Below are 1,153,433 nucleotides of genomic sequence, written 5' to 3'. Positions count from 1 at the left end.
GGTGGGGATTTTAGACTTTGTGTAACAGCTCAAGTATATGTATCAGGGTATTATCTGCAGTCCTTAAGGAGGAACTAAAGGTCCTTGACTTTGTTTTATGGCTAAACTATGGTTGTATTGTCTTGCTTGGTTTGTTTGTTTGTTTTTTAAACTTCCTTGATTAAATTTTTCTTTTTGGAACTCAGGGAAGGTCTAGGAGGCTAAAGCTTTTCTACAACCAAGAGGTGGGGACAGAGAGGGGAGTAAGGTCTGTCTCCAGGAAGTCACCGCAGAGTCCTGCTCATTTCACTACCTCACACTCTGTAGTAAAAGAGCCAACTAAATCAGCAGGCATTTTCAGCCTTCCATGCCTTTGCACGTGCTGTTCCCTGCATCTGGTCCCTCTATTGGTCTGCTGGCTGGAGCTGGTTCTTACTAGCTCATGGGCATCTAGTTCCAACTCTGTTCAGTGACATCACATTGGTACCTTGAAATCTGCCACAGCAGGAGAATTTACACCAAGGAAATAGCAAATGCTACACATCAGGGCTTTTTTTCCCTTCCTAGAGTGCCAGTTATTATACATTCACCCACACATATTGTCATCTTCTACTCTTTGCCTAAAAGATTCCTATTTATCCTTCAAGACAGAGTACTTCTCTGTGGAGTGTTCTTTGACTCCCACAGGAGAACAGGGAGAAGAAAGCAACTGCTCTGTGCTAAGCATCTGGGCTGGATGTTTTACATGCATAACTCTCATGCCTCCGTTAAAGCAGTCATGTCATAATTATTTGTGACTGTCTTCCCGATTAGTACCGAGGGCAAAGACTGCAATGTATATTCATCTTTCAAACACCTGGGAGGGAGTTCCCGTCAGGCGCAGTGGAAACAAATCCGACTAGGAACCATGAAGTTGCACGTTTGATCCCTGGCCTTGCTCAGTGGGTTAAGGATCTGGCGTTGCGGCTGTGGCGTAGGCTGGCAGCTACAGCTCTGATTAGACCCCTAGCCTGGGAACCTTCGTATGCCATGGGTACGGCCCTAAAAAGACAAAAATAAAATAAAACACTAAAGACCTTAAAACTATCTTTTATAAGTAGTGGGTTCTTAGTGAATGTCAAGTATTTAAGTTAAAACTAGCAGGAAAAACTGCATTGCTTTGTTTCATTTGTCTCTGTTCTCCTAGAAAGCCCCCCCCGCCCCGCCCCCTTACACCAAAAGCAAAGTGGAGTATTTTACCAAGATCTTCTGTTGGGTGATTTTTTTTTTAAATCTACATAAACAAATTTATACAAAGATATCACCAGTGTCATACCTGTGGCATGTTTGCAGATGCAGAAGAGGCCGTAGGAACTGGTATGTAGAGATGGAAATTTTAGGAGTTCCGTTGTGGTGCAGCGGAAACGAATCTGACCAGGAACCATGAAATTGCAGGTTTGATCCCTGGCCTCGCTCAGTGGGTTAAGGATCCAGCATTGCCATGAGCTGTAGCATAGGTTGCAGACGTGGCTCAGATTTGGTATTGCTGTGGCTGTGGCGTAGGCCAGCAGCTACAGCTCCAATTAGACCCCTAGCCTGGGAACCTCCATGTGCCGCCAGTGTGACCCTGAAAAAAAAAGCAAAGCATTTTGAAGAAAGCTTTTTCTATGATTGTTGGGATGAGGGGTAGATGATAAAGATTAACGTGATTCGAACAGATGCTGTGAAATGATTTCCTGAAAGGAGCTTCCATGTAATGTATTCAAGTCACTTAACCAAATGCTAGGATGTAGATAAAAAATTATGTCATAACCATCCTTAAGAAAGCAGTCTATGCAGAAGCGACGGGAAAGTATGCTGGTGAATTCTGATCTTACTGCTGCAGGCATATGAATTTTGTAGCAATAATAAAGTGTTCTAATCTTATTGCTTATTGGCCTTTGTCCAAAGACCAGAGAGTTGGCAGTGGTAAAATTAGAATAGAGATTATTGTGGGTTGCAGATGGAGCTTCAAGGAAGAGATGAGACCTGGAGCACAGGTAGGGATGGATTATGAAGGATGTCCTGAGGGAAGAAAGTAACTGGAGTAAGTGTTCAGAGCAGCATTTCCTGCTCTATGTTTTGCAAAGTGGCATTTGGCAAAGAACATTCCAAAACCAAAGATGTTTGGGAAATGCTGCATATACCATCTTGCATTGGACTCTTATATGCTCTGAGAACACTTGAAGTGAAGAGACCTGATTAGCTTCTTTTAACCTACGTTTCCCAAATGTGCTTGATTGTAGAATCTGCTTTGGGGAAATACCTATTAGCATCTTTCAGAATGTTTAAGTCTAGGGAATCTTGTTGGAAAGCGCTAATTTACAAGATAATACTTCTGAAACTGGTATTCATTTGTGCCTCTTTTGAGGTCTCAGAAGAATTCACCTTACTTCGTGCTACCTCATAACCTCACATTTTCAGCAGAGCGTCTCTTGTTTTATTTTTCCTCTTCATTCCCACCCCATACTCCCTACTTTCATGCTTCATATATTTCCTTAAATATGCCTTTATCTTATGTAATATAAATGGGTTGTGTTTTTTTGTTTTTGTTTTTTGTATTTTTGTTTTGTTTTGTTTTGTTTTTAATCACACTCTTGGTGTGTGGAAGTTCCTGGGCCAAGGATCAAATATTTGCCATAGCAGTGACCTAAGTCACTGAAGTTGACAATGCCAGATCCTTAACCCACTGTGCCATAGGAGAACTCCCCTAAAGTATAGTTTCGTGTGTATGTGCTATAAAGTTGATTTTTCTTGATAATTTTTTCTCTCACTCGATGCTGGTTTAAAGAGCTAAGCTTGTTTTTGTCCATCATGTTTGTTGTTTTTATCTGCTGCACAAGATTCCACAGTGTACAGTCCACCCGCTTTCCTCATCCATTCCTCCACTAATGGACACCAGGTTTGGTGGCATCGGTGATCTGAAGACTGGGGCACCAGAACAGAGAAGAATGGTGTCTACTGGGTAAATGGTTTGAATAGTTTTCTTCTTTGAATGAATAACCTGGCAGTTTTGGCAAGCAGACCCCATCATGTCCTAGTAATGACGACGACTGAATTTCAGAAGCAGCAGCCTTCAGATAATTTACTAGAGCAGAGACTGCAAATCACTTGGGTCAGATTGTCCAAATCTGCTATCCAAAACTGTTAACTCCATGCAGTTTTCAAGATTATGCCCTTGGCTTTAATGTGACTTTTTGAAAACAAAACATTTTCTTTAAGATGTGGAAAGGAAGGGAGTTCCTATTGTGGGTTGGCAGGTTACAAACCTGACTAGTATCCATGAGGATGCAGGCTCATTCCCTGGCCTCACTCAGTGGGTTAAGGATCCAGCAGTGCCCTGAGATGTGGTATAGGTCGCAGACGCAGCTGGGATCTGGTGTTGCTGTGGCTGTGGCTGTGGCCTGGGAATCCCCATATGCCTCGGGTGTGGCCATAAAAAAGAGAAAAAAAAAGTGGAAAGGAAAAGAAAAGGTAGCTTATAGCCTATGGCGAGTGGGCTTGGGCTGAGTGTGAGCAGTTTGCCCAGATGAACAGGTTAGGGGAGCAAGAGGATCAGCGAAAGGTCCTGAAGAGCCTCACGGGAAGCTCACACAGAGACACATTGGCCTCCTCCTGAGTACCCACCCCTAGGGCCACCTGCCTCCTGTTTATTGCACTCAGCAAAGTATTAAATATGAGCAGCTACTTCAGGTGGTTGCATTGGAAGAGGATCGTGGCAGTTTGGGGCTGGTGTAGGGTGTCAAGAGGAATGCCAACTTCACAGGAAGCTGGGGTTGAGCAGGAAGTATCGAAGAGTTCAAGAACTTCTGAGCAAGAGAAGAAATTCTTCCAGGGAATTAAAGTACCTGGAATTTGATCTCAGCTTGGAAGCCTTTCACTTCCTTCACAGAGTGAGTGATTGCAAAACCCCTGTCAACATTCTATCGAAGTTCTGATGGACAATGAGAGCTGCATTTCCAGGCAGAGGGAGTGGCAGGACACACGATTTCAGCCTAAACTGGAAAAAATGTATATATTGAAAATGTAGACATTTCTTAAATTCCAACATTGTGTGGATTCCGGCCATAGCCAAGATTCATAACTATTATTGACAAAGAGATGGCTGAACTTAGAGAATGAACTTTGTATATACAAATGAAGAGATAGAATTTTCTTTTTTCTTTCTTGCTTGCCTGTTTTTTTTTTTTTTTTTTTTTTTGCTTTATACAGCCTCACCCATGGCATATGGAAGTTCCCAGGCTAGGAGTCTAATCAGAGCTGCAGCCGCCAACCTACACCACAGCCACAGCAACACCAGATCCTTTAACTCACTGAGTGAGGCCAGGGATCAGACTTGGGTCCTCGTGGATACTATTTGGGTTCATTATCACTGAGCCACCATGGGAACTCCCTTTCTTTTCTTCTTTTTTTCTTTTTTTGATTTACCCTTTTAATTTGGAATAATCTTAGACTTAGAGAAACTTTGCAAAATTAGTATGGGGAATTCCTGTATACACTTCATCCTAGAATTTTCTATAGATGGGATTAACAGCTACCGACAGTGCAAACTCTTGAATGAAGCAGAACAGGTTTACTGGACAACAGAAGAAAAGGAGCTGAAAACCATACAGGGAGCCTTCTGGATGAGCATGTCTGAGGATCCTTACCAGTGCCCTACAGAGGAAGGATGGTTTGATATTAAAAAAACTGTATGGGAAGAGCTCCCATCGTGGCTCAGCAGAAATGAATCTGATTAGCATCCATGAGGATGCAGGTTCCATCCCTGGGCTTGCTCAGTGGGATAAGGATCTGGCGTTGCCTTGAGTTGTGGTGTAGGTTGCAGACGAGTCTCGGATCTGGTGTTGCTGTGGCTGTGGTATAGGCCAGCAGCTACAGCTCTGATTCGACCCCTAGCCTGGGAACCTCCACATGCCATGGATTCAGCCCTTAAAGACAAAAAAAAAAAAAAAATTGTATGGAGTTTTTGTTGTGGCTCAGTGGGTTAAGAACTCGACTAATATCCATGAGGATTCGGGTTCCATCCCTGGCCTCTCTCAGTGGGTTAAGGATCCAGTGTTGTCACAAGCTGTGTGGCATAGGTCACAGATGCAGCTCAGATCTGGTATTGCTGTGGATGTGGCTGTGGCTGTGGCCTGCAGCTCCTTCAACCCCTACCCTGGGAACTTCCATGTGCCACAGGTGTGGCCCTAAAAAGACACAAAAAATATATATATTATTTGTAGTGTTGCCTACTGCCCTTAACTCATTAGTTTAGTGCCTAGAATCTAGGAGGCACTCAGAAAATATTTTTAGAATGAATGAATAAGTATAATTAGCTTAAATTAACTGGCAGCTAATACATAGAGCTAATTTTGTATTTATATTTTTAAGACTGTTTTTTTTGTTTTGTTTTGTTTTGTTTGTCTTTTTTGCTATTTCTTGGGCCGCTCCGGTGGCATATGGAGGTTCCCAGGCTAGGGGTCGAATCAGAGCTGTAGCCACTGGTCCACGCCAGAGCCACAGCAACGCGGGATCCAAGCTGCATCTGCAACCTACACCACAGCTCACGGCAACGCCGGATCCTTAACCCACTGAGCAAGGGCAGGGACCGAACCCGCAACCTCATGGTTCCTAGTTGGATTCGTTAACCACTGCGCCACAACGGGAACTCCTAAGACTTTTTTTTAGAGCAAGTTTAGGTTCACAGAAAAATGGAGAGGAAGGTACAGAGATTTCCCATATATCTCCTATCCCCACACATGCATAACTTTCTACACTATCTACATCCCCCACTACTGGTGCATCTGTTGCAACTGATGAACCTATGTGGACACATCATGATCACCCAAAGTCCATAGTGCAAACTTAGGGTTTACTCTTAGGGGTTCTCTAATGTATAATGTTGTGTGTGCATCGTTGTGTCATGCAGAATGTTTTCACCACTCTGAAAATCCTCTGTGCACCACCCAGTCATCCCTTTGCCAGTGTCCCACCAAACCCCTGGCAACCATGATCTTTTTACTGTTTCCATGATTTTGCCTTCTTCATAACATCATACAGTTGGTCATACAATTAATTAATACAGATAATTTTCCTTTTCATATTGGCGGCTTTCACTTAGTAACATGCATTTAAGATTCCTTCATAACTTTTCATGGCTTAATAGCCCATTTCTTTTTCTTTTTTCTTTTTCTTTTTTTTTTAAGGGCCGCATCCGTGGTATATGGAGGTTCTCAGGCTAGGGGTCCAATCGGAGCTGTAGCCCCCGGCCTATACCACAGCCACAGCAACTGCCGGACCTGAGCAGTGTCTGCAACCTACACCACAGCTCATGCCAACACCGGATCCTCAACCCCCTGAGTGAGGTCAGGGATCGAACCTGCAACCTCATGGTTACTAGTTGGATTCAGTTCTGCTGCGTCACGATGGGAACTCCCCTAGCCCATTTTTTTTAGTGCTAAATAATGTTCCGTTGTCTGGATGTACCACAGTTTATTTATCTGGTCCCGTTCTGAAAGGCATCTTGATTGCTTCCAAGTTTTAGCAGTTATGAATAAAGGCACTGTAAACATCCGTGTGCAGGTTTTGTGTGGACATAACTGTGATAAATACCAAGAAGTGCATTGCTGGATCTTGTGGTAAGAATATGTTTGGTTTGTTAGAAGCTGTCAAACCGCCTTCCCAAGTAGCCATACCAAAGAACCCTTTTAAATACCTATCGTGTGAACTACCCCTAAAAACTGTAGTTGAGAGTAGAGACCACAATAAGCAGCCAACTTATAGAAGGGGGTCTTAACTAGGCTTAGGGTGTCCTGGGGGAAAAAAAACCATACATTGGGCCTGGTACCAATGTTTGGTTGTTGGATTAGATTCATTTGAAGTCTCCTAAATCACAGGAACAAACACCCCTCTGTCTCAAGTGTGAGATTTCCATGTTCCTGGCCTTGGTGCGGGGATGTTTGCTCTCCCCAGACTACACAGTCAAGTGCTAAGATTAGCCTTGGGTGTAATTCAGCACCCAGCCACGGGTGTGACCCTGTAGCCAAACACAGCCACGCTTGCCAGATGTTCCAGCAGAGCGCACAACCCTTCTGCTCATTTGGCACTTTACTGATGCGTGTGGGAAGGGGGACAGATGTGAGGGCCTGGCTTCCAGCCCCAGCAACAATAGTAATGATTTAAGAGGAATATTTATTTAGAATATTTACTCAGATGTTTAGAAAAATCAATAAAGATAACATAAACTGTGCGGGAATGCTGAGACAATCGATTCCTTCTGCCTGGTGTTGAACAATAATTATTTTGAAACTCTACACATTTTCAAGGAAAAGTACAAAAGCTCTTTTAAAGTGTTTCTAGTCAGGCATGAGTCTAAAATGCGATCAATCTCTCTCTCTTACTACACACACACACACACACATTTACATGCACACACACATACGCATATAAATTACACATACATCTATGTCTATATGCAATATACACACATACAATCTATACGTATATATTTCAGCATCTTATTGGGTATATGGGGAAGTAGAGAAAACCTAAGTTATGATTTGTCTATTTCTGAGAAATATTTTCTACTAAACCGCTAGGATTATTTAGTGGGGCAGTCTGCATAGGGGTCAGAAAACCTGGACTTTCCCCCTGCCCAGTGCTACAAGGTCGTTGTAACCTTGTGGGAATCATTCATTTCTCTGGATTCAGTTTCTTTACTTGCATGATGAAGGGGTTGGGCTAGAGGCTCCCAGAAAACGAAGCTACTACTTACAACCTGCAACTCTGACTCTCTTCTTGACCAGGCTACCCCCTTGGGAGCATCTGTGGGAAAAGCCTGTGGACCTTGTTGGTATCCTCGCCACCTGGCATCCTAGTGTAGGATATAGAGGTATAGAGGCCATGCAGCATCCGTGCCCCCTTGTCGGTATCAGCACTATCCTTCCTTTAGGGGGCCACACCTGCCCTCATTCTGTCTATGCACTCTGGATGGGGTTCTGACCCAGACTCTAGGATAGGCCTGGACATCAGGGCCCAGATCCCCCAGGACCCATCACCAGTCCAACCAGAATGGGTCCCCGGGCTTCTGCTGTCTCAGGGAGAGAACTCACCTTTCTACCTGAACCCAAAAGGACATGAGGCCAGAAGTGCCACAGCATCTTATTACTGCAGGGGGAGCACCTGTCTCAGGGAAGAGCCAGCACAGAAGCAGAGGGGCCGTGAGTGGGAGAAGCACACAGATCCTGATGATGTCGTTTGAGGGCCTGAAGCCTTGGACTTTTCAGTTCCTTGAACCAATTGGCTTTCTCCTTGACTTAATTTACAATGGGTTTTGTCATATGCAGAAAGAGCCCAAACTTTTCCAAATCTTGTTTCACTAATACCCCTTTTTATTGAAACAGACTCAATAGCTTCAAATGTTAACATGAGTGGAGTTCCTGTCGTAGCTCGGTGGTTGTCAAATCCAACTAGGAACCATGAGGTTGTGGGTTTGATCCCTGGCCTTGCTCAGTGGGTTAAGGATCCAGTGTTGCCTTGAGCTGTGGTGTAGACCGGCAGCTTAGCTCCAATTCGATCCCTAGCCTGGGAACCCCCCTATGCCGCAGGTACAGCCCTAAAAATCAATAAAGAAAAAAGAAAAAGAAAAAAATTAGGGAGATGGTAAAATACGGCACAGTCACATTATATGTAATGCAGCTTTTAGCATCTACATTATCCACCGCTTGAGAAAACCAGGCTGAGAAAATAAAAGAATAAAAACTGGGTTGAGAGTTTCTTCTGTGGCGGCCACAGCTCCGATTAGACCCCTAGCCTGGGAACATATGCCACAGAAGCGTCCCTAGAAATGGCAAAAAAGACAAAAAACAAAACAAAACAAAATATTAACGTGAGTTATCATATCCTGACTCAAGGTGGTTTCCCTTCATTCACTGACTGTCTACCTGAGTTTCTTGGAGTATTTTGAATTTTTTACATAGAGTACATGTAAGATCATGGTCAAAAAGATACAAAAAAGGTAACTCAAAAATCTTTCAGGAGTTCCCATCATGGCTCAGCGGAAATGAATCCGACTAGGAACCACGAGGTTTCGGGTTCGATCCCTGGCCTTGCTCAGTGGGTTAAGGATCTGGCGTTGCTGTGAGCTGTGGTGTTGGTGGCAGATGCAGCTCGTATCGTGCTTTGGTGAGGCTATGATGTGGACCAGCAGCTGTAGCTCCGATTGGACCCCTAGCCTGGGAACCTCCATTTGCCGCAGGCTCGGCCCTAAAAAAAAAAAAAAGAAAAAAATCTTTCAAACAGCACAATGAAAACCTTTAAAAAATGAACTAAATCAATGTCAGTGTTGCTGTACAGAACTACTGTAAGAAACCAGCCAGCCAGGAGCGCAGTGAAAAGAGAACTTACAGTAACTAAGGAACTATTGAAAGGCAAGAGGAAGGAACATGACTTCTGTATTGTGACACTCAACTGCTTGAGAAGTGTTCAGAATATTCTTCATTAAGCAGCATCTCATTTCCATCTTATTTCCCAGGCATTAACAAGACACAAAGGTTAGATCAGGAGAAGAACCTGGGAAAGGAACTCAATGCTCCTCAGTTCTTCCATTCCTGCTTTCTTTTCTGTTTAACTGATTTTTTTTTTTTTTTGCCTTTTCTAGGGCCGCTCCCACAGCATATGGAGATTCCCAGACTAGGGGTCTAATCAGAACCGTAGCCACCAGCCTACACCAAAGCCACAGCAGCGCTGGATCCGAGCCACGTCTGAAACCTATGCTACAGCTCACAGCGACACCGGATCCTTAACCCACTGAGCAAGGCCAGGGATCGAACCCGCAACCTCATGGTTCCTAGTCGGATTTGTTAACCACTGCGCCACGACGGGAACTCCTGATTTGTGTGTGTGTGTGTGTAGTAGTAGTGTTTTGTTTTTTGTTTTTTTAATTTAATTTTTTTTTTTTTGGTCTTTTTAGAGCCACACATGCAGCATATGGAGGTTCCCAGGCTAGGGGTCAAATCAGAGCTACAGCTGCCGGCCTACACCACAGCCACAGCAACATCAGATCTGAGTTGCATCTGTGACCTACACCACAGCTCATGGCAACATCGGATCCTTAACCCACTGAGTAAGGCCAGGGATTGAACCCAAATCCTCATGGATACTAGTCAGATTCATTTCCGATGCGCCACAATAGGAAATCCCAGTAATGTATTGTTTTGATTATTTCCTTTTCCTCTTTCTTCCTCCCTTCCTTCCTCCCTTCCTTTCTTCTTTCTTTCTCGTTTGCTCTTTTCTTTCTTCTTTCTTTCTTACGTTCGTGTGCTTCGTCTTTCTTTTCTTTCTTTCTTTCTTTCTTTCGTTCTTTCTTTCTCTTTCTTTCTCTTTCTTTCCTTATTCCTTTCTTCCTTTCTTCCTTTCTTTCTAATCTTAGTGGTTACTCTGAAGATTACAATACAAGGCAACCTACATAATGGGAAAAAATAGTTACGAACAATGCAACCAGCAAGGGCTTAATCTCCAAAATATACAAACAACACATACAACTCAACAGCAAAACAAACAAACAAACCAATTGAAAAATGGGCAGAAGACCTAAATAGACATTTTCCCCAAAGATGACATGCAGATGGCCAACTGGCACATGAAAAGATGCTCTAATTATTTTATTAGAGAAATGCATATCAAAACTATAGTCAGATACCACCTCACATCAGTCAGAATGGCTATCATTAATAACCCTACAAATAACAAATGCTGAAGAGGGTGTGGAGAAAAAGGAACCCTCCTACACTGTTGGTAGGAATGTAAATTGGTACAACCACTATGGAAAACAGTATGGAGGTTCCTCAGAAAACTAAATATAGAACTACCATATGATCCAGCAATCCCACTCCTGAGCATATGTCCAGACAAAACTACCATTCAAAAACATGCATGCACTGCTATGTTCATTGCAGCACTATTCACAATAGTCAAGACGGAAACAACCTAAACATTTATCAACAGATGATTAGATTAGGAAGATATGGTACATATACACAATGGAATACTACTCAGCCATGAAAACGAACAAAATAATACCATTTGCAGCAACATCAACATGGGTAGAACTAGAGATTCTTTTTTTTTTTTTTGTCTTTTTGCAATTTCTAGGGCTGCTCCCACAGCATATGGAGGTTCCCAGGCTAGGGGTCTAATTGGAGCTGTAGCTGCCGGCCTACACCAGAGCCTACACCAGAACGTGGGATCTGAGCTGCATCTATAACCTACACCACAGCTCATGGAAACCTCATGGTTCCTAGTCAGATTCATTAACCACTGAGCCACGACAGAAACTCCCTAGAGATTCTTATACTAAGTGAAGTAAGTCTGAAAGAGAAAGACAAATACCATAAGATATAACATATGCGGAATCTAAAATATGGCACAGATGAACCTATCTATAGAAACAGATTCGAGACATGGAGAGTAGACCTGTGGTTGACAAGGGGGAGGAGAAGGGAGTGGGATGGAACGGGAGTTTGGGGTTAGTAGAAGCAAAGTATTACATTTATTTATTTATTCATTCATTCATTCTTAGGGCTGCACCTGCAGCATATGGGAGTTCCTGGACTAGAGTTCAAATCAGAGTTGCAGCTGCCGGCCTGTACCACAGCCATAGCAATGCGGGATCTGAGCCACGTCTTTGACCCCCACCATAACTCACAGCAGTGCCAGCTCCTTAACCTACTGAGCACAACAAGGGATTGAACCCGACTCCTCATGGATACTAGTCAGGTTCTTAACCCTTTGAGTCATGACAGGAACTCCAGATCATTACATTTAGAATGGATAAGCAATGAGGTCCTGCTGTATAACACAGCGAACTATATCCAATCACTTGTGATAGAACATGATATAAGATAATATGAGAAAAAGAATGTATACATATATATATAACTTGATCACTTTGTTGTAAGCAGAAATTGACAGAACATTGTAAATCAAATATAATAAAAAATTTTTTTAAAAGATTACAATTCAACTCAAACATATAACAATGTATTTTGAATGAATACCACTTAGGCTTCAATAGTATACGAAAACTGCTCTGTACAACTGTCTCCCCATTTTATGTTGTTACTGTCATCTCAAATTACATCTGTACACATTACATGCCCATTGACATAGATCTATGCTTTCTGTTTTTGCATTTGTATCTTAAATCATATGGGGGGGAAAATTAGTTACAAATTAAAAATGTAATGATATTAGCTTTGTATTTAGCTATGTTGTTATATTTACCAGTGCCCTTTCTTTCTTCCTATGATTAAAGTTACTGTCTAGTATCCTTTCCTTTCTATCTGAAGAACTCCTGGCAGCATTGCTCTCTGTAGGGCAGGTCTGCCAGTTGCATGTGTGAGGACATGGAGGCATGAACCAGTCTGGGAGTGTCTGGGGGAGGCACTTGGCAGCTTTCTCCCTAGAAGCCTAGATCAGAGCCAAACTCCACCAAAGCACCTCATTTTGAGCTGGATTCAGACATCTGTCATTTTTCTCTACTTCGTTCAGGCTTTGAACTAGGGGTCAAGGCATTTACATTTTAGTCATGGTTCTGTCTCTAACCATGTGACTGTGGACAAAATCACAAAATCTTACTTGGGTCTTTTTTTTTTTTAAGGGCTGCACCAACGGCATATGGAAGTTCCCAGGCTAGGGGCCAAATCGGAGCTGTAGCTACCAGTCTACACCACAGCTCACGGCAACACCAGATCCTTAACCCACTGACCAAGACCACCAGTCGAACCCGTGTCTTCATGAATTCATTGGGTTCATTACTGCTGAGCCACAATAGGAACTCCATGGCTCTTTTTTCTTTTCTGTAAAATGAGATGTTCTAGATCAGGGTTGTTGAACTTTTTCTGTAAAAGGTCAGAAAGTAAGTACTTTAAATTCTGCAGGTCACAAAGTCTCTGTCCCTACACTCAACTCTGCCATTGTGGTGCAACAGCAGCCATGAACAACAAGATGAATGGGTGTGGCCATATGCCAGTAAAATGCTATTTATGAAAATAGGAAGCGGGCTATTTTGGCCTGTGGGTCATAGTTTGTTACCCCCTATTCTCGATGGTCTTGGAGAGTCCTTCTGGCTTTAAAATATAAAAGGTTTGATGATCTGCACTGCTGTTCCCAGTGTCCTTTTGCACTTTCACACATTCCTAGAGTATTATCTCTATCAACATAACGGTAAGAATCACTACTACTATCGTATATCTAGGGGCCAAGCTTTTTTTTTTTTTTGTACTTTATTCATTCCTCTCAACACGACTTTTAGATAGGAAGTATTATAATCACCATTTCATGTAAGAAGAAACTAAGGTAAGGGAGGCTTCCTAACAAGTCTAAGGTCAAATGTTGGCAATAGTAGAAAATAGACCCATAGGACTCCCAAAATTTTGCTGTGTTTTCTTCCTCTCCTAGCGCCTAGATTAAAGGTTTTCAGTACAGTAGAGAATATCATTTTTTTGGATAAAGAAAAAAAAATCCTTTTTTTTTAGATCCACACCCGCCATATATGGAGGTTCCCAGGCTACGGGTGGAATTGGAGCTACAGCTGCCAGCTCATGCCACAGTCGCAGCAAAGCGGAATCCGAGCCTCATCTGTGACTTAGACACCACAGCTCAGGGCAATGTCAGATCCTTTAACCCACTGAACACGCCCAGGAATCAAGCCTGCATCCTCATGGATACTAGTCAGATTCGTTACTGCTGAGCCACAATGGGAACTCCAAGGGAAAAAATCTTAATTATACTAATCTGGATATTAAGGCACAAAAACGCCATACAATTTTAAAATTATAAATGACTAAAGGGCTTAGTTGCTGACTTAAAATGCTATCTCACAGATGCAAAGCCAGCAAAAGGACATGTTGATGCCTTCCAAAAACTCACCAGCTGTCTGGCAAGACATTTGAAAGATTTAGTGAACAAAATGCAATTCTGAGTTAATTACAGTAGAAGTGCTTTCGCTTTCCTTGGCTTACTAACACACATCCTCTGAGTACTGCTTTGCCCTAGCACTCGGGATGACAGAAGTCCAAAATCAATCTCACTGAGCTAAGGTCAAGGTGCTGGCCAGGGTGGTTCCTTCTGGAGGCTCTGAGGGGAGATTCTGTTCTCTTGCCTTTTTCAGCTTCTAGAAGCTGTTTGTCTTCCTTGGTTCATGGCCCCTTCTTCACACCACGCTGACCTGTTTCTTCTATAGTCACATGTACTTCTGACCCTGACTCTCCTGCCTCTCTTATGAGGATCCTTCTGATTATGTTGGGCCCATTCAGATCTCCCCATTTAAAAGTCCTTAATTTGGAGTTCCCGTCATGGCGCAGTGGTTAACGAATCCGACTAGGAACCATGAGGTTGCAGGTTCGATCCCTGGCCTTGCTCAGAGGGTTAAGGATCCAGCGTCACCATGAGCTGTGGTGTAGGTCGCAGACATGGCTCAGATCCCGAGTTGCTGTGGCTGTAGTCTAGGCCGGTGGCTACAGCTCTGATTAGACCCCTAGCCTGGGAACCTCCATATGCCGCAGGAAGCAGCCCTAGAAAAGGCAAAAAGACCAAAAAATAAAGTAAAATAAAAGTCCTTAATTTAATCACACAGGCAAAAACCCTTTTGCCGTATAAGGTAACATTCACAGGTTCCTGGGTTAGGGCATGAACACCTCTGGGGAGCCGTTATTCTGTCCCCACAGGTCCCATTCCCCCAGCTTATCCCACAGGTGAATTGTACACTTACCAACAGTTGGTTGTGCTTCTTTCCAGACCTATTTCTGTGCTTGCTCTAACTACCTAATTTAATTTAAAACTTGTGAAACCAATGAAGTCTGAGGTCCAAAAGAAAGAGTTGCAGTGTCTTTGGAAAGCACATTAAGTGTTTTTTGTTTTTTGTTTTTTGCTTTTTAGGGCCGCACCCATGGCATATGGAGATTCCCAGGCTAGGGGTCGAATCAGAGCTGTAGCCACTGGCCTACGCCACAGCCACAGCAACACCAGATCCGAGCCACATCTGTAACCTATGCCACATCTCACAGTAACACTGGATCCTTAACCCACTGAGCCAGGCTAGGGATTGAATCCGTGTCCTTATAGATCCTAGTCGGGTTCGTTAACTGCTGAGCCATGAAGGGAACTCCACACATTAAGTGTATTAAGTCATTTTAAGAATGAAGTCAACTTAGGTGTGGCCAGGAAATCTGCGAAGTTTGAGGGAAAAAAAAAATGTTAGGCTCCAGAAGAATTAAACAATATGAATGGGGATGATTTATGTAGGAAACAAGAACTCAAATAAAAGAATTAGGCTTCATATCAAGAAAAATTGGTTGACAAAAGTACATTTAAATGTTTTTATTAAAAATTTAAGGTAGATATGTTTAAATTTTTATATTCCTACTTTAACCACCTTTTTAGGTTAACTAACCAATCTCTCATCAGTGTTAGTAAAAGGATTCAATTAAATTTGATTCAGGAGTTCCCGTCGTGGCGCAGTGGTTAACGAATCCGACTAGGAACCATGAGGTTGCAGGTTCGGTCCCTGCCCTTGCTCAGTGGGTTAAGGATCCGGCGTTGCCGTGAGCTGTGGTGTAGGTTGCAGACGCGGCTCGGATCCCGAGTTGCTGTGGCTCTGGCGTAGGCCGGTGGCTACAGCTCCGATTCAACCCCTAGCCTGGGAACCTCCATATGCCTCGGGAGCGGCCCAAAAAATAGCAGCAACAACAACAATAACAACAACAACAACAAGACAAAAAAAAAATTTGATTCAGGGTATCAGGGATGATACTAATCATTTAGAGCTGCAAAAATTGGGGAAGATGGTTTAATTTTAAAAGGGGGGACTTGGGAGTTCCCATTGTGGCTCAGCAGGTTAAGAACCCAACTAGTATCCATGAGGATGTGGGTTCCATCCCTGGTCTCGCTTAGTGGCATAATGATCCAGCATTGCCTCAGGTCACAGATGCAGCTTGGATCAGATGTTGCTGTGGCTGTGGTGTAGGCCATCAGCTGCAGATCCCATTCGACCTCTAGTCTGGGAACTTCCATATGCTCCAGGTGTGGCCCTAAAAAGAGAAAAAAAAAAAAGAAAAAGAAAAATGGGTGCTTAGGAGTTCCCACTGTGGCTCGGTGTGTTAGGAACATGACATGGTGTCCATGAGGTTGCTGGTTCTATCCCTGTCCTTGCTTGGTGGGTTAAGGATCCAGCATTGCCACGAGTTGCAGCCTAAGTCGCAGATGTGGCTCAGATCCAGTGTTGCTGTGGCTGTGGTATAGGCTGCCAGCTGCAGCTCCAATTTGACCCCTAGCCCAGGAACTTCTGTGTACCATAGGTGCGGCAGTAAAAAGAAAAATTAAAAATAATAAAAAATAAAAAGAGGGGCTTGGAGTTCCCATCGTGGCTCAGTGGTTATCGAATCCGACTAAGAACCATGAGGTTGTGGGTTCAATCCCTGGCCTTGCTCAGTGGGTTAAGGATCTGGCGTTGCCGTGAGCTGTGGTGTAGGTTGCAGACGTGGCTCGGATCCCGCGTTGCTGTGGCTCTGGTGTAGGCCGGTGGCTACAGCTCCGATTCAACCCATTAGCCTGGGAACCTTCATATGCCGTGGGAGCAGCCCTAGAAATGGCAAAAAGACAGAAATAAATAAATAAATAAGAATAAAAAATAAAAAGAGAGGCTTAAACTAGACTTTGGAAGTTATGCAGGATCTAAATAGGTGATTAGAGGTGAACAGGTGAAGGCTCATAGAATAAAGCAACATAATCACAACTGTAAGGGTAGAAATGAGCAGGAATGATTATTTCAATCTAGAAGGTAGAACCTTGACACCCCAAGCGTGCATCTCATTCCAGTGGTGTCAGCAATACCTGGGAGCTGGTTAGAGAGATGAACTATCAGGCCTCTCTCCAGACACACTGAGTCAGAAATCTGCAATTTAACAAAATCCCTGTAAGAAAGACTGTTTTAGAAAGAGCAGGAATCTTCCTGAACTGTACTGAAGAGTTAATATGGCCCACACAAAACAGAATGGCAACTGAGTTTATTAAGCACCTGCTGTGAGCCAGGTCTTCCACCAAGTGCTTTGCAAACCCTGTCTCCCTTAATTCTCAAATGTCCCAGTCTTGTGAAATAGAGTTGATCTCTATTCTCAATAGTGAAACAGTCTTCTCAGCTCTCTCGGACGCCTTTGGTTGAAGTTGGTGTAAAGAATACATTAGTGTCTCAAAAACTTCAAGTAATCACTTCAAAAAATTTTAACATGTAAAATATTTTGACATAAATTTTCTTTGTGCTCTTTGTTCCCTGGGCTGCCAAGTCTTAACAGCTGAAATGATCTCAGATGCCTTGATCACTTCAACCTAGGAGAAAAGAGAGGCAACTCAAAAGCTCTCCGGATAGGACAGGGTGAAAAAATAAAATTAGCAAGAAATACATACTGTTGAGTGGAATTGGGGAATGATAAATCAGATTGAGACAGATCTCGGAGAGTTTAGAATGGATTCTGGGTACTCCTCCAGTGCTACGTGCCTCCGCAGTTTATTCCCAAGGAGGCATTGAGACCGACTGGAAAAGATGAGGTTCTCATACCTTCTTGCTTCTCCTCTGAGCCCAGTGCTCTGCCCACACTGAACAGGGCAGAAGATCAACAGTAACCCAGGTGCTGGGCATTGGGGAAAGCCACGAAAGTGCATGGGCCTTGCTCAGCAGGTTGGTTTTCAGCGGACCTCACTTTCTGACTAAACTCCTTTCAATAAGAAATATTCAGGAGTTCCCATCATGGCTCAGTGGTTAACAAATCCGACTAGGAACCACGAGGTTGCAGGTTCGGTCCCTGGCCTTGCTCAGTGGGTTAAGGATCTGGCGTTGCCTTAAGCTGTGGTGTAGGTCACAGACGCAGCTCGGATCTGGCATTGCTGTGGCTCTGGCATAGGCCGGTGGCTACAGCTCCAATTCGATCCCTAGCCTGGGAACCTCCATATGCCGTGGGAGCGGCCCAAGAAATGGCAAAAAAGACAAAAAAAAAAAGAAAGAAAAAAAAGAAATATGCAGCGGGTCTCCACCAGGCTGTTCTCTTCTTACAGTCTGGGAGGTGGCAGACAGAGGGTCCCTAAAATTGTCCTAGGTGTCACGAGGCCGGCTAAGTCCTAGTGTACCTGCACTGGGTTTCACCCCAGAACCAAACCTCATTGTAATGAGGCTGGGGAGGTGCAGAGGGGCTAGGAGGGGGGCCCTGTGCGGGGCACTCCTTTACCTCCAACTTTCTCAGAGCACGTGTTGTATTCCAGAATCAGAAATCTGAGTGTGGGAAGAAGTGGGTTACCCCTGGAGAAAGAGAAACAAGGATCATGGGTCTCTGCAAAGAGCTGGAAGCCAAGAAATGAGGCTGTGTGTACTTACCAACCATGATTCAATAGGATCTTTCTTTGCCAGCTCCCAATACAGCCTTAAAATATCCTTAATCCAAGAAAAATTTCTGCAAACAAGGGATCTTCCCTGCCTTTACTCTCTATCACCTGAATCCCTCCAGGGAGTGTAGGATGGATCTGATCATTCTATTTAAAAATACTTAAAAAGTTCTATATAAGTATTAATAATTTAGTGTTGTTTTGACATTATTTTAGAACTTATAGGATATAAAATTACTATAAAGAAAGCTGTTACATTTCTAGTCACTAAAAACAAACTATCAGAAAGCAAAATTAAGAAAATAATCCCGTTTATGATGCATCAAAAAGAATAAAATACCTAAGAATAAATCTAACCAAAGAGGCAAATGACTTGTACAGAAAACTATAAGACATTGATAAAAGAAACTGAACACAAACAAATGGAAAGATATATATGCTCGTGAATTGAGAGAATTAATATTGTTAAAACAACTGTACTATCCAAGGCAATCTACAGATTGAATGCAATCCCTACCAAAATACCAATGGCAATTTCTGCAGAACTAGAACAAATAATTGTAAAATTTGTGTGGGAATGTGAAAGACCCCAAAGAGCCAAAACAATCTTGAGAAAGAAGAACAAAGCTGGAGGTATCATGTTCCCTGGTTTCAAACTATATTACAAAGCTGCAGCCATCAAAACAGTATGGTACTGGTACAAAAATAGACGCATAGATCCATGGAACAGAATAGAACCCAGACATAAACCTATACTTGTATGGTCAATTAATCTATGACAAGGGAGACAAGAATATACAATGGGGGAAAGACAGCCTTTTCAATAAATGGTGTTGGGAAAACTGGACAGCTACATGCAAGAGTCAGACTGGACTACTTTCTGACACCATATACAAAAATAAACTCAAAATGGATTAAAGACTTAAATGTAAGACTTGAAAGCATAAAACTCCTAAAAGTAAACATAGGCTCTTTGGCATTTGTCAAGATATGCATGTGTGTGTGTGTATATAATTTATCTCCTCAGACAAGGAAAAGAAAAGCAAAACTAAATAAATGGGACTATGTTAAACTAAAAAGCTTTTCACAGCAAAGGAAACTGTCAACAAAATGAAAGGCAGCCTACTGAATGGGAGGAATATATTTGCAAATGATATATCTGATAAAGGGTTAATATCCAAAATACACAAAGAACTCATACAAATCAACATCAGAAAAAAAAAAAAAAGCTCAGTTAAAAAATAAGCAGAGGGAGTTCCCACTGTGGCTCAGCAGAAATGGATCTGACTAGCATCCATGAGGACGCAGGTTCAAGCCCTGGCCTCACTCAGTGGGTTAAGGATCTGGCATTGCTGTGAGCTGTGGTGAAGGTTGCAGACTCAGCTCAGATCCTGAGTTGCTGTGGCTGTGGTGTAGGCCAGTGGCTATAGCTCCGATTTGACCCCTACCCTGGGAACCTCCATATGCCACAGGAGCGGCCCTAAAAAAAAAAAGAAAAAAAAGACCAAAAAAAATGAGCAGAGGACCCAAATAGACATTTTTCCAATGAAGACATTTAGATGGCCATAGATACATGAAAAAATGCTCAATTTCACTCATCATCAGGGAAATTCAAATCAAAAACCACAATGAGATATTACCTCACACCTGTCTGAATGGCTATTATCAAAAAAGATGACAAAGGCATCCCCATGGTGGCTCAGTGTGTTAAGAACCTGACATAGCATCCATGAGGATGTGTAATCCCTGGCCTCACTCAGCTGGTTAAGAACTCAGTATTGCCTGAAGAAAAACAACACACTAATTCAAAAAGATATATGCAGGGAGTTCCCTCGTGGCTCATTGGGTTAAGAATCTGACCCTTTTTTGTTTAAATAAATAAATTTTTTAAAAATAAGAAAGAAAGAATCTGACATTGTCACTGCAGTGGCTCTGGTTACAGCTGTGGTGTATGTCGGATCCCTGGCCTAGGAACTTCTGTGGGCGTGGCCAAAAAAATACATTCCAATGTTCATTGCAGCGCTATTTATGACAGCCAAGATACAGAAGCAGCATAAGTGTCTTTAGATATATGAATGGGTAAAGAAGATGTGATGCATATATTGAACATTACTCAGCCATAAAAATTGAAATCTTGCTATTCGTGACAACATAGATGGATCTAGAGAGTATAGTGCTTAGTGAAATAAGTCAGCTAGAGAAAGATAAATACTGCATGATCTCACTTATATGTGGAATCTAAAAAACAAAACAAAAAAACTCAAAACTAAAGCAGACTCACAGATACGAGAACAAATGAGTGGTTGCCAGAAGAGAGGGAAATCAGGGAGTGGGCAAAATTGGTGAAAGAGAGTAAGAGGTTTCAGTTATATAATAAGTAAGTCATAGAGATGTAACATACAGCATAAGGAATATGGTCAATAAAATTGTAGTAACTTCGTGCTGGCAGATGGTTACTAGACTTATCCTGGGGATCGATTCATAACGTATGCCAATGCCCAATCACTATGTAGTAATCTGAAACCAACATAATACTTTAATTTTTTAAATTTACATAAGTGATATATAGTATAAATATTCTGAAACTTTCTATTCAGTGCCTCAATATTGTGTTGCATCTTTATAGTTAGAGTTGATATATGTATAAATTATATATATTTCATCTGTTTTAACTAACTGTGTGGTATTATAATCTGTTAATATACTATGTTTTATTTAGCCATTCCCCTACTGAGAGGGATTTAGGCTATCCCAGTTTTTCACTATTAGAAGTCCGATATTCATGGAGTTCCTGTCATGGCGCAGTGGAAATGAATCCAACTAGGAACCATGAGGTTGCAGATCCTTAACTTGCTGTGCCACCAGGGAACTCCTGAATATCAAACTTCTTCTTCTTTTTTTTTTTTCTTTTTAGGGCCACAATCTCAGGTTATGGAGGTTCCCAGGCTAGGGGGTCTAATCAGAGCTACCACTGCTAGTCTACACCACAGCCACAGCAACACCAGGTTTGAGCATGCATCTGCAACCTACACCACAGCTCATGGCAACACCAGATCCTTAACCCACTGAGCAAGTCCAGGGACTGAACCTGAGTCCTCATGGTTATTAGTCAGGTTCGTTACCACTGAGACATAAGGGGAACTCCTTACAAGGTCTTCATTTAAAAATTCCTCCTTGGAATTTTTAACCGGCATGGCTGAGCAAACCCAACTAGCATCCATGAGGATGCAGGTTCCTTCCCTGGCCTTGTTCAGTGGGTTAAGGATCCAGCGTTGCCATGAGCTGTGGGGTAGGTGGCAGACACGGCTCTTATCTGGCGTTGCTGTGGCTGAGGCATAGGCCAGCAGCTATAGCTCTGATTAGACCCCCTAGCCTGGGAACCTCCATATGCCACAGGTGCAGCCCTATAAAGCAAAAAAAAAAAAAAAAAGAGTCTGATATTCAGGAGTTCCCTGGTGGCTCGGCAGGTTAAGGATCCAGCATTATGACTCTGGGGCTCAGGTCACTGCTTTGGTGCAGGTTCAATCCCTGGCCCAGGAACTTCTGCATGCTGTGATGCAGGGCCCCCCCCAAGTCTTATATATTCGAATATAATAAGTTGTAGAAAAAGCAGCTGACTGTGGGAACCTGGACACAGCCATCCTCTGGGAGATTCCAGATGGGCAGCAGAATTCATGAAGGCAAACTTAGCAACATAACTAAGAAAGGGGTTGTAATGAAAAGATAATGATGTTCTAGGAGAGGTGGGCCTGGCAAAAACCTTGAAGGAACTCTTGGAAATTTTTCATGACATTGAAATCACAAAGGATAAAAATGTTGGAAGCTGATCCAGACTTAGTAAGGTATACAGTTTTCCATAGAGCAATAGAAAAGATGCTTTCTTCATGTGTTTACTTACATAGAAATAACCACTTTAATTTTCAGTGTTTCTAATATTTTAAGTTACAGTGTACTATATGAATATTAATTGCACTATTGTATTTCATTTCCCTATATGTTTGTATCTGGCAGTAAAACCATTTTCATTATTTTGACTAAACTTTTTTAAAGTCGCTGGACAATTATAACTTTCTTTACTGATCGTTAAGATTGCTTTACCTGGTCCTAGGTTTCGGGGTCATGTTTATCACCCTGCACTACTGTGCAATGTGAGAACTGCCTTTATGTGCCGTCGGAAGTATCTGCAGCCTCCATCTCTGTCACCATGGCTACTCCATTCATGTGCTCAGCATCCCAGTCCAAGGGTGGGTGATGACTTAGGAAGTTCAGAATCTGCCAGGTGGAACACCCTGGGGATGTCCACCGAGATGACTTCATTCCATCTGTGAAGATTAAAGGTTTTTCTGATCTAGGCCCTGACCTTAACACACACCTGCCTTGATTTCAGTCTCTTGGCTGAGCAAATCCAAAATTTTTTCTGTCCTGCCATTGCAGGGCCAAAGGAGCATCTTTGTAGATCCTGTGAGCCTCATGCTTCTACACCTGGACTTCATACTTGATTTTCACCCCCAACTGCTCCTTACCTTTCTATAGCTCATCTACGGCTCTTAGCAATAGTTACTCCGTCTTACCATCCTTACATCTACCTTTTCCTTCAAAGTTGCAGATACATGATACAATTCACCTGCTGGCGCATTTGCTCTTACTGGTACACATGCCCAAGTCACTCTCCATAGAAGATTTAACAGTTCAGCGGCCACGGTGTTAGCAGCGTCTGGATTCTACTTGCAACCAGTGATAGGGTCCTCACAGCCAACTCGACAGTGTGTGATCCACTTCCAAAGTCTCACTTTATTGCCTGCTTTCTGGGACTAGTACTGCAACCAGTGTTGCAGGTTCGAGTCTAGTCTCTGGAAGTTTGGAGTGCAACAAGTTACTAGAGATCCACACCTGTAAAAGGATGTGAGAGGAAGCAGGATTGTGCTGAGGAAGAAGTTAACTATGACGCCGGCACAGCAAAGCCTTTGGCAACCCAACGGGAAGCAGTAGTGCTTGTCAAGCTTTCCTTGCTTTAGTCAAAATGGTTATGCCTTTCTTTCTTTTTCTTTTCTTTGTGTGTTTTTGCCTTTTCTGGGGCCGCTCCTGCGGCATATGGGCATTCCCAGGCTAGGGGTTGAATCGGAGCTGTAGCCACCAGCCTACATCACAGCCACAGCAACTTGGGATCCAAGCCGCGTCTGTGACCTACACCACAGCTCACGGCAACGCCAGATCCTGAACCCACTAGTGAGGCCAGGGATCGAACCCGCAACCTCATGGTTCCTAGTCGAATTCATTAACCGCTGCGCCACAACGGGAACTCCTGGTTATGCCTTTCTATCCCCACTCTCCTCAGCCATTGGATGTAGGCTGTCCTGGGACGGGCATGACCTTGGATGAAGCAGCTGAGGCCCACCTTGAAGGAGCTGACGGCTGGAGGCTGTTTGCTGGACCACACTCCCACAGCTGGGCAGCACATCCCTCACCGAAGGGGGATCGAGGCAGCACAGCTCCGTGTCAGCCATGTCATCAGGGTCATGTTCTCCACACCCAGCTCTGCCTCACTAACAAGTTCAGGAGTTCCATCCGGCATAGTGGGTTAAGACTCCATCTGTCTCGGCTATGGTCACAAGTGCAGCTAGGATTCAGTCCTTAGCCAGGAACTTCCATATGCTGTGGTTGCCTCCTTAAAAAGGAAACAAACAAACAAAAAGTTTGGAGAATACCATAAAACTAGAGTACAAGTCTAACGGCAGCTATGTCATCTGAGCATGGGAAAAAAAGAGTCACTTATTAGTACATTTGTGGGGGGGGGGAAAGCACCCTTTGCTATTGCTTTATTATAACATGGATGCTTACGAAGAGAATAGTCATTTATGTTGCCTTTTAAAATCTCCTAGAAAAAAAAATCTCGGATGATTTTTCCTTTCCAATTTTGTTGGAAAAGCAGAGTCATCTAGTAAACTCTTGTTACTAATAGACAATTAAATACGTCTCATATGACTGTCATGGGTTCCCTCCGAAGAGCTGAATCATATACACAAAAGCAACCCCTCCAGAAGAATAACGGAAACATGGAAAATGAGAAGAAGTCTTGCTGTTAGAGACCCAGCAGGAAGGGAGCTTGGAGGCTCGCCATGACCTAAATTCCTACGGTGCTGAAATAATAAAATGGTTTCAATCAACCAACAAGTATCTACTTAGCATCTTCAGTGTTGCCTCTAAGGTCCCGCATGGTTCTGAAGGGGAGCCGAGGGTACGCTGGGTGTCCACATGGGTATAAAATATAGCAAAATCAGAGCTGTATGTTGTTCCCTTTTACAAGGCTGCTCCATTTTCGAGCTCACCCTAGCAGATGCAGTCAGTGTGGTTCCTGGGATGCTTTCCACCACTAACCACACCTTCTCTGCTCTAGCTCACTTTACCTGTGCTCCCAAGAGAGAGATCACTGGTGATTTTCCCCAGAGCATCCCTTAATCAATGGCTGGCAGATAAGGGAATGTAAATGTTCCCACCCTTTCCTCGGATGGGACAACTATGAAATGTGGCCTATCCCCTGCCCAGATCACCTCTGCTTCATGTCACACCCTTGACTTGGTCCTCTTGTCTTTCCTGCCCCACTTCCTAATTTTTCTAACGATTTTTCCTGGGAACACTCCCTAATGCATCATTTTCTTATGGGTTTTCCTTGTCTCAGAATCTGCTTACAGGGAATACAAATGGAAAACCACTAACTCTGTAATAATTATTCGGCCATCATTTTTGGACCATGTACTGTGTAGAGATGGGCATCAGAGAATTGCAGTTAAAACCCTGGATCCACTACTGCCTCATTGTTTGATTTTAGACATGTCGTGAGCCTCTCGTATGTAAGTTTCCTCCTGTGGAAAACATGGAAAGTAACTTCTCTCTTTCAAGGATATGAAGTGCCTGTTTTTATACAGCCATGGGTTGGGGGCTTGGAACTCAATTAGAGAAGCAGGCCGGGTCAGCACTCTGGTATCCAGTGAGGCTACAGCCAAATAACTTGCCAAAATGTCTCTCAATGATGCCTGCAACCACAGAGTGAAAAAATTAGTCCCAAACCTGACAAATCAGTGGGGCAAGAGAAATATTTGACTGTATCCCTGATGGCAACTAGAGCCCTGGTGACAGACTGGGGAACTCAGCCCAGATCAGCTCCCAGAGGGGATGGGAGATGTGTAGGGGACACAGTGAAAAGCAGAAGAAGCTGGATGGGAAGGCATGGAATAGGCACCAGTTGGAGCATCAAGCCTGATAGGGAGGAAGAAAGGGGGCTTGGTCCAGCAAGGTCCTGAGGAGCAGCTAAAGATTCTGAAGGAGGATGGGATGGGAGCAGGCAGGCCTGGGAGCATAATTAGAATACGTGGAACTGGATGCAGACACAGCACAGATAAACACCCAAGGTAGAGGAGCTTCCATAAAATTTCTAATCACTAACTACCAGGTGATGTGGTCAGAGACTTACAGCTAAAATCCCACTACACACCCAGTTTGTGTGGGAATAGCCTGCACCGGCCAGCTGCAATGACTAGAATTGCTATGATTAATCAAGCCATTTGATTAAGGCAAGAATTCTTAACCTGGGTCCACAGTCCAAGAACCTTGAATTCAAGAAGTCCATGAATTTGGATGAGAAAAAATTATTTTTTGGCTGTGCCTATGACATGCAAAACTTCCCAGGCCAGGGATTGAACCTGCACCACAGCAGCATCACTGTAGCAACCTGAGCCACAGCAGTGATGATGTCAGATCTTTAACCCACTGTGCCACTAGGGAATTCCAAATTTTTATTTTGACTCTCATCTAGTTGAAATTTTAATTATGGATGCAGTCAACAAATCTTAGCACTACCGAAGACTTTGTCAGCAATAAAAATCATAGAGATTTTCATATAATATCACAGTTATTACACCTGAAACTAACACAACATTGTAAATCAACTATAATTACTTTTGTGTGTGTGTCTTTTTAGGGCCAAACCAGAGGCATATGGAGGTTCCCAGGCTAGGCTAGGTCTAATCAGAGCTGTAGCTGCTGGCCTATGCCACAGCCACAACAATGCCAGATCTGAGCCGCATCTGCGGCCTACACCACAGCTCACGGCAACACTGGATCCTTAACCCACTGAGCGAGGCCAGGGATCGAACCCACATTCTCATGGTTCCTAGTCGAATTGGTTTCCGCTGCACCACAACGGGAACTCCTCAACTATAATTCAATTAAAAAATTGAATTCAGGAGTTCCCCTGAATGTACATGAAAGTACCTCAGGGGCGAAGCACGGAGCAATGCCAGAAGGTTGTGAGAGGAGGCCTGGCATCACTTTAAAGACCAGCAAAGAGAGAGGAAAGTGGACAGGTAAACAGGAGCCAGGCCAATGGGGAACCACTGGATTTTACAAAGGAAGAAACTGGAGTTCCTGTCATGGCGCAGCGGAAATGAATCTGACTAGGAACCATGAGATTGTGGGTTTGATTCCTGGCCTCGATCAGTGGGTTAAGGATCACGCCATTACCATGAGCTGTGGGGTAGGGTGCGGACGAGGCTTGGACCTGGCGTTGCTATGGCTGTGGTGTAGGCCGGCAGCTACAGCTCTGATTCAACCCCTAGCCTGGGAACCTCCATATGCCTCGGGTGCAGCCCTAAAAAAAAAAAAATTTGAATTCAAACAAAAACCAACTAACCCCAGAAAGAATGTAAACTGTCTCTTTAATAATTTTTTTGTAGTGACTGCATATTGATGTGATGATTTTCTACTAGACTGTTAAATAAAACACATTACCACAATTTAAAAAATTAGTTGCTATTTCAAAATACTGTTTATACTCATTGTATCTTGAAATTAAGAAAACTAGGAGTTCTGTTGTGGCACAGCAGGTTAAGGATCCGGCATTGTCACTGCAGCGGCTCAGGTCACTGCTCTGACCTGGGACCTTCCACATGCGAGGGCATGGCCAAAAAATAAAAATAAATGAAAATTTTAAAGTTTTTTTAAAGCAGATTTAGTTATTTAAGAAAAAGAAATTAAGAAATCTATTAGACCTGCCTCTAGGTCTTGTTTTATAACATATTAATAAAGAAGAATATGTAAATGTTACTATTTTACTTTTTTTTGCCGGGGTGGGGGTGGGGCACACCCCGGGCATGTGGAAGTTCCTGGGCCAGGGAATCAAACCTGAACAGAACAGACCTGAGCCACAGCAGTGAAAATGATGGATCCTTAATGGATAGGCTACCAAAGAACTCCTGTTTCACCTTTTGAAATCTTTTGAGAACAGTATCTAAGTATGATTGGCTTCCTTTTTATTTTATGCTTTTAAAACCATTATTCTGAAAAGGGGTCCATAGAAGAAGAAGAAAAAAAGAAGACATCGTAAGGGAGTGAAGGTTACTGTTTTTTTCCTTTAACCCTCCTCAGATGAGCCTCATCCCCCAGTGAGGAAATGGTACAACAGAACTGGTGAATATTGATGAGGGAAAGAGAACAGGAGCTGGGTGTTGGCCCCACATCCAGGCAGGCTCAGCAGCCTGGAAGGACAGGCTTCAGAGAGAAGGCCAAAGGATCTGTTACCACAACAAACAAATGATAAACATCTTTCTTTCTGTAAAATGGTTTTGGATCGAGGGATGAGTCAGCCAAAATGTGGGTGTTGGTTAAAAATACAGATTCCCAGACCTTGTGTTGAGCTTGGGAATCTATACTTTCAACAAGCATTCCAGGTGATTTGGGGATAAAATGTAAATAAGTAGGGTCTGGCCTATATAAAAATGTTGGGATAGAAGAGTTCTGCTTGTGGTACAGCGGAAGCAAATCCAACTAGGAACCATGAGGTTGAGGGTTCGATCCCTGGCCTTGCTTGGCGGGTTAAGGATCCAGCCTTGCCGTGAGCTGTGGTGTAGTTCACAGACAAAGCTTGGACCTGGCGTTGCTGTGGCTATGGTGTAGGCCGGCAGCTACAGCTCCGATTCGACCCCTCGCCTGGGAATCTCCATAGGCCACTAGTGCGGCCCTGAAAAACAATTAAAAAAAAAAAAAAGTTGGGATAGAAGAAAATGTGTGACTTTCCAGGAACAACTTGGCTGTCTTCTCCATGCTAATTTGTACTGGAATTCCTTGAGAAATGGAGATGGCATCCCTATGCCCCCCACTGGGGCAGGTGGCAAGGGTGGGGAGGGGAGCCTCCATCTCCAGGAATTTTCTTTTTTTTTTTGGCTACACCAGAAGCTTGTGGGGCCAGGGATTAAACCTGTACCAAAGCATGGACCTAAGCCACTGCAGTGATAACCTATGATTCCTTCTTTTTTTTTTTTTTTTTGTCTTTCTGCCATTTTATTGGGCTGCTCCCGAGGCATATGGAGGTTGTCTGTGAGTCTGTTTCTGTTCTGTAGATAGGTTCATTTGTGCCATATTTTACATTCCACGCATTAGTGATATCATCTGTATTCGTCTTTCTCTTTCGGACTTAGTATGAGGATCTCTAGTTGCATCCATGTTTCTGCAAATGGCAATATTTTGTTCTTTTTTTGGCTGAGTTCTATTCCATTGTGTATATGTACCACATCTTCTTAATCCAATCATCTGTCAGTGGACATTTAGGTTGTTTCCATGTCTTGGCAATTGTGAATAGTGCTGCTATAAACATACAGGTGCGTGTATCTTTTTGAATTGTAGTTTTGTCCAGATATATGCCTAGGAGTAGGATTGCTGGATCATATGGTAGCTCTATATTTAGTTTTCTGAGGAACCTCCAATCTATTTTCCATAGTGGTTGTACCAATTTGCATTCCCACCACAGTGTGGAGGGTAGCCTTTTCTCCACACTCTCTCCAGCATCCATTAAAAAAAGAAAAAGAAAAGACAGGAGTTCCCATTGTGGCTCAGTGGGTTGAGAACCCCACATAGTGTCCCTGAAGATTCAGGCTTGATCCCTGGCTTTGCTCAGTGGGGTAAAGATCCGGTGTTGTCGTGAGCTGCAGTATAGGTCACAGATGCGGCTCAGATCTGGCATTGCTGTGGCTGTGGTGTAGGCTGGCAGCTGCAGATCCTATTCGACCCCTAGGCTGGGAACTTCTATATGCTGCAGTTACAGCCGTAAAAAGAAAAAAGAAAAAAAAGAAAAGAAAAGACAACCTATTGAATGTGAGGAAACAGATAGTTGCAAATGATGCAAATGATAATGATGTAATTTCCAAACAACTTATACAGCTCAACAACAACAAAAATCTCCTACAAACAATCCAATCAAAAAGTGGGCAGAAGACCTAAATCCGAAGAAGAATACAACCTAAATAGACATTTATCCAAAGACATATAGATGGCCAGCAACGCATTAAAAAATGCTCAACATCACTAATTATTTAATGCAAGTTGAGATTACTATTAGGTACCACCTTATACCAGTCAGAATGGCCATCATTAACAAGTCAAGAAATAGATGACCATTTTAAGTGAGTCTGAGTTCTAACTTCAATTCCCATTGCAGTGAAATATTTACTTATTAACAGGTATTTATGTAAATCATACTTATAACTTAATGTTAGTGTAACTGAATGCAGCTTTGGGTTTTTGTTGTTGCTGTTGTTGTTGTTGTTGTTGTTGTTGTTTTGGTGGGGGGGGGAGTGCTGAGGAGTAAATCCACAGTGGGTTTCAAAGAGAGATTTAAATTGCTAATTCCCCAGCATTAGAATGTCAGCATTGTCACATATTTAGTCTGAAGTCACATGTTTAGCATTCCTCTGTAGTAACCGTTCTTAAATTGCATTGTGGTTTGCATTTTAGTTTGAGAAGTAGTAAGAACAAATTCAGCACGAGGGGGGTATTTTTTTTTAATTTTTTATTTATGTATTTATTTATTTTGTCTTTTTAGGGCCATACCCTTAGCATATGGAAGTTCCCAGGCTAGGGATGGAATCAGAGCTGCAGCTGGCAGCCTACACCACAGCCACAGCAATTCGGGATCCAGGCTGTGTCTGTGACCTACACTACAGCTCACTGCAATGCCAAATCCTTTAACCCGTTGAGCGAGGCCAGGGATTGAACCTGAGTCCTCCTGGATACTAGTTGGGTTCGTTACCACTGAGCCACAATAGGAACTCCCTGTTTTTTCCTTTTCAGGGCCACACCTGTGGCATGTGGAAGTTCCCAGCTAAGGGTTGAATCGTGGCTGCAGCTGCCAGCCTGTAGCACAGCCACAGCAATGCTAGATCCTTAACCCACTAAGCAAGGCCAGGGATCGATGAACCTGCATCCTCATAGATATTAGTCGGGTTCTAACCCATTGAGCCACAACAGGAACTCCTGTTGTCTATTTTATTTTAAAGGGGATGAAAATTGATGAAGAAATCCCGCCCGCCAGAAAAGAGCTTTCTCTCTCTTTAGTCTCCCACATGATTTTGTACCTCTGGTCACGTCGGAAATTTCTTTTTTTCCTAATGCCGTCTGAGTTCTGCATTTTGGTGCTCAGAACAAGGAAGTGAAGGGATTTGCAAGACACACACATAATAGAAATGAAAAGGAGTATATCACCCGACAAAACATGCAGTTTGGAAGAGACATTTTTATTTGCCTGAGGCTCAGAAAGCCATGCCAGGGATGCTGGGGGGAACCAGAGCTGGGTCTCTCCTTCCCCAGACCCAATGTTGCATCTTACATTTTTGAGTGACCAAAACATGGTATTTTGACTGGGAGTGGGACCCCAGTGTGGCATTTCAATGGCATAATTTGTAACAGTTCAGCCAGTTCTTATTGGTCATCTACCTATCTCAGGTCTGGGCTCAGACTTGTATGTACCTTGGCTCACTGACTCCTTGACTCCTTGGCCACCTCCATCAGGTAGTTTTTTATCATCCACATTTTACAAGATTGGGATTTTACAATCTTACTTGGACTGGCACAGAGTAAGCACTCATTGAATGGGAGCTATTGTTTCAAATCATTGGTACTCCTTTATGAATAACTTCCGTATGCGATGATCAGAACGCTTTTTTATTTGTTGGCCACACCCGAGGGCAGGTGGAAATTCCCAGGCCAGGGATCCAACCATGTCACAGCAGTGTCCCGAGCCACAGCAGTGACAACCTGGATCCTTAACCCACTGAGCCATCAGGGAACTCTCATCAGCACACTTTTAGACTCTGACTTGGACCTTGAAAAAAAGGCTCAGTTTTGGTAGACGGAGAGGGAGAGGAGGGAAAGAGCCCTCTAACATAAATGCTAGGCTTAAGGAAGGAAACCCTAGGGAATATGTGGTAATGAGGAGTAAATGAGCTTGTTGGAACTGAAGAGAGGCATATTGGAAGCCATGACTAAAGGATAACCCTGGGTCTAATTTTGGAGGCTGGCTACATCAGGGAGTTTAGACACAAATTTAAATGCAGTGGGAATTCACCGAAGGTTTCGGCCTGGGGAGCTATTCTGGGGTGCGTGGAAGGGTTAAAGGCAGGGCAGGAGAGAGCATGGAGAGAAGTGAATTCTAGAGAATTTGAGAGAGATCGTGGTATTCCAGGTTTTAAGTGATAAAGTCTGAGGCTGAACCAGGAGAGTGGCTGAAAGAAAGGAAGGGTTGTGTGTGAGAGAAATTATGCAGGAGGACTTGTTAGGACTTGGAACCAGATGAAATTATGAGGAAGATGGAGAAAAGATCTCAAGGTCGTCATCTTGATACAATTGTGTATCATTTCCAGAAAAAGAAGATGATTTTTAGACGTAAATTGGTAGGTCTGACTTTGAACACATTGCTTTTGAGTAGAGTGAAGCATCCAGGTGAAACTGTCCACTAAGCAGTTGCCAGTGTGGGCTGAGGAGATGGCTTAAACTCTAGCCAAATAGAAGAAACAGAATGGAGGGTTTGTCCTTTAGAGACTCATCCTCTGTGAGTGAAGGAGGAAGGGAGCCACTGAAGGAGAGAGGAGGCAGGTTAGATTTGCAGGAAGAAAAGTGATAAAGTAAGCAAGTGTCAAGTAAAGAAAGAGAGGAGCCAGACTGAAGCCAAGGAATGGGGGACGGTCAAATAGGGAGAGGATAGTAGTGGCCACCAAACATTTGCAGGGGCCACTCACCTTCTCCTGACCTTCTAGCTTCTGAGGAGCACAGGAGGAGGTAATAGGGGCTTTGGAGAAAGAGGGTAGCTCTGTGGAGTAAAGATGGCAGGTCTTAGAGTTCCCTTGTGGCACAGCAGGTTAAGGATCCAGCATTGTCCCTGCAGTGGCTCAGGTTGCTGCTGTGGCGAGGGTTCAATCCCTGACCCAGGACCTTCACATGCCGAGGGCATGGCCAAAAAAATAAAAAATAAAAAAATAAGAAATTGTAGGTTTTGCACTGATATTTTTATTCATAAATAAATCTTGATTATGGCCGGTAGCACCATCTCGGAATACCCGCAAGTCTACCGTGTTGTTTTTTCACACTACTGTCAACATCATCAGGAACTGACATTTACTGAGAACAGTAAGGATGCCTTGGCTGCAAGTACAGAAACACGGGCTCAAGTCTGGAGACAGAGTGATCATTGCTTGGGTGATTAGTGGCTCAACAAAATAATTAAGGACCCAGGTTTTTTCCATTTCTTTTCTCTGCTATCCCCAGTGGAAGCTTGGTCACCAGGGAAGTAACAAGGTGGCTATAACGGTTCTAGGTACCACGACAGAAGTGTGTGTAACTATTTGGAGGAAAAGAGAGACCACCTTTTCCTGTGGCTTTCTCCCAAGTGTGAGGAAATCTCACAGAAGCCTCCCAGTCGAATTCCCCTCATGCCTCGCTGCCCAGAATTAGGTCACAATGCAAATATGTGATGCAATTATTGGCGAGGGGAATGGCATTGCCTTCAGAGGAATCAAATCCATGTCTCACAATTTCCTCATATAGGTCCTTAAACAAAATTGAATTCTGTTAAAAGGAGGGAGGAGGAAATTGAGCTTTGGTGGGCAACTCTTTTTTTTTTTTTTTTAAACTCTATTTTTGTGATTTTTTTTTTTTTTTTTTTTTTTTTTTTTGGCCAGTGGAAGTTCCTACCCCAGGATCAAACCCGTGCCACAGCAGTGACAATGCTGAATCCTCAACCGCTAGGGCACCAGGGAACTCCAGGCAACTCGTGCATGGAGGGTACATTGTTATCAGCCTGTAGGATTACAAGGAAATGCTTACTTGGTACAGTGTTGGACACACAGTAGGCACCTACAAATATTTGTAGGATAAATGAATACATTCTAGTACACCCTAAATGCTAAATGAATAATATAGCTATGCCATAGAGATTCAGAAGAAAGACCGCTAACAGGTTCTAGAGCAATGATTGATTGAATTTAGCAAGGTTCTATTAAAATGCAAATACCCAGGCCACAACTCCCAGAATTCAGATTCAGAGTTATTTCGTGGGCCCCAGTTATACACCCAAGAATTCTATGGGGTCCCAGGACAAGTGTCGCTGGTGTTGGGGAGGATAGCTCTACAAGTGTGGTTGAGATAGGTAAAATTTTTTAAAAAATCATTTAACGAATCGTCAAATTAAAGAACTTAGCAGTTTACCTTCTGATATTTGTAAAGTGGTTGCTAGGATCTATAGTTCTTATCAAAGAACCATATGTAGGAACTTATTGTGTAACATTTCCCTTCTGGGCCTAAACTTGTTGACTGATGAGGAAAAGGTGAATTCTGTGTTAACAATTAGTGTTTCCAAGTTTGAAGATATTTGTTTCTCTTTTTTTTTTTTCAGAGCTGCACCTTCAGCATACGGAGATTCCCAGGCTAGGAACCGAATCACCAGCCTACACCACAGCCACAGCAATGCCAGATCCAAACCACATCTGCAACCTACACTGCAGCTTGTGGCAACACTGGATTCACTGAGCAAGGCCAAGGATCAAACCCACATCCTCATGGATAATTGGGTTCTTAACTCACTGAGCCACAACAGAAACTCCTCAATCCAGCTTTAGATGACACAGTGGGAAAGATTTTGAACAACTACTGTTCTGTATTATAGGAGTTCCCATTGTGGCGCAGTGGTTAACGAATCCGACTAGGAACCATGAGGTTGCGGGTTCGATCCCTGCCCTTGTTCTGTATTACAAAGTGGTTGCCTATGGACTAAATCTATTTAATTTTATCTTATTTATAAGTAATAGCACAGGAAGTTATTATTTTATAGTTATAATGAACCAATCAGTTCATGCCCCCCCAAACTGATGTATTTAATAATTATAAACATTTTCTCATTAGTCTCCTATTTATTGTTATACCTAATTCCTATTTGTTTCTTTTAGGATACAATCACATAAAATTATCAAGTTGCTTTTTAATAATGAATGGAAAACAGTCGCTCCTGTTTATCCTTCCACAATGCCAATTTTCCATCGTCTATATCTTTATAATTTATGTTGTACCCAGCAAGCTTATAGGTATAGGGAGAGATTATTATTTCCTCCTTGATTGCCAAATTTATATTTATTAAAACAAAAATTTATGTTTACTGAAACTCTTAGGAGTTCCCATTGTGGTACAGCGGAAACGAATCCAACTAGGAACCATGAGGTTGCAGGTTCAATCCTTGGCCTTACTCAGCGGGTTAAGGCTCTTGCATTGCTGTGAGATGTGGTGTAGGTTGCAGACATGGCTCAGATCCTGTGTTGCTGTGGCTGTGGTGTAGGCCGGCAGCTGTAGCTCCGATTAGACCCCCTAGCCTGGGAACCTCCATATGTTGTGGGTACAGCCCTAAAAAGACAAAAGACAAAAAAAGAAAAAGAAAATCTTAGTTTGCTACAGCTCTTATTTAACTGCCTACAGTGAGGAAATAGAGCCCCAATTCCAATTAGCATGTTCACTCATGCCTGCTTTCATGTTGGCAATGTCATTTTCATTTATATCACATTAGTATTTATCTTCTTTCTTTCTTTTTTCTTTTTCTTTTTTTGTCTTTTTGTCTTTTCTGAGGCCGCACCACACCCGCGGCATATGAAGGTTCCTGGGCTAGGGGTCTAATTGGAGCTATAGCCCCTGGCCTACACCACAGCCATAGCAACGCAGGATCTGAGCCATGTCTGCAACCTACACCACAGCTCACGGCAACGCCAGATCCTTAACCCACTGAGCAAGGCCAGGGATCGAACCCACAACCTCATGGTTTCTAGTTGGATTCGTTAACCACTGCGCCATGACAGAAACTCCTGTTTATCCCCTTTCTTAATTCACCTTCTTACTTCTGGGTTGTACTCACTCCCTTTGCTTGAGGTGTATATGTGTATGTGTATGTACACATTTTATTTTCTCAATGAATGTACGAGTATTGATACACCATTTTGGATTGGATATTTGTCAAGCCTAGTTAGAGAATGTATCATAATCATAACAAAAATTATATAGCAAGTCTGATTTCAAAGCACTCTCACTTCCATTATCACAAACTTCAAAATTTAAGGGGTGTTAAAATTAATCTCATTTAATACGTTAGGAACTTGATATTTTTGCAGGATCATACAGCTAGTGGAGCCACAAAAAAAAAAGTTTTTTTTGGTTATTACATGGTGGATTTGGTAATATCATATAAACTGGATTTAATTTAAAGGATTTTTTTTAACCTGAAAAATCACCTCATTTTTTACAAATTAGCTCTGTAAGTAAATTGATGCTTTGGGAATATTAATGTCAAGGATCGTTTTAGTATAATTTGGTGTTTAGTGATACTGCAACTTTTAAAAATCAAAGTTTTAAGTATATGTATGTGAATAGAAAATGGGTTATGACTGTTCACTTGGTTCACCTGCTTCTTTAGACACCGCTTGTGTTCAGCATCTGCAGCAGTGTTTTTCTGGAATCTCATGGCTCTGTTCTTATCTATGAGACCAACCTGCAGGGAGCAGAGATATGAGGCTGTCTAGCTACCCAAGCTGGGATTCATGACCACCAGCTGTGCCTCACTGGTTACTGTTCTAGCAACTCGGCTACAGGCTTTTTGAGACTCAATCCCTTCCTAACATCCCAATTCTATTTCATAAATGATAATGATCCTTATAGTTAGCATTTTAGGGGGAGTCACTAGGTGCCAGGTGTTTGCTTAGATGCATTATCTCTCCTAATCCTCTTAATAAGCCCACTGGAAGGTTTACAGATGAGAACATTGAGCATTATGCATGGTAGCAAGTGACAGAGCCAGTTCCTACCTAATACATTGAGTCCCTGGCTTATTAGAGTCCCTAGTTATCCAGTCTCTCTAAGATCATGTTTTACAATGTCTTCCCTTTATCCAGCCCACGATCACTCCTGATAATCACAAAATTTTTCATGGCCCCCAAAGGATCAGTTATGCCAAGAATATTTTGTCAGATGTTAATTCATATTAAAAGCATTGTGTCAGAGTTCTCTGGTGCCTCAGCAGGTTAAGGATCCAGCATCATCATGCCATGGCAGAGGTTTGATCCCTGGCCCGAGGACTTTTCCATGCCTTGGGTCCAGCCGGGGGGAAAAAAAAAAAAAAAGCATTGTGCCTCTACACCCCAATAAAGTGATATTAATTGTGCTTTTCAAAGCCCATCCCGCCCTGTTTGAGGATCCCTACTTTGGAATCCAGGTGCCGCATCATGCATACCTTGCGGGGCTGAACAGTTCAGAACTGAAGTCCCACTGCTGAACTTCAGGCCAGAAGCCTTCCTTCCAAAGGCTCGTGGGTCTCACTGGATGTCTGCCAAGACTGCCTGTCACTGTGCTCTCCTGAGGTGGCTTATTGTGCATCACAGCCCTCCTCATGTGCCCTAGTGACCACATGACAGCAATACCTGAGGTCTGTTCCCGCCTCCTCCAGACACCAGGTTTCATCGATCAGCCCACACTTCTCTCACACCTCAGCTCTTACCTGCCCAACTCTCCCAACAATCCGCTCCTTCCCTTTCACCCCCAGGATTGCTTTACCGCTGTGGGTCTATGCAGTGTGTCCAGGCCCCTTCAACTAGTAGGCAAAGACTGACTGATATGGAGTTCCCATTGTGGCACAGTGGAAACAAATCCCACTAATATCCATGAGGATGCAGTTTCAATCCCTGGTCTCGCTCAGTGGGGCGGTAATCCAGGATTGCCATCAACTGTAGTATAGGTCACAGACACGGCTCGGATCCCGAGTTGCCTTGGCCATAGGTAGGCCGGCAGCTGTTGCTCCGAATCAACCAAACCCTAGCCTGGGAACTTCCATGTGCTGTGGGTGAAGCCCTAAAAAGAAAAAAAAAAAAAAAAAGACTGACTGATGTGACCCAAGTTCTCTGCAGATACCAGCCTGACCTCTGACCTCAATTTTATCCTACACAACTGTTAAAATAAATCATTAGCCCATTTTAATTTAGTTTAATATATATTTATCAAACATGAACTTGTTCCATGTGTTTGATTAGCTGAATTGGTAGAAGGAGAGGAGGACTTTCAAAAATGTGAGGAGTTGAGGATTTTACCCCAGCTTGCAAGCTAGCAAGGTAGCCTGCCATGTTTCAATGGGTGTTGATATGACACAAATCTCTTGGGTCAGTGCAAAAGGACTATATTATTTCCTACATAGTAAGCAGCGTGAGCATGATCGTATTTACGTCAGCTCCCCTTGCCTCTGAGTCCTACAGGGTTGATGTAGACAGACAGAGCTCAATGCCCGAACACAGTGGGTTGCATCACAGGAGAGGATCCTGAGCTTAGGGAACCCGCATCTTTCAGACTATACAGCATAAAACTTACCTAGACAAATGTAGCATACTAATGTAAGATGGTGACAAGAGTGAAAACTGAGTGTAGGGCTTATGGGAATTCTCTGTTATCCTCACAACCTTTCTATAAATCTAAACCTATTCTAAAATGAATGTTGAGGAGTTCCCATCATGGCTCAGTGGTTAACAAATGCGACTAGGAACCATGAGGTTGCGGGTTCGATCCCTGGTCTCGCTCAGTGGGTTAAGGATCCGGCGTTGCTGTGAGCTGTGGTGTAGTTTGCAGACACAGCTCAGATCTGGCATTGCTGTGGCTGTGGTATAGGCCAGCGGCTACAGCTCCGATTAGACCCCTAGCCTGAGAACTTCCATGTGACGTGGTCGCAGCCCTAAAAATACAAAAATAATAATGATAATGATAAAAAATAAATAAAATAAACGTTTAAAAAAATGCTTACTTGACCTTTGCTCTGGAGTGAAGGTCTACCTTGCATCACTGTTTGTTATACAAACATCCTTGGAAAGAGAATCCAGAAGGACAGCAGAAGTAGAAGAAACCTACGAGGCCTCGTCTCCCAGCAGTGCCTACCCCTTGTTTCTACACCGTCTTGGCTTCTAGGGAATTTTCCCATAAATATGTCACTCCACTGGCTACTCTGATTAGTCTAACTGACAGAGGTTGGGACCAAATCCATTCAGTTTGTCTCATACGGCATCTTATTAAGGCTACTGTGGTCAGGAGTCTAGCAGCTATCCTGCAAGCAATGAATTCAACTAAATCCATTGAACAGATCCCATAAATTACCAGGATCTACCTTAAGAAAAGTCACCAGGCTCTCTTCTTAGGTTTCTCTATTGATCTTTCCCCTGGGCGCAAGGCATTCATGTAGGCACGCAGGATTTATCAGCAACCATGTAGAGTCTGCCTTGGCTTATCAGGGAGAATTTTGTTTGGTTTTGTTTTGTTTTTTTAGGTCCAAGCCCATGGCATTTGGAAGTTTGGAGGCTAGTGGTTGAATCAGAGTTGCAGCTGCTGGCCTATGCCACAGCTGCAACAACATGGGATCAGAGCTGAATCTACAACCTACACCACAGCTCATGGCACCGCTGGATCCTTAACCCACTGAACAAGGCCAGGAATCGAAGCTGTGTCCTCACGGATTCATTTCCACTGTGCCACAGCGGGAACTCCTAAGATAGAATAGAAGTTTAAAGCAGTTCTACCATCTATAATATCCCTGGCCAGTAATTTGAGGCTGACCTGAATGCCTTCAGGGCCAAGGTAGTGTCATTGATCACTTTAGCTAAAGTCGGGGACAAATTTTTTTTACTGTTTTTTCTTTTGGCCTTTGTGTGTGTGTGTGTGCGTGTGCTTTTTAGGGCCACATTCACAGTATATGGAGGTTCCCAGGGTAGGGGTTGAATCAGAGCTGTAGCTGCTAGCCTGCACCACAGCCACAGCAACATGGGATCCAAGCTACATCTGCGACCTACACCACAGCTCACAGCAACGCCAGATCCTTAACCCACTGAGCGACGCCAGGAATCGAACCTGCGTTCTCATGGATGCTAGTCAGATTCGTTAACCGCTGAGCCACGATGGGAACTCCTTACTGTTTTTTCTAATTGGATGGCTTCCATTGGAGCAATAACTGACTGCAGCTTGTGGTAAATAATGTGTCAATTATCCCTTTGGGGAGCTCTTTTGGGTACTCAAAGGAAGCTTCATTTTGGGCTCACAGTTATTTGAGGGGTATGTGATCTACTAGTGGCATTTCCTTAAATACTGAAAGGTCTCTTATGATCACCTGTAAGGTACAAGTCGCCATGTTTTGGGGAGTAAGTCAAGGTACTGCTTGGCTTCCATGCAAGCAATGCACTACTGGGAGTGCACATGGTAGCTCTGGGAAGACAGTGTTGCTTACAAATTGTTGGCACCCATCAAATCAGACCTACACCGTTCAGTGGGCACAGGTCAGCAGTATCACCCACATGGCCTCTCCACCAGCTGTTAAACTTTAGGGTTCTCAGCTTACTTTGAACAATCAGGTCTAGTCCTGGTTTATGGAGGAGCTGCCTGGGGGCAGTCAGATTTACTCTCCTGTTTGTCTGTGTTGCCAAGCGGATGGCATTTATCCATCCCAAGGAGTTACTGGGCAATGGCTATGGGAATGGGGGTGGGGAAGACATCAAGAGGCGTGGATAGAGGTTTTGCTCGGGAGGTGCAGGAGCTGGGGACCTCCTTTGCTACTTCAGATAGACACCTTGGTTAGGTTAAGTGGGATGGGGATCAAACCTCAAACCGTGCTCCGAGCCATCTGGCAGGGGACGGAAGACCCATCTGTGAATTAAACAAGGGGCTTGCAACAGATCAGAGAATGGCACTGAGATGTCTTCCTTCCTGAGGAAGTTTCCGGGAATCATTCCGAAGAGCAGAGATCCTTAAGGTCCTTGCTCCCCCAACCCTGGCTGACCTGCTGAGGTTTAAGGTGTTCCTTGCTCAGGTGCTGGGTGGTTGTCCTCCTTCCATCATCACAGATTTGGGGTGCCCCATTCCATGAGCTATACCTTCCCTTGTCCCCCATCATTCCCTACTCTCAGCCAGACCTTTCATGTGTAAGAGTCATGCACAAGTGACAAGGCATTTTATAAAGTCACAGTGACTTGTTATGTCCCCACTTTGGCTCATAGGCCACTATAGGGAGACTTGGTGATCAGTAAACTCAACTGGGTGGTCAGTATCCTTATGATCTCTGTAAAGGTTGTTTGACATTTTGTGAGATCTTCTGCCCACGGGGACAAATATTAGTACCAGTCATTATAAGGGGCGGACCTGAGGCTGATTGTCAGAATGTGGAGGAGAGTTAGCAGCGTAGCAACCGTGGCCCCACTTGGCATCTTTGAGGCTACATGGCCGGCAACCACCTCTCCTAACTGGCAACGAAGCAGAAGACCCTTTATTGCTTAGCAGACCATGCAATCTCACTTACAACTAATTCCCAGAGCCTATACAGTTTGTCTTACTATCAGTTTCTCTGGCCTTCTTGCAGATTCCATTAATTGACCTGTGAGATGCTCATCCTTTCTCTTCCAGAAAACTCTGTCTCTGATATATCCCATCCCTGTCACCAACAACTACCAAGAACTAGAAGGGTTTGAGATTTTACCTGACAAGTTGGCCTGGCCTTAAAATGTGTTCATTCTTTCTTTCTTTTTTCTTTTCTTTTTTTTTTTGTCTTTTTGCCTTTTCTAGGGCCACTCCTGCAGCATATGGAGGTTCCCAGGCTAGGGGTTGAATTGGAGCTGTAGCCGTCAAGCCTACGCCAGAGCCACAGCAACGCGTGATCCGAGCCTTGTCTGCAACCTACACCACAGCTGATGGCAACGCTGGATCCTTAACCCACGGAGCAAGGCCAGGGATTGAACCCGCAACCTCATGGTTCCTAGTTGGATTCGTTAACCACTGAGCCACGATGGGAACTCCTGTTCATTATTTCTGTTGATAATTTTGTAAACATACTCTCCCCCAGTAAATCATGCGTGGTGGTAGTGGACACAAGACCCCTGAGTCAGAGACAGAGGACTTTTAGTCACAGCACTGCAAGCAGCATGAGCAGCAGCATCTCTACATCAGTTCCCCCTGGGTCTGTTCCGAGTTCAGGGACTTGGTTGGGCCCAGATGGGTGTGAGGACACGAAGTCCATTCCATTACAGGAGATAAACTCTGGGCTTAGGGAACCTGCATCTCTTATACTGCATGGTAACATGGCTGTCCAGTACTTCAGATAGAGACATTAATTGTCTTTCAACGCAATTTGTCATCTTTGGAAATATATAGTCTGGGGCAAAGACAGTCAGTGCCTCTACTCCTAAGACATGCAGAAATGTGAGACATCCATGAAGAATTGTTTCCCTAGAGGAGTCACATAAATAAATATACTCAAAAAATTAGGAAGAGCTGAGATAGACAGGTTCAAAGGATACTTAAAATGTGTTCAACATTTCTGTTGATAATTTTTAAAACATATGCTCTCCTCAGTAAATCAGTTGCCCTGTGCATTATTGACTGTTTTGGAAGGTGTATATTTATAAATTGAGGAATTAGGTGTAGTAATAAATAGGAGACTAATGAGAAAATGTTTGTAATTATTAATTATATCAGTTTGTTGGGGCATGTATTTTGCTTTTTTTCACTTTTAACTGATTGGTTCATTATAACTAATAAATAATAACTTCCTGTGCTATTATACTTATAAATAAGATAAAATTAAATAGATTTAGTCCATAGGCAACCACTTCTTAGTACAGAACAGTAGTTGTTCAAAATCTTTTCCACTATGTCATTTAAAGCTGGACTGAGGAGTTCCCGTTGTGTCTCATCGGTAACAAATCTGACTAGTATCTGGATGCAGGTTTGATCCTTGGCTTCGCTCAGTGAGTTAAGGATCTGGCGTTGCCACAAGCTTTGGTGTAGGTCACAGGTGTGGCTTGGATTTGGTGTTGGTGTGGGTGTGGCATAGGCTGGCAGCTGCAGGTCCAATTTTACCCCTAGCCTGGGAACTTCCACATGCTGCATGTGCAGCTCCAAAAGAAAAAAAAAAAAAGGAAAAAAAAATGCTGGATTGAGAAACTTAAAAAGTAGTAGTAAAGGGAACAAAATCTTGAAATGAAGGCCAGAGGGCAGAACCTCTTTAAAAAATATTTTATCTTCCTACTTCTGTAACCATTTGCTGCTCCCAAGAAGGTTTCATAACATTTCTAAAGAGATAATGACAAAGATAATAACTTCTAATTCATGGACCAAGACTATGAGGCACAGAAGAACGGAACTGATAAGTTTACTTAGATAACCTCTTCCCTTCTCTGTCATAAAACATTTGAAAAATCTCACCTTTCCTTTAGTGGTGAAATCTGTTTTGTTATCCCCTATTGAATGCTTACTATGTACAATGCACACTCAAGACTCTCTGAGTAAAAGGTAGTTCTACCAGGACTACCAAGTTGATAAAATGTGAGTGAGTTCCCACTGCGGTGCAGCAGAAACGAATTAGACTAGTATCACTGAGAGATGAGGGTTCGATCCCTGGTCTCACTCAGTGGGTCTGGGATCCGACATTGGTGTGAGCTGTGGTGTAGGTGGCAGGCATGGTTTGGATCCTGCATAGCTGTGGCTGTGGCTGTGGCTGGCAGCTGTAAGCTCCAATTTGACCCCTAGCCTGGGAACTTCCATACGCCATGGGTGAGGCCCTACAAAAAAAAAAAAAAAAAGAAGCAATAAAATGTAAGTGAAATTAACTAAATGCCATAAGAGGGCCATGAGAATTCAGAGTATAAAAGGAATGTGGGAGTTCCTGTTGTGGCTCAGTGGTTAACGAATCTGACTAGGAACCATGAGGTTGTGGCTTCGATCCCTGGCCTTGCTCAGTGGGTTAAGGATCCGGCATTGCCATGAGCTGTGGTGTAGGCCGCATACCCAGTTCAGATCCCACATTGCTGTGGCTGTGGTGTAGGCTGGCGGCTACAGCTCCGATTCGACCCCTAGTCTGGGAACCTCCATGTGCCGTGGGTGCGGCCCTAGAAAAGGCAAAAAGACAAAAAAAAAAAGAGGAATATGCCTAAGAGACAGTGCAAAGAGGAGATTTATGCTACAGAAGTTAGAACATGGACCCAGGAACCAGACAGATCTGCCCCTTACTAACTGGTGAAAGTATAATCATCCTGTGCCCCAGTCTCCTGATATGTAAACTGGGGATAATAATAATATATGTCTCAAAGAGCTGTTGTGAGGATTAAATACACAAAGCTCACAGAACCATGTGGGCACAAACCCAAGTTCTTTTGAAATCCAGCAGTTGATATTGTCGTCATATATGACTTTGGGGGTTGGAAAGGCTTCATGGGTGGGGGGGCATTAGTGGTGACCCTGGCCACCAGCAGAGAATGGAGTGGAGACAATGGAGACACCCCACAGCTGACAGCACAACTCGGGCACCGAGAGGATGGATGTCCTTGACGCCTGCTTTAAGGAAGGTTAGACATAGACCCTTTCCTCCTGCTGCCCTAAGCCTGTGGCATAGGTTGCATCTGTGCATGCATCTGAATAGAAATAGCCTCGAAGGATGTACTTAAGTGATCTTCCCTGAGCTGTAGAATGATAAATGTTATTTTTATTTTTGCTCTCCTCTGCTTTCTAGTTATTAAAAAGTTAGTGTGTATTGGAGTTCCTGTTGTGGCGCAGCAGAAACGAATCTGACTAGGAACCATGAGGTTTCGGGTTTGATCCCTGGCCTCGCTCAGTGGGTTAAGGATGTGGCATTGCCGTGAGCTGTGGTGTAGGGCACAGACAAGGCTTGGATCCCACATTGCTGTGGCTATGGTGTAGGCTGGCAGCTGTAGCTCCAATTGGACCCCTAGCCTGGAAACCTCCATATGCCACTGGTGCGGCCCTAAAAAAGACAAAAAAATTAAAAAAGTTAGTATGTATTAACGGTTTTAACAGGAATATATAAGAACATGTTTTAAAAAGCTGTGATTCATTAAATACTTGTTATTTATTTATTAAAAAATTCCCATTTCCCTTCTTCCCAAGCAAAGAGCATGATATGTACAAATCTGTGACTGCAATAAGTTAGGAATTTGCTGTGAGACTGGCAAACAGGAGCCAATCTAGGTAGTGAGTGAGCCTAGCTGACATCTCAAAGTGGCAGTGTGACCCTAATTATTACATGATTCCATTTAATTTTTACAACGATAAAGGTAGATAGTGTCTCAATTTCACACATAAAAAACCTGAGAATATTGTGTACTAGGTTGTTCATCAGGAATTGGGACTAGGAGAGTATTCACCTCAGCACTGTTGACCTTTCAGATCAGATGACTGTTTGTTGTGGGGCTGTCCTGTGCATTGTAGGATGTTTAGCAGCATCCCTGATTTTCACCCTGATTTCACTAGCCAGTAGCATCTCTCTCCCAGCAGGTTGTGATACGTAATTCTATCTCCAGACATTGCCATTTGTCCTCTGGTGGAGAACCACGCACCTAGTGTATCCTATTCATTAACCCTGAACATTGAACTCTAAAAATTCCAGATATAACACTCAAACTGTTTTCAACATTTCATCTTTAAAAAAATTTTTAGGAGTTCCCTTGTGGCTCCATGGGTTAAGGATCTGATGTTGGCTCCATGAGGATGCAGGTCCTATCCCTGGCCTTGCTCAGTGGGTTAAGGATCCAGCATTGCCGTAATCTGTGACATAGGCAGCAGATATGGCTTGGATCTGGTGTTGTAGTGGCTGTGGCGTAGGCTGGAAGCTGCAGCTCCGACCCCTGGCCCAGGAACTTCCATATGCTGCAGGTGCAGCCATAAAAACAAAGAAAATATATTTCCTTGATCTCAAAAATAAGTTTTTTTGGCTGCACCTGTGGCATGCATAAATTCCAACAACATAGCAGTGACAATGCTGAGTCCTTAACTGCTAGGCCAACAGAGAATGCCAACACTTCACTTTTATAGGGGGCTTAGTTCTTCAACTAAATCTTTAATGTTTTTGATGATGGAAACAGGCATTATGATGCAACGAACATATTTTGCATAAATATTTTCCTGTCTTTTCCATTATTTCCTCTCTAATATGGATCAAATTGGAATAAGCCTTTTTTTCCCTTTTTTGGCCAGTCTTCACTTTTTTGGAGTTCCCAGGCCACGGTGTAGATCCAAACTGCAGTCGTAATGTATACCGGCTGCAGCCATGGCAATGCCAGATCCTTAGCCCCCGGTGCTGGGCCAGGGATTAAACCTATGTCCCAGTGCTCCAGAGACTCTGATGATCCCATTGCATCACAGCAGGAACTCCAAATGAGCAATTTTAAGTCTTCTCATCCATATTGTCAAATTGTGGACTGTAAAAGTTGTAGGAGTTTACATTTCCACAAGCAGCTTAAGAGACTCTTATTTTATCACACCCGCACCAGCATCGGCTATTATGTATATATTTATGTCTTTGCTAATGTTATGTTCTTATTTATACTTATTTTTATATATTATTTATTTTGATAAATATTTATATTTATGTTCTCTTATATTTTTGAGCACTAGTAAGAGTGTGCATTCCCCATATGTTTTAGCCAGTAGTATTGCTTTTTTGTCTCAGTTGTTTGTGCTTTTTGCTCATTTGTGTATTGGGGGGGTCTTAGCATTGTTCTTATTGTCTGAACTCTTTATATGACATAACCTGAATAGCATAAATTTCTACCCCCAAAATAGCTCATATAAAGCATTTGAGTTCATTTAAGGTTTGCGCAGACAGTAAGGGATTTATTTATACTGTAGCAATTGAATTGATCTCAAACTGGATTCTAAACAGGATCCTATTTTTATAAGTTCTTTCTCATGTTTTCCCATTGCTTTCTGATTCTTTCTTTCTTCCTTCCTTCCTTTCTTTCCACTGCACACAGCAGCTTGGTGTGGGAGCTCAGTTCCCAGGCCAGGGATTGAACCTGGACTGCAGTGGTGAAAGCACCCAGTCCTAACCACTAACCCAGCAGCTCTCATGTTGCTTTCTTCTTTCTCTACACTCCCCATGCCTTATGCCTTCCTCGAATGGCTTCGCCCTCCCCCGTTCTCCTCCCCTCAGTTTCTGTTCCTTTGTGATCTCCATTGGAAATTAGGTTAGTTATGTCTTTGGTTTCTTTGTCTTCATTTACTCAAGCTCTCAGTTTATCTTCCACTCTGCTTGTTCATCAAAATATTTTCCTAAACAAAGACATTACCTTTTCTAAGGGGAATACCAGTACCAACTTTCAAGATATTTTTAATATTGTTGGGGGATGAAAAATGATTTTGATCCCTATTGTGCTGTTAGTTTCAAATACTTTCACCAGTGTGTTTAAGCAAAACATTTATCTTTTTCTCTTGAGAAAATTGTAAGAAGAAAAGATAAATTTCTATGCATTTTTTCAGTGCTTTAAGCTTAGAAAGTGCTTCCAGATGGGGAGTATTTAGATATTTGGAAAAGGAGGAAAAGGTGTGGCATTCCTGTTACACATAACTTAGATACCTAGGATGCTCCTTTACTTAGTATAGAAAAGCGAGCTTCAGGAGTTCCCGTCCTGGCGCAGTGGTTAACAAATCCGACTAGGAACCATGAGGTTGCAGGTTCGATCCCTGGCCTTGCTCAGTGGGTTAAGTATCTAACGTTGCTGTGATCTGTGGTGTAGGTTGCAGACGAAGCTTGGATCTGGCGTTGCTGTGGCTGTGGTGTAGGCCGGCAGCTACAGCTCCAATTAGACCCCTAGCCTGGGAACCTCCATATGCCGCAGGTGCAGCTCAAGAAAAGGCAAAAAGACAAACAAAACAAAACAAAGAACAAAGAAAAGCGAGCTTCCCCTCTCTTTGGAAAATACATTCCCTTACTACTGGAAGCCATTAGAAAGCAATCATGCCCTTTTTATTTTAAACATGTTTGCTAGATTTTTAAATACAATGTGCTAGGTCTAATAATAATTACAGTTAACCTTTACTGAGAACTACATCGTACTGCCTCTCAAATATGATGTTCAAAACATGGGAAAGTGTCAGGAGGTCAGAAGTAGATGCACTTGAGCTAAAAATTAAGAAACTGATGAAGTTCCCACCATGGCACAGTGGGTTAAGAAGCAGCACAGGTTGCTGCACAGATATGGGTTCAATTCTCCACCCGGTCCAGTGGGTTGAAGGCTCCAGTATTGCCACACTGCTTGGGTTGCAGCTGCAGCTCAGATTCAATCCCTGGCCCAGAAACTTCCATATGCCTCAGATGCAACCTTAAAAAAAAAAAAAAATTAAGTAACTGAGGAGTTCTTTTGGGCGCAGTAAGTTAAGGACTTGGCATTGTCAGGTGGGGTTGCTGCTGTGGTGTGGGTTCTATCCCTGGCCCGGGAACTTCCACATGCCACAGGCAAGGTCAAAAAAAATTTTAAGAAACTGAGATAAGAATTTGGTTTTAGGACCACATGTAAGCATAAAGTAACCAAAAAGTTTCAAATGCAGATCCTGACATTGCACTGCCCAAAGCAGTTGTCATCAGTCCCCTGTTGGTATTTAAATTTTAATGAATTAAAGTGAAATAAATTTTAAAATTCAGTTATTCAGTCACACTGGCCACATTTTTTTTTTCTTTACAGCCATACCTGAGGCATAAGGAGGTTCCCAGGCTAGGGGTCTAATCAGACCTACAGCTGCCGGCCTACACCACAGCCACAGCAACGTGCGATCCAAGCCATGTCTGCAACTTACACCACAGCTCACAGCAACGCCAGAACCTTAACCCACTGAGCGAGGCCAGGGATTGAACCTGCAACCTCGTGGTTCCTAGTCAGATTCCTTTTCTCTGTGCCACAACGGGAACTCCCTGGCCACATTTCAAGTGCTTCAATAGCCACATAAATCTAGTGTATACAATATGGACAGCATAGCCTAACACCAAAGAAAGTTTTATTGGACAGTACAGATCTTACAAATCATTGCCTTTAGGCCTATCTTGTGATGCCAGGTTAAAGCCTTTGGAATCAGAACTGTTATAGAATTGGTTGTTGGAATTGCCTGAACATCATCCCAAGTTGGTGAAAGGCATCAGATTGAGAGTAGTTTGGTTGGTTGCTACTTTCTGCCCAGTGTGTTACTAAGGCTCTGAGAAATTCTGTGATGAATTTCTACAGGGACACAAGAGCAGAAAAGGTATAAGATAGGTCAGAAAACCCGGGTCCTCTAACATAGAGTAATAATGGCAACCATTACTGGGTGTTTCCTATGTGCCAGGCACTGTGCCAAGTGTATACTTCATCTAATTCTCACAATACTCCTATAAGATATGTATTTAATGATTTTAATTTTTTTCCATTATACATTATTACCACCATTTTACAGGTGAAGCAGTTTAGAGGCCTGAGGTCATATAGCTAGTCAGCAGTGGAGGCAGGATTTAAAACGAGATATGTCTATTTTATTGTGCTAAACAGCTCTGTGACCTCTGGCTCTTCATCCTCATCCATAAATCTAAAAGGATTGAATTAGAAAATTACAAAGGTCTCTACCATTTCTAAAACTGTGTTCTAAGTTACAATAAGGTACCACCTACCTTCCCAAGCCAATGAAATATGCAGGGCTCAAAAGCACAGCTTGCTACCTTTTTTTTCTCCCCAAAGGACATGCTTTCGCCTGTCCGTGCCTTTGCCCTGAAACCTTCCTTGATTTCCCATTATCTAATGTGGTTTCAACTATTTATGATGTTTATCACACACCTCACATACCCCCGAACTAGATAACAACCTCTCTTCTGACAAGGAGTGATTCACGCTGGTAGATAATTCTTAAAAAATTAGCACAATGACTAGCGCACATTAAATGCTCCATGAACATTTATGGAATTAACCTGAAGTAAACTGGAAGGAAAATATGAATCAGCGGCTGAAGCGATGTATTAAGGATATTACTCAGAAAACGGGGCTGTCCGAAGAAAACGGCGAGTGGAGATGCTTGTATAGGGGCTGGAGACAAATTCCGACCTGCAGAAAGCTGAAGAAGTGGGATAACCTTAGGGGTCGTATCAGAGAACTTCACATGTGGTGGACACGACTAGGGAGAGACACACATGGACAGAAGGAACCTACACCCACCCAGGACCGCCGGCCCGGAGTCCCGGGTCCCCTTGGCTCTCCCAGGAGCCTCTCAGCCCCGCCCCGCGTCCGCAGGCTCGACAGCCGCGGCTGCGCAGTGCGCGCGTGTAGGCGGGGCGGTGCTCCGCGGTCAGCTGACTGCTCCGGCTGGCACGTGACTTGCTCCGTGGGCGCTGGGGTAGAGGAAGCCGTGAAGCCGGAGCTTAGGTCGGGGAGGGATGGCGCGCTGAGCCGTTAACGTCTGTCTGCCAGGCTGTCCGCCTCTGTACCTGTTACTGCTGCCACTTCCTCGTTTGACACTTCCCTGGGTCAGTGCGCAATGGCTACCCCGGGTAGGGTGTCCCGGCCAGGCCGAAGCTTGTCCTGCGGTCACCGCCTGGGAGGGATGGGGCGGGCGCGGGGGCCGAGGTTGTGGCGTTGGAGCCGGCTGGGCGGCTGTGTCTGGTTTCTTGGCGCCGCTTCGTCGCTGCCTTGGGCCTAGGTTCTTTCTCTAAGGAAAAGGAAGGAGGGAAAAAGAGAAAGGGCCCTAGGGGGGACTCAGTGGCAGAAGCAGAAACACTGTTGGTCTGGGACCTTTCTCCTTGGATTGGGGTGAGGGTCACAGCGAATCCCCGTTCTCTTGATTGAGGGGGATGAAAGGTGATACAGTGACCCAGATGAGGATCTGGGGTGGTGTGTGTGAGGTCACAGCTAGCACGAGAGCGTCCACTAGGTGTACGCGCTTACAAGTAGGGGGATGGCAGTTTCAAGGGTCTGGGAGCTTCTCACGGAGGACGAAAGCTCCTGTGGGCAGGGGAAAGAACTCAAACCAGTTTTTATTAGAATGAATCCAGAGAACTCAAACCAGTTTTGATTAGAATGGGGGAAGGGTAAGCAAAATGCCCCTGAGAAGGAACTTGAGGGGAGAGTCACACGGGCAAATTGAATCACCCGAGAAACAGAGGAGTAAGGGGACGCCAGTATTCTTTTCGGAGGAAAAATCTGATGTATTAGGAAAAAAATAAAATATTTCAGTGAGAGCTCAGTACTAAGCACTATTTTGGGAGTGGAGAAGTCAAGGTATAAACAGTAGAGTCTCAGGAGTTCAAACAAATGTTGAGATAAGTCACCCACACGTGACACATTGAAGTACTGTAAGGTTAGGTGTAATAATTATCAAAAAGAGAATGCTAAGTGCTTTAGAATTGTGGAGCAGGGATAGCTCTGTGAACTGGTACTATGGGGAAATATCTTGGAGGAAAGATAACTGGAGTTTGGTCTTGGCAAGCCAGGGGGATATGAATACATGGAGAGAGATGAGAAGTTTTTAGGCCGGGGAAGCCACAGGATTTGAAGGCATGAAAGTGAGGAAGAGTGCTTCTAGGGGAGTCAGAAGTGCAGGTTTGTGGTGGATTTGAGCTGCAGAGAAGTGGGGAAAAAAGTTGGAGTCAGGTAATGACGACTTTTGAATGGTATTCATTTACTTACTCATTCAAGCTAACATATTGAGCTATATAATACTATGTATGAAGTGCTAAGGTCTCTCTCAGAACTTAGAGTCAAAAGGTAGATGGATTTTAGTAATCATGCAAGTGTGAAAATGTGCTTTGGAGGAAGAACAATGGTGGAGTTCATAACAGATGAACTTTATTGAAGGTTCAAAGAAGGCTTTTCAGGAGTTCCCATTGTGGCTCAGTGAGTTAAAGAACCTGGCATAGTGTCCATGAGGATGCAAGTTCAATTCCTGCATTCCTGTTCAATTCCAATTCCTCAGTGGGTTAAGGATCTGGCGTTGCTGTGAGCTGTGGTGTAGGTCGCAGCTCACATGCAGAGTGGCTGTGGCTGTGCTGCACACCGGCAGCTACAGTTCCGTGTGGTTCTACCCCTAGCCTGGGAACTTCCACAAGCCTCAGGTGTGGCCTGAAAAAGAAAAAAGAAAGAAAAAAAAGGCTTTTCAGAGGGTATGCCTTTCCGATTGACATCTGAAAAAGAGGCTGAAAAAGATGTGAAGGTGTAAGTGAAAACGCTTGAGGCTGAGGGGGCAGCGTGTATTGAGGCCCTGAGATGTCAAGAGGACTGAAGCTTTTGGGAAGGTGGCGAAGGAGTGCATGGCTGAATTGGAAGAGAAGAACGGAGGGAGGTGCCTCAGGTGCGGCAAGGCTGGGGTCAGGCCCTGCCCAGCTTTTGTCCTGGGAAGCCCGTGAAGATGACAGACAGAGTGTCACACATGGTTTTTGAAAAGAAACTTCTGTTGAGAATGTACAGGATGCAGAAGCGAATGAGGGGAGACCACCTCAGGAGGACGTTGTTGTTAATCCCACCAAGAGACGGCAAAGCAGTGTAATCTGTTTCCTGTAAGAAAGGGGAAGCGCCACGGAAGGATTTGAAGGCAGGTACCTTCTCTCTCCACCAAGGAATTAAAGAGAACATAAACTGTACTCACCGTTAGAGGGGCTGAAGAGCTGAGGAAGGAGAGATTGATTAGATCCTGTTTGCAGTCTTCACTGGTGGTAGCTCACTCCCCACTAAGTGCTCTTGAAGTACACAGGGGAGGCTGGATCATTTGGGGGTGGATGGAAGACTCCTTTGCAAAAATCTGTTTTGACCTTCCAGATTTATCCTTTGGTAATATCACCTACTTTGGATTACCTGTATTGAGCAGTCATCTCAGGGATTCCCTTTCATGTTTATGTTGTTCCGACAGGTCTTTGTGAGAAAGTAGATGAAAATGCCATTCACGGAGTTCCCATCATGGCTCTGTGGTTAACAAATCCGACTAGCAATCATGAGGTTTCGGGTTCGATCCCTGGCCTTGCTCAGTGGGTTAAGGATCTGGCGTTGCTGTGGCTGTGGTGTAGGCCGGCGGCTACAGCTCCGATTTGACCCCTAGCCTTCAGACCTCCATAAGGCACGGGTGCGGCCCTAGAAAAGGCAAAAAGACAAAGAAAGAAAGAAAATGCCATTCATGTATAGGTAGACACCTACCTAGACTCTCGGACCTAGAAACAGAGATAAAGTGCTCGGTCTAAGTCTGGCATAACTTCCACTGTTTTCTGACTGCTGATTATCCGAATCGTGCTTACGCACAGTCACATCTAGGGTGAAGGCTGAGTTTCTTGTAGTGCACTGTGATCTTTGATCCACAGCACTTCTGGTGAACTTTTTTTGAGTAGGAAAATGTCAAAAGAATTTGGCAGTGGTGATCAGGGCTTTAAAAACTGCTTTTCTGTTAGCTTGGTGAAGCTGTTCCGTTTCCAGTTCAGCTGGAGGAGATACGGAGCAGCAAGGTGGGCCAGCGAGAGCACTCAGCTTGTCAATCACTGTTCTTTGGCAATAAGCAAGTCTCAAGTTGTGCAGAAGCTGGAGCCTCGGGTTTGTGTCTCACCACTCCCGGATCCTTTTCTCTTTTGGTGTATCTTGCAGGGACTAGATAAAATCTAAAGAAACAGTACTCAGGATCTGACTAGGTGGTTAGTGTAACTCTGCTTTTAAAACTGAGCAGGACCTGGGAACCTCCGTGTGCTGTGAGTGTGGCTTTAAAAGACCAAAAAAAAAACCAAAACCCAAAAATTGGGGAGGAAACCATTTTTATTTTTTTTGCCATATTAGCCTTGAAGCCTTATTTACATTATTTTTTTCTATCTGGAAAAAAATGTGTGGACTTCAAAAATCTGATTCTGTGATTATTTTCCACAACTTTTGAAATAATCTCATCAGCCAAAGAGCAAAACTGGAATGACAAAATAAACCTTTGGTAGAGGAGCTCCTTGTGGTTCACCAGTCTCTCAGCGATCAGTCTTCCTTTTGAACTTGAGTTTGCTTAGGAGTAGCTACAGTTTGGTGGGGTTTTTTTGGTTTGTTTTTTTTTTTGCTTTTTAGGGCCATACCTGTGTCATATGGAGGGTCCCAGGCTAGGGGTCAAATCAGAGCTGTAGCTGCCAGCCTGTACCACACCCAAGCCACATCTGCGACCTTCACCACAGCTCACGGCAATGCCAGATCCTTAACCCACTGAGCAAGGCCAGGGATCGAACCTGAATCCTCATGGATCCTAGCCGGCTTTGTTAACTGCTGAGCCATAAAGGGAATTCCTGGTAGCTACAGTTTTGACCAAGTACCTCCTAGTTAAAATTTGTTCTTGCGTGTGTTCTGATCTGTCTGGCAGAATAAACCTTTTCCGCCCTTTGGATGTGGAACTTTATGCTATTTTAGTTATAAACTAATTCAGGTTTGGTTCTCATTTCATCAGTGTTTTTAAGACATAGTAGAAACCATTAGTATAGTGCCCTTGGAAAGACAGCTGAGGCAGTTGAGCAGGGCAGTCTGAAATTTCCTCGTGACATGAGTGACCCTAACCTTTAGTTTGAAACTAAAAATTTCATTTTTTTTTTTTTTTTTTTTTTAGGGCCGCACCCGTGGCACATGGAGATTCCCAGGCTTGGGGTCCAATCGGAGCTGTAGCCCCCAGCCTACACCACAGCGACTCGGGATCTGAGCCACATCTGCAACCTACACCACAGCTTATGGCAGCGCCAGATCCTTAACCCACTGAACGAGGCCAGGGATTGAACCCACGTCCTCATGGATACTAGTCGGGTTCGTTTCTGCTGCCCCACGACAGGAACTCCTCAAACTTTATTCTTGATAATGAAGCAAAAATCTTTTCCAAGTGTGTAGCAAATCTGCTGTACTTATTGAGTTCAAAGAGGAGCCAGGTGGGCAGTGGAGGAGAGGTGCTGTGGTTACAGTGGATAGAAGATGGGGCTCTGTATCTAAAATGAGGCTTGTGTATGTTTGAAAATAAAATGCCAGGTAAGTGCAGAAATGGTGTTTTATAGAAAGAGATTGATGTGTCTTTTAAGGTATTTTAAGCAAACTGTCAGTAAATAAGAAGTTATTTGTAAATTAAGCTGTAAATTAACAGGTGGATTGACTGTACCATGAAAGGTTTTCTTTGTGAACCAGCTTATAGCTTCGTGTTTGAGCGTAGTGTTTCTCTGGGTGTGCTGTTGACCTGATGGACAGGACTTTCCCTGCCTGGCCCCCATCCACTAAATGCCAGTAGTGGCTCCCACGTTGGGACAACCTAAAATTCTCCCAGACATGTCGAAACTCCTCCTGGAGGAGAGACATCCCATGTGGTGCCATCTTTTATTTGCTGGACACCTGTCCGAGTGCTTCTTAGCGACAGGCTCTCTACCACATGTTGGTGATGGAGAGGTTAGGAGCAGTGTTTTAATAAAGTAGAGTGTTAAATGTGTGCAGTCACTAGCTCTGTGACCTTGGGCAAGAAATTTCATTAACTCTTCTCTCACCTGCAGGTGAGGGTGGTGATAGCATCTTCTTTGAAGGGATCAAGGACGAATCGCTCAGCATATTGAAATGCAAAGATTCAATGAGTGGTTGTCTTTACCAGGAAACAGGATCTCAAGCTTGAGTGATGAATTGGAGAGAACAGGCTTGTTTTAAGTCTTTGGCTTGTTGAATTTCAGGTTAGAATACATTGCCCTAGAGATGTCAGCGCCTTCTAGTGGAAACCATGGTGTGGCCCTGTCAGGATTATAAATACCTGCGCGAAAGAAAAGGGATGTCATGTCTTGGGAGCCGTGAGTGTAGATTCAGGGCGTTCCCTGGCCTGGAAGGAATTGTTTGCTCTGTGGGTCAGCGTTGAGTTGCCTGTGGCAGAGAGGAAGTCTGTGTGAGCCCAGGAGGTTCTGATGATTCCTTTCAGTACTGGGGCTCCAGTGCCCTCCTTACTGTGGGCAACAATTCAGCCAGCTTTACCAGAAGTTGTAAGAGAGTTTTAGCCTTGTGTTATGTGTTGTTACCTCCCTAACGTGTTTCAGTTTTTATGATCAGCATCTGTGTGACAGTAAGGCTCGACTTTTATGAGTTTCTTTTTAACCAACTGTAAAATTAAAAAAAAAATGCCAATTTATGAAGATTAAATTGTCTTTCATATTTCAGTGTATTTATGGCATGAAATTTAGGTAACCTGTAATAGGATTATGAAGCATTTATAAATACTGTTTAAGTTGAAAACAAAACAACCTGAAAGTTAGGATTTATTTTAAGACGGTATGTGTCTGGAAAATTTTACAATTTCATTCTGTGTGAATCGGAGAAGTGTTCCTTGGAAGGCGAAATCCCCCATTGTTGTTGGAAACTTTAAACAAGTTTTATTATGAGCAAGCCTCTCCCACAATCCCAGTTAATATGCTTCTGTTTCAAAGGATAGAATTTTAACGTTCAGAGAGGAAACAGTTACTCTTAGCTTTTATTTGTATGATATTAAAAATTTCCAGGGGGAGTTCCCATTGTGGCTCAGCGGTTAACGAACCTGAGTAATATCCATGAGGATGTGGGTTTGATCCCTGGCCTCACTCAGTGGGTTAAGGATCCGGCGTTGCGGTGAGCTGTGGTATAGGTGGCAGACAGGGCTTGGATCTTGCGTTGCTGTGACTGTTGGCATAAGCCAGCAGCTGTAGCTCCAGTTCAACCCCTAGCCTGGGAACTTCCATATGCCACGGGTATGGCCGTAAAAAGCAAAAAAAAAAAAAAAAAAAAAAATTCTGGGGGAGGATATAGCAGATTTTTAAGATAAATGGTTTATGGTAAATGTTTTGCACTGATTGGTTGTGTTAAAAGTTGATGTGTCACAATTGGAAGGCTGTGTGATATTTCGCTGATATCTGAGGTATGCCCTCTTGTGCTTGTTGAAATAAGCCACCTATAAACAACTTGATATTTTCGAGGACTGAAAAGGAAGCTGTTTTGTATGTGACCACCTTCAATCTTTGTTGTGATATTTAATTTACTGTAAAAGGTGGTTGCATTTCAGAGACTAACGTACTGGTTTCTCAAAACCGTTAAGAGCAGTTAAGTATTGGAGCACTTATTGGGGTGCTGTGCTCTTTTCTGTGGTTGCCCCTATCTTGGGTCAGGCCCATAGTTTCATTCACAAAAGAAACGCAGCTGTCTGGGTCTGTTATCTGCACCTTTCGCGTTGTTGTGATAGTTACTGCTTTACTCTTTTTATTTTACATTCAAATTACTTCTGGTAGGAAAATAATCAACAGCCTTCAAATTCCTAGAACTGGGTGATAACAATAAAGAAGAGAAACAGCCTCAGAGCTTTGGACCTAGGATTGATTTCCTGTCTTCTCTCCTTTCCATCCTTCTATTTTGAAAAAGAGTTGTTAGTGCCTACAAAATAAAAGCGTATTTATTGCACTCAGATAAGACAGAGTCATTTAAAAATCTGAGTAGTGTTTCTCTCATGCCTCCAGTGTCTTCTGCCTTGATTTTTTTTTATCTTGCCGTCTGCATTAAGTTTTCCTCCCCCCCCCACTCACAGACCCACCTCCCACCTGTCATAGAGGCCTACACACACACACACACACACACACACACTCCCCTTCAAGACAGGGAGGAGATTTTATTTGTTTTGCTTCTCAGAGTTTCCAGAGTTCTGGGAATTTAGGCACCAAAAACACTGGGTGAGGTGAATGACATGACTCTAAATTGAAAGTAGTTACAGTCAAACAAGAGACATATAGGGAAAAGAAATGAAAAATAGATGTCTGCTTTAATGCAGTCAGTTACACGGGTTTTTCTGGACACATGGGTTGAGGGAGAAGTAGTTTGGGATTATATTAATGGATTTGGGGCATGGTTGGACGTAGTTGGCGAAAACTTTAAGGAAAGTTTGCATTGGTTTAAATAGGAAGAGAGCGGTTGTTTCGGGCAAAATGGACTGTTGGAGCAGAGGCAAATAGGAAAGAGAACTAAAGGAAGGCCTGAAGTAAAGATGGGTAAAGAGAGGTCAGGAACATTGTGAAGATAAGGCAGAAAAACTCAGATAAATGATAATGAAAAATGGGAGATTTGAATTTCATTCCCAAGAAAGAAGCAGACCAGGCATTGACATTTTTGTGATTACTCAGCCCACCCTCACCTGAAGCAGTTTTTTTAGAGCTGGAAAAAATTTTCAGCAAGTTTTGGGAATGAATCAGGATTCTACACCGTGGTCACAAAACTACCTGTTTGTATGTAGGGCATTTAAGAGCCTTTATATTCTGTCCTTCATAAATGAAATAAAATTGTGCATTTCTTAAGCAAAGCAATAATTTATCCAGATTTTGGGTTGTTCTTTACTTGATTTTATGTATTATATTGCCTTTCACTTTCTAAGTTTGTAAGGTGCCAGATTTTGTTTTGTTCTCTACTTGATATATTTAAGGTTTCTGAACTCCATGGGACAAAAATCATTTCTGTATTATAAAACTAACAATATTGGGTGATTCTTGAAAATGATGATATGACGTTTAGCCATCCTGTTAAGGAATATTTATCATTTCTCGTGACATTTACTGTATAGCTCACTGTATAGTTATGGAAATGTGTTTTACTGCAGTGGTTCTGAAACCTGACTAATCATCTGACTTACTTGAGGGACTTAACAAGAAAATAGGAAAAATGAGTCCTGTGTCTTATCCAGGATAGATTCCTGGAATATAGGAGCAAAAAAGGATCCTGGATACAGTAATCCAGTCCTTTCATTTTACAAATGAAGAAACTTATGCAGACAGTGATATGAAGAACTGGCATTAGAATTCAAATCTTCATATTCTCAGTGTAGTGCTCTGGCTGTTCCACTGCCTTTCTGGAGTTGGCATTCAGGTTCTCTCTGGCTATAATTCTCAGTGAGATAAAAAAGGCTGTTTATCAACCTTGATCCCATGCTTCAGACATAGCTACTACTAACGGGCTTTGCTTTTATCTTTTGAAATTATATCCAGGGTTTTTTGTTACCATGCCATGTAAAGGTCTCTAAACTTTTTGGTGTTTCAAGTGTGAGGATACTGCTTCACTTTTTTTTTTTTTTTAAATATATATAAAGTGTGTGGATTTTTTTTTTGGCATTTACATATAGTAATTCATTATTAAAAATTTAGGAAATGGAAATTTACAGAAAGAATGAAAACAAACATAATCCACTCCCAAGAGGTAATCTTTAGTAGTTTTTAAAATAATTTAATGTTTATGCCTATACCTATTCTTCTTTTTGCCATTTTCTTGGACTGCACCCACGGCATATGGAGGCTCCCAGGCTAGGGGTCTAATTGGAGCTGTAGCCTCCGACCTACACCAGGGCCACAACAATTCGGGGTCCAAGCCGCGTCTGCAACCTACACCACAGCTCATGGCAACACCGGATCCTTAACCCACTGAGCGAGGCCAGGGATCGAACCTGCAACCTCGTGGTTCCTAGTCGGGTTCGTTAACCACTGAGCCAGAACAGGAACTCTTACATATTCTCCTTTCTTAAAGCTGGAAGAGCTAGGTCAAAGGGTATACACATTTTTATGGCTTTGATAAATATCGACATACTGCCTTTTAGAAATTGTCCCTTTTTATTTGTTTTTTTCTTTTCTTTTTTTTTAAGGGCCAAATCCATGGCATACGGAGGTTCCTAGGCTAGGGGAATAATCAGAGCTACAGCTGCCGGCCTATGCCACAGCCACAGCCCCTGGGGATCCAAGCCACGTCTGTGACCTACGCCACAGCTCACAGCACTGCTAGATCCTTAACCCATTGAGTGAGGCCAAGAATGGAACCCATATCCTCATGGATATTAGTCGGATTCACCTCCGCTGTGCCACAATGGGAACTCCAAAATTGCCCCTTTTTAAAAAAGTTAACAAGTTTTTTGTTTTCTCATATGATATGTAATTATTTTAGATTGAGGAAATACTAATGATGGCAAGTTATATCTTTATTAATGCTTTTAAATTAACTTATATTTTATCAATCATGATAGCATGCTATCATGCTAATGATGCTTAAATGAATGTGTAGGACATTCAAGCTACATCTGTCCTTTTTTTAAAAAATGAAAATGAACATTTCCCCCAATTGCTAGAGCAATTCTACACACTTAACACACATAGTATTACTGTAGTCTTTCCACCTAGACTCATATTTCTCCTGTTCATTGTTGTTCCTTGTTTTCTATTAAATGTTAAAATACAGGCCTAAGAGGCTGGGAGGTTATGGCTGAAACCCTACATAGAAAGAAACAGTGGGAGTTGCTGTTGTGGCTTAGCAGGTTACGAACCTGACTGGTATCCATGAGGATGTAGGTTCAATCCCTGGCCCTGCTCAGTAGGTTAAAGAGCCAGCATTGATATGAGCTGTGGTGTGGGTGGCAGACACGGCTCGGATGTGGCGTTGCTGTGGCTGTGGTGTAGGCCAGCAGCTTCAGGTCCAGTTTGACTTTGAGCCTGGGAACTTCCATATGCTGCAGGAATAAAGGAATGAAGGAAGGGAGGGAAGGAAGAAAGAAAGCAATTAGATAGTAAAGTCAAAAACTCAGGAATGATACATACAACAAAACTAGAGGAGACTTCAGTGGAATAACTTGCTTTCTCATAGTAAACGACTGGAAAATTGGATAAATTATGTGAAAAAAACTGCTTCCAGTTATTGGACAACAGAGGTAGTACAGGAACTGAGAGACAGGAAACAAATGAAGTGAGCTCTCTAATCCCTCTGGCTTTCTGTCTGGAGTCATGGGTCATGGTTTAGGAAGAAAGCAGAGCATGTTGATCTTGCCGAGTTGGGGAGACTGGAGTTGGGGAAGGCTTATCTGGCTAGGATTTGCAGGAAGACTGAATACCTTATTGAACCCCTGGGGCATTCTGAGGCATCTCCAGAAGGCTAGATTTCAGTAGTAGGGCTAAATTAAATTGCCCTAGGGTAAAACTTAAGACCTAGCCTAACAAAGTATAAAAACAAACATGTTAAAGCTCAAGGAACTTAACTGTTAGAACAAAGCACAACTTTCTTAAAAGGATGACAATAAAATCCAGTGATCAGGGGTTTAATATTGTGAACTATGTATATGTGTGTGTGTGTGTGTGTATATATGTATATGTACATAAGAGGAAAGAGAACTTTTCAAAATGGAACTTAAAAAGCTTAAAAATATGTCTAAAGTGAAAACTTCATGAGACAAATATCAGATTAAAGAAAAGGTGAGCCAATTAGAAATGTAGCAAGGAAATATCCAAAATGAAGCACGTGGACAAAAACATTTGAAACAAATGGAAGCTCAGTGACCTGTGGGACAGTGTTAGTTGGTTTAACATATATGCCATTTTTGTCCTGAAAAAAGGGAAAGAGAAGCGGGAAATAAATTCTAAGAAAATAATGGATGACTTTTTTCCAAATTTGTTGAAAACTATAAACACAGATTCAAGAATCTCTCTGAATTCCAAGCAGGGTAAATCCTTGTGACCCTGGGGAGGCAAATTTTTCTTAAGTCTCAGAAGTCATGTATTAGAAACGAAAAAATTGGTATATTAGATATTAGAATTAAAAACCTCTCAATTGCATCATTAAGAAAAGGCAAGACAGGTAGTTCCTCTCGTGGCTCATCGGTAAAGAACCGACTAGGATCCTGAGGACAGGGGTTCGATCCCAGGCTTCTCTCAGTGGGTAAAGTATTCGGCGTTGCCAAGAGCTGTGGGTTGATCCTGAGTTGCTGTGACTGTGGTGTAGGCCGGCAGCTGTAGCTCGGATTTGACCCCTAGCCTGGGAACTTCTGTATGCCTCCGGTACAGCCATAAAAAGACAAGAAAAAGAAAGAAAAAGAAGAGGCAAGACAGAAAAGATGTAAAAAAATTCACACATCTCAAAGAAATTGTATTAAGATAATTCATAAAGTTCCTACAACTTAGTAATGTCGGTGCAGTTTTTTTTAATTGAGCACAAAATTTGAATAGAAATTTCACGAAAGATTTGAATAGAAACTTCACAAAAGAAGATATACAAATGGCTGATGAAAACCTGAAAGGATTCTGAACTTTGCAGTTATCATGGAAATGTGAGCTACCCCACTAGAATGCCTAGAATAAAAGGGCTAAGAACACTAAGTGGTGGGCATGTGAAACAACCAGAACTTGTCTGTCTTGCTAATGAGAATATGAAATGTTATATCTACTCTGGAAAATAGTTCAGCAGCGTCTTATAAAGTTAAATACGTGCTAATCATTTGACTCAGCAATTCCACTCTTAGGTGCTTATCCAAGAGAAATGAATATTGTCAAAACAGTCTTGTAGGGGAATGTTCATAGTACCTTTGTTGTTAATGGCCTCAAATTGGTAACAGTTCAGATAGCTGTAAACAGGCGAATGGATGAGCAAACCATAGTCCATCTGTGTCCTGGAACATTAAGCAATAAAACAGAGTGAGCTGTTGCTGATACGCACAACATGGACAAATATCAAAGACATGCTGAGAAAAAGAAGCCAGATACAAAAGAGTATGCAGTGCACACTTGCATTTACAATGAAATTCTAGGTCAGGCCAAATGAATCTATCGTGTGACTGAAAGCAGATCACCATTTGCCGGGGCCTGGCAGTGCGCGGGCCTGGGTATGAGGGAAGCCTTTGGAAAGACTTAATCTTGGTTTTGGTGGTAGTCCCACAGGTGTATATGTTTGATGAGCTTCCAAAACTCATCAAACTGTACTGCTGTAATAGGTGCATTTTATTATATATGAATTATATTTCAATAAAAGTGATTTTTTAAAAAAATTTAGAGGAAGTACGGAGTTCCCATTCTGGCACAGAGGAAATGAATCTGACTAGGAACCATGAGGTTGTGGGTTTGATACCTGGCCTTGCTCTGTGGGTTAAAGATCCAGGGTTGTGAGCTGTGGTGTAGGTCGCAGATGCGGCTTGGATCTGGCATTGCTGCAGCTGTGGTGTAGGCCGGCAACTGTAGCTCCAATTCAGCCCCTAGCCTGGGAACCTCCAGATGCCGCAGGTGCAGCCCTAAAAAGCAAAAAAAAAAATTAGAGAAAGTGAAGGAAGCCAGGAACTTTATTATCTTATTTAATCTTCACAGTTATTTAGTTATTTATTCATTGAAGAATATTAAATGCTTTCTGAGGTTCTACATATCAGCCTCTCTGCCAGAGTACAACTGTGAGCAAAAGCTGTCATGGTTTCCACTTACCCTGATGTGCAGTTTATTTGGTAGAAAGATATCAATAAAAAGTGTCCCCCAGTGAAATACGGAAAAGAAGGTGCTATGAGAGTATATAATACATTCACCCTTGGTGTATAATACATGCTTGTATTCATGTGATAAATGACATGGTACATACACATATAATATATGAAGCATTTTCTGTGCTTTGGTTTCTTCATTTGTAAGTTCTATCCATCCGATAGGGTTATTTTAAAGTACTGAGTGAGTTAATCCATGTAAAGTGGATCCTAAAATTAGGATTTGTTTTCTGAAAGACTCTAAATTAAAAAAAAAAAAACTTAAAAAATGTGATTTAAGGATTTTTTTTGGCCCTTTTTTTTTCTCTAATCAGACTTTTTGATTGGTTCAGAGTCATTGTTATATTTCATTTATTCATAAAATAAACTTATCAGTCCCAGCTATTGGCAGGAGTTGTATATGCTAGGTTTTTACAGTGTCAGAAGAGAAGATATGATTCTGGCCCTTCAGGATTTCCCAGTCAGGTGGAGAGGAGAAGAAGATGTTATGAAAAAATAAGGCAGAATAGAGTGGTAAGTGCATAATAGTGGTATTTATAAGGTGTTAGGTAAACAAGCTATTTCCCACCTGGGACACTGGGAACAGCCTTTGGAGGCAGGATGGGTTGGGGCAGCAGTTAATGCTCGAAGGGAGGCCAAATGTGAAGGGAAGATCTAGTACATCATTTTATTAATTGCTTCCCACAGCTCTGTGAGAGGTGTAGTATTCCATTTTACAGATGAGGAAATGAGTGAGGAGGTAGAGTCAGGCTTTTAACTCTTCTGAGACTCCAGAGTTTGCAATCTCTGTTACCGCTAATGAATGTCTACTTAAAAGAATTTTTGCTTTTTTATTTGGAGGAATCATTGTTCCTTCTAGGAGGTAGGATAGGTTCAGATGCTGGGTAGTGCTGTTTTAGAAATTGTGATGATCCTAGATGACAAAAAAAAAGGGGGAAAGGAAGCTTAAGTCTCTTATCCAGCAGAATTTGCAGTGTTCTGAGCCTGGAATGAAACATAAGATAAAAGGGTTTATGGTTATGCGTGGATCTCTCTCTCCAAATAGGAGAGCTCAGCTGGGCTTGGGTACAGAACAGTTTCTTCTCCTAGTGTGACACAGTAGAAAGAATATGGCCTTACAGTCAGATGACAAGATTTGAATTCCATCTGCCAGTGGGGTCACTTGGTACACCTCTTGAGTGTTACTACCTAGCCATAGGAATGTTGTGAGAATTAAGTAAGACAGCCTATGAGAAATGTGTAACGCAGTACCAAGTGTAGAAGATACCTCAACTTCCCCATCTGCAAACAGCTGGGCTCCTGAGAGGGCTCTAAGACAAAAGATGAAACTAGACAACTTGCTCTAATTTTCCTGGACATTTCTGACTCTATTAGAATTATGATGACATTATTTCATTTGATCCTGATAAAAAGCTCAGTAGAGTAGAGTAGGGCAGGTATTTATAAATGAGAAAATGTAGTCCTCTTGCTTATTTCTTGAAATTCTTTGGAAACCTGTTGCTTGAAAAAGATTTTCTAGAACATTAAGTGGTATGATAGTGACATCTACTGTAATAGCTCATATTATTACAATCTTTGAAGAAGCTGAAGTTTAGATAATCGAACAGTATTATAAGGAAGATCTTGACAGTTGATTTGATCACCTGCCATTTTGGGGGAGAGGATGTGTAAAACTATCATCAAATATACTTTAACAGAACCCCTCGTATAATTACAATAAAACCTCAATTTTCCAAAAACCATCATCACTTAAAAGATCTGGATTATTGGAAGAGGTGTAAAGATGTTGAATTCTCTAATCAGTTATAACTGAAACTTTTAAAATTCAAGGTAGTCCTGGGATTGGTGTGTAGGCTAAAAAAAGCTAGATTTGGTAAGTGGGAAGAATATTGGGTGGAAGGGATCAGAGATAGACAAAGGCAGAGAGGAGGAATATAGGATGACAGGAAAGCAGGAGATAGACCCATAACATTTCTTCAGGAATTTATTTATTTTTTGTTTTGTTTTATTATAGTTGATTTATGGAGTTGTGTCAGTTTCTGCTGTGCAGCAAAGTGACACAGTTCCACACTCATATACACTCTTTTTCTTATATTATCTTCCATCGTGTTCCATCACAAGTTATTAGATATAGTTGCCTGGGCTATACAGCAGGACCTCATTGCTTATTCACTCCAGATGCAATAGTTTGCATCTACTTACCCCAAACTCCCAGTCCATTCCACTCCCTCTCCCTTGGCAACCACAAAGTCTGTTCTTCATGTCGATGAGTTTGTTTCTTTCTGTAGATAGGTTCATTTGTGCTGTATTTTAGATTCCACATATAAGTGAAATCATGTGGTGTTTGTCTTTCTCCTTCTGACTTAATTCACTTAGAGTATGAGAATCTCTAGTTCCATCCATGTTGTTGCAAATGGCATTATTTCGTTCATTTTTATGGCTGAATAGTATTCCATTGTGTATATGTACTACATCTTCTTAATCTGTTCATCTGTTGATGGACATTTAGGTGGTTTCCATGTTCTGGATGTTGTAAATAGTGCTGCAATGAATGTAGCAGTGCCAGTATCTTTTTGAATTATAGTTTTATCTGGATATATGCCCAGGAGTGGGATTGATGGATCATAGAAATTTAATTTAAGAAGGAAGTTACTGAGATAGATTGTGGAGTTAGTACAGGTATAGTCCAAGCTCTTCACTTTGCAATGTAATACAATTAGAATTGTTGGATGTGCTGATCTTAAAATGCTTCTTAAAAAAAGCAAACAAACCTCAAAACGATTTGTATTCAATATGAGAATATAGATTTTTGGGGGTAACCCATAAAAGTTGTCCTTGGAGGATTAACTGGTAACTAGACTCCTCTAATTCTCTGGATATTCCATTTGAAAGTTCATTAAAGTTGTGTTTTTGGTAAATTTGCTAATGAATTGTCCTATTTTAATTTATCATAAATCGGTTACATTCTTTTAACAATTTTAAAATATTTAATTTTGAAGTATTTGAAGTGTACAGAAAACGTTCAAATATTTTAGATTAGCAGACATCCATGTACCCACTACCCAGATATAACATATATTAACATTTTGCCATATTTGTCTGGGTAATTTTTTAAAGAAATAGAATCTCATATACATAGCTCAAGCTCCTATCTACTATGTATTTCTTTTTCTGTTACTGTAGATGTAATTGTAAATGCTGTATAGTATTTACGTGGGAACTTAAGTTGAAAGCTGCTTTGGGGAAAGTTTGGCCATACCCAGTAGAGTTGACAGTGGTCTTTGTCATTTATCTCATGTAATAAGCCACTCCAAAATTTAGTGGCTTAGAACAGTGATTTCTTTTTTTTTTTTTTTGTCTTTTTGCTATTTCTTTGGGCCGCTCCCGTGGCATATGGAGGTTCCCAGGCTAGGGGTCTAATCAGAGCTGCAGCCACCGGCCTCTGCCAGAGCCACAGCAACGCGGGATCCGAGCCATGTCTGCAGCCTACACCACAGCTCACGGCAACACCGGATTGTTAACCCACTGAGCAAGGGCAGGGACCGAACCCGCAACCTCATGGTTCCTAGTCGGATTCGTTAACCACTGCGCCACAATGGGAACTCCTTTTTTTTTTTTTTTTTTTTAGAACAGTGATTTCTTATTTCTCCTCATTCTGTGGGTTGTCTCGATGGTTCTTCTGCTTGTTTCACTTGGGCTTCTTGATGGGTCTACCTTCCGCTGGGACATTGGCTGGCCTGGAAGTTTCAAGGTGGCCTCACTCACATGTTTGGCAGTTTGTGCTGGTTGTCAGCTGCAAGTACTCTTGTTTCCCTGCCGTGTGACCACGTATCTTCCAGTAGGCTAGACTAGCTTCCTTCCATGGTGGCTTGAAGGCAGCTATCTGAGAAATAGAAGTGAAAGTTGCAAGGTTTTTGAGGCCTGGGCCCTGATCTCAGATGGTATGGCTTGAACACATTTTGGTGGTCAAAGCCATTCACAAGGCCAGCCTAGATTCAAGATGAGGGGAGGTAGATTTAGGAGTCACATTGCATAAGCACATGAAAGACTCACTGGCCTCCACCTTTAAAGACAGTCTGCCACATTATCTTACTTTTCATTTCATTATTTTATTCGTATCTGTCTTGGAGAAAACTTTCGCAAAAACAAAGCCATCTACAAAATTCTTCACTGTTGAATTGTTTAAAATAGCAAAAAAAAGTAAAACAATGTAACTATCCTTCCATAGGAAAATGGCTAATTTTAGTTTATTCATAATACCATGTAACAACTAAAATGGATGAACTGCATCTGTATGGATCACCATGAGTGATTCTAAAAATAAGGTGAGTGAAAATATCTGGTTGGAAAAGAATATGGGGAGAATGATATTTATATAATAGCTTTTTAAATCAAAACCGTCTTTGGTGCTCTGAATGACTTCCATCCTTAGATGACCAGTTAAGCCGCAGTGTTTTCTGGCCAGGCTGCGTGCTTGGTCTGGGCTCGCCATCACTAACAAGCCTGTATTTAGTTTGTTGGCCATTTGAGAGAGTGTGGCTCTTAGTGCAACTTCATCAGTAATGTGGGAAAAATCATCTTAGAGTACAGTTCTTGAGATAGTCCCTTAGTAATGCTGTCATATTTAAAATATAACCAGTTTAACCTCCCTGAGTATGTTTTTAAATCTGGAAATGAGAAGGGTGATATGTATCTCATAGAGGTGTTGGGAACATTAATTGAAATAATAATATGTAAAATATGTGAGCAGTACCTAATATATGGTAGATGCTCTCAAAACAGAAGTTGACAAAAAATTATAAAAGTATATAGAATGTCACATATGTTCAGTTTGCTTTCAAATTGTGTAATGACTAGGTAGGATTACTTTAATTACAATAGGCTTCTGGAGTTCCTGTGGTGGCTCAGCAGTATTGAACCCAGCTAGTATTCATGGGGACACTGGTTCGATCCCTAGCCTTGCTCAGTGGGTTACGGATCTGGCATTGTCATGAGCTGTGGTATAGGTTGAAGAGGAGGCTCAGATCTGGTGTGGCTGTGGCATAGTCACTACAGCTACAATTCGACCTCTAATCTGGGGACTTCCGTATGCCTCGGGTACAGCCTTAAAAAGAAAAACAGTAGGCTTCTGAAATTATGCAAATCCTTGTGATTAGCTATAATGCTTTACAGTTGAAAGGAAGTTTAAATTTACAAAGTTCTTTCACATTCATTACCTGATTTTATTATCAAGATAACTTTGTAAGATGATTTCTTCTATCAAAATAAGACTCCGAGTTTCAGGAAAAGTTAATAAACAAGCAGTGGTAGTAGAAAGTTAATGATGGTTTTAGTGAAAGCATATTAAAGTAGAAATTATGATATTATGAGTTATTTTGTGTTTGTGTGCTTTACCTCCTTAAATTCTGAATAGGTTTGGCTTTGGACTTTTCTCTGTGTGTGTGAGAGAGAGAGGGAGAGGGAAGGAGGGAGGGAAAAGGGGAGAGGAAGAAAGGTTGTAGAAAAGGGTTGGGTGTGTCTTGATGAAACCCTGGAAAGGGAGATCCACAGACTCTTAACTCAAATATGATAGTGTGTTATGCACCCCCCCCAGTCACATTTTTAATAAAGGCTGGTTTACAAAGCTGATTGCCAAGATTTTTGTGTGTGTGCAAATATGTAAGCATTTCAAAAAAAAAGACATATAAGCCTCTGATGGCCACTAAGTATAATAGGGATTGAGGAGATTCCCTTAGATTGGATATGGATTAAAATTAACCACCAATTTGGCTGACCTTGTAGGATTTTCAAAGCCAGATGTGGCAAATTTATTTGGTGGGTACTGGTCAAATGCATAGATTCAATTCCTGTTCAAAGTTAAGAGTTATGCATTTTTTTTAACCCCTTGTTTTGGTTTTATGTTTTAAAAATTTAAGATAAACCTAGAAGTTTGTGACTCTCCAGCGTCTTTTGTGAAATGAAACTGGTGGTGGCTGGTATTTTAGGTAGTCTCACTTCTTGACAAATTTCCCATTTTAGGATGTTTTGTAATTTTTTTTTTTTTGTCTTTTGTTGTTGTTGTTGTTGTTGCTATTTCTTGGGCCGCTCCCGCGGCATATGGAGGTTCCCAGGCTAGGGGTTGAATCGGAGCTGTAGCCACCGGCCTACGCCAGAGCCACAGCAACGCGGGATCCGAGCCTCGTCTGCAACCTACACCACAGCTCACGGCAACGCCGGATCGTTAACCCACTGAGCAAGGGCAGGGACCGAACCCGCAACCTCATGGTTCCTAGTCGGATTCGTTAACCACTGCGCCACGATGGGAACTCCTGTTTTGTAATTAAAAAAAAATTATGTACTTCATGTATTAGGTTTTATCATCTCTTTTTCCTTGTATCGTAAGTAAATCACCATTTATGTGGATTTACTTCCACATAAGTAAATTTGACTTTGCTTGGGATTATTTGGCAGTGTTGGATTAATTTTAAAACAGGGTTATACCTATCACTCTGAAATAATTTAGAAACAAATGATAATGTATTTTTTGTTTGTTTTGTTTTATATTTCAGAGACTCTTGATTTTGGAAGAAATACCTGGTAACCAACATGACTGAGTTCTGGCTTATATCAGCTCCTGGGGAGAAAACCTGTCAGCAAACATGGGAGAAATTGCATGCGGCAACTACAAAGAACAATAATCTTGCTCTCACTTCAAAGTTCAACATTCCTGACTTAAAGGTAAAACTGCTGTGCTAAATAGGTCATCATGAAGGGAGGACAATTGTCTCTCTCTCTGCTTACCTTTTGGTAGAAATGAGATATCCAGGTTTCTTCAAAGAACATTCTTTGGTCCCTAGGGATTGGCATAATTTAAACCTTGCCTTGTTCTTCCCAATCTTCAGGTTTTAGATAATGAGGAAATCGAGATTTTTTTTTTTTTTTGAAGTAGTTTTTCCTAAACTTCTGTGCTTTTCTAAATTGTAATTTAAATTTTAATGAGATATCTTACAAAAATACTTGATATGTTACTTCCCCAAATACGATTTTTAGAATTGAAAAATCTTGGGGATGTATATTCTTAAATATCATAATGGGAAGTTCCTGTTGTGGCCTGGCAGTTTACAAACCCGAGTAGTATCCATAAGGATGTGGGTTTGATCGCTGGCCTTGCTCAGTGGATTAAGAATCTGGCGCTGCTATGAGCTGTGGTGGATTAGTTTTGCAGATTAAGTTGGATTAGGTTGCAGCTTCAGCTCAGATCTTGCGTTGCTGTGGCTGTGGCATAGGCTGGCAGCTGCATCTCTGATTCAACCCCTAGCCTGGGAACTTCCATATGCTGCAGGTTCAGACTTACAAAGAAAAAGAAAAAACAAAAAACAAAAAAACAAAAACATAATTCATTTTTCTGTTGTTAAATTCATTTAATACTCACTGATGATGTAAATGTTTTACTATTGTACCTCTTTAATTATACTTGGCAAATCTGACCTAGTTATGTAACCTAGTTTATCTACTTAACATTTATTAAACATTAGTAACCTAGTAGCCTTTAAGTGAAGCAGGCTGCCAGTAATTGGGTGACTGAACTTTTTTGTTGTTGTTTTGTTTTTTTTTGTTTTTTGTCTTTTTGCCATTTCTTGGGCTGCTCCCTCGGCATATGGAGGTTCCCAAGCTAGGGATCTAATTGGAGCTGTAGCTGCCAGTCTATGCCAGAGCCACAGCAGCGCGGGATCCGAGCTGCGTCTGCGACCTACATCACAGCTTATGGCAACGCTGAATCGGATGCTTAACCCACTGAGCAAGGGCAGGGATCGAACCCGCAACCTCATGGTTCCTAGTTGGATTCGTTAACCACTGCGCCACGGTGGGAACTCCCGTGACTGAACTTTTATAAAGAATGGAAAAGATCATGATGTTTCTCTTTTGCTGGTTAACCAAATGAGACAGACGAAGCACTCATGTAGGAAATACTTAAAATTACTGGTTCTTAGTATTTTGGGAGGTGTGGATTCCTTCGATACGCTGATGTAGACTGGACATTTCTTCCAAACCACACTTGCTTTCCCATACACAATTTTGCATACACGTTCAATTGCACACTCTCTGATGCACATCCGGGGACCCCTTAGGAGCTGCTGTTGTAAACCGTGACTTCAGATGATCCACCACCACTGGGCATTATAAGCAGAGGCACAGGTCTGCCAGTGTGGAATCTTCACGTCTAAATGGTGGTTGTACCCATGAATTAGAGGATTATCTTGTACATATAAATAGCTTTGAATATCTAGCAAACATTTTTAACCACACTTGCATAATACAAAATAAAATATGGAAAATTTAAGATTTGTGAGCCCTTCAAATCAAGATGTGTTATCTTGTTTTTTGGTTTTTTTTTTTTTTTTAAAATGAGGGCATTCCTGTTATGGCTCAGCAGATTAAGAATCTGACTAGTATCCATGATGATACAGGTTTGTTCCCTGGCCTTACTTAGTGGGTTAAGGATCCACCGTTGCTGGAACCTTCGGTGTAGGTCACAGATGTAGCTTGGATCTGGCATGGCTGTGGTGCGGACACGCAGCAGCAGCTCCGATTTAACCCCTAGCCTGGGAACTTCCCTAAGCCACAGGTACAGCCCTAGGAAAAAAAAAAGGATGAAACTTAAATAATAAAAGTGATATATTTCCCTTCTAGGTTGGCACATTGGATGTCTTGGTTGGTTTGTCGGATGAACTGGCTAAACTGGATGCATTTGTAGAAGGGTAATGTATTTATATGCATAAACTTGAGAAAATGAGAGTCGCTATTATCAGGTGACCTGGACATGTGGTTTATTGTCACATGTATACTCTGCTTATTGGAATTGTTTTAGAAAACAATGAAGAGTACCTGTTGTGGCTCTGCAGGGTAAGAACCTGACTGGTATGCATGAGGATGCAGGTTTGATTCCTGGCCTCATTTGTTGGGTTAAGGATCCAGTGTTGCCGAGGCTGTGGTGTAGGCCAGCAGCTACAGCTCAGATTTGACCTCTGGGCTGGGAACTTCCACATGCCATGGATGTGGCCCTAAGAAAACAAAACAAAAAAGAAAACAGTGACTTTTTTCTCTGTAAATGAACTTTATGAAGATAAAATTTATATACAATAAAATAAACCTATTTGAAGTGTGAAAATGGTGACTTTTTAATTTATATATATGTATATATATTATTTGTTTATTTGTTTATTTATTTATTTATTTATTTATTCTTTGCTTTTTAGGGCCACACTTATGTCATATGGAAGTTCCCCCAGGCTAGGGGTCTAATCGGAGCTGCAGCTGCTGGTCTACGCCACAACCACAGCAATGCCAGATCTGAGCCTCATCTGTGACCTACCCCACAGCTCATGGCGACGCCAGATCTTTAACCCACTGAGCGAGGCCAGGGATCGAACTCGCAACCTCATGGTTCCTAGTCGGATTCATTTCTGCTGCACCATGATGGGAACTCCTAATATGTGTATATTTTAAATTTTGTTGGGATATAGTTGACTTGCAATGTTGTATTTGTCTCAGGTGTACAGCAAAGTGAATCAGTTATATGTATACATAGATCTATTTTTTTTTCCCATATAGGTTATTACAGACCATTAAGTTGATTTCCCGGTGCTATACAATGGGTACTTGTTAATTATCTATTTAATATACAGTAGTGTTTTTAATATTTTTGAGATATAATGTATGTACCATGCAGTTCTCCTAAAGTGTACAGTTCAGAGATTTGTAGTATATTCACAGTTATGCAGCCATCACCTCAGTTAGTTTCAGTACATTTTCATCTCCCAGCTGCTACCGTGAACATCCTGTGTCCATTAGCACTTACTCCTTACCCTCCCACTGCCCAGTAATCTGCTTTCTGACACTAAAGATTGATTTTTCCGGACATTTCATATAAATGGAATCATACAATATGTGGTATCTTGTGTCTGGCTTCTTTTCCTTGGTGTAATGTTTTCAAGGTTCATCCATGTTATAGCGTGTGTCAACATTTAATTTCTTCTTATTACCAAATGTGGATATACTCCATTTTATTAATCCATTCATCAGTTGATGGACATTAAGGTTCTTTGAACTTTTTGGCTGATGTGAATAACGCTGCTATGAATATTTCTGTGGAAGTTTTTGTGTGCTCATATGTTTTCATTGCTCTTGGGGTAGAATTGCTGGGTCATATGGTAACTTTTTTTTTTGCTTTTTAGGGCTGCACCCACTTGCATATAGAGGGTCCCAGACTAGGGGAATAATTGGAGCTACAGCTGCTGGTCTGTGCAAGGCAGGATCCAAGCCTAGTCCATGACCTACAGCTCACGGCAATGCCAGATCTTTAACGCACTGAGAGGGGCCAGGGATTGAACCCGAATCCTCATGGATACTAGTCAGATTCGTTTCCGCTGAGCCACAGGGGGAACTCCATATGGTAACAAAAATGTTAACATTTTTGAGGAACTGCCAGACGACTTTCCAGATCGACTGACACCATTTTACAGTCTAACGGTATGCTGTTTCTAACTTCTCCATGTTCTTGACAGCATCGTTACTATCCGTCTTTTTTATTATAGCCATCTTAGTGGATGTTAAGGAATATTTTATTGTTTTGTTTGTCCTTTTGCCTTTTCTAGGGCCACTCCTGTGGCACATGGAGGTTTCCAGGCTAGGGGGTCTAGTCGGAACTGTAGCCACTGGCCTACACCAGAGCCACAGCAACGCCGGATCCTTAACTTACTGAGCGAGGCCACGGATCAAACCTGAAACCTCATGGTTCCTAGTCGGATTCGTTAATCACTGAGCCACAACGGGAACTCCCTTTCATTGGTTTTTTGATTTGCATCTTCCTGATGGCTAATAATGTGTTAAGCATCTTTTCATGTTGGCCATTCATGTTTCCTCTTTGGAGAAATACCTATTTGGATCCTTTGCCCATTTTTTAATTGGCTTACTTTTTTCGATCATTGACTTATAAGAGTTCTTTATATATTCTATTTTTTGTTTGTTTGCTTGTTTTTTCAGGGCCGCACCCATAGCTTATGGAGGTTCCTAGGCTAAGGGTCTAATTGGAGTTGTAGCTACTGGCCTACACCACAGCCACAGCAACATGGAATCTAAGATGTGTCTGCAACCTACACTGTAGCTCACAGCAGCACTGGATCCTTAACCCACTGAGCAAAGCCAGGGATTGAACCCACAACCTCATGGTTCCTAGTCGGATTCGTTTCCCACTGTGCCACGATGGAAACTCCCTTTATGTATTCCAGATATAACTCCCTTGCCATATATGACTTGCAAATATTTTCTCCCATTCTGTGGGTTGTCTTTACTTTCTATATAGTGTCCTTTGAAGCACAAAATCCTTAATATTTTTTTTTCTTTTTTGCCACTCTGCGGCATGTGGAATCCCTGGGCCCCAGATCAGATCCAAGCTACAGTTGCAACCCATGCCACAGCTGTAGCAATGCTGGATCCTTTAACCCATGATGCCAGGCTGGGGAGAAGACCTGCATCTTGGCGCTGCACAGATGCCACCGATCCCATTGCGCCGCATAGGGACTTCACAAAATATATAATTTTGATGTCCAGTTTATTCATTTTTTTTGTTACTTGTGTTTTTGATGTTATATCTGATTAGCCATTGCCTAATCCAAGGACACACGGTTCTATGTCTAAATTTTCTCCTAAGAGTTTTATAGTATTAGCTTTTACATTTAGGCCTTTGATCCATTTTGAGTTAATTTTTGTACATGGTATGGGTTAGTAGATGTACATGTGGATATCCAGTTGTCCTAATACCATTTATTCTCTCTCCATTGAATTGTCCTGATACCCTTGCAAAAATCAATTGCACATAAATGTAAGGGTTTACTTCTGGACCCTCAGTTGTACTCCATGTTCCCATCCTTATGCCAGCACCACATTGCCTTGATTACTGTAGCTTTGAAGTAAGTTTTGAAATCAGGAAGTGTGAGTTCTCCAACTTATTTTGTCTTCTTCAGGATTGTTTTGGCTAATCTGTTTCTTTTATTTCCATATGAATTTTAGGAACACTGTGTCAACTTTCTACAAAAAATCAGCTGGAATTTCTGTTCGGATTGTGCTGAATCTGTAGATAATTTAGGGAGTATTAACATCCTAACACATTAAAGTCTTTGGTCCATGAACATGGGATATTATGCCATTTATTTGAAGGTTATTTTGTGATGCTTTGATTTTCAAAATTCATTTCTTTTAGAAGACTTTCCTAGAGTATAGCTTTAGTCACTAGAAATTCAGTTACTGTGTATTTTAGCTGAAGATGGGTATGGAACCCTTAATAACTGTCTTTTAATTAACTGACAGAATCAGTCTATAATCCATTTGACTCTTGACATGCAGAGCATTTTAAATACTGAGGGCCTAGGTGAATAGGTATAATTTGTTTAAAAAAAACAATACCCCAGACTTTGGAATCTTAGAAATGTACATCTGATTGAAGATTTAAGGAGACGGGCTTGAATAGAGGGAACCTTACTCTTGAAATCTGTACAGAAGGGTTTTCCTGTTCATGCTGTTTTACTTTGCTGAACTGATCGAACCACCGTAATGCAGTGGCTCTGTTCATAGAGCCTGAGATGTGGCAGAGAGTCCCTTTAACACCACATCATGTGGTAAGAAAATAAATAGACCTAAAGATATACCCATGAGGCAGAAAGGCCAGTTGGGAGCCAGTTTTACAGTAGATTAGGCCAGAGATACCAAAAATCTCAACTAAGGCCAGGCACTAGACAATAAAAATAGAAAAGAGAGGATGAAAGGAAAAGTAACAAAATTGTTTTGTTTTTTGTTGTTTTTTTTTTTGGGGGGGGGGTCTTTTTGCCATTTCTTGGGCCGCTCCCACGGCATATGGAGGTTCCCAGGCTAGGGGTCGAATAGGAGCTGTAGTCACCGGCCTACGCCAGAGCCACAGCAACACGGGATCCGAGCCGCGTCTGCAACCTACACCACAGCTCAGGGCAACGCCGATCGTTAACCCACTGAGCAAGGGCAGGGACCGAACCCGCAAGCTCATGGTTCCTAGTGGGATTCGTTAACCACTGCGCCACGACGGGAACTCCACAAAATTGTTTTTAGGGTTAATAATTCCACCATTCATATGGAGCAAATGTGAAAATAATTATTGATGGTGTTCTTGAAAAACTGACTGATGGTAAGAATTATAGGTTTTTAGTTAAGAGTTGGAGGAAACTTGGTAGTTGCCGCTCCTGAGGTGATTGCCACCCCTACCTCATTACAGTGTTAGGTCATGACAAGGAAAGAGACATTGGGAAAGGAGGTTCCTGAGGATATAATTATTAACATTCACTTGGATGCCTTATTCATCACCTCGATAGCTTTCTAGAACTTTCTTTATATTGTCAGTGGGATATCTTGAGTATAGTTTAAAGGTTGCTCACATTTTTTTAGGGAAGTAGTGTGAAAAGTATTTAAGACAAATGTACTTCATTTGGTCAGAAGAACTGTAAGTTACCTATGTGGTTTGTTAGCCATTCTTTTCTACGCTGTTATGCAGTCTTTACCAAGATATGTGAAATTTAAAAACCATGTGGTTGTTCGACCTTTGTAGAATTTACAGAGGCTAGCTAAATGGCATAAATGCTCTAGTTTTTTTGTTTGTTTGTTTGTTTGACTTTTATGGCTGCACCTGAGGCATATGGAGGTTCCCAGGCTAAGGGTCGAATCAGAGCTGTAGCTGCTGGCCTACACCACAGCCACAGCAACGCGGATCTGAGCCGCGTTGGCGACTTACACCGCAGCTCATGGCAGCGCTGGATCCTTAACCCACCGAGCAAGGCCGGAGATCAAACCTGTGTCCTCATGGATACTAGTCAGATTCCAGATTGGTCTCCACTGAGCCATGACAGAAGCTCCCAAATGCTAGTTCGTAAAGTCTGAACGTTGTGGTATGTGGAATAAATTAGTTTATACTTTGTCAGTAATCTAATCAGTAGAGAAGATTTTTTTTTGTTTTCTTGCGCCAGTGGCATATGGAAGTTCCCAGGCCAGGAATAGAACTCACACTACATCTGTAACCAGAGCCACAGCAGTGACAATGCTGGATCCTTAACCTGCTAAGCCACGAGGGAAATGCCCGATATATATATATGTATTTTTTAAAGGTGACCATGTGTCATAGATGCTCTTGTAAAAATGCATAGGGAGATTGTCAGGTTCTGAGTTATGGGATCTTAAGTTAATAAATTTGATACCAAAGAATTCTATACTAAACTATTTCTGTGATAAACATGCACATTTATTTACAACGTTGTGGACATGCACATTTTTTGAACGTTCATAGCAAATGGTTCTGTTTACAAAATGCTAGTGTAGTTATATGGGAATAATGGTTTGTTTTTGAAGGAATGGGTGTATTTTGGAGACACAGCCAAGTGTATAAATCCCAATAAATCCCAAGTTAAACATGTTGAAGACTTATAGCTTGCATCATTTTTTTTTCTGAATTTATTCCACTTTCTTAGAATTGAGGTCATTCAGCATAGACTGTCATTCGCATTTTGCCCCCATGTCACTTTTTTTCCTGGCCCTTATTGGTTTATGCTGCAGGAGTATTGACCTCCCTTTCTCTTCAGCACGACACTCCAGGCAGTCTGGACCCCCTCATCATTCCTTATTTTTCTGCTTCTCCGGATCTTGACTCATATGATGCCTTGAGGCAGCAAGAATATGCTTTCTTCCTATCTAGTCAGCCCTTCAGGACCATTCTTGTCCTTCATTGCCCTGCTCCTATCTGTTTACCGCAGCTGAAAGTAATCCTTTTTTCCATGCTTCTCTGTTTGTAATCTGGTCATCTCAGCTGGCATTTACCACAGATTGCTTTGTATTTAGTTGTCTTTTTTTTGGTATCTCTCCATTTCAGTTTTAAGCAGTGGGAACTAAAGATTTTCGTCCTGTATACTTTTGTATCCCACCCACAGCCTAGAGGCAGACAAGGAATTGAGGGAAAGAACACCAGACTCCAAAGTCCGGATACCACGTTCTGATCACAGCTCTGCCACGAACTGGTTTTGGGATTTCTGGGACTAAGTCACTTTTTCTATTCCTGGGTGTCTTTATTTATAAAGTGAAAGGATTGGTGATATCCAAGTGCCTCAGTATTTTGGCACTGTAGTCTCCTCTTTAGCATCGTTCCTCTCAGATAATAGATACTCAGTAAATAGTTAATGAACAAATAATGTAGGACCGCGTTCTTCATCATTACTTGCTTGTATTCTGTTGCCTGTTGGATGCCTCTTGTCCTAAGGGGAAGCACATAACTGGTGAGTGCAGCTCCTGCTTCCTTTTTTGTTCTGGTCCTTGCAGTGGGATCTGTTGCCCAATTTTTCAGCTTATTCTCACTAGCTTTCCACTCCTTTCTTTCCAGACTTAATAAACATATTGGATGTGGTCTCCTTAAAACTACAGTTATTCAGTTGAGTTTTACGTGTAATAGAATCTTGGTCCATTTTGTCCTTCAAACATGATTTTAGAAGTTAGGATCCATTTGTTCCATATCATATAGATAGTGTAATGGAACAAATAGAATCCAGTTCATGTCTCCATGTAATGGGTTCGTTGCATAGTGTGGAGTTGAGGTTGTTTCCCTGAAAATGATTGTTGATTTTATTTTTCTCCCAAGGGTCGTTAAAAAAGTGGCTCAATACATGGCTGACGTATTGGAGGATAGTAGGGATAAAGTTCAGGAGAATCTGTTGGCCAATGGAGGTAAGCTCATGGTTCCTGATTTGATGTTGACTTCCATAAAGTGAACACCTTAAAAAAGACCTATAGATAAGGATATTAAATACAATGGAAAGCCATTAGAATAGATTTATTATTACTGAATTTGGTGATACCTCCAGTTACATATTGTCCCCTGAAATACAACCTCTCACAAGACAATCCTACATAATATATAATGTAGTTTGTGATGTGGGTCCTTCCAAAAAGCAATATTATAGAGTCGTACCTAAGTTCTTTCTAGGATCTGTTTGTCAACTCCCATTTACAAGTGTGTTTCCAAGTTGCATGTCTCCGCGTTGTTCTAGCTGAATACTTGCTGTCCTCTCTAGCTTTTTGTATTTAATAGCGTCTAATTACTAAAGCCTTAGAATAGAAATTATAAATTTTATTGCAGAGTAATGAGTCCTCCCCTCAACTTCGAATGTAGTATTTCTTTAGTACCTATAGAATAGTCTACTAGTGACCTCTCTGTAGCTAGAAACTAATACTTACATAGAGTTTGCTCTGTGTAATACTAGGTTTATAAAGATGATTTTGACCACATTGTTGTTGTTTGTACTTGAATAATCTGTTTTCTTATGAAATATCACTTGAGCATTTGCTTCATTTTAAATTAGGCTGATTATGGAGTTCCCATTGTGGCTCAGCAGGTTGAGAACTCAACATAGTGTCTGTGAGGATGCAGGTTTGATCTCTGGCCTCTCTCACTGGGTTAAGGATCTGGCACTGTCCCAAGCTGCGTCATAGGTTGCCGATGAGGCTCAATTCAAAGTTGCTGCAGCTGTGATTTAGGCCAGCAGCCGCAGCTCTGATTCAACTCCTAGCCCAGGAACTTCCATATGCCATAGGTGTGGCCCTAAAAAGAAAAAAAGTTAGGCTGATCTTTAGTCATATGTAATTCTAATAAGAAACAACCCTTTCCTTCCTTTCTTTTTTTCTTTCTTTTTTTTGTCTTTTTTGCTATTTCTTTGAGCCGCTCCTGTGGCATATGGAGGTTCCCAGGCTAGGGGTCGAGTCGGAGCTGTAGCCGCTGGCCTACGCCAGAGCCACAGCAACGTGGGATCTGATCTGCGTCTGCAACCTACACCACAGCTCACGGCAACGCTGGATCCTTAACCCACTGAGCACGGCCAGGGACCAAACCCACAGCCTCATGGTTCCTAGTTGGATTCGTTAACCACTGTGCCACGACAGGAACTCCCCTTTCCTTCCTTTCTATCCTCTGTTGCCTACTCTAATAAAGGTCACTCTGTGACTTAATTAACATTTGTCTTGGTGTGATGAGCCAGGGTCCAACAGAAGACCACAAGGAAAAGTGAAATAGAGATGTTTATTACTCCCAGGTGCTGGAGGAGGTGGCAGCACAGGGAGGTCAAGGCAGGGTACAGGCACAGGAGAATGGCAGGAGGGGGACACATGCCTTTATTAGGTGCTTCGGTGTTCCCAAGACAGTGCAGATTGGTTGATTCAAACCAAAAAGCCGGGTTTGGGTAAACTTTGAGGGGCTCTTATCTGAAGGGCACACTAGGGGGAGACCCTGGGCCGCAGGGAAGAGTGCTCATCACCGGGTCATGTCAGGGAGATCATATCAGGAACTTACATTTACTGATGACTGGAGGCTTCATCAAGGAAGGGCTGTTATCTACTGTAATTTCTAGGTTTCTGCAGGCCACTTGGCCACACAAAATGAATGCTGAGGCAGCAGCATGGAGGTTTGGCTAACCTCTCAACAGTCACTGTATTTTAAATCCAGTGTTTCTCTAATTTCATTTCTTCTTGCAAATAATAGATACTTACTCAGAAAAAAAAAGTAATTTATTTTTTTCTTCATTATCATAGTGATCCTAGCTTCTTTACTGTTTCTGTTAATATTTGGTTGGGGTAGAATTTAAATGTGTTAATTTAGGGTGCCTTTACTGGTCTCTAGGTACTTGATGAATTAGGGCAATCAGTCTGCCAGGTAGAATGGGAGTTGATAATCTAGCAGGCATTGTATCCAAAACTGCTTTTGTAAATACCATCTATGTTGTTGACTTGTTCATATGATGTAGGCAGAAGTTAGAGAAGATATTTTGATATGACTTACAGTTAGCCATAATTGTCATTTGATTTCTCTGACCTTGATCCCATCAGACTTGAGGGGTAAAGTCACCTTGACTACCAGACTTCCAGGGAATTAGTTATTGAGTGTCTCTTTGGCTCTGCATTTTTTATTCTTTTCATTTGAAAGTAAAAGGTCCGTGTTTTGAAAATTACTGAAATGCAGATTCCTAGAAATAGTCATCACATGGTTCTAACAGACAGGTTCATTTTCAGTTTGTTTGGGTAAGCTGCAAAGAAAGAACATATTTGTGTCAAATTCTACTTATTGAAGAGATAGTCTGAAGTAGCTTCTTATCTTTGTGTCTCATTCTCCCACATATGAGGCATGTCATGTCATGGTTATGTATGTATTCCATTTATTAAGTGATCAAATTAGAAGGAGAATTTTAATATAAACTTTTGAGTAAGGAGAAGAGATCCAGTCAGATTGCAAGGTAAAATTTTTGATTGAGCTATGTTATTTAGTGTATTACATTTAATATATCACACATTTATTTAACCAGGACTCTTTAGAAATGATACCTTAACTCATTGTCTCAATGCCAGATTTGACATGTAGCAAACTATAAAAAGTACTATTACTTCTTTGCAGTAATTAATTTATTCCCTTATTTCAGTTGACTTGGTTACTTATATAACAAGGTTTCAGTGGGATATGGCTAAATATCCAATCAAGCAGTCTCTGAAAAATATTTCTGAAATAATTGCCAAGGTAAGATAAAAAATGGCACAGGTAGGACACATTTATAGTGGCTTTATTTGTTTTGTAGGTATTTAGGTATGAAATACTCCAGTTTAGGATTTGACAAGGCATCTTAATTATATGTGACTAATACAAATAGGGCATACCGTTTAACTATAGCTTTACTGAAAAATTGAAAGCTGTCAAAAAAGATAACACTTCCATGTGTACATTATCCAAGTTGTGTAGTTTTACTTTTCTTAAGTGGTTAAGTTAATGTTGCATCAACAATGTTTAAATAAGGAAAGTAACTTTAAAATTTCATAGTTATTTAATTTTTAAGTGTTAGATTTATGAGTTGTTCAGATATGTAATAATGGTCACTTAAGAATGTTTATGTACATTCTACTGATTCAGATTAAACTTTATGGGTTCTCTGACACCTTCTCACATTCAGTATTGATCCTGTATTGAGAGAAAAATGCCCATATTCATGTGATTTTATGTAGTTTCAGAGAGTCCACAGGTGTTAAAGTCCATCCATGAACTCACTGAATTAAAAGTTCCTTTGATGTTGCAAAGTCCTTGAGCTTGAGAGAAAAATGTAGAAGTCTTATCTGAAACTATAATGAAGCAACATTTTTATGATCTGGTTAGGATGAAAAGTATGGTTTAAATTGCTTGGATAGACTCCTTGGCTTTTGTTGACTTTATTTGTATATTGTGCTCTGTGGTTAAATGTAAATGAATAAATAGACTATCAAGGACTTTAACTCAAGTCATCATATAATTTAATAAAAATGAGTAGCCAGGTAATATAAAGTAGTATTCTTCCTGTGACTGAGCCTTACTTTCTTTTGATCTCTATCAAGTATTAGTCATCTTCTTCCTGATACTGTTATAGATGAGGCAGCAGGCTCAGAGAGGTGAAGTGACTTACCCTAGTGCCACACAGCTAGTAATGGTAGAGCTGAGATGAAATTAGTTCTTCAAATACTAAATCTACTGCTTTGTGTTTTCTCCCTAAGTTATTAGTAGTTTTAACCATCTTTTTTGAAAAATCAGCTTTTATAACATTTATAAAAAACTTCAAATACAATTTTAACTTCATTGCAGAAATATTCTGTGTGTGAATGGTAGTGTTGTGAACTGCAAAACTTGTATGTGATTTAGTTTCTTTTGGAAATTAACCCTTCAGACTTCGGTGTGAGAGCCTTTTCGTAATCTCTATACCCAGCAGCCTAGATTCTAGTTACGTGGTTTAAGTAGTAATATAGTAACAACAATTAAAGACTACAACATTATCTCTAGCAGAAGAGATTTTATGAAAGTTACCATAGTTATTAAAAATGAAGTAGGTTTTTTTTAATGACCTTTAAAGCCATGCTTTTTAAATAATAGAAAATTCTTCTATCAGTAACTAGTGGTGTTTTGGTTTTTGAAGTTTAAACACAGTTACTTGAACTGTATTAATAAAGGCAGGTGTAGAAAAAAAATTCCCTGTTTTTCTTGCTTTCTTCTTAGGGAGTGACTCAGATTGACAATGACCTGAAATCTCGAGCATCCGCATATAACAACCTGAAAGGGAATCTACAGAATTTGGAACGAAAGAATGCGTAAGCTTGTTAAGTATATATAAATATTTAGAATTGGGGGTGCAATCTAGCGTACACTGAATGAACGATTGTTAGGGGTCAGTTAAGGTCTGGTTTGTACTGTTTCTGTAATTAAAATGGTGTTTTTTTCACTTCATGGAGAAAAGCTTCTTAATTGAGGCTAGTCCAAACAGAAGTGAGGCTGATTTTTTGCACTGATTTCATGCGTAATACTTGTGAGTTGGGTCCTGGTTTATCCCTTTATCCATCTGATTTTTACTGCTAAATTATCTAAAGTTAACTTTTAAATCAAATCATAGTTTAATTACATTACAATTGTCTGCTGCTTTAAAAGAATTTTATAGAAGAATCCTTTTATAATGTAATACTCATTCTTTAATTTATCTGTTTTCCAAGTTTAGATTTTTTTACATGTTAGGTTTTCTTAAAATAGAACACTCTTATTTTGGTTGATCTCAGGACAGTATGACCACTGCAGGTGTAGTAGCATTAAGCACTTAACTCTTCAAGTTATGAATTCATGTCCCAGAGGGAAGGTTGGAAGCTATCAGTGGTGCAAACAGAGCAAGTTATTTTCGTTACGAAATGTGCAAGGAGACCAAATGAAGACTGCTTTGAAAGAGCTGACTCTTGGGTTAACTCTAACCAAAATTGATACCCAGGGAGAGGGAGGAAAATCAAAGGTTGTGCCTCGATGATATGATTTCATAATTACGGTGAAGTCGACTTTAATTGATAGCTAATGAATAACACTTTCCCAGTCAAGATGTTATATATGTAATTAAGAGGAGCTAAGTTATGATAATTAAAGGGAGACACTAGGGGCAAATTCTGATAAAATGTTGACTTTTTTGGGCCTGGGAGATGGGAAATATTCAGCTAAATTTTGGCTTCTTATGTAAAATAAAAACATTAATTCAGACTAATCCCTCTCTTGAGATGTGTATGTATATATATGTAGTATGAGTGACCATGAGCCTGCCATTTCTTTATTTGTGTTACAGAAGCATGTGATTATCAGCCTAATGATTTTTTTTCTTATTCCTCAGAGGAAGTTTGCTAACTAGAAGTCTAGCAGAAATTGTGAAGAAGGATGACTTTGTTCTTGATTCAGAGTATCTCGTCACATTACTGGTCGTAGTTCCCAAGTATGTTTTTTTAATTACAAAAGGTTTTTTTACTTGTTAAACTATAGGAAAGATATTAGTGCCTGATATTTTAATTTGAAGTTTTCCATAAAACCCAGATGTAAAGGGAATATCACTTTGTCATTCATTCTGTCAACCAACCTGTAGTCATGTGGCACATACAGTACAATTTAGTTCATAACCTAGTATTAGAGATGTCAATTAAGGATTGAGTTTCCTTGGAGTTCCCATTGTGGCACAGCAGAAACGAATCTGACTAGGAACCATGAGGTTGTGGGTTTGTTCCATGGCCTTGCTCAGTGGGTTAAGAATCTGGCATTGCCATGAGCTGTGGTGTAGGTCACAGACGTAGCTCGGATCTGATGTTGCTGTGGCTGTGGTTTAGGCCTAAAAAATGCAAAAAAAAAAGAAAAAAAAAAGAGTTTCCAAATCAAATTTAGCAGCTTAGTAGAGATGGACCATTAAAAAATTAAATAATGCCAAATTATTGAGCTTTTAAATATTTATTTTATTTTATTTTATTTTTGTCTTTTTGCCTTTTTCTAGGGCCGCTCCCACAGCACATGGAGGTTCCCAGGCTAGGGGTCTAATTGGAGCTGTAGCTGCCGGCCTACACCACAGCCACAGCAACGCGGGATCCAAGCTGCATCTGCAACCTACACCACAGCTCACGGCAACACCGGATCCTTAACCCACTGAGCAAGGCCAGGGATCAAACTCGCAACCTCATGGTTCCTAGTCGGATTCGTTAACCATTTCGCCACGACGGGAACTCCTTAAATATTATTTTTAGATTTTTCAAAATAGGAAGCTCTGTGTGTTTCTGAAAAAATCTTTTTGATTGGTTAGAATGAATTAAGCCTCAAAGGAGCAAAAGATGGATTAGTTCAAAAGTTAGCTTATTTTTCCTGTGAAGGGCCAGATATTAAGTATTTTACCATTTGCAAGCCACATGACCTCTGTTACAACTACTCAGCTCTGCCACGTCAACTTTGTGGTTTAACTGAAAGCAGCCATACACAGTGTGTCTGTGAATGGATGTGGCTGTTTCAGTAAAACTTTATTTACAAAGACAGGTGCAGGTTATAGGTATAGTTTGCTGGATTAGATAATCTTTTGAAATCTCCTTAGATTAGGCCTTCTCTATTATTTAACATATAAATCTGGTCACAGTCAATCTTAGTAAAATGAAACCGTGTGTGTGTGTGTGTGTGTGTGTGTATGAGAGAGAGAGAGAGAGAGGGAGAGAGAGAGAAAGAGAAACAGTTATTATTGGTTTCACTTCTGACTTACACTAAAATCTCACTGTCAGGGAATCTTTGGGGGAATCCAAACTGAGGTGGGAAATTTGGTGACTCCTCCCCAGATCTTGAGCATTATTTCCAAGTCTTTCCTTGCTGTGCTAGGGATCTGGGTGATACTGGAAAGCGATGCCTCCCGGCAAGGGGTGGGAAAGCACTCCATTGAATTTACAGTGGTTACAGTATTATTTGACTTCTGCTTTTTCCCCCTTACTGCAAAATGCTAAAATATTGATTATTTCCAATAAATTTGTGTATCTATGCTTTTATATTATGCAACAAATTAGCCTTTGCCCAGATGAAAGTTTGTCTCATTCAACCTTTATTTAAAATTTGTGTTTGGGAGTTCCTGTCATGGCTCAGCAGAAATGAACCTGACTAGCATCCATGAGGTCACAGGTTCTATCCCTGGCCTCAGTCAGTGGGTTAAGGATCCGGTGTTGCCATGAGCTGTGGTGTAAGTCGCAGATTCGGCTCGGATCCCAAGTTGCTGTGGCTGTGGTGTAGGTTGGCAGCTACAGCTCCGGTTCAACCCTTAGCCTGGGAACCTCCATATGCTGTGGGTGCAGCCCTAAAACGACAAAAAATAAAAATAAAATTTCTGTTTGGAGTTCCCATTGTGGCTCAGCGGTAATGAACCCGACTAAATATTCATGAGGGCATAGGTTCAATCCCTGGCCTCATTTAGTGGGTTAAGGATCCAGCATTGCCATAAACTGTGGTGTAGGTCACAGACTCGGCTCAGATCTGGCATTGTTTTGGCTGTGATGTAGGCTGGCAGCTACAGCTCCAGTTGCACCCCTAGCCTGGGAACTTCCATATGCAGTGGGTGTGGCCATAAAAAGAAAATAAATAAATAAATAAAATTTGTGTTTGACTAGAATTTTTTATAATTCTCGGTACACTGTATTTGAAACATAGGAGCTAGAATACCTTGTATAATGAATTATTCATCATCCTAGCTACAAATACTACAATTCTTTATTTTGTATTGCAAAAGTTACCATCTCTCACCACATCCGTAAAAGTCAGTGGTCTCTAGAGAAGCCTGTTGCATAATGTTCTGGGCAGCCTGGCTTACCGTCACTTTGTTGGCTCAGTACTTCCTGGTTCTGTGCCTTCGGGAACTGTGGTTTTATTCAGTCCTTTGTAATGGCCACTGAATAGAAATGTTAGTGATTTCAGCATGGCTTCTCCCTCCCTCTCTCTCTTTTTCTTCCTTTGTTCTTTCCTTCCTTTCTTCCATTCTTCTTTTCTTTCTTTCTTTTTTTTTTAGTGAGGTATATCAACTCAAAAGTTTGAAAGTAATTTAGAAACTATACTTCACTTCCTTTCCAAACTTAGTTCTAGGATGTCCCTCTTTTGCAATAGTTACTGGATGTATGGGGTGGTGAACTGTATTTTCTTTTTTTTAATTCTTTTTTTTTTGTCTTTTTTAGGGCTGCACCCAAGGCATATGCAGGTTCCCAGGCTAGGGGTCCAATCGGAGCTGTAGCTCCGCAGGTGCAGTCCTCAAAAGACAAAAGAAAAAAAAAGAAATTCATTCTCAGTAGGAAACCTGAATTTTTTTGTTAAATAGATTTGAGGTGTACTTACTATAGATGAATTTCCTATATTGGCAGGATTTCCTAAATTTCCTGGATTTGGAGGAAGTAGGACTTTCTTTTCTGTTAACTTAATTATGCCTTTTCTGCAGGTTAAACCACAACGACTGGATTAAGCAGTATGAAACACTAGCTGAAATGGTAGTTCCGAGGTCTAGCAAGTAAGTAGTAGTCTTTGTAAAGCCCATTTTTTCCCGAGAATTCCTTTGATAGCGTGCTTGTTGGATTAGGAAATATCTTTCTCTTTCCTTTGTGGTAAATTGTACAGTTTTGGAACCATCTTTTTCACCTTATAGATGAGTTATATTAATTCTAATTATAATTTTAGACCTGGAATGGCCTTTGCACAATCTCATCAACCCACTCATGTTTATAGATATGGAAGGTTTTTTTTGGGGGGGGGGTTTATAATTTTTTTTATTTTCCTACTGTACAGCAAGGGGGTCAGGTTATCCTTACATGTATACATTACAATTACATTTTTCCCCCAGCCTTTCTTCTGTTGCAACATGAGTATCTAGACAAAGTTCTCAATGCTATTCAGCAGGATCTCCTTGTAAATCTATTCTAAGTTGTGTCTGATAAGCCCAAGCTCCCGATCCCTCCCACTCCCTCCCCCTCCCATCAGGCAGCCACAAGTCTCTTCTCCAAGTCCATGATTTTCTTTTCTGAGGAGATGTTCATTTGTGCTGGATATTAGATTCCAGTTATAAGTGATATCCTATGGTATTTGTCTTTGTCTTTCTGGCTCATTTCACTCAGTATGCGATTCTCTAGTTCCATCCATGTTGCTGCAAATGGCATTATGTCATTCTTTTTTATGGCTGAGTAGTATTCCATTGTGTATATATACCACCTCTTCCGAATCCAATCATCTGTCGATGGACATTTGGGTTGTTTCCATGTCCTGGCTATTGTGAATAGTGCTGCAATGAACATGCGGGTGCACGATATGGAAATTTGAGGCCACACAGGTGAAGTGGTTTGCCCAGAGTCACATATCTCATTAATGGCAGAGCTGTAATTAGAACCCAGGTCTCTGGTATGGTACTTTTTCTCCTGTGCTACCTTCTAAAAGACTTATCGTATACCTACTGCATGTCTCTAAGTCCTCATTTACCTTGCAGAGGAATTTACCAAAACAGCTACCCAGGTGCTGTGTTGATCGGTTGATCATCAAATATTCACCATCACTTTCCAATGAACATAGATTCTACCTAGTCTGTACTTTCCTTTAAAAAAAAAAACAAAAAAAAGGCAAAAGCATTTTTGCAACTTATGGATTAATATTCATTGTCTCATTTTATATTTACAACAGTTCTGTAGGGTAGTTTGGACAGTTGTTGTACTCTCCCTCATAGATGAAGAGGTAAAAATGCATGAGTTTGGAGTTCCCATCGTGGCGCAGTGGTTAACGAATCCGATTAGGAACCATGAGGTTGCGGGTTCGGTCCCTGCCTTTGCTCAGTGGGTTGACGATCCGGCGTTGCCGTGAGCTGTGGTGTAGGTTGCAGACGCAGCTCGGATCCCGAGTTGCTGTGGCTCTGGCGTAGGCCGGTGGCTACAGCTCCGATTCAACCCCTAACCTGGGAACCTCCATATGCCGCGGGAGCGGCCCAAGAAATAGCAACAACAACAACAATAACAACAACAACAACAACAAAAAAAGACAAAAAAAGACCAAAAAAAAAATGCATGAGTTAGGTTGTTGCCTAAAGCCTGTGGCTGTGTAAGTGTTCAACGGTAAAGTTAGGGGTAAAACTCAGGTCCTTTAACTCCAAGTCCTGCACTCTTGACACCATCTAGCATGTCATTTTCTCCTCTATTCTGCCGTTCCACACGAGATGTTCTTTGAGTAGCTGTGAAGTACAGTGTGTATGCACCCCCAAAGAGTTCTTTTGTATGTCTGTCCCTCCCGCAAGAGGTGGTAGCCTGGTGATGGAAAGGTCTGGGGTAGTAAAGAAGTGGTGTCAGTAAGGCCAGGCCCATGAAATACTTTCTTTTCCAGTTTTATTGTGTCATATGGGAGGTAGCCTAGTATAATGCAGAGTCCTGGATGCAGGGATTTGAGTTCTATTGCTGGTTTTGCTACTTCCAACTTGCTTATGTGAGCTGGGGTAAGTCTTTTAACTTCCTTATTTTCTTCATCTGTAAAATGAGCACCATGCCCCTCTCTGTACATATTATGAGGTTCTTTTAAGGCTTGATAAGATAAAGTGTAGCTTCACAGATGTTGATTTTTGAGAATGAAGCCACAAACCTGTGCACGTTGTGAATTTTTTTCCCTCTTGGGGGGAGTACCTTCCATTCACACCAGCCTTCCACATGGTAAACTGAAGACTGAGGTTGTATCTTTGAAAAATTATTTAAACGTAGTCATTGAAAACCATGCCATAGCTCAACTAGCACCGATGAGGATGTTTAGTTCACGTGTGGCAGACGGCTTCTCGTAGCTTAGCCTGGAATTTTGTATACTCTTTAGGAAAGATCTCTGTGTCTTAATGCTGGATTTTTTTGCTTGTCATAAATAACTTTTTTTTTTTAGGGCACACCTGCAGCATATGGAAGTTCCCAGGCTAGGGCTCGAATCAGAGCTGTAGCCACTGGCCTACACCACAGCCAAAGCAATGCCAGATCCAAGTTGTGTCTGCGACCTACACCAGAGCTTATGGCAACGCCGGATCCTTAACCCACTGAGCGAGGTCAGGTATCCAGGCTGCATCCTCATGGTTCCTAGTTGGATTTGTTTCTGCTGTGCCACAATTGGAACTCCAATACCTAACATCTTTTTGAGGAATTACTCTGCGCTAGTCATTGTTCTAAGGGCTCTATTTTAAAGTCAGTTATAAGTAATACTGTTACTTGTTTCTCTCTGGCACAATACTTGAGAAGTTACTCTTGGAAATAGTGAATGAAAGTGCAGTTTTGAGGTAGAGAAATAGATTGAAAGAGACCACCTTCAAACATGGAAGAAATCATTTCACTTAAAAAAATTGAATAAAATAAAATCTAGCTATTTGCAGGATTGGACAGTGAAGTCCTGCCGTCATTGGGAGCTTGAGTGCAGGGATGTGTATAAATGCCAGGTCTGAGTTAAGGGCCAAGAAGCAGAGACTGCATTACTGACCTGCTTCTTTTTGTTGGAAAAACTGTTCAGAAAGAGGTGCTTTTTTCACTTACACTTTCAGAATTACGATTGAGCTTTTCATCTGACTACTTTTGCTTGTGAAGATAACCTGAGATAACCGAGGGTCAATTCATGGGTTGACTTTGGCCTCTTCTGTGTTGTTGGAAACAGCACCAGAGATTCATTGGTGCTTTCTGGAAGTTTTTGTTCAGAGAGCTAGAGCTCCAAAGGAGGCAGAGGATCCTGGCGAGGAAGACCTAGAAAAAAACGACACTAGCCATTGTGCAGAGAAGGGTTACTTTTTTTGTGTTTGGGGGCAGGGATTGCAAAGGTTCCTTTTATGAAGAAAAGCAGGAAAGATACCTTGGCAGTGAGACAGGTAGGGTGACTGGGGAGCAGAGCAGGTGGCAAGACGGAGTCTTAGGAGAGAGCTAAGAAGTCAGAAGCAGCAGGAAGAGCTAGAAAGCTCTAGAAGCACTGCCACTCACATGGGTGTCACAAAGTGTCATGAGGCAGCTGAAAAACACTGCCTTTTAGTTTCTTCTCTACCTGGTTGCAAGTGTGAGAAGATAGTGTTACTGCTTCTACACAACTGTGGGACTAAATGAAGAGAGTGAGTTTAGAGACTCAAACTTGCCACTCACACGCTGTCACCTCCACTGGATTTCTGCAGGCTCTTCCCTTGGCCTCACCTTCAACCTCCTCAAAGGCTTTAGCTCTTAAACTGTAACCCAACTCTTTTTCTTCCTTTCTTTGTTCTTTCTTTCTTTTTTTTTAAAGGCCGCACCTGTGGCATATGGAAGTTCCTGGGCTCGGGGTTGAATTAGAGCTGTAGCTGCCAGCCTGTGCCACAGCCACGCGGGATCCAAGCCACAGCTGTGACCTATGCCTTAATCCACCGAGAGAGGCAAGGGGTCACACCCACATCCTCGCAGGCACTATGTTGAGTTCTTAACCCACTGAGCCACAATGGGAACTCCTGTAACCGAATTTTTTTTTTTTAGTCTTTTTTTCTTGCCATTTCTTGGGCCACGCCCACAGCTTATGGAGGTTCCCAGGCTAGGGGTCCAATCGGAGCTGTAGCTGCTGGCCTATGCCAGAGCCACAGCAGCGCGGGATCCAAGCCATGTCTGCAACCTACACCACATGTCACAGCAACGCCAGATCCTTAACCCACTGAACAAGGCCAGGGATCGAACCCTCAGCCTCATGGTTCCTAGTCGGATTTGTTAACCACTGAGCCACGATGGGAGCTCCATGTAACCCAATTTTTGAACCAGAGCCTTCTTTCCATCTTTTTCAGTGTTATGGAAGCTGCTCTTTGAACTTGTCCTCATCTCCAGGCCCTGCCCCTTTTTGCATGGACATTGTTGATTTCTTCCAGTCGTGCCTTGTCTCTTGCTGAGTGTGGATCTAGTCATCACATCAGCCATTCTCTTAACCAGCACCATCGTCTCTGGCCTCCGAGACCTTCCTCAAACTCCCACCTCAAATTAATCTTTAATGTGTTCTGGCTTCTACACCTGAATTGCCCGAGTGCTGCAGAGAACCTGGTAGCCCTGAACACTGGCCAGTCTAGGTATAGGCTGTTCTGTCTCAGTGGGACTGTCCCTTCTTCAGGCAACACTGTTTAGCCGCACCCGTGGCTCTAACCTCTGCTTGGAGCTTTAGGACCTCCAAGTCTCCAGAGCTTCAGACCCACATACCTAGGTTCTTCCTGGACCACTCCATGTGTCTGTGCCCTAGGGGACTACCAGTACAGCATGGTCACCCCAACCTCAGTCTCGGATTGCCTGTCACCCTTGTGGTTTGTGGCACTTCGTGATCCCAGCCAGAAGCGTGGCAGTCATTTTGGATTCTTATCTCTCTCTCATCCCTCCACCTAATTTGTTGTGTCATCTCTACTTTCCATATATTTGGTTGAACTGTATGAAATTGCTATTTTGTAGGACAAAAATGATTGGATAGTAATTTCATATGGTTCAGTCCCCCCGCCCCATACCTACTGCTCAGTTTAGAATCCTGCCTCTTGCCTGGATCATTGTAATCAGTCTCGTCTCCAGTATCCTCTTTCATCAGTCTTCTGCATTGCTGCTGTCTTCATCTTTGTGGTATACAAAGTTTGTTACTGGCACACACACACCTTGTACCCTGTGTTCCACCTCTGTGTCTTCCTGGCAGTTCCCCAGATGCGCCATGCTATTCCACACCTGTGTGCATTTGCATATGGGGTTCTGCTTGGCATCCTCTTCTTTCCTTTGCCTGCCTTTCAGAGCTCCACTTGGCATCACAGCTTTTGTGAAACTCTGATATCCCCTCAAATGCAGTTTTTTACTTCCTTTTTTGCCCCAATATATCACATATGTATATCTTCTGTTACAGCACTTAACATCGTCTGTATTGCAGTTACCTGTTTATAGCGTTTCCTTTATTAGGTCCATGCCTTGAGGTCAGGAAACCATGTCTTACTAGTTTTATTCCTAATATCTAACATGAGCTGGGCACATTTATAAGAGTCTTTGTTAAATGATTGGAAGTCTCTAAGGATTCACGGTTTATTTTTTATATGGTTAAGCAAATAGCTTCTATTTTTCTTAATAAGGCAGCACAGTAGGACTTAATCATAAAACAAGACTGAATCTTTTTCTTGGCTCATTTCATCATAAGAATTTTGTGCTGTGATGCAAGTCTCTGCATGGTAGGTAGAAGAAGCCAGTGTAACAGACTCCCTGCTCATCCACATGGAGCCATGTGAGGTATCAGGTGCTTTAGAAGTGGCTTTCAAAACAGCAAAGTACCAAAGTTAAAAAAATTAATTAAGATTAAAATAAGTTTAAAAGATGACTATGATGACGGTGGAATATCTTTCAGGTCTGAGACAGCCTATCAAATTGGATTTACTTTGTTTTGATCTCAGTCAGTCTGCACATTACCCAGTCAACTCTGGCAAACCTGAAGATCATTAAAGGTTCTTTCTCAAGTTCTGTCTGCTTGGTAGCTGCCTTGCTTTGGATCTGCTGGGCACTGGGAATAAGAATTAAGGGTAATAGTTTTGAGAGGGCGCAAGCTGAAAGGAGGTTGAAACATTCTAAATCCAGAATAGCTGAGTTTCTTCTGCTTCAGTGACTGCGTGCTTGCTGCTCCCAGAGGCCTCTGTTGCTCATACTCCTGGGGAGGTGGCCCCTGCCCGCTGGCCGGCCAAGAGCCAGGTGGCTTCCGTTCTTAAAGCTGTTTTGCCACCAAGCCTTGTAGATGCCTCCTGAATTTACTTGGTTAACCAGGCAGTTCTTAGGCTGCCTGGAAAAACTAAGCTTCCTCCCTCCCCCCAACCCCATGTTTAGCGAGGCATCATTGAATTTCACGAGCACTCCCTCGGTTTTGTAAAACTTACTTTTTTTCAGATTTCAGAAGCACCACATTGTAAATAAAAACTAAGCATTAAAAGTAAAACCCAAGGAGTTGCTGTTGTGGCTCAGCGGTAATGAACCTGACTAGTGTCCATGAGGATGTGGGTTCAATCCCCGGCCTCTCTCAGTGGGTTAGGTATCTGGCATTGCCGTGAGCTTTGGTGTAAGTTTCAGACATGGCTTGGATCTGACGTTGCTGTGGCTGTGGTGTAGGCTGGCAGCTGTAGCTCTGATTCATCCCCTAGCCTGGGAGCTTCCATATGCCATACAGGCAGGCCCCCCTCCCAAAAAAGTAAAAGCCAACACGTGAAAGATAGTGAGGAGGAGAGACCCCACCCTTAAGTGATGCCCTCCCTGCCCAAGAGCATCCGTGCTAAACACTTCAGTGTGTAGCTTCAGAGACCTTGCACGTGGGACTCTGCATAAATAGGCAAATTAGGATCAGCCTGTATGTGGACTGGACGATTTGCCTTTCCAAACAGTGGGCTTTTCCCCAGGGCATTGCCAGTTTATGTGACAATTAAAATTTCCTGACAGTGCTATGTGGAAAGATCTTGGCAGTGATATCCACAAGGGCCGTGACTGGGTAGGAGTTCTGACCTCCCTCGGATGGTCTGAAGCCCAAAAGGAAGCCCGGAGGTGTTTTGTCAAAGGTTAGACAGTGGGTTTCTCAGTTTTGACTTCAGGTGTGAGAGGAGAAAAGGAGAGCTCTGCGGAGGAAGGTGCTGGCAGTGCGGAGAGGCTGGGCCAGGCCTCGCGGGGCCGGCCTGGAGACGGGAAGAGAGTTCGGTTCCGAGAAGAGAAGAAGAGGGTGTTGAGCAAGAAGCAAGGAGATTCTGGAAACCAGCCAGCTCCTGGATAGTTTTTCCTCCACCGGCCTGGTGCTAATACAGATTGAAAAGCAGGATTCTTAGAGCGTGGATACTTTACTCGAGTTAATGTTTACTTTTGTTGCTTGGAAGAAAACATGATAGAGGGCTGTTATGGCCCTGTAAATAAAAACACCAGAAACACTGAGTGTCTGCCCTGTTGGAGTCCAAGCACAGAGCACTGCGGTGGTTTGGGAAGGGCTGCCACACCTTACTTATTGCCCCCCCCCCCCCATTTCTGAATTCTGCCCTCAGTATGAAAGTGAGCACTAAGTTTTCAGCGGACTTTGCCTTTTTTTCTATAGTGTTCTCTCAGAGGACCAAGACAGTTACCTATGTAATGTCACCCTGTTTAGGAAGGCAGTCGATGACTTCAGACACAAAGCCAGGGAAAACAAGTAAGATGATTGTTTTGTTGTTTTTTTAATTTGTTAGATCACCTGTACATGGTGTGGACAATTTCATTGTTTTTCTTCCTTTCTTTACTTCAGATTCATTGTTCGTGACTTCCAGTATAATGAAGAGGAGATGAAGGCAGATAAAGAAGAAATGAACAGGCTTTCTACCGACAAGAAAAAACAATTTGTATGGGTTTTTAATATTGAGTAGTATCAGTGTTAAGCATAAGAAAATGTGGTATTGCTTTTCTTTGATTTAAAGGGAAACAAAACTGAGATTTTGCTCTGAAGACATTTGGTGTTAGTTATTTTTTCTATTAAATGATCAAAATGAATTTTATCTCAACAAGCTGAGATCTGTGAATAGTTACCTTAAAATATATACCTTAAAATGAATCCCTCTCAATCTATATCATAAATTAATTTTACATGCAGCATTTTGGCTAATGCCGCAGCTGTGAGGGGTCATTTTAATTAGGTAGTAGTTCTCTCTTTTCAGTAAGAATTTTCAGTTTCTTACTGGAAATTGTCTTTAATGCTGCAGTCTTTTACCGAAGGAATTTGGGTTTTTTTTGTTTTGTTTTTTGTCTTTTTGCCTTTTTTAGGGCCGCTCCCATGGCATATGGAGGTTCCCAGGCTAGGGGTCTAATTGGAGCTGTAGCCGCCCTCCTACACCACAGCTCACGCAACACCAGATCCTTAACCCACTGAGCGAGGCCAGGGATTGAACCCGCAACCTCATGGTTCCTAGTCAGATTCGTTAACCACTGAGCCCTGACGGGAACTCCAGGAACTTGTATTTAACCCATTAAAGCATTAGTGTGCTCTAGGCAAAATGGAGAGTAGGGATGGAATTGTGAGTGAGTGATGGTTTTCACCGTCTTGCCATCTTCAAGTGCAGGACTCTGGTGAAGACTGAGGGCTTGTATGGAGGGGAAACCTGATGAGTGAAAATGTGTTTCTCTTTAATGCAAAAGGAAATAAAGGCACATTCCATTTAAAATGATCTCCAAGTACTTTATAAACCATATCATTTCAATTGGGAGAAAACTAATAGCCTTAACCACATAATGTCCAATAAAGTCGACTTATGGGGAAAGTCCAGAAACCCTTATAAAGGACAGATATTTTAACCAAAGGCTTTCACTTTGTTTTGTTACCCTTTTTAAGTAAATTGTGTATCCAAATGAGCCTAATAATGTTATCCCAATAACTCAGCTGAACTGATCATGGTATGTCTTTTAAACATGGAGAGATGCTAATATATCATTTGAAATTTATTTCTTTAAAGAAATATTTTTATTTAGTACTAGAAGTCATACTGAATAGTTTTAGAAAGAATTTATACTATGTAATAGAATCATTAAAAATTTAGAACATGACGAAGAGGCTTCAGGGAACTAGATCAACCTCTGACTTTACAGATGAGAAAACTAAGACCTAGAGATGTTAAATGACTTACTGCATAGCTATTTATCTTTGTTTTTGAGAAGTTGTTTGTAAGTGGATTCTATTTTAGAGATAAGAAATGTTGCACAGTATTGGATAGTAAATTTAGATTTTTGTATTTTGATTTTTCAGACGTATAGAAGGACACTTCTACATCAGTTTAAATAACTTCCATTAAAATATACGCCTTTTTCTGGGTAGTGAATAGGGTTCAATGGATTTTTGTGTCTACTGAGGTTACAGAGTTAGTGTCTAACCTTTTAATCTAATTTAAGGTAAAATATTCAAGGTAATGAGAATAATGAAACCTTTTATTATTATTATTTTTTTTTTGTCTTTTTGCCTTTTCTTGGGCTGCTTCTGTGGCATATGGAGGTTCTCAGGCTAGGGGTCTAATCAGAGCTGTAGCCGCCAGCCTACGCCAGAGCCACAGCAACACCAGATCTGAGCTGTGTCTGTGACCTACACCACAGGCTCACAGCAACGCCAGATCCTTAACCCACTGAGCAAGGCCAGGGATTGAACCCACAACCTCATGGTTCCTAGTCAGATTCCTTAACCACTGTACCACTACAGGAACTCCTAGAATCATGAAATCTTTTTAAAGCGAATTATAATGTGATTTGATTCTCCTATAGATTCTTACTGGATAGTCATTCCTTTAAAAATACTTGATTTATCTAGTTTCTAACTGCCATTTTCAAAACCAAATTTATGGTGATTTTTTTTTTTTTTCTTTCTTTCTATAGGGACCACTTGTACGGTGGCTGAAAGTGAATTTCAGTGAGGCGTTTATTGCCTGGATTCATGTGAAAGCATTGAGGGTTTTTGTTGAGTCTGTTTTGAGGTAAAGGAAGTTACTTGAGAAACTGGGAACTGAAGAATTCACAGTTCCCTTGACCTTGGACTTCTCTCTTATAACACACAGTCTAGTAATATGACATTGATTTGCAGAAACCAAAGGGCCAATCATGAGGGAGAGATTGTCAGTGTCATACCGCTTGTTACGTGAATGTTAGTTATGTCTTGTCCCTTAATACCAGGTTTGGAAAAAGATCATGCTGCTGTTCTCTCTGATTCTTTCCTTATTACGAACTTAAACGTAGACTGTAAAATATCAGCCAGTGTTTGTTCAGAAGACCATCTTAGAAGCACCCAAGGAAGATTTTAAATTGCTTCCTGGTATTCGAAGCACTGAAAAACAAGACCTTAAATTCCCACTTTCATTTCCATTCTAGCAAAAAATATGGGCTTTAGGTTTTTATTTTTGCCAACTCCCTGTTCAAGCCTTTCATTCATAAGCAGCATGGTCTCAGTTTTGCCCATCCGTATGGCAGCATGTCTCATAGTTCTTGTTCAGGGTATCACGTGTTGTGCCTTTTGATGCCAGGTTCAAAGTCAAGTGCTGATCTATGAACCAGTGTCCAAATAAAATAAAGTAAAATAAAATCCAGGTGTTTTGAAGGAAAGACTCTGCCTTGTGAATAACAAGCTCGCACAACTCGTAAGCCCTATGAAGAGACCTGGCCGTCCAGTGCCTTGTTTAAATTGTAGTCATTCCTTGAGGGCAAGTCCTTCCTTTATCACTCACTGTGATAAAGGTTAGTCAGGGCTTAGGAAGGGGCAGGAATATTGGAGAGTTAAAAAAAAAAATCTGCTCATTCCTCAGTGCTACCCATTTCTGTGCTGTGTGGGCTGCCTCGCTGGACAGCAGGAGAGTAAAGTAGTACACTTAGAACCATAATGAAAACACAACAAAGGGTCTTTGAAGTATTTCACATACAGTTCCGCACACAGTATACTGATGCCTTATTTGAAGTTCTTGTTTCATATTAACCTGAAATGTTTTATTATTCTGAAACATTTAACATCTCAGTCATCTTGTGGTCCTCTATGCATGTTGCTCATATTAGGAATAGTTCAGGATACTTATCTGCAGCCATGCCCACTATTTGTAAATTTCTTTCCTGTGAGTAATCTCATGTTGTTGGTTACATGAAAATATCTTTAGTCAGCCTTCCATATTCTTAAGTTTTGAATCCAGGGATTCAACCAATTACAGATTGAAAATAATCAAAGAAGAAATTCCAGAAGGTTCCAAAAAGCAAAATTGGATTTTCTTGCACTGATTTACATAGCATTTGTATTGTATGTACAACTAATTACGTAGCATTTACATTGTATTAGGTATTATAAATAATCTGGAGGAGATGTGGAATACTACACCATTTTATGTAAGGGACTTGAGAATCCGTGGATTTTGGTATCCAGAAGGGTCCTGGAGCCAATTCTTTGCAGATGACCTAGAGACACTGTAGTAAGTGTGTATATTATCACTATTTGCTGAAGGTATTCATAGTACCTTAAAAATTGAAGAGTAAAAGTAATTCCTAGTAGACAGTTGACTCTCATCTTAAAGATTTCTGATGAACAGTGAGGATCAGAGAAAGTTTGAGTTTCTCAGTATATTAGTTGAACCTGTAAAGGTGATCATGAAAATGAGGTACCCTCTCCCTATTAACAGTGATGAATATTATGAGAATATTTGCTTTCAAAAGAAAAATCTGTTTATGCTTGCTTGTGTGACACACTGAATTTCTGCTTCCTTGCAAGGTATGGCTTACCAGTGAACTTCCAAGCAATGCTCCTTCAACCCAATAAGAAAACAATGAAGAAACTAAGAGAAGTATTATATGAATTGTATAAACATCTAGACAGCAGTGCAGCAGCTATTATTGATGTAAGTATTTATTAGCCTGGCTGAATAGGAACTGGATGAATTTCAGAAAAAATTATTGGAAGAAGATGTAAAAATGGATAGTAAATGTTACATTACTTAATCTTTGGAAAGTTACTTGAAGAGTCTCAGTTTGTTAGTAATTAGTTTACCTGATAGCATAGCAAAGAATTTCCTTTGTTTATCCCATTTTACGCTAGTTGCTTCTTGGTGTTTCTAAAAGCCAGTAGTTTTCTTGCTGTAGATTGATGTTTATAGCTGCAGAAATCCACACAAAATGAGGGATACTAGTCGTTTACAAAGTAAAAGGTGCAGAGAGAAAGAAAAGTAGTTATTTTAACTTTATTTGGTAGAAGTAGTGGCATCAAAAAAAAAAAAAAACAGCAGCATCAATAAGTGAGCATTTTAAAAGAGAACTGTCATGTCTCTAAAATGGTATGTGCTTATATCTTCTTTTTAAACAGAAAGATAAACAGAGTATATATTTTTTGTCATTGCTATTATTTAAGTTTGTAGCAGGCTTTTATATTTTCAATTTCAAATACATTGCTGATTTTTTTCCTCTTTAGTTTATGATGGCAGTTCACACGTGCAGTAGTTAGAACCCATTAAAAAAAAAATCAAGGATTTTTTGAGAGAAGAAAAAAGCAGGAAATGACCCTACATTTTTATGGTATTGCCAATAATATGTGAAGTCTAAATACTTGATACATAATTTCCTACCAATAAATGCTTATAACATGCCTTTTGTTAAAGTCACACTTGGTTTATTTTTAGCCAGCATTTTATAAGCCATGTGTCTCATAAATGTAATACTCCAAGCCTGAGATTTTAACAAGTAATTTTATACAGTGTATACTTAAAAAAAAAAAAAAAAAGATGGCAGGGTCATGGTTAAACACATAGAGGCTTTGAAGTCAGAGAGTGCTTGAATGTGGCTTTACTAACTCAGACGCTGTGTTCCCTAGGGCACGTCAGCCTGACTGAGATTGCTCCCTCATTTGCAAAATGGAAATAACAATGCCAAGTCCAATTAAATTAGCATAAATGTATTAACTTAGTCCAGAGTATATGTTCATTAAGAAGGTACAAGCGCACCTCATTTTATTGTGCTTTGCTTTATTGCACTTTGCAGGTGCTGCACTTTTTACAAATTGAAGGTTTGTGGCAACCCTGCAATGTCAGATGATGGTTCACATTTTTTAGTAATGAAGTCTTTTTTTTGTTAAGGTATGATGCACATTGTTTTTAAGATAAGAATGCCATCTCGCACTCAGTAGACTATAGTGTAGTGGAAACATGATTTTTATGTGCACTGGGAAGCCAGAAGCCTCATGTGACTTGCCTTCTGGCAATACTCACTTTATTTTGGTGATCTGGAATAGATCCCGAGACATCTCCAAGGTATGCCTGCAAATGGTAATACATTTTTTCTTTTCCTTTTTAAATGTCTTTAAGTACTTAGTGAGCCATCCTCTGATTTTTTTCCATAGGCTCCTGTGGATATTCCAGGCTTAAACCTGAGTCAGCAGGAATACTACCCCTATGTGTACTACAAGATCGATTGCAACTTGCTGGAATTCAAGTAAAACGAGCCCCCCAGACAGCCCTGCCCTCGTGTCGGTGTCAGTGTTTGCTAACAGAATAGGTTGCCCTATGGCCGCGCCCTTAACTCTCTCTCCCCCTTGCTTGCTCTCACCCCCTTTTCTCAGCGCAGTCTCCCGTAGTGGTCCGTTTCTCAACATTTTCAAAAGGAAGCTGTATGTCTTATTTCTTCTTATTGATCAGGTCTGTAAATGTGTACTAAAAAAAAAAAAAATCAGAGTTTATTTATAAACAGAATAGCTTATTTAAAGAGAAGGTCTTTCCTCATCAATATAAAATTGTGGTATGCATTAATTCCATTTGTTACTGTTGTGGCAAAAGCCTTGTTTACAGGGGAATGGTGTAAACAGTTATACCATTTTGTTCACTGTGTTTAGTAGACATGACTGTTGAATAGTTATTGAATCGTGGTATAAAGAAATGTGACAATATTCAGGTTATGTGCTTTCTTTCAAACTACAGTCTGTGAGCACTATTGACACCCACAGGAGAGAATAAAATTACCTGTGCAAAGGTGGATTGTGGTGTGTGTAACTTCGAAGGTGACCGTTCAGTTTGGGAACTTAATAAATGGCATCACGGCTAACCTGCTGTGCTGCTTTCAGGGTTGTGTGATATATACCGAGGGATGCCCGCTGTGGCCGACTCGCGTGCTGGTTTAAGTATGGCAGGTTTGGGTCAGAGCACACATGTGAAGATTATTTTTGAATGTGTGGTGGGTTTTTACATTTGGACACTAGACTTTCAGTTCTTACGATTAGGAAGTAGGATCAATTTTGAGTCATGTATAGTAGAACTCTCACGTTTTAATCATTTGTTTTGTTTGTCCTTATTTTACCCTTCCCTAAGATTGTTGATTTTGCCTTCATCTTGACACTTTTGACATAGTCTGAAAAGAGGCATTGCTAGCCTTACAAACCTCTGAAATGAAACTAAGTTGAGAATTCTGAGTGAGCGTTTATTTTGTTATTTTTTATTTTTATCATCACACCTGTGGCATATGGAAGTTCCGGGGCTAGGGGCTGAATCAGAGCTGCTACTGCTGGCCTGTGCCACAGCTACAGCAATACCAGATCCGAACCACATCCGCGACCTACTCTGACCTACACCACCGCTTGCAGCAATGCCCGATGGAGGCCTGGCCAAGAGTGAGGTCAGGGATCGAACCCGCATCCTCATGGATACTAGTCGGGTTCTTAACCTGCTGAGCCACAGCAGGAACTCCCGAGTGAGCTTTTAAAAGAAGGCTTTGTAGCAGTGCTTCACTTCCTACGCCCTCACAGGTTTGTAATTGGGAAAAAGAAGTTTACCTTTTATTTTAAGGGGCATTTCTAAACTATCCTATTTCATCTAGAAAATTAGCCTCCTTAAGTTCTTTTATTTCAAAATTGTATATTGTTATTTCAGAAGAATAGTTAACTTCAAATCCAAATTTCTATCAAGTGAAACATGAGACGACCCCTCCTGCTCCCTAAATTTCTTCACAAGGAAGTTTACATGATTTTTCAGGCCTTTTCCTCTCTCTCTGTAACATATATGTCAAAAACACAGTTTATTTTTAAAGAAAAATAGGCTCATAATCCATCACTTGCTTTTTTGCTCACTAGCAGAGCCAAGGTGTCTTGTCAGTGTATCATGAGCTACCTCATTTAAGTACCTGCTAAGCAGTTTCCCGTCACCTGTTTGTGCCACAGCGTAGCTGACTGGATGGGTATTCAGCTTGTTTTGAAGTTCTGCTCTCACAAGCACTGTTGCAATAAACATCCTTGTACATGTGTCTTGGTTTACTTGTAGTATTTCTGTAAGAGAGACCCTGGAAGTGGAGCTGGTAGGTCATAGGGTATGTACATTTAAAGTTTCAACACAGAACTGCCAAGTTATCATCAGAATTCCAAATTCAAGATATGATTAGAATGCAGATTTTATTTTCAGGTTTTTTTTTTTGGATAAGAGGAAGCTGAAAAGTGTTGATTTCAGAAAATTCTGGCTTTGTCTTCTGCACGTGTTTGTAAAATGGGTATACTCTCATGGGGGGATGTGTTTGGATGATTAAAGTGAAAAATGGGTAGGTCTGTGGGATGATGTTAAGGTTTCTCTTAGACTTTTAGTATTATTCTGAAATGAGTAAGTGTGGACTGCATCAAGGTTAAAATCCCAGTATATTTTTGGAACTATGGGACCTTGACTGAGAGGGGAGCTCTGGAGTCAGACCCCAGCTCTGCTGCCCATCAACCCTGTGACCTCGGCGCCCACGCCCTCCTTCGTGAAATGGGGGTAATAAGAGCGCCCACATCATAGGCGGTCATGCTGAGCAAAGGCGATCCCACAGCTGCATCCACGGCTTGGAGTGGTGCCTGGGAAGAGCTTGGTTCATGGGCAGACAGTCTTAAAGCAGTGCCAGTAACTCCTTTTCCACTTGGGTTTAATCTGGGAATTTCAAGCTGTGAGTCACCAGGCTCTGAAAGTTGGAAAGAAATAATTGGGGGGGGGGGGCATTTGTGTGTGGCAGCATAAGGAATAGAGCTGTGTCTGTATCATGATGTTTAAGCGATTGGCGTGTCTGAGCTGCCATCCCTGGGAGGGGACTGTTCGTGTTGCATGCCTGCCTTTGCTGTGGAGTCTGCTGGTTCTCTAGGACAGAGCTCAAGTAGCTTCGAGATTATTAAACATTGATGAGTGTCTCTTAGGGATTGTTCTGACCCTTCCGTCACACCTTTACCTCCTCCCCTCCTGGTGATGCTGGTGCCGAGAGGACCAGCTGTCCCCATGCCACCTGTAGAGGCTTATTAGGTCAGAGCAGTTAAATGATTCCTTTGTTAAAACTCATAAATTTTGAGTCAGAGTCAGAATTTGAACCTAAGGTTTTTCACCTGCTGGGCTCAGTCCTTCCTGTCGTGCTTCCTACCTCTCCTAGGCACCATATGAGTGAGCCAGACATTCCTTAACCTTAATTAAGATCGACGATAATGTAGAAAAGGCATGACGTATGGGTCATCAGATACTGAATTCTGTCAGTATTTGGCTCAGGACACTGTCTGTGACCAGTGACAAGTGTTTTCCTGCTAATTTTTGTAGCCTCTGTTTATTCAACCTGGAAGGTTTTCCTTCCTGCTGAAGGTTGCTCTTAAGCAGACGCTGTGTTTTCAGGGTGGAGCACACGCTGTACAGCCTTTTGAATGAGCACACATCAAGAAGTTTAGGGAGTTCCCATCGTGGTGCAGTGGTTAACGAATCCAGCTAGGAACCATGAGGTTGTGGGTTCAATCCCTGCCCTTTCTCAGTGGGTTAAGGATCTGGTGTTGCTGTGAGCTGTGGTGCAGGTCGCAGATGCTGCTTGGATCCTGAGTTGCTGTGGCTCTGGTGTAGGCTGGTGGCTCCAGCTCCAATTCGACCCCTAGCCTGGGAATCTCCATATGCTGCATGAGCAGCCCTAGAAAAGGCGAAAAGACAAAAAAAAGAAGAAGTACCTTTAACAACAGCAGATACTCCGAGTTCCTGCGAGGCTCAGCGGGTTAAGGATCGGCATTGCACTGCAGTGGCTCAGGTCACTGCTGTGGCACAGATTTAAGCCCTGGCCCAGGAACCTCCACATGCTGAGGGCATGGCCAAAAAAAAAAAAAAAAAAAAACCCAATCAAAAAATCTCAGCAAATACTCAGCAGATGTGAACTTTTCTTTGCTTTTGCTTCATAATTAAGCAGTTCCAAATGTTGGAAATGAAGTAAAGAAATTGATCCAGATATGAGCTTATTCTCCTTCATTCTTGGCTGCTTTTTTTTTTTTAAGACAAAATTAAGGCAACATGCACAAAGTTAAAAACCATTTACACTAATATTATGGAATAGCTTTAATGGAAACCTTGCTGGCCTTTAGAAAAAATGTGGTTATTGTTTTCTGTTAGCATCGGTACAAGATGGTTTATTCTAGAAAGTCTGTAATAGTATCAAATTCTAGAGAAAATGTGTCAAACACTTGTGTAATTTAGCCCTTGTCTCTAAATCAGAGTTCACCCATTTCAGTAATGTAAACTTATTTATGGTCCTTATTTTTCTAGCTTAGATAGTTTTGATTAATATATGAAAGTAATTCCGGCTTTTTTTTTTTTTAAAGGAATATGACACATCAGAACTATTTTATTTACCAGCGGACTTACCCTTAGGGTATTGTTAGATCCAAGCCCCATGACTTGTGAGAGAAAAAGGAAACAGAATAAAGCCATGGAAGTGATTAGCTAGAGAATACTCCTGGGATGGTTTAGCTAGCAAAGAAAATGAAACTGAGGAGGAGCAGGACAATACCCTTCATATCAAGAATAGTCAGAATAACACAAGGAGGAAACAAGTTCACAGCGAACCAGAAGGCAGTCAGCCATCACAAGCAGGACATTTCCCTACAGTTGCTCAGTATTGAAATTGATTGTATCCACAGTGGTTCTTGCAGAATTTAATAAAAAAGCAAATTCATTGCTGAACTTTGTGGAGCTGTGTTTTACAGCCTGGAGTACGACTGAGGAATAATCTACAAAAACAAACACCCAGGAAGTGTTTTGCAGTGTCAGCCAGCTGCAGTGAGACTGCCCTGGTCAAGATGCCTCTTCTGAACTCCTGTATGGAGTCGTTGACTTAGAATGTGTGAGCATCTTGAGATCTCATTGAAAGAGTAATTCTTCTCTATTTCATATGGACCACACTAATAGGATCATCTTGGGTAAGTCAGCTTTTCCTACCCTCTCACCCAAAGAAGCATGCTACATCATTAATCAGTAGGACCAGAAAGTTCTGCCATGGCTGAAACTGACCAGTGTGGTTGTCCTTTACCCTTGCAAGCCTATCGAGTGTCAAGTTGAAATTTGCAAAAAAACGTCTAGAATGACCGAGGTCACCACTGAAACACAGAGTTTCAAAGAATGGTTTGTATGAGGAAATTAAAAAAAGGATACTAAGATAAATGTGCAAAATAAGTTGGATGCAGCAAAGAAGTATTGTTGATGTTAGACCAAAAAAGGAATAAACTGTATGTACAACACTATTTTCAACTTGAAAGATTTTTTTTTTAAACCAGAGGATGAACAGAAACTCCTGAATATTAAGTCCAAAAAGCAGTTCTCATGTGTTTCACTATTTCCTAGGTATATGGATGACCTCCTTGAATAGTTTTGTAACGAATCATTCTTAATTATTTTTTTCACCAACACAACTATCAAAATACATATTTGGGCTGATCTCAGAGTAGTTACAGGTCAGTACAAGTTTTAAGGTATTACTGGCAACATAATTTGTTTTTAAAATTTTTACCACATTTATTTTATTTTACCACAAGGGGGCACTCTGGTGCCATCGAAAAGCTGTTTCTTTCCCTTACTCCCCCTCCTGGTTGGTTATGAGATAGCCAATTTAGAGAAGCCCACTCTGATTTGTAATATTTTGATAGAAGTGTTTATTAATATAAGGTTATCAAAAAATGTTGGACAACTCATATTCATTTTGTGACTTAATCCATTCTCTTTTGTGTGTGTGGAACCACAACACGTTTCAGGTGACTTGGGGCCAGCCAGTGTCTAAGTTGTCGCCAAAAATAAAAATGAAAAAAGAAAGGATGTCTTTCTGTCTGTGCACATTTAATCACTTATTTAGCAAATAATTATTGAGCACTTACTGTGATCCAGGCATTGTTTCAGTGCTGGGCAGTAAAAGGATGCAATGCCTGCACTGATGGGCCTTACAGCCTGGTAATCTGGTGGCAGCCTTCCTTGACAAAACATAAACATGGCAACCAAATAAATGAGAAAAAGTATTTTTCTAATCTGTGAAATCCAAAGTCTGAAAACATACTGAAGGGTATCTGTCCAGAAAAGTCAACCTGTCATGTCAGTCAGCGTGCACAGATAGACCCATGTTTTTTCAGATCTGACCACATAGTTGGTCTGGTTCAGCTCTGTCTGAGAGATTTTTCTGTGATGATGGGCATTCTGTATCGCTGCCCCCGCAACATGGTAGCCTCTGCCACATGTGGCTGAAGATTACTTGAAATGTGGCTGGCATGGCTAAGGGACTGCCTTTTTAGTCTTATTTAACGTGAGTTAATGTGGACAGCTACCTGTGGCCAGTAGCTGGTGTGCTGGACAGTGTTTGGTCGGTCACATTGGAGTAGTCAGCTCTCTTGCCCTTGAGTTTTCAGTATGCCCCAAATCCTTTTGCTCTTTGTGTTTCTTAACTGGAAGAACCAGCCGAGCCTCTTTTCACTCTTGATTGTCAGATATAATTTCCCAGGAGAGACGAGGATTGCTCTCTGAATCGCTGTTGATGGGCCTCCAGTTGCTGTGCAGACAGCTTTCTCTTTGATCACAAAAGACAACTATGTACTTTGTGCCTTTATGTGCACAAGGGTAAACCACTTGCAATGTTGAAAGACCCAAAGCTGTTCCTGATGGGAAATATTGCATCAGCGGAATTGAAAACACAGCTGCTGCAGTTCTAATGGGCATGTAATTTCTCCTGTCAGTCAGTGCGCATTTAGTGTTCATTGTGTGCAGGGCCGTTGCCCCACCAGGCTGTATAGAGGGACGTCAGAGGGACGCTCAGCACATGTTCTTGAACAACCTTATTTATCTCTATTGACTTTTTTTTAAATCTTACCCTTTAGAGATGTTTATTTGTTTATTTATTTGTCTTTTTAGGGCCGCACCTGCAGCATATGGAGGTTCCCAGGCTAGGGGTCTAATAGGAGCTGTTGCTGCCGGCCTACACCACAGCTCACAGCAACGCCAGATCCTTAACCCACTGAGTGAGGCCAGGGATAGAACCCGCAACCTCATGGTTCCTAGTCAGATTCGTTTCCGCCGCACCACGACAGAAACTCCTATTTTTTAAATTATAGTTAATTTACAATGTTGCGCCAACTTCTGCTGTACAGCATAGAGATCCGGTCATATATGTGTATTTTTTTTTAGTTTTTCTTTTTCTCGTATTATTTTCCCATCATGTTCTGTTCCAAGAGATTGGATATGGTTCCCTATGTTATTCAGTAGGACCTCATTGCTTATGCCTTCTAATGTAATAGTTTGCTTCTACTAAACCCAAACTCCTAGTCCATCCCACTCCCTCCCCTTCTCCCCCTTGGCAACTGCAAGTCCATTCTCTATTTCTGAGTCCATTTCTGTTTTGTAGATAGGTTCATTTGTGCCATGTTTTAGATTCCACGTGTAAGTGGTATCATATGGTATTTGTCTTTCTCTTTTTGACTGACTTCACTTAGTATGAGACTCTCTAGTTGCATCCATGTTGGTGCAAGTGGCATTCTTTCATTCTTCTTTATGGCTGAGTAAATATATTCCATTGTACATATGTACACATCTTCCTAATCTATTCATATGTCAGCAAACATTTAGATTGCTCCCCTGTCCTGGCTACGATGAATATTCTCTGTTGGGTCTTTTAGGAGTTTAAGAGGTTTAAACTAATGAACAGTTCAGGACTCCAGCAAGAAGTCTACCAGTTTACAGGGCAGCCTTGGAAAGAGGTGAGTTATGTGCAAAACGGAAGGCACCCTGTGTGCAGATGGTTTTCATCAGTGATGTGTTGGCATGGATCTTGCCCCTTTCTCAAACCTGGTGGCAGGACAATTGGCCAAGGGAGGAAGGAGCACCATCCAAACCCCAGCTCCTCCCCCAGACTTGACACCCACCTCTGCTCCCTATTCCTCGACTCTCTGGCCCTTTGCACCCAGGCTCCACATTCTGGAGGTGCCTCCATTCCTGGCCCACCCTCTCCCCAGCCTGTTTCAACAGCCTCCTAGTGATCTTGTCCCCAGCCCTGCTCACCTTCAGTCCACCCAAGCACCACTCACAGATCCTAAAGAATGCATTTACCCACAGAATAATGTCCCTCGTGCAAATTGGATTTTTTTCCCTTTTTAAAATTTAGCTTCTCTGCATGTTTTCCAAAGCATAGTATTGTTTAATGTTGGCTTTTTAATTTGACCAGAGTCTCTCTGATGAGGAGTTTAGATCATGGGTGCTGGTAAGGCATGCTCCAGTGGTCTTCTGTCTCTCTTGGTCCCTCCGAGTTGGGCACAGCTGCCATGGTCAGATCTGTGCTCTGTCCTCACATGATCTTGGGCAGCCTGATATACTGGGGTCTGAACCCATTTCTTCAACTGAAGAGGGAAATAATTATGCTAACACTGTAGGGTTATTGTAGCTGTTAAACCTCATGGTATGTACCGATTTCTTAGCAAGATACACAGCACAGAGGAGGAGTTCAACATGTTAAGTACCATTTTTATTGTTACTATTTTCCTTTTTTATACTACTTGATTTTCATTTTTTGTTGTTGTTTTCTATGACTTAAATGAATTGAAGTCAGTTTCTCTTTAGCTCCATCTATTTTGAAGGCAAATTCCCCTGTTAAAAACCCACTGAGATTGTATGAGTGGCCATTCTACTCCAAGGTACAATCCCTAGAGACTTGGAAACCTACTTCTCACAAACCCAAAGGTTCATAGCAGCATTATTTATTATAGCCAAAAAGTGGACACAACCCAAGTGCCCATAAACTTGTGATGAATGAGTGGATAAACAAACCATGGTATGTCCACACAATGGAATATTACTCAGCCATAAAAAGGAATAACATTCCAGCCCATGCCACAGCATGGATGAACTTTGAAAACATTATGCTGAGTGAGAGAGGCCAGACACAAAAGGTCATATATTATATGATTCCATTTATATGAAATGTCAGGAGTAGGCAAAGCCAAAGATACAGAGAGATTGGTGATTGGCAGGGGCCAGGCAGAGGGAGGGGTTTTGGAGTGACTGGTAGCAGATACAGAGTTTCTTTGGGAGGTGATAAAAAATGTTCTGAGATTAGATTGTGGTGATGGTTGATTGCACAACTTTGTGAATATACCAAAACCCACTGAACTGTACATTTATAAAGGGTGAATTTGATTTTATATGTATTAGGAGTTCCCTGATGGCCCAGTGGTTAAGGGATCCAGCGTTGTCACTGCTATGGTATGGATTCAATCCCTGGTCTGGGAACTTCTACATGCCCTGGGCACGGTCAAAAACAAATAAAACAACAAACTGTAACATGTATTATTTCTCCATTTAAAAACCCTGCCAGGAATATATCAGATTTTCTACAAATTCTCTCAATTCTCTGATCTAATGTTTATGTCATTGCAGTTAAATAATCTGAATTCTCTTTTATGGAAGATGGGGAGTTTTGCACTTTAGGGTTTTACTCCATTCAATACTCTTGCTATTTATTCTGAGGTTTTATGGCCTCCTTTTCTGTCAGTGTCTTTTCCTCTCTTGCGTTTTCCTTCATTCCCTCCATCCTGCCGGGTGGACTTCACTGCAGCAGGCATCAGACCCCTCCTCCACTGCCGGGGCTGCCACAGGTCTGGTTCAGGGACCTCCGGTAGCACCAATGGTCCTGACAACCCTCGGCGCTCCTTCCCAGCAGTCTCTGAGGAGGAGATGAACCGCGCCAGACTTGGCCAGTCTGATGAGCTCCCTCTTGCTCTCGAGTGTGTGTCCCTGACCGGTTGTCGAGCTAAGAGGATCCTTCCTTCATTGACTCGACAACCACTCACTGAGGGCACGCATTACAGGCTCCTCGAGGGTGGAGTCATTGTTCCCTCAGCAAGTGTGTATCCGTGGTGAGCTCCTGGCTGCTGGGGCAGAGCAGTCGAATGAGGAGAAGGACCCTGCCCGCCTGGAGCTGACCTGCTAGTGGTGGAGAGGCCACAGACACAGCGGAGACAAGTACCGCCTTTGACCTCTGACCGTGGGATGTGGCAGAGTGACCTGGGCTGGGAAGGGCTGAGGGGAGCTGCTTCAGATGGAGTGGGGAGTTGCCCTAGAAGATGCCAGCCGTGTGAGGAACTAAGGGAAGAATGTCCCTCGCTGAAGAAACAGCAGACGCAGAGGCCCCACGGCGAACTCGCTTAGGGAGTTTGAACAGCGGAAGGCCAGCGTGGCTTCTGACCGAGAGCTTAGCAAGTGAGGGAGTGTCTACAGTGGCAAGTGAGTCGGAGTCTTACAGACCTTGGCAGAGAACTTAGATTTGATTCTAATTACAAAGGGAACCCATTGTGGGTCTAATTGACATTTTTTCAAGAATCTCACAGCTGTGGTCTGAGGCGCTCATAACCTCAATTTCTTACATGTGTTTCGCACATTCACCCTCAGCACTGGGTTCATCCAGTGGATGGATTTATTGAGAACTTTTTTTTCCTTTGGTCTTTTCTAGGGCCGCACCCGTGGCATATGGAGGTTCCCAGGCTAGGGGTCCAATCGGAGCTGTAGCCGCTGGCCTACGCCAGAGCCACAGCAACGCGGGATCCGAGCCGCGTCTGCAACCTACACCACAGCTCATGGCAACGCCAGATCCTTAACCCGCTGAGCAAGGCCAGGGATCGAACTCGCAACCTCATGGTTCCTAGTCGGATCCGTTAACCACTGCGCCACGATGGGAATTCCTATTGAGGACATTCTATGCCAGAAAGTGTGCCGGACGCTGCACCCTGAAGCTGTCCCCATCTTCACTCTGCTCTGCGAACAGACTCCATGCACTCCTGCAAATGCCCACAAGATCCAGGCAGAACTGAGCAATCCGTAAGCTTTACTACTCATTTCTCTTGCAGCTGCTCTGATTTCTTTGAAATTCTAGCCATCATGTATTTGTAAGATCAGTTGGCATTTTAAATCATATTTGACACATAGTCAACTAACGCTGCAGCCCTTTGACAAGAGCCAACCTGTGGCAGGCGGTGGGGGTGGGGGAGTTGCACTCTGATTTCCTTCTCATTCTCCTACATCTGTATGTCTCCCTTCCACATTCCTAAGAGCACAAAGTTGTCTTTTTGCTTCAAGCTCCTGTGGCCCTTTTGCTAGGAGACAGGAGGCTCTGATCACCACTCATTAGTTTAATATAAAAAGCAGAAATCTATCATGATGTACGTTGTGGCTTCTCTATCCTCTCTCTTGCCTCTGCCTTTTTGGCCATTTAAGTCACTTGGCTCAGCTATTATCAAATTCCTAACATTCTCTCGGGGGAAATATTGCAACTTTGGGGAGGTGTGACCACTGGGGTACACGCATTGTTTGCTTGAGAAGTGTTAGTTCTAGAGTGGGGTCTGTTTAATTAGGTACTTGAGTTGAAAGCGAGTGTCAACTTTTCCACAGAGCTTGACAGGTTTGAATTGGCTGCTTGCCCTTGAGTCAGAATTTCTTTTCTAAAAGAAATAATTTGGCAGGCTCTTATCTTTACACGCAGACTCAGAGCTTCAGTTCCTCCTGCCTGGGGAGGTTAATTCTGTTAGGTCTCCCCAAACTCATCAAATCCCACATTGAAATTGGAAGGCCAAAGTAACATTTACGAGACTCCTTTTTTCTTCTTTTCTTTTTCTTCTTTAATCCCTTTAGCTTTCATGCTTTATTTTGTTTGGTCACAATCTTTTAATATTCTGGTTCCCTTTTGATTGTTTATCTTGGTAATTCTTCCGTTTATTCTTTCTTTGTTCTCCCTTTATTTCAGAACCTCTTTTCAATGAACCTGCCTTTTCTCCTGTAAGGATTGCAGTTTGTGAGTTGCAGTTTGCTGCTTGAAAGATGCTAAACAGCCATTTCAAATCCTCTCTGAAGCGGAGGACAATGAATAGTAAAATCAGGAAGTTAGGCTGTGGATTAGTTTGGGCTTCTCCAGAGAAATGGAACCAGTAAGACACATACACACTCACACACTCTGTAAAGAGATTTATTATAATGAATTGCCTCACATAACTACAGTGTCTGGAAAGTCCAGAATTTCTAGAGCAGATGTTCTGGTTTGAGTCTGAAGTCCAGAAGCTGCTGTAGGAAGAGGAAGAACTGGTAGCCCTGTTCAATCTACTCTTACTTGTGTGTGTGTTGGGTTGGTGGGGGTGTCAACCTTTTATTTGATTCAGGCCTTCAACTGATTGGATGAGGCCCACCAGTGTGAGGGGGGGCAGTCTGCTATACTCAGGTCTACCCATTTGACTGTCAATCCCATCCAAATACAGCCTCACAGAAACACTCAGAAGAATGTTGGACCAACTCCTGGGCACCCAGTGCTGCAGTCAGGATGGCACCTAAATTAACCCTTTATAGTCGGCTCTTCCTTTCTCAGTAACCACGCCATCCTGGGCTGGAGCTTATTTGTTGTTTGATATTCACAGAAGTTGAACCAAAATAAGAAGGACTAGAATCTCAGTTCAGAACCAGGACATTATTTGTAAGTTTTACCCAACTCTGGTTTCACCACCTGATTACGTACCCTTTTCCCATGTTCGGCACATGCTCTTTTTACGGGTCTCTGTCTCCCATTCCTCAGAGGAATTGTTCCCCCGTCTTCCTATTTTTCAAGGTCCCTTCCCAACGCCTGCCCCTTTGTTCTCTGGCCTCTGCTTTCACAGATGGGAGAACCTGAGACTCAGGGGTTGGCTGCTTTGCCTACAGCCACACAACCATCGAGTGGGCATCTGGGGTTTAATCTGAAGCCATTGGGTGTGTTAGTCCTAAGAGCCTGCTGGGTGCAAGGCATCATGCCAAGGGCTAAATACCCTCATTTTCCATCACCTCCAGATTCCTTTCCGTGTATCATTCCCACTTCTGGAAAGGTGTGTCCTGTTCTGACCAGTATTTCCCAACCCCTCTGCACTCGACTCCCATCCCTATCCAGTCACAGGTATTGGGCACTTTGTTTCTGTAATTTTCTCTTCTTTCTTGTTTATTTTTCCCCTTTATATTCATATGCCATAAACATAATTCTGTTCTTTCATCCTGAAAGCTCTCCTTGGGCCCTGTGTTCCTCTAGAGATACTATTGATCTTTTTCCTTTTACCACCCCCCCCATTTTTTTTTCTTTTCTTGCTTTCTTTCTTTCTTTCTTTTTTTTTTTTTTTTTTTTTTTTAATTCCAGGTAAAACATCCATCTGCCATCCATGAAAAACTCTTCTGGCACAGTTACGGAGAGCATTCTGTTTCATCAAATGCAGTGGCTGCTCAGCTTGACTCCGTAGCTTTTGTCACCACTGACCACTTCTTCCTCCACAAACTCTGGTTTCTTCTCTTTTCTTGCCCTGCCTTCCTCCATCATCTATCCGCCCCTTCCCCAGTCGTTCTTGCACTTGGTTGTACGTCAGAACTCCCTGCAGGGCGTAGGACCCCACAGGTTTTCGGTCCCACCCCAGAGCTTCTGACTCTGCAGGTCTGGGGCCCAAGGTCTTGCATCTGACGGAGTCCCAGGTGATGCTGACGGATGGGTTCCACGTGCTGCTGCTGCTGCAGAGCCCGCACTTGGACACTGGCATTGCTGGGTTTTCATACTCCTCCTGTGAGCCCTCCTTAAGGTCATTCACTGTGTCTCATGGATTCTGAAATCCTGTCTCTCATTCCCACATCTCTTCAGTCTGGCAGGTAAATGTCCTTTGCACCTGTCTTCATTATTTTTTGGAAGGGGCACTTTTTTTTTTTTTTTTTGCTTTTTCTAGGGCTGCACTTGCGGCACATGGAAGTTCCCAGGCTAGGGGTCCAATCGGAGCTGTAGCTGCTGCTCTACACCACAGCTCACAGCAACGCCGGATCCTTAACCCACTGAGCAAGGCCAGGGATTGAACCCGCCACCTCATGGTTCCTAGTCAGATTCATTAATCACTGTGCCACGACGGGAACTCCTGGAAGGGGCACTTTTAGTATTTGGGATGTGGCAGTTCTCTCTTGAATAGACAGTCCTGTGCCTTGAAGGAAGTTTGGTCCCCCCCCCAGCCATTGGAACAACCAAAACAACACCCCACCAATACCTCCAAATGCTCCCAGGCTGTGATACTGTCCCTGTGAGAAGCCTTAGATTCCGCCCATTCTCTATCCCCTGGATCCTGGCACACACCTGGTCAATCAAGCAGAGTCCTCTCCCCTCTGCCTCAGCCTTCCTCACTTTGAATTGGTCATCAGTTTTCATCCACTTATTTCTAAAATAGCTCTTAATTCTCTTTCCTCCTTTGTATTATACATTGTATTGTTAAAAGCACAGGTTTTGAAGCCTGGCCTCTTGCAAAAGTTCACATTAAAATCTCGGGCCATTTAATAGCTGTGTGACCTTAGGCAAGCTAACAAACCTCTCTGAGTCTCCGTTTCTCTGTAAAGGAAGGTAAGCACTCCTTCGCAGGGTTATTGGGAAGGTTAGCAGTGAGAAATACGGTGCTCTCTTCTCTGACAGATGGCTCACTCCGTACATAATAGCTCTTTCCATGGGCCCGAGAATTTCTACCTCAGATCGCTGAGGCTGCCCCTCCCTGTCTCTAGTTCCAGGGCCTTAACCCCGGCTTGTACTGCTGTGGAGTAGCTGCTCAAAGGCAGGTTTTAAATGCAGAGGTCACTCTGCTTGGGCATCCTCATGCATCTCCATCGCGTACATAGTTGACTTGACCTTCTTAGTGGGAGCTACAGAGCTCTTTGGAAATACGATTCCAACCCAGTGTTCCAGCCTTACTCCCGTCTGTCAGTCGGCTCCCTCTGCTCACCTGCCTCCCCTCAACAGGCAGGTGCGTGCACACAACACACCTCCTGTCTGTTTCTCAGTGAGTCACTGTCCCCACCGCCTCCCCATTTCCCACTTTCCTGGGCCTGAAATCCCCTCCTTCTGGGGCAGCTCATGTCCTTTCCCCCTCCCTGTGGAGTCTCCTCTCTCTCTGCCAAGGAGCACAGGCCCTGGGGTGACACACCCTTGGCTGCATCTCAAATCAGCCACTCCAGGCACCTGCCTCTCTGGTCACTGAGATCCCATCATGAAGGCACCTTAGTCCAACTTCCAGCAGGGGCCAGGCTGGCAGAGAACCCCTGGGGCCTTCCCCCCTCCCTCAGGCCTTTCCCCTTTGAGAGTCACTGGCCAGGGCCATGCCATCTTATGTGTTTTCTGTCACTGCCAGAACCAGTTACCACACACTCAGTGGCTGGGACAGCACAGGCGTATCATCTTAGAGTTCAGTAGGTCAGGATCTCGCCCAGGTCACACCAGCAAAATCCAGGTGTCAGCAGGGCTGCTTTCCTTCCTGGAGGCTTTACGGGATGACCCGCTTCCTTGCTTCCTTGTTTGTGGTGTTGGCAGAAATCCATTCTGTGAGGTTGTGAGACTCAGGTCCCATTTCCTTACTGGCCGTTGGCTGGGGGCCACCCTTGGCAACTCGCGGGCTCTCTCGTCCTTGCACGTGACTCCTTAGAGCACAGAACCAGCAGTGGAGCCTCAAATTCTTCTCACCCTGCAGCTCTGGTCACATTCTTCTCACCCTGCAGCTCTGGTCCACCGTCTGCCTCTGTCTTCCATTCTGCAAGGACCCTGTGACTCCATCAGGCCCACTGGGTAATCCAGAATACTCTTTCCATCTTGAGGTTCCATAACCATTTTTTTTAATGGGTTTTGGTTTTTTCCATTATAGCTGGTTTACAGTGTTCTGTCAATTTTCTACTGCACAGCAAGGTGACCCAGTCACACATACATGTATACATTCCTTTGTCTCACATTATCATGCTCCATCACAAGTGACTAGATATAGTTCCCAGAGCTACACAGCAGGATCTCATTGCTAATCCATTCCAAAAGCCATAGTTTACATCTATTATCCCCAAATTCCCACTCTGTCCCACTCCCTCCTCCTCCCCCTTGGCAACCACAAGTCTGTTCTCCAAGTCTATGATCTTTTCTGTGGAAAGGTTCCTTTGTGCCGCATATTAGATTCCAGATATAAGTGATGCCATATGGTATTTGTCTTTCTCTTTACGACTTCACTTAGTAAGAGAGTCTCTAGTTCCATCCATGTTGCTGCAAATGGCTTTATTTTGGGGTTTTTTTATGGCTGAGTAAGTATTTCATTGTGTATACATACCACATCTTAATCCATTCATCTGTCAATGGACATTCATCTTGGCTGCTGTGAATAGCGCTGTAACAAACATTCAGGTACTTGTGTATTTTTTTAAGGAAAGTTTTGTCTGGACATATGTCAAGAGTGGGATTGCTGGATCTTATGGTAGTTCTAGAGGTTCCATAACTTAATCGTGCCTGTAAAGTCTTGTTTGCCAGGTAAAGTCACATGTTCCAAGGTTCCAGGGACTATGGACATCTTTGAGGGCCCTTAATTATGCCTGCCACACCTGTCATTTCTGTAAGCTTTCTGAACTGTCAGAAATAGACTCACAGACATGGAAAACAAACATACAGTTACCAAAGGGGAAAAGAGGGGAGAGAGGTACCTTAGAAGTTTGGGATTAACATATACATACAACTATATATAAAATAGATAACTGGCAAGGACATGCTCACAGCACAGGGAACTATACCCGATATCATACAATAATCTATAATGAAAAGAATATATATATACATACACACATACATATACATAACTGAATCACTTTGGGACATACCTAAAACTAACACAGCATTGTAAATCAACCGTAGTCCAGTAAATTTTTTAATAGAGTCAATATACATAATGTGCTTAGAACCATGTCGAGCTCAGAGTACTGGGTACATGTCTGCCTGTTGCTGTTATGCTGTTATAATTCCCGGATGATTAACCCGATGGACCTGGACTTTGAGGTTGAGAGTAGCCACGCATCAGCAGTGGGCGTGCTGCTCTGAATTCTGTGCATATCTCAACTCCAACCCTTGCCAACGTCACGTGCCTGGATCCCTCTGCTGCCTATTTTAGAACTTAATTTCTAAGGGGTAGGAGGCTGCTGATCCCTTCCTCAGAGCAGGGCAGAGTAGGGACAGTGAGAGTCTGCCAAGGGTAGTTCTGGTTGGTGTCTATGCAGCGAAGCGTCCCCACGACACCTCAGGCACAGAAGAGCAGCAAGAGGGCTCAGCTCCGTGGGAGGAGATGAGGAAGATGGAGGCTCTTGGCCAGGAGGAGGCTCTAAACACTCAAGAAGAATTCCCGATGTGGCTCAACAGAAACAAATCCGACTGGCAACTGTGAGGATGTGTGTTCGATCCCTGGCCTGGCTCAGTGGGGTTAAGGATCCGGTGTTGCCATGAGCTGTGGTGTAGGTTGCAGATGCAGCTTGGATCCTGTGCTGCTGTGGCTGTGGCATAGGCCACCAGCTGTTGCTCTGATTCAAACCTTAGACTGGGAACTTCCATAAGCCGCACCTGCAACCCTTAAAAAAACAAACTCAAGAAGCATCAAGAAATTGCAGCCTACCTCACTCTTGGAGGGCATGCCCTGTCCCTATGGAGAGGACTGGCTTTCTCATGTTCTTAGCAGTGTGGGACCCTTTCTCATGGGTTCATCAATCCTCCTGGTCCTTTCCAGGACTCCTAAAAGGCTCCTAGGAGTTTGAGAATTGGATGGAAGACAAAACAAAGCCAGGTAGGTAGGGCTCCCCTGACAATAAGGAGCTCCAGATGCCCATATGACAAACATAAAATAAACTTTCATTATAGATTTGTTTTGGTAGCACTATTGAAAGTAGAGTTTAAGATCCATGCTTACGTATCTTTTACCAAGGATATCTTAGAGGACTGTCATTATGGAGGGTGCTTAGAAAAAGTTAACGGAGCCATTACTTGTGGTATTCAGAATCTATCAGATGTGTAGCCTGAGATAATTCTGGAAAATGTATACTGTCATTGTCGTCAATGTTTATAGAGGGTTTAGTAGGTGTCTGTGCTGGGTAGTTTACATCCATTATCTCATTTAACCTTTATAATAGCCCTGTGATAATTATAACCGTAAGTAACTAGAGATAAAGTCACGATCATCTGCCTGCGTTCTTAGAACCACTAGGACTTGCTGCCGGGAAATCATTTTTTTTTTCCCCTTGTAGAATATTCACAAATATTTTGGAAACCAGCCAAGCCTTTATAGGAAGGTTCTTTATCTAGACTTGGAGGGCCAGAGAGAGAATATCATAGTCTGGGATAGAAAGAAAAACAGGAAATGATCTCATTTGTTTTGAAATCAGAAACCAAATGTAGGGTATTTGAATCCTTTCAGCCAAAGTGGATTTTTGTCTCTGTTCATTTGGCCACTGTAGGTGCATTTTGGCCCGGCTGGGGCAGGGGGGGCGGGGGGGTCCATGTTTTCAGACCCCAAGTTTCCTTTTCCTCTCTTGTTGGTTCAGGATTAGACTATGAGGCAGGAAACCCAGATTCCAGCCCAGGCTGCTGTCCGGCTCCTGGAATCTTGCGGGGGAGGGGGGAGCGCCGGTTCCCTCCGAGCTCAGGTTGGCATGTCCAGTGCTGCACAGACATGCAGCATCACTGTCATCAGGGGTGTAGTGAGGGGGAGTCTAGGCACTCAACAGAGAGTAGCTGTGTGTGTGTGTGTATGTGTGTGTGTGCGAGAGAGAGATTGAGAGAGAGAGAGAGAGAGATCCTTTCAAGGGTGCCTGGGTGAGGGATGGGGCACGCTTCTGAGTGTGGAAAGCTCTGCAGAGGTATATTTTTGAAACTGATGCAAAATCCCAGGCAGTGACGTTCCAGTGACTCAGCCCAGTGGGTGGAAGTGACTTTAAATAATGACAGTATCAGCCGCAGTGACTGTCATGCTGTCACCCTTCCCTTCCGCAGTGTCACATGCCACCAAACACAAACTCTCTTCTGGCCCTGCACCCACTGAGTCACCTACCCTCTGCGGGCCTGAAATGCAGGGAACACAGTTCCCAGAGCAGCCCTCTGAGCCCAGTGGGGACAACGATGCATCTGGCCAGCAAGGGCTTTCTTTCTCTTCCCCAGAAACCAAGCCCAGACAAACAAGGGGTGATAGAAGGTCACCTTGCACAGTCCCCTATTCCAAACAGTTATTTCACAGTGAAGGGAGGTGTAATTATAGCCGCCATCAGGGAAGAGGCCACTTGAGTTAATTAGAAAGGGAAGCCACCCAGTTTCACTTAAAACATTTAGAAACTGGGAGTTTCTGTCGTGGTGCAGCGGAAACAAATCCGACTAGGAACCATGAGGTTGCGGGTTCGATCCCTGGTCTCACTCATTGGGTTAAGGATCCGGTGCTGCCGTGAGCTCTGGTGTAGGTCACAGATGTGGCTCGGATCCCGCGTTGCTATGGCTCTGGCGTAGGCCAGCGGCTACAGCTCTGATTCGACCCCTAGCCTGGGAACCTCCATATGCCGCAGGTACGGCCCTGAAAAGACAAAAACAAACAAACAAACAAAAACATTTAGAAACTGGTAACATTTTTACAGAGAAAGAAATTGCCCAAATTGGGTGGGGGCAGCTTGCAGATGTCTCCTTTCAGACAGAACAATAGACGAGTCGGCTCAAGAAAAAGGGTATGGGTCGTGGTCAGGTTTGGAGCTGCTGAGATTCTCCGTGACCAGCACAGATACTAATTCATGGAACCAAAAGAGTGCTTGGCCACATGCCCTGGCGACGCTTGGGTCCTCCTTGACCCAGCGCCTCCGAAGGTGCAGGGCCCATCAGGACTTTGCTAGGGGCTCGGAAGGATTGCAGGGATCAATGCAAAAAATCAAAGCCCTGGCGTTCACCAGAGAAAGAAAGAGGATGGCGGTTTCTTAGGTTTCTTTTATTCATTTCGTGAATCAAAATGCGCTGGAGATGGAAAGGATGGGCGTGGAAGAGAACACTGAGCACAGAGGCCGTCTCGGGAGCCAGGTTGCAGGGGTGGGAGCCTTGGATTCCATCCTTCACCTCGCTCACCCCAAACCCTGAGGCCCCGGATTGGGAGATGGGACCAAAAATGATTGATTTCATGTGCATGATTCTAAGGAACATTCACTGTGTACGATCAGGACAAATGCAAATTAAAAACAAGAGGTTCACAGTCTACAAAACAGACTTCCTTAGAGAACAGACTTGTGGTTTCCAAGGGGGAGAGGAGAGAGAGATGGATGGGGAGTTTGGGGTTGGTAGATGCAAACGGTTACATTCAGGATGGATAAGCAACGCGGTCCTACTGCACAGCAGGGAACTATATCCAGTCTCTTGGGATAGACCTTGATGGAAGATAACATAAGAAAGGGAATGTGTGTGTATATATATATATAGTGTGTGTGTGTGTGTGTGTGTGTGTGTGTGTAACTGGGTCACTTTGCTATACAGCAAAAATTGGCACAACATTGTAAATCAACTATAATACAAATTTTATTTTAATTTCTGGCCACCTCGCAGCATATGAAGTTCCCGGGCCAGGGATCAGATCCAAGCCACAGTCATGACCTAAGCCACAGCTGCAGCAACACTGGATCCTTAACCCTTTGTGCTGGGCTGGGGATCGAACCTGTGTCCCAGCATTCCAAAGAGGTTTCACCACAGCCAAAACACCTAAAAATTTTACATATAAGCAAGAGGTTCTATTCTCCCTCCTGAAAATAAAGGAAGAGCTTGCCCTTCTTTTTCTTTGGGCATTGACTTTAGAAAACTCGTCATTGTAAGTTCCTCCTCCCTTCTCTGAAAGCTAGACTAATCCTTTCAAAGACTAGATTGGCATTTTGTCAGTTTTATGACGCAGGAACGTCTTTCTTGGGGACCTGGGAGCCATCTCTGAAATGCCAACACCAAGAGAGAGAGGCCGCATCTCCCAGCTTAGCTGAGAGGCTAAGAGCCTCCCTCCCTCTGAGTTGCAAAACGACCCCCTGCCATGAAGTATAAGTTTGTGTTTCCTCTGGGTAAAATCAATTAGCTAACACAGGTGGTCACCCCACTTAGCAGGCAAAATTAGGATGAACTATGTGTGACCAGTGGTGCCATCAAGGGCTCTTGCTTGAGGACTGGTGACAGTTTCTCCTGTATATAATGGGCTGTAGCTGCGTGGCTCCATAAAAGAGTGAGATTTTTGTCTGCATTTTTTTTTTTTTGTCTTTTTAGGGCTGCACCCGCAGCATCTGGAAGTTCCCAGGCTAGGGGTTGAATCACAGCTACAGCAGCCAGCCTATGCCACAGCCACAGCAACACCAGATCTGAGTCACGTCTGCAGCCTACACCACAGCTCAGGCAACGCCGGATCCTTAATCCACTGAGCGAGGCCAGGGATCGAACCCACGTTCTCATGGATACTAGGTAGGGTTCATTACTGTTGAGCCACAACGGGAACTCCTATCTCTGTAATTCTTAGTGATTGCCTGTGTGGGCATCACGTTCTGGTTTAATGCTTATTCAGTAACAACACTGATTTTATTCTCCACTACATTTGCGGAGGGAATTTCTGGGTTGGAAGAAGATGTTTTTAGCTGTCGTTCCCCAACAGTACCCACCACACATCTGTTCTGTGCCTGATCTCCTGAACTCGGTCCACGTTTGTAAGCATGGTGTACACCATCGTGGCTTTCTGTAGCTCAAGTTCTCTCAAAGGACCAGCAGGAGGACCCAGGAGATGATCTTAAATCTCGGTGAGGTAAGGCCCAGATGGTCCCACTGTCATTTTGTGGTGGCTCCAGAAGGGAAAGGGTGAATCCAAGCTCCCGCAGACTGAAAAAAACAAGGGGCTGTCAAATCTCTGCATTCCACACCTGCTGCCCTGTCCCCCATCCCACGGCAACACACAGCATTTGGACTTCCGCTGTGTTGCACTGCTGTCATTTCTTTTATAATTAACTGCAGTACTCAGATTTCTCCCAAATTCCTGATCATGGTCTGCTTCATCACATTGGATGAATTCGTTTTTGTTGTTGTTGTTTTTGTCTTTTTGCCATTTCTTGGGCTGCTCCTGCGGCATATGGAGGTTCCCAGGCTGGGGGTCGAATCAGAGCTGTAGCCACTGGCCTACGCCAGAGCCACAGCAACGCGGGATCCGAGTGACATCTGTGACCTACACCACAGCTCATGGCAATGCTGGATCCTTAACCCACTGATCGAGGCCAGGGATCGAACCCGTAACCTCATGGTTCCTAGTCGGATTCGTTACCCATGAGCCACGACAGGAACTCCACATTGGATGAATTCTTTAAAAAGCAGTTTGATCCATTTCTAGCGAGGGATGTGAGAGAAATGAGTGCATACTTCCATGGAATGACTTGTACATTCATGTTCATAGCAGTTTTATTCGTGATAGCCCAAGCCTGGAAACAACCCAAACACCTATTCACAGGTGAGCAGATAAGCTGATTGTGATCTATCCAGACAAAGGAACGCCACGCAGCCATTAGAACAAATAAACTACTGATAGGTGCATTAACCTTAGTGAGTCTCAAAAACATTGCACTGAGCTAGAGAAGCCAGACCTCACGTCACGACATGATTCCACTTGGATGAAATTCTGTCCTAAGCAAAACTAATGTAGAGTGACAAAAAGCAGCTCAGCAGTTGCCTGGGGTGGAAGTGGAGAAATGATGCAGGTTGAGCAGGAGGAAGCTTGGGGGGTGGGGTGGGGGGTTGTTCTGTGTTGAGTGGGATGGAGGTTGCACGGGTATATCCACTTATCAAAACAACCTGTATACATGAAGTGGGTATAGTTGGTTGTATATAGCATACGTCAATAGTTTCTTCAAGAAAGAATCTTTTTTTTTTTTTTCCTTTAGGCACAAATAATAATTAAAAAAAAAAAAAAAAAAAAAAGCAGTTTGCTTTCTCAGCCCAGGCAACCAGCTTCTCAGGATGATGGGAGCGCAGCCCTTCCGCAGAGCCCTCTGCATACATCACAAGCCCAGACCGGTGTCAAGGTGATCCAGGGCCACCCCCAGTCTCTGAGAAGCAGCAAACTGGGGCCTGGCTCGTAATACCATGCAGGGGAGTGGTGCGCCCAGCCTTCTTCTCTAGGGAAAGCCTGCCCTGTCAGAAGAGAAAGTGCGGCCCACAGCTGGCAAGGCTGCTGATGAATCATGATGCTTTTATAGGAACAGAAGGGCTGTGATTCACACATGTCAGAGTTGATGGGAAAATTAAGGGCTCTCTTCCCCAAGGAGGGGGAATAGAAAACTCTTTAAATATTACATTTCTTTACATTTAAAAAAAAAGTCACTTCAGCTCCACCCCATTGATTCACTGGGGAGGCCTACCTGTCAGGCTTTCTATTTGGTAAAGTCAAACCCTTCCTCTGAACCAGACAGCGGTGGGTGTAGGAAGATCACCCAACTCTTGTCAGCATTGACTTCAGGTAGAGAGAAAAGCCGCTTCTCTCTAGGTCACCTGAGCCATCCTCGCTCCTGCGCGGTCAAGGCGAGGAAGGTGCTGCCCTTCTCGGACCAGGTTACCACCTTCAGTTAAGGGTCAGGCAGAGGACGATGGGCCTGAAGTATAATTCAGTGTTTTGATATAGACATCACGAAGCCAGCAGATAATCCGAATGGGATCCTAGAGGGACTTTCAGGGAGGCCTTTGCACAGACATCAGATTTCCACCTGTCCTAAGTGTGGCTTCCACGAAGGCGTGGGGAAAGCAAGAGACAGCGGAGAATTGAGGGGTGCACCTGTAAGCCGAGGAACACCCAGGGTCTCTGGCTGTGACCAGGAACCAGGAGAGAGGCACACCTCAGCTTGAGCCTCAGAACATCAAAACAAACCAGCCCGGCCTGCCGACCCCTGATTTCAGACCCCTAGTCTCCTGAGTGGTAAGAGACTATTTTTCTGTCATTGTAGCGCCTGATTTGAGGTCCTTTGTTCCCGAAGCCCTAGGAAACTGATATGGGAGCCCTGGCGGAGAGAGAGCATGGTGTGTCTGCAGGAAGGTCAGAGGGCCAATGTAGCTGGAGCTGATGAGTGACAAGAGGGTCTCTGTGGTCCCCTTTGGCTGGGCTGTGGGCTGCAGTGACCAGCATGCTGGTGACTGCCCCCAGGTGGCCATGGGGGAATCCTTCCAGCCCCCCAACACTGGCTTGTTGCCCCGGAAAGAGCATTCACACTGAGTCACAGGAGCCGCCCCTCCTTCTGCTTGTAACTCCACTTTCCTCATCTGTAACATGGGTGGACCCTCCGTGCTTGGCGGGTCCAGCTCCAAGCTCTGTTTGAAAGCCTGCTGTGAATCAGCTGGACCAGCATATTCAATGCGAAGAACTGCTCCTGTTGGTTCCGAATCTCAGCAGAGAGCCCCAAAGGGAAAGAAAAATGGGAAGCTGCTTATCTTGGCCTCACTAAGAGATGATGAAATCAGTGTTAAGACCCTTGGCCCATCACCTGCCTGGAGACTGCACAAGACAAGGCTGGGGATCCAGCAAGAGGCAGGTGGAAAGGAGTTCCTTCGAGCAAGAGCAGTGGAGGAGCAGGACAGGTGCTTCTCCCACACACCCGACTGTCCCCACCCTGGTCCCCATGAGGAGCCTCGTGAAACTCTGAGGCTTTGAAACACCCACACAGAGCTGAACAGGTGCCCTCTGGAGCTGGAGGGACAAGGGGACTGATCCTCGAGACACATTTCAAGCCTGGTTGGAGTGGCCTGTGGTGGCAGGATGAGGAGCAGGGTGCATGGCAGTCAGCAGCCCTTGGGGCTCAGGAGAATGTTCCCACGGCTGCGGGAGGACCCACAGAGGAGAGCTGGAGTTGCGTTCCCTTGAAAGGGCCTCTGCCTCGAAGGACCATCTGCAAGGCAAGGTGACCCCCAGCAGGGTAACTGGGGTGGGGTGGACGGCAGAAGCCAGGGCTGCGGGCGCCTTATACGCGGGCAGCTTGAGGAGCGGCACCTGTGCCCAATATTTCCTGACAGAGGGATGTCTCGGTGGGATCTGCAGAAGCTCCCAGAGGGGAGAGGAAGCCCTTGGGCCAGCCACACCTCGGCTGGTTCCAGAAACCTCCTGCCCTGATCAGGTCCTCTGCGGGCTTTTCCTGTCCCCACTCTGCTCCAAGTCTGCAGGGGCCTCTGCAGAAGAGGATTGGAGCAAAGCGAGGAACTGGGGACAGGCCCGCCATGTCCCTCCTCCCTGATTTTGAGTTGCTTAGCCTGAGACAGGCCTGGGTTGTAAATTGGATGTGGGCTTATAGATGTGAGGTAGACTGAACTGGACTTTCCATTACCTGAAAAAGAAGACTATTTGTTAATAAATAGGGTGACTAGAAAAGCTAAGAGACTTCTTGGAATTCAGCCGGGAACAGGGGAAAACAGCCTGATAGCAGCTGCTTAGAGAAGCAGAAGATGGTTTGTTTGTACCACGCTGGATCTTACTCTCTTAACAAAGAGCTTATAGTTAGATAAATGTTAACCTGAGAACCTCCCTTCCTGGGAATAAAAAGATCAACAGAGCCCACTCTATTATAGCTGAACAGACACTCATATGAGATACATGTCTGGGTTTTTTTTGTTTTTGTTTTTGTTTGTCTTTTTGCCATTTCTTGGGCCACTCCTGTGGCATATGGAGATTCCCAGGCTAGGGGTTGAATTGGAGCTGTAGCCGCTAGGCTACACCACAGCCACAGCAATGCAGGATCCAAGCCGCGTCTGCGACCTACACCACAGCTCACAGCAACGCTGGGACCTTAACCCACTGAGCAAGGGATTCAACCCGAAACCTCATGGTTCCTAGTCAAATTTGTTAACCACTGCGCTACGATGGGAACTCCTTTTTTTTTTTTTTTTTTTAATGGAAGAAGAATTTTCTTGTTTTGTTTTGTTTTGTTTTTTGTCTTTTTGCCTTTTCTAGAGTCACTCCTGCGGCATATGGAGGTTCCCAGGCTAGGGGTCTAATCAGAGCTGTAGCTGCCGGCCTACGCCAGAGCCACAGCAACGCAGGATCCAAGCTGCGTCTGCAACCTACACCACAGCTCACAGCAACGCCGGATCATCAACCCACTGAGCAAGGCCGGGGATCAAACCCTCAACCTCAGGGTTCCCAGTCGAATTCGTTAACCACTGAGCCACGATGGGAACTCCGAACATGTTTTAAACAATTGATTATGGGGTGCCAGAAACCATTGTTCTCTTTCCTTAATTTTATTTAGATTGAATCCTGAGTTAGCAATAGGAAAGGCCTAGGGTCTCTGATTTCAAAGCCAAAAAGTTCAAGGATTGAGACTGGAAACCCACATCCTAGGAGTCCCACGAGGGCGAGCCGGCCACCTGGACACAGGCCCCTGCAGGGGTAGCTTGGCTGAGGCTCCTCCTGCGTGAGAGTAGGGCTGTGGCTGTAGGTTTCCTTGGGCCACTTCCTCCCCTTTCTCTGAATTCCTTTGACAATCCCCTAGTCACTCACTTGGCACTTATATCCTGTTGCCTGTATATGGGTTTATTAATTTTTATTGTGTGAACACTAATTTGTGTGTGTGTGTGTGTGTGTCTTTTAGGGCTGCACTTGCAGCATATGGAGGCTCCCAGGCCAAGTGTTGAATCAGAGCTCTAGCCACTGGCCTACACCACAGCCACAGCAATGCCAGATCCAAGCTTCTTCTGTGACCTACACCACAGCTCATGGCAACACCGGATCCTTAACCCACTGATCGAGGCCAGGGATCGAACCTGCAACCTCATTGATCCTAGTCAAATTCGTTTCCACTGCATCACGACTAGAACTCCTGAATCCTAACCCTTGAGGAGACCATAAACTCGAGGAAAATGTTCAAAGGAATCTTGCTTTGAACATTTCATGCCCCCTTTTTATCATGTCTTCCAAATAAGGTAGGCCAGGTCAGGGGTTGGATATGGAGATGAGACCTGGTCCTCCTTCCTGGAGTTCACAGTCGGCCAGGGGAGATGGGTAAATAGAAAATTCTTGTTCTGTTGCTCTGGGCTGTGTATGGATGGGTCGGGACCATCTCATGTTGATCCCTTCCCCCCCTCTTCTCTTGGAAACTGTCTCCTACCGGAGGGGCTGCCTCCTCTCAACTTCAGAGTTGTCACCTGTGGTCCAGGCCACAGTTATTAACAATCTCACATTCATTTCCCCACCCACAGGGAGTGGACATGTGACCAATGAGATGGGTCCCCAGAGGGAGCTTTTTTCTTGCTGAACTTGAACCCGGAGGGCATGAGACAGGAGCTGCTGCTGTGAGCAGGCCTCCAGTGCCAGATCCTATACCTTCTCCTCAGGTTCTAGCTGAGCTGAATTTTCCATCAACCAATAGAAAATACAGGAGTTCCCGTCGTGGCTCAGTGGTTAACAAATCGGACTGGGAACCATGAGGTTGCGGGTTCGATCCCTAGCCTTGCTCAGCGGGTTAAGGATCTGGCATTGCCGTGAGCTGTGGTGTAGGTCACAGATGTGGCTCGGATCCCGCGTTGCTGTGGCTGTGGGGTAGACCGGCAGCTACAGCTCCGATTTGACCCCTAGCCTGGGAACCTCCATATGCTGCAGGAGCGGCCCTAGAAAAGGCAGAAAGACAAAAAAAAAAAAAAAGAAAATACAGAGTTGTTATGACACAAGGGTGTTATGGGACCATATATGATTACATGTCACAAATACGTGTGTGTCTGTGTGTTTGATGGAGTCTAGGAGGGAGTGACATCTGAACCAGATCTTGAAAGAGTGGCATGAGTTACTCAGAGCCGTTCCAGGCACAGGGCAGCAGGTCTGCACTTGGGTCGAACATCCAAGTAGGTGAGATTCCAGAAGCCTTTAGGGCCTTTGCATTCCGTTCCAGTGCTTTCCCCAAACATCTGTGGAGGGAAAGCGCTTTCAGGGGATGTTACCAGATAGATGTGCAGAGAGAAAACCGTGAACAAAATTCCTGAGAACAAAATCGCTCCACTTTCTGCGTTGCTGGGTTCTTCTGAGACTTTAAAATGTGAGTAGTGTGCATCCAGCAGCAGAATGCCTTGCCTGCAGAGCACAAATTATGCTCTCTCTTGAACAGTTTTGGAAAGTTTATGAAGTGTACTCCTCCCTGAGGTGTGGAGAAATAAATCATTCAGCAACACTCACATCTGCCATCCTGGGTCTAATTGGCTACACAGTCATAAAACAAAGTTCCATAGGACCCAAGACAATATAAACACACTCAATTGGGCAAATAATAGCATGATGGATTACTGTAGACTTGTCTGTCGTTCCTGCATATTTCAGGCTTTCTCTGTTTTGCATATGAATGGCTCTCACCCAGCATTATTCCATGGTTCATGGGACCATAGTAGAGACAGCAGGCATCAGTGCAGCGTGCAGTGGGGGTGTATGCGTCGTTTTAGCGGAAATCTTTAAGACGCGAGGCCATTTTTAACAATGTTGCCACGGGTATTTGCAGAGGCCCTGAATGGGCAGGCAGTGGCAGGAAAAGGAAGTTGGGACTTCATCCTCAAGGTAATAGGAAGCCTTTGGAGGCTCTTGACCCAGGGGTAGGATTGGCGGGGGCGGGGGCGGCAAAAAATCAGGTGTATTTAATTTTTTCCTTTTTTCTTTTTAAGGCCACGCCTGTGGCCTCTAGAAGTTCCTGGGTTCGGAGGTCGAATCAGAGCTGCAGCTGCGGTGACAACAGCCACAGCAACACTGGGTCTTTTCTGCATCTGCGACGGTGACGGCGACTTGTGCCGATGCTGGATCCTTAACCCACCGCGCGAGGCCACGGATCACACCCGCATCCTCGCGGCCACCGTGTTGGGTTCATAACCCGCTGAGCCGCAACGGGACCTCCCAGGTATGTTTTAGCAAAAGCCCGTTCTCAGGGAGAGGGGATTTGAAGTGGGGCTTGTTGCTAGAGACAAACTAGTCCGCAGGCCATTTGAGGAATGGGGAAGTCCCTTAAGGGCTGACTTACGGGAGTGGAGTGGTCGGGGAAGTGGAGAGGAGGCCAGAAGACCAGAGCAACACGTAGGAGGTAGAACCGGGGTTGGACGTGGCTCCGGAGCAGCTGTGGGGGTGAGAAGTGGGAGTTCAGGGGGTGGGGTGGGCCGGGAAGATGACCCACGACTTCTGGCTCTTTCAGTAGCACGAACAGCTGTGGCCTTAGAGTTTCCAGACAGCCTCGTCCAGTGGGAGTATTAGCGACTAGGGTTCTTGGCTTTCCTGACTCAGTGGAGGTAAGAGGCCAGACAAGAAATTCTGACAAGGCCTTACTGGGGGCTCCTGCTGCAGCAGGCGGGGAGCTACAACAAGTAATAGGTTCCCTTGCTCACTCCCCTAGGGGGAGGCTCACTCCCATGGAGTGAGGGTAGGCGCGGATCTGGGGGTGGGCTTCCGGGGTCCCCTCTGGTGGTCTTCTGTGCAGGCTGCATGTGCAGTACCCTGCTTTTGCTCTAGGTACCCTGTTTTTGCTCTTCAAAAGTGGCAGTTGGGTTTTTGGACTTTTTGCATCTTATTGTCCATAATTTACCCCCGCTGCCCGTGGATGCAACTATTTTTAGTGCCTTATAGTTATAGTATTTTTTTTGCTGGAGGAGATGTTTGGTCCAGGGCGGGCCTGTCTCAGGAACCATGCAGAATAGAGCTCAGTTTGCATCATGGCTCTGTCCACTCCTTAGCACTGTGGGCTCGTGCAAGTAAGTTCACACCTTTGAACCCTGCTTTCTTTGCCTGTGACAGAGGATGACACTCTCGCCAATATGAAGCGATGGCACATGGCGGGTGCTTAAGAAGTAGAAACTACTGCTCTTTTGATAGGACTCAGGAGGAACCAATGAAGGACAAAGACAGTGAATTTCCTTTTAGAAACATGGCACTGGAGGTGACCTGGGCAGCCACGTGGGGATGTCTGGTAGGACAGCATATATGCAGATTTGGAAATCAGAAGACAGATCTGGGCTGGAGAGAGAAACCTGGGGGGGGGGGAGGCACCAAGCTTTTGTGGGCTCGTGGGAAGGAAGTAAATGAGAATAACCAGAGAGTGGATGGAGAAGGGGAGAAATGGAAGGCCCGGGAGAGAACCTTAGGAGTATCGACATTCAGGAGGTGAGCGGAGAAAGGAAAGCTGGCAAAAAGGCTTGTGATGAGGAATCAGAAGGGGGCAATCTGGAGTCAGAAGACCTGGGTTTGGGTCTCCAGCACCATCATTTACTGGCTGTGTGGCCCTGGCAACCTCTCTAAGCCTCAGTTTTCCTGTCTGTAAAGTGGGAATGCAAAATGGGAATGCTACCGATAATGCCTACTTCAGGAGACTTTGGTGAGTTAAGGTTTGTTTTGAGCCAGAAAGCCTTACAAGTGCTTCCCTGTGATCCGTTTTCCCTGTAGACTGAATCAGGCTGGGCCTAAAACCAAGGTAACTTGAAGAGAGACTCTGTGACTCTGGCCTCACTCACTGGGCAGGAATTGCAGCCCTCTCAGTTCTTCCTGGCAATTCAGGGAGTCCCAGGCAGAAGGCGCCACCAAGGAATCTCTTTTGCTGGGAGCAAGGGCCTCAAGGCCCCTCTGAGGAAACAGGCCCTATGCACCCGCCTCTCACGCTCTTCCACTTGCCGCCATCACCCTGGCTGTACCTGGAGGACTAGAGATGAGCCCTGCTCCCAGGGCAGCTGACGGGCCAGCAGCTCCCCAGGCCTGCCCCAGGGGCCAAGCGCTGCAGACCCCGTGCCCTCCTGTGCAGAGGTGTGGACTCAGGTGCACCAGTGGGAGCCCAGGAATGCCCAGTGGGGGGAGCTTTGCAGAGTGAGGGTCGCTCCTGGAGCACCTCCCAGCCATTGGGGTAGGGGGCTGAGTGGGGCTGTTCTGCCTCTTCTTCAGCTGTTCCCCTTTCATTTCTTTCTTTCTTTCTTTTTTTTTTTTTGTCTTTTGTCTTTTTAGGGCTGCACAGTGGCATAAGGAGGTCCCAGGCTAGGGGTCGAATCGGAGCTGTTGCTGCCAGCCTACACCAGAGCCACAGCAACACCAGATCTGCGCCGTGTCTGCAACTGACACCACAGCTCACGGCAATGCCAGATCCTTAACCCACTGAGCGAGGCCAGGGATTGAACCCACAACCTCATGGTTCCTAGTCGGATTCATTTCCACTGCATCACAATGGGACCTCCCCTCCATTTCATTTCGTGCTTGTGTCTTTACTACAAACCCCCAAGGGTCAAGGCAACCTGAGACTGTCCAGCAGCTTGAAGGAGCCTAATTGTCATGGGAGAGTCTCAAGAGGTGTGTGTGGGTGGAGGGGGAGTGGGGTTCACTCAGAGTTAAAGGGCATCCGCTACTTGGCTACTCAACCAATGGAAACGTGGTCAAGCCTATTGCCAGGGACAGCAGTGAGAGCCTGCAGCTGGGAACAGGGCAAGGAAGGTCCTTATGTTCCGCCACGGAGGGATCCACACATCTGCCCAAGTGGTGAGTGTGAGGTTTGGAACAGTGTGTATAATCTGCCATCCGTTATATAGCAAAATGAAATTCATAAAACATAACACATAATCTAATGACATTGGTTGTCTCAGAGGAGGGGAGCTGGGGGACTGGCAGCATTGGTGAGAGAAGGAATTTTTGCTGAATATCCTGTAATAACATTTCCAAATCCTGAGCCATGAAATCAAATCACCTACTTATAAACAGTCATATCAGAAAAAAAACCTTATTTTTTTAATAATGATTTTTATTTTTTTCCATTATAGCTGGTTTACAGTGTTCTGTTAATTTTCTACTGCACAGCAAAGTGACCCAGTCACACATACACATATACATTCTTTTTTGTTTGTTTGTCTTTTCAGGGCCACATCCAAAGCATATGGAGGTTCCCAGGCTAGGGGTCTAATTGGAGCTGTAGCCACCAGCCTACACCACAGCCACAGCAACTCAGGATCTGAGCCGAGTCTTCGACCTATACCACAGCTCACGGCAGCACCGGATCCTTAACCCACTGAGCGAGGCCAGGGATCGAACCCACAACCTCATGGTTCCTAGTCGGAATCGTTTCCACTGTGCCATGACGGGAATGCCCTCACATATACATTCATTTTCTCACATTATCATACTCCATCACAGGTGACTAGATACAGTTCCCAGTGCCATACAGCAGGATCTCATTCAGGAAAAAAAAAAAAAATCTTAACGTGATCTAAGAAGTCAAGCCATCCTGGGTTAGAGTTTGGCTTCATAATTTATTGCTATGTGATAGTGAACAAATTAGTCAACCTCTCTGATCTCAGTTTTTCTCATCTATAAAATAACAGTACTGTCTGCCAGATAGGATTGCTGTAATACTCCACACTGCCTGGCACATGGTAGCCATTCAACTTTGGTTGGCTATTATTGTCATTGCCGATTTTCCCATGAGGCATTTTCCATTTCCCTCTTAGCGTGTCCCATGCTCCTTAAGCTACAAACAAAGTAGCCCTTTTCTTGGCACTTTAGCTTCCCCCACCCCTCCACCCCCAAAACTCTCTGGGAAAGGGCCCTGGGGATTGGGCCAGGCAAATGAGCATCAGCATCTGCTTACGCCAAATCAGCTCCTCTCTTTGAAATGGGCTCCTTGTCTTTCGACTCACCTTATGCCTGACTCTCTCCCTTAAGGGTTCTTCTCCTGGCCTCTCCTTGGTCCCCCCCTGGAAAGAATCTCCTGGCAGCCCACCCTATGGATTCTCTAATTATGTCTAAATTCCTGGTGAACACAGTGACATTGTGACATTAGTAATTATTAAGGCCCCCACTTGCCATCATCTTCACTCACAGTATTTTGTGCATTGTCGTCACTGAAGTGGGACCAGGATTCGAGCACAGTGTTGGCTCCAGGGCTTAGGGGCTGGACAGACTAGGGCCATACCAGGTGGAAGCCAAGTCAGTCCTTATGTCTTGCTGGCCCTTGGGGGTGCTATCTTGTTCAGTAGTTTTGTTAGTGTTGCTTTTGTCTTTGGACAGGCCTGCTGTATTTGGATCTTGAATGGACCAGAGCAGCTACAGGAACATGATTGTGGAAAAGAAAGCTGCGTCGGAGTTCCTGTCGTGGCTCAGTGGTTAATGAATCCAACTAGGAATCATGAGGTTGCAGGTTCAATCCCTGCCCTTGCTCAGTGGGTTAAGGATCCGGCGTTGCCATGAGCTGCGGTGTAGGTTGCAGACGTGGCTTGGATCCTGTGTTGGTGTGGCTCTGGCGTAGGCCAGTGGCAACAGCTCCGATTAGCCCCCTAGCCTGGGAACCTCCATATGCCGCGGGTGTGGCACTAAAAAGAAAAAAAAAAAGAAAGAAAGCTGCGTCTGTGTGACCAGCTGCCTGGTTTTCCCTCTATGGGGAGTGAGTGGTAATGCAGAGTCCCAGGCTCAACTCTCAGTTCTGGAAGGGAACCAGAACGTGCATTTAGTAAGCACCCGTGTGATAGTGCTGTGTGTGTTCCAGAGGCCAGACGTGAGAAAGCAACAAATAAAGGTTTTAGGTCCTTTTCCTATCTTTTCTTTAAAGTGTGTCTGTGACTCATGGTGACCTTGTCCTCCTGGGCCTGCTGAGTTCAGTGTGTATCCATATTTGTTAGAGCTTCATCTGGGGGACTCCTCCAGGCTTGCCTTGGAGGTGTATTCTTCAGGCAAGAGTTAAATCCGCTTCTGCCAAGGGCCGGGAGATGCTGCCAACAGGGAACCACTTAGACCTCTGCCAGAATTCTAGTGTAATGGAAGATTCTAGTTTCAGGTCCCCCTCCTGGCTGCTGGCCAAGGGTTAGTGTCTGGATCACCACACTGCTACCACCGTTTGCTCTCAGGCAGTTCCTCTTGGCTTGAATTTCCACGTAGAGGTTGCTCTTTTATGTGGGGTGGGGACACCCCCTGCTCCACCCTGGGCAATGCTCCCCATTTCCTACAAGCCAACATTGCATCCCTAAGTATGCTTTAGCGTCAATGGAGCTGTTTTGCAGCAGGGGGCTCATCCAGAGATGTTACCAGTAGAAGTCTTTGTATTTTCAAATGTAGCTGTGCTTATTTCTGTGCGCTAGAAGGGCAATACAGTCATTGTGAGCTTATTCATTGAGCACGGGTGCTTTGGCATCCACGGGAGGAGGGTTGAAGGAACACGCCTGGTTATGGCTTGCGTCACTTCTCAGATAATTGCCAGCACATTGCGTCATGTCCTGCTCTGTGTCTGGCTGAGCAGATCCTACAGTTCTGTTTGCACCTGCACCTATCTTTTTCTCCCCTCTTGTTTCTGAGAAGGAGGTGTTTTTTTTTTTTTTGTCTTTTGTTGTTGTTATTGTTGTTGTTGCTGTTGCTATTTCTTGGGCCGCTCCTGCGGCATATGGAGGTTCCCAGGCTAGGGGTTGAATCGGAGCTGTAGCCACCGGCCTACACCAGAGCCACAGCAACGCGGGATCCGAGCCGCATCTGCAACCTACACCACAGCTCACGGCAACGCCGGATCGTTAACCCACTGAGCAAGGGCAGGGACCGAACCCGCAACCTCATGGTTCCTAGTCGGATTCGTTAACCACTGCGCCACGACGGGAACTCCATGGGAGGTGTTTCTTTTGTGTCAAAGTTCATCCCTGCCCTGTGGGTTTGGGTCCCACGCCTCTAATCTTCTCAGGGACTTTGCTCCCCTCCTCCCAACCCCAGGGAGACCACCCTCATCTCACATGTGCTCAGTTTCTTTAAAAAACCCACCTGTGGCCCAAGCTACCCGACCTCACTTTTCCATTCTCCTTTCAAACCAAATATCTCAGAACATTTTTCTCTACCTGCCACTGTCACCTCTTCACTCGCCATTTACCTGTGTTTTTACTTGATTTCTGTTTTCATCAAGGTGATTCACACATGTTTTAAAGAGTCAAGTAGTTCTAAGACATGTGAAAAACAGCCGTCCCCTGTTCTGCTTCCTTCATCACAACGGCTTATAACTCTTTTAGCTGATGATGATGATTATTATTATTATTTGCATTTAATTCTGTGTTTTTGAAAGAAAAAAAAAAAAAGGTTGGGTTGAAATTTCCTGTTGTGGCTCAACAGTAACAAGCCCGACTAGTATCCATAAGTTTGCAGGTTTAATCCCCGGGCCTGCTCTGGCGTTGCTTTGAGCTGTGGTGTAGGTCGCAGACGCATCTTGGATCTGGTGTTGCTCTGGCTGTGGTGTAGGCCAGTGGCTACAACTCTGGTTGGACTCCTAGCCTGGGAACGTCCATGTGCCGTGGGTGCGGCCCTAAAAAAAAAGAATGCTGGTGTTGTGCTACTTCTTGATTCCTCAGTGTTAAGCAGTATTGACTGACCTTCCCTTAGAGAAGATAAGAACTTAGCTTCACCCTTTCCCCTTCCCACAGCACGCACATGGACCCTGCCTATATGGTTACATCATAATTGTGCTTAGTTCAAGCATCAGTGTTTATTGATTTTACAGTAATGCTGACCACTGAGCCATTTCCTACATCTAGATTACTGAGCTGCATCTGCAGCCTACCCTACAGCTCACTGCAACGCCGGATCCTTAACCCACTGAGCAAGGCCAGGGATCGAACCCACAACCTCATGGTTCCTAGTCAGATTTGTTAACCACTGAGCCACGACGGGAGCTCCTGATTTTATACTCTTGAAGAAATCTCTTCCAGGATTTCTCTTGTGGTGCAGCAGGTTAAGGATCCGGCGTTGTTACTGCAGTGGCTTGGGTTGCCGTTGTGGCTCAGGTTCAATCCCTGGCCCAGGAAATTCCACGTGCCACAGCGTGACCAAAACAATAAATACTTATAATTTAAGGAGTTCCCACTGTGGCTCAGTGGGTTAGGAACATGACTAGTATCCATGAGGATACAGGTTTCAGTCCCTGGCCTCTGCTCAGGGGATTAAGGCTCCAGCATTGCCATCAACTGTGGTGTACATTGCAGACATGGCTCTGATCCCATGTTGCTGTGGACCAGCAGCTGCAGCTCCGATTCGACCCCCAGCCTGGCAACCTCCATATGCTGCAGGTGTGGCCCTAAAAAAACAACAATATATAACAGTGTTAATTATCGTGTTGTACGTGACATCCCTAGTATTTATCTATGGCTGGAAGTTTGTACCTTGGGGCTTTTAGTTGTTGGTTCTCTGAAGGTCCTCTTTTACTTGCATCTTGTTCTTTTGTGGTTGCAATATCTCTGTGATATCTGGAGGGTATTAGTTATAATTGGGGGAGTTTCTTCCTCTTGTAGAGTCTGAATTTTCTCTAAGTAGCTCTTTCATATTACAGGCTTTCTTCAGATATCTTGTAATACTCGCTGTCTGCTTCTCCTTGACAGCGGGGACCAAAGAGCTGATGGAAAGCTTTGTTCACAGGAATGGAGCTTATCAAACGAGAGCTGCACAGGAGAGCAGGCCAGCTTGGCTGTTTCCTTGGGTGCCTCTGATGTAAATGTCTTTCCTCTGGGCTGGTTCATTTCTCCAGGGAGCCCCTCGCCCCCCCACCCCCATCTGTGTTCTGGAAGGGGAGGAGGGGAAGGGCCCTGAGAGGTCTTGGCACCAGTAGGCTCACAGTCTCTCAACCTTCCCGTTGGGTACCCTGGTCTAGGGATTCAGTGTTTTATCTTCCCAGAGAATCAATCCAGTCTTGTGCCAGGATGAGGAAGCGCAGTTCAAAGACTATTGAGTGTACGGTGTTGATCCTGCAGATATGATTACTTTTTAAACTGCTTTCAACCAGTTCTTGGTGGGTTTTTGTTTGTTTGTTTGTTTGTTTGTTTGTTTTTGGTCTTTTTGGGGCTGCACCACAGCATATGGAGTTTCCCAGGCTAGGGGTCTAATTGGAGCTGTAGCCACCAGCCACAGCCACACCAGATCTGACCCGAGGTTGCGACCTACACCATAGTTCATGGCAACGCCAGAACTTAATCCACTGAGGGAGTCCAGGGATTGAACCCGCATCCTTATGGGCACTAGTCGGGTTCTGAACCTGCTGAGCCGCAATGGGAACTCCTCAGTTTTCTTCTCAAGTTCATTTTCCTCTACCCACCTTCTTCAGAGTGGTTTACTCAGGGCTCGAGTAAACTCAGCACCTAGAGGTGCTGAGCACATATCTCTCCTGTTTTTGTATATCTTTCCTCTGGTTGGTAGAGTTGCAAGGGAGTGAACTTTATGCCCCAAGAGCAGACAGCTTTGAATGAAACTATTTTCTAGTCTTTCTATAGGATTTGGACACAAGTTGTTAGGGAAGGAGAGTTTGGGAGCCCCGGGGGCGTGACTAGGGCAGGGGGCGAATCTGAGTAAGAGCACCGGGAGGCGCTAGGAACCATCCCTCTGTCTGATGGCAAAGACCTTGCTCTCAGAGGGAGCTTGCTTTCCCCAGATCTTCTTCCCAAGGGGCTTCCTTGCTTCTCAAGCAAATAAGAGCCCACCTGAGCCTATGTCCAGGTAGGTTTAGAGATATTTGTTTTGTTTTGTTTTGCTTTTTGCTTTTTAGGGCCGCACCCACGGGGCATATGGAGGTTCCCAGACCAGGGGTTGAATCAGAGCTGCAGCTGTCGGCCACAGCCACAGCCACAGCCACAGCCATGTGGGATCTGAGCTGTGTCTGCAACCCACACCACAGCTCACAGCAACACGGGATCCTGAACCCACTGAGCAAGGCCGGGGATTGAACCCACATCGTCATGGGTCCTGCTGAGCCATGAAGGGAACTCTGGTTTAGAGATACTTGAACAATTTAGATGTAACCTGTTCCCCACTACCATCTACTTTTTTTTTTTAAATGAAGTATGATTGACTTACAATGTCATATTAACGTCAGTGTGTAGCATAGTGATTCAGTTATGCACACACACATGTGCGTGTCTGTGTGTGTGTGTATTCTTTTTCAGATTCTTTTCCCTTATAGATTATTACAAAATAGTGGGTTTAGTTCCCTGTGCTATACAGTGGTCTTTGTTGGTTATCTATTTTATGCAGAGTAGTGTGTATATACTAATCCACACCCCCTAATTTATCCCTCCCCCCTTTCTCCTTTGGTAACCATGCATTTGTTTTTTACGTCTGTACGGTCACCTACTTTATAAAAAAATCCTCTAATCACCCCCCCACCCCGCCCACACCTTTTCCCTCTAAAATGTCTGCATACGTTCTCGAGGGATTGAAAGAGATACACTGTTCTTTCTGCATGGTGCTTATTAGTACCTGCACTTTGTTAAAAACAAATCCTAAAGTTCTATTCTAATTTGAGATGCTTTGATAAGCATGAAACCACCTGCCCTCTGCTCTGCCTGCTAGCAGCAATTCTCTGAGTCTTTGTTTGCAGGTAGCTGAGAACCTGAAATTCACATCAGGTCATTCAGCTTTATGAAAGAATCTGTCAGGAGGTAGAATCAATAATGCAGATAATTCAAACGTTCTCCCAGCCCACAGATGATTTTTACTAGCTCATTTCTCCCCAGTGCTGTCGGGATAACACCCTATGCAACATAGGTAATAAACAAAATCAAATCATTGCTCACGTATTCGTGGCTTGTTCCTGAATTTGATCATATGATTGTTGACGAGGGAGTTCTAAACTGTGGAGGGCGTATTTTTTACCCTATTTCCAGTAACTCTTCTATTTTTCTTAATTCTAAATAGGATTACTCACAGCATAGACACTGCCTGGAACTGGGAACTGGAAAATTTCTCCCTAGGCCTTTATGAATCTTCATTTTTCTCCCACGAACAGTAGAAGAGTGCACGTAGCTTTCCCACATGGGGGTTGCCCTTGGAAAGGACCCCTCAGGCTCTCTGCCTGGGGTCGTGACATGTGTGGCTTTGCAAGTTGCCAGCCCCAGGGGAACTCTCTTTTTTTTTTTTTTTTTTGCTTTTTAGGGCTGTACCCGAGGCATATGAAAATTCCCAGGCTAGGAGTCAAATTGGAGCTGCAGCTGCCAGCCTACACCACAGCCGCAGCAACATCAGATCTGAGCCTCGTCTGCAACCTACCCCACAGCTCACAGCAACACTGGATCCTTAGCCCACTGAGTGAGGTCAGGGATCGCACCTGCATCCTCATGGATACTAGTCGGATTTGTTTCTGCTGGGTCACAGCGGGAACTCCCAGGGGAACAGTCTTAAATGGGGGCTTGGCATTGCATTCAGTGACTTTGGTGTCCTACAGACCCAGGTTTAAGTCCTGGCTTTGGTGCAATGCTTGACACTGGCTAAGTCACTTAACCTTCCTAGGTCTCTGTGTTCTCATCATGACAATGGGGCTTTTTAAAAAAATTAACTTATTTTTTTTAATGGTTTTGAAATATAATTGACTTTCAAGGTTGTGTTTATTTCAGGTGTACAGCAAAGTAAATCATTTATACACATACATATAACCATTCCTTTTCAGATTCTTTTCCCATATAGGTTGTTACATGGTATTGAGCAAATTTCCCTGTGCTGTACAGTAGGTCCTTGTTACCCGTCTGTCGTATATACAGTAGTGTGTGTATGTCAGTCCCAACCCCCTCACTTATCCTTTCCCCCTCACATTTTCCCTTCGATAAACATAAATTTGCTTTCAAAATCTTTGAGTCTGTTTTTGTTTTATAAGGTCTATTGTATCATTTCTATCAGATTCCACATGTTAGTGATCTCATGTTATTTGTCTTTGCACTTCATATAGTATGATCATCTCCAGGTCCATCTATGTTGCTGCAAATGGCATTATGTCATGCTTTTTCATGGCTGAGTAATCTTCCATCATATATATGTACCACATCTTCCACTCTCTAACACCATGCACAAAAAGAAATTCAAAATGCATTAAAGACCTAAACATAAGGCCGGATAATAAAAAACTCTTAGAGGAAAACAGGCAGAATACTCTTTGACATAAATTGCAGCATTATCTTTCTTGATCCACCTCCTAGAGTAATGAAAATAAGAACAAAAAACCTAAATGGGACCTAATTAAAAGCTTTTGCATAGCAAAAGAAACCTTAAAGAAAAGAGGAAATGACAGTGGGGCTTTTTTTTTTTTTTGTCTTTTTTAGGGCCGAACCTGCAGCATATGGAGGTTCTTGGCTAGGGGTTGAATCAGAACTGCAGCCTCTGGCCTACACCACAGCTCACGGCAATGCCGGATCCTTAACCCACTGAGCAGGGCCAGAGATTGAACCTGGGGTCCTCATGGATGCTAATCAGATTCATTTCCGCTGAGCCACAATGGGAACTCTGACAATGGGGCTTTTAATGGCATCTTTTAATTAGCATTGCTGTGAGGAGTAAATGAGCTAATCCATGTTCAGAGGGCTTGTTAAACATGTATAACAAGAGACTGGGACATGTAAGTGCCCTGTAAATGTTGGCTGTCATTAGTCACAGGAGCTGGGTGGAGGACTGCTACTCCCCTGAGTGTACCTGGCCCAGCCTGGAAGCTGGCGTGTGACCCCTGCCACCTGACCCACCACCTCTCAGAAAGATGTCCTTGTAAGGGTGGACACCCTCCGCTGGCCTGGTCCATTTCCGTGGTCACCTCTGGAAACCGAGTACTGTCCGTGAGCTCTCTGCCTCTCTGGCCAGAAGTTGAGACACCCAGAAAGGGAGAGGGGCCTCTGTAATCCTGGAGCCTCACTGGAGGTGACCTTAGCTCACCCCCACCCTTTGTTTTGCTTTGAGGAGGCCAGGGCTTTAAGGACATTGCAGGAGAGCAGGTCTGGGCTGCCCAGCAATCTCAAAAGCAGGACGGAAAGAAGACCCACTTGTCTCAGTCCATCAAGGAATAACAATGACAAGAATAGAACATGGTTAACCATTCAAATCAAGCTACCATCTGTTGAAGACTTGCTATGTGTCAGGACTTGCATTGAGAGCTTCCCGAACGTCGTGCCCTCTTCCCAACAGCACTGGGAGGCAGGTACTGTGCTTCTTTCCAAGTCACAGATGAGATGGAGGCACAGACAGGTGCCCGTGGTCTCGCAGTAAGTGTCAGAGCCAGACTCTGAGCACAGGTTTGTTTGGGGGCAGGGAATGCAAGAAACGTTCTAAATCCTTGGTTTAATTACCCCCCAAGTACAGGCAGAGTCAGATGAGCCCCCTTAGCAGGCCGTGTACTTGGAGCTTCCTGCATCTGGACAACTTCCGCCTTCACAGTGCCTGGGGGCTGCCTTGGCTGCTTTTCCATCAGCTCCTGAGCTGCCAGCTCTCTGGGGAGGCAGCGTTTTCACCGGATTATTACAAATGAAAAGACCTGATTGTCTGCCCTGCTCTTTTTTTCCTTCCCCCTATTTACTATAATCAGGAAGTCGTGTTTTTCATTTAGGATAAGGCAATTACTTTTGTGCTGACCGAAGACTAGCAGAAAGCAAACTGAGCCTCATTTCCACATTCCTTTCATGGGGACAGGGATGAGAGATGGCCTGACTTCCCGGGGTCTCGCCCCCTCTCTTCTAAATCTCTACCTTATCTGAGGAAGGCATCAGTCACAACAGCAGCTGCCTGAATGGCAGGAACCCTGTAAATGACTGTGGTCGTCTTCCCCTCACCTGAGAAGTGACTAAAAGTCACCATCTCCTGCCCTAAGCTTTGCTGTAACGTGCTTCAACTTTATATATAAGTCCAGTAAACAGCCTGCCCCACAGGCTAAGGAGCAATGTAGTAAATATGAAAATTCGTATTTTTTCACTTGCCTAGGACTCATTTTTATTTTCTCTGACAGAATAGGCAAGCACCTCTTTGCACAGGGAAATAAGATATTCCATGTTTTTTCGTGATCGGAAGTCCAGGTCAACTGTAATTAAGCAAAGAGCAAACGAGAATGGTCTGAAAGTACCTTTTTTTCTTTCAGAGGAAGAATCTCAATTATCTGGTCTACTTTGTGCTACGTGAGTATTTCTGAGGACTTTAAGAGCCCCAAGAAACAAGTTGCTTCCATGCTCCAGGTCACAGTCAGAGGCGAGGAGAACATTCCGTTTCGCATCTTGAGCTCTGCCGGAGAAACCCAAGCCCCACGCTCTGGGCTCCTGGCACTGTAAACTAGCACCCTTTGGCCAAAAGCATCAGCCACAATTTATTCCTTATGTTTCAGTTCTTCTCTTTTCATCAGATTATGTTCTTACAGGCGTCTGCCGTGTCTCAAGTCACTCTTCAGATTCACATGCTGTCAAAGTCTTCATGGGTTCAAGGTTAAGGCACAGAGAGAGCTGATACATGGAAATGGGACCATTGGTATTTTATTTTATTTTATTTTATTTTATTTTATTTTATTTTATTTTATGCCATGCCATGCCATGCCATGCCATGCCATGCCTGTCACATGTGGAAGTTGTTCCTGGGCCAGGGATCGAACCCGTGTCATAGCAGTGACCTCAGCTGCTGCAGTGACAATGCCAGATTGTTAATCTTCTGCGCCCTAATGAAACTCCTTATTTATTTATAAATGGTATGGTATATTTTATTTTATTTTTTTAATGGTTTTTATTTTTTTCCATTATAGCTGGTTGACAGTGTTCTGTCAATTTTCTGCTGTACAGCAAGGTGACCCAGTCACACATGCATATATACATTCCTTTTTCTCACATTATCATGCTCCACCATTGGTCTTAATAAGCACTAGAGAAGACACTATTCAAACCCATAGAAAACGGTCTTTCTCCGAACTTGGGAAGAAGTTACACTCTGTCCTTCCTTTATTCTAAAGGAGAAGTAAGGAAGTTCCCTTGCAGTGCGGCAGTTTAAGGATCCGGTGTTATCACTGCAGCAGCATAGGTCACTGCTGTGGTGCAGGTTCGATTCCTAGCCCAGGAACTTCCATATGCTGTGGGCATGGCCAAAACAATAAAGAGAAAGAGAAAGAGAAGTAAGGTGTTCCCACTGTGGCACAACGGCATCGGCCGCATCTTTGTAGCACCAGGATGCAAGTTCGATCCCCAGCCCGACACAATGGGATCTGGTGTTGCCACAGGTTGCACCTATGGCTCTCATCTAATCCCTGGCCTGGGGGGAACTCCATATGCCACAGGGCAGCCCAAAATAAATAAATAAAAAGAAGTAAGGCTCCATGTATCTGGACTAAAACATCCAGGCTCTACCCTTTCTCTGTCCTGACATTCAGAGTCACCTTTGGCAGATTATTCAAACTTTGTTCATTCTAGGTGAAGCGGCAGTGCAGAGGGTGATATTACTAATTGAGCCAGTACAACGTTAGAAGACATAGATAATGATAACTCGAAAGGTCCTTAGGAGTATGCAATGCTATGTGGATATTTTATCAAAACCTCTGCATTTGCAGATTTCTCTTTGGAATTCGTTCTGTGTGATAGGCCTTTCTGGGTCTAGTCTCACCTGATACAGTCCCCCTTGCATCTAACTATCACAATCTACAATTTGAAGTTGTTCTGTCAATTAAAAAAAAAAAATCACCCATCCACCCCACCATCACCAGGGTTTCCTCTCTAGGTCATTTCCAGTAAAATGTGGCTCATATTCCTTTGTGAGAGAACAAATTGGTCATTCATTCCGTCGTATCAATGAGCGATATTATGCAGAAAGGAAGTATAATGAAATCAGAAACTTGAAAACAGCTATGACGGCTCTGTCCCAGATTTTTATTCAGGATATGATAAAATGTCACAGGACATTAATCTAGACGCTGAGATAGGCTCTGAAGACACTGAAAGAACTTGCTACCTCTCTTTAGAATTAATTGCAAGAAGACCTCTCTTCTCGAGAGAGTTATTTGGATTAAAGATTAGTAGAGGGAGAATTTGTAGCGTTTTCTTTCACATTTAAATTTCATTTCCTATATAAATGTTTTGTGGTAACATATTCAATTACTTTTTTTTTGGAAAAATTTCCTCTTTCACGTGTTCTAACCTCTTCAACCACATCAAAACCTCGTTTCTCCTTTGCCATTTAACACCTCAGCTTCCTTTCTTGCTTCCCCTCTGGTGTCGTGTTTGCCCATCTGCCTGCATCATCTGGATCCAGGCACCTGGTGCATGGCCCCCCATGGGCATGGAATCATTCTTCAGAGGCGAGAGATGCATGCATGGGCCCATGTCAGATGACACTTGCTGACTTTTTTACCTAGATGTGGGGAATGGAATCGGGTTTTGTGCTTTGATGTGCCATCCTCAAGCTCTCTTCCTTGACGCCAAAATTGCAATTTGTAGAATACTGAGGACGTGTCAGCCGGCCAAGACTGGGGGCTGGGAGAGGTGTTCAGAGGAACTGCTTTAATATCCTCCAGAAGGAGGGGCATGGGGCTACAGTTCTGGTTTGTTGCACTGAACCTGAGCAGCGGGGTACTTGCTGAGGGTTGGATTCAGGACGAAAGAGACTTGCCTGGGGTTTACACCCTGTTGGCCAGAATTAATGCTGTTATTGCTCTTCATTTGTAATTTTTTTTTCCCCTTGGAAAATGGAAATATATAAGGCAGTGACTCTGTCTTTACTCATTTTCAGATGACTGGTCCTGATGGCAGGTTTGGGGTCCTGTGGAGCTTCTGTCCTGTTCTGGACCCTGACTGCCTCACTGAAGGCCTCCTTTCCCCAGCTCACCATAGTTGGGCAGAGCCCTGTGATGCTGGCCCACACAAACAAGGTCTGGAGGTGGAATGGCTTTGGGTCCTCAACCCCAAACTGCTCCAATTGCCATAGAAATCAGCCAGGCGTGGTAGCCACCTCAAGGGGTCTTAAAGCCACAGCTACTTTATATTCAGAATCCCATCATGTAACAAATACACTCAGTAGTAGTTTTGAAAGGCATAATCCTCTCATTGCTCTGGCTAAGGCTTTCCAACTCCCTGTTGCTTCCCTCCCCATATTAAAATAATTCTCTTTTTTTTTTTTTGCTTTTTAGGGCCACATCCACGGCATATGGTGGTTCCCAGGCTAGGGGTCTAAACAGAGCTACAGCCGCCAGCCTGCACCACAGCCATAGCAATGCCAGATCCGAGCTGTGTCTGTGACCTACACCACAGCTCACAGCAACACCAGATCCTTAAGCCACTGAGCAAGGCCAGGGATCAAACCCGAAACTTCATGGTTCCTAGTCAGATTCGTTTCTGCTGCACCATGACGGGAACTCCTAATTCATTTTTTTAAAACACTTGATGGAAAAACATGACCGATTCATGTTGTTCTAGATTCTGAACAGATGGTTTAACAAAATGTATTATATTACATATTTACATTTAAGTTATTACACTTAAAGTTTTGGGAGAAGATTCAGTACTGACATGAAGTCATAATTAAAACTACAGAGGCAAAAAAAAAGGGGGGGGGGAGTTCCCATCGTGGCTCAGTGGTTAACGAATCTGACTAGGAACCATGAGGTTGCGGGTTCGATCCCTGGTCTCGCTCAGTGGGTTAAGGATCTGGCGTTGCTGTGAGCTGTGGTGTAGGTCATAGACGCGGCTCGGATCCCGCGTTGCTGTGGCTCTGGTGTAGGCAAGTGGCTACTGCTCTGATTAGCCCCCTAGCCTGGGAACCTCCTATATGCCGAGGGAGCGGCCCAAGAAATGGCAAAAAGACAAAAAACAAACAAAAAACTACAGAGGCGTTCCTGCTGTGGCACAACGGGATCAGTGTCATCTTGGGAGCGCTGAGACGCAGGTTCCATCCCTGGCCCTGCACAGTGGATTAAGGATCCAGTGTTGCCGAAGCTTCGGCTTGGGTCAGAACTGCGGCTCAGATCTGATCCCTGGCCCAGGAACTCCATATGCTGAGGGGCGGCCAAAAAAGAAGAAAAAAAAAATCCTGGTGCTCAGTGGGTTACCAACCCAACTAGTATCCATGAGGATGCGGGTTTGATCCCTGGCCTTGTTCAGTGGGTTAAGGATCCGGCGTTGCCCTGAGCTGTAGAGTAGGTCCGCAGACACGGCTCAGATCCTGTGTTGCAGAGGCTGTGGTGTAGGCCAGCAGCTGTAGCTTGAAACCGGGGCGGTGGGGGGGGGGCCTAAAAAGCAAAAAAAAAAAAAAAAAAGGAAGGAAAGAAAGAAAAGGAGCAAGATAGGACGGGACAGAAGAGACTGAGTTGCAAAGAGGGGTGAGGGGGAGTGGAGGCAGGAGCTGGGAAGGTTGAACATGAAAAAACATGAATAGGTATTTAGTAAATATATGTTGAATGAGGGAACACACCTCAGCATAATAAAGGCCGTATGTGGGAAATCCACAGCTAATATCATACTCAATGGTGAAAAACTAAAAGCATTTCCTCTAAGATCAAGAACAGGGTAAGGATGCCCATTCTCACCACTGTATTCAACACAGCGGTAGAGGTCTTAGTCATAGCACTCAGACAAGAAAAAGAAATAAAAGGAATCCAAATTGGAAAAAAAGAAGTAAAACTGTCACTGTGTGTAAATGATATCCTACTGGATAGAATCCTAAAGAACTCACCAAAAAAAAACAACAACAAACAACTATTAGAGCCAATAAATGAATTCAGTAAATTTGCAGGATGCAAAATTAATATACAGAAATCTGTTGTATTTCTTTCACTTTAAACAAAATTTCAGGAAGAGAAATTAGGAAAACAATCCCATTTACAATTGTATCAAAAAAGAATAAAATACCTAGGAATGATTCTAACCAAAGAGGTGAAAGACTTATACTCGAAAAACTATAAAACATTGATGAAAGAAATTTAAGATGTCACAGATGGAGAGGTATACCATACTCATGGTTTGGAAGAATTAATACTGTTAAAATGATGGTTCTCCACAAGGCAATCTACAGATTCAATGAAATCCCTGTTAAAATACCAATGGCATTTTTTTCATAGAACTGGAACAAGTAGTTCTAAAATTTATATGGAAACATGAAAGTACCCCAATAGCCAAAACAATCTTGAGAAAGAAAAACAAACCTGGAAGTATCACGTGCCCTGATTTAAAACTATACTACAAAGCTACAGTACAGTATGGTATGGCCACAAAACTGACTCATAGATCAATGGAACAGAATAGAGAGCCCAGAAATAAACCCATGCTAATATGGTCAATTAATCTAAAGAAGCCAGGAATACACCATGGGGAATAAACCATGGGGAATACACCATGGGGAAAAGACAATTTCTTCAATAAATAGTGTTAGGAAAACTAGACTTTGTCCTACCATTTACAAAAATAAACTCAAAATGTTTTAAATACTTAAATGTAAGACCTCAAACCATAAACTCCTAGAAGAAAACATAGGCAGTATGCTCTCTGACACTGGTCTTGGCAATGTTTTTTTTTGGATCTGTCTTCTCAGACAAAGCAAACAAGCAAACATAAATAGGAATACATAGAAGTTAAAAGTTTTTGCTCAGCAAAGGAAACCTCTCAATAAAATGAAAAGGCAGTCTACTGAATGGGAGAAGATATTTTCAAACAATTTATCCAACAAATTTTTGATACCTAAACTATGTAGAGAACTCGTACAACTCAACATTGAAAAGAAACTCAATTAAAAATGGGGCAGAGATTTGCAGCAACATGGATGGAGCTAGAGAACCTCATACTGAGTGAAATAAGCCAGAAAGACAAAGACAAATACCATATGATATCACTTATAACTGGAATCTAATATCCAGCACAAATGAACATCTCCTCAGAAAAGAAAATCATGGACTTGGAGAAGAGACTTGTGGCTGCCTGATGGGAGGGGGAGAGAGTGGGAGGGATCGGGAGCTTGAGGTTATCAGACACAATTTAGAATAGATTTACAAGGAGATCCTGCTGAATAGCATTGAGAACTTTGTCTAGATACTCATGTTGCAACAGAAGAAAGGCTGGGGGAAAAATGTAATTGTAATGTATACATGTAAGGATAACCTGACCCCCTTGCTGTACAGTGGGAAAAATAATAATAATAAATAATTTAAAAAGAAAAAAAAAGAAAAAAAAATGGGGCAGAAGATTGGAACAGACATTTTCCCAAAGACATACAGATGGCCAACAGGAACATGAAAAGATGCTAAATATCACTAATCATCAAGGAAATACAAATCAAAACCACAATGAGATACCTCACACTTGGCAGAATAGCTATCCTCAAAAAGACAAGAAACAAGTGTTGGTGAGAAAAGAGAACCCTCATGAACTCTTGGTGGGAATGTAAATTGGTGCAGCCACTAGTGGAAAACAGTATGTGGCAATCCTCAAAAAATTAAAACTAGAATTATCATATGATCCACCAATTTCATTTCTGGGTATTTACCAGAAGAAAACAAAAACACTAATTCGTAAAGATATAGGCACCCAGGTATTCATTGCAGCATTATTTACAGTAGCCAAGACATGCAAGTGCCCATCAACAGATGAATGAAGTTGCGGTATATAGACAATGGAATATTACTCAACAATTAAAAAGAACTGAAACCTTGCTATTTGCGACAACATAGATGGATCTAGAGAGTACTGCAGTAGGTGAAAGAAGTCAGAGGAAGACAAAAACTACATGATCTTACTAATATGTGGAATCTAAAAACCAAAACCAGCAAAACAAAATGAAAACAGATTCATAGATACAGAGAACAAAAGAATGGTTGCCAGAGGGGAGGAAGGTGGCACGATGGGTAAGGTAGGTAAAGGGAGTTCAGAGGTACAAACCTTCAGTTAAGAAATAAGCCATAGGGATGTAATACACAGCACAGGGTATATGGTCAGTAATATTGTAATAACTTTGAATGGGGACAGATGGTTACTAGACTTATCAGGGTGATCATTTTCATAATGTATGCCAATGTCAAATACTATGTAGTATACCTGAAACTAACATAATATTGTACATCAACTGTGTTTCAATTAAATGTATATATATTATGTTGAGTGAATGAAAACAGTACATATTCAACACTATGACATTCTGGCAGAGCCTAGTCATTGAAGATTTATTTTTTCAATCCTTCTTTCTTAGCTGTCTCTTTAAGGCAGTTTCCTTCTTTTACCACGTGTTCCTGCTCCTTCGGGACAGGTAAATTTCTTGGCTCACCCAAGTCTGAGCTCTGGTGCGCTCCCAGGGAGCGCGCAAGCTGTGTGCGCTAGGGAGTGAAAGGCTGACTGCTGGGAGCCAGCCATGCCTCCCAGCGCCATCCAGAGTGTTCCAGGTGCCCTGCGTTCCGGATTCTCGTTTGCTTTCTTGAGAGCAAAGTTCGAAGTCACAGATCTGGAGAGGATGTTGAAGAGCGAGTCTAGCCCAACTCTCAGAAATTACAGGCCCTACTCCCTGCTCGCCAAACCAACCCGGTCAGTCATAGGCTCTGACTGCTCCTTCAATCTTAGTAGCAATACTTTTTCTCCTGTTTCCTGGGCTGTCACTAGCTCCACTGCTTTTCAAACAAGTGGCCAGAAAGCTTGGGGTCCCTTCCTAAGCCCCAGGATGGATGGAAGGGAGGGAGGGAGGAAGGAAAGAATCAAGGAATAAAGCAGGTGGAGAAGTGGATGGATGCGCGAGAGCCTGGGAGCAGTAACCCTGGGCTGCGGGGCCCCGCCCTGCTCCCATTCCCAGGCCTCCGATTCTGTGCCCCCAGCCAGCTGGGGCGCTCGGAGAGAGGGTGCGGGCGGAGCGTTTACTCGAGGCGCAGTGGGGGAAGCGGCGAGGGCAGGGGGAGGTGGGGGGGGGTGGGGAAGGGGAGGGCTTTGGAGGCGGAGAGGACGGACGCACGCGGAGAGGGCGCGGCGGAGGGGGCGGCAGGCGCCGCGGGAGCTGGGCGCGGGGTTGCTGCGCGGGCGGCTGACGGGCGTGGAGACGGGATGCGGCCGCCGCCGCTACCTTCTTGCCGGCCCGGGTTGCGCCGCCGGGACTGAGCCGTCGCTCGAACCGTGAGCTGAGCGGCCGCCGGGCGCGCCCGCAGCGCCGGAGAATGGGCTGCGGCGGGAGCCGGGCGGATGCCATTGAGCCCCGCTACTACGAGAGCTGGACCAGGGAGACGGAGTCCACCTGGCTCACCTACACCGACTCGGACGCTCCGCCCAGCAACGCCGCCCCGGACAGCGGCCCCGAGGCAGGCGGCCTGCAAACCGGTGAGTGCGCCGGGTTCCTGCAGACCCCGCGCTGGGAAGGGGGTACGGCAGGGGGAAGCCGGAGGGACGCGGAGCGCCCAGTCCCCCAGAGAACTGGGTGCGGAATGATGGGGTGAGGGAAGGTGGGAGACAGATAGGACCTGCCTGCTGACCGACTGACGGACCCGGGCCCAGGGAACCGGGCCAGCCAGCGACCCTTACAGAAGGCTGAGCGAATTCCCCGAGCCTCGGGCAACTTCCGCCCCTCTTGGCCACCGCAGGTGCCTACTCTTTGGCCAAAACGGATGGGGTAGGAGGACGGCATATTCGGCCTGCACACCTATCCAGCCCACCCACCCCTCCTGGCCGCTGGGATTCGCCTCTGCTGGGTTTTGGCCCATTTCCTTCTCTGGCGGCCTGTGTACCAAGCCGGGTCACTTCATCCGCTGGCCACCTGGCCCCTCTCTCCCTTCGTTTATAGACCGACCCAGATGGCCTGGGTGGAGTCTTGCTCGTCGCCTCCCCCTTTTCTACTCCCCACCCCGCCCCGCGGTCTTTGAAAACCAGAATCCCAGTTCGGGTTAAAATAAACGCTGGCCACCCCATCACTAGTCCTGCGCTTAAGCTTACTTTTCAAGCAGTTGTTTCATGGTAAGGACTTCCCTCTTTACCCCACGGTGCCTCAATGCTTTATATGAAGCAGGACATGAGAAAGGATTACAACTAAAATTAAATGCTCTTACCTTTACCCCTCTGGCAGAAATCTTTTAGAGGAGTAGGTACTTACTGGTCCAGTCACAAGTCAGAATTTTTTAAAGCAAATATTAATAATTATAGGGTAGAGATGAAAATAGACTATTGCCACAGACTGATCTTTAATCATAAATGTGTTGGTGCTGTTATAAGGATAAAATACCTCACCACTTATTACATGGATGTTGCCAAAAGCCAGATCAAAATTCGTGTAAGAATGCTGTAACTGTTTCCTGACCAATTTATGTTGTTGACATTTTTGAATATTAAAATTGAACATAGAAAAAGGAGGCTAATTTGAAGGATGACATATAAGGAGGAGAAAAGAAATGTCAACTATACTTAAAAAATCAATAATGCTAAATTCCTGCTTTATAAATAAGAGCTGTCACTTTAATCCTGAGACTACGTATGTCTCCATCTTTTAGGACCACGCTGGCTTCTTTTTAACATGAACTTTGGGATTCCTGTTTTGTTTTGTTTTGTTTCTTTTGGTGAGAGCTGTCAGTGAAAACTATGCAAGGCGTAACACTACATTTGTCTCTAACTTTTCTGACTCACAGTAGCAATCATCATGGTTATTTTGTGTTGCTGATGTTTCCAGAGCATTTCCAAGTGGCCTCTTGGCTGAATTCAGTGTCAGAATGGGGATAAGACATCAGCCTTCAAAATCGACCTGGTAGATGTTAGATGTAACAGCACCTCCCGAGGAGGTATGTTACTTCTCAGGAGAGACTCAAAAGACCAGAGCTGACCTCCAAGGAAATAAGGTTAAAAATATCTAACATGGAAAAGAACAAAGTGCAGCTTCAGGGAAGGTTGCCTTGGTGATTAGAAGTTTACAGTGTACAGTGTGTATGTTATTATGGGATGGCTAAATATGTACATATTTGTTTCCAATGCTTATTCATTTATTACTATGCCATCTCATGTTGTTCCCATCATGCATCATGAGAGCTGGTTCCTGCAACAGGTAGAGTCTGGGCTAAGCATGCTCATTCATGGTACCCTGCCAGTCATGAGACAGCCCTGCCAGGCAGGTGGTCCTGAAGACCCGAGTCATTCACAGGAAAGGTTCAGCTCCAGTCCCAGGACAGCAGCCTGAAATTGGCCAGACTCTTAGATGGGTAGAATCATTTCACTTCCCTAGAAATTTCCATCAGCCTCAGAGGGGAAGAACACTTCTGAAGATCCAGATGGAATCAAGCCTTTCCTGAAAATACGTTGGCGTTCCCTTTTAGAGCCTTTGGAAAAATGGTTTGATGCCTATGGATTTTCTAGACTAGCAGCTGGTCATCTTTAGGCAGAGTGGGCCATATGAGAAAGCAACGATTCTTCTGGGTTTCAGCCACCCTGGGAGATTAGCCAGTGTTCTCTATTTTTTTTTCTTCCTTCCAGCATCCTCGGGCTCACCCACCCCCTGCCAGTACTCCACCTCTAAATTCAGTTCCAGGCTTGAGCACCCACTGACCTGTAGTGTTGGTGTGGGATAAGAAGCCAGAAAGCCACTTTTTCCTTTTCCATCCATCCTTTTCAAATGGAGAGATAAAAGGAAAGCTGGAATTAGAATCCATATTGTAAAGTCGGATTCATGACTAGAATTGTAGAACTGGAGAGGGTCTCCGAAGGTCATCTGTCCAAGGCAGCCAGGATTCAGTTAAGTTGCCCCCTTCTGCACCGCACAATCTCCCAACCCCTTCAGTGCACTTTCCCTGGCTCCCTCACTCCTCAAGAGTCCTTTCTTTTGGGTCCATGGTCACTTTCCTTTAGTGTCAAATTGAAGCCACTTTTTTTTTCTCCTGACCACTGCAGCTTCAGGAGCTCTGAGGGCAGGGAGTGAACTAATTCACCTTTAGCTCCTGTGCTTAGCACCCTGTGGAGCCCTGGTTAGGATGGCGAAGCACTCTCTCTCATCCTACCCTCCCCCTGGCAGTTCTTCCTAGATGCCCCCTCCCACTCCTCTGCCTTGCATCCCTTGCTGCTGACATTTTCTCACTTGAGTAAGTTTGACCTAGATTCTTCCAAGTGCCTTTCTGATCCCCCAACTTTTCTTTAAATAGTGCCCCCAGAAAGTTCCCGTGTGGCGCAGTGGGTTCAGGATCCAGCGTTTCGGCAGCTGTGACGCAGGTTGCAAGTGCAGTGGGTTTGATCCCTGGCCTGGGAACCTCCATGGAAAAAATAAGATAAAATAAAATAAAAAGTGCCCCCAACTTTATCCTACCTCATTGAAATCCCTGACCTGGTTCAAAGATGCCATTTCGGCTGTAGCCACCACTCCCCGCAACCTCAGCTCCATCCACACCCATATCTACCAAAAAGCTCCTTGTTTAAGTATTTCTGCTTGTAAACCTCATCTCCATTTCTCTTAGCCCAATCCAGGTGGAGGTCCTGTCACGTGACAGATGTTCAGTATTTGTTGGATGAATTCTGTATTTCACTGCAGGATGGGGCATGTTTTTCTGCCAGTCCCGCAAAGCAAAGTTTCTTGCTGTCTTCTCCTTACTAAGAACGTGATCCTGAGCCTTTGATTGCTATATTTGGGGAAATCATCCCCACTTGCCAGCAGAAATCAATTAAGTTTTTAGGTTCAGCTCTTGTGTCAGCTGGAATTAAAGACTTAACTGAAGCCACAGTATCTGATATGCATGGCTTTTCTGTGTCATTGAAGCCTGTCTCTCTGTCACAGCAGGAGATTAAATTGGTTTGGTGTGATTTAGTTCTCATAAAATCAGTTTACTGGATTGATTTTTTACCTCTTGGTCTGATGGAGGTCTCCCACGGAGAAAGGGGGTCTCCGAGGTGGCTGTGCCTCAGCCTAGCCCAGCCATTCTGTATGTTAATCACTTCAGAGCTTCACCTCAATTTAATCACAAGTCCCTTAAATTACATCCTTTAAGATCCCCATTTGTACTGTTAGGTTGTTGGGGTTTTTTTTTTTTGTTTTTTTTGTTTGTTTGTTTGTTTTGCTTTTTAGGGCCACACCCGTGGCCTATGGAAGATCCCAGGCTAGGGGTCAAATTGGAGCTGCAGCTGCCAGCCTACAGCAGTGCGGGGATCTGAGTCGTGTCTATGACCTATGCCGCAGCTCACAGCACTGCCAGATCTTTAACCCACTGAACAAGGCCAGGGATCAAACCCTCATCCTCATGAGTACTAGTTGAGTTCTTAACCCACTGAGCCACAATGGGAACTTCCCGTTTTTTTTCTCTAATGTCTCTAGAGAATAAAACATTTCAAATTTCTCTAACATGTTCTACTTCATAGCTTTAAATTGGTGTAATAATTGCTTTTGTGAATGCAAGATGAAAGATTGCAGAATTAGACTCACAACAAAATGATTTATCTAAATCAATTGGAATATGCCAAATAAAATGAGGCATATTTAATATTACCATTAGCTAACATGTACTGGTATCTTACCAAGGACCGCGTGCTGACTCAGTGGCTCTTTATGTACATCATCTTGTTCGATCCTCAGGGGGTCAGGGTTAAAGGGTCGAACTGTTCCCTCATCGTCCTTTTACAAGGGTGGGAATGAGGCCGAGAGCGTGCAGTACCTTTTCCCATTGCAAGCCCGGAATCCAGCTCTTTCTGAATCCAAAGCCCCCACTCCGAAACCCTGCCTTCCTGGTGATCAAGGGATCATCTATAGAATTCAGGTGAATTTATTGATTTGACAGGTGATGGGACTCAAAGTCTAGTCTGATCTCTTGGTCTTCTGATTTGGTCTCAGCCGTTTCTTCCGCAGCATCCCTGAGCATGGGGCTTCTCTTCCCTAGGGAAGGAGGGCTCCCTGTCCCTTTGGAGCAATTTCCCCCTGCAAGCAGCTCTTTTCCTCTGCTGCATAATTTCCACCTGGTCTTGCACAGATAGTTCCTTCAGTATTTGGACATTGCTGTTTCTTTCTTCTCACCATTGGTCCGCCGGGCCAGACACACACCAGTCGCTTCAGCCGTTTCTCAGACTCCTGTGGGCCTCACTGTATTCCTCCAAACACATTCCTCCCTTCCTTAATGCAAGGGACCAATGGTTACCTCCAAGCTGCCGATGGCAGTGAGCAGCATCGGGAAATCCGAGGTCTGTTTGGATGACGCTCTGCAGGCACCCTCTCCTGGGGCGGGTAAAGCCTAAAACCAGGTTAGAATTTGTTCTCCTGCTGCTCTTGTTGCCCTATTACCTTCATGACCCACATGAAGCTTGTGATCAGTTAAAACCCTTAGATCTTTCTAGTCTAGGTTCTATGGGACCTTGTTTGGTTTCCCCTGTATATACTTTGCACCTTGAACAGGGACTAGACTATCGGTGGCACTCAATAAATGTGGAATGAGGGAATTTTTCTGCTCATGAATCCTACATTTGCACTATCGATTTCCGTAACCCGAACTTGGGCTTTTTGTATTCGTTCTTGTGAAAACCAATCTTGGAGTTCCCATTGTGGCCCAGCGGTTATTGAACCCGACTAGCATCCATGAGGATGTGAGTTTGATCCCTGGCCTTGTTCAGTGGGTGAAGGATCTGGTGTTGCCATGAGCTGTGGTGTAAGTCACAGACGTGGCTCAGATCCCGTGTTGCTGTGGCTGTGGCATAGGCTGGCCGCTGTAGCTCTGATTTGACTCCTAGCCTGGAAACTTCCATATGCTGCAGGTGTGGCCCTAAAAAAAAATTTTTTTTTTTGGTTTAGTGTTTAAATTTGCTGACCTTGACCCATTTTGAAGTGCTGTGAAGATAATGGCTCTTCATTGCCTGTGTTGAGAGCCTGAGGGTGAAGTGCATTTGTTTGCTTGTTTGGTCATTCAACCTACAGCGGCACAGAGCTGAGTAAGATGTGTTTCTGGACCTCAAGAAGTTAATAGTATAGGGGAGACTGGCATACAGGTGGACACCCGTCAGGTCAGCACGATCCCACTGGAACAGCATGAGGGGAAGGTGCCGACCGTGGAGGGGGACTGAGTAGTTCATTTTGCTTGGGGCGGGGCCCGTGTGTACAGACCCCAGCAGGGCCTCCCTGCAGGTGGGGGCAGCCCTGTCCCTGCAGGCCCTTTGCTCGGGTTATACTGACTCCCTCCCTGAGTGAGAGCATCTGTGGCGAGCCCACCCAGGGCTTCCTGGTGGGTAAGCCTCTCTGCGCCCCCCAGCTCCCTCCAGATACCTGTTACCACTTGTGGTCGTATTTTTGAACAACTGCTGACTCATGGCTGCCCCCTTTGGGGATGACAAGCTCTGATAACTTGAGGAATGGGTCTTGCCACTTGCCAGTGTATCCCTACCCCTGGGCCTGGCTGCAATAGGATTAGGGGCAGCCTCTCATGAATGCATACATCCCCTAAAACGTCTGTGTGTCCATTTCATTCTTCCTGTAGTCCCCAGAGATGTTGTTTTCCTTCCTGGAAAAGTCCGTCTTTTCTTTCTCTGGGGTTCTTGTCTGCTGGATGGAGTTGCATAGCAGGGAAACATGCCTCCCACCCCTTTTGCCAAATACAAGCCCCTTTGTCGTAAGGGTGGTTTTGCAAAAAACACTACAAAAAACAGGTGGCAACAAACCCAGGCAGTTCGTAAGCATCTAGGATGTCTCCCGTGCTCAAGGCCCTGGTCTCCTGGGCTGTCACCCATCCAGCCTCAGGCTCTCGGGGCACTTCGTCCAGCTGGTAGAGCCTGGCCTGTCTCTCTGGTTAATTAGCTGGATGGGCACTTGCCTGTCTGGCATCTACCACACGTGGGTTGAATGACTGTAAAAACAATGGATGGATGATCCAGTTCTGCAGGTGCAATTTTTTGTTGTTGTTTTTTGTTTTTGTCTTTTTAGGGCCGAACCTGCAGCATATGGAGGTTCCCAGGCTAGGGGTTGCATCGGAGCTACAGCTGCTGGCCTACACCACAGCCACAGCAACGCAGGATCGAAGCCGCATCTGCGACCTACACCGCAGCTCACGGCAACACTGGATCTTTAACCTAGTGAGTGAGGCCAGGGATCAAACCCGAATCCTTATGGATACTAGTCGGGTTTGTTAACCACCGAGCCATGTCGGGAACTCCTCCTGCAAGTGCAGTTTTGTCTGGCTGTCATGCGCCCTCTTTCCTGGGTCCTGTCTTAGATGATTTTATCTTGGACATCTGTCCAGAGAACCGTGTCTCCATTGGACACTAGATAAAGCTCTTCTGACTCTGATCAGAAGTGAATTTAAGGCTTCAAACTTGCTCAGCAGTGGGAGGAGGATAATCCCGTCAAATAGCAAGGCGTCATTTTCTGACTTTTCCTGCACCCAGCAAGCCCCCAACCCCTGCAAGTCCTGCCTTCACCCTGGGATCTGTGCACCTGTGACCCTCCACACCTTCCTGCAGAAATGGCCATTCTGTCCTTTACTGAAGCTGCTGTCTTTCTGTGGCAGGCCCACGGCCTCTAGCTCCTCTCAGAGGACTTTTTGACCCTGGCAGGACTCCTGCAGAGGTTCTCTGGCTGGTCCAAATATCACCCATACCCCTCTCCTTCTGTAGAGGAGACTGGGTGGGTGTACCCTGAGCCATATGGTGACCCAGCCCCTTCCAGCTCAGCTCCCAGCAGCTTCACTTCCTCACAAGCTCCCCCCTCTTACCCCAAGCCCCGCCACCTCCTTCTTTCCGGAGATAAAGCTCTTTTAGAATGTTGGCCTGGGCTAAGCTGCATGCCATCAAATTTATATGTCCAAGTCCTAACCCTCAGTACATCAAAATGTAACCTTTTTGTTTCGTGTGATTAATTTCCAATGTCGTGTTAGTTTCTGGTGTACACATAGCACAGTGATTCACTTACATACATATATATATATATATATATATATATATATATATTATTTTTCATGTTCTTTTCCATTATGGTTTATTACAGGATATTGATTATAGGTCCCTATGCTATACAGGAGAACCTCATTGTTTATTTTATATATGGTAGTTTGTATCTGCTAATCCCAAAGTCCTAATTTATCCTTCCTCCACCCCCTTTCCCCTTGGTAACCATAAGTTCGTTTTCTATTTCTGTGAGTCTGTTTCCCTTTCATAAATAAGTTCATGTGTGTTATATTTTAGATTCCATATACAAATCTTGCCATATGGCATTTGTCTTTCTCTTTCTGACTTTACTTCGTATGGTCATCTCTAGGTCAATTCATGGTGCTGCAATTGGCATTATTTCATTCTTTTTTATGGCTGAGTAGTATTCCATTGTGTATATATATCATGTCTTCTTCATCCATTCATCCACTGATGGACATTTAGGTTGCTTCCATGTCTCGGCTATTGTAAATAGTGCTGCTGTGAACATTGGGGTGCTTTTATCTTTTCAAATTACAGTTTTGTCTGGACATATGCCCAGGAGTGGGATTGCTAGGTCACATGGGAACTCTATTTTTAGTTTTTTAAGGAACCTCCATGCTGTTTTCTATAGTGGTTGTACCAATTTACATTCCTACCAACAGTGTAGGAGGGTTCCCTTTTCTCTACAACCTCTCCAGCATTTATTTGTAGACCTTTTTATTTTTGTGGCTGATATGCAGTGGTACCTCACTGTGGTTTTGATTTGCATTTCTCTAATAATTACTGATGTTGGGCATCTTTTTCCTGTGCCTATTGGCCATCTGTATATTTTCTTTGGAAAAATGTCTATTTAGGTCTCCTGCCCATTTTTAATTTTTTTTTTTTTTGGCTTTGTAGGGCTGCACCTGAAGCATATGGACATTCTCAGGTGAGGAGTCAAATCGGAGCTGCATCACAGCCAGTCTACATCACAGCCATAGCAACGTGGCATCCAAGTCCTGTCTGCGACCTACACCACAGCTCACTGCAACGCTGGATCCTTAACCCACTGATCAGGGCCAGAGATCAAACCTGAATTCTCTTGGATACCAGTCGGATTTGTTTCTGCTGTGCCGCAGTGGGAACTCCTGCTTTTATTTCTATCATCTGGGGAAACTGACCTAAGAAAATGTTGGTACAGTTTATGTCAGAGGTACAGTTTATGCTCTTTTCTAGAATGTGCCCTTTTTTGGAGATGGGGCCCTTATAGAGGTAGTGAAGTTAAAGTGAGGTTCTTACAGTGGGCTCTAATCCAGTATAAGTGGTGTCCTTATAAAAAGGGAAGTGTGAACACATGGACAGACAGACACACAGACAGCCGTGTGAAGACGAAGGAACGCAGAGGTTGGAAAGCCAAGGGTGGCCAGAGATTGCCAGCCAACCTTCAGAAGCCAGGAGGAGGCATGAAACAGATTCTCCCTCACAGCCTCAGAGGGAGCCAGCCCTGCCAATACCTTGATCTCAGACTTCAAGCCTCCTATGTAATGCGAGACAAAACATTTCTGTTAAGCTACCCAGTGTGGGGTACTTTGTTCCAGTAGCCACAGAAAATGAATAAAAATGTGTTTATGAGCACAACACTGAACATCTGAAAATCATCAGAGAGAGGATTTCTGTGGTCACTACCTCACGCTTCCTTCTAAGATTGAATCTGTTTCTTTGTCATTTAAATTCAAATAGCATTTATTAAGCATCTACCACAGGTGAGAATTTTTCTTTGAGGTATTAGTTCACATACCTCTCAGAAATCATTGCTTTCAGGATAAAAAAAAAAAAAAAAAGAGTTCCCATTGTGGCGCAGCAGAAGTGAATCCTACTGGGAACCATGAGGAATCGTGTGCGTTCGATCCCTGGCCTCTCTCAGTGGGTTGGAGATCTGGCGTTGCTGTGGTGTAAATCGCCGACAGGGCTTGGATCTGGTGTTGCTGTGGCTGTGATGTAGGCCGGTGGCTACAGCTTCGATTGGACCCCTAGCCTGGGAACCTCCATAGGCCATGGGTGTGGCCCTAAAAAGACAAAAAGACAAAAAAAAACCCAAAAAAACCACATTGCTTTCACCACCTCCCAGGTGAGAAAGCCGAGGTTCAGTGAGATTAAGAGATTAAGCAGGGTCACCCAGCCAGGAAGTGGAGGCACCCAGGTCAGAACCCAGATCTCTTGTTTCTAAACCCAAGGCAGTGCTAACTGAAGCACGAATTTAGTGCCCTCCTCCATGCCATCTGCTTCTGGCTTTTTTTGCAAATATGAGCCACTTGGAGTGGCAGCCTCCTGCCAGCATTCTCAAGGTTGAGGACAAGAGTCCTTGAGGAGACACCTGCAGGCCTGTGGCACTCATGCCACCTGCTGCCTGCGCTGAGTCCCCAGTGGCAGGGCTACCGGGCTGCTCAGAAAATCACCTGCATCCCACTCACCTGATGGACTCGTTAAAGATGAACAATCTTTGGGCAGAATAATTTTTTTCTTCTGGTGTCAAGTGCCGTGGATGTTCCTTAGGGGAATCTAGAAAGTATGGAGAAGTGCACAGGAGGAAGTAAGCCTCTGGAGCATTTAGGTTTCATCCTGAAGGTCCTGTCTCTGCATGCGGTGCACGTATCATCTTCTGCAGGGGTTATTCAGAGTTTGAGGGGGTGGTGTGGAGAAATCCCTCCAAGTTGTGTGGAAGCTCAAAGGCCAAGGGAAAAAGCCTTTTTTTTGCTTTGCTTTGTGTTTGGAAAACTATTTAGAGGTGGTGGCAGCCAAAGTCTAGTTTGAAAGGAGGAAGAGCAGGGGGCAAAGGCCATGGATAAGTGAAGGGATTTTTCTCCCTTTTTGCCTTCAGTGCTCAGCAGACGTGGTTGACTTCAGGTACATGCACCTGTAATTCAGGTAATTACATGCTAGGCTAATGCGCAGTGTGACTCCATTGTATGTGATCCCTCCATGCCCCCTCCCACCTTCCTTCCAGCCCCCACAATTGGCTCAGGCTGAGGATGCTGTTTTATTTTATTTTTTGTCTTTTCAGGGCCGCACCCTCGGCATATGGAGGTTCCCAGGCTAGGGGTCGAATTGGAGCGACGGCTGCCGGCCTACACCACAGCCACAGCAATGTGGGATCCGAGCCATGTCTGCACCTTACACCACAGCTTGCGGCAACGCGAGATCCTTAACCCACTGAGCGAGGCCAGGGATAGAACCTGCATCCTCAGGGTTACTAGTCAGATTCATTTCAGCTGAGCCACGACAGGAACTCCGAGGATGCTGTTTTATATTCTGCCCAGCTGTTGCTGGGATTTATGGTTGCTTTGTGGATGTAGAAACATGGTGTGTGTATGTTTGTGGACCAGCTCTCCTGAGTCTCCAATGCTCATGAGGTTGTGTGGGTTGGTGCCCAGTGTTGGGGTTGGTGTAGCCCCACACATTCCAGCTCTGGGTCTCCGTGTTGGATGGGTAGGTAAGCAGTGTCTGCCTACATCTTGCTGTGTGGCTTCTGTGCAGTGAAGCAAAGCCAGAAGCCTGAGTAGCTTTTTCTTAATCCCGCTCCATCTGCTTTACGGATAGTGCCAGCTTCTCCCAGGTTCTGGGGTTAGGTTGTCTGTGAGTCTTCATCTTGGGTCATGTTGTGAGTCTTGGTCTTTTTCCGTTTCCGTTTGCATTTTCGTGGGCGGTTGGGCAAGGCTGGGTCAGCGGCCCCTAGTCAGGTGCCCTTCAGCCTGGAAGTCTATCCTGGAGCCTCTTAACTTCCTCCTCCAAGCCACTGCACCAGCCTGCAGTACAGCCACACCTTGGGACCACTCAGCTAGATCTGGTCTCTCTGTTTACAACCTGCTTCTCCTGTGACCATGTCCTCCCGTACCTAGACCTTTCTCTTCCTCATCAATCATCATCTTCCTTGTTATTTTGCTTGGAGATAGCGTAGGTCAGTGTTAAGGAATTAGACTTTAACAACAGACATTTACCAGATGTCTGAGCTTAGGCAAGTTTCTTTGCTTTTCTGGGTTTCCATTTCCATCCCATAGGATGAGAATCACTGCAGAATTAATGTTCTCACAACTATGAAGGGCATACATCCAGCTTCGGACTGCCCATCCCAGCACCCAGGTCCTCCCCCAACCTCGCCCTGGGCTCATCATGCTGGTCTCAAACCCAGGGTTCCCCGTCCGCCCCTGCTCCCAGTTTCTGAGTTGTTTGGCACTGCTGTTGAAAGTCATGAGTTGGTGATTGCACCCAATTCATGCCTAGAACTGCAGAGTTCTTACCTGTTCTCAGCACTTCTATTAATTCCTTAGTAACAGGCTGTGATAGTTATCCCCATGCAGTGCTCCCAGCACTCTCCTGTTCTTGCCCTCTGAGTGCGAAACAAATTGAAGACTTGCTGTGAATTCTCCCATCTTTCTCTCCAGTCACCTGTTGGGCATCCTTCTTGCCACATCAGCATTTAAAAAACATTTTTAGCCATCGTCTCTCCTCAGATCTGTCTGTTTGGATTCTAGGTGCACTGTTGAGGTTGCTTCTTCTAAGAACAGGTAGTTCCATTTATTTTCTGCACTTAACAAAAAGTCTGGAGGTTGCCAGGCATACTACTCAAGGCTGCTATCGAGGATCTGGGCCCTCTGAGTGTATTGCTTTGCCATCCTTGATGTGTGGATTTCATCCTCACAGTTGCAAGGTACCGTGGCATCTTATTGGATAGGGAGAAGGAGGAAAGGTAGAAAGAAGCACTCCACCTGTGTCTGGTTTTTTTTGTTTTTGTTTTTTGTTTTTTTTAATCTGTAAAACAATAGCTTTCCCAGAACCCCGTAAGTTTTTCTTGAGTTTCATTGGCCAGAACCGTGTTACAAGGCTGTCCCAGGCTGCAAGGACCTAGGAAATTGAGACTCATCTGGGCTCATGACACCCTCAAAGCAGTGGGTCCTTTTGCAAAGAAAAAAGGGGAGAACAGATATTGGGGAGGCTGCAAGCAGGTGACTGTACCCTTCATCCTAAGGCTCAGTCAGAGAGGTGAGAAGATCGGCAGGAGCCAGAGGAAAGGAGGAAGGCAAGTAGAGAGGTGAGGAGGGGAAACCAAGACAACACGATTACTAGGATTAAGATTTTGCTCTAATATTACGTAATACTAATATTACTAATATTTTTCGTAATACTAATAATACTAATATTTTTCACGTTCCCATATGTTAAGTGAATTCTTTTTTTTTTTTTTTGGTCTTTTGTCATTTTTTTTAGGGCCGTACCCGAGGCATGTACAGGTTCCCAGACTGGAGTCCAATCGGAGCCACAGCAACGCCAGATTCTTAACCCACTGAGCAAGGCCAGGGATCAAACCTGCAAACCTTATGGTTCCTGATCGGATTTGTTTTCACTGCGCCACCACAGGAACTCCAAGTGAATTCTTAAAGGTGTATTTTTGCTGAAAAAGTTACATGTGCCAGTATTGCACTAATTTTAGAAATAACGCAGCAATAGCCCAAAGTTTAGTCTTTTCAAATGGTGTCTTGACATCAGACTCTGTGCTGTGTGCATGTGATGCATGGTAGGCATTTCTTGGTTTTCTGCTTCATTTTCCTGCAGAGTTAATGCCAGCCAGAAACAGGCACTGATGTGCCAGTTGATCCTCTGTGCCACCACTGTTCAGTTAGTGGGACCATTTGTGGAGGTTCACTGTGCAGGGTCTTGCTGATGCTCAGCCGGGAGAAGCAGCAGCCAGCCAGTTGACTGATTTGAAGAGTTGACAGTATTTCCCATGAAAGTTTAAAAAAAAAAAAAAATCACCCTGCTGTTGTCTCTAGGACTGGTGGACTTTAGAGCGGAGGAAACAGAAAGGATTTGTAGAAAATCTCAGAGCTGTTTGAGAAGCCGGTTGTCATAGCAACAGGGCACAGCCTGCTTACAAGGGAAGTGGCCATGGGAGGAGTCAGGTTTACGCACCTCCATAAACAACAGTTGAGTTTGACAACGAGCCCTCAATAAATGATGACGTCCAAGAATCACTTTTCAAGGACAGTGTTCTTAGCAGCCAGGCCTAGGTTTGCTTGCTGGGGAGATAAGGGATGTGTGTGCAAACACACACACACGAACTAGTATCCTAGCCACTGCCCTGTGAGTGTGGCTTCCGGGCTTCTGCCCAGCACATGCCAGGCCTTGCAAGGCCTGGGTGAGAGTATCTAATTCTCTTATCCCTGTTTCACAGATTAGGGAAGTCAGGGGGGTGAGGTGCCTTGCCCAGGGCTAGCATGCAGATTCTCTTGGGGAACCTAAAATAAAGCTGCAGTCCAACCCAGGGGGTTCAGCTGTGGTAGGGTGGGCGGGGCCAGAACTCCCACGTGTGTAACAGCGTCTTTAGGTCCGGGCTGAGTGGTATTCCCTTTCTGTGATGGAGCCAAGATTCTGCATTTCCAACAAGCTCCCACGTGATACTTGGACTCTCAAAGAGAAGGAAGGTTCTAGACCAGAGGGTGGCAAACCTTTTCTGTAAAGGGCCAGATGGGAGATGTTTCAGGCCATGTGACCACATGGGAAAATCATATAATGAACTCCTGCATACCCATCACCCAGCTTCCGCAGTTATCTACACACAGCAAATTGTATCTCATCTCTACATCCATCCCTCTTCACTCATTGGATTTTGGTCGGGGGCGGGGGCGGGGGGGGGGGGCGTGCACCCTGCAGCATATGGAGTTCCTGGGCCAGGGATTAGATCCGAGCTGCAGCTGCAGCAACACTGAATCCTTAACACACTGTGCTGGGCTAGGGAATTGAACCTGGGTCCCAGTGCTCCCAAGATGCTGAGGATGCCATTGCGCCGCAGCAGGAACTCCCCATTGGATTATTTTGAAGCAGGTCCCAGAAGTCATGTAACTTCATCCATAAATACTTTAGTATGGCTCTCTAAAAGATAAGGACTCTTTTTGAGAAAATATAAGATTGGGAGTTCCCGTTGTGGTGCAGTGGAAAATGAATCTGACTATTATCCTTGAGGATTTGGGTTCGATCCCTGGCCTCACTCAGTGGGTCCGGGATCTGGAGGCTGTGGTGTAGGTTGCAGATGTGGCTCAGATCCCGAGTTGCTGTGGCTGTGACAAAGGCCAGCAGCTGTAGCTCTGGTTTGACCCATAACCTTGGAACTTCCATATGCTGTGAATATGGCCCTAAAAAACAAAAAAAGAGGAAAAAAAGGATATAAGATTGAACCATGTGAAAACTGTCATTTTTGTAGGTTGAAATGAGGTAATATTAGCAAGGTTTAAACCTAACCACAAAACCATTAGCACACCTCAAAATTAATGAAAACTAATATAACCAAAATCCAGTTATTGTTTAGATTTCACCAGTGGCCTCATGATGTTTTCCTGTTGCAACTACTCAACTTTGCTGCTTTTAGCACCAAAGCAACTATAGGAAAAGGTACATAAATGAGTGGGTGTGGCCATATGCCAGTGCTTACACCTGTCAGGTGATACTGGATTCAGCCGAGTTTAAGAGCCTTTGTCTTTAATCCTGAAGGCAGGGTAGAAGGGAGAAAAAAAACAGAGTTTGCAATTAAGTGCTAGTACTAGCCCTCCAGCATACCTCTAACAAGCTCAGCGCATATTGAGACCTCAGAAAATGAATGAATAAGTAAATGGGATCAAGTGCATTTCTCACCTGGAAGGCAGTTTTTTTTTTCCTTTTTTTTTTTCACCTGAAAGGCAGTTTTTAAAGGTTAGTCAGGTGTCTTCGATAACACTAGGTCGTTAAGGTGTTAGATAGCTTATTATTCAGATCATACTGTTGGATTAAGTGGGACTTGGGAAGAAAACCATGTCCTGGCATCACCCAGAATAAGGTTGGGGTTCCTGTTCTCTCAGGAGCTCTTCCTGCCTTGGGTCCCCAGGGATATTGGGTTCCTTCTGTCCCTTTATCACAGATCGCTGTTGATTCAGGGCCATGAAGCAGCTCCTGTGTCCTGAGATGCTTTGCCTAGCTGGCCCCCCGTGCTTCTTCCATGGGTGCGGAGCTGCTGCTGGGAGGTGAGAGGAGTCATCAGCCATCTCCCTGTGGCTCCCTCAGCTCTGCCCACCTTTTCTTAACGCCCAGTTCCTACCATGGGATGTGAGGCTGGAGTCGGAGTGTTTACACAGTCGAAGCACGTCTGGTTGGTTGCTGGTGGGTCTGGACAGCTGACCAATGGGTTGCTGTTAGGATGTTTACTTTTCTGAATCAGGTGTTCCTGTGTAGAGACAGGGGCTTCGAGCTATTGTGCAAGGCTTCAGAAGACATCCAGTGAACTCAGAGACAAGGCATCATTTAAACAGAAGCTGCCAAAAATGCCAACAAAGGGGCCAGGGAGAGTGTGCCCATGCCCCCCTTTTTTTTTCTCTTCTGCATATGAATTCAGCATTCAAACAATGACTATTCTTGGAATCCCCAAATCCCATAGCCATGAGCAACATATTAATCGGAAATGTAATAAAATCTTATATGAGAAGGTGATTTAAACACATGTGCAGACACTCACACACACACCCCAGAGATTATATCTTCAAACGAGCATTGACACTTCCTAGCACATACAGCCTGGTTGCAGTTGCTCAAAACAGTGCTGGAACCCCATCATCATAGCCTCAGGCATTTTTAACATAATATTTTAACTTATATAAACGTTTAAAACTTTAAAACTATAAAAAATGAACACACATATTTCAAACATATACATAAATTGGGAAAGTAATATAATGAACAACTACCATGGTTATCAGCACACAGGAAATTGGATCTCATCTCTGCTGTTATCCCCTGTCACCATTGGATTATTTTGAAGCAAGTTCCAGAAGTCATACAACTTCATTCATAAATACTTTTAGTATGGCTCTCTAAAAGATAAGGACTCTTTTTGAAAAGATACAAGATTGAACCATGAAACTGTCATTTTTGTAGGTTGAAGTGAGGTAATATCAGCAGTTCTGTAGTTTAACCTAATCACAAAACCATTAACACACCTAAAAATTAATGAAATCTCCTTGAATGTGGCGAAAATTCAATTATTGTCCACATTTCACTAGTAGCCTCATGTTTTTTCTACAATTGGTTTAAATTGGGATACAATGTCCACACACTGTATTTAGCTGATATTTATATGGTTATTTCTCAATTTGGTGATGCTAAGATTGGCCAAGACAATCCAACCATCCACCATAAAGTGCCTCTCAGCATTGATAATCATTGCCTGCATCAATTTTTTCATTAGGATTTTTAGCATGTTCGATGAATTTTAATTCATTGCACTTATTGTTTTTGTGTATGTTCTTAAAATGTCCCTTCTTTGCCTAGTGGGAACACCTCAGTTTGATTCCTTTTTATACAACTCCAGCAGTCTGTGATAGACCTTGCTTTCTGGTATGATAATTTTTTCCTAGGCTTATCTTGTATTTTTCCCTGTACTAGACTTGGAATTAGCCAGTTCTCTAAGGAGTTGTGGTTCCCCTAATTGAAATGCGATATTTAGAGACCATGGCCTGAGTACCTGGAGTGCTTATTGCTGTTGGGTTGGTTGTTGTTTGTAGACCTTTTCGGTGGACAGAGCTAGCAGTTTTTTGTTTTCTTTTTTTAAGAAACAATATATTTGTATTGACATGATCAATTCAAATTTTTATTGTAGTGCTTTTCTTTATTTTTTGATTTTATATTCTGTTTTTTATGCTGAAAATCGTGGTTCCTAACAACATTATAATTGCTTACTTGTTTTTTTATATATCTAACAATATGTTACTGAAAATATTTTCAGATTTTTGTGGGGGTTTTTGTCATTAGGGCATATCACAATAGAAATGTACAGTTAGACTGCTATATTTTAAAGTCACTTGAACTAATTTCTTACTCTATGGTTAAGCTGTCAACTTGCTATATAGGTAGGTTCATTTGTGAGGCTTTTTGTTTTTGTTTTTGTTTTGGTTTGCTTTTTAGGGCTGAACCCGAGGCATATGGAAGTTCCCAGGCTAGGGGTCAAATCTGAGCTACAGCTGCTGGCCCACAGCACAGCCACAGCAACACAGGATCTGAGCCAAGTTTGCATTCTACACCACAGCTCATGGCAACACCTGATCCTTAACCCACTGAGTGAGGCCGGGGATGGAACCCACAACCTCATGGTTCCTAGTTGGATTCGTTTCCACTGAGCCACATTGGGAACTCCCCTCATAGTTTATTGAACCAGTTTCCTATTCATGGCCATTTGGGTTGTTTCTAGACTTTTGCTGTACACATAGTCTTGTCCATGTGTTTTGTCACTTTTGCCAGTGTCTCTTTAGATTCTTTTTTGAGGTGGGGGTTGGCGGAGATAGTCTTTAAAGTGGGATGAGTAGGCTGAAGGCTGAGTGCAAACAGGTATTGCCAAATTCCCTTCCATGGGGCTTGTATCATTTTGCATTTCCACCAGCAGTGTTTGAGAGTGCCTGTTGTCCCATAGCCTTGCCAAGAGAGTATATTATCCAACGTAGGGGGGTTTATCACTTTAATGGGTAAGAAATCGTCACCTAGTTGTAATAGGCATCTCTGTGAGTGAGATTGCTATCTTTTCGTAAGATTATGGGCACATTGCCTTTTTCCCAGTGTATGCAGTCTGTGTACGCCTCTAGGCATATTCTTTTGATCATATCCGTTAGTTACAAATCTTCATCTACGAGGATGACTGAGATATTTTGAAGAGCAGAAAGTCCCTAAAAGTTACTTGGTGAATGAAATTGTCGGGTTTTTGCTGTCAAGTGGAGCAGCTGGGGCTGACTGGGCCTCTTTCCCGGAGCACAGTCCCAGGGCTCACCCATATGGTCTTTCTGCATGGGCTCGCTTGGGCTCCCTCACAGCACGGTGGCCTTGGGCGGCCAGACTGTTTACCTGACTACTCAAGCTCCAGCACATGTCCCAGCTAAAAAGGCAGAAGCTCTATTGCCTCTCCTGACCCAGCCTTGGAAGCCATGTGGTGTCTCTTCTTTTGCATTTTATTGCTTACAAGTGAGTCCTAAGCCCACCCAGACTCAAAGGGAGGGAAATAGACCTCACCCCCTCATGAAGGAATGGCAGGGTTCTAGAAGAGCATGGCAGTTTTAAGAACTGCCAAGGGTCTGAGATTTTACCTGCCAAGTTTGCCTGTGACAGTGTCTTGGGAGCTGGTGAGACACAAGACGCCTGGGTCAGAAGCAAAGGACTTGATCCCTGTGGTGCAGCAAGTCTCATGAGAATTAGCATTTGCATCAGTTCTCCTTTTCCCAAGTCTCACAGGGGTGACTCAGACGGGTCCAGATGGATTCCTGCACACCCAGTAGATTGCACTATGGGAGATTTCTGTGCCTACGAATCTACCAAAGCTCTTCTCCCAAAGAGTGATGTTTTATTTTTTGTCTTTTTAGGGCCACATCCGAGGCTTATGGAGGTCCCCAGGCTAGGCATCTAATCAGAGCTATAGCCTCTGGCCTATGCCACAGCCACAGCAATATCAGATCTGAGCCATGTCTGCCACCTACACCACAGCTCATGACAACACCAGATCCTTAACCCACTGAGCGAGGCCAGGGATCAAACCTGCAACCTCATGGTTCCTGGTCGGATTCGTTTCTGCTGCACCACCACGGAAACTCCTAGAGTGATATTTTAAATGCAGACTCAGCGCTCATTGCCCTTGACCTCTCTGCAGCTCTCAGCACCATGTTGATCTGGTTAATCTCTGCGTAGAGCCTCCTCCCTCACTTTCACCGCCCCTACCTCACGTTGTCTCTGCCTCATTCTTCTTTTTCGGCCCCTCTTTCCTGGTCCCCCTCACCCCCATCCACAGGTGTGGGACTCGTCATCCCTTCCCCAGCTCCCCTTCCTCATCCAGTCTGCTCGCCCCTGGGAGAATCATTCACGTTTCCAACCGCTCTCAAGACACCCAAACCGAATTAACCTCTTCGTCCACACACCTGCCAACCCCAATGTGTGTTCCGTCTCGGTTTACTACAGTCATCCTCTGGTTGTCTGGGTGCAAGGCTTCCAAGGTATTTTTGTTTTACTCCCATCTTTCTCTCTCTGTCTTCGTGCACATCAACATGGAAAAAAAAATCCCACAGACTGTTTCTGAAATGTCTCTTCGAATGAATAGTGTTTTTAGGTCTCAAGTCTAGTGCCCTAGCCCAGCCTTCCTTTTTTTTTTTTTTTTTTGGCTTTTTGCCATTTCTTGGGCTGCTCCTGGAGGTTCCCAGGCTAGGGGTCCAGTCAGAGCTGTAGCCACCAGCCTACGCCAGAGCCACAGCAACGCGGCATCCGAGCCGCATCTGTGACCTACACCACAGCTCACGGCAATGCTGGATCCTTACCCTGCTGAGCAAGACCAGGGATGGAACCCGCAACCTCATGGTTCCTAGTTGGATTTGTTAACCACTGCGCCACGACGGGAACTCTGCCCAGCCCTTCTTGGTGCTGACCTCTGAACAGCCTCCAACTGACCTTCCTGCCTGCGGGGCATCCTTGAGGTGAGGCAGGCATCCTGCCCTCTCTCATTGCCCCGTGCTTGTCTGTTCCTAAATCACAAGCTCCATTGATTTTTTTTTTTTATTTCTTATCTAGGAAACAACCTTCTTCTCTCCCTCCCTTTCTTCCTTTCCACCAATATTCTTCAGCACCCACTGTGGGCGGTAGGGGGCACCATTTGAGATATCGTAGCAGCAAGTGGCAGACAAAGCTCTGCTCTTGGAGCCTACATTCAGCTTGGGGGTAATGGTGATGGGCAGAGACGTAAATAACCAAGGTAATTTCGGGTGTTTTAAGCCCTGTGAAAAAACCTAAGGTGATGAAATAGATGGAGATGGGCATGGGGTGAGGGCTAACAGATTGGGTGGTCAGGGAAGCCTTTTTGAGGAAGTGGTATGTGAGGTAATCTGTGAGTGAAAAGCAGGGCTGCCTTTGTGAACACTGGGGACAGAGTGCTCCTGGACAGCCACCAGCAAGTGCAAAGGCCCTGGGGCTGGAATGAGCTTGATGTGATGGAGGCACAGGGTGTGCGAGAGTGTTTGGAGGGAACTGAGAGAGGGTATGTGGTAGGAGAGGGCAGGGGATGGACTATGTAGCACCTTGTGGATGCCAGGCAGGGGTTGGGGCTCTGCTCCAGGGGCAGTGGAAGCAGGGCTGCGGTCGACCCCACGGAGGCTCTAAGGCTCTTGTTTACTTCTGACCTTTCCTCTCTTCAGTCATTCCTCACTCTCCTGCCAGAGTCTTTCTGGAGTATGGATGTGATCCTGTCACTTGGGCCCCAAGATGTTTCATGATCCCTGTTTCTACTGGACAAATGATGAGAATTTCAGCCTGGTCCTCCAGGCCCTTGGCCCTCGGGCTTGAACCTTCTCTCTCTCCCAACTCCACACTCTTGAGTCCTCATGGTTACCTAACCCTGTGACTTCCTTTTTTTCTCTATGTCTTTAGTCTTATTTGCTCAGATGGAACATTTTACCTTCACATTTATTTACTGCACAAATCGAATCCAAGCCCAAAACAAAGGCACAGCCTCTGTCAGACCACCCTAGGTTCTCCCCAGGTGGAACCAATGTCTGTTTCCCCCTTTCCTTATTCTACTTTTTTCTCTTCTAATCATTATTTCCACTGCCATCAGGTCAGCTTTGGGTGCCTGTGTATAGGTCTGCCTCTTTGCAGGAATGAGGGCTTCCTGAGGGTAGAAATTGTGTCCTGCTCCTTGTCTCTTGTAGAGCCTTGCAAGAAATAGGAGCTCCATTAATCTTTTTTGAGACTGACAATGTAGGCACACACCTGCTTTGTTATTCTGTCTTGCATTTGAAGCAGGCGACGGGCTGTTGCTTGGATATAACACAGTGGTTGCACAGTTGCAGAACTACATGTTCCAATGGCCATGTGACTGCTTCGCTGCATGACGGCATAGCTATGTGACCGCATGGTTGTGCAGCTGTTTAGCTGCATGGGTATACGAAAGCATAGCTATCCAGCCATGGTTTGCATGGCTGCATGGCTACTTTACCACGTGGCTGTGTGGCTGCATGGGCATGTGGTCCCATTGCTTTGGCAAAAACACTTCCCCTTGGTTTTCTGTGAGTTACGTCAAGATTTCTGCCAACATTCTTAGGTTGGTTGTATTTCCCTTGGGAGAGCCATTGGCATTTTGAGTGGGGCTGCTGCATGCCTTCACAAATATTAAGCATCCCTTGACCCTGTCCCCAAATTACAGTGTCGCTCATCATTGAGACAACCAAAAATGTCCCTATGCCTTTATATACTCCCCCTCTCCCCACCTGCTAAGATCCCTAGATCATAAGCACAGGACTGTAAGGCAAAGGAAAGTTACAGAGGAGTTGTGCTTATCAGGAATTCCCGTCATGGCTCAGCAGGAAGGAACCTGACTAGTATCCATGAAGATGTGGGTTCTATCCCTGGCCCCACTCAATGGGTTAAGGATCCTGCACTGCCATGAGCTGTGGTGTAGGTCACAGACATGGCTCAGATCTGGCCTTGCTGTGGCTGTGGTGTAGGCCAGCAGCTGTAGCTTGGACTTGACCCCTAGCCTGGGAACTTCTGTTTGCTGCCAGTATGGCCCTAAAAAGCAAAAACAAACAAACAAACAAACAAAAAACAAAAAAGAAGTAAGAAATTGTGCTCTTCAGAAAAAGCTTATGAGGGGGGTCCAAATAATCATCAAATACAAACCCTGAAGTTTTTATGAGAAAATCAAGGCCTCCAAGCTTAAGGGCCTTGCCTGAAGTCCCCAGACCTTGTCAGCCCCAGAACTCAAACTAGGGAAAAAAAATTTGTTAAAAAAAAAAAAATCTGTGATCTGTAAAATAGGGATTTACTTGTTTTAATATAAGAAATACTTGTGCAGTTTTACTGACTTTGGGCCAGACACTGCTCTGTTATCAGCCAGGGTCCTTGGACTCTGTAATCAATAGAAAATGATAAGAGGCCAGACAAGGAATTCCGTCAAGCCTTTACTGGGACCTGTGCCCCAGCAGGAAGGAGGCAAGAAAAGTAACAGGAGCCCTTGCTTACTCCTGGAGGCGAGGGCAAGCTGGTCCCTTAAATGGAACGAGGGCAGAGGCAGGTCCAGGGGTCGGTTAGAGGGGCGGCTTAGGTGGTCTGCCCACTTCCTGGGTAGTGCTGTGTGTAGGAATCATGTACAATTCCCTGCTTTTCCTGCTGACTCCTCACAAGTGGCAATTGGGGGTTCCCCTCATGGCTCAGTGCAAACGAATCTGACTAGGAACCATGAGGTTGCGGGTTTGATCCCTGGCCTCCCTTAGTGGGTTAAGGGTCTGGCATTGCCATGAGTTGTGGTGTAGGTCGCAGATGTGGCTCAGATCCTGTGTTGATGTGGCTGTGGCCTAGATCAGTGGCTACAGCTCCAATTGGACCCCTAACCTGGGAACCTCCTTATGCCCAGGGTGTGGGCCTAAAAAGACACACACACACACACAAAGAAGTGGCAATTGGATTTTTGGTCTTTTTGTATCTTGTTGTTCCTAATTTTCCCCAACAGCAGTTATTTTTAGTCCCTTATACTTTCTTTATATTGTTGCTTGAGGAGGTGTTTATCTGAATGCAAGCATTTTAGCAAAGGGTCCCAGGTCCCAACCGATCTCATATCCATTTAACAAAACTCACTGAATATTGCTCTTAACCCTGTGAGGTCAGATTACACCCACTTTGCAGTCGAGGCCACACAGTACTTACTTTCTTTATGCCACCTTTTTAAAAAATAATACAACCCTCCCCCCCCCACCCCCCACCCCCAGTGTTGTGGAACAGTTGGAGTGGTCTAAAATGGCTAGGACTCAGCTCTCAGTAGTGCTTAGGAAACGCCAGCCATGGTTCATTTTGACTGTGACCGTGCCCCCCTGTGCTCCTCCCAGGGTCCTTCCCTCTTCCAGGTTATACAAGTTCAGCTGTCACTGTCCTCTGAGTAGGGCCTCCATTGTTGGCTTTTCCCTGAAACAACATACCTTGTGGGTATAGGATGCCCATCTGTCTTGGGACAGGGGGTCATCTTTGCACAGGTTCCTTTAGGGACCCCGAATTTAAACCTCTGCCGCTCAGCTTATGCTTGATTCTTAGAATCCACTTGCATCCACTTAGAATCCACTTGTGCTTTAACCACAGAAGCACGTGTTTCTGCCAGTCTCTGTTCCCGAAACACTGCCGGGCTACCCTGTGGTTGTTTTTGTTCCAGAGAGTGGGAGAACAAGCGGGGAAGGAGCAAGATAAAAAAGGAGGCAGAAACTAAATATTCATCATTGACGAGAGAGCCCTGCTTTCCCAGACTGCTTTTTTTTCTGGCCTCAGGAATACGTTCTTTGTTGCCTGGGACCTCCTTGAATCAGGGCTTGAAATAGAGAAGCTGTGTGGGTGGGAGGGGGCCCCCAAAGGCAGGTCCCGTGTTTTGGAGTGGGCAGGGATGCTAGGAAGGCAGCCCTCCCATGGCCAGTGTGTTGGGAGGAGGGAGATAGTGATTGACTGTTTTCCAGAAAGACCCAATTTTATTTTTAAAATCTCTGGAGAGGTTAAATAAATACATCTGAATGTGTCCCTGGGTTGTTGAATCTGTTCAAACCCAGTGAACACATTAACCATTCATGAGGTGCTTGTGCCTCTTTGAAAGCCTAGTCATAATTCTCTTAAAAGAAAAGCACATCTATTTAATCTCTTTCTTTGTGTGTAATGCTGAATACAGCACCTAAACTGGGATTTATACTCCACAATGCCCAGACTGACTTAGCTTGCCACCATCATGGGACACCATAGGGTGGTTTAAATCCACATGACTCTGAAAATACATGTCCTACAGGTTAATTCTAGTGATTGGCTCATAAGACAGATGGAGAATCTAATTCTGGATGAAATGTAACCCTTTTGCCTTTAAGAGTCACTTAACTCCACGGTGATGCCTCAGACGAAGCCAGAAGTCTTTATTTTGTTCCCTAAGTTTTCATTTTCTTTGGGGCACGTTCTACCATGGGGATGACATAGAACATGGATGTTATTGAAGGGCTCGAGACGAAGGCAAACCAAATAGTGACATCCTCCCGGTCAGCAGAGTGTCCTTACGTCTTACCCTAAAGAATGAATGAATTTATGCAGGTCAGTTAGGGAGCCCTGACAAAGTGCAAGACAGCCTTAAGCCCTGGGGTTACCTCTGTGAAGGACCCTTGTGGAGTTGACCATCTAGAGCTGTCGCATGGGACTCACTGTCTGTGAAGATGGAAGGTTCTGTGTGTGCCCTTCTCAGTGTGGTAGTGACAGCTATGGATCCCTTGAAGTGAGGCTAGTGTGGTTAAATAGTTCCTATTCTTTATTGTTAAATTTACATACCTGGGGGACACCTAGCTTTTGAAGGCATTAACCGCTTGTGTCCCCCTTTGCCTGGCAAGGCCATAAAGCTATCCTTTGCGCTTTTACTCCCCCCAATAAATAAATCCATAAAATAAATTTACACAGCTCCGTGTAGCTAGTGGCTATTATATTTGGAAACACAGGTAAAAGAAGAGATAGATCAAGTGATCACCCAAATCATGAGTTGCATTTGTTGTAAGTGCCATAAGAGAAGCCAAGTATGGTGAAAAAATGAAACTGGGAATGTAACCTCATCTAAGGGTCAGTTAAGACTCCTCTGAGCAGCTCCCTCATGGCTCAGCAGTTGACGAACCTGACTAGGATCCATGAGGTTGCAGGTTCCATCCCTGGCCTTGCTCAGTGAGTTAAGGATCCGGCATTGCCATGAGCTGTGGTGTAGGTCACAGACGTGGCTCAGATTCGGAGCTGCTGTGGCTGCAGCCAGCAGCTACAGCTTGGATTCAGCCCCTAGCCTGGGAACTTTCATATGCTGCAAGTGCAGCCTTAAAAAGCAAAAAATAAATAAATAAATAAATAAATAAATAAATAAATAAATAAATAAATAAAAATAAAGGAAAGAAAAAAGGCTCCTCTGAGATACTGATGTTTGTTTTAAAAGCTGAAGAGGGCTAGGGAGTCACTAGATTGGAGTGGGTGTGGGAATATTTTTAGCAAAAGGAACGGCATGTGCAAAGGCCTCGGGGACAGCCTCCAGTCAGTGCCATTGGAGCATCGAGAAAGCAGTGAGTGAGAGGAGGCAGGATGGGGAGGAGGCAGGGCTGGATCACCCAGAGCCCTGTATGCCGTAGGGAGGGTCTGAGTCTAACAGCAGTGACAAGCCTTGGAAGTGTTTGGCTCAGGAGAGTAACTTGATCCAATTACATTAAAAAAAATTTTTTTTTTTTGTCTTTTCTAGGGCTGCACCCACAGCATATGGAGGTTCCCAGGCTTGGGGTCCAGTCAGAGGTACAGTTGCCAGCCTACACTACAGCCACAGCAACACAGGATCTGAGCTGTTTTTTCGACCTATACCAACAGCTCTCGGCAACGCCAGATCCTTAACCCGCTGAGCGAGGCCAGAGATCGAACCTGTAACCTCATGGTTCCTAGTCGGATTCGCTAACCACGGAGCCATGACGGGAACTCCACATTTAAAAAATTTTTAAATATTTTTCTGTTATCCACATGCAGACTGTTGAGTCAAATCGTTTCTATAAGGTTTGTTATGAAAATCAGCAGTCCCTATTATGCCTCCTAGTTTTTCAATTCCCTGGAGGTAACTACTCTCCCATCTTTCAGTTGATTCTCTTGATATTTACTTCTGTGTCTCTAACTAAAGTGCAAATCATAGGTGTCTTGTTTCAGTTTTAAGCCATTTGTTACCCACGTGGAAGATGAGGACTTTTCTCTTTCACCCCACCTCCAGCACTCCCAGTATAGGTGTACACGGTTTGGTTAGATGGGTGTTCATGCTGTACCATACACCCTTGCAGCCTGTCTGATACTCAATAGTTTGTACTTCCCACTCCCCCACCCTGACGTGCCCCCCAATGGTAACCACTAGTTCTCTGTATCGGTAAGTCTGCTTCTTTTCTGTTATATTTACGAGTCTGTTGTAATTTGTAGATTCCACATATAAATGATATCATATGGTATTTGTCTTTCTCTGTCTGATTTCACTTAGCGTAATGCCTTCCAACTCCATCCATGTTGCTGCACATAGGAAAATTTCACTCTTTTTTTATGACTGAGTAGTATTGTGTGTGTGCAGTAGTATACACACACACACACTCACACACACACACACACACTGTAATTTCACGGTGTCTTTATCCATTCATCTGTTGATGAACACTTAGGTTAGTGATCATTTAAATTGTTTCCCCCTACAGTCTTTGTTTCTTCCCATTATTTTCCCTTGTTTATTTTTCTGCTTGTTGATCATTTGGAAGCTTTTCTAAATGTCTGGTGGCCCTTGTCTGTTTGCTCATATATAAGGAGACAAATTTGTACACCTTCTAAGCTTGGGTTTCCCTATAAAATGGGGAAAATAATGCCAGCTTCAGAGGTGTAAAGATTAATCACCCCAGCGATAACTTAAACTGAAAATTAAAATTTACTAAGAATGTACACGTTGGAGTTCCCATAGTGGTGCAGAGGAAGCAAATCTGACTAGTATCCATGAGGACACAGGTTCAATCCCTGGCCTCGCTCAGTGGGTTGAGGATCCAGTGTTGCCCTGAGCTGTGGTGTAGGTCGGTGATGTGGCTCAGATCTGGCGTGCTGTGGCTGTGGTGTAGGCTGGCAGCTGAAGCTCCAATTTGACCCCTTGCCTGGGAACTTCCATGTGCCATGGGGGTGGCCCTAGAAGACAAAAAAAAAAAAAAATAGCTACTTATAAGGCAGAAACCCACAAACAGGAAAACCTAAAAGACTGGCTGAATAATTATTGCTTTTCTTGATAACTAATTAATAATAATTATTAAGTTGCATTCTGAATACTAGCATTAATTTAACAGGTAATTTTGTTTTGTAGAAACTGAACTGCAACTGTTGGTTTTAGTGGTTAAAAAAAATAGGTTTGCTTACTTTCTATTTCACTTTTGTCCACTTGATGCTTTTGCTTTTGGAATGCAGTGGACGGTCATTTGAGTCATCATCATTATCACAGTTTTTTTTTCACTTTAACAATGATGTCAGCTGTCACCCTGCAGTACAGTTACCACTGGTCAGTTCCTCTAAGGATGGGAACTGTGCACCACACCTGCTTACACTGGGATGCCATTGTTTCCAGCTCAGTGCCCTGTGCTCCCTGTGTTGGATAAAGATTCAGGTGTCTTAATTTTTCTCAAATTAAATGACGCTTTTTTTTTTTTTTTGTCTTTTTAGGCCTGCACCCACAGCATATGGAAGTTCCCAGGCTAGGGGTCGAATCAGAGCTGTAGCTGCTGGCCTAAGCCATAGCCACAGCAACTTGGGATCTGAGCCACGACTTTGACCTACACCACAGCTCACGGCAGCGCCGGATCCTTAACCCACTGGGCAAGGCCAGGGATCGAACCCGCAACCTCATGGTTCCTAGTTGGATTCGTTAACCACTGAGCCACGACGGGAACTCCCTTAAAGGTCACACTTTTAAAAAATTGGCCTTAGGGAGTTCCCGTCGTGTCACAGCAGAAATGAATCTGACTACGAACCATGAGGTTGCGGGTTCGATCCCTGGCCTCGCTTAGTGGGATAAGGATCCGGCGTTGCCGTGAGCTGTGGTGTGGGTTGCAGACGTGGCTCGGATCCCAAGTTGCTGTGGCTCTGGTGTAGGCCAGTGGCTACAGATCCGTTTAGACCCCTAGCCTGGGAACCTCCATATGGTGCGGGAACAGCCCTAGAAAAGACAAATATATATATATATATATATATATATATATATAAATTAAAAAATAAAATAAAAAATTGGCCTTGATCCATAAACAATCCTAAGAGTGAAAATTATGTAGCCAGGACACAGCACAGCTTTGGGGGGATTTGAACCTCGGAACCTCCTCCTCTGAAGGGGGACCGGATCCTGAAGCTTCTCCTCCAGCCTCCTGCGTCAAGATGGACTCCTTGCAGAAAAGGACAAATACACAAATTCCAGCTGGGCTGTCAGGGAAACCCTGCTGGCATGTCCCCCCTCCAAAAAGTGCCAGTGTGCTCTGGGAATAAAAGAGAAAGTCATTGGTGCGTTTGATGAGAACAAACTGAAACAAGGCACAGCCAGGGGCCCGTCAGCAAAGCAGACTTTGTGCCAAGACTTGGGCAGGGTTTCCTCCATGGCGCTTGTGGCACTGCCACTGCCCTTCCTCGACCTTGGGCGTCTGCTGTGGGTATATCAGGTAGCTCGTGTTCTGTGCTCACCTTATGAGCCACAAATGTGTGGCAGGGGACCATGGGGAGCCCCACATAAGTGTGGGTGGAAGTGTGTCATGCACAGGGATGGCTCATAGAGCTTTGGACCTGAAAGAGCCCTGGAGGTACAGAAACTCATTTCTTTGCACTCGTGCCAGGAAGGTGCCTGGGTTGGGCCCTGGGGCTGGACAAGCGTGGGAAATGCTTCACGCTGTGAACTGCTCTCAGAGTCACAATGTCCCTGAGCACATGAAATGGTGGCCCCAAAGCTAGATGACCAGTCCTCACCCCCAGGACCTGTGAATATTATGGCAGAAGGGTGACTGTGATCTCATATGAGAAAAGATGTGATTAATTCAGGATCTTGCAAGTAGTAGTTTATCCTGGGTTATGATCAGGGTGGGCTCCAAATGCAATCGCATATAACGCCTCTCATAAGAGAGGCGGAGGGCGTTTCAACACCGCAACACACCCAGAGGAAGAAGGCCCCATGGAGACAGAGGCAGAGGCAGAGGTTGGACTGATGCAGCCACAAGCAAGGGACACCAGGGAATGTCAGCGGCCCCCAGAAGCTAGATGACGCAAGGAAGGCCAGAGAGAGGTGGCCCACCCATGCTGACACCTTGACTTTGTCTTCTGGCATGAGAACCGTGAGAGAATAAGGTTCTCTTGTTTTAGCCTTCACGGTGTGGTAACTCATTACAGTGGCCTCAGGAAACAAATACACCTTTGTTTCATGCAGAGTTGCCCAAATCTAGCATATCTTTTTCCACGGAATACCCGGTTATCATTTCTGGAAACTTAATATTCTGAAGATGCCACTCTGGGAAACAGCCCTTGAGAAGGCATGAGTGACCGACCCACAGTGCTGTCCCTGAGGAAATATACAAGTCTGGGTCCATCCTGAGGCTGCTGGAGTCCACAGATTGGCCACCACTCCTGGCCACACCACATGCTTTTCTTTGGTCCCCCATCAGAAGGACCATCCAGCATTTCCTGTTGCCTCTTACCCATCTAATCTCCTTGCCCTGCTTTACATGTAGGAGGTGTGACCTTTTGAGCCTGTGACATCTCTGCCTATCATGCAGGTCATAAATGTTCTCACAGGTGTGCCTGCCATGGTTAAGTGTTCTGCGGTCTCTCCCAAGGTAGTTTGTAATGTCCTCTTTCTTTTTTTTTTTTTTTTTTTGCCTTTTCTAGGGCCGCTTCCGCGGCACATGGAGGTTCCCAGGCTAGGGGTCAAATCGGAGCCGTAGCCACCAGCCTACACCAGAGCCACAGCAATGCAGGATCCAAGCCGCATCTGCAACCTTCGCCACAGCTCACGGCAACACTGGATCCTTAACCCACTGAGCAAGGCCAGGGTTGAACCCGCAACCTCATGGTTCCCAGTCGGATTCGTTAAGCACTGCACCACAACGGGAACTCCTGTAGGGTCCTCTTTCTAAGGCTGGACTGCACACAGGATGTCAGAATGCCTGGGGACCTGGCAGAGAATTTCTCCTGGTCTTTTATTCCCTGTAAAATTCAGTGCTCTGACTGCTCATAGGCATCACCTGCATTGCTTTCGACTCTGCCTAGAGGTGAGCACTTCAAAGGACTGCATGATCTCACTCTCCAATATGATGTCGCTTTCTTGGGGTGGGAATCTCCACCCACAATGGAACCTTTGCAGAGGATTTCTGGGTCACCTGCTCAGCAGCTTGTCCCTTTAATACCATTCTCCGGGCTACCAGGGCAGAGGTTTTGACTATCTATCTAGCCTTTCTTCATCTCAAACTTCACTTGAGATGAATGTGTGAGTGATTGATCCACAGTGCTGTCACTGAGGAAATATGCAAGTCTGGGTCCATGCAGAGGCTGCTGGATTCCGCACATTGGCCACAACTCCTGGCCACACCACATGCCACACCACCCAGCTCCATGCTAACCCGCAGGGCTTCATGCCATTAGATCTCACCAAAGGCAGTGTCTCAGGGGAGTCCTTAAGGGACAGAAAACAAATAGATTAGAAAGTGTACCCTTAAAAATAGAAACTATCAAGTTTTCTAAGCCATGAGTTTTAAAGGGGAGAGTCTTTTCTCAGTGCCAACATGGAAGCTGTGGGAAAAGGACTCAGTAATCTTTCACAATCCTGGCTTAGGGGGAAAAATGGCCCTAAGAGGAAAAAAATTACTTTTGTTCTAGCATAGTTTTCATCATTCTTAGTACAAGGATTGCTTTATAATGTCAAACATTTCAGTGGTGGAGTTCCTGTTGTGGCTCAGCAGAAACGAATTTGACTGGTATCCATGAGGATACAGGTTTGATCCCTGGCCTCGCTTGGTAGGTTAAGGATCCGGTGTTGCCATGAGCTGTGGCAAAGGTCGCAGACGTGGCTCAGAGCTGGTGTTTTTGTGGCTGTGACACAGGCTGGCAGCTATAGCTCCCACTCGACCCCTAGCCTGGGAACCTCCATATGCTGTGGGGTGTGGCCCTAAAAAGACAAAAAAAAAAATTTCAGGGTTCAGTATAAAATCTGAAATTTTCAGCATTCAGTGATTGAGAAAAATTGTGCCCCTTCTCAACGGACAAAAAGGTATTATGAATTCGATAATGCTTTTAAATGAATTGCCTTTTTTGTGTTCACCTACTTTTGGAAAGCAATGGTAAACATGTGAGACATAGCTTTTCAAGCTATAGGCAATTCTTAATATGTGTTTGAATTTGCAGGCTTTGCCATAATCCCACCTGGGCAGCGGTTCCCAAATACGGCATGTGGACCAGTATCGGCCCTGACCAAGTTGTCATTGGTTTGCGGTATAATGAGAAACAGAGCCAGTTTAGCAAGAGTGTCACAGAGTCACTGCAGTGTTAGCCCTACGGGGGTAGGGGCCCTGTCTTTTTTATACGGTCACTCCTGTATCCCAGCCTCTAGTACCGTGCCTGCCACATAGTAAATGGTCCATGTTTGTTGAGTGAATGAGAAAAAAAATTTAATTAAACAGACAATTCTTTATTCTATTTCTTAGTGTGATGGTATATAGTACTCTGATCTTTTCAATCTCTGTTTGGCAAAATAAAAAGTAAAAATTCTTGTATTGTTTCCCCTATCAATTAGGATTAGATTCCATTGTGAAGAAGAAACCTGAGAAGTAGTGGTTTTTAAAATATGATGAATATCTGTTCCCTCTAGGGCCAGTATGACAGCTCCTAAGTTCTCAGGGACCCAGGCTTCCTCTAGCTCGCTGCTCTGCCATGAGCTTACTGCTCTGCCATGCTTGGGAGGCCTTTGAGCTTATGGTCTAGGCATGACATTCATATTCAAGGTGTTAAGATAGGGGAAGAGAACAGAGAAGGACCTGCCTGCTTCCTTTAAGGAAACTTCCTGGTAGCATCCTGTATCACTTCTATCTCATTGGCCAGTACTTAATCACATGACCATCTCTAGCTGCAAGGGAAGCTGTGTGGCAACGTGTCAAGCTAAAACACCAAGATCCTGTTATTAAAGCAAATGCAAAGGATTAACATTAATCTTAGACTTAACATTAAGCAAAGGGTTAACTTTAACATTAACCATGGCAGTCTGGCCACAGGTTCTCCTAATTTTTTTGGATCATTTTGACAATATGGGAACCATTACTGAAGGAGGCTTCCCCACTCCCATCTCTGTGTGTGGAATCATATAGGACAGCGCCTGTCAGAATGTGGCAGAGCTGTTTTACCCTCTTCATTTGCCCATAATGTCCTCCTCCCCCTAAGCAGTTTAAAGCCCAGAGACTTTCTCTCTCTTGGCTTTGACTCAGCTCTGTCTTTCTCAAGGGGAAACAGCCAGGACACCTCACCTCTGCCCTCACCTTCCCTCTCCTTCCACAACTCCCAGTTTACTTATTTTTCCTGTATTAACATAACTTTCCAATAGTGTGAACTCAAACAAAAGGCAAGGTCGTGCTTGAATGAAAGCCAAACAATTAAAAATGTGTGCAAAGCAAATTGCCATGAAATGATTTCTGTGTCCTCAGTTATTTATGTTCTGATTTCAGGATTGTTTCATCATCATTTCTGAAGGATATCCTTTTGGCAGTGGTTTCTGACCTGATTCCCCTCTTTCCTAATCATGCGGGGGACAGGAATTCATTTATTAATCTCATTATATATTATGATATATATCAAATCGGGGTCAAATCAGAGCTGTAGCCGCCAGCCTATGTCACAGCCACAGCAATGTGGGATCCGAGCCATGTCTGTGACCTACACCAGAGCTCACGGCAACACCAGATCCTTAACCCACTGAGCGAGGTCAGGGATCAAACTCACACCCTCACGGATCCTTGTCAGGTTCATTAACCCTGAGCCACGAAGGGAACTCCAATTAATCTCATAATTTATAAGGGTCTCAGAAGTCACCACTCCTAGGAAAATGGACTCTAGCTGTTTGAAAGCAGTGCCTTCATTTTAATCATATTTATAGCAAGGAAGGTAAATATGGAGTTAAGATTAGCTCCTTTGAATGCCAGGAAATTGCCTTTGGGGGGCCCCTGTCTGGCTTGGCCCCTGCAGTGGAGCTGAGCAAAGAGCAAGTGCTAAGGGGGCTTTTGCACTGAGACCTTGGTGGAGAAGACTTGCCTTGGCCATGGCTGGACCACACTGGTGAACGTCATTTATTCTCTGAACTAAACTTACTCTGAAACCAGGTCCGTGCTTTATACGTATCATCCTCTCAGTGGCTGTTCCCATTTTGTAGTGAAGAAATAAGGCTTAGAGAATAAAGAAACTTGCCTGAGATCACGCGGCTGGTAAAGTCAGATTCAGATCAAGCCTGCCTTACCCCAAACCCTTCCCTAAGGTTACAGAGTCCTAAAAGTTCGGAATTCATGAATCAGTGATTTTTTTAAATTGTGTAAAATGAAAAAGAAAAAAAAATGTGTGCATGTTAACATAGAGTTGCTAGGTTTTAAATGTTGCCATCAGGGCATGAAAAAAGCCTGTCATTTATTACTGCCATTTCATTTACACACACACACACACATACCCTTAATTCAGTATTTACTGAGCAGCTATTTTGTGCTAGTCATTGTTGTAGGCACTGAAGAATATTTATAGTGACAAGATAAATAAAAATCTCCACCCTCATGCTTAAATTCTAAGATTTGATTGATTAAAAAATAAGGGAGGAATTTAGTAGGATAGAAACGGGGGCTGTGGGGAGAAAGTAGGGCAGGGAAGAGGGATGCGAGTGTGTGGGGAGGAAGCCCTCACTGAGCAAGGAGAGCGAACACTCTGGTCTTGCTAAGGAGGGACGTGGACGGTCCTAGCACCCACACACCCACTGCGTGACTGTGTTTTTCTCATCACACAGCTCTGGGAAGCTCATCCCTGTGACGCAGCATTGCTGGAAACCTCTGCCCTGTGCTATTATCCCAGGTCCGGAGATGTTGAGATGGGAGGGGCTGCTCTGATGGTTCCTCTCATCCTTTTTTTTTTCCCTCTCTCTTTTTATTTTTTATTTTTTGTTGCTTTTTTAGGGCCACACCTGGGGCATATGGAAGTTCCCAGGCTAGGGGTCAAATCAGCGCTACAGCTGCTGGCTTACACCAAAGCCACAGCAACATGGGATCTGAGCTGTGACCTACACCACAGCTCACAGCAACACCTGATCCCCAACCCGCTGAGCGAGGCCAGGGATTGGACCCGCATCCTCATGGATACCAATCAGATTCATTTCCACTGCACCACAGTGGGAACTCCCTCTGTGAACTCGTTGAAATAGGAACTATTGTTTTTTCCATTTTACAGAAGAAGAAACCAAATCACAGAGAAGATAGGCCGTTTTCTCAAGGTCATTCTGTGTTCCTGACACATAGAGGGAGGGTTTTCATTAGTATAGTCAATAGTGGATGAATTAGAAACCATCTGGTCTACGCTTGTCATTGGAGCTCAGCCTGGAGCTGCTACTTAATAGAGTTATTTCATAATAGCAAGGGAATATGTCCGAGTATATTCTCAAAATATTAAAAACTTAATTCTCTGCTCACGAGTAGGAACAGGTATCGCTATCTATGCAACACATTAATAAGGGTCACAGTGGAATGATAAAACCAGGTCAGAGAGTTCCCGTCGTGGCTCACTGGAAATGAATCTGACTAGCATCCATGAGGACGCAGGTTCGATCCCTGGACTCGCTCAGTGAGTTAAGGATCCAGGGTTGCCATGAGCTGTGGTGTAGGTCACAGATGCTGCTCAGCTTGGACATTGCTGTGACTGTGGTGTAGGCCAGTGGCTACAGTTCCTATTTGACTTCAAGCCTGGGAACCTCCATGTGCCGTGGGGCAGCCCTAAAAACTGAAAGCAAAAAACAAAAAAAACAGGTCAAAAGAGAATACATGGATGTGGTTATTAAAAGGGCAACTGGATCCTTGTGATGAAACTGTTCTGTGTCTTGCCTGTGGTGATGCTACAGGAATGTATAGGCGTGTGAAACTAGGTAGGACCGGATGCAGATGCACAAATGAATACAAGTCCACTGGGGAAATCTGAATAAGATGGACAGGTTGTACCCATGTCAGCAGCTTGATGTGATCTTGTATGTAGTTCTGGGTGAAACCGGTAAAGGGCACACAAGGCTCTTTGTATTATTTTTTCCAACTATGTGTGAATCTACTACACGCAAAAAAAAAGTTTTATTTAAAACTGAAACAGGAGTTCCCGTTGTGGCGCAGTGGTTAACGAATCCGACTAGGAACCATGAGGTTGCAGGTTCGGTCCCTGCCCTTGCTCAGTGGGTTAACGATCCGGCGTTGCCGTGAGCTGTGGTGTAGGTCGCAGACACGGCTCGGATCCCGCGTTGCTGTGGCTCTGGCGTAGGCCGGTGGCTACAGCTCCAATTCAACCCCAAGCCTGGGAACCTCCATATGCCGCGGGAGCGGCCCAAGAAATAGCAACAACAACAACAACAAAAAAGACAAAAGACAAAAAAAAAAAAAACTGAAACAACTAGAAAATAGCTCAGAAAAAAAATATGACTGTAGAAAATGGACAGAACACTGTAAACCAGTAGAAAAATTTTTTAAAAAAGGGAGTTCTCATCATGACTCAGCAGAAACGAATCTGACGGTATCCATGAAGATGCAGGTTCGATTCCTGGCCTCACTCAGTGGGTTAAGGATCAGGCATTGCCATACTCTGTGGTGTAGGTCGCAGACTTAGCTCGGATCTGGCGTTGCTGTGGCTGTGGTGTAGGCCAGCAGCTGCAGCTCCAATTAGACCCCTAGCCTGGGAACCTCCATATGCTGCAGGTGCACCCCTAAAATTAAAAAAAATTAATCAAGCAAGCAAGAAAGAAAAAATTAAAGAGAAAACATGTGAGAAACAGGTTGTATTTTAAAAATAGGCAGTGGAAAGAAGGAAAATGGATGTAAGGCTACTAAATTAAATACAGCACTTGTTATATCTTATGGGGCAAAAAAAAAAAAAAACGTATATGGTATGTTTTCTAGCAAATGGGAAAGAAACTCATCATATATTATCAGTTCTCAGAGTTGTGGAATATTTGGGTCATAAGCAAATGTGTGAACAGAGTCACATACTCTCCAGGAGCGTTTCCCAAGTTCAGCACTGTTGACATTTGGGGGATTCTTTGTTGTGAGGTCTGTCCCATGCACATGAGAATGTCAACAGCATCCCTGGCCTCTGACCACTAAATGCCAGGAGCTGCCACCCACTTGACAACCAAAATGTCTCCAGATGTCTGTGGCGGGGGGACACTGTCCTGGTTCAGAACCAATGTGCTAGACTCTCAGGGCCCATGGAGCCTGAAGACCTTTAGGTGAGCTTGTCAGGAAGTGCTCCTAGCGTGACATTTATCATCTCTCCCCAACTTTTGGATAATTATTGTCCTTCACAAATAAAACTACCCAGGACAGGGTCCCTGTCCTGGACAGAAGTACAGGGAGCTCTACCAGGGGTCCCAGACTTAGAGAACAGAAACCTCAGACCTTCCCTAGGACCGTTCCTGGTCCAGCCCCCACCCCCCCATTTTCCGGCTGAGGAATGTGAGTAGAGATGGCTTCGCCAAAGGCAGACAGCCCGCTTCCAGCAGAGTGGGTCCAGTTAAGTTCGCTCTTGTTCCAGGATGGGTTTGAGCCAATTATTATAGCATCATTACAACCCTGTGAGCATCCGTTATGGGCCAGGTGCTGTACTAGGCTCCAGGCTTGGATGATGACTAGCACTGAGTTCCCGTCTTCAAGGCACTGATGGTTTTACTGGACAGATGAGGCTCTGGAAATGGCGCTGAGGTGGGTGGAGGTGGCCTGAGGGCCTCAGGGCCAAGGGACATCTAACGAGGATTAGAACTCTCAGCGCCTAGTCAAGGAGGGGTGGTTGTACCCCCTGCAGGAGCCCTAAGTTGCTGCTCCTGATCAGAGGGAACATGAGGCTCAGCAGTGACTGTACCCAGGGCAGGCCGGGCCAGATTCTGGAGTTCCTGGCAGCCCAGGAGAGAATGGTAAGTGGGGGTGGGGGGTGGGGGGGATAGAAGTCAGGAGCCATGAAGAAGAGGGGGAGATTGACAGCTAAGTGTGGGTCAAGGTGGGCCAGCAGGAGAAGGCAGCCCCAAGGATGGAGAACAGAAGGCAGCTGGAGCCCATAGTAGAGGAGGCAACTGTGCCAGACCATACGGCATTCAGAGACCAGTAGTGCCAGGGGCTCGTTCTCACTAGTCATCAGGTGTCCTCGGGCAGCAGAATCTGGGTCTTCCAGGATGGCTGCACCAGGGCGCACGTGTTTGGCCATGGGGAGGAAACGGCCTCTGAAACGGGGGTTTGGATGCTAACCTCCAGCAAAACTTGGCAGAGTCCAGGCCTGGCTGGCACAGGGGCCGCTTCCAAGGTATTTTAGATGCGGAGCATCAACCGCACACACAGTCGCAGTTCAAGGGAGGAGGCTTCCAACCTGAGCATCCTTCAAGCTCTTCCCTCCTTCCTCGTGATTCACTGCAGGGTCCAGGGAGAAGTAAACTATTTCCAGTGGGAAACAGGAGCCAGTGGGAGATCCTTCCTGGCCTGGGTGGCAAGAGGTCCCTGCAGCAGGTGGACCATTTTGGCTTCACTATAGCTGTCAAAGAAACAGAATTGCTAGCAGTGGTCAGTTCTTTTCTAACACAGAGCTGGGGGTAACAACCCAGCCCCATCACCCCTGCTCCATTACTGCCCCTGCTAACCCAGGCAGATCATTGCTCACATTGGTCCCAGGCATAGAAGTTGTGTTGTGTTGTTGGAATACCTAAGTTTGCAGAGCACTGTTAGGTACTAACTAAATTCCTATGTGAGGTCCCTGAAAGCAGGATGGGACAACACCCATGATGCCAAGTATGTTAGTTTTCTGTTATTGTTGTAACAAATAATCTCAAATGTAGCAGCTTAAACAACACAATTTTTAATCTTCCAGTCTGTAGGCTAGAAGCCTGAGCCATCTCACTGGGCTAAGGTGTCAGCAGGACTGGGCTCCTTTCTGGATGCGCCAGGGAAGCATTTCCTTGCCCTGGCCAGCATCTGGAGGAGGCCCATCTTGCTTGCTTCATGGCCTCTTCTTCCTTCTCCAAAGCCATTGAGCAAAATCACACCTTCTTTTGGTAGCCACATCGCCCTGTGATTCTTGCTCTTCTGCCCCCCTCTTCTACTTTTAAGGTCTCTTGTGATTATACTGGTCTCTTGCGATTACAAGGTTACAATCAATAATCCAGGATAATCTATTTTAAAGTCAATTTAAAATAGCAACCTCATTGGAATTAGCAACTTAATTCCATCTGCAGCCTTAATTCTCTCTTACCATGTAACCCAATACATTCACAGGCTCTGGGGATTAAGAGCAGACATTTGTTGGGGCAGGGGTGGCATTACTCTGCCTATCACACCGTGTCCCCAGTCAGAGTGGTAGTCAAAACCTAGCCAGCTGCGGAGGAAGAGATGTGCCATTTATTGAGTGCCTACCCTGTGTTAGACCGTAATGTGGGTGCTTTGTAGATTCTCTCATTTAATCTCCAGCATTGAACGTCCTCATTTACAGGCGAGAAAATGCTGGCTCCCAGAGGTTTAGTCCTGCAGCTGGTGACTGTGGAATTCTGCCTGTGTGTCCTCCAGCCTGAGCTGCCTTCTGCTACCCTTTGCTCCTCCCAGACAGGCCCAGAGCCTTCAAAATGCATCTGTGTACATGTAGGGGTCAGGGACAAAAACACAGTAAGAAGTCACCTCTGAACTTGAAGCCAAGGAGAATCCACTTAAAACAGATGAGCAGTGACTCATCCAAAGAGACGTGATGACTGTTCAGCTGCTGACAACAGAGGCCATCAGGGGGCAGCCTCAGGCGGCCCACTTGGACTGAAGCTGTCATTTACTTGGTTGATTTATAGCTGGCCTAATGTCGGGCTACCTTTGGAGTCTGATCAAAGCAGCATCTGAGTCATAGGCACGTCTCAGGTTTTGATCCAGCCTCTGTAAAGAGAGGACACAAGGGTCATGACAGAGGGGAGAGCAATCGTTCCATCCCAGGCTTTTCCACTCCCAGGCCTGGCTGAAAGAGCTTCAAAAGCCTCTCTTTCTCTGTGCTCTGGTTCTGAATGCACCAAGCAACTTTCTGCCTGATTTGGTCTTTTCTAGCTGGTTGCCTTTTCTGCACAACCATGATTTTAATCCTCAGCCAAGCCCTGATGACTGCAAGTGGATCATTTGATTCCATCGAGACTGGCCTTGTCTCTCAGTCCTTTCATTAACCTCTCCAAAGCCTCCCGAGCCTGCCAGACCCCATTCCCATCACTGCCCCCTTCCCGTCAAGGCAGCACTGCGCCTCCTACTTTTGCTGCTGAGAAATGGGCCAGTGAAATTCTTCACCTTTTCTTCCAACTTTTCCATTTTTCCCCCTCTCCTTTCAGCTTCTGAACTGCTTTTGTCATTGTTGTTTTTCTCATTTCTGGATTTTAACCATTCTCGCTTTGGAATTTTCGCCTTCTCTTTCTATTCTAGTAGTTATCCTAAAATGGTAACATACATACTTAATTTGTCAAAATCAGAAGTTTGTCAGTACCTTTCCTTGTTCCTGTGTTAGCTTAACGCCTTCCTCTAAGAAAGACGCTGGTGCTTGAGGCTAACACTTGGGGCTCTGCCCAGGCCTCAAAACAAAATGATGAAACTGTGACCAGAGACACGTCCAGGAATGATCTGGGGAATTTGCAAACTGAAGTCTCTTGATACCATGCATCTTTCCTCCCCTAAGCAAGGCCACTTGAGAAAGGATTTGGTTACCTGTCACCTCCTCTGACTTGTGCTAGTTCTTTGTCTTTGATGATAAGTGTGTTAGTTTTCTGGGGCTGCTGCAACAAAGTACCACAAGCTGGATGGCTTAAGACAACAAGAGCAGGGAGTTCCCATTGTAGCTCAGCCAGTTAAGAACCCAACTGGTATCCATGAGGATACGGGTTCAATCCCTGTTCAGTGGGTTAAAGATCTGGTCTTGCCATGAGCTGTGATGTAGGTCTCAGAGGCTGCTCGGATCCCATGTTGCTGTGACTGTGGTGTAGGCTGGCAGCTGTAGCTCTGATTCGACCCCTAGCCCAAGAACCTCCATATGCCGTGGCTGTGGCCCTAAAAGCAAAAAATAAAAATAAAATAGACAACAAGAACTTATTCTTTCCCAGTTCTGGAGGCTAGAAGTCCAAGATCCTGGTGTCACCAGGCTTGGTTCCTTCCATGGGCTGTGAAGGAGAATCTGTTCCCTGCCTTTCTTTTAGCTCCAATCTTTAGGGTTTCTTAGTGTGTAGAAGTATCACCTCGACTTCTCCCCATGTGTGTCTGTGTCCAGATTTCTCCTTTTCATAAGGACACCAGTTGTTATGGGTTAGGACAATGACCTAATCTTAATGACCTCATCTTAACTAAGTTAACTAATTACATCTGCAACAACCTCCAAATTAGGTCACATTCTGAGGACCTGGGGATTAGGACTTAATATAAGAATTTTGGTGGGGGAGTTCCCATCATGGCTCAGTGGCTAACGAATCTGACTAGGAACCATGAAGTTGCGGGTTGGATGCCTGGCCTCACTCAGTGGGTTAAGGATCCAGCGTAGCCGTGAGCTGTGGTGTAGGTCGCAGACGCGGCTCGGATCCTGCGTTGCTGTGGCTGTAGTGTAGGCTGGCAGCTACAGCTCCGATTAGACCCCTATCCTGGGAACCTCCATATGCCTCGGGAGTGGCCCAAGAAAAGGCGAAAAGACAAAAAAAAAAAAAGAATTTTGGTGGGACACAATTCAACTCATTGTACTAATATAGTATGTACATGAATAGATGCACTAAATATAATTATAATAAGCATACTAAAACTTTCTATTGCATTTGTGGAAAAAAATCAGTTTATCTGAAGGGTTTTTTTGAACGTAACAGTTTAACCTCAATGATACTAATAAAACATACTTTTTTCCCAGCTTTATTGAGATATAATTGATCTATGACATAAACTTATAACATGTAAGTTTAAGGTGCGCAACATGATGACTTGATATATGTATGTATTGCAAGATGATTATCTCAAATGGTCAGTAAGATCAGTTCACACATCCATCACCTTATATTGTTACCTTTTTTTGTGGTGAGCATGTTTATGATCTGCTCTCTTAGCAACTTTCAAGTATACAATACAGTATTGTTAATTATAGTCATTAAGATGTACATTAAAGCTTCAGGGCTTTTCATCTTATAGTTAGAAGCTTGACCACATTCACCTCCACCCCCACCGATGACAACCACCAATCTACTTTGTTTCTGTGAGTTCAGGTTTTTTAAACATTTTTTATTTATTTTATTTTTGCTTTTTAGGGCTGCACCTGCTGCATATGGAGATTCCCAGGCTAGGGACCGAATCAGAGCTATAGCTGCCGGCTTATGCCCCATCCACAGCAACGCCAGATCATAGCCCAGTCTGCCACCTACACCACCGCTCACAGCAACACCAGATCCTTAATCCACTGAGTGAAGCCGGGGATTGAACCTGTGTCCTCATGGTTCCTAGTCAGATTCATTTCTGCTGAGCCATGACGGGAACTCCCAGGTTTTTTTTTTTTTTTTTTTTAGATTCCACGTGTAGATGAAATGGGTTTCTCTGACTTATTTCCTTCAGCATTAACACCCTCCAGATTCATGCATATTGTCGCAAATGGTAGGATTTCTTTTTATGGCTGAGTGGCATTCCATTGTGCATGCATATGCATACAGATTGTATTTTCTTTATCCATTCATCTACCGGAGGACACTTAGGTTGTTTGCATGCCTTGGCTATTGTGAATAATGCTGCAGCGAACAAGGTGTGCAGATGTCTCTTCAAGGCAGTGATTTCATTTCCCTCAATATAGTGTATCCATAAGTGGAGTTGCTGGATCATATGGTAGTTTTGATTTTAATTCTTTATGGAACCTCAATACTGTTTTCTACAATGGCTGCACAGATTTATATTCCCACCAGCAGTGCACATGTGTTCCCTTTTTCTACATCCTTGCCAACACTTCTTATCTCTTGTTTTTTTAAAATGATAATAGCCATTCTAACAGGTATGGGGTGACAGCTCTTTATGGTTTTGATTTGCATTTCCCTGATAATTAGTGATGTTGACCACCTTTGCATGGACCTGTTGCCCATGTGTATATATTCTTTGGGAAAAACGTCTATTTAGATCTTCTGCCCATCTTTTAATTGAGTCTGTTTTGTTTTAAACTATTGAATTATGTGAGTTCCTGATATATTTTAGATATTAGCCCCTTGTCAGATACAAGATCTGCAAATAATTTCTTCCTTTCTATAGGTTGCTTTTTCATTTTACTGATGGTTTCCTTTGCTGTGCAGAAGAGGTTTTTTGGTGGTGTTTTTTTTTTTTTTTTTGTCTTTTTAGGGCCACACCCACAGCATACGGAGGTTTCCAGGCTGGGGTCGAATTGGAGCTGTTGCCACTGGCCTATGCCAGAGCCACAGCAACACCAGGTCTGAGCCACATCTGCGACCTACACCACAGCTCACAGCAACTCCAATCCTTAACCCACTGAGCGAGGCCAGGGATTGAACCCGAAACCTCATGGTTCCTAGTCGGATTTGTTTCAAGTGCAGAAGAGTTTTAGCTTGATGTAATCTCACTTCTTTATTTTTGCTTCTATTGCTTGTGCTTTTGGTGTCAAATCCAAAAAAATGTTCACTAAGACTCAGGTCAAGGAGCTTTTCTCTTGCATTTTCTCCTAGGAGATTTACAGTTTCAAGTATTAATACTGAAAAAAAGAATTTTGGCTACACCCACAGCATGCTGAAGTTCCTGGGCCAGGGATTGAGCCCGTGCCACAGCAGTAACCCAAGCCACAGCAGCGGTTTAGCTGACTGAGCCACAAGGGAGCTCCAGAAAATTTTAATCCATTTCAAATTAATTTTTGTGAATGGTGTGAGACAGAGGTCCAGTTTCATTCTTTTGCATGTGAGTATCCAGGTTTCCCAACATCATCTACTGACAAGACTATCTTTTTCCCTAATTAAGTATTATACTTAATTTATGCAAGGGCTTCTCCACCCAGCTGGCCTGCATCACTGCCTCACACCTGGTCTAAGAAAACAGACCAGCAGGTCATCCATCAAGAGCCAGGTGTGGGAGTTCCCATCGTGGCGCAATGGTTAACGAATCCGACTAGGAACCACGAGGTTGTGGGTTTGATCCCTGGCCTCACTCAGTGAGTTGGGGATCCAGCGTTGCTGTGAGCTGTGGTGTAGGTCGCAGACTTGGCTTGGATTCTGCGTTGCTATGGCTCTGGCGTAGGCTGGTGGCTATGGCTCCGATTGGACCCCTAGCCTGGGAATCTCCATATGCCACGGGAGCAGCCCAAGAAATGGCAAAAAGACAAAAAGAAAAAAAAAAAAATCCAGGTGTGCATCCTTGCCCTGCTGGGACTCTGTTCTTGAAGGTCACCTGTGTTTCCATGGAGCCCATCTTACCTCCAGGGAATAGCTTGGGGTTACAGTTCCAAAGGTGCCATATGAGCTGTCTATTTAATTAGGTACACATGACTGCAATTTGTGTTTTCTTTCTCCTTCCCAAATACACCCGTGGGAAACAGTATCTTTCTTAGAAATGGCTAAGTGAGGGGGCATCTCAGTCCCTGAATTTTGGGGGCACTCGAACTGAAGTGGAAACCCATCCCTCATCTCTGAAGGGAGGAGAGGGGATTGGAGCAGTTTACTGCTCCCTGCCTGCATCGTGCAGTTAGCTAGAAAACACCTCTCTGTGATTCTAGGAACTCTGCAGGTTGTGCGATCATTTTAATAACAGCTTTTAAGAGGGGAAAACACTAAGCAGATTAAATATGCCATCAATTTTAAAATATGCTCTAATTTCAGAAACAAAAAGTCTGATGTTTGGAATTTAAGATATATACTATTTGTTTTTAATTGAAGTATAGTTAATGTATAATGTTATGTGATAGGTATATACAATAATCATTCACGGTGTTTCCATTTATAGTTATTATAAGATATTGGCTACATTCCTCATATTGTAAAATATATCCTTGTATCTTATTTTGTACATAATAGTTTGTACATCTTAATCCTTACCCCTTTATTTCCTCTCCTCCATTCCCTCTCTCCACTGGTAACTATTAGTTTGTTCTTCATATCTGTGAGTCTGTTTTATTTGTTGTTATTATATTTACTAGTTTGTTGTATTTTTCAGATTTCATATATAAGTGATAATCATACAGTATTTGTCTTTGTCTAACTTATTTTACTTAGCATAATGGCCTCCAAGCCCATCTATGTTGCTGCAAATGGGAACATTTCTTTCTTTTTTATGGCTGAGTAATATTCCGTTATGTATATGTACCACACTTTCTTTCTCCATTCATCTGTTGATGGACATTGAGGTTATTTCCATATCTCAATGATTGTAAAGAATGCTGCTGTGAACACTGGGGTGAATGTATCCTTTAAAATTAGTGATTTTGTGTTTTATATACATATACCCAGGAGTGGAATTGCTGAGGCATATGGTAATTATATTTTTAGTTTCTTGAGAGACCTCTCTGTTGTTTTCCTCAGTGGCTGCATCAATTCAGATTCTCACCAACAGTGCACAAGGTTTTCCTTTTCTCCATTTCCTTCCCAACATTTGCCATTTGTGTTCATTTTGATGATAGCCATGCTGACAGTTGTGAGGAAATAGCTCATCATGGTTTTGATTTGCATTTCCCTGATGATTAGTGATATTGAGCCTCTTTTCATTTGCCTGTTGACCATCTGCATTTCCTCTTTGGAAAAATGGCTATTCAGGTATTCTGCTCATTTTTTAATAGGGTTTTTTGTCTTTTTGATGTTGAGTTGTATGAGCTGTTTTTATATTTTTGATATTACCCCCTAATTGATCATATCATTTGCAAATATTTTCTCCCATTCAGCAGGTTGTCTTTTCACTTTGTTGATGATTTTCTTTGTTGTGCAAAGGCTTTTTTAAAAAAGCTTTTACTTATAGTTGATTTACAATGTTCTGTCAATTTTTGCTGCCCAGCAGTTTTTGCTGTCCAGTTATACATATGTATGCATTCTTTTTCTCATGTTATCTTCATCATGTTCCATCACAAGGGATTGGATATAGTTTGCTTATGTCCCATTTGTTTATTTTTGCTTTCATCTCCTTTGCTTTAGGAAATAGATCCAAAAAAATATTGTTATACTTCATCTCAAGGAGTGTTCTGGAGTTCCCGTCATTGCACAGCAGAAATGAATCTGACTAGGAACCATGAAGTTGTGGATTCGATCCCTGGCCTCGCTCAGTGGGTTAAGGATCCGGTGTTGCTGTGAGCTGTGGTGTAGGCCAGCAGCTGCAGCTCCGATTAGACCCCTAGCCTGGGAACCTCCATATGCTTTGAATGTGGCCCTGAAAAGACAAAAGACAAAAAAAAAAAAAAAAAGGAGTGTTCTATGTTTTCCTCTAGGAGTTTTATGGTTTCTGGTCGTGTATTTAGGTCTTTAATCCATTTGGAGTTGATTATTGTATGTGGTGTTAGAGGATGTTCTGATTTCATTCTTTCACATGTAGTTGTCCAGTTTTCCCATCACCTCTCATTGAAGAGACTATCTTTTCTCATGTGTGTATTCTTACTTCCTTTGTTGTAGATTGATTGACTATAGGTGCTTAGGTTTATTCTGGGCTTTATCCTGTTCCATTGATCTGTATTTCTATTGTTGTGCTTGTACTATACTGTTTTGATGACTGAAGCTTTGTAGTATAGTCTGAAGTCAGGGAGCCTGATTCATCTAACTTTGTTCTTCTTTCTCAAAATTGCTATGGCTGTTCAGGGTCTTTTTTGTTTCTATACAAATTTTGAAGTTTTTTTGTTCCGGTTCTGTGAAAAATGCTATTGGTACATTTTTTTGCCTTTTTTTTTTTTTTTTTTTTTTTTTAGGGCCTCACCCACTGCATATGGAGGTTCCCAGGCTAGGGGTCCAATCAGAGCTGTAGCTGCTGGCCTATACCAGAGCCACAGCAACACAGGATCCGAGCCGAGCTGAGTCTGCAGCCTACACCACAGCTCACAGCAATGCTGGATCCTTAACCCACTGAGCAAGGCCATGGATCAAACCCGCAACCTTCATGGTTCCTAGTTGGATTCCTTAACCACTGAGCCATGGTGGGAACTCCCTGCTATTGGTATTTTGATAGGAATTGTGTTGAATCTGTAGATTGCCTTGAGTAGTATGATTATTTTATCAGTTCTTCTAATCCAAGAATATGGTATATCTTTCCATCTGTTTGTGTTGTCTTAAGTTTTTTTCATCAGTATCCTACAATTTTCCAAATACAGATCTTTTACTGCCTTAGGTCAGTTTATTCCTAGGTATTTTATTCTTCTTCTTTTTTTTTTTTAATGGCCTCACCTGTAGCATATGAACGTTCCTGGGCCAGGGATTGAACCTGAGCCACTGCTGGATCCTTTAACCCATTGTGCCATCTTGGGGATTGAACTCACACTTCCACAGTGACCCAAGCCACTGAAGTCAGATTCTTAATCTACTGCACCACAGCGGGAACTCTTATTCTTTTTTGATGTTATAGCAAATGGGATTATTTCCTTAATTTCTCTTTCTGAGAGTTCATCGTTAGTGTATAGAAATGCAACAGATATTTGTACATTAATTTTGTATCCTGCTACTTTACCAAATTCATTGATGAGCGCTAGTAGTTTTCCAGTGGCGTCTTTAGGGTTTTCTAAACACAGGACCATGTCCAGATGTACACTATTTCTGAGTATCTTCTAAGTGCTGGTGCTGAGAGTATAGTGTAGAGCAAGGCAGGCACAGTCCCTGCCCTCATGGAGCATATCCTCTAACATTGGAGACAAACAGTAACCAAGCCGTTAATGGAATAGTCACAAGTGTGCAGAGGGCTTTGAACTTGAAACACAAGGCACCATGGGATTGGACACTTGTAGGCTTCTTGGGTTCACGACTTTGCTTTGTCTCCTTCCCTACTTACTACATGCCCAGCGAGGGGGCCTGCACTCCGTTTCCCTTCTGTATAAGACCTCTTCTCTTTCCTTGGCTTGCGGCCAGAGTGTGGTATTAGCACTCACTGCAGCCCCAGTGCCCAGGTCTATTCTTGCTCCTGGTTTAAATGCTTGTTCAGAGGGATTGAAGAATGAGATGTCAAGCCCCTTCAGGGCAGGGACCAAAGCTCACTGGTCTGTGATTCCCCCACAGCACCCAGTAATCACTGTCCACTGAAGGAATGTCCAGGAGTCACCTCCTGCTTCCGTTTGTGGAAGGTCCGCCAGCATGTGGTAAGGCATGTACCCTACCTTGTCAGGCCTGCTCTAGCTGCTTTATTAGATGAGGAAATGGACACTTAGAGAAGTAACTTGCTCAAGATCATTTAACAAGTAGCCGATGGTGAAGGGCTTGGATCCTGCCTGTGTCTGACGGCAAAGCCAATTCTCATGACACTACAGCACCTTGGTGTCAGACATGAGAGGCCGAGAAAAATGTGGGGAATCAGTGAATCTAGTTCCTTTTGAAAACTCCAAGGGACCTTGCTTCTTGTCACCAGACTCCTCTTCTGTTGCCCACAGGGATTATTTTCACTCTGTCTCAATGCCTCTGCTTTGCCAAGCTGATTTTCCTGCTGCCCTGGGGACTCTTGATTCAATTTGCCCAGGAAATACCTTCCTGCATTCTGTCCCCCAGTACACATACTGGAGTGTCCAAGCCCCAGAAATAGAGTCCAGCATTTTGTTCCCCTGCAGCTGTAGGTAAATTTACTTGGGACTGAGAGAATAGTAATGGGCAATCTGAACCAAAGCTCTTCAGTGTGGTTCAAAATCATGGGATTTTCCAAATTTAGTCCCAAAGTCCACAGGTCTCTGTGGCATCTGGGTACAGAGGGGCTCAGAGGAAAGACAAAGAGTATATTTCACAGTTTCTCCCCACTGCTTTCTTGTTCTTTTGGTCCCCTAGCCCTTTGCAGTCTCCCAGAGTATTTCAGGGTGGGACTTGCCAGATGCTGTTCTGCTGGCATGGAGTCCTGTTTTTTCCTTTTTTAAAATATATATATACTTTCTGCTTTGGAAGCTGCCCTCCTCACCTGCTGTCCCCACCCAGCAAACCCTCCCCCCCACACACACACACAGTCATCCCTGTCCCCAGCACGGACATATCTTCCAGGCACCTTTATTTTTGCAGCTGTGCATCACTGCCACTTCCAGGGGGCACTGAAGTCCCCTCTTAGTTATTGCCACAACCACTAATAACCAGAAGCAGTGGTGATCAGCTAGGCAGTTTTGTCCCCTAGGGGACATTTGGCGAGATCTGGAGACATTTTGGATTGTCCCAACTCGGGGGCAGGTGCTGTTGGCATCTAGTGGGTAAAGGCCAGGCATGCTACACATGTCCCGCAATGTTCAGGACAGGCCTCACAACAAAGAAGTATCTGTCCCCAAATGTCAGCAGGGCTGAGATGGAGAAACCGTGCTCTAGCCCCGGGATGTCCAGAATGAGAAGTTATGTTCTAAAGTGGGAGAGCTCTCTCCCCTTTTTGTGTTATGCTGTAATTTTAGAGGGACCCCCCACCCCCACCCACAATGGTGTTGCTTATGCCCTAAGACTTAGATAATTTTTTGACAAGCAGCTTTCTGAATTTTTGCTTATGCCCCCTGGGGTCAGGTTGTGGGCAGAAGACAGATCTCAGGGATAAAGGCTGACTCTCTTTATTTTTTTAAATTTTTTTAAATTTTTTGTCTTTTTGCCTTTTCTAGGGCCACTCCCCAAGGCACGTAGAGGGAGATATCCCAGGCTGGGGGTCTAATCAGAGCTGTAGCTGCCGGCCTACACCACAGCCACAGCAATGCGGGATTCAGGCCGCATCTGCGACCTACACCACAGCTCACAGCAATGCCAGATCCTTAACCCACTGAGCGAGGCTGGGGATCGAACCCGCAACCTCACGGTTCCTAGTCGGATTCGTTTACCACTGAGCCACGACGGGAACTCCAAGGCTGACTCTCTTTAAAATTGCCCCTGCCCTCTGTCTTTGAGGCTTGGCTTTTCCCCTTACTGGGCAAGGCCTGCTGGGCCTGGCCTCTCTTCCCTTAGGGCCAGTTATTTTGGGAGGCTCACGCAAATAGGCTGCTAGCTCCCACCAGTTTGTCCTGACATGTCTGAATCCCAGCGCAGTTCCCAGCTTAAGCTCCAACAAGAGAGAATCTTCTGTGAGCTGATGTCTGGGTACTAAAGAACGTGGCTGAGTGCTATTGAAGGTCTACACTGGGAGATAGGACTCTTTTGGTGGCAAGTAATAAATAAACAAATCAACACGCACCAAGATAAAACTCTAGGCAAAAAAGGGGGACTGTATAGGCTCAGGAAACAGAAAGGCCCAGGGTAGGACTGCCTTGGGATGAGTCTGGGTTCAAGGCTTACATAATATCAGGGACCCCTCGTCTCCCTCTCCATGTCTCAAGCTCCTTCTTCTGTGTGGGCTCCATTCTCAGAAAGGTCTCCTCTCACAGGGGCCAGACCAGTGCCACAGCCCCACCTCGCATCTCCCAGATTCAAGTCCAGCGGAAGAGAGCGAGCCTCTTTTCCATTAGCTCCTGCAGAGGTCCTGAGAGTTACTGACTTGGTCACATGATGCCCCTGAGCCAATCACATGGTCCCTGGGTGGTGATTGGCTTTTCCCTTGGTCACATGGTCTAATTCAGATCACATGGTCTGAAAGTAAGGTTATTGGGAAAAAGATATTCCAGTGGTAGGGACAAGCCCACTGCAGTGGTTTAAAATCTTAGCTTCTGTCAGAGGGGCTGTGAGATTGTTAGGTAGATCAGGTAAAGAATCTCTAATGAAGAATATATATATATATATATATATATATATATATATATATATATATATATATTTTGTCTTTTTAGGGCTGCACCCACAGCAAATGGAGGTTCTCAGACTAGGGTCGAATTGGAGCTGTAGCTGCCAGCCTACACCACAGCCACAGCAACATTTGATCCTTCACCCACTGAGTGAGGCCAGGGATCGAACCTGCGTCCTCATGAATGCTAGTCAGATTGGTTTCCGCTGAGCCATGGTGAGAACTCCTGAATGTATCATTTTAAAAGGAGAAAGGATAGGGAGTTCTCTTGTGGCACAGCAGGGTTAAGGATCCAGCCCTGTCACTGCAGTGGTTTGAATCACTTGGATCCATCCCTGGCCAATGAACTTTCACATGCTTCGGAAATGGCCAAAAAAATAAAATAAAATGAGAAAGGATTGATAATTTTATGCTTAAGCAAATTGGGGAGCATGATGTGGGGACATGGGGTCTGGGAAGGTGCAGGGAGTTCTTAAGGAACCTCTGATAGAAAGGAAATACTGCCTGCATGTTCCTCAGTTAGACTTTTTATAGCTCCCCCTGCCGCAATATGACACACCATCCCCTTCCTCAGCCTTTCAGTGCATGATATTTATAAACCCCTTGATATTTGCTTGATAATATGCCAAGATGTATTCAACTGAGATGAACGCTTATATTTTTATATATCTAATTTTATTCATGTTGTAGACTTTTCCCCCTAAAATTGCTTGTGAAATCTCACATCTTTATTTTAATGGGCAATTTTCTAAAACATTTCGTTATTTTATTTGAAAAGTCAAAATGTGGCAATTAAAATGCTTTTAATTTCCATTAGAATTTAAAGTGCATTTCTTCAGCTTCATATCTAAGTGCTATTTTTGTGTGTGTCTTTTTGTCTTTTAGGGCTGCACCTGAGGCATATGCAGGTTCCCAGGCTAGGGGTCGAATCGGAGCTGTAGCCACTGGCCTATGCCACAGCCACAGCAACGTGGGATCCAAGCCGCGTCTGTGACCTACACCACAGCTCACAAAAACGCCAGATCCTTAACCCACTGAGCGAGGTCAGGGATCGAACCCGCAACCTCATGGATGCTAGTCGGGTTCGTTAACTGCTGAGCCATGACGGGAACTCCTAAGTGCTATTTTTAAGCAGCCCTTTTAAATAAGTCAGTTTTTAAGGGAAAAAACATGTCTCTGTACCCATCTCAGTATAGTAGGAAGGCTTAAAAGAAAGCAACTAGTCAGTGCCTGACATGTAACGAGCCCTCTATAAATAGATACTCCCTTCTGCTACTTTTTAGGACCGTTGAAAACTCCGATGAATAAAAGAATAAAATGTCTCTATTAGGGTTTGTAGAGATGGTGATGTTCTTGTTTTCCAAGAGGTTATAAGACTTGAACTTAAGTTACAGTTTCACCCTAAGTAAAATAAATAGTTTCATAGTTAAAAATGAGTTGGAGACCTTCCCGTTGTGGTGCAGCAGAAGCGAATCCGACTAGGAACCATGAGGTTTCGGCTTCAATCCCTGGCCTCACTCAGTGGGTTGGGGATCCAGCGTTGTCGTGAGCTGTGGTGTAGGTCACAGATGCGGCTTGGATCCCGAGTTGCTGTGGCTCTGGCAAAGGCCGGCAGCAACAGCTCCAATTGGACCCCTAGCCTGGGAACCCCCATATGCTGCGGGAGCAGCCCTTAAAAAAAAAAGACAAAAAAAAATAAGAGAACAAATGTGTGATGCTATGTTCCACAATAAGTGCTTTATTTCCCATGCTTTATTTAAGAAAAACACAAGAGCCAAATTAAAATACCAGTGCTCCCTTGAGATCTTTCTTCTTCTTAGGTTAGCAGAGGTAGCTGGGCGCAGTGACAGACTTTGTTCCCCAGGTAGCTGGGGGAGAGAATGGCACTTGAAGTAAATAAGCAAGGTACTGAACTGGGTGATGGTGATGACGGGTGTGGATTTGTGCAAGGACTGCTCATTGTCCCCTCCGCACCAGACTGGAAAGAGGAAGGAGGGAGAAAGAGCACTGCACAGAAGAGATCACCTGAGCAGTGTCGCCGAGGTGGCCTGAGCCAGGCACTTCGGTGAACATAAGGGATGCCACCCTGCCGGAGGGTAGGATGTGACTGGAACCAAGCCGCATGATGACAGTGAGCCCGCACGATGGCGCTCTTTAGAGCCGGCTGAGGTGTTTGGATCTGATGCAATGCGGCAGGATGGTGTGAGGAAGAAAGCCAGGCTTTGGGACGATTCATCTTCTGTCATGATATGGATATTCCAGAAGAGGAGAGAGAGTGGAATCAAAGAGGCCAGTTGTCAGCTATTGCAGTAATCTAGAGGAGAGGGGATCTGGTCCCCTCTGATGGGAGCAGAACAGGAGAGCAAAGAACTATTTTTTTTCTTTTTTTCTTTTCAACAAAGAGCTCTTTGGGAAGACGTATAAAAGGAAGAAATGGAAGTTCCCTTGTGGTGCAGTGGGTTAAGGATCCAGTGATGTCACTGCCATGGCCTGGGTCACTGCTGTAGTGCGAGTTCAATCCCTGGCCTGGGAATTTTTATATGCTGTGGGCACTGCCAAAAATAAATAAATAAATAGGAAGAAATGACAAAGCTTAGTGTCAGACTTGATTATAGGGAAAGAAAGAAATGAGAAAGGAAATAATGCACAAGCTTCTTTTAAGACCAGAGGCTAGAAAATTCTTGGCATTCATGACCAACATACATGAGAGGGTCAGGAAGGGGAATGGTTGAAGGTAATACGATAGGCTCAGTTTGGACAAATTGAACCTAAGCTGACCTGCTAGATTTCCATGTAGGAAAGCTGGACTGCAGCTGGCTCTGCAGGACTATGGGCGTCTCTTCCTGAATTTCTCCCTCTCTTCTCCCCTAACTTGCTCTTAAATCCGTCCTGTTCCCCCCCCCACCACTCCCTGTTTCAGTTGAGGTCCTTATCCCTCCAGCCTCATCTTCTTTAACCCATCATCTCCCATGTCTTTGAACTTTACCTCATACTTCCACTGTGCCCAGAATTTAGTTTTCCAGGTCATGAATTCACTATGGATCTCAGGATATTATCATCCATTGCAGTGGATTCGGAATGGCACTCCCTTTGCTAATCTCTAAGAAAAGCAAGTAAAGGATTTAGCTTACGTTCTAATGGCTTATGAGTGTTGAACGTTGTTACCTTCAGTCTCACGTTATTCGGACCCTGAACCACAAGGATGACGTGATTTATGAGGACGGCACTGATTTCTATTTCTGACTCTCACTAATGTGAGTACCTGTGGGGTGAAGCCCGGAACGGTGTGAGTCAGCAGAGTCTGGTGCAATGTCTGGCGCATGCTGGGTTCAGCAAGTACTGGTTGCGTTGAACTCATAGGAGAAAAGGTGGGTATTAGATGTGAATTAAATGAAGGGAGATGGATGTCATCTCTGAGAGAGGAATACATTAGAACAAAGAGTGGGGAGCAAGATTTTTCGAGTGGCCATCTTCCCAGTGATGCATGAGCTACCTGCCATGTGCTGATTTTTCGGGACAGAAACCACAAAGCCAGGGGTCAGTGGTGTGGGGCCTGGGTACACCAGTCCTCAGGACTGCATCTCAGTCCCTGCGTGACCTTGGGTTCGTGAAGTTTCCCATAGGGCCACCCACCTTCCTCTCTGTCCCTGATTCAGATATTTTGAATGGGAAACTTGAAGAAAAATCACTTTTGCTATTGTTTTACAAGGAACACAATCCCTCGAAGGGATTTTGATTTTTCTCAGGCTTCCCACCCCCTGGTTCTGTTCAACGAAACTCCGCAGAACTTGTTTCAAACTGGGATCTATGCATTTGGGATGCAGTCAGGTCACACAAGCAGGTTATTGACTTTACAGATAATGTCGTCCAAACCCTTCCGTGAGAAAAGCCACCTCCTTCTGTAAACACTAAGAATGATAATATGATTTAAAGCAAAGCCAACTGTATCTAATCCCAGAACCTTGCAGAAACTTGTGGAAGGCAGAGAGCTTGAACATGACGTCTCAGAAGTCAGCATAAACCTGCTTTTAAAACTGTCCAGGGAAAGCTCAGAGAGAGGAAATGGGTTTATAAGAGCCAATTTCTGCAGTTCGGAAACACAAAATCCAGTCAGCCCAAGTAGAGTTCGAATTTCTGCTTCTGATAGAAAACGCGACGGGTCTCTGTCTTAAGTGGCTGCTACAGATGGGATCTCACCAGCTACTTAAACGCTCATCATGAGCTGTGGGGTGAGCGGCTTGGGAGGCTTAATCCTATCCATTCTGACAGTTGTCCTTTTTGAAATTGTTTCTGAAAACCGTTTCATCTAGATCTTGGTTTCAGATGATTGTCGTGATTAACTTATTATTGTTTTCCTGTTCCCCTCTTTCTCTCTAAATACTCAATTGCATTTGTCAGGTGTGTATTTTGGCCAAAGCCGTCTTTCTGAAGAGGTGTAATTACCACTTGCAACCTTCTGAGGATGGTTTCCAGCTTGGTGGGTCCAGCTGGGAAGATAATCATCTCAAAATGCGCTCGGAGGGCTACGGGACCCTCCAGAAGGAGGCAGAGCCCAGGGACAGGACTCTCCTGCTGGACTCCCAGCCTCTGGACTTAAGCCTTTCCAGCCGATCTCTAGATCTCTACACTGTTCTAAGGCTGCCTTGTCCACAGGACACCGTCCAAAATCCTTAACAAAGTACTTAGGGCCACCCACGATTTGGCTCTGCCTCTCTTTGGCCCATTTTGTTCTTTGCCACCCGTAATACCTCTTGGACATCTTTCCTCTCTGCATCCGGAATATCTCCACCGAGGGCAAGGACTGAGTCTCTCCCTCCTTCACTGCATCCCAGTCCTCGAGCAGAGCTTGGCACCTCGGGAAAGTGCGGTAAATATTCATGAACCACTGGCCCAGCTTCTGTCTTTCTCTGGCCCTGTCCATTTCTCTTCACCACAACCAAGGCCCGCAGCTGGCCCAGCTCCAAATGATCTGTCCTCTAAAGAAGGTGAGGCACACTGAGGGCTTGGGAATGCTGTGTTTTCTCTTTGATCCCCGTCCCAGGAGGCACGTATCTGCCCTCTGATAAATGCAGTAAAGAGACCCTCATGGAACAGCCATCTGCTCTGTGATCTGGGGCTCTGGTGTCAGCTCCACCTTCTGACCTCTTGGTGGGCCTCCTGGGGCCCCTTCGTCTCTGGGTCTTACCCCCTTCCAACTGTGGGACGAAGTCGTGGACTTGGCAGTGTTGATCTTTGATGATATGCTCGCATCCCTGTCTCTTTTCTCCATCGTCTTTCACCCACCTAGGAGCCCCTCACCCCTTCACCTGTAAGAAGGAATCTGAAATCAACATCTTCTTGGGCCTGGAGGTAGAAAGTTGGAAAATCAATCCTGTGTGCCAGGCCCAGAGCCAGGCTTGCCTACTCTTTTTCCCTTTGATCACCAGCTTTTGATGCAGATGCCATAAATCTCATTTTTAAAAAATTTTTTTAAATGAAAGTATAGTTGATTGACAATGTTGTGCCAATTTTTGCTGTACAGCAGAGTGACCCAGTCATATGTGTATATACATTCCCTTTCTTATATTATCTTCCATTATTTTCTATCCCAAGAGACTGGATATAGTTCCCTGTGCTGTGCAGTAGCACCTCATGGTTTATCCATTCTAAATGTAATAGTTTGCATCTACTAACCCCAAACTCCCACTCCATCCCACTCCCTCTCCCCTCCCCCTTGGCAACCACAAGTCTGTTCTTTATGTCTGTGATTCTATTTCTGTTTTGTAGATAAATTCATTTGTGTCATATTTTAGATTCCACTTATAACTGATATACTATGGCATTTGTCTTTCTCTTTCTGACTTAACATCACTTAGTATAAGAATCTCTAGTTGGAGCCATGTTGCTGCAAATGGCATCATTTCATTCTTATTTGTGGCTGAGTAGTATTCCATTGTATATATGTACCTCATCTTCTTAATCCATTCATGTGTCAGTGGACAATTAGTCTTGGCTTTTGTGACTGGTGCTGCTATGAACACATGGGTACATGTATCTTTTTGATTATAGTTTTGTCCAGATATATGGCCAGGAGTGGAATTGCTGGCTCATATGGTAGTTCTATATTCAGTTTTCTGAGGAACCTCCATGCTGTTCTTCATGGTGGTTGTACCAATATAATTCTTTTTTTTTTTTTTTGGTCTTTTTTGTCCTTTTAGGGCCACACCCATGGCATACGGAGGTTCCCAGGCTAGGGGTCTAATTGGAGCTGTACCTGCCAGCCTATGCCATAGCCACAGCAATGCAGGATCCGAGCCGCATCTTCAACCTACACCACAGATCACGGCAATGCCGGATCCTTAACCCATTGAGCAAGGCCAGGGATCGAACCCGCAACTTCACGGTTCCTAGTCGAATTTCTTTCCACTGCACCACGACAGGAACTCCAATATAATTCTTTACCCAAGGAAATTGAGGCTTAGTAATGCTAAGTAGTGGGGCAGTGAGACCAAAGATAGGAATAAGATGTCTTTGGAGTCACACAGATCTGAGCTTTGAGTCTTGGTTCCACCATGGGCTGGTAATTTTTCTTGAAGTAAGTTACTTGCTCTCTCTGAGGCAGTGTCCTTTTCTGTAAAATGGGAATAATCATAGCAGAGAGTTTGATACTCGATAAGCCAAAAAAAAACAAAAAAAAGGTAAACGTTATCATTTAGTCACTTAGAGCTTGTAAGGGACACAACTGGATTGGAACCCAGGCCTGTCTGGCTCCAAAGGCAGTGCTGCCCCACAGCACCCATGCCTCTTGAACATATGACCAGCAGGCCGCCAGTGATGCTTGTTGAATGAACATGAATTTAAGTCTTTCAGCTCACAGCCACGTAGGGTCCCAAGAGGTTCAGTCTCAAAATGGACACAGATTCACAGAAATGGAAGGAAGAAAAAAAATTCCAGTCCTGCTCTGTCTCATACAATGGTATCATAAAAGGAGGGTTTTTTTTTTTTTTTTTTTCAGCTTTACTGAAGTATAATTGACAAATAAAATTGTAAGATACTTGGAGTTCCCATCGCAGCTCCGTGGTTAACGAATCTGACTAGGAACCATGAGGTTGCGGGTTTGATCCCTGACCTTGCTCAGTGAGTTAAGGATCTGGCATTGCCATGACCTGTGGTGTAGGTCGCAGATTCGGTTCAGATCCAGCATTGCTGTGGCTGTGGCGTAGGCTGGTGGCTACAGCTCCGATTCGACCCCTAGCCTGGGAACCTCCATATGCCGAGGGAGCGGCCCTAAAAATGGCAAAAAGACAAAAAAAAAAAAAAAATTTGTAGGATACCTAAAGCATACAACATGACTCGATGTACATGTACACTGTGAAGGAATTTCCCCCTGTTGAATTAATTAACACATATTCATCACCTAAGTGCTTAGCAAATTTCAATTATACAATAATATTATCCACTGTAGTCACCGTGCTATGCAGTAGATCCTCAGACCTTATTCATCGTACAGCTGAAAGTTTGCACCCTTTTACCAACTTCTCCGTATTTCCCCCACCCTCAGCCCCTGGCATCCACTTTTCTGCTCTCTTTCCATGAGCGTAACTTGTTAAGGTCCCACATAGAAGTGACACCATGCAGTGTTTGTCTCTGGCCTCTTTCACTGAGCTTAGCGCCCTCCAGGTTCATCCATTTTCACAAATGGCAGGATTTGGGAAGGAGTTTACTTTTGATGCATAACAAAACCTCTTTTTTTTGGTCTTTTCTAGGCTCACACCCGCAGCATATGGAGGTTCCAATCGGAGCTGTAGCCTCTGGCCTACACCACAGCCACAGCAACTCTGGGATCCAAGCCGCATCTGCGACCTACACCACAGCTCATGGCAATGCCAGATCCTTAACCCACTGAGCAAGGCCAGGGATTGAACCCGCAACCTCATGGTTCCTAGTGAGATTCGTTAATCACTGCGCCACGATGTGAACTCCATAACAAAACCTCTTTAAAATTCTCTGTCTCAGACTTTTTTATAAACCAGGCAGTGGCTCCCTCCTCCCTAAATCTCTCTCCTTCCTCTTTCTGTTCCTGACACCACTTTTCTGCTCCCTGCTCCTTCGCCACCTAAAGCCTAACAAATAAGTCAGCCTAATGTCCTTCTGTCCTTTGCTTTCTCTTCCACCAGTTAACTAGCTGGATTCCTCAACTCAGAAGCAAGCCATGAGGTCATTCTAGGTACCAGAATCCTCTCTGCCTTTAAAAGATTGGGCAAGTGGAGAGAGGTGAATTTAAGTGACCATGCTTTTTTCTCCTGGAACTAACTATTGAACCTTAGTGCTAATCATATGTAAAAGACACTGTTCCCCTGGTTAAGGAATTTCAAGCATCAGTGGAAAAGACGGAGCACTTTGGAGGCTGGGACTTCTTTGCACAAAGTTGGCCCTGCAGACCTTCTAGCCTGGAATCAAAGGCCCAGGGTCTGGCCCTTGGCAACTTCCCAAGGCCCTGCTATCAGTGCTCCCCTCCCCAGCAGCGGTGCAGCCATCTGTAGAGAGAGGAAAGGAAAGCCCAGTGTGACTCACCTCTCGCCTGTACGGTCGCCAGCCCCCAGGCAGCATTGCCTGGCCCTGTCACCAGCCCTTCCTGTAGCTGGGTCCAGGGTGACCTTACTGAGCAGAGGTTGTTAGACAACTGCTTTTGCCGGAGGGCTGTGGCCGTCCTGATGAGGGAAAGCCATCCCTCGTTCCTGTAGCATGAGCCCCCAAAGGGCAAATGGGGGACCTACAGTACCGCCTTTGCGTTTGCACTCGGTCCCAAATCTTGGAGAGACATCCACCTTGATGGGGGCGGGGGCTGGGAGTCACAGTAACCCCCTGTGTGCAGCGAGTGGCCAGCAGCATTGACAGGTCTCTCCCGGGAGCTGATCATGCTGTTTGCGTGAGCTCTTTCGTTCATGTCCTGGTGCCTCCACAGGCAAGGGAACAGCTGGCACGCTACATGTTTGCACTTGCTTCTTTGGGAATCTCAGCTGTTACGTCAAGGGAGTGACAATCTACACTGAATGCGCAGAGGTTTGTGTGACAGCTTCTTCCTGAGTGATGATGCTAGTTCTGGCAGCCTGCTCAGTGGTCCCGCACTCTTCCTGCCAACATTTCTTTCTTTCTTTTTTTTTTTTTGGGGTGTGTGTGTGTGTGTGTGTGTGTGTGTGTGTGTGTGTGTGTGTCTTTTTGCCATTTCTTGGGCTGCTCCTGCAGCATATGGAGGTTCCCAGGCTAGGGGTTGAATCAGAGATGCAGCTGCCAGCCTATGCCAGAGCCACACCAACGCGGGATCCGAGCCACGTCTGTAACCTACACCACAGCTCTAGGCAAAGCCACATCCTTAACCCACTGAGCAAGGGCAAGGATCGAACCCGCAACCTCATGGTTCCTAGTCAGATTCGCCAACCACTGAGCCACGATGGGAACTCCTGCCAACATTTCTTGAACGCCTAATACGTGCTAGATCTGGTGATGAACAAGACAGGCTTGGTCCATGGCTCCATGGAGCCACCAGACTCATGGGGCAGACAGGCCTGGAACCAAAACTCCCAACAACCACGAGTGTTCCAGAGAAGTATGAGGTTCTGTGGGAGGGAAACAGGAACCCCACCCAGTGTGAGGAGGGGTCTGGGAAGGACCCCGGAGGGAGGGAGTGACGTTAGGGTGACACAAAGAATCCGCCAGGCCATGGCAAGAGCGTCATGAATAGAAGGGACCGCGTGTCCAGGCAGGGAGGTGCCTCTGACATCCACCAAGGCAGGAGCTTAGAGAACAGCAGGGAGAGGGTGAGCCCATGACCCCTGCTGAGAAGGCACACTCACCAAGAGTTTTACAGATGAGAAGGGATTGGGGACTTTATCCTGAAGGCATGGAGACATCCATGAAGGGCTGGGCTGGGATCAGATTCCTAAGTTCTGGAAGATTGCATCCACAGCCACCATCCCTTCTCTGGGTTGGCAGCCTGTCCGTCCCTTGATGCCAGAAACACCCTGGCTTTGTGAGCTTCCCTGGAAGAATTTTCCATCCCCAAGCAGGTAGTCATGATCCCATCTGGGGTAGAGATTGTCCGAGGCCAACTGGCTGCACCCCAGACATGGGAGATGCTGTGTGTTGAGAACGAGGCTGGCAGTGTTTTCCAAGTGTTAGACTCTTCAGTGGGAAACCCGGGGGCTTGAGCACCTGGCAGGAAGACAATTTCAGGGATCCGATGGGTAGAAAATGCACCGGGGTAGTATAATTGAATCTACATGTCTCCTCAGTGCCTGTGTTTCAATGAGACCTACTTGAGTCTGTTGGCAAGTTGCTTGGATTCTAAAGACCTGCTCCACCCTGGAGGGTAAGACCTCTGAGCTGTGCATTATCTGTAAAACAACAAACAAAAAGCCTTTTCATTATTTTGATGGCACCATACCTCTCCTCATTATTGCCTAGCCCTGAAAAGGAAGAAAATGATTCATTATAGATTTTTTTTTTAACGATGTGAGTAAACACAAATGCACGTAAAAACAAAGGTTTTCAGAGTCTGACTGACGTCAGTGGAAGCCTGGTTCTGGCACAGGATATTGACCTCAGGCAGGTTGCTTAACCTCCTCCAACCTCAGTTTCCTCTTCCGTGGCAGGAAGGAGGGGATCATAACCCCTCCTTAGAAGGTCGGAGTGATAATGAAGTAGAGTTGGGACTCGAATTCCAGCCCCAGGCGCTGAGCCACCTGCCATGGCGGGAACCTTTCTGTCTTTATATCTTTAGGTCTGAGCGTGAAGCTGGGGCTCAGGGGGCGCCCACAGGTGTGATCATGTCATTTCTTCTGTTCACCTTCCTACCAGAAATGCCCCGTCTTTCCTTTTAAACACTGCTCAAGAATCCTCTCCGCTGTGAGGACTAACCGTGTCTGAGCTCAGTCACGTGCGTAATCCCCAGGTTCTTCCTAACACCTGGAATTTGTTCCATCCACATTTACTGTTGGGCCGCCTTGGGGACCTGTCCGACGGCCCCACAGAGCGTCAGCCATCTCATCCCAAGATTCTAAGGTGGCCGAACTGCCTTGGTAGAACAGGTGGATGGTGAGGCAGTAGTTGTTGTGTGTCATTCTTATGCTCGGGTGTTGTTACTTTTGATGACCGTTTTTGATCACATATGTGATGATGAACTGTAGTCTAAGAACTAAACATTAAATAACGAAATATTCTGGGTGTGTCCAGAGCCATTACAGATGAGACAAGGCAGAATATGACATAGCTCTATTTTTGTAAAATCATTTCTATTTCACAATACTTTTATTTAAAAATACTTCTATTTAAAAAGTATTACTTCTAGGAGTTCCCATCGTGGCTCAGTGGTTAATGAATCCGCCTAGGAACCATGAGGTTTCGGGTCCGATCCCTGGCCTTGCTCAGTGGGATCAAGGATCCTACGTTCTCGTGGGCTGTGGTGTAGGTCGCAGATGCGGCTGGGACCCCAAGTTGCTGTGGCTCTGGCGTAGGCCGGCGGCTACAGCTCCGATTAGATCTCTAGCCTGGGAACCTCCATATGCCACGGGCGCATCCCTAGAAAGGGAAAAAGACCAAAAAAATGTGTTACTTCTAGATAAGGCTTCATTGATCACCTTCTGATCTTGGCCCCTGTCTTTTCCCTAAAGACTAACATTGTTATCAGTTTGTTGGGTGTACGTGCACGCATGTGTGCACGCACGCGCGCACACACATACACACACACAGCGGCACATACATACATAGGAGTTCCTGTTGTGATTCAGTGGGTTAAGAAGCTGACGAGTATCCATGAAGCTGTGGGTTCGATCCCTGACCTCGCTCAGTGAGTTAAGGATCTGGCATTGCTGCAAGCTGCTGCAAAGGTTGGTGATGTGGCTGGGATCCCGAGTTGCTGTGGCTGTAGTAGGCTGGTGGCTGTAGCTCCGATTCGACCCCTAGCCTGGGAGCTTCCATATGCTGTGGGTGTGGCTATGTCCTCCCATGGCATATGGGTTCCCAGGCTAGGGGTCGAATCAGAGCTGTAGCCGCCATCCATCACCACAGCTGCAGCAATGCCAGATCTGAGCCACATCTGTGACCTACACCACAGCTCATGGCAATGCTGGATCCTTAACTCACTGAGTGAGGCCAGGGATCGAACCTGTGTCCTTATGGATGCCAGTCAGATTCATCTCTACTGAGCCACAACTAGAACTCTGAAAAAATATTTAAAAATACAAAATACACACACACACGTTATATATAAAACACAATATGTTTATGTATGTATAAACACAATAATTCTATAAGAAACACAATGACATAATATATGACAGTTTTCCCTTTCCTGCATAAAAACTATCATCTTACATATTTATCCTCTACTTGCTTTATTCTGCTCATTATTATATATTGAACTTCTGTCTACGTAAGTCTTTTGTACTTTTAAATTATCATATAAAATTTCATAGTATAGGTGAACATAGTTAATTTAGTAATTATTTCACTGATGAATGGCTCTTTTGCTTCCCTTGTTCACTGTCCAGGGGTGTAAAGAGCATCCTCGACAAGCCTGGGCGTGATGCTGAGTGGCTTTCTGCAGTAGCTGCCCATGACTGAAATTGCTGAGTCATACGTACGTGTGCACATTTCGCACTTGCATAGATCTGCTAATTGTCCCACAGTAGATCATTTTGTCTGCCCTCCCACCAGCAATATAGGAGAGAACCCAGGCACCAACACCTTTTCGATGTTTAATATTATCAGACTTAGTAACTTTTGCCGCTCCGATGGGTAAGGACTGATACCTTCTGGATTTCCCATTGTGGCTCAGTGGGTTAAGAACCCAACAAAGTTAGTGTCCGTGAGGATGCAGGATCTATCCCTGGCCTCTCTCAGTGGGTTAAGGATCCAGCGTTCCTGTGAGCTGTGGCTTAGGTTACAGATGCGGCTGGGATCTGGTGTTGCTGTGGCTGTGGTGTAGGCCAGCGGCTACAGCTCAGATTTGACCCCTAGCCTGGGAACCTCCATGTGCCGCAGGTGTGGCAGAAGGAAGGAGGGAGGTGGGGAGGGAAGGAGGAAGGAAGGATACCTTGTTACTTAAATTTTGTATCGCTCTATTTTCTGGTAATTCTTTAATAAGCTGTTGTCCAGTTAAATTGCAGACACAGAAAGGATTCAGACAAGCAAATGTTTTCTATCCCCTGGTGATAGCCCCGTGCTAATAGGCACAGGGGAGGCAACTCACAGATGCTAAAGGATTTCTTAATTGCTTCAAATGATATTAAATGTTCAAGAATCAAAATTTCAAGAATTGAAACAATTTAATTGACCTTAATCTCCTAATTCTGATTGACCCAAATATACCTCTTCTATCTTTAAAGGCTTTATCACCAAATTCCTTTCTTATTTATTTATGTCTTTATAGGGTCACACCCGCGGCATATGGAGGTTCCCTGGCTAGGGGTCCAGTTGGAGCTGAAGCTGTCAGCCTACACCAGAGCCACAGCAACGCTAGATCTGAGCAGCCTCTGGGACCTACACAACAGCTCACAGCAACGCGGGATCCTTAACCCACTAAGCGAGGCCAGGGATCGAACCTGAAACCTCATGGTTCCTAGTCAGATTCGTTTCTGCTGCGCCACAACGGGAACTCTGATTACCAAATTTCTAATGTGCACTTAAGAGAACAATGTAGTGCCAGCTGTAGCTGGCCTGGAAAGAGCCTGCTGAAGAAGCTGGTTGTACAAAACTCAGAAAATGTCAAGGAGTTAAAACAACAACAACAGGAAACTAGCTACCACTTCCTTAAAGGGCTCACTACCCGAAAGTCGTTGAACCAAAGCAGAAAGAAAACTGCCTTGGAAGACTTTCTCCCTGAGGTTCACTGACTAAGCGAGGGTCTAGTCTAGGCCCTTTGGAGCAGGGTAAGGTGTAACCCTCGGTGTGTTTTAAAAATCCCTGGCTGGGGAGTTCCCGTCGTGGCTCAGCGGTAATGAACCCAACTGGTATCTATGAGGATGCAGGTTCGATCTCTGGCCTCTCAGTGGGTTAAGGATTCAGCATTGCCATGAGCTATGATGTAGGTCACAGATGTGCCTCGGATCCCACATTTCTGTGGCTGCAGCTCTGCTTCAGCTCCTAGCCTGGGAACTTCCAAGTGCCTCGGGGGTGTGGCCCTAAAACATAAAAAAAGACCAAAAAAAAAAAAAGTCCTGGCTGATTCGATCTGCAGACTTTATGGAAAGAAGCCAGGCCACAAGCAGGATACCTTGTCTGGACACATAAATAAGTGGGGTAAGACTAAAAGATCAAAGTATCAAAGTAAGCCTCCCCATTCAAGCTTACCTACCAAGAAATGGGGCCGTGACAGGCAGAGTTGGGCCCAGGAATGCCCAGGCCCAGGAATCCTCCTCCCGCTTGGCTCCTGCGGCTTTCTTCCCAGCCATCGGGGCATCACCCTAAGAGAGTGTTTCACGGTTAGGGGTGCCTGGGGTGCTGGTTGGGGCACCTGGGGCTGCTCAGGTAGGCAATTCCCTGGAGAGGTGGTTTCAGCCTGAGTAAGAAGGTGGGGCCCAGACAGGACCACGTGGATGAGGAAGCAGGGGCGTTAGAAACATGAGGAATATGATTTATGTCTCCTGAATGTCCTTGGCTTTGCCTCCATCTCGCACAGCAAATTGTGACAACACCAGTTCAAATTTTTGTCTTCCTTCCCCCACCACTAGAATTCAGTCTTTGCCTCCCCCCCCCCCCCCACCAGTCTCCTTTCTGGTGTAGAACTGGGGACTTAGAGGAGCCCGGGAGAGGCAGGAGGAAAGGGAGGTGGGGGGTAGGGGGAGGATTTAGCTGAGAGACTGCAGCCCTACTGGACTGTAAGCCTCAGGAGTAACCCTGGCACCCAGCATAGTAGTGCCTGGCACATAGTAGACACTAAATATTTTTCCAAAGACAGATGATATAAAAACAAAAAAGCGATTTATAAAGAGGAAGAAGCAGTTGATGGAGGAATGAAGCTGAATAGAAACGTTGGCAGATAAGGGGGAAAATGGAACAGGATTGTGGTATAGTCTCATTTCTTAAAAGCTATGCTTATATGTCTAGGCATTGACAAAAGTTTGGCACCATGGTGGACAAAATGTAAATAATAGCTATCCTTGGTTGGTAGGATTATGGATAATTTTCATTTTCTTTCTTTCTTACCAGTGTAGTCAAGCTTTCTACATGAAAAACCTTCTTCTTCTTCTCCTCCTCCTCCTCCTCCTCCTCCCTTCCTCCTTCCTCCTTCCTCCTTCTTTCTTTCTTCTTTCTTCTTTCTTCTTTCTTCCTTCTTCTTCCTTCTTCCTTCTTCTTCCTTCTTTCTTCTTCCTTCTTTCTCCTTCTTCCTTCTTCTTCTTCTTCGTTGCTGCTTTTTTGGGCTGCACTTGCAGCATATGGTAGTTTCCAGGCTAGGGGTCAAATTGGAGCTGTAGTTGCTGGCCTACACTACAGCCACAGCAATGCCAGATCTGAGCCGAGTCTTCAACCTACATCACAGCTCCACAGCAACACCGGATTGTTAACCCACTGAACGAGGCCAGGGACCAAAACCCACCTCCTCATGGATGCTAGTCGAGTACATTACCTACTGAACCACTATGGGAACTCCTAAAATTTCTATTGAAATGTAGTTGATTTAGGAGTTCCCATTGTGGCTCAGTGGGTTAAGAACCTTTCTAGTATCCATGAGGATGCAGATTTGATCCCTGGCCTCACTCAGCGGAGGGATCCAGCGCTGTCATAAGCTGTGGTGTAGGTCACAAACATGGCTCGGATCCCACATTGCTGTGGGTGTGGCGTAGGGCAGCAGCTCCAGCTCAGACTTGACCCCTAGCCTGGGAACTTCCATATGCAACAGGTATGGCTGCCAAAAGAAAAAGAAAGAAAGAAAGAAATACAGTTGATTTACAATGTTTTGTTAGTTTCAGCTGTATAGCAAAGTGATTCAGTTACACATTCTCTTCCATTACAGGGCATTGCAAGATATTGAGCATAGTTCCCAGTGTGCACACTGCTGCATATAAAGGAGATGACAGGAACCTACTGAGAGAGCTGAGTTTTCATTACAGAGTTGAGATAGCCTCGCAGTAATTAAAAGAGAGACATGGCCCATACCCGCCCTGGAGGATCTGCTCTGTGATGAGCAGAGGTGGAGGCTTCAAGGAAGGGAGGTGCCGCCGAGGGGATCAAGGCGAGAGAGGCCAGGCTTGGGCTGCCAGACACTAAGAGTATCCGTAGTAGCGAGAAGAAGAGGGAGATTTTGAGTTTTCCTTTTGCCTGCCTCCTCCTTCCTTAGCTTGGTTGTTGTCTCCTGGGTGTCTGTTGGGGGAGAGGAGCGCTTCGACCTGAGGTCACCAAGGACAGATGGGACTTTCTTTCTGCGGTCCTTTCCGTTGCAGCTGTTGCTCTCAGCAGGCATCTTTCTTGCTCACTGCTGGGTATTGTGGGAAAGCCATATCCACCACCGAGCCCCACGGCCAAGGGCAGATGCCAAGGCTGGTGATTCATCTCTGGTGCCCTCTTCGTCGGGACCCATGGCCTTTGGGGCCTGTGAGGCTAGTACTGCAGTTGTCCTTATGACTTGAAGTCCGTGGGTCAGTCTCTCTCCCTGACTATTGCTGTGCAAATCCAAATGGGCTTCCTTTTCTCTAGACAACATAACATTCCAAAATGGGTTGCCCACCGTTTTTTAAATTACAGCTTCATTGCGCTATAATTCACATACCATACAATTGACCTATTTAAAGTGTACAATTAAATGGTTCTTGGTATCGTCTCAGAGCTGTGCTGCCAGGCCCACAATTTTCGAAAATGTTCAGTACCTTAAAGGGACATCCCAAATCTATTAAGTCATTCCTCATCGCCCCCCGCCCCCCGGCCCCCCACTAAACCACCCTGGCTAGGCAACCACTAATCTACTTTTCTGTCTATAGATTTGCCTCTTTCTTTTCTTTTTTTTTTTTGTCTTCTGTCTTTTTTGCTGTTGTTGCTATTTCTTGGGCCGCTCCCGCGGCATATGGAGGTTCCCAGGCTAGGGGTCGAATCGGAGCTGTAGCCACTGGCCTACGCCAGAGCCACAGCAACTCGGGATCCGAGCCACGTCTGCAACCTACACCACAGCTCACAACACCGGATCCTTAACCCACTGAGTGAGGCCAGGGATCGAACCCGCAACCTCATGGTTCCTAGTCGGATTCGTTAACCACTGCGCCACGACAGGAACTCCTGCCTCTTTCTGAATAATTCATTTATATAAATGGCATCATACAAGATATGGCCTTCTATAACTGGCTCTTTTCACTTGGCATAATGTTTTCAAGGTTCACCAGTATCGTAGCATGTATTAGTATTTCATTTTGTTTGCTGCCGAGTAAGAGTCTACTGTATCATATTTTATTTATCCCTTCATCAATTGGTGGATATTTAGAGTAGTTCTACTTTTTGGCTCTTATGAATAATGCTGCTATGAACATTCATGTACAAGTCTTTGTGTGGACGTAGGTTTTCATTTTTCTTGGGTACATACCTAGCAGTGGGATTTCTGGGTCATAGGGTAACTATGTCTAACCTTTGGAGAACCTACCAGACTGATTTCTAAAGTGACTGCACCATTTTGTATTCCCACCAGCAATGTATGAGGTGGGAAATTTCCCACTTCTTTGGCAGTACTTACTATTTGTCTTTTTTGTAGCCATTCCAGTGGGTGTGAGTGATATTTCATTGCGATTTTGATTTGTATCTTTCTTTTTTCTTTTTTAGGGCCACACCCACTGCATATGGACGTTCCCAAGCTAGGGGTCGAATTGGAGCTACAGCTGCCAGCCTGCACTGCAGCTTATGGTCATGCCAGATCCTTAACCCACTGAGTGAGGCCAGAGATGGAATCTGAATCCTCATAGATACTAGTTGGGTTCTTAACCCACTGAGCCACAATGGGAACTCCTTGGTGTGTGTTTTTCTGATAGCTAGTGTTGTTGAACGTCTTTTCTTCTGTTTATTAGCCATTTTCATATCTTTTTTTTTTTTGAGAACTGTCTATTCACTTCCTTTGCCCATGTTTTAATTGTCTTTTTTTAGCCACCGCACAGCACATAGAGTTCTCAGGCCAGGGATCAGATCCCAGTTGCAGTTTCTACCTCCACTGGGGCAATGCCAGGTCCTTGAATTCACTTTGTTGGGACCAGGGATCAAACCTGAGACCTGGGCTACAGAGATGCTGCCAATCCTGCTGTGCCACAGCGGGAACTCCGAGTTGTTTGTCTTAATATTGTTAAGCTGTATGAGTTTTGGGGGATAAGACTCCCTTACCAGATACATGATTTCCAAAATTATTCTCCTGTGGATTTTCTTCTTACTTTATTCATGACGTCCCTTGTAGCACAAAAGTTTAAAAGTCTGATGATCCGCAATTTATCTACTTTTTGTTCTTATTGCTTGTGCTTTTGGAGTCATTTTTAAGAAATCATTGCCTGGTGGTACAGGATCGATCCCAGGAATTTTCCACATGCCACAGGTACAGCCAAAAAAAAAAAAAAAAAAAAACCCCAAACCACAAAAACCCCCATTGCCTAATCCAAGGTCATGAAAATTTATGCCTCTGTTTTCTTTTAAGTGTTTAATAGTGTAAGCAATTACATTTAGATCTTTGATCCACTTGGGGTTTAACTTTTCTATATAGCATGAAAGAGGAGTCTACCTTAATTCTTTTGCATGTAGATACTCAGTTATCTTACTCACTTGAGAAAGCAGTTCTTTCCTCATTGAATTGTCTTGGCACGCTTGCCCAGAGTCAATTGGCAGTAGATGTAAGGAAGGCTTGCTCACCGTTTTAAAGGATTTTCTTATATTAACCATAGAAAAAGTCATATATAAGCTTCTTATGCATCATGTGTATTCCAAAATTACCCGTCAGATTGAAGAAATGACAGACACCTTCCCATTCAAGTTCATTTTGAAAAATAAGGAAACAAAGTCCCAGTAAGTGGCTGGGTAGTTGCAATTTATTTAATTTATAACGCAGTTCAGACAAAATTATCACCAGCCATGTGTTCAGAGCCTAAGCCCAGATAGTGTTTGATGAGCCAGAATTTTATCTGCTGTGATTTTAGGAGATTCTTCCCAGACAGATTGCTAATGACTTACACTTTGGATTTCGATCATTGAGGGAATGACTTGTAGGTGGATTCGGTGACTTTGAAATCTATGATCGCCTTCACCCAGGGAGAAGGAAGAACTATCCCTTGTCCTGCTCTCTACGTGACTTCAGGCTTTCATTTTAACTTCTGTGCTCCGCCCCTCTCCCAGCTCCATTTCCAGAATAGCAAGAAACTGGCAAGAAGTCATTGGTTGCAGTTTATCATCAAGCTTTGGACACAGCTGTTTCCTTCCCATCTTTTGGCAAAGTCAGTGCTTTGGCTTGTCTTCTGGATGGGATGCACATTCTGTGAAGGGTGTCAGAAAAGAACATCCCCTAGGGGCACACAAATGTCCCTCAATTTATTCCTGCAGAATTCACGGTGGAAAGAAATAGAGATGGGCATTTTCCAGGCAACCTTCAAAACTGGTGTGAGTGTCATCTCTATGTCAGGGGCCTAAAAGTATAGTCTTTAGAATTCCCTGCCTCGGAATCACTGAAGGTGGCATAGGCTGGAAAGAACTTGTTAAACTGGGAGTTCCCATTGTGGCTCAGTGGGAATGAACCCAACTAATATCCATGAGGATGCAGGCTTGATTCCTGGCCCCACTCAGTGGGTTAAAGCATCCAGTGTTGCCATGAGCTGTGGTGCAGGTCGCAGACGAGGCTCAGATCCTACATTGCTGTGGCTGTAGCTCCCATTGGACCCCTACCCTGGGAACTTCCATATGCCGTGGGTCCGGCCCTAAAAAGCAAAAAAGAAGAACTTGTTAAACGGTATGTTCCTGGGGGAGTTCCCTTGTGGGGCAGTAGGTTAAGGATCCGGTGTTGTCTTTGCAGCGGCTCTGGTCAATGTTGTGGCATAGGTTCGATCCCTGGCCCAGAGACTTCCATATGCCATTTGCATGGCCAAAAAAAATGTGGATTCCTGAGCCCCTGCTGAATCAGGACTTCTGGGGCTTGGAGGGAAGGATCTGTATTTTACCAGACACTTCAAGTGGATCACATGCACACTATGATTTGAGAACTGCCTACTTGGGAGTTTGTCCTCAAAGGAAATATGAGTACTTTGTTTTCATTTTTTGGGTTTTGTTTTTGTTTTTGTTTTTGTTTTTTTTTTGGTCTTTTTGCCTTTTCTAGGGCCGCTCCCACAGCATATGGAGGTTCCCAGGATAGGGTCTAATTGGAGCTGTAGCCCCCTGCCTACACCAGAGCCACAGCAACGCGGGATCTGAGCCACATCTGCAATCTACACCACAGCTCACGGCAACACCGGATCCTTAACCCACTGAGCAAAGCCAGAGATCGAACCCGCAACCTCATGGTTCCTAGTCAGATTCGTTAACCACTGAGCCACAACAGGAACTCCAGGAAATGTGAGTACTTGTGAGGATGACAAACTCTGGAATTATACAGAACCTGGATTAAACTTCAGTTTCCTCTCCTCTAAAATAAGAGTCACTTCCCCACGCCCCAGGCATGGAGTAGAGATGCAGATGGAGCTCAGGGTCCAATGCAATGCAGTTTTCACGAAAATGCCTCCCCGTCTGGGGCACTTGGCGCCCAGTAGAGTTGCATGATAGAGTTCAGGACACCCAATTCAACTTGAATTTCAGAAAAACAACAATACTTTTTTAGTGTAAGTGTGGCAGCTATGATGAGGTAAGTTTCCAGGGTCCAGGGTTTGGTGAGATAAGCTCCATAGAAGGATGTGGGACATTGTTCCTTGTTTGATAGCCTCTCCTTGTCAACTTCCAACCTCCCCAGATAATCCTGTAAGCTTCTCAGATCATTTAAATGAGTCACCTTTCTACTTGATGTGCTGGCGTTGGTTTTCGTTGCTTGCAGCTACAAACTCTGGCTGATACAGCATCTCTAACTCCCTGCACAACAACTTACCATCTGTTCTCTCTTCCCACCACTCCTCCTTGAAGGCATGAGGAACCTCCTTGCTGCACAAGCTCCCTGCCTTTTCTTGAATCTGCACCCTTTTCCAGTGGCAGGGTGTGTAGAGAACACGGGGCACCCATGAAAACCTTGCTGGGTGGAAGCTAGGAAAATGAAGACCCGACCTCAGTATGCTACTTACTACAGGGCACCCCATCAATAGCTACTGATGCCCGCTGGCCCCCTGCAGTAAGCAGTCGAGGCAGTACTGGCCAGCCTGGGGTCCTGCTCGGCAGTCCCAGGGGCTAGAAGCAGTTCTACCCTCGTCTTTGGTAAGCAGGGTCTCTGCCTTGGTCTTGGGCTCTAGACCCCCCCCCATTTTCTGCCCCACCCCATGGCTCCACCCTTCCCTACAGGGCAGGCTATCTGGGGGCCAAAAGGACGAACCCTCCAAAGCCCCCAGCCCTCCTTCAAGACCAGTCTCCTTTTCCCACAGCCCCTCACAGACAAATATGTGCATAGCGAATCCACCGCTCCCAGCCCTTGAGCTTGATTGCACTGGAAGTGGTCTATACCCGCTTCACTTAGACAAGTTCAGTAAGACAAGTTCACCCTTTGATATTCTAGCAACATCGGATTGTCATAGAAATTTTCAAATGCTTGTGTTTGGTCTTTATACTTATCCCACAGCAGACCAGTGACGACAGTTTGGTCCCTGGACCACAGTGAGAAGTTCTGTTTTAAACTCTTCTGTGGGTGCCAGGAGCCTAGAAGGACCAACCCAAATCACACCCAACCTGCTTCCAGGGTCTTCCTGAGCCTTTTCACCCAATTCAGTCTCCAGGTTTGCACTCTCCTTGCCAGGTGGCAGCTGTTGGCAGGGAGCAGCAGAGACGGAGATTGACCCTGTGTGCTGGGGTGTCTGTACCCCTGCATGAGAGGCACAGCTGGCGCAGTGTGGAGGGACATGGGAAGAGAAGGGAGACCAAGTTGCCAGCTGGTGGAGGAGGTGGGACACAAAGATATGGGGCAAGCCCAGCTGAAGGAACCCATTTTTCTGCATGTCTAGAACTTATCCGCAGCACCTGCCAGTTCTGGAGACTCTGGACCAGGCATCTTATATTGTGACTAATAGCGTTTTACATTCTGAGTTCTATCCCATGGCCTGTTAAGAGCCTCATAGCACTTGGCAGAGCACATGGGTGACACGTGGACACGTGTGTCCTTTGGCTCACTGCCTCATCAGCTCTGCTCCTCCCTCCCATAGAATATGGAATACACTGTGCATCCAGTGCCTGCCTCATGGCAAGGAATTTCTCAACACTCTGGGAAAGGATTTTGTTTGTTTTCCTTAAGATTGACTGAAAACAAACCCAAGCCAACACCCTAAACGTAAGATAGGCACATGACTTGACAATGAAAAAAAACACACCCAGGAGTTCCCCCGTGGCTCAGCAGGTTAAGGATCTGGCATTGTCAGTGCTGTGGGTCTGGTTACAGCTGTGGGGCGGGTTAGATCCTTGGCCAGGGAGCTTCCTGTGGGTATAGGCAACCTGCCACCATACACACAATTAGCCAGGAGGCCCACAAATAATATCTCTAGGAAATCAAGAAAGAAAATCCAAGCAATGAGATACCTTATTTTGCTTCTTAAGTTGGTAAAGATAAGAAACAAAAAAAGTGGAGTGTCCATCTTGGTGTAGTGGTTAACTAATCCAACTAGCATCCACGAGGATGCAGGTTCAATCCCTGGCCTCGCTAAGTGGGTTAAGGATCCCGCCTTGCGGTGAGCTGTGGTGTAGGTCGAAGACGCAGCTTGGATCTGGTGTTGCTGCGGCTCTGGCGTAGGCTGGCAGCTGTAGCTCCAATTAGACCTCTAGCCTAGGAATCTCCATGTGCAAGTATGGCCCTAGAAAAGACCAAAAAAAAAAAAAAGAGGAAACAAAGAAAACATCCAGTTTTTGTGAGGGTTTAGGGAATATTGCCATTTCATATATTATTGGCAGAAGGGCAATAGGGTGCTTGGAAAAAGGTTTTTAGAGGTTAATCTGGTAATAAATTGCAAAAGCCTTTAAATGTGTGCATATCCTTTGGGAGTTCCTGCTGGTGAAACAAATGGTCAGTGTGCAGTGATGGGTTCGATCCCCTGGCCCAATAATGAGGGTTAAGGATCCCATGTTGCTGCAGTTGTTACATAAGTCACAACTCCAGATTCCACCCCTGGCCTGACAACTCTGCATGCTGTGGGGTGGCCGAAAAAGAAAGAAAAAGTGTATATCCTTTGAAATCTTGAAGACATTGTTGTATATAGTTCCTTACATGCATTAGCTGCTGATGAAAAGTCAGATGTCAGTCTCATTCTTGATCTTTTTTTTTCCTCTTCCGAAGCTTTCCTTGTTATCAGTGATATTCTGAAATTACACTAAGATCTGTCTGTGTTGCATTTTCTTTTTATCTGTCCTGCCAGCACATGGTAGACAATTTCAATTTGAGATTTCATGTCTGTCTTCAGTTCTGAGCAATTTTTTTTTTAACTTTTGTGAATACTGGTTCCCTTCAGTTTTCTCTGCTCCTTCATTTTGGAGCTCCTGTTCCATTATGGTTGCAATCTCTGGATTTCTTTTGTGTTTCCTAACATGTTTTTCACATATTCACTTACCTCTTCCAGGTGAATTCCTTGGTTTGCTCTTCCAGATCACTACATTGCTCTTTACTTACCTATTTATTTATTTGTCTTTTTGCCTTTTCTAGGGATGCATATGGAGGTTCCCAGGTTAGAGGTCGAATCAGAGCTGTAGCCACCGGCCTACACCAGAGCCACTGCAACACGGGATCCGAGCCGAGTCTGTGACCTACACCACAGCTCACGGCAACGCCAGATCCTTAACCCACTGAGCGAGGCCAGGGATCGAACCTGCAACCTCATGGTTCCTAGTCGGATTTGTTAACCACTGCGCCACGACGGCAACTCCCACTTAGGGGTTTTTAAGGGAGGTTTCATCACGTAGGCATCATTAATTACCAACTCAATCTCCAGTTCGGCTCCCTGTGGAAGGTAGGGCTGACATTTCCAGCCTCCTACGCAAGGTTAGGTCTTTCTGGCAAGGTGCCCCCATCCTGAAGCTGTCTAGGGGGCTGCCCAGAGCTGCTTTGTTAGAACGAACAGTGCTCCTGTCACTCCCATCACTCAATAAATTCCAGGCTTTAGGAGCTCTGTGTCGTGAAGGGTGAGCAGAGACCAAATGTTTTAACAAAAGATGCTGCCATCACCCCTGTCACTCAGGAAATTACAAGGGTTTTAGGAGCTCCATGTCAGGACCTGGGGACAGAGACATAATATATATTTCTTTTTGTATCACAATATCTCACTCCCAAAGACTGCTCCATCCTTGTTGACTGGCCTCAGCGCGGGGAGTAGAGGGACCAACCTACCTAGCTGCCTGGCCTCCCTGTGGCCGCCATGGAGCCTCTGCCAGCTTCTTGGCCCCGACACAGTCTCCTCTTCAGGCTCTCCAGGTCCCCTTTTATCTTTTCAATCAGATCCGCTTTCCCCATGAGTTCCTCACTGTCGTCCTCCTCTTGCTTTGCAGTGAGGCTGTATTTCAAATTCATTCTGTCAGGTCTTGGCATTTCACGGGAGGAACACATACTCACTCCGACACCTTGAGACGGAGCCATGGAAAAAATGTCTAACCTGCTAACCGGTAATCCCACTTCTAGGAATTCATCCTAAGGAAATAATTAAGAATAAAGCTTGGAATTCCCGTCATGGCTCAGTGGTAACGAACCCAAGTAGTATCCATGAGGATGACGTTTCGATCCCTGGCCTCACTCAGTGGTTAAGAATCTGGCGTTGCCATGAGCCGTGGTATATATAGTCTGCAAACGTGGCTTGGGTCCAGTGTTGTGATGGCTGTGGTGTAGGCTGGCAGCTACAGTTCTGATTCGATCCCTAACCTGGGAATTTCCATATGCCCCAAGTGTGGCCCTAAAAAGACAAAGGAAAGGAAGGAAGGAAGAAAGCTTTAACCCCCAGGGGGGTTCATCACAGTGACCTTTAATATGAAAAAGTAAAAACAAATACCCAATTAAAGGGGATTGATTAAATCAATGGTGACACATCCATACAGCGACAGACTAAGTGTGTAAAAAATAATATAGCAGAATGTATGCGGGCATGGAAAAATGTCAGGGATGTACTATTAAGTACAAATTTCGGGTTACAAAATTATTTTAAAGTCATATTTTGTAATAAAAAATGCATGTGCAATGGTAGCTCTGCATGGTGGGATTTCTGGACGATTTGTATTTCTTCTTTTGTGCCCTCATTTTCCCACATGCTTAGGGATTGTTGGCAGTAACTGCCACGTGCAAGACTAGTACCACCCTCTGCTCCCCTCCCCCAGGTGTGCTGGAAGATGGCGTGTCTGCCAATGGTGTGCCCCGGTCTACAGCCCCAGGTGGAACATCCAACCCAGAGAAGAAGATGAGCTGTGGGACCCAGTGCCCGAATCCCCAGAGCCTCAGCTCAGGCCCCCTGACCCAGAAACAGAATGGCCTCCGGACTACAGAGGTAGGTCACAGAAACAGAACAGACTTGGGACCTGAGACGTGGGAGCAGCTTGCTTCAGGGCAGAGCCAAGCTGCACCCAGGGAAGGGGTGGTGAGGGCTCCCCTTGCAGGGGAATGTCTCCACCCACCCCTGTGCATTTGGTTGCAAAGAAAATGGTCCCCCCACCCCCCGCCTTGAGGGTGGCTGTGTTTTGTTGAATCGGCGGAAATGGTCCTTGATATTTGTGCTTTGAAGGAAGTGTGTGTTTGTTGAAATACGGCTTAGTTCAAGGGTCTCCTTTGCTGTCGCAGCTCTCACCATCTTGATAGTGAGGACTCTTCTGGTGACAGGAACTAGTCTCCGGTCAGGCAGTCTCAGGAGGTGGCTGGGAAGGGGAGAGAAGAAGAGGGTGGTAGGAGACAGGCCTGGCATTCTGCCTCACCCCCTCCAACCAGGCGCCCAGTGGGAGGCTCCCCAAAGGGGAGCTCTCGTTTGCAGAAAGTGGTGGCAGCATCACCCCCACGCTGTTGCTGTCGGGGATGAGGCGGAGCTACGTGGAGTCCTTGGACTTAGCCTGCATCCATTGCAATTCTTTCTTTTCTCTGAGCTGTTTTTGGGACGTGCTCCTTCTGCTGCCTCTGACTCCTCCCGAGGGGACCAGGGTCCTCGGGAGACCAGTGCGGGGATCTGCAGTCTCTTCCTCTCCCCACTCCGCTCCTCCCTCTCGCTTCCTCCTTCTCCCCATGTCCCATCCCCCCTTCAAAGGCCACTGCTTACCCAGCCCTCCCACCCCATTTCCCCCCCTCTCCCTTGTCCGATCCCTCAGGCCAACGCCATCTGTTTTCTGAGGATCCAACGTGGTTAGCTCATGATGGAATTCTTGCCCTGCACCTGTGTGTTAGCTCGCTAAGCTTTGGTTGGGAAACCTGTTGTAAATTCAGCTCTAATGCTCATTAACTCAGTGGCCTTGCAGGAATCATTCCATCTCCCAGAGTCTCAGGTTCCTTATGCACACCATGGAAATAACACCAGGATGAGAGAACAGGTGGGCCTGCTCTTTGTAAACTGAAAAGTGCCGTGAGAAAGACAGTCAGGCTTAACAGGGGCTGGTGAGGCACACAGCACCAAAATCCAATTAAAGTAAACCCTGATGGTGGCCCTTCAGACGCAAAGTCACAGGTGGGTGTAGATCTGAGGGCAGCTGTGGCCTTCCTGGGTCCTATACTGCCTGCTTTGTCCCCGCATAAGCTAGCCTTCTGGAGGCCAAGCATCACTGCCGTCTCCCAAGGCAGTCTGGGCCCCACAGAACTACACTCCAAAGCTCAGTCACTGTTCTAGTGCAGACCCTGACTTGTGTTCCCTGGCCTCCTCCCCACACTTGTGCCCTCACCCTTTAAGCCAAGATGCGCCATGGGTGTGAGGAAGCAGTTTTGCCTGGCATGCACCGCCTCACCTCCATCATCTATCACTTTAAAATTGTGTTCAGCTGGAGTTCCCGTCATGGCACAGCAGAAATGAATCCGAGTAGGAACCACGAGGTTGCGGGTTCGGTCCTTGGCCTTGCTCAGGGGTTAAGCATCCAGCGTTGCTGTGAACTGTGGTGTAGGTTGAAGATGCAGCTTGGATCTGGCATTGCTGTGGCTGTGGTGTAGGCCGGCGGCTACAGCTCCAATTGGACCCCTAGCCTGGGAACCTCCATATGCCATGGGTGTGGCCCTAAAAGGACAAAAAAGACAAAAAAAAAATTGAAATAGGTGACTCTTAGAAAAGTGGAGCACAGAGATCTTAAAGTACTTTTTTGTCAAAGAATGATGTATTAGTCAGCTATTGCCGCAATAATGCTGCATAACAAAGCAAATCAACATTCAGCGGCTTAAAGCAACAATCTTTTTTTCCTCACAATCAGCTGCAACTGGAATGGCTAGACCTGACCTCAGGCTCCAGGCTTCAGGCTCCAGTTCTAGCGCAGTCTGTTCCATGAGTATTATTCTTGGAATCAGACTAAAATAGCCACAGCTCTGGGAGGTATATTCTCATGGGTGTGGCAGAAACCCAAGAGTGCAAAGCCAAACCACTCGAACATATTTCCTGTCTCTGCTCACATCCTACCATCTAACCTCCTCTTAGCCAAATTCACATGGACAAGCCCAGCATCAACAGGACAAGGAAATGCCCTCTGTCCCCAGTGGAGAGACAGCAAAGGATTAGGGACAGCCTACCACATATAACGTACACCTAGAAAAATGTACACATCAGTCATAAGTGCAATGAATTTTAATAAGGTGACACACCCATGTAACATCTTCCACGAGGAGACACAGGACAGTGTCAATACTCCAAAAATCCCCCTTGTGCCCCTCACTGCGGTGAATGGGATGTGCCAGTCACTGTCCACCCCCCACAACATAACCAGTCTTCTGACATCTAGCATTAGCGACCAGTGTATTTATTTTTGACCTTGATAAATGGAATCATGCCGTGTGCACTCTTTCGTGTCTGTGTCTTTTGTTCAACATTATGCTGGTGAGAATCAGCCATGATGTTGTGGGTTGCAAAAATTTTCTCATTCGCATCGTTATGTGTATTCCACTAAATGAATACACCGCAATGCAACCATTCGCCTTGAAGGACATTTGGGTTGTTTCCAGTTCAGGGCTGTTCTGAGCAGCATAGCTGTGGCCATTCTTGTGACTGTCCTTTGGTGGACATTCACTTCTCAGGGGTGTGTACCCAGGAATAGAATTCCTGCCACACAGGGTGGGGATATGTTTGACTTTAATAGTTACTGCCAAAGTGGTTACACGACTTTACACACTAACCAGCAGCAGATGGGTTCCAGTTATGGACCGTAGGAATTTAAGGCCAGTAAATTGTGCTCAGTCCTGTCTTTCTTAGGCCCTTAGGTGTGGTGTAGGCTGCTAAGCACTCGTTGTATTATCTCATCTAATCCTCACAATGACTCTGCGATATTAGGATTGTTGTCTGCAGTTCACGGGTGAGATGGGAGACTCAGAGGTGGCTCAGGAAAGCCCTCCCACAGCACCCATGAACATACCTGGGGGCTTGTGTGGTAGTCTTAAAAGGGAGCCAGAGGAGCTGGCCCCTCTAGAGCTTTAGCCACAATAGAAACCGAGCTGCAGGGGAGTGAGGAGCACACACACCTGACCAACACAGCACGGGGGCCGGGGGGGGGGGGGGCAGATGGCACACACTGATAAGCCAACGTCACAGCTTTTGTTTTCACAATTCAATGAACAATGCTGTGTTGCAAGTATTTCCAAAATAAGATCAGGGAGCAGATAGCTTCAGTTGTACGATTTGAGATCATTGCTGAAATGCATCAGTGGACTTTCTGGGACCTCACCAGCCACTGGACGCCCTGACTTCCTCAAAAGCAAAGGTTTGCTGCCTAAGGGATCCGCTGGTCTACCTCTGGTTATAGTTTCTGTCAGCAGAGCCATCTCGTACCAACTTGGGGCTCGGCTGCCAAGAATCTGCCCCAAGAAAAGAATTTTCTTCCTGTTCTCTCCAGGGCTTTCTATATACTGTCTCTTCCCAGCTTGTCTCATATCCAGGCTAATGCTTCCTGTGTTTTCTGTGTCTGACGCAGGCAGTATCCACTCTTCCTTAGCTCCTCCAAAATGACCTGTTAATACTTCACAGCATTGCCTGGACATCATCAGGCCACTGTTTGACAGTTCCTTGGCACTTTTGTAATTTTTTTTAAGCTTTCCTTCTCTAGAAGAACCTGTTCATGAAGTGTGTATCTTCATGCACTTGTCTACACAGTGTTCCCATTTAGATTGCAAAGCGAATTTGTTGAAGGCCATCCTTTCTGGGCCTGGAAATTTTCCTCATCAGTTCCTGTAAGCACTCTTTGGATTCATTCATCTATGTTTGTCAACTGAGCGCCATCTGGCACTGTTCTAAGGCCAAGGATCCGCGAGTAGGACGGGCACACATGCCCTTTGCTCTGAAGCAGCTGCCAGTTTTAGTGGTGCTGAGTGTGGGGAAGTCAGATACTACAGAATAAATGAACAAAGTCTTATAGATTTGAAGTGGTGCTGTGATGGAAATAAAAGGCCGCTTGTGGGAGTAACAACCAGTGGACTTAACATTGATGTGAAAAAAAATAAAAGGGAGTTCCTGTTGAGGCTCAGGGAGTTGAGAACCTGACTAGCATCCATGAGGATGGGGGTTTGATCCCTGGCCTTGCTTAGTGACTTAAGGATCCGTCGTTGCCGTGAGCTGTGGTGTAGGTTGCAGATGTGGCTCGGGTCCTGCATGGTTGTGGCTGTGGCTGTGGCTGGCAGCTACAACTCCAGTTCAACCCCTAGCCTGGGAACTTCCTTATGCTGCAGGAGCAGCCATTAAAAAAAAATAAAAATAAAAATAAAAATAAAATTAAAAAAGCAACATAGATGTGATCCCACAGATCACTTTCTAAGGGCCAAGAGGGGCAACTGATGTCGCTAATGGCTATGAGCGACAGCAGCTTGTGCTCAGAGCCCTTCCCCACTCCGGGTCCCACCAAACAAACCACATCCTCCCTCTTTCAGTTCCTTCTGGCCTCGGTCTCATGCCTGGTGTTCATAGGTGCTAACCGGCAGAAAAAATGATCTTTCACAAGTTGCAACTGTCTCAGTGGGGCGCGCTCTCCCTTTCTCTGTTAAACATTGATTCGCTCCAGTCACTCAGGACCTTTTTGGCTGCACAGCCTCTGATAAATCACTGACTGTCTCCTCCCCACCCTCTCCTTCCCTGAGCTCAACAAACAGCTCAAGCGGATTCTCTCCTGCTAATTATTTGCTCAGGAATTCTGGGCCACCTCCAGATGTTTACTCTCTGACCTGAATGTGCCACCTCTTCAGAACGTGCCATCTCTTCAGGCTTAGAAGTCTTGTTTTTCTCCTCCAGAGCTGCCTCCTCAAGAACCCAGCTCAGGCACAAAAGTGGATGTGGATGTAGCTCTCGGCTGGCCTCCCACGAGCCTTCACTTCCTCAGAAGCTGCATCTTTTTTTTTTTTTGTCTTTTTCTAGGGCCGCACCCGAGGCACATGGAGGTTCCCAGGCTAGGGGTCTAATTGGAGCTGTAGCCGCCAGCCTACACCAGAGCCACAGCAGCGTGGGGTCCGAGCCACGTCTTTGACCTACACCACAGCTCACGGCAAGGCTGGATCCTTAACCCACTGAGCGAGGCCAGGGATGGAATGGCAACCTCATGGTTCCTAGTCGGATTCCTTAACCACTGAGCCATGACAGGAATTCCCCAGAAGCTGCATCTTTTTTGAGTTGCCTTATTATTCTTGGCAAAGTGGCCAGACTGCGCTAAAGAAATTAGCCAGTGCCTGGACTGATGCTCAGCTCAGGAGCCCCCTCCTCCTGCTGCCCCTCCTCCTGCTGCCCCTCCCCCACCCCAGTGTTTGATTGTTGGCAAGGCTTGGTGCCAACCGGGAGAGGGAGGTGAGGCCTCAGAGATGTGACCAGAGAGGGAGGCCTGATCCAGGAGGGAGGAAGGGACCAGCCTAAATTTCTCCTGGCTGCTGGTGAAATGAGATTCAAGAGGAGAGTTTTCCTAGAAAAAACAAAAACATGATGTGAAAAGGAGAGAGAACAAAGAAATCATTGGGGACAACCAGAGAGGGAGACCTTTTAGAAGGATACTTGGCTGCATATGCTAGTTTGAGCCTGTGAAAAGGAAGCAGTGTAGCAGCATAGGGGTGTGTGGGTGTGGGTGTGGGTGTGTGTATAGTGATTTCCACAGTGCATCTCAGTAGCAGCTGTTACCTTATGTGGATGAAGAATTGCAAGACTCAGAGTGGGTGCCATGGGTTAATGATCTGGCTTGTCTCTGTGGGGGGCACCAGTTTGATCCCCAGCCTGGTACAGTGGGTTAAGGATCCAGTGTTGCTGCAGCTACGGCGAAGGTGGTAGCTCTGGCTCCAATATGATCCCTGGCCTGGGAACTTCCAGATGCTGCATGTTCCGCTGAACAAGAAAAAGTAAACCCAAAACAAACAAACAAAACAATTGCAAGACTCACTAGTCATCTAAGTAAAAAAAAAAAAAAATTCAATTGGAAGGTCTCAGGCAGAGACCTTCTTGTTCTTGCATTCCTCCCTGGCTGCCTGAGCCTGCTTCTGGAGTTTGCACCTAGGATGTACTTGTGTTGATTCTAATCTAATTCAGATTAGAAAGGTTTCCCCCAGCACTGCACCCTCTTCCCCATCCAGTACCCTGTCATATGATTGATGATTGTTTTCCTGGAGCCGAATTGCTTTTCTAAATCAGGTTTTACTGCCTTCCTAGTGTTTGCGCTGTCTGAGGTTTAAGTTGAAAGGCATCCACTCCTTTTGGCATTTGATACCTAATAAATAAAAACCCCTAGCCTGAGTTCGACTGAGCTAGCCCAGGGCACTGTGGTCTGCACAGGATTTGCTTTAGGCTTGGGGAGTTCCTGAGAGTTTTGCCAGAGGCATGATCTGATCCCTGCCTTTGGAGACGAGCATCCTGGCCCTTGTGAAGTTGCTAAGATCAAAGTTTCCTGAATGACCCCAATTCATGCCAGTGAAGCAGCAGCAAATAAGTTCACGGAATTCGGAAGCAGCTAGACGTCTGTTATTGTGTCTCCTTCTCATGGGACTTGGCTGAAGGGAAAAACGTCTTGAGTTGCAGCTGATGAGTCTCAGACTTTAATCTTTTGGGAAGAAGGAGAGGAAGGAACTAACATCATCAGAGTGTCTACTGTGAGCCAGACACACGAAATATATGGCATGGTCCCCACCGCTCACCACTCTAAGTGGTAAGTAGCATCATTCCCCGGCTGGGCAAACTGGCTCGGGAAGGTTAGGTATCTGGCCAGCTTGGCACAAGGAGCAGTGATTGGGCTGTGTTGGCATTCAAACCCAGGTCTCTCTGCCTCCAGACTGCATGATCTTCCTTCCCATGACCCGAAGCAAAATGGTGGAGAATTTAGTGTGAGCGCTGGCACCTGTGGGAGGCTGGAGGTGACACCCGAAGCCCGCATCCAGCCCCCCACCATCTGTAGTTCAACTCACCACCTCTGTTGACATTGGCCTTGGACAGATGGCTTTAGCCTGAGTGACTTCAGCTGCCTCAAGGGGAACAGTGAATGAGCAACATACCCGGGTCTCTCAGGGATGGGGCAAGAAACAGTCAATAACGAGCATGATTGAAACCCTGCAGGAAAGTTTTAGGATGTTTAGGCAGGGCCATGCAAACAGGTTCTGTTCCCGGGGGTCTTTTCCTTTGAGGATGTATCTTCACACATGTGTTCTTTTTTGTCTTTTTGCCTTTTCTAGGGCCGCTTCCTGCGGCATATGGAGGTTCCCAAGCTAGGGGTCAAGTCAGATTTGTAGCCACCGGCCTACCCCACAGTCACAGCAACTCGAGATCCGAGCCTCATCTGCGACCTACACCACTCCTTAGGGCAACGCCAGATCCTTAACCCACTGAGCAAGGCCAGGGATCGAACCCGCAACCTCATGGTTCCTAGTCGGATTCCTTAACCATTGAGCCAGGATGGGAACTCCATGTTCTTTATCAAATTATTTGTCAGACAGCTATGATGTGATAAGCACAAGATGCTGGGGATACTACAACAGACTGGGATCCTACCTCCTCGAAGTTTTAATCTGATGAAGGTATAAAAATAAGCAAACAAACAAGCAATTAAACATAGAATCCAAACTCTGGTTAAAGGCCAAGAAGAAAGTACAGAGGGAATAAGATGGCCCAGGGTGTGTCTGGTTGGAAAATCCCTGCAACGCTCCCTAAGAAATAATGAGATGTGGAGTTCCCGTCATGGCTCAGTGGTTAACGAATCCGAGCAGGAACCATGAGGTTTCGGGTTCGATCCCTGGCCTTGCTCAGTGAGTTAAGGAGCCGGTGTTGCCATGAGCTGTGGTGTAGGTTGCAGGCGTGGCTCGGATCCCGAGTTGCTGTGGTTCTGGCATCGGCTGGCGGCTACAGCTCCAATTGGACCCCTAGCCTGGGAACCTCCATATGCTGCGGGAACAGCCCTAGAAATGGCAAAAAGACAAATAATAATAATAATGAGCTGTGCGTTCCGTTGTGGCTCAGCGGTAATGAACCCAACTAGTATCCATGAGGATGCAGGTTTGACCTCTGACCTCTCTCAGTGGGCCAAGGATCCAGTGTTGCTATGAGCAGTGGTGTAGGTCACAGACATAGCTGGGATCTGGGGTTGCTGTGGCTGTAGCATAGGCCGGCAGCTGCAGCTCTGATGCAGCCCCTAGCCTGGGAACTTCTATATGCCACAGCTGCATCCCTAAAAAGCAAAAAAAAAGAAAGAATGTATTTATATGTATAACTGAGTCACTTTGCTGTACAGCAAAAATTGGCACAACATTGTACGTCAACTATACTTTAATAAAAAGATTTTTTAAATACTAGTCATACAGAAAATTGATGTCTAATAAATCATGATCTTCAGTAAGCCTGATTTTTTTTCATTGTCTGCAAGGAACTTGCGGAAAGGTTGGCACAGCCCCATGTTGGGTATATTTCTGGCATCAAAGTCAAGCAGAGAACATTTCTATTTCCGTTTCGGGGGAACGTGAGAAAAGGCTGAGCTGACTTAGCTGCCCTCTGGAGTCCAGGCCTCCTTCTGGGAATGAGCTGGGTCGTCGACTTTTGAGCCCCAAGAGAAGCAGGTCCATCTGCCAGGAAGTTATCACCGTCAGTCTAGTTACCCTTGAGAAATGGCAGCCAATAAATGACTTAATTAAAGACGCAGTATCAAGAGGACTAAAATCTGTAATTCTGAACTTGCAGAAATTAAAAACGAGGCAAGGGAAGAATAGAAAAGCTGTAAAACTGGGTGAGAAACAAGAATGTGGCCCATTAACAAGAGTCAGTGGTGATAAAACCCACAAAACAAGGATTTTCGAAGTGAAGGAAGGATTGAATTAGCAGACAGCTGCAAAGGAAAAAGGTGCCAATAAGTTCTTCTCATCATTGGGTTGAGAACCATAAGATCTTTTTTTTTTTTTAAAGCCAGTAATTGCACTAAGGACACATTTTCTTCTCCTGTCGTTAAATGAAGAGGGTTGGGTGTTCAATTACAAGGGCTGGCTGGCTGAAAACCGCATCAGAGGGGGAAATATCTGTGTCATACAAAGTGTCACAGTCCCTGAGATACAAATGGTCAAGTGGTACTGTCTTTCCTTTTTTTTTTTTTTTTTTTTTAAGGGCCGCACCCATGGCACATGGAGGTTCCCAGGCTAGGGTTTGAACTGGAGTTGCAGCTGCCATCCTACACCACAGCCACAGCAATGCCAGATCCGAGCCGCATCTGTGACCTACACCACAGCTCATGGCAGCCCCAGACCCTTAACCTAATGAGTGAGGCCAGAGATCAAACCCTCACCCTCATGGATACTAGTCAGGTTCTGAACCCTCTGAGCCACAACAGGAACTTTTCTCATAGGAGGGCAAAACGACTTACTTCTTGGAACTTCTTTCTGGAGAAAAAGGGGGCCATCGTCTTTTTCTCATTTGGGCATCAAATCTCAGACTTCATGTTGAAACTAGATTTCAGCAACTCCCGACCTCCTGGATTGTCGTGCTGCTTTAAAAGGGGTAGGGGGTGTGCCTCTGAGGCCTTAGACTCAGAAGTTTCTCATTTATAGAATGCTTCCAGGAGTTCCTGTCATGGCTCAGTGGTTAACAAATCCAACTAGGAACCATGAGGTTGTGGGTTCAGTCCATGGCCTTGCTCAGTGGGTTAAGGATCTGACGTTGCCATGAGCTGTGGGGTAGGTTGCAGACGTGGCTCGGATCCTGTGTTGCTGTGGCTGTGGTGTAGGCTGGCAGCTACAGCTCTGATTAGATCCCTAGCCTGGGAACTTCTATATGCCGAGGGACTGGCCCTAGAAAAAACGAACTAAATAAATAAATAAAATGCTTCCAAGTCAGTGCGTTGTTGTTCTGATTGTTTAATTAGCCAAATTAAATACAGTTTCATTGTTTGGAAGTGGCTTTGGCGGTGGTGCCCATCATTAGAGTACAGAACTCCAGTTTGTTCTTTATGCAAATGCGGGTCTTGTGGCGTTATTATTATTGTTGGTGTTTAGAAGTAGTCATAGTTTCAGTAGAACAAGGTTTTCGATTTAAATTTGGTATGTTTGACTGACATCATTTTACAAATAGCATTAATGTCCAAAGCTATATAATTGGGCTGACTAACTGCCCTGGTGCTTGCAGGGGCCTGAGGTTGGTTCCCAGAATGTGGGACTTTCTGTTTGAAAATGGGACACTCTTGGGCAAACAAGGAGAAGTTGGATCACCCTCTTAATGCTACGTGACATGGTTCATTCTCTCCAGAAAAACTCCTAAGAAGTAGGCATTTATTTCTCCCCTTTCAGGTAAGGGGACTGAGATTCAGAGGTTAAAGCAATGTCACGAACAGCTCACTAATGGCAGAGCCTTGTGCCAAATCCAGGTCCATCTGGCTCTGTACAGTCAGGCTTTTGATACACAGATTTAAGAAATTGCCACACTGTGCTGGAGATGCAAACTATATATTCTGTGACTCTTCTGGGAATAACTGTTTTGTAGCTTTTGATTCTTAAAGAAGCTGAAAAATCACGAATCATCCAACTATTAAATCTTAGCTCAGATTTTTAAGCTTCAGGAGGAGGGTTCAGACATAGAGCAGAACATTTTCTGCGTGGAATCCTGAATAACTTTTTGTGAAATCTTGCCAGTAATTCTAAAGAAAAGCAGTGATGCAGTTCGGAAAGTTTACATTTCCAGCTGGAAAGCTCTCTTACTGCCCACCGGTTTGAGGGGAAGGCAGCCTTCAACTTGGCACGTTTCAAATGAGTCCTCTGTGTCTCTAGTCCACGGCTCAACGCTTTTATACACCAACACCCGAAATGGAAAGCAGCTGGAGCTAGCCTCAGCATTGCCACACTTTTCTTTAGGATCTCTGCTTTTAGGGAAAAATAAACACATTCAAGTCACTGCTAGGTCCTAGTGCCAGTTCAGGCTTGGAGAAGACTGACTCTGCCTAAACATTAGCTACTGATGGGTGAAGCAAAGGTACATTCACACATGCGGTGTGTTTATTTGCTCCTTCATCCAGTTATTCAACCAAAGCTCAGCTGAGGCCCTACTATGTCTCAGATTGATTATGCTAGGCACTGGGACCCTGAAGGGGAGAACCACCAGTCCTATCTCATGAAATCAATGGTTACGGCTAAAGAGACATAGTATTCAAAGTGCCTCAGATTACCCGTAGAGTATTATCTTAGGTCTGATTCCCTAGCAGTAGAGCCTGGGATGAGGGTTCTTGTGCAAATCAGTGAGTGAAAGAGTAGTCTCAGGGGAAGCCCTTAAGGTCGCGGGTTAGCAGAGTGGGACAGAGGGCCGAGTTCAGCAGGTACGTGAGCTCAGCTGAAAACAGCTGTAGGGTCGACTCAGCCTGATCCCATAGGAGCTGTGGAGTGTGAAAGGCATCATACACTCATAGCCCCTTAAGGCAAAAGGGAAAGCTTTTGTATTCTCAGTAATCAGGCATGGGCTCTGGGCTGTCTCTAGGAATTAGGGTATAACCTCTTGTACTTCTGGGTGAGGTGGCTCCAGTCAGATGAGGGCAATGCTTTTTTTTTCTTTTCTTTTTAGGGCCGCACCTACAGCATATGGAAGTTTCCAGGCTAGGGGCCAAATTGGAATAGCAGCTGCCAGCCACAGCAATGCCAGATTCGAGCCGCATCTTCAACCTACACCACAGCTTGCAGCAACACCGGATCCTTAACCCACTGAGCAAGGCCAGGGATCGAACCCAAAACTGTGTCCTATTCTTAACCCACTAAGCCACAACAGGAAAGATGGAGGCGAGTCCTAAAAGAAGGGCATGGCTGTGGGTGACTAGCAGCCAAAACTTACAGCAGCGGAGGGACAGATGCACCAGCCAAGTAAAAACAGGGGTCCTTCCTGGAGTGGGAATAGGGTGGCACACATCTCTGTCCATCCACGATGGGGAAAGCTCCCGAGGCCCATATTATGCTCCCTCCAGGCACACGATCACTGAGGGAATTGGACACAGAATCGCCCCAACTGGTTAAAATTGTCTTCACTTGAGGGGGACTGGGAGAGCTGTGCACATGTGCTCAAAGAACCTACAGTTTAATCAGTGCTTTAGTATCTAATATGAATGCTGGACTTTTACCATTGGTGTGTCTTCACTTAGAAGTGGATAATCGGAGTTCCTGTTGTGGCTCAGCGAGTTAAGGACCTGATGTTGTCTCTGTGAGGATGTGGGTTCGATCCCTGGCCTCGCTCAGTGGGTTAAGGATCTGGCATTACCACAAGTTGCAGCATAGGTCGAAGATGTGGCTCAGATCCAGTGTTGCCGTGACTGCAATGTAGGCTGCAGCTGCAACTCCAACTTGACCCCTGGCCCAGGAACTTCCATATGCCACAGGTGTGGCCGTAAAAAGAAAAAAAAAAAAAGATAACATTTTTAAAAAGAAGTGGATAATCTACAGATATAGAGAATAAACTAATGATTACCAGCGGGGAGGGGGCAATATACAGTTAAGGGATAAAAGGGTTATTACAGGGTTACAGATAATCGTGCGTGTTAAACTTTAGGAAATTGTACAGCACTGTAGAATTTAAAGACTCTTTTATTCAATAAAAAAAATTGAGGAGTTCTCGTTGTGGTACAATGGAAACAAATGTGACTAGGATCCATGAGGATTCAGGTTCGATCCCTGGCCTTGCTCAGTGGGTTAAGGATCTGGCATTGCCATGAGCTATGGTGTAGGTCCTAGACCTGGCTTGGATCTCATGTTGCTGTGGCTGGGGTGTAGGCCAGCAGCTGTAGCTCGGATTTGACCCCTAGCCTGGGAACTTCCATATGCCACAGGTGTGGCTCTAAAAAGCAAACACTTTTTTTTAATTGCAAAAAGAAGTGAGTTGAAGAACCACTATCTATCTTACTTTTTGCTTATATTTATCAAGTCTTTTTTTTTGTTTTTATTTAGTGACAGGCATTACCTTATTTAATCCTTACAATAACCTTATGAGTTAGGTACTATTATTATCATCCATCTTACAGATGAGGAAACTCATCTAAGGGTTAGAGAGGTTAGAAAAAACTTGCCCACAGTGAAGTCATATAATTAGTATTCAAACCAAAGTCATTCTGAATCCAAAACTCAAACCCTTAGCCACTCTGCCAAAGCCAGCTGTGAAACCTCTCACATTGGCCTTTGATGGACCTTCGCTAATTCATTCATTTATTCATTCAAAAGTGCTTTACTGAGCATTTCTTATATCAAGCTCTACACTAGGTTGGTATGAGACCTTCTACTGAGCGAGCAGTCTATGAAAAGGAGTATATATACCTCTGTCCTTGAGGATCATTCTCCGTGTGTGTGTGTGTGTGTGTGTGCGCGCACGCACGCGCGCACACGTGAACAAAACTCAAGAGGTTAATGCAAATGTTAGGACCTTTGCATATTTCCTAGTAACTCAACTCATCGTGTTAAACTTTTTAACAGGCTAAAAGGGACGCTAAGCGGACATCTGCAAAAGAAGTCACCATTAATGTCACAGAAAGCATCCGACAGGTGGACAGAAATCAAAGAATCACAAAGAAATGCATCAACTAGGAGAGCTGAGGGCCAGATGGACTTCTTTGGTGCCCTTCACATCCTGGATCCTATCGAGGAACTTTGAAGAAGCGGGTGGCCCTTGCTGCGTGGGAACGCTGTGGAATGCCTTGTGAGACCCTGTCTTACCCGGCAGCACCGCTGCCTGAGCATTGGCAGCCTCCTGTTTATCATGTAAACCTATCGGCAGAGCACTCCCATAGGGTATTAAACTGCAAATGTGTGTTCAGTTTGCCTCTTGCCCTCGGGCAGTCTGGTCTGATGGAGACGTGGTGAGCTAAAACCACCTGCCGCCGTGGTGTGTGCTGGGTCGGGCAAGCTTATTCTTTCTTTCTTTTTAAAATACCACCAACACAAAGTGTACTGTGTTCACTTACAAGTTGGCTTCCACCAGTTCTAAACCCTCATGTATGAGAAATCAAGAAAACAGGAAAACGTTGTTATTCTTGTTTCCTTAGCCCAGTATGAGATGGATTCAGGTCCAATTTTATACACACTGACCCCACTGACACCCATGGCGTGTGCTGGGGCCTCTCTGGGATACAGTCACACCCACGTCTCTCTCCTCCACCTTCACCCTCCTGGCCCAGGCCGGGGTCCATGTCAGCCTCTGAATCATAGCATCACAGTCATGGGCAATGCATCCAACCTCGGACGCCCTTTCGGCTCTGCAGACATTGTGTTTCTCCAGCTTTCCACTTCCTTTCCTTGTGCTGAGCGTTTTTTCTCTCCATTCAGGCCATTTGCAATGGTTAATCAAAGACCGGCCACTGCTCACAAGAGGGAGAAAATCTGAAATGTGTCGGCTTTCTTTTAGCCTCTCCTTGCACACCCAGGACTGTGTCATTTGGTGTCTGCAAAGGAATCGATTTAAGAAGCCGGTACCTGGTGGGTGTGTGTTCACGGGAACATCAGATCACCATGCAGTGTGTTAAAAATCAGGTAGCTGAGACGGGAAAAAATAAGTAAATAACCAATTTTGATAGGATTTTCTAGCATTTCTTTAAACATGTAAAGGTAGAAGTATTTTCCTCCAAAGTAATGTAGCATGATTTTTAGAGGACTCTTAACATGCCTGGGATTGGGAGAGGAAGGACTAAAGTTGTACCCAATCATACTAATAAACTCCACGTTTAGCAGAACTAGGCACTCTGATGGTGTGTGTTTATCTAACAGGGTCCAGAGAATTGACACAGGCAGGTTGAAAACTCGAGACATGTGGTGTCCCTATCTGCCAACTCTGTTATTCCTCAAACACAGGCAGGTCGTGTCCGTCCGTCCATCCATCCTTCTTTCCTTCGGTGGATTGCCTGTTTTTTCATTAAACATTAAATGCCAGTCCTGCATCGGGCACTGTGCAGAGGCTGAGAGGTTTGGAGTCTGGCCAGGCACAGCTTTGTATCCTGAATCTGACGGTGAACTTAATAACGAGGAGATTGGCTTAGATGCTGACGAGGTGTGTGGGGTGAATTGCTCTGCAGTGTATTCTCACTTTTATTCTCAGGATGGGTTTCTGTCCTAAACTCCGGATCTGGGTGTTCTCATCACTGTCTAAGACTTTACCATACACAAAAGTATGGTTTTCCCAAACCTTTTCCATTTTGTGATTCTTTGAAAAAGGGCTTTAAGGGAACTTCATGTTCCAGGACTTTTAAAAATAATAAAGCAAAACCTGTGATGCCCATGACCCCTCTGGCATTACTCAGCAGGAGCTACCACCTGCCGAAATTCGGCATTGGTCCTGCGAGTTCAAGGGCTCACTGTCCTGGGGCACGGACACGGTGCACGGTGCTTTTGTGCTGTGTTCCTTCACCAGTCACTGTGCTGCCAGCCGCAGGCTAAGCCGCATTTCTCTTTACAACCTTGTTTTTGCATCATGTAAGTGCTTCGTGCGGTTTGGAATTTATCAGCTTGAGACAGTGTCTCCGTTTGACATAGAAACAATTGCTCACTTTGGAGGAGAAGGAAATGAAGGGCACAGCTGGGTTTCTCCTGTCCAGAATGATCTGGATGTCCCCAGGACCAGAAGGTAAACCTTGTTACTGGAAACACATCGGACAACTTTTTCATGTGTGTATGATACAGGAACTGATTCTTATTGTTCTATTAGCCTAACACTTTCTCTGGCAAAGTGTGTGTCAATAAAGTCATCAATTGCAAACACATGGACAATTACAGAGACTCTTTACTGACACCTTACATTTGTATGTAGAGCTGCTCAGATTTTTTTTTTCTTTTAAACAAAGGGGGCTTTTACATAAGTGATACTTGTGAATCTTCCAAAAAGCCTTGTGAAATAGGTAAGGAGAACACTACTAGCCCCCATTTACAGCTTTAAAAGTATTTATGGTTCACTCAGCCAGTCAGTAGGGACTCAAGTGAGGGTTATTTGCCTGCAAATCCAGTGCTTTTTCTTTTTCTTTCCTTCCTTCCTTCTTTCTTTCTTTCTTTCTTTCTTTCTTTCTTTCTTTCTTTCTTTCTTTCTTTCTTTCTTTCTTTCTTTCTTTTTCTTTCTTTCTTTCTTTCTTTCTTTCTTTCTTTGGCCAAGCCCATGGCATGAAAAAGTTCCCAAGCCAGGGATCAACCCAAGCCACAGTAGCTTCCCAAGCTGCTGCTGTGACAACGTTGGATTCTTAACTCCTCCAGTGCTTTTTCTACCATACAATATGAGGCCTTTCTGGGCAGGAGCATCTAGCACAGGTGGGAGTCTCATTTGCAGGGGAACTGTCACGGAGCTGAGATGCAGCTGAGCGCAAGCCTCAGAGGGTGACTGCAGTGACAAGAGAAGGCTGGTGAGCTCCTGGGGCGTTTGGGTCTAGCCAGGCTCCTTTATCCCTCAGAGAGGGTGACCCCCACCTAGCATGAGAGGGCATCTCCATGAAGGTTGGAGAGAGGAGAGACTTTGGGATTCAGAGGAGAGTGAAAGAGTTCCCCCTCAGAAGAGCTGCTGAGACCTAAAGGTGATAGAGCCAGGGCAGCCACTTCTGCAAGCAGCCGAGTCCTCCTTGGGTGCTCAGCCCAAGGACTGAGCCTCAGCATCCTTTCCCGGCTTTCCCTCCCACGTGTCCCCGCCCGCCCCCACCTCTCAGGCCATCTGAACCCACATCTGCCTACACCCCCTGTCTAGGCCCTGCTAACTCACCAGCCCACTCACTGGCTGCCCCCACATGGCACAGAAATGCATCCCGTCCATATTTGCTCCCCTAAGCAAAACTGTCAGCTTGGCTGAACCAGATGGCAGGTGTGCTGGTTTGGCTGTCACGGTGTTAAAACCTGGGAATTTCCCAGAAAAAGTCAGCTCTGGCAGAGACTCCTAGTTTAGAACGCCACAATCCATGCTCATTGTCTTTCTTAGCTGAGCACATGCCCACCTAGAATAAAGGTTATACTTTTTAGCTTCCTTGAAAGTTAGGATTGGAGTTCCCATTGTGGTGCAGTGGTTAACGAATCCGACTAGGAACCATGAGGTTGCAGGTTCGGTCCCTGGCCTTCCTCAGTGGGTTAACGATCCCGCGTTGCTGTAAGCTGTGCTATAGGTCGCAGACTCGGCTCGGATCCCGTGTTGCTGTGGCTCTGGCGTAGGCCGGCGGCTGCAGCTCTGATTAGACCCCTAGCCTGGGAAACTCCATGTGCCGCAGGAGCGGCCCAAGAAATGGCAAAAAGACAAAAAAAAAAAAAAAGAAAGAAAAGAAAGTTAGGATTAACCGCATGATTAAGTTCTGGCCGACAAAATGAGTGAAGATTGGAAGCTTCCAGGAAATGTCCTTATAAAGTGCCTTCTAACCAGACCCTTTCTTTCTCCTTCCTGCTTCCTGGAATGAGGAGATAATCGCTGGAGCCACAGCAGTCCCAGGGTCACGAGGTGACCTTGGGACTGGAAGACATGTCACACGAGCAACAAGCTAGGAGAAGCCTGGGTCCCTAATTCCCCTGAGCTCCTAATTCCACTGTGAACCTAGGACTGTACACGCTAGACCCTGTTTTTCTTTTTTCTTTCTCTTTAGAGCCTCATCCCCGCATATGGAAGTCCTGACCATGTCAGAATCTTCTTGTTCCATATTCCCAAGAGCATGAAGTATTCATTCCTTCTGACACTGGTCTTCCATGGAGAATGGTTTTAGGGAATGATTTAAAGTGATTTAAGGAGAATTAAATATTGCTGAAGAAGTACAGGAACTCACAGGCAGGGAGACTGGGAAATATAACCCAGGTGAGGGGACCCCTGGCCCTACCAAAAAAAAATTTTTTTTTCCTCACCTTGTCTTACACAATCTTACCAAGAATCCTGTTGATCAAACAAAAAACCCCTCGGGAATCACACTGATTGCTCCCTCCCCTTCATTTCCCACATCGAATCCATGAGCAAATCTTACTGTTTCTGTTTCCAAAATGTACTCAGCATCCATCCACATCTCTCTTTACAACCATTACTCTGTTCCTTCCATCTGTCCCTAGGGCTGCATAGTGGCCTCCTCATTGGTCCCTGCTTCCACTGCTGCCTCCCTCCAATCTATTCTCCTGTTAACTTTCTTTTCAGCATTCATCCCCACTTAAATACTCATGGTCATTGATTTCTTTATATGTTATTGTCTGTGTCTGCCACTGGAACACCAGCTCCAGGAGGGCAGGGACCAAGTCTCTTTTATTCTTTGCCATCTCTCACCTTCTGACACAATGAAGCTTCTGGAGGTACATGGAGGTTCCCAGGCTAGGGGTCGAATTGGAGCTGTAGCCTCTGGTCTATGCCACAGCCACAGCCACGCCAGATGTGAGCCACGTCTGCGACCCACACCACAGCTCACAGCAAGCTTTAAAAACTTGTCAGGCCTTGTCACAAATGGAATTAGTGGATCCTTAACCCACTGAGTGAGGCCAGGGGTCGAACCTGAGTCCTCATGGATCCTCGTCAAATTCGTTTCTGCTGAGCTGCTATGGGAACTCCCACCTTTGCAGTTTTAATTTCTTTGCTAGATCTCCTCCAGGTGGAACTCCATGTTAAAAGGAAAAGGGGTAAATTCTATCACCCTTTCGGATCCAAATAGCCCTTTTTGTAACATTGCCATGTGCCAGGAAGATGGCCAAAAATGTGATCGCCTTTTAAATTTTATTTCATTATCCAGAGAATCTCTCCCTTTGTTCTAATAGCTAAATCAGCTATACGATGGCTGTGAAACGAGGGGCTGCAGCCAGACTGGCAGGAAGGGTGAGGAAGAGAGGCTTCAGTGCACGAGACAAATCCTAACCTGTCATCTAACAGCTTTGCGCTCCGGGGCAAATGGGGGGGGGCCTCTCGGTGGAGGCAACAGCATCTTTTTGAGGGTGTGCTGTGAGGGTTAAGTGAGATAACACATGTAGGTAACATGCTGTGTGCCACAGATAGTAATTATGGCCCTGTGCCAGGTACAGTGCTCAGTGCAACACACACACACACACACACACACACACACACGATTTGTACTCAACAGACCAGCCCTGCCAGGTGAGTCGAGTCAGGCCCACATTACAGATAAGAGGAATGGAGACTCGAAGGTTGAAGGCCACTTATCTACTAAGCAGCAGAGCTGGGATCCAGACCTGTGTTTTCCCATCTGTGAAAACCCTGCTCTGTCCACTGCACAGTAAATGCTCAGTACGTGTTAATTTCCTTCCTGCCATGATGGATGGTAAATGACTTCACAGCCCTTTTTATAGCATCAGTGTCTCAGCACCTCCACGTTGTCTGTGTTAATGCCAGGATCAGTGACAGCGCCCTAGCTACAAATCTGTAGGATTTCAGCTTTGTTTCTTTTAAGCTTTTTTTCTTGGCAGCAGCAAAGGCAGTAGCCATCTTTTTTTTTGTTGTTGTTGTTTTGTCTTTTTTGCCTTTTCTAGGGCCGCCCCCATGGCACACGGAGGTTCCCAGGCTAGGGGTCTAATTGGCGGCTGCCGGCCTATGCCAGAGCCACAGCAACGTGGGATCCGAGCCGAATCTGCGACCTACACCACAGCTCATGGCAACAACGGATGCTTAACCCACTGAGCAAGGCCAGGGATCGAACCTGCAACCTCGTGGTTCCCAGTTGGATTCGTTAACCACTGAGCCATGAGGGGAACTCCCAGTAGCTGTCTTTTGAGTTGTGCCACAATATTAAAATTCCTCTGAAGGTACTACTAGTAAATTTGAGGGTCTTTCTAAAATGTATGGCAAACCTAGGTATTATAGCTATCATAGTAATCCCTCCTTCCTCTTTGTTGTAGACTAGGAAAAGGCCTGGGCTAGCTGGGTCCCCAAAGAGAAAGGACATGCCAGTGCAGAGAGCAGCCTTGTAGAAAGGGGTGAAATGGAATAGAATTATTTTCTAAACACAAATTGAGCAGGTGGAAAGAATTAGGACTGCTTAGCACCACAGTTTGCAATATTGCTGCACATTGGACTCACCTGGGGAGCTTTAAAAACTTGTCAGGCCTGGTCCTGCCTTCAGAGATTCTGATTTAACTGGCCTAGAGGGCAACCTGAATGTTAAGATGTTTCAAAGCTAGAGAGATGGGAGTAAGATGGCAGAACAGAAGGACTGGAGCTCGACTTCTCTCCTAAAAACAACAAAATTCACAACTAAAGGCTGAGAAATCTCCACCCAAATGGACCAGAAACCTTCAAAAAGATATCCTACTCCAGAAGACAAAGAGGCGGCCACATCAACAGGTAGGAGGGGCGACTGCATGATATAAACAACCGCATACCTCTTCAGTCTATGGTGGGAAGCTCCATAGACTGAAAACTAACTGGTTCACAGAGACTCACCTACAGGAGTGAGAGTTCCGAGCCCCACAACAATCTCCCACGTGTGGGGATCTGGCACTGGGAGAAAGAGCCCCAGAGCATCCGGCATTGAAGGCCAGTGGGGCTTGTGCACAGGGTCTGGGGGAAACGGAGACCCCATTCTTAAAAGGTGCACACAGACTTTCACCTGCACTGGGTCCCAGGGCAAAACAACGTCTCCATAGGGGAGTTCCCGTCGTGGCGCGGTGGTTAGTGAATCTGACTAGGAACCATGAGGTTGCGGGTTTGATCCCTGGCCTTGCTCAGTGGGTTAAGGATCTGACATTGCCGTGAGCTGTGGTGTAGGTTGCAGACATGGCTCAGATCCCACGTTGCTGTGGCTCTGGCATTGACTGGTGGCTACGGCTCTGATTAGACCCCTAGCTTGGGAACCTCCACATGCCGTGGGAGCGGCCCAAGAAATGGCAAAAAGACCAAAAAAAAAAGGTTTCCATAGGAATCTGGGTCAAACCTGACTGCAGTTCTAGGAGGCCATCCTGGGAAAACGGGTGAATGTGGCTTGCTGTGAGGGAAGGACATTGGAAGCAAAGCTCCTGGGAATATTCAGTAGCCTGCCTTTCTCTGAACGTGGCTATTTTGGGAGAGTCTGGCCCCACCAGTCAGTGCAGAGAAGCCCCAGGCCAAACAATAATCCGGGTGGGATCACAGCCCCGCCCCTCAGTAAACAGGCTACCTAAAGATCCCTCAGGCACACAGCTGCCTCTAACCCCATCCAGGGACAAAGCCCCACCCACCAGAGGAATTAGAATCAGCTTCACCTACCTGGGGGCAGCCATCAGCCCCTCCCATCAGGAAGCCCAGAGCAAGCCCCCTTACCCGACTTCAGCCACAAGGGGGGCAGACACCAGAAGTAAGAGAGGCTACAACTCTACTATCTGTAAAAAGGTCACCACACCAAAAACCTATAAAAATGAAAAGACAGAGAACTATAACTCAGATGAGGGAGAAAGAAAACCCCCAGAAAATCAGCTAAGTGATGAGGAGATTCTCAGCCTCCAGGAAAAAGACTTTAGACTGTGGATGCTGAAGATGAAGCAAGACATTGGAAATAAACTGGAGGCAAAGATGGAAGACTTACAGGAAACACTGAGCAAAGAGATACAAGATATAAAATGTAAACAAGAAGAGATGCAAAATACAATAACTGAAATAAAAAATTCATTAGAAGCAACCAACAGCAGAACACAGGAGGCAGAAGAATGAATAAGCAAGGTGAAGAACAGACTAGTGGAAATCACTAATGTGGAACAGAAAAGAGAAAAAAGGTTGAAAAGAAATAGAGTCTCAGAGAACTCTGGGAACGTTAAATGCACCAAAATCCATATTATAGGGGTGCCAAAAGGAGAAGAGAAAGAGAAGGGGACAGAAAAAAGATTCCAAAAGATAATAGCCAAAAACTTCCCTAACGTGGGAAAGGAACCACTCACTCAAATCCAGGAAGTGCAACGAGTACCATATTTAAAAAAAAAAAAAAAAAAAAGGATGTTTCAAAGCTCTCAAGAGGGTTCTCATGTACCCCTAGGATTGAGAACCACTGCCTTGGAATATCACACATGGAATTAGTGTCTCTCAAACTCTCTGAGAGGGTCTTAAATCAGACTCCTTGGGTTTGGAGCCTGGTTTCACCCTTACCAGGCTTATGAACTCAGGTAGATCGTTTACCCTGCTCAGGTTCCTGTCTGCCTGTTTATAGAATGGGACTAAGGATACTTCTGGTAGCAGGAGGATGCAGTCAGGCTGTCTATGTAAAGCACTCAGCACAGTGCCCAGCATAGAATAAACACAAGGTTGTTTCTTATTGTTGAACTGTGACCCAGCCTTGAAATTTCCAGGACCTGGGCAAGATCTAGCATATAAAAATCAATGCTTAGAGTTCCCGGATGGCCTAGTGGTTAAGGATTCAGAGTTATCACTGCTGAACAGTGCGGGTTTGATCCCTGGCCAGGGAACTTCTGCATGCTGTGGGCGTTGCCAAAAAAAAAAAAAAAAAAATCAGCCCTTAAGAGTAAACGTACTAGAGAGGTAGCTCCTTACTTAAGCTTTGGTTTCTTCTTATGCACCACAAGTATACCTCCCCCACCCCCAAGATAAGCAGTTTTTCTCTAATACCACATGCACCTTGGGCATCAGGGGGTGAAGTCTGCAACCCTCTTCAAGAAATCTTCCTAAGGAGCCTGTGCTTGGCTCTGGGCCGAAGGACCGATGCAGAATAATACAGAGGACAAAAGTTTGCTTAATAGGGTTTCGGTTCTGGAAACTCTATGCTATCCCTTTCAACTTAAGCAAACTTTCATTGGCAAGCTGTCTGGAGGGTGTTTTCCCCAAATTGCTAACTAGCAGGTGAGATGTGATTTCAGACATCAAGGAGTCCCATGTGTGGAGTGGTGAGCCATGGACCTGGGTTTTCTACAGGTTTCCTTTGCACCAAAATTGTCCAGTAGCTGGTATCAAAGATGTGATGCTCTCCTCTAGGAAGGGAGAAAGCCCACTTTCAGCACATTGAGCAAATCTGGTATTCCCTGAAGACACAAAGCAGACCTGTTTGGTTCTACCTAAGACATCCCAGTTTTCTCCCTGGCTGTGACAACCAGGAGAGACTTAAGTGAATATGCATATTCAGGCACATTGCTTGAATAAGCACAGAAAATTAAATCCTTTTAAAGAAGAGATTCTCCTAAAACAGCTCTATTTGAGAACTTGGAAAGAAAAGGAGCAGATCACCTACTGCTGCTTAAGGAAAGTCAAGGCTAATTTTTAAACACGAGAATGCCTCTGGACCAAGCAGATAGAGTGGATTCAACTCAATTCTGATACCATCTCCTTGGAGGTAAGGTTGGATCTCACAGATAAAGGCTTCCCTGCCTGCCCGCTCCCCCACCGTCTCTACCACTTCAGACACCAACCAAAAGTCAAGGTTGTCACCTGTGCTTCTGACAGATTCACCATAGATCAGAGGTTCCCCACACCCCCTCCTTGGGTTCAGTTAATTTGCTAGAACAGCTCACAGAACTTGGAAACATTTTATTGACTAGATTACTGGCTTATTATAAAAGGATGTAACTCAGGAACAGCCAGACGGAAGAGACACATAAGGAAGGGGAGAGGAAAGGGCTCGGAGATTCCATGCCCTCTCCAAGCAGGCCACCCCCATATCTCCATGTCTTCACCTTCCTGGAAGCTCTCCAAACCCCATTCTTTGGGTTTTTGCAGAAGCTTCATCGCATGGGCCTGACTGATTAAATCATTGGCCGCTGGTGACTGAACTCAGCCTCCAGCCCTCTTCCCCTCTCAGGATATCAAGGGGTGAGACTGAAAATCCTGCTCTCTAATCACGTGATTGATTCCTCTGGCAACAAGCCCTCATCCTTAGGAGTGGTCCAAAAGTCATCTCATTAACATAACCTTCTGTTCTCTCATTACGTGGTAAACTGCAAGGGTTTTAGGAGCTCTGTGCCGGGAACAGGGATGAAGACCAAATATATTTATTACTGTGGATCATAATATCATATTGGTAATACATGGCATTTAAACTGGAGGAGCTCACCTCGGGAGAGAATATTCGAAGATAAGCCCTTTTGCTCATTTTATATATGAGAAAATATATTCAGAAAAGCTGTGTCCCAAATTTTCACAGTTAATCCACAAAAGAATCCATTAGAATCCAAGGCTAATCCCTGGATTGGGTGACACTGAAGGGTTCCAGGATGTGAGACTTTCAATGCTAAAACCATGAAAGTCCCAGGCAGCCCAGGACACTTAGGCTCATCACTTTATTCCTAGACCAATGACCTACACACTCTTCTGGTGATGGCCCCGGAGACGGAACTGATTACAGTTGGTGACTTTGTTCTTGTCTTCAAAGGAAGACTATTCTCATTCTGTTCAATTTTTTTAATGTCAATGAAATGTGTTCATTTTGAAGGAGATCGAGCTTTTCCTCAGAGGAAACTAGGGAGAGGTAATTACTCTCCTTTCCTGCTCCCCCTGGAAGAACCGGAGCAGGAAAGCGCATCTTTCTGATGGTACCGCACGATTAATCCTCCAGACAGCGCTGGAATCTAAGCTGGTGAAAGAGGGCAGGAGAGAATCAAGTTCCCCAAACGGAGCTCAGGCACTCCCCCAACTCAGTTGCTCCTCCTCGCCAGCGACTCCTTTTGACTCTTCAGCTTGTATGGCTGTCACACCTTTTCTCTCCTGTCCTTCTGTCTGTATCTCTCGCTTCTTAATACCATTTCCTAGTTCTATAAATTGGTCCTCATCAGGGTGCCTTGCATCTAACAACCAACAGCGGACTCTTCACCAAACTGCTCAAAACAGAAAACCTGGAGTCATCTTTGACTATTCCCTCTTCCTCTGTTACCAAATTCCGTTTCATAGGCTTCTCAATGTCACCATCCAGGGTTCTTGGCCTCCTTAATCAATAGAAATTGATAAGAGACCAGGCACGAAGTTCAGGCAAGGCTTTATTTGAAGCCCCTCCTGAAGCAGGAAGGAGCAAAAAAACCAGATTCCCTTCCTTTCTTGCTCGCCAAGGTGGTGGTGGTGGGGGAGAAGCTGGTTCCTTATATGGGGTGAGGAAGAGGGTGGCTCCAGGCATCAGGCCAGAGGGGTGTCTTAGGTAGCTTGCCCACTTCGTTGGTGGTGGTGTGCGCAGGGGGCAGGTGTCGTACCCTGCTTTTGCTCTCAGGTCTTCAGAAGTGACAGCTGGTGTTTTAGTTTATATCATCTTGTCCATAATTTGCCCCAACTGCACATGCACTGCAGTTGCAGTGCTTTTTAGTCCCTTAGAGTTTCTTTGTATTCTGTTGCTGGAGGAGATGTTTTCCAGGTGCAAGCACTGCAGCCACTGCAGCAAAGGGTCCCAGGTCCCCGCTTGTCTCACCAGCTCTCTCTCACATCTGTCTTTTCTACTCACAGACTCCTCCTTAGCCCCAGGCCACCAAATCCAGATTTCTGCCCAGGTCTCCTGACCTCTCTGTCTCCCACTTTGCCTCTAATCCCTACTGATGACCAAATTGTCTTTCAAAAATGCAAATCTGATCATAGCACTTGCATCCCTCAGAATGTAGACTCTAATAAATCTAGCTGACTAAATATTTGTTCAAACATCTGGCTCCTTCCATCGTCTTCCATCAGTTTCTACATTCAGATCAGAAAATCTTTTTGCATCTTCCCACTGGAAAGATGGGCGATGACCTAATGGGTGAGATGCTTTATTTGGGAGTGACTCAGTGGATGAACATAGAGGAAACATCCCACGTTTGCTCTCCGCTGCTGTCCTCGGCTTCGCTCCAGTCCCCTTACCTTGCTGCACTGCGAATGTCCTAAGGGTGTGGCCAGGGTCGGGTGGGGGAGTCCTGAGTTGAGGGGCCTTGGTACAGTTCCATGCCTGCCACTTTCAATCCATCCGACTGTCGGCAAGTCATTTAATCTGAGGCTCATTTGTCTAATGGTGGCACTCGATAAACAGTAATTACATCTGAAGCTTCCTTGCTCTAAATTTTCAGTAGCTCTCCTTGCTCGACTTTAAGAACCAATTGCTCAGTCTGGCTGGTTTCAGAGCCCTCCCTGTCTCTGCAGCTCTGACCAACTCACACATATTTTGGGCTCCCAACCAGGCTCCTTGCAGTGCTCCAAATGCCTATCACGCTTCTACTTTTGGCCCAAATCTCCCCTGGAGTCTCCTCTCTCTGCTGCTGTTGGAATCTTATTTTTCTTCTGGGGGTCAGTTCCAGTGCCACCTCATTTCTCAATGAAAATTTCTTAATCCTCTTAAACAAATATAATCTCTCCTTCCCCGAATGCCCCAGCTTCATCTCTACAGTTCTGGAACCAGTCTATGCGTGTTAGAGTTGTTCCGTGCTTGTCTGAAGTGATCCAGATACCTACTTTATTGTTAAGGGCCTTAGCTCCATAGAACACACTATGTGGAGCATTCTATGTGGCGCCATCCTATAGAATCCATATTTTATTTGAGTGTGTTTATTTAGGGCCGTGGCATGCAGCAGCTTGATGTGGGATCGGTTTCTCAGACACAGAAGTTGAACCTAGGCAGTGAAAGCCCCAAAGCCCAACCACTAAACTACCAGGGAACTCCCTAGAATCCTTGTATTATTATTATTATTAATTTTTTGCTTTTTAGTGCCACACTTGTAGCATATGCAAGTTCCCAGGCTAGGGGTTGAATTAGAGCTTTAGCTACTGGCCTGCACCACAGCTCATGGCAATGCTGGATCCTTAATCGACTGAGTGAGGCCAGGGATCGGACGCAAGTCCTCACAGATACGAGTCGGGTTCATTACCACTGAGCCATGACGAGAACACCTAGAATCCATGTTTTAAATTAACTGTCTAACAATGATATTCTGAGGTGTTTTTAGCGATCATAAATTGCTTGGATTTTCTGCTCCATATACTTTTTTATTTGCTAGTTCTCCAATGGTGGCTATCAGTAGGAAGTTTACAACTTTAAGGAAGAAAACAGTATTTGAAAATAGCACATAGAACAAGATAACTTTCATCCTTTCAGTTTAGCAAACGGTAATGTATCCAAGATACTCTATTTTTTATTCCTCTCAACTCCTCTTTTGTCCAGCGATGTGGAAATAGCCTTGAAATTGCTCTCTAAATGTCTTGAAGGGAAAGTTGTGAAGGAAGATACTGCCACCCAGGCCATCAGGAAGCAACCAAAGGCCCGCAGGCGAGAACATGACTCATGCTCCCTGTTACTTATGTCTTCCTCTTCGAGGGCTCAATGTGACCTTTTCTGGCAATGAACTCGAGATGCTGGAAAAACCCTGACCACGTAGAGGGCAGTAGGAACAAGAAATTCCAAGGGCAGAGGAGTGAGAAGATGGGTCTGGAGAGAGGTGGAGAGAAAGAGGACGATCGGATGCTTGAGATAAACCTGGTCCCGTGGAGCATGGCCCAGACAATTGCTTTTGTAAGAGCCCCATAGAAACCTTGTTGGAAATCAGCTGAGCCAAGAGCCAACCATGTCGGTGATTCTGGGTCAGATCTTCCTTTCAGCACCAAAGAATGAGGAGCCAGCCTAGCAGAGGGGATGACATCATCGCATTGCTTTCCCTCCCCTGTGTTAGGATATAGATATTAGGCAGTACAGTGAAAAATCATGTAACTGAAGGGACTGTGGATTATTTAGTCCAGACTTTGTCTCTCAGAAGAGCAGTGTTCAATTCCCAAGAAATAAATCTCCAATCATATATTTTTAAGGAAAAGAGGTTGAAACTGTCTAATAAAAGCTATGTACAAAACAGAAGCAAATCACAGATATGGAGAGCAGACTTGTAATTGCCGGAGGGAGGGGGAGGGAGTGGAATGGGGATTTTGGGGTTAGTAGATGCAAACTGTTACATTTGGAGTGGATAAGCAGCGGGGTCCTACTATACAGCTCAAGGCACTATGTCCAATCTCTATGGTTAGAACATGATGGAAGATAGTATAAAAAAAAAAAGAATGTATGTATATGTATGACTGGGTCACTTTGCCGCACAACAGAAATTGAAGGAACATTGTAAATCAATTATACATTAATAAAATGTTTTAAGCTATGTACATATAAGAGTGTACATATATAAATGTATATATTTATGTATTAAATACACATTTATTTTAATATAAATATATAAGATTATATATATAATTTGGGAGGGGCTGCGCCTCTGGCGTATGGAAGTTTCCAGTCTAGGGATCAAATCTGAGCCACAGCTTCAACCTGTGCCACAACTGCAGCTATGCCAGATCCTTAACCATCACTGCATTGGACCAGGGATTGAAGTCGTTCTGCTGCAGAGTCAATGCCAGATCCTTAATCCACTTAAGGGAACTCCCAAACAATATATATTTGTCATAGAGTTTGGTCTAAGAGCTTGGGCTCAGAAGGAGGGTAGATATCTCTTCAAATCCCAGCTCCCAAGTTACCAGCTCTGTTGCTATCATACTAAACCTATTTCCTCTATCCTCTATACTGTAAATCTACATCATAGATTTGACATAAGGGTGAAATGCTGGTGCTCGATACTCCAAGTGGGCTATTGATGTTAAAAATGTGAGAAAATTTGCATGTCTAGAATTGATGACTCATGGGATACGAAGCACTTAGAACAGTGTCTGGAACATAATAGATGCTAATTAAGGCTCGGCTATTATCAATGGCATCACCCTCCTCACCACAACACTAGCCTGGATTTCCTTACCTACGACAAAGTTTTAGTCCCAAGTTAAGCTATTTTTTTTTTCATTTTTTAAAGTTTTGTTGTAGTTCGTTTTCAAGGTTGTGATACTTTCTGCTGTATAAGAAAGTGATTCAGTTATACATGCACACACGTTCATTCTCTTCCAGGCTCTTTTCCTCCATAGATTATCACAGAATATTGGATAGAGTTCACTGTACTACAGCAGGTCCCTGTTGGCCAATCATTCTGCATACCTCAGTGTGCATATGACAACCCCAAACCCCCAGCGCATCCCTCCCCCACACTTGTCCCCTTAGGTACCATAAGTTTGTTTTCAAAGTCTGTAAGTCTGTTTCTGTTCTACAAACAAGTTCACTTGTATCCTTTTTAAGATTCCACATACAAGTGATATATTATGATGTTTGTCTTTCATTATCTAACTTCACTTAGTATGATAATTTCTAGGTCCATCCACAAAGCTGCAAATGGCATTGTTTCATTCTTTTTTTATGGCCGAGTAATATTACATTATATATATGTACCAGATCTTCTTTATCCAGTCCTCTGTTGATAGAAATTTAGGTTGCTTCCATGTCTTGCTTTATAAATAGTGCTGCAATGAACACTGGGGTGCATGTACCTTTTCAAACTATGGTTTTCTCCAGATAGATACCCAGCAGTGGGATTGCCAAGATAAGCTATTCTTGTGATAATTTTATTTCTTTTCCCTCTAATTGCCAATGAATTTCTCCTAATATGTACTATATTTGTCCCAGTATTTCCCAAAATGCCTCAAAAAAGTGTTAATCAGTTTCACATGACCACGAGACAATATTGGGTTCACAGTAAATACTTGATACATACTTGGTATTTTATTTTATTTTTATTTTATTTATTTTTTTTGTCTTTTTGTCTTTTTGCCATTTCTTGGGCCACTCCCTCGGCATATGGAGGTTCCCAGGCTAGGGGTCCAGTTGGAGCTGTAGCCACCAGCCTACACCAGAGCCACAGCAACGCAGGATTCCAGCCACATCTGCGACCTACACCACAGCTCATGGCAACGCCGGATCCTTAACCCACTGAGCAAGGCCAGGGATCGAACCTGCCACCTCATGGTTCCTAGTCGGATTCGTTAACCACTGAGCCACGACGGGAACTCCCATATTTGGTATTTTAAAATGTGATCTTTATATACAGTTACTGTATTTTGTGGCCCAAAAGTCAGGATACATCCTTATACCCATGGTTTGACAATGGGACAGAATATTTAGAATTGAGACTTTGTTATCCTGACAAAATACTATACTATAGATATTTATTGCACTTGATCCAGCTTTGTCATCAAAATTGCTTCCTAATCAAATTCTAGCTTAGGAACCCCATAGCATGCCTCTGTTTAAAGATGGATTGATCTTCTCTTGGGTAGAGTCCTGATAGTTTCCTTGTTTGTGCAATAGGATGCTAGCTTTCCTCCTAATTCTTTGAGTATCTTAATATCCCCCTATGGTTGACACTGTGGAGTAGCTACTCAAAAGTCATTTTTATCCCTTTCCTCCTCCATGGCTGAAATGCTGATGTGAGGATAAAGGGTCAGCAGCCGTTTTGCAACCCAAGAGGCAACAAGCGTGAAGACAGAGGACTTCATGCTAAGGATCCCAAAGCAGAAAAAGAGAGGGAGCCTAGACACATACAACACTCATTAACAGTTTCCTTGGCTCCCGTATGGCCCAATCCTGGCCTTGTTATATCAGAAAAATAAACCCTCAGTAACTCTGACAATTTTTTTAAATTCCTTCAGCCAAATATATTTCTAATTAAAACACTTCCTTTTATAAATGAGGACACTAGAACTTAATGAGTTTGGGTAACTTTTTCAAAGTCATGCAACCAACTGGTGTCAGAGACAGGATTTATACCCAGATCTGCCTAACACCAAGGCACATGCTCTTAAGCACAAAAGCAGTTCCCCTGCCCTCTCATTATTTATTTCTTTTTTTTTAAGATTTTTATTTTTTCCATTACAGTTGATTGATAGTGTTCTGTCAATTTCTACTGTATAGCAAAGTGACCAGTCATATATTCTTTTTCTCACATTATCCTCCATCGTGTTCGGTCACAAGTGACTAGATATAGTTCCATGTGCTGTACAGCAGGACCTCATTGCTTATCCACTCCAAATGCACAGTTTGCATCTATTAACCCTGAACTCCCAGACCATCCCACTCCCTCACCCAGTCCTCTTGGCAACCACAAGTCTGTTCACCAAGTCCATTAGTTTCTTTTCTGTGGAAAAGTTCATTTGTGCTATATATTAGATTCCAGATATAAGTGATACCATATGGTATTTGTCTTTTTCTGACTTACTTCACTTAGTATGAGAGTCTCTAGTTCCATCCGTGTTGCTGCAAATGGCATTATTTCGTTCTTTTTGTGGCTGAGTAGTATTCCATTGTGTATATATACCACATCTTTGTAATCCATTCATCTGTCAATGGACATTTGGGTTGTTTCCATGTCTTGGCTATTGTGAAGAGTTGTGCAGTGCACATACGGGTGCATGTGTCTCTTTCAAGCGAAGTTTTGTCTGGACATATGCCAAGAGTAGGATCACTAGGTGACCTGGTATTTCTATATTTAGTTTTCTGAGGTATCTCCATTCTGTTTCCCACAGTGGTTGTTTACATCGCCGCCAACAGTGCAGGAGGGTTCCCTTTCCTCCACACCCTCTCCAGCATTTGTTATTTGTTGACTTGTTAGTGATAGCCATTTTGACAGATATAAGGTGGTACCTCATTTGTAGTTTTGATTTACATTTCTCTAATAATTAGTGATGTTGAGCATTTTTTCATGTGCTTGTTGGCCATCTGTATATCTTCTTTGGAGAAATGTCTATTCAGATCTATTGCCCACTTTTCAATTGAGTTATTGGGTTTTTTTGCTGTTGAGTTATATAAGTTGTTCGTATATTTTAGAGATTAAGCCCTTGTCAATTACATTGTTTGAAACTATCTTCTCCCATTCCATAATTTGTCTTTTTTTTTTTTATGGTTTCTTTTGCTGTGCAAAATCTTGTCAGTTTGATTAGGTCCCATTGGTTTATTTTTGCTTTTATTTCTGCTGTGTTGGGAGACCGACCTAAGAAAACTTTTGTATGGTTGATGTCAGAGAATGTTTTGCCTATGTTCTCGTCTAGGAGTTTGATGGTGTCCTGTCTCATATTTAAGTCTTTCAGCCATTTTGAGTTTATTTTTGTGCATGGCTTGAGGGTGTTTTCCAGCTTCATTGATTTACATGCGGCTGTCCAGTTTTCCTAGCATCACTTACTGAAAAGACTTTTTCCCATTTTATATTCTTGCCTCCTTTGTCAAAGATTAATTGACCATAGGTGTCTGGGTTTCATTATTGTATTTCTATCAGTTTACCATGCTCATCCTACCCAAACTACGCGTCATAGAATTTGGTAGATTATTTATAGGTGAACCTCAGAAGAAAACATTCTATGGTAGAATAAAAGCCATGGCATTACTATTTTTTTTTTTTTGAGAACAACAATGCAATTCTGTATATAAAAGCTTGTGAGAAATCCTGCAACAAAGAAATCGGCTTAACTTTAACACAATGTGTCCCAAACTCATTTGAGTTTGGGACACATTTTTTTAAAGTGACACTTCTCTTAACATCCTCAAAACATTGTTCCCTAGAACACAAGTTTGGAAGGTCATTCATGGGATTTTAATTGTTGTTTCCTCAGCTTTGCTTTAAAGTAAAACAAAGTGAGTCACAGACAACTTGCTACTTTGTGAATATTGGTGAAGATTTTGTCCAGTGCAACCCAGGGCCCCTTATAAAGTCCCAAAAGATAAATTTCTCTGAGAATTTGGTTCCAGGACAAAATATGCCCCTCCTGAGGAAGTCGTCTGCTTCCTTTTTTCTAATAATGAGAATTATGTGATTTACAGGGCCTTCTCTTTTGCTTTGGCTTTCCGGAAGCTCAAAGACAAATGGGACAATTGCTGGCTTGGTTTCCTAGGTTTTATGTATTTATGTTTTTTATCTGATTTTGATTCCCTCCCCGCCCCAGCCTTGGTCCTGAATCTGAATTTGAATTTTATTAGTATTATTGTGTATGTTCTTGTGAGTGGTGTCATATTCTCTGTGGAATGGGATGGGGTATAAAATAATTAGTTAAACAAAAATCAAGACTGTCCTGAAAAAATATGTCACATGGCTTCCTTGTCTGTGTGGTTGTGCTGATGGCGCCTGCTCAAAGAATCAAGTTAATTTATGTAAATTGACACTATAAAGCTTGAAGGTAGGTCTAATATCTAATAAAAGAAGGGAGAGTAGATCTTCAAAGGGGAATGTATTCTTGGAGATGAACCATAAATACCTTTACTTCGATTTGATTATGTTCTAATACAAATTGAATGTTATCGTAATTAATTCCGCTTCTCTAGATTGCCGAGCTTAATCAGCGCCCATTTCATCCAACTTAGGTAACCAAATTAACCTTGCAGAGAAGTAAAATTAAGAATGACAGACATGCCCTGTGATACATACCTATTTCAGGAAAATTAATTTAGTTAGCCATGGTTGAATAACCATTACTTCTCTAAGATGGAACAGAATTTCTACAGTTGTCCACACAGAGGAGCAGCAGTTACTGTGAGGTTGGTGACCTGTACTATTCATCAAAGGGGCAACATGACAAGCCCCGGATCTATAAGGAACTGTTAACCAAGGGCTTACTGTGAAAGTCAGCAGAAGATACACAGAAAGATGGTACAAATATTGACCTCATGACTATTGAGGGGCGAATGCTCAGCAGCAGCTGGCAGTGACAGTTCAGACTATGTTATCTGCAGCCACTCTTTTCAAACTCCTGAAGAGCTGCTTTCAGATGTCATCAAATTTACTGATAACTTTTCATTTCTCTCTATGGCTTCTGTAAGATTTGCAAAGCTCTAAATTCTAGGCTTTAATCTGAGGCATGATGAATCTTTGGATATACTTCATGTGTGAAGATAACATTTTGAAATAGTAACATTAGCTTCTTTCTCAGTACTCCAGGCAGCTTGAAAATGTCCTCATGGGTTTCAGAAAAGAGTACAAAGAAACAAAAGGAATCCAATTTTAGCTTTTGAGTTTCAATGTAGGTAAACATGAGACACATGACAGAGGTGATAGCTTGAGAGAAAAGGATTTTCAAAACAAAAGCCAATTCCTTGTTAATTAGTTAAGCTGCAAAAAACAGTAAATGAAAAACTTAAATACTGAAGTATATTTCTTTCTTACAAAAGCAGTTGGGTAGTATAGAGCTGGTGTTGTCATCAGATGCTCATACTTTGTCTATGTTTTAGTTCCCTCCTGGTCCTAGTTCCTTGCACTTGTGAGATTACCTCCTGGAACAAGAGGGTTGCTAGAGCTCCAACCATTATATCCACTATCTGAGGAAATAGGAACTGGGAAAGACAAAGAGCGTCCCTTCACCACTGAATCAGCTCACTTACATAGCCATTGCAGAAGTCCCACATAATACTTATGCTTATGTTTTCTTTGCTGGAATTTAATCACATGGCCATATTTAGCTCCAAGGGAGGCTGGGAAATATAATCTTTGGTAGGGCACAAAGCTGACCTAGATAAAATCAACACTATTACCAAAGTAGAAAGAGAGAATGGATATCAAATTTCAAATAGCAGTCTCGGCCAGTTTCCTGAAGAACTTAAGGTATAAAGTTGAAACCATGGGTATAAATAGAGAATAGTCCTTGATTATGCTAGAGCAAGTTTTATCACCCTAGATGAGATAAATACTCTTTCCAGTGGATAATGAGGGAAGGAACAACTGAGAGAGGCCAACAGGCCTGAGGATGCTTTGAAATTGAGAGAGGAGAGGGATGCAGGGTGACCTTCCTGGGCCAACTACCAGAGATCAGATGGAGAACCCAGATGTCCTAGGAATTCCCTGTGGGAATGAGGAACATCTCTGTAGATGCCTCCCCCTCCTCCACCACTGTGGCTCTGTGAATCCTCCCTGTATTATCATTATTTATTATCATTATTATAATTATGTATAATGATAATCCAGGGAATGGGGAATGGAGGGGAAAAAAAAAAAAGACATGGACTGTAAAAAAGCCAAAACCTGACTTGAATGAAAAAACTCTGATAGGACAGAGTTTTCTCTGGAAAGATGAAGATTATGTTCTTCTACCAGGAAGAATGGAGATGTGAGATGAAAATTAAGCTCAGAGAAAAAAGAATTTACACAACTGAGTATGACTTGTGAAATGTCCTCTGCCACACTCGCTTTCTCAGTTTGTCATGTCTCACTCTCAGAAGTCATTTAGCTCAGAATTTTGGCACTTTCTTCAGTGGTATCTGAAAAGTAGTGACAAATGAGCATTTTGCTGTTTCATCCAGAGTTATTTTGAGAGAGCAGAATTTCACTGTCACATTGCTTCAATAATATTGTGCCTCACCTCTCTGACTCACAAACACTCTCCCCATTCCCCCGCCTACCAACGCCTCCAAAGAGGGCCTGAGATATATTTCCCAAACTTGAGCTGCACCTACGGAGACCAATCTGTCCCAGCTTGCCAGGGCTCTTCAAGTTGTAGCAACAGAAGTCCTGTGTCCCAGGAATCCTTTTCAGTCGTCCCAGGCCACCCAGGACACCTGGCTGCCCTTGCATCCGAATCACCTGGAGGACCCATTAAGCAAGATTCCAGGCAACCCCAGAGCTTCTAATTCAGTAGGGATGAGGCTGGAGGTCCCAGATTTTGCATGTGGAACAAGCTCCTAGGGATCAGATGCTGTAAGTCTGTGGACCTTGTTGTACTACCTAAGAGGTCAGTTTTTTTTTTCAACATTGATGTAATAAAGCAATGATGTTGATATGTATATATATATTTAATCAATGAGAAATTCATAGCAAAAGCTTTGACCAAGACCTTAACTCTTCTCTCCTCTTTTTTACAGCATTTCATGGCCAGGTTAACACTGAAGTAGAGCTCATTCCGGGGGGCTTAGCCTAGAACCATCCCCTCTGGTCCTTCCACAAGTTCTATAAACACCTAATTTTTTATATTAAATCCCTTTCTGCCTAAACCAGTCAAAGAGTGTTCTGCTGGCTATAAGTGAATCCTAGGATACTGGATAAATCTAGGACACTGGATCACAGGGTTTGAGAAATGGTGACCAGGAAAGAAAGAAAAGCAGAGATTTCCCAGGGGTGCAAAGGCCTGTCTAGGCAAAGATGCCCCTGTTTATAAGCTATAGAAAACCATATCAATACGCTCCTGAACAATTACCACAGTGGGCAGAGAAATGACGTCACCCTCCTCTCAATCAGAACAATAAGCCTGGCTCTCACTTTGTATACAAACAACAAAAGCAAAGTCTGATCCTATAGCAGATGGAAATCAACAGGCTTTAGGCTCTCTGTGATCTTTCTGTGGTCTCACAAGCCCATCTTCCCCTGTACAATGGCTCACACTGAAAGATTACAAACTAGACACAGTAAGATCACCTGAGCCTGTAAAGATCCTAGAGCCAGGAGTTCCCGTTGTGGCACAGTGGTTAACGAATCCGACTAGGAACCATGAGGTTGCGGGTTCGATCCCTGGCCTCACTCAGTGGGTTAAGGATCCGGTGTTGTGAGCTGTGGTGTAGGTTGCAGACGCGGCTCAGATCCCGTGTTGCTGTGGCGCTGGCGTTGGCTGGCAGCTGCAGCTCTGATTCAACCCCTAGCCTGAGAACCTCCATGTGCTGTGGGAGTGGCCCAAGAAATGGCAAAAAGACCAAAAAAAAAAAAAAAAAATCCTAGAGCCAGAGCCAGAGACCTAGCTGCTGCTATACTAAAATTTAAGCGTAACCTAGAAGAGTCTCTTTTCTTCTTCAACCAATCAACTTCAAAGCCATTCCTCTTGAATTTTTATTTAAACCTTAGAAAATTAATTCATCATGTAATGTATAAAGGGAAAAGAGATGGCAGATAAACTCTCAACTGTAAGGTCACTAATTTGCTAAATCAAGCATGGAGGGAGGAAAGTAAACCATGAAATCTCAATGTAGGCAGTCCTTGATATTGACTCAGACATGCCAATTAAATTCTCGAAATTGGATTATGCATGTGTAAAGAGCCAGTGTTAAATATTAGAGTTAGTATTTCTTCTGATTCCACTAAGATTCAGCAAGTTGGTCAACAAGCCCCGGTAGCTCTCTCCATCAGCGGATGGCGTTGGCGCACTTGGGGAAGTAACAAACACCTTTTTTTACATTTTATTTATGTTCTTGTATTTATTTTAAAATTTTATTTTCCAGATTTATTGAGATATAGTTGGCTTGTAACATTGTGTAAATTTAAGGTGTACCATGTGATAATCTGATACGTGTAAGTATTGCAACATACTTACCACAATAAGGTTAGTTAACACCTACATCACCACAGTGTGTGTGTGTGTGTGTGTGTGTGTGTGTGTGTGTGTGTGTGTGTGTGTGTGTGTGTGTGTGTGTGTGTGTGTGGTGAGAACATTTAAGATCATTCTCCTGGCAACTTTCAAGCATATAATACAATATTGTTAGCCATAGGGCCCGTGCTGTACCTTAGGTCCTGGAAGTACTGTACATTTCATTAGCCTGATGCTTCTGCCATTGTGAGCACTTTATACCACCAGTGTTGACTCATTCGAAAAAAAATCTTTTCTCATTTGCGAAAGAAGTGCAATTGACCCTCTTTATGGAAACTCGATTACTATTCTGTAAGGTCCTATTCTCATAAGACCAAAGAATTAGCATCATCTTTTTTTTTTTCACCATCTCAAAACTTGACTACTTATTCCAATAGAAACTTTTCACGCAAAAGTGTAAAATTGTCATATGTCACATTTTACTTCTGCTTTTCTCTCCCACTGTACTTGCAATAAACTTCCTATAATAAGTGTGTCCATTCATTTGGAAGGGACTTTATATACAACTTGTCAAGTTATGGGGAACCAGCAAAAAATGGTTGGGTATGTAATGACTTATTTCTCCTCTTGCCCACCTCGGATCCTCCCTCAGCACAGCAGCAGATCATTTGCAAAATTTAAACCTGATTGCATCTCTCCTGCTCAAAAATCTCTCAGTGGTTTCATGCTGTGCTCAGAATAAAAACAAACCCCTTTACGGGGCCTACAATGACAGACCTCTTGTCTACTTATGTACGTTAATGCATGTCAAACGCTTCGAACCATGCTGGCACAATGCAAGTGCCCATAAATCTTAGCTTCCCTTCCCTCCTCATCCTCTTCCTCTTTCAGATATTTGAGCACATTGAACTTTTTCTCATTTCACAACCTTCCCCCAAACTGCTCCTTGCCTTTCTTCCAGGTGGTTCCTAATATTCTTTTAGGCTTCCCTGACTCCTCCTCAGACAAGCTTCTTTTTCTGCGTGTTCTCAGTTGGCCCCGTGTTATTCTCCCAGGGCACTAGGTTCTTTTCTTTCATCATCCTAATCACAATGTGTAATGTTTATTTGTTTTGCTTCTTTAGTGTCTCTCTCTTCCCTTAGCCTTTAACTTCTGTTAGAGAAAGGAAACATCTTTGTTCACCATTTATATGTGGCGTGTAAGGTTTGGTGCATATAGGAAACTCAATATTGAAGGAGAAAAAAAGAAAACCAACTTCAAATATTTATTAAACCTTTGGTATGTGGCTAGGCGTTCTGCTAACCAGCTGGCATGCATTAACACACCTAGTTTTTCAAGTGTCCACAAGGTAGATAATTATCTCTGTTTTACATTTGTGGCAAGTGGGACGCAAAGAATTTATATAAGCCACATAAGGACCGAGCTTCAGAGTTAGGATTTGAACCGAGGTCTGCCCAATTCCAAATTGTTTCCAATAACGAGGAGAGGGTGTGTGAAATCATGCAGTGTGATAAACAGCTGGTTCTTACCGGAAACCGAATCAGCCAGCACCTTGATCTTGGACTTCCCAGCCTCCAGACTGTGAGATATGATCTTGTGTTGTGTAAGCCACCTAGTCTATGGTATTTAGTGATGGCAGCCTGGGCTGACTCATGCCTGTCTCAAGTTATAAGAGTGATTACCCACCGAGTAAAGGCTTTTACCTCCTATTTTATTTCCCAAATTGTGGGATAGCCTTAAAGACTAAATTGAGTTTTAACCTTTCTGAGTATTTCCTTGAAATTCTCTAAGTGAAGCTAATGTTAATTGCACTTCATGCATCAGTGGATTTTTGTTAAGATTTATGACTTTTAAACCTGAGCTCATCAAGATGGGAAGGGCAGCAATGGGATCCCGGAGGAGGCATGAGGAATGGGAAAGAAAGAGAGGAAGCGAACTATTGTCTCTTCACCCACAAAATAATAACTTGTTTGGCCCACATCATGGGGCTGTTGCAATGATCAAAGGATCTATGTCTAAGCAAGTGCTCTGTATTCACAGTACAATATATAAACGAAAGGAATCATTACTGTTTAATGAGCCAGGGAAACAGTTCACTAAATTATTAGTGGTCTGAGTTACTGTTCTCGTGTGTAGGATCATGCCTAAATTTTTCAAAGAAAATTTCAATCTTTGAAAGACTGGTGTGTATCATAAATATAAACTAATAATGCAGCCATTCACTGGCATAAATTACCCTGCTACTGTGACTAAATGACTTGTCAACAAAAATCTAAAGTGCATCATAAAATTTTCTTGATACAGTGACAGAACTTGAGACAAAATTGAGACAAGGATGTAGAAGCTCTTTGTTAACTGGAAAATGCCAAATAGGGCCTAGTTATTATTATTAATGGAGTGTTATCTTGCCTTTTTTTTTTAAAGTTCATGGTGAAAAATATCGACAAATTTCCAATTCGGTCCCCTGACAGTATTTATTGGTGCCATCTGCTGGAAGTTCCTGAAAAATTGATGAGGTTAAGATGAACCAAAAGATAAATGGTGCAGTATGTAGTATTTTAAGTACATGCGTTCCTTATCCATTAAAATTAATGGAGGTAAATTCCTGGCATGCATTTCCTTTATTAAAATGTTACTATGTAAAGCATTTTGATGTTGAATAGATGAACAGATTTCATAAATTTTAGCATTCACTCATTGCTTCATCCGTTCCATTATTACTTTGAGCTCTGGCTGTCTGCCAGGCCCTGTGATAAGAACTGGGGATCCAGGGAGCTGTAAGTAACCATCCCAGCTCACACAGGGTCCAGGCCTCCACTTAGTGGAGCAATGGCAGATCCAGAAGCAACTAAATGTAACCCACTGGGTTAAGCCAACTCTACATGGGGGAAACTGAGGAGGGAACCTCCCCAAGCCAGGAGGTGATGGTCCTGGCTTTCTGCTAAATATGGAAATCTGCTGTCTTTGCACAGGTGAAAGAGAGAAAGAAGAATCACAGAAGAAAAACTGAAGTTGAGAAAGTGAAGCCATCAGGCAAGCAGAGGTAGGAATTAAACAACAACAACAACAAAATACCCCAAACTTCTTCTAATTCTGTCATCACAGGTGTCAGGTGGTCTCCACCAACACTGAGTTCTCTCTAACCTTTTGTCTACTAAATGCTTCATGGATTTCAATAGAGAGTGTACATACTCTGCAGACCAATTTATCATATATAATAATGATGCTCAGCATAATTTACCCAACAATGAGTTTGGACATAGCACAACTCTATAGGCTTTCATTCCCCTCAGGCGTCTCTCCCTAGTCAGTTCATTCATCCCACAGTAATGCAACACTGCATTTTAAATGACTGAAAAATTTGGACCACACTTAGAGAACTTTAGAGGGATTTACGGATATGGGTAATAAAGGTTGTCTTTAGACCAGTGGTAATCAAACTTCACTGTGCATCAGAATCACCATCAAAGTCACCTAGAACATGGATTTGCTGGGCCCCACCCTCAGAGCTTCTCATTCAGAAGGTCCTAGTTAGGTCTGATAATTTGCATTTCTACTAAGTTACCCAGTGATACTGAAACTGCTGGTCCAAGGACTATTCATGGAGAACCACTGCTTTAGATTGTGATGACATAAATTTAACAGAAATGAGAGCATAGTATTCATCAGTTTTTATAAGCATCTAAAAAATAACATATAATGATTTGTCCTAATTAAAAAGCAGCACAGTTGAAAAAAACTGAAAAATTGAAACAATTTTAAAGAAGAAAATATGAATCATCATCTCAAACCTAGAGAAAAACCACTGTAAACATTTAGTATCTTTCCTTCCATATTTCTTTGGATTTTTGTGTATATGCACACACATGTGCGTATAATTGAAATCATTCTGTGTATACAATTTATATCTGATTTTTTTTTTCTTTTGGTATTGTCTTTTGACCATTGTCCATGTTATTTAAAAATTAGCTGGAGTTCTCTTGAGGCACAGAGAGTTAAGGATCCAGCATTGTCACTGCAGTGTCTTGGGTCGCTACTGTGGTGCAGGTTCGATCTCTGGCCCAGGAACTTCCACATGCCATGGGCATGGCCACCCCAAATGAGCTAATACAGGATACATTCATAATCAGGTTATTGCAGGAGTTCCTTTCATGGCGCAGTGGTTAACGAATCCAACCAGGAACCATGAGGTTGCGGGTTCTATCCCTGGCCTTGCTCTGAGGGTTAAGGATCATGCGTTGCCATGAGCTGTGGTGTAGGTCGCAGATGTGGCTTGGATCCAGCATTGCTACAGCTGTGGTGTAAGCCGGCAGCTACAGCTCCAATTAGACCCCTAGCCTGGGAACCTCCATATGCCTCGGGAAGTAGCCCTAGAAAAGGCAAAAAGACAAATAATAATAATAATAATAATAATAATAATCAGATAATTGCAGTGAGCAACTAGGGATCAAACCCTAGTTTCACTGGGGAAAGTGTTCACTGAGCTCCTTACTCTTCTTACTTTGGAAGTCCCAACTTAACACTTTTTATTTTTTCATCCCTGATCAGTGGTTGGTGGCAGGAGCAGTCGATGGTCCTCCCTTTGTGGAAAGGGTCTCTTGAGCAAATACTAGGGAGTTCATACTCTAGGACTTCCCATCCTCTGTACCTCCAATCCATTTAACCACTAATAAACAACATTAACTTTGAATGTATTAAGTATAGTAGGTGTAAGTTGTCATGGCTGTTGAGGCTAAGATCAACTGACAAATCATGGAATTAGCTTAATTCATTGTTTTACCATTCTTAAGAAATCTGGGTTTACACTGTGTAGATGAAAATTTAGCGTGAGGGTAAAGTTCAAGGGCAGATCTCTAACTTACATTTTTTTAAGTGTGTAAGTTGTGTAAGTAACGACATTGAAAAAAAAAGAGCTGTATCTTTCCTTCCCAAACAAATTATTTTCATCGTTTAAGTACTTACTCTAGTTAAGAATTACTCCAGCTTTGGATCTAGATTGTAATCATTCTACGTTTAGTTAAATTCTAACTCTTTTCATTTCCTTTTTACCACAGCCTACTGGCTAAGAACTTAGACTCAAAATCAAAGTCTAGTCAGAAACATTCTAGGTATTTCAAGTAGGGGGTTTAACAGAAGGAATCGTTACAAAGCCTTGGAAGGGCTGAAGGAGCAAAAACGGGGACAGTGAGATAACTGAGAGATTAGGAACGGCAAGTATCTGCTACCACCTCAAGTCTAGAGGAAAAAAAAGGAGAAAAAGAAAAGAAAGTGACGTGACCAGGCCAATCGGGCCTCCCTCACTGTCAGTGCTGAGGCCTCCTATTGTTTTTGTTTTGTTTAATTGAAGTGTATTGATTTACAATATTGTGTTAGTTTCTGACATACAGCCAAGTGCCTCAGTTACGCACACATATATATACTCTTTTTTTGTCTTTCTCTTTTTTCATTTTTATTTTTTTAATGATTTTTTTTTCCTAATATAGCTGGTTTACAGTGTTCTGTCAATTTTCTACTATACAGCATGGTGACCTAGTTACACATATACTCTTTTTCATATTCCTTCTCATTGTAGTTTATTACAGGATAGTGAATATAGTTCCCTGTGCTGTACAGTAGGGCCTTGTTTTTTATTTTATATGTAGTCGTTGGCATCTGCTAATCCCAAACTCCTAATTTATCCCTCCTCCTCCTCCCCCTTTCCCTTTTGGTAACCGTAAGCTTGTTTTCTATGTCTGCGAATCCGTTTCTGTTTCGTAAATAAATTCGTTTGTGTCATAGTTTAGATTCTACGTATAAGTGATATCATATCGTATTTGTCTCTGTCTTTCTAACTTAATTTCATGTAGTGTGATAATCTCTAGGTCCATCCATGTTGCTGCAAATGGCAGTATTTCATTCTTTTTATGGCTGAGTAGTACTCCATTGTGTATATGTACTGCATCTTTACCCATTCATCTATTGATGGGCATTTAGGTTGCCTCCATGCCTTGGCTATTGTAAATAGTGCTGCCGTGAACATTGGGGTGCATGTGTCTTTTCGAATTAGAATTCCGTCTGAATATATGCCCAGGAGTAGAATTGCTAGAGCATATGGCAACTCTATTTTTAGGTTTTTTTTTTTAAGGAATCTCCAAACTGTTCTCCACAGTGGCTGTACCAATTTACTAACACCAACAGTGTAGGAAGTTTCTGTTTTCTCCACATCCTCTCCAGAACATTATTTGTAGGTTGTTTTTTTTTTTTTAACGATGGCCATTCTGACCAGTGCAGTGCTACCATAATTCTGTAAACATTTTCCTAAACATTTCCCTTCTTTTCTCTATTATTCTTTGTCTAGCAGGAGATTTTAGGTTTTGTTTTTGTTTTTTGCTTTTTAGGGCTGCCCCTGCGGCATGTGGAAGTTCCCAGTCTAGGGGTTGAATTGGAGCTGCAGCTGCCGGCCTATGTCACAGCCACAATAATGCAGGATTTGTGCTGCATCTGCAACCTACACCACAGCTCACGGCAACACCGGATCCTTAACCCACTGAATGAGGCCCGGGATGGAACCCGCATCTTCATGGATATGAGTCAGATTTGTTTCCACTGTGCCACAACGGGAACTCCTTTCTATGCTTCTTATATACATAGGCTGATTTTTTTTTTTTACTTGATTATCATAATGTTGAAGCTATATAGTTAGTATGGGAAAATTGACTAAATTATCATACACTATAGAAGTTCACAATTCGGTCAAAATAATGTTTGTGGAGGAGTTCCTGTTGCGGCACAGTGGAAACAAATCTGACTAGTATCCATGAGGATGCAGGTTCGATCCCTGGCCTCACTCGGTGGGTTAAGGATCTGGCATGACCATGAGCTGTGGTGTAGGTCACAGACACGGCACAGATCCTGCATTGCTATGGCTGCGGCATAGGTGGCAGCTGTAGCTCTGATTCATCCTCTAGCCTGAGAACTTCCTAAAAAGTGGGGAGAAAAAAAAAAAAAGAAAGAAAGAAAGAATGTTTGTTGAACTTGACACAGTGATAAAAGTTTTCTTGCTTTTTACTATTTTGTTCCCAGGAGTTATTTCTCTGGCACCACTATGACATGCTATGAGGCTTTAATCTTAGCACATTATTACACTGTATGTATAGGTCTCACTTTTCCTTATAATATTCTTAAAGATAAGAAACATTTGTAAATGTAAAAATAAGAAATATTTATAAAAAGTTCTAACATGATGCTTAATTTGCTACAAAATTTCTTATTTTGTGCCAAAACTAGCTATCTCTCCTGCAATCTCTTCTGCTCTTTTGGTGGTTTGGACAAGCAAACTAGCATCCAGATATGTACTTTTTTTTTACGCAAATGACATTGATGTGGCCTGTATATTGTTGGCTGCTTAGAAAACAATATTCCCATGGAAAAGGACAGGAATTTAAACATTCTTGCAAGGCTGTTGAAGGAGCATCTTATCTTGGTTCAAGTTAGAAACAGTGCTAATGAAACATACCTGGGAGTGAAATAATTCCATCATGAGAGGATGTGTGTATATATATATATATATATATGTATATGCACTACATTGTCAAACATGGTTATATCTTAGATAACTTATAAGGGAGACTTTTAAGGAAAGGGTAAACATAACAGAAATGTTGAGCCTTAAATGGATAATAATAAGATTAGGCTGCATGCAACCAGAGTGGGCTGCTGTTTGCACTACGTGATGGCATGTCCATGGCACTTAAACCAGTCAAAGTCATGCGCTGCTTTGAATTTTCCTGGGGATATGTTATTAACACTAGTGGGAGCTCTTTACATTAAGTTAAAAAAAAAATTCACAGTTCTACCATCTCTTCTTTTCTTATTAGAGCTGGTCCTCAGGTCTAGGAGAGTGATCCAGCAGAACCCTGTTTGCCAAGACTATCAAAAAAACTTTTAAAGCATTCTAGGGCATTGGAACGAAGAAGTCAATAATTTGCTACAATCTTCCTTTCTAATTCCGAACAGTATTTAAGCCAGTGATAGGACATTTGCCCCTGTCATTAGTTAGTGCTGTCTTGCAATTTTCAGTTATTTCTGCACTGGTTATGCAGGCAAGACTGGTGCTTGAAGGAAATCAGAAGAAATCACACGAAAAGATGCAAAGAGGCAAACAGTTGTTTTCCTCCACTTGAGAAGACACAGAAAGGAAAATATAAGAAAGCTTAATAAGCATTTGCTTGTGACCTTTGGCAGTGCTGTGACTGCTTTCCAAACACATCCTATCCACTTGCCTGTCCCTGCAGTTCCAGCTGCTGTGATGCCCTGTATTAGACTTAGCACCATACGACACTCCTCCCATGATGCCTGGACAAAGGAGGGCATTTTCTAACTTTGGTTTTCTAGACCACGATACTTGATTATCAGCGATTTGTATACTTGATGATACGTTCATGGAGAGCCGAGACTCACAGTATGAGATTATTTAATCTTGAAAGGGCTTTGAATTTCCATTTGCTTCCTCTCTATAGTCATCCCAACTTACCTACAAAATTCTATTTTTGATAAAAGGAGAAGAAGAACGAGGAGGAAGGGAACCCCAGGCTTAGTTCTGTAGGCTCTCCTGAGACCGCAGAATCCATCCTCTCCCTCCCAAAGTGAGGTGAAGGCTCCCAGAGCTAGAGTGACCAGACTCACGTTTTCTTCTGAGTCTTTCCATGACACTGTGTTACAGATCATGAAATTGTACCAAATAAAATCCCCAGCTTCCCTTCGGTGGAGAGTGGGCAGTGGAGGGCCTCACCAAGCATCAGGCACCCTGCTAAGGGTTTTATGTACATCCTCTCATACATTCCTCATACCAAATCTGTATATTATTATTATTATCCCCATTCTGCAGACTTAAAAACTGAGGCTTTGAGAATTTAAGGCACAGATTAGCCAAAGTCGGAGCCTGGATTCAAGTCCACATGATGTATCTGACCGGAAAGGCCATTTATTCAAACTGCTACACCATACTTTCTTATCTGTCTAGAATATGACTCATTCTAAAGAAAGAACCATTGCCAGGATGCAGAGAGTAATTTGAGACTCAGGAGACTGTGAGATCCTGGGAAGCATATTCAGGCAGGAGTAATAATAGCGTGAGCTACCATTACCTGAGGGCCTGCTAAAGGCCAGGCACTTTATGTTTGTATTTCATTTAATTCTCACAACCACCTTGTGAGGTAGGGATTATTTATGCAATTTTCAGATGAGGAGACTGAGAATTAGAGACCTTAAATAACCTTTCCAAACCACATAGTTGGCAAGTGGTAAAATGAGACTTTGAGTTAAATATAAGTGACCTGAAACACTGTGCCCTCACTTTCTGAAGATGAGTGCCTGGCCCATGGAGTCTGTTTCATAAATATTAAATGAATGAACAAGTGAGTAAAAAAAAAAAAAATGAATGACTGGGAACTAGAGTGGAGTATGCACCTGTTATGTAATGCCTCACTTAGAATCTCTTGAAAACAAATAAGTAATAAATACATAATGCATTGTTTTGCTCCAAAGGTAAAACTGGGACAACTCAGGGGAAATTGCAGACTTCCTGGGGCTTCCTGTTCAGGAACCTGGCTTTAACAAGTTCATTGCCTGGATGAACTTTAATTCTATGATTCAAAAGTTCTATAAGAATCAGTGTCTTTATAGAGAAATGATAACAAAGAGCATTCCAACAATGAGAGCTGCCTGGTAAAACAGTGACCTGCCCATTTTTGAAGGTGTTCCAGCTACACAGCCACCTGCCAGAAATGCAACAGAAGACATTAAATTGGGAAGTGAAGAAGATTGTTTGCACAAATGACTGCTGTTATTCCCTTTCCTTTTTCCGTTTCCCTTTGCAAGATGACATTGAAGCTCCTCCCACGAGAGATGGCATTTCCCCACTCCTTAAATCTAAGCGGGCCTTGTGGACTGCTTTCCCAAACAGAATGCAACAGAAACAGTGCCAGGCTAGTTCTGAGTCTAGGTCTCAAAAGGCCTTGCATCTTTTCGTTTTCCTTCTGTCTGAGATCCATATAAATAAACCCTTGTCTTCTTCTGGAGACTGTCAGACCACGTGGAGAAGTCCCATGGCCAATAGCCAGCCAACCTCTGGAAGGAGAGCCACCTGGCTGACCTGCGGCTGTACGGCAGATATATGAGAGAGCTTGACTGATAGCAGACGAACTACCCAGTTAACCATGGGTGGTTCCAACAGTTAATTACGGCAGTTAACCAGGAATTCGTGGGCAAGTAAATTGTGTGAGTCTTCTGAGATGAGGGGAGGAGGTAAAGAAGGTCTGATGTCCCAATCAGAGCAGGTCATGGCACCATCAGAAGGCTTCCAGGGACTTTCCTCAGTGGACTTAGTTTTCCACGTTAACTGCGCATCTTATTACTAGCCGGACAATAGTTGTAATGCTTTATATAAATTAATTCTTAAGCCTCAAAGCACCTGGTAAGAAATGTATTATTATTCTTGAACTGATTTGACAGGTACAGAAACCTTGCCAGAGAACTTAGGGCACTTACCTAAAGTACAGAATTAGTAAATGTCCAGCCTAGGTTTTGAACTCAGCAAGTTGAAAACTATACCCCTAGCTGTTAGCCACACTACACTGCCTCTTGCCATGTGACATAAAGGGGAAGATTTTCAGCAGGGACTACCCATATGTCTTCACAAAACCCGGTAGTTGTAAATATTCCCCCAGTGCTAGTCAGCAGGCTCTCACCAAATTCCTCATTCCTTTTCCAGGCTTCTTCCACTTCAAAGTTGTTTTTCTTCTCACTTCTAAGGAATTTCGCCATTATCCTTGAAGTTTCGAACCATGACCAGCAGAAATGTTTAAAAAGACATTACCCAAAGCATGGAGGCAATTAGAAAGAAGAAAAAACAAAACAAAACAAAAAAACCCTCCTTTTCTGAGATAATCAGTTTTCTAGTATGAGAGTTTCCATCCTACCCTGAAATGAAAATGTGCATAAAATAGGTTTAGAAAAATACATGAGATGAGCTTATATCAAAAGGCTTAAGCAGGGAATCAAATGCTAAATAAAATGATAAAAGCAGATTTAATAATCATGTTTAATGTCCAAGACGCATTGGGTTTCTTCCTCCCTGATACACTTTCCCTGCAGCTCATATAGTTACAAAATGTCTCAAATCACTGTTTTTCTTGTTGAATAAAATGGACTGCCCCCACTTCCATCATAGGTAAACCAGTCCAACGGTGGGGGAAAAAGCCAGGGAATGTATCCATTCCAACATCTTCTGCAGTCTAGTGGTGTATAGCTCTCTGGGAGAACTCCAGTTGCCAAGCTAGATAAAACAAGACCAAGACATACACACTCTCCTAGAGATTTCCTCTGCCTTATCTAGCAGGAGGTATCACTTTTCCCTCTGATTTTGTGTGTGTGTGTGTGCTCGTGCGTGCGCACGCCTGCCTGTGTTCAGGGGGCAGGGTGTTCAGGGGTTTGGGTGGTTGTTTTTTCTGTTTGCTTTTATTTTGGCCACATCTGCATCATATGGAAGTTCCTGAGCCAGGGATCGAACCTGTGCCACAGTTGCGGGAATGTGGGATCTTTAACTCCCTGCGCCACATGAGAAATTCCTGTGTGGTTTTTTTTTTTTAAGACCCCCTCTTGAAGGTGAGTGAGCACCCCCATCGCACTCCTAGGGATTTGACCTTTTACGTAGAGCTGTGTGAATGCCTGTGTGTCTGCATGCAGACCTTCCTTTTCCTTTACCTGTTTGTCTAACCATATTATTCTGCAATCTCAACGCCTTGCCTATGGCTTTTTAAAGTCCTGATCAGGACGCCTAACTTCAGCTCCCCCTTTAGGCTAATCATCAGGCTCTCAAAAGCAAGATGCCAGTCTTCTGGGAAGGTTTCATGGAACACTTTCCTTTTCCTTTCCCTTTCTCTTGTCTTCTTTTTCATAGACATTCTACTTCAGAGTGGCTTAGGTTCCCAGCAAAATAGAGGGGGAAATGCAGAGAGTCCCCACGCACCCCAGCCCTCTCAGACACACACAGCCTTCCCCTGTATCATCATCTCCCCCCCTCCCCCCGAGTGGTACAGTCATTGCAGCTGATGGACCCACATTGACATCGTTATCACCCAGAGGCCATACTTTGCCTTAGGATCACTTGGCGTTGTACATTCTATGAGTTTTAACAGATGACTCCACCAGCATAGCATCCCATAGAACAGTTTCACTGCCCTGAAAATCCTCTGTGCTCTGTTTGTCCCTTCCTCCCCACTAAACCCCTGGAAATCATCAAATTTTTTTTTTTTTCCCAAGGCATGCAATAAGACAGGATGCTTGTGAGGGATACAAGTGGGCAGGAGAGGAGGCTCTGCCCTGCCCATCTTTTACTGTCTCCATGGTTTTGTCTTTTCCAAAATGTCATATACTTGGCATCATACTATAGTCTGTAGATTTGGGGGATTGGCTTCTTTCAGTAATAGGTGCTTAAGATTCCTCCATGGCTTCCTCATGGCTTGATAGCTCATTTCTTTTTGGTACTGAATACTATTCTATTGCCTGGATGTACCACGGTTCCTTTATCGATGAACCCACTGCTTTAGTCAGCTTAGGCAGCTATCATACAACACGATAAAGTTGGTGGTTTAAACAACAAACACTTATTTCTCACAGTTTTGGGGGCGGAAAAGTGCAGGATCAGGGTGCCAATGGATTCAGTTCTTCAGGAGGGCCCCCTTCCTGGCTGGCAGAAGGCTGCCTTCTGCCTGTATCTTCACATGGTGGAAAAAGGAAGCTCTGGTGTCTCTTCCTCTTCTCAGACCGTCATGGGGGCACCACCATCATGTCCTCATCTCAATCTAATTACCTCCCAAAGACACCACCTCCTAATAGCATCCCATTAGAGGTTACGGCTTCAACATACGAATTTTGAGGGGGGTGGCGACAGAAACATTCAGTCCATCGCTGAATTCAGCCCAGTATGAAGGATGTCTTGGTTTGTTCCAAGATTTGGGCTATTACAAAGAAAACTGCTGTGAACATCTGAGTGTAGGTTTTTGCACGGGCGTGATTTTTCTACTTGGGTAAATACCAAGTATGATTGCTGGATCTTCTGGTACTATGGTAATGCTACCACCTAGGGTCCCTGGACCCTTTACTCAATAGAAATTGACAAAGAGGTCAGGTGAGAAATTCAGGCAAGGCTTTACTGGGACTCCTGTTGTAGCGCAAGGGAGCGAAAATATGTCACAGGTGCCCTTGCTCACTCCCAGAGGGGGGGTGAACTGGTTCCTTAGATAGAGTGAGGGTGGGGGGAGATTGGTGGGCCAGGGTGGACGGGTGACTGAGGTGGTCTGCCCACCCCCCTTGGTGGTACTGTGTGCGGGGATCATGCACGGTGTGCTGCCTTTGCTTCTGGCATCTTAGAAGTGGCCATTGGATTTCAGCCTTTTTGTATCCTATTGGCCATGATCTGCCCTAGCTGTACGTACATGCAGTTACTTTTAGTCCCTTGTGCTTTCTTTGCTCAAGGAGACCTTTGTCCAGGCACAAGCACTCCATGAAAGGATCCCAGGTCCTGGCTTGTCTCAGTCAGAGATGTGTATAGTTTTGTAAGAAACTGTCGCGCTCATTTCCGAGGTAGTGGTCCTATTTTGCTTTCCCAAGTGAATGAGAGCTCCTGTTGCTCCACATCCTCGCCCGCCTTTGGTGTGGCCAGTGTTCCGGATTCTGACCACTCTAATAGATGTACAGTGGGCATCTCCATGTTGTTTTTAGCATGGTGCTTTTACTTCTTTTTTCTCCTTTTCCCTTGTATATATACTCCACTGTAAGATTTTCCTATTTTCCTTCAACATGTTTTGTAAAAGTCATATATGCTGTGCAGAAGTCCCCTTTGCCTGTCAGCCTCTGCCTTAGACTCTGCTACTGCAACCAGCCACAAGAGACCCAGCATCAACAGTTACCTTTTACCTCCCAGGAAATATGTCCTTTTATCTCTGTCTCTTGCGTTGTATACTGGCCACACCCACTTCAAGCCTAGGCCTGCCAATTGTGTATTTGTTTTTAAGCAATTAAATTTATCTAGGAAAACATTCTGTAACTTTCATATTTGTTTTATAATTACAATAACTTCAGAGAATTCCTTGTATAATCTCTGATGTCTGGTTGTTGAACTGCCTGTGCAATTCTCTTATTGTGCGTTCTTCTATAATGGATTTATTCATCAAGTTAAAATACAACACTTATTTTATGCAGAATTTTTACTAAAATGGAAATATTCTTTTTTTTTTTGTCTTTTGTCTTTTGTTGTTTTAGGGCTGCATCTGTGGCATATGGAGGTTCCCAGGCTAGGGGTCTAATCAGAGCTGTAGCCACCGGACTACACCACAGCCACAGCAACGCCGGATCTTTAACCCACTGAGCGAGGCCAGAGATCGAACCCAAAACCTCATGATTGCTAGTCAGATTTGTTAACCACTGAGCCACAATGGGAACTCCATAAAATGGAAATATTCTTTAAAATTCCTGTTCAAGAGTTCCCGTTGTGGCTCAGGGGAAACGAATTTGACAAGCATCCAAGAGGACGCAGTTTCAACACCTGGTCTTGTTTGGTGGGTTAAAGGATCCAGTATTGCCATGCACCGTGGTATAGGTCACAGACATGGCTCAGATCCCACATTGCTATGGCTGTGGTGTAGCCTGACAATCTCCATATGCCATGGGTGCGGCCCTAAAAATACAAAAAAAAAAAAATCCTGTTTATATCATCTCTCTTTTTAAATAAAATACTATCCTTAAGATTATAATCAATTTAATTTGACAAAAAGCATAAAGTAAAAAGCATGTTTTAAAATTAGAAATGGGAGTTCCTGCTGTGGCACAGTGGGTTAAGGATCTGGCGTTGTCTCTGCAGCGATGTGGGTTTGATCCCTGGCCCGGCACAATGGGTTAAGGATCCTTCATTGCTGCAGCTGTGGTGTAGTTCTTACAGCTTGGGCCTAGGAACTCGCATATGCCACAGGTGTGGCCATAAAATAAAATTAAAAAAGAATTAGGAATGAAAGTGATCATCCAAAGTTATATTTAAAGAGAGACTAAAATTGACCCAAGTTTTTATTGTGGTTCATTAGCAGGTTTATTTGGAGGCTGAATCCAACTTGAGTGTGGATTCTACTTGCAGACAAGGCAGTATGGGGAAAAAGTCCAGCTAGTGGAGAGGATGATAAAGAAACGCCCCTGATAGGAAGAAATTCTTCATCAATTGATGTGGGAGAAGAACTTCCTTTCCCCATGAACTCTCCCCTTGGTGGCAATGGCATCTCGATTAGAGGAAGGATTGGAGGGCCAAAGACTGGCAGGGCTTTCCTTCGTATGAAGATTTCTGCAATAAGAACAGGTATGTACATGTACTGCTCAGCCCTCCATTTCCCCTCAGATAAATAAATCAATTAAAGTTTTAAGTTTTGCCAAAGTTATACAAAGCAAAGTTAACTAGTTCTACAAGGTTTATTATTAATAAGAACGTAGGTCAGTAGCCTTACATCCCCTCATTCACCCTTTTCTGGAGGCGATTAGTTCAACGGTTTTAATTGTTATTAAAATAATTTAAGCAATTTAATGGTAGCCTCAGAGTCCACCTGAGTTACTCCATGTGTCTGGTCTCCACTATACCCTTTTCCTCCTTTTAAGAGGAGCAAACTGGTTTTTTAATTTTTATTTATATTTTTTACTTTTTAGGGCTGCACCCATGCCATGTGGAGGCTCCCTGGCTAGGGGTCAAATCGCAGCTGTAGCCACAGGCTGACATCACAGCCACAGCAATGCCAGATCCAAGTCTCATCTGTGACCTACACCACAGCTCACAGCAACAACCCCAGATCCTTAACCCACTGAGGCCAGGGACGGACCCTGCGTCCTCACAGATACTAGTCAGATTTGTTTCCGTTGAGCCACAATGGCAACTCTGAGGAGCAAATTCTGATAGTAGGTTTCTTGAAGCTTACCCAATTTAAGGGACTCTTTAAGAGAAAGAAGGTCAGATTTCAAATATAAAATTAAATGGAGATCTGGAAAAGTCTTTGAGGCTTAAGCTTCATTAGCTTCATGGTAAATCTGCCTCTCTGCCTTCCAGGGAAAACACATGAGATGTATTAAATTATCCTCTCATGCCAATCTGCATAGCATGTCTGGAACACCAAGTCTCTCAATAATTTTACATTCAAGTTGGTTCCAGAAGCCTACCTCCTCTATAAAATATTTTCGGTTGAACAGCAAATACAATAATATTTCTTTAATTTAAGAAACTTAATCCCATGGTTTCCTTCACTTATCTTGTTATAACATATATTTATCCCATTTGTTTTAAAGGCAGTTTTAGAAAATGACATACAGTCCTTAGCAGCCCATGATGCACAATTAAGTATAAAGTTGGCTTTGTATATCAAAGGACATGAATTATTATCTAAATCACTATATTTGAGGCAGAAGCCCTTTTCTAACTGCAAGAAACTTTAGGGAAAATGCCATTTCTAATATTTGACTTAATATCGCTGCTTTGCCAGAAAAAAAGGGATTAAATATTTAAAGTTAAAGGTGACCAGATGGTAGGTAGAGAAGCCACTAAAACCAAAACCAAGTAGGGCAAAGTCACAGGTGAAACGTGTACCTCAAAGCATTAGTAGAGCTGAAGCTGTTTTTCTTTAGCATTACAACTCTCTTTATTTGCAAATGACAATACCAGAGGTCCACAGAAGCGATCAGAATACATCAAACCGTCATGAAAATATGTGGCTCTTTCCTACAGTATCCTATTACTCCTGAAATTTTTATTTTCCAGCACTACTGGAGGTAGTAATTAGAAGGTGTATTATTTCTGGCCATCATAGGGACAACCACAGCAAAAGGTTAATTGTTATGCTACAAACACTGCCGTAATTAGCTTTTAAAGCAGGGCTGGCCCGGCAGTGTACTTCAAGTGAAAGCTTTTAAATAAAGGTCATCCTCAGTGTTGTGTTCATAGAAGCCCCTAAATTAAGTCAATAAGCCATCAAATTCACACATGTCACTTGGAGGGACTGAAGCCATGGGGAGTGCTTTCAAGGGCAAGGCCAAGAGTCTTGGGAGGGAATTTCTGGAGGAAAGGAGCCCATGTACCCCAAGTTCCTCTCTCTCCCTTGGTTCTCTTCCATGCCTCTGTTCAGCCCAGACTCCTCCAATGGGGGTTCTCTACTGCTGTTTGCTCCCCAGGCCCCTAATGCCTGGGCATTGGGTGAATGGTCATAGGTAAGCCGACCCTCAGGTCTGCAGGCCCCAAGTAGGAGAACAAAGGGGGACACCATACTTATTTATTTATGTATTTATTCATTGTCTTTTTAGGGCCACATCTGTGGCACAGAGAAGTTCTCGGGCAAGGGGTCAAATTGGAGCTGCAGCTGCCAGCCCAGACCACAGCCATAGCAATGCTGGATCCCAGCCGCATCTGCCACCTATACCACAGTTAGCAGCAATGCCAAGTCGTTAACCCACTGAGTGAGGCCAGGGATGGCAACTGCATCCTCATGGATACTAGTTGGGTTCTTAACCCACTGAGCCACAATGGGAACTCATATTTATATTTTATTGAAGTGTCATTGATTTACAATGTTATGCTAGTTTCTGCCATACAGCAAAGTGATTCAGTTATATATATATATATATATATATATATATATTCTGTTTCATTATAGTTTATTACAGGATATTGAATATAGTTCCCTGTGCTATACAGAAGGACCTTGTTTATCTCTTTTATGTAGTTTGTAACTGCTAATCACAAACTCCTAATTTACCCCTCCCTCTCCCCCTTTCCCCTGTGGTAGCCATAAGTTTGTGAGGTCTGTGAGTCTGTTTCTGTTCTATAAATAAGTTCATTTGTGTCATAGTTTAGATTCCGCATATACATGATATCATATGGTATTTGTTTCTGACTTAACCTCACTTAGTATGATAATTTCTAGGTCCATCCGTGTTGCTGCAAATAGCATTATGTCACATTCTATGATAATTTCTAGGTCCATCCGTGTTGCTGCAAATAGCATTATGTCACATTCTTTTTTTTATGGCAAGTGGCATTATTTCATTCTTTTTTTAAGGAGTAGTATTCCATTGCATATATGTACCACAATCTTCTTTATCCAGTCATCTGTTGATGGCACATTTAGGTTGTTTCCATGTCTTGGGTATTGTAAATAGAGTCTCTATAAACAGTGAGGTGTACACACCTTTTTAAATTAGAGTTTTCATCTTTTCTGGATATATGCCCAGGAGTGGGATTGCTGGATCATATGGCAACTCTATTTTTCATTTTCTGGGGAACCTCCATACTGTCTTCCATAGTGACTGCACATCTGTGTTTACATTGTTAAAAGCCATAAATCAGGCTAACAAACTGTTAAATGAAGTATGTTCGGTCTCTTCTTACCTTTATCCTAGGATAATTTTTTTAATGTATAAAGCTATATTTTAATGAGTATGGAGAAACTATCAGTGATGAAAATTTTAATTATTATTGTGTGTGTCTGCATAGTCCAGTGATGGTCTAGAGGTATTTGGATAAGTAATAAGAGAAAAGCTAATACAACTTACTCCATGAAATTTATCTTTTTCCCTTTCTTTTTTGACAAACTCACTTTATGCTGTTATAATCAAGATTTTCATATAATCAGTGTTCTATTAACTAATAATGCCCAATTACATAATTTGAGTTATTGTAGCTCTTGGAAGTTTAAGCTTAATTTCAATTTGGAGAAACTTTGTTCTCTTAAGGCAATAGCAGCCAGAATTGTTAATCTAATCTGCAGAACAATACTTATTTTTGAAAAATGAAAAATTGGGGTTTCTGGTCTGGCACATAAAGAGCATAGAAGCCATCACTCCACCCTAACAAGTAAAAAGCTGAACAAATTGAAAATCAGCAACTTGTCTTAGATCTGTGGGAGAACTGAGGTCTCAAAGCTGCTCCCAAAATTGGAGAAACAAACTAGGCAGATACAGAGCACCACAACTTACTAGAGCAGAAACCCATGAGCAGAAACCTCCAAGGGACCCAGTAAGGGGTATGAAAATCTGAATTTGTAATAGATGAATTGAGAGAGACCCAGTGCAGATTCCTCTGAGAGGTAAAAACTCCACAGGGACCCGTTGTCTGGGGGATCCCCACACTTTTGTGAGTCTTACCTCCTGAAACGCTGCCAGATTCTCTCAGTAAATACTGGAGGAAAAAAAAAATCTCATGTTTCTGACAGGGGAGAAAGAAAAGGAAATTTTTTGAAATATGACAGAAAATTCTGTTTTTAACAGGGACTGCTCTCCAGAGAGATTAATTTACCAGAGCCCTACTGGGATTTTTATCAGAGCCTAACTGACCTAGGGGAAGAGAAATAGCCAATCCCAGCCCAGTCTAGCAATACCATCCCACCTAATGGAGTCATAAACTAAAAGCACTTATAAAATTCATAGCCCAAGGCCACAGACTCACCAAAAGACTGAGGCCTAGTCACAGGTTTATAGAATGCTTCCCACCCCACCCCCACCTTACTACCACAGCACTAAAGCCTTGTTTATCCAAGTTCCTTTTATCCAGTGCATCAACGAAAAGTTACAAGGGGAGTTCCCGTCTTGGCGCAGTGGTTAACGAATCCGACTAGGAACCATGAGGTTGCGGGTTCGGTCCCTGCCCTTGCTCAGTGGGTTAGCGATCCGGCGTTGCTGTGAGCTGTGGTGTAGGTCGCAGACTCGGCTCAGATCCCGTGTTGCTGTGGCTCTGGTGTAGGCCAGTGGCTACAGCTCTGATTCAACCCCTAGCCTGGGAACCTCCATATGCCGCGGGAGCGGCCCAAGAAATAGCAAAAAGACAAAAAAAAAAAAGTTACAAGGGATACTATAAGGCAAAAAACACAATTTGAAGAAACAGAGCAAGCATCAGAACCAGATTCAGATAGGGCAAGAATGTTGGGATAGACCAGAAATTTAAAATAGCTATGATTAGGAGATCCTGTTGTGGCTCAGTGGAAATGAATCTGACTAGTATCCATGAGGACACAGTTTCCATCACTTAGTGGGTTAAGGATCTGGTGTTGCCGTAAGCTGTGGTGTAGGTCACAGATGCAGCTTGGATCTGGCATTACTTTGGCTGTGGCATAGGCCAGAAGCTACAGCTCCAATTCAACCCCTAGCCTGGAAACCTCCATGTGCTGCAGGTGCAGCCCTAGAAAAATGAAGTAAAATAAAATAGTTATGATTAATATAAGGCTCTAAATGAAAAGGTAGACAATATGCAAGTACAGATGAGTAATGTAGGCAGATAAATGGAAATTCTAAGAAAGAACCACAAAGAAATGCTAGAGATCAAAAACAGTGTGACAGAATTGAGGACTGGTTTTGATGAGCTCATTAGTAGGCCAGACATAGTTGAGGAAAGGAAAGAACCACCGAGCATGAGGATATGTCAGTGCAAATATCCAAAACTGAAAAGCAAAGAGAGGCAAAAGATTGAGAAGGAAAATTGGAATAGAATACCCAGGAACTCTGGGACAACTACAAAAGTGTAACATATGTGTAACAGGAATGCCAGAGGAGAAGAAAGACAGAAAGGAACAGAAGAAATATTTGAAGAAATAATAAATGAGAATGTACCCCAAATTAATGTTAGACACCAAACCACAGATTCAGGAAGCTCAGAGAACACCAAGCAGGATAAATGCCAGAAAACAAACCAAACCAAACCAAAACACTACACCTACACATATCAAATGCATATTCAGTAAGTTAAAGAAAAATATTAAAAGAAGCCAAAGTGGAGGAAAAATCTTACTCATGGAGGAGCAAAGATAAGAATTATTGGCGTTCCCACTGTTGCTCAGTGGTTACAACCCAACTTGTATCCATGAGGATGTGGATTTGATCCCTGGCACTGCTGTGAGCTAGAGTGTAAGTCTTTGACATGGCTCAGATCTGGCATGGCTGTGGCTGTGGCTGTGGCACAGGGCAGCAGTTGCAGCTCCAATTTGGCCCCTAGCCTGGGAATTTCCATTTAGGTGAGTGCCCCCCCAAAAGATAAGAATTATCTCCTATTTCTCAGAAATAATGCAAGCAAAGAAAGAAGTGAAATGTTTAAAGTATTAAGAAAAAAACCCCACCAACCTAGAAATCTGTATCCTGCAAAATTAGCCTTTAAAAGCTAAGGAAAAATAAAGACTTACTCAACTGAATATTGAGGGAATTTGTTGCTTTGAAAGAAATGTTAAAATAAGGTCTTCAGAGAAAAGGAAATTTATATAGATCAGAAACGGTATCTAATAAAGAAAAGCAAAGCATTAGAGGAAGAATAAGTAAAGGCAAAACTAAAAGTTTTTCTTTCTCTTACTGTTCTTAATTGACCTAAGAGATAACAGATCAAAATTGTAATATTAACTACATATGCAATAATTATAGCTTTAGGTATAAGTGGAATGAATGACACACTGATACAAAGGATGGGAGGGAGGAATTAAGAATGCTTTGTTATTATAAGGCACTTGCAAAACTCTAAAAGTAGTAAAGTGTTGTTTGAAAGTGGACTTGGATTAGTTGAAAATACGTATCACAAACACTAGGGCAACTACTAAAAAAAAAGTTTAAAAAGTATAATTTATAAGCTAAGGAAGGAGAGAAAATGGAATCATACAAAATACTTAGTTAAAACCCCAAAAGGCAGAAAAAGAGAGGAAGACAAAAATAACAACAAAGACCAAGGACAATGAATAGAAAACAGTCTCAAATATAGTAGATATTAACCCAATTACATCAATACTCACTTTAAATATCGGTGGAAAAATACATTAATTAAAAGGCAGAGACAACAATGTGTTGTTTACAAGAAACCCATTTTACATACAATGACATATATAAATTAAAAGTAAAGGGATGGGGGAGTTTCAGTTGTGGCTCAGCAGAAATGAATCCGACTAGAATCCATGAGGATGTGGGTTCCATCCCTGGCCTTGCTCAGTGGGTTAAGGATCTGGCGTTGCCGTGAGCTATGGTGTAGGTCGTAGAGGCAGCTTGGATCCTGCGCTGCTGTGACTGTGGTATAGGCCAGCAGCTGTAGCTCTGATTTGACCCTTAGCCTAGGAACTTCCATATGCCATGGGTGTGGCCCTAAAAAGCAAAAAAAAAAAAAAAAAGAAAAGAAAAAAAAAGTATAGGGATGGGGAGTTCTTACTATAGCTCAGTGGGTTAAGAACTTGCCACAATGTCTGTGAGGATACGGTTTTGATCCCTCCCCTCACTTGGTGGGTTAAGGATCTGGTGTTGCCAAAAGCTGTGGCTTAGGACTCAGGTTCGGCTCAGATCCACTGTTGTTCTGGCTGCAGCCTAGGCCTCAGCTGCAGCTCTGATTTGCTCCCTAGCCTGGGAACTTCCATGTGCTGCAGGTGTGGGTGTAAAAAGAAGAAAAAAAAAGGGATGGAGGAAGTTCCCTTGTGTGCAAGAGGTTAAGCATCCATCGTTGTCAAAGCAGCAGCTCTAGTTGCTGCTTTGGTGCAGGTTCAACCCCTGGCCTGGGAACTTCCACATGCCTCAGGTGCCACTAGAAAAAGAGAAAAAAGTAAAGGGATGGAGAAAATATGCCATATTAACACTAATCAAAAGAAAGCTGGAGCAACTACATTATTTTCAGTAGAGAAGACTTTAGATTTACTTCAGTTATGCAAGGCTGATTCAACATGTGAAAATTTATACAATCTATTACATCAACAGGCTAAGGAAGAAAAATCATATAATCATAAGGAAATCAAATCATTTCACACTAGATGACATCCAAAACCCATTTGTGATAAAAATTCAGCACTCAAGGAATAGAGGGGAATTTCTTCAATCTGCAAAAGAATATCTACCAACCCCCGCCCCCAGCTAACATCATAGAAGCTTTCCTGCGAAGATCAGAAACAAGGCAATTATGTCCCTTCTCACTATTCCTTTTCAACACTGTACTGCAAGTTCTAGCTAATGCAATAAGATTTTTTTTTTAAAATGTATACAGATTGGGAGGAAAAAAATAAAATTGTTTTTATTTGCAGATAACACGATTGTCTATGTAGAATATCTGGAAAGATCTACTTAAAAACTCCTCTAACTAATAAGTAATTATAGCAAGGCTGCAAGACATAAGGTTAACATAAAGCCAATTGCTTTCCTATACACCAGCAATGAATGAGAGGATTTGAAATTAAAAACAAACAAACCTCAACACCATTTACATTAACACACCAAAAAAATGGAATACTTGGGTATGAATCTAACAAAATATATACAAGAGCTATATGAGGAAAACCATAAAACTGAAAAAAATTAAAGAAGCAATAAATACAGTAGATGCTTAGAGATAGGAAGAGTCAATATTGTCAAGATGTCAGTGCTTCCCAACTTGATCTATAGCTTCCATGCATCCCCAGTCAAAATTCCAGCAAGTTATTTTGTGGATATCAACAAAATGATTCTCAAGTTTTGACAGAGAAGACCCAGAATAGTCAACACAATAGTGAAGGAGAACAAAGTTGGAGACCCACACTACCGACTTCAAGGCTCACTGTAAAGCTACAGTGATCAAGTCAGTGTGGCATTGGTGAAAGAATAAACAGATCAACAGAACAGAATGGAGAGCCCAGAAATAGACCCATATAAATATAGCCAATTCTTTTTGACAAAGTAGCAGAGGTAATACAATGGAGCAAAGATCATCTTTTCAACAAATAGGGCTGGAACAACTGGACACACACATGCAGGGAAAAAAAAGAAATGAATCGGGTCACAAATTGTACACCTTTCACAAAAATTAACTCAAAATGAATCACCGTCCTAAATGTAAACACAAAACTATAACGCTCTTAGAAGATAATATAGCAGAAAAAGCTAGAAGTCCTTAGGTTTGGTGATGACTAAAAAGTCATCAACACCACAGGCATGATCCATGAAAGAAATAATTGATAAGCCAGATGTCATTAAAATTAAAAACTTCTGCCCTCTGCAAGATGAGGTCCAGAGAATTAGATGTGAAGCCACTGACTAGGAGAAAATATTTGCGTTAGATACATCTGGTATTAGCCAAGATATACACAGGACTCTTGAAACACAACCATAAGAAAACAAACCACCCCAATAAAAAACAGCCCAAAGGCCTTAACAGACTCCTTATCAAAGAAGATACAGATGACAAATAAGCACATGAAAAGAGGGGCACATGACATATAGTCAAAACAGTGAGATACCACTACACACCTATTAGAATGGCCAGTGTCCAGAACACTAACAACATCAAACACTGGTGAGGCTGTGGAACAACAAAACTCTCAGACACTGCTGGTGTGAATGCAAAATGGTACAACCACTTTGCAAGATAGTTTGGCACTTTAAAAAAATAAAACTAAATATATTCTTACCGCATGGCCCAGCAATTTGGCTCCTTGGTATTTATCCAAAGGTGTGGAAAACCTACGTCCACACATAAACCTGTACACAGATAGTTATAGCAGCTTTCTTCCTAACAGTCAAAACTTGGAATCAACCAAGACGTCCTTCAACAGGTGAATGGATAAATACACAGTGGCCCATCCAGACAATGCAATCTTAATCACTAAAAAAAAAAAAAAAAAAAAAAAAAAAAAAAGCTATAAAACCATGAGAAGACATGGAGGAATACTACTAAGGGAAAGAAGGCAGTCCGTATGGTTCCGCTGGAAAAGACGAAATACGGTCATAGTAAAAAGATCTGGTGGTGGTTCGATGTTAAGAAGGGAAAAAGAATGAACAGAGAGGCACCTGAGACGATGTGTAGCACAGTTGGTGCTAAAAACTGGGTTGACTTCTAAAGCAGTTTGACTTTCTATTACGGTTCTACATCAATAAAACCGTTGCACCTGCCAGGGCTGGAATCCCGGGTTGCCACCTGTGCCTTCAGTTGGTGACCAGACTCCTTGAATTAACAAAAGGGCTTTTTTGTTTTGTTTTGTTTAAAAAGACAGATGCCCAGGAAGTTACCCACTTTCCAACTAAGGTCACTTGGGCAATTGACTTTTACAGAACTCTTGGCTCCTGAAATTCGAAATGAATTGGGTTCTTTTAAAGGAAGCTTCATTTGGGAATCAGCAAAAAATTGGAAAAAAAAAAAAAAAAAACCCTTCCAGGCTGAACCCACTTGGACAGCACGTAAGAGACCGAAAGGTGGAGGCTCCTCCCGGGCCCAACTGCGGGATCCCAGCACAGTAACACGGTTCACCCAAACCCCGCAGGGCGGCCCAGAGCCTGGCTGGGTCAGCGCAGCGCGGGCGGGGCTCGGGCGGAGAGCCAGGCCCGCCGCCGCCGCCGCCGCGAGCCGGGACCTGCCCGACCGACCTGGCGGCGCAGTCTCGCGGGATTGCTCAGCGCTGGCTCCCCGTGCGGCTCCTGAGGTGGCTGAAATCCCCGGACACTCCCCGGTACCGTCTCTGGTCTCGGGGGTTCGGTGGGCTGCACGGGGACGGAAGAGAAGGCTGCTTTCGACCGCAGCTCGAGGTGAGGTTCCGCGGCCCCGACTGAGCGGTCGGACGTGGCTGGGGGCTCCGGGGGCGAGCGGGGCGGGCCTCGAGGGGTGCAGGGCGCGCCAGGGGCGCGCGCTCCGGGCCGCAGGTGCGGGGAAGGTGTTGGCGGGCCGGTTCTCAGCCGCCAAAGTTTCGGTGGAAGTTGGGAAAAGGCGATGCCGGGTCCCCGCGGGGCCAGAGACGCCTCTGCAGGTCTCAGGGCCTGAGGCAGGTGCCCAGGGGTGGGGCAAGGTTCCCGGCCCGGCGCTGGAAGCCGGGGCACGGCTGGGTGCTGCGGGGACGGGGTGAGGGGGTGCGGTTGTTCGTGGCTCGGGGCCCACAGCCTCCCTCCCACCGAGACTCCGTCGCTCTCTCCGGACAGCTTTGCTCATTTTCCTTTTCCGTGGGATCGTTACTCCCCGCCCCCAGTCCTTGAACACTAGTTTCGCTCCTCTGCAATAGGAAGCCTAGAAGTCGCCCTCTAGTTAGCCTTTTTAAAAACATAATGGTATAACCCTAGAAAAGTGCCACCCAAACTGCCCCTTTAGAGTCTTGAAAGAATTTAAAAAGTCATTAGATCTTAGGGAATATCCCTGGGATTCAGTTTTCCGGTGCGTGTAATAATATATCCAGTTGGGGGGGGGAGAGGAAAAGATACTCAAAAAGGGCTTTTAGATTTTCCAGTTCTATCAACCCTTTAAACTTATTCCCACCCCCACCATTTTCTCCATCTCACTCATCCGGTGCCCGCTTTTACCCTGTGCTCCATACAGCGCAAACCTATCATCCGTTCCCTAGAGTTGAGGCTTCCTCAGCAGGTGATAGATTCTCTGCCAAGGCAGGTGGAAGATTATCTCGATGGGACAAAATTTTCCGTCCTTTTCCCGCTGTTAGTTACCTAAGGGTGATGGTCTCAACTCTGCGCTCTGACGTCCGCATTTGAGTCTATGACAAATGTTGCTGATAAACCCTTTTGGTTGTTTTTACAGTCATTGACCCAGAGCTCATTTTCAGGAAAAAGAGCTTCCTTCAGAATGGTAAAATAATTAAATGAGGAATTTGAACATTTTATCTTTGGATGGAAATCTGAAAATGAAAAGAGCAGTTGATCCAAGCCATGTGGTAAAATTAGGAATTTGAAGAGAATGGAAATGTTTACATTTTTGTGGACATGTATTTTTCTGCCCCTCATAAGAGGGCACAGTCTTTTCACCTGTGAACCAATTACTGTTCCCAGATGTATGAAAATGGCCTACAACATGACATTTTTCCCTAATTTGATGGGTCATTATGACCAGAGTATTGCTGCTGTGGAAATGGAGGTGAGTAGTTCTTCATACCTCTATGGAAAAATAGCTTATGCTTGGTCTGGAATAAACTGTAATGAGCTTTTTCTTTTTTAAAAAAAACACGGTAAGGGATTTCATCAAGCTGTGTACAAGTCCTACTTTGAATAAATCCCTTTGAAAGTTAAGTCTCCTTACTAACATATGTGTTGTGTGCATGCATGGCACTGTTGAGTGGATTTGCTTAAGATCAGGTTCATTTTATATTAAGTATAATTATGAATGATTTTAAATATCTTGCACCTAGCAAATATTTTACTTTCCTGAGTCAGTTATGGTAGTTCCTCTAGAAATGTGAATTTGGAGTTTTTCCTAATTCATTGAACATACAATCTATATAGTTCATGGACTAAAAGTGCTTGGATTGCATATGTTTTCATAAGTAGTCTTTTTGTTCACTTGGCCCTATTTTTCTAAGGTAAATCAAGGACTAGTAGGTTTGGAGGCTGTAAATGGTGTTTTGCTAAAAGATGACCTTTTTTTTTTTTTTTTTTAAGTGTAGTGCTTAGTATGCTTTGTAAGATACGGTTGAAAGAAGCCACACATCAGGGGAGGAATAGGGTGACACTAAAGATTGCCTCAGGTGCCTCAGTTACCTGCTCCTGGTTTAGAGATATGCAGATTGCTAGGGAGGTGTGGGAGGAAAGCGTTACCTGTAGAGGCAGGAACCTGTCTTCTGGAGATCTGTTGGGTTGGTAAGTCTCGTGAAGGAAAGAAGACAAACGTTTTTGTCGTTTTTCTTCAGAATAACTGAGGATGGTAAAGGCTTTTTCTCATCAGATTGTTTCTAAGAGTTGAAACTTTGGTGATTTTAATATAGACCCTGATTTTAAAACCGACCAGACTTGATTGTGCAGCTTCAGAAGTCTTCCATTGCTGTTGAGTTGAATAGTTATCCAGCTACCTCATTATAGACTCATGTCTAAGATAGGAGGGCTTTTGAATACTAAGTTGAAGTACTTTGAAAAGATATTACAAATTATGTTATTGTAATCTTTCAGTGGTTTTTCAAACCAGTTCACATGTCATTTTGAACCCTGAGCAGTTGATGTGAGATTTCCATTGATTAATCAGAACTATTTTGATTGTTTAATCTGATTAAATAAAGTATGTGGTTTAAGTAACTTCAAGGAATAATTATAACATTCATTCACATTTTCTCTGATAATATGTGTTTTATAACTCATAGAGTTCTTAATTTTTTTTTTTTAATTTAGTTTCCTGGAGTTCGCTGATGGCTCAGTGCGTTAGGGATCTGGCGTTGTCACTGCTGTGGCTCAGGTTGTTCTGTGGCACAAGTTTGATTCCTGGCCCAAGAACTGCATGCTGAATGGCCAAAAAAACCAAATTCTGGTTTTCTTTTTGTATAGTAGCTACACACATTTTAAGTTTGAATACGTAATGTCAGTGTTAGTACTTAAACTCAGTGTCAATTGACATTGACCTTGTAAATTCAGATAATTTAGTGTTCCTTATCATAGAGTTCCATTATGAAGACAGGGGGAGATGCAGCTCTGGTAGTAAAATATAAGATAAGAACTAGTTTTTGTTCTACACATGTCTTTTTTTTTTTTTTTTTTGGCTTTTTAGGGCCACACTCATGACATATGGAAGTTCCCAGGTTAGGGATCAAATCAGAGCTGTAGCTGCCAGCCTACATCTACACCACAGCCACACAGGATCTGAACCATATCTTCAAACCATACCACAGCTCACAGCAGCACCGGATCCTTAACCCACTGAGCAAGGCCAGGGATCGAACCTGCAACCTCGTGGTTACTAGTCAGAGTCGTTTCCACTGCACCACATCGGGAACTCCTCTACACATGTCTTTTTAAAACCAGTTGTTTCTGACCCCCCAAAAAAGGTTATTTTTATTTACTTAGCTTCCTTCCCAGGTAGCTGTGTCAGGACATTATCAAGAAGGCATCTTTTTTCTTACTTACTTTATTTGATTGCTGATATTATTAATCTCTTCTCATCCTTCTCTTATACTAGTACACTAACATTTCTCTTAGCCTTTACTATTAAGTTTTATTCCATAAATCGCACTTCATTTGGTTTAAGGATATAGAAGAAAGTCATCAAGCAGTCATTTAATACCAACACTAACCTAAGTCTACAAAAGAAGAAAGGGAAATGGAATAGCAAAATAATATCAACCTAAGTCAGACTTTAAATCCCTATACATTATTTTTTTCTCCATGGTATCATGCTTTTCCTATCACCCTACCCTTATTTGTCCTTTGCCAGTGGCCTTCTCTTTTAGTTCCTGTATTAAATGTCCAATATTCGATAATTTGAGAGTTGTAAGTGAGCTTAAATATCTTGCAGAGCTTCTTAACCTCTGTTGTGCCATTGACGCCTTCTCAGAATAAGAGAATGTTTAAATTTAAATAAAATGAGTAGGATTACAAAGTTAATTATATTGAAAGGTACTTCTATTTATAGCCCAAGTTAAGAACCCTCGAACCTGTCATCATATAGTAAAGAACCTGAAGCCCAGAGAAGTTATGATTTGTCCAAAATCTGAGCTCTGTGATCTGATGAAGTGTTCTCTGCCAACATGGACCATAATATCACCTTTAACTGTTTTTGTAGGTTTTTTTTTTAATCCTTGACCTCATTGGATAAAAATGAAAATATTCCCTTAGATCAGAATGCCATGTGTTCATTTCAGTCTTTGCTGCTTTTTCGTGGACTTCATTTCAATAAGTATTAAACGGGGGGCTTTTTTTTAACTAGTAATCAGCTCTGCCCTTCTCTTTCTCATCCATGCCTTGAATACAAAGTCTCATTAGAATTTTTTCATCAAAAATAAAATCCTTAGGCTTCAGTCTCTCCTCCCTTGATGGTGCCAAAGTGATATTATTAAAATGTAAATCTGTGCAGTCCCCTCTGGGGTGAAAATTCCTCACCATTTCCCTAAAGCTGGAAAAATAAAGACCCAACTAGAATGGCACCCAAGGCTATTTATATGAGAACCTGCCTTCCTGTCCAGCTTCCTATCTCATCCCTTCCCATGACCTCTTTGGAGAACTCAAATGCATGCTCTTCTCTCTCACTCTGCACCTTTGCACATACTGTATCCGCTGCCTCCTGGGCTCCATACCTACCTATGGTTCTTCACTTGCTCAGTTTCTTCAGGTCTCAATTAGAGCGATAACTCTGTGTTTGGTGAACCTTCCAAACCTTGAAAACCTTTCTCCCAGGCATATTTAATCAGCTCACTCTCTGCACTCTGATAGTGTATAATACATATAGCTGTTTGTGTACTTATCATTCTGTGTTGCAGTTATTTACGTGGCTCTCTCACTAGCTTGCAAGCTTGTTGAACATAGGGATGTTTATTCATTTCTATCTTTAATGCCTAGTACAGTGCCTCCGAGCATGGTGGATGTTCAGTAAAACCTGAATAAAGGAAACGGAGATGTTTCCTGTACTAATAAATCAGCAAAGAGAATTTTCCCTCCAAATCTTTACCTTCCTCTTCTGTCTTCTGCGGAGTCTTGAGTGAAAGACACTGATATTTTTACGTGGTTTACATATCATTCATTTTTGATCTGCCTGAGCCTAGTTCTAATAAAATACATCAGTTGATATGCTCTATGTTCTTTTTTGTAATAGCTTGACACGTGTTTTGAATTTATTTTTTTATTTATTTGTTTGTTTATTTATTTATTTAGTCTTTTTTTTTTTTTTTTGCTATTTCTTGGGCTGCTCCAGCGGCATATGGAGGTTCCCAGGCTAGGGGTCTAATCAGAGCTGTAGCCACCGGCCTACGCCAGAGCCACAGCAATGCGGGATCCGAGCCGCATCTGCAACCTACACCACAGCTCACGGCAACGCCGGATCGTTAACCCACTGAGCAAGGCCAGGGATCAAACCCACAACCTCATGGTTCCTAGTCGGATTCGTTAACCGCTGCGCCACGACAGGAACTCCCTATTTATTTATTTTTGATCTTTTCAGGGCCATACCCGAAGCATATAGAAGTTCCCAGGCTAGGGGTGGAATCGGAGCTGCAGCTGTTGGCCTATGCCATAGCCATGCCAGGTTCTGAGCCACGTCTGTGACCTATGCCACAGCTCACGGCAACGCCAGATCCTTAACCCACTGAGCGAGGCCAGGGATTGAGCCTGCATCCTCATAGATGCCAGTTGGATTTGTTTCCATTGAGCCACAATGGGAACTCCTTGAATTTATTTAAAGAATTTGATTTTAACCATTTATATTTATATGGAGTGGAGGATTTAATCTTTCGATTGGACTCTTATAAACTGTATGTGTCAGATTTCTTTTTAAACTTTGTACTTTAGGACTTAATCTATAGGCCAGTCAAGTATTAAGTTATAACTGCATACATCTTGGCTTTTACTAAAACAAATAAATAAATTTGTTTTATAGCTTCTCTAAGGAACTGATTGGATTTTATACCTCCAACCCAGCTGTCTTTGGTTCCTGCTGGTCCCTGTTGAATTTCTAGTGTTCACCATGAACTATTGTTAAGATGAGGGACTGAAGAATTATCTCTGATTATGGTAACTAGTTGTGCGTTCTTAGCTACCAAGAATTCCGCTTAAGTCAAGAGATCCATCTCTCTCTCTTTTATGCCTTCCTTAGTTTTCATTTTGTGTGATGGCTGTCCTGTTTAATAGAATTTATAGCATTTGTGGTCATTGCTGATCTGTGATTATATGCGATGGTTTAGGGCAGTGGTTGTCAAAGGTTAGATCATAGACCACCAGCTTGAGAGCTTGTTAGGAATACAAGTTCAAGTTCCTGTTGTGGCTCAGTGGAAATGAATCTGACCAGTATCCATGCAGATGCAGGTTCCAACTCTGGCCTTGCTCAGTGGGTTAAGGATCTGCCGTTGCCCTGAGCTGTGGTGTAGGTTGCAGATGCAGCTCAGATCTGGCGTTGCTGTGGGTGTGGTATGGGCCAGCGGCTACAGCTCTGATTGGACCCCTTGTCTGGGAACCTCCATATGCCTCGGGTGTGGCTGTAAAAAGACAAAAAAAAAAAAAAGGGAAAAAAGTGCAAGTTCATGGATCCCATCCCAACCTACTGAATCATATCTGTGAAAGTAGAGCTCAGGAAACTTTGATTTAACAAGCTGTCCAGGTGTTTCTTATGTGTGTTAAAGTTTGAGACCCACTGGTTTTGAGTAAGGAATGCAAACTAAGGGCTAAATAATAAATATATTTGGCTTTGCAAACCATACAGTCTCTGTCACAGCTATTCAGCTCTTCAGTTGTAGCAAAAAGGCAGCCATATACAGTACATAAACAAATGAGTGTAGATGTCCTTCATTAAAACTTTATTTACAAAAACTGTGCATCATTTTTGGCCCACAGCCTGTAGTTTGCTGAACCCTGGTTTAAAGTACTTGTAAATGTTCTCAAGGACTACACACACATAGTGTGTAATAAATAGTTGTTATTGTGCATTCTTATTAATATGTTACTTGTGGAACATAATTTTTTATGTGGAAGTCAAATTTATGACAAACCAAAGGATCTGACTGAGGTATCCTAGTCCTTTAGTTTTGTTTCAGAGATTGCTTGAAATAAGGGACTTTGATTTTTTTTCCTTGTTTTATTACCTGATGGAAGTTATTTGCTTTTTTTTAAGTTCTAGATCATTATTATTATTATTATTATTTTAATAGTTATTTCCCCAATACATGTTTTTTCTACTGTACAGCATGATGACCCAGTTACACATACATGTACACATTCTATTTTCACACATTATCATGCTCCATCATAAGTCACTAGACATAGTTCCCAGAGCTACACAGCAGGATCTCATTGCTAATCCATTCCAAAGGCAATGGTATCTATTAACCCCAAGCTCCCCAACCACCCCACTCCCTTCCCCTCCCCCTTGGCAACCACAAGTCTCTTCTCCAAGTCCATGATTTTCTTTTCTGTGGAAAGGTTCATTTGTGCCTTATATTAGATTCCAGATATAAGTGATATCATATGGTATTTGTCTTTCTCTTTCTGACTTATTTCACTCAGTATGAGAGTCTCTAGTTCCATCCAGGTTGCTGCAAATGAAGTCATTTGTATTACAAAGAGTTAATTTACAATTCTGATTAGTAACTTGGCTTTGTAATGAAAAGGATGTTGTACAGTCTGACTCTCCTGAGTGGAAAAACAAATGGCTGCTGGTTTTCCATTGTGTTGCTTTTTGTTTCATATGTAGAGTATTGTTTCTCACATTGTGAGGCTGATGTCCCTTGAGAGACTGATTTCATCCAAAAAAGAACTGAGACTGATCTAGGAAAAATGGAAACCGGAATATTGTATTTTTCTTTTTGAATTGCCTTCATTAAGGTCTAGGCAAAAGCTAAGTCATGTATTGTGTTTGGAACAGCATGTGGTTGTTCTGCTTTTGGACCGAATAAAGGGAAGTTGCCAAAACAACCCTTTCCTTTCCACCTGTTAATACGCACTACTAAAATGTCTCTATTCAATTAAAAATCAAGGGATGGGGGGAAAACTATATAAAGAAACTTAAGAAAAAAATCTGTTTCTATTGGGCAGTGGTTTTAAAGTGTATTCATCTGCTTTTAGATGATTAGTGGACCCCTTCCTTTCCTCCTTATTCTCTGCTCATTTACCCTGTACAAAAGGAAACGTTTAGTGTGACTCATCTCTTTATTTTTTAGGGAAGACTTTCTGAAAATAAGTGTAACTATTCTGAAAGTGAGTCATTAAAAAAAAAATAGACATGAAAAGGTGTTACATATCAGTTGTATGTATAGTGGGCTACTGTTGGGTTTTAGAGTTAGAAACTGTAACTTACCTTCCTTTCTGACATTGTACTGCAGTAATAGGGAAAGTACCTTGACGTCTTCTGAGTCTGTAGAATCAGGGATTAGACCTGTGTGTGAACAGGTATATCTCCAGGGAGTCTCTGCTGATAGGCACAAAGTTCCTAGGGCCATCGCTTGATATTCCATGGTCTTGGGTATTATTAGTTATGCCTTCAGGAGAGCCTGTCCACAAAGAAAGGGACATGGTTCTTTCAGAACGTGGGAAGACTATTGTGTTGTGATTACTTCCTTTCTTCGAGGATGTGGCATGTAGATAATGAAGTTTTATTACTCTATTTTGTATATTTGTCACGTATTCATTCATTAATGTTTGTTGAATGTGCACCTGAATATGAATTATAGTTTTTCAAATTACAAGCGTTCTTCAAATAAATTTTCTGCCACTTTCTCTCTCTCCTCCTTCTGGGACTCTTACAATGTGAATGTTGGTGTACTTAATGTTGTCCCAGAGGTCTCTTAAACTATCTCCTGTTTTTAAAAATTCTTTTTTCTTTTCTCTGTTCAGCTTGGGTGATTTTCACTGCTCTGTATTTCAGTTCACTGATCTGTTCCTCTGTATTATCTAATCTACTATTGATTCCCTTTAGTGTATTTTTTATTTAGCTGTTTGTATTCTTCAGCTGTATGTAATCTTTTTTTTATATTTTTGAACTCTTTATTAAATTTCTCACTCTGTTCATCCATTCTGATCCCAAGTTCACTGAGCACCTTGTAATCATCTTGAACTCTTTATTTGCTTATATGCTTTATATGCTTATTTCCACCTCACTTAGTTCTTCTGAGGTTTTGTCTTGTTCTTTTGTTTGGAACATACTCCTCTGCCTCCTCATTTTTCTAAGTTCTCTGTGTTTATTTCTATGTATTAGGTACGTCAGTCAGGTTTCCTGATCTCGGAGGAGTGGTCTTGTGTAAGAGACATGCAATGGGGCCCACTAGCACACCAGAGCCATATGCTCTAGAGGTACCCACCATATGGGCTGTGTGAACCCTTCTCTTGTGCCTGGGCTGATTACTGTGGGCACCCTGTTAGGCGGGGCTGGTCTCTGGCTCTGTTGGCTGCAATTCCTGCCTTGAGTGGTGGCTGCTAGGCCTCTAGTGGGTGGGTAAGCCCCTGCCACTGAAAGGTTAGGGAGAAGACTCCAGAATGGCACTTGCCAGCACAAGTGGCCTCATGGTAGAATGAGCTCCCCAATGGCTGCCACTAGTGTCTTTCCTCAGGGGGAGTCCCAGTTGCCTTCTGCCTCTCTGGGAGGCTCTCCAAGATCAGCAAGTGGGTCTGACCTAGTCGGATTACTGCCTTTGCACTAGGACTCAGAGTGTGTCAAGTTTTGCATATGCCCTTTTAAGAGCAGAGTGTCTCCTACAGCCCTACAGCTGTCCTATATGTGAGCCCTGTTGGCCTTCAAAGCTAGACATTCTGGGGCCCCTCTTCCCAGTGCAGGACCCCAGGGCTCGGGAGCCTAACATAGGACTCAGATCCTCACTCCTTGGGAAGAATCTCTACAGCTGTGATTATCCTTCCTTTTGGGGGTTGCCTACCCTGGGGACTGTCTGGACTATACGGCATCACTCGCTCTCCCATCGTCTCATTGTGGTTACTTCTTTATTCTTTTAGTTGTAGAAAATCTTTGCTGCTGGTCTTCAGGTCACATTCATCAATAGTTTCTCTGTAAATAGTTGTAATTTTGGTGTGCTCGTGGGAGAAGGTGAGCTCAGGGTCTTCCTACTCCACCATTTTGGCACACTGAGTTACAAGATTTAAATTAAAAAATTGACTCCAGTGGACAGATTCTTTTGCAGTGCCAACCACTTAACTATGTATATTTGTCTAATTTCCAAAGGAAAGCTCTTTTAGGAGAAATGGTTTAAAATTTATAATGCTTGGTACTAAGAACTACTTAAAAAATATCAAGTTTTTCATTGTGAAAATAATGCAAAATCCGGAGTTCCCATCATGGCTCAGCAGTTAATGAACCCGACTAGCATCCATGAGGATGTGGGTTCAATCCCTGGCCTCGCTCAGTGGGTTAAGGATCTGGCGTTGCCATGAGCTGTGGTGTAGGTCGAAGACGTGGCTTGGATCCCAAATTGCTGTGGCTGTGGCTCAGGCTGTCTGCTATAGCTCCTCTTGGACCCCTAGTCTGGGAACCCCTATATGCCTCAGGTGTGGCCCTAAAGAAAGACAAAAAAGACCAAAAACAATAAAAATTAAAAATAATGCAAAATCCTAATCTTATTTATTATTTTTCTCTTGTATTTCAGGCTCTGCTTTGGGTTTGTTTTTTTTAAAAGAAGTTGACTGAGATTGGTCATATTAATAATAATAAGTGGCAAAGTGGCACCACTCGATTATGCAGTAGTCCATTTACATTCCCATGTAACCACCTTGACAGTATTTGCTTTGTGAAGTGTAAACATATAAGGACCCCTTTAGATTTTTAGTGAGTCTGTTGCCTAGGTAAGGCCCATGGCTTTTTTTTTCAATCATTTTTAAAACTTAGTCATCTTCTCTCAATTTTCATTTCTATTACTAGAAGTTGGCTTTATTTTTGGGACCATTTCAAAGTAAGAAATAAAGCTCTTACCAATTCTTGAAAGTTACTGTGTGTGTTACCATTTGTAGAAAGCACAAATCCTGAGCTGAGACTCAGCTGCTTTGTAGTCTCTTGGCTTTGGTCACTAGTAAAGTGGCTTGCTTCTGTGTACCAGGGGGATTCTGATTCATGCCTCAGAAAAGTGACAAATGTTTATATAACCTGCATCTTTAACACTAAGGGAAACAAGACAGAAAAGATACTGCTCAGGCTTAGCTTTATATAGATATATTTTTTGGCCATGGTGTGCATTGATTTGATGCGGGGTCTCGGTTCCCAGACCAAAAATTGAACCAGGGCCACTGTGGTGAAAACACCGAATCCTAAACACTAGGCTCATCAGGGAATGCTCTAGCTTTGTTTATATGTAGTCACATCCAAGGTGTGCACAGATTCCAGGGCCAGGGATTGAATTTGCACCATAGCAGTGACCTGAGCCACGGCAGTGACAACGCTATATCCTTAACCCACTAAGCCACCAGGGAACTCTTGAGTTTCTCTTCAGGATCTTATAGCACCACCAATCCCAGGTTTATACTAGGGTTTCTTCCTTTACCATGTCATCATAACTTGTGTGTTTTGTTGTTGTTGTTGTTTGTTTTTTTGTTTGTTTTTTGTCTTTTTGTCATTTCTTGGGCTGCTCCCGAAGCATATGGAGGTTCCCAGGCTAGGGGTCTAATCGGAGCTGTAGCCGCCAGCCTACATCAGGGCCACAGCAGTGCAGGATCCGAGCCGCGTCTGCGACCTACACCCCAGCCCACGGCAACACCGGATCGTTAACCCACTGAGCAAGGGCAGGGATCGAACCCGCAACCTCATGGTTCCTAGTCAGATTTGTTAACCACTGCGCCACAACGAGAACTCTATAACTTGTGTGTTTTAAGGAAAAGGTGAGTGTAGCAGAAGTAGGCATTCTGAGAATATGAGCAATATGCTCTGAGGCAAGTTGGTGATGTGTAGCTTGCCTTGCTAGGTGAAAGTAAATTCCTTTTGAAGAAAACAGCATTGGCCAGATTAAGTCATTATAAGCATAATACAATTAGTTATTTTTCTACTATATACCGTGGGTTGCCAGAATCTTTAAATACTGACAGAATGTTCACTCACTTTTGGTCCCAGTTAGGCCAGAAAACCAGTTCTAGAATTTCTCCCTGAGAATTCACTGAGGTCACCTACAACCCATTTTTTTTTTTTAATCTAATCACGGTACCAGTTGGTCTTTCTATTGTTTGTAACAATGGAAATCAGCTTTGCCTGACGAAAGCAAAAAATGGATGGTTGTTGGATCACTTATTAGATCACTGGAGAGACTAGAAAACCAGGGAGGAGCAAAGGGAACCAGGACACAGCTAAGATCATACCACAAGATCAGTCTGTCACCAGTGCCCAGGCCACTGGACACTTCCTGAACCATTGTCCCTGGACCCTTATTTGGCACTATAGGCATTATTGATCCCCCTGCAATTCCATCAAATAATCTGACTGTTCCTTTGTATAAGAATCTCAATATCTGGAGCATCCAGCTGTCCAGCCTTAGATTCGTGCCTGTGTTTTTGTTGTCAGGTCGCATGCCTGCATGCATCCTTAAGCTTCTGTAGCATCCCACCTTCTTTGGGATTCCCCACAATGGGACTGCTGGGCAGGTGGAAATGTGTATATTCACTCTAGAGCTCAGTGCAAGACAGAATTACCTAGTTACCTACCAAGGAGAAAAGTTAATTGTAGTACCTAGAGTTGCTTTGAAATTATGTCCAGCTCTGCTACTCAAGTCTTCGCTACCCTCTTCATAAAATTCTAGCCATATTTTGTCCTTAGAGGCCATCTAGTAGTTCATCACATTCATTTTATTGAGGAATGCTCTGAGGCAGAAAATTATCTGCCAAAGATGACACCAGCTCTGGTTAACAGCAGAACCGGAACCAGAATTACAGAGCTACCATTATTTCTAGTAAAGGATTATGTAAAACACTCCACATACTTTGGTTCTCTTTGTCTGTTTATCATAGTTTGGCTCTGGCTCTTTTTCAGAATGAAGGTATGGTTTGCCTTTCTAATTGCTCTCTTCTTCCTCGTTCTTGCCAGGACTAATAGTAACTACCACAGGATTTCTGCCAGGAGCTGGCCATTTGTGCCTGCCTTTTATTTCTCTGAGTGTCAAACGTATAATCAACAGAACTATTTTAGTTATTACTGAATGCTAGAATTTCAAAAGAAGTATTGATGTTTTATGCTATGGCTAGTTATTGAGTGAGTTTCTGAGCTTCTTAGAGTATGAAATTTTAAAAGAATTCATCCGTGAGACCATGAAGGCTCTGGTTACTGAGAGAGTTGAAGAAGGTGTGTCCTTGATGGGAGAGAGAGGGAACTGACTAAAGAGCCTAAAAGTTTGAACCTTTGCTCAGTTCATGGGTTTACATAGCACTTGCCATGCTAAAGACTGGTTTAAGACTATGCTGATATTCTGAATATAAGATTAAGGACACAGAAATGTCACAATGGGTCAAGTCAAGATTTGGTTTCCGAGAATGATATCCAGGTCATTTTGTGGAAGAACATAAAAGATTCCTATCAAGAATCTTACTTAAAAGATTAGGGAAATATGCTCATTCTCTTTTTTTCACCCGTTTGGGATGAGTTCAGTAATAGGCTGACTATCCATTATTTGAAGTGCTATTATTATTTGTTCTAAAATTATTTGTTCTGGGATTATTTGCTTCAGGAGATACATGTATTACCTGGAATATGATAAACATAGTTTGAGGTTTTATTGTCTTTGATTAATGTGTCCTGTGAACATTTGTTGAGTTTTGTTTCATGTATAATATTCTCAGTCCCCTTTTGATATCCTTGTCACCCTCCATCTTGTTGGGGTTTTTGCCTTTTTCATGCTGAGGAAGGGTAATTTTCAGGGAGAATTGGGTGGCAGTTTAGTGACAGACAAGGTCATAGAGGACAGATTTGGAGTCATGTGGCCCCAGGTTCCTCTCCTGGTTGCCATTTACTGCTTATGTGACTCTATAAATGCTGCTTTCAGAGCCTCAGTTTCCTCATCTGTGAGGTGGAGATAAGAACATCTCTCTCACAGGATTTTTGTAAAAAGAACTGGGATATGAAATAGCTAATTAATGGTGCTAACGGTAGATGCTGAATAAATCAAAGCCCTCATGTATTATCAGTAGCATTAGCTCAGGAAGAAGGGCACTTAAATTCTACTCAGACCACATTTTGTGTTTCAATAACAATTTCAGTAAGAAATTAGATTCCACGGCGCTCTCTTGTGATGCAGTGGCTTAAGGATCCGGCATTATTCCCGTCAGGGCTCAGTGGTTAACAAATCTGACTGGCATCCATGAAGAGGCAGGTTTGATCCCTGGCCTTGCTCAGTGGGTTGAGGATGCGGCGTTGCTGTGAGCTGTGGTGTAGGTCACAGACACGGCTCTGATCCTTTGTTGCTGTGGCTATGGTGTAGACCAGCAGCTACAACTCCAATTGGACCCCTAGCCTGGGAACCTCCATATGCCCTGGGTGCAGCCCTAAAAAGCAAAACACACAAGTCTCTGCTGTGTAGCACTGGGAACTTTGTCTGGTCACTTATGACGGAGGATGATAATGTGAGAAAAAAGAATGTATACATGTATGTGTAACTGGGTCACCATGCTGCAGAGTAGAAAAAAAAAAAAGTATTGGGGAAATAACAATTAAAAAGTAAAAAAAGGAGTTCCCGTCGTGGCTCAGCGGTTAACGAATCCAACTAGGAACCATGAAGTTGTGGGTTCGATCCCTGGCCTTGCTCAGTGTAGGTTGCAGACGTGGGTCGGATCCGCGTTGCTGGCGTTGCTGTGGTTGTGGTGCAGGCCAGCAGCTACAGCTCCGATTCGACCCCTAGCCTGGGAACCTCCATATGCCGTGGGAGCGGCCCTAGAAATGGCAAAAAGACAAAAAAATAAAATAAAATAAAATTAATATTAAAATTAAAAAAGAAAAAAAAAAGGATCTGGCATTGTCACTGCAGCAACTCAGATTGCTGCTGTGGTGCGGTTCGATCCCTGGCCTGGGAACTTCACATGCCATGGGTGTGGCCAAAAAACAAGAACAAAACAAAAAAGAGATTAGATTCCATTTTCTCACTTGTAATCTGAGGTGTGGATTAGGTCAGTGGTTTTCAAACTGTAATCTCTGAGGTAAATTTGAGGTCACTGGTGGGGGAAGGGGAACAGGAGAGGTATCTCAGAGGGAGGGCTTCCTGCACAGCCAGAGCAATGTGCTTTTATTTATGTAATAATATAAGGCTTCTTTGTAACCTCTTACTTAAAGAAGCCATTCCTTGGCGGAACACACACACACACACACACACACACAGTTTAAAAACAAAAGACTTGAAAGTCTAGTCAGGTCCTTTCCAAGTTTAAAATTCTTAAGTTTGCTGCAAGCTTGAACATTAGTGGCCCTCACTGAATCTGATCTGAAGACATGTTTTATTTGTCCTGTACATTATTTTGAATGTTCATATTAAAAAATTTTTAATTTGGATATTTCGCATTTACATCCAGATTTGATTTTATTATGACAAAATTGCAATACCTGACAGCTCTGTGCTCTCATTCCCAAATAACTGTCCCCTAAAGTTGAGTAGCAGCTGCTCCCCATCTACTCCTGCTGTCTTATGCCCTTTGGAATTTATCTTCCCAGCCCCTGGAGGTGTTTGAGCTTTCAGCATCTGAATTACCCTGGGCAGATTGCACAAACATCAGCATTATTGAATTAACCAACGTTGGCACTAGAAAAATTAAACAGAGGATGTGCCTTGCTGTGTTTGCCCTATAAGAAAATTGTTTTAACGTAGCAAAATGTTACTTTCACTTTGTCTGCCCTTAAAGTGGGCAATAATAGTTCTTAAGTGCTGACCATCAGTTTATTTATAGCTATTGCAGAATGGCTTCTGAGTTATAAGAGTTAAACATACTGTGTTTTAATTCTCTCCATCGTGGTAGCTGATCAATAGACAGCCAACATTTTTAGGAATTGGGCTTATGTGAGACAGTAAACAAAGAAAGTAAAAAACCAGGTGCCTATGCCTCCCCTTGTTCCACCTCAGTCTCAGAGGAGCGTACTCACATGGGCTGGGTGTTTGCCCCCATGGGACAGAGAAAATTGAGAAAAGTGCTCTAGTGTTTGCTCTCCAACAAGCTTCTGTTAGGTGACAAAGAGGCCTCAGCACCATTCAAATAAGGGAGATTCAGTGTACAACTGTGGCTGTCCTGTCCTGGCTCAGTCACTTGGCCCCAGGGTGAACTGGGGTGAACTCTTCACTGGTCCAAAGATCTCCATAGGCCTTGTCCTCTAGGTTTTGGGTGTGGGATCTGTGTGTGCCCTTTAAAGCAGACTTGTTAATGGTAGTGTTGTAATCACATCTTATACTTATTAAATTTTTTGTTTATTTGGCCTTTCACTTACTAAGAAATAGGCATTGAAATTTCTCCTTGTGATTGTGGGATTGTCCAAGTATTATTACACAAAACAGCATGGATGAATCTCAAAATCATGCTGCATAAAAGAAGCCAGACAATGGAGTTCCCATCGTGGCGCAGTGGTTAAAGAATCCGACTAGGAACCATGAGGTTGCGGGTTCGGTCCCTGCCCTTGCTCAGTGGGTTAACGATCCGGCGTTGCCGTGAGCTGTGGTGTAGGTTGCAGACGCGGCTCAGATCCCACGTTGCTGTGGCTCTGGCGTAGGCCAGTGGCTACAGCTCCGATTGGACCCCTAGCCTGGGAACCTCCATATGCCGAGGGAGCGGCCCAAAGAAATAGCAAAAAGACAAAAAGGCAAAAAAAAAAAGCCAGACAAAAAAGCATATATACTGTATGATTCCCTTTGTGTAAAATTCTAGAAAATACCACTCTGTAGTGGCAGAAAACAGATCAGTGGTTGGCAGGGAAGGTTATGGGTAGGGCTGGAGGTGTTCACGAGGGGGAGATAGGAGAGCTTACCAAGAAGCAAGAGGAATCATCTGGTAGTGATGGATAAATGTGTTACCTTGATTGTAGTAATGGTTTCAAAACCCATCCAAGGGTGCACTTTACTTATGTTCAGTTTATCGTACATCAGCTATACCTGAACAAAGCTGGGGAAAAACCCTCAGTAGTAAAGGCTTTTAACAGAAAAATGATAACCCTGCTCAGCCTTTTCTGTCCTCCCCAAAGGCTGCCGCTTTGAGCTCTTTTAGGTGTCATTCTGCTGCGTAGGCCATATTCAGGTATGCTTAGTCTGTTATTTATTGATTCATCAGTTTAGAACTTCAGTCAGTATCTGTTTAGTCTTTCCCAAGTTGATCATTTATTTCTCTTACTCTATGACTTTTAATTCTCCTCTCAGCCTCCTAATGCAGTTTTTGGTTAAATCAACAGTGCTAGCATTACTAGGAATATTAAATATTTCACACCCCTGAATCAAATAATACTTTGATTGCATTGATTTCCTTAATACCTTCCCCCCGTAGGTAATGCAGCGATTGCATTTTTCCCCATTCGTTTTGTTTTCTGTGCCCCTACAGCTAATTTTCATATGGCATGACAGACTTGTTAGACATCTAGCAGTAGTTATCCCAGATGCTCAGAACATCACCGTCTCTTAGTTCCAGTCTCCCCTGCCATCCCCTTGGAGGTCTTCCTTCTTCAGCTCTCTGTCCTCCTGCCCATATGCTCTGGCTGCTCTCTGGTTTAGATACGTAGCTGTCATGCTGTGGTTTCCTCATTCTTAGTGTCAGCTCAACTAATTCCTGAGTCCCATGTCATTTTCCTTCCTGGTTTATTCATATACTCTGTCAGTTTGTTTTAGGAATACTACCTAGTTGCTTCCTAAAAAGACATATTTGAAAGTTAAAATTTTTACTTCCATACAGGGCCAGAAAGGTATTTTACTGTCACCTAAATGTTCAGTTGGGTATAGAATTCTAGGTTGAAAGTAGTATTCCTTCAGAATATTAGAAGCTATTTCTGCATTGTCTTCTAGCATCTGATGTTATTAAATTTTCAGAATTTAATTCCTTTGCATGTGACCTGTTTTTTTTTCTATCTGGAAATATTTATGATCTTCTCTTTATCTTCATACTCTGAAATTTTTTGACATGACTTGTCATTGTTCATTTATTGCTCTGGATAGTTATTCATTTATTCAGTAAATATTTATAGATAAATCACTCTACACACACACACACACACACACACACACTGGTCTAGGCACTGTGGATATAGCAATAAAATAAAATAGGCAAAATCCCTTCCCCTCATGGAATTTACATTCTAGTAGTGAAGGTAGAAATTAAGAAATAAACTAGTGAATATATAAACTAGAAATCTAATGAAATGTCAGATAGTGATAAGGGCAATAAAGAAATATATGAAATAGTAATGGAACAGAGAATAACTATAATTTTTTATGTAGGATGGGCAGGGAATGCCTCTCTGGGGTGACAGTTGAGCAGAGACACAAGCCATGTGACTATCTGGAGGAAGAGTAGTCTAGATGACGGGAACAACAGATGCAAAATTCTGAGGCAGAAATGTATATGGAATGTTGAGAGGCAAAAGGCCAGTTTAGTGCAGTGGAGTAAGAGAAAATGCAGTAGGAAATGAAATTGCTAGCGGCCAGGAATTGTGTTAGCCTTATAGAACTTAAGGACTTTGAAATTTTTTCTATTGTTGTTTGAATAAGGACAAACATATTTTAAAGAATCACATTGGTGGGAGCATGGGTTAATATGGAGATTGACTGTAAGGTCAGCAAGAGTACTTAACAAGTGAGACCTGTTAGGAGGCTCTTTCCGTAGTCTAGATGCAAGAGATTGTGATCTAGATGTAATAACTCAGTAACGGTGAGAAATGGTCACATTTGAAATATATTTTTAAGGGAGAGCCAATAGGATTTGCTGATGGATTGGCCGCAGGGTGAGAGAAAGAGAGGGGTAGAGGATGAATCTGGCCTGAGTAACCTGGTGAATGGTAAGGCCACCTTACTGAGATGGGGACTAAGGGAGTGTTTGAGTGAGAGCATGCAGTGGGCTTGAGCTGTGTTTTGAACATTGGGTTTGAGATGAATGTTGACAGCCAAGTGGAGTTGTCCAGGAGACAGATGGTCATTCAAGTCTAGGGTTCACAGGAGAGAAGGAGACCAGAAATAAATTTAGGAATCCTTCATGTGTAGTTGTATTTAATACCATGGTTCTGGATGAGTTCCTCCTGAGAAGTGGGTGGACATAGGGTAGAGGTCTGAGGATTGAGCCCTGGAGCTCTTCGGTATTTAGAATTGAGAAGTGGAAGAAATCAGAAAAGAAACAGACTGTGAGATCAGTAGGAATTCAGGAAAATTCGTATTCTAGAATCCAACTGTAAAAAGTGTCTCAGGAGGAGGCCAGGGTCCACTGTGTCAAATGTTGTTAAAAGTTGAACGTTGGATTTGACAGTGTGAAGTTTATTGGTAACCCTGACAAGCAATTTCACTGAAGTGTGGGGACAAAACCTGATTGGAGAGTGGGCTCAAAAGGGAATGGAAGAGCAGAATTGGAGAAACTGTGTAAAGACAACTTTTTAAAGGGATTTTTCTATAAAGGGGAATAGAAAAATGAAATAATACTTGGGTGGGAAGAGGACTGTGAAGTCAGGGAAACATACTGTTCTTTTTTATGTTAAGAGACAATACAGTATGTTTGTATGCTGGGGGGTCATTATAGCATCGAGGGAGGAAATGATTGCAGAAGAGGAGGCAATTGTCAGAACAAAGTCCTTGGCTAGACCAGTGGGAAGGGATCTCGTGTACAAATGGAAGAGCTGGTTGATTGGAATTCAAGCTGTTCAACCACTGAAGTAGGGAAGGGAGAGAATGGATAAGCTGCAGGTAGCTTGGTACATTTCATGAGAGGATCTAGAAATTATCTTCTGATTATTTCTTATTTCTCAGTAAACTAGAAACAAAATCATCAGCTGAGAAGATGGACTGTGAAACTAGAGGTTTGAGAAAAAGAGGAGAATGTGAGAGAGATCTCTGTAAAAGAGACCTAATTGAAGTTTTAGCCCAGAAATGTCTTAGTAGCAGGGTGCTCCCCACCTTTCCAGTTTGGAAACTGGTGTCCTTCCCTTCTAGGAAATGTTAACTTCTTTATTGGATAATCACCCCCAGTCCCAATTCCCCTTTCCTTTCTGGAAGTCCTTTCATCAGGAGCTGGATACTTGGACTGATCCTCTGATTATCCCTCTCTTCTTTCAGCTTTATCTTCTAATCTTTTTTTTTTTTTTTTGGAGTTTTTCATTTCAGCTATCTTACTGTTATTATTTTTTACAGCTGCACCTGCAGCATGTGGAAGTTCCCAGGCCAGGGGTCCAATTGGATCTGCATCTGGGGCCACAGCCACACAACCCTGGATCCGAGCCACATTTGTGACCTGTGCCACAGTTTGCAGCAGCGACAGATGCTTAACCCTCTAAGCAAGGCCAGGGATAAAACCCACATCCTCACAGAGACAACATCAGGGCCGTAACCTGCTGGGCCACAGTGGGAATGCCTCAGCTATCTTATTATTTTTTTAATCTTCCATAGCTTCTTATTCTTTTTAATGGATGCAATAGATTCTCATTTAAGTTATTAAGGTTTTTGTTTGTTTTGTGTTTTGTTCTGTTTCTTCCCTGAATAGTCTGTTTCCTCCAAATATCCTTTTATCTGCTTGCTTGTTTTGCTCTTTGTGTTTTGTGATGCTTTCTTCAAATGCTTGATGATCCTTGGCTGCCCATTTGTATTTGTGTGTGGCTTTGAAAACCTCTGTGTGTGTGAATGGGGCTAGTTACTGGTGGGCTTCAAAGGGAGGTAAGCTTGAGGTCAGCTGGCTTTTTCATTGCCAATGTGTAGAGGTCTTTTCTTCAAGACCATTGATTTTTTTTTTTTCAAAGATTGGGGATGGTGGGTATATGCCTATATATGTCACCCTTTGGGGGCCAGAGCAGGAAAAGAAAGTGAGGGCTTCCTGTTGCCATAGGTAGGCTATTATTCAGTATCTCTTCCCTCACTGTGGGTTGTCCTTCGGCCCTGCTCTGTGCCTACTACCCAAGTGCAGGACATCTCTGCGCCATCTGGCCTGGACACCATCCTGGTGGAATGCGTTGATCATCTGGCTGCATGGGGTCGGGCTTGGGGAGTGACGTAGCGAGGAACTAATTTGTAAACATTCAAGTTTAGCTTCAAAGAACTAAGACTCTCAGGTTCTTTAGGGCAAAGCAGCTCATTCCCATGTGAATCCCTCCATTTCTTCTTGGTCTTCATTAAGTCCTCACCACTCCTCTAATAGCTTTCTGTTCCTCAGAGTTTGGGGTTTTCTTTTTGTTTTGTTTCACTTTTCTTCTTCGGAAAACTCAGATATTCTAATGTAATTCCTCTTGTTCCCTTACTGATAGATCAGTACCTTTTTTTTTTTTTTTCTTTACTGTCGTGTTAATAAGGACACGAGGAGGAGGGAAAGGAGATCGACATATGTGGTCAACTCACCATGTTTTTCCAGAACACATGCACACTCTCTAAAGGGTGATCATCGCAGTAACGAAGACTTGTTGAGTACCTCCCAGTTCCCAGTGCTTTACATTTATTAACTTGGACTCATAATGGTCTTGTGAGACAAGTGCTGTTATTATTGCCATTTTAGAAGTGAAGAAACCAAGACACCAAGTTCCCACTCTGGTTCAGTGAGCCAGTGATCTGGCTTGTCTCTGTGAATTCGATCCGAGCCCTGGCACAGTGGTTAATAATTTGGCAATGTCACAGCTGTAGCATAGCTCTCAGTTCTGGCTCAGATTACATCCCTGGCCTGGGAACTTCCATATGCTATGGGAGCTGCTGAAAAAGAAAAAAAGAAAAAAGAAACTAAGGCACAGAGAATTTACGTAACTTGTCAAAGTTATAAAACTAGTAAGTGTGAAACTAGCATTCAAAAATCAGCTGTCAGGGAGTTCCCATCACGGCTCAGTGGAAACAAATCCAGCTAGTATCCATGAGGACTCAGGTTCGATCCCTGGCCTTGCTCGGTGGGTTAAGGATCCAGCATTGCCGTGAGCTATGGTGTAGTTCGCAGACATGGCTCAGATCCTGTGTTCCTGTGGCTGTGGTGTAGGCAGGCAGCTACAGCTCCAATTTGACCCCTAGCCGGAAACCTCCAAAAAAAAAAAAAAAAATCAGCTGTTAGAGACTGCTGAGACCCCTCCTGGTTAATACTTTCTCATACAGTATCCCATTCCTTATTGAAAAATCCCGGGAATTTAGCATGTCATCCTTGGGCTCTGTGATCAGGTCTGGAGAACTTCCGCAGTCTCCTCTCTCTCTCCTCTGTCCTCGACTTCGCCTCTTTGACCTTATATTCTAATCATACTGAACTTCTTGCCCCGAATGCACCATGGTCTTATGGTCCTTTTGCATTTTTCATGCTGTTCCCTTTACCCCAAACATTCCTTTATTCTCCAGAATGCTCGATATAGTGTTAAGGGATTTCAACATAGACTTGTAAGTTGGATATTTGTATAATCTGTTTCACCTAGCAATCAACTCATGCTTTTGATTTGTCTTGATTTAGTATGCCCTCTTGAAAAGTGCATAATTGAATAAAATAATATTCCATCGCATATGAAGGGTTCTTATGTCTAACTAAACAAAATTATCTCCTCAATATTTGGTTGTATTGAGAGTGAGATTTAAAGATTCTTTTGGAGTAGAAGTGAAAACATGTATATTTCAAATAGTTATGGATTAATTTCATTCACTTGTTACATTAAAATGTTTTCTAACCTTGTGTTACTGTTTTTCTTAATAGCCTTTTCTCCCTCTTGCGAATCTGGAATGTTCACCAAATGTTGAAACTTTCCTTTGCAAAGCTTTTGTACCAACCTGCACAGAGCAAATTGATGTGGTTCCACCCTGTCGTAAATTTTGTGAGAAAGTATATTCTGATTGCAAAAAATTAATGGATACTTTTGGGATCCGATGGCCTGAGGAACTTGAATGTAACAGGTAAATTATGTTTTATGCTTTCAACTGAAAGCTACTGATAATATTTTAATATTGGTGTTGGTTTTCCATAATGTTAGTGGTAGGCTTTCATTATTTAATTCAACAAATGTTTGTTGCACATTTAATATATGTCAGGCACTTACTATAGATCAATGCTGTAAACAATGGTGAGCAAAACCAGACTTGGTTCTTGTTCTCAGGGAACTTAGAGGGGGATGGGAGGAACGGAGAGTAATCAAATAATCATAAAAATAAATGCAAAATTACAACTGTGCTAATATAACAAAGGAGGGTACATAGTTCCCTGAGAATGTGTGATGGTGCCTTGGCCCTAAACTGGGAGGAAATGAACCTTTTCATCATTCACTGACCTTTTTGCACATTAGCCTTGATTAATTGCTTTTATCTCCTATTCTCTAGGCATTGGGAGCTTGTAATTTGACATATTCTACTGATAAAATGAGACCTCATGTAATAAATCTGGAGAGGAAGCTGGCTTCCTTTTTGTTTCTTTATCTGTAGACTAAAGAAACTATAGAACTTTTGTGGAACTCCTACTTCTGGTAGATGCATAATCACTTTACAGGACAACTGGTAATATATACTAGAGGTGAAGATATGCATTCTCTACCTCTTAGTGAAAGCTCTTTCTATAGAAACTTTTCCACACACAAGGAATCATTAACAAGAATATTTATTTTAGGAGTTTCCCTTCGTGGCTCAGTGGGTAACGACTAAGAACCATGAGGTTTTGGGTTCGATCCCTGGCCTTGCTCAGTGGGTTAAGGATCCAGCGTTGCGGTGAGCTGTGGTTTAGGTTGCAGATGTGGCTCAGATCCCGTGTTGCTGGGGCTCTGGTGTAGGCCGATGACTACGGCTCCGATTTGACCCCTGGCCTGGGAACCTCCATATGCCATGGGAGCGGTCCAAGAAATGGCTTAAAAAAAATTATTTTAGCATTATTCATTTTTGTTTTTTGTTTTGTTTTGTTTTGTTTTGCTTTTTAGGGCTATACCTGCGGCATATGAAAGTTCCCAGGGTAGGGGTCTAATCAGAGCTACAGCTGCTGGCCTACACCACAGCCTCAGCCACGTGGGATCCAAGCCACGTCTTCGACCTGCACCACAGCTCTCGGCAACACCGGATCCTTAACTCACTGAGAAAGGCCAGAGACTGAACCCTCATGGGTACTGGTTAGCCTTGTTACTGCTGAGCCACAATGGGAACTTCTGTAATTTTTTTAAAATGAGAAAAAGTCTGAAATTCCTTTGTAAGAGTGATAAGTAAATTTTGGTGTAGTTACACACTAGAATACTACCATACAATTATAAGATGAATGCAGTTGACCCAGATCTGTCAGTGTGGATAACTCTAAAAATTATAGTGCCAAGTCACAAGTGTAATAAATATAGCTCAATGTCATTTATATAAAGTTCAGAATCTATGAAACAATGCTATATAACATTATAGCTAGACAATAACATAGTAAAGATATTAAAAAATTCATGAGAAATAAAAACTGAACTTGCAGTAATACATATTTTGGAAGAGAGAGAAAAGAGAATAGGACCAGAAAGTGGTCCCAACAGTGACTGAAATGTTACGTTGCTTTATTTAAAAAGGTATAAAGCAAAACCGATATGATACTACCTTTTGAAAAAGCTTGTAGATACATCCATGGGTTTTTTTAGTGGACATACATTTTATTTTTACCTGAAGCTTACTTAAAACTCTTTCTCTTTAAACACCTCTACTAATTTCTAAACCATGTGAATCCTCCAAAATAATTCTGGTGTGTGGAAACTCAACTGAGTGGTAAAATTCCGCACAAAACAGAAATACCCGCTTTGTGTGCCCAGAACTGCCCATAAACAAGGGAGGCAAACAGCCAAACCCCAGCAAAATGGTGATGTGAGTCAAGCTGGTCCAGAGCCTTCCTCTTGGTGTCTTCTTCCCCTTCTTTGAGAACTTAGAGATCACTTGAACTCTCTTCTCTCCTTCCAGGAAATGATCTCATTTCAGTCATTTTATTTGTTATCACCTTACTATGTGGTTGATCTACTGTGTTCATGAACGTTAGAAAATAAAAATTAGGAGTTCCCGTCGTGTCTCAGCAGAAATGAATCTGACTAGTATCCATGAGGTTGCAGGTTCAATCCCTGGCCTTGCTCAGTGGATTAAGGATCTGAGGGTCGCGTGAGCTGTGGTGTAGGTCGCAGATGCAGCTTGGATCCCATGTTGCTGTTGCTGTGGCTGTGGTATAGGCTAGCAGCTACACATCTGTTTTGACCCCTAGCCTGGAAACTTCCATAGGCCTCGGGTGTGGCCTTCAAAAGACTAAATAAATAAATAAAAGTTAACTTTCTCAAGACTTTATTTCAATTGCTATAAACAGACAAGCCCGCACTTTTTGTCTAGAGTCCAATCAAGATAAATTCTTTCTTGGAGTTCCCGTTGTGGCACAGTGGTTAATGAATCTGCCTAGAAGCCATGAGGTTGCGGGTTCTATCCCTGGCGTCTCTCAGTGGGTTAAGGATCCGGCGTGGCCGTGAACTGTGGTGTAGTTTGCAGACGTGGCTCGGATCCCGCGGTCCTGTGGCTCTGGTGTAGGCCGGCGGCTACAGCTCCGATTCGACCTCTAGCCAGGGAACCTCCATATGCCGTGGGAGTGGCCCCAGAAAAGGCAAAAAGGCAAAAAGACAAAAAAAATAAAATAAATTCTTTCTTAAATATTTAGGGAGTTCCCATTGTGGCTCAGCAGATTAAGAACCCAGTTAGTATCCGTGAGGATGTGGGTTTGATCCCTGGCCTCATTCAGTGGGTTAAGGATCCATTGTTGCTGCAAGCTGCGGCATAGGTCACAGATGCTACTTGGATCTGATGTTGCTGTGGCTGCAGTGTAGGCTCGTAGGTGCAGCTTGGATTTAACCCCTAGCCTGAGAACTTCCATATGCTGCAGGTAAGGCCCTAAAAAGAAAAAAAATTAGCCTTGAAATCAGAAATAACTTAAAAATCATTAATTGATTAATTATTTTCCAAGCAAGGGAATTTTCATGTTCACTTGCTTAATATTCAATATGTATGTTAGCGTTTTGGGGCCTCATTAACAGCTCTAAGTTCTTAGTCAACTTCAAAACTTTCTCCCCAACTCTAAACCTGTAATCCATTTAAGTTTGTATGTCTTCCTGTCAATTATGAATGCATAAGGAAATATGTAATAGTTGGAAAGCATAGCATTGCTTTGTTTAGTTTTTTTAAATAGTGACTCAATAAAAATGTTGACTTATTTAATTTTTAAATTCTTCACAGGTTACAATACTGTGACGAACCTGTTCCTGCAACTTTTGATCCACACACAGATTTTCTTAGTCCTCAGAAGAAAATAGAACCAGTCCAAAGAGACATTGGATTTTGGTGTCCAAGGCATCTTAAGACTTCTGGGGGACAAGGCTATAAGTTTCTTGGAATTGACCAGTGTGCACCTCCATGCCCCAACATGTATTTTAAGAATGATGAGTTGGAGTTTGCAAAAAGTTTTATTGGAATAGTTTCAATATTTTGTCTTTGTGCAACTCTGTTCACATTCCTTACTTTTTTAATTGATGTTAGAAGATTCAGATACCCAGAGAGACCAATTATATATTACTCTGTCTGTTATAGCATTGTATCTCTTATGTACTTTATTGGATTCTTGCTGGGCAATAGTACAGCCTGCAATAAGGCAGACGAGAAGCTAGAACTTGGTGACACAGTTGTCTTAGGCTCTCAAAATAAGGCTTGCACCGTTTTGTTTATGTTTTTGTATTTTTTCACAATGGCTGGCACTGTGTGGTGGGTGATTCTTACCATTACTTGGTTCTTAGCTGCTGGGAGAAAGTGGAGTTGTGAAGCCATTGAGCAAAAAGCAGTGTGGTTTCATGCCGTGGCCTGGGGCATACCCGGTTTTCTGACCGTTATGCTTCTTGCTATGAACAAAGTGGAAGGAGACAATATTAGTGGAGTTTGCTTTGTCGGTCTTTATGACCTGGATGCTTCTCGCTACTTTGTACTCTTGCCGCTGTGCTTTTGTGTGTTTGTTGGGCTGTCTCTTCTTTTAGCTGGCATTATTTCCTTAAATCATGTTCGACAAGTTATACAGCATGATGGCCGGAACCAAGAGAAGCTAAAGAAATTTATGATTCGAATCGGAGTCTTCAGTGGCCTGTATCTTGTGCCATTAGTGATGCTTCTTGGATGTTATGTCTATGAGCAAGTGAACAGGATCACCTGGGAGATAACTTGGGTCTCTGACCATTGTCGTCAGTACCATATACCATGTCCTTATCAGGTAAAAGCTGTCATTTGTATTATTTCACTACTGAATTTTAACAGAGAAAATGTTCCCTGGAAATATCTTTTGAGTTAGTCATGAGCATAAAATTAGATTTCAGGTGCGAAAATCCAATAGACAGAGGGAATTGTTCCCTATGCATCAGTTTCCTCAAGTTTTAGCTTCAGTTCCAGTAGTAAAAGTGTCTCCTTTTAGCTGTTCTTTTAAAATTAAATTGGATTGCAAAGGCAGATTAAAATAGTGATGAAGAATGGAGTCAGGGAGTTCCCGTCGTGGCGCAGTGGTTAACGAATCCGACTAGGAACCATGAGGTTGCGGGTTCGGTCCCTGCCCTTGCTCAGTGGGTTAACGATCCGGCGTTGCCGTGAGCTGTGGTGTAGGTTGCAGACGCGGCTCGGATCCCACGTTGCTGTGGCTCTGGCGTAGGCCGGTGGCTACAGCTCCGATTCAACCCCTAGCCTGGGAACCTCCATATGCCGCGGGAGCGGCCCAAGAAATAGCAACAACAACAAAGACAAAAAGACAAAAAGACAAAAAAAAAAAAAGAATGGAGTCAGAAGAACAGTCTTATGGGAGAAAATGAAGGGTAACTTCTGCTGAGTTGGGAGGTGTTTTTAATTCTTCATTTACTTGGGAAAACCCTTATTTGGGTATATTTCATTTGATCATATCCTCTTATATTTTGCTTTTATATTCTTATGACAATAGAACTTAGTTTTTGCCTAAACCATCGTGTCATTTCTCTGACAAAAAGCACAATTAAAACAAAATATGTTTCTGATGTTTCTAATTGGATTAAGGTGGTGATTTTAAGACTTAAAAAAATAAATATTTGAAAATAGAAAATCTCTAAAGCATTTTAGTTGAGTTTTTAAATAGAAACTTTTTAATAGATTGCATACATTTTTCTTGAATATTTATATATGGTATTAAGTGGTTATACTTGGTGTGAGTGCTGTCATCACAGTATTTCAAATCAAACAATATGCAGGCTGAGTTATTTTACATAATAATTTATGTTGTAGAAAGTTACTGCACTGCAACACAGTGGAACCTACTGTAAATACTGAAGTGTGGGGACAGTGGTTTTACTTACCTTACTTCCTGTCCATGGTCTGTTATCCATTGTCTGCTTTTACTATATAATTAATAAGGGTGCTGTCTTAAAGGGATCAGCTATATTAAATGTCTAGATTCCTCAGTATTTTGGGCAAACTAGAGGGGAAGCAACTATTACACACTGCTAAAAAGTTTAAGTTACATGATTTTTTTTAAAGATTACATTTCATGTAAAGAAAGAAACTATATCATAAAATGAGAAAATTCTAATCTTCAAGTGGGGAAGGACTTATAAAATTCAGGAGCTATAAAAGAAAAGATTGCTAAATTTGACAAAAGAAAAATTTTTTTTTCAGATTCAAAACCCCACCATAGTCAAATTTAGAAGACTAACTGGGAAAATTTATTCACAAAACACCACATCATAAGTGAAGAGCTAATTTCCTTATTTAAAAAGAGTTCCTGTAGATCAATAAGAAAAAACTAACAGGTCATGCTGTAGCACCACGGCATTGCTGGAGTGCTGGGCTGCAGTTTTGATCCCCAGCCCAGCACAGTGGATCCAGGGTTGCTGCAGCTGCAGTGTAGGTTGCAACTGCAGCTCAGATCTGATCCCTGGCCTGGGAACTCCATATGCATGGTGTGGGGGGGCCAGAAAAGGGGGAAAAAAAGAAAATAGCTAATGATCTGATATAAAAACGAGAAAAGAATATGTAGAGGGGTCACAGAAGAGGAAAACAAAAAACCTATTCTTGAACATATGAAAAAATATTACAAGAAAAATGCAAATTAAAATTATAATAAAATTGTATTTCTGCTTATGACATGGCAAACGTCTGAAGGTTTTATAACCACTGTATTGACAAAACTGTGGCAAAATACATGTTCTAGACTTTGCTGTTAAATTAGTTCAACCTTCCCTGGAAAGCGTTTTAAGCGTTTTAATAATATTTATCATTTAAGATGCACGAACTCTTTGATCCTGTCCTTCTGGGAATTTATGGACAGATCTCAAAATGTGAGAAATTACACATATATGAAGATAGTCACTGCAGCATTGTTTGCAATAGCAATAGATTGGAAATAACCTAAATATCTATTAATGGGGTAGTTGAATATATTATAGTTTATTAATAAGTGTACAAAACAAGGTGAAATGCAGAAGGTATTTTGGCACTTGTGTAACCTTTAAAAATAATATTTGAGAGTTTATGCTTGAAAGAAAAATATGATCTAATTTTTACAGAATTTCCACATTTTTACATTTTACTTAGGCTTATTTTGCTCTAACCAAGTTTTTGTAAGATAAACATCAATGATGCATAAAGACTCTAAAGTAGTATGTTGTTTTAATGAGTTTAAATGTATTTTTTGTAGATTATAGTTCAGGAAAATAGATTAATATTGAGGTAGATATTTGGCAGTCATAAGAGGCTGCTGTACTTATAGGGGAAAAATGCCAGATAAAAAAGCAAAATGTTAAGACATCCTTCCTGAATGTTTTTAATAAGTGTTTCTCCATGTCTGGCTGTATATTTTGATAAAGGTTCTTTGTTCAGATCTTCTGTAAAGAATGTATTACACTTAAAGCACTATTCATTATACTATGTTATGTCATTTTATAATAAAACAGACTAAAGATTTTACTTTTTGTCCAAGTTCTACATTGTATAGACCTTCCTCCACTTATAAATATATCACTGAAATTTTTATTATGCATTATTTCTTTGTAGGCAAAAACAGAAACTCGACCAGAATTGGCTTTATTTATGATGAAATATCTGATGACTTTAATTGTTGGCATCTCTGCTGTCTTCTGGGTCGGAAGCAAAAAGACATGCACAGAATGGGCTGGGTTTTTTAAACGAAATCGCAAGAAAGAGTAAGAATCTGTTGACTTATCTGACATTGTTTTAAAATAAATAGGTCAAATGCCAAGGAGCTATTCAAATCATCATTGTGCTGGAGTTTCATTATATCAACTGTTTCAAGTTGAAATATTTTTCATCGAGAGAGAGAGGCTTTATTTTAGCATTTGTTACAGTAGTCTTTGACATATACTATTCTATTGAAATGTGAATAAAAGGTTTGTAAAATGTACATTTTCTTTCCATGGCTTATAATATATCCAGTATTATTACTGCTTTCATGGGTTCATTGTTTTGGGTTCAGCATTTTAAATAGTTTTTTTCTTTTTTATCAATGATAAAAGATGAATCAAATATATGTAAGATAATGTATAGAGTATATTTCAACTGTGATGTATGATCATTAATTACCTTTAATTTTTGCTATGCATAGTACTGACTTAACATTATCACTTATTTGCCTTGCTTAAGATAGTAAAAATTTAAACATGAAATATTCTGTAAAAATATAGTAGATTTACATTTATGAGTAAATAATTCATTTTAGTTATATATGTTATATATTGTCTATTGTCAACAATATAGTATAGCATTTTTTAAACTGTTTTCATTTGGTTTGATTAATGAACTTTTATGGTAACATTTTCAGAACTGTAGACCTTTTTACAAGTTTTTATAAGTGTTTGAAGTCTGAAGAATTGTGTCGAACTGGACTTTAATTTTTTGAACTATTACATATCTCTAGTCCCTATTTATATATCCACACTAACTTCAGAATTACTTGGAATTTTTTTTTTAGTTTTTATGGAATTATAGTTGATTTACAAGGTTGTGAATTCTGCTTTGTAATCACAGTGATTCAGTTATATGTGTACACACATCCATTCTCTTTCATATTCTTTTTCCACATGGATTATCAGTGAATATTGGGTAGAGTTCTCTGTGCTATATACAGCAAGTCCTGAACTTGCTATAATTTTAATGTTAGAAAGAAAACAATTAAATTTAAACAAAGACCATTAATTATACTCTGTGTCCTTTCTGTCTGGTTTACTTTCGTATTTGATATATTTATATGTGATATACACACAGATAGTGCCCTACTTTATTCTGGTTTGAGTTTTCTTGCCCTCATCCTTTGATTTTGCCTATTTAATTTCTTCTCACTATTTATGCTGACAAAAGCACCTAACAGTGTATGCACAAAAGATTTCATTTCATGGCAGTCTACTTATATCTCATAGTATTTCTAATCCTAGATTTTATAAATAATGTAAATCATATGGAATCTAACTTTAATCAATAAGGAGTTTTTGGCACAAATATATGATGTACTTTATGGTTTCTAGTTATAAACCTTGACATTTATCAAGTAAACTCTTTCTAATTTTCCTACAGTCCAATCAGTGAAAGCCGAAGAGTACTACAAGAGTCATGTGAGTTTTTCTTAAAGCACAATTCTAAAGTTAAACACAAAAAGAAGCACTACAAACCAAGTTCACACAAGCTGAAGGTCATTTCCAAATCCATGGGAACCAGCACAGGAGCGACAGCAAACCATGGCACTTCTGCAGTAGCAATCACTAACCATGACTACTTAGGACAAGAAACTTTGACAGAAATACAAACCTCGCCAGAAACATCAGTGAGGGAAGTGAGAGCGGACAGAGCGAGCCCGCCCAAAGCAAGAGAACAGGACGGTGAGGACCCTGCCTCCTCAGCAGCATCCAGCTCCAGACTCTGCGGGGAACAGACCGACAGGAAGGGCCGGGCAGGCAATGTGAAGGATAAGAGCCGTGTGCCGGCAAGTGCGCGGAGTGAAGGAAGGTGAGCTGTGACTTTCTGATCTTAAATCATCACTATTTCGAATACTACATTACATATATTTTACATACATATATTTTAAATAAAAGATAACATCTGAAAAGAAAGCATTCTTTGAGATGACATGTTTGTACACTTAATCTCAAGGGAAGTTTGGGTTTAAGGAGTTTGGGTTCAGCCTATGTATACTATTTTGCAGTTTAATTCTTAGCATTGAGAAGAGCCTTTCATGTATGTTGTTCAAATAGAAAAGTAATAATGTTCATTTCTACAGTAATTGGTAAAAGTTGCTTGTGTGTTTAGGTAAATATTTGAGATTCATCTGAAATGCAGGCTATTGAGTTTCAGTTAGTACTACATTATAATACTATCTGAAAGGTGTTTGTCATCTTACATAAGGATATTTATTTTCTGAACATGAAATGAATTTTTCCAAATGGTCATAGATGATCCAAACACAGGTAAATATCAAATTAGCTGGAAAGGTGACAGCTGACTACTGTACAGTCTCAAGGTTTTCTTACCTGACTCTGTCAGCGTAGGCCAAATATACCTCCAACAGCTTTTGCATACTGGACTGTGTATGATTAGATACATAGGTGTTTTTGTTTTTTTTTTTTAGGACCGTACCCGAGGTATATGGAAGTTCCCAGGCTAGGGGTCAAATAGGAACTACAGCTGCCAACCTGCACCACAGCCACAGCAGTGTGGGATCTGAGCTGCTTCTGCGACCTACACCACAGCTCAGGGCAGCGCTGGATCATCAACCCCACTGAGAGAGGCCAGGGATCAAACCCACATCCTCACTGATACTAGTTGGATTTGTTTCTGCTGCACCACAGTGGGAACTCCTAGATACCTCCCTTCATCCTCCATGAATTCCTCGAAGGCAGAGCTGAGGTTGTACTCATCTTTGTGCTGCCAACCTCTTTAGACAGTGTCTGATCCATGGTGGGAAACCAGTGAAAGATTTGCTAACCTGAGGGTAGGAATCCTGTCTTACTCCCCATGACACACCATGCTCAGCCCATACATGGGTGGTGCTTGATGGACTTACTGAAATTAGCAAAAAAATTGTATTTGAAAAAAGTTAGTCATACTTTGAGGTGTTAAGTGTACATAAAGAGTTTTAGTTAGTGATTTTCTGATAAAGGTGGATACTGGTTGGGAGTAAAACTCATGGAAAGAGAACAGAAGCTCTAGGGACATCTGGCCTCACATTTATGCTTTGGCGTGTACATATGTCAGCTTTTGTTCTCTTACCTAGGGTAACTCCAAAGAACGATGGCACTGAAACCAGCCCGGCACCGAGCAGCAGCCTGCAGGCCCCCAGTTCTTCAGAGCCAGGCAGCCTCAAAGGCTCCACATCACTGCTTGTTCACTCGGCTTCAGGAGGTAGAAAAGAGCAGGGCACTGGCAGTCACTCGGATACTTGAAAACCTGGTTATCATGTTACTGGGAAGCGGATTCATGTTACAGAGGTGACAGAACTCGGTCTTTTAAGAATCACTGTTATATTCTTCTTTTGCACTTAAAGCTGCATTGCCTAGTGTTACACTGGAAACAATAGATTCTGGAGAATATGATTCATCTCATACAGAGGTTAATGACAACCACATACCACCCTCCCCCCAAAAGAAAAATGTGCAGCTTCAAATAGTTTTTAAGTTGTTTGGGAGGAGGGTGTATTTAGAGGAATCTTCCTTTTCTATTTATAAAGATTCTCTCTTATTAAAAGATGTACTATGCTATTTCACTTTTATGGTATAAAATCAAGATTTTTCCTGGCTGAAGTATTTAAAACTTACCTTTGTATCTTTTTTATATATTTGAAAACAAGTTTATATGTATTTGAACTTTTTTTAGAAATCCTGGAAAGTCTATTCAAATATTTTTATTATCTTATTCCAGTATCTTTTTTTAACATTACTGTGGTAGCTTTTACACTGAATTTTTAAGGAAACTGAAAACTAGTATTCTTATATAGTATAAAAAATAGTCGATACACCGAAAGATGTTATAATGGGAATTCCACTAAAAAAATCCACAATCCACTGACTCTACCTTATCATCTTCAGTGTGTGAATTTTATAAAGTCTAGTTGTTTTAGGAATTTCACCTGCCTATTTTGCAACTGAAAGAAGGTGCTTTTGCTGAAATAGTGTCCAATGTGGATAATACGCTGCTGCTTGTTGATCCTTCTTATTTTTAAAGTAAAATGTCCTTAAGGATTAGTAGATGAAATGTTACTCTTTTATAAATTAAGCCAAGTGCAATTGATTTCCTTTTTTTAATGTATTATGACCACCTAAGCTTGTATTTTTTATGACCATTTACAGTTGCCTTTACTTTTGTTTTAACTTGTTTTTTAACATTTGGAATACTACAAATTCTTTGCATTTATGCATTATCTTTCTCAGACATCATGTAGAATTTATATCTGCAGCTAAGTATGATTTTGCTGAACATTCAAAAGTATGTTAGCAGGAGTTCCTTGGTGGCCTAGTGGGTTAAGGAACTGGTGCTGTCGCTCCTGTGGCTTGGGTCACTGCTACAGCATGGGTTCGATGCCTGACCCTGCTGCAGGCATAGCCAAAAAAAAAAAAAAGAGTATGTTAGCAATAATGGTGCCAAAAAGTTGGGGGGGGTGTGCTATGGTCCTGATAAACAGAATAAAATGTATTTCATATAACATACTTTGAAATGTTAAAAAATTGCCTTAATTTCAGTGAATATTATTCCTTGAACAAAGTTTTCTTCTTTTTTCCCTCTATTTAGCATTGTGTTAAAGCATAAAAAGAAAATGATCATGTACTGTATGAAAAATGTTGTAAATAGTAACTTTTCCACATTTTTAAACTTTGTATACAAAAATGTTGTGTGATCTTTTCAGTAATAAAATTTTCTCTCTCTATAAGTTTGTAGAGTATTCTGTGGCTATACACCATGGTCTGGCCCAGGAAATGGTCTAATTTTTCAGATCAGTGACTTCATGACTAATAAGCCAGAAGCTTCGTTTTAACTGGAGGAGACAACAGTCAGGACTTGTGTTATTCTTTCTTTGTCACAATTTCTTCCCAAAGTATAAATTATAGGGCCGTATTTTCCTTAACTCTTTAAAGCCAGTTGGAGACCTGAGATGTGGGGTGAAGCAAAGGGAATCCAGGATCTGCCTCACTCCCAACAGTGGGAAATAATACAAGATCATCATCAAAACATTAAAAGAAAAAGAAAAACCTAATAAGAGCATGTGAAATTGCCAGGTTAAGATGTGGGAGAAGAGAAATTCACACTGCCAAACCCAACATTTGGAGCTGCTTTGGTCCAGGGAGCATTTGATGATTTGGAAAGGTTGGCTGAGATGTTGAACAGTGCTATTAATAGCTTCAAAGTCTGGAGGACAATTGGAAGGGAGTCAGGCACATCACACTAAAAATCGTGACCTCAAAGGGCTGTATCCTAGGAATAAGATGAACAGTAAGGAAAGCAACCCTGCTTTGTTATCCGGGTGGACTAAAAAAACTGCTAACCTTGGAATTAGAATAAGGTACTTCTGGATGACTAGTAACCTCAGGCACCAGGCGGAAGCAAATAAAAATCTTCTCTGAAGGAAGAAAATGTCATTTTACATACTCTGTGAATACTTTTGCAAGTATAATATCCATCATATAATCAAACTTAATCATGAATTCAATAAGACAATACATGAGCAAGACTGGGCAGGAGCACTGGACAAGAGGAAAAGAACCAGAGATAATCCTGAATTATCAGGCGAAGATTTATTAACCTCATGTAATCTAAAAAGATCAGTGAGGAAAACGATAATGAAATACCTCCACACACCCACTGGAATACTTACAATCCAAGAAACTGAAAGTATCAATTTCTGGTGAGGATGCAAAACAACAGGAACTCTTCATTCATTGCTGATAGGAATGCAAAATAGCACAACCACTTCGAAAACAGTGGGGCAGTTTCTTGGCTAAATATGGTCTTACTATATGTTCCGACAAATCACACTCCTCGGTGTTTATCTAACTGATTTATATAGATACTCCACCCTTGAGGTAGAGTAGAACTCTCCATGCCGTAGGTGTGGACAGCACATAGTGACTTCCAAAGAATACGGTATGGAAAAAGGGCCGGGGGAGAGTAACTGTTACAGTGGAGAAACTGAAACACGATCTCGGCCAGGAGAAGGAGGTCAGCGTCACAGCTGATAAGTTGTGTTGAGAGTGTGTACCCGTCATATGATGTGCTGAAATTGGCTCTTGACATCTGTGATCTTTGCAAAATCTATCATCGCAGTCTGGTCATTACTTGTCCAGTCACACAAATCTCAGCAGATGGACGTTTTACAAAATACCTGGCCAGGACCTCAAAACTATCAAGATCATCAAAACCAAAATCTGAGAAATGGTCACAGCCAAGAGGAGCCTAAGGAGACATGATGACTAAATGGAATGTGGTATTCTAGAAAAGCAAAAGTTCATTAGATAAAAACTAATGAAATCTGAATAAAACGTGAGCTTTGGTTTGGTCATTCAGTGCAGTGGGATGTTTGGCTGTGTATGGGATAAGTTCCTTCTGCTTGCTGTTTTTCACTGGAGTTCCTTCTCATCAGATACTGGACATCCTGGATGGATCCTCCAATTTTATCTTCATCTCTGAATTTTTGTTCTCTTTCTGAGAAAATATTTCAAACTTACCTTCTAAATTTGATATTTTGGCTATCATTTTTTAAATTTCACAGAACACTTTTATGTCATTTTAAAATAGTATATTCCTGTTTTATGAGTCTTTTACATATATCGGACAATAAACAGTTTACTTTTTTAGGGTCATGTGGAAAATATATACACGTTTAATGTTTTTTTAATAGGTGACTTATTAAAGTGTCTTAGTCCCTAATCATTTTGTAGTTGATTTTTCCTGGGTTTTCTAAGTGGATGATCTTTTCATCTCAAATAGTGATAATTTCATTTCTCATCTATTAGCTAGAACTTGGAGCCAGTAATCATTAGCAGTGGTGGCAGCAGGCATCCTTGTTAATTTTAGTGAAAATGCCTATGGTCCACTATCATTAAGAACAATGTTGGCATTTGAGATAAAGTACATATTTTTAACAAGTTAATAAAGAATTGTGTTCCATGAGATAATTTTTTTTTGTCTTTTTTTGGCCACACTCACAGCCTATGGAGGGAGGTTTCCAGGCAGGGGGTCAAGTCGGAGCTATAGCTGCCCACCTACACCACAGCCACAGTGACACCGGATCCTTAACCCACTGAGCAAGGCCAGAGATCGAACCTGCCTCCTCATGGATGCTAGTCGAGTTCGTTAACCACTGAGGCACAACAGGAACTCCCATGTAATAATTTTTTTAAAAAAATTAGCAGTAAGGACACAGTGTTCAACCCGTGGCCTGGCGCAGTGGGTTAAGGATCCACACATGTGGCTTGGATTCAGCCCCTGGCCTGGGAACTCCCATATGCCACCGGTGAGGTCAAAAAAGGAGAGCTAACTGGCGAAAAAACAATCCTTAAAAATTTAGTAGCTTAAAAACTGTTACATCTCACAGGATAGATGCAGATGTTCTTGAGATAGTCTTCCAAGTGGTTCTGGAACAAGCTACCACTTCCATCTGGTGACTCTGCTATTAGGGCTTCAGATTCTTCTGCAGGATTCTCTGCACCCAGCCAGCAGGTGGAGGCAAAGAGAGAAAGAGTAACTGCACAGAAAAAGGATATGGCTCAGGCAGGAGCTGGCTCACATCATTTCCAGCTACACTCCATTTGACAGAATTCAGGCACAGATCCATACCTAATTGCAAGGAAGGCTTAGAAGTGTGGTCTAAGTTTGTGCCTGGGAGGGAGAAGAAACAGGCTAACAAGCGAAGGGCCTGCAATGCTTCAATCTAAATGTAGTCAGTACATTTCCTAATATAATGCGATCCTTTCATTCATTGAATAACTCTAATCGGTCATGGTGTATCCTTTAATATACTGCTGGATTTGATTTGTTAGTGATTTATTTAAGATAAAATTTTTCATCTGTACCCACTATTCTGAATGATTTCTTAACCTTGGGAATAATATTTGTAATCAGTAAGCTTGAATTTTTTTAAGTACTCTTTTTTTTTCCCCCTTTTTAGGGCCACATCTGCAGCATATGGAAGTTTCCAGGCTAGGGGTCAAATCAGAGCTGCAGCTGCTGGCCTGTGCCCATCCACGCAACACCGAATCCAAGCCACATCTGTGACCTATGCTGCACTTGTGACAACACTAGATCCTTAACCCACTGAGCGAGGCCAGGGATCTAACTCGCATCTTCATGGATACTGTGTCAGACTCTTAACCTGCTGAGCCACAACGGGAACTCCAAAGCACTCATTTTTAATAGCAAACTTCAAAACCATTATCTAATTCAAAAGAAAACTGAAGTTTCTCTTTTTCATAGTACCAGAGACTTTGGGAGAGAGGATTAAGATGGCAGAATAGAAGGATTGGAGCTCAACTTCTCTCCTAAAAACAACAAAATTCACAACTAAAGGCTGAGAAATCTCCACCCAAATGGACCAGAAACCTTCAAAAAGATACCCTACTCCAGAAGAAAAAGAGGAGGCCACATCAAGAGGTAGGAGGGGCGATTTCACAATATAAACAACCCCATACCTCTGGGGTGGGAAGCTCCATAGACTGAAAACTAACTTGTTCACAGGGACTCACCTACAGGAGTGAGAGTTCTGAGCCCCACATCAAACCCTCACCTGCAGGGATCTGGCACTGGGAGAAAGAGCCCCTGGAGCATCTGGCATTAAAGGCCAGTGGGGCTTGTACACAGGAGCTCCATGGAACTGGGGGAAATGGAGACCCCATTCTTAAAAGGCACACACAGACTTTCACATGCACTGGATCCCAGGGCAGAGTGAGGTCTCCCATGGGAATATGAGTCAAACCTGACTGCAGTTCTTGGAGGACATACTGGGCAAACAGGGGTGAATGTGGCATGTTGTGAGGGAGGGACATTGAAGGCAAAGCTCTCCAGAATATTCAGCAGCTGCCTTTCTCTGGAGATGGCCATTTTTGGAAAATCTGGCCCCACCCATCAGTCAGTGCTGAGAAGCCCCAGGGCAAATAACAATCCAGGTGGCATCACAGCCCCGCCCCTCAGTAAACAGGCTACCTAAAGACCCCTCAGGCACACAACTGCCACTCATCCCATCCAGAGACTAAGCCCCACCCAACAGAGGGATTAGAATCAGCTCCACCTACTAGGGGACAGGCATCAGCCCCTCCCATCAGGAAGCCTACAGTAAGCCCCCCATACTGACATAAGCCACAAGTGGGGAAGCCACCAGAAGTAAGAGAGGCTACAACTCTATTATCTGCAAAAAGGTCACCACACCAAAAACCTATAAAAATGGAAAGACAGAACTATAACTCAGGTGAGGGAGAAAGAAAAAACCCCAGAAAATCAGCTAAGTGATGAGGAGATTCTCAGCCTCCAGGAAAAAGACTTTAGATTGTTGATGCTGAAGATGATGCAAGACATTGGAAATAAACTGGAGGCAAAAATGGAAGACTTACAGGAAACACTGAGCAAAGAGATACAAGATATAAAACTTAAACAAGAAGAGATGCAAAATACAATAACTGAAATAAAAAATTCACTAGAAGCAGCTAACAGCAGAATACAGGAGGCAGAAGAACAAATAAGTGAGGGGGAGAACAGACTAGTGGAAATTATGGATGCAGAACAGAAAAGAGAAAAGAGATTGAAAACAAATGAAGAGAGTCTCAGAGAACTCTGGGACAACGTTAAATGCACCAACATCCATATTATAGGGGTGCCAGAAGGAGAAGAGAGAGAGAAGGGACAGAAAAAATATTCCAAGAGATAATAGCCGAAAACTTCCCTCACATGGGAAAGGAACCACTCACTCAAATACAGGAAGCACAACGAGTACCATATAAAATAAACCCAAAGAGGAATACACCAAGACACACATTAATCAAACTGACCAAAATTAAAGACAAAGAGAAAATCTTGAAAGCAGCTAGGGAAAAGAAACATGTAACATACAAGGGAACCCCAATAAGGTTATCAGCAGATTTTTCAGCAGAAACTCTGCAGGCCAGAAGGGAGTGGCATGATATACTTGATGTGATGAATGGAAAAAACCTCTAACCAAGATTACTCTACCCATCAAGGGTCTCATTCAGATTTGAAGGAGAAATCAAAACCTTCACAGATAAGCACCACTAAACCAGCCTTACAACAAATACTAAAGGAACTTCTCTAGGCAGAAAAGACAGCAACAGGAAACAAAAATTCCACAAATGACAAGGCTCACCAGTAAAGGTATATATACAGTAAAGATACGAAATCATCCATGCACAATTATACCACCAAAATCAGAAATCATGAGAAGAGGTGGGTACAAATGCAGGACACTGGAGATGCACTTGCAATTAAGAGACCAACAACTTAAAACAATCTCATATACATACAGACTCTCATATCAAAACTTCAGAATAACTGCAAACCAAAAATCTACAATCAATATACAAGCAAGGAATCTCCGGAGAAGAAATATATCTCATAGTAAATAAGTGCATAATCCACGAAAGGGGTTATTTGACGTCATTCTTGGAATGCTGAAGTCTTCTTAGATCTAATTCTGATTTCCTCTCCATGAAAGAATTTATGATAATTATAATTAAATAATGTAACTGTACAATTAATACAGTTCTACAACTGTATTATTAATAACCGTTTCTCTCCATGGTACAATGTAAGGTCTATAATGTCTTGTTTATCACATCACCTAGAATGGTGAAATGCCTATATTGAAGAATCAATAAGATGTAACAAACTGTGAGGACATATTTATATAATTACACTGTTTTTTAACCAATTTATGCATTTATATTTTACTTATTTTCAGGGGGTGTATTATCTTTTGTCTTTCTTTTAGGGCCACACCCATGGCATATGGAGGTTCCCAGGCTAGGGGTCTAATTGGAGCTCTTGCCACTAGCCTACGCCAGAGCCACAGCAATGCCAGATCTGAGCCTTGTCCGTGACCTGCACCATGGCTCACGGCAATGCCAGATCCTTAACCCACTGTTGGAGCAGGGATAGAACCTGCAACCTCATGGTTGCTAGTTGGATTTGTTTCCACTACACCACGACGAGTACTCCTGGCTTTACAATTTTGAGACTATCTTAATAGATGCCTATTATGTATTGAATTGTCATACCTTCTTGGGAGTTGAATGTTTTATCATTATGTAGTTATGTTCTTTGTTCCTGTAATGCTTTTTTTGTCTTAAAGCTATTTTGTCTGATAGTATAGCTTCCAATTTTCTTTTGGTTAAAGTTTATTCAGTATGTCTCTTTTTTAAAATCTTTTTACTTATGTAGCTTTTGTGTCTTTTAAAAGATATTTCTTGTAAACATCCAGCATTAGAGCTGGATTTTAGTTTATTATATTGTCTAACAATCCATCTTTTAACTAGCAAGTCTAATAAATATATGTGGTAATTTGTAGTTTAAAAAAAAAGTCTGATGCAAAAAGAGCCTGCTATTTCAGAGTTGCTGACATTAATTTTTATAAGAATTTACATAGCATTTTTTAACCAAAAAGCTGCCCTAAATTAGTATATTTACATTTACAACAATAAGGTTGGCATGGGCACTGTGCAGCTAAACTCAACAGCAATAAAAACGTGATAAAGCATTTCACTTTGAAAATCACAAATCCTCAATAGAACTTTATAGGATCGTGTCTTTCAAAAAGACTCACTCCCCCATTGGGATCCATCACTGCTAGGATATTCATGGTACTGAAAGGATCTTTCTTAGGCTTTCCTCGAAAAACCAGACTGAAAACAGCTGGTAATTGCCACCCATCATCAAAGTCATAGTTTTAGTTCTTCCTTACTTCTCAGAAGTGTACCACTGGTGGGCGTTTCCAGTTACTATGGCTGGAAAGTTTTAACATTGCCAAGGCAGTTAAACACTGGTACTCTCAGGAAATGAAAGATACAAATTTTAATAACCGCAGGAGCCCGGCTGTGACTTTTCTGCATGGAAAGCACACTCTTTCATACCTTATTGCTCACAACGCAAGTCAAAGACTTAAAATTCCAGGTGCTGAAGGTTTTAACTGTGGCCGCTGGGATTCATCACATGCAGAAGAATCCCACTTTCATAAACTCACAATGGCAAGGAGTCGACAAAGAGAAAAGAGGAGAAAAGATTAAAAGGCTAATCTAAAAGTATCAAAAGATTTTGGGACCCAGAGCTAAACCGTAGTGAAAATGGCACAATAATATTCGTTAGGAACATAACCGGAGGAGCGGCAACGAAAGGAAGCAACACGAAAAGAGGATAAAAGAAAAGAAGGTGGGACTGGAAGTGGTAAATATTGGCTAGAAGTGAAAATAAATGAAAAAATGATTGCTAAAGGAGATATATTTTAGCAGCCAAATCTGAGGTTTTTCTTTTCCATCCCAAGAAGAAAAAAAAAACGGGGAAACCAGAAAAATTTCTAAGAATAGGTTTTCTAAGTTTCCAGCATGAAAGGAGGGAGTAAGGGGGGAACCTACTTAAGTTTTGATGGAAACATCTTAGAGACAGTTTTTCAAATAAACTACCTTCTAAACATATGCCAGAGTCCAGAAGTTCCCCAGGGCCAGGGATGGAAACTGTGCCACAGCAGAGATCTAAACCACCACAGTGACAAGCCTGGATCTTTAACCTGCTGAGCCACCAGGGAACTCCTATACTGGATTTTAACATATCTAAGTGGAAACAGTCTATTAAACCCTACATTTAATACCTATGTTTATAAATACCCTGTTCTATACTATTACCTTTAGAATATGTTAAGAAAATAGGCATGAAATCAACAGAGATTAAGAAAACCTTTTTCCTAAACTCAAAAGGAAAATATCTTAATATCTTCTCCATCTCATTTTCCAGAGTACAAAACTGTCTAGTTTGTGGATTTCTTTCCTTGGGGTACTATTCTAGGATCTAATTAGTTTCACAGTCAGGAGATATATCAATCTGAATATATAGACTTCAGACTTTTATCTGGAAAAATTCACCCTCAAAGTACAATCTCCCCTTGCAGTTTCAGTCCTTCCAAATGGCCAAGCCAGTGCCCCTCTGAAAACTTTCATAAAACAGGAACCTCCAGAGCCTGTAAGCCAAGCTGACCACTGGCAAAACCTCTTGCTGGCATTTTCAGGCTCTTAGCTGCCACCTCTGTTAGTGCAGCGTCCAAGTGAGGAAGAATGACACGCTGTGTTTCTAGAGCTGACCTTGTTGGCAGGCTGTGTGCAAATAAAAAGTACAGAAAAACAAAACAAGAGGACTGTGTTTCCTCGACTGAGAGTCATCACTGCCTCTTTGTCGCTGGTTCTGAGACTCCAGGTCGGGCTTTCCAGGCTGGCCCTGCAGACACTGAGAGGTCCAAAGGTTTTCTTTCTGAAAGCAAAGACCGGGAGAGGAGCGTTCAGCACATCCAAAACTAGAGTGTTACCGGAGTTCCTGTCGTGGCTCAGTGGTTAACGAATCCGACTGGGAGCCATGAAGTTGCAGATTCGATCCCTGGCCTCCGCTCAGTGGATTAAGGATTCAGCATTGCTGTGAGCTATGGTGTAGGTTGCAGTCCGTAGGCTGGTGGCTGCAGCTCCGATTGGACCCCTAGCCTGGGAACCGCCATATGCTGCTGCTGCGGCCCTAGAAAAGACCAAAAACAAACAAAAACCAGAGTGTTACCAACCAGGAGTTCTTGGACTCAGTCAATGGAAATTGAGGAGACGCCAAACAAGGCTTTATTGAGATGCCTGTTGCAGCAGGAGGGGGTGAAAACAAGTATCAGGTGCCCTTGCTCAGTAAGTGGGGATGAGCTGGTCCCTTGGCGGGGGGGGGGGGGGGGGGGGGGGGGTGTAGGGGCAGGTCCAGGGGGCAGGCCGGAGGGGCGTCCTAAGTGGTCTGCCCAGCCCCTGGGTGGTGCTGAGTAGGGGGCTCGTGCCCAGTACCATGCTTTCGCTCCTGACTCCTCAGAAGTGGTGGTTGGGTTTTTGGTCTTTTTGTATCTTGCTGTTCATAATTTGCCCAACTACAAAAGCGCAAGCTTGAGGAGATGTTGTCCAGGTGCAAGCACTGGAGCAAAGGCTCCCAGGTCCCAGCCCTAGTCTCTGGGGAAGGCTGCTTTAAAGACTTTGGAGCTGGGGCAGAGTCTGGTTACTCGGGATACCCTGAAGAGCCCGAAGACAATATCAAATCCTGTCCTCTCCACCTAGCAAGTTTACAGCATGACAGAAGAGGCTGACTCCACACCTGCAAGAGGTAAGAACAGCTAAAGAATTAGCCATCAAAGAGTTCCCATCGTGGCTCAGTGGTTAACGAATCCGACTAGGAACCATGAGGTTGTGGGTTTGATCCCTGGCCTTGCTCAGTGGATTAAGGATCTGGTGTTGCCGTGAGCTGTGATGTAGGTTGCAGACGTGGCTCAGATCCGGTGTTGCTGTAGCTGTGGTGTAGACTGGCGGCTACAGCTCCGATTTGACCCCTAGCCTGGGAACCTCCATATGCCTCAGGAGCAGCCCTAGAAAAGGCAAAAAGACCAAAAAAAAAAAAAAAAAAAAAAAAGAATTAGCCATCAAAAGGCATGGAATCTGAAAGCACTGACATGGAAGCCTTCCAAAAAAATCCTTCAGCCCTAAAAATCAAGTGGCAAATATATACCCACAGAATAAGACCATGTATGCGAACACCCACTACCTCACAGAAGTCTCTATGTTTCCTACTGTTATGTTGACATGTATCTAAATGCGTAAGGATGCCGTGTGTGAACAACCCCCACCCCACCGAATGATGCTGTATGTTTTCTCTGGTTACATAAACAGGGACTCTGGAAAAGGTGATAACATGAGTTATTTCTGTGGAGGGGATCAGCGTCACAGGCGATGATCAAAGCAGACTTTAGCCTGATCTATAATGTTTAAATTTTTATGAGGAGGATCTATTAATGTATCACACAGCATAATTAAGAACTGAATTTTTTAGAAAAATGATGTGTTTTTTTATTTTATTGGTGTATAGTTGACTTACAATGTGGTATTAATGTCAGGTGTAGAGCAAAGTGAATCAGTTATATATATGTGTGTATGTATATATCCATTCTTTTTTCCCATATAGGTTATTAAAAACTATTGAGTTGATTTCCCTGTGCTATGCAGTAGGCTCCTGTTAATGATTTTATACAGTAGTGTGTATATATTATTCCCATCTCCCAGTTCCTCCCTCCCTTGTGGTAATTCTAAAATTGGTTTTGAAATCTGAGTTTGTTTCTGTTTTATAAAAATGTTCTTTTGTGTCATTTTTATTAGAGTCCACATATAAGTGATACCATATATTTATCTTTCTCAAGAATTAGTTTTTTAAAAGATCTACTAAGCACGCATCTAGCTAAGGACAATGGGTCCAGCCACATTTAGCTGCGAGGGTCCTTGTGTCTCTGACCTAGACCCCTGCAGGCTAGGGAGGGGCACCCCACACCTCTGAGATCGGAAAGGCCAGACTCCACCCAGCTCAAACTCCCTTCCTCCCTCCCACGCCTCTTTCCCCAGATCGACCTTCTCTTTAGTTGTACTCATTTCTTGGGCTTCTGTTCCCTCCCAGACCCTACACCTGTCCCTGCAAATAAAGCCAGGGCCGGCTGACCTGATCCAGCGCTGGGTGGCAGGCGGAAGCCAGAGGACCAGCCCTTGGTGTGTGATATGGGGGTGGACACAAGGAAAGGAAGAGAGGCTTCAGTAAGCTGAATTCAGCTGAACAACCACGATGGCAAATCCTTTCTTTCCACCACTCCCTCCACCCCACCCCCCCAACACAGACCACCACCACCTCAAGTGCCCGGCAGTGGGTAATTCAGCAGTCAATCTGCACCTGTATTCATGAACTTCAGGTTGAGAACTGGGCAACAGTGAATGCCAGTGTCTGGGATCTGGGTCTCAAGGAGAGTCTAAGGCGTTTGTGGCTTTCTGAAGAAGGCAGACCCTGCTCTTCTCTAGAGACTCCCCATATATTCACCCACACCCATCAGCCATCAGCCCAGGCTCCTGAGTTCTGGACTGAGCGATGGGGACCCATGGATCTGAGAAGGAAGTTGGCTGTCTGGCTGGCTCTGTCCTAGCAGCCATGGCTGGGTCTCTGGGAACCACCCAGTTTTGATCAACAGTTCTCAGCTGAGTGGTTCCAAACTTCAGCAGGACTCTTCACACCCTCTCCAGCATTTGTTATTTGTAGACTTCTTAATGATGACCATTCTGACTAGTGTGAGATGGTATGTCATTTGGAGTTTTGATTTGCATTTCTGTAATAACTAGAGCATCTTTTCATGTGCCCACTGGCTGTCTGTATATCTTCTCTGGAGAAATGTATATTTAGGTCTTCTGCCCATTTTTGATTAGGTTATTTTTTTTGTTATTGAGTTGTATGAGCTATTTGTATATTTTAGAAATGAAGCCCTTGTTGGTCACCTTGCTTGCAGATAATTTTCTTCCAGTCTATAGGTTGTCTTTTCATTTAGTTTATGATTTACTTTGCTGTGCAAAAGCGTTTAAGTTTGGTTAGGTCTCATCTGCCTATTTTTGCTTTTATTTCTATGCTTTGAGAGACTGACTAAGAAAACATTGGTACAATTGATGTGAGAGAATGTTTCGCCTCTGTTCTCTTCTAGGGGATTTATGGTGTCATGTATATTTAAGTCTTTAAGCCATTTTGAGTTCATTTTTGTGTAAGGTGGGAGGGTGTGTTCTAACTTCATTGATTTACATGCGGTTGTGCAGTTTTCCCAGCACCATTGCTGAATAGACTGTCTTCTTCCCATTGTATGTTCTTGTCTCCTTTGTTGAAGATTAATTGACCATAGGTGTGTGGGTGGGTGACTTGTTCTAAGGTCTAAATAGTGGAGGATTAGAAGGCATGGAGCACAAGCAAGCCCATGTGGCTCTCACAATAAGCCACACTTCTCCAGCAATGGGTTTAATGTTAATGAAAGTAAGATTTGTATCTTCATCTGTCTGACTTCTGTGTCAGTCTCAATTGATTTTGGACGTATGCGTTATTTATTAGAGATCTTCAAACACAAAAATTTAGCATGCAGTCTCTATAATTAGGGAGTTAAAACTAAATGAGAAGCTATTCAGACAAGCCATAGAGATTTTTGGTAAATCAAATGAAGAAAGTGTTGTTTTGCTTTCTTGAAACCCTGTGTTGCTAATCAGACGTAATTGGGTAAAAGGCTGAAAAAAACTCACACACTTCAACAAATGTTGCTGGAACAGCTGAATAGCCACGTGCAAAAAAAATTGAGTCTAGACACAGAACTTAAACCCTTCACAAAAATTAGCTCCAAATGGATCATAAACCTAAATGTAAAACACAAAACTATGAATTTGGAGAAGACTTCTTAGATATAATACTAAAGGCATGATCCTTGAAAGAAATAACTGATAGGCTGGATTTTATTGAAATTAAAAACTTCTGCTCTGTGAAAAATAGTCAAGAGAATTCAAACACAAAATCCACAAGGTGGAAGAAAATATTTGCAAAAAATAAAAAGACTGTTACCCAAAGTACATGAAGAACTCTTAAAACTCAAAGAAACAAACAACTTCATTTAAAAGTGGAGGACGTGGCGAAGTGGAAACTAATCCAACTAGGAACCATGAGGTTGCGGGTTCGATCCTCGGCCTCGCTCAGCAGGTTAAGGATCCAGTGTTGCTGTCACTGTGGTGTAGGACAGCTGCTACAGCTCTGATTGGACCCCTAGCCTGGGAACCTCCGTATGCCATGGGTGTGGTCCTAAGACAATAAATAAATATATAAATAAAAAACTCATAGGCACCTCACCTAAGAAGGTACACAGATGGCAAATAAGCCATTGGAATCCCCCCAAGAGCAAAGGGTTCTAGGGATGTGAGCACTGAACTCATCCTGGTTCCCTGCCCACCCCATGCAACCAGATGAGCTACAAAGAGGAAAGGGGCTGAGCTGGGGGTAGAATTCTGGAGACCTGAACCGGTTCCTAATTTTCAGACTGGAATATTTGAAGGTTTTAAAGAAGCGAGCCTCCGAAAGGGCACTCCTTAGGCAGGAAAGAGTTCTAAATGGCTAACCGAGCAGACTAGGCAGAGAGAAGGCCAGAAATAGCTACCTTACTCCAAGTTCTTCTTGGCTCTTCTGCCTCAAGGAAGGGATCTAGAAGTGTCCACTTGCTCCTAGTAATAATAAATCACTTAAACTGTCCTGGGTGCTAGGGATATAATGAGGAACAAGGGACAAGCCCCTGCTTTCACAGAACTGGTATCCCAGGGGGTATCAGACTATAAACAAGTAACTGAATAAACAAACAAGATAAATTCAGACAGGGATAAGCATTATGCTAAAATATTATTCAATTATATTAACTGAGGCATCATTTATAACAGAAACATGTGTCTACAAATATGCAACTGGTTATATAACTTACTCCATTCAATGGAATACTGTGAAAATATTACAGAGAACAAGGAGGAACTATAAATATTCATAAGGTAAGAGCTCCAGGAACTATCATTGGTGAAAAAACGCAGTTTATAGAAAATATGTTCCATGTATATTTTCAGTACTACCAAGCAATTAATTCAATTCTGACACCATCTATCTGGAGATGGAAACAGGCTATAGGTTCAGTCCCAGAAGACGGCCTCCCACCTTCAGATGCCAATCAGCCGTCTGGGTTGTCACCTATGTTCCTGATGCACCAGCTATAGATTGGAGGTTCCCATGAACCCTCCTCAGGGTTGGTTGATTTGCTGAAGTGGTTCACAGAACTCTGATAAACATTTACTTACATGCACACTCATGTAAATATAATAGCATATTATTATAAAGGATATTATAAAGAACATATGTGAACAGATGAAGAGGTCCATAGAGCAAGGTATGTGGGAAGGGAGTGCTTCCAAAAGCTCTGAGCACAAAAAATAAATAAATAAATAAAAGGAGTTCCCGTCCTGGCGCAGTGGTTAATGAATCCGACTAGGAACCATGAGGTTGCGGGTTCAATCCCTGCCCTTGCTCAGTAGGTTAAGGAGCCGATGTTGCCGTGAGCTGTGGTGTAGGTTTCAGACATGGCTCAGATCCCGTGTTGCTGTGCTCTGGCATAGGCTGGTGGCTACGGCTCCAATTGGACCCCTAGCCTGGGAACCTCCATATGCCGTGGGAACAACCCTAGAAAAAGGCAAAAAGACAAAAAATAAAAAAATAAAAAAACAAAAGCTCTGAGCAACTGTTCTTCATGTGCTCACCAGCCCAGGAGTTCTAATACTCCATCCTTTGGGGGAATTATGAGGCTTCATTATGCAGTCAGGATTGATTAAATCACTGACCAGTGGTGATTGCTTCACCCTTGAGCCCCTCTCCCCCTCCTCCAATGGAGGAAAGAGAAAAGGGGCTGCAGTGGGGGTGGAATTCCAGAGACCTCCAATGGAGGTCAGGGGATGGGGACTAAAAGTTCCAACTCGCTCATCTTCTGGTTGTTTCCCTTGGCAACCAGCCATACTCTTACGTTCTTTCTAAAAGTCATCTTGTTACTGACCTGGGGTCTTGGCCTTCTTTAATCAATAGAAATTGATAAGAAGCCAGGCAAGGCTTTAATGGTTGCTCCGGCTGCAGGAGAGGGGAGCAAAAACAAGCAACAGTTTCCCTTGCTCCTCTGCTTGCTGCGGGGGTGGGGGAACAGGGTGAGCTAGTTCCCTATATAGCATGAGGGTAGGGATAGGTCCAGGGTTGGGCCAGAGAGGTGGCTTAGGTGGTTTGCTCACCCCTTTGGTGGTGTGGTGTGCAGGGGGCATGTGTGGTACCCTGATTTTTCTCCCAACACCTTGCTTTTACTCTTGGCTCTTCAGAAGTGGCAATTGTTTTATTGTTTGTTTGTTTGTTTGTTTGTTTAGTTTTTTGGTTTTTTATTATTCATAATTTGCCCCAACTGCACATGCACACTGTTGTATTTAGTCCCTTAGAGTTTCTTTGTATTTTGTTCCTTAAAGAGATGTTTGTCTAGGTGCAAGTACTACAGCCAAGGGTCCCAGGTCCCAGCCTGTCTCAATCTCACTAACATAAACCCATAACATGTGGGGTTGAAAGGGATTTGTTACGAATATTAAGACACATTTATTGCTCTTATTACCTCGGAAAATCCAAGAGCTTTTGGAACTCTGTGCCAGAAATGGGGACAAAGACCAAATACATTTCTTAGTGTAACTCACAATATCACATATATATACAATAATCCTAGTATATAGGATTTTTTTATTTTTATTTTTTATTTTTATTGAAATATAATGTGTTAGTTTCAAGTATACAGAAAAGTGATTCATTTTATATATATATTTTTTAAACATTCTTTTCCACTATAGGTTATTACAAGATAGTGAGTAGAGTTTTCTATGCTATACTGCAGTGCTTGTTGATTGTGTATTTTATATACAGTAGTCTGTATGTTTTAATACCAATCTCCTTATTTATCCCTCTCCTCCTTCCCCTTTGGTAACCATAGTTTGTTTTCTATGTCTGGGGGGTATATTTCTGTTTTGTATCCTTTTTTTAAGATTCCTCATATAAGCGATCATATCATATGATATTTGTCTTTGTCTTGCTTTCTTCACTTATGATAATCTCTAGTTCCATCCATGTTGCTGCAAATGGCACTAATTCATTCTTTTTTATGGCTTAGTAGTATTTCATTGTATATATGTTCCACATCTTATTTATCCATTCATCTGTCGAGGGACACTTAGGTTGCTTCTATGTCTTGGTTATTGTACATAGTGATGCTATGAATATTTGGGTGCATGTATCTTTTCTTTTCTTTTCTTTTTTTTTTTAGATGGTTGGATTTTTATTTTTTTATTTTTTAATAGTTCTTTCCCCAATATAATTTTTTTCTACTGTATAGCATGGTGACCCAGTTACACATACATGTACACATTCTATTTTCACACATTATCATGCTCCATCATAAGTCACTAGACATAGTTCCCAGAGCTACACAGCAGGATCTCATTGCTAATCCATTCCAAAGGCAATGGTATCTATTAACCCCAAGCTCCCCAACCACCCCACTCCCTCCCCCTCCCCCTTGGCAACCACAAGTCTCTTCTCCAAGTCCATGATTTTCTTTTCTGTGGAAAGGTTCATTTGTGCCTTACATTAGATTCCAGATATAGTGATACCATATGGTTTTTGTCTTTCTTTTTCGGACTTACTTCACTCAGTATGAGAGTCTCTAGTTCCATTCATGTTGCTGCAGATGGCATTATTTTGTTTTGTTTTTATGGCTGAGTAGTATACCATTGTGTATATATACCACATCTTCCTAATCCAATCATCTGTCGACAGACATTTGGGTTGTTTCCATGTCTTGGCTATTGTGAAGAGAGCTGTGATGAACATGCGGGTGCATGTGTCTTTTTTAAGGAAAGTTTTGTCCGGATATATGCCTAAGAGTGGGATTGCTGGGTCATATGGTAGTTCTATGTATAGATTTCTAAGGTATCTCCATACTGATCTCCATAGTGGTTGTACCAGCTTACATTCCCACCAACAGTGCAGAGGGTTCTCTTTTCTCCACATCCCCTCCAGCATTTGTTATTTGTGGTCTTATTAATGATGGCAATTCTGGTTGGTGTGAGGTGGTACCTCGTGGTAGTTTTGACTTACATTTCTCTAATAATCAGTGATGTTGAGCATTTTTTCATGTGCTTATTGGCCATCTGTACATCTTCCTTGGAAAAATGTCTTTTAGCTCTTTTGCCCATTTTTCCATTGATTGATTGGCTTTTTTGCTCTTGGGTTGTATAAGTTGCTTATATATTCTAGAGATTAAGCCCTTGTCAGTTGCATCATTTGAAACTGTTTTCTCCCATTCTGTAAGTTGTCTTCTTGTTTTCTTTTAGGTTTCCTTGGCTGTGCAAAACTTGTCAGTTTGATGGGGTCCCATTGGTTTATTTTTGCTCTTATTTCTGTTGCTTTGGGAGACTGACCTGAGAAAATATTCACAAGGTTGACATCAGAGAATGTTTTGCCTATGCTCTCTTCTAGGAGTTTGATGGTGTCTTGTCTTATATTTAAGTCTTTAAGCAATTTTGAGTTTATTTTTGTGCATGGTATGAGGGTGTGTTCTAGTTTCATTGATTTGCATGCAGCTGTCCAGGTTTCCCAGCAGTATTTCTGAAAAGACTGTCTTTTTCCCATTTTATATTCTTGCCTCCTTTTTCAAAGATTAATTGACCATAGATGTCTGGTTTTATTTCTGGGTCCTCTATTCTGTTCTGTTGGTCTACCATGTCTCGAGACAAATGGTAATGAAGACACATCCACTCAAAATCTATGACATGCTGCAAAAGCAGTGCTCAGAAGGAAATTCATAGAAATACAGGCCTTCCTCAAAAAAGAAGAAAAATCTCAAATCAACAACTTAACCCAACACCTAAATGAATTAGAAAAAGAAGAACAAACAAAACCCAAAGTCAGCAGAAGGAGGGAAATCATAAAGATTAAAGAGGAAATCAATAAAATAGAGATTAAAAAAACAATTGAAGAAATCAATAAAACCAAGTGCTGGTCCTTTGAAAAGGTAAACAAAATTGACAAACCTCTGGCTAGACTCACCAACAAGAGGAGAGAAAAAAACCCAAATAAACAAAATCAGAAATGCAAAAGGAGAAGTCAGAATGGATACTACAGAAATACAAAAAACAATGAGAGAATACTATGAATGACTGTGTGCCAACAAATTTGACAACCTGGAAGAACTGGACAACTTAGTAGAGACTTACAAACTGCTGAAACTGAATCAAGAAGAAATAGATCAACTGAACAAACCTATCACTAGAAGTGAAATTGAATATGTCATAAAACACTCCTTACAAATAAAAGTCCAGGACCAGATGGCTTCACAGGTGAATTCTACCAAACATACAAAGAGGAACTTATACCCATCCTCCTTAACCTTTTTCAAAAAGTTTAGGAAGAAGGAACACTCCCAAAGACATTCTATGATGCCACCATCACCCTAATTCCAAAACCAGACAAAGATACCACCGAAAATGAAAACTATACGCCAATATCTTTGATGAATATAGATGCAAAAATTCTCAACACAGTTTTAGCCATCTGAATCCAACAACATACAAAAAAGATCATACACAACGACCAGGTGGGATTCATCCCAGGTGCACAAGGATGGTTCAACATACGCAGATCAATCAACGTCATATACCACATTAACAAAGAAAAGTCAAAACCACATGATCATCTCAATAGATGCAGAAAAAGCATTTGACAAAGTCCAACATCCATTCATGATAAAAACTCTTACCAAGGTGGGTATAGAGGGAACATACCTTAACATAATCAAAGCCATTTATGACAAACACAGAGAAAATATAATACTCAATGGAGAAAAGCTGAAAGTCTTTTCACTAAAATCTGGAACAAGACAAGGATGCCCACTGTCACCACTGTTATTCAACATAGTACTGGACGTCCTAGCCACAGCAGTCATACAAACAAAAGAAATAAAAGGCATCCAAATAGGAAGAGAAGAGGTAAAACTATCACTCTATGCAGATGACATGATACTATATATAGAAAACCCTAAGGACTCAACCCCAAAACTAATTGAACTGATCAACAAATTCAGCGAAGTAGCAGGATATAAGATTAACATTCTGAAATCAGTCTCATTTCTGTACACTAACAATTAAATATTAGAAAAGGAATACAAAAATACATACCTTTTAAAATTGCACCCCAAAAAATCAAATACCTGGGAATACACCTGACCAAGGAGGTAAAGGACTTATATGCTGAGAACTATAAAACATTCATCAAGGAAATTAAAGAAGATATAAACAAATGGAAAGATAGTCCATGCTCCTGGGATGGAAAAATTAATATTGTAAAAATGGCTATGATACCCAAAGCAATCTACAGATTCAGTGCAACCACTATCAAATTACCCATGACATGTTTCACAGAACTAGAACAAACAACCCAAAATTTATATGGAACCACAAAAGACCCAGAATTGCCAAAGCAATTCTGAAGAACAAAAATCAAGCGGGAGGCATAACTCTCCCAGACTTTAGGCAGTATTACAAAGCCACAGTCATTAAGACAGTGTGGTACTGGTGCATGTCTGTTTTCAAATTATGTTCTTCTCCAGATATATGCCCAGGAGTAGGATTGTTAGATCATATGACAGCTCTATTTTTAGTATTTTAAAGAACCTCCTTACTGTTCTCCATAGTGGCAACACCAATTTACATTCCCATGGTGTAGGAGGGTTCCTTTTTCTCCACACCTTCACCAGCGTTTATTATTTGTAGACTTTCTGATGATTACCATTCTGACAGTGACACCTTATTGTAGTTTTTATTTGCATTGTTCTAATAATTAGCAATGTTGAGCATCTTTTCATGTTCTCTTTGGCCATCTGTATGTCTTCTTTGGAAAAATGCCTTTTTCAATATTCTGTCCATTTTTTTTGTTGGGTTGTTTGTTTTTTTTTGATATAGAGCTATACACATTGTTTATATATTTTGGAATTTAAGCCCTTGTCAGTTGCAAATACTTCTAGACTATAGGTTGTCTTTTTGTTTTACTTATGGTTTTCTTTATTGTGCAAAAGCTTTTAGGTTTAATTAGGGCTGCATCCTTGTTCTCTGTTCTATACCAAGTCTGGGCATCCTGTGGTTATCACTCTTCCTCTATCCCTCACATACGTGTGGCGCCCATCCAACCACCCACTGCCAGAGCCATGATGAGCTCCCAAAGGCGATTGGGATGGCAGACCATACCCCACCACTCAGACACCAGCAGCTATCACCCTGTGCTTAAAGAGGGGGAAAAAAAACAGTTATTTTAGAGGAGTGAGATTATGGTGAGTTTTAATAACAAGGAAATCTTTCACTTTCTGCTTTAGACTCTGTATTGTTTGATTTCAAAATGAGGTATTACTCCCACCCTCTGGCAAAATTGGGTGCTAACTCCTATTGTTTAATTTGATGTTTCAGGGAAATAAAGATTTATTGCAATTCAAAATATATGCAATATAAATTAGCTTTATGAATTCCATTATCTTCAATATTATTCTAGAATTTTCGTAATTACTGCTCACCAGATAAATATTAGCTTTTTTTTTCAGTTTTGTAAAAGACACAATATGCTTATATCTACATGCATAAAAATTTCCTACATGACGTGGATTTTAATTCATTCCATTTATAATATTAGGGTATAAAATATAGAGTTGGTTCTCTTTTCTTTTTTTCTTTTTTTCTTTTTTTTAGGACTGTACCTGCAGCATATGGAAGTTCTCAGGCTAGGGGTCAAATCAGAGCTGCAGCTGCCGGCCACAGCAACTGGGATCCAAGCCACATCTGCAGCCTACACTGTAGCTTGAGGCAGTGCTGGATCCTTAACCTACTGAGCAAGGCCTGGGATCAAACCTGCATCCTCATGGATACCAGTCAGGTTCTTAACCCACTGAGCCACAATGGGAACTCCAGTTTTATTTTCTACTGTAAATTGGTTTGGTACTTAACTTTGGTGCTCACTTTGATGAGTGATCTGTGTCTCTGGATAGAAATCTTAGAAATAGTTGACATGTTTTAGTCCTATACTGAACTCTAAGTTAAATATTTCAAGATGGCTTTGGTCAGCCAAGCCTGACACTGGTATGCAGACATGAGCAAATCACTAAGAAAAAACAATTAAAACCCTGACTTTGGAGACCAGCGTATCTGTTGGATGTATTAACAGTGACTCATAATCACATGAGTTAAATATACTGAGGAATTAAATGTTTAGCTCATAGTTCTGGATGTGCTGAGGTCTAGGATTACTGTAATGCCAACAGAAAATTGGAAATGAATTAGATATACTGGACTTGACTCCTAAATTCAAGGCCAAGAGTTTGCTAATAACACACTCTGTTAGGCTGAGACAGGAGGGGAACCTCCCTGTTTCCCACTGCCTTCTGTTTTCCACTACTGTGTCAGGCAGGAGGGGAGAAATCTCTTTGCAGCAGCCCATGGTATAACTTGGATTCTTGCTCCTAATGCACAGTCCAAAAAAATCTCAGAACAAAAGGAATCCTAGTGACAAGGATTAGGGGAGGGAATTCTGCCCTTTCTCACCTTCTTAGGGAAGCCCCAGGAGTCCCCCAAGCAGTCCAGCTTGAACCCAGGCCAGACCACTGGCATTCTGTCATCTGCTCTCAGCACATTCCTGGCCTTGGGGGTCATCACTCTGCAGCGGTCTGAGCTCCAGCCCCTGGGACCAAACCCTGCTGTCTGGAAAAGACCTGATACACTCACTCCCCCTAAACAGTAAATGCTGCTGGGGTGTAATCTTCTCCAATAAATGGGTAAACAATTTATATGATTTTTCTCAGTGATAAAAAGGAACAAACTACTGATATTTGCAAAAATCAGTGGATCGCAGAAACCTTATGCTGAACAAAGGCAGCCAGACCCATGAATACACAAAGAGTACATAGTCAGAAAGGGGTGAGCATGAGGCTAGACCCGCTAAGGGGTCTAAAGTGTACAGGTGCGTCCTCTACTCAGGCCTTATCCAAAGTTCTGAGAAAAAGGAAGCCATCATCTTTAACATCTTGTTATAAATATCTGTGTCCTCAACTAGAAGCTGTTGGTTACCAACTCAACATTCATCCCCCCATCCATTTTCACCACAGAACCCCAGTTTACTCCTGCAGCCATTCTATTCTACATGGAGATTCTTGATTTGCTGAGGGCTCTTGTGGATATCACCTTCCCTTGGTTAAGTATAATTTTAAGGTTGAGTCTGTGGCCTCCTTCTGGCCAAGGAGATATAAAAGGGTTGGGGGCTACTGAGAAAAATTCTCTTCATCCTAAAAGGGAGCAAGAGATGGTCACTTTCTTCCTCTAGACATTGTTGCATCCAGCAAGGACACTTAGACCGGCTGTCTGGCCAGAGTGGGATGACATGAGGATAAAGCCAAACCCTAAGAGAAGCAAAACAAATGGAAAAAAATCTGAATCCTTGATGATGTGGCTGAGTCACACGGACAGCCCACCCGTGAACATTACGTTAAAAGAGAAAATAAATTGTCTTATTAAGCCACACAACTTTCTATTACTTGTGGCTGAAAGCATCTTAACTGATGTAAGAATCGGTTCTTTGGAGTGATCCACAGCCCCCAACACAGAGTTTCTGTCACAGGAAAGATGCTCAATAAATGTTCATTGAAATATTATAAATATATAAGTATATCAGGCTGCTCATGATCTCAACTAGAGTTACATCATTCCATGCAATAAGACTGAATTTGAGCTTGTTTACACTGTAAAATGAGTTGCAAAGTATGAGGACGTGGAAGGGTTTACGTGACGTGAGTTTGTCTGGGAATCAGTGATGTCACTATGTGGCTTGAGTACGTCCAGGGAATCAGTGATGTCAGGAGTCAGCAGAAGGTGCAACAGTAACCAGCTGGCTGGAGAAACGTGGTTTATGCCTGCACAGACTTCAGCCTTCGGTATGAGATCCTGGGAAATTCTACTAAATATATGGGGGAATAATGGCTGAACAGAATAACAGAATAATAAGTGATAGTCTGGTGAGGACAAATAAAATATAGCGCTTTGGATGAAAGTTTTAAAGCTTTTGGTTAGGCCCCGAGTTCCTGTGCCCTTTTGTACTTAGAGAAATGCCACTCCAGATAGATCTACTTTTTTTTTTTTTTTTGGTCTTTTGTTTTTTTAAGGCCATGTCTGCGGCATATGGAAGTTTCCAGCTAAGGGTCACATCGGAGCTTTAGCTGCCAGCCTATGCCACAGCCCCAGCAACTCGGGATCCAAGCCATGCCTGCCACCTACACCAGAGCTCAAGCCAATGCTGGATCCTTGACCCACTGAGCAAGGCCAGGGATCAAACCCCCATCCTCATGGATGCTAGTCGGGTTTGTTAACCACTGAGCCACAACCGGAACTCCACACAGATCTACTTTGGGTATTGCTACAGCCAAAGTGATTTTGGCCATGGGGGAAATGGCAATTCTAGGATGCCTTTGTTCAATGACCTAGAGCCATAACTTCATGGGGACCTTAACACTGTACTACTCTACTAAACCAGATCCAACCAAAAAAAAAAAAAAAAAAAGACTTTTTTTTTGTCTTTTTGTTGTTGTTGCTATTTCTTGGGCCACTCCTGCGGCATATGGAGGTTCCCAGGCTAGGGGTCCAATCGGAGCTGTAGCCACCGGCCTACGCCAGAGCCACAGCAGCGCGGGATCCGAGCCGCGTCTGCAACCTACACCACAGCTCACGGCAACGCCGGATCGTTAACCCACTGAGCAAGGGCAGGGACCGAACCCGCAACCTCATGGTTCCTAGTCGGATTCGTTAACCACTGCGCCACGACGGGAACTCCAGAAAAGACTTTTTAAGAGCAATTTTAGGTTCATGGCAAAGTTGAACAGAAGGTACAGAGTTTTCACATATACCCCCTGCCTCACATGTGCATAGGTTTCCCTGTTATCACCATCACTCACCAGCATGGTACATCTGTTATAGGTGATGAACCTACACAATCACACCACTGTCATCTAAAGTGCATACTTTATGTTAGGGTTCACTCTTGGTGGTGTATATTCTGTGGATTTTGGCAAGTAAATAATGTCATGGATCCACCTTTACAGTATCTCATAAAATAGGTTCACTGCCCTCCAAATCTTCTGTGCCCTGCCCTTTCATCTTTCCATTCTCTGACCCCACTACTCCTGGAAACCACTGTCTTTTTCCTGTCTCCACAGTTCTACCTTTTCTAGAATATCATTTACTTGGAATCATAGTATGTAGTCTTTTTGGATTGGCAGCTTTCAGTTAGCATATCCATTTGGTTTCTCCATGACCTCCTCATAAGTGGATAAAAGTTATCATAAGTGGATAAAAGTTCCTGCTATGGTGCAATGAGATTGGTGGTGTTGCTGCAGTGCTAGGACGTAGCTTTGATCCCCAGCCAGCAGAGTGGGTTAAGGATCCAGCTTTGCCACACCTGCAAAGTAGGTCAAAACTGTGGCTCGGATTTGATCCCTGGTATGGGAAATCCATATGCCTTGGGGTGACTAAAAAAGAAAAGAATAGGAAAAAAAAAAACCTCATCACAAAGACTCATACTTTCTTCTTTGGTGTGGAAATAAAGACCACATCAGTGGGAAAAAGACTAGTGTGGGAACAACCAACCAGTGAGCTAAAGTGCAATAATGATTATTATAATAGAAGCATGATAACACTTATTAATAGCAAATTGGAAACCAATGCTTAATAACTGAGTCTCTACCAATGGATGACTCCCTCAGGAACATGGAGACTATAATGAGCCTAGGAAAGAATACGAGCATCAAGAAAATTTATCCTCAGATAAATTTCATCTGAGGAATTATCAAGAGATAACAAAATGCCTGTGGAAGGATGACTGACCAGAAAAATCTTAGCTTGTCAGTGACATTGTCCAGACTTAGGCTCTTTGGGAAGTGGTGCTGCACAAATGATCACCCCAGGAGGGAAAAAGCACATTCCATTGGGATTAGAATTACTGCAGAGGCGGAAAGCAAACATTATAGACCAGACACTGAGTAAGCAGAAAAACTTGTGCAAGCTTCTTGGACTTTGCATAAAACACTCATAAAAATGGACCTTCTCAGGAACATTCCATTGCAACCGCATTGAGATGGTGCACTTCCCTCAAAAATCAGACGGTTCTCTGATTAGCCTCTGTATATTAGAAAAATTACTGGTGCAAGAAAAGAGTGGAGGCATTCCCACTGTGGCGCAGTGGTTAACAAATCCAACTAGGAACTATGAGGTTGCAGGTTCGATCCCTGGCCTCGCTCAGTGGGTTAAGGATCCGGCGTTGCTGTGAGTTGTGGTGTAGGTCACAGACAAGTCTCAGATCCTGCTTTGCTGGGCTGTGGTGTAGGCGGGCAGCTACAGCTCTGATTGGATCCCTAGCCTGGGAACCTCCATGTGCTGCAGGAAGTGGCCCTAGAAAAGGCAAAAAGACAAAAAAAAAATAGATATCATTCATGGATCAATATCTATGTATGGAACTTGGTGATACATCCTTTGAACTCAGGGTTTACTTCCCCTGGTGCTTTAATGTCACCCAAGAATCTCCCATTTCCAAATGTCATCAGAACTGCAATAACTGAGAGTAGGTTGGATAAACAAACCAGGGACTTTCTTGAGGATGACAGGAGTGGGGAAATGGTTAAGATTATCATTGTGAGGATTTTATTTTATGTTATTTTATGGCAAACACTCTCAGGTGTCTACCCGGTAGTCAACCAACTATTCCTGCCACTCACTCGTCTTCCTTGCTGATAGAACCCCATGTTGTTCACTGTCCTCCAAGAAGCCACGTCCTTCGGGAGAGGAACAGTCTCTTTCTAACCCCATGGAGCTAATGTCTCTTGCCAAAGACATTGGTTTTAGGCAACAAGCATGTGAGACAATCCTGGCCAGAGACTGGGAGGAAGTCTGCAGGGAAGGCTCAGGAAAGAATTCCCTCACTCTTGAAAGCAGATATGCAACAGGGTCATTTCATGTTTTTGCCTCTGCAAGTATACAAATGTATATTTCTATTTCTCTGGCCTCTTCTTTGGGGCTCTTTGCTACTTCTGCCCATCCCACAAATCATCTATCCCCAAAGTGTGGTTCAGGAACCCTTGGGGATCCCTGAGACACTTCCAAGGGAAATGTGATGTTAAAACTATTTTCACATTAAGATTTCATTTGCCTTTTTCCCTTCCCAATCTCTCACGCACACACAGGGATTTTTCCAGAGGTGGCGTGATACATGATATGGCAACGGATTGAATTTAGAGGCAAATATGAAAATCCAGAAGCAAAAAGATTTGCAAAAATGCAAAATAATGACAGTCTCCTCATTAACTTTTATTTTTTTGCTGTAGAACATATTAGCAATTATTTTCATTAAAATGTTATTTGTTCTAACATATAATGGGTTGTTTCTATTTTAAAATGAATGTATTAAAAATTTTTTTTAATTTCTCAGGTTTTTTTGCTTTTTAGACCTGCATCTGTGGCCTATGGAGATTCCAAGGCCAGGTGTTGAATCAGAGCTTTAGCTGCCAGCCTACACCACAGCCACAGCAATGCCAGATATGAGCCATGTCTGTGACCTACACCGCAGTTTAAGTCAATGCTGGATCCTTGACCCACTAAGCGAGGCCAGGTATTGAACCTGCCTCTTCATGGATACTAGTCAGGTTTGTTTCCACTGGGCCATGATGGGAACTCCCCTCAGTTTCAATTTCAATTGTGTGGTGCTGGGACCAGCAGCTTCAAGGCTTGTTACAAATGCAGATTCTTGGGTCCTCTTCCAAATCTATTGACTCAGAGGCTCTGGAGGTGGGACCCAGGAATCAGGTTTGACAAACCCTCAGGTGATGCTGATGCCCAGGGAAGTTTGAAAGCCATTGCTCTAATACATCCGTCCCCCCCCCACCATCTCTCCAAGGTGAGCGGAAACTCATGCTAGAGTCTTCTGAATGCAAGTCTAGTGGCTGTGGCTCCAGTTCTAGGTTATGGACCTCCGTCTCCTGGGGCTGCCAAAATAAAATACCACAGACAGAGTGGCTTCCACAGCAGAAATTTGCCTTCCCACAGCACTGAAATCCGAGATCCAAGTGTCTGCAGATTTGGTTTCTCCTGAGGTCCCCCCGTTGGCTTGCCAAAGGCTGTCTTCTCACTGTGTGAGTCCTCACATGGTCGTTCCTCTGTGCGCCCTGAATATGGTTCCTTCTGCTGTACTTTAAATCCCAACCAGTGGCATCCCAACCCATGAGTTGTCACCTAAGCTAGAAATCCCAGGGTGGGGTGGGGAGAGATCACTTTGCTTGTTCTCGCGCTCTCGCATCACCCCCAGGACCAGCCAATCACTAAATCCTATGACTGCATCTTCTGTGTTTTCTCATCATCCCCTCCTCACCAACCCAGCAATCAATATGCAAATTCAGATTCTCATCGTCTCTCACCTATACCAGTGGGTCCCATCTTTTTTCTTCTGAGAAAAATACACTCCTGTATCATAGCAAGTGTGGCAGGCCACTCCTACGGCGATGGGCTTGCAGCACAGATAAAATAGACTTCTGGAGTTCCCTGGTGACTCAGGGGGTTAAGGATCTGGTGTTGTCATTGTAGCAGCTTGGGTTGCTGCTATGGTGTGGGTTCGATCCCTGGCCTGGGAACTTCCACATGCCACAGACCCAGCCAACAACAACAAAAAATGGCTTCAGATCTGGGGTGGTTTCCTGGCCCCTACAGAGTAATCAGGACACATTACTATTGCTGGGAGCTGCTGGCCCACATGGCAGCATCTACCTTCTAAATGATCCTCTGGATACAGCCCAGCTCCAAGTCCAGACTCTGCAGGCTCTACCTAAACAACCAAATCAGGCTGTTCCTGATTACAGACTATCCGAAGCATCTCCTCAACTGCAGGACAAAACCCAATCATCACCTTTGTAAGGAAAGCAGAGCTTACCGTGACATAACCCCTGCCAGCCTCTCTAGTCTCATCTCTGGACACTCCCTGCCTTGCACCATAAGCTCTGGCAACCCTAGCTCTACCCTTCCCTACCTCTTTGCCAATCCTCATGCTGCCACCCTGACCAAATGCCTTCTTTTCATTACTCTTTATACCCTACCCTTTATGACATCCGGATGTCACCTCCTCCAGGAAGCCCTCAGTGGCAGCTCCTCTTCCTTTCTTCCCTCTCCCCATCATAGGCAACCAGTACTCACTTCTACCATGACAATCACGACCCTATTCCACACTCATATCTTTAAACATTGGCCTTTCTCACTAGACTCAGAGTTCTTTGAGGACAAGACTGTATTTTTCTTATTTTTATTCCCAGTGTCCAACACAAGATCCTAATTCATGGTAGGTGCCCCATAAATGTTAGTTGAGTGAATGAATGACTTCCAGGAACAATGGGGCAAACTCACGTGGCAGAGTCAACAAGAGCTCCACATGAAAGAATCCGAATTGCAGGAGGCAGTTGGCACAGCTGGGTAAGACAGGGCTGGACAGGATATCTTCAAATGAAAAGTCTTGAGATAAAGTTGAGACCAAAATGGGGTGCCTGAGCCCTGCTTTTCAAAGCCTGAAGTCCAGCTCCTAGAGCCTTGTCACTCTTAAACTGGCTATGTTTCAAGAGAAGGTATCCAATTTTAGTTCCTGAGATATGTCCCCACTACTAAGCTCAGTCTCAGGGATTTAAACATTGCCACTTCATATCCTATTTCCAGAATATAGGATTTGTCTTCCAGGGTTTGCCCTGTGCAAAGCATCTCCAAAGAGGAGGCCTCCCAGAGGGACCACTGCACGTTCTGATAGCACCTCTGCTCCTGGTGCTCATAGACAGGACATCTGGACTTCTACTGCCACATAAACATCATCCTTTGTGACTTCTTCCATTCTTAGCGCTTCCTGGAACGCAGCAGATATTCTCAGGGAAGCTGATGCCACCTTCTTAGTACAATAAACCAAGGCTCTCCTCTCCCTTTTGCGACAGCCCTTCAGATTTTTGCAAATTGTCTCCTCTTAGCTACCATGCACTGACTTTTCAACCGTTCCTTCTTTGAGATGGTTTCTAACCCTCCTTACAATCATGCTCACTCTACTTAGAAACATTCCTGGGCTGTATTTGCCAGTATTCTCCTTAAAACATCTTGCCTAGAAGATAACACAATACGCTAGCAAATTCTTCAGGACAAGGTATGCCCGTCAATGCCTTTATTTCTTATAGTGATTATGGTGCCACCTCAATTACCCTGGCTTATCGTAGCCATATCATCCTGGCCTTGATCACTGTAAATTATGAAGCCATATTATTTTAGTCGGAGCAGGACTGCAGGACTTTGCCTTTGTCCACATGAATGGATATGGTGGGAGGAGGGCGGGGGAGGGCAAGGATCCTGGAGTATAGCTCAGGAATCTAACATTCCAAACTTAACCTTGACATGTCATCAGACACTTAATAAAGGATCACAAAGAAGCAGAAGCTCCTAGAGATGTCTTGAGCAGATGCTAAGGATATGACCTATCTCTTAGAAGAATTCTACCTACATGAAAGCAGTAGAAAGGACTAGGACGCAAGTACCAATTTCCTGTGATGCTCAAGGGGGCGGTCACTTAAAAACTAAGGTCCATGCCAAAGACTCTAGTTGCTTAGTGAAGAGTTTTCACAATGAAACCATGAGGGGGTCAAGCTCCAGGGCATTCCTTACCACCCCTGGGTTGGGAGTCACAGACAACTCGTGGCAGCATCAAATCAGCCAATTTCAGATCCAAAAGAAAATATGTATGTGGTTGGGGTCAGTATATGTTTGTGTCTGTTTCATGAATAAGTGAGACTTTTTATTCTCTCTCCTTATTCAATTTCAGGTGACTTTCTTCCCTACAACAATTCTTTGGTTTTCACTTTGCAAGTGGTTAATTTAATGTCTGCCCTGCTCCCCTCACCCCCAAACAAGAGAACAATCTTCTTTGATCTTTTTCTCAGAAACTGCTGCCAAGCAGTTCTTTCCCATCTGGCTTTAGTGTAAGTAGCTTGAGGTGTCTCTTCCAGCTTTGGGCCATCTATACATTTCAAAGCAAGCTTTCTATAGAATCAAAAGTAAATTAGGGAAAAGAAAGAACAGTGTCCACAAAAATAGGAATCATTAATCTAGTCAAGAGATAGATAGTGGTAAGAGGATGTTTCTGATAATATGGATAATTTTGTAATGCTGATGATTCTGATAATACTGTCAAAGTATCTGACAATATTGCCAAAGGGTTATTTTCAAATCATGCCAAGGAACATAGGAAGGGAATTTGCCTAGACTTAATTTCAATTTTCTATGCGGTGAGTGGCAAGTCTTATAACCAGTAACTTCTATGCCATAATTGACAATAAATTATTATATTAACCTTTTTTTTTCTTTGGGCATTTACCTATTTCGTGGCTTTTGGGTTTTTTTTCATATTTTATATCCAAACCTCTTGATTCTTTTTCTCTCTCCTGTCACCAGGGGATTCTCATTTTGTCACTGTTTAGCATTCTCTATCGGACAGTTTTGGGAGAGGTAAAACCACATTCAACTTGCTTTGACATTTGACAAAAAAAAAAAAAACACTCTAATAGATGAGGAGGAGATTAATATTACTAGTTTCCTTCAATTGCCATTGCAATGATCTGACTTTATATCAACAAAGCAACCATATCTATAATTTTCGGGGGGAGCTGGAGAAAAAAAAAAAAAAACAGAAACCATGGGTTAGTCGATGGGGTTGGAGATCTGTGGAGGGAGACAGGAGACCTGCATGCATTTGTAAACCTGAATGTTTTAAGATTTAATTCCAAATATCCTGCTTATTTTGGCTTTCTTTTATCATAAAACAGGCAGTGCTTTGTGCCTTGAAAGAGACACACAGGCTGCAAAGAGGCATCTGAACGACCCAGAAATGTCTTTAATCTTGACCATTCTCAAACACAGATCTCCACGGTGAAGAATTTTCTGAGCAGTTCTTACAATGCAGAGTCTGTTCAGAGGATGCTGATTTCAAAACCTCTGTACACAAGGCATCATGAAGAGGGGACGAGAGTGAAGAGCTTGGGGTAACTTAAGAGAAAGGAAGAGAATCTGATGGGAAATGAAAGACTACCCAAGTAGAAAAGATGCAGCAGGCTATGACTCAGAATAAATGAACTGTCATTCCTCCCGGTCTAGCACAGACCAGTGCGGGCCCTCAAGCACCGCAAAGGATGCCAGCTTCCAGTTGTATAAATATGCACAACTAAAACCTGATGCTTGTAAAATCTACTTGCCACGATCTTGGGCAAGGGACAATTACTCATTTTTCATCACTGATTTCATCTAGAATTTCCCATAAACTCTTATTCTTTTAGAACTATAAAAATTCCAATCTCTCACCAGCTGGTAAAGCCAATGTATATTTAATACTTACCAGTCCAGGATGTGGGGAGATGAACCATTGAATACCGATTTGAACAGTCTGGTAATCTAGGAATTTAGGAGTGAAGCCACTATTTTGTTGGCTTTTATTGCTGACTGTGTGTCCCTGTGTGAATGGAGACCAGTGGAGGGAGGAATGCAGCCCCTCTGTTTCAGGAGTTATCAATGCTGTTTGCCCTCTGTACCATTCTCAGTGCTTCTCCTGCCCTGCTCCGTATCCCAGGAGGCTGACCTCTGCAGGTTGTTTTCAGGCTCCCTTTTCCCAGACTTATCATTTATTAGTGTCACTACTTTTTTTTTCTCTCCAGCTGGGTTTGGTCTTTTTAAGCCCCAAATATCAATAAAGCCATGCTTGAGATTTTTTTTCTTAATTTTTTTTTTAGCTCCCCACGTGGGACATAAGGAAATTCCCAGGCTAGGAGTCAAATCAGAGCTGTAGCTGCCAGCCTATGCCACAGCCTCAGCAACGCCAGATCCATAACTACTGAGCGAGGTCAGGGATTGAAGCTGCATCCTCATGAATGTTAAGTGGGGTTTGTTACTGTTGCGCCATGACAGGACCTGCAAATTCCTTCTGTTTTAAACACTCAGAGTAGTTTCTGTTTTGTAATTGGATCTTGAACATACAACTGATGTGTAGGTTAGGGATCATCTATTAAGTCATGGCTTCCTTTAATTTTATACAGAATCCCCTGCTTTTATCTTAAAAATAATAATAGCTAATCTATACTGAGCACTTTATAAGTACCAGGTAAAAGTACCTAGTAAGTAAGAGGGTGTAGCTACATCTTTAGCTTCCAGCTTCTCTTGGCAGCAGCTGTGACACCTCCCTCAGAGGCACCAGCACCAGGTGCCCATGACCCTCTGGGTGGTCCCAATACTGTGCACTTGGTGCTCCAACCAGAACTCAAAGAATCAACCATGTACCCCTGAGTTGAGGATGGGACTTCCTCCAAGTTCTAGTTCTTCTCTTTTGGATTCCAGCCCTAGGAGGGATAGCTGCTTCCTTCAGCAACTGTCTGGTTTACCTGAGCATCCTGGCTTTCCAACATCTGGGTGCCCAATCTCCTGTATTAAATCTCCTCCGGTTGAAATAGCTAGTGTGGTTTATGGGACTCTGACTAGATCTTGACTGATACGTAAGCCCTTCTACCTTCATTGCAATAAGCGTCCCATTGATTCTAAAAGAAGTGGCAGTTTCAGCCCATTTATTTCTACATTTATTTCAACGATACTAAGTTTATGAGCTCTTATCACTAGCATCATTACTTTTCATTTCTTTTTTCTGCTCCATTTTAGAAAATAAGAATAAATACTAAAAAAAATGTCATATAATTGCACAAATACTATTTACAAAGATAGAAGGGCTGCTGAAACAAAATTTGTGACTGGCAGGAAGTGATTATATGGTGCTTGGACATGTTTATCTTCATGTGAATCATCAAAGATACACCTGTCATTCCAAGGGTGATGGAGAGATGTGTGAATGCCTAACAATTTAAAACTTGAGAACCTCCCATGTTTGCTTTCCTGCAAAAGAAATGTGGAACTCTGTTGGCTGACTCTGACCACTAGTGTGATTAGAATACTTTTATTGGCCACCTTGATCCTCTTGCCATTGGCTGGTCTGGTTACTTTTTCTGTGATAACAATCAAAAGCTTCCAGCTACAGCCAGTTGATACATGTGGTAGACAGAACTCTGAGATGACCACTAAGATTTCTGTCCTATGGAATATATTCCCCTCCCTTCAAATATGAGGGAAACTGTGAATATGATGGATGTCACTCTCATGATTATGTTACTTCATATGGCTGAAGGGATTTTTGCAGGTGAAATTAAGTTCCCTAATCAGTTTACTTTGACTTACTCAAAAGGGAGATTACCCTGGGTAAGCCTGACTTAATTGTGTGACTAATTGTGTGACTAAAAGGGACTTCCTGGAGCTAGAGATTTAAAGAGTGACAGAGAACCTATGGAAGGAGGGCATATGGCATAGACCTGAGAGTGGCTTCACTTAGCTGAGACTGATCCCCAGATAAGAGGCAGCAAGGAAGCAGGGACATCAGACCTACAACCACAAGGAAATGAATTTTGCCAATAACCCAAGTGCATGTCTTTCCAGTCAAGCTTCTGAATGAGGACTCACCTGGACAACACCTTGACTTCAGTTTTGCATGATGCTAACCTGTGCTGGACTCCTGACTCTCAAAACTGTGAGGTAATAAATCTTGTTGTGTTAAATCATTAAGATTGTAGCAATTCGTTAGGCAGTAAGGATAATAATACAACCAGTGGAAGGTATAGATTCCAACAGGAAAATACATAGTAGTCACAATAAGGAATATATAAGACTTATACAAAGAAAAATTTTACCTATACATAAAAGAGGATTTGGGGAAATGGGGAGTTATGCCAGGTCTCTAGGTGGGAAGATTAAATCTTTTAAATGTTTTAAGATGTCACTCTTGAAGGAGTTTTTATGACAGATAAATGCATTAATAGTTCAATAGGGAAAAAAGTTAAGTATTTGAACAGAAAAATATGCAGAACATGTGGAAATCTTCTTTGGGAAAGATCACTCTGGAAATCGCACCGAGGACCCTAAGCTAATTCATAATCCTCAACTGGAACTAAAATCTATAACGGTAGAATGGGTCTAAGTTTTAAACCAAGAAAACTCAAATTCCAGAGGTAGTAGATAAATGACTTTGCAAACCCACAGAGCTACAGAAGTAAGCAGAGACAGCGAAGTTAATCAAACCCATAGTGGGAGTACTTTCATGATAATTTTAGGCTCTGGGAGACAGGGTGTGTGAAAGCCCTCTATGCTGTAAAGAAAGTACTTATACATTATTATAAATTACCTTTGAAATATAGGTAATGATATCTGGTTTACTTATCAGTATAACTTAACTTTGCGAATGTGTAGTTTAAAAATTCATGGATCAGAGTTCCCACTGTGGCTGAGCAGGTTGAGAACCTGATTAGTATCCATGAGGACAAGGTTCAATCCCTGGCCTTACTCAGTGCATTAAGGATCCGATGTTGCTGTGAGCTGTTGTGTAGATCACAGATGCAGCTCAGATCTGGGGTTGGTGTGGCTGTTGCAAAAGCCAGCAGCTGCAGGTCCAGTTCGACCCCTAGCCTTGGAACTTCCATATGCCGAAGATATGGCCCTAAAAAAGAAAAAGAAAAAGCATGGATGTTAATGTAAGATTAGCTAACTGCTGAAACTCCAGTCTCAAGCTGAAATTTACACAGAGAAGGACCATCTGAAGAAACCCTGTGGTAGCAGCAGCAGCAATAACAGCAGGAAGAATTGTGTTTGGATAGAAGGTAGACTCTCTGGTGGTGTCCTCTCCTCTCCAGTCTGTAAACTGCTGCTACCACACTGGTTTGGCTCCATAAGGGCATGAGCTGAGACCTTGTTCAGCTTAACACAGAGCAGGTTTCAGGGCTGAGCAACTTGTGTGGCCGCACTTGGAAGGGTCCCAAGCTTGGTGTGCTACTCTGTTAACACTGTCTTGAAATTCTTAATTTTTTAACAAAGGACCCTGCATTTTTATTTTGCACTGAGTGCCACATATTATGCAGCCAGTCCTGGCTTTAGAACCCTTTTGGATAGTTAGTTGCTTCTTCTGACAAACAGGAATGGCATTTACCTGTACATAGGGACTGGCTCAGCAGTGAACATTCCTAGAACTGCCCTGAACTGCTCCCCTTCCAAACTGTTCTTTCTCTTTATTTTTTACTTTTTAAATTTGTTTTTTGGTCTTTTTGCCATTTCTGGGGCCGCTCCTGCAGCATATGGAGGTTCCCAGGCTAGGGGTCTAATTGGAGCTATTGCTGTCGGCCTACGCCAGAGCCACAGCATCGCAGGATCCGAGCCGTGTCTGCAACCTACACCACAGCTCATGGCAACACCAGATCCTTAGTCCACTGAGCAAGGCCAGGGATGGAACTCGCAACCTCATGGATCCTAGTCCGATTCATTAACCACTGCGCCACTACGGGAACTCCGTGTTCCTTCTCTTTAACATCCATTTGTTGAGCCCAGTATAATTTTCCAGAATCTGGCTAGGCCTGGAAAGAGAAAGTGCTGAGTTGAATTTGACTTCAGCAGCAGTGCTATTCTGTCAGCAACCTCCATGTTGCTACAGGTATGGCAAGACTTCTGTCCTGCCTGATTTCAGCCCATGGTGTATAAAGAATCTCCAGCTTGACCCTAGCTGGTGGGTTGCCTGGGTCCCTGTGGATACTTTCTTCCAGAATAGATAGAGGAGGACAGAGGGAGTTAGAAAAAGATAATTAGCAGGAGATCAAGAGCGATTGCTCAAAAGTGGTCTTCTACCACTCAATGTTGCTTAACCTCCCTGAACCTCAGTTTCCCCGTCTGTGAATGGGGCCAGCAGAGGAGGCATCAGCTCCCACAGGATTGTCAAGAGGACAAAGAGGATGTGTAAAAGCCTGCATGGTTCCTGGAGCTTAGTAAGTGTTGACACTTGTTATGAAGCATGGGTTCTTAATTATTTGGAGCATGGCCCCCTGGAAGAACATGGTATCTATGGGTCCGTCCCACCCCACCTAATTCCCCCACGGTGCCAGGGATCTGACTCAGGTATTCTTGAACCCAGGTGAAGGCACGTGCCTCTACAAAGTTCATTTAGGCGGTGCTGTCTCCACTCTGGCCTCCTCGAAGCCTCCACCTGTGGTTCGCTGAGCCCGGGCTCCGCAGGCGGCCCATCCACGAGGTAGGCGCTGCCCGCGAGGGTCCAGACGAGCTGAGCTGCCCTGGGAGGGGGCGGGCCCGGCCGTCGGCCCGCCCCACGTCGGGCTGGGTGGGGGCTCCGACCTATTACGGGATGGAAACTCCGGTGTCGGGGGTGGGTGGCGGGGGGCGGGAGGGAGATGGAGAGGGAGGGAAGCAGGCGAGTGAAAGGCTCATTGATGCAGCCGGCGGCGGCCTCGGAGCGCGGCGGGGCCAGACTGTGATCACGTCCCGGCTCCCGGGTCTCCTCCTCCGCCTCTCCTGCTCCGCGCGTCCGGGGCCGCCGCGCGCCATGCGCCCCCAGGGCCCCGCCGCCGCCTGCCCGCAGAGGCTCCTCGGCCTCCTGCTGCTCCTGCTGCTGCAGCCGCAGGCGCCGTCGAGCGCCTCCGAGACCCCCAAGGGGAAGCAAAAGGCGCTGCTCCGGCAGAGGGAGGTGGTGGACGTGGTGAGTCCGGTGGAGGGGCAGAGCCGCGGACTGGGGATGGGCAGGGGGCTGTCTGCACTGCTGGGTGTTTTGCTTGCGGTGCGGGGGTGGGGGTTCCGCTTTGTCTGAGTTTGCGTGTAAGGGAGGACCCAAGCAATGCGGGTAGTGGAATCCTGGAACTCTCAGGGGGGGACCGAGATGAGCGGGCCATCGTGGTCGGGAGTTGCGCCGTGGGTCGGGTGGGACGCCTTGAAGTACGAGATAATTTTTGGCCCGATAATTTCTGGCCTCTGAGACCACCGCATCCCCTACCCGGGAGGAAGAAGAGGGTTAGGGCGACCGTGGGAGTAGAATCAGGAGCTTGGGTTGGTTAGAACGTGGGCCAGGAAGCTGCCTGGGAGACCCTGGACCCGCTGATCCCCTGGGTGGGCCTGAGCCAGGGACGTGCAACGTGTCCTTTGTTGGGACTGGTGGCCACGTCTGCCAGCAGGAGAGAATAACAACCCTCACTCAGCATCCGTCCAACTCTTTGTAACTTGACGACAGTGAGTCATGTTGGGTCATCTTCCTAGGGAGCATAAGCTGCAATTTACTTTGTTGGACGACCGCAGCTGGGCCAGGAACGGTGCAGCGGGTCAAATGAAGGGGCCCAGCACTAACCCTCCAAGGACTCATTTCATTGTTCTGTTTAGCCTGACGGGCAGTCGGTCCTCCCAGACACTCCATTTCTTCAGCCTGTGGCCACCAGGCAGAAACATCACAGCCAAACTAAAAGAGAAGCAAATAAATAACCCAAGTGCTTTTTGAGAGCCACCTCTATGGGAGGGTATATTTGTTTAAAGCTCTTTTCCTTCTAAAAGTCAACAAGCCCAGTGAAGGGCAGAGCAGTTCTCTGTTTGGTAGTAGAGGTGATCCTTTCAGAACTGCCATATTCCTTTGGCATATAACAAACTTCAATCCTTACTCCCACCTTATTTGCAGACAAATACAAGTTATGGGCATATATAAGAGGGGGCATATTTTGATTAAAAAAAAACTGTATCATATTTGTTAAGCTGCCATTGTAAACTGAGCTAATAAACCAAGCTTCCTGGCAGCTAGTTCTATGCCAGATTCAAAAGCTCTGGAAAAGAAAATTCCTACCATTTCATACTGCACTTTTTGCTGATGTGCTATGTAATTTTGCTCCACGTGGGAGACTATGTGTTCAGGGCTACAGTTCTATTTTGAGTGTCTAAATTGTTTAAAACGGTACCAAATGAATGTGGTTCATGTGCAGTCTGCATTTTATGAATACGTAGCTATGGTACACAAAATACCTCTTTTCCCTGTAAAGCCAGCAATTTTTTGCTTTCTCTCCAAGGATTTACGGTACCTGTGGTTTCCCACAAACTCTAGCCCGACTTGGAAAAGTTTATTGTGCAGCCAGGCTCAGGTGCATCCTGTGGATTGGATTTGGTTTTGCTGAGAGGGTAAAGAACCCAGACAGTCTTTAAGGTTTCAACAGATTCTATAAAGCAGCTTCTTTGTACAGGATCTTTGAAAGCCCTCCTTTCAAGCGTCCAGCAAGCTCTGCCCCCTGGTGGCCAGTAAAAAAAACAGGGGTTCATCCTGCAGATGTTTGGAACCCCTGCCTCCTGCTAATCATGTGCTGGGTTAGCATTTCAAAGTGAAAGAAGACAGCTATAATACCTGGAGAACCATATTCAGTAAAATTATGTGGTCTCTGAAGCGCAGTTTTTAGATAAAAAGGTGAGTAAAAATTCTCAAGCATAGGGAGTTCCTTTTGTGGCGCAGCCGAAACGAATCCGATTAGTATCCATGAGGATGCATGTTCAATTCCTGGCCTCACTCCGTGGGTCAGGGATCCAGCCTTGCTCTGGGCTATGGTGTAGGTCACAGATGTGGCTCCAATCCTGCATCGCCATGGCTGTGGTGTAGGCTGGCAGCTGTAGCTCCGATTGGACCCCTAGCCCGGGAACTTGCATATGCCAGTGGCTGTGGCCCTAAAAAAAAAAAAGAAATCTGAAGCATAGCATTCTTGACATTTGGGGCTAGATAATTCTTTGTTGTGGGGACTGTGCTGTGCATCTAGCATGCTTAGAAGCATCCGTGACATCTACCCACGAGGTGCCAATAGCAAGTTCTTCCTTCCAAGTTGTGACAACCAAAAATGCCCCCAAACGTTGCCAAGTGGGAGACAAAATTGTCCCTGGTTGAGAACTGCTCATATATAGAAAAATAAAACTTTGTATAACATTTGCTCTGAGGGGAATAATACTGGGGAAAAAAAAAATCAAAGAATACCAGAAGAACTTTTTGTTTCTCCCTTCCCGCTTGAAATCTGCATCCAAACATTGCATGTATCTGCTAGTCAAAGTAGCCTATCTACTAATGAAAAATAAAGTATATCTATGAAATTTATCTACTGAATGAAAATTAAAGAATATCTACTAAAATAGGAGTTCCCGTTGTGGCGCAGTGGTTGACGAATCCGACTAGAAACCATGAAGTTGCGGGTTTGATCCCTGGCCTTACTCAGTGGGTTAAGGATCTGGCGTTGCTGTGAGCTGTGATGTAGGTCACAGAAGCAGCTTGGATCCTGCGTTGCTGTGGCTGTGGCATAGACTGGTGGCTATAGCTCCGATTTGACCCCTAGCCTGGGAACCTCCACATGCCCCAGGAGCGGCCCCAGAAAAGGCAAAAAGACCAAAAAAAAAAAATCTACTAAAATAAAAATTAAGTATAAAATAAACTGTTTTAGAATGTTTTATGCTTTAGCATGTCTTTGAATACTTTTGCGATTTTGTTAAATACATTCTTACTGTTTCTCTGGCAGCAAATAAATAGCAGTGACCTTTAAGTTAGGAAAATGGCAGTGGTCAAAGTCACAGAAATCATTTGGCAAAATAAAGATAAATTGGTGATGTGAGAAGATTGATTGGCAAACATTAGATACATAAAGATCTTTCCTAGGTGATGTCATAACTGCATTTTATAACATGACTATCCAATCCTAGATGGCAAAATTAAAAAATAAGCTTTGAAGTTATTCTAATATATAAAGAACCTTGGGTTGTTTTGTTGTTGTTCTCACTGGACAGGATACAGAATGATAGTATTAGACAATTTACACAAAGAGGAATTGTTAAGGAAAAAATTTAAGTGCATTGGGTTTGGAGTTTGAAGGGCCTCGTAAATGGGCCAGTTCAAGGATAGACACGGGGGAGTTCCCATCGTGGCTCAGTGGTTAATGAATCCGACTAGGAACCATGAGGTTGCAGGTTCGATCCCTGGCCTTGCTCAGTGGGTTAAGGATCCGGCATTGCCGTGAGCTGTGGTGTAGGTTGCAGACGTGGCTCGGATCTTGCGTTACTGTGGCTCTGGTGTAGGCCAGCGGCCACAGCTCCGATTGGACCCCTAGCCTGGGAACCTCCATATGCCGCAGGAGCAGCCTTAGAAAAGGCAAAAAGGCGCGCACACACACACACACACACACACACACACACACACACACACACACGATATACATGGGAATTAGAAGGAGATCCAACTTTACCACTGATGCAGCTGCATAGCTGTGGGTAGCTTATGGCTTATATGTGTTACCTGGCAGGTTTGCTAATGCTTCCTTCCCCAGGTCTAGGCCCTGGTAAGGTCCATCCAAGGGAGTGGAGACTCTCGCCCTGGCTCATTGCCTCACATGGCCTTGGGGGAATAATAGGAATGACCATGGCTGACATATGCAGTGTTTATCATGTACCAGGTACTATTCTTGCACATTTTATACATTAGTTCACTTAAATCTCCTGCAAACCCTAAAAAGTAAGAAACTTTATTTTCTCCTCCATATTTCAGATAAGGATCAGGCACTGAAATGTAGAATAACTTGCTCTATCTCATCTAGCTAATAAGTGGTGGAGCCAGGCTTCAAATCCAGAGACTCTAACTTTAGGATCCAGGCACTCAACCTCTACGTGATGCTTCTACCTGTCACCTCCCCTCGCCTCCTTCAGAAAAAAAGAGAATCCTAGCCCTGAAGGTTTGAGAGATTACTGCCACTCTATTGAAGCTAATAGTCACCTGCAAGGAGGTCATTTACCCCTTCTCCTTGGTGAGGAGGCCTGGGTGGGGTTGGAGGCCGTAAGTGTTCCCCTAGTGACACTTCACGTAAAAATAGGGAGGAGAAGCAGATGGGCACATGCAGTTTAGAGAATGTGCCGGTATAAGATAACAGTTATGATTGTATGTTATAATTTATGTTTCTAGGAGTTTATCTTAGGGAAATAATTCAAAAGAAGAAAAAAGCTATATGGATAAAGATTGTCATGATGAGGGAGTTCCCGTCGTGGCTCAGTGGTTAACAAATCTGATTAGGAACCATAAGGTTGCGGGTTCGATGCCTGGCCTTGCTCAGTGGGTTAAGGTTCCGGCATTGCCGTGAGTTATGGTGTAGTTTGCAGACGCGGCTTGGATCCCGTGTTGCTGTAGCTCTGGCGTAGGCTGGCGGCTACAGCTCCAATTCGACCCCTAGCCTGGGAACCTCCATATGCCGCTGGAGCGGCCCTAAAAAAGGCAAAACAAACAAACAAACAAAAAAAAGATTGTCATGATGATAATGTTAATGCTAGTAAAAATAGAAATAACCTAAGTCTCCCAAGGTGTTTGCATAAAGCTGTAGAAGTGTAATTCTGAAATTCAAGTCCCTTTACAACATATAGGGTTAAAAGAAAAAAGAAATACACCAAATTTTGTCCACCTTGGAATAGAGCTATATGAAAATGATGTATGGGTTTTTTTGTTTGTTTGTTTGCTTGTTTTGTCTTTTTAGGGCCGCACCCTGGCATATGAAGGTTTCTAGGCTAGGGGTTGAATAGGGGCTGCACCTGTTGGCCTTTGCCACAGCAACACCAGGTCCCAGCTGTGTCTGCAACCTATACCACAGCTCAGGGCAACACTGGATCCTTAACCCACTAAGCGAGGCCAGTGATCGAACCTGCGTCCTCATGGATGCTAGTCAGATTCATTTCTGCTGAGCCACAAAGGGAACTCCAAAAATGATGTATGCTCTTAATGAGCCAGAGGATAAAAGCAGGCATACGAAAACATTTTCTTTTATTTGGTGTGTGTGTATGCATGTGAAGTCTGTGGAATTAAAAAAGAAAGAAAGAAAGAAAGAAAGAAAGAAAGAAAGAAAGAAAGAAAGAAAGAAAGAAAGAAAGAAAGAAAGAAAGAAATCCCAGTATTTTAAAAATAACTTTAGGAGTTCCTGTTGTGGCTCAGTGGGTGAAGAACCCAACTAGTATCCGTGGGGATGCAGGTTAGACCTCTGGCCTCGCTCAGTGGGTTAAGGATCTGGCATTGCCGCAGGCTGTGGTGTAGGTCACAGATGTGGCTTGGATCCTGCATGGCTGTGGCATAGGCCAGCAGCTGTAGCTCCGATTGGACCCCTAGCCTGGGAACTTCCATATGCTACAGGTATGGCCCTTAAAAAAAATAAAAATAAATAAAAATAACTTTAGAAATCGCTTCTTTATTATACCTTATCTGCAACCTAGGCAAGTGCTAGAAACGGATTCTTAACTCCAAGGGCTCGAAATAAATGCAGTTCTAATCAGACTGAGTCTTTGAATCTTAAGCAGTCAGAATTTTTCCTTCTTTTTTTCCCTCTGCAGTATAATGGAATGTGCTTACAAGGGCCTGCAGGGGTGCCTGGGCGAGACGGGAGCCCTGGAGCCAATGGCATTCCGGGTACCCCTGGGATCCCCGGTCGGGATGGATTCAAAGGAGAAAAGGGGGAATGCCTGAGGGAAATCTTTGAGGAGTCCTGGACCCCTAACTACAAGCAGTGTTCATGGAGTTCGCTGAATTATGGCATAGATCTTGGAAAAATTGCGGTAAGTAAAGTCAGAATTATTTTAAAGTTGAAGTAAAACTTAAGGGTTTTCTAGTTGAGTAGTACTGTTAGGTGAGATTTTATTTTACCTTTACTAAAGGACAGAAATACTACGGAATGGATACCATATGACTTTTAACTTAGCATTAATGAGAAAAATTTATAACATTTCAGAATTAATTTTAGAAAGGTATTCCTGAGATAAATCACCATATTATTTTAACCGTGATAATACTTAAAATAATTTTTTAATGGAAACAAAAAGGGAGAGCATAAGTGTCTGTGTTGGACAGCAAGCAATATTCCAATCTTAAAGTGAATTTAAATTAGTCTGAGAAATTCTGCTGTGGCTTCAGACATAAAGGTGTAAAAAAATCTCTAAGAAATTACTACACAATAGGAATTATCTATAGGTGGAGTTCTCTTGTGGCACAACAGGTTAAGGATCTGGTGTTGTCGCTGCAGTGTCTTGCATCGCTGCTGTGGCGAAGGTTTGAGCCCTGGCCTGGGAACTTCTAAATGCCTCAGGTGTAGGGGGCAGGGGGAGAAAAGAAGAAAGAAAAAAAAAGGGAATCAACTATAGGTGGGAAATCCACAGGTATTTGTCCTTATTCTGAGTAGCAAGCCCAAGTTAAAATTTGTTAGCTCAAGAAAACTAGAATAGGCCAGAGAGGTACTACAGTGTGTGTATGTGTCTTTTTATGGTTGCACCTGCAGCATGTAGTTTCCCAGGCTAGGGGGCGAATCAGAGCTGCAGCTGTGGGCCTACACCACAGCCACAGCAACAAGGGATCTGAGCCGCATCTGCAAGCTATGTCACAGCTTGCAGCAACACCAGAGCCTTAACCCACTGAGCGAGGTCAGGGATCAAACTTGCATTCTTATGGACACTTTGTTGGGTTCTTAACCCACTGAGCCACAGTGGAAACCCCTACAATGACCATTTAAAAATTTTCTGGGGAGTTCCCGTCATGGCTCAGTGGTTAATGAATCTGACTAGGAACCATGAGGTTTTGGGTTCAATCCCTGGCCTTGCTCAGTGGGTTAGGGATCAAGGGTTGCTGTGAGCTGTGATGTAGGTTGCAGATGCGGCTAGGATTCTACATTGCTGTGGCTGTGGCATAGGCCGGCAGCTACAGCTCCGATTAGACCCCTAGCCTGGGAACCTCCATATGCCGCAGGATCGGCCCTAGAAAAGACAAAAAGGAAAAAAAATTCTGCAATATTTAGGGGGGAAAAAATTAGTCAAAATAGCCTGTCTGGCAATGTATTTGGATTGATGATCCAATCACTTTGATAGTGTTTGCTTCCAAAGTAACTGGCAAGTCCACAGGGATGACAAAGTGTGGAAGAAGTGGTGCAATTTCTAGGCCTTTTTCTTCTTTTGTTAACCAACTCTGTACATGGTTCTATATCCACCATATATAATTCCTTGACATTAACCACTGCTACCTCCAGGCAAATGGAAGAGATTTTATTTTCTCTCTCTTTTTTTTTTTTTTTTTGTCTTTTTGCTATTTCTTAGGCCGCTCCCGCAGCATATGGATATTCCCAGGCTAGGGGTCGAATTGGAGCCGCAGCCACTGGCCTACGCCAGAGCCACAGCAACGAGGGTTCCGAGCCACGTCTGCAACCTACACCACAGCTCACGGCAACGCTGGATCCTTAACCCACTGAGCAGGGGCAGGGACTGAACCCGCAACCTCATGGTTCCTAGTCGGATTCGTTAACCACTGCAGCCACGATGGCAACTCCGAGATTTTATTTTCATAAAATCTCTCAGGTTCCAAGTAGTAATCTGTGTCTTACCCCTACCCATCATCTCTGTTTTTTAATGTCTGCTCTATTATCTGTAAAAATATTTGAGACGGTCTTGATTTGATTTCTGTGTGGTAGAATTAGCATATTGCTTCCATAGTTAGGTGACTGGTGACCAGTTTTATTTTTACCCGTGATTTCTTAGAAAGCATCTCGTTAAAATTTTACTTACTTCTCGGAGTTCCCGTAGTGGCGCAGTGGTTAACGAACCCACCTAGGAACCATAAGGTTGCGGGTTCGGTCCCTGCCCTTGCTCAGTGGGTTAGCGATTCGGTGTTGCCGTGAGCTGTGGTGTAGGTTGCAGACGCGGCTCGGATCCCGTGTTGCTGTGGCTCTGGTGTAGGCCGGTGGCTACAGCTCCGATTAGACCCCTAGCCTGGGAACCTCCATATGCCGTGAGAGCGGCCGAAGAAATAGCAAAAAAAAAAAAAAAAAAAAAAGTTACCTACTTCTTTATACACCCGACATTGATAGACTTGTTACTTATTTATAGTTAATCAAAAGTTGCTGAGTTCTCTTTAGAAACATTCTGTATGGCCTCTAAGTTATTAATATGTTTTCAACTTCCTTTTAGCAGTGGTTGGAATGGGTTTGGGAGCCTTCTGCATGTAAAAGATAGTAGGACCATAAGCCAACAGACAAATTTTGCAAAACTAATTGGAGAAAAAAAAAACAAACCCTGAGTCTTATCTTTGTGTCATATAGGGAAAGACTAAAAACTCACTTGTGCTTTACTCCTGATACTGTTTGCTATTGCTTGAAAAGAAACAGATCAGAGTAATATATATGGGCAGTGCTAGTCTACAATGTAAATGCCAGGAGAGCCAGAATTCTGTTTTGTTTACTGCTCTATCTGTAGCATCTAGCACATAGGGAATAATTCTGGAAGGAAAGACAGGTAAATATATAGATTGGTTTGGTGTAAAATACTGAAAACTGAAAGATACACTCAACGGGGTGAGTAATTCTAATAAAGCCATAATTTGACATTCTTAGAGTTTATCAGCGTCTCTTATCCATCTTGCAGAGAATTGCTTTCCCTCTGTAAAAATCAGCTTTTTAAATTTTTTTTATTTATTTATTTTGCTTTTTAGGGCTGCACCTGTGGCATACAGGGGTTCCCAGTCTAGGGGTCGAATCAGAACTACACCTGCTGGCCTACAAACACAGCCAGAGCAACTTAGGACCTGAGCTGCCTCTGCGACCCGACCTATACCACAGCTCAAGGCAATGCCAGATCCCCCACCCACTGAGCGAAGCCAAGGATCAAACCCATATCCTCATGTATGCTAGTCAGATTCGTTACCCACTGAGCCACAATGGGAACTCCAGAAGTTGAGTTTTTAAAATGCAGTTTGGGGAAAAGGGTAGTTAAATACAATTTGGGTATTTCTTTTTAATTAAAATGAAAATGCTAATTAAATCGTATTTCTGTGTTTGTGACAGGAGTGTACCTTCACAAAGATGCGTTCCAACAGTGCCCTAAGAGTTTTGTTCAGTGGCTCACTTCGGTTAAAATGCAGAAATGCATGCTGTCAGCGTTGGTATTTCACCTTCAATGGAGCTGAATGTTCAGGACCTCTTCCTATTGAAGCCATAATTTATTTGGATCAAGGAAGCCCTGAAATGAATTCGACAATTAATATTCATCGCACTTCTTCTGGTATGTAGAATAGTGATACTGCAGAATGCGCCTCAGATCTTTGGAGACCAAAGATGTGTTTTGAGTCCACTATCATGTGGACTCAAAACTAGCAAGTTTTCTGTGCATAATTCTCCATCCTGGTTGCACTTTAGAATTTCCTAAAGATCTGTTGAAAAATATGTGGGTATCTGAGTCTCATCTCTGACCAACTGAATCAGAATCTTTGGATAAGACCCCAGCAGATGTATTTTCTTTTATTTTTATTTATTTATTTATTTATTTTGGGGGTCTTTTTGCCTTTTTTTTTTTGGCCATTTCTTGGATTGCTCCCATGGCATATGGAGGTTCCCAGGCTAGGGGTCGAATCAGAGCTGTAGCCACCGGCCTACACCAGAGCCACAGTAACCCGGGATGCAAGCCACATCTGCTTATGGAAACGCCAGATCCTTAACCCACTGAGGAAGGCCAGGGATCGAACCCAAAACCTCATGGTTCCTAGTTGGATTTGTTAACCACTGAGCCATGACGGGAACTCCCCCAGCAGATGTATTTTTTAAAAACCTCAAGGTTGAAAATCACTGAGTTATGTGAAGTGGCAAAATAGCCAATGGGCAATGGTTTTTAACCTTGGCTGTACCATGTATTCAGGCAAGGAACTAAAAAAAAAAAAAAAAAAAATCCCCATGTCTGGATACCATTGCTCAAAAAATCCCCATGTCTGGATACCATTGCTCATTACAGGTCTGGTTGCACCCTAGGCAATAGAACTTCTCCTGGTTATTCTAATGTTCAGCCAAGGTTGAGAACCACTAGCTTATATTGATAAGGAGGCTGATTTCTCTGCCTTGTTCTTTAAACAAGGTTAGGTGATCTCAACCAGATGGGAACAGTAACCAGTCACATGTGGTCGTCCCTGCCGACCCATGTTAGGACTCATTTTCTTTTTTTCTTTTCTTTTCAGGGCCATGTCCGCAGCATATGGAAGTCCCCAGGCTAGGGGGTGATATGGAGCTACAGCTGCCTGCCTATACCACAGCCACAGCAACACAGGATCCCAGCTGCATCTGCGACCTATGCCACAGCTTGCAGCAATGCCAGATTCTTAACCCACTGAGCAAGGCCAGAGATCGAACTTGTGGCTTCATGGATACTAGTTGGGTTCTTTTTGGTTTTTTTTGCTTTTTAGCCTTTTTGTACCCTTGGCATATGGAGGTTCCCAGGCACGGGGTCTAATCAGAGCTGTAGCTGCCGGCCTACACCACGGCTACAGCAACTCTGAATCCTCAACCCACTGAACAGAGGCCAGGGATCAAACTCGCAACCTCATGGTTCCTAGTCAGATTCGTTTCCACTTCGCCATGACGGGAACTCCCAGATGGGTTCTTAACTTGCTGAAACACAATGGGAATTCCAAAAAAAATCATTTTCTTAAAGAATCTGCCAATCTGCAATTCCATTTCCCCCTGACACAGACATCAAAGAGGTTGTCCCTTTTGCCTATTAAAATGAACACTGGGGGAATATTTTTAATGTTGGGGAGCCTTAATAAGATGGAATGCACATTATATATATATCAGTATGTCAGAGTCCAGAGGACCCATGAAAAGTCACATGTTTATAAACCATAAAAACACAGAGGAAAATCAAGATTTCAGTTTTGTTTGTTTGTTTGTTGTTTGTTTTTTATTTTTTCACTGTGAGGAAATTCTGTGTAAAATGGGATTCCAGGCTGAAGGACTGGTATAAGATGACACTGGAATTTCTTTTAATGTTATAAAAGTCCTTTCTTCTACTTGAATACCATCAAGTATATATGGGTAAGTGTTGGAAAGGGCTTTCTTTGAAAAAGAATTTATGTGTCACATCAAGGTCTTTGCTTTTAAAAGTGTAGGCTTCCTTTTATTTAGTCAAATTGTTTTTTGTTGTTTTAGGTAATCTCTGTGACTAAATAAATTCCGCCTTTATGGTTAAAACCTCTAAGAAAATTGCCTGCGAAGCTTATATCATAGAAGGGAGATGTTGACATCTTTTCAAAATATTTATTTATTTATTTGTCTTTTTGCCTTTTCTAGGGCCACTCCTGAGGCATATGGAGGTTCCCAGGCTAGGGGTCCAATCGGAGCTGTAGCCACCGGCCTACGCCAGAGCCACAGCAACTCGGGATCCGAGCCGCGTCTGCAACCTACACCACAGCCCACAGCAATGCCCGATCCTTAACCCACTCAGCAGGGCTAGGGATCGAACCCGAAACCTCATGGTTCCTAGTTGAATTCGTTAACCACTGAGCTACGACGGGAACTCCCAAAATATTTATGTGTCAAGAAAAAGAGAACACGGAGTTCCTGTGGTGGCGCAGCTAAAACGAATCCGACTAGGAATCATGAGGTTGAGGGTTCGATCCCTGGCTTTGCTCAGTGGGTTAAGGATTCGGTGTTGCCGTGAGCTGTGGTATAGGTCGCAGACACAGCTCAGATCTGGCATTGCTGTGGCTGTGGTGTAGGTTGGCAGCTGTAGCTCTGATTCAACCTTAGCCTGGGTACCTCCATATGCTGAGGGTGTGGCCCTAAAAAGCAAAATGGAAGAAAGAAAGGAAGGAAGAAAGAAAGAAAGAAAAAGAGAACTTATCTTTATGAGACACTTATTAAGTATTAGAACTTTAATTCACTGTACATTAGACTGAGTCTCATTTGCTGAAGTAATATGGTCGAGCTAAAGGTTATTTGCTTTTTGTTCTAAGGAGATCTGTAACGTTCCCCTTTGCCTTGCAGTGGAAGGACTCTGTGAAGGAATTGGTGCCGGACTCGTGGACGTTGCTATCTGGGTTGGGACTTGCTCAGATTACCCAAAAGGAGATGCCTCCACTGGGTGGAACTCAGTGTCTCGCATCATTATTGAAGAACTACCGAAATAAATCCTTTCGTTTTTGTTCCCTACCTCTTTTTTTTTTTATTATACCTTTGAATGGTTTTAGTGACAGCTTATATAATTTTTATGTACATCTGATTAAAAAAACCCACACAACTCAATGTGTTTACAGACCAAAGTGTGATTTCACACTGTTTTTAGATCCAGCAGGATTCATTTTCCTTCAGTCAAAACTGGTTTGGGGATTTTGTAGCTGATTCAGTACTTTCTTCATATTCTTATTCCCTGAACCTATAATTTGGAATGTTATTGTCTTCATTTTTTTCCTCTTTTCTTAGGGTAGCACTTTTTAAAAATATAAAGGCTACCAGTCTTTGTACAAGTTGTAAATGTTCATAATTGTTTTATATCTGTGAAATAAAACTTCTTTCAAACAACTTTAATATCTTTAATGAATTGCCACTGAAATTAGAGTTTCCAGTACTTGATATTTGAAAAGTTGAGGATAAACCTGATTTTCTATTGAATCATTTAATAATCACGTTTTGAATTCAATACATGTATAGTACTATGATACACTTTGAGGGATTCAAAGAGAGAGGGGTATTTATATGTCAGGAAATACACTAGCAATTTAGAACTTTTATGTTTATTTAACAAAGAGTAAAAAGATGTGGTCTTTGGCCTCAAATTGCTTACCATTTGGTAGGAAGTCTAAGATATACACAAAAATAACATCAAAGATTAATATGTTGATTGTGACAAAAGTTGTCGAAGGGGTGATATAATGCAAACATAGACCTATTCTGGCTGAGGTGATCAGGAGGAGTTCATGATGAAGGAAGTACAGGTGTAAGAAAAAGTTAAGTAAATCCTGAGCTTGAATTGTATATGAGTTGATTTTTCTTATTTGTGTGTGTATCAATCGTAGATTTTTTGTTTGCAGTTACCCTGAAATTTTGATATAGGGGTCTACATTTTATATCTTGTATCTCTTTGCTCAGTGTTTCCTGTAAGTTTTCCATCTTTGCCTCCAGTTTATTTCCAATGTCTTGCTTCATCTTCAGCATCCACAGTCTAAAGTCTTTTTCCTGGAGGCTGAGACTCTCCTCATCACTTAGCTGATTTTCTGGGGGTTTTTTCTTTCTCCCTCATCTGAGTTATAGTTCTCTGTCTTTTCATTTTTATAGGTTTTTGGTGTGGTGACCTTTTTACAGATAATAGAGTTGTAGCCTCTCTTACTTCTGGTGTCTGCCCCCATTGTGGCTGAAGTGGGTATGGGGGGCTTGCTGTGGGCTTCCTGATGGGAGGGGCTGATGCCTGCCCCCTGGTAGGTGGAGCCTATTCTAATCCCTCTGGTGGGTGGGGCTTTGTCTCTGGCTGGGATTAGAGGCAGCTGTGTGCCTGAGGGGTCTTTAGGCAGCCTGTTTACTGATGGGTGGGGCTGTGATCCCACCTGGATTATTGTTTGGCCTGGGGCTTCTCAGCACTGATGGGTGGGGCCAGATTTTCCCAAAATGGCCCCCTCCAGAGAAATACATGCTGATGAATATTCCTGAGAGCTTTTCCTCCAATGCCCTTCCCCCACAGTAACCACATTCACCCCCACCCCCACCCCCCCCCCCACCCCCCCCCCCCCCCCCCCGCCCACACACACACACCCTACCCCCGTTTTCCCAGGAGATCCTCCGAGAACTGCAGTCAGGTCTGACCCAGATTCCCATGGAGCCTTTGCTTTGCCCTGGGACCCAGTGCACGTGAAAGTCTGTGTACATCTCTCAAGAATGGGGTCTCCATTTCCCGCTGTCCCATGGTGGTCCTGGACAAGCCCCACTGGCCTTTCAATGCCAGATGGTCTGGGGACTCTTTCTCTGAGTGCTAGATTCCCAGGTGTGGGGAGCTGGCGTGGGGCTCAGAACTCTCACTCCTGTAGGTGAGTCTCTGTGATACAGTTACTTTCCAGTCTGTGTGGGCTTCCCACCTGGGAGGTATGTGGTTGCTTATATTGTGTAATTGCCCCTCCTACCTCTTGATGTGGCCTCCTCTTTGTCTTCCGGAGTAGGATATCTTTTTGAAAGTTTCCAGTCCATTTGGTTGAAGATTGCTCAGCATTTGGTTGTAATTTTGTTGTTTTTATGAGAGAAGTTGAGCTTCAGTCCTTCTATTCTGCCATCTTAATTCTGTCTCCATTCCTGGGCTTGAATTGGAAGTGTCATTGTGAACTCATAAACTACTTTCTCTTAAATACAGCTATAAAACCATAACAGCAGAAGCTCCCAGCATTGTTTACTGAAAAGACCTAGAAATAATGACCAATCTAGTTATGTCCAGACTATGATCTCTATACACCACTTCCTACTTTAGCAACTAAGTCTCCTTTGGGGCTCAGGGTCATCTTCACAGCTCACGTGGCTAGGAGTAGCATTCAGTGCTTTGCAGCTGTGTGATGAATGTCCCTATTCTCTTGCAGTCAGTGGAGGGACCTCCTGTCTCAACAAGGCTGTTGTGCTTCCAGCCTAGCAAGAAAACTCTTCCGCCTTTTTATTGTTGTTATTTCTGAAATGTGGCTTTACTTGTCATTTAACGTTTAAAACCTCTTTTCATGTAGGTAAATGTATGTTGACCTCATCCTCATAAACAGATACACAGCATTCCATTGTAGTCATGGATCATATTTAGCTGGGCCCTACTGATGGGCCATTACATTGCTACACACTGTTTCAAACAATGCTGCCATGAACTTTCCCTGCACACATGGTATATCCTGGGGCATTTCTACAAGTGTGCCAGTAGGGCAAAAGGAGGAGGTATGTTTCAAATTTTGATATGTTACTGACTTAACCTCAAAAGTTATGACAATTTTCAGTCCTGCCAATAGCATTAGAAAATTTGTTTTCCCGATGGGATGTTATAGGATATTATGAAACTTGTTTTTTTCTGCCAGTTTTATTGAGATATAATTGACATTCAGCACTATATAAGTTTAAGGTGTACAGAAAAGTGATTTCACTCACATGATGAAATGATTATCAAATAAGTTTGGTGAACATCTATCATCCTATATAGATACAAAATAAAAGAAATAGAAAAAAAAATTTTCTTCAGAGGAGAATTCTTAGGATTTACTCTCTTAACAACTTTCATATATATAACATATAGCAGTGTTAATTATATTTATTATGTAAAACACAACCCTGGTAATTATCTTGACTGAAAGATTATAACTTTTGACTACCTACATCCATTTTCCCTTCCCTTCAGTCTCCACCTGTAGTACCCACAAATCCAATCTTTTCTTTCTTTTACTCAATGAATTTATTACATTTGTAGTGGTACAATGACCATCAAAATCCAGTTTTATAGGTTTTCCATCCCACAACCCCAGCACATCTCCCCACCCCCCAAACCCTCCTCCAGAGACCATAAGTTTTTCAATGTCTGTGAGTCAGCATCTGTTCTGCAAAGAAGTTCAGTCTGTCCTTTTTTCAGATTCCACATGTCAGTGAAAGCATTTGATATTGGTGTCTCATTGTATGGCTGACTTCACTTAGCATGATAATTTCTAGGTCCATCCACATTGCTGAAAATGCTGGTATTTCGTTCCGTTTAATGGCTTAGTAATTTTCCGTTGGGTTTATGTACCACATCTTCTTGATCCACTCCTCTGTCAACAGACATTTAGGTTGTTTCCATGTCTTGCCTATTTTTTTTTTTTGCTATTTCTTGGGCCGCTCCCGCGGCATATGGAGGTTCCCAGGCTAGGAGTCGAATCGGAGCTGTAGCCACTAGCCTACACCAGAGCCACAGCAATGCGGGATCCGAGCCACGTCTGCAACCTACACCACAGCTCACGGCAACACCGGATCGCTAACCCACTGAGCAAGGGCAGGGACCGAACCCGCAACCTCATGGTTCCTAGTTGGATTCGTTAACCACTGCGCCACGACGGGAACTCCCATGTCTTGCTTATTGCAGATAGTGCTGCAATGAACATTGGAGTACATGTGTCTTTGCAAGTCATGGTTTTCTCTGGATAGATGCCCAGGAGTGGGATTGCTAGATCAAATGGTAGTTCTATTTTCAGTTTTCTGAGGCATCTCCATACTGTTTTCCGCCGTGGTTGCACCGATTTACAATCCCACCAACAGTGTACTAGGGTTCCTTTTTCCCCACACCCTCTCCAGCACTTATTGTTTGTACACTTTTTGATGATGGCCATTCTGGCTGGTGTAGGGTGGTACCTCAGAGTGGTTTTGATTTGCATTTCTCTGATAATGAGTGATGTTGAACATCTTTTCATGTGCTTTTTTGGCCGTCTCTATGTCTTCTTTGGAGAACTGTCTGTTTAGATCTTCTGCCCATCCCATTTTTTGGATGGGGTTTTTGTTTGTTTTTTTGCAAGAGCTGGAGAAGGTGTTTATAAATTTGGGAGATGAATCCCTTGTCAGTCGATTCACTTGCAAAGATTTTCTCCCATTCTGTGGGTTGTCTTTTTGTGTTGTTTAGGGTTTCCTTTGCTGTGCAGAAACTTTTAAGTTTGATTAGGTCCCATTTGTTTAGTTTTGTTTTTATTGTCAGTACTCTAAGAGGTGGATCTGAGAAGATGTTGCTGTCGTTTATGTCAGAGAGTGTTTGGCCTGTGTTTTCCTCTAAGCATTTTATAGCGTCTGGTCTTATATCTAGGTCTTTAATCCATCTCGAGTTTATTTTTGTGTATGGTGTTAGGGAGTGTTCTAATTCCATTCTTTTCCAGGTGGCTGTCCAGTTTTCCCAGCACCACTCATTGAACAAGCTGTCTTTTCTCCATTGTATATTCTTTGCCTCCTCTGTCATAGATGAGTTGGCTGTAGGTGTGTGGGTTGAATTCTGGGCTTTCTATCCTGTTCCACTGATCTGTGTTTCTGTCTTTGTGCCGGTACCATATGGTTTTGATGACTGTTGCTTTGTAGTATATCCTCAAGTCCAGGAGCCTGATTCCTCCAGCTCCGTTTTTCTTTTTCAGGATGTCTTTGGCTATTCTGGGTCTTTTGTGCTTCCCAACACACTTTAAAATATTTTGTTTGAGTTCTGTGAAAAACGTCCTTGGTAATTTGATAGCATTGCACTGAATCTGTAGATTGCATTGAATCTGTATAGTCATTTTGCTCATATTAACCCTTCCAATCCAAGAGCATGGTATGTCTTTCCATCTATTGGTGTCATCTTTGATGTCTTTCATCAGTGGCTTATAGTTTTCAGAGTACAGGTCTTTTGTCTCTTTAGGTAGGTGTACGCCTAGGTATTTTATTCTTTTGGATGCGATGGTAAACGGGATCACTTCCCTGATTTCTCCTTCTGATCTTTCATTGTTAGTGTATAGAAATGGCATCGATTTCTGTGTATTAATTTTGTATCCTGTGATTTCGCCAAATTCGTGGATGAGCTCTAGCACTTTTCTGGTGGAGACTTTAGGATTCTCTAGGTTTAGTATCATGTCATCTGCAAACAGGGATAGTTTTACTTCTTCTTTTCCAATTTGGATTCCTTTTATTTCTTTTACTTCTCCGATTGCCATGGCTAGGACTTCCGAAACTATGTTGAAGAGCAGTGGCGAGAGTGGACATCCTTGTCCTGTTCCTGATCTCAGTGGGAATTCTTTTAGCTTTTCACCATTGAGAATGAATGTTAGCTGTGGGTTTGTCATACATGGCCTTTATTATGTTGAGGTAGGTTCCTGCTATGCCCACTTTCTGAAGGGTTTTTATCAGAAATGGGTGTTGGATTTTGTCAAAGGCTTTTTCCCATGTCTATTGAGAGGATCATATGGTTTTTATTCTTCAGTTTGTTGATGTCATGTGTCACACTGATGGATTTGCAGATATTGAAGAACCCCTGCATCCCTGGGTTAATCCGATCTTTTTTCCTACGAGTTTGTCCATTTGTTATTGAACTCTAATTGACCTATAACACCGTGTTAGTTCCTGGTGTATAATAAAGTGTTTTGATATTTCTACACATTTGAAAATGCTCACTTTGAGAAGTCTGAATACCATCTGTCACTACACAAAGATATCACCTATTTATGGACTATATTCCCCACACGGTACATTACATACCCTTGACATTTATTTCATAACTGGAAATTTGTACCTCTTACCTCCCTCCCCTGTTTCTCTTCTCTCCATCCCTTCTGGCAACCACCTGTTTTTTTCTCTGTATCTGTTGACTCTGTTTCTGTTCTGTTGTGCTTTTTTCTTGGTTTTTTTTTTAGATTCCACCTCTAAGTGAAATCAAACAATATTTGTCTTTGCAAATAAATATGTTATCCGATTTAGTAGGTGGCCTTTTTGTTTTTATAATGAATAGGTGTTGTATTTTGCCAAAAAGCTTTTTCTTCATCTATAGAGATGAGCATATGATTTTCATTCTTCCATTTGTTAATGTGATGTGTCATACTGGTTGATTTATGAATACTGAACCTCTTGTGTTCCTGGAATAAATCTCACTTGACCATGGTGTACGATCCTCTTAATGCATTGTTGAATTCAGTTTGCTAATATTTTGTGGAGGATTTTTGCAGCTATGTTTATCCGTGTTATGGGCCTGTAATTTTCTTTTCTTGTGGTTTCTTTGGTTTTGATATCAAGGTGATGCTGACCTTGAAGAATAAATTTGGAAGCATTCCTTCCTCTGCAATTCTTTGAAATAGTTTGAGAAGGATAGATGTTAACTCTTCTTTAAATGTTTGGTAGAATTCACCTGGGAAGCTGTCTGGTCTGGGATTTTTGTTAGTTGGGAGATTTTTATTATGAACTCAACCTCATTCCTTGTCATTGGTCTCTTCATATTTTCTATTCTTGATTCAAACAGGAGATAGTATCTGTATAGGAATTTGTCAGTTTCTTCCAGGTTGTCCACTTTATTGGCATATAGATGTTGATTGTAATCTTTTATGATCATTTGTACTTTCGTAGTTTTGGTTGTAACTTCTCCCTTTTGTTTATCTTTATTTTGAGGGGACCTCTCTTTGATGAATCTGGTTGAAGTTTTATTGATTTTATTTTTTCAGTGATACACATTTTAGTTTGATCTTTTCTACTATTTTTAAAGCATTTATTTTATTTCTGCTCTGATAGTTATATCCTTCTATTATTCTTTTTCTAGTTCCTTTAGTTGCAAGTTTAGGTTGTTGATTTGACATTTTCCTTGTTTTCTGAGGTAGACTTATGTCATTGTAAACTTCCCTCTCAGGATGGCTTTTGCCATCTCCCATAGATTTTTTTTTTTTTTGTCTTTTTAGGACCCCACCTGCGGTATATGGAAGTTTCCAGACTAGGGGTCTAATCAGAGCTGTTGCTGCCTCCTATGCCAGAGCCTCAGCAACTCAGGATCTGAGCCATGTCTGCAACCTATACCACAGCTCATGGCAACGCCGGATCCTTAACCCACTGAGCAAGGCCCTGATTCACTCACATGACTATCCAATCCTCTTAATTATAGAGCTTAATTAGTAACTGCGTACATGCTTGCCCCCTGCCTTAGCTGCTGGTCTCCCTGGTAATTGATGACTCAACCTGACGTCAATTATCCCTATAAATGGCAACCTCTTCGCCCTGGGGTAGCAGATTGCTGCCCGTCCTGCCTGCTCTCTGCCGTGTATGGTGAAGGTGTCATTCCAGGACCTACTTCAGATGTGTGAGTTCTCCTGTCTAATAAGTCATTGATGTCCCCAGGCTCTTTTGTCTCAAAGCTGGGCAACCACAAGGCTTATAGGTCTGTGGGGTGCAGGCAAACAATTGTCAAGCCAACCAGAGGGTCAAGGAAATTCCTGGGAGCACTGAAATGTCAGGAAATAAGGAGGGGGAGCAGAAGGTTGCAGGGTTAATCCCAAGGGGCCTGCCTGCTAGCTTGTGGGACCCTCATGCTACTGTCTACCATGAGGAATAACTTTTTCTTTCATTATATTGATAATATCCTATTAACCCACAGGGGAATATATTAATAGCCCTGGGACTGGCAGGTAAATCCCCAGTGGGTGGGGTTTGCAGTCCCACGGGGAATAAGATTAGAAAGGGACTTGGACATTTCATCTGTCTTTTCCATGGCCCCACTTAAAACTACTAAGGTAGTTAATCGAGGCCTTCTGCGGGAGAAAGCCACCATCATATTAACCTTGTGGTCTGTTATACTGCCTCTCCCGTATTCAGCACTGGCTCCGAGGGCTGAGGGTTGGCAGGTGGTATGGTACTGCAGGCCAGGGCAAAACCCACAGACAGGGTGGTATTATCTCAGAAGGCTGTTACTGGCAAGTTCTTTGTAGCACACCAGGTTAAGGATCCAACATTGCTACAGCTGTGGTGCAAGTCTCAGCTGCAACTCAGGTTTGATCCCTAGCCTGAGAATTTCCACTTGCCACAGCTGCAGCCAAAAAAAAAAAAAAAAAAAGCTATTACTGCTGTAATGGTCGTGCTCTTCCCTGCATTGTGTCTACTGAATATTTTGCATCTCCTCACTAGTCTGAGCAGAGGAAATTTGTTCACTGACCATTTGCTGGGCCTACAGAGAAATGTCATTCAAGACAAAGAAAAGCCCAGACAAGAACCAGAAAAAGGCAAGCTGACTGAGGCAAGCTTCCTTTGGAAAGGAAGAATTGGATCACTCCACCAGGTAAAGAATCTAGAGCCGTGGGTTCTGGCTGTGGGCAAGGAAAATAAGAACAAGGTAGGGAAAAGGAAAAGCTATAAATAGCAACAATGACCTCATGAACAGCTGTAGAAACCAGGGCTGTGGTGGCTTTGCATGTTTTGTTATATGTATGTGTCTACTTAAATTTATGGATTCTAACCTTGTCCTTCCCATTTTTAACTTGTAGAAGTCGGTAGAGGTCAGCTTCTCAGTTAACTAATTCAGTGAGACCATGACTCCATTTGAGGAGTAATGAATGTAGGCAGCAATGGAATCCATGACTGTTAGGGCTTCGTGTCTTATTTAGGGGAAGGACAAGAGCTTCACTTACCAGAAGGCTAGCTGTTTCTTCCTAGAATAGTTACTTTTGTTGTACAGGCATTGAAATGTACACAGAATGGTGCACATGAAAATTGAGTTGGCAAAGGTTGATCGAGCTAGTTATCAACTTGCTGCTTCCCAGCCCCAAGTTCATCCTCCCCTTACACACCCAGAATGCACAGTCCTTCAACTACCTTGCAGCCCTAGCCCCGGATTTCTAGTGATCATCTTGCTGCAGTCCTAAGAGGGACACCATAAGCTTCTGGCTGCATGCTGTAGCAATTCCCCTGCCCCCACCACACACAGTCCCTGGCCTGACCACCCACCAGCCTTGGCTTGCCTATGTTCAGGTGGTCATTCCCTACTTTGAGAAGATTCTAAACCAGTCGTGGCACAGGCAACCCAGCTAAACTTTCTCACCATCTATCCAGTGGTTGTCTGCAACAGCACCTTCTCCAAAGAGGAATGAATGTCAGAGAGGGACCCTCTTCCAAGTCTGTTTTTCCTTGGGTCCTCTGCCCCAGCCCTAGGGGTCTGTGGAGAGTTCTCTTAATGTGCAATCATCCCTCTGCCTGAGCAAGGAATTGGTTCTAAGTCTCCCCCACCCTGCCCCAGCCCCATGAGGATACAAAATCTGCAGGTGCTGAAGTCTCTTATGTAAAATGGAGTAACACAGTCTGTCCTGAGTACCCCTGGATTTTACTGAGGATTCTGCATCTGAAGATTCAACACCTTGCAATTTGATTCGCAGTTTGTTAAATCGAGGGATGTGGGACCCACAGGTACAGAGGGCCAATTGTCTTTCACTGTTACAGCTTAATTAGTTAAGCTTCTCCTGGTTAAACTTTCTGTGTTCGGTCTCCTAGCGGATTGATAGAGTGGGATTACTTGATTGAGTTTGGAACAAGGAAGTGAGCATGAGTAGCACTTTCTCTTCTCTTTGAGAATAAGCTGCTCACAGAAAGCATGCATTTAGCCCCATTTCCCTAAGTTTTGCAAGGGCAGGCTGTTTGGGTCCAGTGCTGTCTGTGGCTGGATGGGTATGTCTGTATGATGATAGGGTTTGGTGTAAGGAAGCCCTTTTACAGTTACAACTCTCATTCTCTAATTTCAGCCATATTAGTAATAAAGATAGTATTTCATGCTCCACCTACCTCTTGTCTATTTATGAGCTACTTTAGAACCTGGGTAGGATCAAGAGGTTGATGTGAATTCCCTAATGGAAGAAGCTTGTTGCCTTTTGATTCAACATGTTTAGCGAACGGATTGTATTACTTTCTAAGGCTTGCTCTACTCAAGGCTAATGTCACAATGAACATAAATTGAAATTTATATTAATATAAATCTGAAATATTTGACAGAAAATATACAAGGAGCAAATTTCCAATCACCCAACTTTTGTACAGTTGGGCCTTTGACTACAAGCAGATTTTAGTTACTTTTCTAAGACTACTGGTCAATCCTTCAATGGTGAACTGAATAATCTCTAAGTTATTTAACACTTTATATAACATCTCCAAGGCTCCCAAAGTACTCATTTAAAGATGACCTTGTCAGAGTTCATCAACAGCCTGACAGCTGATGGGAAGGTGACATAGAGACTTTAGGGTCTATATCACAGATTCTGTCATCCAGGAAGCTTTCAGGTGCAGCAAGTAATAGAAAAACCCAATTGGCAATGGCTTAAACTAAAGAATTTCCTTGAAAGATACATGGGTAAATGTGCAAGAAGTGAAACTAGAATCTCACATAACGTGACCTAGGACCTACTTTCTTTCATGTTTTTTGTCATGTCCTTGGTGTTGACTCTATTTTTGGACAAACTCACCCCTATATCTTCCAGCTCATGAACCTAAATTGGCTTTGAGTAACCAAAAATTACACAAATCTTGTTTGAAAACCAAAGACTCGACATTGTATATTCAGGAAAAAGTCTAAGAGTCACTCTAATTGGACTAGCTTAGGTAACTGTGCCAATTGCAAAACTTTTGCTACAAATGGAAATGACACATTCAGATTGGCTTTGCTAATCTGGATCTTCCTCTGGGGAAGGTGAGGCCCATTCAGTCTAAATCAAAGGTGAGAATGGGGGAAGGGGTTCTGAAAAATAATTCAGACCACTATTCCAAGAAGGTAGGAAAATAGATGCTGGATAGCCACATAACAGGTATTCATTATTATAGGTTATTTCCAGAGTATTTGCTATTTACTCAAAGAAAGTTAACCCAAAACTTCGCATTTTCTGTATGTTGCCTAACACATCTTGAGAAAACAAAGGTTAAATAAATCATCTCACATCTTGCTTCTGTAAGCAATCTTAAAATCACTAAAGAGAACTCGCTACAAGGGTGGCAAATTTATCTAGAGAATTTTATCGGAGTTCCTGTCGTGGCGCAGTGGTTAACGAATCCCACTAGGAACCATGAGGTTGCAGGTTCGGTCCCTGCCCTTGCTCAGTGGGTTAACGATCCGGCATTGCGGTGAGCTGTGGTGTAGGTTGCAGACGCGGCTTGGATCCCGCGTTGCTGTGGCTCTGGCGTAGGCCGGTGGCTACAGCTCCGATTCAACCCCTAGCCTGGGAACCTCCATATGCCTCGGGAGCGGCCCAAGAAATGGCAAAAAGACAAAAAACAAAAACAACAACAAAAAAGAATTTTATCTTTAGGTACTGTCGACATTCAAAATAAAATCCTCTTTTTGATTACTCAGGAATGCAGACTTTGACTATCCCTCTTTTTAGCGTGGTGTTTAAAAGCCGTGACTGCGTAAAATTGCCAGACTACAAAAGCACATCCTAAAGCTTGATAGCCTTCTTTTCACGAAGTGTGACACCCATTATTACTTGGGATCCCGTTCTACCAGATGTTCACACTCTGGTGCAGAGCTCCAGCTAGCTTTTTTCCTCTTCTTCAGCCTGCATCTTATAAAGTGTTCTCCTACAGTCATGTTCTGGTTTTCCCTTCGTCAGCCTCCGCCACTTCCACTCCTCCCTGCTAGACTCGCAGTACTTTTTTCAAGCTAAATTTCTTTCCCTTTGCGCAGAAATCTAAGAGCCTATGAAATGAAGACTTGTCAGTTGGCCTCCCCTGCTTAGTGGCTGGAATATCTTCAGCCTCTACGATTTGAATCTGCCTAAAGTTTCTCAGTAGCATATCCTATGAAAATATCAAAAGGTGGTTGATAACACCTTTTTCTTTGATCCTTTTATCTGCTTGGTCTTCCTCTGCCACGCTTAGCACACAGCCATGCCTCTCTGTTCTATTAAGTTCTCTCACTGCTCTTCTGTGCATCGAATAAAACCCAAACATATTTAGTCATGCTCTGAAAGTCCTCATTTTTCTGGTCCCAATCTTTCAGCTTCATCTTGTATTTCTCCTTCTTTTACCACCTTGACAGCTCACTGCTTAAGACACATCGTCTGTGCTTTCTTTTTTCCACCGTTCTCACAAGGTTCCCCTGGGGATATCTTCCTTCAAGACTCGGCTTAGATGGTTTTTCTGCTGAGTTAAATGAACCCTGCTCTAGTTCCCTCCAAACACTAAACTACCTCCAACTGCATTAACCAGGTCAATGCTCTATCATCAGCTCTTGACAAGAAATTCATGAAAGCTTTCTCACTAGTATCCCTGCTTCTTGCCTGTCTTCTACTTGTGTCTCCATACAATCACTAGAATGATCTCACAAACAATGGTAACCCTTCTTCATGGCCTATAAGATTTGCCCCCTGCTAATGCTTATTGGCCCAGGGTCTGTGCTAAGAACTTTACTTGTACTTGGATTAATCCATTTAATCCTATGAGCTACATACTTTTTTTTTTTTTTTGGCTTTTTAAAAAATTATAGTTGCTTTACAATGTTGTGCCAATTTTTGCTGTATAGCAAAGTGACCCAGTCATACATACATATACACTTCCTTTCTTATATTCTCTTCCATCAAGGTCTTTCCCTAGAATTGGATAGTTCCTTGTGCTATACAGTAGGAACTCATTGCTCAGCCGTTCTAGATGTAATAGTTTGTTACATAGTTTTCACATCCTCCCTTGAGGTGGATGCTGCCGATCATCCACCCAGATCTGTTTAACAGAACTGGTGCACACACAGCCCAGCTGCTGCAGCTGTTGGCTAACAGCTCTCACCTCCACCTTAGTGGGAGGATTGCCCTTGGCTGAGGAGAAGCACTCAGCGACTCCTTCAACTCCTCCTCCCCATACCACAGGTAGTCAAGGACTGCCTGAGATAGGAATAAAATAGTCCAGCCTCTCCCCTCCTGGCAGGAGAGCCTCTGTGGTCCATCCACACTGTAGAATGCCCTGCAGTGTCAAGCCACCAAATGCTATTTGCTTTATTCCCTTACAGATTTCCCCTAAGGGCGCTTCCTCAATAAATCCTTGCCCAGGAATTCCCATCTCAGGCCTGGCTACAAAGGAACCCATTTTATAGATGAGGAAACTTGAGACAAAGAGAGGTAAAATGATTTGCCTAAGGTCAAGCCGGAAATGGGAAAGCTGTGATTTGAAGCCAGACAGTCTGGCTCTCCAACCGTACTCTTCACTATCTTGGTGGGATGACTACTTCTCCACCCTCCTTTCTGGCTACTGATCCCCTTTGGCCACGTGAATTTCTGCCTCTGTACTTCTGTTCTCTCTGCCTAGAAAATGTTTGCTCTGGAAAACAAAATTCACGTTTTATGGCAGGACAAAGACTTATACACTGTTTTATTCTCTGCACTTTGTCCTCTCTCTCCCCCGGTGCATTGCGTATCTGTTACGCATTGGCCCAAACTCCTCCACTGGCAAAAATACCTGCTCAAACATAAACAACAACATTCTGGAGTTCCCATTGTGGCTCAGAAGAAATGAACCCAACTAATACCCATGAGGATGTGGGTTTGATCCCTGGCCTTGCTCAGTGGATTAAAGATCCAGCGCTGTGAGCTATGGTGTAGTTTGCAGATGTGGCTTGGATCCTGTGTGGCTGTGCCATAGGCCAGCATCTGTACCCCTAGCCTGGAAATTTCCATATCCTACAGGTGTGACCCTAAAAAAGCAAAAAAAAAAGGGTGGGGGTGGGTGGGTAACATTTTCCTAGCATCAATAAGACATGTCCTTAAAAGAAAACATTCCTTCTTGATTTTATAAGAGACCACATGATGCTTAGGTCTGGCTTGTATAAACTGACAATAATATGTCACCTGATGTACAGCCTTCTGTCTCAACGAACTTCTATAACTGTGCCCTGACTTACAGTGGGTGGAATAGTTCTCAGAGCTTTCTGAGATGTTCTTCTGGGCTTACAATCCTCAAATTTGGCTCCAATAAAAATTTCCATTTCTTTCTTAGATCAACTGAATAATTTTTGTTAACACATGCTTGGCTTAGTTAGCAGGATATCAAGCACCTGCTGGAGGACACCTGGTGTTTTCCAAGAACTAGCGCTTGGTACCAGCATGGGCCCAACGAGCCCCAAATACTCCTCAGGTGTTCTTTTGAGTGCTCCTTGTATTTGGATCTCACTGTTTGGGTGATGATCCTAAGAACTGTATTTGGGCTGGTCTTCCCTTAAAACTCAGGATCTTAAGGTACATTTCCTAGGCAGGGCCTAAGGGGCCTGGGCAAGAAGCTCAGAGAACCATATGTGGCTGAGGTTTTGTTATATTTTGCTTAAACAAAAATGAGTTGATATGTGGTCTGAATACAACTTTTGCTAGTGAAATGAGACACTAAATTCTTCAGCTCTGAGGAATATAGGGATATGTGGCTCCTTCTGGCCACAAACCAACCTCAGGTGACTGAGGATCTAGCAGAAGTGTCTGCAGATGAGGCCTTGTGATGAGCCGAAGTGATACAGGGGACATACTGCTCATCCAGGGTGCACAACAGAGACAGATAACCTAGCACTCCAAGCACCCACAATGGTTTTAGGTTGTCACAAGGAGAAACTGAGCCATGTAAAAGAAGTTCAGCCAACCAAGTGTAACTCTTTGGGGAGCTAGACGCAGAGGCAGCACACGTTCAACCCACCTCACGGTCCTCAGAAGCTTGTTCGGATCGTATCTCATATCTCGTCTCTGACCTAGGCTACAAAATTAATACTGGATCTGTGCTTGCAGCTTTACTGAAAACAACAGTGTGAAGTGTTTTGTTTTTTTTGGGTTTTTTTTTGCTTTTCTAGAATTAGATTAGCAGGGAGTATATTTGTAGGGCTAGCTCCACGAATCCTTTAAATTGGAGAAACATCTAAATTGTTAAATTTTTAGAGAGCTCTCATCTTAAAACTATTTCAATTGGTATGTGGAAGTCCCCAAAGGATTCAAAATTCCAAAATAGCCTCCTGGAAAGATTTGTTATAGATGGCTAATGAAAATAATGATGTGAGGTATCTAAAGCTTTTTCACTGCTCCACTCTATCCTTCTTTGAATACTCATTCTAGTAATTGCCTCTAAACTTGGAAGATGTTATTAAGTGGTTAACTTAAAAAATGGGAGCACACAAGGCTGTCTGCGAGGTTCTTCAAAATCCAGACTGCGGGCCATCGTTAAAGAATTTCTTAAACCCTAGGATGATTCTCAAAAATGTTTGTAAAAGGATTACCAAAATGGGGGGCCATCAGTCTGACTAAACTGACCATATTTGGAACTTGATGGGGGAGGGGAAGTAAAACTTGCCAAGAGAGGGAAATGGCATGCCAATCCTTTGGTATCATTAAGGTGGCCACACAATTTTTTTGAGGGGAAAAAGAAAATTCCTTGTTTTACAAACCTAGTCTTTACAGGACCAGAGGTGTGGTTCCAGAAATAATCTAAAGTTTACCAATCCTTTACTACATGGCAAAGCTCCCTTATCTTGAGCCTTGTAAGTATTTCCCTTGCAGCTTTACCCTTATCTTGAGCCTTGTAAGTATTTCCCTTGTAAGGGAAAAAAAATGTTTCCTGGCCACAAAGGAACAAAATTGTCCTAGGAGGAATTTGCCTTTCTGCTCCTAAACCTTTGAGATGCAAATGTTTACTTGTTTTCCTCTAGGAACTCTTAACTCTGCCGTGTTTTTAAAATGCAAATTTCTGGCGTTCCCATTGTGGCGCAGTGGTTAACGAATCCGACCAGGAACCATGAGGTTGCAGGTTCCATCCCTGGCCTTGCTCAGTGGGTTAAGGATCCGGCATTGCCGTGAGCTGTGGTGTAGGTCACAGGCGCAGCTCAGATCCCATGTTGCTGTGGCTCTGGTGTAGACCGGTGGCTACAGCTCCGATTAGACCCCTAGCCTGGGAACCTCCATATGCTGCAGGAAGTGGTCCTAGAAAAGGCAAAAAGACAAAAAAATAAAATAAAATAAAAAATAAAATGCAAATTTCTGAAAAGGGAGTAGGTAATCCGGAACTTGTCAAAGATATATAAAAATCTTGTCTTTTCCATAAATATTGGTAAAAAGGGTTTAGCCATCTAGACAGGTGACCTTGATTTATTCCATCTGCCAGAAATCCAACTTTAATGCAACCTCTTTTTGTAACTGATGGATTTTATGTTGTTGTACCTGATTCGTGGCTGAAATTTCTTAATAGGAACTATGAGGTCTCTGTGTTTGTGTTTGTATGTATCTAGATGTGTGTTATAGATGTGTGTTTGTTGTTGAAACTTGATCTCTGTTTGCTGTTGCCTATTAGAAATGCAGAGACAGTTCTGGGTGAAGGAGAAAAAGATAGCTTTATTGCTTTGCCAGGCAAAGGGGGCCACACCAGGCTAATACCCTAAAGACTGTGCCCACTTTGGAAGGTATTAGGAGGTGGTTTTATAGTTTGGGGAGTGGAAAATAGGGCAGCAGAGGGAGTTCCTGTCATGGCTCCGTGGAAATCGAATCTGACTAGTATCTATGAGGATGCAGGTTCAATCCCTGGCCTCACTCAGTGGGTTAAGGATCCAGTGTTGCCATGAGCTGGGGTGTAGGTCACAGACTTGGCTGGGATCTGTTATTGCTATGGCTGTGGTGTAGGCCAGCAGCTATAGCTCTGATTCCACCGCAGCCTGGGAATCAGGGATGAGGCCATAAAAAGACCAAACAAACAAAAAAACAAGACCACAGATAAGGATCAGGGTAAAGGCAAACTTGCATTTTCTTTCAAAGCTGGCCCCCAGGGTTGGTTCTGGTGGTTGCCCTTCTTCATCAAGAATGCTTCATCAAGTTGGGGATTTTTGTTCTGCAAAAAGGCTGAGAGATTGTGTTATGAAAAAAAAAAAAAAAAAAGATACTATTATGTATATACCTTAAGGAGGAACAAGAACGAGGACCCAAGTCTGCACTATTCTCTCTTGACTGATCCTCTCTTGTCTTTGCGTCTGCTCCCTTCTCTGATTAGCAACTGCCCTTTGGAACTCAAGGAAGGTCTTAGAGGCTGAGGCTTATTCCCTAAAAACAAGAAATGGAGGACACAGAAGGCTTGTGCCTAGAAGCCCCACAGAGCACTAGCTCAGTTACATGGTATTAGCAAAATTAACTTGTGAAAGAGATCTATTTAATTGGCTTAAAGGAAGTTAAGTACTTACATAAATACTTGTAAATATAAAAGAAACTGGGAGTTCCCGTCGTGGCGCAGTGGTTAATGAATCTGACTAGGAACCATGAGGTTGCGGGTTCGGTCCCTGCCCTTGCTCAGTGGGTTAACAATCCGGTGTTGCCGTGAGCTGTGGTGTAGGTTGCAGACGCAGCTCGGATCCCGAGTTGCTGTGGCTCTGGCGTAGGCCGGTGGCTACAGCTCCGATTGGACCCCTAGCCTGGGAACCTCCATATGCCGTGGGAGCGGCCCAAGAAATAGCAAAAGGACAAAAAACAAACAAACAAACAAAAAACCAAAAAAACAACAACAGCAAAAAAAAGAAATTGGACAGAATGAACTTCAGGTCCATGTGGTCTGGAAAATACTCAGTATTGAATATCTGGTATTAAATTTAGCTTATGCTTGTTGGTTTGATTAACACATATATGGGAGTTCCCAGTTGTGGCTCCGCGGTAACGAATCTGACTAGTATCCATGAGGAGGCAGATTCAATCCCTGCCCTCACACAGTGGATTAAGGATCTAGCATTGCTGTGAGCTGTGGTGTAGGTCACAGACACAGCTTAGATCCTGAGTTGCTGTGGCATAGGCTGGCAGCTACAGCTCTGATTTGGCTCCTAGCTTGGAAACTTCCACATGCCATGGGTGCAGCCCTAAAAAGACAAACAAACCAAAAAACCAGATAAGTCTTTTTTAAAAAAAGTATCATTCTTTTACCGTACCTAGGGTTACCAAAAATGAAATAAGACCTTATTACTGTTACAAAGTTTGTCAGCAAGGAAAATAACAATATGATGAAACTTTTAAGTAAATAAAATAGAGGTAAATGAGATAAGAGTTTTAGGTAACTCTTTAGGAGTAATTCTGTTTTGGGACTATCAATGTTAAGGACAATATCTCCAGATTTTGGTAACTTGAAACTTCAAAATGGAAAGAATTCCTTCATTATCTGGGTCATTTCAAGTAGGATAAAATACTGGAATATTAATAGCTGGGCAGGCCTAAATTTACCTACTTTTGTCTAAAAGTAAAGGTTTTAAAACCAAAGGTTTAAAAAACTATAGGTATTTGGGTTTATAAAGATAAATCACATTGGGAGTTCGCATCATGGCTCAGTGGTTAACGACTCTGACTAGGAACCATGAGGTTGTGGGTTCGATCCCTGGCCTTACTCAGTGGGTTAGGGATCCGGTGTTGCCGTGAGCTGTGGTGTGGGTCACAGACATGGCTGAGATCTGGTGTTGCTGTGGCTGTGGTGTGGGCCAGCGTCTACAACTCTGATTAGACCCCTTGCCCGGGACCCTCCATATGCCTCAGGAGCGGCCCTAGAAAAGACAAAAAGACAAAAAAAAAAATCGCATTGAAGAAATACTATAAAAAGGTGTATGTTCTTAGCAGTTATAAAATCATTCATAAGTGCCAATCAGGAAATGCTGATATGACAAACAATTTACAATTACTTGCTTCTTGGTTTTCACTGAGAGTAAGGTTTTATAGTTAAGAATTATAAGGGAATTACTTCCACATGGAAAGAAAGTAGGATGTTTATTTTTAGCAAAAAAGGTAGAAGGAGTAGAAATGCACCAACAAAGGTGGTTTTGTCTTAGAGCTGGTTGTTTCTGAATGCTGTAGAAAAGGAACAGAGTGCATGGTCAGGATTGGCTTAGGTAAGATTGAACTTAATTTTTTTTTTTTTTTTGTCTTTTTGCCTTTCCTAGGGCCGCTCCCATGGCATATGGAGGTTCCCAGGCTAGGGGTCTAATTGGAACTGTAGCCACCGGCCTACACCACAGCCACAGCAACACCAGTTCTGAGCTGCAACCTACACCACAGCTCACGGCAATGCCGGATCCTTAACCCTCTGAGCAAGGCTAGGGATTGAACCCACAACCTCATGGTTCCTACTTGGATTCGTTAACCACTGAGCCACGACGGGAACTCCATGGAGACTGAATTTAATTAAGAAAATGCATTTTAAAGGTAACGTGGTATACAACTTGAACTTGGTTCTCTATCTAAGAGGACAACGTTGTCTGAAAATATTGAACTGATTTTGGCAATGGATTGTCAGTTTCTTTGTGTCCAAGTGATCTATATTTACCAGTGAGATCTTTTATCATCACTTGGGTTAGGTGAATGGGTATTGTTTCACAGCGACCTGTGATTCTATTTGACAGTGTTTCAAAACTTCTTGCTATTTTTGATAAACTTCCCAAAGATCAAAATTCTAAACGAAGCTCATTTCACCTCTAGCTAATCTGAGCTTTTCCAAAGGGTCCCTGAAACACTTCAAAATAATTGCTTTCTCTCCATCTCAGAAAGAGAGGACTATTAAATTATTTAGGCTTATTTCATATGTTAAATTACATGGGAGGCATTATCAAATAAGTGGTGATAAAACTTATTAGATAATTTCTTGTGTGTGAATATTATTAATATACACATTCTAGAAAATATTTTGTTTATATAATTGTTATAATTATAAAATTTCATAATTTTAATAATTATCTTAAGTTGTATGTCCCAGTACTAACCAAGTTTTCCAGTTGCATTATCAGTTCTTTAATCTTGACTTTTTGAGTCTTTTGTCATTTATAGACAGTTATCATTGCACTGTTTTGAATCTTCAAGATTCCTAGAAAGTACTTTTAGACAAGTGCAGGTTTTTGATAATTTTTAGATCATACCACTAAACTGGGTAAGAAATTGAAGAGTTCTAATGAAAAACCTGATGGCTTCATAAAACTGTTTACAAAAGATCAGTATCAAGGATTAGTAACAGGACTGAGTGAACTAAGCATAAAAATTGTTTTTTGCCTGAAATAGTACTGATTGTCAATCTCTGTTCTCCAGATATAAGGAAGCCTTTAAATTACATCTATTTTAAGTAGAATTAAAACATTTTCTTTTCACTCTACTTGATCTGTCCAGAATCTGGAAACTCTTAGATTCCCAGCAGCTTTCTCAGGCATATACAGAATCTCAAGATATTTTGGCGACTTCAGGAAGGGAGGAATTCACCCAAACCCCCACCTAAATCTATGCACATCACAGGTAGACTCTATGATACCCTTTTGGCATGGCTTTCCTGGCCTTGAGGTTTTTATCAACCTGAGATTATTTATGAAAAGCACAGGGAGTTCCTGTGGTGGCTCAGTAAGTATGAGCCCGACTGGTATCCATGGGGATTCAGTTTGGGCCCCTGGCCTCACTCAGTGGGTTAAGGATCCGGCGTTGCCGGGAGCTGTGGTATACGTCACAGATGCAGCTCAGATCTGGCATTGCTGTCTCTGTGGCATAGGCTGGCAGCTGTAGCTCTGATTAGACCCTTATTATCCTGGGAACCTCAGCAGGCTTGGCCCTAAAAAAAAAAGACAAAGGGGAGTTCCCGTCGTGGCGCAGTGGTTAACGAATCCGACTAGGAACCATGAGGTTGTGGGTTCGGTCCCTGCCCTTGCTCAGCGGGTTAAGGATCTGGCATTGCCGTGAGCTGTGGTGTAGGTTGCAGACGCGGCTCGGATCCCGAGTTGCTGTGGCTCTGGCGTAGGCCGGCGGCTACAGCTCCGATTCAACCCCTAGCCTGGGAACCTCCATATGCCGTGGGAGCGGCCCAAAGAAATAGCAAAAAAAAGACAAAAAAAAAAAGACAAAGGGAAAAAAAAAGTTTTAGCACAGCCAATTTAAGAGTCTATGTGGTTAATTAACCAGGCTTATTTTGCAAACAAACAAAAGGCTTAATCTGGCTATATTTGGTAGACAAGAGGGTAATTTTAGAAAGAAAGATTTTTTCAGTGAATATTCTAGTTTTGTTAATTGAGGGCTAATTCAACCCCTAGCCTGGGAACTTCCATGCTGCCGTGGGTGCAGCATTTAAAAACAAAACAAAAAAAAAGTACATTCTGTTTATTTCAAACCTAAAAATCACATGTGCCAAGACCTGTAACCAGATTATGCCTATTGGAAAAGACATCAGACAAAGGACTCTCTTCTGCCACATTGAAAGGGACCATCAGTCCTCTCCTGATGAGCTGCAACTCCAGTTTTTGACACCTAACTTTGACTATGATCAGCACTAGCAAACAGAGATGACTGCATCTGAAGTAGCAACCCAGATGCCAAGCAGGCCTGTATACTGATTACTTTGATAATTGCTCACTTTTTTTGGCTTATGAACCCAACGTATTTCTTGTGCTCAATCGTGCAAGTTTAAAAAATCAATCCACTTGCTGGGCTTGTGGCCAGTTACTCAGTCTAATACTCCCAGGTTGCCTGGGTGGATTTTCCAAGTCTCTATTGGGATGGGCATTAGAAATGCTACTTTTTTAATTTCTTGAAAAATTTATTTTGGAGTATAGTTGCTTTACAATGCTGTGTTAGTACAGCAAAGTGATTCAGCTATATATATACACACACATATCCGTTCTTTTTCAGAGTCCTTTTCCATATAGGTTATTACAGAATATCGAGTAAGTTCCTTGTGCTATACAGTAGGTCATTGTTGGTTATTTATATATGGTAATGTGTCTGTGTTAATCCCAAACTCCTGATTTATCCCTCCTTCCCCCCTCCCCCACCATGTTTCCCCTTTGATGAAGTTTGCCAGTCTGCTTCAGTTTTGTAAATAAATTCATTTGTATCATTTAAAAAATTGGATTCTACATATAAGTGATATACTTGTCTGACTACTTCACTTTGTTAGTGTACAGAAATGCAAGAGATTCCTCTGTATTTTATTTTGTATCCTGCAACTTTACTGAATTCATTGATAAGCTCTAGTAGTTTACTGATAACTTCTTTAGAATTTTCTGTGTCTAACATAGGTCATCTACAAAACAGTAACAGTTTTACCTCTACATTTCCAATGTGCGTTCTTCTCCTTCTTTGATTACCATGTCTAAATGTCCAAAACTAGGCTGAATAAAAGTGGCAAGAGTGGACCTCTTGGTCTTGTCCATGACCTTAGAGAAAATGCTTTCAGCTTTTCATCATTGAGAATGATGTTAGCTGTGGGTTTGTCATATATGGCCTTTATGTTAAGGTAATTTCCCTCTATGCCCACTTTCTGGAGAGTTTTTTATTATAAATGGGTGTTGAATTATGTCAAAAGCTTTTTCTGCATCTACTGAGATGATCATATGGTTCATCTCAGAATAAATTCTTCAGTTTTAGTGTGGTGTATCACACTGACTGATTCGCATCCTTGAGATAAATCATATTTGATCAGGGTGTGTGATTCTTTTAATGTATTGCTGGATTTGGTTTGAAAGTATGTTGAGGATTTTGCATTTATATTCATCAGTGACATTGGCCTGTAATTTTTTTTGTGGTATTTTTGATTTTGGTATCCGAGTCATGATGGCCTCACAGAATGAGTTTGAGAATGATCCTTTCTCTGCAACTTTTTGGCAGAGTTTCAAAAGGATAGGCATTAACTCTTTTCTAAATGTTTGATATAATTAAACTGTGAAGACACCTGGTCCTGCACTTTTGTTTGTTGGAATTTTTTAATCACAGTTACAATTTCAGTACTTACGATTGGTCTGTTCATATTTTCTATTTCTTCCTGGTTCAGTCTTAAAAGGTCGTACCTAAGAATTTATCTGTTTCTTCTAGGTTGTCAATTTTGTTGGCTTGTAGTTGCTTATAGTAGTCTCTTATGATCCTTTGTATTCTTATAGAGTCAGCTGTAATTTCTTTTTTCTTTCTTCTTCTTTTTTTTTTTTTTGTATTTTTAGGGCCACACCCATGGCATAGGGAGGTTCCCAGGCTAGGGGTCTAATCAGAGCTGTAGCCACCAGACTACACCACAGTCATAGCAACACCGGATCCTTAACCCACCGAGCAAGGCCAGGGATCGAACCTGCATCCTTAAGGATGCTAGTCAGATTGTTTCCACTGAGCTACTACTATAGGAACTCCCCTCCTTTTTCATTTCTGATTTTATTGATTAGAACATGCTCCCCTTTTTTTCTTAATGAGTCTGGCTATGGGTTTATCAATTTTATCTTTTCAAAGAACCAGTTTTCAGTTTTACTGATCTTTTCCACTATTGTCTTCATCTCTATTTCATTTATTTTTTAGCTCTGATCTTTCCTTCTACTGTCTTTGGGTTTTGTTTTTCTTTCTTTAGTTACTTTAGGTGTGATGTTACGTTTTTTATTTGAGATTTTTGTTTGTTTCCTGATGTGAGATTGTATTGCTATAAACTTCCTGAGTCTTAGCACTATTTTTATTTTTTAATGAGAACAAATCCACCTTTATTTATTTACTCTTCAATAAGTTAAAATCCTTGAAGGGTACAGCATCACATGGATCCTATGTCCATTGGCCTTGGCAGGAAGGTTGCTTTGGAATGTGGCACGAACCATGCCACTGTTGTCATTAGCATGAGTCACCTTTCCCCAGAAAATTCTGATTTTCTTAGATTTTTCTGCCAGGATTCACTGTGTTACTCTTTGCTTTGTACATATAAGCACATCTCTTGCCTAGATAAAATTCAGTTTCATCTCGGGCATAGACATCATCAATTTTAAGAAGAGCTGTGTTCTCCCTCTGGTTCTGGAGACCCTGCTTAAACCCAGCAAAAATGGCCTTGGACAACAACCCTCCCAATATAATTTGTTGTTTTAGAAGTCCTGTTCCCAGCAGGCCTCCACAGGCTCCAAGATGGCTGAAAGAGTTAACACTTTATTTATTGTCTTTTAAAGGCCACACCCATGGCATATGGAGGTTCCCAGGCAAAGGGTCGAATTAGAGCTATAGCTGCCGGCCTACACCACAGTCACAGCAATGCCAGATCTGAGCCATATCTGTGCCACATCTGTGGCCTACACCACAGCCCACAGCAATGTGGGATCCTTAACCCACTGAGCGAGGTCAGGGATCAAACCTGCATCCTTATGGATGCTAGTCAGATTCGTTTCCACTGAGTCACAACAGGAACTCCAACACTTCATTTAAAAAATATTTTTTTTACCATGGTTGATTTATAATATTCTGTCAATTTCTGCTGTAAGCCAGTGACACAGCCATACATTTATATACATTCTTTTTTCACATTATCCTCCATCAGGTTCCATCACAAGTGATTAGACATGGTTCCCTGTGCTATACAACAGGGTCTCATTGCTTATCCATTCCAAGTGTAATAGTTTGCATCTACTAACCCCAAAATCCCAGTCCATCCACTCCTTCCCCCTCTCCTTTGGCAACCACAAGTCTGTTCTCCATGTCCAAGAATTTGTTTCTTATTTGTAGAAAGGTGTCATTTGCTTCATATATTAGATTCTAGATATGTGATATGTGATATTTGTCTTTCTCTTTCAGACTTACTTCACTTAGTATGAGAGTCTCTAGTTGTATTCATGTTGCTGCAAATGGCATTATTTTGTTCTTTTTCATGGCTGAGTATTATTCCATTCTGTATATGTATATCTTCTTAATCCATTCATCTGTTGTTGGACATTTAGGTTGTCTCCATATCTTGGCTATTGTAAATAGTGTTGCAGTGAACATAAGGGTGCATTTGTCTTTTTCAAAGTTTTGTGCAGATTTATGCCCAAGAGTGGGATTGCTGGATCATATGGTAGTTCTATTTAGTTTTCTGAGGTACCTCTATATTGTTTTCCATAGTGGTTGTACCACTCCTAATACTATAGGTTTTTTTTTTTTTTTTTTCCTTTTTAAGTCAGCACCCACGGCATGTGGAGGTTCCCAGGCTACTGGTGGCCAATTCTGTAGGTTTTTGATTATCATGTTTTCATTGTCACTTATCTCTAGGTAAATACTCCATGTACACTTAATGTGTATTGTGCTTCCTTCAGATGGATTGTCCTATAAGTATCAATTAAGTCCACCTGTTCTAATGTGGCGTTTAAGACTTGTTTTTTTGGTCTGATTTGTCCACTGTAAATGGGGTGTTAAAGCCTCTCATTTCTTCTGTTCCATTTCTCTGTTTATGGCTGTTAGCAGTGGCCTTATATATTGAAGTGCTCCTATAGTGGGTGCATATATGTTTATAATTTTTTTGTATCTTCATCTTGGATTGACTCCTTGATCATTTCAGAGTTGTTTTCTTCAAAGAGCATTTCTGAGGGCCAGCCACATAAGGTTTCTGTGTTCAAATTGTAGTGAGACAGTATGCTCGTTTTATGTGAGAATGGATTGTTAAAGTTTGGAAAGATTTATTTACTAGAGGTCTTCTTTCTGGAGAAAAAATAAGATATTGGAGGTAGAGAAAATAAACTGATTTAATAACGCCCTTACTCAGAAACATTTTGTGACTGTTTTCTGCCAAGAAAAGTGTGAATGTCAGTGTGCCTGCCGCTCAGGTGTGGTTCAGTTTGTACCGTCTTCCCATCTACCCCTGTAACTTTTGAGTTTTTTGTTGTCTGTGTGTGGGGGGGGGGGGGCGGGGGTTATTACTCAAATGAATTTATCACATTCATTTGAGTAATAATGATCATAACAATCCAATTTCACAGGATTTCCATCCATAACCCAAGCACATCCCCCCAGCCTCCAAACTGTCTCCTTTGGAGACCATATGTTTTTCAATGTCTGTGAGTCAGCATCTGTTCTGCAAAGAAGTTCAGTCTGTCCTTTTTTCAGATTCCACATGTCAGTGAAAGCATTTGATGTTGGTGTCTCATTGTATGGCTGACTTCACTTAGTATGATAATTTCTAGGTCCATCCATGTTGCTGAAAATGCTGGTATTTTGTTCTTTTTAGTGGCTGAGTAATATTCCATTGTGTATATGTACCACATCTTCTTGATCCACTCCTCTGTCAATGGACGTTTAGGTTGTTTCCATGTCCTGCCTATTGCAAATAGTGCTGCAATGAACATCAGAGTACGTGTGTCTTTGTGAGTTGTGGTTTTCTCTGAATAGATGCCCAGGAGTGACATTGCTGGATCAAATGGGAGTTCTATTTTCAGTTTTCTGAGGCATCTCCTTGCTGTTTTCCGCCATGGTTGCACCAATTTACAATCCCACCAACAGTGTACTAGGGTTCCTTTTTCCCCACACCTTCTCCAGCACTTATTGTTTGTACACTTTTTGATGATGGCCATTCTGGCTGGTGTAGGGTGGTACCTCAGAGTGGTTTTGATTTGCATTTCTCTGATAATGAGTGATGTTGAACATCTTTTCATGTCTTTTTTTGGCCATCTGTATGTCTTCTTTGGAGAACTGTCTGTTTAGATCTTCTGCCCATCCCATTTTTTGGATGGGGTTTTTGTTTGTTTTTTTGCCAAGAGCTGCAGAAGGTGTTTATAAATTTGGGAGATGAATCCCTTGTCAGTCGATTCACTTGCAAAGATTTTCTCCCATTCTGTGGGTTGTCTTTTTGTGTTGTTTAGGGTTTCCTTTGCTGTGCAGAAACTTTTAAGTTCGATTAGGTCCCATTTGTTTAGTTTTGTTTTTATTGTCAGTACTCTAAGAGGTGGATCTGAGAAGATGTTGCTGTCGTTTATGTCAGAGTGTGTTTGGCCTATGTTTTCCTCTAAGTGTTTTATAGTGTCTGGTCTTATATCTAGGTCTTTAATCCATCTCGAGTTTATTTTTGTGTATGGTGTTAGGGAGTGTTCTAATTCCATTCTTTTCCATGTGGCTGTCCAGTTTTCCCAGCACCACTCATTGAACAAGCTGTCTTTTCTCCATTGTATATTCTTGCCTCCTCTGTCATAGATGAGTTGGCTGTAGGTGTGTGGGTTGAATTCTGGGCTTTCTATCCTGTTCCACTGATCTGTGTTTCTGTCTTTGTGCCGGTACCATATGGTTTTGATGACTGTTGCTTTGTAGTATATCCTCAAGTCCAGGAGCCTGATTCCTCCAGCTCCGTTTTTCTTTTTCAGGATGTCTTTGGCTATTCTGGGTCTTTTGTGCTTCCCAACACACTTTAAAATATTTTGTTTGAGTTCTGTGAAAAATGTCCTTGGTAATTTGATAGCACTGCACTGAATCTGTAGATTGCATTGAATCTGTATAGTCATTTTGCTCATATTAACTCTTCCAATCCAAGAGCATGGTATGTCTTTCCATCTATTGGTGTCATCTTTGATGTCTTTCATCAGTGGCTTATAGTTTTCAGAGTACAGGTCTTTTGTCTCTTTAGGTAGGTGTACGCCTAGGTATTTTATTCTTTTGGATGCGATGGTAAACGGGATCGCTTCCCTGATTTCTCTTTCTGATCTTTCATTGTTAGTGTATAGAAATGGCATCGATTTCTGTGCATTAATTTTGTATCCTGTGATTTCGCCAAATTCATGGATGAGCTCTAGCAGTTTTCTGGTGGAGACTTTAGGATTCTCTAGGTTTAGTATCAAGTCATCTGCAAACAGGGATAGTTTTACTTCTTCCTCTCCAATTTGGATTCCTTTTATCTCTTTTACTTCTCCGATTGCCATGGCTAGGACTTCCAAAACCATGCTGAAGAGTAGTGGAGAGAGTGAACATCCTTGTCTTTTTCCTGATCTCAGTGGGAATTCTTTTAGCTTTTCACCATTGAGAATGAATGTCAGCTGTGGGTTTGTCATATATGGCCTTTATCATGTTGAGGTAGGTTCCCGCTATGCCCACTTTCTGAAGGGTTTTTATCAGAAATGGGTGTTGGATTTGGACAAAGGCTTTTTCTGCGTCTATTGAGAGGATCATGTGGTTTTTAGTCTTCAGCTTGTTAATGGGGTGTATCACACGGATGGATTTGTGGATACTGAAGAACACTTGCATTCCTGGGATAAATCCCACTTGATCATGAGGTACAATCCTTTTAGTGTATTGTTGGATGTGGTTTGCTAGTATTTTGTTGAGGATTTTTGCATCGATGTTCATCAGTGAAATTGGCCTGTAGTTTTCTTTTTTCGTGGTATCATTGTCTGGTTTTGGTATCAGGGTGATGGTGGCCTCGTAGAATGAGTTTGGGGGGTATCCCTTCCTCTGCAATTTTTTGAAATAGTTTCAGAAGGATAGGTGTTAGCACGTCTCCAAATGTTTGACAGAATTTGCCTGTGAAGCCATCTGGTCCTGGACTTTTGTTTGTTGGAAGTTTTTAAATCACAGTTTTGATTTTAGTTCTTGTGATTGGTCCATTCATCTTTTCTATTTCATCTTGGTTTAGTCTTGACAGATTGTACTTTTCTCAGAATTTGTCCATTTCTTCTAGGTTTTCCGGTTTATTGGCGCTTAGTTGCATATAGTAGTCTTTTTTGATCCTTTGTATTTCTGTGATGGCCGTTGTTACTTCTCCTTTTTCATTTCTAATTTTATTGATTTGAGTCCTCTCTCTTGTTTTCTTGAGAAGTCTGGCTAAGGGTTTATCAATTTTGTTGATCTTTTCAAAGAACCAGCTTTTTGTTTCATTGATCTTTTCTATGGTTTTCTTTGTTTCTGTTTCATTGATTTCTGCTCTGATCTTCATGATTTCTTTCCTTCTACTAACTTTTTTGTCTTGTCTGTTCTTCTCTCTCGAGCTGCTTTAGATGTAAAGTTAGCTTGTTCATTTGAGCTTTTTCTTGTTTCCTGAGGTGGGCTTGTATTGCTATAAACTTTCCTCTTAGAATGGCTTTTGCTGCATCCCATACGTTTTGGAGTGTTGTATCTTTGTTGTCATTTGCTTCTAGGTATTTTTTAATTTCCTCTTTGATTTCTTCAGTGATCCGCTGGTTGTTTAGAAGCATGTTGTTTAGCCTCCACGTGTTTGCGTTTTTTGCAGTTTTTTTTCCTGTTGTTGCTGTCCAGTCATATAGCGTTGTGGTCGGAAAAGATGCTTGCTATGATTTCAGTTTTCTTAAAGTTACCGAGATAGGATCTGTAGCCCAGGATGTGATCAATCTTAGAGAACATTCCGTGTGCACTTGAGAAGAATGTGTATTCTGTTGCTTTTGGTTGGAATGTCCTCTGAATATTAAGTCCATCTGGTTAAATGCTTCATTCAGGGCCTGTGTTTTCGTATTGATTTTCTGTCTGGATGATCGTCCATTGCTGTAAGTGGGGTGTTAAAGTCCCCCACTGTGATTGTGTTATTGTCGATTTGTCGTTTTAAGGTTGTTAGCAGTTGCCTTATATATTGTGGTGAACCTATGTTGGGTGTGTAGATATTTAAAATTGTTATATCTTCTTCTTGGATTGATCCTTTGATCATTACGTAATGACCTTCTTTGTCCCTTAAAATAGTCTTCATTTTAAAGTCTATTTTGTCTGTTATGAGTATTGCTACCCAGCTTTCTTTTGATCCCCGTTTGCATGAAATATTTTCTTCCATCCTCTCACTTTCAATTTGTGTGTGTCCCTAGAAGTGAAGTGGGTCTCTTGAAGACAGCATATATATGGGTCTTGTTTTTGTATCCATTCAGCCAGTCTATGTCTTGGTTGGGGCGTTTAGTCCATTAACATTTAAGGTAATTATTGATATGTATGTTCTTCTTGCCATTTTGTTACTTGCTTTGGATTTGTTTTTGTTGCTCTTTTTTCTTCCCTTCTTCTCCTGTTCTCTCCCCTTGTGGTTTGATGACTATCTTTAGTGTTGTATTTGAGTTGATTTTTCTTTGTGTATCAGTTGTAGATTTTTGGTTTGCAGTTATTCTGAAGTTTTGATATGAGAGTCTGTATGTATATGAGATTGTTTTAAGTTGTTGGTCTCTTAATTGCAAGTGCATCTCCAGTGTCCTGCATTTGTACCCACCTCTTCTCTTGATTTCTGGTTTTGGTGGTATAATTGTGCATGCATGATTTCATATCTTTACTGTATATATACCTTTACTGGAGGAGAGCCTTGTCATTTGTGGCATTTTTGTTTCCTGTTGCTGTCTTGTCTTTTCTGCCTAGAGAAATTCCTTTAGTACTTGTTGTAAGGCTGGTTCAGTGGTGCTGAGTTCTCTCAGCTTTGGCTTATCTGTGAAGGTTTTGATGTCTCCTTCAAATCTGAATGAGAGCCTTGCTGGGTAAAATAATCTTGGTTGGAGTTTTTTTCCTTTCATCACGTTAAGTATATCATGCCACTCCCTTCTGGCCCGCAGAGTTTCTGTTGAAAAATCTGCTGATAACCTGATTGGGGTTCATTTGTGTGGATGTTGGTGCGTTTAACGTTGTCCCAGAGTTCTCTGAGACTCTCTTCATTTCTTTTCAATCTTTTTCTCTTTTCTGTTCCGCATTCATTAATTTCTACTAATCTGTCCTCCACCTCGCTTATTCGTTCTTCTGCCTCCTGTATTCTGCTGTTAGCTGCTTCTAGTGAATTTTTTATTTTAGTTACTGTATTTTGCATCTCTTGTTTAAGTTTTACATCTTGTATCTCTTTGCTCAGTGTTTCCTGTAAGTTATCCACCTTTGCCTCCAGTTTATTTCCAATGTCTTGCTTCATCTTCAGCATCCACAGTCTAAAGTCTTTATCCTGGAGGCTGAGAATCTCCTCATCACTTAGCTGATTTTCTGGGGGATTTTTCTTTCTCTCTCATCTGAGTTATAGTTCTCTGTCTTTTCATTTTTGTAGGTTTTTGGTGTGGTCTCCTTTTTGCAGACAGTAGAGTTGTAGCCTCTCTTACTTCTGGTGTCTGCCCCCCTTGTGGCTGAAGTCGGTATGGGGGGCTTGCTGTGGGCTTCCTGATGGGAGGGGCTGATGCCTGCCCGCTGGTAGGTGGAGCTGATTCTAATCCCTCTGGGGGGTGGGGTTTTGTCTCTGGCTGGGATTAGAGGCGGCCGTGTGCCTGGGGCGTCTTTAGGCAACCTGTTTACTGAAGGGTGAGGCTGTGATGCCACCTGGATCGTTGTTTGCCCTGGGGCTTCTCGGCACTGACTGGTGGGGCCAGTTTTTCCCAAAATGGCCACCTCCAGAGAAGGGCACACTGCTGAATATTCCTGAGACCTTTGCTTCCGATGACCTTCCTTCACAATAAGCCACATTCACCCCTGTTTTCCCAGTATGTCCTCTAAGAACTGCAGTCAGGTTTGACCCAGAGTCCTATGGAGACTTTGCTTTGCCCTGGGACCCAGTGCAGGTGAACATCTGTGTGCCATCTTAATGCCATCTTCCTAATACACTTACTTTTAAGGGAATTACCAATAAGTATGTCCTTATAGCCATCTTATTGTTTTGGATTTGTTTTTGAAGGTCTTAAAAATTTTTTTGAAAGATGTTCTAGCATCATGCAAGGTAATGTTACTTCCTGGGACCCTCTAAGATGGCAATCATGCTTGTTTGGACCTGGATAAAATGTTCCTTTTTATTAGATGTTGAATATTTGATGGATTAGTAGAACAAGTAAATGAACTTGACTCTCCCCATGTGGATTAGGAAAACAAATACTTGGTTTCCTTTGCCTTCAAGGACCTCTACAGGTAGCCTTGGAGATAAGAAGCCCCTGTCAACCTGAGGATGCTGGTTTCTATCAGTCTGCCAATGATATATGATCATTTGGCCACAACATTTGTTAAATCATAACCCATGAAATATCAGACTTCTGTTCTGAATAATTCTCTTCCGAGATTAGGGGAAATAGTAGGAAAATGGTTGGGTTTAGAAAGATTTTGGCTTAAACCTTTATTATAAACTTTGTTGCTCCTACTACCAATTTAAATTAGTTGGTGGAATTTGTAAGGTGATAAGTTTTTTGCCTTTCACACTCTATCACCCAAGATCATTATCTAAATGACTGGAAACAATAGATCACATATGCAGTTGTCTATAAAATAATGGACATATATATAATCCACACGTGAGAAAAACACATGAGAAAAACTGGCTTAAGTCTTATGGGACAACCTAGAATTGAATGTCAGTCCTTGCCAAACATCCCGCTAGTACAACTCCCTGAAAAGGAGAGAGCTGGGTTATTGAGACTTGGCAGCAAGGGACATGATGGACCCCAGGGCAGGCAAGTAGTCTCACTGGTTCCAAAGGATGAAGCATTTGATCACCTCATGCTTTCTTTTGAAAGATTAAAAATCAATGGGGAAATTATGACATAGAGGTCACATTTTATGGCAAGACAAAAATTTAAACTTTCCTATACCCATTGGCCTCCTCTTTATCCCCCCATACTGTGCATTATGTTTCTCATTATCCATTGACCAAACCTCCCCCACTGCAAAAATACCTTCTCAACCATAAAGAGCAACATTCTCCTAACATCAGTAAGACAAATTCTTAGTATATTCATTCCTTCATGATCTTTTAGTGGGCCATATGATATCTGGATTGTGTAAACTGTCAATAATGTCATCTAATGTATAGCCCTCTGTCTCAAAAAACTTCTATAACTGTGCCTTGACTTATAATGGGCAGAAAAGTTCTCAGAGCTTTGAGATACTTTTCCTGGGATCTAATCCTCAAATCTGGCTTGAATAAAACTTTCCATTTCTTACTTAGAGGTGTCAACAAATAATTTGCTGGCTTCCTCACTTAAGTCAAGTGTTTCAAATACTACCTCCTCAAAGAGACCTTTCCTGATCCCAACCATCCTCCCTAGCATAGCAACACTATTCCCAACCCTTTCAAGTTTTATTTATAGCATTTAATACCTGAAATTACATTATGCATATGTATGTTCTCTGTCAAACTAAAATGAATCCCAGGAGAGCAGAGACGTCGTCTGGCTCTTACTGCCACACTGTCAATGCTTGCTGAACATACATGGCACAGGGTGGGAAGGAGCACTGTAACTGCTGTGCAAGTGGAGTGATTTCTCAAAACCGTTGTGAGGCTTGTAGAAATCTTCTTACATGTTCTTAATGTAGAACTGTAGTTATTTGCAGCTCGTTTTTCCATATAGGTTTTCATGTGAATTACAGTATAATCCAGAAATGGGAAAAAAATAACATCACATTTAATTTATAATCCTCTGCATATTACAAGAGATAGAGCAATTACAGTCAGGTCCTTAGCATTTCATCTTTATTTTTAAAACAAAGCCATTTTTAAAATATAAAAAATAGACCTCTTTTCAAAGAACCATTTAACTATGGCTTTGAAAAACACAATATTTTATTTACAATAGTAGATGGTAGTGCAAAAAAGCATTTATAGATGTTCATGGTATATAAAAATAGTAGTATTTTGGCATCCTTTTGGGACAGGCCTTTATAGAAATTTATAGTAATTCATAAAAGTAAAATCAATAATGGACTTCAGGTAATTTGTACTTAAACCTGACTTTGAGAAAGCAATGTAGATTGACCACTTATTTGGGACTTGGACCCACATATCTGGAAATTTGAAGTCAGGCATTAAAGCTTCTCATTTTCGAAGTTAACAAAAAAACATATCCCAAATCATTCCACTATGTATATAAGGTGATCTATTAGAAACTCCAGTAAGTGATTTTAACAAATAGGCTAATAAATAAGGGGTGACAGAGATGGATCCTAGTTCTGATTTTATAAATATAAAAGACACTGAATACCTATCCCAAACAGGTAATGAGATCCAGGGTTACATTTTAAATTATGAACAAGCCTCTAGAAAAAAAAATTGATGGAATGACAACAAATGTCAGATACTTCTCAAATTAAGAGAAGCATATAATATCTCATTTCTCCAGATAGTGCACTCAGATTGAATTAAAACTAAAGTACATTTACAGTGGATTTTATTCCCACCAAACTCTTCCTGATTCTGAAATCACTAAAGTTTAATTTATCCTTGAAACCACAATGACACCTTTTAAGAAGCCATTTTCTTGCTATTGCACAGAGGTGCCAATCCAGGCAAAGGAGTTCAGAAAAAGCAGCACATTCTTCTAATCCACTTAGCAAATGCTTCAAATCAGCTTCTACCTGGACAATGAAATGGAGAAAGTTTGTGAAACTCTCTACTTGGTGTCAGTTCTACTGTTGTGTTGCTAGAAGCCATCTTAGGCAGAGGTAGCCCAGTCCCATACATACAGGGAAAGCAAAAGCAGAAGAAGGAGCAGTACTGTGACTTCTAGTGATCATGCTGCTGTGCAGTATTCGGAGTTTTTACTTCTCAAATACAAAGGAGCATGTTGCTACCTCGGGCAGATGACTGGAATTATCTTCTTTTAAGCTTACTTTTTCTTTTCTTTAAGGCCAAGTAAGAAATGAGAGACATTTTCATATACCACAAAAGTAATACAGCAGGCTGGAGTCACTCTAATCAGATTGGGGGCAATTCCTTTGTAAAATCCACTGATACCTTCTTTCCTATTGAGAGAAAATGATATATATATTTAATTTGTCACAGAACTAGGCTGAAGATACAGAAGCTGAAGTGACAGGGCATGGAGCCAGCATTCAAACCTCACTGGGATTTCAGTCTGTGTTTTCAACGTCCTAAAGTAATGTAGTTGATGAGCCATTTATAGGGTTCACATTCCTTTTGTGGACTGAGAAAGAGAGCGCAGGGACACCTCAAAACCAAACTGAAAGGTGTGTTAATCACAACCATCTTTCTTCCTTTTTCTTCCTCAGCTACTCCCACAATACAGAGAAGTTCCTGGGCCAGGGATCAAATCCCAGCCAGAGCTGCTACCTACGTCAAAGGTTCAGCAATGCTGGAACCTTAATCCACTGCATTGGGCCATGAAGCAAACCAGCACTGCCACAGAGACAAGCTGGATCATTAACCCACTGTGCCATAACGGGAACTCCATCACCATCTTTCAAATGCCTTTAAATGTATGAATATGTAGGAGGATTAACCATAGGTATTAAACATCTCATAGCTTATATAAATGCTAGACAATGCTAAACACAGCATATACAAAAATAAAACTATTTCCTTAATGCCTGGAATACGGTCTTGAAACTTTTGACTTGAGTTCTCCATAAATATCTACTGAATTGAACTGAATTTAAACATTGAAATATTATGCTCTGGCCTTTTAGAATTAAAAAGAAATATGGGGATGTTTAATTTCACATACTAAAGAACAAGCATCTCTTCCATACCTGGAAACAAGTATTTACAAAATTTTTATCACTGTCAACCCAGATAGTCAAACTTTACAAATAGAGAAGTCAAGTCTCACAGTTCTCCATGCAGTAAATGGGGAATGGGTAAGAAGGGACCATCAGCCATGTTGTGACTAGAGACACTGATCTCGGCTAAAAAACTAATGTTAACTAGATAGTTTAAGTATTACAAGGTACCTGCTAAAAGCTATTCGATAAACCGCATGCTCTTACCTCCACGTCTTTGTGATTACATCCAATACACCACTGTAAAACATGTGTTGATCCTGCAGACGAGCTCTTACAACTTGGTATGGGTATGTTGCTGCCACAGCGAATATTTTAGATAGTGCTGCAACAGATATATATTCTACTGTGTTCTAAAATGAAAACACCAGACATTTGTTTTTCTTTAGACATAATTTCTTTAAAAATACAGGAGTAAAAATTACACAGGAAAACAAACATTTAAATGGATTCATTAGTGAAAAATACTGCCTCTCCTCTTTTTTTTTTTTCTGGCTCATACCCTGTGGCATTGTGGAAGTGCCATGTGGATCAAACCCATACCACAGCGTGACAAGGCTGGATCCTCAACCTGCTGCACCACAAGGGAAGTCCTGTTTCCCCTCTTAATGTAAGCTCTGTGCAATGGGGTTCTATTTTTAATATGTTTGTGTGATTCGCCTATAAAATACTGAATTATAAATGAGTGGCAGAGTCAGTACTCATCATCACAACAATACTACCAAAGTAAACGTGACAACATTCCCATCTATGAAATGCCCATAAAAGTAAATTTTTTTCTTCAAGAATCATCTTACCAATTGTGCTTCTGGTAATCTATTGATATGCTGGTTGTACTTCAACTTCAACAATTCATACGTCATAAATTGAAGGGCACCGTGTGATGTTCCAAACAGCCCAGGAATAAAGCCCTAAAAAGAAATAATTAAAGGGGGAAAAAAGGCTAAACTAAATAAATTCACAAGGAACCACAGCTTTCAGAGAGGGGGCTAAGGAATGGATGACCTTGATGTGTGACTCAAGAGAAACGGTTCCTCAAAGTTTTAGATAGTCCTTCTCACACCCGCCAGTGTTCACAATGATACTTCTTACAGAAATGAGGATGGACAGTTTAAAGTAAGATTTAATTATAGATTTCAGTTTTCATTAAATTGTTTCTTGCCTAAGTTTGGCTTCTTTTTAGGACTGACTACGAGTCATTCAGAACTCAGACAATGAAACCAAAGGAAATTACAACTGTCGGCGACTAAAAATATATACATAATAATTCATTACCTTATATAATCCACGCACACCTTCATACTTATATATTTTCACAAGTGCATCAAACATTCCTTTATACTGACGCTGTGAGGCAGTAACAACCCCTTCGTACTGTAACATAAGGCGAGTTTTTGTTACCCATAATGGGTTGGTAATGCAGAGGGTCATGGCTCCTGAAATCAGATTTAAATAATAGTGTTTAGCATACAGGTACTTTGTCATTTCTGATAATCTGAATTAGAAGAGTCCATTTATATAAAGGATGATGCGTTCATGCACTAGTGCGTACCTACACTAGTGAGATATGCTCCCTGAGGCAGAGACCTAGGGTTTTTGGTGGTCTTAAAAAGTTCCCCAGTGGTTATTGAGAAGTAAATTAAAAAGGAGATGGAAACATGAAAATCTTCCCTTTGACATGTGAGGACAGCAATGATGTCCTGGCTCCTACACAAAGTGACCTGGTGTAGAAAGTAGAAGTCCTGGGAAGCAGGCGTTGATAAGGAGATATCAGACACTTAGGAGGCGGACACAGTACAAGCCAAAGGGGCTGAAGAGTAGGGGAAAAGGATCAGGAATCCAGCACCTCAATCATCTGTGAATGTGTGCACGTATATCCACCCCAACGTTATCAACATCTTCCTTCAACCCATTCAACGTTGAACCACTACACCTCAAAAATTAAATAACCATGTCATGTAAAAAGTACATTCTCACAGAAAGGGATGATTTTGTAACAAACAAAAACACAACCATCTGGTTACGTTTCTCATTGCTGAGTTTCCAAGGAGTCCTTTAGTGAACAAATATTTATTGAGTCCTATTGTGAATTGGGTCTCTGCTAGCAGCTAAATATTCAAAATTGTATAAGATAATTCTTGCCTTAAAAAAATAGGAAACATTAAGAAACCAAAGCAGCAAGGTATCAAAGTAGGAGTTACAAAGACTCCTATTTTGTTTTTCTATCTGAATATCATACAGACATGAGTGAATTAAACAAAGCTACTAAATTGTTTAATTCAAAAACTGAAATCATTTTAGTGGAAGAAACACCACACCAAATCACCTTAAATTATTAGTGTCATAAATTTTCTAAATGTTGTAAGTAAAATTTTTGAGGAGTTCCCGTCGTGGCGCAGTGGTTAACAAATCCGACTAGGAACCATGAGGTTGAGGGTTCGATCCCTGCCCTTGCTCAGTGGGTTAAGGATCTGGCGTTGCCGTGAGCTGAGGTGTAGGTCACAGACGCAGCTCGGATCCTGCGTTGCTGTGGCTCTGGTGTAGGCTGGTGGCTACAGCTCCGATTAGACCCCTAGCCTGGGAACCTCCATATGCCGCGGGAGCGGCCCAAGAAACAGCAAAAAGACAAAAAAAAATAATTAAAAAAAAAAATAAAAATTTTGAAATCAATACAAAGTAATCTGTCAGAATACCTGCTTTCTAGGAAATTTCATGTGATAACTGATGGGCATAGTTAGATGATCATATTTACACTCTGGGGTTCACAGGGGAAAAGGCAAATAAAATAACAAAAATGAAAATCAAGTTAGAAGTTGCTATTTCCATTTCATGCACTACCTTACCAGCTTCAGCAGCTGAGATGAGGTATTCTGCTGCCTCTAACCGTTCAGCTCTTCCTTCTGTCTTGTATGATTTGATGGCATTGTAACTAAAAAAATGAAACATGATCAAGTGGATCATAAATATTTGAATGGATGTCATAAAGCCATAAATTCTGTTTTAAAGTGTGCAATACTCTCAAAGTAGACGTCAACACACAATGAAACTACAAAATAAGATCTTCTTCAAATAATGGATTGACTGGAAATAGTTTAAGACTATACCACCTTTCCCCCAAATGTATGAGCTGGGCAATACATATGGAAAATATTTTAATCACATGCTCAACCACTAATAAAAACTTCAAACAGGAAAACGGGAAGGGGGAGGGTATAGTGGAGGTGCGGCAATTGGGCAGATGAAAAAAGGGCAGCTAACAAATATACACTGATCATCTATGTTCAGGTACTATGGTTGGCTTTTTTTAAAGGCTGTATCCAGGTCATAGGGAAGATCCCAGACGAGGGATTGAAAAGAAGCTGGAGCTGCAACACTGCCAGATCCTTTAATTCACTGGGCTAGGCCGAGGAACAGGGGATCAGACCCACACCTCCACAGCAACCAGAGCCACTGCAGTCAAGTTCCTAACTCACTGAGACACTGCAGGCACCCCTGTGGTTGGCAATTCTGATACATAAAACATACCACAGATCCCCCTAAGAGATTAACAAGGTAACACAGTATAAAAGATCCCAGAAAGCTTTAAGTAGGAGGCATCACTGAACTGAGTATGGCGACAGGTGAAGTTTCAATAGGGAAACACAAACAGAAGCAAAAGTTACAGAGGTGGGTGGAGATGGGAATAAGATGGCAGAATAGAAGGACTAGAGCACAACTTCTCTCCAAAAAACAACAAAATTCACAACTAAAGCCTGAGCAGTCTTCAACTAAATGGACCAGGAACCTTAAAAAAGATATCCTACTCCAGAAGACAAAGAGAAGGCCACATCAAGAGGTAGGAGGGGTGACTGCGTGATATAAACAACCCCATACGTCCTGGGTGGGAAGACCCACAGACTGGAAACTAACAAGTTCACAGAGACTCACCAACAGGAGTGATAGTTCTGAGCCCTGCATCAAACTCCCACGTGTGGGGATCTGGCACTGGGAGAAAAGAGCCACTGGAGCATTTGGCATTGAATGCCAGTGTGGCTTGTGTGCAGGAGCTCCACGGGTATGGGGGAAATGGAGAACCCATTCTTAAAAGGCACACACAGACGTTCACCAGCACTGGGTCCCAGGGCAAAGCAAAGTCTCCATAGAAATCTGGGTCAAACCTGACTCCAGTTCTTGGAGGACATACTGGGAAAATGGGGGTGAATGTGGCTTGTTGTGAAGGAAGGTCATTGGAAGCAAAGGTCTCAGGAATATTCAGCAGTGTGCCCTTCTCTGGAGGTGGCCATTTTGGGAAAAACTGGCCCCACCAGTCAGTGCCGAGAAGCCCCAGGGCAAACAACGATCCAGGTGGCATCACAGCCTCACCCTTCAGTAAACAGGTTGCCTAAAGATGCCCCAGGCACACGGCCGCCTCTAATCCCAGCCAGAGACAAAACCCCACCCCCCAGAGGAATGAGAATCAGCTCCACCTACCAGGGGGCAGGCATCAGCCCCTCCCATCAGGAAGCCCACAGCAAGCCCCCCATACCGACTTCAGCCACAAGGGGGGCAGACACCAGAAGTAAGAGAGGCTACAACTCTACTGTCTGCAAAAAGGAGACCACACCAAAAACCTACAAAAATGAAAAGACAGAGAACTATAACTCAGATGAGAGAGAAAGAAAAATCCCCCAGAAAATCAGCTGAGTGATGAGGAGATTCTCAGCCTCCAGGATAAAGACTTTAGACTGTGGATGCTGAAGATGAAGCAAGACATTGGAAATAAACTGGAGGCAAAGGTGGATAACTTACAGGAAACACTGAGCAAAGAGATACAAGATGTAAAACTTAAACAAGAGATGCAAAATACAGTAACTAAAATAAAAAATTCACTAGAAGCAGCTAACCGCAGAATACAGGAGGCAGAAGAACGAATAAGCGAGGTGGAGGACAGATTAGAAGAAATTATGAATGCGGAGCAGAAAAGAGAAAAAGATTGAAAAGAAATGAAGAGAGTCTCAGAGAACTCTGGGACAACATTAAACGCACCAACATCCACACAAATGAACCCCAATCAGGTTATCAGCAGATTTTTCAACAGAAACTCTGCGGGCCAGAAGGGAGTGGCATGATATACTTAACGTGATGAAAGGAAAAAAACTCCAACCAAGATTATTTTACCCAGCAAGGCTCTCATTCAGATTTGAAGGAGACATCAAAACCTTCACAGATAAGCCAAAGCTGAGAGAACTCAGCACCACTGAACCAGCCTTACAACAAATACTAAAGGAATTTCTCTAGGCAGAAAAGACAAGACAGCAACAGGAAACAAAAATGCCACAAACGACAAGGCTCTCCTCCAGTAAAGGTATATATACAGTAAAGATATGAAATCATGCATGCACAATTACACCACCAAAACCAGAAATCAAGAGAAGAGGTGGGTACAAATGCAGGACACTGGAGATGCACTTGCAATTAAGAGACCAACAACTTAAAACAATCTCATATACATACAGACTCTCATATCAAAACTTCAGAATAACTGCAAACCAAAAATCTACTGATACACAAAGAAAAATCAACTCAAATACAACACTAAAGATAGTCATCAAACCACAAGGGGAGAGAACAGGAGAAGAAGGGAAGAAAAAAGAGCAACAAAAACAAATCCAAAGCAAGTAACAAAATGGCAAGAAGAACATACATATCAATAATTACCTTAAATGTTAATGGACTAAACGCCCCAACCAAGACATAGACTGGCTGAATGGATACAAAAACAAGACCCATATATAAGCTGTCTTCAAGAGACCCACTTCACTTCTAGGGACACACACAAATTGAAAGTGAGAGGATGGAAGAAAATATTTCATGCAAACGGGGATCAAAAGAAAGCTGGGTAGCAATACTCATAACAGACAAAATAGACTTTAAAATGAAGACTATTTTAAGGGACAAAGAAGGTCATTACGTAATGATCAAAGGATCAATCCAAGAAGAAGATATAACAATTTTAAATATCTACACACCCAACATAGGTTCACCACAATATATAAGGCAACTGCTAACAACCTTAAAACGACAAATCGACAATAACACAATCACAGTGGGGGACTTTTAACACCCCACTTACAGCAATGGACGATCATCCAGACAGAAAATCAATACGAAAACACAGGCCCTGAATGAAGCATTTAACCAGATGGACTTAATATTCAGAGGACATTCCAACCAAAAGCAACAGAATACACATTCTTCTCAAGTGCACACGGAATGTTCTCTAAGATTGATCACATCCTGGGCTACAGATCCTATCTCGGTAACTTTAAGAAAACTGAAATCATAGCAAGCATCTTTTCCGACCACAACGCTATATGACTGGACAGCAACAACAGGAAAAAAAACTGCAAAAAACGCAAACACGTGGAGGCTAAACAACATGCTTCTAAACAACCAGCGGATCACTGAAGAAATCAAAGAGGAAATTAAAAAATACCTAGAAGCAAATGACAACAAAGATACAACACTCCAAAACGTATGGGATGCAGCAAAAGCCATTCTAAGAGGAAAGTTTATAGCAATACAAGCCCACCTCAGGAAACAAGAAAAAGCTCAAATGAACAAGCTAACTTTACATCTAAAGCAGCTCGAGAGAGAAGAACAGACAAGACAAAAAAGTTAGTAGAAGGAAAGAAATCATGAAGATCAGAGCAGAAATCAATGAAACAGAAACAAAGAAAACCATAGAAAAGATCAATGAAACAAAAAGCTGGTTCTTTGAAAAGATCAACAAAATTGATAAACCCTTAGCCAGACTTCTCAAGAAAACAAGAGAGAGGACTCAAATCAATAAAATTAGAAATGAAAAAGGAGAAGTAACAACGGCCATCACAGAAATACAAAGGATCAAAAAAGACTACTATATTGCAACTAAGCGCCAATAAACCGGAAAACCTAGAAGAAATGGACAAATTCTGAGAAAAGTACAATCTTTCAAGACTAAACCAAGATGAAATAGAAAAGATGAATGGACCAATCACAAGAACTAAAATCAAAACTGTGATTTAAAAACTTCCAACAGACAAAAGTCCAGGACCAGATGGCTTCACAGGCAAATTCTATCAAACATTTGGAGACGTGCTAACACCTATCCTTCTGAAACTATTTCAAAAAATTGCAGAGGAAGGGATACCCCCCAAACTCATTCTATGAGGCCACCATCACCCTGATACCAAAACCAGACAACGATACCACGAAAAAAGAAAACTACAGGCCAATTTCACTGATGAACATCGATGCAAAAATCCTCAACAAAATACTAGCAAACCACATCCAACAATACACTAAAAGGATTGCACCTCATGATCAAGTGGGATTTATCCCATCCCAGGAATGCAAGTGTTCTTCAGTATCCACAAATCCATCCGTGTGATACACCCCATTAACAAGCTGAAGACTAAAAACCACATGATCCTCTCAATAGACACAGAAAAAAGCCTTTGTCCAAATCCAACACCCATTTCTGATAAAAACCCTTCAGAAAGTGGGCATAGTGGGAACCTACCTCAACATGATAAAGGCCATATATGACAAACCCACAGCTGACATTCATTCTCAATGGTGAAAAGCTAAAAGAATTCCCACTGAGATCAGGAAAAAGACAAGGATGTCCACTCTCGCCACTACTCTTCAGCATGGTTTTGGAAGTCCTAGCCATGGCAATCGGAGAAGTAAAAGAGATAAAAGGAATCCAAATTGGAGAGGAAGAAGTACAACTATCCCTATTTGCAGATGACATGATACTAAACCTAGAGAATCCTAAAGTCTCCACCAGAAAACTGCTAGAGCTCATCCACGAATTTGGCGAAATCACAGGATACAAAATTAATACACAGAAATCGATGCCATTTCTATACACTAACAATGAAAGATCAGAAGGAGAAATCAGGGAAGTGATCCCGTTTACCATCGCATCCAAAAGAATAAAATACCTAGGCGTACACCTACCTAAAGAGACAAAAGACCTGTACTCTGAAAACTATAAGCCACTGATGAAAGACATCAAAGATGACACCAATAGATGGAAAGACATACCATGCTCTTGGATTGGAAGGGTTAATATGAGCAAAATGACTATACAGATTCAATGCAATCTACAGATTCAGTGCAGTGCTATCAAATTACCAAGGACGTTTTTCACAGAACTCAAACAAAATATTTTAAAGTGTGTTGGGAAGCACAAAAGACCCAGAATAGCCAAAGACATCCTGAAAAAGAAAAACGGAGCTGGAGGAATCAGGCTCCTGGACTTGAGGATATACTACAAAGCAACAGTCATCAAAACCATATGGTACCGGCACAAAGACAGAAACACAGATCAGTGGAACAGGATAGAAAGCCCAGAATTCAACCCCCACACCTACAGCCAACTCATCTATGACAGAGGAGGCAAAGAATATACAATGGAGAAAAGACAGCTTGTTCAATGAGTGGTGCTGGGAAAACTGGACAGCCCCTGGAAAAGAATGGAATTAGAACACTCCCTAGCACCATACACAAAAATAAACTCGAGATGGATTAAAGACCTAGATATAAGACCAGACGCTATAAAACGATTAGAGGAAAACATAGGCCAAACACACTCTGACATAAACGACAGCAACATCTTCTCAGATCCACCTCTTAAGAGTACTGACAATAAAAACAAAACTAAACAAATGGGACCTAATCAAACTTAAAAGTTTCTGCACAGCAAAGGAAACCCTAAACAACACAAAAAGACAACCCACAGAATGGGAGAAAATCTTTGCAAGTGAATCGACTGACAAGGGATTCATCTCCCAAATTTATAAACACCTTCTGCAGCTCTTGGCAAAAAAACAAAAACCCCATCCAAAAAATGGGATGGGCAGAAGATCTAAACAGACAGTTCTCCAAAGAAGACATACAGATGGCCAAAAAAAGACATGAAAAGATGTTCAACATCACTCATTATCAGAGAAATGCACATCAAAACCACTCTGAGGTACCACCCTACACCAGCCAGAATGGCCATCATCAAAAAGTGTACAAACAATAAGTGCTGGAGAGGGTGTGGGGAAAAAGGAACCCTAGTACACTGTTGGTGGGATTGTAAATTGGTGCAACCATGGCGGAAAACAGCAAGGAGATGCCTCAGAAAACTGAAAATAGAACTCCCATTTGATCCAGCAATGTCACTCCTGGGCATCTATTCAGAGAAAACCACAACTCACAAAGACACACGTACTCTGATGTTCATTGCAGCACTATTTGCAATAGGCAGGACATGGAAACAACCTAAACGTCCATTGACAGAGGAGTGGATCAAGAAGATGTGGTACATATACACAATGGAATATTACTCAGCCACTAAAAAGAACAAAATGCCAGCATTTTCAGCAACATGGATGGATCTAGAAATTATCATACTAAGTGAAGTCAGCCATACAATGAGACACCAACATCAAATGCTTTCACTGACATGTGGAATCTGAAAAAAGGACAGACTGAACTTCTTTGCAGAACAGATGCTGACTCACAGACATTGAAAAACGTATGGTCTCCAAAGGAGACAGTTTGGAGGCTGGGGGATGTGCTTGGGTTATGGATGGAAATCCTGTGAAATTGGATTGTTATGATCATTATTACTCAAATGAATGTGATAAATTCATTTGAGTAATAACCCCCCCCCCCACACACACACACAGACAACAAAAAACTCAAAAGTTACAGGGGTAGATGGGAAGACGGTACAAACTGAACCTCACCTGAGCGGCAGGCACACTGACATTCACACTTTTCTTGGCAGAAAACAGTCACAAAATGTTTCTGAGTAAGGGCGTTATTAAATCAGTTTATTTTCTCTACCTCCAATATCTTATTTTTTCTCCAGAAAGAAGACCTCTAGTAAATAAATCTTTCCAAACTTTAACAATCCATTCTCACATAAAACGAGCATACCGTTTCACTACAATTTGAACACAGAAACCTTATGTGGCTGGCCCTCAGAAATGCTCTTTGAAGAAAACCACTCTGAAATTATCAGAATAAATTTTATAATACAGTTTCAGCCATCTATGTATGTCTTACAACCGAAAATAGGAAAAAATATTTAAACAATACTAAGGCTGCTTTTTATTTTACTTTCACTCAAAAGATAGTTTAAGATGGTTTGGATACTGCCATAGAATTAGGAGAGGTCAAAGAAAATACAGGACATCAAAGAGAAAAAGACATATATCAGGAATTGATATTTTCCTAAAAGTGCCATGTATTAAAACAAAAGCTGCTTCATTCAAGGATTCAGTTTGAATATCAAGGCAAGCTCAGGGCAGCACGAGCTCCCAGTGCAGTGTGATAATGCTTTGTTTCCACACTCTTATACACTAAATAACTTGAATGGAGCTGCCACAGGTGCTTTCTGTGGCTTCTTCGATAAGCATGCAATGGCAGTTATTACAAATGGTGATGACACCTGACTGGTTAAAGAGTGAGCAAATGAAAAGCTGAAAAGATGAAGGAGCAGGTTAATAGGAGGTATGAATATGCCTCAGACTCTTTCAGCCATGCAGTGGCTTTGGTTTTCTCTTCCCAAAAGCATCTCCTGTGATACATGTTCTTATGAGGACTCCATGATCTGTCCTCATCTGCTTTTCCAACTTCATTATGAATCAAATGTATTTTGGCAAGCCATCTTTCTGAATTCATCTCACAGAAATAGCTTCCAGAAGAGTGTTTCTCCATCTCCTTTTTTTTTTTTGTCTTTTTGTCTTTTCTAGGGCCGCTCCCACAGTGTATGGAGATTCCTAGGCTAGGGGTCTAATTGGAGCTGTAGCTACCAGCCTACACCAGAACCACAGCAACTCGGGATCCGAGCCGCATCTGCGACCTACACCACAGCTCACGGCAACGCCAGATCCTTAACCCACTGAGTGAGGCCAGAGATCGAACCCACAACCTCATAGTTCCTAGTCGGATTTGTTAACCAGTGAGCCACGATGGGAACTCCTCTCCATCTCATTCTTTTACCTTATTCCTACTAAAAACTTTTCCAAACCAAATGCCTCTGATTACAGCTTACAAAGGAGACTAATAAGTTGTTTTACTCTGACCATTCCAATTCAGAAAAACTCGTAAGACTCATATTGCTTCATCAACTGATTTTTTAAAAAATGATTAAAAACAATTGCTTTTATTCACCACTGTAAAATCTCCCATATCTACTCACAAGAAAAAGTAGAGTCCCCAGGATAAACCTGCACCCCACACATTTGGAGTCACTCCTTGGTAAAGTCCCCGTAGTCCATCTAGTTTCCAAATGGTAGTCAAGCAATGCAAAATTCCTTTATACTTCGGTCTCAGTTCCAATCCATCACTCACTGCAATAAAGGATACAAAGAGTTAGTTGAGAGCAAAGTTCTAGCTCTGAATTATATTAAATACATAGGCATCACACAGTCCATCATATAAAGGAGGTAAATTCAGAAGAAAAAACTTTTTTGATAGAATAAATATTTTTCCATGATTTAATACTTTTAAGGTTAATACACTCGTGAGTTTATCCATGTTTTAAGTGCTTAGCATGCCCACAATAAAAACATGGATAAAGATGTGAGGAGTGGGAAAAAAAAAAAAAAAAGAGTTCCCGTAGTTGAGCAGTGGAAATGAATCCGACTAGGAAACATGAGGTTGTAGATTCGTCGATCCCTGGCCTCACTCAGTGGGTTAAGGATCCCGTGTTGCTGTGAGCTGTGGTGTAGGTCGCAGATGTGGCTCGGATCCCGAGTTGCTGTGGTTCTGGTGTAGGCTGGTGGCTATAGCTCCGATTAGACCCCTAGCCTGGGAACCTCCATATGTCACGGATGATGCCCTAAAAAGCCAAAAAAAAAAAAAAAAAGAGGAATGACAAGAAAAAAGGCAGAGAATGAATAAAGTTTTTCTGGAAATTCTCTTCCCATCATTCCCACCAACACCCCCCCCCCCAAATCAGAATAGAAAATAACAATGTATCCTTTCCATTCATTCGTTTCTGATTCTCAAAAGTTCTAAATTAACATGGCAAGGTAAAGGAAAAACTAAGTGATACTATGTGGATTCTGTGTTTCTTAAATAAGGAATATTCAAATCTGTTTTGGAAACTCAAAAGATAATAGTGTTGTTAACTTGTATTTCATGAAAGATTTCAAACAAAAGATTGAAAAAATTTTATAGTATAAATATATCTAATATACAAAAAGTTTTCAGAACTCAATAAAAAAATGACAAAACAGTCCCCCAAAATTATGGGCAAACTACATAAACTGTCCATTCACAGAAAATTACATATAGTTAAATGGAACAGAATAGGCTATCAGAACACACACACACACACACACACACACACACACACACACACACTCAGTTATGGTCAATTAATCCAAGAGAAAGGAGGCAAGAATACACAATAGAGAAAAGACAGTCTCTGCAATAAGTGGTGTTGGGAAAACGGGACAGCTACATGTAAAATAATGAAATTAGAACACTCTCTAACACATACATAAAAATAAAATGAAAATGGATTGAAGACCTAAATGTAAGACCAGATATTATAAAACTCTAACAGGGAAACATAGGCAGACCACTCTTTGACATAAATAGTATATCTTTTTGAATCCACAGAGCAGTCCTAGGGGAAAAAATTAAATTTTTATTTCTGCTAACCTTCACCCAAGAATATTTTCAGATGCTTTATATTTGCAACTAAAATACACTAATTTAAAAATCTCTTCCATGTAATAATTATTAAACCAGCACACAATCATTAAAAATGACTTTTTAAAAAAGGAAAACATATGCTGCAAAAATTATACAAAATAGAGAAAGGAATAAATAAAATAAAAATCACCCACAATACCACCACTCTGAGATTACTACTCTTACTGTGGTATATTTATTTCCTCCCTTTCTTTTTTTTCTATGAATCAAGTGTCAATTCATTATCTTTAGACCAGACCTTTTTGCTGGCTTCAGATCTACATAGACAAATGCAAGGAACAAAAGTTAGAGTTTGAATATATCCAAAAAATGTAAAAAAAAAAAAATATTTTTAATGGCCACACCCATACGAAAGTTGCCAGGCCAAGAGTAGAATCCAAGCTGCAGCTGTAGCAACGCCAGATCCTTTAACCCACTGTGCCAAGCTGGGGATCGAACCTTGCCTCCACAACAACCTGAGCCACTGCAGTTGGATTCTTAACCCACTGTGCCACAGCGGGAATTCCTGAATATATCCAAAATTCTAGTTTTCCCCATTCCTTTTGAAGCTGCTCTTATTCTGCTGTTCTGTTGGCTCAATAAACAACACTACCATCTACACAGACGGTCAAGTCAAAAATCTGGGACCATCCACCAATACTCCTCTCTTTACAACCTCTTATCAGTTAAGAAATCTTGTTGATTCTATGTCACAAGTCTCTCCTGGACCTTTCCATGTCTCTCAATTTGCACTGCCATCAGCCTAATTCAGGACACCATTTCTCACTAGCAACAGAATTTAAATTAGTCTTATCTCAAGTTCTGCTGCCCCGCCCCTATTAATTGCACTGTAGGTTGAGGAATCTTGCTCTAACAATATTTCAACAAATCACTAACCTACCTAAAACTATTCTACATCTCAAACGATAAAGAACATATTTCTGAACAGAGTTCATTAAGACTCTCCAGCATTCTCTTCTGCTGCAAGTCCCAGTCTCCTCTCTAGTCTCTCCCTGTATTCAAGGATGCTGCCTTAGGAAACTACTGCAGAGCTCCTGGCTCACCTCTGAGGTCTACACTTCAAAATATTTGATGAAAATTGCTAGAATGATTGATAACTTTCAGTTCTCATACAATCTCTGCTCTTAAAACTTTGGCACAGATAATTCTGTCAGCCATGAACATTCTCTTCTCACCTATCCCTTCACACAGAGACTTCTGAGTCATCTTTCATGTCTCAGTTTAACAATTATTTCCTTTGGGGATCCTTTCTTAGCCTCTAGATCAGGTCAAGTTTCTCTGCTCCCATGACATACCATACTTTTTCTTTTAGGGCCGCACTTGCGGCATATGAAGTTCCCAGGCTGGGGGGGGTGGGGGGTGGAATCGGAGCTGTAGCCCTGTCCTACACCACAGCAATGCCAGATCAAAGCCACATCTGTAATCTACACTGCTGCTTGTGGTGACACCAGATCCTTAACTCAGTGAGCAAGGCCAGGGATGGAACCCACAGCCTCATGGATACTAGTTGGGTTCTTAACCCAATGAGCCACAATGGGAATTCTCCCATACTTTCTTTACCATAATTAAACACTCCTTTTTTTCTCTCTCTTTTTTAAATAAGACACTCTTCATTGCAATTATTAAGGTTTTTTGCTTGTTTGTTTTTGTTTTTGCTTTTTAGGGCTGCACTCATGGCATATGGAAGTTACCGAGCTAGGGGCTGAAATGGAGCTGCAAGTACCAGCCTATACCACAGCCACAGCAACACGGGATCTAAGCTGCTTCTGTGGCCTACACCACAGCTCAAGGAAATGCCAGAACCCCAATCCCACTGAGCAAGGCCAGGGATCGAACCCACATCCTCATGGATACTAGCTGGATTCGTTTCAGCTTCACCATAACGGGAACTCCTAAGGGTTTTTTGTTGTTGTTCAATTATCCTGGTTTCCCAGTAGGAAGATGCTCTTTGAGGGCAAAAACTACTACTTCTTTGGACTGCAATTATTTCTACTCCTATCATATAGCATTGTACCTTGTAGACTCTCAATATATGTGTTTTTAATTAACGTATCCTGAATATCTTATTTCCTTCCCAAATCCAGTGTCCACCCCCTCTACTATGTTCTGCCCCAGAAGCCTGATCTTGCCTCCTAGCTTCTAGTTGAGTTGGGCTAGTGGGGAGCCCTGGCAGATCAGAGGGATGGAAGAGAGCAGAGGCAGCTATTTATCTTCCAGGGGTTGCCTTGGGCAGGCTGCAATCCTCTCAAGGTCACAGCTCCTCTCAAGGTGGCTCTCTTTCAAAGACTTTCCCCTTGTCCTTTGGCCCTTCAGATGACAACAGTCCAAACTGTTTCTAGCCTCAGAATACTACATTATTCCTTGTGGTTTTCCTGTAATCTGCTTCACATCTTTATGTGTTTATTAAAGTATAGTTGATTTACATGTTGTGCCAATTTCTTCTGTACAGCAAAGTGACACAGTCATACACACACACACACACACACACACATATATATACATTCCCTTACATTATCTTCCATCATAGTCTATTCCAAGAGACTGGATGTAGTTCTCTGTGCTATAAAGTAGGACCTCATTGCTTATCCTTTCAAAGTGTAATAGTTTGCATCTACTAACTCCAAACTCCCAGTCCATCCCACTCCCTCTCCCTGGCAACTACAAGTGTGTTCTCTATGTCTGAGTCTATTTTGTAGATAGGTTTATCTGTACCATATTTTAGATTTTACATATGTGATGTCATATATGGTACTTGTCTTTCTCTTTCTAACTTCACTTAGTATGAGACTCTCTAGTTGCATCCACATTGCTGTGAAAGGCATTATTTCATTCTTTTTTATGGCTGAGTAGCATTCCATTATATATATGTACCATATCTTCTTTTTTTAATTTTTAAAAACTTTTTTTATTACTCAATGAATTTATCACACCTGTAGTTGTACAATAAATATAAACCATATCTTCTTAATCTATTCACCTGTCAATAGACATTTAGGTTGTTTCCATGTCTTGGCTACTGTGAATAGTGCGGCAACAAACCTAAGGGTGCATTAATCTCTCTGAATTGTAGTTTTGTCTGGATATATGCTCACATCTTTGTAAACAGCCCTTTTAAGCCCCAGAACTATCCTATTTTGAATGTGTCTTCTGTTTCCTACAGGGAAATGGAAAAAAAGAGAATGCCAAATTTATAACCTAGATTATATTTTTATAAAATTGGTATACTGTCAAATAAGATTTCCTAAAGATTCAAAAAAAATTGCCAAAAACTTCCAAAAATAAGATTTAAACAGTGACATGATGATTTTGCCTCTCAGAGATATCCCATTATTTGTGCAATCATTCCTCTAATTGACATGTGAACCGTTTTTTTTCTCTCTGCTATTACTATTATTTTTTTGTCTTTTTAGGGCCGCATCTATGGTATATGGAGGTTCCCAGGCTAGGGGTCGAATTGGAGCTGTAGCTGCCGGCCTACACCACAGCCACAGCAACACAGGATTCGAGCCATGTCTGTGACCTATACTGCAGCTCACAGCAATGCCAGATCCTTAATCCACTGAGCGAGATGAGGGATTGAACCTGCGTCCTCATGGGTACTAGTCAGATTCGTTTCTGCTGAGCCATAACAGGACTTCCTCCTTCTGTTATTATTAAAAGGTCTCCAAAGGAAATTCTGTTCAAAATTTGTACAAATTCATATATCCTTAGAAAGAGAATTAGAAGTGGTGTTCAAAGTGAAAGTGCTGCCCCACCCCCGAAAGTTCATACAAATTACAGTCCACTAGGTATATTCAGGCATGCCCAGTTCACTGTCCCCTTGTGACTAGTTTACTGTGCATACTGCAGCCTGGCAAAGGAGAACCATGGACTGTTTACCCATGCCAGGCAAAGGAGGAAAAATCAATTTCTTTCATCATTAACCTGACAATGTTACACCATGAAATAAGATTGAAGTACACTAGGCTTTACTAGAGTCCTGGATTTGAATATAACTTCCCTAATTAGCTACTTGGTCTTTTCTTCCTGAGCTTCAGCATCCTCTTTACAAGTGGGAATAAGGAGTTCCCTGGTGGCTCAGTGGGTTAAGGACTCAGCATTGTCACTGCTGTGGTTCAGGTTCTATCCCTGTTCCAGGAACTTCTGCATGGCACCAGCATGCCCCCCCCCCCAAAAAAAGCACAGGTTGTTGTGAGATTTATAGATTTAAAAGCAAGTAGCAGAGTGACTGGCTCTCAAGAAATGTTTTGGTGTGTGCTTTATAATCTTTCTGATGCTTTGGGTTTTCTGTCTCTCATTCTCCTGTACAAACATATTCTAAGTAAATTTTTCTTTCAACAATAAGCTCACAACACAAGTTCTCTCTTAAACAAAAACACCTTTTTTTTTTGCTTTTGCTTTTTAGGGCCACACCCGAGGCATATGGAGGTTCCCAGGCTAGGGGTCTAATCGGAGCTACAGCTGCTGGCCTACACCACAGCCACAGCAACTCAGGATCCAAGCCACATCTACGACCTATTCCACAGCTCATGGCAACGCTGGATCCTTAACCCACTGAGCAAGGCCAGGGATCGAACTTGCAACCTCATGTTTCCTAGTCAGATTCGTTTCTGCTGTGTCACAACGGGAACTCCATCTTTGCTTTCTACAGTTATGACTTTGTTGTGAAAAGTTGCTTAATCCCAGAAGTACAGTGTATGAGATATCTCTAATAAGCAACAACATTTTGTACCCTATGCTTCCTTAATACTATAATCTTACCTACTTTATCATATAGTTAGGATCAAATCTTTAATTTTTTTTTTTCTTTTTGGCTGCCATTACAGCATGTGGAAGTTCCCAGGCCAGGGACTGAACCCATGCCGCAGTTGTGCCAATGCCGGATACTTAACCTGCTGCACCACATGGGAACTTCCTCAAATCTTTAATTTTGAAAAAATATTTGTTTGTTCACAGATAATTATTTATTAAAAAAAGAAAAATTTATTGACTGTTATTGCCAGGCAAAGAGAGAATATAAACCTAAGAAGGACACAAATCCTGATCCTAAGATACACTCTTCAAGGCAAAAAGGACCAGGAATTTCACTGCAAAGTCATAAGCACCATGGTAAGTGTTATGAAGTGCTACGGGAATACAGAGGAAACATGAACACTGTGTATAGTAGGAAGTGGGAAGACGCAGGAGGGTGTCATGGAAAGTCAGAGGGCAGATGCTAGGGTACAGCCTTGAGGACTGCTTGGAAACTTGTCTTTGGGAAAAACGAAAAGAGTTTATCTCTAGACAAGTGGAAGAGCTGTACAAATACAAGAAGTGTCACAGCACCCGGCACTGTTTGGGACAACCCTGGAGACATGGTGTAGCTGAAGTGTATGGCTGGTACAGGGAAAGGATGGTAGAAAATCAGCCTATTTACAGGTTTATTTAGAAGGGCAAGGGCCTGGTTAAGGACTGAATTGTGTGCTCCCCCTAATTCATATGTTGAAGCCCTAAACTTTTATGAGAGTGTATTCGGAAACAGGGCCTTTAAGAAAGGAGGTAATCAAGATTAAGCCGGGTCACCTACATTCACAGCAGCACTGCTCACAACAGCCAAGACATGGAAACAACCTAAATGTCCACTGTCAGATGAATGGATTAAGAAGATCTGGTCCAGACAGCTTCACAGGTGAATTCTATCAAACATATAAAGAGGAATTGGTGCCCATCCTCCTTAAACTCTTTCAAAAGGTTGAAGAAGAAAGAATACTCCCAAAGACATTCTATGATGCCACCATCACCCTCATTCCAAAACCAGACAGAGATACCACCAAAAAAGAAAACTATCGCCCAATATCATTGATGAATATAGATGCAAAAATTCTCAACAAAATCTTAGCCAACCGAATCCAACAACATATCAAAAAAATTATACACCATGACCAGGTAGGGTTCATCCCAGGTTCACAAGGATGGTTCAACATATGCAAATCAATCAACATCATACGCCACATTAACAAAAGAAAAGTCAAAAATCATACGATCATCTCAATAGACGCAGAAAAAGCATTTGACAAAGTCCAACATCCATTCATGATCAAGACCCTCGCCAAAGTGGGTATAGAGGGAACATTCCTGAATATAATCAAAGCCATTTATGAGAAACCCACAGCAAATATAATCCTCAATGGGGAAAAACGGAAAGCCTTCTCACTCAAATCTGGAACAAGACAGGGATGCCCACTCTCACCACTGCTCTTCAACATCGTTTTGGAAGTCCTAGCCACAGCAATCATACAAACAAAAGAAATAAAAGGCATCCATATAGGAAGAGAAGAGATCAAACTGTCACTGTATGCAGATGACATGATACTATACATAGAAACCCTAAGGACTCAACCCAAAAACTACTTGAACTGATTCATAAATTCAGCAAAGTAGCAGGATATAAGATTAACATTCAGAAGTCAGTTGCATTTCTGTATACCAGCAATGAAATGTTAGAAAAGGAATACAAAAATACGATACCTTTTAAAATTGCACCTCACAAAATCAAATACCTCGGAATACACCTGACCAAGGAGGTAAAGGACCTATATTCTGAGAACTATAAAACTTTAATCAAAGAAATCAAAGAAGATGGAAAGAAATGGAAAGATATTCCATGTTCCTGGATTGGGAAAATCAATATTGTAAAAATGGCCATACTACCCAAAGCAATCTACAGATTCAATGCAATCCCTATCAAATTACCCATGACATTTTTCACAGAACTAGAACAAACAATCCAAACATTTATATGGAACAATAAAAGACCCAGAATCGCCAAAGCAATCCTGAGAAACAAAAACCAAGCAGGAGGCATAACTCTCTCAGACTTCAAGAAATACTACAAAGCCACAGTCATCAAAACAGTGTGGTACTGGTATCAAAACAGACAGACAGACCAATGGAACAGAATAGAGAACCCAGAAATAAAACCTGACACCTATGGTCAATTCATCTTTGACAAGGGAGGCAAGAACATCAAATGGGAAAAAGAAAGTCTATTCAGCAAGCATTGCTGGGAAACCTGGACAGCTGCATGTAAAGCAATGAAACTAGAACACACCCTCACACCATGCACAAAAATACACTCCAAATGGCTGAAAGCCTTAAATATACGACAGGACACCATCAAACTCCTAGAAGAAAACATAGGCAAAACACTCTCTGACATCAACATCATGAATATTTTCTCAGGTCAGTCTCCCAAAACAACAGAAATAAAAGCAAAAATAAACCCATGGGACCTCATCAAACTGAAAAGCTTTTGCACAGCAAAGGAAACCCAAAAGAAAACAAAAAGACAACTTTCAGAATGGGAGAAAACAGTTTCAAATGATGCAACTGACAACGGCTTAATCTCTAGAATATATAAGCAACTTATACAACCCAACAGCAAAAAAGCCAATCAATCAATGGAAAAATGGGCAAAAGACCTGAATAGACATTTCTCCAAAGAAGATATACAGATGGCCAGCAAACACATGAAAAAACGTTCAACATTGCTGATTATAAGAGAAATACAAATGAGATACCACAAAACTACCATGAGATACCACCTCACACCAGTCAGAATGGCCATCATTAATAAATCCACAAATAACAAATGCTGGAGGAGCTGTGGAGAAAAGGGAACCCTCCTGAACTGTTGGTGGGAATGTAAACTGGTACAGCCACTATGGAGAACAGTTTGGAGATACCTTAGAAATCTATACGTAGAACTTCCATATGACCCTGCAATCCCACTCTTGGGCATCTATCTGGACAAAACTCTACTTAAAAGAGACACATGCACCCGCATGTTCATTGCAGCACTATTCACAATAGCCAGGACATGGAAACAACCCAAATGTCCATCGACAGATGATTGGATTCGGAAGATGTGGTATATATACACAATGGAATACTACTCAGCCATAAAAAGAATGACATAATGCCATTTGCAGCAACATGGATGGAACTAGAGAATCGCATACTGAGTGAAAGACAAAGACAAATACCATATGATATCACTTATAACTGGAATCTAATATCCAGCACAAAGGAACATCTCCTCAGAAAAGAAAATCATGGACTTGGAGAAAAGACTTGTGGCTGCCTGATGGGAAGGGGAGGGAGTGGGAGGGATCGGGAGCTTGGGCTTATCAGACACAACTTAGAATAGATTTACAAGGAGATCCTGCTGAATAGCATTGAGAACTTTGTCTAGATACTCATGTTGCAACAGAACAAAGGGTGGGGAAAAAATGTAATTGTAATGTATACGTGTAGGATAACTTGATTCCCTTGCTGTACAGTGGGAAAAAAAAAATAAATTAAAAAGTCAAAAAAAAAAAAAAAAAGAAGATCTGGTCCATATACACAATGCAATCCTATTTAGCCAAAAAAAGAATGAAATAATGCCATTCCAGCAACATGGATGCAACTGGAGATGATCATACTAGTAAGTCAAGACAGTGAAAGACAAACACCCTATAATATAACTTATATGTGGAATCTAATATATGGCATAAATGAACCTATCTACAAAACAGAAACAGGCTCACAGACAGACTTGTGGTTGACAAGGGGGAGGGAGTAGGAGTTTGGGGCTGGTATATGCAAATTATTACATTTAGAATGGATAAACGACAAGGTCCTACTGTATAGCACTGGGAACTATATCCAATCTCCTGGGATAGACCATGATGGAAAATAACAAAAAAAGAACGTATATGTAATAAGTATATGTATACATATATGTAATAAGTGTATGGCCAAGTCACTCTGCTGTAAAAATTGTCATAAGACTGTATATCAGCTATACTTTAATTAAAAATTTTAAAAATGTTTAACATAAAAAAAGATTAAATGGGATCATAAGTGTGGGGCCCATAGGTCATAGGAGAGCACAGCCAGAAGGTAGTCATTTGTAAGCCAAGGTTTTACCACAAAACCAACCCTGCTGGCCCCTTGATCCTGGACTTGAGCCCCCAGAACTATGAGAAAATTTCTCTTGTTCAAGCCACCCTATCTGTGATATTTTGTTATGGTAGCCTTAGCAGACTAAGACTAAATTGCAAAGGTTCTTGAAAATCACAAGAGAGTTTGGCTATGGTCTCAAAGTCCCTTATTTCTCAAACTTGGGTTCAAATGTGCCTAAGATCATCAAGTATGTGTTTAGAAAGGAGACCCTGATAGCCCAGGGGGAATGCATGTGAAGGTGGCAAAACTGGAAGCAAGGAAACATGTTAAGAGACCATGGTGAAGTTACTGAGATGAAGAGGATCTGAACTAAGGCCTCCCTAATTTCAAATTAAAGTTGCTATATAAATAAAGTGAATATTTTTGGCCTAAATAGCTTCATAATGGTTTTAAAAATACTTGCCACTGAAGAATTAGCATGTACATCTAAGTGCCTCCTGCGTAACTGTTACGAAAGCCTCTGATAGTACTAAAAAGATGCCAACAGACACTACTGGAAGATAGAAAAGTTTGGTGTGCAGGAGGGAGTCAAGAAGGGATACTAATTTTACTACCCAATTACAACCTCGTTCATTTGCTGGGCATGAGTTTTATTCTTCTTTCCTGTCACACTGAAGAGCCGATCCCTCTTAATAAAACCAATCCTCTCTACCTGTATTCTGCGTTAGCATTTTTATTTTTTAATTTAAAAAATTTAAATTAGAGCATAGTTGATTTACTATTCTGTTAGCATTTTAAAACCTGCAGATGGGTGAAGAAATTGAGGAGATCATTAAAAGACAAAAAACCACAAAAAACCAATAGACTTGAAGAGAAGACAATATAAATGACATCACAAGTAGTAAGGGTAAGTATTGCTATATGAAACTTGTTTCAGTAACGTGTGTATGTGTCCTCATGCTAGAGAGCAAAAGTGAAGTTTATTTCCTGCTGAGGGTTGTGGTCAAACAAGTTTGAGACTGCTCTAGATTCTGTTCGATTAGAACCCCTGAGAAACCTCACTTATCTTCCTGTCTCCATCTCCAATCTCTTTCTCACTTTTAGTTTTTTTCCCATCAAAATGGAATCACTCAAGAATCTCCTGGAGTGTCTCCTCTCAGATCCGAGTGCCTCCTAGTCAGTTAAGCTTCTGGAAGAGATAACTAACATCTCAGAAGAGATTTTTCTCACCTCCTCTGCTTCTTAATCCACTGCAAGTGCTTTAAAGATTACCTCCAGGTGCATGTTTCTATTCCTCTCTAACCCTTGGGCAGCACCTGACATTGTTCACCTCCTAAAACACATTTCCTCAAGCTGGTTTCACTCTCTCCTGATTCTCCTCCTCTTTGGCCACTAAATTTTCTTTGCAGCCTCCTTTTCTTCTGCCCATCCTTTAAAGGCTGACTTTTAGACAATCTTTCCACTCAACAGGGGTAGTCTCTTAATCACTAAGTAGCTTCAATTCCTACCTCTGTGCTATGGTTTCTACATTTCTAGTTCTCATCTCATTCCTAATATCCATTCGAGGTTTCCAGTTTCACGTGGTATAAAAGATGTGCCAAGCTGGAAACATAACCCAACTACCTACTTACAGTTTCAAACTAACAGCACATGCTATGGAATCAGACTTCCTAGGTTTGAAAACCAATTCCAACACTTATTGTGTGACCTTGAGTAAGTTACTAGAGTACTCTGTGCCTGAGTTTTTCTCACCCATGAAATGAGAAAAATAACAGATCCTAACTCTAAAAATTACAGAGAACTGACTTAATCCATAGGATGCCTAAAGCACATAGCAAGCATTCAGTAAATATTAGTTTATTTATGCTACTGTGTCTTGAAATACCATACACATACAAAATTTGAAGTGTGCTATTCTTCCATATAAGGCAGCTCCCCTTCCCCTTTTGGCAGTTCTCTAAATACCTTAAGACCCTCCCACCCCCTAAGTTAAACTAGTTCTTCCAGCTACTTCTCGCAAGAAGTGATTTCTAATCTTTCAACTATTTTGGACACCTCTCAGTTTCAATTTGCACCTGAACTCAATGAAATAGTGCATGTTTGGTTTAATGGTCAAGACTAACACCCCATCACTCATCGCTTGGTATTTTAATTTTTTTAGAAGAGCTTCACTGTATGAAATCGTGAAAACTATGGCATTAATGCTGGTGGCCAATCCACTATTCTGATTTCACTTATTCATCTTCCTAAATTTTCTTCTTTTCTATTACCATCGCTCAGCCATACTATGAGCTTGTTATTACAAAGTCCTATTTCAATTCCTAGGTCTTTAATTTTGTCCTCCCATACTATCTTAATCGCCTTATCTGTCACCTATGCCCTACTTCTCTCCTAATGTGCTCTCCAGTTCATCACAATTACTAAGAATTCCCTTTTCTCAGGTATAGTCTACTTCACAACACTTAAACTCACCAAGCCAATGCTATTCCTTAATCATTACCTCAAGCATCACCTCTTCTGCTCCTACATAAAATGCTGCAGAAGAGAACTACCAAGTCATACAGGCCTGCACCTGCAGCCAAGTTCAGAATTCTTTTCTTCATGTATCAGGAATTCCTAGGGCTACTGGAGTAAGTAGTTAAGTGTCAGAGGGTACTGGAGTTAAACTGCCTGGATTCAAATCCCAGATCTATTACTTACAAATTTGTGACTTGGGCAAGTTAGTCAACTTCAATTATCCTCATTTCTATAACAGGAATAATAAATTCACAGGGTTGTTGAGAGCAGTAAATGATATAATGGAAGTATAGTTCTTAGTTCACTGCCCTTGCTGCAATTAAAGGCAAAATGACTGTTCTTGTTATCATAATTATTTGTGTGTGCATCGAAAATTCCATGGGCATTATATGCCTTTGTGGATTTTCTTCTAGGGAGAACATTCCATAATTGTCACAGATTTTCAATGGCTTCTTGCCTCTTTTTTTTTTTTTTTTAAGGCTGCACCCACAGCATATGGAGGTTCCCAGGCTAGGGTTGAAACGGAGCTACAGCTGCCCGCCTACGCCACAGCCACAGCAACACCAGATCCAAGCCGTGTCTGCAACCTACACCACGGCTAACAATAACACCGGATCCTTAACCCACTGAGCAAGGCCAGGGATCGAATGCGCAACCTCATGGTTCCTAGTTAGATTTGTTTCTGCTGTGCCACAGAGGGAACTCCTTGCCTCCTCTTCAACTGTTCAATTTTTAGTCCTTCTCTGGGGAACCTCAAAATCTAATGGAACTTTTACAGGTATAGATATATATGGCCACCACAAATCCATAATTTTCTTAACAGACTACCTCTACTTATATTTTGGAATTTTTATTTATTCTATTTTGCCCTTGATTTTATGTTGTTAACAACTCCTTTTTATTTGACTAATCTCAAGTCTACAATTAGAACACAAGTTCCTGGAGGGCAAGAACTTTATTTAGGTGCTTCTGAATCCCATAGAGCAGTCTACAAACAGTAAAAGAACAATATACACCAGGTGAACAGAATTAACTAAACCCTAAGATAAACCACTTCTGCAGATCTAATTCTCAAGGCAGAGCTTAACTTGTAGTAATTACAGAAGTGAAATGCCAGAAAATAGTTTCCAAATAAAGTTATCAAAGACCTTCTTTGAAGCTGTATTTTCCAGAATTTAATGTTATGTTTAACTTGTAAAGTACTTTGTTAATTTCAATATATTTAATTCACTTAAGGCAATGCACTTAATTCAATACAGCAAAGTAAAAAACAGTAGTATTTGGGTTCCTCACAGGACCTCGTATCACACTAAAAATGCCAAAAACAAACTTTCAAGAACTTTCTATTCCTAATTCCATTCCTAACTATCTGCTAAGGATTACTCTAAACACTTGGATTTTCCTCTCAGCCCAGAGGCCAAACACGTGGTTATCCTAAAGCTTCAAAGTACAGGTTTCCCCAGCTATTCGAAAGGGTGAAAACTTTAATAAGCCAAAATTGCATAAAGCAAAGAAGCAATTACCTTAGCACGCACCTTGCTAATGGATGCACAAACTAAATCCAGATAAAGCACAGATGCTCAAAGACACACTCCAAAGCTATGGCGGTTTGATGCTGAGATGCCAAGTGTAGTTCTCAGGAGAGGAGCTGGTGGTGCCACTCGTGCTGCCAGCGGTGCATGCTGCCTCTACGAGGGCTTGTTGCACAACAAACGCTCAACGCTATTTTCGCTTTTCCCTTTCTTTCTGTAATGGCCAAAATCCTCTTCGGGTTTCTTTCGGATTTTTGAATTAGCGGAACACAGGTACTCATGTAAGCCTTTCCTAAAAGCGAGATAGTGTAAAGCGAACTTTCGAAAAGCGGGGGACACCTGTACCTTCAAGGGTGAATGCGAGGGTTAAGCCCTAAAATAGGATGAACTCTCTCTTATTTCATATATTTGGCCCACGTTATACTCCAATGAGGACTTTTCTCAGGCTTTTATGCCCATACTCCTCATTCCTTAGTGTTGAGGAAAGGGGATGACGGCAGTCAAACCCCTTCACCAGACTTCCCTTCCTCAAATGTGGCTCCAGGTGGGCCCGGACAGAAGCATCTTCTTCAACGCCTGCCTCGCCTGTAGTACGTAAGAAGCAGGGGAGGGCAAGATCTCATTCTGTGTCTTTGTCACTCATTCGGGGTGACAGCAAGGAGAAGCTCAGAGTCTGAGCTGTCTCTTACCGGCAAAGCGGATCTTCACAAGGTCGAGTGGGTGCAGCGCGAGGTTGGAAAGGACCCCACCACTCACGCCCGCTACCAGATTCTCGTACCGGACGTGGCGGAATATCGAGCTCCACGCCGACGACGCGGACGCCGTCTGGCCCTGGCCCGACATATGCTCAGGGCCCACTGATGCCGCGGAGCTGGGACGAGGTACAGTGGCCGCCACCGTGGCGACGGTCGCCGCGCTGAAGCAGGAACCGCGGGGCACGAGACCACTTCCGAGACCCCAGCGTGGAGTCAGACACCGTGGCACCGAAACCAAGCCCAGAGACCCAGCCGCAAGGGTCTTGCGAGACGGTCGCAGCCACACGCCGAAGAGCGCGAAGAGGGCGGGGCACCTCAGCCAAAACCCCGCCCTGCCTCGCCCCGGGGGACTGGCGGCGCACGCCGCTGGGATTGGAAGCGAGAACGCAGTTGAAACACCGCCCCTCGCCAACCTTTGTCCGCAAAACTATGGAGCGCCGAGGGGGCCAGCTGAGCGGCCGGGTTTCCGCTCTGTGGAAGTCACGTGACAGGAAGTATTTGAGAAGAAGCGGAAGTGGCATGTGTCGACCGGGGTACCTCGTCAGGCAGCCGCCACAGGGGTCTGGAGAGAAAGGCGCGTGGTATCGCAAGGATTAGCAGCAAAATGAAGGTGAAGATGCTGAGCCGGAACCCGGACAACTATGTCCGCGAAACTAAATTGGACTTACAGAGAGGTGAGACAAGTTAGTTGGGAGTTTGCCAACCTTGGCTTCTACTGAATAAGGCTAGGGGGAGACTGGTTTCAGTGTTCTTCTTTCCCCGCTCTTCTTTCGCCAAGGCACTTTGTTTAGATAAATCTGGTACTTGATAGCAGAAAACTTGTCTTCAAGTCCTTTTCCTAACAACTTTCTCTAGTGGTAAGTGGGAAGGTTAGTTACATGGCGAAATACGTCTGCTTCCCTCCTTCCAAGCCGCTGCTGTCTTGATTTTTCTCAGGTTCATGTTGAAGAAAAGTGGAATTTGAGTGAGCCAAACTCAGGAATGAAGGATTTAACAGTTAAGCAGACTTCTTTAAACCTTTTCTGTTACTCTCTGAACCTTTTCTGGTGCTCTAACTTTTGGCCATTTTATTACTTAAAATTACGTACTTCTGGATGTGAGAAGAAAGGGGAAACTTAAAGCTATCCGCTTTCTCCTAAGAACGCTTGTGGAGAAGTTTGATGGGGGAAATGGCTAAAATGAAATTAGTGAGTTTTATTTATCCATCCTTGTCTGTTTCCGCATTAACATGCTGACTGCTTATGAATTACAGCTGATATCTAAATGACAAGGGACCTAAATGACAACGTGTGACCGGACTCTTCCAAAGTGAAGAGTAACAGGTGCAAAGTCTTTAAGGCACGAATCAACTTAAGGCAAGAGAAGGGCCATGTCTTCAAAGTTTGAGTAATGAGTAAGCTATAGAAAGTGAGGCTAGAACAATATTTCACCATTAGAGAGGTTATCAGTATATATATTATGAGCAATGTTAAGTAAATATATGATCTCTGCTCACAGGATATTTACAGGCTAAGTAACAAAACAGTAATATTGGAGCTCCTGTTGTGGCTCAGAGGGTTAAGAACCTGATATAGTGTCTATGGGGATGCAGGTTCAATTCCTGGTCTTGCTCAGTGGGTTAAGGATTTTACGTTGTGGCAAGCTGTGGTGTAGGATGCAGATGTGGCTCAGAGCCAGTGTTGCTGTTGCATAGGTCTGCAGCTGCAGCCCCAATTCAACCCCTAGTGCAGGCACTTCCATCATACATAAACATATGCCATGAGCTTGTTAGCTGTGGTATCCTCGGTGCTTGTGCCATATGGCAGGTGTTCCACATCTATTTATTGGAATGTTTATTGTTCACTGAATATATAAATTTAGAGATGGGCATGATGGTGGCAATTTGAAAAACTTTATAGAAGGTAGGAGATTTAAGATGAATGTTCTTAAAGGATGCATAAGGTTTAGATAGGTTAGTGCAAAAGTCAGAATACATTCTTGGTGGAAGAAATGGCTTCTGGAAGGAATCAAGACTAGGAAAGTTCAAGGAGGTTTTAGATGTCAATGAATAAACCAGTTTGGCTAGAGCTGAGTTTCAGAAGGTATTTGAAGATAATGAAGTAGGTTTGAATCAGGATGTGGAAGACCGGAAAGGAGCTTTCATTCCATTGATCAGCAGTCTCTAAAATGGATGTACTGGGTTACTCATTGTGGGGTGGAAAAAAACATTAGTCTAATTTGTATTTCTTGTCCTAAAAACAAATTAATCTTTTTTACCTAGTACTTGTATTGACACTGACGTCTTCATTTGAGCTAATGTTGAATTGTCACTTGCTATATGTGGTATACTAGGTGTCCTAAGAAAAGACTAGAGGATTGACAAAGGTGTTCTTCTGCCTTCAGAATATTGCAGCATATTACAGATTACATTTATAGGGGAATTATATTATTGTAAATATAGAATCTTTTTTTTTTTTTTTGCCTTTTAGGGCCGCATTTGCGGCATATGGAGGTTCCCAGGCTAGGGATTGAGTTGGAGCTACACATGCTGGCCTATACCACAGCCACAGCAAAGCAGGATCTGAGCCATGTCTGCGACCTACACCACAGCTCACGGCAATGCCAGATCCTTAACCCACTGAGCAAGGCCAGGGATCGAACTCCCAATGTCATGGTTCCTAGTTGGAGCACCACAACGGGAACTCCAAAAATATAGAATCATAATAATTACTTGTGGAGTGATAGGGAGACACAAGAAAATCTTTTTTTTTTTTTTTTTTGCAAAGGTTTTTTTTTTTTTTTTGTTATATTATGGCAGAGCTCTTAGAAGTTGTACAACATAATGATGAGTTAAGCATTTTTTTCGATTTGCAGAACTTTTCTGTGGTTCTGAATACTAAAGGAATTTTAAGTTATTAAAAAAAATAGGCGTTGCTGTTGTGGCTCAGCAGAAACGAATCTGACTAGCATCTGGAGGATGTGGGTTTGATCCCTGGCCTTGCTCAGCGGGTTTAGAATCTGGCCTGGCTGTGGCTGTGGCATAGGCCAGTGGCTACAGCTTCAATTTGACCTCTAGCCTGGGAACCTCCATATGCTGCAGGTGCGGCCCTAAAAAGACACTAGATAGATAGATATAGATAAAACCTACTTCAAGGTTCATTTTAATGACTAATGATGAGTAAAAAAGTGATTACTTTTCACAAAATCTTGTGCAATGGAGAGATCTTTTAAAAATGGCATATTTGGAAGTCTTTCCATTTAAAAAATTTTGTGCTGAAAATGATGAAAGTGTCATCTGTAAAAATTCATTTTGTGTACATGGAAAAATGGCAAACAGAATTATCTACTTCGTTGATTTTTTAACAGTTAACGTTATTAAAATGCCAATTAGTTGTAGGAACATCTGTTGATATCAGAGAAGATGGGAATTTTCAAGACCTACTTCAGAAATAACCTTTGTAAAACCGGTGGATGGGACTGAAAATTAAACACACTGAATACACATAGCCAGCTATGGATGTCTTCTGTTTGGACCTGCTTGTCTTTGTGAAGTTCATACAGTCTTCATGTTAACTAAACCAGTTCTGCTCTTTGACAGTTTCATAGTGACTGAGGCTACATGTTAACACAAAACTGGGCAAAGGAAGGGTTCTGGATCCCATGGTTCTGATAACACAGTACCATACAAAAGGGAGTTCTGCCTGTATTATTTTCAGCTATGGTAACCATTAAAACCAAACATTGAAATAAATTGATATTAAAGACTTTGAATTGGTGTTCCTGTTGTGGCTCAGCAGGTTAAGAACCAGACAGTGTATGTGAGGATGCACATTTGATCCCTGGCCTCAGGCAGTGGGTTTAGAATCTGGTGTTGCTGTGGCTGTAACTTAGGCCTGCAGCTGCAGCTCTGATTTGACCCTAGCCTGGGAACTTCCATATGCTGCAGGCGAGGCCTTAAAAAGGAAACAAACAAAACAGCAAAAAACCTTTGAATCACTCTCATAGCATTAAATGGAAATTTTAACAAACAAGATCTTTACTTATATACCTAAATGAAATAAATGTATATATGTTGAAAGGAGAGACTTTCTCAAAAACTGTTATTGTCAGGGCATACAATCAGAAGAGTTTGAAGGCCACCACTGTAAAGAGCCTTTGACAATTTGGGGGCATGGGAATAACATGTAAACTGCTGTGTATTAGGGTGATTACTCTGATGTTAGTGTAAATTGGACCAAATAGAGTAGGGATAATATTGTAGTAGTCTAGGTATAAAGTAATAAGGGCCCAAACTAAGTTACTGGAGGTGAGAAAAGAATGTGATGCCTAAATAAGAAGTTTTCCAGAGAGCAGAAGACAGACCATCAGTATTGTCATTCCCCAGTGTGGATGATGGAATACAAAAGAATAACCATCATTTGAGTTTCACTAAATGTTGGATTACCATTAATGGAGTCAGAGAGAAGGACATGAGGGTGAAGTTGTGGAGTAAGAAGCTGCATTTACTTTTATACATTAGGGTTTTTATATATATATATATATATATATTTAATTTTATTTTGTTTTTTTGTCTTTTTAGGGCCGAACTCACAGCATATGGAGGTTCCCAGGCTAGGGGTCTGATCAGAGCTGTAGCCTCTGGCCTATGCCATACCACAGCAACGCCAGATCCCAGCCGCATCTGCGACCTACACCACAGCTCATGGCAACGCCGGATCCTTAACCTGCTGAGGAAGGCCAGGGATCAAACCCACAACCTCATGGTTCCTAGTCGGATTCGTTTCTGCTGTGCCATGATGGGAACTCTTCAACTCGGTTTTTTAAGCAAACAAACATGGAAAATGCTCAAATAGTAGCTATCATCATAATCACAATATTGAATGCCAATCAGTATGGTGATTGGTACTGGAGATTAATAGTGTTCCCTGCCCATTAAGGAGCTTTGAATTAAGCTGGGCAAACATATATCATGTGTTTTTCTGGTCATCCTGGAGAGGTTTTTGGACAAAGTCTTTAACCTTTGTATTCTTCACAGGGCTAGACATAGAACAGTGTCCCGTTATAGAAGCTTTTTTGAATAGCAAATTGAATGATTCACTGAGGAAGACCACAGGAAATACTAAATGTGAAGCATTTAATTAAGAGAAGTCATTCTTATTTCAGTTCCAAGAAACTATGATCCTGCCTTACATCCTTTTGAGGTCCCACGAGAATATGTAAGAGCTTTAAATGCTACCAAACTGGAACGAGTGTTTGCAAAACCATTCCTTGCTTCCCTGGATGGTCACCGAGATGGAGTCAATTGCTTGGCCAAGCATCCAAAGAGCCTGGCCACTGTCCTTTCTGGGGCATGTGATGGAGAGGCAAGTGTCAATCTAAACGTTGATAATTCAAACTAAAAAGTTATATTACAAATGTTCTTCCTTTAGTTGTGAGTTACGGTGGGTTTTAATTCATTTGATTTCATTTTTCTATGTCCTGGTTTTCTTTTAATTCTCAAGACTAAATTCTTTTTGATTTGGTAACCTCAGTAGTATTTATCTAAACCTAAGCAATTAAAAACATAGTAGCTTAAGGTTCAGTTTGACAGTAAGTAATAAGGCGTGTTTACAATACAGATATTTAAGTGTGAGTTTTTTCATGGAGGATGTTATTAATTCAACACTTAATTATTTCCTACTCTGGCAAGAAAAGAAAGCTTTGAAGCACTTTAAACTAGAATCCAGAGTATTTAGCAGATTGAATTTACTGCTTGTTGATATGCTTATCCATGAGCATTGCATTATTTTAATCTAGAAGATTTTGTTTTTAGCTATCTGGTAAAGTGATTTATAGCCTTTTCAGTGTTGATTTTTCTTGGAATTTAGTATTTTTGTGCCTAAACATTTTATGTTTTTACTTGCCTGAAATTTCCTAGTATGCTTTATCATAGGTTAGAATTTGGAACTTAACTAAACGAAAATGTATCCGTACAATACAAGCGCATGAAGGTTTTGTACGAGGAATATGTACTCGCTTTTGTGGAACTTCTTTTTTCACTGTAAGTATAATTCAGTTAAGTCATTAGCTCTTTTCAACATGTATAGGACTAATCTAATTAAATATTTTCTGAGTTCATCTATATGGTCCAAGGCCCTTTGATTTGACACACAAACATCACAACATGATTATCACAGTAAATAAGAGATACAAAATTAAAGAAGTAGAAAAAGTTTCTTTGTGATGAGAACTCCTAGGATTTACTCTCTCAGTAACTTTCTTGTGTAACATACAGCCGTGTTAATTATATTTATCATGTTGTACTTCACATCCCTAGTACTTAGAACTGGAGGCTTGTACCTTTTGACTGTCTTCATCGAGTTTCCCCTCCCCAGCCTCCACCGATGGTAACCACAAATCTCATCTCTTTTTCTATAATTTTTTTTTTTTTTTGGTTTTGAGGTATGACCTGCAACGCTATGTTAGTTCCTGGGGCAAAACATGGTGGTTCAGTATTTCTGTGTGTTTCAAAATGATCACCACTGTAAGTCCAGCTACAATCTGTCACCATACAAAGATAATACATAATTATTTACTGTATTCTTCACACTGTACATTTCATACCTGAGATTCATTTACTTTGCAACTGGAATTTTGTATCACTTAATAACTCTCACCTGTATCTCTCTCCCCCACCACCACCTGCCTCTTTGGCAACCACTTGTTTGTTCTCGGTATCTTTGACTCTGTTTCTATTTTGTTATGTTTGTTCATTTGTTTTACTTTTTAGATTCTACTTTTAGGTGAAATCATACATGTTTGTCATACATGTTTATCTTTCTTTGTCCAGCTCATTTCACTTAGCATTATACCTTCTAGGTCCATCCATGTTGTTGCAAATGGCAAGATTTCATTTTTCATGGCTAATATTCCATTGTAGATAAGTATACCACATATTCTTTATCCCCTCACCTATTGGAAGGCATGGAGGTTTCTTCCATAACTTGGCTCTTGTCAATGCTGCAGTGAACATGGGGGTGAATATATCTTTTCTACCTAGTATTTTTGTTTTCTTCCAGTAAATTCCCAGGAATAAAATAGCTGAATCATTGGTAGTTCTACTTTTAATCTTTTGAAGAAATCTCTGTACTATTTTCACTAGTGGCTGCACCAGTTTATATCCCCACCATCTGTGCATGAGGGCTTCCTTTCCTCCTCATCCTTGCCAACACTTTTATTTATTGGCTTTGATAATAACCATTCTGACAGGTGTGAGGTGATATCTCCTTGTGGTTTCGATTTGCATTTCTCTGATGATTAGTCATGTTGAGTAACTTCTCATGCACCTGTTGTTATCTCTGTGTCTTCTTAGAAAAAATATCTCTTCAGAGCCCATTTAAAAAATTTGAGTTGTTTGTCTTTTTGATGTTGAGTTGTATGAGTTCTTTGTATATTTTAGATGTTAACCTCTTATTGAAAATATCATTTGCAAATATCTTCTGCCTTTTCATTTTGTTGATGATTTTCTTTGCTGTGCAAAAGCTTTTTTAGTTTGATGTAATTCCATTTGTTTCCCTTGCCTGAGGAAACATATCCAAAAGAAATTACTAAAATCAATGTTTACCTAATACCTTGAACATATATGCCACATACTAAAGTCTAAATTTCTTGTAGTTGGTTGCCTTGTACCCACCATTTCTTTTGCTCTCTGACAGTCAGCTCAGTGAAAAGGCAAGCTATGCCTTTACTGACATTATGAAAATAGTACTAACCTCGTGGACCCCTGAAAAATTCTTGGGACACTTTAGCGGTCTGCAGGTCACAGTTTAAAAACCTCTGACTTAATAGTTTCTGGAGTTTTGTGTCACACAAAGGAGTTAACCCATGCCATGACTATAAAAAATGCCCTCTTTCTAGTATTTTTATAGATTTTGTTGCATTTTTTACATTTAAAATTATCTGGAACTATATGGCACACATCAGATTGGTTCTTACTTTTTAAATGACCACTCTGATCTCACAATACCATTTTATTATTATTCATTTTTCTCCCTAATTTGAATTTTATTGCAGTATGCAATTTCTGCCATCTTTATGACCTAACTTTGTTTTTATCCTTACTCTTCTGCTCTATTCACATTATTTTAAATTTTATGTACCTATGAATTTGTCACAAATCTTTATTATAACAAATTGGGACAATGCATCAATAAATACAGTACTGGAAGAATATGGTATGTGTTATTTTTTAAATTGGAGATGTTTTTAATTTGATGTATGTATTAGCAAGTTTACCCTTTATAACTTTTTCATTATCATCATCATCATCATCGTTACATATTTCAAGGTTGGTGATGACAAAACTGTGAAGCAGTGGAAAATGGATGGACCAAGCTATGGAGAAGACGAGGAACCATTGCATACAATATTAGGAAAGGTACAAAAATAAATTGACCTATACTTTGCCTATTGAAAATTCTTTTCTTTTACTTAAAATTATTGCATAGTTTTAACTTCTAAAAAAGATATAACTAAGAAATCAGAGCCTATAGGCTGCAATAATTGACCTGTTTTAAGGAATATTTAATGTAGTCCAGATCCTTTGTAGCTACCGAATTTGAAGTTTTTCAATGTTCATCATTTTAGTAGGATTCAGTTTCTGTTTTTAGCTAGAGGATTCAGTGAAACATTTCCTATAGTAAGGCTGTGGTAGGAAATCTATAAGATAAAAGGAAAAAATAATGCTTCAGCTTTGGATTTACATTATCATAGATCTTTCACAAAGCTTAGAATTTCTTACTTAAAAGAAATCTTTAGGAAATGGAAAGAAAAAAAAACGTAGAGTACTTTTGGTATAAATTTTATTTACATTTCTTACAATATTCTGCAAATCAGATAATGTAGGTCTATTATAGCTTAAGTTATAGCTTAATAATTCAGATCATTCAGCCTACCCATGTTTTGTAAACTTAAGTTTTGGTATTAAGTGAAATTGTAAAATTAGAATTAATCTTTAGGTATATGCAGTTTTAAAATTAGTTCCCCCAGAGTTCCTGTTGTGGCTCAGTGGTTAGCGAACCCGACTAGCATCCAAGAGAACTCGGGTTTGATCCCTGGCCTCGCCCAGTGGGTTAAGGATCCAGCATTGCCATGACCTGTGGTGTAGGTTGCAGATGCGGCTCGGATCCCGAGTTGCTGTGGCTGTGGCTGTGGCATAGGCTGGTGGCTACAGTTCCAATTGGACCCCTAGCCTGGGAACCTCCATATGCCTCGGGTGCGGCCCTAAAAAAGACAAAAAGAGAAAAATAAAATAAAATTAGTTCACCATTTGAATATTATGTTTCGTATTTATCTAGGTCCTGCTTTTTAGGTTTCAAAAAGTTCAAAATATTCTTTTTTGAAATGAGGGATCCAGTCCATGGTCAGGGTCTTGCTGCATGCTAATGGTTGATCTAAATGTTCTTGAAGGGACATGGAGGTGGGATATAAGTATGAAGTGGAAATAATTTGCAGATGGTAAAAAATTAGTAATTCCTAAAAAAATTGTTTTCATTCTTGTAAAGTGTTTTTTCTCTAGTAGTTCCAAAGATATTTGAAATCTTTAGTCTTTCCCCTTCTCTGTGGTATTGGGGATTATTTCTTATGTGGAAGAGTCTGTAGGACTTGCCTTCATGAATAGAAAATAATTCTAAACCTGTGGATGCTGATAAGAGTTCTTAAAAGCTTAAAGTATTGGCTAAGTAGTTCCCTTTAATTTGCTTTGCAGGATTTATGAGATTTTTTTGCTTTTAACAATCTTAGCATCCACAGTGTCCAATTTTATTTCTCCCCTTAAATTTTAATCCAGTTGTTTGTATCTATATGTTTGTCCTGGGAATCAGTACTTCCTGTGTAAAATGTGGAATTAAGTTTTTTAGAAACAACCTTTACAATTCATTAGTCGCCGCCAAGATCCTTCAAAGATGATTTAAAAATTACTTCAGTGATATGTATTCATAATTGATACATCCCATGTTAACAGTTTTCTTTTTTTCCAGAATGTGTGATAAGGAACATCATGTCTTATGGTAGCTTTCTCCTTTAAGTGAAGGGCTTCAAAAAAATTTCTTTGTGAGATTTTCTTTCATAAATGAGAGTGTAGAGGAATACATTAAAAATATTTTTCTATAGATTTGAAGTACTAATGAAAAGACTCATCTCTAACAACCTCTTTGCTTTAAAGACAGTATATACAGGAATTGATCATCACTGGAAAGAAGCTATTTTTGCCACATGTGGACAGCAAGTAGACATTTGGGATGAACAAAGAACCAATCCTATTTGTTCAATGACCTGGGGATTTGACAGTATAAGCAGTGTTAAGTTTAACCCAATTGAGGTAATGCTTCTTTTTGAAGTATGTTCTGCTTTTTATTTCCTTATTATCTAATAATATCAGCTCTGTTTAGGAAATTTAAGTGTGTGATATGAGAATTTTCTTTTTTTTAATTTTTATCATAGTTGATTTACAATGTTCTGTCAGTTTCTGCTGTACAGCAAAGTGACCTAGTCATGCATATATATACACTCTGAGAATTTTCTGAATTTTAATGGTGTTCTGGGATTTGGCCAGTTTTTCAGATTATATCAAGATCTGCTAACATTGGTCAAATCTCAGTGTGTTTTGCCCACAGTTTAGTCCCAGATAGCCTGTCCAGCACTGTTGGAGGAGGTTGTGTGTGCATGCTTGTGGGGGCAGAATCCAGGCACATACTGTCCTGTGCAGCTTCAGTTTTACTTGTGCATTCAGTACTCATGTTCCACAGATTAACATCATTGTACCTTTAGGAAAATGTTTTTTTTTTTTTTGAAAATGTTCATTTTTCTGAACTCTCTTGGAGGTCAGAAAAGGAGTCTTGAGCATTGTTTTCTTTGTTTGTGACAAGGGCACCAGTACTTCAAAATAATATGCGTGATTATTTTTGTACTACATGATAATTAGTCACATCACATTTTCCTTTGCTCAGAAGTCTGAATTTTGACTCCTAATTCCTTCCCGTCTCAATGGAAGAGTTGGAGACTAGCCTGCTTACTGTTTATTCAGGTCCGCATTTGGGAAAGGAGACTGCCCTGAAGGCTAAGCTACCCCCTGGACTCCAGACCCTTCCCTGAGCTTTTTCTGAATACATAACAATTGATGAACTCATTGTCCAGAAGACTCAGTGAAGATGCCTTTTCATGCAGAAAGAAAAGGAAATCACTGCATATATAAGCTGATTTTAGAAGTTATCAGATTATCTTGTTAGATGATATCAGAGAGAAAATCCTGATAGGCAAGTTTTCTCAGAGACCCTAACTGTTAAAAGGAGGGGAAAAAGTTAAGTCAAAGTCTAAGTAGCAGGGTACTGGACTGAAGTGTTGTAGTATGAAGTGAATTTGGCCTTGGGGTGCTGCCAAGAAGCCAGTCAGAGGACACCCTTCCCGCCCCCAGCACACACCTAATACACACTTCTGGGAGAGGCTACAGGTTTAAAGCAGGGGTTTGCCACCTATGGTCTGTGAAAAAAAAAAGTTTCACTAGAACACAGCCATACCCTTTTGTTTATATATTGTTTCTAACTGCTTTTGCCCTGCAAAGTAGAGTTGAGTAAACACTACAGAAGTCATATGGCCTACAAAGCCTAAAATACTTGTGTTCTCTGGCCCTTTAAAGAAAAAGGTTGCTGCTGGCTGGTTCAGAGTATCTGTCCCTGCTATATCCTCCTCACACCATCTCCATCTCCCCTCCCTTCTTGCCCTTGCTCGTGGAAGTTGAGATATGGCACAAAGGGACAAGCCAGCTTTGTAGAGCCAAGCCGAAGTGACATTGGGCAGAAGCAGGCTATGAACACAAGCAATTTGTGGGAGTATTTTATGTCTTACTTGCTGTAAGTCTAGGCTGGAACTGTATTTCCTGCCAGTGTGCCTTTGCGTTGACCTTATACAAGTCACAGCTTTTCCTATATTTGTCTCTTTATTTTTAAAATGAGGTTAATTGTACCTTCCAGTGTACTTTATAGGTTTGTTGTAAGTGTAAAATGTGATAATATAAGTGAATATTTTTAAAAGATGCTGCCCAAATTTAAGATGGTGGTGTAATTACTATTTAAAAAAAATAAACAGAAGAAACAGACAGATGCTGATTCCTGCTTCTCTAAAGGGTAAATGAGATCTTTTGTTCCTCTGTTTTGGTGGAACAGCTGTGTCAGAAGAGCTGATAGCCAATTCTGAAGTCATAATTAATTATTAGTGATGACCTAGCCACCAACCATGTTTTTCACATTTACCTGTATAAAACTATTTGTTCAGCTCTGTGTGTCCATATGTTTTATTAACTTTATTTATTCATTTACTTATTTATTTAGTCTTTTTTTTTTTTTAGGGCCACACCCATGGCACATGCAAGTTCCCAGGCTAGGGACTGAATCGGAGCTGTAGCTGCTGACCTACACCACAGCCACAACGACTCGGGATCTGAGGCACGACTGTGACCTACACCACAGCTTACGGCAACGCCGGATACTTAACCCACTAAGCGAGGCCAGGGATTGAACCTGCATCCTCATGGATGCCAGTTGGGTTCCTTACTGCTTAGTCACACTGGGAACTCCTGTTTTATTAACTTTATGAACTAACTTAATGGTAAAAGCAAATGGTAGCATGTCTCTTATCCTACATTAAACTTAATGGAAAGGGTATGTTGCTGTGAACAAATAGAGTGTATTTGTCCCCTCCAATCATTGTTAGTTAATTTTCGGTTAAAATATTGAAGCTGAGAATTCTGTTAAAGCCAAAAGTTTATTCTGAGCACTGCTACATTTTACAGTGTGAAAGTCAGCTTTCTGTCTAGGTAGAATTTTTTGCTTTGTTCAAGTTAAAGTCTTTACTTTTAAAAACAACCTGGTCAGCGCTGGAAGTGACATAGTGAGAAATTAAGAAAGATTGAGAGGTGTCAGAAGATTGAAAGTCTCAGAGAGGAAGTGGTTTAAAAGGAGGGTGTTAGAAGGAACGGAGAAGAGATGGTGATGGTAGCATTGACTTATGAGTTTTATTTGAATCGTGTACACATGTGTCATAGGAGTTAGCAGGCCATACAGCTGTTTAATAAATCACTCTTCTCGTTCCCTGCACACTTGCAGTAGGAGTAGTAGCAGGCAAAGGCTGAAAATTCTATCAGGAACCATGAGCGAGGAGGAATGGTACAGGGTAGGATTTGGGGCTCCACTGGTAGGTAGAGAGCTTATTTTCACTTAATGTCATGGATTGTTTAAGCACTTTGCATATTTTATAACTGACTTAAAAATACTTGAAACGCCTTGAAACAGTGGGACAAAGGACAGGTTTAGTTTATATAGAGAGTTAATAAACATGAGAAAAATCTTTAACTGCTAATAAATCAATAATTAAGGAGTTCCTGTTGTGGCTCAGTGGTTAATGAATCCGACTAGGAACCATGAGGTCACGGGTTCGATCCCTGGCCTTACTCAGTGGATTGAGGATCCGGCCTTGCCATGAGCTGTGGTGTAGGTCGCAGACGTGGCTCGGATCCCGTGTTGCTGTGGCTCTGGTGTAGGCCGGCGGCTACAGCTTCAATTAGACTCCTAGCCTGGGAACCTCTGTATGCCACAGGTGTGGCCCTAGAAAAGGCAAAAAGACAAAAAAAAAAAAAGAGTTCGAGTTGTGGCTCAGTGGTAACAAACCTGACTAATATTCATGAGGATGCAGGTTCGATCCCTGTCCTTGCTCAGTGGGTTGGGGATCCGGCCTTACTGTGAGCTATGGTGTAGGTTGCAAACGAGGCTTGGATACCGTGTTGCTGTGGCTGGCACCCATAGCTCCGATTTAACCCCATAACCTGGGTACTTCCATGTGCCTTGGGTGCGGCCCTAAAAAGACCCCTCCCCCCCAAATTAATACAGTCAGCCCCCATACCTATGGGTTCTGCATATGTGGATACAGAGGGCCAACTGTTAGGGACTTGAACTTCCATGGATTTGGGTATCCATGAGGGATCCTGGAACTAGTTACCCACAGATACCAAGGGATTAAGGTATATAGGAAATGTTGCGATACAAATATTTTAGCTCCCTAATGCTGCCAGGTTGCAGTAAAATTGGTGTATTTCTGCATTGCGATGTATATTAGTACAACTTTTTGGAAAACACTTACCCCTAAATATTAAAAGCTATAGAATAGTTCATACTTTTTGATTTAGTAATACTGCTACTAAAATTTTATCCTTAGGCAAAAAAAGCTAAATATATGAAAATGTTTATTAAATGTTACTTATAATACTTAAGAGCAGGAAAGTTGAAGAATGGATAAGTAAAATACGTTGTTATAAAATAGAATGTAGAATTAGCCCTACACCATTATCACAGGCATCTAAAGTACGTGCATGGGCATTTAACAGTGAAAATACTTGATTTAGTTGCTGATATTACGACTGATTCATTGTACCCTCTTAAAATGGACTTTAATGTTATAACTTTGTATCCTAAACTTAAACATTATGGGCAATTAAATCATTTACTCATTGAATGGACATGGTTTGCTGCCAACCCTGGCTTTTAACTGGTGATTGTTGTATTTATTTTTAGACATTTCTCTTGGGAAGTTGTGCTTCTGACAGGAATATAGTGCTATATGATATGAGGCAAGCTACTCCTCTGAAAAAGGTGAGATTCTATTTGTCTTCTGCTTAATACAGTTAACACATTCCCCCATAAGTGACTGAAGATATGGAGCAGATGTTTTTTAAAAAATTCTTTTTAATGGAGATGTTCTTAGACCCCAGAGTGGTTACAATGGCATTCTCTCAATTCCTTGTTGCTTTTTAGAGACCCTTAAATTTCCATGAGGTACTGTATCCTAGTCGTCTTTGTGTCTTCCATGATGTCAGCAAATTTTAGGCATCTAATTCATACTTAGCGAATTGGGAGTTGTTAAAAAAGCATTGCATCCTGTTATGTCAGGCCCTGTAGTCATCATACAACACATACCATACTTTATTCCAGAAGGTTTTATAACAGATTGCTATAACCAACTTTATTTGTTTAGTTACATGCCAGTTTGATGTTTTATTTAGACAAGTGCTGTCGTGTTCAAGGTGTCAGATTTCCCAACAGTTCTAAATCAGTCATTCTGGGACTTGGATTTCATAGTTAATACAACCTTAAGCTGATTCTAAAGATGGGGAGAGGAGTACCATTATAAGTAAAAGGGTGTAAAGTTGGTTTCGAGTGCTAGAATTGAGAGTGCAGGAAGACCTGGACATCGTTCCTGTGCCACAAGTCATTGTCATAGTCAACATGTAGCAGAAATTTTGAAGTATTTTTGTTATTCCTGAATCATTTTTATAACATGTAATAAATTCAGAAATATTACAAGTAGCTGGTATTCACTGAAGTTTGAGCTAGATATATAGGATAGTGTTTCCAAAGTATCACTCCAGTTGTTTCACCCATTCATATGATGTGGTGGGAAGATCTTACATGAACTTGGTTGTTAGACCTTAAGCAGGTAGGTTAATTTGTGCTCCTCTTGTAAAATGGTGATATTAATAACTACCTTACAGCACAATGGTGAGAACAAAACATGACACTTGAAGCATTTAGCAGAAAACTAACATGAAGTACCAGTTTAATAAATGGTAGGTTCTGCCCCCTTACCACCTCCATTTTCAGTTGATAATGGTACTGCATTATTTTTAGGCTGAAGAAAGGAACTGGAGTCTGGCTCTCAAGGGCCCATAAAATCCAGTCGCAAGTTGTATTCCATTTATTTATTTGTTTCAGTCAGTAAGGTAACATTTCAATAGGGCTTGTCACATGTAGTCACCTTGATGGATGCAGACATGCATGTTTTATTTCTTTGTTCTATCTGCTAGACTATATCAATGTTTCTTTTCTCTCATACATGTAGTAGTTCTCAATCAGGGGTTGTACTTCCCCACCAAGTGTATTTTTGGAAGTGTTGGAGGGCATTTTAGAGACTGCTACTGGCATTTGATGTACAGACTCCCAAGAGGCTAAATATCCTACGGTGGACGGTCACGTACAATAAAACATTACCTCGCCCAGAATTTTTTTTGAGAAACAGTGTAATATACTGGTCCTTCACACATCAGCTCAAATCATACTTATCTTTTGAAACCCTTCTTCTTCACCATTAGTTTGGCCCCTGATTTGATACTTAATTATTTGCTGCTTCATTTTTTATATTTTACCTTTTCTTATATATGCCTCATTTTCCTGACTAAACTGTAAGCTTTTTGAGGTCAAGGGACCATTTATTAAGCATATTTATACTTTTCAATATTTACCACGCATGGAGTTCCCATCATGGCTCAGTGGTTAACAAATCCGACTAGGAACCATGAGGTTGCAGGTTCGATCCCTGGCCTTGCTCAGTGGGTTAAGGATCTGGCATTGCCGTGAGCTGTGATGTAGGTCGCAGATGTGGCTCGGATCCCATGTTGCTGTGGCTCTGGCATAGGCTGGCAACCACAGCTCTGATTAGACCCCTAGCTTGGGAACCTCCATATGCCGTGGGGGCAGCCATAGCAAAGACCAAAAAAAAATAAAAAAAAAATAAATAAAATAAAATTTACTCCTCTGCCTGTGTATTCAGGAAGTAGTTATTGATTTTCTTTTCCTATTGCACCGAGCCAAGCTCTGTACACATTGTAGGTGTTTACTAAAGTATTTGCTTCAATCAGTGAAAAAAGAAGGAAAAGAAATAAGGTGGGAATCTATCCGTTTTAGAGGGACTTAATTTCATAGTAATGGGTTAGTGTATGCTTCCTTTCTCAGGTCATCTTAGATATGAGAACAAATACAATTGGCTGGAACCCTATGGAAGCTTTCATTTTTACTGCAGCAAACGAAGATTACAAGTAAGTTTCACCCTTTTTTATTTTTTTATTTTTTGTCTTTTGTCTTCGGGCCGCACTCGCGGCATATGGAGTTCCAGGCTAGGGGTCCAATCAGCTGTTGCTGCCAGCCTACACCACAGCCACAGTGATGTCAGATCCAAGTCGCATCTGTGACCTACACCACAGCTCACGGCAGTGCTGGATCCTGAGCCAGGCCAGGCTAGTTTCCCTCTTTTTTAACTTAACTTATTTCTATCAGTGATGACTCATTTGTATAAATCTTACTAATGAAATGTTTTCCAAGGTAGTATTCCTTCATATATGGAAGAAAATTGCTATTTGTTTTGCTAAAAAAAAAAATTCCGCATTAGAGAAGTACTTCTTTAAAAAACTCAATTTTCTGAGTTCCCATCAGGGCTCAGCGGTAATGAACCCGACTTGTATCCATAAGACGCAGGTTCAATTCCTGGATTTGCTCTGTGGGTTAAGGATCAAGCGTTGCTATGAGCGTCTGTTCTGAGCGGAATCAGATGCAGCTCAGATCCCACGCGGCATAGGCTGCAGCGACAGCTCTGATTGGATCCATGTGCTCTGGATGTGGCCCTTAAGTAGACAAAAAAAAAAAAATTTCTCATAGTTTTCAAAATGATATAGACCAGGGACAATAAACTATTATCTTTGGACCAAATCCTGTCTGTTGCTTGTTTCTATTAAGTTTTACTGGAACAGAGCCACATTTATTTATGTATGGAATATGGCTGCTTTTGTGCTGTAATGCCAAAATGTTTTCTGTTGCCAGTAGTTGCAACAGAGACCATATGACCCACAAAGCCAAATTTTTTTCTTGTTGTTGTCTTTTTAGGGCTGTACCTGTGGTATATGGAGGTTCCCAGGCTAGGCGTTGAATTGGAACTGTAGCCGCTGGCCTGTGCCACAGCCACAGCCACAGCAACACCTGATCCCAGCCACGCCTGCAACCTACACCACAGCTCACGGCAACGCCAGATCCTTAACCCACTGAGTGAGGCCAGGGATTGAACCTGCATCCTCATGGATACTAGTCAGATTTGTTTCCTCTGAGCCATGACGGGAACTCCCCAAAAATGTTTATTGTTCGGCCCTTTACGGAAAAAGTTGGCTGATCTCTCTGATGTAGACCATATAAATAATGACAGGATTGGAGTTCCCTGGTGGCCTAACAGTTAAGGATCTGGTGTCACACCTGTGGTTTGGATTCGATCCCTAGCCCGGGAACTTCTGCGTGCCAAGAGCATGGCCAAAGAATGAATGAATGAATGAACAAATGAACTGCAAATATCTGCCTACAAAATATGTAGCTCTTCAGGTAGTTGATACTCATGTGGTCATGTTGTGGTCAGGTACTACTGTTACTTTGCTTAAACAAAAGGAAAAATAAAGTTTTAATCTTTACCTCAATATTCACAGATATATTATTCTGTGACTCCATGTAAAGATGATTTATCAGCCTTAAGTTCTTGACCTAGATGGAATTTTATGATTTCTTATATATTGCTTTAAAATTTGTTAAAGCGTTTCATATTAACTAACTTACTAGGACACATATGTTACCTGCTTTTTACAGATGAGGCTGTAGATATCGGAAGTTTAATCTCCTAATGAGAAAAGAGTGTCTTATTTCATCTCTTTTTATCCAAAGCATGTAGTGTAGTGCTATGCCTATGATGGAATTTTTTTTTTTTTTTTCGCTTTTTTTAGGGCTGCACTCTTGGCATATGGAGGTGCCCAGGCTAGGGGTCAAATTGGAGCTGTAGCTGCTGGCCTACACCAAAACTATAGCAACTCAGGATCTGAGTCAAGTCTGTGACCTACATCACAGCTCACAGCAGCACTGGATCCTTAACCCACTGAGTGAGGCCTCATCCTCATGGATCCTAGGTGGGTTTATTAACCACTGAGCCACAAAGGGAACTCCTGATGGATTCTTAACGTGTTTTTTGGAGAGGTCGAAGTTTGTCATTGGATTGAACTTAAGATCTATACTTAAGTTCTTTGTTCCTTCTACTACTGTTATTTATGAAAATATAAATGCTCAAAAATGGAGTTCTCTTGTGATGTAGCAGGTTAAGGACCTGTGTTGTCACTATAGTGGCTTGGGTTGCTATTGTAGAGCAGATTTAATCCCTGGCCTGGGAACTTCCATATGCCACAGTGCAGCCAAAAAAAAAAAAAAGCTCATACGTAAGATATATTACATGATGCTCTCTTGGTACCAACTAAAAACATCTATTATGACTCTTCTGTAGTAAAAGGAGGCTCAGTTGAACCCTAGTAACTAGTAATACCAAACCACATTAATTGAAGCCCTTTTAGCTTTTATTGATGTTTGAAATTAAATGACCTTCTTCCAGTTAAAGACAATAAAAAATTGTCCTACTGACCAACCTTATTAAGGTTTCTAAAGTTTGTTCTATTTTGGCAAGATATCTTCAGAGCATCCTTGGAATTTCTCATTTTTTTGCCTTGGAAAGAATTACATATGGCGCCTAAAGCAAAGAGCACATCTCTTGTAAGAAGTGACTGTTAGAATACCATAATTTGTCTTTTTGTTTTGTTTTGTTTTTGTTTTTGGTCTTTTTAGGGCCACACCTATGGCATATGGAAGTTCCCACACAGGCTAGTGGTCGAATCAGAGCTGCAGCTGCTGGCCTGCACCATGGCCATAGCAACACTGGATCCTTAGCCCACTGAGTGAGGCCAGGGATTGAACCCGTGTCCTCATGGACACTAGTTGGATTTGTTACGACTGAGCCACAGTGGGAACTCCCATAATTGCTCTTAATTGAAAGTGATCTTGCTGTGATATCCTTTTTCTATATTTTTCATGTTTTATTTCCTGTCTTGCCCTTTAAATCATCTAATCATTCTCATTTAGAAACCTAAATTCAAGTCTAGACTCAACCAGTAACTATTGTAGAAATTTGGGCAAGTCACGTAAACTTAACGCCAATAGTGTACTTTCATCATCTATAAGGTAACAGGATTGGGGAATTCCCCTTGTGACTCAGCAGGTTAAGAACCGAAAGAACCTGGCTAGTATCCATGAGGATGCACGTTCAACCCCTGGCCTCACTCAGTGGGTTAAGGATCCAGCGTTGCCGTGAGCTGTGGTATAAGGTCACGTGTTGCTCTGGCTGTTTCATAGGCTGGCAGCTGCAGCTCCGATTTGACCCCTGGCCTGGGAATTTGCATATGCTGCAGGTGTGGAGCTAAAAAGCAAAAAAAAAAAAGAGATAACAGGATTGGAATAGACTATCCCTGAAGAATGGCTATGACTTGAAGCTTTGTTTACATAAACATTTTGCATCAAAATGGGTGATTTGTGTAAGTTCTTAACCTTTTTCTCATGTAGAAATTAAGACAATTAGTAAAGAAACAGAATTTACCAAAACAAAACAAACCTGATTGAGAACTATTGCTCTAGATAAGGTATATAAAGCAGTTGTCGACTCAGAATTTTTTATTAAAGTATACTTAATTTACAGCGTTGTATGAATTTCTACTATATAGCAAAGTGATTCCATTATACATATATGCATTCTTTCTAAAAAAATTTCTGATTCTTTTATCATAAGACATTGCATGTAATTCTCTATGCTATCACTAAGACATTTTTTATCCCGTCCATGTGTAATAACTTCTGTCTGCTAACCCAACGCCCTCCCCCATGGCAAGCACAGGTCTGTTCTCCTTGTCCATGAGTTTGTTTTTATTTTGTAGATAGGTTCATTTTTGTCATATTTTAGATTCCACATATGAGTGATATCACATGGTGTAGATGTCTTTCTCTGTCTGATTTCACTTATTAAGATAATCTCGAGGTCCATCCATGTTGCTGCAAGTGGCATTATTTTGTTCTTTTTTATGGCTGAGTATTATTCCATTGTGTATATGTACCACATCTTCCTTATCCATTCATCTGTTGATGGACATTTAGATTGTTTCCATGTCTTAGCTATTGTGAATAGTGCTGCTATAAACATAGGGGTGCATGTATCTTTTTGAATAATAGTTTTATCTGTATGTATACCCAGGAGTGGGATTGCCGGACTATATGGTAGTTCTATATTTAGTTTTCTGAGGACCCTCCATACTATTTTTCATAGTTCTATACCAACGTTCATTCCCACCAACCAGAAATTTAACCTCAAAGATCAGTATGACTTTGGCTAAAGATTTTAGAAGAGAACAATGACTTGTCTCTTGATGAGAATATCATGGTATTTGAGAGTTTTATCATTGGCATCAGTGACTTTTTGTAGTAATGGTATTAAAAAATACTCTATTCTGTTCTGTTTGCTTTTTTTAGGGCTGAACCTATGGCATATGGAAGTTCCCAGGCTAGAGGTCATATCGGAACTGCTGCCTATATCACAGCCACAGCAATGCCAGATCTGAGCCACATCTGTGACCTACACTGTAGCTTGTGGCAATGCTGTATACTAAACCCACTGAGCGAGGCCAGGGATTGAACCTGCATCCTCATGGATACTAGTTGGGTTTGTTACCACTGAGCCACAAGGGAAATTCCCCAGAAATACTCTTTTTAAAATGTAGGTTCTTTTGTTAAATTTTTGTCTTGAAATAATTTTAGGCTTACTGAAAAGTTATAAAAATAGTTCCTGTCAGCCAGTTTCCACTAATGTTAATGTCTTACATCACCATAGTTCTCTTAGCAAAAACCAAAAAGTTAGTATTAGTACAGTATTGTTAACTACAGACTTTATCCCATCACCATTCTTTCCATTAACGTTCTTTTACTATTTTAGGATTCAGTGCAGGATCCCACATTGCATTTGATTATCATGTCTCCTTAGTCTGCTCAGCCTGTGGCCTCCTCAAGCTTCCCTTGTCTTTTATTACCTTAGTACATTTTTTTTTCTTTTTAGGGCCGCACCTACAGCATATGAAAGTTCCCAGACTAGGAGTTGAATTGGAGCTGCAGCTGCTGGCCTGAGCCACAGCCACAACACCAGATCTGAGCTACATTGGAGACCTATGCTGCAGCTTGTGGTAATGCCGGATCCTTAATCCACTGAGCGAGGTCAGGGATCGAACCTGCATCCTCATGGATACCAGTTGGAATCTTAACCCACTGAGGCACAACGGGAACTCCATGCCCTTAGTACTTTTGAGAAGATCTTGTCAGTCATATTGTAGACTACCCTTAATTTGGGCTTAACTGATGTTTTATTATTATTTTATTGAGAGTATGAATTTTTGGCAAGAATACCACAAAACTGAAATGCCCTTCTTGGTGCATCAAATCAGGGGTACATGATGTCAGTACCTCTTATTACTGGTGATGTTAACCCTGATGATTTAGTTAACATGGATGGATCTGTTTTTTCCACTATAAAGTTGTAATTTTTTCCTTTTGTAATTAATATCTCTTCGGGGAGGTACTTTGAAATTATGTCGATATCTTGTTTCTCCTCAAACTTTTGCTAGCTGATTTTAGCATCCAGAAGTATTTTGATGTTAAGAACTTGGTCACAGTAAGGCTGTATTCCTGCTGCCCATCATCTCTTGGCTCATGTGAAGCACTGTTTTTTCAGTTGTCAATTAAGAATTTTTAAACCTTGTGGAGTTCCCATTGTGGTGCAGTGGTTAATGAATCCAACTAGGAACCATGAGGTTGCGGGTTCGATCCCTGGCCTTGCTCAGTGGGTTAAGGATCCGGCGTTGCTGTGATCTGTGGTGTAGGTTGCAGATGTGGCTTGGATCCTGTGTTGCTGTGGCTCTGGCATAGGCCGGCAGCTACAGCTCCAATTAGACCCCTAGCCTGGGAACCTCCATATGCCGCTGGAGCGGCCCTAGAAAAGACAAAAAGCCAAAAAAAAAAAAGAATTTTTAAACCTTGAAAGTCATGAAGTCGTCATTTTTACCAATTGTACACACAGTGTAGTTTTCTAATTTTAGTATACCCTTTGCAAAGCTGAGCTCACTCGTATAAGTGAGTATAAGTTAGTGCAACTTTGTTGGAAATGATTTGTCAACTCCAAAGCTTTAAAAATGCTCCTGCCTTTGGACTTAATAATTCTACTTATAGCAATCTGTTCAGATTTAGTTGAATCCATCCCTTTCAATTAAAGATTAAAAGTTAAAAATTAGAATTTCAAAATTTCATTTTAAGAATAATAATGAAACATTGAAAACTATTAATAAATTTCTTTAAATCATTTATTTTAATGATATTTACATATGAAACCATTAAAATAATTTCAGAGATTATTAATGGATATATGCTCATAATATACTACATGAAAGCGCTTTTTACAGTATTATCTTAATTTTATTAAAAGCTATATAATTAAATAGCATGATGAAAAGATTAGAAATGATTACACTGTACTAACTGACTTTACCTGGGCAGTGGAATTAAAATAGGTTTTGTACACTTTTTGTATTCTTTTGAAGTTTGCACATTTTCTACAGTGGAATTATGCTTATAAAGATGAAGATGTGTAAATATAACCTTAAGGAAAAATAAAAAAACCTCTTGATATTTTTCCCTCTCCCTTAGCTGTTATGTAAAAATTGAGCTGTTTATTTAGATATGCATTATTTAGCTAGTAGTCTTATTTTCACTAGTTCTCTTAGTACTGCATATGCTCTTTTAAAATAGAAATTCATGTCAAATAATTTAAAATCCTTTTACAGCTTATATACTTTTGATATGCGTGCGCTGGACACCCCTGTAATGGTGCACATGGATCATGTGTCTGCGGTGCTTGATGTGGATTACTCTCCCACTGGGAAAGAGTTTGTGTCTGCTAGTTTTGATAAGTCTATTCGAATCTTTCCTGTGGACAAAAGTAGAAGCAGGTATGTAATTACCAATAAACATTTGTTTGTGATTTTTTTTTTTCCTTGATCCTCATTTATCTTTTTTGAAAAGTTATTTGATTGTGTGTTTATGATGGGGCTCACACTATGTATTGTGACTTGGGGTACCAACTTCCAGTGCATCATCTATGGCAGAACATCAGCCTACTGGGCAGTTTCTTCATTGAACAGGATATTGTCTTTATATAATTCATTGCCATGAAATCTTAGTGTTTCCCTTAGAGTAAAACCTTATTTTTAAGTGTTTTATAATAATTTTTTTAAATAAAGACTTAATTTTTTTTCAGAGGAGTTTTAGGTTTACAGCAAAATTGAGGGGAAAGTAGAGAGATGTCCCATATATCCTCAGCCCCTACTCCTGCGTAGCCTGTCCCATTATCAACATTCCTTATAGGAGGGTACGTTTCTTACCTCGCCAGATTGTAGGATGGACCTACACTGACACGTCATGATCGCCTTAAATTCATAGTTTACCTTCGGGTTCACTCTTGATATTTTTCACTGCCCTAAAATCTAGTAAACTTTAAACAAAAATTTAATTTGACAGTGAAAACTTAGATAAGGATCCCTAGTGCAGTTTAAGAGTGATTAATAACAATAAGACTGGCTCTCCCAGACTACTGGGGATATGCAACACCCCCCACCCGACATGATGGCAGTAAAGAGCACCAATAACAAGAATGATGATTAGTATTAAATGTTATAACAGGGGGAGAAATAATATTAAAATTTAAAAAGAAGATAGATCGTAAAATTATATATGTATGTAAGGATATGTGCATATGTATCCATAAAATGCATGCATGCATGTAGGGTATACATATACTTGCTTGGGTGGCCTAGTCTTGCTTCATGGAATTAGAGTTCACTGTGGGAAAAGGTGGATGTGGTAAAAGATAACAAGGAATGATTGGAAATTGTAGAAAAGGAAAAACGAAAACTCAGTAGAATCAGGGAAGGAAAGAACAGAGAACCTGTGCGTTAAGGATGGGAGGTGAAGATTGGGGCTGGAGGACAAGGGTTTGGAGCTGGTAACGCACTTTCCCCGGCTTCGTAAAGATTGATCACAGGGCATTTTTCTGGGACGCTTGCTTCACTTAAAACAAGCCTAGAGAACGTTCAGTTTGGTGTTTTAACTGTAACACGGTGACGAAGACGTCTTACCATTTTAGTGCAGTGATGAGAATTTTGATCCTTATGCTTGAGGATAAGTAGCCTAGCTTCTACAGTGGTAAAAGTTTCTGAACTTTCTGAAAAAATGATGTTCATTTTCAAAGGCACATCCTCTTGACTTACCATCTTTTTGTTCGTTCCATCAGTGCCAGGACTAGGGTATTTCTAAGTGAGCTGCCCAGGGTATAGGATTCAAGGAGTTTCTCATTCTCAGGGTCATGCAGGTGCCAACCATGCATCTGCCCACCCTGAAAGTAAGAACCTCTTAAAGTGTACACCATAGGTACTTCACTAGTCCCAGCCCTGTGTTCGCAACCAAAAGATCTTTCAGATGGAGCCTCTTCCTTAGAGTTATGCAGCTCTTCCATACCTTTTTTGGTCATAGCCAATCAGCTTGTCTAACTCTGTGGTATTTTCCCTTGTGACAGTTGCCTTCTCTCCTCTAATTTGAGCAAGTGATATTTTATATCCTGAGGAATTATTAGCAGATAATTGTCATTATCACCATTTATATGATTAAAAAGGTACTTGTGAGTTTCTGCTGTGGCTCAGTGGGTTAAGAACGCAACGCAGTATCCATGAGGATGCAGGTTTGATCCCTGACCTCGCTCAGTGGTTTAAGGATGCAGTATTGCCACAAGCTGCAGTGTAGGTTGCAGATGCAGCTTGGATCTGGCATTGCTATGGCTGTGGCATTGGCCAGCAGTTGCAGCTCCACTTTGACCCCCAGCCTGGGAACTTCCTTATGCTGCAGGTGTGGCATAAAAAGAAAGAAAAAAAAAAGTTGCTTGAATTTGAATCAAAAGCATATTGACTTGGTGTTCTGGTGATTTTGACCTTCATTCCATCAGCTCCCTTGAAGAACTCCTGGGGTTGTTTCCTAAGTGGCTGTTGGAGCTAATCTGATATTCTCCAGACTGTCACAAAGGTTCATGGGAATAATTCAGTCAGGCCCAAGGCAAGACTGATAGTTTCTATTCTTCTTACCTCTCTGGAAAATATTAAAAATCAAGAGAGTGTGACCCTCCATCATGTCTCAGCACTAAGATCTCCAAAGGTGGTAAATAGGACAATACTTTTCTAACATGATGCATAAGCAGACACAAAGAATGGGAAAGAACAAAGAAAGACTATGAGAAATGGGAATGTTTGGGCACCTATGATCCCAAGAGCCCCCCAACTGAGTTCAAGCTGAATTATTCTAAAGCTAATGTGGGCAGTTAAAAAATGAGAGTCTAGTTAAAAGCGCAAATTATTCCAAAATTGTATGAAGTGGGGACTTATACCACATCTCTGGGGAATTTTCTCCTGATATCATTTGGAGATATTTTAAATTACAATTTTAATATGTGTTACTTCCTGTTGGATTTAGATATAAATGGTATTCCCACTGACTTTAACCTTTGTCTGCTTAAAAGCTACTTCTGGTTTGTTTCTGTGGTCACTCTAGTTTCCTATCATTATAAACATCAAATAATACAGACAATACTTTGAATAACCTGTGGGTTTTTTTGTATTTTTTTTAGGGCTGCACCCACGACATATGGAGATTCCCAGGCTAGGGGTCGAGCTGTATATAGCTGCCAGCTGTAGCTGTAGCTGCCAGCCTACACCACAGCCAATAGCAATGCCGGATCTGCGACCTACACCACAGCTCACAGCAACGCCGGATCCTTAACCCACTGAGCTTTAAGGATCAAACCTGCATCCTTATGGATCCTAGTCAGATGTTTCACTGAGCCATGATGGAAACTCCCTGTTTTGGTTTTTTTTTTTAACTTTCCTTTGAAAGACTTTAAAGTATATTTTTAAGGTAAATTTTGAGTAGGTCTTCAAAAACTACAGTTAAATCTGTATTTGAAAGTAGGCCTCTACTGGGATATTCATTATTTACTTAGCAAACAAGTAAATCAGTTGCATTCACTTGGAACAATTATTTATCTTGATGATGTAAAAAATTTAAGTTTTTAAACATATTTATCTCCAAATACTGTAACTTATATTTACCTTTATGTATCTAAGTGCAAGCATAAAAACATCTAGAAGTTAAGAACTCTGTATCATTTACCATCAAGGAGCATTCTGAGTTGGTTAAGTGACTAACCATTGGAGTTGTCTGGTCTAATAATATATATTAACAGATTATTTTTAGTGGTTACCAAAGCCTAAATAAATTTCTTTTTCTTTTTTTTCTTTTTTCTCTTTTCTTTTGTCTTTTTGCCTCTTCTAGGGCTGCTCCCATAGCATATGGAGGTTCCCAGGCTAGGGGTCCAATCAGAGCTGTAGCCACCAACCTAAGCCAGAACCACAGCAACTTGGGATCCAAGCCGTGTCTGCGACCTACACCACAGCTCACGGCAACACCGGATCCTTAACCCACTGAGCAAGGCCAGGAATCAAACCCTCAACCTCATGGTTCCTAGTCAGACTCGTTAACCACTGCGCCACGACGGGAACTCCATGAATTTCTTAATATTTAAGTTCAATACATTGCTTTGGGGAAAAAGGACATCTTAAATATGTGAAGATTATAAGAATTGAGTCGTGTAAAAGCAGAGCATTGAGAGAAGAAAGAGCAGTCGGTCTCATCTACTTTTTGTTTTAATAATAGGATGTTCTTTCTGATCCTCCTCCCTCATTTAGAAGTAAGTTTCTCATGTTTTATCTACATGTTCATTCAAGAGCTCAAATTGTATCTGTTAGAAACAGTGTAATAGACCAGTTTTATAAGTGAAGTTCAGAGATTTTTTATAGATATGAATTCTTTTTGATTTCATCATTGTGTATAGGTTTTCTTTTACCATGCGGAGTTTGCTGAATCTGTTTCCTTTATCTTAAGAACTCTGTATTTTGAGTCGCTTAATCCAGATATGGAAATTTTACTTCTCCAGAAGTCTCATTTTATTTTTTCTGACCTTGGGTTTTATTTGCTTTTTAATGCTCTGCTTAACACTTCCTGATATAGTATCTTCTGTGAATTCACTTAGCATGTTTCACAGCCTTCCAAAGAGGTATGATATTTAACATCTCCATTTGTTAAATGATTCTTTAACTCACCAGACACCTCTCTAGCCCTCCCTTTCTTTTCACATACGGAAAACATCAACCCTTAGTTCAGTTAAGATTTTTAAACAATTTGACCAAAACAGAAATCAGACAATAGGATCAACATATCAGGATGTGCTCTTTGAATGTTGTTGCATTTATTTTCCAGTAAAATGAATCCCCAAAAACGTGTGGTGGTTGACCTTATTGTTAAACAATCACTTTAGCATCAACATATTTTATTTGTATTATATTATGTATTTATCTGTATTATTTGTATTATGTATTTGCATTATTTTGTGAACTTTTCTGGACATCTGGTCTTGCTTATAGTTTGTTTATACTTATTCTTTATGGATTAGAACTTCTCTGAAGGCAGGATTTTTTTTTTTTTTTTCAATTCTCTTAGCATAGAATCTTGTTAGTTTGGTTCAATGAAAATATACCTAAATGAGTTTTAATTTGTCTTTTATACTCTGTTAGGACTCAAAATGTTAAACTGATACTTGATAAGCTGTGGTTAAAGAAAATATTTACCAAATTGCTAAGGTTTTTAACTTAATTCCTCTTCTGTAGAGAAGTGTATCACACAAAGAGAATGCAGCATGTTATCTGTGTAAAATGGACTTCTGACAGCAAGTACATTATGTGTGGATCTGATGAAATGAACATTCGTCTATGGAAAGCTAATGCCTCTGAAAAATTGGGTGTGGTAAGAGATCCTGTTTTCTTTCATTGTCATAAAGCTTCAAATTTAATTTAATGTCATAACATTATAAAGAAAATTTATTTGAAGTGTGTTGTGATGAAAAGAAATAACAACAAAGCAGACAGGGTTGTTGAAATTTACTTTTTTCATGTCAGAAGCGCCTTCAGAGGCTTTTGTTAATTCAAATGTTTGATCATATTTGAGCCTTCTTGTTTCTTTGTGGTTTTCTTGAGGTTGGGAGAGAAGATGTAGCTTAGAATTTAGATCACCTATTTCTTCTGTTAAAGGAATAATAATCAGGCAAATCAAATCAAAGACTCCAAGTCCCTGTGAGGTATTTTAATATCGAAGACACAGTAAAACACTTAACTTTAAAAAAAATACACAACTTTAGACTTTAAAAAAAGATTCAGTGAAAATATAGCAGATATGCTCCCCTAAATCATATCATTAGCTAGCTACCTCTGGATTGTGAGTTACATTTGATTTTTGTTGTGTTCTTGATGTTTTTCTAAATATCTCATGTTTTCTATAAGAAACATACAGAGTGTTACTGAAATAAATACTAAGTTTAAGAAGAAGTTAAGTGTGGGTTATTTTCTATTTAGCCCTGGTAGGATAATCAAGATATGTTAAGCAGTAATTAACGATAATTTAATTTTAGGTTTAATGATTAGTAAGTAATACATTATGCCTAGGTTTCAGTTCATCATTATATGCTCCACTAAATCATATCATCCTTAACAGTTGTTAAACAAAGGCTAGTTGTTACGGCATCACTTTTTCCTTTTATTTATTTTTACAGAAAAAAAATGTTGAGTGATTCATTTAGGTGGCTGTTTCTGTGTTATGTATGCCTAGGCTAGGTCTAACTCAGTGGTCCACAGAGGCCGATTCCCTCAGAACTGCTCTTTTGCATTTGGTGGCATCCATCTACATTGTACGTATGTTGCCTAGAAGGAAATTCAGTGCTCACAGAATCTGTATCACTAACATAACCTTGTAGAGGTACAGTTACCTTAGCAATTGTGGTTGCATGTCATGAAAGCTTAGTCTGGGGGGGAAACGTCGCTTCTTAACTCTGTTATACTGAAGCAAAACAACTCACTATTCATTAAAATATCAAAATGCATTTTTTCAGCTTACATCACGAGAAAAAGCAGCCACAGATTATAATCAGAGGCTAAAGGAGAAATTCCAACATCATCCTCATATCAAACGTATCTCTCGTCACCGACATCTACCAAAATCTATCTACAGCCAGATTCAGGAACAGCGTATCATGAAAGAAGCTCGTCGACGAAAGTATGTTTTGGCGCATTTGCCTCTCTCCCAGTACCCTCTCCTAATTCCCGCCTTGGAGCTCATCAAAAACAAACAAACAAGGCACCTGCCTTTTAAGGGAATAGTTTATGTGCTCTTGTACATTAGAGGTGTTTTTGAATACTTCTCTGGGTTTTTTTCTTTTTCCTGATAAACAGAGAAGCAGTGGTCATCTAACATGGTGAGGATTTTCATTACCTATCTTTGAGAATATGTTTAAAGGACAGTGACAATGACATGTATCAAAGTAAGAAAATGCTTACTAAAAAACCATTGTAAATGGATAATGGGTTTTTTTTTTTAATGACTTCTCCTATAGCTGGAATTAAGAGATATTATGCATTTTCCAAATTAAAGTCTGCCAAGAACATTTCTTAAATAAAAATTTTTCTAATATGCTTCATCATGACATTTGGAATCTAACATTTTGGCTCTAAAGCAGAGCTTTCCACCACCCCCATTTCCCCTGTGGAATACTCTCTTTGCAATCCTTGAGTTCATGTAAAGTACTATGGAAATTCTAAGAGCTCTTTTTTTTTTTTTTTTTTATTAAACTATACAAGTTATTATTATTTTGTCTTTGGGTAGATGTTAGGGTTGAATCTTTTAAATACTTTAGTAACTGCCCAAGTTTTTAAATATAGTAAAGGACACCAATATGTCATAAGAGAAGTAATTAAATAAGTAATCGAAGGTTAATTTCTAGCTAATCTCAGCTAGAAAACTTTTTTTTCAGTACATGGTTTTCTAGTGAAAGAAAATGCTTTGTGATTTTTCTGAGAATGTTTTCTTTGGTTAAGATGACTTCTCATAAACTTGCTTATATTTTATACATTTTATTTCTAGGGAACTGAATCGTATCAAACATAGCAAGCCTGGATCTGTACGGATTGTGTCAGAGAAGAAGAAACACATAGTGGCAGTTGTGAAATAATATTTGGTATTCCTGCTATACTGATATATAATTATTAAGTTTTGCTTTGTGAACTCTACAAATAAAAGTTCTGGCTCTAGTATAACCACAGAACAGTTTAGTTGTATGTGTAGAGCTTAGTCATTGCACATTTTTGCTCTCCTGGAAAACTATCTTTAAAGGTGGCCCGATTGAAAGATTATCCGATATTTTATTCTTGATCTTCTTTCTTAATTCATTGAAAAATACAATATCTACAAACTTATTTTTTGCTGTTAGAAATTGCAGATGTACTTTTGCTTTGTTCTGTTACTTTAGACACTCCACAGTTCAGTTTACGTTTGCGACCAAACATCTCTTTTGTGACTTTAAATATTACTTTGTGGGTTTTTTTGTTGTTGTTGTTTTTGTTTTTTTGGTCTTTTTAGGCCTGTGCCTGTGGCATAGGTAAGTCGCCAGGCTAGGGGTCAATCGGAGCTGTAGTTGCCAGCCTACACCATAGCCACAGCAACACCGGATCCTTAACCCACTGAGCGAGGCCAGAGATCAAACCTGTGTCCTCATGGATACTAGTCAGATTCATTTCTGCTAAGCCACGATGGGAACTCCTTTAAAATATTACTTTGGATAATTATTGCAATACTTCCAGTATCCCATATAACATGTAGAAGAATTATGTCAGAATCTATTTCAGTTTTGTTTTTTTTTTTTTTTTTGGCTGCGTTCAAGGCATGTGGAAGTTTCTGGGCTAGGGACTGAACTTGTGCAGAAGTTGCAGCCTGTGCCATAGCTGCATCAATGCTGGATCCTTAACTCGCTGTGCCACACAGGAACTTTTCCGAACATGTTTCAATTGAATTTATTTTCTGTGTTTTATTTATATTTGGCTTTTTGAGATTTTAAAGATGATCAGCCTACATTTATATAACTTTGCTGAACGATAATAATTATAACTGTGGCCAAGATAATAAAACATCTTTTTCCTCAGCACTGTGACTTTGATCCATGTTTGCTAAATAATTTCTCTTTAATCTCACTAAATTGTAGATAGCTCTGTGTGATATAGGTTGGATTTTTTTTTATCAGCTTAGTAAACTATATATAAACCTAATTTTTAGAAAAGTATAATTTAAAAAGAGATTAAAAATCCAAAGGAAAATATTTTGTTTAAGAATGTGTGTGTGTGTGTGTATATGTGTGTGTGTGTGTGTATTTTTTTTTTTTTTCGTCTTTTTGCCTTTTCTGGGGCTGCTCTGTGGCACATGGAGGTTCCCAGGCTAGGGACCGAATCGGAGCTGTAGCCACCGACCTACACCAGAGCCACAGCAACTCGAGATCCCAGCCATGTCTGCAATCTACACCACAGCTCACAGCAATGCCGGATCCCCAACCCACTAAGCAAGGCCAGGGACCGAACCCGCAACCTCATGTTTCCTAGTCAGATTTGTTAACCACTGCGACATGACGGGAACTCCGAGAATGTATATATTTGTAATGTAATATTTAAAAATGCACAGGGGTAATAAAGGTCACAATCTGGAGAGTGGGAGGAGGATACGATCAGGGTGGGATACACAGGAGTTTTGAACTCTTTGGATAAGATTTCTTTCTTAGGCTATGTGTTCATTCTGTTATTTTTTGTGTGTGTACTTTCTTGGATATCTTAAATATTTCATCATTTCTTCCTAAGGCTGATAAGAGATCAGCCATCTACCTTTTACTCCTTATGATCTCTTGTAGGCCTCAAATTACTTGATTTACAAGATGAACCAAGTTTTCTTGTGTGTCTATACTGCTGTTAGTTTGGATGTGGTTTCAAAGAAAATATGCAAATACCGATCCATAGACATGAGCTTCTGTTTCATTTTGAATCCATCAAGAAGCAGATGCCTGTGGATTAGACGTGTTGCAAGAGATTTATTAGAGGGAATTGTCTTTGAAGGATAAGGAGGCAGGGAGAACCTTCCCTCTCGACTCCTGTGGCAAGAGAGCAGGAAGGAAAGAAAGAAGGAACACGGGACAAGAACAGTAGTAGGACTGGGTAGGACTGCTGGGCAGTTCTACAAAAGGTTGGGCCAGGGTCTTGGGGTATCTTGAACCAAAGTCTCTTGTCAGAGGAGTTCCATGTTTGTGCAAGGTTGGGGTGGTGCCAGTACCCTCTGTGCTTAGTCACTGGCAGGGATCAGCCCTGGGACAGCCTGGCCTTGCAGCAATGCAGTGGTGAATCGAGAGGATCCCCCTCAGCTGGGACTCAGTCAGCTGTGCTTCCTCCAGCTCATACTCTTGAGGGAATGCTGAACAGAGCTTTCTATATCTGCACCCCTTGCAGGAGTTCTCGTCATGGCTCAGTGGTTAACGAATCTGACTAGGAACCATGAGGTTGCGGGTTTGATCCCTGGCCTTGCTCAATGGGTTAAGGATCTGGCATTGCCGTGAGCTATGGTGTAGGTTGCAGATGAGGCTTGGATCTGGCGTTGCTGTGGCTCTGGCATAGGCTGGTGGCTACGGCTCTGATTCGGCCCCTAGCCTGGGAACCTCCATATGCCGAGGGAGCAGCCCAAGAAATGGCAAAAGAAAAAAAAAAAAGAAAAAAAATCTGCACCTCTTGCACCACATAGACTCACTTCTTGCTGGATTGGGAAGCAACTCCATGATATCCATGTGCTTCCCTTGAGGAGGGGTTGAATTGAATCATCAGTATCCCTGTCACTGAAGGGCCACGACTAGTGTTCATTCTCTCTGTCTTCCATCAGCCGTTTTAAGTGTTCCTCATCCATAGCTATCACTTTAGCAGGTTTTGGTGGCTTACCTAAGGGTGCGACTCAGACCTTTGTTTCTGAGGAGCCCAAACCTTTGCTGATCGTGCCCTTGTCAATAGGCTAGGGTTGTTAACACATAGCCATTTACAGTTGTAGTGGAGCAAGGGAATAATAATAGGCACCGCATGAATCGCCTATGTTCTGCACATATTTCTCCCCTTCCCCACCCCCTGACTCCTGCTGATCAAAGTCAGTGACCCCTGCCAGGAGGGTGACTCCTCTTCTACCCTCCTGGTCCCTGGACATAAGAAATCCACAGTACTTTGGTGACAGTCACAGCATGTAGTCCAGTAGGACTTTTGCTATGTATCCTAATAAGAGTGTGCCTCCTTCAGTGACCAATTCCTCCAACCCTGCAGAGCCCAGAGTTTTAGGAATGAAGCAGAGTCCTCCAGGGGATCACTGGAAATGATAGTAATTGGAGCCATCACTTGTGTCATCCTGTCTTGTGATTCGATGCCATATACTCCATCCTGAAGGATGGTAGCTCATCCTTTCAGTATATTGCCTCTGAGCTGGTACTGGATGAAAGTGCCCTGGATGAAAACTCTGTTGAGTGGGATTCATGCCTGTGAATTAGGCATTCCAGTAACGCCCAAGTAGTCGTGCTGGCTCAGACTTTGTAACTCTTTTATCTGAGGAGATCAGAATAGGTATCCCTTTGAAGATGAATTGCTGGCCCTTCTAGCATCAAAAGGAACCAGTGTAGTCAAGTTGACACCAAGTGGCCTGTTGTTCTCCTGAAGGAATAGTGCTGTATTGGGGGCATAGCATTAGTCTCTATTGCTGATTGGACAGTCAGAAACACAATAGCTAGATCAGCTTTGATAAGTGGGAGTTCATCTTTTGGGTTCATTCATAGCCTTTAATTTTGCCACAAGCCATTCCATCCATGTGCCCATTATGTCTCTTCCAGGCTGGCCAGTGTCAAGTGATGGAATCATTTTATCTACTTGGTTGTTCAGTGCCTCTTCTATGGTGGTTGCTTTCTGGTGGATACTGACACGTTATACAGAAATATTCTTTATGTTCACCTTTTTTTTTTGTCTTTTTGCCTTTTCTAGGGCCGATCCCGAGGCACATGGAGGTTCCCAGGCTAGGGGTCTAATCGGAGCTGTGGCCACCAGCCTACACCAGAACCACAGCAACGTGGGATCCAAGCCGCATCTGCAACCAACACCACAGCTCATGGCAATGCCGGATCCTTAACCCACTGAGCAAGGCCAGGGATTGATCCCGCAACCTCATGGTTCCTAGTTGGATTCGTTAACCGCTGAGCCACGATGGGAACTCCTATGTTCACTTCTTTATGTCCATCCACATACCTGAACCCCAAACCTTGTCTCTGACCTTCTAACCCTTACTGCATGTAAAACACTGACCATAGGGTCCAGCCATTAAGCACTGCCCATTAATCTCACGTAGGCCACTTCTGTGTAAGACTATGACCAGGTATCTTGGTTCCAGGTCTGCCCATTGGAAACATTTTCTTTCATTACTGCCTTTTAAGACCTACCCCTTTGTAATGCAGACATAGTCTGTTTGTGCCTTGCATCCACAATTTGAGCCAAGGCAACCCGTTTGTATTGGGCATTGTCCTTCAGCTGGTTGTACCCCACCTCCTCATAATGGCTCTAGGTCAAGTGGGAAGTATGGCACTGATGCAACTGTGATTGGTGACAAGTAGATCTGTGCTATCATACATCTTACCTGTCCCCTCTGTCCTGCTTGGGCTCAGTTGCATATGTACCATTTTTGTCTTCTCATGGGCTGCTGCTAAATGCATACAACTTTATATATCTTGGTGGGTCTGACTGAATTCATAATGGGCAGTTCTGGACACAGGATTACTTGGTGCTCGTGGTCAAGCATGCTGTATCTACCAGAGCTCAGCAACATTTTAGGAACAGTTTCTCAAGAAGTTTAATTCCCTGCAGATGCCTTGGCTTTGCTCTGGAATCCGGGAGTCTTGTGTTGTGCTTCTCCCATTGGGGCTTGTGGCAAACTCCACACTGCATCTTTTCCCACCACTGACGCTTCCTACACCATAAGGACTGCTGGATCTTGTGACCCAAGCCCACACACAGCCTGCTGCAGCACTATTTCCTGCTCTGGGCACCACGCAAAGCTGGTAACTTTCCATATTACCCAACATAGGAGCCAGAATGTAAATATTTCTAGGTGTGAAATATGTTGCCTGCACAACGCAAAGGGGCCCACCAGACACAATGCTTCCTCCCAATATGATATTTTGGAAGAGATACGACATGGCCCTGATGGCTAGACCTCTAAAAAGTCAGATGTGTGGCAGATGGCTAAACTTCGACAAGGTTAATTTCTCACCCTCTTGACTGTCTTACCAAGGTTTCCATCGTGCTGCTCATCTCTTGCTTGCCCTGTCCAGTCAGGAGGATGTCGTCAGTGTAACAGCTAGGTAATGTTCTGTGGGATGTCTAGCCGGTCCAGATCTCTTTGAACTATGAGAGAGTGCAGGAGAGTTAACAGCTGAAGGGCAAAATTAAATGAATATCACACATTCCATGTGAATGTGAACTGTTGCTGATCCTCTTTTTTAATAGGAAAAGAAAATGCTTTTGCCAGCTCAGTAACTGCATTCTATGCACCTGAGGCCTAGCAACATATTGCTGTAGCAACGCAGGTCCAGCCTGGCAGGTGTGATCAGGGCTACTGCTTTGAGCTGCTTGCATTGACATTGCAGTCGTTCTTCCAAATCCATCTGGTTTGTGTGGAGGTCAGACGGGCAAATTAAACAGATGAAAGAGACCACTGCAGCTCCTCTCCCTGCTTCCTCTGCACCCCTCCCCTGCCTCCCACCCCTCCACCACCACCACCTTTTAGGCTCTTAATGATGGCACTGACCTTCCCTATCCTACCCACTCTCAATGCAATATTGTTTTTTATTTACGGTCTTGGTTGGGAGTAGGTGGGATATAAGAAGTTTTTCCTTGTTTTCCAGCTCTCACCCTACAGGTCAAGGATCCAATATGGTGGTTACTCCAGCTCATCCCCAATTATGCATTTGGAAACTGAGGAAATGACAACTGGGTAAGTTCATGGACCCAATGGACCTACCATAAGTTAGACTTTAGATAGATCTCCATTTATTACATGGCCCCCATGAGCTGCCATTCTAACAGTCACAATGACTCTTCAGGTCTGTGGGAATCAAACCCTAGGTCCAATAGTCTTTGCAATAGCTGGTTATTCCCCTTGTCCCACTGTTGACAAATGGTCAACTGAGTAAATGTTCATAGGTCCTTTTGAGGAACCATTGTCGAACATACTTTCTGCAGTGTTGCAAGATCCTTCCTCCTAAGGACCCAGCCACCTCTTCAGTCACTGGGTCCAGATATGAAAATTGCTTCGAGTCTGGTAACTGAGCAAGAGCTGAGCTTTTTATTGTGACTACACTTGATCCCCCTGCTCTTCCAGTCTTGTCTTTTTCTGGTTGTAGATATCAACCAGATATCAACCAATATCCTTATTGGATACCCATCTGTTTTACCTCAAAGATACTCTGCTTTGTTTTCACAACTTGCAGCAGATGAAGGCTGTTTGGCTATCCCCAGCCTTGCTGATCATGATGGCCTCCTGGCCCTGATGGTGAAGCACCACCCCCTGATCTCTATAATTGGTATATATTTGGGGGCAAGGGCATGGCGACCATAGATTTTTAATGAGCCCAGCTCTGGCCTGCAGAGGAGAACCAGCACTAAACTTTTTGGTGATGTCAGTGTGCCTCTCACCTGCACATTCCTTTTGACCTTGGTGAATGGTGTGTCTCTAGGCTTTCCCATGGGATGTCATCAGGTCGTCTTTTAGCCTAATTGTCAGTCGCCCTTGTTATTGCTCTGCAGGGCACCATCTGTCATGCCAATGTCCTTTAGCTCTTTATTTCTTCCTTAATAGGCTACCAAAGCAACACAGGTGTTTCTACTTTGCTCCATGTTGGCGAGTCCTTTTTTTTTTTTTTTTTGGCTTTTTAGCACCGCACCTGTGGCATATGGAAGTTCCCAGGCTCGGGGTCCAATCAGCCTATACCACAGCCACAGCAATGCAGGATCCGGGCCATGTCTGCGACCTACACCACAGCTTGCAGCAATGCCAGATCCTTGACCCACTGAGGAAGGCCAGGAATCGAACCTGAATCCTCATGGATACTAGTCGTGTTCGTTTCCACTGCATCATTCTGACTAGTACTTTCTCTCAGCTTCTAAGAGCCACATCTCCTAGGATCCTTACCAGGGTGCTAAATCCCGTGAAGTAAGCAAGTGCTCCCAGTTGAATGTGTTCTTCCTTTTTCAGTGTTATCTTCCTGCCCCCTTAATCAAGCACCCTCAGAATCCAGTCCCAGCAGCACGGTCCTGGCTCCTGCCAGTATACATTAGCTAAGTCTCTCAGCTCCTTTGGTGTGTGATCTTCTTTCTCTCCGGTCAAGCCCAACATATCCCCGGCCAAGAGATACTAGAATTTAACTGGTTATTCAGCTGGCAGTGTCGAGTGTAGATGGGGAGCATGCCACATCTGCTGCCTTGCGGGGGAAAAGCCTCACGCTCTCTTCCATATGAGAGAAGTGCTAGCTCTTTCTGGAAGGGTACACTACCTCTCCAAGCTCTGGGGGTTCCGGGAGATTTGCAGTTCCCATAATGCTTGGAACATCCTTGGAGATCTCCCACCTCATATTTCAAAGTCCTGTATTTTCCCTACCAAAGCCCTGTCCTTAGCATACCAGACCTACATTGGCTGAGCATTTAAATGTCGCAGGAGCTCTACAGCACTTAAGATCAAATCCTGTGTCTGCTTCTCAGCTTTGCCTGCACTTTCACTGCAGGAGCTGAGGGCCTCTTTGTAAGCCAGCAGAGGCTCTGGTCTCTGGCTCTCACACTTACATTTATTTGTCAGTCACCCTTGTTATTGCTCTGCAGGGCACCAGTACAATTTAATAACTAATGACTCTGCTATCCTTACAAGTTTTGTGCCCTTCGTAGCTTTCAGATGCTTGAATCATCTCACCTGCAAGGGTCCTTTCCTCCATCAAGAGATTTTTCTAGGTCATCACTACCGAAATCTTGAGCAACTGGGCCACTCAGGATAGTATTTATCAGCCAGGCAGTGAGTGAGCCTATTTCCAAATTCCATCTTACTGCCTATTTTCTTGAACCACTCCCATTACCACCTGGGTCTGTTCAGGTTCTCTGAGAAACAGATGCCAGTTAGGGTGAGACAAGCAAGAGATTTATTGGAGGGAATTGTGTGTGTAGGATAAAGGGGAGGGAGCAGGAGGAGGTGGCGAGAGCCTCGTACCTGTGCTATAGGCTTGACACCTGTGACAGGAGGGCGGGAAGAAGGACCTGTTAGGAAGAGCCTCTGACTGCAGTGCAGTTCTAGGAAGGCTTCAACCAAACCCATGGGGAGTCCTGAGTCAAAGTTGCCTGTCAGAGAAGTCCTGAGCCTCAGGGTGTGGGCCAGCACTAAGACCCCAACAGCTGAGGAAGGTGTAGACTTGGCAGGAACCTGGTGGTGAATCCAGGGGGTTTGCAACTGCGGTTTTAGATAACTCTGCTCCCCACTGCCAATTCTCTTGAAGGAGATCTGAGTGGCACATTTCCGTGGCTGCCGTAACCACCCACTCTCAACCTGTTGTCATTATGATTTAATATCGATTTGTATTTCTGTATAGGCAATCATTTGTTAAGTGCACAGTCATTTTTTGCTTATCCAGAAATTAATGTAAGTGAAAGTGTAGTTCATTTGCAAAGTGCTATTTAAATATTGGTCTTAAGTGGTATTCACTTAAGTGATATTAATTTAATATCGGTATTAAGTGATACTGTCATGAGATTGGGAGTGACCATGGGAGTGAAAGGAGCCAAGCTCAACACTTAGCACTTTGGCACATAGTGGTGCTCAGTGTTTGTTGATGTAAAATAAAACCCAGACTCATGTTCCTGTTACTGATGATTTTAGTTATATATTTGCCTGATTTAACCCCTTTTCCCTAATTCTTTGTCCTCTGTAAGCCTGGGAATGCAGAATGTCCCTATTTAAGGAGAATGCTGTCTTAAAATATCTTTTGTCCTGATAATATTAAAAATACACTGCCTACATGCATGAACAAATAACATGGTTCAATTTTTGGATGGTTCTAATATCAAAAAATTTATTTGATAAAATAAAAATTTGATTAAATTCAAGCCATTGAACTTTGTGCATCATAACTGGTTAAATTTATTTTGATAAATATTGTCAAGCTCTTTTTTGTCACCCATATGACACCTCATTCTGAATAAATTAACTGAAAATGTATCTGTGTACAAAAATGCAGTCAAATATTTAAAGTTAGACCAAATAGTTGTTTACAAAGTATCTTTCTGATGTCATTGTTCCATTGAAGAATAATCACTATAACTGGAACAGTAGCCACCATGATTCTAATGAATGGGGGTGAGAATGTGTTTATCATATCATGTAGTTAAAAAACAAATGCCAGGAGTTCCTGTTGTGGCGCAGTGGAAATGAATCTGACTGATATACGTGAAGACAAGGGTTTGATCTCTGGCCTCGCTCAGTTGGCTGATCCATCCATCCGGCATTGCTGTGAGCTGTGGTGTAGGTCATAGGTGTGGCTTGGATCCCATGTTGCTGTGGCTGTGGCATAGGCTGGCAGCTGCAGCTCCAATTTGACCCCTAGTCTGAGAACTTCTGTATGCCGCAGGTGTAGCCCTAAAAAACAAATTAAAAAAAAAAAGACAAAAAACAAGCCCATTTTCCCCTTTTTTCTTTACTTTTATAAAATATAAAGGACCACAGATTTTTTTGTATATGGATGGAGGTGGTCAAAGGTTTTCTTTTTATTTATTTATTTATTGTCCTTTAGTGCTGCATCAGTGGCATATGGAGGTTCCCAGGCTAGGGGTTGAATCAGAGCTGTAGCCGCCCACCTGCACCAGAGCAACAGCAACATGGGATCTGAGCCACATCTGCAACCTACACCACAGCTCACAGCAACACCAGATCCTTAACCCACTGAGCAAGGCCAGGGATCGAACCCACATCCTCATGGATGCTAGTCCAGTTCGTTAACCACTGAGCCACAATGGGAACTCTGGCAAGGGTTTTCAGTGGTGGAAAAATACTAGAACAGGGTTCTGGCCTATCCACAAACCATTTGACCACTTTTGAAAGTTGCCATATTTGCTGTCATTCTTTCTCATTTTGACTTGAGGGAAGTATAGAGGGGAATGATGGAGGATGAGTTGTCACAGAGCTTACCCTCAAGTATGATGACAGAGTTCTCAACTTGAAGTCAAAGAGAGAAGTCAATCATATGTATATAGGAGTTCCCACTGTGGTGCAGTGAGTTAATGATCCAACTCTTCCCTGGGTTGTTGCTATTTCAGTCCCTGGCTCAGCGCCGTCTATTGAGGAGTCAGCATTGCTGCAGCTGTGGTGTAGGTCGCAGGTGAGGTTCAGAATCCATTGGTTCCCTGGCCAAGGAACTTTCACATGCTGTGGGCACAGTCGAAAAAGGAAAGGGGAAAAAAAAAATATATATATATATATACACATATACATATATATACACTCGTGTATATATATATATATATATATGAAATACTTGGCACATATATTGCAAATATCTAGAAAGGGGAAACTTCTGAAATGAGTCTTATTCTTCTGACACTACATCTTAAAGAGTCCAATAAAAAAACTTTATTTTTTCCACAAAAATGTTAGATTCTGGATTCACAGCTCCCAGAGAGCAATGCTTTCTACTTTTAGTCATGTGGTTCTCAATGTTGGGCGGGGAGTGCTTTGTGTTGCCTGATGGGGAGACATTTTTTATGGTTACTGGGTAGGGGTAGAGGATTATCACTGGCATCTGGTGAGTAGAAGCTGGGGGTGGTGGGGGGATACTGCAAACATCCTACAATTCACAGGACAGCATCCCTACAAGGAAGAATTATCTGGTCCCAAATGTCAATAGTGCCTTTGTTCAAAGACCTTGCTTTAATCAAATTTTGCCAAGCTGCTACAGAAATTGCAACAGGGATCCTTCTTTTTTAAAAGTTGAACTCAGGGGAGTTCCTGTTGTGGCTCAGTGGTTAACGAATCCGACTAGGAATCATGAGGTTGCAGGTTCGATCCCTGGCCTTGCTCAGTGGGTTAAGGATCCGGCGTTGCCGTGAACTGTGGTGTAGGTCACAGATGCTGCTCGGATCCCGAGTTGCCGTGGCTGCGCTGTAGGCCAGCAGGTACAGCTCTGATTAGACCCCTAGCCTGGGAACTTCCATGTGCAGAGGTTGTGGCCCTAAAAAAAAAAAAAAAGAAAAAAAAAAGAAAAAAAAATCAAAATTCAGCGAGTTGCCATTGTGGCTTACCAGGTTAAGAATCTGACTAGTATCCATGAGGATTTGGGTTTGATCCCTGGCCTCACTCAGTTGGTTAAGATCTGGCGTTGCCATGAGCTGTGTAGGTTGAAGACAAGGCTTGAATCTGGTGTTGCTGTGGCGGTGGTGTAGGCCAGCAGCTGCAGCTCAGATTTGACCCCCAGCCTGGGAATTTCCATATGCTGATGTAAAAAGAGAAGAAAATCAAAATTTAAAACTGTGCATTTTTAACAGTTTATAATTCATTAGGAAAAAAGATTCCAAGCAGGGAAGTTGTTTCATCTCTAACAATGTCTTGTCCTTACAGGCAATAAAAATGAACTTAACAGGGAAAAGTAACCTTCCCTTACAGCTTCCCCTGAGTAATCAGTTCCAGTCACGGAAGCCAACTTTCAAGTGATTTGCAAAGCTTAGTAGAATAGAAGTTCACTTAACTTTTTTTTTTCCTTTTTTTTTCACCTCTTGACTCTGATCTTTCTCTTTTGCTATTTTTCCTGCTCATGTTTTAGCTGATTTTACCTGAGTGCAGGGACCATCAATGGATATATCACCTAAAAATGCAACACCCATAGTATGGTGTTTACCTGGCTTCTTGTCCTGGCACTGGGTATACCTGACCTGAAGGGAAGTATCACCCGCTTTGTCACTGGCACTCCCTCCTGCTACAGCCTTTGGTTTCCATAGTGATGTCTCAGTGACTTGCTCTCAACAGAACCTGACTGGTTAAAGACATGAGCAATTTCCTATACTAATCTAGAAATGGGGATAAGATTTTGACCATTCTGAAGTATAACTTTACCAGTCAAAATCTTTTGAAATAAAATGCACAGATGTGTTTGAAGAACGGAGGTTATTAGGATAGAACCTGAAGGGAGAAAGTAAGAATGGTGGTGATATGAAAGGGTTGCTTAAAGAGACAGAAAAAAGTTAGTAAATACAAAGGATTGCCCATAGTCCCTCAGGAAAGAAAAGTTGCATCAAGTGCTTTGCGTTATTAAGTCTTGCCACTTAGTCCCTGCCAGGGCACTTCTCTCTGACAGAACCAGAGGAAGCAGATTGTTACTCAACCTGTATTTTAAAAAATAATCCTCCTCCTATTTTCCGGAAAAAGAACAGCCGGTCTCCCTCACCTGCCACCCATTTAGCGATGTGCACAAAGAGCAGTCTGTCTTTTCTTTCCTTGAGTCTTCCTCCTTCTTTCCTTCGTCCTTCCTCTCTTCCACCTACTCCATGTCTTCCTCCTCCTCCTTCATTTTCTTTTACATGTTTACAATTACAGAACAGATTAGGGAGGTTTTTCGTAACTGGTGTGACGTGTACATAGTAGGGAGACTTGAGGACTAGCGTGGGCAAGAAGATAATCAGAAAGCCAGACATCTTAAGCCCTTAGAGAACATTCAAGGTCAGTTTGAATGTTGGAGCCATGAATGCAAAATTGGTTGCTACCCAGTGAACATTGATGATTTGTACAAGGTCTTAAAGCCCCATATTAGAAGCTACTAAAGAGGTATTTGATTATTTGGTAAAAAAAATTTTAAACATAGACTAGGTCAGCATTTTTCTGTTTTTTGGTATAACATTCATAATAGTGCTAATGACACAGTCATTTAAAAGTAAACATTGTTTACTTTGATCCTGTTCCTTAAAGCTATTGTATATCTATGTTTAAATTGGGGGCAAAAATTCTTTCATGGAATGAATGAGGAGTCTCTCATTTAGTCAACATTTATTGAGTCCTAGCAATGGGAGTGTGTGTGTTTTTAAGTTAGCCTCATGCTGGGATCTCTTCACAAGCACCGAAGCTTATGTCCCCAAATGAACTCATTATTTTGCTCCAACTCCCAAATTCCATCACCTTTTTCATTCTTTATTTCTGAATTGTACATCATCTACAGAGATATCCAGACAGAAAGCTAGGTGTAGAGAAGCAAATTTTGTTATTAATAAAACAGAATTCCCTGGTCTAACAGTGGGTTATGAATCCAGCATTGTCACTGTTGTGACTCAGATTGAAGCTGTGGCACAGATTTATTCCCTCGCCTGGAAATTTCCCATGCCATGGGTATGGCAAAAAATAATCATAATCATAATAGTAACTAATAATAGCTGCTAATGTTTATGGAACAATCACAACACTGCAAATGCTTTGCATGCACTCAATTTACTTTTAATTCTCGTAAGAACTCTAATAGGAAGGCCCTCTTATAATCCATATTTAGTTGCTGTACTCTGCGCTCAGTGTATAAAAGATTTGGAAAGGAGCTCAGTCTTAGATGGACATGGAAACAAGTCATTGTGGTACAGTATGATGCCCTAGCAGGACGCTATAGTAGCTCCCCAGAGGAAGGGCCTAGCTTCCTACTGGGAAGGAAGAAGCCCTCCAGAAATGAATGATGACCATCCCAGGCTGCTGGTTCTACCTTGTTGCGTAGAAAGACAGCAGCGCTGTTTTCAAAATAAATCTATGCTCTCTTATTCAGAAATGTCACTGTGAATGAAGGAAACTGTTACAGCAATGCTTTGTTATTAGAAACTTTTAGGCGAGTTTGTAATTCAGTTAGCCTCCCTAAACTTTCAGGGTCTCCCTGGGTCTGGGTGTGGATCCCAATCCTCCTTTCTCCATGTAGTTTGGCCCTGAGCCCTGGTGGTGAGTCATGTCATGGGAGTTGGTCAAACTACCAAACTGGCCTCCCTCACGGCTGGATCCTGCTGGCCGGGTCCTACTTACCCGTATAACAGACTTTGGTAAGTGTCTTGCCTGGCTTCCGCTCAAGGTTGCTAAAACCATAGCACCTCTGAGAGCACAGCGACCATTGTGAGCAGCCACAGCCTCTATGGTGCCAAGCCAGACCTTCTTACAGCTCAGGTCCCAGCATGCGTTGCACCGGAGAAGAACAAACTTCACAGACTTCATAATTACCTCAAAGGGAATTTTATCTTCACCTTAGCAGGGATAAAATAGAAACTCTGTAAGAGGTGTTGTTGTACTGCTAACACATTCAGGAAGCCTTGCTTTGCATGATTTATGAAGCTTTTTGTTGACTTTAACACCTTGAACTTCCTCACAAAGAAGCCTATTTCCCCAAGGATTCCTTAATCAAAACACCACAACATTAGATTTGTGAAAAAGTTCCCTTGAACAATTAGAAATGGTAGGGAATTTAATCCCAAATATTGAGTTTGGCATGATGGTAATATGCATTCCTCAAAGCTATTGTTCTCAATGTCTGTAGTTTTAATTAAAAGATTCATTTTGGATTTGCACATGTTATCACTGTCCGTAGAATCCCAAATAGGAAAATTTCAGACTCTAATATAACTAGAACAAATAATATAAATGTATATATATATAACATATATATATGTATTTTTTTTTTTTAGGGCTGCCCCTGCGGCATATCAAGGTTCCCAGGCTAGAGGTCGAATCAGAGCTATACCTCCCAGCCTACACCACAGCCACAGCAACTCACCGATCCAAGCCATGTCTGCGACCTACACCACAGCTCATGGCAACACCAGATCCTTAACCCACTGAACAAGGCTGGGGATCGAACCTCCGTGCTCATGGATGCTAGTCAGATTCCACCGAGCCAGACGGGAACTCCTAGAACAAATATATTTGAGTCTACTTTAAATTCTATAAGGAAATAGGTCAGAAATTAATTAGTAAAACCAAATCTTGTTAATTAGATTCTTTCCAGGTGAAACATAAAATTTTGAATAGCATTATCCATTCTGATTTATAATTAATGGACTCAATTTCTTTTGTAACAAAGAAATTTCTTATTTATCCATCAGGGACATTCAAATCACTGTCATTCATTTTATGAAGAAAGAAATGTAAAATACTTCCTAGAGGAAACATATATTTAAAAATAATTTTACTAATCATGTTTTATTTAAATTGGAGTAAATAAGGCAAGAAATTACTCCAAATCCTTTTATATTCTGCAATAGCCAGTTAGGCCTATAGATGTGATTATAGGCAAAACACTTATCCTCTCTGAGACTCAGTCATGTCATATGTCAAATGGGTGTAGGATGGGTATACCTACACCTTCACAGAGCTGAGGGTTTCTCATGAGACAGTGCCACTTGTAGGCAAATGGCAATCTTGACAAAGATGCTTCAAGCTCTAAGAATCAAAGTCAAAGGTAGACCTGAATGATGTTTGTTGTTGGAGTCAGCCAGTGGAGGTAACCTTTGCACAGAATTTCTTTGCTGCCCTTACAAATATTTTTGAAATCCTTGGCTGAAATGCTACCCTTTCGTTAAAATAACACCGTAAGGAATTATAAGACGCAGAGTGCAGTGGGCATTTGTCTTGTTTGTGGCTGCCCAGGGTCTACTTTGATGGAATCCACACTGTGGGATTATTGGAAACGATGGAGCCAGACCTTTCTTCTCCCCATTCCCTTATGGGCAAAGCCAATTGGATGCTCCTGCCCAGTGTTTTGAATCTGGGGCTAGTGAAGCTATTACACAGGGACAGTTTTGAATTCATACACGGAAGTGCATCCGGCAGCAGCCAAGGGCAGAGTGGCAGTCATGTCCTTTGAGACATCACAGACACCATTCTTGCAGTAGGACTTTGGCCTGGTTCCTGCTCCCTAACCTCCCCTGGCTCCTATCATATTTCCAGCCTTGGAGTTTAGCCTTTCTGTCCAATCTGAATTATCCTCTACCTTTCCAACAAATTCCTTTTCTGCTGAAGTTAGCAATAGTCAGTTTCTATTTGTTTCCAAGAACAAGCTATAGCTCTTAGCCAATTAATTCATTAGGAAATTGCCTTTTGGTAATTACATTAGAAAGGATTTTAATTTATTAGCTTTTCTTAAAGTAAATCTTGCCTTTCTGAGAATTAATTTTCTTTAAAAAATAGTTGAGTAGGAACCCTACAAAGAATTGTGAGCCCTGTATTGATCTGGGTAAATTGCGCATGAACTGCCTCCTCTTCTGGTTTCAGTGGGGACTTTTTTTTTCCTTTTGCGGATGTATCTTTCCCTTTCTCTTGTACTTTGTAATGTGTTACTTTGTAGGGGTTTGGTGGGTTTTTTGTCTTTTTTTTTTTTTTTAGGGCCGCAGCCATGGCACATGGAGGTTCCCAGGCTAGGGGTCCAATCAGAGCTACAGCCGCCAGTCACAGCCACAGCCACAGCAATGAGAGGTCCGAGCCATGTCTGCGACCTATACCACAGCTCACAGCAATTCTTGATCCTTAACCCAGAGTGAGGCCAGGGATCGAACTTGCAACCTCATCGTTCCTAGTCAGATTCGTTTCTGCTGTGTCATGATGGGAACTCCGGTAACATGTTACCTTGTAATGTGTTTCAAGATTATTTTTTCTTATCACTCAGTCCCCCCCTACCCCACATTCCTGCCAGGGATCCACAGATTAGCCCCAGTTGGTCAAGGAAGAAAGAATCCATAGGGAGAGGGAGCACAAAGAAAAGCAATCTGTGTTCAGCATCTGGGATTGGGGGGGGGGGGGTGCAGGAAGGAAAGCCTATCGCATTTCTACTTTAGTAAACTTCACTCTTCTAGGTTCCTTAGGTAGTTTCTTCTTTCCACTCTTGGGATAGAGAAATGAGAGAGAGGTGATGGTAGAAGAGGAAGGAAAACTTTGTTGCCACAACTCCTATTCTCGGCTCCTTATTTCCACCTAGACTGTAACGACCTTCGTATTGTTTACTGTTGATTTCTCAGCACATAAACATAATCTATCCTATCTCAGAGGTTGTTGAATAAATATGATGGATCCCTTCAACATGATTGATGTAGATTCTTATTCTATGTTAAGGTTTATTTCAGTTATTGTATTTTGCATCTCTTCTTGTTTAAGTTTTATATCTTGTATCTCTTTGCTCAGTGTTTCCTGTAAGTTTTCCATCTTTGCCTCCAGTTTATTTCTAATGTCTTGCATCATCTTCAGCATCAACAGTCTAAAGTCTTTTTCCTGGAGGCTGAGAATCTCCTCATCACTTAGCTGATTTTCTGGGGGTTTTTCTTTCTCCCTCATCTGAGTTATAGTTCTCTGTCTTTTCATTTTTATAGGTTTTTGGTGTGGTGACCTTTTTACAGATAATAGAGTTGTAGCCTCTCTTACTTCTGGTGTCTGCCCCCATTGTGGCTGAAGTGGGTATCGGGGGCTTGCTGTGGGCTTCCTGATGGGAGGGGCTGATGCCTGCCCCCTGGTAGGTGGAGCTGATTCTCATTCCTCTGGTGAGTGGGGCTTTGTCTCTGGCTGGGATTAGAGGCAGTTGTGTGCCTGAGGCGTCTTTAGGCAACCTGTTTACTGAAGGGTGAGGCTGTGATGCCACCTGGATTATTGTTTGCCCTGGGGCTTCTCAGCACTGACTGATGGGTGGGGCCAGATTCTCCCAAAATGGCCCCCTCCAGAGAAAGGCAGCTGCTGAATATTCCTGAGAGATTTGCTTTCAATGATCTTCCCTCACAACAAGCCACATTCATCCCTGTTTTCCCAGGAGGTCTTCCAAGAACTGCTGTCAGGTTTGACCCAGATTCCCATGGAGACGTTGCTTTGCCCTGGGACCCAGTGCAGGTGAAAGTCTGTGTGCGCCTTTTAAGAACGGGGTCTCGGTTTCCTCCAGACCCATGGAGCTCCTGCGCACAAGCCCCACTGGCCTTCAATGCCAGATGCTCTGGGGCGCTTTCTCCCAGTGCCAGATCCCCACACGTGGGAGTTTGATGCGGGGCTCGGAACTCTCACTCCTGTAGGTGAGTCTCTGTGAACCAGTTATTTTCCAGTCTGTGGGTCTTCTCACCCGGGAGGTATGGGGTTGTTTATATCACGTCATCGCCCCTCCTACCTCTTGATGTGGCCTCCTCTTTGTCTTCTGGAGTAGGATATCTTTTTTAAGGTTTCTGGTCCATTTGGGTGGAGATTGCTCAGCCTTTAGTTGTGAATTTTATTGTTTTTAGGAGAGAAGTTGAGCTCCAGTCCTTCTATTCTGCCATCTTCCTATGTTAAGGCTTAAAATAAATTTTTATGAGCTGGTTTGTGAATTTATTCTATTAGAAATTATATTCCAAGAGTCAAACAGGCATCTTACAAATAACCTTTTGTAAGGCAATTTCAGATAAAGACTGCCATTCCAGTACTAATGTTGGCAGTGATGATTTAGTAAGTAAAGGAGACGTGAGCTCAGAGTTGATTTTTGTTGATAAAGAAAATATTAACAGGATCTTAATGTATAAATTAGCTAATAACTTTTCTCCAATTTAAAATATCTGCTCAGGGAGTTCCCACTGTGGTGCAGTGAGTTACGGATCTGGCATCATTGCATCAGCTTGGGTCGCTGCTATGGCTTGGGTTTGATCCCTGGCCTGGGAACTTCCACATGCTGTGGGCACAGACAAAAAAAAAAATTTTTTTAAATCTGCTCAAATCCTATCTTTAGCAGCAAATCTGCACCAGATTGCTAAAAGTGAATTTTAGTAAAATATTTAAGAAGTGTTTTTCAAAGTGGCAGAGAAGCTTTAGGAGCTTCTCCACCCACAACCACATACTCTCCTCTTCCTACTGTCATCCTAGGCATCAATCCCTACCTTCTCCTCCAGCTGCCACACAGTCATCCTACTTCCAACTTCCGGCTTCATCTCTCTGCTCTGCAGTGTGCTGGCTTTGCTCCACTAATTAGTTTGATAATTACCCAGACGCAGGATTTCTACCTTTGGATCCTCAGCTCTTCTCTGTCTTTCCATTAGTGATTAAGTCCTAAATACCTTCTAATTATCTCCGAGTCTTCCCTCTTCTCTCCACCCCCACTGTCGACACCCCAACCGAGCCCTCCATCAAACTTCACTCAAAGTATAGCAATGGCTTCCTAATAGGTCTTTAAAATATATTACATTTCTCCTTTTTTTTTTTTACTTTATTATCTATTGTTTGGCCAGAGTAATTTTTTTTTCTTCTTTCTAGGGCTGCAACTGAGGCATGTGGAAGTTCCCAGGCTGGGGATGGAATCTGAGATGCAGCTGCTAGCCTACACCACAGCCACAGCAACATCAGTGCTGAGGTTGTGGTCCCTCAAGTTAGACCATTTGTATTCAGATCCTGACTTTGCCCATCACAAGGAGCATAACTTTGGGTAAATTATTCAACCTCTAGCCATGACTGAGTTCCTTCATCTATAAAGCGGTATGGATGTTGGGAGATTTAAGTGAAATAATATATGTCAAACACTTAGTGCCTAGCCTATAACACATGTTATGCAGGTATTTGATATTATCACTTAAACACAAACTCTGCACCACATTAGACTAAATGCTGCGAGGGTAGTAAGGCTTATGTTGGTCTTGTTTACTTTGGTTTTCCCAATGACCAGCACAGTACCTAGCACTAAGCAGTTGTCCATTAAATATTTATAGCATGAAATCAAGGATGACCAAGTGAATGATTACCCTTTGTTAGACATCATCGTAGTGGAGAATAGCAGAGAAGGGACCTAACCTTTACTGAGCAAGTTCTCTAAACGTCTTCTCCATATCTGAAAATAGTGATCTCAGTGACAATAAAGTATGTAAAATACTCATCCTAGTGCACACTTAGCTCACCAATTAGAGGCTAGCTAGTATTCTCCAAGCTTGGAAGCTAGCAGGTCTAACTCTCTGGGTTCCAACATTAGATTTTCAGTTCTGCATCTTTGGCTATCCTTTTTTATTACGGTCTTCTCAACCTCTGATTGCTGTTGTAAACCTTCTATGAAAGGTCAGCAGACTCTGCTGCCTTCAGTATGAGTGAACAGTTTCCCTGTCCAGAGCTTCCTCTATCCTTACGGATATTGAGAAGATAAATGGAAATGATTAGGATGTACTTTCCAAATATAAAACACTGTACTATAGAAGTTTGCCAAAGGGAACTAATATAATCAGATGTCTGTAGAAGAATTTTATGAAGACTCTGTGTATCTCTCAACCTTAATATCTAAGATTGTAGATACAATAGAAATCTATGTAGCATGTAAAAGCAAATTTATTAAAAGTCTGGAACAACTGCATTACCCAGCTGTACACAGCATGTTCTTTCTTCAGAGGCTGAGATAAATGAAAAAAAAAAAAAAGGTTGCCATAGAGATAGGTAAACTATGCCCTTTGGCGAGCAGATTAGAAGTCCATTTCAACCTGGGAGAGAAGAACGTATTTTGCCTTTAAGTGATATTTACAGATTATTTCTATGACAATTGCAACCCAAGTTATTAAAGCTCAAATGCTAAGCCTATAAACATTGCACTTCATGAAGACTTTTGTTCTTTTGGTAAAACTTATTTTAACATTTATGTACAAACCTTAAAAGCTACTATCTTTATACCTTGGAAAATGTATTTTTAATGTTCTTCCCCCTAAGATAATATAAAAATCTTCCTTGAAATCTATTCTGTCACACAATTGGCTTCATTCTCTTTGAAGTTCGTATTTTATTTTTGAATCATTTGTCAGGCAAAATGTAGTATCATGAAGGAGGCACCAGCACTGGAAATGCTTATGAAACATGGAGAACCCACTTGATAATAACTCAAGGTAATCAGTTAGCAGAAAGATTTGTGGATGGTAATATTCAGATCCCTATGTAGTTATTTACTCTGTTCTTAAAAATTACGAAAGTAGTTACAAATCCATAGCTGAGAAAATCTGCCAGTTGATGCAAGCATTTGCTGCAGGGAGAAAATTTGTCAAGGTCAAGCTTACTTTGTCTGTTTGTGTAAGATAGGGTCTGTGGATAACAAAGAGGAAGCTGGATTTTTTTTTTTTTTTTTTGTAAATTGAATGAATTTTATGTCATCGTAAATCTGACCACTGTTCCCTGAAATATTGCTGCATAAATCCATTTTTCAGGTATGATAACTTAAAAGAGATTTGTATTCCCTAGGGAAATAATTTCTCTCTTTTTCTGGCATTGGGAATTTAGTCACGACCTTCCTTTGCCCAGGCCAAGGTTTAGGTAATTGCTTCCTTCTCCTGTACTGGTGGTGACTATTTATAATCTGTGTGTGTGTGTGTGTGTGTGTGTGTGTGTCTGTGTGTTTTATTGGGCATTTTCAGAGAGGAAGAATAGTAGACACAAAATACTTGCCTCAAATATTCTGAACTCCAAACCAGGACCCCTTAAATTCCTAAATTTGGGTGAGTAGTAGTCCCTGTTGTGGTGCAGTGGAAACAAATCCAACTAGGAACCATGAGGTTTTGGGTTCAATCCCTGCCCTTGCTCAGTGGGTTAAGGATCTGGTGTTGCCATGAGTTGTGGTGTAGGTCACAGCTCAGATCCCATGTTGCTGTGGCTGTGGTGTAGGCCGGCAGCTGTAGCTCCAATTTGACCCCTAACCTGGGAACCTCCATATGCCAAGGGTGTGGCCCTAAAAAGACTAAATAAATAAATAAATTTGGGTGAGTAAATGATCATGTTTCTCATCTTCCCCTCACCCCCAGCCTCCACTGTCTTTCTCTTAAATGTAGGAAAACCAAGTGAGTCAATATACTTGAAGATCATATAAGACGTGACAAGGAAGGCCATGAACAGTTTGAGGTAGAATATCAGTTTTCCTTTTTTCTGAAATGAAGTAGAAACTTGAGCAACTTCACACTTCCTAGGTTAAGATTTGGAAAAGGGAGCCATACATTGTCCATATTCTTGTTTATTTTCCATAAAATCAGTTATTTTATTTCTCCATCTAAGAAAATTTCATTAGGAGTTCCCATAATGGCTCAGCGGAAACGAATCCAACTAGGAGCCATGAGGTCACGAGTTCGATCCCTGGCCTCACTCAGTGGGTTAAGGATCCTGTGTTGCCGAGAGCTGTGGTGTGGGTCTGTGGTGTGGGTTGCAGACGAGGCTTGGATCTGGCGTGGCTCTGGCTGTGTCTGGCGTAGGCTGGCAGCTACAGCTCCCTAGCCTGGGAAGCTCCATATGCCGCAGGTGAGGCCCTCAAAAGACAAAAAGACAAAAAACAAAACAAACAAACAAAAAACAAAAGAAAAAAGAAAATCGCATTAATGTTTGTACAAGGAAAAGTGTGGCAAACACTGAAATCTGACCAGCCTAAAACCCATTCCCCAGCCTCTTCTCCATTCCCAATCCTCCGTTAGAGAGGCTGGGAGTGTTAAATATTTTCTTTCTACCTGCTTTATGGTTAGGGGTCGCCATGTGATCTGTTCTGCCCAATATAGCATAAGCAGAGATCTACTGTGAGCCTTCCAGGAAAGATTTTCTCTCCTAAAAAGGGACAGATGTGGTTGATGCCACCTTTTTCCTCCCCACACTCACCCATCTTTCTTAAGTGCCTTAAATGTGAACGTGATATCTGGTGCAGTGGTGGCCATATTGTGACCATGAGTCCAAAGTATGAGGCTAAGTATGATGTAAAGATAGAAAAGGCCAGGGTCTTTGGTGGCATCATTCAGCAGGAGATCCAACCTCCCATCTCTGTCTTCTAATTCTGTGAGACAAATAGGTCCCTACTGGTTTAAGCCACTATTAGTCTGATTTTCTGAATAAAGACTTGGTTTTAAGTTCAGTCAAACCACCCCTCACCCTACCCCAAAGTATAAGTTAATGCTTTTTATTTCTTGGCTATTTTAGGTAAGATTGTTTCATCTGTAGTAGTCAGTATAAACTTTTTTCAATTCAGTAAATAAACAAGACTTTTCCAAAGGGTGGAAGAGGGGTGATAGTTTGGTGTTATGGAAACATTAGCATGTTATTAAGATGTGCATGTAACACAGTTCAAGAGTCATCCTTAGAGTGATAATAACTTTTAACTAGTTTGAGAAATGAGGCCAATTACAGGAAGAATAAAATTTAAAGTTAATTCCTTTTTTTTTAAACAACTTTTTATTTTTTATTTTTGTATTTTTTTTTAGTTCCGCACCCATGGTCTGTGGAGGTTCCCAGGCTAGGGGGTGAATTGATGTTGTAGCCACTGGCCTACACCATAGCCACAGCATCACCAGATCCAAACCTCGTCTGCAACCTACATGACAGCTCATGGCAACGCCGGATCCTTAACCCGCTAAGCAAGACAGGCATTGAACCTGTGTCCTCATGGATACTAGTCAGATTCGTTTCTTTTGAGCCGCAATGGGAACCCCCTAAAGTTAATTCCTTTTAATCAGAGGTTCACATCAAGGCATTTTGTGTGTGTGTGTAAGTTAATGAAACTGTCTTCCATAAAGTAGAAAGCACCTCTTCCCTGTAAAGATTCTTACTTTTTCTATCCCAATTCTGTATCTCTGGGAATAGAACCTTCTGTCTTGGCAGACTTGTCTGTTTTTAGTAGAATGATGTGCACCTCTTCTAAAGCACTTCTCTTGTTGATTCCCCCTGATCCTAATGAGCACTCCACAGAATGGTAGACATCCTTCTGTAGTTTCTAAGCTGTCAGCTGCAGTGCCATGTAGCTATCAGCTTCATCACATGACACTATCAAGTTGCCCATGATCTCCTAGTCACTTCAGATAGCCAGTCACGTTCAACTTAACGTCACTCGTTCTGAACCAATTCTCCATCAGTTACAGGGAAACAAAGCTACATAATTTATACTGCTATTTAACAATATCAGCTAAACTTTCAGCATACACACTCCTAAAAAGGAGTCCCCTGAAAAGATAGCCTTTATGATTCTTTGGAAAATTATTTCAATTCAGTGGGCTGCAGACTTCATCACAAGTCATGGATATAACAATGCTGCATTCTGTGGTTCTGGCTTCAGATTTGCATGTCAGATGGTTAAGTAACAATCATCAACTGCTTCTTGTTTTAAACTGAAGTTAAATTCACATAACCTAAAATTAACCAGATTGAAGTGTACATTTAGTATATTCACAGTGTTGCACAACCACCACCTCCATCAAGCTCCAAAACACTTCATCACACAAAAGACGACCTCTTCCGCATTAAGTAGCTACTCAGCGTTATCTCCCTTCATTCTGGTGCAAGCATCAATCTGCTTTTTGTCTTTATGGATTTACCTCTTCTGGATATTTCATATAAATGGAATCATATAATACGTGACCTTTTGGGTCTGGCTTCTTTCACTTAACATCCTGTTTTTGAGGTTTATCTCATCATAGCAGATATCAGTACTTCGTTTCTTTTATGGCTTAATACTATTTCACTGTATTCATATTTTGCATTTTTATTCATCCGTTCATTCACTGATGAACATTTGGGTTGTTTCTATCTTTGGGCTATTGTGAAGATGCCGTAGACATTTATGTATGTGTTTATGTTTTAGTATCTGTTTTAAATTCTTTTGTTGTTGTTGTTGTTGTTGTTGTTGTTGCTATTTCTTGGGCCCCTCCCGCGGCATATGGAGGTTCCCAGGCTAGGGGTCGAGTCGGAGCTGTAGCCACCGGCCTACGCCAGAGCCACAGCAACTCGGGATCCGAGCCGCGTCTGCAACCTACACCACAGCTCACGGCAACACTGGGTCGTTAACCCACTGAGCGAGGGCAGGGACCGAACCCGCAACCTCATGGTTCCTAGTCGGATTCGTTAACCACTGCGCCACGACGGGAACTCCCTGTTTTAAATTCTTTTGGTTACGTTCCTTGGCATGGATCTGCTAGGTCATATGGTAATTTTACGTTTAGCTTTTTGAAGAACCACAATACTATTTTCCACTGCCGCTGCACCATTTTAGTTACCCACGAGCAAAGCATAGGAATTACAATTTGTTCACATCCTTACCAGCATTTGTCATTTTCCTTTTTTAAAAAATTGTAGTCATCCTGGTGGATATAAAGTGGTGTTTCATTGTGGTTTTGATTTACATTTTCCTGATGATTAATGAAGATGAACATCTTTGCATGTGTTTGTAGGCTATTTGCATATCTTCTTTGGAGAAAAGTCTATACAAATCTTCTTTGACTTATGGTGGGACTATGTCCCAATAAACTCATGGACTATCATATGTCAGAAATGCATTTAATATTCCTAACCTACCAAACATTATTTAAGGTAGCCTCGCCTATCTTAAACAAGCTCAGAACACTTACGTTGGCTTATAGTTGGGCAAAATCATTTAACACAGAGCCTGTTTTGTAATCATCTGTTGAATATTTCATGTAACTTATTGAATACTTCATGTAACTTATTGAATACTGTACTGAAGATGAAAAACAGAATGGTTGTATGGGTACAGAATGGTTGTAAGTGTATTGGCTGTTTACCCACATGATTTCCTGGCTGAATGGGACCTGTGCCTTGCTGCCAATACCCAGCATCACGAGAGCATCCTATGTGCGTATTGCTAGCCCAGAAAAAGATTAAAATTCAAAATTCAAAGCATGGTTTCTATTGACTGTGTATCACAAAGTTGAAAAATTGTAACTCAAATTACCATAAGTTAGGGACCATCTGTACATCTCTTGCCCATCTTCTAATTGGGTTGTTTATTTTTCTGTTATTGAGTTGTTAGAGTTCTTCATATATTCGGGGTACAAGTTATCTCTTGGATATATGATTTGCAGATTTTTCTCTACATTTATATGGGTTGTCATTGCAGTTCTTTGACAATGTCCTTTGATGCACAGAAGTTTTAAATTTTGATGAAGTCCAATTTATTTTTCCTTTTGTTGCTCCTGCCTTTGGTCTTATATCTAAGAAGCCATTGCCAGACTCAAGGTCATGAAGATTTACCACTGTGTTTTCTGCTAAGAATTTTATAGCACCAACTACTTTTGTGAAGTTAGCACAGCATGACTGTTCAAAAGTAAAAAGAAATAAAGTTTATGTACTAACTTGCTTCAGACAGAACTTATCTAATGATAAAGACTTTCTTCCCCGGTATAATTAGAAGTTGATCCTGGATTCTGCTACCTAGCTATCTAGATATTACCTTGTCCTCTTAGCATCTAATTAACAGGGGTTGTTAACTGATGAACTAAGTGGGAGAAAGACAATTTAACAAGAAGGTCAGCATAGCCCATGGAAGACAGGCAGATGGTTTGGAGACAAGAAGCCAAAATTCATACTAAATGAAGGCTTGTTATAGGACAAACCAATCTTTGCTATGTTTCAAAATACTCTACCTACCTCATAACATCATTTCATTTCTTAAACTACTCCATTAGTGAGTGTCTTTCACTGAATATCAAGGCAGTGTCTTCACCAGTAAGGTATTAGGTATAGTCTTGAGATGAGTAGCAGGAGACCCTCAGAATGCTAACCAATGAGCAGGGCCAGCCTTTGGAAAACTGGTCCAGAAACTAAGTTTGTCTTGGAGGCTTCCTTGTGGTGCAGTGGGCTGAGGATCTGGCATTGCTGCCACAGCTGTGGCATGGGCTGCATCTATGGCATGGGTTCCATCCCTGGCCAGGAACTTCCATGTGCCATGAGTGCAGTTAAAAAAAAAAAAAGAAAAAAAAAGTTTGTTTTTAGTACCTATTTACCTACTGAGGTTTCAAAGATGAGGGCAGCCTTCTGACTACCCTAGGCCCAAATATGAATGATTTTCTTGCATAGCCTCCACAGATATTTAGTCTTACAGGTTGAAAAATTATTTTTTTATTTGTTACAAAATTGTCCAAAGGGGAATTCATTCATTCTAACTTAACTCACAAAAGGCTACTTTATAAGTTAGGCTGCCAATTTCAGAATTTATTAGACTTATATCTACTCAGATACCAACATTGGCTATTTGCTTCAACTTCTCCCTCTTAATGGTAAAGCCAATTGGGAGACAAATTGTTGATGCTACATTTTGGTAGAAACTCAATAAAGTTGTGTGCAGTAGGTCCAGGTGGTATGGATCTTTACCTGCTCCTCATAGTATAAGGGTACTTGCATATAAATATTAGTGATTTTCTCCAAAGAGGGTCTGTCTTTCAACAGGTACGCTGTTCATTCCTATATAGAGTTTTTCTCTCTAGTGGGTTGTATGAATCAGAGCATACTCAGAGTATCTAGGAGCAATCACTCTATCCGCCTCTCTACATACAGTTCCTTCCATACCAGAAGAAAGCTTGCTCCTTTACTGATCTAAAGCCCTTTTACAAATGGCTAACCCCTGGCTTATACTTTGAGTAATTCAGTTGTTTCAATAACTTAAGTCCCTGAACCACCAAGTAGGAGGAAATTAATGAGGCTTTATTTTCCCTCCTTTTTTCCCTCTCAAAAGACAAGGAGCCTGAAGAAAAAGTGAATCCTAAGTGCATTTAGTCCTTCCTTTCTTACACATCAGCCCACAGCATTATTGCAAACAAAATCTTAGGTTTTTTGGGCCGGGTTCTGTGGATCATCAGTAATATACAGATTGATTTCAGCCGTTATACAGATGAAGAAATTTTGCTTTTAAGGTTGCACGTTTATGTTAACGGGTGTTAGAAAAAGACCTAATGAGTTTATCAAACTCATGGGGTCGAAGATACTATTGTTCAGGATGAAGCTTAAGTCTGGAAAAAAAATTAATGGTTTTTAAAAATTACATTAAACACATAGAGAGTATAAGTGGTATGAAGATGTGGCGAAGATGATGAAGGTAGTACCCCAAACTAAAATTTGGGAAACACAATTTATTTCTTATATTAAGTAGCAAAGTTTTAGGAGCATTTGTGCAATATATCTTGATAGCTGATTTAATACATCCAATAAAATCACGTGCTATTCCCTACCTTCTCCTTTGGCTATAAATGCTTCATTTGGAAAAAGTGCTTACTATGGCAGGCTCAACATGGGAGGTCTTCACCCAATTTTCCTCCTCATTCAGGCATTCAGATTCAGCAGTTATCTATAAATGCACTCCCTTGTGATTATGCCTCATCCTAACTTTTTCTTATCAGTAGGTCAGCCTGGCCTTTCTCCTAGTCTTTTTCTCTGTTCACCCACTCTGGAGTTGCATCTCCCTTGAAACTTCCACTTAGCAATTTATTTTCCTGTCTGGCACTAAATATACATTGTTTTCCTCATCCATTCCGTCTTTTCCATTCCTCTTCCTAGTTCTTTCTGCATACTGCAACACTTGGTGAAAATAATAACAAAAATAGATAAATGCAATTACTGGCTATTTTTATAAAATTAAGTGTAGCTTGCCCCTGGTCTGTTCTAGGTATGTTCTCACCAAGTAATTGACGTTGGTCCTCTGAAGTCCCAAGTGTCCTTCCATTTAAGGATGCTGGGTAAAACTAATATCAGCTTGCTCTCTTTCCTTCCTTTTCTTAGGTCTGAGACAGACTTCCAATCCCCCTGTTACGACAGCACAGTAAGAATCTGAGGCATTTGACAATATCACTGAGTGAGTTACAGTTCTTTTGAGAAACCCAGTGACTTGTTTTTTAAATGGCTGCACCTGGGGCATATGGACGTTCTCAGAACAGGGACTGAATCCAAGCTGCAGCTGCAACCTATGCTACAGCTGCAGCAATGCCAGATCCTTTAGCCCATTGTGTTGGGCTGGGGAGCAAACCTGGGCATCTGTAGTGACCCAAGCTGCAGCAGTCAGATTCTTAACCCACTGTGCCACAGCAGGAAATCCCCAGTGACTTTCTTAATTGGACTAAGGGACAATGGCTCCATTTGGGACACATTAATAAACCACTGAACCTGAGTCACTTCTACAGATGCAGTATAACCTAATTTTTTTAGTTTAAATATGAGAAAAAGAATGTATACATGTATGTGTAACTGGGTCATCATGCTGTACAGTAGAAAAAAATAATAATGTATTGGGGAAATTAAAAAAAAAGAAACAAAAAAAAGAAATTAAGCTCTCCTTAGCCTCATCCCCAAATTTTGGAGCGGTATTCTATTTGGAGCCTTAATGATGACAGTCTCTCCCATGTGGTTCCTCAGCATCTCTGCATCTGGGTGCTAGTCAATGCCCTATGATAGAACCTTCCTGTCTTAACCTGGTACCTAAATATAAAGCAATCTTGGCTAATAAGGTTATCAGTGATTAAACTTGTGACTGAGAAAAAGATAATTCTTCCCAAATGAATATGTAGATTTAAGGGTATATAGTACATAAAGATGTAAGAATAACTGAAAGGTGAATGAGCTTTATGTTTTATCAAGAGGGATAGGATGAAGGTTCTGGAAGTGCTAGAGGTATAACTGTGAGAGGAAAAGATGGATAAAATGAAAGGCTGAAGTGACTTAAAGAGACACTTGGGGAAAGTTCCAGAAGTTTGGGAAGCTAGAGCAGCGATAGGAGGTTTTAAGAATGCTAGCAGAGTCCAGTGGGAGAGGTACATTAGCTTTATACACTTAAGTTATCTAGAAAAGGCTTGGAAAGGGGAAGCAGCAGCTTAAGTCACTTCACCTGAACAGGCCCTAGGGCTCTTGAGATTAGAAATTTGATAAAGAGATTTAGGGTGAAACCCCAAAAGAACCGCTCAAGCAGTATCTGGAAGTTGCAGAAAGAAAGCTGTTTAGTAATGGTGTGTTAAAATTGCGTTTAATGAATTAAGAAGCATCAAACTAGTTTGAGTAGCCAGATTGTACTGTCACTTTGGATAATTTGTATTCTAAAGTTTGCAAAACAGAGCCATTCAGAAATCTAAGTGAGTGACTGCCTGAACTGAGACAAGACCCAGAAAGAAGACAAAACTAGAGTCAAAATAAAGAAAAAAGAAAAAAAAAAAAAAGGAAAAGCTACAGTTTCTATGACAGGTGGTGATGCTGAAACTTACCATGGTGGAATTCTAGGAAGATACTCTCTAGAGGTTATTCTGATATATTTTTTTACCAAGGTATAAAAAGAATTACTTAGGGATATGAGATCTTTCTAGTCACCTTCAAACCACACCAGGTCTAGTCCTGAGAATGAACTGAAGTGGGTCAAAATGCACCCTTTCTCCAGTGCACACTGAAATCCAATGTTTAACTGAGGCATAAGTGAAAAGCTTTTAGGAATTCCCATTGTGGCTCAGCAGAAACAAATCTGACATCCATGAGGACGCAAGTTCAATCCCTGGCCTTGCTCAGTGGGTTAAGGATCTGGTGTTACCACAAGCTGTAGTGCAGATCACAGACATGGGTTGGAACCTGCATTGCTGTGGCTGTGGTGTAGGCCAGCAGCTGTGGCTCTGGGGTCAAATAGGAACCTCCATATGCCACGAGTGTGGCCCTAACAATTCAAAAAAAAAAAAAACCAGCTTTTAGATATATTTTCTTTGAAATCAAAGTTTCCCTATATCTGAGGTTAAATCAAAGAAACATATGGCCCAATTCTTTATATTTTTACCACAGTTGCTCCATTTTCCCCTACAGGTTCATGTTACATTTAGATTTGGTAAGCAACAGTATGTTTTTGATTGCTTATGATTCAAGTTACTTTTAAACTGTTTTGTTGGGGTATGATTAAACTCCAAACACATTTTTTCATAGAGCTCCTCTTCCCGAAAGACCAATTCTGTTTTAAAATAGGGGTTTTTTTTTTTTGTTGTTGTTGGTTTGTTTTAAAAACAAAACTGTTAACCGAATCCAGTAGTTAACATAGGCAGCACAAAATTTTGATTTTAGAATGTGGAAAAGATTTGGAAGCTTATTAAAATAAAGTGACTTGGTGGTAGAATCAGCCATCTAAGTGAACAAAAGAAAACAGGGCATCTGACACTGTGCTATCTCAGGAATGGGAGACCCACACCTGTATCAAGTGTCAGTAAAAGACAGCATTTGGCTCGGAGACAACCATCGACCAGATGAGGTAAACCAGGAGATATCTCCTGGGCTCTTATTTACTCTTAGCCCTACTGCAGAGGGATAAAAACCCAGCCCGCATGCACTGCAGTCAGATGAGGGAGAAAGAGGTGGCCCACGTTGCAGACAATAAGCATTTCATAAACATACACTTGGTACCAGCAGTGTAGGCAGAAATTGACATGGAGGCCTAAAGGAGCAGGTGGAGTGGGAGTTGGGTTGAGAATTGGCTTTTTTTTTTTTTTTGGAGAATAGCCACACAGAAAAACGGCCACACTATGTCTTTCATCTCAACCGTTTCTCAGTCTTGATTTCAGAGGGCTGCTTCTACATCTCATCATGGTTTTAATGAAATTGTTGAAAAATTATTGAAAAAAAGCCAAACAATAGTTGATGCCTAAAACCTTTTATCTCCAAGCCAAACTGGGAATTCAGGTTTCCCTCCTGCCTCCTCCAATTTCCTTCCCAAACACAAACACATGCGTGTGCATGCTAGTTAAGCTGTATGTAGTCCTCTGTAACTTTTTTCCCCCACTGCAGTGTCACTGATATTCATCTGTAAATGTTTCCTGTCCCTATAGAGTGGCCCTGTTTGGACACCCGGTACACTCCACTACACATATACTGACACAGAGGCAGTGGATATTCATGGAGAGAAGCCATAGGTGGGTGTGAATTTCCCTTGTGTCTGCAGTTTTCAGGGTTCTAAATGCTCTCACTAGCCCTCAGCCTTTAGCAATTCATTAAAAAATTAGTTGTAATCTTCTTACCTGCTTGAAGCATCTGGAGTTTCTCTCTCTTGTGCTCTGCTGCAAGTGAGCCAATGTTCTCCACCTCTCTCTCCTTGAAAGTTTGTCCTTCTGTGGTTTTCAATGTACTTTTTTTTTTTTTTTTTAACCCTGCAGTCTCAGCTGTTTGATGAGTTTAAGAAAAGGTATGGTTGTTGTTTATCTAGCCTTTTCTTTTTACTAAGGTGGAAATAATATTCTTTCCAGCTCTCTGCATCCTAGATATAAGTGGAATTGCATTTGCCTTGAAATATATCTGATTTGGGCTGATGGCAGGATAAGCATGAAGTTATTTCTAGGCTGTAGTTACAAATGTGAGACATAAAAGTTCAGGTGTCACCTATAGATGTGGTCATCAAAACTGATAGAATAGATATTTTAAGGGGAAAATAAACTGGGGGAAAAAGAGCTAATAGTTGGAGACACAGAATGAAATCATTGAGCCTACAGTAAAAAGGATGTTTATGCGTATGTGAGTGTTTGATGGGAAGTGGATGGTTGAACAAAATAATAATTATATTTTCTTTAATGGTCTGATGCTATTCCAGTTTTATATCTGATTTCCTGCTACCTATGCCTTTTAGTTAAGCACAACTGTTTCTAGAAAAGCATCTGAAAGTTTTCCCTCTCTTCCTTCTCAGCTAATTAATATTGACACGTCCTGGCTTTATCAGCAGAGAAAGGAATCACTTTCTTTTATTTTTTTCCTTTGCATTTCTTTAATTATTTAAAGTGGTGCTGTTCCATATAGCTAAAGACTAACAACAGCAACAACAAAACCTAATGGTGATTCATTCATTTTCTCCGCCAGAGCCACATCTCAGCCCAAGGTCTCATGATGGCAGCAGCATGAGATTAATTCTGGAATCACAGGCTGCTTGCTTGAGAATTTTTAGTTTGAGTGCTCTTCTCCTTTGGGTGGGGAGCTCCTACTGATTGTATATACAGAATGACAGATTGAAAATTAGGCTTTCTATTTGGAAGCTAGATATTTTGAACAAAATTAAGGATAGTGTAGGTTGGGTGGAATAGGTTGAAATGACACTCCTGCTCCTTGACAAAGCTCTTAAAATATACACACCTATACATACAGACTAGATAATAAAGTCAGAATCCACCCTCAAGAACAAGGTAAATCACCAAACATCTGCAGTGTCTCATTACTTTTCCTGCAATAGCAGCATAGTATGATAATTAAAGTAATGAAGGCTCTGGACTCTGCATTTAAATACTGGCTGCATCACGCACTAGCTGTGTGACCTTGAAAAGTTATTTGATCTCCCCAAGTTTCAGTTTCCTCTCATGTTATATAAGGGTTAATAAGCATAATAAACATATATCAAATATATGGTATGCATGGTGTTTATTCACTTATTTTTTATTTTGAAAGTGCATACAATTCTTTATTTAGACAATAAAGTATATATAAATGTTTATTTTTGATTTAACAAGTTGAAAGAAGGCTCAGAAGAGGGTATTCAGACTTAGTCTCCAAAGCATATTATTGCCAAGATCTGCTCTAAGCACTTTGCAGATATAACTTATTCAGTCCTTCTCAAAACTGTATTAGGTCAGTACTCTTTTGGCCACACTCATTTTCTAGAGGGGGAAACTGAGGCACTGTTAAGTTAGGTAACTTGCCCAGGGCCACTTAGCTCATAAATACTGAAGCTGAGATGTGAACCCTAGCACCCTGGCTTCAGAGTCTACATTCTAAACAGTCCACAGTCCAAATCCAAGGACATTATATATATTAACTCATGAAAAGCTCACCCTCCCCCCGAGATAAGTACTATTATTATCCTCATTCTATGTGTGAGAGAAGTTAGGTAATTTGCCCAGGATTACATAGCTGGCTAACGATGGGGCTGGGATCCATCCCAGGCAAATCTAGTTCTAAAGCCCAGAGTCAAAAATCATTATGTGGTATCTCTTCTCAGTAACAGTACCTACATCAGAGCAGTCTTGTGAGAATTAAATGGAATATAGTATTTAGAGCACTTAGCTGGAGCTCCCGATGTAGCACATCAGGACTGGTGGTGTCTTGGGAGGACTGGGGCACGGATTCAGTCCCCGGCCTGGCACAGTGGCTTAAGGGTCTGGAGTTGCTGTGACTGAGGTTTGGTTCTCGTCTGTGGCTCAGATTTGATCCCTGACCTGGGAGCTCCATGTGCCGAGGGCGACCAAAAAAAAGAAAAAGAAGAAGAAAAAGAAAAAAAGCACTTAGCCCATTGCCTGGCACCATTCAAGTGGTATTTCTCTCCTCCTCCGTCTTCTCCTTCTTCTGTTATTAGACTCTGACAGCCTGTGGCCTGAGGAGCAATTGCTGTGAGGTAGGAATAGCAGGGATGTATAAGACTGGACCGGATATGTGACGCCCTTGCTCTCTTGCTCTCTCCTCCTAAGACAGGGGTCTTTGTTGGATAATCCTTGCATCTCTTTTTATTTACCTCCAAGGCCTAACTGCAATAGAGAAGGTGACTAGATATCAGAGAAAATTGTAGGGAAAGAGAAAGGATCATAAATGTTTTGCTGGGAGTTTTAAAACTTGATGGAATTCCAGTCTCTCTTAACTGGTGGCAAGCTAACACAGAATAGCACACCGTACTTCCTAAATGATGCCAAGGCCAGTATAACGGTAGAAGGTTTTGTTTAATCTTTACTTTGTGCCAAGTACTTTTCTAAGTGCATATACGTTCATTTACTTATTCCTCAGAAGAGCCTTATGAGGTGAGTGCTATTATTCTATCCACCTTACAGATGAGGAGACTGAGGCCACATAGTAAGTGGTAGAGCTAGGATTTGAACCCACTTTGGCTCCAAGCTCTTTTTTTTTTCCTTCCTCTTTTTTAGGGCTGCACCTGCAGCATATGGAAGTTCCCAGCCTAGGGGTCGAATTGGAGCTGCAGCTGCCAGCCTACACCACAATCACAGCAACACAGGATTGGAGCTGCAGCTGTGACCCACACCACATCTCACAGCAACACCGGGTCCCCTGCCCACTGAGTGAGGCCAGGGATCAAACCCGCATCCCCATGGAAACTAGTTGGGTTCCTTACCACTGAGCCACAAGGGAAACTCCTCCAAAATCTAAGCTCTTATGTTCCTTTCACCTTAGTACTAGCTTTAACACTCTTAAAATATTATGTACTGCTGATGTATCTTGTGAAGGAAACAAAAGATTAAATACGTAATTTAAAATACAAAGGTAGGCATTTTTGATGTAATTGTTTTAGAGGCCTCCCAAATTAAGGATGCCTCCTGTCTCTCTCCATTAAATTGCACTTTGTTTCTTCTACCTATAATGCTTTCACCCCTTCACCAAAGGTGAGATTCTGTTTTGTTTTGTTTTTTAATTTGTCTTTTTATGCACCCGTGGCATATGGAAGTTCCCAGGCTAGGGGTCAAATCAGAGCTGTAGCCACTGGCCTACACCACAGCCACAGTAATGCCAGATCCTAGCTGCATGTGTAACCTACGCCACGGTCCACGGAACGCCAGATCCTTAACCCACTGAGCGAGGCCAGAGATTGAATCTGCATCCTCATGGCTACCAGTCAGATTCCTTTCCGCTGAGCCACAATAGGAACTCCAAAGGTGAGATTCTTTTTTTTTTTTTTTAATGATTTTTATTTTTTCCATTATATTTGTTTTACAGTGTTCTCTCAATTTTCTACTGAACAGCAAAGTGACCTAGTCTCACACACACACACACACACACACATATATATACACACACATACATATTTTTTCTCACATTATCCTCTATCATGTATGTTCCATCACAAGGGACTAGATAGAGTTCCCTGTGCTGTATAGTAGGATCTCATTGCTTACCCATTCCAAATGCAATAGTTTGCATCAAAGGTGAAATTCTTGATGAAATGTTCTCGATCTATTTGGCAGGGCTTGCTTGGCAGTGGCATGGATAGAGGTTTCTTTTTGCATCCACAGCCAAGCCTGAGGAAATAGTCAGATGGGAAGTACTGGGGTGTTGTCACCCTCTGCCTTTTTTTTCTAGGACAGAAATTGTTGGTACATACTAGCAGCCAATGACCATGTCATTGCACCTTATTTGGTATCCTAAGAGAGCAGTTTTTCCTAATTTATTTGTGAAGAAATACATATAATACATATATTTATATGATATATACTAGAAATATATAATGTATTGTAATATATGTCATTCTATATATGATATATAAATTGTATATAATATTACATATACATCTCTCAAAAGACCAAGCATGCAGGATTTGTAAACAACACAAAGGAGATTTAGGGAATTTGTAGGTCTTACATGTTTTCCTTTCTCAGTGGGAATAGACAGCTTATTTTTCTTTTGGAAGAGGCACAGAAATATTTACTATACCTTTCTAAATAGCAGTAGACAGTAATCATGGCCTGCCAATCCCATCTGCTTCTCAACAGAAGAACAAAGCTTTGTGAGGCATCTGCCCCCTCCTGTAACAGATTTTCATAAGGGTTTTACATAACTGCATGTTTTGCTTGTTGACAACTTGGTGGCCCTGGATTGAAAACTCTATGCTGATATGTAGCACATTGATTAATGCATTTTCCAAACTCATGGCCAGCTCAGAAAATTTCTAAAAATTAGATTTTACAATCTATAGGTATAAATGTATACTATTTTGTAATATTTCCAGAGATGCTAGTGAAGGATTTGAAAAATTCAGAGAGAGTATAATGCTAAAACTCTCTCTAAACTATTTGGATAGTTGTGGTTATTACTGATGTGAATTTGTTGATGCTACCCTGATGCTATTAGTAAATTCTTTGAAGGTAAGGTTTTTATTTTGTAACCCATAGTGAGCCTAAGAGAGTAATTTGGATGTATGTGATACTTCATTAAAATTTGTTGAACATGTGAATGATTGAATAAATATAGATATGGATGGAGAGAGAGATAGATCCTGTTGGTTCTATTTCTCTGAAGAACCCTGACTGATACAAATCCTTATCCTCAAGGTCCAAGGTAGCATCCATATCATCAGCAGGATACAGGAAGGTCTATAGGAATACTGAGCCAAGAGCAATCTTTAGGTGTCTCTCTCTTTTTTGGGGGGTGTCGGTGGGGGGCAGTTCCCAGCTCAGGGATTGAACCTGTACCACAGCAGTGACCCCGGCAACAGTGACAGTGATGGATCTTTAATCAGCAGCACCACAAGGGAACTCCTCCAAAAGCTGCCACAGGATGTTTCCACTTATATTCCATTACCCAGAGCCTAGCCTCACAGGTTACATAAATGGGGCTGGAAAATGTCTTTATCCTGGGTGGCTGCATGCCTAGCTGAAAGTTCTAATGCCAAGTAAGCAAAGAAAATGGTTGTTGGGGACAACTAGCAATCTCTCTGCATCTTCAAAGTGGTACCTTTAAAGTCATTTCAGTTAAAATTAGTTTAATTAAAAGTTTTATTTTCCATGATATTAAAAAACCTAACTTTCATGCATGATATAACTATATAAAATAATTATCTTAGAATGGAAAACTACTTGATAAACACATTTTCACTATTACATTACTTCAGTTTTCTTTTAATATATAAGAAAGAGAACCCTAACCATGCCTTTTATTACAAAACTATCCTACCTCCAAGCAATATTTAAGTGAAAAACAAAATATTGCTTGTTTATTTATTTATTTATTTATTTATTGCTTTTTTTGGGCTGCACCCATGGCATATAGAAGCTCCCAGTCTAGGGGTTGAATTGGAGCTACAGCTACCAACCTACACCACAGCCACAGCAATGCCAGATCTGAGCCAAAGCTCCAGCCAACACCACAGCTCATGGCAATGCCAGATCCTTACCACTGAACCACAACAGGAACTCCAAAATATTGCTTATTTTTTAAAATATGGTAAATTTTTTCCCAGAATATAATCCAAAGTCACCAAATTATAACTTTGTCTCATTTGTTTAACACTGAAATTGCTTAAGAAATAAAATGTTACAAACAGAATAGAAAAAAAACCAAATGAATTTCATTTCCCCATTATTCATGGTATTACAAAAATATGCACATGGGTTAGAGGAAAGGGAGGGATTAATAGAGTACAGAGGATTTTCGGGACACTGGAGCTAGTCTATGGGATATTATCATGGTGGATACTTGTCATTATACATTTGTCAAAACTCATATGATGTACAACACCAAAAGTGAATCGTAATGTAAACTGTGGGTGATAATGGTCAGTGTAGGGGGTCATCAGCTGAAACATATCCCCGTGGGATGCAGATAATGGGAAGGCTGTACATTTATGGGTAGGAGCAAAGGGTATAATATGAGAAATTCCTGTACTTTCTTTTTGTTGCTATGAACATAAAACTGCTCTAGAGCAGAGTTTCTTTTTTTTTTAAAGTGCATAGTGTCAAAGTCAAATTTTTTGAATCAAATAATTTTTTCATTTGCTTAACATATGTTTACTGCTCTCCTACTGTGTCCTAATTATAGCAGAAGATACAAGTATCTTTAGGAGCTTTTAGAAACACCTAGGAAATCATGTGTTTGGAGATAAGACTTCTTAGGGTCAAGAAGGTTGAAAACTCAGGTATTATTATCTAGAAACTGAAGGAACACGCTACTATTTGAAGGTAGAAGAGACCAGGCTCATCTCTTACGTCAAAAAATTTTTAAAGTCAAATTTGCTTTTTTTTTTTGTCTTCTTGCCATTTCTCTGGCCACTCCCTTGGCACATGGAGGTTCCCAGGCTAGGGGTCTAATCGGAGCTGTAGCCGCCAGCCTACGCCAGAGCCACAGCAACGTGGGATCCGAGCTGTGTCTGCAATCTACACTACAGCTCATGGCAACGCTGGATCCTTAACCCACTGAGTTAGGCCAGGGATCGAACCCAGAACCTCATGGTTCCTAGTTGGATTCATTAACCACTGTGCCACAAAGGGAACTCCAAGTCAAATTTGTTTTTAAAAATAAAATTTTACAGGGGTTCCTGTGGTGGCTCAGCAGTTAACGAACCCGACTAGTATCCATGAAGACTCGGTTTCGATCCCTGACCTCCCTTAGTGGGTTAAAGATCTGGCGTAGCCATGAACTGTGGTGTAGGTTGCAGACGTGGGTTGGATCTGGCATTGCTGTGGCTGTGGTGTAGGCTGGCAGCTACAGCTCCGATTCAACCCCTAGCCTGGGAACCTCCATAAGCCGAGAGTGCAGCCCTAGAAAAGACAAATATAAAATAAAATAAAATAAATGAAAAAAATTTTACATATATGAAAGTAATTTTTAAGACCTAAAGGATATTGAATTCTTAGGTGAGAAGCTAAATTATTGTAACAAAGATAACCCTGAATACGATGGTGCAAGTAAAACAGAAATTAATTTTTTCTCTTGTTTAACAGTCCAGGAAGGTGGGTAGTTCTGCTTTAAAGGGTCATCCAGGGACCTATCTATGATGCTACCTACCCCTAGTCCTCTAAGGTGTTTTTCTTTTCTGTATGGTTGAAACTGGCTCACCACCAATAAGCCCATATTTCAGCCTGAAAGAAGAGGAAAAGAAGAAAGGAATACCAAGCAGCTTCCTTTTAAGGACATAAGTTGGAAGGAGCAATGCCTCTCTTTTCACATTCCACTGGCCACTTTAGCTAAGAGAGGAGCTAGGAAACCGTCTTTAACTGAACAGTAAGGAGGTTCTCTCACCAAAAGGAAAAGAAGAATGAATACTGGGAACTAGTGTCCTATCTCAGGTACTGAAGGCTGATTCTTACCTATCCATTCCTATTTAAGAATGAGGCATTAAGTACCTGATTTGAAGATTGCTCTGTGGTAGTTAGTGAGCAGTGTTGAGGAGGAATTCAGCTTCGCTGTGGGTTCATTGACAGCTTTTTCCTTGTATGTGTAAATTCCTAAATGTCACTATTTGTAGAGCTTTACTCTGGGACTGTTCAGTTTTTCCAGAAAATAGTTTTCCAGTTCTGCCCAAGGACAGATGTATTACTTTCCTTAGGACTTAGGTAATAAACTACCTTAAACTGGTGGCTTAAAACAGCAGAAATCGGGAGTTCCCATCGTGGTGCAGCGGAAACGAATCCGACTAGGAACCGTGAGGTTCCAGGCTTGATTCCTGGCCTCCATCAATGGGTTAAGGATCCTGTGTTGCCGGGAGCTCTGGTGTAGGTCTCAGACCAGCTCAGATCTGGCTTTGCTGTGCCTGTGGTGTAGGCCGGCAGCTATAGCTCTGATTGGACCCCTAGCCTGGGAACCTCCATTTGCTGTGAGTGCGGCCCTTAAAAGACAAAAGACAAAAGTCAAAAAACAGAAACAAAAACAAAACCACAGAAATCTATTCTCTTAGAGTTCTGGATGTTGGAAGTCAAAAGTCAAGGTGTCATCAGGGTCCTACTCTGAAAGTTATAGGGAAAACTCGTTGTTTGCCTCTTCTTATTCTTATAATAAACATTTCTTCTATTAAAATAATTTAAAAAGCTAAGTAGTACTGAGTTAGTAGGAGAAAGGCTAAACTATTGTATCAAATATACCTCCAAATACAATGGCTCAAGATTAGCCATTGTATTTGATGGCCTCAAGAAATCCTTGATTGATGCCTCCTAGCAATCCTTGGATTTCCTTGTTTTGTAGCTATATCACTCTAGCCTCTGCCTCCAATTTTATTATATTTGTAGTTGTACAACCATCATCACAACCCAATTTTACAGCATTTCCATCTCAAACCCCCAGTCCATCCCTCTCCCTGCAACCTCTCTCTTTTGGTAAATATAAGTTTTTCAGAGTCTGTGAGTCAGTTTCTGTTCTGCAATAAGTTCATTGTATCCTTTTTTTAGATTCCACATATAAGGGATAGCCTATGACATTTGTGTCTCACTGTCTAACTTAGCATGATAATTTCTAGGTCCCTCCATATTGCTACAAATGCCATTATTTCATTCCTTTTTATGACTGAGTAACATTCCATTGTGTATATGTATCACATCTTCTTTATCCACTCCTCTGTCAGTGGACATATAGGTTGCTTCCATGTCTTGGCTATTACATATAGTGCTGCAGTGAACATTGGGGTGCATGGCTGAATGATTTTGGAAGAAGCTATTAATAATGGTTACCTCTGTAGAATGGAACTGGAGATACGGTGGCTGGGGATAAAGAGGAAACTTTTTAATTTTCTTTTGCCATGAATTTAGTTTATTTTTAAAAGCTATTAACATAAATAGTAAAAAAAACTTAAACTACGTAAATACTGTATGTATTTCTAAATTTGTACAAATTCCTAAAAATTTTTCTTAAATCATAACTTTCAAATTTAAATTTCAGTTTTTCTGTGAGTCAAAGTTTGAAAGAATAAACAATGGCCCAACACATTTTATACACTATTGGAGAAAAAAGGGAGTTAAAAAAATGGTTCGTATCCTCAAGTAGCTTATAATTCTCCTAGTAAAGCATTAAAAAAGGAAATGTTTCTTATTGCACTAATTCTAAGGATAGAATGATTTCTGAAATAGGATGAATCTAAAAACAAACGAACAAACAATGGGAGTTCCCATCATGGCTCAATGGAAACGAATCTGACTAGTATCCATGAAGATGTGGGTTCGATCCCTGGCCTTGCTCTGTGGATTAAGGATCCTGTGTTGCCATGAGCTGTGGTATAAGTAGCAGACATGGCTTGGTTATGGCATTCCTGTAGCTGTGGTGCAGGCTGGTGGCTACACTTTGATTCAATCCCTAACCGGGGAACCTCCATGTGCTGAAGGCATGGCCCTAAAAAGACAAAAAGAAAGAAAGAAAGAGGATGAATCTACATTGTAAGAGCCAGAGTAACTGAGAAAGGCCTCATTCTAGCAGAGGGATTTGAACTGAACTTTGAAAATAATACAATTTAGTGGAGAGGGCAGCAGCAAGGTCGTTTCAGCAATATACTGGCACTAGCACAGGCATTAAAGCAAGAATGCACTTGGCATTGTAGGGGAAGTGCCTAGATGGATGTCCTTCTCTGAAATGAGTATATGTTTTAGGCAGTTCTGGGAAGTAAAATTTATACAAGTAGGGTGAATTTGGATTGTGGGCTCTTACTTCTCAGAACGAGAAGCTTGGCTTTGATACTCCAGGCATTGTAGATTCTTGAGAGGCTGAGTAGAGACATGATGAAAATAATTACGATTAATATTAATCTGCTAGCCTTAAAGAAGACAGATTGAGGAGGGTGAAATAGCAGGGGAGGAGGAAAGAAAAAAGTGAAAGGAGAGAAAATGGTTAAAGTAGGAGGATTTAGTGATGTAAATAGATATAGGGGACTCAGTGTCTAAGGTCTCATTTTTTTCTGGTCTACTAGCCTAGAAAAATTGATAAAATTGCTCTAGGCAGCACGGTTAATTGGTTGATTGAAGCTAATGAGAACCTTATTTCTCCATCCTTTCTGGACATCTTAGGTGTAATCTCCTCCCTTCAAATTTAGGTGTGTGTGTGTGTGTGTGTGTGTGTGTGTGCGTGCGTGCGTGCGTGCGTGTGTGTGTGTGTGTGTGTGTGTGTGTGTGTGTAAAGATTTTCCCCCAGGGAGTTCCCGTCGTGGCGCAGTGGTTAACGAATCCGACTAGGAACCATGAGGTTGCGGGTTCGGTCCCTGCCCTTGCTCAGTGGGTTAACGATCCGGCGTTGCCTTGAGCTGTGGTGTAGGTTGCAGACGAGGCTCGGATCCCATGTTGCTGTGGCTCTGGCGTAGGCCGGTGGCTACAGCTCCGATTCACCCCTAGCCTGGGAACCTCCATATGCCACGGGAGCGGCCCAAGAAATAACAACAACAACAAAAAAGACAAAAGACAAAAAAAAAAAAAGATTTTCCCCCAGCCATTTCTTTTGTCATTTTTTCTCAATTATATTTGTAAAGACCCAACCCACAATTTCCCCTGATCTCAATGCTATTTCTCTTTTATTTTTAACTCCTCTAAACTTTCCTTAGCTGAATTTTTATATCTTCTTTTTCTATGTCTTAATTTTATTTTAACTCTGTTATTTTTAAAATTTTAAAATTTTTATTTACTTTTTGCTTTTTAGGGATGCACTTGTGGCATTTGGAGGTTCCCAGCCTAAGGGTTGAATCGGAGCTACAGCTGCTGGCCTATGCCTCAGGCCACAGCAACATCAGGTCCAAGCCACATCTTCGACCTATACCACAGCTCACGGCAACACCAGATCCTTAACCCACTGAGCGAGGCCAGGGATCAAACCTGCATCCTCACAGTTCTAGTCGGATTCGTTTCTGCTGAGCCACAATGGGAACTCCTCATTCTTATTTTTCTAAAAAAAGAAAACGAAAAGGTTAATTAAAACTAAAATGAGAGTGAGCTAGAATTTGAAAATGTGATGTTTCATCACTTACCAGAAGTATTTAATTTTTTTCAATGCTTATATTAACAATAAAGACTAAAAGCAAAAGGGAAAAAGTCCTGAATATTTTAAATGAGGAAAATCACATTCTTAGCCTTAGATGTTTCACTTTCAAGTGTCAGGTTTTTAGAGTTAAAACATTGCCTATCAATTGTTGGTTTATTGGCAGGGCTTATTGATGTTTAATTAGATTCAGTAAATATTCAGTGGTGTAGAAGGCACTATGGTAGAGAATAGGTGAATAATAAGGCATTTTAGCCTCAGGAGTTCAAAAGCCAGTGGGGGAAACAGAACATTTTTGGGGGGCGGGTATTTTATGGCTGTACCCACACCATATGGAAGTTCCCAGGCTAGGGGGAATCAGGCTGTAGCTGCTGGCATACGCCACAGCCACAGCAACATGGGATCTGAGCTGCATCTACAACCTACACCACAGCTCAGAGCAACTCCAGATCCTTAACCCACTGAGCGAGGCCAGAGATTGAACCTGAGTCCTAATGGATACTAGTTGGGTCCGTTACCCCTGAGCCACAATGGGAACTCCCAGAACAACTATTGAGACCATTACCCCAAAATGCATTTTTAAGGTTTGAGAAAGAAAAAGTGCAGTAGTTATCTGCCTATTTACTGTTCATTGAATAGCAAGTTTTTAGAAATGAGGGTTTTTTTGTTTGTTTGTTTGTTTGTTTGTTTTTCTGACATGTTAATTCTCAGCCCTATACTTTGCTAGGTTGCTCTGGTGAATTTAACTTTATAAATAGACTTCATTTTATATAGCATTATTAGGAGTATATTTAATGGAGAGAAAAAAGCATTAGATGAGTACTAATGATCTCAGTTTATAAATAAAAGATTGTGTCATAATTGGACAGCTGGATTTGCTTTCTTCTTTTGAAATGCAATGCTTCAAGAATTTTTCTTAATTCAGATCATTAATATTTAAATTAAAAATATGAATTAAAAATTAAAATGCCAGCCAGCTGCAGATTTACAAGCAACAGTTATACTGTGAAGCCTTTATTATTAGAGACATTAGATACTCAAATTTCAAGTCATAACACTTCAATATAACATAATGTGTGATTTCCATTAATAAAATATTTTATATAGAAATAGCAAAATATTTTTATACAAAGCGGTGGGTCTGTCATCACTTTCACTTGCAAAAGATGAAGACTGTCAATGATGAGTCCTGTTTGCAAGAGTATCCTGGGTTCTAATGGTTAGGGAAGCAATAAGGAGGTCAAGGGCATAGTTATAAAATAAATGAATAGAATGTTTTCCCAGATTCCAGATGAGGGGAAACACTTTGCAAGATCCAAAGGAGGAGTTCCTGTCATGGCTCAGTGGTTAACGAACCCAACTAGGAACCATGAGGTTTTGGGTTCAATCCCTGGCCTCGCTCAGTGGTTTAATGATCTGTCATTGCTGTGAGCTGTGGTGTAGGTCGCAGACACAGCTCGGATCCCGCAATGCTGTATCTCTGGCTTAGGTTGGTGGCTGCAGCTCTGATTAGACCCCTAGCCTGAGAACCTCCATATGCCATGGGTGTGGCCCTAGAAAAGACAAAAAAAAAAAAAAATCCAAAGGAATAAGAAACAAATTGAGACTGTTAAGGCTAAGAAAGCTACTTGTGGAGGCTTATATATAATCATCAAACACAGATTAGAAAATCATGTTGGGTTCAAATCTGAAAGGAGAAATGGGATTCTGTGGGGTCCTGTTTTGGGGAGCAAAACTGCCTAAATTATTTTTCCCATGGATCCATTACTTAAGCTGTTCCTCTCTCCCAAAAACAGTTCTAAAAGGTGTGATAATCTTTTCTACCCACCCCACTTCTTTCAACCATCTCATTCCTCTTTCCAAATATATAGCACTGAATCCACCATTCAACTGTTTTATCCTTCACTGAGTACTCTCTGTATGTGCTCAGTGCCAAACAGGAATATAATGTTCCTGACTTCAAGGAACTTAAAATCTCTTAGGGAGGCAATACATATACATAGTATAAAGCAAATCAAGGCAGTGTTTATAGAAACTAACATCATCAAAGATGGAGTCTTCAGTTGGGCCCTAGGAATGGTGGAGTGGACATTCTTGGCTCAATAACCAATATTCATTACTTGTTTTCCCATTATTAACAGTATTCAGACTTTACTTGAATAATGTCTTCTAGTATAAGCTCAAGAATTTAGGGGAACCTGATCCCACTTCAGTCTTCAGGAAGAGCTGTGGTTGGTTTAATCTAATTGTGGGCACATTCCATTTTCCATGGTCACATCATTATCTGATTGGGGCTGAGGGTGGAGGAGTGGGAGGAGAAGACAATAATCCAATCAAGGTGAATTTTAGGACTTTTGTTTGGAGTGCTGTGAAGAACTCTGTTTGGCAACAGGGTGCATGGATGTGAAGCCTGGAACCACTAGGGCCATTTTTTTCTAGGTCGTAAATCAGCCTTAGGGCCAAGGAAATATACAGAGATGAAATTTTCTCAAGAGAACTGCAAAGAAACAGAGGTAGAGCCACTAGATCAAGCCAGTCTGAAACCTGCCTTACCACTAACCCTTATGATTTAACCTAGCTTTTAATATTTTTTAAATGTAGCTGAAAGCCTTCTGATTTCAAACAAATAGACAAAAGAGGCTGAGGTGTTCTAGGCATAAGTAGTATTGAAGAGAGGCAAGTAAGCCAGAAAAACTTTGAAGATAAAGAGTAGACCAACCTGTTGGGGGTGGAGGTTCTACAGAATGTAATAGTAAGGACAAGTGAAAAAAACATGGTTCAGCGGGTTGAGAACCCAGCTAGTACCTATGAGGATGCGGGTTCCATCCTGGCCTCACTCAGTGGGTTAAGGATCTGGCATTGCTATGAGTTGCGGTGTAGGTCACAGGTGTGGCTTGACTCCCATGCTGCTGTGGCTGTGGGGTAGGCTGGCAGCTGCAGCTCTGATTTTACCCCTAGCCTTGGAATTTCCATATGCCTCAGGTGTGGCCATAAAAATGAAAAAAAAAATTAAAATGTAAAAAAAATAGTTTACAGGTAGATGTAGAAAATATTAAAACTCAGGCTACAGATTTTGTTTCGTTGGCAGGGTCCATTGATGCATTTCGATTGGGAAATGTAAGAATAATAACAATTTATAATGTGCCAGGGATATACATGTATTACCTCATTTAATTATTGAATCTTTAAGGAGGTGATATTTCTTTCCCTGTTTGACACGTGAGGAACATGCTGAGTAACATGGTGGATAAGTGGCAGAGCTGAGATTAGAATCCTTGCATTCTGATTTTAGAGCTGGCATTCTTAACTATTGCTTTAGTCTACCTCCTTAGTGTCATAATAAAAGTGGTATTTTTAAAGAGGTTAATCTGGGCAGTTCCCATTGTGGTGCAGCAGAAACGAATTAAACTAGTATCCATGAGGATGCGGGTTTGACCCCTAGCCTTGATCGGCAGGTTAAGGATCCGGCGTTGCTCTGAGCTGTGGTGTAGGTTGCAGACGAGGCTCTGATCTGGCATGGCTGTGGCTGTGGCTGTGGCTGTGGCATAGGCCAGCGGCTACAGCCCTGATTCAGCCCCTTGCCTGGAAACCTACATATGCCACAGGTGTGGCCCTAAAGAGACAATAAATAAATAATAAATAAATAGGAGTTCCTGTCGTGGCTCAGTGGTTAGTGAACCCGACTAGGATCCATGAGAATAATGCAGGTTTGATCCCTGGCCTTACTCAGTGGGTTAAGGATCTGGCCTTGTGGTGAGCTGTGGTGTAGGTTGAAGATGTGGCTCAGATCCTGTGTTGCTATGACTCTGGCCTAGGCTGGCAGCTACAGTTCCAACTGGACCCCTGGCATCAGAACCTCCATATGCCGAGGGTGGGGCCCTAAAAGCCAAAAAGACCAATAAATAAATAAATAAATAAATAAATAAATAAATAAATTTTAGAAAATAAAAAATAAGTTGATATAAGTGAAAACTAAAGAATAGTCAACATTCTTTTTCTGCTGATGTAGTAAATATGACAGTTATTTCTGCAATATTTATTTCAGTGTTCCCCTTTTATGTGGCAACCATGCAGTTTGTGTGGGTGAAGCCTCTTGCTGCATTGATGGATTCAGGTTAGTCAGACCTAAGTCATCAGCACATGGACTGCCTTGGCTGCAGAGATGAGTAAGTGCTCTAATCAGTGCAGCTTAGAACTTCTGTTGAATGGATATGGGAACAGACTAGCTTAGATATGACGAGACCCTGATTGTGTGCTGCAAGATCCCGAATGAAACTGAGTCCTTGATAAAACATGGCTAGACTGCTGGACCATTAAATTCTGAAACCTTACCCACTTCTGGACTTTCTAGTTAAATGAGCCAGTAAATCTCCTTGTTTGTCAGTTTGTATTGAATTTTTCTGTATACACCACTGAAAGCATCCTATGAGGTAAAGCATTCTTTCTCTATTAGTAAGCTTACTGTTGCTTTGGGGAAAAGTCCTGGAATAGTCTCTACTTTGAAATCTCTGTATTCAGTTTTTTGTTCTTTTTTGTTCCTAACCCTAGCCCTTGACAATTGTATTCATGACATTGCACAAGGCTTTTAAATTGAGCCTTATTTATTCATTGCTTACATATAGGGAATAATATATCTGTAATCATTCTCACAGACTTACTTACACATGAGCTCATTTTCTCCAGGGTGTTATGATCTTGAGATATCTTCTGGGATTTCCAAACTTGGTCTTGTTTCTTAAAGGAAAATGATGTTTTGAGTCTGCCAAGATGTCCTCCCCTGCAATATGACTTTCAAATATTCTCATTTCTTAATTCATTGTCACATTTAAAAAAATACTAAGCTATCTTACAATACGAAAAGGATATATTCCAAAAGAAATAAACAAAGAATAAAGACAATGGGATGTTTTTCATAATACCAAATCCTTGCCATACAGAGGCCTAGCTAATCCTCTATTAGTGCTGTCCAATAGAAATTTCTTTTAAGATGAAAACGTTCTTTATTGGTGCTGTGCAAAATGATAGCCATTAGCAACATGTAGCTATTGAACCTTTGAAGTGTGACTAGTGTAACTGAAGAATCAGATTTTTAATGTTACTTAATTTTAAGTAATATAATAATAAATTAATATAAATATAAATTTAAATAGCTACCTGTGGCCAGTGGCTACCATGTTGGACAACATAGCTCTAGATTAACCTCATACCATCACAGGGTTAAACAGAAAATTGGTGAAAGATTGCCGTAGCCAAATAAGTATACTTTTAGTCTTTTCTTATCTTTGGGATATAGTTCAACATTGATTTAATGAGATTTTATTCATTTAAATCAGATTAAGTGAGACTACTGGATTCTTTGTGTTAACTTCTGTCTTTCCCTCACTGGTCACGGCTGATTGGTCGCTAAGTCTTATTTTTTCTACATCTTATGAATATCTCTATTTCCATGGTTCAGGTCCTATCTGATCTTTATTATTTTAATGGCTTCCCAAGTTTTATCTTTACTGTCACTCCTGCTTCTCTCCATTTCACATCCTATATGTTCATAGAGTAACCTCTCCTAAAAACAATCTCCACCATATACTTCCCTGCTTTAGAATACACTTGACACTCCAAATGTGGTCCATGGATCAGAAGTATAGGAGACATCTCTTGGAGCTCGTTAGAAATGCAGAATCGTGGCTCCTGTCGTAGCTCAGCGGAAACGAATCTGGCTAGTATCCATGAGGATGCAGGTTCTACCCACCTCACTCAGCAGGTTAAGGATCCTGCACTGCCATGAACTGTGGTGCAGGTCGCAGACACAGCTCGGATTTGGCATTGCTGTGGCTGTGGTATAAGCCAGTGGCTACACTACAGTTTGACCCCTAGCCTGGGAACCTCCATATGCTGCAGGTGCAGCCCTAAAAAGACAAAAGAGGAAAAAAAAAAAAAGGAAAAAAAGAAATGCCGTATCTCAGTCTCCACCACAAACTGATTCAGAATCTGCACTTTAATGAAATCTACAAAAGTGACCTTTATGCACATACAAGTTTGAGAAGGACTGTTGCAGGATGACATCCAAACTCCTTAGCATATCTTAGAGGTTTTGGCTCTGCTAAGTTTCCAGCCTCATCTCCAACTGCCCCTTCCCAATCTCCTAAAACCCAGTCATAATAAATAATTTGCCATTCTCGGTAATCATCTTTGTTCCTCTACCTAAAAACATTTTTCTCCTTGGTCTTCAAGACCCATTTTTCTTTCTATGGTTTCTCATAAGAGGTATATCTTTGTATTCCCACCGAATTTACATCTTACAGGATATACCACAGTGGATTGTATTTGTGTGCCTCTTGTGCTACACTGAACTTTTTGAGGTAGGCATTAATTTTTATATAGTTATGCTATTCTCAGTAGTTCCCAATACATGCTTGTAGTTTGAGTGATATGTTTCAGAAGCATTAGATAATAGTAGTATTTCTTAGAATAATTACATTTGAAAGGTAGAAAGAATTGCACTGATCACCTTGTAGAGGATTTTTATTTTACAAGAGGAAAACTGAAGTCCCGAAATATAAATGACTTTTCCTAAATTATTGGCATGGTGACATTTCTCTGTATATCCTAGGCACCCCATAAAATATCCAACCATTAAATAGGATAAACTTCTTTTTCTATCTCTGGTTTTGGATAAACTAAATTTCCCTTGACTAAGTAAGGTAAAGACTCTAATAAACTTATTATTGATCTCTTCTGCTAATCTTTTCCTCACCTTTCCCTTGTGGGAAATGACAGGACTCTTCTATCTCCCTTTCAGTTCAGTGTTATATGACACTAATCAGAAAGATAGTGAAGTAATTAGGGATGCAGTACCATCAGTACACAGCTGATAGTAAGCCTTGCATCTCCTTTCATCAGATCTAGGATGTGGTTTCTTGAATTTCACACTGTCTGGCAGAGTAAAGGACATGGTCAAGAGCAGTTGGATCAGGCACCATCTAGATAAGACCAAAGCAATCCTCGTAGGCAGAGGGAGACATCTGAGGTATACAGAAGCCAGTGCACGTTGTGAAAGATAAACCCACCCTTTGTCTCTAAAAGCCACAATATTGTGGGAAATCTTGGATTGTAGGCTATTCCTAAGTGATTAATTTTGGCCAGACTTCTATAATCCTTTCCTACAGGCTTTCAAATAAAAACTGTTATCTTTTCTTCTAGTTAGGAAGCTTCACGTGACTCTGTCTTCTTTGTACTGTATTTCATATTATTTTGATGACTTCCGTATCGATTATTATGCTTGTTTTACAAATTCTAGGCAGTTTGATTCATTTTGCCATGATTCATTGTTATAAGATGGCTCCATTTTCCTGGTATTCTTTTTAGCTATTTATGGATTTGAGATGGGGTAAAAATCTTGTCCTAGGGGAAAATGTCTAATCAGAGTGATTTACTTTTAAAAAATGTGCTCTTTTGTAATGGAGAAGTCATTAACTCTATTTCAAACAAATTTATTAAATGTCTAGCATATAGTAAGGTAATCATAGGGTGGTTATGGCATAGACCTTTCCTCGGGGAAATACTGTTTGAATTTTATAGAAATTTCTGTACCCATTCTATATATATTGTGCACCTGAGCCTAATTCATGTTACACTAAATATAATCTGGCCATAAAATTTGAGGTGCAAACTGAAATACTCTGAAAGAAGCTGGAACTAATAATTATACCTGATCGATAGATTAAATAAGGACTGTCATGGGCAAACTGGAACATATGATAACCTTAACTAAAATTAGTTTTTGGGAGTTCCCGTCGTGGCGCAGTGGTTAACGAATCTGACTAGGAACCATGAGGTTGCGGGTTCGATCCCTGCCCTTGCTCAGTGGGTTAATGATCCGGCGTTGCCATGAGCTGTGGTGTGGGTTGCAGACGCGGCTCGGATCCTGCGTTGCTGTGTCTCTGGCGGTTAGACTGGCAGCTACAGCTCCAATTAGACCCCTAGCCTGGGAATCTCCGTATGCCGCAGGAGCAGCCGAAGAAATGGCAAAAAAAAAAAAAAAAAAAAATTAGTTTTTGTTTGTTTCATTTTAAGTATTGTAGTTATTATGCAGCAGGTTGGGTTAAATATAACTATTTTATGATGCCTAATATATGCCAGATAACTATAATAAAATGTACTCACTTTAAGTCAGGGAAATAGAACATATACATATAACCATATTAAAGAATTGTGTATAGTGGCATGAAGACTAGACAAAACGCCTGGAGACCTGGTTTGAAAACTTGCCTTGAAATTGTTTCTTCCTTTGGTCAGATCTCTTAACCTCTCAGGCTATTTTCTCAGGCTGTAAAATGTAATGATACTTATTCTTCACAGGGTGTTGTGAGAAGGTGGTAAAAAATGTGAAAGCAGCTAACATAATATCCATCAAATAATGAATGATTGATAAAGGGTTATCTGAGTTTGTTGATTTTCTAGTATAATAAAAGTCGGAGTGGAAGTTAGAGACTTTTATTTTCTTTCAAAAAATTTTGTTATGGAGTTCCCATTGAGGCCCAGCAGGTTAAGAACCCGACATAGTCTTATGAGGATATGAGTTTGATCCTTGGGCTAACTCAGTGGGTTAGGGATCCAGCATTGCTGCAAGCTCAGGCGAAGGGCGAAGACGTGGCTTGGGTCTGGTGTTGCTGTGATTGTGGTGCAGGCTGGCAGCTACAGCTCCAATTCAACCCCTAGACTGCTAACTTCTATATGCCACTCATATGGCCGTAAAAAACTTTTATTATGAAGAATTTTTTATTCTGTTCCATGGCCAATTTTGCCCCATTTAAACCCTCATATTATGTTGAAGCAAGTCTCAGATATCACATAATATCACCTATAGATATTTTAGTATGTATTACTAGGGATTCTTTTTAAAAAACATTATTATAATATCATTATTAACGTAAAAAAGGGACAATAATTCCCTATTATCATTAAGTACCTGGTCACTGTCCAGATTTCCAGTTCTCTTATGAAAGTTTTTCCACTCTCTTTTTTTTTTTTTTTTAAATCAAAGTCCAGGAATTCTATGGTGCAGCAGGTTAAGGATCTAGTGTTGTCACTACTGTGGCTTGGGTTGCTGCTGTGGCTGGGGTTCGATCCCTGTTCCCTATGCCTTGGGCGAGGCCAAAACAAACAAACCTTAAATCAAAGTCCAAATAAGGTTCACAAATTGATGTCTTTTAAATTTTATTTAAAGTATAGCTCCTCCCTCCATCTCATTTTAGTTTTTTTCCCTTATTTTTACTGAAAAAACTGGGTTTTGCCCTGTAGAATGTTCTATAGAGTGTTCTACAGATCATAGTCCCATGGTGTAGTTTAATCACGGAATAATGTTTGATTTTAATACAAGTATTTTTCAAGTAAGTTCTATAAGATACACATTTTTACATTTTGTATGGTACCTCATACATTGTGTCTACTTGTGATATTTTTTTCCCTTTTGGCCACACCTACAACATTTGTAAGTTCCTGGGCCAGGGACTGAATCCCAGACCCAGCTGTGTCTTGTGCCACAGCTGTGGAAACGCCAGATCCTTAAACCACTTTGCTGGGCCAGGGATCAAACCTGCATCACCACAGAGACAATCCTGGATCCTTAACCTGCTGCCCCACCTCGAGAACTCCTGCTTGCAGTTTTCAAAGATCATTATGGATTTCCTCCAACATACCTGAGTGGGATAGAAGCCCTGTGTTTAAGAGAGCAGAGACTAGAGTTGAGACAGACTTAACTGTGAATTTTGGTTCTGCCACTCACTAGGTGTCTGAAGTAAGCCTCACTTTTTAGGTTTCTAAAACGGGGTTAATATCGCAGTGGGGCATTACTAGGATTCGGTAAGTGGAGTTCTGAGTATGTTCTCTGACACACAGATGCTCTTAAGAGCTATTAATATTTTTTATAATGATGATAGCAAAAGTTGGCCTTGAATTTACATTGAATTTGGAGAGATGAGAGAAACACAAAAAATTTAAATAAGTGTAGATGTTATAGTGAAAGTGGTCATGGAAAGTGAGACTTAGGATAGAACTTGATGGAAAAATAGCTCTGAGAAGGGATTCACTCACTTTTGTTATATACCTGCTACTCTGCATAGTTTTGTAAGCCCACCTGTTCAATCCTCACAACCACACTATGAAGAGGCATTTCTCACCAGGTCATGGTGAGAAGACTGAGGCTCTAGGAGGCTCACTACCTTGCTCCAGGTCATCAGTTAGCTGGGGACCATGGTGCCGTTAACTATGTTCCTCTCTCCTGAGTATTTTCTATAAATTGCTATGTGGTTCTAGAAGATTTATAAATTCAGGCTTTTTTTTGGCAAGAGAAGTTCACAGATTGTATAGATTTTCCATCAGGAAGCATGTAATGATGCCTGGTTGATTATCTTTTAAGATGTTAGCAGCTGTTGCTATTTAATTGATATTTAATACCTGGATCCATTTGTTCATTAAGGGTTTCGTATTTCTGATCTCGTAAAATTCACTTGTTGTTTTACTTTTGAGAGTGGTCAGAGTTGTAGTTAAGATGAAGATACAATTAAGAAAATATTTACATCATTTACGCCTATATGTCCCAACCTCCAATATTGTCCTATTACACTTTAAAGATTGCTAGGAGTGAATAAAAATAGTAATAACTTCATAATGCTATAAATGAAAGATGATTAGGATATGATTTTCCCAGATCTTTTAAAATGGCTCTATGGGTTTTATGACATAATAATTAAGAAATAACCTCCTGTATTGCTAGATACACAAAAAGTAATTAATAAAGCTTATCTACACTAACATCCACTAAATGTTTCATTACTTCTTGGCTTCAAATCCCAATAATTAAACTGTACTAATATCTTGCTTCTTTTCTAGGAACAAATAGTGTATCTTTCTCCGATGCTGTGCTCTTTTGTTATCACTAATATAATACTCTTATTTTGATTTTAAATGACATTATGACCTTATAGCTAAGCACTTTGAGTTACTTTTCCAATAACACTGATTAACTTTTGATGAACCAGTCATATCCTTCCACTCAGTTCCTGGTCAAGAAATTCCATGTTGTCATCTGACAACTGGCAAAGATTAACAGTCAGCTGTGGCCACTGCACTGACTGACTCACCCAGGGATTTAAACCATGACCTTGGCCTCATTATCATGCTGTTATAATCTACTGAGCAAAATAGCCAGAAAAATAAATTTGGAAGACAGGAAGAAAAAAAAATCTGCTATTTGTGTCTCCAAGCCTACACACTGCACATCTGTGTTCTTTCAGTAATTCTATTATCAGGTGTTTTGGATATAGATGAGGAACCGAAGGCAGGATATTCTGAAAATCAAAGCTGATCATGTCAGTTTTCTGGCTAAAGGAACCTCTACTGCCTGCCTAATGACTATAGGACAAGTTCAAATTCTTTCGCCGAGCATATCTTGCCACAGTCTGTTTTCCCAACTTTATCTCTTGCTACAACTCCCTGCCTCCCTCTTTTCATATTCCAATAACACTGATTTTTCTCATTATTTAGTGACTGCTCATGTAACTGAACAGTGCATATACTTATTGAGTCTTGGTAATCTGTGAGACAGTCTGATAGGCTCTGGGGAAGCTGGCGTGAAAGGCATATTCCTTGCCCTTAAAGAATTCATGGTCTAGTTGAGGAGACAGACAGGGAAATAAATGGCTCCAACACTGTGTTACGAGTGCTATCTGTGAGCAGGGTATGTACAGTGTTAAGAGAGCCTGGGGCACACAGGTGGAAGGAGGAAAAAGGGAGGGATGAGCACCTGGTGCAGAAGACAAAGAAATTAACTGACTTAACTGACAGGAGAGGAAGGTTATGGGAGAGGGAGCAGAAAGGGTGATCCAAGCTGAGGGAATAGAAAGTCACAGACAGAAACCTTACATATTCAGTAAAGTGCAAGTCATTTGTCACGGCCGAAGAGAGGTGTGTGTTGGTAGGCTGTGTTGGAGATAAGGCTACAGAAGTAGGCAGGGGATGAATCCTAAAGGAATCCATATTTACCCTGACAGGGAGTTTAGAGCTTACTTCTTTGCACCTGTCTTTCCCTCTTTTGAGGCTGCTGTTTCCTTTTCTCCCATCCAACTTAAACCAGTGATGACAGATTCTCTCCCTAGAAATTCATTCAACAAGTATTTGTTGGAATACCTACCATGTACTGTCCTAGGTGCTTGGGATATATTAGTAAAAATCCTACTCTGTCCTTGTGCTTCTGTTCCCATGGGGGAAGTTAATGATAAACATAGTAAGCTGGGATCTTATTCAGCTTGGAATAAAAGTAGAGTTGGAGAGTGGCAAGAACTGCTATGGAAAAAAGACAAGGCAGGCTAAGGTAAAGGAGATTGGAGTGCCCGGAGGAGCAGGAGGGGCAGGCTGGAGTATTAACTAAGCAGAAATTTGAAGAAGAGGAGTCAGCCAAGTGAATATCTTGGTCAACAGTGTTTTGGGCAGAAAGAACAACTAGAGGAAAGCCTACAAGAAAGTAGAGTAGTAGATGAGGTCAGAGAGGTTAAATGGGACCTGTAGGCTGTTTAAGGAGTTTAGCTCTGATGGAGATAAGTGGGATTTTGACCAGTGGAGTTGTATGATCTGACTAATGTTTTAGGAGGCTTTTTCTTTATGCTGCGGTGCGAAAAGACTGTAGAGCCACAAGGATAGAAGCAGGGAGATCTGTTGGGAGAAACTGTAGAAATGCCAACCATCTATGTATGTTCCTGTGCAGCAGGAGATTGTAATGATTCCAAGAGTTGTGAGGCAGCCAGATTATTTTAGTAGAGTACTGAGTCCTCAGTAGATTCTAGTGATGTGATTATTTTATGATTTTAGTTTACCTCTACCTCCTATAGCTTATTTAGTAGAGTACAAGAAATTAGTCATTTACTTAACATGTGAAAATGAAAGTCCACAGACTTACAGGCTTCACAAACTTATGTTCCTACAGGAACAAAGAAAGGACTTGGATTTATTTTGGAGCTTAAGGAGGTTGTGGCCTGTCGAGACCTTGCGAATTCAATGATGAAGATGGCTAGTTACTTCTAAAGCTAAAGAAGAACAATGCATTTTCAACTCAACTTAGCTGTGTTCATATGTTTGAAGGACATGCTCAAGTAAAACATGATGCCATACAGGATATAGTGAGATGCGCTAAACATTTTAGGTAAAACACTAAACCAGAATAGACAAAACACTTCTCTGTTTTTATTGTACTAAGATCAAAAGATAAAGATCTTTGGAAGGTATTTTACTTTTCGTTCTCAGCATAGCAATCGTACTTTAAATTGGGCCTACTTCTTTGAAAAATAGCCCATTTCAAATTCTACGGCATATATTATGTTCTATCTATATGTCATATAAATACTGTGGCAAATTTATATTGTGAAAAGGTGTTGAATCAGGGTAGATGATTTTAAGATACTTCCACTGCCGAGGATTCCCTTTAATAGGAAAAACACATGTAGTTTGTAGTAAAGAAATGTAAAAAGGAAACACGCTCTGCTTTATTCAGTCCTGTAAGAATTCAGGTGTCCCAGTGATACCAGAGCTCCTGCATATTGAATTTCATATGCTGGTGATGTCTCCAGGCTTGTGAGAGGTGGTAGGGCACCAGGAGACACAGCCGCAAGCTCCCAGCATGCTATGTCATTAGAAGAAAACAGTGCATGGCCCAGGGTGTGACTCTATTGTGAGGGAAGCCAAAATTGTCCAATTTGGACAACCTCTTTTAATCCACATTTTTATGTACTCAAAATAACTATGCTATTTTAGCCTCAGGGTAGTCTGTTTCTACTTGGGTTGATAGTTGGCTGGAAAGTGGAGTTGGTGTTACTTCTTCAAATCTGGCTCAGAAATAGCTGAATAAGGTAGAGTGTTCCACCCATTCTTTTTGTCTTTAGTTCTGTTCTCCTCTCTTTTAAAGGAGCTTTTAGGGTATTTTAGTGAGTTAGGGTTTCCTAGGCTAAAGGCACATATATATATATTTACTGGTACTTGCCATGATTGGAAAGAAAAGTGCAGATGTTACTTAAAAACGTAACAGTTCAATTTTAGGTAAAAAAAAAAAAAGAAAACTCAGACTCTCTAGAAGTGTTTTTTTTTGGTTTTCCACTTCCCAGTTTCTTCTCCATTATGCTTTAATAAAATTTTTAAAAAATTTTTTATTTATCTTTTTTGCTTTTTAGGGCTGTACCTGCGGCATATGGAGGTTCCCAGGCTAGAGGGCCAATCAAAGCTACAGCTGCCAGCCACGGGCACAGCCACAGCCACAGCAATGCAGGATCTGAGCCACGTCTGTGATCTACACCACAGCTCATGGCAATGCCAGATCCTTAACCAACTGAGAGAGGCCAGGTCGAACCTGCAACATCTTGGTTCCTAGTTGGATTCGTTTCTGCTGCACCACAACGGCAACTCCCCCCCGCCTTTTTTTTTAAATGCACATAGTGTAGTTCCCAACCTTTGCTACGTATTATCCACTTGAGTAATTTTCAAAATATACTCATGACCAGGGTCCTAACCCCAGAGACTGATTCATTCCATCTAGGGCTAGACAAATACAGGTGGTATTTTAAAAAAAGTGACCCAGGTAATTTTAATGTGCAGCCAGGGTTTCAAATTGGAGTAAAAATATCTAAGTTCTAGTTGCAGTGCTGCCATTTACTAGCTGGTTGATTTCAGTCCTCTATTTCCCATAGCGTGATGGAAGCTGGATTAGAGATTTATAAAAATTTTCTAACTCTGCAACAAAAGTACATAAATTGGGATTCATATGATCCATCAAATTAACTCCAAATAGATGAAAATGAATTATTTGGAGAGTTTGATTTAAAGCAGGTGACTAATATAAATAAATAAAAGCAGTTAAGTAAACGTCTCCCTCCCAATTACAAGGCATGGGAGAAAAGAAACATAAGAAATTTATGCTTAGAAATCACAAGAGACTTTATCTTCAGCTCTCTTAAATTGGGAGCTAGTCAGATGGTACCTGGGGAACAGGGGGAGGAGGGAGGGAGTTTACTACACACCAAGAAGATAAATATATTACAAACCCCAAAGGCCTTACACTACTCATCAGACCATAATCTGGCCTGGTACCAAACAGAGCGAGTGTGGGAGGCAGGGTAGGGTTGTGCACATATACGTGTACCCCTGCCCCCAACCCTGTGTTTCACTGAGCATACAGAGATCAGGCAGAAAAAGGGGGTGATCCCTGGATACCCCCTCCAACTCTGCCCCTCCCAGCCAGCAACCTGTTCCACCCCACCCAGAAGGTTGTCAGGGCGGGGCTCAGTCCCACCAATAACACAAGGCAGCCACTGTCAGTCTCCAGGAGTTGCTTTTCTGTCCAGTCTCAACCACTTTCATCTTACCTATTCCGTCCCTAGGCTCTTTGAAAACCAGACTCTGACACTAACCTGACAAATTCTCTAGCCTAGGCCAGCCAATAAGGACCAAAGGGACCGAAGCCCTTGGACCAAGCACTGGTTTATCTTCACTCATCGGTTGATTCTTAGTCCTTTCGCCATCACACTCACAGCTTCTTGTCTCCTCATCCTCACACCTCTCCCCGACAAACTCTAACTCCCCCGAGCTCACCTCCCCACTTCTCAAAGCTCTCCTACGCCCTCCCAGAATTTCCTAATCCCACCCAGCGCCGGGTCCCAGGTCCTCGACAGCACCGGCGCTCCCCGCTCGAGCTTACACTCTCCCCCCTTCCAGAACCCCGCCCAAGACAGCTCCGGAGTCCCTGTACGCGCTCGCACACTTTCACCTCCAGCCCCGTGCACACCTTTACAAAATCCTGGGAGCCCTCACTCCCGGGTCACACCTGATCTTTGGACGCGACACGCCCAGGCGCCAGGCCCCAGACTCCTAGTCTTTTACCTCCCACCTGACCCACAGGGCGCCCCATCCACCTCAGCTCATACTCTTTCCCCACTCCCAGCTCCACCGCACCGGCTCACACGCTCATTCTCCACACCCCCGCCCTTGAAACTCCCTCTCCCTGCCTCTGCCTCGCTCACAGTCCCGCCCCCCCCCCCCCCCCCCGCGTCAAAGATCACTCGGGAGCGGTGGCCGCCGCCCGCGGGGCGTCCGCCGTACCCGGGCCTCAGCGGCCGGGAGGTGACGCGGCCCCCGCGGGAGGAGCTGGGGAGGCGGAGGGGCGGAGGAGGCGCGGGCGGCGGCACCGAGCGGCGGCGGCAGCAGCGGCGCAAGGAGCTGGCCCTCGGCGCGCGCTCCGCGGACCCAAGGGGCGCCGGCGGAGGGACCCCCACCGGGCGCGTGATGAAGAAGGACCGGCGTCCGACCCTGCTGCACCTTGGCGCTCACTAGGATTCGGGCGTTGGCAGCCGCGGGGCCCTGGCCTCGGGACTCTCCGCCGCTAGCCCCGAGCATCCCCTCTCTGCTTTCGCTTCCCCGCTCTAGCCTGGAGGGGTCTCTGCCAGCTGTCCCCTGCCCCACAGCCCTCTCTCCGTTGTTTCTGGAGGGGGTCTCCCTCCGTGGCGCCGGGAGCCCTGTGACGCGTCAGCTGGCGGGACGGCTGAGCTGCTTCTCAGAAATTAGCTCTTGCTTCCTCACTCTCCGCTCGCTCCCGCCTCGGTACCCCTCCGGCTCGCAGGACACTGCCTCCCGGCGCTCCCAGCGAGTTCCCGGGACTCAGCCGGGGGGCCGGGTCGCAGCCACCCCTTTCTCCTCTCGGGCGGCGCGCGCACCCCTGCCCCGCCGCGGCCGGACACACTCGGGCCCCGGCCCGCGCGCCGCCCTCCCGCTCGCTCCCTCCAGTCACCCCACCCTTAGCCGTCCCCGCCACCTTACTCCACCACCCTCCCCCGCCGCTCCGCGCACTTGGCGTCCCGGCCCGGCCCCCCACTCCTCTCTCCAAATCGCTCACTTGCCAGCCCTACGCCCCCGGGAAGAAGAAACGTTTCCCGGAGCGCACTCTTCAGCCCTCCCTACCCCGACGCTCGCCCTCCCCTCCCCCCGCTCTTTCTATCTTGGGGGAGGGGGGCTGTCGCCTCGGATTGAAGGCCATTGATTTGTATGTATTTGTCCCAGCGCCGGAGGCTGCCCCAGCCGCCCGCGCGGGTGCCGCCGCCGCCGCCAGTGGAGTTGCCTCCCTGCTTCCCTAGAGTGGTTGAGCTCCACCAAACATGTCGGCTCCTGTCGGGCCGCGGGGCCGCCCGGCTCCCAACCCGGCGGCCTCTCAGACGCCTCTGCAGCCTGAGATGCCGGACCTCAGCCACCTCACGGAGGAGGAGAGGAAAATCATCCTGGCCGTCATGGATCGGCAGAAGAAAGAAGAGGAGAAGGAGCAATCGGTGCTCAAGTAAGAACCTGGCTCCATCTTCCCGCCTCCCTCTCTGTCCTCCGCCCCCTCGGCCGCTGCCCTGCGGCCGCCTGCGCGCCCCGGATCACCGCCCTCCCTCCCGCCGGCTGCGCCTGGGCCACGAGGGCTGCGGCCAGCGCCGGCCGCCGGGGTTGCTTTCTGGGTGTCGGAGCGCGGGGGTGTGTGCCGGGAGGGAAGGGCGCCGAGGCTGGCCGAAGTGAGGGTGGCGAGCCCTTGGGCGTTGTAATTTCCCCTGGCGTTCTTCCTGCTTTCCCCGCGGGCCATTTCGGCTCCGGGGTCCCGGCGGGGCTGGGGCTGAACTCAGGCTCAGTGCGTCCCTTCTCCATTCTCGTCGCCCCCGCGAGGAGACAGTGACTGGGGCAAGGAATCCAATATGGCGGTGCACAGGTGCTCCCCGGCCGGGACCCGGGCGAAGGAGCGCCGGCCGGGGATGAGGGCGCCGCTGGGGGCCCCTCGTCCCTGTCCCCCCAGGGCGGCTCTGCCCTCACCGCAGAGAAGAGCAGAGCTGCCGATGGTCGCCTCGGGCAGGAGGGCGGCGGTACGGTTAGGGGCCTAAGTTCTGTCGCGTCTCCGGTGGGTGTGCTGCCGCCGCCATCTTCCAGCCCCTCCCCCTCGGCGGGTTCTAACACCCCGCACTCTGCTGCTCTTCCTGTTTGCAACTAGTAAATCTGTTTAATCCTGAAGGGACTCCAGACTCTCCCATCACTGCGGTTTGGGTTGCTTCCTATCTTGTGAAGTCCTACTATTTGTGCTCATAGTCTAGGCAGTCGGGATTTTGCCGAGGGTGGGAGAATGAAACAGTTTAGCGTCTGTGTAACTTCAGCACCAGGGAACTGTCCAGACAGATATCTGTGGCTTTGAGACTCCTTTTCTTGTCAGTCTAGCAAAGAGATTTGTTTTTGTCGGTTTGCTTTTAAATGTTTTGTGATTATCTGATTTCTCAGTCACTGTGTGAAAGAGATTGTGCGAAGTTGTGTAACCTTTTCAGTGTTTTTCCAACTCAACTCTTTCATTTTTGCTTGAAATGCATTACTCATTGACTTGTTCGGTTTATATGCCACAGTTCTTTTGCGTGTTATAAAATATGCTTTTCCTGTATTCTCCACAGAAGCACACAATTGAAAGTGTAGAGTTCCTTTGGGACGGAACTAATGCACCGACCTCTAATCACGTAAATTTTAAAAACAGGTTGTTGAATTCAGTATTCTTTAGCACTTAACAAAGACGCAATTTTCTGTCTATACATACATATTTCCATATTTTAATGCAAAATACTACTTTAAATACTACAACAAACCTATAAAATATCTTTACAAAAAAATTACCAGTTCTCAAAAAATGTTGAAGGACTAAGAGAGCAAATGTGTTCCTAACATACTAACTGAAATAAGAATTGCTTCTTCAGAGCTAATTTCTGGGTTTGAGTACTTGTTTGAGAATGTGATTTATTAGTAGGCTTGGAAAATGAAAAATGATGAAGAGATTTACGTAGCTTATTTCAACTAATGGAAAAAGAAACCATTATTTTTAAAAGCTTTTTGAACATACACTTAACTTTACTTAAATTTGCTATTATACTAACAATGTCAGACTTGTCTCTCTTTAGTGATGGCCATTTAGTTCCATGTTAACATTTATTCTGAGAGGTGGTCATGGGCAGAGAGAAATTCAAATTCTTGTCTGCTGCCTTTTAACAACTATGTTTAAAAATAGTTTACTATGTAAAAAAATGAAACTATTGGATGAAAATATTTTTGCATGGTCTGTGATCATATTCATATTAAGTATTCATACAAAGTGGAGTGTGCATACCCAAGGGCATTATAAGATGGTGTATTAGAGTACAGGAAGAAAATAATAAAAACTTTTTAGTGAGATATTTTTAGTGAGAGATGTGAGTAATCAAAACTGATTGTGACCACTACAGTATTCTCTCTTCTTAGGAGCCTGAGAAATTAAAAACTAATTATATTTAATCATTAGCAATTTCTTCAAAGCCCAGCTTACTCTGGAAGTCTTTTTTTTTTTTTTTGATCTTTTTGCTTTTTCTAGGGCCGCTTCCGCGGCATATGGAGATTCCCAGGCTAGGGGTCTAATCGGAACCAACCATAGCCACCGGCCTACGCCAGAGCCACAGCAATGCCAGATCAGAGCCGCATCTGCAACCTCCACCACAGCTCACGGCAACGCCGGATCCTTAACCCACCGAGCAAGGCCAGGGATCGAACCCTCAACCTCATGGTTCCTAGTCGGATTTGTTAACCACTGCACCACGATGGGAACTCCTGGAAGTCTTTAGTCACTATCAAGTAATACCATTTTATGAGTAAGATATTAGGATATTTGAAGCATTTTTATATCTCAATAGATCCTTCAATAGATCAGTAATTACTTTTTTAATACTTACATGAATTCCTTTAACAGTTTTAGTTTGGATACCTCAGCCTATCAGTTAAAATCTATAATGTCCTTTTACTGATAGCTTTTAAGCTTTGTCTTTTAAAACTGTAAACTTCTTGAGGGCAAGAATAAAAATGTACCCTCTTTGGAGTTTGCTTCTCCAGTGAAAGAAGATGATGAGTAAAAATTTCCATGATCGATAAGGTAATAGTTTAGTTTAACATAGGTAAGCAGTTCTAATGTTTTTTAATAATTCAGTTTTAAAAAGTACTTTCCAAAGTCAATTTGTAAACTTCTTTATTTAATAAATACATACAGACAGTACAAAATTTCTTACCTATTTCCCCTAGCCAGAAGGAACTGCTGCTGCCAGCTTATTGTGTACTCTTCTAGAAATACTCTATGCAGAAGAGTAGATATGTGTGTATATTAGATATTGTGTGTATATAGATATGTATGTGTGTGCATGCACAAGTATGGATGTGTATGTGTTAAACACAGTGTGTCCTCCAGTTTATTTTTAGGAGATCAGTTCCACACCGGTTAATATGTATCTGCCTAATACATTATTTTATTTTATTATTTATTTTTTGTCTTTTTAGGGCTGCACCTGTGGCATATGGAGGTTCCTAGGCTAGGGGTCGAATTGGAGCTGTAGCTGCCAGCCTACACCACAGCCACAGCAATGAGGGATCCAAGCTGCATCTGCGACCTACACCACAGCTCATGGCAACACCAGATCCTTAACCCACTGAGTGAGCTCAGGAATGGAAACTGCGTCCTCATGGATGCTAGTCAGATTTGTTTTCACTGAGCCACTATATAAACTGCCTAATTTATTTTAATGGCTGCGTAATATCCCATTTTTTGAATGTTCTGTAATTTCTTTAATACTGAATTTTTAGATAGCCGTATTTTTAGATATTTTAGTTGATTCTGATTGCTTTGCCATTAGAAATAACACTGTGATAAATATATTTGTGCATATATAATTTCCCACATGTGTGAGTATATCTTTGGAATAAATTCCTAGAAATGGAATTGTTTGGTTAAAAGGTCATAGTATATAATCTTTATATTTTTATAATATATAAAAAATAAATTTTAATAAGTATCACCACATTAACTTTCATAGAGGAAATACGCATAGGTGATATGTACTAGAGAGATTTTCACACATCCTTGCTTACTCAGTATGTGATGGTCTTGCCAGTATTTTGAGGAAGAATATGCCATTCTCAATTTAATTTCAGTTTTCTTATTATGAGTGAGGTTGAGAGCCTTTTATTTTTATTTAGGGCCTTTTGTATTTCTTTTTCTCTTGGTCATTTTTAGTGATTTGTAGAAACTCTTTGTCATTTGTTTTATCCCCTTGTTTATGCCTTTTTTTTTTTACTAGTCAGAATTCAAAAAATGTATTTAAATTTATTACTTTTTGTTATATGGCTTTTTGCTTAAAATGAACTTCCTCATTCTAATATTTAAAATACTACATATTTTTTTCTTATAGTTAAAAGAAATTTTAAAAATATGGCATGTCAGATAAGTGATACAGTTTAATCATGAAGACTTTTAAATAAAAATCATTATTTTAAGAGTTCCCACTGTGGCTCAACGGAAATGAGTCTGACTAGCGTCCATGAGGACGCAGATTTGATCCCTGGCCCCGTTCAGTAGATTAAGCATCCAGTGTTGCCATGAGCTGTGGTATAGGTAGCAGACATAGCTTGGACTCTGCATTGCTCTGGCTGTGGTGTAGGCCGGCTGTTATAGCTCCAATTTGACCCCTAGCCTGGGAACCTCCATATGCCATGAGTGTGGCCCTAAAAAAACCAAAAAACAAACAAACAAAAAAATCATTATTTTACATGTGCATAACCATGGTTATTGCCAAAACTTAAAAATCTATAGATTTTTAAGGATTCAAAATGCATCCTAAAAAAATGATTGGCATTTTATGAGAAAGTAACTAATAAATTCTTTATATATATTCTATATTTTAAAGTAACTAGGACAATTAAGTAATATATTTTTGTTGACAATATATATCAATAAAAAATTGATTATGCAGTGTGATTAAAGAGAGAGGTAGTACAGGCAAGTGTGATGGACCAGATAGATTTTGACTTGAAACATTTCTAATTAATAACTGTAAGGTCTTGCTTACATTATTAAACTTTGAGTCCATGTTTCCTTATCTGTGTTATACCTACCTTGAAGGATTTTTAAGTTTCCTGGCACAAGTAGGTGTATAGTGAATAGTTGTTATTAACTGATTATAGACAGATGTCCTAAACTTTAATATAGTATTCCTGGGTGAAATTTCCCCCCTCTCTTTTTTTTTGGGAAATTCTTTTCCTTGTCCCCTGGGAAGTCAAAATATGCCTCAAGGACTTTTAGGTGATTTCATTATTTGTCTGGAAGGCCAGGCATGAGGAGAGGAAAGGTGACAAATTGGAAGCAGTTTCCTCAGCAGAAACCATCATTAGGGAGTCTAATAATTAAGGTGTAGCAGTGAAAAAAATACTGACAGTATGTTATTGGTTATTGGTAAGATTTTTGATTGTCCCAGATGTATATGAGGGAACTGACTTTTGGATATTACTTTGTTCTTAAATTTGCCTTGGTTAGTTTTTCACTCTATGAGTAAATCAAAATATGCATTTCCTTTCTTATTTATATTATATATGAGAACTCAGAGAATCTTAGGTTAATCTAATTCTGAAGCATAGTTGCACAGCTTTGAATGCTCATCTCCTTTCTTTCGCTCCTCAAATACATACAATTTTTGTATGCCTGTCTCTTTCTCATCCTCTGGCCTTAGCTTCAAATTTGTCTCCTTAGAGAGCTCTTTCCTGACATGCTTTCTTAAGTAGGTTCTCTCCTTTATTCATTCTTTTTTTTTTTTTTTTGGTCTTTTTAGGGCTGTACCTCTGGCATATGGAAGTTCCCAGGCTAGGAGTCTAATCACAGGTGCTCCTGCCAGCCTAAACCACAGCCACAGCAAAGTGGGATCCGAGCCATGTCTGTGACCTACAGCACAGCTCACGGCAATGCTGGATCCTTAACCCACTGAGTAAGGCCATGGATCGAATCTGCCTGGATACTAGTCAGATTCATTTCCACTAAGCCATGATGGGAACTCCTCCTGTATTTATTCTTTATTATTTTTCCAGTTATGTTTATTAAAGTTTACAAGTTCTTTGTTTATTGTCTGACTATTCTGCTAGATTATATACTCCCAGAGAGCAGACACCATGTTTGTTTTGTTTATCATTTCAGCATTAGCTGCTGCTCTAACACAATGCCCTATACACTGTAGTACTCAACAGTGTTAATGGTGTGAATGAATGACACATTGGGAATTAAATACTTATTTAGAAATTAAATGTCCATTTAAATAGTACTTATTTTCAAGGTAAAATTCCATGATCTAAAAGAAAAACTTTTGCCTAGGTAGCAGTGACCTTGTTTCTGAAATCAAATGTAATATTTAAGTATATGTCCAATTTTACTTATTTTACTGGAAACAAACAGTATTTTTGTATGATTGCAATTCATCTTCTTTTGGACTAAGAGCATTTTTTTTTATTAGAAACCAGAAGAATATTGTGATATATCATTTTTTCACTTAAGGAATATTGCAAATTAGATATTTTGCAGAATTTCTTGGTGGCCTAGTGGTTAAGGATCCCATGTTGTAGTGCTGTAGTTCTGGTTTGATTCCCTGATCAGGGAACTTCCACATGCTGTGGACATGGCCAAAATTTTATTTTTTGCTTTAAAAATTATTTGCTTTTCAAAATTAATCAATTTAAAACTATTATTTACTTTTAAACCATTTGCAAATTTCCAGAGTGTGTAGCAGAGCTGAATGGTAAGGAATGACAGAATATGTTGGATAGAAATAATTCATTTCCTGCAGAAACAGGCAGTCTAAGCCCAACTATAATCATATGAACACATAAAAATGTAAAGTATTATGAAAAAACATGGTAAAGATGTTTTTAGTATATTATAACCATAGTAAAAAAATGTTGGACTAATCTAGTGAGTAGTCTGTTGTCTCTTTGGTATTGTTTGAAGACGTCTTAAAGTTTATCCTTTAAAAGTCTCTAGAAATTTCACTCCTATATATTAGATATTAGAGGCTGGAGATACTTTTATATTCTCTAGTCATCAAGGAAATGCAGATATCTCTGGGTGTTAAAACCCATTTTATCCATTATCAGCTATATAGTAAGGAACTCACTATAAGAACTGTGACAAACCAGAATAAAATATTGCATATTATGTGCTAGGAGACCACCCGGGCACAGTATATTATGGATATAGTCATACAAGAGGAGCATGTGATCCATTTTTAGGGAGTTGACCTATAGGCTGAGTCTCAAAGAATGAGTAGATAAGAGCTGGGCAGAGGAGAATATTCCAAACAACTACTAAAACTCCCATGTCTCTCTCTCCCCAAACCTTTCATTTGTCAAAGAGAGGCTGGGAAAGGTCAAGAAATTCACTTCAAGTGGTTCAGGTGGTCTGGGGCATAGGGTTTAAATAGACTTGAATCAATATAGGAGACTGGAGAGATGACAAGGGTCAGAGTTTGAAAGATTTTATGTGCTATTCTTTAGATTTGGATTTAATCCTGAAGGCAGTAGGGAGTCTGGGAGGGATTTTAAGCAGCGGCACAATATAATCATATTTTGTTGCAAAAAACCCCCTATTCTTACAAGTATAATGGGTTGATGAGAATATGTAATGCTAGAAACAAGAGCAGTAGTTAGGAGACTCTACTACCAGGTAATAAATGATGAAGATATGAAATAAGTCAGACATGGTGGAGGTAGAGAGGCAGGACAGATTTTGAAAAATTTAGGAGCCAAATGGTCAGGCTTTGACAGTGTGTGTCTAAAGGGTGAGTAATCTCTTATGATTCCTCACTTGCTCAACTGTCTGCTGGTTGTCACTCTCTAAATCTGTCTAGTTTCAGGACCAGTGTTCTCTTGAGAGGGCGGTGGGGAAGTGGCTTCTTTTATTATTTTAGTTATTCTAAAGAGTTTATAATATGAATGTATTAGAAGTGACCACAACTTGGGATATAGTGAGGGCAGTAGTAACAAGGGCAAAAAGGGAGGAAGGAGAGAAGGCAAAGAGAAAAGTCAGGACTATTCAAATCCATTCATAATTGGAAGGGACTCTACTAAATATCTTACTTTATAAAACTTTTTTCTACTGGGTATATTAATACCATGTAATCTTTCCAGAGCTCCAAGTCTATCTTCCTTTTATTGAACATTCCTTCCTTCCATGGACAATTTAGTCTCAATGAATTTCTCACCATCTGGTTTTGTTTCCGTCTTTAGGTATTTAAAAATATTATAAAATCTTTATTATATATGTTAGATTTAACTAGGACAAATTTCCTTTTTTGTATATATTTCTACATCACTTCTAAGGAAATTCTGGAATATGAGTGTATTTTAGGAAAATATAGAGAGATTAGCCACGGAAATGACATGTTGCAGTTGATGAAGACTCTGTTCCTCTTTATATGAGCTTACTCAATTATTGGAGAATTTCAAAAAGTGTTTTATTGTGAAAGAGAGATAAATTTTGTTAGAGTTTTTTTTTTTTTTTGTCTTTTGTCTTTTCAGGGCCGCACTCGTGGCATATCGAGGTTCCCAGGCTAGGGTCCACCAGGAGCTACAGCTGCTGACCTACGCCACAGCTGCAGCAACTCGAGATCCAAGCCATGTCTGTGACCTACACCACAGCTCATGGCAATGCCAGATCCTTAACCCACTGAGTGAGGGCAGGGATCAAACCCGCATCCTCATGGATGCTAGTTGGGTTCGTTAACCACCGAGCTATGATGGGAACTCCCAATTTTGTTGGATTTTTTTGATGGGAAGTTCTAGAAGTAGGATTAGAGGTAGGGTTATAGAAGAGGAAAAGCTGAGGACAGATTTAGACCAGGAGTGATATTGTTTCACCTACTTTCTCTCTAGAATTGTTACCAAAGAAATGGTAGGCAACTAGATAGTATAAATTGGGCTAAGAATATACCACTTTTGTAGTTTATATATTATGAACATTATTATATCTATATGCACATCAAAAAGCTCTAATTTGTATTTTCCGTAGTACATAGTGCTAGCTAAATGCCTTTTTAAGGCATTTAGAATTGAGAATTTAAAAGAGTTTATACTTTATAAACATTTAATATTTTTATGTAACACATAATTTTAGGTTCTGCTAAACACAGGTTCTGGACCTTTAGGCATAGAAGGAAGATGGAATTCTCTGGGGGTTCAGCATTTTTTTCTTCTAGCAAAGCTCACATTTAGCTGGAAAGGAAACACTTAGTTTGATGTATCCCACAGCTAGGCTTCTGGGATGCTAAAACTAGGAAAAAAGGATACACCAAACAATATAGTAGATAAGTAGAATCCCTACAATGTTAATTGGTGGTTGATGCTTTGGTATTGTTCAGTTGACAGAAGGAGATGATGCTCATTTCCATCTTGTTTTGTTAGCATATGAAGTGTGTCTTAAAATTATTGTAGTGGTTTGCTTCTCAGATACATACATGAAGAATCTGTTTCATCCCATGTCACATCACTCATAATTCTTTTGACCAAAAACTGAAATAATTAATTGTTTTTATTGGCTGCACCCTTGGCATGCCTAAGTTCTGAACCCATGCCACGGCAGTGACCTGAGCCACTGCAGTGACAATGCCAGATACTTAACCAGCTGAGCCATATGGAAACTCCAAATTAATGTTTGTATTAGCACACATTTTTTTTTCCTGTTAAAAATGAATTTTGTGGGGAGTTCCCTAGGGGCCTGGTGGGTTTAAGGGGATCTGATGTTGTCACTGCTGTGCCTTGGGTCGCTACTGTGGCATGGGTTCAGCCCCTGGTCTGGGAACGTCTGCATGCTGCATGGCAAAAAAAAAAAAAAAAGAATTTTATGGTACAGGTAGCTAGGTTTTCATCCAAGATTTATATTCCTCTTTTATATAGTTGTTACTATGCAGCTGCTGTCTAGCCCTGGACTACCTTTTCCAGCTCTTCTTATGTTTAGGTAGGTTCATATAATTGGGTTCTGGCTGATGGCTATTCCCCGGTCCTATTAGAGTTTACATGAATAAGAGATTCACTTCTGTGTTAAGTCACTGTGATCTTGGGGGTATATCTATTACTGTGACTAACATCACCTTATCTAACACAAATTCTCTTATTACTTGTTATTTATTTAACTTTGGGAAATTTTTAACATACCTGCTCTAGTTGAATCCAGAAGTACTTCTGTGGTGCTGAATTCCAGTATAGGCTGATCTCTCTTCAATGATTGTCTGGTCTAAGCCAACCTAAGTGTTAACTCAGTCATAGGATTCTTGAATATATCAGAAAGTGTCTTTTCCATCTGCTTGGTGACTACTGGGCTGTACCCCAATTGGTGATTTGTTGTTGATGGTTCCATAAACTACATAATATTGTATCTTGACAGAGACACTTGTGCTGGAAGCTAATATAGCATATAGACTTGAGACAGAAAAATTCACCATGTATAGATCCATTTTAGAAGAAATTGAAGCCTCATGTTAGAAGCTTTGCAGGTTAAAGGCTAATGGTTAAACTCTATCTTCAAACTAAAGGTTAGGAATGAATTTTATAAGACCAGGGGAAATATAGTTGAATGTTGTGGTACTTTATCACTACATGTTACATATTTTTCCATTCACCCTTCCGGATCTACTCTACTTTTTTCCCCAACTTTGCTGTGTACTATAGGAGGCTGACCTCTGTGGATTGCACCAGCAGGCTCCCTTGTTCTCTGACCTCCAGATGGGTTCTGTCGATGTGAGACTTTGGCAGATTGGATGGAAGGAGAATGAGGTCAGGTTAGTTCTTCCCAGGCTTCCTCCATACCAGTCTGGTGGCCCTCTTAGTATAGCTATTTTCTTTTGATTCTGGAAATTGCTTTCCATTGTTGCTAGCCCTTGTTCTGTACTGCCCTTTGTTGGTTTCCTTAAACCCAGCCCACACCTTTGTAAAACAGTCTCTTTATTAAACTCTCCTTAGTTACTCAGTTTGAATATGCCATCTGTTTCCTGACAGGACTCAGACTGATACACTGTAGTTAAGTAAAATTTATTGGGATTATGAATGTGAATGGATCATGACTAGGTATTCACAACTCACTTCCTTCTGCATAACCACAGTAATTTTTTTTTTACAATTCCCCATCTGTGTCATGTTCTTTAACTCTTTGATTATGTACTTCCTCTTACTCTTTACCTGATATGCTGTTTTGTTCCCAGCTCCACTACTGTGAAGATACATGTCTTTGATTCATTTCCACCAGTTGTGTTTGTCCTTTCAATTTCCATAGCATTTTGTAAATAATTACTTTATAATGTTTCTGATATTCAATATTAGTTACTAATCTCCCTGCTTTTCTTAGTATAAGTGGTTTCTTTGACGTCATGGACCAAGTTTTAATCATCTTTTTATGCTCAGGGTAGTACCAGGCACATAATTGTCGGTCAATAAACATTTGTTAATAAAACCTGTTGGTAATAGGAGTCATTCTAATTTCCTTCCTCTTCCTCAGCCCTCATATATAATCAGTTACCAAATCCTGTCATTATTATCTCCCAGTTATCTTTGAAATCTGTCTCTTTCTATCTTCATTGTCACTGCATTGTTTCATGCCTTTATTATATTTTCCTTAATTATTCATTTCTAAATAGGGATGTTTACTTCAGATTCACTCCCCTAATCCACCCTCTGTAATAGTACAGCACTAATCACAAATCTATCTTAATGTCCTAAAGATTCTTTAGTGTTTCCCCATTGCATTTATGACATAGTCTAAACTTCTGAGTATGTCATAGAAGTCCCTTTGTGATGTTTTCTCAATCTTTATATCCTATATCCTGGTAGTCTCTTATGAGCACTGCCTGTTTTGATTGTATCAAACTATTAAGTGAATTATTTATTTATTTATTTATTTAATCATCTGTCTGTAGTTTAGCATATACTGTTCTCTTTGACTGGAAAGCCCTTACCACTTTTCTCTGGCAAAGTCCTACTATTTCTTAACTGAGATTCATCTTAGGTTTCTAGCCTTTTGAAAACTGGGTTATTTAGGTGACTCTCTTTGTGCTCTCATAACTCTTATTATATACTTCTGTTATAACTCTTATAAATTAATACTCAATAGGCAACATTTATTGAATCCTTACTATGCTTTTACTGTGCTATATTGTATGTATCTGATTCAGCCACTACAACAGCCTTATGAGATAGTTATTATTTTCCTCAGTTTTACAGATGACACAAAAATGAAGACTCAAATTACATGCTCAAGAGTTTGCAGGAGGCAGCCAAGATTTAAATTTAAGCAGTTGTATTCCAGAAACTTGCACTCTTAATAACCACACTTTATTATGTTATTGTTGACTTCTTCCTCTTTTCTAACAGATTGTAGAGAAAGGACAGTGTTCCCAGTGGTTGGTATACTGTAAGTGGATATAAATGTTTTTTGTTTCTTTTTTTGGTCTTTTTAGCACTGCACCCTTGGCATATGGATGTTCCCAGTGAGGGGTCAAATTGGAGCTGTCACCACCGGCCTATGCCACAGCCACAGCAACGCCGGATCTGAACTACTTCTGGAACCTACACCACAGCTCACGGCAATGCCAGAGCCTGAAGCCACTGAGCGAGGTCAGGGAGCAAACCCGTGTCCTCATGGATACTAGTCGGGTTCGAGTGGAAGCAAATCTGACTAGTATCCATGAGGATGCAGGTTCAATCTCTGGCCTCGCTCAGTGGGTTCAGGCTCCGGCATTGCCGTGAGCTGTGGTGTAGGTCACAGATGTGGCTCAGATCCGGTGTTGCTGTGGCTGTGGCGTAGGCCAGTGCCTACAGCTCTGATTTGACCCCTCGCCTGGGAACTTCCATGTGCCATAGGTGTGGCCCTAAAAATATTAAAAAAAAAAAAAAAGAAAAGAAAAAAGATTCACTTCTGCCGATCCAGGATGGGAACTCCATAAATGTTTTTTTTTGAATGAATGATTAAATCTGGCACTGCCTAAATTATAGAGTGGATAACTGTTAATACCTCAAGAAATGATTATCTTTAAGATTTAGTGGTCACATTTGTAAGAAGTTTATTTTTACTTCTCTTCGACATGAGAGCTATTGGTTATGGCGCATGGTATTAAATTAACAATCAAGTAGTGGGCAACAAATGAAAACAGTGACAACAAAATGTGTTTAATAAGTGCTACATTTTCCATTACAAAACTTTTTATTTAATAAACATTTATTCAAGGATGTGAGAGATTAAGCCACCTTTTGCTGGTGCACTAGTATGCAATTTTTTTTTCTTGCTGTTGTGTTGAGTATTTTTCTCTTTGAAATAGTAGTTAGCAGAGTTCCTGTGGTGATGCAGCGGAAACGAATCCTACTAGGAACCATGATTTTAAGGGTTCTATCCCTTGCCTTGCTCAGTGGGTTAAGGATCTGGCCTTCCCATGAGCTGTGAGGTAGTTCGAAGACGTGGCTTGGATCTGTTGTGTTGCTGTGGCTCTGGTGTAGGCTGGCAGTTACAGCTCTAATTATTCCCCTAGTCTGGGAACCTCCATATGCTACAGGTGTGGCCCTAAAAAGACCAAAAAAAAAAAAAAAGAAAGAAAGAAAGAAAGAAAGAAAGAAAGAAAGAAATAGTAGTTAGCATTTTAGAAAATTCCACCAACAAAAAAATTCCTTGGCTAATAAATAATAATGGTGGTATTGCAAGAGTAGGAAGCTTTGAGAACAAAGCATCTTTATTAAGACCACATTTAATGTCTAGAATATGAGGTGATGAAGTTAATTTCTAGATAATAAAGAATATTAGTATATGATCAGTGACCGCTCTTCAAAAATGTTAACAAAGTTGAGCTAAAGAAATAAACCAGAAAGTGTATATAATAGCTGTTTCATTTGAGGTAATCTATGGCTAAGATTAAGTCAAAGAGGCTTTGCTCTACCTATACCTAATGTTTAATTTCTTAAAAAATTTCCCCCTTTTGAAAAAAAAATTCCGCCTTTTGAGTTATCTTCTTAGAGTAAAATGCCAGTATATTTTTGATGGTATAATAATGAGAGCTTAGAGTACCACTAGACATATGTTGTTGTGGTATCATAGGTTGTCTTATCTGAGATCTGAAAAGGAATATGTGAAACTGAAGACTGGTGTTCAATTTTCGTCTTAAACCTGTTCCATATAGGGTTTTCTTTGAATTTGAATATATTTCTAGACTTGTAGCAGAAACTAAAGGAGAGAACTAACATTTCTTCATTGTCTGCTATGTACTAGAATCACCTCAGTGTGTGTATCTGTAAAATGAGGATAACAACACCTACCTCAAGCTATTATGAGGATTGAGTTACATTTGTAAAGCCTTTTGAAGAATTCCTAGCAGATAATAAACACTGTATAAATGTTAAATAAATAAATTAAAAAAGGAAAGCACTGATGACTACAGAGAATATGAATCTAGTTTATCTTTAATAAATACTTTTATGAATATTGTATACAGTATTTTAATACCTGTTGAAAGGGCATTGCTACTTTCTTTAATAAAATAAGACCTAGATCTTCCAGGGTTATAAATAGTATCCTGTGTATTAGTTTTCTATTACTAACAAACTTAAAATAACACAAATTTATTATCTTATAGTTCTGTAGGTCAGAAGTCTGACATGGGTCACACTGGACTAAAAAGAACCGGCTGTGTTTCTTTCTCAAAGCTGGAGGGGGGATGATTTCCTATTCATTTATATTGTTTAAAGAATTTTGTTCTTTGACATTATGGGACTGAGATCCTCATGTCCTTCCTGACTGTCAGCTGAATGCTCTTCTGACTTCCCAGAGACCTCTCTGTAGCCTTAAACATTAGCCACCTACATCTCAGAATCAGCAATGGGGCATTGAATTCTTCTCATGATGCCATCTCTCTGACATGACCCTTCTTCTGTTACTGCTCTTTCTGCCCACAGCTGGGAAAGATTTTTCTCTTTAAAAATCTTTAATATGGCTTGATTGGGTCCACCCAGATATTCCAGAGTAATCTTCCCATCTTAATCACATCTATAAACTTCCTTTTGCCATGTAAGGATACATATATTCATGTTCCTGGGATTAGAATGTGAACACTTTTAGGGGGCCATTATTCTTCTTACATTTCTTTAGTGAGTGTCACTAGAAATAAGTTTGGACTTTTTTTTTTTTTTTGGTCTTTTTGCCTTTTCTAGGGCCGCACCTGAGGCACATGGAGGTTCCCAGAGTAGGGGTCTAATCGGAGCTGTAGCTGCTGGCCTACACCAGAGCCACAGCAACGCGGGATCCGAGCCACGTCTGCAACCTACACCACAGCTCACCGCAATGCTGGATCCTTAACCCACTGAGTGAGGCCAGGGATCGAACCCACAACCTTATGGTTCCTAGTCGGATTTGTTAACCACTGAGCCATGATGGGAACTCCAAGTTTGGACATTTTAAAAATAAAGTACACATTGAGCTACTCTTATTTTTAAAAATGTATTTTGTATTCAGAGACACAAATTCTAGAATCATATCTCTGAAATAATATTTTACAATATACTCTTCCATAGATTTAAAATATTTTATTGCCTTCAAGTTACTGCCAATCTGCTCTTCGCTTTTCATTTATTTAATAGTTTCCTCTTGAATTAAAATATTGGTCTAACTGGAAGTGGGGTTGGGATGGGGACAAGCAGTACTAATTATTCTTGTTTCTGTATATAAAAACCCTTTAAGTGCTTTTCCTAAGTAGTCATTTTAGTTAATAATTGGATTTATTTTTATAGATCGAGGAATAAATAATTTTGGCATGTGATTAACATAGTGAAGAGTTCTTGAAGGCTTTCCAGATGCAGCATTTTAATTATCTGATGGTCATTGTAGAAGACTTAGTATAAACTTTATATTGAAGCATGAGTAAATAAAGATTTAGATTTAACCTTTTGACAAGAAAATGGTTTTTCTTGGCATGCTTGATTGAAGAGCCGTTTCTTATCTCACATTAAGTATACTTTCATGTGTTATTTTTCTTTCTTGTAATTTTTAGCCAAGAAGTCTGATTTAATAAAAAGATATAGTAAGGATCCAGTGTTGCCGTGAGCTGTGGTGTAGGTCGCAGATTTGGCTCCGATTAGACCCCTAGCCTGGGAACCTCCATATACCATGGGTGTGGCCCTAAAAAGTCAGAAAAAAGAAAAGAAAAGAGAAAAGTCATAGTATATATTAGGATTTAAATTTTATGTCAGTGTTTAAAATATAATCAATTGTTTTAACTTTGGTATATAAAACATTAAAGGTAGCTATGAAATAGCTAGGAAAAGAATATAGTTCAGGGTTGTCTTTCAAAATTACTAACACAAATTCATGTTGCAGCATATAGTTTTTTATGCACTGGGGTACACTAGCTATCAGAATCCAGTCTTGCGACAGAAACTACAGTAATAATTTGAACAGGGGCATTTTAATATAAAGGATTATTAACTCATAGCAGAGAGCAACCTCCCTTTTTTAGAGCTGAGGCTGAGAATTCATGGAAGGAATACACTTGGAAGAGGCCTCTTTTCCAATGGTTAAGACTGCAATTCAGCTTTTGTTGGAGGGTGTACACTGTCTTTTTGAGCTGCCACAGGCTGGGGCAGGCAAGCAAGGAATCATCTGTGATGGTGTGGTGAGGCTTGTTGAGAAGCTGGCTGGAGTGCTCAGGAAACTCACTGGGAAGACCTATCTGGGTGTTCTCCAGACTCGTTGGGATATTGCCTGTTGGGATGCTGCTAAAATTTCTAGAAAGATGCCTGCTGGGGTACTGGTGAAATGTACTATGAAGGTTAGTGCCACTGGGTATCCTGTAAGCTCCTGTCAGGCACGCATCATAGTAAAAACAGCAAAACACCCAGAACCAGAAAGAGAAACCTCTTCTTCCTTTTGCTCTGGCTCCCTCTACTGACGAAACTTAACACTGTGCCCACTGCTAAGGGAGAAATGATTACGGAGTCCAGATCCAGTTATCACCAAGCTGGGCAGAGAAGGGTAGATTTGGAGCTGAGAGGCAGTACACTTATAAATTTACAGTAGACTTTGATATCTCCAAATATCAGAAGCTTAAAAATAATATAGGTTTTTAAAAATTTTTCATGCTATATGATTTTTCTGGGTCATTTGTGTCTTTTTTTTTTTTTTTGTAGTTAAAGTATAGTCGATTTACAGTGTTGTGCCAATTTTTGCTGTATGGCAAAACGACCCAGTCATACATATATATACATTCCCTGTCATATTATCTTCCATCTTGGTCTGTCCACAGAGACTGGATATAGTTACTTGTGCTATGCAGCAGGATCTCATTGCTTATGCATTCTAAATGTGAGAGTTTGCATCTACTAACCTATTTGGGGTCTTTGTGTTGTTCTGGGACACAAGCTGATGGAGAAGCTCTCAGAAACATTGAGAACAGTTGAAGAGGGAGACTGGTGAATCACAAGTTGTCTCAACTATTTTGCAGAACAGATACTGACTCACAGACTTTGAAAAACTTACGGTTTCCAAAGGAGACAGTTTGGGGGGTGGGGGGATGTGCTTGGGGTGTGGGATGGAAATACTATAAAAATGGATTGTGATGATCATTGTACAGCTATAAATGTAATAAATTCATTTAGTAATTAAAAAAAAAGTTGCCTCAAAATTTCCTTTCAGATAAATGTATATAATTTCTGCTTGCATTTCACTCACCATAACCAGTTACATGACATGTCTAACTCAGAGTAGAAAAGAACAATCCTACCATGGATAGAGGGAGAATCAGAAATATTTGTTGAAAAATACCACTACCACAAGATTGATAGGATTGATATTAGAAACTTTGTCAATGCCTGGGATAATTTTTTGTATGATTTTTATTTTTTTCCATTATATCTGGTTTACAATGTTCTCTCAGTTTTCTGCTGTACAACAAGGTGACCCAGTCACACATACTTATATACATTCTTTTTTCTCACATTATCATTTTCCTTCATAAGTGACTAGATATAGTTCCCAGTGCTATACAGCAGGATCTCATTGCTTATTCATTCCAAAGGCAATAGTCTGCATCTATTAACCCCAAATTCCCAATCCATCCTGCTCCCTTCCTCTCCCCCTTTGCAACCACGAGTCTGTTCTCCAAGTCTATGATTTTCTTTTCTGTGGAAAGGTTCATTTGTGCCATATATTAGATTCCAGATATAAGTGATATCCTATGGTATTTGTCTTTCTCTTTCTGACTTACTTCACTTAATATGAGAGTCCCTAGTTCCATCCATGTCGCTGCAAATGGGATTATCGTGTTCTTTTTTTATGGCTGAATAGTATTCCATTGTGTATATATACCACATCTTCTTAATCCATTCACCTGTTGATGGACATTTAGGTTGTTTCCATGTCTTGGCTATTGTGAATAGTGCTGCAGTGAACATGCAGATGCATGTGTCTTTTTCAAGGAAAATTTTGTCTGGATACATGCCCAAGAGTGGGATTGCTGGGTCAGTTGTTCTATTTGCTTTGTAATTTTATGAATTTTAGTGAAAAATAATGTCAACATAAAAATTGGTGGTGCTCTTAACTTCTGGGTCAGTGACCTCAAATCTGACAGTGAGCTTATTCATTTGTGTAAAACAGGGAGGCTGAAACAGATTTAAGCAGCAGGAAATATTTTTTGAAGATTAGGTACAAGCAGGCTTTATTTTTAACTTTTTGTATTAAAAATTTCATATTAACTTGTGCTTATGTGATATTACATGAAATATGACATGTATTTTTATGCAAAGAAAGTTTTTTTCATTTATAGTCAGTATTAGGGAATAAAAAACAAGATTTAGCTATCCGGATTAGAGTCCTGGCTCCATCATTTACAAGCTATGTTATCTTAAAGAAGTCACTAAAGCTCCCTAAACTCTGTAAGTGGAAATTGAAAACACAGGTCCAAAATTCCTTAACTGAAACTTGTGGTGCCAGATGTGTTTTAGAATTGAGATAACGTGGATTTTAGAAATGTAAAAGTACACATACCATATAAATGTGTAACTCTTAGTAGTGTCAGGACAGCAGTCCCTAAGCAAACACATTTATGTTTCTCCAATAAAACATGAATATTTGCAAGTGGGTTAAATAAAGATGATATATAGCTTCATGCTAGTTCAGATCAGGAATTTTGGCCCAAACTTACTAAAAAAGTTCTGTTTTCAGAGCTTTTGGATTTTGAAATCATGGGTAAGAAATCATAGCATCAAAGTGCCACTGTAAATTAAAATACCTGTGAGCTGAAAATTACTATAACCTGTTAATTGTCATAATCACTGGCCATTGATGTTATCATTACCACCACCATTTAAAATAATGTTTGGGGAGTTCCCATCGTGGCGCAGTGGTTGATGAATCCGACTAGGAACTATGAGGTTGCGGGTTCGGTCCCTGCCCTTGCTCAGTGGGTTGATGATCCGGCGTTGCAGACGTGGCTTGGATACCAAGTTGCTGTGGCTCTGGCGTAGGCCGGCGGCTGCGGCTCCGATTCGACCCCTAGCCTGGGAACCTCCATGTGCCGCGGGAGCGGCCCAAGAAATAGCAAAAAAGACCAAAAAAAAAATAATAATAATGTTTGAAGGAAAGAATTGCAAGTTAAATTTTGCTGCTGTAAGCTCACTTGAATAGATAATATTGGGGTCTTTACTGATCCCAGATCATATGAATTTTTATTTAAAGCTGTTTAAACATTACCATTGCCAAAAAGAACTTTATACATGAAAACTCTGATCATGTAACTCTTTTGCTTAAAATATCAGTGTCTTGGCCAATAGGGACCTTGTGTATAGCACAGAGATTTCTACTCAGTATTCTGTGATAATCAATGGGGGAAAAGAATCTGAGAGAGAATAGATACGTGTATATGTATGACTGGGTCACTTTGTTATACAGCAGAAATTATCACAGCCTTGTAAATTAACTATACTTCAGTAAAACTTAAAAAAAGAGTGTCTTACCATTACTAGTCTTCAACTGGAAGCCCTCCTCTGAACCATGGAACATACAAAATAATGAGTTATTATTTTCTCACTTCTCCCAGGGATGGATATATAACTAGTATCATTCTAGATACATAAGAGATAAATTAATTTATAATATACAATGGATACTTTAGGACTTAAGAGTTTAATTCTCTTCCATATCTCTCTCTGGTTGACAAAGTCTGGTAAAAGCACACAATTCTTAGCATAGCAAACAAGGTCCATCATGATCTGTCTCCTCTTTATTTACTGTTTGAGGTATGTTTTCTCTGCTTTCACAATGTATTTTCACTAAATAGTTACACTCCTTTTCTTAGTGCTTCCTAACCTTTCTCATGTCATGGCACACATAAAAAATGATAATAGAGATATATATCTTATTGGGATAAGCAGGAAAAGATTTAGAGATGTCTGTGGGACTTCATAAAAAATAAATTACATTTTCTGTTGTATAATTATAAGGAAAACAATGCAGGTTCTTAAGGGAGGTAGTAAATGTTGAATAATAAAAAACTTTTAGATAACATCTTTTCAGTGTCTAAAATGAGTCACTTAGCTGGCTATGAGCATAACTTTTAAAATCAGGCATATTTACTTATTTTTGAAACAGATACACATGATTCTTAAGACTGTTTAGTGATGATCTCTTCAAATTCATGTGGACCCCCATTGACAAAAAACTGTATTCAAGCAGTTGGTAGCAAATTGCAGGAAATAACTTATTTATTTATTTTTGATTGATGGAGACTCCTTTTATGGTCTTAGCCTGAATTTTGAAAATTCATCCTCTTTAAATTTTACTTTAATGTTGGTAACATTCTTTAGCTGTTCTTCCTTTTTTTTCATTGACAAGTGTAATATTGAGTTTTTTTCTGATAATGTGAATGGATTTCAAATCCAGTTGAACTTTTAAAAATATAAATTATTTAGCAATGTTGACATTCTCCTTTCAGCATATAATACTAGCCTTCATTTACTCATAGTGTAAAACGTTGACTATCACTGTTGAGTCATTTTAAAAACATTTTTATGAAGTTGAACTACTGCTTTTTTTTTTCTTTTTCTTTTTAGGACTGAACCTGTGGCATATGGAAGTTCCCAGGCTAGGAGTGAAATCATAGCTGTCGTTGCCAGCCTACACCACAGCCACAGTAACGAGGAATCTGAGCTGTGTCTGTGACCTACACCACAGTGCACAGCAGCAGTGGATCCTTAGCCCACTGAGTGGGACCAGGGATTGAACCCACATCCTTATGGATGCTAGTTTGGTTTTTAACCCGCTGAGCCACAATGGGAACTTCCTGAATTATTGCTTTGAATCTATAAACTTTGAAGTACTCATTTTTATACTTTCGCATTGTTCATGGAAATTTTTGATGAGTTAATTCAGAAGGTGTTTGAAACTGTCACTTAAGCCATTTTTTGAAGGCAGTTGTCAACCTTCAACAAATCTGTAAATTGAAAATCAGTCACAATGTCAATGCTTATTTATAACCCATAGACTTTATTTGTTTTTGTCTTTGTTTTGTCTTTTTAGGGCTGCACCAGTGGCATATGGAGGTTCCCAGGCTAGGGGTCTAATTGGACCTATAGCCACTGGCCTACGCCATAGCCTCAGCAACGCCAGATCCAAGCTGCATCTGTGACCTACACCACAGCTCACAGCAATGCCGGATCCTTGACCCGCTGAGTGAGGCCAGGGATCGAACTTGCAACTTCATGGTTCCTAGTCGGATTTGTTTCCGCTGTGCCACGATGGGAACTCCTAACCCATAGACTTGAAAGTACAAGCTTTCCTTTTGAATAGACAACACACCTTGGTATGAACAGCAGAGAGTTGTATCTGAGAAGATCCAGTAGGAAGGCTGGGGAAAAGTGCTGCATGGGGCCACTTTTACAAAGCTGTGTATATTTTGTATTCTTTGAAAGCATTTAGAGTTCTTTTGTGGCACAGTGGGTTAAGGATCTGGTTTTGTCATTGCAGTGGCTTGGGTTGTTGCTGTGGTGTGGGTTTGATCCCTGGCCCAGGAACTTTCACATGCTGGAGGTGCAGCCAAAAAAAAAAAAAAAGGAGTTCCCATCGTGGCGCAGTGGTTAACGAATCCGACTAGGAACCATGAGGTTGCGGGTTCAGTCCCTGCCCTTGCTCAGTGCGTTAACGATCCGGCGTTGCCGTGAGCTGTGGTGTAGGTTGCAGACACGGCTCGGATCCCGCGTTGCTGTGGCTCTGGTGTAGGCCGGTGGCTACAGCTCTGATTCAACCCCTAGCCTGGGAACCTCCATATGCCGTGGGAGCGGCCCAAGAAATAGCAACAACAACAACAACAACAGAAAAAGACAAAAGACAAAAAAAAAATTTAGAAAATATAAGTATCCTCCTATATGTGTTTAAGTTTGCATGTAAAATTTCCCAGTATAGCATGAAACATAGAAAATCTAAGATAATGATTGTTTTTAGCTTAGGTATTGTTGACAGAAAAAAAAAAAAAAACGCACAATCTAATAGTTGAGAATTTTATTATATGGACTTGCTAAGGACTTAAGCCTGGGAAGCAGCCTCTCAGATAACTCTGAGGAATTGCTCTGAAGAGTTAAGGAAGAAACCAGGATAACTAAGAGTTTGCGCAGGAAAAACCAGGTAGTTGGAACATGAAAAGATTACTGTTAGTTAAATAAAAATAGACATTTCAAGATAATGAATTTAGCACTTTTTTACGTATGGGAAGATGCAAGAGTCTGGGCTCATTGAAATCATTCTTTTGATATGCACCTCAGCTATTTAGGGCCATTATCTTGCTCTTCTCCATCCAGAATCCCCTCATGTTGCAGTTATGGCTGCAGTGGCTGCTGACTTGGTGGGCTCAACATCCTCTGTTTAGTGATACAACCGAGGACACTTCCCCACCCCCAAGGACAGTGCCCCGCCCCCGCAATATTTTATTTTTTTGGTTGCCCCACTGCATGTGGAGCTTCCTGGCTAGGGATCAGATCTGAGCTGCAACTTCGAACTAAGCCACAGCTGCAGCAATGCCGGATCCTTAACTCACTGTGCTGGGCCAAGGATCCAGCTCACGTCCCAGTGCTTCTAAGATGCTGCTGATCCCATTGTGCCACAGTGGGAGCTGTCTTTCTTTTTCTTCTTTTCTTTTTGGTCTTTTTCGTCTGTTTAGGTCTGCACCCATGGCATATGGAGGTTCCCAGGCTAGGTGTCCAGATGGAGCTGTAGCTGCCTGCCTACACCACAGCCACAGCTACATGGGATCCGATCCGTGTCTGCAACCTATACCACATCTCACGGCAATGCCGCCAGATCCTTAACCCATTGAGTGAGGCCAGGGATCAAAGCTGCGTCCTCATGGATGCTAATTGGTTTCGTTAACCGCTGAGCCATGATGGGAACTCCATCATTCTTCTTTTAAATAAATGTGTTTTGATTGTCTGCTCTATAACAGCCACTTATGTAGGATATAGAAAAGAGTAGAACATATTCTCTACCCTTGAAGTGCTCATAGTCTAGTAGGCAGGTAAGAAAATAATTAAAATACATGATACATGTTTTAAAACATTTATGTACCAACTGTTGAGCCAAAAAGGAGAAAGGGGTGAGTATAAGAATATAGAAGGATTTAGAGGGAAGGCTTTACAACCAAAGATAACATTCAAACAGGCTTTGCAGGAAAATCAGTATGTAGAGGAGAAGGGCATTCTAGGTATGTGCAGAGCACAGACTGTGAAGGAACATGTGTTTGGGGAATGGCCAGTATTCCCATATTTCTCAGTGCATGGAAGATGGGAGGAAAGGATGGAGTGCTGGAAGCTGATTGGCATGAATCAGATGTAAAGGGCCTTGAACAAAAAGACTAGTGTTCAACTGATAGGTACCAGTATAGAGAACTAGTTACTAAAATATTGAATCGCTTTAATGCAGATTGGTAACTTTATTGAGAGAATGTTAACTAATGATATTGTCCAGTGCAATCTGTAGAGGTGAATTACATGTCCTTGTAACTTTGCTGGTGTGCTTTGCTGGTATGGATTAGTGTGGTCCTTGGAAGGCATGTTGTGGTTGGAGCTGGAGCCTCAGTGCCTGCCTGATACTTCAGAGTGTCCTGCTGTTGGAGGTAGTGGAGCAGGCTGCAGTGCAGGTAGTTTCTGTGGCATAATTTTGAGGATATCCTGAGACTCAGGGGGAAACACCAGCATCCATGTACAGTAATAGTGACATGCAGGAAGCATGCCAAGCTGCATTATAGCTGCCACAAATTGTTACTGGGTACCAGGAACTAATGACTGTCACTTTAATGAGAAATATGTTGGGAAAAGCTTGGTTCTAAATATCAAATCATGGACTCATTAAAGAGATTGAATCAATGCTTTCTAAAACTGAGAAAATGATTTGGAAATTGTATAAATGACTATATGTATAATTTCTTTTAATTTTTTTTTTTTGGTCTTTTTGCCTTTTCTAGGGCCGCGGGGCATATGGAGGTTCCCAGGCTAGGGGTCAAATCGGAGCTGTAGCCACCGGCCTATGCCAGAGGCACAGCAATGCGGGATCCAAGCTATGTCTGTGACCTACACCATAGCTCACGGCAACCCCGGATCCTCAACCCACTGAGCAAGGCCAGGGATCGAACTCGTAACCTCATCGTTCCTAGTCGAATTTGTTAACCACTGCACCACGACAGGAACTCCATGACTGTATGTATAATTTAAGCTATAACTCATTACAGTAGTCCCTCTTTATCATCAGGGGATATGGTCCACAGCCCCCATTGGATGCCTGAAACCGTGGCCAGCACTAAACCCTATATGTACCATGTTTTTTCCTATAAATGAATATTTATGATAGAGTTTAATTTACAAATTCAGCACAGTAAGAGCTTAATAACAATAACTAATAATAAAATAGAACAATTATAACAATATACTGTAGTAAAACTTATGTGAATATGCTCTCTCTCTCAAAATATCCTATGGTACAAATTTAATCCTTTTTCCATCTTATCATGCGTTTGGCCATAACTTTTGCAGTTTTAGATGTGACAGCATGACTAGCACAGACTTCTTTTTCCTTCATAATTTCCCAGACGGAAAACTATCTTAACAGTAGATCTTAGCAACCTCAGTTACAATTTTTTTCCTTTCATTATTAAATTGAGAACTTTTACCTTTTCACTTAAGGAAGCACTTTATGCTTCTCTTTGGCATTTCCAAGTTGCCAGCATCACCACTCTTGTGCTCTGGAGCCATTATTAAGTCAAATAAGGGTTATTTAAACAGAAGCTCTGTGATACTTGAGAGTTGATCTGATAACCAAGAAGGCTACTATGTGACAAATAGATGGGCAAAGGGATGATTCACGTCCTGGGTGGGACAGAGCAGGACAGCTTGAGATTTTTGTCGTGTAATTTAGAATGATGTGCACTTTAAAACTTATGAATTGTTTGTTTCTGGAATAAACATTTGCCGTTTAATATTTTTGGATTGCTATTGAACATGGATTGCTGAAATTGTAGTAAACAAAACAGTGGATAAGGAGGGTCTACTGTACACAGTAAGCAGATTTCTATATCTCTATATTTATCATTTATTTGGAAAAAAGAAGTAAATTTATTTTTAATGTTAATTTGTATATTGACTCGCATATTAATTTTATATGGTGTATTAGTTGTTAAATATTTAGAACCACCTATGCTTGTATGCCATGTTAAGAAATTTGAATTCATCTCACTGGCATGTTTGATTGTAGTGATAGATTTTGAAATAAGAACATGGTAGGGCCTCTATGTCCAGAAATTCTGTTGATTTAATGTCAGAAAGTCTAACCAATGTGAGGATTCTCACCAGTGTATTTCCACTGGCATTGCTACTGTTTTGCTTTCTGGGATCTTGTGTTTCTATCCTGGATCAGAATACTGTCTTAAAAATCAAATTTAAATCATTTATTACCTAGTGTGAAGACCTCTTAGGCTTCCTATTGCTTTGGGTAAAATTCAGACTCCTTACTTTTGCACATAAGAAAATCCTTCACAGTCTCTCCTCAGCCTCTCTTTCCAGCTTCATCACATACCTCTCCCTTTTCATAGGTCTTTTCTATAAGCATAATAAAATTTTCAGTGTTCCTACAGTAGTGAAGGTGGGGAATGGGGACCCTCTTCTAAGGGAGATATGTATGGAATAAATAATTTAGTGAATTAACATATCATATATACTATATCTTGAATATTTGAGATTAGGACCAAATCAGTGATGCTTTCCTTTAAAAAGTCATGCTAAAATCACTTTTGGAGAGACTCAGATACCCTTAAAGATATAAAACTCTCATTACTTATTTTCTTCAACTTCAATAGGAAATCTTATGGAATTGTTTTAGAACACATGCTTCCAATCTGCCACCAGATTTCGCAGCAGAAATTTATGTAACCATGCCATAGCTCAAACTGTCTCACAATTTACCATATGTTTCAATATTTCCAATGTTTTCAAACATTCTTCTCTTTCCTACCCTTTCCAGTTCATATTTCTCAGCTCTGTCCCAGCTTTTACCCCATAATTCTCATTCATTTTTATGATTCATGAATAATCTCCATTACAGCTTTCCAGTTAAGAGTCAGTTCTCTACTGATTCTCTTTCCTGGACTCCTTTCTAGACTATTAACATAAGTAATACTTTATCCTCAGTTTGGAACTCTTGATTCCTGGCCTAGGTTCAGCAGTCTAATCTCAGTCCTTTGTGACTTTGCTACTTGTCTTTTACCTCTATTTAAAGTAATTAGAGTCAGAAACTTTATGATTTAGAGTTGGGCTGGTTCCTGTAACAGTATAAGATATGAGTTCTAGTAAAATTTTCCCTTTTATTAATCCTGTTTTGTCTGGTTAAAATTTAGGGGAATTTATATAGTCTAAGTCAGTTCAGATAGCTCGTATAAGTAGCTGGATTTTTTTTATTGCAAATATTGATTTTCCTGCTTATTTTCCTCCAATTCTATGTTTCCTTAGCTGGTTTCAAGGAGTCAAGGCAATGTAGTGTATGTACATTGCTTCTTCCTAAAAATAATCTCCAGTATCATTTGGTAACATATTTTTTCTTTATTCTGTGGTGTACATGGTTCATTTGCTTTTGGTTGGTCTTTAGAGGATTCCTTCAGATTATATGTTCACTTGGACCTGAATAATATTAAAAGACCGAGGGCAAGAATTATATATGATATTATAAGAATTATTACCCTGTGTGTTATTATAATAAATAATGACGTAGATACTATTGATATAATTAAGAAATAGGTCAAGAAGAAAGAAAAATGGAAATGAAGAGAGAGGATAGATAAATAGAGTGAATGAATGAGAAAGAGGAAAAGTGGACAAAAGAAAGTCAAAGATGGAAAAACAGAAAAAGAAGAGGCCCATGCCACTGAAAGTTGCGCAATTAGGAAAACAAAAGCCACTCTAAATATTCAAACAAATTTAATATAAGCAATTAATTACGAAAAATATTGGTGGTGTTGGAGAAGCAAAAACTGAATGATGAATTTACAAAAAGATCAGCAAGTGCAAGAAGCTAATACCACTCCTAGGGCTAGGAGGGAAAAAAATGAAAATGATGTTAAACAGAGCCCTTATGTATTACACAGTGCTAAGATTGTTGGAGTACCACTGCTGCCCTGGGAGCTTCTGCTGCTTTGCAGAAAGTCCAGGAAATTTTTCTTCTAATGATGTAGAAACCTATACAGTCTTATTGATGATGCTGGACTCGCCGCAGAGGACACTGGAACCTGCATTCACCCACTGCTACCCCTACCAGAACTGCATTTCTGTTGTAGTAGCCAGCATTTGTATGATAGCCGTCTGGTGCTGCTACTGCTACTGGAACCAGAGTCCATGATCAAACTTTTGCCGAGGAACCTGGACTACTGCTGCTGCACCTGCAGGAACTAGAAACAGAAGGAAGAAAATAAAATGGTTTGTTTTTTCGTGTTGTCTAATTTTCACCAGTGTTTCCCAGTGGCAGAACTTAATTGGAAATCAGCTATCAAGGGAGTATGAGAAATGTAGAATACAGTCTTCTAACCCCTGGAAGTATAGGGGGGGTGTGAAAGGGCAATAATGGAGTTAAGAACCAACAAAAACCAGCACATAGAGAAGTTATAAAGTACTGATTCTTTAATGATGATAGAGAAAAGAAGCATTTCTGCAACTTTGAGTAATGTTAAGATCCTTTCTGCTTTTTTTTTTCTAGTTGAAAGAAATGATTAAATTATATGGACTGGTAGAAAATCTTTGAAAGTAAGGTACCTTTGAGGTATCAATTAGGGTATTTTAGTTTCAAGAATAAAAAAAATAGATACTGGTTAACTTAAAATAATTTTATTATAAGGATATTGACTAGCTTTCAGAAAAGTTAAGTATCTAATCCCTGGAAAGACAAAACTTGGGGATAGCTATGGATCTGGATAGAAACTAATAGATAGTCTGTTCAAGGTGCTACTTGCTGTTTGTATGGATCAGCGTCACCATTTTTTGCTTGTGGTTCACATTAGCAATAGAGAGGCAGTCTGGCCTAGCTTTGCTGAAGCTGCTTGCCCTTGGTCAGAGGACGATATGGCACCTTGATTAACACCTACATGAAGATTACTTGATAGTTGAGGACTAGTTAAAGGAATTTTGAGGTATTAGAGGAGAATGGATACTAGGCAGGAAAAACCACAAGGTATCTATTCACTGGGCCTTGTTTTTAATTAGTAGTAAGTAGCTCAAGAACATAGCCAAAAGTTCTTGAGCACTTAATGTATATTAGGCACTATGATCTCTTTTAATAATATATTTGAGGAAGTTGTCATTATTATCCTCATTTTACAGATGAGAGAATTGAGAGGTGCACTTCTGGTGATGGTGAATTAGGCAATTTGGACTAACTCTCCCACTGAGAACAACTAGAAAAGCTGGATCAAATATAAAAAATCACCTGTTTGAAGGTATCAGAGAGCTAACACATCAGTGAAGACTGTGGGGACAAGATCCTGGAGAAGAAGGAAATTCAAAGAGGTGAGCGAGGCATGTGAGACCTTTTTCCCTTAGGAGAAATTTATGTTTCCAGTAACGGTGACTGAGCATCTGAGAAGCTGAGAAGAGCTTTCAACACACTCATGTGGTGGGGCTAAGGGAGCAGTCGTGTGAGTTCAGGGTCTACCAAGTGGGGAGATTTCCCGCTAAATCCTCCATGCTTTAGTTTGGGACCCTGAAGGACTATGCTTTAGGAGTAAAGGAGAATCAGAAGTAAAATGATCTACTTATAAAATAAAACTCAGTTTGGAGTTCCCGACGTGGCTCAGTGGTTAACAAATCCGACTAGGAACCATGAGGTTGCAGGTTCGATCCCTGGCCTTGCTCATTGGGTTAAGGATCCAGCATTGCCATGAGCTGAGGTGTAGGTCACAGACGCGGCTCGGATGCTGCCTTGCTGTGGCCCTGGCATAGGCCGGCGGCTACAGCTCCAATTAGACCCCTAGCCTGGGAACCTCCATATGCCCTGGGAGCAGCCCAAGAAATGACAAAAAGACAAAAAACAAACAAGTAAAATAAAACGCAGTTTAATTTCATCCATTTCATTGATTAGGTTAAGGGTTTCCAGAATTGTTAATAACTAGTCACTTGTTAAAACAAAACAAATGCTCTCTGGAGGAAGATAACATCATCCTAGGCCTCAAATGATTTCTGTAGTTTTTATATAAAATGTTTTGAATGCATACAAAAAAATAACCAGGTATACAGAAGTCAAGGTCATGTGACTGAAACTAAGATAAACAAAGACCATAGCAACAGACTCACAAGATTCAGATAATGGAGTTCTTGGATACTCAGTAGATTAAGCATACAAAAAATTAGTAATAATATAGACTATGTGAACAAAGTATATAATTATACCTTATATACTTATAGGTATATAATTATACCTTATTACATATTAGAGCACTGCACCCAACAACTGCAGAATACATACTCTTTTCAACTTTTTTTTTTGCTTTTTAGGGCCACATCCACGGCATATGGAAGTTCCCAAGCTAGGGGTCGAGTTGGAGCTGAAGCTCTTGGCTTACACACAGCCACTGCAACTCAGGATCCGAGCCATGTCTGCAACCTATACCACAGCTCACGACTGTGATCTCTAACCCACTGAGTGAGGCCAGGGATTGAAAACCTGCATCCTCATGGATACTGGTTGGATTTGTTTCTGCTGCACCACAAGGGAACTCCCTATACTTTTTCAAATGCACACGGAATACCAAACTTGACTATATCCTGGATCATAAAGCCATTTCCAATGAAATGCAGACAGTTGAAATATATAAAAAAGTTAAATTAAAAAAAAAGGAGTTCCTGTTGTGGCTCAGTGTGTTAAGAACCTGACTAGTATCCATGAGGATTCAGGTTTGATCTCTGGCCTCACTCAGAGAGTTAAGGATCCAGCATTGGTGCAAGCTGCAGCATAGATTGTAGATGTGGCTCGGATCTGGCATTGCTGTAGCAGTGGTGTAAGCTGGCAGCTGCAGCTCCAATTTGACCCCTAGCCTGGGAACTTATATATGCTGCAGGTGCAGTCCCAAAAAGAAAAAAAAAAAAAGAAAAGAAATATACAGAGTATGTTCTTCTGCCACAGTGCTGAAAGTCAGTAACAAAAAGATAATTAGAAAATTCTCATTTATTTAGAAATCAAGAAGTTGACTTCTAAAAAAATCCAAGGATTAAAGAAGAAATTAAAAGAAACATTAAAAATATTTTTACTTGAATGGTAATGAAAACACAATTTGTCAAGATTTGTATGGTGCAGCAAGGGTTTTTGAAGGTAGTTGATAACTTTAATGGCACATACCATGAAAGAAGAATGGGTAACACTTATGATCTAAGCATTTATCTCCAGAAAGTAAGATAGAATTCCCCAGCAAATTAAGCCCAAAGAAAGTAGAATGAAGTAAATAATAAAGATCAGAGAAATTATTGAAAGATAAAGCAAACCTAAAATAGAGAAGATCTACAAAGATTAATAAAAGTTGTAAACACCTGATATGATTGTTATAAAAATCAAAGAGAAGTCAGAACCAGCCAGTAGCAGGGATGAAAGAGTCCATCACTATAGACCCTATAAAGACATTAAGAAGTAATTAAAGGATATTGTGATCAATCTTATGAGAATACAGTTGAAGTTCATTGATATGAACAAATTCATAGAAAAAAAAACTTACCAAAAGCCACTTACCAAAAAATAAAAAAATAACTAAGGTTACTACAAGAAGAAATAGAAAACTTGACATGTCCTATCACTCTTAATGTAATTGAATCTGTAATTCAGGCCTTTCTTACAAAGAAAGCTTCAAGACCAGGTGTCTTATAAGACATGGAAGAAGGAAATAATGCTTATACTCAGAGAATAGGGTATAGATGAGACTAGAGTATTGAAAAATGAGAATAATTAACAATGCTTTTTATGAGGTCAGCAAAACTTTGATACCCAAACCTGACGTCACTATAAATGAATATTATAGGTCAATTTTTTCTCAGGAAAATAGATGTGAAAATCATAAAAAAACTAGAAATCTAATAAGAAATAAAAAAGATAATAGAATATTATTAAATTGTGTGTATTCTGGGAATATAAGGTTGAAAATCAGTGTGATTCACAATATTAGCAGAATAAAGGAGAAAAAATTCAATAATGTCATTAGATGTAGAAATGTATTTGATAAAATTACATTATCTTTTTTTGATAAAAAGTCTTATAAAACTAGGAATTGACAGGAACATTATTAATCTGATAAAAATATTACAAAGACTCTAGAACAGGTATCTTATGTTAATATGTTGGAACATTCTATTTGAGATAAGGAATGAGAAAAGGATGCCTACTCTCATCACTTTTGTTAAGTTCTAACCAATACAATAAGGTAAGAAAAAGAAATAAAGTGTATAATCATTGGGAAAAAGAAACTTTGTTATTTGCAGATGTTGGTATGGAGAGAATTAAAAAAATATAGATATACTTTTGGAATTAATAAGGATTTTAGTAAGATTTCTGGATACGAAGTTAATATACAGGAATCAAGTATATCTCCATATAAACACAGTGCTAGAAAATAAATCTCAAATATGATAATTTACATCAAATAACTAGAAATAAATCCAGGAAAGATAATATGCAAGTCCTTCATGCTGAAAACTGAAATGTTCTTTAGAGAAATAGGATTAAATAATGCTGATGGGTTGGAGAGCTTAATGTTATTAAAATGTTAATTCTCCCCAAATTGATCTATTTCAGTGTGATCCCAATGAAAATTACATCAGTTTAATTTATTTTTTTAAAGTAAGCTGATAAGCTAATTCTAAATTCATGTGGAAATGCAAAGGACCAAGAACAAAGACTCTTTTAGGACAACAAAGTGAAAGCAACTGCTCAGCCAAATATTAAGAATTATTTTAATTCTACCATAATTAAGACTGAATTAATGGTGCAAAGGTGGACAAATATATCAATGTAACAGAAGAGAGAATCCAGAAACAAAACCGTAGATATGTGAGCACTTGGGTTTGTGACAGAAAATCACAGTGAAGCAGTGGGGAGAGACTGTCCTTTCAATAAATGGTGCAAAGTCAAATGTTATATGCTGATGGAAAAAAAAAACTGTATTTTCTTCCTACTTTACCCTATGCAAAGCTATCTTTCCCAGATCTAAAGGTGAAAGCATAATAACAAAGTTCTAAAGATAATTTAGGAAAATAATCTTCATGACTTTGGCACATGAAAAGAATTCTTAATAGGTGAAAACGGTAACCATATAGCAAATGATTGGTGAATTGTATTATATTAAAAGAACTTCGGTTCCTCAGACATACTGCCTGGAGAGTACAAAGCAAGCCAGAGAGTAGAAATTTGGGTGAAAACCATAACTGGAACTACAGTCAAGGTGTCTTTTAAATGTAGTTATGGTCTACTGACCTACTTCTTATATTCTTTAGTATAGTTACTTAAATGGGATCTTATGAAGTTCTTTTTTGCTGATGAAGAACCTAATTTATTTGTGTTATGTTACATAACAATATATTTAGTCCAAAGGGACTGTGCATTTTTCTATTTTCTACTTATGACACTATAATAAAATGATCTATATGTGTCTCTCTTCACTAGATTCTGAGCTACTTGAAATATTTGCTATGTTTTATTTATTACATAGTTTGAATTCATTATTGTTTGATAGATAAATGAAGAACACTGATTTAGGTTGGCAATGATACTACTAGTGGCAAACTATAAACACGATTATTAAAATGTTACAAAAGAGAAATCCAGTACCATTTCTGGCTAGCCAAACTCACTTTATTCACATACTGGAAAGTCCGTTTTTATACTTTCATATAGGAAATAGTGAAGAATTTATACAGTCTCCTCTGAGAATTGATTGTAAATAAAGAATAGGAGTATTCTCATTTTGTGTAACCTATAAGTTAAGAATGATTTGTACATTTTTAACCGTTTAAAAAAATTGAAAGAAGAGCATTATATGACTCATGAAAATGATATGGAAATCAAATTTCAGTGTTTATAAAGTTCCTTTGGAACACAATCACATTCATTTGCTTGTCTCGTTTATGGCTTTTTCTGCACTATAGTGTCAAAAGTTGAGTGGTTAGGATACTCTCTTTGCTTCGCACTGCTGCTTGTCTACCCCACATTGCCGTGATACAGTTAAAACTCAACAGCATTTTGGAGTTTCTGGTGTGGCCCAGTGGTAATGAACCCAACTAGTAACCATGAGGATGCAGGTCCTATCCTTGGCCTCACTCAGTGAGTTAAGTCTCCGGCGTTGCCATGAGCTGTGGTGTAGGTCGCAGACACAGCTGGGATCCCACATTGCTGTGGTTGTGGTGTGGGCTGGCAGCTGTAGCTCTGATTTAACCCCTAGCCTGGAAATTTCCATATGCTGTAGGTGAGACCCTAAAAAGACAAAAACAAAACAAAACTGAGTGCCATGTACTGCTGTACTGTGACATTCAGTTCTATTTATTTTTTACTTACCAGTGATACCCATCATGTCAAAACAAGAAGAGAAAAAAAGGAGACCTCATTGTTATGCTTTCATTTTTATTTTTTTATTTTTTAAAATCACAAGTGAATATTTATTTTTTCCTTTTTTATTTTATTTTATTTTTTCTGTTTTATAATGATTTTTATTTTTTCCGTTATAGCTGGTTTATAGTGTTGTCAGTTTTCTACTGTACAGCAAGGTGACCCAGTTACGCATACATATATACATTCTTTTTTCTCACATTATCATGCTCCATCATAAGTGACTAGATATAGTTCCCAGTGCTATACAGCAGAATCTCGTTGCTTATCCATTCCAAAGGCAGTAGTTTGCATCTATCAACCCCAAATTCCCAATCCATCCCACTCCCTCCCCCTCCCCCTCGGCAACCACAAGTCTGTTCTCCAAGTCCTTGATTTTCTTTTCTGTGGAAAGGTTCATTTGTGCTGTACAGTAGATTCCAGATATAAGTGATATCTTATGTTATTTGTCTTTCTCTTTCGGATTTACTTCACTTAGTATGAGAGTCTCTAGTTCCATCCATGTTGCTGCAAATGGCATTATTGTGTTCTTTTGTATGGCTGAGTAGTATTCCATTGTGTATAGGTACCACATCTTCTTAATCCAGTCATCTCTTGATGGACATTTAGGTTGTTTCCCTGCTTGGCTATTGTGAATAGAGCTGCAATGAACATGTGGGTGCGTGTGTCTTTTTCAAGGAAAGTTTTGTCCAGATGTATGCCCAAGAGTGGGATTGTTGTGTCATATGGTAGTTCTATGTATAGTTTTCTAAGGTATCTCCATACTGATTTCCATAGTGATTGTACCAGCTTACATTCCCACCAACAGTGCAGGAGGATTCCGTTTTCTCCACACCCCCTCCAGCATTTGCTGTTTGTGGACTTATTAATGATGGCCATTCTGACTGGTGTGAGGTGGTACCTCATGGTAGTTTTGATTTGCATTTCTCTAATAATCAGGGATGTTGAGCATTTTGTCATGTGCTTGTTGGCCATCTGTATATCTTTCTTGGAGAAAAGTCTATTCAGGTCTTTGCCCATTTTTCCATTGGGTTGTTGGCTTTTTTGCTGTTGAGTTGTAGAAGTTGTTTGTATATTTTAGAGATTAAGCCCTTGTCAGTTGCATCGTTTGAAAGTATTTTCTCCCATTGTGTAAGTTGTCTTTTTGTTTTGTTTTGTTTTGTTTTTTATGGTTTCCTTTGCTGTGCAAAAACTTTGCAGTTTGATTAGGTTTCATTGGTTTATTTTTGCTTTTATTTCTGTTGCCTTGGGAGACTGACCTGAGAAAACATTTGTAAGGTTGATATCAGAGCATGTTTTGCCTATGTTCTCTTCTAGGAGTTTGATGGTGTCTAGTCTTAAGTCTTTAAGCCATTTTGAGTTTATTTTTGTGCATGGTGTGAGGGTGTGTTCTAGTGTCATTGATATGCATGCAGCTGTCCAGGTTTCCCAGCAATACTTGCTGAAAAGACTGTCTTTTTCCCATTCCCCCCCCATCACAGTATTCCCATTTGGGAAAATTAGAAAATTTAAAAAAATGAAAATGAATCTTGAATCAATAAGTTTCTGAATGGCTCCTTTGTTAGCCATTTACCATGGTGAATTAATTAAAGCACACTTGATTGCAGCAACTGAAAAAAATATGTCCAGAGAAAATAAACTTAAGACTGTTAACCTTTTTGATAAGAACAGTTTTTCAAAGAGTTAAGGACATTGGAAGCAACATCTTATGGTCAACTGAAAAACAAGGCATATGATTTTGAGTGATTTTTCTTGGCTCTTGCGAAATTGACAGGTGTTAATTGATACTGCTCTAATTGTTGTTTTTTGGATAAGTGACTAAAGTGTTTGATGTGACTGTGGAACAAGAGACAAGAACTTTTTCAAAGAATTTGAGAAAACCCTAATTCAGTATGACCTGAAGTGGAATCTGCTAAGATGTGATAAAAATGATGATAAAAATATGTGTACATAGAAAAAGGCTAAGTTGTACAAATTTATAAAGACAGTGAAAATATAAGATCTTTAAAGCCTGTGTTTATTTATTGTGTTATTTATGAGTAGGTACTTTGCAAAAAAGATTTGAATCATCATGGATTATTGAGTCAGCAGTGTCAATAGTAAACCTCATTTCCTTCTGTGAACTTAACCATTAGTTCTGTGAATTTTTGTCAGAAATGAAACTGAATGTCATGACTTATTCCATCATATAGAAATTTAGTGGCTGAGAGATTCTGTAACTTTATTTCAATTTTTTGAGCCCAATTTTTTGAACTATTTCTGCATGAGAAAAACACCATTAAGCACTGTTATTGAACACTGAATGGCTTTGGAAATTTGCTTTTGCTGCAGAATTGATAAAGTTTCTGAGTTTGAACCATAATTACAAGGCTACATTGTACTTATATGTGCAACTTAATACTGTGCTACAGTAATTTCAATAATAGTTAATATTTATCACAATTTCAGCTGCTTTACATGCTTCCCATACTTCCATTCCCACACAAATTTTCCATGGATTTATTTTCTTAGCTCAGACTTTGGTTCTAACAGTGTTTTTCAGACTTTGATGTAAGTGCAAAAAATTTACATATTTAAAGCTTCATTTAACTAAGCAGTTGAAGAGCTACCACTCAACCTTAATCTACAATGTAATGACATGCTGAATGGCAAATATCAAGAGAAAAATCTAATTCAGTTCTCTAAGTGTCCTCTTAGAGATGGATATAGTTCATTTAAATCATATTTTCATGGGTCGATATCAGTAGTTGATATTTCTTATCTGTGTGAAGACATTTTTAAGATGAAATATGTAAAATTATATTGTAGATCAGCATTAACAGAGGAACATTTGCAACTGATTTGAGTGATATGGAGTACTAACTTTGAATCCCAACTAAGTAAAGTGTTATTCCCCTCCAAAAGAATTCCGTATATTTTCATTAATAGACCTGTGATTGCACTCAATTACTTAAATTTTGTCAATAAGAATTCTGTAGCAATGTGTTTATTCTCTTGTTATGTTAGTAGTACATAATATGTCCAGTTTTGCCTTTTGAGCTCAAAGCCTAAAATATTTAATATCTGGCCCTTTAAAGAAAAAGTTTGCTTGTCTTTGATTTAGGCTAGTAAATACCAGTAGACTCTAATCTGAAATCTGTATATTGTGTTTGCTTTCTACTTTGAGTAATCGAGTGGAGTCTTAAGCTTTAAATATCCAGTTTACTATTTCCTCTTTCTGGCTGAAAGAATTTCTTGAGGAATTTTTGAATATATATTGTTATTTACAACTTCAGGATATAATTAATTACATATGATTGGTATCAACATTATCATATCTTTTTTTGCATCCTTTACAAACCAGAACCAACTGTAAACTGTGAACAGAACTGGAATAACTATTTTCATCATCAGCCATGGAAGTCAGAGCTCTTTTCTCCCAGTGAAATTTTATCCTAGCATTATAAGAATTAGATGTAATGGAGATTAGGCTAGTAGGAGTAGAGAAGGTGTAGGGGGGTAGTATAGGTGCTTTTTTTCCTCCTCTGCTATGCAGCCTGTCAGTTTACCCTTCACTTCTAAATAGTCTAGCAGTGAGCCACACTATTCAAAGCCTGATGTACACCCATGTTCTAAACTTCTGACTCTGTTAATAGAAACTACCAAGAGCCTTGTTTACAAATGTGATTATTCATTCCATAAATGGAACATCAAGCTTAAATATATCACCATGATTTTAATATCATAATGTTCAACCCTATTAATGAGGTGATCACAACCAAAAAAATTGCTTTGAATACCTGCAGAGCTTTGCCAGAATTCTACAGTAGCTTTTGACTAGCTTCCAAGAGCCAGTGGTAAACCTTGGCCATCTGGTCTGCTTGTGCACTTTCAGTTCTTGCCAAATAGTGAGGCAGAATTTTAGTGCATTTTGATTTATGATAGGTAGAGTTAGCAAGGAGTGATAAGTTAGTTTTGTCACACTAGCTCAATGTGGCAAGATGAGTAGGGCTCAACTTTGACAATTTTCTGAATATTGTAAGAGAATGTGAAAAGGCATAAGGAGCAAAGTTAAGGAAGGGACCAAAATTTATAGAGCAGTAGACACTGCTAGGTGCTTTACATGTATCATTTTATTAAATTACAGCATAAAAACTAGAAGTGAGAGGTACTAACATGCTTGTTTGATAGATGAAATCAGAGCTCAAGTAATTTAAGGTAGTAAATAGTAGATTAAAGCCTAATCCAACTGTCTTCATTACTTGACTCTTATGATGCAGTTGATACCAGCAGATACTGTAGCAGGAGAAATGGCCAAAAATAAAACAGCAATTTGGGACACCTCTGACTTTAGCTTCATCATATTATGTTTCATTGGGAAGCACAATTGTGTTTGATCCAAACTTTTTTTCTGGGGATGGAACTTCAGAGAATATTCCATCTCTCTTTTGGTTGTTTAACACTAGGAGGAAGCTCTCTTGACTTTACCTAAGTAGAAACACATAAGGTCGCTTCTGTGGGTATGGGATTGTAGAGACATTTTACATAAGAAAAAGTTTAAAGTTTATTTATGTATTTTTGTAGATGTACTTTATGATAGTGGAAGCTCTGTGGACCTAAGAAAAGTCAGTAAGAAAGAATTAATAAGAAAATATTAATGTGGTATGTAGAAATTGTGAAAGAATCTCAAGATATATACTGGTTACTGAGTAATGTCTACTTTTGAATTGTAACGTTTAGAAAAGATAAGAAATCTACAAAGGAAAACCTCAAATGTTGTCAGTAGGCTATAAAACAAAACCAAACTAACAATTGATTAATTAATTCACTGATCTATTCATCTAACTTTTATCACTATGATAGCATCTTTGCTAGGTACTGGGGAATATAGAAATGAACAAGACGTGGTTTTTGTCATAATCTCTCTGAGTCTCAGTTTTCTCATCCATAAAATTAGTTTATAATACTTAACTTTAAAGACTTTTTGTGTGAGTTTTAAATAAAAGAATATATTAAAATTCTTATAAAGAACTTGGCCATAGAATACAGGCCCAATTAATGCCATAGACTAGTAAGAAGACCAAGGAGTGAATAGTGATTGTAATTGTAATTGAGATATATACAAATGGTATGGGTGTAACTTCTTAGAGCAGATGATACTGAATGCTGAAGAAGGCTGAATACAATTAGGAAACTGTTTTGGAAGTAAATGCATAGAACAGTTCAAAAGGTGTCTCATGGAAGTCCTACTTTATTTGGAGATGTTCTAGAGGATGTGACAGTTTTGGTAAGTCCTAATATTTTTATCAAACAATAGTTTCCAAATTCTCTGCTGTACCAATGCACTGATTTAAGATCTTGGGATTTGGATTCCAAGCCTGGTTTTGAAGCATCTGACCTTCAAAATCACTTAATTTCTTTTGACTCAGCCTTGTTTTATAACATGGGGATAATGGTACTTACTTCATAGAGTAGTACTGAACATGCCTGAAATGGTAAAGCTGTGTCAGTAAAGGGAAATTATTATTTTAATAATGTAGTACTTAGTAATAGCCATGGTCTTCTTGTTTAATCTTTCAATTCATGGGGGAATGCAAGAGTTAGTCTTCTTTGGTGTATTTTTTTCTATCAGACAGTGGGGATGGGAGGTGTTTAGCAATACAGAAGTAACCCTGTGGCTCTCTGGTTGGTTATATGATATGTTTTGGTTATTTGCAAAAACAAAAAATAATGTAGAAGTTTATGGCCAATGAGATCAATTTATAGAGTAATGTGGAATTAGGCTCTTTATAGTCCCCTAAAGCAAGAAAAACAACATTATTCTTATTTTACATATGAGGAAACTAAGACTTAAATAAATTAGGTGACATTCAGAGTTATATTGGGAGTGCCAGGACTTGATCTAGGTTTTTTGGTTTTACATTTGCTTCTCCTTCATAGGAAATTTTATGAATTAGCTCAGCTAGCACATACTATGTCTAGATCAAGTTACTCATAAAATTCAGAATATTCTGCAAGGTATCTTATTTCCTTTATGTTGTTGACAAGCCATTACCAGGCAGTTGGACATATTCTTAGTATTTCTATGTTTCCTTTATATGCTAGATACGTATTTCTATAGGAAAAAAGTTATTGATATAAAGGTTAGATGAACCCAAAATGAACAAAAACAAACACCCCAAACTTACCTAGCAAATAATGTGACTTTTTAGCAGGATTTCCTGCTCTTTCATTCATTGCAATGTTAAACTATTCAGCTATAGTTTAGTTTTTGTGGGTAGGCCTAGGGACCTAAAGATATTTCTGTGGAAATATGCATTCTGGATCACAAACAACCATTTTAAGAAAGATAATTTTGGAGTATAATTCATTTGAAAGTTGGGGACAGTGTGCAGAAATAGAGTTTTGGGTCAGTGGTACAGAAAATACCAATCAACATAGAGATCTTACCTTAAAGGACTGGTGAGAGTAAAATGAAATGATGTGTATAAAGTACCTAACATAGGAGTTTCTGTCGTGGCTCAGTGGTTAACGAATCTGACTAGGAACCATGGGGTTTCGGGTTCAATCCCTGGCGTTGCTCAGTGGGTTAAGGATCTGGTGTTGCCATGAGCTGTGGTGTAGGTCGCAGATGCAGCTTGGATCCCAGGTTGCTGCGGCTGTGCTGTAGGCCAGCGGGTACAGCTCTGATTAGACGCCTCGCCTGGGAGCCTCCATATGCCATGGGTGTGGCCCTAGAAAAGACAAAAAAAAAAAAAGTACCTAACACAGTGCTTGCCTTGGTAATTGCTAGTAGATTCTCAAAAAATAATAGCACCTTTCTCTCTTTTTTTTTTTTTCCTCTCATAATACTCATCATTAATGATTACCAACAGTACTTCATATAAACTCTATTCTCTCTCCTGACTAGAACGAACTCCCTATCCTAATACCAGGCTACTAGTCATTGTGTTGTCAAAACACTTTCCATGCTCTTCTTAACTGCCATCATCAAATGGTTTATTCATTTTGAATAGACTGCTAACCCCTGAGAGTTAGCAGTCTATTCAAATATCCTTATTTGTCTTTCTTGGCATTCTTGGAAAAAATGTCTATATGTCTTCTCATTTTCTTATTCTTCCCCACTTTTAGGCAAAATGAAAAGAATAAACAATTGCGTATTGGACTTTGTGGTATTTTATTTTATTTTATTTTGTCTTTTCGTCTTTTTAAGGCCTACCAGTGGCATATGGAGGTTCCCAGGCTAGGGGTCCAATCGGAGTTGTAGCCACCGGCCTACGCCACAGCCACAGCTATTCGGGATCCAAGCCATGCCTGTGACCTTCACCACAGTTCACAGCAACCCACTGAACAAGACTAGGGATTGAACCTGCATCCTCATGGATGCTAGTCAGGTTCATTAACCGCCGAGCCATGATGGGAACTCTCCTGAACATTGTGGTATTTTAAAATGTCACGGTTTATATATCACTTAAAAATATTCATTCCCTGCTATGTTCTAGGCATTGTTCTAGAACTATGGGACAGCAATGAGTAAAACCATCAAATAAACCCATTAATGATTTCTACCCTTGTAGGGTTTACATTTTATATCAGTATTTATTTCTTTAAGTAATGACAGTACCAATCTTCTGGCTCCAACAGTTTTGCTTTTTTCAACAGTCTCTCAGTTATAATTCGGGTCTAACAGGCTACAGATTTGAAAGTATGCATAAATCAAGCACAACAAAATAGTTTTATATGTATTTGTATGTTTGTTGTATTTAGGTATTATAGAAAGAGTACCGAAGGTGGGTAACTGTACTCTAGTTCTAACTATCCTCTAAGTGTTCAGCTTGGGCAGGTTATATAAACTCCTCCGGTCATGTGTAAAATTGGATTGTCTTTGAGGTTTATTCAGCTCTAAAATAACTTTCTGTGATTCTAAAGTTTTAAAAAATATGTATAAAGAGTAGCTTCTCTGTCAAATGTGTTATTGTCCTAATGATACTGTTATCTCATTGAGGATCTGGGATTCAAGCCTTATTCTTTAAGTTAAAACTATATTACCTACACCAACTATACTGAATGAGAAGCAAGGAAACTAGGTAAGGAGGCTGCTGATAAACTAAACTCTTGAAGTCTTTGCAGTTTCTATACTTCAGCATTTCTACTTAAAATTTTCCCATCCTAGTTATGGGTAAGGATTTACCCAAGTATATGATCATGGAGCAGTCTCTTTTATGATAAATACTCAACAACCTCAATATTGGTTAAACAGATATGGTAAAAGCATATAGAACAAAAGATAATTTTTGGTAGAGAAGTACAATTTTAAAATGATGCTACATTCCCCCCCCCCCCCCCCCCCCCGGTTAACAGAAATATACTGAGGTTTGGGAAAATGAGGGTATTTTTATCCATCTCAGAATAGGAAATACATAAAATAAAATATTAGACTCCTTGAAAGTCCATCAGCCACCCATTTTGAATGTATTTTGGATGGTCACCCTTCCTGATTTGATAATGCAAATCCCTCAGAGTAGAGCTGGGGACCAACTGACAGCCTTTGGGTTCTTCTGCACAGACTCAAATTGGATAAACTCCATTTTATTCTGCAGATTAAATTCAAATCCTCATCACCTGTCATATCCAAATGAAATATTTTTCATTACCAAAAGAAATACAACTTTCCGTAGTCGGATGTAGTCTATCCCCAAACCAGCTCAAAGAGTCACCTTTTATAATCTGCTAGCTGAGCATAAAGCATCAACTGACTGTTCTCATAACCACATGCCCAGGGATCTGCCTCCAGATCAAGAAAGCAAGACTCTAGCCTAAAATGATGCTACATTTGTTTGCTTGTATGTTTAAAGAAATCTCTTCTCTGTTGCTGGCCAGTATTCCATGTTTTCAAGAATGGGCGAGGAATGTGAATAAGAATAAAAAAGAAGACAATCCTACGTCACCTAACATAGTGCTAGGTACACAGCAGATTTTTGTTAAGTGCTTGCTGATACTGATTCATTAGATTGTTAAGAACTGTGAAAGGTCTGAGATTTTGCTTAAATTACAAGTTAGCCTACCACAGTTTCAGAGATGCTGGTGGAAGATATGAGACTCTGGGTCAGAGAGGAAGGACAGTTTATATCATTTGTGCCAATCTCTGAACTTCTTCTCACAGTGTGACATGAAGAGGGCCAGATAATATCTGCACATGCAGTGGGCTGAGTTATAGGAGAGGAACGCTGAGCCTAGGAATCTCAAATCTTTTATAACATGCTACATGCCTCAATGCAATAAGTAGCGTGCTCTCATAACATGCAGTAAGCACGCCTGCCCTTTGCTCTGAAAGGAGACATCTTTTTTTCCAAGGCCTTAACCGTATCTGCTCGTGGCTGTAGAGGCAGATCTTATCTTTTAAGTCTGTTTTCTATACAAACATCCTTGAGAAGATAGTACAAAAGAATTAGTCATTGCCCCCTTTCACAGGACAGGCTGAGACTCATGGAGAATTGTCTCCCAACATAGATTCTTTTTTTAAAAAATGTTTTTGAAAATTTTAAAAACAATACTGGATTCACCCTCTCAAAATATAGCATGTTATACTCACATTACCACCCTAGAGACATCTTCAAGATTGTGTCCAACAGAAATCAGCATAACCAGAGCTTACATGTTAAATTTAAATACATAAGAGTAGAGAATGAATCTTCTAAAATTATTTTTAGTTGAACTGTAGTTGATTTACAATGTTGTGTTAGTTTCAGGTGTACAGCAAAGTGCTACCATAGATTCTTCACTAAAATTATTGTTATATTAAAAAATGAAAAGGCAAATTTAGATTTCATCTTCTCTATCTCTATTCACTAAATACTAGAAACTGGCGAACATTTGACTTGTATAAAAAACTTCAGAAAAGAGTACACTCTGAAAGCAGATATTTAAGTAAATTCTTGAATGTTGCTGAATACATAGATCAAACACTTAACTATATTTACTCTTTGAATCAAGGGAGATAGAAAGGTAGCTTATATAATAATTCAAGTGGTTTACATGTAAGTAATAGGCTGTCAATATCTGGGGATTTAAAGAGTGTTTAAAAACACAAGATGAACATATTGTATAATTGTGAAGTTTAAGACTTTTTTTTTTTATGGCTGCACCCGTGGCATATAGAAATTCCCAGGCCCAGGATTGAATCTGAGGCGCCGCTGTGGCAACCTTTAACCCACTGTGCTGGGTGGGGATCAAACCATGCCTTTGCAGAGACCTGAGCCAGTGCAGTCACATCCTTAAACCACAGTGCCACAGCAGGAACTCCTAGATGTTAAAAAAAAAATTTTTTTTTTTTTTGCTTTTTTTTCAGAGCCGCATCCGAGCCATATAGAGGTTCCCAGGCTAGGGGTTGCATCGGAGCTGTAGCCTCTGGCCTACGCCACAGCAACACCAGATCTGAGCTGTGTCTGTGACCTATACCACAGCTCACAGCAACACCAGATCCTTAACCCACTGAGCGAGACCAGGGTTTATGGTTCCTAGTTAGATTAATTCCCACTGAGCCATGATGGGAACTCCCTGATTTAAATTTTTTTAGAAAAGTTTTTTTCCCAAGACTTTCGCTCACTTTTTCAAATAGTTAAATGAAATGCCAGATACCATGTTTATGTTTTTTTTTTTTGAGGTTCTGTTAATGAATATAGATTTACTCTTTATGTTAAATATATTGGTTATACTTTACCAATTGAGTAGCAACTTGACTAGTATTGCTTACAAACAAATCAATAAACAGCAATGACACCCCCTCCTCCTAAAGCAAAGGCCAATGAAAACAAACCAAGAACCAAAATTACTATCTGTATCTTTAAATTCTTAAGATGTGTTTTGGTATTTGTTAGACAAAGTTAGGTTGGTTTTAAAATTTAGCGCAGTGACTCAGTTGCAGCTGTTCCAAATAATTGGTCATGATCTTTTTTTTGCTAACTGGCTTAATTTAACAGAGTACAGCTTCTTGCCATTTTTTTCCTCTGTGATCAAGAATCTGAAATCTATACATCTTAAGGGATTATATCAATTGTTCATATTTAAGAATAATAATCTTGTATAGGTTTTCTAAGAACAGTTTTTATACACTTTATTTGAGATACTTTCATCTGGATAGGTAAAAATAATAGGAATTCCAAATGACTATGTATTTTTAAAATAAACCCATGCTGATTGAATCAATTTAGAAAATTTGGGCATATAAAGAAGCATTTTTTTACAATTAGAGATAACTACTTAAGCACTTGGTATATGACACAATTACTATTCTTGACATCTAGCTTATTACTTTTGTAATGATTAAAACTATCTTTTATATTACTGTGATGGAAGTCAAGAAATACATAAACAGATTACCTGCCTGATCCAGTGAGTACCATTTCCCTTAAAAAAATAAAAACAATGGGAGTTACAAATTGTGGCTCAACAGGTTGAGGACCCTACATTGTCTTTATGAGAATGTGGTTTGATTCCTGGCCTGGCTCACAGGGTTAAGGATTTGGTATTGCTATAAGCTGTGGCGTAGTTTATAAATGTGACTCAGATCCAGGGTTACTGTGGCTGTGGTGCAGGCCTCCGCTGCAGCCATGATTTGACACCTAGCCTGGGATATGCCTCAGCTGCAGCTGAGAAAATAAAAAAAAAAAGAAAAAGAAAAACAAAACAATGCATTTTCTTATTCATATTAGCAACAACACCAATACAGCCACAGTGACAAAACAAAAAGGTATGCTCCTGGAAGTTCTCTTTGTGGCTCGATGGTATTGAGTCTGACTAGTATCCATGAGGACACAGATTTAAGTTGTAGATGCGGCTTGGATCTGGTGTTGCTGTAGCTGTGACGTAGGCCAGCAGCTCTAGCTCCAGTTTGACCCCTAGCCTGGGAACTTCCATATACTGCAGCTGTGGCCCTAAAAAAGACAAAAACAAACAAACAAAAAGGTATGCTCCTAATATATTTTGACTTAATAAATATTAGCTACTTGACAATCATAAAAATGGGGTAGCACCTACTTACTCAAGATCTTTATATAGGCAGGTGTTTTTCCATGGATTGTTATTAATGTCCTCAAAGCACAATTTATATTGTGGCACTGCAATATCTAAGTCTGTTGCATATTCTTGGTTTTAATTCTCCTGTATAGAGGCTCAATATCACATTTAATCACCATGGTTAATCTCTTTGTTCAACTCGTGTATGTTTATTTGAAATATGATTATAGGGGAAAATGAATTGGTTTTTAATAAATGTATCAGACCTTATACCTTTGAAGGAATATTTATTCCTTTAAGGAGGTCACTTTGGGAGATTTATTCCAACTATTCTGTCATTACTGTTTACATTTTTTAGGAATTAGTTACGGCCATCTTTTGTAAGAGTGAAAGTGAGAGAATGAAAGAGGAAGACAATGGCAGTGACAACAAGAGAGACCCACTGTTATGTGACATGGTTCCCTCTTCCTATTTTCTGTTCTACCTTTAGTAGAGAAGCCTTGTACTGGGGACTCTGGCTGGGTCCTGTTTAGACTTGATGGACATATGGGCTAAACAAATGTATATGTATATTTGTGAACATTTATTTGTTGGTTACTTCTCCCAGATTATATTCCAATTCTTCCCATCTAACAGTATCCTATATTTCCTAGTCTTACAGGTCAGGTGATAATTACTCTGGAACAAGAGTGTAGGAAATGTTCAGGAACAGTGCTGATTTTTTTCTGTATCTTTTTCTATATCCTTGTTCTTTATGTTGTTTTAATTATTCCTATGTTATACCAACCCTTCATTTTCTTGGCTAATTCTTACTCAGTTCTCTTTCCAGCTTCATTGGAATATAATTCACACATACAAATCACTCTTTCAAAGTGTGTAACTCAGAGTTCCCTTGTGGCACATTGGGTTAAGGATCTGGCATTGTCACTGCTGTGGCGTGGTTTTGTTCCCTGGCCAGGCAACGTCCACATGCCATGGGTGCAGCCAAAAAACAAACAAAAGCAAAGTGTACAATTCAGTATTTTTTAGTATACATTCAGGGTTGAGCCATCATCATGATCTAATTCTAGAATGTTTTTGTTCCCTTTAAAAAATTTCTGTATCCATTAGCACTCATTCATCCCTTCCCCCATTTTATGCAACTATAATCTACTTTTTAATCTTTATGGAATTGTCTATTCTGAATATTTACTATAAATAGGATCATATAATATATTGTCTTTGTGACTAGTTTCTTTTTCCTTTTTTTCTTTTTAGGGCCGCTCCTATTGCATATGGAAGTTCCCCGGCCCGGGGTTGAATTGGAGGTGCAACTGCTGGCTGATGCCACAGCCATAGCAATGCCAGATCCAAGCATTATCTGTGACCTACCCTGCAGCTTGTGGCAACGCTGGATCCTTAACCCACTGAGTGAGGCCAGAGATTGAACCCACATCCTCATGGATACTAGTTGAGTTCTTAACCTACTGAGCCACAAAGAGAACTACATGACTGGTTTCTTTCATGTAGTATAATATTTTCAAGGATCACCCATGTATCAGTATATCCTTCCTTTTTTTTTTTAATTGAGGTGAAACACAACATAAAATCTATCAATCATTTTAAAGTATAAAATTCAGTGGCATACAGTACATTCACAATGTTGTGTAACTGTTAACAACTGTCTAGTTCCAGAACATTTTCACCACCTAAAAAGGAAACCCTATACCTATTAAAGTCACTCCCCATCATCCTCTCCCCTTGCCTGTAATTTGGCTGCCGCTAATCTGCTCTTTGGATTTGCCTATTTTGGATATTTTATATAAATTGAATCATTCAAGGTGAAATCTTTTGTGTTTGACTTCTTTTATTTAGCATATGGTCTTTATTGTACATCCATGTCATAACATTTATATTATTTCATTTTTTAAAGTGACAAAGTAATAGTCCAGCCAGTGAATGAATATACTGTTTTATTTATCCATTAATCAGTTGTTAATTATTAATATTAAAAAATTGAAGTATAATTGACTTACGGTATTATATAAATTTCATGTGTACAATAAAGTGATTCAATATTTTTATATATTACAAAATGATCACCATAAGTCTAGTTACTTTTTGTCACCATACAAAATTATTTTAATATTATTGACTATACTTCCTATACTGTACCTTACAACCTTGTGACTTATTTATTTAGTAACTGGAAGTTTGTACCTCTTAATCTTCCTCACCTATTTCATTCCTCCCTTCCACCCCTCTCTCCTCTTCGGCACCCACAAATTTGACCTCATTATCTATGAGTCTTTTTCTGTTATGTTTGTTCTTTTGTTTTGATTTTTATTTTCCACTTTTAAGTGAAATAATGTGGTATTTATCTTTCTCTAATTTATTTCACTTAGCCTAGTTCTGTCTAGGTCCATCTGTGTTGGCACACATGGCAAGATTTCACTCTTTTTATGGTGGAGTAATATTCCATTTTAGATACATACTGTGTTTTTATCCATTTATCTGTCAATGGGCATTTAGATTGCTTCCATATGTTGGCTACTGTAAGTAATGCTGCAGTGAATATAGGGATGCGTATAGCAAAATGTGTGATTTTTTTCAAAAAATAGCCAGAAGTGGAATTACTGGGTCATATAGTAATTCCGTTTTTATTTTTTTGAGGAACCATCATACTGTTTCATTAATGGATACACCAATTTAGATTCCCACCAAGAGTGAACTAGGGTTTCCTTTTCTGCACATCCTCTACAATACTTATTTGTTTTCTTTTTGATAATTGCCGTTCTGGCAGATATGAATTGCTGTCTCATTGTGGTTTTGATTGGCATTTCCCTGATAATCAGTGATGTTGGGCCTCTTTTCATGTGTCTGTTGGCTATCTGTATGTCTTTGGGAAAATGTCTATTCATGTCCTATACTTATTTTTAATCAGGTTGTATGTTTTATGATGTTGAATTGTATGCATTTTAGGGGTATATTGTTTGCAAATAGCTTCTCCCATTCACTAGGCTGCCTTTTTGTTTTGTTGGTAGTTTTCTTGGCTGTGCAAAAACTTTTCAGTGTGATGTAGATCTATTTGTTTTTAATTTTTCTTTTGTGTAACTTTCCTGAGAAGACCTATCCAAAAAACATTGCTAATACCAGTCTCAAAGATCATACTGTCTATGTTTTGTTCTAAAAGTTTTATGGTTTCAGGTCTACATTTAAGTCTAAAATCTGTATGGAGCTTTTTTTGTATATGGTGAGAAGAAATACTTCAGGTTGATTCTTTTGCATATTGCTTCCCAGTTTTTCCAGCACTATTTATTGAAGAGGCAATAAGTGTATGGGGTGAATTGGCCATACAAGTGTGGATTTATTTCTAGGCTCTCTAATCTGCTCTTATGTCTGTTGTTCCATGTATCTATTTTTATGCCAGTACCACACTGTTTTGATTATTGTAGCTTTGTAGTATACCTCAAGATCGGGAGTTTGATACCTCCAGCAATGTTCTTCTTTCTCAACATTATCTTGGCTATTTGGAGGTTTTTGTTTGTTTGTTTCTGTACAAATTTTAGAATTATTTGTTCTAATTCTGTAAAAAAATATCATTGGTATTACATTGAATCTCTGGATGGCCTTGGGTAAGATGATCATTTAAACAATATTAATTTTCCAATCCATAAATATATCTTTACATTTGTTGTGTTATCTTCAGTTTCTTTCATCAGTGTGAAAGTTTCTTACGGTTTTCCAAGTACAGAAGTCCTTGGTTAGACTTATTCCTAGATATGTATTCTTTTTGATACAATTGTAAATGGGATTGTTTTCTTAATTTCTCTTTCTGATTGTTTTTAGTGTATAGAAGTGCAAACAAATTTCTGTATATTAATTTTGTTTCCTGCAACGTCACTGAATTTATTGATGAGTTTTAATAATCTTTTTTTTTGCATTTTTAAGATTTTCTATATGTGGTATCATGCCATCTGCAAATAGTGGCAGTTTTATTTCTTCCTTTCTAATTTGGATTCCTTTTTTCCTTTTTTCTTTTCAGGGTCACACCTGTGGCAAAATGGAAGTTCCCAGGCTAGGGTTCGAAGCAGAGCTGCAGCTGCAGGCCTACACCACAGCCACAGCAACAGAGGGTCCGAGCCACATCTGTGACCTACACCACAGGTCATGGCAATAGCAGATCCTTAACCCACTGAGCAAGGCCAGGGATTGAACCTGTGTACTCATGGATACTGTTGCATTCATAGCCCACTGAGCTGTGATGGAACTTCCATAATTTGGATTATTTTATTTCTTTTTCTTGTCTGATTGCAGTGGCTGGGACTTCCAATACCATGTTGAATAAAAGTGGTGAGAATGGGTGTCCTTGTCTTGCTCATAATCTAAGAGTAAAATGCTTTCAGCTTGTTACTATTGCATATGATGTCGGCTGTAGGTTTTTCCTATATGACCTTTATTACGTTGAGGTATGTTCTGTCTATACCCACTTTGTTGAAAGATTTTTTATAGTAAATGGATGTTGAATTTTGTCAAAGGTTTTTTTGCATCTATTGAGATGATCATATGATTTTTACTCTTTTATTCTTTAATTTGTTATTGTGGTGGGTATGTCACATATTTGTGATTTGTGGATGTGGAACCATTGTTCCATTCCTGGGATAAATTGTGCTTAATCATGATATACAATACTTTTTTTGTGTTGTTGAATTAGGTTTTCTAGTATTTTGTTGAGGATTTTGAATTTAATTTAATTTTTCCATTTTTTTGGCCACCCTGTAGCATATGTAGTTCCCGGGCCAGGAATCAGAACTGAGCCACTTTTGGGACCTAAGCCACAGCTGCAGCAGGGCTGGATCCTTAACCCACTGTGCCAGCCCAGGGGTTGACCCTGTGTCCCATTGCTCCCCAGACACCACCAATCGCATTGCACCACAGCGGGAACTCTGAGGACTTTTGTATTTATGTTTATCAGTGATATTGGTATGTATTTTTCTCTTCTTTCTTTCTTTCTGGGGCCACACCCAAAGCATATGGAAGTCCCCAGGCTAGGGGTCGAATCAGAACTCTAGCCTCTGGCCTATGCCACAGCCACAGCAATGCAGCATCTGAACCACATCTTTGACCTACACCACAGCTCATGGCAATGCTGGATCCTTAACCCACTGAGTGATGCCAGGGATTTAACCTTCATCCTTAACTAGTTGAGTTTGTTACCGCTGAGCCACATTGGAAACTCCCAGGCTAAATGTTTATTGATTTTGTTTATCTTTTCAAAGAATCAACTTAGTTTTGTTGATATTTTCTCTTGTTTTGTTAGTTTCCATTCCATTTATTTCTCTAATCTTTATTATCTTTCCTTCCTTCTGGTAACATTTCATTTTGTTGACTTTTCCTTTAGGTGTAAGGTTAAATTGTTTATTTGAGATTTTCTCATTTCTTGAGGTATGCTTGTAATGCTGTGAACTTTCCTCTTGGAACTGCTTTGACCGTGTTCCAAAGATTTTTTTTTTTTAGGGCCACACCCATGGCATATGGAGGTTCCAAGCTAGGGGTCAAATTGGAGCTACAGCCACTGGCCTACACCACAGCCACAGCAATGCCAGATGTGAGCTGTGTCTGTGACCTACACCACAGCTCATGGCAACACCGGGTCCTTAACCCACTGAACAAGGCTAGGGATCTAACCTGTGTCCTCCTGGATACTAGGCAGATTCGTTTCCACTGAGCCAGGATGGGAACTCCTGTTCCAAAGATTTTGATTCATTGCATTTCCATTTTCATTTGCCCCCAGATAATATTTGGTTTCTGTGACCAGTTGGTTGTTTATTAGCATATTGCTCTTTTGGGGGGGGTGTTTTTTAGGGTTGCACTTGCAGCGTATGAAAATTCCCAGGCTAGGGGTCAGATTGGAGCCACAGCTGCTGGCCCACACCACAGCCACATGAATGCAGGCTCCGAGACTTGTGTGGAGTCTACACCACAGCTCATGGCAACGCTGGATCCCTAACCCACTGAATGAGGCCAGGGACTGAACCTGTGTCCTCTTGGATACTAGTTGGGTTCGTTTCCACTGATCCATATCAGGAACTCCCTATTAGAATATTCTTTAGCCTCCACATATTTGTGAAGGTTTTTTTTCCAGTTTTTTTTTTCTCTTGTAGTTGATTTCCAGTCTCATAGCACTGTAATCAGACAAAATGCTTGATATACTTTCAGTCATCTTAAATTCATTGACATTTATTTTGTGACCTACCATTTAATCTGTTCTTGAGAAAGTTCCATGTGCAATTGAAATGAATGTGTGTTCTGGTGCTTTTGGATGATATGTTCTGTGTATATCTAATAAGTACATCTAAACTAATGTGTCATTTAAGACCTGTGTTTCCTTAGTGATTTTTCTGCCTAGATGATTTTTCTGTTGATGTAGATGGGGTGTTCAAGTCCCCTAGTACCTTTGTATCTGTTGCTGTAGTCCTTTATGTTTGTCAATATTTGTTTTATGATATTAAGTATTCCTATATTGGTTGACTATTTTTACAGCTGTTATATCTTATTTTTGGATTATGTAATGTTCTTGTCTCTTGTTACAGTCTTTGTTTTAGATTCTATTTTACTATTATATATATATATATATATATATATATATATATATCCCACATATATAGCCACTTCAATTTTTATTTTCATTTCCATTTGCATAGAATACCTTTTCTGTCCTTTCACTTTTAGTCTATATGTGTCTTTAGATCTGAAGGAAGCTTTTTGTAAGAAGCATTTTTCATGGTTCTTTTTAATCCATTCAGCCACTCTGTCTTTTGATTAAAGCATTTAGCCCATTTTCGTTTAAAGTAATTATTGATGGGTATGTACTTACTGTCATTATTATTGTTACTGGTTGTTTTTTAGTTCTTTTTTATTTCTTCTTCTTTTGCTCTTTTCCCTTGTGATTTGATGACTATATTATTATTGTTGTTACTGTTATTATTAGTTAACAACCTTTTCTGAATTTTATTTACTTTTGTTTTTGTTGTTTTGCTGCACCCGGGACATGCAGAATTTCCTGGGCCAGGGGTTGAACCTACATGACAGTAGTGACCAGAGCTACAGCAGTGCCATCACCAGATTCTTAGCCCACTGCAACATGAGGCAACTCCCAATGACTACCTTAAATTTTATGCTTGGACCCATTTCTCTGTGTGTGTGTGTGTGTGTGTGTGAGATTTTTAGTGTATTTTTGGTGTACATGTGAGCCTTGTGGTTCATGTATAACAACCTTTATGTATATGGTTATTTTAAATTGATGATCTCTTAAGTTTGAATGCATCCTTTTTTTGAAATTCGAGTTTTGTTGATTTACAGTGTTGTGTCAATTTCTGCTGTGCAGCTTAGTGACCCATTCATACATATATGCACATTCTTTTTCTCATACTATCTTTCATCATGTTCTACCCCAAGAGATTGGACATAGCTCCCTCTGCTGTACAGTAGGACCCCATTGCTTATCCATGTTAAATGTAATAATTTGCATCTACCAACCCCTAACTCCCCATCCATCCCATTTCCTCCCGCCTCTCCCCTGGCAACCGCAAGTCTGCTCTCCATGTCTGTAATCTGTTTCTGTTTTGTAGATAGGATCATTTGTGCTGTATTTCAGATTCCACATATAAGTGATATCATATGGTATTTGTCTTTCTCTTTCTGACTTACTTCATTTAGTGTGAGACTCTCTAGTTGCATCTGTGTTGCTGCCTATGGCATTATTTTGTCCTTTTTTATGGCTGAGTAGTATTCCATTATATGTTTTATAACAACCTTTTAAACCTTGAAAGGATTAAAAAGGTGTATTCCACTACATCTTTTTAATACTTTCATCTGTTGATGGACATTTAGGTTTTTTCCGTGTCTTGGCTATTGTGAATAGTGCTGCAGTGAACATAGGGTGCATGTATCTTTTTGAATATAAGTTTTGTCTGGATATATGCCCAGGAGTTGGATTTCTGGATCATATGGTAGTTTTATATTTAGTTTTCTGAGAAACCTTCATACTGTTTTCTACAGTGGTTGTACCACTTTACATTCCTACCATCAGTGAAGGAGGGTTCCCTTTTCTCCACACTGTCTCTAGCATTTGTTATTTGTTGACTTGTTAATAATGCACATTCTGACCATTGTGAGGTGGTATCTCATTGGAGTTTTGATTTGTGTTCTCTAATAATTAGTGAATTTGAGCATTTTATTCATGTGCCTACTGGCCAAAGATATGTATTCTTTGGTGAAATGTCTATTTAGGTCTTTTGTGCATTTTTCGATTGGGTTTTTTTGTTGTTGTTGTTGTTGAGTTGTAAGAATTGTTTATGTATTTTGGTGATTAAGCCCTTGTCTTTTGCATCATTTGCCAAGATTTTCTTCCATCCTGTGGGTTGTCTTTTCATTTTTTAAATGGTTTTCTTTGATGTGCAAAAGCTTTTGAGTTTAATTAGGTCCCATTGGTTTATTTTTGCTTTTATTGTCATTATTCTAGAATATTTTCATTATTCTAAAGATGTTGGCTTGATTTATGTTAAAGAGCGTTCTGCCTATGTTTACCTCTAGGAGTTTTATAGTTTCTGGCCTTAATTTATTTTGAGTTTATTTTTGTGTACAGTGTTAGAGTGTTCTAATTTCATTCTTTTACATGTAATATCCAGTTTATTTATTTATTTATTTTTCCTGGCAGGACTGGGTTTATTTACTGCCTCTGGCATGGAGCCGGGTCAGCCTGGGGCCTGCACAAGTTCCCACCAGCTGAGCCCTTCCCCTTCTTCCCCACTCCCAATGCCATCTCCATCCCTGGGGTCTGCCTTCTCAAAGCCCACACCAGACTCTGGTTTGGGGGCAGAGGCAGAGAGAGATGGTCAGGGTGCCCTGCAGGGCCGCGTTCAGCTCCACCCCGTATCCACACCTCCATCCCAGGGGGAAGAGAGTGGTGGGATAGAGCAGAGGAGGTGGAGGAGATTGCCACCTCTACCCTAGGGGCTGAAAGGAGCTGGGAGCTCTAATCTTAAACTCCTCAGGAGACCAGCAGATTCTGAAGTACCCTTCTTCCAAGGGCTATCCTTTCTCCCCAGGGATTCCTTTATCCTCAGCTCCAGACCACCTCTTCCTTCAAAGCCCCTATAGCCCTTCCCCTTTAGAATAAATTAAGGAAACTCCAGCTTCCAGTATTCCAAGGGTGGGAGGGAAGAAAGGTATGAGAGATCTTGGGTCCGAAAAAGGGCCACAGCCCTTAGGCAGGGGACGAGCACAGGGCTGAGTCCATATCTGTCACAGTTCCAGGCCTCACACCTTCAGAGTCCAGATGGTCACAGGGACATGTGCTTGGCACTTTAATGGACAGCTTGTGGCTGGCATAGTGGTGCACGATTTCAGGGATGCTGATGAAAGGCGGGCTGTTGTGTTCGTTGGTCTGGGACAGCTTCTTGTACTTGAAACCCTGACTGCTCCTGAGGGACATTCTTGCTGGTCTCACTGATGTGCACCAGGTAGGTGGCTTCCTTGCACAATTGGAGCAAGTTCTTGGCATCTGTTTGACTTATGGCCCCATGGTACCAGTTGGTTTTCCAGAGTCAGTGCTGGTCTCTCCACTCCCCCGGGGGCTGCTGGGCTCTGTGCTTAGGGACTTGGCTGACTTGGAGTTCCCTGCAGAAAGCCAGGGAGGGAGCTGGCCCTTCTCCTTCTGGTCAAGTGACAGGCAGCTCTTCTCACATCCTTCAAACTGAGCAGCAAAGGCTTTGTAAATCTGCTCCTTCTTCCATTCCCAGGGCTGGTCATACTCCCCGGGGGGCCTCTAGTCCTCCTCAGTCAGGCGAGACTCCTGGGGCCACCTTCTGAGGTGGCCCTCTTCTCTGGCTCATAGAGTGTGTCATACAGAGTCAGGGGCTGAGCTGCTGTCTCCTTGGAGACCCGGATCTCAGCTACCATCTTTTGGGCCTTATAAGGGCTCCATGTAGCGGTCATTTTAAGGGAGCTTCTCTGGGGCTCCTGAAGCTCCTGCTGGGCCTTCACCAGTCTCCTGAACGGGTCCACATGGTCTTCCAGGATTGCCAACCGGTCGCTGCGGGCGGGAGGTCCAGATATCCGTTCCTTGGGAGGGGGCATTGGGAGGGGCAGGGATCTCGACTTGAATAAGTCGATGCGAGGGCGAGCCATGGTGTGGAGGCGGCCTGGGTCTGGGGACATTAGGGGTGGCTAGAGTAGCAGAGCTGGAAGGCCCCCCGAAATAGTGTTTTTCAAAGTCATGCTTCCTCTGCAGTAGGTAGGCGGCCAAGGTGTCCAGGGGTGGTGCAGGGGTGGGGGGCGTGGCTGGGGAGGGTTGGGGGTCGGTAGTCTGGCTCGGGGGTGAGGGGGGGAAGCTGACTTCCCTTGTGCCCGCAGAAGCCTAGGTGCTCTGGAAGCCACTTGGCCACTCCGGCTGCTGCCATCCTTTCTTGGGCTGGCTCCTGTACCCCCAGCATCCTTGCGTAATCTCCTCTGGCCGCCCCCTGCCTTCCACTGTGCCCACAGCCAGGGGCTGGAGCCAGCCAGAGGAGCTCCACTCAGTAACATGGGGCCAGCCAGCCCAGCACTACTTATTGAAGAGACTGTCTTTCTTCCACTGTATATTCTTTTTTCCTTTGTCATAGATTAGTTGACCTTAGGTGCTTGTGTTTATTTCTGGGCTTTCTATCCTGTCCATTGATCTATATTTCTGTTTTTGTGCCAGTATTATACTACTGTTTTGATAACTGTAATTTTGTAGTATAGCCTGAAGTCAGGGAGCCTGATTCCTCCAGTTGCATTTTTCTTTTTCAATATTGCTTTGGCTATTTGGGGTCTCTTGTGTTTCCATTCAAATTTTAAAATATTTTGTTCTTGTTCAGTTGTTGTTGGTAATTTGATAGGTATTGGATTGACTCTGTAGATTGTGTTTGGTAATACAGTCATTTTGACAGTATTTATTCTTGTAATCCAAGAGCATGGTGTATCTTTCCATATGTTTTTGTCATTTTTGGATTCTTTCATCAGCATCTTATAGTTTTCAGAGTACAGTTCTTTTGTCTCTTTAGGTAGTTTTATTCCTAGGTATTTTATTCTTTTTGATGTGATCGTAAATAGGATGATTTTCCCTTGAATGCATTCTTAACAGCTCTGCATTTTTACTTCCCACCTATCCTCTGCCCTCTTCCTTGACATTTAATGTTTTTGAAGTCGTATTTTACAGGTTTTGTTTTTGTTTTGTGTATCCCTTAACGACTTACTGTGGATAAAGATTATCTTACTACTTTTGTTTTTTAATCTTCCTATTAGCCTTATAAGTGTTTGATCTACTACCTCTACTGTATGTTTGTGTTTACCAATGGACTTTTTCCTTTTGTAATTTTCATATTTCTTACTATAGCCTTTTCTGCTTAGAGAAGTCTCTTTAACATTTCTTGTAAAAGTCATTTGTTGATGCTGAACTCTTTGCTTGACTATAAAACTGTTTTTCCATCCTTCAAATCTGAAGTCTTGCTTGGTATACTCATTAATCAGTTGATGGACATTTGTATTGTTTCCACTTTTGGCTGTTACAAATAGTACTGCTGTGGACATTTGTGTACAATTTTTTGAGTGGATGTATATTTCCATTTCCCTTGGGTATATATCTAAGAGTGGAATTACTGAGTCATATGGTTACTCTATTTTTAACTTTTTGGGAAACTGTTTTCCAGAGTAATGTCTGAGGGTCCTAATTTTTCCCCATTCTTCACAACATCTGTTGTAATCTCTCATTTTGATTATATCCATCCTAGTGGGTATGAAGCAGTATCTCATTGTGGTTTTGACTTCCTTAATGACCAGTGATGTTTAGTATCTTTTCATGTACTTACTGACCATTTAAAAAAATCTTCTTTATAGATGTCTTTGCCTACTTTTAGATTGAGTTGCCTTTTTATTATTGAGTTTTACTAGTTATATATTTTGTATACAGGTTATCAGATTGGATTTGTGATTTGTAAATATTTTCTCTCATTCTGTGGATTGTTTATTCACTTTTCATGATGGTGTTCACTGATGCAGAAAAGTTTTAAATTTTGATGTAGCTCAGTTTTTTTTTTCCTTAAAAAATACACCAATTTCTTAAGCAATAAAGCTTATGCTTTAGTGTCATATCCATGAAACACTGCCTAACCCAAGGGTGTAAAATTTTATATCTGTTTTTTTCTGAGTTATATTGTTTTAGCTCTGACATTTAGGCCTTTGACCAACTTTGAGTTAATTATGTGTTATATGAGGCAGATGTCTAACTTCATTCTCTTGCATGTGGATGTACAGTTTTTCTAGCACTCTTTGTTGAAAAGACTTTTTGATTACTATTGAATTGTTTGGATACCCTTGTTGAAAAAAAAAGTTCATTGTTTGGACACCCTTGTTGATAATCAGTTCAACGTTGCTATAATGGCTTTACTGGAATTGCAGCTTTATTCTGTTAATGTATATGTCTTTCCCTGTGTAAGTGTCACACTGTTTTGATTACTATAACTTTGTAGTATCTTTTGAAATTGGGAAGTGAATAAACTTGGTCATCTTTTAAAACATGATTCTGGTTACTCTGTGTCCTTTGAATTTCCATTCAAATATTAGGATCAGCTTGTCAATATCTGCAAAAAGCCAACTTATATTTTTATAATGATTGTGTTGAATCTGTGGTCCAGTTTAGGGAGCATTGCCATCTTAACCATATGAAGTCTTCTGATTGATGGACATGAGATGTCTTTCTGTTTATTTAAATCTTTAATTCCTCCCAACAATGATTTGTAGTTTTCTCTGTACAAATCTTATGCTTTTTTTCAAATTTATACGTAAGTATTTTAGTCTTTTTGATGGTATTTTTACGTACAGTTTTTTCTTAGTTTCATATTCAGAATGCTCAGAGCTATTATATATAAATACAATTGATTTTGCATGTTGGTTTTGTATCTTGCAATTAGTTTTAATCTATTAAATTCTTAAGATTCTTCTCAAATATCATTTTCTCAATGAAGGAAAATTTTCATAGATCCTTATTGACTGAATTAGGTTACCCTTCTTTATGCTGCTTTAAATCCCTACCCATTCCCTCATTTTATAGTATACTTCTATACTATTTTTCTATTTATAACTTTATTTCTAGACCTCTTATCTAAACTATTAGATTGGTTTTCAGTCCCACTGTTTTTGTTTGTTTGTTTTGCTTTTTAGGGCAACATGTACAGCATATGGAAGTTCACAGGCTAGGGGTCCAATCAGAGCTACAGTTGCCGGTCTACACCACAGCCACAGAACATGGGATCTGAGCCACATCTGTGACCTACACCACAGCTCACAGCAATGTTGGAATCTAAACCCACTGAGCAGGGCCAGGAATCGAATCCATGTCCTCCAAAATACTGGTCAGTTTCATTATTGCTGAGCCACAAAGGGAACTCCTTCAGTCCCACTGTTATAACATAACCTGTGTGCCACACTTAGTGAAAAGTTTTGTCCCAAATATTTCTTGCTAACAGTAGTTCGAAGTACTGAAGTTTGTGAATGTTTTACTTATTACTTAATAACTAATGCTTTTTTCCTTTTTTAATTTACTAAATGAATTTTATTACATTTATAGGTATACAGCAATCATCATAACCAAATTTTATAGCATTTCCATCCCACACCCCCAGCACATCCCCCCAAACTGTCTCCTTTGGAGACCATAGTTTTTCAATGTCTGTGAGTCAGCATCTGTTCTGCAAAGAAGTTCATTGTGTCCTTTTTTCAGATTCCACATGTCAGTGATAGCATTTGATGTTGGTGTCTCACTGTCTGACTGACTTCACTTAGCATGATAATTTCTAGGTCAACCCATGTTGCTGCAAATGCTGTTCTTTTTTTCCTTTTGATGGCTGAGTAATATTCCATTGTGAATATGTACCACATCTTCTTTATCCACTCCTCTGTCAATGGACATTTAGGGTGTTTCCACATCTTGGCTATTGCATATAGTGCTGCAATGAACATTGGAGTACATGTGTTTTTTCGAGTCATGGTTTTTTCTGGATAGATGCCCAGGAGTGAATAATAACTATTGTTGAAACTCTTAAATTCTAACCCTAACAACAAAATAAGGTTTTATTTTCCTGTCTTTCAATGGCATATATTCCTTCGTCTTATTTAAAATATTTATAGAATGAAATTTTGTAAGAAAAGACCAATTTTGAAAAAATAGAGTTCAAGATTTTAAAAATTACCAATTATATTTTGTTTTTCTTATTACTTATCTATCTCTGATATAGAATTTTAGTTCTTTAATGAGTTTAGTAAATATACATGCATATCAAGTCTTTTTATGAAAAATTCTTTCATACTCCATTCATTCTCTCATGCTTTACTGCTTTGAACATTTTTTCCAATAAAATATTTTGGCAGGAGAATTAGATATGTTCAGAGGTGGAAAATGTTATGAATATTCCAGCGAAGTATGAGTTCTTTGAAGGCAAGGAATTGTGTTTTCTTTATTGTTAACACAGTACTTGTCACATAATAGTTATCAATAAATTCATTATTGAATGAGCATTTCCACCTATAAATCTTAAATATACTTTGCTTAAAAAATTATGCATTTAGGAGTTCCCATCATGGTGCAGCAGAAATGAATCCAACTAGGAACCATGAGTATGTGAGTTCAATCTCTGGCCTCGTTCGGTGGGTTAAGGATCTGGCGTTGCTGTGGCCGTGGTGTAGGCCGGCAGCTACAGCTCCGATTTGACCCCTAGCCTGGGAACCTCTATATGCTGCAGGTGCGGCCCTAGAAAGACCCCCCCCCCAAAAAAAAAACAAATTTAATGAGCACCTAGTGAAGGCCAGACACTGTTCTAAAATCCTGGCTTTAGTGGTTGGAACTTTAATGGAGTTTACCTTCTAGTAGGAAGAACTTAGATTCAGAATTTTAAATTCAAGTCCAGGAGTTCCTGTCAAGGCTCAGCAGTAATGAACACAAGTAGGAAAGTAGGATCCGTAAGGATGTGGGTTCGATCCCTGGCCTTGCTTTGCCGGGGCCAGCTCAGCAGGATGGGGCTGAAGAACGGGTGCTGTGGAACTTAAGGAAAAATAGTTAACACAAAACAAGACACAGAGACATTTATCTTAGGTAAAGGTGGGAGCCGGGGAACTCAAGGTCTCAGGGACCAAGAGCGCGGGGGACTCAAGCAACCACACTGCTTTTATTGTGAGATTAAGTGAGGAGTGGCTATGGGTGGATGATACAGGGTGTGTTTACTATTATATAAGTTCTTTTACTATTTAGAAAGCCACTTAGGTGGTAAAGGGTTAAGCTCTTAGGGTGACCTCTAGGCACATAACAGTTCTTAAGCTTAAGTCACTTATGCCTTTAGGTCTTTGTTCTTAAGCTTAAGTCATTTACCAGCACTGTGACTGTTTCTCCAAGAAGGAAGATGGGATAAAATAAAGAAGGACAAGATGGAGTTTTCAAGGAAACATGTCTTGCAACATTGCTTAGTGGGGTAAGGATCTGGCATTGCTGAGAGCTGTGATATAGGTCACAGACATGGCTTGAACACTGTGTTGCTGTAGCTGTGGCGAAGGCCAGCATCTGTAACTCTGATTAGACCCCTAGCCTGGGAACTTCTGTATACCACCGGCGTGGCCCTAAAAAGCAAAAAAAAAAAAAAGTCAAATCCCTGGTGGAGTTCCTGCTGTGATGGTGCAGTGTGGTGCAACAGGATTAGCAGCCTCTTGGGAGCTCTGGGATGCAGTTTCAGTCCCCAGCAGTGGGTTAAAAAGCTGCAGCTGTGACTTAGGTTGTGACTGCAGCTTGGATCTGATCGCTGGCCTGGGAACTCCATATGCTACCAGGTGGCCAAAAATGAAAAAAAAAAAAAAAAAAAGTCCATAGTATCTGTTGATAAAACCTGTTGCTTTTTTTGGTTATCTGAAACCAGTTACTCAAAATAGATATTTTAGAGTCATTTTTGACTACTGTCATACTGTCCTAGTGACTAGTTTGTCTACTTCTAATTTTTCTTTTTCTTATCTATCTGTATCTCTTCTCGTCCATTTTCTTATGCATTCTTATCTTCATCAGTGTTATCTTTAAAGAGCATAGATGTGATCACTGTATTATAAGTCCCACTAAAGCAACTCTCATGTTCTAATATAGTCCCTGGCATATAGTAGATTCTCTGTAATTATCTACTAAATGAATAAGTGAATGTCAGGTATCTTCTTAAAAACATCATGGATCCCTATTTTCAACAGAATAAAATTTGAATTCCTTAATATACGAAGTCCATGATCATCTGATTAATTTACCTTTACAGTCTCGTCTGCATTATTTCCTTTTTCCCACCTTACCCACACCAGTCTGCTTGAGGTTCCCTGAAAATACAGTTACAGGACACTAATAGAAACAGGTTATTCATTAGAATATTTGGCAAAGATTCTAAGAAAACATATTATCGCCCTATTGAGTTATCTTCAGCTTTTTATCATCTGGGTATATGGAATAAAGCTGCTTTCCTTTTGTGTATGTTTGTGTGTATCCATGTTACTGCAGCAACAAATAATGAAAATCCATCTATTTGGTGTGTCTGTATTTGTGTACAAATAATGAAAATCCACCTATTTGGTGTGTCTGTGTTTGTGTATTTTCATTCATTTTGTGATACCTAGACAGAAGATGTTATTATAGTGCTTTTTTTCTTTGAATTAAACAACTTATCAGCTTAAAGAAAAAAATTATTGGGAAGTCCAGTAGGTGATTGGATCCATAAGTTCAAAGAATGTCTGTAGGACTATTCTCTCTCCTCTGGGTTCTGTTTCCTTTTATTTGTTAGCTTCAACAATTTTTTTTTCTATCTGCTCCACAACTGACAAAGATAGGCTGCTTGCATATTCAGGCCACATTGTCCAAACTTAGTGATCATACCATGTATTTATAATATCAATAACAAAAGCAATAACAACTATAATGGTAATAATAGTTAATAGTAAAATTTATTTCATGCTTTTTATATGGTGGTTATTATACTAAGTTCTTTATGTGCTTCACAGTATTTAATCTTCATAATAGTTCTGTGAGGACTGTGTTATTGGTAGCTACATTTTAATAATGAAGAAATTAGGAGGTAGACCAATTCCATAACTTATTTAATCATTCAACTAGTTAGTAAAGAGCCATGACATCCAGGCAGACTCTGTATTCTTAGCAGTATGCTATACTTTCTGCCTAGCATCACCTCAGACAGGTACTCTTATTGTCTTTGTGTCTCTAACATGCTCATTCTCAGATCAGTTGTGCTGTGCAGTGAAATAATGGTCTTCTGTTTACTCAGAGCTGTGTTGTTTACCTGGCCCCGCTGACAGCCTCATTATAACCGTATAGTGTGAGGGAGGGTGATTCCCTAAGAAAAGGATCTGGGGCATATAAAAAAAACTCATATGTCCACTAAACAAACATTTTATTAACCATGCTGCTGGGAAACAGAAAGTTCCATATTAAACATTGAAAGACCAATTGCAGTAGTTTTGTCAGAAAGCCACTAGTTTTGTCACTTGATTTTAGACTTCATAAATGTGTCAGAAGCCACTAGTTTTGTCACTTGATTTTAGTCTTCATAAATGTTTTGTGTTTTTAAGTGAGACAATTTGCTAGAAGTATATTGTTTGAGTAAATTATGAAAATCTTAGGCTAATGAAAATTTTAAATCACTTTTCACAGTTGAAATGCTTTAAAGTTGTATATTTTAAAAGAAATTTGATTTATAATAACCTTAAGTTTTAGATGGAAAAAAGGAACGTGAAGAACAGCAAATAATGACAGAATATACTTTTCAAAATATTATTTATATTTCTTTAAAAAATATTGAAATTAAGTCTAGCTAAAACCAAACCAAATGACTAGAATAATCTCAGTGATTAAGGCAGAATTTGTCTTTTGCCTTTGTGCAGACTTACTTTTTTTCAGATATTTATATTATTTCCAACTGATCTGTGAATAATTATGTTTACCTGTTCCAAGTTTCTGCATCTTTCCCATAATTTTCCTCAACTGGCTTTTGATTCCTATAAGCTGTTTTTTTTTTCTCCTCTTATCAAAAAGTCTCCTCTAGCTAATATATGTAGATGTCATTCTTGTGTGAGGTCAACTGCTCACTTTTAGTGTAATCTATTTGAGACTACCTAAGAGACAGCACTTATTGGATGCTATTCAGAGAAAAATTGGATATCATATTTGCCATAAGCTTTCCCAATTTATTAAATATAAAGATATTTGGACAAAAGGCATTTCTAAAAACCATAATAATTCTGGTGTGAAATGCTTTTGTTATTCTTCTTATAGAAGTGAACTTTCAGATCATACTTCCCTATCCTAGTTTTTCCCTTTTATACTTTCCACTAAAACTTTTTTACATTAAAAACAGATATCTCAAGTTCCCATTGTGACTCAGTGGAAACAAATCCGACTAGTATCCATGAGAATGTGGGTTCAATCCCTGGCCTCTCTCAGTGGATTGGGGATCTGGCGTTGCCGTGAGCTGTGGTGTAGGTCAAAGATGTGGGGCTTGGGTCTGGTGTTGCCGTGGCTGTGGCATAGGCCAGCAGCTGTAGCTCTGATTCAAGCCCTAGCCTGGGAACTTCCATGCTACAGATGAGGCCCTAAAAAGCAAAGACAAAACAAGACAAGACAAAACAAAACAAAACATAGATATCTCTCAGACATGGCCTTATCCAGAACCCCTTGGCTCAGTGTATTCTGATTACTTTTTCCTGTTTCTGGAGATTAATTTTAATTTTTATTTCTTGACTTTACTCTTCTGATGTGCAACTACATAACATTGTTAATGTTTGCATTCAGTGCAATTTCAGTCTCTCTTTATAAGATGTCTTTGATTAACCTGTAAAAATATGTTTCCTGATCCTACCTGATTCCTGGTACTTCTCATACTTGGTCTGATATACATTTGCTAGAGCTTTAGTAATTGGCTGGTTATCAGGAATCCTTACTTTGGAAGATAAGTGAATTGTTTACCTTAGGGGCCTCTTTTATTTAAATAGCTATTTAGTGTACATTAAATGTATACTTAGTACTTAGGATCTTCATAGGATACAAAGAAGATAGGAGAGATTTTTAGCCCTCGCTTTGAAGTACTTTTTAAAATTCCTTCCCCCATTCAGCCATATTATATTGAATGCTTGTGATAACAAATTACAATAGCATTGCAGCTATGAAAGTTTTTTTTTTTTTGAACTTTTTTTTTTTTGTCTTTTTGCTATTTCTTGGGCCGCTCCTACGGCATATGGAGGTTCCCAGGCTAGGGGTCTAATTGGAGCTGTAGCTGCCGGCCTATGCCAGAGCCACAGCAACGCAGGATCCGGGCCGTGTCTGCAACCTACACCACAGCTCACGGCAACGCCGGATCGTTAACGCACTGAGCAAGGGCAGGGACCGAACCCGCAACCTCATGGTTCCTAGTCGGATTCGTTAACCACTGCGCCACGACGGGAACTCCTGAAAGTTTTTTTAAATAAGGAAGCATCCCCAGTAGAGCCATGAGAATGCTTCCCTTTTTACTCTCATAAGATCCTAATTTATGTGACAATGGACTCATCCAGAATATATAAACAACTCACACGGATCAACAGAGCAACAAACCATTCAACTCAAAAGTGGGTAAGGTACTTGTGAAAGTAATAGATAAAAGAGTCCATACAAATGGCTAATAAGACATGTGAAAAGTGCTTAATATCATTAGTCACAATGGGACTAGATATTAAACCCATGGCAAGACCCACTATGTACCCATCGGAAAAAATACAGTTCCGAATGTTGCAAGGGTATCAAATAACAACAGTTCAGATATACTGCTTTTGGAATTTTAAGTGAATTCAGTCATTTTTGAAAAATGGAAAAAATACCTTCTAAAATCGGACATGTGATACCCCATGACCCAGCAGTTCTCTTCAATTCCTTTATATACCAAACAGGAATGAATGCATTAATACACTAAAAGAAAAGGAATGTTTATAGTAGCGTTATTTTTAATGTTCCTATGTTAGTTTCCCATTGCTGCTGTAACAAATTACCACTAACTTAGTGGCTTAGGGCAACACAAATTTATTTTAGAGTTCTCGATGTCCAGAGTTCAGAATGGGTCTCACTAACATAAAATCAAAGTGTTGTCAGGCTTCTTTTGGAGGCTCTAGAGAATACTTCCTTTCTGTGACCTTTCCAGCTTCTACAGGCTGTTCTCATTCCTTATTTTAACTTAACCATATCAGTAAAATTCCTTCCCCTACTCTACTGACGTGATTAAGTTAAGGATCTTGAGAAGAGAACAAAATTCTTGACTATCTCTGTGTGCCAAATGTAAACACAAGGGTCTTATGTAAGAGGAATGCAAGAAAGTCAGAGAAGGCTCTGTGTCAACAGAAGCAAAAAGAGAAAAGGCAATGCAGTGTGTGGCTATGAACCAAGGAATGAAGACTTAAACTACACATTAGACCAGATGTACCTAACAGATACTTATAGACCATTACATTCAGTAGCAGCAGAATATATGTTATTCTCAAATACACATGGAATATTCTCTAGGATAGATCATATGTTAAGTCACAAAACAAGTCTTAATAAATTTAAGACAATTAACATCAAATCTAGCATCTTTTCCAACCACAATAAATAACATGAAACTAAGATTATTTACAAGGAGAAAACAGGAAAATTTATGAAGGGTGGTGATTAAAAAACATGCTACTAAACAACCAATAGGTCAAAGAAGAAATCAAAATGGAAGTTGAAAAATATCTTGAGGAATGAAAATAGAAATACAACACACAGGAGTTCCCATTGTGGCTCAGCAGTAATGTTTGATTCCTGGCCTTGCTCAGTGGATTAAGGTGTTGCCATGAGCTGTGGTGTAGGTCACAGATGCGGTTCAGATCCTGTGTTGCTGTGGCTGTAGTGTAGGCCAGCACCTGCTGCTCTGATTTGACCCCTAGCCTGGGAACTTCCATATGCTAAGGGTGTGGCCCTAAAAAAGCCAAAAAAGAAAGAAAGAAAAAGAAATACAGCACACAAAAACTCATGAGATGTAGCACAAGCACTTCTAAGATGAAAGTTCATAGATAGCAATAAATGCCTATCTCAAGAAACAAGAAAAATAACAAACAATGTAATGTTACACTTTAAGGAATTTTAGAAAAAGAACAAATGAAACCCAAAGTTAGTAGAGGGAAGGAAATAACAAAGATCAGAGAAGAAATAAATAAAATGAGACCAAAAGACAACAGAAAAGATCAATAAAATTAAGAGCATTTTTTTTTTCTTTTTAAGATTAAAAAAATAGAAAAATCTTAGCTGGACTCACCAATTAAAAAAGAGAAAGGACTCAGGTAAAATTAGAAATAAAAGTGAGATTTATAGTTGATACTACAGAGATACAAAGGATCATAAGAGGCTATCAACAATTATATTGGACAACCTAGAAGGAATGGAATAATTCCTAAAAACGTACAACTTTCTAAGACTAAATCATGATGATGTAGAAAGTTTGAACAGGCTGATTACTAGTAAGGTGATTAAATCAGTAGTCAGAAATCTATATATATAAGCAAAAAAAAGTCCAGGCCCAGATGGCTTCACTGATGAATTCCACCAAAAATTTAATCCTCTCAGGCTCCTTTAAAAATTGAAGAGACTTCCAAATGGAAAATACTTCCAAACGGAAAATACTTCCGAACTTATTTATTTATTTTTGTGGCCAGCATTACCTATTTCCAAAGCCAGACAAGGACACTATAGGAAAAGAAAATTACAGGCCAATATCCCTGATTCACATAGATGCAAAAATCCTCAACAAAATATTAGCATAACAAATTCAACAGTACATACAAAGGGTCATACATCAAGATGAAGTGGGATTTATTCAAGGGATGCAAGGATGATTCAACATAAGCAAATCAATAAATGTGATTTACCACATTAACAAAATGGAGGTTAAAGATCCTATTACCATGTCAGTCTTGTGAGAAAAAAGCATTTGATGAAATTTAGCATCTGCTCATGGTAAAAACTCTGAACAAACTGTGTAGAGAGGGAGCATACCTCAACATAACATATTTGACAAGCCTGCAGATAACATCATTGTTGGTGAAAAGCTGAAAGCTTTTGCTCTTAAGATCAGGAATAGGGCAAGGATGGTAACTCTCCCAATTTATTTAACGCAATAGTAGAAGTCCTAATCAGAGCAGATAGGCAAATAAAAGAAATAAAGGCATTAACATCAGAAAGGAAGAAAAAAGTAAAACTGGTATTATTTGAAGATGACATGATATTATATATAGGAAATCCTGAAAATCTACCACAAACTATTAGAATTAATAAACAATTTCAGTGAACTTGATGGATACACGATTGACACAAAAATTGTGTTTCTATACACTTAATAATGAACTAGAAAGAGAAATTAAGCAATCCATTTTACAACTGCATCAAAAAATAAAATACATAGAATTAAATTTAACCAAGCTGGTGAAATATCTGTACACTGAAAACTCTAAGACACTGATAAAAGAAATTGAAGGGAACACATATAAATGGAAGGATGCTCTGTGCTCATAGGTTATAAAAATTAATATCGTTAAATTTCTTACTACCCAAAGCTATATATAGATTCATAACAATCCTGATCAAAATTCAAATGGAAGTTTTCACAGAAGTATAACAGACAATCCTAAAATTGGTATGGAACCATAAAAACAGCCAAAGTAATTGTGAGAAAGAACAAAACTGGATGTATCACACTTCCTGATTTCAAACTATTTCACAAAGCTATAGTAATTAAAACAGCATGATAATGGCATAAAAACAGACACACAGATCAATGGAACAGAAGAGAGAGCCCAGAAATAAACCCACATACTTATGTTGTCAATTAAATTATGACAGAGAAGCCAAGAAATATGTGGTAGGGAAAGGATAGTCTGTTCAATAAATGGTATTGGAAAAACCGGACAATGACATAAAAAAATGAAATTGGTCTTTTCTCTTAATACTGTGTACAAAAATCAACTCAAAATGGCTTAAAATACTTGAATGTAAGAACTGAAACCATAAAACTCTTAGGCGAAAACATAGGAGGTAAGCTCTGTGACACAGGTCCCGGCAATGATTTTTTGGATATGACACCAAAAGCACAAGCAACAAATGCAAAAATAATTTCGGACTATGTCAAACTAAAAAGCTTCTGCACAGCAAAAGAAACAGTCAAGAAGATGAAAGGCAACCTATGGAATGGTAGAAATATTTGCATATGATATATTGGATAAGGTGCTAACATCCAAAATGTTAAAGAACTCATACAATGCAATAAAAAAACCAAACAATCCCATTACAAAATGGGCAGAGGAATTGAAGAGATATTTTTCCAAAGAGAGCATACAGATGGCCATCAGGTCAATAAAAACATGCTCAACATCACTAATCATCAGGGAAATGCAAATCAAAACCACAATGAGTTATTACCTCACATCTATTAAAATGGTTATTATTGAAAAGATGAAAGATAACAAGTGTTGGCAAGAATGTGGAGGAAAGGCTACCCTGTGCACTGTTAGCCATTGTGGAAAACAGTATGGTGGTTCCTCAAAAAACTAAAAGTAGAACTGCTGTATAATTCAGCAATTCTACTTCTAGGTGGATAGCCAGAGGACATTAAAATGGGGTATCAGAGCAATATTTGCACTTTCAGTTTTATTGCAGCATTTTTCACAATGACCAACGTATGGAAACAACACATGTCCATCAATGGATGAATGAATGAATAAATAAGACAGCACACCTGCATACGTGCACCCCCACCCTACCTCACCCCCACACAGTAGAGTATTATCCAGCCTAGAAGGTAGGAAATCCTGCCTTTTGTGACAGCATGGATGGATCTTGAGGGCATTGTGCTAAGTGAGATACATCAGACATATAAGAAAGACAAATATTGTATGATATCATTTATATATGGAATCTAAGAAAAGCCAAATTCAAATAGAATGGTGGTTCCCTGGGGGTGTGGTTCTGGGGGAGGTGTTAAAAGGTACAAAGAACTGGAAGATGAATAGTTCTGGAGATCTAATACACAACTTAGTGATTATGGTCAATAATCCTATATCATGTACTTCAAAGTTGCTAAGAGAGGCAATCTTAAATGTTTTTACTCCCCCCCACGGTAATTATGCAACATGACTGAGGTGTTAGCTAATGCTAAGGTTATAGTTGTATTGCGATATATAAATGCATCAAATCAGCATGTTGTACATCTTGAACTTTAACAGTGTTGTATGTTAATTATATCTCAATGAAACCCAAACAGAACAAATAAATGAAATTTATTTGCTCTTCTAAAATTTTTATTTAATCGAACTTATTTTTATGTCTTTTTTCCTTGACAAAAAACTTTTTTGTAAAAGTTTTTGCAATTTTCTACTTACATAATAAGTCAGTTGACTAGGAACAGCTTTTTTCTTTTTTGGCTTTTTAGGGCCAAATCCGAGGCGTATGGAAGTTCCCCTAGGGGTGAATCAGAGCTACAGCTGCTGGCCTACACCACAGTCACAGCAACGCGGGATCTGAGCTGCATCTGAGACCTACACCACACTCACGGCAACACTGGATCCCCACCTACTGATGGAGGCCAGGGATCGAACCCTCATCCTTATGGATGCTGGTCAAATTCATTTCTGCTGCGCCACAATGGGAACTCCCAGGAACAGTTTCTAATTTCTAAAGTTGTTTAGGATATTATTAGTACTATATAAATTTTATTTTATGAAGTTTTTTTTTTTTTCCTTTTTTGGCTGTGCCTGTGGCATATGAAAGTTCTTCAGTCAGGGATTGAATCTGAGCCTCAGTTGTGAACTACTTCACAGCTGTGGCAGCTCTGGATCCTTAACCCACTGTGCTGGGCCAGGGATTGAACAAGTGCTGCCTCAGAAACAATGCTGGATCCTCAGTCTGTCAAGCCACAGTTGAACCTCCTATGAAGTATTTATTTAATTATCTAAAATTGATATTTCTTTTTCTCTGAACATGTTACTGAAATTTAACTGTAACTCTTTGTAAATTTAGGTGTTCATCAATTAATATGGCAACTAATACCACACAGGCCTTTAAAAAATTGGTTTTGTGGCACATTTGCGTAATGATGAACTGAATTGAATAGGTTTTGGTGAATTTTACTAGGTGGTGAGTTAGCTCTTTTTATAAATGTAAATATCTGATTGATTCTGATAAACTTATTTTTTTCTTAATTTTTAAATTTTTTATCTTTTTAGGGCCACACCCGCGGCATTTGGAAGTTCCCAGGCTAGGGGTCAAATCAGAGCTGCAGCTGCTGGCCTATGCCACAGCCCAGCAACATGAGATCCGAGCCGGATAGGCAACCTACACTGCAATTTGTGGCAATGAAAGATCCTTTAACCCCCTGAGTGAGGCCAGGGATTGAACCCTTATGCTCGTGGATACTAGTAGAATTCTTAACCCACTGAGCCACAACCGGAACTCCCGATTCTGATAAATTTAAGTTTGACCCTCAGTTTTAACTTTCCCTTGATTTTTTTACATAATTACTGATTCTTGTTCTTTTCTAAAAAAAGAAAAAAAAAGGAAGAAAGAAAAAAGCAAAAAAACTATCCAGTGATTTTTCAAAAATATAACTTAAGTATTGTCAAATGGTGACGTCACTAATTTATTGAATTCTCTTGCAAATAGTTTTTTTTTTTTTTGACTAGTAAAGATTAAGAAAGAGATAAAATAAAAAATTAGTTCCTTGTTGGAGTTCCCGATGTGGCGCAGTGGTTAACGAATCCGACTAGGAACAATGAGGTTGCGGGTTCGATCCCTGGCATTGCTCAGTGGGTTAAGGATCTGGCATTGCCGTGAGCTGTGGTGTAGGTCGAAGATGTGGCTCTTGCGTAGGCCAGCGGCTACAGTTCCGATTAGACCCCTAGCTCGGGAACCTCCATGTGACGTGGGAGTGGCCCAAGAAATGGCAAAAAGACAAAAAATAAATAAATAAATAAATAATTAGTTATTTGTCATATAAATCCTAATGTATTTTCCCACTAAAACAACATAGGTATTTCCATAGCATTGTTGTATGCACGAGGTGCAAAAAAACTGGGAAACTTTGGATCTGTAAGGAATTGTAAGGCAATGTGGCAGAAATTAAGTTTGATTCTCAATTCTGGCAGTTGAAACATCAAATAGTTATTTACTCAGCAAAGCATTTTAATTAAAATAAGCCAAAATTATTGGGAGGAAAGAAATGTTAATTAATAGAGCATAATAAACCAAGACATATTTTTAAAACTGCACTGAGTTTTAGCTGCTTATGAAGTTCTAGTTCTCTGATAGCCTGAGAGAACACACATAATAGCACAGTTCTATGCCTTTCTGCTCTCATGCATGAGGTAACCAAATGCCATCAGCCTTTTTCCTTTCTGGCAGAGCACATTTTTTTCTGTTGGCCTTGTTTCATCTTGTGTGCCTGTTTTTGCTGTCCCTTCTGGCTTTGGCTCCATTTAGCCTCCTGCTTCAGGATCTGCTTGTTTTTCTGGCTCTAGCTGTGTTTATCTTCGATTCTCTGCTTCCTTCGTTGGCCCAGTGGATCCCACACCTCCCACATCTCTGCCTCCTTAATGTTTATTTCCTTTTCTCTGCTCAATGCTCATGCCTACCTTATGGCCTTAATAAACCTTCCTCTTGTGACTTACTCTCCTTTTCACTCCTTGACATGAAGAATTACAGTGATTTGAAACCTAAAAGGGACCCAACAACATATCATATCTGCAGGTAGAATAGGTGATTATAAAGGTGCCTCAGGTTATTTGGCTATTTTCGAGTCTTTACCTGCTCTCCTAAACTCTAGGAATATTCTGAAAGTCATGAGGAACTCAGAAGATAAGAGTTTGGCCTGAGGTTATAAGGTATAACCTACATGTAGTTACAATAAAGCAGTGTTATTCAAACTGTGGGTCATGAAATCAATCTAGCAGAAATACAACTAGCAATTAAAACAAGTAGTAAATTGAAAAGAATAGTCAGTATCATTGTGTATTGCTCTTAGTAAGTTGTTTCGTGAAATTTTATTATGTAGACTTATACAAATTTATATATGTAAAATATATTTCTTACTGTGGGGTCATGTTAAAAATGTTTGAATGTCATTGAGTAGAAAATTTACTTTTGGGGAGTTCCCGTTGTGGCTCAGTGGTTAGCGAATCCGACTAGGAACCCTGAGGTTGCAGGTTCGATCCCTGGCCTCGTTCAGTGGATTAAGGATCCGGCGTTGCCGTGAGCTGTGGTGTAGGTCACAGATGTGGCTCGGATCCTGTGTTGCTGTGGCTGTGGCGTAGGCCGGCGGCTACAGCTCCGATTAGACCCCTAGCCTGGGAACCTCCATATGCCGCGAGTGCGTCCCTAAAAAGACAAAAGACAAAAGGCAAAAAAAAAAAGAAAAAAAAAGAAAAAGAAAATTTACTTTTGGTCTGGTTGCTTTCAGATGGTAATTACTCAAAAAGACCAGTCCATATATTTATGGTTGACTTTAGAGGAATATATATACAAAGATTTGAAAGAATAGGTTGGACTAAAATTTACAGTAGAAACCCCAGAATTCTATCACAAACTTTTACATGAGCCTGGGAACAACACTACTGTCTTTCGGATGCCTGGCTCGGCATTTAATTTGCTGAAGCCACCATGGAAACTGAGATTCTGAAGTAATTCAACAGCATTCGGGTATTTCAAGCTCTGTGGCAGCTCCTTTGGTCCCCTGCTACATTTGGAAGAGACTGGGTTAAGAAAAATGAGCTGAAAGATGGGCAGATATTGAAGTCCTTATTCATCTTCCTATTCATAGACTTAAACAATCGAATTCATTGAGATAATGACTTCTACTTTTAATCAGAAAAATGTGCAGTAGTGGGTTTATACTGTGTTAGGACTAGAAATTTGGCTGACGCAAGTGGCAGCAGATTTCCAACAAATTAAGAACACATAGTGTTAGAAGCAAAACCTTATCCCTATGCTCTGTCCTGGTACCAGGGCATTATTTGTTACCTGCTTGATTGGGGAGTGTTTTTTGATCCTTATGCTATCCCATAAGTCCTTAGCAGTAAGACCTAGTCTCAAAATGTTTCAGATCAAGAGCATCTCTTCCTTAGTTTAAGGTGTAGAAATATAGGGTTTCAACTAAATACTTACTCAGAAACTTGAGATAGAGCTGTTTAAAAAATAAAAAGTCTGGCTTTGACCACAGGTAGTTCTGTGATCTGCTTCTGTGAAGAGGTAGGATGTCCAAGAGAGGACTTTTTAAAAATAATAAATTACTGTCTTTACCATCTATGTAGTTAAAGCATATTCTTTCAGTTAACAAAGAAGACCTACTCTTAGCTACCACAGCCTTAAACATTTTGTTCTAGTTTTTGCCAAGAGCTAGGGAGAGATAGCTGCTATGAAAGAGTTGTCTAAAGAAGCATATTAAAACTTTACTTTTCTTTCTCTTTATTTTCTTCTTAAAAACAGCAACAGGTACTACTACAATTAGTAGTACTACTACCACCAATGGTTGAGCACTGAATATGTGATCCAGGACTTTTCTGTTTGTTATGTCTGCATATTATACAAATGTCAGTTTCATGAAGTAGCTATTGTTTTTCGTCCCCATTTTTAAAAATGAGGAAAGTTAGGCTCAGAGAGAGAAGGAAATTTTTCAAGGTATAATAGGTTGCAGTGAAAGCAAGTTATAAACCCAGTTTGTCTGAGTCCAGTGCTTATTTTCTTAAAATCATGGTAATTACTGCAACTTCATTTTTTTCTCAATCTTCCACAATTGTTCAGCAGAAAGATATAAGTATACCTCTAAGTATATCTTTCTGCTGCCTATGAAACCGATTCAATATAACGTTTTTGACAATTGCTAAAGTCCCCCAAATTAATAGCTGTATCATTTCTATCCTATGTTTTAGGATAATGTTATTGAGGATGTTTATACTTTGTTCACTGCTCTTTATATGAAGACTCCTATGACAGATTCTTAACAGAGATTGGGAAATTTTTTATTTATTTGTCTTTTTAGGACTGCACCCACGGCATATGGAGGTTCCCAGGCCAGGGGTCAAATTGGAGCTATAGCTGCCCGCCTACGCCAGGACGGGATCCCAGCCATGTCTGTGACCTACACCAAGCCATGTCTGTGACCTACACCACAGCTCATGGCAACACCCAATCCTTAACCCACTGAGTGAGGCCAGGGATGGAACTCGCATACTCATGGATGCTAGTCGAGTTCGTTAACTGCTGAGCCACGATGAAAACTCCAGGATTGGGAATTTTTGACTTTACTGGAGAACTGGCATTTTTGTTTTATTTTTTTAAGAAGTATGTATCTCATTACATTTTTCTTTTATTTCCAATTGCTAATTATCTGTTGTTTTTATCTTTTGTTGTTTATATCTTCCTGGATCATAGCTATTGTAATAAAACTCTTGCTTATTATGTGATAGGTAGTGTATTAAATATTTTTCATGCATTATTTAACTTAATTCTCACAACCTTAGATGTTATCTCTGTTTTTGAGTTGTAAGATCCCCAAATCTCAGAGATGTTATGTAAATTGCCCCAGTGACCTAGAAGTGTCAGAGACTAGATTAGAATTTAGCTGTTTTGGACCTTTAGTCCAGTTTTTTTTTTTTTTTTTTTTTTGTTGTTTTTCACTTTTTATGGCTGTACTTGTGGCATATGGAAGTTCCTGAGCGAGGGGTTGAATTGGAGCTGCAGCTGAGGCCTATGCCACAGCTGTGGCAACACTGGATCCTTACCATTCTGTGACCTACAACACGGCTTGTGGCAACTCTGGATCCTTAACCCACTGAGCAAGGCCAGAGATTGAATCCACATTCTCATAGAGGCAACGTCGGATTCTTAACCTGCTGAGCCACAATGGAACTCCCTAATCCCATAGTTTTGACACAGTACTAGAATACTGACCATGTATTATCTTGCAACCACCTCACATGGACGATATTATTTACCTGCATTTGGAAGATGAAACAAGCTACAGAGTGTCGGCGGTAGGCTTCCTTCCTAGAACTAAATGACCCCAAAGCCTATACTCTTTCCAGTAAGTTTTTTTTTTGGTCTTTTTAGGGCTGCTCCCATGTCATATGGAGGTTCCCAGGCTAGGGGTCTAATCAGAGCTGTTGCTGCCAGCCTACGCCAGAGCCACAGCAATGCCAGATCTGAGCCGCATCTGTGACCTATACCACAACTCGTGGCAACGCCAGATCCTTAACCCACTGAGAGAGGCCAGGGATCGAACCCACAACCTCATGGTTCCTAGTCAGATTCATTTCCACTGTGCCACAACGGGAACTCCTCCAGTAAGTTTGTTATAAACCACTGCAAAGTACTTTTATTTTAAACCAATTGAAATAGATGGAGGCATAAATAAAAGAATATGTTTAAAGCAGACAAATGAGATGTTTACAGAAACATTTTCATGTGTGCACAAAGAATACTTGTTTGATTAATTGGAAAAGGTAATATTATTGAGGTTTTTTTTTTTTTTTTTGGTGTGTGTGATGTATAGAATAGCATAAAATGTGACCATGAGGTCCTGGACATTTCAGTCTGCCTCTGTTAGCTCCTTTTCCCTGAGTGTAGGCATTGTTAGATTTGATACGATTTTTGAAGTAACACTTTAAAATATTACTCTGGTTCTTTGGTTTTCCTAATATAGTTGATATTGTAAACCTAGGCTTATATCAGTATATCTATTCTTTAAATTAGCTTATAATGATTTAGAGGTCTGAGGAGCTCTGATCTAATTTTATACTGTTTCCAAGATGTCTGTGAATCAGAGGTCACTAGTAAGGTAACTGTCAATCAGGAAGAAAACTTACTGCTTTAACTGTATCTATTAGGCTTAGTCATGTGGTAGCCAAGAGGCTTCTGGTTTTTTAACTGATGTTAGAAGAATAGAATTATAGAGTGAGTGGTTGCTGGACACACTTGCTCATGTGTTATAATTTCTTCATTTCTTTAAATTTGTATCAAGCATTATGGAAATACTCATTTGTGTTTGTGTTCCTCAGTTGGTCAGTATTTAGGAAAAACAGAAGACTTGCCATGTTGAGTCAGTCCCATCTCTGTTGAATCTAAAACATTGTTTTTTAACAGTGATATCCTTGGGTGATTCATTGGAACTCAGACTTATCCTTCATAATGCCAGTCTCAAAAATATAAGGGATGTTATCCTCACCCCACCCTTCACCCCCCCACACCTTATTACTAACATTTCTTACAAGGCATTCCTTGTTTTGATATATATATATTTTTAATTTTGAAGGAAGAGTCCTTGTGTTTTGTGATGAGAAACTTAGTCTCACTTGAAACCCCAAGATCTGTCTATATAATATGGAGAATCCTGCTGAAAGTCATCATGCCCAGGGGATATGACTGTGGCAGGGCAGTCAGTGCCTCTTATTTATTATTTTTTTAAATCTTCTGATAAAAGGTAATAATACTTCTTTATGCTTATTCTCAACTTGTCTCCTTAAACTTGAATAGAAGTCCTTCATTGTCTGTTTATATGTTCATTATTTAGATTTTAGTTCTGTCTCCTTTCAGCTTCATTTTGTTTTCAGACTGAATTTTAAAAATCTGTCCCTTAGTTTCAGCCCCATTCCCTCGTAGATATCAATTGATTTTGCCTAGGATCTTTATAACTACATATAGTGTGGTTTTAGGGGGAAAATGACTTAAAAACTAGGAAATGTTGGTTTAAGTATAGAAAAAAAAGATACCATAATTCTCTCTGTTTCCAGTGCATTGATGATATCCTATCTTCTGGTGCTGATTCTGACTGTAATAGAACATTGTGCTTTATGTGAATGGTATAGACCTTAGGTGTGGAAAGATTTAAATTAATCCATCTAGTATTATATGTAATATTTATATGATATATGTAATAATATATTAATCTAGTGTTTCAGTTGTGTAATTTTTCTAGGGTTTGTATTTCCTTAGGGACAATTTCTATGGATTGCCTTTTTTTCCTGTGTGTGGGCCATACTTCTTGTTTCTTTGCATGTCTCATAATTTTTTGACAAAAACTAGACATTTAAAATAATGTATCATGACAGTTTTGGAAATCAGTTTCTCCCCCTTCTCCAGAGTTGGTTTTTGCTGTTTGTTGTTTGATGACATTTCTGAACTAATTCTGTTTTCTTTGTCATGGGTGATAATTGAAGCCTCTACTTGATTAGTTTAATGGTCTGCTAATGACTGGACAGAGATTCCCATAAATGCCTGCAACAAAAAATTTCCCAGTGATTGTTGAGGAGCCATGTGGGCATTGGGGCATGCCTTCAACATTCAGCCAAGAAGGTTGTCAACTCTGCCTTTACTATCACTTCCTGCTTTCGTAGAGTTCCCAAGTTCAGTTAAAGGTGAGAGTATAGAGCCTTCTCTGGTCTTTCTTGAGCACGGGCATGGTCCTGTGCACAGGTGTGTCCTAGGAATATGTTGGAGCTTTCAAAGCCCCTATGAATGTGTCATTCCTTTTAAACTTTTTGATTAGTCTGTTATTTGCTCCAGTTGTTATCCACTGCCTCTAATTGTTTTTGATGGAATCTTCTGGGGAAAAGCCTTTTTTTTTACATTGGGCAAACTCCAAGTCAGGTAAAATAAAAACAGCTTTGTAAGTGGGTCTTTCAGGTTACCAACAGACAGGTGAAATAATGACACTTATCTGGGAATGAAGCTTTGAAGGCCCTCCAACCTTGTTCTGCCCCTTCTTCCTGTTTTTTATTTTAGCTTGTATTCATCCTGTTTAGGTTCAATATGTACATCCTTTGCCCACTTTTTTGGGTTGTGGTTAAAATGTCAGTTTAGTTTTTAAAACTTTTCCGGTGATCTTTTGGTTCAACTTACTGATATGTTATCCAGAGTGCAGTGTGGAACCTGGGTCGTATACCACACTGTAATTCTCAAAGCTTTTGCTGTGTAGATTTTGGTTAGTTTTATGTACTAGCTGCACATAGATGTGCACAGGATCTCGTGCAGATTTAGAAAATCCCTTCCTCTTGATAATCCTTCCTTCACTCTCCATTTGGGAGGGAATGGTGTTCTGTTTTATGATTATATCATGGAGATGAAGGATAGGTCCCCTACCTGGCTGCAGCACTCAGTGGATGAATGAGGAGTACCATCTCATTACATAGCAAGGATGCAAGACAGGCTCTGCTCAGAGTCTGTAGCTGGAGAGAGGGACCTGTTTCATTATTCGAGGAGGTGAATAGAAAATTGGCCTCTTCTCATAGTCCCCACAGTTGGGGAGGAGTACTGTGGAAATGCTAGCCAGGGCTCTTCTCAGCTGTAATGATTAGTGGCGAGTGGAGAGGAGAAGTAACCCTTTTTTCATGCTATTTGCCTGGAGTAGAGCAGGTACTGTAAATGTTTATTCTGGGAGACTACCCTTTTCCTGATCCTTTGACTAGAGATATCAGGCTTTTCTTGGGGCTGTTGTTTTGTTTTGTTTGTTTGCAGTGCCTGTTGATGTTTCTTGTAGATCTCTTTAGTGCTAATGTTAGGACGTATAGGACATGGAAGATGGTGGAATAGAAGGACTGGAGCTCAGTTTCTCTCATAAAAACAATAAAATTACAACCAAATGCTGAACAGCCTTCAACCAAATGGACTGGAAACTTAAAAAAAATATATCCTACTCCAGAAGACAAAGAAGAGGCCACATCAAGACAGTAGGAGGAGCAATTACATGGTATAAACAACCCCATACCCACTGGGTGGGCAGCCCATGGACTGAAAAGTAACTGTATCACAGAGACTCACCTACAGGAGTGGGAGTTCTGAGCCCCACATCAGGTTCCTGTGCCTGGGGATCTGGCATTGGGAGAAAGAGCCCCCTGGAGTGTCTGGCATTGAGGGCCAGTGGGGATTGTGAGCAGAAGCTCCACAAGGCAGGGGGATACTGAGACCCCATTCTTGAAAGGTGCACACAGGCTTTCAAGTGCACCAGGTCCCAGGGCAAAGCAAAGACTCCCCAGGAATCTGGGTTGGACCTGACTGCAGTTCTTGGAGGATCTCCTGGGAAAACAAGGGGTGACTGTGGCTCACTGTGGGGGAAGGACATTGGAGGCAAAGTCTCCAGAGTGCTCTTCAGCATGTGTTCCTCTAGAGGTGGCTATTTTGGGAAAATGTGGTCCTACCCATCAGCACTGAGAAGCCTCAGGCCAAACAATAATTCAGGTGGGATCACAGCCCCACCCTTCAGTAAACAGGCTGCCTAAAGACCCCCCTCCCAGGCACACAGCCACCTCTAATCTCACCCAGAGACAAAACCCCACCCACCAGAGGGATAGGAATCAGCTCCACCTAGCAGTGGGCAGGCATCAGTCCATCCCATCCGGAAGCCTATAGCAAGTCCCCATACCAGCTTTAGCCACAAGGGGGACGGATAACAGAAGTAAGAGAGGCTACAACTCTGTTGTCTACAGAAAGGACACCACACCAAAAACCTGTAAAAATGAAAAGGCAGAGAACTACAACTCAGATAAGGGAGAAAGAAAAAACACCAGAAAAACAGCTAAGTGATCTGGAGATTATCAGCCTCCAGGAAAAAGACTAGACTCGATGATAGTGAAGATGATGGAGGACGTTGGAAATAGACCAGAGGCAAAGATTGATAATTTACAGCAAACATCGAGTAAAGAAATACCAGCTGAGATGCAAAATATAATAATTGCAATAAAATATTCATTAGAGGCAACCAACAGCAGAATATAGGAGGCAGACGAATGAATAAGTGAGGTGGAGAACAGACTAGTGGAAATCACTGATGTGGAACAGAAAATAGAAAAAAGATTGAAAAGAAATGAAGACAGTTTAAGAGAATTCTAGGACAACATTAAACACACCAACATCTGTATTATGGGGGTACCAGAAGGAGAAGAGAAAGAGAAAGGGACAGAAAAAGTATTCAAAAAGATGATAGTCAAAAATTTCCCTAACATGGGAAAGGAACCAATCACTCAAATATGGGAAGCATGATTGCATTTCTATATACTAACAATGAAATATCAGAAAGAGAAATTAGGGAAACAATCCCATTTACCACCGCATCAAAAAGAATAAAATACTTAGGAATAAACCTACCTAAAGAGACAAAAGACCTGTACTCTGAAAACTGTAAGCCACTGATGAAAGAAATCAAAGATGACACAAACAGATGGAAAGACACACCATGCTCTTGGATTCAAAGAGTCAGTATCATCAAAATGACTGTACTACCCAAGGCAATCTACAGATTCAATGCCACCGCTACCAAAGTACCAAGGACATTTTTCACCACACTCGAACAAAATACCTTAAAGTTCGTTTGGAAACCCAAAAGACCCAGGATAGCCAAAGCCATCCTGAGAAGGAAAAATCGAACCAGAGGGGTCAGGCTCCCTGACATCAGACTATACCACAAAGCTACAGGCATCAAAGCCATATGGTACTGGCACAAAGACAAAAATATAGATCAGTGGAACAGGCTAGAGAGCCCAGAATTAAACCCACGCACCTACAGTCAACTAATCTGTGACAAAGGAAGCAAGAATATACAATGGAGAAAGGACAGTTTGTTCAATAAGTGGTGCTGGGGAAAACTGGACAGCCACATGTGAAAGAAGGAAATGAGAACACTTCCTAACACCAGACACAAAAATAAACTCAAAATGCACTAAAGACCTAGATATGAGACCAGACACTACAAAACTCCTAGAGGAAAACAGAGGCCAAACACACTCTGACATAAACGACAGCAACATCTTCTCAGATCCACCTATCAGAGTATTGACAACAAAAACCACAATAACAAATGGGACCTAATCAAACTTAAATGCTTCTGCACAGCAAAGGAAACCCTCAACAAAACGAAAAGACAACCCACAGAATGGGAGAAAATCTTTGCAGATGAAGCGACTGACCAGGGATTCATCTCCAAAATTTATGAACACCTCCTACCCCTCAATACCAAAAAAACAAACAACCCCACCCAAAAATGGGCAGAAGATCTAAACAGACAATTCTCCAAAGAAGACGTACGGATGGCCAAAAAACACATGAAAAAATGTTCCACATCACTCATTATTACAGAAATGCAGATCCAAACCACCATGAGGTACCACCTTACACCAGCCAGAATGGCCATCACCCAAAGTCTACAAACAATAAGGCCAGAGAGGGTGCGGAGAAAAAGGAACCCTATTACCCTGTAGGTGGGATTGTAAACTGGTGCAACCACTGTGGAAGACGGTATGGAGATTCCTCAGAAAACTTAACAATAGAACTACCATTTGATCCAGCAACCCCACTCCTGGACATCTATCTATCCAGAGAAAACCCTGACTCGAAAAGACACGTGTACTCCAGTGTTCATTGCAGCACTATATGCAATAGCCAAGATGGGGAAACACCCTAAATGTCCACTGACAGAGGAGTGGATCAAGATGATGTGGTACATATACACAATGGAATATTCCTCAGCCATTGAAAGGAAAGAAAGAAGGGCATTTGCAGCAACATGGTTGGACCTGGAAATGATCATGCTAAGTGACGTTAATCAGACAGTGAGACACCAACATCAAATGCTATCACCTACATGTGGAATGTCAATAAAGGACACAATGAACTTCTTTGCAGAACAGATACTGACTCACAGACTTTGAAAAACGTATGGTTTCCAAAGGAGACAGGTTGGGGTGTGGGGGATGGGGAATGGGTCTGGGGTTTTGGGATGGAAATGCTATAAAATCAGGTCATGGTGATCATTGTACAACTATACATGTAATAACGTTCATTGAGCAATTAAAAAAATAAAAATAAAAAGGATGTATAGGACATGGCTGTGGAGGTACGACTTGGGGGGGAGTCTCAGGTATTTAATTCCCAGAGGTGTTCCCTTGAGTCTCAAGGTTCCTGTCCATCATGTTGTTTTCATTGTCTTTGGTCAGTTGTTTATGGGGAGTTTAAAAATTGTAAATTAGAAGGTGAAATAGGCTGGCGTATGCTTACTCCATCTTGTCTGGAATTAGACATAGTTTCTTTTGGTTCTTTTCTTTCTTTCTTTTTTTTTTTTGTCTTTCTGCTTTCTCTAGGGCCGCTCCCGAGGCATATGGAGGTTCCCAGGCTAGGGGTCTAATCAGAGCTGTAGCTGCTGGCCTACTCCAGAGCCACAGCAATGCGGGATCCAAGGTGCATCTGCAACCTACACCACAGCTCACGGCAACACCAGATCCTTAACCCACTGAGCAATGCCAGGGATCAAACCCGCAACCTCATGGTTCCTAGTCAGATTTGTTAACCACTGAGCCACGACGGGAACTCCTTTTTTGGTTCTTTTCATCTTTTGTCTTCTGACTATATTTTTCCAGTGCATTTCCAATTCTTATTTAATTTAGCAATAATATTGGATTAATTACAAAGAAGTCACATATAATACTGGATTGTGAAGTTGTTAGATGGGTCTATCTCTCTGTAACTTTGGAGAGCCAGTACCCATGACACAAGTTGTGAATTAGGTACCCATTTACATAAGAAGCATGTAACATTTAGGTTTTTTCAAAGATACTAGATTAGCATAAATTGAAAACATCTTAAGTGTGCTTTATCTAAATTTAAAGCATAGAACAGTATAAATGATTAGTTTCTACTCTGAATAAAATGATCTAAGCAGATTACTATTTTCTATTTTGATTTGACTGTTATCTTACAGTAAGAGAAGTCAGTTATTCTCCACTGCAAAACTGAGAATTTTTTTTTGATGAACTACTAAAGGACATCAATTTTGGGGGTTTTTTGGTTTGTTTTTTAGGGCCGTACACATGGCATATGGAGGTTCCCAGGTCAGTGGTCCAATCAGAGCAATAGCTGCCAGCCTACACCACAGCCACAGCAATGCCAGATCCAAGCCATGTCTGCAACCTGCACCACGATTCATGGCAATGTGGGATCCTTAACCCACTGAGCGGGGCCAGGGATTGAACCTGCAACATCATGGTTCCTAGTCAGATTCATTTCTGCTGCACCATGATGGGAACTCCGAATATCAATTTTTTATATTGTTATTTTGACATATGCTTTATTGAAAGTGTGTCATCTTTATTGTTTGGGATGATTTTTTTTTAGGCTGCACCTGTGACATGTGAAAATTCCGGGCCAGGGATCAAACCTGGGCCATAGCAGTGATGATGCCAGATCCTTAAATGCTGAGGCACCATGGAACTCCTGAAGTGATCTTAAACTTGTTTATAGTTTTGTATATTGTATGCATACTACATAATTGTAATAATTCTTCACTCAGGTCTACATTTTTGGAATTGCAGTCCTTTATTTGCCCTTATTTATGGACTACTTTGTTATTATTGTTATTTTTATTGTTATTTTCTTTCTTGGCTTGTGCCAGTATATTACTTTTTCAGTGACTGCTCTATTAAGTTTCTATATAGATAAAAATACTGGCAAGAATTGAATGCTTGAAATCAGTTGGTAACAGAAGAGGGGGATAGCTTTACAGTCATGATTAATTATGAATTGAGTATCTTCAATCTATGAATCAGAATTCAAGTATTAAGCTTTCAACAGTTATCTTTTTTTTAACAGTTGCTAAGTTTATTTTTTATCTTTTTTCCAGCTTCACATAGATAGTGTAAGTTTAAGGTATACTGTGTGTTGATTCGATATAGTTATGTATTATAAAATGATTACTTCAGTAGTGCTAGCTAACATTCCCATCATGTCACATAATTATTTCTTTTTTTGTGGTCAGCACATTTAAGATCTATTCTCTTGGAAACTTTCAAGTATGCAATAGAGTATTATGAGCTATAATCACTATGCTATACATTAGATCCCCAAAATTTATTCATCTTATAACTGAAAGTTTGTATTCTTTAGATTCTTCATATAGGTGATATCTTACACTGTTTGTCTCTCTGACTTGTTTCACTTAGCATAATGCTCTCAAGGTTTATCCATGTTGTTACAAGTGGCAGAATTTCCTTCTTTCTCATGGCTGAATAATATTTCTTGTATATGTACATTACATCTTCTTTATCCATTCATGTGTTTTTAGCCGTTTAGGTTTCTTCTCACATCATGGTTATTGTGAATAATGCTACAGTGAATATGGGTGTGCTGATATCTCTTCTAGATCCTATTTTCACTTCTAAAAGTAGAATGGTGGATGATATGGTAGTTCTATTCTTAATTTTTGGAGGAACCTCCATAATTTACCATAGTGGCTCTACTATTTTACGTTCCCACCAGCAGTGCACAAGAGTTCCCTTTTCTTCATATTGTTGCTAATACTTGTTAGCTCTAGTCTTTTTGGTAATAGGCGTTCTAACAGTTGTGAAGTAATATCTCCTTGTTTTGGTTTATATTTCATTGATGATTAGTGATGTTTAAAACCACCTTTTCACGGACCTGATGGCCATTTGTATGTCTTCTCTGGAATGATATTTACTCAGTTTCTATGCCATTTTTTTTTTCTTTTTATGGCCACATAGGAGACATGTGGAAATTCTTGGGCCAGGGATCAAATCAGAGCTGCAGCTGAGGTCTGTGCCACATCCCTGCAACACCAGATCTGAACCATGTCTGTGACCCACACCATCACTTGTGGCAATGCTGGATCCTTAACCCATTGAGCAAGGCCAGGCATTGATCTGCATCCTCATGGAGATTGTGTTGGGTATTTAACCTAGCAAGAATGAATGCTTGGAATCAGTTGGTAGCAGAAGAGGGGGATAGCTTTACAGTCATGATTTATTATGAATTGATTATCTTCAATTCATAATTGAGCTTCAGTGGGAACTCCCACTTTTTAAATTGGATTTTTTTGGTTGTTGTTGAGTTGTATCTGGGACATTAACCCCTTATCCAGTGTATGATTTGCAAATATTTTCTCCCATTCTGTAAGTTGCCTTTTCATTTTTGTTGTGTCTTTTGCTGTGTACAAGCTTTAAAATTTGTTGCAGTCCTGTGAATTAATTTTTGCTTTTATTGATTGTGCTTTTGGTGTCATATTCCAAAATTATTGCCAAGAATAATATCAAGGAGCTTTTTCCCTAATCAACAATTATCTCAATAGAAATATCTGAAAGAGACATCCTCATGAGAGTTAACACATAAATTTAAATCTATCCTTTATGTTTCAGACAATGTTCCATCTAAAGTACTACAATATGGGGAAATTCATAATTTATTCATCCATTTAATATTTATTGAATGCTATATGATAGACATTATGTTAGGATTTGGAGTCACAGAAATGAGTAAGACATGGTCCCTATTCTTTTTTTTTTTTTTTGTCTTTTTAGGGCCACACTCGTGGCATATGGAAGTCCCCAGGCTAGGGGTCGAATTGGAGCTGTAGATGCCAGCCACAGCAATAGCCACAGCAACACAGGATCTGAGCTGCATCTGTGACCTATACCGCAGCTCATGGCAACTGCAGATCCTTAACCCCCTGAACGAGGCCAGGGATCGAACCCCATCCTCCTGGATAGTAGTTGGATTCGTTACCACTGAGCCACAATAGGAACTCCATGGTCTCTATTCTTAAGGAATTCATACCCTAGTGAGTAATATAAATATTTCAATAAGGAACTCTAATGGTGTGTATCCGTGTGTGTGTGTGTGTGTGTGTATAATTAAATGTATGTATATTTATAAATGACATTAATATATAATATGTGAAAATGTGTACATATATGTGAATAGAATAATTATATAAGGCCAACAGGTATACAATCTATATATGAATGTACAACTATAACTATTAATGTCAGGCCTGTGCACACTCAGCAAATATTTGAAATGTTAACCTAATTTACATAGATAAGTTTTAGTTATTTTTGCTTTTTAAAAAAACTCATTATACCTGTCATTAAAACTATGATCTTCAAGTTATCATTTAAACTATATAGCTTTAGGAGTTCCAGTCGGGGCGTAGTGGTTAATGAATCCGACTAGGAACCATGAGGTTGCGGGTTCAATCCCTGGCCTTGCTCAGTGGGTTAAGGATCTGGCGTGAGCTGTGATGTAGGTTGCAGACGCAGCTCAGATCTGGCCTTGCTGTGGCTCTGGTGTAGGCCGGTGGCTACAGCTCGGATTCAACCCCTAGCCTGGGAAACGCCATATGCTGTGGGAGCGGCCTAAGAAATGGCAAAAAGACAAAAAAAAAAAAAACCCAAAAAACTATATAGCTTTAGTTCTCAATATGTTAAATTGAGCTTTGTTAGAAACCATTCTACTTTTGTGTGTTGTAAGAATTAAAAAAAATTAATGCGTGGGAGAGTGTTTTGTAAACCATTTTATTTATTTATTTATCTATTCTTTTATGGCTGCATCTGTGGCATTAATACATTTTTAATGTTGCAGATGTTTTCTCCTGGTGCATTACCTTCCTGTTATGATAGGTGTCCTATGATGTCCTTCATTAAAGAGACATCTTTAATGTCATCAAATGTATAATTTTTTACTGCATTGTCATATTGACATATTCACTGCAAGATGTCAATGAAATGTTCCTTTATTTTCTTGTGTTAGTTTTATAGTTTTATCTTTCTCATTTAGTACTTTAATCAATTTGAAGTTTTTTTTTTCTTTTAATGTTGTGAAGCAGGGCATGTCAAACTACAAACCACAGACTAAATCTGGCCCATTCTGGCAGAACTTTTGAATGGCCCATGAGCAGAGAATGTTTTTATATTTTTAAATGTTTAAGAAAGTCAAAGAATATTAATACTTTTTGATATGTGAAATCTAAATGAAATTCAGTTTTTGATACTTCATAAATAAAGCTGTATTAGAACACAGCCGTGTTCTTTTGTTTATGTGTGGCCTGTGGCTGCTTTTCTGCTTAAAATGGCAGTGTTGAGTAGTTGCAACAGAGACTGTGTAGCCTGCAAAGCATACGGTATGTATATTCTCTGGCCCTTTAGAGAACAAGTTCCTGACCCCTGGTGTATAGTTTCACTTATCTTCTTACGGTGAGTTTCTGTGATACCATTAGCCCAAACATTGCATTTTTTCTTCATTCGTTATGCTACCTATTTTGTGGATTTTGTTTGTTTTAATCATTGTGGCTCCATAACTTTTAGCCATTTAAATTGCAGGGGTCCTTAGAAATAGCTTCTTTTTGTACAGTCAGCATCACCTTTGTTCATTCTGGGTTTAATTGATCAGTATTTTCCTAATTATGATCCTTTTCTCTTAGGCATTGAGGAAAGTTCCTTTTACACTCTTGTGCTCAAAGTCATCAGATGATGTTTATTTAATGTGATAAATATGCCTAGAGGTAGAAGTTTGAACTTGGTAATAACCTACTTTAGTCTCTTCCTTTTTTTTTTTAAACTGAAAAACACTCTGGTTTAATTCTTACGCATGTTAACAAGAAAGTGAGTCAACATTTATTCAGAATCTATTATGTGCCACTCAATGTACTACATGTTTTTATAACATTCCAAACAAAAATTTAGAGAGTAATAAACATATGTCCTGCATTTTCATCTATTATTTAATCCTAACTCTATGAGATAGCTAGCTATTTTAGTTCCCATTTCTACAAATGAATTTTAAAATGGTTAAGTAACTTGCCAGGTAGTTGAACATTGGAGCCAATATTCAAACCTCAGTCTGCTTGCCTCCAAAGCCCATACTCTTCCATATAAAAACCAGAAAGTTAAATTGGGAGATCATTTTGTTTCTTTATTAACCTCTAATATGTTAGATCAAATTCCTCATCATCTTCATTGTCACTGAGAGAGTATCTTGTGGATGGGATCAGACGCTTAGTATCTTTCTTTATGCCTTTTAAGTATTTTTCTGAAAAAGCCTCATTATTTTAAGTGCTCTCATATGGTTGTGACAGCAGGTTCCTTTGTCAGCCATCCTGTTGAGAATAAATAGCCTATTCTATGCCAGCATGATTTATTGCTGCTACTTCCTTTTTTATGTTTTGAGTAATTTTGTCATAAAAGGATACTGAGGGTTTTAGATGTGTGCAAATGCCTGAGTGACTAGAGCAGTTCACCTGGCTGCTTGGCTACCTGCCTGTGGACAGAGCTTCTTTGGATAGCAGAGATGATAGGAGAACAAATTAGGATTCTCAGACAGGACCAGTATACTGAATTGTATCACTGTTTCTCTGACGACCTCCATAGAGAATTTACAGAAGGTTTCAAAGGATCAGAGCACATATACATACAATCTATTTTTGTTCCTTGAGCATCTGTAAGGCACTGTGATGAGGGCAGAAAGAGCTTGTTTAGCAAGTTCCCTTGCTGAACAGGTGGTGCTAATTGTAAATCCCTTCTCTCTGGTACTTTGAAAATGAATTTTGGATATCTATGTGTAAGATTGTTTAATCTTCAAACTGTGTACAAGCATAGGGTACATTGGATGGTTTCTTCTTTTTAAGATAATATTTTAAAAATATTATATATATTTGATTATGAGAAAATAGAATTACATTAGAGAAAATTTGGAAAATAGAGTCAGGAAGAGTAAAATCACCCATAATCTTGTCATTCTAATAAAAATACTGATAATATTTTGATGTATTTTGAGTTTGTCTTTTAAAAAACCTTATGCATTAAAAAACAGAAAATGGAAAATTTTGAGCAAATTTTCCAGATAATATCTTAACTTTTTTTTTGGACCTAAGGCTATATGATTTATAATGATAATGCCAAGGATTTTCAAAATGTGAATGTTTCTGTCATGGACTAATAATTTGTTGCCTTGTCCACTCAGAATTATTAATTATTGTAATTAACTATGGAAAAATAGTTTTTCATTCTTTATGATTTACTTGGTTTTCTCAGTTCTAAAAAGCAGTAACCCTATTTGTGAGCAATTTCTAGATTTTTGAGAAATGTCTTTTTCTCTATAAATCTCTAAAAATTAAAGATAGTTTTTAAAAAAGTTTGATGGTATGACAAATTACCATATATTCTGGATTGTTTCTCTATATACAGACATTAAATATATCATTCGAGGCTCAATTGTTTTTGGTTTCCCTGATAGCATCATTAACTAAATTATTATATTCCAGCATATAATTTAGGTAGCTAGAAACTGTAGAGAACCATTTTCTGTCTTATTTTTGCTACCATATAAGTATGATCAATGTGTTGTAGAGGTCTCAACCATGCATGCATTCCTCCTGATTTTTTTTTTGGGGGGGGGGGGTTTAGGGCCACACCCACGGCATATGGAGGTTCCCAGGCTAGGGGTCTAATCGGAACTGTAGCTGCTGGCCTACACCACAGCCATAGCAGCGCAGGATCCGAGCCACGTCTGCAACCTACGCTACGGCTCACGGCAATGCCAGATCCTTAACCCACTGAGCAAGGCCAGGGATTGAACCCGCAACCTTATGGTTCCTAGTCGGATTCATTTCCGCTGTACCACAATGGTAATAACTCCCCTCTTGATATTTTTGAACAGTTACTGTGTGTTTAGCATTGTTTAAAATTCTTGGGTCCCAAAGGTGAATAAGACATAATCCCTGCTTTCAGGGGACTTTTTTTTTTTTTTTTTAAATAATGATTTTTACTTTTCCTGGTATGGTTGGTTTACAGTGTTCTCTCAATTTTCTACTGTACAGCAAAGTGACCCAGTCTCTCTCTCTCTCTCTCTCTCTCTCTCTCTCTCTCTCTCTCTCTCACACACACACACACACACACACACATACACATTCTTTTTCTCATATTATCCTCCATCATGCTCCTTTACAAGTGACTAGATAAAGTTCCCAGTGCTGTATAGCAGGATCTTATCAGGGGACAACCTTACATAAAATTATTAAGGCTTTATGTGCCACATTTATTTAATAGTTTTGAATATATAGATTTACTGTTTTTATTTAAACTTCATTTATTTTCAATACATATACATAATACAATGTAATGTTATACAAAAATTGTAAAAATATGCTGTGAAAATTTTTCTACTCTTCCCATTCAGCTATTGTTATCCCCTAAGGAGAATATATTCATAGAAATGAAATGTAAATATTTTAAAGGCAGGTATGATTAACATTTTTTGAATTTAGTCCTGAAAAGGAAATTCAGTTTTGGAAAGGGTACTTTTGCTGAGTAACCACTATGTGCCAGGCACTTTCCAAATACCCTTTTTTCTTTCTTTCTTTTTATGGCTGCACTTGTGGCATATGGAAATTCCCAGGCTAGAGGTCACATTGGAGCTGCAGCTGCAGGCCTACACCACAGCTGTGGCAACACCAGATCTGAGCTGCCTCTGTAGCGACCTGCGCCACAGCTTGTGGCAATGCTGAATCCTTAACACACTGAGAAAGCCCAGGGATTGAACCTGCATCCTCACAGACACTATGCCGGGTTAACCCTCTGAGCCACAATAGGAACTCCCCAAATATCTTACTTAATCCTCTTCGTATCCTTTATCCAGTATTATCAATTTTACTAATTACAAACAGAGATTCAATGAAATAAATTGCCCATGGTCACATGAATACCAAGTAAATAGCTAAAAATAAGAAACAGGTTTGCCTAAATTCTCCTGAGCCCATTCTTTTTGTTCATCAGTTATCTTATACAAAATTAATGCTTTGGAATTTCAATTGAATTTACATTAAAAGGTTGTTATTATTTTTCCCTCAGAAAATGGTTAGGAAATAGGTAATAGTGGTAAATAGATAACTATAAACTTGAGAAACTAGTGAAAATATTTGGAAACATATATATGAAGAAAAGATTATAATTTTTAAGTGAATTGCTCAATATTTACTTGTTCATATTAATGTAAAAAGAAACAAAAATCATTTTGTCTTGAATTTACATTCCATTATGGATTTATTGTCATGCATATATTTAAATTAGAAAAAATGTAAGTTTGTATTTCCTGAGCAAATACTATCTGGCGGTGAGGGAACATCTTTGGTGTCGGGGGAGAACAATTGGGCACTGAAAAGTTGTCATATATGTAATCCAGTTTGATCATCTAATTTTTGTCCACTAACTTTAAAATGGAAAGGACTTCAGCATTCATTGATGATCACTTTATTGACTAAGAGTTTGACAAAGTTCTCTTCCATTATCCATAAGCCTAGTGGCTCATTCTTACAAAGGTAGTGATAGCTAAGGTTCTGGAATTATTGTTTCTAAAACACTAATCTGTTTGCTGTGAATAAAATGGAAAAAAAAACCCCAGTCTGTTTATAGACGTATGCAAATTTATTTTTTATTTTTTGTTGTCTTTTTAGGGCTGCACCTGTGGCATATGGAGATTCCCAGGCTAGGGGTTGAATTGGAGCTAGAGCTGCCAGCCTATGCCACAGCCACAGCAATGCCAGATGGGAGCCACATCTTAGACCTACACCACAGCTCACGGCAATGCCAGATCCTTAACCCACTGAGGTCAGAGATTGAACCTGCATCCTTATGAATACTAGTCAGATTCGTTTCCACTGAGCCACAACGGGAATTCCAGATGTATACAAAATTTAAAATATTTGGCGTTTTATAGGAAATTATGTGGCTGTTAATGGAAATATTCATATTTTCGCTCTGTATGTATGTCCAAATGTTTACACAGATCTTGTGGCAGAAAGGGGCATGGCCCTTTTTAGGAACTGAAGGAAAGCCAGAGTGACAGAAGTACAGATGAGATGGGTAATCCCGAACAGATGTAGGCAGATGGTGTAGCAGCTTCCAGTATTGAGGGTAGAGGGAGAGGTAGCAAGAAAGATTTTAGTCTCTGTTCTGTCTTCCTTTTTCATTTTTTAGAAGTTTTTCACTATGTAGTCTCTTATCTTTGCTCCTTCTCTCTCTTTTTTTTTGTAGTTCTTGTATTATAAATGTTTGGTGGCTACTTTTACTTAACATGTTTTCATAATATCCTTAGTCTTCTCTTTCTTTAGACACTGGTTCCCTACTAAGATCTGTAATATAGCTGGGCTGCTTCTTTGGGGAGCACAGTTCTTTTCTCTTGATCTAAATTTCCCAGAGCAGGATCTTCAGACTTTATGCTAGGGGACATATGCTTGGCTGCTAGTGCCATGTTGTTAAGCTAGGGTCTTAATATCCATTATGTAAGATTTCACTTATTTTCTCTGTGCTGTGTCATCTGCATCTCTGCCTGGCATTCCTGGCGGAATGAGTTTAGTCATTCTCTGGTTTACCTTCTTCAGAGAAAGTGCTGTTAAGTTTCTGCTGAGGCATGGAGTGGGTGAGGGAATCTGGGTCTTAATCTTGTTCTTAAGAGACTTTCAACTTAACTTTAGCCTCACTTTTACTCTTTATTTCTAGAGATACATGGTGTGGTCAATTTTTGTGATTAAATAAGATTCTGTGATGTTAATTTGCTTTGCTTTCTTTACTCTTGCTTTAACATTCAGCTTTTTTGGGACTGCGGAATTAGTTACGGCTGGTCTCTCTACTTCGCAACTCTAAATTTCTACCTTTGCCTCTGTTAGTGCCTAGGGCAGGCTGCCCCAAAATATGCCTCAGTGCATATTGATTATTTTGAATTAAAGTTACTTAAGAAATAGCCAGTGAGAAAAAAAAATACCAAAGAAAAACAAACTAACAAAGAAAAACACCATCCTGACCTGTCTCTTTCCCCCTAAAAGCAGAAAATAAACCTACCATGTGAAAGTGTCTTCTCTATACCAGGATAGAAAGCACTCAGCAGTTAGGAAATTCAAGCCTAAGAGAGCTGTATAAACAGATTTTGTTAAGTCTTCATGAGCATGCAACCCTAAGCACAAGTCCTTTGGTTTTATTAAATCTTCACAAATAATTGTTTATTTGTCTAAAAAATGATATAAAAAGCCTCCTTCATTGCTTCAGAAGAAGCATTTCTATGGGACTTACATGCATGTGAATTAGTTTTTTTTCTCCTATTAATCTACCTTGTATCAATTATTATTATTATTCTATCTCATATCAACTTAATTATTAGATCAGCCAAAAGAACTCAAGAGGAGTAGAGGGTGAAGTTCCCTCTCCCTGACAGACCCTAACCCATCCCATTGATAAAAAAACAAACAAAACACTATTATTGTTCCCTTGGGGTAGTTTTTTGGGGAAAATGAAACCAAATGCTTGTGTTCATAACTGTACTCTTGGTTAATCTAATAATTTGAGCATTGTAACCCTGGTTTGGTAATTCTTTTCTATCTCTCTATCTGTCATCATCATCATCATCATTTTCATTCCTCTTTCCTGCTATCCCTTATCTATCATCTATTTTTGTTCACTTAGCAGTTTCTGAGATGGCTGTGTTTACATTTTCAGTTATAGTTGCTGATTTTTCTGTTTATTCCTCTAAGTTTGTTTATTCTTTGATGTATTTGGGCACATATATGAGTATGATGGATATATTTTCTTTTGTTGTTTACTTTCATTTTTTATTTTTTTTACTCAATGAATTTTATTACATTTGTATTTGTACAACAATCATCACAACCCAGTTGTTTCTTTTACAGATACAAATAAGAAATCCTTTGCCTCCTTACTATTTGGTCAGCTCTCAATCAGGGTCTAGTCAGGAAAGACAAAAAGGGAAGTTTTCATATAACAAGTGAATTGTTGTAAGTGCTAAACAGGGATAGAAGAAAAAACTTGGAAGCCAGGGTCCCTTCTCAAGGCTTGGATTCCAGACTTGTTGGAGAGGGTGGGGTTGTAGCCCCCTAGATAGTGGAGAGAAGACTGTTAGGTTGCATAAGAGCTGATCCAGTGTTGGTGGGAAAGATGGTGGGAGGAGAGCCACAGTCTGGGCTGGCTGTTTGAAAACTTTGCACTGGGGTGCTGGCAGAATGAGGATGGTGGGCAGGTTGCCAAAGCCCAGAACGTTTGTAAGCAGGAAACTCTCCATTGGAAGCTATTGGGTGGGAAACTACTTACTGGGTTATTGATGAAATTTACCAAAAATTTGCTTTGGGGAATATCATTGGACTTTCTGGAAAGGAGCCTGGGACACTAGCTGACTTCCTGAACAGCTGCTAGGAAGTCACCTATGGGAAACTGGATGGACACTTCAGAACTCACTGGTTATCCACTCTTGGCAGTCTCCTGAACTCACCACTGAGAAGCCGGTAGGGGTTCTTATGAATCCTATTGGGAAGCTGCCCATGTAGTACTGCTGACCTCTAGTTTTATTCTTAGTGTTTGCCATTATCCTGAGATGCCCATAGTCGTATTTACTTACGCACCTAAACACTGCAGATCTTTGCTCTTCTATGAAAGCAGAAACAGACTGTACAAAGAAAAGGAAACACAAATGGCTTCTAAACATGAAAAGATGCCCAACATCACTCTTATTAAAATAAATGCAAATTAAATTTATAATGAAATTGGTAAAATGTTAAAAATTTGGATAAATTGTCTTGTCAAAGATGTGGGAACAAGCATTCTCACATACCATTAGTGAAAATGAAATTAGTACAGATTTGGAGAGAGTAGTTTTGAATACTGAACAAAATTTGAAATATTCTGCAGTTCTACCTCAAGGACTTTATCCTACAGGTATACTTGCAAAAATGCAATGTGACGTGTCAAAAATAGACAAAGATTAGCCAAAGATTATCTGGTTAAATAAATTATGAAACATTATAAATAAAATGTGATATAATATCATATTTATATTTTGCTGGATTCAGTTTGCTGATTAAGGATTTTTGCATCTGTGCATATAAGAGATATTAGTAGTTTTCTTGAGTTGACTTTTTGTAGTTTTTGTATCAGAGTAATAATGCTGGCTTTATAAATTAAGAGATGGAAACTATTCTTTTCCCTTGTATTTCTGAAAGACCTGTGATTTTGTGAAATATAAATATCTGTGAAAGATAAGTATTATTTATTATTTCAATTTTTGGTAGAATTCACTACTGAAGCCATGTAGGCCTGGACTTTTCTTTGTGGGAAGGTTTATTTTTTCCAAAAATTTTCATTTTGAAGTAATTTTTGATTTACAGAAAAGTTACAAATATAGTACAGAGATTTGCTTTATACTTTTTGTTTTGCTTTCTGCAGCGTTAACAGTTTTTATAATCATGATGTATTTATTAAAACAAAGAAAAAAGCATGGATGAAAAAAGCAAAGAAAAAAAGCACTGATAACTAACCTACAGGATTTACTAGAATTTTACCTTTTTTTTTCCTGCTGATATCCCTTTTCTGTTTTAGGATGCAATCTGGGATACCAAGTTGCATTTAGTTCTCATGTCTCTTTATGTCTCTTCCAATATGTGATAATTTCTCAATTATTTCTTGTTTTCGTGGTTTTCACATTTTGAAAAATACTGGTCAGATACTTTAAAGGGATGTCATTCAATTTGGGTTTGTTTTTTGATGTTTTCTTTTTCTTTTCTTTTTTTAATTTCCCCAGTACATTATTTTTTTCCTCTACTGTACAGCATGGTGACCCAGTTACACATACAAATATACATTCTTTTTTCTCACATTATCATGCTCCATCATAAGTGACTAGACATAGTTCCCGGTGCTACACAGCAGGATCTCATTGCTAATCCAATAGTCTGCATCTATTAACTCCAAGCTCCCAATCCATCCCACTCCCTCCCCTTCCCCCTTGGCAACCACAAGTCTATTCTCCAAGTCCATGATTTTCATTTCTGTGGAAAGGTTCATTTGTGCCATATATTAGATTCCAGATATAAGTGATATCATATGGTATTTGTCTTTCTCTTTTGGACTTACTTCACTTAGTATGAGAGTCTCTAGTTCTATCCATGTTGCTGCAAATGGCATTATGCCATTCTTTTCTAAGGCTGAGTGGTATTCCATCATGTATATATACCCATGTCTTCCTAATCCAATCATCTGTTGATGGACATTTGGGTTGTTTCCATGTCTTGGCTATTGTGAATAGTGCTGCAGTGAACATAAGGGTGCATGTGTCTTTTTCAAGGAAAGTTTTGTCCAGATGTATGCCCAAGAGTGGGATTGTTGTGTCATATGGTAGTTCTATGTATAGATTTCTAAGGTACCTCCATACTGTTCTCCATAGTGGTTGCACCAGCTTACGTTCCCACCAACAGTGCAGGAGGATTCCGTTTTCTCCACACCCCCTCCAGCATTTGCTGTTTGTGGACTTATTAATGATGGCCATTCTGACTGGTGTGAGGTGGTACCTCATGGTAGTTTTGATTTGCATTTCTCTAATAATCAGGGATGTTGAGCATTTTGTCATGTGCTTGTTGGCCATCTGTATATCTTTCTTGGAGAAAAGTCTATTCAGGTCTTTTGCCCATTTTTCCATTGGGTTGTTGGCTTTTTTGCTGTTGAGTTGTAGAAGTTGTTTGTATATTTTAGAGATTAAGCCCTTGTCAGTTGCATCGTTTGAAAATATTTTCTCCCATTGTGTAAGTTGTCTTTTTGTTTTGTTTTGTTTTGTTTTTTATGGTTTCCTTTGCTGTGCAAAAACTTTGCAGTTTGATTAGGTTTCATTGGTTTATTTTTGCTTTTATTTCTGTTGCCTTGGGAGACTGACCTGAGAAAACATTTGTAAGGTTGATATCAGAGCATGTTTTGCCTATGTTCTCTTCTAGGAGTTTGATGGTGTCTAGTCTTAAGTCTTTAAGCCATTTTGAGTTTATTTTTGTGCATGGTGTGAGGGTGTGTTCTAGTGTCATTGATATGCATGCAGCTGTCCAGGTTTCCCAGCAATACTTGCTGAAAAGACTGTGTTTTCCCCATTTTATGTTCTTGCCTCCCTTGTTAAAATTAATTGACCAGAGATGTCTGGGTTTATTTCTTGATTCCCTATTCTGTTCCATTGGTCTGTATGTCTGTTTTGGTACCAGTATCCTACAAATAAAAATGACTTCACAGGCAAATTCTACCAAATATTCAAAGAGGAACTTATACCCATCCTCTTTAACCTTTTTCGAAAGGTTGAAGAAGGAACACTCCCAAAGACATTCTGTGATGCCACCATCACCCTAATTCCAAAACCAAAGATACCACCAAAAAATAAAACCATAGGCCAATATCTTTGATGAATATAGACACAAAAATTCTCAACACAATTTTAGCCAGTTGAATCTAACAACATGTAAAAAAGATCACATACCACGACCAGGTGGGATTTATCCCAGGTTCACAAGGATGGTTCAGCATACACAAATCAATCAACGTCATATACTACATTAACAAAAGAAAAGTCAAATAGATGCAGAAAAAGCATTTGACAAAGTCCAACATCCATTCATGATAAAAACTCTTGCCAAAGTGGGTATAGAGGGAACATTCCTGAACATAATCAAAGCCATTTATGACAAACCACAGCAACTATAATATTCAGTGGAGAAAAGCTGAAAGCCTTCTCACTAAAATCTGGAACAAGACAAGGATGTCCACTCTCACCACTGTTATTCAACATAGCAGTGGAAGTCCTAGCCACAGCAATGAGACAAACAAAAGAAATAAAAGGCATCCAAATAGGAAGAGAAGAGGTAAAACTATCACTGTATGCAGATGACGTGATACTATATATAGAAAACTCTAAGGACTCAACCCAAAAACTACTTGAACTGATCAACAAATTCAGCAAAGTAGCAGTATGTAAGATTAACTTTCAGAAATCAGTTGCATTTCTGTATACCTAAAATGGAATATTAGAAAAGGAATACAAACATACAATACCTTTCAAAATTGCACCCCCCAAAAATCAAATACCTGGGAATACACCTGATCAAGGAGGTAAAGGACTTATATGCTGAGAACTATAAAACATTAATCGAGGAAATTAAAGAAGATATAAAGAAATGGAAAGACATTCTGTGCTCCTGGGTTGGAAAAATGAATATTGTAAAAATGGCTATGATACCCAAAGCAATCTACAGATTCAATGCAATCCCTATCAAATTACCCATGACATGTTTCACAGAACTAGAACAAATAATCCAAAAATTTATGTGGAACCACAAAAGACCCAGAATTACCAAAGCAGTTCTGAAGAACAAAAACCAAGCAGGAGGCATAACTCTCCCAGACTTCAGGCAATATTACAAAGCCACAGTAATCAAGACAGTGTGGTACTGTTTTTTGATGTTTTCTTATGATTAGACTGGGGTAATGAATTTTGGAAAGAATTCCCACAGTTGTCTTACATCATATCTCGTGGTTAACTTTGATCATGTGGTCATAAACGGGTGGTTTCTGTCAAGTTCCTCCACTATACAGTTAGTATTTTTTTTTCCTTCCTATTTGTTAGGAGTAAGTCACTAATTCCAGTGCCCATTTACTAAAAGAGGAGTTAAGCTCCATTACTTTTGATAGAGAAATATCAAAGACTTTGTGGACATATATTAAAACTACAGTGACTAATAAATATTTTGGGGGAACTACATTGAGGCTATGTAAATATCTTCTTTCTACCTTAATTTTTTTTTTTTGGTCTTGTTGTTGTTGTTGCTATTTCTTGGGCCGCTCCCGCAGCATATGGAGGTTCCCAGGCTAGGGGTTGAATCGGAGCTGTAGCCACCGGCCTACGCCAGAGCCACAGCAACGCGGGATCCGAGCCGCGTCTGCAACCTACACCACAGCTCACGGCAACGCCGGATCGTTAACCCGCTGAGCAAGGGCAGGGACCGAACCCGCAACCTCATGGTTCCTAGTCGGATTCGTTAACCACTGCGCCACAACGGGAACTCTGCTCTACCTTAAATTTTGACCACTATCTCATTTGCAGCAGTTATTACTGTGATATTCTAATGGTAATTTTCTATTTCCCTCATGCTTTTTACATTTATTATTTGGAGTTTTTCTGTAAGGAAGATATGTCCCTTTATATCAGTATGATTTCATGGATATTTATTTTTTTGGGGGGTTATTGTCAATACTGTTGTTTATTTTGTTCCAGCTTGAACAATTGGGAGCTCTTTCAGATTGGCTTCTGTGTCTTCTTGATATACTCCATTTTCTTTTTCTTTTTTGAATACTTCTGTATTTTCTGGCATTGCAAGATAATCTATGTTCATCTCTCTCTCTTTCTCTCTCTCTCTTTTTTTCCTTCCTGGCCTGAAAATTAGCCATTTCTCCAAGTAGGCGTGGTTCCATTTTTTGGAAAATGGCATATAGAAATCAAAATCTGGTGCTAGGTATGCTCATTGCTATTGGGATGTCACTATTTTTAGGTCCTTTCAGTGGATATAACAAGGAAATTTATGTATATACATTAACCCATGTAGAAAACACTCCCTCCCTCCCTTTCGCCTTCATTTCTTCCCTCCTTCTTTCCTTCCCTCCTTTCTCCTTTTCTTCCTTCCTCCCTTCCTTCCTTCCCTCACTCCCTCCTTTCCCACTTCCCCCTCCTCTATCCCTTACTTCCTTCCTGCCTATATTTTTCTTCCTGTCTGTCTTCCAGTCTATCTACTTACCTTACTTTGTTGTGCTTCACTTTACTGCACTTTGCAAATAGTGCATTTTCACAAATTGAAGGTTTGTGGCAATCATGCCTTGAGCAAGTCTATCAATGCCACTTTTTCCAACATTTATTAACTTCATATCTCTTTGTCATATTTTGATAATTCTTACAATAGATCAAAACTTCCACTAGCAAAAATATTATGACTTGCTGAAGGATTAGATGGTAGTTATCATGTTTTGGCAATCAAGTATGTTTAATTAAGGTATGTACATTGTTTTTAGATATAATGCTATTGCATACTAAATAGACTACAGCATAGTATAAACAGAACTATTATATGCACTAGAAAACCAAAAAAATTTTTTTGTGGCTTGCTTTATTGTGATGTTTGCTTTATTATGATGGGTCTGGAACAAACCTGTAATCTTTCTGTCTATCTACCTCTATCTACCTGATATAATTTATCAACTTTATCTATGCTTGGCTTTGGACTAATAGCTGACTCAAACCCAGTACTGCAGAAGGATTTGTTTTAGCCTCCTCTTTTTGCTTATTTGTAACTTCTTTGTCTGACATTGAGAAATCTGGGACTTGTTATCAACATTTTATTTACTTATTGTTCAACCCTGGTATACATGTTCCATAGTATTGGAATTGTGAACCTGTGCAATGTGAAACAAATTTGCCAATTAGACTACAGTGTTAAATATAGTTCTTTTTTGTCTTTGGCATTACAGTTTTCTAAACTATCATTTCCTAATGTTAATTTAGGACAGCAGCTTTTCCCCATCCCTGTCAGTGAGGTTATGTTGTTTTCCATGTGGAGATTCATTTGTCACATTCTGCATTCTATCTTAGGATTCTCCTGTTCTTCTGGTTGACTTTTTAAAAATTTGTATACATTAAGATTTATTCTTTGTAATTTTTTGTGGAGTTTGTGGGGTTCTTTTTCTGTGAATTCTGACAAATATATATAATCACATATCCAGCAACACAGTATCATACAGAACAGTTTCAACACCCTAAAAATTCCTTTCTTCTTTGTTGTTAACTCTCCCCAGATCTTAAGGCAAAGTCTTTTAGTTTCTCATCATTCAGTGTGATGTTAGGCTATAGGTTTTTTTGTTTATCAAATTGAGGAAATTTCCTTAATCCTTTTTTTTTTTTTTGCTTTTTAGGGTCACACCTGTGGCACATGGAAGTTCCCCAGGCTCGGGGTCGAATTGGAGCTACAACTACTGGCCTATGCCACAGCCACAGCAATGCAAGACCCCAGCCACATATGTGTCTTACACCATGGCTCACTGGCAACCCTGGATCCTTAACCCACTGAGTGAGGCCAGGGATTGAACCTGTGTCCTCATGGATGCTAGTCAGGTTCATTACTGCTGATCCACAATGGGAACTCCTTCCTCAATACCTTATATGTTGAAAGTTTTTATCATGAAAAGATTTTGTCAAATGCCTTTTCTGTACCTCTTGATATAATCATATGATTTTTCTTCTATAGCCTGTTAATGTGAACTGATTTTCAAATGTTCACCTTGCATATCTGGAATAAATCCAACCTGGTCATGGTGTACAGTTGTTTTTATACATTGTCGGAATCAGTTTGCCAATATGTTGTTGAATATCTTAGCATTTGAATTCATGAGAGACATTCGTCATAATTTTCATTTCTGTTAATGCCTATATTTGGTTTCCATATTCCGGTGATGCTGTTCTAAGAGAAGGAATGAAAAAGTGTTTGCTTGACTTTCTTTCTAGGAGGTTGTAGAGGATTGGTATCATTTCCTCTTTAAGTGTTTGGTAGAATTCATAAGTGGAACTTCTGGAACTTGGAGATTTCTGTTTTGCAAGGTTATTAACTATTGATTCAGTTTCTTTACTAGATATGGACCTATTCAGATGATCCATTTCTCCTTGTGTGAACTTTTCCATATTGTATCTTCCAAGAAAATGGTTCATTTCATCAAAGTTATTAAATTTCTGGGCATAGAATTGTTCTCAATATTTCTTTGTTATCTTTTTAATGTGGGTCAGTAGTGATGGACTCTTTTTTTTTTTTTTTTGTCTTTCTGCTTTTTCTAGGGCACTCCTGCAGCATATGGAGGTTCCCAGGCTAGTGGTCCAATTGAAGCCGTAGCCACCGGCCTATGCCAGAGCCACATCAACATGGGATTCGAGCCGCTTCTGCAACCTACATCACAGCTCATGGCAATGCCGGATCCTTAACCCACTGAGCAAGGTCAGGGATTGAACCCGCAACCTTGTGGTTCCTAGTCAGTTTTGTTAACCACTGCGCCACAACGGGAACTCCTGGACTCTCATTTCTGATAATAGTAATTTGTGTTTTCTTTTTCTCCTGACTAGTCTAGCTAGGCGTTTATCATTTTTTGTCGGTCTTTACAAAGAAGCAGCTTTTGCTTTTGTTGATTTTTTTTTCCCATTGAATTTCCATTTTAAATTTCACTGATATCTGCTCCTATTTTTGTCATTTCTTTTCTTCTGCTTTCTTTAGATTTAATTTGCCACCCTCCCCCACTTTCTTAAGGTGAAAGCTTAGTTTATGGAATTTAGATTTTTTTTTCTAACATGTGTATCCAATGCTAGAAATTTCTATAAAAGCACATATTTAGCTGCATCTTGCAAATTTTGATATATTTTCATTTTTACTAGTTTAGAATATTCAAATTTCTCTTGAGACTTCTTTGACCCTTCTGTTATTTAGAACTGTGTTTAATCTATTAATAAAAGTATCTCTGATACATTTGGATTTTCCAATACAGTTCTGTAATTGATTTCTAGTTTGATTTGTGAACTCAGATAAACTTTGTGTGATTTGTATTCTTTTTTTTTTTTTGTCTTTTTGCTATTGCTTTGGGCCGCTCCCGCAGGATATGGAGTTTCCCAGGCTAGGGGTTGAATCGGAGCTGTAGCCACTGGCCTACGCCAGAGCCACAGCAACGTGGGATCCGAGCCGCGTCTGTGACCTACACCACAGCTCACGGCAACGCCGGATCGTTAACCCACTAAGCAAGCACAGGGACCGAACCCTCAACCTCATGGTTCCTAGTCGGATTCATTAACCACTGCGCCATGACGGGAACTCCTGGTTTGTATTCTTTTAAGTTTGTTGAAGAATGTATTATGGCTTAGAATGTGGTCTGTCTTGGTGAATGATTCATATGTGTATTCTGCTGTTTTTTTTTTTTTTTTTTTCCCTCTTTTCTAGGGCTGCACCCATGGCATATGGAGGTTCCCAGGCTAGGGGTCTAATCAGAGCTGTAGCCACCAGCCTACACCAGAGCCACAGCAACGCGGGATTCTAGCCGTGTCTGTGACCTACACCACAGCTCACGGCAACACTGGATTCTTAACCCATTGAGCAAGGCCAGGGATCGAACCTGCAACCTCATGGTTCTTAGTCAGATTTGTTAACCACTGCGCCCACGATGGGAACTCCAATTCTGCTGTTTTTAGATGAGGTATTGTAGAATATCAACTAGATCTAGTTTATTGATGACATTATTCAGTTCAGCTATATCTCTGCTGATTTTCTGCCTCCTCAATCTGTCAATTACTGATTGGATTATGATGTTTTTAACTGTAATAGTAGATTTGTATATTTCTTGTGGCTCTCATATTTTGAAATTCTTTTGTTAGGCTCTGCAAATTAAGGATTACGCATTCTTGGGAAATTCACCCATTTATCATTATGGAGTGCCCGTTTTTATCTTTGATAATTCTCCTTGCCTGAAGGTGACTTTATCTGAAATTAATGTAGATTTTCCAGTTGCTTTTTATTAATATAAACATGATGTCTCCTTCTTCATCCTTTTACTTTTTCTTTAATATAATGATATTTATTTTCTTCCATTATAGATGGTTTACAGTGTTCTGTCAATTTTCTGTTGTACAGCATGGTGACCCAGTCACACATACATGTAACTCACATTATCATGCTCCACAATGGAATACTACTTAGCCATAAAAAAGAACAAAATAATGCCATCCCTTTACTTTTAATCTATATGTGTCTTTCTTTTTAAAGTGGGTTTCTTGTAAAAACACATTGTTGACTCTTTTTTCAAAGTCTACTTTGACATTGTCTACTTTTTAATTGGTGAATTTAGATCATTCACATTTAAAGTGATTATTGATATAACTGGATTAATAGCTATCATACTTGTAACTGTTCCAGTCATTGATTTGTTCTTTATTTTGGTCTACCACTGTTTCTCTCTAATCTTTGGTTTGCGTTCAGCATTTTACATTATTTGATTCCATTTTTCTCTCCTCACTTAGCATATGAATTATATTTTCTTTTTTATTTATTTTTTACTGACTTTTTTATTACTTAGTGAATTTTATTACATTTATAGGTATACAACAATCATCACAACCAACTTTTACAGCATTTCTGTACCAAACCCTCAGTGCATTCCCCTCTCCCCCAACCTGTCTCCTTTGGAAACCATACGTTTTTCAAAGTCTGTGAGTCAGTATCTGTTCTGCAAAGAAGTTCATTGTGTCCTTTATTGACATTCCACATGTAGGTTGATAGCATTTGATGTTGGTGTCTCACTGTCTGATTAACGTCACTTAGCATGATCATTTCCAGGTCCAACCATGTTGCTGCAAATGCCCTTCTTTCTTTCCTTTCAATGGCTGAGGAATATTCCATTGTGTATATGTACCACATCATCTTGATCCACTCCTCTGTCAGTGGACATTTAGGGTGTTTCCCCATCTTGGCTATTGCATATAGTGCTGCAATGAACACTGGAGTACACGTGTCTTTTCGAGTCAGGGTTTTCTCTGGATAGATAGATGTCCAGGAGTGGGGTTGCTGGATCAAATGGTAGTTCTATTGTTAAGTTTTCTGAGGAATCTCCATACCGTCTTCCACAGTGGTTGCACCAGTTTACAATCCCACCTACAGGGTAATAGGGTTCCTTTTTCTCCGCACCCTCTCTGGCCTTATTGTTTGTAGACTTTGGGTGATGGCCATTCTGGCTGGTGTAAGGTGGTACCTCATGGTGGTTTGGATCTGCATTTCTGTAATAATGAGTGATGTGGAACATTTTTTCATGTGTTTTTTGGCCATCCGTACGTCTTCTTTGGAGAATTGTCTGTTTAGATCTTCTGCCCATTTTTGGGTGGGGTTGTTTGTTTTTTTGGTATTGAGGGGTAGGAGGTGTTCATAAATTTTGGAGATGAATCCCTGGTCAGTCGCTTCATCTGCAAAGATTTTCTCCCATTCTGTGGGTTGTCTTTTCGTTTTGTTGAGGGTTTCCTTTGCCGTGCAGAAGCTTTTAAGGTTAATTAAGTCCCATTTGTTCATTTTTGCTTTTGCCGTCATTACTCTAGGAGGTGGATCTGAGAAGATGTTGCTGTCGTTTATGTCAGAGTGTGTTTGGCCTCTGTTTTCCTCTAGGAGTTTTGTAGTGTCTGGTCTCATATCTAGGTCTTTAGTGCATTTTGAGTTTATTTTTGTGTCTGGTGTTAGGAAGTGTTCTCATTTCCTTCTTTCACATGTGGCTGTCCAGTTTTCCCAGCACCACTTATTGAACAAACTGTCCTTTCTCCATTGTATATTCTTGCTTCCTTTGTCACAGATTAGTTGACTGTAGGTGCGTGGGTTTAATTCTGGGCTCTCTAGCCTGTTCCACTGATCTATATTTTTGTCTTTGTGCCAGTACCATATGGCTTTGATGCCTGTAGCTTTGTGGTATAGTCTGATGTCAGGGAGCCTGACCCCTCTGGTTCGATTTTTCCTTCTCAGGATGGCTTTGGCTATCCTGGGTCTTTTGGGTTTCCAAACAAACTTTAAGGTATTTTGTTCGAGTGTGGTGAAAAATGTCCTTGGTACTTTGGTAGCGGTGGCATTGAATCTGTAGATTGCCTTGGGTAGTACAGTCATTTTGATGATACTGACTCTTTGAATCCAAGAGCATGGTGTGTCTTTCCATCTGTTTGTGTCATCTTTGATGTCTTTCATCAGTGGCTTACAGTTTTCAGAGTACAGGTCTTTTGTCTCTTTAGGTAGGTTTATTCCTAAGTATTTTATTCTTTTTGATGCGGTGGTAAATGGGATTGTTTCCCTAATTTCTCTTTCTGATATTTCATTGTTAGTATGTAGAAATGCAGTTGATTTCTGTGTATTAATTTTGTATCCTGTGACTTTGCCAAATTCGTGGATGAGCTCTAGCTGTTTTCTGGTGGAGTCTTTAGGAATCTCTAGGTATAGTATCATGTCATCTGCAAAGAGTGATAGTTTTACTTCTTCTTTTCCAATTTCCTTTTATTTCTTTTACTTCTCTGATTGCCATGGCTAGGACTTCCAAAACCATGCTGAAGAGTAGTGGCGAGAGCGGACATTCTTGTCTTTTTCCTGATCTCAGCGGGAATTCTTTCAGCTTTTCACCATTGAGAATGATGTTCGCTGTGGGTTTGTTGTATATGGACTTTATCATGTTGAGGTAGGTTCCCGTTATGCCCACTTTCTGAAGGGTTTTTATCAGAAATGGGTGTTGGATTTTGTCAAAGGCTTTTTCCACGTCTATTGAGAGGATCATATGGTTTTTATTCTTCAGTTTGTTAATGTAGTGTATCACACTGATGGATTTTCGGATATTGAAGAATCCCTGCATCTCAGGGATAAATCCCACTTGATCATGATGTACAATCCTTTTAAGGAATTGTTGGATTTGCTTTGCTAGTATTTTGTTGAGGATTTTTGCATCTATGTTCATCAGTGAAATTGGACTCTAGTTTTCTTTCTTTTTTTTTTTTTTTTTTGTCTTTTTGCCATTTCTAGGGCCTCTCCTGCAGCATTTGGAGGTTCCCAGACTAGGGGTCAAATCGGAGCTGTAGTCGCTGGCCTACGCCACAGCTACAGCAATGTGGGACTGAGCCGTGTCTGCAACCTACACCACAGCTCTTGGAACGCCGGAACTTTAACCCACTGAGCAAGGCCAGGGGTCGAACCCGCAACGTCATAGTTCCTAGTTGGATTCATTAACCACTGAGCCACGACAGGAGCTCCTATAATTTTCTTTTATTTTGGTATCTTTGTCTGGTTTTGGTGTCAGTGTGATGGGGACCTCATAGAATGAGTTTCGGAATATCCCTTCCTCTGCAATTTTTTGAAATAGTTTCAGAAGGATAGGTGTTAGTGCTTCTCTAAATGTTTGATAGAATTTGCCTGTGAAGCCATCTGGTCCTGGACTTTTGTTTGTTGAAAGTTTTTTAATCAGAGTTTTGATTTTAGTTCTTGTGATTGGTCCATTCATCTTTTCTATTTCATCTTGCTTTAGTCTTGGGAGATTTTGCTTTTCTAAGAATTTGTCCATTTCTTCTAGGTTTTCTGTTTTATTGGTATACAGTTGCATATAGTAGTCTCTTATGATCCTTTGCATTTCTGTGATGTCTGTTGTTATTTCTCCTTTTTCATTTCTTATTTTATTGATTTGAGTCCTCTCTTTTTTCTTGAGAAGTCTGGCTAAGGGTTTATCAATTTTGTTGATCTTTTCAAAGAACCAGCTTTTTGTTTCCTTGATCTTTTCTATGGTTTTCTTTGTTTCTATTTCATTGATTTCTGCTCTGATCTTTATGATTTCTTTCCTTCTACTAACTTTTTCGTCTTGTCTGTTCTTCTCTCTCGAGCTGCTTTAGATGTAAAGTTAGCTTGTTCATTTGAGCTTTTTCTTGTTTCCTGAGGTGGGCTTGTATTGCTATAAACTTTCTTCTTAGAACGGCTTTTGCTGCATCCCATACATTTTGGAGTGTTGTATCTTTGTTGTCATTTGCTTCTAGGTATTTTTTAATTTCCTCTTTGATTTCTTCAGTGATCCGCTGGTTGTTTAGAAGCATGTTGTTTAGTCTCCACATGTTTGTTTTTTTTGCAGTTTTTTTCTTGTTGTTGATTTCCATTCTTTTTATTAATGTGCGTATGATATCTCTTTCTTCATCCCTTTACTTTTAATTGTGTTTTTTGCAGTTTTTTTCTTGATTTCCATTCTTTTTATTAATGTGTGTACGATATCTCTTTCTTCATCCCTTTACCTTTAATCTATGTATATCTTAAAGAGGGTTTCTTGTAAAAACACATTGTTGACTCTTTTTTCAAAGTCTACTTTGATAGTGTCTGCTTTTTAAGTGGTGAATTTAGATCATTCTCATTTAAAGTGATTATTGATATAATTGGATTTATAGCTGTCATATTTGTAACTGTTCCAATCATTGATTTGTTCTTTTATTTAGTTATTTTGGTCTTCCACTGTTTCTCTCTAATCTTTTGTTTGAGTTCAGAATTTTAGATTATTTGATTTCATTTTCTCTACTCACTTAGCATATGAATTATACTTTTTTGAAAAAAAATAATGTTTTCTAGTGGTTGCTGAAGAGCTTGCAACTCATTCAAGAATTTACAGCTAATCCAATCTACTTTCAGGTAGCACTATACTGCCTCAGAGGTAATACAAGTACTTTATAAAAGAGTCTTCCTAATTTTTCCCTCTAATACTTTAAAAGGTGGACTGTTCATTTCACTCCTGAATAAGCTATAATCATCAAATACAATGTTACTACTATTATTTTGATCAAATTTATGTTAAATCAATTAAATATAACAAAATATTTTATTTTGCCTTATTTGTTCCTTCATTAATGCTCTCCCTATTTTTCATGTGGATGTTAGTTTCCAAAGTATATCATTTTCTTCTCTTTTTAACATTCCTCTCTAGGTAGGTTTACTGATGACACATTCCCTTAACTTTTTTTTTTTTCCTCTGAGTAGGCATTTTTTTCCTTTACTTTTGAAGAATAAAATTTCACTGGACACAGAATTCTGCGTTGGTGGGGTTGTTTTCTTTCAACATTTCAAATATTTTGTTCCACTTTCTTCTTGCTTGCATTGTTTCTGACGTGAAGTCCAGGGTAATTGTTATGTTTGTTTTTTTTGTAAGTAAGGCATTTGTTTTCCTTCTGGCTTCTTTCAGAATTTCGTATTGTTTTTTAAAATTTAATTTTATTTGCATATAATTGACTTACAATGTTGTATTAAATTCAGGTGTACAGCAAAGTGAATCAGTTATATATATAAATATATCCATTCTTTCTTCCCACCATATAGGTTGTTACAAAATATTATGTTTTTCCTGTGCTCTACAGGAGGTTCTTGTTAATCATCTGTTTTTATACATTAATGTGTATGTTATTCCCACTCTCCCAATTCTTCCCTCCCCCCAGTGATTTCACTATGTAACTGTAAGACTGGTTTTGAAGTCTGTGATTTTGTTTCTGTTTTATAAGTAAGTTTTTTTGTATCATTTTTTATTAGATTCCTCATATAATGATATCATATGGTATTTTTCTTTCTCTGAACTTCACTTAGTATGATAATCTCTAGGTCCATCCACGTTGCTGCAGATGGTATTATTTCATTCCTTTTTTCTAGGCTGAATGATATCCCATTGTGTATATGTATCGTATCTTCTTTATCCATTCCTTTGTCAGTAGACAATTAGGTTGCTACTATGTCTTGGCTATTGTAAATAATGCTGCCTAATCATTGGGGTGTATGTATCTTTTCAAATTATGGTTTTATCTGGATACATGCTCAGGAGTGGGATTGCTGGATCATATAGTAGTTCTATATTTAGTTTTTTAAGGAACCTCCGTACTGTCCTCCAAAGTGTTTGTACCAATTTATATTCCCACAAACAGTGTAAGAGGATTCCCTTTTCTCCACACCCTCTCCAGCGTTTATTGTTTGCAGACTTTTTGATGGTGGCCATTCTGACTGGTATATCATTATAGTTTTGATCTGCATTTCTTTAATAATTAGTGATGTTGAACATCTTTTATTATGGCTTTTGGCCTCCTGTCTTCTTTAGAGAAATATCTTAGGTCATCTGCCTATTTTTTGATTAGGTAAAGAAATTTTATTTTTTAATTTTTTTTTTGTCTTTTTGTCCTTTTAGGGGTGCACTGTCTGCATATAGAGGTTCCCAGGCTAGGGGTCTAATCAGAGCTGTTGCCACTGGCCTACACCAGTGCCACAGCAATGCCAGATCCGAGCTGCATCTGTGATCTACACCAAAGCTCACAGCAACACCAGATCCTTAACTCATTGAGCAAGGCCAGGGATCAAACCCGCAACCTCATTGTTCCTAGTTGGATTCATTTCTGCCGTGCCATGATGGGAACTCCACAAAGAAAATTTTTAAAAATATTAACCTGTTTGGTGTTCCTTGTGCTTCTTAGATCTGTGGCTTGGAGTCCATCATTAATTTTGGAAAATTCTCAGTCACTGTTGCTTCAAGTATTTCTTCGTGTTTCTTTCTTCTTCTGGCATTTTGTTTGCTTGTATATTATATATTTTGTAATTATTCCACAGTTTTGGGATATTCTGTTCCATCTCTGTCTTTCTTTTCTCTCTTTGCTTTTCAATTTTATAAGTTTTTATTGACATATTTTCAAGATAATAAACAAGATTGAGTCAAACTAAAAAGCTTTTGCATAGTAAAGGAAACAATAAACAAAATGAAAAACTAAATGGCTCCCCAATGAGTAGAAGATACTCACAAATTATATACTTTAATAGAGGAAAATATCCAAAATATACAAAGAATTTATACTACTTAACATCTAAGAAACAAAATATCCAATTAAGACAATGGGCATAGGTCCCTGGCCTCGCTCAGTGGGTTAAGGATCTGGCATTGCCGTGAGCTGTGGTGTAGGTTGCAGACCTGGCTCAGATCTAGTGTTGCTGTGGCTCTGGCATAGGCCAGCAACAACAGTTCCTATTAGACCCCTAGCCTGGGAACCTCCATATGCCATGGGTGAGGCCCTAAAAAGACCAAAAAAAAAAAAAAAAAGATAATAGGCATAGGACCTGAACAGACATTTTCTCCAAAGAAGATGTATAGCTGGCCAACAGGCACATGAAAAGATGCTCAGCGTTAGAAACCATCAGGGAAATGCAAATCAAACCCGCAGTGAGATCATTTCACACTATCGGAATGGCTGCTATCAAAATGACAATAACAAGTGTTGGTGAGGATTTGGAGAAAAGGGAACACTTGCGCACTGTTGGTGGAAATGTAAACTATTGCAGCCACTGTAGAAACAATATGTAAGTTCATCAAAAAATTAAAAATAGAATTACCATACAATTTAGCAGTTCCATTCCTGCATTTTTACTAAAGAAAATGAAAACACTAATTCAAAAAGATATATGCACCCTGTGTTCATTGCAGCATTATTTGCAATAGCTCATTTATAAATGAATGGATAAAGAAATTGTGGTTTATATTGTTAACTAAGAATTTAAAAAATGGAGACCTGATTGAGGCAAAAAGTGCTTTTATTTGGGTCTTCTTAGGACCTCAGGCCACCAAGTACAAATCCAAGAAAGCATTTTAATTGTATTGTTGTGGCTTATCTGGGGAAAGGTATAAGTGAAAAAAACCACAAAGGTATAGAAGTTATTTGTCAAGAGTTAGGACTGGAGCTGTCGAGAAGCAGGGGTGCTTATTAAATAAGAATTGGTCAGGGTGCGAAATGATTATATAGTTGTGATGGGGGATGGGAACTTTGAAACTACAAGGTTGTAATTTTCAGTTGTTAAATACTGAATAGATACTGTTTTGAAAAAAGCTGATAGTGCCCTTGAGTTTGATACAGTTGGAAAGTTCAGGTTCTTTTTCTTTTTCTTTTTTTTTTGCTTTTTAGGGCCGTACCCAAGGCATATGGAAATTCCCAGGCTAGGGGTCGAATCAGAGCTGTAGCGCCAGCATATGCCACAGGCATCGCAACTTGGGATCCGACCCGCATCTGCAATCCACACCACAGCTCACAGTAATGCTGGATCCCCGATTCACTGAGAGAGGCCAGGGATCAAACTCGCATCCTCATGGATACTAGTCGATTCCTTTCTGCTGCACTACAACAGGTTCTTGGTGGCATAGGGATGTGTCTGAGACCAGATTCCCTAGTGGCCACCTGAATCCATTACACTCCAGAACTATGCATTATAATTTCAATTTGTTATCAATATATACAAAGGAGTATTACTCAGCTGTAAAAACAGTGGAATCTTGCTGTTTGTAACAACATAGACGGACCTAGAGGATCTTATGCTAAATGAAATAAGTCAGAGAAAGACGTATACTTATATGTGGAATCTAAAAAACAAAACAAATGAACAAATACAGCAAAATAGAAACAGAGTCATAGATACAGGTAACAATCTGGGGGTTGCCAGAGGGCTAGGGATGGGGGATGAGAGAAATAGATGGGGGAGATTAAGAGGTACAAACTTCTAGTTACAAAATAAATGAGTCACAGATATGAAATACACAATATGAGGAATATAGTCAGTAATAGTGGAATATCTTTATATGTTGATGGATGGTAACTAGGCTTATTGTGGTGGTCATTTCCTATTGCATAGAAATATCAAATCCCTGGGTTATGCACCAGGTACTAACAATGCTGTAGGTCAATTATGCTTCAAAAAAAGAAAACCTCAGAAATTAGTGGTGAATGTGGCTTTCAGAGGTGGAGGTTGGAAAGATGGGGAATTGAATGAAGGTAGTCAAAAAGTACAAATTTATAGTTATAAGATAAATAATACTAGGGATGTAAACAACAGGATAAATGTAATTAACACTGCTGTATATTATATTTGAAAGTTGTTAAGAGAGTTCGCATTAAAAGGAAAAATTTTTTCTTTTTCTTTTTTATATGAGATAGGTAGATGTTTACTAAACTTATTGTGGTAATCATTTCATGATGTATGTAAAGCAAATCATTATACTCTGTACTTAAACTTATTCAGTGCTGTATATCAATTATATCTTAAACTGGAAAAAATAAAATAACGTGTTCAAAACTTTCTTAAAAAATAAATTCATAATGTGCTGGAGTTTCTGTTGTGGCTCAGCAGGTTAAGAACCCAACAGAGTATCTCTGAGGATGTAGGTTCAATCCCTGGCCTCGCCCAGTGTTGCTGCAAGTTGCCATGTAGGTCACAGACGTGGCTCGGAATGGTGTTGCTATGGCTAAGGCATAGGGCAGCAGCTGCAGCTCCGATTCGATCCCTAGTCCTGGGAGTTCCCATGTGCTGCAGGTGCAGCCCTATAAAGATTAAAAAAAAAATTCATGATGTGCTAACATTACTACTATCCATCTCAAGAATATTTTCTGCTTTAAAACTGTGACTGTATACCTATTAAACCTTTAACTCTGCATTTCTCCTGTCTGTTGGTACCTGGCAACCAACATTCCCTTTTCTATCTCTAATTTTCATGAAGCAACAATGTTGTGTACTCACCAGCAGTGTACAGGGGCTCCTATTTCTCCACATCCCCATTAACAATTTTTATTTTCTGTTTTCTTTTCTGATAGTAGCCATGCTAATAGGTGTGAGTGGCATATTACGGTAGTTTTGATTTGCATTTCCCTAGTTAGTTTGAGCATGTTTTCATGTGCTTACTGGACATTTGTGTATCTTTCTTGAAGAAATGTCTGCTTAAAGCCTTTGCCCCTCCCCTCCCCTTTTTTTTTTTGTCATTTTGCCTTTTCTAAGGCCGCTTCCCGCAGCATATGGAGGTTCCCAGGCTAGGGGTCTAATCGGAGCTGTAGCCACCGGCCTATGCCAGAGCCACAGCAACTCGGGTTCCGAGCCGCATCTGCAACCTACATCACAGCTCACAGCAATGCCGGATCCTCAACCCACTGAGCAAGGGCAGGGATCGAACCTGCAACCTCATGGTTCCTAGTCGGATTCGTTAACCACTGCGCCATGATGGTAACTCTCCTTTGCCCATTTTTGAATTGGGTTTTTTGGTTGTTGTTATGTTTTAGAAGTTATCTATTTTTAGATATGAATCACTTATCAGATATATGATTTTCAAACATTTTCTCCCATTCTATGGGTTGCTTTTTTTAAAAACTATGTTTATTGTGTTTTTGATACACAAAATTTTAAATTTGTGTGAAGTCTAGTCTGTCTGTTTTTTTGTTGTTGTTGATTGTAGCTTTGGTGTTATATTCAGGAAATTATTTCTAAATCCAGTGTTGTTCAGCTTTTGTCTTATATTATCTTCAAAGAATTTCATTGTTTTAAACCTAAACCTAGGTCTTTTATTTTGAATTATCTTTGCATATGGTAATAAGTAAGGATAGAACTTTATTCAAAAACCAGTTGATTGTAAATGTAAGGGGTTTATTTCTCTGCTCTGTATTGCATTCCTTTGGTCTCTGTTTTGCTACCAGTGTGCCACACTGATTACCATAACTTTGTAGTAAGTTTTGGAATTAGGACATATAATTCCTATAGCTTTTTTTTTCTTACCTTTCAAGATTATTTTGGCTATTTGGTGTCCTTTGAGATTCCATATGAATTAGGATGATTTTTTTATATTTCTGCAAAATCATCGTTGGGATTCTCGTAAGGATTGCATTCAATCTATAGATCGCTTTGAGCAGTATTTAGATATTGATCTGTGGTTTTCTTTTGTGTAGTATCTTTGGCTTTGGTATTATGGTATTGGTAGTCTTAAAGAATGTAAGAAGGGTTCCTTCCTTTTTGAATTTTTGTGAGAATTAGAGGAGGATTGGTATTGGTTCTTTTTAAAATTTTCCTTTTCTTTTCTTTTTTTCTTTAAAATTTTTTTTTCTTTTTTAGGTCCACATCCAAGGCATTTAGAAGTTCCCAGGTTAGGGGTCGAATCAGAGCTGCAAATGCCAGCCTGTGCCACAGCCACAGCAATGCCAGATCCAACCCGAGTCCACAACCCACATTGAGTGAGGGAACTTGCCAGATCCCTTAACCCACCAAGTGGGGCCAGGATCCTCATGGATACTGGTCGAATTCTTAACTCTCTGAGCCACAACAGGAACTCCCAGTTCATCTTTAAATGTTTGGAAGAATTCACCAGTGAAGGCATCAGGTCCAGAGATTTTCTTTTTTTGAGATTCTTGATTAATGGTTAGAGGTCTATTCACATTTTCTACTTCTTTGTGATTTCTTAGTAGGTTGTACGTCTATAAGAATTTGTTCATTTCATCTAGGTTGTTCAATTTTTTGGCATACAGTTGTTCATAGGACTCTCATATCCCTTTTATTTCTGTAGAACAGTAGTAATGTTACTACTTTCATTGACTTTAGTAATTTGGTTTTCCTCTCTTTTTTTTCTTAGTCCATCTGACAAAAATTTGTCAGTTTTGTTTATCTTTTCAAAGAACTAATTTTACTTTCCTTGATTTTCTCTATTGTGTTTTTTTCTAATTAATTTATCTCTGCTGTAATTTATTTTTATTATTTTGGAGGTTAATTTATCTTTTTATTTTTTAAAATTTTTTTGAAATATAATTGATTTAAAATGTGATAATTTCTACTGTACAAAAAAGTGATTCAGTTATTCATATATACACATCCAGTCTTTTTCAGATTCTTTTATCATATGGATTATCACAGAATATTGGGTAGAGTTCCCTGTGCTATACAGCAGATCCCCATCGGCCAACCATCCCATATTTTTCTAAGTCTCAAGTTGTAAAATTAGGCTTTAGTTTTAAGGTTTTTCTTATTTTTAAATGTAATTGTTTATAAATTTCTTTCTTAGCACTGCTTTAGCTGCATTCTATAAATTTTGGTACATTTTTTGTTTTGTTTTCATTTGTCTCTGAGAATTTTCTAATTTTCCTTATTTTACTCATTTTTTAAAAAAGAAAGTGTTATTTAATTCCTGCAAATTTGTTATTCTCTAGTTTTCCTTCTTTTTTTCGGGGGGGGGGCAAAGGAGGAAAAAAAAATACCTTTATTGTTTTGACAAAGGAGGGTCACAACAGTCTAATGCCCTAAAGACTGTACCTTCTTCCTTCTGTTTTTGATTCTCACTTTATCCTGTTGTATTTGTACAAAAAATGTGATTTCTATATTTTAAAATCTATTGAGACCTAATTAGTGGCCTGCCATATGGTCTGTCTTGGAAAATGTCCCATTTCCACTTGAGAAGAATGTGTTAGGTGTAGCATTCTATATATGTTTGTTTAATTTTGTTGGCTTATTGTGTGTTGGTGTGGGTTTTGATTTTGTCTTACCTGAAATTCATTGATCTTCTTGAATGTCTATATTGATGTGTTTTGTCAAATTGGAGAAAATTTCAGACATTATTTCTTTAGATATTCTCTCTCCTTCTAGAATTCCCACATCAAGCTTTTATTGGTCTGCTTGGTAGTGTCCCACTGGTCCCTTAGAATCTTTTTTTCTTCAATCTGTTTTCTCTTTCTCAGATTCAGTACTTTTCATTGTTCCATCTTCAAGTTCACTGATGATTTCGTCTCCCTCCTCAGCCTTAAATCTATACAGTGAATTTCTCATGTCAGTTTTTGTAGTTTCTTTGAAGGGGGGATTTGTCTGATTTAATAATTAAGTCAATACAAGGCAGATTAATAGGAGGAAAAAAACAATTTAATTAACATGCACAAAGGTCTCATAGAAATGGAACCCCTGAAGTGACCAAGGCTTCAGGGTCAAGGTTTATTAATTTTAGACAAAGAAACAATTATTTGTGAAGATTTAACTAAGGATCTTGTGCTTGTGGTAGCAGACTAATGAAGAAGTCACAGTTTTATTTATTTATTTATTTATTTATAGCCATAGCTGCAGCATAGGGTAGTTCCTTGGCCAGGGTTTGAATCAGAGCTTTAGCTGTGGCCTATGCCACTGGCATGGCAATATTGGATCTGAGTGGCATCTGTGACCTGCACTGCACCTTGAGACACTGCTAGCTCCTTAACCCACTGAGCTAGTCCAGGGATCAAACTTGCCTCCTCATAAAGACATTGTCACATCCTTAACTCGATAAGCCACAATGGGAACTCCAACACAGTTTTTAAAATTTATTTTTATTTTTGGCTGTGCCAGAGGCATGGGGAAATTTTGGGGCCAGAGACTGAACGTGTGCCATAGTAGTGACCCAAGCCGCAGCAGTGACAACACTGGATCCTTAACCCACTGAACTACCAGAGAATTCTAAGAAGTCACACAGTTTTTATTTTATTTATTATTTTTTTTGTCTTTTTTTGTCTTTTCTGGGGCCGCTGCTGCAGCATATGGAGGTTCCCAGGCTAGGGGTCCAGTTGGAGCTGTAGCCACCAGCCTACACCACAGCCATAGCAACACCAGATCCGAGCTGTGTCTGCGACCTACACCACGGCTCATGGAACGCACAGTTTTTAAATACAACTTTCTTAGCCTTGAATTTACCAAAAAGGATGCTCTTTATATTCTGGGTATACAGGGGTTACTCTTACACTGAAGATTTCTTTCTTGCTTTCAGGGGCAAAAAGAGGTGGGTGTCAGAGTGTTGTTTTCTTGTAAGTATCATTTATTTTTCTCACTGTATGTTTCTTAAGTATCTTTAATTCAAAATAATCTTTACGCCATTTTGGCATGTCTTGGGTCAGCCTGCTCTCAGTCTCAACAATTTTCAGCTCCAGAATTCCTTTTTGGGTTCTTTTTTAGGTTTTTATCTCTATTTGTATTTCCATTTTATTTCACACGTCATTTTCTTGACTTTCTCCATATATTTATTCTTTGACCATTTTTAAGATGGATATTTTAAAATCTTTCTAGTAGCTATATGCCTTTATGTCTTTTTCAAGGACAGTTTTGCTTGTTCCTTTTTTCCTTTGAGTAGCCCATACTTTCCTCTTTCTCAGTATGCCTTTAATTTTTTTTTTGTTGTTGAAAACTGGACATTTGAATCTAATTATGTGGTAACTCTGGAGATCAGATTCTACCCCTGCACTAGGTTCTGTTATTTTCGTTTTCTTTTTAATTTTATTCTTTTTTGTTGTAGACTGTCTCTGTGCTGAGGATCAGACTGTGTTATAAACCTAAGGTCTTCTTAGGTCTTTTCTGAGTCTGCTCCTGTCCCTGGGCAAATGTGTAACTTTCTGTTTCTCTCATGTATGTGGTTAATTTTGGATGTTTCAGTCCTTGATGTCTGACTCCTGAAAGGGGACAAACTGAAAAATAAAGGCTGGGAGGAAATGCACTAGTCCTTTAAAAACATTCTGGAAGTTGCCTTAGCCAAAGGGGAGGGGCTTGCAACAATGTGGGCGTTGCAATAACAACATAGTGTCCCTGAGGATGCAGGTTCAATCCCTGGCCTCATTCAGTGGGTTAAGAACCTGGCATTGCCTGCAAGCTGTGGCTTAGGTTGCAGATGCGGCTTAGATCTGGCTGTTGCTGTGGCTGTGACGTAGGCTGGCAGCAGCTGGGATTCAACCCCCTGCCTGGGAACTTCCATATGTGGCAGTAAAAAGAAAAACAAACAAACAAGCAAACAGACAATGGCCACTTAACCTCTTTGTATGCACCTCTGAGGTAAGAAGCTATAATTAGTGATTAGAACACAGATCTGCTATTTAGAGGACAGGGTGCTTTTTCCCCCACCCAGGCTCCTACAAACTGTGTGGAGGTTGCCCTAGGAAGAGGTAAACAGCTACCTTCTATGGAGCAAGGTGTGATAAGGGGTGGGTAGCTTCTATTATGCTGAGAGCTCAAATTGACTGAAATTAATAGCCTTGTGCAGTTCAAGTCTTCTTCTGAAATTGGCAGTCTTCAATAGACTACAGTTTTCCCAAAATAGCTAACATCAGACAGATTGTCTAGGTTCCAGGAGGGGGGAGCAGATTTTTGTTGCTTTCTACTCCACCATCTTCTAGAATCCTCTCTTCTATTGTCTTTATTTTTGTCTTCCTTTCTGTTTTGTGTTTCCCTAGAGACTCCTTATTAAATAGTGTGGAAAGCTTGCAATTCTTATAGTTGTAATTCCCTGTTACTGTTTATAAAATCTAATGATTTAGTGGCTAAGGTGTTGCAAATAGGACAAGCAAGCATTCCATAGTCCTATAATTAGATCTTTTCCTTTTAGTGTGCCTGAGTTAGGTATTTTCCTTCCCCCATGTTGAAGGCTAGAGGGAAGGGTAGTTTGGTATTTTCCTTCTCCCACATGGAAAGCTAGAGGGTAATATAATAGGTATTTACCTTCCTCAGGCTTGTTTGGTTTTGGTAAAATGCCCATTGTTTAGGCTCTAGTAAAATTCTTTCCCATGAGTTTAGGATTGTTAAAGAGAGTAGAGAGCTCTTAGAGTATTTGAAAATGGTTTATTCTTCTGCTGGATACAGGAGGAAATTTTTCTCTGATCTTCCCAGTGATCAGCTGGGTAGGGCTCTTGGATGTTAAATTTTTTTATGCAAGTGTGGTCTTATGCCTAAGACTGGGACTCCTTGGAATTTGAAATTCTCAATCTAGTCCACTTTGAGTCTCTAGCAGTTGATCAATTATAGTTAAAAGTTTTCCAATAGATACAGGCCCCAGATATGGGCTTCTGCGCCTGGGCTTGTACTCTTGGTAAACTGTGATAGTCTGTATCCTTTTATCTGTTTCTCTAGTTTTCATGGCAACAATTTGCCTATTCAGTGACCTAAATTCTGTCATGTCTCTAAGAAGAGTTGTTGACTTTTGGTTTGTTCAGCTTTTTTTCTTGTGAGAATGGGAGTGATGATTTCGAAGCTCTTTATGTATTTTATTAGAAATTGGAAACCCCTTATACACTTTCTGGAATGCAGGAATGTAGGAGTTCCTTGTCAATAATATTAATTAATATCTTGTCAGAGAAATATATAATTATTTTTTCATTTTATTGGTTCTTAAATTAGTATCTCAACATGAATTTTAATTATGGTCAGGTACTTTGAGGTTTGATTTGTCTAACATGTTGGAAAAATGAAGAATAATTTTATACTCTTGATTGTATTAAAGACAAGATAAATATTTATACTGCTGTATCTGTGATATGTATTTTATTTGGGAAGCTGATGCAAATGTTTGCATATTTCACGACATTTTGAAATGTCATGAAATAGATATTTCTATTTTACAAAGCCCCGAAATAATTCCTGAAATGGTAATTAAAATTTTTATGTCTATTAATTTTTTAAAATATATATTTTGAAATTAGAGCTGACTTTAATATAAATTTGTTTATGATAAAAACTTTTGTCACTAATTAAGAGTAAATATGAGTCCCTGTAGAGAATCACCTAGGACTTAACAAATATGTTCTTTTTTATATACTTCTTTCAGTATTTGTTGTTTTTAACATCCGTATTATTTGGTGAAGTATCTTAAGTTGTTCTCTATTTGATGAGCTGGTATGGTAATCTTTGTCATTATCTACATGGGGTCTGTTTTGTTCTAAAATATTAAGAGATCTTATTCTCAAAGAAATACAATGATAAGTTTTCTAGGTAGTACCTATTGTCACTTATAGCTTGCCTTTTTTTTTTTTTATATATTTGATACTAAATATGATCTTTTATTATTAATCCATTATATGCCTCTATTTAAATACTAAATGATGTGGCTTTAGCTCTAGTCTAAAACTATGATACTTTTTGAAATTTTTGTAGAGAACCCAAGATATTCTTTTTTGGTTAGTATGGAGGTATATAATTACTGAATATATATTTTTATATGAATATATATAATTATATTCATTGGGACACAAAAAATGTATAAGGGTATACCTCTTCATTTATTGCTTACATCATTTAAATTATGAACACACTGAAAAAATCATTTTAATCTAAAGAGAATTTAATTTACTGTTAATATGATTTTCTAATCAAAGTCCTAGTTTTGATGACCTATTTTAGTTACTAATTCTTAGCCTTTCTTTGGGAAAGTAAAAGCTAATCAACTCATCATTGAGTCATAGGTTTATCTCTCAAGACCAGTCCCAGGCAAAGTGTGGGAGGGAAGCCACATGTCAGAGGCATCACTATCCTTACGTGTGATTATTCTCTGACTTTTAAATATCCAGTGCTATTTCAGTGAGGCACTGAGTTGATTATAGTTTAAATGCATTTTTAGTCTGTTATATGAATAATTTACTTTAGCTCATGAATATTTTAAATTTAATATGCATACTTATTTTAGTAGCTATTTTTAGGTAGATTGAATACATAAACTCCTTTATCTGCTCCTTTTCGAAGTAAATAAATCTATTTGTAAAGCTTTTAAAACACATTTATAAAACCCTACATTTTATTTAAAATATTTATGCCTTGCTTCAATTTATATTAAGGAAGAAATTTTAAAAGTAAAGAGGAAATATGTTTATCTTCAGTAGACCAAATGTAATTGTGTTTAATAAGTATTTTAAATGCTCCAATATCAATATCAATAAAAATATACAGAAAACTTGGGGACCAAATCATGTAATCATTAGATCAACAACAGCAGAGGCATTTTAATATCAGTCCTCTATTAAGAACAGATGATTCAACTTTTTGTTTTTGTGCCAAATTAATTCAATGTATAATTCCAAATTAAAGCAAAGCACTAAGTTTTTCTATGTAACAAATGTCATTTTTCTATGACCACAGATGTGTAGATAGAAATTTCTTCCTAGTACAGTGCACTCAGTTGTGCAAACTTATCTTTTTAGGGTCAAAGAAGAACACAAACCACAACCGACACAGTAAGTAAACCTATTAAGAGTTCAGTAGGCTTGACTTCTGTACCTTTGCCACATTCTGCTTTCTGCACCTTGGATGGTATTAGCTTACACTAATACTGGATAGGCTGCAGCTAGTGTGTCTTTGCTTTCTGACTCTCTGGCTTGTAAGAGAGCTGCCTGCAGCTTCTTACTTCATCCACATACTGACTGGATGTAGTTTTTTGCTGCCTGCTTGTGGACTGGTTAAGTGTTCAAACTTAATTTCCTTATCTTCTGACTGCCTGAGTGATAATTGGAGCTTATATTTCCATTGGCTGTAGCTTTTGTGCCTGTGTATTTTTATTAATATGGATAAGAAAACATTTGACCTACCATTGTTTTATTAATTTGGTTATTCAGTCACATTATTTGCTTATTTAAACAGGTGGTTTCCCTTTAGTGGGATCACTGAACTGGTAAATAACGTTCTTCAGTCCCAGCAAAAACAGCAAAATGAAAAGGAGCCCCAGACGTAAGTAAGCTGATGTGTACAGACCAAATATTATCTATGATAGCATAACATACTGAGGAGTATATATTAAAATACTGCCCTTGGGAGTTCCTCTTGTGGTGCAGTGGGTAAAGGATCGGGTGTTGTCCCTGCAGTGCTTGGGTCACTGCTGAGGAGCTGGTTCGATCCCTGGCCTGGGAACTTTCATTTGCCATGAGTGCAGCCAAAAAAGAAAAAAAAATTACTGCCCTTAGAATAGCATTCCTCAGAAGTAAAAATTGTTAGGTTATGAGTTAGATACTTTCACCTTTGATACTTCATATCCCATGGAAATATTAAAAGAAAAAAAGGATAACTTATAGGGTAATAAGAACAAAGAGGTAATTCTCCCACTAATTTTAATGTAAATAATATAAACTATATTTATTCAGTAAAACATCTGTCTCCTAAAATGCAATATATTCCAAAGTGTGTTTCTTTCACAAAAACAATTCCAGAGGGCATTAAGAGGTATTTGCCCCACCCCCATTCAGTCTTTGGTCAAATAGTTTTAGAAAGGTTCTTTAAAAAAAAAAGATTAAAGGGAGTTCTTGTGTTGGTGCAGTGGAAACGAATCCGGCTAGGAACAAACAGCTAGGAAGTTATGGATTCGGTCCCTGGCCTTGCTCAGTGGGTTGAGGATCTGGTGTTGCCATGAGTTGTGGTGTGGGTCGCAGACTTGGCTCAGATCCTGTGTTGCTGTGGCTGTGTTGTAGGCTGGCAGCTATAGCTGATTGGACCCTTAGCCTGGGAACCTTGATATGCCATGGGTGCAGCCCTAAAAAGCAAAATAAAAATAAAAATTAAAAAAAAGATTAAGCTGTTTTCTTTATTGTAATACTTCTGAGTGTCTAAATATGCTCCATAGGTATTAGAACACACAGTGTTCACTGAACTTATTCGACTACAGAATCCTGTTTTCAGTGAACATTTCATTAAGTTATGAAACATAATTTGGGAAATGTAGCAATTTTTTCTCACATTGGCCTAAAACACTGAAAAACGTCAAATCCATTTGTTTCAGTTATTAGTAGATTGAAACATTCTTTAAAAAGCTGTTCACACTTATATATTTTTAACTCTGTGCAAGAAATATTATTTATGTTGTGAGGTGGAAGTTACTCTGAGGATGTGAAAAAGATTGCATAGATTTAAATTCTACTCTCCCAGTGATAACTCCATCTTAACTCAGAAATGCTTTTAACACTAAGCCTCTGTGCTTTTTTAAAGTAAGAGTTATGACTGTGGAGAAGATGGTTTGGTTGTAGGAGTGGGCAGATCAAAAAGGGACATGAGGGAGTTCCCGTCGTGGCGCAGTGGTTAACGAATCTGACTAGGAACCATGAGGTTGCGGGTTCTATCCCTGGCCTCGATCAGTGGGTTAAGGATCTGGCTTTGCCATGAGCTGTGGTGTAGGTCGCAGACGTGGCTGGGATCCCAAGTTGCTGTGGTTCTGGCATAGGCTGGTGGCTACAGCTCCGATTCAACCCCTAGCCTGGGAACCTCCACATGCCACGGGAGCGGCCCAAGAATGGCAAAAAGACAAAAAAAAAAGGACATGAACTCTGGGGGAAAACAAGAATACCAGGAGCCTTTTTTTTTTTTTTTTTTCCTTTTAAAGTGATTTTTGTTTTTTTCCATTATAGCTGATTTACACTAGGAGCCTTAAGATTAATTACTCAGAAAAACATTCACGTTTTGCCTCTAATGCAAACTAGAAGATAACATCTTTTTGTTTTATTATTGATGAGGGTAATCCCTCATCCTTCTTATTTACCATGTATGCATTTTATTTTAAATTTTGTCTGTGTTTCAGTTTCAACTGAAGTAAAACTGTGTTACGATATGTTTCTCCTAATAGTTGAGTGAATGTAGTTCTACAATTGGAAACGTTGCTTTATTAAAGTTAGTTGAAGTTAAGACCTGTGTACGTCTTACCTACTTTCTATCCTTGACATCTAGGGGGATGACTTATCTATAGTAGGAACTCAATAAATATTTCTTCATTACTGATTTTACATGTTTTACCATTTTATTGTTTAAGAATACTATGTCCTAAGGAATAGAAATAAATTTTCTTTACTCAGCAAAAATTGTATTAAAATTGCAAACAGTGACATTATTTTGCTGATTTTTCTCTAAGGTAGTGAAACATAATAAAATAGTAAAATCAATAGCAAAATGTAATTAGATGAAATTTTGCTTCAATTTTAAATGATGTCAGTTATGGATCTTGTTTGTGTCTTTTAGAAAATAATCACGATTAAGTTATATTATTTAGTAGATTACAATGGTCATTAAATAAAATAGACTTTTTTTAGTAACTTTAAAAAGTAATCTCTAATTATTGAAATAAAATGATATTTGATTGGCATAAACAAAGATGAAGGCAAATTTGAAAAGAAATAGCTTTATCTCAATAAAAATATTAATACAGTTTGCTTTGATTTTTGGCTAGAAATATTTTAGGAGAAAAGATTAGTACCTTATGATGTTTTAGAAATTAATTCTATATTAATTAAAGTATTATTTCCATTAAAGGTTTTTTGACAACTAATTCATTCTTCTTGTTCTGTGATTTATACATTACAAAAGTCAGAACTAATTAGTTCTCTTAATAGTTACTTTCTTCATCTTACATTCTTATTGTGCTGAAGATTTCTGATATATAATTTTCTAGGAGCTTCCCTTTTATCTTTCCGGTCCACAGACCAGGGTTACTTTCGAATCTTTTTGCATTCATTTTCTCTTCTATCAGAGTCTAGGACTTCTTAATTCTGAGTCATCTCAACTGTTTCTCTCTTTGACTACCATTTGAGTGGAATAACTTCCTATCTGCTTACTTTCTATTCACTTATCTATAAAACTATTTTGGAGAGCTGAATTCTAGCTATTCATTTTAATTTATAAATGATAAAAAGCAGGACTTAATGTTTTTTATGTTCTGTATACACATTTTCATAATAGAGTAAGTAAATACTCTCTCAGGTTGTACTTGAAATCTAGTATTTCCTTATCAGTAATTTCATTTTAATGAATTTCTGTAAATCCCATGTTGTGATTATTCAAAGATTTAATAATGTGTTTTTTAGTCTATGTTTTCGGAGTTTGTTTATTTCATAATTTTATTTTTTTAAGTTTTTTTTGTCTTTTGTCTTTTTAGGGCCTCACCTGAGGCATATGGAGGTTCCTAGGCTGGGGTCTAATCGGAGCTGTTGCTGCTGGCTTATGCCAGAGCCACAGCAACACCAGATCCGAGTCGTGTCTGCAACCTACACCACAGCTCATGGCAAGGCTGGATCCTTAACCCACTGAGCGAGGCCAGGGATCAAACCCGCAACCTCATGGTTACTAGTCGGATTCAACTAGTTGAACTAGTCTTGTTCAACAACAGGAACTCGCTATTTCATAATTTTAAAAAATGTAACAGGCATGTTGTTTTGAATATTGAGTGTAATGTTATTTTGATTTGGGTAATGGGTGTGACAATGTAAGTATAAGCAGAACAACTTTGACTTGCATAAGTACTGAGGCATAGAAAATGGATTGAGGAGTTCCTGTTGTGGTTCAGTGGGTTAAGGACCTGACTAGTATCCATGAGTTCAATCCCTGGCCTCGCTCAGTGGTTAAGGATCCGGCATTGCTGAGAGCTGTGGTGTAGGTCGCAGATGTGGCTTGGATCCCACATTGCTGTGGCTGTGGTGTAGGCCAGCAGCTGCAGCTTGGATTCAGCCTCTGGCCTGGGAACTTCCATATGATGCAGGTGGGGCCCTAAAAAGAACCCCCTCCAAAAAAAAAAGTAAAGAAAAAGAATGGATTGAGCCATTTCTTTGAGTTGGCAGCTTATTCACCCTTGCAGAAATTGCTTCATATACAAATTAATTTCTTTTCTTTTTTTCCACTATTTTTTTGCATCAATACCAAAATGAGTAAAAATTGTTTATAAAGACAATGTAGGTTATATGTAGGGTATAAGACAAGTCTTTGGATAATTGAAAATGCGCATACTAGGAAAACATACTTTTAAATGCAACTGTTATTTTTACATGGTGTTTCCAATGTGTACCATAATATCAAAGGTAAGTTTTTAAAGTACAAATTAATTACATGAATTGATTGGATTTGTTTCTTTGGAATTTTTATGTAATAACAGTTTTATTCATGTTGCCAACATGTTAAATAGTAAATATACTTTTGAAATACTAGGAAAATCTAAAATTTGAATCACGGATATCAGGCGACCACTTCATACAGTAATCCTCTTTGATAATGAGGTATTTTAATAGGAAGAAATGCTAAGGGGAAGAGTGTTTTAAGCATAAGGAGCATCATATGTGAAAGTCTTTAGATAGCAAAGAGTACAAGAGACACAAAGAAGACTAGTGTAGTTGTAATGTAGTGGACAAGAGGGAGTATGACAGGAGATGAGAGTCCAAAGGTAGGACTCTGAAAAGGCAGTGTTTTTCTAGAGAATGATAAGGAGCATGAATCCGAGTCTCACTATAAAGGAAAGATATTGAAACCTTTTAAATGTGGGAGTGACATGATTTAATTTATGTATAAAAATCAATCTGGCTGCTCTATGAGTAGAGTAACTGAGAATGGAAGTGGAGAGAGCAACGAGGAGGCTTTCGTGAGGGACTTGGCTTGAGATCATGATGACTTGGACAAGTTTGATTGGGAATATATTTGGAGGTTGAAATGACATGATTTGTTAGTGGAGTAGGTTTAGAGGAAGTTAGTAAGGGAGTTGAAAGAACCAAAGAGGACTGCCAGATTTCTGATTGAAAATAACTCATTAGGGGATGATGCCATTAACTATGATCAAGAATGAGAAAGGATGAACAGATTAGAAATAGAAACTAAAACTGAAGGTTTAAACTTTTTAAGTTTAAGATGCCTGTAAGTTAATCAGCTTTAAAGGAGAGTTATGGATTAGCTGTAGGTATAACTTTCGGAGTTGTCATTATGGTATAAAGCTAGAAGAGTAGGTGAGATGACCTCAAGAGAGAGAATGTGTGTGATGAAGAGCAGATAAGAAGGTCCAAGATTTAGCCCTGAGGAATTCTCACACTATGCAGGGTACTTGGAAACCAGAGATAAAGGGACTATGATTTCTGTTTTCAAATATTTCACATTCAAGTGGGAAAAACACATAGTGATACTTTAATTAAAAACAATATTGTGGAGACTTCTGATTTCCTCTTTGACATATAAAGAACTTGGAAGTTGTTATTCCTATCCTTACAACAAGAAAAAGGCTGAACAACCTGAACAAACTGAAAATCTGCAATTCTTAGATCCATCAGGATATCGAGGTCACAGAACAAATCAGGCCCTGACAACTGAAGAGAGAAGTGGATAGAGGAGCAGAAACCCCTAGAGCTAAGAACTGTTAGGAAGTTGATGAACCACTGAAAGCTGAGTGTAGACTAAGTTAAGAATTAAAAATTCCGGAGTTCCCGTCGTGGCGCAGTGGTTAACGAATCCGACTAGGAACCATGAGGTTGCGGGTTCGATCCCTGCCCTTGCTCAGTGGGTTAATGATCCGGCGTTGCCGTGAGCTGTGGTGTAGGTTGCAGACGCGGCTCGGATCCCGCGTTGCTGTGGCTCTGGCGTAGGCCGGTGGCTGCAGCTCCGATTCAACCCCTAGCCTGGGAACCTCCATATGCCGCGGGAGCGGCCCAAGAAATAGCAACAACAACAACAACAAAAAAAGACAAAAGACAAAAAAAAAGAATTAAAAATTCCTAGGAGCCCAGACATAGGGAAGCCCCCACTCCAGGTTAGTGAGTTTTATCTCTAGGAATTCTACCAAGGAAGGTCTCAAAGATCAATGAAAAATTCCCTCATATTCCAGCAGGGGGAGGGGAAAAAACCATTTTGACATATTCCTAGAGATTTTTATTCTCAAAGGAAACTACTTTACCTAACCAGCGCTGAGAGTGGAGGGATACCCAATTATAATCCCCCTAACTTTCCTATCTCACCAACAGGGGAAAAGAAGCCGAGAAGCTCTTGTTTGTGATAATCACAGCCCAGAGGCACAAGCCCATGACAAGACTAAGACTTATTTTTAGGATATAGAATGCTTCTCTTCCAAGTGGCCATTTAGGTTTCCAGGTTGCTTCCATCTTGTTGGTAAGCTGATTAGAACACATAGCTACCAGGGTTGCTTCATCAGAGGAAGAGAGAGAGAATTGAGAATTCACACTTAACTGTGTAAGACAGGAATTGTCATGGGTTACTTTTATTCATAGCTCATTGCCCAAAACTTGTCACAAGGCTTTTAATTAACCTCAAAGAAGTTTAGAAAGTCTTCCCACGTCCTCATGAAGATAGGCGATTCTCTATAGGGAGCATTAGCAACGTCTGCTAAGTTTAATTTACATTTGATTCTCATTTATTGCAGTGAGATGGAAATTACAGGATGCTAAAAGGTAAAGACTTGCTGAAAGGGTGCTGCTATAGCAAGGATAACTCCATCCAATATCAGTCCTCACTCCTGATACTGTTCTACTCAAACTGCTATGATTACTTGAGATCAATGTCTAATTTTTATAATACTGAAGGTTAAGGTTAATAATATGAGGAAAATTCAAAACAGAAGTATCTTCTCAAAGGAGGGAGATTTGCTGTGTATAATGTTTCAAGGAATACCTATTTAGTTTGTCAGTGGGATTGCAGGGAGAGTTTTTTGTTTTGTTTTGTTTTTGTTTTTACATTCTCTTAGGGCACAATGAAAGATTAAAATAGGTTAACAGTGAAAATATATGAAAGCATACTGAGAACATCAAAGATACCAAAGTATAATAATAAATAAGATTTATAATTAATTCATAAGAGAAAGCTGATGGATCTCCCCAAAAGTTAATTCAGTTGTTTTGAAGGCTAATGGCAATGGAAATTGAAGGGTCATTGAGAATGTATATATATTTTGATTTACTTAAAAAATTCTGCTTGTTTTTTCTTTTTCTGAAGATTGAGTATCATATGGGCCAAGATGTTTTCATGTAAGCTGTATGCTTATGATGCTTAATGGGTCAAGGCAGTTGATATGGACTTTTGAAATAGTGAAGGCAGTTCTTGCACATAAGTATGTTTCCAGGTCATAGATATTCTTCATTTTGAATGGTCTAAAATTGACTGCATTTGTCATGTACCTTAGAATCACTTTAAATTCCTTTTGGCTCAAAAAAAGGGATCAATAAATAAAGAAAAATTATGATGATAGATTGCTTGTTCAGAAAGTATATTCCTAAAAATCGATAAAACTGTAGTTCCCGTCGTGGCTTAGCATTAACAAACCTTACTAGTATCCATGAAGATGCAGGTTCAATCCCTGGCCTTGATCAGTGGGTTAAGGATCTGCCGTTGCCCTGAGTTGTGGTGTAGGTCGCAGATGCTGCTCAGATCTGGTGTTGCTGTGGCTGTGGTGTAGGCCAGCAGCTGCACCTACAGTTCGACCCCTGGCCTGGGAACTTCCATATGCCGCAGGTGTGGCCTTAGAAAGTCAATCCGTCAGTCAATAAATAAAAATATAAAAAATTTTAAAACCACCAAAATGTTTATTGCTAAGTAAAGTTTTTGTTAAAACATATATGTAGTGAAAAGTGCACAAATTGAAAATAGCTCACTGAATTGCCGGACAGTGAACACATCTGGAAACCATCACTGAGAGCAAGAAACAGAACATTGCTCCCTTCCAGGGAGAACTGTTTCCCACCTCAGTGGATGACTTTTATCTCGACTTCTGTCTAGTACCACAGATCATTTTTGCCTATTTATATTTAGACTTTATAAAAATGGAATCATATGGTATATGTGTCTATATTATTTTAACATGTTTGATAAATTGATTCACATGATTGCATCGAGTTGTAATTCATTCTCATGACTGTATGGTCCTCTAGTATCTGAATATACTATAGTTTATTTATCTGTTTACTGTTTCTGTACATTCGGGTTCCTTCTAATTATTGGCTATGAAGAGCGCTGTAATATAATCTTTTTTTTTTCTTTTTTCTTTTTTAGGGCCACACCTGCAGCACATAGGAAGTTCCCAGGTTGAATCGGAGCTGTGGCTGCCGGCCTACGCCACAGCCACAGCAACAAGGGATCCAAGCTGTGTCTGCACCCTATGCCACACCTTATGGCAACGTTAGATCCTTAACCCACTGTGCCACAACAGGAACTCCCCTGCAATACATTCTGATGCCATTATTTTTTGTAATTACTTTGGAAAATTTTGTAGTTATTTGTGAAAGTGAAGTACTTTAGCTGGTTAAAATATTTTCAAATATTAAAGCTAGTTGCTATATCAGGTTGTCTTTGTCTCTAATGTCCCATTTATTTATTTGATAATGGTATAGGCACTGTTTCTTGAGCATGCCCTACTGTTTGATGTTTTGGTGCCTCTGTATCTGGCTAAGAAAGAAGGTAAAGGCATTTCAGGTAGAGGAACAGGATGGTATGATCAGATTTGTATTTTAGAAAAGCATTAGAGTTGTAAATAGTCACTTAGGTTACTATTTAGAAGTTTAGAGGAGAGACATGCTACATGACTAGAATGGCCATCTATATGACATATTCTTTATTCTTTATTCTTCTATCATAAAAGGATATTAGTCCTTTCAGCTGATTAATAAAACAGTGGCTTTTATACTTTTCTAACTTCCATCCATAAAAAGAAATATATTCTGTACTATAACCCAGAATACACATATTTACATACAAATATATATGTGTGTAATAGATAACAAGATTTATATGAACTCTTACTAGCCTACTCTTTTCAATGTGGATCTACTCTATTTCATGAAAAATCATGAGTCTTGGCCACCTAAATTGATTTTATGTCCTTATATTGGGCTGCACTCTGCAGTTTGAAAAGCACTCTATAACATGTATAACTACATTTGATGAATACACTTTATAGCTGCAAAATTTTAAAGTTGAATAATATCACATATTGGTAAGGATAAGAGAAAGCTGAAATCTTCACACTCTACTTGCAGGTATGTTAACTGGGTTTAGCCATTTGAGATGGAAGTTTAGAAATATTTAGTGAACTTGAGTATGTGTATTACATTCCTGCATGCACACCCCAGAAAAAAACCATATATCTGTTTAAAAATATGTCATTAGACTGGAAACTAGATTAGATTGGTTGGAAGGTGACTAGGGTAAAGAAGAAGAGATAGGATTTGGCCTATTTATAAATGGGAAGGTAAGATATACTCTGTTGGGCAAGGAACATAATTTAGCTCCTGAATCTGCCTGTATACCACCACTTATACATATTCGTAGTTTCTTATTTTATAGGACTTAAAGGATGACTACATAAAATCTCTCTAAAAGTCCTCCCTTAACTTCAAATTATTGTAGTGAGGTCCTATTTGGATTTAGGCTTTTCTCTCTCTCTTCTCCCTATAATTGGGAAAATTTGATCCCATCCCATCCTACAGCCTCAATAATGCTGTAGTCTCTGGGATAACTACAGTTCTTATATTAAGAGGATTTTTAATAGCTCTCATCTAGCACTTTGGGATACATAATTACTAATTTGCTACCAATGTGATTGGCCTTCTCCCTATATGTGAAATAGGGTTTCTGCTTCCCTTGAGGCACAGTATTGTAGCACAGTTCACTGAAGCAGACTTCTGCATTTTGTTCCAGTGTGACTTCGTAACTTGCCTAGTACTCCAGTGCTTCTAGAACTAAAACAAAGCATTGCTCTTTCTAATTTTCCTCTCCTTTCTTTTCTCCTAGTGAGATTTGGCCATTTATGAGAGGTTTTCCAGAGATCATAAATGTGTGTAAACAGGTATATAGTAGAAATATACACTATATCTCATCCATAGGAAGATAATTTGAGTTCCTGTCATGGTACAGCAGAACGAATCTGACTAGTATCTATGAAGATGCAGGTTTGATCCCTGGCCTCGCTCAATTAGTCATTGATCCAGCATTGCCCTGAGCTGTGGAGTAGGTCGCAGACATAGCTCGGATCCTGTGTCGCTGTGGCTATGGCATAGGCCAGCAGCTATAGCTTGGATTGGGCCCTTAGCCTGGGAACTTCCATATGCCACAGGTGCGGCCCATAAAAAAAAAAAAGAGAGAAAGATCAATCTTCTAAATGGTTGGAAAAGCTCTAATGCAGAGCTCATTCAGTGGTCCACTTAAAATCATGCCTGTTTTGATACATGTTTTATGAGCTTTAATCTCCTATAGTGATGCTTATTTTTTGTTAGCAGAGCTTCTCTTAAACCTGGTGGGAGAATGTCAGGGAAAAACAGTATATTATCTGAAGTTTCAGAAAAAGTTAATGAAACTGACATAGCTATTTGAATTTGTTGATATTTGATGTGAAAAAAGAAGTATACTTTTGTAATTAAGTAGATAAAAAATCTCATATAGCTGCTCCATTTTTAATTTTTTTTGTCCTTTTTTTTTTTTTTTTGTTGTTGTTGTTTATCTTTTCTAGGGCCGCACCTGTGGCATATGGAGGTTCCAAGGCTAGGGGTCTAATCGGAGCTGTAGCTGCCAGCCCACACCACAGCCACAGCAATGTGGATCTGAGCCTGTCTTCAACCTACATACACCACAGCTCATGGCAATGCCGGATCCTTAACCCACAGAGTGAGGCCAGGGATTGAATCGTCAACCTCATGGTTCTTAGTCGGATTCGTTAACCACTGAGTCTTGACGGGCACTCCTCTGTTTTTAATTTATCTACTGACTTTAGGTTAGCACTTTGAAACTAACTTTTTTATTTTTTTAAAATCAGGCTTGTTAAGGGATAGTTTATTTCCAATAAAATTCACCCCTTTGAGGCATACAATTTAGCTAATTCTGGCAAACATACAGTTAAATATCTACCACCATAATCAAGGCATAGACTGTTTCCTTCACCACCTAAAGTCCCTGTGTCCCTTTGTATTTAATCTCTACAACCATTAATCTGATTTCTGTCTGTGTAGTTTTGCCTTTTTCAGAATATTATATAATAAATGAAATTGCATCATATGAAAGTGGACAAACGGGCTCAGAGGCCAAATCTGACCCACTGCCTATTTTTGTATAAACAGTGAGTTAAAAATGATTTTTACTTAAAAATGTTGAAAAAATTGTTTTTTTAATGATAATATTTTGAGGCTATAAAAATGACATGAAATTCAAAATTCAGTATCTATAAATAATATTTATTGGAACACAGCCATGCTTATTTGTTTATATATTGCCAGTGGCTGCTTTCTGGTTCATGCTTTTTATATCCCATTGGAGGAATACTTGCCTTACCTAGCTAAGAAGTCTTTGTTTAGCCATACTTTTATTCATTGTTTTTATTTATGTTTTATGGTTTTATCATTTTATTTAGTTCTGTAATTTACTGATTACAGTTCTATAATATTTTTTTTTTTGCTTTTTAGGGCCTTACCCTCGGCATATGGAGATTCCCTGGCTAGGGGTCAAATCTGAGCTACAGCTGCCAGCCTAAACCAGAGCCACAGCAACACAGGATCCAAGCGGAGTCTGCAAACCTAAACCACAGCTCACAGCAATGCCAGATCCTTAACCCACTGATCAAGGCCTGGGATTGAACCTAGAACCTCATGGTTTCTAGTTGGATTTGTTTCCGCTGAGCCACATTGGAACTCCCGAGGTTCATTTTTTTTTTTTATGTGTGTGTGTGTGTGTGTGTGTCTTTTTTGTTGTTGTTGTTGTTGTTATTGTTGTTGTTGTTGTTGTTGCTATTTCTTGGGCCGCTCCTGCGGCATATGGAGGTTCCCAGGCTAGGGGTTGAATCGGAGCTGTAGCCACCGGCCTACGCCAGAGCCACAGCAACGCGGGATCTGAGCCGCGACTGCAACCTCCACCACAGCTCACGGCAACGCCGGATCGTTAACCCACTGAGCAAGGGCAGGGATCGAACCCGCAACCTCATGGTTCCTAGTCGGATTCGTTAACCACTGCGCCACGACGGGAACTCCCTCATTTTTTTTTTTAATGTGTGGATTTCCAGTTACCTTTTTTTTTACACATGAATTTTCTGTTGTTTAAGATACTGTTCTTTGTCACTGACTTGCCTTATCACTTTTTTAAAAAAATTAATGCCCATTTAAGTATTGGACTATTCTGGACTCTATTCTGTTCCATTGTATGTGTGTTTATCCTTTGCCAATATTTGATTACTACTTTAGCTTTTATAGTAAGTCGAAATCAGGTAGTGAGTCCTTCAGTCTTTTTCAAAATATTCTGCCTACGTTGAGAATTTTGCTTTTCTATACAGGTTTTAGATTTAGCTTGTCAATTTCTTTAAAAAAATCTTGCCAAGGTTGTGATTGAGATGGCATTGAATCAATAGAGCAATTTGTAGAGAATTCATGTCTTAACAATATTGAGGCTTTTCATCAATGAATATGGTATATTTCTCCTATTAATTAGATCTCCTTTGATTCTTTTTATTAGCATTTTACAGTTTTCATCATAGAAAGCCTGCATATATTGTGTTAGATTATACCCTAGTCTTTTCTTTCTTTCTTTCTTTTTTTTGATGCCATTGCAGACTACTTTTTAAATTTTTGGTTTCCAATTTTTTATTGCTAGTATATAAAAATATAGTTGTTTTTTATATGTTGAGCTTGTATCTTGTGACCTTGCTAAAGCTCATTTATTTATTATAGGAGATTTTTAAATAGTTTCTTTGGGATTTTATATATAGGCAGTTATGCCATCTGCACAGTTTAAAATTTTTCCTTTCCAGTCTCTATGGTTTTAATATTTCTTTTTCTTGAATTAATGCATTAGCTAGGATTTCCAATCCATTGTTGATTAGGAGTTGTGAGAGAGGACACCTTTATTTTTCCTGATTTTAGGGGGAAAGCACTCAATCTTTCAAATATAATATGATGTTAGCCGTAAACTTTTTTTGTGGATACTATTATGGCTTTAAAGAGGTTTGTCTATTCCTAGTTTGCTGATTCAAGTGCTTTGGCAGCATATTTGACATAATCATGTATTTCTTTCCCTTAGTCTGTTAATAAAATGAATTATATTGCTTGAATTTAGAATGTGGAACCAACCTTGCATTCCTGGGATAAACATCACCTGTTTGGGATGTGTTATTCTTTAACATATCTCTGGATTTAGTTTGCTAATGTTGTGTTCAAGGTTTTTGCATGCTTTCCTGAGGAATATTGCTCTATAATTTTCTTGTTGTATTTTTATATGCTTCTGGTATCAGAGTAATTCTGGCCTTAGGAAATTAAGATATGTTTCTTTATTTTTATTTTCTGGAAGAGATTATATAGAATTGGTATTATTTCTTCCTTAAATATTTGGCAGGATTCACCAATAAAGCCATGGAAAACTGGAGCTTTACTTTTGAAAGGTTTTTAAACTATGAGCTAAATTTCTTTAATAGATATAGGACTTGTCAGGCTCTCTAGTTCTTCAGTGGAGTGTACTGATTTCTGTCTTTCAAGGAAATGCTCTATTTCTCACATATGTTGTAGAATTTATGGGCATCGAGTTGTTTATTCTTTTTTCTTTTTCTTTTTTGGCCGACCTATGGCATATGGAGTTCCTGGTCCAGGGATTGGATCTGAGCCACAGTTGTGATTTAATAACACCTCAGTGTGGCAACCCTGGATCCTTAACTTACTGTGCTGGGCAGGAATTGAACCTGTGAGCCGGTGCTCCAGGGACACCACCAATCCCATTGTGCCACAGAAGCAACTCCTGTAGTATTCTTTTATAATCTTTTATATTTAATGTTGCTTAACTATGAAGTCTGTAGTGATGTGCCCTCTAGATAATTTCTCTCTTTTCTTTGATTATTCTGGCTGGAGGTTTATCAATTTTATTTTATTTTATTTTTTTAAGAATCAGTATTTGGTTCATTGATTTATCCTCTAATCTCTTTTATTTCCTTCCTTATATTTTATTCAGGTTTAACTTTCTCTTTTCGTTTATGTAAAACTTATTTGAGACTTTTTTCTTTGTGATATAAGCATTTATTTCTATGTCTAGGTCCAGGTTTCCATATGATACTACCAAGGAGTATCTGTTCTCCTTCTGCTTGAAGAAATTACTTTAAATTCCTTGTAGTAAAGGTCTTCTTTCAACATTTCTTTGCCTGAAAAAGCCTTTATTTTGTTCTTATTTTTTGAATCATAATTTCTCTGCATATAGGATCTTGGGTTGAGAGGGTTTTTTCTTTTTCATTTTTTTTTTTTGTCAGTACTTTATAAAGATATCATCTCAAAGACTTCTGGATTGCATGGTTTCTGAAGAATGATCTATAATTGTTATTATTGGTTATTTTTACTTAATATGTTATTGTCTCTGGTTGATTTTATCTTTATCTTTGGTTTTTAGCAGCCTGACTATGATGTGTTAGAAGTATATGTAATGTGAGGGGTGTGTGTGTGTGTGTGTGTGTGTGTGTGTGTGTGTGTGTGTGTCTGGTATTTGTTCTACAAGGGATTCTCTGATATTCATACCTCTGTGATTTGGTGCCTTTCATTAGCTTTGGAAAATTCATGGCCAGTATCCCTTCAAATATTTCCTCTGTTCTGTTTTTTTTTTTTTCATTTTTCACTTTCTGGGAATCGTGTTTTACCTGTTAGATCAGTTTAGCTAGTGGATTCTCTCTCTCTCTCTCTTTTTTTTTCTTTTGGATATTTTTTATTGACTTAATTTCAAGTTTACTTCTTTTCTTTTCCTTAGTTCTTTCACACCTGCTCATGAGACCATCAAAGGAATTCTTCATCTCTGATGGCTTTTTTTTTTAGGGCTGCACCTGCAGCATATGGAGGTTTCCCAGGCTAGGAGCTGATTCGGAGCTATAGCTCTCAGCCTATGCCATAGCCACAGCAATTCCAGATCCGAGCCGAGTCTGTGACCTACACCACAGCTCACAGCAACGCCAGATTCTTACCCACTGAGCAAGGCCAGGGGTCGAACCTGCATCCTCATGGATTCTATTTGGGTTCATTAACTGCTGAGCAATGAAGGGAACTCTTGGTGGCTTTTTTTTTTTAAGGGCCACACTCACAACATATGGAGATTCCCAGGCTAGGGGACTTATCAGAGCTATAGCTGCTGGCCTATGCCACAGCTACAGCAATGCCAGAGCTGAGCCTCATCTGTGACCTACATCACAGCTCATGGCAATGCCAGATCCCTAATCCAGTGAGCGAGGCCAGGGATCAAGCCCGCAACCTCATGGTTTCTAGTCGGGTTTGTTTCTGCTGTGCCACAGTGGGAACTCCTTGATGGCTTATTTTTTATTTCCAGTTTTCCACTTGAAGTTTCCACATTTCTGCTTCAATACCATAATTGTTCATATCTGTTGTAACCTTTTTCCATATATACTTTACCTTAATTTTAATCATTTTAAAGTCTATGTCCAATAATCTCATCATCCTTGCCATCTCTGAATCTAATTGTATTGTTTATCTTATCTCTTGACAATGGGTTTTTTATTCCTTGTTATTTTTCCTTAAGTTTCATAGTTTTGAACTGTATTTATGCCTTAATGTGAGCATGCCTTTTTGTCAGACTGTCAAAGATTAAATCGCTGATTAAGTCAGAGATCAGATAGGTTTGGGTTTTGTCATTGCCGTTATTATATTTAGTGTACTGCTATCTTCAAATTCCTCTAATGGTGGGCTACTGTTGGTGTTTGCTTAGGATAGGTAAGGGCATACCAGAAGTTATTTTGCCTTTTTTTCTTCTTTTTTAATGTTTTGCTACCCCTTCAGCTATTCCTATCCATTTGTGAGCTCTTCCCCATTCCCAAACACTAGACTGCTGGTGCTTATGGTAGGCTTGTGGTAGGGACAGGTGTTATGTTGTGTTTTTCCACCCTCCATGTTTGATAGGCTCTGTCCACATGGACCTTGGGGGTGCAGTTTGCTCAGAGTTCCTATTCCTTCCTTCCCATGGAAACAAATCTGCTTTGTTCCCCTGAATGGTTTGGGGGCAGTTTTCACCCCTTCCTTAGTGATAGAAGGCCTTTGATTTGTGAGTAGGATTTTGGCTGAAGATGGTTTCCTGTCCATCTTTCATTGGTAGATTTTTTTCTTCAACTTTTTACCTAGCTGCAGTGGATCTTTGCCCTGGGGGTCATAGTGTTTACTGCTTTCTCCTGTGACTAAAGCTTTGGCTTTTTTTTTTTTTTCTTTGTCTTTTTGTCTTTTTGCCATTTCTAGGTCCTCAGCATATGGAGGTTCCCAGGCTTGGGGCCTAATCGGAGCTGGAGCCGCCAGCCTACGCCAGAGCCACAGCAACACGGGATCCGAGTCGCGTCTGCAACCTACACCACAGCTTACAGCAACACCGGATCCTTAACCCACTGAGCAAGGCCAGGGATTGAACCCACAACCTCATGGTTCCTAGTCGGATTTGTTAACCACTGAGCCATGACGGGAACTCCAAGCTTTGGCTTTTTTAAAGAGATATAGTCTGAGGAATTATGCTTGTGTGCCAGTAACCGCTAGTCAGTTACCTCTAGTATTATATCTGCTCATGTGTACCTCAAAGGATTCTTTTTGTTTTTATGTCCTTCTCTGAGTTTTCTGCATCAGTAACTAGAGGAGGTGGGTGGAAAAATGCTTGTGAGTGTGAACTTCTTTTGAGTCTTGGCCCCTTGCTATTCCAAACTGTCATGTTAGCTAACACTGGGCCTTGTTAAAGTTTAATGAATTTCCTCTTACCTGACTTTATGGTAGCCACGTCTTTGTCCTGTGCTCTGCCAAAAGTGAAACAGTATATCATGTTATCCTTTGGAAGGGCTTGTCAGTGCTTGGAGTTTAGATTATTTGTTTGCTTTATAACTCAACTCTCTGATAAGTTCAAGAAAAGTTAAGATTTTGTACATTATTTAGACTTTTGTCTTTTTTAGGACGGGTGTGACATTATCTATAGCTTTGTAAATCCTAAATGTTAGTTCTGCTTAGGAACTTGGATTTATAAATCAAAATAATAATTTTTCCTTTATAATGAAATGAAAAGTTTTATCATGATTTTAAACTAGAATAAATATTGGCTTTACATTTATTTATATAGCTTTATTTGGTAGGTTTCTAATATTTCACAGTATTTTGCAGCCAACTAATGTCCAATACTTTTGAACAGATTTAAATAATTAGTGAGAGCAGTCATTGTTTGGATTCTTAAGGTCACTCTAATTGAGATTCTGTTTCAGTGATTTGAAGTTCATAGGTTTTGGCTTCAGTGTGTAAGTCAAATACACTGATTCTATTTCTGAAGCTAAACTGTTTAAAAATAGTATTATAAATATTGTACGGCATATGATTGAAAATTATTGGAAATGGTGGGTAGAAGTTTTACAATTACAAGTCTAAGAAATATCTTGATTATACTAATTGGTTCTTAAAGTGGCATGTTTATCAGAAGGCAGAACTAGTTACAACACTTATGTGATGTGCCCTAAAAGTATTATTCTATAATCAGAAAATTAAACTTGTATTCTTTATTCTCATCCTATGGGGATTTTTTTTGGATATAAAATTGTGCCTGCAGATTGTGGTAATTACTGCTTTTTTTTTGAGACCATCAGGAAACTAAATTTTTCTTATCTCTGTTCTCTGCAGAAAACTTCATCAGCAGTTTGAAATGTATAAGGAGCAGGTAAAGAAGATGGGAGAAGAATCACAGCAACAGCAAGAACAGAAAGGTGATGCCCCAACCTGTGGGATCTGCCACAAAACAAAGTTTGCTGATGGATGTGGCCATAACTGTTCATATTGCCAAACAAAGTTCTGTGCTCGTTGTGGAGGTCGAGTGTCATTACGCTCAAACAAGGTACAGAATGAAAATTACACTTTGTAATTCTCTTATACTTAAGCTTATTGTGGGAAAATAGGAAACTGAAATTAATATTCAGGTTAATCATGAACAAAAACCTTACCTAGTGTCTTCATTTCAGATAAAAGAAATTTAAAAAATTTTCCTCTGAATTAAAAAGATATTTGTCTCATTGTTTATGTTCTTTAGCTTATGGTTTTTGTTTAGAATTATAGGATCTTAGACTTTGAAAGACGAAAAGAACTTAGAGATTGGTCTCTTTATTTTACAGGTGTAAAAAATTCAGATCCAGAGATGCTAGAGTTCATTATTATTATTATTATTATTTTTTTCAGGGCCACACCTGTGGAATATGGAAGTTTCCAGGCTAGGGGTCGAATCAGAGCTATAGCTGCTGGGCTGTGCTACAGCCGCAGCAACACTGGATCCCCTGACCCACTGAGTGAGACCAGGGATCAAACCTGCATCGTTTGTGGATACTCATTGGATTTGTTTCCGATGTGCCACAATGGGAACTCCCGTTTTTTCTTTTTTTTTTTTTGGCAGTGCCTAAGACATGTGTAAGTTCCTGGGCTAGGGACAGAACCTTCAGGGTGGCCTACCCAAGCCACTGCAGTGACAATACCAGATCCTAAACCCTCTGTGCCATGTGGGAACTCCCTAAAGTTCATTCTTAAAGTCACAGACTGATTAATGTTTGCATGTGTCACAGCTTTTCCCATTTTTCACCTAATTTTATAAATTTTGTAGATCTGCTCTTCCTTTGACCCCTGTCTCTCTTTTTTTTGAAAGATGTTTTTTTTTTTCTGGCTCTGACATTCTGTGTTTCATAATTTTATAGCTTTTGAAGCTACATTAGCCTTTATTTTTGTTTTAACATTAATGAAATAAACATTAGATTTTGGAATTTAAAGGAGAAATGTTAAGGTGGTGTTTCACATCTATACTAGAGTTTTGAAGGTTATCCATCCACTTTAGGGAATATATTAATATTTGTTAAAGAATGCTGTGTTGAAATTAGCAAAAGCAGAATTTTAAATTGTCTAAGTTCTTTATAGTTTTCATTTATTTCCTTCTTAGTATTTTTTCACTCAGTTCTTAAGTAGTTTAAAAATATGAAGCTGATGTCTTTACATATATTACTTAGACATAGTTAGGGAAATTTGTTCCCCTTTGTGATTTCATTTCTGCATTTTCTCATTGTTTCCCATTGTTCATTGTTTTGTTTTACTCAGAACTAATAATCTTTCTTTGTTTTTACTCATCTTTCTTCCTGGTTTATCTGATTATTTTTCTTTTCCCTGACTAGTTGTATTGTCTAGAAACTCCAGGACAATTCCAAATGGAAATGATGAGAGCAGACATTCTGTTTTGTTCCTGATCTTAGGGAGAAAGCATTCAATATTAGGTCAGCTAACAGCTCTTCATGGATGCTATCTATTTTTAATTCACTGAGAGTTTTTGTTTGTTTACCTTAGGAATAGATGTTGGATTTTGTCAAATATTTTTTTCTCCATCTATTGAGATTGATTATATCTTTTTTCTTTCTTTGTTTGTTAACATGGTAAACTACATTAATAGATTTTGAAATATTAAAAACCAACTCCATATTCCTGGAATAAAACTCATTTGGTTATAATGGATTATATCTTTTAAAAATTAATGGGCTTGATGAGATAAAATTTTGTTCACAATTTTCATTTCTGTGTTCATGAGGGTTGTTATCTGTAGTTTTCTTTTTTCATTTTGCAATTTTTTTTTAATTAAAGTATAGTTGTCTTACAATGTTGTGCTAAATTCTGCTATACAGGAAAATTGTACTGGCACTTTTTTTTTTTTTTGGTCTTTTTAGGGCCTCACCTGCAGCATATGGAGGTTCCCAGGCTAGGGGTCTAATCGTAGTTACAGCTGCCAGCCTATACCACAGCCACGACAATGCCAGATCCTAGCAGGGTCTGCAACCTACACCACAGCTCATGGCAACGCTGGATCCTTAACCCACTGAGCAAGGCCAGAGATTGAATCCGCAACCTCATGGTTCCTAGTCCAATTTGTTTCTGTTGTGCCACGATGGGAACTCCTTCTGTAGTTTTCTTTTCTTGTAATGTCCTTTTTTTTGTATTTTTTTTTAACTTAGGGTATATGAATTTATTTTATTTTTAATTTTTTATTACTCAATGAATCTTATTACATTTATAGTTATACAACAATCATCACAACCAACTTTTACAGCATTTCTGTACCAAACCCTCAGTGCATTCCCCTCTCCCCCAACCTGTCTCCTTTGGAAACCATACGTTTTTCAAAGTCTGTGAGTCAGTATCTGTTCTGCAAAGAAGTTCATTGTGTCCTTTATTGACATTCCACATGTAGGTGATAGCATTTGATGTTGGTGTCTCACTGTCTGATTAACGTCACTTAGCATGATCATTTCCAGGTCCAACCATGTTGCTGCAAATGCCCTTCTTTCTTTCCTTTCAATGGCTGAGGAATATTCCATTGTGTATATGTACCACATCATCTTGATCCACTCCTCTGTCAGTGGACATTTAGGGTGTTTCCCCATCTTGGCTATTGCATATAGTGCTGCAATGAACACTGGAGTACACGTGTCTTTTCGAGTCAGGGTTTTCTCTGGATAGATAGATGTCCAGGAGTGGGGTTGCTGGATCAAATGGTAGTTCTATTGTTAAGTTTTCTGAGGAATCTCCATACCGTCTTCCACAGTGGTTGCACCAGTTTACAATCCCACCTACAGGGTAATAGGGTTCCTTTTTCTCCGCACCCTCTCTGGCCTTATTGTTTGTAGACTTTGGGTGATGGCCATTCTGGCTGGTGTAAGGTGGTACCTCATGGTGGTTTGGATCTGCATTTCTGTAATAATGAGTGATGTGGAACATTTTTTCATGTGTTTTTTGGCCATCCGTACGTCTTCTTTGGAGAATTGTCTGTTTAGATCTTCTGCCCATTTTTGGGTGGGGTTGTTTGTTTTTTTGGTATTGAGGGGTAGGAGGTGTTCATAAATTTTGGAGATGAATCCCTGGTCAGTCGCTTCATCTGCAAAGATTTTCTCCCATTCTGTGGGTTGTCTTTTCGTTTTGTTGAGGGTTTCCTTTGCTGTGCAGAAACATTTAAGTTTGATTAGGTCCCATTTGTTTATTGTGGTTTTTGTTGTCAATACTCTGATAGGTGGATCTGAGAAGATGTTGCTGTCGTTTATGTCAGAGTGTGTTTGGCCTCTGTTTTCCTCTAGGAGTTTTGTAGTGTCTGGTCTCATATCTAGGTCTTTAGTGCATTTTGAGTTTATTTTTGTGTCTGGTGTTAGGAAGTGTTCTCATTTCCTTCTTTCACATGTGGCTGTCCAGTTTCCCCAGCACCACTTATTGAACAAACTGTCCTTTCTCCATTGTATATTCTTGCTTCCTTTGTCACAGATTAGTTGACTGTAGGTGCGTGGGTTTAATTCTGGGCTCTCTAGCCTGTTCCACTGATCTATATTTTTGTCTTTGTGCCAGTACCATATGGCTTTGATGCCTGTAGCTTTGTGGTATAGTCTGATGTCAGGGAGCCTGACCCCTCTGGTTCGATTTTTCCTTCTCAGGATGGCTTTGGCTATCCTGGGTCTTTTGGGTTTCCAAACGAACTTTAAGGTATTTTGTTCGAGTGTGGTGAAAAATGTCCTTGGTACTTTGGTAGCGGTGGCATTGAATCTGTAGATTGCCTTGGGTAGTACAGTCATTTTGATGATACTGACTCTTTGAATCCAAGAGCATGGTGTGTCTTTCCATCTGTTTGTGTCATCTTTGATTTCTTTCATCAGTGGCTTACAGTTTTCAGAGTACAGGTCTTTTGTCTCTTTAGGTAGGTTTATTCCTAAGTATTTTATTCTTTTTGATGCGGTGGTAAATGGGATTGTTTCCCTAATTTCTTCTTCTGATATTTCATTGTTAGTATGTAGAAATGCAGTTGATTTCTGTGTATTAATTTTGTATCCTGTGACTTTGCCAAATTCGTGGATGAGCTCTAACAGTTTTCTGGTGGAGACTTTAGGATTCTCTAGGTATAGTATCATGTCATCTGCAAAGAGTGATAGTTTTACTTCTTCTTTTCGAATTTGGATTCCTTTTATATCTTTTACTTCTCTGATTGCCGTGGCTAGGACTTCCAAAACTATGTTGAATAGTAGTGGCAAGAGTGAACATCTTTGTTTTGTTCCTGATCTCAGCGGGAATTCTTTCAGCTTTTCACCATTGAGAATGATGTTCGCTGTGGGTTTGTTGTATATGGACTTTATCATGTTGAGGTAGGTTCCCGTTATGCCCACTTTCTGAAGGGTTTTTATCAGAAATGGGTTTTGGATTTTATCAAAGACTTTTTCTGCATCTATATAGAGAAGATCATATGGTTCTTATTCTTCAGTTTGTTAATGTGGTGTATCACACTGATGGATTTTTGGATATTGAAGAATCCTTGCATCCCTGGGATAGTAATGTCTTTCTTTGAATTTCGTATTAGAGTAATGCTAGCCTGATAGTGTAAGTTCGTCAGTAGTTCTCCATTTCCAGTGTTTTAGTAGTGTTTCTGTAGAATTGGTATCATTTATCCTTTTAATGTTTTGTAGGCTTTACCAATGAAGTCATCTGGACATACAATTATATTCTGAGGGAAGAGTTTTTAAGTACAATTTTAGTTTCTTTAATAGTCATTGGGTTATTCAAGTTATCTATTTTTTTTTTCTTGAATGAGCCTTGGTAATTTGTATCTCTCAAGGAATTTGGTTCCTTATAAGTTGAAATTTATTAGCATCAACTTCTTTACTGTTTTCCATTATCATTCTTTTACTATATATAGAATCTGTGGTGATGCCATCTCTTTCATTCCTCATAGTGGTAATTTGCATTTTCTTTTTCCCTGCTCAGTCTGACAGATATTAATCAATTTTATTGGTCTTATCAAAGAACTAGTTTTTTTTTTTTTAGTGATTTTTATTTTTTCTATTATAGTTGGTTTACAGTGTTTTGTCAATTTTCTACTGTTCAGCAAAGTGACCCAGTAATTTTTTGTGTTATTGACTGTAAAAAAAATTGTTGATTTCATCTTTGGTCTTTATTATTTCTTTTCTTCTGCCCACTGTGTGTTTAATTTTTTTTTTTCTGGTTTCTTAAGTTGAAAGCTGAGGTCATTGCTTTGAGGTGTCTCTTCTTTTCTAATATAGGCATTGTGTTCTATCAGTTTCCCATAAGTACTGCTTCACTTGACATCCCCCAAATCCTACTATGTTCTCTTTTCATTTTCATTCAATTAAAATTCTTACTAATTTTCCTTTTCTTTTTTGACTTATAAATAATTTAGGAATATGTTATTTGTTTTTTAAATATTTGGAGGTGGTTTCCAGAGATCTTTCTGTTAATGATTTTTAATTTAAGTCTGTTGTGGTCCTGCATATACTTTGTATGCTTTGAGTCCTTTGAAATGTACTTATTTTATGACCTAGAATATGGTTTACTTTGGCAAATGTTCTGTGTGTTCTTGAAAAGGGTGTATATCCTGCTATTTTTTGACTGTTTTTACTTGTCCGATAGGTGAAGTTTTTTGATAGTTATTAAAGTCTGCTATATCTGTTGATTTTCTGCCTATTTATTCTATCAATTATTAAGAGAAGGGTCTTGAAGTATATAACTATACTTGGATTTGTCTATTTCTTTTTACAGTTTTATCAGCTTTTGCTTTCTATATGTTAAAGTTCTGTTTTTAGGTGTATAAACATTTAGGATTATTATATCCTATGAAATAATAGGCTCCTTTATTAAGTGACTTTATTACTGATAATATTCTTTGCTCTGAAATCTATCTAATTTTGCTATAACTGTTCCAGCTTTCTATTGGATAGTATTAACATTGTTTATGTTTTTTTGTTCTTTTACTTTATACTAATTTGTCTTCATATTTAAAGTACTTTTCTGATAGGCAGCATATAATTGGATATTGCTTTGTAGCCAATCTGACAATCCCTGACTTTTAATTGAATATTTAGACAATTTATATTGATATGGTTAGGTTTGATATAGTTAGGTTTGATTATATCATTTTGCTTTTTTCCTACTTGCACTGTCTGATCTTTATTTCTTTTTTAGTCTCCTTTTGGATTAATCAAGTAACTTTTTATGATTCAGTTTTATCTCCTTTGTTGGCTCTTTAGCTTTGTTGACTCTTTTATTTTATTAATTACTTCAGGATTTGTAGTGTACGTCTTTAAATAATCATAGTCAACCTTAACTGACATACCATGTATAGTACAGTTTAAGAACTTATAATAGTGTACTTCCATTTCTGCCCTTCTGGACTTACGTTATTGGTGTCATATATTTTATTTTTACCTATTTTATAAATTATACAGTGCATTGTTTTTCTTTTTTTTGTTTTTTTATAAGGTTTTTTTTAAAGAGTTTTAAATATTATATATTTACTTTTGTTGCTACCATTTATGGTACTGTTCATTTCTTTTTGTAGCTCTGTATTTCTATCTGGTGTCATATTTCACCTGCCTGAAAGATTTTATTCTATATTTGCTATTGATTTGCCGTTGATTTCCTTCAATCTTTGCAGGTCTGCTAGTGATGAATGCTTTCAACTTTTTATCCTGAAAATTTTGCCCTTGGTTTTTTACAAAGATATTTTTGTTTGGTAGAGCATTCTAGTTTAATAGTTATTTTCTTTCAATATTTTAAAGATTTTGTTTCATTGCCTTCTCCTTTTCATTGTTTTTGATTAGAAGTGTGATACCATTCTCATCTTAATTTCTCTGTATGTAATGTGTCTTTTGCCTGACTGCTTTTAAGATACTCTTTTTTACCACTGGTTATATGCAGTTTAATTAAGATGTTTCTTGGTTAATTTTCTTCATGTTTGTTGTGTTTTAGTTTAAGTGTTTTGGATCTGTGTTTATAGTTTTTATAGGATTTAGAGAATTTTGTCAATTTTTTTCTTCAATGTCTTTACTGGCCCTTCCTTTCTGTCTTCTTCATGGAGTCCTGTTACTCATAGCAGTGTACTTCCATTCCTACCCTTTTGGACTTGTGTTATTGGTGTCATATATTTAGGCTGCTTAAAGTTGTGCTACAGATGATTTATGTTATTTTTGTTAAGCCAAATTTTACTTTTCTCCATTTTCATTTTGTTATGTTTTGTTATATTTTATTGTATTTTACTTTATGTCTATGCCTTCAACTTTACTAATCTGTTCTTCTGCAGTGTCAAATCTGCTGTTAATACCATTCAGTATATTTTTTTCATCTCAGACACTATAGCTTTCATGTCTAGAATTTCAGTTTTAGGCACTTTTATATCTTCCACAATCTAACTTTTTGAGCATGTAGAATACATGCTCTATAATAAAATAACTGTTTTCAGGTTCCCTTATGGTAATTTTAACATCTTTTTCAGTTTTTAGTTGTTTTTTATTCATTATTCTCATTATGGTATATATTTTCCTGACTCTCTACATGCCTGGTGTCTTATGTTGCCTACCAAGCATTGTATATTCTATTCTGTTAGGTGCTAGATATTTTTGGATTTCTCTAACTCTTCTTGAGCTTTCTTCTGGAATGTAGTTACATGGAAACAATTTAATACTTTTATATCTTGCTTTTGTGATTTCTTAGGTAGATCTGGAATAGTGCTCAGTTTAGCACTTATTATTCTCTTCTACTGAGGCAATTCTCTTTCCTGAGTTCTTTAACCAGTACCTCATGATTATGAGTTTTTCTTATCTTGCTGGTGGGAAATTTCCATTTCCTCTAATCCTTTCAGATGATTTTTTCCCCCCACTCCTGGGTATTGAATCACATGGATGCTTACTGATCATTACTAAGCTGAGTACTTGAAGAGTCTCTCTGAAGATCTCAGGAGTTCTCTTTCTCTGTGCAGGTTTCTCTTTTCTGAAAACTCTTCCAGTAAAAATTAGCTGTGCTGGCCTCCCCAGGCTCAGTTTGTTCTCTTCAGGTTAGGATATCTGCCACACTGAGTTTCAGCTGCTCTGTACTGCTCTGCTGGCTGGAAAGCCTCTCAAAGCAGTAAGCTGGGGCAGTTACAGTGCTTATCTTGTCCCCCCAAGCCCTGATTTTTCAGCTGCCCTTTTTGCCTAATGTCCAATATCTTGAAAAACCATTCTTTTATATATTTTGTCTATCTTTTGTTTCAAGCAGGTGGAGAAATCTAGTCCTTGCTATCCCATTTAGGCCACAAGCAAAAGTCTATGATGACATCTGAATATAGCTTGCTTAAAAATACATTTTCTGGTGTCTGACATATGGTCTCTTTATCCTGAGCAAAGTTCTAATAAATGAATTAAGTATACTGAAGAATTGAAATGCCCCTTGAAAATGTGTTATATTGTAATCAACTATAAATCTCTGTATATTGTGCCTGATGTAGATGGTTTATGGAAAAAGGAAGGAAACAGAGACAGTACTCACCACTTTTCTCATATTTTTCTTAGGTCTGAGGAAAATGTTAGGTGATTTAATAATATGCAAAAATAATCTAGATTTAGCTCAAGAAAGATACCCCTGGATTTTTTAGTTAGTTTTTCTGTATTTTCATTCATAATTTACTTGCCTTTATTTGATATATATTGCCTATATTCTGTATTATGAGAAGAGCAATGAGTTTCATTTCTCTTTTCAAATTGGATCTTCCTATGTATACTAGGTTGCCTAATGTAATAAAAGAAGGCTTTTGCTCACAATAGATGCTGAGTATGTTTTTTTTATTTATCACAGTTCAGAAGGATTAAGCTCAGTGAAATTTGGTCAGACTATTTTTATGAGGTAGAATAATGACAGTACAAATATTTTATAGCTTAAAATTTAATTATAAAGCTATTTAAAAATTATTTTAGTAATCTAAGAGAACAAGATAAAATAAGCTTTTGTTTTTAATTTTGAGGCTCTTTCATGTGGCGCCATCCTTAACAATTAATTAAGAACACTTTTGAAGTGCATTTAGGATACAGAGAAAATGAATGAAGTACAGGACTGCAGAGTACCAATCTGATAAAATTTTATGAAGTATTGTTTTCATTTATTTTTAAAGATGATACTCCTTAGAAAATTAAAGCTGTATGTTTATTTAATTTATTTTTATTTTTTAACCAAATTTTCCTTTTTTAATCAATATTAAATTATGGTTGATTTACAGTGTTTCATCAAGTTCTGTTGTACAACAAAGTGACCCAATCACACACATTTCCCTGTGCTGTACAGTAGGATCCCATTGCCCATCCATTCCAGATATAAAAGTTTGCATCCCCCAAACCCCCCAAATGCCCATCCCTCCCACTCCCTCCCTTTTCCCCCTGGGAATCCCAAGTCTGCTCTACTTGGCCATGCAATGTTTGTTTTTGTTGTTGTTGTTATCTTTAGTTAGGACCATCTGTTCCATATTTTAGATTCCACAAATAAGTGATATCATATGGTATTTGTATTTTTCTTTCTGGCTTACTTCACTTAGGATGAGAGTCTCTAGACACATCCTTGTTGCTTCAAATGGCATTAGTTTGTCTTTTTTGTGGCTGAGTAATATTCCACGGTATATATGTACCACATCTTAATCCATTCATCTTTCGATGGACATTTAGGTTGTTTACATGTCTTGGCTATGTGAATAGTGCTGCAATAAACATAAGGGTGCATGTATCTTTGTTGTTGTTGTTGTTGTTGCTATTTCTTGGGCCGCTCCTGCGGCATATGGAGGTTCCCAGGCTAGGGGTTGAATCAGAGCTGTAGCCACCGGCCTACGCCAGAGCCACAGCAATGCTGGATCCGAGCTGCATCTGCAACCTACACCACAGCTCACGGCAACGCCGGATCGTTAACCCACTGAGCAAGGGCAGGGACCGAACCCGCAACCTCATGGTTCCTAGTCGGATTCGTTAACCACTGCGCCACAACGGGAACTCCAGGGTGCATGTATCTTAAGGAAAGTTTTGTGTGGATATATGCCCAGCAGTGGAATTGCTGGATCACATGGTAGCTCTATATTTAGTTTCCTGGGGTACCTCCATGCTGATTTCCATAGTGGTTGTACCAGTTTACATTCCCACCAACAGTGGAGGAGGTATACTTTTCTCCATACCCTCTCCAGCATTTGTTATTTGTTGACTTGTTAATGATGGCCATCCTGACTGGTGTGAGGTGGTACCTCATGGTAGTTTTGGTTTACATTTCTCCAATAGTTAGTGATATTGAGCATTTTTTCATATGCCTGTTGGCCATCTGTATGTCTTCTTTAGAGAAATGTCTGTTTAGGTCTTCAGCCCATTTTTCAATTGGGGTATTTGTTTTTTTGTTGTTGAGTTGCATGTATTGTTTGTATATTTTGGAGATTAGGCCCTTGTCTGTTGCATTGTTGGCAAAGATTTCTCCCATTCTGTGGGTTGTCTTTTCATTTTTAAAATGGTTTTCTTTGCTGTGCAAAAGCTTTTGAGTTTAATTAGGTCCCATTGGTTTATTTGTTTCTTTATTGTCATTATTCTAGGAGGTGGATCAAATAAGATGTTGCTGTGATACATGTCAAAGAGCATTCTGCCTATGTTTTCCTCTGAGGAGTTTTATAGTGTTTGGCCTTATATTTATGTCTTTAGTCCATTTTGAGTTTATTTTTGTGTATGGTGTTAGATAGTATTCTACTTTCATTCCTTTACATGTACCTTTCCAGTTTCCCCAGCACCATTTATTGAAGAGACTGTCCTCTTCCATTGTATGTTCTGTCCTCCTTTGTTATAGGTTAGTTGCCCATAGGTACCTGGCTTTACATCTGGGCTTTCTATCCTGTTCCATTGGTCTATATTTCTGTTTTTGTGCCAGTAACATATTGTTTTGATGACTGTAGCTTGTAGTATTGTCCAAAGTCAGGAAGCTTGATTCCTCCATTTTCATTTTACTTTTTCAATATTACTTTGGCTATTCAGGGTCTCTTGTGTTTTCATACAAATTTTAAAATATTCTGTTCTAGTTCTGTGAAGAATGTCTTTGGTAATTTGATAGGGATTGCATTGAATCTGTAGATAAAGAAAAAGAAATAAAAGGCATCCAAATTGGAAAAGAAGTGAAACTATCACTGTTTGTAGATGATATAATACTAAAGTCAGCACCAGAAGAGTTTTAGAACTCATCAATGAATTTGGCAAAGTTGCAGGCTATGAAATTAATACACAGAAATCAATTGCATTTCTATATACTCATAATGAAAGATCAGAAAGAGAAATCAGAGAAACCATCCCACTTATAATTTCATGAAAACAAATAAAATACCTAGGAATAAACCTACCTAAAGAGACAAAAGACCTATACTCTGAAAACTATAAAACGTTGATGAAAGAAATCAAAGACTGTACAGTTGGAAAGATATACCATACTCTTAGATTGGAAGAATCAATATTGTCAAAATGACTCTATTACCCAAGGCAATCTACAGATTCAGTGCATTCCCTATCAAATTTATTTAATTTAAAAAGATTTACTCTTTGGAGTTCCTTTTATGGCTCAGCAGTAATGAACCCAGTTAGGATCCATGAGGATGCGGGTTCAATCCCTGACCTTGCTCAGTGGGTTAAGGATCTTGCATTGTTGTGAGCTGTGTGTGGTGTAGGTCGCATACACAGCCTGTATCTGGTGTTGCTGTGGCTGTGCTCTAGGAAAGCAGCTGCAGCTCCAGTTCAACTCCTAGTCTAGGAACTTCCACAGACCACAAGTGTGTCCCTAAAAAACAAACAAACAAACAAACAAAAAAATAAACCAAAAAAAGAATTACTTTTTGAAGGATAAATTATTTTGTAATTATGGGAAGACATTAAAAGTAATTTACAATGAGGATTATTTTAAACTTCAAAATGTGACATTTTTTGTTTCTTTTACTTTTGAAAAAAATAGATTACCATCAGCTTAACTTGTGATTTAGTTTTGAAAAAATAAAGAATATACATTTTTTAGAATAGTATTATTTAATTTACAAATGTAACAAATATGGATTCTTTCACTATAAATTATCAGATTTAAAGCAATTACACCTTTAGAATGGTTGTAAAAGAAAGTGATTCTTAAGCAATTCTTTTACAATATATTAAGTGTGTGTTCAGTATATCAGATAGTAAGGCTTTAATAATAATACAGGAGTTCCCATTGTGGCTCAGCATGTTATGAATCTCACTGCTATCCATGAGGATGTGGCTTCAATTCCTGGCCTTGCTCAGTGGGCCAGGGATCTGGCGTTGCTGTGAGCTATAGTGTAGGTTGAAGATGTGGCTTCCATCCTGCATTATAACTGCAGTGTAGGCTGGCAGCTGCAGCTCCTATTCGACCTCTAGTCTGGGAACTTGCATATGCCACAAGGGCGGCCTTAAAACAACAAAAAGAATTTAATAATACAGACATCCTACTGTACAACCAAGTCATTAATTATTGTTTATATAAGTGGTTTTAATGATTAGTATTTAAATTATATACTGAGAGATAAAATAATGAGAGTGTTTCTGCAATCCTCTAGGAAGTTTCTTTCTTTAAATGTCAAGTCATAGTGATTACCTGCAAGTTCGTAGTGAGTGTGCTAGCACAATATATAATCAGTTCCCATACACCCAAATCAAGCATATGAATTTTCTTAAAAAGTATTTAGACTTTATGGAATTATTACACACTAGTATATTGGGAAAAAATTTACATTCTCTAGAAGCAGGGTAACATAGTAGAAACAGTTAGGAGAACCAAGTTTTGTTCCTGCCTTGGTGTTATGTGACTTTTGTTGACGTATCATTTGATGTCTTAGTGCTTCTGTTTTAAAATCTGTAAAATGAAAGGCTCAACTTAAATGATTTCTAAGATCTCTTCGTGGTTTGATTTTTTATGATTTTAGAAATAAGTTTACATGTAATTGTTTTAGCTTTTTATAGGGCCGCACTTGCGGCGTATGGAAGTTCCTAGGCTAGGGGTCAAATTGGAGCTATAGCTGCCAGCCTATGCCACAGCCATAGCAACGCAGGATCTGAGTCACGTCTGTGACCTACATGACAGCTCACGGCAATGCCGGATCCGTGACCCACGGAGCGAGGCTGGGGATTGAACCCGCATCCTCATGGATACTAGTCAGATTTGTTTCTACTGTGCCACAACAGAAACTCCTGTACTTCTTAAAATACTTAAAAAGGAATATAGCCAGGTATTTCTACTGCTTAAATAATTTTTAAAAGGAATTGAGAAACTTCATTAATTCTCTTGTGTCACTGTTATCTGTTGTATGTAAGTTAAGCTTTGGTTTCTATCCCATCCCTCATTTATAAAACATGGGACTCTTGAAGATACCACTATTTTTGGATACTGTGTTCGTAGGAATTTGAGGAATAGGTAAAGCAGGCAAGCTTATCAGAATTACATGGTTCATAGGACCACCATTAAGCAAGTGGTTGCATCAGTTGGATCCTCAATTTCAAGCCTTTAGGCTGAGTAACCTAGAATGTATGAGACTATATTAGAAAAGGAAGAAATAATTGTTTACACTCATTGATGTCAGTCACAGTAGTGACTGTGAGAAATTGTCTCACTTGCGGAGTCTTAGGACATTATATGCCTCCTAACGCATGTGAGCACCATGGAAGGATGCAAAGTAATATGTTAAAGTGAACATAAAGGAAAATATTTTCACCAAAGTTTACATGAACTCATTCTCTCTATATATTACATTCTTAAATGGTTTCCACCTGGTTTAGCCCCTACTCCCATCACTTGTGTATGTTAATTCACTGTGGGTCAGATTACTTAGAAAAACAAGTTTGCACATGCCATTGTAGCTACCAACTTGGAGTCGTTTTTCTTTAAGAATCTCTGGATGACTCCATAGTCTCTTTAAATTCTGAAGTATATGGCAGTGGGCTTGAAAATGTACCCTGTTGTAGAAGGAACATTTTCTGGAGAGTGGACTGGTGAGAATAGCTTTAAGGGCACAGATTCCCATATGTATTCTTTCATTTTTTTTTGTTAAAAGGGAGCTACCTGAGAACAAGTTTCTATTTTGTGAATTTTTCTTTCAAAATCACTTTTACAAGTGAGTGCCTTCTATTCAAAAGAAAAGCATGCTCCTCAACCCTACCTAATCTAGTCTTTATATAATACACTGCCTCGGGATGTAACACCAAGCTAAGTGGCAATTTCAGAATGCATCATCCTGAGGGACAGTTTCATGAGGGCAAAACAGTGAGAAGTTTTGTAAGAAATATAGAACAAGGCAGCACCTTATTTCATTGCAGCAATAGCCTTTTGGCAAGACTTTACGCCTCATCTCTCTTTTTTAAAATTAGAATTTTAAGATGATTGTCATGGTTACCCACAATAACACAACTATATACATTTAAAAATGAAGTTGGACTCTTTTCTTGATATAAAGCCAGATTTGCCTGATGGTTTGACAACTTGCAACTGGTTTGCCTAAGAGATTATGTAGTATATTCTATATATTATCCCATATATAGAATGTATGTAGTATATTCTGTATATTATCCCATATATAGAATGAGGTAAATCTACAGCTCCAAGATTTATTAAAGATATAAGTAAAGCACACCTATGATATATAATATATCTGAAAATATGTCCTTTCCAACTATTTAAACTTAAAATTTAAATGCTTTCTTAAAAATATATGAGGGTTATGTGGTTTTAGAGATTTATTTGAAAGAAGAGAAAAAAATATTTGTAGACTACTGAGATATATATATATATATATATATATATATATATATATATACATATATATATATATAGTATGTGCAATGTATGCTTGGTTATTGGCAGATATGCATTTGAAAGCTGTCTTTGGTATCTGCTCCCAAGCTCCAAGTGGCAAAGATACTGCTCAGTACTTAATGTCTTCATCAGCAGATAAAGTAAGCTCCTTATCAGTGAATAAGATGAGCACCAGGTTAAATAGATATTATTTAGCATACATGGGGAAAATAAATAATAGCATCTGCAATGAATTCTAATCAAATAGGAGACTAGAGTTTAATAAATAAGGGAATTCAGGATACCACCAAAACTGCAGGATGGTAAAACTAGGGGAGCAATATGGAAATGGAAATGCCATCAAGATGTGAGAGGAGGGTTAGACATAGTCACGAATTTCTCTTTCTTTACCCTTTTAAAATGCAATGCCCATAAAGCTCATCTAATTTCTTTTTAAGCATTCCTAACAAAAGTATTTTACTTCAAACATACGCAAAAAAATAAGTGAACCCCCCCATTTAAAACATTTTTTTTTGAGTTAAAAGTAAGTATGATCTATGAAAAGAATAGGATATAAAGGGACTCAAGGAAAATTATGGACATGACAGATATATGTTACCTTTATTATGGTGATAGTTTCATGGATGTACGCATATGTTCAAACTCATTGAATTGTATACACAATACATGCAGTTTCTGTATATCTAAATAAATAAATGGCTCAACTAAAAAATACATTAGATTCTTCTTTTGAAGTTTTGTCTTAACTCCCTTTCAATAAATATATTAAAATACCACTGAATCTCACTTAGGCCAGAATAGACTACATTTTCTCTTGATGGAACAGTTTCCAAGTCTGCTCCTGCTGTAATTTTCAGCTTTTTGAGTGGCATCATTATCCACACCATCACCTAAACTAGAAAGCCAGGAATCATCTCAGGTTTCTGTTCTTTATCACTCTTTACCCACAATTTTTGTATTTTATCATTTCCTCTTTGTCTGTTCAAACTAACTACTGACCTATTTAGGCTCTCATCCTCCATCTTCGGACTAATGTTAGTTTCCTAACTGGTCTCTTTGTTACCATCTGGATTCCTTAAGCACTTCCTTCACATGAAGCTATACTGATATTTGTAAAATGTAAATCTGATTATTTTACCTTCTGCTTAAAAACTATTCGGCTTAAAAACTATTCCCCCCCATTTTGGCCACACTGCAGCATATGGAGTTTCTGGGCCAGGGATCAGATCTGAGCCATAATTGCAACCTAAGCCATGGCTGCAGCAAGGCCAGTTCCTTAACCCACTGTGCCGGGTCGAGCCCAAATCCCAGTGTATTTTTGTTGTTGAGTTGTTTAAGTTGTTTGTATATTTGAACAGGTTACTTTTAATATTTCACATGAGGTTTTTGTTTTGTTTTGTTTTAAATGGCCACACTGGCCTATCCACAGCAACACCAAATCCAAGTCATATCTGCAACCTATACCATAGCTCAATGGCAATGTTGGATCTTTAACCCACTGAGTGAGGCCAGGGATCAAACCCACATCCTCATGGATACTAGTCGGGGTCATTATCACTGAGCCAAAATGGCAACTCCACACATGAGATTTTTGTTTTTTAGGGCCACACCCGTAGCATATGGAGGTTCCCAGATTAGGGGCCGAATCAGAGCTATAGCCACTGCTCTATGCCACAGCCACAGCAATGCCAGATCTGAGCCCACATCTGTGACCTACACCACAGCTCATGGCAACACCGGATCCTTAACCCACTGAGCAAGGCCAGGGATCAAACCTGCGTCCTCGTGGATAATAGTCGGGTTTGTTACTGCTGAGCCACCATGGGAACTCCTCCTCACATGAGATTTTAATTAGTCTTTGTCTTAATGTCATTGATAATATTTTTTATTTATGCATTACCTTTGTTTTTCAAGCAGCTTAATTCCACTTTTATTATTGATGAGATTAAAATGATTTTTGATAAATACAGTGAAACTTCTGACCTAATTATATCACTAAAATCTGATGAAAAGATATTGCTGGTCCTTTTGTTGTGAACTTCCTTTCTTTTGGAGGTTTGCCAGTTGAAAGAGAAAAACCAATGCTTAGGGGTCATCCTCCTCATTTTTTTTTTAAAACATTTTCTTTGGGAGATTTTATTCATCTCTGTAGTATCAAATTCAGTATATATCCTGATGATTTACAGATATGATTTCACTAGCTGGGTTATTCTTTTGAGTCCCAGATCCACCTTTGTAGCTGCCTTCTGAAAATTTCTACTTGGGTATATTAATAGACACCTCAGGTTCATCTTGTCTATACCTGAATTCATTATTCTCCCCCAAAGCTGATTCTCATGTATTTTTTCCTTTCAAGGAATTATTTTATCCTCCCAGTTGCTCAAACCAGACTGTGCAAGTCCTTTTCTAACTCTGACTCTTCCTCAATCAAATCTTAAGGGGACTTACATCTCAGTATCTCCAAAACAGTTTATTTCTCTCCTTTCCTCTTGCTAACACTATAATTCATACCACTATCACATTTGTTTCTTACCCAGATATTGTAACAACTTCTTAATTGTTCTGCTTCCAGACTTATTCCACTCTCTCTGTACATTGTAGCAAAGTAAACACTTCATAAATAGGAGCAAATAATATATGCTTTATTTATAAATCATGTGGTAGATTTTGTATTTTTATCCTTATTGAAAGACAGTAAAAATGTCATGGCAGAGTAATATTTCATGTGTATGTTATAGCTAAATTTTCCATGCATATGTTATAGCTCAAAATGAATCTGTTTTATCTGTTAAGAGGGTTCAACTGTTAGCAAATTCATTAGTTATAACTTCATTTCCTTTCTTTTTTTATCTTTGCAATGTGAGTTATCTTGTGAAAGTATTATGCTCCCAAGCTTTTGCCAGACATAAATGTAATTAACTATGGAGTCTTTAGTTCAAACATGTCAGTTATAATTTAGTGATTCCCAGTTATGTGTTTCCAAATATTTGTACTTTTGTGCTTTTTGCATGTTCCATGTTTTTTTGCATTATGTATTATCCCTCACTGGTCTTACAGACATTCTCTTTATTATTTTAAAGGCCTGCATACATTTCAGAAACTTTCTCTTAATTCTTCTTTTTCCAAATCCCGTTATCTCCTCAGTCATTTGTGTTTCCATAGTGCTTTGTTATTCCCTTACTTTCAGACATCTCTCTGTTCCACAATAATTTGTTCATTTCCCTCTCACTACATTTAGTTCCTTAATGGCAGAAGCTGTCTTACTCATTTTTTGTTTCACAAATCTAGTGTAGTGCCTGATGTATATATAATGAGTGCTCCATAAATAATTTTTGGGGGCTAAATGGTTGGCAATAGTTGTCCTTGACTGTGTACCATAGCTTTTATATGGTCTTTTGTTTTAGCATTTGTAACAAATGAATCAGTCAGCAATATAGTAACGAAAAGAATGCAATCCTATCCTTTCTATGCAATATCCTATGTTTTAAAAGGCTAGATATCAAATATAGAACAGTCTGTCAGGCACTGTATTGAGAGTTTTTTGTGTTACTTTATTTGATTCTTAGAAAACCCTGTAAATATTAATTTCCTATTTTGCAGATAAGGAAGTAAAGGCCTAGAGAGCTTAAGAAAATTGCATAAGCTATACAGCTAGAAATGGTTCAGAGAAATAATAATGCCTAAAAACACACGATTTTAAATTTTAATTTATGTAAGTTCTTATATCAGATTATTGTTTTTACATTATTACTTTTGCTATTATTATCATCATTATTTTATATATAAATAAAGACAAATGCAACAATTTTTAACTTCAGCATTTTTTTTTTTTTTTGGTCTTTTCAGAGCTGCACCCATGGCATATGGAGGTTCCCAGGCTAGGGGTCTAATTGGAGCTGTAGCTGCCAGCCACAGCCACAGCCACAGCCACAGCCACGCCAGATCCGAGCCGTGTCTGTGACCTACACCACAGCTCACAGCAATGCCAGATCTTTAACTCACTGAGCATGGCCAAGGACCGAACCCTCAACCTCATGGTTCCTAGTCATATTCATTTCCGCAGCACTACAATAGGAACTCCAACTTTAGCATTTTTAAATATGTTCTCTTGCCAAGTCATGTATTGTATATATTATTTTATTTTCTGCATTTATATTCTTGAGAAACTATGACTCTAGATTACCAATTATAATAAATAATATTTTATATTTAATAACCTTTTCTACTTATTTTTTCTTTTCAGTTATAAAATTTAGAAGACTTCTAAGTTAGCGAAACATAAAAACTTTTAGAAGCAACATGTGTAATTCATATAGAATTACACTTTGCTTTTGATAGTATACGATGAAATTAAAGAGAAACAGTGATGCTGTGTTTTATCATTTTTGTACGTAAGAGGTTTTTTTTTCCTTAAAGCTTTCATTTTCAGTTTCTTTCTTTGAGTTAATTAGTGTTTAATTAGGATTTTTATTTGTGGAAAGAACGTTCTCCTTTTTCTGATGTTTGGCTATTTACTTGTTTTATATAAATTATTCTGTTTATATATCTTAATATATTCTCACATATAGCATGCAGTATTGGAAATGTATGGGAAAAATGTTCCTCTTATAATGTAATTTAGACTTTTTCAGAATTTTAATTTCACTAACGAGCTCTTAAAAAGTTTTATTTGTTTCAAGAATGGGATTAATTATTTCTTTTTTGTTTTGTCTTTTCTGTCCTTTCTAACTTGCCTTCGTGGATATTCACACCAGGAGGACAAAGTGGTTAGAGTCTTTTTTCTGTCTAATATTATTTTTTCTTACTGTTATTACTACTGATTTTAATTTTGTAGTTGTATTTAATTTATATACTTTTAAGTGTTTGTTACAGTTGTAGTGCATGATAATTGCTAAACATTAATATATATTTTAAGCATGCTATCTGAATTTACTGAAAAACACATTTTATATATTATAGATTAAAAATTTGATTGTTTGAGTTGATTCCTAAAGCAGCTTGCCTTTTTAGAATTTAGTGTTTTTTAAAGGAGACCTTATAGCATTCCTCACTATGATAAGAATTCCTCTAGTCTTACTATGTTCCTTAAACTCATCATTGTACTGGTCAGAGTTTTAAAACTAAGTTTCTAGGTTAGTATAAAGATTCAATTTTTATAATAATGAGTCACAACATTGAACATGGGTTTTCTGAAGTATATATTTACAATTAACTTAACTAAAAGATTTTATATTTTCTTAACAGTATGTTTTAGAAATTGGTAAAATGTATATATTATATCCTTATGTTTTATATTAGATGTAATTTAAAAATATCCAGGAATAGGAGTTCCTGTCGTGGCGCAGTGGTTAACGAATCCGACTAGGAACCATGAGGTTGCGGGTTCAATCCCTGGCCTTGCTCAGTGGGTTAAGGATCTGGCATTGCCATGAGCTGTGGTGTAGGTCGCAGATGCAGCTCAGATCATGCTTTGCTGTGCTATGGCATAGGTGGGCAGCTGCAGCTCCGATTAGACCCCCAGCCTGGGAACCTCCATGGGTCGTGGGTGTGGCCCTATAAAAGACAAAAAGACAGAAAAAGAAAAACAAACAAACAACCCCCCCCAAAAAAAACCACAGGAATATAAAATTGAGCTATATGTTGGATTATAATAATCTGCTAATGTCTGCCTTTAGAAGTCTGATTTGACTTTGGATCTGCTCTGGAGCCTTATAACTTCCTGCAAACCCAGATAAAATCTTTCTGTTATGATTATTTTTGGTGCATTAGACTGAAACTTGAGGTCTTTTCAAGTTTTCCAAATTCAAATTGGCATAAAACTCAAAGAGAACGTCCTTTGGGCTGAGATCTTCTAAGAGGGCTTTCTTTTCTCTAATTTGGAGCCTTTTCATTCTCTTCAGATAATGTAGACATTAGCAAATAATTAAACCTCTGAGCAGAAGAAAAGATACTGTGACTACCCAGTCTATGCATCATCTTCAGCCCAGAGCAGGTTCCCTAGAAAACCTACCAGCTTTCCACCAGTCATGCTATTAGCTGACTCTTAAGTAGGAAAGTTTAGGCAATTCAAAGCCTTATGGAATCTCTGGTGCTACTTTTGTGTCCAGAGTTAGTACAGGATACATAATGGTTTGATTATTCATCTATAGTTTTTGTAATGAATTCTGACAACTGTCTTAGCAATGAGACATTTAGTGATAGCTCAGCTATAGAAATGACTTTCATGTACTGACAAGATTTCATAATGTAGTAGTCTATATTTTAAGCCATGGATTGACCAACAGATAAAATGACACTAATTTTATGTGGATTTGAAACTTTGCAGTTAAAATTAACAGGCCTTTTTATGATACCTTTTATGCAGCACTGTTCAGTAGAATGTTCACCAAGGATGAAAATATTTTATATCCTCTTCATAATACAATAGGCTCTAGTCACATATAGCTACTGAATACTTGAAATGTGACTAGTATATCTAAGGAATTAAATTTTCAGTTTTATTTTCATTAAATGTAAGTAGTCATAAGTAGCTAGTGGTTAAAGAAAGCCCAAGCCTGGATAGCAAGTCGAATAGTTCTATGGCTGTTCAACCTCCAGGGCAATTCCCTGCACTCATAGTAGCAGTATGATGTGTATACTCTCAGTGGCGATAAACTAAACAGAACACAAGGAGTTGGCACTGTCAATGCCAACTTCATGTATGGTCAAGGAGGATAGTAGACAAGGGACATCTATCAAAGAGCAGAACCAGGGAATATGAATGACTACAGTCAAGGAAGAACTTCCTAGATAACAAAATTAGGGCCTGCCAGATAGACTAACCAAGGAAATTAAGGTGTTCTTTGTGTAGAGATTGATGTGTGCTGTGGACATTTGGCCACAATATATTACTGTTTTGTTGCAGTTATATCATTTTGTATTGGGTATGTTGAGAAACAGATGTCTTTCATTATATGCAGTGATTTATAATATTGGTTGTTTAAGATAATCTATGCTTGACCATGATGGAAAGATTTGCTGTACCTCACAGATCCTAGATTCAGAGCTAGGTTTTATAACTAAACGAGAATTGGGGATTATCTCCCTTGGGAGGAGGGGGAATGTGTTACATGTAAAATATATGTATGGAAATACTGAGTGATTGAAAGCAGGCTGTTCTAGGCCCAGTTCAATTACTATCCTAACAGACATTTTCAACTTCCTTCTCCCTTGCAATCCCCAACAGAGGGAGTTGAAAAACAAAAAATTATTCAGCTTTCCTTGCAATTGGAAATGACTGTGTGACACAGTTTTAGCAAATGAGTTGTAAGAAAATTTATGAGATTTTCTAGGATGTCATGAAAAAGAAGAAAGATATAGCTGGCACTACTTTTTAATGCAAAAGTGATGTCTTGAGCTTGAAGATGAAGGAAAAGTATTTGAGTATTCGAGTCGCTAGTTATGACCCTCAAACCAAATAGTATTTGAGTTACTAATTATGACATTCTTGAGCCACTGATCCAATACCACCAGAATTTTTCTTGAATGTAAGAAAAATAGACCCCCAATTTTTTTTTCTGCCACCAGTAGTAAGATCTTCTGTTTCTTATAGCCAAAAGCATTCCTAGGAGAACATTACTGGAGGTGCAGTATGGAGTAGGGAAACTACATAAACATCTAGAGCTGTTCTTCAGAAATACAGAAGCAGAATAAAGAAGTATATGTTGGAGTTCCTGTTCTGGCTTCGTGGTTAGTTAACCCAACTAGTATCCATGAAGACACGGGTTTGATCCCTGGCCTTGCTCAGTGGGTTGAGCTGTGGGTTGCTGTGAGCTGTGATGTAGGTCACGGTGTAGGATGTGGCTCGGATCCCACATTGCTGTGGCTGTGGCACAGGCCAGCAGCTCCAGCTAAGATTCGACCTCTAGCCTGGGAACATCCGTGTGCCACAGGTGCAACCCTAGAAAGACAAAAGACAAAAAAAAAAGTATGTGTTGATCATTGCCCAAGTCCAGCTGCTTTTGCCTCTAAAAATGTTTGAAGAGTCAGGACCATGACACATCTGCTTGTATATTACCTATAAATTACCTCAGGTTGCAAACAGTAAATTAGTATGAATATTTTGGTCTTAGATATTGAATATTTCATTAACTATGAACTTATTCTATTTCATGTGGAGTCAAAGTAAAGAGGGTTGAATTACCTTTTTTATATAATTTAGATGTTTCTCAGACTTTTTAGGATTTGTGGAAATAAACTTTCATAATGAATTAATTATTTGCCATAAGCTGCAACATATATATGTGGGTTTTTTTGGGTCTTTTTAGGGCTGCACCTGTTGCATGTGGAAGTTCCCAGGCTAGGGGTAGAATCGGAGCTGTACCTGCCAGCCTACACCACAGCCACATCAAGGCCAGATCTGAGCCGCGTTTGCAACCACACCACAGCTTATGGCAACACCAGATCCTCAACCCACTGAGCAAGGCCAGGGATTGAACCTGCATTCTCATGGGTCTCTCACATTTAATTATATATTTTGCTACTTTTCCATCTTTTGGATAACTTATGCTTTGATCAAGTTATTCCAATCATTTATACCATTACATGAAATCTGTAACTGAAAAATGGGACCTGTTTATCCTGTATGGAATTCCTATCACTACTAAATGCTGTGGGTAAGATTACATGAGTCCCTGAAATAGAAGATGGGTGATGAATTTGAGAGTTGAGAATTGGTGGTTGAATAAAGAGCCAGGATGACAACTATGTTTTTGCGCTGAATGAGGGTATTCATGCTGAAGCCAGTGTAAGAAGGTTAGAGGGCATGTCTGGGGCATGGAGGGAAGGCAGTGATTTTATTTATGGAGGTAGTGAGTTTGAAGAGCTTTTACAAAACTGAGGAAGAGATGTTTATGAATTATAACAGCTACTATTTATTAAACAATCTTTATGGGTAAAAAGTGCTATAATAAACTTTTTAACATGTATAATTCCCTTTAATTCTCACTTTCATCTAACAGTGAGCTGTAAGAGAGGCCTAATAGGGGCTGAGGTGTGATGAAACATGAAATAATAAAGAACATGAACTCTGCTGTGAGAATTCCTGAGTTTAAAGCCAGACTCTGTCACTTTGCTAACTATCATATTTGGGCCAATTACTTTTTTACTTTAGGCTTCACTTTCTCATCTCTGAAATGGAAGTAATAAATAAGTACACAGTAACAGTGTAACTCATAGGGTTATTGTATTTATTGTTTCTTTCCCCAAGACTGATGATCCTCTTTCCTAAAGTTAGTTCTTTTCCTAAGCTAAAAAGGAAGGTAAAACTTGTCGTATTTCAAAAATAAACGGAAGGATTTATTTTATTTTAACAGAAGAGATAAAATAGAACAATATATGGTGTTGGCTTGCTGATTGTCCTGTGATGGTCTTAGTTGTTGGGCTAGTGGTGATCTACCATTTCTTGGGGGTATTATTCTCCTGTTGGCTCTGCTTGGTTTGCCAAGTCCTTGATTTAACTTATCTTATCAGGACAGAGCCAGGAGAGAACTCGTTAGGGACTAGTTCTTTTCCATCCCTAGACCTCAGTTCTTTTCCTCAGTTCTTTTCAACCAGTTACCATTTTCTTACGTATATTCTGACAGGTACTGTATAGACATACAGTTTTTATACAAATGTTCTGCACTTTATCTCTTACCTGTATATATTGGATTTTCCCTGTATTGGTGCATATAGAATTACACTTATGTTAATGAATTCATTATTAGCTTGTATGGCTATTCCGCTATTTAACCAGATTTTGGGTAATCGTTTGCTATTATAAACTTATTTCTGTCCATGTCACATTGCATATGTGCAAGTTTATCTGTAGGATAAATTCCTTGAGGTGGAATTACAGAACTTTTCAAATTTTGTTCAGTATTCCCAATAGTCCTCTTTGAAGTTTTATTAATTTCTTTTTCCACTAACAGAATATAAGAATGCTCATCCCCACATCCTTGACAAGAGAGTGTACCACTTTTTTTTTTTTTTTTGCTTTTTTAGGGCTGCACCTGTGGCATATGGAGGTTCCCAGGCTAGGGGTTGAATCAGAGCTATAGCTGCTGGCCTCCCCCACAGCCACAGTAACACAGGATCCAAGCTGCATCTGCAACGTATACCACAGCTTGCGGCAGCTCCAGATCCAGATCCTTAACCCGCTGTGCGACGCCAGGGATGGAACCTGCAACCTCATGGTTCCTAGTCGGATTTGTTTCCAGTGAGCCACGACGGGAACTCTGTATCAACTTTTAAATCTCTACCAATTTTAATCTTAATTTGCATCTATTTTACTATGAGTGATGTTGAGCATCTTTTCATGTTTAGAAGCCATTTGTGTTTTTTTCTTTGTATTGTCTGTTCATGCTTTCAAAGAACAAAGCTTTGTACTGTGTTAGGTTCTGAAATCATCAAATCATCTAATTTTTTATTATTAATAAATAATATTAATCAATAATATCTTATTGAAGCAAGATACTTTATCAAATGTTAGATGTTTTGCTGTTTTTAAATATAGGGTTGAACAAAAGGGCTAAAATAAGGTAGAAAAAAATGCAGTTCCATTTCCTTTTCAAAAATTTTATAATTTTTTATGTTTATTTTCCATATGACTGTTTAGTTGGCTGTACTTGCTTATTTATTTTTCCTTCTGTATGTTAGAATTAATTTAGTCCTAAATAAGTCATTTAGGCATTACTGAAGCCACATTTAATTATGGATTAATTAGGAAAGAATTGTCATTTTTGTGATATGCATTCATCTTTAAAATTAGAATATGATTTTTAATTTATTTATCTTCCTTCGTTTCTCTCGATAACATTATTTATATTATTTTTGCATATTTATCAATAGTTTGTTTTAGGATTATATATGAAATATTTATCCTTTTTAAAACATCTTTGTATAAGAATATATTGATCTTTTTACACAGCCACCTTTCTAAATTATATTATTTGTTAGAGTTTATCAGTTGTTTCTTTTAAGTTTTAACAGTATAAAACCATATGACCTGAAAATAATAGTAATTTACTTCCTCCTTTTTCATCTATTTCCCTTTTTAAATTGCCTTAACCAGAACCTTCAAAATAATCTAAAATAAATATATTTTCACATATATAATTAAAATAATCTCTTTAACTTTCATTTTGTTGTTTTTTGAAGTTAACAATTGTATAATTACTTTCAAGTTTTCTTCCTGTCACCACTTCTCTCATGCAAAATGTGTTTTCCATTTCTGGTGCAAATCTATTCCAGTTTTGTGTAAAAGTTTCTTTCTTTCTTTTTTTTTTTGTCTTTTTGTTGTTGTTGTTGCTATTTCTTGGGCCGCTCCCGCGGCATATGGAGGTTCCCAGGCTAGGGGTTGAATCGGAGCTGTAGCCACAGGCCTACGCCAGAGCCACAGCAACGCGGGATCCGAGCCGCGTCTGCAACCTACACCACACAGCTCACGGCAACGCCGGATCATTAACCCGCTGAGCAAGGGCAGGGATCGAACCCGCAACCTCATGGCTCCTAGTCGGATTCGTTAACCACTGCGCCACGACGGGAACTCCTAAAAGTTTCTTGATATGCTAGTTTCCTACTTCATGGTTTTTAAGGGATGTAAACCATCCAGCTCTCTTTCTTGTCTTCCTTAGGACTTAGGACTGGTGTATAGGAACACAAAGGGAGATTTTTTTTAAAGCTGATGTCAAATTCATATAAAGGTCAAGGAATACATTGAAAAGAAATCATAAAATATTTTTCTTATTGATTCTGTTTTTATTTAGGATTTTTTCTTCATATATTGATACTGTCACATGATTTTCTCCTTTAATCTGTTATGTGATAATTCAAAATTTTTGATTTTCAGAATTCCTGCTTGCCCACAGTAGGATTGATGGTGTCTTGGGAGGGCTGGTACATAGGTTCCATTCTTGCCCGGCATAGTGGCTTAAGGATCTGGCATTGCTTCAACTGTAGCTTAGGTTGCAACTGTGGCTCAGATCTGATCCCTGGCCTGGAAACTCCGTATGCTGCAGGGCGGCCAAAAATGAGAAAAAAAAAACTTTTTTGATTTTCTTAAGCAGCTTTGCATCCTTAGGAAAGTATTCTCTTGGTTATGATGTAATATTCATATATATGCACACACTTAGATTTGATTTGCTAGTATTTTGTTAGGGATTTTTCCATAAATATTCATGAAGGATACTGGTGTGTAGTTTTCTGTTCTTCTGTTTTCTCTTTTGGCTTTGGTTTTAAGATTATGATGACCTCATAAAATGGATGGCTTTAGTCTCTATTTTTTTGAAAGGGTTGGTATTATTTCTTCCTATTATTTCTGATAGAATTCACCAGTGAGGCCAGAATAGAGTTCTCTCTGTGAAAGTTCTAAAATTATTTGTTCAATTTTTAAAAGATATGTAGAGCCATTCAGATGATTTTTTATTGTGTTCTGTTAAGTTTTGTTTTAAAGGGGATTTGTCCATTTTATCTAAGTTGTTGAATTTATTGACATTAAGTTGTTCCCTGTATCCACTTGTTAACTATTAATGTTGATATGATCTGTAGAGATGTCCCTTTTTCATGCCTGATAGTGATAATTTGTTTTCCTCTCTCTTTCTCTCTCTCTGTTTCTGTCTCCACAGTCAGTCATATAGTGCTGAATCAATTTTGGTTTTACTTAATTTATTTTTTGTATTTTGTTTACTTCTTATTCAGTTTTTAAAATTCTTATCTTCATTATTTCCTTTCTTCTACTTTGGGTTTATTTTGTTTTCTTTTCTGGCATCTTGAAGAAAGTACAACTTAATAATTTTGTACTGTTCTTTTCTAACACAAGCATTTAAAACTATAAATTTCTTACTAAGAAATGTTTTAGCACATACATTTTGTAATATTTTTATTTTTTTCATTATAGCTGATTTACAGTGTTCTGTCAATTTTCTACTACACAGCAAAGTGATCCAGTCACACAAACATGTATACATTCATTTTTCTCACATTATCATGCTCCATCACAAGTGACCAGACATAGTTTCCAGTGCTATACAGCAGGATCCCATTGCTTATTCATTCCAAAGGCAATAGTCTGCATCTATTAACCCCAAATTCCCAGTTCTTCCCCCTCCCTCCCCCTCCCTCTTGGCAACCACAAGTCTGTTTGCCATGTCCATGATTTTCTTTTCTGTGGAAAGGTTCATTTGTGCCATATATTAAATTCCAGATATAAGTGAAATCATGTGGTATTTGTCTTTCTCTTCTGACTTACTTCACTCAGTATGAGAGTCTCTAGTTCCATCCATGTTGCTGCAAATGGTATTATTGTGTTCCTTTTTATGACTGAGTAGTATTCCATTGTGTATAGGTACCACATCTTCTTAATCTAGTCATCTCTCAATGGACATTTAGGTTGTTTCCATGTCTTGGCTATTGTGAATAGTGCTGCAGTGAACACGTGGGTCCTTGTGTCTTTTTCGAGGAAAATTTTGTCCAGATGTATGCCCAAGAGTGGGATTGCTGGGTCATATGGTAGTTCTTTTTTTTTTTTTTTTGTCTTCTGTCTTTTTAGGGCCTCACCCATGGCATATGGAATTTCCCAAGCTAGGGGTCTAGTTGGAGCTATTGCTACTGGCCTACACCACAGCCACACAACACCAGATCCAGGCCACATCTGTAACCTACACCACAGCTCATGGCAATGCCAGATCCTCAGCTCATGGCAATGCCAGATACTCAACTCACTGAGTGAGGCCAGGGATCAAACCTGCAACCTCATGGTTCCTAGTTGTATTTGTTTCCACTGTGCCATGATGGGAACTCCCTCATGTGGTAGTTCTATATATAGTTTTCTAAGGTACTTCCATACTGTTCTCCATTGTGGTTGTACCAGCTTACATTCCCACCAACAGTGGGGGAGGGTTCCCTTTTCTCCACACCCTCTCCAGCATTTGTTGTTGGTGGACTTATTAATGATGGCGATTCTGATTGATGTGAGGTGGTATCTCATGCTAGTTTTGATTTGCATTTCTCTAATGATCAGTGACGTTGATCATGTGCTTGTTGGCCATCTGTGTTTTAGCACATACATTTTGATATGTGTGACTACACCTTGTCATTAGATTGAATGTGAGTCCTCAATCCATGGGCGTTTTCTACAGCCATCTTTTTCAAACAGTTTAAAATTTTTATTCCCTTAAATGTTTCTGTAAACTTTCTGTCCTGGTATCAGTTTTCTTGATAATTTCTAGATTTATGGGTTCCTGGATCATGGTGCAAATTAAAGACCTATATGAAGTGCAGGACAGTTTTTGAATTCTCGGTGGGGAGACTTTTTTGTAACTCTGTTGTCTAAGCAGAGACATAGTTCCTTGTACTTACCCTTGTCAGTAGATGAAATAGTTCTAGTTTACCTTTTCACTGAAGGCAACGAGTTTTCAGTGTTCTTGATCGTACATTATCATAAATTCTTCAACCTGTGTAGGCCCAGGTTTTATTTTTTTAATCCTTGTATTTTCCCTGCATAGGCCTTAAAATGTTAAACTACGCATTATCAGTTTTGAGCATATGACTCTGGTTTGTAAACCCATTGTCTTTTTTGGCACCTTGGCTTTTTTGACTTTGTGAGCTCAGCTGTGCATTTAAAATAATTTGGTTTTTTTTTTTTTAGAAATACATTATTGCCTAGGCAGAATAATTTTCAGATTATTGTAATATTCCATTGTACTTGCCTTGATATGAGTTTTGATGTGAGATCCTTGTGGTAATTAGAATATTTTTAGAGTTTTAATATCTATTATGTTATAGTCAAGATAGAATTATACAAAACAGTGGCTAATATGGGCTTTTTTGACATCAAAGTCTTGTTTACGCATAAAACCACATTTAAAGGAAGAGAAGAGTCCCAGAAGAGCTCATTTCATTTTGTCACTAGCATGAACAGACCTGGCCAGAACACAGCTAACTTTTAAATTATGGCTTTTGGTGAGTCTATTCATTTAGAGAAATGACTTATCCAAGTTCTTTAACAATGTGAAGAAACACAAAAATGTATTGTCATTGAAGAGAATGTGGCTTTGATTTCTTTTAGCTCTTGCCTGAGTTAATTTTGACTTAACATGAGCAATTATGAATTGGCTGGAATGAATCTGGGAAACCTATTTTTCTTTAGTTATTCGAGGTTTGCTCAATTTTAGTTCTTGATTGATTTTTAATTTGGGAATTGTTTTTATATGGAAACAACATTTTGGTATATTTTTGGGAGAGCTTAGCAGATTCTTGAAGCATGATACAATGGCCTCAAATTGAGTTTTATCATTAAAAATGCTCCTTCTTCTAAGGTTTTTTTTCTTTTCTTTATTTTATACTGGGGTGATATTTAGCTAGAACAGAATCTTACAGGCTTTTATGAACAGAAGTGTGAATTACTAGGTTTGTTGTGCTTAGATCACTTCTCCATTTTACCTATAGGATCAACTGAAAATAAACCAAATTCTAAGGCTAAGAGAGTGGAATGTGGGATATGCCAATGGCCTTGGTATAAACAATAGAAATTTATTTTTCACAGTTCCGGAGGCTGGGAAGTCCAAGGCGCTGGCAGATTCTGTGTCTGATGAGGGCTCACTTTCTGGTTTACAGATAGTATTTTTAATACCATTCTTGAGCTCTGCCTTCAAGACTGGCTCGCCTCCCAAAGGCCTCACCTCTTCACTTAGGGTTTAGGATTTCAACATGAGAATTTTGGGGAGACACAGATATTCAGTCCATAGAAGGTTATATTTTCTAAATGTGTATTTTAGTCATGACCTGTGCTCTAGAATCATATATCATACCTCTCTACTTGGCATCTCTCCTTCAATATGTAATAGGCATCTCAGGCTTAACCTATACCCCACAAAACACTGCCCATTGGATATTTTGCTACTTGAACAAAAAACCTACACATAATCCTTTATTCTTTCTTTTTCCTTATTCAACAAATTGAGTTTATCACCACGTTCTGTTGGCTTCTCACTCTAAAACATGTTGTTTGTTTTCTATTGTCAGCAGTGTACTCTAAGCCACTATTCTCTTTCATTTGGACTTCTGCATAGCTTACTAATTAATCTTTCTGTTTCCTTTCTCCAACCCAGTCTTCATACAACTGCTAGAGTAAACTCTTTCAAAATGCAACCAGATTATGCCATTCTTCTGCTTAAGTCCCTTAAGTGCTTTCTCACACATTTTCTTTCTGGGGCATACAGGGAAGGTGATACAGGATCTGGCTTCTGACTGTCTCTTTAGTATCATCTCATACTGTTCTCCCTGCTTATTGCTTTTTTATCCTAGGCATTTCTTTCCTTGAAGCCACCAAGCCCTTCCCTACCTATATCCGTTTACATATGTTGTTTCTTCTATCTGGAATGTGTTTCACCAGCTTTTCACATGGAGGGCTCATTCTCATCTTTGGTATCAGTTCACCTGTCATCACTTCAGAGGGGCCTTCTCTGAACTACCCTTTGCAGGGTGTTACTCCTATTCAACTTCAACACCACTTTCTCTCTATCGTATCACCCTATTAATTTTCTCTAAACCACACATTTATAGTTATCTAGTTTATGTTTGTTTACTTGTTTGTCTATCTCCCCCACTATGCTGTAAACTCAAAAAAAAAAAAAAGAACTTGTCTTCTTTATCACTGTATCTCTAGTAAGCAGCATAAGGCTTGACACATAGTAGGATTCAGTAACTTTGTGAATATAAGTGATTGAATTAAATAGATATTTCCTGATACTACTAAATTTTCCTTGCCCTCAACTCAAAATGAGCAGATGAAATAATAAAAAAGATATAAAATGAGATGATGATGAGGATGATGATGATTTTTGGTCTTTTTAAGGCTGCACCTGCAGCATATAGAAGTTCCCAGGCTAGGGGTCAAGTCAGAGCCGCAGCTGCCAGTCTGTGCCACAGCCACAGCAATGCAGGATCCAAGCCTTGTCTGTGACCTACAACACAGCTCACTGCAATGCTGGATCCTTAACCCAATGAGCAAGACCAGGGATTGAACCACATCCTCATGGATACTAGTTGGGTTTGCTTCTGCTGAGCCACAATGGGAACTCATATTTTATTATTTTTAAGAAATAACAGCATCATAAAGCCAGTTGAATTTCAATGACTTTGATTTAAGCCCCAGTATTATTTTAAATTTTAAAAAGTGGGTCAGGCATATCAAGTGAGCCTAGAGAAAACTGGTCGTATCAGGCCTGGTGATTCTTATTCTCTTAATATCAGTTTCCCAATTTTTGGTCCAATCATTGGCTTTTAAGACAAATTAAAAAATAAAAGTAAACAGTTCAATTAGATATTGTGACTATCATCTCTTGTGTGTATCTCATTTGGCATCATTGCAATGGATTTTTTTTTAAATCTGTATTTGGGGACTGATAGTCTCTAGAAACAAAATATAGCACTTATATTTCTTTAAGTCTAATCATAGACGAGGTCTTGAAGTGTCATAGTCATATATCGTAGGGTCTATTCCACTTTTGAGAGTTGTTCTTTTTATATTGCATGGTGGCATTGGGTTCAAATGGTCATAGATGAGAAAAGTGTCTTCTGATCTGGAGCCCTCTAGTGTTTCATTGCAAGAGACTTTCTGGATCCAGACTACCTGAGAGCCCACAGAGTGTAATGAACTTAGAAACTGACCAAATTGAATCTCTAAGAATAGTTCTGCATTAGCTCTAGCCAGCCACAGAGTAACTGAACTGGGCTTTCAGTGAACAGGTGGTGATTCCTCAGAGACTTGTATCTGTTGGGTAGGATGTGCATTGGTAGCTGCCTGAACTTTTTGTCCAGAATTTATTTTTAGGTATTTATTACAAGAGAATTTGCTGAGCTGTTTGAGTGTGTCTTTTTAAAATGCCAGCACATTGTGCTTCTTGGAGTTGAGAGTATGCCCTCCCCTAGCCCTTGGAAACCACAATTTTACCTTCTGTCTCTGATTTTGACTGCTCTTAAGGACTGCATAGAACTGGAATCATAGAGTATTTTTCTTATTGTGACTGGCTTATTTCACTTAGCACAATATCATCAAGGTTCAGCCATGTTATAGCATATGTCAGTATTTCCTTCCTTTTTAAGGCAGAATAATATTCCTTTGTATGTATATTCCACATTTTGCTTGTCCACTTGTTTGTTAATGGACCTTTGAGTTGTGTTGGTATTTTAGCTATTGAGAATAAGGCTGCTGTGAACATGGATTGATGTACAAATATCTCAAGACCTTGATTTCAGTTCTTTTGGGTATATACCTAGAAGTGGAATTGCTGAATCATATGCTAATTCTATTGTTAATTTTTTAAGGAGATGTCATACTGTTTGTCACAGTGACTACCATTTTACATTCCCAACAACAGTACAAAAGGGTTAAAATTTCTCCACATCCTTGTCAACACTTGTTATTTTCTTTTTTTTTTTTTAAATATTAACATCCTAATGAGTGTAATGTAGTGAAGTGGTGTCAGACAGTAGTTCAGATTTGCATTTCTCTAATAATTAGTGAGGTTGAGCATGTTTTCATGTGCTTATTAGACACTTGTATATCTTCTTTGGAGAAATGTTTATTCAAGTTGTTTGCCCATTTTGAATTGGGTTGTTTTTTTGTTGAGCTTTAGGAGTTTTCTTCATATTTCTGTATGTTAGTCATTTATGAGATATATTATTTGCAAACATTTTCTTTCATTCTGTGGGTTGCCTTTTTACTTTGTTTATAGAATCTTTTGCTGCATAGAATTCTAAATTTTTTGTGAAATCCATTTGTCTTTTTTTCTTTCATACCTTGTGCTTTTGATGTCATGTCTGAGAAATCATTGCCAAATCCAATGTTACATCTTTGGCCTATGTTATTTTATAAGAATTTTATAGTTTTGGGTATTACGTTTAGGCTGTGATTAATTTTGAGTTAGTTTTTGCATATGGTGTTAAGTAAGAGTCCAACTTCATTCTTTTGCATAGTTTTCTCACACCATTTGTTGAAAAGACTGTCCTTCCTTCATGGAATGATCTTGGCACCCTTGTCAAAAACCATTTGACTGTATACGTGAGGGTTTATTTCTGGCCTTTCTATTCTATTCCACTGTTCTATGTATATCTTTATGCCAGTACCATGCTGTTTGACTAGTGTGCTTTGTAGCAAGTTCCGAAATCAGTATGTATGAGTCCCTCAGCTCAGTTCCCCTTTTCCAATCTCAGGATCCCTTGAGATTCCATATGAATTTTAGGAAGGGTTTTTGTATTTTTGCAAAAAAATGTCATCAGGATTTTGTTAGGATTTGCATTGACTCTGTAGATCTCTTTGAGTAGTAGGATATATATCTGTAGTTTTGTTTCCCTTCTCTGGCTTTGGCATCATGGTATTGATGACTTTAGAGAATGAATTAGGAAGTGATCTTTCCTCTTCAATTTTTAGGAAAAGTTTGGCATCTTAAAATGGTATTAAATATTAGAATCCACAAACATATGATGCGTTCTATTTATTTCTGTCTTTCAGCAGTGTTTTGTGGTTTTCATTTTACAAGTCTTTCACATCATGGTTAGGTTTCCTACATATTATATTCTTATCGATACTATTATAAATGGAATTATTTTTTATGATTTTTCTTTTCAAATTGTTCATTGTTAGTGCATGAACATGCAGCTAATTTTTGTGTGTTGACTTTGTATCCTGCTACTTTGATGAATTCATTTATTAATTCTAATAGTTTTTTTTTTTGGGTGGAATCATTGGAGTTTTCTACATAAAAGATCACATCATCTGTGAACAGAGATAATTTTACTTCTTCCTTTCCAATTTGGATGCCTTTTATTTCTTTCTTGCCTAATGCTCTGGATAGAACTTCTAGTACTCTGTTGAATAGAAGTGTTGAAAGCAAACATGCTTGCTTTGTTCCTGATGTCAGAGGAACAGCTTTCAGTCTTTCACAATTGAGTATGATGTTCACTGTGAATTTTCATATAGGGCTTTTATTATGTTGAAGTAGTTTGCTTCTATACTTTGCTGAATGTCTTTTATCATGGAAGAGTCTTGAATTTTGTCAGATGTTTTTCCTGCATCAGTTGAGGTGATCATGTTGTGTTTTTTTTTTCCTCCTTCATTCTGCTGATGTGGTGATTGATTTTTCACATGTTGAACCATCCTTAAATTTTAGGAATAAACCCTACTTAATCATGGTAATCCTTTTAATATTTTGCTGAATTTTGTTTGCTAGTATTTTGTTGAGATTTTTTTCCATCAGTGTTCATAAGAGATATTGGTCTGTAGGTTTTCTTTCTTTGGTATCAGGGTAATGCTGACCTTATAAAATGAGTTGGAAAATGTTCCCTTCTCTTTAATTTTTTGGGAAAAAAGAATTGATACTAGTTTTTCAAATATTTGATAGAATTCACCATTGAAGCCATCTGGTCCAGGCTTTTTATTTGTTCATTTGTTTTGTTCAATATTTTTCACTACTGGTTAAGTCTCCTTTCTAGTTATAGGTCTATTGAGATTTTTAAAATAAATTTCTTCATGAATTCTTCATTTTGCTAGGTATATTTCCAGGAATTTGTCTATTTCATTTTAATTTGTTGACATACAACTGTTCTTAGTATTCTTTCATAATCATTTTTATTTCATTGGAATTAGTAGTGATGTCTCCACTTTTATTTATGATTTTAATAACTTGAGTCTTCTCTTTTTAAAGAGACCACATCTCTTCAATGTTTCTCTCTGTTTTTACACATTATTTTCTCTGCCACTGCTCCCTTCTCTATTTTATCCATTTAATAAATTCACACAAATTCTGCCAAATCCAGCCTAGATATTTCTTCCTTCATAAACATTAGTAGTCCTTCTCAGTCTTTGCTCAGTATTTTCTGTATGTTGTTATTACTGTCCTTATCAGAATGTACTATAATTTATTCATTTACCTATATGTTTTACCTGTTGGGTTACTTGGCGGCAAAGATTGAATTTTATTAATTTCCTTATCATAAGCATTTAATACAATTATTAAGAAATAGGAGATACTTATTCAGTTGTTATTCAGATTTTTTAACAATTAGCAGACCCTGGACATGAACCAATCAGAATATATAACTGATTAATAAAACAATGGCTTTTATTCCATAATTTCATATACTGGCTGAATATTTGTCTTGGGTACTTTGATAGCGCCCATAGAGTGAATGAATAATTAATGGGCAAGAACTTTATTCTTTTCTCTTTCTCTTTCTTTTTTCTTGACTGCACCCTTGGTATGTCAGTTCCTGGGCCAGGGATCGAATTCAAGCTGCAGCTGCAACAAGGCCTGATCCCTAACCCAGGCACCACAGCGGGAACTCTCAATTTTTCTCTTTTCCGTGGTGTGATTATGTATGGTTGCTGGTCATCCTACATTGATAAAACATCTTGTCATTCTTTCATAATACAGTTTTAAAATTAATAGAAGGGAAGAAGCTAGGATAAATAATTTTCTTTATTTCTAGAGAAAATATCTTAATTTCTTGTATGCTTCTTATAACTATTGTGCTCTATAGGAGCTGTGAGGGAGGAAGGTTTAATGTTGTCATCCCTATTTTAATTCAACCATAATTAAAGTCATCTTACACAATTGAAAAATGGAATAAATATGTAACTGCCTCATCATGCCAGATAGAGAGCCAGCTTTGAGGGTAAAAGCATGGCCTCCATTAGCCTTGAGACCTTTCCCAGGAGTGGGAATGTTAAGCATGAAAGGTGAAGTGAGGAAGCTGCTGCTTTGTGGTTTATCCAAAAACCTGTCATTTTGTCTCTGCATTAAATGTCATTACCAAAACTCATTTCAAATGGATACAGTATTAATTTTTATGTATTTTTTATGGCAACAAATTCTTGCTTACTGGGGGAAATTTAGAATTGTTAACAAAAATGAAAATTTGAGTATTCTCTATGTTACGTTAAAATAGCATTAATGCCATAGCTACTTTTCTAAATACTACAGGTACCTATGAAAAGATAAGAAAGGATACAGTCTTGAAAAACTATCTTTAAAGCAAAGTTACATTCTAGTGGTTTTCATTAAAAATGAAAGATGAATTTCCATTTAGAGCTTCTAAAAATCATAGCTGTATTGATCAATACTGCCACAGCCCTTATACTTATGTTAACACACACAGTTACTGCACTTATGTGTTGGCAGGTGAGAGCATCAGACAGATTTTTTCTAAATTGAGGACTTTTTCCTGTATATTTGAAATATATTCCATGAATTTAAAATTCCTAAACAATATATAGATATCCCTTACTAGAAAGAGTAAATATATTGAATTTAATTTTACTTAATGGTACCTAAATATGCAGTATGTCAACAACACTTATTTAGAAGCTACTAATGACAAGGTACTATGCCCAGGGATTACTTAACTGGCTAAGACAGGGTCTTTCTTCCTCCTGAGTTCAATTATCTGCATTTTTAAAATATAGAAAACAGAGCCTCAAATAGATTAAATAATTTTCCCAAAGTCCCCCAACCAGTGTCAGGTCTAGGATAATTTATCTCAGAGGTTCCCTAATGCTTATCCTTTGATTGGTTTATGAGAATTTTCTGGGGGAGCTTTTAAAAAAGTTACGCATTTCCACATACACTGGGCTGATTGAATCATAGTATCTAAGGGTGATAACTAGGATGTTTATTTATATGTAATTACTCAGTCAATTCTAGATTCGATACCACTAATTTATCTGACTCTAAAAGTCATTTCTTTTAAAAATTGAAGCACTTACTTTCTTTCAGTATTAAAACACTCAGAAATCAGTATGTCATGAATCCTAGATTTCCAAAGATAGAATATGCATGAGGAATAAAATTGTATACATATAGCCTGGGGCTTAAAACTTTAAGCAAGAAATGATTCAAAAATATAAACCTCGTTCCTGGCCCAGAATGACTGGGAAATGGTCGAGTTAGGTAGATAGTGTTTTCTGTTAAAATGGCAAATTTATATTCTCTTAGTGTCCAGGAATATGTAGCTTCTCATATCTTGTCATAGTAGCTAATACTATTCAAATTGGGGGCAATGAAGGGAAGGAGGGGAAGAATATATGTTTTTTACATGTCAGGTTGGAACTCAAAATGTATTTTCTTGAAGAAACAATTTTATGAGTGGTAATTGAATAGAATATTAGTGGGTATTACTGTGTAAGTGATGCTGACTTAACCTAGATACCTGCTGGCTTCTTGGCAGTCAGCTGGTGGGGAAGGGAAGACAGGCCTCGATAGACAAGGGCTATTTATAAGGGCTTGTAGAGGATGGTCATTTGCAGTCTCCAGGACTTTGCTCAGAAAATACTGTGTGCTTCAGCTTAATATAAGATGACTATGGATTGGAGAACTTGGTTAGTCTGAATTTTGGGAGGAGCTGAATGTTACAAGCAGTAGCTGAGATCATAGTTCATACATTAATCTTTTTTTTTTTTTTTTTTTTGCTTTTTAGGGCCGCACCCATGGCACATGGAGCTTCCCAGGGTAGGGATTGAATCAGAACTACAGCTGCTGACCTATACCATAGCTACAGCAATGTTAGATCTGAGCTGCGTCTGCGACCTACCCCACAGCTCACGGCAATGCCGTATCCTTAACCCACTGAGCAAGGCCGGGGATCGAACCCACAACCTAGTCGGATTTGTTTCCACTGAGCCATGATGGGAACTCTCATACATTAATCTTGAAATATGTTTATTTCAAGCCCTGAACTTAATTAAAAAATTTTTTTATTGGAGTATATTGACTTAAAATGTTGTATTAGCTTCCAGTGTACAGCAAAGTGAATCAGTTATTCATACACATATATACATTCTTTTTCAGATTCTTTTCCTATATAGGCCATCATAGAATATTGGGTAGATTTCCTTGTGCTATACAGTAGGTCCTTGTCACCTATCTATTTTATGCATAGTAATTTGTATATGCCACTCTCAACCTCCCAGTTTATCCCTCCTTGCAGTGTTTCCTTTTTGGTAAGTGTTAAGTTTGGTTTTGAAATCTTTCTGTTTTGTGAGTAAATTCTTTTGTGTCATTTTTATTAGATACTACATATTAGTGATCTAACATGTTATTCCTCTTTCTCTGCTGGACTTATTTTACTTAGTATGATAATCTCTAGGTCCATCCATGTTGCTGCAAATGACATTATTTTGCTCTTTTTTATTGTTGAGTAATATTCCAATGTATATATGTAACACATCTTTATCCAGTCCTCTGTTGATGGACATTTAGGTTGCTATCATGTCTTGGCTGTTGTAAGTAGTGCTGCAGTGAACACTGGGGTACATGTATCTTTTAGAATTATGATTTTTCTTCAGATGTAACCCAAAGGAGTCAGATTGCTGGATCATATGGTAGTTCTATATTTAGATTTGAAGGATAATTAATTAATTAATTAATTTATCTTTTTAGGGCTGCATCTGCAGTATATGGAAGTTCCCAGGTAGCAGCCCAATCAGAGCTGCAGCTGCCAGCCTACAACACAGCTCACAGCAATGCTGGATCCATAACCCACTGAATGAGGCCAGGGATTGAACCCGCATACTCATGGATACCAGTTGGGTTTGTTACCACTGAGCCACAGTGGGAGCTCCCTGTAAGGATAATTTTAATAACTTTTTATATCATCACATATTTTCAAGACGACATCTGCCATTTTCATTGTATATTTAAATGGCTGCAAAGGATATAATTTCTAGCGTATTACTAATACTGACATTTTATAGTAAAACTATTATAGCTTCCTTAAAAGTACATACAGTTATTTTGAAAATAGTGTATCAGTTTGAAACTTCTGTTATTCTTAAAAATCAGTGAACAATCTAATATATATATATATATATATAATTTTTTTTTTTTTTTTACTTTTTAGGGCCATATGGAGGCATATGGAGGTTCCCAGGCTAGGGATCAAATCAGAGCTGTAGCTGCCAGCCTATTTCATAGCCACAGCAATGTAGAATCTGAGCTGTGTCTGTAACCCACGCCACAGCCCATGGCAATACTGGATCCTTAACCCACTGAGCGAGGCCAGGGATCAAACCTGCATCCTCATGGATCCTAGTCAGATTTGTTTACACTGAGCCATGATGGGAACTCCTTAACAGTTGGAAATTTTCCTTTGTTCTTTTTTTTTCTTCAGAATGTTTTTACATTCCATTTCCCTCACAATATTTTATCCTCATGAAATATATTTTCACTAGAAATCTTAAAAAAAATCACCTTTTTATACTTTGTTCCAATAAAAATATATGTTAACTATTTAAAACATTTCAGTGACCATAAGTCTTAAAGTTTTGAAAAATTTCTGATGGATTTAGTTTAATTATGATAATTATTAACAGTAATGATAATAGTAGGCTGTCATAAAAATTATTTTAAATTATATATCAGCTGACCACTTATTTAGTCTGTTATTAATTCACTGTTGGTTAAAACAACATAAATATAAATTTTGATTAAAAATTATTAAATATGACAAAATTTTACTAGAAATTTCTTAGTGAGATGGGTGGAACTGGTTTCCTTTTAAACTTTTTTAATAAATCCACGTGTGAATATTACTTATTCACAGTCTGAGACAGAATTCAGCATCGATTCAATTTTTCCTTCCTTTTTAAAAAATACATTTTCCTGGAGTATAGTTGACTTACAAAGTTGTGTTAGTTTCAGGTGTACAATCAAGCGAATCAGTTACTTGTATACGTATATCTATTGCTTTTCAGGTTCCTTTCCCATGTAGGCTATTACACAGTATTGAGGAGGTTACCCTGTGCTATACAGTATGTCAGTTTTTCTTTCTTTCTTTCTTTTTTTTCTTTTTTGGGCCATACCTGCGGCATATGGAGGTTCCCAGGCTAGGAGTCTAATCAGAGCTGTTTCTGCTGGCCTACACAACAGCCACAGCAACGCCAGATCCGAGCCGCGTCTGCAGCCTATACCACAGCTCACAGCAATGCTGGATCCTTAACCCACTGAGGCCAGGGATCGAACCTGCAACCTCCTGCTTCCTAGTTGGATTCGTTTCTGCTGCGCCATGACAGGAACTCCAGTTTTTATTTCTTTTATTTTTATGGGTGCAAGTTCTGAAGAAAGTTGTTCACATTAATGTGAAAAGGGGTTTAGTTATAATGATTCATTACATTCTTTGAACTCTGTTTCTAAATTATATGACAAAAAACATAGCTGTCTAACATCAAAAGTTATTTTGAGTTATAGAAGAGCTGACCATTCATTTAGGTTTTTCTTCAATTTGTTCATATGAAAGAATTAAAAACACCAGACCTGCAAAATGATTTGTTACCCAGTTATCGATTCAGTCTGTCAGCTTCTGGGAGTTATACCAAAAAGGCTTTACCAAAACTTATCAATGACTATTCTTATTGCTTTTTCACTTAGAGGTATCTTGTTTAAACCAATATACTAAACATGATTTGGAAAATGTTAATTTTAATACCTTCCAATTATAATTTATATTAAAAATTATTTTGCCTTTCCACATGCTTTATTTTCATAAGTATTTTTAAATTGTGTATTTAGCTTAGTTTATAGAAAATATGGGGAGTTCCTTTGTGGTGCAGCGGAGATGAATCTGACTAGTATCCATGAGGATGTGGGTTTGATTCCTGGCCTCGCTCAGTGGGTCACGGATCTGGTGTTGCTGTGAGCTGTGGTGTAGGTTGCAGACGTGGCTCAGAGGATCCTGTGTTGCTATGACTGTGGTATAGGCCGGCAGCTTCAGCTCCAATTTGATCCCTAGCCTGGGAACTTCCATATGCCATGGGTGCAGCCCTACAAAGACAAAAAAGAAAAAAAGAAAAAAAAGAAAATATGGAACATATGAGCTAATAGGTAATGCTAGTCCTTATCATCAAACCATTAGCCAAATGAAATTTTCTGAGAAAGTCTCACTTTATTTTTCAATTAAAAAAAATGCTAATACACATCTTAAATAATCTTAAATGTGATTTCTTAAATGTGACAAAAGCTGTTTATGAATGGACTACATATATTCATGTGTTACTTGAAAAAAATTGTATGTTATATTTAACATTATGTTAATAGTAATAATATTTCCCATTTTAATAATAGCATCTGATAGTCAAATAAGGTCTCAACTTTCGGGAATGGTTTCTTTATGAATATGAGTGTTCTCAATGAAGGGTTTAAAGTATAGCTATTATCATAAGGCTATTTCTTATGATTACTTACTGAATCAATTCCATTCAGAGATCCTACATTGCCAACTTATCCCCAAACAACCTGAATATTGGTATTCACAGTTTTGAAAACTCTTTACCAGTTGATTCCTGAGTCATCGTGTGTTGTAATTTTATCATTTATATTGTTTTCAGTAAAACCGGGAATGATTGGAAACATCTATAGATTAATCAGTGTGTAAGTAATATCTTCTGTCTACTACAATTTTTGTCACAATCTGCTGAACAATGCCTCCTGAAATTTTGTGACCTCTACAAAGTATGATGGTGTCCATAAAGATTTAATAAAACTGTGCTGATGGACTTACCATCTATCGTCTTTTTAGCTATTCACTTGTGGAGCAGAATAATAACTTTTTTTGTTGTTATATAGGATCCTTACCAGCTTTAGCTGTGAGCAGTATTAATTTGTAAAAGCTTTCCAAAGTCAGTCTTAATTTCTGCTTGTAAATTGCTAATACCTTTCTTTAAGGTTTGAGTGTTTTGCAAATAAGAATGTAGCAAGAGAGATGGGTTTCATGCTATTGTTTGATAAGAATGTCTTAAGAGCAGAGTCTCTCATGGTCTTTGTGGAGCAGTGCATTCTTCAGTGTTTGGTCACTTTCCCTGAAGAGTTATATCCGAGGGGATTTTCTTGTATATTCCCATACCTCCTTTCTTAACTCTGTGTAGATTTTAACAAATTGCAAGTTAAGTGGCATTAGTTTATTGTTGAATAGCATGTCACAAATAGGCTTTATAAGGTATGATCCACTTTATTAGCAATTAAAATAATTTTATAAAGAACAGTACCATTTAAAAATGATAATAATGTCAACTGCTTCTTACCCTTAAATTATATTTTTCAGTATCATTGCAATCAGAATTAGATTCTTGCTATGGCTTTTTTCAAAGTTTGTTCCGCTAGTACCTTACTTAGATGTATAATTGTAGCATTCTTAATGTTCTTTGAACATAGGGGAAAATTCTACATATAGGAAAGTATTTGCATTAGCTATTGACACAACTCCATTTATATCAATATCTCATCTACAAGTGTATTGTTTGTATCATGAATATATAACGGGAAGTAGCTGCATATTTCTTCTTAAGCTATTTGTCAATTATCTATAAGAAGTACCTTGCAAGTGTGTTGCAGAACTAAGTTAAGAAACTCATGATTACATGCAGAATTAGACTGCCAGGTGAATTTGCTCACCTGTAATTTCTTTTCCATCAAGGTGATAGTAGTTCTGATTTGAAATTTTTTGTCTCAAAATTGGTAACTTCAGATTATTGACGTGACAAAAACAACCACATTACAGTTTATTTACAACTTACCCAGCTATCATGATCATTAACAATATGACATAACTGAACTGAAGTCTCATTTCTGTCATCTTCTATAAACAGGACCTATGTTTCTCAATCATTTATCTTAGGGTATAGTTGATATTTCACATCCTTCTGCTTACTTTTATCTTGCAAACATATATTGCTTTATGCTCTAAGGAAGTATTTGAGAAAGTGAAGTTTTATTTGGTCAGGGGGATCTAAAACTTTTCCATTAAATATAACCCTTTCTGAGGGTTTTTGGTATTAATTTTTACCAACCTAAGGAAATGCCCTTTTATCCTACTTTGATTACCAAGTTAAAGAGAGCTAGTTGTTCTAGGAGTTAATTTAGTCTTTTTAGTTTTCTAAGAGTTACTTTAAACCATTAAATGAATTTTATTAAATGTTTTTCTTCACTGATTTAGATAATCATATAATTTTTTTCTTTAATCTGTTATATTGACAGCATAAATAGATTTTTCTGGGGTTGCACTATCCTTTCATTCCTGGGGTTAAATTGTGGTTGATAGTAAGATAACATGTTTTTTAGTTGTCTTGGATTTTGTTATTTACATCTTAGTTTATGTTTTGACTCCACATATGGGTGAGTGAAATTGGCTTATGCTTTTCTTGTCTTAGGTCAAAATTACATTTGCTTCATCAAATGAGCTATATGACTTTTATTCTTTTGAAAATTTAATTTTATGGAACAGTTTATATGGGGTACGAATTAATGGTCCTTCAAAAATTTGGTAGAATTCACCTGTAGCATTGTAGCAGTTACTTTAGAACCCTACTTTATGCCTTCAGCCCACCCCAGATGATACCTGCAGATGGTTCCTGAATGTACCAATAGCTTCCTGCATCCCTTTGGGGCATTTTTTTTTTTTTTTTTGTCAAAGGACTAGGCTTAACCTGAAGGAGAGGTGTAAAAGTGAGCTAGTAAGTAAATACCTCAATGAACTAATAAATAAATACCCCAGCCTCCTTGCCCCTTAGTGGGATGATTCTAAGAGGGTCCCATCAAGACCAAGCTCCATGTGTCTCCAGAAATAACCTGCTCTTTAATTGACTGTTTATCGGCTTTTTTTTTCTTTCCATGTTTCACTTCCATACTCTTTCACTGTATTTCTTGGTATTTTTTTTATTTTTTGTCTTTTTGCATTTTCTAGGGCCGCACCCACGGCATATGGAGGTTCCCAGGCTAGGGGTCTAATTGGAGCTGTAGCCGCAGGCCTATACCACAGCCACACGCCACAGCCACAGCAACGTGGGATCTGAGCTGCCTCTTCGACCTACACCACAGCCCACGGCAATGCCGGATCCTTAATCCACTGAGCAAGGCTAGGGATGGAACCGGCAACCTCATGGTTCCTAGTCAGATTCGTTAACCACTGAGCCACTATGGGAACTCCTTGGTATCATTTTTTAAGCAGCCAAACCATATTCACATCTTTGGCTTAGGACCTGATTGTGGAAAAATCCAAAATAAGAAAAACCAAGTCTGCTTGAGATTTTTCTGTAGAAGAGCTATTAAATTTTTGAGAATTGGGATATAATTCATACACAAGAACATTCACCATTTTCAAGTGGTTCTTAGTATGTTCGCAATGTGCATTATCACTATTACCTAATTCTAGAACATTTTCATCACACTAGCAGTCACTCCCATTTCCCCTACCTACACCCAAACAACCAGTAATCCACTTTTTTTCTCTGTAGATTTACCTGTTCTGAACATTGTATATCAGTAGATTTATATAATATGTGGCCTTTTGTGTCTTGCTTCTTTCACTTAGTACAATGCTTTTAAGGTATCTTGTGCTATAACAAGAATTAGTACTTCATTCTTCTTATGGCTTAATAATATCCCATTGTATGCATATACCACATGTTGTATATTTGCTCACCAATTGAAGGACATCTAGATTGTTTGTACTCTTTAGCTCTTATGAATAATGCTGTTAGGACCGTATACCTACCCATCATGTGAACATGTAATTTCAGTTATTTTGGGTATTACTTAGTAATGGAATTCTAGGTCATATGCTAATTCAATGTTTAAATTTTTAAAGAGCTGCCGAACTGTTTTTAACAGCGACTATACCATTTTATGTGGGTACCATGACTGTTCAACGTTTGCAACATCTCTACATCCTCACCAGCATTTACAATTTTCTGTTAAAAAAATTATATCTATCCCAGTGAGTGTGAAGTTCTTTTTTGAGTTCATCTGCTGCCACCCCTGTCCACTATGGATATGGCTGAAATTGGGTGTGAGCCAATGAATATCAAAATCACCTGCAGCATGAGTCTTAGGATGGATTTCATGCAAAAAATGTGATGTCCTGGGTCATTGGAGACTGGGTTTGAGTCCTGGCCGTATTATCAGCTGGAAGACCTTGTCTATGTGACTTGACCTTTTCAATCTTCAGTTTCTTCATCCATAACTGAGGTTTAGATTAAATGAGATACCAAATATAGCAGAATCAGAAGAACTCAAAAAATGCTGTGTTGTTAGTGGCGGTAGCAGTGGTGGTTGTAGTGGCTGTGGTGTTATTGGTAGTAGTACCAGGGTTTTGGCTATAGCCTAGAGTTTTACTCACAATCCAGTCTTTGCAAAGTGTGTTCTGCAGATCAGCAAAAGCAACATCCCCTGGGAGATTGTTAAAAATTCAGAATCCCTGCCTCTCTGACCCAGACTTAGGAGTTGGAGTCTGCATTTTAGTAAGATCCCTGGTGATTGGAAAGCACATTATAGTTTGAGAAGCACTGGTCTTTTACATCATTTTGCCATTCTCAACTTATCTAACTCATAATAGTGAGCAGTTTCCTCAATTCTGTTTTAAATTTTTGTAGCATCTTTTTTTTGAGGTACAGTTGTTATTAAAAAAACTGTGCATGTTTAACATATACAGTTTGATGGCTTTGAACATATCCATACATCATCACCAGGATCAAGGGAATAAACATACCCATTGCCTCTAAAACAAACAAACGAACATATAAGTAAATGTGCCCACCCAATTAAAAAACCTAGTAATGTTACAAAATCATTTGGGTTAGATCAAAAGTAGGACATTGATTGAACAAGTTTGGAAACCTCTAAGGTAAGACTGTATGTATTTTACTTTCATTTAAGAGGTTAAGCAATTTTAAAATAGATTAAAAAATCTTAAAATACTTTGTGCATTTTGACTTTTGATTATAATAATACTTGTGTTTGGAAAGTTCTTAAATGTTATTTTACTTTTTTCTTAAAGAAATTTCATAAGTCCCATGATACTCATTATAGGAATTTGCTAAACAAATGTTTTAAAGGTAGTAATGTATAACTGCTATATATTTATTTTTAATATATTAATATCCTCATTTGTTGAACATGCCTTGGTGTTTTCTAGGTACTTGGGATACAGCAGTGAACTAAAATAGGCAAACATCTCGTACTTTTCTGGGGGATATATTCTAATTAGGAGATGTGCACAACAAATAAATGGGTCACTTTGCTGTACAATAGAAACTTAAACAACATTGTAAATCAACTGTAATAAAAAATAAGTATTAGAAAGTGTAAGTGCCCTGGAGAAAATGAAAATCTAGCTAATTAATTTTGGATGATGTTGGAATTTTAATTTGGATGGCTTTTTTAAAAAGTGACAGTTGAAGAACAATGTGAAAGAGATCAGGGAGCTAGCATTGCCTATGTCTAGGGGAAGAGCAGTTCAGATTGAGGTAATAGTAAAGATCCTGTGGTAGGGGCATGCCTAATGTGTTTGAAAAATAGCAAGCAGGTCATTGTGGCTGGAACAGAGCAAGTGGGTGAGATTAGTGAAACACAAAGTAGAGTGAGATTGCAGATGACCTTTTGAATCTTGTAAGGACTTTGGCATTTATTCTGAGCAAAATGGGGAGTATGAAAAGATTCTAACCAAAAACATGACATGATGTGACTTACATTTTAAAACATTTTAAAGGGTTTACTTTGATAGTTTTACGAGGACGTATTAACAAGGAGACCATTTATGGGGTTATCGCAATAATTCAGGCAAGTGACTTAGATTGGGGGTCATGGTAAGGGTGGTGAGGTGTCATCTCTGTAGATATATTTTAAAAGTAGAATCAAAAAGGTTTGCTGGTGGAATTTATGTGAGGTATGAGAGAAAAAGATTATTTCGGTATCTTTCGCCTGAGGCTAACTGGGAGAATGGGGAATTGCCATTAGCTGTCCTGAGTCAGGGAGTTCCCTTCATGGCTCAGTTGTGTTCAGTCCCTGGCCTCGCTCATTGGGTTAAGGATATGGTGTAACCATGAGCTGTGGTCTAGGTTGCAGATGCATTGCTGTGGCTGTGGTGTAGGCTGGCAGCTGTATCTCTGAATTGACCCCTAGGCTGGGAACTACCATATGCAGCGCATGTGACCCTAAAAAGCAAAAAAAAAAAAAAAAAAAAAAAAAAAAAAACCAAAAAATCGCTAGTGAGAATCTGAGAAACGGGTAAATGAAGCTTTATTCTTTGAAACTTTTTTCTTTTTCTCTGAATTAACATCTCTTTAAAAATTTCTCCTCCCTGAGAGTATTCTAGAGATTTCTGTTTCACCATATTTCACTAGTAGTTTGTTGCTGTTTCCTCTAGTTTTACACCTTTAATTCTTTTCAATTTGGATAAAGCATCATTTTATAACTTTCATATAATTATATTCTGGCCTCTTCCTTTTATAGGACATCCTCTTCAGACGTTGTCATGAAGTTCTGTTCTCCATTTTAAATGAAACCTTCTGGGTGATATGCATACAGTTTAAAAAAAATTAAGCTTGGAGTTCCCGTCGTGGTGCAGTGGTTAACGAATCTGACTAGGAACCATGAGGTTGCGGGTTCGATCCCTGCCCTTGCTCAGTGGGTTAACGATCCAGCGTTGCGGTGAGCTGTGGTGTAGGTTGCAGACACGGCTCGGATCCTGCGTTGCTGTGGCTCTGGCGTAGGCTGGCAGCTACAGCTCCGATTAGACCCCTAGCCTGGGAAATTCCATATGCCGTGGGATCGGCCCAAGAAATGGCAAAAAGACAAAAAAAAAAAATTAAACTTTATTGCCTCCAATTTAAACCATAACTTTAAATTTATTGAAATGATTTTATAGTTCTATAATTTATACAGCATACCTTTTAAGTTTTAAATATTGGAAAAGAAAATATCAGCTGAGTATGTTTGTATTTCCTCTCTTGAAACCAATATGCAGTGGAAATTAATTATCCTGATTAATATCATCACATTTTGTAATGTAGAATAATGATACTCTTTGAACTCACTTTTTAATTTTATTAAAGTTATTATATTTTTAACTGAAATTAAGTTATTTTTAGGGAAAAAGTAGGTTAACATTGTAGTACTAATAGGCAGAGAATCCAGTGAGCCCAGAATGAACAAAGTGCTATAGCACAGACTAGTGGAAAAACTTAATAACTGCAGAAAAGTTCACTTCCTTCAACTTGCTAGATGTACCTACTGTTTTAAGAGTTGTTTTTAAACTTAAAATGCAATTCTGAATTAAAGTAATATTTAAATATTTATTATGAAGGCAACAACTACCTTTTCTGATAATAATCAATATACAATTCTTCTCAATGACTAATTCACTTTGATAACCACTCCCCTAGTTTTTAATAAAATTAAATTTAGAACCAAGTTTATAAAATTAATTACATGCTTTGATGAAAAGAAAAATAAAAACAACACTTCAAAATATGTAGTTAATTGGTTTCCATTTGCTTCTTTAGATTAAAATTTTTTTTTAAATTTTAATTTTAGGGCCGCACTCAGGGCATACGGAGGTTCCTTGGCTACGGGTCCAATCTGAGCTGCAGCTGCTGACCTACACCACAGCAGTGGCAACGCCCGATTCTTAACCCACCGAGCAGGCCAGGGATCGAATCTGCAACTTCCATGGTTCCTAGTCAGATTTGTTTCCGCTGCACCACAATGGGAACTCCTAATGGGTTCCCTTTTATATAATCCTGATTCCCTTACGTACACCCCTTCATTTAGAAACAACAACAACCCTGGAAGTAAGCTGTATTGTATTTTAATTAGTTCTCAGTTAACTAATATATTTATATTAATACACATTTACTTTTAGAGTGATTATGAGTATCAGTAAGTGTTTTCTTTAGTACAGTTAATTGTAATTGGTTGATAGTCTGATTCCTAGTTATATATTCCCATCTCCTATTACTGTTTTTTCTTTTCTCTTTTTTATTTTGAGATATTTCAAACATGTTGAAAATTTTAGAGAATACCAAACAATTATACAAATCTTAACATTTATCATATTTGTTTTGTATATTTTTAGAGATAGAGCAATTATCTTGAATGCTTATTATTCCATACTTGTTCTGATTTGTATAGTTTAACTTTATACACTGCTAATAAATATACAGTGTTATTGTGCAAGTTTTTTTTTTTTTTTGTCTTTTTGCTATTTCTTGGGCCGCTCCTGCGGCATATGGAGGTTCCCAGGCTCGGGGTCTAATCGGAGCTGTGGCCGCCAGCCTACGCCAGAGCCACAGCAACGCAGGATCCGAGCCGCGTCTGCAACCTACACCACAGCTCACGGCAACGCCGGATCGTTAACCCACTGAGCAAGGGCAGGGATCGAACCCGCAACCTCATGGTCCCTAGTCGGATTCGTTAACCACTGCGCCATGATGGGAACTCCCGGTTTTTAAATTTATATTATGGACCATGCTGTAAAGATTTTTCTGAAACTTGTTTTAACTCCAAATTTAGATTCATCTAAATATAATTCATCATTTTGACTGCTGAATATAATTCTTCTGCATGAATACGCTCCAGTTTATTCATTGTCATGTTGATTGAGGTTATCTAAATTTTTTTCCTGGTAAAAACAGTGCTCCCTGTTCATGTCTTCTTGTGCTTGCTTGAGAATTTCTGAAGGGGAGAAGTAACATTTTAGGTCATGGTGTGTATAAGTATCCATTTTCATTTTCACTAGATACTGTAGAATGATCTCTCCAAACTATTTGAAGTAATTTTCAATCCTGGGAGGCATGCTTTTGCATACTGGTTGCTCTACTTCCTCTTAATGCTTGGTATTGTCAGACTTTTAAATGTTGCCAAACTGATGGGAGTGGAATAGTAACTCATTGTTTTAAATTTATTTTTTTTGACTGGTGAGATTAAGCTCCTTTTTATTTGTTTATTGTTCATTTAGATTTCTCTGTGGAATTGTATATTCATTTTTTTGACCTGTTATACTGCTGTGATGTTTGTCTTTTTCTTGTCGAGCTATGGAAGTTCTTCATGTATTCTGAATGCATATCCTTTATTAACTTGTATATATTGAAATAAAACCTATCCCAGATTGTGGTTTTTCTTTTTAACTTGTTTATCATATTATTTTTCTATTCAAAAATGTTTAAACATTTCAATACAGTAAATTTTCTCTTTTTTATAGTTTGTCCTTTTTGTATTTAGGAAATATTTTGTTTCTTGACAAATCTTTTTTTTTTTTTTTTTGGTCTTCTTGCCTTTTCTAGGACCGCTCCCACGGCATATGGAGGTTCCCAGGCTAGGGGTCCAATTGGAGCTGTAGCCGCTGGCCTACACCAGAGCCACAGTAATGCAGGATCCAAGCCTCATCTGCATCCTACACCACAGCTCACGGCAATGCCGGATCCTTAACCCACTGAGCACGGCCAGGGATCGAACCCGCAACCTCATGGTTCCTGGTCCGATTCGCTAATCACTGAGCCACAACGGGAACTCCACTGACAAATCTTTTTGATATTTATTCTTTAGAACGTGAGTCAGTGTTTAGTCCATTTGGAATGGATTTTTGTATATGGATGTGAGATGTGAATCTATTTTTCTCCGACTGTGGAAAACCAGTTGTCTTGGCTGTATTAATTCAATAGTGCTTCCTTTCTCCACTAATTTGTAATGTCAGGACTGACATGTGTGGGAATCTGCTTCTAGAGCCTCTATTGTGCTCCATATCCTATTTACCGTCTCTCTACTAATACCACGGTCTTAATTTCTATCACTTTAAAATAAGTAGAGAAAGTCCACTTTAACTTGTTCTTTATCTTCAGAATTATCTAGGTTTTTCTTATCTTTGGCTCTTCTATATTCATTTTAGAATAATAGCTTGGTAAATTCCATGAAAAAGCTGGTAGGAGTTTGATTAAAATTGCATTGAACTTTATAGATTTAATTTGGGAGACCGACATCCTTGTGTATTCGGTCTTATTATCCCTCAGAATATATATCTTTTCACTTATATTAAGCCTTCTTTTAGACTCTTGTATATTAATTATCTTTAAAATAGGTACCTTTAAAATTTTTCTTTAATGTTTGTGATTGGTTATTAGTGGTGTCCAGAAATACTGTTTATCTTTGTCTACCTTTTCTTTTCTTTTCTTTTCTTTTTTTAATGATTGCTCCAGCATTTCAAATTCTCCTAGGCTGTTTTATTTATTGATTCACTTTTGGGTCACACCATGACATGCGAAAGTTCTCAGGCCAGGGAAACCTGAGCCACAGCAATAACAATGACAGATCTTTAACTTACTGAACCACAGGAACTCTTCTACCTCTTTGATCTAGGAAACTCATGGAGTTCTCTCAGTACTTTTAACATGTTGTCTGTTTTCTTGGGTTTTTCTATCATAATCAAATGTTATTCACAATCATATAATATTCAGATAAGGACAGTTTTATTTCATCCTTTTTCTTGTCTTATATATATGTGAGATTTATGAATAAGCTAGTTCCTCCAGGACAGCATTTAATAGAAGCAGTGATAACTTAGCTCATTCTGACTTTAAGGGAAATGCTTTTACTTTTTATCCTTAAGTATAAAATAGGATATAGAGTTTTCGTAGGTACTCTTTGTCAGGCTTAAGTATTGCTTTTCTATTTCTTGTTTGCTAGATTTGATTTTCACATGAACAAACCTTACATTTTATGAATACTGAATGGTTTTTTTTTGGTATCTGTTGAAATGATCACCTTTTCTGTTTTAATCTATTAATGCAGTAGATTACATTGGTCTATGTTCTTTTTTTTTATCTTTGTAGTACTTTTATTTCAATGTACTGTATAATTAAAAACATTTTTTTATTACTCGAATTTATCACATCTGTAGTTGTATAATGATCATAACAATCCGATTTCACAGGATTTCCATCCCACAGCCCAAGCACATCCCCCCACCCCCAAACTGTCTCCTCCAGACACCATAAGTTTTTCAATGTCTGTGAGTCAGCATCTGTTCTGCAAAGAAGTTCAGTCTGTCCGTTTTTCAGATTCCACATGTCAGTGAAAGCATTTGTTGTTGATGTCTCATTGTATGGCTGACTTCACTTAGCATGATAGCTTCTAGGTCCATCCATGTTGCAAAAAATGCTGGTATTTCGTTCTTTTTAATGGCTGGGTAATATTCCATTATGTTTATGTACCACATCTTCTTGATCCACTCCTCTGTCAATGGACATTTAGGTTGTTTCCATGTCTTGGCTATTGTAAATAGTGCTGCAATGAACATTGGAGTACATGTGTCTTTTTGAATCGTGGTTTTCTCTGGGTAGATGCCCAGGAGTGGGATTACTGGATCAAATGGTAAATTATTCTTGGAGTTCCTATTGTGGTTCAGTGGGATGAGAACCCGACACAGTGCCAGTGAGGCTTCAGGTTCGATCCCTGGCCTCACTCAGTGGGTTAAGAATCTGGCATTGCCACAAGCTTCGGCGTAGGTCTAAGATGTGGCTTGGCAGCTATGATCTGGCATTGCTGTGGCTGTGGTGTAGACCGGAAGCTGCCTCTCTGTTTTGACCCCTAGCCTGGGAATTTCCATATGCTGCAGGTGCCGCCCTAAAAAGAGAAAAAAGGTTACTCTTGAATTTAATTGTAATTCTTTTGTTATGTTAGGTTCTTTTTGTACATTTCTTTCTCATATGTTTTTGATTTATTAAGATTTTAAGATCAATCCTTTCTGTTTACACTATTGGCCTATGGTTCTACTTTTATGTTGTCTGTGGTAGGCTGAAAGTGGCCCCTCAAAAAGTGTCCGTGTTCTATTCTCTGAACCTGTGAATAAACTTAAGATGCAAAACAAACAAGCAAATATTTTTGCAGATGTGATTCAGTAAAAATCTTGTGATGGGGAGATTATCTGCATGGACCCTAAATGTGATCATTTGTATCCTTTTAAGTGGGAGGCAGAGGGAGATTTTACGTGCACAGGGAAGGTGATGTGAGGATGTAGAGCAGGGGGTGATCCAAAGATGCTGTTTTTGAAGACTGGATTGATGTGCCCACGAAGAACGCTGGTAGCCATCAGAAGCTGATTGCCAGAAGGGGCAAAGAACTAATTTTCCTTAGAGCCTCCTAAAGGAACGTGGCCCTGTTAATACCTAGATTTTGGCCCATTGATGCTGAATTTAAATTTAGACTTCTGGTCTTCAGAACTGTGAGAGAATAAATTTCTGTTGTTTTAGACCACTAGTTTGCGGTAGTTTGTTACAGCAGCCTTAGGAAATGAATCCAACGCCCCTTTCTCGTTTTGCCATTAAAATCTTCCTAGTCTTATAAATTGCATTGGGGAACTTACCTTTTTTTCCTCTTTTTATAATAGTTTGAAAAAGTTTGGGATTATCTGTTTTTTCAGTGTTTGGTCATTGTTGGATGTAAAACCATCTAGACCCTGTAGTTTTTTCGTCTTCGCTCTTTCCTCCTCTTTCCCTCCGTGCCTCCTTTCCCCTGAGCTTATCCTTTTCTTATTAACAATTTTGTGGTTGCATCATGTAGTGTCTGAACTCTCTAGTCCAGAACTAGGTCTTCAGGAGTAAGCTAGAATCTTGTCTCCATCTTGATATTTAGTGATATTACAAATTTAATATATTGGTGATATTTTAAATTGATGATATTGCAAATTCATATATACAATCCAAAGTCATGGTTGGCTTTGTTATAAGACTATCCACCAGCCTAAGCCCATAGCTCTGTGTAATCTGTAGTTTAGGGCACCTTTCTATAGCATTTTCTAGCTCCTTTTACTAATGAAGTAGGCCCTGCATATCAAGACATGAACCTGATCCCAGGTTTTCATTTTACCTGAAGCACACTTAGTTCTGTTATCTCAAAAGAGCTATGCTCTCGGCCGTTGATGCCTGTTTTTTGGCTTGGAGTACAGTGGCCCTGAGGCTTCAGCTCTGCTTGTATCCCTTCATTTTGTTGTTGTTGTTGTTGTTGTTTTAATTTAACTTAACTTATTTATTTCTATTTTCTCTATATTTATTTATAAACTAAACTTCTGGGTGCAGAAAAAAATCTTTTTCTACAAGCAATGTCTATCTTAGCAGGAAGATGTTAAAAGTTAGGGTCTATATCATGACATGAAACAAACTAAAATATAGAAATTAGAGTTTAAGGAAATTAGAAAGAGGGGTAAAGATTTAAGTTTAGTCAGAGTGGTAGAGGTCACTATAATTTTTAATTCTTTATAATTTCTCTGAGGCTTTAAGTATAAGTTAAATTGCATTTCTGGCAATTGTGTGTTTTGTGATAAATAGTGCAGATATCTAAAATTTTTAATAATATTGACTGTGGCAATACAATAAATGATGTTTTCAACTTATTTTTCTTTCTTTTTCACTTCATTTCCTGTCTTTTAATATTTGACATCTCAAATTGCCAAAATATGAGAGATTGACCTGCATCTCACATAATTATGGGTATTACAAAGTCATTGAAATTGCTATTCAATTATCTGATTGTCTCAGTTTTCTAATTTAATTTGTTGTAAGGTCATGGGATTAATACTCAATGACCTAATCACATTTAATTTGTTAAAACCAGTTTTAGTTTCACTTGAAAACTCTCTTTTTGGAGTATATTCACAACATGAATTAACCCTTCAATACTTATGATACCGCTGTCTTTACAAAGGAACTAGCCTAATACTAACATGCTGTGAATAGCACACTGAGGTTCAGCCATGGGTAATAGTGGGTCCCATATCCCCCTGCCCTGCAGGTACATAGAGTGTTCCTTTTGACTCTCCAAACTGACTTTGTTCTCTACTTTCTGTTATTTACCTGGAGTCCTTTTACCTTTGATCTGTTGTACTGTCTCTTTAAATTACTGACTTCAGTTAATTTTGCTATGTTTAAAACTTGGCACTTTAAAAATTGTTTCTTTAAGTAACATCAGCTTTGGATAGTATAGAGTATTATCTTATCCTTGCAAAACCTACTTTGGTTACTAGATTCATTTCCTGTGCTCTCCAGCCTCCCACTGCACAACTCCTACCCAGAGCAATTATCCATTATACCAGAAACTTGAAGCTCCCAGTTCTTTCTATAGGTATGGATATGGTCCAAACTTTCTCCTTAGGTGAATGTTAATCTCTGGACATAGCTGACAGTATTCAGATCATGGTGTAATAGGTATATTATATTTGAAGTGCTTTTGGTTTAGATTATTTTGTCAATAAGCTGGCTTCTTTTTTCCTTTTTGCTATGAAGGCAGTGGATGAGTTAAGGGAAGCTAAGGAATGATGATGTGGGAAGCCTGAAGCTCATTGGTTCAAGCCTAAGGGTACTTGGAGACAGTGACAGGTGTACAGAAAAGGGAATTTAGGGAAGAGCCTGCCCCTTCTATTCTTGTACATTGTGAGGAATGAGAAAGAAGACAGAGGTGAGGCCAAATGGTAAGCAGAGATATGTTCTAGTCTCCTCTTTCTAGGCTTTGATGAAGCCTTTCTATGCAGGATGAGAATGCATATTAGTCAAAAGGCAGCTTTTACCTTTCTTAATATTTGAGGTTCTTGAAAGAGATCATCTTTCACCCACCTGTGGCATAGATACTTAAGAGCGTACTTGGCAGTGAATCATGGTTAGGCAAAGAAAGGGCCAGCATTAGCTTTTCAGAATTATCCTTAGTTCCAGTGTGGCATGGCGGGCACAAAAATAGCTGCATGTCCCTGTCATGAGACCCCGTGATGAGGAATGATGTCACTTTGCAGAGGAGACTGCAGAACAGATATGTTTGGGCCATTGCTGAATAGAGGATTGTTCAGAGACTAAGAGGAGTCAGCAGTGCCTTGGGAGCTAAAGTGAGATCAACTCAGTAGTGGAGCACAATCTTGCTAGAGAAACAAGACTATGGATGGAATAGATCAGCTTTAGATTTCGGCAGCCGAAGTCCCACAGGATACCTAGACACTTTCTTGGAAAACAGCAGGGAAAAGGATAGAAATATAAGAAATAGAGAATTTATCTAAAGGAGCTATTTAGCAGATTAAAATTTAGTAGGTGATTTTAAAAGAAATCTGACTAGTATGCTGTTGAAGAAAATTGGATAAAAAATAAAGAAATAGGAAATTCCCGTTGTGGATTAGCAGTAATGAGCCCAACCAGTATCCATGACGATGCAGTTTCAATCCCTGTCCTCAATCTGGTGTTGTGTGAACTGCGGTGTAGGTCCCAGACGCGGCTTGCATCCGGTATTGCTGTGGCTGTGGCTGGCAACTGTAGCTCCGATTCGACCTCTAGCCGGAGAACTTCATATGCCGCCCTAAAAAGCCAAAAAAAAAAAAAAAAAGAAAAAGGAAAAGAAAAGAAAAGTAATAAACAAGTTACATTTTTTTGTGTGTGTAGTTTTTCACAGCCCTAACAATAGCCAGCTAAGACTTGGAAGTATCCTAGGTAAAAGTTTCTTCTGCACTGCTGCCATCTCCTGAGAGACTCATGGAAGACACCATTAAACTTCCCTGCTTCAGCCTACAAAGGTAGACTGTAGGTAGAGATGCCATGCTTATGGTTCATGGGGAATCTGGGATGGTCTTGCTGCTTGTCTAGGGGTTATCAGATGAAGGAAATTTACTGATATTTGTTTTATAATCTAGAAGCCTATTTTATTGAGATTACAGTGATCTTTTAATTGCTTAAGGAACGCATATGAAAAACTTCAGCCCTCTAAGAAAGGTAGGGGCAGGTACTTCAACTTTCTCAATGCATCACAGTCGTGCTGGGGAGAGGGGCTTGGAGGTTTATAGCCCAAATTGCCACTAAATTCTGCCTTTTGAGATACAGAAACACCATAGGTCAATGATGGGAACACTTTAGGGTAAAGGTGTATTTGAGCCTTTCCACATTTCTAGGCCCCTTGCAGACCTCTACACTTCTCTCTCTCTTTTTTTTTTTCTCCCTAAACACAGTCTAGGCCAGGGGAGAGACTTTTGTAGCATTGATCATAATTGTAATCTAGATAATATTTGTGCAATTATTTGCTTATTGTCTCCCCCACTACACTTTAAACTGCATAGCAAAATCTATGTCTGCTGAGCTTTATTCACCAGCTCTTATCATAGTATCTGGCACATACTAGGCATTTAGTGAATATTGTATGAATGAATACATAATTAATGAATTAATGTTAATAGTTATTTGCCCATCTATAAATAAAATGCAATTTTATGGTCTGAATTAATTTTTATGGTAAAGTACAGCTTTGTCCAAGTTTATTTACTAATACTAAATGTAGTATTAATCTTTTAGTAGACTGTATGATTTACATTATATTCAGTGATGTGCTGATCAATGCTAATAACAACAGGTTCTCTGTAAGAAAAAGCCCTGATTGTGGCATTTTCCAATTTTAATAGTCTAAAAACATTTACTGTGGCTGCTTTCTAGTAACCCACATTACTTCATTGAATGTGGAGTTGGGGAGAAATGCACACAATTGGTTCTTAGGACTCATTGAAAGCTGGCTTCAGAACAACACTGAGGTGCATTTATGTGCCAGTTTTAGTAATGCGATGTTCTCCACATACAAAAAAAATTGTGCTGGTGACACATTCAATAGAAAATGTACTTTAAAAGGATTTTGAATTAGTAAGGAAATGCTATCAACTGTAAAGTTAAGTTCAAAAAGTTTCTGTAACATTATAATAGAGGTTTATTTCTCATCTGTGTCAAGTTCACACCGGTGTGGCTGATTAACAGAGGGCAGCCTTCCAAGTACTCATTCAGATTCCCAGGCTCCATTTTTAAGTTTTTTTGATGATTCATTTATCCCCCAGAATCTTGAATGAATAGCATGACAGTAGCATATGAGAGTTTGAATGGTCATGGAAATGGCACACATCATTCCACTTATAGTCCGTTGGACAGAACACAGTCATATGGCCATGGCCATCTCTAACTACAAGAGAGATGGGGAAATGTAGTTTTCTAAGACACAAAGGAAATAAGTTTAATAGCTAGCTAGCATCTTCCACAGTTTTCTGGTCATGTGTGAGGATTAAACTGTTCAATTACATTCTTTTCTGACAAATGCACACATTTATAAGCATTATAGATGAGCAGTAGAGTCTGGTCTATTAGAGGTAGAGTCTAGTAAATTCTTTTTTTCTGTGCAAAGTTAGTTGGTCTTATGAACTTTGTCTGTGGTCTTATCAGCACCAAACTCTAACCAGTAATCCTTCCAATCTCTGAACTGTTGTATTATTTACTACCCCTATTTAGATGAAAATCAGAGTTTTCAGAGCTTTAAATTCCTTTAAGCTATTACATGCACTTAACACAATTTTGTTTTTTGACTTTTCAGTTTAGGTACTATATTTACAATTTTTATGGTTTTAAAGAGATACTTCTACCTTCCTTAATTTCTTCCCCTTTTTAATTCTGCCAAAGATGTTTGTGGAATGGAACATATGGTAATAAGTGACAAATTTGGGTCATTAGTATTCCGTCTCTAAATTGCTATTACTTTGAAAATTTTGGCGTATTTAGAACTGAAAGGAATAATAATTTATAATTTTAAACCCTCTGTGTCTTTGTATTCTTTGGGCCTAGATATTTTTTGATATTTATGATGACAAGCTAAAACTAATAGGCTCTGGAGTTCCCGTCATGGCTCAGTGGTTAATGTATCTGACTAGGAACCGTGAGGTTGAGGGTTAGATCCCTGGCCTTGCTCAGTGGGTTAAGAATCCGGCCTTGCTGTGAGCGGTGGTGTAGGTTGCACACTCGGCTCAGATCCTACATTGCCATGGCTGTGGCCCTGGTGTAGGCCAGCGGCTACAGCTCCAATTAGACCCCTAGCCTGGGAACCTCCATATGCCGCTGGTGCAGCCCCAGAAAAGACAAAAAAACAAAAACAAAAACAAGAACCTAATAGGCTCTAACCATGGTGATTTGTAAGCATATATATTTCCAAGATATTTTTTTAACAGCATTTGTCATAAAGCACATTTGCTGGTTAATGTAATTGGTTAAAGCATTCCATTAATGAAAGTCCTGTTGTTTTATTCCCAAATTAGTTTTTCTCCACACACACAGAATTTACCGCTAATAACCTTATTTCATAGCCAGTAAGTGAAAAGTCATCTCATAGCATGTACATGTGTATGTGTTTGTAAGGCATGGTTCAGTATCATCAATTTGTAAGTTAAGATGTGTGTAAAGGGCTTCAGATGAAAGCGTTAGTCCCTGTACTGCTTAAGTGAGTGGATTTAGGCTTCCTGAGATTTAATAAACTACTTTTTTTTTCTTTTTTTCTTTTTACAGCTGCCCCTATGGCATGTGGAAGTTCCAGGGCTAGGGTCCATTCGGAGGTGCAGCTGCTAGCCTACACCACAGCCACAGCAATGCCAGATCCAAGCTGCATCTGTGACCTACGCTGCAGATTGCTGCAACGCCAGATTCTTAACTCACTGAGCAAGGCCAGAGATCACGCCCACATCCTATGGATACTAGTCAAGTTCTTAACTCCCTGAGCCAAAATGGGAACTCCTAATAAACTATTATCTAAGAGTAGGAGGAGATAAGAAAAAAGAGAAGGTTAATGGGTGTTAGGATATGAGGATTATTAGAAGCCAACAGTTTAGGGGGGAACATAAAAACTAGTCAGAATAAGAACAACCAGTGGGGATAGCCCAGAGTGTATGGGAAGTATTAATATGTAGAGAGTCTTCAATAGGAACCAAACTCTTTCATACCTTTCACTCATTTATCTTATATAAATATCCACTGGGTGTTAACAGATGAGAAAAACTAAGCCCACAGTGCTTCCAAGTCTTTTTCTAATTTTTTTTTGTCTTTTTTTGTCTTTTTAGGGCTGCACCTGTGGCATATGGAGGTTCCCAGGCTAGGGGTTGAATTGGAGCTGTGGCTGCTGGCCTACATCACAGTGTGTGATCTATACCGCAGCTCACGGCAGTGCTACATCCTTAACCCACTGAGCAAGGCCAGGGATTGAACCTGCGTCTTCATGGATGCTAGTTGGATTCGTTTCCTTTGAGCCACGATGGGAAATGATGCTACATGGAAATAATGCTATTTGTACAATGAATAAATTTAAATTTATAAATCCATACAAATCATAAAATTAACTAGTTTACACTGAGGTAAATTGGTAGGGCTGATCATGGCCTCCCTTGACAAATAATGAAGCAGCATTAGGATGTTTCTGCAGGTGATCATGATTAGGTAAAGTCTGTTTTATAAACTTTGACTCTCATTTCACTGTCAGTTAACGAGGTGCAAAAGGATGTTATTCTTCAATATGCTGAGTGTGACTTAGTTAAATTCATATCATAGAGTCATATAGATGTATTATTACTGTAACATGAATAGTAATTTATTTAAAATAAAGCAGAAAAGTTGAAATTCAAACTTTAACAATATTTTGTGGCTTTATATTTAGTGTGCCTTTCACTTTTAAAAGAGATCTGCAGTACTTACATTTGTCACAAGATGGCATTGAAAAGCTGAAGATTTTGATTGGAAGTTGATTTGAGACTATGGATGAGTTAGATGTATTTATATATCTTTTGTATTCAAATCAAAAGAAATTTGAACTATGACCTGTTTTTTTTTAAAAAAATTGGTGATATTTTGGTATTTTCATGTCAAAAGTACTTTCTTATTTATTTATAAAAGCAAGCTATCACCAAAAATTGATGTTATTGATGACTAATTCTTTGGGAAATGGATAAAACATAAGTCTTAGTGTAATATTATAAAACATTTTATTATAATACATCTCCCATAAAGACTTTCAAATAAATTCAAGTTAGCAAGCATTTAGGGTTTACTGTTCTATAATTTGTAAGGTTTCATTATACAAATAGAGGATATAGACCTTGCCCCCAGTAAGCTGTGAATTTGGTTGGGGAAAAGAGAAATGTCTATACAATTTGAAGAGAGAAGAAAATGATAAAAAAAAGTGATCAGGTACAGTATTGTGTGATACGCACTATAAAAACAATATGAGCTGGAATGATGAACAATTAAGCAAAAATTTTAAACGGTGTTTTACAGAAATATCCTAGTATCAGTTGAAAATACCATGTTGAATTTTTCTTTTACTGTGATTATTTGTACTATAATTTATGTAAACTATGAGGAAATGTTTAGTGATCTGGAGAGCTAAAATTACATGTTTGACATATAGTCAAATATCAAAAAACACTTGAAATACAAACTCACCTTTTATTTCATGAATGTATGATTTTGGTTTTATTCCGATTAATTGAAAAACAATTTTCAGAAGAGGGTGAAGTTTTTCTAGTCACACAGGTATTATTTTTAATAGTGTTAGATTCCTGGAGTCTGAAGAACATATCCTTTAAAAAAATCAACATCGGAGTTCCTGTCGTGGCACAGTGGTTGACGAATCCGACTGGGAACCATGAGGTTGCAGGTTCGGTCCCTGCCCTTGCTCAGTGGGTTGACGATCCCGCATTGCCGTGAGCTGTGGTGTAGGTTGCAGATGCGGCTCGGATCACGCGTTGCTGTGGCTCTGATTGGACCCCTAGCCTGGGAATCTTCATATGCCGCGGGAGCGGCCCTAGAAATAGCAAAAAGACAAAAAAAAAATCAACATAGAATGGTGTTACCTGAGGATTCATGGAGGAAGAAAATAGGACTTGCTGTTTTAATGGATATAGATTTTTAATTTTGCAAAATGAGCAAGTTTTGGAGATCTGTTTTACAACCATGTGAATAAACTTAGTGCTGCTGAACTGTACCCTTAAAAATGGTTAACATGGTATAGTTTATGTAAAGTAACCTCCTAAAATTATGAACAATTAAAGGTTTCTATTGTGGATCAGCAATGTTGCTAGCTTTATTTTAGCCATTAGGACCTACTCAAGAGAAATAAAAGCCCCCTCAGGAGGACTTAATATAATTGGTGGAAGAATAGAAAGTAGTCTATTGTAGGTCCGTCATATACCAGGCATTGTGCTAGACTTTTTATATAAATTATTTCAGTGCTGAAAACAATATAGGAAAATGAGTATAATCATCCCTGATCTCTTATGTTATCATTAAGGAAACTAAGTTTTATAGGTACCATGTTGAAGGTTGCAGTTTCTAGTCTTAGAATTGGGCTTTAAACTCTAGACTGTCTAAGCTCAAAATCCATTTCTGGATGTTATACTATGCCTCTAATTTAAATAAAAAAACAATGCAAATAAACAACTAGTAATTTTACATTCTAATTTGGCATTTCTACTACCAGTAAACATTGTCTCTTTTGTTCTAATTATTTTGACAAAATTAAAAGAAAGGAAATATGATTTATTTAATGGGAGCGGTTAATCTGGATTACTTTTTAACTTCAGACAGGATAACCATATACTTTTTTTGTTAGCTTGAATTGTTGTCTCTCTTTTTATTTACGTTCAACTTTTGGAAACACTAATATCTTTTCCCTGTATATTCGTGTGCAGGTTATGTGGGTATGTAATTTGTGCCGAAAACAACAAGAAATCCTCACTAAATCAGGAGAATGGTTTTATAATAGTGGATCTAATACACCACAGCAACCTGATCAAAAGGTTGTCCGAGGACTGCGGAATGAGGAGGCACCTCAGGAGAAGAAAGCAAAACTTCATGAGCAGGCCCAGTTCCAAGGACCCCCAGGTGACTTATCTGTACCTGCAGTGGAGAAAAGTCGATCTCATGGGCTCACAAGACAGGATTCTATTAAAAATGGGTCAGGAGCGAAGCACCAAATTGCCAGTGACATAGCTTCAGACAGGTAAACATTTTGCTTAATATTTAGGTAACATTATTTTTAATCTTCGTTCCAAACAGAAATACAAATACATGAAATGTTTAGGCAGCAAATGAATTGTCTAAATGAAATGTAAATGTCCATTTGTTTTATATAAGTGCTGAAAGTGATGTTCAGCACGTGAACTATTATAGGTGTGATGAAGGAGTGTCAGGTTATCAGATTTTCCAGGAATAAGAAGTGAAATAAAAAAAGGAACCTAGATAGGAGGTTATGGTCATAGAAAAGACAAATTGGGATAAGAGCAATGGGAGTGAAGAAGGGATGGTTGTAAGGCACTTTGGAGAGGTTGAATTGATGGGATTAACTGGAAGTGGAGTTAAAAGAATGGGGAAGGTTAATGATGTCTCCAGAGTTTCTACCTTGGGCTGAAGGATGAAGTGGTTTTCCAAGTAAGTAAATATAGATGAAAGGGTTTCGTGAGTTTGACATTTCCATGGGATAACTCTGTTATTTAGTATTTTGGCTCAATCCTATGGACTTCTACATGTTCCAAGTGTTGGACTTTAAAAAATAGTGTTTATGGGAGTTCCCGTTGTGGCGCAGTGGTTAACGAATCTGACTAGGAACCATGCGGTTGCGGGTTCGATCCCTGCCCTTGCTCAGTGGGTTAATGATCCGGCGTTGCTGTGAGCTGTGGTGTAGGTCTCAGACGCGGCTCGGATCCCTCGTTGCTGTGGCTCTGGTGTAGGCTGGCAGCTGCAGCTCTGATTCGACCCCTAGCCTGGGAACCTCCATATGCCGCGGGAGTGGCCCAAGAAATGGCCAAAAAGACAAAAAAAAAAAGTGTTTATGGATCTTATATTTCCTCCTTTTGGAAGGAGAAGAATGAAAAATTTTCTTGAGCAAAAAAAAAAATAATAATAAATAAATAAAAAGGAGTTCCCGTCGTGGCTCAGTGGTTAACGAATCCGACTAGAAACCATGAGGTTGCGGGTTCGATCCCTGGCCTTGCTCAGTGGGTTGAGGATCTGGCGTTGCCGTGACCTGTGGTGTAGGTTGCAGACGTGGCTCGGATCCCGCGTTGCTGTGGCTCTGGTGTAGACCAGTGGCTACAGCTCCGATTCAACCCCTAGCCTGGGAATCTCCATATGCCGCCGGAGCGGCCCTAGGAAAGGCAAAAAGACCAAAAAAAAAATTTTCCTTGGGAAGATTATTTTTCTATTCCATATTTCTGTTTGAATTGAAAAATTAAAAAAAAAAATCTGGTATATACTATTATCCAGAAGTGGCAGATACATTTTCATGTGAACAAATATAACATCAGCGTTTATGGAAAAGCAAATCTAAATTGTACTTTATAGGAGAATGGGTTCTGAGCACTCAATTATAACAGGTAAGATAACTGGGATTCACTTTAGGAGATGCTTAAAGCAATCATCCTGGTGTGTTTGCTGTGTCTCGGGAGAATAATAAAATTATGGCTAAGCTAGTTCTTGTGAAAACTAGCCAAAGCTAAATAGTATAATCCTATCTTTGGGCAAAACATGGTGATTTCATGGTTGGTGTGCTATGAACACATCTCAGGAATCCAAGAATTTTAAGGTTAGAGGACCATTTTAGATTGATGGCTACCTTAAGCACACAAAGATGTGAGAGCAGGTAGTTTATATGCAAGGCAATCCCAGGCACTACCTGCAGGGAAGTGGGGAATGATGCAGTTAAGAGAAAGAATGCAGTACTGGATGCATTCAAGAGCAGGTTACCTCTTTTAGCAGTTGTGTCTCAGTTTTAACTGGGACTTCCAAGGGACAAGATATTGTGACCTGAGAGTTATCCTATATAATGGACAAGGAAACTGGGGGTACTTATCCATAACTTTCCTTTGCTGTTGGTCTAGGGCTGTTCCTGGGGGGTGTTAACTCCCAAGAACTCAATGGTCAAGTATGTTCCTATGCCAGAGAAAGCACTCAGGCAGAATATTACAAATACAATAATATATAATAAAAATACATAAATCATTAGGTAGGTAAGAGTGAAAAATAAAGCAATGTGGGTTGAGATAGTAGCAGTATCTGATACGCAAGGACTTTAGAAATCAAGAAGGGAGAAGGGATTAAAATGGCAGAATAAAAGGACTGGAGCTCAACTTCTCTCCTAAAAACAACAAAATTACAACCAAATGCTGAGCAATCTTCAACCAAATGGACTGGAAACTTTCAAAAAGATATCCTACTCCAGAAGACTAAGAGGAGGCCACATCAAGAGGTAGGAGGGGCAATTACGCATTATAAGCAACCCCATACCTCCCAGGTGGGAAGCCCCACAGACTGGAAAGTAACTGTATCATAGAGACTAACCTACAGGAGTGAGAGTTCTGAACCCCGTGTCAAGCCCCCACATCTGGGGCTGGCATTGGGAGAAAGAGCCCCCAGAGCATCTGGCATTGAAGTCCAGTGGGGCTTGTGTGCAGGAGCTCCACGGGACTGGGGGAAATGGAGACCCCATTCTTAAAAGGTGCACACAGACTTTCATGTGCACTGAGTCCCAGGGCAAAGCAAAGTCTCCATAGGAATCTGGGTCAGACCCGACTGCAGTTCTTGGAGGATCTCCTGGGAAAACAGGGGGTGAATGTGGCTTGTTGTGGGGGAAGGGCATTGGAAGCAAAGCTCTTGGGGATATTCATCAGTGTTTCTCTGGAGGCGGTCATTTTGGGGAAATCTGGCCTCACCCATCAGGGCTGAGAAGCCCCAGGCCAAACTATAATCCAGGTGGGATCACAGCCCCACCCTTCAATAAACAGGCTGCCTAAAGACCCCCCAGGCACACAGCTGCCACTAATCTCACCCAGAGACAAAGCCCCACCCACCAGAGGGATAGGAATCAGCTCCACCTACCAGTGGGCCTCCCATCAGAAAGACTATGGCGAGCCCCCATACTGACTTTAGCCACAAGAGGGCAGACACCAGAAGTAAGAGAGGCTACAACTCTATTAAAAGGTCACCACATCAAAAACCTATAAAAGTGAAAAGATAGAGAACTATAACTCAGATAAAGGAGAAAGAAAAAAACCCCAGAAAACAGCTAAGTGATCAGGAGATTCTCAGCCTCCAGGAAAAAGACTTTAGAAATCAAGAAAACCTATAAAATAGCAACTATAATGGTCAAGGTATATAAGCTTGAATAAAATATGGATGTATTGCTATAAACTTTCCTCTTAAGAACTGCTGTTGTTGTGTCCCATAGGTTTTGGGTTGTCTAATATTTGTTGTCTTTTGTCTCTAAGTTTCTTTTGGTTTCCTCAGTGATTCCATTGGTTGTTCAGTAGTGCATATTGTTTAGCTTCCAGGAGTTTGTGTTTTTTGCTCCTTTTTTTTTTTTTTTTCTTCTTTGTAGTTAATTTCTAGTCTCATAGCATTGTGGTCAGAGAGAACGGATGGGATAATTTCAACTTTTTAAAATTCACCAAGGCTTGATCAATATTGTTTCTCAATGCTTCTTTCATTGACAAAGTACTAACCTAAATAAATGGTAGAATTTGACATAATGGTAGATTCTACCATTATAGGGTCAGATTCTACTGTTTTTTTCTTTTTTTTCTTTTTTTCTTTCTCCTGATGCCTTTGACTGCTATTACTAGTAAATGCCTACTTAAATGACTTAATATATCCTAAAATTATATCCTTCCTTTCTGAACCTCATACAGGTCAAACCAATAGCTCCTTTTAGTCATGGAAGAAATCAGAGTTTAATGTCAGATTTGGCAGTATACCTAGAAAATAGAATTCGTTATAATTTGGATAAATTTTTATTTGGAAAATACTTTCTTTTCAAGAATGATTTAATTCCTCTTATCATAAGCTAAAAAGAGCATATGTTTGGAGTTCCTGACATGGCACAGTGGAAACGAATCTGACTAGGAACCATGAGGTTACGGGTTTGATCCCTGGCCTTACTCAGTGGGTTAAGGATCCAGCATTACCGTGAGCTGTGGTGTAGGTCACAGATGCAGCTCGGATCCCATGTTGCTGTGGCTCTGGCATAGGCTGGCGGCTATAGCTCCGATTAGACCCCTAGCCTGGGAACTTCCATATGCTGTGGGAGCGGCCCTAGAAAAAAAGACAAAAAAAATAAAATAAAATAAAGGGGGGGGGGCATATATTTCATTATTTTAAAATGCAGATTCTACATTAATTTATTAGGCATATATCTATGAACCTTTTGGATTCTTTCCCCTAGAGCAAGGGATCAGCAAGCTATGTCCCTGGGGCCAAATCTGTACCACTCGTCTTTTGTTAAAAAAGTATTATTGGAACACAGACACATCTATTAATTTACTTGTCTATGGCTGCTTTCAGCTACAACACTAGAGTTGAGTAGTTATAAGAGATCATATTAGATGGCAAAAAATTTTTTGCCAGTTTCTGCCCTAGAGAGTAAGTATTTAGTGCTGTTGAAATTTCTCATTTCTTGACTTATATTCTTTTGTTACTATTTCATTACTCCAGTTAAGGCTGCTTTCTTACCTGACCTTACCTCATTCTCTCACTTTCCGCATTTCTCTTTCCTATCTTACCAGAATGGCTCTAGTTTAAAGTATTACTAGTAATTGGTTCTTCAGTACTGTTCAGAAGCCAGTGGCCTCAAAAAGAGAAGCTTTGCTTCAATTAAATTTAAATCTATGGAGCTACAACTATGTTTGTGAGAAAATTATGTTAATTTCCTTCTTTTTCAGAACTATACTTTAAACTTTAGCTTTAAACTATATGTCTTAATTATCTTTAACTATGTTCTTTAACTATATGCTGCAGTGGTTTTGACCTTTTACTTCTCTCACAGATCTTAGCACAGTGCTTTACACATAGACCCTTAGTATTTATTGAATGAATGAATACCAAGTTGGCTCTAGATTTAGCTATTAAAAAAAAAAAAGTTTTACTATAGTTGATTTACAATGTTCTGTCAGTTTCTGCTGTACAGCAAAGTGACCCAATTATACATTTATATACATTCTTTTTTTCATGTTATCCTCCACCATGTTTCATCACAAGTGATTAGACATAGTTCCCCATGCTATATAGCAGGATCTCATTGCTTATCTGCTCCAAATGCAATAGTTTTCATCTACTAACCCCAGATTCCCAGTCCATCCCACTCCCTCCCCTCTGTCTTGGCAACCACACTTCTGTTCTCCACGTCCATGAGTTTGTTTCTTTTCTGTAGATAGGTTAATTTGTGTCACACATGAGATTCCAGATATAAGTGATATCATATGGTATTTGTCTTTCTCTTACTGATTTACTTCACTTAGTATGAGAGTCTCTAGTTCCATCCATGTTGTTGCAAATGGCATTATTTTGTTCTTTTTTATGGCTGAGTAATATTCCATTGTGTATATGTACCACATCTTCTTAATCCATTTGTCCATTGTTGAACATTTAGGTTGTTTCCATGTCTTGGCTATTGTGAATAGTGCTGCAGTGAACATGCGGGTGCATGTTTCTTTTTCAATGAAAGTATTGTCTGGGTATATGCCCAGGAGTTGGATTTCTGGATCATATGGTAGTTCTATATTTAGTTTTTTGATGTACCTCCATACTGTTTTCCATAGTGGTTTTACCAATTTACATTCCCACCAACAGTGTAGGAGCTTTCTCTTTTCTCCACACCTTCTCCAGCATTAGTTATTTGTGGACTTAGTAATGATGGCCATTCTGACCGGTGTGAAGTGGACCTCATTGTAGTTTTGATTTGCATTTCTCTAATAATTAGGGATATTGAGCAGTTTTTCATGTGCCTATTGGCCATCAGCACCTCTACCCTCCAAGAGTCCACAGGTGCACAGAGAAAGATATTCCTATGGCGGTCTGCTCCTCCTCCACTTGCCCTCCCCGACAATGTCACCCTGCATCTCCTGCGGGCCCAGACCTCCACATGAGTTCCCTTGGCTGTGGCACTCCACTCCCCAGCCCTTGGCCCACTGCTCCCTAGCTCCCTTAGGCTGTCTGCACACTGCCAACCTTAGTCCTTTTCCAGAACTGACTTCCAGAGCCTAAGTCTCACTCCCAGCTCCTGCCTGAGTGTCTCAGGCTGTGGTGTGCAGGGGTGGTGGTACCGAAAATCTTGCAGCTCTCTCTGTGCTTTGCCCTCCTCAGTCCAGCTGCTATGCTTTTCCCTGTGGCTTTGAGGTCCCTCCATGATCTCCAAGATCAGTTAGGTGAATTCCCAGTGTGTGGGTTCCTTTCCTCTTTCTCAGCTCCTTCTTAGGAGTGCTGGTCCTGTCCTGATTCCTTTCTCTTTTTTTTCCCCCTCTTATTTTACCCAGTTATCTGGAGGGTTTCTTGCTCTTTTTGGAGGGTTAAGATCTTTTGCCATCATTCAGTAGGTGTTCTGTGCGAATCGTTCTACATGCAGTTTTTTTTTTATGTGTTTGTGGAAGAAGGTGAGTGCTGTGTTTTAATCCTCTGCCATCTTGGTCCCACCCCCCTCCCAGATTTAGCTTCTAGTGAATGAGTATTTACTTAATTTATTCATAAATGGCAAATGTTTATTTATTAGAACAAAATATTAATTTTCAATTTTTTTAATTTCAAAATAAGGTTTGAAATAACCATTTTTTTGTTACATGCATTTTGCTTACCCTCTCCTTTAACATGTCCCCCAAGAGTGCACAGTGGTTTCTCAGCCTTTAACTTAGATCCATATAACCTGACCATCTTATTAACATGTAGACTTGAGGAGTTCCCGTCGTGGCGCAGTGTTTAACGAATCCGACTAGGAACCATGAGGTTGTGGGTTTGGTCCCTGCCCTTGCTCAGTGGGTTAACGATCCGGCATTGCCGTGAGCTGTGGTGTAGGTTGCAGACGCGGCTCGGATCCCGTGTTGCTGTGGCTCTGGCGTAGGCCAGTGGCTACAGCTCCAATTGGACCCCTAGCCTGGGAAACTCCATATGCCGCAGGAGCGGCCCAAAGAAATAGCAAAAAGACAAAAAACAAAAAACAAAAAACACGTAGACTTGAATTTATAGGTCTGAGGGAGGACCTGAGAATCAGTTTTTCTATCAAGCTCCCAAGTGATGCCAATATTAATAGTGGAGACCAGTAGCAGAGCATAAAGGCATCTCGAGATAAATGAAGGAGGGAAACAGCAGTACTGTCCTTTAAGAGCTCAGTGGCCATTGTCCTCCATAGTTCTTTTGCTAAGAGGCATAACAGTGAATCTTTGTGGTTCTTAGAGACAACATCATTCCACATTTGTGTATACTGTTCTGAATATATTTATTGAGTGGGGCACAGGTTAATTACATTCATGTAGCTATAAGAATCTGACTCCTTTATTATGACATCTTGGGTTGTTGTTCCTGAGCCTTTACTTATTTAAATATATTTTATTTTTTAATAAATTACTTATTTCTCTTTATTATAGAGTTGCGAATATATGTCTTAAAAAAAGAATATATATGTCTTAAAAACTATGAAAATTGTTAGGACATTTTTACCTCTAGATTTCATTGTCAGAGTAAAAAAGGGGATGTTACAAATATTTGTTTTACAAAGAGACTTTGGGGGTGAAAGAGAGTTGTGAATCATGGGGTTAGAGGATCTGAGATGGCATTAGAAGAGTGTGGGCGAAATAACCATTTTTTTTTTCTTTTTTTGGCTGCCCCGCGGCATATGGAGTTCCCTGGGTCAGGGATCTGATCTGAGCCACAGTTGCATCTTGAGCCACAGCTATGGCAATGCTGGATCCTTAACCCACTGTGCCAGGTCAGAGATTGAACCTGCGTCCCAGTGCTCCCAAGACACCACTATCCTTTTGTGCCACAACAGGAACTCCAAAATAACCTTTTTGTTGTTGTTCTTGTTTTTTAAGGCCACGCACACAGCATATGGAAGTTCCCAGGCTAGGGGTTGAACTGGAGCTACAGCTTCTGGCCTATGGACAGTCAACAGCATTGTGGGATCCAAGCCACGTCTGATCTGAGACCTACACCACAGGTCATGGCAATGCCAGATCCCTGACCCACTGATCAAGGCCAGGGATTGAACCTACGTCCTTGGGACTAGTTGGATTTGTTTCTGCTCCACCACCATGGGAACTCCCCAAAGTAACCATTTTTTAAAACAATATTTTTTGTTAAAAAATTACAGAAAAAGCAAAGTAAAATGGTTTTAAAACATTTATTTGATGTTTTATACATTTGAAATTGTTCAAAAGTTAGATGCCGTTTAATTTTCATAGTTTGAAAATTAGTGACATTTAGGAAACAGCTAATTTTTTAATGTAAAGTTTTGCTGTTTATTTATTTAGTACTTCCTTGAATGTTGGGAGAAGTTAAAAAGTAAGAAATATTATAGCTAATTTGTATGCTGCAAGAGGTGGAAAAACCGAAAGCTAGAAGATGTAGGTCTTGTTCTTCTTCTCTTTACTGTTACCATTTGTTGATGTTTATTTTTTCCTCTGTGCTTCAGTTTTTCTCATCTCTGAGATAGGAGTCATTCTTCAAGATCTTGAAAAGACTTCCACCTCTAAAATTCTTTATTATGTTGTATTTTAAAGTCTTCTGCCGTAGTGTAAACTTGGAAGCATTCTCTTCCAGCTGTTTTTCTCTCTATAGGTTAATAGTATTGTGTTCAATTAGTAGAGGATTATGTTCACTTCTGTTACAATAACTCATTATTACAATTCATTTATTCAACAATTATTTATTGAATTTAAATGTAGATATTACTTGTTACCACACAGCTCAAATAATTTCACCATGATTCATATTTAAAATTGATTATATTTGGAATATTAAATTTTCATTAAGGACATTTAACTCCAATCTTGTTATTGTAATCCTGTGTAATATTTCTTAGTCTATTTTCCTTACTTCCTTTTTCTATCGTGAAACAAAAATTTAAAAAGTGATATGAAAAAGTAACTTCTAATTATTGCTACTTCTAATAGACTATGAACCATTTTAAGAAGCATAGCTATAAAGAAACAATATTTTATAGGCACTACAGATTCTTAAATATTTCTACATTTTACTGCTTAAATAATGACATTTAATGAAAGTACTGAGAGACTACATTATGATTTTTGTCAGGAATTTTAAGTAGGCAAGAGTGGAAAACAACAACAAAAAAAATGACATATGACTCCCTATAACTCAGGGCATTTTGTTACATGGTGAAAAATGCTTCTAGGCATAAGTGATGTCAAGGGAGTAGTAAAAATATAAGTCAGTTAAATTGGATCTAAAATGTAAAGTCTTAGAGCAATTTAAAACTTGTGTAATGAGTATTTAACAGTTTGGTAATAACCGTCATTTCTTTATTGTCTATTACCCTTGACCTTCCAAGTATCTTTGTAACCATTTGATTATTTTATTTTATTTTATTTTATTTTTTATTTTTTTGTCTTTTTTGTTGTTGTTGTTGTTGTTGTTGTTGCTATTTCTTGGGCCGCTCCTGCGGCATATGGAGGTTCCCAGGCTAGGGGTTGAATCGGAGCTGCAGCCACCGGCCTACGCCAGAGCCACAGCAACGCGGGATCCGAGCCGCGTCTGCAACCTACACCACAGCTCATGGCAACGTGGGATCCTTAACCCACTGAGCAAGGGCAGGGACCGAACCTGCAACCTCATGGTTCCTAGTCAGATTCGTTAACCTCTGCGCCACGACGGGAACTCCCCATTTGATTATTTTAAAGTAAAAATAATAATTAAAATCTATGTTTAAGACTTCTCAAAAAAAAAGACTTCTGCTGCTATATATAGATTGATGTATATATGTATGTGTTTATGTATATATAGGTATATGTGTGCATATAGATATGTACATATAAATACTGTATGTATAGCTGGCCTGGATTTACCCTTCTGCCTGAAACATCTGAAAGGTAGACAAAGTATTTGAAACAATGTGTTTTTGGCATCAGACAACAAAGGAGATTAATACCCGAGAGATGGGAAATAAAGTGAGCCTCATGATTGCTATAGCATGCTGCTTTGAGAGAATTTCCAGGATGTTTCAAGGGAGAAGAGCATAAGCAGACCCCAGCAGTCTTCCTGAGTCGAACAGATGGTTCTGAGAGTTTGGGGAGACAAAAGCAGCTGGAATTTGCTAGACAAAGTACCAGAGAGGAGACAGCTGAATAGTGAGATATCCTGGAGAGCTCCAGATGATATGCCTTGTGTATTCAGTGGAGGAATGATTTGTACATGTATGTGAAGAAACTATTCAAGTCCAGGGAAAGGATCATCTAAAATGATTTAGAAGGAGCATTGGCCCATATTCAGAACCAAGAGTAGTGTCTGTTCCTAGGAGCCAGACTAAGAAACCTTAAGATTTCTGGAATACTAGGTGGAGTGATTTATAAAGTCTTGCCTCAGCAGTGAAGAATAATGAATGCTAAACTGGGCACTGCTCTCAGACAGAATAACAAATTATAAGAACAAGAGCTGAAAGGATCAGTCTGTCTCCAAATAGTTTAGAACAAAGTTCAAGAAGATTTATAGGAATGAAAAAATATCCAGCACCCAACAAGGTGAAATTCACAATGTTCAGCATTCAGTAAAAGATAACCAGGCATACAAAAAAGTAGGAAAACATGGTCAATAATGAGAAAGTAATGAGAGACTGGACACCAATACAGAAGTGACATAGATATTAGAATGAGCAGGCAAGAACATTAATATAGTTACTATAATTGTATTCCATATATTTTAAAAGTAGATGTATAATATATGAAAATAAATAAAATGACCTAATATTAAAATGAGATGAGAATTATAATATTTGACACAAAAATGTACTTAATGGGAACAATGGAAGATTAAGAATTGAAGAAGAGATCAGTGAATTTGAAGACAAACCAATAGAAATGATCCAAAATGAAACAATTAAAAAAATAATTTAAAAAGTGAAAGGGTATTGTGAATTTTGGGACAATATCAAGTAGCTAATCTCTTCTCCTTGAAGGAAGAGGAGAGCATGAAGAGTCAAAGAAAAAATTAAAGAAATGATTGGTAGAATTTTTTTCAAATTTCATTAAAACTACAAAGCTTGTTTGGAAACAACGCAAGAGAGAAGAGGATAATGCAAATGCCTCTGAAGTACTGAAAGATTAAAAAAAAGAAAGCCATCAACTAGTATCTTATACCCAGTGAAAATAGCTTTTAAAAATGAAGGCAGAATACTTTTCAGAAATACAAATACTGAAAAAATTCACCACCAGCATAACTGCACTATAGGAAATATTAAACAGAGTCCTATAGGCAGAAGGAAAATTATACCAGATGGATGTATGTATCTACACCAAGAAATGAAGAGCAATGGCAGTGATAAATACATGGGTAAATATATAACCTTTTTTCTTACTATTTAAAAATCTTTTTTGGGGGGCTTTTTTGGGCCACATCTGCAGCATATGGAAATTCCCAGGCTAGGGGTCGAACTGGAGCTACAGCTACCTCCCTCACCACAGCCATCACAACACAGGATCCATGCCACCTCTGTGACCTACACCACAGCTCACAGTAATGTTGGATCCTTAATCCTCACTAAGTGAGGCCAGATATTGAACCCGCATCCTCATGGATATTAGTTGGGCTTGTTACCAGTGAGCCACAATGGAAACTTCCTCTTTTTAAAAATCTTTAGAAGATAATTGTTTAAATAAAAATAATCATGTATTGTGGGGTTTATACCATATGCAAAATAAAATATATGACAACAATGGTATAAAGTTTGGGACAGGAGACATGAAAGTACACTATCACGAAGCTCTTATATATGAAATGGTATAGTACTGTTTGAAGGAGGACTATAATAGGTTAAAGAGGTGTGTTATAAACCCTAAAATAACAAAACAAAGAATTATAGCTAATGGACTAACAAAGAAGATAAAGTAGAATATAAAATATACTTAATCAAAAGAGGACAGAAAAGGAACAACACAACAGGCAAAGAGAAATCAGCAAGATTGGTAGACAAACCTAGCCGTATTGATAACCATGTTAAATATAATTTGTCTGAACACCTTGAGGCATAGATTTTCAGATTGGTAGTAACTGAAGACTCAACAATACACTGTTTACAAGAAACAAACTTTATTTAAAGACAAATATAGTTAAAAGAATGGAAAAGATACAACATGTTAAGTTTATTCATATAAGCTGGTTATATTAAGATCAAAGTAGATTTCAGAGCAAACAATGTTATTGGGGGAAAGAATGTTACTTTATAATAATAAAGAGGTAAATTAATCAAGAGGACATAATAATCCTGAATGTCTATGTCTATATTAGTAGAGCCTCTATATATACAAGAAAAACTGATAAAACTACAAGGAGAAATCAACAAATCCACAATTATGATTGGAGCTCTCAATAACTGAGAGAACAAGTAGGCAGAAAATCATCAAAGGTATAGTAGACTTGAATAACAATATCCAACCAATTTGACCTCATCGATATTTATAGAACAATCCACCAGGCAGCAGAAGAGTATTCTTATTGGGGGTTCACGGAACAGTTACCAAGATAGATCATATTCTGGCCTCTAAACAAGGCTTATTAAATTGAAAAGAATTCAAGTAATAAAATATATGTTCTCTGATCATAGTGGAATTACATTAGAAATCAGTAACAAAAAGACCTCTGGAAAATCCCCCAATATTTGGAAGGTAAATAACACACTTTTAATAACCTGTAGATCAAAGAAGCAATCAAAAGAGAAGGTAGAGAACTTTTTTAAACATTTATTAAGATGAAAACAGAACATCAGAATTTGTAGGATACCACTAAACAGTACTAAGGCAGAGTTTATAGTACTAGACACCTATATTAGAAAACAAGAATGTTCTTAAAACATTGATCTTGGTTAGAGGCCTAACCTAACACTACTTGATTTGAAGAAATTACATATCTACAGTAATTAAAACAGTATGGTATTGATGTAAAGAAAGACAAATGAACCAAGGAAGCAGAATGGAGAGTCTGTATATGGATGCACTCTTGTATTGACAACTATTTTTTGACAAAGATGCAGAAGCAATTCAGTAGAGAAAGGGTAGAAAGAAGACTTTGAGCAGATGGTATTGGAACAATGAATATCCATTTACAAAACGAATTTCAAAGCTTCCCTTTTTTTTTTTTAACCATATTACAAATAACCAAAAATTGGAGCGCCCATTGTGGCTCAGCGGTTAACGAATCTGACTAGAAACCATGAGGTTGCAGGTGCTATCCCTAGCCTCGCTCAGTGGGTTAAGGATCTGGCGTTGCCGTGAGATCATATTCTGCATCTGTGACCAACATTGGCCTCTAACCAAGATGCAGCTCGGATCCCGTGTTGCTGTGGCTGTGGGGTGGGCCAGCGGCCACAGCTCCAATTAGACCCCTAGCCTGGGAACCTCCATATGCCGTTGGAGTGGCCCTAGAAAAGATAAAAAAAAAAAAAAGAAAAAAGAAAAAAAATAGATCATAGTTGTCAATGTAAACATTAAAAGTATAAAACTTCTAGAAGAAAATATAGAAGGGAAATTGTTGTGATTTTGCTTTATGTTAAACTGTAAGCTTTTAGGAGGAACTAGAGGGGACTGTCTTCATGACTTTGTGGGGAGGCAATGATTTCTTAGATTAACACAAAAAGTGCTAATCATAAAAGGAAAAAAACAAAACAGACATCATTAAAATAAAAACTTTGTTCATCACAAGATACCAAGAAAATGTATAACCAAATTATATTTCAAAATTTCAGGAGAAAATATTTACAGTACATGTAGCTTAAAAAGGAATACAAAAAACACATTTAGGTAATACAAAATAAAGATTTTCTCTTCACAAGAGAAAATATACAAATGGCTAATAAACACGGGAAAAATGCCCTATGTGTTTAGTCATTTGGGAGATGCAAAGCAAGATGATGAGATACTTTGATGTACTCACTCGTAAATCTACAGTTTTAAAACAATAACAAAAAGCCTGACATCTCAACGCATGTGAGAATTTGTAGCAAATGGATCTCTATTATTTTGCTGGTGAGAGTATAAAACATGTAAAATGGTACAAGCATTTTGGAACAGTGTTTGACCGTTTCTTATAAAATTAAACGCAAACTTGTCTTGTGACCCAGTAATTCTACTTTTAGGTATTTACCTAAGAAAAATGAAATCATGTTTCTATGAAAATACTTGTATATTAATGTTTTTAGCAGCTTTGTTCTTAGTAGCCCCCATGTGGAAACTTCCCCTATGTCCATCAAACAGGAGAGTAGATAAGCAAATTGTGGTAAGTTCAAATTATTGTTCATCAATAAAATGAGAAAACCATTTACATGCACAGAAACATGGATAAGCCTCAAAACCATTGTTCTCAATGAAAGAAGCTAGACATAAAAGAGTACATATTATATGATTCCATTTATATGAAGTTCAACAAGAGACAAAACACATCTTTAGTGGAAGAAATCATAATGCTTTTGTTGAGGCAGCTTCCTGGAGTAATGGCAATCTTCTCTGTCCTGAGAGGGTTATGGATTATTAGTCGTGTATATTTGTCAATGGCTTTTGATGTGTTACACTTAAGATTTGTGTATTTTTACTGAATGTAAATTATATTTCAATAAAAAAATTAAAAGGAAATTAGGTGCATAATTACATTAAATTGTTTAAAAATTTCCCAGTTAGGGATTCCCATCGTGGCTCAGTTGTTAATGAACCCAACTGGTATCCATGAGGATGCGGGTTCAATCCCTGGCCTCGCTCAGTGGGTTAAAGATCCAGTGTTGCTATGAGCTGTGGTGTAGGTCGCAGACGCGGCTCAGATCCCACGTTGTTGTAGCTGTGGTGTAGGCCTGCGGCTACAGCAACTATTTGACCCCAAGCCTGGGAACTTTCATATGTCTCAGGTTTGGCCCTAAATAGAAAAAAAAAAAAAATTCCCAGCTGTATTGAAATATAATTGACTTGTCACTAGTTCATGTACAACATGATTTGATACATGTATACATTGCAACATGATTACCATAGGAAGTTTAGTTAACATCCATCACTACACTTGGTTATACATTTTTTTTTTCTTGTGAAGAGAACCTCTAAGATCTACTCTCTTAATTTGCTACCTTTTTTCCCTTTTTTTTTTGCTCCCCCTCCCCGCCCCCCCGGCATATAGAGTTCCTGGGCCAGGGATCAGATCTGAGTTGCAGTTGTGATCTACCCTGTGGCTGAGCAACATGGGATTCTTTAACCCACTGTGTCTGGCCAGGGATCCAATCTTCACAGTAGTGCTACAGAGATGCCACAGTCCCTGTTGTGCCACAGTGGGAACTCCAGTTTGCTACATTTTTAAATTGCTGGATTCATTGAAATTTTATTGGTACTAAATATTTAAGATTTATTGTGAAATTGGATCAGAAGTGAAGGATTTTTCTTCATAAGTCTTTGAACAATGACTCTTTTCCATAGATTCAAAGTTCCTGTATTTATAGAATGCTCTTAGACCTGGAATCAAACTAATTGTATTTAGAGTTTTCCAGGTGAGGATTACATATGATATACAGACAATATGGATTATTTTATGAACTGTCCTATGAAACTGTGACATATTTCTTTATGAATCTTATTCACAATAGTCATCTGAGATATGTGGTAAGGGAAAGCTAACATGAAGATTAGGGGAAATAGATAAAAGATGGAAAGGGAAATCATTTTTAAAAGGGAATCAAAGTATAGTTAAGAAATTAAGCTGTAAAAAGCTAAGAAACTAGAAAAGAGAACTGGTGGTTGCCTTAGGAAAAAAAGGAATCTTCATAACATGGAAACAAGTGATCTCATAATCTTTATTTCTAGGTATTTCTTCTATACTTTTTAGAATTTATTAGATGAAACAAAAAAGGCAACAAAGACTAGCTTTTGGGTGCCATATTCAGTAATTTGTGCACATTCAGTAAAAGTGTGGTGCAGATGATGAATGAAGGGAAAATGTAATATGAATGCATTTGATGTGACCGATGTTATTTCTGTAGCATCTTTGTCTCTTACTGGCAGAATGATCATTCAGTAGATATGAAGATATATAATGACATGTTCTCATGTAGCTAACATTGAAGAAACATCTTTATTTTTAAGAATATAATATGAGCTTCTGAAGATAAATTATGTCTTTTTTTTTAGAAGAATGTTTAACATATGAAAATTGATTTGACTAGGTAGAAGTCAGATAGGCTGTTCTCTTGGAATAAATAATTTTTAATAGTTTTTTTATTTTGTTTTATTTTGGCTTTGGCCACACCTGCAGCACGTGGACTTTCCCGTGCCAGGGATCAAACCCGAGCTGCAATGACAACATGCTGGATCCTTAACCTGGTGTACCACAAGGGAATTCCAGTAATTTTAATAGTTTTAATTTCAATATTTAGGTGAAACAAGAGAGCCCCTATTCCTATTTTTAATTGAATTAAAACTTGAACCATTGTCAAGTTTATTTCATTTAAGTGACCTATAAATGGAATAGTAATATATGCCAGTTTGCCCAGGACAGCCCCTGTTTACACCTGCTCTCCTGGCAGCCTACATAGGTTGGCATTCATCCAGGATTTTTCTATGAAATATTTTATTTAGAGCTGTATTACAAGCTGGATTGAGTTTGATAGTTCTTAATGTTGTGCTTACAATTTCTGACATGATTTTGTCCTGCGTGGAATACATGGGCAGTAAACAGAGCTCTCATCTGAAATACAGTGGGCAATAATCTGTCGTTTTCCCAACTTTTCGGATACAAGATAGTTAACATTTCTCTTTTAAGGACAGGATGCAAAGCACATGCTGACGAAGTGGAACATGATTGCAAGGTCCCTGGTGGTGGTGGGAGAAGTATTTGATATTGCTGTCCCCCTTGCCCTTTGATGTATAGGTCAGCTTTGTCATGACTTGTTATTTAGTATTTGAGGTGCAGGAAGCAAGATTGTGGGAGATTTTGGAAAATTTAGATTCATGTATATGAAATATATGCAGGAGATAGAAGCTGAGCAATCTTGTAGAATGTATGGAAAGTAGCCTGCATGTTTTTCCTACAGTGGTATTGTCATTGATTGCATAGTGTAAACCTACAGATATTTATGTATTTTAGTATTTGGTAATTTGAAAAACTTTTGCAGTAAATATTTCATCAGCAAGATGCGAAAAAATTAAAATGTGTTTTAACTAATATGTGACCTGCACAAAATTTTTGTTTCACTTGCTGTCCACTAGGGGGTTCATAATCACTGAACACATGAATGCAAAAAAGAAAATAATATCTTGTGAAAAAGCAACGTCTATTCCAAAAGTTAGTATAGTTTAAAACAATTTTTTTTTTTTTTTTTTTTTGCTGCTTCCAGCATGTGGAAGTTCTCAGGCCAAGGCTCAAACCCGTGCCACAGCAGTGACCTGAGCTGCTGTGGTGACAACTCCGGACACTTAACTTGCTGAACCACATGAGAACTCCCAAAAGGTAGTATAGTTAGTTAAAGGAGAAACAGAAGTGGCACAATAGTACTTATAGACGGTGTATTTTACATGCCATTCTGTGACCATGACTTTTCTTTTACATTAGATAACTATGCTTTAAAATTAATTTTAGTCATTTTGAGTTCCAAGTTTCTTTGTGTCCTCAAAAAGTAAATTATTGGCTTCATTAACAGAAGAACGCCATCGTACTGGCAAATGTTGACCTTTTAAAAAGCGTTTAAAAAGTGATGGTTGTCAACTGTAAGACTGAAAATTTTCTCTACAAAAGTAAGGGAGGAATTCTTCATCAGTATTCCTAACACTTCACATAGTGCTCAGTGAACAGTTGTTGAAAAACTGAATGAATGAAATAATCAAACAGCTTAAGGAAAAAGGGGGATGGATTATAAGAACATTGGGGTGTTTGACAGAACCTCAGGAAAAGAATGATGATAGACTTTATGAACAGTTGGAGTTATGGAATCAAATACTATGAACTCTATCTCAGTAACTTTTCTCTATTTCTCAGTCTGTCTATTCTATTCTTGTCTTTCTCCAAAATAGTTTCCACTACTCAGCTGTGCTGTATGGTGGGAGAGATGACCATCGATAGAAGTTTGTTCAATAGATGAATGAAAGGAGTTTTGTAGTAGCTTTCATGTCGAAAAATAGTATATCATGGATGTATGTGTTGTATATAATGCTTGGAAATTTATATGATAAGTTAAATAAAAGATATGTAGAGAGATTGAGTAGTCAATAAAAAGATTTTGCTGTGGAAATGCAGTTGAAGTCCAAGATAACACATAGTTGAACTGGGATTTATGCTACTTAGGGTTGCAATATATATAGCATGAGTATAAACTCTTGATATTTGAAAATTATTAAAATGTCTCACCATTTTACTATATAATGGTACAAATATAAGAGTATTTTAGGATAGGTTGTATGCATTTTGGTCTGACATTTTGAATATCAAAATTGATCTTTCCAAAGGGCCGTAAATAAAATTACCTGATCTAAGAAAGGGTATAAAGAGAATTTTATGTTTTATGCTTCTTAAACTGGGTGCAAAGTCAAAGAGTAACAACTTCTAAACTCATTCATAGCATATAATTTTTATTAGGTAAAATTTATTTTCTTTATCAGCAAGTGTTAGATTTTCTTCTAAATGACTTAGTATTATTCTATAGAGACAGCTTTGATAGCTACTTGATAAATAACTATGATAATTTAAAATATGGCTTAAGTGATCTTATTCCATAATTACCCATCTTTGATTCTCATCTTCTTTTGAATTCTTATTTTTGGATTAAAATTTAAGACATCTGAGCTCATTGTCTTATGCTTCAAGTTGTATTTCTTCTTTTGTGTATTATCTCTCTATTCTATATACCTTCTCCATACCTTAGCCATTCAGTTTCTTTTTTGACTACAAGCACTGTTACTGTTTTTGTTTATGTGTATTTTTATAGTTATTCTCTGAAAATATAAGGATATATTTTACATGTATAAATATTTATACATGTAAATATATAAAATTTAATTTTACATATATAAATATTTACACGTGTAAATATATAAAATTTAATTTTACATATAAAATATATGTATATATTTACTATTTTAAAATGATAGCACATATATAATGTTCTGTCATTTTTCTTTTTTCATGTAATAACATATCTTTACTAGTACATAATGATTATGCTTCACCAATATTTTTAATGAATGTGTTAAAATTACTTGGTTCCTAATGATGGACACTTAGGTTAGTGCCAATTTGTTTGCAATTACTAATATTGTTGCAATAACCTCATATATTGTATACATATATTGTATATACTTAAAACTCTATGTAAGAGCAAGTCCATAAGATAAACTAAAATTCCCAGAAGTGGAATCACTTGGTCAAAGAATATGTGCAATTAAAATTTTTTGTCTGCATTGCCAAATTGTTTATTATACAGGATGGTACCAACTTATAATTCTGTCCACAATTATTAGGAATCCAGTTTCCTAATTCTTTAGCCAAAACAGCGTTAGAAGCTTTTGCTCTTTAGTCTGATTTGTGAAAAATGATACTGCGTTATACTTTTAATCTTTTTTCTTATATCATAAACAAGTCAAGTTGAGCATTTCTGTATATGTTTAAGAACATTTAGATTTCTTTTTAAACTTCTTATATCTTGCTCACTTTTCTATTGAATTGTGTTTAAATGGATTATTAGCATCTCCATTTGCTTACTGGAAAATGACTTCGTGGAATGGATAGTGTGTATTACTGTGTAACAAATTATCATAAATCTAGTGCTTTAAAACAACATGAATCTTTATTTCATTTCTATGGGTCAAGATTAGGCTACCGGCTGTTTTGGTTCCTTGGCTCAGAGTCTTACTAGGCTGAAATCAAGGTGTTGACTGGGCTGCCATCTCATTTCATGCTCATGGTCCATTTCCAAGGTCACTGATTGTGGACAGAATTCAATGCCTTGCAGTTGTAATTAAAGCCCTCAACTCACAGAGGCCAGCCACTGTTCCTTGCCAAGTGTCCCTCCCCACAACATGATGGTTTTTCTTTAAAACCAACAGGAGAATGCCCATGATGCTCTGAGTATCTCTGACTTCTCTCTCTGACCTCTATAAATTCTCTTTTAACTACTTGATCAGGCTCACCTTCCGTAATTTCCTTTTTGATTAACTTAAAGTCAACCGAGTAGGTACCTTACTTATACCCACAAAATCACCTCACTTTTGTCATATAATGTAACCTGATCATGGGAGTTAAGTCTCATCATAATCATGGGTTCTGCCCACTCTCAAGGGAAGGGGATAACACAAGGTATGCACACTGGGTGGTGGGAATCTTAAGGGTTATTTTAGAATTCTGCTTACATCAGATTGCAAATACTTTGCCCCAGTTTATATTGTTCTTTTTCCAATGTATAAACATAAATATGTCTTTTACCGCAGTGAAATATTTTTTTCTTATATGACTATATATTTTTTTAATGGAGATATAATTCACTTAAAAAATTCACTCCTTCAAAGTATAAAATTCAGTGGATTTTAATGTATTTATGAGTTTGTGTAACAATAAACATTATCTAATTCCAGAACATTTTTGTCACCCCAAAAAGACACTCTGCAGTCATCAACAGCCCCATCTCCCTTGCTGTCAGCTCCCTGACCCCACTTACCCATTTTAATATCTCTGTGGTTTTGCCTATTCTGGACATTTCATAAGAATAGAATCATACAATATGTGATATTTTGTATATGTCTTTCACTTAGCATAATGTTTTCAAAGTTCATGCATGTTGTAGCATGCATCAGTAGTTTGTTCATTCTATACCTGAGTAATATTTCATTGTATGAATTGACCACATTTTATTTATCCAATCATCAGTTGGTGGACTTTGAATGTTTCCACTTTTGGTCTATTATGAATAACACTGTTATGCAAGTTTTTTTGTGGGAATTCATTTTCAATTCTTGTATCTGTCTTTTTGATTATTGTCATCCTAGTGAGTATGAAGTTTTGTCTAATTGTGGTTTTGATTTGCATTTCCCCAATGATTAATCATGTTGATTATCTTTTCTTGTGCTTATTGGCCATTTGTATGTCTTCACTGGAGAAATATCCAATCCTGTGTTGTGGTCCTCTCCTCACTAAGATTAAAAATATTGCTATCATTTCTTCTAATACTTTTATATTGTAAAACAGTGATTTTATGTTTACATTGTAAAACAATGATCTCTCTGAAATTTAATAAAGTGGGGTATGAGGTGCAGATCCAACCTTAATCTTTTTACACATGACTACCCCTTTGGCCAGCTATGTTTATTGAATGATCAATCTGTTCTTTCCACTACCTTGAGATACCATTTAATCATATATTGAATTATTATATGTTAGAGTATATTTACAGATGTTATGTACTGTTCTATTAATCAGTCTGTTCAAAGCATATATCTAGGTTCAAAAAACATTTTATTCCTTAAACAATCAAAAAAATTAGTTGTTGAAACCATGAAGTTGGTTACATTAACTTTAGCAACACCATTAATTTCTAGTTATATACCTGTCTTGTGGTATGTGTTGGATTATGCAGTGAGTGAATTATGAAGTGAGAAAGGTTATGTTTTTATCAATAATGCTTCTTTGAGTTATATAGTTTGAATATGTTACTGGCCAGAGTCAAAAATGAGAAGAGAAATAGTTGTTGTGGTAGAAATGAAGGATGAAAGATCCATTCCCTCTAATATTCTGCTCAAAATGCTATTAATAAGCCAAATGGCAAGTAAGGGATCATTTGAGCTTTTGAGTGATTAAAAATAAAACTGTTTTTATAATTTCTACCACTAGATGGCGAAGGTACCTCTCAAAAGCAAACACCTTAATTCTGTGATTTCATCTGTACTAGTTGCTTATAGACTAGTAAGTGGATTAAGTTAGCATTTGAGATTGTGAGATACAGGACTTCTTGTGTATGATTGCCTTTCACATTCAAATATGATATTTATTCCCCAAATTTCTATCTCTTGTTCTGAGGTCTTCATGTACCAGACTTGTGTTTTCAAATTCAGAGTGTATAACTTTACCTTTTGTTCCACAGATACTTCAAAATCTAAGTGTTCTGAACTTAAGTGTTTATTCCTTCCCAAAGAGCAGATTCTTTTCTCATTTCCAAGCCCTGCTGGTTGTACCATCAATCAACCTTGCTGCCCAGGTTGAGATACTTAGGTATTATTTTCTAATTTTTTTCCTCTTGATTTTCATATTCAATGACTATGCAGTTTCAGGTCAATTCCACTCTTTTATGTCTCCTATATTCAATCCTTCCTTTCCAATGAGGATATTGTCACTGCTTTGTTTAAGCATTAACTGTCTTGCTTTCTTTCTGACTTTCTCTTTCTCTCTCTCTCTCTCTCTTTTTTTTTTTTTTTGTATTTTTAGGGCAACACCTGTGGCATATGAAAGTTCCCAGGGTAGGGTCATATCAGAGCTGTAGCTACTGGCCTATACCACAGACACAGCAACACAGGATCCGAGCCGCATCTGCGACCTACACCACAGCTCATGGCAAAGCTGGATTCTTAACCCACTGAGCGAGGCCAGGGATTGAAGCTGCATCCTCATGGATACTAGTTGGATTTGTTACCACTGAGCCACAATGGGAATTCCGTGCTTCTCAGTTTATTTGCTTGTCTGCATATTCTACTTTGTTTCCAGAATTGTGCTTTTTAAGTATAAATATGACGGAGTCATTCATTTGCTCATGTTTGATGCCTTCCTGTTTTGTACTTAAACTTCAGATCATTAGTTTTCTAAGGAAAACAAACATTTATTGAATACTTATTCTGTTCTAGGCTCTGTGAAAAAATTTAAGGCCTTGAACTTTAATTTTCATATTGCTGCTGCAAGGTGGTGTTTAATAGACCCCTTTTTATTCTGAAATAATTTCTCAAGATTCCAAAGTTAGAGGTAGAATTTCTCTTGAAGTATAGGTTTTTGTGACTTTTTGAGGTTCACTATCATCTGTCCTTTCTAACCTCATCTCTCACCACGTATTTTTCTTCCCTTAACAAAACATACAGTCTAGCTATAGCAGATTACTAGTGAATTTTAAAAATCTTTCATTCTTAAAATTTTAAGTTTTTGCTTATAACTTTTAGCCTCTTATCTAGAATTCTTTTCTCACTGGGCTTACACTAATTTAACGAGTATTTATTGAGTGTTGATTTTGTGTAAGATAAATTTCTAGGTGCTGAGGGTAGGAAAATTGACAACATAGATGAAATCTCTCATGGAAATTGCTTTTTATTTGGGGAAGACAAAGGAATAGGAAGTAACTAGCACATTGGATGGTAGTGTACTTGAGGCTTGGGCATTGGACTTCACAGGCTTTGCAGATGAACTCTAGAGGGCGCCATTCACTTAGATGTGAGAGGCACAACCTGAAGCTGGCACCTCCCAGGTCCTGGGCACAAGTACTCCAGAGGAAAATAATATGGAGAAGAAGGGAGAGGGATTTTTGAGGGGGATAGTTAACAGTTTTTAACTAGAGGTCAGGGAAGTCTTTAACATTAAGACTTGAGGGAGGAAATGAAATAACTCATGTGGCTATCTAGGGGAAGAACAGTTCAGGCAGAGAAATAGCAAGTGCCAAGATCCTTAAGTGAGGGTGTGTCTTGACGTGTCTGCCTATAGCTTTCTTTTTCTGTAAAGTCTAACTCATGTCCTTACCTACATGAAGACTTCAGTAATTTTTTCCAGTAATAATTATACCTTTTTGCTTATAAAGGGTAATTTCATATGTGTGTGTATATACATATACACATAAAATATATTTATATTTGTATATTTTAGTACTTACCACTGTCTGATCTTTAGTGAACTTATTATCACTGTTTCTTTCTCTCTTACTAAATTTTGAATTTGAGGGCATGCTCTCCCTTATATCTTTGTGACTGGACATGCATAGTTTAGGTTCTAGAAATATTAGGCACTCATTGAATATTAGTTGAGTTGGAATGAAATGAAATAAGTTGAGTCACTGAAGAGATATGTAGATAGTTATCTTTTCCATACCTTTTACCTGTTGCAATTATCCTGTGTCTACAAAAATTAAATTTATTAAAATATTTGTAGTTTTCTCTGTCTCTTAGACTCATTTTTTGGGTAATATCTTTGTAAAAACATTCTGTATAAGAGTACTAACTACTGGTTTTACATATAAGAATGATCTCTAGAATTCTTTTGTTTCTTAGATACTGGCAATAATGATGGGGGATTTTATGTGCTTTAATATATTTTATTTTTATTATTATTTTTTTGTCTTTTTGCCTTTTCTAGGCTTCTCGTGGCATATGGAGGTTCCCAGGCTAGGGGTTGAATCGGAGCCTGCACCAGAGCCACAGCAACACAGGATCTGAGCCACGTCTTCGACCTACACCACAGCTCACAGCGACACCAGATCCTTAACCTACTGAGCAAGGCCAGGGATTGAACCCGCAACCTCATGGTTCCTAGTTGGATTCGTTAACCACTGAGCCATGATGGGAACTCCTGTGCTTTAATATATTTTAAAACAAGATCTATGTCTCTTTGCTTTGATCTGTCACATTTTAGCTTCACTTTAAAGAATTTGATTTCATGTATTGCTGTTTGCCATGTTCTTCAATCTATTTTTGAGTAGAGTGACTTATACCCCACTTTTTCAGGGTCTATCCTGGCTTATACCTTTTGTTCCAGCATAATTATTTAGAGCACCCATTTCACTCTCAAAAGTATCCTCATGTGGAAGGTAAACTACTTGACCTTCCTATTCTTCTTGGAAGATTTCTATGTGATATCTAGTGAAAATACTGCATAGTACTTAAGCTTGTGGGAAATTCCCCATAGAATTATATTGTAGCAAATATTACTTCAGGTACTTAATCTATAATATTTATTGAGTGTGTGCTTTATTTGTAACACTAGTTTATATGGAGAACTATAAAGACAGTTGAAGTTGTACTGTGTCATAAGAATTTATAATCTAGTAAATCAGTCAAGATTAATGATGTAGTTATGTAAACATAACTATTTGAAGCTGGTAGAAACAAATGTAACAAAATATATTTTAGAAATATATGGAAGTAGATAATTAAATGAACAATTATAAATGGTGGAACCAAATGGAGCAGTTTGGGGGAGATTTCATAGATTTGTTAGAATTGAAATAGAATTTCAATGAAGGAATTTTAAAGACAAAAAAAGATACACCATGGTATAAAATTAGTAGGCAAGCGAATTTGTGTAGTGTAGGCATTCCTATATCATCAGTGTCTTTTCTGTCACTATTTGTTATATTTATTTTGGTTCTCAGATGTAGTGAGTTTTTTTTTTTTTTGTCTTTTTGCCATTTCTAGGGCCACTCCCGCGACATATGGAGGTTCCAGGCTAGGGGTCCAATCAGAGCTATAGCTGCTGGCCTACACCACAGCCACAGCAACTTGGGATCCGAGCCATGTCTGCGACCTACACCACAGCTCACGGCAACACCGGATCCTTAACCCACTGAGCAAGGCCAGGAATCGAACCTGCAACCTCATGGTTCCTGGTCAGATTCGTCAACCACTGAGCCACGATGGGAACTCCAATGTAGTGAGTTTTGTTAATCATATTTATCAGCTTATGGCACTTCAGTGATCTTCGTAAGACTTCTATTGTGTTTCCACCTAACTAGGTATCTTTGAATAATAAAAAATGTTGCATTGTGTGTGTATGTGTTTTAAATTACATAAATGATATGGTGTTTTAGATCTCACATTTTAAAAGATTGGTATGTGTAGGGATATTAGTTCAGTGCTCCAGACTGCTGCATTGTACTCTATGGTAGACAGAATGATGATCTCCAAAGATGTCCGTGACCCTATCCCTGGGAAAGGGGGATATTGGTCTACATGGCAAAAGGGCCTTTGCAGATGTCATAAGTTTATGGACCTTAAAATGGGGACATTATCCTGAGTTGTCTAGGTGAGTCCAGTCCAATCACACAAGTCCTTAGAAGTGGAGAACCTTTCCTAACTGGGTCAAAAAGAAATGATGGAGGAGGAGATATTCAAAGCACAAGATGGACTTGATTGGGAGTTCCCGTCGTGGCTCAGCAGAAACGAATCTGACTAGCATCCATGAGGACGCAGGTTTGATCCCTGACCTTGCTCGGTTGGTTAAGGATCCGGCATAGCCGTGAGCTGTGGTATAGGTCACAGATGCAGCTCAGACCCCTAGTTGCTGTGGCTGTTGCGTAGGCTGGCAGCTGCAGGTCCGATTCAACCCATAGCCTGGGAATCTCCATATGCAACAGGTGTGGCCCTAAAAAAGAAAGAAAAAAAAAAGTTGGACTTGACTGGCCATTGTTGAATTTGAAGATGGGGGAGAGGGACCATGAGTTTAACAGCCTTAGAAGCTGGGAACTGCCCTCAGTTTACAGCCAGAAAGAAAATGGTGACCTTGGTTGTATAACTAAGAAACTGAATTCTACCAAACCTGAATGAGCAAAAGATGGATTCGTTTCTAGAGCCTCCAAAAAGGAACTCAGTCAGCACCTTGATTTTAGTCCATCTTGTAGACTTAGTCCAACCTCTACCAGACCTCTGACCTCAGAACTATAAGATAATAAACTGGTGGGTTTTGTCTTATAGAAAAATTTGTGGTAGTTTTTCTATGGCAGCAATAGAAAACTGATACATATTCCTTAGTATGAGTAGTTTTATTTGATATTCTAGTGATGGATAATCTAGGCTATGTGAAAACTCATTATCACAAACAGTGAATTAGTGAACATCCTTGTAACATTTTCCTTATGGACTATGAAGGACTTTCTCTATAGACTGTATATCTAGATGTGGAATTAAAGTGACATAGGGTATGTTTGGTTTATTTCACTTATTCTTTCCTCAGGAATTGCTCTGTCCAGACTTCTTCTTGCAGTTCTTGAAGGTTTGTGATTCCCCATGTCACTATTAATATTTAATATTATTCAGACTTGCTTTTTGCAGTCTGGTAGGTATTAAAGACTACTTTTGTTTAAATTTACAATTTCCTGGAGTTCCGATCGTGGCGCAGTGGTTAATGAATCCGACTAGGAACCATGAGGTTGCGGGTTTGATCCTTGCCCTTGCTCAGTGGGTTAACGATCCAGCGTTGCTGTGAGCTGTGGTGTAGGTCGCAGATGCGGCTTGGATCCTGTGTTGCTGTGGCTCTGGCGTAGGCCAGTGGCTACAGCTCCGATTAGACCCCTAGCCTGGGAACCTCCATATGCTGCGGGAGCGGCCCAAGAAATGGCAAAAAAAAAAAAAAAGACTAAATTTGCAATTTCCTGGTTACATGGAACCAAGCATTTCTTTATGTACTTGTTAGCTATTTGAGTTGACATTACTGTGAATTGTTTTTTGTTGATATCATTTGCCCATTTGAAAAAAAAATTAGCTTCCTATCATTTTTGTCTATGGTGTCTTCATTGAACAGACATTCTTATTTTGATGTAAAATTTATTACCTTCTTTTTAACTTTACAATTTGTGATCTTTTAGTCATGATTAAGAAGTCAGACCTCACTCAGAGGCCCTATAAATACACTTTTACACTTTGTGGTATTAGCTTTCAGTTCTGCCTTTCTCATTTGTGTCTTTAATCAACCTCGAGTTCTCATGTGGCTATGGTGAAGTCTGAATAAGTTTATTTTCCCTATATAGTGAGTCAGTGTTCCTAGCAACAGCTGTTAAATGAATCCATTTGCACACTCCTGGTTTTTCATAATAGTTCTGTATCCTGTTCCTAAATATAGTTGGGCCATTTTTGAATTCTCTTTTCTGTCCTGTTGGCCTATTTATCTATCCTGTGATGGTACCACACTATTTTTTAAGAACATTCTTTGACATTTTTTACATAGATGACATGTGACCTGTGAGAAGTGTGACTTTATTTCTTACTTTTCAATTCGTAAGCTGTTTATTTTCATCTTTTATATTGTTTGGCTAGTAACTCCAGTACAGACAGCATTACGTAGATGCAGTCAGAATGACATCTTTGTCTTATTCCTAGTCTTAGGGTGAATGCTTTGAGTCTTTCATAAGCAAATGTGATGTTAATTGTAGGTTTTTCATGGATGCCCTTTATGAAGTTGTGGAAATTCTATTCTATTATTAATTTGCTGAGATTTTTTTTTTTTTATTATGAATGGCTGTGGAACATTGTCAGTTGCTGTTTTCCTGACTCTATTGAGATGGTAATAAGATTTTTCTTCATTGGTTTATTTGTAGAATGAACTAACACTGATTGTTTTTAAATGTTGTACCAACCCTTCATTCCTGGGATACTCCTTTTGGTTATATTATTCTATTTATTTATTGCTGGATTTGGTGTACTAATATTTTGTTAGAGAATTTTAAATTTATATTCATGAAGGATATTGGTGTATAGTGTCCTTTCTGTGTAATATCATTGCTTTTGATATTAGGGGAATGCTGGCTTCATGAGATGAATTAGGAAGTGTGTTTCTATCTTCAATTTTCCACATTTTGTATAGCAAGAGTGCAGAGTTTGTATAGAAAGTGTTTGTATAGAAAGTGCATAGAGTTTGTGTAGAACTGTCATTATTTCTTTTCTAAAAGTTTGGTAGAATTTGTCTCTGATTCCAGGGGCCTGAAGTTTTCATGTGGCTAAGTTTTTAAAACTATGGATTCAGTTTCATCAATAGGTATAGAACTGTTCAGGTTACTTATTTATTCTTGAACAAGTGGAGATTTTTACAGTCTAGTTTTATAAGCCATGGTAGCTATAGTCATTTCAGGAATGTCCCATTAATCATTTGAAAATCATTCCATCTTCTTCCTTTTAAAATGCTATAGACAGAACAATACATTTTGATAGGATACTTCTTTCCAATTTAACTTTTTCTATGTTCCATACTAATCTGTATCTTAAAACTATGTTTTAATCCACTTTCAACTCACCTTTATATCTGCTGGAGTCTTTGAGATAATTTCGGTGACCACTCCTCTGTGTCTCTGGCTGAATTTGGTGACTTTTTACCTTCTGTGTAGTGACATTTGATCATAATTACTTTGCCTCATAGAAGTTTTACCTTTTAGTCTACTGTCTGCTTGTTTTGTTCTTATTTGAAGTCTAGGGAAGTTGTTACATCCTTTAGGGTATGACTTTGACTATATTGTTCCCTTTTGAAGTAGTTTCTTTTTTAGTCATTCTTCAAATATTATAAGCCAATATCCATTTTCCTAATTAGTGACATTTAAAATTGACTGAGATTGTACTTGTTAATTACTGTTTTTGAAAGTGTCCATAAATCCTTTTGAAATATAGTTCTATTTTGGTTTTGATAATTATATCAAGGAAAATGCTTTAGTAGTAAAATTAGAAGGAAAAGAAAGCTAGAAAGATATTAAGATGGGGGGTACTTTGTTAGCCAGTGGTAGTGGTTTTGTGAGCCAGCAGCATTTTCTTTTAAAGCTGTTGCTGAAAAAATGATTCGTTAACACCAAAATGAGGCTTTTTTAATTCTAACATTAATATGTATCTTGGACTACTGAAGTCACTTATGCATTAAACATGTAAAATTTAATAAATTGTAGCAAGTTTTAAACCAATATTACATAAATGTTCATATAATCCTTTTCCCCAGATTTTTTTCTTACATATAGACTGGTAGTAGAAGTGTATAAGACTGCACAGTGAACTGTGGGAATATATGGCTTCTAGTTTGGCTTTTGCGGCAATATTAACGTCATGTACTTACTTCTGGGGGATCTCACCACCTCTCCCCTTGCCCTTTGGCTCATCTGATATACAGCAAGTTCTGATGTTGGTCAAGGATGTAACAGACAAGGGTCACAAAATGGGACTGCCATATTGAGGTGTGCCAGTGTGGGGGTTGGTGAGTGTCAAAGTGGTATTTAGATCTTTTAGTAAAGTGTCTAAAGTGGTAATCAGTGAAACTGCTTTGAGGTAAATGCCTGCCACCATTTTTTTTTCACTGCATTTTTTCATCTCTTACAGTTCATATGATAAGACAAGACCTGAGATGAAACAATTGGGAAGTACCTTTTGCAAGATCAAAGAGGAAGAAGGGTGAGACTAGGGAGTCAGTCGCTAGATTTGTCTTATCTAGTACTGAAGCTTGAGGAGCAAAAATAGTCTTTTTAAGGCTCATATAAAGTCTAGCATATCTCATTAGAGTTAAAAAATAGGGATTTGGAATCAAAGCTTTAAATAAAGATAAAGATACACTTTCCTATTTGATATCTTTAATTGTTCAAGGATTTAGGCATCTAAATTTATCAATCCATACTAACAGGAGTAATGGTAGTCAGCATCATGATGGAGCCTTTGAATTCTTTATACTTGTTTACATTGAAACATCGGTGCTCATAGTCTCTGCCTTCTTGCATTTTACTATAAACAATCCTTGTTCCAGTCGTGCATAGAATGCATCTGTTTTTATCTACTCAGGAAGATTGTTCCCGCAAATCCCTGAAATTGTGAAAGTATGGGATTTGGATTGGAAATATTTAAACATTTATAAAAATAAATGATTTTAGTTCAGATTTTCAAGCTGAATGATAGGGAACATGGAATAACATTTCCTCAGTTTTAATTTTATTTTATATTGGCGCTTGACTAATGCTTATTTGTTTTAAAATAGAAGCACTGCTTGTAGAAAGTAAATTTTCTTATCTTTTATCATGTGTCAAATATAAGAGGCAGCAAATGTAAGAAGCAGCAAAATGTAAGAGGTGGCTTAGATTAGAACATAGTAATTCTCAAACATTTTGGTCTTGGGATTTCTTTACAATCTTAAAAATGATTGAGACCCTCAAAGAGCTTTTGTTTGTATGGATTGTATTTGATTTGTTAATATTTATCATATTAGAAATAAAAACTGAGAGAAAATTAAAATGTATCATTATTAATTAATTTAAAGATAACAAATCCACTGCATGTTAACTAACAATATGGAGTTAATAGAATTCTAAGTGGACTGGTTAGGAGTTTTACCCTTCTTTTGGGTGTATGTGGAACCTGTGACTTGCATCTGGCTAATAGAGTATAGCAAAGATGGTGGGATGGTCATTTCTGTGATTGCGTTACATTATGTGAGACTATGTCTTAGACTGAAGTAAGAGATTCTGTGTTGGCTGTGAAGAAGTAAGCTGCCATGTTGTGAAAGGACTATGAGAGGATCCCATGGCAGGGACCTATGGAGAGTCTCTAGGAGCTGAGAGCCAGCAAGAAAATGGGACCCCAGTCTTAGAGCCACAAGCGACTGAATTCTGCCAACAGTCATATGAGCTTGGAGAAAGACCCTGAGCTTCAGAAAGAAACGTGGTCCAGCCAACACCTTGACCATCCCTTTAAAGCATGCTTGAACTCCTGACCTATAGAAACTCTAAGATAATAAATATGTGTTTTGTTAAGTTACTACCAAGATTGTGGTGATGTGTTTTGCAGAAATAGAAAACAAGTATTTTTAAAAGAAAAAATATTTAGTAATACAATTGGCCTTATTTTATGTTTTTGCAAATCCCTTTAATGTTTGATTTAGTGAAAGTCAGCTGGATTCTTTTGTCTCCTTGTGTATTCATTATCTTGGGTATCACACATAATGAAGCCTCTGGAAAACTCTAATGTGTACCCATGAAAGATTGAAAGTCCAAAAGGCAAATAACATTTCAGTATTATTATGAGTATTGTTTGACCCTGCAGGTCTCTGAAAGAGTTTTGGGAATCTCCTCTTCCCCCCTGAGGTCACTACACTATACTTTAAAGAATTGCTAGATTAGAGGTTAAATTTTTACTATCTCCTGTTTCATCACCACTAGAGTATTTAATTTTATGTAGGCAGGATTATATATAAAATAACCTCAGCTTCCTTGACTATTTTTGCTTGATTTCTTGTTTTTATCCTTAAGTTTGTCTGTGCTCTACCCTTCATGATAAGCAGATGAAAAAGGTCTTTGCTGACTTTAGGTTCTAGGAGGAAAAGTAGGAATGTGTTTAATATGTAATGGATTGTCACAGAGTATGTTGGGACAGGTTTTTCTCGAAATGATCCTGGCATCTTTTGACTATAGCCTTTACCTGCAAAGTTGCTATATAGCCATTGAGAAATTTCATTTAAAACTTAAGAGTTTTCAAAATACCTGTATTTTTGCTTTGGGGGGGGAGGGGCACACCTGTGACATATAGAAGTTCCCAGACTAGGGGTCAAATTGGAGCTAGAGGTGCCAGTCTAGGCCACAGCCACAGCAGTGCCAGATCCGAACCTCATCTGTGGCCTACTCCATGGCTCATGGCAACGCCATATCCTTAACTGACTGAGCGAAGCCAGGGATTGAACCTGCATCTGCAAGGACACTAATCTGGTTCATAACCCACTGAGCCACAGTGGAAACTCCCTCAAATATATATCTTTTCATTTGTAAGAAGTTTATAGGGATTCTCATTTTTAATTGTGTATATCCATTTTTGTGTGTATGCATTACTTAATAATGGTACTAGTTTGTATTTCTCTTGTGTTTTTATTTGAATTTTGTGTAATCTCTTTTATCCCTAGAAATCCCAAAGAATGATTTTTGCATCTCAAGATAGTCAATACATGATAAATTGCTGTTGTCCTAAGATTTGGGATATAGTTTGCTATTAAGAACATAAATATAGAATCATGTTGATTTCTTCTTTAGTAATCTTTGACTACTCTAGTTTTTTCAAACAAATAATGCCACAAAAATAAATAGTCTAGAGAATCAAAAGTATTATTACCTATAATCAACTATTTTTGTTTCTGTGATATATACCTGAGAGATGCTTATATATATTATTTGACACAGTTGGAAGTTTTGAGGTATGATTTGGAGCTCTTTGTCTGGAAAGGTCTTTCAAGATTGGTTTGAAGGTTATTGGAGGAACAGTTCTCACTGTGCTTACCTAATTACACAGTGCTTGAACTGGAAAATTAAGTTTAAAGGTAACCTCCCCCTCTCTACTTGATGAAACCCCCTTCCATTTTTTTTTCTTTTCAGTTCTTTCTTTTTTAATATTTCCACCTGAACATTTTTTTGTTTGTCTATTTCTTGGGTGTTCTCAATTTATTTTTTTTTCAGTAATATTTTCAAATTCTTACTGACTTTTCTATTTATCCAATCTTTAAAATTATTTTAGTCTTGCTTTTCTTTGTGTGAGAATTGACTTGTGTTGCTGGAGCAGGGCTGACACATTTAAATTACATCCTTATGAAAATTTTTTTTTTTTTGTACTCCTGTAGACTGCAAGACTATATGGGCTCAAAATTGTGATATAAAATAACTTTTTCACCTCTGGTATGTATCTGAGATTCATTTATATAAATTATTTGACATGGTTGAAAGTTTTGACATTGACTTAAAATCTTTGGAGAGTGATAAGAAACCTGTTTCTTTTGGTTGACTTTGCTTAATAAGAATTAGCGTCATGTGAGTGGGGAGGATTATGAAAATTTGATTTTTTTTTCATTGCAGTATTTCCCCCTTCTGCCTAAATATATTTTGATCCAGCTTCAGTGAATCTTTGTGTTTGGTTCTCTCAAAAAATGTGAGATTTGGGAGTCATGTTTATTTCTGAGGCCTATGTTTGTGTTTTTATTTGTATTTTCACATCATCTTCTCTCTTTTACATTCTGGGAACACTATAAACTGTAAAAGTAGCTTACATTTAAATGAGAGCATCCATGAGGAGTTTCTGAATGACAAAGTCATGGTGGTACTATGTAAATAGCACCAGACTGTGAATAAGATGTGGATGCTCATTCTAACTTTGTCACCAACCATTTGGATAAAAAAAATTCATCTCCCTTTCTATAAAATGAGGAAGTTTAGGTTCTGTTTTAAATGGGATGGGATACCATTGTAGGGTTTCAAAATGGATGTAACATATTATATATTATATATATATATATATTTTGTCTTTTTGCCTTTTTCTTGAGCCGCTCCTACGGCATATGGAGGTTCCCAGGCTAGGGGTCGAATAAGAGCCGTAGCCGCCGGCCTACGCCAGAGCCACAGCAATGCAGGATCCGAGTGGCGTCTGCGACCTACACCACAGCTCACTGCAATGCCGGGTCCTCAACCCACTGAGCAAGGCCAGGGATTGAACCTGAAACCTCATGGTTCCTAGTCGGATTCACTAACCACTGCGCCACGACGGGAACTCCAATATTATTTATATTTTTGTATGGTCATTTTGTTATGTGGAGAATGCTTTGTAGGGGACAAGAATTAATGTAGAGAGAAGTTACTGAAGTAGTCTAGGTGAGAGATATTGGCGGTTTGAGCTAGAATTGTAGTAATAAGATGGAAATGTTGATAGAATTGTATTCCATTTTGAAGATGGAGTTGTCAGAACCTTACTACTGGTGTATTGAATATATGTCATAGAGTGTGAAGAAAGAGAGAGAAAGATCAAGGATAATTTTTAGACAAATCACAGTATTATTCCAAGATAGGAAAAATTGAGAAATTCCTTTTGGCTATACTATGTTTGAGATGATTTTTTTTTGCTTCCATTTGGGGATGTTAAGTTGACAGGCATATGAGTTTGGAGTTTAGAGTTCTAGGGCATATGAGTTTGAGGTTCTAGAGAAAGGTAAGGGCAAAGATATTTCATGTAGAAGACGAAAGAGAGGAGTAAGAGCCAGTAAAAGACACTGAGAAAAAAAAATACCACTGAGCAAGAGGATAAGCAGGAGAATATGTTTCAGGAACAAAGAGTGAAAATGGTTTAAAGAATAGAGACTTGTCTTTGAATTTGATAACATGGAATTTACTGGTGAGAGCAGTCTCAATAGAGTATTAGAGATGGAAACAATAGACAACTTCCTCAAAAAATTTTGCTCTTAAGAGGATCATAAAAATGGAGCAGTACGTAGAAGGGAATATGGCATCAAAGCAGGTTCTTGTAAGATAGGAAATAATACAGTAATCCAATCACTGGTGACTTAAGTCACACATAAAATAAGTGGTCATTTATCATTTAAAGTTTCATTAGAGCTAAGAGACTTCTAAAATAGATTCAATAATAAATAAAATAGGCATTTTAGGATTGAGCTAGTAAGAAAATAGGAAGCTAAATGGAAAATTGCTAGAATAGGTCTTATTTCTTTTCTCTTCTCTTTCTTATTTCTTTTCTCTTCTACTTTCAAATTTGGTGCTTAATCACATTGACTCATAAGTAACACCGAGTTCTCTGATTAATCGTCATCTCTTTCCAATTCTAAGGGCCAGGTATGTCTAACTAGATTTTTTAGATAGTAAGATTGAAGCAAAAATACAGTAGACTTGCATTTATTTGCATAAAGTCTCTTGCTTTGGCTTGAACCAAGACTAAATAAAAATTTTGTTTGCTTACTTTTCTCCAGGAGGGGAAAGGAGGTTTATAAAGAAACTTAGAGGGTGTTTGCTCCCGGTGCATTTTTATAGGTTTAAGTATGGGTCCTATAGAGTGAGTGCTTTTAGGTAAAAGAGCTATTTTCAGTAGAATTATTTGGAAGCATAAGGTTACAAGTAGCAAATATTTAAATTACAGATGACAGAATATATAATACAGAGTTGATAATGCCATTCCTCTTAAAACATTGTTTTTTATTGGCTTAGAGGCCACCACACTTTTTTGATTTCCTTCTACCTCTGTGGCTTCTCCTCTTCTTTCTTTATACTTCTTCTTTACCTGAAAATGGCAAGAAACTCAGGTCCCTGGTGCACTGTCTTAGGTTTTTTTTTCCTCTTTCTTTCTCATTTTGAACTTTTTTTTTATGGGTGATTTCATTTACTCACTTGGTTGAAATCACTGCTAATATGCTGATGCTTCCTGAATTTTTATCTTTAGCTGAGAACACTTTCCTGAACTTCAGAGTGACATATCCAATTGCTTACCTAGCTGTCTTTCTAGCTATCCTACATGCTCCTTAAATTCAACAACTCATCATCTTCCCCTTCCTTTCCCTTTATTCTGCACCTCCTTTAGCATTCTCTTCCTCAGCAAATTTTAAGACTATCTGCTTGGTTGCTTAAGAAAGAAATTTGAGAGTCATTTTTGACTCCTCTCCTGACCTTCATACACCACCTCCCACCCCTCTGGCAAATCAATCCTTGTATCTTGTTGATTCAACATCTACCTTTTTAGTCTTCCTTTGTGTCCATTTTACTGTGATTATTTTAATCCAAGCCACCTAATATCTTGCTTTGACTACTAAATCAGCTTTCTAATTGATCTTGCATCCACATGTGGTGAGGTAATTTTTTGGTGTCTTCACGATGTCTCCCACCCCCCTTTTTTCATGATGTAATGAGTAGAAGGATATTGTGTGAAAGAAAGGAATTGTGGATGGGAACTCCTGGAGGCCAGTTTTATTGCATTGTATTTCATTTGTTCCCATATTTTGCTAAATGTGTTTAGAGTTGTGCCAATGATTATCATTTTCATTTTCATTTTCATGTAATGACAATATTGCAGTTGTTGTTTCTTTCCGGAAGAATATGGGATACTCGGAATTTACTGGGTAACAGAGGTGCCTTGTGGAGGCAGTTTGCAAGCTTAGGTTGGGTGCTTGGAGTCCTAAGGCTATAAAACATTCTTTGTACTCTGCATACAGTATAACTATTAGTGTAGCTATTGAGATGGAGCTGGATCTTATCCATGTGAATATTGCTCCTTGAATTTATAGTGTCGCTTCCAATTGTTCTCTTGATAGTTATCAAGGGAATGTATACTTTGAATAAGTCCTAACACTGGATGGATTTATCAGCTAGTGTTTTCAGAGATCTTGGTTCTCTTTCCTCTCCCAGGAAGAACCTCTAGGTGTCAGAGCAGATAATCACTCTGGACCAGAGATTTTCATTCTGGAGTTTAAATCTAGGGTTGCTAATCTACAGCCTGAGTCTTGAATCTGATAGGAAAGATGTTCCTGCTGCTGCCACTTGTAGTTGTAGGGAGTGCTTTGGTAAGAGCTGCTCTGGCACTTGACTCTCCTAATAATGCAGCTTGATTCAAAGCACAGTAGGATTAGCTCTCATATATTTGGCCTAGACGAGTCAGGGACATGATAATGATGGTAGGACTTAATACATTTGTGGAGGCTTTTCACTATGTTTCCTCTTTCCTTTCTGAATTAGACGGTAGAAACTGTCGAGTCTGTTCTATAGCAATGATCAAAACTAGGGAGACTGATACAGAGTTCAAGCCCCAGGAAGTACTGCAACAAATTTTTTGTACATCAGGAAACAACAGAAGATCAACACATTAAAAAAATTATTATGAAAACTGCTGTAGGTATTTTGAACTAAACTGTTTTCTGATATTTATCTGAAATCTTTAGATTTGTAATGTACTCATTTAGGTTGGTGCTATTCTCCCTCTTTCATCCCTGGATATACTGTATGGTCTGCCCTAAGCTGAAGGACAGGCCAATTTATATTTATTGAATGTCTTTTCTTTACTTCTTTTGGTAGAAATGTCATCTCCTTTTTATTTATTTGCTTATTTGTTATCCCTGAGGTGAATGGTTTCATGGTATTGTCTCAGGGATGTATTTAAAATGCAAGATTTTGGAGTTCGCTGGTGGCTCAGTGGGTTAAAGATCTGGCATTGTCACTGCTGTGGCCATGGTTACAGGTGTAGCTCAAGTTTGATCCCTGGCCTGGGAACTTCTGCATGGTGCAGCCCCCTTTAAAAAATAGATAAAAAATAAAATGCAAGAGAGTTCCTGTTGTGGTGCAGTGGAAATGAATCTGACTAGTATCCATGAGGATGTGGGTTTGATCGTGGCCTCACTCAGTGGGTTGGCGATTGGGTGTTGCCAATGAGCTGTGGTATAAGTCGCAGAAGTGGCTCGGATCCCACATTGTTGTGGCTGTGGTATAGGTTGGCAGCTGTAGCTCCGATTTGACCCCTAGCCTGGAAATTTCCATATGCCACTAGTGTGGCCCTAAAAAGCAAAAAAAAAAAAAAAAAAAAGCAAGACTTTAATTTGCAAAAAGTATGCAGACACCTTGTTCTCTGGACTATCTTTTTTATAAGCCTTAGATTTTTAGCAGATGATTCTGAAAGTCAATGGAACAAGGATAATATAATAAAAAAGATAGCACAGTTTGTATTATATAGAATTACAGATCTATATTTTAAGAAAATGAAAAATTCCTTTAGCATTTCAGGGATTTTTGTTATGGATTGTACATATTATATAACATATATTTTCACTAATTAACAATGTTTAGATGTTTGCATGTGTGGAACATTTTAATAGAAAAACTGTTACTCTTAAAAATTCAAAATAAACCCAGACATCTTTAAAACTATAAAATTTATATATACCATGAGTGATTCTGCCTTGAGACACTTGTTTTGTTTTTGTTTTTTGTCTTTTTAGGGCCACCCTTGTGACACATGGAGGTCCCTAGGCTAGGCGTTGAATCTGAGCTGCAGCTGCTGGTCTACACCACAGACACAGCAATGTCAGATCTGAACCATGTCTGTGATCTACACCACAGCTCCCGGCAACGGCAGATCCTTAACCCACTAAGCGAGGCCAGGGATTGAACCTGCGTCCGCTTGGATGCTAGTCAGATTCGTTTCTGCTGAGCCATGACAGGAACTCCGACACTTGTGTTGTTAAGAAGAGTATAATATCCCAGTTTTTATTCTTTCATTTAATTTTTGAGTTTGTGTTAAACTTCTGAAGACCTTTAGCTACAACCACTAAGCATTTATAAGCTAAGAGTCTCACATAACTTTAAGATGTATACTTCAATTATTTTTGAGGCTGATATAAAGAAATTAGTGCTAAGTTTTGCTTTTTCAACTCATTTGGATGTTTCATAGTACTAATTAAATAATTTGACTTATTAGAGAATTTTAGAAACTTACTGTGAAAGAGAATAGATACCAGAGTTCCCGTCATGGTGCAGTGGTTAACGAATCTGACCAGGAACCATGAGGTTGTGGGTTCAATCCCTGGCCTTGATCTGTGGGTTAAGGATCCAGTGTTGCCGTGAGCTGTGGTGTAGGTTGCAGACACGGCTCGGATCCTGCGTTGCTGTGGCTCTGGTGTAGGCTGGCGGCTACAGCTCCGATTGGATTCCTAGCCTGGGAAGCTCCATATGCTGTGAGAGTGGCCCAAGAAAAGGCAAAAAGACCAAAAAAAAAATAGATACCACTAATAACCTAGTATTTGATTTACTTGAGCATTGCTAAGCAAAAGTTTATGGGCTAAATAACATCATACTTAATATATTATAGTCAGTGATTTCATTTTAATTGTAGAATTCTCTACATTACATAGATTAAATTTTGGGCTTATCTTGTGTATAATATACCAAGAAGTATAATGGAAAAAATTCTGATATTTTTACCCCGAGATAATCAATATCAACATTTTGGTGTTTATTCTCCTAGTGTTCTTTCTGAATTTGAATATTTTAAAAGTTTTTTCTACATACCACTAAATATTTCTCGAAAGGGTTCTACCAGTGTACACTCTTGCCAATAAATATGATTTAAGAGTGCCCATTCTCTGATCTTCTTGCCAAGACTTTGCCAATTTAATAGGCAAAATAAATTGTTATTATTTTTATATGAAATTTTTGGATTACTTTTAGGTTGAACTCTTTTATGTGCTGACTGACTTTTTAGCTATCATCTTTAGTGAAATTGCCTTGTATGGCTTAAAATTTCTTAACATCTCTTCTGTGGGAACTCAAGTTAGCATTGTCATTTCCAGTGATTCTAATATAATGGATATAGAGAAAACAGTTTCTTACCATCTACACCATTTGTGAGAGTCAGCCCCTCTCTGCAGAACTAGATGTAAATGTGGAGCTGACCATACTTGAAGGACATTCGGAATTTATCTAATTTTTGCTGAAAGGGGTAAGGATAAGCATTGCATCCCTTCAGCATCTAACAAACAATAGAACCTTGCATAAAGAGGTTCTATAAATATCTATGGCATGAATAAATCTAAATAAAAGATACCTAACATTGTTAGAATCCTGGTTCCAGTAATTTGTTTCTTTTGTTCATAGTGAGATTACTTTCAAGTACTATGTACTTTAGAATTTGTAAAATACATTCATATACATTATATGTTTTAATATAAATAGCAACTTTGTGAAGTGATGTAGCTTATTTACATCTAAGGAAACCATAGCTTAGATGGGTAAAGTGAACATCCTGAGGTATTATGGCTAGGTAGGTTGGAGTCAGTACTTAAATCCAAGCCATTTGACCTTAAGTGCCATATTCTTTCTGTCTTTATAGAACCCTCTGATATTTATGTTACTTGTGAGCCTTCAGTACAAAGAAAATTTAAAACAAATATTAGCTATAAGCATTCTTTATAATATTTAGGGTATTTATAACAAATTAGAGTCCATCCAAAGCACAATGTTTTTGACTGCAAATATTGGTTGTTCTTGTATTTATGAACCTTATAACATGATGTGTTGTTAGGCTAAAACAAACAAACATGGAAACTAAGAACCCAATTAAGTCCTAAGCAGTTTCCTTCCTACTTATGAGATGTAACTAAAAAATAATTAACTTTTCTGTAAAATTTAGGCTTCTTATTAAGCACCTACTCTCTACTAGGATTGTTGTAGACAATAAAACACATGTGGGCCTTAATCTCATGGAACTGAGGGAGAAAGACATTAAACTGGTTTTTTTTTAAAGTCAATACATAGTTATACTTTCATCAGATGCTGTAAAGGAAAAGTACAGGGTACAACAAGAGTGCATAATGGGGGACCTAATCTAGGTCAAGGAAAGTCTTTTCAAGAAAGTGACTCTTGAGTTCTTAATGATGAGTAGGAGCAGCTGAAAGTGATGATGGGTGGGAAAATGAAAGAAATCTCTTCTGGGACATGGAGGGAACTGTGAGAAAGCCAATCAGTAGTGTGTGTTGTATAGTGGTATTTAGAAAATCATGCTTTGAGGAAGGTGGTTGCTCTACTGTTTATTTCAAATAAGCCATTTTGAGGCTCATTTTAGTAGTGTTTCTATTGCTTAGACCATTTTTGAAACTCTTTCTGTGACTTTGCCTTCAGATCCAATTTTGAAACACAAAATAAACCTTTTTAAATAACAGAGAATGTTTTGCAGTGTAATCACCTTCTTCTTTAATACATTTGCTTTAAAATGGTGTTTGATTATTTGTAAAATTTGAATCTACCCACAAAAGGGCATAGATCTAGATCTCACAGGTAGTATAAGCTTTGAAATTAAGAATTTAAAAATGTATGCTTCCACTTACAGAAATCGACCTTTTAGAGATGTGAAAATCAACTTGTAAGCAGAGGCTTAAAAATTTGAAGCACATTAGGTTGCTTCTGTTTGAGTTAAATGGAAGAATCCCATTTAAAGTTACTCGTGAGATTAAAAAATTTGCAATGTTTGCTCTAACTGAAATATAATTGATTGGGTCACTGCTGGTATTTTTCCTATTCTATCTATGGACACTGATCTGTTTACAAATAGTTGAGTGTATTTGTGTGTATGTGTGTGTGCTCACATGTGCATTTATATAGAATGATAGGGAAGGAGCTTGTGAAATGGAATCCAAAGTAAAGACCTTCATTCAAATGTCCTTTTACAAGTTGTGTGATCATTGATCCCTTCACACCTGTTTCTTTTCATCTATAAATGATAACATTATCACTTACAATGTTTTCTGGATATTAAAAAATAAATTTAAAAGTAATTTATAAGCCCAAAATGATTCATGATTATTATGTGTATATAGATATTTCATAAATAGATTAGTGAGTACCTATAAAAATCTAAAATAATAAATAATAAGCAAATTTTGGAAGAGCTCTTAGTTGAGGATAAACCCATAATTGAAGATCTTAGTTTATAAAAGAAGCAAATTAGTTGTTTAAAATGTTTATATTATCACATTTATTTTATTATTTGAAATTTATATTTTTACTTTTTTATTTTGTATTGTTATTTTGTGACATGTTTATTCATGTCAAAAAAGAATTCTCCAGTTCTAAAAAAAAATCTTAGTGTGTTTAAGTGCCTTTGTTAATAGTGGTATGTGTGCAGAAGGGGATAGAGGAGGTTAAGTCTAAAAGTTGAAGGGAGGAATTCCCATTGTGGCTCAGTGGAAATGAATCTGACTAGTATCTGCGGGGATGGGGGTTCCATCTCTGGCACCACTCAGTGGGTTAAGGATCTGGCATTGCCTTGAGCTGAGGTGTAGGTTGCAAACGTGACTTGGATTTGTCATTGCTGTGGGTGTGGCGTAAGTTGGCAACTGTAGCTCTGATTCCACCCGTAGCCTGGGAGCCTCCATACGCCACACCTGCAGCCCTAAAAATAAATAAGTAAATAAAAATAAAAGTTGACGGGAAAGGGGTTAAAAGTGATGTATTTGTTAAAGAAATGCCATGATTTAGGAACAAAGATTAAAAAGGTAAATAAATGTCTTATCTCTATAAGTCAGTTGATTTTTTTTTTTTTTGCTTTTTAGGGCTATACCCACGGCATATGGAGGTTCCCAGGCAAGAGGTCAAATCAGAGCTGTAGCTGCCTGCCTATGCCACAGCAATGCAGGATCCAAGCCACGTCTGCAACCTATACCACAGCTCACAGCAGTGCCAGATCCTTAACCCACTGATGGAGACCAGGGATCGAACCTGCATCCTCCTGGATACTAGTTGGATTCATTTCTGCTGAGCACAATGGGAACTCCCAAGTTGATTTTTATAATTTGGTTTAAACACTACTTTTAGAGCATCTTTTGGAGAAAGATGGATGCCTCTGGATATACAATAACCTAAGATTTTATCTAAACCAGAATTATTCATTGGAAATGGCTGGTGATCTGTGGTAGTCAAAGACCATTGGAGCCTTCAGAAAATATCCTTTTCCAGGGTTCCTGGTGGTTCAGCAGGGTAGGGATCTGGCACTGTCACTGCTGTGGCCCTGGTCACTGCTGATGGTGTGTGTTCTTTCCTGGCCCTAGAACTTCTGGATGCCACAGGCACAGCCAAAAAAAAAAAAAAAGAAAAAGGAAAAAGAAAATATTTTTCTGAAAAGTGCTATAATTACCATTACTGAAGTAAATTAATAATGGTTGATAAAGTTTCTCTGGTCTTAGTTTTGTTTTTTTGCTTTGTAGAAAAGTTCATAATTTATGTGTGCTGTTTAAGTGAGTTTTAATTGACAAGGTATAATTTTTTCCTAGCATTATGTAAGTGATCATGTGGTCACTATGTATGGACTTTAGAAGGGGCCCAGATTGAATATTGTTCACTGTTCTTTAAAAATAAATAAATGAATACATTTAAAAATAAACTAGAAATTAAGATAACTGAGTACATTTTCCACATGTCTCTTTAGAAGTCTGACATTATAAGTGCTGTCAATAAAGCCCTATTGTCTGTCATATTTTTATTGCTTCATAATATTCAAAGAAGGATATACCACTTATTTTTTTGAGTATTCTAGTCCTTTGCAGCAGCCTGCACACTGACGAGACCTATGTACTCTATTGCTGGAGTTATTCATTTGTCAGGGAAAGAGAAAAGGGTTGAGAAATGTATAATTCTCTCCCTCTTACCCAGTAGTAACATTGAGAAGATACCTTGTCCCATTTTTATTACTTCTGAGATTTTACTGCTGGCAGCCAGATGTGCTGAAACTCCTGACGACAGCATCTATTCATTGCGTGTTTTTAATAGGCTTAGAGAAATATGAGTAGAGTACATGAAAGCAGCTCAGCTTCACACTTCATCTGGGAATGCCCAAAAAGCTTACTGCTGTTTAGAATTCTTGCTACAGTCAGGAGAAAGCCGAAAGCCGCACGGGTACTGAATCTTCTTCCACTGAATTAGAAGAATAATGACTGTACAATTAACTATCAACCTCTGCTCATTTAAGCACAGTTTTTACAGAGCTCAGGAGAAATATGGAACTTGATTGGCATGTTTTTATTTGATGGTGTCTGCAAATAGATGACTTTAAAGACAGGTGGTAAGGAAAAATAAGGGAAGAAAAAAAAGGAAGGAAAATGCAATTTGAGACATTGCGCCAGGTCTGCAATTCTGTTTTATCTCATTTTCATGGGGTTTTTTCATCCCCACCAAATATTTTACAAAATGAGCTTTTTGGACAAACGCTGAACAATGCAAGGTGAGTAAAGCTAAACTATATTTTCTTTTAGTGTTGATATTTTCATAATAATAATAATCTTATATGTCTATAAAATTGTTCTGTATTGAAACATTAGTATTTTAAGGGTGTTGTCTTTTTTTTATCAAAAATATAAAATTGTATGTAGTGTTCTTCTTAATTGATTTTAAGAAGGAAAGTAAGCATACTTCAAGGCACAAAAAATCTTAATTTTAACTAGCTTGACCTCTGAAACATAATATAGGCTGTTTCATGATTTAATTTTGTAATAAATAAAATGATTAACTTAAAATGTCTGATAGATTTTTTTCTTTGTGATCGTGGCAGTGATTACATTGCATATATAAGGATGGAGCTATATAATCATATGTGATTTGTTGGAAAATGTGAATTAGCAATCATGCATGCTCTTTGTAAAACATGCAGAAGATGTTTTCTAGGTCTAAGACATTTCTCTATGCAGAGTAGATCAATAATCACTTTTAAAAAGCTGTATTATGGAACTGCTAATAATGCTTTGTATTAGGTCGGCTAGTTTGGAAGGATGCTTTGTTATAAATTCGTATTGCTTTTTCAACCTGATCTTTTTGTGTGTGTGTGGTGAAGGTTGTTAAATTACGGACATATGTTTTAGATGGTTTCTTCGGCTTACACTAAAAGAGATAGCCTATTAAAGCATGCTTTTAAAATACAGTTTTATTATCTGGTTCTTCCCTTATTTAAGCTGTTTGCCTTTTGTGAATTTCTAATGTTATATGCCTAGTATAGAAAAGACCTCATTTTAACTAAATATATGTGGAGAAAGACTGAGAAAGAAATTCTGTGAACATGATAATGCACTGAAACCTTCTGGAAATTGAGGGAGAACTAAGAGTGCATAGAATATTGAATGGGTTTTACTGGGTCCCTTCCTTTCAGGATCTCTGAACAATGTGAGGCAGCCTTTTTTGGAGATTAAAAAAATACCCATTACACAGTATGTGTTTTAATTTAGCAAATGAAAAGGAGGCTTTTAAAATTTTGTTGACATTTAAAATGTTTATCGATGCTAAATATATCTATGACCTTTTTATGGAATATGAAATTCCACACCTGTTTTTTATAAAATTTCACTTCTTACTCAGTTCTGTTCAATTAACTGATTTGATTTTTTTACATTTACTTTTTGGACTAGCTTAACAGTTATGAAATTCAATGGTATTCTATAATAGGCTATCTATATTTTAAGATATTGGGTTTTTTGGTTTAGTAATACATTGAGTATCTATAATTTATGATAAAAATAATCTGTATTGCATTTTAAGTTTAAATAAAAGAAGCACTATGGGTTTCTTAAAATTTCTATGACCCAAAGTTATCAGACTTTTAGGATTTGTACTCATTCTTTACATCTTTTCCTTGTTTGATTTCTATTTCTTTTTTTTAATTTCGAGAATTTTTGTGTTAAAAAGTATTAATGTTAGGGCTGAGTAGACATTCACTTTAGAAGTTGTGCTATTAACAGCATGTATAGAATTAGTTTTAAAGTAAATATAACTAGTTTTAAAATATGAGAATATCTGTTTTTTGAGGGAATTGTGTGCATCCCTATTTCTGTTCTTTTGCTTGGCTCCAAGTTTCTGTGATTGTTGACATGGTTGTAATTGCAATGCTCTCATTAGTAAAAACCTGGAATTTTATATTGTTGCAGTTAAACATTGAATTGTGAAGTTTCTAATGCTTCTGTGACACGAGGCTTATTTAACTTATTTTCATTTTTTATCTAAAAAATTATCTGAAACAACTGGTAATTAATAAAGAATTTATTCTGTTTTAGGAGCTAAAAATCCTCTGCCTTTATATATTTTTGATTTCTTTGTCTTCAGAAAACATGACTTTTTTTACATATAGATCTACTGATCTTCATAAATATAAACTACTTAATTTACTTTTAATCAATCAAAACCAGTTATATAAATAGTTATAGTTTAATAAGTTTATATGAACTTGCAATTAATCTCTCCACATATTTTAATGTTTTAGTTACTTTGTGTTCAGGTCAGATACAATGGTATTTAAAAATTCTTATTCTGCTTAGACACTGAATTAGAAAGTACGATGTAGACGAAAAAATCATTCTTGAGGAAAAAATTATGGAAGAAAACCCAAGTATGTCATCAGATGATGTGCTCTTACAACAACTTTTAAGATGTTTCTAAATAGTAGCCCTCTCAACTTGGTAAACTGAACGTAATAATGGTCTTGAAGTTGAAGTACCCATTATGTAACTATCACTTTGGAAAGAACAGTTTTGGTTGTTACACATGAATAATAGTTTAATTGGATTAGTTGAAATGGAATATTCATTTATCGTATGGTGACATTAAGTGTGATCTTTAAAGTGACAGAAAAACAATGTCATAGTTATGGAAAGTTACATTATATTTTATTCTGAATTGCTTTCTAGGAGAAATTACTAGAATAGTACTATGCATCAGTCATAGACAATGTATGATTAAAAGGGGACTCTTTCAGATAGTTTTCTTGAGACTTTTTCTAGGTAACTAATCTTATCGCCAAATCTGTAACTTGGCTTTCATCAGGTTTTCATGTGGTAGGGTAGTTTACTTCTATGACATATAAGCATAAAGGATTAAAAAATGAAAATCTCATAAGAATTATTCCAAAAACATTTTCAAGTTCAGCTTGTCAAAGAAGCAAAGACTTTGAATACACCAATAATATTTTAGGTACCATAAATCCCTAAACTGGTTTTATATATATATATATATATAATTGAAATATTAATTATATATATATAATTGAAATATTAATTATCTAATGAATAATTGTAATTTATTTATGAGTGAAAATCATCAGAATATTTTAGGTGGACTTTTCGTTGGAAATCGTGTAGCACGACTTTTGTTTTAAACTGAAAGTTCTTAGCTGATTCTCTTATCATTGTGGCTCTTGAGTACCATTTTTGTGCATAAAGGAGGTGGCACGTTATACTGTATTCTTTTATGGGGAAAATAAAATTGGACCGAAAGTTCAATAGGAAAAATAAAATCAGTGCCTACATCTTGTGTAAATCCACTTGATAGATTGGGATGAAATGCCACTTTAATTTAAATTCTTATTATCAAGTTTTCTTACTGTAAACTCATTTATCCCCAAATTAAATTATTTAATAAGGATACAAAGATAATTGCTTTTGTTACCAGCAAAAAAGTTCTCAAGTACTAAATTCATTATAAAATCTAAATTTTGTGATCTTGTCTTTGGAAGCAGACAAAAATGTTGGGATGCTAGAAAGTATATTTTTAACAGTGTTCACTGCTTTGAGTAGCAGTATTCAAATGAATCTGATAATGATGACTATATTTTGTGATACAATTTGTGGGAAAATGTACCGGGTATTCCCATTTTCTGATTTTTAGTAATATTTCTATGTACAATAGAAAAATCTGTATTTTCCTCCAAACCTGTAATTATTTCTTTGTCACTAAATGTTTGACAGTGAATTTGCTGTTCTGACTGGCCACACAGGGGCATAATAGGACTGGAATTTATTTGGAATAGATATTAAAGCCAGTCTTTCTCTCCTTTCCATATATTTATAAAATAAGATATGCAGGCTTTAATATTTAAAAGTAAGATTTAAAAAATCTAGTAGATCAGAGAAGATTTGGATTTGTTGGTGTTTTCAATTATAGGTAAGGTAACTGTGTGATATGATTTGCTTGGATTGGTCCTAGTGTATGGCTGCTAATTATTATTTGTACTGCCTTTCTCTCTTAAAAGTATTGTTATTTGACAATAAATTACAGAGCCACTCTAATTTAAAAATAAAATTTAAAGCTTGAATTCACCTAGTGTAAAAAGGCTGTTTTCCACCAAAACATTTCCACAGTTCTGAAACATTAACATTATTTTAAATAAAATTTGATTTCATAAAATAAATATTTATTTCATCTGGTAGTGTTTTTGATCAGAAGTATTTAGTTGTTTTTACAAAGCATTTACTATTTCTTTGGTTTGTAGTGAAGCCATCAATTTGTCATCAGGATTTTTGGCACAGACACCTGTTATTCATGGTGGTCTATTAATGACTCTTTTGACATTGAAAGAAGAATATGCTTACTTTTCATAGTTCTGAGAGTGCAGTCTACACAGTGTGCATTGTTTGGAGTTAGTAAGGTCACAGCACAATTTTCTGTGCTAGGAACGTATTTCATAAACAGCCTATATTCTGAAATATAAAGCACCCAATAGACTGATATGAATGCATGCATGTGCATGTGGGCTCACACACACACATGCATAAATGTACATATATAAACTTTGTTAAATGTGTTATAATTATTATAAAAATAATTATATTAAAGACATAAAAGCTTATGTTGACAATTCTCTTATTTCCAATCATTATGACCTTTGATTCATAGATATGTTTTATTAATATTTTTACCAGAATATTTGCTGTGAATCTTTGCTACATCCCACAATTATTAGTATAGATACTTAATCTGATACTGATAGACCATCTTTAACCACTATTTTCTCTATTCAAAGAACTTTTTATAAAGTTACTGCTTTTGTTGATAGGTAAAAGTTAGGTATACTTTTTTGTTAGATTCTATATGGTCATAAATAATCTTAGAAAACTCAAAGAAGGTAATTACTGATAAATGTCTTTTATTTAATTCTGGTACTATTCACTGAATAGTAAAATGAGTTCATTTAATATATGCTATGGGCTCTCTTCATAGCCATTATGAGTTACTTATAAAGATTCCTGTACCCCAGAAAAGAATTCCTAGGACTGATCTAGGAATTTAGCTTCTGCATTTGAGGAGTTTTAAGAATCTCAGGCTATAAAATTTGGTTGTGATGATCGCTGTACAACTATAAATGTAATAAAATTCGATTAATTAAAATCAAAAAATAAAATAATGATTACAAATAAATAAATAACTGCTTTATTCATTTTAAAAAAAGGAATGTTTGTGAGCACTTCCTTGGAGGCAAAAAGGAAAAAAAACCCATTACACATTAAAATTGTGGTATCTTAAAGTATGAGGGCTCTTTATTATTTCTAGTGTTCTTTAAGCCATGATTTTAGTTTCTCTTTTGATTTTAGCAGAGAATGCTGCCTTTAAAATCTAACTCAATATGTAAAGCAGATAAAAGTGGAGCAACTCTGGTTTAGAAAGTGGAACATGGGACCCAAATTAGGCTCTAAGAAACACAATTTTCAGCTGCTTACTTAAGTCAAATTCGGGACTTCTGAGTTAAGTTCCTTTAAACTTTCCATTTCATTGCATGACCTTTGAAATGCCAGAGATGGAGGTAATGGAAAATGGCAAGAACTGCTGTGTTTAGTCAGCAGTTGATTTGTGCTTGACTTTTCTACTATTGTGGTAGCCTTATGTTGTGCAATGTTGATATCTCAGCTCTGTGTTCATATCTCAGCTCTGCTACCTACTGGCTGTGTGATATTGGTGAAGTCACTCTACCGTGAGCCTCTTGAATTAGGACTGTATATTTATTAACCCCTGAATTCCCACACTTACCATCTCCCACATGATTCTTTACTAGTCCATACTAGCTCCCCTTAGCATCCAGAATCAAATATTGTTCTTATTTTTTTCTTAGTATAGATTAGTTTTGTCTGTTCTGGAGCTTCATATAACTGAAACCATGTAGACAATACTCTTTTATAAAATACTTTTTAATTAAAAAATTCACCTGTGTTAAATAAATTCATCTGTGTTTAAATATGAAATTCATTCCTTCCCTATGAGTAGTATTCCATTTTGTGAATATTCTGCACTCTTAAGATTAATGTCTCTTTGTGGACATATATTTTTATTTCTCTTGGATGAATACCTAGAAGATGAATTCTTGGGTCATTAGGTAGGTGTGTGTTTAGATTTGTAATGCCAGATCATTTTTTAAAAAGTGTATTTTAAACTCTCACCAGATATGTTTGAAAGTTTGATGGTTCAACACACTTTTCAACAGTTGATGATACATCTTTTTAATTTTTGGTATTATGGGATGTTTAGAGTAGCAACTTCTTATGACATTATTTTGTATTTGCCTGATGACTAACATTGTCAAGCACTTTTTCTTATATTCATTGGCCATTTGTATATCTTCCTTTGTGAAGTGTCTGTTCAGTTTTTTTAAAAATTAGGGGTTTTTTTTGTCTTTATTATTGAGTTAAAGTTCTTTATTATGGATATCAGTCATTTGTCACTTATATGCTTTGTGAATATATATCCCAGTGTGTGGTTTGCTTATTTATTTTCTTAATTCCTTTAGGGAGAACTTTTATTTTATTTTATTTTATTTATTTTGCTTTTTAGGGCCACACCTGCAGCATATGGAGGTTCTCAGGCTAGAGGTCGAATCAGAGCCATAGATTTTATTGTCCTTTGAGCAAGTTCTCCTCCTTTCTTTTTTCCTTGCTTTGCTTTCTTTTCTTTTCTTTCTTTCTTTCTTTCTTTTTTTTTTTTTTTTGTCTTTTTAGGACCTCACCCATGGCATATGGAGGTTACCAGATTAGGGGTCCAATCAGAGCAGTAGCTGCTGGCCTATGCCACAGCCACAGCAATGTGGGATCTGAGCCGTGTCTGCGACCTACATGACAACTCATGGCAACACTGGATACGTAACCCACTGAGCAAGGCCAGGGGTCAAACCCACATCCTCATGGGTGCTAGTCGGGTTTGTTACCACTGAGCCACAATGGGAACTCCAGAAGTTTTATTTTTGATGAAATCTAATTTATCATTTTTTTTCTTTTAGGGTTTTTGTTTTCTGTGTGCTGTCTAACACTTCTTTGCCAACCCCAAGTCATGAAAATATCCTCCTATATATCTTCCAAAAGCTTTAGAGTTTTAGCTTCTCTGTTTGGGTATGCAATCCATCAGACATTAATTTTTATGTGTACAGTATGAGGTAGGGATCAAGATTCATATTTTTTCTGGTGGCTATCCAGTGTTTTATCACCATTTTCTGAAAAGACTTGAAGATTTCTACTCCTTATTGGAGTGGTTTTTTTTTTTTTTACCTTTGCAGAGGATTACATAATTGTATAACTGTGATTCAATTTCTGGAATATCTATTCTATTACATTAATCTATTAGTCTGTCTTTACGCAGTATCCTAATGTCTTATAGCAATCTTGAAGTCAGGTAGTCTAAGTTCACCACTTTTATTCTTTTTCAAGACAGGCTAAATATTCTAAGTCCTTTGCATTTTCATATATAATTTATGATCATTTTTTCAATTTTGATTTAAAAGTTTGGTGTGATTGAGTCTGGGGTTGCATTGTATTTCTGTACATTTATTTGGGGGAGAATTAACATCTAATGACATTGATTTTTCTCTTTGGATATCGCTTAATTTATTTAGGTCTTCTTTAATTTATCTAAGAATATTTTGTAGTTTTAAGGGTAGAGGTCTTGCATGACTATTTTTTCATAAGTATATTAAGTATCTGATCTTACTATAAATGGAATTATTTAAAAAATTTTCAGTTTCTAGTTTTCTGCTTTTATGTAAATCATTTATTTTCAATATTAGCCTTGTGTTTTTTTGTTTTTTTTTTTTTTTTGGTCTTTTTGTCTTTTCTAGGGCCACACTCATGGCATATGGAGGTTCCCAGGCTAGGGGTCTAATCGGAACTGTAGTGGCTGGTCTATGCTGGAGCCACAGCAACATGGGATCTGAACCACATCTGTGATCTACACCACAGCTCACGGCAATGCTGGATCCTTAACCCACTGAGTGAGGCCAGGGATTGAACCTGCAACCTCATGATTCCTAGTTGGATTCATTAACCACTGAGCCATGATGGGAACCCCAGCCTTGTATCTTTTAATCTTGCCAAATTTACTTATTAGTTGTAATAATTGTCTTCTAGATTTGTTATGATATCCTATGTGAACATTCATGTCATCTGCAAACAGATACAGTTCTGTTTCTTTTTCCAATATTTATGCTTTTTTTTCCTTTTTCTTGCCTTATTAGGACAAATAGTACAAAATGTTAAGTAGAAGTTGTGGTAGTCTATTAGATATTAACATCTTAAAAAAGTTATAAATTTCATAATTTTACTTTATTACTTTTTTGTTTGTTTTTTACTGACAATGAAACACCTTTTTTATTGGAAAGGGTATAACAGAAGAAAAAAGTATGTATACATGTATGTGTAACAGGGTCCCCATGCTGTACAGTGGAAAAAAAAAGTTGTGTTGGGGCAATAACAATTAAAAAAAAAACTTTATTATCTTTTTAATGTCTATGGAATTGATAGTTATAACCCTTCTTTTATTTTTTATATCAATATTATAATTCATGAACTTCCTCTTGTTTGCTTAATAAATTTTTTAAATTTAAGCTTTGTTGATTTTCTCACTTGTTTGTTTACCATCTCAATGATTCAGTTTTGTTTGTTTGTTTTGTTTTGTTTGGTCTTTTTAGGGCCTCACCCACAACATATGGAGGTTCCCAGGCTAGGGGAACAATTTGAGCTGTAGCTGCTGGCTTACACCACAGCCACAGCAATGCGGGATCCGAGCCTCATCTGCAACCTACACCACATCTCATGGCAACATGGGATCCTTAACCCACTCAGTGAGGCCAGGGATTAAACCAGCATCCTCATGGATGCTAGTTGGATTTGTTAACCACTGAGCCATGAAGGGAACTCCTGATTGGTATTTTTATCTTAACTTTCTTTTCACTCTGATTTCCCAATTATTTGTATTTTAGACCATTTGGAAATTATCCCAGATATTCTGTAATTAATTTTTACCCTTTTTCAGATTGTGTAATTTTCAAGTTCATTTAGTCTTTCTTTCATAATCTCTAGTAGATGAAAAGCTCATCCAGTGCATTTTTGATTTTAGAAATTTTGTTTTTTATTCTAAAATTTCCATTTGGTTATTTTTTATAGTCACTATTTCTCTATTGAGATTTTGTATTTTCACTCATAAGCATGTTATCTTTACTTCCTCTAACATAGTTACTATAGTAACTTTAAAATCATTTTCTGCTAATTTTAATATCCAGATTAGCTCTCAAACTCTGATGATTGTCTTTTCTCTTTAGTGAGGATCATGCTTTTTTATTTCTTAATATATCAAGTAAATTTTAATTATATCTTGGACATGGTTAACCATACTTAGAGACTCTGAAATCTGTTCTGAGCACTGATTATTTTTAAAGCAGGAAGTTAACTTGGCAGAGCTTGAGCTACAGACTTTGTTTCCCCTGAGTTACAGCAGCTGAAATTTTGGTTTAATTGTTTTAATTTTAGCTGAACTGCTTGAATTCTTCCTGTGCATGTGTGAGATTTGGGCAGTGTTTATTATACACAGAATTTGATTTTCTCTTTCTGTTGCTTTTTGTCATTTCCTCCTCACTTTTCACTTTCTGTATTTACTTAAACTCTTTCTTCTGTTTTTTCAATCTAGTAAGACTGAGTTTTCTAACATAGATTTAGCCTTTAGCTATTGATTGAATTTGTCTAAAATCTATAAAAATGGGAAACAGTGTCATTCTCTTCTTCCAGATGTCAGTTGCACCCCAGTGTCTGTCTTCTTTTTTGTTAACTGCCTGGGCCTTCCAGTAGTTATTTGTTCATATTCTACCCAGAATGTAATATCTTTGGGATGGTTAATTTGGCCATTATCAAAGAATCTGTTTTTAAATATTTTAATTGTATTTGTTAAACGCTATGCTGGCAGAGATTATGTCTGTAGCTTTTGTAATCTAATTTTCATTCTCTGTAATTTGTTGTGCTTTTCCAAATATCCTTAGATAGTGACTGATCAGGAACCTCATGTCTTAGTTAAATTATCATTGTATCATCAGAATATTTAGAGAATATGTAACTTTTAAATATTCTTTCTTTACTGTTATACTTCATCCATGTTCTAATGACTGTTGCTAATGGTAAAATATGAGCAATATATGCAAGGCTTTCTTCATAGAAAACATTGATAGAACTGATCTAACTATAAGAGAAATTGTCTGATCAGATACAATGAAGATATAAAAGTCATCGTATTTATTCTTCATCTTTTAGTTGGATGAACATCCATTTCAAAGATAATTTCCACAGGGAAATTTTTTTTTCTTGCTTTTTAGGGCCACATCTGTGGCATATGGAGGTTCCCAGGTTAGGGATCAAATCGGAGCTGCAGCTGCTGGCCTATGCCACAACCACAGCAACGCAGGATCCAAGCAGCATCTGCAACCTACACTACAGCTAAGAGCAACGCTGGATCCTTAACCCATTAAGCAAGGCCAGGGATTGAACCTCTGTCCATGAGGATGCTAGTCAGATTAGTTAACTGCTGAGCCATGATGGAAACTCCTCCACAGGGAATTTTTAAAGGAGATTTGATAATGTTTGTGGTGACAATAAGGAGACTAAAGGTGAAGTTCTTTGTGAGAGTATTCACCAATTGTTTCTTAAACTGGTAGCAACCACAATATAAGAAATAAAAATGATGTGCTGAAAATTTTTTTTTCATCTTCCAAGAGAGATTTTACTTCTTCCTTTTTAGTCTAAATGCCTTTTTTTCTATAATGATTTTTGTTTTATCCATTATAGCTGATTTACAGTGTTCTGTCAATTTTCTATTACATAACAAGGTGACCCAGTCACACATACATGTACACATTATTTTTTCTTTCTTATCATGCTCCATCAAAAGTGACCAGACATAATTTCCAGTGCTATACAGCGGGATCCCATTGCTTATCCATTCTAAGGGCAATAGTTTACATCTATAAACCCCAAATTCCCAGCCCCTCTCACTCCCTCCCCTTCCCTCTGGGCAACCACAAGTCTGTTCTCCATGTCCATGATTTTCTTTTCTGTGGAAAGGTTCATTTGTGTCATATATTAGATTCCAGATATAAGTGACATCATATGGTATTTGTCTTTCTCTTTCTGCCTTACTTCACTTTGTATGAATCTCTAGCTCCATTCATGTTGCTGCAAATGGCATTATTTTGTTCTGTTTTATGGCTGAGTAGTATTCCTTTGTGTATATATACCACATCTTCTTAATCCAGTCATTTGTCGATGGACATTTGGGTTGTTTCCATGTCTTGGCTATTGTGAATAGAGGTGCAATGAACACGCGGGTGCATGTGTCTTTTTCAAAGAAGATTTTGTCTGGATATATGCCCAAGAGTAGGATTTCTGGGTCATATGGTAGCTCTATGTATAGTTTTCTAAGGTATCTCCATACTGTTTTCCATAGTGGTTGTACTCATTTACATTCCCACCAACAGTTCAGGAGGGTTCTCTTTTCTCCACACCCTCTCCAGCATTTGTTATTTGTGGACTTGTTAATGATGGACATTCTGACTGGTGTGACGTGGTATCTCATGGTAGTTTCGATTTGCATTTTTCTAATAATCAGTGATGTTGAGCATTTTTTCATGTGCTTGTCGGCCATCTGTGTATCTTTTTGGGAGAAATGTCTGTTCAGGTCTTTTGCCCATTTTTCCATTGGTTGTTGGCTTTTTTGCTGTTGAGTTGTATAAGTTGTTTGTATGTTTTAGAGATTAAGCCCTTGTCGGTTGCATCATTTGCAACTATTTTCTCCCATTCTGTAAGTTGTGTTTTGTTTTCTTTTTGGTTTCCTTTACTGTGCAAAAGCTTTTCAGTTTGATTGGGTCCCAAGGTTTATTTTTGCTTTTATTTCTGTTGCCTTGGGAAACTGACCTGAGAAAACATTTGTAAGGTTGATATCAGAGCATGTTATGCCTATGTTCTCTTCTAGGAGTTTGATGGTGTCTTGTCTTATATTTAAGTCTTTAAATCATTTTGAATTTATTTTTGTGCTTGGTGTGTTCCAGTTTCATTGATTTACATGCGGCTATCCAGTTTTCCCAGCAATACTTGCTGAAAAGACTGTCTTTTTCCCATTTTATATTCTTGCCTACTTTGTTGAAGATTAATTGACCATAGGTATCTGGGTTTATTTCTTCATTCTCTATTCTGGTCCATTGGTCTGTATATCTGTTTTGGTACCAGTACCACACTGTCTTGATTACTGTGGCTTTGTAATATTGCTTGAAGTCTGGGAGAGTTATGCCCCCTGCTTGGTTTTTGTTCCTCAGGATTACCTTGGCAATTCTGTTTTTTTTTTTGTGGTTCTGTGAAACATGTCATGAGTAATTTGATAGGGCTTGCGTTGAATCTGTAGATTGCTTTGGGTAGTGTGGGCATTTTTTATGTGCTGAAAATTTGATTATTAATTATGGCCCATTTTTTGAATTAATAATTTTTCCAATGCTACAATGTATTTTTTGCAAAGAATTTTTGAACATTATTTCTTTGGGTCCTGTTAAGTTAATCGTAATTTTGAAACAAAACTTAATGAACATAAAAATGTGATATACTGCCTTTTCTTAAGAAATTTTACAGCTTTTCATAAAACTATTTGCACAAAATGTAAATCTGATGATGAAAATTCACTTAGAGCAATATGTTTTTCAAAAAATATTACCAGATTTTCCATGAAATCTGCAGAGCTAAAGAAATGCTTATTATATTCTTTGCCATTGGCAATGCAACAAATATATAGATGAGCAATTTTAATGAAATTAAAGATTAGATGTAGATTTAGGTGAACTTTTTCTTTCTTAAGAAATATGGTTCTTAGAGTTCCTGTTGTGGCACAACAGAAACGAATTGGACTAGGAATCATGAGGTTGTAGGTTCAATCCCTGGCCTCACTCAGTGGGTTAAGGACCCGGCGTTGCCATGAGCTGTGGTGTAGGTTGCCGATGCAGCTCGGATCTGGTGTTGCTATGGCTGTGGTGTAGGCCGACAGCTGTAGCTGTAATTAGATCCCTAGCCTGGAACCTCCATATGCTGCTGGTGTGGCCCTAAAAAGCAAAAACAGAAAAAAAAAAAAGCAATATCATTCCTAAGATTGTCATATGACATATTTTAGGACATGTTATTTACGTGTCTTCTGGCCTTCATTGTTTATGGAGAGGAGTCAGCTGTGATTTTATTTTATTTTTCTCCTATAGGTATTGTATCCATTTCCTCTGGTTTCTTTCATGATAGCTCTCTGTCTTTTGTTTTCAGTAGTTTGAATTTGAAGTATTTAGGTGCGTTTTCCTTTATGTTCTCATTGTGGTTCACTGAGCCACTTAGGTATCTGGAATGATTTCATTCATCAATTTAAAAAATTTTTTCTTTTGGCTACGCACATGGTTGGCTGAAGTTCCTGGGCCTGGGATTGAACCTGAGCCACAGCATTGACAACTCTGAGTCCTTAACTGCGAGGCCACCAGGGAACTCTTCAGTCATCAATTTTTAAAAGTGTTGGTCATTATCTCTTTAAACATTTCCTCTGCCCCGTCTGTTTCCTGCTTTCCCTCTAGGACTCCATTTATATATGTGTTTTTTTGATACTGCAATACAAATCTCAGATGCTTTTCTGTTTTTTTTTTTCATTTTTTTCCCTCTTCCTATTCTGCCTTTACTTTTTTTTTTTTTCTTTTTTCCGTTTATAGGTGCACCTGCGGCATATGGAAATTTCCAGGCTAGGGGTCTACTTGGAGCTGTAACTACTGGCCTATGCCACAGCCGTGGCAACACTGGATCCGAGCCACATCTGTGACCTACATTGATCTTTAACCCACTGAGTGAGGCCAGGGATCAAACCTGCATCCTTATGGTCACTATGTTGGATTCTTAATCTGCTGAGCCACAACAGGAACTCCTCTGTCTTTACTTAATAATCTGTTTTGATTCACTTTGTTGTTTTCATTCCATTCTACTGTTATGCATGCAGTAGTAGAATATAGAATAGTAATGTATTTTTTACTTCTCTTGTTGCATGTTTCAGTTGCAAAGTTGACACTTGGTTTTTTTCCCCAGCATCCATTAATGGGCTAAAATTCCTTCTCCATTTCCCTTGTATGCACCTCTCCACTAAATTCTTTGACATATTTATTGTAGTTTTTTTGAGGTTGTCTGCTTATTTGCAACATCCTGGCAACGTTTATGACTCTTTCTCTTGATTATGGATTCATCTTCTTCTTTGCATGTCTTTTGATGCTTCATTGTATACTGAACATTGTTAAGTGATGCATTGTAGAGATCCTCCATTATGTTTTCACCTGGAGAATGCTTTTAAAAAACCTTGTCAGGCAGTTAAATTAAGGAAGATCGCTTGATCTTGTTAAAGCTTCCTTTTAGGCCTTGGTTGGGCAGTACTCTTTGCTTTTTACGTTTATCATGGGGTGTTGCTTTTACTTTTCTAGTTTCTTACTCTTAATATCTGAACTTTCTGGTGTCTTAACTAGTTGCCTTGGGTTTTTCACAAATATCTCTTTAAGCCTGCTTGATCAGTGACTTCTGAAATTTCTCTTCAACTCTCAGCCCTTAGTAGTTGTGGTCTACCAGGCTCCAGAAGGCCAGCTTAAAGTAAGTACAGCTTAGAGTTTGGGCTGGAACCTGAGTAAAAACTCTTTCTGGAGTTTTTTTTCCCACTGCATTAGCAAGCCTATGATCTCTTGTCTTTAAAACCAGATTTTTCATATGTCAGTAGGCTCTGTGCTCTCTTCCTGGGCTTCAATTCTTCATGCTATAGTTGTGAACCTGCCTGTCCTTCTAGGCAGAAAGGTAGTGTGAAGCATACTTTAAATGATTTAACCTTTCTTAAGAATCTCAATGCATCGTGTTCAGTGCCCTTTCTGCCCAGTTTTATAGTTTATGGCAGAAAGGAAAAACCTTATACTAGCTATTCAGGAATCTGTTAATTATTTCATAGTAATTTAATAAGCACACTTGAACCCGTCACCTCAAACAGGAGCTGGAACCTTGGCAATCATTTAAATCTAACCGTTTCTTTATCTCATCCCGTTTCCTAGCCTCATTCAGTTTGTGGCAGTTATATTGAACCCATGTTCATCATTTATCAGATTTCTTTTTTATGTAGGTTTCATGCATATCTACATATGGATAAATATGTATGCATTCTTAAAAAGTGTTAGTGTTTTTATCTTTATATAAAATTATTCTGTTTTTTCCATGTAATTTTACATTGCATCATATTGATATTCATTGTAGTTGTTCATTTATTTTGACTGCTGTGTGATATTCCATAGTGTTATATACCAGTTTTTAATTCACTCTCCCACTGATGGATATTTGGATCATTTCTAAATTTGAAATGATTTGAGTAAAACCTTGATAAAAAGTTGAATAATTTTAAACATAACTGTCCCCAGGAGGTGCACTTGTTAATGTTAGAAAAACAATCATAGAATAAATGTATTTTAATTGAGTACGCTCATACCAGAAGTTTACTTCTTCCCTCTCTTTCCTTTTTTCTTTTCTTTTTTTATAAAAGTATAAAACAGTCCTGTATTAGTGAAGGAAGACTTTTGAAATAAGGAGGAATAGTGGGTGTAGAGCAGGCTTTAAAGAACACAGTCTAGCATTTTCCTGGATAAAGTCTTTAGATGGCTGAGAAAACCTGTGTTGTCTGTAGTGATATTAAATTAGACCATTTGGGCCCATCTAGGTCCTTAATGCTGTTGTTTGGGAATTATTTTTTTTCAATTAATTAGTTATCACAGTTTCTCTACACACACCTTTATTAGGAAATGAATTTCTTCTCAATTTTTATCTGAGACAATAAATGCTAAATATATAAAACTTATTTCCACATCTGAAATTGTTACCTTTTTTCTTATTACCTCTGAAGAATAAGGTTTTTTTTTTAACTTCTTTCTCTCTTACATAGGATGAATTATGAACTCTTTATGAATTATCTTTTATTTGGATGTTTATTGTGAAACATTGAAAAAAAACAGACTTTGTTATCTGTGGGTGCACACCTCCATTATCAGCAATAAGATGTAGGCGAGTCAGAGAAAGATTTTCAGTCTTCACAGCCTAGTCGTGCTCTGTCTCACCACTGTTAGTACAGAAATGCAGGTGAGCCTTGTTAAAGCCAGTCAGCCAGACATCTTCCTCCATCTTACAGATGGTTCACATGTTTTAGTAGTCTGTTAGCATCTGTTTAAAATTCTTGAACCACTCACCAAATTTGTTTGAATCCTATTTGTGGCTACACTTGATTATACATCTGTAGACTATTTGAGAATTGGCATTAAGAAATAACATTATGTCATACTTATCCAATACTAACATTACTTCTAGTGCAGCTATAATTGAAGTGAAAAAATAAACATAAACAAAGCCAAAAATATATAAGCTTAGGGTATTCAAAGAATGAGCTTATCTTCATTTCATGTGTGTTTACAAGATTTTGCACATAAAGCAAAATCTTAGTTTTTTATTGACTTCCTTTATACTTTCTGTGATTTAATAATAGGATAATACTTTTTGACTTCCTTTGCCCATGTCAAGTGGAAAAAGAACATAAATGTTCTTATTTTTGTTTTACAAATAAGAAAAGCAAATAAATACATAAACCAAAATATTAACAGCAAATGCATTGGGATTTATAATTTAAAATATAACTAAACAATAAACAAGGTGACAATGAATTTATGAAAATTAAATGAGATAAAATATGTAAAGCATTTGAACCTAATAACACTAAGTAAGTAATAATAATTGTAATTATTATTTTTCTTTTTTTAAAAACCTTTTTAGAGCTGCACCCTCAGTATATGGAGGTTCCCAGGCTAGAGGTCTAACCACAGGTGCAGCAACATGATATCTGAGCTGTGTCTGTGACCTACACCATAGCTCACAGCAACAACAGATCCTTAACCCACTGAACAAGGGCAGGGATCAAACCTGCGTCCTCATGGATGCTAGTTAGATTCATTTCTGCTGAGCCACAATGGGAACTCCTATAATTATTACTATTAATTATACTTTTATCTCTCTTTAAGATTTCACTCTGAAAGATTCCCTGAAAGTCCAATTACTAGGTCAAAAGCCTTCAATTTTTCTAGGACTCCTATTATTGCCAAATTGTTTTCCTAAAAGGTTAAACTAGTTATATTTCCACAGTGAACGCATGAAATCGCTTTTCATAATCGGCATTTGTTGCTTTCATATTGTCCTATTTTTAATTTTATTGGTTATTATGTTTTTTAAGATTTTTTTCCTATTATAATTGATTTACAATGTTCTGTCAATTTCTGCTATACAGAAAAGTGACCTAGTCATCGATACATATATAATGTATACATTTTTTCTCACATTATCCTGTCATATTCCATCAGAAGTGACTAGATAGAGTTCCCTGTGCTATACAGCAGTATCTCATTGCTTATCAACTCCAAATGCAGTAGTTTGCATCTAACCCCAAATTCCCAGTCCATTCCCACACCATCCCCCTTCTTCTCCCCCGTGGCAACCACAAGTCTGTGTCCAAATCCATTAGTTTGTTTCTTTTCTGTAGATAGGTTCATTTGTGCCATATATTAGATTCCAGATACAAGTGATATCATATGGTATTTGTCTTTCTCTTTCTGACTTACTTCACTTAATATGAGTCTCTAGTTCCATCCATGTTGCTGCAAATGGCATTATTTTGTTTTAAAAATACTAAAAAAATCATTTATACAGCTGTATTAGTTTGTATTAGGCTGTCATAACAAAGTACCACAGATTGAGTGGCTTAAACAACAGACTTTTTTTTTTTTTCTCACCATTCTAGAGGCTGGGAGTCCAAGATCAAGGTGTTTGCTGGTTTGGTGTCTTCTGAGGCCTCCCTCCTTGGCTTGTAGATGGCTTCTTTCTTGCTGTGACCTCACTAGTTTTTCCTCTGTGTGCGTGCATCCTGGTGTCTCTTGGTGTGTCTAGATTGCTTTCAATAGAATACTACTCAAATTGAATTAGGACACTCTTCCTAGTTCAGACATTTTACTAAGACATGCACTCATATGCTGCTAGCATGTTAATTTTAGCGGAATAAGGCTGGCCAGAAGGAAACATAATGGTTAGTTAAGTGAAAGACGAGTAAGTAGATAATGTGGACTAAAAAACATAAATGCAAGAAGGAACAAGTGAGGTCATAGTCAGGTATTCAGAGCCGTGGCAGGGATGTTTCATAATTGTTTTCCAGCTTTTAACTGGATTGAGACAGCCCTGGATCCCAAATATGGTTCCATTATAGCAGGAGTAATAGAGGAATTCAATCAAATAACGTGACATAAATGTTACCTGCACTTCATCTCAAAGTTTAAATATTTCGATGCTTTCTCTCAGTTTATCATCTACTGCTTTGCTTCTTTTCCTGCCTTTCCTAATTTGTTGTCTTAGGCACTGTTTGAAATGTTATCTGGCTTTTTTCTCCCACGACCTATTTTGGGAAGATTCTTTTTTTCTGTGTTTCTACCTTTGTAGAGACTTGTACAACCTTAGACAAAATTTAGCTATATCCTTTAATTTTAATCTGGAACATTGACCCTGCTGTAGGTATTAAATTTTGTTAAGTCCTTTTCTGGGGCACTGGATAGTCATATTTTTCTCTCTGCAACAAGTTCAAAAACATCTGTGTTAAACAAAGGTAGCTATCAAGTACTTTAAATTTATTCTTTTAATGTTTGTTAAGTACCTATAATTTGCCAAGTGCTTTATGGGCACTGAGGGGGAATTGGTGAAAGACAGTATCCAAAACCTCTATCCTTGGGAAAAAAAGTCCTTGAAAAACTTATACTATGACATGTCAACTCACTACAAGGAAAACTTACATTCAAAAGAACTTTTCTTAAACTAGCCTTTGGTCTCAGCTTATTCTGCTCTAATTGAAAAGTAACTTTGCAGATGATTGACTCTCTCACTTCCTTTTTAAGTCTCTGTGGAATCTGGGGCTTGGTAACTAGAAGTCATAATATTGGCATTGAATTAATATTAATCTTGAAGTCTTCTTTCTTCTTGCTGTCTTGCACATAAAAAGTTCAGTTCATTTGGATTTATACTAAGAGAAAAAGAGAAAGAGGAGTATCTTAGTGCAAGCTACCTAGAAACAGAGACTGACAGGGGTATATACTTGATCAAGTGAGTGCGTGTTAGGAAAAAACTCTAAGAGAATGAGTGAAGTGGGATGGGCAGGGCTGGTCAAGGCTGTGGTCTCAGGTTAAGTCTAGCCATTAGGATGGGGTTAAGTCTAGCCCTTGAGCATGAATCATTCCTTAGAATTGTTCCTCCTATTTATGTATTCCACTCTCTGTCCCTCATTGGTTGCTATCCCTGGGATGAGGGTAACCTCCTTGGTGAGAGCTTTCGTCACTTGGGGGCATTTCTTTGGTGAACAAGGTTAGCTGTGAGCAGTTAGCAGCCAACACTCACAGCAGCTGGAATATGGGTATGCTGGCCTGACAAAGGGGATTTGGGCAGGCCGCCAACTATGTGTACTTTATTGTGTATCCCTTGCACCACTTGGAGATAATTGCCCCTGACAGTTAGTTTACTCCATTTAGGCACAGGTCCTCCAGGATTCTGTGTTCACAATTTCTGTAAAAACTTCCAGGAGTACTCTCTCTCCTATCACTGCAGTTGACCCTGTGTCCATAATGGACACTTACCAATTCCTCCTTTCTCCTCTCTTCTTTTGGTCTAAGTGTCTTGCCTGGTAGGTAGATTGACTCTTATCCCTTCAGAGTCTAAGCTCCTTGTCATCCTGTCCTTGTTATGATTTCCCATTTACAGTGGCAGCATGGCTTGTGAAAATAAGACACTCCAGTGGATAACTTGAATGTCAAGAATAAACTTCTTTCTCCATTTTTTAGCAGCCACCATACTTCCCACAATGATCAGAGTCAATTACTCCTACCAGTATGCTGATTCTTCTATGGCACAAGGAGCACAAAGTGAGCAGGCAGTAGCCTAGCTTTAGTTTTATGTCCCTGATGAAGCATTTCCTGCTTTGGGAACCAAAGATCTAGATCCATAGATCCTGAAGCATCAGTAATGGTACAAATTTCCCAACTTCCCATCTTCTGGAATGTACGTGCCTCACCCCCAGGTTGCTCTTCTGGTCCAATTAACATGCTGTTATCAGAGTTCCCATCGCAGCTCAGTGGAAACAAATCTAACATTCATGAGGATGCAGGTTCGATCCCTGGCTTTGCTCAGTGGGTTAAAGATGCAGCGTTGCCATGAGCTGTGTAGGTCGGAGACACGGCTCGGATCTGGTGTTGCTGTGGTTGTGGTGTTGGCCAGCAGCTACAGCTCCATTGGACCGCTAGCCTGGGAACCTCCATATGCCATAGGTGTGGCCCCTAAAAAGACAAAAAACAAAACAAAACAAAAACATGCTGTTATCAAAATAGTTGGCCAAAGTGATATTCTGTGGAGCTTTATTTAGTTAGTAGTGAGTTTCCTTCTGACTATATTATGTCAGAGAGCAAGAGAATTAATATATCCTTGGGATAAGTCTGTGAATATATATATAAATGTTTGGCCTGTGCGGACGTAAATTGCTTCTAATATTCCTTTCTGATGGTAGAAAAATACTTTCACCGAATGAATAACAGCACATCACTTATACTGTGTTCATCGGTTATAGTGAAGATAGCATGTTTGGCACAGCAGTGGCTGGGGCTACGGCTTTTTTATGTTTACAGTAGTATATCATTATCTTCCATAGTCCCTTTGGATTAGCAAAGGCCAGATGGTGAATTAAATGGCATATTAGTCATGTGGCACCATTTAAGTCTTGAGGGTGGCACTAGTCACTGACATTTCCCTCAGAATGCATATTGTTTTTCACTTACTATCTTGAGGGTGGTGGTTGGGTGACAGGCACTCAAGTTAAAAAACTAATGTTATGGTTCTGCCAATAGCTGAGTTTGTCCATACACATTTGGGAATCAGGGAGATAACCCCTGGCTGGGTCCACTGTGAATCAGACTTGGGCTGGGACTCCATTTATTACCTGACAGTACATGCCCCTACTCTCATTGGTAGTGGGGTGGTGGTTATGATGGCACTTTAGGTCCCTGGATATTAGTGTCCACATGAATTATGGATCCACCTCTCAAAAGATCTGAATATTCCCCTTTCCCCTGATCTCTATTGATATGAGGGGGCCCAGTTTTCTAATAGCATGTTCTATTCTTAGCCTGGGCCTGCAGAGGACAGCCACCACTAGCTTGTCAGTTATGTCCCTGTCCCTCTCACCAGTGTATTTTTGTACTAACTTGGTAAATGGAATGTCTTCTGAGTCCTTTTGAGGAATGCCATCAGCCTGTATATTTTCCAGCCTTATATAGCAGAGCTATTCTAGCATATACACTTTGCTAAGTTTTTTATCTCACCCTCAACAATTTTCCAGGGCAATACTGGAATTTCTACCTCACTTAATATAGACCATCACCTTTAAGCTTTCAGGAGCTATCTAGTTGCATATTAATACCATCTGCTGTGGCCATTGCCAGAGTTGAAATCCTGTCTTATCCAAATTCTCTGATCTAGCTTTATATTTTGCCCTCTTTGACCCAGCACTTTTAGGATTCACTGCCAGTCATATTCTGCATTTCCTATTGGTATGTGTTAGCTAAGTTCTGTCTTAGGATATAATCTCTTTTTATCCTTAGCAAGGTCAGCATTTTATCAGTTGGGTTATATTAAGATTTGACCCTTTTTGATCAGGTGGCAGATCCTGAGGGAAGCCAGCACTGTGTTGTAAGGCCCTTACCTCACTTGAGACTTCTCCATAGTCTTCAGTCAAGGGGGGTCCTTCCAATAAGTGGAGATGGGAAGGTAGGTCCCTTCCATAGGCTTAAAAAATTCGGGGAATCTGAGTTTCAAGGACCTCTTGTATATCTACTTAGGGTGTCTCATCTCATGCTCCTATTGTTGCTCTGTCAGGATCAGTTTTACATAGAAATTTTGCCAAGGCTAAGAATTTAGCCTTTTCTGAATTTCTTTCACTCCTATAAATTCTGAAATAGTCTCCCATTCTGTTTTCCTTCTGGTTTTAAGAGAAGAAGGCCCATTAAATGAGGGTGGGCAGGCCTTTGGACTCTCCCACTTTGCTTTATATTGGTGACTGGCTGCCCTGATCTTGTCATCTTTTACTTGCAGTGACATCCAGCAACAGCCATACAGTTTCAATCCTTACAATTACTGTTTCTTTCATACTCCTAAAATGGCAGGGATGTTACAGGATCCAATGTATCCCTTTCTCCCTATAATCCATTCCAATTCACTATGATGAAAATCTTTACAACTGCATCACCACTGCATGTCAGGGACTGTCAGTATTCTATTTACACCAGTAGTAACAGGTTATTCATTTCTAGTTAGCCAGTGAGTGAGCCAACACCAAAATCTTTCTTAGAATCTATTTCCTTGGCTTGCTCCTGATATTCATTGTCTTAGGTCAAGTTCATTAGAAGTAGAGTATGAGACAGAGATTTCTATATGCGTGATTTATTGAGGGACTGTTGTTTAGGAAAAACCTTTATTGAGGTGTTAGAAGGAAGATAAGGAAGGGGAAAGAGTTGAAGAGGGATGTGATCTCAGGTAAAACTTCATCTTTGCCTAGCCTAGCCTAGCATGGGTATATAAAAATGTGGGGGCTTGGATCTTAAGTTAATCATAAGGCAATGTTTTCTCCTTAGAGGCAAGAGTGGCAGACTTTGGCGTCCCCATATTGGTCAGGCGTTGGCTCTGGGCCATACCTGGGGAGGAAATGGCAGTGCTGCTTTGTAGCGGAGGTGATTTCTGTTAGTTGAAGAGGGCAGTTTGCTGAAGGGGGAGAGTGCATGTCATCATAGCAGCCAACACACACAGCAGCTGGGGGTAGGATTCATCAGCCTGGTAAAGAGGGTCTGGGAAGAACACTAACAGTGTCTGCCAGAAGGAGAAGGAAAAATTACATGTACTTCTTGGAATAAAGAGACTTAGGGGTTGATTTCAGTGTTTTACCCTTTCATATAGAAACTGGCTGTTTTGGCTAGAGAAGGAGGAATCTGTATATTTCATAGAGTAATTAGTGAGAAAAATTGTTGAAAAGAAAATGATCTAAATACATTTTTACATATAACTTTGGTAAAGAGGATGAATGTAGGAAAAGTCAAATATTGAATGGAATCCATACTGCAAAGATAGCAATAGTTTAAAGTTGGGAAAAATTTCAAATCATATGTATTAAGGCACTAACATTTTTTCCTTTTCACTCACTTTCCCAGAAATTTTTCTTTATACTTGAAGATAAAATTACTAATAGACTGCTCACTGTTTAAATGTAGTTTAACATTTAGAAGAATTTCCAAGATGTGCATCTCTAATTTGTTTTTAGAGCAAGAGAATAAAATACTATCCCATTTTAAGAAAACATTTTAATGAAATGGGTGTGTATTTTTAAAATGTAATATAAACTTAGTATTGATAATAAATTGTCAATCAAATTCTCATTCCCTTACTCTGGGTCCGTAAGTCATTGACAGCTCAGTAATTTCTCCTGGTGCCTGTGCCATTTGGAGTCCTATTACAAGGCTGCTAAGTACACTATCTTGGAGGAAGGATCGTCTTCCAGTGTAGCTCCTTGATGCCTGTTTAGTTCTTCAATTAATGCTAAAGACCAAATACTTTGGTTTTTGTTTGAGGGTGAAGAAACTAAAGGAACCCTCATTCTGATCTTTTTATTTTTTGTAGCCACCTGTTCTTTCTGCATGACTGTGATTTTCTAATTTTATTTTTCACTTGTATTTCCTGTTAACAACTCTAAGGGAGCAGAACTAAGAAAGTAGACTTGGGGTTTAGTAGGTAAGTCATGTATTTTTAATATGAATGATTGAAATATATTAGGTCTGCTCTGTTGCACATGATCTTCTTATCTGGAAATATATTTAGAATCCTGTATTTTTCCTTATCCAGTATCTATTATTGGATAAGATAGCTAATTCTCGAGTATAAAGTAGTTTAATTATATAATTTTCTGTATTAAATCTATGATAACTTTGGGTGGGGCAAGCCTCTTATGGTAACTTTTAGATAATGTTAAAGAATTTTAAATTCTCAAGATACTTTATAGTTTATAGTTTTACATTACAAATTGTTTTCTGTCACACAGGATGTGAAGTTTTACATTCAGGCATGAAGGAAAAAATGCTTAGAGAACATTCTTTTAATATTCCTTTTAAGTTTCCTTCTTTATGAATTAATATAATAGATCAAAAGGGAAATAAAAAGTACAGAGTCATAGTCAAATAGTTACATATCAGTTTTCTTATTGATATTTTTAGAACCAAGGAATTGTTAAAATGGCTGTGGATTTTCTGTTGGCCTATTTTTAATAAAGATTATGGGCTATTATTATGTTTTGCTAGTTATCTATAAAGTTGTCCTATAATTTTGGTTGTTTAAAAATATTTGTAATGTTCATAAGATATGAAAAAATCTGATAATGTTATGGGGAGGATTCCTTGAAATGAGTGGAATAAAGAACATAAAAAGAATGTAAATGAAAAGGTTGTATTCTACATAGGTAGAACAATAATCTTTCAAATGTGTGACTAACAGTCGTGTATATTTTTTTCTTTTTATTCATTCCGAGAGAATAGTTTGACTTCAGTATTCTTGCAATTGCTAGCTATTGCAGGCCACTGTATAGTATATATGTGTGTGCCTGTGTGTATATGATGTACATGTACACACACACATACATGTGCACCCCAAAATCTGAAGATTAAAAATATGACAGTTTGTCTTGGAGTTCCCACTGTGGCTCAGCAGGTTATGCACCCAGCTAGTATCCATGACGATATGGGTTTGATCCCTGGCCTCGCTCAGTGGGTTAAGGATCCAGCATTGCCATGAGCTGTGGTATAGTTTGCAGACACAGCTTGGATCTGGCATTGCTGTGGCTGTAGTGAAGGCCGGCAGCTGTAGCTCTGATTGGACCCCTAGCCTGGAAACTTAAATATGCCGTGGCTGTGGCCTTAAAAAAAAGCAAAAAAAAAGACATAAAATTAATAAAGCCTAAGAAATTTTTACAGCAGTGTCAAAAATAGGACTTATATATGTTAGGATTTCCTTTTCTGTTTATATTATTGATTACACTGTAAGGATAAATAAAACATGAAAATGTAATTGCACTTTTAGGAAAATCATTAATTATTTTTTGATTTAGCACTGCTATGAGTCATGAAAAGATCAGAGACATCTGAATTGTAGTTCCTTATTTTCTCCCGTGTAGATGCCGCAAGTGATAGGCAGGCAGATGGATATTTAGAGCGCCTTCCACTGGAGTTTCTATATCCGTTCCCCCTACACTAAGATATGATAGATACCAATAACTTTTTTCCCCAAAAAGCATTACATTAGAGAGTGAAGAGGTGACTTGGATGGTGAGGTTGTGGTTGCAACTTCCAACAAGACCAGATCCTGTTTTTTCCGTGTGACATAGCAACTGATTTGCATGAGGGGAATCAGCACTAATAGAACAGAATCAGTAGTAATATCATAGCAAAAGACCCATGCAGGGAATTGGGCACTAATTTTAGCAGTTTATTTATCAATGAATTAAGTACATAAATTTTTTTTTCTTTTTTTACATTCTGAAGGACAGTCATTAACAATAGTAATGTTTAAATTTTGTTGTTTACAAAGCATTTTTAGGTACACGTTTTTATTTACTAACATGGCTGATAGTAACACAAAACTGTATTTTATCTGTGACTTTTGCATTGGAAGGGCTTTCCAAAACATCTTTTATTCAGATATTGTCATGTCTATTTCATGATAATTTTAACTTTCGTAACTGAGTAATTTGTTAGGATCAAATTCATCTGGCAGTTTGAAAAGGGATAAAAAGAGGGCACAGGAAAAGGAGAAAGTGGAAGATCTTTAACAGTTCTCAGGATAAGTCTAAAAACATTTTTAAATATCCAAAACACTGATTCTACCTATGATAAATACAGCATATATCTAATTCTACCTACAATAAACATGAATTAAATATTTCCATTAATAGTTTGTTTGATTTACAGCCTTGACTGAATTCTAAGCGAAGAGAACCTGGTTTTACTAGTGCAGCCTCTCTTGCTTCTCCCTTTTTCCTTCCTGGCACATGAAAGAAATGCCTGAGCTGCAGTATCCAAAGTCCAGGATTGTAGAGCAATATATTACAGAGTCTTTTGCTTTCAGCATCATTTAGTGCTGCACCCGCCCTGGACTGACTTCTTGTTGTGCTAGACAAATTAGTACTTCTCCTGTTAAAAATCCTGTTTGATGGATTTTATGGGACTTTCAGCCAAATGAAATCTTAACTGATTATTAGATTAGCTTTTAGAGATGAGCTTCAAAAGTGTTTGTACATTATTGCTAAAACAGGCCTGAGATAATTAACACAGTCCAAGCCTGTGTAGATGCTGCAAGTCCATATTTTCAGAAAACATTGAGATGCAGTGAATGCTGTTTTATTAACATTTTAAATCACAGTCATGTCTAGTTCAATACTTTGTGGCAATAATAAATTAAGTATGAAGGAATACAAATTGAAACAATGTATAAATTGGGTATTGCTTATAATTTTAATACATTCTGATATTAATTTTTAACATTAAGAATATATTTGCTTTTATAATTTTTTATTCGGATTAGACTCTAATGTTTTGAATGAAATTATTTTATGCACTAAAAAATTAATGTTAAGAAAGTAACTTTATAGGTTTGTCCATTAAATTACTAAACTATCCCTACTTTAAGCTAGACATTTTATTTTATTTTACTGCTATTATCAGTAGAATTCCAACTGAAAATTTTCAATGTTTGTTGATAGTCTGTATTAAGAAAAAAAAGATCCTGGAGTTACTGTCGTGGCACAGTGGAAATGAATCTGATTAGGAACCATGAGGTTGCAGGTTCGATCCCTGGCCTTGCTCAGTGGGTTAAGGATCTGGCATTGCCATGAGCTGTGGTGTAGGTCACAGATGCAGCTCGGATCCCTTGTTGCTGTGGTTGTGGCATAGGCCGGCAGCTGCAGCTCTGATTAGACCTAGCCTGGGAACCTTCATATGCCATGGGTGGGACCCTAAAAAGCAAAAGAAAAAAAAAGAAAAAAAGAAAGAAAAAGAAGACCCTGTTGGATGATTAAGAATCTGTTACCATTATAAAACCTACCAATTTTTAGTATTTCATTTAGCTTTCAAGGAATCTAGCCAATGTATAAAAATTAACAAGGAAAATCTCTGGAGTTCCCGTCGTGGCGCAGTGGTTAACGAATCCGACTAGGAACCATGAGGTTGCGAGTTCGGTCCCTGCCCTTGCTCAGTGGGTTAAGGATCCGGCGTTGCCGTGAGCTGTGGTGTAGGTTGCAGACACGGCTCGGATCCCGCGTTGCTGTGGCCCTGGCATAGGCTGGCAGCTCCAGCTCCGATTAGACCCCTAGCCCGGGAAACTCCATATGCCGCAGGAGCGGCCCAAGAAATGGCAAAAAAAAAAAAAAAAAAAGAAGGAAAATATCTGAGCATTTATTAGGAGGGGTTAAATCTAATCTCTTTTTGAAGAATCAAAAAGTTGTATATTGTGTTTAGTTATTAGTTCTGTCAAAATCCTTTTGTTATTGATTAACATTATGAAATAAGTAATATTTGTACATTATTTATATATGTGTATACTCTTATACAAACTGTAAGTGAACAACTTAAAATTCTGGAAGAGTGTGTTAAAAAAACCCAAGTAGTATAATGACTCTTTTATATTTGTATAGTTATGTTTTATTTCCAGAAGTCCAAAACATCTAAGACCCTATTAATTTTAACATAGCCGGGAGAATATTAGTTTGGAAAAATGCCAACACCCTACACTTAGTAGGAAGTGCAGAAACCCTTGAACAAATAAAAATCGCTGCTAATATTATTTTTACCAATTATTACTTAATGTAAATTAACTTTCTTTAGTTTGTTATATAGTTATAAAATTTGATATTCATTTTGATGGTGGTCATTAGATCCCATGTACCTTCATTCAATCATAAAGAAAAATCTTCCCTAAATTTTAAATATTAAAATAAAAAAGTGAACTTTCCAATTTGTTTTAATGTTGATATACAGAAAAGCATTGGATTTTCATGTAACATTAGTGGAATTAAATTAGCATAGAGATTAGCTGGGCTAACTTAACTCAGAACCTAATTATCAAAAGTTATCATGGTGTATTTCTCCTAGATGGGTAGCAAAAATTCTATAACAATGTATATAGTATTATAGGATCATAATTTACATCAATGGGTTATACAGTATTATGGGATTATAGTAAGTTAGACCTAGAAGGGATCTTTATTTTCTATAGAGAAGGGAAAATAGAGGCCCTCTAGAAGGGTATTTTTGCCATTTATACATGTATATAAATGGATCCGATCTGAGTGGTTCTTTGTAACATATAGTTGAACTAGATAATTGTGGCTTGAAGAAATTTTCAATATTGAATAAGCTCAAGTAAATATTACAGATTCTACAAAGCTATCAGCTTGTAATAACATAAGATACTAAAGTGGATCTTTTCCAGTTGCTTTGGGATTAGAGATTGAACCTAATATATGAACAAAAAAAAAGCATCAAATACCCCATCTTTAAACAAAGGTCTTGCCAAAAATTGGGATCCAACACTTTTGCTCAGGGTTTTCCAATATGGATAAATTGGCAGGTACCTTTGGCCATCACCCCCAGGGAAACCTTCACTTTCCATAACGAGAAAGAGAACTGGGAAAGGAAGGAGGAAGAACACAAATGAAACAATGAATCTGGAGCCTTGTAGGAATTGCTTTGGCCTTCTCTTCCCCTTTCCACTGCTTCCATACTATCCCTCTCCACCAAAAACCAAGTGAAGGGAATTTCTGTGTTGCTTGTAGCCTTTAGAGGTTCTAATCAGGAAGGGGACGATAGCGTTCTATTCTCTGGTTCGCTAACTGCTTAGGTAGTCAAGTCATTGATCTATCTAACCTTGTGCCTATTTCAACAGAGGAAAAAGTAAATGGGAAGAGAGTGGGAGCAGGGATGTGTGGTCAGAAGAGTGACCTGTATTTCCATGTGTTGGGTAGAAAGGAATGTGTATTATTCATGATTGTCAAGGTTATTAGCAAATACCAGCAACTCTAAAATCTCAGTGCTTAACATATAAATTATTTACTTCTTGCTCTCTCATATGTGATACAGTGTGGTACTGTGGGTACAGGTAATTCTCCAGAGGAATTTCCTCCCATCTGGTTCAGCCATACCAACTCTGTCATCTTGCATCTACACTATTTAGTATCTTCGGACAGAGGGAGAGACTGCAGAACTAGGGATGGATGGTTTTGTTTTGTTTTTACCACTTTAGCCTGCCCAGAGTTCATTGGACAGGATTAATCCCTTAGCCTATCTCATTGGGGAAGAGGAATGAGAAGTACAGTCTCCTGCATGTTCAGACATCACAGGACTCCAGCAATATCACAGGACTCCACCGCAATGAATTTCCTGTAGCTAAAATCAACATCATTGAAGGTGGCTATACTGAAGCTATTCTAGATGTCATTATGCGATGTGAAAAAGGTAGATTCAACAGAACATAGTTGAAGGCACCGACTGGAGAAAAATAAACTTCATATTTATTCCCTACCATGCTGAGACAGCTCACTAAAGTGCACACATAAAGCAAGGGAGTGTCTTAAAGAGTATAGGTTCTGGAGTAAAACAAACTGGGCTCAGAACCAGGCTCTGTTACTCCCTAATTGTTTTCTTTTATATAATCTAAGTTTCACTTTCCTTATTTGCCCAAAAGTTATTATGATAGAACTTTCTTCATAGAGTTGTTGGAAGTAAAGGAGACGGTATGGTACATTGCTATGTGTAGTATTTAGCAGATATATATTCAGTAAGTGTTGATGGCCATCATTGTTGTTAGACCTTTGGGGATCTAAGGAAAGGGCTGGCTAGGAGATAAACTAGGTGTAGAGTAAAAGATGTGAGAAAATATGTTTGACAACTTTTTAAAAAGTTGTCATTTCTTTTAGGTTCAAGTAAAGGATAGAAAATTTGCTTTTTATACCATATGACCTCTGAATTCCCAGTAAGCAGAAACATCCTGAAATAATGCCTTTCACCATTGAATATTTACTGTGTGGAAGACATTTATGTTAAACACTAAATATATATTATGTCGTTTAATTTTTATTACAGTTCTTATTCCTATCAATAGATCAAGAAACTACTAAGCACAGAGCTAGGTTTAAAACTGAATCTGCCTATTATTTTGTTAAAGTGTGATCAGATTGTCATTCTTTATAAGCAGTTATGAATATAGTACATATGGAATAAGACATTAAAAATCTAATGTAACATATAACATCCTATGCATCATCATTATAAATTAGGCATATAGGCTAAACATTTAACTGCAAGTGCTTATTTTTTAGTTTTTCTTTTTTATTTGTTAGTTTCTCCATCTAATCAGTTGACTTTAAGATTGACAATTTCCCTGATACCATGTACCTTTCTTGTATAAGGAGTGTTCACCTACAGCATAGTGTGTAAGGCAGAAGCCTTGGAGCCCAAAGAGCTAGTGTTGTCCACTAACCAAAGACAACCAGGAATACATCTCTAGTCAAACAAATTTGGGTCTTATTACTTGCTGTAGCAAGGAGGCCACATACTTTGTGAAATTGTGGGGTATTTTTAGCCAGAAGGGGTTAAGGGAAGCTTGTTATAGGAGTTGGACTTGTTTTAGGTAGTTTGGGAGAGGATTCAAAGAAGTGGGGATCTGTTGAACTAGATGCTTGTTAGAAGGCATGGCCAGTTTGAGTATCTTTTTTTTAAAGTTTTTTTTTATTGTAGTTGACTTATAATGTTCTGTCAGTTTCTGCTATACAGCACCTTGACCCAATTATACATATATATTCTTAATTTTTATCTAGGAGGCAGGAGGAACAGAACAGTGGTAGCACTGCAGCTGCTAGGAGAGGGGAATGTTTGCTTACTTTGATTGCACAGTGTCTTTGCTTTTATCTCTGTTCAGACCTGTTTGTGGTCTTGTTTTTGCCTAGTTGCTTAAGAGTTGCAGAAAGCTCTTATCAGATGGTGACACTCTGTGTCTACCAGGGGCATACACGAGCCTAACCAGGGAGTTCCCGTTGTGGCTCAGTATGTTACAAACCCGACTAGTATCCATGAGGATGCAGGTTCATTCTCTGGCCTTGCTCAGTGGGTTAAGGATCCAGTGTTGCCATGAACTGTGGTTTAGATCTGGCATTGCTGTGGCTGTGGTGTAGGCTGGCAGCTGCAGCTCCTATTGAACCCCTAGCCTGGGAACTTCCATATGATTCAGGTGCAGCCCCAAAAAGCCAAAAAGCCAAAAAAAAAAAGCCCAACTAAAAGCTATAAGGCCAGCTGCAAGCTGATGGCTACAGGGCAGCTTTTTCTCTTACTAGTTTTAAATTCTTCTACCATTTCCCGGACATGTGGTTTTAGGCAAGGTCAATCATTCTGTGATTGGTTTACACAGAAAAATGAGGATAGGATAATTTTGAAAGATGAATGTAAGTAGACACATCTAAAATGTCTAGAGCATTATCTGGTACACAGTCAGCACTCAGTTTCACTCAACAGCCACCACTACCCACAATAATGATAAAATCAATAATTTAAAATATTCTTCATTACATGGTATTCAAGCACTCACACATACTATAAAAATATAATTTACCAAGTAGACAACAATGCTCATGTTTTCTAGTCAGTATATCTTCTCTTTTGTTCAGTGATGGAGGAACCCTGCCAGATTCTTACTGTGCAATGAATGCCATTTATGAAATACACTTATTCATATTGGATGATATTTTTTCCTACAAGCTTTCTTCTTTTCCTCTGTTCTAAATCTTATTTATTTAGTCCATCAAGAAATAAAATTCATATTCAGACTTTGTATCTCTCTTTTTTCGTACTTCTTGTATCAAATCTATCAAAAAGTTTCACTGATTTAACCTTCTTATGCTTGGTTTTGTTCCCTTCCACAGCCTTAGTTAAGGACTTCATAATTTCTTACTAGAGTCACTGGAATAATCCAGTTGATTTTCCTGTGAGTAGGCTTGGTCCTGCGCCTTGGTTTAACTAGATTATTGCTTGAGTTAACTTGCTAATACAAAACATCTGATGACCTCCCCTTTACTACAGGATGAAAGCTCTAAAACGCTGAGCACGGTATGTGAGCCTTCTAAATCTTCATCAATTTTCATCAATGGCCTCTTATGCCACTATTGAGTTTGATCCAGATTTTCTAATTAACTATTTTCTATATTTTATTTTTTGTGCCATTTCAAATTATTTGTGCAAAGAATTATGGTACAAATAACTCCAATAAATAAAACAATGTAAAGGGATTTTGCATAATATAAAAACCTAGAATAATGAAAAAATGAGAATGGTTCTTTATTGTGGATATGTCAATGCCATCTCATGGTAACTACTTTCGGTTTTCTCTGAGGAGAACTTTAAATGCATGTTGACACCCTCTTTCCCTGTCTACTGTCATTACTCTGACCATTGGATCTTTGGAAGTAATACTAAGATTTTTTTAAAAAGCTCCAACATGTTCAGATATTATAAATATACTTCAACTCTGTCACAATATGCAACTCAAACAAAAGAGTGTGTAGAATGTCATCTTCAAAGAATTGTAGAGATTTTCAGGTATCATTAAATTAAAACCCAAGGAGTTCGTTTCCCTAATTTTAGTTCTTTTGAAAAATAAAATTAACTCTGTAGTTATCATTGAGAAAGAATTCTTTTATTCTCTCTTCTTTTCCTTTCTCAGAAGAGTGACTGAACTCCTGCTAAATGTCAGGCTTTAATAGGTATTCTTTGCATTAATAAAGTCTCAGATGAATAGTGATTGCTCTTTGACTCATCACTATACTTTTTTTTTAGTTTCTTGTTTAGCTGAGCATTGGGGTATAACCAGTGGTGTGCTGGTAGAGATTTGACACCTCTCCAAAGGAAAACAGAAAACAATCCTGTTTCTAGCATTTGCCAGTTTTCCTGATATAAATATTGTCAATATGACTGATTTTTAAGATGCCAGTGTGACATCACTGAACGCAGAGTTGGGAGGAGATATTTACAATAGACTCTTGGCTCCAGTGTACCACTGGCTAAGGAAATAAGACCTGCACTATACTATTCTGCCTCTTTCATTTGAAATCACTCTCCCCTGGGCTTATATTCATTATATAAACCACCATGTGTTTTCTCTTCCTAGACCTTTTCACCTATGGTAGCACCTTATTTACTTGTTTATTTTCTAATGAAATACCCAGGTTGCTAAAGACCCCAGATGCCTTAGACTTCTTCCTAGAGAAAAACCTCTCTCTGGACTCAGTGACCATAGTGTTTAGCAGTATGTAACATAAATCTCATGACTATGGTGCTTAGATAAAGAAGGAGTTTATGTTTCTTTCATATAAAAACAAGTCTGGAGATAGACTTATTGAAGGAATCGAGACCTACTCTCCTTTTTTCTTTTTTAATTATTGCCCTGCAATCCACAACATGTGGTTGTCAAACTTATGGTTAAAAGAGGGCTACTGAGTTATAGGGAGTAGGACCATGTTCCAGCCCAAAAGGAAGAAGGGCAAAGTATGAAAGGTGTGTGCCAGATGAGTCTATCTCCTACTTAGGGAATAAATAGCTTGTAGAAGCTGTTCTTAATAAACATCTATCTAAATAAACTTCTATCTAAATATTTTTGGCCTGAACTATGTTACATAACCACCCCTAACCATAAAAGGGCCTGGAAAATAATTTTTTAGACTAATCACAGTGTTGACCTGAATAAAATTGATTCTATTTGTATGAAAGAAAAGACACAACCAGACATTGCTACAACCAGAATGTCTGCCACATTCTGTATTGCCTTTTGTCCTGGTTCACCCCTATGAATTCTTTGAAACTGTAATTCCTTACTACTGTCCTATCAACTTAACTGTTTAAGCAAAGTGTATTTTGAACCCTAAATCATGAAGTCCTGTGTTCAGTAAGGCTACTTAACACAATTCTAGACTTAAATGTTCTAGGATTTTGGTTTCCTTCTACGTGGAGAATGCTGCACATAGCATAATATAACAAATAATATTCCTGGCTTCCCTCCACTCCCTGTTTTACTATGTCTTTGGAGATAAGGAAATGAGCATAAGCAGCACTTTCTTTTTCCTTCCTCCTTCTTTTGGGAACAAGCTGCTCAGACCATGTGTCCTCTTCTGATCCTGCCTTAAGCTTTACAGGAACAGGTTATAATATAGTGTTAGGGTCATCTGAGCATGAATAAGTGTGATCATATGATCCTGAGGCTTTGGTGTTAGGACTTTTACATAGATATAGATCAACCTTCCAATATCAGTTTTATTAGTAATGGAAGTAATATTTCATTTGCTATCTGCTACCTCTTAAGTATTTCTGAATTAGCTCAGAAGTTGGGTGGGGTAGTTTAATGTGACTTAAAAAATAGCTTGTTGCTGTTGCTTGAGGCATGTTGAACATGATTTGTTTTTATTGCTTTCTAGTCTTAAATAGAATCAGTCTACTATCATAGTTAGCATACGAAATTTAATATTAAATAGCCAACCTTGCGATTTTTGATCCCAGAAAAGATTTTTATCTCATTAAATGATTGTTTTTAATGTAAAACTACTTTACGGAGGTAGTACCTGAGTACAGGATACATAAGGGTCCCAGTGTGCTTGACTTTCACACAGGAGAAACTACTTCCCATAGAAACGGAGTTCATAGACATCATGGCAGCTGATGAGAAAGTATTACACAGACTGTAGAGTCTTTATCACAGTTTTCCAGACAAGATTTCAGCAGCAAGTAACAGAACACTCAGCTGAGATTGGCCTAACAAATAAAGGGAACTTATTGATTTACATGAATCAAGATTATAGAGGGACATGTTGCATTAGGTGAGGATTGGTCCTGACTCTCATATAATGTGATTCAGGATATGATTCTTTCTTTTCTTTTCTTTTTTTTTTCTTTTGTTGTTGTTGTTGTTGTTGCTATTTCTTGGGCCGCTCCCGCGGCATATGGAGGTTCCCAGGCTAGGGGTCCAATCGGAGCTGTAGCCACTGGCCTAAGCCAGAGCCACAGCAACGCGGGATCCGAGCCGCGTCTGCAACCTACACCACAGCTCAGGGCAACGCCGGATCGTTAACCCACTGAGCAAGGGCAGGGACCGAACCCGCAACCTCATGGTTCCTAGTCGGATTCGTTAACCACTGCGCCACGACGGGAACTCCTACGTTAGTTCTTTATTTGTACTTTTAATTGTCTCTAAGTGGATATTAACTCCATCGGGGGAAGACTATCCCAAATCATTACCCAAAACTGACTTCAGTAGCTCTGAGAGTTACATGAATTTTCAATCATAAAATAAAAAATCTGTCAGTGCTGGTGGACAGATGTCCCTAAGAGTCATTGTGATTGGACCAGCCTAGGTCATTGTGCTGGTCATTATGAACAGAGATGATACAGGCAGGGATAGTACTCTGCTAATCATGGCTCATCCTTAGGACAGGTGAGTCTAGATCAGACCATCTACAAAGCTGGGAATGGGGAAGACATTGCCTCCTTTCGAAGAAAGAAGAGAAATAGATGACAGATTCCAGTGACAGATGTTCACAGAATAATTTCCTATTTCCTTCATTCGGAAGAGCTTAGGTGACTTAAAAATTCACCTATTTTCAGTCTGTTACCTAATGCCTTCTTCGAGACTAGGCATAAATTAAAGGTTAAGTAAGTACATTTCACTGTGTGGTATTATTTTTGTCAGTTCCTTTAGAAATTGCTAAAGAAACTTTCCCATAAAAGTGATAAAATTAGAGATTTGGCTAAAGGATTTTTTTTGGCCACACCTATGGCATATCAGGCCAGGAATTGAACCCAAGTCATAGCAGTAACCCTAGCCACAGCAGTGACAATGCTGAATCCTTAACCACTAGGGAATTCCTATCTGAGGGAATTTATTTTACAAAACATGCCTGCATTCAAAGAAAGTCCTAATCCAGTCCTCATAAATTCAGACATGTCTCTTAGTTGATAGCCTTATTTTAATGTGGTGCTTAAAAGAGAACATTATGTTTTAAATGTTGTCAAACCACAGAAAAATACTTCTTGAAATTTAACAGTTTTCTTTGACAAAGCTCAGCCTCACCAGTGGCTTCCATTTCATTGTCTCATCTTCTCTGGGGCCTACCTCCAGCAAACAGCACACTTTATTATTTTTTTTTCTGGCTTTAATATATCTCTCACCAAGAGAATTTGTAGAGGAGTGTTGGGGCACAAGCTGATAAGAGGCTAATGGAGCTTTTTCGAAGGGAGAATTACTTCAAGGAAAGAACAGAATTTTTAAAAAGATGATATTTTATGGAAGTTTGCTCTTTTGGGTACAATACTATCTTCATCATCTCCTCAGCAAAACTTTTTTAAGATTTTCCATAATGTTTTTTTCTCTCTCTCCCTCTTTTTCTTTTCTTTTTCTTTTTAGGGCTGCACCCCGTGGCTTGTGGAAGTTCCCGGGCTAGGGGTCGAAGCAAAGCTGCAGCTGCCAGCCTAAGCCACAGACAGCCACAGCAACGCCAGATCCAAGCCGGGTCTGTGACCTACACCACAGCTCACAGCAATGCCAGATCCTTAACCCACTGAGTGAGGCCAAGGATCGAACCCGTATTCCCATGGATACTAGTCGGGTTCATTACTGCTGAGTCATGATGGGAACTCCATCCATCATGTTTCAATGTTAAAACCATGTAGCTATATGAATTTTAGGTAGACTCTCTGTGATAAGGAATAGAGTGAAAACAGTGGTGCCTGAAGATAAAATTATATATTACTTTCAACCACTTTTGAAGACAGTCTGCTGAAGACTCCATGTGATAGTCTTTTTCTGATCTTAAAGAATTAAGGTATCAACAGTATCTCCTTTCCAGAGAATATACTGCATATGTAAACAGTGGGGGTGACTGAAGCATAATTTGGAGCAATGCAATATTTGGTATAGATAACTAAGTAACATCAACATATTGTGCTGGCATGCAGATGTTAGGTGATGTTTTCTCTGTGTGAGAAAGAATATTCTGTTAACTGAAATAGAAATCTGGTTTGTTTAATTAATTTAACTGCTTCAGATCTGAATGTTCAGATCATCTAGAAATATTTTGTGTCAGTTCCTTCAGCTTTGTGTCAAGATATATAACATGCTATGTGGGTATTGATTGGTATGTAAGAATACAGGAATTATACAGGAAACTTCTGTTGCCACAAATACTGATATAATGAAGGTCTCACATTTAAGTACAATATATTTTGTTTATTTGTTTTTATTTTGTCATGGCAGCTGCTCCAAACCATACTGTATTGATTTGGTTATCAGGAATTCTCTTCCAGGAAAAATCTTGTTTAGAAAGTGCTTTCTTTATAGATGTTACATTCTAGAATAATTTAATTGATATTTTCTTGAAGATTAGTGGCAGGCTAATCAACAGAAGTAGCTCTATTTTCAACTATTCTTTCTGTTCTCCTATCAAAGGATAGCTTTTCTTTGACTCCTCACCTCTCCCTATGTCAGCAATGCAGTTTTCTCCACATCTCTGAAAAAGTCACTTAAATCAATAAATAAATCTTAAAAATCAACAAAATTGCACAAGAAAAGATTTAGTAACTAGGAGAGTGAAGAGGTCAGTATGCTCAAAACGCATGCATTGACAGCACGTTTTTTTGCTTGTTCACTAGAGAGTAGCATTTTGAGTGATTTGTCAGTTTATTTTTCAAAGTAAAGTACAAAAAAACTCCCAAGTGGTGTGAGTTTTGGCTAACCCTGTTAAGTTTAGATTGTAGATAGGTGACATTTATTTTTATCATAGTATAAAAAAATTCCTTGTTTGTGTAGCTTTATTTACTTATTCAATAAATACTTCTCTAGTACCTATTGTATACCAGCTGTTTGGGAATAAAGTGGCCAAAATAGCCTATAAAACTTACACATGAAGAAATAGCAAACATGAGAAATAAAAAAATACACCGTAATTAGAAAATGATAAACATCATGAAAAAGATTAAAAAGTAAAGCAGGTTAAGGGGATTGAGATTGGTAGGGCAGAGGCTGGAGATGGAGATTGAAGTATTAAAAAGGGTGCTCAGGGTAGGCCTCCTTGAGACCATGTTTCATCTTGAGAAAGTGAGATATGAGGGCAGGGTTGAAAAAGGTCTCTACTGACTACAAGACTAAAGATATGTTGGAAGTTCCCCTTGTGGTTCAGTGGTAATGAGCCAACTAGTATCCATGAGGATGAGGGTTCAACCCCTGGCGGTCAGGATTTAGCATTGCCATGAGCTGCGGTGTAGGTTGCAGATATGGCTTGAAACCCATATTGCTGTGACTGTGGTGTAGGCCAGCAACTCCAGCTCAGATTCGACCTCTAGCCTGGGAACTTCCTTATGCTGCAGGTGTAGTCCTAAAAAGCAAAAAAAAAAAAAAAAAGACTAAAGATATCTCTACTGGTATTTGGAGGAATAGCATTCCAGGTAGAGAGAGCTGCCAGAGCAATGGACTTCAAGTGAAAATGTCCAGGGAAGCCAGTTTGGCTGGATCTAAGTGAGCCAGGGGTGAGTAGCTGGGGAGGAGGCCAGAGTAATGGACATTGGGTCCTATTGGCCTTGAAAGCAAAATGAGGAGTACTGAAGGGTTTCAAGCATTTTAATGATGTGATCTGATGTACACTATTGCTGCTGTGTTGAGACTGAGCTGAAAGGGGATAGAGTAGAAACAGGGAGACAGAACCAGTTAGGAAAATTTTCAGTAATTCATATGAGAAATCATGGTGACTTCACCGGGCTTACTAGTGGAGGTGGTAAAAAGTGTTTGGGTTCTGGATATATTCTGAAGGTAGATGCAGCAGAATTTCTTCTGGATTGGATGAGCAGCTGGAAGGAAAGAATTTTCATTAACTGAGATGGAAAATGCTGCTTCACCTTAAAACCACTTGTCCGTACTTTCTGTATTTTAAAACATCATATGATTCTTTTTCTGAGTCAGGAAATAAACACTTAAGATGAAAATTAATTATACACATGATCGATTTGCAGATAAGTGTCATCTCCTCTTATTTTTTTATTTTTTATTACTTATTTATTTTTTTGTCTTTTTGCTATTTCTAGGGCCACTCCCGCATGGCATATGGAGGTTCCCAGGCTAGGGGTCTAATCGGAGCTGTGGCCGCCAGCCTACGCCAGAGCCACAGCAACGCGGGATCCGAGCCGCGTCTGCAACCTACACACCACAGCTCACGGCAACACCGGATCGTTAACCCACTGAGCAAGGGCAGGGACCGAACCCGCAGCCTCATGGTTCCTAGTCGGATTCATTAACCACTGTGCCATGACGGGAACTCCGGCATCTCCTTTTAAAGTTGGTATATATTTCTAGATATGTTTGTTTCATTTTATAGAAAAATATTTCTCTTCTCTAACTAGAGTTGCAGGCGATAATCAAAAGTCTCTTGTCTCTTTGGAGCAAATTTAAAAAAGAGGAGAAAATAGAATAATTATATGAAACCAATAATTGAAGTTCAATAAAGGACTGTAATGTTAAAAGAATATAAAGTATTCAGTGGAGAATAGACTAAATTTCTAGTGGCTTTCTCTCATGATTATGGAAGGTAGTTGCTAGCTAACCTTATTTCCACCCCCCCCCCCTTCTGTTTCTTCTGTCTTGCTCATTGTACTTGTATTGATTTGAATGAATTTTGTTGTTGTTGTTGTATGATTGTTTAAGGCTGCCGTAGACTTAGAGCACATTAAAGAAGAGGAAATAAAATTACTACAGGTTTAAATTACCTTCTAGTACAGAATGATTCCTAGTCTTTGTGTCTTTTTTTGACATGGCAATTTTGGGAGGGATGGTGGGGAGAGAGGAGCATTATTTGTGCATCATTTTCTGGAGATTTGCATATACAAGGTCTTCATCTTTCAAATGAAAGTTGAAAATGTCATGCATAAAATAAAATTAGGAGTTCCCATCGTGGTGCAGTGGTTAAAGAACCCGACTAGGAACCACGAGGTTTCCGGTTTGATCCCTGCCCTTGCTCAGTGGGTTAAGGACCCGGCATTGCCGTGAGCTGTGGTGTAGGTTCAGACTCGGCTCGGATCCCACATTGCTGTGGCTCTGGCGTAGGCTGGCGGCTACAGCTCCAATTAGACCCCTAGCCTGGGAACCTCCATATGCCATGGGAAGCGGCCCAAGAAATGGCAAAAAGACAAAAAAAAATTAATTTAGGCTGATACTGGTTTCATATAATCTTTTTATTATTTTGTACTTCTGAAGTGGTCAATGGATACTAAAATTAAAATATTCTCTTGAAAACTTTTCAACACTCAGATTGGGCCTTTATAAATTTGAATGCATGGGAAATACTTAACTAGGGAATAATTGAAAAAAAAATCATCAAAGTAAAGAGTTTAAAATGGGGGAAATAGTCATAAAAGGACAATATAACTCTCAATGGATTGGGAAGAAGAAATTGGAAACCTGGAAGGATCTGTAGAAAGTAGAGGGAAAGCAGTGGTGGTGTTAGAAATGATACGAATGACAATAAGAGGAGCTAGAAGCAGGGGAAGTGGCAGAGGAGAGGATGGGCAGCAGAGTGTGCCTGATGGTTGGGAAAACACTGCCAAGAGCAGTGAGGTGGTAAAAGTGAATGGAAGGAAAATTTAAGAAGACAGTAGCTATTAGCCATAATGTTATTTCTGAAATCATCTGGACTTGCCAGCTTGGAAGAATCAGAATATTTTCCAAAAATTTTTTTTTTCTCAGCTTGATATGAATTGTGTGGTCTAAATGGTTGAATTTTATTATTTCACTGTTGGTTAATATTCCTGTAAAAATAAGTCAACTTGAATTTTTATTGCATTTTTGTTTGAATAATCAAGTCTTTATTAGGAATCTTAGAGGGTGAAAATGACTTTATCTGTCTCTGCCCACACACAATGTTTCCAAGATCTACACTTCATTTTATAGAGAGAATTCTATAGATGAATACTACATAAGTAGTTGAATGGTGCTAAAACATATTCCTAAACCCTCATTTAAACTTGAAATTCAGGAGACCAAAACACAACATACTTTTGCATCTCTCTCTGCTCTTCAAACACTGACCTTTTCTCAGTTCTGTGTTGGGGATCATTTAAATGTAATTCTGAGAAGTATAATATTAACATCTAAGTAATTGGCTTTGGTAGCAAGGAATCCATGGTGTTATCTTTTTTTTTTTTCCTAATTTTTAGTTTTTTAAATGACTGAATACAGGCATTGAGAGATTAAGTGATAAATTAAGTGAGCAAAGATTGATTTAAACTCGTGTCTAGCCAAACTCTCAGCTCATGGAACACATTACTTTTTTATTAAATTTTTACAAAAACTGCTACTTCCTGTTTTATTACACCTTTAGGTCTCTTCTTAGTGAAGATTAAGAAACTTCTTACTGAGTAATTGAAAAGAAATGATAGAATGTTAAACTATCACCGTCTTTTACCGTTAGTCTCCATTTTATAGTGAAAGCAGTGCAGTAGATTTATCAATAAGAAACACAGCGAATCCTGTTATTTTAGAAATACTGTAGAACATGGTTTACACATTTCTGAATGTGTCTATTTTAAGTATAGGGCCCAGACGTGTCTTGGATGTAGGGTGCATTTGGTGTTCAGTATTGTGAGGCACTAATCAGCTAAGTACCATAATCCTCCTTACAGGGTACATTCTTACTTGACCTGAGCTATATACAGCCACATAGTAACAGTGTTAAAGAATAACCTTTTACTTAACAGGCCTATCACCAGAGGGCTTTATGATTCCATCTGTGAATGAGTTATGTTTTATGTGTAAATTTTTAGTAATTGAGTTTTGAAATAAAATGATTGTAAACCAGCAGAGACATTCAGATCATCTGATTAAGGATGGCTCCTATGATTTTGCTAAAGCTAGAAGGATTAAATGAAAGCACTGCCTGGCACAATGTTAATGTATTTTTGTCAACATGATGCTTCACGCTCGACAGATGTGCATTGATTGAGCGAAAGGTAAAACTATATAAATGTATTGAATACTGTATAATGTAAAAAAGGTTGATTTTTTTTCACATTTTATGATGAATGTAAATTGTTTGATTTGTCCAGAATTCCTTTTTGTAGGAATAATAGGAGTGGAATCTATATATTTTATGTTTTTCAGGATTGTATGCTTCTGTTAAATCCTTGATTTAATGTGTCTTAACAGCCTCAACTTTCAGAATTTGATTGCAGTGTTATGTTTATATGGTTAGCATCATGTAATTGAATTAATGAAGTATCATTTCAATTTATTTAGCAATGTCATGCTTTATTTAGCTTTTAAGAAGCTGGCAGTCTTTTCAGATTATTGATTATTCAGGTGTCATTTCTATTCTTTTATTTATAAAATGACAATTATTTAATAATTTCTACTAATAAACATTATAAGAGATTTTATATAGTCAGTGCTTAATTGTAGTGTCATATATTTGAATTTATAGAAATTAATAATCTTCACATTATTCACTTTTCTCAATCATATTATGATTCTTAAAAATTGCATAGATATGGGTAGTTAAAAATAAATGAATATTCAAGCTCAAGTTTCCATGTAAACTTTCAGTGTCCCTGTGAATTCTTTCAAAATCTTTACTGGATTATATTTTCAGAAACTAGATGATTATTTTATAGTGTATATGATCAGTATTGTAAGTAGTATAATAACACAAACTATATAGAATGTTAAAGTTTGTAAATATTAAACTAGAAACTAATGGAAAAACATCTTGAATTAATATACAGTGTATCAATTGAGCTTTCCTTTGGGAATTGTCAAAAGTGGCTCTAATTAGGAAAAAATCTTTTTTATTTGGAGTTTTCCTATCAGTCAATATGATTTTTAGACATTTTTTAAGAATTTTAGGAAATTTAAAGTTTTTAGGATTATAGGAGTTTTAAAGAGACTTGGTAGAGTTCTCACTCAAATGATTGTGCCTAATTAGACTAACCTTTACAATGAAGTGTCAGGTGTGAATATACAGCTAGAATATTTAGATATAGATTGAATAGTTAGTCCAAAACACAAAAAATTATAAGCAATAAGAAAGAAATGCTACTAATTAAAGTAGATGTAGGATATTTCTGTATGTCATTTTCTTTAAAAAAAATTTTTTTTTTTCCATAATGGATGATTTACACTGTTCTGTCAATTTCTACTGTACTGTATGTGATTTTCTATAAACTAGTTCCAGTTAAGACTAGTTCAATATAGTGAAAGGAAAAATAATTGCTGCAACCTAAATTTCAATAAAGAGAAGTAAAGTGAATAGATATTAGGTAAATACAAAGTGAATGTAAATATATACTGATATTGTTATATATTAGAGATTGATTGATACGTAGGAGTAAAACTTAAGGCACTACATAATAACACAAATACATTTTATTCTAAAAACAGGCATAATTCTGGATTTTGCCTCTTAATTTCTCATGGTCTTTGAAGTATTAGGTAAAATATAAGATCTTTGGTGAATTGCTCCATTTTTTCTGAATTAAAATTTATGGGCTAAATATCGTTAAATACTTTATGATTGTTTAGAGAAATATACAAATTGTCATTATATTCTTTTACCTATTAAGTATTTCCCATCTGATCATAATAAATGCTTATAAAGTCCAGTAGCAAAGATAGAGATTAAAGATACAATACTTAACATTTTCATAGATTTTCTTCATTTCCCCCAAAAATATAGTGTCTAAGAAATATAGCAGTTTTATTTAAAAAAAGTGTATATGAAATAATTAATGATATAATTGGTAAAAATTGTCTTGACAGAATATTTGAATATTTTGGCATAATTGATAGCAGATTTCATCATTGTTTGGTCAGAGTATTCTTAGAATAAAATATTATTACCTTTCTTCTAACATAGCTTTAATACTGTCACGTACTCTACCTGAAAGCATATTTTTAAAAAACCCAATTCCATGTTAAGTAATAGTAACAATAGTCATCCCAATTTCAGAAATCATGGTTACTAAAATCCAGTACGAATCAGTATCTACAGTATGATTCACATGCTTCAGGCAAGTTCCATAATCTCTATAACAAAGTGATTGCTGGATTTAATATTGAATTCAGTTTTCCTAAGGCATGATTTTTAAAAAGGACTCAAACGGCTTGCTAAGGACGATTAATAATAGACTTTCTTTATAGTAAACATTCTTATTTATCAGTGTAATGGAATATATTTTCTGTGTTATAAAGGCTTACTATATTCACTTTATATTCTACTTAACTTTCAAAATTAGTGTTAATTCTTCAGGGAATGAAGGTGTTCCTTTTTTCTCCCCATCTCTGTCCTAGGATGTTAAATGTATTACTTCTTTGGACTTAGGAGTAAAACAGATACTTCTAAGTTAAATGTTGTTAAATACTTTATGATTATTTAGAGAAGTATACAAATTGTCATTATATCCTTTTACCTATTAAGTGTTTCCCATCTGATCATAAATAAATGCTAAAATACAGATTACAAATAATTAATGCAAGAGAGATTTATAATTTACAAAGACATTTGTTCTAAATGTTTAGTTCTAAAGTGATTGACACTCGAAGCACATTTTTGCCAAAGTAATTTTAAGAACAATAGTATGAAGTCCAACAACAAAAGCCAAATTAACATATAATAGAGCTAAATTATAGTACTAATAAAAGCAGTTTCTCTGTTTTACTTCAGGTGCTATTTTACTGCCTTGGGAGTTGTAGGGGAAGAGAAGAACTAGACTGTTTTTAGCATATCAATGGATTTGAGTGTAGAAGAGAGCAAACCTTGAAAAGTATAGATAATATAAGGGAGAATTAATCAGTTTTTAAATTCAGCAGATTGAGCACCTACTAAGTACCAGCTCCTTAGATCCAGGTTGCCTGTCCTCTTGAAATTTAATGTTTAGGGAGTATTAAAGATATTTCTGGTTAGAAATGGCTAAGGTTACCTAGGGAAGAAGTGCAGTAAGGAAGAAGGCCATCGTTAAGTTGACCTTCCTTCAAATATCCATTATTCTGCATTAGTGGTATAGTGGTGAGTATAGCTGCCTTCCAAAATATCCAGTGTTCTCCTGAGCACTCTGAAAATTTTTACCTCACTTTCATGTATGGCTTTAAGTTACTCATTTTAGAAATTAATTTGTATTAACAATCTTATGCATGTAAGTATTTTTGATAATATTGTAAAACCAGTATTCATTTGTTCTGATTTAGTCTGCTTATTTTTCTTTTGACTTTCAACTGAGATAAAATACAATGAGGTATTTACCAAATATGGTAAATTTTAGTTTACTCAGTTTGGAAGCATGAAATCTTTTGAAAGGGAGGAGCATGTGAAAAAGTCTTAGTAGATGGCTTTTAGATGAGTTCTAGAGATGAACTACCCTAGAAAAAACCCTTTATTTAATAAAACAACAATTAAGAATTCAGTAGAGTTATATTTTATAAAACAACTCTGAAGGGAAAAAAAGCAAACAAACAGTAGCAACTTAATGAGAATACCCAAAACTTTTCCACAAAAGCTGTATATTTTATATAAATGGGATACATATTGTGTAACTATGTTATTCAGGTCTTAGTTCAAATGCAATTTTTAGAGAGACGTTCCTTGTTGAAAGTAGCTTTCCTCAGTCACTTTTTGTAATTTTACCCAGTTTCAGTTTTTTTCCATAGGACTTAACCACTATATGAAATTACCTTAATTTGTTTATATGCTTACTGTCTGTCTTCCCTACTAGAAAGAAAGCTTCTTGAGGGCAGAGACCTAATGTGTCATTGCTCTGTTGTATTCCTAACAGCCAGAATCACACCTGGCACATAAATAAATATTGAGTGATTGAATAAATATTAGAGATAAAAAGGTATGTTAGTCTTTTCTGGCTCAAAATTTGAAGTCTAGTGGACATAACAGAACACTAATTAGGTAATTGTGAATAGGGTGAATAGTTTCATGCTGGAAAACACAAAGGCACAAAAGTGAGCTCTAGCTGATGAGCTGATCTATACTGGTCTGCTGTAATGAAGAAAATTTGCTTTCATTTAACAAATATTTTACTTCCTTTTTTATGTCTATAAAATTCATACACATATATAGCTATAAATTTTCCTACTTAGTCTCCATTGAAATGTAAAGAAATTACTATTTATTTAATTCCAAATATAATTTTAAAAATTCTTTTCTTTGTACTATATAAATCTGAGAAACTAACTAGTCTTAGTCTTGGAACAGTATCAATATCTTTATATTTTATTGGCTATGACTAACATATTTTTAAAAAGAAATATATTTATTAATCCAGGTTGGAGAAAATTGTTTATTATTTTAAACATACTGAAGTGTATTTTAATTCCTACCATAAACTCTGCATCTAATGGAGGTTAGATGGTCACTTTGAGAAGGAAATGATTTAATTGCTTATTCTTTAGGGAAATTCTCATTTATTGCAGTGTGTGTGTGTGTATGTGTGTGTCTATGTAAGTAGATAAGTAGCTAGTTTATGAGATGTGAGTATATTGAAAATATGCACCTGTCAGTTAATTACATATTGATAAGAGTATCATTATTTTTTGCAATATTTTAAGCCTTCATTTTGGCGTATTAGCTTGATGAAGTTGTGATATCAATATGGTAAGATCACAATCTGTAAGAAATGGAAGAATGTTTTAGAATCATTCAGCTTCTTATAGTCAAGGGTCATCTCTTAATCATTTCTGCATTCTTAATTTATATTGTAGTATGTGGCATTTAGTTCTTACAAATACATATTTATTAAAGTAATATTTGAGTTGATGTATATAATCTATGTCTCTCGCTTTAAAGCACAGATTAAATGGCTATACAGATTCAAGTAACTGCTTAATAGTAAAACTAGGACTAAAACCCAGATTCCTTAACTCTAGTGCTCTTTTTTATGATACATTGCTACTATACTCGAGTAATTTTTCTTTGTTCATATGTATAAAAATAAGACCAAAAAGTAGAATGAATTATGCATAACAGACATAAAAATAGGATGTTATTTAGGCTAATACTGTATAATTTATTTTGTGTGCTCTGTTTTGATTATATATTTTAAACTGTAGGAGTCTATCATGTTATGTAAAAATTATAACCTAAAAGATTTGTAATTAAATCCTAAATGTTTTATATGTAACTATAAGAATGTAAATGTAAAAAAAGCACATACACTTGCTTAATCTTAAAACATTTACGGGAATAGATCAGCTCCTTCATTTACTGCAATACTTTCCCCTTAAAAATTCTGGGTTAGAGTCAACCCTAGCAATACACATTTGTGAGATTTGAAAGGTAGAAGAGTGTTAGAAACCATTATTGTCAAGCAGAGTTATTGGCAAGCACATGGGCAGATGTGAAAGTCTTAGTGGCTGCTGGGTTAAACTCCTCTTAAATGACCACTTGGTGCAGTAGGCAGCTGAGATAATTGATGGCAGTTTCCCCTAGACTCTTGGAATTCACAGCAGCTTCCTAATGACCACTTTGAGAACCCTTGTCTTTGTTCCCTAGGCTAAGAACAGCATTAACTTCTTGACCTTCATTCCTAGGCAGGTTCAACAGCTGTGTAGTTTTGATTTCCATGTCGAAATCCTTGTTCTCTGGAAAACCTAGAGTGACTTTTGTTTTTGTTAATGAACCATAACTGATGCATTCATTGGCAGACTGCATTCCAGATATGGGGAAAGGGATTCAGTGATATTGAAGAGACTTTAGAGGAGAATGATGATGGTGCTAGGCAAGGTTGTTTCATCTTATCCTTTCTCAGCTCTTCTTTTTGGGTCTAAAAAAATATTGTCTCAGAAATTCTTAACTGAGCTGTCTAATCTTGGTCATTTTCAACTTCAACTCCCCCACCCCCTCAATTTCATGTGTCCTGGCAAAATCTCTGGAACAGTTATTCAAAACCTTTTTTATCATCAGGATTTCAGGCCCTTTGCTTCTCATGGTTAGTAATTGACATTATCTGAGTTTGTACTGGAAAAGAGGACAATATGAGTATTTTGTTGACAAAGGCGATTACGTGTGAATGCAAGTTCTCTCAGTTTGTACTGGTGTTAGAGGGGAAGGTTAATATACACTCTCTTCCTCTGAGGCTGTAAAGATATGTTAGGGTCAGATGTGAAGACAGAAAAATGTCATGGAGCTGGTCTTAATTTAATGAAGATGGAATAAAAATAACAGATTTTTCTGACTTTTTGAAATGAGTAAATCATTGTTGGTGTTTATTTAAATTTCTTATCTCAAGTTAGAGCAGTAAAGAGTTGGAGATATGATGAAAAGATGAAGAGTTAAATGGACCTATCCTAGGAGTGTTGTAGGTAGATGATGAATGGAAAATGATTCTTAAAAGCCAATCCTTAGTTTTCAGCTGAAAGCATTCAACTTGAGCTGAATCACTTTGGCTTCATCATGTTTTCAAGTTACTATGAAATCAGGGTGTCAAGAATAGAGAGAAAGGAACGTGGAATTTTTCTAAGTTCTGAATAAGAGTTGGGAGGTAGCTTAAGTGTACTGAGCTAAAGAAATTAAAAATAAAGGCTGTTTTGCTGCAGCACAATATGATGATTATCTAATTTTAGGGCATAAGTATATTCCATATGGAGTGTGTCAGGCATTTAAGAACCATATTAAAAAGTAGCTTTTAAATTTCCTATTTGAGCTGAATATAATCAATATTAGTAAAGCTTTTGTTATGACATGACTTTAAAATAAATTTTTAAAAAAGAAGCAAAAGAACTATTTGAATTTATCCATCAACCTGCCAGTGAATCAGTAAAATGTGAAATTGCTTAAGTGCTGCTCTTTTCAACATTCTTTTTATTTGAATACTTAGGAAAAGAAGTCCATCAGTGCCCAGAGATCAGAACAGAAGATACGACCAAAGGGAAGAAACAGAGGAATATTCACAGTATGCTACTTCAGACAGCGTGATGCCTAGATCTCCATCAGATTATGCTGATAGGAGGTCACAACGTGAACCTCAGTTTTATGAAGAGTCTGATCATATAAATTATAGGGACTCCAACAGGAGAAGTCATAGGCATTCCAAAGAATATATTGTAGATGATGAGGATGTGGAGAGCAGAGATGAATATGAGAGACAAAGGAGAGAGGAGGAATACCAAGCGCGTTATCGAAGTGATCCGAATTTGGCCCGTTACCCAGTAAAGCCACAGCCCTATGAAGAACAAATGCGTATTCATGCTGAAGTGTCACGAGCCAGGCATGAGAGAAGGCACAGTGATGTTTCCTTGGCAAATGCTGAACTGGAAGACTCCAGGATATCTATGCTAAGGATGGAACGACCATCGAGGCAAAGATCTGTATCTGAACGTAGAGCTGCCATGGAAAATCAGCGATCTTACTCAATGGAAAGAACTCGAGAGGCTCAGGGACCAAGCTCTTACCCACAAAGGACCACAAACCATAGTCCTCCTACCCCCCGGAGGAGTCCAATACCCGTCGATAGACCAGACATGAGACGTACTGACTCACTAAGAAAACAACACCACTTAGATCCTAGTTCTGCTGTAAGGAAAACAAAACGGGAAAAAATGGAAACAATGTTAAGGAATGATTCTCTCAGTTCTGACCAGTCAGAGTCAGTGAGACCTCCACCACCAAAGCCTCATAAGTCAAAGAAAGGAGGTAAAATGCGCCAGGTTTCATTGAGCAGTTCAGAGGAGGAACTGGCTTCTACACCTGAATACACAAGTTGTGATGATGTTGAGATTGAAAGTGAGAGTGTAAGTGAAAAAGGTAAGCACCGTATTCTAATCACACATTTCCCTGTAATTGACTCGATAAGGCTTTTCTTTTTAGGTTGTATTTCTGAGTAGACATTTAATGGTTAGGCACACTACGTTTATTTTAAAGTTTTTTAATGGTGCTTGTTATGTGAAGAAAATTTCAAGTTATAAAAAATGACTATCCTCTGTAATTCTCATAGAAGAAAAGTCTATTGATTTTTTTTTTAAGTTGTCTTTTTGCTTTGTTTCTGAAAATGTTCTTGCATCACTTGGTGGCATGTTTAAAAATACCTATTTAGCTGTAGTTGTAAAAATAACATTTTTTTGTACTTTCCTTTAAAAGGAACAATATGTTTACTATAGAACATCTGAAAAATTTCTCAGTGTTAAGAATGACATATAAGCTGTCCACAATCTTTTCCCCCAAATATAACAATTACTAACATTTTGTTCTATTTTCTTCCCTTTTTCTGATGCATGTATATTTTACATATTTAGGAAATTGGTATCATACTATATAATTTTGTATCCTTATTTTTTTCAGTTGATACTTGTCATTAGCTTTTTTCTCCAAGCCTTTATATGTTTTTCAGAAATGTTTTAAATGGCTGCACTAATGTTCTATCATAAGGATGTACCACAAACTATTCATTTATTTCGGATCATTGCAGTTGCTTTCAATTGTTAGTATAAATAATATTATAATGGCTATCTTTTTGTATATTTTTTTGCCTATGTATCTGAGTGCTTCACAGATATATATCCATGCTTTGATTCTTTTAAACTTTTAATTCAGATTACGAATCTGCTCTCCAGAAAGGTTAAAACACTCCATTTTTCTATCAGATGTGCTTGAGTTTTCAGTCTTGGTGCACCAAATTTTTGCTGGTTGAATAGTTGACAAAAATGCTATCTCTTTGGTCATTTTAATTTATTTTATTTATTTATTTATTTATTTTGTCTTTTGTTGTCATTGTTGTTGTTGCTATTTCTTGGGCCGCTCCCGCGGCATATGGAGGTTCCCAGGCTAGGGGTTGAATCGGAGCTGTAGCCACCGGCCTACGCCAGAGCCACAGCAACTCGGGATCCGAGCCGCGTCTGCAACCTACACCACAGCTCATGGCAACGCTGGATCGTTAACCCACTGAGCAAGGGCAGGGATCAAACCCGCAACCTCATGGTTCCTAGTTGGATTCGTTAACCACTGCGCCACGACGGGAACTCCAGAAAATGCTATCTCTTTGGTCATTTTAATTTAAATTTGTGAAGATAAATATTTTGTATGTTTGTTGGTGTTTAATATATTCTTCTATGAACTTTCTGTGCATTTTTTAAATTTCTTCTGCCCATGGTCCTATTGGATATTAATTAGTTTTGCTCTTATTAATTTATAAAGTACTTTTGTATGGTTAGAATTTTATCCATTTAACTGGCATCTGTTCCAAATCTGTGTTTCCCATTATGATGTTTAGCTACTAATTTCCTTTGGTCATTTGGAAATACTGGATTTAATGTAGCCAGATTTTTGCATATTTGGTTATTTTTTCATTCTTTTATCCTTAGAAACTCTTTACTCATCCCCAGATCAGTTAACTATTTAGCTATATATTTTCTTGTGTTTTTATTATTTTTTTAACCTTTAACTTTTTTAATCTTTCTGTAATTTATTTTTATGTTTGCCAGAATATACCTGATAGGTATCTAACATACCCATGTACCAACAACACATTCTCCCCCCAAAAATACACACACACACAGTTTTCTGACACTATTTGATTAATAATCAATTTCTTCTTTGTAAGAAACAATAGGACTCAATAAGGAGTTCAAGAAAGCAGCTAGATACGAAATTAATATAGAATCATTTTTTACTATACCAAAATAATTAGTTAGAAAACATAAATGAAAGGCTGTTCCCATTTTGATCTAAAAGCAGAATATGTGATTTTAAAATAACAAGTACTCAAAGGGATGGTTAGAGTTTAGCTCATTATAGCATCTTAACAAAAGAATAGTACATTTTTAGGGAGTTTTTGTTGTGGCTTAGCAATTATGAACCCAACTAGTATCCATGAGGATGCAGGTTCGATCCCTGGCCTTGCTCATTGGGTTAAGGGTCCTGAGGTGCTATGAGCTGTAGTGTAGGTTGCAGATGTGGCTCCGATCTAGCGTTGCTGTGGTTGTGGTTGTAGGCCAGCAGCTACAGCTCCCACTTGGCCCCTAGCCTGGGAACTTCCATATGCCGTGGGTCAGGCCCTAAAGATAGACCAAAAAAAAAAAAAATTTTTTTTTGGGAGGTGGCAAAACAAAGGCAAGAAACTTCTTGAGTTTCTAGGGCTGCAAATTGTGGGAAGGGAAATTTATGGGGGGACTAATGGAAGATAAGGGCTAACTAGTAAAGTGTGTTATGCACGCTCCTCTGGAACCATCTCTGGACTGACAAAGAGTAATTAACTTTTGTCCTTTCTGTTAGAGAGGGCACCAGGGACATGTTTACAAATTTATATTCTGCTTTTAAGCAACTATAGGGAGGACAGGGAGCTTTCCTTGTATTTGGTTCTTCTCAGTTGCCTTCAGCTTGAAATAATCCTTATTCCAAATTTGGCATGTTGAAACAAATAAATGATAGAGACATAGAAAGCACTACAAACCAAGGGGGAAGAGATAAATTGTTGAACAAATTGGCTTGGGAAAAATGAATATACAGTGAAAACAATCGAACTAGAGCCTCATTTTATACAAGTTGCATTTAAATGATAAATAATAAGAAAAGTGTGTTGATTAAAATTGAAAGATTATAAAGAGAAACTGCAGATCTTAATTTTATCTTAGATCATATAGAAAATTTATTTCCCTGTGGGTGTACTTCCTAAGTATATTTAATAATCTTTAGTTTGGTCATATTCCATATTTGCCTGAATGTATCATACTACATAAGAAAGATAGTTTTGTTATATAAAGCGGTTTGGTTTAGATTCTGTTGTGTACATCTGTTATTCTTTGCTAAATCGATGCCTTTACTTTTACCGCATAAAGACATAAAAAACAAAACAAATGTAACAGTCCAGTGTTTGAAAGCTTTTTATATGTGGTATTCTTCTAAGGGCTTATACTTATATCAGAATTTTGAAGTATGTACTTATAAAAATCTCACATAAATAAAAAGCTATAAATGAATTGGATTAAAGTCCTATGTAATACTATTTAATTATGGAAAGAAATCATATTTATCCATATTTATCTATCCATCATTCACATCTGTATTTTCCCCTTACTTGAACTTCTAGTAGATAGATAGTCCTCCTTCTCATCTAATAATTTGTTACACAATTTGGTTTTCTACCAACATATGCTTCCAGGGGGCAATCATAATTTAATTCAGCTTTGGCCAAAGAACTCCAAATAACCTTTTCCTATTTGATATTACCCTCAATGTGAGGAGAAGTTTTAGCTGTTGAGAAACTGGAATAATATGGAAAAGAAATTAAATTGTATCAGGTCTTGATTTTTCATCATTAGAGTAACATTTTTGATTGTCTGTAGGAAAAATGTCGATCTAATTTGAAAATAAGCTTCTTTTAAAGATATCTAACATTGTGATTTATATTCATCCTTGATAGTTAACTAATGTTTGAAAATTTTTCCTACCAGTTAAAGAAATTTTGTTAGTGGTATTTTCCCCTATATATTTGTATGTGGATACATCATTCTCATGAGGATCAACCAGCTTTTAAAAGATAGTCATCCCTTTGCTTTATTATCCCCTGGGCTACATAACTCCAAAGAATGTATTTTACAACTGAGACGTCTTTCTCATTGTCCTTACTTTTCTGTCCATTTTCATTCTTGTGCACAGTCTTTCTAAAATGTGGAAAGCAAATTTGGATTTAGTAATCTAAAGCATTAGCCAGCAGTTAGCAGCAGGCAACATTGTCATTGCAGAAGGATTCTTTGCAGGCCCTTGTAGGTCATATTATAACTTCTGCTACATAGCAGGATCTTTCCTCATCTTTAAATAATAAAAATTCCTTTGATAATCCACGACAAGCTTAGAGTTTACTTATTTTTTTTTCCTCTGCTGTCCTGTTGGTTAGTCTTGTTGTTATTGTTTAATCTCAGCTTTATGAGTGCTTTGGTGACGTTACTTTTCTCTTACTCATTGTCACTTTGGATAGATCTCAGTATTTTAATATGCAGAATTTTATCCAAATTTAGAGTGGATGTCATCTCACTCACTATGTTCTTTAAATGATCCTGATAGTTACAATTTATGAGTGATTGGACCATTATTTGTGTAGCAGTAACAGGGAGGTTTTATGGAAAGCTCACAAGTTTTGGAATCAAAGAGGAACTCAAGTCCTGGCTGTGTTATTCACGAACTACCTGATCGTGTTCTATGTACTTGACTACTCTATTTCCTGGGCTATAAATATAATGATATGTTCATTGTTTGGCAATTGTAGGGATATCTATCTGTATATCTCTATCTATCTATCTATCTATCTATCTATCTATCTATCTATCTATTATCAGTAGTTATTTTATATATATATGTGTATATATATATATATACACGCACACACACATATATATATAGGCATTAAAAACATTTTTAGATTATTTACTTAATGTTCTGTGATAGTCAAAGATAGTTGAGATTTCTATAAGATAACTTTCCAGAGTTTCAAATGAAAGTACAATTATGGTTAAATGGATTGTGGTCATTTGTGTTTGCTTCTCTTCTTTGAGGATCCGCCTTATGTTGAATGAGGTTTGTATTTCCAGGCTGAGAAGAATATAATTTTTAACTTGTTGAGATACAATTTGGAGATGTAATCCAATGTCTCACTAAATACTACATACATACTCCTTTTACTGTCAAATTTTTAGAGTATCATATTTTTTAGAGCCAATTATTTGCAGAGAGTTGGGTTGGATCTAATGGAAAATGTAGAGAAAATGAGTTAAATATTCTTTCTATCCTCAAGAAATTGGCAGTCTAAAATAACTCACAATATAAGCCCATTGTACCATGGGTACTATAGAACTTTAGAAGAGAGAAGCATTGGTCATCTCCACTGATTTTATATGATTTGTTTGTTTCATTAACACTTGTCTCTCAACTCAGTAGGATATAGTTTGCTTTTCACAGGGCTATAGTGATTGCTTCCTTGTATTTTGCATTGGATAAGAAAACTGCATACTTTTTTGTCTTTGCACTATGGAGGGAAATAAGTCTTAGATTGCTGATGTCACAGTATCACTGAATTTAAGTGTTGCACATTTCTCCCAAAGTTTATGTTTTCATAAACTTTAAAAAGTACTATTGACTTTCCAAATTTGTTTATGCTTTCTCTATTAAATAATCTAGAGCATATTTCGCAGTCTTTCCACTGTTGACATCTGGGGCTGGATAATTGTTTTGTGTGGTTATCTTATGTATTATAAGGTGTTCAGCGGCAACCTTGGCCTCTACCTACTTGATGCCAGCAGCATTCCCACTCTCAGTTGTTACAACTCAAAATATCTCCTGATGTTGCCAAATACTCCTTTTGGAGCAAAGACCCCATTGCTAACCCCAACCCTTCATCCTTAGCTCCTCCTTTTATTTTCCTTCCCTCAGTATTTTCAGAACCAATTGAGAGTCATAATTTGTATTTTAAAAATAGGGGGACTAGAATAGGATAGAATAGAAAATAACAAACTAAACGGCACAGAGTGAAGGCATTTGATCTGTAAGATGCTGTGTTTGTGTTGCATGTGTACTCTATAGGCTTATAATGTAAAATATAATTCTTACTGTGGATCATGGCCAAAGATGTTTTAAAGCTATTCCCTTATGTTAGGATTTTGTGACTCACTTGATACTAGTTTTTCCTGCTTCTTTCATCTCCTCTACGTGGCCTACTGGAAAAAGATCTAAAGATGATGTTCTATGGCTAATTGATGTCTCGTAGACACCATACACTTTCGTATTCGTTATACTTTAACCTTAATATTATAATGTGACATTAACATTTGAAATTACATGGTTATGTTGTCAACCATTTATCCAGTTGCAGAAAAGATATTCAGTTTGATCTGTTTAAGCATGAAGATTAATCACGGAGAGTTAGTTTCCCTTGTCTTCCAGGTTGTTTGATTGTTTCAGGTCTCTTGTTTCCTCTGTAAAATCTTGAGACTGGGATAGTAAATGCAGGAATACATGCGTATGGCAGTCTGCTAAGCTTTAAGTTGTGATATGTTTGATGTAATTATCAGACTCTTTAAAGTAGCACATCTGCTTCCTTTGACTTATTTTTGGAAAAGGATGTATGTAGATATGAAGATGGGGCAATTTGGAGAACAGACCAGAAGAGGAAGAAGAAATGATAGACTGCAAACCTCCAGATAGAAGCATGGGTCTTAAAATATTAAAGACAAATCCCAAAAGATATTAGCTAAGGTGTCGGTATCAATAGTGAAATGTATCCTCCTGTATAAGCTCAAGTTTTTGCAGTTTTTAAGTAATTAATTTACCGTATGCATTTATAAAGAAAGTAGAATATTGAAATGATAGATAGTATACATTAGAAATTTGAAAAATGTTGATTTATGGTATTTGATAGTAATTAAATATGTAAGGAATTCTGAACCATGTAGACTAAAATTTTTTTAGAATAAATTGTAATGGAAAATTTAAAAAATCTTCAGTTAGCTATTTTATTGCTAAGACTTTCACAAGTAAAATGTTTTAGATTTATTACTCTTGTATATTCACTTATTGTATTGGCAAAATAATTTTATGCTAAATAATTCAAATTTTAACATGAGTCTTAGCACTTCATCTTGATTTTAAAAAATCCAATCACATTAAAGTTACATGTATTTAATTAATTATTCTGTTCATTATACATCACGAAATTATTTCATGTCTCTTCTTTAAAAAGTATACTTTTTATGAGATGATAAATCAAATTGCAAATACAGATTATGAAGCTGATTTCAGACTTGAAATTATATGTAAACAGATTAAGCAGCTAAACTAACTCATAGTTAATTTGTAAAGTGCATAGCCAGAAGGTAGATTTATAAATGGGAAGAAAGAGTTTTTGTTTCTTGACAAATTGAAGCATATTAAATGTTTAAGATGATAATTCCTTCTAATTTCAAAAATATTTTCTTGTTAATTATGGATGAAACATTATGTTAAGCATTTGCCTAAAGATGATTTTAATGGAAAACTTAGTACCCAAGGAAAAACCAAGAAAAAAATCATATAAGTTTCAGCTTGGGGGGATATTTGAGAGGATGCTTAGCTAGTTGAATGAAAAATTAAAAGTAGAATTAAATGATAGACTAGTTGTTGAGTTAGTTTGGAAAATGTTAGCTTTTAACTTATAATGAAGCCCCTATTAAATTGAATTAGAATATAGCAGATGATGCCTAGATATTGCTATTTTGTACAGCTTTAAAAATTTAATGATAGCAATGGATATAAAACTACAAATCTTTGTGAAGAGCATATAGCTATTAATTGGTTAGAGGCATATCAGAGCAAATACCCTAATGATGTTATAAATGCTGTACAAGCCAATTATATTTGACTTAAAAAAAGCATTGAAATAGCAGAAAAGTTTGGTCTCAGACTCTTCAATATTTTGAGAAGTATATAGTTGATTCATTCATTCTTTATTTCAATTTACTAAAATATGTTAAATGTCAGTAATCTATAGTACTAGAGTGAAATGAAAAAAAGCATTTCCTGTCACCCTAGAATTGCAGCTCTGTGGAACAGGAATAAGAACTTGTGTTGCAGCTTTGACTGCATTTATGCTAGCTGACTCATCTAAGAAAATTGTACATCCGATGGGCTTTTGATTTTGTTAGCTTGTTCTTGAAGCTGTCTGTCTGTTTTCCTTTCCAAGGTGTATCCATGAGAAGGACTTCTTGAGGAAATATTTGGGGTATAGGGAGGTGATCTCCCTAATACTGCTTATTTTCCTCTTTTTGTAGGGCTTAGCTTGCTTAATAACTCTTTCAGGAGCAAAAAAAAAAAAGTGAGCCTGACACAGTAAGCATGGAGTCCTACAGTATGAGAATGATGTTTATTCTGTCAGCACAGGATCTAATGCAATATAAGTGAAAGTTTCATTTCATAGGAATCTAAGATGCTCCTGATACTTATTTTTTGTCCCAATCTTGAAGTGTATAATTATTATCTTAATTCATATAATGTATTGTTGAATAAAATAGTGAAATCTATGAAAATTGTGAACTTTATTGAATGATCAAGATAAGAACAAGTTAGACTATATGTGAGATGAAGGACATAAAAAAAAAAAAAGAAAAGAAAAGAAAACTAAAAGAGAATAAAAGGATGTTAGGAGTTCCCATCGTGGCTCAGGGGTTAATGAATCCAACTAGTACTCATGAGGATATGGGTTCGATCCCCAGCTTTGCTCAGTGCATGAAGGGTCTGTGTTGCCAGGGGCTGTGATGTAGGTCGCAGATGCGGCTTGGATCCCACATTGCTGTGGCTGTGGTGCAGGCTGGCAGCTGTATCTCCGATTTGACCCCTAGCCTAGAAACCTCCATATGACATGGGTGCATCCCTAAAATGATAGGAAAAAAAAAAGGATTTTAAAATTCTGGGTTTAGAGTAAATGAGTATGAGTATGAATGGAATATGTTGTAGTCTCTTCAAACCAAATGCTTTTAGGTATGCTTATGTTTTACAAAATAGTACACAGATACAGAAGTGTGTGTATGTGAATGTATGAATGTATACACAGTGTGGACAGAATCAGCAGTTCAATGGAGTTTAAAAATTTTTCTAAGAGATGATTGTAGAACCACTTTATTTCAGCATATCCTACATGTTGGGAGTCTTTTTAATTTTTTTTTATTAAAGTATAGATGATTTACAATATTCCTTCAATTTCTGCTGTACAACAAAGTGACCCAATCATACATAATATACATTCTTTTTTTTCATGCTATCTTCTGTTATATTCTAACCCAAGAGATTGGACGTAGTTCCCCGTGCTATACAGTAGGATTCCATTGCTTATCCATTCTAAATGTAATGGTTTGCATCTACCTTCTCCAAACTTCCTGTCCATCCCACTCCCTCTCCCCTCTGCCCTGGCAAGTGGTCATATATCCATACATGTTGGGAAATTTTTAAAGAAAAAATTTATTTTCCATGGGGCCATTGACCTTTGCTTTGTAATTAAGGATATCTTGGTTTTGATAACCCTAGAATTTGGGCCTCATATTCTATTCTTGAGATAATATAAAGGGGCAACATTTCAAATTTTACTGAAAAAACAGGAAATATGTGTTTCTAATTTTAACCTTTATGTATTTTCCCAAAAAATAATTTTATAAGTGACAATAAGTGATAACTTTTTTATTTATTAGATTCAGCAAATTTAAGGAGCCAGTTATAGCCCCTAAGCTAGGTCTTAGATCCTGTGGTGTAAAAGACATATGCCTGTTTTAATCTGTGAAAAATTTTTAAATTTCATTTACATTTTTGGATAATAATTTCTTTGGTTAGAAATTTCTTGGTTAACAGAGTTCTATCCTCTCTCTTAGCACTTTATACATGTCATTGCATTTTTTTCCATGTTAAGAGTCTTACTACCTTCCTATGGGCTGCTCCTGTGTCTGCATAGCAAGAGATTTGGACAGAAGTTGTTCTCAGATATCTTCAGTTTTTAAGGCTTTCACCCTTTGCTAATCAATCTGTGTATAATGTTGGGGACACATTGAGAGTAGAGCTGGTTTTCACGTCAGTTGCATTTTACTTGCGACTAGAACCTCTGGGGATTTATCCTGAACATGGTATAACTTCCTAGTCAGTCTGATATTTGTGGAGAATTTATCAGGCTTTTTTTTTTCTGTAGGTCTCTCATTTACAAAGTTTCTCTATCAAATTCTGGCTGGTCTGCCATTCACCCTATTTAGGACTGCAGTCTTAGTAGCCAGAGCTGCTGGCTTTCTCTCATAGTTTCCTATTCTTCTAGCTGATAGAGCCATCATCCCACCCCAAGTCAAGTAGCAAAGCTCCTGTTACAGAGCGGCTGGTTTTCTGAGCCAGCCTTGTACTGCTAAAACTAGTGATCCTTCATGTGTGTACTGTACCAGAAGGGGCTTGTGGGACCAACAACCTCAGCTAAGAAGGTGACAGACTTCTGTTGCTATTATCTGAAACTCCAGAATCTTTCTCAATTTTTTATGTGCTTTTGTTTGATTTCCACAGCCATGCATTCTTGTTTTTGACAATTTCATCCAAGCTTCTACTTGGTGTTTTGTGAAGAGAACTAGTTGATACTTCAAGGCACTAAACCAGAAATCCCTCCTTTATCATTATTTTGTGAGTCTGGAATTCAGGCAGGGTTCAGCTGTGTAATTTTCTTCTCCATTGGTTGTTATGTGGAATATAGTCAAAAATACCGAAATAATTTAGTAGCTAGACTTATTTTGTTGACCATTTTGTAATGTATAAAAAATATTGAATCACTATTTCAAGTCAGTTATACTTCCATAAAATATAAAATGAAACAAAATGGGAACATAATGTGTTGAATAAAAAATAAAGATGCGTCATCTTGCATCCTCATTTTTTATTTAATCTTTGTCAGTTGGAGAGGATATTTTCAGGGGCTTCCAGTTGACCCATATGGCAGTACTTAATCCCACAGCCCAAGGAATATTAGTCCTTCCAAAAGACAGATTTGTCCCCTTGGGGACTACTGTAATTACCTCTGTTGCAGCTCAGTAATTTGAAGCTGGTATAGATCTTCAGGGATGACTTAATTGAGGCAGGGGTCAGGAGAGCTCCATGTGGGTTCTCTGGGGAAGGAGCATAACTTCTTGAGTAAAGGACTCAGCTATGAGTAGTGAGTATGCAATACCTGTGGCAGCTTGAGGGGTGAGTGTGGTTCTGTTGGTTCATATGGGTGGTCTACAACTCCATCCACTAAGATTTTGTTCTCAGTATTTTCCCTTTATTTCTATAAGAAGGATGTAACAATTTTAAGCATCCTGTACTCATATTCCCTTTTAAAACTGAGGCAAGCTTTTCTAGAAGCTTCCTCTGTGTACTTTTTCATGTGTTTTTGGTCATAATGGTTATTCATGCCAGTTCCTAACTAATCACTGGCACTGGAGTTAACCAATACGGGCTTAGAGTTCACAGTTCTAAAGGGATAGAAAGTGATTGCTAGGTAGAGAACCAGTTGTGCCTGCCAAAATAAGATATTCTTTGTAAGGGTTATAAGACTGCATAAAGGGAAGAAGTTCAGATGTCCAAAAATAATGTACTGGAGCTGAGTTGTTCCAACTTGTGAGAACTAATTGTGTGGATCTTTTCCCAGCTCCACATTCAATGATACAGTGTTGGTAGGTCAAAACTGGCTTGAGTGAAGGTAGTTGCACTATGGAACTAGACAAATGTTATAAAACAGGGCCTGTTTTCCCCCTAGAAAACAGGTTGTTAAAAATTCACTGAAGTCTATTTGAAGTTGATAATTATGAAGACTATGGTAACAAGGAAAATTATCCAGGCTATAATGTAAACTTAATTTAGAAGCTGAATTGAAAGTTACATCTATGTTAAAATGACATGCATATAAAACCAGAAAGAAATAAGGATAAAGTGGAAGTAGTGGTAGCAGTTTATAAAACAAACAAAAAAAATAATGTAGTTTCATTAGTATGGCTATAATATTTATGCAATAAAAATGAAAAAAGGAAACTATTAAGTTGCCTTACTATATTCCATTTGTAGTGATTATTCCCCACACCCTATGTACTCTCAGAGTACATATCAAAAAATACTGTGAATATAATCTTATGCATTAAATAGGTCATACTTAATGCCAAAAATATGTTAAAAAATCCTTTATTTACTTTATAACAACATTCATTTCCCTATAACATTTTCCTCACAACTCCACCAAATTTACTAAGGTGTTGATTTTTTCATGCTTTCATGCCTTATGCTTCATCTTTCTTTGTATTTTCATTAAAATTCAAATAAATTTAAATTATTCATTAACTATTTTCTTTTGATATGTCTGGCTTAACCATATCATATAACTTTCCAAAATCTTTTACAAGTTGGCAATAAGCATTTTACACATGTAGCAGTTCTTTTAGGAAGTTCTAAGACTAACATTTTTATGAAAGTTAATAGGGCAATAGTTCATTCCTTGAGAAAACTTTTGACAGGCTACTTAAGTGATTACTATTTCCAATAGGTACAAAACATTTTTAAAAATGTTGAAGTCAAGGAGTTCCCATCGTGGCTCAGTGGAAACAAATCTGACTATTATCCATGAGGTTGCAGGTTTGATCCCTGGCCTCACTCAGTGGGTTAAGGATCTGGCATTGCCAGTGAGCAGTGATGTAGGTCACAGACTTAGCTTGGATCCCGCGTTGCTATGACTGTGGTGTAGGCTGGCAGCTGTAGCTCTGATTTGACCCCTAGCCTGGAAACCTTCATATGCTGTGGGTGTGCCCCTAAAAAGACAAATAAAAAGGTCTAAATAAAAATATAGCAAGCAGTCATATGCAGTGGCACTCTGCACAAAAGAGGGATATCATTATAGTGTAAAATGGCCATTAGCTCAAAATAAAATTTTTAAAATAAAACTTTTCATCTCCAAAAGGTCAATAATAATAACGAACTAAGATCCCTGATTCAAATATCTACTTGCAAATATTATGTAAAACAAGAAGAGCGTCTTCAGGGATGCTGAATAAAAATTTTCCCTTTTCTGCTTACTTATTAAAAAATGAATGCATTTGTGATGTTGACACTACCAAATTGCTATATTGGAATACATTTATTTGTAGAGAAAATGTGTACCATCTTTAAATAAGACAACTTTAATTTTGAATTACAGGCCAGGCAGGTGTATTTAAACATGGGTGGCATGTTTTGACCAATGGTTAATTTCTAGCTCATAATTGAAAGTGTTGACCATTTATTTTGACAGATTTATTTGAAGCGATAAATAAAAGTAAACTAAATGCAAACTAAATAGTCTTCACTTTATTTTGAGACAACTGCAGTTGTTTTTGTGATCCAATTATACTTAAATAAGTATTCTGAAAAATTTCTTGTCATTGAAATTTGCTTTATTTTTCTGTCACCCTTTTGCTGAATTGGTTCAGAAATTGTAGTTTTCAGATGTCGTCCACTGCGCATTCACTCCGTCTCCCTCTCTGTACTCTTTTTCTCTGTGTCTTTCTGGTTTCCTACCAAAGCTTTCCTGTTCTCCATTTCTCTTCCACTTCTGCTTCTGTGTTGCCTGTCCCTGCTTTGTGCATTTGACATTTTTGTGTGGTACCTTTTGTCAAGATTTACTGTGTTTCAGGTATGCTAGTGAATTGTGTGTGCTGTTATATGTTTCTAATGCTAGAAAATTAGAAGGGCCGTGTAGATACTTTTTGTTTAATGTTAGGCTACCTTGAGAGCTACAATGAAGAGGAAAATATATTATATAATCAAATGCCCATTCCCTTCCAACCCTTCCCATGCAAATTTCCTTTTGGTAGACTTTATATGAAATTAAGGTTATTTTTAAGTGTGAATATCCCTATGATGCAAGATATGTCATATCAGCTAGATTACCTCACACCACTTTAAATATATTAAGTAACAGTAATCAGAAGTACATAATGACTCCTAAGCAGCAGTTGACACAATCAGTATGTCTTGAAATCCTTTCTTTAGTGGATTCCGGGATATCACTTTCTTCCTGGTTTTCCTCCTAGTTCACTGACCAGTTATTCTCAATTTCCTTGGCTGGCTTTTCCTCATCACATTCTAATTGTGAGAATATTCCTTGGCTTAATCTGCAATCTCTTCTTTTTCCTAGAAACATATGCCCTCAGTAGTTTCATCCAGTTTATATATTATACATATATTGATGACTTCCATATGGATGATTCCAAACCTAACTGTGCCAGTGAACTCCAGTGAAGTAGGGGGAAATTCCAATGAAGTAGGGGGAAAAAGGAGAACTTTTGGTTAAACTAACTGCATGGTTAAATTTACTTAGATGACTTTTCCCCTGGATTTTACCTGGGAGTGGCCTTTTAAGTTTTTTTATTTAAAAGAGGGAAAGTTTGACACTTTTATACTGATGTCACCAAGTTAATATTAATAGTTCTTGGGATCTCAGGAAGATTCATATTCTTTTTTTTTGTCTTTTGTCTTTTAGGGCCGCACCCTCAGCATATGGAGTTCCCAGGCTAGGGGTAGAATCGGAGCTGTAGCCACTGACCTACACCACAGCCACAGCAATGTGGGATCCAAGTCGCATCCGCTACCCACGCAACAGCTCACAGCAATGCTGGATCCTTAACCCACTGAGCGAGGCCAGGGATTTAACTCTCATCCTCATGGATGCTGTCAGGTTCGTTAACTACTGAGCCACGACAGAAACTCCTCATATTCTTAATAGCTGATAACAGCATAGGCTAGAGCTCCTGCTAAGCCAGCCTCATGTTTCTCTAGTTTGTTCTCTGTATCAATTTGTGTAACAATCTCATTCAGGTTGGTTTCCAATACCATTCCTTCCTTCACCATTTCTACATGAATACTGTGAACCTTATCTACATAGAAAATTAAATCCAATTCACACACATTTTCAAAACACTTGTCTAATGCTTCTACAAATACTTGAATTAGATCTAAGATGTCAAGTTCACTTTCTGAAGAATCCACACAGAAAACAAAATAATGTTGCATGATGTCTATAAATCTGTTCGTTGTTAGATCCTCCAATCAGTAATCCTCCTAGGAAATTACAAACATTTTCATTTCTCTTAGATACTAAGTGGAATGTCTCTGATGATTTGTTGTTGTGTATCTTCACTGTAGGACTGGTGGAACTTGGAGAGCCGTGGCTTCCCTGGTTAGTAAAGATGAGGCTCACCTTGATCATGGCTAAGCTGGGCCCACTTGTGGGAGCTGGGGGCCAGGGCAGGGTTGGGCTCTAGAGCAGTGCGGAATCTTGGGATCTCACTGGCAATCCTTCCCCACCCAACCCCTAGAGGGGTTTGTTTTTGTTTTTTTTTTTTTTAAAGGGGTAAGACAGTATATCTCTGTTCTCACAAGAATAATTTGTTGATGCTAGAGAGAGAGAGAGAGCACAGTTGTTTGAGCCTTATCCTTAAGTAGTGAAAGAAGATGGGATTTAGTGCATTAGTAGGTGGGATGAGTTTCTAAAGGGGCAGGAACAGTTTATTTATAATAATAGGAAGGAAGGTAGAAAATATGAAAATAGATGTTGGTAATTGTTGGTTCCAAAAGTGTGGAACATTTCATCTAATTTTTTTTTTTTTCCTGGAAGTGGAAAAGGTAGCAAGACTATTACTGAGAATCAGGATGAGGGGATGAGATCAAAGTTCTATGGATAGAGAAAATGTGAAATTCTTATCCAGGAGGATGGTGGTGATAATGAACTAAGGAAACGTAGCATGGTTACCTAAAAGCAATAAAAACTGACCTGGTTAGAAATTTTGATGGACAATAGTCAGTGTGGTTTTTTGGTTTTCCCTAGATACATGTATTTCTTACATAGGATTTGCAGCTCCCAAGGCATGTGTCTGGAGAGAGAGTCAGGAGGAAACCAGGCTGTCCTTTTAAACCTAGACTCAGAAGACAGAAGTGTAACTTTCACCACATTCTGTTGGTCCTAGAATTCAAGGTTCAAGGGGAGAACATATAGACAGTGTCCTCTCAATAGAGCAGTAGTGTCACTGTCACATTGTAAGAACATGAGGGATGGGATATATAATGGTGTTGCCACTCTTGGAAAAAACCATTCCACCCTAGTGACTGTCTCAATTTCTGGCACAGAGTAAGCACTCAGTAAGGGTTATTGTTATTATTGAATAAAACCTCTGAAATGAGGCTTCGATTCTACATAAAACCTTAGGGTGGCGTGGTATCATAGGTTATAAAGTATAGGTATTCAGTCAGTCTTTTATTCACTAATCACACTGTATTAGAAGGGAAAGGATCTTTGCAAAAATTGATGTGTTTTGTGAAATGATTGGCTTCAGGTCATAATCCAGTTAGTGCCCAAAGTGGATTTGATTCTTATCTTCTGATTAATAATTCTCTTTGAGTACTCCCGGGAATAAAGTATAGTATTTCATCAAATCAACATTTTCCTCACACTTCTGTCATCTCTGAAACTAGGACAGAATTGGCAGCATTTTACTTTTTTTCTCTTGGTAATTCATAAAGCAATTAATGTCTCACATTTGTTGAGATTAGTTATGTGAATTGATAGTAAAGATCAACAATTCCCAAACATTTTAACAGTATGATACATAATTCATATTCAGGTCATAATCTTTTCCTGCTGATAATGGGCAATTTATAATTTCTTTTTCTTTTTTTTCCTCTCTTCTTTTTTATTACTCAAATGAATTTATCACATCTGTAGTTGTATAATGATCATAACAATCCAATTTCACAGGATTTCCATCCATAACCCAAGCACATCCCCCCACCCCCCAAACTGTCTCCTCTGGAGACTGTAAGTTTTTCAATGTCTGTGAGTCAGCATCTGTTCTGCAAAGAAGTTCCGTCTGTCCTTTTTTCAGATTCCACATGTCAGTGAAAGCATTTGTTGTTGATGTCTCATTGTATGGCTGACTTTACTTAGCATTATAATTTCTAGGTCTATCCATGTTGCTAAAAATGCTGGTATTTCGTTCATTTTAATGGCTGAGTAATATTCCATTGTGTATATGTACCACATCTTCTTGATCCACTCCTCTGTCAATGGACATTTAGGTTGTTTCCAAGTCTTGGCTATTGCAACTGGTGCTGCAACAAACATCGGAGTACATGTGTTTTTGCCAGTCTTGGTTTTCTCTGGATAGATGCCCAGGAGTGGGATTGCTGGATCAAATGGTAGTTCTATGTCTAGTTTTATGAGGAATCTCCATACTGCTTTCCACAGTGGTTGCACCAATTTACAATCCCACCCATAGTGTACTAGGGTTCCTTTTTCTCCACACCCTTTCCGTCACTTATTGTTTATAGATTTTTGGATGATGGCCATTCTGGCTGGTGTAAGGTGGTACCTCAGAGTGGTTTTGATTTGCATTTCTCTAATGATGAGCGATGTTGAACATTTTTTCATGTGCTTTTGGCCATCTGTACGTCTTCTTTGGAGAACTGTCTGTTTAGATCTTCTGCCCATTTTTGGATGGGGTTGTTTGTTTTTTTTTTTTTGGTATGGAGCTGCAGAAGTTATTTATAAATTTTGGAGATTAATCCTTTGTCAGTTGATTCACTTGCAAAGATTTTCTCCCATTCTGTGGGCTATCTTTTCGTTTTGTTTAGGGTTTCCTTTGCTGTGCAGAAACTTTTAAGTTTAATTAGATCCCATTTGTTTATTTTTGTTTTTATTGTCACTACTATAAGAGGTGGATCTGAGAAGATGTTTCTGTCGTTTATGTCAGAGAGTGTTTGGCCTATGTTTTCCTCTAAGCGTTTTATAGTGTCTGGTCTTATATCTAAGTCTTTAATCCATTTTGAGTTTATAATTTCTTTCTTCAGGCATTATCGTTGTAGCTCAGCAGAAACAAATCTGACTAGCATCTATTAAGACGCAGGTTTGATCCCTGGCCTCACTCAGTGGGTTAAGGATCCAGCTTTGCTGTGAGCTGTGGTGTGGGTCACACATGCGGCTTGGATCTGAGGTTGCTGTGGCTGTGGTATAGGCCAGTGGCTATAGCTCCAATTAGACCCCTAGCCTGGGAATTTCCATATGCTGTGGATGCGGCCCTAAAAGAAAAAAAAAAAGAAAAAGAAAAAAATAATAATTGCTTTTTTCAGCTTTATTTCTTTCCTTTTCATTTAAGACATTAAATGAGATTTACATTAATGTAAATACAAGGTTGAAAAATTATTCTGATTTTAAATTTATTCTATTTTAAAGTTTAGTTTGTAAACTATGTTTTTTATCAGTCATGGCATTACTCATGGCACCCTTTATACCTGTGTTACAACATTGTGATTGAGAGCTACTGATGCAGGTCATGAAACAACATCCAATTACAGGATTAAGAAAAGGTTACTTGTTAATATTCTACTGCCTGCCAAACATATTATATATGTTCCTATTAGCAGCAGTATTTTGATGTATTCTCTTTTTATGCCAGGATTATACCTGTTGTTTTCCTCTAAGAAAGTAAAATCATTCAGTAAGTAAAATCTTAACTCATCTTTCAAGATACAGTTTAAATATCACTTCTATAGTGAAGCATTTCTTAAGTTTTAAAATCTCTCTCCTTTCTGAACAATCAACATTTTTCCCATGAAATGCCGTAATTTTTTCACCCTAAGAAGCAAATTGTCTACATTGTAATATTTTGAAAATATAAATTCTTTTTAAAATTCTAAATATTCTTTTTGCTGTCCAGTGATTGTCATTGTTTAGTAGCATCATTTTTTTCCTTTCTAGTGATATATAAAATAATTGCAGAATTCCATTGTAGCCCAGTGGTTAAGAACCTGACTAGGATCCATGAGGATGCAGGTTCAATCCCTGACCTTGCTCAGTGGGTTAAGGATCTGGTGTTGCCCTGAGCTGTGGTGTAGGTAGTGCTAGATAGTTTGTTCCAGAATGATAAAATTGCAGTTTCCTCGGTCCCTGCTCTGCCATAACAAAACATTGAAATGGTGGGTGTTTTACAAATTTATTAAAGTGAAAGTACATTTTCAGAGAAAGGGCACAAGAGTGCACAGGGCTCATGTGCATGGGTGTGCAGGCAAAAAAGAGGGCCCACCTTGCTTTACAATTGTTTTTATATCCCCATGCTGTGGACCTGAGTGGGGACCCAATTTCTCCTGCCCCAACCCCCTGGGCCTTGCGTAAGGGCTGAGTGTTGTTTGATTTCTGTATGGGGCGTATCTGATCTTCTGACTGGTTTCCAGCAAGATACCTTATTTGCATGGGGAACAGATTATATAGAGGCGGGGTGAGGAATGGGTGGTATTCTTTCCCAAGTAGGGAGTGAGCAGCCCAGGCTGCTCAAGGTGGGCGAAGGGGCATTACGGTGACACATGGCAGAGGCTTTTGGGTTTAATCTCCTTGAAGGGGACTTGAAGCCTTTAACAGGGAACAGACCATGTCTTGGATCCTGTGTTGCTGTGGCCAGCAGCTGCAGCTCCATTTTGACTCCCATCCTGGGAACTTCTATATGCCCTAGGTGTGGACATAATAATAATAATAATAATAATAATAATTGTATATGCTATAGTTGATAGTAACTTAGCTATAATGAAATAGTATAGCCTGGGTATATATTACTTTAAGGCTTGCTGTTTTATATTTTACCTGTCTACCTTTCTAGAATATAAGTTTCCCGAGGTCTCTTTACATCCACAAATCCTAAAACAATTTCACAGTGTGTGATCATTAATATGAGTTCTAATGTGTACAATATACACAATGATCAATTACATGTTATTAAAGAAGAATACATTGGTAATACCAAAGGATCAGGATTTTTTTTTTTTAAAAAGCTAATTATGGAGAATTCTCTATCTTCGTTATTTCAAATATTGCCTTTTAGCTAGACTTGGTTTTGTTTTGGAGCTTGAGTCTTGATTGAAGCGCATCTTGCCCTTTAGATCTACTGACTTTTATGGTTTGGTCTCTATCTTTAAAATCTGCTTTCAGAGCTGGCAATGCATTAGGAGCAAATTATCACAAACTCAGTGGCTTAAAACAACACACATTCACCACCCTATAATTTTTGTTGTTTAGGAGTCTCAGCATGGCTTCACTGGGTGCTCAGCTTAGGTTCTTGAAGCTGTAGTCAGGCTGTTAGCTAGGCTTTGTTCCTAGAGGCTTGATGGGGGAAGAATCTAACCTCAAATTCAATGAGATTGTTGGCAGAATTCATTTCTCTGTGACTAGATGGTACCTGAAGTTCCTAGGCAGTGCCCTCAGTTCCTAAAGATTGCCTGCTCGTCCTTGCCACATGGGCTTCATCATGACTGCTTACTTCATGGAGTTGGCAGAGGGCATCTTAGAGCAAGCTGACTAGCTAGACAATCCTATTAATGATATCCTGAGAGTGACATCCTATCACTTTGCCCTCCCACCACCTTGATTAGGAGCAAGTCACAGATCCTTCACAAAGGCATGAACACTATCCTGTGATGACTATGAGTATTACCTTAGAATCAGTTCAGCCACTTCCCAACAGTTGTCTCTGAAGCTACTCCATGGAACATAGTTTGAAAACCATTGCCTTAGATAATATTCTCTACGTATAACTTTTTGTTTTTTAAACTTGAGGCTTTTAGTCTTCCTTAATACTGAACATTTTTCTTGAAGGACTTAAGCCTTATCATCAGTTTTAAAGGCTATCTTAGGAAAAATGACCCTTCAGGAAGGTTTCAGCATTATATATCAAAATAGAGTTCCTTGACACTTGTCCTGTGAGAAAGGTTAGCTTTCCAATTAAGTTTGTGGAAACTGTATGTTACATAATTCTTGGAAAGAAGCATATTTCATTACCATAGGAAAATTTTGCATTCAGGAAATCTATTTAATTACATTTAATCCAGAATTTTCAAAGCTTATTTTGCTAGGTGATTTGTATATCATTTAAGCATATTAACATTTTGCAGTACCAGTTTTTCCTCTTGGGAAATGCTGATACATATAACCTGAGGAGCTGAGGAAGAAAGTAAAATACCAAGAAAAGAAATGAGAGGAAAAATAAAAGGGTCATAGATGAATTTCCTATGTCTATTTAGAATGAAAATTATGATCACTTTATTTTAATAATGATGAAGATGGCTATGATACCATCCACCTTGGGATGGCTCTATAATTTACCAAGCACTCTCATGACCATTATCTTAACTTGAACATTTCAACAGCCTGTGAGATATCACAATTAATCTCTTTTTATACAGATGAGTAAATGAGGCCTAATGTATCATGTGACTTGCTCAATTCATAAAATTAATAAGGAGTGGAGCCAGTACTTTAACATAGGTTTTGTGGCTCCAGCTGTAAAACTTTATGTTGCAACAACGTGTTGTGATTTTATAAACATGACTAAGTTAAAATAAAGATGTCAAAAATACCTTTGTAGAGTATGTGATTTAAATAAAAATACTTATTAACCTAAACTAATGAAAAACTGTGACATAAAACAGTTATTTGGAGTTCCTGTTGTGGCTCAGTGGAAATGAATCCTACTGGGAACCATGAGGTTGTGGGTTCGATCCCTGGCCTCACTCAGTGGGTTGAGGATCCAGCATTGCCATAAGCTGTGGTGTAGGTCACAGCCATGGCTGGGATCCTGCGTTGCTGTGGCTCTGGCGTAGGCCAACAGCAACAGCTCTGATTAGATCCCTAGCCTGGGAACCTCCATATGCCTCGGGTGCGGCCTTAAAAAGAGACAAAAGACAAAAAAAAAAAAAACAAACAAACCCAGCACTTAATAAACCTTTGCATTCACTTAATGACTGGAGGGAAAATGTTAGAATATCTGAACTTTTTTCCCTCTATGCATCTAACACACAACACAAACACATGTACCACTGAGTTTGTTTATATTTTGTAGTAGAGATAAGTGAAGGAGAAAATCTTAGCTTAAGGTTTGAATCTTTTGATTATTTTTAACTAGGTTTTATGTTTACTTTTTTTTTTGGGTCCTTTTAGGGATGCATTTGCAGCAAATGGAGGTTCCCAGGCTAGAGGTCTAATCGGTGCTGCCGGCCTATGCCACAGCCACAGCAACACAGGATCCTTAACCCACTGAGCGAGGCCAGGGATTGAACCCACAACATCATGGTTCTTAGTCAGATTCGTTTCTGCTGCGCCACGACAGGAACTCCCTTTTTTTCTTCTTTTAAATGTGTTTAATTTGAACTAATAGAATCAGTGAATATCAGAATTCTGTAGGATTTAGTGGGGTTTTTTTGGTGGGGGAGATCTCTTTTAGGGCTGCACCTGAGGCACATGGAAGTTCCTCAGGCCAGGTGTCGAATTGGAGGACTCACCACAATGCTGGATCCTTAACTCACTGAGTGAGGCCAGGGATTGAACCCGTGTTTTTATTGGTACTTGTCAGGTTCGTTACCACTGAGCTACGAGGGGCACTCCCAGAGTTAGTGTGCTTTTCATATAACTTTCTTTCTTTCTTTTTTTTTTTTTGTGTGTCTTTTTGCCTTTCCTAGGGCCACTTCCATGGCATTGTAGTTCCCAGGCTAGGGGTTGAATCGGAGCTGTAGCCACCAGCCTACACCAGAGCCACAGCAACTCGGGATCTGAGCCACATCTGCGACCTACACCACAGCTCACGGCAACGCCGGATCCCTAACCCACTGAGCAAGGCCAGGGATCGAACCCGTAACCTCATTGTTCCTAGTTGGATTCATTAACCACTGCGCCATGACGGGAACTCCTTCATGTAACTTTCTTGAAGCACCAGTTTTTCTCTATGTCATGCAGACAAGCAATATGCCAACTTGTCTTTGAGCACTTCCAGTGATGAGATTATCAATAACCATGAAAACAGCAACACATTATTTTTCCTTTTTAATTTTGAAATAATTATATATTGGCAAGAGGTTTCAAAGATAGTACAGAGAGATCCCATGCGCCCTTCAAGTAGGTCCCCCCAGTAGTTACATCTTATATACCTGAAGTACAACATCAACACCAGGAAACTGACATTGAAACAATATTTGTATGGTTTTATCACGTAGATTCACGTAATCCCCACTATTATAAAAATATAAAGCTACTATACCATCACAGAGACCTTCCTTTTGCTACATCTTTATGGTAACATCTTCCTACTCCGCCCATCCCTAACCTCTGCCAACCGCTAATTTATTCTCCACTTCTTTAATGTTATCATTTAGAGAATGTTATGTAAAGGGAATTGTATAGTATATGGTATTTTGTGATTTTTTAAAAAAAAATTCAGCATATCACCCTTCGGGTCCATCTATGTTGTAGGTGTCAGTAGTTTTTTCCTTTTTATTACTGAGTAGTATTCCATGATATGTATACACACGGTTTGTTTAGCCATTTGCATATTAAAGGACATTTGGCTTATTTCTACTTTTTGGCTATTAGAAATAAAGAAATTTCTCGGGAGTTCCCATTATGGCTCAGTGGTTAACGAACCTGACTAGCATCCATGAGGACGTGGGTTTGCTCCCTGGCCTCACTCAGTGGGTTAAGGATCTGGCATTGCTATGAGCTGTGGTGTAGGGCACAGATGCAGCTCAGATCCTGCATTGCTGTAACTCTGGCATAGGCTGGCGACTACAGCTCCGATTGGACCCCTAGCCTGGGAACCTCCATATGCCGTTGGGGTGGCCCTAAAAAAACAAAAAAAAATTTCTCTTTACCTGAAAACATTGAGCTTTTTGCCATTAAGGTTAAGCTTAGATTTAATTGCAATTAAGGTTAAACTGCTAGTAAGCTAAAACTTAGCCTTAAGTTTTATTGTCTTTTATTTGAGCAAGTTCTCCTTTCTTGTTTTCTAAAAATTTTTTTATCATGAATTTTTTTTTTGCATCAATGAATAAGATCATGTTATTTTTCTTTTTTAAGTTGTGGATACAATACTTATATTGTTTTTTTTTAATATTCCACCAGCCTTGCATTTTAGCAATAACTTCCATTTGGTTAGAGTGTATAATTCTTTTTATGTATGCTGAATTTTATTTGATAATATCCTGTTAAGAATTTGTGTGTCTATATTCATAAGGAATATTGGTCTCTACTTTTCTTGTTTGCCATATTCTTTTTTTCTGTTTGTTCCTTTTTTTATTTTCTGTTTTCTTTTTCTTGCCTTTCTCTAGGTCACTCGAACTCTTTTTTTGGATTACATTTTGATTCATCTTCAATGATTTGGAGTATATTTTTTTCTCTCCTTTTTTTTTTTTTTTGCTGCACTTAAGGCATATGGAAGTCCCCAGGCTGGGGGTCAAATTGACCTGCAGCTACAAGCCAATACCAGATCTGAGCCACATCTGCGACCTATGTGGCAGCTTGCAGCAATGCCGAATCCTTAACACATTGAGTAAGGTCCTCACAGAGACAGCATCAGGTTCTTAACCTGCTGAGCCATAGCAGGAATTCCTTGAGTATATTTCTTTGCCAAGATTTTTTTTTTTTTAAGAAGTTGCTCTGGGTTCTATGTTACACAATGTCCTACAGGTGTTGACATTTTACTAGTTAGAGTGAAATGTAGAAATCTTTCATACTTTTTTACCTTTCCCTGTTAATAGTGTAATTACCTTAAATATTTCTTCTGTGTATGTTGAAAGACACATCAGACAATGTATACTTTTTGCTTCTAACATCAGCATAATTTAGAAAACTAAAGAGGAGAAGAACAGTCTATTGTATTTTCCCATATTTTTATTTACCATGTTCTTTATTCCTTCTTAGAATTTCCAAGTTCATTCTTTTTCTTTTCTTTTTGTTTCCCTAAACAAAAACTCCAGAACTTCCTTAGCCATTCTTTTACAGTAAGTTTGTTGGTGACAAATTCTCTTAGTTTTCTTTTGTTTGAGAATGTCTTTATTTCTCATTCATTCCTGAAAGATAATTTTACCATATTTAGAATTCAGAGTTGACTTTTCTTTTATTTCAACAATTGAAAACTATTGTTCCCCCCCCCCCCAAAAAAAGAAAACTATTGCTCCACTTCTTTTTTGGCCTCTGAAGTTTCTGATGAGAGATTTTATCACTGTCATTGGAATTGTTTTTCTTCTTTAGATAAGGTATTGTTTCTTTCTTGCTGCTGTCAAGATAGTTTGTCTTTAGGTTTTCGTTTAATTATGATATGTCTTGGCACAGATTTCTTTGCATATTTCTTATTTGGGGGCTTATGTAGTTTCTTGAATGAGTAGGCTTATATGTTTTGCAAATTTGGGAAATTTTTAGTCATTGTATCATCAAACAATTTTTAAGCCCCATCTTTCTCCTCTCCTGGAACTATAATCACATATGTCTTTTATTATAATCCCTCAAGTCCCTGAGGCTCTGTATATTTTATTTTGTAGTCTTTTTTATCTTTGTTTTTCAAATAGGGTAATTTCTGTTGTGTTTTCAAGTTCATTGTTGTTCCTCCATCCTTTTCATTCTTTTGTTGAAACCAACCATTTGCTTTTCAAATTCTAGTGATTTTTCAAAAAGTTCTAAAATTTCCATTTGGTTCTTTTTGTCTTCTATTTCTTGTTCTAGAACTGGAAATTCAGCAGTATATTTTTGGTACTACTATAGGAAGGATATTTTATTACCTTAGTTCTGCCCCTTGAAGCTATACAAAATAAGAATATTAAGTGATTGGTATTATTTTCTAAATACTGATAGTTCTAGGAGATTAGGACTATTTTTCTTGTATGTTTTACATTGATTACCTTATTTAATTCTTACAGTAATACTAATACTTACTCATTTAAAAAATATTTACTGAGGGCCTAGCCTATATGGTACATTTTTTTTTTATCAGAGATTTTTGCTTTAGTTTCAAGCGGTTTAAGAGCTGATTTCTTATTTATTTATAGAGGGAAAAACTACATAACTGCATTTTTGTTAGTTTGCAAGTGTTGGGTGAGAAGAGAGGTTGCAAGCTGAATTCTCACATCTTCACATAAACCAGCCAAGAATTTTCATTTATAGTCTGCATGTTATATTAATCCAGTTCGGAGAATTTATCAATGGTTTGTCATGAAATAATAGCATATTTTAAAAGGAGAGCAGTTTTCCAAGATAAAAATATGCCTAGTTTTTTGGGTAGCTGTAAAATCTTAATTATCTATTAGTGTCATGAAAAGGGTTGGGAAGCACTTCTCTAGTTCAGAAGTTGAAGAATCGGTTTTTTTTTCCCCTCTACAAATTGAGTTTTCTGTGTGTTAGCACAGCTTCATCATCCTTCACAAGTAAACTTCCCAAAAGAATTGTGTCTTCTGGTTCTCAAACTTGCAATCATAATCATCTGATGGGCTTGTTAAACCAGATTGCTAGGCCTCACCCACATTGCTTCTAAGTCTAGGTGGTACCCAGAAATTTGCATTTTTAACAAGTACCCAGGTCATGTTGATTATGCTGTTTTAGGGATTTTGTGAACCATTCATCTACACAGTTTTTCTATTTTGTCATTTCCCTTTGACTCTTTATTTACTTTGGTCTGATTTTAATTTCATCATTCTCTCTAGAGTGATTTTTCCAATATCATTCCTTATATCCATATTACCAAATCAAATGTACACTTGTCAGTTCCTTATCCTCCCAGATGTGTAGAAATCATTATACGGTTGATTTCTCCTTCTGCTTAAGAAATTCTTTTTACTTCATCTGGAGACCTCCAGCTTCCTCTCTTCTTTTTTATCTCTCCATGCTCTCTCTGTTTTTCTGTCTCTCATCTCAAATCAAACTCTGCTAGAATTCAATCTGGATCTTCTTCATATCTTACTTTACCCTCGGTTCCTAAATGATCCAGTTAGATTCCTGTCTACATGCTAATAATTCCCAATTTATGTCTCCAGCTCAGACTTTCCTTCTAAGCTTTATTATAATTTAACCAATTGATTTCTTATATGCCCGCTGGAGTAACTTATAGGTATTTGGAATAATATATCTAAATCACTTACCGGGGAGTTCCTGTAGTGGCACAGTGGTTAATGAATCCAACTAGGAACCATGAGGTTGTGGGTTCAATCCCTGCCCTTGCTCAGTGGGTTAGGGATCTGGCGTTGTCGTGAGCTGTGGTGTAGGTCACAGACGCAGCTTGGGTCCTGCATTGCTGTGGCTGTGGCATAGGCCGGCGGCTGCAGCTCCAATTAAGCCCCTAGCCTGGGGACCTCCATGTACCGCGGGAAGCGGCCCTAGAAAAAAGGCAAAAAACACACACACACACACACACAATAAAATCAATTAACATGTTTCCTAAATTCTAAAATGCATATTTCTGTCATTTTAATATCTATGAGTCTATGAATCTTATTGTCGATGACATCATCAATTCTGTGAAATAAAGTAATTCTTTTCTCTCCCTTTCCTAATAAAAAGTGCTCTTCCTCTCATATGAGGTCTTTCCTTCCATACACTCTTTAATGCCAGAAACCTGGGAGTGATTCTTGATGCTTTAGTCTTTCTTAACACTCTTATTTCTACCTCCAAAACATCTCTCAGGTCCATCTTTTCTTACCCTGTCTATTGCCATCACCTACGCTGAAGCCGTAACCACCTGTCCCATGAATTACTGTAACTGTCTTTTAAATTATGGAGTCTTCCAGCCCAATCTATAGTTTGTACTTATATTCATCTTTTTTAAAATGTAAGTCAGATAATCACCATCTTTCTTAAAATCCTTCAATGAATGAATTCTATTATTTTTAATATGGCATAAAAAGCCCTCTCTAAACTGGTGTATGTTGCCTCAACAGTCTTATTTAGCACTGTATTCTCCTTCATTCCTTTGGCTCAGACACACTGATATTCATCAATCTTTTTACAGTACCATCTTGTTACTTTTTCCTGGAATGCTCTTTCCTCTGCTTTCCATCTGCCAAAATCATTGCCTGTCCTTTAGGTCACATAGTTCAGTTCTCATCTTGCACATTACTTCTTTAGAGGAGTTTGCTGAACCCCAGATCTAAATTAGATGTTACTGTGCTCTTTCCTGATTTGTACTCTCCCGTGTGACACTGATGATCTGTTTGTTGTTTTTATCTCCACTCTGTTCCATGTCTCATTGTTTTACCCCTTACTTTAGACTTAGCACAATACCCGGCAAATAGAAGGTGTTTAGTAAACATTTTTAAAATAAGTGATAGTATGACTAGAACTTAAAAAGATAATATGTGCACATATAGACTAAACAATTCCTTTTTCAAAGGTAAGGCAAATAAGCAGCACATAAGTTTGGGAAATGGGTATTCATTCTTAATTGCCATTATATAACTTTGTTTGACAAAATTATTTTAAAAGAAAATTTACTTTTTGTGAGAATGAAATTTTTGAAAAAAACTTTAAAATTATTTCAAAGTAATATTAAATAATTCATGATATTTAAATAAGGTTTATTTTATTTTTATTAATAGAAATTGAATGACCCTGTTTTATCATTTTCATATGCAGTTAATCTTTTTTTAATCACTCACATTTTTTTAGGAGGCTTCAGTATTATAAAGAATATCATATGACATTCTAGAAACATCATTTAATTACTTTAACTTTTCATAGTGGTGGTTATCATCAGACCACTGTTAAAGTTTTAAAATGTTCCTTAATCTTTGCAGAAGAAACTCATGTCTGTAGGCCAGCATGAAAAAAATAGCATGAATTAACAGACATACCTGATAGTCTTTTTCTTTTTCAGAATATATAGTTTTTTCATTTCTATTTTTGTTTATTATTAGCCTTTTCTCTTCTGGTAGCACTTTTGTTCTGTAGGGTCTGTCTAGAGTACATAAACTGTATATTCTGCTTTCTATAGATTTTACTTGTTTGAAATCTTAGCTTTTTCTTGGTATACTGTAGCGAGTGCTTGAGTTCTTGAAACCAGAAAGGATCACAGTTTAAAATGTTTATTATGTCTTTGTCTTTTCTTTCGCCGTCTCCTTTACTTCACTCTTTTGTCTGTCTGACTCTCACAGGAGACATGGATTACAACTGGTTGGACCATACGTCTTGGCATAGCAGTGAGGCATCCCCAATGTCTTTGGTGAGACATGTGGAGCCTTACTATTTAATTTATGTTATCATTTCAGTTTTCCTTTTTGATTTACACCTTTGCATGTTTTCTTTTTTGTTTCCTTTATTTTTTTTTATTTTATTTTTTTATCCCACACCTGTAGGGGACAGTCAAAAGGGAAAAAGAAAAACTAGTGAGCAGGCAGTTTTGTCGGATTCTAACACCAGGTCTGGGAGACAAAAGAAAATGATGTACTTTGGTGGCCACTCTTTGGAAGAGGATTTGGAATGGTCTGAACCTCAGATTAAGGACTCTGGGGTAGATACGTGTAGTAGCACAACCCTTAACGAGGAGCATAGCCATAGTGATAAGGTACTGAGATTGTGGAGCCTGCCTTTTAACCTGCTCATTTGGTCTTCGTTTGCTCTCTGTCACTCATTCAAAGGGAACATAATAAAAGGACAGGACATTTCAAGGGTCAATGTAGCATTTCTTAAGGTGCAGAAAAGAAAAACAAAACCAAACAAACCAACCAAAATACTTCTTGCTTGCTTGCTGTTTTTGTTGCTTGACAGCATATCCAAAAATAAGTAAATGAAAATAAAAATTAGGAACAAAGGATTGTTTTGTTTATGGTCACACGAAAGAACTTTGTAATGTTATTATATACCACAAATATAAAGAATTTTTTGGATTGGCTTATTCGATTGCTTGCATATATTTTCCTTGGGATGAAAATTAAATTATTAATAGTTTGAATCCCAGGCAAAAGGGAGATAATTGGGTCTGTTTGCACAGAAAAAGTTGTTTTTCTTTTTTCCCTTTCACTGTCATTTTGCTCTTTTGTTTTATTGTCATAGCATTTTAATGTAGTATTAATTAGTATTAGGACCATTGCCATCTGCTTTGGTATTTATTATTTTTGCTTTTAGTATAGTGAGAATTTTGAAATCTTTTTACCATATTGATGTGATTTATTGGAACTTGTCTTTTGCTTGCTAAATTTTGCATGAAGATGTGCATGTTACTTTGAGAAAAATATGAAACTGTGATTACACAAATCATTTACTTTATTTCGTATATAATTCATATAGTGGAATGATATCATGATTTATAAATGGCTTGGTTCTGCCCTGAGATAAACAACTAATATTTTCAAGGTTTTTTTTTTTTAACAATGGATACCATTGAATTATCTAATAAAATTAATGTACCAAATAGATAGGAGAGCTGAAAGCATCAAGAAACTTCCAAAAAGTGGAAAACATGATCTCTTCGCACCTTTTGAATCAGGCCTATTTCTCCCATTCACATTTATTTGGAAAGTTACTGGGGATGGTGTATTTTTTATCATTTTAATTTAGAAACCTATTTCAAGAAAGCCCTCATCAGAGGTTCAAATTTCACGTTTTAATATAGTTTGACCTTTTAACTTTTACTGTGATAAAGTCTTTAAAGTCTTTCAAAAGTATTTGAAGATTAAATTCTCAGTTTTAAATGAGGTCACTTGCATAGAATTGCAGTCTTTTTTTTATCTGTGAATTTCTACTTTCTAACATGTAGAGTAGATCACTAAATTAGAGTTTGCATATATTTTCAAGACTTCTCATATTTTGTAGAACTATATGACTTCAGTATTGTATCAGGGCACTGTTAGAATCTGAAGTAACTGGAATTTGAAAAAAATTGAGATTATTAAAATTAAGTTATAAATTAGTAAACCCTTTGGATCAGTATTTTGAATGCAAACTGGTTTGTGTAATCATAACACTTTGGAAATTGGAAGTTTAGAGAGATTGTAAAATAAGGGGTCATTTGTCATAAAAAACATTAATTTTTTGTGTTTGTTGATGCAATATGCCAGCACCCTGTGACGTGGCAGCCATCTAAAGATGGAGATCGTTTGATTGGTCGCATTTTATTAAATAAGCGTTTAAAAGATGGAACTGTATCTCGAGATTCAGGAGCAATGCTTGGCTTAAAGGTATGTGGCAAAATTTATGAGATTTTGCGTCTGTACTCCTTTACAAGAGATGTAACTTTATACCAATTAATGGGTTTTCTTTTTCCATTTTCAAGAATTCCTTAATATTTGCATTGGTTATCTAAAACATTTCATTTTCCAAGTATTATTTAGGAGGTTGCCATTATCCTATAGTAATGCATATGTATATATATATATATATATATATATATATATATATATATATATATATATATGTTTATATATGTTTTTAGAAAATATAACCTGAGTCACATACTTGAATCCTAAATGGGGGGCTCCAACTTATTTTGCCTGTATAATTTGTCACTTAAGTCTCTACCTGTGTTTATATGCTATTAAAACGATAGCTTTATTCAGTCATTAAATATGCAAACTTGGGAAATATATGTATTACATGGGAATATAATTTTTAAAAGAGTGTAGCAATATTTGTGTGTGTGTGTGTGTATTTGTGAGAAAAAGAAGTTTGAAGTCTGGAAATTCAAAAATACTTATGTTAGGAGATTTAATATAAATATTAATTTATATTTTATTGTAAAATACCAGACAGTTATTTGGTAAGTACACCAAAGAAGCTCTGTTTTAAGGTAAATTAAAAAGTGAAACACAAAGAGAATATGTGTTTTAGAGTTAAGACATTGCTACAGAAGTAGTCCTGTAGAATCTAGTTATTGAGAGATATTTGAAAACTTTGGTCAACGTGATATTGGGCAACATTTATTGGGTGGTTGCCAAATGGCCAGCACTCATCTGAGCATTTTGGGTCTATCATTTTATTAACATTCATAACAGATAGAAATAGGCTTAAGGTGTTGTAACTTGTTCATGGTCATAAAGATGGTGATGAAGGTGGGAATTAAATTCAGATTTGCCCAGCATAATGTTAGAACAGTGTGGTATAGCATTTGTGAAGTCTTGGCTTGATTTCTAATTTAGCAATTACAGGAATTCCCGTTGTGGATCATTGGAAACGAATCTGACAAGAACCATGAGGTCGCGGGTTCAATTCCTGGCCTCCCTCAGTGTGTTAAGGATCTGGCGTTGCTGTGAGCTGTGGTGTAGGTTGCAGACACAGCTCAGATCTGGTGTTGCTGTGGCTGTGGTGTAGGCCAGTGGCTGCAGCTTTGATTTGACCCCTAGCCTGGGAAGCTCCATATGTTGTGGGTGCGGCCCTAAAAAGCAAAAAATTTGGCAATTACTAGCTACGTGATATTAGGCAACTAAACTTCTCTTAGACTCAGACTCCTCATCTGTACAATGGAGATAATAATACTTACTGAATTATTATTTAATAAGACTAAATAAAGCAATACACAAATATTTAATACAGTGCCTCGCACTCTATGATATTTCAGTAGTAATAATTATAGTTAGTATAATTGATTATTATTATTAAAGCTTATCAAGCCAAGAAACTTAAAATATTAACACAGGTATTTCAGCCCATAATATCTGTACCTATAATTTTCAGAACCAAACATAGGAATAGTTAGCTAATATTAACTGAACTGCAACTGAATATAATTTACTGAAATTTGGGAATACTTGAAGTAAGATAAATAAATGAATTCTGCATCTTTCCATCAATTCAGAAGCAAAAAAAAAAATCTGTTCACTGTTGTTTGCTTAACTTGCTTTAAGTTGATAGGCTGATTGCATGGTATTTGATGAGAATCAAAGCATTAATTTTTAAGAGGCAAGTCTTATAGGTACACATATTACTCCACAGCATTATTTCTAACATTTGTCTTTTCTTTTTCTGAAAGATATGTATTAATAGAAATACAAAAATAGAAAAATTAGGATGCAGATGGTTTAAAGTTTACATTAACTCTGATGAGATTAAAATTTCATAATTTTCTCAGGAAAAATCCATCATTTTCATCATGCTCATTGTCAATGTGACCAAAAGATTACCAACTAATAAAATTTTTAGAAGATATCATAATTAGGAGTTCCCGTCGTGGCGCAGTGGTTAACGAATCCGACTAGGAACCATGAGGTTGCAGGTTCGGTCCCTGGCCTTGCTCAGTGGGTTGAGGATCCGGCGTTGCCATGAGCTGTGGTGTAGGTTGCAGACGCGGCTCGGATCCTGCGTTCCTGTGGCTCTGGCGTAGGCCGGTGGCTACAGCTCCGATTCAACCCCTAGCTTGGGAACCTCCATATGCCGCGGGAGCAGCCCAAGAAATAGCAACAACAACAACAACAACAACAACAAAAAGACAAAAAAAAAAGATATCATAATTATAGTAAAAGTAACAAAATTATATAATGATATTTGATGTCTATAACTAGAAATGTTAATATGATTCTGTAGTACTGTAATAACATGTTTTTAGAAATGGAAAAAGTCAGAATTCTGTAAATAAAGACGAAAATCATAGATTGTGAAGTTGTTTCCAAGATGTGCAACATTTTCAACAAGTAATTAAACATTTGGGACATGTACTCAGTTCCTAATAATAACACTATATTGTTTAAAAATTATTTTAACATATTAAGTTACAGTATTAAAAGCTGCAAATTGTCTAGTTATTTTTTTACTTGAATCTTCAACTGTGTTCATTTGAACAATATGCCTGTTTTAACATTTTCTTCTTTTAATCAGGTTGTAGGAGGAAAGATGACTGAATCAGGTCGGCTCTGTGCATTTATTACCAAAGTTAAAAAAGGAAGTTTAGCTGATACTGTAGGACATCTTAGACCAGGTAGGTTTCTATCTTTGATTACTTATATTTAAAGTATTAAACTTGAGTACTTATGAAAAAGTGATCCTCATTTAGAAGTGACTTTATTAGTAACAAAAAGTTCATTTAACTTAAATATTAATCTTTATTCACTAATGGAAAGTTGTAACTATTAGTTCTTGTCCCATTAGATAAAAAGACTTTTGTATTTACTGATGTAATTTCTTTGCTCTTGGATATTCCTAGTCTGTATCTAGGATTAACCTAATTTGTTCCTCATAAACCTTCTTGTTTCTTTTGAAGAATTCGAGCATGATTTAGGAACAAACTTCATGGATAAACACACATTTCCTAAAATGTGTCACTCCTTGTCTCTTTAATAATGGATACTATTGAAGCGATTCTTGACTACCTTAGAGGGGATTCAGTAAGATGCTTAGTATTAAGCTTTTTACAAAAAGTGTTTAGACAAGGTGCTTAGCTTCATGTATGTTGAGAAACCTAGATTTCAGAGTTATAAAATCTTGAAAGAAGGAACTGTCTTGGCATTTTATATATTTGAAATTTCTATTAAGAAATCCCAGAAAGAGGGAATTCCCGTTGTGGCACAGTAGAAATGAATCTGACTAGGAACCATGAGGTTGCAGGTTTGATCCCTGGCCTCGCTCACTAGGTTAAGGATCTGGCATTGCTGTGAGCTGTGGTGTAGGTTGCAGATGCAGCTCAGATCCCACGTTGCTGTGGCTGTGGCACAGGCTGGTAGCTGTAGCTCTGATTCGATCCCTAGCCTGGGAACCTCCATATGCTGCGGGTGTGGCCCTAAAATCTACCAAGTTGGAGACATAAGTTGTTCCCAACTCGCTTCTCCTCATAAGAAGAACTAACAACTATTTAGGGACAAGGCTTCATTGAGAAAATCCTAGAAATCACAGAGATAACATTTATGTAATATTTCCTCTGACCCTTGTCCTTTTTGGTGAAATATACTAATCATCCTGGTCTTCAAATTTTATGTCACTAGAGCTGTTCTCAATATGTTTCTTATTCTATATTGGTGATTTATTCTAGAGAATTCATTGCAGTTTAAGATGGCTTTTGTTTTGAGTGCCTTTTATGGGGTTAGTTTTTCTTTCTAAGATTATCGTTACTGACATACACTGTAGGTGATGAAGTATTAGAATGGAATGGAAGGCTATTGCAAGGAGCCACATTTGAAGAGGTATATAACATCATTCTGGAATCCAAACCTGAACCACAAGTGGAACTTGTTGTTTCAAGGCCTATTGGGTGAGTTGGTTTGAGTACTTCATACATATAAAATTCTTCGTATATATAGATTCATCTATATATACGAAGAACTTTATAGATAGATTTATATATATATATATAAATATAAAGTTTATAAGGTACTTTGTACATATGAAGTTGACTGCTATTAAACAATTTATAATGTGCAATCTAATAATGTCTGATTGCCTTATAAAACTAAACTATTTTGAGAACAATGTTTTTTTCTCCTTTACTAAAAATACCTCACCAAAGTCATGACATGTCTTTATCTGATCATGCTAGAGTATATAGTTAATTACAAAAGAAGAAGAAATATTTAGGTGTTTATTAATTTTATTTTCTTAAACGATAACTAAAGCCATTAGCAGAAGGGTACTATAGTAACAATTCTTTCAAACAACCTTTCATAAACTATCCTCTACATTGTAAAAATGACAATCAACTATATTCTATGAATTTTATATATTTTTTTCTAAAATTAAGATTTCATCAGAAGAAAGAGAGGGCTTAAGGGTATATTATTTCTAGATGGAGGCAACAATTTAAGGAAAAACAGGACATCTTTAACCAAATGTCAATTACCTTTTGACTTTTTAACTTGGCAGTAAATATAATCCTTTATACCTATAATGTGAGACTTATTCATGAAATTATCACAGCAATGTTTTCTTAGAAGCTCATATATTAAGCCAATGTAAGAGATATACCTATAACTAAAAACAAGGCAATAGAAAAATATGTAAACTGACAGTGAGTTATTAAATGCGTGTCTGGAGTAAGAGCATTCCAGGGTAGAAGCTGTGGAAAGTCTTCTTTCTGATAGAATACTAGAGCCCAATTTTGACTTATTTAGGAAGTGGCCTCTTTTCTTGATGAAGAAAATGACTTCAACTGATAACTTAGTTTTTGACATGTTCCTTTCAAAAGTAATGAATATGTCGGATGAAATTTTGTCTATTTTTTATTTGTCTTCATAGGTTTGTAATATGGTAAAACTGTACTCTGTCAACTTAGGATATTAATCAAGTATATTTCTTGATATTAAATGATCCTCTAATCATATTTTTGTTTTATATCTTAAATATTTTTGATGTAATTTTTCTGAATGATCTTAACTACTATTACATACCCCTCTTGGCAAATCTCAAATAACAATGTACATATTTTTTGGTGTAAATGCAATTACAAGGTAATTTTGCTAAGTCCCAATACATTTTTTCTTAGTGGAATTAGTATGTTTAAAAAATTTTAGTCACAATTTGAATATTTTAATTTTTTTTAATATTTTTTTTTATTTTCCCACTGTACAGCAAGGGGGTCAGGTTATCCTTACATGTATACATTACAATTACATTTTTTCCCCACCCTTTCTTCTGTTGCAACATGAGTATCTAGACAAAGTTCTCAATGCTTGAATATTTTAATTTTTGATTTGATGATATTCTATTTGAATTTCGGTGTTACTGACTTGAACAACAGTAGGTAAAAGTAATGAGTAGAATATAATTAAAATATATTTATAAATCTTACCTTGTTGAGTACAGACATTTTTTAGAATGGATAATTGTGTTAGTGAAGCACATAGGAAATAAAGTATGTTTTTACAAATCTACTCTAAAGTTTTTTTTTTCATTTTTTAAAGTTTTATTGAAGTATAATCGATTTACAATGTTGTAATAATTTATGCTGTACAGCAAAGTAATTCAGTTATACATGTACACACATCCATTTCCTTTCAGATTCTTTTCCACATAGATTACCACAGAATATTGGGTAGAGTACTCTGTGCTATAGAGTGGGTCCCCAATGACCAGACATTCCATATACCTCAGTGTGCATATGCTAGTCCCAAACCCCCAGTCCAGCCTTTCCTGTAAGTTTTTTTAAAATTTTTATTACAGTTGACTTACAATATTCTGTCAATTTCTGCTGTAGAGCAAAGAACCCAGTTATACATAATATATACATTCTTTTTCTCACATTATCCTCCATCATGTTCCATCAGAAGTGACTAGATAGAGTTCTCTGTGCTATACAGCAAGATATCATTGCTTATCCACTCCAAATGCAGTAGTTTGCATCTACTAACCCCCATTCCACTCCTTCCCCTTCCCCCTTGGGAACTGCAAGTGTGTTCTCCATGTCCATGACTTTGTTTCTTTTCTGTAGATAGGTTCATTTATGCCATATGTTAGATTCCAGATATAAGTGACATCATATGGTATTTGTCTTTCTCCTTCTGACTTACTTCATTTAATATGAGAATCTCTAGTCCTTCCAATAAGTTTTAATTCCTTTTAAGTAGTAGGAGTTAACCCAGAATACTTCTATTAGCAATAAGGTACTTAGGCTTGTTTTTTTTCTTATTTATATAACACTGCTATCTTACATAATTTTGTTCATTTTACACTATCCTGTTATAATACAGGTTGGTAATGATCAAAATAGAAGTTGCTACTGTTTGTTGAAATAATTTATTGTTTTCTTTTTCTATCATTTCAGAGATATACCTAGAATACCTGATAGCACACATGCACAACTGGAATCCAGTAAGTTTCATCATTTATTTTAGAAGAAAATATTATTAATAAAGTCATTCATCACGGGTCAAATGAAGTCTTTGTCTATTAAGTCAAATTAAGATATATAATAAAGTTGCTATCAAGTATAGATCATATAAAGATAGAAAATTTAGTATTATTTCATGTCATTGTAGAAAAAATGTACAAAAATCTATGATATTTTAAGATGACTTATTAAAACCTTACTGTCTTAACTACTTTGTATTTTTAGATAGCTTTATTAAGATATACTGCTATAAACTGAACATATTTAAAATGCACAATTAGATGTTTTGACATTATGTATAAAACCATTGCCACAATAAAAACTAATGAATATACCATCACTCCCAAAAGTTTCAGCCTCTTCCATCCTGATTTCACTTAATTTAATAATTTACTACTTTGTAACCTAATCCTCAGTCAATGGGGGGAATACTTAGGATAATCCAGTGAATAATTATATATATTTTAATTTACACTTTTGGAAAATGTGGTAATAGTTCTGATTTTACAGAGTAGTAATGGAACAATAGATATACAAGTTAAAATAACATTAAACACATGAATACTTTTTATTACTTGTGTTTGAGTGCTATTTCAGATGGTAAGCCAATGAAGTTTTACCAATGAACTAAGTTTCTTGGTTGATTGAGAGTAAGGGATGTTGTGAAAGAAGAGAGGAGAATTGCAATTTGAAATACATGGAGAAGGAAAGACGGGGGCAAGGTTTGAAAGAATGGCAGTCTGAGGGGAAAGCTCTTCGGGTACAGGGACCAGAGGTGCAAAGGCTTTAAGGCAGGAAGGCCTAAAATGCATTTAAGAAAAAGCAAAATGATGACCGTGGCTGTACGCATGAGCAAGGGGAAGCAGGGTTAAAAGGAGGATAGGGAAGTAATGAGCAACCAAACTGCACAGACTTTGTAAGGCACTCTAAAGACTGACTTTTACTCTGATGAAAATCAAGAGCGACATAGGATGTTTTTGAAAAGAGACTTAAGTATTAAAATCTGGCTACTATTTTGAAAATAGGTTAAATGGAGTGAAAGCAGAGAGAGAATGAGAGGACTATTTCAGTATTTGAGTGGTCTGATAGTGGGAACTTCAACCACAGGGTTTGCGGTGAAGGTGAGAAGTGGTCGGATTCTCTATTTACACAACAGTTGAGAATATACTATTAAATAGATTTTTTTAACTTTAATATAACAATTATGAGTATAAATTTCTTTAAAATCTTTATCAGAGAGGAGAAATCTTTCTGGAATGTCATAGGTCCAAACTTTAAGATGTGGTCATATAACCTATTTGATTTAGTACTTTTAGCTAGTTGCTATATCATTTCATCCAATATATCATTTTCTCATAAAACTGTAAGTACTAATATAATGGTAATAATAATTATAATATTATATATAATAATCATTGTGTATAGTAATATTATAATCATCATCATCACTCCCATTTTATTGAGTGCTTGGAGCTGGGCTAGGTGTTGTACCTACATTCTCACCCTACATTCTGAAATAGCACTCAAACACAAGTAATAAAAGTACTTATGTGTTTAATGTTATTCACATGTAGTTTTCACAGCAATCTATGAGGTAGGTAAAATTTTTATTCACTTATATTGCATTACTCAGATATCGTATAAGCAGTGTGAGACCCTTTATCTTATTATAGCTGTTTGAAAAGCCCTTAAACTATAATTCCAAAATTATTCCTGTGAGGACAGGAGTCCTTTCTCAGTTTAGATTCAACCCTTTATTCTCTCTTTTTTTTTTTTTTGTCTTTTTGCCATTTCTTGGGCCGCTCTCGCAGCCTATGGAGGTTCCCAGGCTAGGGGTCGAATCGGAGCTGTAGCCCCTGGCCTATTCCAGAGCCACAGCAATGCCAGATCCGAGCCACATCTGTGAGCTACACCACAGCTCACAGCAACACCGGATCCTTAACCCACTGAGCAAGGCCAGGGATTGAACCTGCAACCTCATGGTTCCTAGTCAGATTTGTTAACCACTGCACCAGGACGGGAACTCCTCAATGCTTTATTCTTTAAAAATTGAAGAATAGCTTTCTCCAAAGCCCAATTCTTAACCCTCTGTTTTTAGTTCCTCAATAAATTCTTCTCTCTATGTAGTTTTAATTGCCATATAACTCCTAAGTTTATATTATCAAGATAATCTATAATTGTCCCTTCATCCCTGCATGTTTAAGAATATGCTTTAAGGGTCTTTCTATTACTTGAAGCTTAGCATGTAGAAAACTTAGCTTTTTTCTTAGTATCAAGTCAGCATTCTTTCTGCTTCTAAATATTGTAAAGTTATCACCATGACTTCTGATCCCAAGGCTTGCAGTCTCCCCCCTTCATTTTAAACATTACTCTCTCTAGAAGTGAATTTATCTGCTTATGCCTCTAATTTGGGAGACTCTTTACAGTTTAATTTTTAACACTATATCTACTTGACATCTGGCCCCATCCATATACCTCATTACCTCATTTCCCCTTGGATGTCTCTGAAGTGTCACAGGGTCACTGTGTTCCAAGTTAATTTCTTTACCCATCACCTTAAACACAAGACTTCCCCAGTGTTCTCTGTCCCAGGAATATCTGCACTGGCCTGTGCAGAGAACAAGACCAACATGTAGGGGACTTGACTCCACATCTGATTATAAGACTTGAACTCTTACTGTTCCCCTCCTTTCCCTTTACCTCTCATATCTAATTCGCTTCCAAGTTCTCTTTTTCTTATTTTGTAATACACCCTCAACTCTATTTCATTTTCCAGCCTTTTCTGTTATTATTATTTTATTGAAGTCTTCTTGTTCTTAGCTGTTTTCCATCTCAGTTCCATCTATACTTTTAAGTAAATGGTAAAGACATCTTCCTCAAATGCAGTTTTTATTACCTTACTCATAGGAGCTTAGCATGTATATATTTTTTTATTTTATTTTCTGGCCACACCCACAGCTTTTGGAAGTTCCCAGACCAGGGATTGAACCCATGCCATAGCAGTGACCCAGCTACAGCAGAGACCACATTGGATCCTTAACCACTAGACTCCCAGGGAACTCCATGGATATTTTCTTCATGCCAAAATTTTTGTCCAGAATTCCAGGCATTTAATTCTGCCAGTATCTTGGCCCCATTTTTATTAACTTTCCAACTTCCATACATACAAATTCTAGGAACTGAAGTTCTGCTTTTTATGCTATTTTGTATCTTTTTTTCATAGCCCCTCACTTCTTCTCTACCCATCTAATTTATTATATTCTTCCAGATATGGTTAAAAAATCACTTCTTGAGAACTTTTCACAATCAACATTCTAGAACTTAAACTTTTAACATTGCAAGTTTAGACCGTCTTCAAGTTGCTTTATTGATTTAGATTTTCGTTTTTCCTTCCTAAGTTTCTATTTAAAAAATTTTAGTATGTTATAATGGAAAAAAATAAAAATCATTATATAAAAAAATTTAGTATGTTATGTTAGTGAGATAGGAATTTAGTACACACATCAGATGAAGTGACTATGTTTTGAGGTCTATCTCTGCTATAATTGGCAGAGGAAATGGTTCACCCTTGGTCTTAAGAGAATCCCTAAGCTGCACCTACACTTTAAAAAAAATCCTCTAAGTATATTTGGAACATCATGGTTAAGAAAATGGTCTATATAATGGCATTTTGTGGGCATTGAAAACTACTTAAAAGATGTCTGGTAAAGATTATTAAATAGCTAGTAAAGAGCAATTATTATTATTCTTTATGTGTAATTACCATTTCAGGTTCTAGCTCATTTGAATCTCAAAAAATGGATCGTCCTTCTATTTCCGTTACCTCTCCCATGAGTCCTGGCATGTTGAGGGATGTTCCACAGTTCTTATCTGGACAACTTTCAGTATGTAATCACTGGATTAATTTCTCTTTTTGGAATATCAAGTAGTGTTTTTACTGTATGATGCTAGTTTTTTGTAAGACAAGTTCTTTAGAATATAATTGTGCTTTTCAATTTTTTCTCATTTTTAGTAATTTTAATTAAATTCAAGTGTAATTATGTAGCATAATACTTTATTAGAGTTAAGTTTTCTGGAATTTAATGAGAATTAGAATTTGTGATGCAATCTAAAACGTTTTTCACTTTGGTAATATTATTACAAAATTCAAAGTTATGATTTTTGCTTAGTACCTTAAAATGAGTATAATTTGTCTAAGACAAATTTCTAAGAGAAATAAAAATGCTACATTGTAAAATTGTAAAAATTTCTAAGAGAAATAAAAATGCTACATTGTAAAAATGCTACATTGTAAAATAAGTATAATTTGTCTAAGACAAATTTCTAAGAGAAATAAAAATGCTACATTGTACAAAAATAGAATATTTAAGATAAAAGGAAATATTTATATAATCTTTCCTTTTCAACTTTAAAGAAAATTTAAGATGAATTTCATAGTAATCATTGGAGTATGAATATTGCTCTGAAACATAATGATACTTCAGATGACTTAACAGACAAAACTAAGTAAATGGGAAAATACCTAATAGATGACTGAGTATGCCAGGTGGACTTCATATTAAGCGATCCCTAATCTGAACATTTTATAATAAAATTTAAAAATTATTATACATCTTTTGACCATATTAGATAAGCTTTGCAAATTCAAGCCCTCACTTTTTATTAATTTCTTCAGTTGTCATTTCCTTTAAACCATTAAAAAATATTAAAATTTTTCCAGTTATATTTTAGAAACAAGTTAATATTGACACTAATTATGGAAATTACTAAACATAAATTTTTATGAGTATTAAGAATTATTTATATTCTCAAAATTCAAACATTGAATTTTGGATAAAAAATGTTACACTTAAAAACTAACTCTTCTTGGGCTGATAATTTAAGAGCAATATCTAGCCTTTTGTTGTATCAGCTACAAAATTTCTCCCTTTATTTTTTAGGGGGAATGAGAAGTATTTAATTTTTCTGAAGAATTTTCATTAATTAAATGGAGATGGAGGGAGTATAAGTAGAATTAACATAGTAATAATTATTGAAAAAAATCATTAGACATGTCTGTTCTGGGATTACTTTCATTACAAAAGTGATAACAAAAGCTATGTAAGAAAGAAGACGAGATACAATTAGGAGTTTGTAAATGTCTTATGAAATGAAGTATTCTTTATTATTTTCTTTTCCTTTCTTTTTCATAAACAGAGTGAACTTTTTCATTTGAGGACAGTAGTGTTTATTTCACTTTACACAATAAGTAGCATTTTTCTACTTATTCTTTTACATTTTTTTGACAGCACAGATGTTGTCACTTATGGTTTAAATGCATGTGTATTTTCTTATACTATTTTAGAAAGTTATAATACATGTTAGCTTTAAAAATTTTTAATTTTAAAATTTAAAAATTTTAAATTATAGTTCATTTGTAAATCATGCTTCGGGTGGCTGACAATGTCAGTACATAAATAAATCTGTGTGCGCATGTGTGTGCGTGTATAGTTGGCTTCAGTTGGTCAAAGAGGGAGCAGAAGATAGATTTCCATAGTTAAGTAAGTACCACTTTGTTACCTCATGAAATCCCAAGGCTATATTAGAAATTGAACTAGAAGGGGAGGGTGAGAAGCATAGTGTAGGCATTTAGACAGATTTCAAATTCACCTCATGATTCAAAATGAACATGGTAGAAAGATAAGACTGTTGAATATTTTGGGCAAATAAAAACTTAAAAGTATGTAGTATTCGGATTTATAAATAATGTTGCTTTAAAATCCATAGAATTGGAGTTCCCGTCGTGGCGCAGTGGTTAACGAATCCGACTAGGAACCATGAGGTTGCGGGTTCAGTCCCTGCCCTTGCTCAGTGGGTTAACCATCTGGCGTTGCCCTGAGCTGTGGTGTAGGTTGCAGACGCGGCTCGGATCCCGCGTTGCTGTGGCTCTGGCGTAGGCCGGCAGCCACAGCTCCGATTGGACCCCTGGCCTGGGAACCTCCATATGCCGCAGGAGCAGCCCAAGAAATGGCAAAAAGACAAAAAAAAAAAAAATCTGTAGAATTATAACTTAATATTGTGTACCATTTTATCATCTTTTTATGACTTAGAATGGTAGCAATATAATATTTGTGTAAGTGTAATATATATCTGTTGTGGTAAATCTATAAAGAACAGATAAAATAAAAAATAAATACCATCTATAATCTTGCCACTAAAATATAACCATTCACATACATATAAATTTTTAAACAGAACTGTGATAAATCTGGGTATACTATTTTGAAACTTGCTTTTTCACTTAGTAATATAATAATATGGTATACTTTTGCCTCTAAACTTTTTAAAAATTCCTGCTAAAATAATTTTAATAATTATTTAATACCCTATTTAACTTAATTTGCTATTCTAGGATGTATTTGTTTCTAATTTATAAATAATGATGCCATGGAAATCTTGCATATTTTATTAGGAGAAAACTCTTTTGTTATAATAAGTTTCCAGATGTAAAATACAAAAGAAAAAATTCAAAGATTCTTAAAATCTGTTGCATAAATTGTTCTCCAAAATATTTTTACCAAATTATACTAGAGTTATCTATTTAAGTAGTTGATGTTAATGTATAACTCAGGTCATTTGTAACACTAGTTACTGAGACTATGATAGGGAACAAGAGAGACACAGATTTTACCTTAAAACTAAATTTACATAAAACTTAATTTTATTTTCATTCTTTACATGTAGGAAACCATAAGCAATATACCCTTCTAGGGGTAGTATTTTCCTTTATATTTAATCTCAATTCTGCCAACTGGAGATAAATTTGATTTGATCTAATTATGTAGAGGTTGGGAAAATGTGTCCACATATATCATTCTTCAGGAAAACTCCTGGGAAATCATAAGGCAACATTATGATTCCTATCTCCTATTTACCTGTGGGTATTTTTACTTCTGGTGAGATTTACCTGGGCCCGTAAGTCACTCATTATTTACAAAATCAGACATTACTAATGCCTGACAACAAAGACAATTTGTTTATTATATGAACTGACCTTTCTATTATATTTATGTCAGTTCATGGACTGTTATTTTCTTAAATATATAGGTATAATGCAAATCGTTGTTTAAATTTTCATGTACAAGGCTGTTGATGATTTTTAAAAATTACTCAGTTTCTTTCTTTTCCGTGCTTGAATTATGCTGACTTGTTATTCTAGGGCATAGCTATGAAAGTACCATTGATGTATTTGGTGAGAAAATCAGTATGCACTCAGGTTTATGACACCTGGACTATATGTTGACCTTTTCACTGTCAGCACTCCCTTGATTCTTTTTAATACTGTGTTCTGTAATTTAGAGCTTTCCTTCTTCAGAGGATTACTTTTGTAATTCTCTTTATATTTTAAAATTAATTTGTAGCCTTTAGCAAGTTTTTTGATGAAGTATTAAAATAAATTATAATCCTTAACTTTTTAAAAAGTGAAAAATGGCTTAGATCTCTTTCTATAGAAACTCAGTAATTCTTATTGACAATCATTTTATTTCAGGGTCTGTGGCTGACTAATGGTTACTTTGTTTTAATACGATATTAAGTGACTTTGTTTTAATATTTTTCTGACTCCATTTTTAGTGATAAGCTGGTAAATATTGTATATATCCATTTTATATGCCCATTTAAAGGGAATAAGAAATTGAGAAATAGGTATGTATTCTTTATATCTACTTAAAAACTCAATAGCCTTTTAAAAACTTTTTGTAAATGAAAGGTGTTTTTTGAGCTTTCATCTTTTATATCTCATTGTTACAATCTTGTTATTTCAGAAGCATTGTATAAAAAGAATGTCCTGAAATTAGGACAGTATAAAGTAGGAAGTGACATTAAAAATACAAAATAAATTGCGAGACACAAATTCAAACTCTTCATTTATATGAGGCTGAATCGTTGGTTACTATTAGCTGCCTCATGCTTAAAATAAATGAATTAATATTAATTACAAACTGCAATGAGATACAAAATACTTCACCATTTATGAAGTATCCAGAATCCACAGAGATAGAAAGCAGCTTAGTAGTTGCCAGAAATTGAGGCAATGGGAAAATATGGGGAGTGATTACTTAATACCTTCTGGTGTGATGAAAAAGTGTTGAAACTAGAGCGAGGTGGTGGTGCTACAGCATTGTGGATGTTCTAGGTGCTACTGAATTGTACCCTTTAAAATGGATAATTGCGTGTTATTTTAATTTCACCTCAATTTAAAGTAACCTGACAAAACAAAATATGTTTACATAGCCAAGTTTAATGTATAATCTTATGGGTATAAATTGGATTTAAATTAGCATAGATATTGACAGTCGATTTCAGAAATCTGTGAGTTATTTGAGATTATTTTAGAAAATTACCTTAAAGAATTACTTTATTTCCAAGTACTGTTTCTTTTGAAGTGAATCTTTTAGTTTACAGAATATTTCCTTTAAAAATCTTTCATTAGCAGTATTTTTGGTCTAAACCAGGTAGAACAGGTAAGAAGGAAAAAAATCTATTTCTAAATATAGTGCCTAACTAACGTCCTGTTCTTCAGTCTAGTTAATCTCTGTGAATCTCATGCATCTCTTACTCATTGGCTAGAGAATTATCTACCTAGGATTATGCATACAGATTTCAGTAACACGCTACATATCGAAACATTCAGTAACACACTCCATATCAGATTTCAGTAACACACTCCATGTCAAAAACATTCCATTTGGAAATGTGTCCACACAAAAAGGAAGATAGCTTAGATTTGAGACTGTCTTGGGTTTTGGAGAGAGACTCATATGATTGAATGATAGTCTGCTTCTAAAATCTGTTTTTAGGCATTTAGATATGTGTCTTAAACAGTGCCTGTCTGATGATGGTTGAATGGGATAGAGTCCTTCTAGTATCTGTTGTTTCCATATAGCAGTGGAAAAGTCTGAAGCCTTTAACTGTTTACAGATGCTAATTAGGCAAGAGAGAATCCGTGAGAAAGCTGAAGAATGGGGTGGAATCTTGGTGAAAGAACAAAAATTAAACTCCCTGAAATCCATTCCTAATCCAGAGACATACATCTGATTTTGTTCCTGCTTTAACTGTTGGCATGCCTTAATAAAGGCACAAAATTTTGATTGTGGTATCTTTGGGAAAATGTTTCAAAATGAAAATAAAATAAATTATAAGAGGAATCTGATTTTATTCCAAGAATTTGAAATAACAGTGATTTAATCAGAAATGGGTTTATTTTCTACCTTTACAATATGTTACTTTTTGTGTGGGAAAGTCTATCTAGCCTTTTTTTAAAATCTATTTCGTCATCTGCATATTGGAGATAATAGCAGCTATCTCCTAGCATTGTTGGGAAGCAGTAAACTTGCAAAAAACTGTCAGTAAAGGCCTGAAAAAATATAAAAAACTATAAATGAAAAGAAATGAGGTATTATTGTCATTAATAAGTATGATTAGTTCTAAATAGTGTTATCTCAAGTGGTACACAATAAATGTCTGAAAATGATGTTTAAATACTAGAGCCTGGTATAGACTCTTAAAGGATGAATCAACTAATTCATCCAGTGTATTCCAGCATACTTTTATCTTTCTGTCTTTATTCTTTTAAGGAATGCTAAAGCTGGCCTAGCTTACGTTTTTTAGACTTTTGTTAGCTGTATCCCTTTGGAAAGTTACACAATTACTTCTACAGATGACTTTCAATTAATAATGCTATAATGTATTTTTGTCTTATTTCTTGGATTATGATTTTTTTTCTTTGTAGTGTGTTTAAGGGTGAAACCTAAAGTATCTTGACTCTTGTGTTATGTTTAAACTCATTCTTTCAGGATATATAAGCCCAAATATATTATTTTATATTCAGTCTTAATTCCTGTTATGTTAATTACGTTTAAAAATCTGATTTGAACCTTCTTAGATTGATAGAGTTTTATCTATTTTAGCATTTTGGGAAAATTAATTTATTCATTATATAAAACTACTTAATTTAGGTATATATTGTCATGGAAAATGTATTTAAAGGATAGTTGTATGTGTTTTTTACTTTTGGTCTTTTAGTTCCAGCGTGTTGTCCTTTTTGGTTTTGTTTTATTGCTTTTTTCTTTAATTTTGCTTACCAGAGCCAAAGCCTTAGTAGAAGAACAACGCCTTTTGTTCCTAGGGTTCAGGTAAAGGCCTTGTCTGCCTGATAGAAACTGAAGTTGTGTTTTATCCCTTACTTGTATGTTTTTGGAAAATGCGTAGTAGGAAAACTTTCTTTGGTATGTTGCTCCAAACCATATTATTGACTTTAAAATCATTTTATGAGCCAGCTTGTAGAATTATGCATGGGGATTAAAATACAGGAAAAATTTAAAGAGACAATCTTTGTTAGCGATTTTATATGATGAACTGAATACTAAAACTCACAGGTTTCAGGTTGGCATTTAATGCAGATTTTACTTATACTTGTAACATTGATAGAAATTGCTGATTTTATACTGTTGACATTTTCCTTTATTACACCAAGTTTGCTGTCTCTTTAAATCATTCATTATATATTTAACTTATACATTATCTTGCATTTTCCAAGCTATAACTCCTTGAGGAGATTGGCAAATAAATTTGTACCTTAACTAAAATAAGAATTTTATACATATGATATAAGGTTCAACTTTTGGGAAGTAGATTACTTTGAAAGAACAAAATCACAATCCAAACAAACTATGTTGGATTTATTTTGTTTACATTTTGTAATTGTAATTCCATTTAATTTTACTGTAATACTTAGGTACAAGTTGTTTGCCTCTTTTCATTAGGAAACCTTATATAGTAAATCAATATAGTTTTTTTTTTTTAAGTAGAGTTATGCTTTCCTTGCTTTGCTGCATGTTTTTTTTTCCCCAGATTGTTGTTGCTTTTCAATAATACTAATTTAGTTTAAATTTTAAAAATTAAAGTTGTTCTAGTTAATACTATACAGTGTAAAATATTAACTTATACTACTCAGGTTCTGCTTAGGAAATTTAAAAATGATTACATGATAAAACTGGAATGATAACTATTAAAACAAAGTAATATCAATATTTTTATTAATGAAATTGAGGTAAATAAGAACTATATTATATCTAGAATTGTGAAAAAATACATTTGTTATTTGGAGGAATCAACAGACATATTCTAACCATTGATTTAAAAAGCACAGAAATGTTTAGGAATGTGATAAATAATCTAACAAATAAAATAATTCTCTTTTTATAGTGTGAACTGGATAGCTTTTAAAAACTTCAGTAAAATAAAAACTAGGGCTATGGATCACAAATGCCCAGTCTGATGGTTTATTAAAAAGTGTAATTTGATTAAAAAACAGTAAAATTAAAATGTACCTGTTTCATGTCATATTATTTTAATATTTATATATTAAATATATGAAATGAATGAATATATGAATATATGAAAGTCACATGCCTAATATCTGTTTGGATAAGAAATTAATATTATCAGTAAGTGATATTTTTGGTTTTCCATGGCATAAGAAAATCTAAAAGTAATACTATTTATCAAGTATTTGAAAAATGTATCTTAAATGTTTAGCTATAATTCTTTTAAAGGAGCGAAAATATTGCCTGTGCAGATGGCAACAAAGGTTTAATCTCAGTCTCTCAAAAAATTCTCATAGAAATCCATAACTTGCTCCAATTATTGTGAGCTTGGTCTAATAATAATAATTTTTTTGTTTCTTAAGTATCTAGTTTATTGGAATTTTTTTTTTTCTTAAGACTTTCTGGGGCTTTTTCTCATCGAATTACTAACATTCATGTCATGATCCTCTGAGAAAGATTTTTAATATCATGGGAAAATAAAGCCATGTTTTTTATTGCTATAGAAAATAATAAATATTAGAAATTACTGTGGTTTTAGTCACAAATTTAGAGAAACTATGACGCTCTCTGACATCTTTGTTTCATCTCATTTCTGATACACTCTTGTATTTCTTAAATTTTTATTTTTGTTTTCCCCTCATGTCTTTTGCTAGAGTGGCCTCTTTTTTTTCCACCTATTTTCATCTCTATCTTTGTTCTAATATTGTCGGGCAAGCAAACATTTGAACTGTTTTTTCCATTTACATATTAGAGGATTTTTTTTTTCCAGGTTTTTGGTCCCCTAGTCCATTGCAGTGGTTCTCAAGCTATAATGTCCATGAGAACCATTTAGAAGTGTTATTAAAATGCAAATTCCCTCAGCCACATTCCAATTCGGTAGATGAGAGGTAGATGACAGGAATTTGTAACTTTTAAAGAATAGCAAGATAATATTGTTGCAGGAGTTTTGGGGACTACAATTTAAGAAACACTTGTTTAGAGTCTATACTTAGCAACTCGATTTGGAAAACTTATTATTACACAGCATCAATAATGCCTGTATTAAACATAAGGACCTAAATAGTAGTAATAATCATTTTAAATTTTAAGTTTTTCTTATAATTATTCTTATTATTCCATTTGACTAAAAAGAAAGATGTAAATAATTTGATATTCTCTACTGAGCCATTAGTCTTCCAGCTCAAAGTTTTGCCCAGCCACTTATTCTCTTGAGATATGAAGTGAGAGACTCAACAAGGCATGTTAGAATTGGAACTGAACTACCAATATATCAATATATATTTGTCTATATTTATATGTATATGATATACATTTATTTATATATCCTAGAGCCTGGCCCAGACCTGACTCTCTTTTGGAGATGAGAGGAAAGGACTGACATGAGATGTATATTTAAATTGTTTAAACTGATGCAGACATGGTTTCAAATTAAAGGAAAAAAATCAAACCATTGGAAATACATAAATATATAATAAAGTATATGTTATATAAATATAACGTTTTCCCAAATTTCAAGTTTATAATTCAATTTCAGTTTCAAGGTAATGGTCAGAAATATGCTCGGTTCTGAACCAAATGTGGATCAGAGCCATAGTCATCATAGATTCTGACATGGCAAAATTAGCTAGGTAGGTGTGGGAGTGTGAGGTACGTGTGTGGGAGGTGACAATTGTTAAATCAGATGAATTCAGCAGCTGGATGTGAAGTTCTAATCCTTAATTATGGCATAGGCAAATTATTCTTTCTCATCTAGAATTATAAAGTATACCCTTATTAGTCTAAAGATAATACATTGCTTCACAAGTGAAAAAGAAACTTTGTGTAAGAAATTTTAAAAGATGAATTTATTGCATTTTTAAATACAAACCTAAGGAATCTATGGACTAAAACTACTAGTAACTGCCATTGCTTAAAATCTTTGAAATGTCTTGCTGTGGTATAACATAAAGTATTTGCTTAAAAAATCCCTATGAATGCTGTATAAATAAGTTATTTATTCAATTCATTTTGAGCACTTATTCTGAACTATTTAGGGGAACCAAAATAAATTACAGTGACTCTTGCATAAAGGTATACATAGAACAATCCTATATAAAGTCCTTAGTTATGGTAGTGTAATTATTATGTGCATGTTAATAAGGTATCAAATTAGATTATAAAAAGGACAAATGATTTATCAAACTAAAATATCTGAATTAATTTCTCTATTCATTGAGGTTACCGTAGCATATCATTTTAACTGCAAGTGAAGTTAATATTCTGTGCTAATATTAGCGTAAGAGAACAGAGCAAATATTGGAAATGTAAACATTATGTTACAGTAGTAAATGTTTAAGCTGATAAATGAATATTTTTGCTTTTCAGATAAAACTATGGTTTGACAAGGTTGGTCACCAGTTAATAGTTACAATTTTGGGAGCAAAGGATCTCCCTTCCAGGGAAGATGGGAGGCCAAGGAATCCTTATGTTAAAATTTACTTTCTTCCAGACAGAAGGTAGGGATATGAAACAACAATAAATGTTCTTGAAAATAAATGAGAAATGTTAATGGCAGTGGGTGTTTTGATTCTGTATCATTTATTTTTAAATATCATACCAGTTAGATAACTTGTAAAGTTTAGCATAAGCATATTGATTCTTGGGAATCAAAATAGTGAGAGTAAATATTTTCAGATTGTTTTAAAATTATATCAAATATTTATAATATAAATTATTTAATATTTATTTTAGGTTGTGTGGATTATTTCTTAAATAATGTATGTTTTCATTGATGAAACTCATTAAAAATTGTGCTCCTTAGGGGACAGGTTCGGGGGAGCACTGGACTGGGGTTTGGGATTGGCATACACACACTGAGGTATGCGAAATGATTGCCCAACAGGGACCTGCTATATAGCACAGGAAACTCTCCCTGATATTCTGTGATAATCTATATATGAAAAGAATCTGAAAAAGAATTGATGTGTGTATATGTGTAACTGAATCACTTTGTTGTACAGCAGAAATGAGCACAACATTGTAAATCAGCTGTACTTCAATGAAACTTTAAAAAATGAAAAAAATTGAGGCTTCAATCAAAAAAATTTATGCTCCTTTAAATCAAATGCATTTTTAACATAGATGACAGAGGCAAAAAGCTCAAAGTGGTACTGAAGGCTATGATCATGTTCCTCTAAAATTTCTACTTCCTCTTACTAAGATATTATTTTTCTCTATTCTGTAAAGTTAATGAGTATGCTTTATATTTCATCATCTATATCACCAAGGAATCTTTACCACTAGGCCTGTAATCAGCTTTCTAAAGTGTTATTTGCTTTTTGTGCATGCTAATCAACATACACTTTGAGGAATCAGGATAGGAGAAATAGCTTATCAAAAAACCATCTAATCATTCTTAATTCCAGACACATACAAAATAAAAGAGATTGGAGTGCCCATTGTGGCTCAGCAGTTCTGACATTGTCTCTGTGAGGATGTGGGTTCAATCCCTGGCCTTGCTCAGTGGGTTAAAGATCCAGGATTGCCACAAGTTGCAGTGTAGGTTGCAGGTGCAGCTTGGATGCAGCATTGCTGTGGCTGTGGCATGGTCTGGCAGCTGCAGCTCCATTTCAAGCCCTAGCCCGGGAACGTCCATATGCCGCCGGTGCAGTCATAAAAAGAAAAGAAAAAAAAAAGAGGGAGAGAGATTATTCAGTAAGCATCATTAAAAAGAAAGAAGTAATGCACCAATTACCCTTTCCACAGCTCTTCTGCATCTCAGGCTTTCAGGCTGGTCATTTTTCTCAGGTTGGAAGTCGCTGGGCACACATGTGATCTTAAACATATTTATACACTTTGGTAACTCTCTTTTAGTTAGTTTAAGTTGAAAGTCATCACTGTTGAGTGCCAGAGTATCATCTGAAGAACAATTTCAGCAAAGAAAAGGATAAAAGAAAGGAAGTAGGCAGTTAATAAAGGCCTTATACTTTATTTGATACATATTTTGAAGCGAAATTTTTAAAATGAATTCCTCAGAAAATGTCAGTGTGTCACAACATCTAAAACTATTAGAAAATATTTCCTATAACTAGAATGTTAAATCCAGCTTAAATTTCAGTTGGATGACAAATGTCACAGCCATACTACCTACCTTCCTGGATGGAGGCTAAGAAACATGGCTCCTCAGAACGCACCTAGTGTACTAGTCCTAGCATCACAAGAATGCCACGAGGAAAACCTGCTGGAAATGCTGAATTCTCATCTATGCTTTTATGCACACAGATAACTTCAGTTTCTACCTATTCAGACCTTTGAAGAAAAATGCTTGTTTTTCAAGATGATGAAAGTCTCTCAAACCATTTGTTTTTTGGTTGACTATTTGTGGTTAGTTTTATTTTATTTTACATACCTTTCCCCACTTTGTGAGCAGATAGAACTAAAATGGAAGGTAATGTCCCTTTAAAGACTCCTTCACATTTCAGATGTAGGATTTTTTAATCTTTTCTCAACACCAAAGAATGTGAGAAACATTTGGATATTTTTTTCCTCAGATTATTTCTCAACTGAGTTTCCCTGTCATTTATCAGGAATTTGAAGTCTCTTTAGGCAAGTTTGTAGCTCACTTTATTGATAGAGCTGTGTCAGGTTTTTACCCTTAATAAAGCATTCTCTGGTTAAGTCAAACAGCTACGTTGTCACTACATTATCATCTCAGATTTTTTTTTTTCTGTTGACACAATTTTTTACATGTGAATAAAGGACTATTTATAGTTTGGGTATGAACTATTTCTTTTTTCTTGACAATTTTTCTGGGAGAAAAAAAACCACAGGCCCCAGGAAGCCTGTAGATACCAAAATCTGCAATGCTCAAGTCACTTATATAAAATGGCATAGTTCTGCATTTGCAGATGGAGGGCAACAACTGGACATGAATAAATGAACATAGAAAACAATTGATGCCTTTTTATTTATTTTTGTTGTTGTTGTTTGGGTTTTTTTTGCCACACCTATGGCATACAGAAATTCCTGGGCCAGGTGTGACCCTTGCCACAGCTGTGACCCAGGCTGCAGCAGTGACAGTGCTGCCAGATCCTTAACCCTCTGAGTCAGCAGAGAATTCCTGATATCTTTTTATTGATAAGACATCCTAGAGGGACAAGCGAGGCTACATAGAAGAGATTTAGTCCAGAATGTCAGTATGTCAGCAAAGCCAATGTATTATTTTCTATATAATATACAAGGTACTCTAAAAAATAGCTGAGAATGTTTTAACACTCTTTCTTATATCTTGAAGGAGAGTTGGTTACCAGTCAAAATATATTTCTTTCTTTTGTTTTGAGTGGACATATCATCGTTGCATGCTGCTAAGTTAAATTATATGGAAACCAAAAGTACTGGAAACATGAAAATAAATAGAAAAAGCTTTAGGTTAGATTTTTGAACTGTTTTCTCAACAATTTAATGATGTTGTTAAAGATCAATTATTTTATTACCATTAAGCTGCTATTTAAAACATATTTAGCATGCTTAATGATCTTAGTTTTTCTGTAATTTTAGCAACATTTCAGTGCTTTGACTTATACAGCATGATCTTCTTTTGAAGGCTTTAATCATACTTCTAGAAAAAAAATAACTCATTTACTTTTTAACTTGATGAAGGTAAGATACCTTTCCATTGCTCTTTTCATGGATTGGTGCTTTAATGTACACCAAATTGCCTTACCAAATTGTAATCATATAAGGTGTGTTTATGAGGAACTTCAGAGGTTATCTAGTCTCCTCCTACCCAGAATTAGAAATCCCTTCTAATGTAATCATTCTTTGAGAACTTTCTTCACTCTCTAAGTGTTAGCCAAGTTTCCTCTTTTTTTTTTTGCTTTTTTTTGGGCAGTGTTCCAGCTGCAGCATATGGAAGTTCCCAGGCTAAGGGTCAAATTGGAGCTGCAGCTGCCAGCCTATGCCACAGCCACAGCAATGCTAGATGGAAGTTGCATCTGTGACCTACACCACAGCTCACTGTAACACCGTATCCTCCAACCCACTGAGTGAGGGATTTCCTCATGGATGCCAGTCAGATTCATTACCACTGAGCCACAAGGGAAACTCCCAAGGCTTTCTTCTATTTCTGTTTAGGTTGCGATACCAAACATTCTTGATTTAGAGAGCAAGGTTCCTGGCCTTGGTGGAAGGACCTTTATCTCTGACAGGGTCTCATATGTAATTCTTCAATGGATGGAATGTAAAATATAAGTAGATGTTTTATAAATATTTGTTAAAATTATAGGAGGGAGTAATGTAGTCATAAATCATAGTCTTAGTCATTATTTCTATTATTTAGTTATTTTTATTTATAGTACCACTTCTTTTCCATAAATTTCAAGAAACCTACATTGGTTTCCAAAGTTTTTTTTCTACAAAGCCTTTAGAAATTAATATAGATACATTGTTTTAAGATGACTTTCTGCTACATTAAATATATGTGCTTGAAGGAAGTTCCTGTCGTGGTGCAGCGGTAACAAATCCGACTAGCATCCATGAAGATGTGGGTTCAATCCCTGGCCTCGCTCAGTGGGTTAAGGATCCGGCATTGCCTTGAGCTGTGGTATAGGTCGCAGACTTGGCTCAGATCCCACCTCGCTGTAGCTATGGTGTAGGCTGGCAGCTGTAGCTCTGATTCAACCCCTAGCCTGGGAACTACCATATCCTGCTGGTGTGACCGTAAAAAAAAAAATGTGTGTGTATGTGTGTGTGTGTGTATGTGCGCGCGCGCGTGCGTGCGCGGTGCTTGGAAACATACGTGCTCTTGATTACTTAAATCAAGTTGATATTAAACATTAAGCTCTCTATTCACTTAGAGAAGGAGTCTCGTAACCTCCCTCATTTAGAGACAATCTATCTTTAGTTTTCCCAGCTTCATATTTCCTGACACTCTTGTACTGTGTACTACACTGAGAGAATTTGTAGCAGTTAATACCATTCCACTTGCAGTTCATAGTTACCTCTCACTTCAAACAGACTCTTTTGATAGCTTAATGGTCTTTTTATTCCTAGATGGTCTTTTTATTCCTATTCAGCCATTGATCCTCTCTAATAAGCTAGAGTAGTGATCTCCAGAAAGAATGGGTGTACACAGTGGATGTATGAGATAATTTATTGTTCAGAAAGAAATATTTGAATTTTTATTTTAATGTAACTATTTTTCATTCTATTTTTGTGTATTTGTCAATTTATATAATTATCTGTATAATGGTTTAGTAATACATGCTTATAACTTATAAATATATGTGTATATAATGGAACAGGTAATCAAAAACATTTACTTGATAGAAATATGCACTCAAAAAAAAAAAGTGAGCATCTCTGAGCTAGAAGTTTTGTTTATCAGGATGGTCAGCGTGAATTTTCAGATTATGGTTGCCCTCTCACATAGAAACAATTTTACTATGTTTTCAAAGACAAGACATTGATAAATGTCAAATGGGCAAATACATATTTCTTCTGTGTGAGAAAGTAACTTGGTAAAGTGCAGCTACAATTGCTCATTAGCTAAATTATATGGATGTGAAGTAGTGAACATCACAGTTTACTAGATTTACTGTACAATAACACTTCTATAGTTTTAAGTGATTAGTATATGCAATTACTATCTGTTGGTTATAAATACTATGTATAGTCTTTGCATATATACAAATACTAAAAGTAATAGTATATGTAACCAGTAGATTAATTGCCCTTTTGAAGATTTCCAGTAGGGCAATGTGTTTAAAAAAATAAGTTAAGATTCTTCAGTTTAGTTTTATTTAGAATTTGGGAAAGATTAAGTTTTTAATAATCTATCATGGAAATTTTTCATATTTGTTGAATATTGGTATTATCAAGTCATTCTTATAAACTAGTAAATTGTATGCCTTATAAATTTTAATGGTAACTTTAAAGATTATAATATTTTTAATGTATGATACATTTGTGGGAAAACTTCAATTGATTTCTTTCCTCAGAAATTTTATGTTAATAATTTTGAGGGCAAAAGTTAAAGGTTTATGTAAGTTAATGTATTCTCATTTTTTTCATAGTGATAAAAACAAGAGAAGAACTAAAACAGTAAAGAAAACATTAGAACCCAAATGGAACCAAACATTCATTTATTCTCCAGTCCACCGAAGAGAATTTCGGGAACGAATGCTTGAGATTACCCTTTGGGATCAAGCTCGAGTTCGAGAGGAAGAAAGTGAATTCTTAGGAGAGGTATCTGCAACTATTTTAAAGCTGAGACTATGTCAACCTGAGTATTTTGTTTATATGACGTGGTAAAATTTTATATTTTGAATACCTGAAAAGGTAAATGTAACAGGATGAAATTAGCCGCTTTAAGACAAATCTTATTGATGCCTTTATAGTATGTGTATATCATTTTAGTTTACTGAACCTATTATACCACTAGTAATTCAGTCATTTGTTCAGGGCTATTTTTTCAGCCCTGTCCTGTATCCATAATGTGCTAGGGACTGAGGCTTCAAAGATGGCTAAGGTATATTACTTTCGTCAAGGAATTTATAATCCACTGGGATACATAGAAATGAATGAACAATTATAACATAGCATGGCAGATGTTCTTTCAGGGAAAGTGCAATGGGAATACATAATTGCTGTGCAAGGGAAAGGGAAGTGGTCCAGGGAAGGTTCCGCAGAGAAAGTGGAATTTAGCAAAGTCAAGGGGATTAAAGTTCCTGCAGAGGAAATGACAAGATACTAGAGTTGCAGAGGTCTTGGATAGCCGAATTGAAATTGGAAAGGAGGAGTTCTCATCATGGCTCAGTGGTTAACGAATACGACTAGGAATCATGAGGTTGCAGGTTCAATCCCTGGTCTTGCTCAGTGGGTTAAGGGTCCGGGGTTGCTGTGAGCTGTGGTATAGGGTACAGATGCTGCTCGGATCCCGTGTTGCTGTGGCTCTGGTGTAGGCCGGCAGCTGAGGCTCTGATTAGACCCCTAGCCTGGGAACCTCCATGTGCCGTGGGTGCAGCCCTAGAAATGGCAAAAAAAAAAAAAAAAAAAAGAAAAAAAAAGAAAAAAAAAGAAATTGGAAAGGAAAGCAGTAAGAAAGAAATGGGACTTGAGGGTTAAAGTGACACCAGATGATGTCCCTTAATATACAATATTAAGAGTTCAGATTTTATCTTGTGGCTAATGGGAACAAATGACAGATTTTAAAGAGAATGGTGTGATTGCATTTGTACTTGAGAAAAATATATCCAGCTATAATGTGGAGAAAGAATTGGAGGAGGGCAGATGAAAGGCCCTTCTCCTGCTATGAATATACTGAGGGAACTGCTTTTAGTCTTTTTCAGTGTGGTTGGCTTCCTTAAATTAAATGGTAATATCATGGGGGAAAATGACAATCCATGGAAATATCGAACTGAATGTTATTAACTAAGGAATCAAAGAGTATTAAACCAGTTGGGAAGAAGGATAGCTTAGCTGCTAGGAGCAGAGACTGGCTCCAGCTGTCTGTTTCTGCATTCCTGATTCTACCACTTCCTGTATTTGGTCCTTAAGCAAGTTATTTAATATATTTGTGCTTTAGTTTCCTCTTCAATCAAGTGGGAATGATAGTAGCATACAACTCAGTATTGGAGTGAGGATTAAATATGTGTGTGTGTGTATATATCTTTGTGTGTGTGTAAACATTTGGAACATAGTGCCTATACATTTGAAAATGACTAGGAAAAATTTAGGAAGAATGAAGAGTATCTTACTCGTTTTGCTTTTTTAACCTCTCATAGATAGTGATTTATCATTATATATCAGTTCTCATATACGTAAGCACACACTGTCATGATTTGCACATGACTTGAAAAACAATAAAAGAACCATCCATTTCTATGGGTTACTATAATAATTATCATTATTATAATAAAAACATTTAAAATAATTTATATATGACTGTTTATAATAATTCTTTGTCTCTTGGCTTTGTAGATTTTAATTGAATTAGAAACAGCATTATTAGATGATGAGCCACACTGGTACAAACTTCAGACCCATGATGTTTCTTCATTGCCACTTCCCCACCCTTCTCCATATATGCCACGACGACAGCTCCATGGAGAGAGTCCAACACGGAGACTGCAAAGTAAGTTTTCAGTAAAGTTTATCATGCCTTTATTGAATCGTCTTGAATGATACATATGACAGAATTTGAAGATACCACTATGAGTATTAACAGGTATCTATTAGTATTTAATAACTTTTATTGAAGCTTTTAAATTGTTTGATACACTAAACCGTATATGTGTAGTAGTCACTCTTTCCCAGGTTTAGCAACATTTTTGTCAAGTAATGGAGAACTGATTGACTTACCATTGGCTAAGTATATATTAGTTATTAGGGACAGGTTCAAGCTAGGGTGTTAATAAGTAAGTGTATTATTTTAAATTTTTTTGATGACAGGAACCTCTTTTAGGGTTTTTCTTCATGGAAAGGTAAACATTGCATTTATTTATAAGTGTGTCTGAATTGTCAAAGATCATGATGATTAACGTTTGACGGAACGTATGTATATGAACAGTTAATCATCAAAAATTTATAGCAACCCTTTATTTATTCCCTACATCCGCATAATAAGATGTTTTGGTAGTTCAGTATCTGAGATTTATGAATAGCATTCTGACACAATAAGCTTATTTTGGTTCTTTGCATTGTTCTAAGGTAGATTCTAATCTAGTTTGTGGTTCTCTTGACTAAGGTTTTAATTCTAGACAAAGTTAAAAATATTGGTCAAAACCTATAATATATTGGGATTTAAATTCCAGTTTCTGTATCTTTTACATCAGGAAGTTGCTACAATCCCTTTGCAGCCCTTATTAGCCTCTCAGTTGTGGCTCTCTGCTGAGTTTCTTATTGTTTTTCTCTCTGCAGTTTACAGTTCAGGCAAGGATTTGAGGAACCACTGAGTGTAAATTTTGAGTCTCGTCATTCTCTGGCTCCCTCCTTTCCAGGATATCCCCCAGCATTCTAGCTGCTCTCATAACTCTGAATTCTGACCTCTGGCCCCTCAGCCTTGTAAGACAGAGGCTTTTTGCTGAGCTGTAACTCCTCTGGGGTGTCCCAAATTGGAAAAACCCTTAGGGGAAAAATGGTTAATTAGGTGCTTTTCTTATTTCAAGTGTCATATTACCAATTTCTGCCTGAATTTGTTTGATCTCAGGTGTCTTTACACTTTTTTTAACTAAAACATTTTTCTAGAATTTAGAATTATTGCTGGCAGGAGAGTAGTCTGGTATAAGCTACTCTGTCATTCTCAGAGGCAGAACTCTACTTTTTTTTTTTTTTTTATGGCCACAGCCACAGCATATGAAAGTTCCTAGGCCAGGGATTGAATCTGAGCTTCAGCTGCAACCCTGGATGCAGCTACGTATAATCTCATTTCTAAAATATTCATACATGTGTGGGTATTCCATTTATATGAAGTTTAAAATAAGCAAAAATGTTCTATGGTATTTGAATTCAGCATAGCTATTACTTTGACGGGGGAATAATTACTGGAAGAGAGCAAGAGAGAAGCTGGAAGGATGCTGGTGATGCTTTATCTCTTGATGTGGGTGATAGTTACATGGGGTAGTTATTTCACCAAAATTTACCCATGGGTATTTTTGTGATTTACACACATTTCTGTATGAACTCCATACTGTAGTAAAAAGTTTACTTGAAAATGTAGAGTTTGGAGTTCCCACCATGTCGTAGTGGGTTAAGGATCTGACTGCAGTGGCTTGGGTGGCTCTGGAGGCGCAGGTTTGAGCCCTGGTCCAGTGCTGTGGGCTAAAGGATCTTGTGTTGCTTATCTTGAGTTTAAGGTCCGATTTAAACTTCTTATGAATTTTGACATCGTGTTGTCTATTAGCAACCTTCTGTGATTTTTCTAATGTATAAGTACTTAGCTAAAATCAGTAGCTTTGAGAATTAAATTGTCTAATTTTTAAAAAGCTGCAGTTGATTTATAGTTTGCTTTCAGATTTTGGCTATTCATAGGAGTGCTTATATAAACATTTTTATACATGGCCTTTTGGTAATTATATGTGTTCATTTTTGCTGTGGATATACCTAGTAATAGAATAGATAGGTAATAGGCTATCCGTATATTCATTTGTGGTTGACATTGTTAAAGTTTCCCCAAACTGTTCAAACTTATACTTCCTACAGCAGTGAATGAAGGTTTGAGTTTCCCTGTATCCTCACTTTATATTTAGTACTTTTCTTCTTTTCACCCGCCCATTCAAGTGGCTGTTCAGTATTACCTCACTATGGCTTTAATTTACATTTATGTAGTAACCTTTTCTTAGGTTAATTGACTGTTTAGATATCCTCTTTTATGAAGAGCCTAATCAGATTTCTTGACTCTTTTTGAGTCCTTTCTTTTTAAAATTGATTTATGAGTGTTTTCTATAAAATATAGGTTTGAATTTTTATAGGTTATATGTTTTGCAAGTGTGTTCTATACTATGACTTGCCTTTCCTCTCTTTAATGGGATCTTTTTTTTTTTTTTTTTGTCTTTTTGCCTTTTCGAGGGCCGCTTCCCATGGCATATGGAGGTTCCCAGGCCAGGGGTCGAATCGGAGCCGTAGCCACCGGCCTACACCAGAGCCACAGCAACACGGGATCCGAGCTGCATCTGCAACCCACACCACAGCTCATGGCAACGCCGGATCCTTAACCCACTGAGCAAGGGCAGGGACCCAACCCGCCACCTCATGGTTCCTAGTCGGATTCGTTTGCGCCACGACGGGAACTCCAAATGGGATCTTTTGATCAACAAAAGTTTTAAATATTAATTTTTTTAGTTTTTTTTTTCAGTTTCCGATCTTTTTGGCATAATCTACATAAAAGATCTTTTCTTCTTTGAGATCATAATGATACATTCCTATGTTTTCTTGTAGAATGTTTTTATCTTCTCATTATAGTTCATCTGTAATTAATTTTTTTATAATGTGTATGTAGGGATCAAAACTCAGTCTTAATCCTACAAATGTCTACTTGGTCCAGCATATTTATTTGGAATGCCGTGTACATGTGGTTAAGTTTCTAACTATTCATTTCAATTAACCAACTTGCCTATTCTTGTGCCAATACCAAACAGTCCAAATTACTGTATCTGTATAATAAACTCTAATATCTGGTAGTATAATTAACCCAGCTTGTTTTCATCTTCCAGATTATTGTTACTATTTTTAACCTTTTGCACTGACAAATAGATTGAATATCAAATGATCTTTTCCACAAATAGTCTTCAGGGATTTTGATGCAAATTACATTGATCAGTTTGGGGATAACTAAAATCTCTTATGGGGTAGGAAGAATTCCACTGCATGAATCTGGTATATCTCTAAATGATATTTTAATAGATTTCAATGTAGAAGTTTTGTTTATTAGATCTGTAACTAAAGGAGTTCCTGTCTTGGCTCAGTGGCAATGAACCCAACTGGTATCCATGAGGACACAGGTTTGATCCCTGGCCCTGCTTAGTGGGTTAAGGATCCAGCATTGCCATGAGCTGTGGCGTAGGTCATAAACACGGCTCAGATCTGCCATTGCTGTGGTTGTGCTGTAGGCCACCACGTCCAATTTGACTCCTAGCCTGGGAACATCCATTTATCGCAGGTGTGGCTCTTAAAAAAGGAAGAAAGAAAAGATCTGTAACTAAGAATTTGATTTAAATTGATGCTGGTATACAGAAGTAAAATTTATTATTGTTATTAAATGAATCTAATAACTATTCCATATATTATTTTGGATTTTGGTTTAACATGTATCATTTGTGAGTAATGACAAGTTTTTGTCTTTCTTTCAAAGCATTATATCTTGCTTTTTTTTTAACTTAATGCTTTCTATAAGTCATATCATAAAATACTGAGTGGAAGTGAAGTTATTGAGTAGAAGTTGGCATCCATGTTTGATTCCCTTTTTTTGGGAAAAGCTTTAAATATTTCCCTGTTATATTTGATGTTTCCTGTAAGGCTTTTTTATTACTCTATTAGATTCAGGAATATATATTTTATTCCCAGCGTGATGAAAAATTTTAATCATGAATGGATGTTGAATTGTGTTCATTTTTTTTTCTTTGCACATGGACATACCATATGATATTTCTCTTTTATCCTGGTAATGTGGTAAATTGTATTGGTTTTACATGTTAAAGTTATCTTGCCTTACTGTGGTAAACTCAGCTATCTCATGATGCATTATCATTTATATCTCATGCTCCTTACCTGAGCATGTTTAGAAGTATTCACTCTCTATGTCACCAGGGTTGGCAATTTGTGTGTACATTTTGAATTATAATTCAATTCTCTACTACATTTAGAGCTATTCAGAATTTATTTGCCTTATTGTCTACTTTGTTAATTTGGCTTTTTCATGGAAATTGAACATTTCTCCTAATTTTTAAAAAATTTATTTGCATTAAATTGTTCATAATGACATAATCTATTCAATGTCTATTGAATATGTAGTGATGTTCTCATTTTCTTTATCCTTTTTTCTTGTTCAGACTTGCTAATGATCTCTCAGTTTTACTAGTATTTTAAACATTTAGCTTTTTGTTTTGTTTACTTTCTAAGCTGTATGTTTGCTTTTCTTTTCCATTAATTTTTCTTCTTATTCTTATTACTTTTTCTCTCCTTTACTTCCTTTAAGTTTAATTTGTTTGTTTTTCCTCATTTCTTCAGAAGGATGCATAGATAATTTTAATGTGGTGTGTTAATGTTATTATACACTGATTTACCTGTGGATTATTTAGGAGTATATTGATAAATTTCCAAAGTCTAGGGATTTTCTAAGTTTTTTAGTATTGATATCTAGCTTAATTATCTGCTTGTCAGAGTATATACTTTGAATAATTTGGAATTTTTAAAAGTAGTTGTTAGTTTCATGGTGCCGCATGTAATCAATTTTGGTAAATGTTCTTGGGAAGAATGTTTGTGTTGTCATATTTTGGCACATGTTCTACATATGTCAAGTTTATCAGGTTTATTAACTTCATTGATCAAATTTTCTCATTTCCTTATGTTGGCAATTTCTGTTTTTTCTTGTTTTTAATCTGATTATTCCATTAGTTATTGAGAGTCGTGTGTTAAAATCTCCATGTGTGTTTGTGGGTTTTTCTCCTTTTAATTTTGTCACTGTTAGCTCTATATATTTTGAAGTTATGTTATTAGCTACATACAAATCTAAAATTGTCATGTTTTTCCTAGTAGACTGATAATTTTATTGTTACATAGTGTCCCTCTTTATCTAGGAATAATTTTTCCTTAAGAGTAGTTTTGTTTGATGTTATTATTGCTGCAGCTGCTTTTTTTTTTTTTTTGGTTAATGTTAATGATTTTTGTATGGTGTATCTTTCTCAATCTTTTTATTTTCCACCACTCTGTGTTCCTATATTTAACATTTGTCTTTTGAAAACAATGTGAAATTGCTCTTCTTAAATCCATTTTGATAAGATTTATCTTTGAGATAATTTACATTTACATTTAATATAATTTCTTATAAATTTTGCTTAATATTTTATATATCATTTATTTGGAGTTTGTCTTTTTTCTCTCCTTTTTTTGCTTTCTTTTGATATCTACATTATTTTAATTACATCAACAAATATTTAGTCACCCGTTATGTTTGTGGTGCTCCATATTGTGATTGATCCAATCATGCATTACATTTAGGTAGCAAACAAAATTCTTATTCACAATCTTACATGTAAAATATATTTTTAAAAATTATGTTTAATTTGACTCTTAGCACCTATGTTCCTACTCAGATATCTTTCATTGTTCCTTCTCTGTACCTATTCCCAGCTGTCAACGTATGTTCTAGAAAACACTGAAAAAAGGACAACATTCAGAAAAGACCCACTAATTTTTATTCCTTATTAAGCTTCACTGATATGTTCTAGTGTGCAGTGGTTACTTGATTCCAGGTCTATGCATAGCAATTTTTACTAATACTGGTTGTTGTGGTGCATAGCCTCTAGCCTTCCCCAGTGCATCATGGAGCTACTATCCTGGAATCCTATAATATCACTGGGCTGGAGCCTATTATTTACAAGGCTCTTTAGCCATACCATTGTCGCCTTAACTGATTCTGACAAATCTTATCCTTTAGCAGGGCTCGTTTTCTTTCTAGCCATCTACACTGTTCTTTTTTTTCCTCTTCTTAAGCCTAATCTCATTAATAAGACTAGAGTATGGAAAGTAAAGTGTCTCCATCTCACTTAGCTTTTAATCCTGAAATATAAATCTCACTAATGCAAAGAAACTTAAGTCTGTATTAAACATAATTTATATGTTCTAGTATATAGTCATGCCATACTTAATTTTTGACTTTGTATAATTTAAAAATCATATGTAGGAAGGAGAGTTGTAAAAATTAAAATTGTGAGCTTTTTTGGAGTGCTGTAGTAATTTAGAAATAATGAGAGAATAGTACAAACTGTCATGAGCATTTTAGCTAGGCCTAAAAAGAATAAACAGGATTTCAGTAAATGGAGGTGAGAGAAGTAAATAGTAGGTTTGGAAGGATAAAGGCATGAAATGTAAAAAGTATGATGAGATATTGCAGAAAGCATTGTGCGCTGGGCTAAGGATTAGAAGACTTAATTTTCAAATAGAATCTGAGGGTAGAAGTCTGAAAGAAATGGCACAGTAACATCTTAACATGAGTTATTATCTCTCCCTGATGTGCTGAGGATGAAAAAAAAAATGTACTTTGAGGAGAGGGGTTTTCCTTCATTATACCATACAAATGTCTATCGTGCTTATGAATGAAAACTCATGTATTTTGGAATTGGAGAAAGTTAAATGTAGTAAATATTAGACAAAGCAGCAAACTACAGTGAAAAAAGTTTAGAGGAAAGGTGACTTCCCTCTATTTTGTCTATTATTAAAATACCTTAAATAAAAATGAAAGCTTTAATCAGTATCTTGAAAAAATTTGACACCTAAGCTTTTTTCCCTATTTGAAAACTTTTGATAATCATGATTTTTAAAAATAATGAACACAAATTTTAATGTAAAAAAAAGCAAATGATCTATATCCTTGACAGAAAACACACATATTCACTCTCTGAGATCATTTAAAAATATTAGGTACTTTACAATATTTGTGGAGAAAAAGCTACAATTTGAAAACTTCAGTGTCTTTAATTCTATATTGATTATAGTGATGCATTCTTAAGAAATAGTATAATAGTTTTTTAAGAAATGATATAATCCTTTGACTGTTAATCTTAAACTCATTAAAATGTCTTCTATATTCTGGCAGTGAAAACCTATACTGATGAATTAAACCTTACACTTCTTGGTAGTTGTACTGATTATTTCATTTTATGTTCCCTTCTCCCCAGGGGCATATATATTGGACCAGTAGTGATAAAAAGGAAAATCATATGAGAATGCCTCTGAGTTTAAAACTGACAAAGTAGTATAAGTGACTAAAAAACCATTTTGGGGGGGTCAGCTTAACAACAGAGTACTTTACAGAAAATCCTCAAATAATACCTTTGAAATAGAAAAGTTAAATATGCCACTAAACCAGTTAAATATATCACTAAACCATAAAGACCAGATCATTCAAGATGTAAGAAGGATTTGAAATTGTATTTTTATTCTAGAGTTCTTGAGAAAAAAGGCATTATATAATTATACATATAATTATCAACGTGGAGGATACTCTCAGTTTTACTGAGAACTGTTGTTTCATATGGAAACCCTGTTCCCAAGAATGAAGTTTTATAATTCAGAGTTACCATTGAAGAAAACCAACAACAGAATGAAGTGAAATAGGGAGAATACTATAAAAATATTTTCTTTACTAAATATATATCCATTTTAAACTCTGGGGTTTGTATATTTTAACAGGAATTGCATGTGTGTGTAAATCAGTATGATTATGAAAATCATTCTACATATTTAATAAAAAGAATTTGACATGATACAAAGATATCTACAAAGAATTTGAAAACTACTGAAAGTTTTCATTGTATCGGCATGTAAAACACTTTTTCAATATATATATTTACTTAGATTTACAGTTATGTTCAATTTTTTAAGGGAAGATTATGTAACAGTTAATTGCTATTATAATTTAAATCTATATACATCATAGCAATTAAATGTATCATAGTAAATGTTACTATATAGCATCATAGTAACTTTTTTATTTATTAACTGTATAACATACCACTGTTACACTTTTTCCTACAATTATTTTGCTTCGTACCTTGTGATTACATCTTTATATGACAGTTTTCCTTTATCAATTATTTACATGTGTGATCTGTTGATTGTACAGGTTTTAAAATATTACTTTACCTTCTGCTTTTTTCTTGTTTAGAAAAATTGCTGTAGCTTATCTTTTATTTTCATTGTGTTTATTTTCGTGATAATTAAATTCTTCATTATTACTACTCTCAGTTTTCTTTTACTTTGTGATATAGTAAGAGTTTTTAACGTCTTGAAGCATCTTAAGTCTTTTTACTTTCAGTTTACCTTAGTAACTTCCTCTAGGGTCATTACTTCCCATTACATTTTCATTTCAGTGTGGTCAGCAATTCTTTTCCAGGGATATGCTGGAGACAGAACAAAATGTGTATACATCTGTTCCCTTTGCATAAAGTGACTTTGGTAGCTTGAAATTGGCTCTGTGGAAGTATTTATTTTATGGAAATAGGCAAATGTTGCAAACCAAGGCTCTTATTCCCCTCAGATAGATAACTGTTAAACCATTACTAGCACTGCACTGCCTTGCACCATATACCAAAATTAATTTCAGAATTAACAAAATTTAAATGTAAAAAGTTAAAATGTTAAAGCATTGTAAAAAAAATATAAACGAGTATTTAACAAAGCTCTATGGAGAAGTAATGGAAAGAAACTCAGAGCAGATCATCAATAGATTTTAAAAACTTATTACGAATATATTCAATCTATTTTATGTTTTTATTCTTTTTAAAAATTCAGTCTATTTTAAATGAAAATGTTGTAAGTTTAAAACCTGATAATTAGAGTAAGTGTTGCTGAAATGAATTAGAATTTGTACTGATTTTTAAAAAAATCCTAGTTTAATATAGTTGATTCAGTTTATTGTTAATTTATGGGAATATGGCCTTAATAAAATGTTAAAACACTTAAATTATTTAATTCAACTATTTTTCTACTTTCCACAATTTTACACATACGTCCTTATGAAATTTCTACATAGTGGCCAGAACAAAGTTCTTTTTTTCCTCAAAGCACTCTATGTAATTCCAGCAATGTGTGAATTACCAATTACCAATCATGTAAAATAATACCAAATGTACTACTTCTCTATTTGTTAAGTAACGTTCAGAATCAAGTCATTCAAATTTAAATTTTTTTAAATGAACATTAGATTTATATTTAAAACATTTAGATTTATTACCTTTTGGCTAATAGCTTAGATGTATCAGGATAAATATTTACTTTTTTCAGGTATTATGGCCTCCCCCTTTTCCCTACTGCAGTATTTTGTGGCATGATAGTTCATACATTCCTTTAAATTTCTAGTGTATATTCAGATGATAATCTCCTTATCTTTCAATGTAAGAATAATATACTAATGTTTCGCTACCCTTTGATAGTAGATATTTATTAATTAGAAGAATTGAGTTAATTTCTATTCTGCTAACTTGTGATGATTTCTACATTTATAGTTTTCATTGAGTGAGAATATCAAAATAACTTGTCCTTTATAAATTTTCAAAGTTTTTTCTTCCAAAAAGATAATCAATTTTAAAATATGCTTTTTCCAAAATCAGGAATTCCAATATGAATAATGCTTTTCTAAGATCCCTTCAGTTTCAGTTCATTAGTTTATTCTTGCATGCCAAATTTCTATGTGTAACAATTATCTCTTATATTACATAGTATGTTATATGGCCACATGGTATAAAATAGAAATAATAACCATTAGTATACAGGGCAGGCCTATTATTAATTTTTTATTTCATGTACCTTCTCTTACTAATATGTGCTTTTCTCTTAGCCTGTAATCATTTCATTTAATCAAAGTTTCTACAAACATATTTATAAATTGAGCTTTTACTAATTTAGTTACAATGCATTTTCCTTTGTTATTTTATTCTGAACTAGTATGTCCTTTTAAATTTTTAAATGAAAATGTTAAACTACAGTCTGTAATGTAAAGCAGAAATTAGATTTTAATGTCCCTTTAGCATATAAAGATTTTAAAATATATTTTTGACATTTTAACATTTTTTTTCCAGATAAAGCCTTATGTTCATATAATTCAGGTAAATTTTAGCATGCACAGTGTTTAATGCATGTATTCATATGCTCAGTTTAATTGGTTTGTTGTTTTGTGCTTTGTCTGGCTATTCTGCATATGTTAAATTCCTAAACAAAATGTCACTAACTTCCTTTTCCTATTTGTAGAACTTTTCCAGTATCTTCATTTTATAATTTTGGTATTAAAAATCATTTGTTGACGTTCCCGTTGTGGCTCAGTGGGTTAAGAACCTGACTAGTATACATGAGGATGTGGGTTCAATCCCTGGCCTCACTCCATGGGCTAAGGATCCAGCGTTCCCATGAGCTGTGGTGTAGGTCACAGTTGCAGCTCAGATCCACCATTGCTGTGGCTGTGGCATAGGCCGACAACTGCAGCCCCAATTTGACCCCTAGCCTGGGAACTTCCATATGCCACAAATGCAGCCCTTAAAAAAAAAAAAAATTCTTGAAATATAGTGATCTATGATTTCAGTGCCTCTAATCTTGTCTCATTTAATATATTATTTCATCAGTGAACTGTGTTTCAGTATACATTGTGTTATGTGCACCGTTTCTGAACTTTTGAATTTATATGAATGTAATTTTCACTTGAGGGACAGTGTTAAAAATTCTCAGTATGTCGCATTAAAACATAATTAAAACTGCACTATTTGCTGTAGTTTCCATCATTTTAGCCATTTTGTCATATCTTTCAAGGAAACTGAATAGATTTAGTTTTATTACTCCAATGTATTATGACCTTTAAGTTCACACATGCACAGAGTAGTATATGTCAATATACTTCAACTGATGTTTTTAAACTGAGTATTGGAACTTCCCTTGTTTTTAGCAGTTTTAGTAAGGTAAATATTTTGAAATACATTTAGTCTAATGAACTTTTATATTTTAAAAAATTATCTCCTTGAATAATATTAAGAAGAGATTATTTTAAAACCCCAGGAATAGCACACTGAAGTTGAGGAAAGCTACCACTTACAACTAAAATTGAATAAAAGGGCCTGGACTTTCCTCACCTTGTCTGACAACAATACAAATGGAGAAATGCCTGAATAACATTGAATAATATTGGGTAACTGGCAACTAAGGGCAGTAATTACTAAGAGAAGGGAAACAAATGAGTTGAACCCTAAAATTCCCCTTACCTACCAATCTTAAAGAGAGTTTCCTGCACACAGCATGGGGGGAGATACCCAGGTGCAACCTATGCACTCTCTGAGTTACAGGGAAATAAAGTTCAATTCAGGGAGACCAAAGACTAGAGTCAACAGGACAGACTACTAGAAAGGAGAGGACTGTGCAGAGAGAGAACACAAAGATCCACAGAGAGTCATCGCAAGTGTTCAGCTGAGTATTGATCATGAATGAATGGAGGAATATACCCAAGGGTGGTGAAAGAACCCCCTGAAAGGATTAGAGGTAATGGTGTCTGAGAATAGTGTCTTTTTTTTTTTTCAGTGAGTCAGGAAACATCAAGTTTATGGGACATTGTGTTGAGTATGCAGAAATTTCTGAACTCAGTAGTGGAGAATAACTCTAGACTGAACATTGTATCACACTAAAAATTTTAAAGCAAGAAGTGAAAAGACCAAAGCATTTCTAAATATGACAACTCCATGCAGAAGAAAGCTTAAGAAAACTTATGGGAATAGGAAAATATCCAACATATTGCAGTGTAACATTCACAATGGCTGGCCTCTAACTAAAAATTGCCATGTATGCAGAAAAGAAAAAAAAGACCCTTTAAAAAGGTTGTGAATTAATCAAAACTAAACAAGAATTCGTATAGATATTATAATTAGTAGATGTAGATATTAGACAGTTATAGAAATGTATTCCTTATGTTCAGAATATAAGGAGAGACATGGAAGATATAAATGGAACCAATATAAACATCTTGAAATGAAAAACTATGACATCTGAAATGAGAATATACTAAGTGGCATTGATGACAAACATTCAGAGAATAACATTAGTGAACATGAAGATACAACAATGGAAATTATGCAAAGTGAAGCATAAATAGAAAAGAGAAGTTGAAAAAATAACAGAGCATCTGTGGACTGTGGACAACTGGAAGCTGCCTAATACACACGTAATTTAAGTCCCTGTAGGTAAGGAGAAGGGAAAGGAGAAAAATATTTGAAGACATAATGGCTGAAAATTGTCCAAATTTGATGAAAACCATAAAACCACATATGTAGGAAGCTCACTGAACTCCAAGCACAAGAAACATTAAATAATATACCAAAGCATATTAAATTATTTAAAACCAATAACAAGTGGAAGATCTTACAGCATCCAGAGAAAACAAACTCATTACATAACTAAATAAAGGTAAAGATAACTGCTAATTTTTCATTGGGAACAGTGCAGGTACTCAAAAATATTATCAATCTAGAATTTATACCCATTCATATTTCTTTCAAAATGAAGGCAAAATACTTTTTCAAACAAAAAATGATTAAAAGGTCTCATCACTACAAAACATGTATTATAACAAATGTTAAAGGATGTCCTTCAAGCAGAAGAATAATGATATCACGTAGAGATATAGAATATAGGTGTGTAAAAGAATGAGGAATACCCAAAATAGTAACTTCATGGGTAAATATATAAGATTTTTTCATATTATTTAAATACCTTTAAATGTAATTGACTTTTAAAGTGAATATCAATATTGTATAGGGTTTGTAATATATGTTAAAGTGAAATATATGACAACAGCAGCACAAAGGTTAGGAGAAGAAAAACAAAAGCATATAACTGTAGTGTTTTTATACTAAACTATATAATAAGTAGTATTTGAATTGAAAGAAGATTGTAACAAGTTAAATATGTACAGTTAAGCCCTCAAACCACAAAACAAAGGGTTATAGCTAATAACAGAAAAGAGAAAATGGAACCATAACAGTACTTATTTTATCCAAAAGAATACAGAAAAAGAGTAAAAATGGAATAAAGAACAGATAGAACAAATAGAAAATAAATAGAGAGTTGATGAAAACCAAAACCAAAATGAAACAAAACTAAGAAGGAATTGACTATGGTGCTTTGAAAATCTCAACAAAACTGACCAAGAGAAAAGACAAATTATTGAAATGCATTGGAAATCACTACCAGTTTAACTGAAATTAAAAAGATTACTATGGGAATACTTTGAGGAATCACATAGGAATATAATAAACACCTTTATGCTGTGAAATTAAACAATGTAGATGAAATAGGCAAATTTCTAGAGAGTCAAAAGTTACAGGAACTGATCCAAAATATCTGAATAAACTTGTAGCATGTAAAGACACTGAACCAATAATGAATATCTTCCCCCATACACAAAAAAGCCTCAGCTTTGTAGCTTCACCAATGATGAATTCAGTGAATTTTGTGGTATGTATAAAAAGAAATTCCAATCCTTCTAAAATTCCTTGAGCGTAAATCAGAAGGAAATATTCTCCAGTGAGTTCCATAAGGCTAATATTATCCTAATACCACAGCTAGACAAACATATCACGAGACAACTACAGTTAAATATCTGAGTATAAACGTAGAAATCCTCAATAAAAGATTAGTAAATCAAATCTAGCAATATGTAAAAAATCATACATTGTAACCAAGAAGGATTTATTCCAGTAATGTAAAGTTGGCTTACTAACTAAAAATCAATTCAACATATCAATAGAAAAAAAGGACAAAACCCATGTAATCATATGAAGAGATAAAAAAGCTATGACAGAGTCCAACATCCATTCTCAATGAAAGCTCTCAGCAAAGTTGGAATAGGGGGGAACTTCCTCAGTCTGATAAAGACAACCTACAAAGTTGCTGGCACAATTTTTAATTGTAAAAGACTGAATTCCTTTCCCTTAACTGGGAACTAGGCAAGGGTGTCTGTTCTTACCACTTTATTTCAGCAGTGCACTGGAGACTCTAAGGTAGTCAGGCAAGAAAAATAAATAAAAGGCATTCAGAATGGAACAGAAGAAGTGAAACTTTTTATTCACTGATGACATGATTCTGTATGTAGAAAATTGTAAAGAATTCACAGAAAACTACCAAAACTAATAAACAATATCATCAAAGTCCCAAGATACTTGAGCAATATACAAAATCAATTGTATTTTATGTACTAGTATTATATATACTAATATTTTGAAAAGGAAATTTAAAATATTTTCATTGAAAATAGAAAAAGTTTAAAATACTTGTGATTAAATTTTAAAAACAAGTGCAAAAGTGCATAGTAAGGAAATCACCAAAAAATTGCTGAAAAATTAATGGACAGTTTACATAAATTGAGAGATATTTCACATTTATGGATTGGAAGACTCAATATTAAAATGTAAATTCTCCCCCAGATTCATCTACAGTTTAATCCATATCAAAATCTAAACAGGATTTTTTACTGAAATTAAAAGCTAATCTTAAAATTTATACAGAAATGCATAGGATTCAAAACAGCCAAAAAAGTCTGGCACTTCCTGATTTTAAAACTATAGTTAAGTAATTGTAATATTATAGAGCTGGCATAATGATAAACCTAGAAATAAAGGGAACCTAATTCAGAATTTTGAAGTAAAAGTAAGCCCTTATATTCATGGTGACTTGATTTTCAGCAGAGGTAACAAGGCAATCCAGTGGAGAAAGAATCATCTTTTTAACTAATAGTTTAGGAACAATTGAATTATCCACATGTTAAAAAGATTATCTTATACCTACACCATGCACAAAAAAATTAACCTAAAAATGGATCATAGACCTAACTATGAGCTAAGAATATAAAACTCTTAGATAAAAAACATAGAAGAGAATCTATATTACCTTGGGTTATGAAATTTTTTTTACACCAAAAGCACAATCAATAGAAGAATGAAGAAATAAATTGGACTTCATAAAAATATTAAATGTTTGGTTTCAAAACATCATTAAAAAAGTAAAAAGATAAGCCACTAACTGGGAGAAAATGTTTTCAAATTATATGTTTGACAAAGGTCTTGTGCCCACAATATATAAAGAACTCTTAAAATTCAATATCAGAAGATAAATAATACAGTCAAAACGTAGGCAAAAAATTTGAATTGTGATTTCACAGTTGAGGATGTATGGATGACAAATAAGCACATGGAAGGATGCTTAAAATCATTATTTACTTGTGAAATGGAAATTATAACCATATTATTAGTTCATATACACTAGAATCAATATAATAAAAATGGATAATAACAAATTTTGGCAAGGATATTGAAAAGCTGGAACCCTAATATATTTACTGCTGGAAATGTGGAATGATACAGTTCTTTGGAAAACAGTTTGGTGGTTTGTTAAAAAATTAAAAATATACTTACCATATGACCTAGCAGTTCACTGACAAGGAGGTGAAATGAAAATGATTATCCATTCAAAGACTTGTGCATGAATGTACAGCATAATGTTCAAAAAGTGGAATCCATACAATCGATTACTATAAATAATAGGGAACAGAGTACTAATACATACAACTTCATGGTTGAACTTAAAAATATGCTAAACAAAGATGCCAGATACAAAAGGATATATATAGTTTTAAAAATGAACTTCTGTCCACATTTCACACCATTCAAAAGTCAACTCAAAATAGATCAATGTAAACCTTACAATTATAAAACTCCTATGAGAAAACTTTGTCACCCTTGGTTAGGCAGAGAATTCTTAGGGCATCAAAATTGTGTTCCATTTAATTGGACTTCCTCAAAATGAAAATCTTTTTTTTCTTTAAAGTACACTATTAATGATAATGAAAAGCCAGGCCATAGGCTGGGTGAAATATTTGCAAATTATATATCTGGTAAAAAATTGATATCCAAAATATACAGAGAACTGTCAAAACTCATCCACAGGAAAAACAACCAATAAAATGTGGACATAAGATATGAAAGATCATTAAAGAAGACATATGGATGGAAAATAAATATATGAAAACATTTTCAACATTAGTCTTTAGGGAAATGTAAATGAAATACCATTAGACACTTATTAGAATTGTTAAAATGGAGAATTTGCATAGATTGCTTGTGGAAATGTAAAATGTTATAATGTCTTTGGAAAATACTTTGGCAATTTCTAAAAAAAAGTTATACATCTACCATATAACCCAGCCATTTCGCTCCTAGGTGTTTACCAAAGTGAAAGTGTATATCTATACAACAGCTTGTACACGAATATTTATTTCAAACAACCAAATGACCCAAACAACCCAAATGACCCTCAACTAGGGAATGGAAAAATAATCTGTTGTATAGACAAAAAATGGAGTATTACTCACCAATAAAAGAGAATGAACTGTTGATATACACTAACAACATGAATGAAACTCAGAATAATTATGCTGAGTGAAAGAAGAGAGTCAAAAGGAATATATACTGTATTATTCCTTTTATATATAATTCTAAGAATTATGTATAATGCGAAGTAATGCATGAAATATAAAACTAACACAAGGAAAAAATAATTAAATAGATAAAATTCTGACATTAGGAACAGATTTGGCACAAATAGTGGAGTAAAAGAGGAGATAATTTCAGATAAAGTTGATATTATAAGTTCAATTAAGTTAATGGAATTCCATCTATAAGTATACACCAGTAACTTGGAAAATATGGACACATTATGGACAAATTCCTAGAAAAATACTATTTGTTTAAACTGGGTAAGAAATAAAATTGGAACATTCCTATAACCACAAATATTATTAATATGTTGAAAGCTAAAGTAAAACTTTTTTAAAGAATAAAACCCTAGATCGGGTCATGTTTTTACAGGTGATTTATACTAAACTTTAACAAGTTATCTAAATCTAATAAAACACTGGCATATAACATACATAAAGGAAGACTATTTCCAGGCTCACCTACAGTAAACATAACTTTTATACCAAGTTTACAAAATCACTCAAGAAAGGAAATTTATTTCCTTTTCTTATTTCCATTTCACTCCTATATTTAGGAAGTTTTTTTTTTTTTTTTTTTGTCTCTTTGCCTTTTCTAGGGCCGCTTCCTGTGGCATATGGAGGTTCCGAGGCTAGGAGTCTAATCGGAGCCGTAGCCACCACCCTACGCCAGAGCCACAGTAATGCAGGATCCAAGCCGCTTCTGCGACCCACACCACGCTCACGGCAATGCCGGATCCTTAACCCACTGAGCAAGGCCAGGGATTGAACCCACAACCTCATGGTTCCTAGTCGGATTCGTTAACCACTGCGCCACGACGGGAACTCCAGGAAGTGTTTTTTTATACTAAAAAAGCTTTTAAAAATAACAAATCATTTCCAAAAGTTTTATAAAAATCTTTTATTGTGATAACAAACATTTACATATTAGCGAAGAAAAACTATGTTCATTTTCAATAATGAATAAAGATAGAATTCAACATAAATTTGTAATCATATCTGTTAGCAAATTATTGGTTAGAAAAAAACTTCTTCAACTTGATAGAATGTCTGTTAAATATCTACAGGAAATCTCTTTATTAATGGCCAGTGATGGAATTATTGTTTATAAAGCCCACACAAGAGAATGATTGTAATGGAGGTCTTAGTTCAATAAGACAAGAATTTAGAATTCAAAGGACTTAAAAATTCAAAGGAAGAAATAAAATTATCATTATTTATAGGTGATATGATTATATACCTCAAACTTTGAAAAAAATCTAAAGACAAATATGGTTTATCAAGAGGGCAGTATGTACAGTATGTAGGCTTCATATATTAAAATCAGTTGCATTTCTATATGCAAGTATCAAACAGAATAAATACATTTTAAAAGATGTAATCTGCAGTTGTCACAGAGAATATCCAACACGGAGAATAAATCTAATAAAAGTTGTATAAAACTAGCATAGGAAAAGTTTAAAACTGTTATTAAAAAATGAAAGAACATCTAAATAAATGGATGTATGCCATAGCTCACTGATTGGAAGACTCAACATTGTAGTCAATTTCCCCATTTGATTTGTAGATTCAGGTTCAATTCCAGTCTTATCAGGTATCTTTATGGAAAGTGTATAGGATCTAAAGAGACAAGAATAGCTAGAGTGCTTCTTATGAGGATAGGGAGGAGGTAATTCTTTGACGAGATCTCAGCATTTAATATATTTAACACAGTGTGCAACTGGCATGAGAATAAATCGGTAGAATAGGTAGAGATCCTAAAGCAGAATTTTATATATAATAAAACTGTCTTGTGTGAGGATCTGAAGTAACATGTCAGACCAAGAGCGGGAAAAAGTCAATTTAATTAAAGAGCTGAAAGAAATTATCCATAAAGAAAAAAAATAGATCAAATTAAATTCTCTCTCTTGTACCATGTAAAAAAAAAAATACTGTAGATAGTTTAAGAATTAAATATTATATGTTAAAGTTTAACCAGAAAGCTGAAGCACTAATAGAGGTATGGAGTAAGAAATTTATTATAAAGATTAAACTTTATAAAATTATAGGATAAAGTGGGACTTCTTTGTAAAGTTTGTAAAAGTATGATTAGACAATCTGAGGAAAGTCACTTGGCAAAGACCACAGAGGGGACCTAGTGAAAAGTCTGGAGCTGTTCAACCAGCAGTGGCTCTGAGGTCACTATAGGTCATGGATCAGGTTGGGAAGGTACAATGCATGAAAAATAGGAAAATCAAGGAAAACGAGAATGCATGAGGGCAAACTCGAACCTGTGCCTGTCTCATTCCCTTTAACCCTAATTCTGTGGGTGACTGACAAAATAAGCTGATGTCCTTGTGTGCATCTACCCATGTGCTTGGCACAGGTCTGGAGGAAGGTTTAGGAGGAGAACCAGCAGGAGCTGGAGGAGCATCTAAAATCCTAGATTTGGTTATATCACACCTATTTTAAAAACCAGAAAGATTTGGAAGGGGAAATTTAAAAAAACAATCATAGTGAAAATCTCCTAATAATTTGAACTACACAGTTAACCATCTTGAATTAATAGAACATACTCTCAGCAGATAGAGAACATAAATGCTTTTCATCTACAAATGAAATATGGAAAATTTTGCTACTTATTTTAAGTAATACATTCATATGGTATAAAGATAAGTGTATATAGTGAAGAAAATCTTTCATCTCTCCTTTTTTTTTTTTCCACTTTTTAGGGCCACACCCGCGGAATATGGAGGTTCCCAGGCAAGGGGTCTAATCGGAGCTACAGCTGCCAGCCTACGCCACAGCCCCAGCAACACCAGATCCAAGCCGTGTCTGTGACCTACACCACAGCTCACAGCGATGCCGGATCCTTAACCCATTGAGCAAGGCTGGGGATCGAACCCACAACCTCATGGTTCCTAGTCGGATTTGTTTCCGCTGTGCCACAATGGAAACTCCCCAATTTTTAAAATATTAGTTCTCCTTCCTTGAATGAACCACTGTCAGCATTTTCTGTTTTCTTGCAGAGATATTCTGTGCATACACAAACACATGCATATAAATAACTTTCTTTCTAACTTTCTGTACACTCTACTTTTTATTTTTAATCTCTATTCTTTCAGTAGTTACTACTGAAATTATGATATATATTCTTAACAAAGTAATATTAACATCTCTGCCTTTTACCCCCAAACTATTTAAAAACATAAAAATCTGATTTACAACCTCACCTCTACCATTTAATATATTTCTGCCAGAATTTTACCTCGGTTTCCAATTAGTAATTGTTATAATTATTGTCATTTTGTTCATAAAGAGTTTGTTTATACTTATCTGAATTTTTACACCTCTTTTTACTCTCTTCCCCCCCCCCCCCCCATTCCTTTCTTCTGGGGTAAATTTCTCCATTTTGAAATACACATTTTTAAAAGTTCTTTCAGTGAAGAATCAGAAACAGGCTTTGATCTTCTGAGTATATTTTTATTTCTTCATTCCTAAAAGCTTAGCTAGACATAAATTCTAGAATAACTTTTGGAGTTCCTGTTGTGGCGCAGTGGTTAACAAATCGGACTAGGAAACATGAGGTGGCAGGTTTGATCCCTGGCCTTGCTCAATGGGTTAAGGATCCGGCATTGCTGTGAGCTGTGGTGTAGGTCACAGACACGGCTCGGATCCTGCATTGCTGTGGCTCTGGTGTAGGGCGGCGGCTACAGCTCCAATTAGACCCCTAGCCTGGGAACCTCCATATGCTGCAGGAGCGGCTCTAGAAAAGGCAAAAGACCAAAAAAAAAAAAAAAAGACATCCAATAACTTTCGTTTTCTTTTAGCACACTGAGAATGTTATTCTAATAACTTATGGTACTTATGGTTTCCAAATTTGCAAAAAAGTCTCTCCATGTATTTAAATTTTCTTTAATTTTTAATAGTTGTTAAAATTGTGTCTCCCCAAACATATATGTGGACATCCTAACCAGTACCTCCAGATGTGAACTTAGGTGGAAATAGATTCTTTACTGAGGTAATCAAGTTTTCATTTCTGAGGTCATAACTGTAGACCCAAATCCTATGGTTGCTGACCATATAAAAGGGAAATTTAGAAATGGAGATAGACATACACAGAGGCCAAATCTTTAAGAAATTTAATGGAGAAGACGACTGAGTGACTGGAATAACACACCTACAAGTGAAAGAGTGCCAAAGGTAGCGGGCAAATAACCAGGAGCCAGAGAGACAAAGAAGAGTTCTTCCATAGGGACATCAGAATGAGCATGGCACTGCCAACACCCTCATTTTGGACTTTTGCTCTCCAGTACTGTGGCACAATAAATTTCTGCTGTTTTAAGCTGCTCAGTGCACTTTGTTACAACTGCACTTTGTTAAACAGCAGTCACAGGAAACTAATACAGTGGTGGTTTATGGTTTGGGGCATATATGTGTTGCACATTTTTTTGTTAAATGCATTCCTAAGCATTTCGTGTGTTTGGATGTTATTATAAATGATTGTGGTTTTGAAAAAATTTTTCTAATTGTTCATTTTTATCCTCTAGAAATATATTTTTTGATGACTATTAGAACCTTGCTGAGTTGAGTGGTTAGTCTTAAGTTTTTTTAGCTTCCTTAAGATTTTTTAATTTATTTGTTTATGTTATATCTTGCTTTATAATCTGTATGCCTTTCATTTATTTCCCTTGCTGTGTTTTGCTGTCATGCAAGTACAGTGTTAAATAGAAGGGGTTGAAATGGATATCAGTGGCTTATTCTTTCTCTTATGGGGAATGCAGTCTATATTTCATAATTGTGCTATAAAAGCCTCAGATTCACATGGATCTAAAGCATTGAGACATGGATTTGGAAGGAAAATAGTGAGTTCATCCAGTGTTCAAAAAGATAGGTGTCTTCTATCAAAAACTATCAAAAAGAGGAGTTTCCGTTGTGGCTCAGCAGTGAAAAACCCTACTAGTATCCCTGAAGACATGGATTCAATCCCTAGCCTCTCTCAGTGGGTTAATTTAAGGATCTGGTGTTGCCATGAGCTGTGATGTAGGTCACAGATGCAGCTCAGATCCAGCGTTGCTGTGGCTGTGGCATAGGCCAGCAGCTGCAGCTCCAATTTGACCCCTAGCCTGGGAACTTACATATGCTGCACCTGTGGCCCTAAAAAGACAAACAAAACAAAACAACAACAACAAAAAACACCAAAATGAGAAAAACAAGATTGTATTTCCTGGAAAAACAACTCTCCTTCTCTCAAGAGGGCAGGGATTAAAACAAACAAAAGAAAAAAAGTGCATGGGGGTGTTGTTTCTAAGAGGTAGTTGCAAATATTGGCAGTCATTCCTAGAATGTTATAACTTCACGTTAAATGTTTTAATTGAATTTTTAACATTGCACACCTTATACAACATGAGCTTCAGTGTTTTATAAATCTTATAAGGAAGGATTTATTTTCTGATAACAGAGTTTAATCTATTTTATGACTAATATGTAGTAGAAGTAGACAGACAAATCAAGTCCTCTTTTGAAATAGCAACACTGGCTTCATCATTGAATATTTTCTGATACCAAGGAAGGGGAAAATGCTTTAATAAAGGATTCTCTTGTGTAAGGTGTGCTTATTCCTGAGTCACATATAGGAGAAAAGATGTATTAAAAAAAACAAGTTATAGGGAGTTCCCCTTGTAGCTCAGTGCTAATGAACCCAACAAGATCCATGAAGATGCGGGTTTTATCCCTGGACTGCTCAGTAAGGATCTGGCATTGCTCTGACCTGCCCTGTAGGTCGAAGATGTGGCTTGGATCTCGTGTTGCTGTGGCTGTGGCATAGGCTAGCAGCTGCAGCTCCAATTCGACCCCTACCCTGGGAACTTCCACATGCCAAAGATGTGGCCCTAAAAAGCAAAAAAAAAAAAAAAAAAAAAAGTTAAGGAGTTCCTCTCATGGCTCAGTGGAAACGAATCTGACTAGGAACATGAGGTTGTGGGTTTGATCCCTGGCCTTGCTCAGTGGGTTAAGGATGTGGCATTGCGGTGAGCTGTGGTGTGGGCCACAGATGTGGCTCAGATCTGGAGTTGCTGTAGCTCTGACATAGGCCAGAGGCCACAGCTCCAATTAGACCCCTAGCCTGGGAACCTCCATATACTGTAGTATGGCCCTAAAAAGAAAAAAAAAAGTTATAATGTTTATTTATATATGTTCTATATTTCATACTTATTGTGAAGACTTAATCTGCTTTAGCCATCAAAGCTCTTCTGAATTCAATTTAAATGCTATTTTTGCCATAGTGTGATTAACAATTTAAAGTTTTGTTATGATTATTTTTAAGGCTTTGTCTTAGAAAACGTAACATTTCCCAATGTAAATGTGTTTGTAGATAACTTCTCATAACTTAGAGCAGCAGAGAAACAGCTAAGGTAATAGTAAAAGAAGGATGTCTTAAATTATGCTTCCTCTCCATAAGTGTGAAAAATGAAGTGGGTATATTTAATTTATTAGTCATGCATATTAGAAAAAGACACTTGAATGCCTTTGAATATAACATATTGTATATATTATGAAATTTACCTAGACCCAGGGGCCTTTGTCTAAAAGCATCTAAAACTGACCTAATTTTGACTCAGCTTTTTGTCCAATAGATTTTATCAATCATCACTGAATCCCTTACATACATTATTTAATATCATTTCAAGATTTAAGCCATTCAGGGACTTTATCATACATTTCAGGAATAATATTGTCACAGAGTGGATTATACATGAAACAGGTGTTTATGAGCTGCTAATGACTTTTCTTCTCTCTGTGTTCCTTATTCTCAAGTGTTCTATTCAAAATCTTTCTTGTTTGTTTTTCCGATTGGTGAGGTTTTTGTTTGTTTTTCCTTAATTGATCAGCATTTTAAATTATTGCTATTGTTTGCTTCATAGGGTCAAAGAGAATAAGTGATAGTGAGGTATCTGACTATGACTGTGATGATGGAATTGGTGTGGTATCAGGTAAGACCTTCACGATTATTTTATAGTAATAAGAAGGAAGTGTAACTCATTAATTACCAGTAAATATGTAGCTAGGTAGGTAGATAGATAGATAGATAAAATATGAGATAACAAAGAACTTACCTCTTTATCCCATCCCCAAAAGAGCCTTATGGAAGTTTAAACTGAAAAATTTAAGTTGCTGGAATACCTATACCAATCGTTATATTGAATTTTTTTTCTGAAAGATGTCACATAAGTACTTACCAATTTTCTGTTTATAAGCTACTAAATAATGACTTCACTATAAATTTGAGAAGTGTGAGAAAAGATTAAATAATTTTGACATCGCTAACATACCCAAATATGTCAAATATTTGAATGAACTTTTTGAAATATTTTCCATTGTCTTTACGTTGATTAAGTATGAGGTACAGCTACATTTTGAAATTATGATATTGAAGTTTAAAATATTGCCTCATTTATGGTTAGAAATTTACCTGATGATTTAGTATTTTAGGTAAGAAGCTATTTTTTAATAAATTCTGAAAAAATGTTTCATAGGTATAACCAGTTTTCTCCTGAACAAAACAGGTTTTGTTAGAGGTAAGATGTGCTGCAGTTCCATCAATGACTGATAATTTTTGTTGGATAGTTTTGTTAGAGTGTTAATCAAATTTCATGCCACCAGTGTACTGTGTTTTGAAAATTCAATAACTATCTTTTTTGCACTAGTGCGGAACATTTTTTGCACTAAAGGTGAACAATATGTTAATATATTAATTATTAATATTCATATTTGTTTATTTGTTTCCTATGCTCTCTTGCTTGGATGTAACTAGTATTTTTTCCATGCCACTGGTGTGGCCCTAAAAAGACAAAAAGAAATTAAAAAAATTTTTTTTTCATACTTATATTCCGTTCTTTTGTTAATTGAATTTTCAACTTCTCTTTATTAAGTATTGAGTAGCCACATCAGATTTTCTTCATCAAAAATATCTTTATCATGGTACCATTTTTGGCACATCTCAATTCTTTTATTTTCTATTTCCAAGATGACAAAAAATTGATAATTTTATTATTTTTCATTCTGTTAAAGGAACTGTATCTTTTGATAAAAACACTTTTCAGGAATCATTCGTATTTGGATTAATACTCGGGAATAATTTTTGCTACTACAGAGTAGTATTTAGAAAATCTACACAGTTCAAAGTGTTTACTCTGGGTTCATTATTTTTCACCATCATGAAACATCGTTTTTTTTTTGTCTCAACATTAGTATTAACTTTTTCTTATATATAGTGAATCATTTAATAATCCACTGAGGAGAGAAGGCTGCTGTGCAATATCCTATATTTTACTATTTTGAAATCCACTGTCATTTTTGAGACATAGATTTTTCATTATACACTGTATTTTAATAAGGCATTTGAAACATAGCTTTTCAAAAAGTGTAATACTATAGTCCTTATTTTAATGTTTATAAAAACAGTATGGAGATAATTTCAAATCCCTTGGAATCTGTCAGAGTTTACATATTTACTTCAAATGATATCCAGAATGCTTTTTAATATTGTTTACTTCTTAGAGAAACAATAGTAGACTATGCAAATTATGAACTTTTTGTCAAGTTAATTATTTTGAATATTTATAATTGTAAAGAACTATTTGAAGCTCTTCTAGGTCATTGAAGACATGATAATGTTTTTAGAATAAACTTGTCTTTTATCGAAGATTATGAACTGTGTAAAAACGTTTTACTCTACATAGCAGAATGCCTTGGATATCGTATCTATCTGTTTGAATATTTGTCATTCCTTTTCAATTAGGTGTTTATAAAATATTATTTTTTCATAGAATTATGCTTTATCCATTGTGTTTTACAATTGATATTTTCAAAGCCTTTCAACTTTACCAATACCTTATGTTTTTCAGTAAAGTAAAAAATTCAAAAGATCTTGGTATGTAGATAACTACAATCTCAATATTTTCGCTTTAGATTATCGACACAATGGTCGAGATCTTCAAAGCTCAACATTGTCAGTGCCAGAGCAAGTAATGTCGTCAAACCATTGTTCACCGTCAGGGTCTCCTCACCGAGTAGATGTTATAGGAAGGACTAGATCATGGTCACCCAGTGTCCCTCCTCCACAAAGGTAAGATAGCATACTCATTTTATTTGTAGGATGGTATTATAAGCCTGTTTGTGATAAGGTATTACTAGAAATTCCTAAGGATAAATTATTATAGAAAAAAGTTATTTAAGGAAAAATACAAATGCTTTTCAATAGTCTATATATGAGAGTAATATGAAATATGGGCTACTTTATAACTTTGGATGACATATCTTATATTATTGCGAGAGTTCATAGTTATCAAGAAGATCCAACTTCCAGTCTCATATACATATTGAGCAGATCTAGTTAGACCCAACTAATTATACTAATGATATAGATATTGATAATTTAACAAATAGGAAAAAATTAACATTTGATGGGGCTTTAAAATTAAGAACAACCATTTGGAAACAAAAAATGAATGTACAGGCAGTGGGAAGAATTGCTTGAAAAATCAGTAACTCTAGGTCTTAGGCCTAGTGGAAAACTCTGATGAATCCTGTTAAGTACCGAAAGGCTTAATGGAATAAGAACTATGGAAATAATATGGTTCCTAACAGGAAATATGTGCAGAATTTCACATTTTATATACTTGCAATGTTTAAAGAAATTTAGAATGATAGTCTTATAGCACTTATTTTAAATGGGTAATTGATTAGTTTTAGACTTAGAATTTTTAATTGTAACTTTAATTTTATACATGGTAATGGGCTAAGAGAACAAATTTAACTTATCTAATTTGTAACACTATTATGCACTTTAAAATTTACTTAATTTAGAAAATTGAAGTAATTAAGAAAATCTACTATGTTTAATTTATAAACATAGTTTAAAATGTGTGAAGATGTTGAATTAACCAAATTTGTAAATGGGACTAAAATTATTGTCTTCTGAAAAGTAATTTCTCTAATGTGGTAGACTTATTAGCGGGATAATACAACTTGGAATCTGAAATTTGAAGTGCAAGAGAGAATGGGATTTTGAATTTGTGGCTTTAATAAATTAAACAGTTCCTCATTAAGAGAAAAAAAATGTTTGAGTTTTACTGGGGATGGAATATTTGAACATGGCAATAGAAAATATGCATGTGTCTTAGATTAGATTCACTTGCATTTAATATGAAGCCCATAATAACAGGAGCTTATGGAAAAGGTTTATTCTATCGTGAAAAAGAGGCATATAAATAAACAATCCAGGCTAAGAATGGTAGCTTAAAAAATAGTCATTGGTCAATTATTAAAACTTCAGTTTTTTGCTTTCTTTTTATTTATTTATTTTTGTTGTTTTTGTCTTTTTAGGGCTGCACTCACTGCATATGGAAGTTCTCAGGCTAGGGGTCGGATTGGAGCTGCAGCTGCTGCCCTACGCCACAGCCATGCCAGATCCTGCTTCTGCAACCTACAGCACAGCTTAGGGCAACACCAGATCCTTAACCCACTGAGGAAGGCTAGGGATCGAACCCACATCCTCATGGATACTCCTTGGGTTTGTAACCACTGAGCTCCAGCGGGAACTCCCTAAAAACTTTAGTTTATATTTTAAAAACAAATAACAATCATCCCTAAAATAACATCCACCAATACATTATCTATAAGCAACATGCTGAACTCATTTTCTCCATCACATTCCTCCTCCTGTATTTCATATCTCATTATCATTACTCTACACTTGGGAGTCATCCATTAATGGTTTTGATATTTTTTATCTCTGTACCCACTGATATTAACTTAATGTCATATCTTTGTTACAGCAGCGATCTCCTAACTTTAGTGTCAACCTCTGGGTGAAATTTTATCTTTAGCCAGAGATGCAGTTAGTTAAAAGAAAACAAAAACTTGGACTTGACGTTACAGTGGTTTTTATCTTTTTCTACTATCTTTATTGATAAACTATTTCTTTTTTTTTTTTTTGTCTTTTTGCCTTTTCTTGAGCCGCTCCTGCAGCATATGGAGGTTCCCAGGCTAGGGGTCGAATCGGAGCTGTAGCCGCCAGCCTACGCCAGGGCCACAGCAACACAGGATCCGAGCCATGTCTACAAACTACACCTCAGCCCAGGGCAACACTGGATCGTTAACCCACTGAGCAAAGGCAGGGACCGAACCCGCAACCTCATGGTTCCTAGTCGGATTCGTTAACCACTGCGCCATGATGGGAACTCCTTGATAAACTATTTCTTAGTGTAGTATGTAGTTATGGTTTATTAAGGTATTTAATCACCCTTGCTATTTCAGTCGGAATGTGGAACAGGGACTTCGAGGGACACGCTCTACTACAGGCCATTATAACACAATTAGCCGAATGGATAGACATCGTGTCATGGATGACCACTATTCTCCAGATAGAGACAGGTAAACATGATTAAATACTGTTAGACCTTATAATTTATTGCTGCCTTCAGGAAGAAGATATTACCATAAAATATTTTCATCCCAAACTTGGGTATTTCTTATCTTAATTTCTAAAACCGTATGCTTCCTTTACAATGACTACATTGATTCTTATGACCATCACATCATTAAAAAAAAGAAATTAAAGAAACAAAACCAGCATTTTCTTTGGTAAGAAAAAAAATTCATCTTGCTCTTGCAGTTTTGATGTTTTGTTAAATTAAGCTAGTTAAGTAAGTGAATTTGCACATAAGGTTACAATGAGACTCACAATGAAAACAAGTTGTTTTATTATTTTTATCTTATAATGAGTTATTACATAGAAAAATACTTTCGTGAGAAAATAAATTTAAAGTATTTTACAGTCATCAGGGAAACCAGTGTGACTTTATATATAAAAGTGTTGAGACAAGACTGGTTTGTTTATAAAACACATAAACACTGATTCATGAAGAGGTTTTTCCTCATGGCTTTCAGTCAACCTTTTAAGCATCTTAAAGAATTATGCTTGTTGACCTCTGTACTCAGAAGAATTCTCTGAATTTGCTCCATTAAAAATGATATAACTTAGAAGTAATATGGTATGTTTTAATACATAAATTACCACTAATTTTTTTAAGTTAAGCAGATTGATTAACCTCTACTTCATGGATTGATTATATATATTAATGAAAAATGCTGTATTTTCCTCAAACTATCAAATGGATTTAAGACAACAATTAGGAAAGAAAGTTTAATTTACTATTCAGAGACTATTATAATAAAATAACAAGCAAACTCAGAAGTCTTCGTATGCATCCTAAACTAATTTCAGTAAAAACACTTGGAGGGTTTTAAATCAACTGATATGAAAATTTGCTGTCAATCTTTATAAATTTAATTGTTTTGTCTAAATCTAGGGTTATACTCAATTCGTGCTTATAATTTCACTGTGTTGGAGTACACTTTTCCAGAAGAAAAGATAGGGAATATCTTAGTCTTCAGTAGTGTCAAACAAGAATTGGCTTTTGTGTCTGAGGTCTTAAGAAGAAAGAAATTATTAAATTAGTATCTTTGTTAGTGTTAAATGAAAGGTAATGTCTCTTTACTTGATTTTTTTCATAGTGGTTTATGTCTTTAGGGGTAATTGTAGGCATGCTACCTATATAAATTGATGTTAATCAAGTACAATAATAGTGAATGAAAGGTAATTATGTTGTATGCTTAGGAGTTGGAAGGATCATATTAGGGTAGCTGAATGAGTTTTTTGTTTCCTAATAGAACTTTAATGAGTTTGATAATTTCTGGAAATTATTTATATAGTGATCCATACATTCCTTCTTCATTGAAGTGTTGTTAAGGAAATGATGAGGGAGAAAAGTCTGAAATGACTTTAAATCTTTCAAGTTTATGGAATAGACTTGGTATTTTTTCTGAAGGCAGTGTAGTCTAAGTCTTATAGAGAACAACAGACTAAAGTTAACCTATACAATTATACTTACAAACAAAAATACTGTCATATTAATTGCATAATATTTTCTTAATATTTTAAGGCAAATAGCTTTAGGGTTAATGACCAAAAAAAAAAAAATGCTATTAAATCCTTGGTGACTAATCTTTGGTATTAGTTAATATTTGAATTAGTCATAATTGAAATGTCATATTTTTCTAGTTTTTACATTTATAAATCTTTTAGTTTAACAAAAATGTTCAAGTAATTCAGAAGATTTTGGGGAAATTGATCCATGTGGTTTCATTATTGTTTTAAAGTACTGTAGATTACCATATCACGATTGCTCTTTTGAACTCTTTTTGAAATAAATAAAAGAATTCCATTTAAATAGGACTATAAAATAATTTCAAATATATTAATACAAATATATTGCAAGCATTATTCATTAACATGAGGAATCAAAATAAAAGCACAGAATTTCCATTATTAAACAATGGGTTCTTAATTTCTATTTTATCCTAATGTGCTAAAAGATTTTTAATAGTGGAATGCATGTGACGGCATTGTAATTTTTAGGTACTATTTAGAAGGGAAGAATACTCTAGAACTCCTACAGTGAATTTTCATGAGCAACATTTTATAGAGTCAATCAATAATTCTGTTGATTAAAAAGCCTAAGAGAACTTCCTTTGAGATAGTAAGTAAAATTTAGGCATATTGAGTAGGTGGGGTGCATCGACCTTTCTTGTCAGTTAAGAATTAACACACTGGGCCATTATAATATTTTATAAAATGTACTCTTTTTCATAGGATTTGGAACGAAATGGCATTGAGTTTGACTTTTTAGGCTTTTTGCCATTTGCTAGCTATGTATCTTTGAGGAAACCTCTTTAACACTCGATTTCCTTTTATAAAATTAGAATATTAGTACCAACATTATAGGGGTTTTGGTAGATTAAATAACATAGCACTCTAGTTATATATTATGTAGTCAAAAATATGCCTTACTCTCAACATTTTAAAAGGATCTTTTGGCTTACGAATAATTTACATTTTAATATGCTTATCAATTAATCAGAGTAAAGAGAAATCGGTCAGTTCAGCTGTTTTTTAAAAGAAGTTGTAGAGAATGTAGGACATGAGTTGGACCTTGAAAAATGGGCATGTTTATTCAGGCAAGAACAAGAGCAAAGATACAGAGGCAGAATACACGTGCACATCAGAAAGACCCAGGACCCAGGACCAGGACATGGGGACATTTTGGAAAGTTGTGAATGAAGATAATGGCTTTTACTTTGGCTGTATTGGGTGAGGAATGATACTTTCTGACATTGATATTTAGTACCTGGTTCAACTTATTTGTGTAAGAAGATACAGTATTCATATACTTTCCTTATAGGTAATGTAAAAAGAATTATATATAAAAATTTGATTGGATCTTTATTTCTCAGCATATCTCACTTTATTATCACTAGTCAAAATCTTACTCTGTTTTGAAAATAAAGAGGATTCATTGCAAGTAACTCAGAAACTTGGATACAGGGATATTAACTAAAAATGATTAACTGTAGTGGAAATCTTTTATCTTCCTCTCCATCCCCCCAAAACTTTTTGTATCATGGTTTCTCTGGTAAATCCTGGTAACTAGTACAACTACGAACATAATTTTCCTGAGACAAACTATGTGACTTTAGTATTAGAACTCATTTCAAGAGCTTATTTGTTTATATGAGTTAATTTACTAGTAGAATAAGTCTAGAATACAAGACACTATTTCTGTAACATGTCAGAGATATCCTGCAATAAACCTCTTTATAGCTATCCTATCCTAGAGACCAAAATATATTGGATACATTTAATTTCATAGAGTATGCTTTTAGCATAATAAGAAAGATATATAATTAATACTAGGAGAATATATATTGCTTCATAAACTATTTTCTTTTGTGCATTCAATTAATGCATTCATATTCTAAAAAGAAAAATGCCCTATTACATGGATCTGTACATTTATTAGGCAGCTATCTACCAGAAGTGCCGAAGACACTCATATCTATTTATAGTCGTTTTGGTCTTTTAGTTGCCAACTATGAGAGAAAATCATCTCTGAAAGTTTGAAAATATAGAAAAATTAAATGAAGAAAAGAGAATTTACCTTATAAAAATAATATAACATTTTATTTATTATATTCAAGAATATATTTTAACATTGTTAAATCACAGTATATTTTAGGAACTATAAAACAGCATGACATTAACAATATTAAAGACACAGAGTGCAAAGTTTGGTATTAAATTGAGACTGTTGGAAATTTAGCTTTCAGAAACTGTGGATTACTTAAGAATATTTTATTTCCTCCTTTTTGCAGTCCTTTTTTGTGTATCTGGTGGTTCCTAAAAGGGGACATTCAGGATAATTAAATATAATGGAATGATAATTCATTATAAATATAATTTTGTTTCATCCTAAAGATTATATTTCTTTGTAAGAACTAAGGTATGTCAGGAAATAGAATTAGTAATCTTGTTCTTTGAATAGAGATTTTTTTTTATCATGGTTTGAGAATCTTTAACTTCATTTTTTCCTATTTTAAAAATTTAGTCTTTTTTTTTAAGTTTTCTATTTTATTCTTTTACGGTGAAATACTGCTCTGCTCAATTTTTTAAAAAGTTTCAAACAAATCAGATTAAATTCAACTTTTAATATAACTTACTTTGTGTATATTTAAGACAATATTTATTGCTTGGATTTTATAATGTCCATTAATTTGGGGGGAAAAGTAAATACGGTTTAATTGAGAAGTGTTAAATGTTTTTAATGTTGTTCTAAGTGGATGCAGTAAAGGACCACTGTATCTTACGTGGATTTTAGGGGGCTTCCTAAAATAGTGTAATCAATTTTGTATAATATTCATAGATGCATTTTTTTTACTTTTCATGGGGGATCATGACCACATTAGGTTAAGAGGTAGAATATCTCTATAGAAAAGTATGTAGTCAGGGCTCTCCAGAAAAACAGAACTAGTAAGACAGATGGGTGGATATAGGTAGGTAGGTGGATAGATAGGTAGGTAGGTAGATAGAGGGAGAAAGAGAGAGGGGTAATAAAAAATTGACTCACATGATTATGGAGGTTGGAAAGTTTTACCATCTGCTCTCTGCAAGCTGGAGACCCATGAAATGGTCATATAATTCAGTCTGAGTCCAAAGGCCTCAGCACCAGGGTAGCCAGTGGTATAAATCTGTTAGAGAGCCAGAGAGTTATGAGATGTCTAGCTCAAAAGTGAGGCAGGAAAAAGGGAAGACTACCTCCTTCTTCCTACCTTTGTTCTATTCAGGTCCTCACCAGATTACCTAATGTCCACCCACATGGAGGAGGGCAGTCTACTGATTGCACTGATTCAAATGAGAATCTCATCTAGAAATACCCTTACTGACACACCCAGAAATAATGTTTAATGTGGGCACCCCTTGGCAATTTAAATTGACATATAAAATTAACCATCACAAAAAGAGAAATGAAACAAACTGCTGCTTGATGAAGATGATTCTTGTATGTTTTCTTTGTCTTTATAGAGCTTTTTAAGGAAAATATTAAAAATTGGAGGATTATATGTATGTTCTATGAATATGAAAATTTTAACAAGCTTTGAATTTTACACATTTTTGTTACTCTTACATAATTTTCAGAGACAGTCTATTTCTTTCTAATGGAATAAATCCTGACATTAGTACTCTTGGGTATTCTTCTACTCTTTGTAAAGCCAGGAATGTCTCTTTTTAATACTGTTTTCCTTGTTTTTGTATAGTACATAGCTTTTAAATATTTTGTTTACATTTCTAGAATGTTTCTATGCTTATGTGAACCATTGCTCTCTTTGGAGAGTAGGTTCACCATGCAAACAATTCTGTTTTTACTATAGGTTCACTATGCAGACAATTCTGTTTTTACTTTTTAGTTCAACCCAAAATATATTTATTGAGTGACTCAGCCATTATGTACAAAGATTTAAAATAGACATCATCTTGATCTAGATAAATAGATGATCCAGCTGATTATACCAAGTAATTTATACCAACTAATTACATAATGTGCCAACTTATTAATATAGGAAACTGTGAGGCCTGAGCATAATAGGAGTGGAACAGATTGGAGAGAAAATTATTTTCTTGGATCTACTGGAAAAAGCTTCAAAGAGAAATTGAACTTTAAAGATGAGTAGAATTTTGAAAGGCAATGAGGTGCTGACAAGGAGGGAATGATGGGCATTCTTGGCAGAGTGATAAGATTAACAAAGTTTGGGAGTCAGGAGAGTGTGGAATATATTTAGAGAATCTTAGGTAATCTGGTGTACCTATATAAAAAGTTGGTGTTTGGGAAAAGCGACATAATAGATGGTGAAGATTAAAAGTAGCCTAGAACTTAAATTTATGTCACTTTAAGGAATATGTACTTTTTTTTCTAATACGGGAAGCCATCGAAGGATTTTGATCAAGGTACCAACATGATGAGCAGCATAATTTGTAAATATACTTCTGTAGACACGGTGGAGGATGGATTGGATCAGGAGAGGGTTGGATTCTGAAGGAAGGGAGACATGATAGAAGGTTATTTCAGGGGACATGATAGGCCTGATTTAAAGTAGTGGCAGGAGAAAAGGAAAAGAAGGGGTAAATCTGAGTTATTGAGGCATTAGAACTAGGAATGTTTATAAATATTGAGTGTGGAAAATGGAGGAGTTAAATTTTGAGATTTTAAAGCTTAGTTTATTAAATAAATATTTAAATCCATAGTTGAAACTGGGATTACAAAAAAGGGAATAGCCGAAGTATTATATTAAATTCCAAATGGAGATTAAAGAATTATATTTGAAGCTAGAAGGGCCTTTAGAGATTATAGGGTCCTAGAGTCTAAAGAGGTGAATGAAGGACTGCTGCTGTAGGTAAGCATGAAGCCAAATTAGTAGCGTCTAGGCTTCTCACTCCCTCTGTAGCCAGAGCTTTTCTGATTTTATTAGATTCCTAAATATTGGTTTTACGTAAACTTTTGTTTGAAAAAAACAAGCAGACTTCTGCTCAAAAAGAAAGTTGGCAAACTGCTCCAGCCCCCGTATTTGCAAATGCAACACCAGATATCCAAATAGGCAAAAGTCTTGCTTGGGTCTCACAATCAATGTGTGTTTTTCTGTAAATGCTTATATGACGCTCGAGCAGCTGTGTGGAGAGCCCAGGAAGCTGCTGGAGATGTGAAACCCAAAGAAAAAATCAAGGCCAAATCAAAGGGAGAGTTTCCACTATAAAAACAAATAGTATTATCCAGAAAGAATATGTTGAAGTATAAAGAAGGTCAAGGAACAAATCTTGGGAAACTACTGCTTCTAAGGAATAAAAAGAAGTGGAATCAGCAAGTGAAATGAATAAAAGAAGCAATAAATAGGTGGGAGACCAAGCCAGTGTGTACATGTTAAGAGGCTGAATTTTGGCTTAAGAAAGCCCTGAGTTTGAAATCCACTCCTGCTCCGTACCATATGTATGTGTGCAAGCACTCACAGCCTGGTTTGTCTGTGGGAATACTAGAACCTATCTCAAAGAGTTGTTTTAAAGTATATGAGATAAAGTAGACAAAGTTTTAATGGAGCCAGGGAGAATACTGTTTCAGAAACCAAGAGAGAGTGTCAAGAAATAGAGGTTGAAAATCAGTGTCTAAAACCATAGAGAAATGTGGTTTATATTATCTTGATGGAGATCAAGAGAAAATTAAGGGACTTTTTTAGGATTTCACAGATAATATTTACAGGATAGTTTCAAGTGAATGGTAGAGGCAAAAGTCAAATGACAGTAAGCTTTAAGCATGACTGAAAAGTGAGAAAGTGGTAGCAAGAATTTGATATGTCTAAGATATTTTACAATGGAAGGAAAGTCAGAGAGGAGAAGACAAGGTTTGTGAAGGTGTCTTTTTAGGATTAAGTGCAGTTGTGGAAGAGAAGGCATGAGACAAAAATGAATGAAGCAAGACCTTGTGGGAAATGGGATTTCAAGTAGAGGAATTTGTTCTTCCTTTTTTGCAGAAGAAAAGGACAAATGAAGAAATAAATACCCTGTATTTAGAGATGTTGAGAGAGTTCAGCATTGGTTTCCATTTTTTTCAGAAACGTAATGATCATCTGCCTAAATTAAGTGTTTTGACATGAAAGGTTTTAAAAAATAGGAAATTTTGTATTAGTACTATAGAAAGAGAATCGATTACTGAGGGATAATAACATTAGTGTGCAACTTTGATGGCTTATGGTAGTTATGAGGCATGAAATGTAACAGAGCCAATGGCATGTAATAAACATATAATAAACATTGTGAATGTAAAATAGATAGCATCAAATACATTTTAAAAAATAAAATTAATAATAAAATAAAGATAATTTGAACCAGGGTGCTCATTACTAAATGGAATTTTACAAGCCCTTTTAGGTATTTTTAATTATTGATGATTGAAGAAGTAATTACCTTATAAAGTTTCTTAAGTATGATAAATATTAGAAATTGCCTCTTTTATTATTTTCGTTTGAAACTTCCTGGCTATTTTATTTTTTTCTCTTCTACCTTTCCTCCTAAAAAATAAGAAAGCATCTGTATTGTATAACATTTTATAGATGTGCTGAAGATGGTTAAGTGATAAGATTTTATTTTGAAATATTATTTGTTTAAATCTTAGTTTGTTACATTTTGTTGTGTTTTGTTTCAGAATACTTAGAATATTTTAACCTTTAGCACTGCCATATTACAATGGACATTGGGAGGAAGGAACAAGCTTTCCAGTAACAATTTTCATTTGCTTCGCTTACTATCTGCTTATCTTTTTTTGAATCTCATTTAAAGAAATTAAACTATACCTTCTCATTTCTTTCCTGAGTCTCATTTATATTCTTGTTTCTGGCATGCTTGCAGTCATTTTCTTACTCTACCTCGCTCCAGATACAGTCAGACCATTGAACATCATCACAGGGATGGCAGGTATATTTTTCTTACAATTGAGTCTGTTCGTAGAATTGCATGTATCTGTCAAATTGATATGATATAATTCACTTCTGTTTCTGTTTTTTGTATATACATACATGGTTATTGATGAAATGTAGAGATATTATCCTTATAAAATAGTAGAAAATAAAGCATATATGAACACTTTAATTGTATTAGGATGTCAAAAAGATAGCTTTCCCTAGGGCTACTATCATCTCTTTGATGATTCTAAAAATTAGTTCAGGAATTATATTTGACTTTATTATGTAGAGAGGTAGAATAACAGTATTATTAAAAATTAATTGCTTGAAATCAACTATAATAAATTTTTTTACAAATTAAAAAAAATAATTGCAGTTGACAGCTCACCTTCCTCTGCAGAGTTCATAAATTGATATTTAGACAGCACTAGTTGATTGCACATCTTAATGACCCACTTCCCCTTCTTTTCTCCACAGTTGAGGAGTCTGTTCCTAAAAGTGCTCAGATTAAACTGAGGCTTCTGAGGCTGAACTCAGGTTTATGATTGCCTTGTCAAAGGTGGCTATAATCTATTCATTGATCACAGTAAATGATCCTGGATCCCTGGAGAATTCTTGGGTCTGTGGGAAAATCCTTGTTCCTTTCTACTCTAACACCATTCTCCTTGTTTTGAAGGGAAATATCAATTACCTGGCATTTAACAGAAAGGAGGATTAACTTTCTAGTTAATCCTAGAAGGAAATCTAACAGGGAAAGAAGGTCTCTAAAGCTTGCAGTTTCTCAAGGCTAAATGTAGCTTGAGGGATTTGAGTCGCTTCAGTGACATTTGAGATCCTGTAGACAGAGAAAAGAATGGCAATGATAGTGTGGTTGAGGGTTAAGCTATAGATAAAGAATTACGTGCTTTATTCACTCTGACTCTTGTTTCAAAGTGATTTGGGTTATGTGTGACCACTTTTATCCTATTACTTTAGTTAATTAAGAATCAATAATAAAAAAGCTTAGAAAAAAAATAATTGAAACTAACAGATAGACTCCTAAGGCTTAAAATCATTTAGGCAAATGTGGAAGGAAACATAAGAGATAGCATCAACAATAAACTCGTGTTTGTGTGATGTCTGTCAGTAAGTGTAATTGAAATTTAGTACCTTCCAGTTTATTATGTGATAGTGGTTATTGCTATATTTTATTTTCTTTTATATTTCTCAGTCTCTTTTCTGTTACTTTGTTTCAATACTAAATAATTTTTACTTTTTTGTTGTTAATGTCTTTTATTTTCGTTGTTGCTGTATTACATTCTATTTTTTTATAATGTTTTATTTTTTCCATTATAGCTGGTACATTCTGTTTTTAATTGTAGTGATAACACACTTATCTTACAAAAATGTAAGAGAGTAGTTTACATAACTATCCTGATATTGGCCAAGATTTTCTTAACGTGGATGGCATGAATGAGACATTACTGGTTATAGGCTTATTCTTATGCTGGTATCTTTCCATTTAAATGTAATTAAAATCAGGTACCACATTAGTTTTTTATACTCTGCATTTTTCTTAGTAATCAATAAGTAGATTATTTCTTCATATTATTTATTCTTTTGATAAACCAACATATGTAGAATCAGTTCTTTATCAGCTCTAGTTTGGTTATCAATTTATACTTAGATTCTCAACCTCTACCTAGTTGGAAGACACATTTCTGAATGGTCTTTTGTGCCATAACTTAGTTTATGGTTAGAAAACACAATATCATTAATGTTTATATTAAAGCAAAACACAGGAAAATAAGTTTTAGAAAATGAATTATCAAATAACTTACTGTAAAATTTTCTAGCACTTAAATGATTCATATTTATTAGTCTATTGTAGACTATTCTGGAAAAATTAGATTTTGAAAGAATGAAGTTCTTTTAGTTGCTTTTAAAAATGTTATCTTTTATTATTTTCAGTTTGATACATAAAAAAGAATGTGTGCACTTTTCAAAGCATAGTAATAAAATAAACATCCATGAATCTACCACCCAAACTAAGAACCAGAATATACGGTTATATTTCTTGAATTTACCTGTGAGCTCCATGCCTCTTGCACTCATATGCCTCTTTCACAGTAGTAAATACTACACAGAATTTTCACTTTAACATTCCTTTCTTTTTTTTTTTTTTTACGTGACTTTGATCCTTTATTTCAATATGCTAACTTTCTGAGTTACTCAGTCTCTCTGACCCCCTCTTCAATCTGCTGTGAGATTCTAGGGATTGTTGAAAATATAAAAGCTCATCTAGTCATCTATCGCTTCTCCTTTATTTATTACCATAATGTCCTGTACTTCATGTTTAACCCTTGTACCTTTGTATTTAATGCAACTGAGCACAACCACCTATTACCCTTACACACTGATGTCGTCTATTGACCTCTTGGATTGCCATTTTATTCACTGAAGCATTTTATTCACTGGACCTTAGTCTTCCTCTTTGTTACAGTTCCTGCCATCAGCCTGAATGATGTTAGCCAGTGATCTATTCAGTAACCACTCACTTCCCTGACTCTCAAATTGGAGGTAGTGAACTTTATCCCCAGTTCTACTTCAGTCACTCACTCCTATGCCATGCTCTCAATATTATCATCATTTGCCATTGTTCCAACCTTGAGATCTTTTTTTTTTCTAATAAAAAAAAAGTTTAATCTTTAGACAATGTTTAAAGGTTACTTCCCATTTACAGTTATTATAAGATAGTTTGCTCTTGGACAAGAACTACACATGGTTCTTTCTTATTCTTTTATTGAGTTACTTCTAACTCACTAGTTCTTTTATCTCCACTCTCTTCATCTCTTCACATTTCCCAATTAGTCTTCTCTTTTCTTAACTTACATCTTTAGAGGCTGAGTCCGTTCTCAGAAATATCCTCGATTCCCTTGCTACATTCTTCTTCTTTTACCTTTTTGACAAAGTCCAAATCTGAAATAATCTCTTTCTCTTGCCCAATGATTTTTGATCTAAATCACCCAATTCTCCCTAAATATCTACTTGAGAAAAAATAACTGGAAACTTAAATGAAAAAGCGACCTCTTTATTGAGGATTGTGAAAAGAATAAAAAGAAATTGGCACCAACCTTCTGAGTATGCAGTTTCCCAGTCTAGATTTCAAGGTGTCATTTACAATCATGGTCTGGGATTTCCCCTTCTGTGAATAAATATATGTTAATAGTTTGAAGTAGACCATAGTCTGGCTGTATGAAATCTGGATTTTTCTGAATAGAATAAATGTAGTAAATTCAACATGGCACCCCCAGTATGTGAACAATTAGGACCATTGGTTTCTCTAACGCAAGTTTGTAAAATGAAAAATTATGAGTGTGCTCTCTTTGAAATATATGAATGGAAGCTTAAATAATGTTTGCTAAACTTCTTTTACATTACCTTAGGAAACTAATATTAAATAATAGTAGAAATCAAAACTTTTTTCTTCTGGCCAGATTGTGCTGACTGGTACAAAATTATCTCTGATTCATTGTGTATTTTGAAACATATTCAGCGTTTAAGGAGTTCCTGTCTTAGTGCAGCAGAAACGAATCCGACTGGGAACCATAAGGTTGCGGTTTGATCCCTGATGTCACTGATTGGGTTAAGGACCTAGCGTTGCCATGAGCTGCAGTGTAAGTTGCAGACCCTGCTCAGAACTGATGTTGCTGTGGCTGTGGCGTAGGCTGGCAGCTGTAGTTCAATTGGACCCCTAGCCTAGGAACCTCCATATGCCGCAGGTGTGGCCCTAAAAAGTAAAAAAAAAATTTAAGGAAACATATTTAGAATGAATGTCATGTTTTCATGCATCAATATCTCTTTAAAATATATTTAAATAAATATATTTTATATTTAAAAATTTACCGCATACCCTACTTTTTAAAAATAGATGTATCTCTTATATATAAAAATTTAGGAGTTCCTCTTGTGGCTAAGCAGGTTAAGGACCTGACTAGTATTCAAGAGGATGCAGGTTCAATCACTCAGTGTGTTAAGGATCTTGCATTGCCAAAAGCTGCAAGCTAGGTTGCAGATGCAGCTTGGATCTGGTGTTGATGTGGCTGTGGCATAGGCTGGCAGCCGCAGCTCCAATTCAACTCCTAGCCTGGGAACTTCCATATGCCACGGGTGCAGCCCTAAAATGAATGAATGAATGAATGAATGAATGAATAAAATGAAAAAATAAAAATTTATCCCCATACCCTACCCTTTTCCTTAGTATTTATCTCTACTTAAAGCTATACACAGCATATTAAGGAGTCACTGACACTGATGGCGAACAGTATAGCAACTTTTACATAAAGATGTGATACAAGAGACAAGAACTAAGCTACGTCTTGAAGAATTATAATTATTTAGATTTATATGAAAGTAAGGTAGTATGTTGGTGGAATTTTAAAGACATGTATGAGCAAAGTTACTAAAGTAATAAACAGCATGTTTTATTGCTGTTGGGGCATTATCCATAAAGGCTAGGAAGAGCAAGAAATGAATCTGGAATGATAGAGATGAATATGAACACTATATTCATATTCGTAATGATTATGAATAATCAGGTATGCTCCGTTATGGAGCTTAGATCTAAGACTGTAAGTGATAGAAGTACTTTGAAGCATTTTAGTTTGTAGAAGGATATAATGTATTTAATCACTCTAGAATAATTATTCTAGCGATTATGTAGATATTTGCTTTGAGAGAAAGGGGTCTGGAAAAGAAAAGCATATGTTAATGTATTTCCCTTGGTCTAGAATAGCAGAAACTCTTTGAGGGCCTGAACTAAGTAAGGTAATAGACGGAGAGTTAAAAGATGAGAGTTAATCAATTAAAATCAGTAAAACTTGGTAAACAAATTTGGGTGTTGAGGGGGAGCAAAGAGTCAAGAAACACTCCTAGTTTTATACTTGGGTAATGGGGTGCTTGTGCATCCTTAACAAAGATCAGGGGAATGGGAATTGTTAGAAGAAGAATCAGTTTAGGTGAGAGATGGGTTCAGTTTTGGAGTTATTGAAAGGGCTAAGGGGAAACCTCTAGCAAGGATAAATAATTTATAATAATAACTTTTAAAAAACTTTAAGAAGTTAAGATTACATAGAGCAATTTGGGAGTAAGTTAATTTACTACTAGAGGGTGATAGCCACAAAAATGAAAGTGAAATCACCAGAGAGACTACCCTTGAGGGCCAAGGAATTGTCCTCTTGCCAGGGGAACATTCGCATTTGAGTAGTAGAAAGAGGAAGAGAAGCTTCTGAAGGGCATAGTGAAGGAAGAATGAGAAAAGTAAGAAGAATAGAGATAAAATAATAGGGTTTTTTTTTGTAATTTTGGCAAGGCAGTATGTTTATTTATTTCTTAATCCAATGAATTTTATTATGTTTATAGCTGTACAACCATTATCACAGCCTGATTTTAGAACATTTCCACCCCAAATCCCCCCTCCATTCCTCCCAGGCAACCTGTCCTCTGCGGTAAACATAAGTTTTTCAAAGCAGGATAAATTCTAGATCCATTCATTTTGCTGCAGATGCCATTATTTCATTCTTTTTTGGCAGAGTAATATTCCATTGTATATATGTACAACATCTTTATCCACTCTGCTGTCGATGAAGATTTAGGATGCCTCCATGTCTTGGCTATTGTATATAGTGCTGCAGTGACCATTGGGGTATCTTTTCAAGTCATGGTTTTCTCCAGATAGATGCCCAGGAGTAGGATTGCTGAATCATATGGTAATTGTACTTTTAGTTTTTTGAGGGATCACCATATTGTTTTCCATAGTGGTTGCACCAGTTTACATTCCCACCAACAGTCTAAGAGGGTTCTTTCTCACACCATCTCCAGCATGAATTGTTTGTAGACTTTGTAATGATGGACTTTCTGGCTGGTATAAGATGGTACCTCACAGTAGTTTTGATTTGCATTTCTCTAATAACTAGTGATATAGAGCATCTTTTCATGTGTTTTTTTGGCCATCCGTTTGCCTTTTTTGGAGAAATGTCTGTTTAAATCTTCTACCCATTTTTTTTTTTGATGGGGTCGTTTCTTGCTTTTTTTTTTGATATTGAGCTGCAGGAGGTATTTATATATTTTGGAATTTAATCCCTTGTCAGTCGCTTCATTTGCAAGTAGTTTCTTCTATTCTGTGAGTTGTCTTTTTGTTTTATTTAGTATTTCCTTTGCTGTGCAAAAGCTTTTTTTTTTTTTTTGTCTTTTGTCTTTTTGTTGCTATTTCTTGGGCCGCTCCCACGGCATATGGAGGTTCCCAGGCTAGGGGGCGAATCAGAGCTGTAGCCACCAGCCTACGCCAGAGCCACAGCAACGCGGGATCCGAGCCGCGTCTGCAACCTACACCACAGCTCACCGCAACGCCGGATCGTTAACCCACTGAGCAAGTGCAGGGACCGAACCCGCAACCTCATGGTTCCTAGTCGGATTCGTTAACCACTGCGCCACGACGGGAATTCCCTGAAAAGCTTTTAAGTTTAATTATGTCCCATTTGTTTATTTTTGTTTTTACTGTCATTACTCTAGTAGGTGGACCTGAGAAGATATTGCTGTGGTTTATGTCAGTGAGTGTTTGGCCCATATCTTCCCCTAATAATTTTATATCTGGTCTTATGTTTAATTCATTTTGAGTTTAATTTTATCTGGTCTTTAATTCATTTTGAGTTTATTTTTGTATGTGGTGTTAGGGAGTGTTCTAATTTCATTCTTATACATTGAAGCTGTCAAGTTTTCCCAGCACCATTTATTGAACGGACTGTCTTTTCTCCATTGTATTTTCTTGCCTCCTTTGTCATAGATTAGTTGACCATAGGTGTGTGGGTTTATTTCTGTGCTTTTTGTCCTATTCCATCAATCTATATTTCTGTTTTTGTGCCAGTACTATACTGCTTTGATGACTATAGTTTTGTAGCATAGTCTGAGGTCAGGAAGCCTATTCCTCCAGCTCCATTTTACATTCTGAGGATTGCTTTGGCTATATGTGGTCTTTTTGTGTTTCCAAACAAATTTTAAAATATTTTGTTCTAGTTCTGTGAAAAATTCCATTGGTAATTTTTTTGATAGGGATTGCATTGAATCTGTAGATTGCTTTGGGTAGTATAGTCATTTTGACAATATTCATTCTTCCAATGCAAGAGAATGGTGTATCTTTTCATCCATTTGTGTTTATTTGAGATTTTTATTGTCTCCTGAGGTAAGCTTGTATTGCTATAAACTTCTCTCTTAGAACTGCTTTTGCTGCATCCCATAGCTTTTGGATTGTTAGGTCTTTGTTACCATTTGCTTCTGGGTATTTTTTTAATTTCCCCTTTGATTTCTTCAGTGATCCATTGTTTGTTTAGTAGCAAGTTGTTTAGTCTCCACGTGTTTATGTTTTTTGCAGCTTTTTTCTTGTTGATTTCTAGTCTCATAGCATTGTGATCAGAAAAGATGCTTTATGATTTCGGTTTTCTTAAATTTATCGAGGCTTGATTTGTGGCCCAGAATTTCATCTATTCTAGAGAATGTTAGGTGTGTACTTGAGAAGAACGTTATTCTGCCGCTTTTTGAACAAATATTCTATAAAGTCTATCTGGTCTAATGCATAATTTAAAGCCTGAGTTTCCTTGTTAATTTTCTGTCTGGGTGATCTATCCATTGCTCTAAGTGGGGTATTATCCCCCACTATTATTGTGTTATTGCCAATTTCTCCTTTTAAGGCTGTTAGCAGTTGTCTTATATATTGAGGTACTTCTATGTTGAGTGCATATGTATTCACAATTGTTATATCTTATTCTTGGGTTGATCCTTTGATCATCATGTAATGTCCTTCTTTATGTCTTATAACTTTATTTTAAGGTCTATTTTGTCTGATATGAGTATCACTACTTTACCTTTCTTTTGATTTCTGTTTCCATTGAATTTTTTTTTTTTCCTGTCCTCTCACTTTCATTTTGTATGTGCCCCTAGAACTGAAGTGGGTCTCCTGAGGGCAGCATATATATATATATATATATATATATATATATATATATATATATATATACATATACATATATATATATATATGGCTCTTGTTTTTCTATCCATTCAGCCAATCTGTCTTTGGTTGGGGCATTTAGTCCATTTACATTTCAGGTAGTTATTGATATACATGTTCTTATTGTCCTTTGGCTAATTGTTTTGGATTTGTTTTTGTTGATCTTTTTTCTTCCCGTCTTCACTTGTTCTGTTCTCTTGTGGTTTGATGACTATCTTTAGTATTGTGTTTGGATTTCTTTGTATTTGTGTGTGTATCTATTGTAGATTTTTGGTTTGTAGTTACTATGATGTTTTAAATCTATATATATATGATCTCTCTATATATATACAACATTGTTTTAAGTTGTTTCTGGTCTCTTAATTGCAAATGCATTGCCGGTATCCTGCATTTGTACCCTCCTCTTCTCATGATTCTGGTTTTGGTAGCATTATTTGCATGTTCTTCTGCCTCCTGTATTCTGCTGTTGGATTCTTCTAGTGAATTTTTTATTTTAGCCATTATATTTAGCATCGTTGTGTGCTTCATCTTTAAATCTTCTATTTCTTTGTTCAGTGTTTCTTGTAACTTATCAATCTTTGTCTCCAGTTTATTTCCAAGATCTTGAATCATCTTTACTAGCATTAGTCTAAAGTCTTTTTCATGGAGGTTGTCAATCTCCAGATCACTTAGCTGTTTTTCTGTTTTTTTTGTTTGTTTGTTTGTTTTTTTCCCTTGTTCCTTCATCTGTCTCATTGATTTCTGCCTTTTCATTTTGTATAGATTTTTGTTTGGTCTCCTTTTTGCAGGTAATAGGTTTGTAGCCTCTCATGCTTCTGATGTCTGTCCCCTTGTGGCTGAAGTTGGTACAGGGACTTTTGCAGGCTTCCTGATGGGAGGAACTGGTGCCTTACCACTGGTAGGTGGAGCTGATTCTTATCCCTCTGATGGGTGAGATTGTGTCTATGGGTGATTAAAGGTGTCTGTGGGCCTATAGGGACTTTAAGCAGCCTATTTGCTGATGAGTGGGGCTGTGTTCCCCCCTTGTTTGTTGTTTGGCCTGGGACTTCTCAGCCTTGATGGTTAAGGCAGATTTTTCCAAAGTTACCACCTCCAGTGGAGTTCACACCAATCAATATACCCAAGACCTCTGCCTCCAATGTCCTTTCCTCACAATGAGCCACAGCCACCCGCCTGTTTTCTCAGGAGATACTCCAAGATCTGCATGTAGGTCTGACCCAGCTTTTTATGGAGTCTCTGCTTTTCCCTGGGACCCAGTGCAAAAGAAAACCTGAGTTCACTCTTCTAGAGTTGAGTCTATTTCCCCCAGTCCTGTGGCGCTCCTGTGCACAAGCCCTGCTGGCCTTCAATGCCAGATGCTCCAAGGGTTCCTCCTCCCAATGCCTGACCCCCGGGCATGGGAACCTGACATGGGGATTGGAACTCTCACTCCTGTGGGAGAGCCTCTGCAAATGTTATTTTCCAGTCTGTGAATTGTCCACCTGTTGGGTGTGGGATTGCTTATACTGTGTAAGTGCCCCTCCTGCCATCTCATCCCTTCTTCTTTGTCTTTTGGTGTAGGATATCTTTTTTGACAGTTTCCAGTCTATTTTGTTTTTGGTTGTTTGGCAGTTGGTTGCAATTTTGATGTTTTCATGAGAGAAGGTGAGCTCCACTCCTTTTGTTCCTCCATCTTAATTCCATCCCAAGGCTAAAATCCGGTAGAGAGTTTTAAGAATGGAGAAATAATGTCAACAGTAAAAATAATAAATGAAAAATACCTATTAGATTTGTCAAGTGAGAAGTCATTGGCAACCTTCCACCAAGGTTATTTCAAAAGGATGGTGGGGGTGGGGAGGCAGATTGCAATGGCGTGAGGCATGAGTGGGAGATAGAAAAATGAGTATATTAAGAGATTGTGGTGGAGAAATATTAGATAGCGATATGTGATATCAGAATAGGTTTCTTTCTTTCTTTCTTTCTTTCTTTCTTTCTTTCTTTCTTTCTTTCTTTCTTTCAGAATAGAAATTACATCCTTATTATAGGCTTGGAGGAAAGGATCCTTGAAGAATAAAAGGTAGGTTGGAAACAGAAAAAATGAAAGAGAGGATAACTAGAAGAAAGGTCTTAGAGCACTGGGTATGGCTAACCACACAGATGGAGTTTGTAAACATGTGGAAGCTCTTATTTACCATTTAGTCAGGAGGAAAATAGATGAGAGAGTTGACACTAAGTTTTTAAAATATGTTAAACTGAAGGCAGTTATGTTTGCCAACTTCCATTTTGTGGTTGCTGTAAATTGAGATTATCTAGTTGTTTTCATGAAAAATTCCTGAAAGTGGATTACAGAAGGCTGAATATGATGTTTGACTGAAAATGGGAAAGTTTAAAATAGTCATTGGGTAAAAAGTGATAGGAACTGATTAAATATAAGTAAAAGATTTTTGGTGATACCACCCTAGCAAATGTTAGAAACCATGAATTTGTAATGTGGAAACTTGTGTGAATGTATACTTTGCTTAAATGATACTCCATGGCCTGGATGTAGAAAAATCAGATTATGACCTTGAAACAGTTTTAGGGTTCTGGTAAAAGTATTTGGAAGATTTGGGATAAAAGGGAATCTGAGTGTTGGTATAGGAGTGGTTCAAATGATCAATCATAAAGTCTTCAATGGATAAGGAAGGAAGAAATGCAGAGAGGTTGCATATAGTGGCAGGAATCACTGGGACCAAATAACAAAAAGTATCAAATGGAGATCAAGTAAAATGAGAGTGAGATTATAAAACACCTGACGGAATTGATTGTCATCAGTTTGAGATATTGGAATTTAGCATTTCTGAGTTTAGTTTCATTAGATAAGATTCACAGTATTTCCCCAAGAGGGGGTGGTGATATAGCAAAAAGGTGAGGATTATTGAAGTTTTAAAGATCTAAGGGTTATGATTCAAAGTTATTGAACAGTTTTCTTCATGTGCATTGAAATCTAGCATTATCACAGAAATTACAGTAAAGAAGATGGCTGACAACCAATTCCCAAAATTATCAATGACTAAGGGATAGTGCTTGGATGTTGGATAGATTAGTAATCTGAATTAATAACAGATGTTACAACTAATTGGCATGCTTAATGGAAATAAGGACATGTACATTAAAGTGAGGGAGTAATGGCTAGAGTGTCTGTAGGGAGCCAGTCTCTCCTGAATCCATGGATAGAAAGGTGAAAAGAATCAGTAGCTTCTGTAGATGAAAATTACACTGGAAGAGGAGTCTGCAAGCTTAAGTTAGGGATATGCAGAAACCATTCTGCAGAAAGACTGATGGCATAAGGAAGTTAGTTAACAACGGGTAAAGATTCCTGAGAATATAGCTAAGATAATTAGAGAAGATTAAAATGGTACAAAAGAGAGTACAGGAGGTGAAGAATTTAGAGAGAAGAAGATATCCTGGGGAAATTGGGCTTGCCCTTTACATAATACTAAGAATTATAGAGATAAGATACTTAAATGTAAGTGATTTACCTCAAAGATCCTAAATTTATACTAAGTTGTTTTGGTTCCAGAACTGGGGGTTATTTTGGTGCCATAGTGGACTAATGTTCTGGGAAGGGTCTGACCTGGGGCTAGAGTAGTGCTGGGAGATGCTGTTGAATTTGAAGAGAGGCAGTAAATGGTCTTTTCTTAAGGTATCTTTGGCCATGACTAAGACCCTAATTAGAGAAAGAGTTCTGACAAAACTAGTGGAGTCAAAGGAGGGTGGAGATTTCTGTGTTGAATATAGAATATTTCCTTGTAGATTCTCCATCTGTGAAGTAGTACTGAGAGCCTTTAGTGAGTGTGATCAAATCCAGGTAATTCACACTGAGCTACCCCCCTTTTTGCCCCAGTGTCTTTGCATTGTTGTCAATTTTCTCTTTTCCTATCAGAAGCATTTTTCTTCTCCATCACAAATAATCGTCTATTTGTGTTTCAGACTGTAACCTTTCTTAACTACTCTGGAATGTTGCTTCATTAATTATTTCTTGTTTCTCTTGCATTTCAGACTCTCTTACTTTAACAATTTTGTTTTTCCTCAAATTGTTGTTAGGGAGACTGTTGAAATCTCCTAAATAAGACCTTTGTTCTATTCTGCCATGCTTTCAAGCTCCCTTAGGTGATTAATTTCTCTCTTACTTAGGTCATGTTACTTGACTATGTGTTTTTACACATACTTTCTCTATTCCTTCATCAGCTCCTAAGCTTTAACCATGTACAGTTTGACCTCTGCTTCTAGCACTTTATTTTAAATGATTTTATGCATGGTTATTAATTTGCTATACCTTTTTATACATATTTATCCTTGTTATGTCTTTGCATCTGTCATTATTAATTGCTTCTTTTTTTTTAGCCTCTCTACTGCAGTATTCTCTTGATTCTCATTCTAGACCATGATTATTCTTCCATTTCCTTTACTTCTTTCCTATTTCTCTTGTCCTCAGCTTCTTGACCATGTGTCAATCATAGTCATATTCAGTCATATTCAAATTCAATCATATTCAGTCATCTCTATGACTTTGGCCAAAACTTCTGATACCTAGTATAGTTCCTGCATAATATGTATGCAACAAATAGTGTTGCAAGAATGAACGAATCAATGAATAGTGAACTATTAATATAATACTGTGACTTCTTAAACTATTTTAATTCTCTGATTGACATCTGTAGAATATTCTTGTGGAAGTTCCTATTGTCACTCAGAGGGTTAAGAACCTGACTAGTATCCATGAGGATGTGGATTCAATCCCAGGCCTCACTCAGTGGGTTAAGAATCCAGCATTGCAAGCTGCCAAATAGGTCTTAGATGTGGCTTGGGTCTGGCATTGCTGTGGCTTTGGGGTAGGCTGGCAGAGGTAGCTCTGATTCAGCCCTAGCCTGGGAACTTCCATATGTCACAGGTGCATCACCCCCCCCAAAAAAAGAGAATATTCTTGAAAGACTTAACAAATTTAAGTCCAAACCTGAAGTTAACTCTCAAACATGACATAGAGAAAAAAAACCTATCCCTACTGTCAAAGAAGTTAATAGGTTTTAGAACCATGGAACTCAATTCAAAATATTCAGCTCAAAACATTTAATTTTGTGACTTTCAACAAGTTTCTGTGAGACTTAGTTTGCTTTTTTTCTAAAATGAGAGATGATAGATTATATAATTTCTGAGATTCCTTCTAATCTTAAATTTCTCTTTCTATGATTCAGTATCTTATATGTATTATATGTTTTGTACATTGTAATTTATGTTATCTAGACCTTCTTCTCTGTTTCCAACCTTTACTACATGTCAGCCCTTTCCTACTCTAATTCATTCCACATACTACTGCTGAATTCATCTTCTAATTTGTTATTTAAAAATTACCTTGGTTCAGAATCTTTTGGTCACTCTCATTAATGATTAAACTCTCTTAACTAAGCATTCAAGCTCTCTATAAACTGACTCGAAGCAACTTTTCTAACATCTTGCCACATTCTACTCTCTGTTATTTCTGGCATCCCCATTTAACTCTCTTTTTTCCTTCAACCATATTTATTGACCATTACAAAATTCTGTGTACAAAGTGACCTGGACCCGCTGCTTCAAAACATCATCTTTCTTACTAATATATTAATAGTTCAGTCCAAACAATGTCAGAGTACTTCACTCTAAAATTAGTAGAAAAATGTCCAATGCATGTTCAAAAAGGGGCCTAACTACTGGAGCTTTAATAACTCTTTAAGATAATTAACATAGGTAGACTCTAGTCCCAATGTCAGGCTGCTAGAGAACTGATAGGCGACGACAGCAGGCCATTTTGTGCAATGCCCTCGTGATGCCATTTTTTAGATAATGTTATTCCCATTATCCAATTCTAGACACACCACAGGAATATCATTGGGATCAGAGCTTAGTTCAGCTGTTTGCTAGACTAAAGTAGGTTTCACCTCCGCATGCTCACCTGACTGGATTCCATGGCAGTCCAGATAAAGTCATTGTGAATCTGTGAACAGGACTCTATCAATGTATGGATTCTTCCTTTTGTCCTCCAAGTTCTTCTTCAAAGTTGCCTCCATCCCACCCACGGTCCACCAGGCCCAGGACCCTGCAGCACATCACGTTCTTCTTCACTGCAGGTATCCCATTTGACTCTTTTTTTAATGATCTCTGTCTCTGCTGATATTTTTTCTAGCTTTTCATGCAGGAGATGTTCTCTATTTTTTCTAATATAGTCTTTTTCTTTTTTATGTTGTATTCTTCCTCCATACATATTTTTCTTTACATTCCTTTTTTTTATATTATTTTACATCATAGTTTGTCCCAGGAGATTGGATATAATTCCCTGTGCTATACAGTAGAACCTTACAGTCTATCCATTCTAAATGTAATAGTTTGCATCTACTGTCCCCAAACTCCCAGTCCTTCCACTCCCTCCCCAACCCCTTTGGCAACCACAAATCTGTTCTCTATGTCTGTGATCCTGCTTTTGTTTTTTAGATAGATTCATTTGTGAAATATGTTAGATTCCACATATAAATGATATCATATGGTATTTGTCTTTCTCTTTCTGAATGACTTCACTTAATATGATAATCCCTAGTTGCATCCATGTTACTGGGAATGACATTATTTCATTCGTTTTTTTGGCTGAGTAGTATTCCATTGTATAGATGTACCATATCTGGTTTTTGTTGTTGAGTTGAATGAGTTGTTTGTATATTTTAGAGATGAAGCCCTTGTCTGTTGAATCATTTACAAGTATTTTCTCCCATTCTATAGGTTCGTTTTGTTTTTTATGTTTTCCTTTGCTGTGCTAAAGCTTGTAAGTTTGATTAGGTCCCATTGGTTTATTTTTGTTTTTATTTCTATTGCCTTAGAAGACTGACCTAAGAAAACATTTGTATGGTATGTCAGAGAACGTTTTGCCCATGTTCTCTTCTAGAAGTTTAATGGTGTCATGTCTTATGTTTAAGTCTTTAAGCCATTTCGAGTTTATTTTTGCACATGGTGTGAAGAGTGTGTTCTAGTTAATTGATGCAGCTGTCCAGTTCTCCCAGCACCACTTGCCGAAGAGACTAGAATGAATTTTTCCCCATCTTATAGTCTTGCCTCCTTTGTCAAATGTTAATTGACCATAAGTATCTGAGTTTATTTCTGGGCTCCCTATTCTGTTCCATTGATCCTGTATGTCTATTTTTGTACCAGTACCACACTTTCTTGATTATCATAGCTTTGTAATATTGCCTAAAGTCTGGGAGAGTTATGCTTCCTGCTTTGTTGGGTTTATTTCCTCTCATGATTGTTTTGGCAGTTCTGGGTCATTTATGGTTTTGTGTAAATATTTGGATTATGTGTAGTAGTTCTGTGAAAAATGTCATGGCTATTTTGATAAGGATCACGTTAAATCTGTTGATTGCTTTGGGTAGTATGGCCATTTTATCAATATTAATTCCTCTAATCCAGGAGCGTGGGATAGGTTTCCATTTCTTTGAATCTTCTTTAATTTCCTTGATTAATGTTTTATAGTTCTCAGCATGTAAGTCTTTCACATCCTTGGTGAGATTTATAACTAGGTATTTAATTTTTTGCATATGATTTTAAGAGGAATATTTTATATTCCCTTTCTAATATTTCATTGTTAATATACAGAAATGCAACTGATTTCTGAATGTTAATCTTGTATCTTGCTACTTTGCTGAATTTGTTGATCAATTCGAGTAGTTTTGTGTGGAGTCCTTAGGGTTTTCTCTGTATAGTATCATGTCATCTGTGTATAGTGACAATTTCACCTCTTCTTTTCCAGTTTGTATACCTTATATTTCTTTAGTTTGTCTGGTTGCATTGGCTAGGCCTTCCAATACTGTGTTGAATAGCAGTGGTGAGAGTGGGCATTCTTGTATTATTCCAGATTTTACTGTGAAGACTCAGCTTTTCTCCACTGAGTATTATATTGGCTGTAGGTTTGTCATAAATGACTTTTATTATGTTGAGCTCTGTTGTCTCTATACCCACTTGGTAAGAGTTTTTATCATGAATAGATGTTGAATATTGTCAAGTGCCTTTTCCACATCTGTTGAGATGATCATGTGGTTTTTTTGACTTTTCTTTTGATAAAATATATTGCACTGATTGATTTTGCATATGTTTAACATCCTTGTGAAATTGGGATGAATCCCACTTAGTCATGGTGTAAGATTTTTTTTTATGTGTTGTTGGTTTCGGTTTGCTAAAATTTTGGTGAGAATTTTTGCTTCTATATTCATCAAAGATATTGGCCTATGATTTTCTCTTTTGTTGGTATCTTTGTCTGGTTTTGGTATTGGGGTGATGGTGGCTTCACAGAATGTCTTTGGGAGTGTTCCTTCGATCTTTTGGAAGAGTTTAAGAAGGATTGGTATAAGTTCTTCTTTGTTTTGTTTTTTTGGGGCTTTTGTTTTTGTTTTTTTACTTTTTAGAACCACTCCCGCAACATATGGAGGTTCCCAGGCTAGGGGTCTACTTGGAGCTACAGACGCTGGCCTATGCCACAGCCACAGCAATGCAGGATCCAAGCTGCATCTACAACCTATACCACAGCTCACGGCAACACCGGATCCTTGATCCACTGAGCAAGGCCAGGGATTGAACCCGCAACCTCAGAGTTCCTGGTCAGATTCCTTTCTGCTGCGCCATGATGGGAACTACAAGTTCTTCTTTGTATGTTTGGTAGAATTTGCCAATGAAGCCATCTGGTCCTGGGGTTTTGTTTGTTTGTTTGTTTAGGGAGTTTTTTAAAATTACATATTCAATTTCATTTTTAGCGAATGGTCTCTTCAAATTATCTATTTCTTCTTGATTCAGTTTTGGTGGCCTGTGTGTACCTAGAAAGTTGTCCATTTCTTCTAGGTTGTCAAGTTTGTTGATAATGTAATTGTTCATAGCATTCTCTTTCAATTTTTTGTATTTCTGCCATACTAGCTGAGATTTCTCCTTGTTCATTTCATATTTTGTTTATTCAGGTTCTCTCTCTCTCTTTTCTTCTTGGTGAGTATGGTCAGAAGACTCAATTTGACAAATTTGACAAAGTTTGTCAATTTTGTTTTCCCCTTCAAAGGATCAAACTCTTGGTTTTATTGATTTTTTTCTATTGCTTTTAAAATCTCTAATTTATTGATTTCCTCTCTGGTTTTTGTGCTTTTCTTTGTTCTGCTGACTTTATTTTTGTTCTTCTTTTGTTTGTTTTGTTTTGTTCTCCTTTTTCTGATTCTTTTTAGTGGTTAGTTAAGTTGTTGATTTCAGATTTTTCTTGTTTTTGAGGAAGGCCTGAATCACTATGAACTTCCCTCTAAGAACCACTTTTTTGGCATCCCATGGATTTTTTTATGGTTTTGTTTTTATTGTTATTTGTCTTGGGGTATTTTTAATTTCCTTTTTGATTTCCTCATTGACCCATTGGTTTTTTTAATGGCATGTTGTTTGGTTTCCATGTAGTCAGTTTTTCCTGTGGTTGATTTCTAGTTTCATGCCATTGTGGTCAGTGAAAATGCTTGAAATAATTTCTATACTTTTAAATCTGTTGAGGTTAGTTTTGTGTCCCAGTGCATGGTCAATCCTAGGGAATGTTACATGTGCACTTGAAAAGAATGTATATTCTGGTTTTTTTGGATGTAATATTCTGAAAATATCAGTTAAATCTATTGTGTTATTTAGGATGTCTGTTGCCTAATTGATTTTCTGTCTAGGAGATCTGTCCAGTGATGTGAGTGGGGTTTTAAATTCTCCTAGTATTACTGTATTCCCAACAATTTCTCCTTTTATGTCCATTAGTATTTGTTTTGTGTGTTGATGAGGGTAGTCCTCTTTTTGAATTGATACTTTTATCATTCACCAGTGTCCTTCATTATCTTTCTTTATGGCTTTGTCTTAAAGTCTGTTTTGTCTAATATGAGCATTGTGATTCCCACTTTCCTGTCATTTTCATTTCCATGAAATATCTTTTCCCATCCTGTCACTTTTAATCTGTGCTTGTACCTTGCCCTAAGGTGCATCTCTTGTAGGCAGCATATTGTAGACTCGTTTTTTCATCCATTTTGCCTCTCTCTGACTTTTGCTTAGAGCATTCGGTCCATTGATATTTAAGGTAATTATTGATATGTATTTACTGCCATTTTAAACCTTGTTTTCCAGTTGATTCTGTTTCTCCTTTGTTTCTTTCTTTTTCTTTTCGTGGTTTGATGATTTCCTTTTATTTTTTTGTTTTGTTTTTTGTTTTGGTATTTGTCAATCCCTGTGTCTGCTTGCTTTAGATTAATAGTTATATAGATTCAAACGCATTTTTAAAAAGTCTGATTTTCTTATTCTCCTTCCCCACATTTTATGATTTTGATGTCATTTTTTACACCTTCATTTTTATCCTTTTGCTCTTCTTTGTGTTTATCATCACTTTCACAAAGTATTGTTCCCCTTTTGATCTGTATACTGGCTTATTTAAGTGACTGTTTTCCAATTGTGAGTTCCTCCATCCTGTATTTTCTTACTTTCCTATTTAGAGGAAATCTTTCAATATTTCTTTTAGGATAGTTTTAGTATTGCTGCATTATTTTAGTTTTTCCTTGTCTGATAAATTCCTTATTTCTCCTTCTATTTTAAATGATAGTCTTGCTGGATACAGTATTCTGGGTTCCAAATTTTTCCCTTTTAGAAGTTTGAATATATATTATCACTCTCTTCTCACTTGTAGCAATTCTGTAGAGAAGTAAGCCAATGTCTTATGGAGTTCCCTTGTAATTAACTCTTTGTTTTTCTTCCACTGACTTTGGAATCGTTTCCTTTCCTTTAACTTTTGCCATTTTTATTATGTCTTGGTATAAGTTTGTATGGTTTCATCTTGTTAGGGACCTTCTGTGCCGTCTCTGTCTGGATATCTGTTTCATTCTTTATATTTGGGAAATTTTTAGTCATAATATTTTCAAATATATTTTCAATCTCCGTTTCTCTTTCTTCCCTTTCTGGGATGCCTATTATGTATAGATTGGAAGCTTTTTATTATCTTATACATCTCTTATGTTGCTTGCTTGCTTGCTTGCTTTTTCCCATTTTTCTTACTGTCTCCTGTCCTGATTGGGTGATTTCCATTATTCTGTCTTCCAAGTCACTTATTTGTTCCTCTGCACTACTCACTGTGCTGTTCAATCCCTTTAGCTTTTGTCTTGGCAAATTAATTTTCTAATTTTTCTTGGCTTCTCCGTATTGTTTCTAGTTCTTTTTAAAGTAATCTGCATTACTGTCAATAATCATTCTTAATGCTTTTATATTTTCATTATCTCCTTTTTGAACTGTGTCTGTCAGACTGTAAAGATCTTTTTCCTTATTTGCTCATTCAGAGGACTTCTCCTATATTTTTAACTTCATTTTGCCTATGTATTTTTTTTTCTCTGTGAATTTAGGGAAAAAATTATCTACTGTAGTCTTGGCTGGCTATTTTTATGTGGGGGTGTCCCTGGGTAGCGTGTGTGGGTCTACTACTCTTTGGTGTGAGGACACCCTTATGGTTTGGATGCTTACTATCTCTCTCCAGTGTGTGCAGGCTTGATAGTGGGTGTGCAGGTGCACAGTCTGCATGTGCTTCCAGGGAGATGGGGCAGTGGGTGGCATCTGGTCACTGGGCCTTTGGCAGTGGTAGCAACCCACAGAGAGGTGGGGGTGGTGGGCTGCACCTGGTTGCAGGGCTCTTAGCAGTGGCAGTGACCCCCAAGGAGCTGGAAACAGTACCCAAGACCCTTGTCAGATACAACAGTGGATGTATGCATTCCCAGGAAGGTGGAGGCAATAGGCAGTGCTCAGTTGCAGGGCCCTCTATGGTGGTCACACCTGGGGTTACTGAGGCAGCAGGTGGTGCCTGGTCATGGGACCCTCAATTGGACCCTCTGGAGTCCAAGGTGGTTGCAGCAGTTTTCACCCACCCCCGTAGCATGCACAAGAGTTATCCTGCTGCCTGAAAGCCCAGCTGCCTAGAGAAATAAGTGCCTATGGTGGTCAAACCTCTCTCCTCTTGCACTCCCCAACACTGGCACCTTGCTTCTCTGACAGGCCCAGGCTTCTTCCTGCCATCCCTAGGCCGAGGCATACCACTCCCTAGCTCCCTAAGATTGTTTCCACACAGCCAACCCTAGTCTTCTTCCTGGAATTGACCTCCAAAGCTGAAGCCTTAGCACTCAGCCTCCACTCGAGGGTCTTTGGCTGTAATGTGCTGGATGATTGTACTGATTGTCTATGTAGTGCTCTCTCTGCTTTGCCCTCCTCAGACTAGGTGCTGTGCTTTCATCCAAGGCTTTGAGACTCTCCTCTATACTGGCTGGTGCCTTCACCAGTCAGGAGGCCCCCCCTATGTATGGATTCCTTTCCTCTTTCATAGCTCCCTCTTAGTAGTGCTGGTCCTATCCTGACTTCTTTTTTTCTCTTCTCTCTCTCTTTTTATCCTCCATTTGTTCTACCCAGTTATGTGGAGGTTTTCTTGCCCTTTTTTAGAAGTCTGAGGTCTTCTGTCAGCATTCGGTAGATGTTCTGTGAGAATTGTTCCACATGCAGTTTTTGTTTTTTTTTTTTTTTTTTGATGTGTTTTTGGGAAAAGGTGGACTTCACATCCTACTCCTGCACCATATTGATTCCAGATCTCTAATATAATCTTTAACATACCAGTCATATAGTATTTTAAATTCTCCGCCTGATAATCTCAACATCTGTGACATCTCCGAGTCTGGCTCTCTTGATTGCTTTGTCTCTTGACAGTGGGCCATATTTTTATTGCCTTATGGTGTTTCTAGTAATTTTTTAATTACTATTAGACATCATGTCATCATTAGTGACTGAAGCAGATAGTATTTATGCCTGAAAATGTGCACACCTTTTGTTCTGTGTGTGTCTGTGTGTGTGTTTGGAAAGGGGGTAATCCATTCTCTGACTACTACCCCTATATGATTTGAACTGACATTATGAAGTAGCAGCTAAGGGCAGCAGGCAGCAATATACATGAGGAATTTCCACTATCCATGTAAAGCTAGCAAAACAAAAGGGATGATAGTGAATAGTTCAAAGTTGACCAATGAAACTGCCAAACGTGATGCTGAGATATTCTAGAACGAGTACCATGCCTCATCACATTTATTAATATCAGACAATGACAATGAATGATTTGGTTCTTTAGAGATACATCTTTAAGATTCATCTTTAAGATGTTTATTATTTTCAGAGTTCCTGTTGTAGCTCAGTGGGTTAAGAACCTGACTCGTATCCACGAGGATGCAAGTTCGATCCCTGGCCTTGCTCAGTGGCATAGGTCATGGTGCAGCTCAGATCTAGTGTTGCTGTGGCTGTGGCAGAGGCCAGAGGCTACAGCTGAGATTTAACACTTAACCCGGAAACGTCTATATACAACAGCTGCAGCCCTTAAAAAAAGTTTGTTATTTTATGGAATGTTTGAATAGATGGGAAGGGAAAACATAGAGCCAGTACCTTGGTGAAATAATTTGAATTTTTTTACAGTTGACAAGATCAACATCCACTGAAAATGAAAGCTACTTATTAGCAAAATAAGAATTTTGTAGATAGAAAGTGATAACTGTATTATTTCTCAGGACTTTGAAAATATATATTTTAAAGATGTATTAATTTGCTGCACATTAATTGTTGCTGAGTAAATAATCCTGCTTATTTGTGGTTTGGTTTCTGTCAGTTTTTGAAGTAAAAATTAACTAATAATGAGAATTATAACTACTTAATAAAATACTCAACTTATCCTCAAGACATTTACATTTCACATGTTTCTGTGTGTGCATGTTTAATAATACAACATGTTATTTATTATAAAATATTCTATTTGTCCCTAAATTTCTTGGGAAAATGGGGATAATCTTCTTGTTTCCAATAATGACTATTTTTAAGAAAATACTACTATAGATATAAGAACACTTTATTTCTCTTTCCAATAATAAAATAGTGTTATGAATAATAGTAATATGTTTCTCTACATTAAAAGATGTCTTGCTTCCTCTCATCAATATATGTGTTATTACCATTTTCGCGTTAGATTGATATTAACTTGGTTATTCTAGATATTGCTGTTATTTTGTTTTTTTTTGTTTTTTTTTTGTCTTTTTGCCATTTCTTGGGCCGCTCCCACAGCATATGGAGGTTCCCAGGCTAGGGGTCAAATCGGAGCTGTAGCCAGAGCCACAGCAACGCAGGATCCGAGCCGCGTCTGCGACCTACACCACAGCTCACGGCAACGCCGGATCATTAACCCTCTGAGCAAGGGTAGGGATAGAACCCACAACCTCATGGTTCCTAGTCAGATTCGTTAACCACTGCACCACGACCAGAACTCCATTGCTGTTATTTTTGAATAAACTCATTTTCTTTTAACTAACTTACAGAATTTAATGTTTAACTGAACAGAAATGTTCTATAACAAAAACATGATATCATGCCCAAGGAAAATTAATCAATTTTTCACCAGAATAAAAAAAATATTCTCATCTGTACACATAGTGTTTATTTAAACCATGGTATTCTGGGAGTTCCCACTGTGGGTCAGTGGTTAGCGAATCCGACTAGGAACCATGAAGTTGCGGGTTCGGTCCCTGCCCTTGCTTAGTGGGTTAAGGATCTGGCGTTGCCATCAGCTGTGGTGTGGGTCGCAGACGTGGCTCGGATCCCGTGTTGCTGTGGCTCTGGCGTAGGCCGGTGGCTACAGCTCCGATTCAACCCCTAGCCTGGGAGCCTCCATATGCTGCCAGGAGTGGCCCAAGAAATGGCAAAAAGACCAAAAAAAAAAAAATTATAGATGAATATTTCCTAACGTTTTGTATGGCTTGCTTTTTGGTAATCCTGTGAAACCTGTATCTGCCCTTTTTAGAATAATGTTTTAAAAGGCATAAAATAAAATAAAATAAAATAAAATAAAATAAAATAAAATAAAATAAAATAAAATAAAATAAAATAAAATAAAATAAAATGTAGAGTTACTAAGGAAACTATTTATATTGAAATAAAGTCTCCCAAGTTCAGAAACCTAGGTGGGTGCTCAAATATTTTATGCCTTGCAGTTGATTATCTATTATTTCCCATGTCTCAGTTGCTACTATTCAAAATTAATTAGTTTTCATTTTAAAATTAAAACTCACTAAGAATTTAGGTGGAAGTTGTCAGTTTTATATCTCAATTCCTTAAACAATCTGCTGTAAGACTGAGCGTTCTATATGAAACTTAATAGGCATTGTTGCTTTCAATTTTCTCAGCCATAATCTTATTTGCACCTAGTAAGACCTCTTCTTACCCAGTTGTGGGAGCAGAAGCCTATCTTGACCTTCTCCTGTGTTACCAAAGTTTAAAATATGGTAGCTTTCCCTACCCCTTAACTGTGATGGGTGATCTCACTAAATTTCTACCTTCTATTGTGTTTTGTTTTTTTTTAGTGTTTCACTTATTAGCCAATTTTCATTTCACACTGCAGAAATAATTCATATTATTTATGAAGATGGAGAGTAAAATATAATTAAATTTAAAGCATTAACTATAGTATTCAACCAGCTTTTTTACTAAGGGTTTGTTTTTTTTTTTAAGGAATATTTGCAGAAGGGTAACCTGTTTACTTTAAAAACAATAATATCCTTCAAGGACATAGAACATAGCAACACATTTGAAATAATTCTCTGGATCTCATTCACGATTATATATTTCAAGTATTAAAAATATAGTGTCAAATAAGTGAGAGTGGGAGTTCCATCATGGCTCAGTGGTTAAGAACCCAACCAGGAACCATGAGGTTGAAGGTTTGATCCCTGGCCTTGCTCAGTGGGTTAAGGATCTGGCGTTGCCATGAGCTGTGGTGTAGGTCGCAGATGCGGCTCGGATCCCGCATTGCTGTGGAACCCTAGCCTGGGAACCTCCATGTGCCGCAGGTTGGGCCCTAAAAAGACCAAAAAAAAAAAAAGTGAGAGTGTATATCTAAATATTTCACTTTCCGCATGCAAGTGATGAGTCAGAATAAACCAAATTTTGCAGAAGTGAAATATTAGGCTAATTTTCTATTGGGATAGTCATAGATATTCCAGAAAGTTTTGTTACTGAATATTATATAATGGGATAATTTTATTATTAATTTAAGATACTAGAAAATAATGTAAAGATAGGTACTCTCCAAAAAATAGGTTTTAAGGAATCTAAGATATATATATATATATCCCTTTGATTCTCGGTATGTCTTGTGTTGATGATATACAAAGATATTATACACTAAAAACATTTGACAAGCTATTGATCTTATTTATTTCTAAAGATAAGTGCTCTCTCTAAAATAGTTTTTCAGGCACAAAAATAGAAATATGATTTGTTACTATCAGCTTGCCTTTTCATTTCTCTCTTTGACAAGTAATTAAATATCATGTATGTATTTGCATTTAATCTCACCTTTTGGACATATCTTGATACACATAAAAAATACTAAACTTATCTTAAAAATCAATCATGACATATGGACTTAAAATAGTTTAAAATTATTTGACTTATATCTTACCCTATGAATTTAAAGTGTAAGAAATAATCATTCACAAGATATGTTGTAAAGTAAATCGAGATTTCAGTTCCTAAAGTCATTTAATCTGATGTCCGTTTACGTTTGGGAAATACTGCCCTTTTCTTATTTTTCTTTAATTGCTTGCATTTTTCATTATCAAAAATAAGATTGAAATAACTTATAGGTAAAATGAAAGTCTTAATACATTAGTTTTGAGGAGGACTAACACTTCCTTTATTATCTAATGTATGTAAGCATTTCTATTACTGTGCTTACAGCTACACAGGTAATAGTTTCATTTGAAGTTACTTTGGAGTACATGTTCCTTTGGAGTTCTAGAGGCATCACTAGTGTTTTTTGGGTTGTCTCACAGATAGTGGGGCTATTAGAAAATATTTACTTATCACGTGTTAGATGTAAAAGTATTTTGCCAGCCAGACTACAGGGTCACAAAAATCAATATTGATAGATTACTTAAATTTAAGTATACTTCTTTCAACAAGAATTAGGTTTTGATATTGGATTTATTTGTGGTCAAATAAATCACATTGTTTCAGATCCATTATTATTCCAAGTAGTTAATAATTGTTCTGAATCATATTGTTTGACATCACTAAACTGCACTGAGATAGATGTCATAGGTTGACTGGTTAATCAGTGTTCTGTACAGTGATTGTGTGTGTGTGTGTGTGTGTGTGTGGACCATGTTAAATTATGGCTACAGACTGCAGAGTTGTACTATTTTCCCATAAAATTTTGATTCTGTCATTTGAATGTTCACTATACCGTGACTATACTGAAGACCTTTTTATATCTTAGTGGGTATGCTAATAAACAGCCTCAGGGGCTTGAGAATTAGTCCTTTTATGGTTTTCTTTACTCTTTTGAAAATGTCAGGAGAAGTCATTGAATTCTTTTCAAATAGAATACTTCGCATGTTTCACATGTTCCATTTAGGGAATTCATTTTGGAAAGCAGAGTTTTGTTTTTATTATACCTGAGCAACTCCTATGGTCTTCACTGGGAATTGCTATTAAAGACAGATGTTGGTTCCTGAGAAATTCTTACAGAGTTTAGTGAGAATTTGCTCAGAATATGTTGGGGAAGAGAAATTTTTTTTCCATACTCAGTAATTTTAAACAATGACCTTTTTCAAAATCAGTTTGATGCATCATAACAAAATAGCAGAAGGGCACTAAAGATCAACTGAGCTGCTTTTTGACTAACATTTCAGGGATTGTGAAGCAGCAGATAGACAGCCATATCACAGATCCAGATCAACAGAACAGCGGCCTCTCCTAGAGCGGACCACCACCCGCTCCAGATCCACTGAGCGTCCTGATACAAACCTCATGAGGTCGATGCCTTCATTAATGACTGGAAGATCTGCCCCTCCTTCACCTGCCTTATCGAGGTGAAAGATAAATCAATCAGACTAACTTCCCCTTTGCCCCACCAGCACACCATTTTATTTTCCCAGCAACTAAATGGTCTCTTTTACCATCCTTGGCTGATCACTAATAACAATCAACACTAACCTTTTCAGTGTAAACACACTACTTATATTCAGCGGATATAATAGTGTGTGGCTACCATTGTAATTTGTTTATTAACTGTCCTGACTGCATTTGTTCTGTGATTTCTCATCTATCAGGAGTCCTGGGTAAATCCCCACATAATGCACCTCATAACTGTCATGTTCTTCTCCTACAGAATGAGAAATTGTTTGTGCCATTAGACATTACTTTTGGGATAGTTGTCATAGTCACAATAAATAAAATTAGATTTTTAGTTTCTTTCTATCAATACTAATATCATATATTAACCAATATCTTATTTAGCTGAATTTTGAATTGTTTAGGATTTTATTTTTCGTTTCATGAGATAATTTCTAATAAAGGGATATTTAATATAAGCCTGAGTAAAAATCTCTTAGGATTGAGGAAGGGAGGTTAGTGTTAAGAGTTTGAAATGTGGTAGAAAGAAATGTCAAGCATTACATTTGAGCTGCAGAATTCTTCTCTTGCTTTCATATGGATAGAATATGAATTTACATTAACAATTCTGTGGATTTTGCTGTAGGATTTTGTGTGCATGTATCTGTGTTTGTATGCATATTACACAAAAGTATAAACATCTTTTGCTATTCAGATAATCATTCCAATATCCATATTTTGTCCTACTTTCCTAACCTTTTATCAGCAGCTAAACCTCTTTTAAAATTGCACTATACAGCATCATGTGAACCAAATGTATTAAAAGTATTTAACTCATTCTATTGAAAATGAATATTAATGATGTATCTTATAGGTCTCATCCTCGTACTGGGTCTGTCCAAACAAGCCCATCAAGTACTCCTGTGGCAGGACGAAGGGGCCGACAGCTCCCACAACTTCCTCCAAAAGGAACATTGGAGAGAAGTAAGTTTTATTTCTAATTATGTCATATAGGAAGTACACATGGACACTAAGGTGAATCAAGTTTTTTTTTTTACTACCTTTGTGTTAGCTTTCTTCTTTCATTAATTGAATGCCGTAGCTACATTTGCTAGTCATTATATTTATAAATACATTTACAAATATTATGTTTTGCATTTAAAATGTATAATATTGGGAGGTAAAGTAACGTTGCTCTTGCACATTTTTCAAATTTTAATAAATAGGTTTTAAAAAGTAAGACAATGCTGTTAAGCACTTGGATATTTCCTTGCTACAACTAAGTATATGTAATTATTGATAGTTATGTAAAGTTTATTAGTAACTAGCCAAATCAATTTTCATACACTGCAAAGGACTGGTTAGCTGATGCACAGCAATGATGATCCTTCTCAAAACTGGAGTACCAGAAAAAGGTAATCATGAATATTCAAAGAAAGATGCATGTTGTACTGATATTTTTAATACTTTCAAAATTTTGCATAAGAAGCACTATTTGCTTATACACAAATGAACATAATCCCCAGACGTCTATAAATTCTCAAAGGCCCTCTAAAAGCATGGATGATAGAATATAATAATTTTAATGTCATTTTTTTAATGGTCCCTTTATTTGGTAACTGGGTGTGCTTTGCCAAAACAAGCAAACAAACATATTTAAGTCACCGTTTAACTTTTCTTTAGTAGATGATGCATTCTGTGCCTTTGGAAATTTCTGTTGTTTTTAACCCCTGTGCTTTGGTTCCCTTTTTTGTTTTATTTTTATTTTGTTTTTCCTAGACCATGGAGTCAAGGAGATAGAACCTTATGAAGGTCTGTACATAAAGGAGGGTTTGTTTTGTGCTGACAGCCTTTTGGGGGGGCTCTGTGAGCAAAAATAAACCCAACTGCAATTGATGTCCCTCCATTTCATAGATTTTTATATACACTAAAATTATTTTGTTTTGTGATTCAGGTAAAATATTTGACTTTCATAGAAAACATACAAAAGAGTTAAATTTCTTTGATTCAATTAAGTAGGAATGCAAAGAATTTAACTTCTTTTAAATCACAAGGTAGTTTTTTCTCTTTTTAATAATTTGCTTTTTAAGCAGCATTCTGTTTTATGCAGGACTCTAAGCAAAAATATCAATTGCAGTCTGTGTTTATGTCATTGAGGATGTATACCTAATCTAGTTATATTTATCACCATATATTTTATTTTGTATTTATGATGATCTTTTAATTCTTAAATTTGGCTTTCTAGAAAAGAAAGTTGTTGATTTAGATAGTGATTGTGCTTTGTATTTCCTACATTGTTTTCATGTCATAGTAAGACTGCTTATAGTATATCAAAGTTAAATATGTACAGTTTTATTATCAACTCTACATAAGAGAAAATTTTGAGTCATGATACATGGAATGCTAGACATTTACCAGGACAATAACAATCCCTCTTCTGATTAGAGGATTCTGCAGCTGACTTTGTAACTTTAAAGAATTACTAACTGTTTTATTTACTGATGAATCTCCAGCACATAGAATAATGCCTGACACATTATAAACCCTCAGTAAATATTTGTTGAACATGATATATTTATTTAAAAATTGAAAAGCTATTTCAAATAGTATAAAAGATACCATTAAAATAATCTTGTCATTCTATATATGTTTATAGCAAAATTAATATTTTTATTACTTAATTTAACACATTTTTAAGTGCATTGCATTTGGGCAGCAATACTTTTTGGCCTTAAATGACTTAGAACAAGTTGTGTTCTTGTTAGTTGTAGTTGAATGATTATTTCCTATTTTGTGCTCCTTTTTATTTACTATGTACAATGAAATATGATTTTAAACAACTCAGCAATGTTGTGATTAGTTTTGCTTTGTTTTGCTTTCTGATAAAAATATTTTAGCAGCATTTCTGTAGTTTTCAATTATTTATATGAAGATGGGAGTGTATAAGTTTAAAAATACTGTCCATAAGAAAAGTTCTTTAATACATATGGAATTTTTTGTCTCCTCTCCCCACAATTTTTTTTTTAATTTCCCCATTAAATTATTTTTTTTCTACAATTTTTAAAGATAGAGTTTTGGCATCATTTGTTGGGATAATGTCAGAAATATAGTCTTCAAAATCCCGTTTTAATATCCTCTGTAGCAGTAGTCTTTGAGATATGAGTTGCTCCATTCTTTGTACTAATAATGTAGCAGAAAACTGACATAGAGCTGATACTGAAAGTCAGGATTAAGGAAGTTTTTTACAGACTTGTCAGCATTCTGTTTACTATCTGGTTTTTGCCCTATAGAATCTGTTAAAACCATAGTTTTCCTTTAATGTTTCTAATTATGACTTTTCATTTCTATAATAAAGGAGAGGAGAGTCAAAACCTCTTATCCTTTCCAGTATAAAATGAAAGGATTTGGGGAGTTTTGTTTGTTTTGTTTTGCTTAAAAGTATGGATGATTTTAGCAGTGTTTTCATACATGTTAATGTGAAGACTCTGGTAAATATGAGATTCTGTAATTTTCTTTAGCTTTAAAGGAGATATATAGGTATCTCTTTTAGAAGTCTTCAACTTCTAACTGAAGTTAAAGGTACATAACCTAAAACTATTGATTAGTGATATAAATCAAATTATATTTGGATTACCTCTTAAAAAGTTGTCAGACATTGTAATTCAGTGGCATTATTTTAGAATCAAATTAATGATTTATTTCCTAATCCTGTTTAATAGCTGAAAAATGAGCAAGTCCTAATTTAATTCCTTTTGACTTGGAATATATTTTAGTCTGTTAATTAAATTAATTTAAAACTTTATATATGTTGGCCTTGATAGTGGTACAGTATTAGTCATCTTTGTCTGAGAATCAGAGAAAATAGGAACAATATAGTGAAAGTACAATGTACTAAACAACTGTAAGGCATTATTATTATTATTATTATTATTATTATTATTATTTCCCCTTAACTTTGATGTACTGGCATTTTATAAAAATGAGTTTATAATATCATTTTTTGTTTCTCTAAAAGAAAAGTTAACTAGTATTATTTTTCTAAGAATATATCAAGTTTATAGACAAACTATTTTGCCTGCTTTACAGTTATTACATATTACGAATATTTATAGGCCACAGTTTCTTTTCCTAATCAAAGCTATCAGAAAAGGAGACAGTGCGGTAATTTGTTAACAGTATACTTAATTATTTCCATAACATGTCAGAGACTCATTAAAAATTATCTGTTCATCTCCTTAAAATCATTAATTATATCATGAATAATTTGAATTTTTGTTTTACTTAAAAGTGACAAATGTACATATCTGGTCTTATCTTTTTCTTTACTTTTACTTGTGCAAATACAGAAGTTAATGAAGAGACGGGGCATGTGGAAGAGCAGGGGGGAGAAAAGCAGGGTGAAGAGGTCAAGGCAGGTCTGTCCATGTGCCTAAAATATTAATCATATGTTTCAGAAGTATGACTTTTCTATTTCATGTAAGAATTTAGGCTCCAAATTTATAAACACAGAATAAAGGATTGCTTTTTAGTACTAATATTAAAATTATTACTTAATTTTATTAATGGAGAAATATATCAGAATGTCTAATACCAATTTAAACATTCTCCATATTGTTTCAATCAAACTGAAGTTACAGGCAATGCCTCTGATTAAGATGTATACTTATTCTTTAACCCTGGTTTACATTCAGTTCATATATTTGCTCAAAAATGTTTATTGAGTATCTACCAAAACACTGTATTTTACCATGTGTTATGCCGAATACAAGTCATGTTGAAGTCCTAGCCTCTTCTCTCAACAATTTTGACTTTTTAGAGGTAAATTATGAGTAAATACAGAGCAGAATATGAATTCTAAAATTTTAGGTCTTGAAACTTTTAGAAACTGTTATAATTTGTTTCTAAAATTTTTTCTAAAATTTTCTGGATGCATTCTTACAATGGTGTTTGTAGTTTAAGACAGAGACCTCTTACTGTGATTACTAATAATTAGTAACTATTTTCAAATGTTATGAGAAAAATCATCAGAGTACATCTGGTAATGAAAACAAAGGCAAGTTTAGGTATATATATATATATGGTTTTGTTTTTTTGTGTTTTTTTGTTTTTGTCTTTTCTAGGACCGCTCCCGTGGCACATGGAGATTCCCAGGCTAGGGGTCTAATCAGAGGTGTAGCCACCGGCCTATACCACAGCCACAGCAAAATGGGATCTGAGCCATGTCTGTGACCTATACCACAGCTCACGGCAATGCAGGATCCTTAACCCACTGAGCAAGACCAGGGATGGAACCCACAACCTCGTGGTTCCTAGTTGGATTCCTTAATCACTGAGCCACGACGGGAACTCCTAGATGCATATTTATGGAAAGGTATAACTATCTCTGTTCTGAGTATCTCATACACTACTAGAATGTCACACATCCTTCCATTTTCCTGAAATGCTATAGGAATAACATTTTTAAGGAATCCTATATGAATGAATTTCATTTTAATTTAGCTCTCTAGTTAATGCTTCCCTGTTTGAGCATTCTTATATGTTTCACACTAGTCCTTACAAATACTGAGGCTTTCATGCTGTTCATGAATTGACTTCTGTGGTAAAGTCATTATCAAGGATATCATGAGTTTGGGGACTTCAGCAATTGTTAATATCACTTCTATTATTTTTTGACTTCATTAAGTAGCCTATTTATTGAACCAGTTTGTCGCCTGTGCTTGATTCTTAAAATAAACTTAGTAAGTTACATTAGTTATTAAATGAAAACTGCTGTAAAACATAGCTATAATCTTCCTAAATTATTATAAAATGGCTCATGATTCCTTATTTTACTTTTGCTTGTATTATTTTTCTTATAGGATAGTAAGGGTATAATTTACTCTTGTGTTCATTAATGTGAAGTATCATGTTTTGTGCATGGAATTTGTTGCCCTGATGTGTGATGTCATCTTTTGTGGTGTGCTTGGCTTTTATTTGGGTTGTTAATGACCTTAATTATTAATCACTCTTGTCTGTTTTCAATGTTATGAAGACAATGAGGGAGAAACACCAAGCCCACGTAATAATGGGAAAAAAGGCAAGTCTAATATGACATTAATAGTGCCTTTCTATATTTTAGACTCTCACTGTTGACATTTGTGATATTCATGAATATAACTTTCTTAAAGAAGTATAAATACAAATATAGTTTGAATTTAAGATATCCAACATTTAAAGTGTCTTCTCTTTTTAATATATTTCTGAATATAAAATTCATTTTTGAAGTACTTACCTTATTATTGGACTGTGGTATAATCCTATTCTATTGAAATTTATGACATTAAAATAAAAAGCTTTGCTTTGTTGGCCATATAAAGGAAAATAGTGATAGTCATGCATTTAGAAAAACGCAACATACATATTTTTCAACCCCAGAAATTACCTTAAAATTGAACTGTTCAAAAATAAAAATGAACTTATTTATGAATTCAGCTGTATTAAACATTTATAATGTATGTATATTTTTCACAGGTCTATACACATGAGTTATATTGCCTAGGCAAGCAAAAAAGACGATTGATTTTAATACTTAGATTTAGTTTTCCTTTAATTATCAATGACTCAATTCTATAACCCACCACAACGAAGTTCTGTCAAAAACAGTAGGACTGATTTTAAAGCCAGCTAAAATTACATTACAAAAAATGCTTATTGTTTGCATTTGACCTAACTTTTTGTTTTCATAAGATTAAAGATTGTCTTCAAAATAAAAACAAAAGTGAAAAACAGTAGAACTGTATATGTTTTATAGTAATTGATATCAAATATAGCTACACATTTTAGAATGTCAGCCTTTTAAAATGATTAAATAAAAAAAATCAGCCTTCTAAACTACCTTTATATCATTAACAATTTTCCTTGTTTTTGAGCCAAATTAAGCAAGATAGTATTATAGTAGCTTCGGTAATTTAGTTGAAATGTCCTTTAGCCTTGAATATATTCTTTGTTTCCTCTCTTCATCTTTTATAAATACTTTCTGTAATGTTACATGTAAGATCAAATTAGCACTGAAATAGTTTTATAATTTTTCTTTCTGTGGAGTGCAATTCATTAATACTCCTCCAAGTATAAAATTCTTAAAATATGCTAGATTATTATGAAAAGGTGAAAACAGTGTAACAAAATAAATAAAATTAAATCAAGTATTGCAAAATATGAATATTCTCCATAAACAAAAATTTAAATGAGCCCTAAATGTGTATTTACGTATTTGACATTTTTATCTATTCCTTAACCACCATGATTTTTTTTTATTATTGATGAAAAAATATGTTCATATGTACTCAAGTTCATATATACTTAAGTATGTAAGAAAGCATTTCCAATAACCCAGGAAAGAGATGATGGTGGCTTAGGTAATTGCAGAAACATGGAATTTCCATTCATAGGAAAAAATTTGAGAAAACTGTATTTTGTGGGAATGTCAGGTGTTCAGTTTTGGATATAGGTTAGAAATACTGTTAGATGGCTAGACTACAATGTCAGATTGGCAGTTTGAATTATTTTCTGGATTTCAGGTTAGAGATTTGGACTGTAGTTATAAATTTGGGAGTCATCCTTTTAAAGAGAGATTTAGGAGTTCCCGTCATGGCTCAGTGGTTAATGAATCCGACTAGGAACCATGAGGTTGCGGGTTCGATCCCTGGCCTTGCTTAGTGGGGTAAGGATCCGGTGTTGCTGTGAGCTGTGGTGTAGGTCGCAGATGCGGCTTGGATCCCACATTGCTGTGGCTCTGGAGTAGGCCGGCAGTTACAGCTGTGATTGGACCCCTAGCCTGGGAACCTACATATGCTCCAGGAGCAGCCCTATTAAGGCAAAAAGACAAAAAAAAAAAAAAAAGATTTAGAACTATGAGACCCATTAAAATCATTGAGAAAACAAATGCAGATAGCTCAAAGAAAAGCTCCAAGGACTATGAACTGAACTTCTCTAATATTTAGAAATTGAAAAGATGAAGCAGCAAGAGACTGAGAAAGAATAGGAGGAGAAATAGTAGGGAAAGCATGGATTATAGTGACTTTGAATACAACTGAAGATAGTACTTGAAGCAGAAGAGAATTATGAAGAGTTGAAGTGATCACTAGATTTAGCAAGTAGGAAGTCATTGTGTTAACCTTTATTGAGGGCAGTTATTGTGGAGTCGTAGGGGATAAAAGATTGATCAGAGTGGATTTAAAAGAGTAGGGAAATGAAGACACTGTAAACACCTTTTAAAGATTTTTTACTATAAAAGGAAGAAAGGAAATAAAAATCTACAGCCGAGGGGCGAGGTCAGGAGAAAAAGACTACATGAAGGATGTATGGGAAACTGCATTCATCCTTTGATTTCTAAATCTAGGTCTGCCAGTGCGTTCTATAAAACTTTCTGGCCCCAAGCCATCTGCCTATAGTTTGGCAAAAATATTTGTCTGCTTTATAGCTTTTGTCCTAGAATTAGAATAAGGACTTAGATTTGAAAGGAACCTTATAAATCTTTTAATAAAGTAGCCGTTCTTTCCTGATGAAGGAGAAGAATTCTAGAGGTTAATTAGATGTTTTTAGAACGCATGGGAAAAGACGACGTCTTGGCTTCCAATCTCATGCATTTATACACCATGTCTTTTTGATCAATGGCATTCTCCTGGCATGTGCTTCAACCATTTGTTTTATTTTAGGTATTAGCTAGCCGTTTAGCTCAATTCCACCAATATCTGCTGTTTCCAGTGTGTTGTACGAGGTAGTTACTGAGGACGACTCAGTGTTCAATAAGATATTATTCCCTGCTTTGGGAGCTCTCAAGGAAAGAACAATGAAAATATAATGATAACAACAAATGAAAAGTAGTTGATAAAATTATTTTATAGCCTGACACATAAAGTCTCTTAAGATTGTGATACATGTGGAGGAAGTAAGTTTGGAGGTGTTTTGTGTATGTTTTCAGCCCAAAATATGTATGCCACTACTTGTGATAGTATTTCATTTTCTGATATTCTTTAATGGCTTAATTATTTTTAATAATATAAAGCTTTTAGGCTTTTCAGAACACTGAAATTTAAATATTCCTGAGGGGACTGACCCAAGCTATTATCATATACAAATTTTCACAGGAAACAAGTTAGAGCCTGTGATTGAAAAAAAGTGAGGCATGGGTGAGAGATGTTGAAAAAATGTAATGGAGCACTGGGTACCTTAGGAGGGTGATGTTTATAAACTCTGCCTTGAACTAGTCCCCAGTCTGCTCTAAGGAACATTACTTGCTATGTAGATATGCTATAAATTAACTTTCTTAAGTAATTTGGTATATTTAAATTGTTGATCACAATACTTATCACATAATAACTACTATCATTTCTTGCTGTAATTTTGTATTTTCAGCACACAATCTGAAAACTTTGGATTTAAAGTAAAACTAAACCTGATTATGATCATCACTCTGAACCAAATATTCAATACATATTATTTAGTAGTTTTGAGGAAAAAAAAGTACCTTTGCTGCTCTTCTTGACCATATAACTTGCATAAGAAAAAAAAGAGGAGGAAAGAAATCAACTGGATTTCAGTATGAATTATTGCATAATGTGCAACATTTTTACATGTTTCAATCAACATGTAAAACTCAACATGCATATATTTAGAATGCTTCTCTTTAAGTCAGAGAATTGTTTAAACAATTAGGACTTTTCAAGTTTCTCAATGTTTAGGGAACTCTATTGGAAGTCAATAAATTGGGTCTTAAGCACATGATCTCTGGCAAGGCTTTTAATTTCTCTGAACCTCAGTTTCCTCTTCTGTAAAATAAAGTATCCTGTAAGGGTTTTTAACAGAAACTAAGTGTGTTGGAGGTGTGGCTAATAAAGTCTCAAGTAGTTTTATTTCAAGTTTATTGTGTTATTGTTGTTTGTAAATTGTGTTTGGTTTTGGAAACTTAAGAGGTGCAATCTACTAATTATCCATTAGTGAGCCATTCACCGTCAGATTATAAACTAAACTCTACCATTCTGACTTAACAAGTCAAGCCCCTAAAGGTACATAATGAGTCTCCATGTATAGTTGCCTATGTTATTTCATATAGAAAATCTAATAAATAGGAAAGAAAGGGAAGAGAGGAAGGAAAGGAAGAAAAGGATTGGGGGAGCAGGTTACAAAGGGACCAAAATAATATAATAATTTTGACTGTATTTATAATGGATGCTTATTTCTGTAAGCATTTTAGGAATTGGATAGAATTTCGGGTGATGGGGTGTTGGCAGGCTTTGTTTTGCTGCCTCTCTTTCGTCTCATGAATGCTTCCGAAGTGAGGAGAGTACCAATACCCATGTCTTAATTTCCAAATTTAATTAATATCTAAGTAGGAATGGATTTTATAGTGACATGGATTTTATAGTGACATTGGTGAATATTTCCTAAATACAACATTCCCTGCCAACTTAGATGAATGACCATTTGACAAAAATTAAAATGAAAGAGATTCAGGGATGCTTTAATAGAGCAAGGAGTTAGTTATGTATTTCATTAAATTACATCTGTTGTATGGAATAATAACTTGGCAAAATGAACAAGATGGATTTGAGGGCTAATGGCTATTTATGGTATTCCAGTAACCAACTATATGATGCCCTATGTCATATAACTTGTAAACAAATATTTTCTAATTTCTAATTTATTTCAAATATTTTCTAATTTCTTTCCCTAATTTTTTCTTTCCTTGTTGGGGGTCATTCCCCCATATTTTACTTTTCTTCCCCTTTTGCTCATTTTATTTCTTTTGTATTTCCTAAGCCTCAATTGGCTAATCAGATTTAAGAAAGAACCCCTTCCACCTCATACCTTTGTTCAAACTTCAGTCATTTTTTTCAAAATATGTCATTGCTGGCTTCCTAAATATAATTCTAAAGCCGTCTTCTGTTTGCTGGTGAAATAACATGATCTTCCATATGATAGGGTATTAGGGAAGGAGAACCAGGTTTTGGAATCTTGTCTCAGGGCCTGCCTTTACTATGTAGCAACTTTATGACTAAGTTGTTAACCCAAACTAGTTCATCTGAGAAGAGGACGTCTTAGCATATGTCTTTTATTCCCAGTATGCTGTATTGAGAATCGGTTGAAGTAGTGCATGCGAAATTGTTTGTAAACTGAGGTAACTATTCATTCTTATTCTAATAACCCGCAACCTCATGGTTCCTAGTTGGATTCGCTTCCACTGTGCCATGACGGGAACTCCCTTATTCTAACTAATAGTTCTTTGTTTTCTTGCATATAGAAACCACCTGATATAAAGTCTTTTTTTGTGTTTTATAGGATCAAATATGATGCAATATGTGAAAGCACATTCTTATTATACAAGTATATTCTGCTAATATACAAATATATTTGCTAATATACAAATATATTCTGCTAATATTGGAATATGTGTTCTTTAAACTGGTGTCCTGATGGGGATTGGCTACATGGTGTGATGAAAACTAGCTGGAATATAGTTATTTTATAGACATTGGGTTTTTGTTTTTGTTTTTGTCTTTTGTCTTTTTTGTTGCCCCAGCTGCATATGGAGTATCCCAGGCTAGGGGTCTAATCAGAGCTGCAGCTGCCAGCCTACACCACAGCCACAGCAACATAGGATCTGAGCCGCATCTGCGACCTACACCACAGCTCACAACAACTCCGGATCCTTAACCCACTTAACCCACTGAGTGAGGCCAGGGATCAAACCCACAACCTCATGGTTCCTAGTTGGATTCGTTTCTGTTGCACCACGATGGGAACTCAAGGTTTTTTTAAAATATCACTTAAAAATACTTCATAGTTAAGTTTTCATGAGTAAATTAGTTCTTCAAATTATCAAATACTCAAATAGTTATTGATTCGGTCTTTAAGCTTTCCCAGGTACAAATTAAATTCACAACTGAGTATTTACTTGAGTGAATTATCCCCCTAGAACAAATTTTTTTCTGTACTTGAATGGATTTCTATTTTGCATCTGAGCAATGTGGCATGTATTCTTTCATAAAGAGTATGAAAGTATAAAGTCATACTTATCAATGAAATTACATTGCTGCATCTCTGATTTTTTATTTTTATTCTTTGGTAGTAGATTACAATATAATGGGCTATAATTTTGTAATTAAATTTTAATTTAAAGATCTGTATTGTTTAACATTAAGGACATTTTATTTTTTTAAATTACCACAATAGTCTTTTAATAGAAAAGAATATCTTGGGAGTTTCCTGTTGGCTCAGTGGGGCAAGGATCTGGTGTTGTCATTGCTGTGGCTCAGGTTCCTGCTGTGGCACAGGTTTGATCCCTGGCTTGGGAACTTACACATGCCGTGAATGCAGCTAAAAGAAAAAAGAAAGGAAAATATTAAGATGTATACTTTTTTTTGCTGTTTTCTCTAATATAACTAAAACAGCTTTCAAGTAATTTGAACATTTCCCTGACATAAAACTAGTTTGATTTTTAAAAATTTTTTCATTTTTAATTTTTTTATTAAAGTATAGTTGATTTACAATGTTTTGTCAATTTCTGCCTATAGCAAAGTAACCGTCATTCATATATATATACATACACATATATATACACACACATATATATATACACACACATATATATATACATACACACATATATACACACAAAAACATTCTTTATCTCATATTATCTTCCATCATGTTCTATCTCAAGAGATTATAGTACCCTGTGCTATACAGTAGGATCTCATTGCTTATCCATTCTAAATGTACTAGTTTGTGTTAATTCTAAATGTAATAATTTGATTTTAATTACTTTAAATGTTTCATTTTAATTGTATGACCTACAAATTCAAAGAGGGCTAGGTGTGGGTAGTTCTTAGTTTCGTGTTTTGGGTGATGAATTAATGAGTTGGTAGTCAGTTCTGTTCTTTTTATGACTTTAATTCTGTTTTAAAATAGACACTTGGATTTCAACATAGGATTTGATAATAGCCACATTTAGCACTTTTAGAAAATCTTCTAGGCTCTGTGCCTTAATTTTATCATCTCCGATATAGGTACTCTCCCATAAATCTGAGTAATCAGTGACAAGTGAGAGCAACTCTGTAATTTTAAACCTGGAAATAACCTCAGAAATTTCAAGACCAGCTTTCTTACCTTAAATGTAGCAGATTAGAGACAGAGAGGCTATGAAACCTGTCTAAAGTTATACACCTAGTTAATGGCAGAAATGTTCCTAAAAGCCATCTTTCCTGGCTCAGCCCAGTAACATATCTGTTACTTCTTTTATCATTTATTGATAGCCTTTATCTAGCTCTTCTTTCATTGTATTGGCTGGTCTTTATAAATGGATGATTATGAGAATTTTCTTATTGCTGCCATATAATAGATTTTCTTCGGCTACAATGTTTGTCAACTCAAAGAAAGTATTTAAAAATTAACCATGTTATGTGGTAAGGTTTTTTTTTTCCTCCACACTTTAGAAGATTCTGTTAATAAGTAGAAAGGCTGAACCATTTTCAAAACAAGCCATTTCTTCTACACACTTAATCTTACTTTAGAAGTTAGTATGTCTCCCTTTTGTGGAACCTCACAAACTTTGATCAGATGGTAAAGGGCAAAACAACTTTTTAAATGTCACGTGTATAGGATCTTAGAAAATTTGATTTTAGAAACAACTCTGTATTGCTTATAAAATCTCAAATATTGTATACTAGCCAAAAGTGCAGGTTATTCAAAAATCAAGAAATACTGTGTTACTGAGTTTATTATTTTCCCCAATGTGGGGAAATTAGTGTTTTGTTTTTGTGCTACCACAGATTAACTTTGAGTAAGGAGTAGATGATTCCTTTGTTCTTTTAACTAAAAAAATTTAACTAGAGTCTTGGAATTTTAAAGATTTCTCTTTCCACTAGCAGTTGATTCAAATATACCATCTTTTTCCAGATTGCTTACCATTTGGAATTCTGTATTGCATCTTTATCAGATTATTTACCAAATGGGAAATAAAAGGGTCAGCTACGTACCCAAGTGTAAATTTAATACTGCCAAAGCAAGAAGTTTATTTCCTTGTAGTAACTGATTTATATCAGACTAGAATAAAATATTCTTTATTAATAGCATTCACTTCAGGTCTAGGAACTGGAAAACATTTACACTTAATGTAGTAAACTCTAGCATATAAATAATATTCAAAGAAGTAGTGTATCCAAAATCACCTATATTTGGTATTGCAATGTAGCATATTTATTTTTGTTTTTGACAGTGATTTTTCTCTTCCTAATTATGCTTTGCTTAGCTTAATATTACAAAATAGGTTAGTATTCCACTATTTATGGCCAAAGGTGAATATATACCAGAGAATCATCTATGGCATAGTGAAACTTCATGGGGATTAAAATGTATGTAGATAGTAACTGTCTTCTTGACTTTTGGTATAGCTTTAGAAACATGTGAATAAAAAGAAAAGCATATGTATACTTACGTGTTTATGCATGCTGTTATGATATTAACATTAAATGTTGACCATTGAATCTTTTGATACATGACCTACAGTACCCCCCTACATGATCTGTACTCCCTCCACTTCCAATTCCATTACCTCTGTAATCTCATCTCCTGTGACCTTCCCTTCTATTCCCTCTGTTCCAGCCACAGAGACTTCTGTGCTTTCCTAGAATGTGTCAGACATGTTTACACCTCAGGACATTTGCATATACTATTCTGTTCTCTACCTGTAATGCCCTCCCTAAGTAACCGAATAGGTAACTCCCTACTTCCTAAAGTTCTTTACTCAAAACTTGCCTTCTTAATGAAGATTTCCTTGACTACTCTATTCAAACTTTCATCACATCCTGCACATTTCATTTACTTCTTACTTACTTCAGGTTTGCCTCTTAGCACTTATCATTAACTTAGTCACAAAATGTTTTACTCACTTACCTTGTTTAAACTTTATTTCCCCCCACACCCCCACCCCATGGATATTTGTCTTTTTTTTTTTTTTTTTTTGCTCTTGTATCCAGTGCCTAGACATGCCTGGGTACTCCATGCCTGGACATGTAGGTACTGAATATATATTTGGTGAATGAATAAATATTATATCACACTACAAATAATTCCAAATGATATTAGATAAGCCAGGAAACTCCCATTCAATGATGCCAAACTACTACTAATTTTTATTGAAATAGTATTCCATAGCACATAATTTTTCTGTCATTTAATGAAAGTACTAAATATGGTACTATAATAGTTATTTTATCTTATGTATTAAAATGTGTAATGGACTTCCCATGTGGCTCAGTGGTTAACAAATCCAACTAGGAACCATGAGGTCGCAGGTTCAATCCCCGGCCTTGCTCAGTGGGTTAAGGATCTGGCATTGCTGTGAGCTGTGGTGTAGGTCAAAGATGCGACTCACATCCTGAGTTGCTGTGGCTTTGGTGTAGGCCGGCGGCTACAGCTCCAATTAGACCCCTAGCCTAGGAACCTCCATATGCCATGGGAGCGGCCCTAGAAAAGGCAAAAAGACAAAAAAAATAAAAAAATAAAATGTTATGGATATTTTCTCTTGATATATACAAAAATCTCTGCATTTTAGTTCCATGTAAATATTTCATTTCACCACACTAAAATAATGTCTAGCAAAATATTTCTGAAAAAATATTATTTAATGTCTACTAAGAAAAAACTTCATATGACAAATTTAAATTATCATTTGCTTTATGCTTTCAATAATCTTCATTTGACACTAGATTTTGAAATTTTCTGAAAGTAAACTTAAGTGCTTTGAATTTTGAAATCTATATTAAAAAAAAAAAAAATTTAAGGAGTTTTACACTGTGGCTCAGCAGTAACGAACCCGACTAGTATCCTGAGGATGTGGGTCACACCCTGTCCTTGCTCAGTGGATTAAGAATCTGGGGTTTCCGTGAGCTGGGGTGTAGGTTGCAGACGTGGATTGGATCTGGCATTGCTGTGGCTGTGGCATAGTCTGGCAGCTGCAGCTCCAATTCGACCCCTAGCCTGGGTATTTCCTTATGCCATGGGTGTGGCCCTAAAAAAATTTTTTTTTCTTAACTCACTATATTTAAAACATTGACTACATACTACTGAAAGTTTATGGGAAAATTTAGGGAAAATATTTTTTAAAATTAGCTCCCCAGTGGAGTTCCCATCATGACTCAGTGGTTAACGAATCCAACTAGAAACCATGAGGTTTCGGGTTCGATCCCTGGCCTTGCTCAGTGGGTTAAGGATCCAGCGTTGCCACAAGTTGTGGTGTACGTCACACACGACAGATGGGCTTGGATCCCATGTTGCTGTAGCTCTGGTGTAGGCTAGCAGCTACAGCTCCGATTAGACCCCTAGCCTGGGAACCTCCATATGCCGTGGGAGCAGCCCTAGAAAAGGCAAAAAGACAAAAAAAAAATTAGCTCCCCCAAAGTATTTTTAGGTTCTTATTATACAAAATATCTGTTTCTGACAAGCCCTGATTATTTTTTTTGATTTATACTAGAAGTTACATGGGAAGACCAACAGAAAAAGGTGAATGGTACATTAAGTGATGACAAACCATTGCCGAAAAAGAAACACCAATCTGAGCCAGGTTTGTCAGAATTTGGAAAACCCCTGAAAGCATGAGGCGATAAGCATTGCATTTCATGCTTTTTAAATATGTGTGTGCTTGTTTAACCTCATTTTTCCTGCTTTGGTATGAACTTTATAGTGTGTAGATCCTATTTAGATTAGATTAGAGTAATAAAAACTTTATTTCAAGATTTGTTTTGAAAAGTAACAATTATTTTATTACTAAGGTTTTTTCTTTGAAAAAAAAATGACTAACTTAAGACAAATGATGTATCTGATTATTTTGACCCAAATAAAAATACCTTAATGAGAGATGTCTATGTCCCTACAAAGTACTATACAGTGCTCAATATGTTTTTTTAAAATTTGTCTTTGTAGGCTATTCCTTATTTTTAATTGCAAATGCTGTTGAAGTATTTTATTAATTGGTAACGCTTTATTTACAACTATTTACATCTTCTGGAGCTATGAATATTGTAACAAAAACAAGAAGGAATGATAGCATAGTATGTACGTTTAATAAAGAGTCTTCAAACCATTAATTCTGCCAGTAAATTGAAGTGATTTTATTTTCTTCTCTGCTTCTCTTTTGGGGAGCAGATGTGTTAAGTAGAGGACAAAAAAAAACTTGAAACAAGAGTAAAAGGAAGAGAGGTAAAGTACAGAGATAACCAGTCAACTTAATAATCAGTACTGCTTTTAATCAGTAATTGGAAGAGAGCACATTGAAAAATAATTCAAAATTTTAGAATGCAAATGGATTTTTTTATAATACTATCCTCCTTAAAGTGAGTGTCTATAGTAACAAGATTAATATATTTTTATGAGATGACTCATTTCATGTTAAATCTCCAAAACCTGTAGTTTAAAATATGCAGTGTATAAATCAAACTAATTGATTAGTGCATATTTATTGCTATCCTGTTGTATGCCAGGCATTATGGTTGGTACTGAGTTACTGGGGTAGACAAGAGACATGTAGCAGTTGCTCTCGTAAAGCTTACATTCTGGCAAAAATACATAAGTTAAAGATAATTATACTAATGATTTAGTTATTATTATTGTGATAGTGCTATTAAGAATAGGGTGTTTTGAGAAAAAATATTATGTTACATAAGTCCGAAGAACAAGGAATAATACCATAATGCAAATGGCTTAATCTGTGAATTCTCTCTTTTCTTTTCTTTTTTTTTTTTTTTAAATCTTTTTAGGGGCTGTACCCACGGCATATGGAGTTTCCCAGGCTAGGGGTCAAATCAGAGCTGCAGCTGCCGGCCTACACCACAGCCACAGCAACACCAGATCCGAGCCGCTTCTGTGACCTACACCACAGCTCACGGCAACATCAGATCCTTAACCCAATGAGTGAGGCCAGGGATCGAACCCACATCCTCTTGGTTCCTAGTCAGATTCCTTTCTGCTGCACCACAATGGGAACTCCCTGAATTCTCTTTTAATAAAACAGTTACATATTGAAAAGTTTGAAAAATATAATGTAATTTACATCGGAATTTAAACATATTCATGAAAGTATAAGAAAAATATTTACTTTTTTTCAAATCTATTAATAATCACTTATTTGAAAAATCGTAACTAGCTTAATATATTTCAGGGGATTTTAAAAAGTAAAGTAAGTATAAAGAAGTTGTTTATGTTATGATTTGTATAACAAAAATTATGAGTGTATAAATATTTCTTTGCTGTGTTGTGTGATATAGGTCACCCTTGGCCATAAACTATTATTTATTTGTTTTGTTTGCCATCATGTGTGATTACATAAGAATGTTTGTGGCCATGTATGTATCTATAAATAAATTATATTATATATTATATATTAAATTTATGAATGAATGTAATGTTTGGCTTAAATATTTTAAAATCTCACAAACAAAATTTTTTAAATCTTTAAATATTAATTTGTGTATTTTAATATATTGCATATATTTTTATCATCTAAGTTTTCTAATCGAATATAAGCTATGTCCTCATTGGAGACAAATTAATGTAATTAGGTGCCTTAATGTCGTGGATTAAAATGTTTATAGATTTTTCTGTTTTGGCAACTGTGCATTTTCCTATATACTGGGAAATTCCTGAAAATTCAAACCCTAAATGTCATGAGTAAGTATGCAGTATGCTAAGGCAGTAAATGCTATGTTAAATTTTAGTGTTCGTAAATATTTTTATTTGTTTCTGAAAGAAAAGTAGAGTATGTTGAGAATATTTTTAATTATTGATATTTTGGAGTGATAGAATGGGAAGAAAATAGTGGGATATTAGGTGGGACTAATTACTTTTCAAAACATGTTTAGGAGGCTGGACTTTACAGAAGACATGTTTCGATTTATTGTTTTATGTTTAAGTACACTAAGATTCTAATAATCTAATAATTATAATCATTGTTCAATTGTTCACTTTCTCTTTACTAAAATCTAAGAGATTATCTTCCACTAATTGTCAAAGATTCTTAATCAGAGGATTATTATAGCAAATTTGTAACACTAGAAAAAGTTTGCAAGGACTTACACCCAAAGCTAAGATGCAAAGTTGGCTGTGTATCAATAGCATATGTTATTATCTTTTTCTTTTGCTGTTTTATGAAAAATCTATGCAAGAATAGTATATGGGAATTCTCCCCCTTTGGGGATGTACACTAACAGTTAAACCATCTCTTGAAATTTGTGTTTTTAATTAAGATTGTAGAATTGGAGTATTAAATGACATTAAATAGATTAGAGAATGGGTTAACAGATAGTTAGAGAAACCTTAAGTTTTATGGATTAGTATATGCTTCTTTTAAGAAAAATACATCTCTGAACTAGGCTGTCCTGAGAGAATTATCGTCAAAATGGATGATTTATTTTCAGAATTTCTGATTTAACTGACAGCAATATAAATGAAACCCCTGGAAAATATAGTGATGTTTATCATATTAATGCCTTTGGTGTGAGCATAAAATATAAGAATTCTACAAATGATTTTAAATCCTAGGTTTTATGGATAATGTTCAGAGTAAATCACTAAATGTCTTCCTCGTTAGAATATGGATTAGATTTTGTTTAGGATGTAAAGTTAACATTCTTAATGCAAATCAAAGATGCATGAGCATGGAAAATCTGTTGTTTATTTTCTCAATGAGCAAACTGCTTGGAGACCAGAATGCTATGGCCTATAATAATGCAGTGTTACTAAACATTGAAAAGAATTTTAATCTGTTAATTTATTCTTTTCACTTTGTGAATTTATCTTTTCTTCTAATAATTAGAACTGTGTCTGGGAAAAGAGCATATTTTTACATAAAATGTTTTATCTCATATTTTATTTAAACTCATCCCACAAAAATGCCTGATGAGAAAGCTAACTTTAATTAGACTATATGAATGTTTTAGAACTGATACAGTTTCTCAGTCTCTCTGAAATGAGAAACTCTTGGACTTAAACAGTTCAGAATCTACTTTGAGATGTAACTATAAATAACTTCTGATATGTTTGATGATGAATTGATACTGTTCACAAAAAGATTGTCCACTTTGATTTGTCATTTTCTGTGTGGGAGATATGCTATATCTAGGAAAATCTTGAATTGACCTAGCTACCCTTTTTGTAATTAACCTAAAATATTATAGTGCTACTTACCTTGCTGCATCATATCTAGCAAATGAATCCTTATGTTTTTCCAGAAAAGTAAGGGTGGTGAAACACTTTGCTGGGTTACTGTATCACTATATAATATTGTGTAATTTGAAAAAATTCAAAGTAACATTGTGTTTTACTACTTGCTATAACATTTTGTGCGCATAAGCCTCTAGTTTTAGCATTGTATGATTTAATGTATTAACCTTTATTTTTTTTCTAACATGGATATTTCCATATTATATTCTTTATGGATATATAACTATGGTGAATTTAGGGATTTTTTAAAAATTAGTTTAGCCTTTGGAATTATGCTTTATAAAGTTTATCTTCAGAAAAAGTAAATATTCAAAAGTTATTTTGTTAGTGAATTTTATACTTAATTTTTTTTATTGACTCTTGATGTTATGGACTTTTGGTTCCTTTCATTCTTGAATATGTTGGGATTTCTTAAAAGTAGAAACAATTTCAGTCTAAATCAGTATTCCAATTTAGTCTTCTAATTTGATGCTAGTTTAATCCATCTAATCTGGAAAAAGACTGAGGTTATGTTCTCGGTCAATATTAGAAGGTTGGTAATTTCTAATTATGTCTGTAATGATGTAGCATGAATATACTTTATTTTTGGCAGAAAATGATGTGAAGGAGTTCCCGTCGTGGTGCAGTGGTTAACGAATCCGACTAGGAACCATGAGGTTGCGGGTTCGGTCCCTGCCCTTGCTCAGTGGGTTAACGATCTGGCGTTGCGGTGAGCTGCGGTGTAGGTTGCAGACGCGGCTCGGATCCCGCGTTGCTGTGGCTCTGGCGTAGGCTGGCGGCTACAGCTCCGATTCGCCCCCTAGCCTGGGAACCTCCATATGCCGCGGGAGCGGCCCAAGAAATGGCCAAAAAGACAAAAAAAAAAAGAAAAAAAAGAAAATGATGTGAAGCAAACTAAGGAAATATTTTATAGAACACAAAATCAGAGTTGCCGTCGTGGCGCAGGGGAAACGAATCCAGCTAGGAACCATGAGGTTGGGGGTTCGATCCCTGGCCTCGCTCAGTGGGTTAAGGATCCGGCATTGCCGTGAGCTGTGGTGTAGGTCACAGATGTGGCTCGGATCCCGCATTGCTGTGGCTGTGGCTGTGGCCAGCAACTGTAGCTCCAGTTTGACCCCTAGCCTGGGAATCTCCATATGCTGCGGGTGCGGCCCTAAAAAGTTAAAAAAAAAAAAAAAAAGCCCACAAATCAACTGACACTTCCAAATGTAAATAGAGCATTGTTTGTTTATTTTCAATTTAACTTAATTTTTATTTTATATTGGAATGTACTTGATTTACAGTGTTGTGTTAGTTTTAGCTGTACAGCAAAGTGATTCAGTTATACATATATCCATTCTTTCTAAGATTTTTTTCCCCGTATAGGTTATTACAGAATATTGAATAGAGTCTCCTGTGCTATATAGAGTAGGTCCTTTTTGAGTGTTGTTTCTTAACAAGCATGTTCTTCTATGAATAAAGTGAAATCTCATGATTTATGAATTTAGTTGCTCATATAAAGTGGATTCAGTTTCCTCTGAAAGTATAGATATGTTTATAAGACTAAACCTGTACTTCAGTGACTTTCTCTTTTAAGGTGAAAAGCTTGCTATAGTTTGGAAATCAGTTATCTTAAAGTCCTTCAATAAGTACGCTGTTTTTTTTTCTTATGCATTTAAAATTGCATTACATGTCAGACTCTAATGATATAGAATTTAAAAAAATAGCACAGCTAGGAATAGGAAAAAGACACGAAAAAATACTTTTGTTAACTTTTAAAATATTAATAATTTTATTAATAATATTATTAATATTAATAATAATTACCAATATTAATATTAATATTAGTAATTATTAATATTATTTTAAAATATTAAAAAGCTTAATCTTTTAAAAGATTTTTCTTTACTTATTTCAATAGATAGGTAGAACTTATTTAAATATTCAGTGATGGTTGGCAGAAGTATGGAAAGTAGTTATTAGTTTAGAAAATAAATTCAGATCACTTAGATTGAGGAATTTTTCAACAAGATTTTTGTCACAGAGGAGGAGGTTTAGTTTGAAATCTGCAAACTTGGTAAACATTCTGTTTTTATATTCTAGATCTGTCCTGATCTTTGTATCACTGAGGCACCTATTATGTAAATGCTTTTTTTAGGCTTCATTTTGAAAGCTACCTGTTCTTCTCAAAAGGAAACATTCTAAGGCTCCTCTGACCTTTAAAAAGCCCTTATAATATAATTAATTTTTAATTATGTGCAAGTAGTAATATACACTTAGAGCCTTGAGGCTTCTGTCTCATTGTCAGGAGTCTTTTTAAGATAACACTTAGAATACATACTTACTCAAGTACACGTAAATCTGATAATAGGACTAATATTATGTCTGTTGTTAGACAGTCAACAGATTTTCTAATAAATATCATATACCCGTCTTTAAAACTGCATTTATAGATAAACAGGCCTCATGCCCATGCCTTTTAAATTAAGTTGGTTACAGATTATTATTTCTGATTGAATTTGAGACGTGTTCATTGAAATATAATGATAGTTAATACATTGTATTGCCAAGAAAAGTCTTGGCTTGCACAAAATGTTGGATAAAAGCTGATATTATATTCGTTTTCATGAACTTATTTTTATCCCATATAGCAGTGAAAATGATTATTTTATACCTCTGTTTATCTTTAGATTTTTGTAACTTTAAGAACCAAGACAAACAGCCTTAGTGTCTACTTTGCTTGATTAAAAGCCCATTCTTTTTATAGTTTGCGCCTTGATGGTACCTTAATATTAAAGTTTTTTTCCTAAAATAGTTGCCATAAATGATATTAATGAGTTATTCATTGTATTTTTATAAATGTCTTTCAATATAGTATATGAAAATATTTTCTTTCTTTCATTAGTTCATATGATGGAATGAATTGCCCCCAAATACTGTACAATTTCATTACAGTCTTTATATTTTCTAAATCTGAAACTAAGATTCAGCCACAGTTGTGTCAGTAATAGACAACTAAGAGTATTCTTTTACCATCCTTAATCACTCTAACTGGTTATTGGTTAAAGTGTCAGAAACACTTCTTATTAGAACTGCCGTTAACGGCCCTGAAAGCAGAATGTTTGTGGCAAAGTAATGATTAAAGGAAAAATAGGGAGGTGTACCTGTCGTGGCTCAGAGGTAACAAACCCGACTAGTATCCATAAGGATGATGGTTTGATCCCTGGCCTTGCTTAGTGGGTTAAGAATCTGGTGTTGTCGTGAGCTCTGGTGTAGGTCGCAGATGCAGCTTGGATCCTGTGTTGCAGTGGCTGTGGTGTAGGCCTCCAAATCCACCTCCTAGCCTGGGAACTTCCTTATGCCATGGGTGCAGTCTTAAAAAGATAAATAAAGGAAGGAAGGAAGGAAGGAAGGAAAAGTAAGGAGATAGAAAAGAGTAAAGGGGGTTTAGCTTCTTCAAGATGCACAGAATATGTGTCATTACAATAACATATGTGAAATACATTTTTGTAGTTCAATGCCATTTATATAAGACATGGCTATTTAAATGATGTAGTTGGCTATAGATCTCTTTTTAAATGTGGTTGTTTTACTACAAATAGTATATAATATGAACTGGAACCACAAAGAAGACAGGAAAGCCAAAAATTTTAAAAATATATTTGGTATAACTCAAAGTTATACATTGAAATTTTATGATTTAAATGGGTATTTTATTGCTAATTAAAGTTAGGTGATTTTTTACAGTCAATTATTTATGATATATTTAATAATGTGTCATACATAAGTGATGGAAAAAATGATATAGGCACTTTCATTTAGTAGTGAGATTATTGCCAAAATCTTTTATTTTTATCCTTTTCTATAATATTAAATTGTGTGTTATTTTCTAAAAACAATTAAATTGTTGGTGCTAAGATAAGTGTTACCATATTCCTCACAAGATTAAAAAATGCATTGGTGAATTACTTGCATAGTTGTACCATGTACCTCTTTTTAAAAAAATTCTAATTAATACTATATAATAAAATGTACAATTCCAGTATCACCATGAAAAGTTTTTTTTTTCCTTCTTTGACATTTTATTTCATATGTTTTTATTGGGTCATATAACATCTAGTAGGAAGAAAATTGATCTGGTATTCAGGAGACTTCTATTCTGTATCTCGTTCAGCCATTGAACTTGTTTTATGACCTTGGGTAAGTCACTTGAATTCTATGTGAATAATTCAGATATTATCTATAATAAATTAATGAATGGATTGAGAAGAGTTTTGAATATTTTGAATCTATATAACATGAACAACATTGCCTCAATGCCATTTAAAATACTCAAGTTACAGCAAGACAGTAGGCATAGAAAGAAGCTCCATTTATTTATGTTGTTTTTATGTTTTCTACAAAAGTAGAAAATTTTTTCTTATACTTAAGTACTTATTTCATCCAATTCATACCAATTTCATTTTAGAATGCGTGGAAACTGTTTTAGTAGTGTGGTATATATATGGAAATTTTTTCATGTAATAAATAATGCAAAATATGATACAATTCAGTGCTAACATATATTAATACATTTTGAATTTTTCTGTTTTATCTTCTTTGAGAAATGGGTGGACTGGGGATGCAAAAGTAAACATGACATATAGTATATTACTCTATGAGTATATTTCAGGAGGATAATACTTTTCTAGTGGTCAGTCCTATTGGCAAAGTCTAGTTTGTAGCATAACTGTTATGAGATTTAGTGTCTAATTTTGAATAGGTCAAAAATGTGCTCACATAATAAACAGAATGATGTTAAGTTTCAAAATGTGTAATTCCTTTTGCAGTCCTCTGTAATTCATACTAGGATATCTCATTTTTCCTAGAAAAAAAAGTTTTGGTTATCTTAGCACTTTGTTCTTAGTCGAAAAATTTCATTTTCTCACTGTTTGCAAAAAAAAAAAAAGGTAAATTGGTATAGGAGAGATTTCTGTCAAGAGTTATAATTTCAATTGTATCAGTCTTCCAAATGTATTTTGATACAACATATTTTTCTACAAATCATGCAAAAACTATGATACAAGTATTGCAAAAATGAATGTGATGTTTTAAAAAATTTTTAATACCTGGTTTGAAACTAAGAAGGTAATTAAAATGGGACATTTTGGTTTTGTGTGTTATATTGTTTATCTCTTTTATTCACACTGATAATAACTCACTAATATCTTTGGAAAAATTTTCTCTTAGAATGCTCAGTTTAGCAGACATTTCCTGGTTAATCATTGTATAAGATGTCTTCTGAACTTTTCCACTACCAATGGGGAAAGAAGTGTTTCCAAAGTATGTGCCGTATCTCTTACAGTAGATTTTGGATTTGGATGGGCAGATGTAGGTGGAAACATCAGTGATCTCTTATGTGGTGTCTGTAAGAATTTTCTGAATAAACAAGCCTTATTAATGAAGTGTCATCAAAGAAAATTTGTCTAAATTGAAGATTAACCTGAATTTTTAATATTTAAATAAAGTCATATATTTTAGCTACTCTTTTTATAATGAGTTTTATTATATTTGTTACTCTTTAATATTTTTATGGTAATATTTTGCTGTACAGAGGTAATTCAGTGTATTATTGGCCTGATGGCTGTACTTTAGTTTCCTGTGTTTACTGATCAATTTGGGAAACTTAAAAGGTATAGAAATCTGCTGGAACTGTTTTTTATTGCTCCTTTTGAAGATGATTCAATTAACTTATTTTCTTTAGACTATAACTAAAAATTCTGAAATCATTTTCACAGCTCTTAGGTGGATGTAATGTCTTAAACAATATGGTCATCCAAGTAACATTTTTACTAATGGTATCTTTCTTCAGCATCAGTGTTCAGGATTGGCTTCCATGATTACTTGTCAACTTTTGAAATCTCTTTATTTCTACACTAACTTTACTTTTCTGATTCTGCTAACCCATAGTAACTTAACCAATTCACCGTTAGTTCTTCCATATTTTTTTTCTTTTAGTATGGTATGTATTTGATTATATCTTCCCTACAACTGTGCGCAGGATTCTTTCTCAAAATGATTTGAGGCCCTTTCCTTCAGTGTCACTTTTTACCTTTTGAGTACATCCACTCACACCCATCTCCTTTGTCTATGTCTGTCCATTACACGATGTGATCACAGAAGAAGTGGACTCCACAAGGAGAAGACATGCAGGTCTGTCTCTTCTACTGCTTTTCTTTGTTGTTGGTTTTTTTTTTTTTTCACTTACTTAGCTTGTCTTATAAATTTTTTACTGATTTTATTTATTTTATAATTTTTCATTCTCTTCTAATATTAACAAAATGTTAAATCTGCAGGCATTTCAATTTTAGGTAGTTGTATAATTCAACTTTTAACAGCGACTGCTCCAATTAGATGGATAAAAGTAAAATGATTAATTTTATGTCATATGTATATATATGTATTTTTTCCTAAACTTGGTAACTAACTCCAGATTCAAATATATGTACATTTATATATAGTCTGGTAGATTTAATTCACAAGTTAATCATAACTTGTTCTTCAGTTTATTTCAAGCTTAAAACTTATTTTCAACTTTTTAATACATTATTCTAAAAGTATTTTATTTCTACCTTAAGTTCAGCAGTGTACTAATCTATATAAAATACTAAAAACCTAATATATGCCCTAAACATATCAGAGAGGAGTTAAAATAGGTGGGTAACATGCTGTTTATATGCTAATATTGATGACTTTAACAATATGTTCTACAGAGCTACAAAGTTAAATAAAATTTGTTTCAAATAGAGCCCCGGAAAAAGCTTCATGAAAGAATTAGTTCTTGAACTAAAATTTGGTCATTCATTCCACTCATTTATTAAGCACATGCTGTATGATACTGGTCTTGGTGCTGGAAATAACAGGACACACAAAATAGCCACCTATCCTCATGGGCTTTTTCTAGTGTGAGCCTAACAAGTAAACTCAATAATATTATAGGTGCTATGAGACACACACACACACACACACACACACACACACACACACACACACACACAGTGGAGTCACAAATGATGGTGTGATTATTTCCACCTGGGAATTAGTTCAAGAAAGACTTCATAGAAGAGATTATCTTTGAGTCAAACATTAAAAACTAGAAATATGTTGGACTTATTTGTAGAGATCATTTCAGACAGAGGAAAATATGGTAAAATGGCTTCAAACAAGTTTAGGCCAAAGTAGGCAGGGAAGGGTTCCTGAAGATTGCGTAAGTTATTGAAACATACAAAGCATGAGAGAGACATGATCAGATATTTGTTTCTAGAAAGACCGCTTTGGAAGCTAGGTTAAAAATGGACTGGAGTTATATAAGCAGAAAAATCATCATGAGGATATTGCAAAGATCAATTAAGAGATCATACTGGGCTGAATTAAGATATTAAAAGAGGTACTTGATACATGAAAAGTTATTTTAAAATGTAGAATTTATAAAACAGTTATAGATTAGATATTAGATATTGATGCAAGGAAAAGGAAGAATAAGATGATAATCTTAGGTGACTAAAATGTTTGGATGGATCCTATACAGGGGATTCAGGTTGAGCAGATTTTCTACTTTAGTTTGGGGATGGGTTAGTTTGAGGTTCCTTTGGAATATCCAAGTATAGATGTGTAGTAGCAATGATTGGATGTATGGGTCTGGAACTCTGGAGAGAAGCCTGGGCTAAATATTGCAATTAGAGTATACTTTTTAGCCTGAAACTGGTTCCTCCTTTTTGTTTTGTTTCTTTGATTATTCTGAATATTGTCCATTGGTATGTATTATTTCAAACTTGCACTTTACTCTTTATTATGTTTGGCATATATGACCAAGTTTTGAATTCTCTGAGATTTCATTTGACCTTTCGTTCTACTTGTGCTATATCCTAAAAGGAAAAAATAACTAACATTTATTTTAGAGGAAAGTTAACATAAATGTACGTGTGTATATATAAGTGCACATATAAGCTTTTACTGAAATTTCCCCAAATTTTCTTTTTTTTAATTTTAATGATTTTTATTTTTTCCGTTATAATTGGCTTATAGTGTTCTGTCAATTTTCTGCTGTACAGCAAAGTGACCCAGTCATACATACATGTATATATATACACATTCTTTTTCTCACATTATCCTCCATCATGTTCCCTGTGCTCTACAGCAGGATCTCATTGTTTATCCACTCCAAATGCAGTAGTTTGCATCTGTTAATCCCAGACTCCAAGTCCCTCCCCCTCCCTCCCCCTCCCTCATGGCAACCACAAGTCCATTCTCCAAGTCCATGAGTTTCTTTTCTGTGGAAAGGTTCATTTGTGGCATATATTAAATTCCAGATATAAGTGATATCATATGGTATTTGACTTTCTCTTTCTGACTTACTTCACTTTGTATGAGCATCTCTAGTTCCATCCATGTTGCTGCAAATGGCATTATTGTGTTCTTTTTTATGGCTGAGTAGTATTCCATTGTGTATATATACCACATCTTCTTAATCCATTCTTCTGTCTATGGACATTCAATTATCGATTTATTACCAGTCTTCTCATTACATATTCTATCCATTTTATAGTCTCTATGCTTGATTACATCCTATATTTAATGGACCTAATATTATTAACAAAAGTCTAAGACACAGGTACTCACAATTGCTCAGTCATGAAAACCATAATTCTTGTACACTGAAGTCTTACCAGAAAATGTAAATCACTCAGTTTATAAGGAGGCACATGGTGTCAAGTCTATTACATTACTGTACTAGATTGCTTAGATGTTACAAGAGACACCATGGCTTACAGAAATATTTTATATAATTTTAAGCTTAACATTTTATTAAGTAATATGGTGATATTTTAACCAAAAGAGTCTAAAATGAAATATGTGTATGTGCATATATATATAAAAACATATCACACATATATGTGAAAGCTACTATTGATAAAGTATACCACCTAAACTTAATTCTCTAAAGCCTATAAATACTCAAGTATAAGAGAAGTGAGTTAGGAAAGTTCTTAGAACTTGAAATAATAGAAACACCCACACATGGAATAAACATGGTCTTGAGCATTTCTTCTTTGAGTGGGTGACATGGAGGAAATTGGAAAAATCATTCGGAGTTAAGAGCTCTAGTTAGCCCTAGTCTTGCTACTGAAATATGATTCTAGACATGTAATTTAATGTCTTTTGGTTTCAGCTGTCTCATATTTAAAATGAGGGTTAGAATGTGCTGTTTTTTTATTTTTTATAGATATAAAATTCCATCTTCTGTAAGAACTTTATCATGAATTTAAGATTTTACTGCTAAATTCTCAAAATATTATTCATGCACTATTGATGCTATGACATTCAGTTTTACCTAGGCCAACTGTCCACTTTAACTCTCTTTCCTAAAATTCTCTGCTATTGGAGGAAATATTGTGCCTATAAGAAGGAGTCTGAGAAGCAGTATTAGAGCCTGATCAGTCTGACCACTTATTTGCTTTTCACCCTGAGAGAGTTGCTTACTCTGCCTCGGATTCTTCATCTATAAAATGAAATAATAATACTGCTACCTCAAAGTGCTTTTGAAAGAATGAAATCAGTTAATATGTAATGTAACAATATATAATGTAATATAACAATTTATACAATATGTAATAATAATAAATATATAATGTAATATAACATATAAAGCACCTAAAAACAGTATCTGGTACATAGTAAGCACTATGAAAGTGAAACTATTATTTTATTATTGTAGAAAACACATTTAAAACCATTTTTTAATTTGCATCAGCTGTACTGATGGCCACGTGGTTTGATGTTAGACACTCTTCTATAATATGATAGAATGATTGAATTAATTCATCTTGTTATGCGCATTACAAATATACTAGTTTGGGAGTTCCCATTGTAGCTCAGTGAGTTAAGGACCCAACATTGTTTCTGTGAGAATGCGGGTTTGATCCCTGGCCTCGCTCAATGAATTAAGGATCCAGCATTACCACAAGCTGTAGCATGAGTCGCAGATGCAGCTCAGATCCAGAATTGCTGTGACTGTGGTGCAGGCCTCAACTGCAGCTCTGATTCGAGCCCTAGCCTGAGAACTTCCATATGCCACAGGTGCAGCCATTAAAGAGGAAAAAGAGAAAAAGAAAAAAAATTACTAATTTGTGGCTACCGGTTTAGGAGTTAGTTGTCATACAAACTTGTGCATCAGGACTGCTACATCAAAAATGAACTTTATCATTTCTCAGGCAATGGAGTTGGATGGAAATAGCAAGGACATTGAAACCATGAAGGTCTGAATTCTAATTCAAGTGTCTGTCACCTACTAGGGGTGTGACTTTGGGCTGCTTGCTATACTTACTATTAAACAAAATGAACTCCAGTGAGGTTGAGTTAATTATGTTTAATAAAAGCATAAAAGAGCTTTTCTCTGGAAAGAGAAAGCCTTTCTAAGAATAAAAGCAATTAAAGAAATGTAAAAAGAGAAATTTGACAACAGTGTGACAGGAATAAATTTCAAAATATCAGAATCAGCATAAACAAATTAAAAGGCAAAGAACAAATTGGGAAACATATTTGCAGCAACCCAGAGAATTAAGAGTGACCTCACCCAAGTTATTATGATGAATAAATTGTTCCATAAAACTCTAATGGAAAGTGAGCAAAAGACAAAGATATTTCACTAAACCATAAATTCAGTGGTCAGTAAAAACATAAAAATATGTTTTCAATCATAACCAAATAGATGACTTTTTAAATCAATGAGATGCTATGTTTTATCTCCTTAAAAAACATTTTAATGCTAGGAAAAAGAGTGACAGTGTAATTTAGTATCAACCATTTTTTTAAAGCAGTTTTTCAGTATAAACCAAGAGTCTTAAAAATATTCACAGATTTTTGACCTGGTAGAAATAGAGATTCAGATAAAAATATAGGTACAAAAGTTTCACAAAAACATTATTTGTAGCAATGAAAAGAATTCTACCAGGAATATTAAGTAGTGGGGGGATGGATGAATAAATTATGATATATATGCAACCATTTAATTTAATAATTTGACATACAAATTATAAACAATTATTTATTTTTGGTAATTTGAAAGTAGAAAAACCTGTGAAGAACTTGTCACGGAGTTTTATCCATACTAGATAATCAAAAAATGGTAGTTTTTTTAAATTATTACTTGCTAAATTATACCAAAGATTGCTTTTTCAGAAAGCATATTTAGCTCTCATGATTTGTTTGTTATTAGCAAAATATGGATTTTGCAGTCGGCCTTTGGAACTAATTTTAATATGTCAATAAGCTATATAAACAATGAACAAGTAAAGAGTTTAGATAATATTAAATGCAAAAAATAGAGAGGAGTTCCCAGTGTGGCGCAGCAGAAACAAATCCGACTAGGAACCATGAGGTTACGGGTTCTATCCCTGGCCTCACTCAGTGGGTTAAGGATCCAGCATTGCTGAGAGCCATGGTGTAGGTCACAAACATGGCTCAGATCTGGCGTGGCTATGGCTGTGGCTGGCAGCTGTAGCTGTGATTCAGCCCCTAGCCTGGGAATCTCCATATGCCATGGGTACAGCCCTAAGAAGCAAAAAATAAAATAAAATAAAATAAAAATAGAAAGATATTAATAGTAGAACTGGGCATTGGACTGTACTTACTAACTAGTTTAATTGTTTGTAGCGTCAGAAATAAGACAAAATACTTATTCTAGATATTTTTTTCAAAAACAGATATCATGCTTCCTTTAAAGAACAATAAAAGAAGTAATGTTTTGTCTTCTGTTGCCATATTAAGGAAGCATGTTGGTTCAGTGGTAAAGTATGAGATTTAAAGGCTATGCTTAGACATCCTAATTTCTCTAAGTGCCAGTTTACTCATTAGTAAAAGAGAGAGTTGATAATTTGTGTGTGTGTGTTTTCACGCACATATAATTTAAATCAACAGAAGAATAAAAAAAAATGACCAGTCAAAATGAAAAAAATTTTCATTTCAAAAGTAAGCAAATAAGTGCCAAAAAAGAAAAATAAACAACTATGTCTATGACCTATACCACTTTATCTCATGTGGGATTGAAGGATTGTTTTAAAGATTAGAGAAATTTCTCAGAAAGCATCTGGCTAATGGCCAAAAGGATATTTTATATGTTTTTTTTTCCCTTTTTTTTTTTCTTTTTCAGTTTGCACCCATGGCATATGGAAGTTCCCATACTAGGGATCGAATTGGAGCTGCAGCTGCTGGCCTACACCCCAACCACAGCAATGCCAGATCCAAGTCGTGTCTTCAACCTATACCGCAGCTCACGGCAATGCTGGATCCTTAACCCAATGAGCGAGGCCAGGGATCAAACCAACATCCTCATGGATACCAGTTGGGTTCACTGTGCTGAGCCACAGTGGGAACTGGGAATATATATTATATATACATATTTCTCTCCCATTGTAAAAATTATATTTTTAGAGAGAGTTAATAGCCACTAAATAAGATGAGTTTAGAAAGTTATAAGTGCTATTGAAAACCCTTAGGTAACCTAGTGTGACTGGGATGGGGAAAGAGTTTTGTTTTGTTTTTGGCTTAAAACCACACAGATTAATTGTCTTATAGTTTTGAAGGCCTAAAGTCAGAAATAGTTTCATTGAATTAATTTCAAGGTGTTAGAAGTGTTCTTTTGGGGGCTGGAAAGAGTTATTTTAGATGGAGTGATCCAAGAAGTCTGGCTAAAGAAGTAATATTTGAACTAAACCAGAAGAATAAGAAGAAACCATTTATATAAAGGAGCCAGAAGATATATATATATATATATATATAAAATTAAGATCAGTAAACAAAAGATAAATTAAGGTCATTTAAATTTCAGAAGAGAAGGATTATTTTTGTTGTAAAATTTTTTTCTGAAAAGGCATTAAGTGTCAGTGGCAGATGAGCCTTTTAAATATTTAAGATTTACGGGCAGATGAATGAAGTAAGCTCTGGATAGTAGCTATGATTTAAATATATTTTAAAAATTATTTCAGTTGAAAGGAAAAAGTACATATTATAAATTCAAGTTATTAAATTATTTGGTAAATATAACATATATACAATAGTTACTAAATATCCTTAAAGCATGGTAAAAATAAGTCATGATTGCTTTCAGGTCACATTCTTCCTCTTTGCTTATTTAAAGTTCTTTATTTTAATATCTATAAAAATATTGTAGTATGAAAGTTGGTGTGAAAAATAATAGGTTTCATACAGAAGGTAAATTGGCATGAGTATATTGGAGATAATTTCCAAGGGGTTTAAATTAGGTAATAATTTAACTGAGGAGAAGAGTGTTGCTTGACAGATTATAGTTTCTTTTTATAAGTCTGCATGAAGGCTTGAGGGGATGAGGTATGGGATGTGAGGGTAGGCATGAGTAAGGGAACTAATAATGGGAAAGGCGAAGTTTAATTACAAGCAAAATGATATTGGATTAATTAATTACATGTCACAACTAATGGGAGAACCTAGTCATAGATAATAAGGTCATGCAGAGTGTGCAGGAGGTTGATAGGCCAATTCGAAGTATAGAAATGAGAATCACAAGGAATCTTTAAAAAGATTTAGATCTTCTTCTAAAAAGAAGATTACAGATGAAAATGACTATATCACAGTCTAAGGTTGGACTCATAGGGAAATAAATGAAAGAAGAGTTTTTAAAAAATTAGCCAAAGAGGATATGCAGCTAGAAAAGAGAAAGGAAGAAGTGTTAAAAGGAAGAACATTGAGAAAAGAGAAAAGAATTAAACAAGTGTTGAGAGTGATGTATGTGAAGAGGGCGGTGGGGAGAGAAAGTCATTTCATGACTAAATATTTCAGATCATTCAAGAACAGAGCAGTATCAGCCTGCTGGTTACATGACTTTGTACCAATTTTCTAATAAATAAAGCTGAGAAAACAATAAGTCCTATCACAAACAGCTGATTGAGATAATAATAACACATGTAAAACTCTTAGTGTAATTCCTGGCAAGGACAGAGTATTGCTATTATTGTTAAGAACTTAATTGTGCCAGAACTTTAATACCAAGTTCTAGAACACAAGATTTTAAATGCGTGTTTTTAAAGTTTTGTTATATTTTATTTTCTTTGTCTTGATCAGGGAAATTTTTAGCCTCAAAACATTACTGAAGAAAAATTAAAAGCTAGACTGAAATCAGGTAAGTGGTTATCTAGGCTCCTGGAGAGAATAGACAACAAATCAGCACCAGGGAACTTTTTAGGGTGACAGACATAGTCTATTGCTTGGTTGTAGTAAAGTTGAATGACAGTATACACTTATCAAATGTGTTTGACCTTTGTCTGTAAATTTAATTTTTGTAAATTATGCCTCAATAAATCTGACTTTAAAATTTATTAAAAACAAAATTTAAATGAATTTTAATATATTACCCAAATAGTACTAAGTACATGCTAATAGAAAAATTTATTTAACACATCTCAAGCAATTAAGAGCCAGGTCCCCTCCCAAAATAGGGCATGATAATGGGTGGGATTGCCCTACAGCTTCAGAGAGGTATCTGCAGTGGATGAGCTAGGAAACCAAGGAAGGACTAAAGTTTTGAGTCTAAAGCAGTAGTCAGTTGACTAAGAAAGAAAAAAAACCAAGCTATACAGGTAACAAAGAAATTAATTCTGAGTATGTTGGGTATTCACTGATAACCAAAGGAAGAACAGACATGAGAAGTGATGTTTAACTTGTTTTGGACAACCTGAGTTTGAGGTGCTGATGGAGATTTTAGGTGCTGACAGGGATAGCTAGGAGGCAACCAGCAATGTGAGTCTTAGAGTTACAGGAAAGGTAGGAACTTCTGTCACTGAAGTGACAGTTGAAGCTATGGATTTAGACAAGATCATCCAGAGATAGAATAAAAAGAAAGTTAATAACAACACTTTAGGAAATGCATTATTTGAAAGATGAGCTGAGGAAGATGGACAACAAAATAGTCTGGTAAAGAGTGAAATGAAGAAGGAGTGTCAGAAAAGTGTGGAACCAAACAATATATGGACAGAATATCAAGGATAGCATAGTAATTAAATCAATTGTTGCAGTGAGGGCCAGTAGAATTGTGCTGAGGAGTGATTACTGAATTTGGCAAATATGACATTGGGGGGAACCTTTGAGACTTAAGTTTCACATTATCAGACTTCCCTTAGCTAGTGATGAAATTGTTCTTGGAGTGAAGTCACCATGAAATAAAAGGGAACCAGCATTAACCAACTAACATATTGTACTTGATTCAATCTTGGAGATAAAGTAAGAAGCTCTCTACATTTGGGTATTCTAAATTTATATATAGCTCAAATATGTAAAGTTCACTTGTGCAAGCATGCTCATGTCATGTAAAAATCCGTTGTTTTTTACTAGATAGAGTGGGTCCCACTTACCAAACTTGAAATGGTGATGAGTAATTGATGACTAAGAAGTTAATTCTGCATATTATAAATTTTACTCTTGTGAGACCCAGTATAAGGACTAACTCAGACAAGAGGATTGGGAGGGTTTTGGTTTGGAGTAGTTACAGAACTAGGACTTAGTGATCAAAACCAATTTTAACCTTACATTTCCTCAATCAGAAATGTCTTTGGGTTAATAAATCCTTCTTTAAAATGCAGTTCCTGTTGTGGCTCAGCGGGTTAAGAATCTGACTGGTATCTGTGAGGATACAGATTCAATCCCTGGCCTCACTCAGTACGTTAAAGGATCCAGTTGCCATGAGCTGTGATATAAGTCACAGATGCAGCTCAGGTCTGGTGTTGCTGTGGCTGTGGTGCAGGCTGGCAGCTGCAGCTCTGATAAGACCCCTAGCCTGGGAACTTCCATATGCCACAGGTGTGGCCCTAAAAAGATAAAATGCAGTTAACATTTTAAATAATTTTAAGTGACTAGGTATAAATTATTTTAATCCAATAAGTGAGTTTCCTGCTTGTTGTAGGTCCTGTTTTTACTTCTAGGTTTTCAAGAGGCAGATACATTCAAGAGGCAGATACAGATCGGTTAAATAATTTACTCCAGTCACTTGAAGCTGGAATTTAAACCGAAAAAATCAGATTTGGTGCCAGAATCCATGCCCTTAACCTTAGGAAATGGGGCTCTACCTGTGACGGGTGGAGGATGCAGGGGGGACATTATTCAGAGAACAGCATGAAAGGACAGTAATAGAGGTCTGGGAAGAGGAGAGCAGGAAGCAAGGAATTCAGGAAGGGAAATTTAATGTCAGTGGAGACCATCTCAATCCAGTTTGCAGGTTTTTTTTAGGATCCTCAGTGCAACTAGTATTACCATGTGGGTATTTAGAAAGTTGAATGAAATTCTGTTCAGGCACTAGCTTAAGCTAGTCGCTTCTGATACCTTTACATCTAATCCTCATCTTTCTTTCTCTGAGCATTATGTCATCTAACTTTTATTGCTCTTTCTTCTCAGTATTAAACAGGAACATTTTGTAAAATGTCCCTATTCGTGAAACATTCAAGAGGTAGTCCTTTGAATTCTGAGGGAGTGTTTGTATATATTATGTGACAATAAGACTCTGCATAGTCATTCTTGTGCCACTTATCAATAATAATCATTATTTGTATATTTGGAGAAAGAAATACAGCTTTATGTCCAAGCATGAGGATTATTTAAAATCCACATAACTAAATATTTCAGTCAAGGGAATATATAGATTTAGTTATTAATTTACATACTAATATAAATAAGAAAAATTATATGGATCTCATTTCCAGCATTGGTCTTATTTCTTATAAGATGGATTTTTTTAAATTTTAAGTTAATATTGTCAACATTTCTAAGTATATTTACATTTCTATTTATGTTTCCAAACAATGTGAGGATTCATTTATATTTATTATGGTGCTTTCAAACCTCCTATGCAATCTTTCGATACATGTAATAGTGGACGTAGCTGAAGTATGTTTTAAGGATATGTGTGGGACACAGTGGTCTGTGATAATTATGTCCTACTAAAACACAATAAGGTGGAGACAAGACATACACAGGGCAATAATATGTGCTATTCTATGGATGGTCTTTTCCTTAATGTAGATTTCAGCCATTAGGAAAAAATTAGAACATTCTGAAGTGCTTAACATGTATAAGGACTCATTTATCAACCTGATGAATCTGACTAGTTTTTATCTTTTACCAATGCTTATTACACTTTTTCTTAGAAACAATTATAATCATTGCATTCCTTCTCTGTGACACTTTGATTTTAAAATTTAGCCTATCCTCAAAAGTATGTAACTTTTAGGGAGTTCCCGTTGTGGCTCAGCAGTTAGCGACCCCGACTAACATCCATGAGGACATGGGTTCAATCCCTGGCCTTGCTCAGTGGGTTAAGGATCAAGGCGTTGCCGTGAGCTGTGGTGTAGGTCGCAGACACGGCTGGGATTCCGCGTTGCTATGGCTGTGGTGTAGGCCAGGTGCTACAGTTCCCATTGGACCCCGAGCCTGGGAACCTCCATATGCCGCGGGTGTGGCCCTAAAAGACACACACACACACACACACACACACACACACACACAAAGTATATCTTTTTTCAAAGGTGTAGGAATTGTAACTAACAAGTTCAAAATACTAACTTATTAGAAGGTTGCATTTTCTCCTAAACATGACACTGTATACTGGGCAAAAAGTGTGTATAGGTAAAACACTTACACTTTAGCTAATCTAAAAGATGCTTCTAAAATTAGATGTCCTGTATGATTTTTGTGCTGGGCAAAATTGCTGGTTTAATGAGCTTTTCAATTCTCTCTTCCTCCTTCTCTCTCCTCCTTCTCTCCCTCTTTCTTTGCCTTTCTCTGTCCCTCGCTTCTTTCTTCATAGCATTCCTCTCCCTTCCTCTGTATACATCACACACACACACACACACACACACACACACACACACACACGTTCTGTGAAGGATATTTTAATGAATGCAATACCTGGGCAAGCAGTAAGCATTTCTAAAACATTTTAAATTGTCTATATTGATGAAATAGGTATTACAATATAAAAAGCAAATACTTAAACATCATTTTGCTTCACAATTAACCTACCAAAGTGTTATATAGCAGAAAGAATCATAAAGAATGTCTTGTTGAAAAGTATTCATTTCACAGATGATGAATTTTATGCCCAGAAAGATAGAATGAATTACAGGACTTAAGAAACGAAAATTTGAACCCAAGTTTTGACTCTTTTAAACCAGAGCTAGTTTAAAGATTTTCTTCAATCCTCTATATCGTAAATATATTCATTACCCTAAATCTGAGCAGTTCCCAAGACCTATCAACTCTCTAATGATTACCTCCGCTTCACTCTCCATGGATAAAAAGCCTGATCTTCCACCGTGGCCCCAAGTACATCCTGATTTTACATGTTGAAACTTAAAATGATTCTAAAGTTCAAATCCTCTGAATAGTAAAATCTCAGTAAGTCTGTTCACTTAGAAGTCAAAAATGGACGTAGTCTCCTGAAATCACTAGATCACTCCTTATAACTGATGCCCCAAGTAGTTTTTTAACTATCACTTTCTTTTGACTGTAGTGAAAGGAGTCTATGAAATGGATCTATAGCATCTCCTTTGAAGTATCATTTAATGAATTAGCAGAAAGTTAATAGAGAAAGAGCATACAGATACACAGATTAACAGGTAACCTAAACATCTAAATTAGATCATTATGGTTTAGAACATAATTCAAAAGACTATATAGCCCATAACTATGAGCCTCAAAGTAGGACAACACTTTTATAAGTTTCTATAACTCTTATGTTTCATTTAATTCCATATTTCACTTAGATGTCTATGATGTTCAGTTTTCCTACATTTCTGGGAGCAAGGTCCAATTTATAAGTGACCATAAAAGCAAAATCAAATCATATTTCCTTTCATTCCAAACGTGTTATTTCCTAGTGACCACAGTAGAAAATTCCTCCAAATTGATTGATTTGAAAATAACTACTTCTCAAAACTCATGTATCTTCATTGCACAGTTAAGACTAAGTTTGTTTACACTTTAAAAGAAAATGCTTCTTTTTCCCCCAGTACTAATGCAAAATAATTTGTTATATAAATTATAGTTTTTTCACAGTATTTATTTCCATAATTCTTCTCAATTTAACTTGTTCTAATATGTGTTATTCTACGCATTACTTAGGTTTTAACAATTTAACTAACATCATGTACTTATCATGATGTTCTCGTATATAATACAGTTTTAGTCTTAAAAATAAGAGAAAATTAATTATAGGCAAGTGATTGTGAGAAATAATTTTAAAGTAACCTCTAAAATTTTTTCTGCTTAGTTTCTTAGGTCCTACAGTTGAAAAAAACTAATATGGAAATTATTAAAACATGCCAGATCACTTTTGGTATTAATATTCATAAAAATTGGAAATATCTGTACTTTATTGCATTGGAAGTATTTCTTATTATGTAACAGTTTTAATCAGTATGACCACATGCTTTTATTTAATACATGTCACTAAGTTAGATAATGAATTAGTGCACATTTGCGTTTTTAATAATATTTAACATTTATTTCCAAAGCATTTTTATCAAATCATGACAAAAATATAAGGTTTTCATGCAGTATAATTTGTCCTTATTCACATAAACATTATATTTTGTGTTTTATTTAGATAGCTTTTTTCTGTGTAAATTATAGTCTTTTGGACACTTTATAAACTATATATTATCCCAAGTCGAAAGCTAAAAACTAAATATGATTTCTAATAGCCAGTCATAGCTGATAACTGCTCTGGTATGTAAATCTTAAATCTTTTTCATTTATCTCTTTGACTTTTGTATCAATTATGTGCATATATATTTTTATAAATATATATGGTTTTTAAAATTACAAACTATAGTACCATATCCATCGTTTAATGTTTTATAATTATTAATTGCAGTGTATTTATTTTATATAATTTATATATATGAATGCACATTCTACGCTCATCATTTTTTGTGGATGCACAATATTCTGAACATATACCATAAATGTAGTTAACTAATCCTATATTTTGGAGTTTCTTTTCCCTAGCTTTCTTTTCCTTGGCCTTTACAGTTACCAAACAGTGATGCAATAAATATGTACGTACATCTTGGCACATTGATTTCTTTCTTTAGAAAAGAACCTGGGAGGTAAAATTTCAAGTTCAAAAATATGACTATTGTAAAGCCTTTTTAGACACAGTACCAAATAATTTTTTACTTTTAAGTAATTTGCTTGTTATCTTTGTACATCAGGTACTTTGGAAACGGTTCATATAAATGACCGTTAATTTTTTGTCAACAGTTAGTATATTACTGTCAATCTGAAAAATAAGCTTTTTAATTTATTAAATTATTGAAAGAACAATAAAAATATTCAATAAAAATCAAAGAATATTTTCATTTTGAATTGCACTGCCTTTGAAAATAAGATTATAACATGACAAAGTAGTACATATTCTTATTTTTGTCATGAGTCACTTTAACAATTTTTGTTCTTATTCCTCTGACTGTTGAAAAACATGAATACCTTGTTTTTATAGTCTATCCTACTGAATCTAGAAAATAAAACAAATAGCAAAGCCTTTTCTTGTGTAATTGTTATTTAAAGTGAGCAAATAGCTGCATACAATGATTATACCTTTTTCCCTATTGCACTTAATTTGATATATCCTTAAACGGTGATTGTAGCATTTAAAGAGTACATGAATTTGACGTTTTTAACTTTGTTTATTTGGATTTCTGCCATTGTAATCACTGTTGTCTGTAATCTTTTGTTTTGCCTCTTCCACATAGTTTGTATTTTCGTAGAAGAAAAGTTTGTAAACTAGGATTCAGTGGGACAGTTATTGAAAGTAATTTTTTTCCTTTCCTTGATGATTTGGTAAAATATAGTTAATTTTTGAAATATATTTCTAACTTGTAAATAACATACTTCTTTAGCTTCAATCATAAAAAAAGCATCAGACAATATTTTGATTTATGTTCATGCTACATTTATTATATCTCTATTTGTTCAACTATACATTGTTATCAGTTATTTGGATAATTTTGTTAGCAATCTTCCACTGTTATTGCACAAATATATTTCTTTTTTAAATTTATTTTAAAGTATTTTTTTATTATTTCTTTAATAGTTATTTCCCCAATACAGTTTTTTTTTTCCTACTGTACAGCATGGTGACCCAGTTACACATGCATGTACACATTTTATTTTCACACATTATCATGCTCCATCATAAGTGACTAGACATAGTTCCCTGTGCAAATATCTTTAATTCTTAAATTTAAGAGGAAATCAAATTTAGCATGTATTTTTTTAAAAGGATAAAATTTAGAATAAATCCAATTATAAAATATAAATATTTAATGATCATTCCATAAGTTCTTGATGTATTATTTTTTAAAATACAAACAAAAAATTTTTTCTAACCTCTGATTAAAGGCATATCATAGTTTTGTGAAAACATAATAATCAAAGAAAAAGGAATTACAGATGTGATTATTTTCATCAGAAACTCTCATGAAAGAGGCACTTAGTGAAACTTTTTTTGTGTGTGTCCTTTTTTTGCTATTTCTTGGGCCTCTCCCACGGCATATGGAGGTTCCCAGGCCAGGGGTCCAATCGGAGCTGTAGCCACTAGCCTAGCCAGAGCCACAGCAACGTGGGATCCGAGCCGTGTCTGCAACCTACACCACAGCTCAGGGCAACGCCGGATCGTTAACCCACTGAGCAAGGGCAGGGACCCAACCCGCAACCTCATGGTTCCTAGTCAGATTCGTTAACCACTGTGCCACGACGGGAACTCCACTTAGTGAAACTTTTTAATTTCAATTAGAGGACGTTTTTTTTTTTAACCTGAAGTCGAGTATTTAGATATAGTTAGAAGACAAAAAAAAAAAAAAAAAAAAAAAAAAAAGAAGAAAAGGATGGGGTGTGGAGAAGAATGTTTAAAAATCATTAAATTAGGGCGTTCCCGTCGTGGCACAGTGGTTAACAAATCTGACTAGGAATCGTGAGGTTGCGGATTCAATCCCTGCCCTTGCTCAGTGGGTTAAGGATCTTGCATTGCCGTGAGCTGTGGTGAAGGTTGCAGACGTGGCTCGGATCCCGCGTTGCTGTGGCTGTGGTGTAGGCCGGTGGCTACAGCTCCTATTGGACCCCTCGCCTGGTAACCTCCATATGCCGCGGGAGCGGCCCAAGAAATGGCAAAAAGACAAAAAAATAAAATAAAATAAATAAATAAATAAAAATCATTAAATTAGCCACAAGAATTTAGAACTAACCAATGAAGTTTCTGGATTTAGTTAAGATTAATAATTTTAGTCTTCCATGATGGTATAATCATAGGTTCTCTGATTTTTTTCAGGATTTTGGTGTTCTTTCTTTGAGCTCTTCTATTGGCCTAAAGAGTTTTCCTCTTAAGATCCCCAGATTTGAACATTTTGTTAAGATCACAAGATGGGTCACTGAGTCAGCAGTCCTGGAATATTCTGCTCACCGTTTAGCTTTATTTTGAATTGTATTCCTGCCAGACTTGTAGTCCAACTTCAAAGAAGTCTGTTGTGTGAAGTTGTTTTGGGATCCCCCAGACCTTTGTGGCTGTGTGTGTGTGTGTGTGTGTGTGTGTTTGTGTTTGGAAAAGCAAATTTAAAACTGCTGTTGCTCAAAGTGCATCACAGAAATCACTGAAGTTGCACTGATGATCTTCATAATGTAACTGTAGAAACCTAAGCAACCACTGTCTTGCTGCCATTAATCTGGCCATTTTCAATTACATTGCTGATTACAAAATCCACCTATAACTTAAGTTTTTTTAACTTGGTTGTCGTACCAACATTATAAATATGATTTTTTAACTTTTCAGATACATTAAGTTAAAAATAACCACAATAATTAGTTTATTGGTTTAAGAACAAGTAAACCTCTTAACTGACTTATGTTATTAAGATATTAATGAAATAGAAATCATATTTTCTTAGTTTGCTTAGTTAATAATTTACCTGATACCAAAAAGAATTTTGATAATTTAATACACTTAAACAGATTATCTTTTTAATAAATGAGTATAAAGGTAGGCAAACCTTTGTGGTATTGGGTTTGTCCAGGAAGTCTGATTATTGCATTAACTTCTTAATCTACTTTTGTTGTAGTTTGAAAATGTTTTGATAGTTTATTTTAATCTTGAACATATAATGATTAATTTTTTAGTGTACTCAAATTACAAAATCATATCAAACCCAAAGATGTTTTCTGTATAATAAGCATGGTGTCATCATGTATAAGAATATGACCTTCTAAACCTATAAGCCTGCACTTCCCAAAATGTATTTCTGAGGCTATTTCAGCAAGATATGACCAATAATGGGGAGGTAAAGATATATGTGATCAAATGATTATTCTTTATTATAGCATATTCAGAACCTTTTATATGAGAATATGTAAATTTGAAAGAGATAGAGCAGATTGAACAAAAACCTGTCTCCTTAACTCTTTAACGTATTTTCTCTTTGTGTAGTATAGCATCAAAGTTAAGAAAAAGTTAAGAAATCACATTTTTCATTCCCCAACCAGAGATTGAACAGCTCTTCTGTTTGTATTGATTCCTCCAAATTGTTTTTTATTCTATGGGGGGAAAATACTGAGATTGGCTGAAACCAAAATAATGTTATTGAAAATATTAGTTCTGGGTTATTTTCCTTAGAGAGAATGACCAACAAAGAAAAATCAACTTACTGGTGAAGATTCCGTTACAATGGATCTCTTTAGCAATAGGATACTTTTCTCTCTGAGGATGTTGTTTGTGGAGTTTTCTTTATGAGAATAATTTGATTAAAAATGTCAAAAAGGAATGGTAGGCTTCATAAGAGTCAGATAGTTTTGGAGAGAGCCTGTCTGGTTACTGTTTTTTTCTAAGGATTAGACTCCTATGAGACTTTTAAAAGAACATTTACCAAGTTTGTTTACTGTACAGTCACTAAGGTGGTCCCTTGTGATTTCATTGGTTAAGGCCGTTAACCCTTTTTCCACTTGAGGACAATCTATAGCTGGTGGTTGAGTCTGGAAATGAACAGTGTGTTTGAGATTATAATTTATTTGATAACATTTAAATGTTTATACTATTCTCTTTATTTGCATCTTTGTTTGCTTTTAGCAAATGCAGATTAATATCTTCCTTAGATTCCCCCATTGACCTGTTAAATATAAATGATGTTCCATAAACCTGATTCTACAAAATCTTTAAACCATAGCTAAGGAGAAAGGCTCTTTTCATAGCAATATTATCAATATGCTTTAATGCAGGGTCGCACAGTCCAAATCCAGCCCATTGCCTGTTTTGTAAATAAGGTTTTATTGGAATACAGCCACACTCATTTGTGTATGTGTTGTCTATAGCCGCCTTCGTATTACAATGGCAGAGTTGCCACAGAGACTACATGGTCTGCAAAGTCTTTAAATATTTACTGTTGGATCTTTGATAGAAAGAGTTTCTCAACTCCTGCCGATATATATGCCATTACTATCTAGTAATTAGGAAAAATGTATTGTAGTATCATAGGAGGTTAATGTCCAGGAAATAGTTCAGATACTGGGAAATGCATATATATATATATATATATACATATATATATATATATATGTATACATATATATATGTATGTATGTATATCTTTGTCTATTGTTGCTATTTATATTTAAAATACTATTTTGCTACTATGATATCAAAATGAAACTTTTTTCAAAGAAACTTCCCAAACACTTAATGTAGCTGGTATTTTTCAGTACACATAATTTTTTGAACCTGGAATGGCTTTTTATTCCCCTGCCCTTGGAGAAAATAAATATAGTTATCTGAGAATATCTCTTGAGCTACAAACAATTCCAGTATTATTTTTAATAGAGTAACAGACATTTATACTTGATTATCTTTCACATTTGTATCATGGAGGAACTCATATGATTTTGTGTATCATTCAGTTAATATTAACATGATATTTCTGTTCACCATTTTTATAATTTGGCACAGAACAATTAATCAAATTATTATTAAAATTTAACTCTTAAACAAATTGCTTAGTTGATTTAAATTTGCTCTTTTACTTAAAGGCCATATAATCTAAACTCTATATATACTTTTAGTCAAGATTTTCTTACTTTTTGAAACTTCTTCCTTTTGTATCTTATTTTAATTACCAACTTTTACTTAAAATGTTTTATTAATAATATTATCGAATATACAGTGAGGTTTTTTTCCAGGATGAGTATTAAAATACCTATTTTTTGAATAGGCACACTTCCGTCTAGATGTCTTCATTGTAGTTTTAAAGTTGTGATCTTTAAGTAAGGGGTATGTGTGTATATGTTTACATTCTTACCTACACTGTTTATGAATTTACATGACAACATTTTATTATTGAAACCCACTTAAGCCTATAAGCTCTAGTGATTTTTCCCAGTTTGTAGACTTATAGCATACAATTGAGATTTTGTTTTTCTATATATGTGTATTTATAAGAAATGGAATTTTAATAAGAATCATAAATATAATTTTAAAGCATTTTTTCATGTTTGCTAAGAATTTCTCACTGAATTTAGATAATACTCGATACTATAGTTGATGTGTTTTGAGGAAGCACCTCTTACAGACAGTATTAATCTCATTTTGTAATAAGCTTACCATCTCACTTTCTCACCTCTTTACATTCTTTTTTTTCTTCCCCAAATGATTTCAGTAACACTTTGTGCCTTTACTGGCATAGTATGCTTTCAGGAGTATTATTCCAAGTACCTCTTTCTTGATCCTAGTTCTATAAAATTCAAGTTTAAAATATTTTGATAACTGTATCTACATATATGCTAGAACAACCTCTTTAATACATGGGCTGATTTCATGATGATTCTAAATGCAATTGTAAAATTGTATTTAAAACCATATTAGACTTACAATCTTTTACCAGTAAATATATCATCTTGGTGAGTTAATTATAAGCCAAAACTCATAATATTTCTGTCCTCATGTTTATGTGCTGGCAAAATATATTCTCCTGGACATACATCTACCAGAAAGTGTTTTCCATCTAATGAAGATTTGTTGTCTTCTGTTTAAATTTATTTACATCTTACTCATATTTAAATTATTGTACATATTTAATAATCTTGCTTTTATTCACCAAATTGCATACTTAAATCTAAAAAAATAATTTGGCATTTAATTTGTACGTTCTACCTTGAATGAAGGTAATATATCAGCCAAGCTTTTTCTTTTCTTTTATACATCCTGTAAGTAGGACTCAGAAATAAGAACTGAACATTAATTTTATGGGTTTTTTTCTACTCGATAGGTGCTATGGATATAGAGGAGAGAAATCGCCAAATGAAAATTAACAAATACAAACAGGTAGCCGGATCAGATTCCAGACTGGAACAAGATTACCATTCAAAGGCAAGATATTTTTCTTTTTAAAAGTTGTAAAATAATCAATCATATGAAACCGTTAGATTCTTATAAACTGCTGAATGCAGTTAGTCACACACATACATATAATGCCATGGCCCCATGATATTAACAAATGCTAAAATTTATAATGTGTTTATATACCATCTTTTAGGTATAGATTTGCCTTAATTTAAAAAAAAATCATTATATAGAGGATTCGAGGCAAGATGGCAGAAGAGTAGGGGGACATGCTCACCCTCTCCCACAAAAAATCATTATATAATATAAGAAATTAAGAAAATGAATCTCATAAATGATCTGGAGAACAAATTTTTTAGAACTTTTCATTTATAAAACCTGTAAAGGCCTTAACACTCAAAAATGTTTAGGAAGAAATTTTATCATCTTACATGTAGAATTTTTTTATTTTAGAGTATTTTAATCCAATCTGATTCATTCATGTTATTGGAACAGAATACATACTCATGAAGTGTTGGAAGAAGTTCGAAAGGTTTTTTGGTGAGAATCTTTTTGAACCAATTTTTGGTAATAAATTGAGATACTGAAGTCTACCGAGGTTGAAAAAAAAGCATTATTTCATTGTCCTTGCCCATCATTGTCTTTATATTTTTGAAACATTTTTAGGTTCATTTTTTATTCATAGCCAAAGTCATGAAAAGACTTTGCTCTGATGTACATATTTAAGATTTAACAAAAGAGTGAAAATAGCAAAACTTATTTGTAACATTTAGTTATTATGTGCTCTAATCATTGCAGTCATGTAGTATTTGTGGTCTGTGTATCTGTGTATTAGAGAAAAGCAGTTTGGATTTTTATATACTTTAATCTGGTTTACCATTATGTTCTAAACCTTCAGTTTCTCTCAGTTATACCCCCTTCTTTGGTAATGATAAGACTTATCAAGTAAAGCTTAACTGACTATGCTGGATATGCCTCTGTTGTAGGTAGCATAGGTTTTTAGTTTCTCCACCAAAGTAGAAGACCTAGAGGAGGCAGAGATTCGTACATTTCCATCATTTTCCAAATCACCAGTCTCTTCCCTAAATTACGTGAAGACTGACTGGTGTGGATACAGGATTGTTCATCACAGCATTCTGCTGTCCTAGAAATGGCACAGGCCTAAAACCCAGAAAAAGGTAAATTTAAGACAAACAAAAAATAGCCTTTATTTAGTAGATTCTAAACTTTTAAAAATTTTTCCCTAAAATGAAAACATGAGTAACTTTAAATAGGTTCAGTGAAATTCATAGAAAATCATTTTGTAATGGTATAATATTTTAGGTACATGTCTAATCTTTTGAGCTTGATATGAGTACATGAGCCTTCCCAAGTACATTTTAAATATTTCTGCCTGTGGCTAAATAGATAGACCTGATCTTTTGTGGCATGCTCTAATCTCTCATTTATTTATTTTATACAACCCAAAGACTAAGATAATAAAGTCCTGATAAAATAGGATATTAAAGCTTCCATAAACATAATATAAAACAAATTTGTTTTGTTTGTTTATGTCTCACTGTACTTCAGGAAGGAATGTAAGTAATTTTTAAAAATACATATAGGGAGTTCCCAGATTCCCAAGGATTTGACTAGTGTACATGAGGATGCGGGTTCAATCCCTGGCCTCGCTCAGTTGTTTAAAGGATCTGGCATTGCCTTGAGCTGTGGTGTAGGCCGCAAATGCAGCTTGGATCCCATGTTGCTGTGGTTGTGGTGTAGGTCAGCAGCTGTAGCTCCAATTCAAACTCTAGCCTGAGAACTTCCATATGCCATGGGTGCGGCCCTAAAAAGAAAAATAGCAATAATAATAATACATGTAATAATATTATTATCAGTGAAGAAACAGGTATCAAGGGAAAATGAAGTCAAAACACGATAATGCCAGAAGTAAAGCTTGTGAACAAAATGCATAGTGTGAGAGCCTATACACCTGCTAGATGAGGGGCATATGTTTTAACTGAACTTGCCTAACAAGGAGCAAAGGCAGAAAGGGAAACTGGGTCACACATGTGATTTGCATTGTTACACATAATAAAAACAAGTTCCTTAGAAGCAATACCAATGATTCTTTTTATGGATACCCGACAGAAATTTATTATAGGAGAGTAGATCTAAGGAATACTGTAGGCATGGCTTGAATTTTTGTTGTTGTTGTTGTTAGAAAAAGTTTGGATTACATTCTAATTCATAAATTAAAGAATTCTTGAGGCTTCAAAGTTTACAACTTTAATGCCAACTGTTTTTGGCCAGAAAAAAATTGAAGTTTTGGCAAAGGAATAATTTTGCTAAGCAGTATAATTTCCTAAGTATTCTCGAAGGCAGTGGTTTTCAGAACGTGGCCCCAGACCAGTAGCATTGACATCACCTGAGCACTGTTGGAAATGCAATTCCTGGCCCCCTCCAGACCTACTTAATCAAAACTCTAGGGGTGAGGTCCCTGTGTTTTAACAAGCCTCCTAGGTGATTGTAATGGAGACTGCAGTTTGAAAACTACTTCTTTAAGGTAAGCTGCTTATAAAATTTACTTCTGGTATAACTGAATGAGTTGACTTCATCTTTTAAGGTTTTATCCAGAAGCCAGTAAAGAATGATATCATTTAAAAATGGAGACTTTCAAGAATATGTGATCTGACTCCTTTATAGGCCTCTCATAGTTTCTAACAAATCCTTTCCCTTGAATGTCAAATAGCCATAATTCTGTTTTTATTTCTGGAATTATGCACTCAGCCTTACCAAAAAATGCAGTCAAGTCATAAAGGTACAACTTTTTAAAAGAGTCCGAAGCATGACTTTGTTGTTCCACTACAAATTTCCTGATGTGGAACTACCTTTGCTGGGTCATCTGTCTGCCCTTCATCCCTGACTTGATCTCTCAAGGATCGAAAAGAAAATTACAGAGGATTCTTTTTCAGTCCAGGGCATTATAGATTTAGTTTTTGTTCATTTCCATGCTAATAATTATTTTTTAATTGAGTATTTTTTTATTAAAGTTGATTTAAGATGTTACGTCAATTTCTGCTGCATAGCAAAGTGACCCAGTCATATATATATATATATATTATATATATATATATACACACCTTGTCTTTTTTTTTTTCTTTTGTCTTTCTTAGGGCTGCACCTGCAGCATATAGAGGTTCCCAGGCTAGTGGTCAAATCAGAACTGTAGCTGTTGTCCTACAACACAGCCACAGCAACACGGGATCCGAGCTGCATCTGCAACCTACACCACAGCTCACGGTAATGTCAGATCCTTAACCCACTGATCGAGGCCAGGGATCAAACCTGAGTGTCATTGTTACGAGTCAGATTTGTTTCCACTGAGCAACAACAGGAACTCCTCCCTTTCCTATTTTATCTTCCATCATGGTCTGTCCCAAGAGATCGGATATAGTTCTCTGTACTACACGGTGGGACTTCATTGCTTATCCATTCTAAATGTAATAGTTAATAGTTTGCATCTACTAACCCCAAACTCTCCATACTAATAATTCTTTTTTTTTTTTTTGTCTTTTTAGAGCCACACCCATGGCATTTTTAGGTCCACATCCGCAGCATGTGGAGATTCCCAGGCTAGGGGTTTAATTGGCGCTGTGGCCACCAGCCTACGCCAGAGCCACAGCAACACCAGATTTGAGCCACGTCTGAGATCTACACCGCAGCTCAGGGCAACACCGAATCCTTAACCCACTGAGCAAGGCCAAGGATTGAACCCACAACCTCATGGTTCCTGTTCGGGTTCGTTTCCACTGTACCAGGAGAGGAACTCCACTAATAATTCTTTATGTTAAAATTTGGAATTCTCTTGTGGCACAATGGGTTAAGGTTCTGGCAACTACACATTCCACTTTTTAAGTGGCATTGTCTCCCTGAATTTCTCAAGCTTTCTGCACTGATTTAAACAGTTCTTACTAATTTTTAAAATATCTCCTTAGTAACTCACTTTGAAAAATCTCTGTAGAGAAATGTCTATTAAGTTAGTTTCTAAAAATATTTTAAGTATATTAGAAAAATTGTAAGCAAACGATCTTTATTTAATAAAAGCATCAAAAACCGCATGCAGACATGATTGCTATTTATTTGATGGATGATTTCTCAGGGTTTTTTTTCCCCTCAAAACAGAATTTAACTAAGTATCGAGTGCATCCATTGATGCCTATTGCATTCTCTTTATCCCAGCTTAAGTGTGATTCATCTGTTTACTCTCAATAGAAATTTAAGGATCAACTTAAAACCAGTATTCTCTGCTGTTCATTGGTTCAGAAAAATATGATGTGTCTATTAAATTTAACAGTATGAAATATAATTTAGCATAGGCCAACTACCCTTTCATTAGTTATGCAATTTCAATAATTAGCAATAATTGATAAGTAATGTATATGAAAATAATATGGAGAATTTGATAGTATTTATTTCAATATACGACACACTTTTAAAATTAGCTGTATTTAACGTTTTTAAGTGAACTCAGAATATTTATAAGATTTCACCAGAGAAGCTACACAGTCTATTAATAGAGTATTTGGAACTCCAAGTTTATTTCTCTGTAGAAAAAAATGTTCTTTTTTTGTGGTAATGTTCCCACACAATTATTACAAAAATAATTGTATATTATAACTATTTATTATAACACATATTATAATCCTGTTTTCTTATTTATCTCTCAAGAATTAAGTAATATAGCCCCTAAATTGCCCAGAACATTCCAAATGTGAACCAGAAGTTCATATTAATCCATTTAACCCGTAATCTAATAGATTGAGTTAGTGCTTTGGGAGCAGAGAACAATGAAGGAAAGGAAAGGTTTTTCTCTACTCTTTGTGCATGCCTGATCTTGGGCACTTGTCGCCTTTTCTCCCAGACTTCTTGTCTTTTAAGTATCCATTCACTGATTTCAAAGAGACATATTAGGAAGAAAACATTCCAACTAAAGTAATTTACATTGTAATATGAACTACACCACGCAGAGATAGTTTCATTTAAAAAAAAAAATCTCTGTAACTACAAATAAAACTCACATGATGGAGTTGTAGGCAATATCAGTATAAACAAATTCAGACAGTTTAAGTATTTTAGGCAAGTAGATAACCATTGTTAACTCAGCTGTTCCCTTTCTTAAGTTTACTCTCTTCTCCACACTGAGCATGCATGTTCAGGTGTTTTAAATTGACTTTTGAGACACAAGCAGTAGGAATACCAGAAGAAGGGGGGACAGGTTGAGGCTGGTGAGGAGTGGCACATATGGGCTGTTTGTAAGTTTGATGTTTGTGAATCAGGAGTACTTTAAAATGACCAAAATGTGGCAGCGGTACTTGAGTACAGTGTAGGAGATGAGAACACAGCCTGGAGTCAAGCAAACTACACCTGGGTAACTTTGGGTAGTTTAACTTCTTATTCTCAGTTTATTTATTAAACAGGATTTTGAGATCTATTTCATACAGTGATGATTAGGTTGAAAAGAGATGATGCATATACGTGGTTTTGCATTTAGTAAAATGCTCAATAAATGGTGCAGGTAGTATTTGTTATTGTTATTTTTATAGTAACAGCAAATATAGGCACGAGAAATGAATATGAAGAGGTCAAAAGAAATCGTGAAAAAATAATTGAGCTAATGAAAAGGATTTTAGTGTAACACAAATATTGAGTGTTCCCTTTATACTTAAAAAAAGAGATTGAAGTAGCAGAGATCCAAAATAAAAATCAAATTTAGGGGGAAAGAATTTATGAATCTTCAAAGGATATGGAGATTAAAAAGTAAAGAGAGCCCGGAACATAGCAAATGAAGAGAAATTACAAATTAAATGACAATTTAAGAAAGCATACTATGCAGGTTAGCATTGAATAAGCCTGGCCCTTGGAAAGTTGATTAACAGGTACACATATGGGTATGGATATTTAAAAAGAAATATTATTTAGTAGTAGTGAATGAATGGATCTGAAAACTGAAAAACTAAATTTATAAAAAATAAATTTTAAAATGTAGGTTAGGTGACCTTATACCAGTTAATAAGATGATACATGAAAATACATGTATTTGTTGAGTGAAGAACTGAAAGATATAATTTTATAGCAGTGATTGAAACAAAATACTAGAGAAAATAATTTTTTTGCAGTAGCAAAAGTTGAATTTCTAGTAACATATAACACAGCCCAGTAATAGTACGGTTGAGCTGGGCCTGGTGCCCAGTGGAGGACAAGCTGCTTCATCACTGACTCAAGCTACCCAGAGGACTAGTATTCGCATGAAACACAGCATCGTGCCAGTGTTAAATGGAATTATCTGATATATAGAGCAGAAGAAGTCTAATAGGAATGATCTCAGTAACCCAGCTTCTACCCTGCAAGATCCTCAAGGAGTAGGTTAAGATGTCCTATAGGATGTAGTGAGGCATCTTTTCTTGAAATGAGCAGTCAGCTGTTTTATGAAACTAGTTAGGATTTGGATTTTCAGAAAATTCCTGCTAGGCTTAGTTTAGCCAGATATCTGGTACAATGGTTTCATTTTTTTCAGAATCAGGATCACCTAATTATAGCTTCCATCCTAGACCAGGTCAAGAATTCTTATCACTTCCTGATGAAGATGCCAGGGAGAATGCCAGTGGCTGCACCTAGATTTCTTCACTGAAACGTACAATTTCTCTAAATTTCTAATTTGTCAAATTTTCCTACTATTGTGTTCATTTTTGCATAGCCCTATAATCAGGTAGCTTCATATTCTTTAGCAGAATCTCAAGAGACATTCTGGAAAACAGTGAAATTGTTGATAGGGGAGCACAGGGAGAAAAAAAGACAAATCACAGTACTGGCTGCATTCTTATTGCCAGATCGAACCTTGTAAGGCTCTGGGAGAGTGTGCTGAGTCCTGGGTGCTGCTGCCACCTCTTACATACCCACCTCTCTTCCACCAACTGAGGATACTTTTTGACCAAATATTGCACACTTCAGATTGTTTCCTGGTCCTAAATTCAGGCTGCACCCTTCTATCTGTGAGGCTGCTTATCCCAGCCAGCTAGCTCCTAGCTGCTGTGTACCTTTTTATATCTCTCTATGGTTGTTACTTTACCAAGCATATTTATGAACGGAAATAAAACTAGATTTTAAAAATCTAGATTATTAAACTCACATGTAAGAGCAGCAATACAGTATTTCCCTAGACGTGCAAAAGATATTAGTGGTAATCTTATCAAGACATGATTAAAAAAAAAACACTTCATTTCCACATACAAAATCAGCAAATGGCCATATAGCCTAATTTAAAAAGAGCTTTAGGATGATGATGGTGGGATGATGGTGATGGGAAGAAAAGAAGAAGAATTTTCAACAGATACCTTGCTTTTACCAAATCTATATTTTTTGCCATTAACAATCTACTAGATATAGTTTAGTATATCTTTAAAGTAATCTTAAAAATAGATGGGTGAAAACAGAGGAAAAGTGTAAAAATTAATGATAGTCTAAAAAATCTAAAAAATGATTTGGGTTGTCTTATTTTTACCAGGTTGGTCAAATGTTTCTCTTCCTCAAATTATTATTCTTGCCATTTCAACTCCTTAGCCAACTGGAAGGTACTTCAACTTTAAACAGAGAGAGATGTTAAATTATATTTACACATATGTTTATACACACACATGTCCTAAAGCTCTGCACCAAAGGAGAATTTCTCCCCATATTTTAGCTGATGGAATGACAACTGTTTATTTCTTCCTAGTCTCATAGTTACAAATATACTTCACTTTATGTAACAGATCTACAGTTAAAAACTTAATAGAAGATAATTTTAATGGAATTTTAGAATTTTTATATTTTTATCTGTGACTAATCTTTGAATTTATAAGTTTCTAACCTTTTTTCTTAGAGTTTTATATTAGTTGGCCATGCCACAGACTAGGTGGCTTAAACAACAGAAATTAATTTTCTCCCAGTCTGGAGGCTAGAGGTCCAAGATCAAAATGTTGTCAGGTTTGCTTTCTTCCAAGACCTCTCTCCTTGGCTTGCAGATGGCCACCTTTTCGCTGTGTCCTCACATCGTCATCCCTCCATGTGTGTCTGTGTTCAGATTTCCTCTTATAAGGACACTAGCCACCCATGTGACCTCATTTTACCTTAATTACTTTTTTAAAGACCCTATCTCCTAAACAGTCACATGCTGAGGTACTAGGATTGAGGACTGCTACATATGAATTTGGGGGATATACGGTTCAGCTATAACATATCTCTACAAAGTTGTTAGTGTTGAGTTTATTACATTAATGTAATATGAAAGCATATTTGATTATAATGTAAATATGAATTTTCATTAAATAACTATAGCTTTTTTGTTTCAAACATTTTGATTTTTTAAAATTATGTTTACTTTTCTCTATTTCTCTACCTTCTCACATCCTATGAGGTAAAATATTTTATGTTTGCAAGTTCATTTTAAAATTTATTTTCCTTAGTTATAAAACCACATTCAAATTTAAATGTTTTTCTTAGCTGAAATTTGATGCATATTCAAAATGTCCTTTTTCTTTACATTATATTTGTGAATTGCTGCCTCCTACTATATAACCACATGTCAGGCCAGGAAAACCACACGTCAGGCCAGGAAATACAAAAAAAAAAAAAAATAGATATTTTAAAATTATGAAGTCATTTGCAATGACTAAGATAGCAACTTACATGCTATGGAACACTATAAAATTACAGAAGAAATTATAATTTCCCCATGTTTAGTATAATGTTGCTAAAAACTAACAAGAGAAAGAATTTTAAATAAATTGCATTCAGCTACTTGCTGGTAAAGGGGTCAATCTGTGGACAATAGCTGCTATTGCCAAGAGCATAATTTCTTCCTGTATATTTCCTAAGAACAGATAGGAGAAATATTTTTTCTTTTACCTCCAGCAAAAAAAAGAAATGTATGCATTCACATTTGCTTTCATCAAGCCTGCAGGGTTGCTGGCTTGCTAACAACTAGAACGCCCTACAGGGGATACAAGGGATGAGAGATCTTCCTTTATAAATCAAGGAGGATAAGGAAAAAAAGGAAGCAAGAAAATATGATAAGTAGGGCAGAAACATTCTTTCCAACTCAAATTTCATATAATTTAAAAGGATTAAGTATAGACCTATAAAATTATAAATATAAGAATACTTAAAACAACAAAGACGTGAAAACATATAAACCTTTTGAACCACCAATGGCATTTATCACCTCCTAAAATACATCTAATCTGTCTTATTTGGTGCTTATTTGCTTATTTCTTAACTTTTTATTAAGCTATAGACTTCTTGAGAATGGAGATATAATTTATTCATCTTTATAGTCTCTCTAAGGGCAAGCAAGGACAAGATAATGAACTTTCAGAGAGGTTATGGGTAGGTTATTGCCTAAGAGTCAAAAACAAATTTTCTAATGAGCATGAGATTATTGGTTTCTGTCTAGAGTTAATCATAGTAGAAGGAGAATACTCAGAAAGAATTGGAAGATTTAGGTTCTAATTTTGATTCAGCTACTTATGTGATTAGACTTTGGGTAAATTGCCCAATAATTCTTCACAACCCAACCTTTTCTGTGTACAAATTGAGGGAACCTTGTAATCTGTAAAATGCCACACAAATAGATGGTACTTTGGAGGCTACATTGAAAAAAATCACTATGTATTAACACTTGGGTTTTAGACAACCTCATCATTAATTAAGTGAATCGTTCAACCTAATCTTTAATATTAGGTTTGAACTAGATGTTCTATATTTCATTTCCTTTATATAATGCTATTTCATTTATTGATTCAGTAATCAGTGTCAGGCTCTACCAAGTATTCTCACAAATGATTGAATCTATAGACCTATATTAACTTATGGCATAACAATTATGACTTAGAGAATAAATTTAGATGTATAATCTTTTTGCCTCATATTTCACATGAAATTATTGATAACTAAATTTGAATTGAGACTTAAGTCAAAACCGTTAAGGCAATCAGTCAACTAGGGCAGAATGGACTCTTCCACATCTATAATTTCAATGTAATTTGGCTAATTATAATATGAACATATCTACAGTTTTTTTGTGTAATAGCTTTGTTCATGAGCACAAAGATTAGTTATAGTTTTTCTTCATTTGGAAGGATTACAAATATTATTAACAAAATTATTAGGAATGGAAAACTTTTCTAGGACCAGATTGTGGAGAGCTTTAAATTATAGTTAAAAATCTAGAATATTCTCCGTTATGATCATGGGCTTTGGAAATTTTTGAAGAATTCACCAATATGAACAAATGTATGCTTTTACAAAGATAGCTATCATGGTATACTTATGACAGATTTGAAAAGTATTTTGAAGAAAAGGAGTCCCATTCAGAGGCTATTGGTGTAGTCTAAGCAAGTCGTACTTGTTATTCCTTGCCATGTTTGACTGTTGGCTCTATCCCAAACAGTCTTAATGCAAACCCAACTGTTTCTTCCCTAGCTTTTCATGCAAGGACTAAGCATAGCGAGCCTCTTCCAGATTTTCAACAGAATGCAGCTATATCTGCCCTATGCCTGAATTTGATGAGTCTGAGCAATTCTCAGGCTCTTTTAGGTTTTTCAATATTGTGTGGCTATTCAAGCTATTATTTAGCTCTGATTCTCTTAGATTCAAGTACCTTGAGTTACTCTATTACTTTGTAAGGGAGTCCCACATCATATCCTAATCCATTAATTTTTCCTGTGCTTCTGCCTACTTCTACTATGTTCTCATGTCTTATTTCTGCTGCAATTTATGGGATTCTAGCTTGCAACTCAAAATGTGTAGTATCACCACCCTTTGTCCTAATAAAATATATAAGTAGTCTCTAAAAACTACAAAAATTATGTAATAAGTCTGTAATATTTAAAGATATTTACAAAGGACCAAATGTCACAATTCTTAGGGCTAAGGAGATTTTCTTTATGATATTTCTTAATTCTCTTACAAGTTTCTAATCTTACGGCTTGGAGAAGCATATAGGGGTATAGTTGCCTTAACAGTGATTTTTGTCCCTCTGGAAAAATAATAAATTCATTGGTTTGGACTAATAGCAGGCATTCTGTTTCACTCTCTGTGTTTGGCTGTAAATGAACTGTTACATATAGAAGAATGAGCTATTATTATTAATACATTTAAAGGTCTGGGAAAAACAGACTTCTTGATTGAGGCAGAAATTTTAGATGATATTTGAGATATTACTGAATGATAAATGGCATAATAATAAATCTAAGACTCCCTAAAGCTGTTGAAAAGAAAATAATCATTTACCTTATGTGGCTATATCTAGATTAATAAATGGCTAAGTATTAATAGAAATTATCTGTAAATTTCAAAATTAATACCTGTCTTAAATATTAGAAAAAAGAAAATGATATATAAAATATTTGAAAAGTTATTTACAAGCCATTAAAATTATTCAGAGTTTAATAATTATTGTTTAATGGTCATAGATTATTATGTTCATTAGTTTTTAACTTTTCTTGATGCCAAGTATAAACAAAATTTAAAAAATTAACCTAGGTTAATGGTTTAAGAATGAAGAAATATGAATTCCCAAGTAAATAAGCAGTCTGGTATCAAAGGACAATGCCTTACATATATATATATATATTTTTTTTTTTTGCCAGCTCAAATTCCTTATATTTTTAATGAGATATGAAATTGGGAACTTTTAAAGTTTTCATAGCTGTTTTCAAGTTTTTTCCAAGTCAAAATTAAAATGTTTGAGATTATAGCCAAATGATGAAAATTGAGTATCATACTCTAGAGCTTCTTTAATTTCATCATGGAAACTTATTATTACATATAATAAAAACTTAGAGTTATATGCCTAATTATTATCATGATAAATATTTATTGTATCAAGACTTGTGATCTCATTTAAAGTTCTCATCAGGCTCAAAGAAGTTAAGAGATTTGCTCAGAATCACAAAGCTGCCAGTAAGTGGGAAAGCAGTTACGCATTCATATCTTCCAACTCTGTATCCCATGGTCATTATGATATACTGTCTCTTATCACTAAAATTAGATGACTATATTATGGTTTTCATCAATATTGTTGGTTAAAGAGTATACCTTTTTACCATGAGGTCATGGCACAGAACAGGATAAGATAATCATTTGGGTTAATATTCTGAAGTTCATAACAAAAAAACCTGATAAAATCATCTGAGTAAATAAGGATTTTTTTACCCATAAATATGAAATTCAAACAGCAGTTCAGTGCTGGTACTACTGTTTGAGGAGCCAAGTTCTCTGTTTTTAGAGCATGTCTTCCTGCTCCTTGTTCTTATAGTAAGACATTTATCCTCATTGTCAGAAAATTACTACTAACCAAGGCTTGTGTTTAAACACCAGTCAGAAAGAAAAGCAAAAAGAGAAAGGCAAAGGCCATAACAGGTAAGCCAGTCCACTATAATGAGAAAAGTAATAGTTCTTCCAAACCCTGCCCCCTAAATTCCTGCTTCTACCTCAGAGGCCACACTCAAGTCAAAGGGTCGCCCTAGCTAAAAGTAATCCCCCAAAATGAAGTTCTGTTCTGTTCTTTTTGTTGCTGTTAGATCACCAAAATAAATCTAATTCTTTTAGTAAAGAACAAAGATAAAGAATATTGGTACACAGTCAACAGCAAGTTGTGACAAATAAGTATGTATAATAGACTCTAATTATCAATATGAAAGACCAAGGGACCATTCATAAGCCCCAAATAGCTAAATATCAAGACATTTGTTTGCATAAAATGAGTGATATTTCTTGACAGATTAGAATGTAGAATATTGGAGAAAGATGAGTCAAAGATAATTCACAAGTTTTCTAGTTTTAGCTGGATATTAAGCCTATTTAAATAATGCAGGGAATATAGGAGCTGGCTTGAGGTAAAAGAGAATAAATTTGGTTTGGGTCACATTTAATTTGATGCTCCTACAAAACAACATGTTGGAGATGTCCTGTGAGCCTCCTAAAATACAGGTGTGAAACCTGGGAGAGAAGTGAAAAGGATTTTTTTAGTCATTACATGGGTAGATATGAATTAGACCATTCTGGGAGAATATGTACAGTGGAAAGAAAAGAAGGTGAAAGATAGAAATTCGAGGACAATGTGCTTTAAAATCTGATTAGGGAAAGTGAAGCCACCAAAGAGATTAAGAATGAATAGTCAGAGAGAGAGGGAGAAACCATGGCTGACATTTCCCGAGAAGCCATTTTGGAAAAGTCTCAGTAAGAGAGAGGACCTCAACAGTATTAGATGTCTTAGTAAAATCAAGAAAGAAGAAAAATAAAAAGACACTACTGGCCAGTAAATTAAGACATTTTTGATATTTAATTTGTTTTTGGGAACAGCGAACAGCTTCAGTAAATTATAGATTAGAATGGGTAAAGAGTTATGGATCCTGAGAAGGAGTAGTAAACACAGTTGTGAAAGGCAAAAACACAAGCTCTGCAGATACCTGGGATTCCTAAACTGAGGATTTCATTGCACAACTGGCATTTCTATCTCTGAAAAGTGTAAGGAATCAATGGAAGTAAATAAAGGATGATCAGGAACAGCTGATCTAAAAGACCTAGAGTTCCCAAAGAGCCTAGTCTTTGGGCAGGATACTGTGAACTACTAGCATTAATTCCTCCTCTACACATTCTTCAGGAAAACTTATATATTTCCTTCACACTGAGAGACAGGGACTTTTTAGTAAGACTTGGCCTCCAAGCTAATGGCTCCCCTTTCTAGAACTGTATTTCTTTTCCTTAAGCTGTTCTTGTTGTTCCATCTTTCACAAGATTTCCCTGGATGAGTAATTTATAGATTATCTTATTGTCCCTTACTTATTATCTCCTAACAAGTCTTTGTGAGTCCTACAAACAATGCATTTATTTCTAAACCCTCATCACAAGTGGTATGCACCAACTCTGCATTCAGTGACACTTGGTTACTTGAAATCAGTCACAGTGAGAGTATTTATTCCCCAGAAATCAGCAAACTCTGCACACTGGAACTTTTTCCTTGCACATAGCATGTATCAGGATACCACGCTCTACCCATCACAGAAACTGAAAGGACTAGGTAACTAAACTCTAAGCACCTATCACCTCAGGATTTTATACTCTGATCTGACACTTCACACTGGCGGTAATACTTCAGTATATAGCCCAGATAAAACAACCATTCCACTCATTTCTATGCATTAACCATTCATTGAGTTCCTAGTCGGATACACTGATCTAAATAGTGAGAATACAAAAATAAATATGACAGTAATTATCCTCAAAGAATTTACAATCTAGAGGATGGATAGATAGGTAGAGAGAAAGATAGAAAAGAGAGTGACAGAGAAAGTGAGACATGATGAAAGTATAAGAAAGTCATGAATAAAGTCACGAATAAAGTAGGAACACTCAAGGCAGTGTTTAATTCTCTTTGAAAGAATTAAGAGTTTTCTAGCTGAAATTTCATTTGCAGAATACTGTTTACAAGGCTGAATCTTAAATTAGCCCTCAATTTTCTGTGGCCTTTCCTCACTGTCTTCTCCCTCTCCACTAGAGAACTTATCACACAATACCCTCTTTAGGAGTCCTACCTAAACAAAATTATCAGAGTTCCCTGGTGGCTCATTGAGTTAAGGATCTAGTATTAAGATTGCTATAGTTTGGGTCACTGCTATGGGACGGGTTCAGTCTCTGGCCCAGAAACTTCCACATGCTATGGCTGTGGCCAAAAAACATTAAACAAAATTCTCTACTGACGAACAGATTCTTGCCAGTGCAACATTCACCTAGAACAATGATAAGAACTTTGGCTAGGTCAGAGAAAAACGTCATCTGGAAGTAGCTCCTCAAAAAGAGAGTACCTACAGTTGTGGTACTAGTGAAAGACAACATCTACTTTCTTTGAATTATTATATGGAATAAAATAAGGCGATGAAAATGAGAACATTTTCTTATTCCATGATTTAATTTGCCGCAGTGCCAGTACTCCCTCTGCTCTGTTCTTGTCTCCTCTAGACCCCGAGACTCATATCAAGAGCCCCGCCCAGAACTCCAGCCCCTCTCTTCTCTTCCAAACATTAAGTTGGCCCTAATTTTTTTCTGACCTTTTATCTACTCATGTTTCTCTCTGAACATGATATGATTATTCCTCCAAGTACTTCTTGATGGCCTAAAACTTATTATTCTTCAAACTTTGGCTTTCTTACTTCCCAGGTTTTTTGGCCATAACAAATTCTTGGACTAGAATCTTAGACAACAAATGCCAGGCTTATGGTGAGATCCAATAAATTGAAGACAAGCGATGCTTAAGAAACTCTCACAGAAGTTCATGCACAAAGCTTAAACAACCTGAGTTGCTGAGATGCTGTAGAGAAATCAAACTAGGAAATTGTCTGATCCGAGAACTTGAAAGTATTATATAAGAGAAAGTGAAAATTTTGTTTTTGAAATTTGATTTTATTTTTGTCTCAGAAATATTGTTGTAGGAGTTCCCGTCGTGGCTCAGAGGTTAACGAATCTGATGAGCATCCATGAGGATGCAGGTTCCATCCTTGGCCTCACTCAGTGGGTTGGGGATCCGGTGTTGCTGTGAGCTGTGGTGTAGGTCGCAGACGTGGCTCGGATCCCACGTTGCGGCGGCTGTGGTGTAGGCTGGCAGCTGTAGCTCTGATTCGACCCCTAGCCTGGGAACCTCCATATGTTGTGGGTGCGGCCCTAAAAAGACAAAAGACAAAAAAAGAAGAAATATTATTGCAAAAGTTTAATAGTAACTTTCCTTGCCATAGAGCTCTGCTGATATGCTGTGCCTTTCCGCTAATATTAGATAAGTAGGGAGAACATTAGCTTTTCCACTTAAGAGTCTGGAACATCCTGGAGAATAATAATTTCCTGTAAATTTTTCTAGTTCATGATCTGCTTAATAGTAAACATCAAAGTGCTGTCGGGAATAGCTTCCTCACTGTCGTCCAAGATTTTAATGATCTCCATTCACAGCACAGTTTTCAGCTGAGATCCTGTAATCCTATGCAATAAACTTTGTTTTTGTTCCATTAAAGAGAATGATGAGCACATCATACATTGTTCATCCATCAGCTGTAAACTAATACATGCCTAATTATTTTAAACATCATTTATTGTATAAGTGCCAAAACAACACCAACCCTTTCCTAAATGAGTGAACTTACATTCATAACTCATTACCTTGATATCGCAATAATTTAGCTGCTTCTATCTCACTGTTAAATTATATAACTTTTGTTTATCATACTTTAGGAAAAGAAAAAAGATTGAGCCATTTTAAAAGTCCCATAGTAGGTTATTTATTACTTTGATTTCTGGGATTTTTTTTTTTTGGTGAATCGTATACTAAAAATGTTATATTCTAAATGTATTGAAAATATGTTCTTCTAAAATTTTACCTATAAAAATTTTTTCCTTTTTATTTATCACTTTCCAAATTTCTCATTTTGTTTATCATGTGTATATTTGTAATGGAAACTTGTGCTATATTCTGAAGATAAAACGTTCAGTTGCTTAGAAATAGACAGAGAAACATATTTGGTACAAACCGTCAAATCAGCATCAGCGTCAAATTAGAGTTTTTAACTAGCTGTTTTCTCTCTTTATTTCATTCAGTGTCTTTTTATTTATGACTCACTTTAGGTGCCAGAAATGAGCAGCTGCTGTGTTCTAAGCACATGGTTGGGTATTTTAAATGTATTATTTCTCTTACCACTCACAAGAATCCTTAAAACAGGATTTATCTTGATTTATCCTTATCAATACTTGTACAAAAGCTAAACCTCAGAGTTTATATCCAATTAAATATTTGACTCTTATGTGCTAAGAGAATTACAAAGATAAGGAAGATACTGTTCTGGCTTTCTGGAGCTTATATTCTAATAGAAGGTTTGACAAATATGAATACGCTTAACACACACACCTAAATCAAAAGATAGCACATGATGAATTATATGAGGCATAAAACTATAGTATGTGGAATCTTGACTTTTCTTAAGTTTTGCATGTCAGAATTCGAGCTCAGCAAACTAGATTATCTGAGAGGTCTTAGCCAAAGATATGTGTAATGTACACCATATGTATTTTTTTAAAAAAGAAAAAGCTCAAATTCTTAAGCCTTAGTATCATAGCAACAGGATCAAAAGTCATGACAGCCTAAAAGACAAAGGCTAGAATATGCAAAGTCAGAATCCTAACTGCTAAAATATAAAAGTCAAAAAACAAAATGAAGGCAAAGAAAATTAGGCAAGAACCAGTCAGGGAGACATGGGATACATGGGATACACAGGTACCAGGTGGCTTTGGTTATTAGGATAAAGTACCAGAGACACATATTAACAATGAGGCAGCTTCTATATCAGCCAAGAAGTATTGTATATTTCCTGCTAAGATAAAGCTATTCTTTATCCAGCAGTTAAGAATCAGTCTTTCCCTATGAGGTGATGGGATATGAATGGACCTGGCCAAATGGGGAAGGTGAGGCCTGAGGACATACTAAGAGTCAGTGGGAAAGTTTGGTTTAATATTTTAGTTTCCTTTGTAAACATATTTGCTGAAATGAATCTTTCAAAATATGCATAAATGGTTATATTGTTACTGTAACTTAGAGCTGTCTTAAAGGAATAAATTTATTGTTGGGTATTTTACCTAATATTTCTTTTGGTAACTACATTCCTGGAATTGATACTCTGCCAGTGTTCAGCTACTATCTAATCATCATCATCATTTGTCATTTATTAAGCACTTCTTGTGTGTCTGGTATTGTGCCAAGTGCTTTATGTACATTATCTTATTTAATCCTTGCAGCAAACCTAGGAGATGGGTATGATTGTTGTCCACATTTTAACAGAAGAAAAACTGGGACTATAGAAGTAATTGGCCCAGGATCACAAACCTAGTAATTTATGTAGCCTGGATTCATACCAATTGTTCTTTCAATAATTACATTTACCTGTACTATCTCCTAGAGTTAAAACGTAGAGTTTTTCACTTTAATTTAAATGATATAATAATCTCATGAACAAAAGCAAAGAAAAACAAATATAATAACCAAAACTGCTTTTCTATCCAATTAGTTATTTTAAAAGCTATACAGTAATATGCTTCTCTTTTTTTTATAAATTCTAAGAAAGACCAAGTTCCCCCAATACAGTATAGTATCTATTGAACAATTTAATAATTTTGAAAAAATTTCTTGAAGCATCCATTTTTTATATAAATGAAATGTCCCCAAATTAGATAGATGAAATGAAAGACTTACATTTTTGTCTCAACTTGAGACATTTTAAAGTACATTGGTTATCATAGATAATGTTGGATCCATTCATTGAAATGCTATCCTAGGAAATGACCAAAGACATTGTCATTTAAAGTAAATTGTTTTCAATATTTTAATATGACTTTAGTTTGTAAAAGAATATCATGGACTAAATGTTCTCCAAGTAAATCTTCTATAAATAAATAAAATTCATTTTAAAATCACACATAAGGATTCTATTTACATAAATATTTCCAGGAAAAATCACGGCAATTTTTTAAATAATTTAATTGTATCCTTTTTTATAATTGAGAATTGATCAAAGTTGAAAATTAGAGTGGATTAAGGTAGACCATATCTCACCTAATTTATATATTTCTAGATTAAGGATTTGATTATTTAATTTTATGGAGCCTTTGAAATGCTTCTTTTATTTATTTTACATTTGAAGAAAGGATCAATTATTAATGCAAAAATATCTAAGATGATACTGGGATATCCTGGGAAAAAAAATTCCTTGAATCTGATCTAATATTTATATCATACCCTATTGCCATTCAATTTGTCTTACCAAAATTTTTTATCTATCTAATATTTTCAGTAAATTGTTATTCATACAGGACTATTTATTAGGTAATTATTCAAGTCACAGTCAGTGGTTTATGCAAGATAATCATCTTTCTAATGCTTCATGAAATTTACCAGTATCTATGATTTAAAAGATCTCCATTATGAAACTGACCAAATAAGGATTTTTCACTATTAAGTATATATTAATAAAGAAAAATCTATTAGCAGATAGTCTCTGAACCCAGTAACAGCCATCAGATAGTAATGATATGGCAATTATAATACTGACTGTATTATTTCATATTATGCCAGATGCCAGACATGTATTATTTCTAATTTTCAAAACAACCCTGCAAGGAAGATGTTATTTTTCCTGTTATTTTATAAACAGCATTTTAAAGATTAAACAATTTGCTCAAGTTCATCTAGCTGGTAAGAGTTTCTTTACCCCAGATTTTTCAGACTTTCAAATCTATTCTTTTTCACATCTCACATGTCATTAACATAAAGCATTTATAATGATTTTCAATTTACCAGAACACCCTGCACCTTGGCTGTGCCAAATAACCATCTGATTATTTCAATTCCAGGAAGTTTGAACTATTGTAAATAATAATGACTTTTTCTAGTATTTCTAGGATTCATCAAAATTCCAGCAACCATTCAGAAATTAAACCTTCTCTTTTCTCTTGGCTTTTCTTTAAAAAGTTAGTGTTTCAATAATTTTTGTGTTATCTCTAGGTTTTCAGTGAAGCATAATGGATTAAAGAGAAAATTGATGCTACTAAAATTGTTTTTTTATAAGTTACAATAGCAACTTCATCATACTTTTTTCTTTAAATTTTATTCAGAAATATAAAAAACTTCTGCTTCCTAATATTAAGCCAAATATTTATTTCTCAGATTTTACCTATATGATCTTCCCTGAGGCCATTGCTGTTGTGAAACTATTTTAATGGCCTTCTTTGGGGTGTGGTGAAAATGCTCTAATTGCCTTTGCTAAAATCAAGGGTTCATATAAATTGAATTTTTCTTTTAGGATAATTGCCATTCACTTTTGTTTTATATGCAACTGAGTGGGGTTTTGCAGTATCCTCTGTGGACAATTAAAGTGCTGAAATAGGAGAAGCGAATAATTGCTTTGTGTGGTAATACTGACAACTTCTGCGTATTTGTCAATCTGTGTTAACAGTATCGATCAGGATGGGATCCTCATAGAGGGGCAGATAATATTTCCACTAAATCTTCGGACAGTGATGTAAGTGATATATCTGCGGTTTCAAGGAATAGTAGTGCTTCTCGTTTCAGCAGCACAAGCTACATGTCTGTCCAATCAGAACGGCCAAGAGGAAACAAGAAAATCAGGTGAGTAAGGGGATTTTAGCAGGAAATTCTTCTCAATATATCTTAGAAGATCTTTATTTTTCTTTGATTAAATGTAAAACCTTTTATTGCTAAAAAGTTTATATATATCATTAAGATAGTAAGAGCTTCTATACATACTACTTTTTGGTGTTTTGTTCTCCCCTTCAAACTTCTTGCACAGAAAAGTTTTATAGAATTTACAGCAATTTTCTTACTAGATCATATGAAATAATATAATTAGTTATTTTTTATGTTTGTTATTTTCAAAGTAATTGTTATTATATCTTTATTGAAATTAAAGTGATGGTTAACTGAAGACTTGAGTTTTTTAATGTTCTAAGGAATAAGAAAAATCATATTTTGGAGGGATTTTTTTCCTAGCTGCATATCTATCAGTGATTCAGAAAACTGATAAGAACATTACCTTTTGAGTAGGATGCTTTCCCATCCTCCTTAAACTTTAATAAACACATGGGAAAAGTGATTCAGAAAACTGATAAGAACATTACCTTTTGAGTAGGATGCTTTCCCATCCTCCTTAAACTTTAATAAACACATGGGAAAAGTGATTCAGAAAACTGATAAGAACATTACCTTTTGAGTAGGATGCTTTCCCATCCTCCTTAAACTTTAATAAACACATGGGAAAAGTTCTGTTTCTCAAGAAAGTTTATTAATGTAATGTATGTTAGTATAATTTTCATTTATCACCTGAGCTATAGACCTTATGGACACCTGAGCTAAGTTATTTTTTTAGTCCTATTGGATCAAAAAAAAAAAAAAAATCCGTAATGGAGAGACCACAGTTGTTTTCCGTGCGACTTTGTAACAGGAAAGTATAACTTAAAAACAGTTATGAGTAAGTGGAGCTTACAGAGTAATTCTCTGGTATACACTGGAAAAAAGTTTTCAGGGTTTAAAATAAATAATTTTTATTTATGTTTTAGTAGTTTTCATTACTTTTCTACTTAATTTTGTATGTATTTGCTCTTGACTTTTTCTTTCTTTTTGTGTTTATTTGCATGCCTTCAATTTTGTGTTGCTTTCAAAAGGCCAAAGGGAATAGAAGAGGGAGGGAAAGAAGGGGATAAGCATGAAGAGATAGTTCATGAGGAAGAAGAGGTAAATGAAGAAAGAATTAATGAGAATGAGACAGGGAAAGAGATTACAGAAACATGTAATAAGGAGAAAAACAGACAATCAGGAGACGAGGAAAAAACACAAGATGTACCTGAGCAAGGGAAAGAAAAAGAACAGTGGAATAAAGAGGATTTGCAAAAGCAGTTCTCACAAGATGATGACAGGTAAAGTTTGCCAAATTTTGTAGACATTTCCCATTAGTAATGTCCTTTTTCCTACCCCCAAAACTATTTTTGCCATTTACTTTTGGTTTATTTTCTTGTGTTTTATCTATTTAGCTTCTAATACAACTAATGAATATGTTGTCAAATTATTACCAGATTGATTTACCAGACAGTCTCTAATTTGTATACACTAGCTCTGAGAGTCTGATTTCTTGGGTTTTCAAGTTCTGTTTGACTAGCTAAGTCGAAGGTAATTTCCCTTTAATTATTTTTGCATGAATTACTACATATCTTCCCTATTTGTAGAGTCAAAACCTTTAAAATGAGATTCTGATGGGCCTGAAAAAATTTAGCCTGCTCTGTAAGAAATATTACATACTGGAAATGAACTTTAAAAATGAGTGGCAAAATAGGTAGCAAAAAGTAAGCTTTATTCAGTCTCTGAATAAAGAAAAAAATCAAGTTCCTTGCCTCATTGTAGTTTTCTAGTGGGTTCTAGGGTAGTTTTGAGTCCTGAGGAAGATTGTGAAACAGGAGCAATGCTCTTTGGTACTCTGAAGAGAAAGGGCAGATGCCCCAGGCCTTATTGTAAGGCAAACATGTTGGGTTAGACCCCTTAGAAATTCATTCAGCTAGAGACTACCAGAGAAGGAACTTTGAACGGGAGAAAGGGAAAAAACATAAGCAACAAGGCATAAAAACAGCTATGTTTTCATTTTCATAACATAGTGCACTAAGTATACACCATCTTTACAGTGCTGTATTGAAAGTCAAATCAGCACAGGTACGCATGGGACTTCATCTTTCTGTCCAAAGGGATGAGATTTCTCTGGTTAAATTTCTCTGAGACTGAGAATTGCAAATCATGTATATTTTGGAGGAATTTGATTTTCTAGTAATCAATCTAGAGTTTAATTTTGTATTAGTATGAAGTTGGCATAATAAGCACACTCTATTATAAGCCAAATTTTGCTTTATTATATCTAAATCCAATCTCAATTTGTGCTTTACTCTAGTGAGAAAGGTAATTGGCATAAATATTTGCTCCTTAACTCGTAACTTTTTATCTCAGGTTGGCATATATAACTATATCTGTGATCTATACAGGTTTCTGTGTAACAAACACAAAACCTAAAAATGAATCTTAAGGTAGGCATATTTTGTGATTTGAGTCTAAGCTAGTAATTTTAAGTCTATCTTCATCGTTTATCTAACTTTTGATAATTACATTGGTTTATTAATGAAGATCATTTTTCTGATTTGCTTGGCATAGGTAATTTCATCATTAATTCGTAGAGAAAAGCTCTCCAAGTTTCTTTGGAAAGAAACATAAAGTTTCCTTTCTTCCAAAAGCAGAGCAAAATGTGAACCTCTAATGTGTTTTATTTTCTATAGACTGTGTAGACATATGAACCCTTTGGTGTTTGTCTGTAGCCAAACGCCTATGTTAGCATACCTGGCTTGGTGGGGAAAAATTTGAAGATTATATCCTTAAGTTCTTGATTTTTAATATTACTTTCTTCACCATTTTCTTCTTAAAAAGAGCACATTATTTTACACAGAAAAGGAAAGATGGTATATTCCTGGCAATGAGTCATCAGGGCACTGTACTGGGCTTAAGTAATTATATAATACTTCCAGAACTGTAAACTACAGGGGACCAAGCTGATGTCTCTAGGGAACATATATTCTATAAAATGGCAAAAATCATATAGAGAGTTACAGATCAGAGTTAAAATATGATAACACATTGTACTGCCTATGTAATAAAACATGGTATGTACTGCATATTTGCATCTATGTTATAGCTCTTATAAAGGGAAACAGTATGTCTCATGAAAATAATTGTGGATTATGAATCTAAAATACCTGAATTCTCATTCTGACTCTCTCACATGTCCCTACCCACTTTGCCTGGGTTTTTTTTTTTTCTTTCTTTTTTTTTCTTTTTTTTTTTTTTGCTTGTCAAATAGAGGAATCAATAATTCACACTCCCTCTCATAGTTTCAGTGAATAGTTAGTACACAGCAAACAAGGAAGAAGCATCTTCTGTTACACTGGTGATTTGTCTTTATCATCATGAAGTTAAGAAATAATTGGGTCTGTGACTAACCACCAGTAGAACAAACAGCTCAACGTACGTTTCTCTTATTTGGCAATTGTTTTCAAAATTTGGGTAACCATTTGTAAATTGATCAGATAGAGTTTTTGTTGTTCTTTTATGAAAGTGTGTCTCAGTACTGACTCATCCCACTGGGCATACTGATAGATTATGCTGTTTTGCTGATTTATTACTAATAACTTGTCTTTTGCCTTTCTCATTGAAGCTATCTCCTAGTTAATACCACTGAAAATCTTATAAGTCCAAGTAATGGCTCTCTGTTTTATGATTGTCCATGAAAAGGGAACCTTTTAAAAACACTTGACTATATAACTCTTAGAATTTTGATCCTGTTAGAGCCCAGGAATTTGCATTTTTAACACAAACACACCCCCAAGTGGTTATGATGCTATCCTTCCTCCCTTTGGGGATACTAGTATTTCCTAATGAATCCTAAGATCAGCTCTTCAGTTTGGGGCAGGGGAGAGGTAGCTGGGATTTTGACTGGGATTATGTTTAGTTAATCAATTTAGGGTTAGTTGCCATCTTAAAAAAATACTCTCTTCCAATCCAAAAGCACAAGATACCCATTTATTTATGTATACTATCTTTCAATGATATTTCATAGTTTTCAGTATACATATCTTATACTTCTTTTGTTAAATTTAGTCTAAGGTTTTTTTAATTTTTTTGATGCTATTGTAAATGAAATTCTTGTACTAATTTCATTTTGGGACTGATCATTGCTAGTATATAGAAATTTATTTTTTCCAACCATGCTATATTCATTTATTAGCTCAAAGTTTTTAGTTAACTCATTAGGATATGCTATATGAGATCATATCATCTGTGAATAAAAATAGTTTTACCTGCTCCTTTCCTATTTGAATGTCTTTTATTCTTTTCTTGCTTAATTTACCTGGCTAAAACCATCACTACAGTGTTAAATAGAAATGCCCATGAAAATTTCTTAAAAGAAACAGCCAAGCAGAATTACTTTGCATTAGTTCTAAGAGCATTTTTGAAGATATTGTCTCCCGTGTCACTCATACATTTTAGAACAGTCTATGTAAAACCTCCTTTTAAAATTTTATGAGTAGCTCTCTTAAAGAGTAGATGTATCTGCTAAACAAAACAAATCAATGTAGCCCACTGTGTGTTCTTTTTATCTAGTCTATCAGGAAGTTCAAGTTCATAGCCAAAGATATGATAATTTCATTCAACTCTTGAACTACAGTGTATTAAAATCATTATATATAATAATTGACATTTTTACTTTTGCTTCTTTTTTGAGGCTTCTCTTTACCTCTATTTCATTACAGTTGTATGAGTAACTTCTTTAAAAAGCTACCTCAAATTACATAGTTTTCATATTGTATCATTCCAACCTTTCAAATTCAACCCGATTACACTCTCTTTGTCTTGAAATGCTTTTTTTCTCTAAGGTCTTAATAGTTTTCATATTGTATCGTTCCAACTCTTAATAGTTTTCATATTGTATCATTCCAACCTTTCTAAATCAAACCGATTACACTCTCTTTCTCTTGAAATGCTTTTTTTTCTCTGAGGTCTTGGGATTGTATACTCCTTTAGTCCTCTACCCATCTCTCTGGTCACCTCTATCTTCTCTGTGAGCAACAACCCCATCCATGTTGATACCTTCCAGAATCCCATCCCAGGACCTCTTTTTTTTTTTTAAGTTTTTTATTTTTTTATTGTAGTTGATTTACAGTGTTCTGTCAGTTTCTACTGTGCAGCAAAGTGACCCAGTTATACATATTTATATACATTTGTTTTTCACATTATCCTCCCTCATGTTCCATCACAGTGATTGAATATAGTTCCCTGTGCTATACAGCAGGATCTCATTGCTTATCCACTCCAAATACAATAGTTTGCATCTACTAACCCCAAACTCCCAATCCATCCCACTCCCTCCCCCTTCCCCCTGGCAAACAAAGTCTCTCCTCCATGTCCATGATCTGTTTTTGTTTTATAGATAGATCATTTACGCCATATTTTAGACTCCACATGTAAGTGATATCATATGATGTCTGTCTTTCTCTTTCTGAGTTACTTCACTCAGTATGAGAGTCTCTAGTTCCATCTATGTTGCTGCAGATGACATTATTTTGTGCTTTTTAATGAATGCATAGTATTCCATCGTTTATATGTACCACATCTTCTTAATCCATTCAACTCTCAACAGACATTTAAGATGTTTCCATGTCTTGGCTATTGTGAATAGTGCTGCAATGAACATATATATATTTTTTTTTTTGAATGAAAGCTTTGTTCAGATATATGTCCAAGAGTGGGATTGCTGGATCATATGGTAGTTCTATATTTAGTTTTCTGAGGTATATCAATACTGTTTTCCATATTGGTTGTACCAATTTACATTCCTACCAACAATGAAGAAGTATTCACTTTTCTCCACGTCCTCTCTAGCATTTGCTGTTTGTTGACTTGTTAATGATAGCCACTCTACCTGCTGTGAGGTGGCACCTCATTGTAGTTTTGATTTGCATTTCTCTAATAATTAGTGATGCTGAGCATTTTTTTCATGTGCCTGCTGCCATCTGTATGTCTTCTTTGGAGAAATGTCTCTTTAGGTCTTCTGTTTTTCATTTGGGTTGTTTGCTTTTTTGGTTGTTGAGTTGTATGAGTTGTTTGCATATTTTGGAGATTAAATCAGTGTCAGTTGAGTCATTTGCAAAGATTTTCTCCCATTCTATGGGTTTTCCTTTCATTTCTTTAATGGTTTTCTTTGCTGTGCAGAAGCATTTGAGTTTAATTAGGTCCCATTGGTTTGTGGGGTTTTTTTTTGTCTTTATTCTAGGAAGTAGGTCAAACAAGATGTTGGTGTGATTTATGTCAAAGAGTGTTCTGCCTGTGCTTTCCTCTGGTAGTTTTATAGTATCTGGCCTTACATTTAGGTCTTTAATCCATTTTGAGTTTTGTTTTTTTTTTGGTATGGTGTTAGAAAATGTTCTAATTTCATTCCCTTACATGCAGTTGTCCAGTTTTCCCAGCACCATTTAATGAAGAAAGTATCTTTCTCCCACTATATGTTTTTACCTTCTTTGTCATAGATTAGTTAACCATAGGTACTCAGGTTTATTTCTGGGCTTTCACTCCTGTCCCATTGATCTATATTTCTGTTTTTGTGCCAGTACCATACTGTTTTGATGACTGTATCTTTGTAGTAGAGTCTGAAGTCAGGGAGTCTGATTCCCCCAGTTCCGTTTTTTCCTTTTAAATAGTGCTTTGGCTATTCAAGGTCTTTTGTGTTTCCATACAAATTTTAAAATATGCTCTTCCAGTTCTGTAAAGAATGTCATTGGTAATTTGATAGGGATTGCATTGAATCTGTAGATTGCCCTAGGTTGTGCTCTCATTTTTGACTATATTAATTCTTACAATCCAAAAGCATGGTGTATCTTTCCATCTATTTGTATCTTCTTTGATTTCTTTCATCAGTGTCTTACAGTTTTCAGAGTATAAGTCTTTTGTCTCTTTAGGCAGATTTATTCCTAGGTATTTTATTCTTTTTGATGTTATGGTGAATAGGATGGATTCCCTAATTTCCCCTTCTGATCTTTCATTGTTAGTATATAGAAATGCAATCAATTTCCTCTTTTCTTTACATGGTCTCTCTTGATGGTGTTTTCTATTCCATGGCTCCCAGGAACATCTGTATATTGATGGCTTCCAAGTCTATATTTCCAGTCCAGGCCTCTTTCTTAATCACCTGCCAGATCTATCCAGTCCTGTTCTGGCCATCTACTTGTCTGTTCTGGGATGTATGAAATTCAGCAAGTAAAATTTAATTCATTATACCCCTTACCAAGTAGGCAACCAAACTTAATAACCTGCTCCTCCTTTTTACTCTCTCTCTCTCTCATTCTCACACTTGCCCAAACCAGGAACCTGGTCCTCACTCTCTACTAGTCCTTCTCTACTGAGCACAATTCCCTCCCTCCTATCACCAAATCCTATTGATTCTAATGCTTAATTTTCTCTAAAATATGTCCATTTCTCCATAACCCAATTTCCACTTCCATAGTTTAAGCTATTATCTCTCATGGAGTAGGAAAATCTTATGTTTTAAAATTAATATCCCATATATCTGAGCTCATTGTGCTAATAGCATAAAAAAATGAGTAGCCAATTTCTCTGAAGTTGTCCATTTGTGAATTGTATACTTTTAAAATATAAATTTTATAGTATGTGAATTACATCTTTTAAAATGTTCAAAGGGTGACTGCAAAAAGAAGGAAATCTGTGATCTATGTTGCTTCTTCAGTAAATATTATTAGTATAGTGGTGATAAATGCAAACAATATTTTGTTTGGGGTTAGGTTTTTCAAGCATGTCTTTTGTCTAGTCCAATATTCCTTAAGAGCCACCATGCCCTAAAATGTTTGTTGCCCTCTTGTTAATTCTGGCACACATTTTTAACATTACCAGGGTGCTGACGATGAATAAAACACAGACCTTATTCTCAAAAAAAGATGGCAGTTTTCTTTTCCCATTTGTTGCACCCTAAAACTTATCCTTTTCACATAAATATAATTGTTGAACTAAAACAGTGTACTAGCTCACTCTCTCTTTCACTGTAGATATAGATAAAGAGATAGAGGGATGCAGATAGAGGAATATATGTTACATATATATTCCTCCATTAATAAGTAAATAAGCTATTTTCATAAAGATTTAGGAAAATTACTGAGTTAAGTGTTGATTCTCCACTATGTTATTCTCCATGTGTGGTAAATTTGAGTGCAATGTGACTTCACAGTCTCCATTTTGGATCACTGAAAATGAGAAATTTGAGATTTGATCATATATGTAGTCTGAAGAGAAAGAGCATTTGAAGATAGAATACTGAGAAGGCACAGCAACTAGAGTAAGAACGTGGAGACAGAGGAGGGGTTTGGGTTAGAAGCATAGGTGGATGGATTGGCTCAAACCAGAAGAAAGACAGATGATAAAATAGATCAATTATTAGACAGAGTTGGGAAGTTGCTGTCACTGCCTGATGGCTCTAATGTTCTCAAGCACCTAAGAGGCCAGAATATGAGTTTAAAGGTCGAATTTGATATTTAATTTGAAGACTTGGAAAAATCACAAAAGAAAAATGGGAAAAGTACCTTACCAAAGTCAAATTAAAAAGTTGATGAATAGTTCTGCGGATCCAGTAGTTTCAAGATATATCAACGTGGGAGAGTAGTGTGATCTTTTCCAGCAGCACTTAGCCCATCCATGTGCCAAAACAGAAATCAGATTGTAGCATTTGTAGAGAAGTGGGAGTTTTGATGGATGAGGTTGTTGAAAAAAAGCAGTGGAAAGCAATTGAGGGTGGTTATGTAAATGTCAGTGTTATACAAGAAGGAAAAGTCCAGATGGAAACTAATAGACTAGGACAACATAGGGAAACTCCAAGAACTGGAAAACCAGATCACGTGATCAAAAAGCGAGTTTAGGATGCTGAGAAAGTAAGAGCTTTTAGATAGAGTATGTCATTGAAACTTAAGATTATGAAGTGGAGCTACTTTTTCAATTGACAAATTCTAAGGCATAATCATTGGGGTTAGTAGAAGAGTGGAGGAAAAGAATAAATACGAAGGTAACTGCAGATATATGAGTTCTGGAATTCTGGGGCATAAATCTAGGTCTTCTTAATGAATATTTATGTTTCATATGATTATGAGAATTTGGGAATTGGAAAGAAGTCTAAGCCAGCTTCTAAAGACTTTAGTGAATGATGCAGTGACTATGAGGTCATAGATGACAGGAAGGAAGGAAAAAAGGGATTAGTATATACTGGCATAGACAGAAGTTATAAGATGCAAAGAAATTTAAACTTTTAAATAAAGTAAAAGAGAAATACATTTTTTGAAAGTAGCCAGTAGCTAGAAATATGACAACTATGGAAGAAGGATAAGTATTTGTCACTAGACAAGATTTCAGGGGAAGCAGTATGTTCAAGAAAGCACCAGGTTTTATTTAAGATGGTAGTAAGAAGGGTTAGGAAAGAGTGCTAAGGTTATAGCTTTGTAATAGCGCCACCTGGCTCTTGCTTTGCTGCTGGTGTCAACACATTTCAGAAAGACCCTTTCAGCTAACTCAAAATATTTATACTTCAATACCACATCTCTATTCGACATGAAATTGGAGACCACTGTTAATTAAAAATTACTCCTACATCTTACAAAAATTTTTAGTCTTAAACAATTTGATTGACTTTGTAGCATAAAGTTTTATTTTTATAGAAATAATAAAAATAAGATCAAGTTTGAAGTCAAACAGTTCCCATGCATGAGTATTATTATTATTATTATTATTATTATGTTAGATGCCCATCCTTCAACACTCAAATACAAATTCACACAATAGACACCTCTCCTCTTCCTTCACAATTCATCCAATACTTTTTTACAGTAATAGTTTTTCTTATAGTGCTCATTTTTCTCCCTGCAGTATTGTTAATTATGTATACATTTAATCTACCATTGTTGGCTATTAGTTAGCTTTTTGAGGATATCATTTGTCATTTTCATGTTTTTGTTGTCCTACCTCTCAGTATCTACAATACCTCACACATAGTGGGCACTCAATAAAAGTTTGTGTTTAAATGTATGAATAAATGAGATTGTAATAAAGAAGCAAAAGATTAGAAGTATGAAGAGCTTCTGGCATAATGAGATACCCAACATGCTCATCTCAATCTTCTTTGACAGAAGTTTTTAAATACCCAAAGAGGTCATTTTTTCCCAATGGAAAGAAACCTATTTATTTCAGAAGTCAGTGGAATTTGCTTTAGAGGAGTTCATTTTATGACACACAGTGTATTTCACTTAGGAAAGATTGAGTTGTTTGGTTGGTTTACTAATTTGGTTGGTTGGTTTACTGATTTGAAATGTGATGGATAATAGTCATTATTTTATATGTAAAAATTCTGTGTAAAGTCTCACAGGAATGGGAGAAAAACATACAAGAAAAGATAGCAAAAGTCTCTATTAGTATTTAAAGATTAGACAAATTCGTACCAATTTAATATGTCCCAAATTTATAGTGTAAAATAAATTTTAAATCCTATTGAAAGGTACCAAGATGAGAGAATGACTATCATTTGGGGGTGGCAAAAATTTAAAACTTTGTAAATTAGTCATCTGAGACTTTCTATCAAAATACTTTGAATAGATGATATGTAGCACTTAATACTAAAGTTATCCGAAGACAACTGCATATTTTCAGGATGTTAAAAATCAACACCAACTTTATTTTACTATTTCTGTTTATTATGGAGTATGAATTACTACTCTACATGGTGCACCTGTCATGTACGGAGACTTAACTTTCCAGTCTGGCACATCGGGGATTCAGCTGGCTTCCTTTACAAGATTGTGAATAAGAACTTGATGCCATGTTACACTGACTCATAGTAAGCATAATGTCAGTTATCATCATCCAAAAAAATGTTTTAGAATTATAATAGGTAATACCTAAATCCTCCAAAAATGTACATGAGATAATATAGTGTGATGATTAAAAGTTAGCTCTGGATTCAGAGTTAATTGAATCCTAATAATATAAATGTGGACAAATAAAAACCGTTTTCTTACCTTTATATTGGGGATAATAACAGTAATCTTCTCTCAGGGTTCCCATCAAAATTCACTGAGATTATATCCTTAAAAATCTTAACACCATTCCTGGCACATGATGAGCATTTGATATATAATAGGGACTGGTAAAGAAAGAAAAGGACAGAGGAGGGATGGATTGGGAGTTTGTGACTAGCAGATGCAAACTATGTACACAGAATGGATAAAAAACAAGGTCCTATTGTATAGCATAGGGAACTATATTCAATATTCAATAATAAACCATAATGGAAAAGAAAAAAGAGAGAAATAAAGAAAAAGAAGGGGATGGAAAATAAATTTATAAAATTCTCACTTTTTTAAGCTTTTTAGATCTGCATATTTCATAAAAACTTGCCTGTAACACTATGCCAGATGACAATTCAGAATAAGGTAGATCCTTCTTACATTTTGTATAAGAGGAAATAATTCCTAAAATGCAAAAAAAGGTTTCATTATAAGATAATTTCAGTGCTATTATTATATTTTGTTATTGCAGAATAATTATTATAAACTACTATGTAGTAATATTCTGAGATAATGCATCTAGTTAATTTCAAATAAAATTAGACGTATCTTAATTTGTCTCTAGCAAATACATTGCTCTACTATTAGAATTCCTAGTTTATGTCAAATTTTATTTCTACATGGAAAGTAATTTTCAAGTTCTACAAGTGTATATAGTATATTCTTACTATTGTTTTAAAATTATTACTTACCTTTAAAACAAAAATAACGCATACCTGAGAGAAATTATATTTTGTCACTTAAAATAGTATTTTCCCCTAGAATAAAGTTTTGTCATGTTCCATTTATCTCTACTACATTTATACCTGCAGTTCAACTCACTGTGTACAAATTGCTTCTCCATTTAAGGTTACTGCAAGATTTAATATTAAATCTTTATACATCATACATCTTCTATTGAAAGATTGTAGATATCTCAAAGTGTGAAAATTTACATCTTAACACAATTTAAAAAATTATAAATTTGTAAGAATGATATTAAAAACAGAACAAAACAAAACAAGGGAGTTCCTGCTGTGGTACAGAAGGTTAAGGATCTGATGCTGACTCTGTAGTGGGAAACGTTGCTGCTGAGACATGGGTTCAATTCCCAGCCAGGCACGGTGTGTTAAAGATCCAGCATTGCTGCAGCTGTGGCATAGACCCACAGCTGTGGCTCAGATACCATCTCTGGCCCTGGGAACTTCCATATGCCACAGTGGGAACAACAGCAACAACAAAACCCAGGAAAATGAAGATGAAAAATGAAGAAAGTACAGAAAGATACTGAGGGTAGTTAATATATTTTACTTAAGAAGTATATAAATTGTGCTATGAAACATTTTACTAGTCTTTTGCGTAAAATCAAATCTAATCATCAGTAGTATTTAAATCTTTAGAAATTTGCTCATAAATATTAATAGATAATATTCTTATTAGCTAGTATAAGACTCCAGAACCAACTCCTTTATTTAAAAAAATCTGACAATTCCACTTTCTGAACTGATGGATTAGATATCCATGGCCTAATCATCAGCAGAGTTGCTTTGGAGAATGATAGACTAAAAATTAATATTCCTACAATGCTTTTATTGTTCAATTTTGGTTTTTTCTTTTTTCAATTATTTAAAATGTTCATTTACATGAATTTCTAAGAAAAACATTTAAGCTTTTTAAACTTGTATTGAAAGATTGCAGATTTTTAAACTATTAACAGCTGTGACAATAGTTTTTATAAATTGAAAATAACTAGCTATTTATCTTAATATTAACTAGATATATTATCTCAATATTACTGTGTAATAGTTTATAATAATTATTCTACAATGACAAAATATAATAGTAGCTCTCTGAAGCTAAGATTATAAATTAATTTAAATTTTCATTTAATTAGTCATGATCCTAAAATACAATGTAAATAATGGTGATTAAATTTCTCAAACTTTTAACAAAATAAATTGCATAGGAGTAACAACTGCCACTTGTTTCTTTTTTTAATTTATCCATTTCTTTTTACTTTTTTATTGAATTTATAGTTGATGTACAATATTATATAAGTTACAGAAGTTATGTAAAATATAGTGATTTACAATTTTTAAAGCTATACTCCATTTATAGTTATTATCAAATATTGGATATATTCCCCTTGTTGTATAATGTCCATGTACCTTTTTTAAATTTTATTATAGTTGATTTACAGTGTTCTGTCAATTTCTGCTGTACAGCAAAGTGACCCAGTCATGCATATATATATACACACACACACACACACACACATTCTTTTTCTCAAATTATCTTCCATCATGTTCCATCACAAGTGATTGCACATAGTTTCCTGTGCTGTACAGCAGGACCTCACAGCTTAGCCATTCTCTCTTTTTTTTTTTTTTTTTTGCTTTTTAGAACTGCATTTGTGGCATATTGAAGTTCCTCGGCTAGGGATTGAATTGGAGCCGCAGCTGCCAGCCCAGAGGCCCACACCACAACCACAGCAATGCGGGATCCGAGCCACGTCTATGACCTATGCCACTGCTCACAGCAATGCCAGATTCTTAACCCACTGAGTGAGACCAGGTTCATTACCACTGAGCCATGACAGGAACTTCTGCTTATCCATTCTAATGTAATAGTTTGCAATTACTAACTGCAAACTCCCTCCCTCTCCCCTTGGAAACCACAAGTCTGCTCTCCATGTCTATGAGTCTGTTTCTGTTCTGTGGATAGGTTCATCTGTGCCATATTTTATATTCCACATGTAAGTGATATCATATGGTATTTGTATTTCTCTTTCTGACTTACTTCACTTAATATGAGAATCTCTAGTTGCATCCATGTTGCTGCAGATGGCATTATTTTGTTCTTTTTATGGCTGAGTATTATTCCATTGTGTACATACCACATCTTCTTCATCCAGTCATCTGTCAATAGACATTTAAGTTTTTTCCATGTCTTGGCTATTGTGAATAGTGCTGTAATGAACATAGGGTGCTGTGTCTTTTTGAATGAAAGTTTTCTCTGGATATATATATGCCCAAGAGTGGGATTGCTGGATCATATTGTAGTTCTAGACATAGTTTTCTGAGGAACCTCCATATGATTTTCCATAGTAGTCGTAGCAATTTACATTCCCACCAACAGTGTAGGAAGGTTCCCTTTCTCCACACCCTCTCCAGCATTTGTTATTTTTAGTCTTATTAATAATAGCTATTCTGACCAGTATGAGGTGGTACCTCACTGTAATTTTGATTTGCGTTTCTCTAATAATTAGTGATGTTGAGCATTTTTCATGTGCCTGTAGACCATATGTATATCTTCTTTGGAGAAATGTCTATTTAGGTATTCTGCCCATTTTTCGATTAGGTTTGTGTAGCCTATTTTATATGTAAAAGTTTGTACTTCTTAATCTTCTACCCCTATACTGCCCCTGCCCCCTTTCTTCTACCCACTGGTAACTGCTGGTTTGTTCTCTATATCTGTGAATCTGCTTCTTTTTTGTTATGTTCACTAGTTTCTTGTATTTTTTAGATTTCTCATATAAGTGATACACGGTATTTGTCTTTCTCTATCTGATTATTTCACTTAGCCTAATACCTTCCAACTCCATCCATGTTGCTGCAAATGGCATTATTTCATTCTTTTTCATGACTAATATTTATGACTAATAGTCCATTTCATTCCATTATATAATATACCTCATCCCTCTCTATCCATTCACCTCTTAGGTTGTTTCCATGTCTTGCCAGTTGTAAATAGTGCTGCTATGAATATTGGGGTGCCTGTATCTTTGTGAACTAGTGTTTTTGTTTTTAGGATATATAGCCAGGCCAGCAGTGGAATTGCTCAGTTATATGGTAGTTCTATTTTTGTTTTTTTGAGAAACCTCCACTATTTTCCACAGTGGCAGCACCAATTTAAATGCCCACCAACAGTGTAGAAGAGTTCCTTTTTCTTCATATCCTTACCAACATTTGTTATTTGTGTTCTTTTTTCATGATAGCTATTTTAACAGGTCTTAGGAGATATTCAATGTGGTTTTGATTTACATTTCCCTAATGATTAGGTGTTGTTGAGCATGTTTTTATGTGCCTCTTGTCCGTCTGAGTTTCCTCTTTGGAAAAATATCTACTCAGAACCTCTGCCCATTTTTTTAATCAAGTGTTTTTTTTTAAGTTGTATGAGTTGTTTATATATGTTGACTCTGAACCCCTAATCAGTCATATCACTTGCAAACATTTTCTCCCATATTCTTAGGCTTTTTAAAAATTTTATTATTATTAAAGTATAGTTGCAAATTCTGTTGTACAACAAAGTGACCTAATCACATGCATTTCCCTGTGTTGTGCAGTAGGATTCCATTGCCCATCCATTCCACATATAACAGTTTGCCTCCCCCAAACCCCCAAAATGCCCATCCATCCCCCCCCAGAAGCCCCAAGTCTGCACTTCTTAGCCATGATCTATTTCTGTTTTTTGTTTGTTATTTTTAGATAGAATCATCTGTTCCATATTTTAGATTCCACAAATAAATGACATCATATGGTAATTTTCTTTTTCTCTCTGGCTTATTTCACTTAGTTTGAAAGTATCTAGATCCATCCATGTAACTGCAAATGGCATTAGTTTGTCTTTTTTATGGTTGAATAACAGTCCACTGTATATATGTAACACGTCTTCTTAATCCATTCATCTGTTGATGGACATTTAGATTGTTTCCATGTCTTGGGCTGTTGTGAATAGTGCTACTATGAACATAGGGGTGCATGTATCTTTTTCAATGAAAGTTTTGTCTGGATGTATGCCCAGCAGTGGGATTGCTGGGTCGTATGGTAATTCTATATTTAGTTTCCTGAGGTACCTCCATACTGTTTTCCCTAGTGGTTGTTCCAATTTACATTCCTACCGACAGTGGAGGAAGGGTACCTTTTTCTTCACACCTTTTCAGCATTTATTTGTTGACTTGTTAACGATGGCCATTCTGACTGGTGTGAGGTGTAGGTTTGATTTGCATTTCTCTAATAAGTAGTGATATTGAGCATTTTTCATATGCCTGCTGGCCAGCTGTATGTCTTCTTTGGAGAAATGTCTGTTTAGGTCTTCTACCCATTTTTCAGTTAGGTTATTTGTTTTTGTCTTATCACTTTGTAGATGGTTTCCTTTGCAAAAGCTTTGAAGTTTAATTAGGTCCCATTTGTTTATCTTTGCTTTTATTTTCTTTAAGGGACTGATCAAAAAAATATATATTGCTACAATTTTTGTCAAAGAGTTTTCTTGTTTTCCTCTATGAGTTTTATGGTTTCCAATGTTATATTTAGGTTTTTAATTCTTATTTTTGGATATGATGTGAGAATTTTTTTTTATTTTTGAAGTTTTATTGAAGTATAGTTGACTTACAAGGTTGTGATCATTTCTGCTGTACAACAAAGTGATTCAGTTATGTATATACACACATCATATTCTGTTTCAGATTATTTTCCCATATGTATCATCACAGAATATTGGGTATAGTTCTCTGTGCTATACAGAAGATCCCTGTTGACCAAGCATTCCATATACCTCAGTGTGCATGTGCCAATCCCAAATCCCCAGTCCATCCCTCCCTCCCTGCCCCTGCCTGTTCCCTTTGGTAGCCATAAATTTTTCAAAGTTTATACATCTATTTCTGTTCTGCAAATAAGTTCATTTGTATCCTGTTTTCAAATTCCACATGTAAGTGATATCATATGATGTTTGTCTTTCACTGACTAACCTAGCTTACTATGGTAATTTCGAGGTCCACCCATGCCATTATTTCATTCTTTTTATGGCTGAGTAATATTCCATTGTATAAATGTACCACATCTTCTTTATCCTTTCTTCTGTAAATGGACATTTATATTGCATAGCTATTGTAAATAGTGCTGCAGTGAACACTGGGGTGCATGCATCTTTTCAGATTATGGTTTTCTCTGGATAGATGCCCTGGAGTGGAATTGCTGGTTAATGTGGTAGTTCTACTTTAAGTATTTTGAGGAACCTCCAAACTATTTTCCATGGTGGTTGTGCCAATTTACATTCCTACCAATAATGTAAGAGAGTTCCCTTTTCTCTGTACCCTCTCTAGCATTTATTTGTAGATTTTTTGATGATGGCCATTCTTGTTGGTGTGAGGTAGTACTTCATAGTAGATTTGATTTGTGTATCTCTAATAATTAATAATGTTAAGCATCTTTTTGTGTGTGTGTGGTTTGTTTTTTTTTTTTTTTTTGGCCATCTGTATGTCTTCTTTGAGAAATGTCTGTTTAGATCTTCTGCCCATTTTTTGATTGAGTTTTTTTTTAATTGAACTGAAGGAGGTGTTTATATATTTTAGAGATTAGTCACTTGTCAGTCACTTCATTTGCAAATATTTTCTCCCATTCTACATTTGTCTCTTCATTTTGTTTATCATTTCCTTTGCTGTGCCAAAACATTTAAGTTTAATTAGGTTCCATTTATATTTCTTATTATTTTCATACTCTAGGAGGTGGATCTGAGAAGATACTGCTGTGGTTTATGTCAGAGAATGTTCAACTTATGTTTTCCTCAAAGAGTTTTATAATACCCAGTCTTACATTTAGATCTTTGATCCGTTTTGAGTTTATTTTTGTGTATGGTGTTAGAGTGTTCTAATTTAATTCTTTTTCATGTAGCTGACCAGTTTTCCTAGCACCACTTATTGAAGAGACAGTCTTTTCTCCATTGTTTATTCTTGCCTCCCTTGTCATAGATTAGTTGACCAAAGGTGCATGGGTTTATTTCTGGACTTTCTATCCTATTCCATTGATCTATATTTCTGGTTTTATGCCACTACCTTACTGTTTTGGTTTGACTATTGCTTTGTGGTATGGTCTGAAGTCAGGGAGCCTGATTCCTCCAGCTCTGTTTTTCTTTCTCAGGATTGCTTGGGCTATTTGGGGTCTTTTGCCTTTCCATACGCATTTAAAATTTTTTGGTCTAGTTCTATGACAAATGCCATTGGTATTTTGATTAAGGATTGCATTGAATCTGAAGATTGCCTCAGCTAATATGATCATTTTAACAATTTCAATTCCTCCAATCCAAAAACATGGTGAATCTTTCCATTTCTTTGTGTCTCTTCAAGTTCCTTCATTAATGTTGCATAGTTTTCCAAGTACAGGTCTTTTACCTCTTTAGGTAGATTTATTCCTAGATATTTTATTCTTTTAACACAAAAATAACTGAGATTTCTCGCTTTATTTCTCTTTCTGATGGTTTATTGTCAGTGTATAGAAATGCAAGAGTTCTGTATCTTGCAACTTTACCAAATTCATTGATGAGCTCTAGTAGTGTTCTGGTGGTGCTTTTATTATTTTCTATGTAAAATATTATGTCATCTGTAAACAGTGACAGTTTTACTTCTTCCTTTACAATTTGAATTACTTTTTATTATTAATATTTTATTTTTCGTTTGTTTGTTTTTAGGACCACACTTGTGGCATATGAAATTTCCCAGGCTAGGTTTTGAATTGGAGCTGCAGCTGCTGGCCTATACCATAGCCATGGAAATGCCAGATCTCAGATCTGAGCCATGTCTGCGACCTACATCACATCTCACAGCAACACTGGATCCTTTACCCACTGAGTGAGGCCGAGGATCAAACCTGCATCCTCATGGGTACTAGTTGGGTTCATTACTGCAGAGCCAGGACAGGAACTCCATGTTTTTCATTTTTTGAAGTTCTTTGAAGTATAGTTGATTTACATTGTTTGAATTACTTTTATTAGAACAAAATCTTCCATTGTTCCTCCTGACAATGTGGAAACAATTGCTCAGTGTTTCTGGCATTAGCCAACTAGAAACAAGCTATCTAGAATTTTTATTAGTTACATTTTACTCTCATGCTTTACCAGCAATATTAAGTACCATAGAAACTACTTACACCAAGATAACTGAGATTTCTTTTAAAGGCAACCTACACAGAATGTTCTCTAGACTTAATTAAGTGTAATTTCTATGACTCCTGCAGTTATAATGTTCTAATACCAGTCTGAGGATCTTAAAAGTCAAAAGTTAACAGGGACCAAGTAGCTAGGTTAGGTGATTAAAATCAGATTTAAGGATCATTGGGAGCTCTGGCCATCTGGAGAACAGGTGCTCCCTTAGAAGGAGAAAATGCTGCTGAGCTTCCAGCTAGTCACATAGGCGTATAGGCAGTATTGCCTTATCTGATATTTTAGGAAGCCAAGATGCTTAATTCTTCTATTGACTTTGTAAACAACTCTTCTAGACAAAGAAAGTGTATCAGTGGGCGAGATCCACTGGATGGGCCACTGATGTGCCCCTCAAATAGTATATTGTTTGAATAACAACCCTGGGTTACTAAAAGTTCCAAATGATCAAAAAGGAATAAATTATATTCTTCACATTGTTCTAAATTAGAAAACTGCTCATATGTTGTAGAACATTCTTTAATAATGGATATACAAACAGATTAACCAGAATATTACATTTCTAAAATAATCACGTTAATGATTATCTAGGTCAGTAAATAGAGAGACAGGTGTTAGAAACAAACTTTAGCTTTGCCACAAGCAAAATAATAGGATGTTATATGGAATTGTATATAATACCATAAAGTTCTTAACAGATACAAAAGGACGTCTGTAATGGATTTTAAGTGTCTAAGAGTGGGGTTACATTATAGAAATGCTAAATAAATATAAATAAATGGCATTGCCCATGTGAAAAAACTATGTTTTCTATATTTTATAATATGACTACCGAGATCAAGGGGAAATTAAATTAAGCTTTACTAGGATTTCTAGAAAATAGAAAACAGTTAAGTTGGTTCTAAAAATGGTTTCAATAAAAGCTGCTCTTTAAAATGCAAAATTAAATAATTATTTTTAATTGGTTTAGGATTCATATGATTTTATATAGTGAATTAGGTTGAATTTGATACTTTTAGCTAGTAGTTTTGGAATTTTGGAGATACCATTTAATTTTCTGTGAAAGAGAGTGGTTTCAGTTTTATTTTGACTCTGATCAAATGTGTGTCTCAAACAAATGTGTTTGGCATATTATAATTATAAAGTAGTAATCATTATTATTTTTAATGATAGATAAGATCTCATTAAAAAAAAACCCTTCCTTTTTCTGTTGGTCTAACAACTATAAATGGGAGTCATAATGTACTCCTCATATTTATTTTTTAAATGATAAAGACCTTTTCTTATACTGTAATAAATTTTATTATAAAGCACTGCATGAATTTGGAGTAGTTCAATAACTGTAAGTAACAGCAATAACTATACTTTGTCACAGCTTTGCCACCTTTTTTTTTTGATCTAGTCATTCAAATTTATTTGTTCAAGTTTGTCAGCTTTATCCAAAATTGATCACACTCTACGTGTTAATATTTAAATTATATAAGTGATATATATATGAGCATGATAGTATGTATATTGGCATATTTTCTATACTTTGCAGATATAATCCAATGCATTCAAACAGGCTTGCAGTTTTAGAGTAATGGAACTTTAAATTTTTGTAGGAATATGTATTTTTGAAAGAAAATTTTATCTTTGAGAATTTCTAAAGAATGTAATTATGAGAAAAATAATCTTTACATTTTGTATTGATTGGCTATGTGGAGTAGTCTTCTGCTTTAACCAACAAAAACCAAATATATTTAGATAACTATTTGGGAAATTTTGTCTTCTCTTCTGAGATATCTACATGGCCTTCTCAAATTTCTGGCTTCCCTCAGGCTTCCCAATATCTACATACAATTAAATATCTAAATGTATAATTTAAGGAAATTCTTAAGTTATTGAGTTGTTTTATTGGGACATTTATATTATGATTACAGAGATTATTTAGAATCATGTCAAGGGCACAGTAGGAATGGATATCAGTTCTAGACAGACTATCCTATGAATTTCCTTTGGCATTGGCTATTGAAGAAAATTAGTAGAAGAAATAAATAATGAGAAGCAAGTAAAAAATACTTTCAGTGACTAAGAAAGTTATCTCAGTGATAGAAGAGGTTTTTTTTAACTCTATTTTACCTGTTTATTATAATAGATAAGAAATTTAAAAATTTTAGAATTTGTTATGCAGCATGAAAGATACTTATTACTATAAAGAAAGAACTCTATAAAGAAGACATTATGAGAATTTCATAGGAAAACATTTGGAATGATTCACTTTATTTCCAGTTGGTAAAATTATAAATTCGTAGATTAAAGCTCCATGGCTAGTGTACATAAAACATATTTTTAAAAATTATTATATAGAACCAGAACTTTGTGTTTACAGTACCTTAGGTATGCTATAAGTCTAGATTTGTGTGTGTGTGTGTGTGTGTGTGTGTGTGTGTGGCAGTTAAAGAAAAATGCTTGGCAAAATATACTTTGCCCATAAGCTTGAAGAGTAAAGTTTTTAAATAAGTTCACAATGTCCCTGTCTTCACTTATTCAGTAGAGTAAGATTGTCTAAATTTTTAAAGATTATTTTCAAATTAAAACTATGTTACTCATTTTTGCTTACATCTAAATTTGATTTCTCAGTGTTCTCTCTGAAACACAATGTACAATACAAATAAAGCATATCTGTTCTGGCAGTTAGCTTCTATTTGATTGGTGTCTGAATCAAGTGTTCCCACGTTGAAGTTGAATAAGGGCAGTTTAGCCCTTCTTGTCTGTCATATTGCTGCAGTCTTGCTCAAAAGAAAACCCATGGTGACTGAAAAATTAGTGTCCTAGAGCCCGCAAAAATGGCACACTCTTATCTGTTGCTTGAACAACAAAAGCAAATACATGTATGGACAGAAATTTTGATTGAGATTAACATTCTGTCATGTTTAATTAAGGTTATTTCAGAATTCTGTTTTTACTTAAACATAGTAAAGCTTTTGTATTTTTAAACAAATTTAAAGCATATTGTGATAAGTAGTTAATGTCCAGTAATTTTTCTGGCACATGTCTACATGTTGTAGTAGAAACTGCATTCGATTGGGCAGATTCTGGCTATTAGTCTCTATGAGACCTGGGCAAAGTATTTTCATTTCTCAGTTTTTTCACTTAAGTTGAGAGGAAGCCAGATGATCTTCAAGTATCTTTTACCTATTCAACTCAGATTTGTCATCTTAATTTTAGCTTTTAAGTAATATTTAGGGTGAACATTTAAAAATGTAATCTAAACCCTAAAGAATATGAGCTGTATCATAATTTACAGTTTGAACAATGAATGCTTAATATTTTTTGCTTTTAGCCAATGATAAAGCATATTTATATTATTATTTCAATGAGCCATTTAATTCCTCTAGTTTAATTATTGCTAATTTCTTGAAAAAGTATCTGGTAACTTTTTCATTTGTGTTTTCTTTCTGCATTGGATGATTTCGAGATGTGTTTCTCGGCTATGATCTCCGTGAGAGTGAAGACAATGTGTTAGTCATTTCTGTGTCCATCCCCCAAAACAGTAATTCATTCTCACTGAGAATTGTGTATTGCCTGAGGTTAAATAAATAATTCATTAACTTAAAAAGTTAAAGGTCATTCTTACTCAGTCTTTCTGTTTATTTTGTAACACAGACTGTATAATCAAATTAAGCAATGATTTTTATTTAAAACTTTAAAAACAAGTTTTCTAGGGAAAATATTGGGGTATTAGTCTTACAGTAGGCAGCAACAGTATTATAAAACTAAAATACAAAAAAAAAAAAGAGGAAAAAAGAAAAGACCTAAAAAATAGCACATTTTAAAATATCCAGACCTTTGATTCCATTGCACTGTGGGGGAAATAGCGCTGTCTGTATGTACATAAAGGATCCAATCCCTTCCTTGTGGTCACTACTGAAATGTAGAAAGAAATGAAACATGCAGATGAACAAAGTGACTCTCTCCTTAACAGTATTTGACAGGTGAATGGACTAATTAATTTCCTTCCTTCTTGCCTCTTTCTTCCCACATCCTCTCCTCTCTTTCTCTTTCCCTCCCTTTGCTTCTCTAACCATTTTTCAGCTGCTACATTTTGACAATTGTGATAATTCCTAGAGAGCTATTGAAATGTCTGAAAACAGGTCTCACTTTGAGGAGGTCAAAGCTAGAGGAGGATGTGGACATTTAAACACTTACAACACAACATTATAACTGCTATTATAGAGATGTTTTCAGTAATTGAATATTTCATTTGTTATATATTAAATAAAGTTTCTCATATTAAATAATCAATGATTCCACATTTTTCTCAGGTAAGGAAATAAGTGTAAAGGGAAGAGTCTTAGGAGATACCAGCCGAGTTCTAAAGCACAAATGTCCATCCCCAATTTTAATATATTCCGTATCATATCATACCACAAGGTAATATGTAATATGATATATTACCTTAGAGTATTACAGTGCCAATTAATCTGAAAAATTATTTTAGTTTGATTTTAATGAGGTGCTGGACTGGAGAGATAGCAAGAAGGGGCAAGAAAGGGAAAAATCCAAGACTTTTACAAAGAATGAATCAGTACGGCTTAATGATTGATTGAATTATTTCAGTCATGTATTTCACAAATATTTATTGAGTGCTTATTAAGTGCCAGGCCCTATTCTGTATGCTTGGGATACAGCAATGAACCCGCAGATAAAATTCCTGTCATCCTGTATTCTTACATTCTGATGGAGAAGACGACAAAGAAGTCAATATATGGGGTGTGGGAGAGGAGAGGCAATGACAATAGTGCACATTAGAGTTAGAGGAGATGGAAGCGTTATCTCACTGCCCAGAGAGGAGGTGAAGATTTGAATCCAGGAAGTAAGTGTAGGTTTTAAAATTCTGAGCTTTGTGTGGTTACTGAATTTAACAGAGATAAAGGGAGTGGAGAGTGAGTTTAGTCCTGATAACGGGGGTAAGGCTGTGTATGCTGGAGTTGGGGTTTCCAATCAGGAGCACACAGAGTCCCCTCTGGTCTGAGATGATGGAGGAATGATCTTACATGAAGCCACCAGCTCAGGGGGTTCCTTCTTGCCCTGAATAGATGGAGCAAAGAGAAAGAAAAAGGTGGAAAAATGTCAGTATTCCTATTTTTGGTAATTATGACTGTTAAAAGAAAAACCAGGACGTTTAAAGAGTAAGTAGTTTTGAGCAGATGAAGACTGAAAGATATTTAAATTTTTGAATTTGTAAAAGTAAGGCATGAAATTGGCCTGGAGCTAGTTGGCGAGGGGATCTGCATAGTTCTATTTAGATCTATATATAATCTGTTAAACAGAAACGAGAAGCAATCCATGTTATTGTTACTGAAGTAGACATTAACTTCATGTTTATGTTTAATTTTAGTTTTAAAGCTATGGTAATAAAACTAAGGCCTTAGTTATACCACTTTCAGATTGTTTTCAACCATTTGCTCTGCAGACAGTTAAATGTCCTATTACCCTATTACCCTATTACTTTCTGATTGGAGTACTTGACAATCAACAAATTAATCTTTTCCTTTTAGAATGCCAAGAAACATGCTTCCTGCTTGCTGATAGACTTTAACCATAAAAATTCTATCTAAGCTTAGAAAAGGCTAAACTAACCAAGTAAGGTCTTTTAATAAGGTCACTTTTGATCAGCCTACGCCAGAGTTTCTCATGTGGTTTCTGTAAGGTCATTTGCAATAGAATCACTAGAGAAACTTCAAAATGCACATTGCTGGCTTACATGCCAGAAGTAATGAAGTAGAATTCCCAAGGCCAGGCTACAGACTGTATCCTTGAAAAACTCTTCAGTTGGTTCTGGCATTACTAAAATGTTAAGAACTACTCTTCTAATTCACCTGGAAATTTTGTACTTTATATATTCTTCCAGTTGAACAATATTTATAATTCAAGAACAAAATTTATTCCTTGGCTGCCTTGAGGGCAGCTGCCTTGAGGGGCCTTCAAGTTTCTGGAATTATCCCCAAAAGGTTTGCCAGAAGAGAAACAGATTCGTCCAACCCACAGTGAAAGAGCTTTTCAGATTACAACGAGTACAGGCAGCATTCTGTGATTTGTTAGTTTGCCCCATGAAGAACAAGGAACACTTTGACCTACCGGTCATGTCTAAAAATGTTTTGTTACTGAATATGAAAAACAAGAAGCTACAGGAAAAGAGATTGGATTAAAAGATGGCTAGTGGTCAGAGTTCCCTTCATGGCTCAGATGTTAACGAACCTGACTAGGATCCATGAGGATGCGGGTTTGATCCCAGGCCTCACTCAGTGAGTTAAGGATCCGGCGTTGCCATGAGCTGTGGTGTAGGTCGAAGATGCAGCTCGGATCCTGTGTTGCTGTGGCTGTGGTGCAGGCCAGCAGCTGTATCTCCAATTCATCCCCTAGCCTGGGAACTTCCATGTGCTCTGGGTGCGGCCCTAAAAAGCAGAAAGAAGAAAAAAGCTAGTGGTGAGTAGCAGCAGCAGGAGTGCGGAGGCAGTGGATGGGTCAGCAGCAGATACCCAGAGGGGAGCATCGGCAGCAAAGACTGAAATCCAAACGGTCCATGTAGTTGCATTGTGCTCCCCATGGTAAAGGACGGTGTTATGCACACGTATAAATCAAGAAAGTAATGTCTCTACTTCTGGTCAAGTTAAAAGTCTAAGTATTTTTAAATGCCAGTTGACTGAGTGATGTGTATTTTAAGAAGTTCAACTTCATCACTTTAAGAGAGAAGCATGAGCTCTGGGGTCAAACTGCCTGTGTTTAAGCCCTGATTCCACACCTTCCTCAGGTTTTATGACTTCCCAGATTTCTCATCTTTAATTGGAATAATAATAGTATTTACATCGGAGATTCTTTATGAGGTTAAAATTAGTTAATACACATAAAACACTTAGAACAGTGCCTAGCACCTAAGTGGTTGTTCTTATCATTATTATTATTCAAACTAAGAGACAAAATTAGGTAACGAGTAAAATGTCAGTAGTCCTGAAGTTTTGGAAGGCTGCTGTAGCATTGCAAATAATGTGTCTGTTAACACAGGAAATCCCCTGAGCAATCTTAGAAAACTCATAAAATATTATTATAATACATAATGATGACCTACTTTCACCATGATACATGTTAATATATCAGGTGTCTCTGGTTTAAAAACTCTTATCTTTAATGTATGTTAATCTTAGTGTCAGGAAATTATAATCCTAGGCGTTCCCATCATGGCTCAGCAGAAACGAATCTGACTAGCATCCATGAGGACGCAGGTTCAATCCCCGGCCTCGCTCAGTGGCCGTGAGATTGTAAGCTGAGGTGCAGGCCAGTGACCGTGTTGCTATGGCTATGGTGCAGGCCAGCGGCTACAGCTCCGATTCAACCCCTAGCCTGGGAATCTCCATATGACATGGGTGTGGCCCTAAAAAGATTTAAAAAAACAAAAAGGAAATTATAATCCTAGACCTTTCCAAAGGTCACACATATTTAACAACTCTAAAAATGCAAGCTTAATCTTTTATGTCTGTGGGGATGAGCATTTATAGCTCCAAAATATTTGATGAATAAATGAATGGCTGTTGATCCTGAGGGTCTCTGCCAACTTTGTGAGAAATAAAATTGTAATAGGCTCCTCTTTGCTGGCTTTCTCTGTATTAAAAATTTCTCCTCCTCAGGAGCAATTAGCATTCTTACCCTTGAAACTAGGAAGTAAACTAGTGAAATTTGCAGTCAAATATATTTCAGTGGTGTAACCTGGTATTTTCCTAATAAAAACAACTTCCATATATTCCTAACCCCTCAATTTTTTGTTCTTTTCCTTTTGTCTCACTATGACAGGTAAAAAGTAAGTCTGCTCTAGCTTTATTTACTTACTGAAAAGTAATAGAAGTGTGGAAGCTGAGAAATTACTATCAAAATGCAAAATAAAGGGTTGGCCAAACAAAAAAAATTGATGCATTTATGGAAAATGTTTTACTATTCTTTGACCTTTTTTTTGCAACTTCAGTGAAACATAATTTCCAATCTCAATCAATAATATCAAAACTTTTCCATGGCTAGATAACAAATAGTGCCACTGAAGTCAAGTGAGAGGTACAAGCTGATTTTTTAAAAAAAACCTATGAGGTTTTATTGGTGAGTACATCAGACCTGCAATAGAATACAGTTCTCAAGCAAATGGTCTCTAGAATCAGGTAAACCTGGGTTTAAATCAAAACTACTTGGAGTTCCCGTCGTGGCGCAGTGGTTAACGAATCCGACTAGGAAACATGAGGTTGCGGGTTCAGTCCCTGCCCTTGCTCAGTGGGTTAAGGATCCGGCGTTGCTGTGAGCTGTGGTGTAGGTTGCAGACGCGGCTCGGATCCCGCGTTGCTGTGGCTCTGGCATAGGGCGGTGGCTACAGCTCCGATTCAACCCCTAGCCTGGGAACCTCCATATGCCGCGGGAGCGGCCCAAGAAATAACAACAACAACAAAAGACAAAAAAAATAAAAAATAAATAAATAAATAAATAAAAAACTACTCGTTGACTTGTCAGCCTGAGCAAGTTTCTTCCCAAATAATCAAAAAAAAAAATTTATCAGCCAAATGAGGATAATTACCTACCGTCAAGTTTGTTATGAATGTGAAATGGCTTGCATGGAGTAATATTCAATATATGTTGGATGTAGAAGTTGTTGTTTTTTAAGAAATGAGAAGGATATTTTGAATGGAACTGAAAATCTAAAGCACGTTGATGACACTAGTAAAAATATGATTTTTTTAAAGGCAACAAATATCCTGTGATAAAGCTGTTTCAGTCTTTGATTTTAAACTTGCCTCCAGAAGTAAGAGATCAAAGAAGGAAGTACAAGTTTTCAAGCCAGTTTTCATCATGGCCACTCTGAGGCTAGTACCCATTCAGCCCTAAGTTCTAAATTATCTGAAGCTCAGAATAATAAATGATATTTATAGTTATTATCCAAGTCATCAAGAAAAGGTTAAATTATTTCAGTGGCTTTTATAAAAGGTAGGCAAATTATATATATATATATATATATATATATATTTACATTATATACATAAATTTTTCATTGTTAACTCTCTAGAACATTCACTTATTTCAGTTAACTTTTTCCATAAATACTCCTGGATATTCTAAAATACTGCTTCTTAAGGTTGTACTTGTTTTAATTTCAATTGTAATTACTTCAGAAGTGACCTGAGGATTCACAAAAGTGGTGTACAGTTGAAGTAAAACCATTAATTCAGCAAAAATCTTCTGAGTATCTTACTCAATGCCAGTGTTCAGCCCAGAGCTAGTGTATGTAATGAGTACTCACTAGATGTTAGAAAGAATGGGTGAATGAGTAAGTGAGTGAAAGAATAATGTGTATAGGATATAGCATTATGTTTAAGAGTGAAGACTCTGGAACCAGACAGTTGGGATGAATCTTGGCTCTCCTACTTGTTATCTTGAGGGCGTGTAGACCTTGGACAAGTTACTTTCTTCCCAGATTGGTGACTTAAGAAAGGGGGGAGGGTGTCTGAGTCCAGGCTATGTTAACACTCACACATCACTACATCAGCCCAAGAGTCTGTAAGCAACAATAAAAGCACTCTCTTAGAAATTGAAAAGGTATTTGGCCACCCAATTTAAAACAGAAGAGAAAGGGAGGGTCTTCTGAGTCTAATGAAATGAGAGCTTATGAGTAGTACCCGGGGAGATACCCAAATGTGCCAGTCTAAAAGTGGGAATGATCTAGCACCAAATTTATATTTTCCCCAGTTACCATCTGATCAGCAGGATCATACAGCTAACATGGGCAAAAGTGTGTTTATCCAACTTTGTGGAGGATGTTTAGAAGTTCTTCGGTGCTGCTGTGTTGGATATTTGAGTATCAAACAATTTCCAAGAGCATTTCCAAGAGTAATGACTTTTTGAATGTTACCAAAGTACTATATTTTAAGTACTCAAATAGTAAGTCTTCCATCTTCTAATCTTTGAGGAATTAAGATGTAAAAATAATCTTTCTCAGGAGTTCCCGTCTTGGTTCAGCAGAAACAAATCTGACAAGTGTCACGAGGATACCAGTTCAATCCCTGGCCTTGCTCAGTGGATTAAGGATCCGGCGTTGTCGTGAGCTGTGGTATAGGTCACAGACAAGGCTCGGATCTTGCATTACCATGGCTGTGGGGTAGGCCAATGGCTACAACTCCGATTTGACCCCTAGCCTGGAACTTCTGTATGCCACCAGTGTGATCCTAAAAAGACAAAAAATAAAATAAAAATAATCTTTCTCCAATTGTGGCTCAGTGGAAATGAACCTAACTAGTATCCATGAGGACATGAATTTGATCCCTGGCCCACTCAGTGAGGATCTGGCATTGCCATGAGCTATGGCATAGGCCAGCAGCTGCAGCTCCAATTCGACCCCTGGCCTGGGAATTTCTATATGCCACAGGCACGGCCCTAAAAAGCAAAAAAAAAAAAAAAAATCCCTTTCTCTTACATAACAATATTGGTACAATTTAGTCAGCTGTGCCCTAGTTTATTAAAATTTTTACTTCTTTTGTAAGCCAAATTTAAATAAATGTAGTTTCACCTGTTTTAAATAGGGTGGCTAAGTATCTTCTCTTTGTAAGATAAAATATATATATATTTGTTATTTATAGAATCTTGGGCTACATGGCCTAAAATGTTATCTGATGTAGCAATTCCTGAATGTTATTCTATTTTAGATCCAAATACAATTTCTTCCTCAAGTTATGCCTTACATCCCTACTTTAAAAAGCAACTGAAAAAAAAATAATAAAATTTTTAAAAAAAGCAACTGAACAGGAAAGCGATACATTCTAGACTAGATTGTGTTTATGTAGGGACAGAACTGAGGCTCAAGAATAAGATTGTATAAGAAGTCAAAACTATTTACTAACATCTCACTGTGTACTTTGACTATCCACACATTGTTGAAGATATAATCTAAATATAATGGAGGGAGCTCCCTTTGTGGCTCAGCGTTTAACGAACCTGAATAGTATCCATGAGGATGCAGGTTCGATCCCTGGCCTTGCTCAGTGTGTTAAGGATCTGACTTTGCCGTGAGCTGTGGTGTAGGTCACAGGCACAGCTTGAATCTCATGTTACTGTGGCTATGGCTCCACTTGGACCCCTAGCCAGGGAACCACCATATGTCACTGGTGTGGCTGTAAAATGACAGTTAATCAATCAATCAGTAAAATGGAGGATGGAAGGGTTTAATTGGAAGAAAGAAGGAAGCTGCTCCAATTTAGGGTAGTGCTTTCAGTATCAGCATAAAGCAAAAATGAGTGCAGCACCAGGTAACTGCATGGTCTGCCTGGGGTGAAGGACTTTGCCCAGATGGTCAGAGGAGATTAGTAGCTTTCCTTAATTTATTATCTGCTATTCTTTATTATTGGATGTCTAGCATTACTTGACACCATGTTTCACTTAGGGTTATATGTCACCTTTATGCTTCATTAGCAAATTGGTTTATAAGTGGTGGTTTTAGAACAAAAGCATGTCTTATATTTCTTTATAATTGGCATAGTATTGGCAAAGTATTGACTATGCTAATATACATAGTATAGTATGTATACAAATAAATTAATTGACATCTATTTCTAAAACATTTATTAGGAAACTTTGTTTTCTTTATCATCAGCAGATATTTGTTGAGCACCAAAATGAGTACTGAAGCTTACTAGATGCAGCTTAAACATTAGTATTTAATTAGCCCTACGTTATTGGGAGTGTTCATTCATATAATGAATTTATTGAATTCACTTATTTAGTGAATTCTTTTTTTAGAGCTCTTTAGTACCTAGTATCAGGTACTAGGTTGCTGAAACGCACTGATAAAATGAACTATCCAAGTTCCATGAAAAGAGAGCAAACAGTTCCAGTAAAGTATATATAATGGAGATGTAATTAAACCCTAAGAAAACACTATAACTGGCATCCAAAAGTCCATGATGTCAAATGTAATGTTGCTCTATTGTTGGGTTCATGAAATGATGGGTACCCTTGATTTTCCAACTTAAGCAACTTGATGAATATTATACTCTTTACTGGAACAGAAAAGACTAAAAGAGGAATATATTTGAGAAAAAAAAATATGAGGTTCATTTTGGGACACATCAAATTTGTGATATACTGTGTGACGAGTAGGTGATTGAGTAGATAGTTTTGGAGTTTAGAAAAGCTTGATAACTTAAATTTAGAGATGATTGGTATATATACACATATATGTTTATCCATGTGTATCTAAATAGATAGGCATAGGTATTGGTGTATATATATTGTTTTTAAGGTAAGATCATTTCTTCTGATAGTTCCATTTTCTCTCTGAAGCATAAGGAAAAGTTATCTGTTGAGAGGAAAGCAAAAGGTGGGATGTTTGAGTAGCAGAAAGGAGTATGGTGGTTACTGTGGAGAGAGGGGAGCAGGTGTGTGGAGTAACTCTTAGAGCTGATAACAGCGAATTATAGTGGAATCGGTATGTCCCACTGAAGTTTGTCTTTCCAGCAATGCCCAAACGTTGAGATGGAGGCATAGAAACATGTGATAGGATTCATCGAAAGGTTCTGCCAGTTGAATGCCACATGAGGAGGGACACTGAAAAAGTTGAGGGTATTTACAAAAGAGTGACTGAAATGATGGGCTATAGATTTCAGTTAGTTAAGTGTAAGTTAAGATGAGGGAGCTAACAATTGGAGAAAAAATGAAGAAATCAAAGTTCTCATTATATTGAAGAGTGAGGACAGCTGATGAAATGAGCTAGAGAGAAAGGAATCAGAAAAAGCCTCATAGCAACTTTCTGAATAAGGTTGGGGTATTATTTTCTACATTTTACATAATAGGGCAACTGAGGCACAAACTACTTTGATTATTCACTTAAGCGTGAATAGTGTATTACATTTTGAATATGAGTCTCCTGATTAAATTCAGTTGGCTTCCCAGTAGATAATTATTATTCTCACTAGATATGCAAATCCTAGATATTCTGTGTTTAAGACTAGGAATCATTGCCCTTAACAAAGCTGAAATACATTGTGTCCAAATGAGTATCAGGATAGAAAAATAGATTGTTTGTTTATAGCATGTGCCTTCCTCACTTTTGTAATATTATTAGCCAAATAGTCTTTTACTGCTTTATATTTTCACTATCAATGTATTTATGCTTTAAGGGTCATATTATGGTTGTTATTTTTAGTATTAAGCCTAATATTTTGTCAGTGATATTATTTGATTGCCTTTATAAGGTTTTTGCATTAGTCCATTTTATTCACAGCACAACAGTAATTTCATAATTAATACCAAAGAGAAATGATAATTTAGGTAAGAAAGTACATTGTATATCAAATATTTTGTATTGGATATTTTGCTAGAATCTATCTACTGCCATTTTAAACCAGTTATCCAGAGCAGCAGCATCCAATAGAAATGTAATGTGAACCAAATTTGCAGGTTTAAATATTTGATTAGGCACATTTAACAAATGAGAAGAAACAGGTGAAATTAATAGTATCTGTTATTTAACCCTATATATCCAAAATATTCTTATTTCAAATTTTAATCTAAGTAAAAAGATTAACATATGTTATTCTTTTGGGAGTTGTAGTAAGACTTCTAAACCTTGTGTATATTACAATATATCTAAACAGTGTGTCAATGACACTTACAGTGCATCTCAAGTTGGAGGAGGCATATTTCAAGTGTTCATTAGGCACATATTGCTAGTGGCCATAGTACTGGGCAGTGCAGCTCTAGAGCTTTCAAAAATATAATTCAACAAAGTATAACAAGCTCTTTGTTTCTCCCGAGAGAAGCATGATTTAAGAAATCTTGGTTAGGAAAGATATGTATTTGTAAGAAAGAAGAAAGAATAGGGGTTTTGGGGGGATTTTTTTGTGTTTTTTCTTTTTTAAGCAAACAGGCAATCAGGTTGCTACAAAGTTCTAGTCTCTTAGTACGACAAATTTTTTTGTAAAAACTATTTACCATAAATATCTTCATTAAACTTTTTTTATATGTGCCTACTTATAAAAAAATGTATGTGTATGACATAACTGTATTTATCTATATAAATTTGACTTTAAATCACTGATGATAAATATTGGGAAATTTAATAGTTTGATTGTGTATTAATTTATAACACAATCATTTGAAGGTTCTGAGGGTTTATAATTTCCATTTTTAGAACATAAGAATTTTTTAATTTAATGATTAAGCATATAGAATGAACAGCGAAGCACTTAAATTGGCATTCTTTTTAGACAAAAAGGGGCTTATGGGGAAGTCTGACTTTTGGAATTTGGGAGTGTTTTCAAGAGGATGAAATGTAAAATAAAGAGAATTTCCCATTTTAATCATTAAGTTTATTCACATGGGTTGTATGTATCATTTCATTTAGTGCCAAACAAAACTTTATTTTCGAAACTTTGCATTCAGTACTAAGCACATTATCTGACATTTTATAGACACTGAAATAAATGTCTTATATATGCACTATTAATTATTAATAATCTATATTTAGATAATCTAAATATAGATTATCTTATATTTCCATTGAAACACACCTTTTCAAGTTTGAATGACTGAAAGTATGGGAACTGTTTATATAAAGTCTGATGGACCATTTCTTTGAGGCCAGAGAACTTCTTTGTTTATGTAAAATAGCTGCTTCTTCAAATAAATTGAGCAAGTCTAAGTTACTGTTTTTAGTGGAGCCTCAATGCTCCCGTGTAAAGCATATATAATAACTACAGCTAACTATCTTAATTGCATTCTAGAACTTATGCTAAATGCTGTATATAAGTTATTTAATTCCCATCACAGCCTGTGAGAGGGTTATTACTGTTGTTAGATTAAGTAACTCATTTATTCACCAAAATTTACTACACTCTTACCATGTGGCAGTCATTATTTTTAAACCTGGGCTTTAGCAGTGAACAGAAGAGATAAAGTTCTTGTGCCAAGCAGCATCAGATGGAAAGGTATATAATAAAAAGATGAAAAAATAACTAAAGCTCAGAACAGGTTGAAAAATACGCTCAAGGTCATGACTATTAAATGATAGATATAAGACAGAAACTCATATCTGACTGACTTTGAACCTAGACCTACATGTTACCTCTTAATAAAATTATCAGATTTTGTTGCCTTGAATATATCACTAATATTGTTGAAGTTTATCTATCTAAGAATCAAGCATAAAACTTTTCCTTTGAGAGACCATGACTTAAGCTTAAGAGAATCTAAAAAGTAGAACTACTTCATTACCCCAGTATGAAGAGTTAGGCCCATTTCAAATCTAATTTGCTTTTCTTTGAAGTATGTTGAACAAGAACTCTCTTAAAATACCTTATTTTTTTGGCAAACAAAATGTAAAGAACCTAAAAAAAAAAACATTTTGTTGATTATTTCAACCAAGGAAAAATCTATAAAATACTTACAGAAGCATAGCTTTATTCTCAACATTCTCACTGTATATTTTCCTTTGTTTCAAAAGCCAAAGATGCCACATTTAATGCCTCACATTTATGTTAGAAATTCTGAATATTAAAGAAAACATCTTGTAGCTCAGAAAAATTTAACAGTTTCATTTTTTTATATACCACATGGTTTTATCATGTTATTCTTTGTCTTGCAGATTTGTAATAATAGTAGAAAAACTTCAAAAACTATGCAGTAGACTAAAAAATGGTTCATTTAACATGTCTATGTTAGTTCCATTTCCAGGGATGATTTTCTGACCTTAAAAGACTGGCATTGGAGTTCCCTGGTAGGTTAGCAGGTTAGGTATTGTGTGCTGTCCCTGCTGTGGCTCTGGTGGTTGCTGCTTTGGCATGGGTTCAATTCCTGGCCCTGGAACCCAGAACTTCCTCATGCCACCGGTGTGACCAAAAAAAAAAAAAAAAAAGGGAGAGAGAGAGAGACTAGCTTTGTGTGTGATGAGATGTCATTAAAGAGTAGAAACTCAAAATCTTTGTAGAACTGATTGACTTGGAATCACAGAAGAAACACAAAATAAGTTTAGATCTCTAACAAGCTGAAGACTTTCCTTTAAGTGGTTTCAAGGGGGGTTCCCATCTTGGCTCAGTGGCTAACGAACCTGACTGAGGATGCAGGTTCGATCCCTGGCCTTGCTTAGTGGGTTAAGGATCCAGTGTTGCTGTGAGCTGTGGTGTACATTGCAGATGTGGCTGGGATCCCGTGTTGCTGAGGCCCTGGTGTAGGCTGGTGGCTACAGTTCCAATCCGACCCCTAGCCAGAGAACCTCCCTCCATATGCCACAGGTGCAGCCCTAAGAAGAGAGAGAAAGATAATAAAATAAAATAAAATAAAATAAAAAATGGTTTCAAGAAAGATTTAGTAGATATGACCAAGGACATCCTGTCAAAATATTACTGTCATTATAATCATTGAAGAAGATTATAATCTTTCTATTTATGGTGGTTTCTGAGTGACATGTAAAACCACCTTGTACTTGGGTAGTGATGACTGGAACATTGTCTACATGCACAAATTTAAGCTAAGCAGATATACTAAATTAAATCATGTATTTGCACATTTTTACATGAAAGAATAATATCTTCTTTGAGGTGAACAAAAGGATAATCTTGAGAATTTTAAGACACTGTATTTATTAAAACTGCCTTTAATCAAAGAGAAATTGCCAGTATTCATCCAATGAGGCAAGGAAAGTGTAGTTTAACAAAGAATAAGGGATTATCTTTCTGAAGAGTATTTTGTTTTCCATGAGAAATGCCTAAATTCTATTTAAAATAAGGTTTAAGTCTTAACCTAGATACCATCTATACTTACAAAGTAATTTACACATTAAAGCTTCTGGGCATTTTGCTTCCTATCCCTTGCAATTTTATTATTTTGTTTTTCTAAATTCATTAACTAAGGCTCTAAACCATGATCCTTGACAAGAAGTACAGTTATTTTATGCATATATACCTGCATACTGTTCTGTGTCCTGTGCCATGGTCAGTCGGGTATGGCCACAAGAGGAGACACAGGAGGGGATCAGGAAAAAAAAAAGAAAAAGTTTGTGAATTTTGACCTAGGAAACAGGAGGCTTGCCACACCATGCAGGCCATATGGGAAAGCAACAGAGTAGATTAGGAGGCAGAAGGGGCAGGAGTGAGAGAAAAGTCAAGGCCAGAACCTTTACTGGGGGCTGGAAAGATAAGCAAAGTAAACAGTTTAAGACTGGCTAGTTTGAATAATTTCTGCAGACTGGACTTTGAGTATAGGAGTCATCTCCGGTTGCCTGGTACCAAGCCCTAGTAAGATCTAGGACATGGAAATACTGTTTGGGTATAAATGGGCCAGAGAGGGAAGGTTTGACTCCTGATTTGGCTAATTTGCATGTGAAAGGCATGCTACAGGCAAAACATCATAATATATTGAAAATAAAAAATGTTAACAGGCGCCCCCCCCGCCACAGTCTTTGGACATTAATTTGTTAATACCCACTAAAATTGAATTAAGAAATACAAAAAATTACACTTGGAGCTTTGTTTTTTAGATATTTTAAAATATCTGTAATCATTGGCCTGTCAGTATGTGCTATTAATGGAAAGACCTCTTCTTGGTTTTTTATCTCAAAGCCCAGAACCCTGATTTTCTCCCAAGCAAGCAAGGAACCTGATAACTGATAGCAGTAGTGTCTCAGAAAGAACACTGTGCTCCTCTTCCTCTCGACATTTCCACATTCTATGGCCTAGTCTCTGGAGCCCTGCTGTCTGTTAAAGACGGCAGATGGTAAAACTGGCTGTCTTTTCTGATAAGAAAGCCTTTACTGCAGCAATAATGGGAAACTCACTAAGAAGAATAATGTGACGTGTGACGATGATGCCACAAACTCTGAGAACTTGAAACAGTGGGAATTATTTCTGATGCTCTATAAATCATTCATCTGTACTCATACATGTGCTAAGAAAGATAAAAGGGCAAGAAACGACTTCCTTTTGCTCAGTTATTGTCAGGCAAGTATAAGGAAAGCATAGATAACTTCCGTAAAGCAGCCTCATTTTCAAATTCAAAGGAATAATGTATGGGTAATATATATTTGCCCTCTTGAAAAAAAAAATTCTAGAATGAGGTGGTTTTTTTTTTTTAGTTCCTTGATTCTCCAGAAATTCTGGTAGATTCTTCTATGTGAATTTGAAAGATTGGTTTTTAATTAGACATGGAGATTGTATAGGTAATAATTAAATTTCATCAAGATATATAAGTTTAAAGTATGTTCTCAGTCTCTGAAATGATGCAATGTGATTGCACAATGTCGAGATTTTTTTTAATTTGGACTTGATTTGTAATCAAGTTTTTGAAAAACCAGAGCATCCACTATTTTTCAAAATATGGAACTAATATACTTTGTAATTTAGAGTCTGAAGAATTAATAACCTTAATTTATAGCCATTTATATATTGTTATACATTTTGAAACAACATCTAGTGATTTTATACAGGTTAAATGTTACAGATCAAGAATATTTTCATATTGTGGTTTAGCTTCCAGTGTTATTTTTAGTGGTGTAATGTGAATTTTTGTATAGGATAATCATTTCAGTAGTGCAGAATATTCATCATTTGTTAAATACTCTACAAAACTTGATACACAGATTATAGCGCTGGATAATTAGCAAGAATAAATCAAAATTCTCAGGTTTTTTTTTGCAAAACTAACTATTAATATTTCTTTCATATTAGTAAAAATGGTGGAAAATGTAAATTCGTCTTTGAAGTAATAGGCCAGTGAACGTATCCTTGATAATTTGTCATGGACTTTTTCCACATTATTGGAAGTACTAAATAATCATGTGTTAAAATCAGAAAAAGCTGAAATGAAATTGAGTTAGAGGGAAGTCTATTAATGCCTAAAAAAATTTGCAAATAGGAATGATGAGGTTAACTGTAAAGTACAGGTGAGACAGAAAAATTTAAGGGGATTATACACACATTGAATCGATGGATTAGGATTATGGAATTTATTCTGGAAACTTGTAAAGGGAGATGTGTCATTGCTGAGAATATATATATCAAGGAAAATTTGGGGAAACAATAAGCAAAACAATTAAAAAGAAAGCAAAAAAGAACCATGATAATTTGAAAGGAATTAATTTAAAAAAAAACAGATTAACAAAGGTATTAGAGTTAAAAGTATCTTTACAGTGATCTCTAACTTCCTCATTTCCTAAATTAGGAAAAGGAGGACTAATGAGTAAAAGAAGCTTTTCTGGTAAATCATTAGCCAGTTAGTTAAACAGATATGCAGATGGTTTTCTTTTATTTCTGTTTAATAAATTTCCTCACAGCATAAAAATTTAATGTTTTAAATCAAACTTTCTTTAAACTCATACATTTCTCCATCTTAAGGAATTTCTCTTATTTCAATAGCTGCTTTCTTAAAAGTCAGTTGTACCCTCTAAACTTCTAAGTCCACAGCTTTTCTTAAGTGTTCCTGCTAATTAATTCTACGTCTTTGACTACCACTGCTTTCCTGAACCTCATTCTTCTCTTGTCTTCTGTGGAATTTAACTCTATTTTTCTCATTTTTGAGAATGCATTTCTGTCCCCTCAGTCACTGTTCTTTTTCCTAATCTTTACCTGCAGGTATTCCTTGGGGTATCTTCTCAACCTTTTTTCTTTCTCTCTTTACACTCTTGGCTCACCTACTTAGCTCATCCTAACTTCATCTGTCCTGTGCTGTTCAACAAATACTTACTGACTCCATCTGTTTAGTCCTGACTATTCCCTTGAGCACGTGACCTGAGTATACAGCCTTCTCCTATTGAACCTCTCCATAAGGAAGTTCATTGGTTCCAGTATTTTCCTAAATCAGAACCCCTGGGCAAAGACTATGCTCTCAAAGGGCCTCAGTTTTCTCTTCTTTAAGAGTTGTCATGAGGATTTACATGAGTTAATTCAGATAATGCACTTAGAATAGCATGGCAAATGCTTACTAATTTGAACTATGATTATACTTATTCCCAGGTCCAGATACTAAGCTGTATAGATGGTTCCTTTCAGATAACTTTTACATTATTCTTTGCTTTCTATTTGTTAGTATTAGCAATATAGTAGCCTAGGTTCTTACTGCCTTCCCCAGGATTATTGCTGGAAACTCCTAGTCAGTCTCTCCTCACATTGTTAGTCAAGACATGTTGGATTGTGCTGCTGTGATAAACAACCCTGAATTTTTTGTGAGGTTACCAACAACAGTTCCTTTCTGCCCATTAGAGTCACTCAGGGGCTCGGTCTGATAGAGGCCCTTTTACAGTCGCAGGGAAAGAAAAGTTGGAGTTGAACATCACCGGTTAAACGCCTCTCCCCAGAAGAGATAGGACTCATTTCCACCAACATTTCATTTGTCACGAGTCAAAAAAACCACTTCCAAGCTCAAGGGGTGAGGAAATATGATCCTCGTATGCACCTGCAAGGCGGAGAACAGAGTCTTGTAAAAAGCCTGGTGACTACCGCCACCATTTTACACAGCCTTCCTTATTCATCAGCTTGATGACTCGTCATGTGATTCTCCAGCTCCCTCAGCTTTTGTGACTCCTTTTACAAGTCCTCACATAGCAATGTGGGTCTAATCTGCTTTTCTGGATTTATCTCCATGATTATCAGCCTATAACATTTACGGTTTAACCAAACTGCACTGCTCACCTGAAAACCATGGCATGTTCTTTCTTACCTCAACATTTTATGCATAATAGTCTCTCTTTTCATATTTTCTTTCTACCTGTGATAATTTTTACCCATGATTTAAGACCCAAGTTTATAGAGCTTTCCTGATCTCTGCTTTTTTTTTCTTTCTCCCTCCAGTGAAGTCTCTTAGAACTGTGTCAGTGCCCCTTTATTCCAATATTATGACTTTTTTTTTACTAATTTATTTAGTATTTCTACTTTTATATTTGCATTCTTTTTTCATTTTTTAATAATTTTTATTTTTTCTGTTATAGCTGATTTACAGTGTTCTGTCAATTTTCTACTGCACAGCAAGGTGACCCAGTCACACATATGTGTATACATTCTTTTTTCTCACATTATCATGCTCCATCACAAGTGACCAGACATAGTTTCCAGTGCTATACAGCAGGATCCCATATTTTTAAACTATATGCTCCTTAAACGACTGTGTCTCACTCATTGTTTTTATTCACCACTAGGTGAAAGCTACATTAGCCTTAATGGAAACGTTGTACAAGCTAGAAAAGTGTTTTCCTCTGGAGAGATTTTAAGAAATAGACACTCTTTTTGAAAAAGCCAATTAGAAGAAAATTCTCCTTTTGTGTGCAGAAAAAAAAAAGGAAGTATTCTTCCTATTAGTTATGCCCCTCAGTGCAGAAGCAGGGAGCTCAGGCACTGTTTCAGCCACTTAGTTCCCTAGGGCCTAACCCCATATGGGTACACAGTAGAAGTTTGCTAAACTAAGCCATGTGTTAGTGGCAAGAATGTTCACTGTAGTTTAAATTAACGGAGTCCAGAAATATTTGTAGGCCTAAAAATTCAAGGAGAAAAAGAAACAAAATAGAAATTAGATCGTGTCACTGAGGATAGTTATAAAGTAGATGAAGTCAGAGAAGAGATGCAGTTTCTTAAGATACATGTTATAATGAAAACATTTTAAAATCATACTTGAATACATTTTATCTCTAAGTTTTTATCTTAAAGCAATAGTAAAAGCAAGTGACATGGAAATAATGTACTTTTTAGGTGTAGTTTTTGAGTTTAACTTTTTAAGGAAGACAGAACATAGCTAAAAGGAGTCCAGGGAAATACAAATAACTTATTAAAGACAATGAAAAAGGATCATATGATGATGGACAAAGTAAATGATTAGAAACCGCGATCACTGTGTGATAGGCAGAGAGAGAAACGTGTACTTTTGGTTTATAGAGTAGTTAAGCTTAACAGTTTCCCTGAAAGTAAATTTCTTCAAACTCCTGTCAGGGTGGGGATCTGTCATTCAGTGATTTGATGGAGCACTTGTAAATTCAGGAGAGAGTGAAGGATTGATGTATAGATACACCTAAGAGTTGAAATGAACTTATGAATGTTCAGTTAATAAAGGAATATTCCTAATTCTTCTAATGATCTAGCCTTCACAAATTTGTCACTGTTTAAAAAAGGTAATTAGGTTGTCTCTGAAAGGCCCATTCATGTTACATTTAGAGAAAAAGAATTGGGCTGGATCCCAGGTCTCTTGGTACAACCACCTATGCAGTGTATGTTCTCAGACTTAGGGCAGCTCTGATGTGGTGTCTGAATAGTTAGTTAAATAAGGTTAAGTCATGCCGGCCGTGTATTTATTCTAACACATCCAGGCCTTATCCTCTCTTCACGACCCCTTGTATTGGTTTCCTAACCTTCACCTCGTTCAGTTAACACTGGTTTTATAAAAGTCCTCCAATAGCAAAGCTTCTTTCTCCTCATATTTGTAACTTTCTCCTCTCCAGTTTAGAACACTCATAGTGTGACTGGCTCCCTCATTCAGTTCTCAGCTCAGTCAACTCTTCTTCTGAGAGGCCTTACTGAACCCCCCTATTTAATGTTGCCCCTCCCCCAATGTACCAGTCCCTTGTTACCACTTTATTTGCTTCAGATCACTTATCACTATCTGAAATTGGCATTTATTTGCTTATTTATCATCTTTCCTCATAGCAATAGGAATGAAAGCTCCATGAAGACAGGGACACTCTCTTTCTTTCTCTGTTATGCCCCTAACTCCGAGAGCAGTGGCTGTCACGTAGCAGGTGCATAGTAAATATCTTTTAGACGAACGAGCAAATCCTAGAGGTATTGTCTTGTTAAAAGGGAGCAAACCTCAAAATAAGAAATGTATCTTTTTTTTCTTAAAGAAGTCTTTGATGTAGTGGCATTTTACTTGGCATTAGCAGGATGTTGGGGAAGGAATTTGGAGATAATGGGCCTTCCTGGTGCTCCTTAAATTATCCTCAGTGAACAGTGACCTGCCCTGTAATCACCAATGCACTGCTTCCTATCATGAGACCCAAGACTGAAGAACATTAAACAGGAGTTCCCGTCGTGGCACAGTGGTTAATGAATCTGACTAGAAACCATGAGGTTGCAGGTTCGATCCCTGGCCTTGGTCAGTGGGTTAAGGATCCAGTGTTGCCGTGAGCTATAGTGTAGGTTGCAGACTTGGCTTGGATCACACGTTGCTGTGGCTCTGGTGTAGGCCAGTTGCTACAGTTCCAATTAGACCCCTAGCCTGGGAACCTCCAGCCCAAGAAATGGCAAAAAGACAAAAAAAAAAAAAAAACATTAAACACAACTTTATTGCTAAAGACTACAAGCAAGGCAGATGTTTGATGAAAAATGCTTTGTTAATTAGGTACGTATTCCTTCCTAACTCTAGCTGTCAACTTTGTGGCACAGACACATACAAACACCCTCCAATACATTTAGATGCTATGTTAATATATTATAGTGTAACAATAAAGTGCATGAATACACAGTACCTGCAGTAATGTTAAAAATACTAAATATTAAATTCCTGTAATCTCCAGAAATCAAGGAATTAGCATGAGACACTCAAGTTGTACATACTCTTCAGAGATAGATGTTTTCTTGAATATTAACTTGGGTTTTTATGACATTAGAGCCCATCATTGGAATTTCAGTTAAAAACTAAGACCGCATTCTTATGCAACCATATTTGCATTTTACATGCCGATATATTTGCCAGAAATTAATTAAAGCAGATTATGTCATACTATTCTTGTATCCCCATATTTGTGGGGATATGTATTCAAAAAGCCATATATTGAATAGTTACTGCTTTACTAGCCTAAAAGTATAGATGATCATTTGAGTAAGTGAAATAGTTTATTAAATCTTAATATAGGATCATAATTTCAAATTCCACATTTTAGGGAACAAATAATATGTAACATAAAGAAAATGTTTAATGAGGTGAACTTTAGACAGGAGCAGGGTTTGTTACCCTCCTGCCCCCTCTCCCACAAAGAATGTGCCAGAATTCAAGAAATGCTTCTCAAAATCCAAACATCCACTCAGTGACTGGCAACTGGTGCAGTCCAGTCTGTGTTATCATGGTAACAGGTATTCGGTCCCCTCTTGACATCTGCTTCTAGGAACACAGCAATAGGAAGGAAAAGGAATTAAGGCTTTCAGGGTGGCATACTGCTTGGGGACTTGACCAGTCTCACTGTTTGTTTTTTTCCTGCTCTCTCATCATTACTATTGTCTTCTAACTTTTGAGCCCCCCAAGCTTCTCTAGCACCACTTACTGGTCCAAAGTGTTATAAATAGTTCCACTCCTCAAGTGCCTTTTCTGTGTGCTGCAGTTCTCACACTCCATTGTATGAACTATAATGGCCTCTATACTTCATCCCTAAACTTCTTTTTCTTTTTGCTTCTGAAGCCCACACATGCAGCATATGGAAGTTCCCAGGCTAGGGGTCATATCGAAGCTGCAGCTGCTGGCCTACATCACAACCATAGCAATGCTGAATCTGAGCCGCATTTCGACCTACACAACAGCTCACATCAACACTGGGAGCAAGGCCAGGGATCGAACCCAGGTCCTCATGGTTACTAGTCAGGTTTGTTGCCACTGATCCACAATGGAAACTCCCTTGTCCATAAACTTCTGAGTCACTCTAGTCTCTAATTCCTTGGGCAAGTTCTCTCCGGAACACCTTCCCAGCCCTCAGTATGATGAAACATTTTTATATGACTATATATTTTATTTACAATGTTACTCCTATGCCCAGTTCTTAGAAACTCAATTTGTCTATCCTGTGTTTGCTGTTTATCTTAATAGCCAAACTATGTATTAATTCTATTCATTTAAGCCTATTAAAGAATGTTTTTGACCTATAAACTCCATTTAGTTTAATCACATAACTCCTATAAACTCTTAAACATGCTATTTAAGTCTTTGGGGAATATTTCCAAATATTTAACCTACCTTATTCACAATTACAGACAGTGTTAGATTTGCCCTTTTAAAAGTATTTCAGGATACAACTTTCAACAAGTGCAATTAAGTCATAAAATAAATCACTTACATCGGCGATTTTACTTATTCTGAGAATACTAAATAAAGTGTTTCATTATTTTTCTAATGCCAAAAATTAGAAAGCATACATAAAATAGTATTTAGAAATATGTAAATACAGTGTTTCTTTCTGGAATTGAACATCCTACTTCAACACCCAATATTATTGTGCAATAATCTCTTAGAAGTAGCTTGAAAGCCAGGCTATACTTTTAGCCCAGGGAGTGACCCTTGCCAATTGAATTATTTGAACTGTTTTGGTCCTTGATTGCTCTTTTTATTTGTCTGATTGTTTTAATTTTTTTTCTTTTTGCTGACACCTTTTATGTTTATTTTGGGGGAAAAAGGGAACATTTTTAAAAATCGTAACTATTAACCAAAGAAAATTAAAACTACTTTTAACACACTGTTCACAGTATATCCTTTAGATGTTTTGCTATGCACATTTGTACTTTTTCACAAAAAGCATAAATACTCTGAACATACGATTTTATTTTTCTTTATATTCCCTTTAGTCCCCTCTCATGCAAGTAACTGGTGGATCATCTATGAGACCAGGTTACCTGCCTGAACTAGCCAGTTTAGCAAGAGATGTCTATTTCTTTTTATATATATATATATATATATATATTTTAATTTTGTTATTGTTGTTGTTGTTGCTATTTCTTGGGCCACTCCCGCAGCATGTGGAGGTTCCCAGGCTAGGGGTCCAATCGGAGCTGTAGCCACCGGCCTACGCCAGAGCCACAGCAACGCGGGATCCGAGCCGCGTCTGCAACCTACACCACAGCTCACGGCAACGCCGGGTCCTTAACCCACTGAGCAAGGGCAGGGACCGAACCCGCAACCTCATGGTTCCTAGTCGGATTCGTTAACCACTGCGCCATGACGGGAACTCCTCTATTTCTTTTTATATGAATCTCTCTCTCTTTTTTTTCTATTTGTGCCACCGTGTCACTCTAGGATTTGAATTTGCCTGTGTCCTCTAGGTGTAGGGTAAATCCATATTTGTTGTGTGTGCCAGCCAAAGCTAAGCTGCAGGTATCTGCTTCCACTCGCCCTTTCTCCCATATCAGAACATATTCTATGTTAATAAATATTTATTCACAACAGCATTTTCAAAGGTACATCCTATTTTATTGATGAATATAACTTAAACACCCTCTACTGTTAGACATTTATGGAGTTTTACTCTGTATGTGTATGTGTGTTTTGATATTATAATCAGTTCTGCAATAAATATTATTCTTGCTAAATCTGTGAGCTTCGCTCTTTTCCCTTAGGATAAATCCTAAAAGTAGAATTGACAAGTTAAAGGGGAGCCATGTTTTTTTAAAGCTTTTGGATATATGTTGCCATGTTGCCCTTCAGAATACCCTCACCAGCAGTATTGGAGATTTACCATATTACCAGATCCTTACAAATTTTCTGTTTTAAAGTGATTGGTAATGGAATGAATGGGTCTATGCTTTCTTAACTATATTAAGCATTCCAGATGATCACCCATGTTTACAGATTCTTTACTACAAAGTATTCCATAAATAGTCACAAAACCTTTTAAATGTCAGCTGATAGCTTGTTTGCTTGCAGCATTGTCTGCTTAAAGCTTTAGATGACCAAGCAAGGAACATAAAGGAAACTGGTAGTGACACTCTATCCTCAGTCTCTCTCCCTTTAAAACAGCACTGGAGGGCAGCTACTCATAAACTCATCCCTAGTGATCTCTAAGTTCAAGGAGATGGAAAACCTTTAATAACCCTTTTTGTAGATAATCTGTTATCAAAGTTCTTAGGTTGAAAAGCAGTGTACCTCCCTAAAACCAAATAGTCATTAAAATACTTATGTATAAACTGATTTATCACTTGAGTTAGTATTTTACTAGATCCTGCTTGATTTTGGCCAAGTTCTTTATGGTCCTTATATCTAACCATGAAAATTAAAATGCAAAAACCATGAGGTACAATATTTTGAGAGTCTCTCTTTGACTTTCTTGATAGGTAGTAGATTAGGTGCTTCTTTTATGTAGGTATGTGGTTGAGGTGAGCATGCCTACATAAATAACAGAAATACTAGTAACTGTGACTGTGGAATATATGTTATTATTTTGAAAGCCTTCATCTCAATGAAACTTTGACTTTTCTGGGCTATGCCCATGCCTTTTCTAATGATACCATGCCATAAAAGTTGTATGCTGCATTTCTGTGTTTATTTGCCCAGAATCCATGAAATAAGATACCTGAGAACAAAGAGTTTTGTAAAGGGGACCTTATAGTTATTCCAGTTTAACATGTTTGATGGATGCTTAATGGCTGATGATGGTGGTGGTAATAATAATGAGAAGAGGAAAATAATTTCTGGAGCATTTATGTATCTCCAATTCTGCTTAGTGCTTTACTTAAGTTTTCTCATTTATTAAATGAGGAAACTAAGTTCTAGAAAGGGAAACAGCTTTATCTTTAAAATAAGAAAGTAAAATAAAATATTATTTTATTAACCAGGAACCTGAGGCTTAGAGTAAAGCAATTAACTTTTCTAAAGGAAGTCAGTTAAGTTGCAGCAAGGCTAGTATTTAAGCTCCCATCTACTGTTGCCTCCCAGACTCTTTCTAGTTTATTCTGTAGTTGCTTATTAAAGAATAGCAAAATCAAACAAGCTTAAATGATTGGTTTGGGGAATCATTTAAGTATATACACTGTCTCCTCTCTTGCTCTTTCTGTCTCTCTATTTATGCCCCATTTCTTCTTAGAACTAATGTGAAGGATAAAATAGTACACTTCACTGTATTTTTTTAAAAATTCCATACTGGGTCTTTTTCCTCTTAAGTACTTAGAGAAAATGGACATAGATTCATAAAGTTAACATATGGTCCTAGCTTTTTAGTAGATTTTACCCTAGGATAGAGGAAAAAAATGTTTTAAAAATGGTTGCCATCTTACCCTATTATCTAGAAAACTGATCATGACCTTTCTTTCAAATGAATGCAAGAGGAAAATCTTTCTTTTCTTCACTTTGGGAATATATACTTATATCAATAAATATGAAACCATGTAAATTGAAGTAAATCATTTTCAATTCAAAACTAATGGAAAAAACCAATCCCTGTTAGAAAATTTAACAATTATTAGGAAAATCTTATTAATAACATGAGAAAATTTAATTAAAGGGCCATTCTTAGCAATGGAAGCTATAATTTTTGCCATTTTTTTAATAAAATTTCCCCACTCATCAGGTTAATTTTTGAAGGCCATAGTAAAGCAAATTACAGAAGAATGCTTTAGAAACTGCTTTCTTGTGTTAGATGGCTACTTTAAAGTGTAGTGCACTTGCAGGACAGCATATTATCCCAAAGGGACCCACTGATGTTTCATGAATTTTATTTTTTTCCTGTGGCCATGCAAACCAGTGCCTTCTTTGAAAGCAGAAATGAAATCGTAAGTGTGATTTTGGATAGTTACATTAAGGGCAGCCCTGAATAGTAAAACCCATTCAAGACCATGGTATTTGAAAATGTTTAAATCCTAAAAACATGTCCCATAAATGATATAATTGAATTATACACCAGATAGTTCATCTAAAATACCTTTTCTGTCTTTTCCTTTTTATTCTTGCCTTCACTTTTAATGATCCATCGGCCTACAGTGTCTTTACATCCAAAATGCAAAGCCGACAAATGGGCATCTCAGGGAAGAACTTGACCAAAAGCACCAGCATCAGCGGAGACATGTGCTCGCTAGAGAAGAACGATGGCAGCCAGTCTGACACTGCAGTGGGCACCTTGGGCACCAGCAGCAAAAAGCGGCGCTCTAGCATTGGGGCCAAAATGGTAGCTATTGTTGGTCTCTCCCGGAAAAGCCGCAGTGCTTCTCAGCTCAGCCAAACGGGTAGGCATTTTTATGTTACTTTTGACTTCCTAGTCGAGTTGTAATTAAAGTACCTGTTCTTTTTCTCTTACTCATTCTATCACAGTAACGTGTGTGGGTGATGACATGTTCCAGAAGGAAAGGGGCATTTGAAACTGGTTAACCTTTCTGAAAATATAACAGTGACTTTCTTTTTCAGTGATCAGTGAACCTGCTTCAGAGTGAACTTTGGTTACCTATTTTTGAAATGCACTTGATGTCTTTTCTCCTCAGGGAGGAGATAAGCTGTGGTTCTCCCTGATTGTCAGTCGCTAATCCCTTGTAAAGGTGCACTGATCTGTGAGATACTTGCTTTTCTTTAGGTTCCTCAAGTTAGAACCACCCGAATTAATTTTCATTCCCAGCAAGTAACCATGATGAAGATGACACCACATATTTTGTGGGAATAGTATACTTCTTTTATTGCTGACCACCTAACTTCTTTTTCAGTTTGTAAGCAGCATTTACCAGTTGTATCAGTTTTCTCACTGCAGTTTTTACTTCCCTGCTAAAACTTCAAGCAGCAGTATTCTCCAGCAGCAGGGATGGACCAGTTTTCTGCTGACAGTGAAGATATTCAAAGCTTTGCTACTTTAAAATTCAGCTTCTAAATCACATCTGCAAAAATAAATTAGATACAACACTCCTACTCAGAAAAGCCACTGTTAGCAATTAAGAATATTGTAGTCAAAGCAATGTCTTTTTTCAAATGGGTGTTGATAATTAAACATTAAATCCCTGGTATCTTGGAAATAATAGCCTGTCTTCTACTTAACAAACAAACAAAAGCATATAATATGGTGTTTCTTTTACAGCAAACAAATATAGGCAAATAGATAAAAATGGATTAAATCTCATATATGTTTGAATACTAGGGTTCTGGTACACAGAAGTCAGGGCATAAATCTTCAACACAAAAGAATTTAAAGATGTGTTAATTCCTGGACCCGCCTAACCTTGGTTTTATAGACTGTCACAGTGATTTCAGAATTTGAGCCTTATATAATAATATTATATTGAAATAGTTATTTGATGGCTTTCCTTATATCCTGATTGTGACTTACTGTATTTAATGAGATTCTTGTTAGGGAATATTTCATTCGATGCTTTGAAATGTTATTTTGCATTTTAATGTAGAATTATAAATTTAATTTATGGACATAAAGATCATATTTAAGTGATTTTTTAAATTGCAGATATTTATACAGAATTAACTGTTGTGCCAATGTGACAGATGTTGGCCTTCGGCCTTTTGAAATTGAGGAGCTGCTCCTTCTTTTTTTTTTTCTTTTTTTTCTTTTTTGGCCACCCTGCAACATATGGAAGTTTCTGGGCCAGGGATCAGATCAGAACCTTGGCTGATCTGCACCACAGCTGTGGCAACACTGGATTCTTTAACCCACTGTGCTGGACTGGGGATCAAACCTGTGTTTTAGTGTTGCACAGATGCTGCCAATCCCATTGGGCCACAGCAGAAACTCCTTGAGGGGCTTTTTTTCTCTAGCAGTTAGAACTTTATTGCATTTTTTTCTCTTTAAAATTTACAAATATTTATAAACCTAAAACTGCTCTAAAATATAGTCTAGGAGTTCCTGTGATGGCTCAATGATAATGAACCTGACTAGTATCCACAAGGACTCAAGTTCAAGCACTGGCCTCACTCAGTGGGTTAAGGATCTGGTGTTGCCGTGAGCTGTGGTGTAGGTCACAGACGCAGCTGGGATCTGGCATTGCTGTGGCTGTGGCATAGGGCGGCAGCTGCAACTCTGATTCAAGCCCTAGCCTGGGAACTTCCATATGCCACAGGTCATCTCTTAAAAAAAAAAAAAAAAAAACGAAAACAAAGTACTATAGTCTATTAATTTTTTTAAAATGAAGAGCCTAAAATAGACATGAACTAGACTACAAATGAGAGAATATGTTGTGTTAAACTAAATAATTCCATTCATTCAAGGGTTGGTTTTGGATAAATATTGAGCACTTACTGTGTTCCAGGCACACAGAACAAAGATGAGTAAGAAATCATTTATAACTCGAGTTGCTTATACTCTAGTAGAAGATAGATATTGAAACAGATTGCTTTAAGATTCTATATCAGTGGAAAAATTAGAATTACATAGAAAATGTGCTGGATGCTCAGAGGAAGATTACTTGACCCAACCTAGAATTATAGGAATGAATATCTGGAGGAGATGAAGCCTAATTCAAGGCCTGAAAAAAGAGTGACTGCTAAACCAGGTAAAGGACAATTAGAAACCATAATGACAAAGGCATGGCATGAACAGGAATGAGAGGCAATAGATGTAATACTCACATAAAATGTTGGACTGAACGTGGCTAGAGGTGATGCTGATAGGTCATGCGCAGTCCTAAAGACCACATTAATTTGTAGATGATAGAAAGTTTTAAAGGAATTTCAGTAGAGAGCTGATGTGGTCAGGTTGGCATAATGTATATTTAGTTCATTCAGGCTACTATTTATTTCTCTAAGAAATAATTTTTGAGATCTACCATGTACTGTATCCTAAAGAAAACATGGACATGATGAGAGATCCTTCTCTTGGAGCTTATATTCTAGTGGAGCTGCACTAAAGAATTCAGCTAAAGTCAGTGTCTGGTAAAGAGGATTTTAGGTCAATCAGCAGAGTAGTGTAATATTTCAGATAAGAGATAAGATCCTGAACTAAGTCAGTTGTCGGTTGTAATAAAGTGAGGAGGTGATAAATTAGGGAATTTTTGACGAGCAGAATTCATACTCAGTCACCTGATTTAGTGACAGGTTGAATATGGGAGTGAAGGACAGAAAATTCTAAGATGATCTCCATATTTCTGGCTTGCATCACTGGAGGGATGGGCATTGTATTGATGGATATTGGAAGTATAAAAGTATAAGTTGGGAGAAGGACAAGGATGAATCCTTCAATTTAGAGTACTTTGGATCTGAGAAATCTGTGGAAGATCCACGTAGAAACATCTAGAACATGTTCAAATAAATACTTGTAAAACTGGTTTCAGGGACTTCCCCTTGTGGCACAGTGGAAACGAATCCAACTAGGAACCATGAGGTTGTGGGTTCCATCCCTGGCCTCACTCAGTGGGTTAAGGATCCAGCGTTGCCCTGAGCTGTGTTGCGGGTTGCAAATGCGGTTCGGATTTGGCATTGCTGTGGCTCCAATTCAACCCCTAGCCTGGGAACTTCCATATGCCACAGGTACAGCCCTAAAAACCAAAAAAAAAAAACTGGTATCAGAACCAGAGACATACATCTGGGAGTTATAAAGTTTAGAGGATGCTTGAAACCAAGGCATGGATGAGACTGCCCAAGAAGAACACTATGGTAAAGGAGCAGTAGGTGAAAACAATACTCTCTGGAAGATTAACTTTTTAGAATTGGGCAGAAGAGGAGCTAATGAAGACCAAGAAGAAAGGACAAACACTATGAGAGAGAAGTGTCACAGGAGCTAAGAGTGTAGAAGATTTGAAGAAGAAAATGGTCAGTATCTCCCAGTGATCAACTTCATATATTTATTGTTTTGTCATTAGTATCCCATGTAGTCTTCTTTGACAATGTTTTTGTTTAAAAATAGAGATCTGTTGACCATATGCTGATTAGGTTTTTATCTTCACAAAAGCTGTGATGATGGCATATTTAAGAAAGGCAGTTTGTTACTTATTATACCATGTAGCCCCTTCCTATATATATATAGCATAACAGAAAATAACGTATTCCTTTTTGTTGTTATCTTCAGTGGCATATAATGGTTAAAATTTTTATCATTCTTAAAATGCACAATTATTTCTATCTACGTACTGAATAGCTTTGACCTATCTTGACAGAATTCAAAATGTCTCTCATTTTTTTTTTTGTCTTTTTTTGCTATTTCTTGGGCTGCTCCCGTGGCATATGGAGGTTCCCAGGCTAGGGGTCTAATTGGAACTGTAGCCACTGGCCTACGCCAGAGCCACAGCAAGGCGGGATCCGAGCCGCGTCTGCAACCTACACCACAGCTCAGGGCAACGCCGGATCGTTAACCCACTGAGCAAGTGCAGGGATCGAACCCGCAACCTCATGGTTCCTAGTCGGATTCGTTAACCACTGCGCCAGGACGGGAACTCCCAAAATGTCTCTCATTTTAAAACCTGAGTTTAACTATAGAATAGTCAACAGAGATTGTTTTGTAATTACTAGAATCCAAACTTTCAACAGGTTTCTAAAGTCTATTTATATGTATATGTTTCAGTAAGGGTTTTATGTGCATTTTTCTTTTAAAATTGCAGTCACAAGCTCCAACAGAATTTAACACTGAAATATTTTGAAAACAAAATAGATCCTTTGTTTAGACATACTTCTGTAAGTTGTATTGAGTGTCTTGCCTAAAACCAAGAAATACATTTTCAGCCAGTATATTTGCATTTTAAAGAATTCATTTAGTGACCTCTGATTTTCCTTTTTGGTTTTTGTTTTTGTTTTTTTGTTTTGTTTTGTTTTGTCTTTTTGCTTTTTCTAGGGCCACTTCTGTGGCATATGGAGATTCCCAGGCTAGGGGTCTAATCGGAGCTGTAGCCACCAGCCTATGCCAGAGCCACAGCAACCCGGATCCAAGCTGCATCTGCAACCTACACCACAGCTCACGGCAACGCCGGATCTTTAACCCACTGACCAAGGCCAGGGATCGAACCCGCAACCTCATGGTTCCTAGTTGGATTTGTTAACCACTGAACCTTGATGGGAACTCCTAATTTTCCTTTTTCTAATCTTTGGTGATCTGCATGTAATGAAGTTATAGAGTTATCATTTAGTGAACAACATATCATAATATCTGCAATTTCTTAGAGTGATATTTATCATAGTAAAAATAAATGTTATTGTACCAGACTAGATAAAGACTGCTCCCGTGCCTTTTGAAGAATAGAAAATGCAGCAAAATGGTATTGTTTCTAATGAATGGTAAAATTAATTCTGGATTATATCAGTAATCACACATAAACAATAATTGGTGAAGGATAAACCATTTATAAAGATATGTTGGTTAATACACTTAGTAGCTAAGTCGTATCTCTCTTTTGTCATTGCTGTTTTTCATCCTTCTTTGCTTAAGGGGAAACTCGCCATTTTTAAAGCTTAAATATATCTTGCTAAACATCAACCTTGCAGGCACGTGAATAAGGAGTGAATAAGCAGACTTGAATGCTATTGCTTACCCTGGGTTATATAAGATATAAAATACGGCCTCTTAAAAAACTTACCCAACATATCTGACTCAGAATGTTCATCTGGCAGATGGAATTAACACCTGCTATCTTAACAGGGTTTTTATAAAGATAATATTTTTAAATGTATAAGAAAATGCTTTCAGAACTTAAAAATCACTTTATAGATGTAAGCTATCAATAGCAAATTGAGCCTCATGGGGAATCAGGAATTCTATTTTAGACATGTTGGTTTTGAAATGCCCATTAGATATCTAAGTATACCACTTATGTGGTTAGTTGGATATGCATCTAGAGCTTGGTGGGTCAAGGCTAATAAGCATGTAATTTGGGAATATACAGAAGGTGATACTTAGCGCCAAGGCGCTAGGTAATATTACTTAGTATAACTTGAATCAAGAAGAAAACTAAAGACAGAGCCTAGGTATATGTCAACATTTAGAAGTCAGGAGGAGAATCCATTAAAGGAAACTTAAGAGAGAGTAGCCATTAAGGAAAAAGAAAAAGAAGATAATGATATCTTGGAAACCAAAGGAAGAAAATATTTTAAGGAGGATGATCAGCTGTGTCAAGTGCTTTTGGTAGTATAAGTAAGGTGAAGACTGAGAATTGACCATTTGGTAAACCTTGACAAACTTTGCAGTGGTAGATAAAGCCTGATTGGAGCAGGTTAAAAAAAGTGAGAGGTGAAACAGACTCAGAATAATTTGAGATAAAAATTAGAATTCCTAATATTTATTGAGATATTTATTGAGCACTCTTATGTGCTAGGCACTATTTTAAGCATTTTATATGTAAATCATTTAAACCTCACCATAATGTTATAAAGCAAGAACTAGTTGCCATGACCGTCATTTTACAGATGAGGAAACCAAAGTAGGAGGAGGGGGAATAGCTTCCCTGAGTTTACCCAGTTAGCACAGGTTGAAGTTAGAACTTAAATCCAGTCAGTATAGATCTGGAGACTTCCATTCCTTTTTTTTTTTTGGTCTTTTTGTCTTTTTGTCATTTTAAGGCCGCTCCCACTGCATATGGAGGTTCCCAGGCTAGGGGTCCAATCGAAGCTGTAGCCACTGGCCTACACCAGGGCCACAGCAACGCGGGATCCAAGCCACATCTGCTACCTACACCACAGCTCACTGGCAACGCCGGATCGTTAACCCATTGAGCAAGGGCAGGGATCGAACCCGAGACCTCATGGTTCCTAGTCAGATTCGTTAACCACTGCGCCACGATGGGAACTCCTCAAGACTTCCATTCTTAATTATTCCATTATAGTACAGTAGAACTTTCAGCAGTGTCAGCAGTGTTCTGTATCTGCACTATCCAATACAACGCGGTAGCCAACGTAGCTACCATACAACCAACATGTGATTATTGAGCACTTGCAATGTGGTTCTGGTGTGACTAACTAAAATTTTAACTTTTTTACATTTTTAGTTTATATAAATCTAATTTAAATAGGCGCATATGACTGGCAACTACTGTGTTAGTGCAGAAAAAAAAAAACAATTTCGGAGTTCCCGTCGTGGCGCAGTGGTTAATGAATCTGACTAGGAACCATGAGGTTGCGGGTTCAATCCCTGCCCTTGCTCAGTGGGTTAACGATCTGGCGTTGCCATGATCTGTGGTGTAGGTCGCAGGTGCGGCTCGGATCCTGCATTGCTGCGGCTCTGGCGTAGGCCGGCGGCTACAGCTCCGATTAGACCCTTAGCCTGGGAACCTCCATATGCCACGGGAGCGGCCCAAGAAATGGCAAAAAAACAAACAAACAAAAAAACCAATTTCTAGGATTTTTGATAAAAAAAGGAAATAAAGAAATAGACTAGCTTGGAAGAAAGAGTCAAAGGAGAATTCTGCTTTGTTTTGTTTTTAGGGAAAAAAAAAAAAAAGAGGGATTACTTGTGGGAAAACTGAGTACATGAGAGAGCTTCAGATCCAGAGCTTAAGTGAGATCAGCTATTATACCCTGTGGCCAATGAGGAATCCCTATTCTTTTCACCTTATAATAATCTCTAAGCTCACACAGTACTTTATAGTTCCTCTAATTATAATGCTTAATAACTAATCATTTATGTAGTTGTCTGTCTCTTAACTGGGCTCTTGTTTTCTTATTTTGTACATCCTTCTCAGTGTTTGGTACAGCATCAAATATAGTGATCTCCAGTGAAAGGTTCATGTACCCCTTTGGGAGGCATGATGAAGTTCTCGGGGGAGTAGAATGAAAATGTTAGAATTTATTTTTGTCTTTTAACCTAAAAGCCAAAAAAGAAATTAAGTGCTGCCATATTTAATAAATGTCTTTACCCTAGTTTTATCAGTTGGTCTGGATGTCACATAGCCATGTGTTGCATGCCCTTCTGGAGGTGTTAGTTTCATTAATTATGAGGAAGTGGGCAAGAGGCTTGCAAAGATTCCTGCAATGAAACTGGATTGAGTACAGTACTAATACTGCAACTACACAAAAATGGTAGACTTGAAACTTCCAATCAAGCTTTCCATTAGCCTCTGTTGAAAGTTAATAGAGTGACTCTCTAACATCTGACAAAAAGTCACTAAAAAAATCGAAGTTCTCGGGAAAATTAATAAAATATATTCCTACAAGTGGCACACAAGGGTTCCAGTTTTTTCTACATCTCATAAACACTTATTTATTTTATAATACCCATCCTACTTGGTGTGAGGTGGTATCTTGCTGTAGTTTAGATTTATATTTCTCAAATGATCAGTGATATTGAGCATCTTTTCATGTACTTATTGGCTCTTTGTGATCTTCTTCAGAGAAATGTCTAGTTATGTCATTTTCCCATTTTCTTTTTAATTGACATATAATTGACATGCAATGTTGTATTAGTTTCAGGTGTACGACACGATGACTCAGTATTTGTATATGTTGTGAAATGATCACTACACTAAGTCCAGTTAACATCTCTCACCTTACCTAGTTACAGAATTTTGTGGGGGAGGGGGATGAGAACTTTTAAGAACTAATCTCTTAGCAACTTTCAATCATGCACTGCAGTATTATTAACTATAGTTGCCATGCTATACATTCCATCCCCATCACTTTTTTATAACTGGAAGTTTGTAAGCAACCACGAGTCTGTTCCTTGTAACTATGAGCTTGGTATTTAGTTTTTTTAAGCTTTCACCTATATGAGAGATATATGATACTTGTCTTTGTCTGACTTACTTTATTTGGCATAATGCCCTCAAGGTCCATCCATCTTCTCACAGATTGCAAGGTTTCATTCTTTTTTGGTTGGATAATATTCCTGTGTGTGTGTGTGTGTGTGTGTGTATCACATTTTCTTTGTTCATTCATCCATCAATAGGTTGTTTCCTATCTTGGCTAGTACAAATAATGCTGCAATGAACATGGGATACACATATCTTTTCAAGTTAGTGTTTTTATTTTCTTCAGCTGAAAGCTTAAGATGTGGAATTACTGGATTTTATGGTAGCTCTATTTTTTAATTTTTTGAGCATCCTCCATACTGCTTTCCATAGGTGCTGTACCAGTTTACATTCCCACCAACACTGCACAAAGTTCCTTTCCTCCACGTCCCTCACCAACACTTGTTAGTTCTTGTCTTTTTGATAGTAGCCATTTTAACAGGTGTGAGGTGATAGTCTCATTGTGGTTTTGATTTGCATTTCCCAGATAATTATCAATAATTTAATAATTTTTGTTGAGCATTTTTTCATGTGCCTGTTGGCCATTTATATGTCCTTTTGGAAAAAATGTCTATTCAGATCCTTTACTCATTTTTAAACTGAATTGGGGGTTTTTGCTATTAGTTATATGAGTTCTTTATATATTTGGGATATTAACCACCTTATCAGATATATGATTTGCAAATATTTTCTCCCATTTGGTAGACTGGGTTTTCATTTTGTTAACAGATTCCTGTGCTGTGCAGAAGCTTTTTCATTTGATGTAGTCCCACCTGTTTATTTTGCTTTTATTGCCTTTGCTTTCGGTGTCAAATTCAAAAAATTGTTGCCAATACAGATGTCAAGGAGCTTCTAGGAGTTTTGTGGCTTCAGGTCTTATATTCAGTCTTTAAATCCATTTTAAGTTAATTTTTGTGTTTGATGTAAGATGATATCTGTTTCATTCTTTTGAATGTGGCTGTCCAATTTTCCCAGCACTGAATAGACTGTCCTTTCCTCATTGTATTGTATCCTTGGCTCCTTTGTCGTAAATTAATTGACAAAAATGCATGGGCTTGTTTCTGAGCTCTCTATTCTGTTCCATTGGTCTTTGTGTCTGTCTTTATGCTGATATTACACTAGTTTGATTACTACAGCTTTATAATAGAGTTTAAAAGCAGAGATTGTGATGTCTCTTTTGTTCATCTTTCTCAAAAGATGCTTTGGCTATTCGAAGGGTCTTTTATGGTTCTATCCAAATTTTAGGATTATTTGTTACATTTCTGTGAAAAATGCCATTGGAATTTAGCATCGAATCTGTAGATGGCTTTGAGTAGTATGGACATCTTAACAATATTAATTTCTATCCATGAGCACAGAATATCTTTACATCTTTTTGTGTCTTCTTCAATTTCTTTCACCAATGTCTTACACTTTTCAGTGTATAGGTCTTTTACCTCCTTTGTTAAATTTATTCCAAGGTAATTTATTCTTTCTTGATGCAGTTGTAAATAGGATTGTTTTCTTAATTTCTCTTCCTGATGCGGTTCATTATTAGTGCCTAGAAACCCAATTTCTAATTGGATATTTTATTTTTTGTTGTTGCATTGAAAATATATATATTATATTTGCTTTTTAGGGCTGTGCGTATGGCATATGGAAGTTTCCAGGCTAAGGGTGGAACAGAGCTACAGCTGCTGGCCTATGCCCCAGCCACAGCAACGCAGGATCTAAGCCACCATCTGCAATCTACACCACAGCTCATGGCGATACCGGATCCCTGACCCACTGAGTGAGGCCAGGGATTGAACCCACATCCTCATGGTTACTAGTCAGGTTCATTTCTGCTGAGCCACAACAGGAACTCCCCAAAATATTTTTTATGGTAGGAAAATATTGGCCTGCTTTTTAGATTCTTAAGGGTCATTTGTGTTTTAATAACATTTTGTATATAATTTATTTTAATTTGTCTGAATCCCCTTGGACTGCAAATCTGTGAAGGAAGGAACTGTATCTCATTCATTTTTACATCTATGGTACCTAAGATAATAGGTATCTGTTAAGTAGTTAATATTTGTTTGAATGAATGAATGAATGAACAATTCAATGTATCTCTGTTATAGACAGGATAACTTAAAACTATGTTCCTCAAGATATTAAACTGGTACATTGAAGTTTTAAGAGCTATAAATGATCATATAAATATATGTCAACTATTGCTTATTTCTCACCTCATATTCTAATGTTTTTTATTATTACTATTTATGGAAAGAATAACAGAGCTCTTGAAAGATATTATTAAGGAACTATCCACTTATACATGGAGATTATCTTGCATTACCCCTTCTCAAATATAAATATTACATTCTTAGTGAAATTATTAAAAATTTGCTAATGAATTCTGATGGCATTTTAATAATATCCCTAAAGCACAGACATTACTATACATTTATTCATCTCGTTAAGTAAACATTTTTATCACTCTTTGCAAGGAAGGCATCTTGGTGAGACAAAATTTATTAAAACAGAGTCCCCACTCATAGCTTTTATACTTGATCTTCAAATCTACCAGAAGAAATGAGTTGTATGCTTAGAGAAAACAGATTGTAGAGTTTTAGTATTAGATCCCATCTCTGCTATAGACATGTTACTTAACCTCTTTAAACCTCCATTTCCTCAGCTGTATAAATAATGCAGTCTGTCTTCTTACCTCATGAGGTTATCAGCACTTACAGAAGTTCTTAAAACAAGAACAAGTTTTGGCCAACAAGTTCTCAATAAATGGCAGCTGCAATTGTTGATGTTATTAATATTAGTTTAGCTGTTATTATTAATGTTATTATCGTTAGTGTAGCATTGAAAATGATTACTCTCAACACTGATGCCAAGATAACAGTTGATCCAAGCCTTGAATTAGAGATATTTAAACTTGTGAATAAGCATGGACATTTCAGAGATGGGCAATATTAGAACCAAAGATATGGAAATGCAGCGTATGTATGAGCAGGGCAAAGGGTATTTGACAATTAGTGGGCAATGACATGAGCAGTATTTATCTTGGCTAGGGCTAGATTAGAAAAAATTTAATGTCAGGCCAAAGAGTTTGAACCGTAGAGTTGGCAGAAGGGAGCTATTGCAGGATTTGGAGCAGAGTCATTACAAGCAGAACTAGAAAGATTTTGTCAATGAAGACTAGAGGTCAAGGGTAAGAGACCATTTTATTAGTTTAGAGCATAAATGATGAGGGTCCAATCAATGGTGTATTAATTTTCTATTGCTGCCATAGGAATTACCACAAATTTAGCCACCTAATATATTGGAACCAATCTGTCGGAAGTCTAAGTGAGCTCGACAGGTTTCCCTGCTCTGTGTCGTATAAGATCAGAATCAAGGGCCTTTATTTGAAGACTCTTTTTTACAAATTCATCCAGGTTGTTGGCAGACTTCTGTTCTTTGCCTTTGTCAGACTGAAGTTCCATCTTCTTTAACACATGGCCCCCTTCATCGTCCAAGCTAACGTTGGCACATTGACTCTTTCTTGTGCTTCTAATCTCTCTGAGTACCCATTCTGCTGCATCTCTCCAGTTAGAGAAAGTTCTCTGCTTTTAAGGGCTCATGTAATTAGATTGGGCCCACTTAGATGATCCAGAATATCTCCCTGTGTTAGTTCCTTAACCTGAATTACTTATGCAAAGTACCTACTTCCAGATTCCAGAGAATAGTGATGGACATCTTTAGGGACGATTCTGCCCATCTTAAATGATGATGGTGGATGGAGATGTAAAAGTGGGGAGATCCAGGAAATATTGTAGGTATTTTTTAAAAAATCATTATTTACATCCTGTACACTTCTTAGGAGTCAATTCAAAATGGAAATAAAAGTTAATTTTTACGATTTACACTGTTTGACCAAAGAACACATACTAGTCATTAATATATAAGCTTTTTTCTAATATAAAATTAAGAAAATAATTTATCAGTCGTTAACATAATTAGCAATAGCATAGTTTATTCATTTTAATTTTCACAACCTGAGATGTATAATTTATCATCCTCATTTTACATCTTATAATACCAAGTCTTAGAATTTGCGTGGTAGACAGATAACACCCCAAAGCTGGTACTCTTTGTGTGACCCCCTCCACTGCTAACAGAATGTCTTTATAATTAGTTGTTTTCATATCATTAGGGGGGAAAAATTTCTCTTCAAAATAAAAATTTCTCAGAGAACTACTTCCAATTTAATACGGGTTTCACTTAATGTAATTGGACATAATTTTAAGATATAAATAGCCAAAGGATTAGATTGTACATGCTAGTAATCAGTAAAGTCCTAGTAACTGTGAATAACTAAACCATAATGAATTTAATTATAAGCTGAGCAGCACATATTAAGGAAAAGAAGTCCTTTAATGTCATTAAAATTAAATGTTTTAATTTTGAACATCAGAGTATAGAGTATAAGAATGTAATTTTAAGGTAAAGGCCATTTTAATGAAATTCCCATATACTCCAAAGAGATATATGGAGCTACTAAATGCTTTTTATGCAATTAGTCCTGTTCCTGTTACCTATTAGGGAGACTTCCAAAAAGGCAGTTGTAGGTACTTAATGTAAATTTAATAAAGCCCCAGCTAAGCAGTATAAATTGTACTAGAAGTAATGATAATTTGTTCTTCCAACAAATGGAAAAAAAGTAGGAGTTTTGGCTCATTGTCCTCTTGGGCTTTGAAAGCTATTTGGTATCACAGACTTTGTAGAATGAAAAATGTCCTGTCCTCTTTGATGCTGACCCTTCTAACTTTTCATTGAAGTTTCTTAACTGACACTCGTATTCGCTACCTTATAACATCTTAACATAGCATATTGTTGTTCAGTAAATATTGATTGAATTTAGACTCTGTGGCAAACACCATGGTATGTGTTACCTGGGGATTCTCCTCCCATGGTATTTGTGTTCCAGAGGGAGAGACAGGTCTTAACAAAATAAATAAAGTAATAATTAGTCAAAATTACAAAGTTTGTGTTGATGGAAAAGTACCGTGTAGCATGAAAGTATATCACAGGAGATACTAACTTAGTCTGGCTCATCCTTCCATCCAGCCTGGCTCTTGCACATAGTAGGATTTGAACAGATGTCTCTGGAGTGATATAAAATGTTTCGCATTATATACAGTGCCTTTCTGTCTTTGTCTTTGGTGTATTTAGCAACCTCTGCATTTATGAATGTGGTCCACAAATAATATCCCTGTGGCATCTGTGTGTGTGTGTGTGTGTGTTTCTGTTATAAACAATTGAAAGCCAAATGACCTTTTGAAAAGGGATTTAGATTCAACGGTAGAGGAGCTGAATTTGTATACTGTGTATGCTCGGGGGGAGAGAGGCAATAAACCATAATTAAACCTGGATATGTGCTTGCAGTTGAAACAGTGGGAAAGTGGATCAAGCATCCTTCTCTTAGGCGTTCAAGTTTGGTACTAACACAAGGCTATAATTTCCGTAGCGTTTAGTCCAAAGAATAGTTTGGTTTGGTTTTGGTTTTGGTTTTGATTTCCTTGGTATGTGAGGAATTCATTGCTTTTTACTTGAGCTTCATGATTGCCTAGAGAATGAGACTGGGACAATAACTAATAAAGAAACATGAGGTGAAGTGGGGAAATATTCTGATGAGGAACCTGATGGTGAGGCAGCATAGAAAACGGAAGTAAGAGAGAGTGGAAATGGGAAGAGACAGGGAAATCATCATGAAAACCCACAGAGAACCTGCAGGGGGATGTGCTCACAACTGAGGCATTTCTACTTAAACACCTTCCATCCAGACCCTCCTTAGGAAATGGAGCAGCAACAGGTAAGAGAACAGCAGCCCTCGACCTCCACTTTTTGTCTTCCTCCTTCCTTTGCCTACAGTCAGTCTCTCCTGGAATTAGAGCTATCTCTGTCGAAGGGTGGATGTGTAACCAAAGGTTTCTAACTTGCTATCAACCAGGCTGAGTCTTCACTTAATAGTCAGTTATAAGATTACCTTACAGGAAATGACAACTTGATAGGTCTCCTTCAGTACATTGAAATGGATGGATTCCTCTAAAAAATACAAAGACTATTTAAGAATATGTGTTCGTTTTACATCTTCAGTTTTGAAAGTTTCCCATCTAAAAGTGAGGACAATGAAAATTATTTTGTGCAAGTGAAAATACCTATGTTTCAAAAAGAAAAAGAGTAACTGTCCTGAACAATGAGAAAGATGGCATACCATATAACTAAATGCATATAACTCTGTGTTTGAAAGTCCATTTCTTATTTCCAACTAAAATGGAAAGCAAGTTTATTTCCTTTCTCAAAGAAGTGTGTTTCTTCTTTCAAATCATATAGCACAGTGCAGAATTTTAAAGCTGTATAGAATCCTTGCTCTGAATCATGTTCTACAATTTAATCCCACTTACAATCAATTCTTTTCTGTTTTGTTTTGTATTTTATAGTGATGAACACCAAGTAGTCCATGTATTCCGTATCTTATGAAAAATATATCATACATTTGAATGTGAATTAGGCTTCTTATTCTGAGTCACATATCTCAACTTCAATAAAATTTCCCCATAGGCTTTGCATAATGGGTTATTCCTCTTGTTAAGCCTTCAATCATATTTAGTATTCCCTAGATGAGTATTTATTTTGCATTTATCTTAATGAATAGAAATTTAAACTGGAAAAATTATACAGATGTCATATAAAGATACTTATTTTTTTCTGGTTTTGTCTTGGAATATTTGTGTGTGTCAACAAAATCTTACAATAACTCTTTGCTTCATTCTGAATAAGAACTGTATGAGTTCATTTGTTTTAATCTGCTTTATCTTTTTGGTCTTTTATGGTTGCTTACTCCTTCTTAAACTTTTGTTGGTGTAATTCGCTTTTTGTTCTTAAAAGAGTCCCATTAATTTTGGTTCTGTTTCCACTGAGACATTTTCATATGCTAAGTTTGGTTAAAATTCCATTGCTTTTTAAAAATTTTAAATTGACTATCAAACTAGCACTAAACTTTGATTTTTAAAAATATTTACACATTTAAAATATTCAATCACTATGATTAACAGCTGTTTTTCTAATAAAGTTAAGAGTGTTGTGCAGGTTCTATGGACTATGAAAAAGAGTATACAAATTGTACAAAAAATTATACAAATTGCAGACACATCCTCAAAAACCTTGAAATCTATTAGGGAAGATATGTTAGTATATCAGTAGCAGAAAATACTGTAAGATTTTAGAAAGAACACTTTCTGATTGGAATGAAATTTTAGATGACTTCTTGGAAGGTGTATGATTTGAACCAGAATTTGAAGATTGAGTAACCAGAGTTTTAAGATTAATGAAATAGTATAGGAATGCATGTCAAGCATATGAAACTTGAGTAGTATAGAATAAGTGCAGGAAAACATGAAGTATGCATCAGAGAAAGATCGGTGATCTAATTTGACTAAAGCATTGGTTTTCAGACTTTTTTCTAAGCATCTGAAGCCCTTTTAGTATTTGGAAGAGTCAGACAGTACAATCTGTAAGGGTGTTCAGAAGGGACCATGGCATGCTCAAGGAACTAGGTGATTTCAGGGTGCCTGAAGCATAGAGTACAAGAGATCAAGTTGAGATATGAGGATGGAGAGTTGGGCAGAGGACAGACCACAGAATCTTAAAAGTCAAGTTCAGGAAATTGAGGGGGAGGGAGTGGGATGGACTGGGAATTGGGGGTTAATAGATGCAAACTGTTGTCTTTGTAATGGATAAGCTATGAGACCTGCTGTATAGCACTGGGAACTATATCTAGTCACATGATGGAGCATGGTAATGTGAGAAGAAGGAATGTGTACATGTATGTACAGTTTCGCTAAAGGGAGATTAGAGGTAGGGAGAAGCTCCTGGAGAGCTTCGCAGTGATTCTTCAAGGAAGCTAAGGGCCTGGACCACCAGATAGTAATGGGGAAGGAGGATGTGAATGGATGTGATGGAATTTCTAGGACTGGACTGTGGTTAGCAGTGAGAGAGTGAGAGGAATCAAAGCTGATTTCTGAAAGTCTGACTTCTGCAGCTGGGTAGACAATTGTTTTGCTATTTATTGAGACAAGCAAACCAGGCAAGGAGTAATGAGAACTATGAGGTTACTTTGATGAATATAAATCAGTGTTAGTACTTACTTGTTGCCAGACCTGGGCTAAAAGCTTCATACAAACTCTCATTAGTGCATTATCTATTAGTCATCTTTAATACATTCCCTAATTTAATCCTCAATAAATATTAGTTTTAAAGATAGAAAGCCAGATCATCAAGGATTTAAGAACAAAATGGGTGGTAGAATTTGGAGGTATCAGCTATATTTTATTTTATTTTATTATCATTATTATTATTATTTTGTCTTTTTGCCTTTTCGAGGGCCGCTCCTGCAGCATATGGAGACTCCCAGGCTAGGGGTCTAATCGGAGCTGTAGCCGCCGGCCTACGCCAGAGCCACAGCAACGCGGGATCCGAGCCACATCTGCAACCTACACCACAGCTCACAGCAACACCAGATCCTTAACCCACTGAGCAAGGCCAGGGATCCAACCCACAACCTCATGGTTCCTAGTCGGATTCTTTAATCACTGTGCCACGACAGGAACTCCGGTATCAGCTGTATTTTATTAGAATATAACCAAGTTCATTTGTTTATGTGCTGTCTATGGTTACCACTCAGCTCAGAGAAAATCACATGATCCAATATGCCTATAATATTTACATCTGGCCCTTTGCAGGAAAAAGTTGGCCAAGCCCAATTCTAGTTTGTCACAGGTGGGGAACCAAACACAATTTTACCCTCTAAGATGAGAAAAATCTTTTTATGTCTGGATGTGAAGGGAGTAATTGAAGATGTAAGAGGGGAAATGACTAAGTATAGAAGTAGACTCCCAAACATTTTATTGGATAATTTTTCAATCTCAATATGACAAGACTTTAAATGTCACTTTCTCCAGCTAGCTTTCTATCTCCTGCTTAATTTTCAGTCTTTTCAAACTTGAAAAGTGTTCTCTACTGTAGCAAAACTGATCACACCAGGATTATCCATTCAAGAAGCTTTGCTCCATTGTTGTGAGAATGGGATTTTCCACAGAAATAACCTCAAAATTTTATCGGTATGCATATATCTACCATGTAGCTCATTTGTTTTACTTTCTGCATAAAACCGCAGCTGTCCTATTGACCACCTCTGCCTTTGGTTCACTAAACAATGCTTCCTCTCTCCTCTGGTGTTCTCATTTGTTTTTTGTTTTGTTTTGTTTTGTTTGATTAATATGACATAAGCATTTAGAACTGTAAAAGAAGTATAACAAACTTAATACTCACATGTTAAAAAAAATTCTTTGCAGTGTTCCTTATCATTTCTCCACTTTATCCAGAATGCTGTTGGAAGATCCTTGTTTCTTACCCTGCAACCTAGAATTATTCTCTCTTAATTTTAGCATTCTTTCAGAAAAATGACATGATCAGAGCAGTAAAACCATGCCTCTTCCACATGTGTGTACTATTGGAAGTTCTGTTCTTTGCGAATAATTGTAGGTTAATGTTGATGGCAGTTGTTTATTTTAATGAACATCAGATTAAGTTAGTGAAGGAATATTCAGTGTGTTTTAATATGGATTTGGTCATGAGTTTCTATATTGTTGTGAAACAAAATTCCGTTTTATACAGAAGAAAAAATACAAGTTATTGCTTTCTTAAAATCCTTACTGCCATAGCTTTTCTGATTTTTTAAAATTGAATTGATTCTAGGAATCTTAAGTTACGCATTATCTGTTACAGATAATAGGTAGATCAAAGGAACATTTTAGCCATTACTTTAAAAGTTTTACAAAAAGGAATAGAACAAGTGAAACTTAAAAGCAGGCCCTTAGACTAGTTGATAATAGATTTCTGAAATCTTTTTGTGGGGATGAAGTTTAAATGGCAAAGTTGAAAGTGTCTGGGTTTAAAAAGGCACATAGGATTTAAAAAAAAAAAACTTTAGGAGTAGTGTTGATATATTATTCTTTTCATATCTGTTTATTTACTGTCAAATTCATTGAGGAGAAAATGCTTTTGGGGAGTTCCCTTGTGGCACAGAGGGTTAAGGATCTTGCACTGTCACCACAGTAGCTCAGGTTGCTGCTATGGTGTGAGTTTGATCATGGCCTGGGGACTTTCTTATGCTGCAGGCACAGCCAAAAAAATGCTTTTCATTTTAAGCCAAATAAAACAAAACCAGGAGATGCAGCAAGAGACTAATGGACATTTACTGGAGTACTATCTATTTTCTAATTTATTAACTCTTTTGATCCCCATATTCGCTCTTTGAAATGGGAGTTAAAATCCTTATTTTTCATTTTTTGTATGAGGAAACTGAAAAAAAAGCAATAGAAAGAAAGGTGGTGGGGTAGGGAGAGAACACAATGCCTTGAGCATTGTCCCATTCAGAATTGTGAAGCAGAATTTTCTCTAATAGTCTCTACTTTGTCTTCTCTTTCAGTGGACTCCCTTACTTTCTATAGCTGATTTCCTTTAAATATTTCCAGATTCGCTATTATACTGAATGGATAAGCAATGAGGTCCTACTGTATAGCACAGGGAACTGGATCTAATTTCTTGTGACAGAAGGTGATGGAAGATAATATGAGAATGAGAATGTACATATATGTATGACTGGATCACTTTGCTGTGCAAGAGAAATTGACACAACACTCCAAATCAACTATACTTTATGCAGTTATGTACGAAAAAAGATTATATTTCAGTAATAATTGAGAAGTAGCATATTTCAGATTATATTTTTGGTTTTGTGTCATTTAAAAAAAAAGTATTTCCAGATTCTTTCACCTTTTTCTTTTTTCAGGAAATAATTGCTTATTCCAGTTAGGATATATAATAATTGAGAATGTTTAAGAACCCTCTAAAAGTTTTGTATATTCAGAATTGGAAAGTCTTAAATTAAAATAGTTCAGCAATATCGATGAGATTTCAGTCATTAAGAAGAGAGAAAAGTTTGGAGAGGCAAAGTCTCTCAGTGTCTCCAAAATCACACCTCCATTGATTATAGAATCTCATTTCTTTTCCATACCCAAGTACACCTTTGAAGAGCTGCCATTTTTGTTAACCCAAGAGATGTGTTACTTGCTAAAACATTATTTTAGCATAACTCTTCAGTAACTTTTACGTTGTAGTAACAAACAAAAATACACATTTCTCTATTCACATTATTAGAAATTGAATCTCTCCAAGATATAGTAAACTTATTATCCCTAAATATGGATTTTGAAGAACAGAGATAATGAGGAGAAAGAACAAGTAGAGAAGAGTCCATCATTTGTCATATAAGGCTTTCACACTTTGAAGTTATTTCCACAAAGAAATGGCAACATGTGAAACATCCTGGGCAGACCCAGTAACCTCTATAGATCCAGGTTGTGGCACAGTTTCTAGAGGTGACCGGTCACTGGTATACATTCTCTTCCTTTACTCTTCTTTTCCCTAAAGAAGAAAAAGAATTGAATCAAGCTGCATATCCCTCTTTATCCCAGGACAGGCATAAAATCCATAGCTGTATTCTGAAATCAGTCCAGCTGCTGAGGATGGCAAATTCATTCTCTCTCTCATGTTGTTCTATCTATAGTTCTATCTGACACAGGAAATATATCAGTATCAGGAGTGCTTGGCCCCACTGTTTCATATCTGTTACTCTAACTTGCTTACAACTGTGCCGTCTCATTGACCTCCTGGCAACAGGTGCTCCCTCCCGTCTTGCTTCTTGGTCATTTTGATTCATGGCCTTACCTGTATCTCTAGCTCTCCCACTCTGGCTTCTTTTCCTATTTTGCATTCTGAATGCATCCAAAAAATTAAGGTAATAGGTAGATTTCTTAAAAATTTCTCTTCTGATTGAAATCACATGCCAAATCAGAAACAATCTAGAAACTTTCTCTATAACGTGGACCACCTGCCACCACATTACTACCACCACCACCATCATACTTACCAGTCTATTTCATTGCACCATTTCTGGCCTGGCTTCATAAATAATAGGCATTTAATTCTGGCTTTAATTCTGCTGCTTTAAGCTATTGATTTATTTATTCCTCTCTTTGATATGAAATTATAGAAATTGTTGTCACAGTCATAGTATCACCATAGCTGTGGGGAGGCAAGGTAAGGCTTTCCATAGTGAAGAAAAAATATGTAAACATTATGATATTTTCTTTTTAAACAAAAAATTATCAGAACTTACTGTAGTCATATCGTTTCTACCAGGCTTTCTCAGTATTTCTGAACTATAATAGAAGTCACATATATTTTTGAACTTATAACTGAAGGGCAGAAAGCAGATGGTTTTATGTATTGCTCTTATTTTATCATGAGCAACCTTTGCAAGTATGGTTATTTGACATATGTAAAAAAAAGTCACAAATTCAACAAGTGAATTTATATTGAAATATGAAAGGCCAATATGCACATATACATAGAACAATTCTATAATATGAGTTAGTCAACCATAATATGTTTAAATACTGATGAGATCATTTCATGAATGTGAAACTAAAGCAAAAGTTGACTCTCTCGCAGTCTCATAATACTATTAATAACAAAGCAAAGGTCAAAGCTAGTTCTTTGTTTAATAATGTGATTGTGGTGCCTTTGTACCAGGAAAGTTTCTATTAAAATTCACTAGCAGCTATTTTCAGAGGGAGTACATTGGGATGGCAAATTTATGTAACCTGGACTATCTTTACTTTTTTCTGAACTAAATGACACCTTGCTTAATAAGATGTCACAAGTTTATGATCAGCTTTTAGCTTGTACATGTCAATCAAGGTGAAGTACTTCTGAAAAGTTTTTCTAACATAAGTGATCATAAAGGTAAAATAACTTTAAACACTTAAAGGTGATCTCTTCAAGTCACGCAGGCAGGAAGGAAGAGTCACACATTGAATACATATGTAAGGCTGTAACAAACCAAGGCAAAGTGGTGTTTGGTAATAGTAAGTCTCCATAATGTGTTTTTCTTTGCCTTGATTTCTTCATTCTAGACCTAAAGGAAGATAACTAAAGCTATAGATAAGGAACTCTAATGAGGTGAGATCTACCACATGGAAGCAGGCAAGAAACCAAGATTTGCTAGAATCTGGGAGATTATATTAGTTTTTTGTAACGAATTACCATGAATTTAGAGGCTAAAAACAATGCAGATTTATCATTTAACACTTTCTGTAGGTAGAAGTCCAGGCGCAATGTGGCTCCACTGACGCCCTGCTTAGAGTCTCACACCACTAAAATCAAAGTGTTGGCAGGACTGTGTTCCTTTCTGATGGCTCTGGGGATGAATCCTCTTTCAAGCTCACTTAGTTGTTGCCAGAATTCCATTCCATGCAGTTGTGGAAGCAAAGTCCCCATTTCTTTGCTGGCTATCAGAGGGAAGTCATCCTCAGCTTCTAGAGGCGGCCTGCACTCTTTGTTGGTGGCACCCTCCATTTTCAAAGCCAGCAGCAACTGGCTCCCAGTCTCTCTGACCTCCTCTGCCTCATCTCTCCACTTCCCTCTTTCAGTATGGCTCTATAAATGTCTTCCTCTTCTGCTTTCTTATATTGGGCTCATGTGGATAATCCAGGACAATCTCCTAACTTTAACATCAGCACCTAGGTGAAAGTTTGGATAACTACAGGATAGGAATCTTAGGGGGACCTCTTTAGAATTCTGCCTACCACAGAACCCTATAAACAGTAAGCCATATTTTATAAATGAGAGTCTCTAGTTTCATATTAAAATCTACATTTAATTATTGTTGATATTACAAACATTTCTGAGGTCATATTTAACTGTTCCAATCATCTGTCAACTATGCCTCAGGGAATTTTTTTAAAAGTTGGACACTCAACCATACATTCTTAAAACAGAATTGGAGGAGGATCAGTGAGGTGGTGGCAACAGCAATTAGCAGGAAAATCTCAGAAACCTTCTGGAATAGTAAGGGAAACTATGCTCAAAATATGCCTCTCCATGTGGAAATTCTTACAATGTTGCTGGCTCAGGGAAACTGGGATTTTATTTTATTGAGGATACACGTGTCTTTGCATCTGCTGGGGAATACCAAAATAAATGTTAATTATTAGACATTTACCTGAATTGACTTGATTCAGTCATAGTCCTGGTATGACTGGTGGCCTTTATTTTTTGCTGATATGTCATTAGACATAGGGAGGCTGGGCATAAGAACAAAAATAGCTCAGGTAAATCTATAAAAACCCAAAGTAGATTATCTCCTACTAATTAAGAACCAGAATGTTCTTGGTTATCTTCTTATTTTAAGGACAACAAATATAATTGTAATAGTTTGATAACAGTGACTCTGTATGAAATCTCAGTGCAATGAGATAATTGAGATTCTATACTGATAATCTTCTGATAATCCCTCAGTTCTTCATATACATGTTTATTGTTTCATTGAAGTAGATTCTAAGAAGATGTTTTCTGGATTTGTACTGAAAAAATTGACTTCTCTTATACTCTGACTAGGCTTTATTAATAATAGTGCACAGGAGAGTCAATTTTCACTTCATAAAATAAACTATGGCTTTTTATGCAGAATTCTGTGTAACCACTAATTACTACACAAAACACACTCCTTTCAAATTTGTATAATATCTATTTTGTTGTTAAGTAAACCAGAAGCCATTGAAGCAAGCGAATTGGCTAGGAAAATGTAATTAAATAATAGCAAATTACTCTCAAATTGTAAATCTCTACTGAAAGCATAATCATTTAAGCATAATCATCACCTTGTCTGTTAGGGAAAACATGCATCAAAAATATTTGCTTTTCTGTTTTTATTTTATAAAACCAACATCTGATTTTCTTTTTTAAGAAACAATACAAACACCTGTGATAGAAAATAAAAGTTGCTTCTGCACTTCCCCACCTCCTTCCCTTTGATCCCTCTCCCATAGATGACTGCTGTTAATACTTTGTTGTGTAACCTAACCATCCAAACTTTCATCTCTGCATGTTTCAGTATACTTTCTCCACGCGTTCTGTTGCAATCTGCTTTGAGTTCTTCTCTTAAAAATGTATTTTGGAATCTTTACATGTCAGCATATATAGATTTATCTCATCTTTCAGGGAATTCAATTGAATGCTCTTTTACCTCATAGATTTAACGTAATGCTCTGTGAACAACATTTAGGCTTTTACTCTGCATGCTACAGTGAGCATCCTTATACTGATACTAGGGTCTGTGTGACTTATCCGTAGGGTAATTCCTGCAAGTAGAACAACTAGCTAAAAAGATGTGCTCATTTCTAATTTTGAAAAATTTTGCAGAAGCATCGCACTATTTACATCCTCCTCAAGAGACTGTGAGGGAGGTCATTTTTTGCCCACTCTTGGCCTTACTAGTGTTAATTTTTTTTCATCTTTGTCAGTTTAGCACAAATTTTTGTTTTTATTTTATTTAGAAAGTATTCATTTAGTATTTATTTATTTATTTAGAAAGTAAGTATTTATTTAGAAAGTACATATGAAATGCATTTTTTGATTATTGGTGAGGTAACAAATATTTCAGTGTACTTTATATTATTAACCATTTTTATTTTTTCCTGTGAAATACTTGGTCATATTTTTGTCCATATTCCTTGTTCCGTGCCATTGTATTTAGTAAATCAGTAAATCCTTTTCCTCTCCAATACTATAAAAATCTTCCTGTATTTTATTTTTGGATGTATGTGTAAAGTTTTTATGACTTTAGATCTTTGATGCACCTGGAATTTCTTTTGTAGATGGTGAAAATTAGAGATCTAAATTTATTTTTTACCAAATATAGCTGGACCTACATAATTCACTGAATAGTCCAAACTTTATTTCTGTAAAACCAATCCTTTATATGTATTAAATTATTCTTATTTTTTATTTTTCCCAGATTATTTTTATATTCTGTTCCATAAATTTTTAAGATTTAAAACAGCACTATGATGTTTTATATACCAGTTTAGGTTTCTAATTCATTTTATTAACTAATATTGCAAAACTACCCTTATTATTCATCTTCAAAATTCTCTTGGCTAAACTCTCATATTTTCTTTTTTTGGTAAACTGCAAAGTTAAAATTGCATTAAAATTTAGACTAATCTGGGAAGAACTGGCATACTTATAATGTTCCTTTTCATACTTATATATGTCTCTCCATTGACTCAGGCCTTCTTTTAAATCCTTCAGTAATATTGTGTAATTTTCATCGTATGTCTTCTAGACATTACTTGTTAATATTATTCCTAGGTTTTTGCAACTTACATTACTGTTATAAATACCATGATTTTTTCTTTTACATTTTATTACTAGTTCTGTTTTATATTTATCTATTAAAATTCTTGATTTAAATATTTTTAAAGTATGTATCAGGCCTTATTACTAAGCTCTAATTAATTCTAATACTTTTTTCTCATATACTTAATTAATACTTAATTCTGTTAGTTTTTTCTTTGGATTTTCTAAATACAACCTCAGATCTTCTGAAAATAATTTTCTGTCTTCCTCCAAGTATACTTTCAAGATGCATCTGCTCAGAGTTATCTCAGATTAATTGGAGCATTAACTTGAGATATGTTCAGAAATGATTTAGCATTTGTTCCTTGCTACTCTAGAAAATGGATTAATATGACTCTATCTGCTTTAAAAAAAAAGAGAGATAGAGGAAGCAATGTTTTTTCCTCTCAACCCCAAATCTGCTTTATATAAGTCATGTTGTCAAAAAAGAAAACACTAAGTTTTCCTTTGCACTGTATCCTGTGTAGTTCTTTGAAGCATAAACTTTTATCTATGATTCATTGTTTTTTAAGGTCATTGCACTGTTTAATGCATTGATATGACATCGGGTCTTTTGCCAATCTGCAATCTATTTCCAGCTATCAATATTTTCAAAGGCATGAAAAAATAAATTTCATTTCTTTATTTTTAGAATCCATTGCTTTTATTCATTTTTCAATTTTATTTTGGAGTATAGTTGATTTACAATGTTGTGTTAGTTTCAATTGTACAGCAGAGTGATTTCAAGTGTACAGCAGAGTGATTCCAGTTATACATATACGTGTATTCATTCTTTTTCAGATTCTTTTCCCATATAGGTTTTTACAGAATATTCAGTAGAGTTCCCTGTACTATAGAGTAGGTCTTTGTTAATTATCTATTTTATATGTAGTAGTGTGTATATGTTAATCCCAAACTCCTGATTTATCCCTCCTCCCTATGATTGCACCTTGGTAACCATAAATTTGTTTTCAAAGTCTGTGAGTCTGTTTGTGTTTTGTAAATAAGTTTGTGTCTTTTTTTTTAGATCCTATGTATAAGTGATGTCATGTGATATTTGTCTTTCTCTTAGTTACTTCATTTAGTGTGATTGAAGAAGTAAATTTTTGTTGTTGTTTTTAATTTTATTGGAGTATAGTTGACTTACAGTGTTGTCTTAGTTTCAGGTGTACAGCGAAGTGAATCGGCCATACATATACACACATTCATTCTCTTTTCACAAACCACAGAGTAGACTTCCCTGAGCTAACCTAACATGGCAGGTTCCTGCTAATTATCCATTTTATACAGTAGTGTGTACATGTTATTCCCATCCTCCCAATTTCTCCCTCCCCCTGACAATTTCCCCTATGGTGACCTTAAGATGGCTTTTGAAATCTGTGAGCTTGTTTCTGTCCCATAAATAAGTTATGTATAAGTACCACATCTGTTTTTTTATCTATTCCTCTGTCATGGACATCTAGGTTGATTCCATGTCTTGGCTATTATGAATAATGCTGCAGTGAATATTGGAGTGCATGTTTGAATTATGGCCATCTCTGAACATAGGGGTGAGATCACTGGATCATATATGGTAGTTCTGTATTTAGGCTTTTAAGGAACGTTCTTTATTATCCTCCATAGTGGTTGTACCAATCTACATTCCCATCCACAGTGTAGGAAGCTTCCCTTTTCTCTGCACCCTCTCTAGCATTTATTGTTTGTGGACTAAAAAAGTAAATTTTAAAAATGATTAACAAAGTGACAGAAACAAGGGCAAAAGTAATCTGAAGCATATTTAACAAAGGCTTCTATGCCTGTCACATTCTAACTTTTCTCATATAAATGTGTTACTGGTCAGAAATTGACAATATCAAGCATAGAAATGGAAAATTTTTTTCGCCCAAAGTAACATTTCCTGAAGACACCACAGAACAATAGGTGTCTGGATGGCCACAAATGTTAAGCAGAAAAGTAGGACTTCATGGTCAAATAAGCATGGAAAATGTGGGTTAAGTAGTTTTAATATGTATTTTGTTTTAAATTGCAGGACTTCAGAATGTCCTTTGCTGTGTTCATGTGCTTTGTGACTTTTCAAAAGAAAGGCAGAATATGTAACTTCTCCCTGACTCACTTTGACCAACCTTTTGTCTATGAAACATACCTTGGAATTAATATTCCTTGTAATACTTTCGAAAATACCTAAACATTCTCAAATTTAAATTGTAGCATGTGTTTTTAAGAAAACATAGAATTAGAAGAAGTAGACAACAAACTTTACTTTGAATTGTTGCATATCTTTAGTTACATTTTTCACTAATTGATTTGACTAAGGACTAAAACAGCCTTCACAGCTCTTCTACAAATCTCTAATCCATTCTTTAACTGAATTGTTGCGACCACTCAGAATTAGCTCCATTGGTAATAAGTGAGATGAGAGGTGTAGTAGGAAGAAAAGAGATGCAGTGATAGAGAAAAGGAATTGGGTGAAGTAAAGGTGTGGTGATCAGAGTTTTCCTGTTGCAGCTCAGTGGGTTAAGAACCCAACATAGTGTCTGTAATGATACAAGTTTGATCCCTAGCCTTGCTCAGTGAGTTAAGGATCAAGCATTGCCACAAGCTGCAGCCTAGGTCACAGATGTGACTTGGATCCAGTGTTACTGAGGCTGTGGTGCAGGCCAGCAGCTATAGCTCTAATTCAACCCCTAGCCCGGGAACCTCCACATACTGCAGGTGTGGCCCTAAAAAGAAAAAATAAGAATAAAGATGCGGCCCTCTAGCTACTAATGATTTGATCTAAAGTAGTACCTGTGGCATTAATGGGACTTACAGATTTGAAATACACTGTGATGATAAATGCAGTATGAATTTTGTGATTATTTTTAAATGTCCTTAGCGTTGTTTATGTAGAACCTCGGGATAAATTTGAGAGACATAGAGTAAGAATATAATAATGAAAACCGCAACTACCAAAGGCAACAGTTGAGAATATTCTACAAAAGGATCGTTTATTTATAAAATGAAATTATTGATATGAATATTAAGGGCAGAGTATATTGGGAAAGTGTCAAATATGGCTCTGAGATTTAGTTAGACAAGTGTGTCCAAAAGAAGTAGAATGTCAGCTGTATCTGGAAATTTAAATTTTTTAGTAACCCTATTAAAAAAAGAACACGAAGCAGGTGAAATTAACCTTACTCATATATTTTATTTTACCAACTATATCCAAAATATTATTTCAAAATATTAATGTTATAATCAGTACAAACTATTGCCTAAAAATAAAAATGGAGCTCCCTGGTAGCTTAGTAGGTTAAGGATCCTGCATTGTCACTGCTACATTGACCAGCTACATTTCAAGTGTTCAGTTGCCACATGTGACTTGTACCTGCCATATTGGACAGTGCAGGTTCAGACTCTTACACTTTTGTAGATGTGCATCTTCTTGAGCCTCTGCTTCCTCATCTGTACAATGGAAGTAATGTCCATTTCAATGGGTTACTATAAAGCTCAAATCATAAAATGTGTGTAAAGACACTTTATAAATTATTTACAAATATTAATGATTATTTACTTCAAGTGTTAGTCATGGAAGAGTTGTAATTGCTTCAGAGATGCAATTGAAATCACATTCTTCCTTTAAACGTCAGAAAAAATGAAATAAATAAAGGTATTAGAAACAAATCCATGAAAATATAGAAGCAATGTTACTTTTACCCCATGTTGAAAGTTGTTTGTCTGTTCTATGTTCTGTTCTGTGTGATGGAACACAGCAAAGCAAAATAAACTCTTTCAGGTTCTAGCCTTCCAAAGAAATAAATTGTCAAAAAGATTGTTTTCTATGGGAGAATTGATCTTTGTCTAATTATTTAATTCTGGATTCCTTTTGACTTTGGCTGCCAAGAAGTTCAAAGTTAAATTTAAATTTCAACTATAGCAACTAAATAGGACTTTATAGTAGTATATTTCTACTAATTTGCATTTTTGTATTTTTATTCTTTTTTCTACTTTATTTTACCATTATTTTTCCACTTATCCTTCTTAAGTAAACTCATATATTTTATAAAACCAGTAATGTAAATAAATAGAAATTTTACAGATTTTTGTTTGTTTGTTTTTTTGGGGTTTTTTTTTGCCATTTCTTGGGCCGCTCCTGCGGCATATGGAGGTTCCCAGGCTAGAGGTCCAATCGGAGCTGCAGCTGCCGGCCTACACCAGAGCCACAGCAATGCAGAATCCGAGCCGCATCTGTGACCTACACCACAGCTCACAGCAACGCCCACTGAGCAAGGGCAGGGATCGAACCCGCAACCTCATGGTTCCTAGTCGGATTCGTTAACCACTGCGCCACGACGGGAACTCCCTGATTTTTAAATTAATAGGATAGACATTTAATTAGACAATTCTGAATAATAAAATATTATTCACACCAGAATGCAAAACTTCCAGAATACCATGAAAAAAATGAACTTTGACTTATTTTTAAAAAAGAGAAATGCTAAGTAATCAAAGAATATGGAACTGAAATTTAGCAAATGCTACAGATATTCTTTTAAAGAAATTAAATTCTGGATGGCTTATCAGAATATAAAAGAATATGATTTTATTGGAGCTGAAAGCCACCACTTAATGAAGTTTAATGATGTATAATAGAATTAAATCTATAGTCTTATATTTGGTAGTCTTAATTATATGTATTTTTACCATTAGAGGACTTTTGGGGCAAAGCAGTAAGTAGTCTAAGTTCTGCAGATATAAGTTTCTTCTGAAGTCTAGGCTAGCAACATATTTTTGGTAAAACTTCCTATAACACTCAATAGGGGGCTTACATTACAAGGATCTACAAAGAGAAAACTATTGTTTCTTTTTTCAGCATTGAAGTATCTTGTTTTGGGTATGTGCTCATCTATAAAGATTGGAAAACATGGAAAGTTTCTCAAAAGGAAGGTAGGAAGAAAGGGAGGGAGGGAGGAAAGAAAGAGAGAAAGAAAGAAAGAAACCGTGTGCTCTCTGTATCATAACTTGTATTCTACCTGATTATGTAGAAAACGACATATAAAGTGATTTTTTAAACAGCTCATCTATGCGCCAGAGACGAAAAAAGGGTAATAATGGCATGACATAAAATTCAGACACATGGTATTTCTGATACCCTGTGCGTCTCAGAGTATGCCTACACTCTCCCCAGAGTATGCTCATCTATGCTCCAGAGACGAAAAAAGGGTAATAATGGCATGACATAAAATTCAGACACATGGTATTTCTGATACCCTGTGCGTCTCAGAGTATGCCTACACTCTCCCCAGGTTGCTCATACTGAATTAGATTATATGCATTTCAAGTGCGAAGATTTTATTTGTTCTAGAAACAAATAAAATTATTTGTTTCTAGAACAAATAATTATTCTAAAAGCATCTACACTAGTCAACTAGCTAGATTAAAAACTATTAGAGAGGAAATGCCATTTATTATAATTCTTTTAGCTATCTCACGATATCTAAACCAGTGTTATTATTGGATAGTGAAAGATACATCTTGCTTGATTGGTCATACTCGTTCTGATAGTATCAAGATGAAAACTGTCACTGATTATGGCCCTAAGTCTCTATGATTTCCCTTCAATATCTAGGTTTAGAACTGTTTCCAAATCAATGAAGTCTTCAGTGTTTTTGTAGTTGTTATTGAATGACTTTTTATTTTATTTTGGTTAATCCTAAAAAATATTCAGTAAAAATTTAAGATAATGTGATGTACTTCCTAGAAATTCTTAGTAAAGCAAGACTGATTTTTGAAATATTTAAGAACAAGTCAGTTGAGTCTCATCTACCTCCTTTGAAAAGTACTGTGTTTAGGAAACTTTTTAGTTTATACATATATGTGTACATATCATGGTAAGAAGTTAGATTCTAGCAAAAGTTTATAATAGAGAAGAAAAAAGGAATATTCATGTTCCATGGGATAGTTTTTTGTTTTACTTCTGCTGTTTTTCATTTACCAATAGTACTAGCTAGCATCTGTTCTGACTGGTGAGTTGTAAAATATTTTCAGCATTAACTCTGGTTTGTGTGAAGCATAATTGCCTTGAATATTTCTTTTTATGCATATGCATAAATAAAAATGTTTTTCTTTTATGCAGGTGAATAAATGAAATGTGTTTAAATTTCTCCAGTTAGCATTTACATTTCACCCCAGGAACTTAATTCAACTTGCTAACCCTGAGAATAAAGCATAAAATCTTGTTTAGGCCAGTAACTAATTATATTTCATAATAAACAAAAATGATACATTAAACTTTTATGTTTTTCCTTCCTGGTGGTAGTGGGTTATGTATAAATTTTTAAGTATCCCTGATCTCTATAACCTTTCAAAGCTGTCATCTTAAGTCATCTTTTATTTTCTGATTAGAATGAAGAGCCATTCAACATGTCTAAATAATATATGTGTTATTTCCAATGGGCCAAAGGCCATTCATTCTTTCTAGGTTTACCTGGATCGTTGTTATCTGTAGCCCAAAATCCTGACCAAAGGCACTAAAGCAAGTATTAAACATGATACTTAAAGAGAGCCTTCAGCTATGAGAGATAAATAAAGATTAAAGAGATTTGTCATTGAAACTCCAAGTGATGTAATCAACAACCAAGGTTGAACATAAGTTAATCATTTTCTCCTCATTAAAGATCTCCTTAGTTATATTTCTACCGCTCTTTACTCTCAGGGACCTGACTTCCAGCATTGCCAGGGTAGAGAGTAAGGGATACAGAAAAAGTTGGGGAGATTAGCAGTTCTCTTTGTCTATAGGGCTGACTACCAACGTTACTCCATTCTCAGAACTCCAAGGGCTCTTCCTGTTCCTTCATGTTAATAGTCAAGCCTGCAGCCTTCTGTGTTAATGGCTTCCACTAGCTACATCCTTTTGTTCTTCTTGGCCTCATCTACTCATGAACTGCTGAGCTGTAGTATAGAAAGCTTCTCCCCATAAGGCCAGATTGTTTTCCTTATCGATATTAGAGAGTATCTGATACTCCATCTCTTTGAACTTTTACTTATTCTAGGGCTAAGTCAGGATCTAAAAAAAGCTCTTGCAGCCTGAAAAGGCCATGCCCCTAGCATGAGTCCAGCAATCAACTGGTTTTCCCAAAGTGAAAGAAAGGATATGATTCAAAGGAAAATGTATTTTGAAGGAAAAGAGAGGAAATAATCTATTTCCACAGGGAGATCTGTGAAAAAGAATTAAAGGATGGGAAGATAGCATTGACAGACTGAGAAATGGAACAAAGCCATAGTATTAGTCTCAAGTCTCAAGTTATGTGATTTTAATATGCTTTCTCTTACAAGAAGTCAAATGTTTGCCTTTGGATAATAGATAATCCATGAAAAAGCCATTACATGACTCTTGCCTTTTCCTTTATAGATTTCATGAGGGCAACTCTTTGCAGAAACTAAGTGTGGAAAATACATATTCTTGTAAACTCCAAAAGAATTCAGTATAGGCACATGGTTTTGTGGTTTGTTGTTTGAGATTAGTTCCTCTTCACTGTGAGGCTTTCTATTTAGTGTTTATAATGTGAACAACATAATGATTGTAATCTATAGTGTGTTTAAGAATAAATCTCAAGGAACATAATGATGTAACAGGCAAATAGCGTCTTGCTGCTACTGAAGTATCAATTCAAAGTTAAAATAACCTTAGAAAATAAATCTGTAGGTGAAACTGAAACATTTCAAAGCTGGAGTCTTTTGTTCTATCACTATATTCAGATCTAGCATAGAAATGTCACTGTTTTATTTAGATATGTACCTACTTGAAAACTAAATCTGTTGCTTTCAATGTTAAAAGTTATATATGCTTCTTAAAGTTTTATTTGGAGGCATGAAATCCATTTTCTTTGGCTGAAGTTTTATTTTTGTATTTTTATTGAATTATTTTAAATGATTTTATGAGTAATCGAGGAAGTAAAATGTAATCATATTTTAGGTATGTTATTTAATACTTAGAAATCATGCATCTCTGTAGAAATAAGACCAGCCAGACTCTTTAAGACTTCTTTTTTGTTTTGGCTGCGTCTATGGCATGTAGAAATTCCGGGCCAGGGATCAAACCAAGCCGCAGCAGTGACAATGCCGGATCGTAAACCCACGGTGCCACCAGGGAACTCAGAAGACTTCACTTAGATAAAATTTATCAGCCTTGGAATTTCCTCTTGGCTCAGTGGGTTAAGGATCCAGCATTGTTACAGCTCTGGTTCTGGTTACAGCAGTGGCATGGGTTCGATCCCTGCTGTGAGTGAAGCCAAAAAAAAAAAAAAAAAAATTTCAGGCTTGGAATCAACATGCTTTTCTTAACAGTGAATACCTTCCAACATCACACAGACTTATCTGTCACACGTTCTTGTTACTGGAGGTTGAATGATATAGAAGATATGTTTTAATAACTTTATATTGTGAAATAATTATGAACTCCCAGAAAGTTGTAAAAATAATACATAATCTCATGTACCCTTTATCCAGCTACCCCCAGTGGTAATATCTTCAATAACTATAGTATAATATCAAAACCAAGAAATCTAAATTGGTAAAATAATGTTAAATGACAGGCACTAAATGTGATAAGTGAATGTGAAGGGGGAGTCTCAAAACTTTTCCATATTTGAGGCACATATGATAGATTTAGTAGCTGTTGCAGTCTACTCAGGCTGCTAGAATGAAATGCCATAGACTGGGTGACTTTAGAAGGAGGCATTTGTTTCCTACAGTTCTGGAGACTGAGAAGTCTAACTAAGACCAAGGTGCCAGCTGATTTGGTTCTCCATTGAGGGTTCCATTCCTGGCTTGAAGACAGCTACCTTCTCATTATGTCCTCTAACGCCTGGGAAACAAAGAAAGCAGGCTCTCTGGTGTCTTTTCTTATAAGGGCACTACTTCCATCGTGAAGGCCCCATTCTCATCTAAACCTGATTACCTCTGAAAGGCCCCATCTCCAAATACCTTCCCATTGGTTGGTGCTTCAACATATGAACCTAAGAAAGGAACACAATTTAGTCCATAGTGGTGATGAAAGCTTTTATCAAAATAGGGATTGTGAGTAAGGAGAACAATATTTCAATTTTTTGAAATGTCTATGGGAAAAGCTGTTTGTGAGTATTTTTAATCTTGTTCTCTTTTGGGGTGGGAAAGTGTAGGGAAAGGTGGTAATATATAGGATCAAGCAAAAATATGCAGTCATTTCTTAATGACCATTTAAGAAATGCAATCAATTCTTTTTTTTTTTTTTGTCTTTTTGTCTTTTTGTCTTTATCCAAAACCAGCCCCTGAATGAATGGAATTATTTAATTTAACACAACACATTCTCTAACTTGTAGTCTAATTAGTGTCTATTTTAGGTTCTTCATTTTTTAAAAAAATTAATATACTATATATTTTTTTTCTTTCTTTTTTTTTTAAGGGCTGCACCCACGGCATATGGAAGTTCCCAGGCTAGAGGTCAAGTCAGATCTGTAGCTGCCAGCCACAGCCACAGCCACAGCAATGTGGGATCTGAGCTATGTCTGTGACGACACCACAGCTCACAGCAAGGCGGGATCCTTAACCCAATGAGTGAGTACAGGGATTGAACCTAAGTCCTCATGGATACTAGTAGGGTTCATTACCACTGAGCCACAATGGGAACTCCATGCAATCAATTCTTCTTCTTTTTTTTTTGCTTTTTTTTTTTTTGCTTTTTAGGGCTGCACTCATGGCATGTGGAGGTTCCCAGGCTAGGGGTCCAATCGGAGCTACAGCTGCCAGCCTATGCCACAGCTCAGGGCAACGCCTGATCCTTAACCCACTGAGCAAGGCCAGGGATCGAACCTGCAACCTCATGGTTCCTAGTCCGATTCATTTCTGACTGCACCACAATGGGAACTCCCAATCAGTTCGTAATGATCATTTCTAAAGACCAGAGGAGGCAAAGAGTTAGTTAAATAAAATGTTCTGCTTTTTTGGAGTCTCTCTTTTAGCAGGATCTAACTCATTATTTGCTACTAAAAAACATTTTTAATCTGTAAAGTGAAACATAGTCTATATTCCTGTGGATTTATGGTAGACTACTCAAGACTTCTCAAAACAGTGATAATCAAGCCTCTTGTTTCAAGGTTTTTTTTGGTAAAGATTGTGCCATGACTTCTGCCTATGAAATGAATAGGATCCTGCAAAAAATATAGCTGTTTGTAAATTACTATTTTTTTATGAATCAGCCTGTTCTACTTAACAGGTATTTTTGTGGTGAAATGAATCTTCTGATTACCTGTTTTATATATGTGTGTGTGTGTATATGTATACACACACAGATTTATGTATATATAACAGGACAGCTGGCTTTTCAGATCAGTAAAGATCTGATTTAGTAAAGTGAGGCTCTGTTCAAACTAGAGTTCTGTTCTTTTCCAAGAAACAACTGAGCTTAAGACCAAAATATAAAGAAGTTTGGAAGGAAATGTATTCAAAGTAGCACATGCCTTAAAAACCAGAAGAGATTATTTAGAAGCTTTAGCAGCTCAAAAGAAACTATTATCTAAATTCTAATTATCTTGCATTAATTAGTATTTAACCCTATAATATTTGACTATTTCTAATCTGTTAATAATAAACAATCAAATGGTACAATGTAAACCTGTTAGTTTAGAGCTGATTAGCATATCCTTATGGCAAAATTCTATTTAAGTACATTATCCTATGTCCTGGAAAATAAGTTCATTTCCCAAGAGGAGCAATTATCCTGGGGGAAAAAAAAAAAAAGTTTGTTTCCCCCAAAAATTAAGCCTAATGAAAGTTTTCACTGTAATATGGATGAACCCCAAAAAAAGTGGCTTTACTGTATAAAAGAAGCTAGGGTGCTGAAGTAGTTATTGGCACATGTATTCATAAGAATTCTTCAGACTGCAGGCAGTAGTGAATGAGCATTTGTGAATTCCAGTGGAAAAATCAAGGATCAACAGTATCTGCATTGAAAGAATAAGGTCATTTGTTTCATACAATGTAATATCTCTCTGAAATACATAATTTGGTTCTAAGTGAAATACGTTGTAAATGCACACTTTGTGAAACTGTAGATCAAATGCTGTTCTGAATCATTTTGTAATGTTACATTACAGGCTGAGGGAAAGCTCACTGAGAGCTTTTGTGACTCAGAAATTCCAATGTAAGTGAGCATAAAAATCCTATTTTGATAGGAAAGTTATAGTATGCACGCTTTAAATTTTAAAAGAGAAAAACATTCCTGGCCATTTGAACAGTAGTATCTGTTTATCTTGCTGATATATAAAAAAGCTGAAGATAAAGCTCTTTACTTTCTCCATTTTACATGTATTACCTAATACAAAGTGGTTTAGCCAGTGCCACATATGAATGTCATTAAAAACAAAATTGCTACTCTATATAGTTCATTCGAATGAAATCTAAGAATTTATCTTTCTTGAGATGAAACTGAAGTTTAAGATTGAAAAGATCCATGTGAAATTTTTTTTCAAGATCTTAAGATCAGCTTTTGGCTTTCTTTCTTTTAGCATGAGTCACCAGTGTAAGTGTACATTCATTCATTCCTTCCTTCAGCAAATATTCCTTGAATACCTACTGTATGCAAGCATAGTACCAGGTACTGAGGATACAGCAGTGAATGAGAAAGACACAAGATCCCCATTGTCATGTGGATTAAGACCTGGCTGTAGAGACATTTAACATATGATCACACTGTGGAGTGGTTGATAGGAGGCAGCATAAGGAAACTTTTAGAGAAGCCAGGTGGAGAGGGGTCACACAGGTCCACACTGAGAGAAGAGTTTCTCTTCCTCTCTCTGTCTCTCTCCTTATTGAATCCCCTTTAATCCTTATTTTCCTCCCTCCATCTGTTGGAATAGTAATTTTAATATGTTCAGTGTGTACCTTCAGTGTATGTATGTGCTTTTGTAAAATGTGCATTATAGTTTTATATGTATGTGTATGTGTGTTTATGCATTTTTAAGTTACATTCCCCTTTTACTTTTCTCATTGAACAGTATGGTTTTCAGGGTGTCTGTGTATACATTTGTATTTCTCATTGCTGTGTAGTACTCCATGGTATGCATTTACCACATTTTTCCTCTCTGTTCCTCTAACGCTGGACATCCAGATGGACTCCAGCTTCTGCCTCCACAAATAGCGCTGAGATAAATATCCTCATATATGGCTCCTTATAAGCCTGGGTGAGAATTTCTTTTACATATATTTATATACACCCAGAACTAGATTGATCAAGTTGTTGAGTGTATGTTTAATTCATTTGGCCAAGTTCTGCCAGCTTCTTCACCAGATCTCCTGCTCTAGTCTACTTTCCAACCAGCAGTGTGTAACAGTCTCTGTATCCCAACATCTATGCCAGCAACTGGCATTACTTCCTCGTTTTTAATATGCTAAGTATTTCTGATATCAGTACAAGTGACAATTAGCATGAGAGATATTAGCAATGAGTGATTTCTCATTGTATGAACACTTTTCTCTAATAACTAATGAGTTTGAAAATCTTTTTATACCCACCAATTTTTTGTTCTTACGTGAATTAGCTGTTTCTAACTTGTTCATTTTTGTTGGGGTTGCTGACTTCATCGTTTTTGTTTTTAAGAGTTTCTAATGTTAATTCTTTCTTTAGTTTGAGATATTACAAAAATTTTCTCCAAATCTATCATCTGGAAGATTTTTTTTATTTTTTTATTGTTATTTCCTCAATACAGTTTTTTTTTTTTTCTACTGTACAGCATGGTGACCCAGTTACACATACACATACACATTCTATTTTCACACATTATCATGTTCCATCATAAGTGACCAGACATAGTTCTCAGTGCTATACAGCAGGATCTCATTGCTAATCCATTCCAAAAGCAATAGTTTGCATCTGTTAACCCCAAGCTTCCAATCCATCCTACTCCCTCCCCCTCCCCCTTGGCAACCACAAGTCTATTTGGCAAGTCCATAATTTTCTTTTCTGTGGAAAGGTTCATTTGTGCCATATATTAGATTCCAGATATAAGTGATATAATATGGTATTTGTCTTTCTCTTTCTGACTTACTTCACTCAATATGAGGGTCTCTAGTTCCATCCATGTTGCTGCAAATGACATTATTTCATTCTTTTTATGGCTGAATGGTATTCCATTGTATATATATATATACACCACATCTTCCTAATCCAATCATCTGTCTGTGGACATTTGGGTTTTTTCCATGTCTTGGCTATTGTGAATAGTGCAGCAATGAACATGTGAATGCATGTGTCTTTTTCAAGGAAAGTTTTGTCCAGATATATGTCCAAAGAGTGGGATTTCTGGGTCATATGGTAGTTCTATGTATAGTTTTCTAAAGTTACCTCCATACTGTTCTCCATAGGGGTTGTACCAGCTTATATTCCCACCAACAGTGCAGGAGGGCTCCCTTTTCTCCACACCGTCTCCAGCATTTGTTATACGTGGACTTACTAATGATGGCCATTCTGACTGGTGTGAGGTGGTATTTCATGGTAGTTTTGATTTCCATTTCTGTAATAATCAGGGATGTTGAACATTTTTTCATGTGCTTGTTGGCCATCTATATATCTTCCTTGGAGAAATGTCTATTCAGGTCTTTTGCCCATTTTTGCATTGGGTGGTTGGCTTTTTTGCTGTTGAGTTGTATAAGTTGCTTGTATATTCTAGAAATCAAGCCCTTGTCAGTTGCATCATTTGAAACTATTTTCTCCCATTCTGTAAGTTGTCTTTTTGTTTTCTTTTTGGTTTCCTTTGCTGTGCAAAAGCTTGTCAGTTTGATTAGGTCCCATTGGTTTATTTTTGCTTTTATTTCTGTTGCTTTGGGAGACTGACCTGAGAAAACATTTGTAAGGTTGATGCCAGAGAATGTTTTGCCTATATTCTCTTCCAGGAGTTTGATGGTGTCTTGCCTTATATTTATAATCATTATAACATAGCTTTTATTACAGTGTAGTAGAGACAGACTCCAGATACTATGGTATCTTAGGGAAGGAGCGTTTGTTTCCTCAGGACAATAAAACTCTCAGAGAAGGAGCATTTGTTTCCTCAGGAGAGTAAAACTTGAACATATAAGTAGAAAATGTCTAAGAAAAGAGAAAAAGAGAGGAAGGCATTCCAGGTATCCCACCTTCACATATGTGTGGGAGGCTAAACGTAGCCTGGAATGTGCAGGGCAACTCACACAGTCCAGTATTGTTGGATCTAGAAGGAAGATACAGGAAGAAGCAAGCGATAAAGAGGGGTTGTGGGCATGACTTTCAGGCCAAGGGAAAAGAAACCACTAGAAAGTTTTTTTTTTCTTTTTAAATCAAAGTATAATTTATTTACAGTGTTGTTCAAATTTCTGCTGTATAGCACAGTACATTCTTTTTCTCATATCATCCCCCATCATGTTCTATCCCAAGAGATTGGACACAGCTCCCTGCACTATACAGCAGGACCTCACGGGCCATCTATTCTAAATATAATAGTTTGCATCTGCTAGCCCCAAACTCCCAGGCCATCCCACTCCCTCCCCCCTCCCCCTTGGCAACTACAAGTCTCTTCTCCATGTCTGTCATTCTGTTTCTGTTTGTAGATAGGTTCATTTGTGCCATATTTTAGATTCCATATATAAATGATATCACATAGTATTTGTCCTTCTCTTTCTTACTTTACTAGTATAATAATCTCTGTTTTCATTCATGTTACTACGAATGGCATTATTCATTCTTTTTATGGCTGAATAGTATTCCATTTTATATATATACCACATCTTCTTAATCCATTTGTCTGTCTAGGACATTTAGGTTGTTTCCATGTCTTGGCTATTGTGAATAGTGCTGCAATGAACATTCAGGTGCATGTAACTTTTTGAATTGTAGTTTTGTCTGTATATATGCCCAGGAGTGGGATTGCTGGATCATATGTTAGTTCTGTTTTTAGTTTTCTGAGGAACCTCCATACTTTTTCCATAGTGGGTATACCAATTTACATTCCCACCAACAGTGTAGGAGGGTTGCCTTTTCTCTACATTCTTTCCAGCATTTGTTATTTGTAGACTTAATCATGATGACATTCTGATTGGTATGAGGTAGTACCTCATTGTAGTTTTTATTTGCATTTCTCTGATTATTAGCAATATAGAGCATCTTTTCATATGGCTACTGGCCATCCATATGTCATCTTTGAAGAAATGTTTATTTAGGTCCTCTGCTCATTTTTTGATTGGGTTGTTTGGGCTTTTTGTTGTTGAGTTATATGAGTTGTTGGTATATTCTGGAGATTGAGCTCTTATTGGTTGCATTATTTGCAACTATTTTCTCCCATTCCATAGGGTTTTTGGTTTTTTTGTGTGGGGGGGGCTTGGGGGGGGATTGTTTTGTTTGTTTTTTTTCCCTTCACTGTGCAAAAGCTTGTAAGTTTGATTAGCTCCTATTAGTTTATTTTTGTTTTTATTTCGATTGCCTTGAGAGACAGACCTAATAAAACATTTGTGCAGTTTATAGCAGAGAATGTTTCACCTATGTTCTCTTCTAGGAGTTTTATGGTGTCATGTCTTATATCTGAGTCTTTAAGCCATTTTGAGTTTATTTTGGTGCATGGTGTGACCACTGAAAAGTTTTTAAGCAAAGCAATGACATAGACTAACTTGCTGTTTAAATAGATCAACTGGCTTCATGAAAAATATATTGAAAAGTACTTATATTGAAGATAGAGCAACAAATTAGTAATCTTTTAGATAAGAGAAGTGAGAGATTGTGAGGCCTTAACCAAGGGATGAAGAGAAATCATTTCATAGATATTTAAAAGGTATGAATCAGTACTTGATGATTGATTGGATATGGTCAAGGATATGAAGAAGAGGGAGAAGTCAAAGATTACCCCATTTTCCACCTTGGGGGTCTGAGTGAATGAATATGTATTGTCACTTTCTAAGAGAAGGAATACAGAATTAGGAGCAAGTTTTTCAGAGGAGGAGGCATTCGGGGATACTTTGAGGGGTTTACATCTCTAGAACTTTCAAGTAAAGATATGCAGTAGGCAGTTGAAAAAGAAAAGTTCAGTAATAATACATGTAGACTATAATAAGCACCCAAAGAGTGAGTGAGATAAAGGGATTTCTCAGTAAGAAAAATCCCTTCTTACTTATTTCTGAGTAAGAAGGCATCACTATGGTCCAGGGGATTCAGAGAGATGATGGAATGAAACTGAATATTGAAGGACAGGCAGAATATACAGGCAAGGATGCAAGAGAGCCTTCTGACAAGCGCACAGAAGTATCTTTATAGGCTCTTTATTTACAAGGCTGGTGGGTCCTAGAAATCCTAAGCCTGGGATTTGGAGAAAGAGCTTAACTGAATGGTGCTGGAAGATGCTGTGGAGTTGGACCCTCTTCCTGAGGACCCTGGCTCACAGCGTAATGTTTGCTATAAAGATGGATGTATGAACCTGGGACCTACTTGATGAAAGGAAGTAGGGAGGGGTATTGATAAGAAAAATTGCCCAGAAATGGCAATATTCAGAGTCAGACTAGGCCCATTCCTGGTGCTAAGGGTTCCGGGGCTGAGGATATGAAGAATCCAATAGCTTCCACCCCAGGATAAAGGAACAGGCAGGGTAGCACTTAGCTCTGGCACAGCAGACAGGATGAGAAAATGAATTCCACACCCTACATATTAATTCATAAATCTGAGTTGGTTACCAGCATCAGTAGTTGTTTTTCATTTGAGGGCTCATAACATACCAGACTCTCTCCTAAACTCAGAGAACACAAAAGTGAACAAGAAAAACACTGTCCTTAACTCCATAAAGTTTACATTTACACCAGGACAGCAAATCAATGATGTTCATCCATCATTTCCCATTTCTATATCCCTAACAGATATCACTAATCAACTGCAGCATCCTGGAGCTCAGACTCCTTTTCAGGTGGCTGCTGTCAGTCTATTGAGAGCAGGCACATGGGATGAAAACTTTTTCATAGCCGTAATTTGGACTTTAGGGTTTAGACGGGGATTTTCTCAGTACCTCCTACATGTCAAACAAGCTGGGGCTTTGTAAAGTAGGATGTCCCCATGTTATAGATGAGGAGATTGCCACCCAGATAGGACCATGCTAATGTGACTCTGTAATGACCCACGACAGTGGTATGGAGCCCCATACTCAGTCCTCAAAATACAGGAGCAGATATTTTGGTAGGTTTTTTTTTTTTTTTTCCCAGCTTTGTCATAGTATAATTGACAAAAAAAAAAAAAATCTAAGATAAAAAGTAGTTATTTTTATCTTAAAACCATACCACAGTGCACTGAAACAGAGTTTTAGCCCTAGCATAAGAATATAATTTTGAAATAACTTCAAGAGCATAATTAGATATATTTGCTTTGTATATATACATATTTATACATATATACACACACACACACATGAATGACATAGGTTTAGGATCATACTTAAATTTATGGGAGTTTTAAACTACTAGGTAGATCAGTACATCCAACACTAATTTAATAACACTTTCAGAACTATCACAAAATTTTCAAAATATTCTCCAAATAGACTTTAACTCACATCAGTTTGATGTATGTCATTAATGATGTCTAGGATAAGGAGTTGGTCATGGAAGCAAATGAACAATTGAGAGGTATAAAGAATTCAGCATCACATGTTTAAATGATACTGGATTAAGACATTTTAGAAATGCAGTATTTTACATTTCTATTATATTTAATTAAGTCAGTAGAAAATAACAGTTAATTTTTAATGTATTCAGTGCTTAAAAAATTAGCTTGGCTTCTAGTGCTGAACACTTCAGATGATGAGAGTAAGAAACATATGTTCACTTTTAATTTGCTTCCTAATAAGCGGAGGTAATAAAAGATGTGTTCAGGGCATCCATTTACTTTGGTGAATTGGAGAAGTTATAATTGCATTTGGTAGAGCTTTTTTTGAATATCAAAAAATGTAATTTGTAAGTAATGATTTGGAATGCTAATGAAGAAAAATCAATTCCAAGAGCCATGTCCTCAGTAATAGTGGTCAGATGATTCATTCTCATTCACCACAGAAGCTGGTATTAGCAGTTTTAATTTTAACCCTTTTCTTTAATAGAATATGCCTGTTGGTAATGAACAGCTCCTTTATCAGAATTTTTTAGGTAAAATAGTGTCCTTAGAAGCTGATCATGAGAAGACCCTGATCATTGTGGTGAGCTTTGGCAATTCAAATAATATTGTCAATAAATATAGTTTCTGCCCTCAAGAAACTTAAAATTCTTATGCATATTAAAATATAGTGACAAATGTGAGGGTTTTTTTGATAAGTGTGTTTTTTAAGAGATGATATAAATAATCTTTAAGCTGGAAACATAATGATAACATAGAAACACCAATTAGAAAATACCATTTGGATTTATGAAAATCCACTTTACAGCTAAACTTTTATGATATAAAGAGTCTTGGCTTGGTGTGTCCTTGCCATGCAGCAGGTTAAGGATCCAGTGTTTTTCCTGCAGCAGCTCAGGTCATTGCTGTGGTGCAAGTTCAACCCCTGGCCAGAAACATCTACATTCTGCAGGCATAGCCAAAAAAGAAAACTGGCTTATTGGGATGTCAGAATTGTACAAGGTGTTCAAAAAATTTAGAATAGATCTAAATAATGCTAAGTAAACTTCTTAAATTTTTAGAAAAAAGAAACAAATGAAAGTTTTTGAAAGCACTGTAAAACTAATGAATATAGGAGACTTAATTTATCTCAAAGCATATGTAATACTTTGCTAGGGCTTCCACAGTAAAACACTGCAGACTCTGTGGCTTAAACAATAGGCATTTATTTTCTCATAGTTCTGGAGGCTGGATGGCCTTTCTCCTTGACTTGTAGATGGCACCCTCTTGCTGTCTATTTACATGATCTTTTCTGGATGCACACACATCCCTGGTGTCAGTTTGTGTTTCCTGATTTCTTTCTATAAGGACACCAGCCATCCTGGATCAGGTTTGAGTGAATCATACAGCCTCATTTTAACTCAGTCACCTCTTTAAAGAACTTATCTCCAAATGCAATTACATGCTGACATACTAAGGGTTGGGGCTTCAACATAAGAATTGGGGGGGGGGGATTTCCCATTGTGGCACAGCAGAAACAAATCCGATAAGGAACCATGTCGAGGTTGTGAATTCTATCCCTGGCCTCTTTGAGTGGGTTAAGGATCTGGTGTTGCGTGAGCTGTAGTGTAGGTTGCGGATGCGGCTCAGATCCTGCATTGCCGTGGCTGTGGCATTGGCTGGCAGCTGTAGCTCCAATTGGACCCCTAGCCTGGGAACCTCCATATGCCTAGGGTGTGGCCCTAAAAAGACCAAAAAAAAAAAAGAATTTTTTTGGGCTGCGCCTGCAGCATACAAAATTTCTAGGGAAAGGGATTGAACCTGTGCCACAGTAGTGACAATGCCAGATCCTTAACCCACTAAGCCACCAGGGAACTCCCAGCACAATTTAGCCATAACATCTATGAAGTTGTATTATATATGAGATATGAATCACAATCAGTTTCCTTCAACTTACTAGGACCAAGGATGGAATGAAATGTAAAGAATAGTGTCTCCACTTTAAGACTTCCATGACCTTGGAAGTAGAGGAGGTTGGGAAGCCTCTTTCCCAAATGTCTAGAAAGCAAGTATAATTGCCTTCATGTGAAATTGTTCATAGACAGAAATAATACCAGTATCTTCTCAAGACATTTTCAAATCTTAAAGTTGTCATTCTTCCTAATTGCCTAATACAAAATGATTTACCAGGCCTAGAAACTACAAAATATTTATAGTAGCAACACACTTACCTAGTTCTTTTACCAGAAATAAATTAATTTTTGAGAATAGTAAGTTACATACAATTTTTAATACCACAAAATTTCATTATGTAATGCATAGCTATTATTGTATTCAAAAAGATGTCAGAAAGGGTTCTTTAGTAAATTTCTTAAACTGTTATTTATATCTTGTCTCATAAATATATCATGGCCCAAATGTAAAAACCTTATTTAAACTTTATTTTAAACCTTATTTAAACTTTATTTTATTTATTTATTGGCTGCTCCCAAGTCATGTAGAAGTTCCCAGGCCAGAAATCAAACCTTCGCCATGGCTATTGCAAGAGCTTCAGCAGTGAAAACACCAGGGCCTTAGCCCACTGGGCCAACAGGGAACTCTGCAGAAACCTTATTTCAATGATCAGATGGGCTCTAAGAGAATGACTTAGGACCATGTAAAACCAATTGAATTTTCAGCATGTTTTGAAAGTTACCTTCATGCAACTGGAAGCTATGATTTTTGTTTAATTACACTAAATGAAATGATTGAAGGAATTCATCCATTAAGAACTACTTCTGAAGCATTCAGTTCAGACTTTGCCTTTTTGTTTTGGTGATTTACGTAGAAAATAGCCAAGCTATTTTCTATTGAGTAAGGCAAGTGGCAAAACCAATAGTTTGACTATTTTCAATTGACACTTCCCACGTCTACAAAGTTGTTCCACAGTCAATATGGCAGAAGTAGTTGATGCAGCAAGACCCTCTGCCTTCTACTCCACCCCCATGAAAATGCTGGATAAAACATAGAAAAATCATTTGGGAGCATAAATTTATCCTGAATCCATCTGGCAACTGGAATAAAATAAAATCTGTGAGCAGTTGTTCACACATGGACTTACATTAAAATATAAATAAATGTACTATACAGTGTCCCATACTGTAGACTTATGTAGGTACACAGTGTTAGGGAAATACCGCACTTCTGTAAATGCAGGTGACACTTTAATAATCTTTGTGATGTTTGCATTATACTCATGAAGCAATGCAAACTACATGATAAACTTATGTCCTAAAAGTGGAATTAATCACCTTGAGATGACTGCTTTGTCAGGCTTGGTTTAATCAGGAGCCTACCTTGTCTACCATAATGCTGTTATATTAATGTGCAATATTCATGTGTGGTGCTCTCCCTCTGTCTCAGAGGAGTGTTTCACAGAGGCTGGTGTTAAATTCCTTGGATAGTATTGATGAAATTTGAATATATTAAAAATATATGCACATATAGTTCTTAATTAATTAACATACAAATGCCTGAAAACAGGCTTCAGCTCCTCAACCTCTACCTCTAAAACACCTGATTAAAAAAAAAAATTGCTTGGACTTTTTAGCAAATCTGTGTTTGCTTTAGAGGAAAGGGAAAAACTATAACAAAGCTTATATTTAGAACTGAGCCCAGAAAAAAAATCTTAGGAGAGGCTTGTTTATATGTGAGAAACTTCCTCCATAAATTTGCCTATGTATTTTTAAAAATTACTTTTAACACTGCCTGAAATTGCACCAATTAAGGATATTGTTTGAAAATTAACATGAAAGATGAATCCATTTCACCAGTTCATTTTAATCTTAAAACCAGCCTTAATGTAGAAATGTTTCGATGTTTTTTATTTTTAAAATAAAAAAATTAATTTTTTGATGCGCCAATGGCATAAAGTTCCTGAGCCAGGACTCGAACCTGTGCCATAGCAGCAAGCTAAGCTGCTGCAGTGATGTCAGGTCCTTAGCCCACTGGGCCGCAAGGGAACTCCCAAGGGTAGAAGTCTTAATTAGAAGAGGGAGCTGGAGCTGATGATTTGGAATTTCTGAGTTTCACTGTCAAATGAAATAGTTTTTACAGCAACCTCCAAGATCCTGACTATTACTATGTCCCTTTTCCAGGTGAGAAAACAGAGGCACAGATTGTAATGTAAGTCATTGCCCAAGGACATTATAGCTAGGAAGTTGAAGAGCTAAGCTATATACCCAAACCTATCTAATTCCAGGGTTCACTCTGTCAACCACTGTATCTTCAAGTCTCATGAGTAAGAAAAATAAACTGACCAAGCTATTTAGAGATGCCCCAGGGAATAAGGAGACCCACCTCCAAGAGGGGAACTCAGTGAGCATCTCTGTAGACAGGATGGAGAATTTATCCGCTCTCTTTTTAGAGAAGAAATTAAGGGACAGAGATTAAATGACTCGCTTAAAATCACACATCCATTAAAGAGATATCTAATTAGACATAGTTACAGAATAAAAGTTAGACTTGCTTTTGATGTATGAGACTTGACATTTTCCGCCAAGGGCCCAAAAGAATGGAGAGAGGCTCTATATTGCAGAGTTCCTCTTGTTCGAAGAGGAGTAAGAGCTGGCCTGCCTGGCCATTAGTTCTAGACCCAAACCATCTTTCCCTCATGGATAACCATGGTCTACATTCAGCTGCACAGAGGAACTAGTAGGTTTTATTGGAAGGGATATGAGAGATGAAATTAAAAATAAATTTTAGGGAGTTCCCGTCGTGGCTCAGTGGTTAGCGAATCCGACTAGGAACCATGAGGTTGCGGGTTTGATCCATGGCCTTGCTCAGTGGGTTAAAGATCCAGCGTTGCCGTGAGCTGTGGTGTAGGTCGCAGACGCAGCTCAGATCCTGCGTTGCTGTAGCTCTGGCGAAGGCCGGCGGCTACAGCTCCGATTAGACCCCTAGCCTGGGAACCTCCATATGCTGTGGGAGCGGCCCTAGAAATAGCAAAAAGACAAATAAATAAATAAATAAATTTTCAAAAAAAAATAAATAAATTTTAGGAATTCCTTCATGGCTCAGTGGGTTAAGGATCAGGTGTTGTCACTGCTGTGGCTCTGGTTACAGCTGTGGCGTGGGTTTGATACCCGGCCCAGAAGCTTCCACATGCCACAGGCATGGCCAAAAAATAAATAAGTAAATTTTAAATGTTAAAGTCCAGGAGTTACCTGGTGGCCTAGCAGTTGTCACTGCTGTGGCTCAGGTTTGATCCCTGGCCCTGGAACTTCTGTGTGCTATGGGCATGGCCAAAAAAAATAGAAATGTTAAAGTCCAGTCTAATATATTCCTAATGGCCTTATAGATGGGATCAAATAATGATATTATTATTAAATTGTGAAATATTAAGTAATAATGATATACAATATTTGACAGCCTGTAATCATGGTCCTGAAGTTCTAAGCCTACCCCCCCCCCGAATGTTTTTCATTGTAAGAATATGATACATTCTCATTAATAATGTCAGCTTACTGTGTGAGTCACAGGTTCTTTAGGGAGGCAGGTGTAGATTTTAAAGCCCTTTTCCAACAAGTGATTGTTGTGTTAAATAATCATCAAATTGAGATACGCCATGAAGAATTCCTGCCCAGAGATAACAGTATATTTCATGAGACCTGGGAAAATACGTTTGGTAGGAATTGGCTATCCTTAACATAGTTCTCTTTAAATTGAAATATGAGAAGCAAGGAGGACAAAGGCTGTTTAAAATTGCAGAATACTTTCTGTCGTGGATATCAGTATGACAAAACGAGAAAACCACAATGAGAAAGATACTTGGTGCTTTTTGGAGTAACTAACAGAAACTGGACACCACAGGGAAATCCTAATGGGTAATAAATGAGGAAAACCGTTTAATATGAAGAAGTATAATCTTGGAGGGAGGTCATGCTGATGTTTTTATTTTATGTAATTGCAGTGGAAAGACATTGAAGTGTTTTAAGAAGGGTAGTGACACGAGCCAACATATATTTTTAAAAGATAATCCTGGCTGCAGTGTGAATAATTTCTTGAGGGTAAGAATGATAAGTGGCTTAGAATAGGATTAGAGAAATGGATAATTATGAGATGTAATTTAGAGGTAGAATCAATAGAATTTGATGATAATTGAAGGAGAGAGACATACAATGCAGTAAAGGAGAGTAAGAAATAAAAGAGGATGTCCAAATTTCTGGTTTGAGTAACCATTTGGCTGGGGATGTCATTTAAGAGAGGGAAGATAAGAAAAGAAGCAGATTTCTGTGGGAAAGAAATCTAGAGTCTGGTTCGAGAGGTCTCTGAGATATCCTAGTGGTGACGTCAAGTAGATAGTTGTCAGGCCTGAAACTCAAATGAGAGGTCTGCACACAATAATAAATTTGAGTGAATGCATATGTTTTCAAAACTGGAAATGGAATTGATCATCCAGGGGAAAAGTATAATAAGAGTAAAGATATTAAAGGTAGAAATTTGATAAAAAGAGGTGAAGCCAGCCACAAGGGTTGATGAGGAGATGCCAGCAAAATGGGAGACGATCTAAGGGAAGTGAAAGAAGATAATGCTTTCAGACTGAGAGTGGTCTACTCTCTAGTCTTACTGTGCAGTCTTACTGTGGTCGTACTGCTCAGGAAGCCAGTAAGGTGAGGACTTGAGAGTCCCATTGGACGTGCCAACATGGTGGTCATTTTGGACCTTTTAAAGAGCAATTTTATTTTCAATTTATTACATTTTTGTTGATTATTCTTTCTGAGTCATTTTGTGTGTGTATAATTTAATGCTTTTGTTTATGTGTGTGATAACCAAAGTACTTAATTTTCAAATCTCCCCTTTAGTTCTATTTTACTGTTGAATACTGCCCTTTACCACAATTGTATTTTAGAATGTGAGAGTCCTATAATTTTTTCAATTAGTGTCCCTTGATCTTGAAAATATAGCATCATTATGGTCAAAACAAGAGTACTTAAGCTGTCTTTGTTTTGCTTTAGTGCTGGTGTATTAAATGCTTTTGAGCTGCATATACATGTTCCAAATACATACTGGTCCATCATTATCTCTTTATTTTTAATTATATAGCATTACTTAATCTGTTTCCTTAGCTTTTCTATACATATCAGTTCAAATAATAATTAACGAGTGAAAGTAATAGATTTAATCAATGGTCACTTCATTAGTAAATATTCCCATCTACTATTTTTACTGTTTAACATGGATGGGATAGCATCCAATAAATATTTGTTTAATATTGTTAAATAACGAATGGTTGAATGGTCAGTTCTGTTAGGCCAACGATCAGTTGTCTTTGTCAAATCTTTCAATAGATTACCTTTTCATGGAAATATATTTAATGCCCCTTCGCATTTATTATTGTGAACAATTATTCAGTGTAAAAAATGTTTTAAATCTGCAGTCTAGACGTCCACCACTAATGAATGTGTAAACTTTTATCTTCCTTATACTTAGTACATATGAGATGGGGACTAGCACTGATGGGGTTACACAGATATGTTTTAGAGATAAATGTATAGATTATTTTTAAAAATACATTATTTTCATTTGTGGTAGCAGATATTAGTAAACTCCAGGAGTAGGTATGGGCTTGTTCCCTATAGAATGACTCTGAAAGAATGAATTCTAAAAGGTGTTTAACATGAAACTTATTAAAATTCTAGGCAGTGGTTCACAAATGGAATGCAAACAAGGAATGGAGGCCAGTACAAATAAGAAATGTACAGGAAAAGTTTTTACAGAGATTATTATAATATTGTTGACACAGCTGTCAATAATTGTTTCATTGGCGTTAATTTTTTAAACTGGCACATTATAAAAACATAATTTGGAGAATTTTTCTAATAGTTACTGTGATCATTACAGTGAGAAATACATGTTGATAATAAGATTCTCAAGGAGTTATTTAGTCTATAATGTTGTTTTACAGTTTTCTTAATGGACTCCACTATGGGAGAAAATGTGATCCTTCTTTCACAAAAACTTGTGTTAAAAGGAGAACTGTAGGGGTTCCTGCTGTGGCGCAGTGGGTTAAGAATCCCCCTGTAGCATCTGGGATCTCTGCAGAGGCACAGGTTTGATTCTCGGTCTGATGCAGTGGGTTAAAGGATCTAAGCTGTGGCTCGGATTCGATCCCTGGCCCAGGAACTGCCATATGCCAAGGGTGTGACCATTAAAAGGGGGAGGGGGGTACTGTAATGTATGGAGGCAAAGACGAACTTCAGTTACAGGGGGCCATTTCCATCCCATAACTTATGTAATCACAGGATCAGAGTAATAATGAAAGTCAGGTTGAGAGTAAAGTTGGGGTAAGACTATGCATGGAGGTGGGACTCAGATCTGTGAGTAAGGAGGTGGGAGGAGCTCTAGTTCTGCAAAGTACCAGGGCACATTGTGTCTTACAAAGTTGACAAGGCGCTGTTCACCTCATGCTGTGGCTTCTTATTTATTTCAGCTTGCTAAGGTTCTATGACAAGCACCTTTTAAGTGGCTATAGAAGGTAGAAAATTGACCCTTTGTCAGCTGATCATAACCAGTAATCCAAAATTGAGATAAAAATGAATCATTTTTAATAAATGAAATTAGAAATAGAGCCAAAATTTTTATATTGGTTTAAAGTTGCAATTACCTTGAATTGCGATCAAATATATAACAATTACATTTTTTAAGATTACTGTCCTTGAAAAGCACTTTTCATTTTTTATTCAGGTGCAGTACAAGATCTCTTAACATAGAAATAAACTTTGTGTTTTTGCCTCTCGCAGAGAACCTGTAAAATGCTGCCTTCATGGTGTGATATACAGTATTATTTGAAATTAAATTAATAGTTTATAACAGTGAATTATGAAGCAATGACTTTTTTTCTAGCTGTTAAATCAAATTCTGGATAATCACAAAAGAAAAACAATGCAGAACAGAAAATAAAGGAACTCAAAAATTCTACATCACAGTTTTTCTGTCCAAATGCTGCTAAATGGTGGCTAGACTACAAATAAGCATTTTTGGAAAAGCTTTTTGAGTGGTTTTGCCAAATTTAAATATATACATTTGCATATTCAGTTATCTTTTAGGCTATAAATCAAGGCTTTTGGCTCCTCCCTAAATGTCTTTTCCCAATTTAGTGTCAAGTATGGGAAAGGCGGTTGGGATTTGAAACACTGCTGTTAGGCTGAGTTGCAAAAGGAATTGCCAAGCGGAAGAATCCAAGTTATAAAGCAGTGCTCAAGGAAAAACATTACAGAATATTCCCTTAACTAGAATATACTGATTTGCCTGTTTATAATTACTTGCATTTTGTAGAGTTTCTTATGACACCGCAGATTTACCTCTTTCTGAAAAAGTTTTCTCTGGGAAATAGTCCTTTGTCTTGTTAGACCTGAGCATCTCACCTTACTTGTGGGAGTATAAATAAAGCATGTTAGATGGAACCGTATGGAATTGAATTTTAGGAGAGAAACATGTTTACTCCTCTGTATTGTTATTTCCTATCATGAAATTTCATATCAATAAGACAAACTGTTAGGTTTTTAAAGATTTTATTATTATTTTCTTGTTTTGTTTCAGCCATGCCCACCACATGCTAAAGTTCCCCAGTCACAGCTTGTACTCTCTCAGTGACCCCAGCCACGGTAATGACAATGCCAGATTCTTAACCCTCTGAGCCATCAGAGAATCCCAGACAAACTGTTACATAAAGGCATCTTTAACGCAGAGTGTTCCTCCCTTCAGTGGGAGTCAGCTGAGGATGAGTTGCTTAGTTTGGTTTCTAAGTTGGCCACCTTGCACACAGTCTTAACTGTTTACCAAATGTACTGAGCTCTGAATAGAACTTCCTTCAGGCAGCAGTTCACTTATGCCCAATCTAGGTGACATTTGACCTGAATCTGTATAATATCAATGCTTTTCATGGGCTTTTTATTTTTGCAATGTACTGTTTAAAATCCTGCAATTTTTAATACTTTAACAGAATCCTCATTCTTCTCTACTGCCTTTGATTTTTAACTTTAAATAACTTTGTTATAAATTTTATGCCTTGATATATAATGAAAAATAATTAAGGTGCCTGCAATTTAAAAATCAACTGGACGATTAAGCATTAATTCTATGAAAAATGTTAAAATTTCTACTTTTATATCATCATGGTACCAAGCAGTTTAAACAATGTAAAAACATTTATATACAATCCAACATATGGTTCAGTTAAATAAAATGGTAATCAGAAGTCTTTTCTGCCATGTATGTTGAAGTGAATACATGAAACTTTAGCCAGTAAAGAAAAAGAAGGAACATGAACAAGTAAGAATTAGACTCAATTGTAATTAAGAGAATCCCTGTATTTTCCATGCATATTAATATTCTTCTCATCACACCGTGGTGTAAGAAATAAAAGAGTAATGAGTAAGTGAATAGCGAGTGAATAAATTAATAATGAATGAATAAAGCAGTTTAAGTGCACACACTTTTTATAAATGTTGCATAGTTATTGGCATTGGTATCTGAAATGTACGTGAAGATTTTAAATCTTGCTGTGTATTCGTGCAGAATGTTTATACTTACAAAATCTTGATGCTGTTGATCATAACAATATGAGAAATTGCTAGGTAATGTTCATCTAAAATGCCAAGGGAATTATAATTGAAGAATTGTTTCTTTTCTCTCAAATGTTTGTGAATGTTACTATGTAGGCTGCATAAACATATACAAAGCTGAGGAGTTCCCTGGTGGATCAGTGGGTTAAGGACCAGCGTTGTCACTGTTGTGGCTCTGGATCCAACTGAAAATACATATGACTCCGAGAGTTGGTTTTGAATAAAACAAACCAAAATATATCTACAAGTAGTTCTTTTTAGCATAGAATTATTTACTGTATAGAGGAATGGTCCAAAGTGGCAAAGGTAATTGACATCAATTGTGAAGACTGAGAGAGAGATGAATTCCTGCATTATCCAGAGAGAATGTGTATCAGGAAGAAAAAGGTTAATTTGGTTGGTCTGCAGCATGGTTTTACAACCTATCCTAGGCAATTCCTGTCTCTTCTAACAACCTGCCATTTCTGGGTTGATTAGAAACACTAAATTGTGACCAGAGTAGCAATAAGAATCCTTTTTCTATTTCTTTTTGACATATTTGCTTCTGAGCCTTACTACTTGTTTTTTCCACTATTTCCTAGAGGGACTTACTTCCTCTTGCCTTATTTTTATTAGTAGTGTGCATTCTCATCATGATTACCTACATCATTTCTAGCATAGAAAAGGGCAAGTCTGCCAAAGACACAGCTATTTCTCCAACTGAACTAATCCATGGTCTAGACACTATGTAACTACTTCACATAATAACCTTTTATGCATTCACTTAAGTGACCAAAGCTCTACTTCAGGAATAAGCTAATTCAACATACTTTAAAATTTTGGTAATTTTTTTTTTTGATAAACAATTACAAAAACTGATGCATAAATGACATGTAATTCTCTAGCCCTGCTAGAGCTAATGAACTGAAATACATATATGGCTATGTAATATCAATATGTCTTGATAAAAAGGGCAAATACAGGTTTAACATTGGCATATGGTTAGAATAAACATTAGGTGTATTTTTTTCAATATTTATCTTATTTTAAAGCAAATAACTTACTATAAAGTTCATATTATATCTAGCATCTATATGTTCTGTATGTTTCACCTCTGTTTATATAGCTAGTATGAGATACCTGTGATACAGTGTACAGGGAGGGCACTGAAACTGAAATCAGAAAATCTCAATTTGACTTTAGCTCTGCCACTTTCTAATTAAGCAAGTCATTTATTATGATTATTGAGTTTTTATTAGCTCATCTGTAAAGAAATAATGGTGATGTTCTCAGGATTGATGTAAGAATTAAGGGCATAATTGGTGTGATGTTTCATATTCATCAAATAGAATGCTATAACATTTTATGAAAGCTATATATTTTCTTCAAACATATGATTTTCATATTTAATAGATGGAATCTTTTTCAAGGCCACAACTTGCTTTTAGAAAGCAATTGTGTGTATTTGTGACTCATTTTTTCTCTGATTATCTTTGAATGAGTAAGAAAGTTATAAATATACTATAAATAATTTGAATAGTTCATTATAATGATCCTGAAATTATACATAGCTTTATAAAACTAAACTATATATTGGCCCATCATTTGAAAACTATATCCAAACCATTTGAATGTACTTTCTGGCATGGAAGAATGACATTTCCAATTTTTTATCAATAGTTCACTTCTTATATAATTTTTAAAATTCATTACTTATATAATCTTTATTATATAGGAAAACAGTTAAGCATAAGACAAAAAGGTACAACTGTAAATTTCTCAGTAAGTCCAATATATTCCACAAGTTATCACTCAACATGAGAGGTCACTGGCCATTATTGTGGTTTGGCTCTCTGTTGTGCCAACACATCTCTTTTTCATTGGAGCTTTCTTCCCTGAAATAAGGTGATTTTTCTTCCTTCTTCTTTAGTGCTTCCTGTTTCTCCTTGTGCCATTCTTCTGTCACTTATTTCTATGTCTCAGATCCCAACTATAGGAAAAAAAAATATCAGAGAGCTTCCCAGGACAACCTCTTCTGAAACTGCAAGAGAGGTGATGCTCATGAAATAGAAATAGAGGCACCTGGACTGTTCCAGACTAACCTCTTCTTGGTGCATAAGTCCAGGTTTTTCCATGGAGAAGGCAGGGCCCAAGCAACTCAGGCATGACCAATGATCCAGTTCTTATCTTCCCTATCCCCAAGCAGTCACCAGTAGAAACCCATGATAATTCCCTTGCAAAGCAACTTTCAAGTATCATTATGATGTCCCTGGATGATCTTTTCACCTTTGACCAATTTATTTTCTGAGGATTTTCCAGCTTTGTCCCTCCTGCTAATACTTTCCTCTTGATACAACTCAATACACATATATGAACACACACACACAGATACATACATATTCATGAAACAGTACCCCAACTAATACAGTTAACTACACGGGATACACTCTGATATTTCATTTTATTTTTTGAAATGCCAGTCAACCCTAATAAGGTATTTTCGTGACTCACTAAAAATTTGTGACCCACAGTTAAAAAAAAAAAGATGGCTTTCAATAGTCCTTTCAGTTTCCAAAATTCCAGGATTCTCTTTATTCTTATAATGAAAATTTCATTTCATAAAAAAGTTCCTATTCTCTGAATAAAAGCAATATGGTCTGAAAAAGTGCTCATAGAGTTTCTGGCTTTATCAGTGTTCTATTGAAATGCTGGTATCTTAGGAAGGTGAATAATGAATAGGAAATTGAACTAAGAAAGAGTTGTAGGAATATTAATGAGAAAGGACAAAAAGCCTATCAGAAAAATAGAAGAAAGCTGGATTATCCTAAATTCTAAGCAAACAAAAGTTGTTATTATGTAACAGTACTCTTATTTGTACTGAAAGTTTCCTAATTTTTTGGAATTGAGAGGATTGTTACTTGTGTGGTTTTTTTTTTGTTTGTTTGTTTTTTTGGCACTTTCTAAATTGTGATGTGCTATTGCCAAAGTCATTAACATACCTAGAAGGCCCTCTGTGCTTTCTCCCCTTCACTGCCTCTTCCCTCTCTGGTCTTCTTTCCTTCCTACTCACTCAGTTCACTCCAGCTACCCTGGCCTCTTTGCTGTTCCATGGACACCCCAGGGCATCACATCTTAGAGCCTTTGCACTGGAGGGTCTCTTTGCCTCAGACCAACTCTCTTCCTCACATATCCGAATGGCTTCCTTCCTCAACTTCTCAGACCTCTGTTCAGATGACACCCATCCTGACAGCCCTTTTTTAAATTGCCGACTGTCTCATACATACTCCTTAACTTTCTTTTTTTCTTTCTTTTTTCTTTTTTTGTTTTTTTGTTGTTGTTGGTGGTGGTGGTGGTGGTGGTCTTTTTAGGGCCGCACCTGTGGCACATGGAGGTTCCCAGGCTAGGGGTCGAATTCGAGTGGTAGCCGCTGGCCTACACCACAGCAACATCAGATCTGAGCCACATCTGCGACGTATACCACAGCTCCTGGCAACGCCAGATCCTTTCACCCATGAGAGAGGCTAGGGATTGAACCTTTGGCCTCTTGGACGCTAGTCAGATTCACTTCTGCTGAGCCACTACTGGAACGCCCTCTTAACTTTATTTTTTCCATTTGCATTTATCTGTGATTGATTGATCTATCTACTTTTGGCCACATCCTCAGCATGTGGAAGTTCCTCAGGCCAGGGATCAAACTCAAGTCTCAGTTGCAGCGATGCCATATCTTTAACCCTCTGCACCACAAGGGGAACTTCCTATCCCCCTTCTAACACTATATAATTTACTGATTTGTTGGGTCTCTCTCCTGGTACTACACTATAAGCTCCATAAGAGCAGGGGTTTTTATCGGCTTTGATCACTGTATCCTAAGTGTTTACAAAGGTACCTGGCCCACACTAGGAGCTCAGTTAGTATTAATTGAATGGGTGTTTGTATCTTACAGTACATCAAGAAGAGAACTTGTTCATACTACTCAAGAAATATTTATAGAATGAAATAACCATTTTAGACTGTATAATTTACATTTAACAAAACATCTTTAAAATCCCCTAATACCCATAGCCAGCAATCAAGCTGTGCCATGGTTAGGACTTGAATCCCTGTGCCCTTCCTTCCCACGCCCCTAGCTAGGGAAACTGAGTGGCTTGTCTAAGGTTACAAAAAGTAGGGCAGTCTTCTGGCTGCAGCTAAAATGGAATTACAATTGCTTTATGTTCTGGGATAGAGGTTTGCAGTTTGCAGAATGTGATATTTCACTTATAAACTTTTGTTTCTGGTATGTCCTTGTTGCTTCCAAATTTATGTTTTAAGAGGCTGTTACCTTTTATTTAGATGCCAAAGCCTTACAATGGTCATTGTTACTCTTAGAAACAATAGGTAGCAGATTAATGTAGAGAAAGCATTAAAAATTCCTAAAATTAAAGCAAAATTGATAATCATAGTACTTTTATAAGTGTTGATGCCTTTTCGGGTTCTTAATTTTTTTCAACCTTTTTACCCTCTGTTGACTTTTTATTTTAAGAAAGAAAAGGTGAAAGAGAAAGCTTTAATTGTAGGCTTTCTTGGAACCTGTTAAAAACTGGGGAGCCTTTGTTTTATGATTTGGAGAAAATTTCGATATTTCTTGTCTATGCTTGAGGAGCGTTAACAAATTTTAAGTGAAACTGAGGAAAGGGAATCCGACTGTCAAAAATTTACCTGATATAGTACCCATCTGTGATGCCTAATGTATTGCATCTAATTAACGACCATTCTTTGGTGTTAATCACGCCGGGGCGAGGGAAGAAGCGGAAACAGCAGGAGCTACTTAGGCCAGAGTTGCTCAGAACCTGAGGTGCGCGCTCAGGGGCTGCCAGCCTGCTGAGGTGCTGCAGCCGCCGCCGCCGCCGCCGCCGCCGCCTCCCCTTCCCGCCGCTGATTGGCGGGGGCCTCAGCATCAGCAGCATCTCCCCGCGAGGGGAGGGCGGCAAGACTGACTCGCAGCCACAGCCTCCGGGAACCTCGGCTCCCTCCTGGCGAGACTTTCAGCGCGGGCAACCGCGTCCCCGCTTGCCACCGCCTGGATCCCCGCCGCTTAATCCTCCGCAGAAAGTGGAGGTCCCGGCAGCCGGGGAAGCCGCGTCTGGACCAGATCGGGTCGGGGAGGTAGGGGCCGGTATCCCAGTGTCCCGCGGCACCATCCCGGCCCCCGAAGTGCTGCGGTCGCCGCGCCCCAGCCGCCAAGACGCCTCGTATCTTGTACCGCGGGAAAAGCGGATCTTCCTCCAAGATGGGCCGGCAGGGCTTGGGGGGCTCGGGCGCCGCGGGGCGCTCCATGCAGCGCTCCCAGAGCCGGAGCAGCCTCTCCGCTTCCTTCGAGGCACTGGCCGGCTACTTTCCCTGCATGAACTCCCTGGAAGAGGAAGAAGGTGAGACCATGGTTAGCGTCTCCGTCTGTGCACACCTCACAGCTCGGAAAGTCAGTGGCGGGAGGGCTGGCAGGGGGAGAGAGAACCCCGGGTAGCAGCCCTGCCTGCCCTCTCCGCTCTTCTCTAGCTGACTGCGCGGTGGGCGAGAAGCCCCCAGAGCGCCAGCTGAACCACGAAGTTCTGGTGTTGGCTATTTGGAGAGCTCCACAGGCACTGACTTGGGAAGCGGCTTTCCTAGTGAAGTTGAATTACCCAGGGCTTGGGATGAGGATGTAGACTGGTGGGAGGCAAGGCGGCCTGGGGTGCACCCCTCCCGGTTTTATTTCCGTTTACTCCCACAGTCTCAGTATTAGCCTTTGGCTTGGAGGACAGAAATAAAAGTTTAAGGGAAAAGCAACAGCAAAACTTTGAAGCAAGAGTCACAGCTGTGAAAACTCAAGATCTGAATGTGGGGAAGGGGTGTTACAATGGACAGGTCAAAGGTTGACAGTATTGACGTCTGGTTTGTGCTGTGGACATTTGGAAGGTGCTTGGCAGGGCAGGATACTCTGAATCTGACTATGGGTTGTCTATCTCTGGTGGTTGAGCCAAGGCCGTTATAATTATGCTAATGAGAAAAACGGGGCAGGGGACTCACTTTTAAACTTTTCACCAAGTGACCTCAAGTCCTTCCTAAAGTTCTGAGTAACACAACATAAATTTTCTTTGTGAAGAACTTTCCTCTAAGATTTAATGCTAAATATATAATTTGTAAGTCAAAGTGAGAATCGACTGCTAAAAATAACGTCCCGATATTCCAAATACTGTTTATTAATTCACTGTTGCAAACTGTGTTCATCTTTGCAGGTATATTCAAAGTAGTTGGTTATTATCATCATCATGTTACCTCTGTTATCATATATATCATTGTGTGTAATAGGATTTCTTTTGCTTTTATTCTGTAACAGTCAGTGACCTCTTACTAGGAAATCTGTAATGAGCCCTGATTTAGAAGAAACTACCTGCTCTGAGAACAGGTAGAAATATTTTTTTTCCTATTTTCCTCAATGGATGGCAGGGAGGTGCTAGATGGATGATTACTAATACGTCTGGAAAGTGGTCTTCAGAATCATTCACTAGTTAGAGCTTTCTGGGTTCTTCTGGTTTATTGCCGCAAAATCAGTTTGCACTAGATCAATCAATGCAGGTTTAATGTTTGGGTACTTCCCTATATAGATATGACTTCTATTTTTATACTTATCTTTGGAAGTTCTTGTTTGTACATTTACATTTTACTTGTTTCATATAATGAAATGTTTAACATTTCAAGAAATTAGAAAATCAAATTGGGTAAATGAATGATCACAATGGTAGCTCAAACTTGGAGTATTTGTTATTAGCAGGCACTCTTCTAAGAACCTGACATGTATTTACTCTTTCAGGCCCACAACAACCTTACAAGGCAGTGCTTTTATTATCCCCAGATAACAAATGAGAAAACTGAGGCAGAGAAAAGTTCAGAAACTTGCTCATGGTCACACAGATAGTAGGGATAGGGTTAGCATATCAACCAGGCAGTCAACAACACAACCTGTGCACTCAGTCTAAGCTAGACTAGAATATTATTTGCATATACTTGTCCACAATCACATACCCAGCTAGTAAGGAGTGAAACTAGAGTTCAAACCGAGGTATGCCTGAAAATATTTAGATAAAACACATTATTATACACTCTTTTCTCAATTTTTAATTTTTACACCAAATTTTCAGTCTGGACTTTGCTCCAGGTAAACTACCATCATTCTTTCCTAGGTAGTAGCTGGAATTATTAGATTTGCAAAGTACTATCCTAAAAGCCTTTTTGAGACAAGAAAAACATAAATGTGAAATTTTTTCAAAATTTAAAGTGTATTGACTTAACCTTGGCTCATACAGACTAATCCCAAAGGAAATACCTACATCTACATATGGGAAATTAGAATAGATTTCTGTCCCATAATATGGTTTCTTGACTTGCCAAGACAAAATGTTCCATAAGGAGGCCAGCGTTTTTTAAATGAAACATATAGTTGTCTACAGGTAACTAGAAAAGAGGCACTCCCCATAAATTAGAGGTCTTTCCATTGGGTTATAGGCATTTTACAGCCAAGAGAAGAAATCCTACCTTCTTTGATTTTGTTATACCCTTACCACCCTTGAAAGTTCTGAGATTTCTGAGGATATTTCAACATACTCTGCAGAGTTATAAAAGATATCACTGGCCTGGTGCAGTGCTTCTCTGCAATTTTTTTCTCTTGAGACACCCACATAGGACACATAAAGTTCATGCGGATAATATACACTCAAAAGCTTCCTCAGGAGGAGTATGTTCCTCAGGAGTCATACCTGTAAGACCCACCCTAATTTATAAAGAAAAGGAAATCCATCACAGCAGATGATTTTCACACTGGTTGAGAACAACTCGTCCCAAGGGAGCAGTGGTCTACCACAGTAATTAATCAGTAATTAATTAGCCAGTCTGATTTTAATGCTAATCTCTTTTGATTTTTTTGTCTTTTCAGAAACAGTGCTATCGTTAACTAATCTCAAATGTACTGCCTTCCAGTTCATATTCTGATTTCATTCTTGTACAGCACATCCATGCATTACCATTCTGTACAGTGCTGAGTTTATTGAGAGACCAGATTCTTTTCACGCATTCATTCATTCAAAAATATTTATTGAGGCTATGAGACGTGTTAGTCGCTGTGGTAGTTCCTGAATTAGGTCGATAGGCTCTCTACCTTCTTAGAGCTCACAGTCTAATGGAGGTAGATATTAATAGGAATAACTATGTGATTATAACCGTGACAGGTCTTAGGAAGGTGAATACAGAGTGCAATACAAGATGATAAGAAAACCTAATTGAGGAGTCAGAGAAGGGCGTCCTGGGAAAGTGAGGGTTTCCACGTGGATTCAGGTGTCCATGGTAGTTCTCAGTGCCTCCCACACACATTTGAAAGCAATTTGGCCAGAGTCCCCAGCTAGTAAGTGGTGGAGCTAAGATCTAGCCCATAATCTGACTCTGGAGTTTTAATCCCAACTACTCTGTGGATTGTTTCTTCACTATTATGCTGCATTTTCTTGTAATATGCTATGGTTTGAAAATCAAGTACAATAATAATGGTTAGCATTTATTGTAGACCTTCTCTGTGCCACATTCCTTTGATTTCATAATTCAAGAAAGTTATTATTTTCATCATTTGATACATGAGAAAACTGAGATTTAGAGAAGTTAAACAGATTATAAATCTCAACAGGGCTGATTTAGGGAAGAGGAAAGGGCATTCCTATAAGCAAAATAAATTCAGATTGTTGACTGGTCTTCGTAGCATTTTTTGTTTGATTTCAGGGTTTTAAAAATTTTTTTTTGTTTTCTTGTCCTTGGATGTATTCCAAATAACTGTTCTCCAAATCTCTATGTAGATTTTAAGTAAAAGTAATGATAATGGCACCTTACATGGCATTTAACCATTTCTAAATTATGTTTACTTATTTTATTATTGAACCCTCTGAGATAAGTATTAGTTTCACTACATATACTGCTTGGCTCCAACTTTGAGTCTACCTCCCTAATATAGAATATTTTTGTATATAGAATTTTTAAACATTATAGGTAATTCTAAGCAAAAAGGAAGCATTTCAAGGAAAAGTTACCATTCATAGTAGGAGAGGTATCTCCACAAGTTCCCACCCATACATCCAAGGCAAATGGTTATGGCCAGGTATTGAAGGAAAATGGCACACATCCTAATATTTGTCGATCTGGTTTCTCGACTTTCTTAAAGTTACCTGTGTTTCTGGGTTAGTGATTCTAGTTCAGTTATTTACATATAATATGCGATGAATTTGATTTGCCTGATTTTATGGTCTTCCTTCTTTATTTAAAATAACTTTTGGCAATCATACAGAAGAAGAGAGCCCATCAACTTAATGCTACTTAATTGAATAAATTTACTTAATTTCTTTCAAATTCCATTAGCTTGAAAATTAAATTACAGGAAAACAATCTAAGAAACAGTAATAGTTTAAAAATTACTGAAAAAAAAAAAACGAGGAAAGCTCCCTTGCATGTGGTAGTGAAGCTATGAGGAATTGATATAAAAGGAATAAAATAGACTAAAGACCTATTTAATTATCTCCCACTCTTTAAGAGGCTTTACAACCAGTAAAAGACATTATCTTATTCTAATTCTTGTTTATGGTAAATAATGCACTTAATTCTTAACAAGCAGTCCTGCTTGATTAAAATGGAGCTTAGCATTTTGCCCAGGCTCCACAGGCTCCATACACTTAAATGTAATCCTCCTAAGTAAAGATGATACGTCTAACACAATTGGCATTCAGTAAGTGTCTATTAATAATAACAATAACAGTTTATAGTTATACCATTCTTTTCAAGCTGAATATGAGTGTAACTGACTGTTAGCCATTATATTTAAACTGTTTGAAAATTATGTGATCTAGACTTAATAAAATTTGGTGATCACAGTTTTTATACATATTTACAATGTCACTATTGGGGACAGGATATGGATAGACAATAATAGTCTAAATGTGTATCATTTCTTAGGGGATATTATCTTTCCTGGATTATGATTATAATAAGCTATTTCTTATACAAGGCAAAGCCAAAAGCTAAAATAAATAAATTTAATACTCTTTGACCAATTGGGGAAGAAAAAAAACACAAAAATGATACTATTGTTCTGGTTTTGTTTGTTGGATTTTTGGTTGTTTTGTTTTGTTTTTTTTTCCTTTTAGGGCCATACCCACGGAGTATGGAGGTTCCATGCTAGGGGTCTAATCTGAGCTGTAGCTGCCGGCCTACTCCAGAGCCACAGCAATGCCAGATCTGAGCTGCATCTTCGACCTACACCACAGCTCACAGCAATGCTGGATTCTTAACCCACTGAGCAAGGCCAGGGATCAAACCCGCAACCTCATGGTTCCTAGTCGGATTTGTTTCTGCTGCACCACAATGGGAATTCCTATTCTGGTTTTGAAGTATTATTTCTTAAGCTTTAGATTTTGCTTAATGAGACTAAAATGAAAAGGCTGTTTATTTTAGCTGTATTTTAGTGATCAGTTGTTCTCTTACTATTCCTATGAGTCAGGGGCCTAGAAGGTAACGTACATCAGTGAAGCAGGCCAGATACTAACACAAAAGGGAAAATTCAGGGACTCTGAAATTTATTCATCCAGTAAGAAATGGTGAAGACTCACTTCTAGCTAATTGATGCCAAATTGAATACCAGCCCAGTATTGGCAAATTTATTCTTCTGTTTTCCCTAACAGAAACTATAAATCTGAATGTTTACTTAAAGCCTTTAAATTTTAAAATGTTGGTGCCTAAATGAAAGAATTAAAACATTAATTAAGCCAAATAAAACATACCTATTTACCAAATGTGGCCCAGATATCTGCCACCAGCTGGCAGCTTCTGTCAAGGAAATGCTTTCTTCCTCACTTTTTTCCATTGTCACCTTGATAGTCTAAGGGCCATATTAGTTCATCTTCGAAGTCATCTGAGTCTTCTGACCTGCTGTCTCTATCTTCTTGATCCCCCCGCTCCAGCTAACTTCAATGCTCCCATATCAATTTTCTTAAACATCATCTTGATCTTGACATTGCTCTTTCTCCAAAAACTTCAGTAGATTCCCATCTCCTACTAAATAAAACCTTTAGCCTAACACTCAGTCTTTCACAGTCTGGTTCTTACATACATACATTTTAGTTTCCCTGCCTTCCAAAGCCCTTTAGGAGCTCAGTGATTTGGTAAAACTAAGCCTTTTTGCTCTTTGTCTCCAAATTCAGTAGCTTCAGATTCAACATTTGGGGCAGTGGTGTCTGATCAGCAGAATCTTGGCCATGTGTTCGTGCCCTAATTGCCAGGCAGGTTGGGAAAATGACATATGACAATTTCAGCTTATATAGTTGAAGGATGGGCTATGGTTATTTCTCATGTATAGTGGAAAAGGTTCAAATGCTGGTGAGCTAACAACACTAACAAATATTCACTTAATAATAGAATTACCAGTAGGGGGAGTTCCCGTCGTGGCGCAGTGGTTAACGAATCTGACTAGGAACCATGAGGTTGTGGGTTCGGTCCCTGCCCTTGCTCAGTGGGTTAACGATCCGGCATTGCCGTGAGCTGTGGTGTAGGTTGCAGACGCGGCTCGGATCCCGCGTTGCTCTGGCTCTGGCATAGGCCGGTGGCTACAGCTCCGATTAGACCCCTAGCCTGGGAACCTCCATATGCCGTGGGAGCGGCCCAAGAAATAGCAACAACAACAACAAAAAGACAAAAAAAAAAAAAGAATTACCAGTAGGAGAAAAAGCCATTAAGTTCAACCTAATGCCGTATTTTTAATTTTTTAAAATACTAGTTTGCTCTTCAGTAATTTTCCTCTTTGCTCAATAAACAAGCAGACAGGAAAAGAAAAAGAAATCTATGGAAGAAGCCTGAAGTAAAGTACATGGCTCTCTTAATTTTAACTTTTCCTGCAGATTTGGCCACTTAAAATTCTATGGATATTCTTCTTTGGCATATAGAACATAGTCCCTCCCCTAAAAAGACAGCCTTAAAATATCACCCATTTACTGCATGCAGTTTGAAATGTAGGATTTTTGAGTAATGTACAGTCCTCTCCCTCCTATCTAGATGTGGCTTTTCATGTTATAGTGAGCTGTAAATCTGAAGACACATCCACTGCCTCTAATATAGCCAATTTAAATCATACAGTAGCAACAGGATAACCAAAGTAGAAATTTTTATTTTGGAAGAAGAGAATAGGAAACACAAAGCAATCAGTCATCCATAGGAATTACCAAATCCCATTTGGAGAGAATGGCAGAGAGTGAGAGTAGAATACATTCCTTGGTTTACTCATCTGGGACCCTTGGTTCTGTTTTCTGGAAAGTGTTTCTTTGTCCTTTATTCTCCATGGCCACTAAAGGTTTACATTGAAGAAGAGGCTTCTTAGCTTTCACAGCCCACTTTTTGCTAGTGCAGATTAAGAAACTAAGCAGTGACCTTAGGGGTTGAAAAGACTTCTGTTAAGTGGGCTAGTAATTTTTTTTTTCTATACAGATCCTTTAGAAATTCCAGACACTATTTGATTCTACTCAGTTTCGAGTGTAACTCCAACCATACACCTTATTGGACAAAGATTTTAGGGCTCAGGATTTTGTTCTCTTGATTTCTAGCCTCTGTGTCCTTCCTGCCCACTTCCTTTGTTTTCAATTGAACTGCAACCACCTTGGTATCTGAAAACAAAGGGTTTGTGTGGGAAAGCAACCCCTTAATCCAATTTGTCCAGCAAGGCTTCACTTATCCATGTATAGTTTTCTTTCTGCAAGTTTAGGGTAATTTCAGATTATTCTACTCATTTTTCAAAAGAGGATTTGTACATCATAGCGTTTTACAGTTTTCAAAATTTTTTGGCATAGGTTACAGTATCTGGTCTTACTCATTAAATACCACTACATTTCATATATTCTATGACATAGGATAAACATGATCTCAGATTTACACAAAAGAACTCTGAGCTTCAGAAGGAAGTTACCTTCCCAGAGTCTGCAAATTAAAAACTTGAACTCCTGTCATCTGATTCTAAAATGGCATGCTCTTCTCACCACAAAATGCTGCCTCAAAATAGCTAACTTGAGAGTTAAGAAGAGGTTGGTGATATTTCATGTACATTCTTGAGAGAGAAGCAGGCACAAATACCAGTAGACTGATGGATGACCAAGGACAGTGAAGTCAGTTAAAAAAAAAAAAAAGAAAAAAGGCCAGGAGTTCCCATTGTAGCTCAGTGGGTTAAGAACCCAACATAGTGTCCATGAGGATGTGGGTTGAATTCCTGGCCTCACGGAGTGGGTTAAGGATCCAGCATTGCTGCAAGCTATGGCATAGGTCGCAGATGCAGCTCAGATCTTGTGTTGCTGTGACTGTGGCATAGGCCTAGGCTGCAGCTCCAATTCACCCCCTAGCCTGGGAATTTCCATATGCCATCAGTGCAGCCCTAAAAAGAAAAAAACACCAAATGCATGGGGAACAATTTTCTATGTCATTTAATTTGCTATAATAGCAACATCACATAGTAGGAAAAAGAAAGTACCATAAAGTTGACAACACCCAAAAGAGTAAGTGAGAGCTATAATTTTTTGGCAGTTATCACCGTTAATTTACTTTTAATTTAATTTTTATAGTGGAGTATAGTTGATTTACAACATTGTATTAGTTTCAGATATACAGCAAAGTGATTTAGTTATGCATACACATTTTCTAATTCTTTTGCCATATAGGTTATTACATGCTATGAAGTAGAGTTCTCTGTGCTATATAGTATGTCTTAATTACCTATCTTACATATAGTAGTGTGTATATGTCCATCTTAAACTCCTATTTGATCCCTCTTCCCCACTCTGCCCCCTTTGGTAACCTTTTTTTTTTTTTTCAAAGTGTGAGTCTTGTTTCTGTTTTGTTTCATTTTTTCAGAGTCCATGTAAGTGTTATATTTTGTCTTTGTCTTTGACTTCACTTAGTAGGATACTCTCTAAATCCATCCCTGTTGCCACAGATGACATTCTTTAATTCTTTTTTATGGCTGCATAATAGTCCATTGTATGTATGTACCACATTTTCTTTATCCATTCCTCTGTCAGTGGATATTGAGCTTGCTTCTATGTCTTGGCTATTGTAAATAATGCTGCTATGAACATTGGGGTGCAGGTATATCTCTGAATTATGGTTTTCTCTAGATAGATGCCCAGGAGTGAGATTGATAGATCATATGATAATTCTATTTTTAGTTTTTTAAGGAAGCTCCATGCTGTACTCCATAGTGGCTGAAACCATTTACATTCCCACCAATAGTGCAGGAGGTTTTCATTTTCTTTGCATCCTCTTCAGCATTTATTGTTTGTAGACTATTTGACGATGGCCTTTCTGACCTCTGTGAGGTGATAACTCATTGTAGTTTGTTTCTCCATTTCTTAAAGTTACATTGAAGTATAGTTGATTTACAATGTTGTGATAATTTCTTTTGTACAACAAAGTAATTCAGTTTTACACATACACATATCCATTCTCTTGCAGATTCTTTTCCCAAAAAAAGTTATCACAGAATATTGGGTAGGCTTTCGTGTGCTATACAGCAGGTCCCCATTGACCATCCATTCCATATATAATAGTGTGCATATGCCAGTCCCAAACCCCCAATCCATCCCTTCTCCCTATATGTCCCCTTTGGTAACCATAAGTTTGTTTTCGAAGTCTGTGAGTCTGTTTCTCTTTCTTAAATAATTTCATTTGTATCATTTTTTTAATTCCACATATGTATGATATCATATGATTTTTGTCTTTCTCTAGCTTCACTTTAGTGTGATAATCTCTAGGTCCATCCATGTTGCTGCAAATGGCATGTAATTTGCCTTTCTCTAATAATTAGCAACATTGGGCATCTTTTCGTGTGCTATAATTTCTTATATTTAAATGTGTTAAGAATATCAAAAAGATAAGCCTCTCAACTTTTATGGAATAAAAAATAGAATGATCTTATTGCAAAAAAAATTATGAGCCTAGTTTTACTTATTTAAATCAGGATTAGTTATTATTAACAATATTAACAATTAATAACAATGGGAGCAAGGTGTTCTGATTGTCTGGGGTATGTAGCCTCTTTGTTTATAAGAAATGACCAAACTGTTTTCCAAAATGTCTGTACCAGTTTACATTGAAAGAGAGTTCCTACTGCTCTACATTCTTGCCAGCATCCAGTGTTCTGAATTTTGGTCATTCTAGTAGATATATATTGATATCCTATTGTTGTTTTAATTAGCATTTCCCTGATGACATATGAGGTAGAGCACCTTTCCATATGATTATTTGCTATCTATATACTGTCTTCTTTGGTAAGGTGTCTGTTAGGGTGTTTGGCCCATCTTATCATCAGGTTTTCTGTTTTCTTATTGTTGAGTTCTTTGTATATTTTGGATATTAGTCCATTGTTGATGTCTTTTATAAGTATTTTCTTCCAGCCTATGGCTTAGCTTCTCATTCTCCTGGTAGAGTTTTTCTGCAGAGTAGAACTTTTAATTTTAATTGAAGTCCAGCCTATCAATTCTCTATTTCATGGATCATGCTGTTAGTTTTGTATCTAAAAAGTTATCACCATACCCAAGGTCATCTAGGTTTTCTCCTATGTTATCTTTCAGGAGTTTCATAGTTTTGCATTTTACATTTAGGTCTTTGATTCATTTTGCGTTAACTTTTGTGAAGCACTTAAGATCTATGTATAGATTCCTTCCTTCCTTCTTTCCTTCTTTCCTCCCTTCCTCCCTCCCTTCCTTCCTTCTTTCGTGCTTCCCTCTCTTCCTCCCCCTTTTTTAAAAAATGTGGATATCCAGTTATTCCAGTACAATTTGTTGAAGAGACTATCTCTGCTCTATTGTATTGCCTTTGCTCCTCTGTCAAGTATCACTTGACTATATGTGGGTCTATTTCTGGGCTCTCTATTCTATTCCTTTGATCTCTTTGTCTATCTTTCACCAGTACCACACTATCCTGATTACGGTAGCTTTACAGTAGGTCTTGAAGTAGGGTGGTGTCAGTTTTCCAACTTTATTTTTTTTCCTTCAATATTGTATTGGTGATTCTGAGTCTTGTGCCTCTCCACTTAAACTTTATAATCAGTTTATCAATATCTACAAAATAACCAGCTGGAATTTTTATTGGAATTGCATTGAATCTGTAGACCAAATTGGGAAAAACTGACATCTCAACAGTACTAAGTCTTCCTATACATGAATATGGAATATTTCTCCATTTGTCTAGTTCTTCTTTGGTTTCATTTATTAGAATTTTGTAGTTTTCCTCATATAGATCTTGTGCATATTTTGTTAGATTTATACTAAGTATTTCATTTTGAGATGCTAATAGAAATGGTATTGTGTTTTTAATTTCAGATTCCACTTGTTCATTGCTAGTATATAGGAAAGCAATTGACTTTTGTATATTAACCTTGAATTTGGCAACCTCACTATAATCACTTATTAGTTTTAGGAGTTTTTGTGTTGATTCTTTCAGATTTTCTACATAGAAAATCTTGCCATCTGTTAACAAAGACAGCTTTGTTTCTTCCTTCTCAAGCTGTATAGCTTTTATTTCCTTTTATTGTCGTCTTATTGCATTAGCTAGAACTCTCAGTATGATGTTGAAAGGAATGACAAGGAAAATTCTTGCTTTGTATCTGTTTTTGGTTGGAAAGCTTCCAGTTTCTCACTACTAAGTATGATGTTAGCTCTGAGCTTTTTGTAGATATTGTTTTGGCCATACCTGTTGCTTGTGGACATTCCTGGGCAAGGGACAGAACCCATGCTGCAGCAGTGACACCACCAAATCCCTCATCCGCTACACCACCAGGGAGCTCCTGTAGATATTCTTTATTGAGGAAGCTCTCCTCTATTCCTAGTTTATTGAGAGGTTTTATGATGAATAGGTGTTAGATTTTGTTGAATGCTTTTTCTGCACCTATTGATATGATCATGTGATCTTTCTTCTCTAGCCTGTTGATGTGATGGATTACTTAACTGATTTTTGAAAGGTGAACCAGCACTGCAAACTAGGTTGGAAGCTCACCTAGCATTGTATAATTGGGATAAATCCCACTTCATCATGGTGTATAATTCTTTTTATACATTGTTAAATTTAAAGCTTTTACTCTGAAGTTACATAGACTAGATTTGCTCATGTTGTATTGCCCAAGCAAGTCATGTGACGATATTAAACTTCATCAGTGGGGGAAACATGAATATATTTAAATAACCCTGATGTCTGCCATAATTATGACCTCTACTTGCAGCTCACCATATTGTAGCTATTAACTACCTAATTTTCATAGTAGTTGTGACAACACTGTTGGAGTAAATGGATTTGTGTTAAACTCTGAATCAGTTTTGGAAATCAACTATAAATTTTTATTAATTTCTACTTATTTTAGTTATTAATGCAAATCCTGGATTAGCCCAAAAGACATGGTCAGGTATTTGTCCCTATTTTGTTTTAAGAGATTTGAATTATACTTGTTACAGTAAGAAGCCCTCACAAGCATAAATATAAGTGCATGAGTTTTATATACAACTACAGTAATCTACTCATAAGTATTCCCATATTGAGGTCTTGGAAGGATCAAATAGGTAAATAAATCAGCCTTTTTCATGTCTTGATATAATTAATATTCACTGATGGGAAGTTAAGCCTTCAGTGGTCACCCTGGATGTTGGGGAGAGTGCTAGAGGCAATTCTTATATTTGAAATTTTGAGGAATTAGAGAATTTAGAAGACTGCTGAAGTATAATTTGAAATTACTACTGGTTTTTAAAGATGAAAATCTTGGAGTTCCCGTCGTGGCACAGCAGAAACGAATCCGACTAGGAACCATGAGGTTGTGGGTTCAATCCCTGCCCTTGCTCAGTGGGTTAAAGAACTGGCGTTGCCGTGAGCTGTGGTATAGGTCGAAGACGTGGCTCGGATCTGGCGTGGCTGTGGCTGTGGTGTAGGCCAGCAGCTAGAGCTCCGATTGGACCCCTAGCCTGGGAACCTCCATATGCTGCGGGTGTGGCATTGAAAAGACCAAAAACTAAAAAAAAAAAAAAAGAAAGGAAAGAAAAGATGGAAGTCTTCTATTAAAGAGGAACTAGCCACTCTGGACCTCAGTTTGCTCATAGCTGCAATAAGAGCACTTAAAATAAAAAAGATACACTGGCTCTCTAAGACAGCTTCTGAAATGCTGTGAATCAGTAATTTTGGAAATTCTTATCTTAAATGCATTTTAAAAGTTCTCTAATGCAAATGGATTCTTTAAATTATACATGCAAAATATTTGAATAAAATGCACAAATAGAACTTAGAAACAAAGCACATAAAGTGTGGTCAGAGCTAAAAATTGAAGTCATTTTTCAGAATCTATGAATCTGTCTTCAACCTATTTCCATAAACCATTTCCCATTTTAACATCAAGAAAATCCTGACTCTAAAGTAAGTCTGTCTGCAAAAAGGGATGGGAGCGAGCAAGCATGGGTTCTGCAGACACAAGATTTAGAAAGAGGTTACCCTGACATTAGTTAGGCATTTGATTGTGAGTCTCATCTTGGGGCCTAGGAAAGTTTTCAAATCAGTAGCAAGAGGACTTTTTGATTTGGTTTTCAAGTCACTGAAAGTGTTTTCCTGGTTGTCAGCTATTGTTAGGAGAAACTGGCACTTCGGTCATTTATTTAATCAGGTGGCTTTCTTTGAATACAGAGGGTGCCAAGTAAATGAGTCATCAGCCTAAGCAGAGCAGAATAACAGGGACACCTCCTGTGTTGCTTTCTGCTTGTGATGTTGTGTAATTCAAGAACTTGATTTTTACCTGCAGGCTTAAAATATCTAACACCAGAGTGAGTGATTTAAGAGTTCTACAGCATGATCTGGGCCTACAGAACATAGTTCTGTAGTTGGCTACTTGAGTATTTTAAATATCTTGATACACACACAGAGATCACATATGTGTGTATGATATGTGGTATATATATGTATATATACTTTTTAAAATATATGCTTTTTCTTATCATTGGCTGTTGAGTTCTTACAAATAATTTCAGTTGGTCACAATAAGTCATTTTTATAGATCTCCCATTTTAACAAAAATCTAAAGAATGGCCTGTCACTGCTCAACAATTATCACAAATTTAGCAGCTTAAAACAGCATCCATTTATTAGTTCACACTTCTGTAGGTCACATGTCTGGCATGGCATGCCATGGCTGGGTTCCTGCTTAGGGTATCACATGTCTAAAAATCAAGGTGTTGGCTGGGCCAAGTTCTTGTTTGGAGGCGCTGGTCCAGGATCACTCAGGTTGTTGGAAGAATTGTTCCTGGCAGTCATTGGCCTGAGGTCTCCATTTGCTTGATTCCTGTCAGCTAGGCAGTGCTGCAGGTTGCTTGCAGGTCCTTCCCACATGGTCCTCTCCATCTTCAAGCCAGCAGAGGTACACTGACTGACTCCTTCTTGGGTTTCGGATCTCCCTGACTGACTTCTGCAACCAGCCCAAGAAAAGACTCTACATTTAAAGACTTCATGTGGACATGTTAGGTCCACTCAGATAATCTCCCTACCTTTAGGTCAACTGATTAGTACCTTCAGTTACATCTGTGAAATCCCTTTTGACATGGAAAGTAACATGTGGGCGTCATCTTAGGATTCTACCTACTACACTTACTTTATAGAGACATTCTGTGTTATATAGATTCAGCTTTTAGGTTGAATAACGTTACAGAGCATTTGAAACATTAAATGTGAATCATCATGATGAATTTTATTTAGGTTAAATTACTTTTATTGTGAATGTGATACAAAGGATTTGTGGCATTGAAACATACATACTTTTTAAGTAGTCTATAAATATATCAGATAAAAGTACATCTAAAAGATGTATTTTAAAAAGCTGGAGTTCCCACTGTGGCTCAGTGGGTTAAGGATCCAGTGTTGCCATAAGCTGCGGCATAGGTCACAGATGCAGCTCAGATCCTGGTTGCCTTGGATGTGGTGTAGGTCCCAGCTACAGTTTCCATTCAACCCCTAGCCCAGGAGCTTCCACATATTGCAAGTGCAGCCTTAAAAAAAAAAAAAAAGCAAAGCTATTATAGGAGTTCCCTGGTGGCTCAGTAGGTTAAGGATCCAGCATTGTCACTGTAGTGGCTCTCGTTACTGCTGTGATGCAGGTTCAATCAACTTCTGTATGCCACAGGTACAGCTCCCCCACAAAAAGTTATTGTAAATGCTCAGCTTATGCCTAGAATTCTTTGATTCCATCAGATACCAATGAGTAGCCTTATCTCCTCAGTATGTGCTGTTAATCCTGGTCTTGATCATACATTAATGACAGAAACTCAGAGACCTTAGAGCTAAAGGAGATCAGCAATCATCTGCCACCCATCCCCTTCTTTGTATCTTTTCTAAATAAGGAACCAGAGACTAAGAGAAGGGAATGAATCAGAGAAGGCTATAGCACCAGCTAGTCAGGGGTAGAGACTGGACTCGAATACGTGTTTTCTGATTTCCTGTCTGGTAGAAATAGTACCAATATTTAAAGATTTTCTACAGAGCAGGCACTATCCTAAGCACTTTAAATATATTATTTTCCTTAACCCCCACAAAAATTCTATGAGTTAGGCATTATTATCATTGCCATTTCACAGTCTGAGAAAACTGAGTCACAGAGATGTGACTTGCTTCCATCACCCAGCTAGTATATGATAGAGTAGGGAGTCGAAGAGAAACAATTTGACACCAGGGCCTGACCTCTTCCCTGTGCTCTGTTCTTTCCACCCCACCAGCTGCTTCTAGCGGGCCTTCCATAAGCATTCGCAGAGTTAGCTTAGTATCATCTCCATAGACAGCTGCACAGGCCACCCATCAGTTATACTCTGACAACAAACCAGTGAATAGCAGAGAACTTGAAGTCAGGGAACAGTGTATAAACTCTGGTTCTCTCAGTTTCTCTGTGGCTCCAGTGAATTATGTAACCCACTGGATACTGCATCTATAAAACAGACTGTTAGAGTTGTTTCAAAAAGGACATACCGAAAAAGCACTCTGTAAACACAAGGCTTACATGCTCACTGTATTGTTATTCTTTGCCAAATGGTGGCTAGTTCTCACCAGCCTGTAAGAGCACATTTTCAAGTCAGTTTTGCTAGGACAGCGTCAGACATTAAATGAAAAACAGTTTCACAGCAAGAGCTGTGTCCTGAAACCTTTAGGAATCTCATTTCCTGTGCATACCGTCATTCTACCTTTTTGGACATCACCGAAGTTGTATGTCTCACTTGATGGTGATTTTCACCTCGGTGATTCTGACTAGGGCCATTCTCTTGAACAGAATCCCTTGTTCTGGGTTTGTCTGATTGGGTGTGTCACATATCTTGTTAATCTGTCCTCTTTTTTGAAAACTTAACAAGTTGTTCTGGACCAACCTCTAAGTGGTACTGTGATTGCCCCACTGTTAGTGCTATTAAATGTGCCCACTTGATAAATATGGCAGTAGCCAGGTCTCCCAGTATTAAATTACCCATTTTCCTTTAACAAGTAGAACTAATTTGTTGACTGATTTTTTTTTTTTGGCTCATATAAATATACTTTTATCAAACGGGGTTGGCATTCATTGATGTGCCTTATTTAAATCATTTATTCCTGTGGAGATTGCAAATTGGTAATTTTAAAATTGTATCCTTTTTTACATGTCTTAACTAACATTTCTCTGGAAAGAAAAGCTTCCCCTCACCAATGGGGAATGATCCATCTTGTCTTATAGTTCATATCAGTACAACATGTTTTATTGTCAGTTATCTAAGATATCAGGCTTGGATTATGGAACTGAGTTGTAGATCAGTGGTAAGATATTTTACATATACTTTTTAAAGCCATTTTGATGTACATTAAAATTGGAAGTGGAGAATACATGACATTTAAAACAGTGTTTCAAAATGGTGAGTAAATATTATAAGAGGATTGGTGAAAGGGATTTCTACAAGTCACTAGCAATACCACCAAACACTTGTTGATCTAAAATAAAATTTTAAATACCAGGCACTAAATGAGCTCACCATATCCCCAAGTAATAGTGATATGCATGGTCAATGTGAATAAATATTTAGGTCTGACAAGAAGTAAACTGATTCAAGTAATTTGAACCATTCTCCTAATCCTCCAGGTTTAGTCACCTCTCAGCTCCACATTCCAACATGCAAGACCTTTGATGATTTGGGTTCAGTTTCTCAGCTCCCAATCTGCCCATTTTTTCAAGCCCAGCTCAAACCCCTTCTGTAAAGCTCCCTTCTCCTGTCCCCTGCGGATGGCATGTCTCACCTCTGTCACATCTGTGCTACTTGACTCAGGTTCTGTTTGGTCTTTTAATTGGCTTCCATATGTAAACCTTATATCCAGACTGTCAAAGAACCTTAAGAACATGACTATCCATGACCACAAATTTAAAAGCTCTTTTTTAATACAGCGTCATTGGGGTTTTGCATTCCCTATGAGAACCTCTGAAAGTTACCAACAGATGTGACACTGTTATCAGGCAAGGCTTTCTCCTTAGAGTGGCTTTCTTTGCTTTCTAATACTTTCACCCTACAAAAACAGGTTTTTGTGCGAAAGTTAAAACTAGAATTGAGGATTACTCACCACCTGTTCTTTGGAAATGTGAAGGCTTACTTCTTTTACTATGACAAAAAAAGAGAAGAAAAAGACAGGTGTAAATTAATCTCCATTTAAATATTACAATGAAAACAAAGCTTATTTTATTTTACAGAGTCTGGAACCTTTTTGTTCCTTTTGTTACCAGTTTGAACACTGTTTTAAGTGGAAATAAAACAATGGTATTTTGTGTTTCCTAAAGATTTTTTAGAAAATTCTCATCCCACTCAACAAGACATGGTTTGAAATCCCTCTTCTCCCTGTCTCCTTAAGCACTTCGTATTTATGCAGTTCTTTTCATCTGAGGACCTCAAAGCATTCGCTGAGGTTTTTTGTTACCAGATAGTGATGATAAAACTGTTACCCCTTTTGTTTGTCTGTCTGTGTAGAAGCTGGAGGTAAAAAGCTACGGAGCACTGTCCAGAGAAGTACAGAAACAGGCTTGGCTGTGGAAATGAGGAACTGGATGACTCGACAGGCAAGCCGAGAATCCACGGACGGCAGCATGAACAGCTATAGCTCCGAAGGAAAGTGAGTGAAGCTGGCTATGCCGTGGTCTCTTCCCCTTGCTAGCGACCTGCTGCTCTCCTTCCCCCCCTGGGCTGTCACAAAAGCTATCTCACATACCCTGTAGCACCATTTTAATTTTCACTGGCTGACTTGCTGCGAAGAAAACTTTTGCTCACCTGCCACTGAGAAATGTGACATATACGGCTTTTTATATCCAGGGAAATAGGTTTGGGGATAAAGTGTTTTGCTTTCGTGGCAAGATGCTAAAATGTGACTGTCACAATACGTGCAAGTCAAAGGTTGCCCTACCTTGAAATAGTACATGAAAGCACAGAAATAATCAGCAGTGTTCCCACACCATGTGAACAATGCTAATTTTTAAAATCTTTGCTTCTATGAGTTATCAGTAAAAAATATAGAATACTGCTTCACAGCCAGCTGCATCCAGTAATAAACAGTTCAGATAAATGTAATAGCCAAAAGAAATCCACAAAGAACATTGGAGAGCCTTTCCTTTCTGTAGTTATCATGTAGCTTTTCCTTTTCCACTGTCTGAGATATTTTTAAAGCATTTATTAAGATTGCACAGCCCTGTCACCAACAAATTAATAGTAATGAGCAACTAACTGCAGGGCCCTAGATGGGTGTGTAAAGGACATCAGGAGAGGAAAGTAGGGTTAACTGACCTCATCTGTCATCATCATGGAAGCATCAGATGTTTAAGCAACATATGTGTAGTCAGTTCACAGATGTGAAGCCACAGGAGCTGCTAGCAGAGTGTTGATGATATGCCCTGGGGATCAGTTTCCTAGCACAATTATAGGGATACAAGAGATGTATGTGGTTTCTGTACATTTATAAATAAGATTACATGGAATACTTTTGGAAGCGTTAAAAAATGTTTGGATTAACTGTACGTTTGAAAATGAAGCTCACAGGGAAGAAACAGATTGGACGTTAATCAGGGAAGTCTTAAAAGGGGAAGAAAAAGAAATGTGCGCTGAGCATGCATCACTGCAAAGCACTGTGTTAGATGCTGTTGGGGATGTTAAAATGTTTACACTGTGACCCCTGCACTCCAGATGCTTGGAGTCCTGTTGGAGAAATGGGATAATACTCAAATTCATTTGACACATATTTTCCATACCTTCTAGTGTTCTAGGCATTTTGTTATGCATTTGGATATAAGCCATGAGGGAGCAAGAATAAGTTGGTGGTTAGAGCATAGGCTTTAGAATCATATAGGCTTAAATTCTAATCTGTTTTTTGGTGCTATAGAAACTTGGGCAAGTTATGCAATTTTTTAAAATATTTAATTTATTGAGTTTAACAAAGGCTTACAGTATTCCAGGAATGATTCTGGTGCTGGAACTGTATCAGTGAAGGAAAAAAAAAAAAAAAAAACCCTCCCCTTAGAGTCAAACAGATAAGGTAGTAAACAAGAAAAGTTGTTAATATATACAAGAAAATTAATAAAATATATAATAGTATAAGCGGTATAAGTGCTAAGAAGAAAAAGATGGAAGAGAGGGGATAGAGGAGAAGGGTGGGGTTTAGGTGGGGTAGACGGGGAAAAGGGCCCCTTGATTAAACGTCTGAAGGAAGAACATTTCAGGCTGAAGCAGTGTTGAGGTCTGAGGCAGGAGCTCGCCTGCCATCAGCAGTGGGGAGGGCAGCAGAGGGGCCCAAGGGCAGGAGTAGCAAAAACTAGGAGTTAAGACTCAGGAGGCATGGGTGGACAGCTTTCATTGTCCTTTTATATTATTGCAAGGGCTTTGCTTTTTTACTTAAAAAGGGATAAGAAACCAGTGGAGGATCATGAGCAGCAGCCTGACATCTGGCTTTAGTCTTAACAGATAGATCACGCCGATGGCAATGGTAATGAAGAGTAAAGGTGGCAACTGGGAGATCATTCAGAAGGCTGTTGCAGCAATACAGAAAGAGAAAGTGATGGCTGAGTGGTAGCATTAGTGAGGTCAGAGTCTGGAAGTCTTTTGACAGTAGAGCCAAGAAGGTTCAGTGATGCACTTGATGCAAATAGAAAAAAAAGTGTATTAGTTTGCTAGGGCTGCCTTAACAAAATACCACAGGCTGTGTGCTTAAACAACAGAAGCTGATTTTCTCATAGTTTTGGAAGCTAGAAGTCCAGGATCAATGTGTCTACAGGTTTGATATCTTCTGCGACCTCTCTCCTTGGCTCTGCAGAGGGGCCACCTTCTCACCGTGCCCCTCACATGGTCTCTCCTCTGTCTGTGGATATCCCCGATGTCTCTTCCTCTTCTCATAAGGACATCAGCCTTATTAGATTAGAGCTCCACCCTTATGACATCATTTAACCCGAAAATATCTCTTTGTATCTGGTCCTATCTCCAAATACAGTCATATTGAAGATTAAGGCTTTAATATATGGGGGCGGGGGAAGGTGCGAGGCACACAATTCAGTCCATAACAAAAAGGAAAGAAAGCTCCAAGGTTGAGCAATTGAAAGAATGAAGTTGCTATTTAATTTTTTTTTTTTTTACATTCACAGATTATTATAACATGGATCTTAAGAAACAGATTAAGTGACTCCCACTGGAGAAGTGGAATGGAAAATATGCTGAGACAAATAGGAAATTTATTCTATACTTTATCCCAATTTTATGGCTTTCATCTTTACCACTTAGTTTTATCTATTACATTTCAATTTTTCTTTAAAAATTAGCATTAAATTGTTATATTATGCAACTAAAATTTATAAAGAAGAAACCCTTATATACCATTAAATATTTTATATAGCATATAAAAAGAATAACTTAACTGGTAAGCATAACAAAAATAAGACACCCTCTGAAAATAAGTAAAATATAAAATGCATAAGTTGGTTAAAAAACAGTGTAACTATATAAATATGTCCTCACAATTTGTATCATCTCATTGATTCTTCAATAAAGGCATTACACCATTCTAGGTGATGTGACAAACAAGACAGTATAGACTTTACACTGTACCATGGAGAGAAATGGTTATTAATAATACAATTGTAGAACTGTATTATTTAATTGTACAGTGGCATTATTTAATTATAATTATCATAAGTTCTTTGATGGAGAAGAAATCAGAATCAGATCTAAGGAGACTTCAGCATTCCAAGAATGATGTCAAATGACCCCCTTCATGGTGGATTATGCACTTATTTACTATGAGATATATTTCTTCTCCAGAGATTCCTTATTTGTGTATCAATTGTAGATTTTTGGTTTGCAGTTATCCTGAAGTTTTGATGTAAGAGTCTATATGTATATGACATCGTTTTAAGTTGTTGTTCTCTTAATTGCAAGTTCATCTCCAGTGTCCCGCATTTGTACCCTCCTCTTCTCATGATTTCTGATTTTGGTGGTATAATTGTGCATGGATGATTTCGTATCTTTACTGTATATATACCTTTACTGGTGAGCCTTGTCATTTGTGGAATTTTTGTTCCCTGTTGCTGACCTTTTCTTTCCTGCCTAGAGAAGTTCCTTTAGTATTTGTTGTAAGGCTGGTTTAGTGTAGCTGAATTCTCTCAGCTTTTGCTTATCTGAGAAGGTTTTGATTTCTCCTTCAAATCTGATTGAGAGCCTTGCTGGGTAAAGTAATCTTGGTTGGAGGTTTTTTCTTTTCATCACGTTAAGTATATCATGCCACTCCCTTCTGGACTGCAGAGTTTCTGCTGAAAAATCTGCCTATAACTTTATTGGGGTTCCCTTGTATGTTACTTATTTCTTTTCCCTAGCTGCTTTCAAGATTTTCTCTTTGTCTTTAATTTTGGTCAGTTTGATTATTATGTGTCTCGGTGTGTTCCTCCTTGGGTTTATTTTATATGGTACTCGTTGTGCTTCCTGGATTTGAGTGAGTGGTTCCTTTCCCATGTTAGGGAAATTTTCGGCTATTATCTCTTGGAATATTTTTTCTATCCCCTTCTCTCTCTCTCTCTCTTCTCCTTCTGGCACCCCTATAATACGGATGTTGGTGCGTTTAACATTGTCCCAGAGTTCTCTGAGACTCTCTTCATTTGTTTTCAATCTTTTTTCTCTTTTCTGTTCTGCATCCGTAATTTCTTCTAATCTGTCCTCCACCTCGCTTTTTCATTCTTCTGCCTCCTGTATTCTGCTGTTAGCTGCTTCTAGTGAGTTTTTTATTTCAGTTATTGTATTTTGCATCTCTTCTTAAGTTTTATATCTTGTATCTCTTTGGTTAGTGTTTCCTGTAAGTTATCCATCTTTGCCTCCAGTTTATTTCCAATGTCTTGCATCATCTTCAGCATCGACAGTCTAAAGTCTTTTTCCTGGATGCTGAGAATCTCCTCATTGCTTAGCTGATTTTCTGGGGTTTTTCCTTTCTCCCTCATCTGAGTTATAGTTCTCTGTCTTTTCATTTTTATAGGTTTTTGGTGTGGTGACTTTTTATAGATAATAGAGTTGTAGCCTCTCTTAACTTCTGGTGTCTGTACCCCTTGTGGCTGAAGTCGGTATGGGGGGGCTTGCTGTAGGCTTCCTGATGGGAGGGGCTGATGCCTGCCCACTGGTAGGTGGAGCCAATTCTAATCCCTCTGGTGGGTGAGGCTTAGTCTCTGGATGGGATTAGGGGCTGCTGTGTGCCTGAGGCTCTTTAGGTAGCCTGTTTACTGAGGGGTGGGGCTGTGATCCCACCTGGATTGTTGTTTGCCCTGGGGGTCTCAACACTGACTGACAGGTGGGGCCAGATTTTCCCAAAATGGCCACCTCCAAAGAAAGGCAACTGCTGAATATTCCCGAGAGCTTTGCCTTCAATGTCCTTCCCTCACAATAAGCCACATACACCCCTGTTTTCCCATGATGTCCTCCAAGAACTGCAGTCAGGTTTGACCTAGGTTCCTGCGGAGACCTTGCTCTGCCCTGGGACCTAGTGCACGTGAAAGTCTGTGTGCGCCTTTTAAGAATGGGGTCTCTGTTTCCCCCAGTCCTGTGGAGCTCCTGCGCACAAGCCCCACTGGCCTTCAATGCCAGATGCTGCAAGGGCTCTTTCTCCCAGTGACAGATCCCAGCATGTGAGGGTTTGATGTGGGGCTCAGAACTCTCACTCCTGTAGGTGAGTCTCTGTGAGCCAGTTAGTTTTCAGTTTGTGGAGCTTCCCACCCGGGAGGTATGGGGTTGTTTATATCACAAAATCACCCCTCCTACCTGTGGATGTGGCGGCCTCTTTTTCTTCTGGAGTAGGGTATGGGTTTCCGGTCCATTTGGGTGGAGATTGCTCAGTCTTTAGTTGTGAATTTTGTTGTTTTTAGGAGAGAAGTTGAGCTCCAGTCCTTCTCTTCCGCCATCTTAATCCCGTCTCCTAAAATGAAGTTGCTAGGCATATCCTCTGGGAGGAACAGAGTTTGGATTTTTTGTTGGTTTAGGGGTTGAGAATCAGTTTGGGACAAGTTGAGTTTCACTTGCCTCTCAAGCAGGTGAGTAGACAGAGCAGTTAGAGTACAGGTCCGTGGCCCAAGGGAGAGGGCCAAGCCAGAAATGTCAGTCTAGGTATTATCAGCATAGATGGTGTTTAGAACCATGAGCTTTTATGAGCTTGCCCAGGGAATCAGGACATACTGAGAAGAGGCCAAAGGATTGAGTTCCCAATATTTAGTGATGGAATTATCAAAGGAGAATAACCAAAGAGGAAAACCAGGCAGCTAGAGGGTCCAGGAAGCAAAGTGGAGAAAGTGTTTTGAGGCAGAGGGAGGGATCAGTTGTGTCAACTTAGCCTAGTATGTTTAGCTAGATGAGTACTGAGTATTAACAGATTCGCCACCGTGGCTTGAGGTAACCTTTAAAAGAGGAATTTTGGTGGAGTGGGGAAAAAAGCAAGGAAAAACTGATTCTAGTTCCAAGGGAGAATGAGAAGAAAGAAGTTGAAGATACCACATAGAGACAGATCTTTCATGGAATTTTGAGGAGAGAAATGGTACAGAGGCTGGAGAGGGAAGTAAGGTTAAAGAAAGGGATTTTTTTTTTTAAGATGGAAGAAATAACTACGTTTATGTGTTGTTGGGGATGATCCAAGGGCTTTCTTTGTTGATGAAATGGGTTAAATAATAGCATCTCTCTCATAGGGAAGCTAAGAGGATTCAGTAAGATAATGTGTGTCATGGAATAAGTGCCCAAATGTACTGAGTGCTGTAGACAGAACCCATAGGTCATGCTCTCCAGACAAGCAGGAGAAAGACACATAACCAGAAGCCTGAAATACAGGATGAGGGCTGCTAGAGGATGAGGAGGGGGAGCCACAGAGGTGCAGGGGGGGATTGGGCTCCAGTTAATAAAACTGAAAAAATAGTGATACCAACTGCCCCTGACACAGGAAGGGGGCTAGGTGGACAGAGGAGTTGAAGGTTTAATCGTATGTGTTATTTTGCTTTTAGTCTCATCTTCCCTGGTGTTCGCTTGGCCTCTGATAGCCAATTCAGCGATTTTCTGGATGGCCTTGGCCCCGCCCAGCTCGTGGGGCGCCAGACTCTGGCCACACCTGCAATGGGTAAGAATTTCTGTGATGATTGTTCTTTTGGATTATTAGAAAAGACATTCTCTAATTCCATGGGCTCTTTAACAGTATTGTCAGGAGTGAGGATCTAATAGTTTATTAAAAACAATCTTGGATCGATTTTTTCCATTTAGTTTATATGCTTTTTAAAGTAAGATTTCATTGATTATATTTAAAATTTTACTCAAATTCAGTAAAATAATGTGGGGGAATGATGAAATGATGTTGACCAAGGCCTTGGCATAAGCATTTTTCTCACCGTTTTTGTATGTTAAGGTCTCTTTGTTTCTTCCTCGCCTTAGGTGACATTCAGGTAGGAATGATGGACAAAAAGGGACAGTTGGAGGTGGAGATCATTCGGGCCCGTGGCCTTGTTGTAAAACCAGGTTCCAAGACACTGCCAGGTAAAAACATGAGATTCTTGTATTATTGTTCATAATTCAATGGCCTTGTTTTTGATTCGATGCTGAAAACTTTGTTTTTAGATCATGAAGGATACTAGTTAATAGGTCAGTTATCTGTGGTAGTTTGTGTGTTTATCCCGAGTGAGCGCTCACGGAGGATGGTCTGGTAGAGTAATGTGGAAGTCATTAGCTAAACACATTATATCAGAGAAACCACTGCAAGTAAAAACTATCACAATTATATAATTCATTTTGTGCAACATGTAAGAATTTCTTGGTAGTGGGTGTTTTATATTATTCTTCAGTTTATCTGGAGCTTCAAAATTCTTAGGGAATCCTTAGAGTTCTCAAATTAGAATAAAAATAGATACAAAGTAGCCTAAGCCTATGTATGCAGGACATTCTTATTATAAGACTTTTTTACTTCCTGTAGTGTGTAGAGAGGCACCATTCTAAGTTTTTATTGCAGTGCCACATTTTGGACTACAGTGTCATGATCTAAGGTGCTTAGAGCCTTGGGAAATGCCACAGATTCCGGATGCATAGTGCAGAGACATAGAGAACACTGGATCTAAGGTTCAGAACAATTATGAAACTTGGTTTTCTCCCCTCAGTCCCTCCACTGACTGAATTGTAACTTTCAATCTCTTACCTTCCCTATCCTTGCAGAGATTCCAAATTGTAGTGTATATTGCCTATTGTACAACCCTGCAGTGGTGACTAAAACAGTTGTGTTTATAAAGGTCATGAAGCTTAGTCAGTTGACTCTGCTAGAAAGAATACCACAATTTGAACAATGCATGAAAATGCTTTTATGAAGACTGTCAGAAAAATTCCAACCCATGGTATTCATAATTAGTTTCCTTTTCCTGGCTAATTTGAACATATTATATCAAACCCTACTGACGTCTTGTACCCACACCCCCATCAATAAATAAGCTTTTTGTGTGATAGGTAAATGATTTATGGGGATGGGTGAATAAAATGATGTAATTTTAAGCACGATTAGTTAAAGTATTGATGAATGAAAAATGAAGTAAGACATCTTTGCTGAATATTAGGGAAGCATTTCACCTTTTTTTAATGAGGTATGCAAATCTATGTAATCAACTGAGAAGCTATGTTCACATTGCCTAAAACCACCTGAATGGCTGATAGTCATCTATTGTTTCTAATGATTTTGGCAGAAAGACCATTGATTTTTGACTGCTAGAACTTTAGGTCTAGGATTAAGCTGTTGCAATGTCACCCATCAATTGGGTGTCCTGTAATCACAGCTCATCACTTTTTAATTTAACTGTCCTCTGTTTTTCTTTCCCAAGCACCATATGTAAAGGTGTATCTATTAGATAATGGAGTCTGCATAGCCAAAAAGAAAACAAAAGTGGCAAGAAAAACGCTGGAGCCCCTTTACCAGCAGCTATTATCTTTTGAAGAAAGTCCCCAAGGAAAGGTTTTACAGGTATTTACTGAATTATATATTTCTTACCTAAGAAAGTATTTTCATGGAGTCAGACTTCATACCTAGCATCTTTTCTTGTCACTTTCTTTTCCATTCCTCATAGTTGAAATTCTTGGGAAACTTCAAATCAGTGGCCAGTGCTACAGAGCTGTACACACTGGGAAACTACATCCAATATCCTGTAATAAACCATAATGGAAAATTTGAAAAAGGAAAAAAAAAAGCTCTACACATTGTTGTTTCCTTTAAAGTGACAAGTTGTAAACCCCCATCACCCATAAGCTCCAGTTTTTCTTTACTGCTTATGATCTTAATACTCCAGGAGAATTTTCCTAACATATCTGTGGATTCTGGTATTTAAAGACATCTATCCCAGTAATTAAATACAGCTATTTAACTTGATGTTTGATGTCACCGTATTAACTGAATGTATTTTAGTTGACAAGCTTTTATGTACTTGATTATATTGACATTGCTGTTTTTATTTTGTCAACAGATCATTGTCTGGGGAGATTACGGCCGCATGGATCACAAATCCTTTATGGGAGTGGCCCAGATACTCTTAGATGAACTGGAGCTATCCAACATGGTGATTGGGTGGTTCAAACTTTTCCCCCCTTCCTCCCTAGTAGATCCAACCTTGGCCCCTCTAACAAGAAGAGCTTCCCAATCATCTCTGGAAAGTTCAACCGGACCTTCTTATTCTCGTTCATAGCAGCTGTAAAACTGTTGTCATAGCAACCAGCGTTACAAAAAAAAAAAAAAATCACAGGTCGCAAACCCTGGTAACATTGCATGCTTAACGTTGTGTCTTCTGAGCCTGTTTCTAGGGATACAAAGCGATCCTGTGTTCTCAGAGGAAGTTGCACACATTGTGCCCTAAAGAAGGCCCTCAGGTGAAAGAGCAGAGCTATGAAGAACTATCAGGTTTGGAGTTCGGTAACCCTCAAGTTTTGGTCCAATCTGAAGCCATGGATTAATCTCAAAGAATTAGTCAGTTTCATGCAGCAAAAGCCCTTTTCAATGGCACCTTTATATTTTTATTGTTCCTTTTTCTTCATTTCTCTGACCCAAAGTCCCGTGATGCCACAGAAATGGAGCTATCCAGCCATTAAGCCATGTTACAAGTCAAGGAGTGAAGTCCTCGGAAGCATCAGGTGAAAAGCAAGAGACCAAAGAAATGGTCCAGGACAAAACGTCAGCCCTCCTCTGGACGGAGACAGGAGCAGCCAGTCCAACGTGATGACGTGAACAGTGGCAGACTTCGGAGCTCCAGCAGGCATGTCAGTCACTAATGCCAAGATGTGTTGGACTCTGAAAAACAAAATTCTGTGGCTACACTGTACTGGATGAAATAAAAGAAACTTTTTTTGCATGGACACAGATTAGCTGAATACTTAAATTATTTTCTTGGGGCTGCAACTTGCAAAAAAATAAATAAAAATCAGCCATTTTCAACAATTTATATTATTTTTAAAAATAAATTTCACTAGTGCATGGTTTTAAAAAAGGGAGAGAATGCAACAGGGTGATACAAAGACACACCATGTTTATTCTTTAAACTAATCATAGTCTGTGTTTTGGCAGACATTATAGAAAAAAATACTTTCTGGAAGATATTTAAAATTCTCTTTATGTGACAAATAAGTATAATATATTCAATTTATTTCCATGTTAAATATACAAATCTTATAAAAGTTCAATATGTGCAAATTGTTCACATCTTTCTTCTTCCGTCTCACTTTTCCTCTTCTTCCTCTTTTAATCTTTTCTTTCTCCCTACCGGAGTGACTATTATGCTAAAAAAATTAAAAGTTTTTAACCTGATAGTCTCTTACACCCCCCATGTTTGATTCAGCAGCTGTAGATGCTTCTGAATTTATGAATTTCTCAAGAGGGGAAATTTAAAAGCTTTCTTTATTTCAAGCATGTTGAAAAGGATTTTGCAACATGACTTGGGAGTACAATTAAAGTAAGTCAGCATGTATTTGATAAAGAAGATATTTGAACTTTTGCAATTTATTGTACAGTGCATGGTAATTTTATTTTCACCTTCAAAGTTCAGTTTACAGAAGAATTCTAAAATCATGTGGCCATTATAATGTCTAATTTGATTTTAGCACCAGCATTATTCATACAGGGGTTAAAGTATGATTTCTAGAAGGTCTTAGGTTTTTGGTTTTTTTTTTTTTTTAATTAAATTTCTTTAGCCAATTTACATTTACTATGTGAATAGAAACACTGCTAAAAATTTGGAGCCCGGAAACACAGGGCTGTTTATTAAGTCACTTTTCTGTAGTAAAATTCAATTTTTCACAAATTATATTTCTAAAGAAATATAGCAAACATAAATTTGCAACAAATAATTTTAAAGCTCCAATTTTTAGGTGACTCAAAAGAAAGTCAATCTGCCTATTAACAGTTCTCTGATGCCATCACCGAAAGTCTACACACAGATCCCCTGAAGTCAAAGCCCTGCCTTTGGTTTTACAGATAGTACCATTGGGTGGTGCTGCAAGGTCAAATTTCCCCTACTTTGAGGAAAAGTCACTGGTTAAGGTAGTCAATGTAATGAACCACCCACACTTTGATCCTTTATACACTTTGATAACTAACACGTTCTGATAAGGTTGATTTTAATTTCTTGCAGGAACTTACAAGATCCACATAATACCATTTGCTTATTGAGTTAAGGCCATGCACAAAAACTGCTTTTTTGTGTTCCTTTTTAAATTCAATGCTGACCATTAAACACAATCATGCTTGATATGGTGCAAAAGTTAAAATGAGTATCACTAAAAATGCCTTCTCTTTATGTGGTGCAATATGAAATACACCGAGACCGTGTCTTGACATTTGAGACCTGCGATGGACCCAGGTAAAGTTGTAAGAAGAATGAATAAAACATCATTGAAATAATTTAGACACTTGTGAACCAGCAACAATTGATTTAATAGACCTATAGTGTCTATACCCTCCCTTAGAATAAATGTTTACCATTTTCCTGATACTAAGATTCAGTCACATAATCTTTTGTGCATATTCCTGTATAAATTATTTCTAATTTTAATAAGAAGGACATGGCTGTATGGAATATTTGTACATTATTGTCATTATGCAGTATTTATTTTAAAGTTGGTGTATTTTTTTTTTTAATTTTCACATGTCTGCACCTCGACTTGTGGTCTAGTCATGTAAATAGCACTATTCCAGTGACCATCGCTGCCCTGTACATAGTATGTTTTAAAAGTAAAGGGAATTCCAGTTGGAAAAAAAAAGGCAGATTAGTCCTGTAATGAACACCAACTAATGTAAAACTCAAATTCATTCTGGTGATGGTATTTAACACTTTAAATAAAACATTTTCTTTTACAGATGTTGTGTGCATGGCCTTCTCTGACTTCTCTTCTCCCCCACATATTCCTAAGCCTGCTGCAGCCCATTCCCTGAACCCACACATCATTTAAAGACAAAGAAATCATCTTTTTTCTACTGCTCCGTAACAGAAGCAGACTGCTAGTCTTAGCAGATAGTCCTTAGAGCACTTCTTTAAAATGCCAAAAAATTGGGGCTCACACCATTAAAGTTTGCTGCATTAAAAAAAAAAAAAGCATTCTGAATTGAGGTGCTTGCTTTCTGAGGAAATGAGTGCAACTCACAGGTGGCTTTATGAGTGAACCGAGTGAGATTTCTGAGTCATGGTGGTGGCCTCCGCTGACAGCAAAGTCACAGAATCATGCACAGGCTCTGTCATTCCCTGGATAGAGATGGCAAGGGTAATGACTCTATGCTGTGTTTCCTTTGATTTGTCAGTTCAGCTTTCTGGGGGATGGGGGTGGTGCATTTCAACTGGGGAGACAGGTGCTAACCTGACCTACAGGAACCGATGGAACTGCCGGTCCAGGGACTGGCTCCTGTTGTGTGAGTGAATGAAGGAGAAGGTTTCTCCGTATCCTTCTAGGACAGCTTCTCAAACTAGGAGGAAGGACCCAGCAGAGTTCCAAGGGAGCAGGCATCCTCCTTGGCTCTAAATTTAAGAACTAGTTTGACTCATTAGAAGCCCAACTGAAATCCAAACCTAATTTGCTCTCCCTTCCTGGAACCAGCTATTTCTTCCATTTTTCAAGGATTCAGATCCAGCCCCCATTCCCCATACCTATCCCACATTATCTTCCAGTATTCAATATATACCACTGCTCTGGTGAGCTCTTTCTTTCCTGTTCATACACTGCTATTCTACAAATCTCTTTGCCTTCCTTACATATCCTCTCCTGAAAAGCCTTTCTGCGTTCTCAAAAGTGATCCGTGTTAGTCCCTTCCTACTACTCCCAGCCTAGGACAGGTCTCTCCTATAGCAGTTCCTGACTTAACCCTAACCACATGGCTGCCATCGACGCCAACCCCTTCACTTTCCCAGAACTCCAGACACCGAAGGTCCACAACCAATAAAGGACATGTTGGTCACTATCATAGGGGCTGAGAGAGAATTGGCCAAGAAATCGCCAAAGCCATCTGCCTGTACTGACTTTAACATTCTGTGCATAAAAATCAGGTTCTCTGCATGTCTGTCTCCACTGAGCTCCTAAGGCCTCAACGTCCTCTGGCATCCATTGATTGAATGAAAAGAAGTTCACACCACTACCTGTGGTTTGTGTAAGTGTGTACTGAGAAGCAGTGTGTAAGGGGGAATAAAAAACAAAAAACAATCTGCCACGCAAATTCTTCACATGACTTGTCTCAAGTCACTTAGTCTCTCTAGCAATCATGTCTTTATAACTTCATCTTGTTAATACATTCTACCGTCGTTAAATCAACATCAAACTCCTAAAAGAGAACATAAGCAGAACCCTCTCTGACATCAACATCATGAATATTTTCTCAGGTCAGTCTCCCAAAGCAATAGAAATCAGAGCAAAAATAAACCCATGGGACCTCATCAAACTGAAAAGCTTTTGCACAGCAAAGGAAACCAAAGAGAAAACAAAAAGACAACTTACAGAATGGGAGAAAATAGTTTCAAATGATGCAACCGACAAGGGCTTAATCTCTAGAATATATAAGCAACTTAACCCAACAGCAAAAAAGCCAATCAATCAATGGAAAAATGGGCAAAAGACCTGAATAGACTGTTATCCATGGAAGATATGCAGAAGGCCAACAAACACATGAAAAAATGTTCAACATCGCTGATTATAAGAGAAATGCAAATCAAAACAACCATGAGATACCACCTCACACCAGTCAGAATGGCCATCATTAATAACCCACAAATAACAAGTGCTGGAGGGGTTGTAGAGAAAAGGGAACCCTCCTGCACTGTTGGTGGGAATGTCAACTGGTACAGCCACTATGGAGAACAGTTTGGAGATACCTTAGAAATCTATACATAGAAATTCCATATGACCCTGCAATCCCACTCTTGGGCATATATCCGGAGAAAACTCTGCTTAAAAGAGACACATGCACCCGCATGTTCATTGCAGCACTATTCACAATAGCAAGGACATGGAAACAACCCAAATGTCCATCAACAGATGATTGGATTCGGAAGATGTGGTATATACACAGTGGAATACTACTCAGCCATAAAAAAGAATGACATAATGCCATTTGCAGCAACATGGATGGAACTAAGAGAATCTCATACTGAGTGAAATGAGCCAGAAAGACAAAGACAAATACCATATGATATCACTTATAACTGGACTCTAATATCCAGCACAAATGAACATCTCCACAGAAAAGAAAATCATGGACTTGGAGAATAGACTTGGCTGCCCGATGGGAGAGGGAGGGAGTGGGAGGGATCGGGAGCTTGGGGTTATCGGATACAACTTAGAATAGATTTACAAGGAGATCCTGCTGAGTAGCATCAAGAACTATGTCTAGATACTCATGTTGCAACAGAACAAAGAGTGGGGGAAAAAATGTATACGTGTAAGAATAACTTGATCCCCATGCTGTATAGTGGGAAAAAATTAAAAAAAAAAAATCAACACTTTGACCAACTTACAAGCTCCTTCAAGGAAGGGGCAATATCTTTTCTTTTTCCCTTTTGTCTCCTCAGTGCCAAGAACAATGCTGGACACATACATGTTCCATAATTATCTGTCCAATCAGTGTTTAATCCTTGCTATTTTGAGACATTTTTAGGCACTGTAGTAAACAGACAAGCACAACCCTATCCTCACAGGACTTTCATTATACCACATATGACATACTTTGGAAAGTTATATTTTAAATTTTTTACCCAAAGGAGAAAAAAAAATTATGGGACTATATAGCAGTGTTTTAACCCAGTCGAAAGAGCGGAAGAAGGCTAATATCTATTAACATGGACAGGAGTTAAATACAAGGTGATGATGGCAAAGGGAGATGGAAGTATGGTGAAAAATATTCCACACAGAGAAAAGCAGCTAAGAAATTAGAGTTCCTTTTCTTCAACCACTTTTATTACTCTACATATATGTCTAAAGAAATGATGGGTGCCTAAGACATTTTTTCCCTCATAAACAAGTGAATACAGGTTTCTACAGTCTAAGCTATTTCTGAACCATTGAGAGTTTCCTTGAGAAAATCACTTTCACTTAGACTTGATGGGAGAACTATATGTAAATGAAACCAAGGATATGGGCTAATCCTCTAATTATATTTAAAATGGTTCTCAGAATGTTCCTCAGTCCTTAATCCCATTCCATTTTTAGACCTGTGAAGAAATGAACCATGGCCTATAGTTCTGTACTCAGTTGAGCACCTAACTCAGATTAAGCACATTACCAGTGCCAAACACTCAGCCTTAACGGTAATTATCCCTTCAGATATTCTCAGAGAGATTGCTTGTTTAATATGGAAGGTTCCCAAGTCCCAATATTTATATTCATAGTTTGTATACATTTGAAACAAAAAGATGTTAAACCTGTGGTGCTCATAATGCTCAGGTACTAGCTTTCTGTCATTTTGCTTTGGGGTAGGGACTATTTTGCTTAGTGTGCTTTCTTTTCTGATCCATCCATAGTGTTCCCAAGAGACCTATTTCCTAACTAATTCCATTCTTCTGACTTCAACTGATGGTGGTATAGGGGATGCAGACTCCTAAAATGGATCAGTCTGTACTCTTGCCTGTGAAGATTTGTTATTTGTCTTTTTATTTGCCTAGATACCAAAGAGGCAATTCATCTCCAGTGGCAGAAACTATTAGATGGAAAAAAAGGCCAGGAATTGTCAGTGGTTATATTTTTGGATATATGATGGAAACTGGATTAAGATAGAGAAGAAAGTCAGTAAAGCGAAGCAGAAGCATGAATTGAAGAGAGTCTGCAGATTTCATGTTCCTGCTTGTTATGACTGAGGATCTTCCAAGAGCCATACATTCTAACTGTGGTTAGTTGGTTTCCTGCCATGTGAAGAAACCCACACAAATACCTATCAGTGGAAAAGGATAGAAAGCCCAGGAAGAAACCCACACAATAATCTATGATTAATTAATCTATGATAAAGGAGGCAAGAATATACTGTGAACAAAAAATAGTCTCTTTAACAGTGGTGCTGGGAAAACAGCTACATGTAAAAGGATAAAATTAGGACATTACCTTACAGTATACACAAAAATAAACTCAAAATGGATTAAAGACCTAAATGTAAGACCAGACAATATAAAGCTAGAGGAAAACACAGGCAGGATACTCTTTGACAGCACTATCTTTTTGGATCTATCCCTAGAGTAATGAAAATAAAAACTACAATAAACAAAAGGGACCTAGTTAAACTTAAAAGCTTTGGCAAAGCAAAGGAAACCATAAAGAAAATGGAAAAGAGAACCCACAAAATGGAAGAAAATACTTGCAAACAAAGCAACCAACAAAAGGATTAATCTCCAAAATATAGAAACATCTGATACACCTTTACATATTAAAAAAATCCAAACACAATTTAAAAGAAATGGTTAGAAGTCCTAAATAGACAATTCTATGAAGAAGACAGACATGGACAAAAAGCATATGAAAAGTTGCTCAACATCACTAATTGTTAGAGAAATGAAAATCAAATCTACAGTGAGATATCACCTCACACCGGTCAGAATGGCCATCATCACAAAGTCTACTAACAACAAATTCTGCAGAGGGTGTGGAGAAAAGGGAACCCTCCTACACTCTTGATAGGAATGTAAGCTGGTGCAACCACTATAGAGAATGGCGTGGAGGCTCCTTAAAAATCTAAATATAGAACTACCATATGACCTAGCAATCCCACTCCTGGGCATATATCTGAAGAAAGCTATAACTGAAAAGATACATGCATCCCATGTTCATTGTAGGCCTATTTACAATAGCCAAGGCATGGAAACAAGCTAAATGTCCACTGACAGGAATGGATAAAGATGATGTGGTACATCATGAGATTATTAACAGGTGGAATCTAATTTAAAAGTGACACATGGGAGTTCCAGACATGGCACAGTGGAAACAAATCCGATTAGGAACCATGAGGTGGTGGGTTTAATCCCTGGCCTTGCTCAGTGGGTTGGGGATCCAGCGTTGCCGTGAGCTATGGTGTGGGTCACAGATGATGGCTCGGATCTGGCACTGCTGTGGCTGTAGCTCTGATTAGACTCCTAGCCTGGGAACCTCCATATGCTGCAGGTGCGGCTCTAAAAAGTAAAAAATAGATAAATAATAAAAATGTAAAAGATAAATAAATAAATAAAAGTGATACATGGACTTCCCGTCATGACTCAGCAGTAACAAACCTGACTAGTATCCATGAAGATGCAGGTTTGATCCCTGGCCACACGAACCTTGCCATGAGCTGTGGCATAGGTCACAGATGTGACTTGGATTCCAAGTTGTGTGGCTGTGGTGTAGGCCAGCAGCTACAGATCTGATTTGACCCCTAGCCTAGGAATTTCCATATGCTGCAGGTGCGGCCCTAAAAAGACAAAAAAAAAAAAAAAGATACAAAAGAACTTATTCACAAAACAGAAACAGATTCAAAGTTTTCAAAACGAAACTTGTGGGTACCAAAGGGAAAATGTTGGGGAGAGGGATATATTAGGAGGTTGTGATTAACATATATACACTAGTATATATAAAACAGATAAATAACAAGAACCTACACTGTGGCACAGGGAAATCTATGCAATAGTATATAATAATCTCTATGGGAAAAGAATCTGAAAAAGAATGGATATGTGTGCGTGTGTGCGTAAAACTGATTCACTTTGCTGTATACCTGAAACTCACACAACATTGTTAAGTCATCTACACTCTAATAAAAATTTTTTAAAAGGAATGAGAAAGGAGAGGTTAAACTGAAACAACAGAAATACAAAGAATTATAAGAGAATACTATAAGCAACAATATGACAAGAAAATGGACAACCTGGAAGAAATACATGAATTCTAACAAAAGTACAACCTTCCAAGATAGAACCAGGAAGAACTAGGAAATATGAATAGGCCAATTACAAGTATGGAAACTAAAACAGTCTAGAACTAGATGGTTTCACAGGTGAACTCTATCACACATTTAGAGAAGAGCGAACACCTAACCTTCTAATACAATTCCAACAAATTACAGAGGAAGGATCATTCCCAGACTCATTCTATGAGGCCATCATCACTCTGATACCAAAACCAGACAAAGACACCACAAAAAAGAAAATTATAGGCCAGTATCACTGATAAACACAGATGCAAAAATCCTCCACATTACTTCATCCAAAAACACATTAAAGTGAATCCAACAATACATTAAAATGATCATACACCATATCAAATGAGATTTATCTTAGGGATACAAGGATTTTTAAATATCTGCAAATCAATCAGTATGACCTACCACATTAACAAATTGAAAAATAAAACCAAATGATCATCTCAATAGATGCATAAAAAGCTTT

General features: G+C 38.6%; 7 protein-coding genes and 4 pseudogenes across 49 annotated transcripts; 6 read left to right on the top strand and 5 right to left on the bottom strand.

The window, feature by feature from the left end:
* The first annotated feature begins 49,873 nt into the window (after nucleotides 1–49,873).
* Nucleotides 49,874–101,139, top strand: ATP6V1C1 (ATPase H+ transporting V1 subunit C1). Of its 3 annotated transcripts, XM_047783485.1 has the most exons (14): nucleotides 49,874–50,041; nucleotides 67,022–67,118; nucleotides 69,342–69,510; nucleotides 71,464–71,531; nucleotides 78,473–78,558; nucleotides 81,297–81,391; nucleotides 82,886–82,977; nucleotides 84,027–84,125; nucleotides 87,123–87,191; nucleotides 94,739–94,831; nucleotides 94,925–95,018; nucleotides 97,030–97,127; nucleotides 98,894–99,020; nucleotides 100,511–101,139. In XM_047783485.1, exons 3-14 carry the CDS (start codon nucleotides 69,379–69,381, stop codon nucleotides 100,604–100,606), a joined length of 1,149 nt encoding a protein of 382 aa, XP_047639441.1. In that variant the 5' UTR covers nucleotides 49,874–50,041; nucleotides 67,022–67,118; nucleotides 69,342–69,378; the 3' UTR covers nucleotides 100,607–101,139. The 3 variants fall into 3 exon arrangements, with proteins under 3 accessions (XP_047639441.1, XP_047639440.1, XP_047639442.1); XM_047783484.1 differs by lacking the exon at nucleotides 67,022–67,118; XM_047783486.1 differs by lacking the exon at nucleotides 67,022–67,118 and having other exon boundaries at nucleotides 49,874–50,065.
* Nucleotides 101,140–149,910: 48,771 nt separating this feature from the next.
* On the top strand, nucleotides 149,911–240,800 carry BAALC (BAALC binder of MAP3K1 and KLF4). The gene is made up of 3 exons (XM_047782935.1): nucleotides 149,911–150,222; nucleotides 225,846–226,012; nucleotides 239,548–240,800. Exons 1-3 carry the CDS (start codon nucleotides 150,063–150,065, stop codon nucleotides 239,656–239,658), a joined length of 438 nt encoding a protein of 145 aa, XP_047638891.1. The 5' UTR covers nucleotides 149,911–150,062; the 3' UTR covers nucleotides 239,659–240,800.
* Nucleotides 240,801–288,439: 47,639 nt separating this feature from the next.
* Nucleotides 288,440–323,461, top strand: FZD6 (frizzled class receptor 6). Of its 3 annotated transcripts, none has more exons than XM_047783482.1 (7): nucleotides 288,440–288,637; nucleotides 289,657–289,964; nucleotides 311,270–311,466; nucleotides 314,776–315,793; nucleotides 318,589–318,737; nucleotides 320,122–320,550; nucleotides 321,815–323,461. In XM_047783482.1, exons 2-7 carry the CDS (start codon nucleotides 289,788–289,790, stop codon nucleotides 321,981–321,983), a joined length of 2,139 nt encoding a protein of 712 aa, XP_047639438.1. In that variant the 5' UTR covers nucleotides 288,440–288,637; nucleotides 289,657–289,787; the 3' UTR covers nucleotides 321,984–323,461. The 3 variants fall into 3 exon arrangements, with proteins under 3 accessions (XP_047639438.1, XP_047639436.1, XP_047639437.1); XM_047783480.1 differs by having other exon boundaries at nucleotides 289,632–289,964; XM_047783481.1 differs by lacking the exon at nucleotides 288,440–288,637 and having other exon boundaries at nucleotides 289,630–289,964.
* Nucleotides 323,462–359,634: 36,173 nt separating this feature from the next.
* CTHRC1 (collagen triple helix repeat containing 1) lies at nucleotides 359,635–372,574 on the top strand. The gene is made up of 4 exons (XM_047783479.1): nucleotides 359,635–359,928; nucleotides 365,583–365,804; nucleotides 369,068–369,284; nucleotides 372,035–372,574. Exons 1-4 carry the CDS (start codon nucleotides 359,776–359,778, stop codon nucleotides 372,175–372,177), a joined length of 735 nt encoding a protein of 244 aa, XP_047639435.1. The 5' UTR covers nucleotides 359,635–359,775; the 3' UTR covers nucleotides 372,178–372,574.
* A 23,052-nt stretch (nucleotides 372,575–395,626) lies between these two features.
* On the bottom strand, nucleotides 395,627–405,116 carry LOC125128650 (60S ribosomal protein L35a-like; annotated as a pseudogene).
* A 417-nt stretch (nucleotides 405,117–405,533) lies between these two features.
* Nucleotides 405,534–434,539, bottom strand: SLC25A32 (solute carrier family 25 member 32). Of its 2 annotated transcripts, none has more exons than XM_047783477.1 (7): nucleotides 434,015–434,539; nucleotides 418,823–418,973; nucleotides 410,439–410,524; nucleotides 408,871–409,031; nucleotides 408,393–408,506; nucleotides 407,803–407,948; nucleotides 405,534–406,818 (listed from the first exon to the last, which is right to left on the bottom strand). In XM_047783477.1, exons 1-7 carry the CDS (start codon nucleotides 434,166–434,168, stop codon nucleotides 406,683–406,685), a joined length of 948 nt encoding a protein of 315 aa, XP_047639433.1. In that variant the 5' UTR covers nucleotides 434,169–434,539; the 3' UTR covers nucleotides 405,534–406,682. The 2 variants fall into 2 exon arrangements, with proteins under 2 accessions (XP_047639433.1, XP_047639434.1); XM_047783478.1 differs by having other exon boundaries at nucleotides 434,104–434,161.
* Nucleotides 434,540–434,570: 31 nt separating this feature from the next.
* On the top strand, nucleotides 434,571–465,970 carry DCAF13 (DDB1 and CUL4 associated factor 13). Its single transcript, XM_047783476.1, has 11 exons — nucleotides 434,571–434,754; nucleotides 439,223–439,422; nucleotides 439,992–440,099; nucleotides 442,386–442,475; nucleotides 444,261–444,416; nucleotides 448,657–448,734; nucleotides 450,871–450,953; nucleotides 457,635–457,799; nucleotides 462,615–462,750; nucleotides 463,889–464,052; nucleotides 464,917–465,970. Exons 1-11 carry the CDS (start codon nucleotides 434,685–434,687, stop codon nucleotides 465,002–465,004), a joined length of 1,338 nt encoding a protein of 445 aa, XP_047639432.1. The 5' UTR covers nucleotides 434,571–434,684; the 3' UTR covers nucleotides 465,005–465,970.
* Nucleotides 465,971–524,946: 58,976 nt separating this feature from the next.
* On the top strand, nucleotides 524,947–1,146,905 carry RIMS2 (regulating synaptic membrane exocytosis 2). Of its 38 annotated transcripts, none has more exons than XM_047783438.1 (30): nucleotides 524,947–525,391; nucleotides 665,286–665,496; nucleotides 685,046–685,057; nucleotides 728,625–728,935; nucleotides 822,066–822,991; nucleotides 851,663–851,730; nucleotides 853,565–853,684; nucleotides 856,314–856,413; nucleotides 857,556–857,679; nucleotides 860,185–860,231; nucleotides 864,022–864,134; nucleotides 870,375–870,422; nucleotides 873,981–874,111; nucleotides 879,668–879,839; nucleotides 881,574–881,727; nucleotides 905,232–905,300; nucleotides 907,279–907,435; nucleotides 909,628–909,744; nucleotides 918,158–918,223; nucleotides 944,023–944,202; nucleotides 945,099–945,208; nucleotides 970,616–970,648; nucleotides 990,817–990,917; nucleotides 1,010,954–1,011,126; nucleotides 1,058,823–1,059,064; nucleotides 1,135,027–1,135,168; nucleotides 1,141,551–1,141,663; nucleotides 1,141,972–1,142,073; nucleotides 1,143,396–1,143,535; nucleotides 1,144,032–1,146,905. In XM_047783438.1, the coding sequence occupies exons 1-30, from the start codon at nucleotides 525,216–525,218 to the stop codon at nucleotides 1,144,248–1,144,250; spliced, it is 4,677 nt and encodes a 1,558-aa protein (XP_047639394.1). In that variant the 5' UTR covers nucleotides 524,947–525,215; the 3' UTR covers nucleotides 1,144,251–1,146,905. The 38 variants fall into 38 exon arrangements, with proteins under 38 accessions (XP_047639394.1, XP_047639391.1, XP_047639400.1 ...); XM_047783435.1 differs by lacking the exons at nucleotides 851,663–851,730; nucleotides 870,375–870,422; nucleotides 918,158–918,223 and adding exons at nucleotides 647,121–647,153; nucleotides 647,557–647,643; nucleotides 851,864–852,072; XM_047783444.1 differs by lacking the exons at nucleotides 870,375–870,422; nucleotides 918,158–918,223; nucleotides 944,023–944,202 and adding exons at nucleotides 647,121–647,153; nucleotides 647,557–647,643; nucleotides 946,004–946,036.
* On the bottom strand, nucleotides 580,541–581,620 carry LOC125129113 (SH2 domain-containing adapter protein F-like; annotated as a pseudogene).
* LOC125129114 (AP-3 complex subunit sigma-1-like) lies at nucleotides 837,089–837,929 on the bottom strand (annotated as a pseudogene).
* Nucleotides 932,021–932,313, bottom strand: LOC125130016 (ragulator complex protein LAMTOR5-like; annotated as a pseudogene).
* Nucleotides 1,146,906–1,153,433: the final 6,528 nt, after the last annotated feature.

The sequence above is a fragment of the Phacochoerus africanus genome, chromosome 6 (genome assembly GCF_016906955.1).
Source record: "Phacochoerus africanus isolate WHEZ1 chromosome 6, ROS_Pafr_v1, whole genome shotgun sequence".
Taxonomy (NCBI): Eukaryota; Metazoa; Chordata; class Mammalia; order Artiodactyla; family Suidae; genus Phacochoerus; species Phacochoerus africanus.
Note: the sequence above shows the minus strand (reverse complement) of the source record. Positions and strands in the feature narration are given on the sequence as shown.

Coding starts and splice junctions, on each gene's coding strand:
- ATP6V1C1 (XM_047783484.1), top strand. CDS start 69,379: ATGACTGAGTTCTGGCTTATATCAGCTCCTGGGGAGAAAACCTGTCAG. Junction 71,532..78,472: donor CTGGATGCATTTGTAGAAGG/GTAATGTATTTA, acceptor TTTTCTCCCAAG/GGTCGTTAAAAAAGTGGCTC. Junction 82,978..84,026: donor AATTTGGAACGAAAGAATGC/GTAAGCTTGTTA, acceptor CTTATTCCTCAG/AGGAAGTTTGCTAACTAGAA.
- BAALC (XM_047782935.1), top strand. CDS start 150,063: ATGGGCTGCGGCGGGAGCCGGGCGGATGCCATTGAGCCCCGCTACTAC. Junction 150,223..225,845: donor GGCAGGCGGCCTGCAAACCG/GTGAGTGCGCCG, acceptor CCCCTCCCCCAG/GTGTGCTGGAAGATGGCGTG. Junction 226,013..239,547: donor ATGGCCTCCGGACTACAGAG/GTAGGTCACAGA, acceptor ACTTTTTAACAG/GCTAAAAGGGACGCTAAGCG.
- FZD6 (XM_047783482.1), top strand. CDS start 289,788: ATGGAAATGTTTACATTTTTGTGGACATGTATTTTTCTGCCCCTCATA. Junction 311,467..314,775: donor GAGGAACTTGAATGTAACAG/GTAAATTATGTT, acceptor AATTCTTCACAG/GTTACAATACTGTGACGAAC. Junction 320,551..321,814: donor AGTGCGCGGAGTGAAGGAAG/GTGAGCTGTGAC, acceptor TCTCTTACCTAG/GGTAACTCCAAAGAACGATG.
- CTHRC1 (XM_047783479.1), top strand. CDS start 359,776: ATGCGCCCCCAGGGCCCCGCCGCCGCCTGCCCGCAGAGGCTCCTCGGC. Junction 359,929..365,582: donor AGAGGGAGGTGGTGGACGTG/GTGAGTCCGGTG, acceptor TTCCCTCTGCAG/TATAATGGAATGTGCTTACA. Junction 369,285..372,034: donor TATTCATCGCACTTCTTCTG/GTATGTAGAATA, acceptor TTTGCCTTGCAG/TGGAAGGACTCTGTGAAGGA.
- SLC25A32 (XM_047783477.1), bottom strand. CDS start 434,168: ATGTCGGGCCAGGGCCAGACGGCGTCCGCGTCGTCGGCGTGGAGCTCG. Junction 418,974..434,014: donor TGTGAAGATCCGCTTTGCCG/GTAAGAGACAGC, acceptor CCTTTATTGCAG/TGAGTGATGGATTGGAACTG. Junction 409,032..410,438: donor CATCTCAGCTGCTGAAGCTG/GTAAGGTAGTGC, acceptor ATCTGATTTCAG/GAGCCATGACCCTCTGCATT.
- DCAF13 (XM_047783476.1), top strand. CDS start 434,685: ATGAAGGTGAAGATGCTGAGCCGGAACCCGGACAACTATGTCCGCGAA. Junction 439,423..439,991: donor CTGGGGCATGTGATGGAGAG/GCAAGTGTCAAT, acceptor GCTTTATCATAG/GTTAGAATTTGGAACTTAAC. Junction 440,100..442,385: donor GTGGAACTTCTTTTTTCACT/GTAAGTATAATT, acceptor ACATATTTCAAG/GTTGGTGATGACAAAACTGT.
- RIMS2 (XM_047783435.1), top strand. CDS start 525,216: ATGTCGGCTCCTGTCGGGCCGCGGGGCCGCCCGGCTCCCAACCCGGCG. Junction 852,073..853,564: donor AGCATAGCCATAGTGATAAG/GTACTGAGATTG, acceptor GCAATATGCCAG/CACCCTGTGACGTGGCAGCC. Junction 1,059,065..1,135,026: donor TTCTCAGCTCAGCCAAACGG/GTAGGCATTTTT, acceptor CTGTCTGTGTAG/AAGCTGGAGGTAAAAAGCTA.